The sequence below is a fragment of the Ursus americanus genome, chromosome 32 (genome assembly GCF_024610735.1).
Source record: "Ursus americanus isolate L20-20 chromosome 32, mUrsAme1.1.p, whole genome shotgun sequence".
Taxonomy (NCBI): domain Eukaryota; kingdom Metazoa; phylum Chordata; class Mammalia; order Carnivora; family Ursidae; genus Ursus; species Ursus americanus.
In genome coordinates, this window is record NC_142158.1 from 6,404,214 (window position 1) to 7,557,646 (window position 1,153,433).

At 40.7% G+C, this 1,153,433-nt stretch overlaps 4 protein-coding genes, 1 long non-coding RNA gene and 3 pseudogenes across 9 annotated transcripts; 4 read left to right on the plus strand and 4 right to left on the minus strand.

Moving 5' to 3' along the window:
• The first annotated feature begins 50,165 nt into the window (after window positions 1–50,165).
• FOXC1 (forkhead box C1) lies at window positions 50,166–53,676 on the plus strand. Its single transcript, XM_045811675.2, has one exon. It carries the CDS (start codon window positions 50,738–50,740, stop codon window positions 52,394–52,396), a length of 1,659 nt encoding a protein of 552 aa, XP_045667631.2. The 5' UTR covers window positions 50,166–50,737; the 3' UTR covers window positions 52,397–53,676.
• Window positions 53,677–64,491: 10,815 nt separating this feature from the next.
• On the minus strand, window positions 64,492–660,514 carry GMDS (GDP-mannose 4,6-dehydratase). Of its 2 annotated transcripts, XM_087858114.1 has the most exons (12): window positions 660,211–660,514; window positions 547,609–547,734; window positions 530,281–530,325; window positions 521,779–521,866; window positions 520,083–520,192; window positions 390,705–390,897; window positions 389,791–389,895; window positions 361,236–361,363; window positions 183,711–183,829; window positions 157,909–158,005; window positions 65,248–65,316; window positions 64,492–64,938 (listed from the first exon to the last, which is right to left on the minus strand). In XM_087858114.1, the coding sequence occupies exons 1-12, from the start codon at window positions 660,310–660,312 to the stop codon at window positions 64,876–64,878; spliced, it is 1,245 nt and encodes a 414-aa protein (XP_087714240.1). In that variant the 5' UTR covers window positions 660,313–660,514; the 3' UTR covers window positions 64,492–64,875. The 2 variants fall into 2 exon arrangements, with proteins under 2 accessions (XP_087714240.1, XP_045667458.1); XM_045811502.2 differs by lacking the exon at window positions 547,609–547,734 and having other exon boundaries at window positions 660,211–660,367.
• Window positions 585,138–585,352, plus strand: LOC123801480 (large ribosomal subunit protein eL38 pseudogene; annotated as a pseudogene).
• Window positions 660,515–713,170: 52,656 nt separating the features above from the next.
• On the minus strand, window positions 713,171–713,528 carry LOC148107306 (large ribosomal subunit protein eL42-like; annotated as a pseudogene).
• A 727-nt stretch (window positions 713,529–714,255) lies between these two features.
• On the plus strand, window positions 714,256–715,778 carry LOC148107307 (protein ZAR1-like pseudogene; annotated as a pseudogene).
• A 128,549-nt stretch (window positions 715,779–844,327) lies between these two features.
• LOC123801594 (uncharacterized) lies at window positions 844,328–882,111 on the minus strand. The gene is made up of 3 exons (XR_006782266.2): window positions 881,891–882,111; window positions 847,366–847,534; window positions 844,328–844,765 (listed from the first exon to the last, which is right to left on the minus strand). It is a non-coding gene; the product is annotated as an uncharacterized LOC123801594 (long non-coding RNA).
• Window positions 882,112–1,012,326: 130,215 nt separating this feature from the next.
• On the minus strand, window positions 1,012,327–1,094,361 carry MYLK4 (myosin light chain kinase family member 4). Of its 3 annotated transcripts, XM_045811693.2 has the most exons (15): window positions 1,094,148–1,094,361; window positions 1,092,546–1,092,816; window positions 1,035,639–1,035,717; window positions 1,034,841–1,035,291; window positions 1,033,343–1,033,641; window positions 1,032,059–1,032,164; window positions 1,029,424–1,029,517; window positions 1,029,240–1,029,349; window positions 1,028,159–1,028,300; window positions 1,025,319–1,025,389; window positions 1,024,377–1,024,505; window positions 1,023,407–1,023,559; window positions 1,020,191–1,020,269; window positions 1,016,775–1,016,844; window positions 1,012,327–1,014,111 (listed from the first exon to the last, which is right to left on the minus strand). In XM_045811693.2, the coding sequence occupies exons 1-14, from the start codon at window positions 1,094,162–1,094,164 to the stop codon at window positions 1,016,800–1,016,802; spliced, it is 2,046 nt and encodes a 681-aa protein (XP_045667649.1). In that variant the 5' UTR covers window positions 1,094,165–1,094,361; the 3' UTR covers window positions 1,012,327–1,014,111; window positions 1,016,775–1,016,799. The 3 variants fall into 3 exon arrangements, with proteins under 3 accessions (XP_045667649.1, XP_087714362.1, XP_045667651.1); XM_087858236.1 differs by lacking the exons at window positions 1,092,546–1,092,816; window positions 1,094,148–1,094,361 and adding an exon at window positions 1,088,496–1,088,914; XM_045811695.2 differs by lacking the exons at window positions 1,033,343–1,033,641; window positions 1,034,841–1,035,291 and having other exon boundaries at window positions 1,094,148–1,094,357.
• Window positions 1,094,362–1,115,254: 20,893 nt separating this feature from the next.
• WRNIP1 (WRN helicase interacting protein 1) lies at window positions 1,115,255–1,139,691 on the plus strand. 2 transcript variants are annotated; one of them, XM_045811596.2, is made up of 7 exons: window positions 1,115,257–1,116,294; window positions 1,118,436–1,118,627; window positions 1,119,908–1,120,149; window positions 1,133,159–1,133,388; window positions 1,137,422–1,137,577; window positions 1,138,278–1,138,357; window positions 1,138,949–1,139,691. In XM_045811596.2, exons 1-7 carry the CDS (start codon window positions 1,115,479–1,115,481, stop codon window positions 1,139,222–1,139,224), a joined length of 1,992 nt encoding a protein of 663 aa, XP_045667552.1. In that variant the 5' UTR covers window positions 1,115,257–1,115,478; the 3' UTR covers window positions 1,139,225–1,139,691. The 2 variants fall into 2 exon arrangements, with proteins under 2 accessions (XP_045667553.1, XP_045667552.1); XM_045811597.2 differs by lacking the exon at window positions 1,138,278–1,138,357 and having other exon boundaries at window positions 1,115,255–1,116,294; window positions 1,138,949–1,139,148.
• The last annotated feature ends 13,742 nt before the right edge of the window (window positions 1,139,692–1,153,433 follow it).

Consider the following 1,153,433-nt stretch of genomic DNA (forward strand, 5'->3'; position numbering starts at 1 on the left):
TACCTTTCCAGGAGGTGCTCCCAAACCCCCAGTCTGAGCTATCAGCTGCTCCTTTATATCCCCACTGTCTCTTGGGTTATGAGCATTTATCAAACCACTATTAGCTTCTTGTTTTGCTTCCTCACTAAAATGTGAGCAACTACAGATAATGCCTTTGTGTTTTTTATTCAAATGTTGTTTTAATTATGAAACATGTCATACCAGAAAATACAGAAAAAAACATATAATTGACACTTATTTACCTTTTACTAAAATTAAGCAATGGTTAATATTTTATCTAATTGGCTGCATCTATCTCTCTTTAAAAAATAATAATGATATTATTGACCCAGATAAAGCCTCACCCTTATACTTCTATTCTTTCCTTCCTAAGGAAATGCTCTGAAGGATATTTTTATACATTTATTTCTTATGTATAAGATATTCTATTGCATACATTGGGTCTGTAAGGTTTATGTAAGTAGTATCAAGCTGTATGTATTATTTTGCTACTTGCTTTTTGCTTACTGATTGTTATACTTTTGAGGTTTATCCATAGTATAATATGTACCATTTTTCATTAATTTTAATTACTGTATAGTATTCCATTGTATGAATGAGTTAAAATTTATTTAACTGTTTTCTTTCTTTTCACGTTAAATGATGCCTTTATTTTTCTTAAATAATTTTTTATTATGTTATGTTAGCTACCATGCAGTACATCCTTAGTTTTTGATGTAATGTTCCATGATTCATTGTTTGCATATAGCATCCAGTGCTCCATGCAGTATGTGCCCTCCTTAATACCCATCACCGGCCTAGCCCATCCCCCCCCCTCCCCTCTGAAGCCCTCAGTTTATTTAACCATTTTCTTACTGAGGAACGGTTGGACTGGTTCCACCTTTTTATTTCAAACAGTGCTCCAATGAACAACCAGAAACAGTTGTCCTTGTGCTCACATGTGAGTATTTCTTGGGTAGGGGAGCACAGGTAAGATGTCCCAAATCCTAACATAGTGCCTGAAATATTAAGTGTTCAATCAGTGTCTGTTGAAGAAAGGAATGAAAATATGACATATTTGATTCATTCAAAAATGAAAAGCTGATGGGCATAAAATTAAGCTATCACTAGGGCCCAGTTATTAAAGATATGAAGTTATCCAGGAGGCTTTATAAATGTGAATGGGCTGCTATTACTTGGTTTAAGCCACAGAAATTCCAGTTCAAGTGAATTACAGGGGAAATGAAAACATAATGCCAGAGAAAATCAATCATTCCCCAGGTTGACATTAGCTGTGTATTCAGTTCAGTTTTGAGGACAGAGCTTCAATTTTTACCATGGACAAAACTGAAAGGCCAAGGCAACCACAGGGTTCTGATTTATGGCACCGTGAGCTGCAAAAGGATCTAACACCCATGTCACAACGAGGCTTTTCACTTTCACGGGAATGATCAAACACTGGGTCAGAGTATAAATACATGCACTTTGCCCCTAAGAGACTACTTGGGACACATTCTGTCACATGCTAGAAGCCAACATCAAGATCACTGAACTGTTTAAAGAGCTTGATAATTGATGCTCTTTGAAGGGGAGAAAACCCACTATTCAGCTTCTGATACTACTTTGGAGACTCTATTAGAAAACCTCGTGTAATTCTGTCATTTTCCAAATTTCCCAGCTATAAACCTCCCACGTGCAAAGGCCATGTCAAGGATCCATCTATCCAAACCATGCAACCACCTGTTTCTTCCTTCATTGAATCACTGGCAATAAAGATGCAGCTACCTCTAGCCCAATTAGATCCACTCCCTGAAACTGAGGATGGAATTAGCTTCCCTGAGGATGGGTTGCACACAGGAATGTGGATGCCTGAATGAATTTAAGGTCCTGTTAAGAGGAAAGAAGCAGGAAGTAAATCCTGAGTAGACAGCCAACTGTGTCAGCAACAGTCCTCCCCTTTAACTTCCCAACATCCATCTACATTCCTCTTGCCATGCAAGACACTGATGCCTACATGAAATATATTCACTCCAACTCCAAATCTATGATCTCTAAGTGATGCACAGCTTTTGTCTTCAAGCAGCTCCTCAGGTTCAAACAATGCACAGGAAAAAATGAAACACCAAGAGAGTTGCAATTAAAAACAAAAGCCATTGAGACTGGAAGCCATATAGACTGGAAACCCACTAGTCACTGGCTAGTATTAAGATGGTGTAGAAGGTTGGGGAAGTTGGCCAGAAAGCTAGAGTAAAATTCACCACCCCGCCCCCCAGTCTCACCGTGCTCTGAGGATAAAGTCTAGCAAAGAAGGAGCCTAAAATGAAAAACAGGTTTCCAGCTCAAGATAATTGTTAGATTTTGCAGCTGCCCTGTAGAAGCTGATTGAAAGAACTAAGCTAATACCTCTGAGTAGCAGAACATCCAAGACTGCAGAGACTGAGAATTCAAAGCCAAGAAGGGCCACACCCTGGGGACACAGATAAACCAGAGCTGAACCAAGTTTCACAGACACTGGAACCCAGCCCCTGTTCAGCCTGATCCTTGCTTTCACTGAAGAAATCATCCCTTTACCCTATGTGCTACTAGAAGAAAATGAAGGCCCTTGCTGAGGAAGGATATTATATGGAGCTGCTATAGTTCTTTTTTTACACAACGTCAGGCATACAACAGAGAGGCAGGAAGACGTGTCCAACAATCAAAACAAAAACAAATAAGAAAAACAGGCTGACAGAACATTCAGATTTTGGAAATAGCAGAGAAGAATTAAATTAATTAATTAATGCATTAAAGAAAATAGAGAAAAAGACGGACAAAAATCAATGAAAAAATGGTTAATTCAACATAGGATACAAAACAATCAAATGGACGTCATAGAACTGAAATACACAATGTATAAACTTAAGACTCCACTGGAGAGATATAAAGGCATGCTGGAAACAAGAAAGTGAAATTAAAGACATGTCGGTAGAAAATATATAAACAGAAGCATAGAGAAAAAAGAACAGTATAAGAGACAGTAGGGCACATAGTCAAAAAACATAGTGATCCAAGTCTTAGATGGAGAGGAGAGAGATTGGAGCAATGTATGGGGCAGAGGAAATAATAGCCAAGAATGTTCCAAAATTGGTGAAAGACATCAAACCACAATTTTGAAAATCTCAAGAACCCCAAGCAGGATAAATCAAAGACAACCACCCAAGTATACTATAGTCAAACTACTGAAGAACCAGAGAAAGCCTAAAAATCTGAGAAATAGCCACAAGAAAAAAGACACATTATCTGCAAAGAAGCAACAATGAAAACCGATGGCTAATTTTTCGACAGAAACTTAAGAAACCAGAAAAATTACATCTTTAAAATGCTGAAAACCAACCTAGAATTCTATACTCAGTAAAACCATTCTTTGAAAATTAATGAAATAGAGACACCACCAAAAAAAAAAAAAAAAAGCTGGGGGAATTCATCACCAGCATACTGACCCTATAAGAAATCCTAAAGGAAGTTCTCTGGGTTGAAGGAAAATTGTCACAGATGGAAATATGATCCTGGTGAGTGAGCACTACAGGATGAGACCTGTGGGAGGCCAGCTTTGATGGAATAGCCCTGGGGTACAAGCTATAAGCATGAAGAGGGTCTTCACTGCTGATGAACTGAACTAACCTTTCAGGAAAATGGTGATTCGCTTCCTCCCACCCCTCAGCCCCTCTGCATTCCTGAACCTTGAGCAAAAGCAGAATCAAACCTTTCCTTCCATCATGGTCCTCAGGAACCCTGCCAGCATTGTCCCAGGAACTTTCTCCAATGTACCAGATTACTTTCTTGGGAAAAAAAAAAATCATTTTAAGAGTCCTATCTGCATGCTCATTTTGAAGTTTATCTCTTAAAATTTAATATGGTAGCTTCATTGAGATATAATTCAGATGCCACATGATTCATTCATTTACACTGTACAATTCAAAAGTTTCAGTTTATTAACAGAGTTCTAAAAACCGAAATAAACGTTAGAGCATTTCATCACTCCAAAAAGAAACTCAATAGCCAATTAGCAGTCACTGCTTATTTTCCTGCTCTACTTCCTCTCCCCAGCCTAAGCACCACTAATCTGCTTTCTGTCTCCACAGATTTGCCTCTAATGGGCATTTCATGTAAGTGGAATCATATGGTATGTGTTGTTTCATGATTGGCTTCTTATATTTAGCATAATGCTTCCGAGGTATATTCTTATTGTATCACATACCAACTGTACTTTTTTTAAAATTGTGGTAAAATACGTATAAAATTTACCTTTCTTTTTTTTTTTTTTTAAGTTTTTGTTTATTTATTCGACAGAGATAGAGACAGCCAGCGAGAGAGGGAACACAAGCAGGGGGAGTGGGAGAGGAAGAAGCAGGCTCATAGCGGAGGAGCCTGATGTGGGGCTCGATCCCATAACGCCGGGATCACTCCCTGAGCCAAAGGCAGACGCTTAACCGCTGTGCCACCCAGGCGCCCCTAAAATTTACCTTTCTAATCATTTTGAAGTGTACAGTTCAGTAGAGTATTGTTTTGCAATCAGTCTCCAGCACCTTTTCATTTTGCAATACTGAAACTCTACGTCCATGATACAACATCTCCCCATTGTCCCTTTCTAGCCCTTAGCAACCACCATTCTATTTCTGTTTCTGTGAATTTGACTGCTCTAGATACCTCATATAAGTGTCATCACACAGTATTCATTTTTTTCTGACTGCTTTATGTCACTTAGTATAATATCCTCAAGGTCCAAGCACATTTCAGTGTGTGTCAGAATTATCTTTCTTCTTTTTCTAAAGCTGAATAATATTTCATTGTGTATGCATCTATCTGGTGATGGACCCTTGGGTTATTTTCACTTTAGGCTATGGTGAATAATGCTACTATGCACTTAGATGTACTAATATCTCTTTCAGACCTGCTTTCAGTGCTTTCAGACATATATCCAGAAGCGGAATCACTGGATCATATGGTCTTTTGATTTCTATTTTTTTTGAAGAACTGCCATACAGTTTTCCATAGTGGCTGCACCATTTTACATTCCCACCAACAATGCATAAAAATTCCAATTTCTCCTCATCCTCACCAACACTTGTCATTTTCTGTTTTGTTTTGTTTTTTTAAGAGTAGCCATTTTAATGTGTGTTAAGTGAATAAGGGGCCCAACTTCATCCTTCTGCGTGTGGATATCCAGTACCAGCACCAGCACCACTTGTTCAAAAGACTATTCTTTCCTCCCTTGAATTGTCTTGACACTTGTTGAAAATCAATTCACTGTCAATGTGATGGTTTATTTCTGGATTCTCAATCCCATTCTATTGATCTATAGGTCTCGCTGAATGTCAATGTCACACTGTCTTGATTACTGTAGTGTTGTAGTAAGTTTTGAAATCAAAAAGTTTAAGCTTTCCAACTTTGTTCCTTTTGAAGAATGCTTTGGTTATTCTGGATCCTTTGAATTTCCATATGAATTTGAGAATCAAATCATCAGTTTCTTCAAACAAATCACCTAGAGTTATGATATAAGTTGCTTTGACTCTGTAGGTCAGTTGTGGGGAGGGTGCTACCATTTGAACAGTATTACGCCTTCCAATCCATAAACATGGAATGTCTTTCCATTTATTCAGGTCTTCTTTAATTTCTTTGTTTCTTTCTTTTTAAGATTTATTTATTTATTTTGAGAGAGAGAGAGAGAAAAAAAGCATGAGCAGGGGGAGGGGAAGAGGGAGAGAAACTCAAGCAGACTCCCCATTGAGCACCAAGCCCAATGGGGCTAGATCTTATGACCCCAAGATCATGACCTGAGCTGAAATCAAGAGTTGGATGCTTAACCAACTGAGCCACCTAGGAGGCCTTTCTTTAATTTTTTTCAACAGTGTTTTTTATAGTTTCATCATGTTAAGTTTTTCACTTCTTTTGTTAAACTTATTCCTAAGTATTTATTCATTTTGAAGCTTTTGTATGTGGAATTGTTTTTTTTTTTTTTAAGTTTTTATTTAAATTCCAGGCAGTTAACATACAATGTAAGTTTAGTTGCAGGTGTGCAATGTAGTGCTTCAACATTCTGGGATTGTTTCTAGTGTACAGAAAGACAATTGATACAATTGATTTTGTAGATTGATCTTCTATTTGTCAACTTGCTGAACTGGTTTATTAGTTTGAGTAGCTTTTTAGTGGAGTTCTTTGGATTTTTAATATATAAGATCATGTCACCTGCAAATAGGCATAGTTTCATTTTTTTCTTTTCTTTCTTTTTTTTTTTTTTTTTTTTAAAGATTTTATTTATTTATTTGACAGAGACGGCCAGCGAGAGAGGGAACACAGGCAGGGGGAGTGGGGGAGGAAGAAGCAGGCTCCATCCCAGAACGCTGGGATCACACCCTGAGCTGAAGGCAGACACTTAACGACTGCGCCACCCAGGTGCCCCCATTTTTTTCTTTTCAATATGGATGCCTTTTTTTCTTATTTAATTTCCCAGGTTAGAATTTCTAGCATAATTTTGAATAGAAGTGGCAACAACAAACATCTTTGCCTTGTTCCTGATCTTAGGGAAAAAACACTGAGTCTTTCACCATTCAGTACAATGTGACCTGTGGTTTTTTTATAGATCTCCTTTATCAAATTGAGGAAGTTCCCTTCCATTCCTAATTTTTGAGTATTTTTATCATGAAGGGGTTTTAGATTTTATCAAATGCTTTTTCTAAATTTATTGAGATGATGGTGTGGTTTTTGTCCTCATTGAGTTGATATGGTATACCATATTAATAGATTTTTTTATGTTAAAACAAAATTTTTTGGATAAATCCACGTGTCATGGTGTGCAATCTTTTTTATATGTTGCTGAATTCAATTTGCAAGTATTTTGTTAAGGATTTTCATATCTATATTCATAAGAGATGTTTTCTCTTTTTTTGTGATGACTGTCAAGTTTTGGTATCAGGGTAATAAAAACCTCATACAATGGGTTGGTATTCCTTCCTTTTTTTTTTGGAAAAATTTATATTAACTCTATTTTATTTTATTTATTTCAATTCCAGTATAGTTAACATACAGTGTTATATTAGTTTCATTTGCAAATACACTATCCCATTTAGTAGGTTGTCTTCTAGTTTTCTTTGTTGTGTGAAAGCTTTTTATTTTGATGTAGTTTCCATCGTTTATTTTTGCTTTTGTTTCCCTTGCCTCAGGAAACATATCTAGAAAAATGTTGCTATGGCCGATGTCAGAGAAATTACTGCTTGTGCTCTTTACTAGGATTTCTATGATTTCATGTGGTACATTTAAATCCTTAATCCATTGTAAGTTTATTTTTGTGTGTGGTGTAAGAAAGCGGTAAACTTTCATCATTTTACATGTTGCTGCCCATGGTTACATGTTTTCCCAATACGATTTGTTGAAGAGACTGTCTCTATCTCATTGCATATTCTTGCCTGTATTAACTCTATTTTAAATATTTAGACAGTTCAGAAGAAAAGTCGGGACCTGGGCTTTTCTTCATGGGGAGTTTCTAAATTACTAATTCAACCTTCTTGCTCTTTATAGGTCTGTTCACATTTTCCATTTCTCTTGAGTTAGTTTTAGTAGTTTGAGCCTCCTAAAAATTTGTCCATTTCATCTAAGTTATCAAATTTGTTGGCATAAAATTGTTCATAGTATTCCCTTATAATCCTTTTTATTTCTGTAAGGCTGATATATATCTAACCAAGGAATACCTAGTTATAATTATTGTGTTATTTAGGGGCGCCTGGATGGCTCAGTTGTTAAGCGTCTGCCTTTGGCTCAGGGCGTGATCCTGGCATTATGGAATCGAGCCCCACATCAGGCTCCTCTGCTACATCAGGCTCCTCCGCTACGAGCCTGCTTCTTCCTCTCCCACTCCCCCCGCTTGTGTTCCCTCTTTCGCTGGCTGTCTCTATCTCTGTTGAATAAATAAATAAAATCTTTAAAAACAATAATAATTATTATTATTGGGTTATTTAAATTTATGTTTTTTAAAGAAGTTGAGCGGAAAGGAAACCAAGTTTTTATTTGTAGAGTCTGTTATATTACCATTTATGACTCTCTTCATTTATGGCTCTCTTCATTTGTTCCTATGGATTCCAGTTACCATCTGGCATAATTTCCTTACACTAATGTAGCTTTGCTCACAATTACCTCCTTTGTGTGTTCTTGTTAGATATATCACATCCTGATATGTCATTAGCTCAATAATACAATTACAGTTGACCCTTGAATAATGTGGATTTGAACTGCACAGGTCCACTTATACATGGATTTTTTTAAAAAATAAAAGCAGTACAGTACTGTAAATACTGTAAATTTTCTCTTCCTTATAATTTTCTTAATAACATTTTCTTTTCTCTAGCTTATTTTATTTTAAGAATACAGTATATAATATATACCGCATACAAAATATGCGTTAATCAACTGTTTGTGTTATTGGTAAGTCTTCAGGTCAACAGTAAGCTATTAGTAGTTAAGTTTTGATGAAGTCAAAAGTTATATGTGAAATTTTTACAGTGTGGGGAGTCAGCAACCCTAACCTGTATGTTGTTCAAGGCTCAACTGTATATATGTATTGTTTTCTACAACTTGTTTTTAAATAATAAAAAGTAAAATACGCATTGTTAGTGTCTTTTATGATTCCTTAATGACCTTTACAAGTGCTCTTTGATTTCTCAGGTGAATTCAAAACCCCATGTGGGTCACTTGTTGTCAACCTAAAAAATTTCCCTTTAGTATTTTTTGTGAAGCAGGTCTGCTAGCAATGAAATTCCTTAGTTTTTGTTTTTCTGTATTTTTATCTTACCTTCTTTTTTGAAAGACAGTTTTGCTGGTTGTAAGATTTTTTTTTTTTTTACTTTTTTCTTTTAGCACTTTGAATATGACATCCCATTGCCTTCTGGCCTCTACTGTTACTAATGAGAAGTCAATTATTAATCCTTTTAAGGTTCAGAATTTTTAATATGGTATATCTAGGTGTGAATCTGTTTGTATTTGCTGTACTTGGAATTTATCAATGTTCTTAGACATACAGATTAATGTTTTCTATCACCTCCGGGAAATTTCAGCCATTATTTCTTTGAATATTCTTTCTGCTCCTCCCTCTCTCGCCTCTCCTGCTTGGACAATCATTACATGTGCATTGGTGCACTTTATGGTGTCCTGTGTTCCTCTGATGCTCTGTTCATTTTTGTACATTTTTTGTCTGTTTTTCAGATTACATAATCTTTATCTTCAAGTTTTCAGATTCTTTTTTCTGGCAGTTCAAATCTGTTGAGCCCTTCTAGTGAATTTTTCATTTTAGTTTTCATAATTTTCAACTCCAGAATTTCCATTTGAATCTTTTTTACAATTTCTCTCTCTTTATTAACATTCTTTATCTGATGAGGTTATCATCACACTCTTTTACTCCATTTAGCATGGCTCCCTCTAAGTCTATGAATATATTTGCAATGGCTGTGTTGAAGTCTTTGTTAAATCTAATGTCTACGCTCTCTCATAAGCAGTTTCTCTTTTTTCCTGCTTTTCCCCCATGTAAAGTTCTCATTGTCCTGTTTTTTTGAATGACTTGTTTTTTCATTCAAAACTGGACATTTTGGATAATATAGCAGCTCAGAATGCTGGTTCCCCCTCCCTCTGGGGTTTATTGCTGTTTTTGCTGTTGTCATTTGCTTGTGCATTTGTCTGGTGATAGGACTGGTCTAAAACAGGAAAGTCCGTCCCCCCTCCACCCCGCAGACTGTGATATTGCCCCTCAAAAAGCACAGCCTCCGGCATTTGCATGGTCACCCCAGGATGTCAGTGGTTTCAGCAGGTCTTTCTTTTACTGTTTCTCTGCTTGATCTATCCATTAGGCTGTCTGACTCTGTTAATACCACATCCAGCTATTAAGATCTACTAATTGCCTGCTGATTGCGCTATTGTTTTTGATAATGCCCTCGTGCATAACTTGCTCCATAGTTTCAATGAAATAGAGACCCATTTCCAGGAGAAGTTTTTGAGTCTAGTCTTCAAGATTTGTTTTACCCCTCAGAGGGCTCTTCGAGCTGTCTCTTTCCCTGGTTGTCTCTGGCTAAACTGTCCCACAATTTAAGTCACTCTTCTGGAGCTACGAGCCTTCTGTTAATCGTTTACCACCAGAATTTCCATTGTTTTTGAGAGCTCTCTTAGAATCGAACTTCCTACTCTCTGTAAGAAATAAAGCCACTTCATTTGGGGAGAACTTTAGAACTCTCTGTTCTTAAGGCCCACCTCTCCTGTCGGCCAAAATCTCTCAAAATGCTCCAGAGCTGGGGGCAAAGGCAATGACTTGCTTCTCTCCGAGCAGCATGCAAGACGGGGACAGTTGCCTCTGGCTTTCTCACCTTGTCTCCCAGCCTGAAACCTCCACCTACGAATAAGCTGACGTGAGGACAGTTGGAGCCCCAGTACTCTTGGCCGGCCACTTAGAATAGCGTCTCCATTCTATGACTGGAGTCTTTTCCCTCAGCCCTCAAGTTCAGTCATCAACCGCAGCCACACTCATCTGGAATTCGGCCTGTTTAACACAGAACCAGGGGAGACAAGAAATGTTGGCAATTCTTCCCCCCAGAAACACACAATAGCACTTGACTGAAAGCTCGGGAGACACGAGGCTTGTGCTCTTGGGCACAGGCACATGGAGTATAGTTCCCATCATGCTGAGCTGAGAGAGTGAGCAGGTTGTGGCTTGAATGCAAGAGAATCTTCCTTTTCTTACCAAGATTTAGTCGAATTTCTTGCATTAATATTTCTTCATTGACTATGCTTTTAGGACAATTTCCAGAGAATTTAAATAGTTAGGAGCTTTAAAAAATAATTTTTACCAATTATGTTTTTTTTTAAAGATTTATTTATTTGACAGAGAGACAGCCAGAGAAAGAGGGAACACAAGCAGGGGGAGAGGGAGAGGAAGAAGCAGGCTCCCAGCAGAGGAGCCTGATGTGGGGCTCGATCCCAGAATGCCAGGATCACGCCCTGAGCCGAAGGCAGACACTTAATGACTGAGCCACCCAGGCGCCCCACCAATTATGGTTTTTATGCTGAGAAACAGTCCTCAGAGTTTCTCACACCACCTTTCCAGATGTGAATCAACTGTATGTGGTCATGTAAGCGTTGTTACTGTTAGGGAAGAATATTGAAGAAATTGTGTATATAAGGGTAAAGGGAAATACAAAATTACTTTCATTTAATACTAATGTATATTGGAATACATTAATTTTCTTCAAAAATAAACAATAAAAATAAGCAATGTCAAAGCTGGATCATCAAAGACTATGCAGATTCTGCCTTGTTCACTAAAGACTTGCTCTAGGAGCCCTCTGCCATCTTGTAGCCTTACCTATCACAAGGTTGCCATGCTGTGAGGAAGCCCAAACTACAAGGAGAGATGCAGGTGAACTCAGCCATCAAGTCACCTCAGTCCAGGTGCCAGCTCCAAACATTCATTTCACCCCCAGCTGTTCAAATCTTCCCCACCAAGGCACCAGATATTGTGCAACAAATACCAGCTGCCCTTGCTCTGCCCTGTCCAAAATCTGACACACAGAATCTGGCAGCATAATAAAATGACTGTTTCACACTATTAAGTTTCACAATAGTGTATCACACAGTAATAAATAACTGGAACAAAAGAAAAATGATCAGGATATGTTCCAATAATAGTTCTGTACTTGGATTGATTTCTTTTTCTTATCCATCTCGATCAGTGGGTAGAAATTAACAAGAGCATTTTAAGATGTATGTAAGGTCTGGGACCATTTGCCATCATACTGGGGACTCGCCTGGCCCAGTGAGATCACACAAGTTACAGCAGTTCTTTCCAATGGCCTCAGGCTGGGCCCTTGAATTCCTGGACAGTCACCAGCTCCTAGAGTTGCGGACCCCAAAGAGCAGGGATACAATGAAGTAGAGGTGCGAGAGTTCCACGAGGCAGAGTTTCTCTGGTTGAGTGCCCCACAGTCTGGGAATTTGGTGCTCAGCTCTGCAGGTTCACAAACCTGACTTGTCAACACTCACCAAGCCCAGAGGAGATAACTCAATGACCGAAGGGCCGTTTAGTGACTTAAAATGAAAAATATCACCATATGCCTTCTTTCCTTCTAGGTGGTGTGATGTTGAAGCTGAAAAGTAATTAGAAGTTTAGTTGGTAACCAAAGGATCAAAGCAAAAGGTATTATTAAATAATTCAAATATTTAGCTGGGGTTAGATTCAAATAGGCTGGCAGATCCACTTCACATAGAGGTAAAGGTGAGCAGAGTAGGGATGGGAATTTCTATGTGCTGCCCCCTTTCCGATGGACACATAATCTTAAGATGTGTTAACACCCTTCATTAGGTAACAGGGGCTGCCCACCACTGACTCGTTGGAAAGGCAGGCACAGTTTTATCAGATCTTCTACCTTTTGAAGAGAAGCAAAAAAGCCAGGTTTTAGTTTTTTGAATTCCTGACTTCTTAAAATAATGACTCGGAATATTTGGAGGGGCACCTGGGTGGCTCAGTCGTTAAGTGTCTGCCTTCGGCTCAGGGCGTGATCCCGGCGTTCTGGGATCGAGCCCCACGTCAGGCTCCTCCACTGGGAGCCTGCTTCTTCCTCTCCCACTCCCCCTGCTTGTGTTCCCTCTCTCGCTGGCTGTCTCTGTCTCTGTCAAATAAATAAATAAAATCTTAAAAAAAAAAAAAGAATATTTGGAAACACCATATGGACCCAACAACCCAGCTGCAGAATGGATCTGACCTGCGGGCTGCCAGGAACAACCTCTGGGGGAAAAGTCAAGTCTCCTTACGGCACGTGCGCATGGCCAGGCCTGCTCATGGAAAGCCTCTGGTAGACATCAGAGGAGAAGCCCTGGGCCCAGATAAAGGGAGACAGGCCCAGCGCTGGCATGCAGACATCCCAGCACCCCTCCTACCAGGCTTAGGAGACATGCCCACTGAGGGGTTAAATTGTTGTCTCCCACGGTCATATCTGCTATTTCTGGTGCTGATGAGGCTGGGGATATAAAAGGCAGTGAGCACACAGATCATTGTTCCTCCAAACTGGCAGAAAACCCACACCAAGCCGCCTGCCAAGGCCGGGGAACTCCGTGCTGAGAGATGCACAGGGGCCAGAGAGAGCCACAGCCACTGCCTCCATCCCAGTCTTGTTTATATTCTTTCCACTGTTTATTTCCTCCTTCAAGAGGAAACCAGAGTAAAGCAAATTTGGACTAAGTAAGTCCTAGTCTCAATTCTGGCTCATCCTCAAACCTGAGCCAAATTTCACAGCCTGGAACAGGAGAAAGCAATTTGGCATAATCCTCACTCCAACTGTTTACCTCCCATCAAAGGCCCATCACTATGGCCCAGAGTGGCCCATTCCCAACTGGACCCACTGTGGACCTTGCACACATAGGGGGCCCTATGCTTTACCCATAATCAGCTGATGACCCCGGCCTTGGTATTCTGGAGAAGTCTCAATTACGAATGATGTTTCCTTCATCAGACCGTGATAAAGTTCTCCGTTCCACAAGTTTCATCACTAGCTGTAGAATGGCAGTTCCTGAGGCAGAAAATGTTGGGTCTTTGGTTCTCACAAGCCTGGGCCAGGTCCCAACCGTTACCAGCTCTGTGTCTTGCATTATTTCTCTTGAGTCTCAGGTTTCTCATGCGTGGAAAAGACAGAGCAATCTCTTCCCAGTGTCTTTTAAGTGTCTGGAAAATGCCAGGAGGGGTGACTTAGCATTTGAGTTCACTAGTTCTCTTCTCCCTGTACCTTGAAGTGTTAATCATGGTCTCTGGTTAGGAACTCCAATAAGCGTGAGTTTCCTTCCTCTTAATCCCTATCACCAGATTTTGGTCTCGACATGAACTCCCACTACTCACTCAGGGCAGAGCTCGTGTTAAGGCCCTGAGCTTGCCCTGTGGTGTCAGGGTGACAACCACCCACCCACACCAAGAAGCCTGGAGTCCGCTCTGGGGCTGCACACCCCTCTCTCAGGCCCCTCCCCCTGTCTGCCCCCTGTCTGTAGGTGTGGGAACCCAGGCCCTTAATAGACTCCGAGGGTTTCGGTGAAGGAGCAGAACTGGGACTATAAAACTCACAACCTCCGAGTTCCCAGGCTCTTTGTCAACCCACCACGCCATGTCACCTCACAGCTAATGCAGACTGTGGCCCAGCGTTCCCCTGGGAAATGTCTAAAAGCGCAAGTCTGGTTTTTAGAAAACACAAGAAGCTGACAGTTCCCCCACAGTTTAAAGCTGTGAGCAGCAAAAAGAAAGGAAAAACGGGGAAAGAGCCCCTTGAGTGACATTCTCACAGGAGATATCATTTCTACCTGGGAAACTAGAAGATTTGGGCAATAATTTTGCTCTATCAGGAAGGGAGCCAAAATCCCCACAGCATCCCGAAGTTTGGGACCTCAGCCCAGTCATAACACTGACTCCCCCACAGGCCCTCAGAGGCCACAGTCTCAGGGTTTCAGCCTTCGTGTTCTCGCTTTCAAAAAGAAAGGGATTCCAGGATCACCAAAAGTTCTCTGTCCAAAAAATGACAAACCTGGATACCCTGTTTTGAAACCTTTCTTCACACCTAGACCTCAGCCTGTGCGGGAGAAGACAGCACTGTCCGAGTCCAGCTCTAGACTGGGAATAAAATGGTAGCCTTGTTCTGGTGAGAAAGCAGGGCCGTGGCTCCCCACAACTGGAAAATGCAGTTCTGATGATGAACGTGTGCATTTCGACAGGCTTTGTGAAAGACGTTTCTGGGCGAGGTCTGAGAGGAGGCTGCCAGTGAACCATCTGCCAGCTTCATTTTCTCTGAACTTCTGGCCCCAGTGGGAAAGGAAATTAAAACTTCATTTTTAATTTTTCGTGATGATCCACAATGCTGAAGGGTCACAGTCTGGGGTTTAGGAACCCTAGCTGTAAAAAGATCCGAAATGCTATATTCAAAGTCAGCCTACCAGCCTACGATTCCTTCCACAGCAAAAGCACCAAAGGCAAAATCCGGGATGGCAAAATTATTCCATATCATAGCAGCACCATACAGTTAGGAAAATCCTGTTAAACACCCCGGAAGCAGTGCGTTTGTATCAATTACCTAATGATTTCTACAACACTTTCACACCTGCACATTTAAGTCCTGACCTGATGAACTTTCATCTCTCAAATTCTCCCATGCTATCGCCTTAAGAGCAAGTCTGGTGCTTTGCTGTGTATTTCTGAGGTCAGTTTATGAAATATATGCAGAACAACCAGTCCTGACAATAAATGAAAGAGGGGTAGTTGGATAAACAGCCAGCCAGGCTCAGAATCAACCATTGCTCAATGGGTAACTTAACCACCAGTAACTTAAGAAAAAAAGCTCTTCAGGAATAAACATCTACTGTGGCTCATTGGCACCATGGAGGGATTCTAGAGAGAACTGGCAAAAAACCAAACAGATCCCGGATGGTCTTGTTTGACTCCAGAGCTTTCCATTTTTTCTTTTTTTAACTTGAGTGAACACTTACATGAGGGAGCCAAATTCATAGTGACAGCAGAGTGTTGCTTTCCAGGGCCTGGGAAGAAAGGGGAAACGGGGAGTTTAGTGATACAAAGTTGCAGTTTTCCAAGGTGAAGAGCTCAGGAGATCTGTCCTACAGCACTGTGAATACACGTAACACTACTGAACTGTACACTTAAAAATAGTTAAGATGCTAGACCTTATGTATATTTTGCCCCAATTTAAAAAAATAAGAAAAACAATTTTAAAGGAGTTGAATTAGTTGCCAACATTCGAAAGTCAAGGCATCACACTTAACAAATCTCAGAGTCTCCTCTCCCATAACTGGAAGATGAAGCTACGCTGGGCCCGCCGTGCAGCAGGGCAGCGGCCTGTTAGGCTGAGAGCAGCTCACTGCTAGGGAAGCCGTGTGGTCTCCACAGCAGCCATGCCAGGCCTCCAGAAGCTCTGGGGTTTGGGAACCCTGTGCTGGAGACACTGGAACATACACTACATATTTTCCAGAGCAATTAAGATGCAAAAGTGTTGGGCACCTGGGTGGCTCAGTCAGTTAAGCGCCTGCCTTCGACTCAGGTCATGATCCCAGGGTCCTGGGATCGAGTCCTGCATTGGGCTCCCTGCTCAGCGGGGAGTTTGTTTCTCTCTCTCCCTCTGCTCCTCCCCTCTCTGTCTCTCTCTCTCTCAAATAAAGAAAAGGTCTTTTTTTAAAAAAAAAAGATGCAGAAATGTTAAATATACTTGAGAGTCTTTGAGAAAATCCTTTAAAATGCATTTTTAGCCATGCTTAACAAATTAGGCAAATGGCAAACAGAAAAGACAGGGTCCAGTGAAGGGGCTACACCTGTCCACCCCCAGCCTCTCTCAGCGGCACTCTGCATTACCGCTTTGGCCCGACATTCCCTCCAGCACTGCTCTGAGTCAACTGTCCTACCAGCTTCCACCAAGGACTCCGTGCTATGAAACATCTCCTAAAGGGACGAGGGTCACTCAACTCCTCCCAGGACACCTGTCACCCTGGCCTCCCCGGGCCTACAGCCAGGGCCCTGAATGGAGACAGTGTATGATAATCAGAGTGCCCATTTGTCCACTCCTGGACCGCAGGAACCCCTTACTACTGCAGGACAAATTTGGGAAAGATTTGTGATGTGGAAATCTGTGCCCTGGAAATGAAGTTGAGCCCTTTGGCTGGTTGTGTGTCATTAATCACGGGCTGTCAAGCGGACTCGCAGGGCGACAGCAATCTGAGCTGACCAGTGCCCCGCCCCAGACACCCCTGCAATCAGGAGGTGCCTCACACTCGCTCCCTTCTCCTGGAAGGAGCCTTACCTACGGCATATGCAGTGTTTGCAAGGACCCCCCGGATCGGTGGAGGGAAAGTGCCAAATAAGGAAGACTATTTTAAAATGGGCACCAGAGGGAGAGAAAGAAAAGGTTATAAAATCGAGTATAGCTGTCTAAGCATTTGGAAGCACCCCAAAATCTAACATTAGTTTTTCAAATTGGTCTTTAATTAAGAAACAACCGTACTAAAAAGGACAAAGAGAAACTTGGATATGATTTGTGTCAAGATGTCCCTGGAGAATGGGAGCAGTGAGTCCCGAGGAACGGACCCTCAGAGATTCTGGGCCCAGACGAGTCTAGATGTCCAGCACCCAGCAATGACACGCAGGGTTTGGAAGTGAATCCAGCACTTGGGCACAGAACAACCTGACTTTAAAAGCCATCGGTGGATTTTTTTTTACATTTATGTTTTACTATTTTATGTAGAAAAATCATTGTTTTGAAGGAACTAGAGGGAAAAAATGGGTGGGATGTGAAGAGGGCAGGAGGGATGAAAGCACCATCCAACATTTTCAAGAAGAAAACCTACCATTCTGTTTTCTGCATTTCTTTGCTGGAATTTATTACTCATCCAAGCACAACAGATAATTGAGTGGGGTATTCCATCATCTCTCCAAAAACAATAATGCCACATGTCCAAAATTCCACCATTTCAAAAACCTCATAGCCAACAAATTGTAGAGTCCCTCTATGGTAACCACCTCGTACCAAATAAATCCTGCTGTTCGTGGCCACGGTGCTTTCCATTTCTTACATGGGCTTTGAACAGCCCGTAAATCCATTGATGAATTAGTCAGGTTTTGACCACAGTTCTTTCCACAAAGGCTAGGCAAGGTATGATGAATTCAAGCCTAGTAGCCATGTATAGGAAAAATCATTCCCTCCCCATAAATTGAGAATGAGATTTGGGGAAAATACCCAGAGAGCTCTTGCTGACATCCAGACCCATTGACCATTTATTCACTAGTTGGATAAATGGGAAGGAAAGCTCACCCTTCCTGGGCTCTTGTCAGTCTGCTTAAAGTATCCATGATTGTGGTTGAGTTGCAACCCTTCTGGGGCTTCGTTGTCTGCTCCCTAAAATTAGTCCCTGTAGGCTTCCTGCTCTAATACTCCATGATTTTACCTTGTAATCTGCAAGAGGCAGGGGGAGAAAAAAATCAAATAATATATTGGGAGAAGAGGGCAGAATAGACAGAAGAAAAATTAATACCAAGGGTAGCAGACAGCCCTCTCTCCCATAACGGTAGGGAGAGGGATCCCTCTTTGCTTTGAAATCAGAATTCAGTTGCTCTAATTTCTAGAGAGATGTTAGAGCCTGAATTTAGCAGCCCCTCTAGGCAAAGAGAGCTTGGTCTGAAGCGCATCCATCGTCCACACTGAAAAGAGAGCCCGTGTTAGACATGTCTTTGCCTGGGAAGGGTATATCTTATCACCACATTAGAGGTCCCTGGAAAGAAGAGTGGCCACATTATCATTAATTTCTGCTCTTGTGACAGATACTATAGAAAAACAATAGAAAGATGATGTGGGGAAAGCAAAGATTCCAGGAAAGGTCTAGGTGTATCAATGAATAGCGAAGTACTTATAAATATATGATGTAATATAGTCACAAAAAGGACTCTAAAAAAAACCTTACGATACACTGGGTGTATACAAAGAGGCCAGACACTGTGTGCCTGAGATGTAACAAGGCTTTCTTTATTCTGCAGATCCCAACCCTAGCTCAGCCTTTAAGAAGACCGCAGACAGTTTGGAGCACCCCAAGTTCAGAAGAGCATTGAGACATTGGAAGTCTTCCAGAAAAGAGCCACAAAGTTGAGTTACAGGCTGCTAAGGGTTGAGCAATGCAGGGAGGGTCAATAGCATGCAACACTGAGTAAGTGCAGTGGCTATAAGTCAACCAGGGCAAGAACAACCTAAAAATAATCACAAGGCCTCCCCATGAAGAAGGTTTCCATTCTCCCCAGGAGTGGGACCTGGGCAGCTGCAGACCACACCCGGGCTCTTGGCCAAGGAGCCAACAATATATTTATAACCTGCAGCTTCCAGGGACTGTGGTTGCTGGCCTGCCTGTACTGGGATTAGCAAAGTCAGCTGTCAAGGAGGTGGTCCCACAGAGGGTGACGAGCTCAAGCAGAAGTGGCCCCAGGAACAGCGTGCAGGAGTTCCCACTAATGTGGGTGTGCTCTCTCCATCTCTCCTCTCTTAGCTCTTTTCCTCTCTTACTCCTCTTTTCCATCTTCCTTGCCCCTTCCTTTCCCCTTCTTCCCCACTGCAATAATCCTTGCTAGAGTAGCTTCTCCAGCCCAGGAAGAAAATGAGATGGCTGAACAACTTGAGGTGTGAGTGACTCTGCAGATCAACCTTCAAGACAAGAAGATCTGCAAAGATGGCGAGTGCAGCAGAACAGAGGGGTCATGGATGACACCATGCGGGTCCCTGAAGCTCTCCTCTCTCTTGGTGTTGCCCCCCTGCAAGCTTGAGCTCTAAGAGCAGTGCAGTCAGAGTCAAGGGCTGTACTCTTCAGGCACGGCACATCTGTCCTCCTCTTCTACTCCGCCAGCCTGGACCTATCCTTCCCTGAAACACACAACCTCTTCTTCTAATGTTTTTTAAAAGATGCAAGAATATACGGAAGCGTTACTTGCCATGTTCTATCTTTAAAATCAATGATCTGAGGCAAAAAATGGTTTTTAGGTACACTAATATGACTATTATTTGCAGCAATTTAGAAATGGCTTACTCACGTTTTAGCTGAGAAAAGCTCTCCTGAGTCTCCTTTTTTATTTATTTATTTATTTTTTTAATAATACCGTGTTGACTGAGAACAACAAGCTACAATTTTATATTAGGTGATGAAACCAGTGACGAGAGAACTCCCTTAGCCAGCATACTTGGAAGAAGAGGCTTTGGTAACATGGGGTTCTGCCTGGCTTGAAGGGTGCCCTGTCAGCACTGCCATGCTTTGTTGATAAAACCAGGGCCCATTACAGGAGTCTGACACTCTGGTAAGCTAAGATTCTACCAGAATCTTGCTAACCTATGTCCACATTCCTGCCTTAGAAAGAAATCTTCACAAACGTGATAATTGTTCAATAATTCAGGTTTGGTTAGGGTTGCATGTCCATCTGTGCTTTGTGCTCATCTGTGATGCAAAGATGAAAGACTCAGGACAAAATATCTGCTGACTCCCAGTCATGAAATGGAGATAAGTGAAAGATAAGCTCAATTCGGTATTTAGTTGGGCTGTGTGTGAGTCTGCTTCAGCAAAATTTTGAGCTGCCTCTGTTTCTTCTATCTGCCCTGAAGCCCCCCCCCCAAATCCCCAGAGTTCCTGTCCTCCTTTTGTCACCTGAGCCTCTTAGTCTTGTAGGCTCTGGGGCTGTAACGTGAGTCTTCACCAGGGCCTCCCACTCACTTCTGTGTTACCGGAGCAGCTTGGCAGACAGTATTGGAGAGGTTTCTGGAGAAATTCAGGCACAGAGTGGATGAGCGCTAGCGTCCTGTGAGATAATGGAGAGGAGATAAAGGACCTCCAAGGCCTAGAGAGGGCACTACCTACCTGGAGGTGCCAGGACACCGGAGGAGGCAAAGCTCAGATAGACCAAGGACTCCAAGCAGAAAACTATGGGAGAAAGCCTCCAGAGTGATCCCTCAATCGGGGGCTAATCCATTCCATGATACAGCCGGATGGGGGCAGGGAGGGGTGGCCAAGCCTCACATGGAAAATACTTTAAAACAAACAAACGATCAAGAAAAACAAGCATTGCCCCAGCCCAGCTCAGTCTCCAAGCTCATTGAAGGTCTCCACAGGCGTCTTTCCTGCTCTGGTCTTCTTAGACATGGCCCATCTCAGCGACCACATTCTTCAAACGATGCTGTACGCCCAGGCCAATGACTAAAGGGCTGCTGCTTCGGGGAGCATGTAGCTTTCTGGCTGATGGAAAACATGGGCATGTGTAGCACCCCAAATCAGAAGAGGGACCATCCACAGAGGGAGAAAGTATCCAGGAGATGGGAACTGGGACCCACTTTGAGTGCAGGGAAACAGACCTGTCACTTGAGAAGGATTTGGGCCATCAGGAGCTCTCCCACACTGCCAGGGGTCATAGGCCACTAGGACTCAATAACTCCATACCTAGGGGTAGCTTAGAAATTCATGCACACGGACATCAGGATTCACATACAGGAATTTCACAGAACACTGGTCCTAAGATTCACAAAGTGGAAACAACCCAGACATCCAGCAGTAATAAAAGGAATCAATAGCGAGCACAAAGCAATATTATGAGCAATGAGAACAACAAACTACAGCATGTAATCAGCACCAATCTCACAAACATAATGTTGGAGAAGTGTGACCAACGGAAATAGATAATATAACTGCATTTATATAAACACAGGCCAAAAACCACACGATCTGTGTAGTTCAGGGTTATGTCCAGGCAGTAAGACCATGAAAAGAAAAAGAAGAATCTCCAGAGAAGTGGGACAAAGACGTAAGCAGAAGACCCCATAGTACCTTCTCTCCCAGGGGTAGGACGAGGTTCTGGGGTGTTGGAATGTTTCATTTCTTGGTCTTGGGAGTGGTTTCACTAAACTATACGCACACGAGGAAGGCATTTTCTGAATTTATGTTCTACTTCATTGTAAAAGAAGTGGGGAGTGAAGAAAGATTATTGAACTTAGAGACAAATCCATGGATTTTGTTCTCACCTCTGTCACTTATTAAACCCTTAAGCTGGTCATATAATCTTCCTAAGCTTCAATTTTCTTACCTATACAACATATAAATGGTAAAATGTGGGCTATAACTGTTACCTCAAAGGGCTATTGTGTAGCTAAAATAAGTATATTTTTTAAATGCTTTAAATCCCACAAAGCAGCATGCACATGGAAGGAGTAACTTTTATAAATTCCCATTTCATAATTTTACTTATAGCTGGATATTGATTTGCTCCCTATTCACTCAGTAAACATCTATTTCGTGCTCGCCAGGCACCTGGCACTGTGCTAAGTGCTGGGCGAACGGCAGTGAGCAAGACCAGATAGTTCACTGAGGACATTTGCATCAATATCCAAAAGTGAAACTGGGGTTCCTTTAAGAACGAACAGATAAAGAAAATGTGGCATATCCATATGATGGGATATGATTTGGCCTTACAAGGGAGGGAGCTCTGACACATGCTACGACACGGACGAACCTTAAGGACATTACACTAAGTGAAATAAGCCAGTCACAAAGGACAAATACGGGCTGCATGGATCCACTCATTACTAGAGTACTCAGATTTCATAGAGACGAAGAGTACAATGGTAGTTTCCAGAGGCTGGGGGAGAGAGAAAATGAGTTAATTTTTAATGGGTATAGAGTTTCGGGTTTGCTAGATGAAAAAAGTGCCAGAGAGAGATATGGTGTTGATGCTTGCACAACAATACCTTGTACATTTGTGCACTTAATGTTACTAAATTATGCACTTAAAAATGGTTAAAATGGGGGGTGCCTGGATGGCATAGTCATTTAAGAGTCTGACTCTTGGCTTTGGCTCAGGTTGTGATCTCAGGGTCGTAAGGTCGAGCCCCATGTCAGGCTCCGTGCTTAGCACAGAGTCTGCTTGAGATTCTCGATACCCCTCCCACTCATGCTCTCTCTCCCTCTTCCTCTCCCTTTCTAAAATAAATAAATAAATCTTTTTAAAAAATGGTTAAAATGGTAAATTTTATGTTATGTGTAGTTTGTCATATTTTTTATTTTTATTTAAATTTTTATCAGTTAATATACACTGCAATATTGGTTTCTGGATACCATCATTTTTTAAATGGTTAAGATAGTTTGTGTTTTTTTTTTTAACCTGGGGAAATACTAAAGGTATTCTTACTAACATCAGTAACAAAACAAAGATGTCCACCATCATCACAACCATTTATACTGGTAATGCTAGCCAAAGCAATTAGATATAGAAAAGAAATCAGATATATATAAAAATTGATAGGTGAGACTATCACTGTTAATGGATGGTATCATTGCAACCAGGAAATCATGAGAGAATCAACCAAAACTGCTACTGCAAACAATAGTTCAGGAAGATAGAAGCAAGATTGACATTAGACTTTTCCATGCCTTGTTCAGCTAAGGCCAATGTGTCCCATCTGGGTAGATGTTTAGAAAAAGCACCTCTTTCTGGTGGTCATAGTCCCATGAGCATGCTGCCCGACCAGGGAAGGGCAAGCTGAGTTCAACTCTCACTTAACAGATAGCAGGGAGGGCAACATCCTTTATAGGAGCAATAAAAAAGACAAAGCATCCAGGACAAACTTAACAAGAATGTGTAAACCTTCAGACTAAAACTTCAAGACACTCCTGAAGAATACAAAGGTAGACTTTTTTAAATGGAAGGACATACCGTGTTCTTGATAGGAAGACTCAACCTCGAAAGATGTCAGCTCTCTTTAAGTTCATTTAATTAAAGATGAATAGCATCTCGATACCATCTCAATTTAAAACAGGGGATTTTTCTGGACAAATAATTCTAAAGTCTATATGAAAAACAGGAAGACCTAAGAAATTATGGAAAGAAAGAAGAATGAGGGAAGGCCAAATTTAAGAGGTATTAAATGCACTCTAAAGATCCAATATTTAGACATCCAATAACTAAAACTAAATGGAAGACACACTAGTGGAAAAGGGTTAGAAAACCCAGAAATAGGGGCATCTCGGTGGCTCAGTCATTAAGCATCTGCCTTCAGCTCAGGGCGTGATCCCAGGGTCCTCGGATCGAGCCCCGCATTGGGCTCCCTGCTCCGCTGGGAGCCTGCTTCTTCCTCTCCCACTCCTCCTGCTTGTGTTTCCTCTCTCGCTGGCTGTCTCTCTCTGTCAAATAAATGAATAAAATCTTAAAAAAAAAAAAAAGAAAAGAAAACCCAGAAATAGAGTCAAATGGATACATGAAATAAGTGTCTGACTAAGGCTACACCTTAAATCTGTGGCAACAAAGATGGACTTTTTATGATAAAGGAGAGTAGTGCAACCAGGTATCTTTGGAAAAAGATAAACTGAATCCATCCCTCACAGAAAATACCAGAACAACCTCCAAATGGGTCATAGATTAAAATGTAAGAAAATGGAACCATTAAGTAGTGCTAGAAAAATTCAAGAACAGGAAAAATCCAAGGGTTTTTTAACATTGAATAGGAAGGTCTTTCTAACTCAAAAGTCTTTTTAAGACTCAAAAATTCAGTAGCCATAAAAAAATTGAGAGATTAGTTAATCTAAAGATATCAAAGTCAAAAACATTTATATGGCAAAGATATTACAGGCAACACAGATATTAGATGATATTAGGGAATTATAATTAATTTTCTTAGAGGTAATAATGGTATAGAAAATGTTCTTCTTTTAGGAGGTGCTTGCTGAAGGGCTTGGGTTTAAGGAGACGTGCTGTATGCACCTTATGTTTATATGCACAAGCTCACATATTTGTACACTCATATGTGCCCACACACATGCATTCACACAGGGACATGTTCACACACACAGTAAGGCAACGGTGGTAACTGCTATCAGTTGTTGAATTTAGAAGGTAGATATACAGGTGATTGTTACACTGTTCTTTCGATGATTTATTCATAACAGAAAGTCGAAAAACATACATCATAAACAAAGTCAAAAGACAAATGACAAACTATTTGTAATACACATCATAAGGAAGGATTAATCTTCCTAATACATAAAGAAATTCTGTAAGTCAAGAAGAAAAAAATCCAATTAACCAATAGAAAAGGGGGTAAAGGAAGAAATACGTCCCAGGAAAGGAGATACGAAACAGGAAAAAATCCTTGATCTCATTCAAAATAAGTTCAGACCAAAACTACACTGAGGTCACATGTTTCACTTTATCACGTTGGCAAAAATCCCAACATTTGACAACACATGAGACTGCAAGGAAACGACGCTCTCAGACTTTGCTGGTAGGAGGGCAAAATGCCAAATGGCAGTGGGTAAGGATTTCATACCTATCAAAATTATAAATGCATTTTCTTTTCACCTGGCAATCTGACTTCTGGAAATTTCCCCCATGGATACTCCTGCGTACATATAAAAGGACAGATTTCCAAGTTGACTCTTTGAATCATTCTTTGTTATTGTAAAAGACTGACACCAACACAAGTAACCATTTATGTGGGCTCGGGTAAGTAAATCTTGGCACATCCACCCCAAAGGACACCAGGCGGCTCTAAGAGAGAAGCGTCCTATGTACTAAGGACAGATCTGCAGTATACAATGTTACGTGGAAAGAGTAAAAAGAAGAAAAATAAGTATACATATTTTTAATTTATTTATATTTCCATAATGAAATACTTGAAGGACACAGCATGTACGTGCTTCCCCCCTACACACACACACACACACACACACACCCCTAATAAAAGTAGTTACACTGGGGGCTGGGGTTTGGGAACAGAAGGCCAGCCGCCTGAATGAAGAAAGACTTGTCAATGTCTACTTTTTATATCCTTTTTCTGTTTAAACCATGTTCTTGCCCTGCTGGTTAAAACATTAAAATGTAAAAGAAAGAAGAAAAAGTCCTCAAACACTTCTTCTGACTTTCAAATAAAAGTTTCTTAAATGTTGGTGATACTTATTTTGAAGATTATTCTATGAGTTTTCTGGTCAGCACTGATCCCAACATTCTCTATAACCTCTGTCATCGCTCTTAAATTGTGCAAAATAAAGATCCAGCTGCTTACCTGGTGAGTTTGGTTCCTGTGGATAACTAACCTCAACAACTCAGAACAGAAAAATTCCATCCTTCAGTAACTAGAAACATGGGATTTGCTCTAAGTTACCCTGTGAGCTGCCTCACAGGGCTCTGCTTGTGTAGACACAGACTGTCTTCTCCCAGGTGCCTCTAGGTACCGTCCGTCTCAATAAGCTCAAACAATCTTCTTTCCAGATAATCTATAAACAAATATGGAGGGGAGAAAATCAACAGTGTAAGACAGCTGGCTGCTGCTCGAGGAGGGTGAGGAGAAGTACTGCTCCTCGTGGGTCTCATCCATAAACCCAACCCAAAACACATCCCCGCCCTTCTGAGCCACCCACATGCCAAAAGGCCACATGTACTGACTCTTTTCATTCTAGTCTATTCTTAAGCCCCAAAAGCCTGAGTGTTTGGAATGCCTGTACTTTGTGCAGGGAGCGCCAGGATCCATTGGAAACCCACCACCCTCCGCCAGAACCAGTGGCTCCGCATGAAAGAATACGTTGCAGAATGTAGCTGTCTGTTGAGATGTCCCTGGTCTGCCTGCTGCCCCGGGCGCTGATACCGTGGGACAGAGGCTCGGGCAGTCTTGCAAGCACCTCTCAGCCTCCCTGCGTCCTGACACCCTACTGTGTGCTCTTGTGCAGATTCAATCAGCTTGGAAGAGAAACAAACATTCACTAAAAGGCACGTGCAGCCTGAGGCGTGAGTAGAAAGGAGGGGGTACATTTCCTTGGGGTCACGGCGGGTTCACAGGCTATTTATAGGATTTCATAGCTGCCAAAGCAAAGTCAACACCTATCTGACAATGACCTTGGGCTGCTGCTCTGCGCCCGCATAAGAGGCCTTTCGAGCACATGATTCTGGGCCAGAAGCCTGATTTGCCATCCCCCGGGCCAGCGTGGGGTCGGCTGTCCTCCGCAGCCACAGTCCCCAGCCTGGGGCCCGAAAGGCACAGGCTCCCTGAGGGGGAGCTCCTGCTCTGAGAGCCACATGTCCCCTGGAACAACTTATCTCCTAATCTTTTGACATTTTCCCTGCTGTGGCTTTAGATTTTTCTGTTTTCCTTTTGCAAAACAAATTTACAGAGGTCAATAAAATATTTAAATGCCTAAAATTGGAGACTTCAGTTTTTCCAAATCAGATAACGTCAAATCATCACTCAGAGCCTCTCCGAAGAGAGCTTCGGGTTGTAAAAAGGCTGTACAAAAAAGGCTGTTAGTTCTTTTTTTTGTCCTTTTAAGATTTTATGTACTTATTTGAGAGAGAGAGAGAGTGCTGAGAGAGCAAGCGAGAGCACCAGGAGAGGGGGCAGTGGGAGAAGGGGAAGCAGGCTCCCCGCTGAGCGTGGGGCTCTGTCCCGGGACCCCCGGGGTCATGACCTGAGCTGAAGCAGGCGCTTCACCGACTGAGCCGCCCAGGCGCCCCTAAAAAGTTGTTAGTTCTGATTCTAGCTCTCCCACAGCTAGCGCTCTCACTGAGGGTCACTTAATGCCTCAAAGCCAGTCATTTTTTTCCCAAAAAACTGGAGATTACAATTACTACCGATGATAGCTGTTGACAAGCAGTGCTAAATCAATGGAATCTTGCATGTTCGCAGAAAACTGAGAGCAGTACCCAGGCGGGGTGTCGCTCACCTTTGCGATTGGTGTGGCCACAGGTGTCTGCCTCCTTCCTTTTGTTTCCCGGAGTGACGGCTTTTCCCCAGTGTGCATAAGCAGATTCTTTGTGACTAGAAAGGTCGGGATCAGGGAGACACCTGGAGGACATCATTCGTGATAAAGGAGCAAAGGCTTGTGGGTGAAGGGGTACACACTGCTCCCCTCCACCAGCCCGTTGTGACGAAAACGTAGCATTAACAGGTTTGAGGATTTAGCCTTCACTGCCTTTGCCACGTTAGCCTTGCCTAATTCATACGTCCCACTCCTAATTTTGAAGCAGCAGGTAAATGAGGGCGTTTGTTTGTGCTTGTAAACTCCCGAAGTCTGGTGAGTCCATCTGTGGCTCAGTCTCCCTTCCTTTCCTGTTACATATAACCAGGCAGAGAGAGAGAGAGAGAGAGAGAGAGAGCCTTTGCTTCCCCCAAGGGAAAACAACCCCTTGGTTCAGGGTTTGCATCAACTAGACTGAATGTGGTGTGTGTGTGTGTGTGTGTGTGTGTGTGAGTGTGAGTGTATGTTGGGTGTGTGCGGGTGTATGGGGGTGAGAAAGAGAGGGAGAGCATCTCTTGTGTGACTGGGTTAAGCTTCGAATTACTGGTGACTGAAGCCAACCAATTCAAATGAAGAATTTCTTTTTTCATTGACTCAAGAAAGGCTTAATAGAGCTGGCAGAAACTCTCCAAAAAATTTACCTTTGGGCAGACATGGCCCAGCACCAGGCAAGAGGTTTCAGCCCCAAAGAATTTGGCAGAAAGTTATGAGCAAGTGAATAAAGGAGCTGAGAAATGTGACTCCACCCTCCCTGTAACCAGCCTGCTCGCTCCTGTTAACACCGGGAAGGCACTTGAGCAGCCCTTATCCAGGCCCAGTCCCTGGGGCAGCCCGCTTGGCTCACCTGGCTTGGCAGCTGCAAAATTAAGTCCCATGAAGGTATTTGTGAGCTCATGTAAAGTGACCCTTATGGAAAGAGCACACGTTGTAGCCTCCGCAGAAAAATCTACGTACATATCCTAAAGCCATCTCCTGTATACAGACCCTTACATGCTCAGAATACCATGATAATCCTTCCTATAAAACACCGACACACATAAGAGAGCGTTCTTGTCATTAAGTTCATGGTAAGAGTGTGTAATGTTCCAGAACGTCTGCCAATACCCAGTGTGAAATGGAGAGGTGAGGCCATTTTTCAGATAACTATGCAATCTCAACATGCTTGCTCCTGAATTCTCTAGATAAAGCACAGAAATACATGCGGCTGGCTCTAGTAATCAGATGCATCGACTCAATTCTCCATGACAGTTTAGTTCTCTGAATGATCAAAGAGGAGAATTCTTCTAAAACTAAGAGTGCAAAAGTGACCTCATATCTACCTCGTTTTGCTAAGTAGCCAATTGTCATTTCGTCTTGAAATCATCATCACTATTTGTTTAACAAACATCCATAGAGCATCAGCTCCCAGCCAGGCACGGAGGAGACAAAGGTGAGTAAGAAAGAAGCAGCTGCGTCCTGTGTGACAATTACAGTGAGCAACAGGGGCGACTTTCCTAGACTCCCCGCTCCAGCCAGTGTCCTCGATGCTTTGCCATCACTTCCAATCAATCCCAACAATGATAGTCCCTTCGATTTAAAAACTCTCTGTCCCAAACACCCCTAACAATATCGCAATTACTGTTCAGAGCAAATGCGGAAAATTCCAGCACCGGCCACGGAATGGGGATTTGAGAACTGGTAGCTGTAATCGTTACAATTTAATTGTAAAGGTAAGACCTTCTTTCAATAAGGTCGGGACCTAAATCTCATTTGTGCTGTTGTTTAGTACCTAGCACAGCACCTGGCATGTATTATTCAGTAATAATGCTTTTGTGCTTTTCTTGCGCACAGAAATGACCAATATCAAGCTTCAAACTGTACAAAAGAGGAGCATCTAGAAACCATGTGATTCCTTGATTGACGCGCTCTCAGAAGCCCACTTTGGGATGATTTTCTAAGGTTTTTGCCATTATCCAGTTGTTCTGCATGTCACACTGTCTACATGAGAACTGCAAAAGGAGAAAGAAAAGCCACAGTATTTCAACAATAGTCGTTACAAGGCTAGTAACAGTTCCACTGTGTTCAGTGGGGTTCAGAGAGCAGTGAATGCCTGAGCCTCCTCCTGAAATATTTGTATTTGGTAACTAAGGTTGAGATAATTATTGATTGAGCATGAAAAACAAGATCAAAGGCAAGTCACCATAGTCGCTCTCTTTGGGTCAACGCTATCGTCCCACTCATCTTCGCATTACCCGCCCTTTGCACAGTGCTTGTTCATAGTCAGTGGCCAATAGATGCTTCTTGCAAAATCCCCTGGAGAGAGGAGTGTGTCCACTTGGGTACCTCAACACCAGGAAACAATCTCCCCAATAGTGAAATGAAAAGGAGGGAGAGCATCATTTCATTTACCCGAGACAATGGGAGAGACTGTTCATCCCCCATCACGGTCTGCTTCCCACATGCTGCCGTCTGTCCACTGGAAGCTGCACCTGGACCCACACACCAGCGGCAGCCCCTCCACTGCAGACGTGCTCTGGGTTCTGCACCATCCAGCCTCTACAGTGTTTCCCAAGAGGGAACCCAGGGATCAAGGATCTGGGAGGTAATTCCATGGTCAACACTGTGAGACACAGTGAAATGCCTCACTGGAATTTCAAAATGTACATCAGCAGCTGAATGCTCTGAGAAGGCCTGCAATAGAAAAACAAATTTGACTTTGCTCAGAATTTCTCAAATTTATCCAATTGCATAATCCACATTACTAATGCTTCATGGAACTCACTTTAAGGATAGCTTCATAATCTGAAACTATCAGAAAACTGATAAGCCTTCCTTGTCATGAAAATGTGGGAAGGACACCTGAAAGAGATCCTTCACTTGAAATATTTTTCCCAATATAGCCCCAAAAGGCAAAAGCATCATCTCCAAGTGAAAGAATTTACTCCTTCTAATACACGGACACACTGTCATTACAATATTTCAACAATGATGAAATTCTGGTCTTTAAGACATCCCCCAAATTCTATCATCGATGACCGGCAAATGAGGCTAATAGCAAGGCCCAATCATACCCAGAAATGCAGAGGGTATTTGAATCAGGGCAATTTTTGCTGGGTGTGGAAAGATGAGACAGAAGAGGAAGTGTTGACCTCAAGGGGAGAAAAGTGTAAAGAGCTATTTTCAAAATCACGTCTTTAGTAACAAAACACTGTATAAATGCAGTTCATTTTTAAAATGTGAGTTATATTTGCCTAGACATTAAATAAGACCTAAAATTAACTTACCAGACAATAAACATTACCCCGAATCAACAGATCTTAAAAATGCATGTTGGTTTTATTAACATATAGTTGATTCCCATTATTCACAGATTCTGTATTTGCAAATTCTCCTCTTCACTAAGATTTATTTGTAACCCCAAAATCAATGCTCCCAGTGTTTTCATGGTCATTCACCGACATGCACAGAACAGTAAAAAAATTGAGTTGCCCTACACATTCCCAGCTGAGGTCAAACAAGTTGACTCCCCACCTCCTTGGCTCAGCTCTCACATTGTAAAGAAGTGTTCTTTTCCCAATCTATTTAGTGCCCCTAGTCTCACATTTTGTGGCTTTCCTTGGTGATTCTGCTGTTTGACATGGTCCCCAAGCGGAGTGCTGAAGTGCAGTCTAGTGTCTCAATGGGCAAGAAGGCTATGATGCGCCTTACGGAGAAAGCACCTGTGTTAGACGGGCTTCATTCAGACTTGCATTACAGTGCTGTTGGCCAGAGCTCCAGTGGTAATGAATCAACAATATACGGACCCCTTCCTCAACTTACAGTGGGGTTACATCCCAATAAACCCATCGCAAGTTGAAAATACTGTCAGTCGAAAATGCATTTAATACACCTAAACTACTAAACATCACAGCTTAGCCCAGCTTATTGTAAACGTACTCAGAACACTTGCATTTAGGGGCGCTTGGGTGGCTCAGTAGTTAAGCGTCTGCCTTCAGCTCAGGGCGTGATCCCAGAGTCCTGGGATCGAGCCCCACACTGGGCTCCTCCACTGGGAACCTGCTTCTTTCTTTCCCACTCCCCCTGCTTGTGTTCCCTCTCTCTCTGGCTGTCTCTCTCTCTGTCAAATAAATAAATAAAATCTTGGAAAAAAAAAAAAAGAACACTTGCATTTGCCTACCATTGGACAAAATCATCTAACAGAAAGCCTAGTTTATAATCAAGTTTGAATATCCTATGTAATCTATCAAATGCCACACTGAGAGTGAAAACAGAATGGCTGTATGCGTACAGAATGGTTGTAAGTGTATAGGTTGTTGACCCTTGTGATTGTGTGGCTGCCTGGGAGCTGAGTCTTGCTGCGGCTTCCCAGCAGCACAAGAGGGCATCACCCTCCACATTGCTAGACCAGAAAAAGATCAAAATTCAAAATTCAAAGTACAGTTTCTACTGCATCATAAAGTTGAGAAATAAGTCAAATCACTGTAAGTTGGGGACCATCTGTATGTTAAATAAGAGGTCTCCTAACAGAAGCACACATAAAACAAGGTCATGTCTTGACCAGTTGACAGAAGAGCTGTAACTCCAGAGGACCCCAACCCTGTGCTTCCCCCAGGAGCAATGGCCCAGTGTTGGCTAATTCAGAGTACGCTATAACGTTATAGCGCTTAAAACTGAGAGTCGGGGGGATCAACTGTACATTATATTTGGGCAGCAATGCATAGCTTCCTTCAAGAGAAGGTCTTGCAGAAGTTGGAGATTGCTTCAGGAAGGTGAACAAGCTGCCAGTGAGTGTAGATACTGCAGATGCCCAAACTTTGGGAGAAACTAGAGCCACTCAATCAGCAACCGGGTGTTCGTGGTCCTTGCTGGCAGAGTACACAGATATTGTGCCGTCAAAATGAAATCTGCAGCCAGTTGGTTGACTCAGTCCTATGCGTGAACCTCTTCTACTCCAACCTTAAGAAAGCTTTTCTTTCAACTCCTGGTTGAAACAACTGAATAATGCCCTAGAAGGCATAATTTTTGTCATGTCCCAAGTCTACTGTGCTTCTCTGGGCTTATTTTAAGTTGAGGTCTTGACAGGGGCGCCTGGGTGGCTCAGTCGGTTAAGTGTCTGCCTTCAGCTCAGGTCATGATCCCAGGGTCCTAGGTTCAAGTCCCATATTGGGCTCCCTGCTCACTGGGGAGTTGCTCCTCCCTCTGCCACTCCCCCTGCTTGTGTATTCTCTCTCCCTCTCTCCTTCTCTCTCTATCCCCCTCTCTCTCTGTCAAATAAATAAATAAATAAATAAATAAATAAATAAAATATTTAAAAAATAAAACATCATGACAATCAAGGACAACTGTAATCTCAAACAATTTCATAAAGATCTGCTGCGCTGACATCATCAAACATTTTTTTCAGACATTGTAACTTCACCTTTTCTCTAAAGAATCTAGGAAGTTATTCCTTTTTTAATTCAAATTTATTTAAGTTTTAAGATTATTCCTTATTTAAATTTATTTATTTAAATTTTATTTCTGTTTAAATTGTATTTAAATGTATTTAAATTGTTTAAATAAATTCACCAACTTATAGTACATCATTAGTTTCAGATGTAGTGTTCAATAAATTATCAGATCATTCCTGATGAGGCCACCGTTAATGTAATGCCGGCCCTTATCCCCGGTGGCAGCACCCACAGGACAAAACTCACCTCTTCTCTAAAGAATCTAGAAGGTTATTCCTTCTTTAATTCAAATTTATTTAACATCAGGGGCACCAAAGTAGTTCATGTTCGTTTCTTTTTTTTTTTTTTAAGATTTTATTTATTTATTTGACAGAGAGAGAGACAGCCAGAGAGAGAGGGAACACGAGCAGAGGGAGTGGGAGAGGAAGAAGCAGGCTCCCAGCAGAGGAGCCCGATGTGGGGCTCGATCCCACAACGCCGGGATCACACCCTGAGCAGAAGGCAGATGCTTAACGACTGAGCCACCCAGGCGCCCCTCATGTTCGTTTGTAAAGGAAAAAAGTTCAGGGACACCTGGGTGGCTCAGTCCATTAAGCAACTGACTCTTGACTTTGGCTCAGATCCTGAGATTGAGCCCTGCACAGGGCTTCGCACTGGGCATCGAGCCTGCTTGAGATTCTCTCTCCCCCTCGGCCCCTCCTCACCTCTCTCAAAAAAAAAAAAAAAAAAGATAAAGGAAGAAAAGCTCAAAATCCATGCTCCTGCTTCCTTTTAACACACTCTCTGTGCCCCCTCTGCTCCAACACACACACACACACACAAAACGCTCAGCAAGATTAATTTTGTTCAATCTTTAAAAAAAAAAATGCTTCTAAACCCAGCCTATGAATGGAAGTTTACAGCCAAATAAATCTCATTTCAAAGTATATTTGGTGGAAAATATGCTACAAAAAAAAAAAAAAGCCCTTAAGGATCAGGCACCCCCCCCCCCCCAGGTGCAGCATGCTTACTCCGTGACTCGATAGCTCTGTAGCTATAAGGAGATAGGCCGGTGGACCGAAATAGCACATTTTTCCTTTGAACTGATGAAAAGATCCTTGGGCGATTTGAGAGCTACGCCAAGTGTTTGCAAGCAGCAAAGTGATTCACAAGGGGTTTTGCTCCGCTTGTGCAAACACACAACGGGCCCCAGGAAAACAGGCCCAAGATCTGTCTCCTCCGCTTCATCAGTCTCAGGCAGAGCCTTTCCTCCTTGGATGTGTTTTCTAGAAGCCTGATGAGGCTGCTCCCACCTTAGGAACACACCTGATGAACCGGCTTCCTGTGGCAAGCTGCTGTGTTTCTATACACCCGGTCACCAAACCAAAGGAAGCCGACCCTGTCATCTTTGTCCAGAGGAGCTGGCCTCTGAGAGCACGGAGGAGCCCGACTCCTGCTTCCCAGGAAGGATGCCCCAGGTAGGTGCCTCACCAGTCCCTGTCAACCCTCCCTGTCTGCCCACTTGCTGGCCGGGGACGCGTCCTGGCTTTTTCTCCAGAGGACGAAAGGGGGACAACGACAAAGACAATGGAAAGTCTTTCCCCTGAGGAAGAAGCAAAAAAGGCAGTCGCCAGGTGGTTTTCTTTCTTCCTTTGGAGTTTTAACAAAAGCAGATTCCTGGTAGTAGGGGACAAAAGCATCCCCTGAGTTGACTGGTCTTCCTTTTGCCCTCACTTGATCCTGCTTGGTAGCCGAGGGCCACAAAGTGTGTGTGGTTTCCATAAGGTGATTCCAGTGTGTGTGTGTGTAACATTTTTTTTTTTTTTTTGAGTTTTCGTTTTGCTGTCTTCAAAAAAAGAAAAAAGCCAGACAAAGGCACAAAAAATGACTGTCTGGCCAAGAAAGAAACTGCTGGCAAGTGTAGGGTAACCGAGCTACTAGCTTTCTCGCAGCTGCAGAACACAGCTTAGTCCACAGGAAGAGCTGGCCTTGCTCAGGGCTCTCCCGCTAAGATGGCCGCTGACCCCACAAGTTTCGGTCTGTCAGCGCGAAAGCCCAGAGACAGGGTTGAGAAAGTGCCCACATTTACCGTCTCTGTTTGAACACGACTGAACACTTCCAATTTAAAAATAGATTTTTCGGGTTGTATTATGAATTCTGTAGGATTTGAAATGCCAAGGAAACAAGGAAACTGGTCGAGAGTTAATCCTTAAGAAAACCCCTTTTTAAAAATTGTGGGAACGAGAGAAAGCCCTATTTTCTCTCTCACAGCTCAAGGACCAGTATTCTGTTTTCTAAAAACTGCCTCACTCCCTGAAGCCCATGGAAAATTTGCTGATGGAAATGAGACAAAGTAGTGAGCATTCTTAATAGACAAATTGAGGGGAGAGTAAGCCACAGCCGAAGGAAAACAATGAACTTTATGTTCTTCCAGAACAAATTACACACTTTCCCAGCTCATAAAGCCTTTTTATATAACTTCAGTCAGGCAATACCTGGGCAGGGAGAGTCTGCAAGGAGATAACCACGTCCCTGGGGCGGCAGATGCCCTTGGAGCCGGTTCACACCGCCTCACAATACCCGGGAGTGTCTCAGCCTGACACGGCCACGCCTCAGCAGCCACTTCTCTTCTCCCGTCCCACAGGCTCCTTCCCACCAGCCTCGCCTCCAGCCTCTCCTCCCCATCTGGGAATCAGACCTTAATGCCGCTGGGGTCCACCAGGGCCACAGAGCGAGGGGAGAGGGGCAGCACCCGGACACCTCGGCCACCAGGGAGGACAGTCTGCGGCCCACTAACCAACGAGAGGCTTCCTCACACAATGCAGTTGAATACCTACAAGTGCTTCTGTGACTGGGGTAATTCGGTCACTGTGCCAACGACAGAGCCAGCTGTAAGTGCAGAAGCAAGCTCTGGCACTTAGAAATTACCATTCAAAATGCGTACCCTGGAAACCTCCCGCCGGAAGTCCAGCTGTGTCCTAGGAGAGACAATTAGTCACGTCTATCCTCGGTCAATGCAGAGATTTTCTTCACCATTACGACTGCCACCTGCGAGCCCTTCGTGCTCACTGACTGACTCACCAGGCAGAAAGTCTCTGTTCTCTCCCCTACGGTGTTTCTGCATTTGGCAAAGCAGAGGAGAAAAGGAAGGACGGTGCCACGCCCAGTGGTGACCCACCACCCAGCCCATTAGGGTGGAAGCTTGAGAAGCATCGTGAGGATGACGTGTGGCATGAACCAATGGCCACCTCATAGATGAGGGTGAGCTCTAGATAATCTCAGGGGATCAGTGACAAATGTCATGTTTTATTTAAATTAATCATTATATTTTATTGCTATATTAACATTAATCAGTTATAATTATCAAATATCATTCATTATATTAAATATTTAAATCAACCAGCGTGGCCACCAGGGCCCCTCATGTGCACCACAGTTAAGGTTGTCCTAAGGGCTAGATTTCTAGGTGACGCACCAGCTGCCAGGATGGTCAGACACTGTCAGCCAGCTGAGTTGGGGGGATCCTCAAGGAGCCCCCATCAGCCTGTGGTTCATTCCCAGGAGGGCCTCAGGGCAGCCCTTGCTGGGGTGGTCAGGTCTTGGGCTTGCTCCCTCCACAGCAGAGCCTCCGGCCCCAGGTTGGCTTTGAATTGGGAAAGGTGAGATGCTAATGGCCATGCCCCCTCTCAGATACCCTCTCTGACAGCTCAGTGTGGTGAGGGTTTGTTCTCCAAAGACTTTCCAGCAGGTGCCTCAGGATAGAGAGTTGTAGGAAACACAACATCTGGCTTCTTCACCTCCATGTATATTCTTCCCTTAAACGAATCTGTCTGGGACCACTCCTCAGAGCCTCAGCTCCCCTTCTCCCTCACCTCCTCTCTTGCCCTCCCTTCCCCCTACACATACAACACAGGGGTAGCCTGGTTTAGGGAGTCTTCCTAAGGAGGGGCTGCAATGCTTTCAAAATCAGTTTAGGAAGTAATGGGAGGGAGAGCATGAGGCCTCAGCTCTGTCAGCAGAGCTGTGTGGCCAAGCACTCATTTTGAACCTTTCTGGGCCTCTGTTTACCTCTCATGGGTACATTTGGATTTGGAGAGGAATGGACCAAAGTAGAAACCAAATGAATTCCAGTTCATTTGTGGCTTTTTTTGCCCACTGTAGGGAACAGACACCAAAACAGACCCCAATTTGATACCATGAGATTTAGTCACTCCTTCTCCCTAATGAGCTGAATGGAGCCTACTTAAAGCGCATGTGATGTATTGCCATTCCAAATCCATTGTGAAGGCTCTTCACTTGCAAATATTTACCCATAAACTTCAAGGACTTCACTTGGTAAACTCATCTCCCCACCAGGCTGGTGTGAAACTTCGTGGCTTTTCAAAGGCTCTGAAGTGCACTTCTCCGCTACTGGCGCTAGATGGCGGCAGAGCTCCATCACAGTCCCTGCAGACCCGCACGTTAAAACACCCACAGCCTGGATTCCAGGGGAAAAAAGAAGAGAAAGGGCGTGGGGGTGGGGTGGGAAATTTTTTTTTTTTTTTTAGTACATTCTTATGGAGTCAAGAAATAACTAAAAACATTGGTTCCAGTCTTCAAAACTGAAGTCCCCTTCTAATTTATTGAGATTCACACACAAGAGAACACTTAACATCAAAACATAAAAACCCATAGCAACTAAATTTGCAACAAATAAGTACAAAATATGGAACCTACCTCTGATTTTACCTCTTTTCTGTTTAAGGACGGCATCACATAAGAACTTGGGCTTTCTTCCCCTGGTAACAGCACACAGGGTGAAACTCCAATCGCTGCTTTGCCACGAGACCGAGTCCTTGTGAAAATTTTTCTCTCACTGGGAAACTAGAGCCATTTGCCCTAGAGCCTCCCAGGCACGCACACTGGAGCCGTGCACACACACACACACACTCACGCACACACACACACACACCACCCAGAAAAACCAGAAGAACAGCCCACAAGCCATCCCCTCTCTCCCCCCGCAGTCCCCTCATCTTCCACAACACCCAGACTTCTCCCGCTTCCCTGCCCCCCAGATAAGATTCGTGCAAAATGAGAGGGAATCAGTGCCCCCAGAGCTCGTGCCCCCTGAACTGCCCTGTGTGTTAACTTGCAGCCCTTCATTTTGTGAATCAGCAATCCTTACAGAAACGATTTACCGTTTTAAAGGTGAGATAACATCAGAGCCGAGGAAGATAAAGAGCTTTCCGTGAAACTCAATGCCCACGGTATTGGGAGTAGCTGCCGCTTTCCTTCTTTGCCTTCCCAGAGGCTTTAGCCCCTTGTTTATCTCTTCCTCTCACCAAATTACTTCGGGCCATTTACACCTCTCCTTCCCCCACTTCTTTCTCTTCCCACACCTCCCCAGGAGGCCCTCTGCCTGTCCCGAACTTGTTCACTGGGGAATTTCCAGGCCCAGCCGCCCGCTGGAGGACTTTTCCAGAGAAGCTTCTCTTGATGTGATTGTGTATCTCCAATCGCAAACGGTGCTTTTCCAAATCCGTTTTCCCACTTTGGATTATAAAACCCATATAACCATACATTGAAGAAATGTTGAGTGGGAGAAAGCATCAAACTACCCTAATGATCATTCTCACTCGGCGTTGTCTTTGATAATCTGTGTCCAGAGGAATCCATCCATGGGCTCACTTTCACACTTCGCAAGGTCCTCGTAATTAGGATTGTGTGTGAGCTCAGTGAGTTGACGTTCTCATCAACAGACATTTAGCTTGATTCAAAAAATTTTTTCAGACAGGTTTTCCTTCAAAGTTTGCACAATCAAAAACCTCGCTGGTTTTTAACCCCGAATTCCCCCTGGAGCAGACTGTGTCATCTATGTGTATTTACAAATCCGAAATAATCTGTTGCAATGCATACAGGACTTTCCTCCCTGGACCTCACATGGCCCACTTTGTCTGGCCCTGTAAGGCACACTCTTCTGCAGCTCGGTGGGCAGTTCATACACAAACCATTGCTAGCAATAAAGTCTGGGCAGGGCCTCTGAGGACAAGCCTCTGCTTGGGACCCTCTGATCCGACCCGCTCTCTCTGATGCTGTGACTTCCTAATTTGCAGTTTCCTTTCTTCTTATTTGCAGTTTCCTTTCTCAGCACCGTCGCACTTGAACTCACAACTCCGGTCAGCGGGCGCGGATCAGGGTAGAAGCGTGAGACTCCAGTGACGCCCCCTGGAGCTTCGGAGCGCGGGTACACTCTTAGTTCACTGTGTATAATCAGCGTTCCTTAATTTCCTGTATTTACACAGGTTCTTTTTTCAAAGGCATTCCAAAGGTTCTCCACCGAGATCATGTCATAAAAATCCCTCTTTTTAACTTTTAAGCTAAAACTTTTTAAGCTAAAACTTTTCCGTTAAAAGAGACAGATATTATTCTCCCCTTTGAAAACAAGGTAAACTGAGGCCCCGCTCAACACTTCGTGCTAGATGCCCCGTGCCTGCTTGGAGGGGAGGGGCCTTGCAGGGTGTCGCCAAATGCTGTGGCCGCTGAGCCCCCCTGCTCGGCCTCCACCCTGCGGCTAGTGCCCGGACCTGAATGGGGCAAGGTTTCATTTCTCCGTCGGAGTTTGCTTGCCGCAGCCCGACCATTCCGTTCCATTGAAATAATTGGGAGAAGTTATTTTTTTCCACAGGCGTCCTGCCTGCACTTCATCATGTGTATTATTTTGGATCCGCTTCAAAAAGAAAAACGGCCTTTCATGGTGTCTCCCGAGTGTGGGCAGAAATTGGACCAGGCAGACATATAACGCCACATAGAGATGGAAAATATTCACGGAGAACACCCACACTCCACGCAGGGAGAGGGCGAGGGCAGCGGGCAGCCGTGCTGGGCCCAGCAAGCAGGCACAAGTGACCTCTCCTGCTGCTTCCAGCGGATTCCAGATAGACCCCACCCCACCAGGAAGGGGAGAGCCCGGCCGGCCAGGCAGGCCAGGTAGGAGGACTTGAGGCTCCTGGCCCCGCCTGGCTTCTCCCTCCCTCCTCTACTTTTCCCCTCCCTTTGGGGGCCACAATAAGAAGGCCCCCAAAGTTTCCTAACGTTGATACAAGTATGGCTTCCTGTCAGGTGTAAGCATTGCTCTGTGAGCCTGTGTTTGCCAGGGCAGCTAGGTGGCCGGACCTCCTGCCCCTGTGATTCTCTTCTGCTCCTCGCTGCCTTCAACTTCTTGAAACACTTCCAGGCGTGTCTGTCCCCGCCAGGGCACCGATCTCTCAGCCCCCACCCCCCCAGGTGGGACCGCGGTAGGAAAGGCGGTGGGGGGGAGATCTCTCCAGTACTCCTCCTCTCTCCATCTGCTCCTTCTCTTTGCCAGCGCCGCCCCCCCATTTTCCTTTCCCCACCAGGGACACAACGGAAGAAAGTGGATGATAGAGAAGCAGTTTGCACTGAAGTTTAGAGAGTTCATGTACCTTAAAGAAAAAAAAAAGAGCCATGCTTGAATGAAAGTTACCCTCCTCCTGCAAATAATAATAATAATAATAATAATAATAATAATAATAATAATAATAATAATAAATACATACAAAGCAAAACCTGGTCAGCAGACAGGGGGCCCTCGCGGCTCTCAGTGGGGTCTCAGACTGAGTCACCAGCTGGGAGGGCTCCCCTGCAGCATCTACATGACCCCATAAGATGATTAACAAGCCATTCAGAATATGAGAGAATTCATAAGCACAGTCATTATGCTTCCTAAGGGGAAGTGGTATCAATAAAAGACCCACCGAACTTTTTCTTCAAAATTTTGCTTCTTGGTTTGATCTCTCTTTTGACCTCACCTCCACTCTCTCCTCCCAGACCCCCACACCCAGCTGACCTCAAATTTTAAGTATAATATTAAATGGCCAGAAATGAAGTACAGCGGGAAGGGGAAATGAATTGAATTTCTCAAGACATACATTAGTGAGAGCTATTAAAAATTCAAACTCGTCCTAAGAGAAAGAACAAATTATGCATCCATCATTTTCTTTTTCCACCAAATGTACACACTTAAAATATTTGTCTGGTGGATAAAACTGAAAGTTATGCTAATATTGGAAAAGCAGATCTCGGCATATCAGAGAAATTTGTTTTTAAAGGGACATTGCCAAGAACTTTGAATCCAGCACTTGACCTGTATTTAATATTACTCTGATCTGCTAGAGGATGCTTTCTGGGTTCTAAATACCTACTTGGAAAAAGTCTGGCACAGTCAGAAAATAAAGTACAACTCTCCTTTTATGAGATTTACAACAGACTGTCAACACCATCTGATAATTGAATCTCCTTGAAATCAGGAAAGCTATATAGATATCATCAGGAACGCTGATGTACAAACTAGCAAGAGAAGGGGAAAAGTAAGAAAAACTTATTTATTTGGGGGAAAAGTAAGAAAAACTTATTTATTTGAGGGAAATTCAAAATTTGCCAAACTAAGGAGAAATACGAAGCATGGATTTTTCAAAATTCGTTTGAAAATAAAAGGAAATGGTATTGCTGTGTATTAACCCCTCTTTTAAAATATCCAAAGACGAACTAAACGGACAAAGCATCGTGATCTGAGTAAGTCTGAGACTGTTCCAGGAAGAAAAAAAAAAAAAAAAAACAGTTGACATCAATGATAGTGATGTTTACTAGAAAACTAACCTACTTCCAGCAGACAGTAGACAGCGTGACTGATATTAAACAAAATATGTGACTGTTTGCCTTGATGTGAGGAGGGCGGAGCCCCGTTTGTTTTCCTATTATGTAAAACCCCTGCCCGACTCCTGCCAAAACATTTTCCCAGTGACACGTCTGCCCGCCTTTGGACGTGTTCCTTACTAAAACAAATACACCTAACAAATAATCTTTGATAGCAAATACTCATAAAGGCAAACAATGAAAACTACTATGGGGTGTTTCTTAAGATGGCACTGAGCGCTCTGAAGAATTACCACACACAAAAGCAAAACAATTCTGCCTTGCTGACTGGGCCAGTTCCCAGAAGTCAGCAACGGGAGCAACTTGCTCTTTCTTGGCAAGTAGCTAATTTTCCCCCCTTGGGGCAGTGAGTGGTCCTCGCCCTAATAAGTCACAGTGTGTATATATGTTGTCTACTTGGGAAGAGAGATAAGTATGAAAACAAACTAGTATTATAAGCGCACACTCACAAATAAAAGGCGAATGTCTCCCAAGACCGTCCTGGCACCTTATAAAAGTGTAATTTAACCTTATCTAATCTGGGGCCTGTTTCATCATAAGGATAGCCAATAATGTAAACCTTTGTGCGAAAGGAAGGAGGAAAAGCACATGTGGGGTGGGTGGCGGCCAGCGTCTCCTGTGACAGCCTGCCGGTGGGGACTCTCGGGGCAGCCAGTGCAGACCATGTGTCCTGGAGACGCTAGGCGAGAAAATGACGGATGGGCCGGGGTACAGTGAAGGCAAAAATGGCTAAGAGAATCGTTTCCTCTTCCCATCTGTTCAGGAAGGACGTCAGCGAGATAGACTAAACACAGGCCCTGGTTCGGGCTTACGTGCGTACGCCTGTGTGAACACAACAGCCTGGCCTTTAAAAGAACCTTCCTCCGCTCACTGCAGGGACAGACAAAGGGAGACCAGACGCCCACACTGGCTGGCCTTGAAGAGAAGCAGGGCAGTCCCAGACTGTCGCCGCAGCCAGCGGGGGCTGGGGCGGTCCCAAGGGAGTCTGGCCCTGGTGCCCACCGCCTGCCGAGGCCACCAGCTGATGGGACGTACCCAGCAGTGCTGGACACACGGGCTGCCAGGGCTGCGTACGCCCGCTCTTCCTGGGAAGACACGGGAAATCCTGGTGCAGAGGGGCCCTTGGGCACCCCTAGGTCCAGCACACAGCTCTGCCTCGTTCCCTGGGAGAGCAGAGCCCCTCACTCCCAGAAGCTCCCGAGATGAGATGCGAGAGGCCGTGCTCTCCCCCCAGGCCTAACCGAGGTCTTGGGGGCCTCCACTGGCTCTGCTACCAGGTGAAGCTCTTCCCAGCCTCACTATTGGCCTTTGGATCAATCTTCCAGGCCCAGGCCAGGTCCAAGTTGGGCAGGGGAGGGAGTCTTTAAAAAGGCCCTCTGGCCTATTCTCTCCCCTCACCTCTCTGGCCTTCCCTGCTGCTATCCCCACCCTGCCCCCTGAAGCTCCACATGGCCAAAGGCCTCCACTGCATTAGACTCCAGGGCCTGGTGCAACTGAAGGCTGAGGAGGCTGGGGTGACTGGCTGAGGGAAGGCTGCACTGGATTTTGCAAGTGCTGGCTGGGACCGCTGCCTCAGTGACTTGAGAAGCATCTCTAGAACATGTGTGTGCAGACACACTACCTCTGTGCAAGTCAAGTAAGCTTACACATGCACAACGGATTCGAGCGTGGACGTCGATCGACGTTTCCCCACAGTTATTACTGTTTACCTTCACAGAGGTGTCCAGCAAAGGGTATTGTGTTGTGTTTCAGCCGCTAGACTCATGCTGAACAAAAAGAAAGCCTCCATGTATTTGCTGATTAAATGGATCAGTCAATAGATCCTTGATCTAAAATGCACATTTTAACCTCCAAAACAGAGAGGAGACTTAATCCACCGGTAATGGTCACTGGTTTAATTTTTCTTCTCTGAGTAGAAGGTAAATGATGTAACTTACCAGAAATGGTGTGTTAGACCCAAGGAGACACACAAAATAAAATGGTGAGGCCGCTGTAATTTCAGCCAAGTAACTTACTCTCTGAGACTCAGTTCCCTCCCATATACGATGCAGATGATAGTGTCCATATCATTGTGAGGATTAAGGAAAGGATTACTTGAAGCCCTCAGCAGAATGACGACGTAAGAAATGCTCTGTGCACCTTCTTATCATTGTCTAAGGGTCTGTGGCTGAGACTACAGAAGTGTCATTATCAAACAAATTTACCCTTCACTAGTACCCCCCTGCCCCAAACCAAGTGTCTAAAGGAGCAGTTGAACATTGGGGAAAACGAAGAGCTATCCCATTTGGTGAGCAGAGAAATTTTCCAATTCTGATTGGGGTTTTTGTGACCCCAAGCCAAAAGGGACCTCCGTAAAAGTAAATTCTGGATTTCTTTTTCTGTCGCCCCTAATTTATAGTTTAACCCTAGTCAACTATTGGCCTTAAAAAATACCAGGGCAAATTTAGGAGTAGCTAAATACTACGGAGCAAGTGGCTCCTTTCCTTTCATACATTTATTTCTATTTAATATTCTGTGGAGATTTGCCTCTTTATTTGCCATAGTTTATCTTTTCTTATATCTTTGCTTCCAAACTAAATAGCACTAATCCGAATGCATACCTCTCTACGTGCCAGCGTCTAGCCTTGTGTCTGTGTCTACTGTGTATGTAAATATTGGCAAGTCTCTCTGTGGGTAACGCTGCAGTGTGCATGGTCTGTGTTGTCATACGGTGTCTCTGGGGAGTGTAAATGTGTGTGGGGGTGTGAGACCGCACTAGTATCCACTATCACTGCCACTCACTAGTCCTGTTCTCTAAACAGGTTCTTTGGAGGTTCAGTTTTTCATAATTAAGACTAAGGTGTGGTTAAAAAACAGAAGTACATTTTCCTGGAAACCAGCAGTCTTCATTTGCAACTTTTATTGGCAAACCTGGCTGCCAGTAAATACATTCCTTGGCATCTCCCAGAATGTAATTCATTTGATGAAGCGGCCTTGCTTTTTTCTGTAACGTGCACATCAGTTAAAAGGAGCCGCCTGGAAGGAATGTAGCCGGTGGCTGCAAACCCCAGGACCAGGTCACCTCGGGCTCCAGGAACAAAAACGTCGCTGGTCCGTGCCTTGGAGTCTGGATGGTCTCCTCGTGGGACTTCAGACTGCTCTCGCCTGGACCTAGGGAGGTTTCAGAGTGAGAAAACAAGGGGACGGTCACCTCGCGGTCCCTCTCCAGCAGCGCGGCCACCCCCAGGGACCCCTTCCTCGGGAGACCCTTTCCCCAGGAAAGGCTCCGGAAGTAATGGGCAGGAGCGGGGCTGGAGCCTCACGCCGCGGCAGAGGCGCAGCCGAGACTAAGCTGCGGACCGCAGGGGGCGCTCGGAGCACGCGCAGTGCCGGGCGAGGGAGCCCAGAGCGGCCGGCGAGTCCCGGGCCCCAGGCTGTGGGACTTGGCGGGGGACCTGCGCCTCCAGCCGGGGAGCCCCAACCCAGTCCTGCCGAGCGGCCTTGGGACTTCCCACACCTCGTTTTCCCTGCTCTGCATTCGCGGGGAAAAGGCGGGAAGCCTGTGGAGGGCGGATGGGGACCCCGACCACCGGGCCACCGCTTCCAGCCGCAGGCGCTCGCGAGGACAGCTGCCCTCAGGGAAAGGCCTATTGCACCCAGCCAGGTGTCGGCCGTGTCCCGGCGCTGAGAGGTGCAAACGGCCGGCTCTGGTCGAGGGCCCCGCGGCTACTCCCCGCAAGGTCTGGGGTGCGAAGCTGACCGCGCTTTGCGAACACCGGTCCCGGCCTTGCGTCCGCGCCGTGGGACGCCCCGCGGGTAGGGTGGGGGACGTCGGGAGCGGCGTCCCAGAGCTCAGGCCCGCCCGGCAAGCGGAGGCCCCGGGGCGTCGAGGCTCAGGCTCTGCGACGGTCGCTTTCCGGAGGGCGGAAGGGAGGCTGCCCGGGCTCGAGGTCCGCCGGGGGGCGGTGCTGGAGACCCGGGAAGCACGGGCCGCCCGCGGGACACAGGCCCAGCCGCCAGCAAGGTGCAAGCGACCTCACCGGGCCTGCGGCTCTGAACTGTCTGTGGGTCTGTCCGCGGATCGGTAGCCAAGGCGCGTCCGTGCAGGAGTGAACGCTTTTCACTCCAGCACCCGGAAGGCGCCTTCGCCCCGCGGTTCTCCCACCGCCGGCTCCCGCCCGCACCCTGCAATCCCGGTCCTGCGCTACCGCCTCTGGGGCTGGAGGACCGCTGGGCCCTGCGCTGCGCGCGCCCCAAATGAGCCGGTGTCACGAGGCTGAGAGGAAGCGGGGCCTCTACCCTTTCAGGACCCGGCTTGCCGCAGCCGTCCTGAGTCTGCTGGGGACCAGGCTACGAGGCCACGCAGGTGCGCACATGCACACGCATGCACCTAGTCCTTTCCGATCACCCACCCTTTCATACATTTTATTCTTGTCCTGGATTGTTAACGAAAGACGACAGTTCCGGTGTCCATCTACCTCTGTCTGGGCAAAGGAAGCCCTAAGTCTTTCGTGGCCAGGAAATAAAGTTAAAGATTCATTTCCCGCATGTCCTGTGCCCCTTCCTTGCTACTCAACTCGGCTCTGAGGTGACAGGTGGGCCACCCGACGGGTAACCAAGAGCAGGTGTTGGCATGCATTCTCCTGTGTAAGTAATTAGTGGGACGGCCCATCTTGGGGACTTGGGGTATGACATTAAATTATCCCATCACATAAATTTCCTGCAGAGATCTGCTCCTAGGAGGACAACTATCCAATCAGTTCTATCGTGTCGACAGGCAATGTGGATCACTTTGTCTTTAAAACATAATCGAAAAACAAACGTTCTTTTTATTTACTGTAGGAATTATTTTTCTGCTGAGGAGGGGGCTGAATTACAGGTGCTGCGTTAAACAGAACCTCTATTCAGAACCCCCCCCCCCAACTAAGAGGGAAGAAGAAAGCAATGATCTGAGTCTCGGCCACACAAGCATTGGGTTCCAGCCTCCTCCCTCTGCTGAAGACAAACGCTACCTTCCAGGCGACAGTTTGATAACGAATAACGGTTATTGACACCGAAATATCCTCCCCTACCCCTGGGTTCCTGACCTACGCAAATGAGGCCATATGTAGAACTACAGGCATTTATCCAAATAGCTCAAAGACACCCCTCCCCCCCACACACACATGGACTTTGCTGCGGTTGTTTGTGATTTCAGTCTAGTGGGGAGTTTTCAAATCTCTTTGGTGGGATAATTGCCTTAATCTTCCAATTTGTCTCCTGGCAGCGGAGGGGAGATGGTAGGACGACTGCAGACATGCGTCCTCCCTCCTGGGGTTGCAGAACCCTCTGGATTCGACGCATCTTCTAGAGCAGAAGTCCCTTCCCTCATCTTCTAAGCCTGCCTTTCCTGTTTTCCGCAGCTCCTGGACCAAATGGGGGCCCTGGGGAACCCTCGGGAGGGCAGCCTAGACCCCCGACGGGCAGCTTCCTGGGCATAATGGAGAGCCAAAATCTGGATATGCTGGAACTGCGGACTGGGAGGGGGTCTGGGCAGGTCTGGGCAGGTCCCAGGGATGACTGGGCTACCGGGGCTGGAAAGTTCCCGAGGGGTCTCTGACGGAGAGGACAATCTGTGCGCCCTGGGCTGGGATCGAACGCTGGACAGTCATTTCTTGAACTCGGGGCTCACCCCGATTCTTATTCCCTCTACTTGACTTGAATAAAAAGAAAAGAAAAGAGAAAGCGCTCCTTCTGGCTCCTGGTGACCTGCGTTAGGGCACCATCTCCACCCCCCAGCTCCCCCCAAAACACACATTCCTGCGGTGTCACCGCGTTCCCGAATCCAGGCATTTCCTGGAGTGCTCGCCACATCTCCCTGGTGCTTTTCTGCAGTAGGGACCCTGGGGAGGCCTTGTTTTAAATATCACTGTGACGTCACACCCCCTCCTCAGACCTAAGGACCCCTCAGTGGGCCCCGGGAATTGTAACCCCACCTGGCAGGTCAAGGAGGGGCTGGGGGTTGCAGGGCGGGTAAGCGGCAGTTCCACCAAACATCCATTACCACTGTCGCCTGCAGGACCTTCAGGCTGAAAGCAGGGGAGGTGTCAGAAAAGAAGCCCAAGGTGTCCTGCCGGGGCATTTCTGCCGATTGAGTCAAGGGTTGTTCAGGAGACTGATGATTGAACTACCCTGAGGAGCAGGAAAAAGGGGCATCAAAAACTTTAAAATGAAAATAAAAACTTTAACCCATTCCCCAAAAGACTTCATTTCTGTGCCTTAACGTTAAAATAACACCCCTAACAACAATAATAAAATAAGCAAACTACTTGAAATATAATCAAGCCTTTTACTGGAGGTTTGCTTCCGAGTAAGCTTATAAAACACAAATGCAAATATCTTTTCCTGGCGAATATCCAGAGCTAAACCAGTGGAAAGTTGATCTTTATAAAACTGCATCCCTCCATTTTTTCTCGCATGCCAGATACTAATTTCACAACGGTAACTTTTATATCCAAAGCGGGGAGCCCAGAACACCACCGCTGTTGGATTTGCAATTTACATAACAAGCTGTTTACACTTCTCTGGTCTGGCGGAGGAAGATAGAGAGGGGAGGGCAGGAGACGGTGTGCTGGGGAGAGACGGCGAAGCACAACTGTCCATTGCAAAACCCCGGGCCCGCTGGCGTTTCCCACATTAGGAAAACAAACGAGTCGCTCTTGCTGCTTTCCTCTCCATGCACTGCGAGCAGTGGAGATGAAGTTTAAAGTTCAAATTCACCAAATGCAGGGGCGTTTAGGGAGACCACTTAATTGGCCTCCAGGCTGAAGCCAGAGCACCCCATAAAGCCTCAGCCGAAGGGGCTGATTATGTCAGGGTACAGGGATGGGGGCTGGATATGAATTCATTTTTCAAGTCGGGGGTCTTCTCCCCCCTTCCTTCCTCTGCACGTGTTTAGGAACCATCAAGTACTGAGCCTCCTGCTGATAAATCTAGTGTTTCTTCCAATACCAGCCCCCGACCTTGGGAACACCCTGAAAAAGGAGTTTCAAGTGCCCCAAGAGCACAGCAGGCCAAGAGGCCTCAGGAATTGGAACTTCCGGGCAACCCCCCACCCTCAGGCTAGTTCTAGAAGTAGCAGGTCCTCTTCTCTCCATGTAAATGTCCATTCTGAAACACGCTGTTTTTTAAATGTTCAAATGACACGGAGCTGAGCCTGCTACACAAATCAGCGCCTTTGATAGCTAACAACTAAAGCGGCAATGAGAATTTTTGTGCAGTGAGGAAGCCGGATTCCAGCTGGGAAGCCAAAAGGGGCTCCCAACACGTCCTTGCATTAAAGATTGTCAGAAATTGGGGGAGTAGAGGTGTTAAATGCGTCAAGTACTCTTCTTCACAGTTTCCAAAGTTTGCCAGTACGCCCCCCCCCACCGCCCCGCTTCTGGTAAAGGATCTAGTGTTCAGTCTTCAGGAGGGTCTTTTCTAGAGTTGCCAAAATGCAGAATTGCGCCGCAGGGAGAGGGTGGCCAATTTTTTTTCCCGTTCCTTCGTTTCTTTCCCTCTGTCCTCCTTCCCATTCCATTCCAGTCGTTCAGAAACTGTACATTTCAGGCGTGCACAAGGATACGTCTTCTGTGTTTATCCTCCCAGAATCCTTGAGCCGATCTGCAGGTGCGATTCTGAACACCGCCCCCCCCCCAACACACCCGTTATCTGCAAGTCGGCAGCCCCGCGCGTGTGGAGATGGAGGTTGAACTGAGACGCGTTAAGTTCTTGGACGTGTTTATTTGCTTCTTGTCATCACACCTGCTAATGTCACCGAGCCCGAAGCGTGAACCCTCCTCTGAGCCGAAACATGCCGGACCAGGCAAGACCCGGCGGCGAGTGGCGAACTTTAGGGATCACGTATGCACCCCACCCTCCCCGCCACAGGGGAGCGCAGGGAAGCCTCCGGGCCCCTGCAGCCAGTGCCTCAAGCACCCTCGGGGCGCCGAGTGCCCTGGGGGGGACGAGGAACGAGGTGGCCTGAAATGGGGCGAGCGGAGCCTACCTGGGCAGCGGTCCCGGCAAGGCCCCATATCCCCTCTCCCTTATTTCTACTGGATAGGGGTCACGAGGAAGCCGAGGTGGAGGCGACAACTCCTGCCCCATTGGGAAAAGCATGGCTGTGACTGAGCCTTTAAACCTCTGTCCTTTGTAACCCAGCTCCGGGCAAGAGAATCTCCAGGTGGGGGGCAAATGAACACATCTGTGAACCGAGTGAGACTGGCGACGAGAGGGAAGGAAGAGGTGGAAAGAGAGGAAAGGTGAGGGGAAAAGGAGGAGGGGAAGAGAGGCCCACGAAATCCCGGCACTGGACTCAGCGAGATCGACCAAGGAATGGGAAAGAGCCAGCCCGAGTTGGGGCTCGAGGACTCGGGGACATCTGGGAGCGGTGGACGGAGGGTCTGCGTGGGGCCCAGGAGGACCCAGGAAGTCTGCGAGAACAATGGACGCCTGTGCGGAGGGCCAGGGGTGGGAGACAGTGCGGGCGGCGGCAGCGGACGGCTGGGGCTCGGGGCAGGGGCGCTGTGGGTGCAGGCCTGGCGCGGACAGGGGCAGGGGTAGGGGCGCGGGCTCCGAACGGCCGGCGCGCGTGTGGTCAGCCCCGCGGTCCTCCCGCAGCTGGGCGCGGGCCGCCGGGGCTCGGCCTCCGGCTCATTCAGAGGCGGTTCTCGCCGACCATTGGCTGCTGCTGCTGTGGTGGGGCGGGGCTCCGCTGCCCGGAAAAAATGTAACTGCGTAAAAAAGTCCTCGCCTGGGTGACGGATGCTCAAAAGTTCAGAAGTTTTCCCAATGCTTCCTTAAGCGGCCGGCGCGCGAGAGACTGAAAAAAAGGTGACGCGGGGCCCGGGAAGGCGGCCGGCGCGCTGCCCCCCGCCCCTGGTTATTTGGCCGCCTTCGCCGGCGGCTCAGGGCAGAGTCTCCTGGAAGGCGCAAGCAGTGCGGCGAGAAGGGCGCCTTCTTGTTTTTTAGTTTTGGCTCTGTTTTGCCGTTCTCGCCTGGAAGTTGCTCCGCGGGTTCCTCCAAGGCCGTCTGCCGCGTCCTCGTCCGGCCCTCTTCCCTAGCACCGACCCCGAAGTGGCCAGAAGCGCCCCAAGAGCCCGAGCGAGCGCAGGGAGAGGCCGCGGGCGGCCGGCGGCTTCGGGAGGCGGCGGCGGCGGCCGAGCCGGACTCAGCGCGGCGGCCCGGCACCAGCTCTGTGGGGCCCGGACTCGGACTGGGCAGCCGGCGCGGCGTGGCCGGCCTAGGGAGGGTGGGGGGCGGCGGGAGGCGCGGGGCGACGGCGGCGAGCGGGGGCCATGCAGGCGCGCTACTCCGTGTCCAGCCCCAACTCCCTGGGAGTGGTGCCCTACCTCGGCGGAGAGCAGAGCTACTACCGCGCGGCGGCGGCGGCGGCCGGGGGCGGCTACACCGCCATGCCGGCCCCCATGAGCGTGTACTCGCACCCGGCGCACGCCGAGCAGTACCCGGGCGGCATGGCCCGCGCCTACGGGCCTTATACGCCGCAGCCGCAGCCCAAGGACATGGTGAAGCCTCCCTACAGCTACATCGCGCTCATCACCATGGCCATCCAGAACGCCCCGGACAAGAAGATCACCCTCAACGGCATCTACCAGTTCATCATGGACCGCTTCCCCTTCTATCGGGACAATAAACAAGGCTGGCAGAACAGCATCCGCCACAACCTCTCGCTGAACGAGTGCTTTGTCAAGGTGCCCCGCGACGACAAGAAACCGGGCAAGGGCAGCTACTGGACGCTGGACCCGGACTCGTACAACATGTTCGAGAACGGCAGCTTCCTGCGGCGGCGGCGGCGCTTCAAGAAGAAGGACGCGGTGAAGGACAAGGAGGAGAAGGACCGGCTGCACCTCAAGGAGCCGCCGCCGCCTCAGCCCGGCCGCCAGCCCCCGCCCGCGCCGCCCGAGCAGGCGGACGGCGCCGCGCCCGGACCGCAGCCGCCGCCGGTGCGCATTCAGGACATCAAAACCGAGAACGGTACGTGCCCCTCGCCGCCCCAGCCCCTGTCCCCGGCCGCCGCCCTGGGCAGCGGCAGCACCGCCGCGGTGCCCAAAATCGAAAGCCCCGACAGCAGTAGCAGCAGCCTGTCGAGCGGGAGCAGCCCCCCGGGCAGCCTGCCTTCCGCGCGGCCGCTGAGCCTGGACGGCGCGGAGCCCGCGCAGCCGCCGCCGCCCACCCAGCCCGCGCCGCCGCCGCCGCACCACAGCCAGGGCTTCAGCGTGGACAACATCATGACGTCGCTTCGGGGGTCGCCGCAGGGCACGGCCGCGGAGCTCAGCTCAGGCCTCCTGGCCTCGGCGGCCGGGTCCTCGCGCTCGGGCATCGCACCCCCGCTGGCGCTGGGAGCCTACTCGCCAGGCCAGAGCTCCCTCTACAGCTCCCCCTGCAGCCAGAGCTCCAGCGCCGGCAGCTCGGGCGGGGGCAGCGGCGGAGGGGGCGGCGGCGGCGGCGGCGCGGCGGGCGCCGGGACCTACCACTGCAACCTGCAGGCCATGAGCCTGTACGCGGCCGGAGAGCGCGGCGGCCACTTGCAGGGCGCGCCGGGGGGCGCGGGCGGCTCGGCGGTGGACGACCCCCTGCCCGACTACTCTCTGCCCCCAGTCACCAGCAGCAGCTCCTCGTCCCTGAGTCACGGCGGCGGCGGCCAGGAGACCGGCCACCACCCTGCGGCCCACCAAGGCCGTCTCACCTCGTGGTACCTGAATCAGGCGGGCGGAGACCTGGGCCACTTGGCGAGCGCGGCGGCGGCGGCGGCGGCCGCGGGCTACCCGGGCCAGCAGCAGAACTTCCACTCTGTGCGGGAGATGTTCGAGTCACAGAGGATCGGCTTGAACAACTCTCCGGTGAACGGGAATAGTAGCTGTCAGATGGCCTTCCCTTCCAGCCAGTCTCTGTACCGCACGTCCGGGGCTTTCGTCTACGACTGTAGCAAGTTTTGACACCCTCGCCCCCCCTCCAAAGTCGAAGTGAATCGAACCCTAAAGCAGGAACAGCCAAAAGAACCATCAATGAAAAATCGAAACCAAAAAAGAAAAAAAAAAAAAAGAAAGAAAAGAAAAAGAAATCCAATTTTTTAAAAAACCTTGAAAAACATTCACCAAACCAGCAAACAGAATCCCTCCAAAAATTCAACTCACCAGCACAAAGAAAACTATTTTCTTAAAAGATTCAGAGCCACCTTCACTTTGCCTTATCTAAATAAACAAAACGGTAAACTATTTTGTACAGAGACAGCAAAATCATGGTTTATTAAAGGACAGTGTTACTCCAGATAACACGTAAGTTTCTTCTTGCTTTTCAGAGATCACGCTTTCCTCCTTTCTCTCCCATTCCCCTGCCCTTCCCTTTCCTCCACCTCTCACCTGTAAGATATTTTATCCTATGTTGAAAGGAGGGGGAAAGTCCCCGTATATGAAAATCGCTCTCTTTTTATTCATGGACTTGTTTTAAAATGTAAATTGCAATATAGTAATTTATTTTTAATTTGTGGTTGGATGTCGTGGACCAAACGCCAGAAAGTGTTTCCAAAACCTGACGTTAAATTGCCTGAAACTTTAAATTGTGCTTTTTTTTTTCATTATAAAAAGGGAAACTGTATTAATCTTATTCTATCATCTTTTTTCCTTTTTGTTGAACATATTCATTGTTTGTTTATTAATAAATTACCATTCAGTTTGAATGAGATCTATATGTCTGGATACTTTAATACAGCCTTAATTATTAAGAAAAAAAAGATTTCAGATTAAAACACTAGAAATGACCTGTTCTCCTCCTAAATAGCTGAAAAATGGAGAAACCCTCTGACTATTCCTTGTCAAATTTCACGTAAAAGTCTCTTTTTGTTTAGATTTTTTTTTTTTTTTTGCAGCATCTTCTGCAGAATGTACTATGTAGTCAGCTTGCTTTGTGGCTAGTCAAAAGATATTTTCCTGAACAGATCTGAGCGGGCATATACACAAATATATTTTTTTCAGTAAGGACAGAACATGATCTGGAAATTCTAAACCCACGAATCAGCAGGGGTGTTACCACAGTGATACCCGTGTGTACTAATATGTGAATGTGCCTCCAGATATACACAGATGAATATTTGTCTTGTGTATCACATAAAAAATCGTGATGTCTGTTATACATCCCCATAAGCCAAATGCTGGATAGATATTTCGCCTATTAACTTCACTCCTTTGTAAGAGGAAAAATAAACCAGTTTTTAAATGTATGTGTATAACTCATCCACATTTACAGTCCTTCGTGTGTTACATAGAAGGGTTGATTTAAAAAAAAAATATATATATATATATACTGTGGGTTGGAAAGGGATATTTAATCTTTGGGAAACTATTTTAGAAGATATGTTTGTAGAACAATTATTTTTTGAAAAAGATTTAAAGCAATAATAAGGAAGGAGAGAAGAGCAGCACATTTTAGTCTAGGGTGGTTTCTTTTCAATCCATTTTTTCTTGTTAATTTACAGTTAAACCTAGGGGGCAACCCAGACTGGCCCTCCCCCTTTGTAAATAACCCAGGAAATGTAATAAATTCATTATCTTAGGGGGATCTGCCCTGTCAATCAGACTTTGCAGAGATGGCGATTTGATTACAGACATTCAGGGCCTTTCAGTTTGCTTTCGAGATAATACAGTTTCCTGCTATCTACCGCTCCTATCTAGAGGCAACACTTAGCAGTAATCGCTATTGCTTGTTGTCAAAATTTGATCATTGTTAAAGGATTGCTGCAAATAAATACACTCTAATTTCAGTCAAAAACTGCTTTACGTGGCCTCTGATTTGCTGGGTCTCCTCCCTCAGAGTCGTAACCTAATAGCTAGGGAAGATCGCAGCGGCCCAGGGCACGGGTGTCTCTCCGGGTCAGGCCGGCTGGGACTGGCCTGACTGCTGCGTTTAAACCTCCGCTTGGCTGTCTCAGCCCATGGCCCTGGAGCTGCCTCGGGTTACCCCCTTGGGGTGGGCGGTGAAGGGAGAAAATCCATTGCCAGGTCTCATAGAGTTTGTGCGTTGATCCGCTTTGGGAGCCGGCCATGGAGCCAGGATTTGCGGACAAAGGGTCCGGTGGCTGGAGCTGGGTTGTCTAGGCCCGGATGGGAAGCGGCAGCAGGTGACCAACGGAATGGCCCTGTCCGCTCGGACGGGTGACCTATCCCAAGGCCGGGCAGCTCCGGGAGCCAGAGCCCGTACTTTTCTCGGCTTGCCTGATGCAACGCTTTGGAATGGGGACTCGGCGAGGGTAGACCTGTGGCCCACCCCGGGCTTTCCTGCCGGGTCGCTCCTGGCCCGACGCCGGCCTCCGGGACGCCGCTCCCGGACGGGAACGCTCTGCAGCTAATTAGATGTAATTACCCGCCGCGGCCTGGGCCTGGCTTGTTTGTGTTTGGAGCTCCTTCTTCTCCCCCGCCCCCCCCCACGCCTGCCCCCGCCCCGCCGCCTCCCCTCCCCGGGTTCTCGCTTTCCTCGCCGCTGCCTCCCCCCCCCCCACCGAAATCAGTTGTTCGAAGGAGAAAAGAGTCCGAGGAGACCTCTTGTTAGGTGTGATGGATTAATCGCAGGTTGGGTCGTGGGTGCCGGGAAGACCAGGCTGAGCAGAAAATGGCAAAGAGCAGGGCTGTGTGTAGAGGGACGAGGGTCGCGGAGCCAGGAGGGGCGCTTTCGGGCCCTCGCCGCCGGGGCCGGCGGAGCCTCGGGAAAGCAGCTTGCTCCGCTCCTCGTCCCGCGCCTCGGCCGCGCGCCACCTGGTCCACGCCGCCCCCTGTTAATACTCCTCGCTCGCCGCCTTTGTTTTGAAGACACACGTGCGTTTGGGTGCTCAACCGGGGTGGAAAGGTCACAGGCACTCCAGTGCTCTCGGGTGACAGCCCGACCCGCGCCAGCCCGCAGCCCCGGCAGCCTCACGCTTTGCACAACTCGCAGCCCGCCCGGCCTGGGCCTGGTAGCGCCGGATCGGCCTGGGCCAGCGCGTGGGCCCCAGGCGGCCTCCCCGGCTGGGCTGCGTCCTCGCGCGGCGTGTGGGGTCGGTTTGCAGAGGCCACAAATCACTTGGCGGTGGCCGACGCGGGAAGTCGCTCGGCCTAAGGGACGGGAGAGATATGCAAAGCGGGCGGCGGGTTCGGCGTGTGCGGGGGGTCCATGTGCTCGTACCCCTCTGCCTCTCCTTGGGCCTGGGCTTTGCGGCCGCAGCACGTCGCGGACCCTGCCAGCCCTCGGCCTACCCCAGCCTGGCTCCGGAGAGCTCGACCGCGCGGCTCCGAGGGGTGGGCTGCGGGACAGTGAGGCAGGCGATCTGGGCCCGAGGCGCGGCCCAGGGCTGCCTCTGCCGTCGTGCCCCGAGGGAGCGCACGCGGCCTTCGCTGGAGCGGGCTTGCGGGAGTGAGCATGGCGGGGAAAGAACCCGCTCGCTCCGGGCTGGGGACCCCTCCCGACCACGCCAGAATGCGCAGTGGGCAGCGGGCACCCCTCGCTCTGCCTTCCTTGGGGCCCGAGTTCCCGAGGCTGAAGAAGGTCCCCGGCATGAGTGCGGTGCTTGGGTTTCTGTGGCCCCCGAAGAGCTCTTCTCCTAAAGCTCTTGGGAGTGTTCACACACTTGCCCGGGGACAAGCTTCTTAGCAATCATTCTTACCCTCTTCTGTTGCAACGTTTGAAAATTAGGCGTGGAAGACCTATGTGTCTAGGAAGGCGTGTTATTCATATATAGTGATTTCTACATGAGTGACCTAAGTAAGAGTTAAGCTATGTTTGAGTGGAAGGTCAGAAGTTCTGCTCATTATTCTGATTTTTTAAACCATATAGGTAATGTTTTCTACTCTCAATACATGTGCTTTTGGACTGTCATCCAATTTAAGAAAAAACAACTACTGCTGACCTTATTGAATCTGGGAGAACTACTTACTCCTTAGTGGTTTGCACATTTGACTTGCACTTTTTCAGCAATAAGGATATTTTTTTTCTGTAAAATATTCTAAGAGAAACTTCTTGCTGTTTTAACTAACAGTACATTTTGAAATTAACCTTGGACACTGACAGGATCTAGTGGTCGGGACTTGGCTAATTTTGAAGTGAGCCTCTGTAGAAAGCTTTGGGATAGTAAGTATTTTGTCCTTTATGCGGCAGTGGGTGCATTTATGTGCTTAGTAATTTATACAGTGAGCAAGTTAATGCCAGCATGTTACATGCCAGATAAAAACTTGCATTTTGGCATATTGCATGTGTGGTAGGAAGCGTGCTGTTTTCCAGAGCTATGCAGTTAGCACAGCTTTTTTCGCCAGATTGCATGCAAACAAGCATGCATTTGACAATTTATCATTCCACACAGCTTGTGTCATTAATAATCGATGTTTGCAGAGGAATAAGGCTCAATTGTGCTGGTGGTCTGTAAGCTCTTGGCTATTTCCTGCGGGGTCAGAAATAAGGGTCAGGAAACAAGAGTGCCTTATAGCCCTATCAGGCTCCCCCGAATTCGATAGGTATAGAAGAGATATAGGGCCTTTTCTCTCCCACCCTGTTCTCTAGTGAGGGGGTGGTCTCAGTTTTAAGATGGAGGGCCTATAGTTTTGTTCTTCATGGTGCAAAATTCCAGAGACGCCCTGAATCCTCCTCAGGTCCGGGCTGCCTGGCCAGGCTGCCCAGGAGGGACAGGAGGGGCAGGAGGCGTCCATTGTGGAGTCAGGTCCTGGACTCCTGTATGGGTGTTCTCCCCAGCGGTTAGTGGTACTGGAAACAAGGGTGGTGGGAGCAACCGTTTCTTTCTACCCTCACTCCACATCTCACGCTCCTGAAGGGAAGCCCCTTTGCTTCTGAGCCCAGTTCTCACTCCTGGATCCTGCCTGCTATCCTAGGGCCTTCTTTTTAGACTCCTCTCAACTCATTCCAGAGTGGGTTCATGAAGCCATTAGCCCTTCCCATCGGGTCATAAACAAATGTTATGTTAAGGGCAAGATTGACAGTGGCCATGCAATAAAGCCGGCCAGGCAGGTTAGATTCCGTGTGGACAGTCATTCTTTAGCTAAGCAGGGAGATTTGGAGGGAAGCAGGGAGAAAAGGGACCAAGAGACTATGTCATATTCCTCACCCCACCAGGTTGTGGGGTGTGAGGGAGCCGAGAGTGGAGAAGCCTTAAGCTCAGGAGAGCTCCCAAAAAGCAAGACCCAGTTTATTCAGACAGTGGTCACAATGGCATGAAAGAAAAAAAACCAAAAAACAAAATCTCAACTGCTGAGATTTGCTATGGGGCCCTAAATGTCAGCTTCAGACACCCTACTTTTCTGAAAGCTCCTATTTCAATTTATAAGGAGGCTAAGAGTTTCCTTGAAATGAGCTTTTATTAATGGCATTTTCACTTGTACTTAAACAGAAAGTCTTCCTTTACTATTTGGCTTCTGCATTCATAGCTGGACTTTTGTGCCCTGATACCTCCTTTACCGTGTCTCTCCCTTTTTGAGTGTGATTCATAAGTAATCATTAAGTTCTTTGTACCTCTATCCCGCTGTCCCTCTCTTTGTCACTTTCTCCCCCCCCCCCACCGCCCTTCCTCCCAGGCCCTTTTAAAAGGGCTTGGGGCCCCAAAGTTTCTCCCAGATGTCTCTCAGCTTGAGCTACCTACCCAGTGGCAAGTATGCTCAGGCTCGGAGCCCTCTGGGTAATGGGCCACATGGGGTCCTGACCTGGAGCATACACTCAGGCCTTGAAGAGCTGGGGACACATGTGAGTAGGACTGACAGGTTCCAGGTCTGAGTCCAGTTGGAGAAGGAGCAATACTTAATTAAATGAATTCCAGCTCCGAAATCCATTCAGGAGAATGAAAGCCCCTTCTCCACAACGTTCTCAACGTGATTAGGAGTGGAAAATTGAGCAAAATGTACCATGTCCGTCTTATTGGAAACCAAAATATGGCGCAGAGAGCATAAGGCCTGACTTAAGACCTTTGTTGTGCTCCTTTCCCATCTTATCGTGGCTCCAAAGAAACCCTCTGTTTTATATTATTTTTTTATTGTTTACTTGATTTTTTCCCTCACTGATTTTAAATTCGCGGCATATTGAGCGTATTATAGGAGATGCAGTAGGATCTGGAATTTCCTTGCATATAGGCCTGAGACTGTCCTCAAGACAGGAGAGAGGGGTGGAGCTCCCATAGGGAGGCAGACTGAGAGGAGAGGCTGGTCTGAGTGGTCCTCAGAGAGGGCCTGGCATTGCTTCCTGCTTAGAGTCTACCCACCTGGTGTCTGGAGGGTGACTCTGAAAACCTGAGGGGGCACTTCCACAGGCCTCTTTGCTCTTCCAGATGGCACCTGCCTCTATTCTCCCAAAGAGCATCTTCTCTTTTCACTGTTCTGCCTTTGGGTTCCTCCAAGCCCACTGCTGGTCATTTGTATTAAACTGCCTATCTTCCCTTAGCTGTCCCTGTTCCCAAGAAGGAGACTGGGTGGGCTGTTCATTTGCCCCCTAAGTCAACACAGCTTGGTGCTACTTGGGTGGGCATGGAAGTGCAATTTGTGAGCCCATGGAGTGAGCAGTGGGCTGGCAGCCAGGGCCAGGTGGTGGGGCCTCTCCATTGACCTGGGTGGTGGGACCCCAGGCAGGGCCCAGGGACAGGGCCCGGAGGGGTCTCAGAACTCGAGGCTGGGGAATGAAGAGGTCTGAGGTAGGGCTTTGAGGTTGATTTAGATTGAGAGATTAGAGACAGGCAGAGACACAGACAGATGGAAGGAGACGGGAGAGGGGGAGAATAAGAAAGGGAAGACAGCCCCCCCCCATTACCTACCCTAGGGAAAAAGCAGGAAAACCAACACATTTAGCGCCATTAACTCTTAAGGCCTCCGTATTTCCTTCGGTATAAAAGCCGGTCATTGGTCCCGGAGGCTGTCCCGGGGTCTTGTTAACGGTACAGATGTGCAAACAGGACAGAGTTGAGGAGCAAGTGTTTAGGTGGCAATGGGATTCTTAAAAACCTGCCATTGGAGGAAAAAGGAAAACTGTCTCCTGAACTGAGCAAAATCTGCATCCCGGAAGGTGCTCGGGGCTGCAGCCCCTGTCCTCAGAGCCGGGTACGCCAGGACCGTGTCGAGGGGCGCCATGGTCCCCCAAGTCGGGTTCGTTCCGCAGCGCCAGGGACGCTGTGTGCCGGCCACGGGGCCTCTCTGCGGCACGGGCACCCCGCCAACAGAGGGGCTTCCTTGCCGTTCCAAAGAGGACTTCTGCTATCACCCACGGAGGACTCACACGGACAGTGGACGGTGGGCGCAAGAGTTGGTGGGCTAACGGGGGGGGGGAGGGTGCCGCGGGAGCCTCTGCCGGAAGTGTCCCGGGGAGACCCGGAGGGAGGGTTGGGGGGGGGGTGGAGGCCCCGTCGTTGTTCCCACAGCCAAGGGCTGCCAGGTGCTAGAAATTCCCAGAGAGAACTCGAGGGGCTGCTGTCCTAGGTCACTGTCCCGGGTCCTTACGGGGGCTTCCTGCGCGCCCACTCCCACTCCGATTCCACGGAATATCCAGGCGGTGCAGGGCAGTTGTTCACAGTGCGTTTGCCGACCGAGAAATACTGTGCCATTGCGGCCGCCTCCCGGGCCGGCCTACCCACCGGCTCAGGCCGCAGGAAAGGACCCGTGGAGCCAGAGGCCCCGGGGTGCCGCCGGGATTGGGCCTCCCTCCCTCCCGGGCGCTGCGGGCGGTGGGGTGTGTGTGCGGAGGGGGGAAAGTGGCACAACAGGAAAGCCTCGCCAGCAGGCCCTTCCCAGGCGGCTTCCTCGCCATAAAAAGCCAGACTCCAGCCGAGGTCCTGACCCCTTCCAAATATACATTCCCTTGCCCGCGGCCCGCCACTCCGGCCCAGGCCTCGGGCTGGGCGGCTTCCTCACAGGCTGGCCCGCGCCCAGCGCCTCGCCTCAGAGTGGCGGGGGTCAGTGGTGCCCCAATTTCAGTTGCCGCCCCCAGGTCACCAACCCGCGTGCTCTGGTGCTTTGGGTCCTAGGCATCCGAGCGCCCGTCTCCGCGTGCACACTGGCGCATTAGCGAAGCCAGGGCTGCGGCGGGGAGGGTTTTCTTTTTAAGGACAGTTCTCCATCACCTCCTCAGCTCCCGCCGGTGCTCGCGCTTTGGGGAGCGCGAGGCCTCGGGCCCCTGGACACGTGCGCGGGGCCGAGCCCGCCGGGGTCTGGGAGGAGGGAGCGCGGCCGGCGCATGCGCACATGCGCGGCGCCTTTCGGGCCCGCGGTCCGCCACCCCAGCAACGCACCCCGTGTGTCCTGGCTGAAGCTTGGAGGTCCGGAGTTAGAGGCTCGCCGGAGATTGCAGAGCTAGTGAGCGGGGTATGCGGGCCAGCCTAGGCCTCAGCATCTGCCGTCGGGGCCCTTCAGTACCTTGCATACTGGGTGCGCACACAGACGGGCACGTCGGCCCCGAATTCAGAGATCAAAAGGGGCAGCTGAGACGGGGCGTCCGCTGTGTGTGATCCCTGACCCTGGAGGAAGGGCGGGAGCTGGGGACTAGGCGGCGGGGCCGGGGTCAGGCCGCGGTCGTCGGCCTCCCAGCAGAGAGAGACACTGGCCGAGGAAACGGGTGAGGGTGGGGTGGGGCCGTGCCGTCGTATTCGTAACGGAGGCGTTGGAAAGGTCTCTGGGGACACAGCGCACTCCGGGCGGGCCAGGCGGGAGCGAGGGTGAGCCCAAGGTGGCCGGCGGGAAGCACCGTAGGTCGGGCCTGGGGGAGGCAGTGGCAGCCTCACAGGCCGAGGAAAGCGACGTGACTAGAGACCCAGTGACGAGTAATAACCCTGATGGCACAGCCCCTGAAAATGTGCTGGACGCTCCCGGGGTGTTCGCGGGGCAGAGAGCGAGGCTGGGAGGTCGCTGGGAGCCCTGGCCTGGGGCCTGCTTGGGGCAGGGCAGCAGCGCCCCCTGTGTCTCCCCGAGGAAATCAGGCCCAGACCCCGTGAGCTCCAAAAGGACGCAGTGGGTGGTGGGAATCCCCCTAACTGCGGAGGGGGCGCCAGCACCTCCAGCAGCTTTGTGTCCCAGTTGTCGCTCCCGTTTGTGACCCTTCGCGGCACCACCAGGTATTAAAGCCCACAATTTTTGGAGAGGTGTAGGTGGCGTGTTGGGACATGTTGCTCTGCTTGTAAGATGCGTGCGCGCGCAAACACGATCTTTTTGTAAAACCCGGGTGGGAGTTCTCCGCACCCCTTTCCCGCAAACCATACACAGATCGATCGCTCAAGGCTGCAGCACAACTTGTGAAAACTAGATGACGAGTGAGCTTGGATTTATGGGGATCCATGTTAAAACTGAGAGTACCCGGCTGGAATTCCCAAATACAAACAAGGTGCCTGGGACGCTTTCTTGGGGTTTAGAAAGTTATTTGTAAACAATGCGTTTAAGGTTAATTTGAAATGAAAAATTTAAGTGTTGCTTCCAGCTGAGAGCCTTAAGAACACAAGGAAGGTTTCATTTGGAGCAGTCGACCAGCCCGCGAGCTGGGGTTCTATGGAATCTTGGTGGTTGGTGTTGGTAAGACGATTAAAGACCAAGAGGAGCCTGATGGGTTTTTGCACTGGTTTATTGGCACACAGTGGTAGCTCTGAAATCGGGTTTCCTAGGAGCCATCTTGCGGGGAACTTCATCTTCCCTAGCATTTCAGCACTTCCCTTAAAGGTCCCGCAGCCGGCACTGCAGGCCTTCACCCCTAAACAGCTGGAGGGGTGTGTCAGGTTTATTATGCCGGGCCTAGCTGCCTCCTAACTCCTTAAAGACAAAGGGCAGCGGACACAGGCCACAAGAGAGTCTGGCAGGCTGGTCTGATGGAAAGGGAGGTCCCGGGTGGCCCAGGTATCCATGCACCTTGCTGTTCGTCTGGGGCACAAATGTGGTGTTTGACCTCTTTGGTATTATGTTTGAATGTACTGAAAGCTTGACTTTCTTAGTTTTCACTAAAAGAAAAAAAAATCAAGGTGGAAGATATTTTATCATACTTAAACTGAAAAGCCAAAGCTGGCAGAGCAGGAAAAAAGGGGAGGAAAATAAATTCAGTGAAATTGAACTGCGATTTAAGATGGAAGACACTTTTTAATAATTGTCTTGAAGGATGTCCAAGTGAAATTCAGAGCACCGAAAGAACAGAGATACTCAAGCAAATCTGTTCTCTTGTTCCCCTTTTAGACAGTGGGAGACCAGGAAGCCAAATGAGCCAACCCCCTCCCCCCAGTTGAGGGTTCAGGAATAGAGAGAAGATTGCAACCAAAAATACTCTTGTGTCCTTCAAAAACTGATGCTCCAGGCCATTTGGGGAGAATAATTTAACATTATAATTTTACTGCAGCCCCGTTAAACCCCTGCCTAGAATCTCTCGTGATCCTTATTAAGGAGCTTATTATGGTTTTGGGCTAACAAGCGCCAAGACACTGAAGTACATGGGGCCACTGCAAGCTTCAAGGACCCTTGAATGGCCTCTATGCCTGGGTGGGGGAGGTGTGTGAAGGTTCAGGGGGGCAGAGGAGAAGAGGGGGGGTACCTGTCCATCAGGGTCACGGCTAAGGGGAATGTGTGTTCATGTATTTGTGAGATTTGTGAGAGTATGTGTGTGGCGGTGTGTTGGTGATAGTAGGTTTGTGAATTGTGTTTTCAAGTGTTTGTGAGGGAATGTGTGTTCGTGAGACTGCTGTGTGTGACAGCGCGTGAGCTGGCATGTTGTAGGTGTGTGTCTGTATTTGTGTACACGTGTGTGTTTGGATGTGTATATTGGGATGTGTGGCAATGTGTGTGACTCTGTACTTGTGAGTGCGTGTGCACCCACCAGCCGTCTCATTCCCGGAGCCCAGCTTTCCAGAGCCATCTGTTTCCAATTAGCAGCATCCCGATTGGGAGAAGGCCTGTCCTGGGGCAGCTCCTGAGAAGCGGGTGGGCCAGCTCAAGCCGCCCCAGTTCTGCTCCGTCGAAGCCGAGGCTGCCCCTGGCCAGCACACTCTTGTAGCAACTCCGGCAGCCACACAAAGAGCCCTCTTTCCTGCCGCCAGCCGTTGGAGCCTGGGTCCTCCCCCAGATCATAAACCTGCCGGTGAAGACATTCAGAAATAGTTCACGCGCATTCACGCGAGCATGTGCAAAGGCTGGAATTCCATTCGCTATAAAGTTTTATTTTATTTTCCTTGGTGGGGGCGTGAGGGGGAAAAGAAGAGTCCTGACCCAATTTATTCTACGGCAGAATATTGTATTTCATGCAGAAGTATACACCTGTACACGTCTTTGCTTGCTGCTTGTGGGTTCCATACATTTGTGTGTCCACCTGCCTTAGCCTTAATACCCTCAGTGCAGCCATGAGTCCGCGGCTCGGGAGCACATACCTGCGGCGAAAGCCGGGCCACCTCGACGATGCCCTCCGTGCAGACGGAGCCGTGATCTGAGGCCCAGGTTAAACCTCTTCATTATAATTTTTAATGAACACTGATGTAGTTCAAGTGTAAAATGTCTGCCATATATTAAGCACTTCATATAAATTGGTTGAATGATTAAATCAAAATTAGATTTAAAAAAGTGATCTAGTACTGAGAAGAGGTTGGAAGTAAGTCTTGTGTGAAAGATCTAGACCACAAGGAAAGGCATGGGCTCAGAGACCTCTGGGTAACTCAGGGGCTTTGGCATGGAATGTTCCAACAATATTTACTTACCTTCAAGTTTCTTCTTCTGGCCCCCCTCTATTTCTCAAGATTTCTTTTGAGACGGTGGGAGCCCCGTGGGTTCTAATTATAGTCAGCAGAGACCGGAGGGGGTGTGAATGCCTCCTTTCTTCAGGAACTGAGTTTCCACATCGGCTGGATAGAGTGGCTTATTGTCACCAGAAGGGGGAAAGAAATGTCCCAGGCAGAGACTTAGGAGAGGGCTCCGGCAAAAGCCAGGCTCAGGCCCAGCGGGCGTCTACCTGCAGGGGCTCTCTCAGAAGGGAGGGAGGCCTGAAGGAAGCTATTTCACTCCAAGGCAAGAATTTGGGTGTTTTTGTTTGGTGGCCCTTTTATACCTCAGGAAAAACACCGACATCGACTCTGTTATTGCTAGTTCATAGAAAGGCCATTTTTAATAAGAAAAGAGAAAAACAATTTGAAAGCCCCAAATTTTCAGTTGTCTAATGACATAATTTCAAGTACAGTGAACATGTGATTAAAACATCTTGCTGATTTCTCAAAACCGTTCATAAGAGGCCTCGACAAAAGGAAATTGGGCCGAACCCCGGAGTGCCACGTCCCGGCTGCTACAAACTTCAGCGGCCCCAGACCCTAACGGCGGGGACAAGGCGCCGTGGCAGCGGGGGTGAGCAGGCAACCCGCCGGATTCGCGCGCCCCTCCCGGGATCACACCTGCGGCCCCGCACCCGCTGATTCCAAGCAGGGGCCACAGGCCGGCAGGGGCGGCGCGGGCGTCCGCGGCCGCGCTCAGGCGTTGGGGTTGTTTCTCATGAGCTCCACGTCGGCGTCCACCATCTCCCTCACCAGCTCCTGGGACCCGAGACGCAGGGGGTGGGCGGTGAGGGAGGAGTTTCTGCCACTCTCTCCGGGTGACACCCCCACCCCCTGGGGCGCGCCTGGAGAGGCCTCCGCCACCCTCCCTCCACCCTACCCGCCTCCACCCGCCCCCTCCTCGGCCTCCAGGCCTGGGGCACCTCGGGCGCCAAGCGGGGCCCCGAGCGCGGCTGCTCCGGGCGCCTCGCTGCCTCGCCGGCGGGCCACCCCTCCCGCTGGGCCCGGCCCAGACCAGCCCGGCAGCGAGCGGGCCAGCGGGTTCCACCCGGAAAGAAAGGCACTTACATCAAAAGCGACCCGGGGCTTCCAGCTCAGCTTCTGTTTCGCTTTGGTGCAGTCTCCTTGCAGAAAGTCCTGCGGGGGGAGGGAGAGAGAAAGCAGACGTGGGTCGGGGGCGGCGGGGACCCGAGTCGCAGGGACCCCCACCCCCACCCCCCGGGGCTGGCGGCGGGCGAACTCTCAAGGCTCAAGGCTCCCTGTTTCCCTCCCTTGGTCCCCTCCAGGCCAGCTCAGTCGCGGCTCCGCGAGCAGTAAATCTTGCGAAGGTCGCGTGTAAGAATGCGCTGCATAGACCAGTGAGGACCCTGACAGCGGTGCCGTCCCCGGCTCACCCAGCCATCTCCTCCTGTCCACCCCTCCCCTCCACCGCGTCCCACTGACGCTTAATGACTTTTCTTTCTTTTTTTTTTAAACATTAAGTTGTCAGGGACGCTACTGTGAGAACTGTTTCGAATTACTGCACTTCCCAGGCAAGGAGCGGAGTGGTGAGCAGACGCCCCCCGCCCGCCCCCGCGCCGCGCGCCGCCTCCGCGTTCCTCTCCCGCAGCCGCGCGGACAGCCGGGTGCCCGACGCCGGCGCGCCCCGACTCTCCCCGGAGGCTCCGCGACGCGGGGGTGCCCGGGCGGCGGCGTGCGGGCGCGCGGTGTCGGCGGACCCGCTTCTCCGCGGCGGGGAGCCGGGTGCCCCCTAACGGAGCCCCGGCTCACTCTGGGTCCGCAGAGCAGTTCTTTCCGGGCGGTGGCCTCGAGCCTCCCAGACCCGCGGGAGACCGGGCTCCCGCTGCCATCCAGCACGCCCACGCGCGCATGAAACGAAACTGAAGTTTCACCAAGCGATCCTCGCCCTTACTGTCCGGGGGCACGACACACCGTAGTTTCTACTCTAGTCTGTTCTAGCCCATTCCTCAGAAAATGATGATCTCGACCCACTTACTTCCCCTCACGAGCCACTAATCCGTGGCAACCGGCAGTTTGAAAATGCAGCAAGAGCAAGCACCCTGCAGCTTCTTCAGCTCGGTAGCACGCCTTGCTCTGCGCAGTGCTCCCTAACCGCTCTGATGCAAGATCAAGTTAATTTTTAAACGAACCTCCAGCTCCCGTACAGGAAGCTCAAGCTGTCATTTGCTTGATCCTTGAGTTTTTCATCCCATCTGACAGGGTCTTTGTCAAAATATAAATATATATATCCCATTTGACAGGGCCTTTGTCAAAAATAAATATAAATAAAAATTTATATATATACATACGTATAAAAGACGCCAATGACTCAGGTAGGGTCTGCCCTGCTCAGCTTTACCAGAACAGACATGGAACTGCTTCAGAAGAGTTTCCGTCCATTTAAGAGCCTTCCTTGAGAAGGAAACTGGCTAAACGAAAAACTACAGGAGAATATTAACCCCGCACCTCAGCCCTCACTCACCCATTTCTTATTACAGATTTCTGAAGACTGATTTAGAAGAAAATTGAGATGAGAATTTCAAGATGATTTGCAAAAAGAAAGGGAGGGAGGAAAGGAGGAGAGAGGAGGAAGGAAAGAAAGAAGAAAGGAAGGAAGAAAACGGAAAGACACAGACTTTGAAACAGACCATTGGGGGGGGTGGGATAAACATTTAGCTTGTCCCTGTACAAATGTATTCATCGAATAGTACACAAGATGAGTCCTTAAAACGGAAGAATGTGAAGGCAGTACGACAGACAGCCGAACTTAAAACAGGAGAAATACCCGTTTGAGAAGCTATTCTAGTTACACACAAGCACAATATTAAAGAACAACCTAAAACCAGTTACATCAAGCGAAAGGAACAGAGAATGAAGCTACAATTGAAAGCCTGCCCCAGTGATTTTCTTCAGATTCCCTGAAAGGTGGCCGTCAGGGGCTTCGTGACAGGAGAGGCCACAGGGCTGGGCAGAACCCGGGCTGCTCACCCTCACTGCTAAGACTTCCATATCAAAGGGTGTCTGGGTGCTACTTCTGAATGGACATAGAGTAGTCCTGCCTTATCCTCCGTGTCACTTCCCGAGGTTTCAGTTACCCTCTCGCAGCTGAGTCCTGAGCAGGCAACGGGTCAGAAGGTCAGCGGTAGCCTAACCCTGTGCCTGCCTCACACACCTCACTTCCTCTGGTCACTAGGCATTTTATCATCTCACAGCATCACAAGAAAAAGGGTAAGTACAGTACAGTAAGATATTTTGAGAGAGAGACACCACATTCACATAACTTTTATTATGGCATGTTGTTCTAATTTTTCTATTTTATTATTAGTTATTATTGTTAATCTCTTATGTGCCCAATTTATAAATTAAACTTTATCATAGGTATGTACGTATAGGAAGAAAGACAGTCTGTATAGGGCTGGGTGCTCTCCGTAGTTTCAGGCATCCACTGGAGGTGGGGCTTGGAACGGACCCACCTTGAATTGAGGGGGGCTCCTGCACTGTATGCTTGGAGTTGTTCTCTTACAGACTACAGTCGACGGCCCTCATTCTCTATCATCCATCATTACTTTTTTAGGCTTGAATAAATCAAACTCCCAAAGGCTTTGCATTTCACAATACACCGAAGTACTGATTTCCTCTCCAGGGTGTTAATAGTCAAACAAGTTATTTCTGCTGGTCCGAACAGTCCATATACAGATTCTTCAGGAAAAGTAGGATACAAAAATTAATAACTAGGAATTCAACATTGCATGGAGCTGGAAAAACAAATTAATTACTTCTCTTTCCTTTCCCTAAATAAACTTGTATACGCTGTCACAGTACTTCTCTATTTTACTGTAAGAGTCACACAAAGATATTCATTCTTTTTCCCCAGAGAGCTGTGAAATGTGGCGTCATGAAGCAACACAGCCCTCCCTCAATTCTATAGCTCGAAGAAACATGGTTATTGTTTAATCACACAACACTTGCTGTAAATCAACCAGCATTACATAGGATGCAATTCATGGCTCTGAACTTATAGTTAGCAAAACCCTAAAACCCAGTTTGGCTTCAAGTGATCTCAGTAGGCTTGGGAAAGGGAGCTTTGTATTGTAATTATGTTTCCTGTATTTTTCTACAAGTAGCTCATAATATAAAAACAACTAGGGAACTACAATTAAGGAAAAAGAAAAATGGTTTTCAAAAGCTTAGAAACAGACATTGCTACCATACACTGTAAAAGTATTTCATTGAAACCAGAGACGCACCCAGTTAAACTTCCCAATTTAGTTTTGAGCCCAACTCCTGCATTCCAGGCTAGCAGCTTACTTTAACCTTCTGCCAAGGCTCTGTCTCCCTGAAATTTAATTAGACCAAGAGACCTTGTGAAGGAAAAGGATGAGGTTCCATCAAAACAAAGCAGCAGCTCTCTACGCCAGCTGCTACTGAGCTAACATCTAGACTAGTCCGTGTGCCCGTGCGCCAATCAACTTGGAGGGAAAGATTAGGGACATCCCAGCTTGTTTTACACTTCACTTCTCCTGAAGGACTTTCTTACTTCTTTCTGTTGTGTCCTTTTGAGGAAAGAGACAGTAAATGATTTAGGCTGCAGGGTTTGGGGGGGGGGCACAGGGCGGACTTCGAGGGTGGTGCGGGCAAGTGTGGCATGGGAGTACATAGGACTCCGGAATGACAGCAAGAACGTGGGAACGCTTCTTTAAATAAAGCTTCCACCAGCATGAAGAGAAATGGGACTGTGGAAGCTGGACTCCTACAAGGACGTTAGGAATTAACTGCTTTGCTCACAGGACTGTGTGGAGCAACGGAGGGGGGCAGATCAGGTCACAATATAGTTTCCTTTTACATTTCACAAATCCTCTCCACTGGGGCGTGATCAGCTCCTAAGGACGAGAGAGAAGAATGATTCATCTATTTTGCTCTTTTCTTCTTTTTTGACAGTTCGGTTCCTTCTTTATTTATAGGCTTCAAGTCATAGTATGACAACAGGGGCAAGAACTGATTAAAGAGAAGATTTTATGTACAGTTTCCAAAATGGACTTTGTGCACTGGGTGGTCTGGAGCTTTTCGTTAAAAAAAAGAGACAATAAAGCTCTGGGAAAAATTTAAAGCATTTCTATGTGAATATGACATTTCCTGAACTCTGGCTTCTGGTGTCTTCACTGTTTCCATTGCTATCCCTTAGGTGAGCTATACAGTTTCAACATGTGATTTATTATTGTCAAATTCAATTAGGTTTAGCTGAGCATTTTACAGCAGCAAAACAGCTTGAGCAAAGACAAAATGTGCATGTCCAGAGCCTAGAGCCCCCTTAATTTTTCTCGGACTCCCTGACTACCGTTGACTCGTCAGACCTTTCGGAGCGGTCCTCTGACAGCGGCTCTGTCTAGGCATAAACCCTACAGGCCCAATGCCAATGGCCGAAGTTGCAAACAGCAGCACGGTAGGAGGGCATGTTTTGCTGCAGCAATTTTTCAGGCTTTCCTGGCTTATGTTCTTGTTATAGTGAACTGATAAAGGGCCAGACCAAATCCTGGAAAAGTCATTAAGCCAGTTCCTGAGCCCACAGTAGTTAACATAAAATCCAGAAAAGTAGAGACCATGCTGTGCCATTATCTTCTACTCTAACTATAGTTCCCTTTCCTCAAATCTCCTGGGTGCCTTTTTTTTTTTTTTATCTCGATCAAGATAACAACACATCTTTAAATAACACCACTTAGTTTTCTTTCCTCCCCCCACCCTGCACCCCTATCTTTTTCAAATTTTGATCATTATTTAACACATTAAATGCCTTTAACACCCACCCACCTCCCCTAAAATCACTGTGGGGAATGCTATTAAATAGATTGATCACATAGGATAACATTTCAAAGTTCATCGAGTCATGTTCTTTCTCTCCCCTTTTACATTGTGGTTGTGTTGGGAAAATTTTAATATTTATTTCAAATTATGTGTTGGATACCATGTTTCTCAACAGGTCAGCTGTGAGGTTTGCAAAGGACATCTGTTTAGGTGGGGAAACATTTTGAAAGTGTGAGCTCTTTTGCCAGGATGTTGTTAAATTTCTAATGTGCTTATTGAAATAAATTGACTCTTGAGTGCTATAAATAAGGAGAAGATGTATAGACAGGGGATGTTAATAAGGAAAACTAAGACGGGTGAAAGACCTGCTTAAAAATCTTCAACAATTTAAAATATGGAACTGTAACACTGGGTATTCATTTCTTCCATTTCTACTTTTCAAAAAAAAAATAAAAAAAGCAAAATTGAGGAATAGCTCAGGTTCCAAGGGAATAAAAGAATGAAACAAATTCGGTTCTTGATCTAACTTTATGCCAAGGCGGAGTGAGCAAGAAAACTTTGCTCTTGGGGAAAGACGTCTTTTTAGAGAGAAAGAAATGCTAAAAACAAAACAAAACAAAAAACCAAACCAAAACAAAGCAAACTTCAGCAAAATGGAAAAATCTTTAAAGTTGCACAGGGTATCCCAGTCAAGATTCAAGATGAGCAGCTGGGAGTTGGTAAGAATGGGAAAAAACAGAAAGTGAAGAGTTCTCCCAGAAAGTCTGCAATACAGTATGTCTCTTACCGGGCTGTTTAAACTCTCACACGCTCACAAATACATCATTTGATTGAAACCTTCCCGGACGGGGAGTGAATCTCAGAGCAGTAAGAAAGGCAATGGCTTTAATAACGGCAACGAACATTTCCCCCTCGCTTCCCTTTTACTGCTGCCTATCAGCACAAATTGAAGTTGAAGCCAGGCCTCTCCTTTAATGACAAGGGGTGATAAGAGACAAGAAGAAAACAGCAGGCTGTCTCGTCTGCTCAGGAAGCTGGACTCAGTGGGACTGTCCATCAGCAGGGGCTGACAGAATGCCGTCAGACCCCAAACAATGCTCGGGCTCAACCTCAGGGAAATTGAGTCAGTCAGCACCGGCTCCGACAAGCATACTGACAGTGGAGATAAAGTGGCAAAGGGAGCAAAACAGTGTGAGCAGGCCCTGCATTGTGTCCCTGTCCTCAGTTCCCCGGGCGGAGGCTGCTGGGAGGCACTTGGCACAGGGCGACACATATGTACCCCGGACTGAAAGCGCGGCAGAGCCCTCACATCGTCGCCACTGTCACCTCCACTGGTGGCCTGGCATGCGAGTCCTGCTTGTCAGTTATGGCTCAGGATGTGCCGTAGCGACCTCTTGGAGCGTGCCCGAGGGCGTCTCCACGGCCCTGTAACCTGTCGTTGATCCCAGTTTTCTGGGTTGGGGACCACTTCTTTTCAGCTGATAGCATTTGTCATTCTGAATCAGGAGCTATTAAGAGCTACCAAACAAAGGGACAGAAATACATCTGTCCACGTGTAAGCCCCCGACACCCCTGAAAAAGCCGACCGAGCATGGCCGAGCCTGCGCGGAAAGTCAAGGAGAACATTGTCTTCGTCGGGCGCCCACTTGTATGTCAGGAGAGCCTAAGGCGGTAAAAAAAGTGTTCACTTTATTAAGGGAGAAACCAATTAATGGCATTTAGAGTGCAGCCGACACATAGACGGATCTTTTCTACATGTGCTCTAAGAATATGGTTAGCATGGAGAGAGAGAGGCCGTCAGGCAAAAAGGGTTCAATGAGACACGCTGACGACCCCACGGTGTGCGGGAAATACAGGACTTAAACACACCAGCTTCCTTTTAAATAGTTTTTAAAATGCTGTGGAGAAAGTCCCTTCAGGAAGACACGCTTGAGACGTGTAGAGACGAGGACAGTGGTCCATTATCCTCCCGGAGCGGACACACAGACCCATGCCATTCATGCCGCACGGAGGCCCAGCTGCTCCTCTCGCCTCTGACGGCACAGAGCAGGGAGCAGGGAGCCCTTCCAGCACGGTGCCCACAACTGTCCAGCCGGCTGCACCCTCCGGCCCTGGGGGCCTCTGTGACCGGTCCTGTTCAGTCAGGCTCTGGGTGGGCTGAGCAAAGGGAAGCATTTCTTAGAAGCCCGTGCCTTGTAGCTTTGGGGGAGCCGTCTACTCAGAGGTCAGTGTTCAACAGGTTGCCTCCAATAAAGCAAGTGCGATTTCGGGGATGTCGCCTTGCGTCACACGCATTGATGAGGTGCTGTGGCTTTCTGTACCCGTTCTACATCTAGAATTGTAACCTCAGAGTTAATTTTTGTTGTTGTCGTTAGCGTGATTTCTCGATCCCCGGTGCTCACAGGAGTATCAAGCTAGGGAAAGCTAGATTACGTCCTGTAACTGGAGCCCTCTTGGTTCTGATTGCTTCACTGATCCTCACTCTAAGCGGCTGATACGGGGGGCTGACTCACAGTTGCGATGCCCAGCCAGTTCATGAAAGGGAGATAAGATTGTTAGTGACCTCAGCATTCCAGGCTTCAAAGCCAGCACCATCTTCGCTGGAAATTACTGGTTACTGTTAATAACTGGATCTAGGGTGTAAAGATTTACCCGTGCTGGTAGGAGGTGACACAAACCCTGAGGAAAGGAGATAAAGCACCTTTACGTGGACCGATTAAAGACTGTTGTGACCTAACTGGCAGGTGGCACTCTGCAGCACGAGAAGCGGGCTGCCTTTGCTTTTGCCACTTAGTACTTTTTACCCTCAAAGCACTTTACACACATCAGCTAATTAAATCTCCAGACAATCACATTCAAAATGCAACCCAAGAGATCTTGTATCTGTTTCAGGTGGCTATTTCCTAGGGATGAAAGCACCGTACGAAGTATCCGTGGGGGTGAGAGCCCAGCTCCGTCCTGCAGCTCAGCTTCAGCCTGCCTCTGGAGACGAGGCACCTTGTCCCTCGGGGAAGGCGACTAGGGCCACAGGGGACCCCTGAGAGCACCAGGGGAAGGTGATTTTCCATCAGCTTTTTCCCTTCCAGTGTGTTAGGAAATATGCGCCACCCCACAGAAAGGGCTCTGCCTTGCCCTTGAATATTAGTACTAAAGAATATTGTAAGTAATATGAATGCCCCCATAAGATAGATATTTTTTCCTTTGGGATTCTTCTCAATTTATATTGTACCACAGGTCACTCAATTTCAAGAAACTCACTTCAGTATTCCTTCCTTCCTTCTTTCAATTCATCCATCCATCCATCCTTCTCCCAACCAAAATACAATCACATGACAGGGCCGTTCAAATGTACACCCTAGGTTCCTTCAAACACTCATTCCCTCAGTAGCTTGTTAAGACCCTAGGGCCAACCAGGCAGCTGACTACATCCAAGTTCTTGTTTTTCGGTTGTTTCTCTCGGGATTTTCATATTTGAGGAGAAATTAAGACCATTATGAGGAATTTGTTAGTAAGGTTTTTGAGAGGCATGGAGAAAAGAAAAGCAGTAAGACAGATATTGAGCTTTTCTATGATTTTTATCTATCCATTGATTTGGTTTCCTATTATCATGGTTAACCGAGAGTTTACCAGGCTGCTGGGGACCTATACTACATGTTACCTGGAGTCTTTCTTTTGTATTTTTAGAAGAGGAACCTGAACACATCCATAGAGATATTTAAAGAACTTGATTAATGTCACAAAGCCATCTAGTGGTAGAGTTCTGGACTAAAAGCCCGGATTTCTGATTCTCAGTCCGGCACTCACAATGCTCAGTGGGACAAACTCTCCCTAAATAGTACTATGAGCAATATACTTTATGCTGCATTAATCTGAGTGGCACAAAGATCTCTAAAGAATAAATACTGTATCAACATATGGAAATACCAACATACTCCAATGTTGGATGAAAGAGATGAACAGAGAAGAGTAGACACAGGACGATTTAATGCGTATGAAGTTCTGGTACCAGCAATCGAATTGATGGTGATAGATATTAGATCAGCGGTTGTTAGGGAAGAGGATCAACAGGAAAGGTGTGTGAAGAAACTCTTGGGTGATGTTCTCTATACTGATAGGAGCGTAGCACATGTGAGTGCATGCGTTTGTCAAAGTGGACCAAAATATATAGTGAAGATCTGTGCATTTCACTGTATATAACTTATGTCTCACTAACAAAGGATTCTTAGGCACCACCAACAATACAGAGATATCACTAGAGAGACCTGGCTTCATATCATGGCTCAACCACGTAGCTGGGTGACCTTGGGCAAGTTTCTCAGTGTTTCTGAGCCTCAGGTTTTAAATCAGGTGTAAAATGGGGAAAACATCACCTATCTTGCAGGGTTGTGAGAACTCAAGATTACACACGGAATGTAGCTAGTACTATTTTTAATTTAGTTTAGGCTGTTAAAGCTAGCTGTTGTTGCTTTTATCACTAAGGTATAGAGAAAGCTATCCTTTTAATTTCTTATAGTAACATCATAGATGAAAATGTCATCTTCTTTTAAAAGATTTAATTAATTAATTAGTTAATTAATTTTGAGTGCGTTGTGGGGGGGGGGGCAGAGGGAGAAGGAGAGAGAGAATCCCGAGCAGATTCCACACTGAGCATGGAACCCAATGCAGGGCTCTCAAGAGTCCGATGCTCAACTGACTGAGCCACCCAGGTGCCCCGAAAATATAATGTTTTTACATGGATTGTCTTATAGTTTTTATTTCATGCTTTTATGTTACTTTAACCTTGCATGTAACCTGACTTCTCCTATTTTTAGATCATCATCTTTTGAATAATTGTAACCAGAGTATACAGGATTTTGTATTCCACTTTCCCCCAATTACTGTAAACGTTTCATATGCTCTTGATTGTCTGTTGCCAAATTTTATAGTGTTAGAGCTGAGGAAGTAGCTGTGGATAAGACAAGGCTCTTGTCATGAGCTTACGTTCCAGTCGGGAGAGACAGTCCAGAGTACAGGAGATGTGAGTGAGACCATGTCCACTACTGAGAGTGCTAGACAGAGACCGAAGAGGAAGCCCGATGGATAAAGAGCGGGAAGGCTGGGTGGGGAAGGCCTTCCCAAAGAGGTGACATAGGATTCAAGGTTCGAATGACAAGAAAAAGCCAGTCCCATGAGGTCCTGAGGTAAGAGGGTCTCTCGGGGACCCCACAGGTACATGGACTTTAGGGAGCAACGCCCCTGGTCTGAGGGGCAGAGAGAAGGCCATTGAGTCTGGACAAAATGAACGAGGAGTATCAGAGCCCAAGACAAAGTTGGAGAGGTAAAAAAGGCCAGACCAGACCTGGCCTGCTGGGTAATTCCTTCCATGGGGCCCACGCTTTTCCCAGCAAAGCCATGTTTTTGTAAGACTTTACTCTCTAGTCTTAGAGTATCTGCAGCTGGTCAGCCACAATTACCTAGCTGGCTAACTCAACTAGTTCACAAGTCTGATTTTCAGAGGCCAGTGTAATTTTTCAAAGTGAGTATGGGACTGACTTTTAACTAAATGTTTAAAAGGGTGGCTGAGGGACTAGTTGCCACTCTTTGATGTGTTTGTGCCACCCAGCCTAGAAACACCTGGCCACTCTTGAAGGGATTAGGTCTGGACTACTGCAGTTAGGAGTCAGGACTCTGCCCAGCTGGCCCCGTAGGACACAGGGCCCAAGGGACCTCCTGGGGCCAGAGGGCAGGAGCCTGGCCTGCTGTGCTGGCACCTGTGGGGGGTGCGGTCGAAGGGCTGGAGCTCATCTGGCCGAAGGAGGACACGTTCAAGCTCCCGAGGGGCGGAGCTGGTGCCCCACCCTTCACTTCCTCCTGTGGGAGCAGAATACTGGTCAGAGTGAGACTGTCACTGCCAACTCCCCTTGTTGGAAGCCGCCTTCTTCCCCCTAGTTCTCAAGTGAGTGGGACACAGCACTGACACTTGCTGGAGTTTTCAATTTTTCACCGAAGTCTTTGTATGGAAAGGTTCACTCATTTACAGAGGAAGAACCTGGCTTTACTTTAAAATGCATAGTCCTTTATCAGCCTACTACTCGCAATGCGGAGTTTGCGTAGTGTTCTGAGTCGCTAGAGGCTTCGGGCGCGGGGGTGCACGTGTCCCGTGGGATGTCTTCAGACATCGGTGTGGGGTGTGGGCGCCGTGCTAAATGGGAGCGGGGCTGCGGCAGGAGGAGAGGCCGCGAGAGAGGGGAGCACGCGGAGGCCACAGAGAGAAGACTCACCGAAGGACTGGATTTGGAGGAAAGAGGATTCATAGGGAACTCCTAGGATTTGGCTTTCCATGGCTTTCGAAGACATTGTATGAATTTACAAATGCTACCAGCAAAGTACGAGGGTAACTTTTTATCACCTCACCAGCATTAGATTTTATCTCCTTTCCAAGGAAACCTCTCATTTCATGATTATGAAACAGAGACTCTTTGGAAAGATTACTTTTGTAAAAGTACCTGTGTTCCCTTGTATCATTCCATGGAACAAACACACTGTCTTGTTTTGGCTCTTGATTTGTTGCCAAAGCCTCTTAGCTGAGGAAGTCTGGTTAACACAGAGAAAGGAGCTCAGTTTCCACAGGCCCCAGCTATGTTCGTGTGAAAGGAAGGAGAGGGGCAGGCAGCTCACCTTCTTCCATGACCCCTAGCTAGTGGACAGCCTCAGCTGTGCCTCAGGACGCGCGAGGAAAGGGTTAAACCGTCCTGTGTCCACTATGCCCTACCGGCACAGCCCGCTTTTAATCTGTGGCTTGTGGCAGGAGGAAGTCCGAGAGGTGGCCTTTCACATGACATCATAAAAGCCTGATTTATCGCCAGCCACCAAACATCTAGAAAATCATAACATCCTTTCAGGAAAATGCAGTGGAAAATAATCAGGTTGACTTTGATGAAAGCTTTGGTGGGGACTCCAAGTGTGACATTCTGCACAGTAACCCTTGGCAGGTGCTCTGTTTGCAGCCAGAGCAGCCTTCACGACAAAGCCCGGAGTCTGAGCTGCACGGCTGCCCACGGCGGAGCAGGGCTTTAATGTCCGCAGATAAAACAAGAGTTTGGTTCGTAGTCTGCCAGCTTGCCTAACATAACACTTGAGTGTATGTGAAAATGCTTTGGAAATAACAGCTCTAGCCCAACGTGAGGAATTCTTGGTTATAGAAATATAAAGCTCCTACCCCTTCACCAAACCTGCCACGACGGCAGCAATGCCACGCGATGCTACTTCCTCTGCCGTTGCTGCTGATTTGCTCTTCTCTTCTTTCCTAGGACTATCTTTAGGACACGGCTCTGCAGTTGGAGCCTTCGCCCATGTGATATTTCCAGAGCAGCGTCCACCGTGGTGTCCTTCTTAGTAACTAAGGGGGCTCAACGATGACAGAGATGACACCCTCCAACATGTCAGAGGAAACCAAGGGGTGAATTCCTCAAGCCACGAGGAATCCGTCCCAGGAATGTTTACATCTCTGTGCTGTTTCTCCCGCTCAGGAAGGTGATGAAAGCACCGAGCAGGAACCTCATTTTCTTTGGTGTGCGTGATGTACTCGGCGATAAACACAGGAAAGAGGGACAGAGACTAGAGTGTTGGATGGTTCTAGAATTCTGGCCACATCAAGTCTACAAAACCTCATTGGCATAGAAAGTAGGCCCATCTTTGTAGACTGACACCAACTCGGAAGGTCCTGGGACTCCTGAGCTGTGGGGAGAGAGGTGTTCTAAAGATCCGGCCAGGACGGACAAGGGAGTAGTCAGGGTCGGAAGGCCGGCAAAAATGAAGACTGGGACTCGTTCAAAGTTATGTCGCTCTGTTTTACTGCGACACCTATCTTGGGGCTGTGCGTGTCACTGAGGCACCTGCGTGATAAATAAATGGTGGTTTAAGTGGGGGAATAAATTTCCCACTGATGCAAATCATCATCAGATGGCCTGCCGTGCGGAGTGTTGCCGGGTCAGGAAGCCTCTACTCAGGGGGCTCTTAAGTGAGGTTCCCTCTTCAGCGGGCCAGGGAGCCGCCCCCGCCCCCAGCCGCCGCTCAGGACTCCTGCCACCCACTGCAGAACGGCTCTGGGCCCAGTGACTGGTCTAGGGGTGGGGGACTTGGGGAACCCTCTGACTGACACTAACAACGTCTGTTCGTCGCGCCCCTTGTCTGTGCTATGCACTCAGAGGCACTTAACATACTTCGTACTGTTAAACTTTCTAATGGTCGTGCGAGCGTCATGAGGGAAGTGAGGCTCTGGTGGGTGAAGTGACACGCCCAGTGTCCATTCGTGGTAGAGCCTGGATTCAAAGCCCGGTCTCTCCGACTCCAGACCAGGTAATTAGCCCATTTCTCTAAACTCCCTCCCCTCTTCTCCATTTAGTAAGTGGGCTGACGTGTACAACAATATGTCATGTCGCACATTCCCACCAGGCAGACGCCCTAGACGGGGGTGAGGTCCCACCCTGGAGAACTGTGGAAGACATAACAGAAGGGGACTGCGCTTGCCCTCGACGGAGGTCCAGACACACCACAACTGCTGGTTAGACTGCCTGTCAGTAGGTTGTAGAGCAGAGCAGATGCGAGAGTGGAGACCTGAGTCAGAAGGAAAAGGGGGCATATCAGGGGATACCGCACTGCCATAAGCACATGGCTCTTGATGTCAAAACAGCACACTGTGAAAAAGTTTGATGCGGCCGTGGATTGTAGAGCAAAAGTGAATTCATTATTCTTCTCCAGCTGCGGGTGAAAGGTTTTATAACAGGATTGAAGATAAAGTATTTTGTTTTGGTTCCTATGATTAATGTCATTTTCTAAAAGAACACCACTCGGCTCCTCAAGCACCATCAGGAATGGTCATGACCATCACGACTTCGTAAGCAGCTGAAACAGACCCGTGGGCAATTTGCCTGCGGAAGGATTCTTTCCAGTCTGTGCCCCCCTGACACTACTAGGCTGTGAGACTCCCGGTGGACATCCCCTGGCAGAACTAGGCTTTGGGGTGGAATCTTCTAGGAACTGTTGGCTTTCCAGGACCACAAGGAATAGTAAGAGACGCCTGACATGGGAACTCTGTGTTTGGGAAACTTCCAAATGGCCTTTGCTCAGTATATGACCCCCTCAGAATACCCTTTTCTATGAAAAGACTTCAACTCACAGAATTCAAAAGAGTTGTCTGGTCTTATTTATGCTGCCACCATGACCATGACTAACAGAAATACAACTATTCCTCAGGGTGCATAACCTTTTCCGTTTCAGGGTCTTGGGTAGTGAAGGAGATCACTACTGGATCTGGATAGAGTAGAGCGGGTCTGGAGAACACGTGTATCTAAAGACCTTATCCAAATGGACTTAGTTCCAGAGTTTGGACAGTGAGAGCTCAGAAAGGAAGGGAGACGTCTAATTATCACCATCATGGTTACAGTAGTAACAACAGTAATATTTATCACAAAACAACAGCTGTGTAGAGCTTGACTATTTAAAGAGGATCTTTCGGCCTATTTTCTCATGTAATCCTGGCAACATTCAGCCATCTATGCACTCGGTAGCCATAATCACCTGGCCTTCGAGAAGCCCAAGGTCCCGTGGTAGAGACTAGTGAGCTCGTGGCATACCACCTGATGCGTGCCACAGCACAGAGTGGGCATAGGAGCAGGTGAACAGAGAGGGAGGCCAATGAGTGGAGGGAGTACGGACAGGGTTGAGACCTAAAGAGTGACAAGAACGGGGAGGAGAATGAGCATTGTGGTGGCCTTGAAAATGCCTTGGGGTAAGCCTGTCACCGAGACACCTGCACAAATCAATATCGGGAGGACTCGTCTTAACGTTGTCCCTCTGGAACCAGGATGAGCTCCTTTTCACAGTGGGCCGGAGGAGGGGACCACGGCCCTGTGGGGACCAAGGCACTCAGAAACCTTTTCAGCGTAAACGCTCTCTGAGCTGGGTCGTGAACAATGAGTGGGAGGGAGGATAGCAAAGGGCAAAGGTAAAGACAGCGTAGGTGTCGGATCAGGAGCTGAAGGGCACAAAGGTGTTACAGAATCTTCTGCGACTCTAGGTTTGGGATGGCTGGGGGCAGCGTGGAGTGGACCAGTCCTCAGGGCTAGTTTAGCGTGACGTGTGGGGCTGGGCCTCAGCTGAACCCCAGTACGGTCGCTCACTACCCGAGCCTCAGCTTTCTAATTTACAGACCTGTTGTACTCTATCCGCCAGCAGTAACGAGTGGGGCTACTGCGCGCTGAGCCAGTGCCGATGCTGAGCGGGCACTCCGTAATGCGGCCGCTGGCAGCGCGTATCGCGAAGGCTCCATCGGGGCCAGAGGGTCTAGCAAGATGCCTCGGAGGCCATTCCAGGCCTTGGGGCTGCTTCTCCCGAGTGGCTGCCTGGCATTGCCCCCACCGAGACCTCTGACTGCAGCAATGGGCAGCCCCCTTTCATCAGACAGATAGTTCGCCCCAGCCTGTCATAGTCTCGCTCTTCCTCTTCATTTATTTGAACCATACCCCTGTCAAAACACATGGGACTTGAGGGCAGAGAGACTTAGGCTGAAAACCTAGGTTCACCATTCACTAGATGAGTCTCAGTTTTCTCATTTGTACCACACCCTGGGGCTGTGGTAATGATGTGAGGGGTCGAGTGCTTGTCACAGAAGGCCCTCCACACATGCTCATTCTCCTCCCCTCTTCAATCCCAGCTGTCTCCCCACGCCCTGAACTCATTCCAGCCTTCTTCCCTGTTACACCTAATGCACCTTTGGGTCCCCACAGCACCGTCCCCAGGCTGCTCACACAGCAGTCAGCGAGACAGCCGGCAGCTCGGGCTCCACTACGGGGTCCTGGCAGTAAACAAACCAGCAAGGAGGAAACCAGGACCAGCTGAATAATGGGGGTCAGGGACGCTGACCAGGTGACGTTTCAGCAGAGTGCTGACTGACAAGGAGGAGCCAGCTACGAGAGACCCTGGGAAAGCTTTCCAAGTGGGGGAAGCAGCTTAGGCTAGGGCCCACCAAGTGGCGGCAGGGAGCTGGCTGGTCAGAAACCCGTGAGGGTGGGGTGAGGGAAGCTGTCACACGTGGCAATGAACCCAGGATGTAAGGATACATAGCTTTGTCAAGAAAGATCCCCGGATACGTTTCTTCCTCTGGCTACTCGTCAGACCCTATGCCTGGGGGTGGCCTTGGGGATCCACTTGGGGGACCTGTTGACCACCTAGGGGCTTGTGATCAGATTGGACTCATTTTAGGGAGTCCTGAGAAAGGGCTAGAGGCCAGAGCAGCACAGACAGTCTCTGTCAGGACTTCTGAAGCCCAGAGGCCTAAGAGGAACCTCTGGGCTCACTCGGGTCCTCACCCACTTATAGGCACCCCAGAGTTCCTGGAGGACGAGAGTGGGACCCGATACAGTAAGTTCCCATGGGATGACCTAAGTCACTGTCACCAAGTTAGCAAAAATAAATGGAAGCCAATTAAGGGCGCACGGAAAGCGCCGCAGGGACGTGGAAGAGAGGAGGTCTTTTAGGAGAGAAGATTAACCCTCTCCCTCTCAGAGGAGGGAGACGGTCAACCATGGTCAGGGCACCTCACAGCCCAGTGAGTGCCCGCCTGACTCCAGCCTGTGGCAGAACCTGAAGGGCCACTGTGATCTGTATCAGGTGACTCAGTGCTTGTTGCGCCACCACCCCTCTGACTGGAGCCTTGGCCACGCGTTGTATCCAAGGAGGCACAGAGGGCGGAGGAGGAAAAGACGCACTAGCCATCCTGGCGGATGAGCTCAGGCCTGAAGACAGAGCATCACGCTTCGGCGGCCCGGTGCTTACAGCTCATTTCTCCCGAACAGTTTCTCTCTGCTATGCTCTTCTCTCTCCTCTCCTTCTGAAGGAGCCCTTTACAGCAAAGGCTTTTAAATAGTGGCCAACCTTCTGTTTAGTATTTTATATATGTTGTGGGGGCGCCTTGCATTTCTCTGGTTTACCTTCATGAAGGGAAAATAGAAATGCTGCCAACAACTCAACAAATCTTTTCCCCCAAAACGATGTGAAACACATTAGAAAGTTCCTCAGCATCCAGAAGAAGGCCCTGACCCCGCCTACCCCTTTGGGATTTCCTGTCCTTTCTTGCTGGTTACCAGCTAAGGAGGGATGCCCCGGGCGCTCTGCGCCCCGCACTGCTCTCTCCTTTTTGCCCAGTGCTCTCTGCGTCGAAGTCATGTTCCCTAGATACCGGTGGACAGCAGCAGGCTTCATTTCTGTGAAATCTGGCTCATCTCAGTTTATTTCCTTCCCATCAGCTCTGTAACTGTTCTTCTGGCCTTTCTGAAATGCTTGGTCTTGTGGGGGGATAAAATAAATTTCTCCTTTTATACCTTCAAAATACTCCCCTCTCCTCCGTTAAGGCCAACCTGGCCCTGTGCTCTGGGCTGGAGAACTGGGTTTCCTGGTGACCATAATCTCGAGTTATAAATAAGTGTGTTTATTCATCCTTATGCGTAGAAACACAGTGTAATATTTCGACTTTATAGAACCCCCTTTCATGACCTGCTGGTGGTGTCTATGAGCCAGCTGTGCCAGTCCTATCAGGCTCTGGGTAAGCTGGGGCCCAGCAGGGGCTGTCCCTAGAGTCCTACAGGAAGTCAGTGGCCCTCAGTGGTGCTTGGGGCTGGGTGACTCTGACTCTAATGCCCACCAGGAACAGCCAGCCACACACACCCCCTTACCTTTGTTCCTCACATAACACCCCTCCTCACTCTGAGCTTTTTCTTGTCTTCTTGTTATTTAATTCTTTTTTTCTATTTTGGAAGAGCTGCTTATGGGGACTTCTCAGGGGCTTTTAACCACCACCTCTGGCCCTGAAAGAGTGGACACAGCTACATTCTAGGGGTGTCTGCAAGGGGAGGTGGGCATCAGGCAGATCAAGTCGGTACTTCCTTTCCTTTTCTTATTGGTTACCTTTCTTGATCTCTGTCTCCTCAGAAAAATCAGTGACCCTCAGCAAATTTGTGGATTTGTTAAAAGTGGAGTGGGTGGGATCCTTAGCTAGGCTGAATGAATCAGAATTTCTGAGGGGATCCTCAGAAAAGCTCTCCTGGAATCACTTCCTCAGACCCATATGCATTTTTGGAGTCTTACTCAGTTTGGTGTTACTGGGACCCAGCCCAGTTCTGGGTACACAATAGGTATTATAAGGAAAAATGTCCCCTCTCCTTGAAATGCAGCCCAGACCGTCCACAGTTTAGCTGGACACTTCCATGTCTGCCCTACCCCTTGAGGTTCTCTTGCTTCTAATTCCTCCCATCCCCAAGTGGCTCCCAAGTTGCTTACATGAGGCAAGTGGAGAGAACCCCCTGAAGGTGAGCACCCCCTGGAAAGCACGTCTGGATTCTGCCTTAGCGACCTGCTCCCAGGGCTCACAGCCCCCCTCGAGCCCCCAGCTTCCCCAGATGCTTATCCTCCCAGCCCCGAGGCCCAGCCCCATGGCAGGCATCCCGCTGGGTCCTGACTCTGTATTTCCTGCCTGCTGCCCTGGCAACCTCGAGCTCCTCCCTGGACACCTGCCGGCTGTGCAGGCCAGGCCTGGCAGGCCCACGCCCACGGCACAAGCATGTAGCCTGCAGCCTCCAGCCTGACGAGCTGCTGCCTTTCCCCCAGGGGCCAACCCCAGGAAGACCCTCGCCTGCCAGGTGAGACCCCCGATCCCACCTTGAGGAAACACGTGAGTTACGCCATGCACGTGGAAGCCCTTCGGGCCCGGGTGCCCGCACGATGGCTGTGACTGGGGGCCTGTCAGCGGAACTGGTCAATCACCACTGTGATACCCCCCGCCGGGCTTCCAACTCGCCCCTCAACGTGGCCCCCAAGCCTCCTGCTTCTCCTCTCAACTTCCAGAAAAGGGCCATAGCGCGGCTAAACCGAACTTCCTGACCAGCTCAAGACCCGTCACTGATGGCCCTTCACGCCTGCTTTCCTCACCGCCTCGTACGCCACCCTCCCGCGCTCAGTGTGTTTTCATGGTACCACTGCGGTGTTGGTGCAAGCCTCCGGGACCCCGGCCCCTCGTGTCGGCACGGCCCCCAGCACCGCTCTGCGCGCCGGGTGCCTCCGTGCCTCGTGCCACCACTCTTTCCGCAGCACACTTGCTACGTGGTTTCCATGCATTACAGCAGCTCATTCTTCCAGTCACTTGAGTGCTAGATAGCATCTCCATTTTGCAGATGAGGAAACTGAGAGTCAGGAACTTGCCTAAAGTCACAGAGTGGGGAGTGGGGGTGGAGGGGAATGAGCTTCAACGGCTGGCCTGCTTTACTCCTAAGCCCTTTGCTTTTAACCATTGAGCTTCTTTCCCCCAGTCGAATGAAAGAAAGCTCCACGCAGGCAGAAAGTGTTTCTTGCCCGCTTGCAGGGACCCGGGCAGTGTGTAGGATGGCCTCCTGAGCACCGGCCCTCCCCTTCAGAAGTCTTCTCCTGCTTCTCTCCATCACAGTCATGTCCCTTCAGGCCCTTTTCACAGACTGTAAGTACTTTGTCAATTAGTTTATTGTTCTACTGTCAGCCTCCCTAAAATGTAAGCTCCACGAGGGACTGAAGTGTGCCTTTCTCATTTATCTCTACCTCCAGGATCCAACACTGTGCTGGGCACATAGGAGGCACTCAAAAAGCAGCTGCTGAATGGATACAGGAATGCTCAAAATGAAGTCAATATATTCCCCCCACTAAATACACCTGTTCCCTCTCCTGCTGCATTTTAACCACTACCACCCTCTCCGTCCCTTAAAATTCTGGTCAACTTTAGTTCTTTCTTCTATATTTTGCCCACATCATTCATTTTCAGATCTTTTGCTCTCAGATTTTCCTTTCACGGCCTTCAGATCCCATCTACTTGGATGACAACAGTCCCCTCTTCCTTCAAAGACCAGCGTTTCCCTGGCTCCAGTGTCCCTTCTCTCCCTGGGACGCTGCTCATTCTTTCAGAAGCTCTTTGTGACATTCCCTCAGTTAGAAATCTCTATTAGTTGCCAAGTAAAATCCAAATTCTTCCTCTGACTTCCAATATCTTTGACAGTTTGATTTTGATTTGACAGTTTCCAGGTTGATTCCCTGCCTTCAGGAGAGGTTGGACCGATAGGAAGCACACATATACTGAGGACTCCCCCACCTTCCTGAATCTAGAAATCCAATGAAGAAGCATGAATTGCATGCCCACCACGTTCCAGGTACTGCATGCTGAACGTACAGAGCTAAGTGCCACGAGGCTGGAGTGGGGAGGTTAATTCACGAGCCGGGCCAGAGAGCCTGTGGGTCTCAAGCAGTCTGTCTCTCAAGCAGATCACCTTGATGGCTCCCTTGGACGTGGGAGGGCAGGCTTCCTGCCCCTTCTCTGGCCTGGCTAGGTGGGAGTTGAGTAGGAAAGGACTCTGCAGGCACACCTGGGTAGCTTAGTGGGTTGAGCATCCAACTCTTGGTTTTGGCTCAGGTCATGATTTCCCGGTTGGGGGTTTGAGCCAGGAGTTGGGCTCTGTGCGGGGTCTGCTTCAGAGTCTCTCTCCCTCTGCCTCTCACTCACGGTCTCACTCTCTCTCTCTCAAATAAACAAAGAAAATCTTTAAAAAAAAAAAAAGACTTTGCATAAAGGTGACAAGACCTGGTGGGGGGAGCTGAGCAGGTGCCAGAGGGACAGGAGCTTGATCCATCTCCCGAGAGCCAGTGTTCCGTAGGGAGAATGACCAGGGACCTGGGAGAACCAGCCTGTCTAATATAGGATTTTAAACTGTGTTATTCATTAAGATATAGCTTGCCAGCCACATCCTTGAGATGACAGAACGTCTTAGTTGCTATGTGATGTGAGAAATGGCAGACGCAGGAGATCCAGAAAAGCATGGAGAGCCCAGCAGAAGCAGGAGATTCCCTGAAGCCAGGTAATTCACACAACTGCTGGGGGAAACACTGCGTTGCCTCCGGCCTGCAGGGACAGCAATTTGAGCAGGGTTGTTGTTTTTTGGTTTTTGGTTTTAATTTTAAAAACAGTCACCAGTAGGCTGAAGGGTCTGAACGCACCCACGTGGCTGAGACTCCAGTTACCGAGACAAACCGCAATGCCTTTAGCTGAGCACAGAACGGCTGGGGAGATAGACCCGTAAGCCAATCACAGCAGCTCAGCGACCGGGGTTGTTAGTGGGGACAGTGGAGGAAAAAATGGAGGTACCCCCTCTTTCATGGGACAGAGAGGCTTTGCAGAGGAGAGGGTGTCTGGGCTGAGTCCTGCAGAGTCATGGAAACCTTCTCAGGCCAGGGTGGGAAGGACAAGCCATTCCTTCTTCTTGGGATGTCCTTCTCTCCGTCTGGACCTACTCACATCATACCCATTCCTCAGGAACCAGCTTAGATGCCGCCTCTTCCCAGAGCATGCTGATCCCAAGTGACCTGGTCTTCCCTCAAACTCGGGCAGCTCTACGCTCCCCCCACGGACACGGCTCCGTCCCCGGCACCCTTGATGTGCGGGGGCTCATGCCACGCTACCATACTGCACGTGAATGCCACATATCCCGCCGACGGTGAGTGCTCGAGAGCTGTTGGCTGAAAGAGGGATCAGATTCCTCGTTTGAAGGAAGGAAACACTGATTTGATGAGAACAGGCCTGGGGCTCGGTAATTTGGGCAATGGTATCCTCTCTTCTCAGGATTCTCCTACTGTTATTCTTTCAAAGCGACGATGTAAGCAGTGTGGCTATTCTGTGTGAAAGGATATCACAGCAGTCACATCTCTTAACATACCTGCACATTTCAGCATCTAGTTTGAGCTGAAGAAAAGCTTTCCCTCCCATGCCGTGCTGAGTTCCTTACTTATTTGAAACTGCCTGTGCACCTGTCTTCAGTCACGCGGGAGGCTCTACGGGTCGTTTTTACTTCACTACGGAGGGCGGCTCCCTAAGGTACGGCTCAAGTTTGTAACTAGCAACACAACGTTACTGACTTTATGGGAGAAAAACATACAAAAAGCATCACTTCTGCTAAACTCTTATTCCTTGCTACTCTAGTTAAGAAAGTTTTGAGGGGCGCCTGGGTGGCTCAGTCGTTAAGCGTCTGCCTTCGGCTCAGGGCGTGATCCCAGAGTCCTGGGATCGAGCCCCACATCAGGCTCCTCTGCTGGGAGCCTGCTTCTTCCTCTCCCACTCCCCCTGCCTGTGTTCCCTCTCTCACTGGCTGTCTCTCTCTCTCTCTGTCAAATAAATAAAATCTTAAAAAAAAAAGTTTTGAACTAATGTTAAAAATATACAGTTAAATGTTCCTCTATACAAGGAAAAGTATGGCTCTTGCTTCCTCCACAAAAGTGCAAAGCTGTTTTGCATAGAGAACTGTCAGATCTGTTAGTTTCATAATCCTTTAATGCACAGATAGCTTAGCTAATTACCACTCCCAAAGAATGAAACACTGCAACTAGGAACAATTTTAAATGAAATCATTCTTGTAAAATAGCTGCATTTTATTGGTCTAAGTGTAAACATTGTGGTGACCGCTGGCTGCTGCCTCCCTGCGTAATATTTCTGCTGGCTGTGGCGGAGTCCTTGCTGATAAAGGATCTACAACATAAACTGTCTTCTCCCTGGAGCTCTTCTTCGAATTGATTGCTCTAAATTTCCACATATAATGGCTATAAAGGCAACACTATACAGAATCAGCACTAGAGAGAACATGAGCTTTTTTAAAGGCAAGCTTTTAAAATAGACAAATGTAATTACAATTCTTATTTTTAAAAGAAGTGTTAATTTAGAATATTGCTACAAAATACTATTCACAGCTAGGTTTCAGATTGTGCTAAAAACCACTTGCCATAAAATGGTGCTTCATTGGCACAGGTGTGTACTAACCCTTTCTGGCCATTAGGGTCCTGTTTTAGGATAGTGTTGTGAGGCGGCTCTCAGCAAATAAACCTGGGTACGAGGGAGAAATGACACTATTGCACTGTGGGGTTTTTATACAGTCTTGCCGTGACTCACTTCAACTCATGTTTCAAGTATGCAACATTCACTTTTTAACAGATGAGAAAACTCAGTCTCAGAGGTCAATTTGGGAGATCAGACTACCTGATAATTTCTCAATTTCAGTTTAACACATTATATTCATGAGTTATGTGCCAACAACATTAAAAATGTTTGTAACACTGTATACCTAGCTTCTTGTAGAGCACAAGTAATAATACATTAAAACTTTCCTAATAATGCATTCATTAAACTAAGATTCCTAGAGGAACTGACATCCTCTATTACTGCACCTTGTAAGATGAAAGGATGTTACACAAGGTACAGACGCAATAGATCCGAATGTTCTTGCCCTAATTATTACATCTTGTTTATGTGCAGGCCAAAGGGCATTTTTGTTTCTCTTTTGCTACATTCCAACTCATTCTCCAACAAAAGGCCAGTGACCATAGTAGGTTCTTCCTTCCAAACCATCTCTTCTTCATTCCTAAAGGAAAGTTTATTGCATCCTTCTTCAATAAAGACATTTTTACTGTCCTGCAAAGGTACCTCTTAGATGTTACGGTCCTGATGCCTCTTTAAGAAAATAGTTCTAACATGCTTTATTTCTTTATGTGGGTGACCAGTTCCCAGCTTCATAGTTCCCAGAATGCATCTTTCAGAGAGCCCTAAAAAGAACACAGTGAACTTTCCAGCACTCCTCCTGGCCAGCGAATCTGAACCTCAGCTTTTGAGAGAGGTCCTAAGTAACTAACGGCCTGGCCGTCTGACCGTGCGAGTAACCAAGCCCTTCCGTGCAGGGTCTTCAGCCGGCTCCACAGCTCCACGACCACAGCCTCTTCCTTCCCTGTTCTCAGTTTGGGGAGACGGCGTCAACAACAGTCCTGGGAGCACGAAGAGCTTTACCTGTCAGGGCAGCCGTGAGCCCTGCAAGGACAGCCAGCGTTCGCTCCCAAACTGGCCTCTACCCCGTCTTCGGATGGCATTTTTTTTTTTTTAAGGTTTTATTTATTTATTCGACAGAGATAGAGACAGCCAGCGAGAGAGGGAACACAAGCAGGGGGAGTGGGAGAGGAAGAAGCAGGCTCATAGCGGAGGAGCCTGATGTGGGGCTCGATCCCAGGACCCGGGATCACGCCCTGAGCCGAAGGCAGACGTTTAACGACTGAGCCACCCAGACGCCCCTCGGACGGCATTCTTAATGCCAAGCTCTTCGCCAAGAAGAAGACAACCAGTGACTCTACGTTAATGTCTTCCTTTACGGGTGGGAAGAGGCTCCTTGAAGAATCGCCGCGCCCCGTCCCGTGTGCCGTCGATGGCTTGCTACGGTGGCACCTATTTAAGAATATGTGAGGGGCGATTGGGTGGCTCTGTCGGTTAAGCATTTCCTCCGGCTCAGGTCATGATCCCAGGGTCCTGGGACCAAGCCCCAGATGGGGCTCCCTGCTCAGCGGGGAGTCTGCTTCTCCCTCTGCCCCTCCCCCTCAACTTGTGCCCTTTTTCGTGCTCTCTCTCAAATAAATAAATAAAATCTTTAAAAAATATATGTGAGATACGCCACAGTCCATTAGTAACCAGGTAGAACCAGAAGGGCTCCAAGGAGCGTGCCAATTCTTATTTCATTTTAATCACCAAGTAGGATAAAATACAAGGACAGAGGGGAAAACCCCTCTTAACTCACTGTCTATTGATTCAATGTTGTAGAGAATGATGGCAGTCTTGTTAGATTGGGAATAAGATGAACGAGTGAATGAAACAGAAGAATAGCTAGCAGCCTTGCCATGCCCCTCTGGGGAGGCAGGGCCAGCGACGCTGCCTGTGACAGAACCAGACTGACCCTGAACACTGGTGAGTGGTTCTCCTGGACCCTTCCTGGGGTGAGAACAAGGCTTGCTGTTCAACAGGTACATGTTTCCCTCCAAGCACCTTATCTCAATAATTATGGCCACGCTGGGTTTCGCCACCATTAACAGTGTGCACACTCCCCTTAGATCTAATCAAGTGGCAAGGAGCCACTTTGGGGGTGGCAGACTTGTGCCTGCTGTGGCACGTAGGAAGCAGCCCACACTCACCCCCATGGCTTGTTCTCATCACGTCCTAGCTCACTCCTGTCATGCAGGTTAGGAGCACTCAGTGACGAGTTCAAAGAGTCATGCTGATCTCAGGAAGTGCTGTGGAATGAACTGCTAAGGCCGGGTGCACTTTTCTCATGGGCTGTCCTACGCTCACATTCTTTGATTTGCATTTCTGACTTTCCCGGCAAGGGACAGAGAGAGGAAGAAGACATTATCCTGGAACTAACTCCCTTCCAGGATGCTCCATGAGCCTCAATTTCTGGGTCTTGTGTCACCAAGGCTCTGACTATGCTGTGTGCACAACCTCCTTCAGGTAAAACTGCAGTTGTGCGTATCTGCCATTGGGGATTGGAACACACGTGGGTCTCTTGTCCAGGAGATCTGAAGCTCGGGTTCGGCAGAGGCCAGACTTGCTACTCGTCCCCCATCTCTGACCTCGGAGAAAGTGGATGTGGATGTGGCCTTTAGGTAGTGTTATACAGGTGTGACTGCTCAGTGTTAATGTTTCTGGGACGGTCTCTCTACACCTCCCTGTTTGTCTATATATATTTTTTAAAGATTTTATTTATTTATTTTAGAGGAGAGAGAAAGAGAGAATGAGAGACAGACAGACAGACATGGAGAGAGAGGGAATCTCAAGCAGACTCCCCGCTGAGCATGGAGCCAGACTGGGGGGTCTTGTCATGGGGCTCGACCTCACAACCCTGAGACCATGACTTGAGCCCAAACCAAGAGTCAGACACTTAACTGACTGAGCCACCCAGGCGCCTCAATCCCTGTTCATCTTTACATGGAAGCTGTGATCTCTGCCTCACAGAGCTGTAAGGAGGACTAGATGAGATAACGTTCGTGAAAATCTGCGGAGCTGGGCGCTTCATAATGACAGAATCATTCTTCCTTCCTGTCCTGGACAAACAACCGCACAGATGCCTGTTTTCCAAGCATGCATTGGCAAAAAAACCCCCATGAGCTTCAAAATCACATGCTCAACTGGCTATCCTCCGCAATGTACGTGTCGGGAACCAAAAGTTCCTTGTTTTATGTTCTTTTTACTGATAGTGATACAGAACTCCGAGACAGTAATCTGAGCATATTCTTGGTAGCACTGGGAGATCTGAAATCAGTAGGAGGTTTTCTAAGAGCCTGGTTTTTGTTTGTTTGTTTGCCAGCTCAGACACTGTTTAAGGTCTCCTGCGGTCTATATTTTGCTGTTTGTCCTTCTCCTGCTTGTCGCATGTGCAAAGGCTGCTCCGCACGCATACATCTGCACGGAGTGCTGCCTTGGCCTTCTGCCGATATCTGCCAGGTTATCCATTTCTGCTTAAGCTTCCCCCTGACCTCTCAGGCTTGCTTGCTTTTTATTTTAGTCTTCCAGTCCACTTTTGGTCATTCAGATCCCCAACCCATTGGATCCCTGGCTTTACTATTTCTTTCCTCAGTTTGTGCCACTCCTATCAGTCGCCCAGGGGTCCTAATGCTGGTCAGACAGGTTTTCCGCCTCTGACCCTCATGGCATCACCTTGATGCACTCAACTGGTGTCATTTCTCATCTGTAATCTTGACTTCTTCTTTTTTTTAAATTTTATTTTAATTAAATTCAATTAATTAACATACAGTGTATTACTAATTTCAGAGGTAGAGTCAGTGATCCATCAGTTGCATATAACCCCCAGTGCTCATCACATCACGTGCCCCCCTGAATGCCCATTATCCAGTTACCCCATCCATCCACCTACCTCCCCTCTAGCAACCTTCAGTTTGTTTCCTATGGTTAAGAGTCTCTTATGGTTTGTCTCCCTTTCTGATTTCGGTGCTCTTGACTTATTCCATAATTTGTCTTATTCAAATTGGACTGTAAGCTGCTTTAGGAAAAATATTAAATTTTTCCTTTTCCCATGATCAAAGATGGTGTTGTGCTTATAATGGGCCTTCAAAAACAAGGGCAAAAGACACAAATAAATGGAAAGACATCCCGTGTTCATGGATTGGAAGACTTAATATTGTTAAGATGACAACATCAGCCAAAGAAATCTATACATTTAATGTAATCCTTATTAAAATCCCAATGGATTTTTTTTTCAGAAATAGAAATCCATACTAAAATTCACATAGAATCTCAAGGGATTGAGAAAAGATAAAAGAATCTTTAAAAAGAGGAACAAAGTTGGAGGTCTCACACTTCCTGACTTCAAAACTTATTACTTAGCTATGGTAGTCAAAACAGTGTGGTATTGGCATAAAGACAGATGAATGGACCAAGGGAACAGAATAGAGATCCCAGAAATAAACCCTCACATATATGGTCAAATGATTTTTGACAAGAGTACCAAGACCATTCAATAGGGGAAAGGACGGTATTAAACAAATGATGTTGGGAAAGGGGCTATCCATATGTAAAAGAATGAAGCTGGACCCTTACCTTGCACTATGTACAAAAATCGACTCAAAATGGATGAAAGACCTAAACTTAAGAGCTAAAATTATAAAACCATCAGAAGAAAACAGGGGAAAAGTTTTAGAATTGGATCTGGTAATAATTTCTTGAATAGGACACCTAAAGCATAGCAATAAAAATAAAAATAGATAAACTGGACACATCAAAGGACACAAAGAACAGAGTGGAAAGGCAACCTACAGAATGGGAGAAAATATCTGTAAATCATATATCTGATAGGGGGATAATATTCAGAATGTATAAAGAACTCCTACAACTCAACAACAACAAGATAACCCAATTAAAAAAATGGACAAAAGACTTGAATAAACATTTCTTCAACAAAGAGATACAAATAGCCAATAAGCAATGAAAAGATACTCAACACTGGTAATCGTTATGGAAACACAAATCAAACCATAATAAGATACTACCTCACACACATTAGGATGGCTACTACTTAAGAAAAAAAACCAAACAAACAGAGAATAAGTGTTGGTAAGAATGTGGAGAAATTGGAATCCTTGAGCACTGTTGGTGGCAATGTGAAATGGTGCAGCTGCTACGGAAAACAGTAGAGAGGTTCCTCAAAAATTTAAAATAGAATTAGTACATGTGTTGCCAAAGCAAGCACTTAAAACAGAATTAATGTAAGATTCATCAATTCTGCTTCTAGGTATCTATCCAAAAGAATTAAAAGCAGAGTCTCAAAGAGATATTTGTTTTTGTTTTAAATTTAAATTCAATTAATGAACGTACAGTGTATTATTAGTTTCAGAGGTAGAGTTTAGTGATTCATCAGTTGCGTGTAACACCCAGCGCTCATCACATCACCTGCCCTCCTTATTGCCCATCACTCAGTTACCCCATCCCCCCACCGACCGCCCCTCCAGAAACCCTGTTTGTTTCCTATGGTTAAGAGCCTCTTGTTTTGTCTCCCTCTCTGTTTCCGTCTTGTTTTATTTTTCCCTTACTTCCCCCATGATCCTCTGTTTTGTTTCTTAGATTCCACATATAAATGAAATCATATGATAATTGTCTTTCTCTGATGATTTATTTCACTTGGCATAATACCCTCTAGTTCCACCCACATTGTTGCAAATGGCAAGATTTCATTCTTTTTGATGGCTGAGTAATATTCCACTGTGTATATACACCACATCTTCTCTATCCATTCATCTGTCAATGGACATCTGGGCTCTTTCTATAATTTGGCTATTGTGGACGTTGCTGCTATGAACATTCGCGTGCAGGCGCCTGTTCGGATCACTACACTTGTATCTTTGGGGTAAATACCTAGTAGGGCAATTGCTGGCTTGTAGGGTAGTTCTATTTTTATTTTTTTGAGGAACCTCCATACTGTTTTCCAGAGTGGCTGAACCAGCTTGCATTCCCACCAACAGTGTAAGAGGGTTCCTCTTTCTCTGCATCCTTGCCGATAGCTGTCATTTTCTGACTTACTAATTTTAGCCATTCAAAGAGATATTTGTGCATCCATGTGCATAACAGCATTATTCACAACACCTAAAAAGGTGGAATCAACAAAAGTGTCCATTAACATATGAATGGATAAACAAATGTGGCAGAAATATACAACGCAATATTATTTAGCTTTAAAAAGAAAGGAAATTCTGACACATGCTGCATGGATGAACCTTGAAGATATTATGCTGAGTGAAATAAACTGGAAACAAAAAGACAAATATTATAAGATTCCACTTGTATGAGGTACCCAGAGGAGTAGTAAGATTCCCAGAGACAGAAGGCAGAATGGTGACTGCCAGGGACTGGGGGGCGGGGAGAATGGGGAATTATTATTTAATGGGAACAGAGTTTCAGTGCTGAGATATGAAAGAGCTCTGGCGACGGATGGTAGTGATGGTTTCACAATAATGTGAATGTAGGCAATACCACTGATGTGTACATTGGAAAATGATTAACATATTAAATTTTATGTTATGTACATTTATCACAATTAAAAAAATACTCCATTAATACTCAACTGGAAAATAAATTAGTCATTACTATACCAAATCTCTAACTCTCCTTTATCTTTCAAAAAGTATCACACCAGAGCTATTCCTTTAAGTGGTATCTGAGCTTTAGTTTTTGTATCCTTAGCACTTAGCACAGTGCTAGTTACATCATGTGGACTCGATTTACTGGTTTAAAAAAAAAAGGGATGAAAACATGGACTCTGATAATTCCTTTCTTAAATTTCTCTCTACAAAATTATTTAGTTATTTTAACATACAGTTAAAATAGTTTAACATACAGTTAAAATTAGTTTCAGGCGTACAATATAGTGATTCAACGATTCCATATATCACCCAGCCTTTCTTAAATTTCTAAAGATACTCACTGAACTATTTCATGTTCAACTGATACATACACATATATAGACATATATTATAAAAGACACATAAGTTGATATATATCATGTATATTTTTTTAAGTGAAGAATTTTCCATTTATATAAAATTTTCCATTTATATAAAATACTTCTATTAGTTTTTTTTTAAGTCAAAAGCCTTTAACATTTTTAACACAAAACTGGAAAGAAGAATATAATGGATGTGCATACGGATCACCCAGAATCCACAATGCAGAGCTTTGTTTTTGGCCATGATATATGTTACTTTGGTAAACAATAAAGTCCTCAGAGTCAGGGTCACATTTGTTGTCAAGTACATCCCAACGCCCAGTGTCCATGTGAGGAGATGGAGATAAAGAAGTGACTGGCCAAGATCACACAGATTGGCAAATGGTGGACATAGGACGTCTATCTCCATAACTCACGTATATGACAATATATGCCAAATCCATTAGGTTGAATCTCTTTATTTTCTCTTATTTATGCTAAGTGAATTATCTTAACTAATAAGATTAATTTGCCAACATGACTTGGCCAATTTTTCAGATATGGTTAATTAAGATTTTCTTAAAAAGAAACAAATGCCAGTGTTCTCCTGTCACTGGTATTTGAGTGCTGGAAATGTCCTCACCACCCTCTCTACGCGCTCAGTTTTGCTTCTTGAGCCCTGACTGTTTGAAGCATGTGCTAAGACCCATGGGGTCCGATGGCAACAGGGCCTCACAGCTGCGCAATTCGGAAGAGAAAGTCACTACCTCCGCAGCCAGTTACTACTTAAGTTGCTAAATTAGACCCAGATTTATCCTTTTTTGTCAATGAGGAAGCAATTTATTCATTTTAGAAAAATGTTTTTTGCCCGACTCTTTTCTTTCCCCCTGTTCCCCAGGCAAATTTACAACCACGAATCACAAATTCAGGCTCAAACGAGGTAGCATCTGCAAAGAGCTTTGTAAGTGGTGAATCGGGACATACAGTAAGGTAGACGGACTTGATTGTTAGAAAATATAACTTTATATTTTCCAATGCAGGTTTGGCTCCTGGCTGCACACCGTGGCCCTTTCGCTCTGTATAATTGAACTGAGGGAAGGACTGAAGGTCTATAACATACAGTACACTGTGCTGGAGAAGGGCCGAGCGTTCCTGCCAGTGGTCCCTCACCAGGAAATAATCTACAATTACGTTCACAAGGCACAAGGAAAGACTGAGGTCTGGCCTCCCAGAAGACCAGGCTTTCCCAAAGGGGAAACAGGTGCAGGCGCGTGTGGCCAGACACTTCTCACCAGGACCCTCTGCTCCAGCCAGCACCCCCTCTCACTGAAGTCAGACTTCCATTCTACACCAGGCCGATCACAGAGAAGAAACTTATTCTGGTGGGGGTGTGAAAAACCCTGATCTATTATAGCCTATGGTCATTGATCGTGACATTGCAAGCGATCTGAATGATTAAAAATGCTGAATTTATTCTTTCATCCAAAGACGTTGTGTCATAGTAAGGTGGTGGATATGGCAGCCTCGCCATCTCGCTCATGGAGCATATGAGAAGTGTTTCAGCCTGCAGGGAGTGGCCATCGAGCCCTTCATGTCCCAGACAGGTCCCAGGAAAGTGGCTCCTCAACGGAGTTGTGAATCACCCAGCCGCGCTGCACTCCTCTGGTGAAGAGGACACTCAGAGGGTTTGCTTTGCCACAGGAGGGGAATCGGGAGCCTGACTCACGGACATCTGACGTCTGAGCAGGATGCCATCAGAATCCCAAGGAGATGAAGGCCAGACAATGCAGCCATGAGCGCGGTGGTGTCTCTGTCTCATGGCTGTTTTCTCAGCTAGAGCTGAGAGTGAGGTGTGAAGGGAGACAGAGCCAGGACTGAGCTCGTCTGGCACAGGCCCGCAGACAGAGTCCATTAGGCTCCGTGCTGGAAGGGGCGCTTATGCACTTCGGCAGGTGCTGAAATGAGAGCCTGAGCCTGGAGCTGCCGCCCCAGTCCCGATATGACAGCTACACTGCAGATCATAAAAACCAGATGAGCCGCAGATAACTGCTATATGGTAACTTGTGTCACAATGAAAACGTCAGTTTTCTGTATTATTTTACCACATTGACAGGCTTAGGAATGCTTTCAAGCAGTACACTGATACCCTCCATTGTTAAAAACAGACCTAGGCATTTATTAACTGGTATTCACACGGCTCTTTCACTACCTGGGTTTGTGAACCGAGACCCGGTTTCCTGTCCTGAGTAGTCCTTCAGGAGCAGCTGGCATTTGGGTGCTATGAAATGTTTCCATCAAAGTGATAGTTGAGGACAGGCGCCCTAGGCTCCTCATTCCTACCCACTCTCTTTCTCCCTCGACAGTTATGCAAAACTCTCTTTCATTCATTTTATTCTTTACTCCTTAAAAAGATTCCTGTAACAAAGAACTCAAGTGAAAAACCTGCATAAAAATTATAAGTAAAACCTGCCCCCCCTCCACCCCAAGTAGGAGATGAGCTCTGCGGACAGTGTCGTGCTGGCCTGGGCCTGGAAACTGGGCTTCTCTCTTCAATTGTGCCTTGCACAGTGCTGGGGTCCAACACTTCTGGAGTGGTCTCATGGAATAATTCAAGGCTGGGAGTGAGAAGGGTATGTGTTTGCAAACAGATACCCAAATGATGATCTAGAAAACGTGGCCCTGAATTCTAAACTGAAAGACAGTATTTTGAGGGTTGTCTTCTCTCCGGTTGGGATGGTTCATCATGAACTGATTTTATAAGTACTGCTATGCTTCGTAATGAAGATCTACGTGACGCTATCTCTTTATGGGGATTTAGGGGAAAATATCAATTATTAGCCAGCAGATGCTTCTCTAATAAGCACATTTCAGCTTGTTCACTGTTTCAAAGCTGAAGTCACCATTTGTGAAGTCTCATTTTATTTAGAGGTTTTCCACCTGGACTGAAGGGCGTAGTTCTGCTGACTGCTGGCCAGGAAACCCTCAGCCCCCTGGCAGAGCCCAGAAATACAGTCACCGTGCGTGAAGGTAGGAATCTGTCATAGGCTTCATGGGTCAGGTAGAACATTTGCTTTCCATTTTTTAAAATTCTTTACTTAAATTCAATGTAGTTAACATATACTGACTGTATTATTAGTTTCAGCGGTAGAATTTACTGATTCATCAATTGCATATAACACCCAGTGCTCATCGCGAGTGCCCTCCGTCATGCCCATCACCCAGTTACACCATCCCCCCGCCCACCTCCCCTCCATCAGCCCTCCGTTTGTTTCCTAGAGTTCAGCATCTCTTATGGTTTGCCTCCCTCTCTGTTTTCACCTTATTTTTTCTTCCCTCCTCCCCATGTTCATCTGTTTTGTTTTTTAAATTCCACATGAGTGAAATCCTACAGCATTTGTCTTTCTCTATTTCTCTTATTGTTATGCCATGCTTCATGTGCTTTATGAAATAATCATATCAAGTCCACTGATTGTGAAGAAAAGTAATTTCCTTGATTGATTAATTTTTTAAAGAATAAAAGAGATTAATTTTTTGAAGAATAAAAGAGCAAGATTAAAATATCTAGCATATACGATCATAACCCTTCATCTCGAAACCATAGAATGTGGAACACTTAAAGCCCCTGAGAGATTACTTAGATCAATTTTCCTCTGACAGAACAGCGACCGAGCCCCGCCCCCCCCCCGGGGGAGTTCAGTGTCTTGACCAAAGTCACCTTGGCAGCATGGTGCTGTTACCCAGCCACGCCTGTTGATAAAAGTGTCCAAGGAACGAGGAAGAGGTGCAGTCAGGGTTTGCTTAGCGATGAGAACTTTGGCTGGGAGTGAAGAAGGCCTGAGAGCTGTCGTCTAATATCTGGAAGACTCACATGGGTAAGGGATTGGAATTGTTGTGTAGATAAATATAGAAGTTATATAGAAGCAGGTTTTAGTATAATAGAAAAAATACAGCTTTAGTGGAAAAAAAATAACAACAGCTTTCTGATAGTAGAAGGGGCCACCCCGTGAGCTAGTGACCAAGTCTTCAACACTGAGCAAAACAGACCCTGCTTGGCATCTGTGGGGATGTGTGAGGATTCGTGCATCAGGTGGGAGGCTGGAAAATCCCACTGCTGGGTGGGTAGGAACATGGGAGATTGCATGCCGGGAGTAACTTCGGGGCAGGCTTTGTTCCCAACTTCATTGTCACATATTTTACATATTATATAATTCACCCATTTCACTTGTACGTCATACTGATCGTTAGTTACTCATACAAATGAAGCAACCATTACCACACATCAGTATTAGAACACTGTCACCCCAATAAGCAGATCTCATGAGGACAGCTGTTCGAACTGAAGTGCCATCTCTCGGGCCAAGGCCGTCTAGTGAGAGGCCGCCTCACGCACACCACACCGAGGTGTGCGTCGCAATCGGAGCATCTTGCTGTGGGTGGATTGGATGCCGTGTCAAAGAACAAAGGCAGGAAGGAAGGGCTGGATGGCGAGGAGGAGATTGGCAGGTAGGTGAGAGCCCTGGGGAGGTCAACGTCAGCCCATGGGTGAACCAAAGGGCTAGTGCTGTGAGGTGGCAACAGGATACGAGCGTGTTCCTTTTCCACTGGTTCTCGTCAACCCCTTCTAAGATCCTCGTTATAATAAATCTGTTTAAAGTAGGGGACGCTGTTACTCTAATGGTTTACCATGGCAAACTTTGGAGGGCCTACAAGAATAATCACTTGAAAAAGACTTATTCAGGAAATTGAAGCTAGCTGCTAGCAAAAAGATCATAATTGTAATGTCTATTTTTTTTTAAACAGCAACATCTATTTTCAACCTACTTCATATCTCTAATGAGTTAACATATGTTCACCAGAAAAAGGGAGTCCTCTTTAAACTCAGGCTCCTCGTGGCGCAACCCCCCCAAAAATATCAGTGGCTTGGACACAGACATTCTGCGAGAGCAGAGTGTGCCTGGCTCCATGCCTTAACTGTGTGTCACATTGCTCCTCCATCCCAGAGGACCTGCTTGCGTTCTTAAAGCAGGTCCTTAAGTAGCACCTTGAAGAAAATAACAGGCATGCTGTTGTACGTACATACTCACACTTCCTTACTCAAGCGTGCCTGGAAAGGCCCTGATAATCATATCTGGAGCAATCATGAGAAGGGCAAGGTAAAGCCACCAATCCACGTACCAATTAAAATTCAAGGGACCTTAATGGGACTGGGCTATATATATATATATATATATATATATATATATATATATATATATGCACATATATATATTTTTTAAGGTAAAGCCTAGGATTTAAGCTTTGGGAGTTGTGAAGATCTTGAGAGTTAATTCTTCATACGAAACTTGGAAGAGTGGGGCTCATAATATCTTTAAGCTTATAGCACCCGACATCTTAAAAAGAAAAAAAAAAGAAAAGAAAACAACACCAACTATCCAGAAAACCCAAGAAAGCCATTTCAGCTCTTGAAAACTTTGAAAATACTGCACACATAGCATGTATTGCTCTGGAAAGGCTGATGAGGGAAAGAATGTTAAGGGGTCATGAGTGGTACTGCTAGCAGAAGAAAATGAAGATGAATGTTAATGAATGAAAAATATGCAGGAATTACATTTTTTGTTAGAGTTATCAGGCACAAGTGTGATCAAAGCTGTGAGTTCTGGGACGTATTCTGTTCTGTTCACTTCTTTGGTCAGATGGATAAGAGCCACATCTCTAACAAGGCTGGGGATAGATTCCTTCTATTCTGATTATTAGCAGCCTAGTAGCTGAATTCAACCTACCTAATTGGCTTGTGAGATACAAGCAATGGGGCATTTACAGAAGATAGTGGCAAATCTAAAATCCAAATCCTACTAAAAAATCTTTTAAAAATAGACACAACCACAAAAGAGGGTTGCAAAAAATATTCATGCAGAGCACCTGGAATCTTTCAGAGAGCTGCCTAGAAGACAAGTATATTAGGAACTCTCATTCTTTCCAGCACAGTTCCATGGATTTGTAAATAAATCAGTGCTGGCCACACCATATGGCCTCCATTTTCTCCCATCTTGACCTTGAGATATGGCCTGAGGAGACCGCAAGTCCCAGCAAGCAGTTTTCAATCTATATCTGAGCAGCACCACATAAAAGATGAAAGCAATTACAACAAGCACCATTTGCAGCAAATGCCACGATGCAGTCCTCTCGGCTTCTGGAAAATTGCTAGGGAGCCCGGTAACTGGCCCAACATTTGGGCACAGGCCTCACTGACATCTTTTTCAAATTATAAATCCATTTGGGCTAAATTCTCATGGGCTGTGCCTTAGATCCTCGAGTGGATTGCACAGCAGGTGCTATTAGAACCCAGTCGTAATCAGCGAGTGATGGGCCAGGAACCTGGGAAGGTTCTAATAATAAGCAAGGACTATCATCAGAATACTTAAACACTTAACCAGCTTTGCATCTTCAAAGCACTTTACAAACATTAATTAATTAATATACACTATCCACCCCTGTGATGTAGTTAAGTATTATTATCTCCATTTGACATATAAGGAAACAGACAGGTTAAGTGGCTTGCTTGAGGCCACACAACAAGCCCAGAGTGGGTCTGGGAACGTAAATTAGAAGCGCCTGATCCAAACTCGCACCCAGGTGTGTTAGTGGTGTAGTCAGCTGGCTCGCCCTGTGGCCCGAGCCCTTACTGCCCCGGAGCAAAGAAGCGCCTCTGTCCGAGGGCAGGAGCTTGCAGCAGGCTGCTGACAAGCCGTCAGAGGAGGCAGGCCCGCAGGCTGTCTGTTGGACCCCGTCCTGCTCCACCAGCTGATGCCACTCCTTGATCACTTTCCGACCCTGAGTAGTTTGCGCTAGAGCTCGGCCGAGGGAGCCAGAGCCGTGCCCTGGCTGATCCAGGGCTTTGTCCAGGTGCAGCGGTGGGGGTGGGGGGGAGCACCGTGCCCTTCGCTTTTGCAACCCCTCACCACCCGGGGGGGGGGAGGTGCCTGCGGGTTCTGGCTGGAGGAGAACGCTCAGGCAGGCCAGCTAGCTGGGGAAGGGAGCTGTGCTATCTTGAGGGTGGGCGACTGAGGGAGGAAAAACTGGAGGTAAAGAGAGAGGCAGGAGGAGGCTGTCATCTAAGGGTCAGCAAGACAACAGCACCCACACAAACCGACGCTGGGAACGTGGCGGAGATGACGCGAACCAGGGACATACTACAGCAGGGGGAATCGGGAATTGAGTGGCTCGGGGCTCGTGGCTCCGGCGACTGCAAGCGCTGCGAGAAGGCGCAGGAATCGGGTGGCTGGGAGGAATAAGGGGCCCTGGGAAAGGAAGAGAGAACCAGAACTTCTGAGTGCCTTCTGTGTCCCAGGAACTACATTCGCTTATTTAACCCTCAAATCAATGCCACCACTTGGAAACGGCACTTTATTTTTGGCCTAATTTTGGGAATGGGAAATCGAGGTATCGACGGGCAATTTTCCGGCGGCGTGGGAATTCAAACCGGGTCTGGATACCAGTGATGGCCCTGCACAGCCCGAGACAAGGAAGGGCTCTGGGCACTTCAATGTAGGCAAGGGCAGGACACCTCCCGGAACAAGTGGGAGCGGGTGGAGCCTGGGGAGCGGCTGTGGAGGCGACCGTGGCATGGTCCGGGGGCTCCGACTTGGACTTCTGCAGTCCCGCAGCCGGGGCTGACTCGAGAACAGCCTGGGGGAAGTGCGGAGTGCCGGGGTAACTCTGTCGGGGTAACTGGCCACAATGTCCAAAGAGTCATTCAAGCGGATGTCACATGGTCGGCTTATGTTAACTTACATACACTGTCATGACAGCCAAGGAAAATGCCCTGACTTTTTAATTGAATGAAGTCATCCCAATGTTCCTCTGGTTATTTGATGAAAATGTAAATTTGGGGACTACTCCGGAGTAACATTTTGTGCTCCTACCAAGATGCTGAGGTCACTGAGGAATGCTACCTTGGGGATGAATGGATGTTTGTTGAATGAATGACAGAACGAGGACTCAGAAGCAAAACTTTCTTAGCCTACAAATCCTCACAAGGAGACTGTCAGGATGAGGGCAGAGGTTTGCATTTATTTATTTTACTAAAAGCTTCCTATTTCCCCCCTTTCTGCATATCGTGAGAAGTCTGGCGTTTTCCTCTCAAATAGGACATTCCCTTCTATGAACCCTTTCATGGAGATGTAAAATTTCTTATTTTCATAGAGCTCACTGCTCAAATATGGTATCGAAGACCAGATTGTAGCGTTTTCTACCATCTTACAGCTTTTCTAGAGCGTGCATTGGAAAAGAAAAGACAGAGAAATCCAACTTGAGATGTCTTTGAAATCTTTGTGAGGGATACTGGGAAATGATGGGAATCAAGGGTGTGGAAACTGCAGGCAGAACACACCAAAGTAGAGTTGAGTGCGTTAGCTCAGAAAAGCTGGCCACTGCTTCCCTTTATGAATCCAACGCACCCCGAAATTCCCTCTTGTACTGACCTATTTAATTGAACCCCCCAAGTTTCCTAGAACAGTAGAAAACCAAGTCACTTTCTCCCTGCTTTCACTAGTGCCTCCTACAGAGTTCTTCCCACAGCAACTCATGTTTTCATGAACGCAAGTCGCACTGAGGCTTCCTCCTGACAAAACAACCCCACGACTAGACACTAGAACGCCAAACGCTAACAATGGCCTGTGTTGCCTTTTGTGACTGGCTCTTGGTTACTCCCTAACTTCCTCTCCTCCTCCAGCCCTTGCTCATTCTCTCAGGGACACCGGTCCCTCTGCTGTTCCTTCAACTGGCGAAACACACACCTGCCACAGGGCCTTTGCACTCAAGGAGCACCCTTCCTCTGAAGATCTGTGTGGCTTGCTCCCTCACTTCCTTTACGACTCTGCTCAAATGTCTTATTTTTCATGAGGCCTTCTTTGATCACCGTTTACCCTGATTTATTTTCTTCATTGCACATATCTCCCCTGACATATCCAATGATTTATGGTCTGTGCCCTCCCATTAGCATATAAACATCCTCTGAGTAGAAACCTTGCACTCCCAGGGCCTACATCAATGCTTGGCACCCAGTAAGAATTTGTTGGATAGGTGTTTAACGTCTGTATGTATCACCTATTATAGTTTCTTTGCAATAATTAGGCTAAAAGTTGCTTACAAATAATAAATAATCCATAAAGTTTTGCTTTGTTTTGTTTTACTTTGGTGATTCTTTTTGTCAAATTGATTCTAAAATGTTATTCCTGCTCCAGAAAACCAACTTTGGATCTTAATACATGATTTTTAAGACCAAGAATCTGCTCTTTGCTTCTTGAATCTTGTATCAGCCTTTGGTCAAACCAATAAAAGTCTGGGCCACCTCTGACCGCAGAGATTTCTGAGCCACGCAGGCATCTCCTTTATCCTCCGGTCTGGGTCTCACCTGCCAGCTGTTCTGTGTCAAATCTCATTGTTCCGTGTCATCCAGGGTAATGTCGAGGTGCGCTCTTATGATTTCACTGTTCACTCATATGGAAAGAGTTTTCTCCCTTGGTAGAGAGGAATCATTCCTCCTTGGAGGGTCCTTAGATGAATGAGGGCCCCATTCCCCTTAGAATTCTCACTCCACTATGTCTGGCCCTACTTTTGCATTTACAACACAGACAACCACATAAAGCTGGAACTGATGCTGTTTTGAGTGTAAGCCGGATGAACAAACAGGGATTCAATGTATGATCTGCCAGTATGGAAGGGTTCGAGCCTCATGTAAACTATTCCCTGATTAGCTGCAGTACTGGTCTAATAATTAAGAGAAAAATGCTAATATTTAATATTTAAACATAATATTTAATTTGGAAAATCCCAGTACAGCAGTAAAGAGGCTGCACATATGGGTAGAGTTTTCTTTACCTCATTGATAGCGAAGGTACAGGGCAGTAAAAACATTTTGAAATTGAAGTTAAACTAGTCCTAACTGCAGAATTAACATGTTTTAGTTCAATAGTGTCATCAGGCTCACTTACACATGACATATGTGCTGTGTAAATATATATATCCTTCTACATATACAGCTGGCGTCCCACACGGAGAACTCCCTTGGACGGAGCGTGATTCATGGAATTGGCAGTTGGGAGTTTATCTTTTTCCTCTGTATTCAAAGGTGACTTATGCTTTTAAGGGCACAGAGTGTATAATCACAATTACTTTAAAGGGTTTCAATTCCGTGTGTGAGAGAGGTAATGGGCCGGCCTAGGAATTGAAGGTGATAATGAAATATTAATATACAAGGGAAAGGGAGGTAGACCCTTGGTTTGTTAGTGCAAAGAAGATAGAGACTTATCTCAGGCTCACTCTATACATTACTTCTCCCATTTTCTAGGGCAGGAATGAGTATCTGATAGGGATATGTATAGAGCAGGGTTTTGCTGTTGCTTTGGTCCGGGTTTTCCTCTTTTCCTGGAACCAGGGCAGGCCTCCCTTCCTCTTTGGTGGCCATATAGTCCTGTTTAGGATGTCATCTGCAGATGTGCTTTGTCAATGGTTATTGAGTTTCAACTGGAATAGAGTAAAGTAAAGAAGGCAATGATGGAGAAGGGAGAGAATATACATGTGTCTTGTTTCACAGAACGGCTACAGCACTAGAAAAGTAGAACTTCTGTACACATACTCATGTCTTAAATGTAATGAGGAAGGTTGCTCTCTGAAAAAGATTCCACTGAGCTAAAATGGTAACTGTTTTCTAAATATCATCCTTAATTTATTTGGTAAGTTTGGATTTGTCATATCAAGTTGAGTCGTGTAATAGGTAGAATATTTCCTTCTGGGGACCTTATTTCTAATTTCTAATGTGACCTAAAGGAATTAAACTTGACTTCTGGTCACTTTTAACAGGAATCAGCCACTTGGAAGAATGATAATGACACTTTCATTCAGGTAGGACTTGGAGTCCCCAGAAGGGCTTTTGTGATTCTCATAAAGCCACAAGGGTAAGTATGCAGTAGGTAAGTAGATGAGGCATCTGTCCCATATTATGGAGACAAAACCAAAGGCTGCGTGAACCCCCTAAGGTCAGACAGCTATGAGGTCCTAGAAGTGGGAATCACATCCTGGCCCAGGTCCTCTCACCTGCACCACAGGTGTGCGTCTCCTTCGCTACCCTCTTCATTTCATGCTGTGTGCCTGGTGGGCTAGGTCTCCTCTCCTAGTGGTCCCGAAGATGCACCAACACCAAGGACACTGCACATTTGTGGAGCACGTACGGTAAATGCGAAGCATCAGAGAACAGCTCTTCCCACCCTCGCAGCCTTATCGCACTACAATAAATCTCTGCCATCATTTACAGAATTTTTGTCTACCTATTTGTTTATATTAAAAAACAAGTTCTTGTAAATTTGAAAAGTTACACAGACGCTCAGTGATCCAAAAGTATAGTCAATAAGACTTTAAAAGACCTTAAGCAACATGAATTTATACTTATACAATAAGCTTTTACGTTATGGGGTTGTATTTGTAAGAGTGAATTGGGTATCCACAGAACGCACAAGACCTTTGGGGTACTGGGGTACAATTTGAATCAGTCCCTTGCTGGAGGACTTATGTAGTAGGCATCTCCTATAATATCTATAGTTGATTTATGACACATTTACAGGTTTGGTCTCCAGTGTCACAGTGTCTTTGTAACCCAGGCACAAAGCAGCTAACTGGAACGATGGTGGAGATCTGGAACTAACTTCACCTCCCCTTTGACAACATGAACTCGGCTGGGCACCTTCTGTCTAGCAATTGAATCTCCTAGACGGTTAGCAGCCATTTATGGAGCACTGTCTGGGGGGAGGGCGCCGTGTTTTCTGTTGAGGACAGGAACCCTGACAGTCCTCACAGAACAACAAGTCAAAGCCTGGCTAGATGAGGAACACCAAAGAGTCACCCTCGATCACAGACTATCATGAGCTTATTCGTAGCTGTGTGCACACTGGCCTCTGCCATTGACTCAGCAAGGATGGTTGTCTTACAGGGGGCCAGAGGTGGGGTGGAGATGGAAGAAGCAGGTCTGCTCAACAAACTGCTAGATGGCTGGACTCAGATTGATCAAAGTCTGCCATTTTACCTTGTCCATCTGGAACCATAATTCAAGAATGAAATTGCCCTAGGTTTTCTCCTCCCCATCATTAAATTCCATTCAATCATAGTAGGCAAAACGCAGTCACGCTCAAGCAGCCAGATGTTATCATTACAGACCTTTCTTTATAAACCGATGCTGAAACTTGAGTGGTTGATGAGACCAGCTAAGCAGTTGTACCTTTGACCCTGCTGCATTAAACTTGCCCTATCAATTTAAGCTTAGTATAAACACCATTTCCCAGAGCCCCTCATGAAGTCAGCGGTGAGAAGAAGCTGACTAAGCCTAAACATTTTTTAACAGCAATCTTGTCTTACAACACCAAGGGGATTTGCTGGGTACCTGGGGCTTTATAAAACCATATGAACATGCTGAAAGAATTAAAGTCCTTTAAAAATGAAAAATTGATGGTGACAGTCCTTTCTGAAGACCAGTTGGTATAATGGCAGCATACGAATGGGTAGAGAGTTGGTCTGAAACACTTCTGCATTTTTTTAAGTGACATATTTTTATGAGTTTTCCTTCTTTCCCAAAGATTTGCTCTAAGGTGACCATTCCAATAAAAAAATGAAAAAGTGTGTCCCAGTTATCAGTAACCTGGACATTTTAAGAGACACTGAACATATTTATTGTCCTGGTTAAGTTTCTTTCTAATGAAGATTGGGACCCTCTCCCCATACAAGCATCTTAGATTATGATATCAAAATTTTCCCCAAATCTGCATGCAGCTGACATTCTAGTCAAGTCGTACCATATACGTGCCCAGGGAAGAATGAAGGTAGGGACCATTACATTGCTATTTATTTATTAATATCTCAAATGAATGAAACTTAGATGTTCTATAAAATATAAGAATATACTTATGCTTTGTAAATAAATATGCTCAATGTAAGCCTATTTCAAAAAAGATCAACCTTGGCAGTGTTTAATTTTTTTTTTTTTTGGTATAAAAAGAGAATCTAGTCACTTTGTGGCTTAGCTTCCAAATAAGTAGAATACCATCACTTTCTGTTAAAATGCTAAAATTGTACACTGACGAAGAAATACATGCATGATTATAAGGTTTATTATAAACACGAATGGAAATTACCTTGAAAGATGTTTTACTGACAAGATAAAAAATATTGGAATTATAAATTGTAAGTTAAAAAAAAAAAAGGCAAGAAATGTGAATGTTTTCAAAGACACAGGGGAACAAAGGAACCTAAACACCAAAACAGAACGTTCTCCACGAAGGGGAAAAAACACTATCAACTTAGAAATAAGGTGTTTTGGACATTTGTGTCGCTGTGAGCAACACATCCTGTGACTCTTGCTCAAACAAGTAGCAGAGCATTGGCTCCGGACAACAAAGCCAGTGAGGTCTCAGGAGGGATTTTCATGTGGGCCTCATCTACACTGCGAGTAGTGAAGTCACAGATCTGAAGGGGACACACGTCTAGCTCAAATCAATACTATGAAGAAAGCAGGTAGTGAAGGAACCTTCAACTCGAATGCTGAGGTCAAAGAAAACTTTGTCAAATGTCTTGCTAGCTTGATTAAAAGAGTCATCATAATTACTCTCTTCAGAAGGAGAAGACAGAAGAGGCATTCATTTCATGGGATGAAGCACCGAAGTCGGCCTTGGGAGGGTTGGGACCTAGGCTTGGTGCTGTCACAGTCGGTTCTGGAAATCTCACGAGCCTCTTCAGGGCTTTACCTGCTCATCTGAGAGTCTGCACTTTGGAGGAGATGGCGTCTCATCTTTTTCCAGGCTCTTCAATTCTGGTTCTATGCTTCCCAGGTACGCTTTTCTCTGGGACACAATTTAGAATTCTATGATTTTTTTTTAGAAGATTTTGTTTATTTATTTATTTGCCAGAGAGATGAAAGAGAGAGAGAGAGAGAGAGAGCACAAGCAGGGGGAGCAGCAGGTAGAGGGAGAAGCAGGCTCCCCGCTGAGCAAGGGGCCAGATGCAGGACTTGATCCCAGGACCCTGGGATCATGACCCGAGCTGAAGGCAAACGCTTAACTGACTGAGCCACCCAGGCGCCCTAGAACTCTATGATTTTTAAGACTATTCTTATCTTTAGGATTCAGCAAATGTACGAAACATTTATTTAGAGAAAAATGGGCTTCGTGAATAACACCTTCCTCTGTCACTTAAATAAAAAGAAACAATATGCATTGTGTGTTTCGCTATTTAAATGGGGGTGTTGAAAAAATGATGTCATCACCTTCCAGAGCACTCCCCAGTGAATGCAAGAGGCCTCCACTTAGAAGCAGAAGATTGCCATCAAGAGCTGTCATGACCTGTCCAATGCCGGCCAGGTGATGGCAGAGAACAGAGAAGCCCCCCCACAGAAGGCTTGGTGGGCTTCTCAGGAAGGTCTTCTCAGCTTTACAAAGGAGTGGAAAGATTGAATAATGTTTTTAGACCCATCAAATCTTCAGGAAGAATCAAATGCACGATTTCAGACCCAGTTGACCTGGGATGAGAATGAGGGAGCCGCACTGCAGTGCTGGGCAGACTTCTGGGATTGTGAGGCCAAAGGGCAGCGGCTTGGAAAGGAGACGGTGCGAAATGTTTGCAACGAGGACCAGTGAACAGGCACTGTACACAACTTTCTTTTGCTTTGATTTGAAAGGGCTATTGCAGTGCGAAGGGTTTGTTGGTTTGCTTTTTCCCCCTGCACTAAAAGTGAGAGCAGAATGCCTGGAGAAACTTTCTGATCATTAGCGAGGCTTTCCCGCTTAATGTATCAGGGGCTGGAACGAGGGATTTCTAAGTTTCTGAGGCATCATGACTGGTGACTGATGCTTATTTTTTCTTAATTAATGAGCAGGTCAGATATTTAAATGGCATTGGTTTATCCATATGGGGATAAGACAGAGAATGTACTTAAAAGTACATTAACATGAAAAGCTAGAATATTTTCTAAGTTGGTTTGTAATAAAAGGACATTTAAAATGAGCAAGATTAAATAGACTTATATTCTCTAAACATAATCTTCCCAAGGTAACAGTTAGGTAGTAAGAGAGATAATCATCTCTTGTGTCTCTTGTCTTCAGTTATATTTTTAGTTTTCCTTCTGCATTCCATGATTCCAAAAGCTGAAGTCATCTGCAGGTCAAACCATGGCCTGGGGTGAGTACCTAGTACTTCTTAAAAAAAAAATGCGTCTTCATTCTGAAAACATGAAAACTCTTGCTCTGAGGCTGGATTCAATGAACCACGCCTCTTACAAGCTGTTCATCTTTCCTCGCTCAGCCAGGCGCACTTTCGTGCAGCTTTGCTGTCACCACATCGCTGCAGGGCTTTTCGAAATTTGAGGCAATGAGGCTCGTTTCCATGTTGCTCAACTCCCAGCAACCATGAGGGGCTTCCGAAGGTGTGAGGCCAAGGACGGGGGGCAAAGATCTGATGGCAGTGTCCTGCAAACCACGTAACCCACAAAGGCCCCAGCACGTACAACTTGTCCCAGGTGTTAATCAGCCTCACTAAACTCACCCTTTCTAAGCAACCCGTGACCTACAAAGATGCCAGCCTGTCAGAGCCTGGTGGCGGGCTTATCACTCTCGGTTATGAGTTTTCAGACACGTTCATGTTGGTACATGTGTGTAAAAGGCTGTCTCACTCTCTGCCCTGTTCAGAGTAAGGAAGCAACTGAAAACAGCTCCTCTGTTAGGGTGCTCTTCTGTGAAGGGCCACAGTGACGAGGAGGGGAATGGCTTGCCACTGGGATCAGGCCAAAAGCAACACCACCAACACTCCACACCGCCACAAAAGACTACTGATAAAGGGCAGTATTATTTTCTAGGCTTATAGTCACCAGTGCATAGACACGTAAAACACTGAGTAAATAGAGACACTGAATGAATGACATCATTCTGATGATTTAAGAGGTAAGCATTTCGTACATTCCTGAGTATGTATAAGATAAATTAAAAAAGGCAAAATCACAGATCCAACCCCACTGCATACTTCCTTATTGTATTTCTACAAAAGAGTGTTCTGTTCTGGATTAGACAATGCCTAGTAGTCGCCCAGGAAAATCACACTTGGGTCTGGATTCACGAATGATGGGTGGGGGTTAATTTGAGAGGTCCTGGCAAATTTGAAGCCATTGCTATGTGGTGTTTTCCAAAATGACGAAGGCGGTCTGGTGCCTTATGAGGAAAGGACGAGAGTAGATGGAATAGTGAGAAAATGGGCGAGCACTGGGGGGCAGGGATGGTGGGTGATTAGGATAAAAATGGAAGAGAAGGAGAGGTCAGTGTGAAAAGTAGGGTGATATGATAGAAAGTGAGCAATTCATTAGGTGTCTTGTGTGTGTGTGTGTGTGTGTGTGTGTGTGTGTGTGTGTGTAGGCACGCAATAAAGAGAGTTTTAATTCCTGCAGCAGAGTGATAATTCTTAGAAACAGAAATCTCTCTGGAATTTCCAGTTTTATGTCAAACATTCTTTGTCATTATTAAAGTCGTTAAGATTAGTGTAAAAAGAGGCATTTCAGAATGCCTGGTCTTCTTAATAACCACATCAGATGCTAAGAGGTAATTCTGAAATTGGTTAAGAGGATCCCAAGAAATGACAGACGGCAGAGGTCTCCCAAGCAGTGTAGGGAGAAGACCTATTTTGCCGCTGGACTAAATATCTTCCAGAAAGTGAAAAGGGCCTCAAGAGGATCCAAACACCCCACAAGGCAATGGAATAGCGGTGATGCAAATTTCTGGGGAGCGGGGGGTGTATTTATTTATGGGTTATGTGGCCTGTCTCACGCTGTATTCTTCTGACCCTCACTTAGCAGGCTTTCTGAGCCCTGCTGGTCAGAAGCCAGAGACGTCACCGGGCTGGAGAGAACTCCGTTCCCTAGTGTCCTTTCTGGGCATGTCGGGAAAGACAACTTATTGCTGGCTCCGCACTCCCCACCACGCCCAGCCAGACATTTCAGCGGGGATTCAGAACGTACCACCCAATTCCTAATTCCATATTTTTAAACACAGCATGAAACAAACCATCGATCAGCCAACAGCAGCTGGCAGAAGATCAAGCAGGCCCACCGTGGTTTGAACTTTCGTGAAAACAAATGAGGTTTGGGGTTTCAGAGGACCTCTCCAGTTTCAGGCCATCACTAATACGGACTATTTTCTAACTTCGCAGGCTGTCCGGTCTGCTCACCCTCAGCAGAATGATGCCTACGCAAATCCACAGGCTGCCTTGTTGCCAGAAATTATAGGGCCAAGTGATCAGTGCATCGCCATATCCCATCTTCCCTCCCACCACTTTTTTTGGCTTGATTAGCCTGTAAGTTTCTCACTATGACCTCTCTTCAGTTAAGTTGTCAAAGGGGCTTCCTTCTTTTTTTTAATAGTCTGTATTTTTAAGAGCAGTTTTAGCTTTACAGAAAAATTACACAGAAAGTATAGAGAATTCCCATCTACCCTTTCCTCCTCCATTTCCTGCACAATTTCCTATTATTAATATACTGCATTAGAGTGGTATATATTTATAACAACTAATGAACCAATATTGATACATCGACTCGAGTCCATTGTTGGCACTAGGTTCCCTCTTCGTATTGTACAGTTTCGGGGTGCTGATGAACGTATAAGCGCACTATCTGCCCACCATCAGTGTGCTACAGAAGAATTTTGCTGGCTTGAAGAATCTCTGTACTCCACCTCTTTTCCCTCTCTCTCTCCCCTTCAGGCTGTGTCTTTTGCCTTTTAGCATGTCTTATAGGTGAAAGCCAGATTTGATGTATTGGATAAAAGAAACTAAGGTCAACAAGCCTCTGGTGTGAAGTTTATGTTTATCTGGCTACCAGTCAGGCTGTGTTTATTATTTGCTGTAGCTGTGTCAGAAGCTAAAATTTCCTCCAGTGTTCTTGTTTTTGTTTCCCCTTCTGTCTTTGGGTTTCCCTAGAGACTCCTTCTTAAATGCAGTCTGACCCTTGCAGTTCTTCCAGTTGTAATCCCCCATTATCATACAGGAGCCTGTTTTTTTTTTTTTTTTAAGATTTTATTTATTTATTTGACAGAGAGAGAGGCAGTGAGAGAGGGAACACAAGCAGGGGGAGTGGGAAAGGAAGAAGCAGGCTTCCCGCTGAGCAGGGAGCCTGATGCGGGGCTCGATCCAGGACCTTGGGATCATGTCCTGAGCCCAAAACAGATGCTCAATGACTGAGCCACCCAGGCACCCCATACAGGAGCCTGTTGATGTGGTGTTAAAATGTGGGAGGAGAGGGAAACATTTATAATCCTATGGTTAGTTCTCATTCTAGTGCTGGGTCTGTGTCCCTGGGCTGTGCCCTTCATAAGTTCGTCTCAGTTTTCCTCCTCTCCATCTTAAGTGATGCAAGAGGGCAGGGGGTGCTGGAGGTGAGTATTTGCCTTGCCTCACATCAACTAGGCTCTGGTAAAACACTTTCCCTTGAGGGAAAACCTTTGTTAAGGAGAACCTATCTCTCTGGGCATATTTCAAAATGGTTACTTTTCCCCTCCTCCTCCTGATAAAAGCAGAGGGATTATTTTCTCCAATCTTTTTCCAAATCTCTGATCTTCACTCTGAGAACTAGTAAAACTCATGAAAGTGTGGGGTCCCCCTAATACTGGGCCCCCAAGAGTTTTGATCTTTCAAGCTTGTCCACACTCAACCTCCAACAATTAATCACCCTTGATGTGTTCCTACCTGATGCTGGCCCAATGGAAGTTTCTGCCCCTGATGAGCTCTGATTCTCTGTATTCAACTCTCTCTCCAATTTTGGGGCAGCAGTTTGCCCTGTGACCTCAATTATCTGCAGGATCTAAGAAGAGTTGTTGATTTTCAGTTTGTTCAGTTTTCTTCTTGTTGTGAGGTCGAGAATGATGACTTCGCCACTTCTTATATGTCAGAGTGGAAACTAGAAGTGAGTTCAATGGATTTTTCTTTTTCTCCTCAACTAAATGCAACTCAGATCAAATGTGAAAAGGCACCACATAAGGCAGGGGCACTGGTATAAACCAGACAGGTAGGACATTTTAACTTAAGACTCAGAGGTAACAGATTAAAATAGATTTTATAATTATTTTTCCATGTGACATATTTATAAGTTCCTGTAAAGAGGGATTTCTCTGTGCCAAAATATATTTTCAGGCATTTCTTTTGATTATTTAAAATTTTCATAAAAATCACTTTAAATATTCTCACTGACACAAGCAGTGGAACGCAGCCCAGCCAGCAGCGTCACTCAGCACTACAGGAATTTCATTGTTTGTTTCAAACAAGCACCCACCACGGCACATCTACGACCCAGAATATGATTCTGATAGCAAAGTAACACATCGTCTAAATGAGTGCTCCCCATACTTGCTGATACTGACCTTGCAGGGAGTTTAAGGTCCATGAATGGCCCGTGGAGTAATGAATGAGCACGAAGTGGATGCAGAGGAAGGCACACCTTTATTTGCTATGTGCTCCACTCATGCAGAACACCTGCAAGGGGAGTCTGGCCGCTGCAAGTTGCTACAGTTCAGCATGCACCGTATTTTGATAATGTACAGAGTGTTTTATTGCAATCAAATAATATCTTCAGCTCTCACAACAGCAAAATGCAGGAACTTCAAAGGGATTCCAGTCCAACTGGAACCATCATTACAAAACAAATTTTAGCTTTATTGTTAGCCAGACCACAAAAGGGCAGAGACCGTGCCAAAGTAAATGCTCTTGAAATCTCCTCTATATATTACCTTTGAACAATTAATTGGTCTCCTGGAGACAAGGGGAAAAAAAGGAAAGAAAACAAAATAAAAGGTTGACAATGGAATATATTGTTCTTGGATGTTGTGCCATGGATAAACTATAGTCATATTGCACAAATACCTGCCAAATTGATCATTAATCTCAACTAGTCTGTAATTTTACACGTTAGGCTAGGTGTTGTAAACTGAAATTATACTTGCTTTGTAGATTATGTTTTCAGTTGGCCACAGAGAGGAGATTCTACTGCCTAGGTGAATCGATTGTATTTCACATCCAGATGTTCAACAGACAATCGTCATTGTCACCAAGTCTTAGAGGCGACCTTCACTCACGAAGCCTATCTGTGTAACGAACACAAATTTCTAACATGTGGGCCCTTCACCAACCTGACTTCTTCCAGAATCCTCCAAAGTGACAAGACATGGTTTTGGGTGGTCAGGTTAGTGAACAGGACAGGCAGGATGTGAGTTACAGCGAATAAGTGGGGGCCTGACCCAAATGAGGATTGAAATGTTTTGGGGTTCCAATCAGAATCCCTTTGCCTATGATACTGATTTCTCTTCTTAAATCTTCTGTCTCCTGAAGTTGGGTACAATGTAAAGCTCAGGTCAGATTTTAGCTCTAACTCCTTACTGTGGTTCAATCTTTTACATCAGTAATGGTGCCGTCTTTGGCTTCTCTTCCTTGGGAGCTGTATCAGAATGCGTAATGTCACATTGATAATGTCCTTTGAGATCCTCATGTTAAAGGGAATTATAAAGGCAAAGTGTCACCGATGGCATATATTCTAGATGCAACATCTGAGCTATAAGAATCACAGAGCAGCTTCCCCTATAATTACCTTTGCTCAGAGTGTTTCCAACTAGGCAAACCATAGAACTAAGTCTGTGAGGACATCTATCCAGGGTGAGAACTCAAGAGTACTTGTCATTTCTCACACTGATATAAGTGACCTAAAAGACTGCTCTTCATGACAAATCACTCTGGAAGAGGTTTCCTAAAGAGGCACATAAGTGGGCCAGAGATAATATAATTTAATTCTTGGTCTTTTCCCTCTGACAGTTCACACTTATTGCTACCTCCCTAGGAGGGTGGCTAAAAAGAAAGCACACACACACACACACACACACACACACACACACACACACACCCCAGAGAGGTGATGGGCACAGGGTGTATGTCAGGGCAGGGAGACGGACCTGTCTGCTCATTTGCCTCTTGGTGGTATCCTGCCACCTGGACATGCTGGTATTTGCCCGAATGTGACAAAAGCTTCTGCTTGACTGACATGTATGACATTACATAGCAAATTCTGTCACGTTGTTGGAGAAGTCGCTTATTTTTCAGTTGGCTGTGTTCTAGCATGCATGGTTCCAAAATGGCACAGAAAAAAGTAGTCTTATAATGTTCAGAATCTGAAGTTTGGGAAATTACAAAAGGCTCCTTGCTCAGGACGGAGTGTGGCAGACCAGGTGCACAGTACGGGCTGCCTGACAGACAGAAGGGGCTTTCACCAGAGACGGTTACTGAGGACTGGGAGGGGACCAATCAAATGCCACCGGCCCTCTGGTCTCCTTGAACACCCCAATAAAGTACTGGAATTTGAATAAAAAGAATGCTGTGGACCTGCAGTTAGCATATTCACATGGAAATGTCTCCTTTTTTTTTTTAAGATTTTATTTTCAAGCAATCTCTACACCCAGTTTGGGACTTGAACTTACAACCCCAAAATCAAGAGTTGCCTGCTCTACTGACAGAGCCAGCCAGGCGCACAATCTCCTTTTTTTAATGGAACGATTATGGGATTTAGACTTAGAAGATCTGGCTCCAAATTATGAACTCTTCACCTAACGAGTCTTGCAGCCTTCAGTATTTGTTAATATTCTGGGTTTGTGCAATGCTCTTTTCTTCCAAAACTTGGATGCTTTCTGAACACCTACATTTAACCTTCCCAACTGTAGATATAATTGTGAGTTATCTGAGTGACTTTACAGCACTTCAGAAATCTGAAGTGAGTGAGATTTATTTACTATATTCCATGACTTATTCTAGGACAAATACAAAGAAAAGAGAAAAAGGTGTCTGCACCCCTGCCCCCAAAGTCTTAGCACACTTTATAACATGTCACACTTTTAGACAGGAAAAAGCCAGTATTGTCTTAAGCCCAAACAAGTTCTCCTGGGGCTCCCCACTCCAGCCCACCAAATTGACAACCAACATTTGGTGAACTGTTAGCATTTCTCATCAGCTTTACAAAGATTCCCCAACTAAAGAGATTCAGGTTTTTGTTCCTTGACTAGGTTGGTATTTTTGTCACTTGTGTGGACCAGGGTCACAACATGCCCACTAGGCCCAGCCAGCAGGCAGACAACATCTGCGAGGGACTGTGCACCCAGGGTTTGAGGTCTTCTGATTTCTCAGGAAGAGGAATCTGAATTTTCCTGCAAAATCTTTTGACATTTAAATTCAATTAAAGAAAGTACCACTATTGGCCCCATTGTTTCTGAGAGGTTCTCTGTATGGGCGATGTGGAGGAGGGAAAGAAAACACATGCAAGGTGAGTACATAGAAACCTCACCCTGCTGAGTTCACTAACTTCCTTTCTGCTTGGGGTTGGTTCCTATAATATGCATTTTACCCAACTGATGGCTCTAGTTTTAAAGGTTTTAGAATATCAGCTTTAAGCCCTGTCACAAAGGACAAATTATTTTAACCCCAAAACTGTCCAAAAGGCTGATGTTGGAGACCCAGAAAGCCTGGCTTCAGTGCTGGCTTTTCTCTTAATTTCAGCAAATAGGATATGAGCATTTACCCCTATGGGTTCCAAGGAGTGGGTGGGTGGATATCATACAGAAATGACAGGATATGCCGATTTGGGGGAATAAAAGCTTTAGACATGAGAGGTGTTTTCATCTCACTTGTGTTTTCCCTAAATTTGTTTCTTAATTAGTTCAAAATTCTTTTGCACACACTCAACTTTGTATTTGGGACTCATGAGATAAAGTAGTAGGCTCTTGACTTTTGACATGTAACTAATCCTATTTCATCTGTCCTAGAATCCTCTAGATTACCAACAGAAGTTTTTCTGACTTTAAGTAAAGTACATTTCGTAATTGAAAGAGAGTTGGTTTTTGGCAACCACAGACCTGGCTTCACATGCAAAGCATCTGTCTTCTCTTAGCTATGTATGCACCTTACACGAGGCACTTGGACTCTTTAGGTCTCAGTTTCCTCATTTGTAAAATGGGAATAACAACAAGAATAGTTAATAGTCATAGCGTTGTTCTGGGGAGTAACTGAAATCATCTGTAAGTCCGAGGATGTGGAGCACTGGAACTCTCAGACATCGCTGGGAAGGCAAAAGGGCAGAGCGACTTTGGAAAACAGCTTGGTAGTGTCCCATAAAGTTAAAAATATACTTCCCATATGACCCAGCAATCCCATTCACAAGCATTTACCCCAGAGAAATAAAAACACATGTCCACGCAAACCTTGTATGTGAATGTTCTTGGCAGCAGCATTCCTATCATTCCAAAAGAAAGCAACCCAACGGCCCCAGCGGCTGAACGGATAAACCGTGCGCGGCCACACCGAGCGATACCGCTCAGCAACATCAAGGAACGAACTTTCGACATACTCAGAACGTGGGTGACTCTCGTGGCCATTGTATTAGGTGAAAGAAGTAAAAAAAAGACTCCAAATGAATGGTCCCCCTTCCATGACATCCTAAAGAGGAAAAACTAGTGACAAAAAGTGGAGTGAGAGATTAGCTGCAAAGGAGCAGGAGGGAACTTTGTGGGGAAATGTTCTCTGTCTTGGCTGTAGTGATGGTTACACAACTGTATGTATTGTCAAAACTCATCCAATTGTACACTGAAAGTGAGTAATTTTTATTTTAAACAACTTATACCTCATTAAGGCTGGTGTGGGAGAGGGAAAAGCCAAGCCTGGTGCCTGGCACCAAGGAAATACCCCGAGCAAATTGTTAATCCTCTTCCTGTTTAGTTGTCATTTAGAATGATAACCCCGTGCCCATCTGTGTTAATGTTGCCTGTCACCGAAGCCATGCGGATCTTAGGCTTAAGTGTTGCTTTTCCCCTTCAAGTACTTCTGACACAAAACTGCCGTTTCTCTATCCCTTCCCTTCCCTTTCTTTCTTTCTGAACCTATCTTAAAAAGAAGGCAGTGAGGAGACCGAGCTCGATGCAAAGCACCCTGGGACATCTGGATAAAAAGTGGTATCGGAGTGCCAAGTGTTGTTATTACTCTTCCGTTTTCAACTACATGAATAATAAAGTTCTTTGTTTGCTAAGTGGTTTTCTTAATAAAGTAAAACCAAAAAACCCCACACACCTGTTTAACCTTAAAAGGTAATTAAAAGTCCAGTTGGTGATATACTCCTCATCTCCTCTTATGCTGACGGATCACTGACGTTCACATGGCCAGACTAATGCTGAATTCTGAGAGTGGGGGAGGCCTTGCAGGGGCCCACTCTCCTTCACCCACAGCTCGATCTCACTGAGGTCCTAGGCTGGGGCGGTACGTAGTAGGAACATTCAACAGGAAGAACAGAGTAAGGAAGGTGAAAAGAGACCAGAAGGGCACAGACGTGGAAATTTTAGGATTGGGTTGAAGGAAAAATTATGGCCGTTTCACTCAGTATTTCTTGGCTCTACTAATTAATAATACTGTTAGGTTTTTAAAAGTTAACAATTTGGGAAAACCTTCTTAATCTTAGCAGTAAGTTCTTAAATATCACGTACTGAAGCCTTCTTTTGGCACATACCCGAATCTTAATTTCCCCTGCCCATTCTGGGTAATCATGCCATAAAGCAGAGGAAAAAGAGCCATTCTCTGAGACAAATGTCACTCCATGTTGGGGACTTCTGGGCTGGTTCTTGATGACTGTGGGTCTTGTCTGGAGGTAGCAGCAGAATAGGAGGCTGCAAGTCTAGTTACGAGCCCTTTCCTGGCTGGAGGCACATGGCTGTAAGGGGAGAGCAGAACCAAAGCGAGTTTCTCATACTCTGCACTCTGAAACCCGAGATGACGCGGTTCTTTCCTGCACAACAGCGTAGAGCGTTCAGTTGGTGTTATGACTTGTCTGGTTCCCACAGAAGGAGGAATCCTGCCAAATATTTGTAATCTGCGCTGAAGTATGCAATCAGGGAAACCACACCCAGAAGCAAGTGCATGGCTGCGTAATTAAAATGATCTTGCTTGAAGACCAGATGGAAACATTGGTCAGGGGTGGAAGAAGCTGATGAATGAGTGTAAACGACATCGCTAACATGTTGACTATGGTTCTGTGCAAAACATTTTCTCCTTAGGCTCTGGTAGACACACATCTTTCTCTATGCCCTGATTTCTCTCTAATGATTCATCACAGTATCTTCTCTGTACGTGTCATCATTTAAGACAATATTTGTATCTATTTAAAAACTCTACATAGATCCCCGATTGGTTTATATTTATGTCATAAGCCAAAATGGACTGCACTTATGTGCAAATAATCCTCTCTTTTCCTCCAAGTAAGGCATTTTGTCATATTTTCTATGACACCACTGAGTAAAAGTGCATGATATATTAATGTAGGGCAACTTTGGGGACCGAACTATTCCATGGGTTGGGGCCGGCTTCACTATACAAAATGGTTAAAAATACTCACTTTGCTGAAGTATTGGTGAGATAAAAGACTAAACAAATTAATGTATCATCCCAGGGTGCAATAAAATTTAAAAAAAATGAGATTATTTAAGTTAGTAAAGCTGAAATCTATTTTTTATGGTCTGATAATAGCTATCAGCAGCGCCATCTGTTGAAATGTTGTAAAACTTCATTTCCTCTACTGCAAATAATACTCACTTGAAGCAAAGGAAGTCAAAAATATTTGGAGTCACCGGTAGAACTGGAACTTTATGGAGCTTTAGTCCACCCCCAGTTTTAGGCAAAATCACAACTGTGATTTTGTTGTAAGACAAGAGAGCAAGAGTTATTTGCACAGCCCTTACCTACACCTCAGTAACCTCCCCGGCGCTTACTAACCTCCTCAGAGAATTTCTCCCATAACACAAAGCTAAATAACTCATGCTTCGACTCCCATGCATTTCCCGAGGCATTCCCAACAGGCAAGATGAGAGGATGGGAACAGTTGGCCAGCATACATTACACAGCCTCTCTGACACGTCACAGGATAACTGGGGCTCAAAGCTGCAAGTGGCCCAGGCTTCCATTTTCCTGGGAAGGAGAACAAGGCCCGTGTTCTAGATCCAGGTCTTGTCCATAGTCAGACAGGTGGTGAGTATCAAGGTCAGGACCTGCATTCAGGCCCCAGGTGTTCTGAATTTTGGCCCAGGACACTTGCTATTGCATTCCTCTATTGGCGTAGGGGCATTAACTCATTCAACCAACACGTAGTCATGGAGCAGCTGTGTTCCAGGCACTGTCCTAGGCGCTGGGCGGACAGCCGTGAGCTCAGTGAGCAGAGTCTCAGTCTCACAGGGCTTACACTCTAATGGGAGGAAAGATTCGAGAAGGTAGAGGGTAGGCTGTGATGGGGGTTGCTGTTTTCCAGAGGCTCCTCTGATAGAGTGACATTTATACAGAGACAGAAGGAGGGAGGGAGCCAGCTGTGCTCTCCAGCTTTCTGGAGGAAGAGCAGGTCTGTGTACCCTGGGGTGAAGGGTCACTAATGTCATGAAGAGAGGTGAGTGGTGGTGAGGGAGGAGCTAAGACCAGTGAGGTGGGGGAGGGGCATATCAGAGAGAGCCCGGTAGGTTGAGGGAGGAGTTAGGACTTCACTGGGAGTGAGATGGAAAGCCACAGAAAGCGTTTTGAGGGAGAAGTAACATGATCTCACTTCGTTGTAAAAGTGCCACGCTGGCTCTTGTCATAAGCTGTAGGGGGACAAGGTGGAAGTTGTGAGGCTGCTCCTGGGAGAATTCTGGTGGAGAGCGTGGTGGCTCAGTTGAAGGAGGTGGTGAGATGTAGTTGGGTTCTGGATGTGCATTTCCAAAGGAGAGTTCACAGTTTGCTGAAGGATAAGATGGGGCCGGGAGGGCGTAGGAGAAAGACAGGAGTGCCTCAGAGGCTTTGAGAATCCCCTTAAATAACCACTACCTTTGTTGAGTACCTACTATGCATATGGCATGTCATTTCTACTGGTCTCCGAAACTCTGAGATGCGGGTATTCTCCTCCCTGTACAGATGGAAAAAAATGGCTTATAGAAATTCAGTAGCTTGGTAAGGTCACACAGGTGGGGCGTGCTGAATGGAATACAGGTCCGACTCCGAAGCTCTTTTTCTTTCTCCCACTTGAATCTGCCTACAGCAATCAAGCAATTCCAGTTCCCTCTACCTTCTAAAATTATATGTGTTTCCACTTTAAATCCTCTCTGCGATTATTTCCTGAAACCTGTCTACGATCTTCATACACATCTTTAGCTGCTGAGTCACGAATCTACCACAGCTCTTATAAGGTCTCCACTGTAAATTCTAGCCAAAATGGGAGAATTTATCTGAGGACTTTATACTTCTATGTACGCTTTAGTTTATTTTTCAGATATGGGTGTAAGAGCTTCATTAGGGACATAGTTATCAAATACAGCAGCGATTTTATAAAGATAGCCAATTAACTTTTTTGAGGTATAGGCAGGTTTTTGCGGTGGTACTTCTTCCAACTTTTGGCATCCATCAAGGAACATGAGTTTATTGGGGGGAAAAGTCAGCTTTCCATATACACACATAAGCTTTGGAAGGGAAATAAATGATAGGACTTTAACATAATGTCATTTGCACTGGAGATCACCTAAAACCAATGTTAGAAAATATGTGTTTGTATGGTCATTGTTGTAAAGATTACTTTCTTATAAAATGGTCTTGTAATGAGGGTTGTGTTGAAAAATGATGCTCTGAAACTATAGCTTCTCTGCCATCACCAGCACTAGTAGTCTATTACATAGGCAGACAAGCTTTTGGTTTTTATTTATTTATATTCATATCCATCCATCCATCCATCCATCCATCCATCCATCCATTCAACCACTTAAGAGATACAGGAGGAATGGCTTGTGTGTGATCCCATATTTTCGGGTAATCATGGAAGGATTCATCTACCACTTCCCTCTTTCTCTTCATTTGACTTTGCCCCACACCCAAGACTGCAAACATTAGCCAAGAGAGCCCATAAAATTACTTTAAGTGTAGGCTTTTAAAACTACTTTGCAATGAGTACTTAAAAGCTTTCACTAGCTATTATAAAGTAATTTTTTATTCTCTGAATGAAATGTTTCATGACTAATGTCATCTAGCAATGCAGCAATCTCAGGACACTCCCCCTGAGTCACAACTAGTGTAGAATTGAATAGAGGTATAATTTAACAAACTACACCCACATTTTTGAATCAGATACATTTGTATCTTCTGATATAGATACTGGATATTAGGAGTAAACATGTTCCTGGCAACCCTGTGCAGGTAAACTTCTAACTCTGGTGTAGATCCCATCACTCACTGACACAGAAATCTTCCTTTTCTTTTGTGTTTTGAAACGATTTAACGTTCCCAGAGATTTTGTCTAAACTGCCTTTCCATTGACTATAAGACTAATTTGAGGGCTGCCTCAGATTGTAAGCTACTGGAACATATATTTACATACCCTAGTGTTATGCAAATGAGGACTTCCTGAATGCCTTCTGAAAAATTACAATGAAGTTCAAGAAGAGCTATGATTTCCTTATGTCAAGTGGACCCCACCTGGCAGAATCTTAAATAAGCATTCAAATTGAATCAAATTTCAACAGTACAGAAAGCAGATGGTGAAATACATGGAATTATATATAAAACATGGCCAAGTAATCAGGTTGCTTTTGTTAAGCAAAATGAAACTGTTTGTATATTTACATATACAAATGAACTGAGCATTGTTTCTTCTAAAGAAGGCATCTTCGAAGTCTAATACTACTTATACCAGTCTTGGTTCAAAATATTTCTGGAGTGTCTCTTTGGGAACTGCCTTAACAGTGAGTCTATAAGTCACATTAGGAACCAGTTTCATATGGTATAGTGACAGTACTTCAAATCTGTTTTGCTTTCACAGCTTTAAGGTCCATAATTAGCATGCACCGAAGAGGGGCCATCCTAGCCTTTGTTCCCATATGTGTCCTGTGTCCTCTTTTGGACATTTTCTCTTTGCCACTGGTTTTGTGCAATTTGATACTGAGGCCCCTCAGTGCCCGTTTCTTCCTGTTCCTTGTGCCTGGGGTTGGTTGAGCTTCTTGGATCTCTGTGTTTATAGTTTTCATGAAATTTGGAAAAACCTTTAGTCATTGTTTCTTCAGATACCTCTTCTGTTCTCCCCTCTTTCCAGGGACTCCAATGACACATATCTGAGGGCACTTGAAGTTGTCCTCTGGAACTGATACTCTGTTCATCTTCTGGAAATTATTCTTTTTCTGTGTTTCATTTTGGATAGTTCTTTATTGCTTTGTCTTTAAGGTCACCAATCTTTTCTTTTGCAATGTCTAATATACCATTAATTCCATCCAATATAACTTTCATGTCAGACAGTATAGATTTTCTCTCTACAAGTTCAATTTGGGTATCTTCTTTCTATTTCCCTTCTGTGTAACTTTTTAAACCATAGGAGTACCATTCTAAACATTGGCTTAATGTCCCTGCCACTAATTTAAATATCTAGGTTGGTCTTGATTGATTCTTTTTTCTCTTCATTCTGGGACATATTTTCCTGCTTCTTTGCAAACTTGGTAATTTTTTATTAGATCCACACACTGTGAAATTTACCTTGCAGGTGGTAGGCATTTTTGTATTCTTTTTTTTTTTTTTAAATATTTTATTTATTTATTCGACAGAGATAGAGACAGCCAGCGAGAGAGGGAACACAAGCAGGGGGAGTGGGAGAGGAAGAAGCAGGCTCATAGCGGAGGAGCCTGATGTGGGGCTCGATCCCATAACTCCGGGATCACGCCCCGAGCCGAAGGCAGACGCCCAACCGCTGTGCCACCCAGGCGCCCCGGCATTTTTGTATTCTTATAAATAATCTTGAACTCTGTTCTGGGAAACAGTTAACTTACTTGGAAAGAGTGTGGTCCTTTTAGATCATCCTTTTAAAATTTGTTAGGCAGGTCTGGAGCAGTGCCCAATCTAAGGCTAATGAATCCCCACTACAGAGGCAAGACCCTTCTAAACACTTCAACAATGCTTCTTGACTGTGAATGTTTCCAATTTGGCTGGTGGGAACAGGCATTGTTCCCAGCCCTGTGTGAACGCTTGGTACTGCTCCCTGTAATCCTTCCAGGTGTTCTTCCCCGACTTAGTTTCCTCATATGCATGTACTTTCCTAAATTCTCCAGGGACCCCCTGCACTCTGGAGTAATCTGTGTAGTTCTCTCCTCTGTGGTACTCTGTCCTATGGACTCTTGCCAGTCTGGCCTCCCCAAACTCTCATCTCCATCCTTTAATTTAGGGAGTCTGCTGGGCTCTGGCTAACTCTTGTCCCCAGGCTAGATCTTGGAAACTCTCTCAAGGGCTCACTTCATTTGTCTCCCATTTCTCAGGGATCACTATCCCCTGCTGCCTGATACCAAGAGAACTGAAAATCATTTCCTCATATATTTTGTCATTTTTGTTTTGTCTTGTTCTGAACAGGAGGGTAAATCTGGTCCCTGTCACTCCATCTTGGTTGGAAGTGGATGTCCCCTATGCTTAATTTTTGTTGTCACTTGACATGGCCATCAACTTGACAAGGGTTGACTCTGGATGACTTTTGCCTACTTCAGAAAAAAATCAAATCAAACGAACTGCAAAGGTCTGTCACTAGCCAGCACGGTTACTAGTTTGTTTTCCCTTCATCATTCACTGAGCGTGTACCACATACCCCAAGTACGCTTCGTTTTCTGTACATTGTCTCATTTCAATCTTTAAAGCAACTTTATAAAGTAAATACTATTGTTCCCATTTTAAATATGAGGAAACTGAGACTTGGAGAGTAGACAACTTGTTCAAGGTTACAGAGCTATCAAGGAACAGGTTGAGGGCTGAAACCCAATTTGTCTGATTCCAAAGTCTGTGCTCTTATTCACTGCACTTCTGAATATAGTAAAGGGAAGATCCTAGGCCACCACAATGTGGAACAAGGATAGCATTCTTAACACATGGAAATGTACACCACCTTCCCTGATGACTTGAAAAGCATAATGATAACAAGTACTCTGATTGGCTCTAAGATAAAACTGACTGTAAGAGGCAGCATTATTTTATCAAAACCTGAGAAAGGAAAAATTTGCTCATTAAACCATGGCATAGTTTTGTACATGCCATTAATTTTAGGATTCCAAAATGAAAATTTAAAAATTACATTTAAATAAAATTTAGATTCAGATTTAATGTTTTAAAGGGTCATTTGGACAGTCATATGGATCTCAATTTGAGAGCTATTGAATTGAAAAAAAATATGTATGTTAAAATCCATACAATAGTACAGTTATCATTTACTGGTACCTCCTTTGAACCATTATTGTATTTGATTCAACAACATTAAAAGGCAGATTCTACACTCTGCATTTCATAGAAGCAGAAACTGAGGCTCAGAGAAGTCAGTAATATGTCCAAGGTCACATAGCTAGTAAGTGGTGGTACTGGGCTTTTGCTATTTCTTATATACTTTTTTTTTTAATCAACCTTATTGCATTACATGTTTTATAATGGCATGTTAATCCTGTGTCTGTGTATGCATGTGTCTGCATGCATGTGTGTTCCTGAGAGCACCCTGGGAATTAGATCTGCTGTAGCAGATGGTGAGAGGTGGAAATAGGATCAGTGAATGTTGGGAGAAGGAAATTTCTCATCTGCCTACAATCTAGTGCTTGAACAATCATGCCATAAACGTACATAAACTTAGAAAAAGCTTAAAGATCACTTACAGTGGCAATAAATCAATTTGTAAATTAAAATATACACCTGTTCAAATGAAAAATATCAGTTGCTTTTATAGATGCCTACTCTATGGTGGTACATTACAGCCTCAAGACAAACTCTGTCTAGTAAGTCTGTCTAAAGCTCTCAGGTTAAGGACCGCCTCTTTACCATGCTACACAAGGAAGATTTGCTCCAAGTAGAACTTCCTTTTGTTTCCTTGTTACTCCCGCCCCTGTCTGTTGTTAAAATCGGAGAACAGATTCATTCAGCTTTCTACGAACACATTCAAACAAACACAAGCTTTCCTGAAGGTAAGAGTGACCCCTCAGGTGGGTCATTTACCGTGACTGACAACTGTGGCCAACAATGAAACATCCAAAGACAGCTAATTTCCATGTCATCACTAATACAATATGCAATGTGGAGAATGCTATAAATCTCCACAGTGAGTTAATATTAGAAATAAATGGATGTCCGAGCCTTCAGTAAAAATGCTGAACCAGGGGCGCCTTGGTGGCTCAGTCAGTTGAGCGTCCAACTCTTGGTTTTGGCTCAGGTCATGATCTTGGGGTCATGGAATCAAGCCCTGTGGGAACGAGACAGTGCTCCTCTCTCGGCTCAAATTCTGCGCTCAGCAGGGAGTCTGCTTGGGATTCTCTCTTTCCCTCTCACGCACTCCCCCAGCTCATGCGCTTGTGCTCTTTCACTCTCAAATAAATAAATAAATCTTTTAAAAAAATGCTGAACCAATGAATGGCTTTGAGATAGAAGAAAATGTAACTCCCTTTGAGACTTCACATCACAATATTTTCTATGAAATTATAGGTATGTTAGTGCAAAGCCAGCTACAGTCCTGGCCTAGCAATGCAATGTTTTAAATATGAATGATTTAATTATGTTTCCTATTTCAGAAGAGTAAGGGATGACAGTGATATACAGGAAACAGATGTTCTAAGCGCTAGATACTAGTAACCACCGAGGGTTCTCTCACGAAGTAGTGGACAATGTCTAATATGTCCGTCCTTCCTCAAAGTCTACATCCACACGTTTGGCCATGACACGTGGAGTGTGGAAGTAGTTCAACGGTCCTCCCAGGATTACAAGCAGTAGATGTGTGCTTCTCCCCGTGCTAGGCAACCTGCCCTGTCACTCTGAGATTCCCGTGCCTCCTCTCCAGGTCCCACGGGCTCCTCTCCTGGTTCAAATTCAATACCTGGCACCTAGTGACCCAAGAGTGCCGAGGAGAAGCCCTTGACTCTGTAGGCAAGCTGAACCTGACTAAGAAACAATCATACATCTTTTTCTGATTTTTGGAAAAAAAACCACCACCACCACCACCACCAATGCTGGAGGACATGAGAGGACACGATTTAATCCAGGTGTATCAGCTCACATGATGAAGCCCAGGCAGCCACATCTACGCACACAGAGAAACGGGAAAGAGAACAGAGAAGTAGGAGAGGCAGAAACAGACACATTCACAAAAGGATGATCCTATCCCACGATCTCGGTTCAAGTGCTCTAGAGTTCTTTATGTTTTAAGCAAAAAAGAAAATAAACACAGTGAAATGTAATGAGACCCTTTAACCCTGAAGGAGTGACAGCTCATGCCTGGAACACTTCTATACACCTGTAATCTGCATTTTCAAAAGAATGCTTCACAAAAACAGCAGTCTGCCCCTCTCACTGTGCCCCTTCTGGCGTCCCCCTACTGGCCAGGGCATCCCCGAATGGCTGCTCTGGAATGGGTCATAGGAGTTGCTAATCCTTGTAAAATCAGCTGAAGAACTATGTTTCCCCCTGAGAATTTTCTTCTGTTCTTTGCCAATGATGGCTACTTTAATTTGCTTTGTTTCTTCTTCACTTAAGTAAATATTCCTCAAGTTGTTGTACTAAATCTTTCTTTAAGAACAACAGAAGGTTTAAGAAATCTACACACATTTGTTCAGCACTTTGTCGGGATAGCAACAACTTCCCAAATAGTATTTCTATGGCTTTTCAAGGCAAGCTAAGATGGAAGGCAAGGCAGGCATTATTATCCTCATTTCACAGATAAGGAAAGTGGGACTCAGAGGAGTTAAAAAGGTGACTTGGTTCAAGTTATACAGCCAGTAGTAGAAGGAGCAGGACAAAGGCCAGGCATCTTGATGCTGCGTCCAACTGCAGAATGGGTTTATCGCCGATGAAGTAAAAGAATGTGAGTGGTTGGAAGGACAGTGGTTACTATACAAAGACTTGGAGTGAATGTTCTTTGAGGTCATGCGGTAAAAGAACAAGTGTTTGACCTGTGGCTTGGCCCCCTGTGAGATCTGTGACCCTGGGGTAAAAATGGCCCCTTTAGGTATCCACTTTCGGAAGACAAAGACAACGATAGTTACCTGCTAGGGCCACAGGGAGAACAGAACAAGTAGGAGACGCATAATAGTGTGTCTATCACATAGGAAGGGCCAGCAACGTAGGTGTTATTCACGACCATAACGGCTGGTTTGCTACGCGAGCTGACGAGCCACACGTCAGCATATTTAAAGTGTCTGTGATTCCTGCATATTCCCTAGGAGGTTTAATGAACATGTTTAAAGAACATTGCTGTGCTTTGAAGGCGGGTGTCACTCAAGTTCTACGTGTCACTAAGTTCTGCGACCTTGCCCATGAGACTCTGGGGTGGTACATTCAGTCCTCTCAGTGGGAGGAGGGATCCACTGGATCCCTTAGCTGAGCCGTTCTGGGAAGCATTTTGGGAAGCTCGATCAGTCACTGAGATGGCCAACCCCTCCCACTTTGCCCAGAACTTTCCCAGTTTCAGCATTATAAGTCCTGTGTCACAAGAACCCCCTCAGTCCTAGGCAAACTGAGATAGCTGGTCACCTTATCAATCATGGAGACTGAACTAGTAATAAAAAAAAAAAACCCAAAAAACCCTCCCCCCGCAAAACCCCTAAAACCTACTTCTTATATTTCTAAACAGAGAACAGTGCAAAAACCATGGACCTCTGTGACCCCATGTTCTAAATCAGGGGTCCCCCAAGTGTGGTCCCCAGATCAACATCAGCGTTGTCCACAAACATGTTAGAAGAACAATTTCTGGGGAACCTTGCCAGAACTAATGTGTTACAAGCTTTGGGGATGAGGCCCGGGACTCTGAGTTTTAACATGCCTTCTCGGTGATTCTGATCGTCTCTCAAGTTTGAAAACAACCACCGGTCTAGACCATAAGCAGGAGCATGACTAGGTGCTACGAGAAATGGAAACGATGGAAGCTCACGAGAGAAAACTTTTTTCCTTTGCACGTTATCATTACTTTCATCTTTGATTATTCAAATTGAACAGGGAAAATACTGGGAAAGCACCTCCCGCTTCCTCGTTCCATAGTAATCCAGGGTTACTTGGAGATTATCAAGTGGAAAGTATCTCCAAAAAATCACACACTGACAAGAAAGGATCTTTAGGGACAAGTCATACCTCTGACATCATCTGTGGCCACATGTGAACGCTATTTATGCATGTGTTCTAAAAAGAAAAGGGGAGACAAAGAGATACTCCTCCCAGGCCCTGCACACTAGAATCTAGTTTCCTGTCCTCAGCTGGTGCTCCGGGGCCTGACTCCAGTAATAACAGCCTCCCGGGGAGATTAAAGCCCCAGCAGCCACAGCTTATCTTGGTTAATGTATACTTGAGCTTCGTGTGTGTACGCAGATACACACGCTGCGGTATTTATAGACGGCATCCATGTGAACTATTACGGGAGATGAGGCCAGGGACGGGGGCACAACACCTCTGAAGTTAGGACGAGATCTCTTCCACGCGAACTCGGTTTCCCCTAACTGTCCTCTGCCCCTGGGTGGTGAATACACACCTGCATCTGTATCAGGAAGAGCACCCTCCTCCCGGCAGACGAGTTCAGCAGAGTCTTTCTTCTGTTTCCAGAAAGAGCTGAGTATTTTGTGGTGGCCTCTTTTATCTCTGGGGATTTTGCTTATTAGAAAAATACACGGAATCACCCACCCATCTCCTGACTAAGGAAATGTGATGGTCAGGAGATGAGCTGACTCGGGACTGCTGCTTGAAGTCAGGTCGGCAAAGCGGGGTTGAATTGGAAAGGTACTTAGCACCAGGGCGCCTCGCGCAGAGAAGGGCAGGACGCTGGCGCCTCTGGCAGGCCTCCTCTCTCCCCGTGTGTGCGACCTGGGGACACAGGGAAGGGAGCTGCTGGAGGTGCGGCCTCTGTGGCAGCCTGGGGCCTGGTTTCCTTTTTTTGTGGTAGGGGTGCCTATTTCCTCAGGAAGGAGCAGATAAATTACTCCTTAGGATTGTGAATGCTTTTTTGTCACCTGGCCAAATGGAAATTCCAAAAGTATTCTGTGTAGACAGCGCCACTAGGATTCATGGGCATACATTGATAACAGCCTGTAATCCCGGAGTGATAAAAGTGCTCAATCTTCATTTTTATGCAAAACTAATTGGGAGCTCAGAGTCAGGACCTTTAAAAACCTTCAGCCCCATGTGCTCCATAGGCTCTATCCATTCTGCCTTTATCGCTACCCATTATTAAAAAGCACAGATCAGGGTGTGTTAAGTAAGAGAAGTTGCCCTAAGTGTTAGAGAAGTGTAACATGCTATGCTCCTCTTCCACTAAGAAACTAGTCAAGGAAGAAACAGAAGAGAGAAAAGGCTGGAAAAATAAATCTGAAGGTTTATATTTTGAGAATGGAAAGACCAATGAAGAAAATGGGGGCTGGGAAAAGTAAAAGAAGCCAGAGGTGAGGGGCTGCGGAGAGACTCACAGGAGACAGGGCCCCGGGCAGTGTGGGGGGCATTCAGAAAGGGCCGGACCCTGGGAGGTGTGCTGGGGGGGCCAGAAAGGAAACGCTGCAGCCAGGCAAGGGCTACGTGCTTCCTAGGGCTGCCTAACAAATTCCCCCAGAGTAGGGGCTTGAAACCACACACGCTCTTCTGGTTCTTGGTGTGGGCAGGGCTGGTTCCTTCTGGAGGTTTAAGAGGAGAATTGGTTCCCCTGCCTCTTCTGGCTCTCCGAGGCCCCTGGCATTCCTTGGGCCGTGGCCCCTTCCTCATCTCGCTCTGAGCCCTGCTTCTGTCCTCATAGCTCCTTCCCTGCTCTGATCCCCCGGCTTCCCTCTTATAAGGACCTTGTGATTACAGTGAGCGCACCTGGATAATCCAGGATACGCTCCTCTGCTCACGACCCTTCATGTCTGCATGTGCCATGTAAGGTGGCACGGTCACGGGTTCCAGGATGAGACAGGGACCTCTCTGAGAGGCATGATTCTGGGAACCACACAGATCTCGGCACGGTGTGCGTTGTGTCTCCCGTGCTCCCTGCTGCAGCTGAGGAGCAAACACACCTGCTTTACGCACAGAACCAGGTGTGGCCCAGAACAGTACAGACGGGGTCCTACACATCTGTAAACAACTTCCAAAAGTGAGTTATTCTTGCGTTCTTTTCTACAAGGGAGGTCCCCAAATGTATAAAATTCCACAAAAAAAAAAAAATGGATCTGCCCCCATTTGTCTATTTTGTTCATCTATTCAAAGACTCTCAGTAGGACGTTGTTTAATTTGAAATACGGCTGACCCTTGAACCATGCAGGGGTTAGGGGTGCCAACCTCCCATGCAGTGGAAAATCCAAATTTAACTTTTGACCCTCCCCGAACTTAACTACTAATAGCCTACTGTTGACTGGGGGTGTTACCAATAACAGAAACAGTCGATTAACACCTATTTTGTATGTTACATGCATTATGGACTGTATTCTTTTTTTTTTTTTTAAAGATTTTATTTTTTTTTATTTTATGTGACAAAGAGACAGCCAGCGAGAGAGGGAACAGAGCAGGCGAGTGAGAGAGGAAGAAGCAGGCTCCCAGCAGAGGAGCCCGATGTGGGACTCGATCCCGGAACGCCGGGATCACGCCCTGAGCGGAAGGCAGACGCTTTAACGACTGCGCTACCCAGGCGCCCCTATGGACTGTATTCTTACAATAAAGTAAGCTAGACAAAAGAAAATGTTGTTCAGAAAGTCATACTGAAGAGAAAGTACATTGGCGGTACTGTGCTCTATTTGTACAAAAAGATCTGCGTGTAAGTGGACCTGTGCAGTTCAAACCCACATTGTTCAAGGGGCAACTGTACCGTGTATTTACTAATGTGGCAGAAATTTTAGAATGTATAGAAGTGTAGGAAAAGAAATATTTCTTTAAGGAAAAATCCTCATGCTCCTACTAATTTATCTGAGTACATTTTTTTTGTATTATTTAAGGAAATGTCTCACTTTTATTCTCAACTACTCTTGGAAAGTTTTTATTTTTATTTCTGAATTTAATTATTACGCTTGCTGGAAGGACATCAGCAATTCCTTTGTTTCATTTTCATATAGTCACAACAGTCATCAGAAGAAAACGGAAAATCTGATGTTCAGATCAAATGAAATGGAACTCCCTAGAACTTCTTAAAGCAGGAGGGGAAGGGAGAGCCTGGAGTAAGTTTCATTAACTCTACTTACTCGTTTTCCCCTGGGGGTAGGAGGAGAAAAGAAGCCTGTCTAGTTTTTTGGCCCCTAGTACTCTGAACAGAGTCAGAAGCTGTACAGGAAAGATTCTACATCACATTTTAAATTCTTGAAAAAGTATGAATTAAAGACTGGCTATCAGGGATGTTGGTTTGAGGAGAAAGACAGCAACATCATCGGACAACAGTGTCTGTTCTCCGTGTTTTGCAGACTTGAGCTCTTTCGTCTGATCCATGTTCTATACGACAGACGGAGGTGCTAGCATGGAACTCGCCGAGGCCACGCCTCCCCACCTGTGGGTAGCATCCTGCAGGAGTCACTGTCTGTCACTGGACTCCAGGCACATATGTGCCCTAGACGCAAGCACCCACGCCAGCCCGGTTCTGGACATCTGAGACTATTACTGTATTTTAAAAGATAATTGACAAACAGCGGCAGAAGTCAAGCAGAGGCGTCAGCCGTAACTTATCCTATTCATAAATCAGAATAGCAAAATACAGGGTCCGGGCGGACTCTGGTGACACTGTCAGGGAAACCGACGGCGGCCTTGAAAAGGAGGATGCCTAGGAGCGCAGGCAGTGAGTGACGTCCAGGTTCAGGAACCTTGAACTGATCCACTGCAATGACTCGAGATGCCCCTCCGCACATTTACGGTCCATTTCTTGGTCAACCCCATTTTCCCTCCTACTTTTCTCCCACCCTCCACCCCTCATAGTAGAGTACATCATTCTGTCCAAAGGGATGACTTACGTTTCCTCAGCTTTGGGTTATAACGAACTAAGTGACCCCAATTCTTCATAGAAATTGTATTTATTATTCAAAAACACAGGGAACCCTTCTTTCATTGTGAATGTTTCAGGTATTTTCTTTCCATGGAAAATGAAATAAAAATGACAAAAGTGCTGTCTTTCAATCCTGACTTCTCGATAAAGCATCGCTCCTTACTTGATTAAACATGGCCTGCTGATGCGTTTTCAGGTATAAAACCCACGTCTGCTTTGACAGGCTTTCCTTCATTGACAGAGCAACTTCCTCCCTTAACTAAGGTAATTTTTGAATGTGAAGACAAGTCTGTACGATTTAAAGACTATATATTCAAATTTATGAGAAATTAATTTTATTTTCTCTTATGCTCTTTGTGATGACAAAATTAAAAATAAAATAGTTTATTCCATTCCACTTTCTTACATTAGGCCATCAAATTTAAGGTCACTGGGGTAGAAGTCTTATTGTTTTTACATTATATGTAAATTTATATAAATACTTATAAATAAGTTTCTTCCACACCTCTATAAATATTTCTTCCAATTCTATAAGCTTAAAGCAATTCCTTAAAATGAATTAGTTTTATTTACCCATGATGGATAGGACAGATCATTTTATTTGAGCAAAACCTGTTCTGATTCAAAGAGCAATGGTGTTTCCAAAGTGGCTAAAAGCAGATTCACAATGTAAGAGTTTGACTTTTATAGGGAGACATGATGTTACAAAATGTCAGGTATCCAAGACTTTTGAGAGGGGGTGTGAAAGATTCTTTTTAAATGACACACAGATCTCTGGGGTATTACTGAACTTGAAATTGGAATCTCTCCTTTAAGACCAAATAGATACTGAAAAAGGGGACCACAGTGTGACATGGTCTGAGCTGTTCCCTCAGCAATGCCTGACCTCACGTTTTAACAAGAGCAGGGGGCCTGACTTTCTGTAAAGGGACAGGTCAACACAGGCGCCGCTGGACGGTCTTTGACAGAAGCAAAGCCACGTAGGGCAGTGGGACTCCTGGTCTGGCTCCTTGGTTTGATAGATGGCACTGAGGCCGAGCAAAGCTAGAAAAACACATGCTTCACTGGTAGCAGAGCCAGGACTAAAACATTATATACCTTCCACCCTTTTCCCAAAAGCTTGATTAAAAATACCCTTTGTCCACTCAAGAGGTTCATGTACTGGCGTCTTTCCTAACAACATTGGCCCCAGTTATGTTTTATGAATATATGTGGGGGCGTGGGCCAGTAGTAAGGATCACTAGAAAGGGTAACACAGGATGTCCTGAATCTTGCTTCCCAGGGAGGAAGACAGAAACGCCTCCAGGAGAAGCCACCATGAAGACACACACCTGTGCATTTATTCTCTGTTCCCTCTCCCGGTCCCCGAACCACGGTGTTACTAGCAGCACCGTCAGTCAGGGTGGCGTCAGCCTGTGGTGTGGGGGATGACGGCCTTAAGAGCTCCCAGGGGTAAGTTTCTGCAGGTTTCCAGGCTGATGCCTTTAAGCCGTAAGCACTTGGGGTCTTAGAGCTCAAGAACACTGAGCTGCAGATAACCATGCAGCCTCACTGCCCTGCTGGTGACCGTGGGGGAAATCACTTCTCTGTGAAAGATAATTTCTTCCCTGTGACAACACCAGCCCGATCCACACGGAGAAAAGATCAATTGTGCTGACTTGTGACTGCTGGTTTTTGTGTTCGAGATCACTACCCACGGAGGATTTCCTAATGCAGTTGGACAGGAGCCCATATATGCAAAGACAAGTCGAGCTGATGAACAAAACGCATGCCCCAGTTACAGCTGCAGCAGCCTATGTTGGTTGAGAAAGCTGGAATTTTCCCTAAGCACAACAAGGATAATGCATGTGTCGTGGGTTCCTTCTGCCATGACTCCTCTTGAACGACAGAGCTGGAGCACATGCAGGGCTTGGTGCGGGAAAGTGTGAGCTAGCAGTCCTGTGCACTTCTCTCCGTCTCCCTCCCTGCCTCTTCCTCTCCCTCCCTTCCTCCCCCACTCTCTGTCTCCCCCCACCCCCCATTCTGCTCTCTCCCTCTCTCCTCCCTGGGGAGAGCAGATGTTTTCACTGAGAGTTCCTAGTAGACTCAAGGCAGGCAGTTGATACCTGCGTCCACCTTTCTTATCTCCAGTTCCACCCTACAGTGATAACGCAACATGTCCAAACACGTCTGGTCGGACCAAGGGGAGTCTGCGGCTCAAGCACTTACAACCTTTCACTCAAAATTTTCTTAAAAGTTGCTTTTATATGTGACTTTTTCTGTACTGGGTAGAAGTCCATTAAAAGCTGTTCTGTGTAAAGACACACAACCCCCTCTCCCACAACCAGTAAATCAGCGGGCAGCATGCCAGCCGGGCTACCTGGGTGTGTCTGTCTGCACGTTGGTGGCCGTGCTCTGCCCCAGCAGGGAGAAGCACAGGGGACACTGAAGCCCCTCTTGAGTCACGCCGCCACTGAAGAGGCCCAAGACACAGCTGCAGTTCTGAGGGTCCCGAAACACTCCTTTGGCTCACACTGAGCACATGGACAGCTACGAGGCCAAGGCTTTTTTCCATGCGTGGTGCCATTCTGTTACGACTCTTCCATAATTTGATATTTAGATCCAGATTTAGGACTTAAAGTATCACATTTCTCTTCTCCTTTTTTAAAAAAATATTTATTTATTTGAGAGACAGTGAGCGAGAGAGAGATAGAGACAGAGAGAGCAAGAGCATGCACAAACTGGGGAAGAAGCAGAGGGAGAGAGAAGCCGGCTCCCTGACATGGGGCTTGATCCCAGGACCGCGAGATCGTGACCTGAGCTGAAGGCAGACGCTTAACCGAATGAGCCACCCAGGTGCCCCTTTTTCTTTCCTTTTCACCTGTGATACAGGTTTCTTGTAAAGTGAGTTTAAGATCATCGTTCTCGGGGCGCCTGGGTGGCTCAGTTCGTTAAGCATCTGCCTTTGGCTCAGGTCATGATCTTGGGGTTATTGCCTGTGCTCTCTTTCTATCAAATAAATAAATAAAATCTTAAAAAAAGAAAAAAAGAACGTGGTTCTCCCACATGAGAGATGTGTTTCTGGATGTTGGCACACCCTGACTTTCTAAGGCCCATCACTCACAATATTAATCACCGTCATCTGTCTGTCACAGTGGCAGGCACTGTGGGAGATACAATAGCAAGACAAGACATGGTTCTTGACTCTAACAAGTTAACATTTTTGCTAAGGGGACAAGATCAATGCTGATGATATAATCAGCCAACAACACAAGGTTGTCTACAGAGATTAAATTCTGTGCTTCTCCATCAAAAGGAGAATGACCATTGCAGGGGATAGGAGGAGCCGGAGCAAAGGCACAGAAGATTCCAGGAGGGGGCATGTGTGGGGAGTGAAGGGACCACCCTGCCTGGTACAGAGGATATGTGTGCTAACAGGGAAATCTGACGGCTGGGCAGAGCAGGACAGGCTCCGAGAGACAGGCAGTGGGGAACCACTGCAGGTGACAGGTAAGAATGTGCTTGTGAAGAGGGAAGGTCGATGTGGTGGTATCTATTCAAGATGGTTTGCTGAAGGAATAGATGAGGCACTGACACTAGCTAGAAAGAAACTAAGGAAATCACAGGAATACCCCAGAGGGCAAAAGGGCCTGGGGAGATGAATGGGGAGGATAAAAATACGTGCCTCATGATGTTCATGATGTTATTGAAAAGATTCAATGAGAAAATGCACTAGGTGTGCTCGGCATAGCGCCTACTCTGTACGTGCCCAGCAAATGCGACACTAGAACTGTTGTTTTTGTTATTACTTCCATGAGTGAGAAGAGAATAAATAAAACCCAGCCCTGCCTGCACGCTTTGTGCACTAAGATTAGGGCTATCTGGCTATGGGAACCATTCTTCTAGCGTTTGAGAGCGGTTGACACACACATTTGTTCTGCCTAAAAATTACCTTTAAAACTGCATTATTAGGAGCGCCTGGGTGGCTCAGTTGGTTAAGCGAATGCCTTTGGCTCAGGTCATGATCCTGGAGTCCCAGGATCAAGTCCTGCATCGGGCTCCCTGCTCAGCGGGGAGTCTGCTTCTCCCTCTGACCCTCCCCCCTCTCATGCTCTCTCTCTCTCTCTCTCTCTCTCTCTCATTCTCTATCAAATAAATAAACAACATCTTTAAAAAACTGCATCAGTAAATGGCTCTGGTATTAAAACATTTAATGATAAAACTCCTGGTTAAGATGCTGAACAAAGGCCATGCAGAAGTTTTCTACAGCAATAGCTCAATGACTTTTGATAATGAGATGCTAGTTCTACAGACAATTATCAAATACCACTAAAAGGTAAAGTGATGAATATTTAAATCCCATTCAGCCAATAAGTATCGGCAGCTTATTACGTGTCTGGCAAGGCACTGGGGATACAAATGGAACAAAACACCTTCCCTATACTTACGGAGCTTAAAATACTGTGGCGGAAAGAGACGCAGAAACCAGCAATTAGGACCCAGGTGTGCAATTCCTTCAGCGAAAACCTTGGGGATCACTGTGGAATTGAGACTGTTCGGCTTCCAGAAAGACGCTGTGACAGACTGCAGCACACACAGGCGAACCTCCGCCCCAGTCAGGCTGGGCAGCCCCATTCATAGCTGTCCTGGTGTTACATCTGGCCAGCGCCCCTTTTTCCTCTCAGCAGTTGGGTGGCGAATGTGGTTACCCCAGTCCCACCTTTCTGAACACCCCCCAGCAATGTCTGGGCAGCATCCCATAATCAAATATACTCATGTTTCTTCAGCAAAATTAAAATTTCTTCAGCAAAATGGTGTGAAATTATGAATATTCACACTAAATGACATAAAGCCAGACTGTGCTGCCAGATGAGTTATGAGAAACATCTGATTTTTCCAGAGCTCTCTGGATTTTGAAATCCTGGGTAAGAGGCTGTGGACTGCGCAGGGTGGTAGGCAGCACCTGAGAAGTACAGGTGTTACAGGAGAATGGAAGAGGGAACAACACTTTGCTGAGTCTTGGGAAGTTGGGGGAGCTTCTCAGAAGCACTTCCAGTGGACCCGAAAGCCGAGGGAGGAGGAGAGTTAGCTGAAGGAGAGTTTGGGAATTAAGAATAAGAATAAACAAATACATTGGGTGGGTGGAAGGAACAAATGTCATGTCAGAGTCCCTGGAGGGGGCAAGGCATCCCCAAGTCACCCAAGGCTGGAGCCAGACAGCAACAGAAGGGTGGGCAGTGAGGCAGGACGGCCGCTATGAGCAAAGGGGTGCATCTGAAGGGCCTGAGGCTGGGAGGAACACGGTCAGGTTTGCACTATCAAAAGAAGCTGATGACTCTGAGGGGGGGCCAGGGGAAGGGATGCAAGTGGGAGGTAAGGCTGGCTGCACTGGAGGGAATGATGCCCGCAGGGGACATCTGGGAAGCAGAATCGAATGCTTGGGCACTGACTACAGGTGGGGGACCATGAAGAAAACGGGGAAGCTCAGGGAAACATCCAGGTTTTTCTATCCACTTGTTCTAAGCTGAGGCCTAGGAAAAATACTTGTCTCTTTCCTCATGCTTTTCTTTACATTAACAGATGAGAACAACTCTGAGATCTGTGACTAACATATTGTAAAGTAATATATGTTCATCAGCAAATACTTGGAAAATATAGACCATTAGGGGGAAAGCCCCCTTACAGGTCCATCATCAAAACATAATCAATGTTAACATTTGTGCTGGAATGAGACCTGCATACAAGAGAGGTCAAAAGAATGTGGCTGAATGATAATTTCCTTCTAATTTTCTCTTATGTGTATGCAGGTTTTCTTATATGGTTGTGATCATACTGTTTGTACATTTTTAATACTGCTTTTCTCACTCAATGCTTTATGTCAAACATTTTCCTGAGTTACTCCATGGTCTGAATGGATGCAACTTTTAAAGGCTTTGGTGCATTATGTCAACGTGAAGTATCCTGCATAATCACATTTCATGATTGAACATTACACTGTCCAACAGATCTCTAAGCCCTAAGGAAATTATCTTAAAGGCAAACTCTCACGACAGTATTTTAGGGAAGGTGAGGAAGCGTTTGGCATCTCTTACTAGGTCCTAGCTTCTAACTTTCCAAATTCTCTTGCTGTCAGCTGAACCGGGCATGGAAACATTTATAACTGGTGGTTTGTGGATAACAGAGTAGTATTTTAGCAGTTAAGTGAATCTCAAGTTTCAGTACCTCTCAAATGTTGTTTACCCAAAATTTCAATATTATTATTGGTTGGGAATAGAAGGAATTAAAATTACATCTCCATTGTGCCCACCAGAACCACGTCTCTGCTAACCATACTTTTTATGTGACTTTAAGAAAGCAAAACCAACTCATAAGGTTTCGAGGTCAAAACATGGGCCACAAAGATGGTGATTTTTAAAAAGATCTATCTTTCCATCCATCCATCCATCTATCTATTGCTGAAAAATACTCTGGGTCTCGTAGAAGGGGGAGAAAAGGCTTTAAGGGTAGACTGAACAACCATTCAGTTGAGAGAAGTAGGGAGAGGACAACTTTCTCAAAGCCTTGGTTCCAGAGCGCTCTTACCTCATCCAGAGAAAGGCACTGTTTGGAAGCGGCCTTTGTGTCCCCCAGGTCAGTCCTCAAACAGAGTCACCACACCGAGCTCTGGCTTGAGAAACTCTGCTGGGCATCATCCTTCCCCACCCACCCCACTCTTCCTGAAAGACTCATGTCCTTAGCACCCAGGTTTGGAATTCAGAATGTGTGTCTCCATAGAAGAAACAATGTTATATACTGTAACTAGGCATGATTCAGATATTTTTATTAGTATTTTAGATACATTATTGGGAAAATAGGTTTTTGCGGGGCAAGGCTGGGGCCCTAATATCATTTAAAACATGCTTTGTGGGAGAAAAATGCTTCTGAGGAAGAACTCTGTTATTACACTGAAGCTTTCATAAAATAGGCTATGCCCTTAGTACTCACACAGGTAATTATATTTTCTTAAACATTTTCTGTAATAAGATAAAGTATAAATAAGGGAAATAAGAATAAACGAATATATTGTTCATCCCATTTTAATGGCAGAGAGAGGAAACTACCAGGAGCACCAAGTGGGAAAGGTGCCCATCCACACCCTCCTAAGGCTTAAAGGGCCATAAAGAGGGAGCCATTTGTTCGCCATTCACAGAAAGTGTGTGAAACACAACATGGCATCTTTATACATCTCACAGGTAGGAAGGAAACGACTAGAAGGCCATAACTCTGTAGATGCTGGAAATGTCACTCTTTTGCATTCCTAGCAAGCTGTGAGGCGTGTTCGGAGAAACAGAAAGGTGTAGGAAGGGGGGAGGGGGCCTGAAGAGTGGGCTTACAGTTGGAACCCCCCTGGGGGCATTGTCAGTACAGTGACAGCCACAAGGACAAACATGCCTCATGCAGTGGTTTCAAATCTGACTGCTCAGGAATAATTAGTAGCTGTGTAACGAAGTAGGATATTCACACTAATACAGTTCAGATATGAAAAAGGTGTTGGGGAGAAAGTCCCATTGCATCAGATAAGTGGTCCATAAGATGGTTTGGATAGGGACGCCTGGGTGGCTCAGTCGGTTAAGCATCTGCCTTCAGCTCGGTCATGACTCCAGGTGCCAGGATCGAGTCCCACATCAGGCTCCCTGCTCAGCGGGGAGTCTGCTTCTCCCTCCATCCCTCCCCCCTTGCTCTGCTCTCTCTCTTAAATAAATAAATAAATAAATAAATAAAACCTTTAAAAAAATGGTTTGGATATTGGTAAAAGCAGGTTTGGTTTTCCCCCAACCTATGCCTATTATAAATGCTTTGGTAGAATATTCCTTGTCAGTTAAAATCTAATAGTCTACTCAAAGAATTCCAAGGGCACATGAAAGAAAGAACAGTGACTGCCAGGTAGGCCTTTGGGCCTTACTGTCATTCCCTGGAGCCCCAGGGGAACAGCACTTGTTACTTGAAAAAGCAAAAAGCCACTAGGGTCACATCTTATTATGTTGTATCTCTCTGGCTTTGATTTTTCTTTTAAATGAAAACCAGAAGCACTCCTCAAAAAGACTTTTTTACGTGCTAAGTAAAATGCCAGCCGGTCACACACTAAAAGGACAAAGAGCCATTGTCAGGTGATGTGGTGATGCACTCCAGCTGGGCCACAGCCCCTCCCACTTGTCGATGATTCTTCAGGACCACTGGGGGAGAGGGGCCAAATGAATCATGTCCTCCGATGGCCTGTGAGTGGGTCACAGCGCCTCAACTCTGCAGGTAGACAGGACAGGTTTATGTCCTCTGAACGTATCACTGGACTCTGCCTGCTGGGTTTATAGTTTCAGACCATTAAGTAGGTGCAAACACACTCACTGCAACAAAGAGAAGCTGGGCTGAGAAGAGGCCAGGGAAGAACTTCACAGAGTCACAGCGCCAGCCAGCCTTCCTGGTGCCACAGCTGACGGCACCCTGGCTGGAACGGACCGAGAGCAGGTGTCCCTGAAGGCCAAGGGGCAGAAGGCAAAGTTTTCGGGTGACCTGGAACACATGACCCTGGAGGAAAGGGAGGGAGGCTTAATGGGGAACCACAGCCTGAAAACTGGCTGGGCCAGTACCACACGGCATGACCTTAGGCAAGTCACTCAGCCTCCTGGTGCCCCAGTTTCCCCATCCGAGAGGATGATGGAGAAGATAACGCTTCCCCGGGCACCTGGAAGGAATAACAATGAGGTTCTGTGCTGGAGAAATCAGAGAGGTGCAAGGCAGCGGAGCTCTGTCACACCTTCAAAATGGCAGCAAGGGCCAACACCAAGGCAAGGTGACTTGCGGCCTGCTTTCCTGACCACCACCCCCTTCCCCCCGACCCCGGGACCTGGGAGAAGCACCTGAGGTTTCTAGCTGATTTTTACAAGAGCAGACAGAAACGAACAAGTGGTGTGACTCCTCCCTGTTTCCTAAGGCGAGAACTTGATTCTCTGAGCTGCCCTTACTTGGCTTTGAGACACTGCTTATGTCACAGAAGAATGGGAAAGAGAGGAATTTATCAGGAATTTATGCTCTAACTAAGATTTAAAGTTGGGACTGAGAGTTATGTTTCGAAGCCAGAACTTGAAGTTTTGGGGGAAGGAAAATGTCTCTTCTCTCAATGAAAAATCGTCTTTTAGTTGTAAACCCATCTAGTTCAAGTGGGTCAGAGCACCCAAGAATGAAGAGTTTGCATCCCAAGCAACAGCTTGTGGCTTAACTGCAGAATTACTTCTGGAAATAGTCAATAAAAATTACATACGCATAAAATGATAAAACCCCAACCCATATAAGCTCACTTAATGTAAATGATTTCAGATCTTAAAAAATTGTTTTTATATTGCCTAAATCCCTAAAGTCTCAACCCATGATGTAGCTGGAAGCTTCCCAAGAATCACTGCTTGTCAACACCATTCCTGCAGAAGTCAGGCTGTTTACCTCCAGCATGCCTGTCAAATCGACTTTGTTTCTAAATACTCCACTGTATACTCCCCCCTCCACCGTACAGGGAAAAGCATTTGTATACGTGCATATTCCTGAGAAGCTTATCCACATTATGGCTGAGAATACAGCAGATATATTCATCAACTTGGTAAAGAAAACCAATTAAAAAGCCGGTCCAATTCTGCCAGCATAGACCCCTGTTGGCCACATGGGTTGAGCTGGGTAGAGGGACTGTTAATCTGGCCTGATAAATGCCACCACGAGCATTCAGGGCTGACGTGATGCCAGCAAGCACCTGACGCATGGCTGTGCTGGGTAGTCACCCACAGAAGGTGCCTTGCAGACCTCGTCCAGTCCTTCACCTGAGGGTTTACTAATACCTGACACATCTCCTCTGTTTCCAATTCCACGGCCATGACCTAGAAACAGACTCCAGGATCAAGAGAGAAGACTCCAAGAGATCAGAGGTCTGGGACTTCGCAGCAGATATAGAGAATGTTGATTAATTCAGCCAAACTCATCCAGACTCCTTGTTTGAGGAGTGTTCTTTGATAAGAACCACATCAATTTATCCTAAGATGGTGTCTTTGGTCACACAGTCTCAGCATGTTTCGCAAACATGAACCGAGCCTCCCAGGACCTCTGTGCAGGTTAGCACGATCGCGCTTCATTTAAGAGACAGGGAAACCACATCTAAGACGATGTGTGAAGTAGATGTAGATGGCTAACCGTACAACCTTCTACCGCTGCATTCTATCTTAACTCCCAGTTACCTAACTGACGTGTTTTGCCTTGTTGTTTCCTTCAGATGAATAAACTACTATCATCGCCAATGGTTTCCATAAACAACAATAACTGCAAAAAACACATTCTAGCCTATTGTTTACAGTGAAAGTGGAGGCACAAAATGTCACCCACACAGATAGAAGATGTAGAAGAAATAATGACTTATAGCCTCATGTTTAAAACAAATACACGCTTTCCTTTAAATCTGTGATTCAGACCACAAAGTATAAGGGAATCAGAAATGAAGTTCCGCTGCCTGGAAAAATTATCAAGATGAAGGAAGGAAAAAAGAAAAGAGGTTGAATTATTTTTTTAAAAAAGAGCAACATCATGAAAATGTGGAAGAGGAGAGGAGTATTTCTAGGAAGTGATGGGTTATTTAGTTTGGGTTTCAATATCGGTTGGGAGCAGAACAATATAAACACTTACTTGGGGGAGCGTTGAGGAGAGAATGATCTGAATCAAACAGACCGACAGACGTATGTCCGCATATGGGGACAACGGTGCAGGTGTGGAAGGCTCTTCCTGTCGTAGAAAGCTAGAAAGCAATGACCATGTTGTATCCATGTTTATCCCCAAAGCGACGAAACAGCAAACACAAGACTGGGTAGAACTAAGTCACGAATGTAAAACTGATAAATAAGAAGACGTGCCCAGAGTGCATGCTCTAAATGGACAAGCAACCACATTTTGTTTTATATTTTGCCAGACAAACCCAAATGACAGGAGGTTAAGTGCCAGCATTTTCATAGATACGCTAAAGAAAACCACGATTAAAATCGTTCCCTCACCCACCACTATTCTTATGGAATAAGAAATGTCCTGGTTTTGCTAATGGACTCCAGCATTTTATCTTTTCACTTCCTTTCTGGATCAGTTGGTAGTTGCTCACTGCCACATGTGATGACTGGGTGCAAGTCCTTGCCGCTCCTGGGCACCCCGCACCCGCCCACACTAGGACCGGATGAGTGGGCATTATTTGTTCAGTTTCTCCTCCCCTTGGCTGCACCGCCTCCCACTGTCCTCCCTCGCCAGCTGAGAGGAGACAATGCACTGGTATCAACAGCCATCCCACCTTTAGGGCAAGTGGGAGGTGCTGATTCAGGAAGAGAGTATTTCATGTCACCAAGAGAAAAACAGGCTTTAGATCCATGGGCTTCCCTTCCCCCACCCTCACACTACATTTTACAGATGTGCCAAACTGTGTACAAATGGCTTCTCTCTCATCTCAATTAGGCAGCACACAAAACAACGTCCTCAAAAAAAATTAGCAACTGTTTTGATCCACATTCTCCCTCTTTTCTTTTTCCTATTTATCTGATCATGGTTCCATCAGAATTATTTCTTCACATCCTCAGTATAAGTTAGTATTTTTAGCAAGAGAGCCATACTCAATCAGGCCACTTCTCTTCATTTGGGAAACACAACCTTAAGAAAACTATCTGGGGTGTGCATGCACGCACACGTATGTGTGTATACACACACACACGCACACACACAATGGAATATTACTCAGCCATCGAAAAGAATGAAATCTTGTCCTTTTGCAGTGACATGGATGGAGCTAAAATGTATTATGCTAAGCAAAGTAAGTCAGAGAAAGACAAATACCGTATGATCTCACTCATATGTGGAATTGAAGAAACAAAACAGATAAACATATGACAAGGGGGGAGAAAAGAGAGAGAAAACAAACTATAAGAGACTCTTAACAATAGAGAATGTACTGAGGGTTGATAGCGGGAGGTGGGTGGGGGATGAGCCAGATTGGTGGTGGGTATTAAGGAGGGCGCTTGTTATGATGAGCACTGGGTGTTGTGTATAAGCGATGAATCATTGAATTCCACTCCTGAAACCAATATAACACTGTATGTTAACTAACTAGAGTTTAAATAAAAATTAAAAAAAAGAAAACTATATTTTATTTTATTTTTTGGGGGGGAGGGCAGAGGGAAAGGGAGAATCTTAAGCAGGCTCCACTCCCAGTGGAGCTCGATCTTATAACCCTGAGATCATGACCTGAGCTGAAATCAAGAGTCAGACACTTAATCAACTGAGTCACCTAGGCACCCCAAAAACCGTGTTTTAGAAAGTAGGTCTGAAGCTTGTTCCAGTGCATTTGACTGTATTTTTCACCAAAATGACTGCACAAAGAGGAAGACATTGCAAGCCTTACTAAGAAAATCTTCTCTGCAAGTCTAATGCTTATTTCAGAAATTAAAAACATATTGTCCTAAGTGACTATTACTTTTCTTACATAATCATATATTTACATTTTAATCTGCACTTAAAAATAAAAAGAAGAAAAACACTGAAGAGTCTAAGTGAGGAAAGGAAGTGATAACATGCCGTTAGGCTTCTGGTAGACTTTGGCTCCACAGTCAAAATACCAGTCACTGTAGATATTTACGGATCTATACTCCTCACTTTTTTTATTCAGAGTTTTGGAGATGGAGGAACATGCGCAATGGACAAAGCAAAAGAACAACTAAGCATCTCTTATGCTGTACGATACTTCGCTCTACAAATACAGTCTTAGGGTAGGTAAAAGAAAGATGGTAGCTGCCACTGGGGCATTTCTTATTAGCAGCTCCAAGTTAAAATGCCTCCGTTTGGCAGGTGTACTTTCCTTAGACAGTGGGAACCTAGCAGGTGTTTTGCATATGTGATGCTAATAGTGCACTCCTTCCAAGACTTGAGAGACAACGTAAGGATTCTCATATGGGGGTGCACAACAGTGTACCCCCAATACACCATGTGGATGCCAAAGGCACCCTGCTCTAGAGTTGGGCTGTACTATCCCCATTACCAGCTCTTCCTCTAAGGAGGCACCAGTAAGCAACTCTGGTGTGTTGTGATTGGCTAAAAGCTTATTTGAGATGGTCGGAATTGCTTAAGAAAGGAGTTGCATGAAGGGGCGTGGGGAAATAATCAAAACCTATGGAAAAAAGAATTTCAGAATAGACGAAGAAAAAAGAGAATATCAACAAAAACATGTGAAGATGAGAAAAGGACAGAAAATAAAAAAGAACTCATGAAAGGGGATATACAGAGACAGAGGGATATAAATGGAATATGAATTTTGTTTAAAGGTTGGGTGTACAGATGTAAACTGTGAATAAACTCAATACTCATCTTGCAACAGAATTTCAAAAAAAAGGAAAAAGAGGAAAATATATATATTTTTACTTCTTTGCTATTGGGGATTTAATTACAGTTTATTAGAGTGTCAAGCCACTTTGTTTATACCAGGGCTGGATGGAAAGCACAAGAATGATTCTTTGATGTGGCATACATGCATTCATTAATTGATCCCCTACTATATGCTGGGTACTATCCAAGGCCATCAGATGTCATTCCTGCCACCAAGGTCCCAGGTGAAAATGACACATCACAAAACAATGGGACAAGTGCTTCAAAAGAGGTAAGTGCTAACTTTGCCTGAGGGAATAAAAGAAGGCTTCACCAATGGGCTGACATTTGCGCAGGGCCTTGAAACTAATAATTCATCAGTTTTTCAATATGCCCTTTGAGACTGTGGGAAAATAGTCATTGTTATGTTACAGTGGAAAAAAAACAGAAGTAAGGAGAAGTTAGAAGCTTTAAGGTTTATAAAAGTCAGGGTTGGGAATAAAAAGTGTTCAGACTTAACACTTTTTAAATTTATAAAGCTAGCCAGTAGAGCATATTCAAATTACCTCTACACTTTCTTTTAAATTTTAGAATATCAGTAAGGTAATAAAGCACTCTCTAATCTTCCAAAGCTAAAACTAATTCAGAAACAGATGATTTCTCGTCAACATCTTGACTTAGAGAACAGTTGACATATTCCCCAAATTTCAGTAAGTGATTTTAGATGATCAATTAGGTGTACTTTCTCTGCTGACCTTTTTTCCCCAAAAATAATAGAAGCAACCTGAATCTCAAATGTAGTGTCTAATACCACTTCCACATAGAATTAATTTCATTCCCAGGGCGCCTGGGTGGTTCAGTTGGTTAAGCATCTGCCTTCGGCTCAGGTCATGGTCTTGGGGTCCTGGGATTGAGTCCCGCATCAGGCTCCCTGCTCAGTGGGGAGTCGGCTTCTCCCACGCCCTTTCGCTCTGCTGCTTCCCCTGCTTGTGCTCTCTCTCTCTCAAATAAATGAATAAAATCTTAAAAAAAAAAAGACTCATGATAGCAAGAAAAGCGAAGGTGAAGTACAGGAAGAAAAATATAGGAAGGTAAAAATACAGGACGAAAAAAAGACAGGCTGGAGGCCCAGTACCAGGCAACAGAGGATGCAGGACAAGTGGAAGCTGGGAAGCAAAGTCATTATTGCCCTGCTGGACAGGCTCTCTCCGCGTGACGGGCTCCTTGCCCTTTGTCTCTGCAGGCCCCACTGGTTCATTCCCAGGACACCTCTTGCTGCAACCTGGAATGCATTCTCTCTCTCTTTCTCTCTCTCTCTCAAACCACAAATCTTTCCAAAACCCTCGTCTAAAGCTCCCATTCCTTTCTTGTTCCTTTGCCTGGTGTTCCCTCAGATTTAAGGATGGTGTGTCCTCATTTACAACTGTTCAAGGGCTTGTTAAATTTTAAACTGACAATGAACTAGAGTCCTCCATTTCTTTTATTTTTTATTTTTATTTTTAAAGATTTTATTTATTCGAGAGAGAGAGACAGAGAGAGAACACAGCAGGGGGAGAGGCAGAGGGAGAGGGAGAAGCAGACTCCCTGCTGAGTTGGGAGCCAGATGTGGGGCTTGATCCAAGGACCCTGAGATCAGGACCTGAGCTGAAGGCAGATGCTTAACCATCTGAGCCACCCAGGCGCCCCAAGTCCTCCATTTCTTCTTTCTCCTCAAAGTGATTAATAATGTGCTTTCCAAAAAACAGAAAGCACTGTGGTCCAGCAATGGTTCAAAGTGATTAATAAGTATTCTTGCCCATAGAATACCCCACAGCCCGAGAACCCTTGAGCCTCCAGAAGGGACACAGCTCTGTTAATACCTTGATTTTAACCCAGTGAAACTCAATTTAGACTTCTGATATTTAGAACTATAAGATAATAAATAGGTGTAGTTTTAAGCTGCTAAGTTTGTGATAATTTGTTAGCGCAGTAATAGGAAACCAACACAGATTCTAGACTGTAAAAGTGACATCTAGCTGGTTCTAAGAAGCAAGTACAAAGATAGGTTTTTGCAGGAACATTTCTGAGGGAGGAGTGAAGGGTCTGGTTGGCAGGTAAATATGAGCATGAATTATGGCCTAATGTGTTCTCTTTGGTGGCTGCTCTCTAGCCTGTTAGGCATCTAGGGGCCTGTTATGGCTTCTAGGAATACACAATTTAGGCAGAATCAGAAGTGAGGGTCACTAAGTCAACTCCTTTACTCTCACCAAGATCATTTTTCTGCCATTGGATTAAGAAGGACAGAGCTGGCAAGTAGCAAATAACCTTTTCCGCAAACTAAATAAATATTTAAATAAAAGAGAATCTCGGGAGTCAGAGAGCTCAAAGTGTCCTTTCAGATGTCTCTTGATAACTAATGCCTTCGCAGCAGTGGAATATGATCATAATTAGTGACGATGACAGTAATAAAACTGGTAATATGAAGCACAAGATACCTTATACAAGCTCTTTCATCTTTAAGAATTCTAAAATGCCTTGCAACCTGACTTCTAGGATGTAACAATTTGAAATTATATCTGAATTACATCTGCTTACACCTGAAATTCAGTTTTGCCTGGATTGAGATGTAGTAATCATCTACCCGTTAAGGTAAACTTGGTGGCATTAGCCCTTTAAATCCATAGGGAGCCTCGAAGGCAGGGGATACTTATCTAGGGTGGGAGACACTTGAGTCTGGCTCTGAGGCTCTTGGATACAAATGCTTGATTTGTGAATTCTGAGATTTTTTTTTTTTAAGATTATTTATTTATTTATTTATTTGACAGAGATAGAGACAGCCAGCGAGAGAGGGAACACAAGCAGGGGGAGTGGGAGAGGAAGAAGCAGGCTCATAGCGGAGGAGCCTGATGTGGGGCTTGATCCCATAACGCCGGGATCACGCCCTGAGCTGAAGGCAGCCGCTTAACCGCTGTGCCACCCAGGCGCCCTGAATTCTGAGAATTCTTAACCCACTTTTTCAAAATATGCTTCTGAGGCTTATCTCCTGGAATTCAAACTTGTCTGGCTTTGTGACTAGCTCCCTGTTCATGCTCTTCTCTCCTGCCACCTGCCGTGCTCTCTTTTGGGGAGCTCATCTCAGGGCTTTAACTCAGATTTTTGCACAGCTAGCCCTAAACCTGACCTCTTTGCTTTACACCAGGCCTCCAGCTCCAGCCCCAGCTCCTGTCTGATACTGCCACGGGGGTATCCCCAAGGCACCATGAATGTAACAGAACTCCTCAACGCCTCCCCCTGCAAACTGAGTCCTCTTGCTACGTCTCTGATGTGGATTCTGGCATCATGATCTCCTACCTGCCTTCACTGTTCAGCCTCTATGCCAAGGAGCCACCCTCAGTTCCTGTCTGTCGTCCACATGTCACTGTCCAATCCGCACCTAACCCTGTGGTCACCATCTCTGCAGTGTCCTGCATCTGTCACTGTTTTTCTCACCTCCACTGCCCTGGTTCTGATAGTTCCTTGTTATACCTGCCCTTGACTGTCCCAATAGCTTCTTAGGTGCTCCCGCTCATTTTTCTGAGAGTTACCACTGGAGAGGAACCTTATCTCATCCATCTTCATATTTCTGTCAGTGCTGCTAGGACTTATCTCCACCATAGAAATTCAATAAACATTTTTTTTTCTTTCTTTTTTTTTTTTTTTCTTTTTTTTTTAAGATATTTACTTATTTATTCGACAGAGATAGAGACAGCCAGCGAGAGAGGGAACACAAGCAGGGGGAGTGGGAGAGGAAAAAGCAGGCTCATAGCGGAGGAGCCTGATGTGGGGCTCGATCCCATAACGCTGGGATCACGCCCTGAGCCGAAGGCAGACGCCCAACCGCTGTGCCACCCAGGCGCCCCTCAATAAACATTTTTCTTGAATTGAATCTTTAAGACCTCAATCCTATAAGGATATTTTATATTGTACACACTGATATATTTTGGAGATGCTAAAAGTAAATAAGAGTTGTATTTTAAAGGTACATGGTGAGCATATTATTTTTAAAGGATTCCTGTAATAAATCCTAAAAATTAGGGAATCGTTTAGTACCTAGAAACCTATCTAAGTGTAGAAATTCTTAAACCAGATTTTCATGAAGCAGTGCACATTTGACTTATCCAGGGAACTAGCAAATTTATTACAGTGTTACAAAATGTACAAACTGGATTTTGCCACTAAGGACAGTGCCTGCACTGAAGAGCCGCCGAATGAACTAGGTGTTTACCAGCAGGCCAACCACATTAAGCACAGTTGTCTAGGAGGCAGATCAGAGCTACTGGGTGAGACCATCAGCGGTGGGTATCAGCTTGGAGGTTTCTGACCAAAGCAGTCAAATGAGCTCTCAACTTTGCTAACAATGTGATAGTGACTGAGTGAATAAACCAGTCTGCCACGAGCCAAGGGCATGGCGAGTGAGGCAACAGGAGGGCTCTAGGGTCCCATAAAGATAGGTAGGAGCCCAAAGCAGACATACATGGACTAAATTTTGGTAGAATTGGAATATTTGGTGTCTGCCAGTGAACAAAGTTCTCGGGGGAAAAAAAAATCAAACTTGATAAGGAATAACTAACTTTATTGGGAAGATAAAGCAGAATAGAGTGGAAGAATGAAACCACAGATAGTGTTATCTATGAAATCTCCATGAATAAAGATTTGTGAATTATAGTTATTTTTGAAGATAAATACAGCTTGATAGAACAGGAAGAACAGTGTCAATTTGTTTAAAAAACAAACAAAGAGCAAATGGGGATTTGTCAGATTCCAGAATATAGATCTCACTGGCTAGATGGAAATGAGGAGGGAACAGGTGACCGCATCAGTGATGGATGGGCCTGCATACGTAATTCCATACTTTGAGTGACTGCATCAGAGCTAGTTGAGGCAGAAGCAGAACTCAAGTACTAATTGTTCTTCCTAAGAAATGTTACTGCAGAGGCTAAAATGAATTTCTGAGATTTTGGAATTTCTTTTGTAGATGTCAAGAGATCAACAATGTAATTATAAATGGGGGTAGTCATTAGCTGGACAGTTTTTTTGGGGAAAAAAAGTACAGATTTTATAGGAATTCCTTATTGGTGCAGAGAATAAAACCATCTACATAAGAATATGAGAGAGTTTTCAGGATAAATACAAAAATTATTTTTAAATAGGAGAAAGTATATGGTTATGTACATTCATATAGATTTTATGCATCTTTAATTACATTGCTGTAATCAGGATCTAAGCGTGAGAACTTTTAAGGAAAAATAGGACGTTGGGGGCATTATAAGTAAGTACACAATTACTATTTCATTAGATATGAAATGCTCTTGAGGGGGGTAGCAACCAAGGAAAGATCACAGGCTTTAAGAGGAATGTTATATGCCCCTGGGGGTTCTGTATGGGATCCTATGAAGTAGGGAAACACACAGTGGAATATTTGAGAATCAACTGAAGAGACTGAAACTTAAAGCTCCTTTGGTTAAGTCCAAGGAAGGAAAAGGGCAGGAAAGGCCAATGTGATTAAGGAAGGATATAAAGATTAGTATGAGGAGCCTAAGAGGGAGGCTTAAAATATATAAACAGTGATTTAGAGATATAAACTATTTATAAAATACAAGTAGTAAGAAGTTCAGAGGAAGCATTATGATGGGACATTAGTGCTAGCATCCCACTCCATTGTAATTGCTGTAAAAGCAGAGAATGCTAGCATATGAAAACTGGAAGGGATCTTATGGAATAGTCTTTCCTTTTACAGGGCCAGGAATGCAGAAAGAAAGGGACTTGCCCTTAATTTGCTCTCTCTGCATCTTCTTACCCTGGCTCCCACCAGTCAAAACAAGGAACAAAGAAAAGGAGGAGTGGAGGGGTTAGGACTGGAGCTTTGGAGGTCAGAGGATCAGGACAGGGAAGGACCAACTGGCTCTGACAGCGCTGGGGAGGATGAAGGCTTGGAATTGAGAGCATCTAATTTCCTGCTCTGGGAGGGGAAGTGTGAGAAGGTGGTGAGAATAGCAGTGGGAGAGAAAGGGGACAGTTTCAAGACCCCCAGTACCCAGAGATGGAGCTGAGGGAAGCTCTAACTGGTATTTATACACACCCTCTGGTGACAGATCAGATTCCTGAGGTCTGGAAAGTGTTACATGGCATTATTCTAAACAGGGCTATGAGATAGAGCAAGCAATTATGGGCCATTTAACTTAATATCATTTACAGAAAAATATTAGGAAAAGTTTGCAGAGGGGACAACTCGACAAGCATATGGTAATTTGATTAGAAACAGGCCACATGTTTTTATTGAAGGAAGGTGTTGTTTTAACCAGCTTGTTGGACTTCTTTGAAGTTATTGCTTTCTCAAATCTGGATTTTAACTCATGGTTTTTCTAATAGCTATAGAGAATGGGAATAAACATAAAGTATCTAAGTAAGTAGAACAAAACCCAAGCACAACCGAGGACACTAGAAATACAATGATAAGCAACATGACTGTCAAGACAGATAATAGAGCAAGGAAGACCTAATTTGCGTCATCCAGTAGTATTTAAGTCAAGATATTTTTCATGAAAGATATGTGATTTGAATTTTGGTTTGTGAATGTGTCCCCTATGCCATTTCCTAAAATGCTCTGTAAAAAAATATGATTTTTGTTAGTTTCACTAAAAAAAACCCCAAAAAACAAAAAACACCAAACACCAAAAACTTAGCTTTTTTCTTTTTTTTCTGTTAAGTGGATTGACCTTTTGGTGTGGTTAAAAATTTGGCACATTAGGATGAATTTCTCATTAATCCAACCTTTGCAAATTTTCCAAGTCAAAAATTCTCAAACAAAACGAAGACATCTTCATGGTTATTTTAAATTAAGTAATAAATCAGCATAAATTTTCTAATATTTGCATATTTTCATACCACTGAATAGCTACTGAATCTTCAGAAAGAGAATCAGAAAGGATGAAAAGCAAGACAAAGCAAGAATAAAAATATCAAAGTACTTACTAATATTTGCCTGAAGCCTTTTTTATACCTTTCTATCCACTTTTTACTGGTCAATCTGCACAATTCACCATGTGTCATTCTACTTTTCAAGAGGTACTAGACCTAAGTGACTGATGCGTGCCCCATATGTACAATCTCCACAAGGGGGGAATGTGTCTATTTTGTTCATAATGAATTCCCAGGGCCTCACACAGCGTGTGGTAAATATTTGGTGAATGAATGAATAAATAACAATAACGGCATTGATACTGGGTATTTTACCGTGTGCCAGATACACACTTGTTTTAATAAGCATTTTGTATAACTGACTGTTAATTCTTCAACATTTCTATAAACTTTTTGCTCTTTTATTAATCCCATTTTTAAAGACAAGGAAACAGAGGCACTGAGAAGTTGAGTAACCTGCCTAAGGTCACACAGCTACTCATTGACAGTTTTTGAACTCAGGCAGTCTGGCTCTAGGGCCTGCACGTAAGCACGACACTACTTCTTCTCCGCGAACGAACGCACGTCGCAATGAGTCTGTGTATAAACAGCTGCGTATATAGGAAATTACATACAGGACGGGAGCTTTAAGAGGCACAGAGCTCGAGTTTAATGTCACTATCACCAAATACTGGAATTCAGGCGGCAATGGGAGATTTAAAGTCTAATTTCCAGGATCAAGATCTTCACAGAAGCAAAACTCCTAAACATTTAAAGGAGACACAGAGATTTATAGGTAAAGAACTAAAAGAATGTGACTCCATTCAGCTCTAATTGGATGCTAGAGTCCTTAGCTCAGAACAAAAACTTTCAAGACTTTCCATGTTGGTAAGAGAAGCAAGATTTAAGGTTTTGTGGTGGCTAAATCCATGAGGACAGAAATTACTGGTGTGTGTGGAAATATGTTCTCTATGGAATCACTGGTGGCCTCTTTTGGGTTAGTGCTGCTCTAACTGGGTAAAGAGCGTTTTTAAAAATCAGCCTGAATCTTATTTAAAAAAAAAAAACACAACATAAAATTCTATTTTCCTTTAATTGCTTTAGGATATTGATGTTCTGAGACCTGATATGTTCTTTTTACTTTTTTTTTTTTTTTTCAAATTTTCTTGATGGTTCTTTTCTTCCCCTATCAATCATTCTGGAACCATTTCACTCTTAAGAAGATTTAGCTTATGCTTTTGGCTTTGAAGTACCTTGTGTGCTGAAAATCTTGGAGGGTACATGATTCATCCTGGTCAGGAGATCAAACTTTTAAAAGAATTCAAGGAAGAAAGAAAAAAAAAAGCCTCTGTCACTTGCAAGTTAGATTTAAGAAACTGAAATGGGAAGGATCCAGTTAAGACATGGGAGAATTCCATGTCCACCCTACACTCAGTGCTGACAAACCTCAGAGACGCTTTTCAGGACCCATTCTGAATGACTCTAGATGTGTTGGCTGTTAGGGCCCCACACCTAAGTGAAAGCTCATTTACAAGTCAGTCTCCAGTTCTGGTCACCTTTCAACTGGGAGGATACTATCACCCCTAAGGCAATTTAACACGAGTCTGTCCAGCTGGTCCAAGTTTTGGGAAAACTCATCGTTCTGAGGAATGAAGCCTGTCCAACAGAATACTAAGTTGAAGTGGGATGAACAAAACTAATGCAGCCTAAGGCTTAGAAAGATGAAATGCAGCTAGAAATCCCGAATCAAGCGGGGAATCCCAAATCAAAAGGGAATCTGGGGTAACAGCTCCATCAGTGAAAAACTAAAGCAAGCATATGAAGTAAGATGCCGCGTTTATGTTCAAGCAACATTTGTGTAAATAGAATTGCAGAACAGGTATGATGATGACATTTGAATGAACAAAAGAAATGAGAAGAGGGATGCGGTGTCGGGGCAGGAAAGAGGGGTCGATACGGACTCTAAGAACCGTCTTGTTAGTCCAAGGGTCCTTTTCCTGTTCAGCAAATTCTTTTGTTCTGGGTCCTTATCAATCCCACACCTTGCCTAAGTGAGAATGACAGACAAGCCATTCTTAATGACTTCCTAGCTTTTGAAACTATTTTGGTGTCAGAGCGAGAAAGAACCATGTTTAAATTGTTACAAGGACTGAGGTTTCTGTTGGCTCAGTAAATTTTCCACTCTGACGTGACAATGCTTGTCAGTGAGGACAGAAACACATTTCTCCATCTATGTGATCTGTGCCACGTTCCAGAAAAATGACACCCCTGTGGCACCTCTTGGGCCAGGAGAGCCAGTGTGGCTAGGGGGCTCCACACACAGGCTTTCCTTGCTGTGTCAGCAGGAGTGTGCTGGTATCTTCCTCCCCCAGAGACGGAGCACATCCTCTGCTTGGCACACCCACTTGCCATTAGCACAGGGAACCATTGTTCACTGCGTGTCAAAGACCCAGCCACGCCCTGAGCCGGGACAATGCACTGACTCTACAGCCCCAGCCTCTGAGCACTCCTTATTTCCTTTCCTTTTGATTTCCCCCATGTGTAAGAGTCCATGGAATGAAGTTTTTTCTTTTGTTTAAAACAAGACATTTTAAAGGGTGGTTGCTGATGACATTCACTTTCAGTCTCTCTTCCCTGGGGTTTTCCTAATCTCTGAAAGCTTGTACAACAGATAGGAATTTGGTTCAAAGCACCAATAAAATGGGTTCAATTTTCACAGCTAAGGTATATTCATTAGGCAACATCTGAACATTTCTCTCTGAAGATGCTGCTTTCTATTATCTTTAGACATATTTCACATGTTGGGTTTTGTCACCATAGTGTGAAGGTAGACCACACTAAAGTGATACCACCAAGCTAGATATTTTTACAGATTTAGGAAAGGAGGATGTTATTTTCTAACAATCTATAGGTCATTTCTTAATACAGAAAACTTTTGTATTCATCTGCTCATCAGTCAATGTTTATGAAGCACCTACTTCTTATAGCCTAAGATATTAAAAGAAAAGTCCTTATTGTCAAAGAATTCGCAGTTTGGTAAAGAGAAGGTCATGTAAACAAACAAGTCCAATAAATTATAATAGCTGTTATAGCATAATTCTGTATAGTGTATAATGTAGACACAAACGCAGGAGGAGAAATTTTAATGGTAGCAGCATATTGACCAGAAAAGGATTCATAGGCAGGACGGTACATGAGCGAAATCTTAAAAAATGTACAGGGGGATCCTTTATGGCTTAGGTTTATATGGATGTGTGTGGGTGCCTGTGAGTGTGTGTACATGTGTGAGCGCATGTGTGTACGGAACAGCAAGCAGCCCTCCTGATCCCGAGATCCTGCAGGTCATGGAGCGCCTTGTACGTCAGACATCCTGTGGGTACCAGGGAGCGGCTACCAAAGCTAATAATGTGAGGGGACCTGCCTTTGATGGAAGTCTCCATTTCTCAAATCAACTATTTCCTTGGCTTAGGAAAGAAAGATGTTATGTTCTAACCTTCCATACGTCATTTTTTTAATACAGAAAACTTTTGTGTTCATCCACTCATCAGTCAGTATTTGTCTTCCTTTATAAAGCAATGGATTGGTGAGAATAACATCTCAAACTCAATTCACTGTATTCTGGTTTGGGAACTGCTCACTGAAGGATGTCAGAGAATCCAATGGAAAGCTTTGAAGGCTGGCTGTCAATATTCAGTGAGAATATCTTCCCAGCCAGCCAGCCAAATGTGGCCATGCCCTGGGTGGCCAGGGCGTCCTTACCACTTCAGTCGGTCGGTAGTATTTGAGATCCACAGTCACGTGAACTTTGCCGGTCTCTTTACATCTGCCCACTTCATTTTCATTCTTGCCTTCCCACCTGTAAAGCAGATAAACACTTAATCAGCCTCTAATTGCTCGGGAGCATTTGCCATGTGGTAGTCCCTCGGGATGGCTCAGCCTTCTCCCTGCAGGAGTGTATAAGGTCATTAACTACAGGAATACAAGCTGACGTGTAACCATGTTATCGGGGCAACACTGACTTGCAAAGCCTTTCCAGATCTGTTTCGAAAGTGCAGGCTTTTTTTTCTTTCTTTTTAAGGAAATCATGATGGGTTCAGAAATAAGACTTTAGAAATGAACCGATTAGCCAGAATAAGGAATTGGGCAACCTTCAGGGATTTCAAAGATCTGTACTTCTTTAGACTATTCTTGATCAATTATTATGAATTAATTAATGTCTTCTGTGTCCCCTCTATTTTTTTTAAAAAAAAATTTGTAGTGATGCTTTAGGCATATTTATTGTAACTTCAATGCATTCCAGTTTGGAATGAGTTTCACACCCTAAATTAACCATTCGTTTCATCTTTGTATTATATATAAGTTCCCTTGCTCTACCCAGTCAGCAGTAGGCCTCATTTTTAAATCTCAGATGATTAAACCTCCAAAAAGTACACAAGTGGTTTATTGCCTGCTAAGAGAGTGTGTATTAGCATCTCCAATTCAGCTACAATCTTCTTTGGACTTATGTTTTTCTTCCTTAAACATCCACAGTTGGAAACAGTACCCACCTCAAGTCTATATGGTGCATCGTGCAGCATATACTCATAAGCTTCAAGACCAGCTTGCTGGGATTCCATTGTATGTTCTCATTTTTAAAGAAATGAAGGTACTGGTTTAATGTAAGCCTCTGTATTTCTACAATCTAATATCCAAACAACACATGATATTATACAATTAAAATTATTTTTACAAATGAAACTTTTCAGGAAAGAAAGAAAAGAAATTACGAAGTAATGTTTGACTTCAATGCTTATTTTCAGAACTGGTTTGCTTTATCAGTTGGAGATGAATCCTGTGACAACAGGACAATTTTGTGTGCTCCCTGGATCAGAGACACAGTGGGGATCAAAGGAAAGAACAGAGCATTAAATTAGTTACTTGACTGTGTCATTCACATGTGTTATTGAAGTTGAACATTAACTGTTGATCATGGTTATATTTTGGACATAGGTTGGGTATTAGAGATATAAACTACCTTTAGAATTTAGAAGCTTTATTCCCCAACAATCATCTGAATGTTCTATCCTCAGTTTACTTTCTTATAGCAGAGGGATAATATTTCATCGTGGGAAAAAGTCAGTTTAGAAGTGCACTGAATTTGCCAATGGACTCAAGGCAAATACGAAGAACATCCCTTAATGCACAGAGAATTATAGTGTATGTTGAACAATGTGAAACTGCACAACTGGCATTTTTCTATGGCTTTTATACTAATTAGTTGCCTCAAAAAGGGGTGTTTGGTAATTTACTTATTTGGTTTAATTTCTTACTATTGATTAGACTAATTTGGTAGGATCAGAGCTATGTTTTTGGAAAATTCACCTGAAAATGGTATGTGGATGATTTAGAGTACACAGACTAAAAATACTGTAAAATGAGAAAACCTAAAGTGATAAACCCTGCACATCTCTTTTAAAAAAAGATTTACTTATTTATTTTTTGGAGAGAGAGAGCAAGAGAGCAAGAGGGCTCATGTGCGCAAGAGCAGGTGGGGGGCAGAGGGAGAGAGAGAATCTCCAGCAGACTCCCGGTTGAACGAGGAGCTCCACGGGTGGCTCGATCTCACGACCCTGAGATCATGACCTGAGCCAAAACCAAGAGTCGGATGCCTAACTGACTGTACCACCTAGGCGCCCCATCCCTGTATATCTCTTAAGGAAAAGACCAGATCTTGGCAAATATCTACAGTAAGGGAAAATAACTGATAAAATCATTATTTTTTTAAAAAATTACCTAATTCCAAAGTTAATGGTTTACGTGAGCCTTCTCTTTGGTTAGGCTTTCAGTAAGTGAAAGGATATTTGTACCTCATAAGCATGTTTTCATTTTTTGTCCCATTTTATACTCACAAAGAGAAACCAGTTCAGCATATGTCTTCCTGACAGTATCTCGCACGAAGCCAAAAGGGTTAACAAAATTACTGCTCAGAGTTTTGCTGCTTTCCCCCAAGGCAGCTAGGTATGTAATCTATCACGGGTCACGCTGACTCACGTGCACACATACATATTGGTAACACTGTCCTTCTTACTGATAAATCTGCTCAGATGTCACAAACTGGAGAACTGGAGATTCGAATCTATTTTTAATTGTTTTTTTTGAAACCACACATGGACACACACATATTTCAGTTGCTAAAGGGCTGGGAAAGACCTGGAGAGCTTTCCCTGACTGGGGAGGGAACATGGGAGGCAGGAAGGGAATGAGGCAGAGCCAGCTGTGTCTCCAGAGCAGGGGCTGACAAACTGTTTCTGTGAAGAACCAGAAAGTAAATATTTGAGGCTTTACAGATCACATACAGTCTCCGCTACATATTCCTCCCTTTTCTCCTCCCCCTTCTGTTTTCTTCGTCCTCCTTTTCCTCTTCATCATCATCATTTTTTTTTTTAAACTACCCTTTAAAACTGTAAAAACATCCTTACAGGACAGTAGAAAACGGGTGGGGCTTTGGCCTGTAGGCCATAGGTTGCTCACCCCTGCTTTAGGGGATGAGTAACAGTATATCCTGACCCTCAGCTAAAAGAAAGCATTTAATTCCCGTTCATACCAACAGGTTGCATTGCTGGACCCCTTGAATTTTCCTGTTCACTACTGATCCCCTTTGACTGCTCTGCAGCCATATGCTAACATCTGGGATTGGTAAAGAGTAGTTGAAATGGGAAAAGACTGATGGAAGGAATCTGCAAGTTAGATTTGAGTTTGATGCCACTTGGGCACCTGTGGGTGTGATTTGTGGGCACACAGGCCTTTGTGGCCTCTGTCTGAATTCCATCTGCTGGGCGGTCATCTTGCAAACGCTGTCTACAGTCCAAACCATCTCTAGGGGCATGGCATTGCCCCTACAATTAATCTACTCACATTGAATAATCAGCTGTAACCAGGAAATGGCTCAAAGCAGAACGGAGTTGGCAAAAACCACTTTGCAATTTCCACTAGGTTTGCATGAGGGCAGTAAGCAAAAGTTTCGGCCAAGGGCCAAAAAACATTCAGTTACAACAATACATAAAACACTTGTATTAACAAGTAAAAGGTAACAGCTAACATGTCCTAACAAGCAATGTTGTGACTCAAAGCAGAGCTGGGATGTTAAGAAAGGAAGGTGCCTCAACAGGGAATTGAGGATTCAGCTAATTAACAGGAATTGTTACCCATCAATTTAGATCAGCAGCTCTCTGAGCAGAGGCCCTGCATAATTCAATTTTTAAAATACATTGTTGGCTCCTTATAAGCATTAAATTGCAATAGAAAGCATTCAAGAATAACGGAATCAAGCCCAATAAGGCAAGATGAGGTGTTATTAAAATCTACTCAACTAGGAATTCCTTTAACGAACAACAAAAGCAAAGTAAGCTGCGTTAAGTTTAGGAGATAGAGCCAAAGTAAGGGAGGGGACGATGCACTCCTTGTAGCAACCTGAGTATCACCAAAGCGCTCAGGCATTATTTTTAAAACTACTATTTTATTAGGACATAGATATGGAAATCGGAGGTTGCCAGAGGCTACAGTTTAGAAAATGACATAAAGTCATCCTAGAAGAATTATTAGGTTCTGGATAAAGGTGGCGGTTTGTACAGTTTTGCTCCTTCCCCAGGCCCCTTTCAGAAAAGGAATAAACTCACAAGGGCTAAAAGAACAAGAAAGAGACAAGAGAAACCAAATTCTGGAAGCTGGAAAGCCAGATGGATGAGTGTTAAAGGACTTAGCAGAAGCCCTAGAAAACAGACTCCCAAGCCAGCAGTGGGGAAGCTGAGAATGAACCCAATTTACACTTGCAGAAGCCCTCAGATGTCAGGAAGTGAGGGCGGATTACGACTTTCCCTGAGAAGCAGTGTGTTGCCCAGTCCCCTCCCAGATTCCACATCACTTGGCAACTGCCTCACCCTCCCTGGAGAACAACGTCCCAGGACTGAAGGTCACTGGGCTTGCGAAGGGTGGGGTCACCATGCTGAAAAGAAGGAAAAATTCAGGGAAGTATGTGTGCTGAATGCTGAGACTCCTCGGCGCTCTGGCAGTCAGGCATATCTCCTTCCAGGCAGGAGACTAGGACTCTTCTCTGGGCATCAGAGATTCTCCAACTAAATGATCCCGTCAGGTCTCCCTATAGTGACACAGTCAAAAACTCTAACCATGTTCTCAAAAAACTCCCAAATAGCCTTTCAGGCTCCCACTTTTTTTTTTTTTTTTTTTTTTTTACTTTTTAAATTTGAAGAGCTAACACAATTTATTATCTATCATCTATCTATCTATCTATCTATCTATCTATCTATCTATCTATTTCTTTTAGTTTTTAGGGGTAGAATTTAGTGATTTATCAGTTGCAAATAACACCAGTGCTCATTACATCAAGTGCCCTCCTTAATGCCCATCACCCAATTACTCCAACCCCCACCCACCTCCCTTCTAGCAACCCTCAGTCTGTTTTCTAGTTAAGAGTCTCTTATGGTTTGCCTCCCTCTCTGTTTTCCTCTTATTTTCTTTTTTCCTTCCTTTCCCCTATGTTCATCTGTTTTGTTTATTAAGTTCCACATATGCATGAAATCATATGGCATTTGTCTTTCTCCAACTGACTTATTTCACTTTGCATAATACCCTCTAGTTCTATCCATGTTGTTGCAAATGGTAACATTTCATTCTTTTTGATAGCTGAGTAATATTCCCCCACCCCCCGAATTTGTCTTTATCCATTCATCTTTCAATGGACATCTGGGTTCTTTCCATAGTTTGTCTATTGTGGACATTGTTGCTATAAACATTGGGGTGCATGTGCCCCTTTGAATCACTATGTTTGTATCCTTTGGATAAATACCTAGCAGTGTAATTGCTGGGTTGTAGGGTAGCTCTATTTTTAACTTTTTGAGGAACCTCCATACTGTTTTCTAGAGCAATTGCACTAGTTTGCATTCCCACCAACAGTATAAGAGGGTTCCCCTTTTTCCGTATCCTCGCCAACATCCGTTGTTTCCTGTGTTGTTAATTTTAGCCATTCTGATCCATGTGAGGTGGCATCTCATTGTGGTTTTGATTTCTATTTCCCTGATGCCAAGTGATGTGGAGCATTTTTTCATGTGTCTGTTGGCCATTTGTATGTCTTCTTTGGAGAGAAGTCTGTTCATGTCTTCTGCCCATTTCTTGACTGGATTATTTGTTCTTTGGGTGTTGAGTTTGGTAAGTTCTTCATAGATTTTGGATACTAGCCCTTTATCTGATAAGACATTTGCAAATTTCTTTTCTTATTCTGTAGGTTGCCTTTTAGTTTTGTTGACTGTTTCCTTTGCCATGTAAAAGCTTTTAATCTTGATGAAGTCCCAATAGTTCATTTTTTGCTTTTGTTTCTCTTGCCTCTGGAAATGTGTCTAGCAAGAAGTTGCTGCGGCAGAGGTCACAGAGGTTGCTATCTGTGTTCTCCTCTAGGATTCTGATGGATTCCTGTCTCACATTTAGGTCTTTCATCCATTTTGAGTTTATTTTTGTGTATGGTGTAAGAAAGTGGTCCAGTTTCATTCTTCTCCATGTGGCTGTCCAATTTTCCCAACACCATTTGTTGAAAAGACTGTCTTTTTTCCATTGGACATTCTTTCCTGTTTTGTTGAAGATTAGTTGACCACAGAGTTGAGGGTCCATTTTTGGGTTCTATTGTGTCTGTTTTGTGCCAGTACCATGCTGTCTTGATGACCACAGCTTTGTAATAGAGCTTGAAGTCCATAATTGTGATGTCTCTGGCTTTGGTTTTCTTTTCCAACATTATTTTGGTTATTTGGGATCTTTTTTGGTTCCATACAAATTTTAGAATTGTTTGCTCCAGCTCTGTGAAAAATGCTGATGGTATTTCGATAGGGATTGCACTGAATGTGTAGATTGTTTTGGGTAGCATAGACATTTTAACAATATTTGTTCTTCCAATCCATGAGCATGGAATGTTTTTCCATTTCTTTGTGTCATCTTAAATTTCTTTTATAAGTGTTCTATAGTTTTCAGAGTACAGATCTTACACCTCTTTGGTTAGGTTTATTCCTAGGTATCTTATGGCTGGATTGATTCCTTGATTTCTCTTTCTTCTGCTTCATTGTTAATGTATAGAAATGCAGCTGACTTCTGTGCATTGATTTTATATCCTGCGACTTTGTTGAATTTCTGTATCAGTTCTAGCAATTTTTTGGTGAAGTCTTTTGGGTTTTCTCCATAGAGTATCATGTCATCTGTGAAGAGTGGAAGTTTGACTTCTTTGCTGATTTGGATGCCTTTCATTTCTTTTTGTTGTCTGATTGCTGAGGCCGGGACTTCCAGTACTATGTTGAACAACAGTGTAGGCCGCCGCTTTTAAACATGAGCAGAAGACCAAGGACCAGATAGATGTGTGAGGAAAACCACATTTTTGAATGAGAAATCATAACAAATGAATTGAAAAACAGCAACTTGGGGGAAATAGAACAAAAGGGAAGGGTAATTAAAAAATAAAACAAAACAGACAAAAACTCACATATTCCACCATTAATATCTTCAGAGATAAGAAAATCTTATCTCATGTAACAAAGACTATGTATGTAACATAAGATACTATGATACTATGTAACAACTTAAGATACTATGATACTCTGTAACAAAGGACAATCTGGAAAAAAGAAAAGAGATTTAAGAAATTCTTTTTGAAAGAATATGAAAAGTTAAAAATTCAAGAGAAGATTTTAGAGATAAATTGAGGAAATCTCTCAGAAAGCAGAGCAAAAAGATGGGGATATTAAAAACTAGAAGGAAGATAAGAAAATCAGAAGATGGCCTCAAGAGGTCAGTATAATAGGATTTCCAGAAAAAGTACAGGAAAAAATGAAGCAGAGCAGAGCAGATAATTAAGTTAAATCAAGAAAATTGATCAGAGCAGAAGAACATGCATTTCCAGACTGAAAGGGCCCAACAGAGTGCCCAAATAATGGATGGGACCCATGTCTCATGAAATTTCAGAAGATTAGGACAAAGAGAAAGACTGATAGACTTCGAGAGAGAACACACAGGGAGAGGGAGTCAGAATGGCCCTCAGCCTCCCACAGTACCTGTGGGAGGTACTGTGGCAACAGAGCAAGGCCTTCACAATTCTGAGGGAAAAGTATTTCCAACCGGTAGATCTGAGGACAGAATAAAGGTATTTTCAGATATACTTGGTCAAAAATATTTGCTTTCCATGTACTAGTCTTAGGAAACTAATTAAGATTTTGCTCCATCACACCAAGGAGTTTCTAAAACGATGCCAGGAAATAGAGGACCCAACTCAAGAGAGTGGCTGAGAGAACCCTCCCAGACGAGCATGAAGGCAGATCACAGAATGCCAACCCTCCACCAGTCTAGATGGGATCAGGTGGGAAGGTTCCAGAGGTCCTGTTACAGGAAGACATAACTAAGGGAATAACCCACAGGCCCGAACGCCTTCGAAGGTGATTTAGACAGCTGGGCAAGGTCTGGGGTAAACTTAGTGGTAAATACATAGAAAATAAAGCAAATGAAGATAAATGAAAATTATTAGCTTTCTGGTAAACAAATGGCAATTGTACAGAAAAGAAAAAGTAATTGTGGTTTTACTGGAAAGAACACCATGGATCAATCATGATAACATAACACTGAATATTAAGCTAGACCCAAATTAAAATATAATAATAGAATATTCAGAGAATGGAGAAATAGGGCAAGGGGAAGACAAGAAAAGAAAACCCTCATTTTGAAGAAGAGGAGGTCAATAGTAACAACTAGAAGGGGATAAAAATCAAGAACCAGCAATAAAAACATGTTGCTTTGAAACATGAAGGTAAATGCCAAAGTAACCAGGTAAAAGAGTACAATAGAGTGCAACAGGATTTCCAGAAAGAGAACAGAAAAACACAGAGCAGGGCAAATACTGTTTTGAGGTAAATCAAGACAATTTCCCAGAGCAGAAGAGTATACATTTCCAGATGGAAAGCACCCAAAGAACGGCCCAAACGGTGGGTAGAAATAGCTGTGAAAATGGGGAAGCAGGGGTAGAGGGTGGGAGATTGCTGGGGTTTGTGACAATTCCCGTGCAATGATGAAAATTTAAATTATGTGCTGGTGTAACTGGAAAAAAGAAACCCCAACAAGGAAGGGAAAAAAATCATTTCAAACGTGAGTTTACAAACAGTGGACTCTGACTGACCAAGGCCATCCCCAGCCGCTCCCTCTCCATGGCCTGCTGACCTCTGCCCACCCTCCTCCCCTGCTGACCCAATGCTTTCTCCACATCTCCTCCCTTCTGCCTTCTCAACAACTGGAGGAGTTGATGTTGTGCAGCCCTCGACTCCCCAGCTCCTAACTAATCCACAGAGGAAAACACTCGTGCGGCAGGTAGGTCAAGTGTGCAAAGAATGAGGAGGAGCCATCAGGGAACAGGCAGGCAAACTGTAGAGCGAATTGTAGACAAACTGTAGAACTGAGGGAAGAGGGGTGTTTGCCAAGGGAAGGAGAGCGCATCAAAATGCCAGACAATGGGGAGATGTCAAGAATTGGAGAACTGAAACAGGTCCATTGGATTTAGTACCATGCAGGTCCCTGCGGATGGTAGAAAGAGCTGCTTTGATGGTGTGATGGGGCAGAAGGTGGACTGAGGTGCGGTAGAGGGAAGGGAGGGAAGGAAAGAGGTGGTGAGAAGAGGCAACTCTTGGTACCTTTTGATAGAGCAGGGAAAAGAAAGGAAGAACAGTGCCTGAAGGGAATTCATGTTTGCAGGCATGCATTTTTTAAAAATGTAAGGATTCGAGAATGTCCAGATGTTGGTGGGAAGGATCTATGAAGGAAAGCTGAAGCGAGAGAAGGGAGAGAGAACGGATAGCTTCTTGAGGAGGCAAGAGGGCTGAAGCCCAAGGCCAGGGGAAGGGACTGTTCCCGGAAAGGAGAAAGAGGAGATGGGTTCATGGAACAGGAGAGGAAGACAGAGTATAATTTTTATGTTCAGGGCACCATTGTTTTAATCACAAAATCCCCTCTAATTTCTAGAAGACAACACTAGTGTAAAGGTTGTACCATGTGCGTATGAGAACTTACGTGGTGCATAGAAAGACGACATTGCTATTGAAATGCAGACTCCATTCATGCTCAGTCTTATTCCATTTTATTTATATTAATAATGATAATTGTTATTAAATGAGGAGGTTCCAGCTATTACATGCCGTTAATGAATAATCCACTACACCAAAAAGTGTAAAATTTAAATCCATTACACAGCCATTCCTGTTGCTTGTTAGAGTAACAACTACCTTTATTTTGTGCTTTCCATATCATGAGCCTCTCGTGAATGCCAGTGGATGAACCCCCACACCGAGAGTTAGGCAGGCACTATAATCTGCAGTTTATATGTGGAGAGAAAGGAGTTTAGGGCGCTGGACAATTTCAGGAAGGCCATCAGACGACACTTCTATCTCACACAGTTGGAATAAGCAGAATGGGTGTGGTGCCCTCTTTAAAGGTCACTGTCATTTTCCTGGGGATGCCCCTCCCAGACGTTATTACCAGTAAGAGTTGTTGATTGGTCAATGTTTTCCTTGCTTTCTTCTCTTTATCAGTATTACTGAGAGACTTATATTGTACTTTCAAAGTGTCTTTCCTTATGCTTTATCTTTAAGAAATCACGTTGGTATGATTAACTCAATGAGAAAAAGCTTTGTGTGGTCATCATGTCTGATGAGGGTAGCTGAGAGATCAAACAGGAAAAAGCCCAGAGATTGTTCTTCTCAGCTGTGAAAATGGCAGTGAAGGGAAGTTCAAATGTGCAGCTAGTTTTTAAGTGAGCCTTGGTGTTTCTATGCTATCTTTGCATGGATTGCTAACCAGGCTCTAAACTACCTGCTTTATTTTTATTTATTTTAACTTCGCTGGGGGCGTCCTGTCTACCCTCAAAGACTGTAGGTGGAGTTTCTTCTGTTTCACAGGAGTAAGCAGAATGAATGGAGGTCTTACTAAGGGGCTGTGGTGGGAAGGTACAATTTAAGGACGGCGGCTTGAGTTCTGTATGAATCCCAGCCATAGCTCAGGGCCTCCGTCATCTGTACCTCCTCTATTCGCCCAACCGTATCTATCCATCTCCTCTCCTTCCACCTCCTATCAATCTTTGCTGAACACCTATTAAGTGCCTACTAAGAGCACCTACTGAGCTAAGCCAGGTGTGAAAGACACAGGTATGAGTAAGCTAGATGGTCTTTGTCATGAAGGGGCTTAAAGTCTCGTGGCCACTACAACATAGTGTATAAATGATGGTAGAAGGTAGCGTGCTATTAGAGGACCGGGAGAGCACCTAGCAAGACTTGGTTGAACGTAGGATGCTAGGCTAGGGAGGATGTCTAAGCTAAGACCTAGAGAATGAGTGGGAAGTGCAGTGAAGCAGAGGGAATAGTAGGTGTGAGTATCTCTCAATATGCCCCAATGCGGTCAGGCTGGTCCAACCCAGTTTATCAGCTTGCCCATCGCCCACATACAATTTACTAACTCCTGCCTTCGTGCCTTTTCTCATGCCATTCCACCCACTTGGAATGCTTTCCCTCTTCTTAACTACCGTCCATATCTCCCACTTTGGCCAAGAGCCTGCTTAAATCCACCTTTCTGCAGACATTGCTCCAATTGTGATCCTGGTGATATTACTTCAGTACTGATACTTTAAATTTGCACAATACCAACATCTATTTGTGTATATTTGTAAATAACATGTTCTTATTGTCAGGCAATTAAAGCCTACACTATTCAAAGGCAAGGAAATGTCTTCTGATTCTCTGAGATGTGTTTCACTTTGAGAGTAAAATAAAGGAAATGAGCGCATTTATTAGGTATCTGCTATGTCTTAGGAACTATGCTGGTTAGGTAACTTACGGAGGAAGCAGTGATTTTGAGGAGCGCCTTATAGCAGATGCATCAGTCACAGGGGTACAAGATTCACACCCGAACCTCCATCCACTGGCCTTCCACTCTTTACAGGCCTCCTCACCCTCATCCTCAAGGCCCAGGGGCCAGAAATCCCACCCACCAGGGAACAATTCTCAATTAGGGGAAGAATATGCATGAGCACAAAATGACTTGTTATCTCAGCCAGGAGGATTTTGGAAATGGGTTTCTTTTTAAATGTATAGCAATCTTTGCCCGTTGCTGTTTTTACTCAAAATGTAGACAGAGTGCCACAAACTATGATAAATATTTCCATTGGCAGAAACATCTTTTTCCCCCCAGCACAGATGGTGGTGGCTCACGTTTGCAGGCTATTCTTAGAACCCTCTTCTCAAAATTTAAGAAGATTAATGACAGAAAATTAGTCAAGACAAGGATTTGTCTGTTTGGCTTATGCTAGTAGCGCTTTAGTTGTAGGAGAAAAGTGCTTCCTTTTCACATTACTATTACACGTAGTAATAAGTTGTTGGGAAGTGAAAAGCAAACTATCACACTAAAAACAACCCCAACAACGCACCCTCCTCCAAATAAACAAACACCCTGTAATATTCTTGGAAGAACACATTTGTTGTCATAAGGGCCCCTTGTCAATACAAGTGACCAAATGGGAACTTAATTGCCCAACACACTACCTTAAATTTTATCAGGATCGCACTTGGTACCGATCTGTTCCTGAGTGTCTTCTACTCACCCACACTGAAGTGGATGTGCTATTTTCTAATAAATTCAAAGTAAAGCTCACTCAAATGATATTAAAGACACAAGAGTAAATATTGGTACCAAGATGGCATACAGACAGCAACATATTTTCCAAGCTTTTTCAGTGAAAATTACAAGACAATTTCAAAAACAATCACAGAATTGGAAAGTGACAACAGATCTTAAAATAGCTAGAGTGAGAACACTCCAGATGCCGATTGGTGTGTCTGATATGACAGTCGTGGAATAATGAGGTTAAAGAAAAAGTTCCGTTTAGAGAAAATATTCGTAACTTTCCCTTGAGCACACCAAGCACAGCAGGTAAAAACTGCGAGAGGGCAGGAAGTTTTCTACCCTAACTGACGGCACCACTAGTCAAGCTCTCCCTCACTTTCTATAGCCAGTTGTTCACCAAATGCTGCTGATTCTGTCTTCCTCAGGTCAGCCCGTACGCTCCATCCCTACACCTTGTGCACAGTAAGGTCCTTATCATCCCTCCTTCGTAACTCCTGGGGGTAAGAACCATAGGGGCTTCTCTATAGCTGTCACCACCATGAGAGACTGACCCACGATGAACTTAACTTCGGGAAGTCAGGGCGATAAGGAGTGTTCTTGGAAGGCTTTTCTGGACAAGCTGGCTTTTGGATATCCATTTGGGCTCAGGTAAGAAGGTACCATAGAGCAACCTACTGCAGGCCAGCTGCTGTCAGCACTGAGGACAATGGTGACTGAGACAGATGCCCGGCCGGTCTCATTCGCTTACAACTGCAGATCCAAAGGACAGGAGGTGTCAAGGAACTGTGAGTGGTGCTACAGGTTAGGCGGGATTTGCTCCTAGTGACAGAGCTTAGAAACAAAACCGCAGCCAGTGAAGATTATCCTTTAAAGAGCCTTCAAATCTTGCTTTTTTCATCAGAACTTGGGCTCTTGAGAGCTCAAAAGCCAACATTTAACTTCTTTTGCTCTCTTGGCATTTTGGTTGGGGCTTCCCTTTCACAGAGGCATGCGGGCCTGGGTCTGGTTTTGTGAGCTGTTTGCTTATGATGTGGCCCCACTGTTAGCATGCAACGATCACATTTCAGAGTACTTTTGAAGGACAGAAACAAGTAGGAGGAAAAGTGCAATATAAAGAAAGGTCTTTTGAGTCAGAAAATACTCAGTTTACACCTTGGCTCTACCCCTTACTTAGCTGTGTAACCTTCAGAGGTTACTTAACTTCAGTGTGCCTCAGTTTCCTTCTCAGTGAAAACAGTGCCCCCAGCCCTGGAATTAAACTGAATAAGTGGGCAGCTCATAGCACACCTTTGGGCTCATACTAAATGATCGTTAAATGCTATGTGAACAGGTTGTTTTTGTCTGCTTAGCACCACTTTCTGCCTTTCTTCTAGAAATATCCCCCTGTTGGGGAAGACTTTGATCCTCTCTCCATTAGACCAGGGATTTCTATGGGGCTGCCAAGCACAGAATTCTCTCTCCCTAACAACAGGACAGGAACTAGGAACTGGCCCCATATTCTGGCTTCTGTGAATGGTCTAGAGGTTACCATGGGCCCAATGGTGCCAGCAAGAATCCTTCCTCAGGAGTTTTCCACATGGATAACTATCAAAAAGGTTCTATTCCTCATTCACTGTGTTAGTCTATATCCCCAGAAATGCTCTCAGTGACGTCCTCTGTCCTGGGGAAATGCTGAGGGAATGAAGGCAGCATTCTAAGAAGCAGAGAGAGCTCTGATAGACTACCAAGTCCTGGACCCGGGTGTCTCCAAGGCTATTCTGAGTTCGGTTTCACTTCCTTAAAAACAACAAAAAAAAATTCTGACTACTAAAAATGCTCATTCACTTGTCTCTCCTTCCCAGTATAAATACTGTTATTATATTTAAGGCTTTATTAGTATGAATATTTCACACACACACACAAGAATTTATTTTATATCATCCTTCATAACTTTTGGAGCTCAATAGAACACCCCTAAAAACAAAATGTTTGATTCCTTGAGAAAACGTGAGCACAAAGTGCACATATGTTTACAGACCAAGATGCTAAGTTGCCTCCACCGTAGAGTGGAGGATACTGATTTCTTCTGAAGTACACATTTTAATAAAGCCTTTGGAGGGCTGTTTAAAAGCAACATGAATTCCATATTTAAAAAGTGTAGAAAACCCCTCAATCCCAATATAAGTAATCCACAATACAATCTTAAATCCACAAAAGAATATGGAGAAAACTGAGGGCATAAAAATAATCTAGATCACTAAATTACATTGCAAAGGTACAGTTTTAATTTTTGTTTAAATTTTCAACTTGCAGCACTGTATTTAAAACAAAAAAGACCATATCTTTGCCCACACCTTAATTTCTCTAATTAATGTTAGTTTCCTGCAAAATGTTTTTTTCTGGAAAATAAATTTATAAGTCAGATAGCTTAAGGAAGGAAGAAAACGTAAGTGAATGGAAAATGATTTATACAAAGTAATTCAAATTAAAATTTTTTTGCCCTATATATTACAATTCAGAAACAAAATTACCTTAAGAATACCACAAACAGGACATTGGTCATAGGTTTATGGACTTTCCCAGTCTTGGGATTTAAGCAATGTCAAATGTTTTAAAATGTAAAATGTTACAGGAAAGCATGTTACATTTTCCAAAAAGATAAGCTCCTGGACATTTCTCCAATTTTCAGGTTATTTTTGACAGATTGCTATTATAACATTTTTGAAGTAAGCAAACTACTTTATAAAGTAAATGATTAGTTCATTTGTAAGAACTTGATTTATCAAGAACTGGTGGGACTGCGTACCAAATGATTAATAGATAAACCAAAGTTCCTTAGGCTCTGAGGTAACTTGTATTACAAAAGCGTAGCATCTCATCTCATATCAGGTATTGGTTTAGTCAGGGTAGGACCAGAAGCAATTTCCAGAAACTTTGGCTTAATCTTTGGAGGTTCCAGTCATCTCTTGGTCTACCTCTTTCAAGCCATATGAAAGAAAAGAGATGTGTATGACTTCTGGGTTTTAGATAATTTTTCATCTTGTCTTAGCGCATTCCTGAATTTATTAGTGGCAGAAATGAGAACTCTTTTTACCTCAATTTATCAGATGATAAATTCAATCCAATTGCAATTAAATTCAACTGGCACTTAAGCGATCCTATGAATACTGGAGATGAGAGAGACAGGATGGAAAAAGAAGGAACAAAGCAGTTGCAGGAGCTCACTGAACCATTCTCATGGAAAGCCCTGGAATTTAAGTCTTTTCATTTTTTAAGCAAGTACTCCTTCCCCCCTCTAAAAAAAAAAACCAAAAACCAAAAACCAAAAACCAAAAAACAACCCCCTAAAGTCAAATCCCCCAATTTCCAAAAATTATTTTTCCATAATTGACTCATTAAAATGTTGATTTCTTTACCAAATGTCTGATACTACCCCGGGCGGAATGAAAGGCGCAGAAGGGAACTAGAATTAGGTTCCGCCCTGAAGGAGCCCACTGGCGAGCCTACAGGGAAGGCAGAGTCACAGAGGACTAAAAACAAGGCAGAAAGTGATAAGGGACTGGACTCAATGATTGTCAGGTTCATGTCAAACCCGAGATGCCATAATTCTCTCAGGCTTTGCTACTCAAAGTGTGCTCTGTGGACCAGCAGCACGCGCATCACTTGGGATCGTGTTAGAGATTCAGAATCTCAGGCCCTGCCCGGACCTACTGATTCCAAATCTGCATTTAAAAGAACTCCAAGCGATTCACAGAACGCTAAAGTTTGAGAACCTCTGCTCTACAGGAGACAGATGCAGCAAAAAGGTTCTGATAATTCTGATAAATGACCCATTACTTCTCAGAGGGGTTCAGGAGTGAGAGACGAAGAGATGTCTCATTGCGTCCATAACGTCTATCCACCTACAGGTGTGCAAGTGTGTTCTTGCTCCTGCGGTGGCCTTTCTCTGCTGAGGGTCAGCACTCGGTTCGGTCTGGCCACACAACATGAAACATTTCTTGTCTCCACACATACAATCAGTTGTCTAATGTTACTGTTTCCACATTTTATTTATCCCTTGTTTTCACTGTTGACAAATGTTTTCAATCAATTACCCTTTTATTAATCACAATACTTACACAGAGTGTTGGAAGCATCAGGTACTGTTTTAGGGACTTCATATATATTTAACCCATTTATTCTTTACCCCATCCCTGTGAGGTAGGTACTCTTATTATCCCCATTTTACAGTTGGGAAAATGGAGACACAGGGATGATAAATGACTCTCTGGAAGTTTCGGGTCTGGGATTCAAGCTCATGAGATGTGGCACTGGGACTGTGCTTTTACACACAACAGCATGCCACACTCTGTACACATAAGGATGAGTGTCTTAGGAATGAAAGCGAGCAAGTCTGAAAGAAATTAAAACAGCATCCTTGGGAGAAAGAGGTCTGTACCCCCGAAGGGTCTCGAAAAGCATGTTTCCCCAAATTATAATAAAACTATGAGTTACTGAGGTACAGTACTATCCCTGGCCTTCCCAGCTTTGTTCAGATCTCAGTGTGTTTTCTTTGCTCCTTTCTGCCCGGTTTCTGACTGTGTGGACACGGTTCCCAAGAAGGACTTGCTGGCCTGTCAAAGCTCACAGCTGCAGCGGGGACTCTGAAGCCCAAGGAGCGGCCTTGGCCCTAGCACATGAAATTGCCTGTGGCTTCCCAGCTCTTCTTCCAGCTGAGATCGGTATGCTGATGCATGGGGCCCAAAGAAGATCCAGAGGAAGGAAATTGAAAAAAAACAAACAATAGAACATAACCTGCAGACAGCATTCACAAAGCCATCATGATTTTATTATCTAGCCCTGAGAAGGAATTTTATATTTTCAGACAAACTATGAAGAATACGCATTGTAAGCATTCTGTTCCCACAACTCCAGTGCTATGACACAGAAAGACCTGAAGCAGGTACTGGGCACTGGGCAGGTAAGTGCTGCCAATGTGATGTGTGGCCACCCAGAAGACTCTTATGAAAGCGACAAAGCCAGGTCTTCAGTTCATCTAGAATGATTAGCACCTCACATCAATCTCTCTTTTTCGGAAGAATTTGGAAAAAGCTTTTTATTTTACCAAAATGTTATATACCACTCAGATGCAATTTTTAATATATCACTAAAAGCTTGATTTGTGGTTAGTCTGCCTTTTGAAACAAAATGAAGGCCACTGCCTGAAATTTGAAATAGATTTTAGTGAAACTGACTCAACTGCTTCACTGGGCCTTCTTGGAGAAACTGCCAATGGCAAGTACTACTTCCGAAGACGGGAAGGAGTCAGACATAACAGGTATCTGTTATTCAGGTTTGAATGACAGAAGAACATTTCCCAGTGGGTAATCCATAGAACTCTTGTTTGTGTAAGCTTTTAATATAAACTTAAAAATTAAGCTTGGAAAATGCCGGGTTAAACAAAGTTAAACAGTTTTTTTACTGGCAATTCTCCAAGGGGGGTTATAATATCCAGTATTTTCTAAATGAACTAGACATGGAATGCTTTCATCGACATCTCCCGGACTAGCATCCTACTTTGTGAGAGACTGTGCTAGGTCAGAAAATAGGCATTCAGCTCATGGGAGTACAGGTCAGAGAATGGCCTGGTGACTGAAAACAACATTATCTCCAAGATGGGAGAATGGCCAAGTTTCATCCACTTTTCAAAAGATAGTCTTCTTTGGGGACTCATTTGTAATACTACCCCTAATTTAAAAAAATGTGTGTAAGGTGACTTCTCACTAAAAAAGGATATAAGTTCCTCACAGACAATTTGGATACAGAGCAATATATACAGTAGAATCTCAAAGCTGTCCATAATTCCACAAGGTAGAAACTGCCATTGTTAAATTTTTGGTGTGTTTTCTTCTAATCTTTTGTAGGCATAGTTTTAGGGAGTTTAGATCATACAACAGACCTAAACTTGTATCTTTTAAAAAAAATTTTTTTTATTATGTCATGTTAGTCACCATACAGTACATCCTTAGTTTTTGATGTAGTGTTCCATGATTCATTGTTTGCATATAACACCCAGTGCTCCATGCAATACGTTGCCCTCCTTAATACTATCACTGGCCTAGCCCAATCTCCCATCCCCCTCTCCTCTGAAACTCTCAGTTTGTTTCCCAGAGTCCATAGCCTCTCGTGTATCTTTTTTTTTTTTAAACTTAACATTGTCATAATCATACTTCATGTTATTCAAAATTCTCTTAAGCATTATTTTTAATAGTGTGATAACACTTGATTAAATTCACTTAAATATTCCTTGATGATGGGCTCTTAAAGTTCCTTGTTTTCTATTCCTTTTATTAAAAAATCAACTATATTGAGGTATAATTTACAAATACTAAAATGTCTAACAAGTGTATAGTTTGATGAGTTTTGAAAAATGCATACATTCACGCAACCACCACTACAGTCAAGATACGAGACATTTCTACCACCTCAAAAATTACCAGTTGTTTATTCCAGTCATCACCCCAAATTCAGCCCATCATACTCAAGCAACCACTGATTGGCTATCAGTCCAAATTATTCTTTCCTAGAATATCATATAAATAGAATTATACAGTATGTACTCTTTTGAGGCTCACTTTTTTCACTAAGCAGTTATGCTTAGATTTTAAAACCATTGGATTTTAAGATTCATCCTAGTATTCCACTGTACAGATACATAACATTTGTTTATTCATTTACTCATTGAATGTTAGGGAAGGCAATGTTTTATTAGGAATAAAGCCGTTATACATATTCATGTATAAGTCTCTATGTGGATATACATTTTCATTTTTCTTTGGTAAATGTCTAGGAAAATTCCTGGTCATATGATAAATATAGATTTGATTTTATAAGAAAGCCTAACTATTTTTCAAAGTGGTTGTACCATTTATACTTTCATCACTAATGTATGAGAGCCCTAGCTGTTTCAACATCCTCATCAATACTTGGGCATTGTAGTCATTCTAATGGGGGTGTAGTGGTGTTACACTGTGCTTGTAATGAGCATTTCCCAGTTGACTAGTCTTGTTGAGCATCTTTTCATGTGCTAAATAGCTATTTGTATATTTTCTTGTGTGAAGTTATGTTCAGATATTGGACCCATTTTTTAATTGAGTCATTTGCCTTATTTTTGAATTACAGGCGATCTTTGCATATCCAGATAGAAGTCCTTTGTCTGATATTAAGTATTACACTTATTTTCTCCCAGACCATGCTTGCCTTTTCATTTTCTTAATGGTTGCTTCCAAAGAGCAGAAGTTTTTAATTGTGATATTCAGTTTGTCATTTTTTTCCGTTTATGGCTCTTGCTTTTGGTGTCCTAAGAAATCCTTGGCTTCGCCCCAAATTGGTATAAACATTCACTGCAAACACACACAGAAACCAAAAAGCCATAAAGAATAACAGACTGCATTACACGAATATGTAAAATTTTTGCTACTTGAAAGGCACTGTTGAGAGATGGAAAAGGCAGTCATGGACTGAGAGAATATACTTGCAAAAACTCTTATAACTCAACCTAGTAGAAAAACAACTTAAGATATCTTTGCCTACCTCGAAGTTGCAAAGCCTTTCCCCTATGTTTTCATCTAATGGTTTTTTAGTTTTTAGTAACTCTTACATTTATATCTATAATCCTTTTTCAATTAATTTCTGTGTGGTGTGATTTATGGATTGGGTTTCACTCCTTACCCCCATATGGTATGGCTATTCATGATTTTAGCACTATTTGTTAAAAAGACTATCCTTCCCCCAATTAATTACTTTGACATCTTTGTAAAAATTCAATTGGTGGTACAAGTGTTAGTCTTGGGCTTTATATTCTGTTCATTCTGTTCATTGATCTATAAATTTATCCTTATGTCAATATCATGCAGGTTAAGTTTAAAAAGAAGTTTGATATTCTTTTTCAAAATGATTCTAGATCCTTTACAGTTCCATATAAATTTTAGAATCAGCCTGCCAATTTTTACCAAAAATGACTGTGATTTTGATTGGGACCTCACTGAATCTATAGATTGATTTGAAGAGAATCTACATCTTATCAACATTCAGTTCTCTCTAATCCAAGAACACAGTATATCCCTCTATTCATTTAGCTATTTTGGTTTCTCTCATGTTTTTTTCAGGTTGCAGTGTGCAGATCTTTCATATATTTTACTAAATTCATTTCTAAGTATTTCATGTTTTTCTGATTCTATTTTAAGTGGTATTATTGTTTTTTAAAAAATTCAGTTTTCAATTGTTCATTGGCAGTACATAGAAATAAAACTGATTTTTATGCATAGATTTTGTATCTTGTGACATTGCTAAATACACCTATTAGTTTTAGTAGTTGTTTCAATGGTAGAACGCTCAAAAGTTTTATATGTACTCCATCATGCTATCAGTGAATAAAGACAGATACACTTCTTTCTTTCATTTATTTTTCTTCTTTTATTTTTGGCTAGGCTCTTCAAGACAATTTGAAAAGGAATAATTAAAGGAGACATCCTTGCCTTGATCCTGATTTTTAGGAGAAAAGCATTCAGTCTGTCAACATTAATTGTGGGGTTTTCTCAGAGGCTATTTATCAACTTGAGGAAATTTCCTTCAGTTCCTGGTGTGTCGAAAGTTTTTTTTCTTTAGTAATAAACAGTCATTGAATTTTTTTCAAATGCTTTTTCTGCAACTATTGAAAAAAATTACATGGTTTCTCTCTTCTGTTTTTTAAAATATAGTGAATTACACTGATTTTTAAATGTTAAACTCCTTTTGCATTCCTAGGATAAATCCCACTTGGTCATGGTTTATCAACTTCTTATATATTGCTTATTTGGTAATATTTTCTTAATGATTTTTTGTTTCTATGTTCATGTGGAATACTAGTCTGTACACTTCCTTTCTTGTAAACAGTTTTTGTTGTTAGTATCAGGGTAATGTTGGACTCATAAAATGAATTAGGAAGTATTCTCTCTTCTAAGTAGTTTATAGGAAGGGTATTATTTTCTTCCTTAAATGCTTGAAATTCAAGTTCTCTAACAGAGATAGAAGCAAGATTTCTATTTTTTCTTGAGTCAGTTTTGGCAATGTTGTGTCTTTTACAGAATTTGTCCGCTTCCTCTATTTTGAAAAAGTCACTGGCAAAGGTTGTTCATAATATATCCTTATTATTCTGTTAATATCTACAGGATCTGTAGTGATGTTCCTTCTTTTATTTCTAATATATATACTTTGTGTCCTCTTTTCTTCCCCCTGATCAGACTGGATAAAAGGTTTATCCAGTTAGGGATTGCACTGATCTTCTCCACTGTTTTTCTGCTTTCTATCTCATCAGTCTCTGTTCTTACATTTATAATTTCTTCTTTCTGTTTGCTTTGGGTTTAATTTGCTCTTCTTCTGGCTTCTTACAATGGAACCTTCTTCTTATGATAGATAATTAGTTTGGAATCTTCTCCTTTCTTTCTTTCTTTTTTCTTTCTTTCTTTCTTTCTTTCTTTCTTTCTTTCTTTCTTTCTTTCTTTCTTTCTTTCTTTCTTTCTTTCTTTCAATTAGTGTTCAAAGCCACAAACTTCTCTTTAAGCATTGCTTTACCTGGATCCCACAGATTTTGGCATGCTGTTCCCATTTTCATTTAGTTGAAAATATATTCTAATTTCCCTTGTGATTTCTTCTTTAGCCTGTGAGTTATTTAGAAATGTGTTGTTTACGGGGATGTACTGTATGGTGACTAACATAATATAATAAAAAATCATTAAAAAAAAAAGAAATGTGTTGTTTAGTTTCCAAATGTTTGGGGATCTTTAATATTTTTTTGTTATTAATTTCTAATTGAATTCCATTTTGGTCACAAAACATATTCTTGCAATTTTAATACTTTAAAATTTATGAACTTCTCTTATGGCACTGAATATGGTCTATCCTGGTGAATGTTACAAGTGCAATTGCATATATATGTATTCAGCTGCTCTGGGCTAGGTGGGTGGTATGTTCTACAAATGTCAATTTGGCCAAGTAGATTTATTATGTTGTTCTGGTCTTTTCTATCCTCAAAGATTTTCTGTTTACTTGTTCTGTCAATTATGGAGAGAAGAGTGTTGAAGTACTTAAATATAAGGTTTGTCTATTTTTCCTCAGTTCTGTCAGTATTTTGAACTAATGGTAACAGGGTATATACATTTAAAATTGTATGTCTTCATGATGAATTGATCCCTTTAAAATTATGAAATGACTCCTTCCTTCTAATTAAATGAAGTCTAATTTGTCACATATAGATACAGCCACTCCAGGTCTCTTATGATCAGTGTTTGCATTTTTTCTCTTTTCATCTTTTTACTTTTAACCTATATGTTTATATTTAATGTGTGTCTCTTGTAGATGGCATATTCCTTTTTTATCAAGTGCAACTAATCTCCCTTTAGAGCATTTAATGGATGCAATCATCAATACAGTTACTATTTGTTTTATATTTGTCCCATCTGTTACTTGTTCCCATTGTCTCTTCTCCTTCTTTCTTTTAGACTAAACACTTCTTAGGATTACATTTTAAATCCACTATCGCCTTATTGCTATTTTTTATTTTGTTTTTAGTAGTTTTCTCTGTAGTTCGTAGTATGCACTTCAATTTACTGCAGCCTATCTCTGAATAATTTTATATCAATTTGCATTTAGCTCAAGAATCTTACAAACAATATAATAATGAAATGCTTCCATTATGCTCCACACTTTATGCTCTGTTGTCATACAAATTTATGCATATTAGAAACTTCATAATATATTATGATTTTTACTTTCAACGAATTGCTTTTTAAAGAAATTTTAAAATGTTTTATGTTTTCCCACATATTTACTGTTTCTTTTGATCTTCACTTCCTAGAGATCCATGCTTTGAACTAGTATCATTTTCCTTTTGTCTAAATGTCTGCTAACAATATATTATTTCAGCCTTGTTTGTCTGAAAATAGTCTTTAATTCACCTCCATATTTGAAACAGTTTCTCTGGGTATAGAATTCTAGGTTGTAGGTTTCTTTCAGCAATTTAAAGATGTTACTCCATTGTCTTTTGTCTTCCATAGTTTCTGATAACAAAACTTTCCTTTATTTCTCCCTCTGTAAATAATTCTCTTTTTTCTCTGGCTGCCTTTTAAGATTTTCTCTTTAGCATTTATTTTCAGTAATTTGACTATGATGTATCCTGATGAAATTTTCTTTGTGTTAATCCTGTTTGGGATATATTAAGTCTCTTAAGGATCTGTGATTTTATTGTTTTCACCAAATTTGGGGAAATTTGGGCCAATATTTAATTCTTTCTCTGTGCCCTGTCCCCTCTTTCCCCTGGGACTCCAATTAAACATGTTAGGTTGTTTGATACTGTTCCACACGTCACTGACACTCTGGTTTTTTTTTTCCTTCTCCAGTCTTTTTTCTATGTTTCATCATGGATCATTGCTACTATTATACTTCTATATACTTATAGTTCAACAATCCTTTCTTCTGCAGTATCTAATCTGTTCTTCATGCTAACAGTGAATTTTTCATATCAGATATTTAATTTTCCATCTCTAGAAGCTCCATTTAGTTATTCTTAAATATATATTTTCCCTCTCTTCTCACTAAACCCATGTTTTTCTTAAAATACCTGAGCATAGTTTTAATAGTTTTTTTAATGTCCCTGAGTGCTTATAACATCATCTCTATTATTCCTCAGACTGTTTTTACTGATTGTTTTTTCTCTTGGTTATAGGTTATATTTTCCTGCTTCTTGACACTCTAATTTTTTATTGAATGATGAATATTAAGAATTTTATGTTGTTGAGTCTAGATTTTACTGTCTTCTTTTGAAGAACACGGGCTTTGTTATGGTAGGAGTTTGTTCCTTGTGTCCAGTTTGATCTTCTTGAAGTTTGTACTTAAACTTTGCTAGCCTAAGTCTGGAATAGCCTTTACTCTCAGGATTAGCCACATTACTGAGACATAGCCCTCTAGACTCTGTATCACTTCTCTGAGTGATGAACAAGGTCTCTCCATTGAAGCTGGCTGAAATGCAAATGCCTCCCAGACTTGAGTAAGCTCTGAGGAATGTTCAGTTCCCAGCTCCCAGGTAGTTCTTCATCTAAGCTTATGGAATTTCTTCTAGCACATCTACATCTTATTATTCAGTACAAACTAAATGGGGTCCTTACGCAGATTTCTGGAGTTCTTTTTTCTTTGTAGAGCCCACCTTTCCAGAACTTTGCCCCCTAATGTTAGGTGCCTCAGACTCTCTAAATTCTGACCTCTACCTCCTCAACTCAGCAAAACAGTTGTTCTCTGATGGAGTGCCCCTTTCATGTTCCATGGTTGAGACTGTCCCTCCAGGAAGAGGCCCAGAGTGATTGCAGGGCTCACCTCATTTGTTTCTTTTCTATGAGGGATCACAGACCTGCATTACCTGTTGTCCAATGTCTAAAACAACTATTTCATATATTTTATGTAGTTTCCTTTTTTTTTTTTTTAAAGATAGAAGGTTTAATCTAATTTCTGTCATTCTATCATAGTCCTTTCTTATATTTAAAAAACGAATCTTGGAAAACAGTTTGGCAGCTCCTCAAAAAGTTAAACATAATCATATGACCCAGGAATTCTACTCCTAAGTATATATTCAAACGAATTGAAAGGAGGGACTCAAATGAATATTTGTATATCCATGTTCACAGTAGCATGATTCGCAATAGCCAAAATTTGGAAGGGACCCCGTGTTCAACGAAAGATTAATGGATAAACAAAATGTAGCATATGCATATAATGGAATATTATTCAACCTTAAAAAGGAATGAAATGCTGATACAGGCTACAACATGGATCAATCTTGAAGATATTAAGTTTTGTGAAATAAGCCAAACACAAAGGACAGATACTGTATGATTCAATTTATATGAAATACCAAGAGTAGGCAAATTCTTTGAGACATAAAGTAGAATGGTGGTTGCCAGGGGCTGGGAGAAGGGGTGGATGTCAAGTTACTGTTTAATGGGTACAGAATTTTAGTTGGGGAAGATTAAAAAGTTCTGGAGATGGATGGTGGTGATGGTTGCATAACATTGTGAATATACTTAATGTCACTGAAATGTATACTTAAAAATGGTTAAAATAGCAAATTGTGTGTATATATATTTTACCACAATAAAAAAATTACCAAAAAAGAAAAATTTTCCATCTATAATAAAGAATTTCTGACAAATCTTTCAAGCATTCCAATAAAAATCTGACTCCAAAATTTGTGTCACACAGCACATAAATGTAACGCAGGATTACAAACTAGATCATTTTGGTATAAATTATAGCATTGGCCCAACTGGCAAAACTCAAATAAGATTTGAGGATTAGACAGTAGTAACTTATCATTGTGAATTTCCTGATTTTGAGGATCATACTGTGTTTACGTAGGAGAATGCCACTGTTTATAGGAAATACACATAAAAGTCCAGGGTGATGGGCATTAGGTTGGCAACCTATTCTCAATAGTACAAAGAAAAGAAGATTGTTTGTAATGGATTTGAAATTTTTCTCTAAGTTTTTTGTGGTTTCAAAATTTTAAAATAGAGACGAAAATATTAAAAACAATTGTGTAATATTATCACATTGATCTGGTAAAAGTAGAATTACCTACAGTAAAATCACAGTAAATCATGTGTTAGCCATAGTAAAAAGTTTAAAATTAAAAAAATTAAAAACCTTTAAAAAATAAAAAAAGGTAAAAAAAGGGATTGTATACAGTGAAGAATAAAGTCCCTCTTTCATACTGAAACTGTGTATTGCTTTACAAGACAGTAAAAGGGGAAAAAGACAAAACCAAGGTGAATAGAAAGCACATATATAAACTCACCAGCAAATGTCTGATAAATGGCCAGAAATCAATTCATACTTACACAATGGTTTTTCCAATGTGCAAAAATGATTTCTCTACAAATTCCCGAACACTATGGACTTCCCCAGTAGCTATGACAAAATCCTCTGGCTCATCATTCTGCAACATCAGCCACATAGCCTAGAAAGAGAGAGAGGCAAGTCCAAGTTAAAGTTGCACCCAGCTGCCACTTGAGAAATACAGTGGTATCAAAAACATGCAATTGAGGGGCACCTGTGTGGCACGGTGGGTTAAGCAACCAACTCTTGGTTTCAGCTCAGGTTATGATCACGGGGTCTTGAGATCAAGCCCCATGTCAGGCTCTGCTCTCAGGGTGCAGTCTGCTTAAAATTCTCTCTCCCTCTCCCTCTGCTCCCCCACCACACATGCACTCTCTCTCTCTCTCTAAAATGAATAAATCTGTAAAAAAAAAACACCCCATAGCTGGATATGGACATTGCTAAAAGGTAAACTGAGGCACATTAAATTCTTTTCCCCCCAAGAGTTTATTGGCGCATACATCAATTTGAATAAGTCAGCACTAAACCAAAGGTGGTTAGGAGCACTACACCAACAGGAACCAGGAGCGGAGTTTTCACAGAGTGGACACCGCAGCAAAGCAAAGCAATTATGGGATTGACTATAGTTTACACAGTTGCGTTATTTGAAAAAGCAGCGGTAGCTGTTTGTGACTGGTTGTTCTTAAGGTTCATTTTGTTGGATCTGAGTGCACTGACTCTGGCTTAGGTTTGGTTCACCTACACAGGCTGTTAAGGCATTAAAAATCACCAGTTTGACGGCCTCCTTGTTTGAATACTTTGACACGTGCAGCTAGAAAATGACCATGAATTTAACACAATATTCTCAACATCACAGTGGTGGTTCTCAAACTTTAATGTGCATCAGAATCAGCAGGGGCCCATCTCAGCATAGATGCCTGGGACACAGAAGGTCAGACTCGGTAGACCGGAGGACATGTTTTAGGCATCTTGATCGTCACACAGCGGGTTCTCGGGCTACAATTTAGAGGAACAAGATATTCTGTGGCAAAGAAACTTTCTACAGAATATTTAAGAAAAGAAGAGTTTATAAAGAATTGCCCGATTTTCCTTTATATCGTGGACGGAAGGTAAGAAAAAGTCATTTAAAAACAGATCTTCCTGAAAAGTAGAACCAAATTTCCTAACAATAAAGTTGGAAATTTTTCAGCATGTTGACATCAAAAAGCCAAGTAAATCAAGAATCACTGAAGGGAAAACAATAATGTAACGAACAGTACTGCCCCTTTTAAAAAGTTATTTGAGTGACACTAAGAACGCGCCAGCGGTCAGGATTCGTCAGGCAGCATTTCCAGGTCAAGTGCTCAGTGCACGCATCGCACCAGTGCACTTTTTCAACAGGGATGAGAAGTCAGTTGGGTAACAGTGCAGCTGTGTGTCCCAGATACAAACTGGTGGCAGTGGTCACAGCCCTGCTCCACTTGGTTCTAACCACTTTTATCAGTAGCAACGGGCCTATCGTTTCTACAGTTTGGAACTGTACACTAATTTCAATGATTTTGTTACACAGATTGAAGATGCAGATTAAAAAACACGAAAGTAGAGCTCATGTGTGACTGTAGCATACCTCTTTAAGAAAAATCCTAGCCAACAACAACCGTGTTTTACCTCATTCTCACCCACTTTTCAAAATAAAATAGGTAAAAATAAGGCATTTCATGAGAACACAGCCCCTAATATTATGCGTATCACACTCTGGTTCTAACATTTAAAGAAAACTGTTCTGGTTGGTGTCTCCCTCACTGCTGTTGGATAAGCTGAAAAATAAGCCGCTGAAGCCAATGGAGCAGCTTCTTTTTTCTCAGAAGATGCAACCCAAAAACACTCAATTCCTTTTTATTCATTGAATTTGTGGCATCCTTCTAAAGAATAATAAAAACAATAGATATTTATCTTTTACTTGAAGTTATTTCTTGCAAACATTTGTATTTTTGGTCAATTAAAAGACTTTTCAATCCTATTTTTGTTCTACGGAGGATGAGACTTTTGGTGGTTTTATGTACTTTGGAGGTGGGCACACTGGTGGGACAATGGCAGTAGATTCGGGTCAGTGGCACACTGAGAAGTGACTAACGAAGATGTCTTGGCTAGGAGAGAGTTTTGCTGGCATTCATGAAGTATCTGCAAGGGTCATTTTGCACTAAGAGATCACAGATGATGAATTTAGTCACAACACTTTAAAAATTCACACTAGTTAGATTAGTATTAATAATAAAACTTGATCTGTTTTTAAAAGGTATAAAATGCAAGATGTTCTCTTTATTGGGATAGTCCATGCAGCACAGAGTCTCCTAAATCTTTGTACCTCCCTGAATTCAGGGCCATTAAACATGTTCTGGGCTGAGGGGGGAGTGGGGTCTGAGATGCAGCCCAGCTCTGCTGGCCAAGCCCTGTGCCCGGCACCCTCTGCTTTTCAGGTCCTCACAGAGGTGTCTTTTGTTGCGGGCACCGAGGCACATGCACATTAGCAGAGGCCCAGTGGGGGGCTAGCTCCTTGTGTCTCTGTGTCTTGCACGTGCAGTTCCCGTGGCCTAGAATGCCCTCTTCTCTCTCCTCTCTCTGGAAACTCTGACCTCTCCTTCCAGATCCCACACAAGAGCCCCAAGTCTGGTCCTTGGAATGAATTCATATTATCTCACTGAGTTTCCGTGTGACCAATGGCACACAGTATTGTTGGCTTCATTGGGACTGAGCCTGCCCTTTGGCCACCCTTCCCCAGCTAAGCTGACCCTCCCATCTCCCCTGAATGTGTGCACACACGCACACACACACGCGCACACACACACACACACACACACACACTTGTTTTTGGCTTTCCTCAAAAATACTTTCAAAGTTTTTAGGAAAAACTAAATTATGCTTCTGGCTAGAATTTCTATTTGAACATTTTTCTGAGGGATTAGTGTATACACTTACATGTGTTTTACTCAAATTTCCATTCTAAAAATAACATTTAAAATAGGTCTTTCAGGACTGCTCTGCTTATTTTATTTCTTTTGAAACACTATGTTGTGCTAGAATGGTTTTGAAAAAATTACATTTTTAGTCATGTGAAAGAAAGCAAGGGCTTGCTAAAAATAAAAGGAGAAAATATGATTACTGGTTAATGGTGGATTACTTTAAACGCTGGGCACAAGTTCCCTGGAACTTGTTTTGTTCCCCGACAGGAATCTGGGGATCAGTAGGAGCCTCTCACTTTCACTAAAGTGAGTGCCAAGAATCTGCTCTTTTCTTTTCCATCAGACTATCTGCGGCCTTTGACCTATCAATTTCTAGGCATTTCCTCTAAAGTTCATATTGTACCAGACTCCAGTCTGGGAATGGGAAGGGAAAGGATATACAACTCCAGATTTATTTGTTATTACTGAATAGTTTACTGGTTTTAACAGAGAGAAAGGGCTTTGTTTAAATTTCCACTGAGCATAATTAATGGTTATTGACTGGTAAATGAAGAACAGGTGACATTCTGGATTAGAAGATAAATGATCTTGTGTTCTGGTGTGATAATGGGTTAGTAATTTGCCACAAAGCCGAGGCCCAGTGCATCCCATCATAATGCTACACCATGTCCAAGACACAAAGGCCCCTGTGTGAGAAGTACTCAGCCATTCACCTCCTTATACAGCTGCACACGTTGATTTGGTCCATTTATTCTCTGATGGACGGCACAACTGAGGCAAAAGCTCACCACTTCTCACCTTCCTGTTCACATGCTGAACATATGACCCATGACACAGCCAGGCCACAATCTGTGATCAAATCGCCACTCAGCTTTGGCTTCTGACTATAGAAACAATTTTGAGGTTACATGTTTTAGATGTCAGTCCTCTCTCTTTGTCTCTCAAGGAATGAAGGAGAAAAAACAGTCTTCCCACATTCTTTCAGTGCCCTTTAAGGATATGACTGACTTATCCACTTCCTCAGATACTTATTTACTTTCAGCCGTGACCTGATCACCAGTGCAAACAAAAAAATCTCCTGCTTTTTAATCCATCCCACAGGGAGGAAAGACAATCAGTTAAGGAATGTACCAAAGCTTTAGATTCTTCGACATAAAAATGTCCCTTAACGGCAAATGAAAAGTGCAGTTTTCAAATCATGTCTCACATTCATTTTGCTTTTAAGGTACGTGAAGTGGAGAAGAAATCTGATGCCATACCATTGACATCTGAAGGCCGAGTGTAGATAGTTATAAGTATTAGTTAAATTTGGACATGTGTTCTCTCGTAACTGTATAATTATAGATAGAAGCTATCTGTTCTATAAATCTAATTTAGAGAAGTCAAAATAAAACTGTACCAAATTTGAGTGGAAACACTACCTCCCATAATCTACTCTTCGGCCATTCAAGCCATGAACGCGGAAGTAGGCAGTGAAGGATCATGTCTCTTTCCTTGATTTGGTAGCTCTGGAGGCTGTTCAGAGCTGGACCAGTGAAGGAGAACACCCAAAGTACATCACCACAGACGACTAACTACACCTGATTCCATGCATGCCTTTTGGGGTGTGATGTGTGTTTGTCTTAAAAATCCGGACTCTACAATTGCTTCTACCTCGCCATTAACCTCCAGTTCGGTATCCAAGCCACAAACACTTATTAACTGAGCTGTCATCCATGAATAACAAGATTTGTTAATCAAGGTTATGTTTAACTATGTTTATTTGACTGGTGCTTTTTCAGTCTTGTGCTTTGTGCTTTATGCGCTACTGTCATAAAAACCTTAAAACAGAACTATATATATGTATATTTTAGGGGAGAAAGTTATGAAATAATTCTAATAAAAATCATAGGAATTTGGGGGCGCCTGGGTAGCGCAGTCGTTAAGCGTCTGCCTTCGGCTCAGGGCGTGATCCTAGTGTTATGGCATCGAGCCCCACATCAGGCTCCTCCGCTGTGAGCCTGCTTCTTCCTCTCCCACTCCCCTGCTTGTGTTCCCTCTCTCGCTGGCTGTCTCTATCTCTGTCAAATAAATAAATAAAATCTTTAAAAAAAAATCATAGGAATTTGAACAAATGGATATTAAAATTCCCAATTAAAAAATGTCAGTGGGGCTCCATTCACATACATTTTGTCTTTAAACTTTGTTCAGTAGCTGTTTTCTTGGTAACAGCCTGGTATTCACAGTTTGGGTCAGGACTTCAAGTAGTCTTGCTCTAGGTCAGGCCTTATGCTTTGCGGTACCCACATAGGTAGGTCTGAGGGTTAGCATGGGCGACTGCCCCCTACTCTGATATAGTTGGGAAACAGGTACCACGTGATTACATAAATAAAATGATACCAAGAAAATCATCTAACATAAAACCAGAGGCTGGCCTTAAGGACTTTTCAATCTATTAGTTTTCTTCATAGACAAAAATACTGTGGTTTGTGGATTCCTTTGATAAAGAGTCTTTCAGACATTTTAAAGATACTGAGTTACTGAAGAGGAAAAGAATGGTTAGATAATAAATTAATAAAAACAATGAAAACCTCAGAACACAATTTAGAAAGCAACTACTTTTGCTGTTAACATATTATTCTAGAGGGGCGCCTGGGTGGCACAGCGGTTAAGTGTCTGCCTTCGGCTCAGGGCGTGATCCCGGCGTTATGGGATCGAGCCCCACATCAGGCTCCTCTGCTATGAGCCTGCTTCTTCCTCTCCCACTCCCCCTGCTTGTGTTCCCTCTCTCGCTGGCTGTCTCTATCTCTGTCAAATAAATAAATAAAATATTAAAAAAAACACATATTATTCTAGGTTGATGTAATATGCAACACAAGAAAAAGGTTGTGTGAGAATCTGCCTTGCCCTTTGTGCTTTCATTCCAGCCACGTACACTGATCTACAAATTCCAAGGCTGAGGGTTAGTTTTTCTCATCCCTGGGCGAGAACTGAAAGCCTAAAAGCTCCTAGTCTTGCGTTAATCATCCTGAAATTAATTTTTCTGGCATACCATAAGCAGATTGAAGGTTATGTATTTATTTCTTCTATGAATCTGAGTATATTTCCCTCTTGTATCATTTCTTTTTCAGGCACACCAATTATGCTCATGTTGTATCTCTTTTCTGTTGTCTTCTATGCCTACTATACCTTATTTAATCATTTTTATGCTTGGTCTTTTCCATATTATTTTATGTGGTTTCTTCCTGCCAGTTCACCTGATTGTTTTCAGTAACATTTATTTTAAATTTTGTTGCTAAGGTGGCTTCAGTTTCTGGGACAATTTTTTTTTCTCTTCCATATCTTCCCTGATTACTTCCAGCTTAACTCTTTCATTTATTTTCTTTAAGCCCGGGGTCAGCAAACTTTTTCTTAAAAGTCAAGGTAGTAAATATTTTAGGCTCCTGAGCCATACGGTACCTAACACAAGTACTCAACTCTGCTGTTGTGGTGCGAGAATAGCCACAGACAGAACAGAAACAAATGGGCATGGCTGTGTTCCAGTAAAACATTATTTACAAACACAGTCAAATGGCTCATGGACTATAATTTGCCCACCTTTGCTTTTAGCAAACTGAACACAAACATGTTGCCTATAATTTTCTGAATCTATGGGGGACAATGAACGGAGCTCCAGTGATGCATTTTTCTTTGAATAATACTCCTTAGGATATGAGCTATTCATCTGTTTTGCTCCTTTTTTTCTCCTTGCAATCCTTTCTTCACTCCCACCTCCAGTATAGATCCTGGGGTAGCGCCTTTCCAATTACTAATACTATTGGAACAAGGTTGGATATTTGCTGAAGAATTATATGAGGAGGCATAGGAAAGCACACTGAGGCATAGGAAAGCAGTCTGCTGCTGCATTTCAAACTTCTCTCAAAACCCTCTCATCGAACTCATTACATTCTCTGCCCCAGGACATGGCTGCCCTCTTTTTTCAGCCCTTGGGTGGTTCATGTGGCTCGCAGAATAGTCCATCAATCATCAGGCTGCTATGGTGCTGTCTGGCAGTGTTGCTTCCTCTCTGCCCCTCCCCCGGATCACAACCTGCATCGTCTCTCAGCCACGAGGTTATGGCACTGACAGTAAAACTGGTTCCTGCTTCAGCAGTGTCTCCCTGCCATTTGGCAGTATCGAAGCGGGTATCTATAAAGATCGTCTCCTTTCCTATGTAATATCATCTTGTGTATCATCCATTTAGGACTGAGAATTAATTTGAGCAAAATTTACAGCTTGTATGTATGTTTAGCATAACATATTCTGAGTGAGTGCATAAGGAATTATTTTAAGCAATTATATATATCCCAAAATTATGTGACCATATAAATAATATATGAGAAGACTTTAATGAAAAATCCACATATAAATAAATCCACTTGTCTAATGCTGCTTAATAAGCCATCCTAAAACTTAGTGGTTTAAACCTTTTCATTGCTCAGGATTCTGTGAGCTAGGAATTTAGGAGGGTGGGGCAGATGGCTCATCTCTGCTCCCTGCGGCCGAGTGATCTGATTGGCCTCTCTCACAGGTCTGGGTCCTTGGTGCTAAATGTACCTCAGTTCTCCTTCACGTGTCCCCCAACCCTGTGATCTCTCATCATCTATCTCAAGCTTTTTTACAAAACAGAAGTTGCAAGGCCTCATGCAGCTGTGGCCTGGAAGTGACCGAGTCACTTCCTCTACATACTGCTGGCTATAGGGTCAGCCCAAATTCCAACAAAGGGGAAACAGATCTCCCCCTTTATGAGAAGAGTGGTAGAGTCACAGAGCAAATGGGCCTGCCAATGGGAGGGATTTTTGAAGACATCTCTAGAAAAAAATCTATTGCAAAGGGCTATCTTGTGATCACTATAACATAAGCTGATTATTTCAATATAGTAATGAAATGACTATGTTTGCCTTTGATATAAGTGTTACTGCGTCAGCCTGTAGTTTCTACATAGAGAGCTCCGTCTATCTTTAACATCGTGCAGTGTTAGGTTTATATGAGGGCAACAGTAATTCACAGACTAACACCTGGAATATGGAAACTCACTTTCAGGTCACTGTAATTTAACAAATGCTCTAACTTGGCCCTAACACCATTACTGTCACAACATACTTCCCAGAAGTGGTTGTTTCCTGGAGCGTGCCCAGCCACCTACCTCAACCAGGTGTTTCCAATTACCTGTTCCCACTCGCATACCCAGGTAAGCCATTCTAGAATTAGTTCCTGGCTCAGCAGGAACAATACAAAAGCTGTGGGCATGCAGCAGGAAGTTACTTTATACTCATGACCACCTGATCGTCCATCTCCCTGCTCGTGGTTCCTGGCCTAAACATATTCTTGGGAAGCCAGCTCTGACTTCTGTGACCTCATCCTTCAAGCCCATCCTGCCACCTGGTTCTGCCTCTCAGTCTGACTCTGACCTTTGGAATCCAACTTCTGGGCTGGTTCTGGGCTCCCTGAATAACAGGTCCTAGCGTTGTCATAGCTCTCTCAATTCCAGGTTTGATAATCATTGTTACCAGTAAATCAAAACTATAGACACACCATATTATGCGCATTAAGGGAGATGTAGATAGGACTTTATAAGCTTAGTTTAAAACAACACTGCCCAATAGAAACACAATGCAAACCACATATTGAATTTAAAAATTTCTATTGGCCACATTAAAAAAGTAAAAAGGTGAAACTAATTTTAATGTTTTATTTAACCCGATATATACAGTATGGTATCATTTCAATGTAAAATATTATCAAGTTATTCTACATTATTTTTCTGTGTCCTAAGTCTTTGAAGTCCAGCGTGTATTTTGCATTTATAGGCCATATCAATTCAGACTGGGCACCTTGCGGGTGCTCAGTAAGCATACGCGGCTAGTGGACCCTGCACCGGACAGGTCAGGGCTGAAGAGTCGGTCGTCCTCTTGTAGGGAAGGAGAGTCCACATACTATGTGATGCACTGCCCTAATTCTGTTTGCTCAACCTGTCAAAGATTTTGGTAGGGCTTCATGGAGAAGGCCTCCTCATCTCTGCGGCAGAGCTGGAGGAATAATCCTCCTCTCCTCCCTCTTTTGTAATTGTCTCCACCTCCTGATTTTCCCTGTACCGATTTCATCAGTGATGGCAACCAGGAGACAGAGAGCTTGAAAAGCAGTCTAACTAGCTCCTAACTTATGATCACCTATATTTGAATGTTTGCCTTGTCCACGTACAAATGGGCAACAATACCACATCTCTAGGTATTTATTCTCCAGTTAGCATAGCTGGGGAGTAACTACCTAGAGAAGCACTTATGGATATGTTGAAAGGCAGTGCTGAAGAGAAGAGGCAGGAACAAATTTTAGTGTGCATTAGAATCATCCATACAATTAAAACACAGATCGCTGGCTTCCTCCAGCCCAAGGGTTTTTCATTTAAGAGCCCTGGGGTGGGGCCTGAAGATTTGTATTTCTAAGAAGTTCCAGGGCTAAGCTGAGGCTGCTTGTCTGGGGACCACACTGAGAAACACTGCTTGTTGTGGCTAGAGCTCAAACTTGGAATTGGACCACCTGTGTTTAAACGTCAGCTCCAGGACTTACCTGGTAACTTCTGGCAAGTTCCTTCATCTTCCAGTTCCTCAGACAAATGAGAACAATAACAGTACTTACCTCATAGGGTTGTTTTTAGGATTAAATAGGTTAATATAGGTAAAGTGCATGGAATAGTGCCTGGGATATAGTGAGTCTTCAAAGACTATTACTTATCATGATGACAACGATAATTATGTAGCCTTCGAGGGTTATTGGTGCCTGGGAGGATCTAGTTTCTCTCAATGATCAAATTCTTGCACCCATATACGGCATGGGGAGGGAAGACTGAAAGGGTGGAGTGAACTTAATCCTGATTCTGTTAGTCAGAGCCACAGAATTTTATAGCTGGAAGGGACCGCAGAGATGTTCTCATCCAATTCAATTCATTTTAGAGGTGAAGCAACTGAAACCAGGGAGATTATGTGACTTGCTTAAAGTCACATACCTCGTTAGTGCCAGAGCTGGGAGTAGACCGTCAGTTCCACTTTTAGTATTCTTTTTAGTGCATTAGGTGAACATGCATTTTCATGTAAAAATTCTATTAGAAATGGCTGTTAGGAATCGCTGCATGGACTTCTGTGGGATAACCTAGTACTGTTAGTCAGTCGATATTCATGGAAAATTTGGATGCCAGGTGCCAGGCATTCTGCTAGAGTCTGACAATATATCAGGAAGGGATAAACAAGGTAGATGTTGTGCCTGGCTTACGGACCGTCAACATTTATATACGAAAAGTGTTTTAAAAGTTTGACATTTGATTTAAGAAAGCACTTCTGAGACATAAACTCCAGGTAGTAGCCAGAAGACATCAGGCATGGAAACTTTCCAAAACCTTTCTCCTAAGCAAGACTATCCCTACCCACAGCTCTTGCTGAGTGAGTGAATCAGGCAGCCATATTTAAGCCTCATGACCTATCTCTATACCTCCTCTCCTTCCCAACTCCCTTATCATGGATGGAGACCTGACATATTCTGGTCAGTCAGTCTCAAAAGAGTCTATAGGAGACCCAGAGGCTGAATGAGTAGTACAGCACTGAACCCTGGGACTGTATGACTGCCACACAGAGTCAGCCAGCCCCACTGAAGCCAAGGGGAGGCCTGTAGAGGAAGCAGAGCCAAGCACAGAGACATATTTGGGTAGAGGAGTGGGAAAGACAGACTACAAGGCTTGGGGGGCAGTGAGGGGAGAGATGCACAGACACACAGGAAAGCAGATTTCACTTCCCAGTTCCTGTAAAGTATCCCAACACTCTTCATGATAAATCCCTTTTTACTCGAATTTCTCCAAGTTGGTTTCTGCTCCTTGTGCCAATAAACTCAGATGATGACAGCTGCAGATGGAACAAGACTTTCAGAACTTCGCTGAGTCTGAGTGCATGGGACCAATCATGTATGAGGCTCTGTACTCAGTGCGAGAAGGCAGTTCCAAAGGTGATAAGGCACCGTTAGAGACCTTAGAACCCGCACAGAAGACTGCCAAGTGCCCGACCGCAACCAAAACAACATAAGGCCAAGGGGATAAATGCTAGCAGGAAAGGAGGTATGGGAGCACAAAGGAGGAGACGATTACTGCACAGGAGAGGAGTAGGAGAGGTCCAGAGAATTCTTCGTCTGTGTTTTAGTCCCAGCAAGCACTGTTCACTGCCCATTCTTGAGCTCCTCTAAAGACTGCAGGCTAGGAACATGCACCATCTTTCTAACTTGGAATTAGTGTCCCATCTAACTTGCTCATTTAAAGTCATTTCAAATGTGTTTCCCCACAATGTCCTCATTCACGAAAATCAGGATTTCAAATTAAAAGTCACTCTCTCACTCCATACTCTTAAAACTATACTTGAATAGATGTAGACTTTATCATTATGCCTTTAATTTTTGGTTGCTAAATATAAAAATATCCCAACAGAAACAGTGCTGTTCTTCTGGGAGGTCGAATTGCGCTTATGGACTTGGTCTTATCCACGAGCATAACGTTTCTGTAATCATAATTACTTCCTAGATGCTGCCTCCGGAATGTCCTTGATTGAAAGAGATGAAAAGGGAAGCGTTATATTTAAGACACCATTTATTGCAGCAGCAGTACTGGAACCTAGTGATACAGGAGAAAAGAAATTTCACTATGTTTAAAAAGCAATAATTTAGGGACAACTTCCCCTTCAATAAGGGCCCCTCCACACTACCGAAAATTGAACAAAAAGCCCCTTTGTGTTCTCCAAATTAAAAAAATAAGAGAGCTCCTAAAAGTTCAATTATTTTGAAAACACATAGATGGTGACAGGAGATTTTCTGGGGAGTATTTATAAATCTGGATGAAATCTAGAAAAACAAGCCTTTAATACATTGAATTAACATTTTCAAAATATTTAACTTATCAAGTATTTGGAAATTCCAAACTGTCCAAAAAATATTTTAAAAAATCTTTAGCAAAGCTTACCTCACATTATCAGACTCTGGAGAATAAACATTTATTTTTGGTGACTAAAATTTCCAGTAGTCTGACAAGTATCAGTGACTGCTCGAGATCCGTTATTAACAATAAAAAATTGTCTATTACTACACAACACCATAAGTAATGTCATTTAGCAAACACTAAAGGTCAAGAGCCGAGGAGCAATCTTTTCTGTTAATATAACACAACATTTTTCACATTCATTTCATATGAATGAACAATGTCTTCATTGTTTTCCTGAACACTAATTTAGTGTTGTATTTTTTTGCTTGTGTCAATGAGTGTCAAAATATTGTTCTTTAAATACATGAAAGTATTTGCATAGAGCTTTAGTGCTGATCTTTAGATGTTAGCCAGGGGCAAAATAAAACAGAGAAGCTCCAGTTGAGAAATCTCACTAGCAATGAAAAGCAAGAGTCTTTAACATATTCTGCTTTTCTGCCAATTTTTTTTCCCAGTACACAATGGTTTATTTACCCCACAACTGGTGAAATTAAAAGTAATGTCGAACACAACAAAACTATACCTCGACAACAAGATGCAAGTATTCCAGTTCCCTAAAAATGAAACAGAAAGTTTGCAAGGAAGAATACAAAAACCCTTAAGAGGAAGTTCTAAGATCCTGACATGAATTAAAATACAATACCATATAAACCGATTACAGAAAAGCCAAGAGACACAGCGTATTTCAACAAGGAACTGAGAAACAGATGGATAATTTTTATTAAGTTATACCTTGCTGCATCATCTCATCATTAAATGCTCAATTACCTGTAATGGTTTGCATTTATCCCAGTTATTAAGAAAAATAAAGCCACCACATTTGCTGTCTCTTCAAAGGTGAGGAGTCCACAACCAGGTATCTGATGCGGTTTTCGATTCTGTTTTTTCCCTCCCTAACACTAATTATCTTGCCATCGTGGAACTGCCCTCAAAGACAAAATGCCCTTTCACAGAAGTGCAGGCTCCAGCTGATGGGTTACTCACTATGAAACTGAAGGGCTGTACCCTGGTTGCGGTCAGGAAAGAGCAGTCCCAGAACTCGGTGCCAGGACAGGCTAGTAAAGGCCACGCTCGCACCGCGAGAAACCAGACCAGCCTTTCAAGTCAAGTGTTGGCTTGTAGACATATAAGTTAATCAGCTATGAAATAACCACCACAATGTTCTTATTGATCACGAAGGGCTTATGACGCAACTCTTGGCCAGGAGAGGATCTGTGCTTCATTCTTTCAGTCTCCAACTTTCAGAGAAAGAGGGAGCACTTTGGGAGCGGTGTTTACAAAAGACAGATGCTAACTTCACGATCTGAGCCTTCCTAGGAAGATGTGCAATGCACCGGGTCTTCGAAATGGAACATACTAAAGCCCTTACATTCATATTCCTATTACAGTTTTTCAAAGAACATGATAGTGTTCCCATTTTGTTGCACTTACGAAGAGTCAAATGGTATTTAGAACACCTCAAACTGATAACATTTCAAAACAAATTTTTAAATGTGTTCCTGGAAGTCTTTTTTCTTCACTGTGAGACACTAGGTAATACTGGTAATTTTGTTTTAAAGGCAATGTTATTGATTTAAAGAACGGCTACTGAACACGAATTTAAGCAGCTGGTAATTTTGAAGGGCTAAGATGTGTGCAGGCAGAATGTTCTGCAGTATACTTTGCTCTTGAAAATGAGCAAATCTTCAGTTCCCATTCCTACTAAATTCTTTCTAAAATCATAGAGGGAAAAACTAAAGTGGATGAGGGTGATTTGTGCCATCAGAGCTTTAGGACATATTCTAAGACGTTGCTATCTGTGGGCCATTGGATCACCCACAGACGTGACAATAAAATAAAGAATCCTTTCCCATTAGGCCAGCTCCATCATTCAGGGGGTGTCTTCTGGAATAAATTCTCTTGAACAAAATTAAAAAAGAACAAACTCAGTACAAAGTCTAGTGAGAAGACTGTAATAAGTGGGCTGAAGAATCAGTGAATTAAGTCTTTAAGAGAGACATTCAGTAAAGCAATTCTCCAAGGGCATGGAGATAAATTCCCAGTGTCTCCCCACAAGTAAACCAGCTGCCAAGTGATAAATCCTTTAGTCCCAGTGCACTATCCTCACTATCTGGTTAGGCCTCCAGAAGCATGTGTCCACAGACATTAAAGAGCTTGGTCAGTGAGAGAATGAACATGCTTGGCTGTAATGACAGTTACACAATTGTTCCTGCCTTTTTTTTTTTCTTTCAAGTAGATTGCCTATGTGTGACTGAGTCCAGAACAAACAGGGATGGAAAAAAAAAAAAATCAAGCATTGTATTTCTAACAGTGAAATGGACTGCAGGTTTACCCTAGAGGGAACATCCCAGCCATCCTTCTGGCATGATGACCTACAAAGCAATGAGAACCAGTTTGCCAGTTTGCATGACTCACTTCTGTCTCCAGCTCAATATTAGACTGGTTTAAAACTTTGCTAGGACCACTGAGAAAAAAGGACAAGTATTGGATATTTGCTGGTAATGGTGAACAGTGCCCCCCGCCTGGGGGGCATAGACGTCCTGCCCGCTTGGAGGAAACAGCGCCACCTGCTGAAATTCCAATCTACTTTAGCTGAGACATCCGCTCTTCCCCAGCACCCCACCTGCCAGTTTGGAGGGTCTGTAGGAGAGCAGAATGTGGCATCACAGAACTGCCTGCTTCTTATCTGATTTAGCTCCTCACAGTGCTACTAGAGGTGGAGGTTAAGACTGAAGGAGTGAAGGAAAAAAAAGGTGTTTTTTTTTTTTTTTTTTTTTTAGATGATCTTATTCGCAGCAGTAAACAGTGCTTAAATCTTAGGAACTTTTTCTCTGAGCACTTGTGTACTTTCATATAAGACAGGAGACAATTATTGAAAGCTGGGCCTGTGGTGTGAGACTGAATACAAAAACGCACACTCAAAATGAAGCTCTGTAGATGGATGTGAGAGCTGAGAGAATCGCAGGGGCAAGGGATGAAGGCCTTATGTTTATTCGTCTTTGCAAAGGAAGTGTTTTTACAGGAAAATAGGCAGTCATAAAGGACAGTCTTAATGTTATGTAGTGAAAAGAACTCGGACAGAAGTCCTAAGACTCTGGACTTGTCACTTTAGGTAAGCCACTTATTTCACTCTCGATTTTCTTGCCCAGGTTACAGGGTTTTAGGTATCCCAATAGACAGTCTGTTGAAAGCACTTTGTGATCTACTCCATGTTATTGCTATTGCAAACGATAATATTATTGGAGAAAATTCCTGGGTTAATGCCTACAAGATCAGTGTTCCATAACGATCACTGAGATATGATGTGATAATTCCATAGACTGTTATTATACTTGAAACACAGCATTTTTCAGTGCACTAATTTTTTTTTAAAAAATGTGTTTTAGAACGGAATCTGGGGTTTCAACATTTCCATTCTTAAGAATTTCTGATTCCTTGCCCAAAATAGGTCAGTTATATTCAAGTTTTGAAAGAGCACAAAAATCCTGGTCACTTAGATATTTGTCTTATATGTGGGTTTCTGCTATTTCAGGAAAGTAGATTTGTGTTACACAGGTAGATGTTTCAGAGGGGCTTTAAGTCTTTATTTTTTTCTGAATAATTAGCTTCATTAATTGTTGTTAGATAGTGTTCCTTTGTTTAAGTGTTCCTAAATAGTAAAAAATTGTTGAAGTTTGTTTCCAATATGATTCTCGATGAAGAAGAAAACCCATTAGTAGAGCCTAAACTGAGGAGTGATCAGAAGATTTAAAAAATGAAATCTTTAAAGAAACAAAATAAGACCTTTCAAAAGAGATCAGTTAACTGGAGATTGTGCTTTCTGGAACTGGATCCTAGCTTAAGCATAATAATAGGTCTAACGCCATCTTTTATTCAACATCATTTCCCTAATTATCTTGGTCTAAGTGTTTCCAAACTTTACTGTTTATTTTGGCATCAGGAGCTTCTACCTCCACTGGCTCTCTTCCTAGAGCGGGGGATGGTGTCAACATGAAGGTTAGGTGGGAACACAACCCATTAATAGGTAGCAAGAAGGCTGTGATCTGAAAAATTCCTCCAAACGGATAAGAGGGCACTAGAGAAGAGTGAATTAAAAGACGGATGAAGTTAGGGCCTCCATGAAAAGCTTCCTTTGCCCCTAGTTTCAATGAAAATCATCAGAAGAGCTTCCTAACATTTCTCACAAGGAACGTCGTGTCATCGTCTTATTTCACAGATGGAGAAACTGAGACATGCTGGGGGAATGACCTGCAAACGGGTCACGCGGCGGCAGAATGAGGAACAGAAGGCAGATTTCCTGATGCCCGTGCCAGTTTTCCACCCAATCCACCCCGTCTAAATGAAACGGCAGAAGCTTAGTTTTGATAAGCAGCCCCATGAAAACACGTCCTGTGCCAGATGCTCTCCAGTGCCCAAGACACTCCCCGATGGTGGGTTAGGGCTCGAGGCCCTTTAACTCTTTCGGCTCATCCTGGCTTAGGAAATGGCAAGACAGTGACGGGGCTTGGGGTAGGCATTTCCAAGACCCACACAGGACCCTCCTTCCTTCCCCACTTTTCAGCCTTAACACCAAGGGATTTTGAAGCCTTCAGCCTGGTTTCTTTGAACATCTCTAAATCCCCTTATTAACAACTCTACTTCAGATAACAAGGGCAAGTGTCCTCAGACTGGCCCCACAGACTGACTGACTGCACTTTCAGAAAACTAGAGAGGTAAAAATGGGAGGGGGATTATTGGAATGATTCTTATCTTTACAAAGACTCTCTGCACGGTCTGTTGTACACAATACTCCCTCAGTGCCTCGACATGTTTGAGTCTATGATAAATTATTATTATGATTTTTTTTGACAGAGAAAGTAAGGAAATTAGGAAACCTATGCTAATGTGTGTTGAATCACTGGAAACCGAACAGTGGCAAAGATCACAGAGCCGTGGCGAGTTGACAGGTTCATTTGGGTTTTAGAGATATGAAAACTGGAGTCCAACGAGGTACTGCAGATGGCTAGAGACAGGCCTAGCCCTGGAGCCCACACCTTCCATCTTCCAGGCCAACCCTCTTTTCAGATCCCCATGTAGGAGATAAAAGCATTTGAGAATCATATTGTGAGCCAGTGAGGAAATGAGTATATTTGTATATCAGCATTTATCCAAAAATTAGGAATAACTTTCAAGTGAACAAAATATTTTACTTTGAAAAATCATTTCTCTTTTTTGACAAGGCACTGGAAAAGGGGTCCCTAACTCTAATGCCTTCAAGGCCCCCTAGCTGGGTTCATCCCCCTTGTTCTGGAGAGTACTGCCTTTCTTCTAGAAGGGACAATAACTTCACTCCAGCAGACAGTTACCATAAAGGGATGTAGAACCAGTCTTGCCAGATCTTCTGGTTACATAAATGAAGTTGCAAATCTGAAATGCTAAAAACTGAGAGTTATGTTTAAAAAAAAAACAAACCCAAAACAAACAAACAAACAAACAAACAAAAAAAACCTCTCAAATTCTGTTAGCTTAAGAAATTTAATACATTACCTAGACTAAATAAGGCATACCAATGAAGCCAGATCTGAGGTCTGCCTGTTTAGTAATCTGGCCCAAAGGAGTACCCCAATAAGGTTTTTTCTTTTTTATTTTCCTTGGGGAATTCCGACTTGAGTGTAAAATTGAGCAAGCATCTCCAAACTTTCTTCTAACACCATTACTGCAGGGCACACTGAACTTTATTCAACTTATTAGAAAATAAAACTATACCAGAAAATAAACTATAAGATGTAGCTCCTTAGTTTGTTTATAATATACATAGCACACTTAAGAATAGTCTTGTTTTTCTACTTTTCTGAAATTCTTCATATAGAAAATATAAACCACAAAGAGAATATTATTTTAAAACCGGAAACATATTTTCCAATCCCTCTTCACCCCAAATTTCATTAAATGCACAAGAGAAAACATCCTTTGTCAAATAGTTAATATAATTACAAAATAATCAGTTGCAGAGGTCCTATATAAAAACAACAACAACAACCCTTAAACTGCATTCATAAAAAAATCAGGAAACTCAGTATTTGCGAAATAAAAATACCAGCTTATCTAAAGTAAATTTGGGGTTAAGAAAAAAGGAAAAAAAAAAAAAAAAAAGAGCCAAGCAAAATTCAGCACTAGTTCCATCCTCTGCTCTGTCCACCTTTTTGAATGTACTTCAGATAACAACAAATGATAAAGACAGAAAGTGCTATTGCTAGACCTCCCCTGAATTCTTCTCGGAGCTGCCACCTCTCCCAGTCCCCAGACTGACCTCTGAGTCAAGCCAGATGGGACTGAGAGAGACGTCAAGCAAGTGCTGAAAAGGTGACTTGAGTATCTGGCAGCTGAGTCTGGAGCGAGTTTCTCTGCAAATTCTCTGGGGGTTGCTGCTTTCCAATTTCTCAGGAATGTTTAATTCTCCTCATCCCTTCACCGAATCTCTCTCTGGAGAGGTCAGGGAAGCCTGTGACATCCCCGGAGGGCACTGCCTGACTAAATTAGCATGAGATAACTTTGGACTCTCTTCCAAACATGAAAATACAAGGGAGAGAATTTCATTAAAAGCAGAAGACTAGGTGATCCAAGTTAATCCCAGCTCTAAGCTGCCGTAGAAATGCTCAGTGTTTATGTTTCACTCCCCTCTCTGTGACAGAGCTCACCAACTATAATGCCAGTGATGCTAAGTGTCCAACTTGACCTCAGCTGACCAAATCTTAGCTTCATAATGAAGGGAAAATGTGGGTTTGCTGGTGTTAAAATGAGTATTTACCCTGTTTATGGGTTACTATATGAAGCAGTAAGATCCCAAGGTCAAAAATAAATATTTCAATACTTCAGTCTTTAAATATCTTTTAAATTAGGAAACAGGAAACTTTAATAGGTAACATGAGTCATTAACCATATGTAGGTGTGTAAACATGGGAATATCTAATGTCAGTTCAGTAAGGCATATAATGTCATAGGGACATGCTTTCTATTATATCTACAAATATTTGAGAGAACACATTGTAAATATTTAGAATGACAGTATAATTAATAAGATCTGTTCAAAAAGTGCAAGGATAACCATTTTAACACTTGCTTCTTAAAAATTTAATTAGGAGAGTAGCTCTAAAAAGAGGCATCAGTGCAGCCTGTCTATGAAATAGGACCAACACACTATTAAAGAATTCAGACTTGGATGCATATCTTGGAGCTCTTCTGCTTCAACCAAGAAGTACTATGTTTACTAATTCTTTGATGAATAAATGTTTCTTGTTAGCTACTACACCATCAGGTTACTGTTTTGCTTTGATTTAAAAAATCTTTCATGTCTTCTGAATATTCGTAATTTATTCATCTATTGACATTTTGCAGACTAAAAGTGATGCTGTATGGTTTTAAACATTTTGTGCACCCACTTTTAGGCATCTTTAACTTTGGATTCCCTTTAATAGTCCTTGACCATTGTAAGAGATAAAAGGTATAGAATAGTATGGCCCTGGATGAGGGATAATGGCTTACTTTGCCTGATTATACTACTTTCTACTACAGACAGCAAAGTACTCAGTAACAAAAATTATTTGCTAGTATACTGTACTTCGCATTAGGTTATCTACTGCTGTAATTTGTTCCTAGAAAAGTCCTTTTTTTTGACCTAGTGATTCTGTGTAATATGCCCCCAATTGTTTCACTAAAGCCTCACAACAATGACTGATGCTAACTGAATACATAGCATACGATGGCCAATGCATCTTGTATTTATGGAGATTAAGAGGAAATAGACTCTACCCTTAAGAACACCCACAGTACAGAAAGTATGCAATGTCTTATGAGGAAATAATGTTCTTGACTGTCAAAAGTTGGGTTAGGAAACTCAAAGCTGGGGGTAATTTTTTTTTCTTTTTTTTTTTTAGCTTGTGTTTAGTCACTTTTCAGCTGAAGTCGCAAGCTATTTTCAGACCAAAGCAATGCACATACGAATACAGGAAATAGGGATGGAATTGACTGGCATACTCCCTGCCCTTTTTTAAATCCACTATGGGCATTTTCAAGATGGCTGGTGTGACTCAATGAAACCCATGGCCATAGAACCATGCTGTTAATTAGGCAATAGGAAGACTGGAAGCCCAAGCTTCAACCTTACTTATTTTAAGCTGTAACAAACCAAAATCAATTAACTCAGACATAAAACGTTGACAGCCTTTAAGTCACACAGAGGTTAAATCTAACTTTCTGGTGATTTCAATCTTTTGTTACAAATGATAAGTAAAATCTTAAGATATTTTGTGGCTATTTGTTTAATTTTGTAAAGCAGTAATTATTAACATGATTCATTATTTGGGTCATGGAATCCTTTGAGAATTGAAAAATAATATGGATTCTTTCTTCCCTGAAAACATGCGTGTGTGTGAGCCTATATATGAATACATTTTTGCCTAAGCTTTTAGGAGATTCACAGATTTTCCCTAAAGACCATCTCTGGACCCTACGCTAAAAAACACTACAATTTCCACTGATCGTTTGCTCATTCACGCTTCTACCTATTACACATTTACTGAAGGTCAGGTTTAAGGCACTGCACTGAAAGCTGTGTGGGACACAAAGAAATTTAGCACGCAGTCCTTGCAGTGGAGAATAGGACCATGAACCAGGTATGGGATGAAACTGTAGACGTTGTCAATACAACTGCTCCAAAGCATTCCTCGGATGGCAGTTTCCTCATTTGTGATTTGGAGTCCTATGACAGTGACCCCCAGCACTGGGAGTGAGACAATAGGAGCGAACAGTGCTTTCTTTGTAAACGGTAAACCACTGTGCAAATGTTAGTTCTTGGTTTTATGAAGTCAAACTTGCCTTCCTGTTCTGAGAGCCAACCACTGAGTAGTAAAGCAAAAACTTATACCAGGAAAATAGAAGTGAGGAGGAGGAGAATTCATCAGAAGCATGCATAATGGTCTTCTTAACGAGGGCAGAAGATCATTTAACCAAAAGCATCCAGTCAACCATTTTGAAAGGATTTTTAAAATGATGATTCTTTAAAAAAACAAAGTTGCCAACATAATAAATAAAGAAGCATCTGCTAGAGTGTGTATAGTAGCAAAGGACTTGGACTTACTTAATGCATTCTTCATTTGGTTCATAAGATACATAAATTAGATAAATTAAACTAAAATTAAATATAATAAGTAAAAGGTATATAAGAGATGGTAACTTCTGAAATTCACTTATTTCTCATACATTATATGCCAAAACACCTGATCTCCTCTGGCACTCACACACTGTATTCTTTTGGAGCTAAGATACCTAAGCTTGAAAATATGATTAACCTGGAGCATGTCAGCTGCGAGACAGTCAGACAAATCACATTCACGCTCACCTGTACCCTGCTGAGGATGGCTTTGATGGTGGCTACTTTTGTCTCCCCTTCCTCCTAACTCAGGATGCAGAGAGAAACCATGAGGAAAGCCTGGGCATTGGACAGACCCTAGTTAGAACCCCAGCTCTGTTACTTAATGTCTAGGAGGCTGGGCAAGTCACTGCAACTGTAAAATTAAGGGTAACAATCCCTCTTGCGTAGGCTTTAAAAAAAATAAATTGGAAAATGAGTGTAAAATACTTATAACAATGGCTGGAACATAGTAGTAGATCAATAAAATGGCCGCTACCATTAATTAGCATAGTTATAATCCTACAGTTACACAGAACTATATGTTTTGTAAATACCCTCATAATAGGTCATTTGATCCTCATAACAAACCTGGAATTAAATAAGGAGGCATTACTGTTTCTCTTTTACCCATGAGAAAACCACGGGTGAGAGCTGTTAATTGATTTGCAAAGTCCCACAGTGGTAGAAGTACGAAGTGGTCCAGTTGAAAACTGACAGTTTGATAACATCTGATATGTCCAGCCAGGAGAACATCCTAGGTCAGCAGCATCTATTGGTACAGTGTGATATTTGAGCCCAGCTCTATTAATATTATAAATACTCAACAGAAGGAAAGAGAGAGGAGCTATCTGGGAAGTGTGAACAAATAATATGGAGAAAATCAGTCTCAAGAGAAACTGAAGAGTGTAGGAAAGGAAAGGGAGATCAGGCAAAGAGGTTTTTGCCGGCTTCCAAGAGCAATAGAAAGAACAGCCTTGCAAGCAGAAACCTGCCCTTATTGAGGTTTACATTTTGACGGACTAGAAGAATGATATTTATGAAAATAGCACAACTATGTGTTGAAGTACACACTGCCCTTTTGTAATCTCCAGAATCTCATGCTATTTTCAGTTACTGCTACAAGGAAAATAAAGCAGAAGGAGACAATGAATTGAAGACCAAAATCAAAATCCAATGCTCTCTCTCTCTCTCTCTTTTACATTCCTGAGGATGGGGCAAGGAAGGAAAATCCTAAGGGAAAAAGGAGACATGTTCTTTATAATTGTGAAGCACCTATACGGTTCATCATTGAACAATGCAGGGGTTAGGGGTGGTGAGCAACCATGCAGGTAAAAATCTGCATGTAACTTTTGACTCCCCGAAAACTTAACTGTGAATAGCCTATTGTCCAGCAGAAACCATACTGATAACATAAGCAATGAACACATATTCTCTATGCTTTATACATTATACACTGCATTCCTATAATAAAGTAAGCTAAAGAAAATGTTAAGAAAAGCAGAAGGAATATACATTTACAGTATAGTACTGTATCGAAAAAAGTCCGTGTGTAAGTTGGACCCATACAGTTCAACTCTGTGTTGCTCAAGGGTCAACTGTACTTATTTGCACTAAGCCATTTCACAAAAGGGTTCTGGGTGTCCCCGGGCCACAATAATTAGAGCTGTACAAATGAAAAACAAGGTTTGTCACTTGGACAGGGGTGTTGGCATCAGAGGAAAATCTAAGTGTCCATGGTATGACCGATTCACAGCATGGGCAACAGAAGAGAGCAACTCACTTTGAAAGAGGTCAGCTATCAGCTAAGAACTCAGGGGAAGCCGTTCCAACCGCTACTGGATGGACTGGCTCAGTTCTCAATTAGTAATGTCTAGCTAACCTATGCATTCTACATGGTCATTTCCTCTTAAGAGAATGTGGAGAAGAAACTCTATTGAAGGAGTCATAGTTTATTCCAAGAACGAGTTAATCAAGACTTTAGTCTCCTTGGAAAGGATAGACAAGATTTTAACATAAAAGGGTGCAGCTTGTTTTTACAAAAAATATCAAATCCATTAACAGTTTATGAGTATCTTTGAGTTCAAATATTTATTACTGGGGTCAAAAGTTCAAACCACTATACATGATATATTTTTGAAAAATAGATTAGATTGAATCTTTGAATAGTAGCTTAAACTCGAAGCACAGAAATGACTACAACTATTTAAAATCAACAATAGAATAACATATAAAAATTAAAGAAAGTTGTGAAAGAGGAAGGCCATGAGCATTGTTTTTTCTTGCAAAATTCCCAAAGAGCACAGAATACGCTGGTGAAAAGGCCTTATAAATAAATTAATTAAAAACATAAGAATTCTGTTTCCCTCATCTCTCCTCTTAGCTACATTGTTAATATAAATATAGCTGCAGAATAAAGGACAGTATATTATCTGGTGTGGAGAGATATACTGTCTTCTTAATTCACTTGTGCCTCATCACTCCTGTGTCACAGGGTTTAGCCTCCCCCTCTTGTGGAAATAACATCCTTGTACAGCATCTATCATGTGGTCTTTCTGCATACACGGAGGATACACAGAGTAATGAGTTGATATGAGATATGGAGTAGATCCCACAAGTAAGAGAGGCAGGCTCTCAGATGAATTATGAGGGTTATTCCTTCACAGCTGCAGATAGTTTTCATATTTTCTAAAACAAAACATGATGCAATCTCTCACTAGGCTATTAAAGTGGATTAGGGCCCATCAGCATCCCCAAATGATGACCGTGTGTAAATGTGCAGACACAGACAAACACAGGCATAAACACACACTCTGTCCTGTCTCACCAAAAATCGAGGAAAGATGTTTCAAGCTATGGCTCACATTGAAAACATATGTGTGCAAGTTATAGTTCAGAAAAGCATGGTAACTCATGTCAGGGTAGAAATTATTCGACCCAGACTAAAAAAGGAATAGCTTCCAAAGTTTTCTTTTGTGCTTATAAACAAATTTTCATATTTAATTATTGCAGTAATCCTTACCAGCCACTCTGATTGAATCATAGATGTATATAACGTTAGAGTATCACAAGACCTCAGATGACCTTAGATTAAGAAAAGGGAACTGAGCTTTGTTGAGTTGAAGGTGGAGCCAGGGCAGACTAAGGAGAAATTTCTTTTGGACCCAGGAAATAATTGCCCATTCCAGGGGCAAGGGCAGGGGAGGGTACTGGGAATTTCCAAGGTGAGGCCACCTGATGGCCCCTTGTCTTTGGCTTCCTCCAAAGCAACACATCTGTTAGAGAAAACTACGTAATTGAAATCCATAACACCTAATGTGATTATTAAAAATAAATAAATAAAACTCAGGGATCCAGAAGTGAGGAGAAATACCAAGTCTTTGAGAGAAGAGCTGAGTTCTGCTAACAAGCTAATGCCCCAGCGGAAAGTAAGGAGTTTGACGGGCAATCTCAGTAAGATCAGTAAGAGCCCATGGCTCATCTTTGTGTTTCCATTTTCTTTGGTCACAACAATGGCCTTGTGTCTATCTGTAGAGACTTGGGAGACATCTGAAGGGGAGAGACTACATAAATGCTAATTACGACAATCACTACCACTTCATAGTGTGGCTGCTAGCTCAAAAGGCATCTTTGTGTGCATTAGAAAAAGGTGCTTTTTCCTTTTATTCAGTGGAAATAATTTATTTATATGTTGATTGTTACAATGCGAAGCTCTATGGGCAACCTGCTAGAAAATTATCCTAATGAGTATGCAGATCAAAGCTGTATGTAAGAATGGCCACCATTCTACACATGATGGACTTGAACCCACTATACTTTGAAGCTTCCTTGATCTTATGTTTAGCCGGGCCAAAGTACACCCTGTCTTTGAACCCTGCATATGGAGAGAAATTCACTGACCAGCTTGATGCCCTGTTCCAGAAATCCAGAGATGGAAAGAGGCAGAGCCTTGTCAAATATTCTCCCTATTGCCATGAAGTGAGATGAAGGTGATTGGCCCATTTTTATTTTCCCTCTAGAAATATGTGTTGCTTACAACTCAAAATATTATTCTCCAGGATACAGAAATATTATCCTATAATTAAAAAAAAAAAAAAAGAGTGACAGGTGGTTGTTTCTAAATGCCGGGTGTTTTTTTCCTTAACTTTTCTAAATTTTCTAAAATGGATGTTTCTTCTGTCTTTCTAATGAAAAGAACAGTTTGTTTTTAAGAAATAAAAAATGGGACCCAGGAGGTACGTGGGGGTTTATGGCCAGTATTCTATTGAGTAATCTAGTGCATGTTTTGTCACCCCCCTTGCTAAGTGTGGATAGGCATTTGCATTGCCACAAGCCTGGAATCACGTGGGCAGTCAGAGAAGTAAATCTGCTAGGCTCAGAGATTCAGTCCCTCCATCAGTCTGTGCACTGAAAACCATGCATAATCTGGAATTGACAACACAACATGATTAAGAAGACACTGACCAGTCACGGGAGGACAGTAAATAAATACCATTTCTCTATTTCCTTTGAGTTTGGAGTCATGGGAGAGCTGTTGCCTTTCTTTTAAACCAATTATATTAAACTACATAGATTTCCATTTAAATCTAAGGTATTTCTGCTGTTACAAAGCCTTACATCCCACACAGCATTTGAGGAATCTTAGATTCTTGATACTCAAAGAACAGTCTGTGGCTCAGCAGCAACTGGCTTCACCTGAGAGTCGAATATATGGAATTTCAGTTTCTACCCCAGACTTACTGGATCAAAACCCACATTTAACCAAATCCCCAAAGCATGCTTTAGCTCTTTTCCATCTGGGCACTCAACTGCTTACCCTGGAGAGCCGGTTAACACAGGAACTCATCAAACATAAGGGTGAAGATTGACACTCTTCGCCATCAACATCTGCAAAGTCATGGGGGACATGGCCCGAAGCTCATCAACCAGGGAAGGAACAACATGCAACATTTGTAGGTGGCCATCTGACACAGGGTCACAGATGATAGGTGTCACTAGTGTGAAAGTCACTAGTGTGAAAACAAATGGTTTAGACACAAATTCTAGTCACCTCTTACTCTGGATAATCTGGCATAATAATAAGCAAGCCCATGATGACCACCGTCCATGAGCCAGGCACCATACAGGCGCTTCACGTGTGCCCCGATCCTCGCAGTGCCTTTTACTAGGTTGTGTTGCTCCTATTTGACGGCAGAAGAAACAGAGGTCAGATGTATTATTGTGCTCACATCATACAAGCTCTAATTAGCCTGGGACTTTATCTATTGTCTGCCCTCTTCAAAGGTGATGTTCTTTTTCACTACTCTACATTGCTTCCTTAACGTTCATGGGAAATGTGTGAAACTTAAAAAAATTTTTTTTTTTGATGTGGCAATTCTCATAAGAAAAAGAAGTCTTTGGATTTTTATATTTTGAAGTAGTTCAAAACAACGTAGTTCAAATGTACTGCTGAAGGCTGAGTCATCTCGTTTTGAGAAATTTAAAAATATATATAGACACACATACACATACATACATGTACAAACACACATCTGTGAACACATGCATGTGTGAACACAAACATGCACGCACACACATGCACAACTACCTATAAATATACACATATACACAGACATATGTCCACTCCATCTGGGAGCCCTGGCTCTGACAGTGGGTGTTACACCATCAGTCTAAGAGTTTGCTAAAATCATAGCAATATTAATATTTCTAGGAAAAAGGGGAATGTTGAGCAAGTCTCTGCTCCTGAAATGTAATCATACGCAGTCAGCAGCCATGTGTAGAGGATAGAACTGGAGTTTAGTTAGATGTTTTTTGGACAAAATTCACATTTGTAGAACACATTTTCTTTGGTGGGTGAAGAAGGGACAGCAAGAAGGTATAAAATGCCTTCCTCATTTTAAAACACAAACTGTTCTCTTCAGACTACTCACTGTGAATAATGAACCAGGGAATTAAAAGCTTTAAACCTGTTAAAGAAGTAATATTAAGTTTGGTATAAATATAGCTGAAATAATCCAGGCAGTTTTATGACCTTACACCCCAAATAAAGGTGAAATGCTGAATTCTTTCCCTAGAAATAGCGGTAAACACAGCTAACAGATGGAAGAGCTGAATGGAAATTTCAATAAAGAAGGCCACAAAGAAGCATTTGTAAGCTCAGGGGTGCACGCTTTAAAAAAAGAAGCTGAAAAATGGAACTTTGTTTTATTTTGATAGAGTGCCAAAACAGTACTGCATTCCTTAAAGAGCTGAATAAAGGATCGAGTTAGACTGGCCTTCTCAACACCTCTCGAAAAGCCCCCTTGGGTCTCATTTTGCTGGGATGACTATTTATATGACAGGTAAGGGAATAATTTTGCTGGATTCAGTTACACTTGGGCCCCTGTGACCCCTAGGTCAAAAGAGCAAAGGCAAAAGTGACAATGTAGATAATTGCCTGTTTAGGATAATGGAATACTGATTGAAGTCAATGATTGTAACACCTGAAAGATAAATGAGCTGATGTGAAAGGTTCAGTGGAGATAGCAGACAAGTGGAACAGCAGGCCCTGCACCAGGAGTGGCCGCGGAGCTGTGGAATTCAAGGGGAGGGGCAAGTTTCCTGACCTGGAACTCACTGCAGCCTGGAGTGTTCCAACATCTAAAATGGGTTAGTTTGTAAAACATGCCATAAAACAGAAATTTAGCCCAATGCCCCAAACGGCAGGATTAGAGCAACATTAGTTAACGTGGCCCTCCATTAATTTTCACTATAACCTGCGAAGGCCTCGATTTGCCCCAAATCCATTAGTTTTGTCTGTCACTGGAGAGAACTTTCCCTTCCTGCCAGCCAGGAAAAAGCCTGCTGACGTTTGCAGTTCAGACCTCAAAGCGGTCGACAGCAGCGGCCTGACCAGTGTGGGCCAGGGCTGTACCAGCTCCACCGTCAGAATTTGGCCCCTTGGATTTTCTTTCTTTCTTTCGTTCTTCCTTTCTTCTTCTTTTTTTTTTTTTTTCCTTTAAGGCAGAAGTATGCCTGAAAATGTTTTTCCAACCCCAACACCCCTGCCACCCTCCTGGTTCCTATTGCTGTGCCTGTTCCTTCCAAGGACTTGTCCTGTCCCCTTGCAGGAGCTGGCATGCCCTCCCGGGCTGCTCCCTGGATCAGACCTGGCTAGGGTCTCAGGCAAAAAAAAAACAAAACCAAAAAACCCCCTCCACTCTGTTTACAAGTCTGGCCAGAGGTGGGTTGCCACAATCCACAGGCCGCCTCTGGGCGCGGGGGTGGCCCTTCTCTGGCAGGTCTCTCTTGCGGTCAAGGCCGGGAGCTTTTCTGTCCCAGACCCAAGATATCACTTGCTGGGAAACTTTAAAGATGGGCCTCTCTCATTCCCCTCAGTGCTCCCCTCTGACCTCTAGGCCCCGATCTCTCCCTTCTAACACAGCCCTGATGACAGTCTCTTGACCAACGTTTTTGGAGATGGATGTATTCCCTTTGCTTCCAGATGAATTCACTGAGGCCCAAAGTCATATATTTGGTGAGTTAACAGCCTGGAATCCTACCCAGGCTTTCTTCCTCCAAATCCTCTTCAAAAGCGACCAAAGAACCATGAGTGACTTGAGAAGCTTCTAGAGATTATGACTGTGGAAGGAAACTTTTGACCCAGCCTCTGATTTTCCAGTGAGAGACCGCGTATCTGACCCCTGTGGAGACATCCGTCTTCTTCTTGATGAGTACATGTCTGTGTAAATAGGAATGTCCTTTGACAGGAAATGTCCTGAAAATGCTCTTTTGTTGCTCTCCCCCACTGCCCTGAAGAACAGTGTATAAGCAGCTGGAAAGCAGAATTCAATATTGCGTGCTAATCAGTCCCTCTAATCGATAGAGGTCAAAGAAAAATGCCACTGATCAATCCAATTTCTTCTTTCATTTACTGAGGGTCATGATGAACTAAACAAAGCGTCTGTCTTTAATTGCTCAGGACTCTAAGAGGGAGCCAGCCCTATAGCTGCAGGGTCAGGTACGTGTTAGTGAACGACAGGCACAAGCAGGCAAGTGTGGAACCAGCCTGACAGAATCACGTCTTCCTCAGTCCCGCCTCCACTGCTGAGTCCAGTTCCGAGTTTAGTCTTTTGAGGACACCTCCTACCACAGAGCTCCCTCGGGCCACACACAAATAACCATGCTTTCCGAAGAGCTGGTGAGGGACTCATATTTAATACAGGCTGTCCACCTGCAGCCTATTGTTCACAGATATGAAAAAAATACATTTTGGTAACTGCATTTGAGGATATAGGACTAAAAGTTTTATTTCTAAATAACTATTTCTCATCTTTTGGGCAAATCATTTACTTCTCTAAGTCCTGGTTCCTAACCTGCACAACGATGGAGACATGTAGCGGCACAGAGGTTCTTATGAGGACTAAATTATAGTACTTAGCATGGTGGGAGACTGGAATATATGACTATTCTTTGAATAGATTGTATAGTGGCAAAGGTGGCCCTGAGGCTTCCTGAGGTTGTCCCCATTGTCCTGTGAGAGGGGAGGGACAGAAAAGTCGGCACACCTGTGTATTAAAGCTCCCTGAGTAGCCCCTCCATGGCATGAGGAGCCTGTAGCCATCAGACATAAACCGCCTCCTTTTCCTCCCTGTTCCCCAGCCTCTGGGGTTAGATGTCCCAGTTTGGGGGGCCTCCCCACCCAGCTGCCTGGCAAGAGCCAGTGATGCTGGGCTGGAGTCAGGAGCTTCTCTGCTCTGCCCGTGTGCTCTTCCGTGAGGATCAACACTATACAGCTGTCACTTCCCAAGCCACACGTCTCACTCCTGTCATAGTAGCAGCTCAAGTGCCTTTTGGGATGTGAGTTAGAGAAAGACCTTGCTGTCCTGTTTTGCATTATTATACTTGAAGGTGATTTTTCTTTTTAACCAGAGAGACTGAGTTGCAACCAGAGATGCACAGGTGAAAAGTCCATGGAGAGATGTGACCTGCTGTAGGCCTTATGATGTAGCATCATCTTGCCACATCATTTTTTTCATGTATCCATTTAAAACCATCATATCAAAGAATCCAATTTGAAATTTTAAAAACTAGAGCCAGATTTTTCTTTTTCTGTCATATCCCGTGATGCACACAATTTGAGTTTGAAGAATTACCTGCGGGAAGTAAATTTCTCTCTGCAAATCTTGCCACTGTTGAAGTCAGACAAAAACCCGTCTGTGCTTTATGATCACCAAGGTCACAGGCACGGACTTACATGAGAAATCCCTGACCCGTGAAGATGCAGGAATCATCGGAGGCCCCCGACAAAAAGCCGATTAGAGAGAAAGCTCTTTGCTAGCTAAGCAACAGTGAGAAAATGGCCTTCGTTTAAGGGATCCGAGGCAGCCACAAAGGAAGCCCCTGCCTTTCTGGTCCTCCAGGTGTCCCTGCTGCTGACTCGGGTCCCCAGTGAGGGACAGAAGCTGTGAGGGAGCTCTATTTTGGCTGCTGTCTTAGTGCTTGTTCTCTCTGGTGTGGCTTTCTCCTACTGTGTGTCCCTGAGCTGTGGCATGGGCTCCCAGCCCTTTGCTGCTCAGGCTGACTCTGGAGCCCTCTGACTGCTTCCTTGATGGCCTCACCCCAAATCAACCTCAGGTGGGCTTCAGCTCCCAAGTGTGGAGGTCAGGCTCTTGGGCCTGGTTCCCTCCGCTGTCCTCTGCCGCCTTTATTCCCAGGCTGGGCCACCTCGCGTGAGGGACAGTGGCAGCTCTACCACACGGACTTGAACCTTACTGCATTGTCAGTTTGGAGAATAAGGTCCCACTGTGAATATCCTCTGGAATGAACCCTGCTGGTCATAACTTCCTTTCCTTTCAACTTCGTACTGAAAGATGAGTCACCAGGTTCCAATATTCTTAATGGTTGTGGAGACTTTTATACTTTTATAGTATTGTAGGAATAATAATTTAGAAGTAGCACAATCCTCTCAAACCAACTCCCCCCGCCTTTTTTTTTTTTTTTTGGCAAAAGTTGATTTTCAGAGAATCCCAGCTGTCCTGAAATACTGATGAGCAGGGGTAGAATGGGCTAACTTCAAACACAAACCCCTGTCCCACCCTCACAGCCAAGTTCAACAGACTGCACAGCAACGGGCTGTTGTGCTTGGATCAAAAGGATCTGAGAGTCTGGAGGCAGGCTTGAAATACAACTGATTTTATTACGAGTAAAATTAATTCAATGGAATTCTATTGAAACTGCATGGGGGGAAAGAGAATTTGGCCTGGCTTAGTCCAGACTCACAGAATTTGGTCCAATTCTTTCATTTATTTCCTAACTCCAGCTTAGCCCCAAAGAAATTCCTAGCAAAAGACCTAGTTACATATACTTAAAAAGCAAAAGGGAAAAACAAAACATCTAAACCAACCCACCCAAATCTAGGTGTGTTCTCAGAGTCACTGTTTCTAGATACACATAACCAAACACAATAATCTTCAATTCAAGCTTCGTGAGCATTCATTTTTCTTAGTTACCTTGAGTAAGGACAATTAGATAACTTTAAAAAATTTCACCAGAGGCCACAAAATGCTCTAAAACCTTAATCTTCTAATAATATCTTTTCAGTCCAAGCCTTAAGACCACTTTCTTAGGACCAATAAAAACTTGAATTTAGAAAAAACAAATAAACAAGAAAACCCCTGAATTTAGAGCAACTGGGACCATCATCAAATGCACAGAAGGATCAATGCTCTATTCTAAGGACTTTGGATAAAAATGCCTCATCTCATTCTTAAAGCTTACTGATTTTAACTCAATCTTGGCAAAAAGAAATATTAGGAATTGCTAGGAAGGCATGAGTAAGGGTTAAATGGTAATATTCCTAAATGCCAACAATGTACCAGGCACCATGCACAGCCATGTTTTAACTTGGCTCATTCTCAGAACAACGCTGAGAAGAAGGCACGACCACTTCCCTGTCGAAAACCAAGGATCAGAGAGGTTCAGAAAGCGGCTTGACTGGGGAAAAACTGGGAACTTGATCACTCAACTCAAAGCACGTTATTAGCTCAGACACTCCTGACATCCCTTCTGTTGGCAAGTCCTGCTGAGGTTGGATGGGGTGCTGGTGCAGGAGGCGTAGGGTCTTACTGGACTCTGATATTTTAACTGTGTGCTTGTGTGCTCCCCACAAAATGATACACGCCTCAAGGGTGCTTCTCTCACCACTGTGTCCCTGGGACCTGACTTAATAAATGTCAGACAAATCTTGAATATTGCTCAGAATCCACACATGCAAAGAATCCAAAGGAGGGGCATAGTTCTCTTAGTCTTTGGGATATAAAATCTGAATAAAGTTGTGAACTGAAATAATGAAATGCTTATCGCATAAAGTTAACCTTTCTTTTCTCCCTAAGAAGAATTGTGATGTTTTATACAGGTAATGATAATGCTGTTGGAATAAATACAGCTTTGCTATCTTAAGAAGTGGCAACTGAATTACTACTGCATATACATAAAAGGGAGAAATGTGAAAACATTAGTACCAGCTCTCTGATAATGCAGCTCATTCATTCATATTAATGAACTTCAAATATGCATATGACAAGGACAGGAGGCATTCTGGCACTTAGTGACAGAAAAGATGTTAACATGTTACGGTTAGTATGGGTGACATATAAAGTCCTTCCCCTTCAGCCTGGGTCTATGGCCAGCCCAGAATGTGTGATAATTGCATAGGTGGTCAGGCTAGATGGGTGGGTCTTAAAAAAATAAAAACATAAAAACTTTTCAACTTTAGTTGACACCAGTAAAATATTAGGAAGTTCAATCTGCTGTAACAAAAGTTACATTTTGCATGTTACAGGTAGGCTGTTTTTGATTGCCAATTAAAAAGAAAATTCTAAATGTAATAGTATATGACAAAGACCAGAAAAGTTCATTTGTAAGTTTTCACAAACCTTCCCCTATTTCTGCCTGAGGGTATTCAGTGTTTGTCTGATCCTAGGCATATCTGGTGCTGGAAGGAATACTGGCTAAAGAGGAAAATAAAGAGGGCAGAGACAGAAGGAAAGAGGAGAGTCAGATTATGTGGAATTTTAGAGCAGAGTTTGGGGCAGAGATAGGGTAGAAACAGGGCACATTTGGGTAGATGGGTGAAGAGGAACTTCCGACTCACTGCTTTGCAGAAAAGAATAAGACCACTTTTCAGTGCTTCTACAAAGTTGGATTTTCGCTTCCTTTTGATGTGACTGACCATACAGCAGCCTAGTTTTCTTTGCACTGGATTTATCAGAGATGTGCCTTTGCAGATCTGCATAATCAGTCACTGCAACACACCAACACAAATTAAAATTGTGCAACTATATTTCAAACACTATAATTCAGAAAGCATGCAGAGAAAAAAAGAAAGTTTCCCAGAGCAGTTTTGATAGAGAAGTAATCTATGTTATAGCATAAATTTTTCTCTAAAAAAAGCATACAGGATGACTGAGTCTGATAAGACAAGGATTAAAATAAAAATGTGCTAGATAAAGCTGCTGTAATACCTCGAAGTCCTAAGAAGTTGACCCATTGTTTTCTAGCAGGGACTTGTATTAGCTAAACGGGATTAGGAGTATAATTCGTGAAGTTCTTTGGCCATAACAAAGCCAGATGGCTTATAATTGAAAAACAGGATTAAAAACATGTTTTTATGTGTACTCTTAATAAATCTTTGGAATGAAGTATAAAAAAATAAAAACAGAGCTATATAGATGGTGGGGTAAGAAAAATTGTAGCAATTAGCGTGAAAAAAATAGTTTTATCAGAAGAAAGTCATAATGTTATATACAATTATAATAGGTTGTATTATTAGGCCTCATTTCCCTAAAGATAGTAATTTAACCATGACTATGGGACCTGAATGCCATGATGGTATTTTGTAGAACTCTTATTTCTAAGTGACAGGACAGAAAACTAGATTCTCAAAGTCTTAAGAAGTTAAAAAAAAAGCTTAGTTTTAAGAATGCGGATAACATTCTCACTCTGGAGAAATTAATTTCTTTCTTCCTTTCTTTCTTTTTCTTTCTTTCTTCCTTTCTTTCTTAAGATTTATTTATTTACTTGAGAAAGAGAGGGAGAAGCACACAGAGGGAGAATGAGAGGGATAAGCTGACTCCCGCTGAGCAGAGAGCTGGATGCAGGGCTCGACCTCAGGACGTTAAGAGCATGACCTGAGCTGAAGGCAGATGCTTAACCAACTGAGCCACCCAGGCGCCCTAGAAATCCATTTCTAAGAAAACCACATAGTATAGGGGATAGGACCTGCAATTGGTTTGGGAGACCAGGCAACACTACACTTTTGAATGGCACCACTGTGTTTGCTCAGGTAATGTGTGCTGCTGTAACAAACCCCGAAAATCTCAATGTCTTAATATAGTCTTGTCTACCAGAAATGCAGTCACCCACAAAGGTACCTTAAAATTTTCTAGTGCCTACAATAAAAAAAAAGGATAGGTAAAATGAATTTAATATGTCACTTAATCTAATATATCCAAAATATTGTCATTTCAACTTGTAATTCATATAAAAATTGAGATATTTTACTTTTTTTTGTATTTTGGAAATCTAATATCTAGTTTACATATGCAACAATCTTAGTTCAGACTAGCCTTGTTTCAAGGGCTTAACAGGAGCATGTCGCTAGAAGCTAGAACACTGGATGGCAAAGTTTTAGCACAAGAGAATCCCCTCTTCACCCCTGCTGCCTTTGATTCATTTGGGTATTTAATGATAGTCTTCTGTATATTGACTCAGGAACCAGTGTCCTTCCATCTTGTGGATCTCTCCATCCCCTAGGGGCTCAGAGAGCTTGACTTCTAGTTGGTATCAGGAAAAGAGAGGAAGAAGGTGCAGGAGTGACATGTCATTCTGCTCTGAAATAACCACTAGACCTACCTGGGTGCAAGGGGCATTAGTAGATGCCATTTTGGGCTGAGTGACTGCTTTCCAGCAATAACTCAAGGGAGGGAACATAGATCTGCAGAAAACTGGCAGAGTCTAACCCTCCATTTTGTTTTTTTTTCCTCTCTAGCCGAGCAAACTGCATGCTCATTTTGAAGTTTCTTTATGTTCCTTTTTTTTTTTTTTTTAAAGATTTTATTTATCTATTTGACAGAGAGAGACAGCGAAAGAGGGAACACAAGCAGAGGGAGTGGGAGAGGGAGAAGCGGGCTTCCTGCTGAGCAGGGAGCCCGATGCAGGGCTCGATCCCACAACCCTGGGATAATGACCTGAGCCAAAGGCAGATGCTTAACGACTGAGCCACCCAGGTGCCCCTGAAGTTTATGTTCCTAACACGGAGACTGCCTGGCTTTATAAGAAAGGAGGAGATAAGCACACTCTGGCTCAGCGTTCACGCGGTGCAGGGTCAGCAGTCTGGGTGTGGGTGGTTACAGAGGCGAGCATTTCCACTATGGGTGAGGAGCCACGGGGCCACAATGTGATGGCCGTGGAGGTGTGCCAAGGTATGAATCTGAATTATACTCTCTGAGGCTAGCTGTCTGAACTAGTCCTCGAGTGAATGTTACGGTCACTATGGCTGAGAAACAAATTTCCCCCAAACTTAGAGTCCTAAAACAATGATTTATTATGCTTATGAATTCTTTGGGTCAGCAATTTGGACAGAGTTGTTGTCTGGGGCCTGGGTGGAAGACGCCCAGGTCTGAACGATGGCTCACTCCTGTGTCTGGAGGTCAGTGCTGTTGGCCATGAGCCCCAGTTCCTTTCTATGCAGGCTGACTTGGACTTTCTCACAGGATGATGACTGGATCCCAAGAACAAGTATCCCATAACAGCATGTCAGGTGGGACCTGTGCTTCCATTCTATTCACTGAGGCAATCACAAAGGCCCACCCAATTTCCAAGGGAGAAAAAAGAAGCTTCACCTCTTGATAGGGGAGTGGCAAAGTTCTGGAAGAACATGTGGGATGGCAAATATTGCTATGGCCATTTCTAGAAATATAACTGGCCATGCTGAGTGACCATGCTGAGCAGCTTTGTGAGTTTCAGAAGGGCTGTGGTCTCTGCTCACCATCCAATACTGTGTTACTCCCATGAAGAGGTGAAAACTTCCCTTGTGAGATATGTTCTTAGAAATAAAACTAAATGCTGGTGGTAGTGCAGGAAATGAAGAGGTCCAGCAAAGACGGTTCTCAGCCAGAAAGCTGAAATATTAGATAAAAGAGTGAGAGGTTAAATAGACCAGTGGTTAAGGAAAAAAAAATCCACCTAAAACATGTGTGCTACTATTTCAGAACGAAGTTATATGTTGTCTGAGGATCTGGAGACTATGAAGGTCTTGGAAAGACTGTCTAGTGATGTTCAAGGTCAAACTATTTATCCCATACAGAATGATTTTATTGCAATAACTCTACGGAAATGGTAAAACAATGAAGCAATAGTACAGTTAAATTCAGTTCACCAGAATTCATTAAATCACAGACATCAATGAGGTTGATAACTATAATTCGGAAAGATAGAAATGACGAATAGCATGCAGTTGGTATAGAACCTCAGCTGAGGGTGAGGACTGTAGGGAGAGGAGTCCGCTGGGGGCAGGCACCAATAGGAACCCAAGCCAGCCAGCACGCTAGTGGGCTCTGGCAAGTAGAATGCAAACACTCAAGACAGAGGCCCCATCACACAGCCTGGGCAAGCACAGCAGAGTCTATAGGAAGACTGTGGGCTCAAGGGCAGGAGGGAGTTAGCATCCCAGGCTCATGGTCCCTGCCTTCCGCAAACTGAGTCCTAGACTTTGCCTGCTAGTGAGCGTGCAAATTGTTTAGGTGTTGCTGGGACTGCAACGGGGCAGTCCTGCACCTACATACTGAGCGCACCGAGGCTGAAAGGCACTCAGGGCAATGCTACTCACCCTCATGGGAGACGGGTTTTTGTTGGGAGCACAGGAGGTCTGGCATCTCCCAAATTAAATAGTTACATGTTTAAATTATTACAATTAAGGAAATTTATCAATAATCTGTGGCATGTTCATCATTCTGAAAACTATAATTATTTTGGAAAGAATGAAAAACCACCACTGATTACTAAAAAAGAAAATAAATTGAGTCAATTGAGTGTCCTATTATGACGTATCAGTTATAGATACATTAAGATGTCTTAAATTATTTCGTCTGCTCAAGGACCCACAGCAATGTGCCCTCCCCCAGCAAATAACAATCCTGCAGTTATTCACGACTCTCCAAATTCATTTGTGTCAAAACAAAACTAAAGTTTTCCACTTAATAAAAATGAAAGGCTAATAGACTTGAACATTTACTGCATGTTTTTTGGGTATGCCTTAATCTCCCCCTTGGCTAAGTTGCCATCATATAAATCAGGCCCTTAAGTTATCATTGTTATAGTAGCAATAAAAATAATAATAAAAGTACTGTGAGGTCAGAAAATGTCAAGAACAGTCAGAAAAATGAGAGAGACATAAAACAAAGTAAAAAAGACTAGCTAGGATTGGAAAAATTCAGGTACTGTACCTCCCAGTGTATTCCAGCAGGAGGTAGCTGCCACTGCTGTTTTATTTAATGGGTCTCCACATAAATCCCAGCCGCTAACCATGTGATAAGTCCATCTCTGCAAACAAGAGACCCCATTCTCTATCGGTGTTCAGTCCTGGCTGCCACTAATGGGAATTTCACTTACAATAAGGGAAAAACAGATCTTGAAATGCTCCTTTGGATTTGTGTGGGTTTTTTTTTTTTAAACATTTAAACATTAATTGGTTTGACACCATTTTTTTTTTTTTTTTTGCGACGAATTAATATGTAAAGTCTCTAGATCCAAGCACATGAAAAAAGCAAAAGAGCAGGCTCTGGATACTTGAAATATTTTTAATGTGAAGAAGGTATAAAGACATTTTCCTGGATTACCAAAGAGAGAATTTAGACTGTAAAGTAGAAATAAAGCCTAACTAAATTTCCTAAGTTTCCGATAATGAGTGGATAGAGAAAAGAGAAGAATTAGTTTCGAATTTTTTTTGTAGGACATGCATACTTTTGTCACCATCTTGATGCTAAGGTTTTGGGGGCTGACCCATCGTTTTCAAGGTGGAGCGCCTGCAGGACTGAAATGGAGGCACACACTTGGTAACGGAGACTCGGCTGGTGGGGACCGGCGTGGGAGAATGGAGAACACAGCCCTCAGGCAGGCAGGCTGGGAGCCCAGCCCTGCCACGTGCTCACCGTGCAGCCTTGGCAGGTGACCTACCCTCTCTGTCTCAGTCTCCCAGATGTCAAATTGGAATATTAATACCCAGAGGTTAGAGCAGGCAATGAGGAAAGGCTTGGCAAAGCAGCCAGAAGCAGGCACGGAGAGGAAACCATGAGTCATGAGGCAGGGACCAGGAGACTACTACCAAGGCACGACAGTCAGGAGGGCGAGCCAGAGTTCAGACCAGGGGGTGAAGGAACAGAGGGGGAGAGAGGGAGACTGACAGGATCCAGGGGGAAATTGTATAGGTAAAGAATGCCTTTTCACAGTGTACTCCATTGGCTGCTTTGATGTCCTCAAAATTAAAAAGGAGAGCGGGGGTAGGGGGGTTAGAGTACACAAATGGATTTATTTGGGGGCTTCTGTGGTGGTTTCTAAGAGACATGGATCAGTTACCTCACAGGCATGGAGTGACTGTGTTGGGGTCTCTTGGTAGAAGTACCTGAGAAGGTTTGATGGAAACAGTAGAGGGAAGAAGGGGGCCATTTGTGATACTTAACCAGCGGCAATGGAGAGGGAACGATAAGGGCTGCAGGTGATGACATCATGACTTTAGGGAAGAGAATAAGAACTTCCGTCAGAATTCTACAGACCTCTCATTTTAGGCCAAACTTCACTTTAGCTAGTTAAGAAATATCAAAGCTCCACTTGGCTCAAATGCTGCTGATGTAACTTAGCACTCTATATTTTAGGTCAAATAACTAACTCTTTCAAAAACCATATGTTTGACTTAATTAACTGTCTTGGATTTCTGGGTTTTCTTTCATTCTCCCTCAATCTGTTAGTATGATACTGCAATACAATGCTGACACTAAGTACTCGGAGTCAGACTGCACAGACCCAAGGGCGTATCCCCCAACGGAATGCCCTCACTTCTGAAGACAGCCACAGTTTGGGGGGCCCCAAGCCACTATACTTCTCACCAAGTGGTTATAAATTCAAGGTGTTTCCATGACTCCCTCTAGGTTCGATACTTTGTTAGAATGACTCACAGAACTCAGGAAAGTGCTACTCTGATACAGGTAGGTAAAGAATACAAATCAAAACCAGCCAAAGGAAGAGACACATGGGATGGTCCAGGAGGGTCCCAAACTTGAAGCTTCTGTGTCCTCAGGACATGAAACTCTCCCAGCGCATCACCAACCAGGAAGCTCCACTGAGCCTGGAGTTCAGAATTTTTATTGGGTGTTCATTATGTATACACAATTGATCGAATTAGGGCTGTGTGGCTGAACTTAATCTCTAGCCCCCTTCTTCCCAGATGCCAGGAGGCTGGGCTGACCTCACGTGGCCCAAAGCTTCTACCTTCCAGGTGGTTGGCCTTGGTCAGGCCCTGTCCTCAAGCTATCCGGGGGCCCACTATGAGTCATCTCATTAGCATAAACTCAAGGCGCCTACCATGAATAACAAAGATACTCCTATCACTCCAGAAAGTCCAAGGATTTAGTCTTCCTTCCAGGAATGAGGGGAAAAGGCCAAATTCTTAAACATACAAGTTAGATAGAACTGAACAACACATCTTATTTCATCTTACTGCTGGCGACATAGCTAAATATTAACACTAGCATTCAAAAGAGTGGCATCTAATCTCACTCCTGTCTTAATAATCTAATACTTACATTTATTAGCTTCCTTTGTAATCCACTCTGATATATTTTATTTTCCCCCTTCTTGTATCCATCAAGATACATTTTTTTTGTTCTCAAATACATGGTGTTACATTTATTGCTATTGAAGTTCTTCTTATTTTCATGAAATACTTGTCTCATTTTCAAGGTCACCCTGAAAATCTCACACTTTCTGCTAACAATCTTATTAATCCTATTCACTTGTTGATCAATCCAGACGCGAACAGGGTCACTCCAGTATGACTGCTAAGGAATAAACTTTCAGGGTTTAGGGTTTATTAGTAGACAAGCCCCTTTTGTGAAGAAGATAAACCAATAATTAATAATGAGACTTAACAAGAGTTCACAGTTATTGAAATTGAATGTCTTCAATGTGTTAGGCATAGGACTTTGTCAAAACTCACACAGAAAGTGATAGGGTTGGGCTTAAACCCAGTTGCTTGACTCAAGCATCTGACTTACATATCTTCTTTTAATGGACAAAATTTGATAATTCCACAAGGCAAATTCCCAAATTTGTCAAAATAACAAGGTTTTCAATACTTTCAGTTATAGCTGAAATTAAATTTGAATTTTCATCTATACCCAAATACAAAAAGGAACATGTGGTTCTTAACAAATTTCAATTCACTAACAATTGTGATTCTTGGGGATTAAGTATAGAGAAGTTCTGTTTGTTCATACCTGCTGGCTCCCTTTACCTCTGGTGTTAGATTGAGTTCTAGTTCCCCAGAGACGTCCATACTCAAGTTCCCTAACTTGTGAATAGGTTACTTTACAAAAAGTGATTTGAATATGTGATTAAGGATCCTGAGTATGGGAGATTATCCTGGTTATGTGGGTGAGCCCAGTGTAATCACAAGGTCCTTAATAAGATAGACAAGAGGATGGGAAGAGGCAGAGAGGGTGCTGTGAGGGTGAACAGAGGTTGAAATGATATGCTGTGAAGACAGAGGAAGGGGCCACAAGACACGGAATATAGGCAGCCTGCAGAAGCTCCAAGAGGCAAGGAACAGCTTCTCCCCCAGAGCCTCCAGAAAGCACACAGCTCTGCTGATACCTTGATTTTAGTCCATTCGACTCAACCAGACTTCTGACTCCAGAACTGTAAGATAATAAACGTGTGTTTGTCTTAGTCTGCTCAGGCTGCCCAGACAAAACACCATAGATTCAATGGCTTATTTTCACCCAGGTCTGGAAGCGAGAAGTCTGAGATCAGCGTGCCATGTCCAGTTCCTGGTTCAGTTCTCTTCTTGGCTCGTAGCTGGTAGCCTTCTCACTGTGCCTTCACATGGTGGCGAGAGCACGAGTGAACCCTCCTGTCTCTTCCTCTTCTTAACAGGGCACTAATCCCATCACAAAGGCCCACCCTCATAACTTTATCTAAGTCTAATTATCTCACAAAAGCACCATCTCCAAATGTCATTACATTGGGGTTAGCTCCTTAGCACATGAATTTTTAGAGAACACACATCAGTCTATAGTAGTGTTGTTCTAAGCTACTAAGTGTGGTAATATGTAACAATAGCAATAAGACATTAATACAATCCTTTCCCTTCTTCTCGTTTGAGATAAATGAAATGAACATTTTACTTTATTAGAGTTTTACATTATTAATTACAATTAATTACGGTTAATTGTATATCTGAAAATTGCTTAAAAGTTCCATCACAAGAAAAAAATTTGTGACTATGTGTGGTGATGGATGTTAACTACTGTGATCATTTCACAATATATATAAATACTGAATGACTGTACACCTGAAACTAACGTAATAGTATATGTCCATTATATCTCAATTCCTGTTCTTAGAATATCATGTATATTTTGGTATATTTAGTAAAGATGGAAATGGAAATTTTCTTTAATTTTAATACTGTGTATAACATAGAGCCAAATTATACCCTTTTTTAAAATCAATTTTTAAATGAATCAAAATATTACACGTAAATATAAAAGATTAAAAGACTTCATTAAAAAACAGAATTCCTTTATTTCCTGCTCCTCCCAACTTTTCAGACTCTCTACAGCCCCTTTCAACACTTAATAGTTTGCCAATAATGTGTCTGTTCTGTTATTTCCTGATTAATTTAAGGCATTAACTTTTGACTTCCTGTTACACCTGTAGGAGATTTTTAATATATTCACACACTTTTCCACCCTACTTTCCATCTATAATTAATTGTCAACTTTTTGTTAAGTCTATATCCATATAGCCATTATTGATTTCAAAATAAATGTTACTCATTTCTGCATCAACCAGTGGATTATGATTTCAACTCCTTAAAAATCCCTTCCCTCTCTCTACCATACTTATAACTGGTTTTTTTTCATTTGATTGGTTTACTTTTATCACTGAGTTTTCTCATACCCTTCAACTTTCTATAAAATACATCTCAATTTAATTTTCCATGCCCTCAAACCTGTCAGAGTTCTTTTTAATTTTTTTTCTAGAGACATACTTCCTTGAGCCCTCCACCTTCAATTATTAATTGTTTGCTCTAGACACACTGCTGTTGTCTTCCTCGGACTTCCTTTGTTGTCATTTTGAGAATTCTCTACTCCCCTTTGTGTTAGATCCCCTACCTCCTGAAGCCTATGCCCTTCTCTTTCTTGGTTTACTTCCTTATTTCAGTGGAGTATATCCTCCAGTAGTTGTCTCAAAAAAGTGCACAGAGGAAAATTTCTTTAAAAATGTTGCATATTTGAAAATGTCTATAATATTTTGACCAGATTTAGAATTTCAGATTAACAAACATTTCCAAAATTTAAAAGGCTTTGCTTCATTGACTTCTCATTTCAATGTTGGAACATACATTCAGTACCATTTTTACTCCTGATTTTACCCTTGATCATTTGTATGAAACTTGTTTGTACTGCTGGAAGCTTTAAGATCTTCTCTTTGATCCCAATACTGAATGTTCACATAATGGTCTTTGGTGTGGGGTCTTTCTTCATTCATTAAGCCAGACATTCCCAAAGCTTTTGCAATCTCAATATTCATATTCTTCAGTTCTGGGAAATTTTCTTCAAATAGTCATTTAATAATTTCCTTCTATTTTCCATCTTCTCTCAGCTTGAAATTCTTTTTCTTTTTTAAGATTTTATTTATTTGAGAGAGAGAGAGAGAGTACAAGTAGGGGAGGGAGAGGGGCAGAGGGAGAGAGAGAGGAGCAGACTCCCCTCAGGAAACCCAACATGGGGCTCAATCTGGGACCCCGAGATCACGACCTGAGCTGAAGGGAGGCACTTAACCCATTGAACCCCCCAGGTACCCCTGTCAGCTTGAAATTCTTATTAGGTGTTTTCACTTTTCAATATATCCTTTAGTTCTCATATGTTTAACCTTCATGTGGGTATGTTCTGGGGCTTGGTTCTTGGTCTCTCTCTCTATACTCACTCTAATAGTGATCTCTTCAAGTCCCAACAAATGACTTCTTGAGGTTTCCTTGGGGCATTATGGGGCATTTTTTTTGGCCATTATAAATTCCCAGATGCCCCATCTTCTTTGGTAGTCTCAGAACCCATGACAAAATGACAATGAATTTGTGATGCATTTCTCTACTCTAGAATGAGTTTAGCAATCTCTGGGGTTGTTGTAGGGGTATACATATGGGTTAAGGTGAGCAAGCCTAAGAGCTCCAGCTGCTTTCAGAACAGTTACAAGAAATTCCCGTGAATTTTCTCATGCTCTTCAACTCTCTATATTGAGAATACATCTCAATTTAATTGATAAATTCCTATGTTCCTTTAAAGTAGGTTTGAAATCAGCATGGGAAATCATAAAAGACCTCTTTCCAGAAGTTCAAGAAATGAAAGCCTCATGTATGCCCTTAAGATGTCCATTTACTTGATGAGTCTGTCCTTGTGTTAAGTGAATGTAGTCAATGCCAGGAAACCTCGATGCTTCTAAACCACCCCAGGTGAAGGCTGAGGGTCCTTCACATGCAGAGGTGATAGATATAGTATATTGTGAAGGCCGCTAATCTTCCTCCTTTAAAATGCCTAAGGAAGTAAAAAGCCCTTTGGGGATAATTACTATCCTTTCCCTTCCTGCACTGCAATTTTATGGTCACCTGGAATTGTGAGTACTCATTTTGCTTAGTATTCTTAAATGCACACAAATTCTCCGCTTCAAGGCTGAGAGCTTTTCCCAAATGTTCAAGAATTAACAGAAAGTTTGACAGTTCAGGGACAAAAATGAAGAGATGTTTGTACTCAGCTTAAAGTACGGTATGCCTGGGTCTCGCAGGACAAAGAATCCACTAGGATGGCAGAAAGAGAAGTGATGGAAAGGGCTTTATATGTTTATATGGGAATGACTTTAGTTTTAAATGGATAGATGGAGAAAAATACTGCTAAACAAAGGATGGGTAAATGAACAATGTCCCACGAGGGCATGTTTTAATGAGAAAGAAAATGAAACAAAACAAGAGCAAAACCAACAAAGAATGGTGTTTAGATCTATATGAGAAATTTATTCTAACCTTCGAAGTGAATTTCCAAGCCACTTTTCCAATGCCATAATCAACACCTAGAGAGTTCTTTCTTCTTTTATAATAAACCCATGGCGATTCCCATAGTTAAATAACTACATTACAAATCCTATTTCTTTGTATCTACTCTACTCTATGGGTTTCTCAATCTAAGATATTCCCTAAGAAACCAGTTTATTGAGAAAAAAACTTGGAAAACGGTAGCATCATTCAGGTAGTGCAAACATGTGGATAAACACAGATACATGTATATCAGCAACAATCACAGGTAAAGGAGATTGTGAGAGCTCGGTGTTTGGTGGTTGAAACCATGGAATCACCAGTTACAATGGTTTTATGCCTTAGGTCAGGGTTAGAGTTAAGCTACTGGAAGTATACTAGCCTTGGGAGAGCTTGTCCTCAGCTTGACTTCATGAAAAAGTAGAGTTAGTACTGTTGTCTTGGGATAAAGGAAAGATTAAATATCATTTTCAAAGCTTCCTATCAACTCTGAATATTAACAATAGTACCCAAATAATTTTACAGATTGATTAAAAGCTACGTGTATTTAGTGAAAGGACTTTCATATGTGTATTTTATAGGACATACTTGTCATTCTTATCCTAGGGATATGAAATCCATTTGGAACCTTTGGAAAGAAGATAGAAATGTCATTCCAGACCAAAAGTATTTAGATGTTAATGATATCCTAAATGTTCTAAGTGAATGTATTTTTATATAAAGATTTCTATATGCTGTCAAAGACTCTGAGCTAGTGACTGTTTTTTCTTTCTCTTTCTTTCTTTCTTTCTTTCTTTCTTTTTTTCTTTCTTTCTTTCTTTCTTTCTTTCTTTCTTTCTTTCTTTCTTTCTTTCTTTCCTTCCTTCCTTCCTTCCTTCCTTCCTTCCTTCCTTCCTTCCTTCCTTCCTTCTTTCTTTCTTTCTTTCTTTCTTTCTTTCTTTCTTTCTTTCTTTCTTTTTTTCTTTCTTTCGATTTATTCACCTACTTTAGAGAGAGAGGAAGAGAGTGCACAGAGGGGCAGAGTTAGAGGGAGAAGGAAAGAAGCAGACATCCCCCTGAGCACAGACATGATGTGGGGCTTGATCCCACGACCCATGAAATCACGACCTGAGCAAAAATTAGGAGTTGGACACCGACTGAGCCACCCAGGCACCCCTGACTTTTTTTTTTTTTTTTTTAAGGAACTATCAGCTATACTTAAAACCCACGAGGTATCAAACTTACAAAAATGCATACAATGTCAGTCTAACTGCTTAAATGACCATGTGGAATTGAACTATTGATTTTCCTTCCAAATATTCCAATCTCTTTTTCCGTATACATATCTTTTAAATCAGCTATTAGAAAGACAATCTAGGTAATATAGTTCCTCATAGAGAAAACTTTCAGATTTAAAAATAGCGATCACATGGTGACAAATGGACAAATTAGTAGAAATTATGCCTTGAATTCAAATAAATTTGGAGATCAAGTACTTCTAAACTTGAAGTCCACATGAAATGCATCAATAGTAAGTAGGCTTTGCAATATAAAGAACATGTAAATAGATGTTCTTTTCTGAAAACAGTTCATTCACATTAAAACAGTCATTCCCATTTTATGACACTCAAGTTGAACAGCTCTTTGATTTAAAAATATGCAAGAAACATTTGCAACGTGACCCTAAAAAAGCACCTGAATGAGTTTTGATCATTTAGCATAAGTATGCATAATGTGTATTTACAGTGACCCTCTTTCCAATAGCCAGTGGAGCCAAGGGATGGGAAGAAGGTAGGGCCTGGCCAGTTCTCTTCTTTCTATGCCACATCAGCAAGCTGTCTATAGCCAAAGAGAAAGTGGTAACCAGAGCTGTGACCTCAGGAAGAGTTTCTCTCTAAGTACATGCACAGGGATGTGTGCATACCTCTCCATTAATCACCACAGGTCCCAAGAGGGCTCTGCAGCCAGGAACCATGGACAGGGCCCTAGGGAGAGATTCCGGCAATACTAGCTCTAGAAGTCCTCCCACCTTCAAATTTTCTCCTTGAAGCTTACAGTGAACTGGAGTTCTTCTATCTTAATTTAGGAAGATATGTAGAAAAAAATATATAAAATTTGTTGTTTTTCACTAAGATTGTATTCCAAAAACGAGGATGAAAAAGCAAAGCTGGTTCAAGGTTATAAACTACACTCTTACCATGTGGATTTTGAATCACTTGGAGTGCTTTAAAAAAATACAAATTCTCAGGCTTCACTCCTGCAGATTGCAATTAGGTAAATTGGTGAGGGGCCTGGGAATTCTAATCTTATAAAGCTCCCCAAGTGCTCTTAACGATTAAGACATGTTTGGAATCTCCAATTTGATGCTGTTTTGGAAATTTTCCTTGGGATATTAACTTCTCCAATCATAACCCTCAACTTGTATGTAATTTGGAACGTTGAACTACTACATACACTTGCTCCTTCAGCACCACAAAAATTAACTGATTTACGTCCTCATTTCAATTAAAAATAACAAACACGAAATATTAATTTGGTTATTTTCCATTGTTTTAGTAGCAAGAAACTTGAGGAAGCAGAGAATAAGATTTTCCCTTCCTTAGTACTTACTAAACAGCTCATTCCTCAAACTGTAGTAATTTTTACTCATTTGATATGTTCATAGGGGTTCTTTTCCCAGTCACTAATAATCAGTAAGAGAAGTTATTTTGCTTCTGATGAGACATGTTTATTCACATGGCTCAACAAAGTGAACAGAATGGTCTTACTATACCCACATCACAGGACCACTAGATGATTTTGTGCTGCGGATAATTTAAATTTTATAGCTGGCGTGATAAAAGCTTCGGTGTACCTGGTAAAAAGAATTCTCTCACTTTCCTCTTTAGGTAATAAGTATATAATAGACTTGTTTCTATCTTTTAAAGATTTTATTTTTTATTTATTTATTTGAGAGAGAGAGCACGTGAGCAGGGGGAGGGGAGAGGGAGAGGGAGAGGGAGAGGGAGAGGGAGAGAGAGCCTCAAGCACTTCCCACTGAGTGAGGAGCCCAGTGTGGAGCTCAATCTCACAACCCCAAGACCTCGACCTGAGCCAAAATCAAGAGTCGGATGCCTAACTGACTGAGCCACCCAGGTGCCCCTAGACATGTTTCTACCTATGCTTATTTTCTATGAGATGGAAAGTTCTCCTCAAGAAGCATTTTGTGATGCTCTGATTTGTGTGACACAAAACACAGTGGCAAGTGCACGTCAGTACTATCATCACTATCAACATCACAGTTATTAACATTTTTGAATATTCAGTTTCGTGGACTTTACATTGTATTTAATCTCCTATCAGAGTCCTATGAAGGAAGAACTATTATTACGTTCCTTTGACAAATGGAGAAACTGAAGCACAAAGAACTTAAGAGATCCACCCAACATTTCACAGCTAGGCTGTGACAAGGCCGGTACCCGAACCCAGGAGGTCTGGCTCTGAATCGATGCCGTGGAATTAGGCTTCATGGGACATCGTTCACATAGAATACAAGATAAGTTTTGCACTTGGAGTTTCCAGTGAGTGCTGCCTCCAGGACCCGTCTATAATGATCAGACCCCAGGCCTTTGGGGGTCTACCAGGACAGGCTTGGGAACATGTCAAAATACATGTTCTTTGATGACAGGCAGGGCACTACAGTTTTCTGTTTCAACTTTATCTCTGACTCATTTTGGGGCACTGATGCCAGGAATGTCACATAGTTATTTCCTGGTTTTACACACTCAAAAGTACTCCTGGAACACGCCGTCCTGCAATTCTTTCTGAAAAAGTCAAAGGACACAAAGTTTTCACATTTTTCCAGTTTTGGTTTCGATCTCAATTTATGCCACTTCAGAAAAGCACTCATTCCATTCCATAGTTCAAGCAATTTCATCAGGTATGCTGGCATACTGAAGGAGGCCAATCTTTCCCAAATTCTGATTTAAGAGACACAGCAATGAGACAAACACACATACATAAACCTTAAGGGAAAAGTTCTAAGGATTTTAAGGAGTTGAAAATGCAACTCCATAAAACGATGTTACCATTTTCAAATAAGTGACTATAAGGGAAAACTTTGAGAGAAGCTGGATTTTAAAGGGTGTATTCAGTAAACCTTCCTGTACTCAGTTCTTCTCAGGTAAGAGCAGGACCTGTAGAACCACCGAGCCCTGTGCTAACCCTTTGTGTGGGAGGGTCTGGAATAGCACCAGGCTTTCTGGAAGCTGGTATGTGAGTGAGGAGCATGTGGCGGGTAGTAATGAGAGTCTCTTTTTGATCAGAAGGGCTTTATAATTCTCCCTGCAGCCAGCAACCCACTGAATCTTCAAGAGAAAGCATTCCTCCTCTTGGTGTATTACGTGTTTGGGAGTCCTCCAAGTGAATGTCCCTTAAATGTCAAACAGAACCAGGCACTATAAAGTTCTGTTTTGCCAGCGCCTTCCTTGCAACCAGATCCTACTTTTTGGTTTTGGCACCACATACCTTGGAGAGTAAGAGACAGCTTTGTTGACACCTACACTGGGGGTGTGAACTGCAGGCTATGACACATCGATGGCATTTTGCTTGCTTCAAAACATGCTTCTTACTTATGGGAAGTAGCCGTATAAATTTAGTAAGGCAGGAAGCTGGACACAAATAACAGAGAAACCCCCAATTTTACTTCTGTCTCATGTATGGTGTTCTAGGCTCAGTCTTCATGAGCCAGTAAAGAGGCATTTCAATCACCACTACTTATTTTTAAATACAAACTTTCTAAACCTTTACTCCTAACAATCCCCAGGATATCATTTAGCTCAAAGATGAGTGAGGGAAAGGCATTAGAGCCCAGGAGCTGGAGCCAAGGGGGAGAATGAATGGGCACATGGAAGCGAGGGAGGGTGGGCTCCTTACATTCGGTCCAGGTCCAGAGCTTCCCACTGGCAGAAGAGTCAGCCACAGCCTCATTCCTGCCCTCAAATTCAGATAATAAAACACAGGTTCTCTTTCAAATACCACATTGCTCAGGATTTAATTTCCAAGATACAAGTGAGTGACCTTGAGGTGCTGGATCAGACAGCACATACTGACAAGGCCAAAGCTTTAGCAAAGTGGTGTCTTTTAACAAAGGATGAGGTGTCACACGGTCCAGACGCACTTAAACTAAGAATCTTTGGTCTTGTTTTCATTTTCAAATTGTGATCTCTCTGGTGGCTATACAGGAAAACCATGACCAAGATAACTTTCATTTTAAGTCTGAAGGTCTCCATTATTGTCCAAGGAGGCTGAGGAGAGCAAGAAAATAGAGCTTCGGTTCTCTTTCCATACTTGCTCACATTTTAGAAGAAAGAGATGACCCTAACATGGAAAAGAAGAGGATCACCAAGGAGGAAAGTCAAGAGAAATTGGCTAAGGGGCTGGGGAGTGAGGGAGAATTAAAAATCAGAGAGAGACTCTGGAGAAGACAATTCGTGGATACATGCATATGCTCTTCATTCAGTGCTGCACCTTTTCATTACCATACAACTGACTTCAGAGTTACACCCTACCAAACAAACCCCATGGACTTCATTCCTAGATACGACAGTCTGGGGACTCCCTCTTTGAGTAGAGAAGAAAATCCACCCACTACTTCAAATACCTCCCACACATTGATATCATTTAGAGATTTATTAGAATTAACAAACTCTGCAAGGGTTAAGCTAATAGATCATTCACACCTTAGTGTTGATTTTTCTTTAATAATTAAAATCACAGTGAAGTAAGATAGTCTAAGTGATTCAGAGCTTTGCTGTGCAGAAGGAGTAGGAAGTCAGGGAAATGCAGAACGGTCACATATTCACCTGCTCACAGCTGGCCGTCACCTCTCTCCCCCTGGCTGTGTGGCCCTCCCTCCCTTCCATCTTAACAAGGGCTGCTTGATGACACCCATATGCTGGCTGACTTGTGGAAACCATTCCTTCTGAACAATACAGTCTCCTAACTAGGTTTTCAAAGTAAATAAGGTCTAGTTTAAGTAATACGATACATGGAAATAAAGAGACTTCTGATTCTGAGAACTCTGGGAGTGAATCCTAGCAACTCTACATACCAGTTGTACTTATAATGATACGTTTTGGTTTACTTATTTGTAAAAAGGAGATAATCTGTCCAGTCTGTCTTAGAGGGGCCACTGTGAGGCCAAATGGCTATGGCATCTGTAAAGGGTCAGCACAGTGTGCTAATGGCTCCTACTAAAGTTAATTTCTTTCTAGTACTGCACAATAATCATCAGCTCCTGGAGACCTGGGTAAAGCAGACATAGCCTTGTCACAGAGCCGCCCTAGATGGAGGTTACTTTGCATCCAAATGCACAGCCCTGGGCTTGGGACTCCAAGAACAGAGTCACACCAGAAGAAGATGAAGTCTGGGAGCAAACTTCTGGGGAGAACTTCTGCAGGAGGGAGCTCTGGAGATTGGTAATTCCTGAAAGGGTATGTCCTGGTTTAGGGCTGTGCATATGACAGATCTGGGCAGTAGGCAGCCATCAACTGATCCCTGCTGCTGAAAGGTATGCTCCAAGGACACAGTCTACTTCCAGGCACTCTTTAGAACACAGTCCCGACCACGGGATCCCACAGTCAGTACAGCCTGCCCTAAGTTTAGAAACCAAAGTTCTCTGTAAAAATGTCCCCATTCGTCAAGACCGATGTTAAAATTACCTTTCAGAAGGAAGAAATATGCTTTCTGTGAAGAAGCGAAGTACGGTGGCGTTTATGGAGGGCACAAGTCTCCATTTCCGGTTTGTTCTTCTGAGTTTTAAAAATGCAAGCCACGCTATTTATATGAAGGAGAATGTCCCCTTGTTGGGAGAATACTAAGTACGTAGATTATTGTTGTTGTTGTTCAAGTTGCCAATCCCAGTAGCTATTGAGTAGATAAGTAATTAGTAACAGTTTCGTTGGACCATGGATACTAGAGATTCATACCCTTTGAATAGAACCTTAATACAGCAGTAAAGGTTTATAGCTATATAAAGCTGTCCAGCTGGAGTGGAAGCAACCCACAACATTTTCCATGCAAAACCCACTCACATGATGCATTCCCCACCTCATCTTGCTCCTGCTGGAGACGCAGGGCAGATGAAGTAGATGTTTGCACAGGAATTTTCCCAGGGCTTAATTCAAGAAGCTAAAACAGTGAGCACACCTGAGCAAATGAGGCCTGGGTCCGGCAGGTAGCCCTGGGTCGTAGCCCCACATTTCTCTAAGACTATGGTTTACAAACACAGAGAGCCACAGAATAGGAAAAACAAAGGCATTTTCACTGTGTAAGGTTGGAATTCAAGCCACTTGCTGTAGTAATGTTTAATCTTATCAGCTTTCCAAAGGAGACAGTGGCGTGTTATAGTATTTTGAGCTTGTTGAATTTTTCGGTGTGTTTAAATATATCTGAGAGAAAACACCTCATCTAATGCTATACCCCCTCCCCATATATAAGTGACACTGGATACTCTAATGCTGAAATAGGCAGTGACCTTAAAAAGCAATGTCTCAAGCACTGCTGGTAACAAACTTTAGATATGAACTCAATTGTGTTAAACAAAGGCCCATAGCTGCTTAAATAGAAAAACTGAGATGTGATGAAAGTGAAAAAAAATCGCAACAATTTCAGTTGATTATACCAGTGCAAAAAAAAAAAATTCTACTTCCCAAAATATCGTGACAAAAGTACAAGTCTTCATTTGAGAATCTGAACGGTACATACATTAATATCCCCTTAATGAATGTGTAAGTATCGGAGACACCAGTTAGCTCAGGGCCTTGTATACAGTCGGTACTCAATAAATGTTACTTGACTTGAATTGCAGGACAAGACAGAATTCTGTGCGATTAAAAAGAAGAAAGTTTCTACAAAGCCAGCATTTTCTATAATAGGCATATCTCAAACTAATAGGCAGGAAGTATATTTAAAAAAATGTTTTTGCTTTAGGTCTAAAAGATTTTCCTTTCCAACTATAAAACAGCTGAAATCATGTATCCTCAGCCCAACGTAATTTCACGCCTAATTTATGGAAACAGAATACCAAAGGGCTCTGAAAGGGAGAGGGCAGGCAGGAGGGAAAGGATAGTGTGACGTTAACACAGGGACCTGCTACTCTGTTGTTTGGCAGGGAGAGGCCTGGGCCATTCTACCCTACCGGGCGGCACAGTAAGATTCCAGCAAAAACATGTGTTACGAGGGGAGGAGGGGGGGTCCTCAGCTGAATGAACTTACTGTTACCTTTTTCCCCCCTAACATAAGTCTTCTTTTTCCTGATACTGTCTGAATTTGAAACATCTAATTTAATCCGTTGGAGGGCCAGTCTTCCTTTTATTTCCTGTCTGTACCGAAGCAGTCGCCTGTTTCAATTACGACTTTCTCCAGCTCCTACATCTCTTGTGCTCCAGCTGGCTCAAAGTGCACTTCCTTGGAAGGTAAAATGCACTAACTGTGCTGATCGGAGACTGATAGCTGGAGAGCCACAATATTTAATAGCGGCACTGATAAGGAGGTTTAAAAAAATCCATTTTTGAGCCTAAACAAAAGGATATTATGTAGCTGTATGTTCAATTAAGATCTAGTTAAATTCTTTTCTCCCATTATGTGGAACTTCATGCAGGCAGCCGACATAATTCATAGTGTTATGGCAAATTTCATCGGCACTGTATGTTTGAGAAATGTTTCCCTCCTGCTTTTCAGTTAGTTACTGCTGATTTGGGACCAGCTTGGTGCAATTATTTCAAAGAACAGAACTGTGGGATTGATACGGCATTCCTGCAAAACCTTGGCTGGCTAAAAATAAGACTGTTTTGTAGTTGCAAAGGCAAAAAACGTCTCTGGGCTGTAAACACCAGTCAATGTATTTCTTTTCTGCTTTATGAAAACCACAGGTTTTTTTTTTTTTTTCTTTTTTCCATCCCTCCTTACTCATAGTGCAGTTTAATCTCTTTCAGTGAGGAGCTCTGGAGACCCTGTTGTTCAATCACAATTATTATCAAGGCTACAGCTACAATTTATGGCAAAAGGTAAAGGTTTCCCTTAGAAACTACAAAATTCATCCCCATAAATAAATAAATAAATAAATAAATAAATAAATAAAATAGTTACTTTATTACTAACTCACATTGCAAATTTTTATGAGGCCCTAGAGATGCCAGCCCAATAATTAAAGAAATACCTGAGAGGTGTTGATCAACACTTACCCTGTTTAACTCTGCTGGGTCAATAAATCTGGAGGAAAACTTTCAAGTTAACAAGATTGTTTGGGCCTCCAGTTGCTGAAAGTATTCGGTTACACTGAGGGGAAATGAGGTGGGAGAGAGTGGAGGAGAGGTTCAGAAGTAAAAAAAAAATGAACTCTCCACACTCGAGGTACAGGAAGTATACAGTAGAGCTTGCTGCAATTGGAGGGGTGAATAAGGTCACTACATTATTTGTGCTGCTTTAAGCTCACAGGTGTAATTTAGTGTCTGATTTTTAGTACGTATTTTTAAAGAGTTGCTACAATCCTAGCGGTTTCAATAAAGGGAAAGGTATACCTTGGCCTTCCACCAGAACAAAACAGATGACAAGGATAAGGCCACTCTTAAGGTTCAAGACGAAACCTGAACCATTGTCAGTTGCTTCATGCTTTAAAAGTTCAGTTTGATTCATAAATTCGTTTTCTCTCAAGAAGCAGGAACAATAAGAGCCTTTTATTCAGTTTGCCAGTGCAAGCTGGCTACCTGGAGGGCTGACTTTCACACACCAACTTGGTTCTAACGAAGCCGTTCTAACCACACGGCCTTCCCTTCAGTGGGGCCATGACGTCCACAAGGCTTAAGTCAACTGTCCCCAGGGAGGGCCCCTAGCCTGGCGCACCCGGACCACCTTCCACCACCAGTAACTGTGGCCTCTGCAGCCTAAACTTCCACTGCCACTCTGCTTTTCTCTGTTACTTCTGGGCTTTTGTGCCAAAAGTGCTGCTTTGCTAACTGCCAGTGAATCAGAACTTCTGTGCCTGCTGGTCCTTTCCATTGATTTCCATTGATTCCTTTCCATTGATGCTGACTAGTTCCCCTGCTACCAGAGAACACATATACCTCTTATTTATCATGAACTGTATATATTTTCATTCAAAATTATAGAAATTCATAATACGCTATACTTTGCTCCCCCAAAAGAAGCCAAGAAACAGAAAATTCTGAAAACCTACTAGAAATTTACCTCTAATCCTTACAGACACTTTTACATGGCAGAAATGTGTTTATTCTATTTTGTGTTTTTCTAAAACACTTCAACATCATATGTTCATTTTCATTGGCAGCTGAAACATTTTGCTATTAAAATTTTCTAGGCGAAAGTCATCTCTGTCAAAATTTAAGGTATAGTATCTAGGATATCAATGGAATATTTTTCTAAGTGCTTCAACAAAATTAAAGCTTATGTTTCAGAAAAAAAAAATTGGCCTCCAAGTATCCTGTATCCGTCCTTCTAAAGAGGTGGAGTGGCTTTCTGTTTCAAAGAGAATTAAGACAGAATCTTAACTGTCTATAATAGCATCAGTTTTCCTCCCTGTTTTATCTCATTGTTGGAACTGATGGGTCTCTCTTCTGTCACACAGAACTTACAGTTCTAGCTTTCTATCCTTAGATTTCTGTAAGGTAACTTATTCATACAGTTTTTTGAGATGGTTCAATGTTAAACTGTTTGATTTTATTAAGTACAGTTTACCCTTGAACAACAAAGGTTTGCACTATGCAGGTCCACTTAAATGTGGATTTTTTTCAATAAATACAGTATAGTACTGTAAGTATATTTTCTCTTTCTTACGATTTTCTTAACATATTCTTTACTCTGGCTTACTTCATTGAAGAATACTGTACATAATACTTATAACATATAAAATTAATCGACTATTTATGTTATTGGTAAGGTTTCCAGTCATCAGTAGGCTATTAGTTAAGTTCTGGGTAGTCAAAAACTTACATGGAATTTTTGACTGTGTGAGGGGTTGCGCCCCTAACCTCTGTGTTGTTCAAGGATCAACTGGGCTGATACAAGAAGTGGTCCAAACTGCATGTTTTATCTTTATTTTTCCTGTTGTGTTCTATATGCACTTGAATATTATAAAGCACATTTAGTTTTCTAAGTGGGGGAGGACATATCATTAAAAATGTATCACTAGAAGTGATCTAAAGCACCCATATGTGTGCCGTGTTACAAGGCTGTATGGTACCCTGCAATCACACAGGGCCCCACAGGTCTCAAAGTACAATCTGGGGACCCCTGGAGGTTCCTGGGACCCTTTCATTTGGTCTTAAGGGCAAAATTATTTTTCTAATAATACAAAGGCATTTTTATGATTTCTTTTATATTGTCATGTTATTTTTTAAAGAATTAATAAATATCTCCTATCACAATTTTATTTTCTAATATGTTAAATGTTGGTAGATATAACCCACATAAGCAAAAATAGCTTGAGATCCTCAATAATTTTTAAGACTGTAAAGAAGGCAGGTGAGGTTCTGAGACAAAAGTTTGAAAAACTCTGATATAGGGTATTTATATTGTTTCCAACTTGGGGCTACTCTATTATAGAGCTTTAATTTATATGGAAATATGGATATATACATATAATTGTGGTCTATAGGTAAAAACATGTCTAGATAACCAACCTCAGTCCAAGTCCAAATTAGTCCCTTCTTTTGAATATAGATATATAGATATATAAATATATCTATATTTATTCAAAAATCAACTTTAGAAGCTAGAAGAGTTATTTCCACTTATAAAATAAGTCCTGGATTTGTTTATTATGCCCACTTAAAATATCGAGTATGACTAAAAGTTCTTAGAAATTTAGAACTCTGTTCTTATAAATTGTAACTTTAGGTTTGGATTCGAGAGGCAGATTCCTTTGGATTAGAGTGTATGTTGTCAATGTAATACAAGTCAGAAAAAGCCTTTGAATTTGGCATGGGTGCTCCATACATTGTTAAAAGAAACTATGCACGCATATACTATCTTTTTGAGACCTGAGTCTGGTAGGCCCATTTGTAACTTAACATATTAAGCCTTTGGCAACACTATTTCTAACCCTAACAATTTTATTTTTTGGTACTAAAGCCTTCTTCTATTATAGCCATTAATTTGTTAGTGGTATATAATGGATTTGAATTTGCCTTGGTGAAAATTGAAGTATTCTTACATTTTAAAACAGGAAGAGGCTCTGTTGATATTTTCACACACTGATATCTATAACTGAAGCACAGGGTTTTATTTAAGCAATAGTGATTTTTCAAAAATAGAACCATAAATACCACTGAGAGTCACAAATCAGCTAATGATTCTCCCTTGGAGCTGACAGCCAATGTTCAGTCTCTATGTATCTGTCAGGCTCAGGACAAAACACAGTTCATTGTTAGGCCCCTTGAGTTTTGTCAACTATTGATATATTCAGTCATGATGTTATAAATGTAATCTGCATATTTGGTCTTCATTTAGACAAGCGAATCTCAATATTGTGTGAGGGTAGAGGGGAGCAGAGGCAATTTGTGTGCTGTGGAGAAGTATTTTTAGCATTGTGATTGTTTTGTTTTAGTCACAATATTTTTAAAATTCAAAGAACAGATTAGAGGAAATGGGATTTATTGACAAGGATCTTATGCTTACAATGACAGATTTTTAAATCTCCTATACAATCCTTTCCTTCTGCAATGTAAATCAAAGGGCAGAACAGTGGACTGTTAATCCTGTGAGAGTAGGAACCATGTCTGTTTTTCACTCCTGTCTTGACAATGACCATAACATGAATTCATTTAAATTCACTGAAAGAATCTATGCATGAAAGAATGAATTTTTAAAACTCATTCTAATTTTTAACAAAGACACCAGAGCAATTCAGTGGGAGAAGGGAAGATGCTTTCAACAGAGTTCTAGAGCAATGAGATATCCATCTCTGAAAGAATGAATCTGTACCCCTACCTCACACCATATACAAAATTAGTGGAACATTGCCTAATATGAAAGCTAAAACTGCAAAGCTTCTTGAGGAATCATAGAATACCTTCATGACCATGGAGAGAAGCAAAGATTTCTTAAGGAAGACATAAAGGTACTATCCATAAAAGAAAAAAAATGATAAACTGGACTTGATTCAAAAGAAATCACCAAGACAAGTGAAAAGGCAATTCACAGAGTGGGAAAAATTATTCATATTGTACATAACTGACAGAGGAGTTTATTTCTAGACTCTATAAGGAACTCCCACAAATTAATAAAGAAAAGCCAAGAGCCCAATAATTTTCCAAAGGAACACCGTCATTCGTCTGGGGAAACATGATCAAAACAACCAGTAGGGAGATAACTTGCGTATTCATTCAAGCATGTTCCTGCTACTTGATCCTGTGTTAGAAATTGTGCACACACACAGTTGATAAAATAAATGGCAAGGAGCTTTCAGTTTAATCAGGGAGGCAGAAAAGTGAATGGGAAATTATAACACAGTGTGAAATGGCAGTGAAAGCCTAGATGGTGCGTGGCTAAATTCAAGGGCAGCCCTGAAGGTCATGTGACTGGTTTCATTTCCTTGTGTTCCCATTTTCATTAGTGCCACTTCTACCATACATACTTAAGTCTTACTTGTCCATCTCTATTTTATACCGAGGTATGAGGCAATAACCATGGTAAGGTTTAATTAATTACTTGCAGAATGTAAAGACAGATGCAAAATTTCAAATGGAGAGACATTCTTGGAATTTTCTTGTTGATCACTATTGGGTTTGTGGCTGTAGACCAAGCTTCTTGAGAGTGTTTCATGCCGTTATATACGGTTAAGTATATAACTGTATCTCTCTAATCCTAGATGTGGTTGGATATACGTGTATAACAATAACACTAAAGGAAGTACATTTCCAACTTAAAAAAAAGAATAAAAAATAAGTACTGCTGAATGGCACTATTTAGAAAAAGAGGAACTTACTTTGTTGAGACTTTCAAGATTATCCTTTTCTCCAAACGTATTTAAAGGCCAGGGTGGCAGGAATTAAATTGAAGCCAACGTTACAAAATAACTACTATATAAATGAATAATTTCAAAAAATAAATCCTAATCAGGCTCACACTTCTTTGTACTAGGGCACGCTCTCTCCCTGTGTGTGTCTCTGTGCATTGATACACATACATATGCATGTCTACCTTTGTCTGTATCTATGTCTGTGTCTCTCCTTCAGGTATATTTAGTTAAGTTTAGGTCCTTGTCTTTTTTTCTTTTTCCAAGATGATTTTACATCAGTAATTTCTATGAACACATCTGGTGTTTCTTTACAGCCTGAATTTACTAAATGTTATATCTCATGAAGGAAGGATTTATGCTTTTTAAACATAAATTCATTTTATTTTCCCTAGGCTCCTCCCTCTTTACTCAAAGCTGATGATTTCTTAAACCAAAATGGTTGGTCAGAATCCAATCAAGAATATAACGGCAACTGAGTAAATAAAACCATGAAGTAAGTGTAAAATATTAGTGTCCAGACATCTGAGATGTATGTGGCTACTATGAACCTTCCACAGCTGTACCGACCTGGAGCTCACATGGTTCCCCAGATTTAACAGGACCCATTACCAGTAAGAGTTTTATTTGCTTAATAAATTACATACTAAAGCACAATAGCCTAGGTTCATGGCTGTAAAATTGCCAAATATTGTCAATGACCACTCTCTGGTCATAAATAACAAAATAATCTATGACTCATTGGATTTTTGATTCCCAGGGCAATTCTTTCTCGCCATTACTCAAAAATGTAAAAAAGTACCTCTGCGTGGCATTTTATGGAGGTTATAAATTACTCAAAGGAGATGACATAGGACAGATTTGTAGGCCGAGTAACAGGAACCAGCCAACCAAATGTGTAAATTAAAGAACTAGTGACAAAGAAGAGGGCTAGTGAAAGAATTCTGAAATCCTAAGAATAGACCGGGATTAACTATGAAAAGAGAAGAGGAGAATGGAACGAAAGTGATGCAAAAACCACTCGTGGGACATTTGTGCTAACGGTTCGGGGCAATGCATTAAAATAATTGAACCATCACCTGGTGACTTCAAAGGGTTTACCTTGAAATATATTTTATATTTGCAATCTTATTTGAATATATCAAGGGTAGATACTGATATCCAACAGGTGCCACACAGACCAATCTTGAAAGCTTATTTTTAATAACTAATAAAAATTTTCAAATGTGGTTAATAGTTCCTTCCTTTAGGCATCTACCACGTACTGAACAGTTGCTGTGTGCTATCCCCACAAGGCCAGTGGCTCAGGTATTGAAATTAACAAGACACAGCCCTGCCGCACCCTGGAAAAGCTCAGAGTCCGCATAAGAGAGAGATGGTTAAATCAGCAATCACACACACAAGCCCTGAGCTATCACAGGGAAGGCCCCTGCACAGGATGGTGTAGCCTCAGGGTACCTAACCTAACTGGGCTGGAGATGGGGGAGGCAGGCTCGGGAGACGGTTGCTGGGCAGTATAGTACGAGGAAGTCGGGGCGCTAATGACGGAGAAACAGTTTTCTGGGCAGATGGAACAGGGTGAATAAAAGAGGCATGAAGAGACAGCCCAGGGAACAGATTGGGAGAAGTGAGGGGTGGGGACGGTAAGGGGGCAATTACCATGGAGTTTCCTCTGCCAAAGAAGAGGGCTGGCATTACCCTGCAGGCAAGCAGGGCAATGACAAGATCAGATCGGCATCTAGAAAGATTGTTCTTTCCTCACCATGGCTAATTTCATTATAGCACCATTTAATCAGTCAAGCATTTTTAGCTTTTAAACAGAAGAATCTTGGAAAGTAAAAATTTATCTTTGTGAAAAGTAATTGTGAAAACCAGAACAGAACAGACTTGATTATATTCCTCCTACATGCACTGAACATGGAGGAGGAGTCCAACGATTTTCTGTGGAAATGGAAGGTGTCCGTTTCACAGCGATAGCTTAGGCACACGCAGAGATGTGTTGCTTTTTACATGTCTTGATTGCTCCCTCTCCTTTCATTGTTTTTTACTTTTTCCCCCCTCCCTCAGTATTCCACAGAATGATCTGTAATGGTTTTAGGAGGATTCTGACACATGAAGTAGAATCATGCTACACAGTTTTTCTTGTGTTAAGAAGATACAGTTTTAAAATATTCTTTTAGTCTCTTGATTACTTTGGCTACAAAGCCATTGCTCTGCTGGGTAAACTCTCATGCCCCACTGAGGTTGAAATGATGAAGTAATTATTTAAAAACTGCCACCCTTGTCAAAGAGAAACATGTCCTATTTCATAGGGGCCATCTAAGCATATAATCTTGAGGTCTTCTCTAATATTCAGCATGATGCTATGAAGTTTGAACTGCCTTGAATAGACATTTTGACAAACAAGTCATGTAAGTATTATCAGCTAAGTTTTATTCACGTTTTTGTTTCTTACAATTTCTGGTGATATACTGCACATAGTAGATGATTCAAAACATCTTGAATAAGTGAAGGAAATGAGTATTGCTGTTCCTTACAGATCATTACATTTTAGTGTATCTTTAATGTAAAATTTTATGTGTACAATAACTGTCAAGATTTTGATTATCTTTTATTTTTTATTTTTTAACAGATTTTATTTATTTATTTGACAGAGATAGAGACAGCCAGAGAGAGAGGGAACACAAGCAGGGGGAGTGGGAGAAGAAGAAGCAGGCTCCCAGCGGAGGAGGGAGCCCGATGCGGGGCCCAATTCCAGGACCCTGGGATCACGCCCTGAGCCAAAGGCAGACGCTCAACGACTGAGCCACCCAGGCGCCCCTGATTATCTTTTAACTAAAGACCTCCATAATATTTTTGGGAACTTGGTGGAAAGAGGTGTCTTGCCTCCTGTTACAACAAGCATGGGAACATCCACAGGCATAATCTTTGTGCCTCATTGTAAAATGCAATACTGCTAATCCTCTACTGTCACTGTACATAGTAGGAACTCAATGTGTGATGAGAGGGACATACTGGTTTATATCCTATTCTGCTATCTGCCATTCTCTGAATAAGTTTGATGGTCGACTAACCTAAGGGCTATGCCTAGAGGATTCTCTTTGAATATCTAACACAAACCTACTGGAAATTAGGTACCTAACTATAAAATGCTTTGCTTCTGTAATTTTAGAATTAGAAGCTCTGATAGTCATTCATCTTATTCATCCAACTAATGTTATAAGCACCTATGTTTCAGGTACAGTGCTGGATATATGAAAATAATGATACCTTCCTACTGTCATGGGAATCACAGTGAAGTAGGAGAAGAGAATTATAAGTAAGTATGATAAATGCTAAAATACAGGTCAGTATACCGTGTTATGGAAGCACAGTGGAGGAAGAAAGGATTCTGAATAGGATAAAAGGTGGGTTGGAGCAAAATTCAGAAAGGTACAATTTTAGTTGAGGCCCCGGTAGAATGAAGAAGTGCTCATGAGCCAGAGAGGCTGTGATACCCAGCACGGTAAAGGGTACAGCAAAGGTATAAGGGACTGAAAACACTGATAAGTTAAAGGAATGCCAGTGCTCCTTGTGATTCCTGTAAAGAGCACATGAAAAGAGATTTGAGTCAATACATTGGGACCAGATGATGATTTACCGAGGACTTGAAACTTTCTGAAGCTAACGGTGGATTGAGAAAAGTAGGGAAAACCAGAGGTTCCCAGTGTGAGTAGCTGTACAGTCTTCTAGGAAATCCAGGAGGAAGATATGAGGGAGAAAAAGAAGAGAGGACAGGGAAAGGGAAGGGAAGGGGGCGTGCGGAAGACTAGCAGTGGAGGAACAAAAGGGCAAGCCAGGGGAGGACAGAGAGGAGAAGAGAAGAAGGAAAGGCAGGTCAGACGGGAGCACAACTAGATTCCCAGTCCCTAAATCCAGGTGGGCTGACCTAGAAGCTACAAGTGAGGGGCCTGGCCCTGCAGCTCTAATGTGGGTGAGCAGCCAGGTTTGGGACCCTGGTGTGAATTCTCAGACTCACTGAGAGGGAGGCAGGCTCTGTTTTTTATCTGTTTTTGAAACAAATAAAGTCCCAGTTGGATATAAACTTCTTAGACTCCAGGGCAAAAAGAATGTACCCTGGGAAGGGAACTTTTTTTTTTTTTTTTGCTAGACCTTTCCTTGTTTTATCTCTTTGATAATCCTCTGTAACTATACTTCTAAAATGAGGTATCAAGTAACATTTTTTGTTTTTAAGATTCTCAGGAAAGAATAAAAACTAATACATACCTAATAAATAATTATTTTAAAGGGTTCTTTACATGAAAGTTCATAAGAGAAACCCAGAACTCAACTGCCAAAGTGAAGTTATTTTAGGAACCACCATTCCTAAGTAATTCCTATCATCATCTGACTTGAGAAAAAGAAAGAACCCTTATGGGCTTCCTTTTTCATTTGAAAACTTTACATGATGTCCCGGGAGACAGACAGAATCATAAAATCCCTAAAGAGGTGCCTTGGGGATAATTAGTTCTAGATAGCTAATAATGTATGCTTGAGAAAACAGAGACAGCTCCAGAGGTTTTAATAAGAGCATCTTTCCAAGGATTACAACATTCCCACAGGACACTTAAGATCCTTAAGTAAGAGAGAAGAAGCAATTCACTGACTTTTCCTTAAGTCATGAAGCTCTACTAACTTGTGCTGTTCGTGTATGATTTAAAACAAAGAGTCTTTTTGAAATTTTTCTTAGTGCAATTCAACCAAATACAGAATTGTTCATCCTATTGTTTGATAATTGGAAACTGAAATATCAGGGGGAAAAACACAGAATAAATTCCATGCATTGTTTAATATAGATAGTAATATTCAGCTTCATATAAAAGAATGTAGAGATTGAATAATAAAACACAACTGCTTCACGTGAGCACATTTTGAAAATCTAGCATTATGGACGCTGCGCTGTACTCCAAAGGGAGCTGGGTGCTCGACAGCAACCTGAAACCCATTCATCCTTTCTGTGCTTCCATTTTCATTTCAGCAGGGTCCCACATATTGATGAGGAAAACTAATACTGACCACTTAATTTTATACCAAATCAGAGTCTCAGTCTAGTGTTAGAGTCTGATTAAATCTACCTTGGCCGCCAGAAGGTTTTTAGCTAGCATCACCACTGGGGAGGTTTTCACTCTCCTCATTCATAGGACTGTCTGTAGCAGAGACAGGAACTTTTTTTTTTTTTTTAACAAAGAAAAAGCATCCCACTTTCAAAGGACTGAGGCTAGAGTGGCCTTTTTTATTTTTTCCCTTTCTAGAAGTGTACATTTTGGGACCAGAAAGACTATTGGAACATTATGAAAAGTCTTATAATGTCTTCAACATTAATACCCAAGATAAGGGTACGCAAAGGAAAAAAGAAAAAAGTGCAGCTGCCTTTGGAACATTCAGGACCACCCAAGCTGTATTCTCTAAGTTTGTTGATGTGCTATATTAGGCGAAAGAGCAATTTAAACATGAGGGATATTATGAAGACTTAAATAATGTAAGATTTAATAATATAAAGCAGCCACTTAATGTCTACAGTTTTAAAAAGAGCTCTCAACTGGAAGAAGAGCAGATTTAATTTGAAGGCATTTTCTGTTTTTTTTTTTTTTTAAAGACATGAATGTGTGTGGTGTGTACGTATATATATATACATTCAAAGTTCACTTATATGAAACAACTCTGCTTTGCAATTCAGTCTCTACACTTGTTTATGCAAAACCAATTAAACTACTGGCATTTATTTTATGATTCTGTAAAACTTCCTGATGTTTCAGTTTCCAATTAAAAAAATGATAGGATGAACAGTTCTGTACTTAGTTGAATTTTACTAAGAAAAGAGAACTATTTATTTTAAATCCAATATGAGAAGAACACATCGCGTTTGGGGACAACAGAAGGCACGCAATAAAATACCATAAATTCTAAGACAAAACAAACACGACTATGTCCTGAAGTAGCCCTCTGGCACGGGTCAAATCCCCCATGTCTCTAGCACATCTCTCACATAGAAAGGTGGGACTTTTCTGTATGGTGGAATATTTTAGATAATTTAAGACAATTGTTTTTTCCGTGCATGAATTGCCTGCAATAAAAAAGCAATTCATTTAATAACAAGAAAAATCAACAATTTACCTTAGGTTTGAGGCAAGTTTAAAGTGTTAGTCAGTCAGCCCTATAAATACATTTCAACCCAACAAGTTACACATGCAAACAAGTACAGAATAAGTAATATTTTCACAAAGTCAACATTAGATAACTCAATTACTTTTGGTAGAAAATTTCAGTGTCTTTGCTTTTGCTATTAAATTCTAAATGAAGGCTACTTGTGGGTCTGGCCTTATTGATCACACATGAAAAGGTGCCTGGACATAGGCAAGAGCCCTATATCTATCTATGGGTTTGAAAGGAAACATTAATTCATCTTGGAGAATAAAGCTATGGAATAATCTATTTCCGGGAAAGTAAGAGAAAATTAGTCTGATTTTTTGTTCTTCTCTTTTGTGATGGCCTGCCCACATGCTTTCAAACATCTTTTATTAAAAAGGATCAATAAAGACCATTCGAGTGAGATTTAAAAATAAACCCATTCCCATTCACACAAGGCAAGGAATAAGCCTTTCGATTCCTCAATTCCTCTCCTATTTTCTTTCCTTCTTCCTTCTTTTTTTTTTTAAATAAAAAGTCCATGGGTAGTAAAAAGGCCAAGGTAAGTTCTATAGATAACTTACTATTTAGTTGGTGCAGCTGGTTTTGATGGCCCTCTGCCTGTTTATGCATTACACTGATGTCCAGCTTTGTTTTTACTCTCCCAGATTTCTTTCACAAAAAAACCCAGTCTGACAGAATATTGCATAATAAAGAGGAAATGAAAACTTCAGCTGGGAAAAAAAAAGTCTTTGTTCATGACACCAAATACCTCTCATATCTCTAATATAGTATACTTGCTAATAACGCCAGCTACTTGGAATGAGAAATAAATGAATAAGAGCGCTTACTGTCCCACAGGTGCGGGCACAGAGCTGAGAGGGAGGCTTGTACTTCCAGCTTTGATCTGACACTGACTTGGTGGGCAAGAGGAGCGAGAGTGGGTCAAAAAGTAATCATTTATTCATTTATCCATCTGTTCAATATTCGTGAGAGCCTACCACGTGCTTAGCTCTAGATGACACTTATGGAAGATATGCAATGGGCTAGCAGCTTTATCTGCATTTATCTTTGTACCATCTTAATAGAAGTAATATTTTTACGACCTACTTTAGATGGGGAAACTGAGGTTCAAAGAGTGTATTTAGCGATCTTAAATCACATCAACCAAGGATTGAGCTATGACTGCATCCCAATTTTGTCTCATTTCAAAGCCCAGGAGCTCTTGATGACTACATTGTGCTGATTCCACAAAACACAACTGTTAGATGTATTCACGTACGATAGCAGCACCTCTTCTGAAATACAGGTATCATCCAGAGAGGTAACATGCCCGACTGCTATTGGTAATTCATAGTATATTGTAAAACATGTTGCTATGTCTTCTACTTTTCTATAACTTTAATATAAAAATAATACATTCTCATTGTAATAAATCAAAGGACACAGAAGCATCTCAAGAGTTAAGAGGCTTTCTCTTCTTTCAAACAAAGTTGAATTCAACTAATTAACCAGTGTTCAAAGTTTGGTATTTTTCTGTTCATTCCTTTTTCTCTGCTCATGCTAACTGCAATGAATAAACACAGACATAGTTTTTTATAAAGCAGTAAAATTTTTTCTTTTTCTCTTTTGATCATAGATGCTGCTTCAATGGGAATTTCAACGGAGGGGTGGTGATAGGGTTTTGGAAGACCAGAGAAACTGCCAGAGGAAAGTAGGTCTGGGTGGAGTTATCAGAGTTCAACATTTCATCAAGAAAACATATTTTTCCTTTCTTGTCAGGTGCTATCTAGAAAATTAGTCATTAGTAAATTAGCAGTGACTACACATAATAGCAGCGTGACTATATATAAGCTGGTGTCTACACACATATATTTAATAAATTGCTCTCCCTCATATATAAATACACATGATGCTACTGATAGATTGCAATCTAGAACATGCCTTCCTGTTCCAATACAAATGGGTCTGCATTTTCTTTTAACTTGGCAGGGTTAAAAAACAGACTCGTCATAAGTGTGTAATGTCTTGAACTAAAATAGACTTCCTTAATGATTTGTTTTCTCCAATTTCACCACAAAATGTAATGCAGCCAACAAAAGAACTATTCTTCCCCCACGTATAATAACATGTTATTCAACAATCATGTAAGAAAGCCTATACATAAGACTGCCAAGGATCTGAAATTGAGTTTCTAACTGAAATGTTTGGGAAGAAATTTTTTTTGAAGTTTCACTCCAAGGCTTTGAGTGAAGTGATGTAAATATCTAGGAATATACAGTTTGCTTTACTACTGTAACATGCTTACAGAAGTAGTTACGGTTTACTTTATAACATGGGTCACTGAAAACATTAACCATAAAAACATATAAAAACACAAACAAGTTCTCAGTAGCCCATTTACTTTGCAGCAGAACAAACAATTTAATTGCTTCTGTCCCTGTAGGGGCGAACAGCTCCTGATGAAGTTGGGTCAGGAGCACCCCTTGGCTCTTGTGGAGCTTATAACCTGCATGCCATTCACCCCGACTCTCTCAAGACATCAAAGGAGCCACACCTCAGCAAGTAGGTAAGAGCCTGGGTAAGAGAAGAAAAGGGAACCCTGGCCCAGTATACCCTAAAGGAAATGATAATGAAATTAAGTATGCTTTTTTTTTTTTAAGGAGAACTGCAAAAGAAAGAAAGATTACAATGTTATAAAAGCTAACAAAAGAGAGAGAAAGTGAATCCACTAGTTTTCTAAAAGATAGACTTAGTCTTATAATTTACCCCATAATCACGAGCCCAACAGAAAATCATAAAACTACAGAATACTGAAGCATATAAATACAATCATCTGAATGTACATTAATGCATGTTTATGGTATAAATACAACGATGGATATCAATATTACCAAAAATGTATGTATCTCCTGAATTTGTTATATATTTGGGAAACATAACTGGGTAAATTAAAACGTAACAGCCAAGAACATAGTTAATGAATCTTAAACATTGCAGTATCAAGGACAGACTGTTGTAAAGACTGAAAGTCAGGTTTCTCTAAATAAAAGTTTTCTCCCAAGTGGGGAAAAAAAAATGCTACCTGGTGTGGTAGTGGTGGTGGTGGGGGGACTGGTACAACACACACACACACACACACACACACGCACACATTTATATCATACATGGAACGTACATATAATGGAGGTAACACACATATATACATGCACTAAGTCTAAAAGATAAGTGCATTTTTGCATTTTGGAGTTAGGTGGGGAGCCTGGGTTTGAATCTCAGACCCACTATTTGCCACTTACAGTCTTAGGTAAGTCACTTCACCCTTTGCCTCATGGAAGATGTCTGCTCCTTGAAAGATATTTCCTTATATTCATTTTAGAGTCTGTACTTTGGGTTAGGTTTCTCACAGAGACAAGAACATGACAGGTAGAAGCCGTGGGGGTAATGTTAAAGAAAATAAAATAGTATGCTACAAATTAGGAATCCTCATGCTAAGCGAAAACTACTGCTGCAATTCTGAGTATTTATTTTGGCAATGTGCACAATAATAAATACATATGTCATACAAAAACTTCTGTCTAGCACTAATATAAAAGCCCTCTGATAATATAACCATTATTTGGTGAAATTGCATATTTCCTAATCTGTTGTTATAGTTTATTAGCTATGTATCTTTGACTCAGCATTAATGAGATGAAACCTAACAAGCTTGAAAACATTAAGCATAAATTGTAAATGGGCAAAAAGAACTTGGGGCAGTTATCTGCTATCCATGTGTTACTGAAAGGAGAGGCATGAACTTTATTAGGAAAAAAGTAAAATGTGGATAAAGAATCTTTCGTAATAAAAACATACACATAAAAAGTATTGGATTTCACAATCAAAATCCAATGAGAATTCTCCCGCTTTGGCAGTCACACAAAAATTCCAGGAAAATAGTTTAAATTCCCTTCACAAAGTTCAAATGTACCTATTGGTTAACTTGCAAATATAAGAACTAATACTTTGGTATAGATATCTGACCATCATGCTTGCTTCTGTGCCCTATAAAACTCAGAATGCTTTTTGCATTTAATATATTTAACATGCAATTATGATTACAGCATCCAACATCTATTTACTTAATGTAATTTCATACAGATGTATTATAACCTCCTAGAATTCTATTTAAACTTTAATATAAACAGTTCACCTAGAGGGATAAATGGTATTCATGATTATTTTTGGGAGAAGAATGTTTTAAAGAAGGGGATAACTTGATAATGAATTAAAGAATAAGTCCATTTAATTTCTAAAATTCTGATAAGCATAACTTACATAATGCTCTATAATATAAAGTGTGCAGCTTTTAAAAAATCATGCATTCCCCTAAATTCATATTTTAAAAATACAAATTATCAATTAGGATTTCTCTGCCTGTAAGCCTGAAGAACACTCTGGCTGGTCAATAGGTCGTTCTGCACATATGGGCAAGGGCCTCAGCTGGGAACCTGACCCTGGTGTTCCAGCTCAGACCCCCCTGTCATTAACCTGCTTTGTGACTTCAATGAAGTTGCAGAGCCAATATGTCCCACACATAAATTTACAAAAGCAGTCACACGAAGTACTGAAGGATGTTTCTTACATACATGGATTCTATATATGGACACATATATTACACCCAATTATAGCCATCCCAAAGTGGAAGAATCTTTTGGGAGAGGCAATTATTATAGCAAATGAAACAGGAAACATTCTTTTTCATTGCTCAAGGAAACACGGACATTTGTTTCTTGTCTCCTGGCAAAAATAGAAAAACTCTCCAGTATTTCAGAAGTTAGTGGGTCTCCTCAGAGGTTCCGAGAAGAGCCTATGCTAAACACTCCTAAGCTGAGGCAACCTTCCTGGTTCCTTCCTGGACGCTCCATTCAGCCTGAGCCGAGTGTGCTGCCAGAAGTCGCTGCTGGTGGAGTCTACGGTGGACAGCCAGGCGGGTGGGCGCTACAGGGAGTCTGCCTGGCAAGGCCAGGACGGGTGGGGATGAGGAGGGGGAGGCTGACATTTCTTTGGTAATAAACTGCAATTTATATAAACTATAGGAGACTTGGTGAGAAAGTAAAAGAGGTAATTGTTCACATTCCAAATGTTTTAATATATAAACTGTGTAACCATCACTCATGAATAGTGCAGCTGCTAACAATTTCTGGTTTTTTTCCCCAGGATAAAAATCATGCTGAAGCCAAGAGATGTTTCTCTAGTGAATGATATTTTGAGACTCTGGTCAAAACATAACTGTGACATAATAAATTTTTAAGAAGTCAGGAAAGCTTGTAGACTGAAATTTGAAAGAAGACCCGGTTTTTACCCCAATTAGGAAGGACCACATTTCAGCTTTCACTACAGTGGCAGGCTCAGTCTTTGGAGGGGAAAAAAAGGCCAATTCTGTATGCACATCTGTTTCCAGTGTGATGCTGGTATGCAAACTATTGTCTATTGGAAGTGTGTTGTGGTAACGTTTGCCAGGGTTAAAGGCTGGGTCAATTTGATCAAGAAGCTAAAATTAGCTTCTGTGTGTTTTCCTGAAAAGAAAAAAAAAAATACTGTAAAGCTCTTTGTTTTCCTTCAAGTGCCGTTCTCAGATTTCAGTTTCTGGTGTGTAAACTACCAGGAAACAGACGGCTCTGACAAGTGACTTCTTGTTCATTGCATTCTGCATAATGAAATGGTGCAACACTTTACCTGAGCTGAAGGACACATGGAAAAAGCAAGCATTCGGACCCAATTCAAATTTTCCCGTTTAAATATACTAAGATTATAAAATTATTTAAAGTGAATGCATTTGGAAATTCAAAACCATAGCTATATTTTAAAGTATGTGATGGTTTGGCAAAGCCCAAACACATTAAGAAACTCATCATTCTGAGAAGTATTGGGGTAAGCTTTAGGTCACATATTCCTGGTAGTCTTGACAGTACTCTGATTATTTTCATAGGAAGTGAGTTTCTTAACACTAAAAAGAGGGGGAAATTTTCATATAAAAACACCAAACCAGTAATAATTTGACAAAGAACAGAAAAGAATCACAGAAAAAAAAATATGCAGTCATAAGATGATTCAAGAAAAATATTAATATGCTTCTAGATAAGCAAAATTACTTAGACAATTACTTAATAGTTGATACTCAGATAGATGGGAGAGAAGAAGAAAGGAGAAATAAAATGATCTGTTATAGCTGAAGACTGTGTGATGAGTGCACAAAAACACCAAACACAGACGCATGCTTGTGACTTATTTATATTCTGAGTATAGACTTTTTCTTATAGTAGATGCTAAGTTACATTACAGTGACCTACTTCTACTTTAGTAAAATGCCTTTTTATATTTAACCACTGAAACATTGTTAATTTTCAAAATGACCTACAATGTAATGACAGATATTTTAAAAATGATCTTTAATGTCACAAGTATTTTTAATTTTTTTGTTTTACTATAATTAAATAGTGCCTAATAAAGAGAAGTCTGAGAGAAGAAATAAGAAGCTTTTCCTCAAAATAAAAAATGTAATGGCAAAGTACTTCAACCTAGTTCCACCAACATGAAAATATTGTGTATTTGGGTCATCTATACCACAGGATTTCCTTTTTTCTAAACATCTTCTCAATTTCAGTGACTTTTGGTACTTTTTAAATTCAGAGCTCTTTAAAAAGATTTTGTATGCATACTCGAAATATGTAAAGTATTTGGCAAAATTCATTTATATATTACATCCACCCATTTGCAGGCAATCTATAAAATAACCTAATTTTTACATTTAAATGCCTTCTTGAGCTTAACACAGAACAGTAGGTAATGACTAAATGTTTGATAATTCTTTCTTGGGTCAGAAATTACTGAAAATAATACTCATTATATATTTTGACATCAAATTAATAAAATTCTATATTATCTCTAATTTTCACCACCCACTCTTCAGTTTAAAATCCACCCTCATCTCACAGAGTTGTTTCAAAAAATGGGAATAATACTACCAAACAACAATTACTGTCTAGTCATCAAATCTAAAGTTTTTCAGATATTCTCTTCCTAATTGTATCTTCAATGCAGCTGACTACCGTTTTCTCTGAAGAGATTCCCTGGGGTTTTTAAGACACTGTACTAGCCAAGTGCTCTTCTCTCCCTCTCCTGCACATGCCCTGATGATTCCCTCCTTCCCTCCTCCTCCTCTTCCTGGCACCCGAATTTAGGAACTTCCTAAAGTTGTGACCTTATCTTCCTTCCTTTTCTTTTAACATATTGTTTTCCAGTAAATTTGTCCACCAATATGGCTTCAAATATCTTTGTTTCTAGCATAAGAATTTTTAATCTAGATTCAGAAGGTCCATGGATGGACTTCAGGGAGTCTGTTAGACTACTGAAATTATGATAGAATGTACGAGTAAATATGTGCATTTTTGTTGACAATCTAAAACATTTCATTGAAAGTTGTTCATGATTTAAAAACAACACAAAACAAGACTAAAAATACCCTTTTCCAGGCCAGTGTGGCCAATTCTAATAGTCCAGCATCACCAATACTTCAGATGCAAGCCCGTCTGACCATCTGCCAACTCCTGAGAAAGTCGCTTCTCCAACGTCCCTTATTCGGCTATGGTACTGCCAAATGCTAACCCTCAGACTTCCTTTCTTTCTCCAGTGCCCAACAACTTCAATTAGCTACATGTCCACATGATTCTCTGCAATGCTCCCATCTGTTCACCACACCACCCCATCAATCTGTGACTCGTAAACTATGTGATGATTTTGCCTCCTGTCTCTCGATCCAAGAGGGCCAATGTTGCACAACTCCGGGGGCTGCAACTCATGTTATAATCCATGTAAATGCAATACATGCCCATGCAACAGTAAGGGAGCTTCCTGGAGCTGGCCATACAGCCCAAAGAATCCAAGTACAGATTTCTATGCCCTCTGCACCATCTTTCTCACTTCCTTCTGCAGTCTTGTGTTCTACTATACCTGCTCTTCCTTCCACAATTAACTAGTCACAACCTCTGAAAATGTCCACATTTTTTAAGCCTTTGTGCTGCAACCTCTGCTGGAAAAAGAACACCAAATCCTTGCCTTTCAAAATGCCTGGCAACCTTGCGTCTGTGGGTCTGTCCCATTAGGCTCTCTGGAAAGCATAGTGTTTGCAGTAATAAGGGTGTGGGCATCACTTCAGCTCCAAAACCCAGTTCCAGCAGGGGCTGTCCAAGTAGCCTTCTATCAACTATCTAACTCTTCACACTCAGAGCCTCATTCTAAAGTGAAGATATTTAACATGCAGGAGGTTCGAATGGAATAATGCATGCTATGTGTCTGGTATCTTTTAAGTGCTCAATATTTTATAGCTATTATTTTAATAGACTCCCTCCCAAGTAATGATTTTGCTCTCTTCTATCCTCTCTCCTAGATTCTAGCACTGCACGTTTGTTGTTTTCTTATGTCCTAAATATTATTTTAGATGTTGAGGGCATGAATTATTACATTTAAATCACCTTGAGCACCAGGCACAGTGTTTTATGCATCATAGGTGCTTACTAAATATTTGATTATTTTTCTGAACTTTTTCTTATGCCAGAAATTACAGAAGTGGAGAAGGGAGGGAGGGAGAGGAACCACACAAAGTTTTTTAAAACTTTCTTTTTTAACATCTAAATCTTTTACTTGCAAATACATATGGAGTCAATCACCATTTCAAAGTTGCATATGGTGGGGTGCCTGGGTGGCTCAGCACCAGACTCTTAATTTTGGCTCAGGTCATGATCTCAGGGTTGTGAGATCGAGCCCAGGGTTGGGCTCCTTGCTGGGCATGGAGCCTACATAAGAGTCTCTCTTTGCCTCTCCCTCTGCCCCTCCCCCCCCAAACAAAAACAAAAACAAAAAAAAGTTTCACATGGGACACAATGCCTGACATTTACATGTACGAAGCATCAGGTGAGACTCTTCCTGGTGAAGTTTAATTTGTATAGCGTCCTTTAAAATATTCTACTGTAACATACAAGATACAGAAAACCTAAAATTTTCATAAAATATACACTTTCTTAACTTTTAAAATATGTACTAGACGAAATATATTACATAATTTCAGACTTGCAAAATAGCAGAAAAATAAGTTAGCTTAATTAAGCTATGTAAAATAAATGAAGCCAGTCTAATTTGAAGAACTAGTTTGAATAACTGTAACATGAGGATCATAGAATATTTCTAAGTAGAGAGTCTATGAAATCTACAGTTATATAGAGATATAAGATTTATATTAGCAAATTGTTTTCATGCAAATAGAGGCTCCTAAAATTTCACTCTGCTTAAGCTGTTAATATGCTAAGCAAATCCTTCCTATAGATACTGTAAAGACATAGTTATAAACTCCAAATTAAAAGATTATCAGCCAATTTCTCATCTGAAATCTTGGAGGCCAGAAGGGCCACTGGATGGTGTATTCAAAGTGCCGAGAGAAAAACATTGCCAACTGAGAATTCTATATCCAGCAAAACTGGCCTTCAAAGATGAGACAGAAATTAAGACATTCCCAGAAAAACAAGAGCTAAGAAAGTTCATTATCACTAGACTTGTCCTACAGGACATGCTAAAGAAATGTCCTTCCGGTTGAAATAAAAGGAAGCTTACACAGTAACTCAAAGTCATATGAAGACACAAAGATCCCCAGTAAAGGTACACACATAGTCATTATAAAAACTAGTATTCTTATAATTTTGGCTTGTAACTCTACTTTTATTTTTTACATTATTTAAAAGGAAAGTATATAAAAATAATTATTAATCTATGTTACTGGACGCACATGTATGAGGATGTAATCTGTGACATCACTAACAGAAAGGGGTAGTGATAAAACTGTAGTGAAGTCAAATTGGTATGAATTCAATCAGACTGTTTAGGATGTTAAATATAATCCCTATGATAACCACAAAGAAAATATCTATAGACTATAACAAAAGGATATGAGAAAGAAAAAGTCAGGATTTAGTACTAGCTCTGCCATTTACTAACCACATAGTCCAAGGCTGGTCACTTAACCTTGTGGAATCTTGGTTTCCTTATTTATAATTAGGGTTAATACCACCTGCCATGACTAATTCACAGGGGCAGAGTGAGAACCAAGTGATCTAATACAAGTAAAATGTTTAGTAAACGGTAACTTTCCATAAAGAATTCGGGTAATGAGAAAATAACACTTTATTTGAACTGACGTCGTTCTACTTGAGCCTGCACTTCTGATGTCTATGATTTCTATGCTCATGCTCCTCCATTCTCTTTATACATATAAAAAGAGGATGATATGTAAGCCTTACTCTCTTTTTGCTCAATGCTACAAACAGTAGTATTCCATGAATTGAAAATATTCTAGTGTTTCTAATTCAAATGACACATTCCATTTTTAATTGTGTGGATCTCCTGGTACTAACTCAGGAATATCCATGTGTTAGTATTAATAGTCTTTGAACAAATATCTTAAAAAAGATAAAGTATTAATTTACCTTTCTCTTAGTTCCGGCCTTTGGCGCAACAATGTAATAATGGAGTGCACCTTAGAAAAACCATTTTCAACCAAGGAGGTATGTGCCTCCAGTGGGATGCAATTAGTTCTTAGATGACTCTGTTTTCATTAATACCATGAACGCTTGCAAATGATTAAAAAACAAAGATCATGAGATTGCAGCAGTTCAGTCACAGGTTCAGGCTCCACTTTTAATTCTAGTTTTCCTGCTATTTCCACTACATCTGCAGTTACTTCCTCCATGAAGTCTTGAACCCTTGAAAGGCATCCATGAGGGTTGGAATCAAATTCTTTCAAAGCCCTGTTCATGGTGTTATTTTGATTTCTTTCCATGAATGTTCCTAATGGCATCTAGAATGGTGAATCCTTTCCAGAAGGTTTTCTATTTAGTTTGCCCAGATCCATCAGAGAAATCACTATCTATGGCAGTCACAGCCTCATGAAATGTATTTCTTAAATAATAGGATTTGAAAGTCAAAATGACCTGTTGAGCCATGGGGTGCGGAATGGTTGTGGTGTCAGCAGGCACAAAAGTAACATTAATCTTGTACACCTCAATCTGAGCTCTTGGGTGACCAGGTGCACTGTCAATGAGCAGGAATATTTTGAAAGAAATTTTTTTTTCTGAGTAGGTCTCAAAGGTGGGCTTCAAATATTCAGTAAACCATGTTGTAAACAGATGTGCAGTCATCCAGGCTTGGTTATTCTATTTAGAGAGCACATGCAGAATAGATTTAGCATAACTCTTAAGGGCTCTGGGATTTCAGGTATGGTAAATAAGCATTGGCTTCAACTTCAAGTCACCAGCTGCATTAGCCCTACCAGGAGAGTCAGCCTGTCCTTGAAAGCTTAGAGGTCAGGCATTGACTTCTCTCTAGCTATGAAAGTCCTAGATAGCATCTTCTTCCAATAGAAGGCTGTTTCCCCCACATTAAAAAGCTGTTCTTAGGGGAAGCCACCGTCGTTAATGACCTTAGCCAGATCTTCTGGACAGTTTGCTGCAGCTTCTACATCAGCACTTGCTGCTTCGCCTTGCACTTTTACGTAACAGAGACGACTTCTTTTCTTAAACCTCGGGAACCAAGCTTGCTAGCTTCACACTTTTCTTCTGCAGCCTCTTTACCTCTCTCGGTCTTCATAGAATTGAAGAGAGTTAGGGACTTTCTCTGGAATAGGCTTTGTCTTAAGGGAATGTTGTGGTTTGTAATCTGTGTCTACCCAGACCACTAAAACTTTCTAAATATCAACAATCAGGCTGTTTTGCTTTTGTATCATTCACGTGTTCACTGGAGTAGCACTTTTAATTTCTTTCAGGAACTTTTTCTTTGCATCACAACCTGGCTGTGTGGTGCTTTTGGCCTATCTTGACTTTCAATATGCTTTCCTCACTCAGCTTAATCATTTCTAGCTTATTTAAAGTGAGAGATGGGTGACTCTTTCTTTCACTTTAATACTCAGAAACCTCCGTAGGGTGATTATTTGGCCTAATTTCAATAACGTTGTGTCTCAGGGACTAGGCAGGCCCGAGGAGAGGGAGAGAAAGGTGAATGGACAATCAGTGGACCAGCCAGGTACATACAATACTAATCAGTTAAATCTGCTGTCTTATATGGGTGCGGTTTGTGGCATCCCAAAACAAACACAATAGCAACATCAAAGATTATTGATCACAGATCACCATAACAAATATAATAATAATGAAAAAGCTTGAAATACTACTAGAATTACCAAAATGTGACCCAGAGTCATGAAGTGAACAAATGCTGTTGAAAAAATGGCACCAGAAGATTTGCTCAACACAGGGTTGCCACAAACCTTCAATTTGTGGAAAAAAAATGAGTATCTACAAAGCACAACAAAGTAAAGCACAATAACATGAGGTCCCCCTGTACAGACCCTTAGTCAATCTCCCTGATTTCAGACCTTTGAGTGACTTTTGCCCTCTGTGATATGTGTCAACTCCTACTGTAACATTTTTTCTGGCTTTGCTGGGCAGATAGGCTCCGTCCCTGAGTCTTGAGGCCCTTGATCCTCATTGTGTGGTCCTCACAACAGCAGCATCTGTGTCACCGAGGAGACACGTCAGAAATAGAGAATCTCAGCCCCATCTGAGACCCACTGAAGATGGGCTCAGAGCAATTCCTGTGCATGTTAAAGTTTGAAAAGTGCTATTCAGGAGAAGCTAATTTCTTCTCTTCTGCTTAGCTCATTAATATTCTTTGATGTGCTCTGTGTTCAGAAATTAGATGAGATCCCTCATCTGCTCCTTATTTGATGTTGTGAGCATATAATCTTTTATCCTTTTACTATCTTTTCAAGGGGGACTTCAGCAGTAGAAGAAACAAATGCTTGTGTCTCTATTCCACTTCCTTGAACTGGGGTCCTACCTCTCACATTATGGGGCTTTCTCTCAATCACTTTATTTGGAACACCAAGATATTCTTTCAGGAAGATTCAATAGCTTGAAAAGGGCTCACTCACTGTCACTTCTGAATGCCACGATAGAGGTCAACTGATAGAAACAGTAACACAGGGGGCACATTTGATGATGATGTAGTTTGTATTCCTGAAGATATGGCCTCATTATTGCAAATGCTAGATGTTCAAAACAAGCCTTTTAAAGACTGGCTTAAAAAGAAATACAGAAGGTAGTTATCTTGAGGATTTCAAGAATGTACACATAAAGGATAAAAGGAAAAAAAAACTAACCCAATGTTATGTAAGCAGGTACCTATAATAGGAAATAAATTGTCCAAGGGCAGATTTTTTTTTTAAGATTTTATTTATTCATTTGACAGAGATAGAGACAGCCAGCGAGAGAGGGAACACAAGCAGGGGGAGTGGGAGAGGAAGAAGCAGGCTGCCAGCGGAGGAGCCTGATGTGGGACTCGATCCCAGAACGCTGGGATCACGTCCTGAGCCGAAGGCAGACGCTTAACGACTGAGCCATCCAGGCGCCCCCCCCCTTTTTTTTAAGATTTACCAAGGGCAGATTTTTAAAGTGCTGTACACACAGATTTTATTTATTTGAGAGAGAGAGTGAGCACGAGCAGAGTGAGGGGCAGAGGGAGAGGAAGAAGCAGGCTCCCCGCTGAGCAGGGAGCCTGATGCAGGGCTCAATCCCAGGACCCCAGGATCATGACCTGAGCCAAAGGCAGATGCAATGGACTGAGCCACCCAGGTGCCCCTGTACACACAGATTTTAAAAGTGCTATATCACAAACAGCTTGGATGGAGGTGAGACAGTGTGTTCTGGGACAACGTGTAGATAACATTGGGGGCTCTAGTGATGAGTAGCAACTCTATGCCAGAGATGAAACTGAAGAGCTGGAAAAAATATTACTTCAGAAAATGTGAAACAAGAAAAAAATAGCATATATACTTCACAACATATACATATATATATGTATACATAACATATGCATATGTATGCAGATATGTGTACATATATCTGATTCTAAATGTTTGTATAATGAAACTGAAAAACACTAGATTTTATAAGTCCACATTTTCCCCTAAAAAGTTATTCGTGTTATCGCCCTAACCTATTTTTTAAGTGAATCTTCTCATTAGGTAGATGGGAATATTACCTTACATTCAAGTCACTTTATATGTGGGCATGTTTCGTACTTTTCAATTTTTCAACATTCAGTTTAAGAGAAAGTGACTCTTGCCCAGGTCTAATTCAGATTTCTTTCTTCTGTGTTCCTGTGACACCTCTCAGGAGCCTGGTCTTAAGACTCATGTCACATGGAGCTGTCATCACCAGTTTACGCACTGATCTCTTCTTTTAGACTTTCCCTGTCCAATACAGTAGCCACTAGCCACAAGGAGCTTTTGAATCTAAATTTAAATTAATAAAAATTAAATAAAATTTAAAATTCAGTTCCTCAGTCACACTGGTCACATTTCAAGTGCTCAGAATCCACACGTGGCTAGTGACACCCATACAGGACTGCGCAGACATAGACTAATTTCATCGCCAGAGAAAGCTCTGCTGAAGAGAGCGGCTCTAGATCAGGGCTTCTGCACCTCAGCACTACTGACATTTTGTGTCAGCTATTTCTTTGTCACGGGGGTCTGTCTTATGCATTATAGGATGCTTAGCAGCTTCCACCCACTAGGTGTCAACAGCATCACCCCAGTTGTGACAACCAAAAATGTCTCCAGACATGGCCCCTGATTGAGAACCAATACTCTAGACTCTAACATCTTGACAAGAAGAAATCTGTCTGTTTAGCTCTGTGTTCCATATAACTGAGCACAGTGCCTGGTGCACCACAGGGCCTCAATGGATGTTCAAGCATGAAGAAAAGAAGGGAGACAGAAAAGGCCTAAGACAGGGGTGTTTTCCACTCTAACAACAGTAAAACTCTTCTCTAGTTTAAAAGAAAGAAGCCAACAATAAATACATTTTGATATAGTAATCTTTGCCTAGAAGATACATGAATGATAGACTATGCCTGGCATCTGTTCAGAAATCTACACTTCATAATTATTATCAAAAAGATATTAATGATGCCTGACATTGAAATAAAATTAAATCCCTCGCACTACAGCAAGGCATCTCAGAGATAACAAATGGAGATAACATTAGAGCCTCTTTGAGAATATGCCTGGTTTTACACTGGCACGTGAAAATTTACGCAAGCATTCCAGAAAATGTAACCCCTTCACTCATATCTAGAAAATGATTTGCTAAAAGTATTACAATTTTTAAAATTATTCTTCAACAGCAATTGCACAAATATGAATGTAGTGATCTTGTTGGCTTTATTTTGCTCATATACATACAGGTTTAATGCTTCCAAATCAGAACGAACCAGCAGAGTTACTGTGGTAATAAGGCCTTTTGTAAATTGTTTCCTGACCGGCTACAAAGGTACTACCACCACCACGGGATTAGAAGTCATATGGCTTTCTGCCCCCCCATCCACACTGGCCTCCTTACCGTTATGTCAAATCCCTCCCATTCTGAAACTAAAGGAGAACTCAGTGGCTGTGTCCTTGCTGCCGTTTGTGACAGGCAATATAAGCAGGAAGGCCTTCACTTAGCCAACAGCGCTCACTAGTTTCTTTAGTTAAATGCTGAATCACAGTGATCCTGCTTTACGGGGTTGGGGGAAGGGAATGTCTTTATAAACTGCAAAGCACCAAACAGATGCCAGGTTCACTTTTAAGTACAGGAAAGGTGATAAAGTTTTTAGCAGAGGGGCTAGGGAAGGGCATACACTGAAGACAACTGTGAATCCCAGAGGCAGGTTTTAGGGAAAGCATGATTTAATAAAGTAAAAAACAAACACTGTAGAATGCCATGTCACTCAGGGGATAGTCAGTCTTTTATTCTACCTTTCCGAGGTCACCTGAACAAAGGTGTTCCTACTCTTTTTAGGTTTTTGATGAAACCCTGAAAGCTCTTTGAGCATCTGTAGGGATTATTTATTTGAGGAGCTGAAACTCACTTCTAGAGGTATTTGCCAGGGCAAATTAGCATATTGAAAAATGAGATGTACCATAAGTGAAAGCCTAGTTCAGGTGCATACCAACCACAGGTCGCTGGGTCTCTACGAAGCCCAGGGAGCAAGTGTCACAGCTAAGTTCTGGTGACTTACTCTCACCATGTCTAGCTCTGTGCATGACAGTTTTTGTAGTTAATAATTCTAAGGACGAGTTTCTTTATGGTCACAGGTGATCTGTCCTAGAGCACATAACCAGAAGGCGGTTTTAAAAATAACCTCAGAAATTTCATAAATTTGATTAAATGTTGTATGATTTTGTTGGAGTTGAGTGAAGACTGAGGTGCAGAACAGAAAAACTCCTTAGAGGGGCGCCTGGATAGCTCCGTCGTTAAGCATCTGCCTTCGGCTCAGGGCGTGATCCTGGCGTTCTGGGATCGAGCCCCACATCAGGCTCCCCCAATGGGAGTCTGCTTCTTCCTCTCCCACCCCCCCTGCTTGTGTTCCCTCTCTCGCTGGCTGTCTCTATGCCTGTCAATTAAATAAATAAATAAATCTTAAAAAAAAAAAGAAAGAAAGAAAGAAAGAAAAACTCCTTAGAGGTTCATTTTCACTTGTAGCATTCTGACCCTCGGGTTGAAATGACGATTTTTCTTTTTGTCTGGATGGAGATACAAATGCCAGCACTGCTTACCACGCAGATAACAAGCAACAAGCTGGCTGCCATGACTCCCCGGGCGTTCTGGAAGAAAAAGCGGCAAGCGGGAAAGGCAAGGCAAGGTAAGAGAAAGCCAGACACTCGGGTCTTAAAAATAGTCTGCCACACGAATTGTTAGCTTGACTGTAAATATTCAGTAAGAAAAGGAACTAACAAAGTGAGCCTTTGCATTTTAGGAAGCACATCTGCAAAAACCCTTTAGCACAAGAGTTAACTTTTCATTTCTCTCTTTTAAGTTGAACTTCATCTAATGCAGATCCTAAGAGCTCCAGGGAACGTGTGATGCCTACAATGAGCTTTATCAGGTTGTGTCTCTGTGGCCACTTTCCAAATCACACATTCACCCAGCAAAACGTTCAGGCCATGCGAGGAAGGAAGTCTTCGGCTACTGAAGATCATTAGCAGCACTGAGCGAAACCACTGTCAGTTTCTTGGGGTTGGCCTCTGATCACTCATACAAAGGACGGAAAATTGTTGGCGCCACTGGACCTCTGCCCAGCTCAGCCGGCAGCGGAGCATATGAAAGGCTCCTTCTTTAAAACCAACATGCTGGAAGGGGGCAAAGGGTGGCAGGGACCCTCAGGCACATTAATCAGCAGGGGAATCGGCCCGATGTCACCTCCTGCTGGGCTTCACTGCCCAAACTACATGTGTCAGCGACTCCCAGAAAAGGGGAGGCCCCAGAATAACACTGGAAGCATCAAATGTCCTCCCTTCTCTTCATATGGAAAGCTCATCTCAGAGGTGTCAGGATAAAACATGAGAACGGCATTTGTCCTCAGAGACAAACACGAGTGATTCACTGTTTCACGACACAATGAGAGGAGGAGGACACTGCAATAAAAACTTTATAAGGTGAAATCTAAATCCTGAATGCAGTACACATTTAAAAAACATTTTTTTTTTTTCATTTTCTTCCTTTCCCTTCTCCTCCCCTTCCTGAGGGAACATAACACAATGTAATTAAACGGTAAATTACTCGAGAAAGAAATGTTTAGACTCATGACAAATCTTTGTGCAGAAAACAAAACTTCACACCCCACACATATTTTGGATGACCCAGTTCTCCCAGCAAAATAGACAACTATAACCAAGGTTGTTTCAAAAACAATTTTCAGATGGAAGGACAGTGAATTGAAAAATCTTCATTATTTAAAAGTAAGGTAATTTATGGAGACAGAAATTAACATGAACCCAAGTTGCTCATTAAATAAATAAAGTAAATTAAGAGGTGGCTAGTTAGCTTTTCTCTATTTCTAGTCAAGGTCTAAATGGGAAAATATGCTCTCCTTAAAATCACAATGTGCACATTCCTTCAAATTCTTAAAACAATTCCAGTATTCCTATTCATTAGAAAATGAACACTTATATATACAAACATAACTGAATCATCAAGGCAGAACTTGGGTTTTAGCTAAAATTTATTTTAAAAAATTAAAGAAATTATTAAGGGTTAATATTTTAAAATCAAGTAGTTAAAATTGAAAAGGGAAAAGTTACTGATTTGCAGGTTAACATGTCTGGCATTCTTTGAAATTAAACCGGCTGGCATTAATTTCATCAAGTAGCAAGAAAATGAAAGATACTTTAACAAGGTTTCATTAAGGGTCCACCGAAGGTTAAAAAACATTTAAATCTAAGAGAGATTCCATTTAAAATGTTCTCAGCGGTGGAAAAAAAAAGTTGGTCTATTTTAAGATACTAATTTCCATCTGGCAGAACAGACCCAGACCTACAATGCTGAATTTCCCTGAGCAATTGCGCTGAGGTCCTGGGGCTCCTGGGGGTTACTGAGTGTCAGAGGCACCATGATACATCTTCCCTCCGTTGTCCCCAGTTGGGATCCATCTTTTCTTAGCTCATGACATCTGTGCGGAGAGTCAGCAACTCCCTCTTTCATTAAACAATAAAACACAGTAAAACCCTTTATTTACAATGTTTTTGTGAGGTTTGATTTAAGCACCAGCATTTGGTTTTTAATATACTTCTAATTTGAATACAAGATTTTTCTACTTTTATAGAAAAGGGATTGAAAAAGGTTTTTTACGCTATATCATATGTGAGAATTCCAGAAAATCTCATTTTTAAAAATCAGATATTGCATTCATATGGTTAAAATCTCAAAAATTAACAAGGGATATACTGAATTGTCTCCATCCAGTTGCCAAGCACTCCCGTGCCCAGTCCCAACCCCCCACCCCATCTCCCTCAACCTGGCAACCACAGTAACATTGGATCTCCCTAACTCACCTTTTTAATACTACACTATACACGCTATTCTGACTTTATTTTGTTATCTTATCCTATCTTAGAGGTATTCCCATTTCATGGAGAATGTTCTTGTTCTTTCCTATGGCTGCAAGCAAATCATATTATAGAATTATCATAATTTATTTAACTGTTTTAATTTAGGAATTAGTTCTCTATTAATGGACATAGACAACCCCCTTTAAAAAAAAAAGGAAAAAGAAAAATTGAGAAAAGTGTTTTGGACTTTTAAACCTTATCTTGATTCTGTTCTGTGACTCTAAGAAAGAACATCTGGTTACTCAGGTTTAATTTTCTGGTCCTTGAGTTTGGTCCAAAATTGAAGTCTGTCATCTGCCTGTTGTAAACAATATGGTAGTCTACCTTTAATTTTTATATTTTCAAGAATTATTTATTAAACATCTAATGGTTATATGTCTAGCTCTTGACAGCCCCTGGGTATCAAGTAGAAGTAGCGGTGGCCGTGAGGGAGATAATTTTAAAAAGTAACCAGTGTCCATTAGGGGTTCATAATGTTATTAATGAGACAAGTCACACAGCGAACTCAAAAAGGGTCCAAAGCTCTATATAATCAGGTGTCAAAATAACAGTTGTGTGAATTTAGATGTTCTGAGGTAAGTTAATAAAAAATAATTTAAATAAATAGTCTAAGATAGCAGGTGCTTTAATCAGAAACCTCTGAATTCAAATGTAGATTCTGCCATTTACTCTCTGCATGATGTTGGGCAGGTTCTTTTCAACTTCTCTAAGCCTCAGTTTCTCTGAGTCTGTGAAGGGGGTTGTCCTCCTTCTTCACACGTTTCCTAAGGGGAGTGAATGAGATCACACATATCAACCTCCCAAAAGATCATGGGTCCCCAGTATGTCACAGAGCCTTCCCAAGCTCTGACAGACGGATGACCTCTCACACACCAAGGATGAAAGTTCATTGTGGCATACATCTTCCACCGATTGAGAGAAAGAGAAAATTACAAGTGCTAAGTGCTAAAACGAGATGATACAGGACATAGGCAGTGAGCAGGAGGGACATGGACCCTTCTCCCTAGGGGCAGACTGTCAGAGAAGCTTTCCCTGAGGACATGATGTCTAAACCCACTGAAGGCGATGAGGAGTCAGCCCAGTACTGAGCATGAGGGGACACACAGCTGGGGACAGGGTGGAAGTGGCTGAAGCCGGAGCAGTTTCTGGGTCCATGCAATATGCTATCGTCTCTGCCCTTGCAGCAGTGCAAGTGAAATTTCTGACTGAGAGTACAGCTGCATTCTTTGGGGGAAGCTATTATGTCCAATTCTGAGCATTTTTATCCTGCTTTTATAGAAAATAATGTGAAACAAAGGTGAAAAAAAGGGAGCTATGTCACGATGAAATGATAACAATCACCTGAGTAATATTCATATTTAAATCACTAAATTAAGTTTATGTCTATTTAGGTTTGATGAATCAACTATTTTATAAGTTCTCAGACTTTTTTGTATTTGTAATTCACATAGTAAGTGCAGGTAGGTTGGCATAAATATCAACTGAATAGTTGATTGTGTTTTTGATTATATTTCTTTATGGTATCAGTTTAGTCATATGGTAAAAAATCACTGTTGTGACAAGGAAAGAAGAGGTTAATCAATTTAATGTTCCAGAGAGTCATTAGGGATTTTTTCATTTGCTTTTTTTAAATATATTTTTTGATCCCCTCGTGTCTTATCATCTCTAAGAGATACGAGTTTCCTTTCCCAGTGGTTGTCATATCATTAAAGAAAACTGCCTGACCCTGAGCTCAGATTTTGACATATGAAACCCAGTAGAGACCAAAGTAAATGCTCACAAATTGGTGTATGTTACCACATCACCACCAACTTACTATTACACCGTTTCGCTGAACTCAGAGAGGCATCCACATTGCTTGCTCTAATTTGTGTTTATGGTTAGATGGCTGTCAGTATTTTCTATTACATTGTTAAATAAAGACATTTTAATATTTCACTGAATCTGAAAGCGTTTGGAGAACACTGCTGTGTATTTTACGATGAAGGAGCTAATGTTCTTGCGTTAGCAGAATAAAATCTAGCTATTCCAGTTTGCAGAAAAATATTCTTATTATGCAAATAACCTATGAAAGAGAGAATGGGTAAAGTGGTTAATGAACTGGTTATGCTAACATGTGTTTCTTCACTGAATTCTGCCGGGTTCTCCCTTTCTTTTTATAAAATTCTATAGATTTTTGCAAATCCCTTTCTTCTGCAGCCAAGCTCTCACTCAGAATAGAGGACACCTGAATTACATAAATCTCTATCACAAAGTTACATTTTCTGTGCAGAGCAAGAACTTGTCAGGAAAAAGGTAATGAAGAAGAATAGCTTAGACAGAGGGATTTAATGATATCCAGCTGCTACTCTATGTTACTTGCTGATAAGACTTTGTTTTAAGTTTACAATAGAGAAAGTTTGGGAAAAGGCTAAAAATTCATATACAGGAAGTGGAAGTCTTTATATTTCATTTGTTCAATTTCCGCTAACTCTTGCAATTATGTTCACACAAGGTTTAATTTTCAGAATGTTCAAATGTGTGATTGTAAGGCTTTAAAAATAAAATTTAAATTGCATCTAAAAGTGGAGAAATATTGCACCTTAGGGAAAAGACACTTAACCTATTTGGGCTCACCACATGTTTAGATGATAAGATAAACCTGAGAAAGCACAGATTATTCCATGTTTACTATAATTGTATGTCATTATTGTGGTGATATTTCTGCACTTACAAAACGGCAGGGGGTGGGTGGAGGGAGAGAGAGAAAGAGAGAGAGAAAGAGAGCTTTTCTTCCATGCAGGGGACAAGCTCATTGCTTCAAAACATATAGTAAGTTTACCATAAAATTAGACAAATGCAACCTTTGAAGAATGGGAAAATCCTAAATCAATTACACTTATCGGAAGATTCAAATTCTAATACATTTAGAATTTTTAGATTCCCAATCTGTTACTTGCATACACTTTGCTAAAATGGCATTGCTCACAGTGCTGACCAGCGTTGACAGACCCCACAACTAAAGCCTGAACTTTCTATGAGCAGGAATGCATTATGATTCACTCCTGTCTGGTAAAGGAAATAACTAGGAAAAATCTCTGTGGGAGCAAAGCAATTATAATTCTCTCAAGAAAGAAACTTCAATACCTAAAATGTGAATACTGCCCTCAACGGATTTACTGCCATAGGAGCCAAAGAGTTAAAACGAAGGAGCGATGTTCTTGCAGGCTAATGAAACCTTCCTGTCTGGAGTCCCTTTCCCAGTGAGTGGGAAAGGAACAGTTTGAATAGCTGGTGCTCTGTGCACTTTCCCACAGGTCTGGACAGGATCTCCAGCTCAGCATCTACTGCTCAGAGAGGAAGAGGCGCATGGAGGGCAGCCGCTGGAGGCCCAGGCCTCCCAGGGAGGAGGAGACAGGAGGACTGTACAGACACAACTCAGGCGCTCCCATATGGCTCAGCTGCCCACCACAGGCTCTGAGAGGCTTGACAAAGAAAAGCACTGCTTCTTTTTTCTTAAAGGGCAAAAGGTACATGAAGGTCGGTGGCAGGTACCTGTCTGGAGGCATTTTATGCTATTGGTGCAAACCTCCCACAAGTTGAACTTAAAGGAATGTTCCATCCTTGCAGGAAGTCTCCAGATACAGGAAAAGCTAATAAAATGAAAAGGGAGGAGGCTCTGCTTTCCTTCCCAAACTCAGCTCCTACAACATCTCATGTTACAAATTTGCAAACTAATTACTTAGAGCCAGACATATTAAAAAATTTCCCCTTACAACTGAGTGAATATAGAGAGATTCAAAATAGAAGACTTGGCTCCAGTCTTAGGGCTCTGAATTTAAAAGTCTAATTAAGGCGAATGTGTTTGCTATGTAGTTCTCACAAACACTAGCATTATTGAAATTACACCTAACGACTTAATTGATTTAACCAATACCTCAAGTTAAAGATTAGGCAATAATTAGTTCAGCCTGCAGAAGCCGCAGTATTAGGAATGACAAGGTTTTCCATAATGGCTTTGGCTATTTTTTTTTCTACAACATCAATTTATCTCTATGAAATTTTGCATTAGATAATTTCACTTTAAACAGACATATCAATGGATGTCAAGATGGAAAATAGCTGAAATACTAACTTAAGTGGGATGATTTCTTGATTAGCATTAAGATTGGTATGGGGAGTGGAGGAATTCTTTTTCTGTCTCTTTCCCTTGGAGCTCTTTTTTGAAAGGAGAAAGGGGAAATGGCAGTATTTTGTGACTCATCCTTTCGAGCAGCATTCCAAGTGTGATTTACTTAATATAGCCCTATAAATCACCTAATGCAGAAATAATCTCAAGATCTGCATGTAAACATAGCTATTAAAATATTACAATTACTCTGTTTGCTTAGTACTCATAAGGTATAGCTCATCTTAAGGTAAACAGCTTTTTCCTGAGGTGGGGCATCTAAAGTAGCATCCAAATTATATGCCCATCTAAGAATGCTGAATTTAAGTATCTTATCATCTAAGTATGGCAACAAGTGTGTGACCAGGAAAGGGACTATTATACCTTTGGCTGACATTTTTCTGCTTTCAATTTGCTGCACTGGTTGGGAAATCAAATTTGCTAATTTCATAGCTGGCTATTATACTGGCTGGCAACTACTAATCACAGAAAAAAAAATTTCAGCTCGGAAAAAGAAAAAAAGTGAGCATGTCTTTTTTGACGACATTTGTTTTAGGGATTTGCTCTGAAACCACCACAGGGCATTTATTTTTAAACAAAAAGTAAGCCGGGGACCTAGATATATCTGCCTTTTGGTAATACTTACTTTTGACTCACAAGACTTAACTTTGTTTACTGTGGTAATCTGTAACTGTAAGCAATCATCCTCCCGATTACTATTGGGTTAAAAACTGTAAACCATCTACAATTACTAGCATGATCCCTAACCTCTGTAAGGTGGTAATCCAGTATTGGTTGTTAGCTGTCAAATTTATTTCCCTTTGGTGAAATATACCCTGGATTTAATTAGCAGTCATTCTTAATACTTTATGGAGCTGAGCCCAAGCTCTGTGGCTTTGACATTTAACCCCTGACCCTTAAATATTTACCAGCTTTTAAACTGGTTGTGTACAATTATCCCTTCAAGTATATCTCAGATCCATCATTTTGACCACTCTAGTCAATTCCAAGTCAGATGTACTATTCCAACTGATGTTGTAATTCTCTCCCAGAAACTGGAAATAAAATCTTGCTGCTCCACAATGAGCTCTGTCAGGCAAAGCCAAAAGCACTTGTCACTAGAAGGTACCTGCGGAAGGAGCAGGGTGGGCTACTAGTCACGCTGACAATGCAAAAAGCAGGCAGCAGGGCTGAGTGGCCGTGGGCCAATCTTCTGGCTCTCGTGAACCCTGAGCCTTTGTGGGGATGTTTTGGGATCAGTTCCATCTTTAACTCACAAGCCTGAGAGGAATACTTTGGGAACGATTTTCGTTTGTTTGTTTGAAATCAATTTTATTGCGGTATATTTTGGGAAGTATTATTTTTTAAACTCTTGCCAAGTTTGCGAGGCAGCAGACACCTAGCGGGAAGCACGTGAGGCCGGGACTGAATTTTTCCTCCCCTTACTTAACCCCCCCCCCAACTATCTAATATACAAAACAAGTGCTCTTCAGATGTTAGAATTTTAGGAACATATTTTAATCCAAAAGATTGGGAAAGAAAAAGTGCCCGTTAGGTAATAGCAAACGTTAAAAGATAAAACGGATATGTTTTACTGAGACATTTCAAGACCTCACACCTGGCAGGTGCAGCTAGGCTATCACGTCAGGTATGCCAACACTGCTCACATGTCCCACTTGCCTTAGACACACTTCCAGAACACATGTGTCATGCCTGGCAGGTTCTCGATAGCAGGTTCTCAATAACCGGTTCTGAACGGGTATTAAATAAAGATGGCAGTCACAACGACAGCTTTGCAAAGGCAAAGGTGACAACCAGAAACGCCAAGTCGGTTTGCGCAAGTAGAAAGAAGAAGGTTCCAGGAAGTGAGAGTTCAGAGAGAAAAACAGAACCATGTATTACTGATCTCCTCTCCCCAACCCGGTGCCCCGTCCAAGCGAGAGAGGAAAGCGAGTGAGAGAAGTATTTGCTGCCACTAGTGGGGAGCCCATAAGCTGAGTCTAAATTAGGGCCAGATGCTAGTTTTTGGCTACTTTAAGAAACCAAAGTCTGGGTCAGCTGCACTTCCAAGTAGAACACTGAGTAGAGACTCTGGGCTCTGGTGTCCAGCTGATCCAGAAGCCTGTTTTCTGTAAGGAGCCAAAACAGGCAAGTGAATAGGCTGGACTTTTAAAAGGTCTGTAGAATAGCCCTAATGTGTGGTCTCTAGTATCGTCTCAGTAAACGGCGTTTGGGTTGGGTAAAATGCCTCAGTGGCAGTTTGGTGCTTACCAGATCTGGCAGCACTTACTTTGTGTGGGTGGACTGCTGCATAGTCAAACTCCACTGTATGCATAATACAAATTAAAACTAAATAGCACAGACTGAAATTTATGAGTCAAGTTTCCTTCATGTTTCCCCAACGTTGACGCATGAACAAAGAGTATACAGAATTTAGGTATCAGAGATTGAACAAGCTGTACATTTTAAATTCTCTAGAATTTGTTTTCAAGTTTTGTTAACTGATGCTTTAGCAATGTAAAAAGATCCTAAGCAGTAAAAGAATACGGCTGAATAAGTCTTGGGCATTTATCTTTAGGGAGTGCCAAAGGGCTGGAAGTGCTAAAAATAAAATGGACGCCCTCTCTATAATCCCTTGCTTTCAGAACATCCCCAAATATTTCAAGGCATTCCTTGTTTCCAGTTTGGTCTTAAGTTCAAAGGTGAAATTTATTCAGGGAGGAGGTTGACTAAGCATATTTCAGTCATTTGTAAGAAACATGATACTGGAAAATAGTATGTTTCCTCCCAAACTCTAACAACTAAATGAAACGTACATGTAACCCAGCAAATTCACAAGTAGCTGATAACCAAATACTCAGGGTTGAAATGACTGATCCTCTCTAAAAATCGGCTAATGAAATCACCAAATCTTTCTTTAAAGAGTCAGTTTTTTGTATCCTCAAACAAGTGAAATAATTCCTTTAAAAGTTTTCTAAAAACTGAGAAGGGGGAAGCCATTAATATTACAATGGGGAAGAGAACACATAAAAATTAATATTTTGCATGCATGTCCCTACTTCTCCTGCAATGTCACTCTGTAGGAAATTATGTGTGTCTGTATGCGTGTGTGTATGTGTGCATGTGCACAAAGAGACACTATCAGAAATGATGTTAACACAGGTGATTGCAGAGGCTGAAGGACCTGGGACTTGTCAAGTCCATCACTTGGCTCCTTTCTCCTCATTCCCTTATAGCCCATTGGCCAGGAAGTCCTGCAACCCTACCCCTGAAGTATTTCTCTAAAGATGATTTCCTCTCCATTTCCCCAACCTTAGTCTTAATGCAGAATCCTCCCCATATCTTGTCTGTATGTCCTATAATTCAGAGTGGCATTCAAGCTTGGACATGACATAAAAAGACCTCTTCTTCAGGCTCACATATCATTACTCTCGTTCTCTATAGTCACCCAATTATGGTTCTCTCCAAAAGGCCATGTTATTTCGGAAGTCTGAATGTTCCGAATGTTCTTCCCATCTACTTAAAATTTCTTCCTTACCTTCTAACTCTACTTATTTTTCAAAACACAGCACAGAGATCCCCTCCTCCAGGAAGTATTCTGTGGTGGCTTTGTTGTGATGGCTTGAGTGATTTCCTACCTTCTCCCTTCCTAAGAGAACCCCAGGATAGTTTGGGTATCCTTGTACCTCAGGGAAGCGGATCACAGCTCTAGTCTAAGATTATCAGAGTAATCCCACTCATCTGACTAGCAGAGGGCCAGGAATGTATATGACTCAACACTAGCCAATGAGATAGGAGAGGTCTGCCAGGGAATTCCGGGAAAGCCATTAGACAACATCTCTGTTTCTCTAGATGGGAAAGAATGTGGCCCTCACTGCTATTGGAGGCTGGTCTACAGTCATCTTCAGGGACCAGCCTAGGGATGAAGCTTATACTGTGGATAGTAGAGAGGACACAGCCTTCGTCCTGGGCAACTATGGACCAGCCAACAGTAAAGCCCAGCCCACCTCTGGATGTCAGGTCATGTGTGACAATATATTTCCTTACAGTTAAGGCTAATTTGATTTGAATTTTTCTGCTACTTCTGAAGCTATAAGTGTCCTAATTTTGGAGAAAGGGCTGGGTGGAAGAAGACAAACTGCCTTCAAAGGTTGTAATAAGATACAGTGGCTCAAATTGTATATTCTTAGTGAAAGAATATCTAACTCTGCTACATTGTTGGGTTCTGCCCAGGTGGTAGGTAATGGAAGGTACAGATTATGAGTCACGTGCTGATATGCCAGTGCCACTGCCCACACCCAAGTGGGTGGCCCTCAGAGTGGCAGGAGGTGTTGCCTTGAGCAGCAGGTAGGTCCATTGATGCAACAAGCAGGCCATGACCATGTGGATCAAAAGGAGTCATCTGTCAATCCTTCTGGGTCTCCTGACCCCTATTAGAAAAGAACCTACATTAATGTACAGTTAAGGTGGGAAAACAACCAATCCACAATGACTGGGGCCCTATACTGGCTCTCTCCAATGCAAGGCCCATGTTGTTAAAGCCTATCCTGGCTGAGGGTGGGGCAGCCACTGACACTGCCATGCCCTGCACCACTGGGCCCTTCCAGAAGAAGAATGGGTGGCGGGATGGATGCCACTATGCCCATGTAGCCTCTCTGAAATGCTGGCGAATGATGATGCCAGGCTTCTATTCAGACTTCTACTCCAGAGCCTTTTTCCTTATCTTGTTCACAGGTTTTACTTTCAACATAAATATATAGGTGATCACAACAGCAACAAATACATTTATTGAATATCTGCCACATGCTGGGTACCATATTAGTAGCTTTATATATGCCACCAGATTTAATTCTCACAATGATTCTACTCACATGGATTATTACACCCATGTTCACAACTGGTTAAGTGGCAGAGTTGGGGGGTTTAAACACATTTGCCTCTAAACCTTATATTTTTTAAGTATAGCATATTGCCTAAATTAAAACATCCTTAAAAAAAATTACTCCAAGTAGAATGAATTTTTTTTCAATTCAAAAGACTAGGGTGAGTCCTTGCTGAACCCTTGCTGAATGGATTATGTATACTTGAACCATATGATAAATGTTCAACTCTGGTCTCTAAAATAGTTAATATCACAGCAAACCTACTTTGAACAGTTTTACCTATTTCAGGATTAAACTTAAAATTCTTGGCATACCATCCTTTTTGCGTTTAACCTGCATCTTGAAACTTAAATGCTTGGCATATTTTTTACATTTAGTTTGAATTTTTCTGAAATCACTGACGGTCTTCCTTATCATAGAAAAATTTTCAAAACTTTATATCAAGAAAAATAACAATCTACACCTTGTCTCTGGAGGGATCTGAAGAAAATCAGATTTTAGCAGTGTCTTTTTTGTTGTTTAAAATACTTTGGTTGAAAATTATGGCAAAGATAATGAATGTACACACTGCCTGTACTATACCTAGCAACTTTTAGTAGCATTACTGAAAATACATTTTAAAATAACTTTTGGCCCAAGTCCAAATAGATACTTTTTACAAACAGGTTGACTTCTTTCTTAGATAACTTCATTTAAGTAGGAATTAATAACGGAGAACAGCATTTGGAATTTTAAGGTAACATTTCTTAATGTGAATGGATAATGACTAAATTAAGTGCCTCTCTCTAAATGAAATGGAAATTTGGCTTTAAAAGAAATCTTTAGGTTTTATTGCACTGCTCAGTAAATGCTGCTATATAGCTCAATGCATTTAAATCATGTATTCTTAATATTTGCTCATGTTCAGACTGATTATGAACATGACTCTGGTTACTGAGAAAAAGTAGGACATTTGAAATAATGGCAAGACAAATTGTTTTCATGTCGCTTGGCATTTTACATCTAAGGATGAGGTAATTTGTCAATATCATCATCTAACTCTCCAATATTACACATTAAAAATAAAATAAGTGGCTTATATAAGGTCATAGACAGAGTTAATGGCAGAAAGCACGATGGAGCTCATATTCACAGTTTATTATACCATGCTCAAGATTTTGTTTATGCTTTTAGTGGAAGAAAAGTATACCTAAATTCTCTGTGCAACATTTATCAATGATGAACACAGATGTACACACATGTACACACACACACACGCATATACAAACATAGTTCTCATATAAAATATACACAGATTATATCAGAATAAATGCTGGCCCATAATTTTGCTTATCAGCCAGCCACTTCACTGCTGGCAAATATTAAGTAGGTATCTAACATAATTGAGACCTTCTCAGAATACTCTTTATTATTTTGGTCTGTTCACAGGGTGCCCTTCTACGTTCTCACAGCAATATTCATGCATAACATAGTGGGGCAGGTTTGAACCCCAGGCCTACAGTGTGGGCCTCTGGGAAAGCCACTTAACCCTGTGGCTTCCTTGGTAATATAAAGTAGGGAACTGAAGGAGGGGGCTAGACGACATGACTTCTAATGTCTTTTTATCTCTAAAATTCTCAACACCAACAGAAAGAAACAAAACTACTTCAACACTGGGTTAAAGTGAACCACAGTTTATCAAAAAAAAAAAAAAGACTAGAAAGACAGGAAAACTAAGTCTGGTTGGAATGGAGAAACCAAGTTTGGAAGGCATGGGGAACACAGAGAGAAGATATTCTCACATCTTTTGAAATCCCGCCTTACCAACTTCTATCTCCTCCATTGAAGGTTATTAAATTGCAACCTGTATTCTGGAAAACTAGGGTTGGGCAAGGAGAGCACGTGATGCGAGTAAGTGAAAGGTAGAGATGTGGCCAGAAGCAGGGTCACATTTGCCACATGACAAAGCCCCAGGAGAGTGTCTGAGCAGATATTTTTTTTAACATTTAGAAGTTTTAAAACCTGTATCTTTTAGGATGTAGCAAATGTGTGAGTTTGACTCTATCGATACAAGAAGGATAAAACCCTGGCAAAACAAATGATTATGGTGGAAAAGACTAGGGGAGAAAGAGCAGCTGACATCATTCCCAACCCTTCAGATGAACTTAATAAGCACTACTGTGTATCTTCTATTGGAGAGAGGGTACATGTTCCTGGAGAATTCTGGAAGATGCCAAGAAAGACAATGGGGGCAGTGGTGAAATTTCCATTCTTAGCAATGTTCAAAAGATCAAAATAGCAGAAGCCTATTTAGTCTGTCTTGGGTTTTGAAATGCCACCAATGTAACTCACTTTCACATCTGAACCTGCAAGTCCAGTTCTCTTCCACATTTCCCGTACCTGCTAAATCTCTCCAACTAACACTGACTCAGCATGTGCAACATGGAACTCAGCTTCTTTTCCGCTGGATGTGTGTCAACCCATTTGTTTTCTACCCCTACTAATGCACCACATGCCCCCTGTTAGGTGAGCTTAGAACCCTAGAGTCATCCTTGATTCATCCTTCTACTCTGCCCCAATCTTGATCGGTTGGTAAATTCTACCGGGTCAGCCTATGCAACATCTCTGTCAACGAGGGCTGAAATTCTGATCTGTCCTGGTCTGAGCATTTGGGTAGACCAAGACAGACAAGGTCCCTGATTTGAGAGTTCACAGTCTAAGGGGACAATAAGCACCACAAGAGGAGGAAAGAGAGTGACAAGGTTTATACAAGACAAGTAGAAGATATCATGAGAGTGGGACAGCAAGGGCATTAAGCCAAACCTTGGGAGCCAGGGAAGACTCTGAGGAAGTGACATTGAAACTGGGACTTGAAGGATGAGAGGTGAAAAGCAGTGGGTGGTCCAGGCACTGAGATTAGTTTAATCTTCCTGAAATCTGCCTCAAATCACATCTATTTCCAATCTTCATGGCTCCCCGCTGCCTACAGAGTAAAGCAGACTTCTCAGCTTTGCTTTTAAATTCTCCATGATCAGGCACCAACTAATCTTTCCATTTTCATCATCTAGTGCTTTCCTTCAGCATGCAAAGTTCTAAACAGAGCATTTCATCACGTATTCCTTGGTCACAGTCCTACTTTCTAGTCCCTACACCTTCGTTCATCTATTTCCTCCACCTAGAACCCCAGGCATCTAAAATGCTATGTATCTTTCAATGCCCAGCTCAAATACCACCTTCCCTGTACAATATCCATGGATTTCTTTTTTTTTTTTTAATAATGATTTTTTATTATATTATGTTAGTCACCATACAGTACATCCCTGGTTTTCGATGTAAGGCTCGATGATTCATTAGTTGTGTATAACACCCAGTGTACCATGCAATATGTGCCCTCCTTACTACCCATCACCGGTCTATCCCATTCCCCCACCCCCCTCCCCTCTGTAGCCCTCAGTTTGTTTCTCATAGTCCATAGTCTCTCATGTTTCATTCCCCCTTCTGATTACCCCCCCTTTCTTTATCCCTTTCTTCCCCTACTGATCATTCTAGTTCTTATGTATCCATGGATTTCTGCTCCTCCAACTCCCCTCCAAGTCCTCACTGCCCTTAAAGCAGAAAGCACTTTATCTATACTCTGAACTCCTGTTGATAGCTTCTCTTGACACTTACTCCTCTCTGCCTCGGGCCACTCTTGCAGTTTGAATTAACAAAGCATTTTCTTTTTTGAGTGCCAGCCATGTGCTTAGAAGAGTGCTGTAAGCAAATGTTTGGAGGGAAGATGGTGAATTCTGTCTTAGATGCTCTGTGCGTGAGATAGCCTTTGAGACAGCAAGATGGGAACATCTAGAGGGCAAGCTGTACAGGGCTGCGTGCAAGGAGAAATCTGAAGTGGAGACAAAAATTTGGAACTAGAGTGCACACGGCTATTGAAACCCCAGGAATGGAAGAATCACCCAGTGTAAAGTATGGCGAAGAAGGCTGGCGGGGTGGGAATGGCTGTGTATATGTTTTCTCTTCTATTAGAACAGAGTTTTTCAGCTAGATAGTTCTTTGCTGGGGGGCTGCCCTGTGCACTGAAGGACATGCAGGAGCATCCCTGGCTTCTCCCTACTAGAAGCTAACAGTACTGCCCCCCGCCCCGAGTTAAAACGATCAAAATTGTCTCCAGACAGTGCCAGCTGTCCCCTAGGGGACACCATCACCAATGGTTGAGAAATACTGGCCTAGACCTGTAAGTGTGCACTCTAAGTATGTTTCTTTCTTCCTGCGATTTAGTCACTTTATTAAATTGTTAACCAAATACTGTGTATCTATTATGTGTAAGACATTTTTGATAGCACTGAAAACCTGTGCTAGATGCGTAATACATATTTAATAAATAGATGAAAAAAATGCTACATTTCAGGAAAAAAATCTAGCAAGGATTTTCATAAAGGAATCTGACCACCAGAAGCATGCAGATCAAATGGTTTAATGTATATGTATCCACGGGCCATATTCTAATGAACAGACAATACAGGGGAGCAGGAGTATAGTGACTCGATGTATATAATCTTTCTTAAAGCAGATAACATAGGTGAAGAAGCAAGTGACGTTATTTTTTTTACTCTCCAGATGCAGAAAAGTTTGTCGACTTGTTAATAAGCACAAAATAAGCACAAAACAGGAAAGCTTCTTATTTGTGAATACTTGTGAATACCCAATAAACGTTCTCAGGTTATGCCAAGTAAGATAATTTTGTCATTGCAAAGCAAATACTAGAATTGCTGTTGCTGTAGCTTTTCCCTGAACCAGACTTTCTTAAATCTTTATCATAACCTCCTCATTCTAAAAAGAATATACCATAAGAATCACCCTATTATTTCTAGAGAATCAGAAGTTCAGATTGAAGCCCTTTGCCATATTATATAAAACAGCAACACCGTCGGTATGACAGTTTTGCAATCCCTTCTTTCTATCTAACAAAGAACTTTTCAAAACCTTTTTCGTGGAGCCAGAATTGCTCAGAAAAAGTGAGTGTTCTTTGCAAAATACGAAGTTCATTTTTCACAATAAGGAAGTTAGGTCTTAAAGAGCTTTTGTACCTGAAGACATTTGCTGCATATAAAATACCATTTGTTTCCCTGTAAGTGATCCTTACGTGCTCCAGTGCAGAAAATCAGGGACATCCTACATCTCCTGGTGTGTTTTTTTCCTAATTCTTCGCATTTATACACATGCAGCTTCATGGGCCTTCTGCTCCAAATACAGGCACAAGCTGGCAGCAACTATGTGGCAAACTTCTGAATAGTTTCTTCCTTCTGCCAAGCTGCTATCGGATGTAAATACATTCCCAGACTGTGTTAAAAACGCCCCCCCCCTTTTGGTTCAGCTTCAGTTTCTATTACCCAAGTTCTGTTCATTAGAAACTCCTTATTATGAACCTAAGTGTCAAAACACGCATGGTCGTAAGGCTCTCCTGCATGCACAGGGCAAAACTTTCATCTAGGCCTCTGAATAACGCTTTTCATCTCTGTCAGTTTTCAATTAATTTACAATGCTGGTTTGTTTATCACAACTGGAATTGGGCCAGGCCCTCAGTGTATTTGATGAGTCCTACAATAACCCTGAATGCACCTGTTAATTTTGCCTCTGGGTAAACAGTTGAAAACTCCTCAGCTATTTCCTCAAATTGGGTGGAAACAAAGAAACATGAGATTAAAAAAAATGTCTAGATTAGGGAATTGGAGATGCATTAATTTAAAAAGGGAACAGGGTCAAACTAGGGGCTAGGAGGCTAATAAGCACAGAGCACACAGCAAAAAAGCTCCCAGCAGGGTAAGAGTTCACTTAATTTATCCAGGCGATCTATTCCAGACGCAGTCAATGATACATTATTGGATCCAGACCTGCAACTGCTTCCTCAGACCAACCTCACGTAAGTGTCATTGCCCTCCCTTTTAGAAATATCGCTATTACCCAAACCTGTTCACAGGGAGGGCTTTACTCAGCTGGTAACCCACTAACTTTTGTTCTTTATGATGCTCCCTCTAATTCCCCTCTCTGCTGTGGGAATTAGGCATAACAACCACCATGCAAACCGCAGAACACCCAAGTTGATCCTACTCTACGAGATTTTTAGTACTTTATTACACGGAAAGCCAATCCCAGGGATAACAGACTATAAACAACAGCAAATGCTCTATCAAGCAGGCTGCACAAGGTTAAGGACTTTGAGAGATTTACTGGAGGGGTTGTGGAAGGGGATGTTCCATCAATCAAACACTCTTTCTTACACGTTAGATTAAAAAAAGAAGAATGGAACATAAGACAGCCCCGTTAAGACATTTAGAAAACACTTGTTTGTCCCAAACAATGAGGGGAAAGGCTGAGTGATTACTGTATTTAAGACTGTCTTCTAACCTTTTAATTATTATTAATGTGGAGTGCTACAAGACTGAGAAAATATATTTTATTGCAACAGGAAATAAGTTTTAGGTGTTTGCTGATGTCAGTTAAGCATTTAAATATTTAAATGCATTTGGTGAACAATAATATAATCCTATACTCATATTAAAGGGGTTTACTAGAAATAACATACTTTATTAAACTTAGGAGCTTCAGGGCAGGAATTCGCTTCTTGCTGGGGCTGCTATCTAATTGTTTCAGAACACACGTACTGTACAGCAGAGCCCACACTGGATGGCAGAATTTAATATGGGGAATATGTTTGTAGGGCTATAAATACAGCCAACTAATAAGGAAATGATCACTAATAGTGAAGTGCTAGGGAGCTTTCTTTTACCCTGGTGTTTACCACTAAACACCGTATTTTTAAAAAGTGATAATAAAAAAAAGCTGAAATTGAGAACTAGCCACAGAAACATGAACTGCTTCTAATGACAATCTGAGGTGACTGTTCCGTCATTTCTGTAGCAAGGGGATCTCCCTCTCCCAAGTGCCTCTTCTGTTTCTTATTCAGAACAAGATTAACCCTTTCAGCAGACACCGCTGCGCTGTTCCTGTAACAGATCCAAGCAGTGTCCCCTGCCCTTGCCGACAGCAGATGGGAAAGAGGGAGAGAAGTTCCACTGACACTAAATCATGCGGACTCTCAGAAAGGAGTGAGAGGGAGACACGGAGTGCATGCTTTTAAACAGAAAGCAAAATATCTTCTCTTCCCGGGCCACAGAGGATGCTCTGAAACTCGTCTCTTTCGTAACTGTCCCTCCAACCACCACGATTTTGGAGGCAACTGGAATGCAAGTTACCCTTTGAAGCAGCAGCGGCTGATGGGAACTCAGGGGTATTTGCACTCCCTCAAGAGGTCGCCAACGCCCGTGAATGAAGGCGTGGCCACAAATGTGCGGTATGTGAGCCAAGAACTGAAACAGTAAATTAAATTTGCTACGGCTTCTTTTTGGTCAAATCTTTCAAGTACTTTTTCTATAAAATAAAAGGGTTTTGCTTAATGACAACTCAAAAATGGAAGCCACCATGCATCTGTTGAATCTTTAGTACCCTTTCCATTCTAGACACAGTGAGACGTTTTCTGGCCTGTGTTCTATAGCAAACCAGTTTAAGAGCATAATTCATTATGCTTTTAAATATTTCAGTATTTTCCACAAGTTTTCCCCTTCATTAGAAGATGTTTTTCCTCATAACTCATGCTTTTGCATTTTATCTTTCCCATTCTCACTTCTTTCTCTTGACTTCCATTATTAACAACCCTCAACTATTTTTTCCATTCCTGAGGATGGTGGAAGGACAGCAGGAAGGGGCCATCAGTCATGAAGTCTGTTTATCACTTGGAGAATGTTCTCATTTCTATCCTTGTTGAGAGGAAGAGGAAATGCAGGTGGGCCTTTGCTAGAAGTCCTTCCATTTCTTTTCTTCCCTCCCCACCAAGTGCACATAGGAAACTTCTGAAAAGTATGTGGGACCTGCAATATTGCCAACACCAAGCACAAAGTACAGTCTTTTTGTAACAAGTTGTCTCAAGATTACACAAGGAGGTAACAGGGTACGTGTGTGTGAGCGTGTGGCTGTGGGCATGCACTTTGATGGTCACGTGTATGGAACAAGACAAAAAATACTATTTCAAGCTGTCCATATCTGCTATGTTTAGAGCTACAGAGTCTACCAGGAAACTAAAATATTAAACCAAAATATTAGACCAAAGAGAAGTGAAGTCTATTAGAGAGAATACTTATCATTGGGCAAACCTTTTAGCACGTTCAAGACTCAGTTAAGAGAGTCTGAAAGATGGAACCAGAAGGCATTATCATCAGTTTGCTATACTACGGGTGGTGAAACATACAAGTCTTATGTGGATCAAGCCTAGTTATTCATTTTAGCAAATCCCCTGAGTTGAATGAATGAGTCATGCACGTAAAGTGTATTTTTTATTTTAAATTATTTCCCCCACTCTGATATCAGTGCCAAATCCTTCTCCTCCTCAGTCCTTTAGCACCATTCAGAGGCAGACAATGCCACCACTGTTTTCAGAGTACAGACACGGTCAAGAGTGGAATAATATAATGATGCCATTCGAAGCAGGGCAGCTAAGGTTGTGTCAGCGTTTCCATTATAAAAATCTCTTTTCAAGGATTAATATCTCAGTTGTAAAAATTCACACCCAGGTAAAATTTGGTAGCAGAAACAATTTCAGTTTGTAAAATTGGAAAATATACTTGCTCACAAGTCATATTTTTAACACACACCAAATTCTCACATAAGATATGTGAGCAAAGAACTTAAAGATGAATATATGTCTCTGTGTGTGGATGAGGCCACTGGCATTGAGGCTGACCTTGGTGGCTTTATTTTACTGAAATTAAGGGGAAAGATACCATGTGCTGAATTGGGATTTCAGTTCTAAAAACTCAGGTGTTGTTATTTTTAAAAAGATTTGATTTATTTATTTATTTATTTGAGAGAGCAAGAGAAAGTGCATGAGCAGGGGTAGGGGCAGGGGTGGGGGTAAAGCAAACGCCCCGCTGAGCAGGAAGCCCAACTCAGGGCTTGATCCCAGGACCCTGGGATCATGACCCCAGCCAAAGGCCAACGTTTAACTGACTGATCCACCTAGGCGCCCCTCAGATTATGTTGTTACAAATACCAAAACACACTAAGTCTGAGGACAGATTTCTAATATTTTCCGTTAGTGCCATCCTCCAGCACCACCTAACCCCCATCCATCCTTATAGAACAGTGGTTCTTGACTGGGGGAGATTTTGCCCCCCAAGAGAATTTGGCAATGTCAGGAGGTACTTGTGTTTATCACAACTGGGGTTGTGGGTGCTACTAATGGGTAGAAGCCAGGGATGTTGCTAATCACAAAAGACTGGATTATATGGCCCAAAACAACAGTGGCAAGGCTGAGAAACTATTCTGGAAGTTATTGCCGAGAATCCTACTGCAGAATCATCCTCTTCCAGTATATGAGCACATTAGATGCAAAGCTGTCCACAGCTCCATTCCCTGCTCTTAGCAAACTCAACAGTCTAGTAGGGAAGTAGGCCTCATTCACAAATATGTTGTTCCCAACGTCCTGAAATGTTTGTTTGTGTCTTTCTTTTCTTTTTTAAAGATTTATTTATTTCTTTATTTGAGAGCGAGAGAGAGCACAAGTGGGAGGAGGGGCAGAGGGAGAGAACCCTCAGACAGACTCCTCGCTGAGCATGGAGACGACATGGGACTCAACCCCAGCACCCTGATCAAGATCACATGGTTGGAGCCAACATCAAGAGTCAGAAGCTTAACCAACTAAGCCACCCAAGCACCCCTGTGTGTGTCTTTTCTTTTTAAGTTGACAGGAGGAGACACTTTAAAATCTCAGATTAATTATGCTGGACTATTGCCTTTATTATCATACCTTTCTTGCTTAGGAATGACTTTTTCTAAAGCACAGAGATAATGAAAAAATTACAAAGAAAAGGAAGATGAGAAACAGAGAGATGTGCTAGGAACTGATGCGTATTTTTACATTTTCATTAGAGAGAGAAGAGAGTACTGTTGGCTAGAGTACATGTGTAACTCTAAAAAAAAAAACAAAAACAAAAACCCAGAGTGTCTATAACAGGTACTCATTTGGCATTTAAAAATCCTTCATTACAAAACAAATGAACAAAGAAAAGAAAAAAGAGAGAGAGGCAAACCGAGACACAGACTCTTAATTCTAGAGAACAGACTGATGGTTACCAGAGGAGAGGTGAGTGAGAAAATGGGTGAAAGAGGTGATGGGGAGTAAGGAGTATGCTTGGTGTGATGAGCACTGGGGGAGGTATGGAAGTGTGGAATCACTGTATTGTACACCTGAAACTAATATAGCACTGTATGTTAACTGGAATTTAAATAAACACTTAAAAAAAAACAAAACAAAGAGAAGATTCAGATTAAAAAATAACAAAAATTCTTTGTTTATTTTATCTATGACGAATGCATAGCTAACTTACATATTTTATTTTTTTTCTAATTCCCATATTTTAGCTATCTGTCAGCCAATCACTCAATCTTCCTACTTTGTGTCAGGAAAGATATTAGGGGGCTCTCTGTAGAGGAACTGTATGGACCCAATACATCCAAAGGAGATCCCCAATTCTGTTTTCAGCCGTTGGCGTCAGTATCTTCTCTGGTTACCATCAATCTAGTAAAACCATCAATTAAGTAACATATTATGGTAATTCAAATTTAAATTCCTTTTCTTTCTTATTTCTACCATTGAGAGGAGGGCCTGCTTAGTAAAGAAAGAATGAAGAAAAGCAAAAAGCTAGAAGCTGGGCAGAGTGAGCAGTTAAAACTAAACAGAAGAGAGTTCTATTTCTGAATTGGGACAGACCACAGTAGAACCCAGAATTCATGAGTTCAGAGATGGTGGATTTCAGTCCCTCAAAATACCACTGGCAGGACGCGAGTATGATCTCTTTTCTTTGTTCTCTTGATGGTTGTCATGAGGGAGTGGCAAATGATGTCAAATGGCAGAGGAAAACGAAGCGAAGGGATAATATGTTGAGCAAAATATTCAACTGGACCAAGCCGTAAAAATATTACCTCTGTTAACCAAAATACAGTGTGCTAGCAGGAGGCCAAATAGCAGATTGACAGGAAACCAGTATTTTTCAGGAGAAAATATACACAAATTCACCATTCCAGAATTTGAAACATTTAAAATGGAATTTAAATTTACATTTCTAACAAATTTTAGGCATGGTATCATACATTCCTCTCCCTTCTCTCTCCTACTACTTCTATAACACACACACACACACACACACGCCTACGTATGCATGTGTTGACACCATGGAGTCTGGAGTTGTGAGACTGGATTTACAAACTAATATTCATAGACACTAGGTGTGTCTGAGTATCCAATCTCTCAACTCCAAAATTTCTCCACAACAGTTTCAACATCCCCCAGAATTCTGGACAGCTGAACAATGAACACTTGAACACTTTCTGGAAATCCAAACCTCCCTGTAAGCGCACAGACCGCCACAGGGGATAAGGCTTGTATTTCGGAGTCTGGTTAGTGAGGATCAAACATGCTAGTTGTTGGCGGTAGTGATAATGGTGGTGTATGTGCATTTAAAATACCTTAACTATTTTCAACCCCTGATTCTAGTGAATAAAGTTGCTGAAAATGAAAACCTTCTTGATAATTCACCTGGGCCTGCTGCCATGTCACAGAAAGCTGCCCTATAACCTACCTGCTAGAGGTGGCCTGTATCTATTCCTACTTACAACTCAGCACCTCCACTCTCTCCCTTTACTTCCATAAATCAGAAAACTCCTCCTGGCCCTAAAAACATTATTAGCTACCATATGGAGTGCCAAACTTTGCCACTGATGTAGACATTAGCTCTTCAAATGGCTGAGAGCTAACCTATCTGCACAATTTGCATTTTAATAGTCTGCAGCTGCAGCTGACTTGCTCGCTTTATGATGGGGATGCCCCAGCTTTGCTCAAGACAGGCTACACTGGCACGCTGCCCAGAGCATGACAGCTGCAGCTCATTTGGACACACGCAACAGGGTAGAGCCTCTTATTTTCAGCAGGGTTGAACATGTAGGGGGTTCCACCCCAATAGCTGGTTTAAAAGAGCTTCATCTAGAAGAGCTCCTTATTAGGCTCAGCAGTTTTGATATGCCCTTCTACACATCTCACCCTTGTGATCAACCACATCATTCCTGACAGACCACGTGGAAGTGGACAGACTCATTCCTCATGTTGATCTTGGAGGTGAGCGACATAAATTATTACATGCAATGGAGAGAGAGAGCAAAAATATTAAATATTATTTATGAGTTTTTAGTCACATTCATGTTCTAAAAAATGAAATGAAGTCAGTCCTAGAATGCATATAGTTGTCCCACATGCTAATGAATTTGACACTCTCAAGAGCTGACTGTGCTTTCGGAGGGAACGAACGTGCCATGCATATACACTGGCCGCACCAGTGCTCAGCACTCAAATCTATCTTCTTGACTCAGGCCTGAGGCTTTTGTCTTAGACAATACTGACTTCATTAGTAAGTTAAGAAGTATGAAAAGGACCAGGTCTTAGTAGGAGAAAACAGACACATGGCATTCACAGTAGCGAATGTGACTGGGTCTTGCTGTTTTGCATTTTGAGAACTCACCTGACAGTCCTATGTGCTGAGTTTGGTTCCAGACATCATAATGGGAAGCACAGGATTACTCACAGCAGCTTCCAAAGCCCATGAACAATAAATAGGGCCTGGAGACACACACAGTAGCTGACTCTGCCATGTGCTTATGCTGAATCTGGGCTAAGGAGGGATGACCATTCCAGTATCTCCAGCTCTTCACCCTTTGGAAATTGCAGTTTGGCTCTAGCTAATAGTTGGTTTAGGGTTGCAGTAGGGTCTAATTTGGAAAGTGATCCTAACCTTTTTTTTTTTTTTTTTTTTATCAGGAATGGCCTCTTAAGGTTGAATGCACTGGCTTACCATTTGTGAATTTAAGAACTACCAAGCGGCATGCAAATGTCCCAAAGCCCTGAGAAGATGATGTCTCTACTTTTTTTGCATATATATAACCAGGAATATAATAAAATGTATTTGTATTATTCATCACATTTTATAACAGGACTGAGCCACGCTCCATGTGCAGAATTCTTGGTTTTGCTTATTAATTAAGTCACAAATACGGCTGCAACCATTCTAACAATCTAGAAGTTGCCACTGTTAGGAGTCACATTTGTGTGATTACGAGCAAAGTACACTGAGGCGGCGGTCTATAAACATCTTGGAAAATTCAAGATAAACTACTGCCACATCCACCACAAGCTTGGGCTGTACTTATGAACATATGTCACACCATAAGGGTAAAGTGTGTATATTTATTAGAGTAAATTATGTATTATATTTATGAAGGTCTATGTCATATACATAAGAGTAAAGTTATAGAGCTCAGAGTTGGGAGTCCTACATCTAATTAACCTATAACTCTAAATATCTCAGGATGTTGGAGAAAACATATAAAAACAGACAAAAAGGAGCCATAATGTAAAATCTTCAAACCATAATGAAACCTAGAGAAAATTGCTTAGACGTTACCCCTCATTTCTTGCAAAGTAAGCTCATATTTAAGTTCAGATGGACCGGGTTAACAATCACTATTTTTACTGTTAAAATGCCCCAGGGAAGTTATAAACGCACCAAATATGCTGTTAACCTTCCTTTATATTGTGTGCAGCTGTATGGCTTTGTACCAGGGACCAAACTTCCTAACCGGGCCAGCAACGTGAAAGAGGCTTTTTTCCAAAACCTTTCAATAACAATGCTTTGCTTGTCACTAGATTTCCATTTCGTTTTCTCTACTACTTCATACTAGTATTTGGTTTAGATTTTACTTATTCCAATTACTTTCTTTGGTTGTCATTTTCGCCGAGGAGTGTAATATACATTACCAAACAGGGATAAAAACAGTCAAAGAAACGCGATACAGAGAGCGAAGAGTAAATTCAAACACTTATTTCTGACATCCAGAGTCAATACTTTCTTAACTCACAATCATTGTCACTGACAAGTTCAAAGATACATTTGTAACAATTTTGTTCCTTCCTGGCATCATTAAAATTAAGGATTATCAATTGATCTTATGAGAATTTAATAAAGATGATGACTTTTATTCTTTTTTTCCTTACTGTCTACATGGGAGGTTAAAATCTATTCAACTTTTTTAAAGAGAATTTTAATGGTTTTAGATCATTTACAAGCTTTGGCAGGCTACATTAAAGGAGAAAATGTCAGCCATATTTCAGGGTTTTTTTTTTTCTTCTTTTTTATCTTTTTCTTTTTTTAAACATAGGACTAAGATGACATCAGAAGCACTGTGGAGAGATTCTCTGGTCCGAGGAGACACATTCTGCCCTACTGGTTCACACTTTATGAACTTTGTACTCACACCTATATAAAAAACAGTGATTCAGTTTGAGCCCTGGCAGTGATTAACTGACTAGGATATTGCCACATGATTTATTTATTTTGACATCCAGACCCAGCACTTACCTAGGAGATCGACAGTAAACACTGAGACCTCATCAGAAAACAGAAATCCATCTAGGATGCCTTGTGCCACTTCAGCTCTATTGATGGAAATGCTTTCTTCAAATGCCCTTGCTTATACAAAGGCCATCTACAAACTATTTACCAAAATGAATCTCATGACACAGAACAAATAAAACAAAAACTTTCTTAGGCAGAAGGTCAAACTGGGCTAGGATGTAGTACGTTGGATGAAAAAAATTAATACAATAAGTGAATTCAATTTGGTTGAAAATCACATCTTAGCTACAATGGCTACCAAAAGTGCAATGAAATGAGTCTAACTGCCTTAACAAGTCCATATCTCATCATGATACTGAATTTCAAATTTTTGCTTTTTAAGTAAGGAGAAATTATCCTAAAGTCCTTGTTTCTGAATGGTCTGTCAAAAGACCACAAGCCTCAGAGGGAGAGTTGGGAGTGCTGGAGTCCACCAACCCTGCTCTCCTACTGAGTGGACCCAGAACCTTCTGAGATTCCCTAGTGCAAAATCAGGGAGCCTGCCCAAATGATTTCTACAGCCCTTTTAACAGTCACATTTGAACTGCGAACCATAACACTTGGTTGTATCCAAAAAGCAAACATACTTTATTTATTAAATGCCTTTAAATATATTTAACCTTTATTTTAAGAAAATACTACTTAAGTACAAATTTTAAGAGATTTAGAAAATCTTGTTTAGAATGAGTGGGTGAGAAGCCTATACCATGGATTTACCTACAATGACCAGAAGATTATCTCGTTCCCCACTGGTGTTCTAGACATCATATTCTAGTTAGAAGAGAGACTAAGAAAGCGAATAAAAGTTAAAACACACACACACACACACACACACACACACACACACACACACACAAACACACACACCTCTACCAGTAATGGGTTAAAGAAAGGAATACATGAATTTAACACAAATCATTGGCCTCAGACTGCATGTAATATAAATCTGATATAGAGTTAAAATGTTATTATGTTATCATGAAGTTTTTTTTTTTTTTTTAAAGATTTTATTTATTTATTCGACAGAGATAGAGACAGCCAGCGAGAGAGGGAACACAAGCAGGGGGAGTGGGAGAGGAAGAAGCAGGCTCATAGCAGCGGAGCCTGATGTGGGGCTGGATCCCAGAACGCCGGGATCACGCCCTGAGCCGAAGGCAGACGCTTAACCGCTGTGTCACTCAGGCGCCCCTATCATGAAGTTCTGTAATTTTTTTCAGTTAAAATAGGTGATCCATACAAGGGACTACTACTCAGCAACAAAAAAGGAAAAATATGGATATAAACAATAACAGGGATGAATTCCAAATGTATATGCTGAATAAAATAATCTAGACTTCAAAGGCTACCTGCTGTAGAATTACATTTATATGGCATTCTGTAAAAGGAGAGAATATGGGGCAGACAACATGTCTGTGATTACAAGGGGTTACAAGTGGGAGGGGAGAGGAACAGTTTTTAGGTGATGGACTATTCTGTATCTTGATTATCTTAATCTTGATTATGGCACTGGTTACATGACTATATGCAGTTTCAAAAATCACAGAACTACATTGAAGAGGGCATATTAAGTTACACCTCAACCAACTTGACTCAAAAAAAAAGCTGCTATTTTTCACTAATATATGTATATTGTCTACCCCCCCCCCAAAAAAAGGAACAAGAAGAGTCTAAGATCTTATGCTGTAAGCTGTAAAAAAGAGGTCCTAGTCCACAAGGTTGGATTTTTAGGAAGGTAAAAACCCAACCATAGTTTCAGAAGGTTAAAGTTAAGCTCTTTAATTTGCTGAGTTACACAGCAAGGAAACACTGATGGGAAGAAGATAAGAATCTGAATGTTTCTGCTTTCATTATGATTACACCACCTGGGCAAGGTGCTTTTCCTCATCCTGCTGTAGTAGCTGCTGGTCAGTGAGCAGCACGCTGGCATTTATGCATCTTGGCCCAGAGCCCACCAGCAGGGCAATGAAATCTCAGGTCTCTCAATTCAAGAATGTAATTTACAGAAACAAGATCTGTCTTTCCTCTGCCTTCCAGTTAGTGTACTGTTAAACTAAATAAGACATCTGCTTCTGAGCTGGATGGCTGGAGGGAAGTTTTATGAATTACCTGCAGGGTAAAATGCACCCAAGGTGAAAACACCCTCAGGAGGTGAAGGACCATAAAACCAGACTGACATCTCTGAAGTTCTGGGCTCATCATTCATGTGTTGAGTTAATGTTCATTCTAGGAGGACACATATGTATAAAAATGGGAAAAGATGATGAAACATATTTAAACAAAAGTTTGTATATTGAACAAATAGGACTGACAATGCAAGGGTTCTAGAACTAGAAGATTAGCATGAGGCCACTGCTTTCCCTGCACCTGAATTAGCCCTTGCCATTAGCAACAACTCTGGACGTTCAAAGTTTGCCTTATACACACACACACACACACACGCACAGTATTATTTTGACCTCTGGAACAATAAAGATGATTTCTATTTTCTCTATTAAATAACAGCCTTTCAAATGTGAAAATGTAGCTTTCAGTTCCTACTTTCGGCCAAAGCATATATTGAAGTAGTTTCCCAGCAATATTTAAAATTACCAACTAAATGATGCTGATTTCTTGACCACAGTCACCACAAGTGCCGTTCTTTGTCCATGTCTCTCTGGTGGGCAGCAAGTCAGCCTTGGGTCATTCAAAAACCCTAGGAGCTGAAAGGTTGAACGGTCTCAAAAACAGATGCTAGAAGGCTCAGATTGTTATCCCAGGCAATGGTATCGTCCCATCTCAGAGATGTGCACTCCTCAGGGAATAGGAACCAGGAAAGACCACTCGCTTCGTGCACCTGGGGAACCGTGGGGAGATTTAATTTGGCCACATAGCCAGCGGGGTAAGCATCTTGGGCCTTGCCTTTTAGAGGGAAATCAGGAGAACCTGGTTCCTGTGAAAAGAGCAGCCTACAGGGCTGGATTGCCAGCCCTAAACAGGCTGATCCAATTCCTCTGATTTCAGGGCATGAAGCAGAAATGTTAGTGGCTAAAGGTCATCACCACAAACCCCCCCCCCCCAAAAAAAAGTGAAAAAATCAAGAGGTACCACAGGTCACAGGGAAATTGGCTGTGAGTGGTCTGGCACTACATTAGCCCTCTGACTGGCTGCCATAGCCCTCCTCTGTGGAAAGATGGTGTGAGAAAATCTGGACAGATGCCGTTGAGTCCCTGATCACAAGTCAAGTCTATTTGACTTTTCTCCTGAAAACATTAGTCTAGATTATAAGGACAAAATACATTTTCCCTATTCTGCTGAAAATTATTTTTGTTAAAATTCAAACTGGAAAGCAGATACTGTTGACTAAGTTTAAGAAGAGAGAACATAAAAATTACACAAACCTTAAAATAATAAGAGTTGCAGAGAGAACACTTGCTTCAACTGCTTTCCCAACAATGCAAGTTTTAGTTATACTTTAAACCTTTGAGTATTTTACTGGGACTTACAGAAAATAACTTGAAAGGGAAGGGAGATAATGATGATGAAAGAACAGATATTTCTACACTAGGACTTCTCCTTCCTCATAAACCAGACCAATAAAAATAAGGTTTTGTTTGATGAGTTAAACTCATTTATTTATTTTAGAGGCTGTGGGTGATCCATCGGTATTGAAATAAAAGTAAAAGTTATTTTATTTAATATTTCAAACTAAAATAGTGGTTCTCCCTTTACATAAACACACCTTGAACAGAAGACAACAGAAAAAGACAAAGGGTCCTATTCCAAGTGGAACAACGTCACCGATGTGTGTTAGCTACACACCACTGCCGTGCTAAGTGCAACACACCAAGCTATTAAAACGAATTTGCTGACTGTAACAAATGTATCTCAGAAAAGTTCTTTGCATTTTCTAGAACAAGGTTAACAAATATTGAAATCTTTCATAAAAGGAGTCTATGATTTATACATTTCCACAAGTTGCTTTGGCTTGTGCTGATTAGTTTCTGCCAAAGAATCTTTCCCAGCTGCACCCAACAAAATCCTCAATTGACAACAATGTCGGATTAACTTGAGGACATCTAATGTTTTATTCATATGCATTTTCCTATGTAAATAATTCTGGATTTACTATTTCGTACCACTGAGCTATATCTTTCTTTAGGCTACGATAATGGGCATAATAGAAAATCTATTGGGGAAGGGAGAGAATTTTTATGTATACAATGTTTATGTCACTGTTAGGAAAAAGTCTTTCAAAGGATCATTCTCTCTTCCAATATAAGACCTGCATAAACAACTTACACAAAACGCTGGGAAGAGGAAACATCTCTACAATTAGGGAAGTTAAATATTGAAGCTATAGGCAATTTATTATGAGTAGTAACTGCTTAGATGCTAAACTAATTACATGATTCTACTTTTTAAGATATAAGAAATGATGCTTGTATATTGACTCTGCAGAACAGGAAGAAAAATGTTTTAGGGAATCTTATTTTAGACATTAAATTCCAAAGCTTTTTCCTGTTATCTGTTGTTTGAATGACCTTTATTACCTGTGTGATTGTAAAAGAGGCGGCCCAGACCTCAACAATGGGTTGAATGTATCAATGTGCTCTTATGAGGTGTTATAATCACATATAAGCGGTAGGTTTTTGTTTGTTTTTTACATATTGAGGAAAACTCATCATAAGAAAAGTTCTAGCAAATCAACCAAAAATGTTTTAGGATTTTGCCTTAGAGGGAATATTTTTCCTATTTGGTTTAGTAGATTTTTGTGTATAAGGAGAGTGGGCTGGAAACAGGACCCATAAGCGCTTGACTATGTAACTCTAAACTATTATGTAATGTGTCTACATATTAATTCCTTATCTAGTACTTCTAAACACAGGAAAACATTTTGCATGAGAGAGAGAGAGAGAGTGTGTGTGTGTGTGTGTGTGTGTGTGTGTGTGTGTGTGTATGTGTGTGCATGTTTTCCAATATAAATAGGGGAGGGAGGGAAAACCTCCTGGCAATTTTATTCAACACCTTTAACTTTACATAAAGTATCTGGATAGCATTTTTTTTTTTTTAAACTTTTAAACAGCATGAGAATGGGCTATTTTATTATTAGTAATTTAAAGATTCTGACACCTCCTAAAATCTTCTTTTAAATCTTATAAATTCACTCCAAAGCTTTATGCATGTTTACATGTTTGCTTTAGCTTATATAATAAGAATATCTTAATATATATGTTTAAACTGTGCAGTAGCTTGATATCTACACACTTTATCTTTGCCATAATTGTAAAGTATATATTTATCAATAAAATGCAAACATCCCACAACATGTACATTCCTTCATATCTGCACATTTTAGCAACATCACAAATCACTAACCTTTGTAGCTATCACAAAATTTAAAAATGAGTTTGAGACCTTATTTTCTAGTTGCATCCTTTAAAAAGACATTAACCAATTTCAAACAAATTAGCCAATAAATCAGCAGAAGAAAAAGGGGTCATTTTCAATTGATAAAATTAAGTTATGAAAGAGGGGTAGATCATTGCCTTCTATTTATAAAAATTTAAAGTCACTTTTTAACAAAATAAGAAATGTGCATTATACTTTATTATCAATTGAAAAACAATCTGAAGATAAGACACATAGAAATCAGTTATTTATATAAACTTTTCTTATTATTTATTGGTATTACTACACAGGAATGATACTTTGAGTAAACTTTCAAAGCACGGATTTGAGAAGCTATTGTTAATTTCTATATTAGAAAAAAGATACAGTGGCTAACTGAACATAATAAAAAAAAAGATAGGGAATTTCAATACCATATATTTTTACATAATATAGTTCCTCACAGCACTTTTAAATATAGAAGTATAAATTTAAAGAACTGTGATGAAGGAAAAATCATAAATTAATAAAATAGCATTCAATTCTTATTTTCAAAGGTTAGAAGTAAATTATTTTTACTATAAATGGCAAATGTTAACTGAACATTTAGTTATTAGACTACTTAGTCAAACCTATGAAGCAATGGGTCAATGAACAATGACATGAATTTTTCTTTTTATCTGGTGTATGTTAGCACATAACGTTTGGAAACAAATCTGTGATCCCCATTCCTGGTCTTCATTCATTTAGCAGTATGTACTAAATGTGGCAAAGGTAGATTTGCTGGTGATGAACTCAGGATAAAATGAAAAAAATGTGAACCTTGACCTTTTTAACACTACTTAAAAATCAGAACCAGACCCATCAGCACACCACCCCATTGCCTTCAGCCTAACAAACTGGAAACCTGATCTCCCCCTCATCAGCCGTAGAAAGTACCCTTGTCAAACTGAAGCTAAGCGGCAAACCCGATGCCTCTCTGTTGGCTGCTCCCTCCAGACCAAAAGCACAGAAAGATTCTAAGTCAAACTTCACACGGTATCTAGAGTTTACAACAACGTTGTAAGTAAGAGATATTTCTGAACTCACCATTTCCTTTGCCTTGTTTTCAGATTTCATTTGTAAGACATAATATTGTAATAAAATTTTGACTGAACAAGAGGGAATGCTTAGATTTTTATTGCTGGACCACAGAAATGCCATCATCTGTGCTCACCACATCCACACTCTTCAGTATCTCTCTCTTCATAGTATTATCATGTGAAACTGACCGAAATATCCTAACTTAATCAGTCTGCACTTACACTGACATAAATTTCTTTGTGTAAGAAATAGTTCTCAGCTATGGGTTTCTTTATAACCTCTCTTCCCTCTTTTGTCCTTGATTACAGAACCTTTTATTTTAGATTTCCTTTCCTACTTCTCCAACTTGTTAGATTTGTAATAGTAAAAAAAGTAGTAGGAAGATGACAACTATTTGGCATAAAGTCTAGTACACAACTGAGTTTGTGTTTATTTCAAGGAGAAACAAAGATGACCGAAAATACCTGTTGTCCTCTATTTTTTTCAAATTGGAAAACACGGAACCAGGCAAAAATGAGGTGAAATTTTACAACAAATTAAGCTAGGGTGATAAAATCCATGGGGGAAGAGGAGGAGATTAAATGACATTAAAAAATATCCAAGACTTCATTTGATTAACTTTAATCTAATTATAAAAAGTTACTGCTCAGTTCCCAACCAAACAAGGAGACCTCAGAAGGTTTAAATAAGGAAAAAAAAAAAAAGTTGGTTAGAGAAGCAAAAATAATGCTGAATTAAAGCACTTGGAGGCCAATGGCTTTGAACCTGGGCTTCACCAGTCATTCCAACCAGCGGGCCCGTCTGCAGAGGTTTGGGCTCTTGTTAACAGAGCCCTCATTGTTTCCAAGGCAGTTAGAAAAATGCTGCTTTATATCTCCTCACACCACAGGCTCCGTGCACAGCCCCGAGAAAAGGCGGCTGAGAGCGTACAATCCACAGGAAGAAAAAAATGCATGGATATATACACAACCCCTAACCTCCTCACCGCCGCCCCCCCCATACAGAAAAACACATTTTTCTGCTATAAACTACCTCCAACTCAATTCCTGGCTCACAAACTGTGGTAAGGATGTTATGGTGGTGCATAATTTATAACTGGAAATTTCTGATTCATGTGGGATTTGGGGCATTTCTTTGCCCTTTACCCACTGCCTCTCCGTTTCCACCTCAAGCACGGGGAGGTGAAAGCCGTCAGGCAGTGGGGCCAATGCCATCAGGCAGTGAGGAGATAAACACTGCATTTTTGAGAGTGCAGTTATTCCACACCTGTTTAAAATGTTTATACAGTAATTAAAGATTAATGCTTATTCCAGACCAGATAAATATTAGACAGTGCATGTGTGTATATACATATATGAATCTGCAAGGCTGCAGAGAACAAAGATTTTATTGTATCAAGCTTACTTAGAGAAGGGTATGTGCTTTAAAAAAGCCTGAGCTTCACAGAGTTTACATTACAGAGGGGAAAAAAGGCTTAAAAATGTTAAGTGGTTGCAGCTACTGAGTGCCATACAGAAAGCAGGTAGTTAGTTGTGAGTATGAGCTAATTCTGCTGCTAATCGTTCGGTTTTCTATTTATTAAAGAGTGGGCCTCAGTTTATTCCCGACCAGCAGTCAGTTCAATGGGTCAACTCTAACTTGCTTACTAAAGTTCAACAATTAAAATCTGCTGAGACCATGACAAGGAAAACATTTTTTTTTTTGAAATTACTAACTATACGATACGGGTTTTATTCTTAATTTTGAAAGAGCAAAGCAATAAATTGGTTTTGGTTAAGAGCTCTGGGCCACACTACAGAGTCATCATTCTCTGAAAAGAGCGGGAAGCCAGTGTGAACAGAGACTGCAGAACCTGGTGTCCTTGGACCAGGTGACCCAAGGGCATCCCCAAGTCCCTCTGGGCAGTACATGCTGCATGCTAAGCATGGTTTGCTAATGTCCTTTTCAGGGAGAAAAAAGCACCCAGCACACCACCTCATGGAATGATAACATAAATATATTTTTTAGTTTTTAATACTTTGATAGTTTTTGTTAACTTTTTAATTAACACGAAAAAGTTAGTAAAAAAAAAAATCAGTGTTGTCTTTCAGTTTATCCCAAAATATGCTTCTGACAAATTGCATGGATGTACTCAGCCACATTTCCCAATTTATCTGCAATAACTTTATAGAGACTATGTGTTTCCCTCTGATGATTTTCTGGTGAATTCTTTAATGCATGGAAAAACTCACTTTGAACTCAAAGGAGTTGTAATTTGTGACAATTTTTAAAGTTAAAATATTCATACATTGCATTTTCTTAAAGGGCACACTAATAGGGTCAAAATAAGATTACTTCAAAAAGTGATTAAATAAGTATCATAAAATAATCTTAACATGTTTCTTATAAAAGAAAAAGGTTTTCTCTCCTCTGACATGTTAACAAAGATACAGTTTATTTATTCTATTATAGGGTAATACAAACAATTAGGCAAGTTTTAAAGGTAATAATAGGGTTCCATCTGACAGATTTGGTAGAGTTCGTGGCAAATATAGACAGAAATAATTTTGACCAATCTAGAATCCATTCATCTGTATTTTTACAACACTGTACACTCAGACCACCAAAACACTGTGCATTCTACCACCAGCCAACTTATTGACACCCACCCCACCTAAAAATGCAAACCTGAAAGGCTTCTCTAAACACAGCACAAGAAGGTCCCTACCATAAAGATCCCCAGAAACATGTGAACACATATCCTGGAGAACAAAGAAATAAGAGGAAATTTCCCTCTATTGCTTGAGTAATTTTGAATTACAAAAAAACATGGCTTTAAGATGTTTAATAAAAATAGATCAGCAAATGAAAGAGAATTCTGAGAAGACAAATCAGAATAAAAGTTAAAATTGGCTTATGAAAATTTGAAGAAAACACAGCTTCAGGAATACTAATAACAGAAGGCATAATGGAGGTGGAAAAAACATGCTATCACCAATCAGCCACCATTGTAGGCGTCTCTGCACACCTGTGGGTAGGTGTTTTCTCTCCCCTGAGACAGGTAAAGGAAGCAGGGTCCTAAAAATTAACTTTACCTCTTAATCGTTGCTCTGCAATCAGTAGATATTTACCCATAAGTGGATTTACCCATCTCTTCTAAATGGGTAATCGGATAACCTGGGAAATAGTTTTCTATATTAATAAATATGAGGCCAATATATAGATGACCCAAGGGAGACAGCAGTCATTTGAGTTGAATTACTTAGTTTCATAAACCGAGTATACTTCATCTCAAGATTGTCTCAAACTCAGGGAACAAAAAAGGATGGAAGGAAATCGAGAACACTATTTTGCAGAGCACTGAGATAGGCATTTTTATATTCCTTACTTCATTTAATAATTTTAAAGATTCTTTGTGTAAAAGAATTTTCTAGATGATGAAATTACCCCAGAGTTGTCAAAAGTGGAAGAGTTGGGATTCATTCCTAAATCTCTGAATTGAGTTTAGGCCTCCTCTTTCTAGTACCCTCTGCTACAAAGATTACAAATCAATGTTTCACCGTAGCTAAAGAATGGACAGCATATATTACAAATGATTGAGTAGCCAGAGATAATCAATACCCAGGTAAAATAGATGAATAACTCAGAATCCGAAAAAACAATATTTGTATGTTACTTGACATCAGGAGTACAAGTAAGTACAGAGATGTAATACACAACATGATGCCTAGAGGTAACAGTGTTGCACAGTATATTTGAAAGTTGTAAAGAAAAGTAAATCCTAAAAGTTCTCATCACACACACACACAAAACATTTTTCTATTAATATCTATACGAAATAATATATGTTAATTAAATTTCTTGTGGTAATCATTCTGCAATATACAATATATGTGACGCTAGTCATGATGTTGTATACCTTCAACTTAAACAGTGCTGTATGTCAATTATATTTCAATAAAGTAAATAAAAAAGAAATAAGGAGTAGGATCTTTATGTAAATTTTAAGTTTAAAATGTCCACTTAGGGGTGCCTGGGTGGCACAGCGGTTGGGCGCCTGCCTTCGGCTCAGGGCGTGATCCCGGCGTTATGGGATCGAGCCCCACATCAGGCTCCTCCGCTATGAGCCTGCTTCTTCCTCTCCCACTCCCCCTGCTTGTGTTCCCTCTCTCTCTCTGGCTGTCTCTATCTCTGTCGAATAAATAAATAAAATCTTAAAAAAAAACTTATAAAATGTTCACTTAAAATCAACAACCCACTGATTTTATTTACTTTCTGCTCAAAAATATTTCAGACATCTTATAATGCCTAAATTGAAATCATAACCTGAAAAGGAAATATTAACATGGGGATCTGAAACCATACTGTGACAGTAGGAGGAAAACACAGGATGTCAAGCTTCCCTTGGTCTCTAAGTGGATAACACAACTGAAGCAAGAAGGGAGCCCCACTGGGTTACGTAGTTCATACCGTTTGAATAAAAGGAACATACTACATCTTCGGGAATGCTTTTCTCTGGCAAGAGGTGCATGAATTCTTATACATGGATACTGAGTAGTAACACAACGGGGAATGTTTTCAAAGGTGTCTTTGGAGATGCTAAATTGTTCCTTTAGTTTTTGTCTTTTGTTTTTTTAAAATAGCACCCTTAAATAAAAGGCAAAGGTATCTGTACATCATAACTAGAGCTGGCCATTCAGGTGGGGGGAGAGAATGAAAATGTGGTTCAGGTATGTTTCTCTACGGTGATCTAATTTGAGGCAGATAGAGGGTTTATAAAGCAAAGAAGAGGTTGGCATAGTGTCATGCTTTTAACAGCAATGATTTCAGACTTGCTTTTGGCAGAAGCTAGGGAGGGCTGTCAAGATCTTATTCCCTGGTGAATGTCTGGTATGTGGGTATTCTGAATTGTCGATCTGTGTGAGAGCCATAGCTTTTAGATGTTCACGCAGTAACATTTCTGACATGGCTAGGAATGCTGAAAAACCTGGACCATCTTATCCCTGTTTGTCGGCACAGCAGGAAAGTTGATTGAAATGCTTATAGGCAGAAAATAAATTTTAATGTTGAAAAAATAAAAAGCTGAGAATCTGCAGAAAAAGAAATCACAGGACCCAATGTTTGGAACCACATAGAGACAATCTTCTCTTGGAACACTTAGTGGGCTACTTCCCCTTTCATACTCTGGAGGACACCTGCTAATGACAAAAGGGGTCTTCCCCCAAATGCTTCCCTGTGTTCCCTCCTGGTGTGCTACTGTCATAAGCACAGTCAGATTTTCTTGGGGTGTTTCCATAAACCTTGGCATAGGAGAGGCAGCCACTGGCACTTGTATGCCCTGGAGGAGGTCTTTCTACTACAAACTCAGTGCTGTAGGTTATGGTAGTCTCTGATTACGCTTGTCTACCAGAGGCTGCCCCCAGAGGAAGGGGTGCCTACTCTCTCCTGCAGGTGGGGAGGAGCAGATCACACCTGGTGCTTGCTTTTCTGGGTAGAGGGGAGAGCAAGGCCATGACAAGCGGCCGGACACCACTGTGTTTTGCCAACATGCTCTCTTTGGCACTTGACTTGATTTAATTCAATGGCCACTTTATAGTGGTTTTTCTTCAGAAATAAGCTAGTTTCTTTTGGTCCCTCCTTGGTTCTCATTACCGGATGACGACCCTATGACTGGTATGACAGATCTGTATATAAAGCCGAAACATACCCACCATTGTACATGGCTGAGAAGAGCTAAGGACGAGCACTGTATCCAGCCTGTACTTTCAGAAATGACCATGCATTCCACTCTTAGAAGCAGAATATATACCAATGCTAATTAATCCACAATCTCAATCTTTCCCCCACCCCTGCCCCCAAGTGTATACAGCACAGTTGCAAAGCAATCCAAGCCAAATCATCACTGTGGCTCTTTGTCATAGAGGAAGCCTCAGACTGCTGTGTCTGTACAACCTCAGCACCTTTTGTCCTTTAAGAGGAGGAAATACAGTCCAGTGCACTACCTTGAGATAAATATTTTTAAACATCCCTTTCCTTACACATACTCCTTTTAATAGAATCATTATTTTTGTTATACCCAAGACATACCTACGAAATTTAAAAAGTCATTTAGGAATAGTATTCAAAACAAATGCAAAACATACACGATTAGTTAAATTAAGCTATATCGATAGTTTTATTTTCCTATATAGCACTTCTCATAGAAGGCACACATGATAAATTTTACCAATGAATTTATGTAAGCAAAAACAAACATGAATAGGGCTCAGGGAATTGATAATGTCACCTATGCCATATGCCGTAAAAATAAACGTCAGGGTCAGCGGCAGACATTTACTGTTTTGCGTACGAAACAAATCCAGGTTTGGGTGGCTTCCCCTTATGAGAGTAAATACCTAGTCTTCTCCAAACTGAACACATTCATAACCCTATCACCTACCCCCCATACTTAAACCATTATCTAATTACACTGTGAACATCCAGAAGGCGAGTTACCAAGTACCATGAGTTAAGAAAGGGCTGGCCAAGAAAGGGGTGGAGGGAAAGGGGAGAACAAACTGGAAACTCTCCAGCTGGGGCCTGTTTGTGACTTCTTGGCCTCACTGTTTGAGACTTTCTGGCATTTTTATTGCCTGTTGTCTCAGTGATAATGTGCAAGCATAGAGATATATTAAAACCCTAAGTAAATATATTCAAAGAGAGAAAATGAATAGGTCATTAGAGAAAAGAGCAGAAGAACGTTAATTTTGAAGTAACACATACAGAGAATGCAATATTTTAATATTTAAAATTGCCATAAAAGTGTAAGTCAAGGCTATTATTATTTCAATTGAGGGCTTTGGGGAGCACAGGCAAATAAATTATAAATGACATTTCATGAAATGAAACGCTAAAAGAAATCTTTGGTAAGCTGGACTTTTCTTATCCTTACTTGTTACAGAATTATTACTCCATGAAATTGTGAAAGGACCAATCTTCCGATTTTATTAAAGAAAAGCATAACTTCCCTCATCTCAGATATATTGGTTCCATGCAAAATACAACAAAATTGCTGTTCTAAACTGCTGCTGCTAATAATAAGGAAAGCCAATTATGATGTATTCTTGTAAGGATTTTTAAAAAATAGTTACAAAACAGTTCAATTCTTTTCTTATTAGTCACATAATACTTTCTACAAGAACATAGTCCAGACTAAGATTAACAACTCGGCAAGCTGCTTGCCCTTTTCCTTTTTTTTTTTTTTTCCTGAATGGGAACAAATATAGGATATTGTTATCACAGCCAGATGGTCCAGATGTGCTAGCAACTTAGTCTTTCTGTGCGGTGCAGTGAGCACCTTTACGTACCAGATTATTTATTGGGCAAATGAAGTACTTAATTCTAACTGCTAGGTAGCAGAGCATACTCTCACCGCTATGACTGGACAACTATCTTCCCTCACTCCTTTTACAAAATAATCTTTTCCTTGTCCATCGTTCTATCTTTTCCACTTATTACCCTCTGTCCTCTAATAGTGGACAACAATGCCCCTAGTGTGGCCCACAGCATCCGGCCCAACGTTTGCCCACAGCATAAATGCTGGCCTGAAAGTGGTGTTGAGCTACTGAGGACATCCACCGGGCTGTGAGCAGGAATATCTTATTTCTCACAAAGGCAATAGATTATAACTGTAAAAATACAATCTGTATTAATGAAATAATTCAATACTTTTATTTATATTCTTTTGCCTATGATTTGCATGATGTGTGATATATATGCCTAATAATCAAGAGAAGTGATGATTAATGCTTTATGGAAAGGTTGAAGATGAAACGAACACACTGGTTTGTAACCAGACTCTTAAAAATTTTTTTTTGCCCAAAGCTCTGTCAGAACGTACTCTCTATGCAGGGATATGATAGTCGTACAAATAAAACAGCCTGCATTTGCTAGCTATATGTGACAACATCCAAAAGGGGTCCAATATATCACCAAAACAGCTCACAAACTGGCTAGTCACATTATTTATTACGAGCCACACATGTGACAAATTATTTAACTCAGTTGATCCTAATAAGTCAAAGAGCAAGCAATTAGCTAACTCAGTCAGAGGGCTGTTTGTGGCAATTTATAGATGCGCTCAAGCTGTCCCAGCACTTCAAAGCCCCATTAAGGGGAAACCTTTTAATGACTCACTTGAGATGACAAGTATTACACAGCACATATGGCAGCCAAGAATTTGGCAGCCTATTCTGTTACACTCGGCCTCCCCGCCGGCCCGCCCCTAGCCCCCAACAGCTGTTTACGTGTTTTCAGCCTGTGCTTTGCTGTTGTAAGCAGACACGGTGGGGCAGAATCGGGCAACTGTGTTTTCAGGAGCAACGAGTGGCACCGGATTATTGCATCACACAGGTTTCTGGGAACGGCTAAAATCTCCACATTTTTATGGGTCTGGGTTGAGTTATTTCACAGGGGAGGAAAGAGAGAAACATGGAGGGACAGTGAGGGACAGCCCTGGTGACTTTAGGCAAGTCGCTTATTCCAATCCTGTGTCTTTATATGAAAACTGAAGGTAGTAAAACCCTACTTTACTGAGGTGTGGGGAGAAGGAACTAAGTGAAGGCTAGTATGGCGCTCTGAAGATGAAAAAGGGCAGTCGTCAGGACGGTTGTTATTTATCGCAACATGAACTGTGTGGGTCAGAGGGTGTTTTGCATCCTGACCTACTCACAGCACTTTTCCTTAAGACAGTGTGCGCTTGGGCTAGACCCACATCTGCACCCTTAATCTCATCACCAGCCCCGCCCCTCCCCCCCTTCCCAAGAAGAGTACAATGCCACAACTCAACTGTTCAATAAAGGAACGGAATTTTAAGCAACGACTTCCCAGAGGGACGCCTGCACTGGGGCCACTTGTTCCCTGGAAATGGGGCCCACAACAAGTTTAGACACTTAGAAATGAAATACCAGCCGACACTCTCAAGATTCAGGCAGCACTGAAGAAACAAGTGCTATGGGAACAGGACCGAAAAGGCTGAAGCTGCTGACTACGTAAAAAGCTGAGAGACCTCAACACCAAAGCAATGTACTTCTTTTTAAGTGATAACGGTCCTACTCCTTTATCTGTGGTTCCAAGTACCTCAGTAAGGCCAGCCTGGTGAAAGACAAGCTGAATGGATAAGAGCAGCTGGTGACAGCAAGAAAACACAACACCCTCCCCTACCTGTGGAGGGGCCACAGTGTATAAAGAAAAGGCAAGAGTCAACCTCTTTCGAAGTACCGGCAGCCATGAGAACTCATTAAATCCTTTGACACCATATACTCACTTGACTCCCATGAAACGATCAATTGATTGTGCTTTCGCGTTCCCCACCAGCCAGGCTGCACTGGAGCCATGCTGTAATTACAGCTTGCAGGAGGCAAACGCGCGAACAGGAGGAAGGGGAACTGTGGTCTTTCAGAGGGCACAGAAGTGTGCCACCCCATGGGGGACAGGACAGCCACCCGGCCTGCACTGCTAGGAGTCACTCTGTTCTTGACTCTAGTTGTTCACTTTGGCCCTGCTGGGATTTCAAGTTTGTTATTTTGGTTACATAGAAAAAGCTCAAAAGAAGAAATGTGAAGTTTAAGAGGTGATACGGATTTACAGGGAAGAGGTGGACATTTCTTTTATAGTTGCAGTTTAAATTTTCGAATCTTCTTGCTAATACCCCTTAGCAAAATGGAAGTCACCTCGGGGGCACCTGGGTGGCTCAGTGGGTTAGCATCCAGCTCTTGATTTTGGCTCAGGTCGGGATCGCAAAGTCATGAGATTGAGCCCCGCGTCATGAGAATAGAATCTGCTTGAGATTCTCTCTCTACCTTTCCCTCTGCCCCTCCCCCTGCTCTAAATAAGTTTAAATAAATAAATAAATAAATAAATAAATAAATAAATAAATAAATAAATAAAATCTTCTGGGGCTCCTGGGAGGAGCAGTCAGCCAAGTAATTGACTCTTCTGCTCAGGTCATGATCTCAAGGTCTTAAGATCAAGGGCCCCCCTGGCCCCAGTCCACTCCGAGCTCAGGGAGGAGTCTGCTGAAGTTTCTCTCTCCCTCTGCCCCTCCCCGCACTTGCTTGCACTTTCTCTAGAATAAATAAATAAATCTTCAAAAAAATAAAAGGGGGGAGTCACCTCATATTTGAGTCCTAACAAAATCCTGCTTTATTACGGGGCAGCCTCTCAATTGTATTACTTTGAACACTAAATGCTGTGTTGGGGTGGCTGAGCAAGAGGGAAGACATGTTAATTAAACATCAATCAATCCTAGTTGCCATGCTTCAAGGGGGCATGAAACAATCTGTTTAAAAAAGAGGTTAAAAAAATAGCTGTAATTATTGCGAATATGACCTCATAATTATAAGAGTTTGATGTCAACAATACATTAGAAAGCACTTTAAAAAGCAATATATTAGGGATGGGAGGCATGACTCTATATATCCATGTGACAAACGAAATAGCAGATGTCCTCATGTTATGCACTGAAGACTCGCGGCTTGGGACAGACCTTCCTGTGGCAGCACCAGCAAGAATTCAAAAGCCCTGGATGGACATGATGTGCTCTAAGAAACAGATGATGCAGGGACGTATCAAAGATGTGTCTAAGGATATTGAATAAAATTGTTTTATAAAATATGAATAGAAAGAACTCCCTATTTCTAAATATCCTAATGTTATGTAAAGTACGTATATATACTTAATTTAGTAAATTAAACACCTACAGTCATTTGACCATTTGTCCACATTCCTTAATGTTTAATTATTCAGTTGGCTTACAACATTTTTTATTTCTTCTCTTTGGAAAATATGTGACTGACTCATATTTGAGGTTACTTATTCTTGGGCACATATAATCTAAAATAAAAAGAATATAAAACTATAAAATAGTGTAAGAATATCCAAAAAAATTCGATTGAAAGAGCTGTTTCAAACTAATGAACTTGAAATAATTTAAAAGAATATCAATTTTGATGTTTGTGACTCAGATTTTAGTTACAGAAAATACTGGTATACCTTTTAACTATGTTTAGTTTTTTCTGTTTGCATGTGTATATATAAAGTCTAGAAGGGTATGTACCAACACAATCTCTGAGTGTCAGAATTAAAATGATTTTTAAATGTATATAAATGCCATGAGATACATTATAAGAAGATTTCAGTCAATTAACACACACACACACACACACACACACACATGTGCACATGCACACAAAATGAAACCCATGGCCCTCTGTTACTGACTCAAAACAACTAAAAACCAGAGTTACATAGATCTATTCAAAATCTTATGAAATTTTCAGAGTATAGATTCTTTAAGATTATTCTTAAAGTAACTATATTATCTCAAGATATTCAATGTGTTGTTCCTTGTAGTATTGCCAAATATTTTCACAATTTCTATTTGCCAAATACTATGCCAAAGTAAACTTCACGAAGTAAAATTTGTTCAAAATAAGAATAACACATTGTTAATCTCATGTTTTAAAATATGTACTCAAAATAACCTTATGCAATCTTTTATTGTATCTTCATTTAAAAAAATAAAGATACTGTGGTGTTAGTAAGTAATGTAGTGAAGATATGGTCTGTGTTTTCTGTTCTGCTCTGGAGCTGACGGTGTTGAGAAATAAAAGGTTTTTGAAATGAAACATAAGAGATCATCTATTGATTTATATAATCTTTAACCTAAGGATGTAATCCTCAGGATGTAATAAATAGACTCTGAAAATGAGTGTGATAATTTGTTAAAGAAACAAAGCCATGCCCAGGGTATGGGGAGGCTGCCATGTCAGGCTGGTAGAAAGCGGAGGCGGTTGGGAGTAGAAGACCTATGCTCACGCCTGGCTTTTGGACAATTCCTGAACTTCTGTGATCTTTCTCTCTCTCACTTAACATGGGAATAATAGTACTAATGGTGCTATATTCAGGACTGATTAAATGAGGTTACTCACAGGAGAGCTCTCAAAAACTCTGACATACAATGTAAACATTAGGTATTAGTACTCTTATTCCTGTTTGTTTGTTCAACAAACTTTTACTTAGATTATACCATGGGGTCAAAATTCTTCCCTTCCTTCTTTATTTCTGGTGAAAAATAAGATCATTAATTCTCATATGTACTGAGGTTCTCTAATCCTCTGTATTATTCCTTCTACCAGGAAAAAGAGACCCCCTAGGAATGAACACATTGTGGAAAACCATGGCTAAAATGTCAGCGGCACACAACTTTCGCTACTCCTCTGTAGGGGAGCCATGGTCCGCAGAATAACAGAAAAGAGAAGTCCCACTGCTGGAACTGAATGCCGTCCACCCCTGTGGTGGGAAGAACTGCATTCATATAACTTTGCTGAAGTCTCACAGTCAGATCCACAGAAGAGTGGTCTCAGTTTGCAGCATATTCCCAGATGTTCTGCAGAACTGATGGTAAAAATTAAGGGGACTAAAAAAGCGTAAGGATTGAAGGCACGCCTTCTTTTGTCAAGTTGTCCATTATCCTCTTTTGACTTTGGATATCTATAGAAAAGCACATTTAGGAGGGGAAAGTGCATTTTAGACACATCCAACATGGGTCATTTGTGATATACCGGGAGAGATTTAAAGACTAAAATGGCTGGCAGGTGTACTGTTTCGTTGGCCACCTGGCACCACAGATCTTTACCATGTAGATCCCAGGATGTGGATTTTAGAGCAATTTTACATTTTTTGAGTAATGCTTCCCCTAGGGAGTAAATTATACAAGCTATAAGATCTATACGCAAACTCTTTTGCTCTTTGAAGCAGACTTTCACAATTTAGAGGTCAGCCACACCCATTTGCTCTCGCAGCCTACTGGATCATGGGACTGGCTCACGTCCTATTCCCAGTATCTGTACTATATAATTGTGTGCAGAATTACCATCTCTTTAAAAAGTCCTCAGTTCGTCCTTGGTTAGTAAAACAATCTGCATTAGTTTATTGCTCAGGGATATCCTTCCATTTTTACAACCGTGAGTGTTCTAAGGGAGGTTGTGATGTGTTAACGCTCAAGAACGTAAGCAGTGACCACAGGGGAGTTCTTGGCTCTGCAGAGGTATTCCACTTTGTGTAGATGTGGACGTGGGACATCCAGTCCTGTGGAGCTATGCTCTAACAGTTCTACTGGCCACACAGAACGTCGTGTGAGAAAAGAAAGTTAGAGTCACAGGAGTGTGAGAAGGGTGAGATGAAAAATGCCAGTGTACATGTTCACGCTCTTAACAGATATTATTTAATCCCTAGAAATGTGAATCGAAGTCTAAACAAACCCAGGGCACTTTCCACAGAATCTAGTGGAGAACCAGAATCTAGTGGAAAACAGCATTTAAGAATAAAATTTATAAGACTCTAAGAGAGTGAATATTTTCCCAGTAGTTAGGTACACAAGAGTGCAAATAATAGAAAGTAGGGCATGAAAGAGTCCTAACTTCTTCTAAACCTACCCGGGGCCAGAGCTGTCATCACACTCACCTCTGCTTGTTGTAATTGACCTCACTGAGCATGTATGGTGACCATGCAAGGTCAGAGGCTGCACTGTATTCATTTCGTTATTCATCCCCAGCACAACAATGAATTCTCAATAAATGGGTGGTATCCAGCAAATATTTGCTAAATAAATTATTACTAGAAGTTGTGAATAAAGAAAAAGGAAAAATGAATTCAAGGATTTTAAAAAAAAAAAGATTTATTTACGAGAGAGAGAGAGACAGCATGAGCAGGAGGGGCAGAGGGAGAGGGAGAGAGACTCCCAAGCAGACCCCACACCCAGAGCAGAGCCCGATGTAGGGCTCGATCCCAGGACACTGAGATCATGACCTGAGCCAAAACCAAAAGTCGGACGCTCAATCGACTGTACCGCCCAGGTGCCCCAAAGATTATTTCTAAAATCTAGTTCTGGACATGGAAAAGATAATAATTCACTGGGTATTTTCTATTTACAAAGGTATTGGGTACAAAATACAGAAAATTATTTAGCTATAATTGGGAAGGACGACTTAACTGTAAGAGAGGTAAACCACTCAAAAGGCGACTAAGGAAAGTAGAGTTTCTTGGAGTTCTCAGAAATCTTTCAAATGTGCACCTGCAGAGTTTGGATATTGACCTGTTAATAAGCTGGCTGGGTGAGGAAACTTCAAGTAAACTTAGAATTATGAATCAAGATAGGCATTTTTATGTTAAATAAAAAACTAAATATTTCTCGAAGACAGAAATTTATTCTTCTTCTCGTCATGTTACCCTGTTTTTTATATTGAGATAATATAGAGAAGTTCCTTCCACTATAGATTTTTTCTCATTTTTACTTGTTTGTGTTTAAGTAGCAGAAAACCCAGTTTATGGAAAACACTCTGACAGACTGATCCACTAACTTGCCAGGGCAAGCATGGGACAGATGGGTTCAGGTGGTTAATTTGGAAATGTGCTGCATTTCTAAGACATCTGTTAAAAACTTCCTTGATGCAGTGAGTTCTGATCTAGATGTTATGCATGAGACACAGAAGAGTGTTCTGATAGGGGGCAAGTTCTATGGGCACTGGCAGGATAGCCTTTCTAGGTGACAACACTGTTGACCCTGGTATCTGTAATGAAAGGGCCTTGGGAGGCACTACTCATTTTGCTTTACGAACATATGACCTCATTCTACATCGGAGATGTAGAGAGCTCTTCGATAAACATGAAGAGGGAGATAATGAATTAGTTTTATTATTCAACAAATATTTGAGTTGCTATGTGGGAAAGTGAATAACAATAAATGACGATATATTTTCTTTGTATTACAGGGGTAGTAAGGCAGAGCCTGAAAACGAAAAGGAAGGGAAGGAAAATTTACAAAAGTATTTTACTGTTATAAGAAAAATTTTTAAAAATTAACTGGGCTAATTGGGGCTTACTATTCTTGTTTTACCCAATATTGTAAGCACACTGCTTTGGATCCTAGCTTTTTTGGTTAATGTCCAAACAGCTGCTATGATTGGTTAATTCTGCCAGGGTAACTAAAAAGTAGGCACTTACATGGTCTCTTTCAAAGCAAAGATTGAAGGTAATATGGTTGATGCAGTATTTTCCTAATGACAACCAAATTCTATTAATATACTTAGACGATCATTAGAAACAAAGATAATTCCAGCAACAGAAACAATGCCCCCCATCCATCTGGAATCTCAGTCACTGCCTACCCATGACAAGGTCTTTGTATTCTGGTGGACACTGAAATTAAAAAAGTATGTATCCCTGTTAGACAGTGATAGTATTTGGTAGAAAAACTGGACTAGTAAGGAAAGATATAAATTACTGATGAGATATGATAGTAGAAATCAAAGAGGAACAAAAAAACCCCATCCTATTATCTTGACAATTTTAGACTGAACCAAAGGTAAAATAATTCTTGAAGTATATTTCCTAGATGCAAAATGATGAAATTTTGGAAATAGATGTTCCTCTCAGTAAAGAAGGCATTCATCTATTAGCAAAGAAACAGGCAGGAGGAAAGAGGGGAACTGAGAAATCAAGTAGACTGAACATACTGGAGAAGCAGCCTTTTCCTGCACAACAACTGGAGCCAGGGATACAGACGATAAACTTGGAACATAGATCCAGAACATGGAGGAAATGAGTAAGGAGATGAAACAAAAAGAAAAGAGAAGCTATACTATTCTACACTACATTTTAATCTATTTGCAGCCAAGCCCCTGTTCTGGAAATCAAACTTGAAAGATCAGAAATCTTAGAAAATCGTTAAGTGATTTAAAAACCAAACAATTGAGATTGGAAATTAAGATGGCTTACTTTCTAGACAAAAAGCAGGCTGAATATAGGTTTAAGTCATTTCTAATACATTCCTAAAGTGCAACACCATAAATCTCGGCCACATAGCCTTGCAAGGGCAACAGTCAAAAGAAGTGAATCTGAAGAAACACTGTGTTTTACTTAAAAACGCAAAAATGTGATGAAAATAAAAGCCACGTAAATGAGACAAATGTATCTATCAAAAAATGCCTGTTCTGTTTTTCAGCAAGCCTCTCATCTCATCTCAGTGTTTCAGCAGGACTGCTCCAACTCTCATCCCAGAAATCCTACTGAGTTTACTGGAAATAACAGGATTCAGATTACTCAAATGGTCAAGAGCATCTGCTTTCCTGCAAGATGCACAGCAGGATGAAGCAAAAGACATCACTCAAGATCTGGCAAGTCAACCAACAGTCAGACAGAGATCTGGCAAGGATTGTAAGTAGAAGGAAGCCCACATTTTCGAGAATCACAGAGAAAGAGCAGCGTGATTCCAAGTCTTGCAGCTACAGAAAAAGCTCATAGAGTCTTTTCCCAGATAGGTCCTATGTCAATGAACCTTCATCCACAAAAGAATCAAAATGATTATTTTTGAACACACATATAAGTAGGTTTATTTATGATGAGTATTTTATTTTTAGAACTTCTTTTCTAAATCAACCAAGGAAGGCACTGGTTTAACAACATGGGGTGGCATTTTCAAACTGGAACACACAGTTTATGCTGTCTAAATAAAGCATATTTACCAGGCAGCAGGGGTCTGAGAATTCTTTACAGTTCTTGGTCCCTCAAAACTGGAGGAAGAGAAAATTCATGCACAGTATTCAGTGAGGTTGACCAAAGAGCTATTAAATTGTTGTTGTTGTTGTTTTATGGAGATACAAAATTACTTAGAAATACAAATAATGGTTATAACATCAATCAATCAATCAATCAAATCATCCCCCATTTAGTCGAGCATGTATGAGGATGTACATACATGTGTGCACATGTGTCAAATATTAATAAAAGGCTGGAATGAAATAAACCAAAATGTAATCAGAAGTGCTCTTTCAGTGCTCTTACAATAGGATGACTCGTTGACTAAAAAGTTTCATATTTTGCAATTAGAATGATCGTGACTTAGGATCACTTAAAAAGAAGAGAGAAATAGTGAAATGAAAAGACTCCACATATGGACTTAGGAAGGAAATAAAAACTCTAAAATTCAATCTTACACTCAATGCCATTAGCAACACCTGGAAAGTGACCTACAGTCAGCATCAGTGATCAAGAGAATCCTAACACAGTTTTTGTTGCTAACTATTTGATAAGCATGGCTGATAAATATAGTTACAGATAGGATCTTAAAATTCTGTGGCTCTTGAATTCATTACCCGATGATATCCAAGAATGAATTGATAAGGATAGGCAATATGATGTAATAGAAAAAAGCATGGGTTATCCAATTCAGAATTCCCTTGTCTTTATCATTATATACCTTTGGGGTTAGTTACAGTTTTTTCATCTGCAAAAAACAGAGCTAATAACATATATCATGCATATAGTTGTGAGGATTAAACGAAAGAGCATAATGTCACTGAGCCTGGTTCATAGTAGCTCATAAAACAGTAGTTGTACTAGCAGTAGCAATAAAAGCCATTACCAACAGAAAAGGTCACTCTTTCCATACATATGCAATCTATGACATTAAAAATAAATACACATGAGGACTTTTTTAAAAAAATAATTTTATGGAATTAATCACAATTTTTCATTGGTCTATTTTTTATATATTGATCAATGGACTTTAAAAGTAATAAAAAGAAGAAAAATGAAACAAATTACATATCTTAAAGACTAATTTAAATAATAAAAAGATCTTTCTACATACAAAATAGAAATTTGAAAGCTAGAAAGGCTCTCAGAGATATCATCTATCTACTCTAAAACCCTGCCTTACAAAAAAATTTAGGTGAGTCTTTAACTTGCATAGACACATGCAGATTAAGGAACAGAGATGCAACTAAAAGTCAGCATGCCTGGTACTTAAGAGACTTTTCTTCCCATCTATGTACAAATTATTTTGTATATTAAGCCAAATGATTTAAAAAGTTCCATCATTAAAATATTAATATTTAAATTTTAATGTTAATTTAATTTAAATATAAAATATACCAAAAAGCAATTTTGATCTCATATGTTTTATTGCCTTATTAACCAAGTAAAATTTATAATACTCAACTACATCATTACATGTTTATTTTCTCAAAACTATTCTTCAATTGTTACAAAACTGTCATCTAGTTCCTAGTTCATTTGGAATTTATAAATGAAACAGTACCGATGTAATATTTACCATGCAATTTTTAACTAGTGAAGATTTTGATGTAATGGAATTATAATTAGAGCAAGAGCCTCAATTTAAGGAAAAGACCATGATCAACCTGCATGTGGGAACTTGAGTTACTCAGTCACCGTCCTTCTACCCCTTGCCTTTTACTTTTCTCACCAACTGGTCCCAATCAGATATCTATGTGACAATCAGATCCAGACAACCATTCATGAAACTTACACAGTTGAGAGCTTCCTTTATAAATAAGTATTATAAACATCAAGAGAACACTGCCAACAAAGGAAAATGTGATATAGGAGGGCGATTTATATATAACTCAAATTGTCAACATTTAATAAAAAGCACATCCCAGAGTCATAGGGAGGAAATGATGCAGCGTCAACCAGGGAAAGCCTACAAATAGGACTGGTAGTCAGTTATGTCTTCACCAAAGTGGCATTTTTGCCAACGAGACTCTTGGCAGCCCTTAGGGGGCTAAGCTCGTACAACTTACCAAATATGGTGGGGAATGTGAAAACATCACAGATATTAGCATTTATTTTTGAGACTAACATAATGCAGTCCACAGGCTTGCCATCGGAGCCTGCAGCCACTAAGTGATAGCTGAAGCAGTGGAATGCAAATAATCCATTGGTTCACATTAGTGTCACGCTCATTTGTAAATGTTCTCAGTCCCCTTCTGGCCCTTAGGGTACCTCACTTGCTTTTTAGGGGCATAACTCATGCGCAGTACATTTAAAAAGGAGTAAAATTGTGAGAGCACCAGTTAGCAGTGATTTACTCATTAAAAAGTGCATTAGGCTACAGTGCCCTGAGCTGCTCGACCTTGTAGCTGATCACTTCTAAATTGCTTGAATAGAAGTTAGTTATTTACCTACTGGCAGTGGCCCAAGATTTATCTATTTAAGCTACAAAGTTCTATCATTTATCTGTAAGCTCCCTACTCAATGTTAAATTCTGAAATGCTGATTTAAGTATAGGAGGAAACTATGTTGAAACAAGTGAAAAATGAATTTAGAACTCTGAAAAAACAGGAAATATTTAAGCAATCTGGCACCTCTTCTCAGAGAAGTTAAAAGGATGTTTCAGATAATTTATGGATTTAAGGGGATAAAGCCCTTGTTATAAAGAAATAGGGTCAGAAGGCCCAGAGCACTTGACCCAGAAACGCCGTATTGGACTTCTGATTCTGGAAAAGAGCAAAACTCTGTAATTTATTAGAAAAACCTGCATGGAACTTAATTTACAGCCTAGTTATCTCCATGCTACAGAGATAAATATAATTATTTCTCATTTTGAAGTTGAAAAAGGAAAGCTATCTTAGAATAAGTGGATTCTCCCACTCATTCTCTTTCTGCTTGTTTATCTTCATCATATATCAAATTAATGTGTCTGCAAATCCAAGTAAAGAAGTCAAGTGTTAATCTGAACTTTATGTCAATTTCTCATACCAAAGAAGAGTAGGAGAAATGGTAGAATATATCTAAACTGACACTGGCTAGAAACTACAAAGGCAAAGGGACAAAGCAGTGTTTTCATAGTGTTAAAAACAACCTTGTGTTTTCAGTTTGTAAAAACCACAGTGGAAAGTGATGAGGCAAAATCATAATTGTTTCTTGGCCTGTGGGCTCCCTAGGTGTCAAGGGGCAAACAGGGTCCATTTTGCCAGTCTGTGAGCTGTCTGCTTCCTCTCCAATGTTTTCCGTCCTTTCCATCCTCCTATGTTACCACCTAACTGCCATTCCCTAAGAGACACCCGTCCTTTGGTCTGGAGAATGAAGCCCACAGACTTTGTTTAAACCACTCCAGTGGTGGGCCAGCCAGGCCACTGGACGGCCATCCAGCCACAGGCGGAGTGGCCAGCTTTGCCCTTTCCTCTTGTTCTACACCCCAAAACAGAGGAGACTTCTGAACTCCCGGGGCTACACTGACGAATCAAACTGTGCATGGCCCCCATACTGCTTTGATTACTGCTGTCTGCAGAAATGTAAAGGACAGGGTGAACCAAAGTGACTTAGCCGGGAATCACAGCAGGCTATTCAAAGTGAATGTTTTTGTAATTTATAAAAAATTTCCTGCTTGGTCATTTTTCTGAGAAAAGAAGAAAAGTTATGATATTCCTCCTTCCCTCCTCCCAAACGGTAAAAGCAATGCCAAGAATGTCCCCTAAAAATATAACATTAATTTCCAACTTCAAGAACTTAACATACTGCCATCAAGTTCAATCTCCATCAGAAATCCATTAGGGTATATACTTTTAGGACCTATCAAATCATTCTTTCTCGGTTGTGTAATTCTGTTGGAATTTTACTGTAACAAGCACAAAAATATCAATGGAAAAAGGATAATGACCAGAAATGGCACAGATTTTATTCTGCAATGAATCAAATAACTTCATCACATATCAGAGATGGAAAGGTAAACATGAGTTAGAGACCCTGTTGTTGTGAACACAAATAGGCTTTGTATTATTAAGACGTTTCATTTACGGTGGCACATAAATAGGACAGCTACTTCATGAACGGCATCCTAGGTAAGAAAATGTACTGTTAGGATGACTTAGGATGACATGACTTGTATTGTTAGGATGGCTTCTTACTCTGACCCAGGAATTCCACAGTGAACAATGACCATTTCACACTGGTGCCTTATCTACTTAACTGCAATTATTATTTTTTTAAATCAAGAAAACAGTATTTTTTATTACATTTATCAACACCAATGACTGAGGGAGGAAAGAAGACTAAACTGTGCCTGTCAGAGGCAGTACTGTGTGGTTATTGTAGTAAAAGATGAGATTTGACTCTTTTAGCAAATCGTAAATCTTCTTACAGCAGCTTCAGACTTTAATTTGAATAAATGGTTAAATCAGCAGCGTTCATTCTTATTAGCTCTCATTAACAACTGTAGAAAACTTTTCTTTTCTTTTCTTTTCTTTTCTGTTTGTTCTTGGATTTTCACTCTGAATTGTGGTAATAGCAGCAGCAGCGGCTGCCACCACTTTAAATTATGGAGCACTTAGATGATGCCCCCGGCCCTGTACTTACATGTGTGTTCTCATTTACTCATCAGAACAACCACACGAGATAAGTAACTCTATCTTACCCATTTCACAGAAGAAAAAAACAGAGGCAAGGTGAGACTGCCCTAAATTGGAACCCATGATAATCTATTCTTGGGCTTTATTCTTTACCAGTTATTTACCAGCTACATTTTTCAATAATACTTTTCCAATGATTTTATCAAAATTCTTGCAAGCGGGTATTACTATTGCCATTTTAGAACTGAGACCACATACTTAGAGACATTTACAACATTGTGCCCAAGCTCCGAAGAGGCAGTGCTGGACCCTGAGTTTACCAAACCACTGGCCTCTAACCTGGAAGAATCCAGCCAGTGTTAGAAAGAGCACAGATTTTGGAAACATTTTACAAAATAACAGGCTATCAACAGTTGAGTTGTATTTTTCATTCTGTTAAAAAAAAAAAAAAAGATTTACACTGTAGCATATTCCTACCTCCAAAATGGAGCGAAGGGGCTTGGGGGGTACTAAGTGTTTATAGTGCTTAGATCCAGACTTCTACTTTGTAATGAGTTTCTTCTGCTCTGCATTAATTATCAGTCATTCCCCTCTCTGGCTTCCTTCCCTCTACCTTGAAATCTTAAGATTTTTCCTTTCTTTTCGTTTTTTTTTAAATAATAATTTTTTATTATGTTAGTCACCATACAGTACATCCTTAGTTTTTGATGTAATGTTCCATGATTTATTATTTGCATATAACACCCAGTGCACCATGCAGTATGTGCCCTCCTTAATACTCATCACCGGCCTATCCCAATCCCCCATCCCCCTCCCCTCTGAAGCCCTCAGTTTGTTTCCCAGAGTCCATAGTCTCTCATGGTTCATTCCAAGATTTTCCTTTCTAAACAATGTCATTATCATTATCAACAGCAGAAACTTCCTTTAACTTCAGTAATTTCTTATTTTTCCACCCAAACCCCTTGAAAACCTAGTCTATACTACCTTCTTTAAGCCTCATTCATTAAAACTTTGTATCTGGCTTTCACCTCCACTGCACTTAACTGCAAAATTACAATCTCCCCAACATCAAAGTCAATTGCATATCTGATCATTCCAAATTTACCTTTGTAGACTACCTCCTCTGTGAATCCATCTCTCTCCTTGCCTTCAATTATTCTGTACTGTTCACCGTTCCCTCATTATCTCTCAGACCATTCTTCTGACTTCTGTCCTTAAAAAAAATAGCCGTGTCCCCAGGTTCTGCATCCCCACAACTGCACTATTTTTACACCGCGTTCTCCCAGGATACTTGATTCACTTCCCCAGCTTCATCCACTCTACACAGAGCTGGATATGTTTCCCTTTGGCCCAGACCTCTCTCCCAGGTTCCACTGGACTTCACCCTTGTATATACTTCTAGTTTCTTAAGATTAATATTTTTATTTCTTTCAAAAAAACAGCTTTCTTGATAAATAATTCACCCACCACAGAACCCACCCATTTAGAGTGTATAATTCAATGGACTGGAGTATATTCACAGAGTTGTACGAGCACCACCACAATCCAAGTTCAGAACACTGATCATCCCCAAAGCAATCCCATACCCGTTAGCAGTCATTCTCCATTCTTGGTCCCTGTCCTAGGCAACCACTAACGTACTTTACATCTCTACAGCATTGCCTATTCCGGATGTTCCATATAAATGGAATCCTACAACAAGTTGCCTTTGAGGTCTGTCTTCTGTCACTCAGTATAATCTTTTCAAGGTTCACCCGAGCCGTCACCTGTACCAGTACTTCACTGTTTTTATAGCAGAATACTCTGCTGTCATATGGAGGCACAGAAGTTCCGCATTAACCACAGTTTTACTTTCCACAATGTCCATTAAGATGGCCCAGAAGATCAACTGCAGCCCAGAAGATGACCTTCCTTCTGACATCAAGCCAGAAGGTCAACAGCAGCCTAATGCTACATCTCAGTGCCCATGTCATTCCTCTGGCTTCATCTCACCATGTCAGCATTTTACCATCTCATGTCATCACAAGAAGAAGGACCAGTATAGTACAATACGATATTTTGAGAGAGCGATGGAGACCACATTAACTTGACTTTTATTACAGTATATTGTTATAATTATCCTAGCATATTATTAGCTGTTGTTGTTAATCTCTTATGTGCCCAATTTATAAAGTAAACTGTGTTTAATATTTTGAGGAACTGCTAACCTGTTTTACAAAGTGGCTGAACCATTTTAAATTCCCACCAGTGATGAATGAGGGTTCCAATTTCTCTACATCCTCACTCACACTTGTTATGCATCAGTCATTTTGATTACAGCCATTCTAGTGGGTGTGAAGTGGTTTCTCACTGTGGTTTTCATTTGCATATCCTAAATGACTAATGATGCATCTTGTCATGTGCTTATAGGTCATGTGAATACCTTCTTTGGAGAAATGTCTATTTAAATCCTTTGTCTATTTTTAATTGGGTTATTTGCCTTTATTATTGAGTTGTAAGAGTTATTTATATATTCTGGTTCCTTATCAGACATACAATTTGCAAGTATTTTCTCCCACTTGGTGGGTTGTTTTTTCAGTTTCCTGACAGTGTCCTATGAAACATAAAAGCTTTTCATTTTGATGAGGTCCAACTTAACCACTTTTCCTTTTGTTGCTTGTGCTTTAGATGCCATTTTTAAGAAGGCTTTGCCTGACTCAGGGTTGGAAAGATCTTCTCCTATGTTTTCTCCTAAGAATATGATAATTTTGCACTTATATTTATGTCTACAATCCATTTTTGAGTTAATTTTTTTTGTGTGACATGAGGTTTTTTCCACATGAATTGTCTTGGTACCCTTGTTGAAAACCAATTGATCATACATGCATGGGCTAATATTCTAGAAATCAAGCCTTGCTTTCTTTCCCAAAGGCAGCTCCTGACTTTTTTTTTTTTTTAAATGGCACCACCATCTATTCTCTTGTTCTCATATGTGGAGTCATCTTTGAGTCTTTCCTTTGCCTCCCATGCACAAACATTTGTCAAGCCCTGTAGTCTATTTTTGCAAGTCATTTTCATTTATTTATTCTTTCTTTTACATTCTCACATATTCCTAAATTAAGTGTTCACTACTGTTGGCCTCTAGACAGTTGAGATATAAATCCATATCTAACCTGGTATAATGACTGAGCTGTTCCAAATCAAAGCTATCATATCTTTGATGGTCGAAGCAGAGGAGTCTCATGCGGTGGGTTGTGGAATAAACTGGTGCTATGAATGGCTGTGTCAGAGCAAGGGCCTACTCATCTTCTTAGCCTAACCCCCAAACTTCTAGAATAGATTACACTAATTTAGAAAAATGTTAGGGGTTGTCCTGAATGATTAGAAAATGTCTGACCTATTTTAAAGCAGCTATTAACTTAATAAATATTTGAGCTCATAATTTAGCCAGACAGGCTCATTTTTTTTTTCAGCTTTATATGACTACACCAATACCTCTTCTAGATGCTGAAATGGCTCGTGAGACCAAAGATTTCCACAAATGCAAATGACTACCCACATCTAGTAAATATATCAAAATGATATAGTTAAATGTATAAATTGTTATAGTCCAAGATTAACTTCTGAAGTATTAGACTTCTGAAATTATTCAAAATTAGTGTTCTCTGCAGGAAAAAAATGTGATTGCTTATTATTTTGACATCACAAATTCTGTATATATAGCAGAAGCAACACAGTAGAGATCTAAGCATCACCTATTAAACTATGCTCCTATTTAAATACAACATTTATTTTCTCTTGGGAGAGACGGAAGTATATTCCCAAAGAGAAAAACAATGACACGCACACACAATTTACCTAGAAGTACATCCTTCCTAGACTTTGAAATCAATCAGGCTTTGGGATCTACAATCTGCTTGTGTGAATTTCAATCATATTTTTTTACCAAAGCCGACAATAAATCCACTTTTAATTAACCGTTTAACACCCCATATGAATTACTTAAAAATAACTTTTGGATCTAACAGACAGACTTAAATTTAGCAGGGTGGCTTTAAGTTCAATGGTGTTTGTAAAAGGGAAGTGTTACTATTTTTTACCCCCAGCCGTGTAAATGTGAACATTTGATGCCTTGGCCTACTTTGATTAGATATGCATTCTCACTCACAGCTGCAAACTGTTTCCCCTTCCTATGGCGGCTCCTAGATAAGACCATGCAATTTTGCCTGGGCTCTAAACCTCATCCTGGCTACTGCTGCCCACTCCCCTCCAGCTGCCAGTAGAGAGCCCCATGTTTATACCAGTGCTGCAGTTAAACCAAACTCAAGAAGAGAAGCCCCAAGGAGAGTGACAAAAGTGCAACGCTCAAAACTGATTTTCAGCTTCAGCTCCCCCATCCATCTCCTCCCCATCCTACCTCAGTTGAAGAATACAGAACCAGAGGCCGGGTAGGGGAGAAGGAAGGAACACCAGGAAGAGAATTACAAGGGTTCTCATCTCCTTGCTCTGACTGTCTACCCCTGTCCTAACATTCTCCAACCTCTTCATTTTCATTTGCCATTTTGGGCTTTCTTCACACATTGAATCCTGTTTTCCAAATTGGCCAGTGAAAAGTTTTTGCCATGTTGAAATCATTTCCAGAGCTAAATCGGGAAACCTGAGGCAGCCGGGCAATCTTACAGCTGGCTGGAATGTGGCTTGCAATAAAAGGCAGTGTGAATAAGGTGCATTGAAGCTAAATTGGATTCATGTGAAGGGCCGTTTATTCAGAGGGGGGTGGAGATGGAAGGAGAGGAATTAATGAATATAAGAAATTAAATTAGCTCAAGCAACCCTTTAAAAAATATACTGAAAAATATCTGACCTGCCATGAACCTTTTTACAAACCTGAGACCTTTGGGTTTAGACCACGGGAGCTCGGTGATATTCCTCTCCAAAGAAAGCCCTCTGGAAGGAAGGCACTTCTGAGTTAGATAAGACGGAGCCTGAAGGTGGCTGAGGAGAATCTGATTTCTCCTGACGGCAGTCAGAAGGATGGAAGGCACGGTTGTGAAAGTCAATACATAGCTGAGAGACAAGAGGTCACCCTAACCGATGAAAATATTTAATTAGCTAATCATAGATTACCTAACACAAAAATAAACCTGTCTTTTCATCTTAGCTATCACATTTTTCTTCAATGAAATGAAATCATGACCTATCATGTTCTTGAAAAATTATTGATCAATTTATGAGCCTAATGCTTTAATTGATTGCAATAATATTTTACTCACACTTCTAATCTGATCTGCCACTCTGAGAAAAACCATGGGAATTTCCACTAGAAGAATGATGGTGCCGTTACAAGCAAAAGGATTTACAGACATACATTAATACTGTCCTATGAAAATAATCTTGTTGCAGAAAACTTTTCCTTCTCTAAATAACCATCTAATTTTGATATTAAAACGCTTAATAACGTCAAAATATTAACAACAGGAGGGAATAATGATACTAAATATCTTAAGACTGCTTAGTGTTTTCTTTACAGTGAAACACACATTTATCTCATTCTCATCTAAATTATATAAAAAGTAAGATGTTACATCTATTGTTTTGTTTCCATAATAAGATATCTAGTAAGGGAATAAACATACACAAAATACTACTACTTGGCTACTTTGCCAAAAGCATTAGAAAGAAACAGTATAAAATCAAAACAAAATCCTGTTTTTAGAAATCAAGTTTTTACACAAAAGATTCTGAGTTCCATGGAGTTTGAGATTATAGCAATGGACATTCAAAATATACTTGCTGGTTGGGCTATGGGATTTTACTTATTTTATTTATTAATAAAAAATTTATTTTTGAAAAATTACATCCTCTCAAAGTAAATTCCAAACAAAAGGCATTCTTTTCTATCAGGCTCTATAATTTATTAACAAATTTGATCTCTCCTAGAATTAATTTATATTCATCCCCATTTGAAGGTGGCATACTCTGAACCTGTTCAAAGGTCACAGAGGCTCTAGGAGTCCTTACAGCACATCAGTGTGGCACGGTTTGGCAGTGGGAATGATTTTATTCCATGGGCTGTGAATCTGGGAGGGTGTGAGGGTGGTGGTGCCTGGCTTGCCTGTCATGTTTTTTGACTCCTGACCAGCTGAGCCTGGCTTCCATCTGCCACACACTGAAGAAGTGACTCTAGAAAAATGGACTGTTTTCCCCCCGCTGTATTGTTCTTTTCATTTTTTAGAACTTTGTGTCAATTATCTTTCTTCCTTGCTCAAGATCAACTGGGATAAAATTAACAAAACGATCACAAAACCACCATGTGTGGTGGGCAGCCTCAAAACAGACGTCAGGGCTGTATTGTCCATTACAGTAACCACAGACCACATGTGACCATTTAAGTCTACTTTAATTAAAATGAACAGGATTGGAAATTGAGCTCCTGAGTTGCACGCACCACGCTTGTGGCTGGTGGCTACTGGACTGGACACTGCAGACAGAGAACATTTCTAACATTGCAGGATCTTCTATTGGGCAGCAGTGCTTTCCATTTTATTTCTTCCACCTTCTCCTATATGACTTCTAGCTAACACAGAGAAGAAATGGCTATCAAAGTAGGCCTGAGTACCAATCACCAAGAGTCATTTTGGTACTACTTTCCTGGCAGGAGGCTTCTGCATAGTTCACCATTTGTGCTCCATTTGGCCCCTCTCTGCATTTCCAGTCATAGCCACCAGATACAGAGATGCAGAGCTGGTGTAAGTTCAAAACACAGAGGCAAAATTGGCATTAGTATCTTTAACCATTCATTTCTCTCTTTATTCTAATGCAACTATTATTTCCTCAACCACGGGTCTGGCACTGGAGGCACAAAAGGTTCCCAGCCTCAAGGAACACAATCTAGGAAGGATATGGAAAAGTAAAGCCACGGTCAGGGAGTAATTTCCTAAGAGCCAGGACGAAGGCACAAGCAGAGCGGCAGGGGGCAGGGAGCATGGCCTGGAAGGACAGCTCCCTAAGGTACAGAAGCTCAGGCAGAGTTTGTCAGATTGGCACTATGACATTTTGGGCTGGATAATTCTTTGTTATCCCATGTGTGGTGGGATGTTTAGTGCCATTCTTGGCCTCGATCCAGCAGAGGCGATAATCAAAAATGTCTCCGGACATTACCAAATGTTCCTTGGGGGGATAAAATCACCCCCCTTTTTGAGAACCACTCAGCTAAGGCCTTTAGGACACATTCACTATTCACCCCAACAAAATTCACTGGACAACAACTGAAAACGAATTGGTGAGGATAATAAGATGAGAAGACAAGGTCTTTATTTAAGCAGCTTAAAGTCTAGTAGAAACTAGAGTGAACAGGTGAGGTGAAGGTAGAGAGAATTTCAAACGGAGAAACTGCATGTATAGAAATACAGACGGATGGGGCACCGTAGAAGGTGGGGGTGGCTCAGTCGGTTAAGTGTCTGCCTTCAGCTCAGGTCATGATCTCAGGGTCCTGGGATGGAGCCCAGCATGGGGCTCCCTGCTCAGCAGGGAGTCTGTTTGTCCCTCTCCTCTTCCACCTGCTCATGCTCTCTTTCTCTCAAATAAACAAAATCTTTAAAAATATTTTTAAAAATATATAATATATATTTAATTTAATATTTAATATATATGGTACATTAAAAATATATGTATTCAGAAGTACAGAAGGATGACAAAACACGGGAACTTTACACAATGGGGAATAGGTTGGTGCTCTGAGGACACAAGAGTGTGAGTGACAGAAGACAATGGGAAACGAGGGGGGCAGATTTAAGGGTGTCTATATATTGCATGCAACTGCATCAAATTTAGAATTTATTGTCAGGTCATTTGAACAAGGGAATAACATGATCCAGATTATATTTTGAACTTTGTGCCATCAGAGTGGAACGTACAAACTACAAGTGCCATCAAATACCTAAAGTGCGGACAGGTTAAAAACCTTTTTCTAAGTAAAGATAATAAAGCTCCAAATTACAGATACTCTAATAGGGATGAATATGGCAACAGGGATTTGACTGATATCTCTGGAAGTGGAACAACTAGTTCTAGACTCACTGTGGGGGTGGGGGCGAGGAGGAGGAGGGAGAGGAGGGAAGATCTTTAGGATGACTTCCCAGTTTTGGGTAAGGACAACTATATACATGGGAGGGAGGCGGTCTTGTGAATGAAGGCAGTAGATTCAAGAGGAGGACCAGGGTGGTGTGTGAGAGAGGTCTGTACCAGTCTGGACAGACAGAAGGGCTCACTGTACCGTGCTGGCTGAAGCCATGGGTTGGGCTTTGTACAAGGAGAGTTGACAGGACAGGAAGGCTGTGTGAATTGGCTAGGGCCACCATAACAAAGTTCCACAGACAAGTTGGCTTAAACAATATTTATTCTCTTAAGATTCTAGAGGCCAGAAGTCCAAGACTAAGGTGTCAGCAGGGCTGGTTTCTGGTGAGGCCTCTCTCCTTGGCTTGCAGACCACCATCTCCTCCCTGTGTCTTCCATGGACTATAGCATTCTCCTCCAAATTTACTTTGTCCCAGAAACTATGGCTTGTTTCCTGTTCCTCAAATGAGTCAAGCCTGTGCCTGTTTCACAACTTTTGTACTTGCTGTTGCCTCTCTGAAAAGTGCTTGCCCTGGCTCTTTGCTTTGCTGGCTCTGTCTCATCATCCAACTGTCAGCCCAAATGGCACCTCTTGGAGGAGAGGACTTTACCACTTTCACTGTCCCAGCCACCCACTCATGGAACTGTGCTTGGCTTCCTCCAAAGCTGGGAACGAAGCAGAAGACAGAGGTTTAAGGAAACCTAATGAAACACTGAGCTTTAATTTCATCCCCACTGAAAAGATCCACACATCTTTGTCTCTTGCCTTAACTTTGGCTTCCATCGGCTTTTCAAGTGAACTGCAATGGGTTTCTTCCACCTCTTCAAATGAGCTACAACCACAGGCCTGCAAACACAAGGCTGTGCCTGAAAAATCTCAACTCAGACACCCCCAGGAGATCCAAAAGGCTAGATCAGGCTGCCCAGGGACAAGCTGTACCTTCTCTTCAGGTGCTCACTGCACATCACCATTGTGCCTCTGATGTCTGACTGACTAACCTTTCCCTTGGAATGTGGCCTCTCACCAAGAGGCCAAGGCACCTCCTCTACTACGCTCTCCATGTGACTGGCACAGTGCTCAGTACCAGGTGTGGGGTGACTTCTGCCACGACTATGTGCATCTTAAGGAAACATCATACATTGGAAGTCTATGACCAAATGGAGGGGTGATATTTTTGGAGAGCTGAATTAGCCCTGGTGCCACTTTAGCCAAAGGCACAAAGTAGGAGTGCCAGATAAATGCAAAGTGCCTACTTAAATATGAATTTCATTTAAGCAATAAATAATTTCTTACTATAAATATTCTCATACAGTATTTCAGATACATTTAAACAAAAATTATTTGCCATTTATCTGAAATTAAACTTAACTGGCTTCTATTTGCTGAATCTGGCAACATATACCATGAAGGGGCTGCCTATCATCTTATACACACTTCCGGGAAGGTCTGATCACTCACCACCAATAGATAATTAATGAAGGACACATGCAGCTACTCATCAAACTGCGCTGAGGATCAACTGGTACAAAAGCCTGGTAGGCATTATCAAGGCATATGAGCCTTCTTCTAGAACGAAGCCTACTAGGGGAGATAAAGGAAGCAGGTGAAAATGAGTGCTTGTTGAAAATGGTAACTTGTTACATAAGCCTAGAAGAGGAAAACCCTGTCCTCGGGGATCAGGACGTTCTCCTGGGCAAGAACCTAAATGAAAAGAGGTTAGGAAATAAAGTTAGGGCAAGCCATACAGGGCCACAACGTTCAGGCCAAGCAGTGTGGGTTTTATCTTACAGACCAGAAGCCAGTGCCCTGAGGTGGGCGTCTGCATCTTACAGTTGCAAAACCTTCACCAGGGCTGCAAAATCCTGGTTTGACAAAGCTAGCCTGACCCCACCTTCCCAGTCTGATACATCTCAGAGGTCCAAGATCACAATTCCCCACTGAAAATCTTAGATTCTTTGGTCACAAACCATACGTGTGCCATGGATTCAAGGTCCATTTGAACATGTGCCCTGTGAAAGTATATGAGCCTCCAAAATCTTAGGGTGAGAACTTCTTGGATTCTGGAGAAGGAAGGTGAGCAGGACCCAGCTGCGGGCAACACGGAGGACAAGGCATGCTCAGAGGACTTTTTTGGCTTCTTACAGAATTCAGAAGACAAATATCTGAAGAGGGAGAAAAAAACCCACCTGAGGTGAGCCATTATGAAAGAGATGGGTATGACAGAAACTCCAGACAGTATTCAATCAGTGTTGACTAGGACAGTACTGCACCCAAAGGTGGGCAATGATAATGCATTCACCCAACACTGAATCAAAGTCACTCCCCAATTCTGTCCACAGGATAAATGATAGTATATATTAAGTAAAAACTTTAAAGTCAATTTTAATTATGTTCTTTCAAATACTACTGCATTTAAAATGCTCATGAAAAATCTGGCAGGAAAAACCCAAGTACCCTTTCTCTACTACTCCTTTAATAACTTACCTACTACTGAAATACTTGAAATTTGAAAGCTTTCTTATATGAATTCAAGTACCAAAAGTCAAAAAGAAACTAAGAAACTGTTTTCATAGTTTATTTTTTAAATTGAGCTTGGACCTTTTCTTTGGCTCTAGAGAAAATATTTATGTCATGTCTAGTATACATTAAAAAGGTATTGTAAAAAATTAGCATAAAAATTACAAGAGGTTGAGTAGTTTAATTTAAAAAAATGTATAGAAGATGATTAAGTGAAAAATATCTTACTCTTTGACTTGACTTTTGAATTTTCACAAAACTAATTTCATCTAATATATATGGTTTAAAATGGAATACAAACGTAATGTGCTTGACTTCAGACACGGTTATCCATATTAAATGTTTGAGGTTTTACAGGTATGATTAAGTGCCTAAAAACACAGCATATACAGGCTCAGAGAGTAATTGTATTATATCTAGAATATGATGAAAAAAACATGCTCAAGTTGTTAAAAAATATACGTGCATATATATTATATGTGTATATATTTTGTGTGTGTGTATGTGTGTGTTGTGTGTATTTTATTCCATTAAAAATGGAAGTCTTGGGAAAAACTAACATCCAAAATCTCAAACAGGAATGCAAAGCTGTTTGAATCATGTTCAGGCACACCTCAATTTACTGTACTTTGCAGATATTGCAGGGGCTTTTTTTGTTTGTTTTGTTTGTTTGTTTGTTTGTTTTTAACAAATTAAAGGTTTGTGGCAACCCTGAGTTGAGCAGGTCTATTGGTCCCATTTTTCCAACAGCATTTCCTCACTTTGTGTCTCTGGGTCACATTTTGGTAATAGTTGCAATATTTCAAAAGTTTTCATTTTCTATTATATTTGTTACAATGATCTGTGATCAGTGATCTTTGATGTTACTCTTGTAATTGTTTGGGACGCCATGAACTGCAACCATCTAAGACAGTTAACTTAATTGAAAATGTGTGTGTTTGGACTATTCCACTGACCAGGCAGTCTCTTTCTCTCCTTGGGCCTCTGTAATCACTGAGACACAACAATATTGAAATTGGGCCAATTAAAAACCCTACAATGGCCTCTAAGTGTTCAAGTGAAAGGAAGAGTTAGTTACACGTCTCTCACTTTAAATCAAAAGCTAGAAATGATTAAGCTTAGTGAGGAAGGCATATTGAATACTAAGACAGGCAAAAGGCTAGGCCACTTGCACCAAACAGTTAGCCAAGCTGTGAATGCAAACGAAAAAATCTTGGAGGAAATTAAAAGTGCTACTCCAGTGAATACACAAATGCTAAGAAAGCAAAACAGCTTGATTGTTAATATTTAGAAAGTTTTAATAGTCTGGGTAGAAGATCAAACCATGACATTCCCTTAAGACAAAGCCTCATTCAGAAAAAGGCCCTAACTCTCTTCAATTCTAAGAAGACCGAGAGAGGTAAAGAAACTGCAGAAGAAAAGTGTGAAGCTAGCAAGGTTGGTTCATGAGGTTTAAGAAAAGAAGTTGTCTCTGTTAAAAGTGCAAGGTGAAGCAGCAAGTGCTGATGTAGAAGCTTCAGCAAACTATCCAGAAGATCTGGCTAATAAGTTCATTAATGAAGGTGGCTGCACTAAACAGTGTATTTTCAATGTAGGGAAACCAGCCCTCTATTGGAAGAAGATGCTATCTAGGAGTTTCATAGCTAAAGAGGAGAAGTCAATGTGTGACCTCAAAGTTTCAAAGGACAGGCTGACTCTCCTGGTAGGCACTAATGCAACTGGTGACTTGAAGTTGAAGCCAATGCTTTTTTTCCATTCTGAAAATCCTAGGGCCCTTAAAAATTATGCCGAATCCACTCTGCCTATGTGTTAAGAATGGAAAAACAACACCTGGGTGGTAGCATATCTGTTGACAACATGGTTTACTGAATATTTGAAGCCTACTGTTGAGACCTACTGCTCAGAAAAAAAAATTCCTTTCAAAATATTCCTGCCCATTGACAATGCACCTGGTCACCCAAGAACTCTGATGGAGATGTCCAGTGAGATGAATGTTGTCTTCATGCCTGCTAACACAGCACCCATTCTGCAACTCATAGATCAAGATGTCATTTTGACTTTTAAGTCTTAGTATTTAAGAAATACATTTCATGAGGCAGTGGCTGCCAGAGACAGTGATTCCTCTGATGGATCCGGGCCAAGTAAATTGAAAATATTCTGTAAAGGATTCACCATAGACACCATTGAGAACATTCGTGATTCGTGGAAAGAGGTCAAAATATCAACATGAACAGGACATCGGGAGAAGTTGATTCCCACCCCTATGGATGACTTTGAGGGGTTCAGGACTTCAGTGGAGGAAGTAACTGAAGACGTGGTAGAAATAACAAGAGAACTAGGATTAAGAGTGCAGCCTGAAGATGTCACGGAATTGCTATAATCTCATGATAAAACTTGAATGGATAAGGAGTTTGTCATGGATGAGCAAAGAAAGTGGTTTCTTGAGATGGAATCTACTCCTAGTGAAGACAGTTGAAATGACAACTAAGGATTTAGAATATTACATAAACTTAGCTGATAAGGCAGCAAAAGATTGACTTTCCATTTTGAAAGAAGTTCCACTGTGGGTAAAATGCTATCAAATGGCATCACATGCTATGAGAGAAACTCTTCCTGAAAGGAAGAGTTAATTGATGCAGTAAACTTCATTGTTGTCTTAGTTTAAGAAATTGCCACAGCCCCCTCAATTCAGCAACCACTACCCTGATCAGTCAGCAGCCATCAACATCGAGCTAAGACCCTCCACCAGCAAAAAGATTACGACTTGTTGAAATCTCAGATGATGATTAGCATTTTTTAGCAAAGAAATATTTTTTAATTAAGGTATGTGTGTGTGTACATATATGTATAAGAATATGTATACATATAGGGTTTTTTTGACATAATGCTATTGCACACTTAATAGACTTAAGTATAGTGTAAGCATTATTTTTATATGCGCTGGGAAATAAAAAAATTCATTTAACTTGTTTTATTGCAATATTTGCTTTATTGTGGGAGTCTGGAACTGAACCTGATCTATGCCTGTACAAAGTACCTATGCCACTGACTAAACTGCTTTTAATGAAGGACATGATTGTATATGGATGAACTTCTTTTTGTAGCTATTGTGATTTATCAAAATCACTCATCTAAAAAAATGTATATAACCAAACCTAGACTGATTACTGTATAATCTGTATATGCAAACACAACATAAAATTTACCATATATACCAATAAAACCTCCTTTACGGTCTCAATTTTGCATCTTTAATGCTTATCTTCTGATGAGCATTAAAGAAACACACATTTTCAGAAATTCATTGGGAGGTGTCTTCAGGTTGCTAGAATGAGGTTGCCTTCCTAGACATATCATTATTTTTAGAATGAGAACTTGGGTGAATTTTTGCTGTAGGACAAAAATGGCAAAAACAGGTTGCTAATAGATGGCACAACTTTGGGAGACAAAGGTTCCAGAAGACAGCTGAGTTTCAGCTGCAGCTTTAAAACCACTGGTGTAGGCAAAGAAGACAAGAACACGTGCATTGCTGCAGAGGCAAAGCCACAGCCATCCACTGCCGTGGGAAGGCAGGCAGCACACAGCGCTGGTGTGCTGAAAAGCGCAGGTGAGTTTCAGGTGCACAGAAGGCTTGATCATAGCCACACTGGAGTCTTTTCAGGGCAGAAAGTCCCTAATTACTGATATGAGATGTGTTCTGCCAACTACTGTATTGGAAGACATGTTTAAGCAATTCCTATGGCCTGATGCTTTCTTTTTTTAAGGCAACTACATGTTTTTACACCAGAATGGGGTGCTTTACATTTCATAAAAGCCTGACACATCATATGAGGCACACAGAGAGGCAAAGGATGTGTATAAATCAAAAAGATATGCCTTTTTATTTTTACTGTACTAGGAGATCTCATGACTCAAAGCAGACTGCAGGGAGTCATTTTGTGAAATGAACTTTTCCCTAGTTCAGAAGTACTCATTTTTGTAAGTCAACTTGTGCAATCCTCCTTCCCCCCCCCCCCCCGCCGGCTAGGACATAATTCTAAATCTATACAAATACTTCACACAACCTAAAAAGAAAGATGTTTTGAAGTTTTAACTCTAATGTGACTAGACAGTGCTGTCATATGATTATCTCAAGCTTCTTTATGGAAAAACACTGATGAACTCATGAACCAAAAGTGCACAACAACCAGAGCTAGACAGGGACCCTGGCACTGACACCCCATTCTCTGTACCAGTGTTCTCCATCTGTCTAATACTGAATGATTCTCATACAGCTTTTCAGTAAAAAGAAGCTCCTTGAAACCTGAGGATATCTGACACTTTGTGAAGGCTGGATTCATACCAAGGCCACTCCCTGCCCACCCAGGACACAGTACACCCTGCTGCTTCCTTTATCTGTCAGGGCTCAGACTGGACAGCAAGCCCACCCCCTGCCCAGCTCTCCCTTCCAAACCCCTGCCAGAGATCCCCAAGGACTTTCCTCTCACTTCTGTCCACAATAAAACTTGCTAAAGAAAAGAAACCTTCTGAATTAAATTATTTGGGTTTTTTTAAAAATTAGAATTGCAAGATAATTTAGAAACTATCTAATGCCGTCTCTGTACCAACACCATCAATGTCTATCCTCCCAGATGCTAAGCTACTGAAGGCGGGAATTATTTTTTACAGAGTAGATCACCTGTGTTTGGTGAATAAATGAATGAATGGATAACTATTGCTTGAAGGTTCTAGCAGCAGATGTAGTACGGGTAAGCATAGCATGTTAATAAAAAGTCTCTTTTTTTCTAAGGAAGAATCACCTGACCTTGACTATTTTCAGCAGGTGGTATTTACTGATCCTGAGGGATTATGACAGCCAGGGAGCATGATCTTTCCAGGAACTATGAAGAAGAAATCTTTTTTTAAGATGGATGGATTTTGGGGTGTGGGCATCTGCCCCTAAATATTACGTCTATGTACAACAGCTTCACCTTAGGGAGAAGAGAAGAGAATGCTTAGATTTTCTCAAGGAGGGTTTCATTAAAGAATTCCTGAAAGGAACCCGAGCCACCCTGGAAGTCCTAAGGTGAGGCACACCTCTGTCTTACTGGAGACAACTGGGAGAGGCATGTCAGCCTGATCAGGCAAACTTACACTTGGTCCCTGAAGGAGATGTGGAAGGCATCAGCCATTACTCCAAGGCATCATTTTCAGATCCCTTTCCTCGAGGCTGCAGCTGTGTCTCTCAGGACTTGGAAACCGTCTTCAGAGAGCATTATGAGGTGGATTGCACACAAATGAGTCAGTGCGGTGTGGTGGAAAAACACAAGACATAAAGCCAGGAGACCAGCGAGTAATGGTTCCACCACATACCATCTGACCCAAGTCAAACCATTCACCCTCTCAGGTCCAACTCCCTTTCCTATAAAGCCCCAGACAATGGTGTCCACCCTCCTTATCTGGTGGTTGCTTATTGTTTGTTCATTCAACAAGCACGGACTAAGCATCAACACTCTGCTGGGCCCTGGGGACTTGGCAGTGACGAATCACACACACAGGCCAAGCCCTCCTGAGCCTGACAGTCCAGCATGGAAGAAAGTCTCTGAACAACTAACTACCAGTGTTCTATGGTTTCAAAATAAAGAACAAGATGCACTGGGAGCTTGTGAACAGATTCGTAGACTGGGGGTTCAAAACAACCTCCTAGGGGAGTCACACTTAAGGTGAGGTGCCCTAAGAATCCATTCATTTAATCAATACTTTCAGCTAGCCTAACATGGGTCAGGAAGTGGGCATGTGGCTGGGGATTCAGGAGTGAACAGGACAGACGTGGCCATGCCCTGATGGAGCATACAATACAGTAGAGGAGAAAGATCATCACAGATTACACAAATAATGAATTAATTACTACTCTGATAATCACCGTGAAAAGAAAGAACTGAGATAAAGTATATAAAAGTGCTTCATGAACTGTCACACCCTTTATAAATGTTCCTCTCTGTTAAGAAGGCTGTAAGTGGCAATAGGAGAATAAAATTAGACGGAAAGCTTCCTTTCTCCCTCTTTTCTTCTCTCTTTATTTCTTTTTTCTCCATCCATCCTCCCTGTCTATAGAGCTGGCAAGACAACTAGTGTAAATACTTAAAGTGTCAGATTTAAATGTGAGTAGTGTTATTTTTTCTGAATGTTTGATCTAATACTTATGAACTGGAATAATGAACAATATCTAACTTTATTACTAGGAGGAAATTTAAAACCACTGTTTCCATGCATCATGGCTACGTGGAGAAGGGGTAAAGTGCAGAGCGGTTACAATACTCCGTGGGGTACGGTGGGATCAAAGTGATCTAAGAGATTTTTAAAGAGGAGCGTCCATTAAAGAGAGAAGACCATCACTAAGAAAACCCAGTGCTCAAGCTGCACAGAACCAAGACAGAGAAAACCCTCAGGCCATTCCAGGAAATGATGGAAAAAAGCAGAACTTTTAATAAGTTTACTATAAAAAATATTAAATTTCAAAGCCAAAAAACAATCTCCTAAGGCTTCAGGAAAACCTTAGCTCAGACTATTTTGTAAACATGACCTAATCTTTATTGAAGACAGCATCAGTTGGGATCTGGCTGCAAAGAAGCTGGGCAAGAAGAACATGGTCACCTGCGGCAGGACACGCTGTCGTCAGTCCCCGAAGAAAGTCCACAGAGCCACCCAAGTTTTCAGCGAATGTTAAAGTCACTTGATTTTCTACATGAACGTCCCTTCTCCGGGAAGGAGAGCTTTGAGAAGCAGGAAGCCCTCTCTGTGCCAAAGGAGTGGCTTGGAAGCCCTCCCCAGCAGTCAGGGCCTCCCACCGGGTGAAGCAGGAGAGAGAGTGAAATTGTGGGGGTGACCTCCTTGGGGTCTAACATGGGGTGGATGGCCACCCAAGTGGAGGCTGTTCCTGAGCAGATACAGATAACCGCTGAAATGTAACAATCTAATACTTTTATCACGTGGAGTCTACAGCAAACACTGCCAACAATGCATGAAGGAAAAAACCGTCTGATACTTTAGCACATAGCACAGAACAGCCATCAAATCCATCTCTTTGTAACTATCGCCTCAAATTCAAGAGCTAAGCATACATTACCACTAAAAATATGTTCATAAAGACCTCATGCTATTAAGTATGATGTCAGATTTTAAAAATGATGACATTTTTAAGATAACATTGAAGTATAGTATAAAATAAAAAAAGTACATGTATGAGGAGTGCATGGCTAGATGTATTTTCAGAAACTAATCATGAAACTTTATGGGTAGCTTCCACCAATCTTTAAAATAATGTGACAATATGAGACAATAGTGGGGAGAAAAAACAGGAGCCAAAAGGCTGAGAGGTCTTTTTATTTTTTTTAGCTTCGGCTGCACAGCATTAAATAAATCATTGGCTTCTTGTGGTCTTCATTTCCACATCTAATCAGAATAGACAACTTCTAGTCTAATATGTTATACATTGAAAAAAAATTTACACATTGAAAAAGTAACCCACCCTAAATTCAAAAAAGTGCTTCTGGATGGTATCACTTCAAGAGTGTTTCAGGCAATTCATTTATGCCAATATGCTATCCTAACACACTATTACACTAGGGAGACAGCTAGGTTATACTGTAACCTTTTCTTCCCTCCCCAGGCCAATTCCTCATACATCTAACCAGCAAGAAACATATGTCTTCAGCAACAATCAAAATTAGAGAGAGGCAGAGTGCTGGCAGCAGAGCCCAAGCAGGCCCTTGGAGCCAGCCATGTTTTCTGGAGGAGCTTATGTCTCAGAGCTGCAGGCTCCTTGATCCCTCTGCTCCTAGTCTTAGCCCCAGAGGGCAAGCAGGCCAGAGTCACCTCCCAGGCCCAATAACAGTCTGTGTTAATTAAGGTACACTTTCCACCGCAATGTATAACATAATTCTGACTTTTGACTACAGCAAGCTCTTAAAATCAGTCTTTTCTGAATAGTGTGTTAATACCATTAACACAATAGTGTGTTAATACTTGGGCTTGGTAATAAGATGTCCTTGCCTGCACAGGTAGTGTTATTTTAACAGTGCACACGCTCACACTTATCAAAACTACATTAGGTCTATTAAGTCAGCTTTTCACCTCGATGTGATTAAAAACACATAAGGAAAAATATATAATGAAAAAGATTATTCTAGGAGCCAGGCCACCTTTTTTAGGGAATTGTAGTAGCTCGGATCTATTGAGGATCATATATTACTGTTTCTAGAAACTAAAAGTCCCTCAAGTAGAAAAAGTTAATGCAACTTCTCCAAATACTTTATGTACTGAGAGTTTTCTGTTGTTCTTCCCCTCAGAGCTGGAACGTTTTTAGGTAGTAGTTTTGAAGGGCTGTCAGAGAAATCTGCTATGTCCTCTGGCATGCCATGGCAATGATGTATCAAAGTGCCCCTTACTAGTCTCCTGTCTATTCAGTCATCAGCATATACTGAGTTCATCCTATGTGCTGTCATTGAGTTCGACACTAAAGAAACCAAATCAAACACAGCATTGTTGCCCTCAAGGGTCATAATCTGTCTAGACAGACAGACACATAAACAACTAAGTAATAAATCACTACTACAGAGGCTGCATGAACTAATAGGGTAGACAGTAGAGAAGGCCTATTGTCGGTGCTGGGAAGATTACAGTCCAAAGATGAAAAGGTACAATTTTATTTAAAGGTGAAAATACTTCAAATTGAAATTTAAAAGAAAAGCCTAATGAATTAGAAAAATCTGGAAGTTCCTTTACAGTATCACAGGCTATGTCATATATCAATTGCCAATTGGCTCAAAGTTCTTGAAGTGTGTAAATTAAAGTTTGCTAAGTGAGAGTTGAGCATGCAAGAGCATTTAAAGTGGGAAGTAGGAAAGGTCTATTTCTCTAAATTTCCTAACTCTGATTACTTCACATACTGTTAGCAAAATTTAAATGTAGAATAAAAAGCGATGGTAAATATGAAATTTACTTATGGACTAAGCAATAAAGCATGAAATGGCAAAACTTCTGAATATATCAATTATATGTACTAATGGAAATGTAAGTTTGCAGTAATTTTTTTTCTAGATAACTGGCTAAGAGGGGGTCCTTGAGAAAGGCCTTAGAAAGCCAAGTATCATGACACTAGATCCTTGACAACCCCAAATGATCTACCAGTTTTCAGTAGTCTCAATAGAAATATGCAGTTTGATCATATGGAAAACAGCTGAAATTATTTCTGACAAACAGAAGTATGTTAAAAGTCTATTTAATTTGCTACTTCAACCACAAGACATTCAGATTATAGGATAAAATATACTAAGAAGTTATATATAATCACTTATAATGTGGCTATTAAAAGTTCAGTAGTTTAAAAATATCCTTACAACTTGATATGGTTGTATATTTAAATCATTGGGTCAAATAATAGATACAAAAACATTCAGATCACTTCAGTTGAAACCACACTGTTTTTCCGAAATCTGTTGAATTTATATGCCATTTCATTATTTAAGTTCATAAGAACAAAAGTTTCATGTCTAGAATGTGAACATCAATATAACATCTATCATTCTGAGAAAAACTGAAGTTTCCATTGATAAAAGCTTAATGTTCATATAAACACATGCTGTATAAAATAGCAAAACTCTCCTAGTCACAAATAGCCTTATTTTTTTTTTCCTATCAAAGTATTCTAATTATTAGCCCTAACTGTCTACTATAGATTGTTTGGCAATCAGGAGATTCACTGTTTCATTTATAAAGTTTCTAAATAGCTGACTTTCAGATTTTCAGTTATTCAGTACACATATTACCATAGAAAAAGATTCCTGATGTATTTTTAATCTTTGATGGTGCCCCCCCCCTTCTTAATCCAACTTCAGAATCAAATTTCTACAGTGGTAAATTAAGTTTAAAGGTACACAAAAACATGGCCACTATGTAAGGTTTTAAATTATACGTTATATTTTGTTTTCTATTTTAAATGCGGTATTTTGTTTGTATATAAAGAGAATTAGTCCATCTTGCATAGTCATTTCCATAAAAACATGTTCCATGGGAATTTAATCTACTGCCCTTTTTTGGATGGTTATGTGGAATCATGTAGAACTAAAGAAAAAACTGGGAGTAAATCCTAATCCAAAAGCTATCCCTGTCTAATTCAGCTTTCTGTGCATAAAAGCACCTCAAGTGTTTTTTTCTGCAGAGCTTCCTTGGGCTAAAAAAATTTATAAGTTCACTATGAACCAGGCATTAATTTTATTACAATTTATTTTTTTAACAAGGAAAGCTCCTTTACTTGGTTCATTTTGTCTCCTCAATTAAAACACCACTTCTGAGCTATTATATTTTCCTTCCATTTAAATACTGTATATACATAGTCTGACATAGATAGAAGTTTTCCCTTGTTGGAGAGCTTGTTCTATTTCCTCCAAACTAGATAAAGTCCGCTCAGATGCGTTGATGGGAGCCTCCCTCCCCCTTCGTGCCCTCCCAACCTTGGATGCCTTTCCCGTCCTCCTCCAGCATATTCTTGGGTGGGCAGAAACCTGGGGAGACGCAGCCACCAGGCAGCTTGCTACTCTCCTAAAGCACATCTGGGCTTTATATCAGGCCTTTAATTAATCCTCAGTGAAAGCCAAGCTATGACATTTTGACTGGGCAGGCTCCAGTTCTGGACAGGTCTTGATTTATTGCGACTGAGTCTCAACCAACTTTGATTTATTTCAGCTTTGGGGAGGAGGGCAAGCTCAGAACAGAAAAGTGCTGTTGAATGTAGAACACGTGATGTCAGCACAGGACCTCCAGACTTCCGAGGGCTGCAGGACAAACAGTTCAGAAGAGAATGGCCTCTGAGAAAGCCATTTAAAAAGAAAAAATTGAAGATTTAAATAACCTAAAATTGTACATAACAAAATAAATGCAATCATGGATGAGAGAAAATGGCTCCTGACATAGCTGGCTGATTGCAGCAGCGTAGGAAGCCTTGCCCTTATCTCTTCCAAAAGGCCACATCCCAGTGGGGCATTAGTGTTAATCAGGGCTCTCATTTGCATGCAGCGAGCAGTGGCGCAGCCAAGCCTCTCCTTCCTAGCTGTGGGGAAAATTCTCCAGGACCCATTTCCTGGTTAGCAACACCAAACATATTTTGGCTGATTAAGTAAGGTCAGATTTCCCATGCTGATTTTTTTTTTTTAAGATAGAATAAGCCAAAAGAAGTTATAGTTATTTGATTAAACAAAGACAAAAGAGTTAGTAAACTAGTGAATTTCTTTCTGTCTTGGGAAGGCTATCCGTAATACCCTTCCCTGACTGAAGCTTTGACAATGGGCTGAGCTCACTGCCATTGAGCATCAGAAAGGTGGCCCCCAAGTGCCAAATGAGCATCTACAGATGGAAGTCCAGCTAATGCTTCTCTACAGCTTCACCTGGCCTACCATGATGCCTAGCACACAGCAGGGGCTTCTACCCCAGGATCTTTGGCCAGTGACAAGCCCTCTCCTCTCCCTGGAGTGTGAAAGCTGGTGCACGTGGTCACGGCCTAGTGTCGCAAGGAACACAAGGGTGACAAAAGAGAAGTGTCAAAAATCATTGCAGGCAAAGTGAACAAGTTCCCCAAAGGGAGACAATGGTAGGAAAAATGGGTTGCAAACAAAGAAGAGGTGGAGTACAGGAAAAGGAATAAGGGCATCAGAGATAGATGGAGGTGGCATGGCCTAAAAGTCGAAAGCACGTTCAAACTCCATTAGAGCTACTACCCACACATGCTCTGGGCAAGTGACTTCACCAAGCTGAGCCTCCTTTCTTCACGGGCAAAATGGGGATAAAAACACCTATTCTGCAGGGTAGCTGTGAGGAGCAGAGGACAGGCTCGGAAAGCTCCCACCGCCATCAACATGGGCACTCTAGGAGCTGACAACACAGGCACAGTGCTACGAAAGGGACAGGAAAAAAAAGGTACTGGTGTTTACCTGTGTACCTGTCCATAGTACCGATATGCAGCTAGGGGCTTTCGTGGGTGAGCATGACCCTAAAAGGTGTCTGGGAACATGTGCGCAGGAGTGTCTGAGAAGGAATGCCCAGGTGGCTGCGAGTGTGTACCACCCACCACACCGCAGTGTTCACTGACTCTTCCTTCACAGAGCTACACATAAAGCTGTTCCTAAAGATACAATCATCTGTGCCTAAAACTACTGAATGAGTGAGGCCTGTGACAAGGATGAATAGAACTGCTGCTCTGTGATTAGACCTGAGGCTGAAGCTGCTAAGCACAATTGTTAGGTAAGCGGCACGTTAGAGACTTTACAGACGGCTATCACGTTTCATAACAACATGCATATGTAGAGCAACCATCTTGCGGGTGGTCGGTCACCAGCTCCGAGGCACGGCGCGCCAGGATTTAGTAGGCGAGTGCCGAGCGTGGCATGAGACCCTGCACTTTGACTGAAATCCACAGAGATCCCTGAGATTCTTAGGCACTATTCAGGATGCACCAAAACACTTAATTGCTGCAAATTAAATAACCAGGGTTGAAGGGAACACATGCACAATGAAATGTAACTGTGTCACTGAAGCCAGCGTATTGTAATTCTTACGGCCCTTCCTTTTTTTAACCTAAAGTGAAAGTTATCTGAATACATCTATTCACTGATTTTGAAAATTAAACTCTTCACATCTCTGTCATTCTCTAGTTTCTCAAAGAGATTTTGAAGTTGGGAGGTTACAGACCCTTGGCTGAGAAATGCTGTACATTTACAAAACCTATTTAATGTAGGGGACCTGGGACTGCAAACCAGTCCCACAGCTCCCAAAACATGCTGTGACGGAGACGATGGGGAGGGCTCTGTCCCTTGGGAGCTGCCTTCTCATCACGGTGAGCCAGCAGGGCTGAAGGAGTCTGCACAATGCTCCCTATTCTCTGCAGGCCCAAGGCTACCTACACCACAGCTTGCAAGGTCCTTCCTCCCAGGTATCATCTGCCCAGTAACAACACTGAGATGGCAGGAAGGGGTAGCCTAGGGTGCTGCAAGGAGGCAGGAGTCGGACAGCACTCGTCCCTCTGCTTGGTCACAGAGGGTGAGTGATTAGGCACACAGGTAAGCTTTGGTCAAGTGCTGCCACGATCCATCATTTCCTTTGTCAATTTGTGATCAGGACGATGAAGGCTGAGGGTAATATGTCCATATGTTTGTACCTGCAGTCTCACCTTTAACATCATTTCCTGTTTTCACATATGTGGTTTCTCTCCCATGTGATTCTTGGCTTCTAGGGGAAAATGGCCATACATGCATGGGTGTGAGTGTGCATTTGTGTGTCTGTGTGTGCATCTCCATTAACTTTAACTTCCCCCTACACACACTCAGATATTTTAAAACTCCATATGATGCAGGGGAAGAAGATGACAAACCAGTGGATGAGTTCTCACAAATCAAGGGCCACACAGTTCTGTGTACCAAGTTTCAGAGCAGAACTTTAGAATTTAAACAAACAAACCTGGCACGAAGCAATAATTGTGATCTATGAATAGAGGTAACTTTCTAAAAGCATTTATAAAGAAGTTTTGTTTAAGTAATCAAAGACCAGATACCTGCTTTGGGCCAGTACAATGAAATAAGGAAAGTACTATGAACACTCCTAACTTCAAGGGGGGCGTTTCTTAACTGAAATAGGTGTACCCTTTTCTTATAGGACACAGTGTACTTGTTTTCCCAGATGAATAGGCCAATAATTTCATAAAGCAAATATCAGTGATTTGTTCACTGTAACAAAGCAAAGCTGTCATAGAACTAACACATAAGCTTTTCTCACTGTGAGCCAGTTTGGCCTCTGTGGGGATACACATTTTACAAAAACACAAAGAAAAATTTTAAATTAATGTGCAGTTATAAATAAGATGTTGTATAATATATTAGAGATAATACCTGATTAATAAATGAGCTATATCATTTTTTGTACATTCTTTTTCTTACGTTTTTCATTTAAAAGCTTCACTTAAGTTTTCTCTTTGAAAAGGAGTCTTTGAGTATTGACCAGTTTTGTTCTGAACTTCTTTAGGGAAAAAAGTATTTATTGGAATAAAAAATTTTCTTTGAGATGCATGTTATTTGGTTTATGACATAAACCTCAATAATGATGGTATCACTTTAATGTCATCCATCCCAGCTAACAGAACTATCCAGAAAGGAACAAAGAGGTCATGGAAAGTAAATCACTTCATTCAGCCATAGTTCTTTCCTCTTCTTGATTTACTTCTTCTGATCATCACTCTATCCTCAAACAAACTCGTGGCAATCTAAAGCATAAACTGTTTACTCCTCAGCTCAAAGACTAAAAAGAGAGATGGAGAAGTATGGACTTTGTTGTGGCTATTTGCTCATACACAACTGGACAAGTATTGGAATGGTGTCTAGTACCCTTTTTCTTCATATTTTTTAAATAACTAACAAAGAGAGCAGAAATCCAAGAATCAGGAATCCTGGGCTAAAAATCACAGGTTTGCCCCAAACCCACGGCTGACCCTAAAGGCAAGCCATTTTAGCTTCTAGGGGGTTAAAACATCTACATCTCTGTAATCAGGAAAGCTATATCAACTTGTTCAGTAAAAAGTTTGAAATCCTTGGGGCGCCTGGGTGGCACAGCGGTTAAGCGTCTGCCTTCGGCTCAGGGCGTGATCCCGGCGTTATGGGATCGAGCCCTACATCAGGCTCCTCCGCTATGAGCCTGCTTCCTCCTCTCCCACTCCCCCTGTTTATGTTCCCTCTCTTGCTGGCTGTCTCTATCTCTGTCGAATAAATAAATAAATAAAATCTTAAAAAAAAAAGTTTGAAATCCTTGGAAAAGAAGATGCTATGTAAATGGAAGAATGACAAGATTCACCTGAAACCTTAGTATATTAGTCATACCGATAAAGTTCTAAATGTTTGTCTTGCTGTCCCTAAGAATAAAAAGAACACACCATGAGACTTGATGAAGTTCCTTTTAAACAAAGAGTTTTGGGTTTTTGTAACTAGTGAAGTTTGGAAGTCTTCAAAATTGAGTGGAATAAATCATACAGAAAGATGCAGCTAAACTGTTCTCCAAAATTAAATAGATTCTTAGTCTGAAGTTACAGCACTTAATTAAATTTAGTCCAGAATTCCACTTGACAACTAAGATTCTGACTACCTCTGAATCACCTGTCTAAAACAACAGTCACAATGAATCTGTCTAGTCTAACTCAAACACCCAAAGAAATATACATACCCTGTTCTTAGTGGTTAGTCCTATGTCAACGACCACATGCTTTCTAGGGTCCTTTACTTTAAAAATTCTGGGATTCTCTGGATTGCAAAAGAATCTTGCTCTAAGGCTTAAGCTACTTTAAGCTGGTACCCCTTGAATCAAACTGATTCTTCTCCCCAAGGGTAATCTGTATTCCAGAGAGTTGCAGAGATCTACTTGCGCATGGTGCTGGCTGTAGCCCTCCAATGAAAACTCTAACTCTGGGAAAGAAAAACTGGGAAGAAAGTCTTCTGTCCGCTCCTTTGAGTGTGTAGGGACTGCTGGGCTGTGGTCCCCATCCATTACAAGTGGGACAAGGGGAGGGCCATTGACGTCAAGGCACATATCACGACGGAGAAAAATGACAAACTGCTTATCCAAAACATGGCATCATACAAGCAACCACAGATGAATCCATTTTCTCATAGATGCCCTTCTCCAGGATTCTATAACTACATGTACGAATGCTGGTTTTAAAATAGGCAACGCTGTACATAAAGAAAGCAAATTTGAAATCTACATATATACAGAATTTCACTGCAGTGCTTACTATAGTAGGATCTGGTTTGAAATGTGAGTTGGAAGGTGGCTAATTCGAGTTGAGATTTTCTGTAAAGTGTAAAATACATTGTTACATAGGTTGTAAAAACTTAGTAACTGACAAAAAATAAAGAATATAAAATGTCTTCACAATATTTTGTATTTTTTACACATTTAAATAACATTTTGGGTATATAAATTTGGTTAAATAAAATATGATATTAAAATTAATTTCACCTGGTTCATTTTACTTTTTTAAAATGTCCCTACTAGGAAATTTAAAATTATATAAAAATAAATGGCTTGTTTGTGTGGCTTAAATATTCCTATTGGATAATGATGTTCTATAGAATCTTTTAGCCTGATATGGAAAAAGAAATAAATCTTGGCTTAAATTACTCCAGAATAAGTGATGAGAATTGGAGGGCGGGGAGGAAGATGGCATCGGGCTGTATAAATGATTTGTTTCACTTTGAATTTTACAGTGTCAAAACATGAAAGCATAGTCTACATCACTGAAAACAAAACATGTTTTATACTAGATGGTAAATAAGCCTTTTATGGAAAAAGTGTTTATTAAACTAGAATCATATTCCTAGATTATGACTCTGACGCCACATAGGACTCTAGCTGCCTCACTTTGAAGAGGAGGAAGATACAGGCTCATAAAGTGATTTGCTTGAAGCCCCACAGCCATGGGGCAGCAAGCAGCACAGCCTGAGGACCTGAAGCAGAGCGGGTGACATGCTCTTCACCACAGCACGCGGCCTTTCTGTGTCAGGCCATACAATCAACTGTCTTCACCACAGAACGTTCTCAAGATGAGAAAACAGTAGGCATAAACAAGCAAGATTCCATGATCCATTTGGAGAGAAGTTACACAAACATACATTTAATTCTAATAAAACCAGCTCATGAGGTTAATGCCCTCTAGGAATCGTATAATAGGAGTATTTCCCTGGGTGAGTATTAAAAATTGCTACTGAAAAGTTGGTTTTGTGCTTTTAAGAAAAATCACTAATAACTTGGGAGAAAAGGCATTTAACTTTATCACAAAAAGTTCACTGCATTAACCATTACTTAGAATTGTTCTACAACATTTGTGACTGTTGTAATGATTTCTGCATGAAGATGATCTGGCTTATTTATTCATTCTAGTAACTGAAATACCTCTTTCAAGGTGGTCTGATGTGGGATAGGTTCCCATAGTCTGGACTCTGCAGGCAAGCATACAGTGAGGATCTAGTTCATTTCTAACGTAAAGAAAACATCAATACATACCATATATTTGATCTGAGTAATAGACAGGGCCATCCAAGAGTAATGTTTCTAAAAGTAATAAGCTCTCTCTACTTATTGATTCGAGTAACCAGAGCTAGGGAAACTGTCTCCAGGGACATGCTAATGTCTCCCAAAGAAGGCCAGTCAGAAAGTTCAGCTGTTCTATCTTTGGACCATTAATACTGGATGTTGAGTCAGGCTACATCCCAAAACACCTACAACTGAAAAGTAATTCTTCTCAAATGAAAACTGGCATATTAAGTGTACCCTCTGGGTTTGGGGAATGTTTCCCATCCCAAAATAAATTTTTAAGCACAAAGAGACAGTTAGAAATGGTCACTCCGCTGATAACTATGTTTTATTCAGTAATCTGTGAAATAAGGGAAAAATGGCAAAAAAAGAGAAAAAAAACCCAAAGCAGACTTTTATATTTTAATTTCCTTGTCCCTCTTCTTTCTTCCATTAAAAAAAAGTATGGAGTTTGTCAAAAGAATGAACAGAAATCATGAGAGTATGATAGGTCTTCCATGTCGCATTGGCTCATTTTCAAGGGAAAAGAATTATAGCAGAGAAAGGATGTTGCCACATGTATACAATAATAGCATTAACCATTCTGACTTGCAACATAAATTGAACCATTAAAGGATTTAAGTGTTCCTCATTAACTTTTATTAGCCTCAATTTTTAACTTTGCTCTTCCTCTTATAATTAAAAAATGAGCATTCCCTTCAACTTTGTACACCTTCAAGCAGCATTCAGGATAAGCAAGGTCTTGGAGGGGCAAAGACTAACATAGGCAGAAAAACACCACAATAGCTGAATCCTCTAGTGCAGAGTATCTTTCAATGTCTCCCACCATAAAAAATATTAAGTCTGAGCTCACAGTTTTTAAACTTCATGAAAAAATCAGAGATTACACAGTCCTATACTTTCAGCATTTATCATCCCTAATCACCAAAAAGAAGTGACCTCATTAAGTAATTTTGGAAAGGGCTTTTTTTTTTTTTTTTCAGTCTTTCCTATGTGTAGGTGTTAGGTCAAGCACTTTAATTTTTATTTTCTTATGTAGTAAAATTTGTCCCTAAATGTAATGCCTACTGCTTGATGAACATGATACTTATTTTTTAAAAAGAGAGAAAGAGAGAGGAAAAAAAAAATACCATGAGGGTCTTCCTCTCTCCATAGCTTATACATCTGAGTTCCATGTAACACTGATGGATGGATGGATGGATGGATGGATGGATGGATGAATGGAAGGATGGAAGGAAGGAAGGAAGGAAAGAAGGAGGGTAGGCAGGCAGTCACATATACAAATAAAAACCTTTTGATTCCACGTTATATTAAGAAGCATTTCAGAAAAGAGAAAATAAGGGCATATATGGTGAGAAATTTTTCAAAATTTGTGGAATGTTACAACATAAAAATAGAGTTTCACCTCCTTATACACATACCTCTGTGGGGATATATCCAATTCCCAGATGATCTCTGAGTGCACTAAAAGGCCAAAGCAGCATTACAAATCACCTGTCAACAGCAGATTTACCTTCCTTTCAGTCACACAAAATAGAGAGTAGAGAGAATCCTTCAGTCACAAAATTGGCTTGCTGTTATTGTTAATTGGATCCTTTAATTATTTGATCCTTTAAGAAAAATAGCCTACTATATGAAAACACACACACAAATATTATTTAGCTATAAAAAAAGAAGGAAATCTTGCCATTTGTGATGACATGAATAGACCTTGAGGGCGCTATGCTAAGTGAAATAAGTCAGAAAGAGAAAGACAAATACTGTATGATCTCACTTACATGTGGAATCTAAACAAAAAAACAAAAACAAAAAACCTGAGCTCATAGATATAGAGAACAGATTGGTGGTTGCCAGAGGCAGGGGTTGGCAGCCAGTAAAATGGGTGAAGGTGGTCAAAAGGTTCCATTATAACTTACTTACAAGTAAGTCATGGGATGTAATGTATGGCATGGTGATTATCGTTTTAACACTATATTGAATATTTCGAAGTCGCTAAGAGAGTACATCTTAAAAGATCCACCAAAAGAAAAAAAATTTTGTAACTATATATGATAATGGATGTTAACTAAACTAGACTCACTGTCATGATCAATTTGCAATATATACAAATACTGAAAAATTATGCTGTATACCTGACACTAATATACAGTCGACCCTTGAACAATGCAGGGGGGTTAGGGGTACTGACACCTCTGCACAAAGATTCATGTATAACTTTTGACTCCCCCAGAACTTAAGTACTGACAGCTTACTGTTAGAAGCCTTACTGATAACATACACAGTCTATTAACGCATATTTTGTCTATGTATTATATATTGTATTCTTAACAATCAAGTAAGCGAGAGACAAGAAAATGTTATTTAAAAAATCATAAGGAAAATACATTTAGAGTGCTGTACTGTATTTATTTAAAAAAAAATCTGTAAAAGTGGATCCACACAGTTCCAACGGATGTTGTTTCAGGGTCAGCGGTAATGTTACATGTCAATTATATCTCAATTTAAGAAAAAAAAAAAACTAGTTACTGTTAACTGACTCTTTAAGAAAGCTTGCATAATGTAAGCATGTCTCAATTATATTTTCAGTCACCTCAGCTTGCTGGCATGCAAATTTGGTAGCCCATTATCGAAAAGACATTTTAGAAGCATTTTCTTCCTCAAAGAATACAATGGGATAATTCTTTTTAAAAGACTACATTTTAGTCACAGAAAAAAAATAATGCTATGTCAAAATGACAATAATATGCATTTTTTTTTCCACCTTGGAAACTTTAGACTTGAAAGAAGCCTATAGTGTAACTTTTCCATCACTCCTGTTGAATTCTAAGACCACCAGTGTAACAGCACCACTCGGAAAACCACAGGGCTGGCCTTGTTAGAATACACATAGAGTTTCTGAGGAACAGGAAACGAAGCCAGATGGTTCTGCTGAGGGAAGCACTTTTTTTTTCTTTATAAAACCAAAAAAGCACTAATAGGTCAAACTCAAAAATGCAGATATGGTAAAACGGAAAGCTAACAGGGAGATTTATGTAAATAAGACAAGCACAGTTTTGCATTATGTTCCCATCCATACCAGTAAATGGATATTGGGGGTGGAGGGAGGAAGGAAAACACAAGAGATCTATACCATAGATCTGAATGGTTTTCTTGATGGGGAGAAAAGCTACCAGCAATCCTTAAGCAGGCACTGCTGCAAGCTTTTGGAAGCCGATAGCATATGATTTGTGTTAGACCGAGCACCTATGAATTATCACAAAAACGATTTAAAAAATTAAACCTTTAAATACAGAGTCTAAAGTAACTACAGTCTACGCTCTGGCTTCTTGAACATCCTATTTAATGTGGTTGTTCACAATCACGTGAAGTTCAACTGTGGTCCAGCAGTCAACACAGGCTTCTGGGGTGAGGTGGGGAGAAGGGCCTGGTGCTTCGGGTCCCCTTCTGTCCCTCACTCACCATGGCCAGTGCAGAAGCATATCATTTGCAAATGCACACTTGGACACAGGTAGGTTCTCCTGTAGCACCCAGTCTCTTGTCTTCTTTGACCAGAAAGAGAGGCTGAGAGATGAAAAGCACGGCATCATGATCTCCCTTACCAAGCAGGGTGGCCACGGGCCACGGCTCTGGCTAACAGAATGCTAGAGCTGGGCACCCAGAGATTTGCAGCCTTCTCTTCCTTGACACAGGCCTTAGGGGATTTGCACAGGACAGCTGGGCCTGCTGCCACCCCGAAGTCATGAGAGAAGGAATGATCAGAGATTTGGCCCCGGCATCTATGAATTGTGCAACGGCTTACACCTGCTTCTGGACTTTTCATGGTGAGTAAAGTAACCCCTAGTAAGCTGTCACTTGTAACTGAGTGTAATCTCTAACTGATGCATGAACCACCCAGATAATGTCTCCACAGCTATGACAAAATGCACCCTGTAGCCCTTTCGTTGGTCATTGCTGCTAGACGAGGGCACAGGATCAGAAGATGTATGAAGTCGCTTCAGTTTTTAAATTAAATCAATCAATGAAGCTAATCTGGTTTTAGGTATATTTCTTCTCAGGTATTCATTCACTCCATAAAAACACACTGAGCACATCCTATGTTTCAGGTGCTCTGAAGTGCACTGGGGGCTATAAAAGAAGGTCAGCAGGTGACCAGACATGGAGAGTTTTGTGTGTGAGAAGGCTGCCCAGCCAACTTGGGACAAGGGCTCTGGCAGCAGGGACTCAGAGGGCTCTGAATAAAGGGTGACAGGACTACAGGGAAAATGGCCATTCCTTGTGGTTAAGTGGCTGGGGAAGAGAGTAAATAAAAGGAGGCAGCTCAGAGTGGCCCCCAAAGTAGAGCAGAATTTTGAGAAGAAATGAGCAGACTGGCTAACCACCTCTCAAACATGCTACAAAGATGGAAGGTACACTACACCTGAAGATCTTAAAATTCTCGCTGGTGTGATATCAGTAAGATATCAGCATGATATCACAAAAACTCACGCGATATCATACAAACTCATGTGATAACCATGGTTTTCATATAATCATGATGTTTTTGCTACTCTATTCTACATGGAAAACACAGCTGCAGGAAAAAGAGAGGAAGACCGCTAGCCACCTATTCACAATATAATGCTATTCACACAGCACCCAGGGCACACAAGTAGAAGAGGGAACACCAGCCGCAGTTCATCATGCTTTAAGAAAGCTTCCCTTAAGCAAAGCCCGGTGGTTAGTACCCAAAACCCTAGGAGCCCTCTCAAAGATGTTCTGAAGTAAGAGTTTTGGTACTGTCTCCCCCCACCCACAAAGAGAAAGAGAGAGAGAGCACGTGTGAGATGGAGGCAGGGGTGGGAGGATGGAGAGGAAGGAACGGGAAGGAGGAGAAAAGGAGGGACGGGCACAGAGGGAAGGGGTGAGGGAAGGAGAGGGAGGGGAAGGGAGGGAATATCAGTGCACTGTGAGTTAGGAAAGATCCTACTGACATGCTTAACTAAGCCAACACAATTCCTTTGAGTCTCACTAGACTTCTAACATCCCGGAGCCCTATATCACGCGCAATTACACAAGCAAACCGGTAATTCATTAGGGATAATTTTAATAGATGACTCATTTGGCCCAGCCAGTCAATGATGCTTTGGTTTCCCAAAGGCTCTAGCAGATAGTTAACTACAATGAAGCTTTCAGCTGCCACTGACAAAAGGCAATGGAATTTAAACCACCTATGCCATTTCTCCAAACTTCTTCAGTTTTTTTGAAGATAAGGATCAAATGAAGTGATTTCTGTTAAACCTGTATTTCCTGTGCAGAGCTGATATCTTCTTCAAATTATATGACTGTACAACTATTAAGTTAATACTGCAGAGGAAGTCTCCCATTTAGAATATATGACCTGGCCCTTTAACGTTTGGCTCTTCATATGTTTTAGAGCTTCTTTCTAACTCAATTTCGCTTATTTGTGCTCTTTGTTTCACAGAATGGGTAGAAGGCCAGTAGTAAAAATGCTAGTTCATTTGTAATTCCTAGTGAGGTAATACTTGTTAGATGGTCAACTTTTGAAGTTAGTGGGAAAAAAATGGCCTTAAAATCTCACAAGAATGAGTCAATCTACCAAGAATCAACCCAGAAACTTTGTGCTGTTTTACCCTAAGGGGCTGCACTGAAGAGCCAGTGGGGCCAGGCTGGAACCCAGTGTTCAACACAAGGCCAGGGCATCTCTTGTCAAAGCCAGCTTTATATATGGAAAATGCAAATAACAATTCCTGCTCTCCTCATCACTGACTGAGATTTGTTGGGAGAATCAAATCCAAAGATGTAAATGATAAAGCACTACACAAATAAATGTGAGAGGATAACCTTCAGGGGGTTAAAAAAAAAAAAAAAGTCTGGTGAAAGCTCTTTGTATTTTGTTTTCAAACCTGAAATTTAAGATCCAATGAAAATCAGCAAGTAATTCTTGACCTAAAGGAGATTCTATAAGAAAAAACATATGAAACCATGAAGCCTCTGGGATTCTGATCTTTGCAAGGAGAGAGAAGCCAGTGCCACGCCCAGGATGAGTATTTGTATTGTGTGGACGTGGTGACAGAATGGCCAAGAGGCAAGGGCCTCGGTCACCTTCCTGGAATGCAACCTGCCTCCTCCAGGCTCCACCCAGGCAACCCACACACATTGCCCCTGGGGTGGAAGTACACCACCCCACTTCATGAGTCAGAAGCTGGAGGATGGACCTGGGAACAGGGATCTGTGTGGCCAGAGGAGGAAATGAAATTACACACTCAAGAGAACCCAAAAAGATACTGTGGAATAGTTCTCTTTTCTGCTAGCTGCACGGTTTATGTGGGTTTTCTACAGCTGCTATCATAGAACTCCTTATAAGAATCCTTAACTTTTACACATATTTAAAAACAAAGTCCTATTATTAGAAAGTGACCTGCTCCGTGTATGTGTGCGTGTGTGTGCGTGTGTGTGTGTGTGTGTGTGTGTGTGTGTTTTGGGGTGGGGGGATATAGTGGACTGGGAGGTGGGACAGGAAGGGGGAAAGAATGGAAGAGTGAAAGTTTTCCAAAACAACAGAATCTGTGATGGAAATCCTGCTTTATCTAGAAGAATCCTCTATCAAATGAGAGCCTTGAAAACTGAGAAATATAGTGAGGACCACACAAGTAAAGAGGTTTCTGACTGAGCAGATGTCAGCGTTACCAGTCATGCTGAGGGGCACTTGATCTTGTAAGCTAATGCTACTTTTGTGATTATTATAATTCTGTTTGGTAAATCAGGACCAGTATATCATTCTTTCATTCTACTTTTTCCATCTGCTCATATACCCTTCTTTTACAAATAGGAATAGAGTCTAATGATAGTAGAATCTGCAGATAATTGAGAAACCTACCACAGCATGAGAACATATGGGCACGATTCAGTGTTCCTTTACGGTCTGCAGGCAACAAGAGAGAAACCTGCTTGAAAACATTACTTCCTGGAATCAAGCAAATTCATCACAATTAAAACCTAAATGTGGTAAGATCATATTCAGTAGGGACTATCTTCTGCTAAGTTTAGAAAATAATCTTTTAATAATGAGAGGAATAAAACACATTTCATATATATTCATTTTTATAAATTGTATAAAGAAACGGTCAACTAGAGAGTATTTATCGGGCATGTGCCGTTCCGTACCAAGCACGTTGGGAGGCACAATTACAATAATGAAGAACAATATCCAGTTCCTGCCTTCAAGGAGCTTCCTTGAAAGAGACTGATACTACACAACTAGCCACATCATATCCTATGTTTGTGGAGGAATGGTTTGATTCTCAGAGATCTCAGTCTACTTGGATCTTTAGGAAGTAATAAACAGTAATGAGTTAGACCCAATCACTCTCTTCATAACATGAGGAAAAAATAGCAGACGTGATCTCAAATATTTTACGTGACCTTGAGAGAAAGCTGGGGAAGCTATGCTAAGGAGTAATTTCATCTCTTTCTTTAGGAGCTGGACTAATAATTTCCATGGGAGACTCAAATCAACAACGTGAAGACAGTTTTGCAAGGGTTTCTCAATTGTGCCTTTAAGTAATACTGTTTTTATAAAACTATACTTGTAAATTAACCAGGCTTGGTGGAAGCTCCAGTCTATCTTTCCTAAAATGTAAAGGGATCTCAATGGTACCCCAAATTTGTCCATTTGGGCCATACTTAGCTTACATGTATGATACCTCCGGTTTCTGGAACAACTGTAAAAGCTACATGGGAAAACCCTTTGGAAATCTGAGCCCAAGAGGATGGTGGCTTCTGAATATTCCTGAACCACAATAAGGCACAGAGTAAAGGACACAAAGCAAAGTCAATCCCTGTTTTAAAGCTATTTAACTGGCAAGTCAAAGCGGCAGACATTTCATGCCCGCACAGCATCTATGCCCAGAAAGAGTTCAAATAGCTGTCTGCCTCTTGCTCTCACAATCGCTGCCCTGGGCGAACAAGCTGTGGGACAGATCGAGGGATCCATCACAGAGATTGCCCCTGAGTTCGGATCTAATTGTACCACAAGCCATCAGCTATCCCAGCTTTACTAAACTCAAAAGGTAGAAAAAGAAATAACTGATTTTTTCAAATGCAAATGATGCAACACTCACAGAGGGCATCAAAATTGTTTCCTTACCTAGAAAGAAAAGGTAAGGAGAATCTTTGAGACTTACTGCTATGATTCTATGGCATTAAATAAGCAGAGAATATATTTTCTAGCACGATACACAGAAGCAGAAAATAAAATGCATGTCTTTGCCTTACAGAACATTCTATTTGGAAGAGGTTTTTTGCTTTGTGGCTTTGGATATAAAGGCAAAATTAGCATGCTTGTATTAAAGGGTCCCCTAAGGGTAAGCCTGGGAACCTGGAGCCTGGGCTCCTGATAGCAGCAAGAGGCCCTTAAGTGGTCTGAGAAAGTCACAGAAAAGGACCACAGGCCCAGGCCCTGTGAGGACAAAACATGTAATTTCAGTAAATGATTTCCTGTGAAATCAGGTAAATAAGATAAAACCAAACAGTACTTTAGAATGAATGTAAAAATGAGGGTTTTGACTCTGTGTGTGTGTAGGGGTGTGTGTGTGTATGAGAGAGATAGTAATTTATGGGCTTTTCTGGGCACGGGACACACGAAAGTAGGAAATACTTGCAAATACTTTCTGTCCTTTCCAGAGAGCACTAATGTAAAAATGAAGCATTTAATATTAAGATATATACCTTTTGAGGTAAAATCATCACTAAATTTAGGTGATGTCATATTTTACAAGAGGTAATTACGTCTATATCACATGAACAGTCTTGTTATTAAAGTTAAATAGCCAGTTTTCATTTGCGGGCAGAGGCAGATGTGAAGTGGGCGGCACCAGGGAAAGGAGAGCCGACAGAGAGAAGCAAGAAGGACAGAGGCGAGCGGAGGAAGGGCCGCTCAGCCAGGATGAGGAACAGCACACAGGCACCGGGCAGGCCCCGCTGGGGGTGGAAGGAGAAAGCTCCCGAACCTCACGGTACAGTTCAGACATAAGTAAATGAGTGTGATAATGTGAGAGTAACAGGAGGTTTTTTATACTGTTTTCCTAGGACTATTCTCAGAACTAGAACCATGACTTTCTCAGGTACGAGCAGTCATTTCATGATCCACAGCGGTATGACGACACTTAGCATCAGTGGGAGTGAGTAAGGGTGGAGTACAAGCTTCTACCTTAATGTGGTTAATTGCTACCCATCAGGACTTCAATGGCGTTTACACAGTTTCATAATCCGTTTCCACAGGCACTGTATCTACTGAATTTGCAACTCCGCTCCATATTCATTTTCCTTCTTTCTCTCCACATAAACACACTTATACACATTTGCCAAGAACTACTTTTCCAACTTAATGTCAGATGCTCAATTTTAAATTTTTAAAATACAAAAATATGATCTAAAAATGCATCCTCCTCCTTGTTTCTTAACTATCTGTGGATGAAAACTTGATGAATAATCCATCCTAGAAATTCCCCTCGTGTAGTCTTCATTCACTGAGACAACAATTTAAACAGACCCTAGTGTTTCTGGGATCTGGGGGCTTGGCCACTCCTGTGATGTCATCCCTAATCACTCAAGACCTGGCCAGTGGAAATAAGGCAACTATGACCCTCTGCATTTCTGCTAAGTGAGGCCTTATCTAAAGAACAGATTCTGGCTCCACGAACACTTGAGAGAATTCAAACACAACAAGAAATCGAGCTATCCTCCTGAACAAAAAAAAAAATTGAAACAAACAGTTCATTGACGTTGCAACAAGTAAGCTTTCCCTTAAATAAAATCTCAGAAAGTTTAAATGTCATCCTTTTCTTCCAGATTTGTGTGAATTAACACAGGATGCAAAATGCTAGCAGCAGCCTGCCAGATGAGGAAGAAGGGAAGGGAAAACACTGGTTAATTCTCCCCAGCTCTGTCAACTGTCTACTACCCCCCCCTCCCCGCCCCCGAGGCTCCCTGGCTTTCCCCAGGTCTCTGTTATGAATGGAGAACTGAAAGCTGTACAGAAAGTTAAGTCATGTAGACAACAATGGACAGCTAGGGAAGGACACCTAACTACTCATTTTCCCCAAACGTATCCTCTCTGAGTCTTTGCCTAATATAGTCAATATAATGGGTTCAGCAAGACCTGATCGCTGCCTCAGCCACACGCTCTCCTCCAGATACTTCTCTTCCCTTGGACTATAAATGGCATAAAGGGAAAAGGGAGAGAAGCTCAATGTCTTGTCTCTCTGGGAAATGGAAAGTTAGCCAGACCCCACTGCTTATGTCGCTGTTCCCCTCACATCAATGTGAATTAGTGGTTTGACAATGGCTGAGGTATCAGGCCTGGGTTAGAGTTCAGGCTTCATTCACCTCTGCTGGCCACGGCTTTGGGCAAATCATCCCCTGAACTCTCCAACCCTCAGTTCCTTCATCCTAAAGGACTGTTGTATGTATCATATAAGATAACGGATATAAAGTCCTCAGTAAAGTTTCTGGCACATAATGAGTGCCCAACATTTGGCAGTTTTTATTATTTTTTCCCTAAAACTAGCTTTTTAAAAAGTAATCTATGATCCCTGCCAAAAAAGAAGGAGAAGGAGGAGGGGGAAGAAAGGAAAGAAAGAAGAAAGAAGGGAGGGAGGGCGGGAGAAAAGAAAGAGGTATGTGTGAGAGACCACTATATTAAAATTCAGATGAATCTCAAAACTCCTCCCCTAATAATTTGAACATCCCTGGTTTGCCTTTGGGCCAGGAGAACTCTTCAGGAGCACCTGTATGGTCAATTGTTGGCAGTAAAACCTCATGATATTTTTTAAATGGCTTTTTGCTGAGTCTTGGAAAAAGCTCAGACTTAGGTCTCTTGATTATCCATGTATCCCAAGAGCAAGGACCCTCTTATGAGTGGTAAAAACTTAAAGATACTCTCAGTCCAGCCCTTGTCAATTAGCTCACCTCTCAATACTTTCCTGCTATAGTTATGTTCTAGCTAGTTTTATCAAGGTGGGATCACACTGGGACCTTGTTAACCAAACCGTTACCATTAATTTTAAACATATGGTACCATTTTCCAGCTCTGCACTGCTAGATGTTAATATATATTTTTTATTAAAAGGGTGGCAAAGTTAAATAAGTTTGAGAAGCCTTTATTAATCTTAGCAGGCCACAGTGCATTCATATATCCTAAGTTTGGAGAAGTCAGTACTACAATAAAGAAATCTGCTTACCTTTGTGCAATTTAGCATCGTGCAGGCTTATTGGGCTTTAGACAAAGTTTAATAGACTGTAATGTGTAGCAACTAGAACCATGACCATGGTAGGTACTGAATAGAAGATATGTGGAAAGACCAATGCCCCCTAGAGAAGTTAGAGGTCCTCTCCTTCGCAGTTTTCAGGCACTACTGGTATAATGTTGACTACCTGAATTTGCTGGGATGTGGTATACAGCCGCCAGTGTGTTCTCATGAATATAAGGAGTTGCTTCAATGTATGTGGAGGGCCGCGGGCATGAAAACAGAGTGAGATGGTCATATAATTATGTAAGAAGATAAAAATATTTTAAAAGTTTGAATTGTCAACTGACTACATCCCATAAGAAGTGCAAATTCTTGATAACCTGTGTTGTGTAAACTATTTAGAGCTCTGACCCATCAGCACTACAGTAGTATTTAAAACAGTGATATTTTTCTCAAATTGCAACAATAATTGTTAGATGTTAATTATAGAATCTGGGTGGGGGGGTATATGACTGTTCATGGTAAAATTCATTCAACAATCTTATAAGTTTATAATAAAATATTGGAAAAGATGTAACTGCCTATAACTTCTTTATCCTGAAGTACAATGTAATTTAATACAGTTTTTATATTCTTCATTTCAAGCTGAAATACTGCTTACCCACCCATATTAAGTTTTAAATCATTTTGATCTAGGAAACAAGACTATAAATGGATGTTAATGAACCTGAATCAGCAACAGGAAATGGCTTTGTATAAATTGTTGCAAAACTGTTTACAAGACAGAGTTAGATTCTAATCATGAACGTACAGCACATTCATGCTAATTTTTTACAGGGTTGTTATTATGCCCTTTTCACAGATGGGTAAACTGAGATATAGCACCCTAAGCTGACACAGCTAGGATCCCTATGCTCTGTTTGTCAAACGCTCTCTACTCTTCATTGTGGAAGTTCATCCATAAGTAAAAAAGTATAAGTCACGTAATCTAAAGATTTACCAGTACAATATGTTTGTGTATAAATGAGAAAGATTATATAATTAAAACGTGTGTAAATAAAATGCTATTATGACTTGTTTGATCTGTACTTGCCAAGGCTTCTTTATTCTAAAGCTGATTATTGTGCCTGGATGCAGATATACCTTAAACAAACAATGCTTCTCTTTTTTCATTCTTATCCTTGTTGACTTTAATTTGGCAACATCTACTTTTAGTCAGAAGTCTGCGAAGTAACCACATTTTAATACATTTAGAAATGCAAGGGATGGTGATAGTTCTTAAAATGGAAATAACAAGCTACGAATTCTTACTTAGTAATGACACTTTTTTTAGAAATCAAGAAATTTAGACTTCTTTCAGGACTCATAAATGAGAACTATACAATGCTTCTTCTTACATCATCAACATGTGTTACAGTCTGAACCCCAGGGAAATCCTTCATAGCAAAACCTACTTGTATTGTGGAACAAATCAAGTCTTGAATGCCAATGAGAATGACTTAATTTTGTATGTCTGTTTCTCCATAAAATCTGAAAATTTTACATTCTTACTGAAAGGCCAGAACATTTTACTTTTGCATGGATGTTTTGGCTTCTTGGGCTCACAGTACTGACAACCATCCCGTCAAGGAATCTTCAAAACAGCATTTGGGGAGACCTTTTTGAAGTCTTTGAGCCAAAATGTATACAAAATGCATTTATTTTAAATGAAAACAAATGTGGCCCCTTTGTTTCCAAGTTTGAGCTACACCTAGGACCAATACTAGCCTCGGCATTTTGGGAGTGAGATGATCGCACAGTCCTTCTTTCAGCTCCACTGAGCTCACAAAAGACTTACTCATTACTTATGTATTTATTTAATAGTGTAGTGAGGTTTTTTCTGGCCTATTTTAAAAATGTCATTAATTTTTTTTCTGATTGAAAAAGTTTACATTCATTTCAAATATATGGAAAATAAAGAAATATAAAGAGGAAAATAAGCATAACCAGTAATAAGCATTATTAACATTTGGTATGCTGTTTCACTATCAAAATCTATTTCTGAGACTCCCCACCACTGAGCATGGAGCCTGATTCAGGGATCCGTCTCATGACCCTGAGACAATGACCTGAGCAGAAACCAAGAGTCGGATGCTCAACTGACTGAGCCACCCAGGCACCTCTATTTCTGAGTTCTAATAAAAACTAAATTTTTTACCCTGGCGCAAAAAAATAAAATTAAATAGAATGGAATTTGATCTATTTCATTCTGAATTTGGAGAGCAAGAGTTTGGAAAAGAAGGATACCTATATATAAGCTTTCTATTGCTCTAAGTATATGCAGATAGATAGCTAGAATGATATTTTTGAAAAAAATAACCATTTTTATAAAACTTGCCTCATATTTTTAAGTAGGTTGGGTCATATAGGTTAGACAAAACAGAATTTCAGCATCTATTGATGACATCTCCTTTCACCTACTTCTTAGAATTTCTGGGAGTGTGGCCTTACATATTTTTTAATATAATGTTCTTAAAATGTATCTAATGTCTACTGTCATAAAATAATGCCTCTTTGTAATGACAGCTTTGAAGAACATACTGAAATGATCTAAATGTTACACTGTTCAAAATTTAAAATTAGAGCTATTTTTTTGTCCATAATATAAATCAGTATTAGGTGTTCAAGTATACATTTTTAATTGTTATAAATAAAAAAAATAACACTGCCGAGACTTAACCTCTATGGTAGCAAGTAAATCACTTGTTTGCTTTCTTTCCTAAATGTTCAAGTTTCTTTTTGAATCGCATCAATGAACAAGGAAGCCAGATCCGGTTTCCCAGAGAGGAATCATTAAGGACAGAAATAGTTTCCTGAACACAGGAAATCTGTAAGCACCTAAACAAGGACAAGCGGACTCCAGGGAAAAAGACAATGTTACCAACATGCTCCTTCATGTCTGGCCACAGAAACCACCACAGATATTTAAAAGCATACAGATCAGGGAAAGGTGAAATATAACCATTTGCTTAAAGAAAAATCACACTACTTATACATGTAACATATCTAACCCAAACCAAAATTTAATGTGTATATAAGTCCCAAGACTGAAAATTTGAATTTCCCTTTAACTATATCCAGTATTATGCAATAGTATCATTATTAGCAATTCTCTATTTAATGAACAAAATTCATTGGTATGCAAAGTCATACTTTGAGAAATGTGTAAGGTAATAACCAGAAACCAAAAGCTCCATAAGAATATTACTCTTAGAGTACCTTAGTAGCATAATGTAAATCTGAAAGTCTTGGATTATAGAAATTGAAATTAAGTAATATTTCTTGAAGCTCTGAGAACTGCACATTTATACCTAAAAATTCTTCCACAGTTAGTTAGATACATATTAGGCAGGCAGGAGGGAGAAGGTGCAAAAAGCGAGAAGCAGAAAGAAGCTTTAGAAAGAAAAGAACACTACTCCAACATTTTTTCACCCATCGTCCAAATGAATGACCGACACCTACATTTTAAATAACAAAAAGAATTGTGAGAGGTTTCCACAATCAAGGAACACTCAGTGTAATTTATAAGTAAAGTTGAAAAGTGGAGCCTTAAACTGAAAGTAGTAAGAGTCTAAACATATCTGCATTAGCAAAATTTTATATGCTACCACCTCTTGCAGGTCATGCTTTTCCACTAGAGGCTGGCATTGAAAACACCAACTGATGCAGGTATTTTTAAGAACATAATGAGTCAGTTCCTACCTCTACATAGTCCTTGGCATGGCCCCAATCTCGTTTGGCATCCAGATTTCCCAAGCTGAAACATTCCAGTTGTCCAAGGTAAATCTTAGCCACTGACCGGCTAATTTTTCGAGTAACAAAATTAGCTCCTAAAAAGAGATAAAAAGGTGTATTATCAGTATAGCACATTTGACATTTAACAGTTTGGTGAACCAAACCCACTCTCAGCCTCTGGGCATTTCTTTCATTCTTATCCCCCTCCTTTAAAATAAGAATAAAAGAAAACGATCATTAACTGTCATTTAGATAAGTTAAGAAGCTCTAATTCTAAGTGTCACATCAGCTCTACTTTCATAACAAACATTTTTCTTTGGGGGACGTCTTAACATTCCTAATTTGCTGCTGCTATATGTGACCCAGGCATTAGGCCAAAGAAAAGCTATTGGAATGCCAGTTTTTAAACAGAAAATTCAAAAGGGTTGTATAAAGGGAAATGCCAGAATGGAAGACAGACATCTAAGACCACCCTGATTTTTTTAAAGAACATAAACAGCATATGTTCCTATTAATAAAGCTATTTTGGGGCTCATGGGGAAAGAGAGAGGAGAGTAACTTAGCTCACCGGGTATAACTAGTTAAAGGAAACAAACAAGAAATGCGTTTGGGTTGCCAATAAGTGGTGATCATTCTTCTTCAGAAATCTGCAGAGCTATCCAATTATAAATTATGACACAGTTTCAAGTCAAAAGTTTCTCTGTACTATAGTTACTGAAATGCCACCTTCCAAATTCACTTTAGTGTGCTATGTACAGAAATGGTCTCCTGAATTTTGCATAAATATTTTGAAACAATTGATGAAAGGGACCATATATTGAAGAAAGAAGTGAAATTGTTTTTTGTTCTTTGGTCTTTAATGAAAGCCTCTACTTTGGAAAAAGATTACGGAGAAGGATAAAATTAAAAGACACTTCTGAGATGATTTTACCCATGCCTCTGTTTCTAGGTAAGGTTATCACAAGCACCACCAGGTAATGCCAAATTCTCAAGGTAATAACACACATAAAGTCAATAATGGCTGCATACAGTTTAGATAGATTACTATCATAATTTATCACATCTCAATAACTTTAGCTTTGTTCTTTTGCAGATTAAGCAGGGAGGTGAGTTATGATGAAAGCTTTTGGCTTTTAGAGAAATTGGCACAGGGATAAGGGGAATTTTTCGAAAGAGGTTTACTAAATTTTGACACGAACACAGCCCAGGGCAAGGGCAAACAGATACTAGATGACTTACTACAAAAGCTGGTATACACATCTATACCAGTGCCGTCATTAAAAAGGACAATGGGATTTCCATGGAAATCTAAAAGCTTTAGTTTCTCTTAGCAGCTATAGAGTATGCCATGCTTCTTCCATGGCAGTTTATAAAACACAGTGCTCCTTCAAAAAAGAACCTTTTGAAATGAAGGAATATTTAATAAGAGCAATCCTTCTCAATCTGCCACCCATTAGCAATCTTTTATTCTCTGTTGACTTGTAACAAATTTAAATTTATAATTAAATGTAGATTTCTTGATGTCTACCTTTCTATTTTAATAAGAGGACTATACTATCATTCCAAATATACTAGATAAATTAGCCATGCCATATAATTAGATGAAGTTCCCAACATAAAACAGTTCGGTTATTCTCTTTACTGGTAAGCAAATGTTTAGGGCTCCTATGGAAGTATGTGACCATGTTCAAACAATCTATCTAGGCCCTACCCTTACTGCTTAGTCTTTCAAACAGTATTAACTGAGCACCTGCCATGCACAGAGCACTGAGCTGGAAAACTTGGGAGTGAGGCAGCAGCCCCTACTTTCAAGTAGCACAGAGAGGGTAAGATAGACAAATAAATCAGGGCAGCCAGAAGTGAGATGACAGATTTGCAAGAACAGAAACAGTCAAGTCTGGTAACTCAGTGGCTGGATGCGGTCAGGAAACAGCCACCAGAGAAGCAGCCTGCATTGAGGTCAGGAAGGGTTTAATGAAGCTGTGAGACAGAGATGGTGCTTCGAGCACAAGCAAAAGCAGTGCAGGGGTTCTGAGCAGGCCTTTGTCTTTAAATCCTTATCACAAGCCTGCAATATCATGACCTCAACACCTCTGACAATGGCTCTCACTTTTAGCATTGCGTTAAGTGCTACTCCATTGATCTATACATTTATCCTCATGAGAGCATCACACATTCTTGATTACTTTAGCTTTATGGTAAGTTTTAAAATCAGGAAGTGTGAGTTTTCTGACTTTGCTCTTTTTAAAGATTGTTTTAGCTATTCTCAGTCCCTCAAATTTCTGTATGATTTTTAGGTTGAGCTGGTTAATTTATGCAAAAAAAGCCAAGTGAGATTTTGATAGGGATTGTGTAGAATCTGTAGGACAATATGAAGAATACTATCATCTTAACCATATCCTGTCTTCCAATTTTTGAACACAGGATGTCTTTCCATTTACTTAAGTCTTTTGAAATTTCTTTCAGCAATGTTTTGAAGTTCCCAGAAAATAAGTTTTGTTTTTGTTTTGTTAAATTTGTTCCTAAGTTCTTTATTCTCTTTGATGTTATTGTAAATGGAATTGTTTTCCAAATTCCATTTTCAGATTAATTTCAAACATTATTGCTACCATTTGTTTCACTAATTAATTTTTGGAGAGGCTTAAAATTATTATTTTTAAAAATTTGCTCTCTTCATTTTTATGCCTTATCACATAAGACTGAAGTTTTTAGGAGAGAACGAAATAAAATCATTAAATATTACAGTGAGACCTAGAGGTAACTTTGCCCAACCATCCCAAGTGTGCAGGTGGAGAGAGAGAGGCAGAGAGGCTCAGCAAAACTGCCCGACAGTCTGGACAAGTAGGCGAGCCTGATCCAAGCCTGTCTTGCTTGCTTTCCCATCTGTGCTGTTTTCACTAAGCCACAGTGCAACGAAGGAGCTATCCTTCCTCAGATTAAAGTGGTAGTGCATTATTAACACAACGATAAATGGACCTCTTGAAATTATTTTAAATGAATACTTGATTTCTAAGAGCCTTAAACTAGAAGACTTTAGCTAGGAAGAAGACCAAGAAATGAAAAGTTAGCCCAATGACCAAAGGCCAGCTCTGTTAGCTACTGGCTATAGTATTTTGCACCAATCAGTTAAAAGCTCTGAAGTTACAGTCTCTTCTGTAAACTACCAGTATAGTAATATTTGCCATGTCAAATCACAGCATATGTTAATGTAGATGAAACAACGCTGTAGAACAACTCAAAGCTGAGTCTCCAAGAAGTATTCAAATGAGGGGAAAGCTCCAGAGCACAGGTCTGGGTGGGTACTGAGGGTTCTGGGCTAAGAACATCACTGGCGTACCATCTCAGGACCTGGAAACAGGCTTCAGCTTTAATATCCAAGCCAAGGCAAAGGGCATGGCCTTGGAGGTAGAATACTGGAAGTAAGGTTATACACTACGTGAATTATTAATAATTCGCTTCCTTTTATAAGTGCCATTATCTTAAATAAGCATTTTAACTTTTCAGTTGCCTTACTATAAAATGGGATAATAAACCATACTAAGGACCTAATAAGATACTACAGTTCAAAGGCTGTAGAACACTCTATCATTGTAAAGTACTTCTACTAGTTACAAATGTTTATTGTCTTGAATATTCTTACTGGAATCAATCTTTTAAAATAGTAAGGCCTTTTTCTTTCACATTTGTCTTTAAGTGACCTTCTCCACAGTTAGCCCAAGTCTGGGAAAAGATTAGGAGATCTACTTCAAATAGTCAAAAAGAAAGTTAATATTCATCCCTATCATTCAAAATAGTTTTCTGTACCAAGATAGTTAAGTTTGAAAACAAGGTTTCATGGAAAAGTAATTTTCTAAATAATTTTAGGTTATCAAAAGCCAAGAGTGGTCACAACCCAAAGTTTCTCCCAGGTTCTGATGGGCAGGCATGTGGCCTGTGGTTCTTGTGAAAAGGACAAGAAGAAGTGGCAGGAGGGGTTCCCAGGCCACCCAGGGCAGTGGAGAAGGACATGAGCAGAGGTGGGAGAGGTGAGTCTTTGATGTTCCAACAGAGCTCCTTGGGATAACAAGTAAAGTATGTTGAAGAAATCATTGAGAAGAGGAGCCTTCCCCCTAGTTCATCCTGGAGAGTCTGGAGAAATCTCTTTAGGATGCCACTTGGGATCTGACCCGGAGCAGCAGCGTCATGATACACTGAGTGGGACACGAGCTCTCTTACTGGGCATGAGTGGTGCTGCGAGAGCCAACAGGCCTGCCCTGCAACCCTGAATGGGCTTGAGGTGGTAAGGGAGGATGCCCTGTAGTTGAGTCTTGGTGGTAAGACCATGTAGGCCATGGACTACATGTAGGATGAGGCAGTGGGTCTATAGTCCATAATGCCAAGGAGGGGTGGAGTGAGGCTAATCACCCTAGGAGCCTACCGGAAAGAGAAGTCCCTGAATTTGATCAGCAGCAGATACCAAAAAGAGCCAAGCCTGGAACTAGGACCACCTCCTTGGCTACTAGGCAAGAGACTAGCTTATACCAGCAACACTGCAGCTGAGATTAGCAGTGAGCAGAGTGTACCATGGGTCTGAGGATGCCAGCTGCCCTCTTGTCAACACCAAGTCAAATAAGCCACATCTGCGTCCCATGTAACTAGATGTCACCTCAAAGAGAAACAAGGGAAGAAAATGACATGCCTAGAGAAACCAGCTTCAACACTGCATTACAGCAGATACTTAATTACATTTTTTAATTCAATTTAGCTTGGTTTTTATTTTTTTGTTTTTGTTTTGAGAAAAATATAAATTTAACTGTTAAGGACTATATGAATTTCCTGCGGCTGCCATAACAAATTAGTATAAACTAGGGGGCTTAAAACAACTGAAATTTACTCTCTCACAGTTCTGGAAACCACAAGTCTGAAATTCAACAGGGCCATGTTCCTTCTGGGAGGTCTAGAGAAGAGACCTTCCTTCGACTCTTTATGCATCTGATGGTTCCAGGCATTCTTGATTCTTATCTTATGGCTGCATCATGCCAATCTCTGCCTCCATCTTTACACCATCTTCTCTGTGTGTCTGTGTCTTCACCTCTTCTGTTTCTTATAAGGACACTTATCAGTAAATTTAAGGTCTACTCTGGTAATCCCTTCATCTCAAGATTCTTAACTTAATTACAGTTGTAAAGACCCTTTTTCCAAATAAGGTCATATTCACAAATTCCTAGAATTAGGAAGTAGGCATATCTTTTGTGGGCCACTCAATCTATGATAAGGGTTAGAATATTTGAGAAAATATGATAAAACATAAATCAAGCATTGTTACGCTATTTTAGTGTCATCTTAAGGTAATGATATATCTTTCATGAGCACAACAAATAGTCTCCAGTTGTAAAAGATTAATTTAAAGTGATAAAAGAAGTTTCCTTTCTATTTTAACTCTGTAAGTTTGCCTAAATTAATCTGAATCACTCCCTGGATCTCTTCTTTAGATAATACGCATGTATTTATGGTTTTGGACTAGAAATTCTGTGCATATACCTGTATTTTTTTTAAAAAAAGATTTATTTATTTGACAGAGAGAGACACAGTGAGAGAGGGAACACAAGCAGGGGGAGTGGGAGAGGGAGAGATAGGCTTCCCGCTGAGCAGGGAACCCGATGTGGGGCTCGATCCCAGTACCCTGGGATCATGCCCTGAGCTGAAGGCAGACGCTTAACTGACTGAGCCACGCAGGAGCCCCTGCATATACCTGTATTTACCATTTTCCCTTTTCATCATTCCTTCTTGAGTCTTCTGGCCTAATTTCTTTTCTTCTGAAAATGTATTCATTAGAAGTTCCTTTAATGTAGAGAAATTGACTCATTTTTGAAAGACAATTTTGCTAATTACACAACTGCAGGGTACAAACTGTTTTTCTTAGCATGCTGAAGGTATTGTTTCACTGTCCTCTGGTTTCTATTTTTTGCTACTGATAAGTGTGAGGCCATTCTGTTATTCCTTGGTAGGTCATCTTTCTTCCTCCCATTAGTTTAAAGATTCTCTTTTTGTCTTTGGTATCCTGGAGTTTCAATTCCACCTGTCCAGACATGGTTTTCTGCATGGTACACCCGGTGCTTCTGTATCCATGTCTCTTACAGCACATCTGGAAATCTCCCAGTAACCTTTTCCTCCAATATTGGCTCTTCTTCACTCTATTTTGTTTTGTTTTCTCTTACTATTTCCTTCTGGAAAGGAATGTTAGACCTTCTCATTTCACCTTCCAATGTCTTAATTTCTTTCTTTCTTTCTTTCTCTTTCCTTCCTTCTCCTTTTTTTTTTTTTTAAATAATTTTCATTTCTTTGTCTTTCTCTGCAATGTTCTGGGTAACCTCCTTAGATCCATCTAATTTTCCTTCAGCACTCTAATATTTTTAAGTCAGCCATTTAATTCTTTATTTTTATAATTTTTTTTTAATATCTAAAATTCTCTTTGGTTCTTTTTCAAATCTTCCTGGGCATTTTATATTCTGTTGCTGCTTATTTATTTTTTATCATTTATCATTTTATCTACTTAGAGATGTCTTACTAATTTTATATTCTAAATTTGATAATTCCAATATTTAAAGTTCTTGGGGGCTAATTTCTTATTTTTTCTGCTGACTTTAACTGATGGTAGTTTGTTTCCTTGTGCATTTGATGACCCTAAGAGTTCATATTTAGTCATCTTAATCTGCTGGAAACCAGAGGACATGTCTGAGAATGATTGTTTCCTCCTGAGAGGCCTGCATTTGTTTCTGATGGAAGCCAGGAGATACTAACCCCTGCAACCTTTCATCCCCTTCGACAGTCCCCATGTTAATACTGTTCTGCTCTTCCACTTTGTTACTAAGGCCAAAAACTGAGCCTTCTAATTAAAGAGGCTGGGCATTACATAAAGTTCTATCAAAATCACTGCATCAAGGGCATGTGGGTGGCTCAGTCAGTTAAGAATCCAACTCTTGGTTTCAGTTCCGGTCATGATCTCGGGGTCCTGAAATCGAGCCCCGAGTGGGGCTCTGCACTTTCCTTCTCTCTCTCTCCCTCTGTCCCTCCCCAACTCTTTTTTTTTTTTTTAAAAGATTTTATTTATTTGACAGAGAGAGACAGTGAGAGAGGAAATATGAGCAGGGGGAGTGGGAGAGAGAGAAGCAGGCTTTCCCACTGAGCAGGGAGCCCAATGTGGGGCTTGATCCCAGGACCCTGGGATCATGACCTGAGCTGAAGGCAGACGCTTAACGACTGAGCCACCCAGGCGCCCCTCCCCCAACTCTTACATGCACATGCACATATGTTCTCTCTCTCTCTCTCTCTCTCTCTCTCAAATAAATAAATAAAATCACTGCATCACACCAAGTAAACAGGATTAGATACCACTTTCGGGTCCCTAGAGGCCCCAACTTACTGGTGGGAGGGAATTGCTAGGGAGATGAAGACAGATTTAGAGAAATAAAGATATTAAAAGAAATGATTTGCTCTGCATATCTGGATGCAATGCAAATAATTGTGCCACCCCACACATATTTCTTTTCATACAAGACATTCAGAAAAGTTTGGTTTTTATGTTTTTTCAATGGAGTAAGCCTATTCAATGTGTATATGTGTGTGTTTATATATACACACACTCATAGACATATACACACACACACACACACACACACATACATATGTATATATATGTGTATATAAACATCTAAACCTGAAATTTGTCTCACTGTTTTGCTTGTACTTTTTCTCTGGCTCGAATACAATTACTTTTAATGATTTTTTTTCACATACCAGGCAAATATAACTTTTTTTTTCCTTATGAAATCCTGAACCAGAAGATCATCTTGTCTTGTGGTTCCTCCCCTTTACACTGGGCCTCACTTCCTGTGAGAACAGATGATTATGGCCTGCCGTGAGATCATTCCAGCACCAACACACAGGAGGCAGCTCAGATAAACAACGAAAGCCAAATTCCTAATTTCCTGGGTTTGTTCTTACATCTAACTTACATCAGTGTGTGTGTGCATACATATCCATATTCCTTGCTAAACTTTCTAGTATAAAATCATAAAATATACCAAGATAATATTCCCATAGTCAGATATCTTCTAAAACAAAAAATTAAGGAAAAAAAGAACTGACAAAACTTAGAAAACACACACCGTAAATTATTAGCATTTAACTTTAAGGCGTGAATAGCTGCACGCTTATTAAAATTAAAGAATTAGATCATCTGTTAAATCACAATCTTCACCACAATGTATTACCCTTCAATAGAGGCTTTGTTTTTGTTTTTATAACTCACAAAATGCAAGAATGGACATCTTACAATCATCAAGTAGAACTAAGGGACGAAACATTAGGGAGATATATAAGTTCTACCAGGGACAGTTCTGCTTATCACAGTAAACAAAATTGCTTCTTTTTCCAATGTATATTTAATTATGGCCCTGTCGTTATACTGTCTAACTCCTAAGAAGCGAAGTAACTGCGAGTGTGTGGCATCATTGTTGGTAGGTATACATGTACACACAACTGTGTAGGCATGAACACATATGTATAAACATATGCAAAATGTAACCCTGCCAGCATCCAAATAGTATTTGAAGTAACCACAATTTCTCTAAGAAAAGTTCTATTTCATTGCTCAGTAATTCATCCCAAAGCTTTAAAGATTTTTTGGAGTTAAAGTACAAAGACAGTTTGGATGATATTCATTGCAAAACAGAAATCATTCCAATTTATCCTGAACCCCACGTGAACCTCCGCCCTGGGGCCCTGCGTTCCCCCCCTGTGGTAGTCTCTGGCCACCCCACTGGGAACTGCCTGGGCCGTGGCTCGCTGCAGACAGGGTGTAGAAAGAAGAGACACTGGGAAGGTCATGGCTGACTGAGCAGACTGCAGAGATCAGAGAGCTCATACCTCATTTGCTCACCAAGTCCTGCCAAGAGCAACACTATTTAACTGCAGGTACTCAAAATCCAGCAGGCATGCTTAAAGGAATCTCAGGCTTACAAGAGGACCATTCACAATGTGCATTTGTCGGGGATAGCTACCACCTTCTGGCAATTATTCATAAATAACGTGTTTGAAGAGAGAGATTCAAACTCCTTTGCTCTTTGCATCAATGTTCAACGTCTTTTCTACTGAGAGTTAAGATGATTCAAATTCACAAATCCTTATTTCAAGGTTTCCCAGCTTTGGCACTTTGACATTTGGAGCTGTCCTGTACACTGCAAAGGGTTAGCAGCATCCCTGGCTATCACCCGATAGATGCCAGTAGCACCCCCTCCACAGCAGTGGCAACCCAAAATGTCTCCAGACATTGCCAGATTTCCCTTGGGGAAACTAACTGCCCCCCCCTCCTTGAGAACCACTGCCTTAGTCAAACAAACCAATGCTGACAAAGACAAAATCCCACAAAATTAAAACAAATTTATATATAAACGCTAACCTTACCCACAGATACACTGTGTTATTTTAAGTCTCTCTACTCATTTGATACACTGACGAAACTATCAGAGAACTAATAAACATGAAATATTTAAATCATGATGAGACAGGGTGAGTCTTCATCTAGAGTCAAAGTGAATATATGAGTCTGGCCTCCTGAGGAGGGTGTAGGTGAAAGCACACATTTGGGAACCATTGATGTCTGGATGGTATTTCAAGTCCTGAAACCGGCTGAGACCACCAAGAGAGGGAAGTGAGCAAGAAAACAGAAATGGTCCAAGAACTGAATCCACTGACACTACAACGTTTAGAGGTCAAACAGATGAGGAGGAAGCCGTGAGGCTGAAGGAAAACAAGAGCATGGAAGAATCCGGAAAGTCTGGAAAGCGCGTGCCCAGGAGGTTGTTAATCACCACGACTGTAGGTCAGGGAGGAAGACGGGACAGATGGAAAAACGACCACTGGGTATGGCAGAATCAAGGTGATTGGCGACCCTGATCAGAGCACTTCAGAGGAATGTAGACAGAAGCCTGATGGGTGAGAGGGTTCAAGAGACAATGGAGGAGAGACTGAGAAAATTTTATTTCAAGATGGGAGAAAAAGCAGCATCTTTGCATGCTGGAGGGAGAGATCCAGTGATGACGGAGAAATGATCCAGGAGAGAGGTGAAAATTGCTGGTGTCGTGTCTTTGAGTTGGTGATTACAAACAGGGCCTAGCAGACGACTGCTGAGCTCTCCAGACAGCTCATCCACGGGCACAGGAGAGAGGGTAGAGAGAACAAAAATTCAGATAAAAAAATGTGCAGATGTTCCCTCTGAGGGCCTCTATTCCCCCTTCAAATCTTAAACAAACACTCCCCTCTGCTACATGATTTATCCTTCTGTCCATAATGTCCGTCCCCACAGCCGGACTGTACCTGTTCTCCAAGCACTCGGAACTCCCAGTCTCTTGCTCATGCAGATCCCCCAGTCTTTATTTCCTTCCTTTTCGTATTATGATCCATCACTTCGACCATTTTCTTGCTAATGCCCTTAAGTCCTTTGCTCTCCTAGCTGTTTCACTTCACATACTCTGCAAAACCTCAAATCAATATCAATGTCTTTCCTCCCATGCTGCGGCCTAAGTGCTGTGGGAGAATACACCTATTCTAAGTAGGCTCCCCAACTCAAGCTAAGCTCCTGCTGCCTGGTAATCATTTTATATGACCTGCAAGTTCCCATCAGGCTTTCCTCCTGCTCACCTCAGGGGATATAACCTTTACCTCATTCATGTCTCCTTTACTTCAGCTGACATAACTTTTTCGATGTCACTGCTTGATGAATGGACTTACCATTTACCCGGCTCCCTGGGAGTCCCCCTTGACTCTTTCTCATTCACATCCTCCCTTCAACTGTCCAGTGCCTACTGCCTTGACTTCTCGGACGTTCCTACAGAACTCCCAAATCCAGCCTTTACCAGACCATGATGGTGGTGGCTGCCTAGTTTGTAGATTCCTCCAAAGGACATCTCTGTGTTCCTTCGTTCTTTGCATTGTCCTAATGGCAAAAGCCCGAGTCTACCTTTCTGGCTGCACTGATTTATTTAAAAGTAGGAACCAAACCCACACTGACCCAAAGCAGCACAGCTATAGTGATTGGTTGAGGAATGGGCACCTGATCATGGCAGGCCAATCAGAGCCCTTCCCTAGGTCTTTTCCTAGGGAGAAAACCTTTTTCCTTCAGGACAGTGAGACTTAGAGATGCTAGTGACCTTAGTTCTGGCTTCATAAAGGAAAGTGGTTTAGGGGCACCTGGGTGGCTCCGTCAGTGAAGCGTCTGCCTTTGGCTCAGGTCATGAACCCAGGGTCCTGGAGTCGAGTCCCACATCAGGCTCCTTGCTCAGTGGGGAGACTGCTTCCCCTTCTCCTCCCCACTTGTGCTCTCTCTCGCTATCTCTGTTGTTATCTCTGTCTCTCTCTCTCAAGTAAATAAAATCTTAAAAAAAAAAGAAAGTGGTTTAAAAAGATGAAACCAAGACAGAAAGAGGAAACGGAGATGAGACAAAGAGAGAGAGAGACAGCACCCTCAAGATATCGGAGTTCTGGTTCCAGTTGTCACTCTGGTCAGGCCAGACACATCTCTGTCATTCTCACACTTGGATAACAGCCATAGAACCTACCCTCTAATTTTAATTATTTCGCTGAAGCCTAGTGTGAGTTTTGACATTTCTAAACCTAGATTCCTCACAGATGCACAAGTCCAACTCAGTGAATGACTTCATTGGTTCCCAGCCCTACCATTTTATCTTCTGGATTACTGTCACTGCTACCAGATGCTCTTCTCACTTTGAGAGAAATCTGGTCTAAAAACTAGTTTCTAAATGCAAATCTCATCAAAACCCCCTGAAGAAAGTCCTCAGTGGTAGCAATATTGTTGTGTGATCTGTCATCTGTCACCTTCTAGCTTCTCCTCCTGCCCCTTTCCCACCTCATAGTTCTTTCCAGCAACATCCAAATGTGTACAAGTTCCTCACCAAGGTCCCTTCTCCTTCTCTGCATTTCCCCTCCAATGTGAGAAACATCTTTATCCACGTTTTGCTCCCCAACTGTAATACTTCAAGTATCACCTCGATAAAAGGATTTCCTGAGTCCTCCCCTCACCGAGGGGTGAGCTGTTCCTCCTCCATACTCCTCAATCACCCCTTGCATATGTCGACCTGCTTTTATTACACTTCATTGTAGTTTTTAGTTTACTTATCTCCACTGTGAGATTTTTAAAGACAAGCATTATATTGTTCATCTCTTTCACCAGAGTCTAGTGCAGCACTTATCACATGATAGGTGTTCAATAAACATTTTCTGAACAGGGAAAGAAGTAGGGGTATTCAACAGTTTAAAGAGTAAGATATCTTTTCATTGGTAAATTTAGTACCTCATGAAGTTAGTTCTTTTATTTCTTTCGCCACAATTTCAGATTCTCAGGAATGATTCAACTCTTAAACCGGTATGTTTGTTTTACAGGGATATGTATACCAGTAAGTATAAAGATAACATTACAGAGATCAATAAATGATGAAGAAATTATCTGGTCATACTAGGCAACTTATCTCTCTTCTGACACATTGTCGTCATAGTTTTTTCTCACCCTCCATGTTTGTCAGAACCTCTGTAGACAACTTTTACCTCTATCTATAGGAAGAGGCAAGGAGTGGGGAGAGGTATAGGATTGATAAAGAAGAATTAAATTTTCTGTTATGGGAGCATACATCAAATTTATACAAGAATGGAATAATAGACATGGATATCATTTTTTGAAATCAACTCATTTTTATAGAAATGACTTACTAACATTAAAAATGACTTATCCCACATCCTTCTATATTATGTTTGAGCTGCATTTCAGAATTGATATACAGAGCTCTTTCACAGAAGGACAATGTTCGTACTTCTATTTGACATTGCTCATACATGAACTTCTTGGATTAAGTTTCTTCTTTGGCTTCCATCTTGACTCAGAATTGCAGTGACATTTGAGAAGTAAAGCAGGGCCGCTTCATATAAATTTCATGTTCAAAGTAGCTTCAAAAAAAAAAAAAACAGTATTGGCTTATAGCCCTTCCAGTGTAGAGACTGTAAAGTAAGAAAATCTTCAAAAGGGCTTTGATTCAAATTCTTCATCTGATAGGACATGGGGACAAGACAAATATCTATAAAATGAAGCAGTTGTGCCTCCTTCCACAATAATCTTACTTGGCACTCATGATTCGGTTTGTTATTCTTTCTGGTCACAGGAAAGTAAAGATATGTAGTACCCTAAAAACAAATGAGTACAAATGATATTTTCTCACCCAAGGAAAGCAATTAACATCTTTTCCTCTGTAATAACTGTTGCTAATACTTGGTTTGGACTTCAGTTTATGAAATATTTTTCAAAAAGGGTCAGACTCCAAGGGCAAGACAATCAGAAATAAAGGATGAGGGGCGCCTGGGTGGCACAGCGGTTAAGCGTCTGCCTTTGGCTCAGGGCGTGATCCCGGCATTATGGGATCGAGCCCCACATCAGGCTCCTCCGCTGGGAGCCTGCTTCTTCCTCTCCCACTCCCCCTGCTTGTGTTCCCTCTCTCGCTGGCTGTCTCTATCTCTGTCGAATAAATAAATAAAATCTTAAAAAAAAAAAAAGAAAGAAAGGATGAGTTCTAAGTATCGGTTACCAGTCAAAAAATGCCACTTTCATTGTTGATATGGAATAAATGTATAATATTAAGGAATGAAAAACATAAGGAAGGGTATGACTTTCTTATTTGTGATATCAGTCCCTCTCCACTCCTACCGTCTATGCTTTCTTGATATTCCTTATCTATCTGGGGTTCTCAAGTAAAGGCCTAGGGAGTCTGATGAGCATACAGATGACAGCAGCACATCTAAGGCACACCGGAGCAGTGACAGAGACTGTTTCTGAATGACCATAGAGGTTAAAAAAAAAAAATCAGTTAGTACGATGATAATGTGTCGACTTGACTAGGCCAATGGGTGCCCAGATATTTGGCTAAACATTATTTCTGGGTGTGTCTGTAAGGCTGTTCCCCTCAGATTAGCATTTGATTGAATCCGTGGACTGAGTAAAGTACATTGCTGTCTTTACCAATGGTGGGTCTCATTTCATCCCTCAGATGCCTGAAGAGAACAAAAAGGTGGAGGAAAGGAGAATTCCTCCTCTCTGCCTGAGTGCTTGAGCGGAGGCATTGGTCTTCTCCTGCCTTCTCCTCCATACACTACAAGTCTAAGTCCCAGTCCAAGGGTGTTTGGACTCAGGCTGCAACTACACCTGAATTTCCAACTTGCTGACGTCAGATAATGGGACTTCTCAGCCTCCAGCTCACCCTCCTTATGAGCTGACGCTAGACCATAATATGCAAGGACATAAACTGCTACACAATTTTGTTGTTGTTGTTCATGGAGTCTTGGCTTGAATTTCTGCATCTGCATATACTGCTCTTGAGGCCCTCATTTGATTTGCATGAAAGAAATATCTGTGAGCTACAAAACCCAATATTCTTCAAATCAGTAAGTAAGAACAAATATTGTTATCAACAAAAAAACAAATTTAATAACCATTTAACAGTATCTAAACAATATAAAGAATTCTAAAAAATGAGGGTGGCTATCATTTAGCAGTATCATTGATTCCCTAATATGGAGACTATAAACTAAAACTCATGAAACATAGTTTTTGAAAGTTAATAGACTTCGTTTCAAAGTAGCTTAGTCTCATATTGCCCCAGTTTCTATGTCAACTACATGACAAAATTCAGAAAAGATAATTTGCTTCCATACCTTGCTTCAGCATTCCACATTTTCACCAATTAAAATTAGGATTTTGCAAAACTAAATAAGAAAAACCAGGGAAGTAAAGAAGAAACAAAATTTTAAATAGGAATAAAGGTCTTGAGGAAAAATCTGAGGGTCAAAAAAAGGAGTTGATGTGACTAGAATAAAGCTCATTTGGGAAATGAAGTATGACTGAAAAGACAGGCCATTGTAGGAGCCAGCATAATATAATGGATAATTGCAGGGGTTCTGGAGTCAGGCTGCCTGGGTTCAAATCCTGGATCCTTCACTTACTATGGGAAACTAATATAATCTCTCTAAACTTCTGTCTCTTTACCTATGAAATGGATATAACCATACCTACTTAACAGTTTTATTATAAGGATTGAAAGAAATAAGTAAAAACTAGAGTACAGTCTACATGATAAGGGCTAAGTGTTAGCTGCTATGTTACCATTATCATCATTAATATCACTAATAGTCCCAAAAGTTAAAACTTCTTGAAAATGCAAGCTATTAGCTCAGGAGCCCTCCATAGTTCTCAAGAATGATCTGTGCTCAAAAATCCCAGTCTTAGCAGCACTGAGAATCCAGCCAAGGAAAAAGGGAATATGCTAAACGCATCAGGCTAGTGTCAGAGACCTTGGGGCAAGTGGCCACAGAGTGTGTTCATCCCATTAGCTGGACAAAAGGAGTGCGTGGCAGGGCAGCCAGGTTGGATGCTAACTAGGTAAGGCTTCAAAGTGCACAGTAACCACCCCGAGGAGCCTTTCCTCCTGATAGAGGTGCCAGATCCTGAAGCACAGCTCATGTGGAGCACTCAATTCCCACAATCCCCACCCCCAAATCCATTCTAGAGAAGAATTCATTTTCATGACCGCCAACTGTAATTAACACAGTAGTATTCAACTGTAGACTACAAAGTCTAAAAACTGTAGACTACAAAGTCTACAAAGTCTACAAAGTTCTAACACTACAAAGTGTTAAAGAGACCTATACATGTCTTTTTTTTTTTTTCCATATATGGTACATTAGCTCATTTTAGTGCTGGGCATAGCAGAATAGATTATATTAGTTTTTAAAAATATTTGAATTCCCCTGCCTTCTATTTACTTCCTATAAAGAGTATCTTCCTTTGTTTGCAGGTTAAGGAAACATCCCCAAATGCCTAGCACTGCAGATTAAATATTTATCATAGATTTCTCCAAGTATACAGTCCTATGGCCGTCTACATGAGTATATACTAGTACTAAGGTTCTTAAAATATTCATTTTGTCTTCCTCCAATAAAATTAATCAGTGCTCCTCTGAGAAATTCCTTCCTCTTCTTTAAAAAAAGGTTCTGTTTCTTTTGTACAAATTCATTGTTAGGATTTTAAGAGGCACCTGGGCTAGGGTTGAGACATTTCCTGTGTACTTCTACCCAGCCTTCTTTAACATCTTGTGGCCACTGGGGCTTCCCCGATTCCATTGATAAAATTATGCTGCATGCCTACCTTTTTCATGGCCAGGAAGCGTCTCTTTGTGATCAGATTGTATTTTCACTTCCTTAATTGCATCCCATTATGGGCTACTTATCCTCATGTACATCCTGCTTTAGCGCCTTTTAAGAAATCTTAAACATACTAAACATTTTAAAAGTTTTATTATAATGACCTGCCTATTCTGGCAGAAATAAGCCTTCTTTAACATAAACTTGCTCACTCCAGGAATTTTTACTCTACTCATCACAGGGTCTGTCCAGAGCAGGGATGTCTAATAATAACTGGAAGTGTTCATTAAACCAGGAGTGTGTAAAGATGGGGAAAGGATTTGTTGAAAATGGTTGACCCATAAGCTATTAAGATCCAAGTTCAATTTATTAGATGTATTTCAGCAACTGCATGCCCCAGGATTCCATGAGCCTGTAACTATAAAGGAGGTCAGAGTTGCATTAGGGTCCAACTCTTGCTGAGTCAGTACCCCTACCTGCTGAATTCCCAACAATTCCAGGAGTTCCTGGGATATTTCAAATATTCTCAAAACCAGTTGTTTAACGTTCTGACCCTGTCGGCATTAAACTAGTTTCAGGAGGAGCACAGTCACCAGCATCCTCCATGACAACTCAAGTTGCTAGATGGTTCCTGATCCTCGGACAGTCCAGAGCTGCACAGGTCTTGAGGTTCCACAGGGCAATGCATCTCCCTCAACAAGCTGTGCTTCACGTGGAAGTGGGGGGAGACACCCCCTTCCTATCTCATGGCCTCACTTCATAATCTGATCCCCAAAGGAGTATTTTTGGCATCATCCTTAGGTCTCTAGTATCACAAATTTCTTCATTTAAAAAAAACAAAAAAAGGCTTTGCTGCCCTTTCTTTGTACCATATCTCCTTTCTCAGACCTAGTTATGTGTCTGAATTTCGAGGGGTTGCCAATCCCACTCTTAATCCTAGTTTAGGCTAAATTTAGATTACACTTGTTATAAGTGTATTGTAAGTATCTAACAAACTATAGAAGATATTCAGTGGTTCTGGTAAAAATGTCCAATGCCTCCTCACCCCCCGACACCGATACACAATGATCTTGACCTAAGGAACTGTTCTGTTCCAGGCAGATTCTCTTTATTGTGCTTCTTGCAGGCTGGTCTGTCCTGCTGGGTTTGTTCCCAGAAGTTTATCATTATGTTTTGTTATTGGCTTATACACCGGCCAAATGCTGTCTTTAAGCACTGATGCATTATCAGCCGGTTTTTATGCAAGGTTTCAGTCTCCACTGAGCTTCCCAGAATGCTGATTATGGATCTGGAGTGCTGTGTGGCTCTTCTCTGATCTTTCTTTCTTTGGAACCAGTATTTTCTTATAGCACAAGTTTTCTTCCGCAGAAGTGAGCACAGGAAAGGAATATAGACTTAAATCCTCTATCTAGAAGAATGTTTTCTGCTCAGAGTTTAGACTTTAAATGAACTCTGGGAATTAAACGTCCCATTAACAACATAAGTTCAGAACTTAATTCTTACTTCATGTTCAATATTCTGTGGATTACTTTATCACATCTTGTCTACCTTAATTACCAGTTACCAAGCTCTGAAAGCTTAAGTTCCTTACTTGCTCAGGAAAGACAAGTTGTCTATCGCTTTATTAATTTCCTTTTTGTTATTCCTTTTTATTATTACATTTTAAATGTGAGATGGTACAAACTGACCCTCCTTCTCCAGATGGAACATTACTAGTAGTGGTGGAAATAATAATAATGTGCTAGTAACTTTACTTACATTATTTCCTTTAATGCTCACAACAATCCTAAGTGAAAACTTTATTATCCCATTTTGTGGATGAAAAAACTGAGGCTGAGAGAGAGAGAAACATGCCAAAGCAGTTGGACACTTCTGTATCCTTACCTGAGCCTGATTCAATTAATTAAAAGGGAAAACAAAATTCCATAATAAATAGTGAAAAAGAAAGCTTTGATTCAAACTAAATTTGGGGGAAAATGTTATTTTGAAAAGAACTGCAATTTATCTTATAACTGATAAAATTTAAGTTATAAGTATACTGATGTGTTTCTTCTTAGTGTAGCCAAAAAATAACAAAACAAAAAACATCCTGGTTTGTAATTTTTTTTGACAAAACAGCATTTTGTATTTCATGTAAGAGTCTCACAGGACTATTAATAAAAATATCTGAATCATTTTAAAAAATACTTGAAGGTTTCATTAATTTTCCCAAGGGTCTTCCATAGGAGTTAGATGCTTACCATAATCCTTCCATATTCATCATCTTTTTTTGACTTCCCTAATTTAAATATTCACTGGTTTAACTGCCAGAATCTCATTTGAAAATGGCCTTTCCTGTGATTCCAGCAGTTCTCCAATACTATTTACACTTTTTTTTCTTTTTGCAATTCATGGATGTCTCAGTGACTACTCTAATTCATCTGTAAACATCATTAATATACTCTGTTTTGGGTTCAAAACCTTCTCTAATTGGCAGGCCCTGTGGGATTCATATTTCTTACTGTCTTAGTCTTATGCCAGTAGCCACTAGAATCCCACAAACAAGTTTGGCTCCAACACAGTATTTTACCTTAGAAGGGGAGGAATAAAGAGATTCTCAAGGCTTAGTACTGAAAATACAGTAAAAGGGGAGAAAAGAGGAGGGAAAAGAAATACACACATGTTCAAAATTTACCAGGCACTGTATTAATCTTTTTCACATACGTTCTCCTATTTTACCTTTACACCAGACCCACAGGTAAGTAACCGACACCGTCCCCTTGATCCTCACAGTGCACCCACCTGCTAGGCAGGTACTATCAGCAGTGCAGAAGAGGAAACTGAGGTCTGAGTAAGTAGTGCAGCCAAGCAGACTCCATCTAGGCCTGGCTCTGAGTGGCTTCATGCACTCGTAACCACTGGGGACACTGCCTGCTTATGCTGTGGGAGTCGCACTCTGTGAGATCAGACAGTTGTTAGTTTGGTCTCCAATGTAAATGTCACAGAAATTACAAGACATTAAAAAAATCAATTTAACAGTCTCAGAAGTCTCACCTCAGTAGGTGGGAAGGACCTGACTTTGTTTAGTGGTAACAACCACCTCAATTAGACCAACTATTGCTTCAAAAGTCTTTCATGTTTAAGCAATTACACCTCATCTCCCCACAGAGAACAGTATTGGCAGACAGTTCTGTGATCTCCAAGTGCAGATGCCATCTGTGAAATATCACAGTCTACAAATGTAATAGTAAGCCAGATGACGTCACTTTGTGCCCAACCGGAAAGGCCACCTAGAATCTGGTGGGTCCAAGGTGAGAGGCTAACAATCTAACCATTTAAACAAGACAAAATGGTATTGTGTAAAACCCATTAACGCTCTGCTGAACTCTAGCGTGAGATGACTTCATCAAGTCATTTCACAATGGGCAGCCACATTTTTTTAATACATTAAGGCTATGATGCTCCTCTAAAAGAACCACGAAATAGCTTTAATAGGTAGAAATACAAATAAAATATGGGCTGTTGGATATTGGTTTGCTTGTTTCTTGGTATTTCCCTAACTATATGATGTAAATTGCTACTCAGGCAAATAATAACTTTGTAATTCTTAAAGACTGTTTCATTTACACACACACACATACACAAAGATGAGTGCTTTGGTCTGTTGAAATTAAATAAAAACAAGTTCCAGTCATTTAATTTATATCCTGCATTCTATTATTCCCTAAAGCACTAAAATATCTATGAATTCAAATAATTTTAAAGGAAAATTTTCAAACAAAGTAAACACTTCACATTAACATTACTGAAATCCTATGCATTGAAAAATTATCTCAAATCCATTTTATTGTCTTATATCAAAGCCAGAACAAGGACTCTACAGCTTATTCCCAAAGGAAAGCTTTGTTCTTGTTATAACTTAAAACAAAAGATAAATATGCTCATTTATTTTGGAGGTGGAAGGAAGGTCGTCATGGACCTACTTTGATGTGGTTCTGTGGACCAGTGGGTCACGAAACTAAGAACTGAGCCCCAATGATTAAGAGAGCCCTGCAACAACAACTATGTTCTCTGGGCTTCCCTGACTGGCATTTGACCTGTAGTAGACCAGAATACTTAAGGCTTAAATGGTTTCACATGGAGCTACTTATTAAATCAGAGGGTTTTTGGTTTTTTTTTTTTTCTCCTGTGTTTAGGTGAATGCTTGCTAAAATTCGAAGGATTTACTGCAAAATAAAAGTGATATGTAAAGAAAGAGAAGACCCCAGTCTTACAGATGACATTTATCTAGATTTGGTGATAACATTTAAGGGTGAAATCCCAGAGCAGGTTTTCTCACCCTTAGCACTACTGACATTTGGGGGCTGGGTAACCCTTTGCTGTTGGGGCTGTCCTGTGTATTTTGGATGTTTATGAACATCCCTGCTGCTACCCTCACCTCCAGTTGTGACAACCAAAAACACCTCCAGACATTGTCACAAGTCCTGTGGGGGGCAAAGTCATACTCTCCCCACTCTCATTCCTTCACCCCTAATCCTTGAGAATTAGTCTATCTTTCAGCAACGAATAAAGAGCAATGCTCAGAAAAAATGAAGGGGAAAATTATCCAAAATTTTACTGTGACTTAATCAGTTAACTTTTACAGGAATTATAGTTTAAAAATATGAAAATGAATTTATAGTATTAAGTATAGACATTTTAAAAAGCAAAACACTTGGCAGCTAAAAAAAAACAACAAACAAAACGAACTCAAGTCTAAAACTTAAAACCACAAGTTCATGAATCTTAAAATGTCACATTCTCTCAGTCAGGTGAATACTGTGTTTAGACTGATATATATGATTTCTTATGAAGCCCATATTTAGAGGAATGTGCTATATCATCTAAAAATGGCTCAATATCTAAACAGTAGTAGTACACCATCCATTTGTGGTAGCCTTAAACTGTTAATTACAGGTATATTTAAAGTACTTTATATCTTCTTATTGCCACATGATTTTTAACGTACTTTGCATTAGTTCTATTTTCTCTCATTGCCAACTTCTTGGTGATACGCAAGATAAGTCATTGCTTTCATATTTATATTTTAACATCATAAAACTATGTTTTATTATTATTCTACAAAATATCTGAAAGGAATATTGCCTTTAAACAAATTAGTTAATGTCTTTTACAAAAGATAAGAGCAATTGAGATAAATTTCCAACTTCTTCACTTGCTTCATTCCACAGCACAAGTACCAGCCCTGCTTCATGGGGGTTGATTTGCTCACTTCCAACTCACAGTTCACATACATGTTATTTCTGCAAATGTGAACAATGTTTATGTCATTCCTCTCTTTAGGATTATTTCTAGCTTCAGTGTTGACAACATGTTAGCTTTGTCACCTTGGACAATTCAACCTCATGCTGCTTCCGTTTCTTCATTGATGAAATAAATGGGATGGAATGATCTTTAAATTCCTTTGTAGCTCATAAATTCTGAGGGTTTTGGGGGAGAATAACACATACAAGTGTATTATCAACTCTTTGTTCCCTAAAACCTCTTTATAACAAAGAATATTATCTAATGGGTTAATATACACTTTTAAATTAAAGAATTAGAAAAAAATAGGTGTATGAATTTCCACATACAAATAAAGAAATGTGTAAGTTTCTAAAAGCACCTTTAAAGTATTAACTTACAATGTCAAATGCAATAAAACAGCTCATGAATATAATATTTTTCATTGTTATAATGTTTGATGATGATGATGACGGCTAAACTACTCTGATTTCCTCAGCTGGGAAATGATAAAAAGTTCCTCTTGATTAAGAAAGAAATACAAAAGCACATAAAGGCACAGTGGTGTTTATTAGGCTCTCTTGGAATTCTGGAGAAAACAGGAGGCCAGCAACGGAAGAGCTCCTGGAGGGAGAAGGCAGTCTTTATGAGGCTCCATGGTCACAGAGAAGGTAGCATAGTTACACACTGTATGTGGAAGACAGCACTGTTTAGAGGTCAAACATGGAAGGAGAAAGAAAAGGAGAAAACCTACTGAGAAAAAAATAATACCTTCTGTAGAGCTGAGTAAATGTTCCAGTTTTAAACACTTAAAAAAGAAGAAAAAGAATGGGAAGAAAATTGAATAGTACTGTTGACATGGACCAGGATTTCTTACTCAGGTTAAAGGGATCCAAGGGACAGATCCAATCACTGCGTGTGACTCATTGCTAATAAATTAATGGTGATGAGGTAGGTTCACATAGCCAAACTTGACTTCTTAAGTTGACTGTGGAAGTAGTAGTCACTGTATTGTCCAGACGGACCTAACGATCTCTACATTAAGATGAGTCAACTTAAGAAAAATATCTTCAAAAAAAGACTGGAACTCTTAAACTGACCTCTTTCTGTAACACCAGGGGCATCCACGTAAGAGTCAAAAATCAACAGGCCCCACCACTGTGAACAGCAGACACTTGAACCCCACTTGCGGATACCAGAAAGCAGAGAACTTTCGCCAAACACACTCCTGGTGTGGGCTTTCTCCTCAAGGACGTAGATTCTGGGAAGTCTCTCAGAAACCTACACCATTACTTAGCTGTAGGAAATTAGACACTATTTCTACAATCATACTGAAAATGGAAAAGTCACATTCAAACAAAGAATGCTCAATATCATGTGTATTTCACTTTTAATCATGATGGCTATAGTCATTAAAGTCAGGAAATCAAGTTTAATCATTCGACTTTTCCAATCTTCTGAAACTAGAAGGTAGAATATCTCTCTTTGTTCATTCTTTTTTTTTTTAAAGACTTTGCATGTCTTTTTTTTTTTTTTTAAGATTTTATTTATTTATTAGACAGAGATAGAGACAGCCAGCGAGAGAGGGAACACAAGCAGGGGGAGTGGGAGAGGAAGAAGCAGGCTCATAGCAGAGGAGCCTGACGTGGGGCTCGATCCCATAACGCCGGGATCACGCCCTGAGCTGAAGGCAGACGCTTAACCGCTGTGCCACCCAGGCGCCCCTCTTTGTTCATTCTTGATGATCACGCAAAATATGAGGATTTTTTCAATATATTACTTTATATATAACATATAAATGTTATTTATAATTTTTAAAGGTCAGCAAATTTGTATCTGTGACATGCTAATATAAGAATAAAATATAATTAGCAAAATGGTTTAATTATCCAGGTGATGAATAGTAGGAATTCCTGTTACTTCACCTTCTAAATTAATAAACAATCAATGGGGCGCCTGGGTGGCTCAGTCTGTTAAGAGTCTGTCTGCAGTTCAGGTCATGATCCTGGAGGTCCTGGGATCTAGCCCTGTGTCAGGCTCTCCGCTGAGCAGGGAACCCCCTTCTCCCTCTCCTTTTACCCTTCCCCGCTCATGCTCGCGCTTGCTCTCTCTCATGCTCTCTGTATCTCTCTCTAAAATAAATAAATAAAATCTTTTAAAAAAATTAATAAACAATCAAAACTACAAATATTATTGTTAGCTTTACAAATGGGCTTGTTTTAATGTTCTGGTTTGTAGAATAATCTCAAACTTAATAGATTTTTATTACTGATAAATAATATATTTGAAAGGAAATTCTAATGTCTTTATTCACAAAATACCTTAAAGCATTTAAAAAATTTCTCAATATTTTCCATGGTTTATACAGTTAATAGCTTTATGACATCAGTCTTATTAACTGATTACCCTTTCAAAAACACTCAGAAACAAAAGCTAAAAGATTTTCCATACATGACATTTTCCTTACAGAAATTTAATATCTCTAGACAATAAACATAGCCTTTATTTCCTGAACAGAAAATATGTAAATCTAGGAGTGCCTGGGTGGCTCAGTCAATTAAGCACCTGCCTTGGGCTCAGGTCAAGATCCCAGAGACCTAGGATGGAGCCCCACATCGGGCTCCCTGCTCGGTAGAAAGCCTGCTTCTCCCTCTCCCTCTACCTGCCACTCACCCTGCTTGTGCACTCTCTCTCTCTCTCCCTGTCAAATATATAAATAAAATATTAAAAAACGAAAATATATAAACCTGTATTTCCAAAAGAAAGGTGTCACTATAGCTACATTTGCCAAATTTGTGGCAAACAGAACACAGTATTTATGTACATAGAGCTATAGAGATATGTAAATGAAACAGATACAAAATTTCACGTTTGGAGAAACAATATGAGAGGAAAAAGCTTTTCAGATACATGGGCAATTTTGTGCAATTTATTCATAAAGCAACTATCACTTTAATTTAAAAAACAGTACATTTTTTTATTTTAAAGAAGTTGAGTGCTTATGAATAAAAGCACCTTGGGAATATTTGTTATATAATACACAGTATTCACAGAACATGATACATATCATACATTTTCATCTCTTTATGGACATATAACTCAAGAATTTTAACTATTATTCATTATTAATTTGTAGTAAATGTTACTGAAGTGCCTCCATTTTATAAAAAAGCAAATCTAAGGCAGGAGCATATCACCCATGTTGCCTTAATCGAAAGAATGACTGCATGGCTGTCTGGGAAACAGAGCCCAAGTCTTCGGATTACTGGCTTTACTCTCTACAACAACAATCTCCAATGGATAATTCTGTGCCAAACACAGATGATCCCAACTATCTTTAGAGGCATTATGATCTTCTCATAACAAAGCAAAATAAGTATACTTAAAGGGAAAACCATAAAGGGGGAGCATGGTGGCACAGTCGGTTGAGTGTCCCACTCTTAGTTTTGGCTCAGGTCATGATCTCAGGGTCTTGAAATGGAGCCCCAAGTTGGGCTCCAAGCTCAGCAGGGAGTCTGCTTGAGATTCTCTCTCTCCCTCTCCCTTTTCCTCTGCTCCTTCCCCTGCTTGCACATGCGCGCTCTCTCTCCCAAATAAAAAAAAAAGAAAAGAAAAGAAAAGAAAACCACAAAGTACTTGGAATAGAGAAAAGACATATAATACAGTAAAAAATGTAATGAAAAGTGTCAAACTCAGGAGGGAGGGCTGCCGTAATGAGCTATGCTCCTGATCTTCAGTCAGTTCTAGTTTATCGGATTCTACACCTCAGTGCTTCCACAGAGGACAACAGAACCCCAACCAACCCAAATACTTCAGGAATTCTGTTTATGGATGGGTTAACTATTGATTCTTCTTGACTTTAATATTTATTGGAAATCCTTTGCATAAGACTATCTTGCTACCTTGGGAGAAACAAACCCAACTGGAAGTTTCTTGATGTTGAGGAACTAATTATTCTATAGGTGAGGCCAGCAAATGTTTTCTTACAGGGCCAGACACAAATATTTTAGGCTTTGCAGCCCACAGGACTCTACCGTGAAAGCAGCCATAGACAATATATAAACAGATGGATATGGCTATCCTCCAATAAAATTTTATTTACAAAAATAGGCTGGTGGGTTGGATTTGGCCCATGAGCCATTATTTGCCAACCTCTGGTCTAGAATACCTTTATGTTAAAAAATACTTCTTCCATACTTTTGAAAGTTAGAAATTCTCATGGACTGCTATTCCTGCAGTCAAAAGGGGCCTTGTCGTATATTTTTCATTAGAGAAAACTACACATCCCAAAAAAAGGCTGCATCAGTTTGGGCTCTACTATTTGGGCATTTGTGCTAATATACTTTAGAACTAGACTAAGGTTTATCACTGCGCTATCTAAAAAGAACATCTGCTCACTGTGATAACAGGGCAAAAAAGGACTGATATATAAATGCTCAACCTGCTTAAGAAAATAAATGAACTTAAGGTATCATAGCAGACTAATTATTAATTAGAAATGCATTTTATCTATTTATTGAAGTATATCAGGGTGAATCATTACTTCATAATAGTTTGCTTTCAGCTACACCCTTATGCATGAAACCAGTAAAATAACATTTAAAACTTTTATATAAACTCCTACTGTTCTCTAATTCAGACTGCCTACCTTTCAAGTCAGTAACATTTTACTAAAACATGAAATATTCATTCAATTCATTCATTTAAAAATATTTATTGAATGTTTATTAGTAGACAGGTACTGTTTCATAAGCTGAAGATTCAAAAATATAATACAGACCTACCACTAAGGAATTCTCAGTCTGGCAGAGAATCTCTTTGGAAAATAATAACTGTGATAAAACAATAGTATTATGGTAGGATTAAGTTAATATGAAAATTAATTTCCAACTTTCAAAAAATGCTCTAAGTATTAAGTATTAGATATCTTAACAAATAAATATTATGTCATTTTCACATATACCCCTATTATTTTTCATTATTTGATATTAAATGAAATAAAAAATGAGATACTGATTTTCAGATCTATAATAAAACAAAGCAGAATGGTGTATGCTACAAGGTCAAGTTTTTTAACAAACATTTAACAAAAGTCCTCTATGTAGAATATTGTGTATAAAATAACCCTGTCTGTATTTTTAAGATAAAGACACTTGGAGTGTTTTGAAGGCGTTTTAGTGGGCTTGAGGACGGAGCTGGGAGTCAGTAAGAGGGAGTGACAGGGAAGAAAGAAGTATTAATTTTAAAATAATTTTTTAAAGAGGTGTTTAACAGTGACAAAGACAAAAATTAGTCCTCATTACAACATATGCAAATAGAGGATTTTTTTTTTGAGGGAAGGTTGTATTTAAATGTAGCTTTTCCTTCTGCAACTAAGAATGCTTTTCCCTATCCTAACCTGATCTAAAACAATTGGCTTTTACTTATTTATTTTGTTTTCCAGGTAGAAAAGTTGAGAGGGGAAAAGCACAGAAAGCCAAACAATGTGTATAAACATGTTTACGAGGAAAGAGGCAGAAGCTATCATTTATGAACAGGTGCCTTGAGCATCCTGCATACCAAATGCTGTGGGCAAGGAGAGCTAAGATCTTCCTTTTCCCTTTACTAAGGACACCCAGAACCACAAAATTAATTAAAGAAATCTTTCTGATTGCTTGTTAAGTTGTTTTCTTTTGGGGCAACAGGCATGACAGACTGGGTTCTTATGTTTTAACAGCATATCACGGGAATTTTTAAGTTCTGCAATTATAAAATAAAAATGTATTGACATTAAAGATACCTTTATAAATCTGTCACTTTACTCTTTCCTCATGACTTGTAGGCTAATTATGTAGCTATATAGTCACATAAAATTTCATTGAAAAAGTTATAAGCATTACTATTTGTTGGACACGAAACAACTTAGAACATTGGACTTTTCATTGAGTCTCAAGCTAAAAGGCTACATGATAGTAAAATTTCATAAAATATCTTAGAATTAGATTGTACAGATAATTTTCACTTTGTGAAGAGTACATGTTTTGTAAAGATTTCTCATGCTTCAGCAAATCAGAAATAATGATAAGAATACACATTTTCTTATTTAAAACCTAATATTTGGAACAGAAAAGCTAGCATGTTGCTAACAGTCTCAACAGCAACTCTGAAAAACAAATAAGAAAATACAAACAAAATATGGTTTTCTGGAAAAAAGTGATAATGATTCTAAATATAAGCACTGATTTCAAATTTATTTTAACATATACTCTAGAAGCACAGTAATTTCTGAATGTCTCTTTAAATGGAATATAAAGAAAGAATACTGAATATCTAACGGACTCAAAGTAAAAAAAATATATAGGTCCTACAAGTTGAGTCTACATGCGTAAGAGTGACTTCGGAAACAAGCATTAGTATACTACTTATTCCTTTCCATTCATTTGGAAACTTCCTAATACTTAGGTTGAAAATGTACTTGATAAGACCTCCCAATGAAAATGGTAAAAAAAGAACAGTGTTTAGTTTTCATGTTGAATAAAAAACCTAGCAAACATACTAAGTAATTAAGTCTGGATTTACATTTCTTCATTTACCACTTCTGACATTCACTAAATAGTTGACCCTTGAACAATATGGATGGGTAAGGGGTGGTGACCCTCCATGCAGTAGAAAATATGCTTATAACATCTGACTCCCCCAAATTTAACTACTAATAGCCTACTGTTGAGTAGAAGCCTTACAGGTAACATAAACAGTTGATCAACACATATTTTGGATGTTATATGTATTATATACAGTATGCATACAATAAACTTACCTAGAAAAAATATTAAGAAAATACATTTACAGTACTGTACTATAAAAAAAATCCATCTATAAGTGAACCTGCGCAGTTCAAACTGCTGTTGTTCAAGGGCCAACTGTAGTTAAAAGGAGATGTGAAGTTTTCCCTAGTCTATACAGTACGTATGCAGAATGTAACATATAACTTTTTTAGTTATTGTTAAAGTGTGAAATTCTCTTGTCTACTAACATATGTACTGACCTCTTCTGGGACTCTCATGATTGAAGAGAATGCCATTCACTGCAAAGAGATTATATGCCTCCCGGAAGTTCACCACAATCCAATAGGCATAGAGTTTAGCTGCCCCTGTTGGAATAATTTTTTAAAAGCAAATAAAAGACAGTGATTATTATAAAAGACGGTGTCTTATTATAAAAGACAGTGATTTTTACTCATCTTAAACAAGTAACAACTTGCAAAAATTACTTTGTAATATATTAAGTTAGAAAAAGATATAAGACAAAACCAAAGACTAAAGGTTCCTTTGCCAGTCAACCATGTGCACAAGAAAATATTTAAGATTTTTTTTTTACTTCTGTAATACCCACAGTTCTGTCTTCCACAATCTAACTGATTTGATGATACTGTGTGCAATGTATCAAGGTGACCTAAGGTCTTATTTCCTTTTTCCTAGTTTTAAGGAATTAGAAAGCGAAAAAAATATGAAATCTTAATATTCTAGATGCTTAGAAGTTTGATCAGTGAAGTCTTTACAAATACACAAGATGTAATAAACCCCCTTTTTTAAAAAAAAAACTGAACCCAGGGAAACTTCCACTGGGGAAATAAAAAACATGAAAGTTATCACTTTAGCAAATCTCACAATAGTTAAATAAAAAAAAGTCATGTGGGTCTATCCGTATAGAAGGGCTAGATAACATGCATCACTGAAGTGAGTAATTACACCCTGGATGCAGCAGCACCAAGTACTTAGAGTGAGCAGTGTATAACCTTATGCTTCCCAATGTCTAGTCATTTTAGTCTAATCTTAGTGTTAATCTCACAGTCAAATGACTTAAGACGAGAGACAGGAATGGAATTAAAGCAGAAGCACACACATGTCCCATGCCAAGAGAACATGGCGCATGCACAAGGTTGTACCCATGCATTCTCACCATACGGAGACCGAGGATAAAAAGGAGTAGTCTCCTTCTGGGGTATTTCTTGCACTTTCCCATAGAGTTCACTTGTTGAGGCTTGGTAGAACTTCACAGAGTTGATAAGGCCACAGGTCTTAACTGCATCCAGAAGCCGTAAAGTGCCAACTCCATCAACATCTGCAGTATATTCAGCCAGGTCAAAAGAAATCTGGAAATAGCAGGTGAAGACAGTACCACATTAATGGGTAGCAGCAACAAAGATGCTGACAGTGGTAACAAACACATCTTACATTTCACATACTTACAAATGTTATGTTTGTGACAAAATACTATTCTCTAATAGCAGAATAAGAGCATGAATGTCATCTATTTCTAACATCAAATGGTTGAAAAATATCTTAAATACCTATTAATTATCTATGGTAAAATGAAGAACAATTCTTGTTTTTTAAAGGTTTTATTTACTTATTTGAGAGACAGAGAGCAAGAGAGAGAGCGAGAGCATAAGCGGGGTGAGGGGCGAAGGGAGAAGCAGACTCTCTGCTGAGCAGGGAGCCCAATGCTCCACCCCCAGCCTCTAGGATCATGACCTGAGCTGAAGGCAGACGCTTAACTGACTGAGCCACGCAGGCGCCACAATGAAGAACAATCCTAGGCTGAAGTCCCTAAGGTGGCGTTTCTCAAAGTGCAAACCTCTGCTCCTTAGAATCATCTGGGGGGTTTCTAAAAATTCAGAATGAACCAATCTCTTGGGGATGGAACCCTAGGATATCCACATTTATAGTAAGGCCCAGCTGACTTTTACTCTCAGAGAAGTTTGAGAACATGTGCTTTAGACACAGTTGATTTTTAAAAAGATTGCTTTATTTTCTATTTTTAACTAAAATATAAGAATTACCTTTTAGTATATTACATGTATATATAATCTTTTCCTTATGAGACACATTGAATAGAGTAAGATGCTAATGTATAGAATTTAATAATTTCCAAAAAGAGGGTATTAAGGAATAATTCAGTATTTTGCAGTTTCTTAACATATTCCTTAGAAATAAATGTGACTGATATGTTTTTTTCTTAAATTATTTCTAAACACAATACACAAGTTAACCTAATATTAAAAGGTAACAAATTTTAAGACTGAAAATCTTTGTCCCTGGTTTATTTGCAGGCCAAATACAGCTGGGCACAATGCACAGATGCTTCCCTGCTGCCTGGTGAATGACCTCAATCTTTACCTGGAAAAATCCTGCTCTGGGGCGAGGAGGTTACTGACCCATTTTGCTGGTAGTCCTGAGTGTCACCCGGGCACAAGCTGCTGCTCTGTCTATGCGCAGGGTATCTAGGGAACTTGGGGGACAGCTGACCGCTGACCTGACTCAAGACCACCACATGCATGTTATCTAATAAGCCTGTCAGTAAAACTCATGGCAGCTGTGTGATAAAACAGGATAGAAGTATGTTTTATCCCCAATCATTCAAACCCAACAAAGCACAATTTGGGGTTACTTTATTCTTTTCAAATAACAGTTTACTGCAATAAAATTTACATACCATAAAATTCACCCTTTTAAAGTTTATGACTCACTGTTTTTTTAGCGTATTTACAGCATTGCACAATCACCAGAATGTGTTCATCATCCCCAAACGAAACTTGGTACCCATTATCAATCACTTGCCATCTTCCCATCACACACCCACAGCCACTAATCTACTTCCTGTATCTATGCAGTGATCTATTCTGGATATTTCATATATACGGAATCATAATATGTGGCCTTTTGTGACTGGTTTCTTTCACATATCATATTTCCATTTCTCTTGGACATGTACCTCGGAGTAGAATCATTTGTATACAACATACAACATTTCGAGGAACTGCCACACTGCCTTCTAAAGTGGCTGCACCATTTCACATTCTCACCCGCAGTAATAACGGGTTCTAATTGCTCCACACCCTACTCAATACTTCACTGTGGTCTTTTTGATTTTAGACATCCTACTGAGTGTGAAACTGCATATCACTAGGGTTTTTTTGTATTATTAAGGTATAATTGACATATCATATTATCTTTGTTTCAGGTGTATGTAATGATTTATGTATGTATCATGAAGTGATCACAATAAGTTAACATCCATCACTACACAGTTACAAAATTTTTTGATAACTTTTAAGATCTACTCTCTTAGCAACTCACAAATAATACAATATTAACTACAGTCACCATACTATACATGTTCATGACTTAATCACTTTACAACTAAAAGTTTGTACCTTTTGACCACCTTCACCCATTTCACATACTGTCCACCACCTCCACTCCCTTGTTTCTGGCAACTCTATATCTATGAGTGTGTTTGTTTTCTCCATTCCTTTTTCATATTCCATATATAGGTAAAATCATACAATAGTTGTCCTTCTCTGTCTGAACTTTTTCACTTATAATAACGCCCTCAGGGTTCTTACATGTTGTTGTAAATGGCAGGCCTTCTTTCTTCCCTATGACTAATATTCCATTGTGTGTGTGTGTGTGTGTGTGTGTGTGTGTGTGTATCACCACATCTGCTTTATCCATACTTCAGCCATCGATGGACACTTAGTTTGCTTGCGTATCTCGGCTACTCTAAGTCATGCTGCAATGAACATGACGATGCAGCTATCTTTTCCAGTTAGTGTTCTCATTTCCTTAGGAATTGCTGGATCATGTGGTAGTTCTATTTTAAATTTTTTGAGGGAACTCCATACTCTTTTCCGTAGTAGCTGCACCAGTGCCTTCCTGTATTCCCACCAGCAGTGCACAAGGGTCCCCTGTTCTCTACAGCCTCACTAACACTTGCTCTCTTTTGACTTTTTGATAATAGCCATTCTAACAGGTGTGAGGTGCTATCTCATTGTGGTTTTGGTTTGCATTTCCCTGATGGTTAATGATGTTGAGCACCTTTTTGTGTCCCTGTTGGCCATCTGTATGTCTTCTTTGGAAAAATGTCTATTCAGATCTTTTACCCATGTTTAAATTAGATTGATTTGGGTTTTTTGTTTGTTTATTTGGCTGTTGAGTTGTATGAATTCTTTATATATTTTGGATATTAGCCCCTTACCAGATATCTGATTTACAAATATTTTCTCCTACTGAGTAGGCTGCCTTTCCATTTTGTTGACGGTTTCCTTCGCTGTGCGGAAGCTTTTTAGTTTAATGCAGTCCCACTTGTTTATTTTTGCTCTTGTTGCCTTTGCTTTTGGTGTGGAATCCAAAAAATCATCGCCGACACCAGTGTCAAGGACCTTACTGCCTGTGTTTTCTTCTAGGAGGTTTATGGTTTCAGGTCTTGCACTCAAGTCTTAATCCATTTTGAGTAAATTTTTGTGTTGGGTGTAATATAGTGGTCCAGTTTAATTCTTTTGCATATGACTGTCCAGTTTTCTCAATACCATTTATTGGAGAGACTGTCCTTTCACCATTGTATATTCTTGAAGCTTTTATCATACATTAATCGATCATATGTATATGGATTTATTTCAGTGGTCTTTGTTCTGTTGCACTGATCTTTGTCTGTTTTTATGCCAATACCATACTGTTTTGATTGCTATAGCTTTATAATACAGCTTGAAATCAATCAGTAAGCATGATGCCTCCAGCTTTGTTCTTTCTCAAGATTTTGCTTTGGTTATTAGGATTCTTTCAAGGTTCCACACAAATTTCTCATTGTGGTTTTGATTCACATTTCCTTGATGACTAATGATGTTAAGCATCTTTTCATGTGCTTATTAGCCATTGGTATATCTTATTTGGAAAGATGTCTATGTAGAAGTTTTACCATTTTTAAGATTGGTTATTTGTCTTTTTATTATTGAGTTATAAAAGTTCTTTATATATTCTGGATAAAAATCTCTTACCGGATACATGGCTTGCAATTTTCTCCTGTTATGAGAGTTTTCACTTTTTTCCCCAGATTTATTGAGATATACCTAACATATAGCATGATGTAAATTTAAGGTGCACAAACAGTTTTCACTTTCTTAATGGTGTCCTATGAAGTACAAAAGTCCAATTCATCTAATTTTTCGTTTGCTGTTTATGCTTTTGGTGTCATATCTTAGAATGCTTTGCTTAACTCGAGAACATGAAGATTTACTCCTATGTTTTATTCTAAGAGTTTTATAGTTTTATTTCTTACTTTTAGGTCTTCGATCCAGTTTTGGCTAATTTTTATGTATGTTATAGGTTAGAGGTCTGAATTAGTTGTTTGCACATGGATGTCAGGTTACCCCAGCATCATTTGTTGAAAAGGCTAATCTTTTCCACTGAATGGTCTTGGTATTTGGCCATTTTGTTCTCAAAAAAAAGGTGTGGCCTCATATTGAGGGGACAGTGTGCTGAGTGGGCCTCAGGAGATGGGGGTGTCAGGGCTCTGCTGTCAGCTCTAGGGCAGACCACTCAACCACCCTTCCCAGCTGTAGTTTTCTCATAGTACAGTGCCACAGCTGGATATTTATAGGACACTTTACAATTCAAAAGTGCTTTTGTTGGAGCTTTATAACAATTCTAGGAGAAACAGAAAGCAGTCCTGAGGTTCAGAGAGGATTTGATAAAAGTCACACTGAAAGTAGGGAGCAGCAAATCTGGGCCTCTGTGACTGGAATGGTGCTCACCACAAAAGCAGGGCTTGGCCTTTCTGAGGCTCAGACTGTGAGGATGTCATGAAAGCCTCAAACTCTCTGACTAGAATCAGAAATACACATATGTGCAAGTGTACATGCACCTGGAGTTGCCGTGTTGCCTACATTTTCTAAGGATTCATGAACTACAGAGGTGAAAACCTTGAACTTGGTGACCGTCAAGATCCTTTCTAACACTAAGGATCTACCAAGCCAGTATTCAAATCTTTTTTATGTATACATTCATATCCAATCACATTTGGAGTCTTTTTGATGGCATTAGTCAAGTTTCAACAGTGAAGAGAATGTTGGGTATTTTTCCTTTTGTTTGGCTATTTTTTCATTTAGATACATAACTATCTAAAGAGCTATATGAAAAGAAAAGGTAGCATATGTTGAGTACTCAATATTGAGCACTTTCTAAGCATTTTGCATATACATACTATTTAATCCTAACAACAATTAAGTGCTAAAAGTGAGGCACAGAAGGCTGCAGGCAAGTGATGAAGCCACATACTAAACTTCTATTGAATGTTACATATATTATACAATTGTATGTTATATTCACAGTAAAGCAAGGGTTCTTGTGTAAATGCCCCATCACTGGAACACAGCACAAGGAGATTTTGCACAACTTAAAAGCTTCTACTTATGCTAGAATATCCAATTTAGACAATTAATAGGTCCTTATTCAGAGGATATAAATCATGGAAAAGAACTGAAAGCATTTAGGCTGAAGAAAGTAAATGAGACAGGGGAATGGGAATTATAGGGCAGGAGGGTTCCATATGTGCAGATTTTCAGGCAAGTTCATCAAGAATTAAGCATATGTTTGATGTTCGAAATGCCGGAGAACACGATTGGCTAATAAAATCTAATTGCTCACAAGGTTTTATAATATAAAGCAACAAATTCACTGACCTCCGTTAAAAAAAAAAAATCAGACAAGTACTCTCACTGTAGCTTGGTAAACTTCTCATGGTTACAAATATGATTCTGAAATACACCAAAATATCAGGGGTCTGGAAAGTTACATAGAGTCCATGGGCCAAATCTATTCCCATGCCTGTTTTTGTAATAAAGTTTTATAGGAACACAGCCACACGCATTCATTTATACGTTTTCTATGATGGTGTTCACGCTATAACAACAGAGTTGAGTAGTTTTGACACAGAATATATCTTCCACAAAAATGAAAATATTTACTATCTGGCCCTTTATGGAAAGAGCTTTCCGAGCTCTGAGCCCTGAACTAAACCACAGTTTTATCTTGGAGCCAAGATTAAATAATTAAAAATATGTCTGTCACTATTTCTTCCATATTTCCTCAATATTATAGGATGAATATGGAGTATGTTTCTGATCATGAACAGAGCTGCTTTTACAGAGGCATGGAGGCTCAGTTAACCATAGGGACTTACTACCTAAGAGGAACAAAAAATAAGGCTGATACACCCAAGCCTACACAATCACTCCCTACCTTCCCCTTCAAGAAATATTTTCTTCACTTGACTTCTAGAACCCTACCTTCTTCTAATTTTCTTCCACTTCACTGGCAGCTAGGCTCTTGTGCTGTCCTGTCAACTCCACCCCACCCTGAAGCTTGGTGTTGGAACTTTTCTCCTTCCCATTTACCATGAGATGTCTCAGTCCAGGGCCTCGCATCAGTATCACTGTGCCTGTGACCACAGAGGTCCATCTCTAGATCTGCCTTGCCCTGAGCAGCAGCCCCCCATTTCTTCTTGTCTATGCTTCATATCATTTCACACTGAACAGGCTCAAAACAGAATTCTGGACATTGTCACCAAAGTTCTTCCCTTGGCTCTCCTTCTCTGTAAATGGTACCCATTTACCTACTGTTCAAAACAAAAACGTGGGCTTCATGGCTGACGCTCTGTTATTCAGCGTTCACAGAAACACTCTTCTTCCCACTTCCATCTGCACCATCCTTATGTAATTTGCCATCACCTCTCGCCAGGTCTACAGCAGTAGCCTAGTGACTACTAGTTCAACTACAGTCCTCCTTCCACTTGGCCCCCAAGTACTTCATCTCATTGCCTACTTTTGTCTCTCACTAATGACCCTGTTTCTCTGGCCATTTTGCTGTCCCTAGACTAGTGCTAACTCTTGCCTCAAGCCTTTACATTTGTGTCCCCTCTATGTTTGCATGCTCATCCTTCTTCAATATCTCTCTTCTTCATTCCCTATCTCTGTTCAAATGTCACCCCTCAAAAAAGCCTTCTTTGCCTTCCTCTCTATCTAAAACACCAATGCTTTGTCATCTCTATGTTTGTCCAGGCCTGCACACTGCTTCATTTCTTCTTCATTTTAATATTTTATTTTACCTGTTTACTTATTTATTATCTATCTCCTCCATCAAATGGTAAGCTCCTTGATGGCAGGGATTTTATTTTATTCTCTATAGTATCCCTCATGCCTGAAACATTGCTTGGCATAGTATTTGTTGAATGAAAACAGCATGTAAACTAATGAGAAATTTAAATGTCAAATATAAAATACCAAAATAAAAATTAAAAAACTAGTAGAAAAAAAACCTAGGCTATCAGAATGATAGAAAAGGTTGATAATTTAATAGTACTGAAATAGGTAAAATTTCAAAAAGCAAGATGGACAAAACTCTATATAAATTTCAAAGCTTTAGTATAACAACTATGACAAAGGTTTAATGGTTAAACACTACACTATATAAAGAGGTAGAATTCAGAGTAAAGGAGAACCATCTCAGATCATAATTAATGAAGTCAGTGTAGGAAAAAATGGGTTATTGAAATAGCCAAAGACTTTGTAGTGGGATATACTCATCTGTAACACACTATCAGTTTCAGAGAAGAGTAGTAAAGCCTTACAGAACCACAGAAGTATTTAGAGTCAAAGAAAAATAGTTAATTCAAGTTCAAATATAAAGCAAATTGCTCTTATCACATTCAAAGACATAAAAAGATATCCTCAGAGTTATCCTCAGTCATATATGAGTGGTAAATCATGGCTTTTCTTGAAACAAAAACAAACCTAAAAATGGTCCCTAAAAGTCTGTGTGGGACCCAGACAGGAACTGAAGGTATGCATTGAAATTTTACACAGACTGCAGATTGGAATGTAAATTCTAGAAGTGTTTTAATTGTATCAGACTATTATCATAGCAGGCCTGGGTTCACTGCGCTAGGCCTCATATCAAATAAAGCAAATAATAATGATAACTCCACTATCCTTAAAGCCTCTTGCCTCTTCAAAGTCATTATAAATACATGTTCATTTTATAACAACATAAGAATTGAGCAGAGCTGAAGGAGGACATTCAAACCCAGTAGGACAAGAAAAATGTATTGTTGATGACAATTAAAATGTTATTAATATCAGATTATAAGAGAACATGAACTGTGTTCAATTAGTAGAGTGGTTTTCATATGGCGGTGATTGGAGTGCTCCCATTTTTACCTATTATAAATGATCACCAAAATTGAATACTTGAGGTCAGAAATGTCACACTTTGTGATTCCTTACCCAAGAACATTCCAGCCCTTGAACTGGAGATCTTTCCTGATATTGCCTGAGAAACTGCTGATTAAGAACCATTCTGGAATTTTTCAGGTGAGGCCCACTCAGCGTTCAAACTCATTCTTAGGTTGATCCTTATTCTTTTATGCTGACTAGTTTTTCTTTTTCATAATGAGAATACTTAGGGAATAACCCTGCACCAAACCTTAGCTTAGGATTTAATTTTTTTAGTCTGTAGTGATGCAGATGGTTCTAGTCACCAGAGAATGTCCAGTGTGAATAGATTATCAAAACTATCCCACAGATTCTCCCTCATACTTTCTCTTCCTTCAAAACACAGATTAAAGAGCACACATGTTTAGAATTCTGAAATCTACTAAAAGCAAAAGCTGAGATGAAAGAAAAAAACAAAAATCGTCCCCGCTGCACATACACACTAGACTGCAAGCTTCATAGGGGCAAGGGCCTTGACTATTTCTGTTCACCATTAAATTCCCTAGAGTGGCACACAGGTCAAAATGCACCTAAAATCTAAAAATGAAAAGCTATTTGAAGAAAAGCTCTACTTACTTATAACAAAATAAATGAAATATATTTAACTACCCTACAAATACTAACGGAACTATTATCTTCTAAAGTAAAATGAACTGGAAAAACATATTTCAATAACAATTTTAGTAAGGAAAAATATGTCAAAAACAGTAGAAGAGAATTTCATAACAAATTGAAGAATAAGGCCTCACTTCTTTCAGGTTTTTCAGCTGAAACAAAAAGAAAAATGTATGGAGGAATTTAAAGAAACACAAAATTATTTGTAATATACGTTACCCTAGACCACATATGTCATTTGCCTGTCTGGGTCCTTATGGCTCAATGATGCTGCCTACAAGTCCCACATGACTTGGCCTCTCCAGCCTCACTCCCTACCTGCCCCCACACCAATCCTAGTAGGGTCCCTCAATGCTCGCAGCAAGCCCTGCCTCAGGGCTTGGGTGTTCACTCTCCCCTCTACTCAGAACATTTTGCCCCCAGATATTTGCATGGCTCACTCCCCTCCTTTCATTCCCTCACAAGGCCTTCCCTGACCTTGCCATCTTGAACAAATAATTCCCTTCACTCCATCTTCTCACTGCATGCTTCTCTTCAGAGTACCCAGCACATCCGACTGTAATGAAGACTGCTCATGTCTTCATTTGTCTAGCTGGCCTGAAAGCCCTCATGCTTCCTACCACTTAGAAGAATCCCTGCCACATAGAAGTTGCTCCAAAAATATTACTTGAATGAATAAGGTGGCATTAAAACTGAAGTCTGGGCATGTAATTTCTCAATGACCTTATTATACAATTAACAATGCAGTGAACTTCACATATGCAATATATGAAATTTTTAAAATCTCAGTGAATGAGCCAAAGTTTCCTGAATAAAAATGTTGCCTCAGAAAAAAGATTGCTTTGGCAAAAGAACTAGACATGGGAAAAGATAACTGGAGACCAGAAGAACACTTCCTCTAACATAAGCACCTGCACTATTTTACCATTCCTCAAGACTTTGAATCTACAAGCAAAAGTTATTAATCAATGAGAACAATAAAACATTACTTTCCACCGTGAATCAGTCATTCTCAGCATAAATCCAGCAAAGCTGGCATTTACATAGCAGCTAGGACTTAAAGCACATCTATTTTAATAGAGCCACAATAAGAGTGTGGATCCAGAAGAATTGCAAGTCAGTGGGTGGAAAAGGGCTTCCTTGAGGGGATCCAGAGAGGGTGCATCCGTTTTAGAAGCACCTTCCCTAAGCAGCAGGGCAGCATGTCCTGATTATAGGAAATACAAAGGTAAAAAGAAACAGACCCCTGTCCTTCTCACCTGCCTTACGGGTAATGGATGCAATACAGACTAAGAGAGGCATGGCTGAGATGTGTGTGCAACCAGGTAGGGGAGAGGGACCTAAAGGAGGTGAGAGGACAACGAGAAATCAAAGAAGGGATCAGGGTGGAGACGGCCCACATAAGCCAAGTGCAGATGGGAGGATGTGAAGCATTCTAATGGATGGATCAGCAAGAGCAAAGGGAGGGAAGATGCACTGACCATGTCTGGGAAATAACAAGTCTCCAGTTTCAATGGAGAAAAGGACAAGAATCAGAAGGTACTTGTTCTGTACACACCAGTAGAGGCCTTTCCGGAACAGGCTTCCTATGTGGGTCTGGAGTTTGGTCAGCAGGCACTGAGGAGGCAACAATGGTTCCAGAACAGGATCATTTCTACCAGAGCTTCTCGCTGTGCATGACAGTCCTAGTCTCAGCTCCATTTGCTCCCAGCACAGCCAAGGCCCAGCTCAGAAACTTTTATTCCTCACATTTATAAACCTGATTTTATACAATTTTTCCTTATTCTACTGTACTTACAGTTTTGTTCAAAACCTTTGATGATTACAAATTGGGGCATCAAATAATCATAAGGTTATTACCTCACTGAAGTGATAAACTCCTGCCAGACTAAACAAATGTGACATCTTTGTTTACCTTTGTATGCTCAGTGTAAATTAATATGTAGTTTCCATTTATTTTTTGAAATCCTCTGAGTAAGGACTCCCATAGGGAATCAGAACTTTCATTATACAGAACAAGGGAACGATCCCTAGACACACCATGCTCTATAGCAACTCGGATGAGAGTCATTGCAACACCACACTGTTTTTGTCTGTTTCCACTTCCCACACTGTAGGGACCAGAGTTTTCCATGTGTCATCCTTATTGCTTACTACCAAAGTAAGGTATGAAAAGATCTGTTGAACGAATGAATGACTAACATTAATTTTTTTTCACAAGTTAACATTTTTACCCATAAAGGCAAATTGAAACTTTTACAAATCAGAGTAGAAAAGACATATGGTACTCTACTCTTGGAGTTTTCTGGCATTTTTGCTTTCTTGAAGAGCACAATTCCTGCTGCAGAAGGTCAACCACACTGCAATGCCTTACGAAATCTTATAACTCCTCCCATTTACTAATACCAAAAGGAAGCTCAGCTATCCCAAGGACATTCCTTCAGTCTGAAAATCTTCATTTCTGAAATGGGTTTTTCCCCCCACTTCAGTAATAACACCTCAATCACAGTACTTTGCCATATTCTGTATCCTCCAAGAGTATCTGATCCCATTCCTTAATACATTTCTTGATTTCTCATTTAAGAATGGCCACAACTTGATAAAAAGAAAATAGTTAAAACAAGTCTCTTAGTTTTGTAGAAAATCTTAATTTAAAAATACTTTGTGACTCCAATTATCAGAAATCAGTTGTATCAGACAACTTTTTCTTTTCTAGTTTACAGATTTGTATCAGCTGGTGATAAACACAGGAAAACCTGTCATGATTTTTATATGAGAAAATAGAATCAGAAGTAATTATCCATTTTTTCAAGAAACTTGCAGGTATTCTTACAGATAAGCAGAAATAACCAGCAAGCTTGCTTCATGAAATTCATTATATTGGGATGCTTAGCCAAGGTCCACAAGGTCTATGGATAGATTTCAAGAAGGCACATATTCATTTGGATAAGAAAAATATAAACTTTCGGGGCGCCTGGGTGGCACAGCGGTTAAGCGTCTGCCTTTGGCTCAGGGCGTGATCCTGGCGTTATGGGATCGAGCCCCACATCAGGCTCTTCTGCTATGAGCCTGCTTCTTCCTCTCCCACTCCCCTGCTTGTGTTCCCTCTCTCGCTGGCTGTCTCTATCTCTGTCAAATAAATAAAATCTTTAAAAAAAAAAAAAAAGAAAAAAAAAAGAAAAATATAAACTTTCATTTTTATCAAATTCTATCTGAAATTTAGAATTTCTCTCAATTTTGAATATAAGCAAAAATCATTGGTAGTAATAGCACCACATATGACTTTTCCACCAGTGGATACGATAGACATTTTTATACAACAGCACAGTTGCTATAAAGGTCCAAAGTACCACTTGTGCCAATCACTGCTTTGAAGTCACAGTGGTCACTTCAGGTCTCATTATATAATGTATCACATCACATTATTACATCACAAGCCTGGCTTTTAAATATTATAATATTAATGTATGAATATAATTAGTATCCTTTGTAATCCTAAGTGTTTTGCTTTATACTTTTCAAAAACATTACTCTGAGAACATCTATAGTCTTAACCAGACTATTGAAGAAGTCATGGCATAAGAAAAGTTAAGAATGTCTGCTCCATACCCAGCGGTATCACAGAGTATTAATATTTCAGAATGTAGTAAAAGAAGAAAAGCTCCATCTAAGAGAGATACTATGTTAGGCCAGAAAACAAATTTAAGAGGACTGAAATAACATCAAACATCTTTTCTGACCACAAAGGAATGAAACTAGAAATTAATTACATGAAGAAAACTGAAAAATGTGGCAAACCAACAACATGCGTCTGAATAACCAATGGGTAAAAGGAGAAATCAAAAGAGAAACAAAGAAAAAATACCTTGAGACAAACAAAAATGGAAATGTAACATACACAGTTCTAAAAGGTAAGTTCATAGTGATAAATGCCTATTTCAAGAAATACAAAGTTTTAAATAAACAACCTAACTTCAGCCTCAAGGAACTAGAAAAAGAAGAGCAAACAAAAGACAAAGTTCATACGAGAAAGGAAATAACAAAGATTAGAGTAGAAATAAATGAAATAGAGATTAAAAAGTCAAGAAGAAAACAGTAAAGATCAATGAAACTAAGGGCTGGATCTTTGTTAAAGATAAACAAAACTGACAAACCTTTACCTACACTCACCAAGGAAAAAAGAGAGGACTCAAATAAATAAAAAATGAAAGATGTTACAACTGAAACCACAGAGATGAAAAAGAATCATAAGAGACTAGTATGACCAATTAAACAACAAACTAGACAACTTAGAAGAAATGAATGAATTCCTAAACACATACAACCCACCGAGACTGAATCATGAAACAGAAAATCTGAACAGATCAATTACAAAAGGAAATTGAATCAGTAATCAAAACCCTCCTACAACACAAAAGTCCAATAACAGATGGCTTCACTGGTTAATTCTGCCAAACATTCAAAGAAGAATACCAATATTTCTCAAACATGTCCAAAAAACAGAAGCGGGGAAAACTTTTTCAAATACATTTTATGAGGCCAGCATTACCCTGATACCAAAACCAGACAATGATGCCACCAAAAAAAATAAATAAAAGGCTAATATCCCTGATGAACACAGATGTAAAAATTCTCAAAAAAATATTAGTAAACTGAATTAGCAAACTGCATTTTAATGATTATTAAAAAGCTTACACAACATGATCAAGTGGGATTTATTCCAGAGATGCAGAGACACAAGGATTGCTCAGTATCAGTGAATGTGACGCATCAAACTAACAAAATCATATGATCATCTCAAAAGATGCAGAGAAATCAACTGACAAAATTCAACACCCATTTACAATAAAAACTCAACAAAGCGAGTAAAGAGGAAACGTACTTCAACATAATAAGGTCATATATAACAAGCCCACACCTAAAATCAGACTCAGTAGTGAAAGGCTGAAAGCATTTCTTCTAATATGAGGAATAATAAAAGGATGCCCACTTTTACCACTTTTATACAACATAGTATTGGAAGGCCTAACCAGAGCAGTTAGGCAAGAAAAAAAAAAAAAAGTCATCCAAATTGGAAAGGAAAAAATAAAACTATCACAATTTGCAGATGATATGATATTATATGTAGAAAACCCTAAAGACTCCATCAAAAAAAAAAAAAAAAACCCGTTAGAACTAACAAATTCAGTAATGATGGGGGATATAAAATCAATACACAAAATTTATTTTGTTTCTGTACACAAATAACATACTATTAGAAAGAATAATTAAGAAAACAATGCCATTTACAACTGCATCAAAAAGAAGAAAAAACCTAAAAATAAATATGACCAAGGAGGTGAAAGATCTATATACTGAAAACTACTAGTCTCTGATGAAAGAAATTGAAGACACAAATAAATGGAAGGTATTCCACATTCATGGACTGGAAGAACTAATATTGTTAAAATGTCCATACTACCCAAAGCAATATACAAATCTAATACAATCCCTATCAAAATTAACCGGTATTTTTCATAGAAATAGAACAAACAATCTTAAAATCTGTATGGAATCACAAAAGACCCATAATAACCAAAGCAGTTTGAGAAAGAACAAAACTAGAGACATCATGCTTCCTGATTGATTTCAAGCTGTATTATAAAGCTATAGCAATCAAAACAGTATGGTATTGGCATAAAAACAGACAAAGATCAGTGCAACAGAACAAAGACCACTGAAATAAATCCATATACATATGATCGATAATGTATGATAAAAGCTTCAAGAATATACAATGGTGAAAGGACAGTCTCTCCAATAAATGGTATTGAGAAAACTGGACAGTCATATGCAAAAGAATTAAACTGGACCACTATATTACACCCAACACAAAAATTTACTCAAAATGGATTAAGACTTGAGTGCAAGACCTGAAACCATAAACCTCCTAGAAGAAAACACAGGCGGTAAGGTCCTTGACACTGGTGTCGGCGATGATTTTTTGGATTCCACACCAAAAGCAAAGGCAACAAGAGCAAAAATAAACAAGTGGGACGACATTAAACTAAAAAGCTTCCGCACAGCGAAGGAAACCGTCAACAAAATGGAAAGGCAGCCTACTCAGTAGGAGAAAATATTTGTAAATCAGATATCTGGTAAGGGGCTAATATCCAAAATATATAAAGAATTCATACAACTCAACAGCCAAATAAACAAACAAAAAACCCAAATCAATCTAATTTAAACATGGGTAAAAGATCTGAATAGACATTTTTCCAAAGAAGACATACAGATGGCCAACAGGGACACAAAAAGGTGCTCAACATCATTAACCATCAGGGAAATGCAAACCAAAACCACAATGAGATATCACCTCACACCTGTTAGAATGGCTAGTATCACAAAGTCAAAAGAGAGCAAGTGTTAGTGAGGCTGTAGAGAACAGGGGACCCTTGTGCACTGCTGGTGGGAATACAGGAAGGCACTGGTGCAGCTACTACGGAAAAGAGTATGGAGTTCCCTCAAAAAATTTAAAATAGAACTACCACATGATCCAGCAATTCCACTCTGGGTATTTATCCAAAGAAAACAAAAACGTAGGGGCGCCTGGGTGGCTCAGTCGGTTAAGCGGCTGCCTTCGGTTCCAGTCATGATCCCAGGTTCCAGGATTGAGCCCCGAGTCAGGCTCCCTGCTCAGCAGAGAGTCGTCTTCTCCCTCTCCCTCTGCCCTTCCCCCCTGCTCATGCGCGTGCTCTTTCTCTCTCTCAAATAAATAAAAATCTTCTAAAAAAGAAAAAGAAAAAAATAAGCAAATTCAAAAACATATACGCACTCCTATGTCATTGCAGCATTACTTACAATAGCCAAGATATGGAAACAAACTTAAGTATATATCAATAACTGAATAGACAGAGAAACTATGGTATACAAACACACACACACACACACACACACACACACACACACACAGAATTATTCAGCCATAAAAAAGAATGTAATCTTGCCATTTGTGACAACACGTATGGGACCTTGAGGGCAGTAAGCTAAGTGAAATAACAGAAGGAGAAAGACAAATACTCTATGATCTCACTTATACGTGGAATCTAAAACAACAACAACAGCAACAAAAACCAAGCTCAGAGATATAGAAAACAGACTGCTGGCTGTAAGAGGACAGGGCCTGGGGGTGGGAGGACAGGGAGGGCTAGAGGGGGTTTGAAGGGTGGAAGAAATAGATGAATTGTCTGGGGTTTTTTTGGTTAAATAAACTGAATTTTTAAAAAGAAGCAGAAGAAAAGCTCCTAAATCTCTCAGAACCCCTATTTAGCCCATTAATAAGCTCTGATCAGCCATTCTGGATTCTGGATATATATATAACCTAAAGCATTACTATTACATCTTTTTATCCTATGGTCTAAAATATTCAATAGATTCCTGACCTTGATGACTAAGTATCGAAACTATGTGAGTACACGAAGGCATTAATGTAACACTAGCATTATACATGCAAATCAAAATGAGTAATCTAATTAGCATTGATATCTATTTTATAATTTTTATAACTTTAATCTTCTGAATTATTTTGATCACACATAAACAAAATGATCTAATGTTCCCCAAGGTCTCTGTTGACAAAAGGTGATGGCACAGGAGTGAATAGAGGTATTATTTAAATCAGAGGCACTTAACGAAGAGCTTTAAAATATTAAACCAAGGGATTAAATATATTTGTTGAAGATAAGCCAGAGATGATTAGTGTATTTAATGCTTGCTGTCAGTTACTACTCAGTAACTTGGGGTGTTCCCTGTACAGACAAAATAATGGATAGTTACTTCAGTTGTGTATAAGGGAACTGAAGCACAGCAAACACCTTATAGTCTTCATTATTATTATAAAGCGTTACTTCTTTTTTATGACTACTATAATTACATTTGGAATGACCCTACTACTAACATTAAAGTAGGAACAAAGCATTTACCCTTGTACCTAAACAGCTAATCATTCTTTAATTTATAGATTACCTGAACCAAAAAAAAAAAAGAGGACTTGCTGAAATGGTTAAGTGAGTCTGAGAAACTAGAACATGGCCTTGGGTGGCAATAATGGAGGTCTCAATATCCACATGGGAACAAATGTCCTCTAGGACAAATAACTAGGTAAAGAGGCTTTAACCCCACTGGCAACAGACATATGCAATGTTTGTAAGTCACAATACAAGAGAGACCAAAGCAACATGCTATTTGGGTAAATAAACTGTTTTCTGTCCTTCCTTGCCTCCATTTCTCTTGTCTATTCTCTCTTGTCTATTCTTTTCTAAAGATGCATTTGTTAAAACTAAAATAAAATAAAAATAATGCTCAAGAAAGAAAGGTGAGGTTCAAAGAGAAGTCAAAAGAGGTGCACCAGGAGACAGAGAGGGCTGCTGGGAGATGCAGGTAAGGAAGGAATGCAGGGGCCCCCGGAAGTCAGCTGAGGAAATTTTCTCTCTATTGCTGTGGGAGACGCAGGATGGGTTCTGCTGTTTGAAGCCAGTAGGAAGGAACAATGCCAAATACTGAGCTGTTCTAGACCTAAGAGACAAACGGGTAGGAAGGAACAATGCCAAATACTGAGTTGTTCTAGATCTAAGAGCCAAACTAAAATGCCCTGAGTGATCTTATAAAACTATATGCAGTATGATGAAAATGCCAGTAGATTACTAATAGGACTTTAATGTATAAAAAGATAACTTGATGGTCACACTGGAGGGCAACTCAAATCACCAGCCTGCTGGATGTTGTTTTCATAGTGAAATATCTAGCAAAGTGTATGGTAATGGGCAGAATCAATGAACAGTTAAAGAAATGTCACAGCAGAAAATAAAAGTGGCTTTGTGAGAGTAGATATGTCTCATTACTTTTGCAAATTTCTTTAAGGGGATAAATAAGCACATAGGCAAGAGGAGTATGGGGAAAACCTATGGATGCGATTCACCTAGATTGTCAAAAGCCTTGACAAATACAATAATAAAGTGCATTTAACAAAGAAATCACAATAACTCTGCCACTGGGAGAATATCCCGGTGTCTTTTAGGCACGAACAGTGAGCTCACTGCTTTATCCCCCAGTACCCTGCACCCCTAATCAGGAGCTTCTAGACAGAACACTAAGAGTAAGAATAGAAACATACAAGCAAGGGGCACTTGAGTGTCTCAGTCCATTAAGTGTCTGCCTTTGGCTCAGGTCATGATCCCAGGGTCCTTGGATCAAGCCCCGCATTAGGCTCTCTGCTCAGCAAGAACTCTGCTTCTCCCTCTGCCTCTGCTTGCCACTCTCCCTGCTTGTGCTCGCTGTCTCTCTGATAAATAAATAAAATCTTAAGAAAGAAAGAAAGAAAGAAAGAAAGAAAGAAAGAGAGAGAGAGAGAGAGAGAGAGAGAGAGAGAGAGAGAGAGAAAGAAAGAAAGAAAGAAAGAAAGAAAGAAAGAAAGAAAGAAAGAAAGAAACAAGCAGGAAGAGCAAAAGACAAAGAGTAGATCCTTGTCAGTAGCTAGTTTAGGGACTGTCCTTATTTAATGTTTTGAAACAATCTAGCAAAGGAGGTACACTATAAAAATCTCCAAAGCTTTTGTTGTTTTTCCAGAAAAGTGGAAAGTCACACTAGGAATAGTAAATTGCAAGATTTCATGGGGCTGCCTAAAGGAGCTGAAAAACGGCAAGACACTTCAAAATGGACCATATGAAGATAATGCATTTAATACAGGAAAGAGAAAAAGAATGATTGGGGGCGACTGGGTGGCGCAGTCGTTAAGAGTCTGCCTTCCGCTCAGGGCGTGATCCTGGCGTCCTGGGATCGAGCCCCACATCAGGCTCCTCCGCTAGGAGCTTGCTTCTTCCTCTCCCACTCCCCCTGCTTGTGTTCCCTCTCTCGCTGGCTGTCTCTGTCAAAGAAATACATAAAATCTTTAAAAAAAAAAAAAAAAAGAATGATTGGACCCATGTCCTCCGGAGTTCTAAATATTTCCTGAAGACATGAGGCTTTGGTTTGACACTAAATGGCCAATAAAGTATGGAGTCTCACTAAAAAGAGCAGAGCCAGCAGAGCAGAAAATAGTGTCCTCTGTTGAAGACCATGCTTCTTGCACCCCTGGGAGGCCATGAAGTCCTGGTAATCATATTTTAAGAAAGTCCTCTGGAACTCAAAGAATATCTAGAGCACTAGGAAAATATTTAAAGGAAACAGAGCAGCTATCAAATGAAGAGAGGGTTAAAAAAAAGTTAGACTTCTTTGGTTTGTGAACTTTCAGCCAGGAAGTGGGTACAATGACTAAGGCTTTGTAGAATAATAAAGGATATGAATAGAAAGGCCATAAACCAGCTCATTAGGAGTCCAGAAGGCTTGGATGAGGCACACCCTTCACTTAAGTCTGATTAAGCGCTAAATTAACAAAATAGAAGTCTGTCTTCAACTGAGAGATATCTGAAGAACAATTTACTTAATCTTCATTTGGAGCAACTCATTCTATTGAGAAGCGTATTATGCATAAAAGAAACCCTCAATTTCAGAGGCCAAGTTAGTAACAGTGATAGGTGCCTAGCTTAGGGCTTGGCACATAATTGGCCTTCAGTGAGTTTCTTGAGGGAATGAATAAATAAGAGCAGAGTATTTCCATTTCATCAAATATGGCAGAGATCCTTAGAAAAGACAGTGATTTCAAAATTACTCCTTCCTCTATACATGCCTTTTTCTAAATTCATGTGTTAGTTCTAATGAAGAATCATTTCTACAATAACAAAATGATGAAACAAACCTGATGTAAGCATTAGATTAAGGCAATTCGGTAAGATGTATTAAAGTATTCTCTGGGAAGAAAACATTATTAATACAAGTATTACCATTGTAAATGTTCTTAGTATTTGTTTAGTGGTATTAAACATTTTTTAAAAGTAGTATCTTTCTAAAACAAAAAAAGGCATAAAAGAAGGCATTAGCCACATACTTTCAAAATAAGAAAAAAAATAAGTGCTGTGTTTTCAGGTTTTTTCCATGTTGAAATTGCTGGGCAATACAAAATTTAGATTTTACAGGAAAACAAAGGTCACACTGAACAGGATCTATGTCTTATTTGCTTTTGAATATTGTCCATGAGGATACTGGCTGCAGTGTGAGTGGACCTCCACTTCCCTGAGCTCTGTAAACTGTTACAAGAATAGCAGGGACACTGAGGCAGGACAGAGAGAATGACGGAGAAGAATGAAAGAGAGTGAGGACTGTACGTACAATACTTCAGGCAAAAAGAGGAAATGAAAACAAAAGGAAATGGACTACAAAGTAAAAGGGGAAATAATCATTATTCAAGTTGTAGTTCGGTGAAAACAACAACTACAACAACAACAACAAAAATCCAAAGAATTTGAACTCATGAGTTCTCAAATGCAGAGAAATACTAATTTGTGATGACAGTAATTCCCTTTTGTTTGAGTGATCAGTACAAGAGAAGCCAGAAGAAAATGACACAAGTTACTAATGACAATTAATTAAAATGCTAAGGCTTTAGTCCTTATTTTGTCAAGAAACAGATCAACCCCATTAAGCCTTAGTTTCCTTTTCCTAAATTAAGTCATTTCTAGTCCTTTCTCTTCATGTAATTCAGGATACCAACACGTATCCAGCAAACATCAATTTGACTAACATGAAGATTAGAAGAAGCAAGGGAAATGAATGTTCAAGCTTTTTATCCAAATAGCAGTAAGTAATATAACCAGGAGACAAGGCTGGATCTGAAGGTTAGTGCTGTCCAGGCACTACTGACTATACTGCCCACAATTCTATACATTACTTAGTGCTCATCAAGATAAGTATACTCTTATTCCTCACATATTTCATTCTCTCCCCACACTGGGAAGGGAGTCTTAGGCCAGGCACACTGCTTAAAACGAAGGACCGGGGCAGAATTTCTGGCCCATAAAAGGAAAATGAAAAAAACCTGCTTCTGACATCCTGAAACTATTAAGTTTTTATTTTAATATAAAGCTAACTGTCTAAAAAGAGAGGCACACACCAGCACACCAAGCCTGAAGTGAGGATCTCCTGCAAGAGACGCCAGATATGTTTGCTACTCAATAGACCTACCGAATTTCCAATATCAGAGCTGGATGGAAACTCTAAGCCACCAATATAGAAGTGGTTCTGTGCTAGAATATTCTAGAGGCTGGGTGGTGGCCACCACAAAACCATTAACAATAATAAGGGATAAGGACAGAAAGAGGTTTAATATGGGCCAGCATATTAATGTTAAAAGAAGAACCACTAAGATCTACAATTAAAGGAAGAATTAACTCTGGAGGAAATGAAAACAATATCACATTCTGAAAATGATTTTTAAGTCTATCTCTTTAGGGCCGCCTGGGTGGCTCAGTCATTAAGCGGCTGCCTTCGGCTCAGGTCATGATCCCAGTGTCCTGGGATCGAGTCCTGCATCGGGCTGCCTGCTCGGCAGGGAGCCTGCTTCTCCCTCTCCCTCTGCCTGCTGCTTCCCCTACATGTGCTCCCTCTCTCTGTGTCATATAAATAAATAAAATCTTTAAACAAAATAAATAAATATATCTCTTTAATATTTAACCTTGACTTTAAAATATATCTTACAGAGATGATGAAAAAAATAATGTCCGCTAAAAAACAGGCAAAATTAAACAAGAACAATTTGAAAAAGATTCCGACTCTGGAAATAAAACATATAGTCAGCAAAACTCAAAATATGAAGATTGAAGAAAGGAACAAGTCTTAAAAAAAAAAAAAGATTTATTTACTTATTTGAGAGAGAGAGCAAGCAGGGGGAGGGAGAGAGGAAGTGGGACAGAGAATCTCAAGCAGACTCCCTCCCCAACACGGGGCTCAATCCTATGACCCTGAGATCATGACCTGAGCTGAAATCAAGATTCGGACGCTTAACCAACTGAGACACCCAGGCGCAAATCTTTATAAAATACACTTAGATGCACCACAGCAAGAAGAGATGACAAAAGAATGGGTACATTTTGTAAAGACTTAGCTTTCTTCAAACCTCAATATCTAGCACCAAGTCAGGAATGCAGCCAGAAAACATATAGTTTCATCAAAAGAGAGAGAGAGAGGGAAGGAAGGATGATCAGTAATGAAACAGGAAAAGCTGGATTACCAAGACAGGGATCTTCAAGAACTGAAAGGCAACAGAAGTTTACCAGTTTTGAAACCTACCTTGGAGGAATATGGACAAGTCAGATTTTGCACATGGTAGAGGTAGTATTTTGGAAATGGTGTTTTTCTATACAATAAGTAGAACCACTCTGTTCCTCTGTGACTTCAACATGCACAAAGCTTAGCTGGGGACAGTGGCATATTTATGATGATTTGAAAACTGGACAACCTAGTACTAGGGAGTTCCAATTATTTCAAGTTTTAGCATTTCTTTTACTCAAAAGAACGTCACTTTCTTTTAAGATTTATTACAATAAGACAAAGTCTTAAATCACAGGTAATTTGTAAGTGACATTCTTTGTGTTCTTAAAAATATCCCAGAAAAGGACCTTTGCTGGGAGTTCTCTAAGTTAAATGAGATACTGTTACCTACTTTATGCACCTGAGATTATTACGGTTGCTTTCAAAATTAACTACCCAGGGAAGCACAAATACAATTTGGAGCAGGTGTACCTCTATCTATGCCAGACACTGGCACTGCTATGACACTCCTCAGCTTACAACTGTCAGTGGCTCCGAACTTTCATTTGTGAAAAGCTTCAACTATTTCTGTGTTAGTTTTCCCCATGAAACCTAGTCTTTCACTACCTTATGGAGAACAGAAAATATAGTAAGAATCAAAGATGCCATATGTACCTAAAAATGAAGTGCTACATAACCGCAAAGTTTTATTAATAGTTTACCTTCAAACTTCTATATAAAGGTAGATTTTATATTAATGAATACTAATCTGAAAACAAAATGAGGGGTGAAGGAGTGACCTCATGAGACCATAAGAATCACGATGACTCTAAACCGCCGTCACAAAACTTTAAACTTGCCATTAGTTTTATTTCCCTCTCCATTCATTGCTACTAATTTAAGGATCTGGGGGGGCTGTCAAGATATTTGGTAAAAGCAATTGATTTTTCAAGATAATCTCAAACCCACTATTCAAAACTTTCTTAGCTTTAACTGCACAGTGTTTGAGAGTAAGAGGGCAGCAATATGCCATACCTTTGCAAAGGGGATTGTTTAGGCCCCACTCTCTTTACTTCACACTGTAAAAGCTGACCAACAGTGGGGCCAGAAACAGTTGTGCTGACGGACACAGTGTTGTACCCTCCATGGTGAGTTTGCTCACACAAGCCAGATCCAGCTGTGCTAGCGGCTTAACTGCTGCTCAGAAGTTAAGGGGCAGACAAGGGACTTGAGAAATCACCAGAGAACACTACTATGAAGATGTAAAAAGATAGCCCATTCGTTTTTCCTTATTTGTGTCAAGGGAAAAAGGAGAATGAGCCTAAATGTGGGAAAGGAATTTTTAAAACCGTTTTAAAACTATTTTTTTCTTTTCTATTTATAGACATACATTTAAAATATACTCAAAGTTTAAAATCCATCTAAAGTTATAGTGTCTCTTTGACCTGGAAATTTCTCTCATTTTATTTTACTTTCATTTTTTGCTTCAGATACAGTGAGTCATAACATTTGTAAAATTACCATTTGATCATTTTTAAATATTCTTGTTCATTGAGTAGATATTTATAGAGCAACTCATGAGGCTCTGGCACTGTTCTAAGCAACAAGAATAAAGTAGTGAACAGAACAAGCAAAAATACCTGCCTTTGTAGAGCTTACTTTCTAGTGCAAGACAAAGAAAATAGACAATATAAACAAGTAAAATCTATAGTAAGTTCGATGGTGAGAGGAGGTATAGAGAAAAACAAAGCAGAGAATGGAGACAGTGAATATTGCGCTGTATGTTTAAATAAGGTGAGGCTTCACTGAGCAGAAGGAATAAACATAAAAAGAGAAATGTAGCATCTACAGAAGTAGTAGTTGTAGTGGAAGTCATAGCAATCAGTGTTTGAAACTTGCCATGCGCCAGGCACCAGGCCAAGTGCCTTACCAGCGCCCTGTCATTTAGGCATCATGACAAGTATGTGAGTCAGGGACTACTATTATATCTATTTTACATCTGGAAAAAATGAAGCTTAGAGCAATTAACGAGCTTGCCTAGGTCACAGTCAATAAGCAGCGGAGGTGGGATTAACACTAGGGAAAAAAATAATAATATAAGGGAAACAACCAAACCACTACTACCACAACCACACACACACACACACACACACACACACACACACACACCCCAACATACACAGCACCATCAACATACACACACATCCATGTAGTCTTTACATTAATATTTACCATAATACATAATATTTTCTATAATCAAAAAGTAGACACATAGAATTGGTGACCTAACTTTTCTGTGCAATTTAACACCAGGTTGATGCTTCATTTTTTCTAAAAGTAGGGTGGCTGTGACTGACGATCAGGTTGCCTATAATAGCATATTATAGGATTTTTTTTCCCAAAGATTATTTATTTATTTATTTGTCAGAGAGAAAGTGGGAGACAGAGGGAGAAGGGGAGAGAGAGAGAGAGAGAGAGAGAGAGAGAGAGAGAGACAGGCAGAGGGAGAGGCAGGCACCCCACTGAGCAAGGAGCCTGATATGGGATTCGATCCCAGGCCCCGGTGATCATGACCTGAGGCTGAAAGCAGATGCTTAACTGACTGAGCCACCCAGGCATCCCTAGGATGGTTTTCATAATTCAGAATATATTTTCCCATAGATGCACTATTATAAACAGTGGTCTGGTTTTCATATAAGCCTATTTGATTCAGCATAAGAAAGAAATTCAATTTTAAAACAGAAAGGATGCAATTAATATGTCCTCACTGTGACTACTTCCCACTTCTCCCACCCAACCTACCCTTGTCACCTCCGTTTAGGGCTCCAACCCTTTGGGACAAAAGCCACTCCCTCTGTGGGGGCTCCCAGTCCAAGGAGCAGAGTGCGCTCCAATTTGGGCTCCCTATCCATCTCACCCTGAAAGCATGTTTGTCACTGGTGGAGCACCCCCTCATGTGAATTTTAGGAGCATGCACGCCATCTGCAACAATGAATTTAACAACAAAGAATTATCTCATACTAAGTGAATATGCAGAGTAAAATGACTGCAGTCATTCAATGAAATTGTCAATGTTAAAAGCAAATTAAAATAAAAACCAATGTTTTAAAATGAGGAATAGATTTTTAAATATTAAAAAAAAATTAGATCTAGCTTTTAAGGAAGGATAGATGTAGACAGATGACATGGAAAGGAAAAAAATAATACATATAAAGAGAAACACAAAGCTTCAAGGAAACTGCCAAGCAGACTCGGGCAAGCTGTGCTTAGACAGACAAGTCCTGCCTAAAGGAGAGTGATGCTGGGGTAGTGGACAATGATGATGGAAAGGGTGGTCTTCCTACATTAGACTTCAGAATTTTCTTACAACAATATCCCTGAGAGTAGGAATGGAGAAAGTTCATGAGAGTTTATTCCACATGACAGAATTGGAGGGTCAATGGGGAAAGGGAGCTTAGCAAAATCCTACAGATTACAATCTAGTAGTTAAATGTAGTACATTTTAGGAATTCAAGCCAGAATAGCCAGAAAAGGGCAAGAAAAGAAGTGGATAAAGCTGAATAATGAGAATCCTAGAGATAAGAAATGGACATACTCTTGGTGTGGGGAGGGGTCAGAAACAGGTAAAGAGGCTGTGAGAGAGAAGAAAGTTACATGTACAAACCCCTAGGAAACACTGCTGCCTTACACCAGAATGGCCAGGCTGGTATGTGGTCAAGGTTAGGGGAAGAAGAGAGACACCAAGGGTTTGCGCTGGGGTAACCAGGGAACCCAGAGACTCCCAAAGAAGAAAGGCTCTGCTTTCACACATGAGTATTTTCACCCAGAGTAACAAATTAAAGAGAAAGAAAATTGACTCTGAAAACTTGAGAGGGTCCAAGAGACCTTGTCTAGTCTCTGAAAAATATGCTCTGAGTGCCCAGAGCATTGCGGGCATTGGATGATGACTCACTTCTTCCGATGGCGCCTGCTGCAACAGACTGGGGATGGAAGACGGCGGGTAACGGAGGTCCAAGGATACCCGCTTTCACAGAAGAAGAACAAAGGTGGTCATATTATGTGTGATGAATAAAGGCCGCTCTTCATTCTCAGGCTTCCTTTCCCTGTTTATCTCAGAATATGTGTACAAGGGAGATGTCACAAAATAAGTCCTAGTCCCCTCCTCAAGCTCCCCAACAATTAGAAACACTTATTTCAGCAGTAAGGTATTTTGTGAGGAAGTGAGTTTCTTTTCTGGAAAACCAAAGATTAGCAATATAAGTATCTTCTAATTCTTTGTATTTCTATAATGCTCCCCTACCATTTAAAACACACCAGAAATAATATAATTTAACTGTTCTTAATACGCCAAAACTATGACTGTAAACATAAATAACTGACTCTTGAAAACTATAGAGCACTTATGAATGTTTTCTTCTATACCAAGTATGCTTCATGCTCTGTGCTGAGCCAGGATAAAGCACGTACAAAGCTAGTAATAGCCCCTGTGTTCCTCTGCTCATGGGTCAAACACCTGGCCTGCTGCCCTAACCTGTCCTCACAGACGTAACAGGCCAAATGCTCAGACCTGCTACAGGCTCAGAGTCTCCTGGGTGTGGCATGTGGTTACAGGCACAGCAAATATTTAGATGAGAAAAAAAGAAGACTGTTCACGATGGACAAAGTACCACAAAAGAAAGTTAGAGAAGGAATGATAAAGTTTTAAAGAACAAAAGGAAATAACAAAGAATAAACAGAAGGACCCATAGCATGCTATGAAGGAATACATCCAAAGGTATCCAAAGTTCATGCTACGGTGATCATTAAACCAGAAATGGAGGTGTTAAGATTACTCAGGGAAACAAAGCAAGCTTCTGTTTTGGAAGTTAGATACAAAATACTAATCCCAAACATTTCAGTGTATTTGAGGCTAACCCTTCCATATTGATGCTGCTTGAATAGGCAAAATCAGAAACTTTAAAAATCTAACATGTAGAGTTAAAATTGTTTACTATTTTTAAGACAAATACAAACCAGATATGAATTAAAATACCGTATACGTTGTGTATACATTTATTCTCTCCCTCCATTAATTAGTTTAGTCTTAAACCCAAAGTGGTAGGAAATGACGAAGAAACCAATCACCGTACTACTCAAAGAGTTATCTGTAATTTTTTTATTATTCGCAAATTTTCTCCTTTGGGACTATTCTTTATTTTCCTATTATATGTAAATTAACTGTTCTTAAGAAGCTTTAAGGTTCTGAATATTTAAGAAATATGTTACCCTTTAGAAAGAATGCATAAATTCTGACAATATTAAAAGAGCTTGCATGCAAAGTCCTGCGCATGGCGTACCTGCCTGTAAATGAGGGTGCACGCAGGCAGGTTTAGCTGTAAAAGACACGTGGGTTCAGAAATATGAACTCAAGTTTTACCTGTACAGTAGAGACGCAATGGTTGGAATCTCTACACATCTGTGGTTCTATAGTAGCAGGGAAAAGGGTGTTTGGAATTCCTCCTTGCAGTGTTTTCCACCACGTGGAGGAAGTGGGCCTTTGTGGTCACCTGAAAACTGCTCACTGCTCTCCTTCCTCTGACAACAGTAATCCTCCAGAAACTGTTAAAGAGTTCCAGGTGGGGCCCCTTACAAAACTGTATGCTAATGAAAGAATAAATGAATGTAAATGCACTTAATATAATAAAAGGATTAGCTGAACACAGTGACTCCACACTGGAGTGGGAACCAAGTGCGATGGAGCCGTTTCTCCCTCGGACATAACACCTCAATGCCATTTTTTTCCTGCTGTAAAACAGGGCTAACAGCATTTTTCTGTCCTATGAATCTGTACCTGAGCTTAGCGACTTATGGAGGTATTTGAGATTCTTTTACATAAAGTACAGTAAGAATGAAAAGAAAGAGTTTTTTCATACACATCTTATCTCGCACAATATTATGTGATAGTTAACTAGAGAGGAAAGTACACAAATCAAGTTTTCAGGAGCGGAACTGCTGCCATCCTAAAATTCATTACCTCAGGACTAACTTAGGCAAATGTCTCTTGAGTTTTCTCTCAGTGCTCAATTTTTTCCCTATCCAATTAAAAATGTACCTTACCCACAAATTGTTGCTAAGTCACTGTTTTTGTCTAGAAGCTACTAGAACTTTCATATAGATAGATTTCAAGATAAATTTTAAGTTATTCATTGTGAATTTCAAGGTTTTCCATCATTTGACTCCATCCCACTTGTCAAATCTTACCTGTTAAGTATTGGGACCACACCTCATGGACAAAAGGTCAAAGGGGTTCCTCCAGGACTGGTTCATGGAGGCCAAGGAGTACACAGATAAACAGGCCTTACTTATCATATCTGGAAACCTGAAGAAATGAGTGTCTCTTTTTTCACTATCTTGGCAAAATCAACATAAAGAAAAGTGTATTTCTGACACATATTCTTGATTTTAAGAGGTATCTTCCCCCCTTAAATTTAACTGGGATGTATAAAAACTGTATCTAAAACTCATGTTTACCTATGTAGTAGGCAACTATTTAAAGCTGATTCAGAAGTAGCATGACCAGAGATGTGCCAGGCAGGACTCCAGCTACCAGGCAGAGCCTTAGGCTTCTCACGACACCCCTGATCTGACTGGAACATTCTCTTCACATCACCCCTCTCCTCAGCATCTCAGTTTCTCAGGATACACTTCTCTGGTCAGTTGCCCCTCTCACACCCCTGCCCAGGCCTGTCCTGCCTTCCATGGTCTGGAGAGGATCAGAGGTGGCAGGCTGAGAATGCAGGGTGCACCCATGGGGCCAGACTGCCTGGTTTGGAGTCCCAGCTCTACTTTTTAGCAGTAGTGGAATTTTAGACATGTTGTCCAAACTTTTTGTGACTCAGTTTCCTCATCTGTCAAAGAGGGGATATTAACATTACCTACCCTGTGAGGCAACTGTGAAGATTCTCCACAAAAAGTGCCAAGAACAGTCAGCCACTCTCATCACCATCCTGCCTGCTGAGTCCCCTTCCCCTTTTGGCCTTCCACTTGTGGCCTCTGTAGGCCACATTCTGGGGTGAAGAAAATTCTCCATTGATTAACCTTTTGCTCACATGTTAACTCTATTTCCTTTTCAAAACCTAGCTCGTTCCCCATTGGTCAATTAATTAATCTACATTCTTACTAGTACTGGGATACACACATCCCTGAAAACTCCCAATTTCTCTCCTTGGTTGTTTTTCTTTGTTTTGTTTTTTGTTCTTTTTCTCTTTCTATTCCAACTCCTTGGCTGCCAAAGAATAGCATAAGTGAACAGGGCAGTAATGCTGTAAACTTATGGACATCAATGTGAGCAATCATTTTATGCAGGTTGTCAATTCACATGCTATGAATTAGCTCCCTTTTAGGTTCCCTACCACACCTCTCGAAAGTCCTACCCTTTCCTGTTTCTCTCATTCTCCAGCACACTAGCTCTATATTTCACCCAGAAAACAGAAGAGTCATTGGGAAATAAGTTTTTTCAAATATTTTACTCTTCATAGATAAACGTCATTAGTCTTCCCTCCTCTGATACTGTGGTTTTTAATAAAAATATATACATATATATTTGGTTTTCACACACACACACACACACACACACCCCTTTCTGGCACAGAGCGCCTAAAACCTTTGGATGATGGGACTGATAAAGGTCTTTTGCTATGTTACTAAGGTGACTAAGGATGGGGAGAACTAAGGAGAGCCAATAGTGTGAGTAGAGGGTTGGAGCTTTAGGTCCTACCCAGGGAGGGTGAGGAGGAGCCTAGAGGCTGAATCAGTCACTAATGGTCAATGATTTAATCAATCATACCTCATATAATGAAGCCTCCATAAAAACACCGAAGGACAGGCTTCAGAAAGCTTCCTGGGTTGGTGAACACCTAGAGATTCTGAGAGAGTGGCATATCAGGGGAGGGCACAAAAGCTCCATGCCCTTTCCCCATACCCTGCCCTATGCATCTCTTCCACCTGGCTGGTCCTGAGTTACACCCTTTTATAATAAACCAATGATCTAGTAATAGAGAAACTCTGTTTCTCAGAGTTCTGCAAGCAGCTCTAGCAAATTAATCAAACCGGAGAAGGTGGTCTGATTAATTTATGATTAATCTGCTTTTACATACTAACTGATTTATAGCCAGTCGGTCAGAAGTACAGATACTGGACTTGTGACTGGCATCTATATAGTCCAAGGAGGGGGTCATTGGGACCCCCAGTCTGTAGACACTCAGTCGGAAGCACAGGTAACAAGCTGAGCTCGCAACTGGTATCTGAAGGGGGGGGGGTGAGATCTCCATCTCACTTGAAGAGCATCATTGACACTGCTTTCCCTTTCTGAAATGGTATCTTCTTCCAGTTCCTTTTGCTATTTTCCCAGGCCAAACCCACAACCATTCACCTACACCTGCCTTCTCCATGCTACTCCTTGAACCTGTCATGGAAATTCCTGACTTAAGGGCTTTGCATTGCCTATTGCTTGTTACTTAAAATACTTCTCCTTTAGAAATCTGCATGGCTGAACCCTTCTACATTATTCAAGTTTTTACTCAAATGTTACCTTCTAACTGAGGTCCCAATCATCCATGTTCCATTCCACCTCTGTCCCTAGTACTCCTGATTCCCTTGGCTAATAGTATTTATTGATCACCTTCTAAAATAACATATAATCTGTTCGCCTGCCTGCCTATTTAGTATTCCTGTTTAGTATTACATTAACATCCACCTCACTAGGGCTTAGATCGTTCCCCCATGGGGCCCAAACACCTAGAACAGTGCCTGGCACAGAAAAGGTGCTCAATAATTGTCTGCTAAGTGACTTAATCTATAGGAGACTAGCAGGCTTCTTTAGAGCATACAGTCTCCAGCTCTGTCCCACCCAAAAGATCCCGCACACCACCCACAAAAACTATAGAGATTTTTCAATAGATCTTTATTTGAAATAGTTCATGAATAAGAAAAGGAAGAACTATTAAAAGGAAAATCCAGCATCACAGATATAAGCAGATCATCCAACTGCTTTTCCTGCAGAATAAAGTCCAGGTTCTCTCCCGGGACACTCAAGAGCCCCTTAACCTGGATGTCTCCACTTACCACTGTGACCTCTTGTCTTGCACCTGCCCAGACCCACACACCACTTACCGTACATTCAGTCCACCAAACTACTCTTCATTTTCCAAATGGACCATGGATATTCTCATTTCTAGGACTTTCTTCTCCGTTTCCTTGTTGTTTCATTGCATAGAATGCTGTCTTGCTAATACAATGAATTCCTGAGCATCTCATCCCTTTTTTGGTAATTCCTAAATCCCAGGAACTGAATTAGAGATTTCTTCCTCTATTACTTTTGATATTACATTATCAATTCAATATATGACCCTAACACACTGATTTGCTGACTCCCTGAGGGCAGGGACGATTTTGTGTTCCAGCATCTCTGCAGAGGACCTGGCAAATAGATGTTCAATAAACTTCTACTGTAGGTGGACGATGAAATAAAAAAGAAAATCTTACCACAAAGCAAAGGATTATCATCAAAAAAGAAACAAAAATATAATAGACATTTTCTGTATCTATCTCTTTTGAACTGTATTTCATTATTTACTTGTTCTTCATTCTCCAATGCTATCAGAAAACGCTATTTAATAAATGTTTACATGGTTTTAAGTTAAAGCTAACATTAGAAAATTTCTTTGAATTTTTTTTCTCCAGACCTCAATCTTTAATGGCATCTTCTCTAAAAGGAAAAGAGGTTTGTATAAGTTCAAAAGAATTCTTTTTTTTAAATACAGACAAAGACTTATCGTTAGTCATGTCTGGAATTTAAGTGGATTCTTTTTAAAAAGCTAGCTCTAGCTGCCAATTTCCTGTGTTCTCCCAGCGCCAACAGGGCTGTGGTGACAAGAATCAGTGCTCCACGAAGCTCTGCCCACCTCTCATCACCCACACCATACCTTCCACACTGACCTGATACATGTCATGGTAACCCTTAGTTCCTGGCTTAAATCTTTTCTTTTTCTTTCTCTTCTCTCTCTCTCTCTCTCTCTCTCTTTGGTATTTAAAGGAAATGAAGATAGTAACCTTTAGCATATTCCACTATAGCAATTGCTATTAGTGATATAAGGGGAAGCTTATACAAAGGAAATATAGTAACTGGTTTCATAAGTACACATTATAGTTAGAATCGAAATAACTTCCTTATTCGTTCAACTTGTACGTATATTCTTTGGCTTCTAAGACATATAAACCCATACTGTCTACTCTATTTGCTTGGTCTTCATACACTAAAAACATTTGATTTATTCTCCCTACATACACATGCACCTTTCCAACTATCACACCTCAACCAAAACAAATATGGATACAATCATGACATAAAGTTAGTACGTAAAGCAGAAGACTAAACTCATAGGATATATTTACATCAGTTCTAAAATTCTTAGTGTTTCTTTCCCAGAAGGGAAAGAATATGCTATATTCCGTAACTTGTAGCTTATAATTTTCACAAAGCATCAAGAAGGCAAACCATAAATAACTCTTCAACAAATACGTATAACATATTACTAGGGCCAGGCACTGTGTACAGTTTGGGAATAGAAAGAGGAATGAAGCACAAACTCTGTCATTAAGGAAACTACAACGTAGAAGGGACACTTACATGCAAATAAAGAATATATTAAAACCTATTTAATGCACAATCAGAATGATGGCAAGTGTTAATAGCACAGAAGAGGGAGGGAGCAAGTAAATAGGCCCTGGGGAGTCTGGGTCTTCAAAGAGGGGTGACATTTAAGCTGAGCCATGCGAGACTATAGGTCTTCACTGGACAATCTGGGGGAAAGGGCACAGAGAGGAAACAGAGTGCTCAAAGACCCAGAAATCCCTTCTTCTTTTAAAGAAGAAATCATATTGAAATCACGAAAGCAACATAAAACTAAGAAAAATATCAACGGCAGTCCTAGAACACAGAGAAGGGCACATTCAACAAAAGAAAACTAAAGAATTTTTGAACACCATAAAGAATGTATGATCAGATTGATCGGGCAAAATATAATCAATGTTGAGTTACAAGTACCATGACAGAAAGAAGCCAAAGCCTTATAAGTCACCCCACAAACCAGAGAAACCTCTACGCTCATAAAAGCAGCAATCTGACTTACAACACAGTCAGGAAAAATGGAGCCACAGAAACTGAGTGGCCACCATTGTGATGACCCTAGATTTCTCCTGGAGAGGACAACTCACTATATAATGGGGGACTGTGCCACAGAGAGTTTAGAGTGAAAGACGGGACCACAGTGATGAAGAAAGAACGCAGAAATCCCCTTCTGCACCTACCTCCACAAGCCTCTGGGCAGACTCCCCACTAGCTACAGCTCTAGACGAGGCAGCCTGTAACCCCCGCCGTATGCATAGATGCTGCCAACGCAGGCGAGGAAAGGGACTAGAAGGTGGGAACAAACAAACAGACTAAGGGAATATCAGAACCCCCAAAGAATAGCTTGCCAAGTGTTCCATTGTTGATTTGTCTTGAGGAAGATGGATCAATCAATCAACTCCTAACCTCACTAATATTTCTACAGTATCTATATAACTAGTTTGTTGTAGATTGGAGAAATATGAACATGAAATGTTTAAAATTGTCCTCCCACCACTGCCCCCAACTGTACAACTTTAAATACTCCTTTCCTTAAGTCAAACTCTCAATCACATGTGGGCAGATGCTAGAACTTGCTGGTTACTCTCAAACGTCATAATTCTGACTTCCTAACTGTTCCTCCAATGCAGGCCAGTCTTGTGCCCAGGGCACTTGACATTAGCAAGGCCATGCTCTGCTCTGATCCTTTCCCTTCCAATCCAGCACCTCTGACTGGAGAAGGGAACAGTACCTGGGGCAGGGGTACTTCTTCCCAGTCCAGCGTAACTCCTTGGGGTTAGTTTCCTATTTGTTGATGATTTCTGCTTCTTTGCCTAACAACCAGCTGGGTCACCGGGTGGTGGGTGCACATATGCTAGCTAATTCAGGCATAATTTTCTGGTGTGAATTCCTGGAGCAGGAAGTCGCTGTACCAATACACAGCTCCCTGAGGGATATATCTGGCTTCGGGACAGCACTTTCTGATATGCTCTCCACCCCTAACAGCTGCCTCCAGCAGCACATCCTATAGTCTTCCCTTGCTGGGGTTTCCTTATTGAAGGTCCAGTATTCCAGACCAGCAAGAGGGTGGCTATTCCACTGCTGTCTTTTCTTTCTGCCCTACCATTTCTCTTCAATTCTCCTCTCCTTTGTTCAAGCAAAATGCCTCTATTAGTTAGGACTGGGCTCACATGAAAGTGGTAGAAAAGCCAGAAAAGAAAAGCTTATATAAGATGAAGGGTCAATTCTCTTTTACTAACATAAGTCCACAAGTTGTTAGAAAAGACCAGTATAGTATCTCCACAATTATTAAGGATGCGATTTCTTTATATTGCTCCACTATCCACATCATATGGCTTCCAATCCTGGGGCCAAAATGGCTACAAGAATTCCTGTCATTACATCCATTTCCCATCAAGAGGATTCTTTCTATTCCCCTTTATAGACTCATAAATACACACACACACACACAAGATTATAGCATATTACATGTCATTTCTACTTGAAAGCAATTTCTTGGAGTGTAGTCAAATGTACACACCTAGACAGATATAAGAGGAGATAGAAATGTCATTATTATAGCACTTGTACTCAGGATAATAATTCAGAATTCTATTACTAAGAAGGGGAGAAAAGAAACTAGGAGACAACATACAGCTTCTACCATACTACCTAAACAGAATTCTAGCCAATGAATGAGATAGGAGTAATTTTCTTAGAGCATCACCAATTTTCCCAAGTAATTCTTTTGATGCCCACTGCTTCGTAGCTTGGTCAGAGGAGGAAACAGCCACAGCATTCTCCAGTAGGCCTAATGATTCTCTCCCCTCTTCCTACTCAATCTATTTTGATGGATGGGGAAGAGGTTATGGGGTTGACAAAGAAAGTTCGGGCAGACAAAAAAGCTGGTTCTGATGCAGCTTTTTAAGACCTGTCAAAGGAATGAGGTCCCAATTGTTGATGGTTCTCTTAAGAATATAAGGACTTCATGACTCTGGGATCTCTAGACACAAATCACCAGTTGTGCAGAAAACAGAAAATGCCCCACTCAACATCTGTGATGTCCTCCTAAAAGGGGTTGTAACCTTCTTGTCCGTTCCCAGGCGACACACCTGGAAGGGAAGGCCACCTTTTGGCCTGTGAACCCCCTGGAGCTCAACCCCACTGACCATTTGGTAGAAAGAGGCCCCTCGGAGAGAGCAAAAAGAGATTTCCACAACCGCTGAGGGAACCTTGCCAACCACTGACACTGATCACTTCACACCTTCCTTCTCAAAATGAGCAGGCAATGAAAAATCACACAGCACTGGGATAGGATCAGTATCCAAAAACAAGAGGGAAGGAGAGCAAGTGGAATAAGCAGAGAAAAAAGCCCTTAACCAGTATCTTCAGGGAGATCTGAAGAAATGCCATCTCAGAAGCAGGATAAGGCTGCTAGGAAAAAATAAAGAACTAAGGACTAAGAAATAGTTAGGAAAGTAAAAACACAACTGCTTAGGTGCGATACTTGTTGACTTCAGGTAACCAAATAAAATACTCAAGAAAACCAAATTTTTGATTTAAAACACCAACTCAATAATCCTCCAGAATGTAGAGGTAAGAATGAGAGAACAAATAAGAAACCTAAGTGTTGTATCAAGGAGATTCTATTGCTATGAAATTAAATGGGTGAAAGAGAAGAAATAATCCACAAAATAAAAAAATTTCCCTGAGGATAAAGGGTCCTCTAGGTGCTGGGCCAGAATATTGACAAATCACATAAACCCAAACTCTTGGTGGAATTTCTAAAGACAAAGAAAAAATCACTCTGAACTCCCTAGTAAGAAATAAGGAAGGAATAGGAAAAGGAGAAAATGGAAAAGAAGGGAAGGCCAAGGAGGAATGGGGAAGGGAGGAGACAGGAAGGAAGGAGGAAGACAATTCCTAAAGGCTAAACATAGTAGAGTAATAATTACACAAATCTGAAAGAAAGGACTATGATCCCAGAGCTGAAACAAGATATGATACCAAATGTGAAGATACAAGAAAACCATTTTTGAAAATGATAAGTCTTGGAAAGTATACCACCAATGCAGTCTTGAGGCAAAGTATTACTTGAGCAAGTCCGCCCCCCAAAAATCCAAATAAATAAGTCAAGCAATGTGTGCCGAACAATAAAGATAATAAAGACTACAATTAGCCTAAACCATGTCTTAATAATTAATGCTGTGGTGGAATTACCTGCAATTATCCAGAAAGATTAAAATAGAAAAGACAGAACATAAAAAATCTGAATATTTAAAATACACATTATTTCTACAAACCTAGGATTCAAGTAGGAAAGAGTAGATAAGCAAAAACCATGCATAAGATTTCCTTTTATCTTTGGCAAGGATGTAGTGAGATGGAGATACTATTAAATTCTTGGAATTCATAGTTTCAAATATTCTTATGAGAAACCACCAACAAAATATAGTTGGAATGTAGAATCCAAAATAACTAGAGGTGGAATACAGCTTCAAGAAAATTGAAAATTAGGTAAATATGAGAATCAAAAACAGAAGAAGATAAATAAAAAGTGTAACAAGTTTTTAAAAACATAAAATACAATACCAAGAATTAAATTAGATGTGAATGCCTTGAATTCTTCTATTAAGACTGAAAAGTTTTTTAAGTGTTAAAAAAATTAATTAGATGCTATTTTCAAGATACATACCCAAAACATGAAGCAAAAAGACTGAAAACAAAAGGACAAATGCTAATATGAAATAAAGTAGGGGCCCCTGGGTGGCTCATTCCGTTAAGTGTCTGCCTTCAGCTCAGGTCATGATCAGGGGTCCTGGGATCGAGCCCTGTGTTGGGCTCCCTGCTCAGCAGGGGAGCCTGCTTCTCCCTCTCCCTCTGCCTCTTCCCCCTGCTCCTGCACACACACTCTCTCTCTCCTGCTCACTCTTGCTCGTGTTCTCTCTCTCAAATAAATAAATAAAATTCTTTTAAAAAATGAAAAGTGATAATACAAATGTCAAATAAAGTTTAATTCCAGAAAACAGCATTAATCAGGAAAAAGATATTTTATCTATATATAACACATTTTTATATTTATATGTTATATATAAATATAAATATATGAAAAAGATACTAAAGAATATATAAAAAGAATAAAACTTTTAGATCACAAGTCAACATAATAATTTCCAAACGTATAAAGCAAAAATAATTAGAAATTCAAGCAGAATTAGACAATACAGTTTTATTTGCAGGATTTCTATGTAAATCTTAGAACGTAAAGGATTAAGTAGTCAAAAATAAATAAATGAAAGGAGTTGAGGAGGCACAGAGAAAGAACCAGAGAGCTGGAGAAGGTATTTTCAGGGCTTTCATTTTCTCACGTTCTATACTATGTATGTTCTACCGACATTAAAAAAGTGAGAAGCAACCCAACTACACGTAGCTATGGGAGAGTAGGCACGATCAGGACACGTGGTGTCACTTGGCAAATCAAGAATAGAGACATGACAGGGTGGAATGAGACACAAGGAGCTTAAAGCTGGTTGGGACCACATCAAAAACCTTGGATGTCAGGGTAGGTAGTTTGAATCTTTGCTAATAAAGGTGACACACCCAGATGTTTCTATTGGATACACTCTGAAAGTGGGACTGAGAATGGAGTGGTGTAGGAAAGCAGAAGAGTGGCAGGAAGGTGAGTGGAGAAACAACTGCAATTGCCCTGGAAAGCCAGGAGGACCAGATTCTAGGAAGAGCAAAAGTAATGAGACACGCCGAGTTCTGCACTGGCATTCACTTTTGCTTACAAATTCAATGTGAAATCTCGAGCCTCCTAATCAAGTAACAGGAATACATAAGCCATTTGTCTTAAATTACCTCAAGGCCACCACAAAAGCACACAGTTTTAGTTAAAGGACACAACAAGCGTTAGGAAGGGAATATCCATGGGGTGCCTGGGCAGCTCAGTCATTAAGCATCTGCCTTCGGCTGGGGGTGTGATCCCGGCGTTCTGGGATCGAGCCCCACATCAGGCTCCTCTGCTGGGAGTCTGCTTCTTCCTCTCCCACTCCCCTGCTTGTGTTCCCTCTCTCTCTGGTTGTGTGTCTCTCTGTCAAATCAATCAATCAATCTTAAAAAAAAAAAAAAAAAGGAAGGGAATATCCAATGTGTGTTTTTTTATTTATACATGAAAATTAAATGCTTTCAGATATGCATTAATAATCTAGCACTTTTCATATGTATATTTTTATGAGCAGAAAAATTTGTTTAATATTTATTAATAATTTTGTATTATAGTTTCTTTTACTTCTCTTTGACGTCTGCTTCCTACAGCCTCTCCCATCTCATTCCCTACAGTCTAACCATAGGTCTTCCTAATGGTTCTCTCTCCTTGGTCCATGTCTTCACTCATTCAAAAACCCTCAAAGGCTTCCAAAGGCTTCCCACAGCTGCTGAATACACTTTAACGTACTAGTATAGTCATAGATATGTGTAACCATCACCATAGTCAATTTTAGGGCATTTTAGTAATCTCAAAAGAGGCCCGTACCCATTAGCAGTCACCCTCCTAAAACAATTACCCCACTTCAAATAACTACTAATCTGTTTAATATCTCTATTTCCTACCTTTAACATTTCACATAAATGTGATCTTGCTTCTCTCACTTAGTATAATGTTTTCAAGGTTCATCCATTATAGCATGTATCACTACTTCATCCCTTTTTATGGACAAATAACATTCCATTGTTCGGCTACATCACATTTTGTTTACCAATCACCAGTGGGGTAGACATTTGGGTTGTGGTTACTATAAATAGTGGTTGCTATAAACAATATTGTACAAGTTTACAAGGGCATATGTTTCATATCTCTTGGGTACACACTAAGGAGTGGAATTGCTGGATCACATGGTAACTATGTTTAACCATTTGTGATTGCATACTGTTTTCCAAAATAGCTACACCATTTTATTTTCCCACCAGTAATGTACAAGGTTCCCAATTCTCCAATTTCTGTACCAATACTTGTCATTATTTTTGATTCCAGACATCCTAATGAATATAAAGTGTTATCTCATTATGGTTTTTTTGTTTGTCTTTTCTTGTTATGGTTTTGATTTGCATTTCCCTGATGGCTAATGACATCCAGTATATTTCCATGTGCTTATTGGCCATTTGGGGTTGGTTTTTTTTTTTTTTTTAATGTCTATTCAGATTCTTTGCCCATTTCTTTATTGGATTATTCATGTTTTTATTGTTGAATTGTAAAAGTTTTTACGTATTCTAAATATACATTCCTTATTAGATACATGATTTGCGAATATTTTCTCCCATTCTGGGGACTGCTCTTCACTTTCTTGAAGATATCCTTTGAAGCACAAAAGTTAATTTTGATGAAGTCTCATTTATCAGTTTTTTCTTCTTATTTGTACTTTGGTGTCATATCTAGAAATCCATTGACAAATTCAAGGTTATGAAGAGTTATTCCCATGTTTTCTTCCAAAAGTTCTGTAGTTTTAGTTCTTACCTTTAGGTGTTTGGAATTCACAAGGTGATTCTAAAATTCATACAGAATCACAAAGGATCCAGAAGAATAAAATAATCTTTAAAGAATAAAGAATAAATCAATCTTGAAAAATAACACAGTTGGAGAACTCAGACTTCCCAAATCCTAAATATATTCTATAAGCAACAGTAATCAAGAAAACATTATACTGGCATAAAGAGACATGCAAATCAATGGAATGGAATTTAGACTCTAGAAATAAACTAAAGGGTTTATGATCAACTGATTTTCAACAAGGGTGCCAAGACCATTCAACGAGGAAAGAACAATCTTTTCAACGAATGGGACTGGGACAACTAGATAACCACATGCAAAGGAAGGAAGTTGAACCCTTATTTCATACCATATACAAAACTCTAAATGAATCAAAGAATGTAGTAGCCTTATCTTTATATTTAAATTGATTCACTCCATGCCACCAAATGGTCATGAAGGGAAAAGCGGGTTTATATAAAGTTTTTGGATTGCACTTTTTTTGCTTCACCATCTTCTGGAACCAAGTGTTGGTTCATCCATTTAACAAGTATTGTTGAGTGCCTACCATATGTTAAATAGTAGTACAAAAAACAGACACTGTCTCTACCTTCATGACTCATCTATCCTGCTCAGGAGAGATAAACTATCAACAAAAATTACATATTAGTTGGTGAAAAACACCATGGAGATAAGGCAGGATGAATGAGAGATATACATAGATATTGAATTAAAAATAAAAACATACTGTCAAAAAAATGTTCCCACTTCAACATTTTTCATAATCTTTTTTTTTCTTTAACTTCTAAGGGTTCTTTTAGGGACTGATGTTGAATATAATAAAAAAGCATTAATCTGAAGATGAACTGTTCTTTCAATTTCATCACTATTATTTATTCCTTAAACTGAAAATGTCTTGTTATGAAATCCTATCCTATACTAATATGAGAAACTTAAATGTCAAAGAAGGTTCTAGGCTATCAAGATCTATTTCCTAACTATTTTAAAGTACATTAAAACAAACATTAGAGACTTCTGACTCCGAGGTCTATACAGGAAATTTTTTTTAAACACTGTAACAGAAATCACAAATACTAATACAACTGAACTCAAAAACTACTTGTTAACTACTTCTTAGTACCTTCAAAGCACTGCACCCAAACAAGAAATCCAAACTCAACAGTGTTCTTGTCTTCACAAATTAGATGGTACTTTAAAATAATTCCAGAAAAATTTACTCATCTTGGTTGTGGAAAAGCTCTTGGTATACAGGTAATATTGAAAAGCTGGAATTCTTTTGAACCTACTTTACAACTAACAAAAGCTGTGAAAAAAAATAAGAATGCATGAAGAGTCCCTATCTGAATATGTTAAAAAAAAAATCTTCTACACTAACATTTGATAATAAAAGCATGTTTCCTCAATTAACACACCTATAAAGGAATATAGGAATAAAAATCAGAATCCATACACAGGATAGCTTACTGGTTATTCATAATTAATCTAAGTACGGAGAAAGTCATGTGATAATGTTGTTGATAGATGATGATTATGCTATCATACATTTATGTGGCATCAGGGCCCCATTGAGGTTTTAGGATGCTATCTCATAAATACCCCTTATATTCCTCTAAGTAAGTACAGAACACATATTATTTCAATTTTGCAAACTGGGAAACTAAATAAAATAATTTACTTAAAATTCCAGAGTCAAAGCACTGCCAAGCTAAATGACCAGCAAGGACACTGCCCATTAAGCCATAAATTTAGAAAGCACTTGTGACTTATACCCCACCCACTCCCCAAAAGAATATGTGATGAAAATTAAAGCAAAAAAATTTTCAAGTGGCAGCAGCAGCAAATTCCAAGCACTTCTTAGAGTAAGACTTGCTAGGAATGAGGAGCTACTCAGGACCTAATATTTTCCTTAATCTAAAATACTTGCCTTACAATCTCAGAACAGTAAAACTGGAATACAAGAGGATTTAGCAACTTACTAAATTTTGAAACCTGCCTTGCACTAAGCAGGTATAACATCATCTCCGGGCTAAGTTGACACCTTTCAAGGTAAGGGAAAGCACTGCCCCAGATTAGTGCAGAACCCATTTTTTTAAGCTGCTACTACACTAAAATCCTGTTTATTATGATTCCTTTTCCAATGTTATGTTTGCCCCAAAAGATGATTTTACCATAAATTTCTGGTAAAGATGCAATATAGGTTTTTTATATTTTGACATTTAGACATCTACCCCATGTTAAATTAAGACCCAGTGATACACTCACATAATACCCTGCACTAAATACCACATAATTAAATCTTCTATTGCTACAATTCGGCTTGCAACAAAAAGGCCCTTCTCTTTGAAAGAATAGAAAGTGTTCAGAGGTCACTGAAATAAAAATTTATCTGGATTATATCTCTACATTTTAAGTTATTTGTTAGCCCTTTTTAGAGAATGTCCATTGCCAAAAGGCTACAGGGTAATCCCCTTCCATGAAATCAACAATTTGGAAAGTATTTAACAGTCATACCACACCTATTCCCTAAAAGGATATAGATTTAAAGCAGCAAAATATCCAAAGGACTTTTTCTTGGTATAGTGGAAATCAGTAACTATGGAGGCCATCAAGAAGCCACTATTCATTATCCACCACATAAAATAGCTACCTGTTACGACCTCAAAACAACTCAAACTTTGAGTACAGAATTTAGCCATTTTTTTAAACATTACGTAACCACTTAGTAATTAACTATACACTAATTTTAAAAATTAAGGTTTTTCTTAAGTCCTTCTAAATCATAACAGATTTTATATTAGGGAACTCTCACAGCCCATGAGCTGCTAGAACCAGGGCTTGATATAAAGACTCCACTTTCTGGGGTTGGTCCAATATTAGTATTGACCCAGGCTTTCTGAAATATCACTGGGCCTCCAGACTGTTAACCAAAGTTCTAAACTTCTCGTATTGTCAATCACAAAACAGGAAAAGAAATCCTGGACACTTCGTCCATTGACATTTCTTAAAATTGTGCGGGAAAAGTGCAGGAGTGATAGAAATAGGACTGTGGGATAAAATAGCAAGGAATACAAAGACCCTAATTTTAAGCAACTTTTAAATGGGTTTTGGTGTTTGGATTTAATGCTACTCTTTAGAAAATTATTGAGCTAATGTTTGACATTAGCTGCTGAAAACTGTATAAAATACAGCAACTGGAATTAAACTAATAAAATCTTATACGGCATCAACCCAAGGATTTAATAACTAGATAAGGGTGATTTGCAATGAGTGTATAGATAGTTTATAAGTAAGTGAGAGCTTCTAAAGTACTTAAGAAGTACTTACAGGTGCTTATAAACAAAGTCCTGTTTTAAGTAGTTTGAACATTCTTGCTAAAATCTTGTTTGCACTATTAGTTTGCTTAGTGGAACTTTTTTCAGAGACTGTTACAGGAGTTTTAATAAGCCTTGTGTCTGGAATGGCTCAAATCCCGACTCAATGGGGCCTGGATTAATAAGGTTTTAAATTACCTCAAAACACAAGGCCTGTGCAAGATGTTAAGTATCACTAGGACTCAGGGAGTTCAACAGTATGCTGAAGCCAGAGGTAAGAAAATTCTAGTCACTTAGTCTACCAGGGCCATTTACCCCACAGAAAACAATTACCTTCTATGATTCCAACACTGTATAGGAAAGAAAAGAGACAAATTTATATGGCATGGAGTAGACAGCGACAGGAGATAACATTCTAAATCAACTGGCATTTTGACATGTGATATTGAGTTTAACAGTTTTCATTTTCGTCAGCGTATCATCTATCAGAAATTTTGGTAAGAGTGATGAAAGCGTAAAATCCCATAGCCTGTCACTTCACTCTATCAGGACCCATACCTCATCTTCTTGAACTTCCATTAATCCAATTAAAACCTAACCATCTGTCTTCTCCATTCCATGAACAAGAGTACAGAGATACACTTCCAACGTATGGCTTCCAAATTCAGCTGGATCCTCAACACATGGCAATCTTTCTGAATGCATTTCACTCAGTGGAACTGCACTATGCCTCTTGAAATACACCGCTTCCCTTGGTTTCTGAAACCACTAGCTCCAATTCTCCTCTTGCTTCTCTTATCACTCCTAACTAGGCTCTTACCATCTAAGACACTCTTATCTCTTGGTATCCCCAGAAGCCATCTTTTCATAGAACTCACTCATTCCAACTTTCTTTACAGTTACTACTTAATACACTAATAACCTCCAAATCCTCACCTCTAATTCAACCACCGTCTGAGGTCCAAACAAGCATGTCCAAGCTGCTATTAAAATAGCCCTTCTTGGACTTCGTTACCACCATTCAGCCAGCTACACTGACAGAAATATAGACACCATCAAATGCATTCACTGGCTTCAGGGCAAAAAAGAAGAATTGGGTTCTAAATCTCTGCTTATAGCAATATATTTCTTAACAACTGCCACAAAATAAAATTTGTTTTTATTAATAGGTGAACTTAAAAATGAATATTTTATGTAGCATTTTGTTTTATTTATGTATATTCTCTGTATTATCTGAAAACACACTTTTCAACATCATTCCACTGTGTTTATACATCAATAATTTTCCATCACCTTTTCCATTCTGTAACCAAAAAATTAGCAAGGTATTTAACTTTCCCTAAAATAAATCAACCATCACAAAATGACTTTACATCATTTTGACCTATAAATTCATTTACATGAATCCACAATACATGAAGTTTTCAGAGTGTTCAAAGCAGTTAGGAGAGCCATTTCCAGGGCATACTGCAAATATTTTACCCTCAAATGTGCAAGTGTTTTGAGCAATATACTTACTGCAAGTTTTGTATTAAAAGGAAAATACCAATCTGCTGTTATATAATTTCCTGGGGTTTATCCTGGGGATAAATAAAAAGTGACAAAAGATAAAAGAAAGTTTCACATAGAGTTTTCTTTGTACTCTTAAAAATATGATAGAAAATAAATAAATTACTTTAAAATTTAAAATTATTTTGAGCAAGTTTTAATTGGGTAGAGTAATTATGTAAAAATCTCATCCTTTTATAGCTTCAAAGTATGGATTTACACATTAGATAATATATGGTACTTTCCCCCTCAACCATCTGATTTTCCAAAAATCATCATTAATTTCTTCATGAATTAAAAAAAAAAACAACTGTTTCATTCTATAGTTCATAGTGAATTTAAAATAATCTCTGCTACAGAAACTGACATTTCTAGTCAACTTGTATAAATAAACACAAAACATCACCATTAAAGAAAAAAGGTAATCACCAGACTCCAAGGATGAATAAGATATAGAAAAACAGAGTGCATCACCTCAATGAGTTTTCAAATGTTTTGAATGATTTTAAGAAACATACTGGGGAATTTCATTGTATTAAGGAATGAGGAGAAGGTAAATGTATACATTAGTCAGACCCTGCAGTAGAAGAAAATCATGAGCAGGACAATTCAAATCAGAGTAATTACTGGCCTATCTCCAAATAATGACAACACATAGACATACAGCTAGAGAGTTCTATGTCATTGAGTATAGGAAGTTTTATAGTTTGAAATAACAGCATGACAAAAGTTATTTTTCTACCTTTCACGTTCAAGAAAAGGACGAACAGCTCACAAGTATGGAGTGCTCAAGGGAATTTCTGGCTCTAATATTCCAAAAGCAATTCTAATTTTTGTATTCTTGAAAAAAGAACAATCAATGAAGGAAATAGGCCATATAGGGGCACCTAGGTGACTCGGTCTGTTAAGTGTCTGCCTTAGCTCAGGTCATGATCTCAGGGTCCTGGGATCAAGCCCCATGTGGGGCCACCTATTCAGCGGGGAGTCTCTTTCTCCCTCTCCCTCTACTTCTCCCCCCTTATTCATGCTCTCTCTCTCTCAAATAAAATCTTAAAAAAAGAGAAAAAGAAAAAAGAAATAGGCTGTATAAGATTTGAAAAGCAGAATAAATAAATAAATAAATAAATAAATAAATAAATAACCCAAATTCTACCCAAAGCCTCTTCTTTTAATAAAAATGTCAACTCTAAACCAATTGAAGGGATCCTAAAGAAAGCAGTGGAGGTAATACGACTAGGAGAGGAGAGAAGAAATACAGTTTAATGGAATTTTAAAAGAACCAGAAGTTAAGCCTGGAAGTCTTGGATTTAATTCAAAGAACACTGAAGTTCTTGTAAAAGACACTGACACATTCAAAGAAGCTGACAGGTCAAGGTGGGATAAGGCAGGTCAAAGAAAGGGATAAATTTAGCAATGGAAATTTAATCTGTACCAAAAAAGTCAGAAATGAAGGAGATAAAAATTGGTAAAGATACTACAAATGGAAAGAAAAAATAAATATTAAAATGTGATCAAAGCCGCTAATCTCAATTAGGAATAGAAAAATAAGAAAGCAGTTCACATATCTTAATCAGCAAAATTCTACAAAGAATCAATCAAAAAATAAATGTTATGATACTCACCAAAAGAGATGGCTTAGATTTATTTTGAACAGAGCCTCAGTGACAAATGGGAAAGTATTAAGTGGTCTAATATATATGTTATTAAAATACAAGAATAATATTTCTAGATATAATGGCTGAAAAATCATCACAGTTTAATTTGAATCCTTCAGATCCAAGAAACCTAATGAACCCCAAGCAGGATAACTACTTAGAAAACCATATAGCACATTACAATAATATTATTGTAAACTGGTGATACAGAGAAAATTAAAGCAGAGGAAAAAAGATCTGAAGGGAAGCAAAGACAAGAATGACTGGAGATTACTTGTCAGAAGATGGAAAAAAGATTTTTAAAGTGTTGAAAGTCACTAGTATTTAACAGAATCTTAAAAAGAGTGATACACTGTGATCAGTGGGATTTATTCCAAAGATGAAAGAATGATTCAGCATCTGCAAATGAATCAGTACACCACATTAACAAAGTGAAGGGTAAAAATCATGATTGTCTCAACAGATACAGAAATGGCTGCTGTGTAAGGGTTCTCATTTCTCGACATCTTTCCCTGAACTCACTTATTAGTGCTAATAATTTTTTCTTGTATTCCTTGGGATTATCTAAACACAACATAAGATCATATCATCTGCTAATAAAAAGTTTTACTTCTTTCTTTCCTATCTGGATACTTTTATTTCTTTTACTTGCCTAATTATTCTGTCTAGAACCTCCAGTGAAACACTGAACAGAAGTGAAGAGAGCCCACAATCTTCTCTTATCTCTTATCTTAAAGGGAAAGCATCCAGTCTTTCATATTAAGTACGATGTTAGCTGTGGGATTTTTGTACATGCTCTTTTTCAGGCTGAGAAAGTTCTCTTTTACTCCTAAGTTTTGTTGAGTGTTATTATCATGAAAGAAAGTAGAATTTTTCAAATGTCAAGTTTTCTGTTTGTCTTTTGAGGTGATTATGTATTTTTTGTCTTTATTCTATTGACAGATTGTATAACATTAGTCAAATTTTATGTTAAACCAATTTTGCATTCCTGTGATAAATCCCACTTGGTCATAGTATACAATCCTTTTCATATGTTGGTGGATTCAGTCTGTGAGTATTTGTTCACGATTTTTGCACCTATTCAAGAGAGATATTGGTATGTGTTTTCTTATGATGGCTTTATCTGTTCTTGATATTTTAAAGTACATGTTTCACCTAAAATTTTAAAATGGCATTACATCTAGAAAACTGTTATGAGTCTTAGGAATTTGTTTATCTAACTGACGCTGTACATATTCATAATATTTATCCCAAGAAAATGGTACTTTGAGAGATATATTGGGAATAATATATACTTAAAAATGATTTGTCATGTTTTATAGACACCAAATATACATATCAACACTTGAGATGTATGTCCAAAGGTTATAATTTAGGGGTAATATATATATATATATATATATATATATATATATATATATATATATATATATATATATATCTCACTTATCAGAGATGCAGAATACTAAATAGCAAGATTTAAAATAATATAAAAATAATCTTACTTTTTAAATACTGTCTCAATTCTACTATTTAAATTAGGGTAGGTAAAATGCTTCCAAGTTTTTTAAAATTTATTTTCCAGGAAGCAGAGTTTTACCTTAACTTTATAAAAACATTAAAATAACTAGAGAGAATACATTTTGCAATGCTTTCATAATCATGAGAAAATACCACAATGAATTCAGATGTATACTTTTCAAAAAAAAAATCAAAATCATCAGAGAGCTTTTTAATGAGAAAGATGCTTAGAAACACAGAAATTCAAAGGGGAAAATCATTAATATTTAATATACATGAAGCAAAGTGACTGTTTTCATAGCTAGAATAAATGCCTAACAAGAAAATGTGCAGGATTAGGATGACAGTAGAATTATCTGGAAATAACACATCTTGCACAGGAAGAAATTTTATTTAAACCATACCTAGATAGATTTGTTTTCCTTAAATTACAGATGGAATGTTAACTTAAAAAAAGTAAAGCCTGAGACTGAATATGTGCTTATCTACTGAGCTTATCTGAAAAAATAAAACAAATGTGGGAGGTTTCTGAAAAATCATTTTTCCTCTAAATTTCTTTAGCTCTCCTACCCCCAGCTGAGATGGTCTTGTGCTTCCTCCTTTGCCCAGCTGTTCCTTGTGCATTTGGCTTTAATCAGGTGCAGAGCAGGAACTCAACATCCTGTTGCCTTACTCTGATTAGGAGGAGTCAAATTCTACAAATTGGCAGGTTTCTGCTTTTAGTGATTCTATTTGATGAATCATTTGCTTTTAAGTATTTGAAAAGGGCCATTAGTGAAGCAGCAGCCCAGCCTGTTGCTATTTTCCGGTCTATTTATAACCAGTCACTCCAAGGATCCAAATGCTGACCCTCTTTGTCTAGTAAACCTAAAATTTAGGAATACAGCAAAAAAGAATGGATAAATACCTACTATCTGAAATAATAACAGTAGTGACCAACAGCTAAGATGCTAGCTATTGGGGTCTTAGAACAATGAAAATATTAAACTAGCAGACTAAGAGACCAAGGTGCCCTTTTCCTGAGAAGCAAGAGACATAAAATGAGTATTTAAAGGCTGAGTCCAAAAACTCAAGGATTTGCTCTAGAAATACAGTAAATATAGTATTATTTGTAAATGAGTTTTAAAATAATAAATACAGAATTAAAGATATAAAGAGAAAAAGAGCCAAAAATTAATATAAGTAAAATATTTATGACCCTCTTAGTCTCCAGATCTTAACTTCAATTCCCAAAACTCTAGTCCTAGATACAAGATACTGAGGATAGTACCATCTTGAAGGGGTAGAACATTGCAGCTATATCCACTAATGACAATGTTCCAAGTCAGTTTCCCTCCCCACCCATTCATGGAAACAGCTCCCCACCACATCACACACCACAGAGCCCTCACGCTGAAGCTCCAGTCAAGCTGTAAGGTGATACTAACAATGCATATACCACCCAGCTGGTAGGGTGGCAAGGAGCCAGACTTCCTCAGCTGTATGTCTTGATTTAGAGGTTGTGAAATAGCAAAGTCTCATTAAGACTTGGCCACTGTCTCTTTCTCAACATCATTAAATTGCTAACACAGCAGGCCTAACATCAAATGGCCTTTGTGTAATCTTATTAAACCAAAGGATGAGAAAAGCTGGACTTGAGGATGAGGGAATGCTTTTCATGGAAACCTGAGTTTCATATCTATTTTACGGCCTGGCAGCCTCCCTAAGCCTACCAAGGCAACAGGGTATGGAAGACGACACAGATAACACATGTAAGCTACGCCAAAACCGGGAAGAGGCAATGCCAAAAGGACAGGAAATGGGATCTAAAGAAACCAAAGTGGAGCAATTTTTTTTTCTTAAAGGTTCATGGTGGGGGGTGGGGTTGGGGGGTGAGGTGTGGGAGCCGAGGAAAAATATAAAGCAAGATCAGCCAGAGTATGAAGGGAAAACCATCAAGGTACTAAATGTAAATGGGTGGATATAAGACATATGCACAGCAAGAGTAGTCCCTGATCCCTGATGGGCAGCAACTCATGTTCTGAAAGCCAAGTGATAATTTTGTGGCATTTTTCTAGTATTCTTTTGCATCTGTGAGATTCATAAGATAAAAAGAAGTACAGTGATGCTACACATTACTTAAAACAATAGAGAGTTTCAATGACTTTCAAAATTTAAATTTTAAAAGGGGGAGAAGCACATATCAGATAACTTGTTAAATTTATTAGCAATTATACAGATTACAAAATGAAAATCACTACCACATTTAACACAATATAAAACTGAGTTTCTTAGGAAGACAGTATCTGTTATTTATATGCCACTGGTGCACAAAACACTTTAGACTGGAGTATTTGTTTTTGAATTTCACTGTGCATTTGAAAATATATGAAAACAGTGTTCCAGCAAAAGATAAGATTTTGCACATATGTAAATAGTCTGGAAGTCAGTCAATTAGAAAGGATCCCAGACAAATTTTTTTTTTTTTTTGGAAGATACTAAGCAGGTAGGTGAGAGAACCCCCTAAAACTCTAATCAGCTTTCCTTCTGAGGAATAAAAGACCTATCCAGGCACTTGTCTTCTAAAAACTGTGTGTTCTTAACACACAATTAAGTGATTTAATAAAAATTATTTATAATTGACTTTGATCATTTATTTCTTTACATACACAGATCCTGGGTCCACTTAGCAAACATCAGGTAATACTGATGGGGGTCCTAGAATCTAAGTGAATGACTGTAAAACTGTGTTTCCAGAGGTGTTTCAAATAGTCAATTTGAATTTCATTTAAATTATATTGAAAACTATACTTACACTCATATGTAAATTACATTAACATTTAAAATAGTGGCAACTACCTAAATATGTACTTATGTTGTCAAGTTAAATTCATTTTTAAAAAGATTGATTAATTGATTGAGGAAAAGAGAGAGAAAGAGTGCAAGTGCGTACACACAGAGGGAGAGGGAGAAGCAGACTCCCCACTGAGCAGGGAACCCTACACAGGGCTAGATCCCAGGACCTTGGGATCATGACTCAAGCCAAAGGCAGATGCTCAACTGACTGAGACACCCAGGCGCCCCAAGTTAAACTCATTTTTATTTAGACATCAGAATGAAGATTCTCCTGTCTTATAAAATGTCATTAATTGAGATGGTTAAAAGCTACAAAAGGATCAGACTTCTATCTCTTCCTCATAATAACTATTTGTTGGATAAAACTCTGTGCTATCATTTTCAGAATTCAAACATGAAAACTTGGTTGAAACTGATGAAACCTATAAAGCATGGCAGAAGTAAAGGTGTAACCCCTCTTTTTGTGAACCCTTCCACAGGCCAGCTTACATAGACATTGCACAGAAAGCACAGAAGCAAACACCCAGAAGAATTTTCACTCCTAGAGGAAAATAAGAGAACATGAAAGACTCTCTACAGTAGGAATATTTAAAATATCCAAAGAAATAAGAGATGTAAGTAAAGCTACAAAATAAGAAGAGATGACTTGAAGAAAGCACCAAACAGAAATTCCATATAATTAGTAAAATAACAACAAAAGCCATCAATGGATAGGTTGAATGGAAGACAAAATCATTCAAGACTACAGGCAAAACCAAGACATTTTCAGACAAAGGTAAAGAGTGTATAAGTCATATGCCTTCATCAAAACTACCACTAAAGGACCCACTTTAGGCAGAAGGAAATTAAACTCAAAAGCAAGAGCAGGATGGAAAAAGTAAGAGTGAGCAAATAAATTGGTAAACATATGGATAAATATAAATAATTACAAGCTATATTTAAAAACAAGAAAAATAACAATGATTAATTTCAAAGATGCAAACTGGACAGCAATAAACTAGAACATGAAGGCAGCAGATCAAAGTGTTCTGAGTACACAATGAGAACTATTAATTAGATTTGGATTTTATAAAGTATGTGTGTTAAAATTAAGCATAACAGCAAAAAGAATACAAATGGAAAGTATAACTTCTGAACCAGTAGCTGAGGGAAAAAATAAATAAAAGATTCATTCAACTAACAAAAAGGAAGAAACATGAAAAAAGAAAAACAAAGAAAAAGTTGAAAATACATATTAACAAGATAGAAATAAGCACCTATACATCAGTAATAACAATAAATGTAAACACATTAAATTCTCCATAAAAGTGACAAATAAAAATTAAATTACAAAAAAGAAATGCTTAATCATTTTTCATTAACATACATGTAAATGGACACTGAATGGTTGAAAATCTAAGAAATAGAAAAAGAAATCCCAAGCAGCTTCTTAGAAAAAAAAGTTGATTCAGTAATATTAATCCTTTTTGCTTTAAATCCCAGTATAAACAAGAATAATGAGGTATACTGCATACTGGTAAAACCATCCACCAAGAAGGTATAATAATCATAAACAAAGGAAAACATAAATCCACAATGATAGTGGGATATTAATATTTTATGAGAATATTATAATCTTCAATGTAATCATTTAGGAAAAAAAACAGACTAAAATAAATGAGCTTAATAGTCAATGTAAGAAACAGAACAATGTACCCAAAGAAAGCAGAGGATATTAAAATTGAATTTTTGTTGAGCTTCTGAAATCTAATTTGTTTCTGTTTGTGTTCACATGTTGCCAAACCCATAAACTAAGGCCTGACAAAAAAAGATACTAGGGCCTACTGAAAATAAATATTTAGAACTCGATGTGTGCACATACCCACGCACACACATAAATGAGGGTTTCTTTCTTTTGGTATTTGAAGCGTTTTCAAATCAAACTTGAATTTATACGTGCTGTTATTAAGCGGGTCGATTCAACTAACATATTGCATGAATAATGACTATGCTGGCTCAAAACAAAGTACTTTCCACCTTATACTATAACCTTTGGATCAATAAATGAATGAATGAATGATCATGCAGAATGAATGAAGATGTACTCCATGCAGCTATTTGCCAGATCAAGATGTTCTCTGGCAATGTGAACACACTTCAGGGTGAAGTCAATATTTGAAAATGAAAAATGAAAAAATTGGGCATGTTCTTTCTTAATCCTGACAAAGCTACACAGAAAAGAATTCTTGCACGAATGAATAATCAGCTCTGTAAAGAAGATGACTTCACCGGTCACATGTTAAATGATCAAGTCTCCCTTACTCTAAGATGTTATCTACAAAAAAAAAAGTTTTTAAACCACTACCTGACCCTTAGAATTTTTTTGACATGACAAAATAACTTTTAAAATTAATTTTAAGATTGCTTACTTAGTACATTTTGTTCAAATGCTCACATTTTACCATTATTTTTTCAATGCAAAAGGTTTAACCCTCCTCAGAACTCACATTAGTTCAATTAGCACCATTTAGCTGCAAAAACAAAACAAAACAAAACCAAAAACCAGTGCTCAAAAGGCAAAGGGAGGTCAAAGGGCCACCACCTGGTCCTGGCCCACAGACCCCCTGGGCTTTCTGGCCATGTGGCTCTCTCTATCTCAGGGTATAGAAAACCGCCCAACTTCTCTCAATTCAAACTCAGAAGGCTCCAGACTTGGTTCTCAAGCATGCACTTCACTCCACATTCACTAGGCTCCATTTGTTCCTTTGCTGATCGCTGGCATCACCTGTCCAGCCCTAATACAAACATCTTCAGCATGCATCATGGGTTTAATGAAGTGGAAAATAAGAATCATAAGACTTTTCAAACAAAGTCAAGCAAAAAGACTTTGCAAGTTATACATGAAACATGAAAAGAAGGTTTAATATTAATGCACAGACCATTTCTCTTGGCAAATGAGAGTATGCTATTCAGAACCACCAGCATCTAGAGTAGTAACTTTGGTTTTTTACATCCCCGGCTACAGGTACAACCTTGTCAAAGTCCGTTTTGTCCCTTGTATGATGATTTGGACATGTTATCAGCAAAATGTGTAATTTTAGCATTCACATGCCCTAAGCTGTTCACAACCAATCTCAATATTTCCTAGAAGTTCTTCACAAGGACTGGTTTTGATGATGATTATAGATACATCACAAAGCGAACTTCATAGAACCTAGTGTTGACGGATGAGGTAGTCAACTATCTGGCCATCAGATTAAGTGGGATGTTGGTTCATATTAACCAAGTCTAAATTAAGCCACTTTATAAAATGAATGTAATATCTTCATTAACTTATTGAATGTTGCCTATGGAAGAGCTTTGTACTAATCCTGAGATATTACCGAGAAATAGGAAAGGAGCCAATAAATTCTTCCAATGAATACACAGAACATATAAGAAATAAGACAATAATAAGGTTAAAGAAGAGACAAAAAAATAAATAAAATAAAAACCCCAGAAACTATGGAATACATATTAACATGCATATAAGCAAAAATATGGTAAACTAGAAGCTGAAACCAGAGAATATACAACAAGATTATAAAACAAAAGAACTCTGTCTAAAATGGCTTCATGAAGAGATGATCCTTGCTAGTCCTTTTGAATTTGAGGCTTTCTGATTAAATGAGGAGAACATGGGGCACTAGGCAAGGCTGAGGCAGGAGTGGGCAAATTTTGAGCCAGGAGTTCATCTGGGGAGAGCGAGTGGAAGCGTAGGGAAAAACAAAAGGCGGTCCGGTACGGTGAGACCCACAGCAGAGAGCTCTGAGACACAAGGCGGTCCGGTACGGTGAGACCCACAGCAGAGAGCTCTGAGACACAAGGCGGTCCGGTACGGTGAGACCCACAGCAGAGAGCTCTGAGACACAAGGCGGTCCGGTACGGTGAGACCCACAGCAGAGAGCTCTGAGACACAGGGCGGTCCGGTACGGTGAGACCCACAGCAGGGAGCTCTGAGACACAGGACTTACTCTTCTTTCTTTTCCTTTGATGTCCAGTATGCTCGGAAGGGGGTTAGGTGATTTTTCTTAAAGTGGGAAATGGAGAAAGATGATTTTTATTTGGATATATATAAATTATGCAGAAATGGGGGGGATTCTTTAAAGAAAAAGAATGTCCAGGAGAAAAGTGTTAGGGTTTGGAATAAGAAAGATCGATACAATTATAAGAGTATCTGGCATATTAGTAGGAACAAAGAACAGAGTTTACTGATGTCTGAATGGCAAACAGAAGACAAAGGATACTTCCAGAAACAAATGTAAGGAAATCAGGGGGCCAGCAGAGAACATGATAGTTATTGGAAAATAACATTAAAATGGCATGACACAATACAGACTTAACAAGCAGTCATAAATATATGTTTCATAAAGTTTATAAAAAGTCCTTTTAGTAAAAAATAGATTTATAAACGAAACATAAAAACTTGAGGAAATTATCTGCGTAATCAAATTGGTTTTCTATAGTGACATAATTAAACTTACTACTACTGCAGAATCCTTTCTTCTACACTTTTAGACTCAAAAACTTTCTAGTGTTCAGAGTTGTTTGAACAAAGGTTTAAAAAAAATTTGAATACTTAAAAGAAAGACAAAGAATTTGTGGCAAAAGAATGCCCTTAAAGATAGGTACTATAAAAGGGCCTAACTAAAGAGGTCTAACTTGTAAAATAGCATCGTACGTATTTCACAGTTCTGTAGTAAATCTCTATTTTACCTTCCTTTAACCAGTATCTTTAAGTGGAAAAGACTACTCCTACAAAAGCAAAGTCTTAGTCCGATTAGCATAATTAGTACGAATAAGTTAGCTCAGTACATGACATGGATCTAAAACGCCCTTACGAGTTAAAAGAAGCACAGACAAGAAGATAACTTAATTGAAGTTAAATATGTTTCAGTTTTTCTAAGTGGAGAAAAGGGACACATATTTCTAAATCCTAAATCATTTACCCTCTGCAATTATCTCACCTACCAGAACTCCAAAATCAATTTTAGTGGACTTTCATTTATGCTTTATAATAGGAAAAAATGACACATTTCCAAATTTAATTAACCAAAACAAAAATTCCTAGGACACCCCATGTAATTCTGAGTGGACTAAACAATACATCTTAGTCGCTCAGGACAAAAGGTCATTTGGAAGGGATGTGCCTTTAAGGGTTTACAAAGGCTTGGTCTTCAGTCCTGTAATAAAAGAGGAAGCACATCTCAGTAAAGGAAGGATGCCCACTTTAAATAAGGAAATGGGTTTGCAGGATGCACACATGCTGCTTTCTATTAATGATAAGCACAGTCTACAAAAAGAGCCTCAGACTGCTTTAACTTTCATGTTGAATACCTGCAGAGAATGCCTAACATAAACAAAATGACAAGTAATGTGTCCACTCACCATTTATTAAATGATTTATGTGTTCATAATAGAGGCTAGTAAATACTGATGACTATATTCCAGTTAAGAGCTGTAATTACTGGTGTGATGATTGTATGCCAGGATCAACGCCAATAATGTTTTGGGAGAGAAGCATACTTTAGAGGTTTATGAGGATAATTATACAAGATAGATGGCTTTGCTTGGTGATTTTTTTTTTTTTTTTAGCCAGAGGGAATAAGAAGGCAGAGATTTCTTGAGACCTTTATCATAACTTAAAAAAAAAAAAACTTTATTGTATATATTTAAGGAGTGTAAAACATTGTTCAAGTTTGCTCTCCTTCAAGAAAAAGAAAATGTAATCAAATTCCTAATAAACGTTAATATAAGTTTAATTTTTGGCCATCACTTTAGTTTCTCTATCACTCTCTGCCTCTGTCTCCTTCTCTCTCTGTCTCTCATGTGTGTGAGACATACACACTAACCAGACATTTTTCAACTATAATAAAATATGTTACAACCCTTATTTAATTACTCAGTTGGTGACTGTCTAACTTGTCAACTTCCCCTGCCTCTAATCCCCTCATATTCCCTCTCACTATCTACTGATAATCCTTGGGACATTTTCCTATTTCTCAGCACCTCAACTAAGAGGTATGCAATGGTAGATAAATAACCTATCTAGCCAAAACTCATTACAAATTGCCTAGGGTATTGGTGATTTCCAAGAATTGCCTTGATGATGAAGGGAGACCAGATTACAAATTGCACCCACAATCCAGCCCAACCTCTCCATACAGCGTTAAGCGGCAAATTTTGTAAGACTGGGAAACCACTTGCTCATAAATACCATAAGACCTGTGTCAAACATCATTCTATTAGGAAATATTCTTGAGTTGTGTTCTGGCAAAATGTAAGGGTGAATAAGGATATGCTTGTGGATCCACATATGACCCCTAACGACAAAAGGTTTACCTGTAGTAAAGTTACCTAGAATTTTGATGTCAAAATATTTCTTTGCAATGAAAGAAGCAATTTTAATTTAAGCATAATTTAAGTCTTGTGTCATCTGGAATTATATATTGGGGTATGGAGGAGGCAGCATGAAATACTATTTTCCATGCTTCGGGTCCCTTCAGGAGTTTAATCTGATCCTGGTCAAACCTTTATTATAAAACAGATTGCACACATTTTATCTAATTGTTGAGCTAACAAGCACCATAAGGACCCCTGAGATAACGAGCACCGTAAGGACAGTCCAGACAGGTGGACAGGTTGAAGGAGGAGGGAAATGCAGAGCCTCAACAGGGACCATGACACAGTCCAGGTCACTCTCCACAGCGCATTGTGTCCATCAGGCCAGAGTTCTCTGTTACCACTGGTTATTATCCATCTCCTCCACAAACGTTTGTGCCTTTGGTCAGGACTTTTAAAAGATTATTTTAAAACAGAGAGTGAACAAGAGTAAATACATACTCACAGTTTCTTAAAATGTTTGTGGAGGTGGTACATGGGAATTCCTGTCAAGTTTTGTGAGGCTGGACAGCTGAAAGATAACTGAGGCAAACCTTACTTTGGTGTTTGTAAAGCACCTAAAGAATATTTTGCTATTCTTCTTTCAGCATCCGAGAATTTCTAAGGAGAGAGGACACACAACCTCAAATGTCCCAATTTCTATTTTATACAGACTTGCTTTATACATATATAAAATGCTTTCTTATCTAAAATTTCCCCAAGGAGCTGCAGTGAACAGAGTTTATACAACAGACTTGACCACAATAAGTCTCAAAGGCTCTAATACTCTCCAGGGATCAATGACATGTGTGCAGAGAAGAATTTATAAGACTCACTATAACAGTTCCCTTGGAACTATTACTTTCTGATGGGGGAAAGTAATAGATATTCTTAAAAAGTAACACACTTGCGAAAATACGTACTGGCTCCAAAGAAGGCCATGTGCATTAAGCAAACATAGTAAAACCGCTGTAAAGTGCTACACTAAAATGTGGACATGCTGCAGGTCAAAACATATTCCTTGGAAACAGTAATATACAGCCCATGTTTCACTAAGATGTGAAAAGCCTAGAACATGAATATTATCCTTGTGACTCAGTATCAATACAATAAAAAGGCTTTCCTCCAATTCCTTTATTATAAACAAAATCAATTATTACCGTGTCAACTCTCTCACACGTAAAAATGATCGTATTACTTTCTACAGCAGGGTCACAAATTTAAATGCCTGGAGGGGCAAGCATGTAATATAAATAAGCGAAGCAGGGCAGGTGCAGGCTGTGGCAAACTCAGGCGATATTCCTCAAACGTGAATGTGCATAAAGGAATCACCTACCTTGTTTCAGTGCACAGCCTGATGTAGTAGTTCTGGGGTGAGGCCTAAGATTCTGCATTTCTAATAAGCTCCTCGAGAAGCAATGAACTAGGGGGCTCTTTTTCCTTTCTGCTAATTTGCCTCAGATGACAGTCTCCACGCAGGAATGCAACCAGGCTCAGTGCTGACTGATTTCTCAAAAGCAGCCGGAAATCCATTCATTCAACAAATATGCCAACCTCATCTGTGTTCCAGGTATTCTAGGCACTGAAGATATAATAACGAGCCAGCCAGACAAAGCTGTATGCCCTCATAGTTAACTTGATAATAGGAGGAGAGAGACACCCAACAACATAAATAAGTAAAATATACAAGCCAGCAGTTTAGGAAAAATAGATAAAGCAGAAGAGGGATAGGGTGTTTGGGGGGGTAGCAGTTACAGTTTTAGACAGGGTGACCAGGAATGGTCTCACTGAAAATATGACATTTGAGTCCCTTAAAAAAGATGAAGAAAGCTATGAGGATATCTGGGAGAAGACAAAGCCAAGTTGTGAAAGCTGGGGTTAGAGCACTCCTGGTGTGCTAACCTGAACTAGTATGGAAGCCAGGTGGCTGAGAAGCAAAGTGAGCATGGGAAAGGACTGGGAGCTTATCTAAAACGTAAGTGCTTTACATATTCTTTCTGATTTCTAAATGCTAAAAAACTAGAAAACTTAAATTAAGCCCATAGCCATCACTTCTTGGCTTCTATAATTCCAAGACTTTGAAAATACAATTAACATTTTAGTGCTGTGCTTTATGAAGAATTACTTTATTGCCTAATTTCTTCTAAATTCTTCAACTATAATGAAAATATATCATTTTATAATCAGAATGTATTACTCAACATGTGTGTGCACAAAGACCCACAAAGAAGAAGTGCAGATGTTAGGGTCTCTCAGTGATCAGAGGGTGGGATAAACTCCCAGCAAAAATAATACTCAGTTGTCCTTCATCTAGGAATTTGCCGCCTCTCTTCCATCATCTAGAAGACAGGTACTGTGACCTGCTTCTCTGGTGGTGGTGACAGCTTTGTACTGGAGACATCTGTCTCTTCTTCAGCCTCTCTGTAACCAATGTCAAGTATTTGAAAGGAGAGTAGCCCAGGTCGGGGATGCCTTAAGAGACAGTAAATCTAATTTGCCTTTTATCTTCTTGATACAGAATCCTGTACAGCTGGAAATCACAAAGCCAAATCGACAACCCTTCTCTGGGAAGTCTATAGAATTTCATGAATGTAATCTTTACATTAATCTTATTCTTGGTCCTATCTTACTTTGTTACCTATCCTCTCCCATTGTCTCAGTTTCTTCTGACCGATATTAAATTCATTTTCTCTTGGCCTATTGTATGTATTATCAAACTCCTTAAGTTTCCTTAAATCCTTTTCAAAATAAGTTGTGGAATCCATCCATTCATTAACTATTTACTGAGTGATAGATATTATTTTAGGTGCTCAGCATACATCAGAGAACAAAACAAAGATCCCTGCCCTTAGGGAGCTTACTACAGTAAATATATATATACAGGCAAATAAGAAAAAAGTAACTTGCTCACAAAGAGTCTGATTTAACCAACAACATAATTAGTAGTAGCATCTCCACTCTTCATTGTAAAACTGCTAATTCACTGCTAGTTAAAATGTATTCCACAAGGTCACAGTAAGAACAGTGCCAGCATTTAGAATATAACCCACCTTGAGAGACATGAAATAGTTCCTCTTACTGATTTGCTATATAATTCACTGACGCCTAGAGGAAGAAACTGCAAAGAAATTTTCTATACGAATTTGGGGTTCTTCAAACATCATTTTTAAAAATTCTACATTAAAAGTCATAAAAATGAAAGTAAAACAATGTAACGTGGTTAAATTAAGCTACTGGTATTTATTCAAAGGAAAGAATGTATTAAATCTTGCAATCAGATGAATAAATAATCATGCAACAAAGGAAAGATTCATGTCTTTGCAATTCAAGTCATTTCCATCAGTAGATTATTTTTCACTGATATTCTCTTCATTTTTTAATTTGAGCCAAGTCATATGACCAGCGAAATAATTGTATAATCATTGAATCAATGATTTATTAATCAATGAAAAACTGCTGAAAGAAACCATGACCCAAGCATGAGATTAATAGTAAAGAGCTCAGTGAGATGTTCTCAAAGTATCACATTATACTGCTCTTAAATTGATAAACTAAAGCAATATTTATTTCCCTCAAAAATTATCAAATTGTTTGATGAGAGGTGGTGGGGTTGGGGGAAGTGGTGAGGGGAGCTCCATTATCTTTGTTCTAGGGCCCAAGGAAACCTTTACAGACTTTCTAGAAAAGATGTGCATTGAAACTGGTCAGGTATGGAAAAAATTCTTCATCATTGAACCAAATGTTATTCTCTTTTCTTAAACCTTCTTTTGAGTAATTCCCACAGAGCAAGTGGCAACATTTGATTCATAAGAAGGAATTTATTTCTTGAAAGAATGGTCTCACAATATAAGGAGGTTTTGGGAAATTAATTTCTTAAGGGATTAAATTGTCAGATGTTCACTGCCATTGTTTTTATTGTACTGTTTGCCCCACAGTGCGTCTGTACATAGTACCTTAGATCCTAAAGATACAGAGCAGTGGTACTTAAACCAGGCTGCACATGGTAATTGGCTGGGTATACTTATTAAAATGCAGATCCTTGAATTCAACCTCTAAAGACTCTGTTTCAGTAGCTCTGAGGTGGAGGCCCAGATGCTGTATTTTTGATAAATGCCAAGATGCTTCTAATACAGCCTCCTAACAAATAAACATTTTCAAATCACTTATCCTCAGCAGAATGTATACCCCTTAAGAGATATATATAATGGCCATAGGGATATGGAAAAATATTAAAGCGTTTATATTTATTTTTACCTCTTTCATTTCAATCTTTGAGTTGGATAATTTACAACATACAAATATATTAGTACAGGATTAAGAGTATACAATTTATAAATATATGTGCATGTATAAATGCATATATGTGTATAAATAGGGGCTTCATGTTCAAAAATATCTTTCTGATCAAAATATACATACTGATTCGAAGAGATACATGTACCCTGATGGTAACAGCAGCATTATCAACGACAGCCAAATTATGGAAGAGCCCAAATGTCCATCGACTGACGAATGGATAAAGAAGATGTGGTGTATATACATATATATGTGTGTGTGTGTCTATGTGTGTGTGTACATATATATGTATATATATAATGGAGTATTAGTCATAAAAAAGAATGAAATCTTGCCATTTGCAATGATGGAGCTAAAGAATATTACTCTGAACGAAATAAATCAGTCAGAGAAAGACAAATACCAAATGATTTCACTCAAGTGGAATTTAAGAAACAAAACAAATGAACATGGGGCAGAGGGAAAAGAGGAAAACCAAGAAACAGAATCTTGGGGCATCTGGGTGGTTCAGTCAGTTAGGTGCCCGACTCTTGATTTTGGCTCAGGTCATGAGATCAAGCCCCACTGGGCTCCACACTCTGCACAGAGTCTACTTGTCCCTCTCCCTCTGCCCCTCCCCCTGCTCTCTCGCTCTCTCTCACACACATACACACACACACACACACACACACAAACAAATAAATAGATAAAATCTTAAAAAAAAAAAAAAGAAGAAGAAAAGAAGAAGAAACAGACTCAACTACAGAGAACAAACTGATGGTTACCAGAGGGGAGGTAGGTGGGGGATGGGTGAAATAGATAATGGGGATTAAGAAGGGCACTTGTACTGATGAGCACTGAGTACTGTACGTAAGTGTTAAATCACTAAACTCTACACCTGAAACTAATATTACACTGTATGTTAACTGTTAAATTAAAAAATAATAATAATAAAGGGGATTTAGAGCTACACACACACACAAAATGTACATTGATCTAAGGGTACAAACTTCCATTTATAAGATGAGTAAGTTCTAGGAATCTAATGCACAGCATGATGTTTATAGTTAATAATACTGTATCATACACTTGGAAGTTGCTAAGAGAGTAGATCTTAAATGTCTTGCTACAAAAAAGAAATGGCACTTACGTGAGGAAATGGAGGTACTAGCAAATGCTATGGTAAAAATAATTTTGCAATATATAATTGTATCAAAACAACACCTTTTACACCTTAAACTTACACAAAGCTATATGGCAATATCTCAATAAAGCTGGGGGAAAATTTTTAAAAATAAAAATTACCAAAAAATGTACACTGATCTTCTATAATAGGAGTCAGCAGACTTTTCTGCTAAAGGTCAGATAGTAAATATTTTAAGCTTTGTAGGCCTTATCCAAACTCTGTTGTATATTCTTTGTGTTTGTCTTTTACAACCTTTTAAAATATAATAACTGCCAGTTACAAAAGACTGTATATTTCATGATCCATTTGTTTGAAACGGCCAGAATAGGCAAATCTACAGAGACAGAAAGTACATTAGTTGCCAGGGGTTTGAAGGGTTTAGAGAGAAATGAAGAGTGACAGCTAACAGATATGGGGGTTCTTTTGGGGGTGATGACATTGTTCTAAAATTGATTATGATGATGGTATTGCACAACTCTGAATTTTATACTTTAAATAAGTGAACTATATGGTATGTGAATTATATTTCAATAAAGCTATTACAAAAAAAAGTAACACCATTCTTACCTCAGGACTGCATTTGGCCCACAGAGCCATAGTTTGCCCACCATTGATCTACAGCAACAGTTCTCAAAGTGTGGTCTGGGAGCCCCTGAGAGTGCCCAATATACTTCAAGGGGAGCTGCAAAATCAAATATTATCAAAAAAATACTAAGATCTTATTTATCTTTTTCAGTCTTATATTCTCACATGTATATGTCAGAGTCTTCCAGAGGCAACCTGACATGTGGTATCAAAACAGGCCAAATGTCAGAGGCAGATATGAGAATCCAACCCATCTTTCTTCCTGCCTGGAATGTAAGCATAATACCCAACGTGAAGTCACCACCAGGAGACCACGAGGAAGAAAGTCCAGGTTAAGGATGGTTGAGAGGAAAACAGAACAAAATGGCACCCTGATAGCACTGCACAATGGCTATATCTTCTCCAGTCTACCTTCTTAAAACTTCCTGCTACATGGAAAAAATTCATTTAAGCTATTTTTGAAGATTCTGTAACTTGAAGCTGAATAAAATTCTTTATGTATACGGCATCATATCTCTCTAAAAGTCATATATAGAACACTGTCTAGCCTCAGCTGGCGTCATGCAGGTCACTCACTGTGGAGGGCAGGCCTCACTGTGAAACAGTAAAGAGGTCAAATCAACTCTTCTGCCTTTAGATGCCATGCTTTCTTTCTTTCTTTTTTTTTTAAGACTTTATTTATTTATTTGACAGAGAGAGCCAGCGAGAGAGGGAACACAAGCAGGGGGAGTGGGAGAGGAAGAAGCAGGCTCCTAGTGGAGTAGCCTGATGTGGGGCTCGATCCCAGAAGGCCGGGATCACGCCCTGAGCCAAAGGCAGATGCTTAACGACTGTGCTACCCAGGCACCCCGCCATGCTTTCTTTCCCCAGTGCTCTGAGTGCTTTGTTTGATTTGTGTGGATGCCCTTCTCCTCATCTTCCAAAGTTTAAAGCCTATCCATTTTCAAGGCTGAAACCCAACTAACAAGTCACCTCCTCAAAAAGAGGTCTTCCTTGGGGCGCCTGGGTAGCTCAGTCGGTTGGGCAGTCAACTCTTGATTTCGGCTCAGGACATGATTTCAGGGTCCTAGGATCCAGTTCCATGGTCAGTCAGGCTCTGTGCTCAGCGGGAAGTCTGCCCAAAATTCTCTCTCCCTCTTCCCCTCCCCCCACTCATGACCACAAGAGCTTGCTCTTTCTCTAATAAATCTTAAAATAAAACAAAAAAAGTCTTCCTTTATTTCCCAAAGAATCACCCACTATTCTTACCTTCCACACCTGTGCCTCAAATGCATTTAACACTTTCTACTTTACATTTATTCATTTCTCTTATAATTCCACTAAACCACCCTCTTCACTTCTGTACCCCCACTTCCATCATAATTAGCACAGGACTTTGCACTAAATAAAAGCTCAAATTAGTCAGTTACATCAATATTACTACTCCTGACCAAGTTCTTTAGGAAAGAGAAAACACACAGGATAAAGCAAAAAAGTATTCAAAAAATCCCCTCTCCATGAGTAATCTCATGTCTTAGGCTAGTCTGGACTACTGGAGCATCTCAGCCTCCAATTTATTGTGTCATTAAGAGTTAAAGAACAGTGTTCTCCTTTCACCCAACTTTAATTTAATATAAGTATTTTTGTGCTTAATGAAAATCAACTCAACCTTTAACTCCCCTTTAAAGTCAATGAAGGAAATCAGGGAGACTTAATTAAATGGTGAAATAAAGCCCTATTAAGAAGGATTTATGACCCTTCTGTGTAAAGTATTTAAGATAACAAGGTGTTGGTAAATTAGGTTTTAGCTGGATAAAGATCTAAATATAACAGTGTAACAGATTATGAAGTTATCTTTTATAAATGCACATCTCAGGAATAAAGCAGCTTATTGATTCTTTAATATGTTTGCTAACTGGAAAAAAAATCATTGCTTTTCAGTGCCTTATTGGAAAATGTGAGGTTGGTTAGCTATTGGCACCTAAAAATCCAAAAAGCTGTTCAACATGGGAGGGTCTATCTCAGGGATCCCTTAGTACTTCTACTGCTCTGGGCTTTAGCTGTCCATACTAGGCATATAGATATTCCTGGCATCATTCATTATAGTATTTGTCTATTTCAAATAAGCAGAGCTCCAGGAAAATGCCAAGAATTTTAAACAATACCACCATATATGCTGATTAATGATAATTATCTTCTTAAATATGTTAGGAAGTAAATATAGGATATACTGAGAGTAAGCAGTTATCCTCATGAAGATATTCTTTAGGAAAAATAAATCCTCGAGTAGGTTAAAAAAACTGCATAATGGAAAGACTTCAGAGCCTCTAGTATGCTAATGTATCCTGTGAAACTTGCAAGGGAAGTAGTGTTCCCCCAAATTAATATGGCCACGGATCCCTTACGGCATCTTGAGCCATAAATTACACTTTCAGAAGTAAGGTTTAAAATAAATACTCACTATATGCTTCAATTTCCACTTCTGTTCTACCTCAAATTATTTTCTGGAGGCAAAAAGATACTGAGACAAAAACATGAACTCATGAGATAAAAGGAAAGAACCCTCAGTAGCATTATGATTATCAACAACATTTCTCTAATAAAAGGTATCTCCACTTAAGAGAGCAGGAACAATGGTTCAACCACACTGTCTGCTTACCAACATTTAACAGGCTGGGAGCTCTTACATAAACTGTGTCACTCCCAATCCCCTGCAATACACATCTTCTGAGAGCTTTTTTTTTTTTCTTAAGATTTTATTTATTTATTAGAGAGAGAGCATGAGCTGTGGGGAAGGGCAGAGGGGGAGGAAGAAGCAGACTCCCCTCTGAGTAGGGAGGTCGATGTGGGACTGGATCCTAGGACCCTGAGATCCTGACCTGAGCCTAAGGCAGATGCTTAATTGACTGAGCCACCTACACGCCCTGAGTGCTATTTTTTTTTTTAAATATATATAAGAAGAAGGTAGGAGAGAGATGAAAATCTTAGCAGAGATTTATAAATGGTCCAAAAGGTAGGCAAACCAGATTAATTTTCTATAATCTGGAATCAGTTGAAAGCTATGTTATGCGGCAGTAACAGGAGCCTTCACATAAAACATTCCCATGAAACATGTTCCTCCCCACCTCAGGCCCCTCACAAGTCAGCACACCGTGGGGGCTCTGCTCTTCCAGGGACAAAGAGTCTGCATCCTGACACATGCTTCCATAACAGTGGGGGGCTGGGGGGGGATGAGACAGCAAAGGAAACTGCCTTCAGAAAAGCCAGAGATCAAATGGGCTGGGAGGCTGGATCCTACCTCGTACCCAGAATGAGAAAACTGAACATCTGTCACAGCATCATTGCTCAACTATATTTTTAAGAAATTTCTACAAGTTAAGTTGTGAGGTGACAGAGTGCCTGAATAGGAGAATCTGATTGTCTTGGGATTTGGTTCTGCTGCTCTCTAGTGTTTACAAACACTAAAGCTGGTCCTCCCTTACCACCAAGATCTAAAAGTTGCTAACTTGCATATTATTTTTAAAGTAGCCTGAAATGAGGACAGAAAGATAACAAGTAAATGAAGACAGGGGAGCGCGGGAAAGACAGAAGAGGGAAAAGAAGTGGCAGAAAAAAGCTACCATAAGCAGTACAACAGTGGTTTACAAAAATAAATGTTTTAACCACTTCTTGCCACAACGTACCTATAGATTACCTGCTTTGGTAAACCATACTTTTAAAGTTAACCTTGAACCTTGAAATAAAGGGGAGGGAAAAAACTGGCTCACCGAAGAAACCCCTTATAAATCAAACCCTGAAGTTGGACTCGGCCACTTTTCACTGAAGATCAACCTCCTTCCCTTCCCCCACCTCCTGACACAATGCTGTTTTTGTCCCCACTCCTGCATCAGCTGCGCAGTACAGGGCGTACATGTTGAAAAGCAGCTGTTTGCTGACAGACTGTGAGCTGGGAAGCTAAAGCTAAGTGAAGTGGTTAACCCACATCCCTTCTCCAACGATAAAGTGCTTTGATAAGCAAGCTACATTGGCAAAAGCTAGAAAGGCTGCCAGAACAGCCGCTCTTAGGAATGAATGCTGGCTTGTTTGGTGGACGCTTGATGCTTTCACATCCTCAGCATTCACTTACGGTCCCCCACCTCCACTAAGCTGGTATGCTTCACAGTGTTCTTTCAGCTGGCAGCAAGACCAAGTCTTTGATATGTCACAGCAATATCCTGTTCATACGGGGAAAACAAATATATATGTATATATATATACATACACACCTCTTCATATAGCTTTTTCTCAAAAGTATTTTTCCTAACTCAAACTCCTATTAGAAACACAGCATTAAAGAAAACATTCCCACAGAAATATGTTCATCAGGTCAATGACTGCTCAGTAACACAGGGCCATAAATTTTTCTTCAACTTTTATTAGCAAAATGAAATTCAAAGTTAAAAAGTATGATTAATTTGTAACTCAACTACAAGTATCTTTGGACATACAGACTTGCTAATTAAACGCAGAAGGCACGGAAGACACGATTCCACACTAACCTTAATGAATACTCCCTTCAAAACATGTCCCTCATTTAAATTTGTAGACCGGAGGGCTTTAACCCCATTCATGTACTTTCTCTGAGTCAAATGGTTCCTTTCTACCTGAGTAAGAGGACACACTAGACCACATTTCTCTCTCTCCACAGAGAAAAAGAAACCTGGATGATGGCAAGGCCTCACCCCTATGTCCATTGGAAGGATTAAATTAAAGGCTCAATAGTGATGCTAGTCCAATATGAAAATTTATCAATTAATATCAAATCATGTGCATATCATCCATTAGGCTGAAATCCTGCTTATTAAGTAAATATAATTTTACAAGCATGTTATTTAAAAACAGAATCAGTGAAGGTGTGAAAATAGAAACCGGTTACCATTCAGAACACGTACTAGGAAACAATTATTTGATCTATTTGACTTGCCTACTATCAGAAAAGATTGTTCTTTATAGTAAACATAATAATATTACCTTTGTATTCAGTACTACCAGAGATGTACATTAATTTTTCAAGTAAAATAAATCCCCCTAAGAGCTGTAGAAGACTCCATGAACCAAAGGTAGCAGGAGGCAACTTTACTTTAGTAATTCTGGCTCTCTGGATCTAAGGTGGAAAACTGACAAATGCGCAGAAGGATATTGCACTAGGTACAAATGCACATACACTTAGTTATAAAAAAGTACATATATATATGTGTGCCTATACAGACAGAATTTCTAATAACTTCAGAGCCTGTTATAAAAGGTGAAAAAAAGTTAGAGAAATAAATGCTTAACAGAGTGCTACAATGTATACCCCCCCACACACATAAAAATCATGAATGAAAAAAAATGAAGCATAAGAGAAAATAACTATTTCAGCTACCTGGAGAGTATGATATATTAAGAAAAGGACCACAGGTAAAAATAACAGTATCCATAACATTTATCTCAGACCATTTAATTAAGTTATCTTGCCTGGGACATTTTTACAGAGCCATTTTGACACCAAGGCCATTTTGACTGGGCTTAAGGAAAACAAACCATTGAACTTTCAACTTTTAAAATATTATCCACTAGCATGTGCTACAGACAGTCAATCCAGTCCCTGGTCCTTACCTTCCCATCCTTGGGCCTGAAGCACAGGTGGGGAGCAGGGAGAGGTAAGGGTTCAGATGGACAAGTAGGGCTCAGAGGTATCTAATGAACATAGTAGTGAATACATTTTTTTAAACATTGATTTTACATCTTAATAAGACTTTGTAAAAATATATAGATTTGGAAACTATTAGTAAAGTTTCGGGTAAGAAGGGTAAAAAGTATGCTACAACTAACAGTGGGGAGAGAGTGAAGACCAAGAAAGTAAAGAATACTTTTAAAAGAAATGTGTCTAAAAGCAGAGGTCACCTGTAAATATGATCATTTGTCCACTGGCACATCCACATATATCACACTTAGAATGTTTTATCTCAACCAAATCACTTTAATGGAAGACAGATTACTGAAAATTTCGATGAAATACCCTAATCAACTAGTGAGGTCTTTTTCTGACAGACAAAATATGAGATAACAGTAGAAATCATGCCAGAATGACTTTGAATTTTAGAAGAGGTAGTAGAAGGAAAATCAAAAAAGTTAACTTGTTTGAATGCCACATATGCTTACATTTATGAGTGTTCCCATCTGTTCTACTTAACTTTAACAATCATTACCCTGATTATTAAACACTTTATTCAATAGTAAGGAAAATACGAAAATGTCAGTAATTACCCACAATGGATAGGGAATCACCCTGGACCGCTTTGTTCTTCTTAATGCCCAACAGCTGACCTGTCACTAGTCCTTTCTGTTATACCTCCCCGATATCTTTCAAATCCACCCCTTCCGCCCTACCCTACCCAATCTGAACACTTGCCCTCTCCCTCAATCCATCTGCCACACACAAAAGCAGCCAGTTACTTTTACAGGATATGCATCTCTTATCTACAGCTTACAGCATAAGAATTACATGGGAAATTTGTTCTAAAACAGATTTATGGGGCTTGCCAATTTAGATTCTAGTAGGGCTTAGAATACAGGAACCTAAATTTTGAGTATGAACCCCAGATAATTCTGAAGTAGATGGTCCTCAAAACCTACTTTGAGAAGTGCTCACCTATGAGATTCAAATCCCTCACCATTTTCAAAACAACTCATGAACATAGGGAATTTATTATATTTTCTTAAAAGCTAGTGGCAACAAACCTGCTAGTAATTTTAATTATTTGTTTTCACTTGGGAGTGTGTTCCTTACCTTAAGACACTACACAAATGATGGGAATACATACACACACATACACCCCTGCCCAAAACATTTAGTAATCACACTTCACTTTGCTAAATCAGTCACTCGTATAATGCTTTCCATAAGTTCCATGGGTTCACTAAAGTAATAATAAAGATAGTATTATGGTGAGGATAGAATTTTTGGAGCTCTCTGGGTTAGATCAAGTCTCACAGGTGAAAAAGAGCGACCTGAAGACAAAGTGGATACTGCAGCAAGCACTTATTTGCTGCTGTCACTCAATGCATTAATCCATGGGAGCAGAGAGAACCTGGCCCACAGGGAAAGGCCCTTCTAAATGTCTGATGTTGAAAAATACTTTGTTTCTGTGACTTAACAGGGCTCCTACCAATCTTAGCTAATTTAAGAAATATTACAGAAAAGTATTCAAACATACCTCATAAAATATAAACATACATGTAAGTCATTGTTACTAGATCTTCTGTTAGTAGTCTACCTAGATTTTCCTGAATTAATTTCAATAATTTATATAATTTATACTTTTCCTAAAATTCATTTCACTAATTTCTACATATCTTCTGTCATATTACGTGTAATAAAGTAGCAGAACAAAAGCATTAGACCAGCTCACTTTCTGACAGACTTTTCGTACTTACTGGGGGAGAGTATGAAAGAAACATGGGCAGTGATGACAATACTGAAAGTATCCCCCCAAAGTTTATTATATTCCTATACATTAAATGGTGAGTTGAGGAATTAATTTTACATTCAAGCAAAAATATTTTTCTAATTGTGTATATTCATGAGTTTGTGCACCACAGACATATAGGAATTACTAGAAACTCTGACTATGTTGAGCACAAATTTTACTTTTTAGTTATGTTTGGATAAATTCCAGACACTAAAAATCCAGAAGCAGCCTGAATATATACTACAACTAATACCCAATTCACACCCTAGACTATAGTCTTACTGTAATGGACATTTGATATAATTCACCAGAACACAAATCTGGCAATCCTCTTTAGATGATCTTGCGTAGCGTGATTTGTATTAAAAATTTGAGCACAAAGTTCTTGTAGTATCCTTGTAAACTCAAACAACCAATCTAACTTTACAAAACAATGAACTGGACTAATGGGGAAGAAGGCATGATTACTGGGGTCTTAGAGGAATCTTTGCCTTTGTAAAGCAAATTAAGCATGCAGTTCCTCTAAAATAGCAAATTGCCTGGCATGATTTTAACTGAATTATATCCAAGTCATCCACATAATTTTTAAGAATAAAATCACATAAAATAAGATTATACATACTCAAGATTTTAAAAACACACTGTCTTCCTATAAAGAATATTCCATCTGGCAAACTACATCTAGTTTTAGAAAACTAGGTATCAAATTTGATAGCTGGATTTCCATTCCAGATACGTTTAGATAAAACTATATTTATGTTTCCTAAATGTTTCTACCATTGTGTTTATATTGAATAACAGCACTACATTTGCACAGTACAAAAACTCTTAAAACTAGCATCCAAGAAGTCAGTGACCATTCTTCAAGTTTACATATTCTTACTTACTAACATTCTCTGACGGCCAACACTGAAGAACTAATTCAAACGGCAAAGACCAAACAACTACTCTGATAAGCTTTTTATGTCTTATAGAAGAAAAATTTCCCTAACTTGAGGTTATAAAAACCTTCCACTATATGATGTTCTAGAAGATTACTTATTTTGCTTTTCACATTCAGATCTATAATCCATTTACAATTGTTTCATGTGGTATAAGGTTTTTTCCCATATGGCAGGCAACTGACACACCACTGAGCGAAAAAATGAGTCCGTCCCCAGGGCACTGCACAAACTCTGTAATACTCTGTGCCACTGGTCTATTTGTTACACGCAGGCTAAGTGTTTAAATTGATGTGACTTAAATCTTAATAACCAACTCAGCAATTCCTCACACCATGCTATTTTCTTTCGAGTAGTGTTCGCTCTTCCTGTCCCTTGCATTCAATATAAATTTTAGAATCATTTGCTGGTTTACACATACACACACACACAGACACACATACCTACTGGGATTATAAATCTGTAGATGAATTAGGGTACAATCTACATTTTTATGACACTGTATGGTCCTACTTATGGTGGGAAGTATGGTACTACCTCCTTTTGATTAGTTAGGCCTTCTGCAATTTCCTCTCAAATATGTTTCTCCTGTTATGATACTACATATTTTTTACTGTATTTGATATTTTTCTATTATAAACAATATGTTTTTAATATCGTTTTCTGTTTGTTTCTGTTGTATAGAAATGAAACTGATTTCATTCACTGTATTGACTTTCCATCCAATAATATCCTCTTATGGACTGAATGCATTCCCCCAAAATTCACTTGTTAAAGCCCTAACTGCCAATATGGTGGTATTTGGAAGTGGAGCCTTAGGAGGTAATTAGGGTCAGATGAGGTCAAGGGAGATCCTCATGATGAGAGTAGTATCCTTATCAGCAGAGACATCACAGAGCTTGGTTTCTCTGTCACCTTGCCATGTGAGGAACTCAGCAAGAAGGCAGACATCTGCCAGGAAGAGTCCTCACCATTAAATACGTCTGCCCTGATCTTAGACTTCCCAGCATCTAGAACTATGAGGAAAAGTACTTCTGTTAAGGCACTCAGTCTATAGCATTTTGTGATGGCAGCATGAGCTGAATAAGACAGGTTTGGGCACTAAAAGTGGAGTGCTGCTCTAACAAATCCCTAAACATATGCAAATAGCTTTGTAATAAGTGGCTGTTACAGGTAACAGGTAGGGGAAGGGTACGGTAACAGGTAGGGGCTAAAAGAGTTTTGAAATACATACCAAAAATGTGGACATTAAGGGTGAATCTGCTCAAGTCTCAGAAATAAGGAACATGTCATTGGAAATTGGAGAAAAAATGAACCTTGTTATAAAATGGCAAAGAATTCATATAAAAAGTGTCCTAGTGCTTGGTGGAAGGTAGGATTTGCTAGTGATGAAATTTAATAATTAACAGAGTATATTTCTAAGCAAAGTGTTGAAGGAGCAACAAAGTTCTTCCTGACGGCTTATAATAAAATGCCAGAAGACAGAAATGAATTGAAGAAGAAGTTGTTAAGCAAAAAGGAATCAGAACTTGGAAGATTTGGAAAATTCTCAACTTATCCACATTGCAAACACTCAGAAAGTATGTTCTGAAGAGCTGGACTACACCTGACAATTGATCAGATTATATATGCAGAAACACTGCCAGTTTGAGCTAAAGGGGTTGGAGAGAGGACAAAATGAAGGCTTCTTGGATTTGACAGGACAGGAAGATAGTGCTGTTCAGCTGTTAATGTCTACTATTCTTCAAGAAGTAGGAAAAATGATACTGAAGGAGATTCAAAGATCATCAGGACCACCACCTGGGTTTTAACAGGCCTTAGGGACAGGGCCACTCTAAAAGCCAAGAGGGTGGAGCTGTCCAAAGCACTGAGGGCAGCAACTCAGCCAAGAAGATCTGTGAAGGCAAGACCCCTTCTTGCAGCCTCCAGGTGATACTGCCACCCCAGTGGACCTGGAGGACACAGCATCAAACAAAAAGAGAATTATTCTTGAGCTTTCAGATCTAATGGAATTTGCCTTGCTAGGTTTTGGACTTGCTTGGGACCCATCATCTCTTTCTTCCTTCTAATTTCTTTTTGGAATTGTAATGTCTATACTATACCTCTCCTACCACTGTATTTTGGAAGCACATAGTTTGTCTTGTTTCACTTGTTTGCAGCTGGAGAGGAACTCTGCCACAGGATGAATCGTTCCTCCAGTCTTATTCATATTTGATTTCAATGTTATTTAGAGGAGACTTTGGATTTTAGACTTTAACACTGACAGTGAAATGAGTTAGTACTTTTGGGGCTGTTGAGATGGAATGAATGTATTTTGCAACAAGAAGGGCATGAATTTGGGGGCATCAAGGATGGAATCTTATGGACTAAATGTTTGTGTCCTCCCAAAACTCATACATTGAAGTCTTAACCCCCAATGTAATGGTATTTGGAGATGAAGCTTTGGGGAATTAATTAGGGTTAGATGAGGTCATAAGAGTGGGACACTCATGATGAGATTAGTGCCTTTATAAGAAGAGGTAGCACAAAGATTGCTCTCCCTCTCTCTTCTTACCATGTGAGGACACAGTGAAAAATCAGTCACCTACAAGCCCAGAAAAGAGCTCTCACCAGAAACTGATCAAGCTAGCACTTTGATCTCGGATTTCTAGCCTTCAGAACTTTGAGAAAATAAATCTCTGTTGTTTATTAAAGCCACCCAGACTATGATATTTTGTTCTGAGAAGCCAAGCTATTTTTTAAATTACTTTTTAAAATTTTTTAAATAAATTTTTAAAATTCCAATAATATATAGATTTCTTTGGATTTTCCATTGTCCGTGATTATATTCATCTGCAAATAATAAGGGAGATTTCTTGTTTTCCAAACTTATATTTTACTTGTTTAGTTTTTGGCTTTTTTTTGTTTTTGTTTTTGTTTTACTTGTTTGCCTAACTGTACTGGATATGTCTTCTATTACAATGCCAAATAGACATTGTGTTAGTGGCAGCCTTATCTCATTTCCTGTATCAGAAGGATTTTCATAATTAAGTATAATGTTATTTGTATACATTTTTAGCTACACTATGCTAGGTAGACTAATGTCCCTCTCCTAAAGATGCCCATGTCCTAGAACTAGGCATCTGTGACTATGTTATACCTTATAGCAAAAGGGATTTTGCATGCGATTAAGCTAAGGATCTTAAATGGAAAGTGTCCAAGATTATCCAGGTGGGCCCAATATAATCACTAGGGCCCTTTTAAAAAGTCAGAATCTGAGAAGGAGATGGAACAGCAGAACCAGAGGTTGCAGTGATGCAGGGCCACAAGCCAAGGAACACAGGCTGTCTCTAGAAACTGGAAGGCATTAAAACAAATTCTGTCCTACAACCTTCTTTCCTCCAGCAGAAACGTAGCTTTGTTGACCCATTTTGGACTTCTTACCTCCAGAACTATAAGACAGGAAATTTGTGTTATTTAAAGCCATTCAGTTAATGATAATTTGTTACAGCAGTGGTAAGAAACTAATATATACACTAAAACAGATTTTTAAAAATCTATTATTATCAAATAATTTTCTGCTTTTGTTAAGAAAATACATAATTTTTCTCATTTAAATAATGTGGTATTTCATAATAATAATAATGTGGTATATTCTTGTTAAATTATACTATTGAAGTTATGCTGCTTCATAAAATGAATTGGGGAATATTCCTTCTTTTTATATTCCCTTGGAAGAGTATGTGTAAGACTGATACTACAAAACTTGACCTAAGTATATATCATGCCACATGACATATTACTTAGATCAAATAAGTTAACCACATTTTTCAATTATTCGGTATTTATAGATATTTTTTGTCTGCTTCTAGCAGTTAAAAGGAAAATGGGCTAAAATCTCCTACTATGATTATAATTTGTCTACTTCTCCTTTCAGTTTGGTCAACTTCTGCTCTATATAGTTTGACGCTAGGTTGCTAAATGCAGACACAGGCCCAGTTCTTCCTGGGAACCAAAACTTCATCATTTTAAAGGTAATGTATCTGCCGCAGTGCTTTTTGCCTTAAAGTCTCCCTTTTCTCATATTCAGAAAGACTTCCCCCAAAGAAGTTATAGTTAAGCTGAGAGTTAAAGGATGAGAAGGAATCTGTTGGGTATAGGAAAAAGAAAAAAAAAAATCCAGACACCAATGAGAAGGTCCTAAAACAAGAGAGAATATGGCTCTTTCAAGGAACTGAAAAATCTTTGTCATCTAAAATCTGTTCATAAGAACAATAGTTTCCATCCTACACTCCTTCCTTACTGGCAGCCATTCTGCTGTGTGGTGTTCACTCTTCTGTGTGATCAGGAAACACATGGTCTAGCCTGAGAAGGTAAATCATGATTGCTGCAAACCAATTATAATAATTCAATTCCCCTGGCCAAGAAGACATGAGGAAATACCAGGAAAAGGTTTTTCTCCTCTAATAATACTTTCCTAGAAGAAAACCTGGATGTCTGGAGCTATAGCAACAATTTTGTGATAATGAGGAAACTAACCCTAGAACCAAGCTAACGCGATAATCCTACCAGGCCAGAAAGATGGAAGGAGCCTCTGTCCATGTTGACACCACTGACCTGGCCCTGTGCCCAGACTTCCTGTTATGCAAGTTTATAAACTAGTCATTGTTTAGGGGACTTCTAGTTGGGTTTTCTGCTCCTTGCAGCTGATGCATCCTGTTATACCACTTCTTGATTTTCTTTTATCCCCAGTTTTAAAAGACAAGGGATTGCTGAAGAATAGTTTCTAAAATTGAATAACCCCTGCAAGAAAATATGTTTTTTACTTTTTCCCAATACAATAATATACATATTTTTATGATAGTTCAAAACCTTAAGAAATTTAATTTTAAAAATATTACTACAAAAACATAATACTACTCCATAATCTTTAAAAAGTAATTGTCTAACAGGAAATTCTTTTTGAAAATAAAATTCCCACATCAGGTCATGATAAAGTGAAAATACAAAGAATTAAGAAACATTACATAAAAGTGAATATAATTAAATCCCAGGAATACATACACACACACACATACACACATGATGTAGGCTAAGAGTTAGGGCTTTTATGGACTTTTCTATGATTTTCAAGAAATTAGCAAGTACAGAAGCAAACCTAAGTTTAATTTTTCATGATAATTTTCTACATCCTCACTTATACTTATTAACTTTTTATACTTGTTCTATGAAATACTTGCATAATAGTTCAAATTGAGAAAATTATAGAAAAGTGAGGCACACATTTCTAATTCAATAACATACTCAACAGATTAAAATTTCATAACACATAATTTTAAGAAATAAGAGATTAAACACACTGAGAAAATTTATTTTTTCAGGTCCAATATGATAAACAAAAAAATCTTGATTTTGTAACTATAATCACAGAATAATTCAAAATAAAATACTTCTATTGATGAATATAGACTGCTAATTATGTTAACATTATGTAAATCAAGTTGTACAATTATCAAGGTGAATTAATCAGAGTTCACTTTTCCTATAATTATATACACAATTTACACAACAGAAAATTACTTACAAATATATCCCTCCTCCATGGAATTGCCTGAATAATCAAAGCTTTCACAACTGATTTGTGAAAACTAGTATCTCTTTATTTATTAGCAAATCATATGTTGCCTTATATTAAAATATTTTAATTTCTACAATGAACACATCAAATGTACTCAGTCATAATTCAGAATAAATTATACTCATAAAAGACACCAAAGTGTCAAAAGAGTACAATCAGTTCTCATGAAAAATGAAATGAGCCATAAACCTCCATTCTAATATGCTGAGAAGCAGAAATTTCATTGATCTTTCAACACAAAATGTAACCTCTACACACAGCTCCATCAGAAGAAATATTTGCAGGTTTTAAAAAGAAAGCAATCCAGAAGAATACTCTTCCAAAGGAAGAAAAAAAAATGTCTCTTTTGTTTTTTTAACTACCCACAGGTTATAACTATCAACTGTGGACAACATCAACAAAACAAAACAAAACAAACAAAAAACAACTGCTTAAAGGTAGTTGAGAGCAAGGATATTCTGGAGGGGAGCTAACACTGGAAATAAGGGAATGACTCCACATGAATTTCCTATTTTTCATGAATTTTAGACTTAGGACAGGCTCTCATTTGCACCACAGAGTCACTGAAACCTCCTACAGAAAACCCACTGCCTGACTGACTTGAAGAACCAAAGACAAAGTTTATGGCAACCACAGCTACTGGAAATGAGGTTGGCAGGGACAGGCAATCCCAGTAAAGAGACAAAGAAGAAAATATACAATTCTGTATACAAACTTTGCCCAAATCTCTGGCTGACCTGTTACACAGGATAAGACTAAAAGAGATTAACTGTGATTTGAGCTACTGCCCAAAGACACAGTTTGCAGTTTGAGTCATCCAAGTTAATTTCTTGCAAAAACAAAAACAAAAACAAAACAAACAAAACCCAACACCGTTAGGAAGAATATAACAGAATCCAGAAAGGAATATCTGGCCTATTCTCAAAGATAAGAAAATCAACAAAGATTACCCCTGGGGCATCTGGGTGGCTCAGTCCTTAAGTGTCTGCCTTCCGCTCAGGGCGTGATCCCAGGGTCCTGGGATCAAGCCCCACATCAGGCTCCTCCGCTAGGAGCCTGCTTCTTCCTCTCCCACTCCCCCTGCCTGTGTTCCCTCTCTCGCTGGCTGTCTCTCTCTCCGTCAAATAAATAAATAAAATCTTAAAAAAAAAAAAAAAAAGATTACCCCTGAGACGATCCCAGATGTTAACACTAGCAGACAAGGATTTTCAAGCAGCTAGTTATCAAGGACATATAGAAAAACATGCTCATTTTGAATAAGAGAAATCTCAGCATAATAAATGAAAAGAAATATGAGAAAAACAGAACTTATTTTAAAAAGGGAGAGAACCAAATAAAAATTCCATAATTAAAAAGCATATTGAAATGAAATGGGATTTGTTATGCAGCAAATGAGCTTAGCAAGCAGATGGGTGATGACAAAGGATAAAGTAGGTAAAGTTGAAAGTAGAGCAAAAGAAACTATGGAATCTGAGTAATGAAGTGAAAAAATATTGAACAAAATGAAAAGACATTAGGGACATGCAGGACAATATTGAAACAGACCCATAATTGGGTTCCCAGAGAGAGGGGGAGAGAAAAAAGAGAGAGAGAGAACAGGACGAAAGAAAAATTTTCTCAGTAGGGTTATAGTCATTAATTTACAGATTCATAAAGTACAGCAAACATCAAGCAGGATAAACACAAGGAAAACCACACCTAGGCGTGTCAGTCTAACTACTAAAAACCAATGATAAAAAGATACTTACCTAATTGTCACTTGATTCAATGTTTATTATGACACTCACAGTCTTCCTACATGTTGTCATGTCTGGGTATGATGACTCTAGTATTTGCACTGTCCAGAATCTTGCCTTAAGGTTGTCAAATTATTTTCTCTCTTTCTCAACCATCTCATCCCTCAACCTCACAGGTAATCATGTTAGCATGCAGGGCTAAGGGGCTGATGGAGTGGGAACATTACCTTGGATTTCCCTTAGTTCATGTTTCTTGCCCCATTACCTAAAAAGAACCAACCAACTCTGAGGATTACACACAGATCTGTAGCTTAAGTATGAAGGAGTCAATATAGTACACTGGTTAAGTTAATAGGCCGGGCTTTGAAGTAAAACATGTGTTTGAGTCTTAGTTTTGTAACTTTCTAGCTGCTGCAAAATCGTCATCTAAAAAAACATTTACTATTACTACTCTGTTATGCAGATCAAATGCTTATTAGCACCATCCCTGACACATAGAAAATGCCCAATAATTGTCTGGAATTATAATCATCACAATTAAGTGTAAAGAAGAGACTGAAGATATTGTATTTTATTAAAACAAAAATTAACTCATCTAATCGTTTGCATTTCATAAAATAAATGTATCTAAGCCATCATCAATTGTAAGATATACTCTTATTTTATGTAGTACACAGAAAGAAGTAAAATTCCCAAGTAAACTAAAACATTACATTGCTTGTACATCTCCTGATTTCAGAGATGATAATACATACATCTTAGAATCAATGAAATAAAGTACATATATTAACTTGTTTAACCCTTACAAAGTCCTACCAGATAAATACTATTACACCCATTTTTCAGATGAAGAAACTAAGGCCCACAAAATTAAGTCACTTGTCCAAAGTCACAGAGTTGGAAAATGGTGAGGCAAAATTCAAAGACTGGCAACCTGGCTTCAGACTTCTTGCTATTAGCCACTGTATATTAACGCCCCTGTTTTCCTTGGGTTCTGTCATTTTATAACTTTAAATGTTCAACAGTATAAAAGGGTTCAAATTTGCACAGGCAGAATGTCAGGTTATGACTGTGGGGGGAAAAAAAGGGCCATTCTATGTCACAAACAGATACAATGCGGCATCTACTATTATAAAATTCCACATAAGACCAGTGGTTTTCAACCCTGGCTGCCCATGTGAATCACTTCAGGTCCCTAAAAAACCATAGATGCCAAGAATTAACCCCAGAATGGGGCGCCTGGGTGGCGCAGTCGTTAAGCATCTGCCTTTGGCTCAGGGCGTGACTCCAGCGTTCTGGGATCGAGTCCCACATCAGGCTCCTCCACTAGGAGCCTGCTTCTTCCTCTCCCACTCCCCCTGCTTGTGTTCCCTCTCTCGCTGTCTCTCTGCTTCAAATAAATAAATAAAATCTTTAAAAAAAAAAAAAAAAAGAATTAACCCCAGACTGACTTGAGTCAGAATCTCCAGAATTGGAATAGAGGGATCCGCACTCCTTTGCTCCAAAAGTGACTCTGCTGTACGGCCAGCTTAAGGACCAATCCACCTTATTTTTGATTATTTAATTTTTCCACCAACACATTCTCCATTACTCTTCCCACCAGTGATCTACGTCTAGGTAATAAAACATTCACTGTATACCAACCGAAAGTATTCTGATGTTAAAATGCTCTTAATTTAACCTCACTGTATTTTTAAAACTAAAAATGTATTCCATGTACATTTGGACCCACTGAGCACAGGAATCTCTGTTTTTGCATAAAAGCAGCATCACCCAGAACATTTACTATGTGCTGAGATGATGGAAATGCAGCAGTGCCTAACATGACTGGGAAAATGAAACAAAGTGCTTTTGAAGGAAATGACATCAGTGTCTTTGTCAAGCTTCCACCTCAAGTGACAAATGCTGAACACTGGGTAATGCATTCCCAGACCAGTGGCCTTGCTTTCTAAGGACACCATGCCTAGCTCAACCCCAGCACATAGCAAATTGCAGCAACCTGCTTCTGTTTGTGTCTCCCACACTGATCTCGGAGCCCCTACAGGGGAGGGACCTCATGATGTTATCTTCTCTATACAGGTCACTGCCAGGACAAAGTAGGAACTCAACAACTGCTGACCAAATGAGTGAACAAATTAACATTCTTTTCCTCCAGTTCATACTTCATACTTAGGTCGGTGTTTGATATATGTGGTAGACCCTTGAACAACATGGATTTGAACTGCACAGGTCCACTTACACACAGATTTTTTTTGATAAATACAGGACAGTATTGTAAATATATTTTCTCTTATGATTTTAGTAATATTTTCTTTTCTTTAGCATACATATGACATTAAAAATACGTGTTAATCAACTGTTTATGTTATCAGTAAGGCTTCCAGTCAACAGTACACTATTAGTAGTTAATTTTTGGGAAGTCAAAAGTTATACGTAGATTTTTTAACTGTGCGAGGGACAGTGATATTAGCACCCCTATGCCCTGCATTGTTTAAGGGTCAACTGTATACACACACAGATATATTTATTTTTTATATATTTTAACATAATGTGATCATGCCCCCACAAACCTTAATCTCCAAGAATGTTGAATTATCCATGTCTATCTGTATTACCCAGTTTCCCCAGAAATTAACAATTCCCCTAATATCTACTCCCAAAATCATATTCATCCTTCAAAATACAAATTGTATTAAATCTATCATTAAAAATCCTGCCTGCTGCCCTTCAATAAAATGTGCTGTTTTATTAATCTACAATAGTAAAATTAAAGGCATCAGTGGGAAAATATGGAAACATAATTCATGGAATTATTCATAATTCATGAAAAAATTTATGAAAATTATTCATAAAAATAATTATTTTTATGTTTAATCATGTTAATTAATGGATCAATATCAGAGTAGAGAAACACCATCCAGGAGAAATTTCTATGATGATAAAAATATTCTGTATCTTTGCTGTCCAATAGCCATATGTGGCAAGTGCAGCTTGGGAACTAAATTTCTAATTTCATTTAATATTCATTAGAATTTAAATGTAAATAGTAATCATAGCTACCATATTAGGCGATGCAGGGCTAGAGGTATGCTGGTGTATACCTCTGTACCCCAGAACTGGCATTATCTTCAGCCTTATTCTGGTCAATCTTTATTTTAAGCCCTCAGATCAAGAATGTCAGTGACAAAAAAGCTGGAAAAAGAGGTTAATTAACTAGGGGGAATAATATCCCTAAAAAAGAAATCAAAGACCCTGGTACCAGTGTCGATATCTAACACATTTAATGAAAACAAATATTAAGAGACTAAAACACCAAACCAAAAACAGAAACGAAAAGCCTTATGAAGACAGGATGATGATAGTGTAGATTCACTAGTATACAAGCAGGAAGAAGAAAACAAAACAGATTTTAATTAACTGAAGCTCACCATCTCAACAGTATGACACTGACTACCCAAAGAAGCTAATGTCATCATAGCTATATATAGATAGACGCAGTTTCCAAAATGAGGGAGAACAGCCCTCCACCCTCTCCAGGCTGGCAAGTTGTGTCTGGTTTATGGATTAAGTCAGGGTGCCACACCAAAAGCCAGGCCTGCTCCTACTAGAGCAGGTCTCATGGAGAGTGACCAGAATGGTATAGGAAGGCTCAGAACCATGAGAGGGGTAAACTGTCAAAAAAGTCCAGGAATAATTAACCTGGAATAATGATAGACCACAATAATGATTATCATATCTGGAAAAAAGTCAAGTAGAAAAGAGATTTATTTTTTTTCTTATTACTCAGGTAAACATTAAAGGCAGGCAGACATATCATGAGCATAGAAAGAGCTTTCAAATAGAGGCTATCTTAAGTACAAGTGATATCTCAAAAGGTAGTAAGTTGCACATCACTGAGGATATTAAAAAATATCTCGAACCACCACATTCAGTATCACTGTAAAGTAACCTGTAGGAGGGAGAGGTATATGGAGTGAAGTACCAAAGTCTAAGTTTGTACGTCCTTGTAGAGATCAACAGACTCAAAAGAAAACAATCTGGTTTTCATAACTCTGCTGTATGAATCAAACATACACCTGGACGCAGATCTAGATCTTCCAACCCTCCATCCATTCTGTACATGAGAACAGACGTAGTCACATATTTTAAAGTTGTTTTAAGAGTTCTTAATTTCATCTAAAACTGATGTCCATTAAACACATTTTCATGTCCAGAGTTTCTTTATGAGAATAGAGAGCTACCTTTGAGAATATGTAATTTATTAGAACTAAAATACATTATTACATTATATTTGAGGCAGATTGAAAATCAGATCATTAAAATAATAACTATTAAAATATTTCATAATTTTATTTATAGAGTTCATTATTCCCTTTCTTAAGTGATTTTCTAGAAAATTATTCATTTATTTATGAAAACTTAAAATGTACCACTGTTCAAATCCTAAAAAAAAACACTGGATTTCATACTCGAATATTTTTTATCAACCTCATATATATAATTCTGATAGAACAAAGCTTAGAGGTATATTGACCTGAAAATTTTGTAGAGTAAAAAATATGAAATTTTTTTTTTAATGGAAATAGAATAGCTCCATTTTCAGCATTGATATTAGAGTCTGGCTCTTAATTTTTAAAAAAATTATAAAATAAGCTTTATAGTTGAAATGACAATGAGTAACAAAACCACATTTTCAAAATAAAAGAACAAAATAATGTATCAATAAATGTAAGCCTCGCTCATTTTTTCACCAGACTATGCTTGACTTATTTCGCTTAGCCTCTAGTCTCATCCACATCCTTGCAATTGGTAAGATATCTTTTTTTTTTTTTTGATGGCTGAGTAATAGGCCATTGTGTGTGTGTGTGTGTGTGTGTGTGTACACACACACACATCTTCTTTATCCATTCATCTGTCGATGGACATCTGGGCTCTTTCCATAGTTTGGCTATTGTGGACATTGCTGCTATAAACACCAAACACCCTCACTTTACGGATGAAAAACTGAGGTCACACCCCCCCAAGCAAGGGTGTCACTTAACATCCCACCTCCCAGACTCCAAGACTCTCTGTCCCTCTGTTCCTTAGCTGTTCATGACAACAACTGCCCCACTATGCTCACTCTCCATAAAAGCTAGGTAGGAGGCTTCCACAATGATAAGCTTTTCCCTTAAATATCCAACAGAAAGCACATCTTAAATATTTTTATCTTATTTTCAGGTTCTTAATAAATATTGGTAAAAAAATTAACAGCAAAATAAAATGAAGCCAGTTTCTAAGTTCTATGAGTATATAAAAAAATCTTCATATATTCATTCGAAAAGTATCGATTGAGGGGTGCCTTAGTGGGTTAAGCATCCGACTCATGGTTTTGGCTCAGGTTGTGATCTTGGGTCACGGATCAGGCTCCACTCTCGGTGGAGTCTGCTTGAGAGTCTCTCTCTCTCACTCTCCCTCTGCCCCCCGCCCCCCAACCACTCGCATGTGCTCTCGCACACTCTCTTTCTCTCAGGGATAAATAAAATCTTTTAAAAAATTATTTTAAAAAGTATATTCATTGAGCACCCATAATAAGCCACCACCACTATAGGCTCCATTCTAGTATAATCCATTCTAGAAGGTGCTACAGAGACAAAATCTCTGTCTTCGTGGGTCTTATACTTTAGTGAGAGAAGGACAATAAATAAATATGTCGAATATATACAGTATGTTTTAAGTGATATGTGCTATGAAGAAAAAACCAAAAGGAGCAAGGTATGGGCAGACTGTACATTGTAATCGGTGAAGGGGAACACCTCACTAAGACAATGACATCTGAGGAAGCACCAAGAGAAGGAACAAGCCCTGAAGGCATGTGACAGCAGAAGGAACAGCAGAATAAGCTTGACTGGCATGTCTATCTAGCATCAGCAAGGTCAGTATAGCTGGTGCTGAGGGATTGAGAAAGAATGGTAGGAAGTGAGGATGGAGCCAGGTCCTTGCTGGAACCGATCAACTGCCTGTCCATTGCCTTCCACATCTACTCACACTCTACTAGCTCCTACCCTGAACCTTACAACTCTGAGTCTAGAGGGTATCAAATGAGACATGATCACGGCATTCTGAAAATTCAGGAAAACATTTTACTGTGGATTGGCAGTTTCCCAAAATTTATCTTCAACTGTAGTTATGTTGTTCTTCTGGGGAATAAAAATGATGTTATTTATTGATCAGTATTACATATCACAGATCTTAGATGGTTACCAACTCACATTACTAAAACTACCTCTGTTGCAGTGCTTCTTACGGTACTATTGAAGCTCCAAATTCAACAACACGAGACAAGAGGATAAAGGAAGAAATATGTGTTGATTTAAATTCTCTGTCATTAGTCACTCTTTATCTTCACAGTATATTAAAAGCTTTCAATGTTTTTATAGCTATGAATTTTGACTTTTAACACCTGGAATCCTAAGCCAGCGCAAGGTGGTGGGCTTGGGCTATTTCCTAGTGCTAAGAATTTGGCAGCTAAATAAAATTGAGAACTCAATGTTAATCATTCACTCAATATTTTCTTGACCACAATTATGCCTAGATCAGCACAAGAAACCAGAGAAAGCTTCTGCTAGCAGCACTCCCTGCAGCTGGCCCTGAGGCAGTTTCACAAACGCAGGCACCTGAAGCACAGGGTGCTCAAGAAGTATCACCAGAGCTCTGCAGAAGTGCCCAGCGCACACACTGCAAGGAGCAGCAGCACGGGGGGCAGCCTGAGAGAACCGAATGATCATATACAACAGAAATCCTTCTGGGTCATTTTCTGCCTTCGGTAAATATAATCTATATATTCGAAAATCTCACAGGGCTATACAAGTAGATCCAATTCAAAATAAAATGGCGAATACACTGTGTGTTGTCTTGCATTGTTAGCCTAGATCATTTGTTGTTTCGGGCAAAAATTAGGAAAAAGGATTCCCTATGCTTAGGACCATTGGGATTCGTGGATGTTCACAAAGACCCCAAGAAGAACTGTGATATGTGATACGTGATACAATATGTGATAACTGTATTATCAGTCTGCACTAAAACAAGAAAAAATATGTTCTTGCTTTAGTGGATTTACATAAAGCATATTTAAAAACTATGTGGCTGGTAAAAATGTTAAGGCTAATCGACTGAAAACCAAAAACCAAAACTAAAAACCAAAAATCAAATTACAAAAATAGCAATTTTCTTTGTTATTGACCTAAATCACCAAGTTTTAAATTGCAGTGATTGATTTCATCCTAAAAACAAGTTAGCAGCATTAGTCTAAAACCTATAATGAGAGATAATGAGACAGAAGGGATCAACCGGCAACAGAGAGATTATAGTTTTTAAAATTACCAACACTGTGATGTGGAGCCAATTTATCAATCAATTTTTCTGAGCCTTACCTATGAAGTTTACTTCAATGAGTTCACTTAGCTATAATATGAAAATACTAATAGCTCCTTCTCACTTGTAAGGATTAGAGATGTAATATACAAAGTCTGTAGCTCTGAATAAATTGTACTACTACCGGTTTGCTTTAGAATTTGTTTGTGGTCAGATCCTAGAAATAGCATTTGCCCCAATGAGCCATGGATGCAAGCTATTACACACAAGCCCAGAACCAAAGTTTCAGGAGGATAAAGATTTTGTCTGTCTGATTCACTGCTGTCTCCCCCATGCACAGCTCTCAGGGCCTGGAATTTGAAGGGTACTGAATATATATCTTTTTGATTAGAAAGAAAGAAGAGTAGTTTAATATACCTTAGAGTTGGGATCACCTAAACCCTTGCCTCACTTCCTGCTCTAAAAATAGATTTTGATAATTCTGATATTAAAGATATCCAATAAATAAAAGGAAGATCTTAAATTTCTTAAGGAATTCATTTGTTTAAAGTCGTAGAAATCTCGTGTATTTTTTCAATTTGCAAATAAACACATGTCAAGACATTTCATACTTAAGACTTTAAAGACCAAGGAATCAGAAAGCACAAATATCCACAACCATACACAATGCTGTGCCTCCCATAATAGGAAACTATCTAAAAACAAACAAAACCAAACCATAAATTCTATGTATTCTAGTACTACTAATAAAATCAAACTACAATAAATACTAATGTATAAAACGTTTAAGAAAATGCTAACATTCTAGTTAAGCCTTTATAAGGCTGGCTCTTGCAGGCATGTTCCAAATTCAGTAAAGGAGGTTGATGCCACAATGGCTGTCAGAAACATGCAAGTCAAAACACAATCCAGAGGGAACAAAGCACCCGTGGAACCCAATGTTTCAGCAGCCCTAAATAATATCCCACCTGTCGTCATGTCAAACAATTTGGCCCACTTCCATAACAAGACAAAAGTCACTTTTGTTGCATGTCAAATGTGCTGAGAGAACAAGTCAGGAAAAGCTGTTTGAAGGTTAGAAGTACTCCGAGCAGTTTAAAAAGAACAGCAATAAATAAAACTCGTTAATGCCCCTAACATTACTGGTCAAAAATAGTCATGAGTTAACAGATGTTACTAGTACAGCCACATGCCCAGGTGATAGACAAACTGAGTTATATAAATAGGTGGCCTACAAATAAAGATATCAAGAATGAATAATTAATTACAGTCCATGTGGAAAAGATATCTCACAAATTTAAAACATCAACAAATGGTACCTAATGAAATGGTTTTCAAAACACAAAAAAACAGATCTCATATTTTCCATCACCTGAAAAGTAGACCTTGTCATAAATTATGTTTTCATACACCAAGCTGATACTGAAACGTAATTCAATCTTAGGGAATGACTTTAGCTTTCTACGTTTAAAAAAATCAAATTGTTATTAGTTAATAATCGCAACTGTATAAATGTAGTTACTTTATTTTTCAGCTTGTAAAAATTTAGTCGAAGTATTTTAAAAGTGAGTAGAAGAAATACCAAGACCAAGAGAAGGTTTAAAAGCAAACTAAGAGGTAGAGGAGGAGAGGGTGAAGCGGAGGTGGTGGAGAGAGAAAAAGAAAAATATATTTTGACCAACTACACTTATACACTTCAAGCTGATTAGCTCTTTGCTGCGTACTTTCCCATTACTCTCCTCCCTGGAGCTGGCAGACAGAGACTTTTGTACACATGTTGGGGAACGTCTGTTCTTCCCCCTTTCCGATGGTCTTGAGGTACCTCCCTCCCACCCCACCCCCTGCCCTCTCTTCCCCACAAACGATTTCTTCTAGCTTTATTATCCCCTCCCCCTCCCGATGTAGGACTCTGGCCAAGTCCTTCAGGCTCCTCCAGCCCTGCTACACACATTCACGCTTCCTGACCATAAGTTCTGATACTGAGCTGACGGGTACTAGGCTGGTCTGTGAAGCTGGTGTGGGAAGAAAGAAGTAGTCTGGCCTCACCAGCTTTCAGAACAGTGAGGCTAGTTTTCACATCTAGTAATTCTCTAGGAAATCCACAATATTTCATTGATAGAGTGGAATATTTGCGGGGGTGGGGGCTGGTGAGGAGTCATTCTAAGCACTAACGTTTCTATAAACTTCACAATAACTCTATGAAGTAAATATAATTATTAACTCTGTGTTAGAGATAAGAAAACAGGGGCGCAGAAAGATTAAATGATTTGTCCAAGGTCACAAAAGCCAGAAGATGGAAAAGGCAGGATTTGAACCTCGGCCATCTAGCTCCAGACCCCAAGCTCTGACATGCTACACCTGACTGCCCTAAAACTATCGTCCCTAAAATTCTATTTAGAGCATGTAAGCAGCAAACCAAGTAAGAAAGCATAACAAATACAATTTGGCTATAAATGATTTTCTATTAAAATGTTTATGATATTTAATTAGAATTTGATACTGAGGGATGGCAGAATATACCATCCCAAAATATGCTATCTTGGCATAAAGATTACTTTCAGCTAGAGACACTCGAAAAACAGCAGATATAAGAAGAGTACTCTGACCTCTCCATTCCTTCCTGAAAGCAGGAGGAAAACTCCCATGTAAAAGATGCCCTCGCTATACCAGGAGGAAAGGAACATTCTTATCACCAGAGATGTAGCGTAGAGGCCAATGAACATCTGTACAAACAGACCCTGTGAAAATCACTCTTATCTTCCTTGAGTCTCCCCATATATTTTAGTTTTTTCCACAAATCCCTTTCTCCATTCAACCTCATATAGAAACATTTAGGCCTAACCATTTCTTTGGGTCTTCATTTTCTATGGGGGCTCCTGCTTGCATGTAAAAATCTGTATGCTCCTCGTGTTAATGTGTCTTACGTCAATTTTTTTCTCAGGCCCAGCCAGAGACCCTAAGGGGGTTGAGGGAAAGTTTTGCTTCCCCTATAATGCAAATCTTATAATAAATAGATGACAGAAAAGCAAAACAAATCAAAATAAAATTATAAATGCATGAAAATCTGGGCTCTCAAGGAGAAGGTAGTCGTTATGTTGTTTTACCTCTTCGGGTTTCAGAGTAGGCAGGGAAATCAATCAATCAAATAAACAATTTTCAATGGCTTTTGGATCAAAACAAAAAGTGAAAACATAACATCTGACATTCATAATTACATAAATTTCCACATCTAGGAAAACAAAGACGTGATTTGATAGCACTAAGCAGTTAATGTGTTAAAGACCAGAAAACTTCGGTCTTTTCGGGGTGGTATAAAAATTTCAAAAGCTAAAAAGATGTCAGGCCACACAAGTAGAGGGATATTTGCTGGCTTAGGGAAGGCAATGGCATTGCTAGGTCCTCAGAACCCATCCTGCCCAAGCACCAGTACCTGAGCATGGCAAGAAGCAAGAGAAGCATGCTGGGTGAAGAGATTCTGGAACACGGTCAGAAACAGATGAAGGAAGGGGGTATTTATATAGGGGAAGAAGAAAGATTTATGTTAAAAGGAGAAAATGTATTCTGTGTTACTCCAGAATTCAGATTATGAATAGTGTCCCAGGCATACCTAAGATTAACACATATAAAAAATTCCCCCCAAATAAGAAGTACCTAGTAGTATCAAAGGCTGCATGCAAAGTAGAAAGCATGTAACTGGAAATATTCTATCACACAAAAACAATTCACTCAAAAACTAACAAATGCCCACCATATAACAGGCACTGAAAGAACCTTTGAGGATAAAACTTTATCTCCTCAATTTACCTGTAACAAGAAGCTCACATTCTATCTTTTAAATAAATAATTTATAAACAATCGCAATACAACATTTTAATTGCCATAATCATGGTATGAATAAAGTGTCCAGGACCTCAAGGCAAGATTTCTATAGACGCATTGATATATTAAGATACACCTTGAATTAGGTGAATGAGATTATATGTAAGGTCCTTTTAATGTTTCCTTTTCAATTACATAATCTCTGAAGAAAAAAATTATTATGAAGTATATTCTTATTTTAACAAGTGGCGAACTGTTCCCAAGTTACCATCTCACACTTCTTCAAAATAAACTTAGATCTTAGCAAGCCAATCCATGCAAGTTATGGTTTTAACTCTACTGCCAACAATTCAACAAGAGGCCATCTTCTATATCGGACATACATTTTAAATGGTATAATACTAAGAGATTTTATAGGGAAAACAGAAAGTAAAGTATTAATACAGATTCTTACCACTCTAAGCATCTTATTGACTTCTAGTTACTTTTGTACAAGCACACACCATAATCATCATGTGTCTACAATTTTTATATTCTTTTCTATTACCATCCAATTTTACAGAAAATTTAAGTCCAAATATCTTGTCCAAGTACAGTGATCTAGACAATAACAGAGTTTAGACTTTGAGTCTGCGAGTCTGGCTTGAGGGCCATGCTCCTACCCCTACCCTACACTGCCTTTCAAAGATGAAAAGAACCTAGAGCTAGGGAGATTCAGGTGGACCCCAGCTCAAACTGTCTAGTCATTATTGGAATACAGTGTAACTAGGACAGCTGAAACTTAGCTGTATTACCACTTTCCTGTTGAAGAGGAAGGTTCTACGTGTTTATTCACACACCGTTCCTTAGCTGTTCATCAGATACCTATTCAGTAGCTACATGAGGCCACCGTGCGAGTGACTCAGAAGTACAAGACACACAGTTTCAAGGGCAGCATCCTGCACTATTTTTGTGCCATGGACCCCTTTGACATCTAGGATGCCTATGGACATTTTCTCAGCATAATGTTTTTAAAGATACAAAATAAAAGACAAAAGGTTACAAAGGAAGCAAATTATATTGAAATACCGTTATCAAAACATTTTGAAAGGCAAATTTATGATACAGTAATGTCATTTATTTAAGATATAGCAATTTGATGGAGGAAGACACAGTGCTGAGGCTGGAAAGCTAATAAAATATACTAACCAACAATACAGTTTAATATATATTTATAAACATTTTTAATACTACAGATCTTTAATAAATTAACAAAAGGAAGAAAAAATATGTGCAAAAGTTGCATGATCTCAAAAAGTCAGCACTAAGCACACCAATGGCTGTCTAATCTGAGCACTTTATTTAGTCCCAATTTTCTTGACCTCATGGGTCAAGAATCCTGAGGAGGATTCCCTGGACCTGGGTTTCTAAGACCCCACACTTACCTGTATCTCCTCCTACCCTTCTCAGTACTTCTCTGCTCCTTCCACTAATTTGTCTTCTAACTCCTGAATAGAGATATGTCCAAAGGTTTCTTATCAGAGTATGCATCATAGAAACAGTGTTCGTAACTTCTTAATCAGCTGTCTTGGTATTCATCTCCCACTACCACATACACTGCAATTAGTCTTATGTAATGCTTCCTCACTTTTGGCTAGCCACAGAAGCCATGCCCTTGTTTCAGAAATGATTCCATTGGCCCCAAAATAACAGATTCCCAGAGAGCAGAGGCAGAGGTCACTCACCATCTTTTCCCAATGCCTTCCTCTTCATTGTCCACATATACAGAGCTGCTCTTAAGAATCTGATTTTCCAGCAAGGGTACCCCATCAACCCCACATCTCAGTTGTTAACTGGGTCAAATCAAAATTATAAACCTCAAATCCCAAATCCCCACTCAACTTCCTACAATAGCCAAACTGGAAATTTCTGAAATGCAGTACACAGCGAATATGTGCTGTCTTTCCTTTCCTTTCAAATCTTTCTTAGGCTGATGAGTTGAACTTAACTAAGAAATCTTAAGGGCCCCTTTTATTCCTTTAGCATAAGTACAAAGAGAGTCAAGCCTGACTGATACACTCTGTGATTCCTTTCCCTGAATTCATCTGCCCTGATAATGAATTTCTTGAGGACAAAAACAATGGGTATATTTGTGTATCCCACACAGCTGCCCCATACATAATAGAAGCTCAATAAATGTTGAATGAGTAAAAGAACAAAGTAAATACAGGAGACTAAAGATGTGCCTGAGGCTAGATCTCTAACAAAGAATAAACATTCCATATTCTTTAACAACAAAATTGAAGACTTAAAAAGCTGTGAAAAACAACAATACATGGGATAGTTTACTTAAAAATAAAGGAGGGGGGCACCTGGGTGCCTCAATCTGTTAAGGGTCTACCTTCAGCTCAGGTCATGATCTCAGGCTCCTGAGATCAAGCTCCCCCCCTCCCATCAGCAGAGAGTCTGCCTCTCCCTTCCCCTGCCCCTCCCCGCTGCTGATTCCCCCACCATGCTCTCTCTCAAATAAATAAATAAAATCTTAAAAAAAAATTAAAATAAAGGAACTAAAATTCTAAACCCTCAAACTCCAAATTCCCATTCAACCACCTACACTGCCATATTTGAAATTTCTAAGATAGTAAAACAGCAAGTGATATGGTAAAGACTGAATATTAATCCCAAGATGGTCCAATTAAGCAGTCTATGCCTGTATTTCTTTTCTTCTTCTTCTTTTTTTTTTTTTTTTTTTTTTTTTTTAGATTTTATTTATTTCACAGAGAGATAGAGACAGAGAACACAAGCAGGGGGAACAGCAGAGGGAGAGGGAGAAGCATACTCTCCGCTGAGCAGGGAGCCCAACACATGGCTTGATCCCAGAACCCTGGGATCATGATCTAAGCTGAAAGCAGGTGCTTAACCAACTGGGTCACTCAGGCACCCCTCTATGCCTGTATTTCCTACTTTTAATGCGATCTTGGGCAGTTCAAAACACAGATCTAGGCCTTATTTTCTTCATCTTTAAATGTAAACACTACCATTAAGGCCTCAAAGGAAAAAAAAAAATGGGTAAAAATGACAGTAAAGCCTTCTGTCAATTTGTAGAACAACCTGTATTAATGAAGAAATCAGCACGTGAGTCGGAGGGTTCATGTCAGGCAGGGGGGTATGTGCGGTGGGCGGCGGGGGAGTCCCGGTGGGGGGATGGTGTGTGTGTGTGTCCATTCTGCAGGTTTAACTTTCCCTTTACACAACAGAAACGGCAATGTCACAGGGCAAAGCTAATATTAACTTATTTAAAAAGCACAATTTAGAGCCCCTAAAATGTTTAAAATCTAAAAAGGAGGAAAAAGCCTCCTCTACCCCTAACCCTCAACGCCATAACTCTCCAAAGTTCCAGCAGTTGTTCTCCATGACACATCTGAAGAAAAGTAAAATATCCAGAAAGTCTGGGAATGTCTAAAGACCTAAACGGTTTTGTTTTGTTTTGTTTAATAGAACTGATCAAACATGGAAGTGTTATTGCTCCAAAATAGGCTGGAATTTCCAATTCTCTCTAAGCTATTAAGCACGTGAGCTATAAATTTTGGTTTCATAGCAGTGGGGAGTCGATTGTGGGAGTTATGGTTTTGTTTTTGAGTGACCAATTTCTGCAAACTGAAGTTTAAGGAAAGATACTGGAAGTCATCCAAAATCAATCTTCTCTCAATTTCATTATTTTAGGACAAGCAGCAGATCCTTCACACTGCATGGAACAAAATCAATAAAAGCCAAGAACAACAGGCATCACTCTTTCAAGATCATTTCATCAGGATTTAGCAGAGGCAAATACAATGAAGTATCTGTAAGCTGCTAGAATAACAACATTTTCACTTTGTTATTCACTGTGCTCTAATCTGAACCCTATCTTCCTGTTCCAAATGCCATTTCAATATTTGAAATCTCTATAGCTGGTAAAATCACAAACACATCTGTGAATTTCTATCCCCTTAAATTAGATGAGTGTGTGACCTTTCTCTATCTTGGGTTCAGATATTCTGCATTAACATACTGTTTTCTTTTTGCATATATTCTTTTTATCCATCTGAGGCTCAATGACCCTTCCCTAGAAATATCAACTATCGGTTTTGTTTTCAACATTGGAATGTTTAGATTAGACAGTCAGTGCACAGGGAAAATTAATACAGCTCCCACCTGCCACAACTCATGTTAACTTCTGCATATGCCACTTCTGTGCTGAATGCACAAGAGCATCTCGGGAATAGCTCTGGGCTTGGGGGGGAGGCATCTTTTCTAAACATATCCAGTTACCCTTCATCATCATGGCATCCTGGGAGGACAGAGCACCAATCCCTAGAACGTGAAGAAGTCACTCAGCAGATACATGGGAAAAGAATATATTTAGTATTGAAGAAATGGTATTCTGATTCAGATTTCAAACCTATAAATAAGCTCACCTTCAGTAAATAAATGAACTTAGAAATGATTAGACTGGGAATCCTAAAATCGGCCTTCCTTCCAAAGTCCTTAATAGTCACTTACACAAAACAATTGCAGACAACATGTCCCTTTTGATCTTCACTTTTCCATTTTCTGGTGCCAACTTAGAACGTGCTCTCAGGCTTTTGCATTATGATGGGACAATATCTTCTGCTTTTTACACTATTTATTTGGTGAATTTTTAAAATGTGGAAAACTCCAAATAAAAGAGTAAAGAATAGTGGAGAAAAATGAAGATGGGCTTTGGGGTCGTGAGAGCTGAATTAGAATGCTTCCTGGGTATTTGATCTTCCATAAGTCATTAGGTTGAACACTCCAATACTCCTGATTTTTTAACTATTTGGGGGTGACAAAATGGCAGTTTGATATGGCTCAACTGACTAATTAATAGGATCCTCAACTTTCTGAAAAATTGAGATAACATCCCAAATTTAATAGGGTTATTATATGAGGAAGTATCAGAAAGCAACCAAAAAAATTTCAATATTTTTACTAAAGCTTTGTTTAAAAGTATATCAGTAAATGTTAGATATCAGATTCTCAATGAGAAATCCACATTTTTTTTTTTAACTTCCGAAGGAAGAAAAGAGGATCATGGTAAAATCAAGTCTTTGTCAAGGAATGGAGGAGGAAGAAGAGGGAGAGGAGAAGAAGGAAAAAAAAAAAAAAAAAAACTCAGGAGAAATGTGGCCTAGAAATTACACAAAGGCTCCCTCTGGCTACATGCAAAGTCTGCATACTAATGAGGGCTTAGTTCCAGTGGGCTGCTAGGTGCCTACTCTCTGCAGCTCAGTAGAATGGCCCTGCCCCCTTGACCTGAAGGCCAGGACAACCCTATGAAGCAACCACTCCACAAAGAGCCACCACAGGCATCAGCACTTCCTCCTCTGGATTCCTCTAGACCACTTCTTTTTTGTCTGTCTATCCATATCCTTCAGCCCCACCCTCCTAACCCCCAATCATTTGGCTTTATCAATCATTTCTGCAGCTCAGTCCTCTGCCCTAGGCAGTCCTCAAGGGCCAAAAATGTTAAGTGTTTCATTGATAAGACTAACCACAATCTCAAAGAGCACAGGCTACTACCTCCATACTTCCATGATGTACACTCAATCTTATAGGTCTCTTAAGAGCACAAGTTGGAACTGGAGCCCTCTTCTCTTTTTTAGAGGATATTCACCATGAACAATTCAGGGTAGGGTAGTGACCATCCTCCCATTTCCATCTGTTCTCATGAGATCTTTGGAAGTCCAGAATCAATGTGCTTGTTCCTGAAATCTCCTCTCTCCCTTTCCAGAGCAAAATGATATCCACATTATCTAGAAAGGTGTACTCTTAAACATACTACCCACTTCAAAAGTGTCTGACTCTCAGGAGGAGAACAAGTGAGCAGAATATGGTATAACCACTAAACCAATACCCAGCTCCATCTCAACGTTGCCACAAATTTCAAATTCAGCCACAATGGGAAACCACCTCATTGTTCTAACATGATTAAAAACTATTTCTATGGTTCATACCACCTATGAAAAAAATTATATAGTAATAACATTCAGAATGTAATAACATTTAAAATGAAGAAAGAAGATTAAAAGACACAGGATACATGTGTTGTCTACTTTACACACACACACAGGAAGACACACAGACTCCAGCATAGAAAATACACACAATTTCCAAAAACCCACTGCTTGAACAGCATTGACCACAGGATTCATTCACTTGCCACTTCTCTGGATGGACTTCAGATATTTTCTTTTTATAATCAGGGCAAGTAAGGCAGCACAAATGTAAATGCTCCTCACCTTTACTTTTATCTAAGCCATCTGCTATTCTAATCTTGATTCCTGAGTGCTGATGACCTCTGATGACAATAAGGCACAACCAACACAGGAGGACAGAATGCAGAAGTCACTGGCCGCCTGGCATGACAGGTACCACAGCAGTCCCAGACAGCTTCTTCTATCTGCCAGGTCTGCTCACACAAACGCAGGACACATTTTTCCCACCGCATCCCCTCCAGATTATGATGAGGAAGAGTCTGTCATTGCCAAAAACTCAACTTTCATTTTTCGTCGAAAAATCATAAAATTGATTCCTAAAATTCAATTTTGAATCCTAAAATTGAAAGGGCTAAGAGCATATAATCCAGTGTTTTTCTAAACTGAAAGTGATGATTGTGGGTCATGAAATCAATTTAATGAATGGCATAAAAAAACACTGCTACTGGGAGGATATATATATATTGCATATGTAACACTTTTGTTTTTAATACACACATATGTACTAGAATGCTTTATAAAATATATTTCTTACTGCGGGTTACAGTAAAAACAAACAAACAAACAAACAAAAAAAAAAAACGTTTGGGAACATTGATCTGACCCAACATCCTTATTTGACAAATAATAAAATTAAGCCCTAAAATGGTTAAAAGACTTACCCACAATTATACAACTTGTTACTAGCAAGTACTCAAACCTAATTATTCTTCATGTCTTTTTAAAAAGATCCTATTTTCTGTAATTCTTTTAAGTGCCATTAAACATCAGCACTTGTCTTAAACCTAAAATGCAGGTATTCACAAATTTTTCAGATAATTGAGCATAAACAATTTAAACAATTTGTCCAAATCACTTGGCAAATCTGGACTCTAAGGATAACATCAGACTGAGGTTAGAAACCACACACTATGGTTTGTAATCAACACAAGATTAGATCTATTTAATGTATAAAGTCTTCAACCCAATGTCAGGAACTTAACAAATGCCAGTATCTTCCTTAGTCAGACCTCCTTTACTTTTCCATTGCAGCCTGAGCCTAGACTGAGCCCAGATCACCCAAGACAAAAGAATACCTCCCACGACATCTAAACTAACTGCCCAAAAGCCATAGCTGGCATTGTTACACAATCCATAACTCTTCAAGTCTCTGTGACAGCCCTAAGAAAACAAACAAACAAAACCAGAGAAATACCTTGACTTATTCTATTCTAATGGGCTATAAAAAGTAAATGAAATGGACAGAAAAACACGATCCAAAACAACTATTTAGGAAGTAAGAATCCAATCATATATATTCAAACTGAAACGTCTCTTCAGAGTATTAACCATTTATCTCTTCTGACACTTAGGTTAATTTTAACTGCTTTGAAATACTGGCCTCAACACCTTCTAGATTAGGAGTTAAAGTTTGCATCTATGCCCTCTGAAAGCTAATTTTGCCTTGATTTTATAATAAGGTCTCAGATTTCTCATAAGTCTTCAGGCCACTTTGAGTATTCTTAAATATAACTACTGTTTATTGGACAAGTCCATCATCAAGTAATTTTTAAATTATGGTATATTTATCATTTGCTTAGTGATTCCTGACAGATATACTCAAGCGGAGGTCTATTTTTACCAAAACATTCCAGTTAGATGAGGGGTAGATATTCCAATGTGCCACATTAACAGAAATTATTCCAACTTCCATAGAAAGAAACAACTAACACTAAACAGTATTCAAGACATAATGAATCAGGAGTCCGTCAAAATTATGTCTCAAGGACATACATGCAGGTAACTCACTTTTCCTGACCAAAGTAAGTCAGATGATAAAGCTTTATACTTCATCATGTAACTTTCAACTTGTCCTTCATCCTCATGGATACTTTTCACATACGCCTATGTATTTCCAAGTACTTCTACCTATAATGTAGAGGTGCCTGTATTTCTGGGTTTGGGAGTTCTGAGGAAGGGGAAAGATTTTCTAAGTCATATAGACCATAATAAACCAGTGAACAAGAGACAGACCTGTGAATACACCATTTGAATAAGCTGGTTGATGTATATTCGAGAAGCTGCTTATTTGTTCAAGTGGCATATGGAGATCCAATTTTCCAATCTCTAAAATTGTTACCAGATCCTAGATTAGTCAATTACCCTTCATTTTACAACAAGTAACTATAATAAAATAATCCAAATAAAATTCTTGAATTCAACTTTCCAGAAGTAAAAGGGTTGGTTTACATATAGTTTGAGCAAACCAGAGCGGGCCATTCCCTTCATCAGAAAACCTTCTAACACTAGTAAAGTGAAAGAACCAGCATTGTAATTAGTCATATAAAACCATAACCAAATTCAGCAGTCAGTACAAAATCTAGCAACCCGATCATTTTTCAAGGTTATACCAGTTTTTATGAGGCAAAGCAAATAAAGCCTAGGAAAATATTCTGAACTAACACATTCACATTGAGAAAAGTCTGCCTCTTCTACAACAATGTTTAACCAACACCATGAGATCCTAAAATTTCTGAAAGTATTTTCTCTTTCTTGAAAGATGCAAAAATTATTTTCTTGCCTCAAAAATCTTTAAAGTAACCCAGGCTCACTTCCATATCCCTATCTTTTTCTCTTTCCCTTCTACCCATCTCCCTAGGTATCCATAACATGGGTCATACTATTTTCATTTTTCTCTCACTTTTTTTCTTTCATCTATAGTTTCTTAACCTAGCAAATCAATCAAGCTTGTTTTCTAAGTAAATAAAAGAATGATGTTCTTAATTCATGATGAGATCATAACATTTCATCATGAATTAACATCATCCTTCAATTAACTGTCTATGCATCTACATTTTCAGCAGTCATATGTTCTTACTTCTAACTTCTCTTACTTTTTCACATGCCAATCTCATCAGAAGAGAAAAAAAAATCTACCCTGAAATTTAGACATTTTTGTAGTCAAACAGACCTGTATTCAAATGTGAGATCCCCCCTACTTAACAGGCTTTGGTTGTTGATCCACCCAGGTGAAAACTGGTGTTGTCCCAAAGACATGCTTTCTTTTCTTCCAGAGTTGACACCCAGAAGAACACTCTACTGAGAAAGGGTCTAACACTACCTGTGTAGGCCTATTCACCCAAGCATTTGTGTATCTTGAGGCAAAAATGCTTTCTGTCTGAGCACAGACCTTCCTGCCTGCTGGCAGAAACTATAAAAATCCTACCTGAATTCCCTTTCTTATTTTCACCCCTCTCCTAATAGTAACACTTTTTTTATTCTAAGATACAATTCAAAGAAGCATCTGGTCCCACACAACAGAAAATCATGCCTCACATATCTTGGGTTCCCATCATACTAGAGTAAAGAGATCCTTTACTAAGAGCCAGACCTTTAAAGGCACACTGGCAAGGTAGTTCCTCCACTTACGTCACAAGAGAAAAACCAATCAAGAGTAACCAGAGTAATGTCCTTCCTCCCCAAAGCTGCTGTTCTTTAGCTACCTCAGGGACTTTGAAACTTCTTTTCAGTAGTGATGAGGGCTGCTTCCCAGCATTTACATACTTTTCAATTCATATAATAGACATTTTAAAGAAAGTTGTTGATAGACTTCATTCTGCTGGTGCACATCAGTTAAATGTGTTTTATTTCCCTTCTGGGCTGTGTGCTGGCAGAGAATAACACAATGAAGAGGTGGTAGTGTGCATTTCCAGGCCCTTTATGGTCAAGATTATGAAAGAAGGGCTTTGACAAAGAATGTTCAGGCTGACTATAATAGTTTTCCTTTTCGTACATTATTGTTGCCATGTGTTTGCTGCTGTCTGGAGCAATAAAAAAGCTCTGAAATATTTGTCTGTGTCCTTCATGCACTCAAGAGTTTCCATAAGAGAAATCACTTGGAAAATCACAATATTGCTCCAAATAAAATATTAACATAAAAAACTTGTTGAAATGTTGAGCTAAAATACTAAAGAATTATTACCACAGATGTAATTTATGAGGATCTGAGTGCCTCAGCCTCATAAAGGCTTTTCCATTCCCACTACAAGCACATGTTCGGTATTGTTCTTCATATAACACTGATGCCGCCAACCAGAATGATTTCATTTAGGGGATCCTCGGAAGTTCTGACAGAACAGATGAGAATGACAAAGAAAAAGCATTATATGATTCAATCCTGAATAAAAGCACATTTAATAAACCAATAGCCAGCCCTTATAATTTACTTAAGTTAAAATTATTTCTTTTTGTATGGAAAATGTAGGCACTTTTTCCTTCTTTCTACCACAGATATTAATGGTAGATAATTGTAGATTGATTTCCTCAAGTTGAAGGATTTGGCCTTGCAACTGTAACAAGTTATCAATAGTAGTAATTACCTATAGGAGAGGAGGTTAGCTCAACATTGATAAAATAAATAATCCTTTCATATCCATGAATTCTCTCCAAACTTACTTAAGCAGAAATCTTCTCACTAAGGAAATTACCAACAGAAGAGACTGAATTTGATTTAGGGCCCATTTCATCTTCACTTTTCAAATTTAAGCACAGATTGCTCTACTGATCCTCAATTCCTGGAAACCATAGGAACTCAATAAATGCTATGCTAACTATAACTATAATGAACTATATGCATTAACACTTAACCACATGTGACTTTACAGTGTTCCCTGAGTGCCACTGCCTCTCATACGGAACTGAAAATAAGTTCTGTATCTTGAACTTTTAATGATCCCAAGACCTAATACAGTTTGACTCTTTGTTCTTAAATATTATCAACATCAAAGCAGTTTTTATTTTTGCCAAAATTTAGGTTGAGTGAAGTCTCTATAATCAAGGTGGATCATTTATATTGTCTAGGTTCTGTGTCCTAAGATTTCTTACTGGCATTATTATACATACTCTGTTGGCATATTTTGTTCACACAAGTAATAAGCCCTTTGTTCTTCCTAACCCCACAATGGCTGAAAAAGGTGCTATGGATTTAACAATTAATTCAGGGTTTACCTACTCTACTTATCTGCAAAGAAATATAACCTACTCATATACTGGAGTAGAGAAAAGATGACAATTAAAAAGGTCAAAATGAGAAAGTTATAATAAAACACTCTGATATGGAGTATTAATTTTACAAATGATAATGCTATGGAAGAAGGTCAAGTGTCTTGTGAAGGCTACAAGGCTAAGTTTGTGATAGCAGGGATCAGAAAAAAAATGCAGCTGAGATCTGAAAAACAGTAACAAAACACACAGTCAAGAACAGAGTGTGAGGGATATGCTAAGTGTTTCATTAATGCTTCTGGACTAATCTAAGTGACCCATTTGGAAAAGGGAAGGCTGGCTAGAAGTTAACTTTCTTGTAAAATGGCAATAATAGGAATCTGCTTTGCCTGTATCATAAGGTTGTCATAGAGATAAAGACAGATAGATAATACATGGGAAAATGTTCTACAAACCATAAAGCACCAATGAAAGCAGTGTTCCTTCTATCAACCTTAACCTGCCTAGTCACTCACAATTTCTTTCAGCAAAGTTACCTGATTTCCCAGTCATTGATTCACTCAGATCATTTACTGAACAACCATGATGTATAAATCTCTATATGAAGAGCCAGTGCAAATACTAAAACAAAATAAAAGAACTCTCATTCTTCAAAGAGCTTATAGCTTAGTTTGTGATATAGCAATCTAGTATGGGAATGAATCATATTAGTAAATGGCTCTCAACCATTTCCCACTTCCCAGTACCTCCGCCCCACCTTTATTATCACAGGGAAATCAAATGGAATTTTCAGAGAAACTACTGAAGGATTGTGAGAAGGGATTTAATTAGCCTGAAAATGATTTATCATTGAATTTGGAAAGAGAAGGTGAAATTAAAGTCAACTAGAAGGTTCTAACAATGATCTGTTCATAAGATGGTGAGGAAGGATTTAACCAGAGCAATAGTACCAGAAATGAAAAACTAATGCTTTGAGAGTCAACAAAGCAGAGGATAATTTTCAGTGAAAATATTCTAAGTTGCTACAAAACTGAAGAAGGGAAAGTAGACAGCAAGAAAGAGAGAAAAGAGGAGAAAGAAAAAGGGAAGCAATACATGATGCAGAAGAAAAATGAGAACATATGAGAAGAGGGGTTTCATTAGAAACCACTCTTTTCCTTGAGTGCCTAGTTATTTTTTACTATGTGCTGCTCATTGCCTTTGTAAAATTATTTTTGAGGCTTATCTGTGGTAACTTCTTCCAGAAAGGAATTCTGTTAGCTTCTGTCAGGAACATAAGGATTCTACAAGTTTATGAACTCCCAAAACTAAATCCTAGGCTTAAAGTTTCTGAACCAGCCAGGTGATGTGATTTCAGATTACAATATGCATGAAGGTCTATTTCTGGGTACACCTTCTCAGCAATCTCCCCCTCACCTCTGCTTTTCTTAGCACCAAAGCAATTTTCCTGTACAATCCCCTAGTGGTAAAGACAGGGTTTATATTTAATTCATTGTAAACCTAAGGATGTAGTCCTTTGGTTTCTATCTCTCTCATCACACACAAGACTGTCAAAACTAAGTTCCCATTTGCCAAATGGACAAATGCTCTCAGGATTAAAACAGCCTGAATGTGTGACTTACCCACCCAACTTTCCCATAAGTTATTAGCTTGACAATTGCTTACTAAACTTGTTTGTTCTTCAGTTATTTTAAGCAGATTTAAGACATTTTTTAACATGTATTTTCAGTTATTTTAAATAGAAGATTTGATCCAAATAATCTGGGCTATAATATCCCTGGATGTTGAACAAAACAACGAATTCAAATCTCTATACACAAAAAATACTGTAGCAAACCAAAGAAATATCTGGTCTAAAATCTGCTGGCAATGAGAAAGAAACAAGTATGTGAAATTTGCAAAGCAGAGACTAACATATTCATTTGATAGTTACAAAGTTATTTACCACTAAAAACTAAATTATTTTAATAGGCCAACAACAAATACATAGAAAATACTCCTAATGTTGTACATCCCAAATACCAACAAATCTCTTGAATTTTCAAAGCAACATTCAACCTGAATAAACAAGAATAGATTTTTAAAAATCATAAGTTTATAAAATGATCTAGTTTTATTTTGCTTTCTAGGATTTCAATCACAAGCTAGAACAACAAAACTGAAAAACCTTGTTTCTTAATCTTAATTACAGAGGTATAAAAACAAAAAGGTTCTGAAATGGTACTTTGATTTATACTGATACTAGTTCAAATTAAAACACATATTTTGAAATATTTGAACTCTTACTATGTTTATAATGGCATAAAATAATTTGAACAACTCCTCCACAACCTAAGTGGAATATATGCTTTAGAGCATCAAAGAAGGATTTAGCTGAAGTTTCAAGGTCTCATCACTTATTAGTTCAAACTATCAACCTAATAGAACTAAAAGGAAAATGACACTATATCCATTATGTGATTTAAGCATAAAACACTGCCATGATAAATATTTGGAAATTCCAACCTTTTATAAAGCATACTTTATGTACAATATCAGCATTCATCCCTTTAGGGTGTACAATGTGGACTGCCTCTGGGGGGAATTTATCTCATTTCATTTTCATTCTACATTCCACTTTGGAGTTGCCAACTAAATTGCTTCTTGGTTTATAGTATAGAAAACTTCATAATGTTTAGCTGGGATTGCTTACTTTTAAAGTATGCTGATAGAAAACCCAATGTGGTCTGAAATATCCTCACCAGATGTTTGGATGGATGTGAAACCAACACATATCAAAAGGAGATCCAAAATACCATTAGCTGTATAACACATAGCCTCATACATTTAACAAGTTCAACTGATCAAAACACATTAAAACATTTCCAGGGAAACTGAAGTTAGTATTTTCCACTGTAAGTATTCAAATTCTACCTGGTTTTTGTTTTTCTTTTGTTTGTTTGTTTGTTTGTTTGTTTCTATCAGGATGTCTATAAATGTCAAGTGATAATGAGCTACAAGTACAATTTAAGTATACTTAATATGACTGGACAATAGGACAGTCTAAAACAGGCTTTGGAATCTTGGTCCAAAAAACAAAAATTTAGTCACTAGAACAAAGAAAATTATAGAATTATAGTTTTATTTCTTTCCACACCAGCCAAGCTACAATCTGGTATAAGGTATTTAATTCTGAGCATTATTATATATTCAGAAAAATAAAGATAAATGGGATGTATTAAGCAGACAAGAAAAGGGACAGTTATGGGAATTTGGACCCACATAAAAAGAAAAACTACAGGAAACAGTATTTATGTCTAAGAGGTCAGGGCCTTCATGGTAGGGGAAGGGTATCTACATGGAAAAACCCTTTCCAAATTGAGTATAAATGTAACAAAATAATTGGATTTGTTTTGCATGAATTCCTAAGGAAAAAACTAAAGACAATGGATGTAAAACAGGATACAAGAGAAGTTTTCAAATGGAATTGTCTGAGGATGAAATGGATTGCCATGACAAGTAGTAACAGTCAAGTAGTTAAACTATTCTCTCTGGTTATACAGCTGACCCTTGAACAACACGGGTTTGAACTGCTTGTGTCCACTTACACGCAGAATTTTTTCAATACAGTGCAGTAGTGTAAATGTATTTCTTCTTCCTTATGATTTTCTTAATAACATTTTCTTTTGTCTAGCTTACTTTATTGTAAGAATACAATATATAACACATATAACGTACAATCATGTGTTAATCAATGGTTCATGTTATTGGTAAGGTTTCCGGTCAACAGTAGGTTATTAGTATTTAAGATTTGGGGGAGTCAAAAGTTGTATGTCTATTTTTGGCTGCATGGGGGGTCAGTACCCTAACTTCTGTGTTGTAGAAGGGTCAACAGTACTTGTTAATCTTACTGAGTATCCTATGCATGCACCATCACACAATCAAGCTTCAATTTGTTCTGTTCTCTCTAAACCAGTTTCCTTCTTTGACTACCTGGCAAAATACAACTTCAATCATTCTAGCTCAAATGTGGCCCCCATTCTGCAATTTTCCTTGACATCACCCTTTCTACCAAACCCCTCCCATCCTTAGAATTAATCATTCCCTCATCCAAGATCATGCAGCACTTTTTGTGTTCTTCTATTGCAGTATCTGCCTATACTGAAGTGTGATAATAGAAGATAATGACTACCATATTTATTTTTATTTTCCTGGCACCTATGTAGTACCTGGTATAGTTTTAGTCTGTCATGTTGTAGGTAATATATATGTTCTGAAATGCAGATAATAGTCAAATACCAGATACAGAGTCAGGCTAGATAACTTTTTAAGACACTGAGATTCTATAGTTCCGGGAACATAGAGACATGTTTAGACCTCTAACCAGTAAATACAGATGATGTTCTATTACTGATAACCCTATCAGTAAGCATGGAAGAAAACACTATTGTAACCATACTCTTAACAATGAAAGGGAGAGACTCAGAACCAACTGCATTCCTCTCGACAGTAAAAACAAAAAGTGTACCCAGAATTCCTAAGTCGAAGTTGGCACTTTAGACATTCCTGAAAAAAGAACAACTTTCAAATTAATAGCAATATAAATGATATCCTAAATAATGCAGAATGTTTGATGGGTAAGGAAATATAGTGAAAGGTTGTCAGGAAATACAGAAAGATTTGTGTATTAAGCCAAAATATATCAATTATACAAAATTATACTATTTGTATTCTTATTTCTTATTTCTTATCCTATATCTAGGCCACATCTTAAACTTGTTCACTGATATATGCCAAAACTATAAAAGTAAGGCAAAGCAGGAAACCTAGAGTCTCACCACCAACTCTATCTCCAAAGTGACCAATCTTTCCAGATGTAACTAAATGGACTGAAATTCAAGTTCAAACATATTTAGCCTATGCTATTCCTACTGGGCTTTTAGAAACCTCTATTTTAAAAGAAAAATGGGCCTACAAAGGCCACAAAACATTCTTTAATATTTAAAGAAGACAAGGAAACCCTGGGAAAAAAATAAACAGACCAAAAAAATGTGGGTTTTTTGCATTATATATTCTATTTATTGTAAAATAAGTACAACAAAAAAATAATGAAAAAATAAAATCATGGCTTTGTCTTAAAAAGTAATATCCAAGGCATTTCAGATGTAGCACAGATTCAACTCAATCCCACAACTAGAGCTAGTAGTTAATAAGCATAACAGTACGTACTATAGACAGTCAGTGATAGGATCCAAATAATAAAAATGCACAAGAAAGGATTTTAATTATAATGCTCAATACCAAGTTAAAAAAACCATTCTGCATGATTCTTCAAATTGAAAGACCCCCTATAAGTTTATGCAGTCACTGAATGCTTATTGTGAAAAACAAAAAGAATCATTTCATAAAGTTTTAATTCTAAAAAAGATGCAGGGTGCCTGGCTGGCTTAGTCAGAAGATCATGCTCTTGATCTCGGGGTCGCGGGTTTGAGCCCCACCATGGGTGTAAAAAGTACTAAAAAAAAAAGCAAATTAATTTAAAAAAACAAAAATAAAAAATTAAAGAAATGCAAAATTGAATGCATATTATGATTCCATGTAAGTGAACTAAGAATAAAAACAGAAAAAAAAAAAAAACCCACACACACAAACAGAAAAATGTAGGTTCTAGTGTTAAGATTTTAGGTAACTTTTTCTGTTTTTCAAATTTGCTCTAATGCTGTTACTTTTGTAACTTAAAAAGAAATTTTCATTCAAAAAATTTTAAAAGACCTGTATAATGGAAAAACAGTACTTAAGGTGGAAGACAGATTTCTCAGGAAACAATCCTGTGGTAATTCCCAACAATATTCAATTCTCGATGAAGTTCTTCATGATACTCAAGTAGACAGGATAATGAAAAGCAGGCCCTTGTTTTAAGAAAACAGGGCGATTCTAAACTGGCTAAATGAGCACTCCTGAAGGCAGCTAAAGACCATTATCCACATACATCTACACAGGGAGGATTCGGTGGGACGCCGCTCGCATCTGTTCAACATGCACATCAGTGAGGGGGACAAATGCTTTGAGAACATGCTGAGCACATTAGAGAATGACTGCTAGAAATGATCCCAACTGTAATGGACACTGTAAAACAAAATACGGCTTTTAATTTGCTTAATCACCACAGACTGGACAAATTTAACTTGGATCTATAAGACGGGAACTGAATAAAGACAAATCTGAAGTCCTTCAATAGGTCTAAATATTAAAGTATAAAAATAAGACAGAAGGAAACATGACCGAATCAACCAAATATGTGAAACAAAGTTGGGCATTTTAATTTGTGGCTCAGTAGCATAATATGACTGCCAATAAAGCAAATATGATTCTAGACTGCACAAAAAGAGAAGATGGTAGCCCCAGAGTGCCATACGCTTTATTAAACCCACATTCTACAAGGGACATAAATAAACCAAGCACTAAGAGAAAAAGGGCAGATTTAAAGCTACATCCAAAATTTTAAGTGGAAGTTTATAAAAAAAAAAAAAGAGATAGACATTTTGGTGTAGTTTGGGGTCAGAAGAACTAGAATCAATGGCATGGAGAATCAGCAAGAAGCAGATTTGGGTTTAATATAGAGACTGTTCTCACAAGAAAGCAGTCCAAACATAGAGTGGGCTACCGGTGAAGGCAGCCAGCTCCATGAATGGGAGTGTTCAGACAGAAGCATAAATGAGCTCATATATAGTCAGGGAATCTATAGAAAAGATACCTGCACTGTATAAAAGACAATAGACGATCTGTAAAATCCCCTCCAACTGCTAGATTCCATGATTTGTTAAGCCGGTGAAGGTATGGTACAAGCACCACAACTATACCAACACTGAAAATAAAAGAGAATCCCACATGGAATTTTCTCATTAAAAATAAGATAAATGATGATCTGCTCCAGTAATTTGGAAACTGTGAAACAGATGGCACACCCCCTCAAAGCACTAACCACATGCACCTAAGCTTTACAACATAGCACAGAATATCATACATTCTACAGAGGACAATTTTTCACATTTTAGTATCTCTACAACGAGGCTGTACCTTAGAATCTGGGGTATGGGACAACTGGTCAGCCAGGTGCTGATCACGCCTTAGCTGTCAGTGCCTAAATCTGTGCACAGCTAGTCATCGCTGTTCGTGCTGCCATTTCCTCAAATAGTGAGCACTGCAGGGATAACACACCTTACCTTTAATTACACTATCATTCAGCATTGACAGAAGGTTATTATACAAAGAAAGGAACTAAAATACGTACTGGGACAAAAATTTGGTACTAACTTAAGCAGACATTTGCCAATGGAGCAATGTCTACAATTTCATGGTTTTTTGCAAAGTAACTAATTTATTTTACTTATATTTTATTTTTGATACATGCACAAGAGTAAAATATGACACAAATCTGTCTCAGTAAATCTGAATGAGCTTCGCAGTGAGTGGAAAATAAAAGAATTTTAAGTGGTAAGAAAGAATTGTGTCATAGTTTAATTAGAAAAGCTTATCTTTTCCTAATGGTACATAAAATAATGATATATTTCAAATCAGTAGTGTTTTAGAGTTAATGAAATACAATGTGTTTCTTGTGAATTTGGTGTATATTTTATACTACACAACCTTTTATTTTTTTAATCCATCTGTAATATAAATGAATTTTAGAATTGTAGAGCTGGAAGGAAACTTAGAGGTCATTTGGTCTAATTCAATATAGTGTATGAATCCTTTCAACATTATACCTAATGTAGTAGATGACAACTTTTAAAGATGCTGAAAATTTCCCACATTCGACCTCAAAAACATTTAAGATTTATGTTCAGTGAGGGAACCACAGACAAAGTTAGCAAGGAAGTGACAAGAATGTATTTGCAACATACGTAACTGATAAAAGATTTGTAGGAATTCCTGTATATCAGCAATAAAAATGGTAGCAGGACTGAATGGACAAGAAAAGGCATTTCACAGAGAGAACACCAGAATATCTAATAACCATATAGAGAGTTCGACTCTACTATTAACCAGAGATAGAGCCATGACATTATATAATTGTTCTCTAATTTGCAGATTAAAAGGATACATTTTTAGTAACCACAGCTTATTAAAAAGAACGCTGAAATAAATTATTTAGTAAAGTAAATACTCATTTTATAGTTAAAAAGGGTAATTATAATCTGTCTCTAAATTGAGACTTTTACACATCAGGTTGTCTTGAAGCAGCATAATATCTATACAGAGAAATAAAGTGTATTTTATGATTTCCAAATACAAATATATATATATATATATATATATATAAACTCATTTTTCTTTTACTACTAGAATTTGCTTACGTTTTAAGAAAACACAACATACTGTAAACCTGAGCACAGTTTTAGCCCAGCCCAATGAGGGAAACATTCAGTGTCTGTTTCAGAAATAAAAATCTTAGTGTTAACTGATGTAGTGGAAACCACTACATCAATGGTTTGCCATTTTATGGAAAAAGACAAGTCAGGTAACAGCTGTTACTAGGTCAAGTGCAATTCAAAATCATGAAGAGCAATGTATGGTTAGCTCTAAAAAATACTTCAATAGGTTTTCTAGCTGTGAAGTTCACATATTGTTCAATAATTCTAGGACTAATCAAAAGCAAGGGAAATGAATAATTCTCACTAGCCCGGGAACAGTGAAAAACCTATTTGAAGTTCCCAATTCAAGCAGATGGGTAACAGTTCTAAATACAGTTATCTCATGAAAATCCCAATCAAGTCACAATGAACACATGCCACAAAAAGCTAAAATCAACTTTATATTCTAATTGTGTATAGTATACACATTTGGAGACCATTTAAATTAGTGACTGCAAGTTTCATATTTTAAAACGTCCATATATTTAAAGATCAAAGAATACAGTTTCTTGTCTTTTTTTAAAAAACTGGTTACTAAAGAAAGATACATAATGTGTATGTGTATTGATACACAATGTGGATCTAAGTTTCATCTTAATGCTATCATGCTGTGCAAAAATACAAAGAAAATAATGCTATTTGAAAGGAAAAGAAAAAAATAAACCATAGGAGTTCGTTAGTTCCAGGTCATAAATGGACAAAAGAATCACAAGAATATTCAGAAATCCAAAAGAGACTGTTCACAGATCACTGGATTTTTAGAATCTGAAAATTTTGATATATTTTATATTGTATCATTATAGATAAGTATATACATAAACCCCCCATAGAATAATGCCTGGTCTACTGTGTTTGTGAGAGAGCAAAACAGATGGTTCTAGTCAAAGCACTTTAACAACCCCCAGCTTTCCCACCTATCTATGAAGGGGTGGCAGTGTGGGGGATGGCTAGGAGAAGGATGAATGTTGCCGGGACGAGAAAGAGGGTGGCAGTTTAAATCAAAAATAGACAGGTAGAGCAGTGAGGGGTAAAACTGAATGTAAATTATGTTTGGCTTTAAATATAAGAGTTTAAATGTTTTATTAGTAATAAATCCACCTTTTCCCCCTTAAACTGCTGTCACAACATGTATTAGTGGCCCCTGACAAATGCTTGAAATCTTTGCCATCATTATTACACAGGAAAGGCTTTGAAAGAATTCCAAGCAATCCATCCATGTCATACTTTGACAAAGCAAGTGAGAGGCAATGGGTAGAGAAGATTTAGCTCTGAATAAAGAGTGAGAAAGCCTTAACTCTAGTCCCAGTTCTGCCCCACATAAGCTAGCTGTGTTTGACCTAGGGCAACCTAAGGCAAGGAGCTTCATTTCTCTGAGATTCCGTTGTCTAACTTGTAAAATGAAGGCATTAGATTAGGATTCCAGTTAGAAGGCGGCAGTCAGCAGTCTAGATGCTGAGGATAGTGATAACAAAAGAAATGTCAAATAAATAAACTGTTGCCATTAAGTATCACCTGTAATCAATTTTCAAGTGTATTTCTAAATTTTGTACCATAGCTAAAACACACACACAAACACAAAAAAAATTTCAATAAGCTACCAAAAGAATGAGAAAACACATTATAAAGCTGATAAAATGGTTCCTTATATCAGCAAAAACAAAAAAGCTAGGATATTAAGAAAATTACAAAGAAGTTATTTTTGTAATTGTTCTTCAAATAACGGAAATTTAGTCACAAAGAAAGTAACCCGCTTGAAAATTTTTAAGCTTTTATTGTAAATAGCAAAAAGACAAAGACCAATCTAAGAATTTGTATGTAATTTATAACTTCATTTAGAAACAAATTCTTAAATCCTAATGGTAATTGCATAAAAGAAAGGTGGGGGGAAAAATCTAATTTTTACGTGATTACTTGAGTTATACTTAACAGCAATCACTGCACAAAGCTTTTAAGATTTCCACAAGTCATATAAGGACACTAATAAAAAGCTCAGAGTGAGTATTTTAGGAATGCCCTAATTGGAGTTAATATACGATCGATAAAAGCTTGAAAAACCAACCTAAAAACAAGTTTGCCACCTTAAAGGCATAAAATGCCCCTAAATGGAAAAGAAATATAGATGATAAAAAATAACTGAATCTATGCTACTTATTAATGTTGGAATCTTTCACTTGGGAATACAGTATTTAAATACAATGATAGCTAAGAGGAGAAGACCTGCTTTTATTAGTATGTAGTATTTTTCTCTGTATTTTATAAACCCTAGAAATAAATATCACTTCCTTATTCAAATAAAAATTAATAAAAAATGAACACCTTGGATATTAAAACTTTTATTTTTTTTCTGCCAGACAATGAATTTGGACCGTGCTACTAAAATCATGTTATCTTTTAAAGATACATTTTTTAAACTTTCACTTTTTGTTTTCTAAATTCATTGTCTATATTTAACCACTACATTTTGCATTATAAACTCCCATTTATCATACATTTAGTAGAGTCCACAATACTGATAAGCGGCAAGCTCTATTATCCTGAAAACCAAACATACTTTAAACTTAACTATTCCCACCAAAATCCCTCCCCCACCCCCCAAAAGCAACAATTCATCATATAGAAATTTATGGAAAGTTGTACTTTAATAAAATTTACTTATAATATTTAGAAGCTTAGGTTCCATAATCTGCATATTTAATACATTCAGGGCATGAAAATAGGTTGGTTGGTTTTTCCCTGATGAACAAATCTGGGGCACAACAGATTCTACTGCAATTGTCTAGAAATTTCAGGAAATAAAGCATTAACTACTAAAGCAAAATAGAGAAACAAATTAACAATGGCACCTAAATTTATTTATATACCTCAGAATTAATTTATGGAAACGCATATTACATGTAAGAAAAATCAGCACGTGTTATTCAGAAAACCAATTATTTTATTCACTCAAATTTCTATTTCATAGAAAATATTCACATACTAATTTTCTCAAGATAGCATACACACATACACACTGGTAAAAGTGTGATCAACGACTTACACAGCATTCAACTTTGGTCTGTACTTTCCAACAAAACGGACTATAATGCTTTTTCCATCCCAGAGTTTCCATTATTCTGTATTAAATTTTTAAAAAGGTATAAGCCCATTTTAAGTGATGTCAAATATTTCTTGACAAAACCATTATATACTAAAATCTGTCAATTGATTTATCCACAAATTTACAGTTTTTAAAAGAGAATGTTTGAACTTTTCATCCTTAATTTTTATTAATGTTTATATTTACATTAACAAGATATAAAATTTATATCGATAAGTATAATACCACTGCAAAAATAAATCATATAGTCATAAAATTTTAGGGCTGAAAGACATCTTGGAGAGCACATAACCTAACTCTTTCCTACTTCCCAAAGTCTCACACCCCTTTTACAGATGAGGAATACTGAGGCCGGGAAATTACATGTCTTGTTCAAACATTTTGCTTTTACATGACTAAAACATTCTGGCAAATCTAAGTCCTCTTACTTCTCTTCGTAAAGAAAAAATATCCTGTACCAGTATTTAGAATGTTTTACATTTCAATATATTGATCATATATATGGTCAATGAGGCTTAAATCAGAGAATAATTATATAATTAAAATGACTGTCAATATACTGAAATCCTAGCTCATGTGTCAACCATGTAATTATCTTTCAAATTTACTATAAATATCTCAGATAATTTGTAGATGTTAGTCACATTTAACTATGGGTTTTCTTAATGTCTTCAATATTCCAACAAGCAATATTTTCATCATTGTACTGATGTTTCATTAAGATATCTGTATATGAAAGAAACTATTTTATTTAATTTTATGAAGCTCTATACATAAAGGTCTGAAGTTACAACACAATTTAAATAAACTACAAGACTATTCAATAAGGGATATGATATGTGGCAACAAACCTATGTCTCTACCTAATACAGACGGAAGATTGCAAATATAAACTAAATGACAGCAACAAATCTATATAACTGAGAAATCAACATACCACATATAGCATCAGGTCACAGAGCTATTTAAAAAAAATCCTCAAACATGTGATTAGAACACTAACAAATGTCATGTGCTAACATCTGGAATGAAGATTACTACAGTAGAAAAAAATGAAATGCCCCTTAAAAGTAAAGGCAAGCATTACATCTCTGAACTCGGTTTACACAAAGAAATGTAAATCTTATCCAGAAAATTGATTTCACTAAAAGTTTTCAATGAATGTAAGGAATGAATAAGATGAGTCACTCTTTGTAAGCTACTACTTTATTATAAAAAAAGATAAAATTAAATTGCAATGTTTCTATTAAATATTTCATGAGCATATGAACTGACATTGAGATTTCTTTTTTCAAAAAAATAAGTGTTCAATGTCAAAAAAATTCACTAACAAGTTTTTACTAAAAATACAAAGTGTAATTTATGCTACATTATAAAGAATGAATTTTACTGGTTTGCAATTTAAAATCTCCGACCAGATAACTGTGTAACCGGAATATTTATATTGTCAGTTAAAATACATCTTTTCCCATATGACACATCTATAAATTCTTCCAGAATTAGCATGGCAGAAAACATACAAAACAAGAAAAAGGAAAATCAATGAAGCTTGTCAAAAGAGAAAACTCAAAAAATGACAAGTTAATATTTTACACTATGGAGACCTTCGGAACTGTTTTATGGATTAGTCTCTGGATCTTATGTTACACCACCAAGACTCATCATCATAAAAGATGTCCAACTTGATAAGTAGAATCCTCAAGAAGAAACTGAGAGAGAAAGAAACAGGGGGACAGAGAGAACACTAGAGATAAAAGAATCTCCCACAATATGACAGAGCATATCACATCAATGTGAAATCGTCCCTCAAAGAATACGAACTATGGGCAATACATTTATGAATTTAAGTGGTCAATCCAAAAATAAAGATGCAATCTATAAAAAAAAAGAAAAAGGATTTTTTAAAAGCATAAATTTGGGGCCAAAATTGGACTTTTGGGCATAAATACTAATTTTTCCAGTGATTATTAATACTTCATAAAAAACAATGGTTACATCAAAAAATATGTTTCAGGATTATAGTCTCATCTATCAGTTTAAATAATTTTTTGAATATTTATATACTTCAAAATATTTTATCAAATTTTTTTAAAAAGCACAATTTGGACATAATAAGAATGAAAAACTAAGAACTGTAAACACAAATAATTTGACTGTATAATTCTAAATAATACAGTGTACTCTTTTTTTTATCAACTTAAATCCTACTTAATTTATTACAGTTAACACAATTAAGAAAAAGAAATCCTCAAGACAAGTATTGCGTAAGCTGTCGTTATATTACTTGCAAGTATCTAAGATTTTATAGGATTTAGTTATTTTACAAACACATTGAGCCATCACAAATTATAACTGGTTATAAGATGCCATAAATTTTGAAAGACCTCTATAATTCATATAAAGTCTATTTTTCTAATTTAAAAAGAATATCAAAAATTACTTATAAAGTACATCCTTTCTAAAATCCATTTAAAAGGTTATAAGCTAATTTTTTAAATTTTAATCATTCAACATTTATTTATATAAAATACTTATAACATTTTATCAAGAAAAACTGATGTGCCAATGCTAATATTTTAAAAAATTGATATATTGGTTTAAAAAAAGTTTTAAAACAATGTTCTTCTGTAAGATTTGCCTACTTTAGACATGATTCTTTGAAACCAAGCAGTTGAAGGAAGTGGTGTTGCAATACTGCCCTTTTTATGAAAACTGCAGCAGTGAAAAGGTCACATAAAAAATCTGCATGATACTATCCCATTAAGAAAAAGCACACAGTCTAAATCTAATACTGCCAAAAAGGGACAAAAAGTATGAAAGAAAAAGTGTGCTGTCACCTGCAAAACATATTATATTCTGGTTAAAAGTTGTTTCCAAACAGCAGATGTCAGTCTAAAACAAATTATATTTATATCTAAATCTACAACAAATATATTTGATATTTTGATAACGATTTATAAAGAAATTGACATATAATTGTGATCAATTTGAACATCCTTGATTTTGGTTTTAAGAACTGTATGACTGCAAAAGTTCATCTTATAAAATTCCATTTAATTAATTAAATTGAAAGCCCACAAAATTAAAAAATTACCTTTAGAATCAAATTCAAATTTTGATTAATACAAAATTTTTAGTTCTTGTATTTATACAGCCCACAACTAAAAAAATAATCAGAGTAACACAGACTTATCTGTGTATACAAACTGAAGTTAACAAAACAGATTTTTTTTTAAAAACGAGAATATATATACGGGGGTATCTTCTTTTTCTACTGATATGACAGAATATAACCATTTAATCATTAATAAGTAACAAGCAGCAGCCGGAATATGTTTTATGCTTCATTAAAACAACATTGAGGCCCATTACAGTGCACAGCAAATGGGGCTGGAAACCACCACACACCCTGGCAAACCACATTCCCTTCTAACCTCGTTTGCTTGAAGCAGCTAGAGAGTGAATGGCAATATACTCTCAAGTAAGCCTTTATTAAGTATGAGAAATAAATTATATTAAGTGTTATTTTTTGAACCCAGAAATGAGGGGAAGGGTTGTTAAGATATCAAATTTACTAAAAAAATAATTATGTGAGAAATAAGTTGCTGTCACAAGAGAGACTTGCCAGACACTGCATTTGCGCAAGTTGTTATACACACCTTTGGAATCAATTTTGTGACACAGAGATTAGTCTGTGGTACTAAATCGCATGAGAGTAGATCAGAAAAAAACTAAAGGGTACGGAAATGTTTTCTTGAACAACATTACCATTACATTAAAGGTATTAAGGAGCCCTTATTATGTTTATAACTAGTAAGATACTGACATGATTCGATAGTTCAGGACATGTTACAAATTGCTTTTTTATAACTTGCCTCCATATCTCAGGTTTCTAATAAATACGATTTTACTTCATTAGATCCTCATGTCTGTGATTTTACCAAATTCAATTCTACAACTTGAAAATTACCTTGGAAATTTGTGGGAAGCCACAGACAGGTCCTCAGAAACAGACACATATTAAATATTAATTATAATGATGACTGTCATCTTTTATAGTGATTATGTCATTATTTAGGAATGCTAATTAAGACATAAAATGACTTCTTAATTGCAAACGCATTCTGAAGAAATATATATTTGCACTTGTGTGTTTAATAGCAAATCCAGCGTGGGGACCAGACCATAACGGACTGCAGTTCTATTTTCTAAAATGCTGACATTTGAGCAAATGTTCCCATGGAATGTTTGTCTGATTCGTGGACTGACATTTCCTCTTTGTAACTTGCTTAACTAAGAAGGAGACGTGCCGGCCAAACTCTACAGTACCCTCAGGCAGCAGGCCATTACTTGCCTCTGCAACTTGTGTACGGTTTCTCTTTTACTTCCCTCTTTCCCTACCGCCCCTTAGCCCTTAGCTGTCTCTTTATTTTGACATGCATATTATCTTAGCTGATTTCTATCATCTTACAGGAGTGGATGACATACCTTAAAAGATTAAGCCTTCCCACCTGGGATTTGTCCAGAAATTCAGTGTATTATAGCTTCTCATAGCCTTCTTCATTCTCCTATATTCTTGTGTTATCAATAGTGGCTTTCTTTCTTATTTTATGTTTAAGTACAGGACACAGGCAGCTACGTTGATAGAAGTCAGTTTATACTGTCATTCATCTTTCACTATAAGAACAAGGTTGACTTCGGCTGTCTGTAACACTTTGCTGCCATCTATGTGTAGAAAAGAGCACAACACTCTTCCATGCACCAGAAACCTTTTTCCAAAAAGAATCATGGCTCTAATCTAGACAGATGACAAGTGAAGCTTCAGGAATAATTTGCCTCCCCACAAAAATGCCAAAGCTTACCAGGAATTTCTATAAACAACTTTCTAACACGGAAAGAGTAGTGAGGATGCATTATTTAACATAAACTAAAGCCAACAGTTTTTTTTCATTATTGCTGTTGATAAATTTTAGCTAATATGGCAACTTCTACAGAGTTATGTTTGGAAAAGAAACAGTGACAAGAAAAGGTGAAGTTTTAAGTCACTTAAATAATTACAATAAAATGAATTAATTTTTGCAAAAGTGTAATCTAAACAATATTGCCAAACAATAGAATGAAAAAAATCATTTAGCTGAAATAATTTCATATTTAATACAAAGCAAATGTAAAGTGATCAAATAAAAAAGTATTTATCCACATTATTTAAACTACCAATAACTCAAATACTGTGATCTAATAATTAACTACTCTCTGCCAAACACTCAAATATTCTTTTCTAGAGAAGAAAGAAAAATACATTGGAACCCCGAAGAGCCTCTCCACCTCCCCCTCAGTAGTGCCTATGTTGGTTCTGAATTGTCCTGACAAATGTCAGTTCAAAAAAACAAACAAAATCACTCCAGTGCGAGCCATATGGGAAACGTAAACAAAACAAACAAAACTCTCCTCTTCTAAACCATTTAACAATCCACACAGTTAAGGTAAAAATTGATATTTTCAATCAGGACTAATGATATGTGTTAATAGTCCTAAAGAATGTTCCTTAAATGTTTGTCAACACTATTGATTTCTAAAAGACATTTTACTGTTAAAAAAAAAAAAAACTGGTACAAATATGTAAGCATATGGGGGTGGGAGTAGAAAGGAGACTCAGGAAAATGTTTTACCCTGATTTACCAAACAGAATGAAAAGCTGACCCTCACTGCCTCACCTCTGCCAGTCTGCCATTTACAATGACTGCGTAACTGCTATCAACACAATTATTTGTCATCTGGAGAACACTTCATTTTAATCATCAACACTAGAATCATAGAGAAGTTGAGCTCATCGTTTAAAATTCAACATTTTTAAAGGAATTTTTGGTCTAAGTTACTCTATTACAAACTTAACAGAGTTTAGCAAGCCAAATCAAGCCTTTGTGCATATTTACCTGCAAACAAAGCAAATTTAAACTCTTCATGGATGATTTTTATTAATATTCATAAACAATGTACATATTATGTGAATGTTACTAAAGAGAGTAATATAATGAAGCCTACTAATCTTTCACATTAGACATTTTTTTTTAATGGAGATCTAAATTATGGCTATGTTCTTACAATTTATTTCTCTTTGGCACTGGTAAGGTATTCAATACTTAATAACTTAAGTAGAAATTAACAGATTTTATGCATTAAACTTTTTGAAATAGAAAATATTTCATTTTATTTTACTATACTAATTTTAAGGACCTAACTTTAACAAAGAGAAATTTATAAACTCCACTTGTATTAAAAGAATACAGTAGGAATCATATTTGATACCAAGCCATATGAGGTGTTTAAAAGAGCAGTTAAGTTTAAATTCTTAAATTTACACACAAGTGTTTTGTGGGGTTTTTCTTTCTTTTTTTTGGAAGGGGACTACAGATACATCTAACTGTGATACAAAACAGAGCATAATCTTTGTCTACATCTTAATTTATACAAACTACATATTCTAATCTAATTGGGAATCCAAAAAGTTTTCATCATTAAAAATCCAAACAAAATGTTTCACTCATAGAACCTACACTGTTTACTATTTTTATAATAGTATTTATAAATACATCTAGATATTGATATTAAGATTTAGCTATTTGCATTAATTTTCGTTTAATTGTTGCAAAGCTAAAATAATACTTAAGATTTTATTTAATAATAAGTGGATTAAGAGTGCAAAACCCAACAAACATACCTTTGTGTGGTCCACTAATTATAAGCAAAATTCCAAACGTTATTAGCTGTTATCAAAATTACAATACCACCTAGATCTAATAAAACAGAACAATCTGTTTGAACAGGGAGAGGAGAACTTTCATAGAGTGTTCTCTCTCATATAAATTCTTAATGGACTATAAAGGACTTTTTAAGTGGTTTTAGATTTGAATTCAATTGCTCAAATCCGTAACAGGCTTCCAAAAAGAATTTGAGCCAGATGACACACAGGGAGCCACAAACATTATAAAGTCCTGCTCTACCCTCATGAATGTAAGATAAAAAATGCTAAACTTCTTTCTAAGAACCAATAGGAACTGATGAGCCATATTTACATTAGTGGAGTTAATGCACTGTAAGGATAAACATTAAATTATAAAATGAAAAGCTTTTGTACTACAATTTCCTTGTAACAAACTAAAGTTGTTACCAAATTTATTAAAAATCATGGGGACTGTGCCCACGCGGGTGATGAACCACAGAATCAATCAGAAAGAAATGGAGGCTTACAGAACAAAAACAAGCAAAACCACAACTTCACTTGACTGCAGAGGTTTCTATCACCCAAGCTATCCATCTACAGAGAGTAAAAGCATCCACTAGTTGCTCCATTCATCTTGCTCACTTCGCTCATTAAGAGAGCTAATTTTTCCAGAGACAGAAACACTGTAGTATGCACGGATATTAGATCTAATTGTAAACACACCTTATTAATACTCAGATTCTCAATGTTGCACTCACTGCTCTTTACCAAGTAAAACCTTCTGCCCATAAGCTACCTCCATAATTTCAATATTAATAACTTGCTAACAACTAGGGTGATTTTATGCTGCTCTGAGCACATACAAGAATTATATATAAAAAAAGAATTATATATGAAAATATAAGAACTAATTTAAGCCTCATAAAATATATAAGATTATGTCAATTTATTTATCTGCTAACAAAAGAAATTCTCTTCAGTGACCAAACAAGGAGTTATAATTTGTGTATACTAATACATGGACAAAAATATATCTGCAGTATTAAAAAGGAAATATTTACTTTTAAATCTTAGAAAATAGGTTAATTGATAATATAATAGTCAAATAACTGACTTGGCAATTTATTTTTTTAAAAAGTACCCAAATAGGAACAAATTATTCATTTTGGTTATCAAGCTATTGATTCTTCTGATTCTATAAGTAGCAAATATTATTAGCTTCCTATAGCTTTCAGGGAAACTTACTTACACACGAGCACAGTATAGGCACTATAAAAAAATTTTCATTGAACTATAATAGCCAAAAAGATCGTAATTATTTCTGATGACTTAGTACTGTAGATTTCTATTTTCCTTCTATACTAATTTTATTTTAGTATTACTTACGTGCTAACATTTCACCTCGCACTGCTGTATTTAGGGATCTTCTTCGCTATGCAAACACTACTCATATGGTAATAATTACAACCAGTTTCCTCCACCAAGGAAAAAACAATGCTTTTAACTCAAACCTATTGCATCAAAACTTTGTTCCACTGTAATAAGTGGTGGGAATAAGAAGAGAGGTGAAACTTCAAACATCAGAACCTTATGTTCTCTTCCCCTGATATTTTAGTGACACCTTCCCTACCTCAGTCTTCTTAGATTAGCTGTATGACAAGAAAACCAAGTGGCGTCAGTCCTGGGTTCCAGCCTAGACAGTCGGCTCTGCTGCTCATCAAATGGAAGCCCCAAGCCAATTCTGTAAAATAAGGGCTTGAGCTGGCTCATCGCCAAGATCTCTTCCACCTCAAAATACTATGGCCCATTTCATAAAAATCAAAGGGCCCAAAACATCACTTTCCCCTTTATAATATGGCATAACAAGCTAACATTTCAGTGGCAGGAACTACAGGCATCTGAGTGAGGAAAACAGCCTTACATATGATTTCAAACAGCCAATGTGGCAAAGGGCAGGCCTCTATCACAGGCAGATGAAACAATGAATAGTATGTAGATTTCCTGTGTTACCTTACTGGACTCGTTTCTCTGATTAATTTGCCTCATGTTAGCCTAAATTATGACGGAGAGCACACTGGGAATGGAGGTAGGGGAGCAGAGTAGCCAATTTGCATTTCCTGGCCTCCCTCCCTTGTTCCTACATTTATTTGGTGGCCCCTCAGGATGGACTGTGCTACCATTCCCAGAAGTTACTATTGTAAACAGCATGGTCAGGAGGGCCTTGCTGAGAAGCTGGCATTTGAGTAAGGGTTGAGAGTAGTTAAGGGAATGAGCAGGTGGGTATCTAGGAAAGAGTATCACAATCTAAAGCAAGCTCAAAGGCCCATAGAGAGAAGCATGTCATAAGGATCCACAACCTAAGGTAGGTGCTCATTTTATAGATGAGTAAATGGAGGCTTAAAAATGCCGAGCACTCTGCCAAAGTCACATACCTAACACGTACCATGGCCATGGTCTAAAGCCAGGGAAAACACGAAAGCCCAAGGTCTAGGGTAGGCCTGGATCTAAAGTTTTAGAATATGTCCTGGGAATTCTATCTGCACCCCTGATTTGAGAACTCTTGCCTATAACACAGTGTCTCATGAAAACCTCCTCCCTTCTGCCCCATGACAGTCATCTACTTTCATAAGCCAAAATGGCATAAAACAAAGAAACAATTACCATGAATTTATATGAAATTTTTGAGCATTCCCAGACCCCAAAAATAACTTCTCTTAGGCTTTCCTGATACCTTAGGACACATTCTGCTTAACAGATGCACAAAAGTAGAGATAAAGCATAGATGCTCACAATCCTTTTTCAAAGCTATGTTGCCTTGATGCTGAGATGCTGAATGCAGCTCCTGGGGAAGAAGCATGATAGCATGATGCGGCCACTCCTGCTGTTTGGGGTGCATGCTGCTTCACTGCAAAACAAGCACTGAACACTATTTGTGCTGTCCACCTATTTTCATAAAAGTGAAAATTTTCCTCAGATTTCTTTTGATTAGTGATAACAGGTACTAATACAGGTCTTTCATAAAAAAGAGTGGTATAATGGGACCTTCCAAAAAGTGGGGATTCGGGGTGGGGATACTTGTTCTAATACTAACAGTAGTTTGCATCTGTGAGCCTCCTGCATCGTGCTGGCATTGGACCTGATAAAAGGCAGCACCAGAAGAGGCACGGAACAGCTTAGTCCACACAATTTGATCTAATGAAATCTAACACACAATTGTGGGAGACATGGAGCTCAACCCTCACCCACATTTAAGGATGTTCTCACAGTTCCCTCCTAATAGCAATAGTTATGCCCCCTGCCTATTCCTCATTTTCCTGCTGTACTCACAACTCCTTGTCGGCCTCCCTAAGATCCTCGCCCCCCCACCCAAAAAAAGGAGTGAATGATCAAGGATACAGAAGAACAGTGCTCTCTGCTATTTGTTCTGGGTTTTTAATAGGTCACCCCTTACCCTTGCTACGATTACACAGCAAAGGGCCACACTGTTGCAATTTTATTTTGTTCTATAACTGGGTTAGTCAGGCAGTAACCAGATGTTCAACCTAGGCACCTGCCCTTTCCTACCATAATGCAATTCTCCAATGCATTTAGTCACCTGTACCCCTCCCCTCAATGAGAGAAGCCACAAGAGGTTTAGGTTTCCTGGAGATAAATATGGGGTCAGCTCTCCAGCTATAAATTTCAATTCCCAGAATCAGCTAAGAAAAAGCCACGAGAGATGACAGTCTTTACTTCAGGTAATTAAATTGTTCAGTCCCCTTCCCAGGGGCCATTTGTCTAATTTCCATGCCTTTTTTTAATTCCCAGCTTCATTCCCTGGCCTGGTTTTTCTCTCATTGCTCCCTGATTCTAACTTGGTGCCCGGCCGTTAGACTAGCCACTTGGTTCACAATCAACTCTGCTTCTTGCCTAGCTTCCTGGGCTGGAAGTCCCACAATAAGGACAATTTAGATTCAGCCCTTTTATGCTTCCATGTCGACAATCTGCTGACTGGTCCCACACAACCAGACAAGGAAATCTCACTCCCACTCCTACTCCCACTCACTCAGTCATGCCCCAGTTTACCTTCTGAGCATGCAGGCCTCCCAGCTGTCAAGAAACAAAATTAAATAAATAGCTTACAGAGAATTAAAAATGAAAATAATAAAGGTCATTAAAGGGTTAGAAAATTAATGAAAAGTATGGTGTTATTCAACTTGAGTAAGATAAAATTAAAGATAAAGACTTTTCTTAAATAAGAAAATTAAAGACTTACTAACCGCCTTCAACACTGAAAATCCTTCTCAAAATTGAAAAAACAACTTTCTATCTCTATTGACGTCACAAGGAAAAAAAATAAGCTTAAGAAGAAACATAGGTATGTGGGGAAAGAAAAACTTAAGGTGGGCTATTTACAATTACAATTATAATCACTTTCTTGAATGGTCTTTAAAATAAATTATAGAATACAAACATCTGAGTTCCAATCTTGGATTGGCCAGCAATTAGATGTGTGACTTTGAGAAGATAATTTCATTTATAAAATGAAAATCACATGAAGTCATTTCTGAAGTTCCTTTTAGCTGTAACTTTCTATGACTGCATAATTTTCATTTCTTTGGAAAAAAAAATAAAGGCAATTCCAACATAACACTGTGAGACAAAAGGGAGTAATTCCAGACTAGATTTACTGTAGAAAGATTTCATCTAACATTATGGTTTCAAGAGTGACGTGAGTGTACCGAAGAAGCTTGAGGAATGGTAGAAAAATCCAAAATCATGACAGTAATGAACACTAAACAGATAAGAAATTGAAGACAGAAAGTATTGAAAAACTATTATTTACACAGTTAAAAAAAAAAAACAATAAAGCAGGCTCTTGAAACATTTTCCCCATCAAAATGGGCAGGACTAAATATTGGATAATTTGTTCCTACTTGGATGATGTCATCATGCTAGGTTTAAATACTTTTAATAACTAGTACATTTCCGTCATCCCTCACTTTCTCCCACATAAGATCAAATCAGCCTCTCAATGACCCACACTTCATGAGTCATAATTTTTCTGTTTATGATTCAGAAAAATGTCTTCAGTCAGTATTTCCCAGACTGGTGTGGGTTTACTCCAAGAACCAATTTCATCTTCATTGGTTTCCTACAGGAAACCAGACTAACTTCCTATTATTTTATTTTCCTTACTTTTAGCATACCATAGCCCACAGCAAATTAACTGGAAGTGAGAGTGATAGAAGACTTTATCCTGCACAAAGAGAAGCCAACATAAACAATGCCCAGTCTAGAAGTCACGGATTCAAAATTAAATATAAAATGTGCTAATATTAGAACCTTCCTTCAAAAAAGCTCCAAACCAAATAATAAAAATGTATTTTAATTAACCTTACTGCAAATATTCCACTGTCAGAAAGAACTTTTGCTTAAGAACTATTGTCTAAGAATACAATATATCCTACAAAGCTGATTAACACTGAGAAATCAGTTATAATAATATATGTATATATGTATGTATACTCGTATGTATTTTCCATCCTAACCCCCTAACAAGCTGCTAGGAGAACAGGCAGATAACTAAAGCCCAATACACAGAGCCTTGAAGTGGTGGGGGAACAGAGCAATAACCCCCTAGCAACATCCAGTCTGTCATCCCCAGCTGCCATCACTCCAGCCCCTGCCCCACACCCACTCTCTCTATGATTAAGAATCAATCTGGATCTAAATCACAGCAGAAATAGTGACATGGAACGTGGATTTTTAAAAAACATTATATCAGTGGTTTGTACTCATACTATTCCTCTAAAATACTACTATTTCTCATGGACTACACAGAAAAAGATTTGTGAATGTGAAGAATTTTGGTATAAACATGTATTAGATTCTCCTTAGACTCTTTCCATTCTCATCACTCCTGATAACAGGTATAGTTTAAGGCTTTAAAAGTTCACAAGGTCACTAACTGGCAAGGAGCAGGATAATTTGATATCAAATTCAAAAGTTGATACGTTAAAACAAGGCCTAAGAACAAGAAACAACAATTGCTGGAGAGGATGTGGAGAAAGGGGATCCCTCCTACATTGTTGGTGGGAATGCAAGTTGGTACAGCCACTCTGGAAAACAGTGTGGAGGTCCCTTAAAAAGTTAAAAATTGAGCTACCCTATGACCCAGCCATTGCACTACTGGGTATTTACCCCAAAGATACAGACGTAGTGAAGAGAAGGGCCATATGCACCCCAATGTTCATAGCAGCATTGTCCACAATAGCTAAATCGTGGAAGGAGCCGAGATGCCCTTCAACAGATGACTGGATTAAGAAGTTGTGGTCCATATATACAATGGAATATTACTCAGCTATCAGAAAGAACGATTTCTCAACATTTGCTGCAACATGGACGGCACTGGAGGAGATAATGCTAAGTGAAATAAGTCAAGCAGAGAAAGACAATTATCATATGATTTCTCTCATCTATGGAACATAAGAACTAGGAAGATCGGTAGGGGAAGAAAGGGATAAAGAAAGGGGGGGTAATCAGAAGGGGGAATAAAGCATGAGAGAGTATGGACTCTGAGAAACAAACTGAGGGCTTCAGAAGGGAGGGGGAGGGGGGAATGGGATAGGCTGGTGATGGGTAGTAAGGAGGGCACGTATTGCATGGTGCACTGGGTGTTATACGCAACTAATGAATCATCGAACTTTACATCAGAAACCAGGGATGTACTATATGGTGACTAACATAATATAATAAAAATAAGATTTTAAAAAAAGGTCTAAGAAGAATGCATTTAAGGCACATATTAAATATGGATAAACCAAGGAACTTGAAATATTAGAGCAATGGTTCTCAAAGTGAAATTCCCAGACCAGAGTCAGCATTACCTGAACACGTCCTAAAAATGGAAGTTCTCATCCCACTCTAGACCTAATGAATCAGAAATTCTGGGGAAGGGCTCTGTAACCTGCAGCTGATGCTAAAGTAACCCTTATCTATCATATTCTCTTTCTTCCTTCTTACACCAGGAAATTTTTAGAAAAGAATCCACTCAATTTGTATTTCCCTCATAACCCCTCAACTTCTAAACCCTCTGCGCCTGGCTAACTCGTCTATCATATGCTAAAATGCTCTTTTTAGAAGTATCTAGCACTGCTGATATTCCCTCCTGCTTGAAATGGCCTGATTTTCTACTTCTGTGACACAATTCCACTCTCCTGCTTGTCCATCTCCTACTTTCCTGTCATCAGTGACTACTCTTACTCCTCCCACTCTAAATGCACTCATGTCCCCTGGGTGCAAGCTTCAGTTCTCTACTCCTCTTTCTCTATTTGCCTCCTTGCTATCTCAAGAATTCCCTGAGCTGACCAAATCTCTCCTAAACCTTCCAACATATTTTAAACTACCTTTATGACCTGCTTCACCTGAATGCACTTCAAGTACGACCAGTAGAACATATCCAAGAGGGAATTTTTCATTTATCCAGCCTGACTCCAACCAGTCCCTCCTTGAATGTCTGCTTTTACTATTGGTACCATTAGTTGCCTGGTTCCCTGGACACTGCATTGCTTTCCCTCTTCCCTGGCTCCCATATCTTATCAGCAGAGAGGTCAGCCCTACCAGGCATCCCATGTCATCCACCCCATTCCCACCATCTTCAAACAGTTTCCTATATGTCTTCTGAGCCCTACCACTAGACTTACCTGTAAAACTCATCTCTAAATCTGTTTTCCCCATATTCAAAAATATGCAAAGGCTGTCCAAAGGTAGCCCAACTTCCTACACAGCCTTACATCACATTTCTCTTCAACAATTTTTTTGCTTAGCTAATCTAGAATGCTTATCATGTTACAGACATACTCCAAGTTTTCTCACTTCTGACTCTGGGCCTTACATCACTACCTCCATTTCAACTACCAGTTCCCACTATGTCTGCAAATTTCTTCAATAAACCTCCTCCCTGATACCATAATAATCCTCTCAGACTGAAGTTCTCTCTCACCCCTCTCTAAAGACTCAAATATATTAGCATCAGCCTCTGTCACTTGCCACAAATCACAAATCTACACCAGTTTAGAACCTCCACAACAGAAATGGGTTTTATACATCTTTGTGTCCTCCATTCCACCACACATGCAAATATTTGTTGAAGGGCTAAATGATCTTACAAGTCAAAATTCAGATTCAATTAAGCACCATTTCTGCCAATTAACTGGCCTTCAGGAGAAGCAGGCAAAACACAATAAAAACAGACAAACTTCACATACATAGAAACTTAGACTGAAATGACTAAATTTCCTAACCTTTATATACTTACAGTGCAACCACTCTAGAATGATACCCACACAGTAACAGGCTCACTTCAAGTAAGAAAAGGACAACAGACTTTTTGAACTACAAAAACTTTTTGGAAAAAGGAGAAGACTGGTTCATTTAACACTAAAATGGCAGGGGGAGATCTTCTATAAATAAATCTTCATAAAATTTCCTACATCTTCCCACCATGCCAGTTTATAGCTCCAGGGTGATAAACTATCTACAATCACAAAGGAAAGTTCTTAATCTAAAGGAAATTGAATAACAGAGCATTCATACCTAAACATTCAAATTTTGCCTGGAAGATACTCTCATGTTGGTCTAGAAGGCCAAGAAGCAACTAGATAAATTATAAAGTGGAAGATGGACTGATTGCTCCAGTTAGGGATAAATAGTCTTCACACCTGGAGTAATAAAGAGAGTGACTACTTCTCTACAGAAAAGAGAGGTGGTAATCTCTCCTGGTACTGTATACATAAGATACCCTTTAAAAATGAGAAAAGGCATTCAGAATCATTTAGAAAAACAGCTCTGCTCTAACTGAAAGACCCTGATAACTTTCACAGCCCAAAGGTTAACACTGGATACTGAACAGAATCATCAGAGATTAAGAAAGGGGAAAATTTTTTTCCCCGAGGCAGCACAGATAAGAAGTATCTTTACTGATATGTAAATATCCTTCAAGGATAACATATTAGAGAAAAATGTAAATTATGAGAATTTATACACTATTTTTAAATTTAATATTACAAGACTGGGTTAACCACTATATTTCTCTCACTATATTCCACACCTGGTTTCATTTTATTTAGTTTATAGTTTCTCCCTTAAACTAGCAGAGATATAAAACAGGCATATAGATTCCATTCCTTCTAAAGTTGGGGATATGGAGGAATACAAATCACCTTAAGTATTTCTGAAATAACACTGCTGAATTCGTTCATTAAAAAAAACTGATAAATTCTCTGGACTCTTTTTGGCAGGATGGCAGGGGGCTCTTTTAAGTTAGAGTTATTTGTTCTTATTTCTCAGCTCCACTATTCTGATTGAATAAGTGTCTAAACAGAACTCATATCACTCCTGGTTCAGATTTCACTCACTCAAGTGAACACCAGGATATAGCAACAAAAATGGAAATTTGAATTAAGCAGATTGCTAGAGCGCTATGGATGGGCTTCTCAGGTTTACTACAATTTGTTCCAGAAAGAAAAACTAAAGAGAGGTTGGTAGACTACCAGAGAATCTGAATTAAGGGAAAGAAATCAACATTAGCTGTATCACACTGAGAAGACAAGAAGCTAAAAAGAGTTTTTCTTCCCATGATTTTTACTACTTACAATAAAAAGTTAATTCAGTTAATTTTAACATACTATTGAACTCAAAAAATATTATTTTCTCAGCCAATAATATTACTACCAAAAATTAATATTAAAATATAAGTTTTATTGTGCTATATTTTCCAACATTTTAACAAAACACTTCATTCACAATGTGGTTTGAAATGGCAGAAAATAGACTACAAGATCAACCCAAAATAAATGAATACTGCTATTTTAATGTTAGCAGTAAGATTTTATATTGCTCAGTAACAGAGAATCCACTTTTAAAAAGTATTAGTATTTCTATTAGATTGATTAATTAAACTTGAAGACTAGGAGTAGTGCCTGCATTAAGAAACCACAACAACAACAAAAGAAACAGAAAAAAGTAAACTACAGAACAACTCAGGAACACAGCCAGAGAAATCTGAGCGTAAAAATGGCTTACTTTAACGTGGCTCTGGGCTCCAAGGTTGTAGATCTCTGTAGGCTTTACTTCATTAATGATCTTCACAAGGCAGGTACTGTCAGTAAGATCACCGTAGTGCAACTTCATGTCTTTAGAATTCAAAAGCATACCATTAGATAGAAAAAAACATAAGCCCATTCTTTAAAAAAATATTTTAAAAAATCAAAATTGAAAAGTATATTCTGAAAGTCTGAAAACCACACTGGTTTCAGAACAGCAGAGTATAACTGTCATCCTTAAAGAACCTAAATGGTAGAAAGATACTCACATTTGTTGCCTATGTCTGGTTATAGATCTTACAAAGAGGGTATATAAAAACTCAAATGAAGTTTTTTAAAAATCTTATCAAGACAGATGTTATATAATGACTGTATCTTATGGTTCCCAAGTAGTTTGTAAGATGTGTTACATAGGAGTGAGATTCAAAGAAAATCTAACAAAAATGCATATATTGTCTGAAGAACTCTGTAATACACTGGTAATAGTGAATCAAATACTTTTAACTAGCGATTTTTAAGTACTTCATAAACATCAATCCTTAAGCCATCCACAAAATGCCTGATGTAGAGACATAATTGATTAGGACAACTAACCTATTCTAACCCTAAATCTCAGCATATCCTTACACTGACTTCACTGAATTTGACACATGCAGATGGGCGATTTGCTAGCTTGATATTTTCATTATTTTCACATAGTATTGATCTATGTCTAGATCCCATGGCACTACCATTCTGCACTTTGCACAAAAATGACAATAATTTTCAAAGAGGATATACTGAATAATCTGAATATTAAGGTAAAAAGCATTTAGTGGAGACAACTAACTAGGTTATCTTCCTGATGATGTCACTACCTGTACAAGTAAATCCAAACCTGCAAATATTTGGTGCTCTGAAATGAATACAAAATGATTTATGCTTTACATGCTGACTGAATCATCCCTGCTAGCTGGAAAAACTGGACAAGCAAAGCAGGCGGAACTTGGGAGTTAAAAACCCAGTGTCCTGGTCCTAGCTCTGTCTTTTACATGGTATGCGACCTCGATAAAGTTACCACCTTTCTCTGCCTCTATTTCCTCATCTGTAAAATGGTTTCACTCAAAAACTTAGGAGCTGCTATAAAGGGCAAATGGGAAAACACTGTAACTGAGCAATGTAGACTATCTGGCCACATTCAGGCAACTTTATTAACAAAAATAACATGCAACTGCAAACAGTGATCTGCAAAGCAATTAAATATAGTTTTGACTGCCACCTGTTTTTGGACCTGTCTTCACAAATTATTTTAAAAATTAAATAAATGTACAAAGATCGCTTAGCTTGATTACATTAGACCAAACATAAAAAGCAAAGGAGTGTTCTGTGAATATGGACCTGATCTTACTTGAGGGGATAAGGACACCTGGAGAAGGGTGATCAAAGGCATGTCTACTCTTGGTTTCTTGAGCAGCAGCATCTGACCAATATACTGTAACAACCAAACCAAGATGACACTGTGGCCCAGGGGCAGCAAGCAATGGAAGGGTTTTCAAAGCATGCAGATAGCATTCAATGCAGGCAATTCATGGGTAAATAATTGCAACTTGATGGGCTTTGAGAAAAATGACACTTGAAAATAACTTATCATAATATAGGAAGTATAGAAAGAAATTTTAGAAAAGAAAATGACTTACTTCCTTCAATATGAGCCTGGGGGTTCTTATACAGATGTTCAATTCGACCTGTATTGAAAGAGCTGGATCGCCGCACAATTCCATGGACCTGCATTTTTTATAATGTGGAAAGAAAAGTTATAAATGTGCAATGAGGATTAATAAACAACTCAGAGGTTCTTTTGTTAATGCTTACCTTGTGAAAAAATAACTATAACTTAAGCCTATAACTTATGAACATTATCTTTAAATTATTAAAAATAGTTCCACTGCTTACTTTCCCCCAATCACTGCCCACCAGCCATGAGCATTGCACCTCCATCTCTCTGTGGTGTTTTCACTGCCAATCTCAACAAAAGTAATTAGATAATTATGTGACTTCACAGCAAATCCTTAGTTACAGATACTCAAATGTCTCCTTTTCCAAACACACACACACTTAGAGCCCTGCTGCTGACAAAATATCTCCTCAGTTTGAAACCGAAGACAGACCATGTGAGGCCATGTCGGTAAAACTGCCTCGCAGCTTCTGTAACACAAAGCATGAGCCCGAGATGCTCTGATGCCGCCACATCCTTCCAAGGTCCTCAGAGCTTTGCATCATGCACCTATTGCATATATATAAATATACCTGCATCCACAAATATAAACAGCAGCTGCTATTATCCAGCTTATTACATGTATATAAATATACCTGTGTCCACAAGTACAGATAGCAGCTGCTATTATCCAGTTTTGTGGAAAAGAAATAGCATAGATGAGGGACAAGACTTGTATTCTACTAGATTTAAGACACGAAGAAAACTCAAATGAAGAAAGGATTTTTCATTTTTTTAATTTTTATCTTTAAGTTAACCATGATTAGTGTGAGGGGGAAGAAAGTCCTTGGAACAAGAATGCATACCTGTCTGATACCAAAGAAAAGACTATTTGTGTCTGATACATAAGAGAAATTGTTCAAGACCTGGTCTCACTTCCTTCTTATGTCAAGATTGCTCCCTTTGTGTTGCCAATGCTAATACAAGCTTATGTCACCAGCCGCCCAAGTTCCAGTTCTACTGGTGGCAGTTTTAATCCTTCACTTATTTTAGAAGTGTTCCTTCAAATATTGGGCAGTTTCATTTGCAGCTGAATACACTTCTATATTTTAACTCAATCGTTTTCTGTCTGTTTCAAACTGAAATTAATCCTTGGCATGACTCAAATATTCCAAATGCTGGGGGGGGGGAGGTGTGGAATTATAAGCACATAAGACTTTCTTTCAAATAGAAAGACATGTCATCGTCATTTTATGTGGCATACATGAGAAATTAACTTCTGCAAAGGCTACAACACACCCACAATTAATAATTCTGTTGGTTAGCTGCTTTAGCCAAAGAGAAAAGCACTCATCCACACTATTTTCCAAAAGAACTAAGCCCAAGAAAATGTGGTAAAAATGAAAATATTTTTAAGAAGGGAACATCACAAACTTCATTGACAAATTTTAGGAGGCAAACTGTAAAATCTAGGAAACGTTAAATTGAGATTTGGGTATATACCCCCATTTCCTAATTTAGAAGTGGATAAAATAACACATCAAGCTTAGAATTTATTCTACTTCATGGCCTCCAATTTTTTATGTTGTTACTTAATTGTAAAGTTGAATTGCTCTACAAACAATAATTTTGTTTAACACACAATTTTAACAAACAGTTTTTTGTTTATAAAAACCAAGTTCACATATATACTTATATATAGCAAAACTGGTGTTTGCCACCAAGTTATTTCTGAAATACAGCTTTCTCAGACGTAAGCAGAGCTTTAGTTCACTGGATATAAAGGAAAATCTATGTTCTAAAAACAGATCATTTAATTTTGATAATGAACATAAGAATAAGAATAATATGATTTAGTCTATCTTTCCTCTTAATTGCTGGATTCTGGGTAAGTCACATATTCCAACATCCTGAAACAAAGAGAAACTCCATATACATACACCTTGCATATAAACATAAAAGGCCCTGATAAAAATATTAAATGGTATTGATGGGTTCAATATAAAATCAGACAACTACACAAAGTCACAGCAAATAAATAACATAGGACTTTTTGTTACACTTATACCAAAAGCATTAAGCACTAGGGTTTTTTTAATACGAAAAAATGTCTTTTAATTTCCCCTCACTCCCAACTTTTGGTATGTGTATACAGGGAAAGAAAGACCTGCCAAATGCTTAATCCATGACAGCAAGTATTATTCTAAGAACTAATGAAAGCTGAGTCTGTCTGCTTCAGAGACAGGTGAAATACAAACTTTAAGACAAGCCAAAATGTGTGCAAACTGGATAATCTAGTTAAGAATTTGAGATTAGCAGCTTTCTCTTTACAGAAGGGATGTATGTAAGGTTATTGTTTGTTTTTATAAGGATTTGGGGGGGAAAAGAGATGAGAAGTTAGGAAACCAAAGCGAAAAGATAAATGAGCTGAATATGACTCCATATAAACTTAATCAAAATCACTATTATGTTGTAGCAGTTCAAAAACAAAATATTAATTCTGAAAAACTGAGGTCTTAAACAGAAAGGAGTATTTTGACAAAGAAATTTCATGTCCCATTTAACTAAGTGATGAAAAGGAAAATTTCAAGTTCTCTCAATGTCAGAACAAAGTTACTTTGACTTCAAAACCTAGAGTCAGATTAGGCAATACAACAGAGAAATGCTTGCTCCTTTGTTTATTTATTACAATCATGAAAACAGAAAATTGTTACCACTGGAATTCATATCTTTCAGTATCTGTTTGTTTGTTATTTCAGTCAAGAAAGCAGAAAACTATTACCACTAGATTTCAAATTCTTCAATGTCTAGATTTCTCTTGGAGGCAAGGATAACTGCCCAGGGATGTTTAATGCCACTTGCCTTTTGAAAAGCACAGATTATACAGGTAACATCTATAGCTAACACGTGCATGGCAATGACCATATGCCAGACACTGCTCCTCACAGGCATTAAATCACTTGTCCTCACAACACCCTTCCTTGTATTACTTCCCTTCTACAGGTGAGAACGCTGCCTGAGATCACACAGCCAATGGAAGTGGTCAAGTTGAAGTGTACACAAGGTCCCTCCTACCAACACTCAGTATGTTTTCAAAATGAAATCCATAAAAACTTTGCCTTTTTCACCAAGGCTTGTAGGATATTCAACAAACCAGAAAAAATATTTCACAGATTCTCACAGATCATGAGTGGATGCATAGGAACTCCATGTTCTAACAAATAATCTCCCAGAGATAACAACTGGAAATCCTTATACGTCATTTCCTTTCTGTTCTCCTCATACTCCCTGGTCATAATTCCTCTCTTAGAAGGAAAACCCACAATTTACCTATTCTTTACTCTAAATTCTGATATGTTGTATTGTATTTGTTGCCATATTATTTAATATAAATTTTTCATTTATTCCCAGACATATTTTTGCTTTTAAAAGATTTAAATTTGTCCTTTGCTTTTCTGGTTTCTCTGTGTTTTGGGTACAAAAGTACATGTTGTTGTCTTATCTGCTAAAGTGATGCTAGGAAACCACTTGGAACTTTCACAAGAAACTTCACTTCTATCAATGTCCCTCTTCCCCTCGTGCCCAGAAGGAACGTGCACGGGGCTAAGATCCTGGGAAATGTAACAGGCCTGCCTTTCACTAAGACTAATTAATAAATTGGACTAAGGAGCCTTCTATAAAATCTGTATCCCTAGGCTTGTCACCATCAAGTACTGTATCACCTTGTCACTCTTATATCAACTAAAGCCCCACAAATCCCACAGAGCTTCTCTGGACTATTTTCCAAGCATTGTCTCACCTAATCTTCAAGATAACCTTAGGAAACAGGTGCATTTATCATCCCCTCTTACCTGAGAAGCTAACTCTGAAAGGCCCAGTGACTTGCCCAAGGCCACAGGGCTAGCCGGTGGCAAAGGAGGATTAGAACACATGCTGTCCAGTACCCGAGCCTAAGGGCCTCCTTGCCACAGTGAGCTAGATGGCCTCCTTCACCTCTCTTGCTCTGAAGCTGGTTGACAGGGCTTAAGGGAGAATTATCCTTTGCACTTCAACAACTGTAGAGTTGAATATTCGAAATTGTAAAGGGCAATTTTTTAAAAAGATTTAATTTATTCATTTGAGTGAGAGAGACACAAAGCACAAGCAGGGGGAGAGGCAGAGGAAGAAACAGATTCTCTGAGATCAAAGGCAGATTCTTAACCATCTGAGCCACCCAGGTGCCCCTAAAGGGCAATTTTTTAAAAAACCTGATAATCCTTAGTTTTCCTCTTCATGAGATGACACTTACATTCTATAAATAATAAGTGTTCGCTTAATTCTCTTTGTGCTCTCCTTAATGATTAATATTAAGCACAATTCAAGAAACAAGCAACATTAAAAACTGTAACTTTAAACCTTTATATAGAGTCTCTTCTCGATGAGAACTGGACCAGGAATAAAGCAATCCTTCACTTTCTCATATTAAATAGTTCATTCAGGGACGCCCGGGTGGCTCAGTCGGTTAAGCATCTGCCTTCGGCTAAGGTTATGATTCCAGGGTCCTGGGATCGAGTCCACATCGGGCTCCCTGCTCTGCGGGGAGTCTGTTTCTCTCTCTCCCTCCGCCCCTCCCCACTGCTCATGCTCTGTCTCTGTCTCAAATAAATAAATAAAATCTTTAAACAATAAATAAATAAATAGTTCATTCAGAACATGACCAGATGCATGGATTTCACTGGCCACATTAGAAGGCCCCACAGCTTCAGGAATCTAATGTGTGATGTCATACAACGTATTTAACCATAACTAATCAGACTATTCATACATGATATTCCTTTAAGTCATATGCAAATGTCTATTTTTGCTTAATAAAGTTAACCAACCTTTTTATACCTTTACTCTGCTTTCTTGACTAAAGAAAAAGTAAAGGATTATCTGTAACTGGGCTATGCTAATTCTTAGATAGTGTTTGTCTTTGCCTAGAGCCACCCCATCACTGCCACACCAACCTACCTCTGCTCTTCAATCTGCTCCCCTCCAGTTGACTACTGCTTCTCCATAGAGTCCATGCCTCCCCACCTTCACAATGAAAGGCTGACTTTGCCATTGCTAGACAATTAAAAATTTGTCCCTTTCTGTTCTAGAAAGAACTCAGCCTCATTATCAAGCCTATTCACAGAATCTGTAGCTCTTCTTCCCAGTGTTTATTTGTTTCTGGTTTGTACTCTGCTATCCCAAAGTATATTGTTTCCAGTTATTTCTTAGCCTAGTGATATTCCTTATACAAAGACTAAATACAAAATAGTATAAAAGCTCAGAGAAGGAAAGCACCACAAATTAAGGTACCTTAAGAAATTCTGTTCATCTTCGCCTTATGATTAAATGATCTCATTTGAACCTAGAGTTGTACTGGCTCTCAAGCTGTTAAGATCCAGGAGAGTGGCATTAGCAACAACTGGGGGCTTATTAGAAAGGCTAATTTCCAGAGCCCAGAACCAGCCATCCTCATCTTTATGGGGCCTCCGGGTGGCTCTGATGCACACTGCAGGTTGAGAACCTACTAAGTTAGAAGTCTGTGCTCATCCAAATTGTTGATGTTGACCCTATGGATTCAAGTACAGACAGGTGTCTCCTCTTATCCTACTGCATGCTATCTACGAACCCTATCATCTTGCTCATGGTCTTGAGCAACTAGGGACTGCTGGCTGATAATTCTGGAAATTTCCAATTCAGCCTCTTCGAAAAATTTACTTCAACCCAAACTCAAAAAGATGAAGTCTGTGCCACCATTAGATTTCCCTTAATAGCTTATCCTCTAATTATAGCCATCTCTTAAAATGGAAGACAGCAGCCTATTAAAATTGAATACAATATGGATAAACACCTTTTCGTTCCCCTATTCCTACAAAACTCATATTTCCCCTGGACTATGAGAAGGAATCATTTCTGATTATGCTTTACAGTGCTATACCTTCCTCTTGTATTGTCTATACTATCTCTTTCTATCAGTTTATGGATCTCACTCCTAAACCTCTCTTCTCTTGCCAAACATTGTTTCAATGATTCATTTCTCCCATTAACTGTGATTTGCCAAGTGGGCCTTCTATTGTCTTTATCAGAATCAAATCTGCTCTTATGATTTCGAATGCCAATGGAACAAAAACATTTGTAGCTCACCTGGCAGTCCTAGGTTCTCATTACGTTTATTTCTAAGTCTATCATCCATTTGGGAACATTACTACCCATCTTCTGAAGTCTGCTAGTTCCTTAATAAGTCACCTAAATGGAGCTTTGAATGTCTCTGTGCATGTCTTCTTCCTAGCCATTTCCCGTAACGCTGAGACCATCCACTGTCTACCATATCCACATTAACCCCAGGCCCTATCATTAGTCCACCACATTATCACAGTGACTACTCCACCTCACACCACCATACTTGCTCCGTTTTCCTCTGGACTAGCTACAGATGTGACTTATTGCCACCAACCTCATCTCATGTCTTAGTCCCCCATGTCGTCCTTGGAGGTAAATTTCAACATCGACACAGTTTAAGCACTCTGACATACCACCTCACTCTCCAAAACTGCAATGACCATGATGGGGTTCAGGACATGCTACTCCAAAATATGGCACCTTGGTGTATGGAATATTTTAAGCTGAAGGAATTTGACAAAACAATAGAAACAGGAAAGTCACTCTAACTTTCCCCCTGCTCTTCTCCCCTGAAACAGTCATGAAACATTCCAGTGAGAGATGCCCTCCACTATAACTGGAAAGAAAGGAACATCCTTATCTCTGACGACAAGGGGATGCCAAGAAGAATCCAAACAAACAGATCTTGTTAAGTTTCCTACACTTACCTCATACTCCTTGACCTGTCATATTTCTTTAAGACCATCCATTCTCCATCGAATCTAACATAAAAATACTTAGCCTTAACAGTTTCTTTGGATCTTCATTTGGTTCCCAGTCATATAAAACTTATATTAAATAAAATTCCATACTTTTCAGTTTAATTTTCAGACCCAGCCAGGGACCCTAAGAGGGTTAAGGAAAACTTTTTTCCTCCTCCACATTAAACCAACAAAGATTAACAGGAGAAATTTCTACAGTTTTCTCAAACTCCTTCTGTTTTCTCAAACTCCTTCAGCTTAAAATATTCAATGTGCTAAGGTACCACAACTTGGGGCTGCACATCCTGAACCCCATCAGCTCTTACTAAGTTCCTGCTCTTGGTTCACTTGATACACAGCCAAATCACTAACTCCTCTCTAGCTACCAAACACCTCTCAGCCAGAGCCAACCCCTGAAACAAAATAATTTCTCTCCCAATCCTTCCCTTTTAGATTCATTAAAGCATTAAATTAATGTAGTCTGAATAAATTAGTAGTCTTTATCTAAAACCAACTCTTCTGTACTACATATGATCCACTCTAAAATTCTCTGCTCTGCAGAATATGTATGTATTACTCAATTATGACATAAGTGTACATATATACTTTCATAATTATATTTGTCTTATTTTGATATTTTTGCAAGATATAGAACTAGCTGGCTTTGTACGGGAACAGAAGGTGCTAAACATATCTGCTATTACTTCTTAAAGTCTAAAAAGTTAAGGCTCTCAGAAAAGATTATGAGTTATAATAAGAAAATTCACTTCCTTTTCTTCAAATCCTGTTGGCATTTAGATGTCAAATTCCTTGCTGTTGTTTTTCCATCTGCCCAGAGTGCACATTTTTTTAAACAGTACACCTACAATTAGAATAATCTAGAGAATCCAAATTTATTAATGTAAACACTCCCAAATCAGACCAGAGCATATGGGTCACTGTATAGGTTTTTGTTCTCTGTACAGCATGAACTTATATATAGAAAACTGTTCTTAAGAAGGTAAGATGTACACATGAAGTTACATCAAACTTAGTATGTAAAACCTGTTTCCTTTAAGGAAAGTAGAAAATGTTCAAGGAGAGGACAAAAGAGGAGAAAAAGAAGACAACAATGCTGATGACGCCAGCTGCAAACCCAGAAGTTTCAGCTTCCATAAAATATATGGCTGCCTATTAGAATGAAAAAACCTCTGAGTGTAAATGTTTCATTCAAGCTTGCCAAAGATCAGCTTAGTTTTTATTGCTCTGTGCAATTTCCGAATTAAGTGACTTCACTGTGAGTGGGACTTTTTTATGTAACACATTACATCATAAATTAACCCTAATAATGTTATAGCTTTCAGCTTACCCAGGCTGCTTTATCTGAGAATGTGGGAAGCGTGCAAAGCAGTTAAATACTAAGGAACAGGGGGAAGCCACCAGTGCTCACCAGCAGATAAATAGCACAATGAGCTGGCATTGTTACAAGCCAAGCGGCACATTCTTCCCCTGATTTTGATTTGTTATCAGAGTTTCAGTGGAAAACACACACAGGAGGACGGCGGCAGAGGAAGCAGGAGGCCACTGTGTCCAAGTGATTCCACCAGCCTGTGCTTGCTCACTGAGTCACTCACCTCATAGCCTTTCTCCAGCAGGAACTCAGCCAAGTATGAACCATCCTGGGAAGAGAAGGAAAATTGACAATTGTTAGACCCTTCACAGCTAGTGTAGAAGGCAGCCAAGACTGAGAGCTTTGACAAACGCACTGAAGGGGCTATATAAACTTGAATTAAGGATCATGGCAACCAGAATAAAAATAATACAGCTAATGATGGTAAAAACAGAATAGTGTTCCATTTTCCACTGTTCACTAAGCATATTCATAGACATTATCTCACTTGAGCACCACAGAAGCACAGTAAAGTGTTATCATTGTCCTTTTTACCGAGCAGGAAATGAAATCCAGGGACATAATATGGGGCAAGAGAGAGAACATGACACTTCAGATGGATGTAGGTTTAGGTTTTGCCACGGACTAGCTGCGTGAAATATGCAAAATATGTATTGCAAAGCAGAAGGCCTTGGTACTATAGGAACATAAAACAGGAATCAGACTAATTCTGGGTGGTTGTGAAAAAGGAATCGCGGATGAAGGAATGAGATGGGAGCTGTGGGGACTGGGGGAGAATGCAGGTGAGTGTAAGGAGGAGGCGTTATTAACATTACTGAAAAAAGACACTATAGCAGAGAGGAGGAAGGTTAGCACCTTTGTGGGGGAAGACCTTCTAGGCACTGGTGGGAGTTGGCTTCTAACTCAAGGGTTCTGGAAAATCACTGTAAAAGAGTTTTGGGTGGGGGTGCTAAACATGATCATATTTATATTATTATCACTGAATATGTATGCATACACAAACATTCATAAACTTCAAATAAAAGAAGGGTGTTTATTTTTTGTAAAATAGGAAGGATGCATCTTAAATTGCACAATTAATCCCTACATTAAGATGAAGGTATCTGACTAAACACAGATTCTCAACTGGCTTTTAATAACTCTTGTAAAAATTTCTATGTAAGGGGGAGTGCTATTTAAACTAAAATATTTCATGTGCCACTTTAAGGGAAAGAAAGTATGAGAGTCATCTAATAAAACTACTAAGAGGCCAAAAGGTGAGAAATCACTGTTCTAGAGGTCCTATAAAAAGCTACCAGCCTTCCTCAAAATATGAATTGGATAGAAATTTTGCAATCAATCCTGTTAACTGCCCACCTGCTTTCAGGAGGGGAAAGGTACCCTCCATCCCATCCATACTTAAACATAAAAATGGGAGACTCCAACTACTGGAAATTTGTGTATTCAAAAGTAGCTGGAAATATTTGGGTTTTCTTTGGTTACCTCAGTTTGAAAAACTTTAAAATATCCCTCTGAGCTTCAAAAGTTCCTACCAGATATTCCAGGAAAAAAGAAAAATGAAACAAGCCTTATTATTGTCACTAGTTGACTTAAAGCTGGGAATAGAGACACCCTATGGGTCCTGAAAATGACAGGGCTGCCAAGAGAGTGTTTACTACATTAATGCAGAAGTCACACATAAATTCAGGCAGGATGACAAGGCAAAGTATACAAGGGACACGTTTTGTGGTTCATTAAAACCTCCAGCAGATTTTCTTCTGACTTCTTGACATAAATATTCTGGTTTATAGACTCGTGTAGAGAAGAAGAGAAATGGTTTGGCATATTCCTTTTCCTCTCAATCTTATGATATACACACAATTGCAAGGTTTTTAAATACCCAACATGCAAACTAAATCAAATAAGAGGGCTGAACAATTCAGACCAGGACAGGCCATCACAAACGTGAGAATAATGGGTAGTCTTATAAATCAATAAATCAATAAATCAATCAATGAGAAAGCAGCTTAATAGAAAAAGTATTTATAATAAGAAGAATAATTTTACAGTAGTTTGGAAAGCCCTAGAATGTATAGTTTTGTTTTGTTGTTGGTATTAGTTGTTGTCATTTTGAAGCAGGCAACACCATACTTCTCATGTTTTATAATTTCTCTTGGAATAAAAAGTTAAAATGCTTTGTATTCTACCATGGCTGCATACAATGTTTAAAAAAAAAAAAAAAAGGCAGAGGTGAAAGTGCTAGAGATCCATGGGGGCAGGGAAAGCTGTGATTATTCAGAAAGCTGATGTGAAACAGACCTGACCAGGCCTGAACCCTGTCAATAAGGTCTTGTTCTTCTCACCCAGGGCCCTTCTCAAACTTTCCAACCGCACTGGAACATTCTGAACCAGCAGGGCACTCACTTCCTCCTGACTTCCTTGCCAGGTCTCTCAAGTGATAGGGCCTGAGCTGCACAATGAGTGGGAAATGGAGCAGAGCGAAGGCTCATGGTCTCTGGCCTAGGGAGCCCAGCTGGCCTCCTCTTGTCCTCTCCCTGAGTCCCTGAGGGGACTCCACAGGGAGACACAGTATCTAGGCAGCAGGCGTCAGCCAAGCCAACAAGATCGTTGTTTCTGCCTCCTCTAGAAGAACAGGGCTGTTGGAGAAAGCATCAATCAGACTAATAACTGAAATGTCATGGCGACTGAGAACCCACAACTGACATTAAAAATTCTGATACTTGATTCCTCGGAAAACAAGGAAATAAATGAACTAAATTTCCAACTCATTTGCTATGAACACAATTAATCTGGTACAAATTCCAGCCTGAGTTCAATCCTTGTTATAGAAAACTTCTTAACTGAAGAGATAATGCCCCAATTGTGGCTCTTAAATTTAATTTTTTACATGGTTATTAAGGGTATCTATATCATATTAAATGCTGTACAGATTTAAGTAATCACCATGGCTATAACATTTTCTACCTTATTCTTGCAAGAACTTGGCCCGGAAGGCAAGGAGTCTCTGGCATCTGAGGTAAATAAGGCACATGACAGTAGCCAATTTGCCTCATATCACACTACCAAGGCAAAGCCCGAACTGGAATCCAAGTCGCCCATTATTTTGACCTAGAAAACAACCTCCTTCCTCATCCTCCTCCACCTGAGACCTACCAAAACATGTCAAAACCCAACAAAATAATAAAAGACCACAACAGATCCATTTTTAAACCAAAGTGACTTAGTCATTTCCCCTTACGGAGTGTTTTATGGATTAATCAGTGCTTTTAGTTTTAATTAAGTGACGTCACGTAATTTTAGAACACTCCAAAGCTCAGAGGAAGAAGACAGTACACAGCACCTGAGATTTCTCAGGTCTTGTTCGGGCATGTGCACTACTCAGGAAGCAGTACAGTATTGTTTGAAGGTGGACTTGGATTGGCTGGGGATGTGTTATTTGGGGGCTCTAGAGCCAAGGAGGCGGGGCTGCTGCCCAAGGACCAAAAGTGCCAGATTTAGGTGTGCCTGATGCCTACAATCCCTATATTTGGGTATCTCTATTTTTCACCTTTCACGGAATACTCAGAAATGTTCTAGATCAACACCCATAAAAATAAAGAATAATTCCAAAAATTAGTTCAATCATACCTTGACTATAGTATTAAAATTACTTAAAATTACATACCTATAAAAAGCTAAGGAAGTACAGAAAGTTTACCCCTTCTCCCAATGACCACAGAAGGCTATGTTAAGCACCGAGTGATCCTCTAGCCCACATCCAAACACTTAATGTGCCAGGCAGTCTACCTTCCTACAGAGGAGACTAGCATTTCTCTTCTCCCTTCAAACATGGATGCACTTATAGTTCAGAAGGACAAATGAAAAGGACACTTTCTTATATGTAATTTGAGAACCTGGTTCCTCTGAAATGCATGCTAAATCGTACTGTGTGTTTCTGCCTAAGCACCATTTGGCAGCTTCTTTGAACACTGTATAAGATAAGTAGTATTGGGCTAAAGAAATCACGCCACTAATAAATGAATTTCTTTGTTTAGATCATCTCAAGCACCAGAAACAGAATATCCCTACTGTAAGGAGAGAAAGCACCAATTTACACTGCCCTTTATGTTCTGTAACTCTACGAATTCTAATTACTCTAAAATAAGCATCTTTTCAGCTAACAGCAATTGCAGTATCAAAATAATCTGTAACTCCCCATGAGCAAAATGCAAACACATCAATAACTAAAAGAGGATGCAGTTCTGAATTAGAATGAAAACTTCCGATGGGAAGACTGGCAACGTAGTATGAAGAAAAAAGAAGCAGAATATATCTGAAAAGTATTTTCACCTGGCTCATGTTTGTAACACAAATCACTACATAAAATCTTTTTCAAACTCACAGAATTCAAAAGACCACAGGGATTAATTAATCCAACTCTCTCATTTTACAAATCAGGAAATTGAGATTCAAAACAGTTAAATGCTTAGTATACAGTCACACAGTTTGGAAGTAGCAGAATCTACTCCCCGCCCCCCCCCCAAAGTCTTCAGACTCCCAGACCTCAGAATTTTTCACTATAAAATATTGCAAAAAAAAAAAAAATATCCAAAATGAGAAATTGGACTAGTATCTACAGTTGAGGACCATGTAAAACACTAATGCATTACCTAGTGAAGAACAAGAATACCGCCAACAATTACCAGTGGGGTGAAAGCTAGCTGAACAAGTGGTAGACAAGAAAGCAGGATGTCATCAATACATAAAACATAAATAATTTCCAATTTCTGTAGTCTTTTAAAATTAACAATTATTTCCCCATAAAAGCTGCTGCCTCGGAAAAATGGACTTTCACTTCCTTTGATTTACTTCCTGGTAGAGAGGAGCACTGTAACCCAGAAATGTTATCAACAAACTCTGAATAATAAAGCATTAATTGTGCCCAGCAGCTAAGATATTCTTTCTGTAACCACCATTTTCCTCTATTTGCCAGGGAACAAGCCCTTCAAACAGGTGTGAAGCCGTTGCACATATGCCTCATACATACACATCGAGAAGTGACAGCAGTTCTGTTGCCAAACGTAAAACTTTCCAGTAAACCATCATGAGCTGGAAGGTTGAAAGAAACATTTTAAAAAGAAGCCAGATACCTCCAGTCATCCTACATATGATTGTAATGTTGAGTCTTGTGTCCATGGTAAAATTTTCTTAAAAGATTTACTTACGAAAAAATATCAGAGAGAAGCAATGACCTAAAAGGTTAATTTTTAAAAATACTTTTTTTCCAATTTTACAGGTTAAAAAATGATGTTTTTCTTTTCATTTTTTGGCTAGTATTAAGACTGAAGAGTTTTTTGTTTGTGATCAGATATACTATTTCTTCTAGGAATTATTTATTTTTATCTTTTCTATTTTTCGTCCATTTTTCTAGTAGGCTGTACTTTGCCAGTTGATTTGTTTTTATAAGTATCTAGAACATAAATAAAACTGATTAATATAAGCTACTCAAAAAATATTCTGAAACAGTTTAGAATTTCAGTGGCAGAACTCCCATAGTTGCTTTAAAATACATGTTCCTTTGAAATTGCAAATGATTATTGTACACTTAGTTTAATGAGCAAATACCAAAATTTGAATTCCAACTACATTTGCACAACCCAGCATTTGTAATATTGTTAATTTCAACACAGTAAAATGAATTTCTGTAATTAGACAAACACTTTAAGGAAAATAGGATTAAAGCGTTAACATAAGGGGATAGAAAGGAAACAGTTATTAATAAGGTATAGAGAGACCATTTTTAATTATGTAATTAGAAAGGCAACACACACACACACAAGTCCACACAGCCCCAGAAATGCTTAAAAAGCCTCAAAAGGAAATCCAAAGGCATTTACTAACAGCCTACAAGTGTGCTGGGCATACAAACTACATAGACATATCAAGGGTGAGTCAACCTTTCATTTCTACATGAATATAAGTATGCCCAAAGAATACTGCATCCTACTGATTTGCTTTCCTTCTTTTAACATTTAAGGTCCTTAGTTTGAACCTCTGTGTTTTTATCTCTCCCACTCTCCCATTCTTCACTCAGGCTGAAGCTTTTATCCTTCTGAGATTAAAAAAAAACAAAAACGAAAAAACAAAAAAAAAAAGTCTTCATATGACCTACTATTACTACAAATGATAATAGTATTAATAACAATAGTAAGTGCATACATGGCACTTAGGGTATGCCAGGCATGCACTAAATGCTTTACATTCATTAACTGTAAATCTTCATAATAACCCTGTGTAGTAGACACTATTATCTCCATTTTACAAATGAGCAAACTCACGTGAAATAAGACCAAGTAACCTGCTCAAGATGTTGGTAAACAGAGCAAGGATGTGAAATACACACACACACACACACACACACACACACATTTGAAATAAATATATAAGTATAAATATATATATATATATATATATACACACACATTTATGTATACATATTTGTAACAAAGTATTTATATAATAATTTGCTTCATTAATAGGATCAATCGCTCCATAATGATGTGCCTACTGATGTTTTAACATAAAATTTGGTCTCTATAGAATTAACAATTCAAAGTGTCCCAGATTAGTGAATATCAAACATCCACTTGGGCCATAGGTGTTATGGAATAAAGGACAGGAAGGAAATAAGAGATTTAGTCCCTGCCCTATTGCTCTGAGAAGTATCTGGGAAGCCAGGCATTTCCTGGCCTAGATAGGATTATGCTCCAGCACTGGCTCAGACCTCCACATTTCACATGCATCAGCAAACCCACACGTGGACAGACTGAGAATAGTAACCAGGTAACCTGTCCAGCTAATCAAGATGTTCTGCGATCAGGAACACCAGTAGATGCATGAGTCATGGACAGAAGGTGGCAAGGCTATGTAGATAAAAAGAAAAGCTATGAAATACTACCATATTGACCTCTTCCATACTGGATGGCACAGTGCCCTGGAGAAATAAATCACCACACTTGAGCATGAAATCAAGGTGGGGAAAAAACAGAGGAAACACAAGAAACATATCCCTGTCAAAAATCCTTTTAAATATCTGCCTAACTGGCTAGTTCAGTGCTGGTGTGAATAACTCCTTTCAAGTTTAGAACAATGTACTACCTCAAAGTTTTTATAACTCAGGATTCCAGATACATTGATAAAGACTGGTATAGATCCGTAAGGAAGTTAATAATAAATTACCAGTAAACTTCATGCTTAAATAATAATCTCTTTGTGGTAAATATATATATACAAATTTTGAAAACAGAGTTCCTCTCTCTTTCCTTTTCCCTTTCTCATTATCTCTCAAAGTGACAGTCCATACAATTAAAGGCTGTTTCTTTGCAAAGTATATGCTTACGTAGTTCTATTCATTCAAGTGATTTATACAGGAAATGATTTTTTACAGGTACTCAAAACTAAAACAGTGCTACACTTTGTCTAGTGTTCAAGGCCACATTTAATGAAAAACTTTAAATTTAGAAGGAAAAAAAACCCTTTGTACTGAAAAGAGAAGTATTATTAAATTTTAGTATTTACCTGATTTATTAACTTTTCCTTGTATATTTCTTTTCATAATTTGTGTTCTGGCTAAAGGAGGAAGACGAAACAAACGTCCTTTTGTTTACAGCTTTAAAAAGGTCATAAATAACAAAAGAATACACATATATTGATGACTCTATCTTTTCCCATCCACATTCATTTAACAGGTTGCTACTAAAATGTCACTGTTGGTAACAATCAAGAGTTTAACTATTTACAAATGTTCTTTTAACCCAATTTCCTTCAGGGATAAGTAATTACTACAATCCAGTTAAGACTGTTTCTAAAATATGTGCATACTATGACAGAAATGTCACTTACAGGCTCCCTGATGCATTTCAAATCTGCTCTGCAATGTGGGATATCCATCACCCCGGGCACACTACAAATCACTGAAGAATGATACAAAATAAGAACTGTGATTTACATAACTTGAAATCACTGAAACAGATAAAATTCAAACATATATACACAAGTGTAAATGGAGAAATTTGTAAGCATCTATCCAGAAGGCTGCTTATGATAACTAATAAAACTAACAAACTTTTAGAGCCAGAGAACAAAGTGTTGTAGGAATGACTGTAATCACAGAGGTCCTAACGCAAACAAACAATGTTGATTCCCCTGGAGTATCCTGTCTGTGAGTAGGTTCAACTGGTAAAACTCAGATTGTGGGCTAGGAAATCTCTCCAGTTATTTGTTGTGTTATATTTCACCTTTGGGTTCTACCACTCAAGAGAAGTTATCAAAAACCATTTTGGGGGGAAGGGGAATCACACATTTAAAAATATGTGTCTCCGTTATACTTGAAACTCTCTTTCCAGTGTCACTGCCTTTTAGACCACACAATTCAGGTGCATTTCTGGATAGCTCAGCCCTAACACAGAAAGAGAGGGGGTAAAAGGAGGTATTTGTGAGATACTTAGATGACAGTTCAAACTTCTACAATGCTTATGCTTTAAGCTATTTTTATCTTGTCATTTTGTTTTCTCTCACAAACAGCAAAGGAGCTTAGCTCTTACTCAACCCTACATTTTTTAAAATCTTGACTTATGGGACAAAAGACATTATCAAGATTCCACTCTACTGAAGACCAGAGTTTTGTAAGGGCACACAGGGGCGAGGGTGAGGAGGAGGGGTAGAGATTCTCCAAGTGAAAATAATGTCTGCCCTAATAGGGATTGGACACAATCCCCCATCTTAGTCACAGCAGCACCAAAATCCAAACTCCCAATTTTGCCAGGGGCTTAGACTGAAAACCTGGTGTCTCTAGTTCAGTCTAACCTGATCATATGTAACTTTTGATCTAATCTTATAATACTAAAATGTCTAACTACTGCTTTCTTTCCTACCTAGTCTCTCTACTAATATTTATGACTTATTTGGGATATTTGACTATATTTTGTAAATTTAGGTCATACATTTGGAAAAACTGACAGCATTTTTTATACCACAGCACTATGCTTAAAATTCACATAAGCTATCACATTTTAATAGACATGGTTAACTCAAACTTACATTATAACACATATTTTCTTCAAAATATGTATTATTATTTCAATCAAAATAATAATAGCCTACATGTCTATAATTCCTATGGTTACTAAGTACTCTAAGATATTTTTCCCATTTATCTCTCTCACAACATCCTGGTGAGGTAATTGATATTATCCTCATTTTTCCAGATTAGAAAACTGAAGTTCAGAAAGCTTAAATCCCTTGTTCAAGGTCACAGAGCTAGTTAGAGAACTTGGCAGTGTATAAAACCAATTTGTCTAATCCTAACTGTAGTATTATTTTCATAATTATTCTCCTTCAATCAAAATAAAAGTGTTTCAACTAAAGCAAGATGTCACTGCCACAGTTTTTTAAAGCTTTTCAATCACCTAAAAAAAAGTATATAAAAACTCAATTTATTGAAAAATAATTTTTAAAATAAGTACCAGTTACTTTTGCAATAATCCACCATTATGAATGCTTAAATAATGCCCCCTTCAAGTACACTAAACAAAATGCTCGTGTGTGTTTGTGTGTGTGTGTGTGTGTACCTGCACACATGTGCACAGACTCAAAGGGATTTCTATGCCATTATCCTAAGGATTAAAAAAAAAACCAACAACAACACAGCTCTGCACTTGGAATGTTAAAAGCAGATCCTGGGGCAATCAATCCATTGATAAACAACCTCTAAAATATAAAAGACTACACAATGTGATATGGCAAATAAAAATTAGGATAAGATGTATTTCCAGGTCATAAGGAGTTTATAATCTAGTGAGAGGACAAGGAATCAATACAACATCATCATCATCACCATCATCATATTAGCGATCATATTAATATTAACATTCATTTATTGAACATCTATGATGTGTTAGGCCACTGCTGGCCAACAGAAATGTATTTTGAGCCATATGTTTTTTTCGTAGCCAAATTTTCAAAAGTTAAAAAGAAATAGGCAAAAGTTATTTTTTAATAAATGTATTTAACTGAATATATCCAAAATGTTATATCAATATGTTAATAAAAATTATTAATGATGTTACACATTCTTTTTTGTATTTAAGTCTTCAAAATCTGTTATTTTACACTTACAACACATCGCAATTTAGACCTAAATTTTCTTCAGCAGCACTTGATCTGTATTTAGATTTCATAAAAATGATAATTGAGAAAGGAGATTCACATATCAAGGTTGTATCAAATATACCTAAAAGTCTTCCAAAAACTGAATGCCAAAAAAAAAAAAATCATTTCTCTTTAATATTCATTATATACATGTGGGCACCTGGATGGCTCAGTCAGTTGAGCGTCTGACTCTTGATTTCAGCTCAAGTCATGATCTCTTGGGGTCCTGGGATCAAGCACCACATCCGGCTCCTCGCTCAGTGGGAAGTCTGCTTGCGGATACTCTCTCCCTCTCCCTCTTCCTCTGCCCCTCCCCCTGCTCACATTCTCTCTCAAATAAATAAATAAATCTATAAAAAAATGCATAAAATATATTCATCACATACGTTGGCACTACTGGTTCACTTTAAAAAAAAAACTGATTTGACTTTGGAGCAAAAGATTATCAGGTTAAAATCTGTATCTATTCAAGTTAACTCACTCTTATGTCAAGTATTAACAGTGAATCCAAATAAGTATTTGCATACACGGAAAGCAACTCTACTAGTGTTCTTCAAATTTTCTTTCTAGATTTTATAGCCAGTTTATGTAATGCTATTAATAATTAAAATCTTCTATATATTGATTCATGTTAAAAAATGTATAAAGTCATATTATTGATTTATACTATAAAAAATAAATTTTAATATGAATTCTCACACCTCTCTACCTAGGTCACAAATAAACTTTTCCTTTCCTTAGAGCTTCAAATTTAGCTCATTTATAAGCAGTGTGATAAGACTGAGAAAACATAAATCACACTGCCATGTTTTCTTTATAATTACTGAATATTTGGCAAGCATCCCATTTGTTTCAAGAAAAGGAAAAAAAATCTTATATTGGGGTAAATATTACAGAAATCTTTGCAAAACTGTAAAACCATGATTCCACCATGAGTGCTGGCAAAAAGCATAAGATCACTGCCTTCATTGTCCTCTATTTCCTTCAACTATTCTATAAACTGGCAATGACTCATATATTTGAATGTATAGACTGAAAAATTTTAACTATGGTATGACACCTTTTAAGTCTGCTTCAAAATATAGGGGAATGAAGCAATAAAAGAAACATCAGTCTTTTATTTTAAAATTCTAATAAATGTAAATATTTCACCTACCATGACTGGAATCATATGTATTGTGAAAGAAATTAAAATTCTTTCATATCCACCTGAAATTCTTCTTTGACATACAGAACATTCAAAATTATGTATGTTACAAATTTGGTATTTCTCACCACAAATTTACATCATTTCTTTGTAAATTTTTAACTCCTTTGGAAAAAAGGATATCCAGAGTAGTAACTAGGCAGTAACTCATATATCATACAACTTGTCTAAAGATAAAGAAAAGCACTTGAAATTTTTCAAATTTCAAATCAATTCATCTTTCATGCTGTTAGACTGACCTTGTATTCTACAGGCAACTGATGATTTAATTAAATATCATTAAAGTTTTATATATATTTTTTGTCTTTTCTCATACTTTTCTAACAAAACATCAGTAACAAATTATTTATTTTGCTATCTCTCCACCTAAAATTGGTTTCCTCTTTTGTAAATTAACCCAAGCCATTTTATAAGCATCCAAAGTGACAAGTTCACAGCCTATTAAAATTTTTAAATGTATTGGATATTTAATTCAGATTTCCGGCAACATTAATTCTTTTTTGATCTTTGAAGGAAACTTCAAATTTTCTATGGATTTATTTTAAATATCTCTTTATATTACCCACTTAATTTTCTTTAAATTTTTTTACATAACAGTTTTTCTGTTTTGCTCCAGCGGAGCATATTACAAATTAATCATGGAATTTCCAGTCTCTTTATGTCTTCATTGCTCTGATCATAGTACTAGTTTCTGTGTCCGCATTCAATTCTGTGGCAGTAATGTGTCTTTGTTTTAAATTCTAAAATTGGCCTATACTTATTTTAACTGGAAAAAAATTATATTTTAGTTAAAAATTATAAACATTTCAATTTAATTACCAATGACAAGGTACACGTATCCCTGTAAGTCCTGCTGGCTGCATAAAATACTCCAATAAATGCACTACTATGTCAGATAGGACACAGAAAAAAAATCATTCTGAGTGAATAATTAGTTGACATCAACAAAATCGGTGGTGTGTTTAAGTGAGAAATACACCAGTTAAACTGAAATGTAATCCTACCAAGAGAGTTGTGTTTAATAGAAATATGTTTTATATTGCTTCCATTTTAAAAATTCATTTCCTCAGTCCTGTTATCCACACCTTAATTGTTCAATAGCCACAGATGGCTTATGGCTACAATTCTGGACAGTATTGTGATAGGTTGTGTTTTCAGCAGTTTACATTTATTAAATTATGTAATTCCCACAACAACTCCTTAAAGTATTTACTCTAATTATCCCCCATTACAGACAATGAAACTCAGGCAGAAGCAATTAAGTAACTTACCCAAAGTCATACAGCTATTAACCAGGGAGCCTGGGATTTAGACCCAGACAGTCTGACTCCAGAGACTCTTGCCCACTATCCCACACTGTCCAAAGTTCAACAGAGGCACAGAATTTAATGAAAGATGACACAAGAGGTGCAAGGTGTTTTAAAAATACAAATCAAACTACTTGGCAATTAGAAGGAGGGAGTCAAGACAGATAGGAAGGCATTGTGAACAGGAGAAAGACTTGAGCTTAAAGAAACATACTGACAAAAAGGAAAAGCAATTTGGTGTAAGGAGGAGTGGCTGAGAAGTGTGAGCATAAGGCTACTTGTCCTGAATGGATAAAAGATGAGCAACTGCAATAGATAAACAATGACTCCCAAAGGCATAGCCCTGTCCTAATCACTGCAATCTAGGAATGTTAGTTACCTTCTATCAAAAAAGTCATGGCAACTGTGATTAAGGATCTTGAGATGGGAAGATTATTTTGGATTATCTGGGTGGGCCCTAAATCCAGTCACAAGCATCCCTGTAAGAGGCAGGCACAGAAAGATTTCACACAGACAGAAGAGGAGGAGGCCCTGTGACCAGAGAAACCGATTGAATTGATGCAGCCACTAGTCAAGGGATGCCAGCAACTGCCAGAAGCTAGAAGAGCAAGGAATGGATTCTCCTCTAGAGCCTCTGGAGGGAGCACAGCCCTACCCACACCTGATTTTGGAATTCTGGCCTCCAAAACTATGAGACAATAAATCTGTTGTTTTAAGCCACCCAGTTTGCAATATGCTACAGCAACCCCAATGAAGTTACTTCAGGATTTCTCAAAACCTTGAGCATGCAAATGTACTTTATGAATCAGCAAGAGGGGAACCAAGGAAGCAGTGTTTTCCAGTTTTTTCATGACAGAATCCCCACTCCCTCTGAGGGGAGGGCTGGTGGTAATGGAGAGAGAACCTATTAACATCTGGCAGGCCTAGAGTTTTACTAACAAGGTCTGGGAAGTCCTGAGCCAGGACACATTCTAGAAGGCAGTGATTTAGGCAAGTAAGTATGAGCTATATTCAAACAACAATACAAAAAATTAAAGGTTTTTGAGAAATGTTGCAAAAAGCCAACCATTTGGGGTGAGAAATCTAGCACATTATGAACCTGGGTTCCAGGTGACTTCCAAGGGGCAGAAAACATGGCTTTGGGAGATAGAACAGGTAACCAGTTGGGCTAACCAGCTCAGTTAACAACAGAGTAAGCTGTATTGCACTCTAGATGAAACCAGCACCTCTAGGAAGTGTTTCAAGTCTTATGAGGGACACCGATAAGCTAAAGCAGCTTCAGAGGGTGATAAATGAGAAATGGCATTAAAGAACAAAAGTGTTGTTCCCAGAAAACAACAGTCAAAGGAGAAGCAAAATAACAGTAACTTCAAGTAACTAAAGGACTAAAATAAAAGAGAACAAAATGAACTACAAAGCCAAAAATTAAATACCCAAGGGGAGTGGGATCAGGCTCAGCACGAAGCCCTCCATGGATGCTGGCATTAAAAAGCTCCTGGTTGATCTGGATACTCTCGTAGAGACTGGGTGGCCGGTAATCTGACTGCTGTAGGAGGACAAAATCCATTGGGCTAGGAAGTTGGCCCACAAATAAATAAGCTTCCTCCAACACTAAGATTCTATGCCCCAAACTGGCCACAGACCTGTTTGTCACATCCACATGTATAGCTGGAATAATAAGTGAATAAAAAAATATTGTGTTAAGCTTGGGGTGAAATTCAAAATATTTCATAACTTGTAGCATAGGCACTAACCCACCAGAATGGTTGCCAGCTTATGTGCCCATAAGTGAGTACCCGTCAGATGAATTTTAGCTTTCATAAAACTTTGACAAGTGCCCTAGAGTTGAATATGGATTTTGAGCAGGCAGGAATACAGGGGGAAGAGGAAAAAATTACCACCACTTAAAAACTGTTTGTTTGAATTGACAATAGGTCCCTGGGCTTAGGAAACCACAAGATGGAAGGGAAAGATGACCAGGTAGGCTGGAAGCCACTCTCTATCTACTGGAAATCCGACCACAAACTCCCGGCAGCTGCACTCAGGGCCCAGCAGCAATACACTTGGCACCAGGGCCTCCAAGTGTCCTCTTGGCACCTTCCGCAAACACTGCTTCCATGCCAGGAAGTCTGGGTTTAGTTTTGGTTCCATTCTCTGTCTCTGTCTCCCTCTCCCTTCTTTTCCCTTACCCCCCTAGCATAAATGTGGGTCCCACTGGTTTCAGGCTAATAATATCCACTCAGCAACAACTGTCTAATAGGTTAACGCCCAACAATGGGCACTTGTATTTTCTTATAAGGTGGAGGTAAATTATGGCACTTGAACAAAGACCTTATTATCTAAATTTTACTGCATGTTTACTACAAGCCAGTTTCAATTTTATGTTTTCGTCTCTAGGCCCTAAGACAAAGGGGAGAGAAAGTTCATTTTCATATTTGAAGGAGTTATTTTCTAAGTATATAACAATGTCAGGCTAAAAACAGGACTTGTTACATGTTGAATTGTGTCCCCATAAATATTCATATTTGAAAGTCTTCAACCCCTAGTATTTCAGAATGTGACTTTATTTGGAAACAGGGTCACTGCAGATGAAATTAGTTAAGATGAGGTCATACCAGAGTAGGGTGGGCCCTAATCTGACTGGTGTTCTTCATAAAAAGGAGAATTTTAGACAGAGGTACACACAAGGAAAACATTATGTGACGATGAAGACAGAGGATAGGGGTGATGCTCACACAAGCCAAGGGATGCCAAATATACCAAGAAACCACCAAAAGCAAGGGGAGAGGCCTGGAATAGATTCTCCCTCACGGCCCTCAGAAGGAACCAATTACCTTGCTGACACCTCAATCATAGACAGCTAACTTCCAGAACTATGAGAAAATAAATTTCTGTTGTTTAAATCATCTGACCTATGGTACTTTGTTATAACAGCCCTAGGAAACTAATACAGGACTCGAAAGTATTAAGGAGTGCACACAAAAGGTCAGACAGGCCCGGTGGGGGGGGGGGAGGTCAGAGGAAAGTTTCTGCTCTTTGCGCTTCTAGTTGACTGTCAGGAATTACCAGGTTCAAAGCCAACCCCGTCCTCCTTCCCAGTGCTCCGCCTGCCAGCCACACTGACCTTCCTTGGGCTCCATAAGCTGTACTTCCTGAGCTTCACAGAGACTGCTCCCTCTTCCTCAATTCCCTTGACTACCCTGTCACTCATTGTCCACCTATGTGGACTCCCATAATTCTAGATGTCGGTTTGACCATTGTTTCTTCAGAAAATCCTTCCTGATGTGCTCCACCCTGACTGAATTAGAACCTCTACATGTTAGAAACACTCAAAGCACACAGCTCTTTCCTTCATAGCTCCTGTCGCATGACTCATTATATGTCAGTGACAATGGATTATGTGCCTTCACTACTGGACTACAGGATCCATGAGGACAGAACCACAGCCACTTTGCTCATCATGACCTAGGACACTGATAGGTAGTTGGAACACAACACCTATTTGCTCAATAAAGTAAAATCCCACAGGACATGCCAATGCCCTGTCTGCAACTTACATATCAAAGTTGTCTTATCGATCAGCTTGGACTTCTTGTCTTAAAACATGAAATACACAAACAGACTCTCATCTCCCACGCTGCCAGTGGAGGAGCACTACTGACTATTTCTACAGTGTAGCATGAGCCCTCCCTCAGGGTACCTCTCAGATTCTCAGCTGCCATCCACTTCTCCCCACCACATTGGGCACTGCTTTGGTCTTCCTGCCCCCAATACTTAAGCCATCGTACACCTAGAACACCAAGGTAAAGAGGCTGTGCTACTCCCACAACTAAACTTCTCCAATGAAATGTAAGCAGAAAGCCAATACATAACACAAAAGGGATTACCACAAAACTATCTGGTTTCAAGGTCAGAGGAGTTATGGAGGGATGTGGAAAAGGAGAGAGCCCCTCCCATACACTTTGCCTCCCACTCCTCTCTGTCACACCCTCTACCTCCAGCCAAACTTCAGGCACCTCCAGGCAACCTGAGGCTCTTCAAAACACAGTTTAGAAACCACCAGCCCAGTCTACGGCCATACCACCCTGAACGCGCCCGATCTCGTTTGATCTTGGAAGCTAAGCAGGGTCGGGCCTGGTTAGAACTTGGATGGGAGGGGCGCCTGGGTGGCACAGCGGTTAAGCGTCTGCCTTCGGCTCAGGGCGTGATCCCGGCGTTATGGGATCGAGTCCCACATCAGGCTCTCCTATGAGCCTGCTTCTTCCTCTCCCACTCCCCCTACTTGTGTTCCCTCTCTCGCTGGCTGTCTCTATCTCTGTCGAATAAATAAATAAAATCTTAAAAAAAAAAAAAAAAAAGAACTTGGATGGGAGAAACCACCAGCCCATCTGATTAAACTTACATTTTCTAATAAAGAAGTCAAAGCTCTCAATTAACTATCACCTCCATTCCCAAAAGCCTAACCAAATAAAAGTATATACTTTTAATGTGGGCATTTCATACCCTGGTTCCAATCTTCCTTGTCATGTGTATTTTTTCACTCACTCACTCATTCATTCATTCGTCAAGTATATGCTGATGTTCCAAAAGGAGGGTTACAGAGACAAGCCTTACCTTTCAAGACATGAAAATACAGTAGATGAGAGAGTTGGGTCTATCAATGCATATAATAATAGTAACAGTAATAATAAAAATAACAGGCAATATTTATCATGGGGGCAGAATTGGTAGAAATATTCTGTAAGCATTAGCGTTCTGAGCAACCCTATTGGTAGGGTCGGATTATTATCCCAGTTTTAAGAATGAGAAAACTGGGGGTGCCTGGGTGGCGCAGTCGTTAAGCGTCTACCTTCGGTTCAGGGTGTGATCCTGGCATTCTGGGATCGAGCCCCACATCAGGCTCCTCTGCTGGAAGCCTGCTTCTTCCTCTCCCACTCCCCCTGCTTGTGTTTCCTCTCTCACTGGCTGTCTGTCTCTGTCAAATAAATAAATAAAAATCTTTAAAAAAAAAAAAAAAGAATGAGGAAACTTGAGTCTTGAGGAGGTGAGGTCAGGTCCTACAGCTAGAAAGAAGCAAAGTGTAGATTAAAAATCAGATATTTTTGACTATGTTGAAGAGATATCTGCATCCCCATGTTCATAGCAACATTATTTATCATAGCCATGACATGGAAACAACCTAAGTGTCCATGAACAGATGAATGGATAAAAAAGTTGTGATGTACATATACAGACATATATATAAATACTATTCAGCTGCAGAAACGTATGATTTCAGTCATCTGTGGAATCGAAAGAAAGAAAGAAAGAAAGAAAGAAAGAAAGAAAGAAAGAAAGAAAGAAAGAAAGAAAAAGAAAAAACTAATCAAGAAAGACGAAAGGGACACCTGGGTGGCTCAGTCAGTTAAGCATCTGCCTTCAGCTCAGGTCATGATCCCCGGGTCCTGGGATCAAGTTCCGCATCAGGCTCCTTGCTTATCAGGGCGTCTGCTTCTCCCTCTGCCTGCCACCCCCCCCCCGCTTGTGTTCTCGTTCTCTCTCTCTCTCTGACAAATAAATAAAAATTAAAAAAGAAAGAGAGAGAGAGAGAGAGGGAGAGAGAGGAGGGAGGGGATGAGATTTATGGTTCCCAAAGGCAGGGGAGAGGGATGATTAGAGGAAGGTGGTCAAAAGGTAGAAACTTCCAGTTATGAGATAAATAAGTACTAGGAATGTAATGTACAACATAATGACTACAGTTAACACTGCCACGTGGTATATATAAAAGTTAAGAAAGGAAATCCTAGTGCTTCTCATCACAAAGAAAAAAAAAACATTTTTGTACATATATGAGATGATGTATGTTAACTAAACTTATCGCAGTAATTACTTCACAATATAACTCAAATCATTATGTTGTACACTTTAAACTTATACAGTGCTGTATATCAATTTTATCTCAATAAAATGGGAAAAAATCAGATGTTTTATTATCTTTTACATGATGGTCAGTTAGGTGCAACCATGGGAGAGGCTCAGAAAAAGTTTATTATATTCACAAGTTCTAGAAACAAGGAGGCACAGCATACCAAGTAAAGCCATAATGGGGAAACCTCAGGGTGGTCAGGAGTTAGAAACCAAAAGCAAGGGAAAAGACAAGGTCAGCGCCTTTATTGGGGTTTCCAAGGGAAAGGCAAGGCAGGAGGGCAGGGCAGTTTCAGTTTGGTATTCTGAATAATTTGGCAGGCTCTAAGCTACAGGAGTGGTCCCTAGATGCCTGACACCTAGCCCTGGGATGACTAAGGCAGAGGAATATTGTCTGTTGGGGTGTAAGGGCCCAATTGGAGGAGGTATGGCTCTGGGTTGGTTAGTTTGATATCAAAGGCATGCTCCCAGCTGGGCCCTTTGCTATCTCTATTGGCTGGCCCCAGAGGAGGCAGCCCGTCCCAAACCAGAAAGACTTTTAAGATACTGAAACATCATAACATACAGAAAATTTTAAATATGAACAATTAACCAAATTATGTGACTTCAAACCTTCCAACCCCTGTGCTTGCTGCATCCCCAATGCAGCAATGGTGTGACACTAAGACCAGGGACAAAGCATAGGCCCTAGTAAGGAACAGGATGACATACCTAGAAGGTTAGAAAAAGCTCCCCAGAGAAGGCAGTGCTTAAAGTGGGTAGTAAAGCAGGAGTAGGAACTTGCAAAAGGATAAAAATGGAAGACAGGCTTTCTAATAAAAGAGACTAACCCATGAAAAGGCAAGCTGGCCAATCCAGTCAGCTAAAAGTGTCTGGCTATTGCTAGAGCCAGGGTCCTGGGAGAGCCCAGAAGAGGGAGGGTGGAGATGAGGGCAAGCACCCTGTCTGAAAGGGTCACTAGCACCAGGGCAAGAATCTTCAGTTTTCAATGAGGGGTATAAAGAAATATGAATAGATCTGCATTTTAGTTCACCTTCTCAAAAGCTTATTAAGTACAATTATAGTCTAAGCACACATATAACAGAAAAGTTGAATGCCCAGAATATATGTAAGTCCTAAATATCATATTAGAAAAGACAACCCAATAAAAATACTGGCAAATGCAAGAACTGGTATATTCGAGAAGAAACACAAATTGCCAGTAATCACATGAAAGATGCTCAGTCTTCATTAGTAATCAGGGAAATGCAAATTAAAACCACAATGAGGTAATATTCTACACCCACTAGATTAGCCAAAGTTTAAAAATTTATCAAAATCAATTATCAGCAAAGATATGTTAGCAATATCTTTTTTGTATTTGTATACACTCCTGGTGGGAATAAAAATCAGTAAAACCCTTTACAAGATAGCAGTCAATTATATTCCAATGTTGAAGTTGCTCATACTCTAAGATGTAGGATACACCCTAGAGAGACTCCTGTTCATGACACAGAAAAAATCTTCACAGAAGCATTATTTATAAAAGTAAGAAATGGAAACAATTCATATGACCAGTAACAGGAAAACTGATAACTGTGGTATACTTAGAAAAATGAATGTTACACAGTAGTGGGAATGAATCAAGCGTATTTATTCACCTCAAAGTTGATAAATCTTATAAACAATGTTGAATTAAAAATATATACAATAATAGCATGGCATGCCCTTTATAAATTAAAAAACATACAAAACTAAACAATATAATACTTAGTAACTATTCATGTATGATAAAACCCTAAAGAAAAGCTAGAGATTAGGCAAATGTCATGATCCTGGTTACCTCTGGGGCTTAACAGAAAAGAAGAGACAGGGAGCTTTCATTAGGATTTCACTATTTTTTCAAGTTAAGTGGTAGATTCATTTCCTTACTACACTTCATAAATTACTTTGATATTACATATTACTTTGCATAATATAAGCATTTCCTAATTAAAAATAAATAACAATAAAGTACATGGCATAGAACAGGCCCTTAAGAAATTATAAAGATTATTCTTTAAAATGGAAGGGCTTAGAACATGTGAACAGGCTGAGACAGGGGGATAATGGAGAAAGACGGATGAATGAACAGAATGGAAGAATAACTGGCATGCCCAGGAAGGGAAAAGGCTCAAGAGCAATTAGAGAAGGCCTGGTTTAAACAGGAAGGACAATGGCTCCCAAAGCTGGGGAGAAGGATGGGTGCAGATGGAGATAATTTAGTCCTGGAAAGAGAAGGATGTTTCAGGAACTAAAAAGAGTCAAAGACAGTATTTTAGAACAAAGAGAAAAATAAGACATTCAAAAAATTCTTTAGTTTTGATGAAACCTAATAAAAGTTACCAGTTGGCCAAACTGCAAAAGTGATGCTCTGAAACAAATCATGAAGATAATCAAGAGAGTAATCCTTTACCCTCCAATACAGCAGACTCTGCCAAGATTAGAAAACCAATCTCTCACACACACGCATTCAGAGCCCCTAATTTCAGTGGCACGTGACACTGGTTGCTAGCCCAGAAGAGATGCATGAGATACTGAACTTAAAGTTTCCAATGACTTGGCCCAAAAGTATTAGGATATTTTGATAATATTCCAAAGGGGGGAGAAAAGACCTAGACATCAGATTTGTTATAACTTTGAAACTCTAGAATTAATTATCTTAGTCTTACATTAAAAACCTTGAAAACCTCTGCATCATTCTCAGGTCATCACTTTGGAGTCACCTACATTTGTAAGTTATCCCTCCCCTCTCCACATAGATGCACGCTTTCACCATCTACCTAGTGAGAGTATCAGTGACCTCGTACTCTTCACAGACATTCAATTCTTAACGAGATGCTTACAAAGACCATGCTACAAAACACAGAGCTTTCCTGTCAGATTTTCAAAAAACTATAAAAGATGTATCCAAGCCTAGTAAATCTTCAGAGAAATTCCCTTGAGTATACTAGATAATTCAGCAACTTAGAAACTAAAAGTAGTTGCATTTCGTGCATAATGAAATAGATGTGTTGCTGACAAGACGTCTTAACAAAATATTTATGTATTGACTCACATTTGAAATATGTTAGTGGTATTCCCTATTTAAAAGAATCCTGTGTAAAAGCCTCTGTGAAGGTTGTTGTAAAGTAGACATTCTCAAAGTGGGGCACCCATACCATAGAACTAAGCTCCCTGTCTTGGTCCAGTGTTTTGAAACACATTTTTACTATTCCTGGAAGCACTTGCACATTTTTGTCAGATGTTGAGTGAGCAACAGGGTAAATAACATTTCAAAAGCATTTTTAGAGCAGTAAAACCTTAAGTTCCTTGCTAAAGGGGCTGTTCCAAAATAAATTAAATGCTGGTGTGACTAAGCCGAGTGTGGTAAATTCTGATTTGTAGTGTGAAAACCTCCAGTTAATAGATCTATTCAGTGACTCAACACACACTTCGAAGTCATAAGTAGGGCAGCAGAGTATAAATACAAGACTTAAAAGCATCCTCCAGGTCTGTGTTCACATCTAAGGAGCTGGTGGTTGAAAGCAGGGTTTCTCAAAGACCTGCTGTCACACTTTGGCATGCTGCATCAGTTTTGTGAAAGAGGTAGAGTTTAGGGAGCTGTGCTTCACACAAAAAACCCAAAGCTGACTAAGTCCATGGGAGCGACATCCGCGGGTGTGTAGAAATACAGTGGAAAAGAAGGTAAGAAATCACTCATGTGTGTTACACTGAAACCCTCAGGTGCAACACCGAAGGTACTGCTGGCACACGGGGCTCCACAGCACCTTCGAAACAGTTATGAATCATAAAATTAGACTTGGAGAGGGCCTTACAGATCAATTAAATCTAATTACTTCACACCAGTAAGGAAACCAAGACCTTAATAATCTAAGATAGAGAAAGCTTTAAAAAACAAGAAAACAACCCTGTTCTTTTGCTTGCCCAAGGTTGTCTCAAACAGTTTAAGGAGTTAACCTGATTTTATCTTGGAGTAATTAACAGAGAAAAGGTAGATAATTATTTTCTTATTAATTGGGAAAAATCACTGAAGAGCCAGCCAGTGCTTTGGTTTGAAGAGATAATCACTTTAGTTGACTTCATTAAAATGTATTAAAGACAAGATGTTTACCCTTTGATTTATTAACAAAACTGCTACCAAGTTTTGGATCACTTAACGTGTTTCCTTCTGTTTGGAAATCTAATAGGTGGACGATATGAACAGCACAAAACTCCAATGAAGAGGCATGCACAATGAACATGCACATAAGGATTATGTAAGGTGTGCACCACGAAATGGCTTTTTCAGTCACCTGAATTTAGGTCCGTTAAAGAAAATAGGCAGTGCAAAGTAGAGCAGCTGTCCCAACACAAGCAGAAATGGAGCTGAAAATATTCCCACGCCAGTTCTCCTGAATCCAGTCTATTTTATGCTCTTGCGTGGATTCAAGGAAACAGAACTACTATTTAAAAGTACATTTACAAAGAAGCCTTTAAAAAGCGTCAAAATAAATTACTTTGAAGTGTTTTTCACCAACACGCCTCCAGCTTTCCCTTCTTTTCCTATTTGCCGTTCCACAGAACCCAACTGTGACTATATTTAACTGACTTTACAAGCTGTGGGAAGATTGAGTACACAAGGCAGGTCCCAACTGGAGCTGTGTGCATTAACTAGGTCCCAAGGTTTTTTGGTTTGGGAGTTTTCTTTTTCTTTTTTTTTTTTAAGTGTCTTAAAATTACCTTATATCCTGGAAACAAGAAATACTTAGAAGACCCTCTTCTCGGTTTGCTATGTAGACTCAGCCCTGAAATTTACTTTTTAGTAATAAGAACAAGATGCTCAAGGCAAACGCTGTCAGGACACAGTATTCCTCACCAAAAGTTTGTATTGTATTATTTCTGCCAGAAAAGCCCATTCCATCTGTACATATCACTATCACTAGAAATACTTCTCAAATGATTTTCTTTTAGAAACAGGTATATAAAGATTAATAGTATTAGGAAGTACTAGAATTGATAACAAAATCAAAACTTCCCACAGAGGCGAAGTAAAGTAATAATTTCACTGAATTGGATCCCTCGCTCTAAAGTCTACTTCTCCGAACAACACAAACGCTCTCCATAGAATTCTCGACATGGATTCCAGCATGCAACTGGCTCTACCAATTACTATGTTGTCCTATGGCTTTAGTTTCCTTATCTGTAACTTGAACTTTAAAATAATCTCTGAAACTATTTCCACCTATAAGAAGTTTCAGGTTAGCAATTCACAATAATTGAAACTAAATCATATTCAACAGACTGGCTGTTTCTGCAAAATTCATAGGTATTTGGCCATATATTGAGCTCTAATCACTCAGTAAGTTTACAAGTGCTATAGTTAGCTGATATTTGTAAGTGTATCAATACCCCTTTAATTATTATGTGATACCTAATATAAGTTATCTCTTTCCATTCCACAATTAGACCACAGTTAAAGTTCACAGCTTCCAACTAGTTTGACTACTTAGCAATTTTGAATATGAATATAATTGGACTACCTTTACATTAGCAAATTTCCCTTAGAGATGCCTGAATTATTAGTGATACATTATGATGTATTGAGAATTTATTTTTATGTCTTTGTCTATAAGGAGTATTTATCTTAACAATATTTAATTTTATTTTTATTGAAGGTCCCCAAAGGGAAGTGTAACTTTCAAAAATAGTTCTGTTGTGTAAATATGAATGAGTCAGAGTGAATTCTGAGTAAATAGAGTTTATAGTAAATGTGCAGGATAACCATTTGTTGGCTATATAATCTTGTGCAAGTAAGCTGCATTTCTTTGAGACTATAAAACTGGGAGGATGAATTCTTACAATCAGTATATACGATAATGTATAAAAGCTCTTATTGCATTCTCTTGCTTACAATAATCTTCAGTATTATTATTACCTGTATTATTAATAAGAATTGCTAATAACAAAATACATAGAAAACCACTTGTGATCTATGGAAATATATGTATATTATTAACTAAAACTGAATTTTCCAAATTTCAATCTCTCAATTCTTTAAAAGCTTCATGACATTTACGTAGTGTTCTTTACTTTTTTCTGTAAATCTTATGATGTCTTTTTTGTTTTCTGTTTTGGGCTTTTGTGCATTTTGCTGTGTCTTTAACCTCGCTCTAAGCAAATATCATCAACAGACTCACACGTTAGAAATACGGTAAATAAATTTTTCCTAAGTATAAAACTACTGATTTCAAATGTACTCCTTAAAATATTTCATGTTACCTTACCAACAGTTTTGAGACACACGGATCTAAACTGTCATTTGCTAATCTGTGCTAGATTTCCAAATTAAAGTTCATGTATTCTGATAGGAACTCAACCATTCTTAAGGGTCATACACAAGCTGACAGATCAATGTCATAAACATAGGCGTTTCTCTAACAAGAAAATATCAATGTTGTAAACAAATACCTAAATTCCTATTTTTATCTCCTTATAATTTGGCCTTATTTCTTTAAGAATGGTATTTAAAAGTCCCTTTATTAAACAGAAAACTATATTTAAGAGTACCTTCCTAAAAATGCTGTTTTTAATCAAATGCATTAAGGGAGTTTAATGGTCAATTTGCTTCCTGCTACTAGTGAATGCAATTAAATGAGAAAAAAGAAGATAAAAACTGTCATTTTGCAGATGATGTAACTAAAAAACAAGGATCTATTAAGCTACTTGGTTACAAAATTACTGTTAAAAAATCAAGAGTTTTCCATTTAAAAATAATACTATGTAAGAAAAGTACACTGGGGTAATAAATCCTATTTACACTAGCAACAAAATTTAAATACCTAAAAACAGGATTAACAAAATATTAATAGAAATCACATAAAGAAAACTTTAAGCTCTTCAAAGCTGTAAAAACAGAAGGTATTTTAAAATACTGAAAGACAATCCTTGCTTTTGGATTAGAAGATTCAACATTATGAAGACAATCCATTGAACCCTAATTAACCTTAAATTTGATTCAATGCCAAGTGATAGGATTTTAGACAGAAGGTGACAAAGTTATATGTTAGTCAAATAAATACATAAGAATAATCTAGAAATCCTGCAAAAGACTAGTAAGAGGGATGGAATCCTGTTAGCCATTAAAATTATGTATTATGAAAACATGATAAAGCAGAGAGACAGCAAAGATGCAACCAAAACCTAGAGACAGTCACAAATACAAACAGAAATGTAGCATAGGATAAACATGGTATATTTCAACCAATAGAAAAAAAGATGGATTATTAAATAAATGATGCTGGGAAATAGCATTTTGTAAAATATAAAGTTAACCCCTATCTCATTCCTTAGGCCAAAATAAATTTCAGGCACAACAAACAAAAGTTAAAAATGAAATCTTAAAAGTACTAGAAAAAGTATGAGTAAATATATTTATAATCTTTGACCAGGGGATATATTAAGCAAGACACAAACTCAAGATCATGAAGAAAAAGACTGATAACTTGACTGACTACAGACTGATAACTTGACTGATTAAAAATTTCTGGAGTCCCCAAAACTACCAAATAATTAAAAAGCAAATGAGAAACTGGAGGGAAAATTATCTTCCATATGACAAAAATCTAATGTCCGCATATACAAAGAACATGTCTAAGAAGAAAAACAAACAGTCCAGTAGGAAAAAGACATAGTTATGAACAGGCAATTAGCACATAACATATGTATAAATTGACAACAAATATATATACAAAGAGATTGATCCCTACTTAAATTGAAATAAATATAAATCAAAATATTAATATCATACTCTTTTATGTTACAGGTATGTGCATAAATAAGAATGTGTATTCCAGCAAGGGGCAGAAATGTAGACAGAACATTTATGCAAAATTTAAGAGAATATGTATTGACATATACATAAAAATATTTCTGAAAAGAAGCAACAAAAAACTCTGAGGGGAGAGAACAGAACAGTAAGGATAAATGCAATGACAGAGACTTCCTATACAATTTTTTGCCCTGTCCATAAAACACTTTTATATGAAAAGTAAGAAAGCATTCACTAAGGCTGCTTTTATTGTGTTTTTATAACGTAAGTATTCTCTAACTATTCTTCCCCATGATGCAGACAACACCACATCACAATCCCAGTTGCTGAAAATTTAAATGAAAATATTTGATACTTCAAGGTAGATTTTAGACACAAAAATGGAAAAAGCTATGAAGTATATTTAGTCTTTCTTCTTGAACAGTTGGCCCAGTCCACATTTTTCTGGACTTAAAAGAAAAATGGCTTATGAATACATACAATGATCCTATTCGGAAAATCTTTGCCTCTATTTCAGAAATTCTGTTCAACATCAAAATGGCACATTAAATAAATTTTCTTTTTTGTGCAGATTGCTGTTAATAATTTTCATTAACTAATACACAAAAATAATGTGTAAAAGCACTCATACTCAGAATTAAATTAAGATACTGGGAAGTGGTTAGGATCTATAATTCTGATTTTGGCACATAAAATAGGAAAGAAAGTCAGTGACCACAAGTATGCACCAACTCTTTTTCCAACTCAAATGCAGTAAAATATTTTTTCCACCTAAACTTAGGCCACTCAACTTCCAGACATTCATTGTCTGGTGCCACCCAAAACTCGTTCCCTTAATTCTGAGTTAATAGTATTAGACTAATAATTAAAATATATCAATAAATGTAGGCACTGAAATGCCATTATATGAATGATCAGAATAAAAAGCTGAATTTTTCAAACTACTTATCTCTAAGAACCTGAACTTCTGGCCAGACCCAACACTGTGTTGAATTTTATCTGGCTAAAGGCAAATTCAATGAAAGCCTTTTACTGAGGAGATGTTTAAAAAAAAAAAAAAAAAAACTTAAGCTAGCCCAAACCAGTCAATTCCAAGAGTACTATACTAGGTTGAACCATATGAAATGTATTCAATAGTTTACCTACAGCTTTTTACCTATTTCATATGGCTCAATCTAATATTAAATCTTAAAGAGGATGATTACATTCACTGATTCTTTAATACCACTTCTTTACTTTCTTCAACTCGTAATATATGCAGCATACTTTATTTTTGAAATGTTTCCCAAACCGGAAGTGAGGCTCCTGCTTGTGGGATGCTTAGTCTTAAGCCCTTCCACAATACTGGCATGAGCTCATAATGCTTACAGCTTAAAAAAAAAAAAATCTTTACTTGAGACTTTATTTGCCCAATACAATGCAGATGACTCAAATCATAAGGATATTTGTTGTTACCAATTAAAAGTTTACATATATTGAGGGCACCCAGGCGGCTCAGTCGGTTAAGCAACCGACTCTTAATTCCAGCCCAGGTCATGGCCTCAGGATTGTAAGATCGAGCCCCATTTCTGACCCCCTGCTCAGCAGGAAGTCTGCTTGAGAGTCTTTCCCTCCCCCTCTCCCACTTGCGGTCTCTCTCTCTAAAATAAATAAATCTTTTCAAAAAAAGCTTACATATAATCAAGTTTATATTATATTTACTATTTTCCAGTAATTGTATTTAACAGACAAAACACAAAAAGAGATGAGAAAGTACAAAAAGGACAATGATTTTTTTCTCTCCTAATTTAAAAATTAATAAAGAAATCAGAAAATTGGACAGTTTCCAAAAATTAAGCCAATTTATAGACTGATTTGAAAGGTAATTATCATTTGCATGGATGTCTTTTGTGGCTAAACTTTGCGACCAAATGTTCAAAATTTATTTTGGACATCGCTCATAAATCGTTCCCCATTTAAAAGAAAACATTTGACTTCCTTACCACCAATATATGACAGCTTAACATTTCAACCTAATTGCATCTGACTGACAGGAGAAGATTAGTGTGTCCCAAGCAGCAGATAAAAAGAACATAATTGTTTTAAATTTTTCAAATTCAGGCACCACGTTCATAGGAGCTCCCTATTAATGGAGCAGTGGGGGGAATACCATATCTTTAAGAAAAATGAAGTGCAAGAAGAATAGCCATAATGCCAATTTCCTCTTTAGCAACAGCTCCATCAAGTTGTTTTCTCTTTCTTGTAGTGGAGAGTAAGAACCAGTGTTTCTGCTGAAAGGTGCTTTTTAATCAGGTTGTGAAGATTTTACAAATGTAAGTTGAAATTTATGTATATGAAACCAAACACAATGGCCATAATTAGAAAAGTTCTGAAAAGATATTTTAAACCAACCAACTTACAAAATCAAACTGAGCTATAAAGAAATAAATGCACCACAAAGGAAAAATTAAGATTATTTTTGGCATCTATTAGGAGTGAAAAAAAAAAAGAAGAAGAAGAAGTAAGTAGTAGGATTATTTTATTTTTTAAAGATTCAAGGAAGATAGGATACTTACAGGTTGTTTAATATTAAGAATCTAAACAGATGGTATAGTGTTTTCTTCCTTTAAATCCTTTCAATTGATACCACTCCCAGCCCCAGGGCTTAGAAAATTAAACATATTATTCAGTACCTTAAAAACTGGTTCCCTCATATTTGTAAGTTGTGTGTCATAATTTCTAGGCAAAAGTATGAAGGATAAATACTAGAGGCAGAGAAATTTTCAATCACTTGAAAAACATCTTTCTGAGGTAATTCAACTATATGTCTGTTCCCCTTTTTTGTGATTTTTTTTATTATGTTCAATTAGCCAACATATAATACATCATTAGCTTCTGAACGATTCATTAGTTGCATATAACACCCAGTGCTTGTCACCACACATGTTCCTATTACTGTAAATCTGAAGAAAAAAAGTCTTACTAAAAAAAAAAATTTTTTTTTAATTCAAACCTAATGAAAACTTCTAAATCCTAGAAGGGAAACGGCCATGCTTTGCAGTGTCATTCCATAGCATATGCTTAATAAATAAGTGAAATAAATGAATAAAATGAGAATTAGGCACACAACCAAAGACTGACTTTCACAACAAACTAAAAAGGTGTGTGTGTGTATTGTTGTTGTTGCTGTTGTTTTTAAATATAGTCTTAGAGAAATGCCTGGGTGGATCAGTCAGTCAAGCATTCGATTCTTGATCTCGACTCAGGCTCTGCACTAAGTGTGGAGCCTGCCTGAGATTCTCTCTCTCTTCCTCTGCCCCACCCCCCGCTTTCTCTCTCTCAAATAAATAAATAAATAAATAAATAAATAAATAAAATATAGTCTTAGAACATGCCCTTGCTACCTATTCAAATAAGATTGTATTGATACTGTAGGGGGTTTTTTTCATCAAAAAATCTTTAATTTCATAATGTGACCAACAAAGTAAATAACTTTCTTCTTATAAGCCTAGTGTCAGATAAGAAACAGAGAATGATTCAAAACATCATTGTTATAAAAAGAGAAACATGTTTGAGGGTAGATATTATTTTCGCCTCTGTGCATGAGAGCTTTCTAATTTATACTTTGAATATGCTTCTATTTTCTTTGCACACACCAAATATCAACCCTGTACTTTGTTCAATGTCGTATTAAAAGGAGAAGAGAGCGAAAAGCACCCAGGGTTTTAAGTAAGAGAGCCAAATGCCACAGCTTTGAACACGCTGCTAACCTTGTAGAAGAGAACATAAGACTATAACCAAATTGTTATTATTAAAGAAAAAACAGAACTTACTCAGATTTTTTTCTCTATCTGTCCACACATTAACCTTTTATTTCTTTGTATTTCAGAGGAATTTAACTTTTGTGGAAAGTGGGAAAATGAGCGATAAAACTACTAACAACTCCATTTGTAACAGCAGTACAGCACAGATTGTCTTCAGACTCAATACATTCCAGAGTAGAGCTTCTCAAACTTTACTGTGCATCCAAAAAATGTGACATCTTGTTAAAATGCAAGGTCAGATTCCATCTGACTGGGGCAGGGTCAGAGACTGCGTGTCTAACAGGCCTTTAGGGAACTGCTCATCTGTAAACCACACTTTGGGCAGCAAGGTTCTAGAAAGACCTCCCCTAAGACAATTGCTCAAGTGATCAAGTGCATTCAAATTCGTTGTCTTCTTTTTGAATGTGGACATTATGATATGGCAGTTTTTGTGGTGGAATGGGAGCTACCAGTCTCAGGTACGTTTTAAGTTGAGTTAGGAAACAAGCAAGTGGTAAGAACTCTTTGTATGTCTCAACCCAATTGACCAAGGATGGCTAATCTGCTGCTTTGAATAAAAAAGCCCATCTATGAAGAATCTCAGCACAGATGTTGTTTCAACCAAAGATGCCAGTGCTCATCTTGTCATGTAGTAAATATTTTCACTGCCAAAAGGAAATCTACAGAGAAGAGACTTGCCAAAGAAATTAGGACTTCAGTAATTAGCAAACCACAAGCCACTACGCATCTTGCATCAGTCGAAGATGAATGGGAACACTTGCAAAAGTATTTCACCATTAGCCTGTTCTGTGAAAAAGAACCACAGGGGTGGGGGGAACAGGAATTTTTAAATTCCTTTATTACCCAATACAATTATGTGTTTCAGCCTAAACTAATGTTGGCACTGTTCAGCAGGATTCTTTCATTCCACAAGGGTAAAATGAGAAGCAGAACAAATAGACTGTCTGTGTTAGCTTTTCCCAGTGTATCTAAGAGAGACATCTCTGTTTGGAAATAGGCATTAAAACCTGCCTGCCTGATACAGTTTTGATTCACAATTGTCTCTAAAATGGTAGCTGAAACAAAAACAAACCTCAGCCCCCAAACCACATCAATCCCTCCCTCGTCTTGAAAGCACCATTCTTTCATGTTCAACTTCCACAGTGGCCTTTTCATCACCTTGCTGGTTCCAAATTTTATTCTCTTCCATAGAACTAATGATGTTAAAACACACACACACACACACACACACACACACACACACACACACACACGGCTTATATGTATACATAATGGAAATACAGACAAAAGATTGTCTTATTCACATTCAAGTAACTCCTCTGAAAGGTAGTCAACTTATAGTAAGAAAACACTGTCTCAAATATGGTGAGGACAGAATACAGAAGTAAAGCATAAATATGTCCATGATGTTTGTTTGTTTCCTAAAAACTGAAGGAGTATAAAGCAAACTCAAATATATAATAACCTAGATGCCAAAACAAATTGGTGCTGCCCACATAATAACACTTCAGAGGACCTTCACAAAGGAACTTCCAACGTTAATAAGAATCACAGATCACAACTGGTCACTCCTTAGTAAAAATCCCCATTGGATACCAGCTGACGATTTGACTGCTACTAAGATCACTGTTCTGACTTCGCTTCACTGCTGGGGGGAAAAGGCAGGGATGAAGGCTTAGCAAAATCCCTTCTGATTATTCCTCCTAACCATCACTCAAACCAGTACAGCCAGATATGGTTGCTATGGCTTTTCCTTCTCCAACTGGCATAAATGGGTGCTTCTTTTCCTCATTGTGTTCATCTTAATTAATTCCCTATACTCCAAGAGGTAGTAAGGTGGTCCTTCCCAAGTCCTTAGCTGTTTATAAGAATTATAGCTGCTTATATTAAGAAACTTCAAAGCTAACTCTGCAGGAAAAGAAATCATCAAAAAGAAGCATATGGGACAAGAAGATCAAATATTATGTGCTCTGGGTAACCAATAACAAACAGGTAACTTGGCCATAATTTTTAAAAATGGATTGAGTTTTCCCTCAATATTTTAGAACTTTACAAAATCTCTCTACCACCTATTAAGTTAAACCAAGCCCAACTTTGGGGGTATATATTAAATGTAGGCCAAAAAGTTATTTTAAAAAAATCTTTGTAAGTAATATGCACAAATATGCACTTTTATGGTAGCATATATATTAGTATCATGCATAGGAGTGTATAAGTCAACAAGGAAGCCAACGAAAAATTCTTTGACTACAAATATAATTCAATCCTTTTAGGAGACAACTATGAACTAGTTAAGCCTAAATATTAACATATTTTTAAATAAATTTTAAAAGACAATGTGAACCTCTCCACCAATAAAAAACAAGTAGCATTCTATTTTCCAAAAGATTTTTATGGTAAAAGTTTTTATCTTTAAAATTTGCAACTTATGCCAAAATGCTGCATCTGAACTTTTAGTAAATTTGGGACAGCGACTCTTCACCAGAAGAAAAATGACAATGGCAGCTGCCATTTATGGACAGTGTCCAGTTACTGTGTGAGCATGTAACAAGCACAACTTCTTTCATTTAATCTTCATTAAGATGAGTGAGTACTCTTATGATTCCGTTTAAAGAGGTGAAAACATGCCAGAGAGAAATAACTCAATCCAAGCTCCAAATTTGTTAATTCTTTTACATATTTTTGAAACTAATTATTTAAAAATAATTCAATTTACCAAACCAACACAGATTACAAATTTTCTAATAAATATCACTTCCTTAAATATATAGTGCTAGTTATTCTTACAACCTGAATAAACAAAGACTACACCTTATGCTCTTTGAAACATGTTTAATAAACTTTGTCAAAACTATTAGGTTAATTTTAGGTGCGCCTGGGTGGCTCAGATGGTTAAGTGTTTACCTTCAGCCCAGGTCATGATCTTGAGGTCCTGGGATCGAGCCCCACTTTGGGCTCCCTGCTCAGCGGGCAGTCTGCTTCTCCTTCTCCCTCTGCTCCTTCCCCCTGCTCGTGTTCATTCTCTCTCTCTCTCTCTCTCTCAAATAAATAAATAAATCTTTTTTAAAAAGTGAATCATTTAAAAAAAAGTATTATGCTAATTTTAGAGTATATTTACTCTTTAATTCTATGTATTGTTCATTTCACTTATAGACTGAAACAAGCTATTTAAAGTAATGAATGACTAATAATAGATGTTCACAGAGCACATACTGTATCTGCTATCCTGCACATTATGAGTTCTGGGACAAAATTTATGAGTAAAGCAGAGGCTGGAATAGTATCCTCAGGGAACTTCAACATGCTTCTTTGAGGATTTTGTTTACATTTGGATGTACTTGAGGATCTGGAAATTCATCTTCAACATCAACAAAGTTGTGCTATGAAATCCTGACCCAGAGGCAACTGGGAAGACCCCTGTTCCCCACCATGACCCTCAAGCACCAATTTTTCTAGGACAGAACAGGAACCCACCTCAGGCTGGTGAACAGAGGAAGGACCTCAATGAAGAAACTAAAGTACCCTTTTAAGCAGAGTTAGCATTCCCCAAACTCTCCCTGAAACACAAAGAAGGGCTAAGGGTTTGGTTTCAAAGAACTTCCTGGCTGTGACTTAGGCTGCTAAAAAGTTAGAATAAGAAGAAAGCCAAGACCTCAACCAAGCAAGTCACTAATGACAGGAGTTGCTGTCAATAAACTTAAAAGCAAGATTTGCCACAGATAAGCTACGATACAGCTAATTCATTCAGGAAAAATAGAGACCTGGCTCTGTGAGCATGTTTTACACCACAATATATTCACCAAGAAAAATAATATTCTGCCAAGGAACATCTTAATGACACAGGAAATTGTCTATGCCTGATAAGGTCACTGCCCTCAGAGGCAAAATCTCTTGAGACTAAATTGGCCCCAGAACCACACCAGGATATATAGTCTAGTGTCGATAAAAAAATAAATAAATAAAAGAAGCCCATTTTCCAAGGGTGGAAAGCATATCTGACTAACAGTGTGGGTGCCTGGGCTCTAGTCATGATTCTGCCTGCAGCTATGTGCCCTTGAAATCTTGAGTAAAGTCACAGTGTACAGAAGCCAGTTTTTGTACTGGTGAAAAGGAACCGATTAGACAAGTTTAGTGGTTCTCAAATTTTCCTCCCATGGAACACCAGTATTCCACAATTTCAGAGTGTGGTTTTCTGTAGCTAAAATAAAATAATGGGCATCGGTTTGCAAAGTTCTTTCTCATGATTGTTTTCTCATACTTCTGGGGCTTGAAACTTCTTGTCAGCTACGAGCAAGCAGAAATTGATTACTAATAGAAAAGAGTACATTTGCTTTTGTTTTCCGGTCTCAGGTCTTAGGGGTTGGAATTTTGAACTTCACACTTAAAATAGTTATATCTATTGCTAATAAAAGTATTCCTGGTACAAATGATAGAATCAAAGACATGAAGTTTTCATGTTCCACCACACACGCGCACACGCACACATGCACATACCTTCCTGGTGCTTTGCTAGTGACCAGCTTTGAGACTGGCTAGATTAGTAATATCTAAAAAGTAGCCCTGGACTGAGAGGAGAACACATATGTAATGTGAAGTGAGGTGATGCACATGGCCTCCTCACTTGCACTGCTTTCCTGGGGCATGGAGTTCCCTCTTGATCTCCAGGGACACTGCTGCCATCCTGTGTGCCTGCAGCCATCTTTCTCTATCACTCTATATGCTCTATGACGATATCTAGGAATAAAGAATTAGAGAAACAACAGCCCATCAATTTAGACAACTCTGTAACTTTCTCACTGATCACAGCACTACAGTGCTGATATGAAACTGTCGTAAGGAAGGTATGGGCAAGCTCTTAAGATGTCCAATCAGACTGATACAGGCTAGGTTTATATATAATGAATGCTGGTGAGTGTGTAGCCCAGATGACAATAGAAAACTATCCTAACAATTAACAGGAACTAGAAAAACCACCAGAAGAAGGGTATGAAATTATGTCATTTGCCTTGATTCTCAGATAGAAAAAGAATCACAAGTGAAAAGTCAGATCTTCAAACCTAACAAAGTAATGTAGAATTCTTAAGCCGCAGAGAGGCAAACACTAAATAGCCTATATCCAGGGGCGCCTGGGTGGCTCAGTCATTAAGCGTCTGCCTTCAGCTCAGGGCATGATGCTGGGAGTCCTGGGATCGAGCTCCGCTTCTTCCTCTCCCACTTCCCCTGCTTGTGTTCCCTCTCTCGCTGGCTGTCTCATTCTCTGTCAAATAAATAAATAAAATCTTTAAAATAAATAAATAAATAGCCTATATCCAAGTGCTTCAGAGAAACAGAACCAACTGGATATGTGTGTATGTACGTGTGTATATGTAGACTTATTAAAACAAAACTGGCTCACATAATTATAGAGGCTGAGAAGTTCTAAGATCTGTAGTGAGAAAGCTGAAAACAGGAGAGCCAATGGTGTAGTTCTAGTCTAACAGCCCGTAGGTTTAAGACTCAAGAAGAGCTGATGTTTCAGTTTGAGTCCAAAGTTAGGGAGATTGCTGTCCCGGTTTAAGGCATTCAGGCAGGAGGAGGTCCCTCTTACAGGAGGGTCAACCTTTTTGTTCTATTCAGGACTTCCACTGATGGGATAACACCCACCCACATAAAGGAGGGCTACATTACTCAATCTACAGATTCAAATGTTAATCTCATCCAGAAATACCCTCACAGATGCACCTAGAATGTTTGACCAAATGTCTGAGCCTCCTGTGGCCCAGCTGAGTTAACACATAAAATTCACCATCACAAGTGCACTCCTTCTCAAGGTGGTACCCATATTCATTGTATCTCCTTAAATCTCAAAATAAACAAAAACAAATACATAATTCAGTCTAACATAAGACAACTATCCTATGTACAACTGAAAATTCATTAACCCCTTCCCCAGAAGATGAGGTAAAATCCCTGAATGAGATTTGTTCTCCTCCTTAATAACCCACTTAAGTTAAATACTGTTATATAAAGTAAATAATATTTAAATAAACATTACGATATAAAGTAAATAATCTTGAGTTATATGATAAGGGAATAAGAGAGAAGAAAACAAAGATTTTGCTGTATATACAGTATTTTATATATATATATATATCTAGTGTATGTGTGTGTGTATATATCTCTATATATATACAGATTGTGTGTGTATACACACACATGCACACAAACACATGTATATGCATAACAAAATAAAGCAGAAATTACTCGTGACAATTAACAACAGTTCTTGTTTCTGTAAGGGTCATGTCACTATAGCTAGTATTTATAACTACCTTCTTTCATCATCCATTCTGTATTCTTTTGCCTTCAGCAAGCACCTCAGCTCATCATGGTTTTTTACCAGGTGGGATAACCCAAACCTTCATTCCTGAAGATCCAGGCTATTTATAGTCTTGCCTGGATTGGGTTGTAGTTTTCCAATGACCTTAATACAGGGCATAGTAATACTAAGAAACACCCTGAGGGATCTCCTGTATTCAAGAGAAACTTCCTTGCCTCCACTGTGGAGCACTAGTATGATTTCCTCTTGGTAGTCAGGATCAGTCACTCCAGCTAACACTGTAACACCTTTCTTTGCCTGCTGAATCAGAGGCATGAAGAGCCCAAAGTGGCAGGTGGCAATCTTAACTTCCAGTTCAATGGGATCATTGTTGTGTCTCCTGGTGGAAACATTCTTCCTTCTGGAACTAAGACTTCGAGTCTGCAGAGCATAAAATCGTGGGAAGACGAATTAAAAGTTTTTCTAGTAGGTCACTAGGGATAATAGTGAGTGATACCACTGCCATTTCCATCTCTAGATTCCTGGACCAATGAATTCTGGCTATGGGAGAAAACAGCTGATTCAGAACATATACGACCTTTTAGGGAACCTGGCTCCAGCCCCATAAGGTAATGGCACCTAGCTGGCACTGTAACTGAGTTTTCAAAAGACCATTCCACAGTTCAATCAAGCCAGCTGCTTCATGGTGTTGGGGAACATGATAAAATAGGTGAATTCCATTAACCCAATGGTACACTTCATTTGCTGTGAAGACAGTTCCTTTATCAGATGCAGTGTTGTGTGGAATAACATGACGGTAGATAAGACATTCTGTAACTCCACGGAGGGCAGCTTTGGAAGAAACATTGCATAGAGGAAATGCAAATCTATATCCAGCGTGTCTATTCCAGTTAATACTGCCTACCCCTACCATGAGGGAAGCAGTCCAGTATAAATAACTTCAATCAACCTCAGTCCCCGGTAGCTGGTTGATGACCGTAGGGAGTGGTGCCATATAAAGGGGCTCAATGTTAGTCTCTGTTGCTGACAAATTTGGGCGGTCAACAGTATCCATTCCCGGCTCAGTCTTGGTGAATACAAATCCATCTTACTAAGAACACGTATAACCCCATTGCTGCCACCATGGCCACTTTGTTCATGAGCCCACTGGGTGATGACAGGGGTGGGTGGGAAAGAGGCTGACCGGTATCCACAGAATGGGTCATCCTATCCACTTGATATTAAAATCTTCCTCTGCTGAGGTCACCTTTAGTGACCATTCATATGGCACACAAATACCTTCATGTTTTTTGCGCATCAGAAAGATCTGCTCACACATCTCTTCCTGAAATTTGTCACCAATTTTCCTATCATGTTCCTTCCAACTCCCTGACCATCCAGCCAAACCATTGGCATGATGAATCACATATCTGGCCATTTCTCCTCCCAAGAAAAGTGAACAACCAGATATACTGCTCAAAGTTCTACCCATTGGGCTGATTTCCCTTCACCAATGTCTTTGAGGTATGTCCCAAAAAGGGGTTTATAGTGCTGCAGCTATCCACTTTCAGGTGGACTTACAAAATTATCTGTAAACCAGGCCCAAGTCTTCTCTTCCTCTATGAACTAGAGAACTAGAGAATTCCTTTCAAAACCACAGATGCAAGCTAGGAGAGAGAAGGCAGTGTAATGAAAGTACAGGCATGGGCACTTGGGTTACTTCTTCTTGTAACTTCTTTGTGCCCTCTGGGCCTTCTCAAGCTGATCTTATATATATGCCACTTCCATCTGATGATAGGGCGCTGTTGAGTACACCCAACTTTATGGCTTGGTGAGTCAGATAATATTCAGCTCAGATTGCAAGGTTTATGGTTAAGTGTTCAGTCTCTACTGAGGTCTATTAGCAGACCAAAAAAGCTGTTTCTCATGTTTCTCAAGAGGATGGTAATTATCAGTAGACAACGGCAGGAATTTACTCCAAAATCCTATGGGCCTATGTTGCAATTTACCTATATAGGTCAGCCAAAGGCTCCAAGCAGCATTCCTATCTTTCACTGATAACTACAACAGCCACTGGATCCACTGGATCATTTGGCCCAACTGGCAGAGCAGCCTGCATGAAAGCCTGGACCTGCTGCAGAGCCTTCTCGTTTTCTGGGCCCCACTCAAAACTAGCAACTTCTCCAGTCACTCAGCAAATGGGCCAGAGTAACCACCCAAATGAAGAATACATTACCTACAAAATTCAAAGAGGTTCAATAGTTTGTAAGAGGGGCCAGATGCAATAACTTACCCTTCACCTTAGAAGGAATATCTTGACATGCCCCACACCACCCCTGAAATTTCACTAAGGTAAAGGCTTCTGAATTTTAATTGGACTTATTTCCTATCCTCTGACAAGCAAATATTGTACCAGTAAGTCCAGAGCAGTTGCTACTCCTTACTCAGTAGGTCCAATGAGCATAAGATCTCAACATAATGGGCCAGTGTGATATCCTATGGAAGGGAAAGGTCATCAAGATCTCTGCCAACTAAACTGTGATATAGAACTGGAGAGCTGATATATCCCTGAGATAGGACAGTGAAGGTGTATTGCTGGCCTTGCCCGCAGAAAGCAAAATGCTTCTGGTGATCCTTATTCACAGGTATGAAGAAAAAGCATTTGCCAGACTATTAGCAGAATACCAGGGGATGTGTTGATTTGCTCAAGCAATGAAACCACACCTTAGACAGTAGCTGCAATTAGACTCACCACTTGGTTAAGCTTACAATAATCCACTGTCATTCTCCAAAATCCATCTGTCTTCTGCACAGGACAAAGAGGCAAATTGAATGGGGATGTGATTGGAATCAATAGCTCTGCATCTTTCAAGTTCTTGATAGTGGCACTAATCTGTATAATCCCTCCAGGAATGCACTATTGGTTTTGGTTTACCATTTTCCTAGGTAGAAACAGTTCTAGTGGCTTCCATTTGGTTTTTCCCACAATAGCCCTCACTCCACAGGTCAAAGAACCAATGTGGGGATTTTGCCAGCTGCTGAATATATCTACTCTAGGTATGCATTCTGAAACTGGAGAAACAGCCACAGGATAGGTTAAGGGATCCACTGGGCCCACTATGAGATGGACCAAAGATAAAATTCCACTGATCATCTGACTTCTATAAGCCCCTACTCTGACTAAAGGACCATAGTGATATTTTGGGTCTCCTAGAATTATTGTCAGTTCAGAGCCTGAAAATCTGACTATTTCCTTTTCCCCCAATACACAATTACCCTAGTAAAAGGCCATATGTCCCTTTGGGGAAGACTGGAGAACAATTAACAGTACAAATTTTTGGCAGTGTACATGGGTTCTTCCTTAAGGGGACTTAACCTCTCTTTCATTTGAGGGATTCTGGGTATGTAAACTGATTCAAGTCTGTAACTGATTAAGGAGATGTGACTTTCTATTACTATGATTCAGGTTAGACTTTTGTTCACTTGACTTAGAACATTTCTGCTTATACAGATCAAGTAAGAATTTAGTAGGCTTCTTATCTATTTCACTTCTAGGAACACCACAATCAACTAGCCAATGCCACAGGTCTGCTTTGACTCTGCTGTCCATGATGGTAGTCATGCCCACCTTGACTTTAGTGGCTAAGTGCTGCCAGTTGACCCCTGTTACCCCAGGATCCAGTTACTCCCACTGCACTTAGGTGCCCCTATTCAGAGACCACAGTTCCCACTATATGGTCTGGCCTACAAGAGAAGGGAGATCACCAAGCTCTTCATGATTTCTAGGGTTCCCCTCACAAATTTATTTCTCACAGTAATGGTGAAAAGTATGGCTTCTGGACCCTCCCAGGGTGGGTAAGTAGGTCTTAGATGAAATAGCTGTTCTACTATTCCAATTTTCCTAAGCTTTTTAATCCCTTCCTCTATACTAAACAAAGCCCAATCCAACATTTCGAACTCACTCACTGTGGGCCACCTTTCCATCTATATTTCAGCCAACCAACCAACCAAATGGTTAGAACTTCCTGAGCTACAACATTAAATGCAGACTTAAAATAAGTATGTTTTAAGAGATAAAGAAACCAAATTTATAATGCAGGAACAGGACATTATGAAATAAAAACAGACAGTTCTGGAAAAGAAACATAGAAATTCCAGAAATGAAAATATATACTCATAAAGGTTAAAAACTCAAAGATGAATGGAACAGTAGACTTGATAAAGGTAAAAATATAATAATGATAATTAGCAAACTAGAAGAAAGCAACCACAATGATTCATAAAGAGATAGACTGAAAATATGTAAGGCAAATTAAGAAACATGAATGATAGACTGGGCAACCCCAATAACCACTCAAAAGGCATACTGAGAAACAGAAGTAAAGAAAAGAAGAAAATCAGTATTCAAATAAACTCTGGCATAACATTATCTGGAACTGAAGACAGACAGTCCTCTGACTGAAAATGCAGATCATGTATCAAGCAGAATAAATAAGGACAAGTCCATTCCTATACTTATCTTACTGAAACTCCTAAAGTAATACACAAATTCTCAGGGAAAGAAAGTCCCAACAGTTCCCAGTAAAACAATAAGAGTAAAAATAATAGCAACATTATTATTGCTCTAGCTACCAATTTCTATGCTTTTTTTTTAATAATTTTTTTATTATGCTATGTTAGTCACCATACAGTACATCCCTAGTTTTTGATGTAATGTTCCATGATTCATTACTTGCGTATAACACCCAGTGCACCATGCAATACGTGCCCTCCTTAATACCCAACACCAGCCTATCCCAATCCCCCACCCCCCTCCCCTCTGAAGCCCTCAGTTTGTTTCCCAGAGTCCATAGTCTCTCATGGTTCATTCCCTCTTCTGTTTACCCCCCCCTCTTCATTCTTCTCTTCCTTCTCCTACCGATCTCCCTGCTATTTCTTATGGTCCATATATACAATGGAATATTACTCAGCCATCAAAAAGAACAATTTCACAACATTTGCAGCAACATGGACGGGACTGGAGGAGATTATGCTAAGTGAAATAAGTCAAGCAGAGAAAGACAATTATCATATGGTTTCACTCATTTATGGAACAATTTCTATGCTCTTACTCTGTGCTAGGCCCTCTAAAACAAAATTACAATTATTTCTTTTTTTTAGTTTTAACCTTCAAAACAGCCTGTGAAATAATTCATATTCTCATTTTACAGATGAAGAAACACTGTAACTAAATATATATAAATAAATAGATAAACTACACACATATATAACAAAATAGTAGTTTTCTTACTGGTCTTTCCACCTATAGTCTTATTCCCTACTCTGATTCATTGTTCAACCAGAATGTGACCTACTACAATGATCTTTTAAAATTCAAAACCAGTCAGAATCAATCCCTCTTCAAATTTACAGTCGAACTATACCAACAGAAAACTGTAATTCTATGGGAAGATATGCAAGACCCTTACTATTCCACCTAATCTCTTGCCATGCCCCTTCCTGTGCCCCCCCACACACATATAATATGCTCTTTCATATCTTTACATGATCCTCTACCTACAATGCCCACTCCCAGCTAGCCAGCCTGGAATGGCTAAGCCCAAGGCATGCCCCCTCTGAGAACTGGTAAATATTAGACAACGTTGACATAGGAAGTAAGTCTATAGGATGATTGTATTTTCTGGGCATCATTTCACACCCCTGCACTGAGCAAGTACAAACTTTTCTAAGGTATCTCTCCATCTTTGTTTTTTCTACGTTTTTCCTCCTTTCCTTCCATCCTCAGAAGGATAGACATATTAGCAATATTGATGTTCCAATTCTTTCCACTTCCCCTCTTCAGCTCTCTGAGGTTCTGCAAACTGTAGAGATGGGAGAGTACAAAAGTTGTTATTTACCGTAACAGTATCTAAGATCAAAACTACCTTCTTACCTGTCAGCTTTCACTTATACCATTTCAAGTCCTAAGATTCCTGAGTAGAAGAAATCAGGAGAGAAGCAAAGGCTCACTTCACTAGTTAACAAAATGTGAGCCTCAGAATGTGGAGCCAGAACATTTTACATAATTTGAATGTTTCATCTGCTGTCAGCTTTTGGCCCATGAAAATACAAATAAATGTTCAATAACTAGTATTTGTATGTTGTTCAGAGATGCTGTATTTTCTGAAGTTGAATGAATCAGTTACGTTCTTCAAATACTAGCGAAAGCACATCAACTACTTATTTTAAAGTAAAATAATGGGGCAAAGTTGATGCCAAATAAGGACTCTATTTCTAAATATAAACTTAATGTAACCACTGTAAGCAAGATCAAAATTATAAAAGAAATTCTGCTGAATATGTAGAGGAAAATCTCAATTTGCATGGATTTATGGTCAACAAAAGAACAAAAATAAAAACTGAAATTTTTAATTCTATATGAATATATTATATTGGCAAGACATAATAGGACTATACCATGTGAATACTTATAAGTCAGAGATAGAAATAGTATTTGAAAAAGATACTAAGATTCAGAGAGAATTTGCAGATAACAATTTAGACCCCACAATCAACTTTGTAGCGAGAAAAAACTAAAAATCATTCACTTTCTTAATATCGGAGACAACGTCAAACATAGGTAGTGTTACATTCACCAGACATAAATCAGCTACAAGAAACTGGAAGGCACTTTGGGAAACTGAAGAGTGAAACTGAAGTTACCATTATGATAAAAACAGTTAACCAAAAGTCCAATTGATATAAAAAAAAAAAAAAAAAGCTTAAAAATCCTCACAAGAAATAGCTCATTAAATAACAGTACACATAACAATTTAAAGCAACCAGGCAGCCAGAAAAAAAGGGCAATATTGTTTTAAATCTTCTGGGAAAACAGAGGCACCACGTAATGATCACAACTGCAATTCAATGAGGCCATTAAGAGTAACTTATTTTTCCCTTTACTTCCATAAAATAGTTGCCAAGATCTGTGGTTCTTAACTTACACCATCCTGAAGCAGAACATCATCCTCGAACACAGACTTGGGAAACAGACTCAGAGAGAGCTCAGTCATGAGCCCTTTGGTCAGCAACAAGCCTCCCAACTACAGCCTGGATAGTCCTAGACTAGTTTAGAATGTGCTCTCTAGTGGAATAATAGAAAATCCCATTCCTCAATGTAATTGTAAGAAAATCTTGTCATTTCTAGACCACTTTAAGTCCTTTATCCTGTCATTGTATATTCTAAACTAAGTAAAAAGTACCATTTGTCCAGTTACCTTTTTGGGAGGACTTAAAACTCTAAAAATCAATACATATCAGACTGACAAAAATTACTACTATTAAGTAGCTATCGATCAGAATGATAACATTAAAAATTACAAATACACATTGGTAAGGAAATTCAGAAACTCATGAACCTGCATTCAGGAGTCTGTCTTTTCAATCTGAGAAGTAAAGTATATTTGACTGTCACATAACTTTCAAGGGTCTCATGAGCTTCATAAAATGGGGTGATGAGCAGGTGAATTCTACCAAACATTTAAAGAAGAGTTAATACCTGTTCTCTTCAAACTATTCCAAAAAATAGAAGAAAAGCTTCCAAATACATTCTACAAGAACGACAGACCAATATCTCTAATGAACACAGGTGCAAAAATCCTCAACAAAATATTAGCAAGTCGCATTTAACAATACATTAAAAGTATCATTTACCACAACCAAGCGGAATCTATTTCAGGGATGCATGGATGATTCAATACCTGCAAATCAATCAAAGTGATACACCATTTTAACAAAACAAAGGATAAAAATCATATTACCACCTCAATAGATCCAGAAAAAGCATTTGACAAAATTCAACATCCATTCATGATAAAAACTCTCAACAAAGCAGGTGTAGAGGGAACATACCTCAACATTACAAAGGTCTTATATGAAAAACCCATAGCTAACACCATACTCAATGGGGAAAAACTGAGAGCATTTCCTCTAAGATCAGGAACAACACAAGAATATCCACTCTCACCACTTTTATTCAACACAGTACTGGAAGTTCCAGCCACAGTAATAAGACAACAAAAGGAAATAGAAGGCACCCATTTGGTAAGGAAGAAGTTAAGCAGTCACTTTGCAGGTGACAAGTTACTATATATAGAAAGCTCTAAAGACTCCACCAAAAAACTATTAGAAGTAACGAATGAAGTAATAAATGAATGCAATGAAGTTGCAGGACACAAGATTAATATGCAGAAACTGGTTGCTTTTCCATACACTAATAACAAAGAAGCAGAAAGAAAAATTAAGAACACAATTTCATTTAGGGGCATCTGGGTGGCTCAGTCCTTAAGCACTGGACTCTTGATTTCAGCTCAGGTCATGATCTCAGGGTGGTGAGACAGAGCCCTGTGTCAGGCTCTGTGCTAGGTGTGGAGCCTGCTTAAGATTCTCTCTCTCCCTCTCCCTAGGCCCCTCCTCCCCTCGTCCTGCTCTCACTCTAAAACAAAACAAAAACAAAACAACAACAAAAACCTAAACAAAAAGAAAGAAAACAATTTCATTTACAATTGCACCAAAAAGAACAAAATACCTAGGAATAAACTTAACAAAGGAGGTGAAAGACCTGTACTCTGAAAACTATAAAATACTGATGAAAGAAATTGAACATGACACAACTAAGTGGAAAACATTCCATGCTCATGGACTGGGAGAACAAATATTATTAGAATGTCCATACTACCCAAGGCAATGTACAGAGTCAACGCAATAACTATCGAAATACCAACAGCATTTTTCACAGAACTAGAACAAATAATACTAAAATTTGTATGGAACCACAAAAGACCCCAAATGGCCAAACCAATCTAAGAAGAATAAAGCTGGAGGTATCAGAAATCCAAATTTCAAGATGTACTACAAACCTGTAGTAATCAAAACAGTATGGTATTGGCATAAAAACAGACACACAGATCAATCAACAGAAGAGACAACCCAGAAATAAACCCATAAATATATGGTCAGTTAATCTATAACAAAGGAATCAATATACAATATACAGTGGGGAAAGGACAGTCTCTTAAATAAATGGTTCCAGGGAAATTGGACAGCTACACGCAAAGGAATGAAACTGAGCCACTTTGTTACACCTTAAACAAAAATAAACTCAAAATAAATTAAAGACGTAAATGTGAGACTTGAATCCATAAAATTCACAGAAGAAACACAGCCAGAAATTTGACAAAAGTCCTAGCAACATTTTTCTAGATATATCTCCTGAAGCAAGGGGAACAAACATCAACTATTGGGACTACGTCAAAATAAAAAGCTTTTGTACAAAAGAAACCATCAACAAAATAAAAAGGCAACCTACTGAATGGGAGAAGATATTTGCAAATGACATATCCAATAAGGAGTTAATATACAAAATATATTAAAAAAAAAAAAACTTATACAACACCAAAAAAAAACAATCTGATTAAAAAATGGTCAGAGCAGGTGCGCCTGGTTGGCTCAGTCGATTAAGTAAGTGCCTGACTCTTGATTTTGGCTCAAGTCAAGATCTCTCATGGTGGTAGATCAAGCCCCACATCTGACCCTGTGCTCCCTGAGCCCATGGAGTCGGCTGGGGATTTTCTCTCTCGTGCTGCCTCTGCCCCTCCCCCTACTCACACTCTCCCAGTAAATAAATAAATAAATAAATAAATAATAAAATCTTTATTTAAAAAATGGGCAAAGTACCCGAATTGACATTTTTTTAAAAGAAGACAGACAGATGGCAGACACATGAAAAAATGCTCAATATCACTAATCATCAGGGAAATGCAAATCAAAATTATAATGAGATATCACCTTACACCTATCAAAATGGCTACGGTTAAAAAAGAAAAAAGGAAAAAAAAAATAATGAAGATTGGGACACCTGGGTGGCTCAGACAGTTAAGCGTCTGCCTTTGGCTTAGGTCATGATCCTGGAATCCTGGGATCAAGCCCCACATAGGACTCCCTGCTCAGTGGGGAGTCAGCTTCTCCCTCTCCCTCTGCCCCTCCCCCCACCACTCATGCTCTCTCTCTTACTCTGCTCTCCCTCTCAAATAAATAAAATAAAATCTTTTTTTTTTTTAAGAAATAATGAGTATAAGCAAGGATGTAAAGAAAAAGGGGTCCTTGCGCACTGTTGGTGGGAATGTAAATTAGTATAGCCACTGTGGAAAATAGTATGGAGGTTCCTCAAAAAGTTAAAAACAGAAATACTACAGGATCCAGTAATTCCACTACTGGGTACTTACCCAAAGGGGAAAAAAAAACACTAATTTAAAAAGATTTATATATATATATATGCACCCCTATGTTTATTGCAGTATTACAAAGCCAAGATATGGAAACAACACAAGTGTTCATGGATAGATGAATGGATAAAGAAGATGTGAGATATATATATCTATATATATAATGGAATATTACTCAGCCATTAAAAAGGACGAGCTCTTGCCATTTCCAATAACACGAATGGACCTAGAGGGTATAATGCTAAATGAAATAGGTCAGAGAACGACAAATACCATGTGATTTCACTTATATGTGGAATCTAAAAAACAAAACAAAGACCAGATACAGACCCATAAATATAGAGAACAAATTGATGATTGCTGGGGGGGGGGGAGCTACAGGGGTGGGGGCTGGACAAAATAGGTGAAGGGAAATGGACAATATAGGCTTCCAGTTATGGAATAAATAAATCATAGGAATAAAAGGTACAGACACCATAGGGAATACAGGCAGTGGTATTATAATAGCATTATATCGTGAGAGATGGTAGCCAATTTGTAGCTACAGCATAATGTATAATCTTGTCAAATCACTATGTTGTATACCTGAAACTAATGTAACAATGTGCATCAACCATACGTCAATAAAAATTAAATTAAAATAAAATAAAAAATAAAAGACTGATGAGCTCTTATACATATTCAAAAGATAATAACAACAAAAGGGAAAGAGGGGATGGAGAAAGAATTTGAGTAATTTGTTCATATGGAGCCCCTTTGGCAAGATAAAATGACATTTCTAACACAATCTACAAATCAGATAAATTCCACTACAACCTTGTAAGAAATAAAGAAAGGTAGGTGTGTAGAAAGAAGATGACATGCTCAGCCATATGCAAACAAGACCAAAAATACAATACAGAGAGAATTACTATAGAGTAAAGGGCCATGATTTTTAAAAACACAACAACAAAAAAACAAAACGGAACAAAAACAGCTTAGGGCGCCTGGGTGGCTTAGTCGTTGAGCATCTGCCTTTGGCTCAGGGCGTGATCCCAGAGTCTGGGGACTGAGCCCCGCATCGGGCTCCTCCGCTGGGAGCCTGTTTCTTCCTCTCCCACTCCCCCTGCTTGTGTTCCCTCTCTCGCTGGCTGTCTCTATCTCTGTCAAATAAATAAATAAAATCTTTAAAAAAAAAAAAAAAACAGCTTAAAATAAGCAATCAAAATTAACAAATAAAATGGGGAATGTATCAGAAACCACAAAATACTCTTTCTGGAATCCTGTAATGAAAGATGAAAGACAAGGATTAAATAAGGATTAGATTAAGGTAGCAAGAAGAAACCTTATGTTCAAGTTGGGAAAGGAACATAAGGCAATCATCAGCAATGCCATCATGACCGGTATATACCGACTACCTATATCAATGCTATTTGTTGGGAAACAAAGATTAAATAAGGGTTAGATTAAGGTGGCAAGGAGAAACCTTATGCTCAGGTTGGGAAATGAGCATAGGAAATCATCAACAATATCATCATGACCGGTATTTACTGACTACATATAGCAACGCTATTTGTTGGGAAACAAGGATTAAATAAGGATCAGGTTAAGGAGGCAAGAAGAAAACTTATCTTCAGGTTGGGAAATGAGAGGAGGTAATCATCACCAATACTATCATGATCAATTATACTGACTACATCTATCAATGCTACTTGTTGAAAAACAACTGTCCATTGGTCTCTCACGTTTCTGCACATCTTGTAAGCAGAGGTATTTGAAAGTCCTCTTGTCCCAAACTATCTTTTCAAGGACATCTGCATAATGAACAGCTTAAGAAGATAAAGTGTCTTCTTCCAGAACAAGTTTGTTTACTGTCCATCATAAAAGATTCAGGTTCCCTAAAATCAGGATTACTCTCTTGTAACATAGCCCATTGCATATATGGATCTCACCTTGCCATCTTCATATCACCCTGTAAAAACTAGGGCCCAGGAAATGACAGCAAGAAAATGTGACACTTTGGTTACCGCTTTTGCTAGGAGTAATAAAGTCCTTTGTCTCCAACCCAAGAGTCTTATATCTTCTGCCAGTACCCATGAAACTGGCAGGGTAACTTGTTGGCTTGCAAATAGGACCTTTCACAGTTCTTGACAACCATAATATTTTATAAATATTATCCCCTAAGTATCCCATTATCCTATAAGGACAGCACTCCTACTATTTTCATTTCATAGATATATTCTCTGAACAAATGTTGATCAAGTGCCAATTATGTGCCCAGTACTGTTTGATGTATTGAAGATAGAGCTGTGAAAAATACAGAGAAAATCCTTGTCTTCGTGGTGCTTTACAGTAGATGATGAAATAAGTATGATGATGAAATTAAGACCCAGAGAAATATGTACTTTGCCTAGGGTCAAGTAAGTAATACTTGCAAGTAATGGAGCCACGTTGCATCTGAGCAATAGGACTCTCTGAGCCTGAACTCTTAACCACTATACTATAGTGCCTCCCACACTGTGGTGATAAAAAGGCCTAGTCATGAGATTCCAAAGATTACTGTACTAGGAATCATCTGGCACTATATCCCACTAAAAGAAACCAGGACTCCTAGAAGAAATATCCTTGCAAGTCTGGAGCAGTAAAAAAGGCCTAGCACACTTGTTCTGCAAGAATGCAAAAAAGCCAGAAAGCTAACCAAGAATACTGGGATTACATCTAAGGATCAACCTGAGTCTTGTTCAGGCTTCCAAGAGGCCAAATTTGAGCATTACTGAAGACAACTGCAATGGATTGAAACATATGAAACGTGTTCTTTAGAATACTTTAAAAATATGTTCATTAGAATACTTTTTTAAAAATTCCACATTTACAGGATGTTAGGTGTTAATGGGATGAACTGTGTTCCCCTCAGTATCCCCTGAGTTGAAGCCCAGTATCCCAGGATTGTGTCTGTATTTGGAGACAGAGTCTTTATAAAGGTAATTAAGGTTAAATGAGATCATATGGGTGAGTCTTAACACAACATGACTAGTGTCCTTATAAGAAGGCATCAGAGAATAAACGCAGACCAAGGGACAACTATGTAAAGACAAAAAGAAAAGACAGCCACCTAAAAGACAAGGAGAGAATCCTCAGAATGAAATTAACCCTGTCAACACCTTGATCTCAGACTTCTAGTCTCCAGAACTGTGAGACAATAAATTTCTGTTGTTTAAGCCACTTAATCTGTGTATTTGTTATGACAGCTCTAGCAAACTAATGCACTAGGAAACCACCTCCTTAATTTGAAAGCTGGTAAGTAAAAAATCAAGCCATTATTCTATCTTTCCTATATAATCTGTGATTTAGAATAACCAAACAGTTGATAAGGGTAAGTTCCTTTTTGTTTTTATAAAAGAATTATAGCTAATCAAGCAAGAAGGAATAACAGAACTAGAGTGTCACCATTTGTAACACTTAATGAATAGATTTAGCCAAGGAACATTAAAGGCTGAAAAAATGACACAAAGAGAAAAGACTGAACAATACATACCTTCCTGACAGAAGTATAAAACACTACCTTTGAAGTTTCTTGGGGGGAAAAATGAACCCAAATCTGATCAAGCCTCTAGATTTAACTACCAATGTATAGGAAATACAGGAACATGTCAGATGACACTGTAGGTCCACAAGCAGTGAAATCCAGATGTAGAAAACCCTTTAAGACAATAGATCTGATTTCCGCAACAACAAAAAAAATCCCCAAGAAACAAAACAACAAACAAAAAGAAATGGAAGGAAAACCAATCTCAATTCACAGACCTTATTTATACACAAAATTCAAACAAGCTGTCGCAGAGATAAAGATAATTGGAAAAATGCAAATACTGACTGGATATTGATAATATTAAGGAATTTTTATTCTTAATTTTTTAATTTTTAGTTTTTAATTTTTTAGGAATGATAAATGATATTGGGCTTTTTTTTCAGAGCTGTTATCTTTTAGAGATACAGAGTGTAGTATTTACAAATGAAATAAATGACATGATGCCTGAGATTATTTTCGAAATTATCAGGATAAAGAAACAGGAGTACATATAGATGAAATACAATTAACCATATAGTGATAATTAACAAAGCTACACAGATGGTGGATAGAAGGAATTCATAATGCTGTTCCCTCTACTTACATATTTCCATAAGTTCCATTGAAAAGATATGGGTTTAGGCCTAGTGGATTGTAACCATCTTATCTAGTCATTTTAACAGAGGTGTGGAAGAAACACCAGCCCAGAGGTTACACACTTGAGAGCAAGCAGGCTTTAGGTACTAGGAAATGCTTACACCAGAAGCACACACAGGCTCCTTGGACCCCCAACAGCAACCACGTTAGTCTACAATAGCCAGTGCTAATCCATTTTTTCCTCTCCAGGAAAAGGACCAAGGATTGGAATGACTAACAACCCACTGAAATTAGCCTGAAAGGATTAACCCAGTTTTCTTTCACAACACACCACACACTGTCTTTTCAGGGGTGTCTCATCCCTTCGAGTACAAAGTGTGGTCCCAGAGACACAGTCCCCCAGCTTTCCATCATCTCTGAAGATAACAGAAAATGACAAAAACTTACAACTACCCAAACAAGCAAATGCCAGAAAGTGGCAGACATGTAAGAAAACAGATGGAAGTAACTGGATTGAGAAAAACCAAGATCCACGCTTTAACTCAGAAAAGAGTCTAATTTGTCTCTGCATCTCCAGCAGGCAATCAATAAATGCATTGGGTTAATGAAAAAAATTAATAAAACTAATGAAACGGTGCTCCCACGATGGGGGGGGGGGATGACTAGCACAAGAAAGGAAAATATGGTCATCATCCTAAAGACTTCGAAATACAGCATCTAAAATAACTTACCAGAAGAGTCAGCAGAAAGTACTGAAAAGCTCTTTAATATTCTCATTAGAATGCAAAAAGACTTTTATGAAAAAGGTACAAAGAGCCATAATGAAAGAAGCAGCTAAGGGAAAAATGAGATAAAGTAAAAAGGAAGGTGAATGAAATAAGGAGGGAAACTAAAATTGCAAAAAGAGAATTTAAATCCCCACTAAAAGCAGTGAAGGGTGAAAGTGAAGTATATTAGATTCCAAACTGTAGAAGACACCAAAGAAAAGACAGCAGAGAATGCGACTCTTGATCTCAGGGCCATGTCCAGCCCCAAACTGGGGGCAGAGATTACATAAGAAAAAAAAAATTTTTTTTAATAAATAAAAATAAATAGAAAAAGGGAACGGCAACATTACCATAAAACAAAGTAGATTTCAAGGCAAAAGCACTAAGCAGAACAGTGATTACGATCCAACAGTTATTAATTTCTATGTGGAAAATATCACTGCATTGAAAAAAATAAAAAGAATGAAAAGAATAAGAAGCAAAAGTTATCAGAAGTCCAAAGGAAGTTGAGCCTACAAAATCTAATGCCATTAAAAGAGCACATATCTCTCAATCTGATGTATTCTGTAGGAAAAAAATTACAAAGCACAGAGGAATGGAATAACGTAATTGACAAAGTTAATGGGTTTGTATCAGACTTTGTAACTCACCTATAAAAAAATGCATCTTCCTTTTAAGCATCAATGGAACTTTTATTAAAAATGATCATGCATCAGGAGACAAAGAAAACCTCCGGAAGTTCTTAAGTATAAATGACACAAAGCCATAGTCTCGGTTTCCAAAGCAATAAAATTTTAAACAATAAAAAATATTAGAAATTTTTAAATACCACACTAAGTAATGCATAGCACACACACACAAAAAAATCTGCCATTACAGGTTAAGTTTAAAAATAACAGGACTACCACTTATCAACACTTAGGAAATAAAATCAGGTACACTCCAAAGAACGCATATAGCCTTAAAGCCTTTTAATATTAGACGAACAAAAATCTTCCTGTCCACTTACTGATACCTACAATTTCTTCCCCAAAAAGTGGGTGGGGGAGGGAATGGAAATTTTTCATTTACAGTAAGAAACTAACGTCCATAGTTTAAGATAACACACTTCAAAATGAACCAGTTTTAGACCACCTGCACCCAGCTGATGGGTTGATAAAATATAACTAATACCAGATGCTTCCATGTTTTTATAGGGCATAGAGGTAAAGAGAGCAGGAAGGCAGAAAGAGTCACAAGTTTAGAAGGGTTCAAAAAGTAGACACTGAGGACACAGAAAAGAGTTTAATATGTATCCATTTTTCTTAGTATAAGTACTTGAATTCGAACATAAATTGAATCTACACAGACAAGTAGTACAAGCAGGAAGTTCTATTTTACATCAGTTACGTTGGGAAAATTAATTGACTTGATTGCCTATAAAGGTTGTGGTTGCTAATAGTCCTAATAATCAAGAATAAAGGAAAATATCTAGGTTTGTGAACTACTGCAGTAGCAGTTTTCATTAGGGAAATAAACCCTGTATTCTGATTATAAAATGGACAGTTCCACATCTGCTGATAATTAGGCTAACATTTCACTAGATTAACTTTAGGAATAGCTACCATTCCTCCTGCACCTGAGTGTGTGAGGAACTGTGTAATACTTCCTGTCAACCTAAACACCACAAAGGACAGGGTGGCATCACCAATTTACCTTGGAGCCAACCAAATTCCATAAGGGCCAAAGATCATATAACTAGCAAAGGTGCAAGTCGGGATTTCGACTGGTGGCTTAGTATCAGGTCATAGACAAACTATAGGCTCCCAGCTAACACTAATTAGTCTTGTGGACTTGGACACTCTCACTTGTTCAATAAATATTCATTGAGCATCTTCTGTGTACAAGTTTCTGTGTTTAGATATGAAGGCTCAGAGTTTTCAAATCTCTAAAAACTGTGAACAAATATACCAGCCACCTCATAAAAGTCCTTTTTTGTATATAGAGAAATTTCTCTCCATCCAACTATACCACACCAGAGCATCTGATTCATTATCACAGTCGCCTGGGGACTAGAAATGTGAAACACAACACAATACAATCCTCTCAAAGACCTCCCCTAGCGTTCCCATGGTTGGTCAGATTTAGGAACCTGAAAAATAACTGCATTTTTGCTTCTTAAAATAGATGTTTTACTTATTAACATAAGTTAATTTAAAAAGTGGGAACTCAAAAAGAGAACATCACATCTTAAGTAGTATTACACGTTTAGGGTGACTAAAATATTATTAACCTTTAGAAAGGCTCAGAAAATTTAAGCAGTTTAAGAATAACAAAAACATGGTTTCTGAGCTTGGGAGAACTAAATCAAAGCACTGTTGAACACAAAGAGAAATTTTTTTGCCATAGAGACATGCTACCTTGGCCTTAAGGAAGAAGACAGGTTTCCGTGTAAAGAATGTTAAGCAAGAGACATCAGATCCACTCCTCTGCAAATATTCCTGACGGAATCAGCATGGATAGAAAAAAAAGAGGGAAGAGTTACCACATGACAGCTCGGTGAAAAACTGGAGACAGCGGCTGCATCATTTCTCTCAATGAACTGTCCACTATAAGCAACCTTCTTACCACACTCACACAGTAATTTCCCAACCCTGGAGGAATAGAGCTCCTGAGAAATGAACCTACTTTTGCTTTATCACACACACCGTCAGGCACCCTGCCCTCAAAAGGCCATAAACAAAATGTCCAATAACAGTCTCTATTAACAATAATAGTAATGATTACATTTTATCTAAAACTTAAAACGTGTTCTAAGCACTTTATACTTATTAACTCACAAGTCCGTATGAACAATCCTATAAGATTTGTAGTACTCTTCTCTCCATCTAACAGGGTAGTCCCGTCTTTACCCCATTTTATAGATGAAGAAACAGAGGCTACAGCTATGCTCCCACCAAGCTATCTGTGTACATAACAATTACATTAACGATCATACAAAAGTGCCTTGTAGCAAAGATGCTTCCATTTGTCCTTAAGCAGCTGAAGGCAATAGATAGGACTCCAGGCAGAATGTGACTTTAGAAACTTTTGAGTCGAGTGTGGGGGGCCTCCCCAGCTACTATTCCCCACATCAGCCACCCAGGATAAAATTCTATTTCTGCTAATTAACAAAAAGTATCAAAACAGAATAGATTCTGATTCATTACATTTGTTCACAAATTACATACTGAGAGTTTTATACTGTCATACAGTAATACTAAGCATATTATCCAAACTTTTTGTTTATAATTTTATCTCACATCAAAAGAATTTTAGCTTTCAGCTAAAATTTTAGCTTTTCCATACTCCCTTCTTCTGGCCACATGCTCCTCAGAGGCCCTCTTAGCCACCATGCCTTGCAAAATTGACAAAATCAAGGACTTCCTGCTCACAGCCAGGTGAAAGGATACCAAATCCACCAAGATCAAAAAAAAAAAAAAAGGGGTATGTGAAGTAAGTTCGATGCAGCAGATACCTTTATATTCTGCTCTTCACAGACAAAGAGAAGGCAGAGAAACTGAAAGCAGTCCTTGCCCCCAGGTTTGGCAGTAAAGGAGATGAAATGAACCTGGCACACTCACTTGAACTGTACTAAAATTCTAAAAGTTAAAAAATAAAAAAGAATTTTAAACACTAGAAAGCTACAATAAGGTAATGCAACAATGGTCAAAAACAGACTTTGAAGTTGGAAGTCTAGGCTCTTACTAGCTGTGTGACGTCAGCTAAGTCATCTCACTTTTCTACACTTCATCTGTGAAATGGGTACAGGCCTTCATGAAGTGGGGCAAAAATTAAAGCATGAAGTTCCTAACAGAGTATCAGGTAGAACAACTTAGTTTAGAGGAAATGGGGGTGTGGGGTGGTAGGGAATACACCAGGGAGGAAATACGGGAACATTCACAGAAACCATATAATGGCTTACCTTAGGGCCAGGTGTAGAGACAACCCTGATCTGCCTGATTTAGGACAGGGAGAGAAGACACTGAAAACGACAATGGAAGCAAGATAGGTGGAAGAGAATTATCCTAAGGAAATTCTTCTTCTCTCACCCTCCCTCCTCAGAAGTCTACCTCCTGCAACCTAGGGAGTAAAGTGGGAGATGGCCTGGAAGCAGCTGCCAAAGTCCTTTCCCCAGGACTGGTACCACCCAGCACTAGGGCTCCATGCAGCTCTGTTCACAGGCTATAGTACATACAGGGTTCAGGAGTAAGGGATGGCCAGGTGAAAGGCCAACCACAGATGGGATATCTTAGAAAGGTATGGTCATCAAGGTAAAAAGAGAAGCAGAAAAGCAACATAAGCAGGTAGGAGAGTCAAAAGAAGAGATTTTATTTTAGAAGATGGACAATCTCAGAAAGATTGTAGGCAGGTGGGGAAAAGAACAACAGGAAAGAGTACAAAATAAGTGGAGCCAGACTCAGAAAGAACAGTATTTGGTAGAAATACGACAGCTACCAGGGCCAGCTTTGGTAAAGAAGAGGCATGTCTTCCTCTTCTGAGACCAGAGAAGAGAGGGACCATCAAACTACAATAAGATTTTAAAGGGATGAAGTGTGATTTGCCTAAGGATTGGCTTCATTTCAATAAAGCAGGAAAAAGATAATTTGCTAAAAGGGATAGGTCTGTGGTAAAACCTGGAGAGATCAGGAAATGGGTTTGGAGCACTGGCCATGAAGAGTAACTCTGGACAATGATAGGGACAAAAGTCAGATTTAACCGAATTTTCCTATAATTGCCCTTTCCACTGTCTGAACAGCCATATGCCCTGATTTCTCCCCCTGACAATGATGTTCTGTGGCAAAACATATCGTTGGAAATATAATCTTTGTTAAAAGATGATCTATACCATGACTACATATGGAAAAACAGAGATGCCATTATCATAACAGCATAATTTGAGAACTCTCAACATTCTTTCCCTGAATAACTTCTTTGTACAACAATTTACTCTTTAGGACACAGCAATGAATAAAAATGCCAGCTGCCTTCAAGAACGCTACCATCTAATCCCAGATATGAGAAATGCAAACCACCATAGTACACATAGAAAACCATGATAAAGATGGTAAAACACCACACAATATATAGAACAACTCGAACTTAAGTCCAAGATAACTAATTTTTAAAAAGAGGCAGTTGGTCTTCATAAGAAATTTAAAGGTATCTTTAAAACTTTATTTCAAGAAATTGCAGTATCAAAGTCCACAGAGAGTACAAAAGGGTTATGCAAAAAAAAAAAAAGACATATATATTTCTTTATTTATTTTAACGTTCTCTATTTTGAAATTGATTAAATGCCAAAGTAAATAAATTAAATTCTTACTTAAAAACAGAAATGAAGTTTAAGATGATACACCCATCTGATCATACTGAAAGATGCAATACGACAGTGCCACAATTTCTTGACAAGGGTCATTCATGAAGTGTGGGTTAAGTGCAGGTAGATTAAGCAATTCTTCTCATTCTATGGTCTCAGCAACAGCAACCAGGGCACTTCAGGACTGCTGGGAGGTGCAGAATTGAATCAACGAAAGCCAGAGAATTGGCAAAACTGGCGACCAGCAGAGGCAGAGATGCCAGAGGTTGGGCAACATCAAGGCATATTTCAAAATATCAGAGGAACTCTCTCAGGGAAATAAAAGAAGAATAATGTCAGAATCTCACCTTACAGAGCCCAGACCAAATAAAAAACAGCTGGATCTTTCTAGAGAGACTCTAATGCTGCAGAGAAAGGTATATAGCAGAACTAATCTGTTTTCTTAGTTGTTCTCCTGGCCAGGGGCTAGGTCTAGTACAGTAACCCCAAATTTGGTAATAAATCCTGATCTTTTCATCATTTAAATTTTTAAAGAAAAAAAGGTATTAGCAAACACAAAAATGGCTTGGCAAATAAAGTTCAGGACTCAAAAGCTAATATGAAAGTCGAATTTTTTTGCTTTTTCCTCACTGCCTTAAAAAAAGACAACTGTGTGATAAAGCTATATGACTGTCAATAATGTCTATACTTCACTACCTGAGTAACTTGTTCCTTATAAAAATAAACATAAACAAATGCCAATTAAAAAAATACAGAGCAGGATGCCACTTTCAAATAAATAAAAGCCAGTGTGGCCAAATCCTCCCAGTAATTTCTACGAATTTTCCTAAAAAATTCCTAAGAATTTTTCTGAGATTTCTAAAATATTTGATAAAAAGATTTCCTTCTCCAATGTTTTTAGACCATTAGAAGCACTAGAGACCAACAAGCATACTTCATTAGGTATTTCCTCTCCAAGACAGAATAATATTATGAAAGACAGATCTATGAAATCCCACTTCTATTTTTTTAATTTATTTATCTGTATGAGAAAGAGTGCACACGCACTGGGTGGGGGGGAGGCAGAGGGAGAAACAGACTCCTCACTGAGCAGGAAGCCTGATGTGGGACTTGATCCCAGGACCCTGAGATCATGACCTGAGCTGAAGGCAGATGCTTAGCTGCCTGAGCCACCAAGGTGCCCTAAAATTCCACTTTTAAAAGGATTCATAAAAAAGGTACATATCAACAAGCAAGATAAATATCACTTCTCAATTCTTAATTCCCACTCACCCTTCTCTTCAAAAAAGTGTCTTTCCATTCGATAAGTGGAATCTCTCTATTCATCCAAATGACCAAGAAAAACACTTTGGATTCATCCTTGACTCCTCCCCTTCTTTTTACTCCTCAAACCTAATCCATCAGCAAATCCAATCAGTTTAACTTCAAAATACCACACAGATTAGTCTACTTTTCTTCATCTCCCCTGCCAGTACTCCTATCCAACCCACCAGCACCTCTAGCCTAGACTACTATACCGGACTCCTAACTGGTACATTCTTTTCTATGCTTGACCATTGTAATCCATGTTGCAAAAGTGATAATGAACCATAAATGAGTTCACACCACTTTCCTGACAAAAACCCATCCAACAACTGGCCCTCAGAATAAAACCCAACCTTATTAACAAGGTCAAGAAGCCCTGAGAGGATCTGACCCTTGCCCACCACCTAACTACTCTCTCATCACTAACTCATTATGCTCCTGGCCTCTTCTTGTTCCCAAAACATACTAACTAGGCTTGTTGCACCTTGAGGCTTTCGCATTTCTGTTTGTTCTATCTCGAAGGATATTTTCCAATATCTTTAGAATTCAACACAAATCTCATTTTCAGAGAGGCCATCCCTGACCTAAAGCATCTTGTTAACTCTCCAGCACAGTGCTTCTCAAACTAACTGTGAGGAAGGGAGGCTTTTTTTTTTTTTAATTTCTGATCTATCATGTAACTATTCTTTTTTTTTTTTTAAAGATTGTATTTATTTGAAATAGAGAGAGAGAGAGCAAGCACAAGCCAGGGGAGCAGAAGGCAGAGGGAGAGGAAGAGGGAGAAGCAGACTCCCCACTAAGCAGAGAGCCCGATGTGGGACTCGATCCCAAGACCCTGGGATCATGACCCGAGCTGAAGGCAGCCAGTTAACCAACTGAGCCACCCAGGCGCCTCTATCATGTAATTATTCTTTTGTAAAATACAGAAAAATTATTTTCTTTTTAAAATGGAATTTTAAAAAGTCATACAAAACAGAAGTTCAAAATTTTAATTATTAATAGTGTCAATGGTCAAAAATCTTCTCTATCACATTACTATGAGTCTCTCTTTTTCTGTACTAATCCCATTGTGAACTGGCACAACTGTGAGATTAGACTATGATACTGCTCCAGCATGTCACCATGCTTTCCTTAGCACAGCACTCAGCACACTCTAGAACCACTTACTTGTGTGTTTGTCTGTAGTGGCCACTATTCTCAGCACTGGAATTGCAGCAATGAAAGAAAGAGACAAGATCCCTGCCTTCTCAGACCTCATGTTCTATGGGGAATGGTTATTGGTCAAGACCACAAGGCAAAAACCTGATCCGAACTCAGGCCTGCCTCCAAGGTTTTTCCTGGGTTCCAAAAAATGCTCAGCACTCAGCTAAGCAGTGAAGTATACAAGTTCATATGCATCATCATCTGTTTCTGAAAATATTACATATATAATTGTATATTCTTCACTTTACTTCTAAGTAAGAGTCCATTCAGATATCAACTTTAGGACCCATTAATGTAGAAGAATTAAGCTACATCTTCAACCAGTGTCTGGAGACAATAATGATACTCTAACAGTCACTTAAGTCATTTCTACGACTTAACTATAAAGATCTGTACAGTTTCTCCTGCTACTGTTCTTCTACCCTACAAGCAAGTTCTTCACCCACTTCCCAGATCAGTAGTGATGATATTTAGGATTTCTTGTGAGACGTAATCAGTGCCTCCGCAGAAAATTCCAGCTGCCACCTTAGGGCCATTTTTAGAGAACTGGGGCCATGATTATGTTATACGTATTAAATATATAACTTGGTTTCCTTAGACTTCACTGGCTTGTGATTAAAAATAAAGTCCATTCAAAACACATTGGCCGACATCTATATAATGAGCAGATCCTGAAGCACGGAGGAGTATCTCACATATGCTCACATTCTTGCCACTCCTGTTCAACCAACCTATTGTCTCCCAAAAACTCTCCATATTGTTATTATTCCCACTTTACAGATGAGAAAACTGAGAACTAGATATATTTAGTAAATCTCTGTCAAAAAATAATTACTGTATATTTGTTAAAACTTTATTCTATTAAATACAATGTTATATCCTCAACAAATAGTTCTCAAACTTGCCTAGGCTTCAAATCACCAAAGTTACTATTATCCAAACTGCCAGTGTGGTTCTAACACAGCCAAACTAGCACTGAGAACCAATGTACTTCACCATGAAAAACCAAGTGCCTAGGGACAAAAACTTTAAAAGAATATAGGAAAATGAAAGGTGTTCATTCTTGAAATTTAAGGGACTATTGTAATGTTTCCATGTACCATGTTATTAGAATATTATTTGTGCAGCAATTAAAAAATCACTTTTTTTATGTTATTGCAATGTAGGACTGAGCCTATCCCTAAAAATACCAAAAGTGCCAATTAATGGATCCTGGCACAAGTCTACCTATTCAGTTTAGTTGATTTCCAAAATAAAGCCAAGGGCACTAATTTAAAGATTTCTATTAAAGCAAATGAATATCTAGAACCATCTGGATGGAGGGGATCTGCAACAAACCCCAACAATTACTTCTGCAAAAACAATGTGCTAGCTAGCCTTCCTATAATAAACATTCTAGAAAAACTTCTGCTCTATATTTGGTGTCCCCTCCAGCTGCCTTCAAGCATTTACTCTAAGACCAGTCTACACACGGAAGACCATTGTTTAATTTTGTTCACTAATTTAAAGAAAAAAAAAAAATCCATTCCATCAAGCAAGGACTAGAAACCACAAAACCGCCTACATACATTCACTTATCAAGATCTGACTAATCAAGGTGTAGGACTTAAATCACTAGTACTAATGTACTAATATTCACTAGTTGCTGGTTTCTAAAGCAAATGAGCACCTAAAAAAAGTCTTTACTTAGGTATCTGCCACATTTCACAAATGTGGAGATTATATATATATATATATACAATATATATATATCTGTATATATTTATTATATACAGTTATATATATGATGTATTTGATACTTTCAACTAAAAGTGATGTCTGCTATTAACCATTAGTGATACTCTATGTTTAAAAACAATGCTTTAAAAATGTTACCAGATCATTAAAATATCCTAAAGTATTCTTGCTCTTTAGGTAATCACACTTTATATCTTACTACATATCATGTCTCCTTTATTGATTTTGTAACAGCATCATTTAAGACCTGAGATGTTCTTCATTCACAAGTTCACAAAAGAAACAAGTAAGTTGGTTTCAGCTGGACCTTTCTGCACTGCGGCAGGAGAGAAGGTGTCGCCAGTTGGTAAAACACTCCTAACGCAGGCCAAGGACAGAACTGTACATGGACCTTCAGATTCTGCTTCAGCTCCCACCCTAGTGGTCTGGGACAAAGTCACAGACACCAGCAAAACCCATAACATGCTGGGAAACAAGTTTCATTCTTTTATTCATCACCTAACAAGCATTCACAGTTCTCTGGATTTGATTTACCTGTGGCCCCATTAGTCACAACCACAAGATTGACTTTCATCCAAGTAGACCTAAGCTACTCCTTGGAGAGGTACCAAGCTCTTAGACAAAATACAAAATGCAAGGAGCACAACAACGCTTCACAGTCTTCCACGATGAAAATACTCATATCATGAGAGATACAGTGCTAAGTGCTTGCGATCCATCATTTCCATTTAATCCACCCACAAGCCTAGGAGAACAGTACCGTCACTATTCCCATTGTTCAGAAGAAAACATTAAGGTTTAAAATGAAGTTAAGAAGCTTTTGCCTAAAATAACATCTAAAACAAGTAAAACAGTGAAGATCAGAATCCTGGGCTGTGACTTTTATCTATCTTTGTTTCACTATAATAAAATATAAAATGGCATCCATATTAGGAGGGAATAAGTAATGGTTTCCAAGCTGAAATTGCTTTATTCAAAGGCACTATCACTTAAAAATGTTTTCAATATAGCCAATTACTAAAGAGCAGAAAATTACAGATTTAAACCAGCACTCTCATTTCAGAATCAGCAAATTCAATTTTTGCCTCCAAAACACTAGAAAACAATACTCACAAGTCACTTGCCAGGAAAGCAGAGCAGGCTCCTTGCAGAGCGTCCAGCTTAGTATTGACACAAACAGCACTTCTCGTCCAGACCCATTAATAACTGACAAATTAACTACCTATACACTCAAGCTGGTTTCTCTTCAGGCTGACAGCTGGCCACATTCTTAGAGGAAACACACCCACTTCCACAGAGGAGGGACTTAAAATAAGGGGGTAATTAGGGCACACAAGGGCTCCTACACTGCACACAACTGGAATATGGATTTTATTACCTTCCCTAAATGCTCAGAATTCTCTTACATATAAAGTCCAATTTAGCTAAATTCATCAATGATCAAATAGAAGTAATTTTAGCTTTTCCATATTTAATACTTCGAAATCCAAAGGTAATTTAAAGCTGCCTATAAAAACAGTATCAAGAACCTTCTTTTAGTCTCTCCAGCTGCCTCACTGAAATGTCTGAAACTATTCTATAATGGTCACATAACCAACCTCCCCCCTTGAATTCCAAAATATGCTCTATTTGGATACCGATTGGGTTCATCACTGAGGTAGGAAAAGGTAGTAAGAGGTTTTAATTCTTACTCTTAGCAGCAATGAGATATTTTCCAGGTAACTTCAATTCTAAAGAATTCAACAAATAGCTGTTGCCCCATCTACAATGACTGAGGTTCTTTACTAAGTGCTGCAGGGGTATCAAGATAGGGAAGCCTCAGTTCTCAAGGAGTTTAATGTCCGGTAATAAGGATAAGCCAATAATCAATGAGCTGTAACATGCCGCAGAGGATTCAGAGGAGCTGAGGGCACAGCTGGTAAAGGAGGGACCAGGAAGCCTTCCTAAAGTACCTGACACTTGAGCTGGGTCATGATCAACAGTGGGAAAGCAGCAGAGCAAGACCCCACACAGGAGGATGCCATTCCCAGAAGTAAAAATGTGGGTACATGAGAAAGGTGAGGCAGGGTAAAAAAACAGTCAATCATCCATTAAGGCCAAACTTGTGATACAAATAAGAGATAAAACTGTGATGATTTGTGGAAAGGCTAGAAAGCTAGTCTAAAGCATTTAAGTTAATTCATAGTATCAGTACAGAAGAAAATTGACCTCATATTTATATAAACTAGTAGGGAAGACTGAACACAGCACAATCAATGAGACTGCAAAATCCCGGGTGAGAATTAATGAAAACACAGACAGGGACAGTGGTAATAAGAAGGGACAAGAATAGATCAGAAAAATAAAGAGAACACATGGTGATAAAGCGGTAATAGGGTAAAAAAAAAAAGTAGCAGAAAACCATTCAAAGAGAACTGGTATTTTGAGCCTGGGTAACGAGAGACAAATCAAGCTAATAACAACTAGGAGTTGAAGTGAATGGGGGAAGGAGGGGTGTGGAGGTCAGGAGTGTAGATGTTTTTTTAACTTGTGTCGATTCTGAGATTTAGGGAGAACATCCAGGTAGAGATATCAAATGGACAACAAGAAATGCAGGCTGATTTAATTTTTGGAGGGTTAATTTTCCAATCCATAATGATGATTCCCAAATCTATATGATTTGTCAGAATCAACTAGGGAGCCTATTCAAAGCAAAGACCCCAGGCCCCACCTTAAAAAGTCCTGACTACACAGATCTCCATGGGACCCAGGAATACACAGTGTTCAGAAGCCAAGAATGGAGCCATTGCTCTACATGACTCTGCTCACTCTGCAGTTCATAATCTCCTGCTTTATAGTTCTGAATATACTTCCAGAACACACTCACTTGGATGGCATTTGCAGAATGTGAAACTAGTTCACCTCTCTGGAGGACTGGAAACATACTTTCACATCTGAAAGTAATTATTTCTGTCTGTATTCCACTGGCTATGGGGAATGGCTTTGATATTCTACTACAGAACTGATGGCTTAGGTCTACAAGTGCCAACCACTACAACACAAAGATCAATTCTGCTCAAACCGTCTGTGACCAAGATAACTAATGATTCCATGACCACTAGATTAATGACACATATAGCAAGCAGTTCTCTCTTTAAATGGTGGACAAAAGGATAACTTGCATAATCAAATATAAACCTTTCATAGATTTCAATAGCTTTCCTTCATATTTCAACAGATTTCTTTCTCACTCTGAATCCTCTCAATACTCCTATCTCCTTTTCTCCTCAGGTTCAAGACACAAGTGAGGTCACTAAGCTCACAACTAAGCCAACTGAAAACATTCAACCTGCCACTTTTACCAAAAGTAGAAAATGTTTTATTATATTTTGCTTCTAAAAAAATAATCAGGGAGGGGAAAAAAAGATCAAGTATGGAATGAAAATCTGATATTACCAACCACGGGAATTTTTTTTTAATGTTTGTAATAAAAGAGCAAACATAGTTTAGTAATAGAATAACACCCTAACCCAATTTATTCCGTTTTCTCCCTTTTGTTAAGAAAAAAAAGAAAAAGTAAAAGGGGTGCCTGGGTGGCTCAGTCAGTTAAGCATCCGACTCTTGATTTCGGCTCAGGTCATGATTTCAGGGTTGTGAGATCGAGCCCTGTATCTGGCTCTGCACTCAGCATGGAGTCTGCTTGCCCCTCTCCCTCTGCTCCTCCCCCCACTTGCTCTCTCTCTCTCACACAAATATAAAAAAAAAAAAATTCTTTTTAAAAAAATAGTAAAAGACAAAATTTTTTACACACTCATTATTGATAACGGTGCTATCTTTACGCGTTTGTTTAATTCTTACAGTTGTCTCATTATGTAGGTAATCTCATTATCCTCATTCTGCTGAGGAGAAAGACACATCTTCAACCAGTGTCTGGAGATAATAATGATACTCTAATAGTCACTTTAGTCATTTCCACGACTTAACTATAAAGATTTGTACTGTCTCTCCTGCTAGTGTTCTTCCATCCTACATGCAAGTTTCTTCACCACTTCCCAGATCTCTGAAACTACTAGGTCTCTAGAACTGCTATTGAAAATGGAACTTGCTTACGGCTTTAACAATGAGAAACAGCCCAAATATAACTTGTCTTCAAGTGTGAAAAAAAGGAAAGGGGGGGCTGGAAATCATTGGGGGCAGGTGCTCCTGGGGATGAAGACCAGGAATGCTGGTGGCACTGCAATGCCTGGAACAGTCCTGCACAGTCAAATATTGTGCTATGTCCCTCACAATTTTCAGAAGTCCAGTGCATTAAAAAACAAAACAAAATAAAACAAACTTTTCTAATTATCTGAGTATAGATCCTAACTAGGTTTTTACGTGGGCACAAAGTATGTGTGTGTACAGATTATGTGTTAAGGAAAAGTACTATTTTATTTGAAATTTACCCAAACTGGACTATTTTAAAAAATGAGGATACCATGCCAAGGCCACTAGTGCTTGTAGAGCTGCCACTGCCACTCACAGGTGGCACAGCTTGGGTTCACAGACATCACACCTGGGATTCTAGGTTAGGTACACACGGCCGAGCACTTCATCAAATGTTCTAATGCAACAGCATCTACGTGTTCACACCCAGAAACATGAATTCTCCGCACACACAACTTTCACTTCTGTTTTTAGTTGTAGTAAAGACATTATATAGATTTTTTTAAATGTGTGTAGTTATGTTATCCATGAATTTAAGATTGTTAAGGCACCAAATACACATGAAATGACCACATGGACCCCTGATATAGTGGAGGCTTAGTGAAAGTGCTATTTAAAAAATGGCATATAAATATTACCTGTCTTTCTCAATTCAACATGATGCAAGTCAAGCTATGTAGTTCCCAAGCCTCAGGAAATCCTGACTGAATCTCAGCTTGGTCAGCAGTCTGGACTACGTAAATCTGAGGACAGGCACCAACTGATCAAGGCAATTTTGTATTGTATACTTCAGTTCTTTTCATATTGACGCTTAATTTTTAAATTTATGGTCATTTCTGAAGAAACATACAAAATAAAACTAATTAAAAAGAATTTTAAAGCAGGAGGAAATGGCATTAAAATATTCAAAATGCAAAAATTTTTAAAAGCCTTGCAAAGAAATATAAAAAATAAAGTTAGAAATATGCTTCACAATTCTTAAAGGTCGATTCTACATGGGATACACATATATGGTTGCTTAAACCCAATAAGTAAATATTACATCTAGAAGTATTATAACACTAAATTATGTATTTAAGCATTTTCTACCAATTTTACTTATCAGTCAACTTGCTTTACATCTCTAATTCCTTTATCATTATGACAAAAAAGATTTCATTTTTATACCAAGCCACCAGCATAAGTAAGAGATAAGTAGGATTAAAAAGTGCTAGACACACACACACACACACGCACACACACACACACACACATTTTTTGTTGTTTAATTTTCCTAATCATGGGGGAGGAGGAAACATGCATACAGCTTCCTCTACACTGTTCCCATACAGTGAAGGTTTTTAAAAACCACCTTAGGCGTGCCAGGCGCGCAGTCATTAAGCTTCTGCCTTCGGCTCAGGGCGTGATCCTGGCGTTCTCGAGCCCCACATCAGGCTCCTCCACTAGGAACCTGCTTCTTCCTCTCCCACTCCCCCTGCTTGTGTTCCCTCTCTCGCTGGCTGTCCCTCTCTCTGTCTAATAAATAAATAAATAAATAAATAAATAAATAAATAAATAAATCTTTAAAAAAAAAAGAAAACCCACATCAGGGGCGCCTGGTGGCTCAGTCGCTTAAGAGACTGCCTTCAGCTCAGCTCCTGGGATCCAGCCCCTGAGACCCTGCTCAGCAGGGACTCTGCTTGTCCCTCTCCCTCTGCCCCTCCCCCCCACTCATGTGCACGTGCACACATGCGCTCGCTCTAATAAATAAAATCTTTAAAAAAAAAAACACACAGCAATTTCTTTGACAAAACTTAGTACCTTAACAAAGATACACTGTTTAAGATTCTTGATTCTTGATAACCACATGGCTAAATGTGTATAAAAGGGGAAAAATTCGTATCTCTCAAGACTTTCAGACACAGAAACACTGCCTCTGAGCAGTTACGGTTAAGCAGTGTTCAATAAATGCTATTTTGTTAGTTACATTCACTCTTTCAACTATCTTTGGAATTATTAGCCTTCACTTCACTGAACAGGACACGAAAACATTATGCTTATTAATATCAATAAAAATTTTGGTTTCCTTTCTGAACTAATTACACTTACATGGAGTTAACAAAAGTAAATAAAATCATGACAATTTTAAACATGTTTTTAAAAACTTATTTCATCTTTTCTCCAGCAAAAGTTAACCGGAAGGACACCTGGGTGGCTCAGTCAGTTAAGCGTCTGCCTTCAGCTCAGGTCATGATACCAGGGTCCTGGGATGGAGCCCCATATCCAGCTCCTTGCTCAGTGGGGGAGCGTGCTTCTCCCTCTGCCTGCTGCTCCCCCTGCTTATGCTCTCTCTCTCTCTCTCTGACAAATAAATAAATAAAATCCTTTTAAAAAATAGTTGTAACCAGAATTAGTACAAAGAAAAAAAACCTGATCTGATTTCACCTTCTTTTCCCTTTTCCTATTTTATAATAAAGTAATAGCCCTAATATAGGTGATAGTTCAAGTATTCTGAAGTAAAAGACCTAGATAAAACAGGAAACTGGACATTAAATCTTTAAAGAAGTGTTTTATGCTCTAATATGCCTTAAACTTATCAGAAAAATAAACCCTAATTCCAGGAAATCTGTGATTGAAAAATAGAAAGTAGGGGCGCCTGGGTGGCTAAGTAGGTTAAGTGTCTGTCTCAAGCTCAGGTCATGATCCTAGGACTCTGGGACTGAACCCCAAATGGGGCTCTCTGCTCTGTGGGGAACCTGCTTCTCCCTCTCCCTCTGCCTGCCACTCAGCCTGCTTGTGCTCTCTCTGTCAAAGAAATAAATAAACTCTTTAAATAAAAAATCTAAAAAGTCGTAAAACCAAAATTAAGATGCCGTGTCTTGGACTGCTTTAAAATAAATAAATAAATAACATAAAGCAGAATCCCAAGGGTTAATTTTACTTTAACTTTATTGTACATATATTCTAAAAGTAAGCAAATATTTTGGCATTATAAATCCTTTTCATCTACGTTAGTGGGAACCTATAAAGCAACTTCTCATGTAATAAAATTGGTTTCTTTAATTCTTCTTGTGCAATAGTAAGTCCACAAAAATTATGTGTTGATTTCTTAGGTATTATGTCCCTTCATTTTCTAAAGAATGGAAGCATAAAATAAGACGATATAAACTGCTGACAGTTTAAATTTCAAAATCGAAATTATAAACCTATTATTTTTATTTGTAACTCTGAAAAGTATATGTAAAAATAGATAAACAAACTATCATACTATTCTAAGATGACAATTTGGGAGCACTCTGGGAGCAAAAAAAGAAATACTGTTCAAGCTTTTCTATAAATCACAGCAAAACATAGTATTTGGGTCCAAAAACAGAAATCCTCGTCAGTGGCACAATTCAAAAAGACAAACTTCTGCTTCAACATTCTAAGGTTGTGTGGAAAAAAATCAATTCTCACAATGGTTTTTATTAAACGTAGTCTCTGAAGTGCAAAGCAACTGCAAAACTCAAGCGTAATTATCAGGGACTAAGAAGTGAAGATGCTATCTACTTGAGCCACCTGGCGGTTTACTTCCCTCACTGCATGGATAAACACCTTTGCTATGCACACAACCTTGAACTGGCTACTACATTATGTTTCACTTTCGGTGCCAAGACCAAAAAGAATTTACACTTACCAAAATTTAGAAACAGTGTAGGTCACAAGGCACAATTCCACTCAGAAGCACTTAAAAAAATTCACAGGGCTAAACATGGAATCCACACCTGAAAATTTACCATAGCAGGCCTCTTATAATTGTTTTTATGCCTTTTCAACAGTGTTTGACGCCTACACTAAGTGTTGAATCCAAAACAAATTCAAAGTAACTGTAGATCACACAGCAGACTTGCCTGTGGTTTATTTACCTCTTGCCCAGGTCTGGGCAGTTCAGAACATAGCAAATTTAACTTCTAATAGAGCACTGTCTTAACTGTCAGCAAGGTGGCAATAGGTGCTCCAAGACATCACTTAAAAAACAGAAAAGTTAAACAAGGTATACTCTGTCAACAAGAGGAAAGTTGCAGAATGCCAATCTTTACAACTCTCTGTTTGACATCAAGTTATGTCAACCAAAAGAATTCCCGAAGAGATTCTTCTGGTGCTCAAATTTTATAAAAGCAGAGTATGTCCAAGTATACCTTTATCTTAAAATGTAACAGCCTAGCAGCTAGAGTGCATTAGACAATAGCCATGACAATCCTAATGATGAGGATTACATAAAACTTGATTCTAAATGGATACCGGGGGTGGGGGGGGTGGGGAACAGTGACAATTTGAGTCTTTTAATTAGACCGGTGAGGTGAACTGGGTACAGCAACAGTCTCACACCCTTCCTTGGATAGGCAACTTCCTCACTCTAGGCTTCAGTGATCTCTTCAATGGAGAACCAATAAAACTCAGCAGTAAAGATCAGCTATTAGCAAACTCACACATACATTATAACCACTACTCTCCATTACTGATTTTATTGGGAGGTTACTAGGCACAGCTGCACCCCCTCGTCAAAGTGCTCTGTGCTCCTGACTCATCTCAGTGATCCGAGGCCGCACAACTTGCCCAGTGGAAACACTGAATGGATAGGAAGCTCTCAAAGGATGGCTCTATTCATCTTCCAGCTCAGGTTCTTGGTGGAGGCTAGGCTGCTATTAAAAGACTAGTTTCCTGAGGAAGGTACATAGTTTTAGGAAAAGACCATTTGGCTGCAAAGCAGATGCTCTTTTGCCAACTGTTTCTCCAGCTCCCTGTGTGGTCTTGAGTTAAGTTGCTAAACCTGACCACGTCAATGGCCAGGTCTATAAAAATGACCATGTTTCCCGTAAAAAGGCCTCCCTGGTTCTGCACCGTTTGCCTTCATGGGAAAGCACCACAGCTTGAGAAGTTCTGGCTCTGCTGTGAGCACATCAAAAAGTGAGACACACACTCAGAACATTGTCATGGGACACTTTCCTCACTGCCAATCAAAGGGTCTCATTTCCTTGAAATGCTCAAGCATTTCAATTTTCAAAACTTCCTAATTCTAGGTGCTACTATGAAATAAACAGCATTGTGCGAAAAACAATGGCACCTTTGTTGTAAGGTCTGCAACAAAGCAGGAATGGCAAAGGAAAAATACTACTTAAAGAAGCAATCCTACTCTTAGTCTCTTCTCCATTTGCAGGGCCAAAAGGCAGATTTATTTCAGTCTTTTATTTCTTCAAGAAATTATTAAGAAACAAGGGTATCAGTGGAAAGACATGAGCTTTAGAGTCAGAAGGCCTGGGCTCAAATCCCAGCTGTCATCTACCACTGGGGAGATGCAACACAATCATTCTTGTCCCCATCTACACCGAGGAAATAGCGCACATCGTCCCACAGGCTCATCACCGCATAGCAAGTGTGTGGAATTTGCTAAATTAAGCAGCCACTGGAAGCTGAGACTGAAACTGGCTGATAAAAGAAGGAACAAAGAATGCAGAACTTGCACCAAGAGCAAGAGGGTAAATTTCCTTCATCATGATGAGAAATCTGGATCTGTACATATATTTGTACATGTATATGTAATATACATATACATACATATACATATACAATATATACAATATACAATACACATACATGTAATCCCTAAGGGATTATGTGTTTCCTGAAAAAAGGGGCTGTCTTGTTAACAGGTGTCTCATTAACAGGAAAAAACAGTTGTTAGAAAATGAAATATGTTCAAAATATTAAGAGAGGCTTTGAGGGCCCTGCTATTAACTAATACACTCTGTTTCTCCTTCATTGACACAGCTTTCCATCTGTTTATTTTTCTTTTCTACAATGTGAAAGCATGCTAGGACTCTTCAATGACTAGAAGGTCCAAGGTTATATCAATTGTTAATCAGGTCCCAGAAATCACTGGATTGGAAACAAAGAATGAGGGAAGTGAGCATGAAGACAAGTGGAGCTACAAAAAAAATTTTATTTATTGACACAGGGTATTTTATAGAATCAGAAAATTATGATTGACCTTGTGAAAGTAGCAAAGATTAGAACTATTATATCTCTACACCACATCAGAATAACTTCTATACCACATCAGACTTCTCATCAAGTTTGAGAAAAACTAAGCATTGTACACTTTTTGTTGAAATACAAACAGCACACATCATGGATTCTAAACCAGTAGAATTATACTAGTTTGTATGGTGCCTCTAGCCTATCCCTAATACCACTTTTAGTTAGAATGGGAAGACACAGAAAAGAGCCATTTATGAAGCTGATAATTCAGGTAAGGTGAACGTCTGCCACTGCTACTTTAGAGAATATAGTATCCTATTTCATAAAGTTAAATCTCTAATTTTTAACAATCTATTCATTTGGAAGTTAATTTGAATATTTTAAATATTCAGAAATGCAATTTGAAAATGCAACTTCCTAAAGTATATAAAAGACTTCATAATCCAATATTGTTTATTTCTTACCTGGTAGTAATGGTATAAATATTCAATCTAATTTAGTTTGTGTTTTTAACTTTCATATCTACAATACATGGTGTTGTGTATTTAATAATGGAGATTTCCTTAAAACTCATTTAATAAAAAAATTCTAGTTCTAGGGGAGCCTGGGTGGCTCAGTCGGTTAAGTGGTTAAGCGTCTGCCTTCGGCTCAGGTCACGATCCCAGGGTCCCGGCATCGAGCCCCACATCAGACCCCCTGTTCAGCAGGGAGCCTGCTCTTCTATCTCGCTCTCTCTCTCAAACAAATAAAAAAACCTTTAAAAAAATTCTAGTTCTATGAATGCAAATCAAAATTAAGCATTATACTGAAAGCTCACTCGGAACCCAAAATAAGTTAACTCCGTGACACAACTCACCGGCAGCTAGAAATCTTTATAAAATGTAAATCAGATATCATTCCATTAGCTTCCCATTTCAACTGGAATATAATGTAAACTTGACACTATGGCCTACAAAACCCACCCCAAAATCCATACCCTACTTACTTCCTCCACAGGGCTCCCTTCTTTCTCCCCCTTCCACCTGCCCTACTCACTGTCCCTTCTAACACCTCCTCCAGGCTGCTGGCTCCTTCTCTCCATTTTCAGCGCCTGTGATACCTCTTCAAAAGGTCTTCTTACAACAATCTAATGCAGTACCTCAGCCACAGCCTAATTTACTTTCTATTCCTAAAACTGTTTTCATGGTATTTATCATTTGGGGAAATTATCTTCATTCATTTCAGTCTGCTTCATTCAAGCATAAACTCCTTAACAACAGGACTCTTATCTGCCTGTTAACTACTTTTCAGCAGTACCCAGAAATACTACAGAGCAGATCCAGGAAATATTTGTGGAAGAAAAAAAAAGTGGAAAGTCTGAGAATTAAGGAGTTTCAAAAGATAAAGGGTAAAAAAATCCCAAACAATATAGTAAATGCTATTCCAGCTCATAACAGATTAGAAATATTATGCACTTCAATGCTATACATAACAATGTAGCCATTGGAAAACCTTACTCCAGGTATAAATAGCACTAGAATACATTCAAATTTATTAAGCAAATATTTATTGCACACCTACTGTGTGTCAGATAGTATTCTAGGCAGTAGGGATTCCAGCAGGAAATATAATCAAAAGTGTCTAAACTTAGAAAGTTTACAGTCTAAACAAGAGAGATGGACGATCAACAAATGTACATACCTGGTGATAAAAAGTAGTAGAGAGAAAAATAAAGCAAAGTAAAGGAGTGAGGAAGGAGGGGACTAATACTTAAAGTAGAATTTAGGAATGTCTTCATGAGAAGACGACACTAAGAAAGAAAGAGAACAAACCATATGGATATCTGTGGTTGAATGATCGAGGGAGTGGGAACAGCAAATGCAAAGGCCCTGAGCTGGGGGTATGCTTAATATATGCAAAGAACAGCAAGGAGGCCAGTGCGGCTGAGGCCTGCAAGGGAAAAGTGGTAGAAAATGAGGTCAAAAAAGTAGCAGAAAATATCTCCTAAAAGGCTTTAACAGACCACACTAAGGCCTTTGGCTTTTTCTGAGTAAGATGAGAAGACACTGGAGGGTTTTGGGGAGAGGATGACATGACCTGACTTAAAGGGTCACTGGTCACTACACTGAAGACAGATTATAGAGAGCAAGGGTGGGAGCAGGGAGCCCAGTAAGGAATCACTTCAGAGGAAGTAAAGGTCTTTGCCATGGACTAAGTGCTTGGGACATACGACACTTATTTTAATGACTCAGAAAGTTTTGTTTTTTTTAAAAACAAAAGCTATTTTCCAAATAACCTTCCAGCAGTATAACCTCTAAATAATCAGAGTAGGCTATTAGTGTGTGTTAATCTCAACAATAAACATTCTTAGATACACAATACAAATACTAACCATAAGAAAACTTAGTGGCTAATTAATATTAGACAAAGTAGACATCAAAACAAGGAATATTACCAGGTATAAAGACGGATATTTCAAAATGATGAGCAGATGACTTCATCAAAAAAACATAGCAATCTTTCTTAAAGTTTTGAGTATGAACCCAATGACAGGGCTTCAAAAACACTAAGAAAAAACAAATGCATTAATTCATGCAAGATAGTAAGTATATCAGCGTGGGAATTGGAACAGCCTCTCAAAGGCACCCCTGGAGTTTGTCTGTCAATGTAGCCTATTTGGGGTGAGAACCCCAGATCTGGAGGAACCCAGAGGCAGAGGCTATTGCTTGTTATATTCTAAGCTGAGGAGGGAGCACTTCAAGACTCCCAGGTCTGCTGCCCTGTTAAGATTCCATGAGGCTCTGCAGTTACATACTGCTGTGTTCTATGTGTTTAGCCTGTTCTCAGGCCAGTGGCAGGCCTGGCCATGGCACACCACAGCATACTGAATTAGAGCTGGGCAAATTCTTAAATGAATGAACATAAGAGCAACCACCTGAAATCCTGAAACTAAATTTTATCTTGAGCCATATAAAACTATTGTTTTCATGGGTCAAAATGGTTGAATATTGGTAATTTCGTATGGCTTAACCCAATTTATTGAACAGAACATCATAAATCATCTCAATCGGTCACCACTTCATTTTTAACTGCAAACACTCAGCCTAACTTTCAGTGTAACAATTTAGCAGTACTGATCTCACATAACTATTCCTCAGGAGAGGGGCACCTGAGAGGCTCAGTCGGTGAAGCGTCTGCCTTCAGCTCAGGCCATGATCCCAGGGTCCTGGGATCAAGCCCCACATTGGGGGGCCCCACATCAGGGAGCCCCATATCGGGCTCCCTTCGCCACAGGGAGCCTGCTTCCCCCTCTCCCTCTGCCTGCCGCTCCCCCTGCTGTGCGCTCTCTCTCACTCTCTCTCTCTAATAAAGTCTTAAAAAAAAAAAAAACTATTCCTCAGGAGATGTCCTTAGCTTCACGTGGTCTGTGCATGGGGCCCAAGCTCTTTTTGTGTATTCTTTAATTTTCAGGTCAACCCTTTGTGTAGATGTTCATTGTTGTAACTAGAAAAATGTCAGACTAGTACAGGGGCGCCTGGGTGGCTCAGTCCGTTAAGCGTCTGCCTTTGGCCCAGGTCACGATCTTAGGGTCATGGGATCGAGCCCTCGCCCTCTGCTTCTCCTGACCACTTGTGCTCACTCTCTCTCTCTCTCAAAAAAAATCAATAAAACCTTTAAAAAAAAAATGTCAGACTAGTGCAGAAAATACTTAAGTATTCTGAGCATGAAAAAGATATCATTTTTTTAAACTATTAAGCCTTATAGAGTAGTTCTAGGGGGAAAAAAACTTTTTAAAATAGCAGTATTTGTTTGCAGTAACTCAGTAGCTATTATGGAGTATTTTCCAGTGCCATTTATGTCAGCCATTATTATTGTTGTTAACTAACATAACCTATACTAGATAATCACAATATGGCAAAATGGGAGTTACACCTAGCTGGCTCTGGGTAACTTAAATGTGGACTTCACACACATGTAAGACTACTGCCATAATCTCGGTTTCTCTCTCTTTGACAGATACAATTTTCTCTGACACTGGTGTGCTTGAATGTCTGGTTTCAACTCAACTGTTTGTTTGACTACCTCCTAATTCTCTCTGTGCCCTTTGGCTGGAAGGAGAGGCCTGGCTGTATGCACGGGAATGGAGTTAACTGATGAAAACCAGGTAAGCCAGGAACACTTGTGATAGCCTACAGGCTCAGCGACTAGACTTGGGACCTATATCTTGGCAAAGAAAGGGAGGCCCAGAAGGAGCTATTGAATTGAACACGGCCCCAAGTTTGGTGTGGTTTATCCCAAGAGCATATATGACTTCTAATGTGAAATTCCTCTTACTCTAATAAAGATGAACTGTGCCCTTGGTTCTGGACCACAGTAGACAGAATGGTTGGAGCAGAGGAGGAAATAAAGAAGGTCCTCCAGATCATGTGCATGGTCCTAAAGCCTTTCTACACTTGACAAGTTCTGCAGAAAGTCAGCATGAGTCAAGTAGCAAAGGCACCTTGATAGAGGCTGTGCACCCCCTTTTGCCATCAGTTTTCCGCTGTATTTTCATTTGAAAGGTTTCAAAGAACTTTTCTTGGTGTGTCTTGAATGGTTCATACTTGTTAACTTTATAGGAATGTGTGTTCATAGGAAGCCTGTTAATCAAATTGCCAACATGAATTACTTTTCCTCATTTTTGAAGGCTTGTCCAATTAATAAAAGGCTGATGCTTATGCACTGAAGTTATTTGAGGCCACTGGGGGCCTGGAAGGAGTTACGTTTATTGATTCAACGTAGTCTTTCCTGTCACTTTGAGAACATTTATTCAATTTTGAAATGAATAATGATGGTAAAATTGGAAAAGAATATGTAAGAAAAGAAATTTATGAAAAACAATTCCCCAATTTAAAAATAATACTGCCTTCCCTGTCAGGCTTTGCTGCCAGCTGTTATTTAAACGTGTGTGCTCCTGCCCAGTGCAAGTCAGCAGCAGAACGTCCTATATTAGCAGGAAACCAGCACATTTATGATTGAGTTCCTGTTATTGACTTGTTCTTAGACAAAATGCCAAGTTTCTTTAGACATACTACAGTAGGCCCACTGTGGGAGCCCTGGGTAAAGGCTATTGTGACATTTAGGCTGCAATTTTTGTTTTATGTGTCAATATTTTTTTTAATGACTTTAAAAATGCTCCTACAATGTTTTCGGTAATGATTTGGAGAAAGTGTTGGATTCTAGAATGAATTTTTTTGTGTCTTTAAAATAGCGTCTAAATGGTATACCAAAGAAATATAAGTAGTTAAGTCTGATCCCAGTGATTCTGCCATGTTTTTCATCCAAGGTGGTGCACTTTGATAGAAAACACTGCAGTGGCCCCTTAGGTAGAAGGTGGAAGTGTGGAAGGCTGAGACGGAGGGTGGGGAACATCTTCACAACAGTAGAAGAAATGGAGATCTTAAATGGTTACATAATATCTTAGGAAAACAATTTCACTTTGTAAGAATAAAAATTATCAGTAAGATAAAATTAGTGTGGACCAACACATATCAGCATTTAACATTTTTCTTAAGGGAGGAAGGTGAGGGTGTAATTTCCCTTGAGGTGAAATTGAGGTATCTCTGAACAACTTGCCTTTCAAACTTCCTTAATTTGGGTGACATGCATTCTTAAAGTTTTTTCAGGAAACAACAAAACTGGTACCTTAGGTTGCCTTTCTTTCGATAGGCTTATCCTTCCTCGCATTTTCTCTAAGTGCCCAGCATACTTCTTGTATTAAGTTCCTATCACTACAGCTGTGGACTGGCCCATAACAAAGGTCATTTTCCTAATGTCGTTATGTTAGCCTTTCTGCAAGTGCAGGTAATTTCTGTATTGATGGTTTGGGATCAAGTTAGAAAACCAGGGATCATCATATAATCCATCTCATTATACTACTGCCAAAATGTGATGAACTGCTTAGACCACTCTACAACTTGACTGGAGCACTCTTCTTTAGCTCATGCTCATGTCAGGGGCTGTCTGTTATCTCCTACATAGTTCTTACAAGACCTAAAACTATCATGACCATTTGTTTCGATGACAAAAAACAATCTACAGTATGTGTGTTTTGACAAAGAGCTTTTTCTAATACTGACATTTTTTATGTGTAAAGTATTACAAAGGAAAACAATAATGACTATTACGTACTGACCATTTACTATGAGGCAGGTATTGTTTTAAATATTCTAACATACTTTTTCTCATTTAATTCTCCCAAAGATCTCCAAGGATCTCCATTTTGCAAATGAGGAAGTTGAAGATAAAGCATACCTTGACCAAAGTCACTCTGATAAAAAGTGACAGAGCTGAAGCAACCAACTCGGAACTGTGTATTCAATGGTCTAAACACTGTATTGTTCATCCTCTGCCTAAGTCACCATTAGTCGCATATAAAATGCCTTCATTGAAAAGTTTACCTCCTAACGTCCAATCCTGTAGCAAATTCCGTATATCCTGCCTCTAAAATATACAGATCTACCTTGTTTTACTGTGTTTCACTTTATTGCCTTCACAAACATTGAGTTTTTTACAAATTGAAGGTTTGTGGCAACTCTGCATTGAGCAAGTCTATCAGCACCATTTTTCCAACAGCATTTGCTCACTTCCTGTCTCTGGGTCACATTTTGGTAATTCTCGCAATATTTCAAACTATTTCAATATTATTATATTTATTATGGTGACCACTGTATTGTAATTGTTTTGGGGCACCATGAACCATGCCCATATAAGATGGTAAACTTAATAAATGCTGTATATGTCCTGGCTGCTATACTGACCAGTCATTCCCCCATTACTCTCCCTCTCCTCAGGCCTCCCTATTCCCTGAGACACAACAATATTGAAATTAGGCCAATTAATAACCCTACATGGCCTCTAAATATTCAATTCAAGTGAAAGGAAGAGTCACATGTCTCTCACTTGAAATCAAAAGCTAGAAATGAGTAAGTTTAGTGAGGAAGGCATGTCAAAATCTGAGACAAGCCAAAAGTTAGGCCTCTTGCACCAAAGAGCCAAGCTGTGAAAGCAAAGGAAAAGTTCTTGAAGGAAATTAAAAGTGCTACCCAAGTGATCACACAAATGATAAGAAAGCAAAACAGTCTTCCTGCTGATATGGACAGACTTCTAATAGTCTGGATAGAAGATCAAACCAGATACAATATTCCCTTAAGACAAAGCCTAATCCAGGAAAGGCCCTAACTCTCTCTATTTCTATGATGGCTGAGAGCAGTGTGGACACTGCAGAAGGAAAGTATGAAGCCAGCAGAGGCTGGTTCATGAGGTTTAAGAAGCCACAAAAGTGCAAAGTGAAGAAGCAAAGGCTGATGTGGAAGCTGCAACAAGTTATCTAAAAGAACGAGCAAAGATCGTTAATGAAGGTGGCTTCGCTAAGAACAGATTTTTAGTCTGTTTAAACAGGCTTCTGTTGGAAGAAGATGCCATCCCAGACTCTCACAGCTACAGAGGAGAAGTCAATGCCTAAACTCAAAGCTTCAAAGGACAGGCTGACTCTCTTGTCAGGGGCTAATACTGCTAGGTAACTTCAACTTAGAGCCAATGCTCACTTACCATTCCTAAAATCCTAGGGCCCTTAAAAATTATGCTAAATCTATTCTGCCTGTACTCTGTAAATGGAAAAACGAGGCCTGCATGACAGCACATCTGTTTACAACATGGTTTACTGAGTGTTTTAAGCCCACTATTGAGACCTACTGCTCAGAAAAAAAGATTCCTTTCAAAATATTCCTGCTCACTGACAATGCATCTGGCCACCCAACAGCTCTGATGGAGAGGTACAATGTGATTAATGTTGTTTTTATGCCTGCTAACACAACATCTATTCTGTAGCCCATGGACCAGGATTCATTTCGACTCTCCAGTCCTAGTATTTAAGAAACATATTTCGTAAGGCTAGAGCTGTCACAGTGATTCTTCTGATGCACCTGGGCAAAGTAAACTGAAAATACTCTGTCAAGGATTCACCAATCTAGATGGCATTAAGAACATTCATGATTCATGGGAAAAGTCAAAATATTAACATGAATAGGACTTGTAAAAAGTTGATTCCAACCCTCTTAGATGACTTTGAAAGGTTCAAGACTTCAGTGGAGGAAGTAACTGCAGATGTGGTAGAAATAGCAAGAGAACTAGGATTAGAACTGGAGCCTGAAGATGGGACTGAATTGCTGCAATCTTATGATAAAACTTGAAACGATAAGTTGTTTCTTATGGATGAGCAAAGAAAGTGGTTCGCTAGAGACAGAATCTACTCCTGGTGAAGATGCAGTTGACACCACGGGATTTAGAATATTACATGAACTTAGACGATAAAGCAGCAGCAGGGCAGGAGAGGACTGACTCCAGTTTTGAAAGAAGTTCTACTATGGGTAAAATGCTAGCAAAACAGCATTGCACGCTACAGACAATTGCTTGTGAAAAGAAGAATCAAACTGGCAAACTTAATTGTTGTCTTATTTTAAGAAATTGCCACAGCCACCCCATCTTCAGCAGCCACCACCCTAATCAGTCAGCAGCCACTAACATCAAGGCAAGATGCTCCACCAGATTACAACTCACAGAAAGCTTAGATGACAGTTAGCATTTTTCCGTAATAAAGTACTTTTAAATTAAGGATGTACAGCACCCTTAATAGACTACAGTACAGTGTAAACATAACTTTCATAAGCACTGGGAAAACAAAAAATTCATCTGACTCAATTTGTTACAATATTCCTCTACTGCAGTGGTCTGGAACTAAACCTACAATATCTCTGAACCGTGACTATTCTAAATCTGACCTCTTCCCACCATGCCCTCTAGTTTAAGTCACAATTTTCTGGTGTCCAAGTTATTCTAACAGCAAGCTAACTGCTCTCCCTTCTTCCACTGTGGCCCTCTATAGTCTATCTTCCATGCAGCAGCCAGAACAAACTTATCAAGTCTCAAATCAGATCACAGTAAGTCTTTTAGGTAATACCTTCCATTTATCCCCAGTTTCGATTAGAAGAAAACCCAACATTCTGTCAAGTTCTTACAGGTCCTGAATGATGTGGTCCTTGTAAACATCAAAAACCTCACCTAAAAGGTTCTTACGTTGGTGTCTCTGCTCTTGCTGTTCCTTCTTCCTGCGACTGCACCCCCAGAACACCACATGGCTTACTCCTTTTCACCATTAAGCCTAAGCTTCAGGGTTTTGGTTTGGGAGGCCTTTTGTATTGTGTGTGAGAGAGAAGGTTTTTGGTATTGATACCAATTTCCTTAATTAACATACTACTATGCACATGCTCGGTTTCCTCTGAGTCAGTTTTGGTAGGTTGTCTTTTTTAAGTAATTTGTCCATTTTTCACTGAATAGTTTCACAGTGTAATAGGGAACATAAAAGCACAGATATCCAAATCCGAAACCAGATTTCCTACTCAAAAAAAGTATCTTTTCCTCTGCTGTTGGATGGCTCTGTGTTCTACCTCAGGTGGGTTATATGGACTGGCAAACTCCTGGGGTGACTCTGGGAAGCACCTGAAAGCACTAGAGCTATGCTGACTTCCTCAAGGAGTATACTTATCTCTTGTGCGAATTCATGCATCTTTTTAAGTGCTCGCTTGTCAGTTGTATAGTAAATAAGGGAAAACAACTTGAGCAGAGTCCAAATGGTCATTTTCATCAATTTCAAACCCAACCAGTCCACTGTTGCCTGGCCAGCCTCATATGGAAACGTTTGAGCGACAAGGTACATAAAATCATAAAGCAGTGGTTCACAAAGTTGAGCCTACATCAGTCACCCATTAAAATACAGACTGTTGGGTCTCACCCCTCAGAGTTCTATTCAGAAGTCTAGGGTGGGGGCACCTGGGTGGCCCAGTCATTGAGCGTCTGCCTTCGGCTCAGGGCATGATCCCAGAGTTCTGGGATTGAGCCCCACATCAGGCTCCTCCACTAGGAGCCTGCTTCTTCCTCTCCCACTCCCCCTGCTTGTGTTCCCTCTCTCACTGGCTGTCTCTCTCTCTGTCAAATAAAATAAAATCTTTAAAAAAAAAAAAAAAAGTCTAGGGTGTGGCCTTGAGATTACAAACAAATTCCCAGGTTGATGCCTGTGTTGCTGACCTGGAGAGCATACTTTAAGAACTTCTGTTATTTTTCCAGGCATATCTGTTCAGGAACGGTGCAGTTGATATTCCTTAATCTGAGGATTTCCTTACTTGCAACCGGGAATGACTGTCAGCAGCAGCCATGAAGGGAGGATAAGCACACTGCTGAACCCCCAGAAGTCTGCTCAGTGATGGTGTTATAATTATAATCATGCTGCTAAAGCTGAAAATTACCATGAAAACATAAGTTACTCAATAAGGATTAGGTACAGCTGCATATAAGTTAAAACCTATCACATGTGTATCAGATAAAAGAAATCTGGTGGTTGTCAGTCCATGGTTGATGTGGCTACTGATTATCAGGTCAACAATAAAGAGGGACCTAGGCTCCTTCCATCTTTCCTCAAGTTTACCTCATCATCCAAAATTGCTGTTGGAGCTCCATACATCACATCCACATACCATACCAGGTAGCAGGAAAGAGGAAGGTAAAGGCTAAGGGGGCCCAACTCTTTTTAAGCAGCCATTCCAGAAGACCCACAAGACTTCCTCTTACATTCATTGCCCAGAACTCAAAGAATCATTGACTTCTAAGGAAGTTGGAAAATGTCATCCTTTAAGTACAGAACTGAATCCAAATAATACAGTGATTGTGTCTATAAGGAAGAAGAAAAGAATGGTAAACAATTAACTGGTTGTCTATGCCACAATGAGATTGAAATATTGAGCTTATAATGACAGAGTTTGGAATTACAATCAGAGTTACAAATATTTGTATCAGATTCAAGTTGCCTATTAGCTTATCTGCACTATTCCTAGAACTGTTTCATTCCTAGCAGATGTACAATAAATATTTGTTGAAGGAATGAATATTATCTATAAGAGCAATTTACATACAATCATTAAATAAAAAGTGGTTCTCATATTAGATCCTTCCTTCTCTTCTGTGATGAAAAGCCTTCCCCTTTGAAGGTTCTCCTGGGAAGACTGCAATATTAACATTGCCAGAAGCAATTTTCTTAAGTACTAAGGGGAATTACACAAGTAAATTCCTCTGGGTAGCAAAAAAAAAAAAAAAATTGAGACTATTTCTCTAAAATAAGATCTTGAGAACCAAGAAGCACATATATATTAGCCAATTTAGTAGCATTTTTCCAGGCCTGGGGGAAAGGGAGGGGGACATGAGCTGGTAAAGGTGAACAAGTATTCCCTTTCCCAGATTAGAAAGAATCCATCCATCATCTTAAAAATATGGCCTGTTCTGTGTCCAGCTGTATTACAACTGAACAGTGTGGCTAACTTATCAACATCCACTATTCCCAGCTTTATGGATGACAAACTTGCCACAAAAAAAGGCTGAGAACTCACCCAGGGATAAATAAAGTCACAGCGAAGCTGAAAAGGGAAGCTACTATTCCTGATCCCCAGTCCACATACCTTGCAGGCTCAGGATAACTACCTAGCGTGTTGTACAGAGGATATACATATGACCTTCCCACTGTGTTACAGGGCCACAAAAGGGCAGTACTGATTACAGTCCACATATCTTAGATGCTTATAGGAAACTGTCTATGTGATTATTCAAAATACTTTCCCATAGGCTGATGGCAGCCAACCTATAGAAGAGCTCGGTGTAGCTGAAATACCTAAAGGGAAGTAACAGTACTATAGAAAATAGCATGCCCAAAATGTGGTAATTTGAAAACCCATAATTTTAGAAAGACCATTCTTTTGCTATTTTCTTCAAATAATATCTGTACATGTTTGTTAAATAACTATCGCTAACTGAATTATAAGGACTGCAGAGTGAACTACATTAAGAAAACTGTGAAACATCCATCTGAACACTATTACAATCCTCATTTAAGGAAAAACAAGGGTATCTTGGGTCAAGGTGACCTAACTTCTTCAACAGCATAGGTAATAACCATTCCTTCATCACTTCAAGATCACCATCACTTTCGGACCTCCTTCTTTACCGTGCAGATCCCTGACTGAAGATTCACCAAGCTATTACAAAGCAAAAAGAAGAAGGAGAAGAAGGAGAAGGAGAAGAAAGAAGAAAGAAAAAGAAGAAAGAAGAAGAAAAAAGAAGAAAGAAGAAGAGAAGGAAAAAGAAGAGGAGGAGGAAATTAAGATAATCTCAGACAAGCCCACAATTCAACATCCAAATTTCTTATAAAATCTTCTATTCTTGAGATAACTTCCTAACTATTCTAGTGTTAAAATATCCTTAATTTTATTTTTTTAAAGATTTTATTTATTTATTTGAGAGAGTGAGAGAGAGCATGAACGGGGTGGCGGGGCAGTCAGAGGGAGAAGCAGACTCCCCACTGAGCAGGGAGCCTGATGCGGGGCTTGATCGCAGGACCCTGGGATCATGACCTGAGCCAAAGGCAGATGCTTAACCGACTGAGCCACCCAGGCGCCCCAAAATATCCTTCATTTTAAACGATGGCAATATTTAGTATTAGTATATGGGAGGCATTTTGTTTGTTTTTGGTTTTATTTTAAATATCCCTGGGTGACAAATAAGAGCATCGGCTGATCCATATTAAACCCAGAATTAACATCTATTTCAGGGTGGATGCTGCTAACCACACTCCCTTCCAGATACAATGTTTCACGTTTCTCAGCTCAGCGACTAATTACTGAATTTATTCCTCCTCTAGGGGGAGCAGTGCCTGCACAACAGGCTGGTGTCCCTAACCAACGCCTCCCTCAGTAACAGGCAGGCACCCACATACCCATAGCCTGAGATTTTACAACTGCCAAGAAAAAAGATAAAAGCCATACTCAAACCCTGAAGTATAATGTATCTCTAACACACACACACAACACACACACACACACACACACACACACACACACGCTCTTCCTCTCAAAGAACAGAAGTGGAGAAAACCTTACACCACTTATATTTAGTATTATCAAACATGTACAACTATTAAAACCTCTAGAAATCAGATAAGTGGTCCTAAAAAAAAAAGACAAAGTAAAATAATTTTAAAATTAAGGGGAAAATATCTCTTGGGAAATTTAACACATGACTTATCATAATGTTTAACATGAGGCTTAAGGCAGATTCTTAAGCTGTTTCAGAAAAACAAGGGATCATTGAGCTAAGTGCCTAGCTCAGCACTACAGCTGTGAGCCACACACAGACAGACGGAATATATGCTCCTTACCCATCAGGACCCAAAAATCTAGCTGATGTACATGAAAGGATTCCTGAATAAGATAGCCTGAACATACACAAAGGTGACATATAATGTTATACACACAGTTAGTGGGGGGAGAGGGGGATAATTGTTTCGCATTGCAGAGAAACAAAAAGCTTCATATAAATGAGTTTTCTAGCTGCTGAAGGTTAGTTAACCAACACAGATTGTCAATTATTTTTTATTATAATTAACAGATGTGTGTAGAATATTTCAAAAACATACTTTCTACTTTCTACAGATGGCATTTTGAGAATGCTAGGTCTGGGACTGAGGTGCTGGGTTAGTATTCCAGTTCAGTGCAACACTGCCCAAGTTTATCTCATACACCTCAGTTTCTGCACCTACCTTAGCATACTGGTCAAAGAATTAAATGAAATAATGCACAGGGGTGCCTGGGTGGCACAGCGGTTAAGCGTCTGCCTTCGGCTCAGGGCGTGATCCCAGCGTTCTGGGATCGAGCCCCACATCAGGCTCCTCTGCTATGAGCCTGCTTCTTCCTCTCCCACTCCCCCTGCTTGTGTTCCCTCTCTCGCTGGCTGTCTCTCTCTCTGTCAAATAAATAAATAAAATCTTTAAAAAAAAATAATGTACATAAATTATTGAGGACATATAGCCTGGCACACAGTAATTTCAATACATTCTAGCTATTATTAAGCAAAACTGTAGTGGTCGGTGTTTATTAACTACAAAGTTTTCTAACGAAATCCCAAAAGTATTTAGTCATCCCTTCCCAGTGCAACTCAGCTCCAGAAGTGAGCCGATGGATGAACAAACGGGTTAGGAGTATACATGTGGTTCAGTACAGACCAATGAGACAGAAAAGAAAGTCAGCTGGGGGCTTCGGGAAAAGGTTTTCTTATTCCTAAGAGAAAAAGAGACAGAAAGTGACAGGGACAAAGGAATCTCCTTCTTCTAAACCTTCATCTCTAGACACAGCACCTGGAAATACATTAACCACTTTGCACCCTCTCACGCCACATGGGATTAATCACTTTCATGGTACTTAATGACTACCTAAAATAGTTCTGTTTACTTGTTTTTTTATGTCTACCCTCCCTGCACCATTCCAGAAGTGAAAGGAAAGCTGTCTTTTGGGATGCATATACAATGCCCCTTGCTAGAATACTTACTTACTAAGGCCAGCAGGATCCCAATATGGCTCCCACCTCCAGTCCTTACCACTGGGCCTAAATGTGGGGTATGCTCGACAAACATTTGTTGAAGAAGTAATTAAAATAATCTTATTCCATGGCAAAGTATCTTTGACAAAGCATGCATTTTTCAAATAACATCTGATTGTTTATTATTCTTTCTCCTACAATTGTCTAGTTTGCATTTTAGACTTCAAACAAGACAATTCAGTAGCAATATCTGCCCTACATGCTTTTTAAATAGGGCTTATGTCCCAAGATGCTTTTTTAGTGAAATCTCTCTCCTCAAAAAAGCAGTAGGCAATTAAAAAAAAAAAAAAAAAAAAAAAACCTCAAAGGACATGTAAGGTGCACACACACCAAAAAAGTTTCACGTTAATATTCTTAAAATCATCTGTCCTATAGGATCAGGATCAGTAGTAATAAGAAGGAGTCCAGAAAATTGCTACAGAATTCCAAATTCCCATAAAATATTTATTCCCTTTGAAAATAAGACTACCAAGTTAACGGCTTCTAATTTTTTCAGTAAGCCCAAGTAGGAACCAAAATCAAGTACTTTTATAAAATAGAATACAGAAGCATTCCAAAAGTACAACTTTCCTATCATTTTTTCCAGATAATCACCTAAAATTTAAACTTTCAACAATTGATCATTTAACCCATCCTCTCTGAATTATAGTTCATGCAATTAAACAAATATAGAATTGTGTGGGGAATTTTAATGTTGTTTTTCATTTAGAACCTATTACATTTCTCCGTAATTCAACTGATTAAAAAGCCAACTAGATGTGATATTTTGTGATGTGATAAAGAAAAGTTATACTACCTCTGACATGAACTTTTTTTAGCATCTGGATTCAATTACAAAATAGCAATACCTCAACTAACTCCGTAAGTGGTTCAAATGTTATTTTCTACTTGGGGAAGGTAGTGTTCAAGAATGTCTTTCTCAATGACTTAAGTAGGACGGCATATAAACATGTTTGCGATTTGTAATGTTCCCAAACTTAGGCAAAATATTGCTTTAGTAGCATTTCGAAGAGTTTCACCTAACAGAAAAAGAAATGAAAATCAAGTGGACAAAATTTCAAAAACATTACAAGTTTTAGATAATAATACAAGTTATAGGATACTCCTTATTACACTTAAAATTTACACTTAAACATACATAGTCTGTGAATAGCCCCAAACTCATGCTTGGCAAGCAAATAAAAATGATAAAATTGCTATAAAGATTAGTCACTAGAGAAAAACATTGCTGGTAGTCTTTGCATTAGAAAGAGTCCACTTACTCTTTTAGTTGTCATCTTTCTCATCATACTGAAGTTATATTAACCTTTTGAAAAACTAAATTAGAAACACTCAGTTTACCACTTGAGAATAATCTTAAAATAATTTTGTATTCATACAGCCTGACATAGACTCTAATCTCAGACCATAAGAGCACACTGTCCTCTTCTTGAAAAGTAAAAAAGGGCAGTTATTTTCTGAATTGTTACTTTTTTAAAAAATCACTGTTTAAAAGGTTTTCTAAAGTATAACTTCTTATAATTTCTTCTGTATGCTCATGGCATTTTTTACTTAACTTCTCTTCCCAAAGGTTATTGTCTCTCCAGGTGACTTAAGGGACAGGGAAGTCAAAAATACTCCTTACTATCCATTACTTTTCAATATTTTTGAACTCAATAAAGGAAACATGATCTTTCACTGCAAAGTTCTGTTCACTATTTTAGAAATCATAAAAACATAATGCAAAGTAAAAGCTCATCATAATGGGGCAAATATCACTCAGGAAAGCCATTTTAGACCATCTTAACTCAAGAATGCCTCAAAGGATTTTGTAAGGAGTCCCTTGATTTATGGTAGCCCATGAAGCATAATGAAAAACCTCTACAGCTCTAAATTCTAATTCCAGCTGCTCATTAATCTGTCATTTACTAATGGTGGGATCTTAGACCCAACAAGCTTTGGGCTTCCATTTCTTCACTCATAAAATGAAAACAATACAGACCCAATGACCCTAACAGGGAGGGCAGCTGTAGGAATTAAATGAGATACTTAATGTGAACTCACTTTGAAAAAAGAAAACAAATAAAACACAAATTAATTTTGTCATTAAGGTACATGAAAAAGTTCTATCATGTTGAGTGAGGGTACAGGGGCTAGGACACATGTAAAGTAAAAAAACAAAACAAAAGAATGACAGGCCTAGCAGATATTGCTGGGCCACACTCAGGCATGGTCACAGTGCAGGGGAAAAGCACCATTTAATAAGCAACCCCAGGAAGGTGCACCTCAGAGGACTACTTACTGGTCAGAGAGTGTTAGGAAAGAGGAATGAGGCCTCCTAGAGGCCTCAGGAAGACTAAATGCAAGGGGCTATAGCCTAGTGTGTTTTCATACATATGGGAGCAATCCCGTCAGCTGGGACAGGGAGTAAGGAATAATAGGCCAGGATCAGGGATAGTTTTAAAAGCTGTACAAAATGCAGATGTGAAAGCATTCTGAGATGAAGGAGAAGCCGCTAGATGTGGGAGCCCTAATAGGCTCAGCAATCTCAGATAAGGCATGTGGGTCATTACTGAGAGTAAAGATGGGAGAGATGAAAACTCAGGCTTAAAGGGGAAGAAGGACTGAACTACTACTACTCAGTTTTTGGTCAAATAAAACAATCCATACAATGATTTGGCAAATATTTATTAAGTTCCTACTATGCCTTAGACACTGCTGTAAATGCCCTGACAAAGAGGTGAACTGATAATGTTCCCTACACTGCGAAGCCTCAACCAAAATCAGTGCTTTAGAAACAGCCGCAGCATGATAAACAAAATATTGTTATTTTGTATTTAAACACTTTCAAAATCAAAATAAACCTGCTCCTGAGGTCCTTGAAAAAATAACTGATTCCAGATTTGAAGCAGGAAAAATATATGGATCATCTTCTACCAAAAAGCAATGAGGCAAAGACTACCAAGACTGCATCGAAAGGATGCAGAGGCCAAATGAAAAGGTTTCCACAGCCACAGATGAAGTAATTTGAGCATCAACAAGTTTCAGTGGACTGAAACACAAAATATAATTCCATGAGTTTATGACACCAAAAGAAAAAAAAAAATGGTCACCATTATAGGATGGTATAGACCAACTCATAAATATGGGTAAAGAAAAGATATCGTTTATTTTGCCTTTCCTATACCCCAAGGTAACCAAATACAAGAATCTCCTTTTAGAAGTATTTCAGCTAATCAATGCAGAAGGAATTACAGAATTCAATTATCACCCCTTTGCAACAGCTAATGAAATAATGGATCCTAACCACTGATATTTAATGGCTGCTGTTAAAAGACATTATATGCCTCCTAGTGGAAGTACATTAAGACCAACTACACAAGACCTACTCTTACCCTCACCACCCCCCTCAAAAAAACCAGCACTGAACATGATCAAGCGTTAAACCTAAATACCAACTTACAGGAAATACAAGGGATGAAAAAACACTTCAGGAATAAAATTAGCCTGAGTCGAACTATGGAAACAAGACAGCAAATAGCCCAGTGTCTTCAACAAATACATTATGACAGAGAAACAGAAAGAGGCAGAGAGAGAGACAGAGAAAAGAGAGAGTAGGGAGGGGGAAAAAGACAGAGGAAGAGGGTGAAAGGGGAAAAGAGGGAAAGGGAGAAAGAGAGATGGAGGAAGAAAAGGAGAAGAAAGGGGGCAGAAACAAAAGAAGGGAGGAAAGGGGGGAAAGTGGGGGAAAGAGGAAATTAAAAGATTTAAGAGACATCAGCCAATTTTAATGTATAACCTTATTTTGGATCCTGATTCAAACAAACAATTAAAAACAATTATGAGACAATTGGGGAGACTTAAATACAGGTTGATATCTGATTATATTAATTATGAACTTATTAAGTACAATAATGGCAGTATAGTTATTTAAGAGAATCATTTTGAGACATATAATACATACACATGTAATAATATGATGCCTACAATCTACTATAAAAAACTTCAGGAGAGGGGATCATGGAAAAATATACAGCTACAAATGAAATAAATTTTGCTACTACTTAATAATTGTAGCACCTGATAGCATGTAGAGACTCCTTATACAATGATTTCTATATATTTGAAAACTTCCTTAATAAAAAGTATAAACTAATATACAAAAACTGCTCTGAAACATTTTTGGGATAAGACAGAATATAAATAAAAATTTTAAAGATTTAGAATTATTAAAATGTTTTTTTTAAAGAGGACAATATATACTACTTTAGAGAACTCATGTCATGAAATAATTTTAATTTCTAACTTTATAGTATTTAAGGTTCACAAATATGTGGGTAATTTTTTGTGGGTAATGTTTTTAAAGTCTGTAAAGAAAATAATGGCCAATCTCTTTTCATAATTCCTAGGTTTATGATAAATTATTTTGAACATTTAAAAAAAAATCTCCACTGGCTCAAGTAAGCATGAAACAGGTTCTAACTTAATTGGAGGAATATGCATATACTTTTGTAAGAGAACTATGAACCTCCAGGATTGTATGAAAGGGTACGTAAGCATGTGTGTGTATGAGTGTGTGCGTCTTTGTGTGAATGTGTTTATGTATAAGTGTGCACCTGCATAGACTTATTGCACTCATGCTTTTCTGTGAGTAAAGATCCAGGCTTTAGTCAAAAAGGTCTGTAACTCAAGAACAGTTTAAAAAAAAAAAAAAAAAACTGGCTCACTTAGAACCGCTGTCAATGCTCATACATAAAAACGTTATTTCTAAAAATAAAACAGAGTCACTAAAATCGCAGATATCCTCCCACAAGAGGCCTTTTCACACTGTATTTAACACATGTTCCAAATACACTAAAAGTGCTTTAAGTTGGTTGAACAAACCATAGCTGTTTCTGAGCTCACCTAGCTAAGCTTTCCTCATGCAGGTGTCTCTGTCTGGCATGACCCCCAACCATTCCCTCCTCATGGTCATCTAATTCGTATTCCTCTTTAAAGAAACTGAACTCAGCTATTATCTGCTCTAGAATGCCTGCCCTTCCTACCACTGTGGCCCAAGGCCCAAATTCGGTATTCACCACCACTCTTAACTGTACGCAAGGACCTACACAGTCTGTCTCCCCTACAAGACTGGGGGACCCAAAGGACACATCTGTCTTTGGTTGTTCACTGGGTCCTGAGGGCCAGGCAGTGCCCCACCCACTGCAGAGGGATGTGGATTAGAGCTGTCACTCTTGTCCCACTTGGAGGGCGCCTCTGAGGAAGTATAAGTAGGTAAGCAGCTCAACCAGAGAGAGGGATTAAAGATCATTAGAAGGCAGTTTCTCTGAAGCCCAAGCTGTGACACCTCTTAATCTGCTTAAAAGCCTTCTAAGCCTCTCTGCTTCACCTCCCTCCCACCTGACTCTACCTTATGCTTCCATCCCATTTCTCTTCCATTCTGCCAACCACTTCAATCCCATTAGGAAAAATGCCCTTAACCAGTTCCCCTGTTTTTTCCCCTTTTTGGGTTTTTTTTCCCCTCACCTTAAACTCTGCACCAAGAGCTGTAGAGTGTTGTTACTTCTGCCATCCCAAAATATATGCCTGGGGAACATTTCTAATATGCTGTAATGTTTTTATAGTATAACATAATATTCATATAATAAAACATAATAGTGTATAGTATGTAATAGAATATTTTTATATTAAGGAAGGTTTGTATTTGTGGTTTGTTCATTTTAAAGGGGATATATATAATTTCACTAACTTGCTTTTGAACTAAGCCTTTTACTGGGGTAAGGTAGCAGAAAGGTCTCCCAACCCTGTTTTAAATAGTAAACATCAAACTATGCTCATAATAATTTTGCGAATGGCTAATACAGTGATGCTACCCTAGTGAGGATTAAACATGCAAAGATCCTGGCACACGCAGGGCCTGGCACATAGAAGCACTCTGTATGTTTCAGCTGCTGTTATTATTCCTAATGATGGTTAAATTATAAGCAAAATGGCTTCTGGTGTTAATAATTGACATTTCAGCGTATTTTAATACAAATAAGTGAGCTCCTGCAGGGCAAAGTAGCCCTTAACTCTTCTCAGAACTCCCAGCCCCACCAGGGCCCTAGACATGTAGGCTGCTGGAACATTTACTTCACGAATGGAGTTACCTGGAGCCAAAATCTACCAAGAAACAAGAGCTCTGAATGTCCTTCTTTGAAAAGAGGGAAGACAAAATTAGCTTTATTCCAGAAAATAAAATGCCAAGCAATATTTTCATCAAGTTCATTTAGACTCTGCAATTAGTCTAGCTGTATGTGAAAGACAAAACGACTGAAAGCAAATGTGCTCAGGTTTCAAAGGACCTGAGAAATGGTTTGTGAGACTTAGGGAAGTCTCCTCACCAACCTTTTCCTAGAATACCCTTCTCACTGGCCCTACAATCATGCCATCCCAAGCCTGATAAGCCATTTTCTCACTTACCCCTTGTCTTTTTAAAAAACATCTGCAGAGTTGGAATAAAACCCTCAAGGAAAAACAAAAAGAGAAAGTTAAAGGGTTATAAGGAATTTATCTAAATAGCAAGATATCCAGAACCATCCTTAGGAAATTTGGAGGTTACGACAAAAAACAAATCCCACCTTTCTGTAAAAAATATAAGTTCCCACTCCTCATAGATATAATGAGGAAAAACAGGGAATGGCAAAGTCTTCACCCACAGGAAGTGCAGGATAAGGGCAAACCAGTTAGATCAGACATGCAAGAATTACAAGATATTCAAGTTTATACATGGTTTCTTAGATTAAGAGTCCATCTTTGCCAGAAATTAATGATTCACTTTTGCACCATACTTTCGCATCCTGGAATGAAAAATAGGGGCTTTTTTTATCCATCTCAGAGAGTACAGGACATTAACAATACCTTAAATTTATCCTTCCCATATGATAATCTCCAATGTATTAAATACGTACATTTATAATTTTGAATCTTTTATATAATTTAACGTGTGTATATCTTAAAAGTGTTTCAGATTACAAATGTCCTCCCCTATATAACAAGTCCATGCTGTTGGTACACAGGCTACATACTGGGACATTCTGGAACACATCTCAGAAGATGAACAAAAATTTAAATTGCTCAGAATTAAATGCTCTTTAGGTGTTTGCTGAGATTATTTTATAGCCAAGATTATGTAATGTCCACTTTAATACTCTTCTAGACTAAAATTACTATAGCTATATGAGGTAAAACTTAGGGCCTTTGAGACCAGTTTTTCCCCTTGCCACAGTGGAGCCTCCCTGAGAACCTCGGACTGACCTTAAACCCAACTCCATGCAGAGGGGAGATGCCCTCCTCCTCTGTTGCTTGGCCCTGGCAGCCTGGCATCTTTAAGGGTCTCCCATTCTCACCTCAAGTGTAAGTCAATAAACATAAAAGGGGAGCCTAGGTGGCGCAGTCGTTAAGTGTCTGCCTTTGGCTCAGGGCGTGATCCCAGCATTCTGGGATCACGCCCCACATCAGGCTCTTCTGCTAGGAGCCTGCTTCTTCCTCTCCCACTCCCCCTGCTTGTGTTCCCTCTCTTGCTGGCTGTCTCTGTCAAATAAATAAATAAAATATTTTTAAAAATAATAATAAATTAAAAAAAATAAACATAAAAGACTGTACTTACTTTTTTTTCATCATTTACTTAAAAGACAACTGTTTATTGAAAGCAAACGAAAATGCTCTGCACCTAATCAGCAACATAGAAAAGCTGATTCTGGGTCTACACTGCTGCCATATTTATCCAAAACTTAAAAATTCTCACAGAGGATTATCTGAAGGAAATGGAGTAATTGACTCTGACACTGAAAGACAATTAACAGGAGACACAAGCTACAGGTGGCTCCTCTGAGAAGAGGAAATGGCCAGGTGAGGGGTAGGGGTAGGAAGGAGATTCATTTGAAAATCCATTTGCATTTTTTGTATTTTAAATTAAATGAATTATTACCGACTCAAAAAATAAGTAAAAATTATTAATAAAGCAAAATTTCACTAAAAGCCAGACTATCAGAAAGCTGCAGGCTTGAGTCCCTACAGAACTGCTTTAACTGCAGAGCATGCAAATCATGCCGACAGCACAGTATGTCCTGTGTCCCCTGACACAGGCCCCCCTAAACCAGTGCCTCTCAACTAGCTGCAGCGAAGACTGTCATCCAGCCATCGTTTTAAATTCTAGTCCATCATGTACTGGTTCTTTTGTAAATACAATTCAAAGAGAATTAAGAGGAAAATGATCAAACATGTAAATGTCAAAGGAACATCCACTTGCTATAAAAGCTTCTAAATTTACTATCATCTTCTGTATTTATCTTATTCACACACATTAATAGCTCAAGGACCACACCTGTGGACAGATCACACCCTCTGGACACTGACTTAACCAGGGAACTATAAAAAAACTCACTCTGATTTCTGAACAATGAATACTGCCCCTAAGCAGCTCAGTTGCTTTCTTTTTTTTTTTTCAGGTACCATAATTTATGGAAGTAATTGTATTTCCTTCTGTGTTTTGGTTATAGTAATGCTTCAAGACAAACCTATGGCCTTCTTCTAAGAAAAGATGTACAGTATTGTGGCATACAGTTAATCTCCTAGCTTTACGTCTGGCTTCACTTTAGAATTCTGGTCCTCACTCTTAATGTCACAACTTACCAGGCCATTTGACTTCAATTGCATTGTATCTTGTTATATTCATCAGGCTCCCTCGAATACAGTACTACATTATTTCAAATAGCATCATCTGAAAAGTTGTTTTAACAAAATGACCTTAGTGAATTTTATAACATGAGTGACTTAGTTGGAAACTCTTATTCAACATCATAGTCCCAAACAAAAACAAAACCAAAAAAAAAAAAAAATTACATCAGAATGTGCCATACAGTGTAAGAGGAAAAAAAGAAACCACAATCAGTAGCCACAGCCAACAGGGCAAGCAGGAAACTTGGTTCTGTCCCTTTAAGAGGGAGCCAGGTCATTACGAACTAAAAAAAAGAAAATGAAAGTTAAAGGCTATAAAAGGATAGGCTTTCTTATATAAAAAATAAAACATTATACAGTAATTCCACCTAAATTATTCTCCAAGATAATGAAAAGCTAAAGAAGGCATTTTTTCGACAGGGCTCACTTGCTGGGAGTTGATTAGCAAGAAGCATATAATAGGCTGAAGTTTGATAAGGGACTGCTTTTGCCTGTTGTCACACAGTCGTAATATCAGAACTGTAGATTCTCAGGAAATCGTCAGGCCAGCACTGACTGAAGTATGTTCTGGTATTGAGTTTTTCAGTTTCTCAGTTTCACTCTAATCCTCTTTTAATTTGACTGTAGACCTAATTTCCCTTGGCACCTTTAACAGCTCCCTGGGGGTTATGGATCTCACCCTAGTGTTGTGACTAATGATTCCTGAATTTCAAGATGGTTCCAAAACCTCTGCTTTTCTCAATGACAAGTGCTTCCATTATCACTGCTTATCTCAGATCCTTTGGCCCAAACTTCCTCCATTTATTCACTGATTCATTACACCATTACTGCGCACACACACCAGTAGTTTAAGCAGTGGAGTGTGTGAAGAGAACAGAGGCTTAGTCCTTGAGGCATTTTCATTGTGTTAGGGAAGACAAGCAAGTAAAGAGGACACACTGCAAGGGAATGATACTGTAGCAGAGGTGATTACCAGCCAATTAGGAGCAAAAAGAGGAAAGCTATACTGCTTGGGAAGGTCAGGGCAGGAAGAAATTTGAGTTACATGAGTAGTAGAAGTTTTCCTGCTGGTCAGTGGGCACCATGGCTGGTGTAGGGAACAATCTGGACAGAGATAAGAACATGTGAGAAGTTGAGAAAGATATTGTGATGGTTAATTCTTTTGTCAACTTAGCTAGGCGAGGGTACTCAGATATAGTCAAACACCAGTCTACATATTGCCATGAAGGTATTTTTTTAATGAGATCAGCATTCAAATCAGTAGACTTTATTAAAGCAAATAAAGGGCTCCATCCACTCAATCAAAAAGGAAGAAGGGATTCTGCCTCCAAACAACCTTCAGACTCAAGCTGCAACATCAACTCCTCCCTTAGGTCTCCAGCCTGCCTGCCCTGAAAATTTCAGATTTATCAGACTCCACAGTCATATGAGTCAGCCAATTCCTTAAAATAAATCTCTCTTTCTGTATATATGCAGGTAAATAGTTCTGTTTCTCTGGATACCCTGACTAATACAGATATAGTGAGTTCCCATATGTCAGCATACGAAGTGAATGGATTACAAGGTGAACAGAGAGCATTGTTACAAAGGCAGGAAAGTACTGGTCACAAAAATCCTGGACACTGGGAATTCATACTACGCATTGGGGCATGAACAGAGCCACAGAGGGTTTTAAGCAGAGGAGTGACATGATCAGATGGTCATTTCGGCTAGCGAATGAATACAAAAGAGAGAGACTAGAGGCCAAAAGTCCAGGTAGGAGATGACAATAGCCCAGGCAGGACAAGGTGACCTACCTGGGCAGTGAGAGGACCAGAGGAAGTAACTACAAAGGTTATGTTAATGGGATAAAACCAACAGGACCTGCTGGTAAAGACAGGAGCAGTGAAGGAAGAGAACAGGATGACTGCACCATTTCTGACTGACTCTTGAATGAACTGTGGTGCTGCTCTGAATTAGGATGAGAATAAACAGAAAAATGAGTAGGAGGAAGTAAGGGGATGAATTCACCTTTGGACATATGGAGTATTTCCATGAAACACCTACATGGAAATGTTGAGGCATCTGAATTAAGGGTCTAACACTCAGGAAATCAATCTGAATTCGAAAAAGTGGGCACAAAAAGTGGGTAGAGCAGAAAAGCCAGAAATGGGATCTTAAGATGCACCAACCTTCAAAGGTGGGGGGGGGAAGATGAGAAGGAGGAGGAGGAGGGGGCACTAAAAGTGAGATAAAAGGAAAACCAGCAGAGGGGAAAAGGTCAAGAGAAAGTGTCTCAAAGTCACAGCAGGTGCCATGAAAACAAGTAAGACAAAGAATGAAGTTACACTGGTTTAGCAATGAAAAGTCTTTGATGACCTTTGATAATAATAAGAAGAAGGTTTTGGGGTATGATGGGAAAGTGACTAAATACGGAGAGTTGAACAGTACTTAAGAGAGACGAAAGTGAACCTAAGTGACAGAAGACGCTTAGCTATGAAACAAGCGCTATGGGAATAATCACAGAGGTAGCTTTCCTGACGGCCCTTTGTGGAACCCTAGAAGTTGTCTGTTCCTGCCGACACAGGTGCTGGACTATGTATTTCCTCCTCATGCGGCTCTTGCTGCAGGAGTCCCCGAGGCAGACCACTGACCACAGACAACTGACCACGACCAGGCAAAACAGTTGGGGTATGATGTTGGAAACCCTGGCAATATGCCAAAAAGTTGGAAACTATTTTCAATTTGCAACCAATCACTTCCTTTTTTTTAATTTTATTTTATTTATTTATTTATTTATTTATTTATTTATTTATTTGACAGAGAAAGCACAAGCAGGCAGAAGGAAAGGGAGAAGGAGAAGCAGGCTCCACACTGAGCAAGGAGCCTGATGAGGGCTCAATCCCAGGACCCTGGGATCATGACCTGAGCTGAAGGCAGATGCTTAACTGACTGAGCCACCCAAGCGCCCCAACCAATTGCTTCCTGATTAAAAGATCTCAATGATGCTTCTTATAGAAGAAATACATTTAGTAAAAGGGATCAGTGATCAGAAATATTTTGTATACAAGTTTGGTATTGTGTCCCAGAATGATAATGATAAAGACAAAATCATGAGTACAGCATTTGTTGACTAATATCTAGTACCTTTATAAAAAACATGTTTATTTGGGGGCACCTGGGTGGCTCAGTCAGTTAAGCATCTGCCTTCGACTCAGGTCATGATCCCAAGGTCTTGGGATCAAGACCCAGATCAGGCTCCCTGCTCAATGGGCAGTTTACTTCCTCTCCCACTACTCCTGCTTGTGTGCTCACTCTCGCTCATTCTCTCTCTCTCTCTCTCTCAAATAAAATAAATAAAATCTTTTTTAAAAAATGTTTATTTGGTCATGAAGAGTTGGTGGAGTATTCCTGTCAAAATTATAGCATATCTTCAGGAAAAGAATTCTGGAGGAAGGTAGACTAATGTTCAGGATGGTCAATAGTAAAAAATCCAAGCCTACTTACTATGTGCCAGGCACTGTGTCCTTTACATGCATTATCTCATCTACCCCTCACCCTATGAGATAGGTGGTGTTATTATCCCCATTTTACAAAAGAGAAAACGGAGGCGCAGAGAGAATGAATAACTACCTTGAAGCCACAGAACTAAAAATTAGGAAATAGGTCATCTGCACACGGGTGTGTATGCACAATTTCAGATACTGGCTGAGGTTAACAATGAGCCTTTATCCTATTGACTTTATGAAAGACAGAGGGGCAGAGCAACTGCCCCTCTAACTTACACTTTCTCCTGTTCCTGGAGGCCCTGCTCCTATACCACCGCTCTCTTCTGCAGTTCATTCTGATTCGTCCCACGTCACTCTGTGTGAATAATGATTCATTTGCTAACCCTTAGATTTTCCAGTCTGGCATCCGGATCACTGTGTTTGCTATAGATCAACACTGATAATCAATACCACAGCAAAAAGGAAGCAGAAAAGCACCTGTAATTACATATCAAGCTAGGGATCAGAAGGGAGTGACTGCAAAACCCCAACGTAGAATAGAATAAGGAAATGCTTCAAGGGTAAAATGAGAAGGGTAGATTCAGAAAAGTGCCAGCTTCCATCTGGACCTTGACCTGCAAACATCATTAATGCTCCTTCCAGAACTATTTAAATAAGAGTCTACTGTTTGTTTTCGAAACTCTCCTAGGGCACAATTACCAACCACAAGGCAATCAGTTGAGACCACAGGAGGACAAGGGCTGCCATTACAGCTCTCCTGCCATTTTTACTTCCTGCCATGTGAACTCTGTCCCCACATGATAAGCTATTACCAGAAGGCCTAATGTGAAGAAGGGGGAAAAAGTAGGGGGAGTGGGGCAGAATAGGAAAGGGGGAAAAATTGTAAATAGGAAGAAATAGGAGGACAGAAAACAAATAATTATGCAAGGGGGCAGTTTCTAAAAGATGACAGCCAGCCAGGTTAGCAGTCAAGATTTACACACTTTGTTTTTTTTTTTTTACTGGTATTTTACAACATTTCACCATGCCTACGTAACACAAGACCAACTGTCAAGAAGAAAACCAACTAAGAAATCCAGATAGAACCTCATCCTCTGGGATGCCTGAGCGGCTCAGTCAGGTAAGCATCTGCCTTCGGCTCAGGTCATGATCCCAGGGTCCTGGGATCGAGTCCCACATCGGGCTCCTTGCTCAGCAGGGAGCCTGCTTCTCCCTCTGCCTGCCACTCCCCTTGCTTGTGCTCGCATGCTCTCTCTCTGACAAATAAATCAATAAAATCTTAAAAAAAAAAAAAAAAAAAAAACAACCAACTCACCCTCTAGCCAGATGAGGACTCTGTCTCCGTTCATGTAGGATAAGGAACCATCCCAATGCCAACCCTGTTCTGGACACTCACCAAAGACATACTTGACTTTTCTCCAAACTAGCCTTGGATGCAGAATCCTGATTCTTGGGAAAAAATGATATAAAATCTGTGAAGTTAGAGACTCCTCTACAGTAGTGGCCAAGAACACAGTCCACAAACTTGAAAAGAATGTATCAGAGCAGTTAGGAGGCCTGTAGGATGGTGATCATTAGCTGGACCTAAGAAGTAGATTTACATATAACTGTCCATGAGGATAAAAGTACAACCAAATTGTGGCATTCCTGTATGTTATAATAAATTTAAACATTAATAAGTTATTAAAGTGGTATGTCATTAACAAAAATTAACTAAAAAATACACCAAGAGCAATATTTCCAAACAACAAAGGTATCATAACCATCCTATCAAGCATCAACAGTAATGGAATATGAATATCTGCAATTGTAATCTTCAATAAATAGAGCAGGAATTTTTTTTAAGCTGTTGCATATAACATGTCAAAAATTAATGAACTCTGCTTCTATTTGCATTTATTCCCCTAAATCACATCATCTCACTCAAAATATAAAACCAATAAAAACAACTAACACTTGAGCTAAAATACACAAGACAATTGTAATAGAGGCCAAGGAAGTACCATGTGGATTACATGAGAAATCCTGAAAATGGGATTCTTCTCACCCCTGAACCCCAAGGTGTGCTCCACAGTCTGCTAAGGGCCCTTAGACTCAATCAGTACTTGCTGACTCCTAAAGAACCATTCAGGAAAGATTCCACATCCACTATAAGATCCATATCCTATTCTAGGCCAATAACATGTGCTGAAAAGCACTGAAGCAAATCAGAAACAGTTTAGTCAAGCAGTGAAAAAAAAGATAATAATAATACTACCAATGATTACTTCTGGCCAGTATGATTATAGGAGTTGGCTGTTGTTTCTTTTTTTCCTGACACTTTATACCCTCCTATACTTTTCCAATTTTCTATAGTAAAATGTATTTTTTTTTAATAATTGGGAAAATGTTAAGGAAAAAACTCAAGTTACTCTTCAAGTCACTATCACAATCACCTTAGATGAGGGCTTCTCTGCCCAAGCTCACTTTTTTCCCCCAAGCTCACTTTTCAATCACTAGGAATGTCTTTTCAAACAGCCAAGTCCTAGTCCCACCCTAACCCCACTAAACTGAATAAAAGAGCCAAGATTTTTCAAGCTAATGTAGTGATTCAATTGTGCCATCAACAACTATGCTTTACAGTTGGTTCCTACCTCATCTACAAAAGGTGAATTTCTTTGGAGAGGACTGAAATTGAAGATCAAAACACCAAAAAGAAAAATTATTCTTTTGGAATGAACTCCAAATCTAGAGACACAGCTGATTCTAGGGAGAATTTCAATAATTCCTAGAGAGTGAATGGGGAAAAATGAAACCTCGGCAGGAAATACCAAGATGGATACAGTGAATGAGGTAACAGGCTAATCATGGCTAGAGCTAAAGAATTGAATCTACAGTGCAGGGCTTGTTTCCTTGGGATTCCAGAATAAAGAGCTGTTCTGCACAGGTAAACCATGGGTCACAATGGCAGCTGGATTTCAGTGGCCACACAAGTGAGAAAAAGGCAGGGCCTGATCCCTCTGGACACGGCCATATGTATATGGATTCTCAGAACTTACCCACAGCTCCCCAAAAACGGGCCTGTTTCCATCTTCTCAGTTCTGGGCAGCATTTCCAGGCAACTTGGGAAATCTACACGCTCCCATAGCCAAGGCATTGCCATACAAGCCCTTCTTTTCTCATTTATGCAGTGCCGACAATGGGTAGCACAACATAAAAGGAAAGCGAGCAGCAACTTAAACCTGCCAGAGCTGAACTTGGATAAAATGTACCCCCCTTAGCAGCAGAGGCACAATTCACCTTCAACAACTTTCCCTAAAGAAACAAGGGCAGAAAAAAAGGACTGAAATCTTGCCGCTGGCAACAATGTGTATGGAACTAGAGGGTATTATACTAAGCAAAATAAGTCAGCCAGAGAAAGACATACCATATGATTTCACTCATATGTGGAATTTAAGAAACAAAACAGATGAACAAAGCGGGGGGGGGGGGAAGAGAGGCAAACCAAAAAATAGACTCTTAACTACAAAGAACAAACTGATGGCTACTGGAGGGGAGGTGGGCAGAGGGGAATGGGTTAAACAGGTGATGGGTATTAAGGAGGGCACTTGTAATGAGCACACTGGGTGTTATAACTGATGAATCACTAAATTCTATACCTGAAATTAATATTGCACTGTATGTTCACTAGATGAAATTAAAAAAAAACTGTAAAAAATTAAAAATAAATAAACCTAAGTGTAGATGCAAAAAGAAAGAAAGAAAGAAAGAAAGAAAGAAAGAAAGAAAGAAAGAAAGAAAGAAAAAAGGAAACTACACTATGTATGTTGCGTCCTTCAAATAACATCTTCCTTCATTAAGATGTAAAAGTTTTCACATATACATGTAGAAACCGTGGGGGAACAGCCGTATGCTTCCCTCACTGAAACAATAGTTATGTACAAACCATCATTCAAGTAATATTCTTTCATTGATATATATGTGTTTGTAAATGTATGTGTAGAAGCATGTGGGACTAGACCTATGCTTACCTAAATGAAAAGAGAAAGAAACAAGAGCAGATACCTGTCAGAGTATACTTGGCTTTTCTTGGATATAAACAGCAAGGCTTTATCAATGTGAAAGTCCCTCAGCATTAAATGTTTATGATATCTCATCACTGATTTAAATGATCTATTCACAGTGGGAAACGACTTAAAAGTTGAGAGGCTCAGAACGAAAAAGCCACTACTACCCTCCTTTGCTTCTCAGCAATTCTATGGCCTTCTGCCTCTCCCATTCTCCTCTTCTACTCCCTGTTTCTTCACCATCCAGTCCAATCCCTCTCCACCCCCATGTTAAATGGTGTGCCTTGAGCAGAAAAAACAAAGCCATTTTGAACAGAGAAAGGAGCCACTTGTTGCAGAATACAATCAAGAAAGCAGCCCTTCCCCATACCCACAGTTGTCATGTTTCAACCTGTTTGGTGGGCTTTTGGACTGGTAGTACTAACTGGCTAAAAGAGTGTGCTTTAACAATTCCTTACAAAAATACACTTGCTATGTGAAACAGGAAACCCAGTTCTCCATAGGAAGAGCATTAAGCTGGGATGCCTGGGTGGCTCAGTTGGTTCAGTGTCTGCCTTTGGCTCAGGTCATGATCCCAGGGTCCTGGGATTGAGTTCCACATCAGGCTCCTTGCTCAGTGGGGAGCCTGCTTCTCCCTCTGCCTGCTGTTCCCCTGCTTGGGCTCACTTGCTCACTCTCTCTCTCTCTGGCATATAAATAAATAAAATATTTTTTAAAAATTATTTTAAAAAAAGAAAAAAAGGAAGAGCACTAAGCTCAACAAAAATTTAGTTCTTGAAGCTCATAATACACAGTATTAAGAGTAACCCTTAATGATGCTTTTTTTACACGGAATGTTTTCTTGGTTCCAACTGGGCAGTGTTGTAAAGCTCCCACTCTGCCCCAAACTCTCTGTTGACAACTTCATCATGTGGGGGTCCAGGTATGATGTCTGAGAAATGGGGTAAAATGAAGCTCCAGGCAACAGTGGGGACTGGATGGGGGTAGCCAGGCTCTTGGCAGCAACAGCAACCTGAGGCTCCTGAGGAAAAGTCTACCGTTCTGTGTATTAAGGAAGGAGGGGGCAAGGAGAACAGTGACAGGACTCTCTGAAGCCAATCCCCCTCTCCTTCCTGTGGCTCCACCCTCACCCAGGGGTCTGCTGCAGAGGGCACCGGGAAGCAGAATGGGGCAGGGTGGGCATGGAGAAGTGTCCGTCCAGAGTCAGGAGATAAGGGATTGCCTGAATCCTGTCTGGCACACAGGAAAAACCAAAACAATCCTCTAGGATAACAATGCTCCCATCTCCTGAATGCCATTGTGCAAAGCACTTTCTTACAATTCAATCCTCATAGCACTCAGAGGTAGGTACATTACTTCTTAACACAGATAAGGATGATATATGGAGAGATGCAGAAATTTGCCCATGGCACCCGGGAAATACTGAGGTCAGGATTCAAACCCATGTTCACCTGGCTCTCCTCTTCCTTTAGGAGATTTCTCTCAATTCCAAGGCCAGAAATGGGAACTTTACAAAATCATTCCTGACAAAAATATATGCATATTAACACAATCTTACTGCAACTAAGTAGGAAAAAAAACCTGTCGAGTTACAAAGAGAAAAACTTTCAAAGCACACTTGGTTGCTCTATCTGAAGAAGGCAAACGGCAACCTAGTGGGTCCTACATATGCCTCTACCTCGTAAAAACTCCAGGGCTCATTCCTTCCCAGAGTCCCAAGGAACAGCTTCTGTCACTACATTTACTGTGGTCAAGTTCCAAGGCTGCCTCTTCCATGACAGCCTCCGTGACACTGCAAGACGCTTCTGAAGAGCCAAAGCTGACTTCCTCTAGGGCACCCTGCAGTGGGCTAATTCCTGAAATCCTTACCAAACTCAAACATTAAAATTATCCACATTAATGTCCTATTAAATTCTAGTTTCCATTATATATGCTGTAAATGTTAACTTAGAAAAGCAAAAAGTAAATTTAGATGTCCTTACATGTATATTTACATCTGTTTCCTGAAATGTGTATTAAAGAGAAGAAAAGCCAAAGCCCATAAAGGTTAAGTGATGTGCACTGTTCGAAGAGCTAAGTAATAACTTCAGGTTTCCTGGACCCAACCCTAAGCCCTCCACAGCAGTTCTGTACCTTACATAGAGAATCTTCTAAGATTTCCAGTTGGGATCCCAACGATTTGCCTTTTAAAAGAATTCCTTTCAAAAGATTTTTTTTTAGAACAGTCCCTTGATTTTAGCAATTAAAATCAAAATTTCCACAGTAACAGTATGGCAGTAGTATAAACTTTCAATTACGCTTAAATATTTTAAAATCTATATGTTCAAAAAAATCAAAATAAAATTTATTTTTAAAAAAGAAAATACTATATATGTTAAAATAACTCAAAACTTTCTAAACTAGTCAAAATAGAAAAATGGATGGGGGTGAAATAAAAATCCACTATAGGCCACAAAAAGCTGAAAGAAAAAAGAAACAATAGAGGCAGTTCAATATCTATTCCAATTTCTATGTCTCTGTTTCAAGGTTTTCATTTAAATGGAAAAAAGCAAAACTCCCTGAAAAATCCATTATGTATTATGTATTATCAGTTCCTCTCAAAAACAATCCCTAAAATCTTTCCACTCGTCTTTGAGAAATTCACTCTTTTTTCCCCACTATACCAGGGGTTGACCAACCTCAAAAACAAAGTTGAAAGCACTCAGAAGCTCCCCAAAACTTGATTTCAGTTTCAGGTTCCCAAGTTAAAGTAGAAACAACACAACAATAATTTGAATATTCTTTCCAAGCACAATGAGAGACTAGGGACAGCTGCAGAAACAGCTGTAAGGGTTAACTGGGGATCCTGACTCTAGTAGCTGCTGCTGGTATTCTTCATGAAGTAGGAAAATTGCCTAAGGAATCTGCCCAGAATGCCAAAGGAAGTGGTAAAAAATGAAGTCTCAATCAACCAACTAACTAATGCTTATGGAGCACCTCTTACGGTACTCAATATCAAATGGGTACCAGGAAGGACAAAGTATTATAAAGTACAGTAACTCCAAATTCTTCCAGACAACCCTAGTTTCCAATATTCAGCCCCACTCTAAATCATATAATCATGAGATCATGTGTCCTACCTTGGAGTCCAGAAAAAAATGATCACTGAAGGCCAGGAAATTTGTATTTGAGTTGAGAATCAGATAAGTGAATAATTTTTTTTAATAAAACAGTATTCAATGATGGTTCTCAAATGCAGTCAATAGACTAATGCTAATCCATGGCACACTTTTAACCCTTTCTTTGACAAAATGAGAAAGATGATCATACTAAGCTAGGTCGCATAGCCAAAAATATATAATTTGATGACTGTTCTTTATTCTGACAGCATATCCTTCTTACGTTTTAGTGTGTAAAATGTCTTTTTTTTAATTAAATGACTGGTGGCAGGTAGGAATTTGCTATTCTTGAGGTTCTTTTACCTTCAAAGTAAAAACCTGGACATGATATATTATTCTCAAGTTTTTATCAGTCTATGAAATCTTAAAATCTGGGAGCTGCTGACATTCAGGACTCTAGATGCAAAAAGGATAAAACGCCTTACCCTTGATTCCTGATGCCACTTCTGAAACAAACCACAACATTCTCTTTGCTTCTGAGCACTTCTCACCAAGAAATGTACCTACGCCACCCTAATCAAAACACAGCGACCTCAATCTACTCACATGCACTCTGTACTCTTAGGAGACTTCAAAACCTGGTTGTTCTCTTCCTGTCCACACCCTCACCCACCATCATATACTATCACTTTCCACCTCGGAATCATTTATGGATCTTACTGGCACACCATACAAATAAACCATTCTGCAGCCAGCCAAACAAGCACCACCAAAATCACACTGCAGAACAGGTCCCACAAGGACAGCACTGCTTCAGGCAGAGAGGGCAGCCTCAGGACCACTAGCACCCTGTGCAGGACTGCCTGCTCTTAACACTCAGGCCTGTCTGTGCCTGTCACCCTCCCTGATTTAGCTTCTTCCATAACCACACTCTCTTTTACTCCACTGGCTCCATTCTGACTGAAAAGAACCCGTTTCCCTTCTATCACGAAAAACAAAAAGCTTCACTGACCTGGATGCCCTCAATAGATAAGAAACTAGTTCTTCTCAACCAAATCTTACAAACTTGTAACCTACACCTGCAGTCCCCCACCTCTGACCCCACCTTGCAGTAATTCCATAATGTGATTGCTGCTGGCTTCTTAACTCTATTGAAAATTGCCAAATGATTTATTGTTACTAAAATCAAAAAGCCCTTTCTCAGCCCTAATTCTTCCTGACCTGCCACGAATCATCTGCAATACTAAGCCTCCTTATTCAAAATTCAGCTCTGCAATCCCACTCCAGGAAATATACCCAAGAGAATTAACAACAGGCGTCCAAACAGATCTTATACATGCAGCATTATTTACAGAAGCCACCTGTTTTCAAAAGGTGAAAACAGTTCAAATGTACTAGAATAGATGAGTGGATAAACAATATATAGTGTATCCATATAATGGACTATCACCCAGCCATAAAAAGGAATAGCATTCTGATTCAAGCTACAACATGGATGAACTGTGAAAACACTATGCCAAGTCAAAGAAGCCAAATACAAGAGGACACATGTTGTATGATCCATTAATATGCAATATTCAGAATAGGAAATCCATAGAGACAGAATGCAGGGCTGGAGAAGAGGAGAAAATACTTAATGGGTACTGGGTTTCCTTCTGGGGTGATAAAAATGTTCTGGAACTAGTAGTAATGGTTGCACAGCACTGTGAATGTATTGAATGTCACTAATGGTAAATTTTATGGTATCTGTGTTTTACCACCAACAACAAATACCTCTGTCCTCCTTCCCCCAGTTTCATCTTATCACTCTGTACCTGCTCTCTGTTCTCTCTCCCTCACTGCGTCTTCCCTCTCTTCTAATCCTGAGGTGTAAACATTTCTCCAACGTAGCCTTATTCCTTCTGTCTCCATATTCTCCCATTTGGAGAGACCATATCTATAGCCATAGCAATTCAACTGTCTAAGAAAATTATGACAGCAAGGTTGGCAAACTTTTTCAGTAGACAGTAAACATCTTAGGCTTTGCAAGCCACACAGTCTCTGTTGCAGCTATTCAACTCTATGTGGAAGCAGCCACAGACAGTAAGTAAAGAAATAGATGGGGTTGTGTTCCAGTGAAACTATTTACAAAAACAGGCAGCACCTGCCCTTGGCCCGCAGACTGTCATTTGTCAACCCTTGCTCTATGGTATGACATATTGAACCCCTACATTCCCACTGCTCTTTTTATGCAGTAAATATTTCATCCAGGACTTCCACAAAAGAGATATTAACTCCAGATATCACTCAATAAATATGTACTGAGAGCCCATAATGTTTCAGGCACTGTGCTAGGGACACGGCAGTGAAATATATGTGCCCTCCTCAGGGACACAGACTAAATGAATGTCACTGGCACCAACCCCAGAAACAATTGCTTCTCCCCCAGTACCTCCAATCCAATCCAATTAGTAGCTAAGTCCTTTGATTCTCCTCTCACAATCTTGCTTACTGTCTCCTTCCTATCTACTGCCTGCTGGCCTCATGTTAAGTGCTCAGTAAATATTTCTTGAGTGAATGAATAACTATTCCTTTAGTTCAAATTCTTATCTCCCCACACCTGTACTAAGAAAATAAGTGGTCCTTTTTCCTCTAGCTATCTTTCCAACTGTTTTGTCTATCGCCTCCTCTCCCAATCGATACCCTAAAACAAATTCTGTCCTATCACTTCTCTATTCAAAAACTTTTAATGGCTCCTTACTACTTAATGGATGAAGCTCAAACCCTAGGGTTTAACCTACAATGTTCACCATAATCTCGTCCATTCGATCTTGGTAGACTATCCTCCACTATTTTCATATGACCTCTACATGGCAATCAAATAATGTGATCAACATCCCTGGGACAAGTTTTATGCCTTCCTACCGACACCTTTGGCCATGCCCCTCTCCCCAGAAAAGTCTATCATCTCAAAGTCCTGCCATATTGTACAGTTCAGAAACAGCTCCTCAATGAGATTCTCCTTTACTTCCCCAACCATAGTCATGCCCCCTAGATAAGCATTAACACATATTTACACTGCTCATGTGGCTTTGATGCTACCCTGTCTTATAGCTAAAGCCTAGCACATTTAGCTGGGTCCTCTGCAAGGCTCTAAGCCAGGTGTCTCAGTCCCATCTAAAGCTTGAGTGGATCTAAGGATCTGCTCCATTTGTTGGCAGAATTCAATTATGGGCGGAATTCTAGAATCAAAGGCTTTAGATTTCTTGCTGGCTATCACCCAGAGACTCCCCTCATCTCCTCGATGTCACCCATAGTTCCCTGACAACATGGCCACTTGCATCCTCAAAGCCAACAAAGGACAATAATGTTTTTATATAACAATAATGAAGATGATGACAAAACAAATTTATCATTAGGAACATATTGGTAAAAATTTCATACACATCCTTACCACAAAGCTCAGTGATCAAATATTTATTTGCTGAAATGACACATTAACGCTCCTTGCTAGATTAAGTTCCTTGAAAACAGGGACATTTTGTATTCTCCATAATACCAAAGAAAGGAATATCTTACTTATCAGCAGAAGGCACTCAAATATATTTGTGGGAGGAACAAAACAGGGATGTTGACTCTCACCATTGTTATTTAACACAGTATCGGAAGTCCTAACCTCAGCAATCAGACAACAAAAAGAAATAAAAGGCATCCAAATCCACAGGGATGAAGTCAAACTTTCACTATTCACAGACATGATAATCTATGTAGAAAACCCGAAAGACTCCACCAAAAATTGCTAGAACTGATACACGAATTCAGTAAAGTTGCAGGATACAAAATCAACCTACACAAATCCATTACATTTTTATACACCAATAATAAACCAGCAGAAAGAGAAATCAAGGAATCCATCCCATTTACAATTGCACCAAAAACCATAAGATACCTAAGGAATAAACCTAATCAAAGAGGTAAAACTCTTTGAAGAATATTCATAGAACACTTATGAAAGAAATTGAGGAAGACACAAATAAATGGAAAAATATTTTGTGCTCATGGATTAGAAGAATAAACATTGTTGGGGCGCCTGAGTGGCACAGCGGTTAAGCGTCTGCCTTCGGCTCAGGGTGTGATCCCGGCGTTATGGGATCGAGCCCCACATCGGGCTCTTCCGCTATGAGCCTGCTTCTTCCTCTCCCACTCCCCCTGCTTGTGTTCCCTCTCTCGCTGGCTGTCTCTATTTCTATCGAATAAATAAATAAAATCTTAAAAAAAAAAAAAAAGAAGAAGAAACATTGTTAAAATGTCTATACTACCCAAAGCAATCTATGCATTTAATGCAATCCCTACCAAAATACCACCAGCATTTTTCACAGAGCTAGAACAAACATTCCTAAAATTAGTATGAAACCACAAAAGACCCGGAACAGCCAAAGCAATCTTGAAAAAGAAAAGCAAAACTGGAAGTACCACAATTCCAGATTTCAAGCTATATTACGAAGCTGTAGTCATCAAGACAGTATGATACTGGCACAAAAATAGACACAAAGATCAATGGAACAGAATAGAGAACCCAAAAATGGACCCTCAACTCTATGGTCAACTAATCTTCGACAAAGCAGGAAAGGATACCCAGTGGGAAAAAGACAGTCTCTTCAACAAATGGTGTTGGGAAAACTGGACAGCCATATGCCAAAGACTGAAACTGGACCACTTTCTTATACCATACATAAAAATAAATTCCAAATGGATGAACGACCTAGATGTGAGACCTTTAAAATCCTAGCGAACATAGGCAGCAACCTCATTGACCTTAGCTGTAGCAACTTCTTACTAGACATGTCTCTGGAGGCAAGGGAGACAAAAGCAAAAATGAACTTCTGGGACTTCATCAAGATAAAAACCTTCTGCACAGCAAAGGAAACAGTCGACAAAACCAAAAGACGACCAACAGAATGGAAGAAGATATTTGCAAATGACCTATCTGAAACAGGGTTAGAATCCAAAACCTATAAAGAACTTATCAAACTCAACACCCAATAAAACAAATCCAGTTAAAGAATGGGCAGAAGACATGAATAGGCATTTTTCCAAAGAAGACATACAGATGGATAACAGACACATGAAAAGATGCTCAACGTCACTCATCATCAGGGAAATACAAATCAAAACCACAATGAGATACCACCTCACATCTGTCAGAATGGCTAAAATCAACAGAGGAAACAAGAGGTGTTGGCGAGGATGTCGAGAAAGGGGAACCCTCTTGCACTGTTGATGGGAATGCAAACTTGTGCAATCACTCTGGCAAACAGTCTGGATGTTCTTCAAAAAGTAAAAATAGAACTATTCTAGGATTCAGTAATCACACTACAGGGTATTTACCCAAAGAAAACAAAAAAACACTAATTCAAAGGGATACATGCACCCCTATGTTTATAGCAGCATTATTTACAATAGCCAAGATAGGGAAACAGCCCAAGTGTCCATTGGTTGATGAATGGATAAAGAAGATGTGGTGCACACACACACACACACACACACACACACACACACAAACACACACACAGGAATATTACTCAGCCATAAAAAAAAAAAAAAACATGAAATCTTGCCATCTGCCATGATGGAGCTAGGGTATATTATGCTAAGTGAAATGAGTCAGAGAAAAACAAGTATCATATGATTTCACTCATATGTGGATTCTAAGAAACAAAACAGATGAACTTGGCAGGGGGAAAGAGAGAGAGGCAAACCATAAAACAGATTCTTAACTGTAGGGAACAAACTGAGGGTTGATGGAGGGAGGTGGGCAGGGACATATGCTAAATGGGTGATGGGTATTAAGGAGGGTATTTGTGATGAGCACTGGGTGTCTACTTCTGAAATTAATACTACACTATATGTTAACTAACTAGCATTTAAATAAAAACTTGAAACAAAAAAAATACGTTAGATAGCTAAAAATACGCAAAAATATCCAAGCTGATGTAAATGAATAAAGGCTAGAACATAAAAAGGAGGGTAAAATTGAGGACAAATATACATAGGCAAAAGCAAGAGAGAAAAGAGAATTCCAGGTAAGTAAAAAGGAGGGAAAAACACATGATCTGTGTATTCGTTTCTTATTGCTGGTGTAATGAATTACCATAAAGCTAGCAGCTTAACACACATTCATTATCTTATAATTCAGTAAGTCAGAAGTCTGACGTGGATATTAAAGGGCTAAAATCCAGGTGCCAGCAAGGCTCAGTTCCTTTCTGGAGGCTCTAGGGAGAATCTATCCCCTCGTTTTTCTCAGTTTCCAGAGGCTACACAGATTTCTTGGCTTATGGTCCATTCAAAGCTAGCGATGGCCAGTCAAGTATTTCTCGCGATGCCAACTTTCTATTTCTGACACTTCTGTCCCCCTCCATCTCATTTAAGGACCCTCCTGATTATATGTGACCCACACAGATAACCCAGGATAATCTCCCCATCTCAAGACTCTTAATTTAACCACATCTGCAAAGTCCCTTTTGGCAGGAGATGTAACATATTTACAGGATCCAGGGATTAAGACATGGACATCTTGAGTTGGGGGTATGGGGTGATACTCTACCTATCATAGTCTGTCTATGGAACACTAAAGAAAAATACCAGCCTACAGTAAAACACTGGTGACAGAAAGTAGAAGAAAATTAAATTAAATTAAATCAAATCAAATCAAATTAAATCTAGTAGACTGTAAAAATCCAAAAGACAGAGCCAACAAGCCTGGAGTTAGGTGTGCCCTGGGTGGCTCAGTCAGTTAAGTGTCTGCCTTCAACACAGGTCATGATCCCACTGTCCTGAGATCGAGCCCCTGGTCAGGCTCCCTGCTCAGCGGGGAGTCTTCTTCTCCCTTTCCCTCTGCCCCTCCACCCTGCTCATGCACACATGCTCTCTTTCTCTCTCAAAAAAATAAATAAAATCTTTTTAAAAAAATTTTTTTAAAAAGCCTGGAGTTATTGTGGTTGACAATCACTAGCCCCAAGACAATGGCAAGTCACTCGATCACTCTTAGTCTTGGTCATCACATCTGTAAAATGAGAGTAATACCGGCCCTGCAGGCCTCAGAGAATACTATTAAGAACAATGGAAACAATTTTTAAATGCTTTGAAAACAACAAATTAATATACAAATGTAGGTTTTTAAAACGAATATAGGAGTGAAGCAAAGTTACACAACAGCAGTTTGGAACGGTAAACTGCACTGCTTCATTCCAAAAGCCCCTTGATCTTGCTGAGCAATCATATGAGGCCCAACTTACTTAGAAAAAAGGATTCCTTGAGTGCAAAATCAGATTCTTTAACAAAATATGCAAGTTGCTAGAATACATTCTGATGATAACATCAAAATTCACAAAAATCAAAACAAGACTTAGGGAACCTTTAAGAATTTCTGAAAAGACCTAAGGTTTTCTGACCCTGAGGACAGGGCTTATTATCACACAATAGGCACTAGATAAACATTCTTATAAATGATAGGAGTAATCTCAAAATGAAGCTGAAAATATAAATTAGGTATGATTTTAAAATGAAGTAGGAGAAAGCACTAAAAATAATGAAAGAAATTTACTGTCACTCGTGAGTAAATAAAAATGAGCGATGGCATCTGTTCACATTGGGGCCCAATGAGGAAAAGAAGGTTCTAAGCTAACAAGACTTAGAATTATCCAGTTGGGATCAGAGTCAGTGGAATTATGGATGTGGGCTCTTCCCCAAGGTTGGAAAAATGTTCTTCCTTTTTTTAATTTATTTACGTAATCTCAAAACCCAATGTGGGGCTCGAACTCATAACCGCATATCAAAAGCTGCATGCTCCTTCAACCAAGCCAGCCAGGTGCCCTGGAAAAAATGTTCTTCTGAGGTAGGGTTCTTCAGGCCAACGGAGACAAATCTCTCAGATTAAATTTATTCAATGTTTCACCATACTACCCACTACTATACATAAAACAAAACATAAAATACATTCCCCAGGGGCAAGGCACATTCACCCACTCTAGGCTAAGCACCTAAGTCTAGGTTATCACTTTGTTCTTCAAGTAAAAAAGGTAAAAGACAGTGGGGATCCAAAACAAAATTCAAGCTTCCCACAGAGACGTATGGAGAAATAAGGAGAAAACGTCTGTAAGTTGTCAAACTGGTGAGTTTCACTTAACAGAGTAAACAACACTGGGAGGCAGTTTTTCATGGGTCTCATCTGTTTCTGCCTGTCTTATGAGCAGTGTTTGTTCAGTACTATCTTTTCAAGGATATTTGTAAAGTAGATAGCCTTTTAAGATGAACATATTCATTCCCTCTTTCTCGCTCTCTTTCTCAAGCAAAGAGAAGATTTCTTTGCTACCCAGAAAAATACTGTCTCCCACCTAAGCAAAGGTTGGGCAGCCCCCTTATAAAAGATCAGGGTTCCCCAACCTTAGGATTTCTCAACTGTGATGCATACCCAGTGCATTTGCAACATCTACCTAAACCTTTATGCCCTCAGAGGCCTTGGGAGGGCAAGAGGATCTGATGCAAACAGAACTGCTACAAACATGAAGTTCACACTGCCTCCTGTCCTATGAATAATAAAGTCCTTTGCCTCCGACCCAGGAGCATCATGTTTTCGGCACTCATCCGGGGAACTGTAGGAGGCTCACATTCTAGCCCACAGGCAGGATGAATCTCAGGCCTCTCTCAATTCCTGACAAAGTGTGGTTCCCATTTTTTCTCCTGTACTTGGTTCACTGCAACAGGAATATATGCCACCCTTGCAGGTCTCTTGCAATCAAAGATTACATTTTGAGAGATTTCACTTTAAGCTAAAATAAATATGCTTAGTTTTTCAACATTGGTCACCAAAAAAATACTATGATGGCCTACACATGTCTGTAAAATTCCAATTCATCATTTTTAAAGAACAAAAAAATACAGTTTAAGAAAAGGAATACTGGAAAAACAACTACTCTGTGAAAGGTTATCAAAATACAGCACTCTTCTAAGAAACATAGAAAATCATATTATAATAATTTTTTTTAAAGAGTGATAGAAGTGCTTAATCCTACACCTAAAGGAGCTGGAGAAAGAACAGCAAATAAAGCCTAAACCCAGAAGAAGAAGAGAAATAATAAAAGATTAGAGCAGAAATCAATGAAATAGAAACCAAAAGAACAGTAGAACAGATCAACAAAACTAGGAGCTGGTTCTGTGAAGGAATTACTAAGACTGATAAACCCCTGGCCAGATTTATCAAAAAGAAAAGAGAAAGGACCCAAATAAATAAAATAAATAAATCATGAATGAAAGAGGAGAGATCACAACCAACACCGAAGAAATATAAACAATTATAAGAACATATTACAACCAACTATATGCCAACAAATTAGACAATCTGGAAGAAATGGATGCATTCCTAGAGACATATAAACTACCAAAACTGAACCAGGAAGAAAGAAAAAACCTGAACAAACCCATAATCAGCAAGGAAATTGAAGCAGTAACCAAAAATCTCCCAATAAACAAGAGCCCAGGGCCAGATGGCTTCCCAGATATAACAGAAGAATTAATACCTAGTCTTCTGAAGCTATTTCAAAAAATCGAAATGGAAGGAAAACTTCCAAACTCTTTTTTATGAGGCCAGCATTACCTTGATCCCAAAACCAAAGATCCCAACAAAAAGGAGAATTATAGACCAATATCCCTGATGAACATGGATGCAAAAATTCTCACCAAAATAACAGCCAGTAGTATCCAACAGTACATTAAAAGGATTATTCATCACAACCAAGTGGTATTTATTCCTGGGCTGCAAGGTTGGTTCAACATCCACAAATCAATCAATGTGATACACTACATAAAAGAAAGAACAAGAACGATATGATACTCTTAACAGATGTAGAAAAAGCATTTGACAAAGTATAGCATCTTTTGATTGAAACTCTTCACAGTGTAGGGACAGAGGGCATATACCTCAGTATCATAAAAGCCATCTATGAAAAACCCAGCGAATATCATTCTCAATGGGGAAACACAGAGAGCTTATCCCCTAAGGTCGGGAACACAGTCCACTATCACCACTGCTGTTCAACATAGTACTAGACGTCCTAGCCTCAGCAATCAGACAACAAAAAGAAATAAAAGGCATCTGAATCGGCAAAGGAGAAGTAAAACTCTCACTCTTTGCAGATACCATGATACTCTATGTGGAAAACCCAAAAGACTCCATCAAAAAATTGCTAGAGCTCATACAGGAATTCAGTAAATTGGCAAGATATAAAATCAATGCACAGAAACTGGTTGCATTTCTATACACCAACAATGAGACAGAAAAAAGAGAAATTAAGGAGTCGATCCCATTTACAATTACACCCAAAACCATAAGATACCTAGGAATAAACCTAACCAAAGAGGCAAAGGATCTGTACTCAGAAAACTATAGAATACTTATAAAAGAAATTGAGGAAGACACAAATAAATGGAAAAACGTTCCACGCTCATGGATTGGAAGAACAAACATTGTTAAAATATCTATGCTATCTAGAGCAATCTACACATTCAATGCAATCCTTATCAAAATACCATCAACTTTTTTCACAGAACTGGAACAAATAATCCTAAAATTTGTATGGAACCACGAAAGACCCCAAATAGCCAAAGGAATACTGAAAAAAAAAAAAAAAAAAAAAAAACAAAAAAACAAAGCTGGTGGCATCACAATTCTGGACTTCAAGCTATATTACAAAGCTGTGATCATCAAGACAATATGGTACTGGCACAAAAACAGACACATAGATCAATGGAACAGAATAGCAAACCCAGAAACGGACCCTCTATGGTCAACTAATTTTCAACAAAGCAGGAAAGAATATCCAATGGAAAATAGACAGTCTTTTCAACAAATGGTGCTGGGAAAACTGAACAGCTACATGCAGAAGAATGAAACTGGACCATTTCCTTACACCACACAAAAATAGACTCAAAATGGATGAAAGACCTAAATGTGAGACAGGAATCCATCAAAATCCTTGAGGAGAACACAGGCAGCAACGTCTTCGACCTCAGCCACAGCAACTTCTTGCAAGACACATCTCCAAAGGCAAGGGAAACAAAGGCAAAAATGAACTATTGGGACTTTATCAAGATAAAAAGCTTTTACACAGCAAAGGAAACAGTTAAAAAAACCGAAAGACAACCGACAGAATGGGAGAAGATATTTGCAAATGACATATCAGATAAAGGGCTACTATCCAAAATCTATAAAGAACTTATCAAACTCAACACCCAACAAACAAATAGTCCAATCAAGAAATGGGCAGAAGACATGAACAGACATTTCTGCAAAGAAGACATCCAAATGGACAACAGACTCATGAAAAGGTGCTCCACATCACTTGAAACAGGGAAATACAAATCAAAACCACAACGAGATACCACTTCACACCAGTCAGAATGGCTAAAATTAACAAGCCAGGAAACGACATACATTGGCAAGGATACAGAGAAAGGGGAACCCTCCTACACTGTTGGTGGGAATGCAAGCTGGTGCAGCCACTCTGGAAAACAGTATAGAGGTTCCTCAAAAAATCGAAAATAGAACTATCCTACGACCCAGCAATTGCACTACTGGGTATTTACCCCAAAGATACAAATGTAGTGATCTGAAGGGGCACCTGCACTCCAATGTTTATAGCAACAATGTCCACAATAGCCAAACTATGGAAAATAACCCAGATGTCCATTACAGATGAATGGATAAAGAAGATGTGGTATATACACAGAGCCATAAAAAATGAAATCTTATCATTTGCAACAAAGTAGATGGAACTAGAGGGTATTATGCTAAGTGAAATAAGTCAATCAGAGAAAGACAATTATCATATGATCTCACTAGTATGTAGAATTTAAAACACAAGGCAGAGGATCATAGGGGAAGAGAAGAAAAAATGAAACAAGACAAAACCAGAGAGGGAAACAAACCACCCATAAGAGACTCTTAATTGCTGGAAGGGAGGGTATAGAAGGATAGGGTGACTAGGTGATGGACACTGGGGAGGGTATGTGTTGTAATAAGCAATGGGTATTACGTAAGACTGATGAATCACAGACCTGTACCCCTGAAACAAATAATACATCATATGTTAATGAAAAAATAATAATCATCCAAAAAAATTATTGCTAGAGGTACAAACTCAAGGCTTTTTCACTCTGCATTAAGGAACATGCTTCCATTATATGGACTGAGCAATTCCCATCAGCATTATAATCAAACCCAATATTCAAGCATGTAACATACAACCAAGCTCTCATGGCACAATTTTCAAGTGTAATTATGAAGTACAAACACTTTCTATAAATACTTAATAAGTCCTATTTTCTTCATCCTTGAAGTTAAAAATAAGTCATATGAAAGTCAGAGAAAGGATCCCCTAAAATTTACATGTAGTGAAATTCTTTAAAAGGCACAGCATGAACAGTCTGAAAAAGATAAGGCAAACACACCCTTCAGCAAAATCTCTTCATATAAAAATCATCTAACTTCAATTCTGTGTAACACAGTTCTATGTAACTGAGCACCAAAACAACATCCTAAAAGCAGTCATTTCAATGAATGGATTTCTATACACAATTGTGTTACTACTTATGGTAAGTCACAAGATTTGGCAGGAAAACCACTTACTGGCTTGCCAAAGGCTAAGTTTGGCACACTGATGCCCCACTGCCAAGAACATTACCGATAATTGGCTTCCTATCCCAGATGATTATCTTCCAAGTATGCTTCACTCAGTCACTCCCCATGTACTAAGCTCCTATGGAAATAGTTAATGGAACTGAGCACCTTGTTTCCAATTTATCTGGAAGTGTGGGATTCCCAAAATTCTTTATGGAAAGAAGAAAGGGACAACAAGCTGAAAGCTGGAGGAATCTTGCATAAGAACATGGTATTAGGAAAATTTAAATAGTAAGATAAATAAAGCAGGAGGGAGAGCTGAAGTATACTGGGATAACCCAGTTAACTTCAATCATGAAACTAAAAGGAAACATGTTAGTTTTGATACCAGACAAGTGGGAGCCACAGAAAATTCTGGGGGATGAGTAAGAGGACTGGTGACGAGCACCACAAGGAGCATGGACACACCTAGGGCTTTCCCACTCCACAGCTGCTGTCCAGGTTGTTGTAAGAGACTATGTGGCCATGATCTCTCACCTGCACCCCAAGCTTATATTTTAAATAGCTTACAGGTTATTTGAACTCTAATGTCATGCTCTCACCTCAGATTCAAAAAGAAGAAAACTGAATTCACTATCTTCCCCAGAAAACTGGCTTTCTTTCCCAGTGGCTGCATTTCTGGCCACGGTAATTCCATCCAGCCAGTCTCCAAAATTAAAATAGCCTTGAGATCTCTAACTCCTACCTTTGTCACCACATTCGCTATACCTAACTGATCACAAAGTCATGTTCTCCCTTTGATTCCCTTTCTTTCTCCACAACCAATACTGTTTGCATCTATATCTTCATAATTAAAGAGGCTCCTAGCAGGCCTTCCTGCCTCTGTTGTTTTGCTACTCAAATTCATTCTGTATTACCTACACCAAATGCATTCTCAAAACACTTCTCTATCCTTTCACACCTCCTGATCTTGAGGACTTATTACCCATAATAATTATGAATAATGAATTATTTATTTACATAATAAATAGCACTATCATTTCAGAAAGTGTGTGTTGGGCATTGTGTGAGGTATTATTATAATCATAATATGTAATTCACATATCAATTTGTAATGTGAGTATAATTAATTGTATTTTAAAAAGGAAACTAAGGTTCAAGTTTATTAAGTAACTCACTTACGGACACTCAGCCAGTAAATGGCAGACATTTCTAAAAGTACTTTTTTTTTTTATGTACTTTTTTTTAAAGCAGGATTTGAGCCCAGGTTTCAGACTTACCCAAGGCTGAGCTCTTTCTGTCACATCACAGTGTCTCTGTCTCCCCACCGCTTTATTTCATTAAATCCAAGCACCTCTGCTTTTGTTAAAAGCTGGAAATACAGCTTCTAAGATAGAAAAATGAGCATGAAAATAGTAACATCTTTAACCATTCTTCACTGAATACAAGACTATACAAAAGAGTTCTATGTCAAAAAGAAGAAAAAGTAGTATATAGGTGGTCCTTAAGTAGCTCTACTTTCTACAAGAAGGCCTCACAACTAACCCTGTTAATACAACAGCATTTATGACCTGAAACTTCCAAGGTAATCGATGCTCAATAAATCTACTAAATTAATGATACTCCAGAGCATTTTTAAGGAATGATCTTCTTGTGATTCTGTGACTTATTTATTACTATCATACCACTTAAAATGCTGTAAAATTGCTTGTTGCTCACCAGACTATGAGCTCTTGAAGACAAAATCATGTCCACGTTCCTGGTGCCTATATCTCCAACACCCACCTCAACACAGAAGAAATCTCAGCAAGTATCTACTGGATGAATAAAACCTCAACTATTAAACCCTAAGCTCGAAATATAGATAATAAATAATGGGAATTTAAAAATCCCTCCTCATCAAAAAACCACTTCATTTCATATTACCTAGAAGGAAAGACAGCTCAGATTTTTCACTTTAACCTTACAAATTCTGACAAAATATAACTAATATATGAATTTCTTCTTAGTTTACACTTAATTATAAATTCACTGAGGTTAATAGTTCATTTTGCTTTTTAAAAAATTCTACTGGCCTTATCTTTAAACTGCTTAAAAATAAGATTTTCTTTACACATAATCAACTGTAACTTAGTGTTCGATCCTAAAGTCATAGCACTTTACACTCTGAACTGACTTAAGAAATGACCAAGTAATCTCTTCACAATAAGGATTAAGAAACAGAAAAAATTAAGGCTGTAAAATTAACTCATGTTAAAACCCAGCCTCTGATTGTCAGTTCCATGCTCTTTCCTCAGTTAATCAGTTACATGTAATGTAAAGGCATAAAAAACCTTTTCAAAACATAAAGAGTCTTTGACAAAGTAGGACAGTACTCAAGACATCTTTCTCATTTCAATTTTGCCAAACCTTTCCTACCAGGATCCCAATCACAATAAGGAAGATTCAAACGCAGTCCACTGCCCACAATCCTCTTACACAGGAAGATAAACCTGGCTCCCAGATCTGCTTACACTCTCAGTCTGTAAGACTTACTGATGTCAAATCTGTTGGCCTCCCAGTACTTTATAGCCTTGTGGTTGGTTCCAAATACTATGGAACTTTCTGCCCCTGGCTAATAGACTCCCCATGTAAAACACAAGGTTATATATTAATACTCTCCTCGTTGAACTTTCTTTCCTAGAATTCAAGTAATCTTTTCTTATCTTCTTGACACTGAAGAGAAGGTCCATTCTAGCAATGGGGCAAAGATCCCTATGATGTGCCAGGAATTATTTTCTATTTGGTAGAATTACTCTTCCAACCTGACAGCAAAGGTAAATAACTTGCCCAAAATCACGCAGCTCATAAGTAACTAATCAGAAATTCAAACCTAAGTTGGGCTAAAAATCTAACTCATTCTCCTCCACTTGCTCCAACACAGAGCTCCAGCTTTCAGAGAGTTTGCAAGATTAGTCGTCAATATAGGCCCTCCAAAGAACTAATTAAAAATATGACCCACATGACACAGCTAATAAAATAAAATGAGATGCATCTAATGTAGTGATCAGTACAGGCTTATTTTACTACTATAATCCACCTCTCCACAACTGCAAAAAACTCTTGAATATGCTTTGTTTTTGAAACTTGATAAACAATTTATTTATCTCTCCTTAGAACTTATTTGTTGATACTAATTACAAACTTCATAGAAAATAAAATTAATGGGATTTATATTTCAGATCTGACTTTGCGAACAATGACTGGAGTGACCTTTGGACAACCATATAGTTAACCTCCGTATTCCTTGGGGATAATAAGAAAACTGCATCACAGGAGGCTCTTCTGCTTCAGTAATAAATATAAACCATTTGAACAGTGCCCAGCACAAAGTAAATGCTCAACACGTGTTAATTATTGTAATTACTATAATTATCATCACCATCGTCACCATCTAGAACATTAATGTTACAATGTTAACAAAACACGATGCTACCAGAACATTAATGTTATAAGAATGGTCGTTTTTGTCTTTAGGTTCACTGTTGTATCCCCAGTGCCTGACACATAATTGGCACTCAAACATTTCTTAAATGCATTACTTATGATTACTAGTACTTCTATTACTAAGTAGAGGATGACTCACACCAAAATATAATTGCCTCCAGGAGAAAAGATAAATTAAACGTGAAAAAAATTGCTACCTGGAAATTTAAGAGATATGAAATAGAGAACTGCTAGTAGCCCAAATACAAGGCTACTGGAAGAGAGAAGAGGGGAGGCTACTCTCAAGTCAGGGAAACATCTATTCAGATTAAACTAACCTACCAGAAGAAAAGTCGAGTCAAATGTATTTGCTAAGATCATTTTGCAGGACAAAACATTTTCAGGCTTAGACCAGGCTTCTTTGTTCATAACAGGGTACAAGAATCTAGAATAGAGGACTTCTGAGTCTCCCAAAGAAAATCGAATTGGACCTTGACAGCAAGGACAAACCCGACCATACAGAAAGGAAAAGTAACATTAGAGAAAGAAAAAAAAATGTATCCAAGGGCACAACAAGCAAACTGGGAGCTGTAACTCTCAGGTTGCAGGTAGAAGGAGGGATCAAGTTGTAGCAGCCATACAAGAAAGCAACTCAGCCTCTCACCTGCCTCTCTCCACCACTGAAAACTTGGACCATCCACGTGCTCATCAGAGCTTATGGGCAAGCTCTCCAGGCACAATTTTCATCCAGACAACCCATCACCCAAGTTGCAGGCCCAGGGACCTATCCATTTCTAAGGATCCTATTAATTGGCTACTGGCTCTCGGTCGTCCACTGGAAGAAGAAGGTTTATGGGCAGGAAGAAGCACTTTGCTCTAACCGTTTTCATCTTACTAAAAAATCCCTTAGAGAACTGAAAAGAACGATAGGGAAAAGAGCCACCAGAAGCTTTCAAAAGGCCTCAGAGAACATAGTGCTCCACCTCCATTCCCTACCCCATTCCAGACTTCTATTAAGACACACACATTAATAATGTTAACATGACCTAATGGGCATGGTAAGATATCAGTCAAAATATGTAACAGCCTTTAAAAACAACTTCTTGAGAGCTGTGAACTTCTGCAGTTTGTTGACAAACTGCCCAAGTGAGCTAGTCTGACGAGACAAGAGAGAAGGTCCTGAGAAAAAAACTACTCCATTAAGGGTTCTTAGGCAAGTATGAAATTCTCCAAGTCTCAGTTTCCTTGTTTGATATAAGGTGGACAGTAAAAATTTGTACCACCTGGGGTGAAATGAGATAATTTTTTTTAAAGATGTATTTATTTATTTTAGAAGTGGGGAGGGGCAGAGCGAGAGAGAGAGAGAAACGTAAGCAGACTCACACTGAGCACAGAGCCCGATGCGGGGCTGGATCCTGTGACCCTGAGATCACCACCTGAGCCAAAACCAGGAGTCAGACACTTAACCAACTGCACCACTCAGGAGTCCCTAAATGAGATAATTTGTAGAAAGTGCTTGGTACACTACATTGCACACAATCATTCTATCAATGTCAGTAATTTTTTCTGTACCCTCACCCCAAATAATTATCTACTAAGTATTCAGAAGGCAAACATTCCGCCTCACTCCTTAAACCCAATTCGTAGCCAAATAATTCTCGTTTAGCGGTAACTTTTCAACAAAAGTTCAGGAGAGGCTGCTTCAAAGGACGGGCAAGTTAAGAACTCTATACCTCAAAGAGCCATTCAGGATCACAAGAACAATTAAGAGTATTTTCAGTTCATCTAGAAATCAAGTCAGTAACTAACAAAAGTCACTCTCAATTTCAGCCTTGGGGTCCTGAAGCCAAACATGGGGGCGTGCAGCACTGGGTCTTCCAATGTCGTGAGCAGATAAGGTAGCACTCAATAAGTCTGGGGGCGCTGCAGGCAAACTACCAGCTCAGGACAGTATGCAAACCTGAATGAACAGTGAACATCTAAGGTCTCTAAAGAATGTGTTGTCTGACATGAAAAGATGCTCAACATCACTCATCATCAGGGAAATGCATATCAAAACCACAATGAGTTATCAACTCATACCTGTGAGAATGCCTAAAATCAAAAAGACAAGAAATAGCAAGTGTTGGCAAGGATGTGGAGAAAAAAGAACACTTACGCACTGTTGGTGCAAATGTAAATTGGTACAGCCACTGTGAAAACAGTGTGGAGGTTCTTCAAAATAGAAATACCATATGATCCAAAAATTCCACTATTGGGTATTTAGCCAAAGAAAACAAAGACACTAATTTGAAAAGATATATGGACCTCTATGTTTACTGCATCATTATTTACAATAGCCAAGATATGGAAGCAACCTAGTATTCACAAATAGACAAATAGATAAGGAAGATGTAGTGTACACACACACACACACACACACACACACACAAATACATACAGGAATATTATGCAGCTATTAAAAAGGATGAGAGCTTACCATTCGCGACAGTGTGAATGGACCTAGAGAGTATATGCTAAGTGAAATAAGTCAGAGAAAGACAAATTCCATATGACTTCACTCTATGTGGAATCTGAAAAACAGAACAAATGAATAAACAAACAAAAAGCAGAATGAGACCTATAAATATAGGGAACTAAATGATGGTTGCTAGAGGGAAGGAGGTGGGAGGATAGGCAAAATGATTGAAGGGGAGTGGGAGATACACACTTCCAGTTATGAAATGAGTAAGTCCCAGGAATAAAAGGTACAGCAGGGAGAATATAGTCAAAGGTATTGTAATAGTGTTGTGTGATGACAGATGGTAGCTACACTCAAGGTGAACACAGCATCAAATAGAGAAGTTTAATCACTGTTGTACATCTGAAACTAATGTAACATTGTGTGTTAATTACACTCAAAAAAATTGAAAGACTACGTTGTCTAAAGTTAACCTCTTTCTTAGTCCCTATAATCTTGTTAATTTTCCTTTACAGATCCAATACTAAAGATTCCTATTTCATTACCCTAAGCCTCTCAATCTTTGCAGAGTGCAAATATTTTGTTAAAATAAGATGCTAAATGTTACACAAAGTTACTTTTACCTTACATATTGAAACAGATTTGATTACTTATTCAGATGTACATTATTCAACTTTCTAGAACACTACAACATACATTTTATTACTACATGTAGTTTTTACTCCAATTTTCCCAACTTAAAGCAGTCTCTCCTTCTTCTTAAGGGACGACAGTATTAACAAGTCCTAAGACAACGATGGAAAGAGAAGAGTCTGGGGTTCTAATCCTAACACTACCATTAATTTGCTGTGTGACCTGGGGAAATCACACTTTCAGTCCTCTTTCTTCCCCTACATAATAATGGTAATTTAACTCCAGTTCTAAAACCCCAACATGTATGCCAAAGGAGTATGTTTCAAATTTAGTAGTAAATATGAATACAAAAGCACTAGGAAATCTATCTCACAAAACTGGACATGCTACCTTTTTTCCCGGAAATGAATATATCCCATGTCCTTTAAATCTTAAGTTATAACAAATCATTTCATCTCTTAAACTGCAATTTGTCTGTCAAGTATATACTATCCAATTCTGCCCACTACCCTGTTGAAAATGTGCTACTTCTACCTAACCAAAAAGGAACACATCATAACATTTTATTCTCATTTCTACAGTCATCTGCAATTTCCAGACAAGTCTTCTGTAAGACAATAAATATCAGTAACTGAAGATTAATTTACTCATCAAACATTTTGAGTACCTAACCTGTACCAGTTATACTAGACATAGGGGATAAATGATTAAGACACTTTTTTCCTATCCTCATGGAGTCACAATTCTGTAAAGACATAACACATGTGCCATCACTCCCTTTCCCAGGCAGACATCACTAACCAAGCATGGGCCTCTCCCTTTAAACGGAAAAAGCCTCGGCTCCAGGATTCCATGTAGCCATTCCCAATCAAATGGCCTAGTTTTATTAGACCACATTTCATTTCACTAAATCTCCATCTACATAAGTGATGATACTCATACATATATTGGAATGTAGAAATTAGTGGGAAACTGAATATGGATTAGAAAGTAAAACCAAAAGAGGTAATGTCCCAGTCATCTACTATAGTTCAATTGAAGCATTATTTAAAAGGGGTTAAGGAAAACTGTGGGAAGAATGGTACTGCCTGCCAATTCTCAATTTTCTAATATGCTAAATTAACTCTTAAATGAAGAATATGAAGCCTGCAAGAGCCACCTGAGCCTAGGAAATTAGGTCATCCATTTTACATGTTTTCTTTAAAGACCAAAAACTAATAGAAGTAGTGAAAGTTAAAAATAAGGCCATAAAAACAAAATTCTGAAACAAAATAATATGGCTTAAAGAATCTGACCTTGATAACTCAAAGTATCCATCTCTTTCATCTTTGGAAAACTTACCAAAAGTCTGCTGTCTTCCAACCAGTGACAAGTTAACTCTTCTTGACTCTAACTATTTAAAGATACACGCTTTGTCTTCCATGTGTCATGATGCAGAAATCTGGAGCATCGAACTGGTACTTGCTTAAATGTTTGGCCAGATCTAAACCTCTTTAAGGAAAATCTAGGCCAACTTACAGGTAAGAAGGACCTCACCACGTCAAATACTTTCACTTTTAAAACAGCAATATTAACCTTACAATCAACACCCCTGACAAAGTAATCTACAGTTACAACCTGCCTGCTCTCTTGGCAGAGACCAACAGACAAATATCTGTTTAAAAGAGGAAAAAATCCACAAACACTAACCATTCAATTATCTAAGTCTCTATCTACCAAAAAGTGTGCTTTTGCCATCCATTAGGGAGTAATAAAAGTATCCTAGGGAGATGACTGTCTTCTTTAAAAAACTACTATCAAGCATATTGTGCATTATGTTGTTCTGTTGTTTAAAGGTATTTCTCTAAGAGCGTAGTACTAATAAAATTTTGACTCACCTATCCACTTCGTCTTGACTCACAGAAAAGTCAAAGCTGAATTTTATGTCGACCTTGACAGCAGCTATCCTTAGCTTTGGGTTTTGGTACACACCTCCACCTTTTCTATTGCTTTCACTGCAGACTCCTATTTTTTTGGTTTGGAGTTATTGGTTGTTTTTTGTTGGGTTGTTTTTTTTTTTTTTTCATTCTTTTTATGATGGTCCAACTATGTGTTTTTTATTGATGCCACTTCAGAAACTTTTTGGAAATGAGCAAGAGGTATAAATAATTTAATAAATTAAATTCCCTTCATTATTATTACAGTGTCCTCACTGTCCCCAAAACTGTTCCCTTCCCTTCACTCCTCTGCATGCTGTTCAACCCAACACAGTCCCTGCTATTTCTATCATTCAATGACTTCTCCCAGAATTCTGAGGTTGCATAAACCGTTGGCTCCTAACATACTTTTACAATACTACTTCACTACTTGTACAATACAAGTTCACTACTTCACTACCACACTTGAACAACACTTTTTTCATGTGCATAGTCTTAAGTTCCTCAAAGACTATAAGATCCTAGTGGGCAATGAGTACATCTTACATATCGTTATATTCCCACCAGCATTAAAACAAGCCTGTACTCTGCAGAAACAGAGTAAAGCTGTGTTGTTAATAAAAAAAGTCAACATTTTTGAAAGCCCACTAAGCAAAACTATGGGGCAATAATATGCTGAGAGGTTTCTATCTTAAAGCAGTTTACAAACCAAAGAACTAAGATATGCTAATTACCTATACAGCCAAAAGAGATTGCATATGTGTAAATACAAAGAAAGTTCCTGGAATGACTGTATTTGGCAGGGTTAGTCAGAGTATACAGAAGCCTTTAGTTGAGTGGAAAGGAGTAAGACCTGTGAGGGCATTCAGCCACAAAATGACTCCGATGGGATACAAAGAGATAGTATCCAAAGAAAAGCAAAAACAGTTCCATATCTGTAGTAAAGAACCACCAGCACATTAAGACAGTGGAGGTGAGCTCTAGGGATGGCTGGTAGAAGGCCTAGGGGCAGCAAAGCCAAACCTGAGCCTGGTTTTCTGTAAGGTGATTTAATAAGATAAAAACTTTAGAAAATGATTCACAATTACTGTATCAAGAATAGACAGGAGAGAGAAAGCTAGTATATGAAGCCTGACAGTAAATACTAGAGATGCATAGCAGACAGGGCACCATGGCTATCTGCACTCATTCTCAAGTGGGAATTTGGGACAACCCATTTAACACCGCCATCATAGCACAACCGCCATGAATACCATGAGGGCAATGGTGAATACCTCACCTTCTTGAATCTGCAACCTCTTCTTAGAGTAAAACAATCTCTTTCTTTCTCTCTCTCTCACACACACACACATACACATACACACACACACAAAGCTGTATTTTAATGTGTGTAGGTTACCACAGAAGCAGCATCAACAAAATTACTCTAAGCAACTCCCTAGTTCAAATCTCAGCTCTGACACTCATTGGGTGTGCACGCCCAGGGAACATACTTACTTCACCTTACTTACCCAGGTATAAATTGGGAATAAAAATTGTACCTGCCTCTAAGGTAGGGATATATAAAATGTTTAGCAGAATGAGTAGCTCAGTAAGCTCTCACCAAATATTATTTTAAAAATGGACAATAATGTATGGATTTTCAGACCTCTTGTATTAACTTCACAGTCCTCTGGAGATCCTTGATACCCAGGTTAGGAGTCACTGTCCTAGAAGATAAACGCAAAGCATAGCAGAGCAGTAAATTCCATTAGCAAGGATTTATGTGCAGCTACAGAGTTCAACACTGTGCCAGGGGTATAGAAGCCAACACAAGAACCCAACATGCAAAGGGACAATGAGGAGGGTAAATGTGAGAGGAAAGAGGAAAATATTGGTGCTAAAGGTAAAAGGAGGCTGAAACTCAAGGAATTTAAAGTTGGAAATGAAGTGGTGAGCCAAAAATGTCTGGTTAGGGTATAGCACGCTGAACATGTGCTCAAGGAAGACTCCCCTGTAGCAGCCTATTGGACAAACTACAATGGGGGCCACTTCTGCCATCTCCCTTGCCACTCAGTACCAACCAGATGACTGTGTTCAAAGCTCTAAACAGGGTTCCATTTCTAACCTGCACCGACTGATAGTCCTGGTCACTTAAATTGGTATAAGTCATACCAACAGAGTTACATTAACAGCTTAACTAATTTCTTAATGATACTAAAAAAAAACTCTATCTTCAAGAGTTCATATAAGCTTAGTAAATGTTTGAGCTTCAGATCCAGTCTAAGAAATTGGAAAAAGGGCAACCATCTACAGAAGAGTCCTCAGCATTAGAAAAAAAAAGTATGTAGGCCGTGACCTGAAAGCATATAGGCCCTTGCCTAAATTTAATGGTTTACTTCCTCAATCTCAAATCCTTGTTCCTGCCAACCTCCTCCACCAGTTTTCAAACAGTTGTTTATTGTAATTACCTTAAACAAAGTAAGATGAATAACCAGAAACTAATTAGATATCCGGTAGTTAAAACTGTCTAGCATTCTTGGACTCTACATCTGGCCAATGCCAATTTCTCTTCTAATGCTAGAGTGCTTTGAGAGCAGAGTTTGAATCCCAACTAGTCACTTCTATTTGTCTGACTTCAGACAAATCAAACTCCCATGCCTAACTTTCCTCATAGGTAAAGTGGAGGTATTAAAAAAAAAAAAAAGTATCCCTTCAAAAAGTACTTGTAAAAACTAAATGAGTTAATATCAGTCAAGTGACATAATATAATAAGCACAATATTTATTAGCTATTATTATCATCTCCATTACAGAGTAATATTAGCCACTACCAAGAGATCTCCAGGGGCACACATATAACACTTGGTCTACAAAAATAATGAGTAAAATCATTCCATCACCAATGAATCTAAAGCAGCACAGCTAGTTACAGTGGTGAGGTCCTACCTGTTGCAATGTCTCTAAGAGAGGCCTGTCAGGAAACAGCCATGCTCAGTCTGCACATGGGGTTCCAACATGCAGGACAGCTCCTCATGATTACATCACTTAAGGAACTCCTTTTGTTTGGAAATAAAACCCTAGCCTAACTTTGGACCAGTCTGTCAGATACATTTCAAATGTACTAACATGAATCTCGGGATTTGGTGTGTTTAAAAAGTTTCTGTGAGGTGTGCTTTTTAAACGAAAAGTATTTCCTGGTCTATGACTCCTCGGCACTTTCTTTTAATTTGTTTTTTCTGTCTGGAAATCTGGTGAGGGGAAACCAAAACAGCAAGAACTCCCCTGCTTCCCAAGCATTAGCAGGTAAGCGGCCTTGGCCCTTACACGGAAATACAGCCAAGTTGACCACACACACACACACACACACACACACACAAAACCAGTCCTTCTCCCTCCCCCTGCACTGGGATCTGCAAAGAACTAACTTGGAAGTGCACCCTAGAGGGCTTGGAGCAACAAGCACTGCAGTCGCCGGCTGGACAGGTGAGAGAGGGTAGTCTTGCTCAGGTGTGAGGACCACATCCCACGTAGAATACAAGCTCCCATGCCCCAAGGGAAGCCTAGAAGCACTCCATGCATTCAGCACACTCCCCACAAGACACATCTTGTCACCGACCTCTAGGACAAGCCACATCGGAAACCTTCCGGGATGCCCAGAAGGCTGTTCCTGGAAACGCAGGGAGCCGCGAGCGCGGGGCGCACACGTGCCCTAGCAGCAGCAGGCCCGGCTCGAACCCCCGCCTCGGCACTCACCTGGCCCGTGATGCCAGTGATGAGCGCCACTTTCCTGGGCTTGCCCATCTCTCCGTCCCCGGAGCCCCGCGCGCTGGGGCAGCGTACCGCCGCATGTGCCATGTCGCTACCGGCGTGTGGCGGAGGGCTGGGCGGAGCGGAGGCCAGTGGAGCAGAGGCAGCGGCGCCGAAGGGACGTGGGGGTGTGCCTGAACACAAGCCTCTGCGCCCAGGCTGCAAGGAAGGAGCGCACCGCGCGGCCAGCCGCCACAATCTGACAGAGGCGCTCGGGAGGCCGGGCAGGGAGGGCCGGGGGCGGGCCGAGGCGGGCCCCACTGCGGGGCGGCGGGGCAGCGGCCTGGCTGGCGCCGCGTCATTCGCGTCAGCCCGCGACGCTCCCGTGGCGCCCGCGGCAGGCCCCGCCCCCCGCGACGGCCGCCGCGCCACGCCACGCCTCCTCCGCCGCTGGCCGTGCGGGCAGGGAGGGGCGCCGGAGGGGCGGGCTTGCCGCCGGGCTCTGCCGCCTTTGGCCGGGGCTGTTACGCAGCTTCAGGAAAAGAAATGTTAACCCGGTCCGTACGCCCGGCAAGTGCCTTGGCAAGGCCTGGCGTGGAGGGGGCGGGTCGGCGGCGGCCTGGACTTCACCATCTTACGGTTCTTGGAACCCCTGTCTCCTGTCCTCCGCCCTTCTGGATCTCCCAGGAATGCTAATAGTACCTGAGAATGCTGAGAGGAAGTATGGGCTGACCTTTTCATTAGGAGAAAGCTTCGAATGCCAAATCTAGGCGACCCCAGGCCTGGGTCATCAGCTTTGATAAATGATTACTGGAAACCTATCTCAATGCCTTTTGATGAGTTTGGTTTTATGTTTCCTGAGGGGCACTAGCGTTACAAGGGGGCCCTAAATAGGGTCACGGATGTAGGGAATGACTAACCTCACCTGTAGCCTGGCTTTCTGGCTCTTCTTACGTGTCCCTGAAGCTTGGCACCAGGCACGAGGTTCCAAGTAACTAGATTCAAAGTATTCTAGTTCAGAGGACTGGCAGAGCACAAGAAAGCCTGGCCTCACTCACGTGCAGCTTAAGGAAATGTTGAAAAGACTGCAGGGTCGGATAAACCTGGACATGGCCAATTTCAAAAAAAGTAAATCAAATGCAAGGTGGGGTCCTAACCTAATGTCTCCTGAACTGGCTTCCATGTGGCAGCTGCACGTTGGGCAGAGAGAAGGCCAGAGGTGACTCACTGGGAGGATGGCAGGTGTGTGTACCTAAGGAGTTGGCCGGAATCCATGGAAGAGACAAAAACTTCCCTATTTCCACTGCTCTGTTAATATGTACATTTTCCTCTCTGCAGTAGATCACCTCAGATTATTACTTCATGTCACAAATTGAGTGACTAGGAAATTGCCCCACCTATCATGCAAGTTGTTACAGACCTCAAATCCCCAAATCAGAAAAACAAGATTAAGTTAAAAATCTTTTTGTCCCCTAAGCTTCTCAGGAATACTCCTTAGCTTTATATATATAGACTTGTCTTTTGTTTCACACCTTAGCTCTCATTTATCCTTTCCATACAGAGAATGACTGAATAAATGTGTATTATATGTAGTAGCAGAAAGCTGTGGGCGCCTGGGTGGCTCAGTCAGTGAAGCATCTGCCTTCAGCTCAGGTCATGATCTCAGGGTCCTAAGATGGAGCCTGGCATCAGGCTCCCTGCTCACCAGGGAGTCTGCTTCTCCCTCTGCCTCTGCTCCTCCCCCACCCCTCCTCGCCAACTCTCATGCTCTTGCATGCTCTCTCTATCTCAAATAAATAAAAAATATTTAAATAAATAAGTAAAAATTTTTAAGAGTAGCAGAAGGGTGCCTCTGAATGGTAAATAAAGAGGCCCTAATGCAGAGGATGGTGAACACTCTCATTTAGGGGAACTCACTGTGCACAAGAAATGTCTTAGAAATCTACTAGATTATCTTAAAAACTTATGTTTGTTTTAACATAAATATGATTTGAATTAATTTTCAGATACATTATTTAACATTTTCCCAAAAATTCTGGGAAAACTGGTTACTGAGAGAGGTCATACCAACTTTATCCTGCAGCTGTGAGACCTCCTATCATACTACTGAATACCGGACATTTGCCTTTCCTAGTAAGAAGTATGACAGTAGAAGACCCATAGAAAGAAAACTGATGATATTGCAGGGCCTGTAAATAAAATAATTCCAAATTGTTGAGGGAAATGGTGGTTCTGAGATACAGTGGAAGGTTGAGAAAAAATGAAGGCTATTTCTCTAGAAAACCTCTCTGAAGAAAGGCAATAGGGCCACGTATTGGTTTGCCAGGGCTGCCACAACAAAGTGCCACAGACTGCTGGGCTCAAACAATAGAAATTTATTTCCTCACGGTTCTGAGAATCCAAAATCAAGGTGTTGTCAGGGTTAGTTTCCTCTGCAGTCTCTCTTTTTGACTTATGATGGCCATCTTCATGTTCACATAGCATTCTCCCTCAACATGTATCTCAGTCTGAATTTCCTCTTCTTATAAGGACACCACTCATATTGGATTAGGGCCCACTCAATATGACCTCATGTTAGCTTAACTACCTCTGCTATAACCCTATTTCTAAATAAAGTCGTATGCTAAATTACTGCTGGGGGAGTTGACTTCAACATAAGAATTTGGGGGGGAAACACAATTCAACCCATAACAGGTCCAGTAAACTCAAAACAAGCCTCTGAGAATGATGTGCTACTTGGCCAATGCTAATATCCCTGAGTTCAGAGGAAGTGTCCATTGGCTTATTTGGTTCCTGGTGAGAGCTCTCTATCTGGATTACAAAGGGCCATCTTGTGTGTCCTTACATGGTGAAGAAAGAAGAAGACATCTCTTCTTACAAGGGCAATAATCTCATTATGAGATCTCTGCCCTCATGATCTAATTACCTCCCAAAGGCCCCCATCTTCACATACCATCATATGATGGGTTAGGGCTTCAACACATGAATTTTGGGAGGATACAATTCAGTTCACAGAATCAACCATTTTATACAATACTCAATCTGTTGAATAAGTTTTTTCACATCCTTATTTCTTGGCATTGAGTAGATACCAAGTATTCAAGAGTAATGCCTCTGCTTTCCCCTCCAAATTATCTCTTCTCTTCTTTTTTCATCTTTCTTGCCTTTGCTTTAACTTATGGAACATTTGTAATATTCTTTCACTGTACATCAGATTAGAAAACCAACAATAACGACTAGCATGTATTAAGTGAGCAAGTAAGATGTGCCAAGCACTATGCCATATCTCATTTAATTCTATGAGGTAATTATAATAATGATCTCTATTTGATAGAAACTGGGAACCAGAAAGGTGAATAAACTTGCCTAAGGTCACAGAGGTCGTGGCTGTTTATGGTAGATATCATGACTGGATCTTTCAATCCCCTTTCCATATTCAATTTGTAAAAATTGAAGTGCTAAAACCCACACTTCCCAGATCATTTTGCAGTTGGTATTTTGGAAGCAAATTGAATTCTGACGATCAGACGGGTTTCTCTTCATTCTGGTAGGTAGAAGTGACACAAAAGCAATCTTTCTACTCCTGGTCAGACTAACCTGAGAGTTGTGGTGACTAAATTCCAAGTTTGGGTCTACTCACACAAGTTTCATGAGTACAACAGCCAGTTGGGGTGGGAGCAGCAGCAGTTTCCTAAATTCTGGCTTAGAGCTATGGTGGTATGCCCTTGACATCAGCAGCCCAGCGATAGCCCTCTGGCTTCTGTTCTTCCATCCCTTACCAAAAAAAAAAAATTTAACTGAAGCTTTTATTGAGATAATTGCAGAATTCACGTGTATTTGTAAGAAATAGTACAGTGATATCCCATGTACCCTTTACCCAATTTCCCCCTTGGTTACATCCTCAGAAATTACAGTGTAATATTTCAAGCAGAATATTGACATTTATACAATTCACTGATCTTATTCAGATTTCCCCGGTTTCACTTATAGTCATTTATGCATGTGTGTGTGTGTGTGTGTGTGTTAGTGTGTGTATGTTTATACAATGCCTTTTGTCACACATGAGGGTTCATTCATCTACCACCAAAGTAAAAATACTAAATAGTTCTGACATGGATGCCTCATATTGCCCTTTTACAACACCACACCTAATCCCTGAGAACTACTTTGTCCTCCACTTCCAAAGTTTTGTCATTTCAAGAAATATTGTAAGTGGAGACATACAGCTTATAATCTTTGGGGATTGGCTTTTTTCACTCAGTTTAAGTCTCCTAGAGGTGCATCCAAGCTGTGCGGATCAATAGTTGCTTTGGTGTTTTTATCGTAGAGTATTATTTCATGGTGTGGATGAACCATAGTTTGCTTAGCTATTTACCTATTGAAGGATATCTGGGCTATTTCCAGTTTGGGGGTGCTACATATAAAACTGCTATGAACATTCATGTCCAGGTTTCTGTGTGAATATAGTTTCCATTTTGCCCAAAAGTGCAATTGCTGGGCTGAATGACAATTGCATGTTTATTTTTTCTAAAAGTTGCCAAACTGGTTTTTTGCCAAGAGTTTGTAAACAGAATTTCTTGCACTAAATCTTTTTCTGCTCAGAGTGTCTGTGGTATGTCCCACTCTACACTCTGGCTGACACAACAGTACAGACAAGACACAAACTCCAGGCTCAGGGTTTTTAACAACAACTGAAAGACCAATGAAATGGTTACTTGTGTGTATGAGTATGATTGAGAGGAAGCATTGTATTAGGGAAAACATACAAGGAGGAAGTAGACACCATTTCCTTTTTACTTTACCAGTTTTCCAGTTCAGGAAATAAGCAGGATAGAAGTGACTTTGTTAGTTAAATCTTATAAAATCCAACTCTATTGAAGATGAAATAATTTAGATCCCTGTTTTCTACTACATTTTTCTTTGGAATAATACTAAATTGTGTGAGTCTCCTTTCTTAGAATTCATAGCAAAAGCAGCAGAGTTTTAGAAACAGAATTGGAAGGTGACAAGATAACTCTGAAGCTTGTAAGGACTTCCTGAAATCTGTCACCTCACCTTTGGGCTATTCCATTCTACTAATGAAATCACACCATGGCAAGTTTTTTAGACTATGTTCTTAGTAAAGGGAAAAAGTATTCAAAATAATTGAAGATATGTATTTCTCATATCCTCATTCTAGAAATTTTCCATCAGACAGCTCTCTGTCTTCAGGCAAATGAGCATTAGAAGTATGAGTTCTGGGCCCCATAGTAGAGCATGTGTGCCTAAAGTCACGTTGCCTCTCCATCCTCTGATTTTTAATTTCCTTTTTTTTTTTTTTTTTTTAGTTGGACTAGTAGTTTTCAAACTAGAAGAGCTATTTTATTGAGAAAGTTTTCCACTCTGGTAATCTGAGTTTCCTAATTCACAAACCCCAGGGATCAGAGCCTTGGGATCATTGCTGTGCTGTCTAATTAGAATCTCCACTTGATGCCTACAACATTGTTTCTCCATTAGTGGCATCAAACCCCAGGGAGGAAAGTATGTGAAGCTCAAGTCTTCTTTGGCTCCTGTTTTCAGCAGTCTCTCCTCTGGATTTGAGAATGCATACGTGTTCACTCCTCCTTGTGATATTTCCTAAAGATTTGCTCAATAGAAAGTGAATTTCAAAACACTAAAGATGAAATAATACATTATTCTTTAAATTAGACGAGGTAATAAAACACCTTTGCTGGCCTATGGAAAATTTTCAGTTCCTGGCTACTAGTCTGATCCATATGTCAAAATTACTTCTAGGTCAAGATATAGGTCTCATTTCTAATTCTAAACATCCTGATTCCAGAGAAACTCTACCTTTTTTACTAACATGTTTAACATATTCAAGATGCTGTTATAAATGTCAAACTCCTTCAGGCAGAGCCCACTTCAACTAGTAATGACTTCTTATCTTCCTTCTACCAGCTGTATGCCTAGTAAAGTTCCTGGCTATAAGCCTAATATATATATATAGGTAACAGAGGGATGCTAGGATTATAAAGATAAGTACCACAAATCCTGTGCATTAGAGAATTTGCTATACCTCCTTAGAGAAATGGCAAAGAAAATTTTGATCCTAATGAATTTTTTAAATGGCCTTCTCTTTCCCACCAAGAGAGAAATTCCTTAAACCTCTGGGAGGCAAGCCTTAAGGATGCCTTAAGGAGGGCTAAAGAATATCTGGACTCCGTCCCACACTGTGTCCTAATCATTATTGAGAAGACTCACTTTTGATGTGATAGTAGACAGAACCATTAAATAATCCTCAGATGCAGCTCAGGGGTAATTTGTTCTCAAAACAGGTTCTCGAAACAAGCTGTAAGCCCCACAAAAGTCAGCTGCTTCTCCGGGAACCTCACTGAAGAGAAATAAGCACTGGTGGGGACAGATATTTCAGTTACTAGCAAGCAATGAGATAGTTGAAGCAAAATCAGGATCAGCCATGGTCTTGGCATGATGATGACTGTGAAACATAATCATCATGACAGATACTCTGGCTTGACTTCAAACATAAGAAGTATTCAACAAGTGTTCAGGGAAAGGAGCACCAGGGGGTGCTTGTTGATTAATCTGAACTTATCAAAATCCTTCTCCTTGTCAGTGAAGGACTGACACAGACAAGTGATGCAACTCTATCCAGTGAGATGTGATGGGTGAAATTGTTCTGCTGTTGTGTCCCCCTCCACCCCACCTCTCATGGGAGATGTCCTCAGGTTAGTATTGATGGTATTCTGCCTTTTCTGGAAGAGACCCAACCAAATCCTGCCTGATTACTGTGTATAACAAACTGCTAATCATTCTGTGGGTCAGTAATTTGAGCAGGCCTCTTCTGAGAAATGCTTCTGCTTTTCATGACATCATCTGGGATTAGTCACTGGTGTTCAAATGATGGCTAGTATGGTCTAAAAGGTCCAAAAAGTCTTCACTAACAGTCTAGTGCCTTAGCAGGAAAGGCTGGGTGGTTGAGATCAGCTGAGAGTTTAGATGGCCAGGCTTCTTTCACCATCTGGTCTCCTTATGTGGTCTCTATACATGGTCCTTCCAGCATGGTAAACAACCCACACAGTGGGTCAGGACTACCAAGTATAAGGACTCTAAAGACCTAGGAAGAAACCTCAGGACTCATTATGATAGCCTTTAAGTCTCAGAATATCACTTCCGTCACATTCTATTGGTCAAAGCAAAAAACTGAGTAAGGCCAGCCCAGAGTCAAGGGGAGGGAGTTAGATTCTACCTCTTGATGTGAGGAGAAGCATGAACGTGCAAAGAGGAATGGATGGCAGCTGTCTTTGGAAACTGTCTACTTTAGGCCATCCTTGAGTCATTCAATTCACATCCTTTCCTCATGCAAATTACACTCACCCTGTGTGTTAGTTTTCTAATGTGGTGCAGCAAATTACCACAAATGTAACAGCTGAAAACAACACACATCTACTATCTCACAGCTTCTGTGCATAGGAGTCTGGGGACAGCTTGACTGGGTCTTCTGCTCCCCTCTAGCAGAGTCCAGCTAGATGGTGTTCTCATCTGGGGAACGGGGAAGAATCTGCTTCCAAATGTATTGGGCGGTTAGCAGAATTCATTTACTTGTGGATGAATGACTGACAACCCTGACATTTTGCTGGCTGTCAGATGGAGCCAGCCTCAAAGCCTAGAGATGTCCTGCAGTTCCTTGCTTTGTGGGTTTCCTCAATGTAATGTGATTGCTCACTTCATTAAGCCAACAAGAAGATATCTCTCACTCCACTATGCTAAGATGGAGTCTTACTTAAATATATTCTAAACAAGGGCGTGACATCTCATCACATTTGCCATATTCTGTTGATTAGAAGCAAGTCACAGATCCCACCCTCACTAAAGGGGAGGGAATTCCATGAAGGCATAAATATCAGGGGATGGAAACTATTGACCCTAGGGGCTGTCCACAACCCTTCTTCTTTGGAGGCCCCAAAATTTGGTGGCTTAAGCAAAAAAGAAGTTATTATTGCTTATATTTCTGTGTATTGACTGGGCTCAGATGGAAAGTTTTTACTTAAGATCACTTTTCTGGTTGCATTCAAATGGGACCTGAGGCTGGAATCATCTGAAGGCCTAACTGGTCTAGAAGATACTTCTTCAATCACGTGTTTCATGCCTATGTTGGGGTAACTAGCATGTTAGAGCCTGACTGGGCATTTCTGTCTCTCCATGCAGCCTCTCTATGTGGCTAGCTTGAGCCTCCTAGGAGTGTAGGAGTCTCAGAATAGTCAGACTTGTTGCATGGTAGCTGGCTTCACAAAAGTCAACATTTCAAAAGTCCTAGTTAGAAGCTTCAAGGCTTTGTATGACCTGGGTTCATGTAGGAGTCATGCAGTGTGACTTTTGTCGCATTCTATTGATGATAAGCAAGTTATAAGAGTTATAAGGCCAGTCCAGATTCAAGGAGTAGGGACTACATCAGAACATAAATACTCAGAGTCATGGCTCAGTGGGGGAGCCACTCGTGCGGACTAACAATTAAAACCTAAAATATGGCAACCCGGAAAAGTAGCATAATTATCTTATAGGGTTTCAAAAATTTTATTTCGTAGGCATATCACCTAGATCCTTTTCCAGATTCCAGATGTAATTTTGACTAAGCACCCAACGCCATGTCAGTGAATTATCCACTAGTTATTTAATAAACAGTCATCAAACACACATAGTCACCCTGAAACTGTATAACCCTGGCAAGCCATGCACGTGCATCATCCATTATCTCGGATAGCTTGACAGGGCCTTACACAAGACTAAGAAGTCAGGACGTATCACAAAAACAGTCTGCTGAGAACTTCTGGAAAGGGTTTTCCTCCCTGAAAAGAAATGGGTGAGGAAAAACTCATCTTTCTGCTTCTGGATGTTGTTATGTGAAGGGATGATGCCTGGAGTAACCATCTTGTGACTATGAGGGGAAAGTCAAAAACTGTAGAGAAGTGAGTGCCTGGATGGGTCAGCCAATTAAGCACCCAACTCTTGATTTCAGCTCAGGTCATGATCTCAGGGTCATAAGATTGAGCCCCGTGTCAGGCTCCATGCTCAGCGAGGAGTCTACTTGTGCCTCTCCCTCTGTTCCTCCCCCTGCTATCTCTCTCTCTCTCTCTTTCTCTTAAATAAATAAATAATAAATAAATAAAATCTTTTTTAAAAATTGTAGAGAAGCAACTAAGAACTGCTGAGCAGCTATAGTAACCAATCCCAAAACTTCTTACTTCCAGATTTCTTATTATGTGAGATAGGAAGTTTCTTATTTTGTAAACTGCTTTAACTGAGAGTTCTGTTACTTGCGACTCAATGTATTCTTATTGATACATATCTTCAGACCACCAAGCAGTGGAAAGGAAAGGAATGTGGCAGAGGGACTTTAATGGCCACTAGGAGCATATAATCATCTGGCATACTGCCAAGGAAATTTGAGGCCTTTGGGACTCACTGACTGGGAATCGCCCCCCTAACTATCCTTTCTGAGGCCAGGTGTCCTGAGAGAACAAGTTTGTTGTTTTATTTCCTTAGACATTGTTTTAAACCCTTTCTAATCCTTAAATATTCTCCCCCTTTTCTAAGGTTATTTTCATGTTGGAAAATCAAGGTTATATTTTAGGGAATTTATCCATAATTTTTAAAAAACCTGGTGTTGCCACCATCTGTTCTACAGATTATTACTAAACACAGAATTCGAGTCAAATGACCTTTGGGGGTGCAGTATATCAGTCTCCTAGTGCCTTAACGAAGTACCACAAACTTGGTGACTTAACACAAATTTATTTTCTCACAGTTCTAGGGGCTAGAAGTCTGATCCTAAAATGTCATCAAGGCCATGCTCACTCTGAAGGTTCTAGGAGAGGATCTTTCCTTGCTTCTCCTTAGCTTCTGGTAATTATCAGCAGTCCTTGGGGGTCCTTGGCTTGAAGATGCATTACCCTAGTATCTGCCTCCATGATCACATGATGTTCTCCCCATGTGTGTCTGTGTCCAAATTTCCTTCTTTTTAAAGGGACACTGGTTATATCAGATTTAAGGGCCATTCTATTCCAATTTGACCTCATCTTAACTTGGTTATATCTGCAAAGACCCTATTCCAAATAAGGTCACATTCACAGAACTCCTTGAATATGTCTTTTTTGGGGGGGGGTACAATTCAAACTGCCACAGGCTCTGGTGATGAGTGTATTAAAGGACTCATGTGATGCTGAATATTATCCTTAGTTGGAAAATTCTAATGAACTCTTGGCAGCAAATATATAAGAACATAAAAGCAGATTTGGAAAGACTGAATTTAAATAAAGAGGTGATTGGATAGTGAGGAAGGAGAATGTAGAAGAGCCTGGGTAAAGTTAACTGAAGAAATAGAATTCTCTTGAGTAGCCAGAAAAATGATGTGGGAGAGAATAAAGTCTTTCATTTATCCAGCACTTACCACTTGGAAGCCATGGCTGAAACACTGCATGTATTGTTTCATTATTTCTCACAACTCTAAAAAGTAGGAAGTATCTCCATTTTCTAGAAAAGGAAGTTGGAGCATAAGGAAGTTAAGTAAATTGCTTAAAGTTTACTTAGTAAATAAATGGTAGGGCCAGGAATAAAATTCAATTTTGTTTGACAGCCAAGTCCATGCTCTTTACATTCACAAAAGTCATCCTGCATTAAGTCAACAAATACTTATTGCATGCCTACCATATGCCACGTACTGGGCTAGAGAGTACGTGACAACAGATGCTGCCAAACTGCCTTCAACAAAAGCAATCATAGTTTACATTTCCACTCACAGTGCATAAAAGTACCTGATTCTCCAGCTCATTCCCCACATGGAATATTCAATCTGGAATTCTTCAAAATTTGATAGTATAAGTGGTACCTTATTTTATTGGCATATGATGAGTATTAGTGAAGTTGAACATCTCTTCAAATGATCGTTTTACCATTTTTATTCATTTTTCTCCAAATTGCCTTGTCACACATTTTGTCTTTTGTCCATCTATTTTCTTCCTTTTTAATTTATTTTTTCCTTCCTTTTTTTTTTTTTAAGAGCAAAAGAGACGGAGAGAGAGAGACCATGCAGGGGGTGGGGAGGGACAGAGGGAGAGGGAGAGAGAGGATCTTAAGCAGCCTCCACACCCAGCTCGTAGAGACCTACATGGGGCTCAATCTCACAACACTGAGATCATGACCTGAGCTGAAATCGAGGTTGACGCTCAACTGACTAAGGCACCCAGGTGCCCCTTGCCCACCCATTTTCTGGTGGCTTTATCTTCTTACAGATTTATGAATAATTTTGATGTATGATAGATTTTAATACTGTTATTTTACATGTTACAAATATATTACCTTCATGACATTGCTCTTCATTTCCTTTTGTTTTCAGTGAGTTACTTACAAAAGTATTCTTCACAGTAAGATTATGGAACTTTTCCCCTATTTTTTCTGTATTTATACTGTTATATAAAATGTAATAAAATACATTTTTTTCTCAAATAGCCAACTATCTCAAAGCCATCTATTGATTAGTCTATTTTTCCTTTATTATATCTTAAATTACAATCTATATATGAATCTTATACCAGAATCTCATTTGTTTCATTAATTTAATTATCAATTCCTTTGTCAGTGCCAAACTCTTTTAATATAATACCTTTATATTTGACATAATAGTTTTCTTTTTATGAGTCTTTGTTTTCAAAATTTTTTTCTTATTCCTACACATTTTCTCTTCCTGAAAAATATCAGAATATCTTGTCAAATTCTTTCCACTGAGACTTCTGGGGGGAATAACATTAAATTTATAGATTAATATAAAATATTTATATCTTTATAAAAATTTTTCTCACCCTTTAATTTAGGACTTTAAAGTTTTATGGTTTTTGTCACGTACTTCAGATACTTCTCTTGTTAGAGTCATACCAAGATTTTATACTTTATACTGTTATTGTCATTGCGAGTTTATTTTTCCCAATATTTCCTGATTGGACAATGCTAGAAAATAGAAAACCAACACACAATTAATTTCTATATCTTGATTTTTTTTCTTTGTACTTTAGGGTTTCACCATGATCTGCATAGTCATACATTTATATGAAAATCAGAAGAGTAAATATTTCAAGGGATCATGAAAGGGAAAACATCCAAATTATCTGTACTGTGCCCTAATAGCCCCATTAAGCCTTGAATGCTAATGTAGACAAACAGCTACCATATTAAAGCAGTTTTATGATTAAGAGCTTTGGTAAAGGGGGCATGCCGGCCATGTAAAGAAGCCTGTAAGGTACATATATCTGCCATTTTCTCACTCTTATAAGAAGCTGACTATATGTAGGTAGAGAGACAAACAGATTCCCCACTAGTGATTAAGGAACCAGTATGCTTTAGGGAGACACGAAGGTGGTGGAAAAGCTTGAGGCTTGGGATTCTATAAATCCTTATGTAGAAATCCTTGGAGTCCAGGGGGGCCTGGATGGCTCAGATGGTTAAGCGTCTGTCTTTGGCTCACATCATGATCTCCAGGTCCTGGAATCAAGCCCCGTGTTGGGTTCCCTGTTCAGCAGGGAGTCTGTTTCTCCCTCTCCTCTGCCCCTCAACCCTGCTCATTCTCTATCTCTTAAATAAATAAATAAATAAATAAATAAATAAATAAATAAATAAATAAAATCTTTTGTTTTTAAGACAGCAGAAGAGATGATTTGTTGTACATGTGCTACATCCAGCCACAAACGAAAACAGAATTAGTCCTGAAAGTCACAGGTCCAGGGCAAAGGACCAAAAGAGACTGTTTTGGTATGAACAAAGTGGGTCTCTCAAAGGTGGTTGTTGTGATCAAATGGTGATGTATATTCTAGATCCGTTGAATAAAGCTCTAGAAAGTAGGCATGCAGTCCAACGATTGGTGCAGCATCCCTGGCCTCTGGCTTTTCTTATTTCTGCTCCTGTGGCTCGATGGGTACACAAGCTATCGGTTTATGTGGACCTCTGACACATCTTTCTTCTTTTATGCTTCAGCCTGCACATTCACTTCTTCCTTTACTTGGCTCTCATGGCACAGAGGTTGCCAAGAAGATGACGCTAAGGCCAAGAGAGCCAAATGAATGAAGTCTTTAAAAAAAAAAAAAAAAGGTACCTCATAAATCTAAAGAAATAATAATAAATTCAAATAACAAGTTTAGAAAAAAAACCTCATCCTGAAGCTAAAATAGTGCATTCACAAGAACAGCAGTGACCACAGTGAGATTAGCAACAGCAATATCAATTACATCAACAATAATGACAAAAAGTCATTATTGGTGACCTCTATCAGGCAGATCCAGCAGGCAGAAAATCAATAAGGACATAGTTGACCTCACCAACACCATCAATTAACTGGATATAATTGACATCTATAGACTACTTTATCCCACAACAGCAGAATGCACATTCTTTTCCAGTTCACATGAAACATTCACCAATATAGCCTATATTCTGTGTCATAAAGCATACCTTAGCAAATGTGAAAAAGTAGAAATCATACAATATCTACTCTCAGACCACAATAGAATTAAACAAGAAATCAATAACAGATAAATAACTGGAAAATCCGAAAACATGTGAGGATTAAACAGCACACTTCTAAATAACAAGTGGGTCAAAGAAGAAATCTCAAGAGAAATTTTTAAATATTTTCAACTAAATGAAAATGAAAGCACATCTTATCAAAATGTATAAGATGCAGAAAAAGCAGTGCTTAGAGGGACATGTATAGCATTGAATGCATATATTAGGAAAGAAGAGATCTAAAAATCAATAATTGAAATTTCTTCCTTGGGAAACTAGAAAAAGAATAAGAAATTAAATCCAAAGTAAGCAGAAGAAAAAAGAATTAGAGAAGAAATGAATGAAATTGGAGACAGGAAATCAGTAGAGAAAATCAATGAAACTAAAAGGTGGTTCTTTGGAAAGATGAATAGTGATAAGCCTGTAGCCACGTTAACAAAAAAAAAAAAAGGGACACAAATTACTAATATTGGAAATGAAAAAAAGAACATCACTACAGATTCCATGGATATTAACGGTATTAAAAGCATAATAAAGGAGTATTATATACAACTCTATTTCAACAGACTTGATAACCTAGATGAAATGGATCAATTCCTTGAAAGTCAAAATCTACCAAAATTTACACAATAAAAGATAGACATTTTGAATAGCTTCATATCTATTAAAGAAATTGAATCAATAATTAATAATCTTCCAAAACACATAGCACCAAGCCCAGGTGGGTTTGCTGGTGAATTCTACCAAACATTTAAGGAAGAAATTATACTGATTCTCTACAATCTCTTTCAGAGAATAGAAGCAGAAGGAATACTTCCTAACTTATTCTATGAGGCCAACATTATTCTAACAATAGTATAAGAAGAATTATAGGCCACAACCAAGTATGATTTATCTTAGGTATGCAAGGCTGGCTCAACACTTGAAAATTAATTAATGTAATCCATTACCTCAGCAGGCTGAAAAAGAAAAATCACATGATTGTATCAATAGGTACAGAAAAAGAATTTGCAATAAAGTAAGCTAATGCAATAGGACAAGGAAAAGAAATAAAATGTATACAGATTGGGAAAGAAGACATAAAACTGTCCTCATTCACAGATGACATGATTGTTTATGTAGAAAAATTTTTAAAAATTGACAAAAAGAAAAAAAAAAGCAAAAACAAAAACCAAAAAAACCCCTGGCACTAATAAGCAATTATAGCAAGATTACAGAATATAAAACTAATATGCAAAATAGCTGGAAATAGAAATATGCTTTCCTATATACCATCAATGAATGAGTGGAATTTGAAATTAAAACATGATACCATTTACATTAGCAGCCCCTAAAATAAAATGCTTAGGTACAAATCTATCCAAATGTATATAAGACCTATATAAGGTAAACTATACAACTCTGATGAAAGAAGTCAAAGAAGAGCTAAATAAATATGATGTGTCCCATAATCATGGATTGGAAGACTCAATATTGCCAAGATGTCTGTTCTCCCTAACTTGGTCCATAGATTCAATGCAATCCCAATCAAAATCCCAACAAGTTACTTTGTTGATATTGATAAATCAATTCTAAAGTTTCTACGGAGAGTTAAAATACCCCAAATTGCCAAGACAATATTGAAGAAGAAAAACAAAGTTTGAAGACTAACACTACCTAACCTCAACACATACTATAAAGCTACAGTATTCAAGACAGTGTGGTATTGGCAAAAGAAGAAACAGATAGATCAATGGAACAGAGTAGAGAGCCCAGAAATCAACTACATTAATAGAGCCAACTCATCTTTCACAAGGAGCAAAGACAAGGCATTCAATGAAGCAGACTATTTGTCTTTTCAACAAATGTTTTTGCACAGTTGTGTGCAAAAAAACACAGTCTAAATCTAAACACAGTCCTTATACCCTTCCCCCAAATTAACTCAAAATGGATCATAGACCCCTAAATCTAAAATGCAAAACTATAAAACTCCTAGATGATAATGTAGGAGAAAACCTAGATAACCCTGGACTTGGTGATGACTTTTTACATACAATCCTAAAGGCACAATCCATGAAAGAGATAACTGATAAGCTATACTTTGTTAATAAAAAACAAACAAACAAAAAAAAAACAACAAAACTTCCACTCTGTGAAAGACAATGTCAAGAGAATGAGAAGACAAGCCACAGACTGGGAGAAAATATTTACAAAAGACATATCTGATTGAGGACTGTTTTCCAAAATATACAAAGAATGCTTTAGACCTCAGCCACAAGTAAACGAACAACCCACTTAAAGAATAAGCCAAAGATCTTAATAGACAGGTCACCAAAATGGATATACAAATCACAAGTAAACATATGAAAATATGTTCCACACCATAGGTCATTAGGGAAATGAAAATTAAAACAACGAGATACCACGATACGTCTGTTAGAATAGACCAAATTCAGAACACTGACAGTACCAAATGCTGATGAGGATGTGGAGCAATAGGAACTCTCGTTCATTGCTAATGGAAATGCAAAATAGTACAACCGCTTTGGAAGACCATTTGGCAGTTTCTTACAAAACTATATGTACTCCTACCATATAATCCAGCATTCATACTCCTTGCGGTTTACCCAAATGAGTTGAAAACTTGTGTCCGCACAAACACTGTACATGGATGTTTAGAGTAACTTTGTTCATAATTGCCAAAGCTTGGAAGCAACTGAGATGTCCTGTAGTAGGTGAATGGGTAAATAAACTGGTATATACAGAAAATATAATATTGTATGATTCCAACCATACGACATTCTGGGGAAAACAAAACTATGGTGATAGTAAAAAGATCAGGGTTGCCAGGGATTGTTAAAGAGGGGTAAATAGGCAGAATACAGATTTTGGGGGCAGTGAAACCACTATATATGATACTGTAATGGTGGATACATGTCATTACACATTTGTCTAACCCCATAGAATATACAACACCAAGAGTGAACCCTAATGTAAACTATGGACTTGGGGTGATTATGATATGTCTATGTATGCTCTCATCAATTATAACAACTATAGCACTCTGGTGGAGGATACCGGCAATGTGGTAAGCTATGCAAGTAAGGGCAGGAAGTATATGGGAAATCTTTATACCTTCCTATCAATTTTGCTGTGAACTTAAAAAATTGTCTTTAACAACAAAACCTATACTGATACCAATAACAGCAGAGATGGCAACTGTCCCTCAAGGTTTCTAAGTGGCAGAAGAACATCTCTAACCATGTTAATAAAAATATAAAGAATGCCAAAAACAATGCATGAATCACCCGGAACCCTCTCAGAGAAAGGAGAGTGACAAGGAAAGCTTGGGGTTCCCTTGCTTCTGTTGGATGGCAGACAAGGGGAACGAGAGTCACACTGATGTTATTATTGTCTTGTTGTTTTTGTTAACCCCAAGTGTCAACTACTATCCACCCCTGGCTGTGTGGCCTAAGAAAGTAAAAGCTACATGCAAGGAACACTTGTCATTTAGGAAAAATATTTCAATGGATTAACAGATGTGGAAGTTATTGACCGTGAATGCATAGTTGTTGGGGTTGGTGATGAGTACATGGGAATTTATTAAAATGATTCTGTCTGCTTTTGTAGATGGTGAAATTTTCCATACTACACAGTTAAAAACAACAATAACAATAAACAACTCTTCTGACATGGTGATAACTGTTATGTTGGTGTGGCCGATCTTTGCCCTCCGAGCTTTCAGGCTTTGCTACTGACAGCACTCAAACAAGGATAACAACTGACTGAAAGTCCAATGCAGTGCATCACATTTGCATTGGTACACAGCACAACCTCCTTTTAGGTAACTGTTAGAGAACTTGGCTCAGTTCTGAAACCTAGTGGTTTCCTACTACCTTCTTCCTTATTTGGAGACACCTGACCTAAAATGGAGACCTGTCCAACTTATACACCCAGGGATTGGTGGCAAAGCTGGAACCAAGAAATGATGGTGGATCCCTCTAAGTTGTGTTTATCACCTTCTCTGCCAGGTGAGCTCATCATATGGGAGCTGGAAACAGGCAAGACCCTGAAGAGTCCAAGCATGGAGCAAAAGAAGTAAGAAGACTTGTTCCTGCTTTTTGGCACAATAACCCAGCAACTCATCACCAGTCATGATCAGACTCAACACACTTCCTCGCTTAGCATGGACTGAGGAAAAAAGTAGAAGTACAAGTCAAAAATTTCCTTCAAATATTTCCCCAGGGAGAAGAAGGAAGAACACAGAGGCTTGGACTAAATCTCTGTCCATCCCTTGGACAGAGGCAGAAACGTGGGACAATTAGTTTGCCTAGGAAGAAATATTACCAGAAAAAAACATGGTCCTAGTAGTAAGCGGCTTAACAAAGCAAAATGTTTTCTATGAGGATGCAGAAAATCTGAGATTGCAACCCTGCCTGGTTATAAAATCTGAGGAAAGTTCCTGGTCCTCAATTGCTTTACAATTAAATAGAAAGGTCCCTTCCCCCTCCAATCCTCCCTCTTTATTTTGCAAGCACACAGAGACTAAGACACAGGCCTTTCCTTCAAGGGGCTAAAGTCTTAGGGGGCTGGGGAAAATCACTGTTTTTGGTTTGTTCTAAAATCTGAAATCTGTGATTATTAAAAAATATGGTCTACCTCCTGATAAAGCCAGCTTTCCCTTTCTTTTATAATTGGTGTTGGGGAGGAAGAATTTCCTGTCCCCTTCAAGGTCCTTCTAGTCTGACTAAGAGCCAAATTGACATGAGATAGATGAACCAGAGAAAATCAAATGTAATTCCATACATAGAGAGAATCCACAGTTGTAAATTCCAAAGACAGTCTGGGGAACTAAGGAGAGGGGGTAGGGGTCTGGGACTTCCAAGGGAAGGAATGCAAGTCACAGAGAAATGTAAAAGAGTGAATGTTTGGTGAACAAATGCTTGCTGGGCCACTCAGAAACAATAGGACAGGGAAGACTTAGTTCAAACAGGTCCTGTTAGTTTCCTCCTTTGTCTACCATATGTAGTGCATAGTATAATGTAGTTATCTGCAGTAATAGCCCTCTTCCTGGAGCTGGTCCTCTATCTAAATTCTTTTAAAGCAGTTGTGGAGGACATAAAAAGCTTTTCCAGAATCTGCTGGGTTTTGATTGTTTTTTAATTCAAAATAGTGTTTATGTTAAAGTGGTCCCTACATTAGCATGAATTTAAGACAACCAAGGCATAAATTGGACCAAACATTACTACTGTTTATTGATATCCTAAAATAAGAATATTACTGGAACTTTCCCTTAATGCTCATTATGTGTCTTCCAAGTTAATCCTCAGTCCTGTATTTAAACAACAGGGTTTCAAATAAAAAATATTATTGAGTGAATAACTGTAGCTAGTAATAAATCTGATCTAAAATATTAAAAATGGATACTTTAATAATGTCTTTATTTTATGTTTCTTGTTAAACGTGTCAATTTTGTGATTAATAATAAATACATATTTGGTCATTGACCAAAATATATTTCTCATATGTATTTGGTCTTGCTTCCACAGTTCCTGGCACAGAGCTCCCGAAATCATTGGAATTTCTTGAGCAACAAGAGTAATGGAGTACCTGTTTTCATAGTATTTGGTCTTTTGTCCTCAGTTCTTGAAATCCACTTCAGAGCCATAAAAGTGAAATGGGTGTCTTGTTATTCATAACCACGACAGGGCTTATGTTAATGAGATGACTTTGGAAATCACCTAAGGATGAGGGCTGGTTGCCAGCAGAACCAACCTGAATAGACGTTGGAACTTTCAGTCCCACCCCCTTGATTTCCAGGGAGAGGAGCCGGGCTGGAGATTGAGTCAGTCACCAAAGGTGAATCAATTGTGCTTATGCGATGAAGCCTCCATAAAAAACCCAGAAGGATGAGTTTGGAGAGCTTCCAGGTTGGTGAATACATGGAAATTCAGGGAGAGTGATGCACTTGCAGAGAGCATGAAAGGTCCCCATACCTTGCCCTATGCATCTCCTCCATCAGGCTGTTCCTGAGTTATAACAAACCAGTAATCTAGTAAATAAAATGTTTTCCTGCGTTCTGTGAGCTGCTATATAGCAAAGTGATCAAACCCAAGGTAGGGATCACAGGAACCCTCAATCTAAAGCAGGTTGGTTAAAAGCACAGGTGACAACTTGGACTGGTGACTGGTATCTGAAGTCCTTAGAGAGTGTCCCCAAGTTGCTTGGTGGTGTGGGAAAAACCCTCCGCTTCCACAGTTTGGAATTGGTGACCAGAACCTTCAGTTGGTGTCAGAGAAATGGGATTTGCTAGAACAGCCCTGGTTCACAGAAACATGTGGTGTGTTGAGAGAAAAGATAAAATGTGGAGGGATGAGGATCCTTTGATCCCTGGACAGCTACCCATGGTAAACACCCATGGTTTAAACACTGCTGCTACACTATTGCTTACTAATCTAGTGAGTAAACAGGTTTCTCTGAGTTCTATGAACCATTCTAGCAAACTAATCAAATCCAAGGAAGGGATCATGGTAACCTCCAATCTGTAATCAGTCAGTCAGAAGCAGGACTTACATTTGGCATCTGAAGTGGAGGTCAGTCTTGTGGGACTGAGCCCTTAACCTGTGGAATCTGATGCTATCTCTGATTATTAGTGTCAGAATTGAATTGAATTGCAGGACCACCGGTTGGTGTCAGAGAATTGCTCCATAATGGTTTGGGAAAATCCCCAACACCCTCACACTCACCGCACATACATTGAAATTGGGTCCAGACCTTTTAATGTATCATCTAAGAATGGTTATTACTTGTAAAAAGCTGCTGCCTGTCTTTTTAAAAATACCTGCAAAAAAATTCACATAAAGAGCTAATTCATGGGTGTAAAGGGCAATGAGAATAAGTAAAAGGAAAAAGTTATAAAACATTTACTCTTGATAGCCTATATTCCACTCTGTTATGCTGGGAATTCCTTGTGTACAAAGTTCATATGAACTTTGGAATCCAGGATAAACCTTTGATAGTGTTTAGAAAAGAAGAGAGGGGGAAAAAAACACCCCCATGAAATAGCAAGATGGAGAGAATCAAAGTGAACGGGAACTTTTGGTCAGTTAAACAATTTCACACCTCCCTGACTGTCTTTTTCTGCCTCTTGATTCAAAGCTCTAAGGCATGTAAACACTAGAAATTAGTGTTTCCTGCAAAAGCCTGCTTAGATTATACTAAATCAAAACAGAGTTCTTAATGAACTAAGAAACTGTTGAAAAAGGAGAGCACCTCTGAAGTTACTAGCCTTTCAGAGGCAGGACTGCACATTTTACTTCTTTGAACACACCCAGAACACACTGAAAGGCTATTCAATAAATGCTTACTGAATTGAATCTTGATGAGAAACAGACAATGCTGTTCTTCTGTTAGTTCTATTTTATGGGGGTAGCTTAAAAATTAATCCATTTAGATTATGACATTCCAGGTCAAGAATGTTCTCCTTCCTTCTTTCTCACTGTATTTGTGGAAGCCTTTTCAAAGCTTATTGTATTCAGTATTCCACTCTGCACAAAATAGAGACTAGCAACCAGAACTATAATAAAAATTTAAAAGCAAAAAGAAGTGCTGCTATTAAAAGTTTTTAAAAATCCTTTTGTCAAGAGGAAAGACTTTTTTTTTTACTGTTCTCTTCAAGTCCAATAAAGGGCTTTGAGAAAAATGTAGAGCTGTTTCCTTTTGCTGAAGTCTAAGACCTAAATTTAAACTTTGATTAAACATCTTATTTAGTCAATATTCACTCAGAAAATATTTATAAGTGCGTGCTGCATAGCAGGCCCTGTGATAACTAGTTGTAAATGCTGGCTTAGCTGCTGGAGTGAGCTACTAAAGGAAGTAACATAATATGAATCATTGCCGTTCTTTGGTGAGAAGTGAGACACTCTCTATCCTGGAAGATTAACAGGAAAACAGGAAATGGAGCTAGATAAAACTCAAGGTGTCCCCATCTCTCTCTCTCTCTCTCTCTCTCTTTCTCTCTCTCTCTTTTGAGGTGGGGGAAGGGCAGATGGAAAGGGAGAGAGAGAATCTTCAGCAGGCTCCATGCCCAGTGCAGATCCCCACCCAGGGCTCGATCATGACTTGAGCCGAAATCAAGACTTGGATGCTTAATGGATTGAGCTACCCAGGCACCCCAGTTCTGATTTATAAACTGTTAAAAGATCATAAAATTTGATAGGGCCAAATAAAGCTATGGGCACCATTTTGTTACCTAAGCTTCCAATAATGTAATTAAGTGAAATAAAACCAAGTATTTAGTGAAGAATAACATAATTTGGTTTAGTGAATCAGCAATTAGCTGTAACTCCACAATCATAATGAACTTAACAGTGAAACTTTTCTGCCACGTAAAGCCCTGTGATGTGGATTAAGTGCAATCCATTGTAGAGCAACTATGACATTCTCATTGAGAGTCGTTGCTAGACCCAGTAGTTTCTTTAAGGATCCCTAGATGTTTAGATTCTTTCAGAAACCCCATGTAGATCACCAGAGTGGACGTAAAGGACCATTCTCAGGAATGGATTTAGGAATTATATTGGGTAGATATAAATATTCCTTATCTTTTCTACCATTATGAACTGGAATGGCTAAAATTAAGAGCTAAAACAAGCAAAAATGACATCCAAAGGTAAAACAACGGATTACCTAACAAGGCAAGTTGGGAATGAGCATGGAAAGAAAATTTGAAAGTAGAGAGTGATATGTCTTATTTCCCATAATAAGGAGCCAGACTGTGTTATTGACATTTTGGGAGGGACAATTCATCGTTGCATTGTATTGCCCATGCATTGTAAGACATGAAGCATACCTGGCTTTCTGATCCCTGGTTGTTATGACAACAATACCCTGTTTGGGTTAAGATTCTTTTGTAAGCAGATATTGACACAGAATTTGAATGTAAGTATTATTTTGGAGGTGCAGGAAATACTAGTAGGGAATTGAGAAAATGATATAAACAATGGAGGACAACCAGAAAGGGTGTGTTATTAAGCTAGCTACTGCTGTGGATGACTGAGCATAATAATGTAAGATAATTTGGAAATACTATAGAATGCACCTTGTAGTTATCTCACCAGGGCAAGGGAGCAGAGGTATTTATACTCCAACTTCTGTCAGTCTTGTTTGAAGCCTACTTGTATGTTTGGGGTGTGTAGAATATTTCTTCAAAAATAGATGGACTTGGAAGGGCTGGGGCATACTGAAGTGTTAAGTCCCAAAGGATGTATAGGCAGAGAACCAACATTATCTGTTACATAGCCCATTTATTTCTAAATGTCTTTCTGGAGCTGAGTGCCAAACCTAGCTTAGTCTTGTCCCAACACAATAACTGCTTCAGGCTATCAAGTGTCACTGAAGAATGTAGACTATGAAGCAATAATGATCAGATTTGCTTTTTTACTGGCATACTTCTTTGATTATAGAAGAAATTCATGATTAAAGCCAAAACGTCAGTTAAGAAAATGTTGCTGTGGTAAGAGGAGTTAGAAAACAAACAAAATAAATAAATAGATAGATAAAACGTGTTAGATAACAATAAATAAATTGAAAAATAGAGCAGAGAAAGGGGTTGAGGGTTGTGATTCTAAATTGTATGGTTAGGGAAGATCTCATTGTGAAGGTGACATTTCAACTGAAATCTTAAGGAAGTGAGGTAGTAAATCATGAGGATATCTGGAGGGGAAGTGTTCAAGGCAGAGGGAAAGCAAAGGCAAAAGCTCTGAGCTGAGCTCACACTTGGATTCCTAGAGAACAAAAAAGAAGCCAGAGAGACTGGAATACTGTGAGCTGGTGAGGGGAAGGGGAGCATGAATATCACTGTGGTGGGTAGTCTCCAAGGTGGCCTCAAAGATCCCCAACTCCTGCAGGTCCCTCTTTTGTGTGCTCCCTTTGAGGGTGGCTACACTTGTTAACTTGATTTTACCAAACAGAAAATGGTACAAGGGATGAGATGTGACTTCTGAAACTGTAGCTTCCATCTTGTGCCTTCTGTGTGGGTGTGTGTATCTTGAATCATTTGTACTCTAGGAAATCAGTTTCCATGCTGGGAGAGGACTCTATGGAGAGGACCACAGGCATGACTGGGAGCTGAGGCCCTTAGTTCAGCATCTTGTAAGGAATTACAACCTGTCAATAATTACATGAGTGGCCTTGGAAGTGGATCTTTTAGCCCTAGTAGATGTTTGAGATGATTCTGAAATCACCAAGTCAAGTTGGAATGATAGACAGGAATGAGGATGAGTGACCTGGGGGTTTAGTCAATGACTGCAACAATGAGAGCAAGTATATGGTAGAATCTGCTGACATGAGATCCAAAGCTATGAGAGCTTAGTGAGGTGGGAGGAAGAATGGCCACAATGGGCAAAAAGGAAGAGAGAGGACATCCACCCCACCTAAAGGCCCATGGTGCAAGAATGTGGCACAGAAAACAGGCACCACCTGTGAGAGCCACAGGAGAAGCAATGCTCACAGGTCAAAGCTAACTTTCAGGAAGGCCAGGTAGATGGAAAGTATGGGGGATTTTACTGAGGACTTACTGTGTCTTCCACACCAGAGTTTCTCAAACTTTCATATCATCTGGGGTCTTGTTAAAATGCAGCTTTCAATTCAATAAGCCTTGAGCAGACTCAAAGATTCTCTATTTCCAGCGGGGTCCCAGGTGACACTGCCACTGCTGGTCTATGGACCATACTTTGAGTACAGAGTTTCTGAGGCTAACTTATTCTGTCCAATAGGGTAGTCACTAGCCATATATGGCTACTGAGCATTTGAGATATGCCATAAGAGTAAAATAAACATTAAATTTTGAGGACTTAGTATTTTTTTTAATGATTTTTTATTATATTATGTTAGTCACCATACAGTACGTCCCCGGTTTCCGATGTAAGGCTCGATGATTCATTAGTTGCATATAACACCCAGTGCACCATGCAATACGTGCCCTCCTTACTACCCATCACCGGTCTATCCCATTCCCCCACCACCCTCCCCTCTGAGGAGGACTTAGTATTTTAAAAAATGAATATAAAACATCTCAAGAATGTCTGTGTTGATTACATATTAAAATGAGATTATGGATATATCAAATTAAAATATATATTTTTTTCTTTTTAAAAAATATATTTATTTGACAGAGAGAGAGACAGCGAGAGAGGGAACACAAGCAGGGGGAGTGGGAGAGGGAGAAGCAGGCTCCCTGCTGAGCAGAGTGGGGAGCCTGATGTGGGGCTTGATACCAAGACCCCAGGTTCATGACCTGAGCCGAAGACAGACGCTTAATGACTGAGCCATCCAGGTGCCCCCTCAAATTAAAATATATTAAAAGTAATTTCACTTGTTTCTTTTTACTTTTTTAATGTGGAGACTGGAAAATTTGAAGTTACATCTATGACTCCAATATCTTTCTCTTGCACAGTGCTGCTCTAGAAAGAACATGGGAGAAATTGGAGGAGCTGGAAAGAATGAGAATTGCGGTCAGATGAAAGGATGTATAGAGAAAGATGGAGATCAGATTCCAAGGGAGTTCTGGGCCTGGTGATATTAGACTTGATGATCTCAAGGCTCATGGTGAGGCCAAGGCTGTAAAGCTGGGCACAGGGGCACAAGGCAATGTCTAGGAACATGTACACATTTTAATACCAAAATAACTAGAAATAGTTACAACAGCAAATACTTAGATATTTCAATACCAAAATAATTTGAGAATGGCCACCATTTGCAGAATTTGCTTAGAGCTTACCATGTACTTAGGTCCCATGGAGAGAGCACTTTCTCAATTAGAAGTAATACGATTAACTGAGAAGGTCAACTGAAGGAGTCAAGAAGCTCTCAAAGGTGTTAACCACAAAATGTCACTTTGAAGAAGAGTGCAAGCAACTTTTGTGAAAAAATAAATAATAATACCAAATAAAACTCTTCACAGAAATATCATTGGCCAGTAGTATTAGAGACAGTTACAGGTAAGAAACTGATTAAAATGTGTGAAAATATATCAAGATATATACCAAGATATTTTGCTCATATTATTTATATACACAGCTAATTCATACAAATGTAAGTCATCCTCCTCCTCCCTCGTCTTCCTCCCCCTCCTCCTCTTCTTCCCCCTCCTCTTCCCCCTCCTCCTTCTTCTTCTCCTTCTTTTTCTTCTTCTTCTTCTTCTTCTTCTTCTTCTTCTTCTTCTCCTTCTCCTTCTCCTTCTCCTTCTCCTTCTCCTTCTCCTTCTCCTTCTTCTTCTTCTTCTCCTTATTCTTCTTCTTCTTAATTTCAAGCTCTTGGTTGCAAATTCTCTGCTTTGTTTCATATGTCAACTTCAGGGTCTCCCAAATCTGGCAGTTATTTCCCAATAATCTGACCAAGTCTTTTCCCAGCATTTAGGACCTTATGGTTCCTGCCTAGGCAGGAATGTTCCTGCCTTTGCCTGTTGTCCTACTTTGGTATTTGCCTCTACAGCCCTCAATTATGGTAACGCTCCCGACTGGTGCTCCAGAGAGCCTTACCCTGGCCCTTCCTTCCTTCCTTCCTTCCTTCCTTCCTTCCTAAAAATTGGCAAATAATAATAATAATAATAATTTGACCCCAAAAGGATGTTAAGTTTAGAAAAAACAGAGCTACACATGACTAATAAGAGAAGCTGTGATTTACCAAATTCTTAATGTTGATATCAAGGAGATTAGGTTTGCTGTTATGAGAAAGGTATCAGATGAAGTTTATGCTAGCAGCAAAATCATAGACTAGCTGAACAAGTCTCAAATGGTACATGTGTTCTTGTTTTCCTGCTGCTTCTGTCATTTTCCTCAGAAGTTGTTCAGCCTGCATCAGTGGTGGTAGCATAACGCATGCAGTGGAATGTGACAAGACCATTGTCAGCCAAGACCTGAAGACCCTGGACACTAAATCCCAGGGTGGATCATGAGACACATAGATGCAGAAGACATGCAGAAAAGAGGGAGCAGAAAGCCAGTTAAATGACTTCTCAGTCCCTCACCCTATACCAAGGGCACAAAGAGACTAAGAGTGGAGACTGAAAGAGACTTTGAGGTATTTTTGAGAGAGAATTGCTGGTGTCTTGAAGTCTCACCCTTTCTCTGAGTGGAAATTTCATTCCCAGGGTGGTGAGATTGTCTAAATTATCCTAAAACCCAAAAAGGGTTTTTACTGGGATAAGAGATGCTTGGAAGACACAGAACTGGCATCTGCCTCTTGTCTGGACAATGTGAGAGATGGGAACTGAGCTGGTAAGCTGCTCCTTAGGGAAAGGAAGTCAAAGAAAGATTTCTACTGCAATGGAATGGGCCTGCACTCTCAGATTTGGTCAGGGTAAAGCATGCATGTATAGACTCCACAGACCAGGTGTGGGTCTTATGCAAGAGTGAACTAGAGAACCTGATGTAATACCCAAAGATTGCCAGAAGGACAACAGGAACTCAGCAAAAGGACCCTGGAAGTGAACCACCAGAGGCTCAGGGCCTGAGGTAATATCTTAATTTTTTATCACCCACAACAAGGGAACTATAGTTGAGAAAACCCCAGCTTTAAATATCTGCCAGATCCAGAGAGTAGTACAACTTGGACAGTAGCCTGCAAGGTATCATTTTCCTGTCTCTACTTTTCTTTCTTCTACCTTTATTTCAGAAAGGGGTCAGAAACCAGAGTTGGTAAGATGAGAGAGGAAAAATAGGAGACAAACTGCAAAGGAAGAGAAGAAACCAACTACCTCTTGCCTTTTCCAATGATGGGCTTCCCACCCGCAACAGGACTGACCTGTCACAGGTGAGAAAAGAAGGGGAAGCATCAAGCTTCAAATGCAAAAGAAGCTTGAAGTTGTGGCTTATACTTGAGACAGAAAAATTATAAGGGCTGTATGAAAATATATATTACCATATACTGATAAAATTGAAGGAATCAAGGCAAAATTTCAACCTTCAAAAAATGAGGTACAATGAAGTTCACTGATGATGCTTAGTGATGTTACAATTTCAATCCTTCAACGAAATTATTGAAAGTAATACAGTGACAAACATAATAGAGAATGTGCTTCAGGAAAAGTCATTATTATTTTGTTAAACTTGATATAAAAAGGTTTAAGTGGAATGGAAATCCACTACATTATGATTTAACATTTGAATTTTTAATAATAGATTTAAACTTGAAAGAAGAGACGTTAGACTGAAGAAGTGTGATTTAAAGGGACTGAATTATCTGAATTCTAGATGATGACAGAAGACAGATTTCCCTCAATTGCAGAAGAATACTCCTCCATAGGACAGGGTGTTGAAAGCAACCCACATATCCCTCCTTGAGAGAGTGGGTGAGTGAAAGGTGTATATGCACTCCATGCAGCCATGCACAGCAATTAGAAGCAATGGGTTAAATATATACAGATTTTTAACTCTAAGCCCCATACAATATGGATAGGGCTTACTGAAACAAAGAAAGGAAATAAAATTTTACATATAACTGCCATTTAACGAAGTTAAAAGTACATCATACAAAGCAACAAAGCACATTTTATAAGAGCACACACAAAAATATTTGTCAAACAGAATAAAGTTGCTGACAATAGGGGAGAAGCAGGGCAGCGTGTATGAGAGTGGCGGAAGGGTAAAACAAGCCTTGGAGGGACCAATCATATAACTGAAGGGGAAAACCCACTGGGGTTCAAAAGGAAAATGAATTATGCTGAAGAAACAAGTTCAATTCTCTCATTAAAATTTTAATGAGATTTTTATTTGGAAATTTTAAATAAATTGAATATTTAATATTTTCTTGTATACTTAGCATTTTATTTTTCTTTTAGTCATATTATACAAAGAAAATGCAGCCATTTTTTCATTAAGCCCAACACAAATGCCTTCTCATCCAGCCCCTCCAGTTTAAGGATAATTATACAGCCCCAATGTGTGGATAGTTATACTACTTTCCATTACTGCCATGAAGTGAAAGGGTTGAGGAGCATGGATGGCCTTTGGTTGTTAGATAGAAACTTGACTGGCACATTGTGCTCCCAACATTTCCAAAAGGTAGGCTCCAACTTTAAATTGGAAATACAATACATGGAGGTCTTCTGGTTACATATTTTTAAAGGTATAATGGTTCTTTTTGCCTGTAAGCAAACAGTCCCTGCCCTTCTGGTTCCTTCTCATGTGATTGAGCTGCCCATCCTCATGGCCTCTCCCTGGGGACACCCTGAAGCAATAGGGCTTGCATGAATCTTACTATTGATGTGATTCCTGCCTGGCAGCTGCTGAACTACTCTTCTAGTTCTAAGAGTAAGGGCCTGGCTTTCTGGAAACCTGTAGCTCTTGGAAAAAAACCCACCCTTCTTCATGCTGCACACATGCCCTACTCTGCCAGGAGTGGTGAAAAACTAATATCCCTAATTCTCCTCTTTGCCTAGGAATTTCCTCTTTCCTTTCCCACTGAGTGTCTGGAGGGAGAGGAGGTGGCAGTAAATTTGCTTGTGTATTTATCACTGGCTGTGAGGCTGAGTCTCTGTGTAAAGACCATTCATCTAGCAGTGATGAGTATACATTAAAATCACCTGGGGAACTTTAAAAACATATCAGTGCCTGCACTGAACCCCAGACAAATGGGATTAGAATCTCTGTGGGTTGAGCCTAGGCATCAGGAGATTTTAAAAGCTCTCCTGATACTTCTAGTACACAGCCAAGTTTGTGATCCCTGGTTCTAAGCTCCACATTTGAAACTGGAAGATTAGTCTTCAGTTGATAATATGGGACCTAACTTAGAAAAATCAAACTTTCAATCTCCACCTCAGTGGCATGAGATTATACTCTAGAATTCCAATAAAAAATTTTCAATGGATCCCACTTCTTGCCCACTGACTGTTTCTCTTTTCCTCATCTCTAAATCTTATAAGGTTCCTTGGGGACTTTTTTGCATGCCTCCCTCACCAAATTTTTATAAGACAGACATAGTAAATATAGCTAATCTAAATTAATACCAGGGAAGTGTCAGAAAGTTAAAGACATCCCTTTTTCAATTTCATTCATTCCCCTTTTCACGTTTGTCATCAGTTCATCCCATGAATATCTATTGACTGCTGATTACGTGCAAGGAAATATTCTCACATATTGTGGGATAAAAAAAAAATACTGGGACATTGCTGTCATCTTCAAGGTGCTTTTGGTCTGGCTTTCCACAACTAGCTAAACCTAAGGCAGTGTATAATGCCTTGAGAGAGTTTCAAAAGTTTCATTCTTCAGGAATGGTGGAGAAGAAGCTGAAAATAGGCTGGGGCCATACTGGGGAAGGTGTTCTATTGGCAGCTTGCACGGCAAAGGCAATGGGGAATTCATGAAATGAGTGGGTGCCGTGGTGCATGACAAAGTGTGCTTCAGGATATTATTTTAGCTTCTGGATAAGTGGTGAATTATGATAGGTAAAGAATAATTGTAGTTGAGGCAAGGAACCAATTAGAAGACTATTTAATAGTCTAGGTTGGTGTGAGTTAATAAGGGCCTGACAAATATTCATCTATGGAGCAAAAAAAAAAAAAAATCAAAACAATGGTTGCTTTGCGAGGAAAAATGGGTGATGATTGGGAAGGGGCATGAGGAAACTCTTTGAGGTAATAGTAGTATTCTATATCTTGGTAGAGATTTGAGTTAAAAGAATATATTCATTTGTAAAAATCAGTGAATGTACAATAAGATTTGTACATTACATCATATGTAAGTTTCATCAAAGAAAAACTGTCAACAAATATAGATGTCTGCTTGATGGCATGCATACTGAAGTACTTAGAGGGAAGTATACACATATCTGTTACTTACTTTGACATGTATCAAAAATTAATATAAATTGATGGATGACAATATATGTAATAAAGCAAATATAGTAAAATGTTCACAGTTGAAGCTAGATGGTAGACATAAGGATGTTTCCTATGAAATTCTTTCAACTTCACTATATCTTTAAAATTTTCCATAATACAATGTGAGAGAAAAAAGGGTCTGAAGCAGAGAAGGAGGCCAGATATTTTAGAATTTGATATGGTAGAGCTTAGTATAATTGAATGTAGGGAATGAGGATGCAGAACGGCAGGTGTTAACACGAACTTAAATAATCAGGATACCAGGAGAATAAATGTACTATTTTTATGAATAAGAACCATCTATTGAGCCCCAACTGTGTGCCAGCAATGGTGGTATTTCATACAGTTTGTTTCTTATCCTCACAACTCTATGTGGAAAATATTATATCCATTTTGCAATGACAAGACAAAAGCTCAGTCTGGTTAAATACAAGATAGAGGGAAGTATAAGGAGGAAGATGATGAGTTTGTGAGATGAAAGGACATGAAAGTGGTAATATCTAGTAGGAAGTTAGAAATATGTGGCTTTTGTACAAAGGATAAGGCTAGAGATACACATTTGGAGACCTCCTAGACTCCAAGACTCTTAGATGCCAGCAGAGATGTCTGCAGAGAGATCATTGAAAGCAGGTAGGCAAATGAAACTGTGAGGAGAGGGATAAAAATAAGAACTTGTGAGGATGCCCAGAGCTGGAATGGGAGAAAAAAGTGGAACTAGAGAAGTTTACATGGTGCCAAAGTCTATACTAGTACACATCCTGGTGTGGGAATAAAAATTGGATGGGACTAGGAGCTCCAGTTGGCAATTTCATGCCTGGGGGCTAGGAGATTGAGCAGTTCCTCTTACTCCTTCCAGACACATGCCCGATCATTGTGACCAGTGTACAGTTCAGATTTGTGACCAAACAACCTTTTAGCTTATAACCTAATGCAGCTTCCCCTCATTCTTTTGGTTGTTTTTTCTTCTTCTTCTCTAGCCCCATTTCTCGATAAATTGGGTTCCACCTGTTATTATTCCAAAATAGACACCAGGGATCCTCACTCAGTAACTTGAGGTACTCTTATCCTCAGCCCCTACTCATGCATGTGGACATCAGGAAGGGAAGAACTGCCTGTAAGCACAACTAAGCTAGCTGCAAACCTTTGTGTTTAGGCTATGATACAATCTCCATTGCTGTCTCGTGATCAAAACTGTAGTGGCATTGCTCATCAGGTCACATCCAGTCATATCTTGACCACTTACCCTTTGAATTCTCTTTCATTCCCGCACAGTTCAATATAAAACAAGTGGAGGTAGAAGAGTGCCAGAATGGTGTATTGTCACAAGTTGAGGGAAGAGATTTAAAGAATATTAAGTTCAGCAGTCTTAGTGCATACAAAGGAGACATAGAGGAATAGTACTGAAGTAAGACCTTTGAGGGTAGCCTTTATTTGTTGTATGACTTACTAAGTAAGACCTTCTGATACAGCCATTCACAAAATTTCAACTAGCAGTTTTTAAGTCTATCAGAGAAACAACTTATATACAAATGATTTTTTAAACTAATTAATTAATTTTAATTGAGATATAATTGACATATGTCACATCGTATTCGTTTTAGGTCTACGACATAATGATTTGGTATATGTATATATTGTGAGATGATTACCACAATGTTTAGTTAACATCCATTACTACACATAGTTACAAATTTTTTTCTTATAATGAGAACTTTTAAGATTTACTCTTTTGGCAACTTTAAAAAATATAATACCGTATTGTTAACTATAGTCACCATGTTGCACATTATACCCCCATGGCTTATTTATCTCATAACTGGAAGTTCATTCTTTTTGATCACCTTCACTCATTTTGCTCACCTGGCTCTAGCAACCTGTCCTCTGTATCTATGAGTTTGATTTTTTTTTAAATTCTCCATCTAAGTGAGATCATACAGTATTTGTCTTTAACTGTTTGACTTATCTCACTTAGCATAACACCTTCAAGGTCCATCCATGTTTTTACATATGGCAGATTTTCCATATGCTTGGAATATATATACACACATACATACAAACAACTTCTTTATCTATTCTTCCATCAACGGTTACTTTGTTTATATGTCTTGACTACTGTAAATGACGCAGCAATGAACAAAGGGCTACAGATATCTTCTTCAGTTAGTAATTTCATTTTTCTTTGGATAAATACCCAGAAATAGAATAGCTGGATAATATGGTAGTTGTATTTTTAATTTTTCTGAGGAAACTTTATACTGTTTTCCATATTCATTGCATCAATTTACACTCCCACCAATTGTATATAAGGGTTCCCTTCCTTCTCAACACTTATTTTTTCTCTTTTTGATAATAGTCATTCTTACAGGTAAGAAGCGGTATCTCATTATGGTTTTGTTATGCATTTCTCTAATGATAAGTGATGTTGGACACTTTTTCAGGTACCTGTTAGCCATATGTATATCTCATACACAAATTATTTTAAAACAAGATATGTAATACAAGAGAAAATTATTGGGGGTTTCAAGAGTGTTGTTTCCATAAAGTAGTGGGAGCATTTATCAGATTTTAGTTGAAGAGGAAATATTGGATGATGGAGAAATTAAGGTAATTAATATAGAGTTGTAGATCATTGTGGTGAAAGTTTGACTTGAAAGGCAAGAGGGTAAATGGAATGATTAGGATGACAGGTATGAAAAAGATCAAGAGCCCTTGGTGAAAAAATATAAAACATAAGTCTCCTAACCTGAGTTTATTATAATGCCAAGCATTATGCTGGTCATTGAAGATTCAAGCAATCATAATGTCACACACTTGCCTTCCTTAAGTGTCTCAAGTCTGTTGGATAGGATAGGAAAGATAGATACATTAACAGATATTATTTTTAAAAAGAGTATTTAAATGGAAGTGTCAATGTGAGTATATAAAGAAAGGAACATCTAACTGTCTTAGAGCACTGGCAAAGGCTTCACAGAGGAAGTGGCATTTAAGATGAGCCTTAATGATCAGTAGTAACTTGGGAAGAGTTATGAAGAGAAACTAAATTTATAGCAAGAGATATAGCATGTGAAAAGTTTTAAAGAGGTGGAAGAGTATCATGTATGTGATGATTGATGAACAGCTCATTTGACTGAGTTATAGGGTGAATAAAAGGGAACACCTGGATATGAGGCTAGGAAGATACACTAGCACCAGATGGTGAAAAGAAACTTGTCCAACCCGGTAGGAAGTTGGATTTTATGCTGTAAGCAATAAGGAATTCAAGCTGGGGAGAATATAATAAAACAAGTTTAAAAAAGATAACCAGCTTCCAGGTATGACAGAATAGATTGGATAGAACAATATTTCCTTTAAGAATAGTTAGAAAAATAAATTAAATACATAGTTTAGAAATATATTTGAAAGCATCAAAGTGCTGCTGATGAAAATAAGAATTAAAGGGACAGGATCTTGGGGAAGAAGGAACTGTGTAGAGAATTGAGCTGACAGTATGCTTTTTTCCTCAGGGCATTTGTTGACTCTGGGTGTAGAGTAATAGGTCAAGACTTCAGACAAAAGGATTAAGGAAGGGGCGCCTGCATGGCTCAGTTGGTTAAGCACCTGCCTTAGGTTCAGGTCATGATCCCGGGGTCCTGGGATTGAGCCCTGCATTGGTCTTCCTACTAAGCCAGGAGCCTGCTTCTCCCTCTCCCTCTGCCTGCTGTCCCCCCTGCTTGTGACTTCTCTCTCTATCAAATAAATAAAATATTTTTCAAAAAGGAATAAGGAAGTGATCGCTAGTAAGAGCAGAAAAATCAATAGAGTTTTTCAGTCTATCCTAGAGAAACAGAATTAGAGACTTAGAAGCTAAATTTTTATGAGAGAAGAGAGATAGGCAATTCATCTTCATACTCTATTGGATTTTATCCAAGGCATTTGTTAAATTTTGAAGTTGTGCTGGGATGGAGGCTAGAAGCCAAATAAAAATATCTGAAAGTAGAGCAAAGGTTTTGGCAATATCTCAGTGCTAAGAAGAGAAGTATTAGAGTTCAGACCCCCACAGATTCTCAGTTGGAACACCTGGAAGCTATGACCAAACAGTACCAGTTGAACTAGAAGTAGATTGAGCCTAAATAGAAAAGAATATTAATCTCCCTTTTTATCTGCCAGCAAAGGGAAGACTGAATCTTCTTCGAAGAAAGATAACATATTTTCAAACCTATGAAAAATTTTCATACACAATGCCCAACACTCGATAAGAAATAACTAGGCATGGCATACCTTGTGATTAAAAACAAAAGGGAAAAGAAGGACACTAAAAACAATCCCAAGGAAAGTCAGATATTGGAATTACTGGAAAAGGAATTTAAGATAGCTATGGCTAATATGTCAAGATAATGAAGACAAAATGGAGAATTTGACAAGAAAATTTGAATTCATAAAAAAGAAAGCAAATAGGAATACTAGAACAGAAAAATACAATATCTGCAATTAAGAACTCAATAAACAGGTTTTAAGAAGATTAGCTACACAAGATCAAAAGGTTAGTGAACTAGAAGAAAGGTCAACAAAATATGCAGATGGAAGCATAGCAAATAACAAAGGATGGGTAATACAGAAAAGAGTGTATTATGTATTCTTGAAATTGAAATATTCAAAAGAGAAAAGTACAAGAATGGGTCAGGAAGAATATTTTAGTAAACAATGGGTGCAAATCATCTAAAACTAATGAAAGATAAAGAAAACAAAGAAACCTCAGATGCAAGTTTACAAACACAAGGCAGAATATTAATTAAAATACACCTAACCATGTTATAGTCAAACTGCTAAAACCAAAGACCAAATGAAAATCTTTAAAGCAACTAGATTAAAAAAAAAAAAAAGCACCATAAGCTTTTTTTATAAAAAAATAAGCACTTTAAGAGCAACGAAAAGACTGATAGTTGACTTCTCAATTGAAATGATGGAAGCTGGAGGACTCATGGAATAACATTTAAAAGTACTGAAAGAAATCAGGGCACTTCAGTCAGTTGAGTATCCAACTCTTGATTTAGGCTTAGGTCATGATCTCAGGGTTGTGAGATTGAGCCCTGCATTGGGCTCTGGGCTCGGTGTGGAGCCTGCTCCATATTCTTTCTCTCCCTCTCCCTTGCACCCCCCACCCCACTCATAATCTCTCTCTCTAAAGGACAAAAATAATTTAGAGTGCTGAAAGAAAATAATTGCTCATCTAGAACCTCACCAAACAAAAAGATTCTTCAAAAATGAAGGCAAATTGAGTATATTTTCAGACAAAGCTGAAAACATCACTAGCAGATGTGCACTAAAAGAAATACTAAAGGGAATTCTGCAGAAAGAAGAAAAATAGTCTCATATGGAAGCATGGAGACACAGGACAGTAAAATTAAGTGGAAAAGGATAATGGGAGGGTAAATGTAATTAAATATCAGACATATAAAGCAATAATTTATTATCTTATGAAAATAAAATATATGCAGAATTAAAAATGCTGAAATAAAAGAACAGATTTATAAAACAGAAAATAAATATCTGATAGAGAAAATAAGCAAAATAAAAGGTATTATTTGAAAAGAGAGATAAATTTGATAAAGCCCTTTGAATGCTATCCTGAATTGCCAATATGAAGAGAAAAAAAAAAAAAAGGGACATCCCTGAAGTTCTCCAGATATTAAAAAGTAATAAGGAATATAATGAATTAAAAATTTTGGTGAAATTTAGAAACCTCTAGGAAAGCATGGTTTATCAAAATGGATACAAAAAGAAATTAAAAATTCATATATCTAGTCTAAAATCTGAATCTATCACATTGAAACTCAGTGGTTTCACTGGCGAATTCTAATCGTCTAATAAAGAAACAGCAGTGATCTTCTACAAACCTTTTCAAAAAATAGAGAAAGAGAGAATACTTCCCAACTCTTTTTTAAGGTCAGTATAATCCTAATTCCAAAACATACAAGAAAGAAAAATTACAGGCCAATTTCTACAAAAAAAAATTCTAAAAAATGTTAGCAAATAGACAAGACATACCATAAACAAGTGGGGTCGATTTCAGGAATGCAAAATAGGTTTACCACTTGAATATCAATCAACATATTTTGCCACATTAACAAAGAAAAGGTGAAAGAAATCTTCACTCAACAAGATGTTGTACTTATAAAATCCAGAAGACTGCAAAGAACTATTAGAATTCATAAATAAATTCAACAAGTTCTTGAAATTAGGTCAACAAAAATCAGCTGTACTTCTTTTTGGTAGCAACAAACAGAAAAATGAATTTTAAAAGATAATGGCTCACAACAAATTTTAAAAAATGAAAAAAAAAACCTTGCAATAAATCTAATAAAAAAATATAAGAACTGTACATTGAAAACTACAAAATATTATTGAAAGAAATTAAAGTAGCTCTGAACAAATGGTGATGGGGGAGTATACCATGTTCATGGATTGGAAGACTCAATATTGTAATGATTTGAGTCTCCCCAATTTGATAAATAGATTTAACTTCACCCCAATCGAAATCCCACCAGGTTTATGCTAGGGAAATAGTCAAGCTGATTCTAAAATATATATGAGAACAAATGGACCAAGTATAGCAAAGGTGTTTTTTTAAGAAGAACAAAGTTGGTGGCTCTTGCTATTAGACATCAAGACTTAGAGTAATAGTAATTAAGATGCGGTATTGGTACAAGGATAGACAAATGGACCAGTTGAACAGAACAGAAAGTCCAAAAAGAGATTACCTTTGATTTATTATAAAGATGGTATAACGGGGTTTGGATGGCCTTTTCAATAAATGCTGTCATGTCAATTGGATATCAGTAAGTAAAATAAATATGTCTAGAACCCTACTCATGTCCCAGGTAAAAATCAATTCAGGAAAGATTATAGATCTAAATGTAAAAAATTAAAATAACAAAGCTTTTGCCCCCCCAGGTTTATATCGAGATATAATTGACATACATCACAGTATGAGTTTCAGGTGTATAGAATAAAGGTTTGACTTATATATATTGTGAAATAACTACCATAATAAGCTTAGTTATTTCATCCAAAGTTTATATAGATGTTAGTTAACATCCATCATTTATATAGATACAATAAAAAGAAATTGGAAAAAAAATTTCTCCTTGTAATGAGAACTCTTAGGATTTACTCTCTTATACATCACACAGCGGTGTTTGCTACAGTCATCATGTTGTACATTATTCTCTTACTATTTATTTATCTTATAACTGGAAGTTTGTACCTTTTGGCCACCTTCCTCTAATTCTACTTCCCCTTATCTCCTGCCTTTGGTTACCAAAGTTTGACCTCTTTTTCTATGTTTGTTTTGTTGTTTTAATATTCCACATCTAGGTAAGGTCATATGGTATTTGTCTTTTTCTGTCTGACTTATTTCACTTAGCATGGTGCTCTCAAAGTCCATCCATGTGGTCACAAATCGTTGGATTTCTTCATTTTTTATGGCTGAATAATATGAATAATATTCATATTTTATACATATCACAAACTACTCTGTCCATTTTTCCATCCATGCACACTTTGGTTATTTATACATCTTGGTTATTGTAAATAATGTTCCTATAAACATGGGGGTGCAGATATCTCCCTAAGATAGTGTTTGTTTCCTAACAAAGCTTCTAGAAGAAAGCATATGAGAATATCTTCCTGACCTGGAGGTTGGCAAAGACTTCATAAAAACAAAGCACTAACCATAAAGGAAAAAAGTGATACATTGATAAGTTGGGCTATATTAAAAGTATATTAAAGAGCTGCAGTTCCTCAGAAAATACCATTGCAAGAGTGAAAGGCAGCACACAGACATGACGTAGATATTTGCAGAGTATATACTCGGCAATGGACTTATAACCTGTAAGGAACATAAAGATTCATAAAATCAATAAGATAATGTAATGAAAAGTCCAATGAAAGCTGAGGGCAAAACTGATTTTAAAAACTGTTGAAATAAATCTGTAGGCCCTAGATGGAGCTACTCCTGCTTGGGGTGTCACGTCAACAGACTAAAATTTAGATAACTTCCATGTCCCTGAAAATGCTTCCCTTGCCTAGAAATGTAGTCTATTCAGTCAGCCAATCCCCAAAGCCAAGTCAGCCCTGGGCCTTCTCGCCCCAAACAAGGTTGACTAGGTGGCCCCAGTCAATTGGATATTTTCTATTTGTCTCTTCTTTGTTCTTTATTCTGTTAAAAAGAAAGCCACAGACAAGCCCCAAATAGTGTCACTTAGATTGTGTTTCCAAACTGAGGCTTAATACTAAACTAAGTGCAGTTTCAACCTCTCCCAGAAACCTGTCCTTAACCAGTCAGTCAGGAAATTTTTCTATCCATCAGCACCAATGAATCTGTTAATTGGTCCTCTCCATCTACCAAAGAAAGATGAGATAAGCTGCGTGAGAAGACATCCCGCTCTTCCCCCAGCAAACAGCCCCCTCTGGAACACTCCTCTTCTTTGCTAATAACTTTCTTGCCACCCTCCCACCTATAAAAACCTTCCATTTTGTAGAATGGCTCAGAGTGTCCCTCTACATGCTAGTTGGGGTGCCCCCCTGTTCATGAATCGTTTAATAGAGATGTTACTGAAAGTTAGATGGAAAGGGAAAGTACCCTCGGTTCTTTTCATGGCCACGGTAAAGAATTACAATAGGCTTAGTTAACATCCATCATTTATATAGATACAATAAAAAGAAATTGGAAAATGAAAGAAAAGTGAGCAATGTTTTATTAAAGTATGCTTGGAGGGAGGAGTGGGCCAGTCACGACAGACAAAGGCCCTGGAAACTCTGGGCTATGGGTTTACATCAATTTTTTCTTTTGCAGGAGTCCTAAGGTGGCAACATTTGAATGAAAGCTTAGATTTATACAATAATTAGCCAACTGTGCACATCCTTTCCCAAGATGTTTTCAAAATGCTGCTCAGGGTAGGACACCGGGACATTATTTCTATTCCAGAGACATAGGTCAAAGAAGGACAAGGGGCCGCTTTCTGCAGGAGCACAGCAAGCACAATAAACTTCACTCTTCCTCTGTTATAACCACAAACCAAACCACCTGCTAGATGGGTGGCATAGGGTTGTCCCCAGGTGGTCTGCTGTTGGGGCTCTCCATCAAGATGTCTAAGGTCCATCCTCCTTGTCACTCATGTCTAGCTTCCTATAATAAAGCCAATTAGAACTTCAAGTTGATTTGGTCTAATTTTGTTTTTCAATAATTCTTTACCATATAAAAATTTATTGCATTTGCCTCATTTTACAGTTCTCCAAAAGGAGACTGTCTGCTTCATGAAGTGTTCAATAAAATTTGTTTGTATTACCTAAATTATCTTCTTGAATCACGTGTTAACACAGCCAAGGGCCTGGGACCATAAAGAACAGAGGAGCTGATGACAAGCCTGGAAATGGTCCCTGGGGCACCACTGGGAGGGGAGGAGCCACTTACTTCAGGGAATCTGTTCAGGATTTAGAGCTGGCTGGAAGAGGAACCTCAATTTAGTGTGATCAAGTGTTAGGCTTGATGAGGAAAGACGTTAGGGTTCGAAGCCAACGGCCAAGAAAGAATTCTTGAGACATCTTTGTTGCAAAAAGGTGGTTTTATTAAAGCACAGGGACAGGACCCGTGGGCAGAAAGAGCTGCTCTGGGGTCATGAGGAGTGACCCATTATATACTTTCAAGTTGGGAGGGGGGTAGGGATAGTGTAAGCCTGCCAGGTATTTTGGAAACAAGTTTTCCAGGATCCTGAGGGGGCTAGCTGTTGTTAGGAAAGGTCATTTATTACTGTCTAGTAAATCCTCAGTCATGAGACCCTTCAGATGTATATCGGTGGGTCATATGCTTAGGGGATGTTTGCCAACATGTATTTTGGGGGGTAAAGATGAAGGAAGTTTCCAAAGGAATTTTTATATGTTAAAGTAGACTTACAGGACCCTGGGGGTCAGGCTAAGATTGCCTTTTGCCCTTAGCAAAGTATTAACACTAAGGCAGCTGAGTCCCTGGAGGAAGGACCCTCTGCCAGTTTCAAGGGCTTGTCAGTGGGCTGTAGAGAGTAAGGAATTTAATAATTTTTCTTCTGGCTTTGTTGCCCACACCAAGGCTCTCAAACGATTCCAGCTGGCCTGGTCTTATGTGGGCACACTGTACATTAATGTGACATGAGATTGGATGGAGTTCCATCTCCACATTTGCAGGAAGTCTCCTGGTCATTGCCCTTTGTTCCCTGTGCCTCTGCTAAACTCTCCATCTCACCCCATCTTCCCTCCTATGTGCAGACTTCTTCCCCACGAATGTGGAGCACAGCCAGTTTGGATGCTGTTGTCACTATTCACAAACTATGACAGATGCAGGACAAATGTGTAGAGCAGCCTTTTACCACAGGTCTTTTCTGGGTGAAGAGGGATGGAGGTAACAAGAAGAATTATGGTCAAGTGCTACTCAAACTCCTAGTTCTTCAGTTCCTTGACTCGTATCTCCCCAGCCCTCTTTCTCCAGGAGGGTTCCAGCCTTTTGGGCTGCAAGATCCTAGGTTTTTTCTGAAGGTTTTCTCAGAAACTCCAGGATCTTTATGATGCAGACTAGACCATTTAGCTCTTCTGGTGTCACTCCTCTCCCTTTCCAGTCATACCCTGGAGGTCGTCTGTCACCAAACTCCACTGAGTCAGTTTCCTAGGCAAAGGAGAGTCTTCTAGGGAGGGGTTCTGGGGTAAGCTTAAAAATAGTTCTTTAAAACCCCAAACTGAACTCATTAACGTAGGACACATCCTCCTCTCTTCCCAGCCCAGTTGTCACACCAAGTTCTGTGTTAATTCAGTGATAATAAAAAGATTAATAAGAGAAAAGACAAAGTTCAGGTACACATGCACTTGATAGTTAATGAGTAACTCACTGAATACGCAGAATCAAGGTTTATGTATCAACTTAACAAGGGGGCATTGAAGGCTTCGGTGGGAAAGCAGAGAAGGTTCTGTTAGGCTTTTTGATGCTCACAGAAATGGGGAGTCTGTCTCCACAGAAAGCTGAATTTGCAGGAACTCCCTCAAAGGGGGATTCGTGAGAGCTGTATTTTTCTGGAGGCTCTGCTTTAGCCAGATATGGGAAGTTCAGATAAGATTTCTTTCTGAACCTTCTGTAACTCAAATGTTTTCATTTTAAAATAATTTTTATACCAACTGTTGGGGTCCTAATGGGTCCCCACAATAGTAAAGTAAGCTACACATGCAAATTATTGACAAGAAAATGATTTTATTTCATGTCTCTCTAAAAAGTAAAACAGGATATATTCTCTACAAGTAGGTATAATACTCCATTCTTTATAAACATACATTTTATTACTCGTCTGAAATTCAGATAAAGGCTTTTAACAGCTGGATATCTCATTTTTGCCTGGGATAATGAGGTATGCATCACCAGACAGGATTGGAATGTCTTTTACTTCTTTCTTTATAATTCCTTGTAGCCTACCCATCATCAAGTTGTTGATGGTTGAGAATCACTACTGGATCAGGGACCAGATTATCCATAATAATCTAATCATCAGCCTGTTAAAAAAAGTTTTAGTTTTACTCACTAGGGAGTGAGCTCTTAGAGATCTCCAGACTATTGTGAGAAATTCTTTTCCTTGAGTAGTAATCCTAATGCTTGTGAGATAGGATATCATCCTGGGGCATCTAAAAAATGTTTCTTTCAGTTCTACTGTTTTATTTTATTTTTTTAAAGATTTTATGTATTTATTTGACAGAGAGAGAAACAGCCAGCGAGAGAGGGAACACAAGCAGGGGGAGGGCGAGGGGAAGAACCAGGCTCCCAGTGGAGCAGGGAGCCCGATGGGGGCTCGATCCCAGGACTCTGGGATCATGCCCTGGGCCAAAGGCAGATGCTTAATGACTAAGCCGCCCAGGTGCCCCTCAGTTTTAATGTTTTAAAGATTTATTGAGTGCCATCAAACCAGAGACCTCTGGAAAGGTCTTATTACAAAAAGAGCCTCAGGGTTGAGTAAGCCTTTTCAGGATCAAGAAAATTAAGGATGATGAGAATTCAGGAAAAAGCATACATGAGTATACATACAAACACCTGTTCTTTTTTATTTCAGTCTCAAGATGGTATCACTGAAACATCTTACTGACATCTATGCAAAATATCATATATCTTCATCTTAGAAAATTCAATTTTTATATTTCCACTCTACTTTTAATGACTTAAGGGCTCCTTTGGGGTTCTTATACCAATATTATATTGGTTTTGAAGTTTTACGGTATAAGGCTTTCCATTTTCCATACCAGGAGTCACTTTATTTGAATACCATGGTGTATTTCTGCTTGCACACTGGCAAAGACAGTTGGAAAAAAAAAAAGTGTGATATTTTATTTTATTGCTACCAGAAAATAGTAGCCATAAGGTGGAAATGTGAGGAACCTCCCACTTTATAGGACGAATCCCTTGTATCAGGACTCGGGGCTCTAATGAGATGTGTGATGAATTTTTAGAACTTTGTGCTTAATGCAGAAAATCATTTAGCTAGTTACTATCATGACAAGAGAGAGGCATGCTATTCATCCTTTCCTCCTCTGTGTTGGCTCAAATATGGATATCATGGCTGGACTCAAGGAGCAAGCAGGAATGATGAGGTGCAAAGCCATGTGTTGAAGATGGCAGAGTGAAAAGGTGGAAGCACTCAATCTGTAATGGTCACAGACCTGCCAAACAAGCCAAGGACTAAGTGAGAGGGAAAGAAAGTTCTAATTTTTTTAAGCCAGGTGGCTCTTATACTGAGAAAGACATTGAAAGGGATCAGAATATGTGACTGCAAAATATGCCATTTTAGCATAAGGATTATTTTGAAGTGAAAGCAACTGAGAAAATGCAGACATCCCTCTCTCTTCCTGTCTGCCTAAAAGCAGGACACACGTTTCCCCTGCGAAGGTATTCTCTCTTTCCAGGAAGAGAAGAGCAGTCTTTATCACAGAAGATGAAGATAGGATTGAGATGTGCCTGCATAAACAAACCTTACTAACTGATCTTTATTTTCCATTAGTTTGTCCCATATATTTACCTTCCCTAATGTACTGCCCCTAAAAGCTCCAAATCCTTTTCCTTTGTCTTATAACTTCTGTACAGTTTTTTTCTTTGTTTCAAGTTCTTATTTAAATTCTACTTAGTTAACATATAGTGTAATACTGGTTTCAGGAGTAGAATTTAGTGATTCATCACTTACGTATAACAGCCAGTGCTCACGATAACAAGTGTCCTCCTTAACACCCATCACCCATCTAGCCCATCCCCTTGCCCACTTCCCCTCCAGCAACCTTCAGTTTGTTCTTTATAGTTAGTCTTTTATGGTTTGCCTCCCTCTTTTATCCCCCCTTCCTCTATGTTCATCTGTTTTGTTTCTTCAATTCAACATAGGAGTGAAATCGTATGGTATTTGTCTTTCTCTGACTGACTTTTTTTCCGCTTAGCGTAATACACTCTACATTCTGTAAAAATTTATTACCCTTTGTTAAAATACCATATAAGCCTCTGGGTCTGACAGCCTCTTTGGGATTTTAATTTCATTTCTGTGAGGCCCCCCATATGCATATACAATAAACCTATTTTTCCTACTAATCTGTCTTTGTCAGTTGGATTCACAAGTCCCAGTCACTGAATTTGAAAGGGTAGAAGAAAATGTTTTTTTCCTCTGCCAAAACATCAGGGGAACCAAGATATGTGAATTCGCTTGTTCTTTGGAAGACTGTGCTAGGTAATCTTCCTATTACGTACAAAGATAAGTAGATGAGTATATTGAACTCAGTTTCAATGATCACCCGTAGCTAAGCATGTCATCTGTGCCCTTACTTATTCCTTCCCCTCTGTATTTTTTTAAGAAAATCCAAAATACTCTATTATTGCATCTATGAATGTTTTAGTATATATCTCTAGATATCCTCTTTTTATAAAGATAGTAAATCCCATCATTGGATCCCACCCTGACCTTATCTAAACCTAATTATCTCCCAAAGGAGATACCATATGGAGGGTTAGTGTTTCATATGAATCTTGGGGGGGGGGGGGCACAAACGTTTAGTCCCTAACAATGGAGATATTTCTCCCTCCTTTTTAATGCTGCATGGTACTCTATTATGTTTTCGATATTAGTGTTACAAATAGCCTTGCACAGAATAGTTTTGTGCATTTATCTTTAATATGTTTGCCAGTGTATCTGTGGGACAGAGTCCTAGAATTAGGATTGCCAGGTCAAAGGATTTCTGGAGGACATTCAGATGTAATATTGCCAAATAATGCCAAACTCCATAAAGGTTGTATCATTTTGCATTCCTGTCAGCAATGTATGAGAGTACGTATGTCCCGATAGTCTTGTCAATGGTTTGTTGTCGATGTTTTGAATATTTGCCATCATAATAGCTAAATTATTAATTAATTAATTAATTAATATTTTTAAAGTGGGCTCCATGCCCACTGTGAGGCTTGAACTCACGACCCTGAGATCGAGCGTTGCATGCTCTAGTGACTGAGCCAGCCAGGTGTCACTAACCTATTTTTTATTGTGGTAAAAAGACACATGAGATCTACCGTCTTAACAAATTTTTAAGTGTATAGTGCAGCATTGCTAACCATATGCACACTGTAACAGCGGATCTTTAGAGCTTTTTCATCCTGCCCTGTGGAAACTTAATAGCCATTGAACAGCATCTCCCTGCTTCCTTTTACCCCCACCCACTGGCAGCAGCATTCTTCTTTCTGCCTCTATGAATGTGACTACTTCAGATACTTCATTCAAGTGAAATCATGCAGCAGTTGTCCTGCTATAACTGGTTTATTTCACTGAGCATAACGTCCTCTTCGTTTACCCGTGTTATATGACAGAATTCTCTTCTTCTGTAGGTCTGGATAATATTCTATTATATGTATATATCACATTTCTTTATCCATTCATCAATTGATGAACATTTAGATTGTTTTCTCATCTTGGCTATTGTGAATAATGCTGTGATGAACCTGAGAGTGCAGGTATCTTTTTGAAATCCTGTTTTCAATTCTTTTGGACAAGTAACTGGAAGTGGGGGTGTCGGATCATATGATAGTTCTATTCCACACCGTTTTCCATATTCCATTGTCATCTTTGGCCCCTCATCTGTCTTGTGGGGTGCTATGGTTTATTATTGTCTACATCACACCTCAAGTACAGGAGACAGAGAAACACATTAAATCCTACCACAGGGACGCAATCAAGATGTTTATTGTCTAAGCCCATGTTGTCTGTTAGAACATCAGCAACTCCACTCCTCAGGATGACCACTTGTTTTGTGAGCTACACTTCTAGAGTGGTCCCATGTGTCCACACCATCAGGGGTCCTGATACTTCAGGGGGCACTGTGAAAAGCAGTGCTTCCATCTTTATTCGTCACAGTTTATGCTGTCCTTAAATTAACATTCTTTCACTAGGATTTAGGCTTTCCCTGCATTCTTTCAAACTAATATATTCTTGCATAGAACAATGAAGTACTTTCTCCCCTACTGGTGTTTTAGTTTTCTGGAGCTGCTGTAACAAATCACCACAAGCTAGGTGGCTTAAAATAGCAGAAATTTAGGGCACCTGCATGGCACAATGGGCTAAGCATCCGACTCTTGACTTCAGCTCAGGTTGTGATCTCACCAAAAAAAAAAAAAAAAAAAAAAAAACTCAACAAGAATTTATTCTCTGATAGTTCTGAAGGTGAGAAGTCCAAGATCAAGGATGGTTGTTTCCTTCTGAAGGACCTAAGGGAGTATCTAGTGTGGGATTTTACCTACCTTCTGGTGGTTGTTGGTAATCTCTGGGGTCTCTTGGCTTGTAGATGCATCACTCCAATCTCTGCCTCCATCTTCACATCGTGTTCTCCCTGTGTGTCTCTGTCTCCATTTCCACTTCTTATAAGGACACCAATAATATTGAATTAAGGGCCCACCCTACTCCAGGATGATTTCATCTTAACTTAATCACATCTGCAAGACCCTATTTCCAAATAGGGTCACATGCCAAGGTATGAAGAGTTAGGATCAACAGATCCCCCAAGGACACAACTCAACCCATAACAACTAGTCTGATACTGTGTATGCTACTCTGAGTAGCCCATCTCTGTCCTCACCCCACCTCTAATTTCAAAACACAAACCTTTGCTTGCTTTTCTAAAGGAAATAAGGAAAATACTTCTCATTTTCTATTATGAGCATGCAGGAAAATAAAGCATAGCTCATTTTCAGAAAAATTTATAGATAACCACTACTAGATTTTTTTTCAAATTGAAAATGTATTTATTATTTTTTATGATTATAAGTGGAACACATAATCATTATAAAAATTCAATTTAGAAACAATAGTAGACTATAAAACAGATTTATCTTCTGATATAACAGAGGAGATAAAAGGAAAGAACAAATTGTTGTTGTGGACTAAGTTATTGGAACCAAACCTCCCCTGAAAATACCTAAAATTTTGGATAAAATCTAAACAATTCTTCCTTGACATCATCAAAATTTTGCCAAGATGTCAGGAATTGGCTGTCCAAAATCTGAAGGAAAATGGGAGCCCAGGAAGGTAAGCAGAGCACAGACACCTCTTGGTTCTCAGGGCATTCATTGAGGCTGGTAAGCTCGATCTTTGGCTTTGATGGCCCCAGAAGGTAACAAAAAGCAAATGCTGTGGTCAGCCTAAGAAAGGGAAACTGTCCTCATGTTGTGATGGGGGTGAAAAGGGCTAGGTGGCATGGAAGGCAGGAAGATATATCCCAGCAATGGTGATGGATTTGCAGCATAAATTCATTTCTCCTGCATGGTGAAAATTATTTAAGTCTTGAGTTTATTTAAAAGTTATTGTGTACAATCACTTTAGAAGATTCTTTGGTAGTTTTTTTTTTTTTTAAAGATTTTATTTATTTATTTGACAGAGATAGAGACAGCCAGCGAGAGAGGGAACACAGCAGGGGGAGTGGGAGGGGAAGAAGCAGGCTCCCAGCAGAGAAGCCTGATGTGGGGCTCGATCCCAGGACCCTGGGATCACGCCCTGAGCCAAAGGCAGACGCTTAACGACTGAGCCACCCAGGTGCCCCATCTTTTTTTTAAAGATTTATTTATTTGAGAGAGAGAGACTGCAAGCGCATGTGCTCAAGCAGGGGGAGGGGCAAAGGGAGAGGGAGAGAAATCCACAAGCAGACTCCCTGCTGAGCACAGGGCCTGACCTGGGGCTTGATCCCAGGACCCTGAGATAATGACCTGGGTGGAAATCAAAAGTCAGATGCTTAATTGACTGAGCCATCCAAGTGCCCCTCTTTGGTAGTTTCTTAGAAAGTTACTCTTGTACCTACCATACCACCCAGAAACTCTACCCCCAGGAAAAACAAAAATGTGTTCACAAAAATATTTGTAAATAACCGTTCATAGCAACCTTCCAGACTCAAATCTGGAAACACTTCGAATAGACATGAACTGGAGAATGGATAAAGAAATTATGATAAATTTATATCATGAATTACTACTCAGAAATTTTAAAAAATTACTGATACACACGGATGAGTTTCAGAAATATTATGCAGAATAAGAGTAGGCAGATACAAAAAAAGTGCATACTATATACTATTTATATGAAATTCTAAAACAGGCTAAACTAATATATAATGACAGAAAGCAGATTAGCGGTGCCTTGGGGTTAATAGTGGGAAAGATAGACTGCAAAGGGACATAGGAAAATTTTTGGGGGAAAAATGTTCTATATCTTGGTGTTGGTAGTTTTCACATATCATTTGTCAAAAGTCACTGATATGTATATAATTAAAGTATTCAAGTTTTATTTTATGTAATTTAGATCTCAACAACATTGTTTAAATGTTAAAAATTATTTATTTATTTATTTATTTTTAAAGTTTTTACTTATTTATCTACTTGAGAGAGAGAGTGAAAGAGAGAGAGCATGAGCAGGGGGAGGGGCAGAGGCTCGATCCCAGGACCCTGGGATCATGACCTGAGCCTAACGCAGATGCTTAAAAGACTGGGCCACCCAGGCGTCCCTAAAAAAAAATTTTTTTTAAATGTGATGCTGGACTGAGAGCCACTAGGTACCTGACACTGGGTTACTGGGTAGAAATATCTTCATCTTAGGCCTCAAAAAGGTGACCACAAATAATTTTTCATGGACAGCAGCACCTAGCACATATAAAAAGAAATGTCAGATAAACTATATCATGAGCAGAGTTTTAAGTTTGTAGAAACAAACTTGCCAAGACTTTAGGTAGTGAAGTTATCATAGATTATAAAATAGTCATGTTCACTATGTTTAAAGAAAAAAAAATGTGGGTAATAGAACACCAACTAAAGTGACCTGGTGAATGTAAAGAAGAGCCAAGTAGAGTAAGATGTGGAAAATAGAAAAACTGAACTTTAAAAATTTGTTGAATATGTTTAACAGAAGACTCAAATCTATTGAAGTGAAAATTAGTAAATTGAAAGATAGATCAGAATAAATGATCCAGAATGTAGAATGAAGAAACACAAAGGTACAAAAGACGAAAGAAGGGTTAGAAAGTGAGCTCTCAGATATCTAACTGGAGTTTCAAAAAAAAAAACCCCAAAAAACAAAAAAAAAAACAGAGAGACAATGAGAGAGGTAATATTTGAGATAATGGCTGAAGCTTTTCTAGAACTGATAAAAGATCAATTCACAAATTCAGGAAGTCTACCAAGTGAGAAGAAATCCTCATCTAGCTTCCTATAAATAACACAATAAAATAACAAAGTCCTAATAAAATGACGAAAAACAGACAAAAGGAAAATTGTAAGAGCAAATATATTCGAAATACAGAGTGAAAGATTTCTCAACAATAACAATGTGGAACTCAGAAGACAAAGTGCTGAAAGATTATAGTTGTCATTCTTGCACCTGTAATGAACAAAAGATAGCTTTTCAAAAATGAGATTGTACAAAAAGACATTTTCTTTTTTTTTTTTTTTAAAGATTTTATTTATTTATGTGACAGAGAGACAGCCAGCGAGAAAGGGAACACAAGCAGGGGGAGTGGGAGAGGAAGAAGCAGGCTCATAGCAGAGGAGCCTGATGTGGGGCTTGATCCCACAACGCCGGGATCACGCCCTGAGCCGAAGGCAGACGCTTAACCACTGTGCCACCCAGGTGCCCCCAAAAAGACATTTTCTGATGATGAAAACAGCTCCTCACTAAAGGAAATTTTAATGAATGTATTTCAAGCAAAAAGATAATAATCCTGGTGGAAGAGCTGATGTGCAAAAAGAATAAAGATAGTGGTAAATATCTGTTAAGCCTAAATAACCACTAAACAAATAATGACAATGACTTGTGGGATTGGAAAAACAAGATAGAGTTAGTGTAACAACATATAAATCAAGAAAAGAGCAAATGGAATGATTAAAAAAACTCTAGAAGGACAAAAGCAAAACACATTTAATAGATCTTTCTATACTGAATCTGCCAATTCTAGGTACATCATTGAAGTGGAATTGTACAATATTTGCTCTTTTCATCTGGCTTATTTTGTTTAGCATAATATTTCTAAGGTTCATCCATATTGCAAAATGCACTGGGTTTTCTTTCCTGTTGAATAATATTTCTTTGTGGGTATGTACACATTATGTTTGTACATTTATCTGTTGGTGGACATTTTTTATTGTTAGCTATTATTAATATTGTGCATCTCATTTTTAAATTGAAATATATTTGAGATACAACTGTGTAGATTTAAGATGTACAACATGTTCATTTGGTAGATTTATATATTATATGATCACCATGGTAGCAATAATTAGCACCTCTGTCACATTACATAATTCTTTCTTTCCAGTGGTTGGAATAATTAAGTTCTAGTTTCTTAGCACATTTGGTGATTATAATACAATATCGTTGTCTATATTCACTATACTGTGCATTAGATCTAGGACTTATTTACTGATTGTTGCAAGTTTATACCCTAAACCACATCTGTCCAGTGTCTCTAACCTAATGACTATTATACTCTGTTTTTATAAGTTTGGCCTTTTTAGATTCCACAGATAAGTGATATCATATAGCATTTGCCTTTCTCTGACTCACCTCACTTAGCATAATGACCTCAAGATTTTTTTCAGATGTTAAATTATTAGTGTACAGAAATGCAACTAATTTCTGTATGTTGCTTTACATCTTGCAACTTCACTGAAATTGGTGATTAGTTCCAACAGCTTTGTGGTTGAGTCTTTGGGGTTTTCTACATACAGAATCATATCATTTGCAAATAGCAATAGTTTTCTTCTTTTTGGATTTATATGCCTTTTATTTCTTTGTCTTGCCTGATTTCTCTAGCTAGGACTTCCAGCACTATATTGAAAAAGAATGGTGAGGGTCGGCATTCTATCTTACTCCTGATCTTAGAGGAAACACTTTCTGTTTTTGAACTGTTGAATGTAATGTTAGCTGTGGGTTTGTTATAAACAATCTTTATTATGTTGAGGTATGTTCCTTCTATATTCAAACCGTTGAGGGTTTTTATCATGAAAGGATGTTCTATTTTGTCAAATGCTTTTTCTGCATTTACTGTGATATTTATGTGATTTTTATCTTTTATCCTATTAATGTGATGCATTACATGTTGATTTGCGCACGGTGAATGGTACTTGCATCCCAGGGATCAGTCCTGCTTGGTCATGGTGTGTAATCTTTTTAATGAGTTTTTGGATTTAGTTTGCTGATACTTTGTTGAGAATGTTTGCATATATTTTCTTCAGGGATATTGGTCTATAGTTTTCTTGTAGTGTCCTTATCTGCCTTTGGTATTAAGTAATGCTGGCCTTGGGGGACGCCTGGGTGGCTCAGTCGTTAAGCGTCTGCCTTCGGCCCAGGGCGTGATCCCAGCGTCCTGTGATCGAGCCCCACATCTGGCTCCCTGCTCCCTGGAAGCCTTGCTTCTTCCTCTCCCACTCCCCCTGCTGTGTTCCCTCTCTTGCTGGCTCACTCTCTCTCTCTGTCAAATAAATAAATAAAATCTTAAAAAAAAAAAAAGTAATGCTAGCCTTATAGAATGAGTTTGGAAGTTTTCTCAACTCTTCAATATTTTGCAAATGTTTGCAAAGGATTGGTGTTAGTTTTTCTTTAAATGTCTGGTGGAAATCACCAGTGAAACCATCTAGTCCTAGGGGTTTCCATGTTGGGAGGCTTCTGATTACTGATTCAGTCTTTTTACTCGTTAATGATCTATTTAGATTTTTTATTTCTTCTGAGTCAGTGTTGGTAGGTTATGTGTCTGTAGGAATTTATCCGTATCTTCCAGGCTATCTAATGTGTTGGCATGTAATTTTCCTAGTAGTCTCATAATCCTATGTATTTTTGTAGTAGCAGTTGTAATGTCTTTTCTTTCACTTCTAATTTGAGTCTTCCTTTTTTTTCTTAGTCTACCTAAAAGTTCGTTAATTTTGTGTTTCTCTTTTCAAAAAAATCAGCTCTTAGTTTTGTTTATACTTTCTATTATTTTTCTGGTCTCCAGTTCATTTACCTCTGCTCTGATCTTTATTATTTTCTTCTTCCTGATAACTTTGGGCTAATTTGTTCTTTTTTCCCTAGTTTCTTGAGGTGTAAAGTTAGAATGTTCATTTGCGATCTTTCTAATTTCTTAAACTTTCTTTTTTTAGTGAGAGAGACAGAGAGACAGTGAGTGAACACGTGGGGGGGGAGGGGCAGAGGGAGAGGGAGAGAGAGAATCTTAAGCAGGCTTCACACCCAGCACCAAACCCAATGCAGGGTTTGATCTCATGACCCCGGGATCATGAACTGAGCTGAAATCAAGAGTTGAATGCTTAACTGACTGAGCCACCCAGACACCCCTCCAATTACTCTATTTTTCTTCAAGATTTTATTTATTTGAGAGAGAGAGAGAGTGTGTGTGTGTGTGAGAGAGAGAGCAGGAGGAAAGGGAAGAGGGAGAGGGAGAAGCAGACTCCCCACTGAGCAGGGAGCTGGATGAAGGACTCAATCCCAGGACCCTGAGATCATGACCTGAGCCAAGGCACACAGTTAACTGACTGAGCCACCTTGGTGCCCCCAAAAAGAGTCTATTTTTGTTTGACTGTGCCACCCATGTACACACTCAATAGTTCTTTGGCTCCCTGAGGAAACAAAATTTACCTCAGCTCTTTGAGAGTAGGAATTTCGATTATGCTTACTAGTGTCGTTCCTCACAGCGGTCTTGGACATTTACTGTTTTTTAATTAACAAGGAAATATTATTTAAAAGAATTAGAAATGAAATCACTTAAAATGGCTTTTGCTCCCAGTGTTTTCAAAGTTTTTCTTCTGTCGGCACGCCCCATTCCTCTAGTCAGATTGGATGTAAGTATTGGGGAAACCTTGAAGACTTTCCTGCATTCATGTGTTAGAATTTACATATGGCTGATAACTGGCATTCTCTGCGGTGGTGTACGCCATTAGTTTCCTGATCCTCTTTTCTCCTCCTTATAAGCGATGATGGCTCATTTATTAATTAATTTACTTATTTAGAAGTGAACATAGATTCAAGATTTTATTGTCTTCATAATAAAACAAAATATGAAGCTTAGAACTGGATCACTTGGCCCTTTCTCTTCTTATCTCCTCCCAGTTCAAAATGCTTGCATCTTTTAGTAGCCAGCATTCTCTTAAATCTGCAGCTGGGCTCAACACATTCAAGCCTCAGCACAATCTTCTTTGTAGTTTTAGCCTTTTTCTGGAAAATCAGCTTAGTCTGCCCACCATAGCCACTCCGCTTCCTGCCCTAATGCCACTTTCCCTGGGCATAAAGGGGATCTTTACCTTTCTTGTATTGTGTCACTTTGTGGGGTTGGTGCTTTCACACTTCTTGTGGAAAGTCCATGTCTGCGAGAGTGCTATCTGTGCAGAAAGCTCCTCCATTGTTTAGAACTTTCCTTGAGCCGATACAGTCCTATCTTTAGGACGGACACAGGCTTCAGACTGTGGAGCAATAGGGGTGAGGAGGGCTCTTCCAATGTCAGCCGTGTGTGGTCTGGATTTTGCCGGGTTATTAGTGTTTCCAAGCACAACAGGTGTAACTACAAGAACCTTGGTGGGGGTTGCTGATAATCATAACTCATATTGTTTGTTTATTCATTCACTTAAAAAATACTGGGCGCCTGGGTGGCTCAGTTGGTTAAGCATCTGCCTTCGGCTCAGGTCATGATCTCAGGGTCCTGGGATCAAGTCCCGCACAGGCTCCTGGCTCAGCGGGGAGTTTGCTTCTCCCTCTGCCCCCCGCCCCCGCTCGTGCCCCCTCTCTCTGTATCTCTCTTTCAAAAATAAATAAATAAAATTTAAAAAAATATATATGTATTGAGCTCTTAGCCCAGCTTTGTGCTAGGTGCTGTGATTCATTACAGCAAGTGCTCAGACTTGAGACCTGCATAGCACAAGTGATGTGCCAGGCACGGTTCTAAGTGTGTAACATAAATGAACTCAGCGACTAAGCTGGTCTCTGATGCCAGGAGAAATACATACGTATCGTGTGACAAAAACTGGCATGGGTTAACAGCCTTTAAAGAAGGCAATTAAATCAAACTGACCCCAACATCTGAATCCACCAAAAAAAATAGAGAACCAACTTGATCAAGAGAAAAAGGGGTGAATGAAGGTGGCTGGCAAACAAGGACACAGGATATTGTGCTTCGGGCAGAGGGAATGCTTTGTTCGCATTCCCTGTGATTGTACCAGGGCTATGGGAACACGCTGCCTTTGGCCTGCCCTGGACTCTCTGAGCACAAACAGCCTGACTAGGGGCAAAACACCAGTCCTCCACTCTCCTGGGCAGGCCAGGGCTTCTGGTACCCATGAATGCCTCCAACTCTTACACAGACCATTGTAAGAGGGCTCAGCTCAAGGCCATTCTCTCCTAAATGAGCCCCAGCTTGAGCATACGGCTTTGCAAGGCCAAGGCCAACAGATGGATGTGCCGGTGAGGCCTTGGGTGGGCAAGTTGTGCAAGTGCTTGCTGGGCCTTGCACCTGGCGTGGCCATTCCTCCTGGGGCGGCACCCGCCACAAGACACCCCTGCTGGCTTGGGTGGTCTGTTCGCAGTAGTTGGTTGCAGGGGCTTGATCCAGCTGTGGAAAGATGGAGAAGAGGGGGAAAGGAAGGTGCTTTCAGACAGAGCGGAGGCCAGCTAGCAATAGCTGCCACCAACTTGCAAGTCAGAGGGTGACGGGCAGGAGGAAGTCTGGCAGCATAATGAGCTGGAGCAGAAAGATGATGCAAGTCCTCGGGAAAGGAAGCACAGAGATGCCACCAATCTGCTCTGAAAGCTCAACCTCCAGTTTCTGGATCCAAAATATGGCTATTTTCACCCTAAAAACTGTAAAACCAGATGGGAGAGTGCTTACATGTGGTACGTTTCTGGAACAAAGTTTATTTCAAACGACTCTGTTGAAAATGCCAAATGAATGTTGACATTTATTGAGTAGAAACCATCCATGTCAGACCTATTCAAAGTCTCATCGCTCCTGTCCTGGAAGGAAAAGACACATCGAACTAAGGAAGGCCGTTGACAGAAACTGCGTGGTCCCTGCAAAGACAACAGATTCTCCTAGGGTAACATTCACAGCTCCAAAGACGTCATGTAACAGACAGTGTGACCTGTACAGGACACCCCAACTCTTCTTGAAACTTACTACACCGTTTTCCTTTTTTGCCATTTAACTCTGAACTGGCACAGGAAAATGGTTAGGCTTTTGTACTTTTTGTAGGCTGTGTAACAGTTGTACAATGTAAATAGAATAAAATAGATGCATAGAAAAATAGAAAAAAAAAAAGGATTGCATCTCAAACTGTCTTGGAGCCTAGGGCCCCTAAAGATTGGCTGAACTGGTCCCACAGGTTCTGCAGGCTGTCACCATATTCCATTGTGGTCCACATCAGGTCAGCAGCCTTGGGGACCTGGGCTCGCCTCAGGGAGGGGCACAGTGGGTCTCAGTTCAAAAGGGGATCACGCCCCCAGATTCCTGCTGTGTCCTTGTTCGGGAGCTGCTCCTTAGGGCACGCTACTGGTTTGACAACATTCTCTTCCTTTTGTCCTCTGCGTGGGGTGGACTGAAATTTCAGTATGACATCTACAAATTGCCGGATACACTGGCAGCTAAGAGAATCGATGCCTAGAAGCACTTGCAGTCGCGAGCAGAGATTACTGACACAGACAAGGAAGGATTGCACAAAATAAGGCTCTTGGAGGCTTCATTTAGTGGTTCTGCCTCTGTAGCAGTGGTTCCCAAAGCATGGCCCAAGAAGCGTTCATGTCCCTTGGGAACTTGGACCCACTGCAGTCTCGGTTTTAATGAGTCCTCCATGTGATTCTGACTCTAAAGTTCCAGAAATCATTTCAATCTCTTTCTTTGTATTGTTTCTTTGCCTGAACAAGTCCATTGTATGCCCTTCCAATGATATTTGGTAGTCATACTTAGATATTTCTCCAAAATGCGCTCTTAAAAATAGAAAGAAGTTAGTGAATGTTGTTTTTTAGACAGGGATCTGTGAGCCACAAATCCAGTTTATGACTTATTTATACGCATCCATTGAAATAAGGAAGGTTTTACATTTTTAAAACGTTGTTAAAAATAAACAAAGAAGGGTGCCTTGGTGGCTCAGTCAGTTGATTTCTTGATTTCTGCTCAGGTTATGGTCTCCGGGTGGTGGGATCAAGCCCTGTGTCGGCTCCGCACTCTGCAAGGTGTCTGCTTGAGATCCTCTTTCTCTCTCCCTCAGCCCCCCCCCACACCGTGCGCTCTCTAAATAAATATATGTGTGTATATATATATATATGTATAAATATATATGTGTATGTTTATATACATATAAATAAAAAAAGAAAACAGCAATAGGTGACAGATGCAATATGGTCCTCAAAGCCTAAAATATTTACTATCTGACCCTTTAGAGAAAAAGGTTTGCTGATCCGGTCTTTTAGATTTCCCCGAAATCTTATTTACTTTGAATTAAACGGTCGTTGCTTCTGCAAATATGTTCTGACATCCAAAGTCAATTTAGAATAAACTTGTTAAAAAATGTTTTAACTTATACAAATGTGTTTTCCTATTAGTGAAATCTGCACTGTTTTTTATGACTACCTATCCTCTAGTTGGAAAGGAACAGGATCCTAGATTTCATTCACAATTGACAAATATTTATTGAGAAGACACAAAGGTTAATAAAGTTAAATTTTGCCTTGAGTCCTTAAGAATGCATTAGAGTGGTCTGACATGAGAATGGATACCATATGAGCGCTGTGATCAAAGCCAGTACTTTGGGCTTTGGGAACACAAAAGGACACTTACTTAGTATTCCATTACAGGGTTACACCCTCACTAATTTATCCTGTGCCTGATGATAGACATTTTGTTTGTGTTTAATCTTCCCTTTTTTCTATCAAAACAACGTCACCATGCATAACCTTGTACACAGCTCATTTCATCGATGTAAGACAAATTTCCAGGAGCGAAATTGCTGGGTTGAAGGCTCTGTGCTGAGAGACTAAACATACCAATGGACAATGGCCAGACCATTGTCTGTATAAAAATAGAGTTCTGACCCATAACCTGTAGCAACCAGCCCAGGAAACCAACTCATTATCTGTTGTAACCAGTCTAGAAAGTCAAACCATTATCTGCAGCCACCAGTTCAGGAAGTCAAACAATAACCTCTCTAATAATTGGCCAAAAGCAGCCAGGACTTGATTAATAGCTGATAGATTCCTTAATTTTTGCCCGTTTCCAACTTCGGACCAACTGGAGAAATCCAAATATGCACCCCTAACCAATGACATGGATCCCTGGTTCTAGTTAGCCCACCTATAGCTTCCCCATTCCAACAACCTCCAATCAGGGCACATCTGAAGTCTTCCCTTTATTCCACTATAAGACCTTCCCACTCTTCTGCCTGCCTTCGAGTCTCTGTTAAACACAAGTGATGGTGGCTGACTCCCTCACTATAGCAAGCTCTGAATAAATAGGCTTTGCTCTTCTCATTTGGTTGGTCTTTGCTTATTTCCACAATTAAAGTGGAGGTCCCACTGAGATATGGTCTGCACTACGTATTGCCTTCAGGCAGATGTGGAGCCCCCAAAGGGCCCATGTGCCTTGCTGTGGACAGTGCTGACGTGGTAAGTCAACTTCTCTCTATCTGCATTGAGTTCCTTGGCTATTTATTCTGTTCAGTGTCTAGATTTTGTTACTGGTTCCTAAATCTGGACATCCTTGGGGGAGTCAGGTTATTCTTTTTAATCCCTTCTTGCTGTCTTTGTGTTATTGCTTTGTATTGTGCTGTCCTAAGAAGGAGAATCACAGGGTAGAACACAGGCATAGGGCCTAGAAGCCTGTGACTTGAGCTGACTTCAGACTGGTGCATTTGCAGTTCTCACTCAACCACTGTCCACTTGGACAAACTTTGCTGTGGGTCACAAATAAAACTGGCTGAGGTTCTCTTTCTGTCCTGAGTTTGTGTTCTGAGAGTTTAGTGTTGATCCAGAGAGAGTGTTCCCCATGTTTTTTTCTGCCTTCTGGGGGCAGATGGTAGAGTTTGCATTTGGAGGTGACTAACTTTCTGGCAGGGGCCTGAGATATGGGTGCATAAGCAGTACATTCCAGTGACTGTTGCCCGCTCTTCTGGGGTCGTTTAAGTATAAATCCTCTCCTCTACCTGGAAAAAAACTCCTGTTTCTTATATGTACTCTCTTTACAATCCTAATTCTTATATGTACTCCCTTTATAACCCTAACACAAGAATTATGTTATGGAGTTATGACATAACTCCACCAAGGATAATTTGAGCCTTTAGTGGCCACTCTGGGGAACATTTGATTCGAGCATAGTTATTTATTTGAGAAGAAGAAAGGGAATAATATTTATTTGGCCTAATGGGCAACATTTTTTGACTGGTATGCAGAGGTCTTCATACAAAATTCTTAGTAAAAAGTGTCTTTGCTAAAAGATTCTTTGATCAAAGCTAATCAGCAAACTTAAGCAAGAGTGAACTAGACTAATTTTGATATCCAGCTTTTCCTTTTTCCCTTTATCCTTCTGATGTTCCCTTCTGCACCTCTATCAACTCCCCTCTCATCTTTCTCTTGTCTAAAGGCCCTACCTTTTCCAAGCAACTCTCCTAACATTTAAAATTGCAGTTGCCTCTAAATATCCATCCCTTCCATGAGTTGGATATGCAGACAACTGTAGAATTTAAACCATGGATCTGAGCTGAATTAAGAACTATAATGGGGACACCTGGGTGGCTCAGTCTGTTAACCTTCCACCTCTCGATTTTGACTCAGGTCATGATCGCAGTGTCATGATATCAAGCCCCACGTCAAGATCCATGCTCAGTGGGGAGTCTGCTTGAGGTTTTTCCCCTCTTTCCCTCTCCCTCTGCACCCCCTCTCGAACAAATAAATAAAATTTAAAAAAAAAGAACTACCATAAAAGATTTCCCTAAACCCAAGTAAGACTAGAAAATATTCATGTAAGAATTTAGAATTATTTGGGGGGCATATGACAAAATCACCTGACCTATATCAACTTGTACATAGGTTGATCAGAATCTCAGATGCTGAATTTTGGATGAGAAAAGCTGATTAACCTGGAAACGGATGTACAGGATCCTTCCTTTCTTAATAAAACTGAAGGTCAAAAAAGTCCAAAAATGTAGGTGTAAGTCTCTAAAAAGTTATATCCAAAAAATTTCCAATAAAAATCTATTGGACCATAATTTAATCATGCAAAAAACCAAACAAAAGATGAAATTCCAAATTTGTGGAGATTAAAAACCATGTTACTGAACAACTAGTGGATCAAAAAAGAAATCAAAAGAGAAATAAAATAATACCTTGAGACGAATTAAAATGGAAACACAACATACTAAAACATATGAGATGCAGCGAAAGCAGTTCTAAAAGGGAAGTTCATATGCCTATATAAAGAAACAGAAAATCTCAAATAGACAACTTAAGTATACACCTCAAATAACTTGAAAAATAACACACAAAGACCAAAGTTAGTAAAAGAAAGGAAATAACAAAGATCAGAGTGGAAAAAATGAAATAGAGACTAAAAGAACATTAGAAAACATCATTGAAACTAAGCTGGTTCTTTGAAAAGATAAACATTACTGACAAACCTTTAAGTAGAATCACCAAGAAAGAAAGAGGGCTCAAATAAATAACGTACGAAATGAAAGAAGAGACATTACAACTGATACCGCAAAAATATGAAGGATCATGAGAGACTACTATGAGAATTATATGCCAACAACTTGGACAAACTAGAGGAAGTGGGTAAGTTCTGGAAACATACAACCTATCAAAACTGAATCATGAAGAAATAGAAAATCCAAATAGACTGACTGCTAGTAAGGAGATTGAATCAGTAATCAAATGTCTCCCAACAAACAAAGGTCCAAGCAGATGGTTTCAGTGGCAAATTTTACTAAGCATGCAACAAAGAATTAATACCAATTCTTCTCAAATTATTCCAAAAAATAGAAGTGGAGGGAATGTTCCCAAACTCATTTTATGAGGCCAGCATTACCCTGATACAAAAACCAGACAAGGATGCCACAAGAAAAGAAAGTTGCAGGCTAATATCTAGATGAACACAAACATAAAAATCCTCAGCAGAGTACTAGCAAATCAAATTTATCAATGTATTGAAGGAATCATACACTATGATCAAGTGGGATTTATTTCAGAGATGCAGGGATGACTCAACATCCACAACTCCATCAATGTGATACACCACATTAACAAAATGAAGGACGAAAATCATATGATCACCTCAATACATGCAGAAAAAACGTTTGACAAAAGTCAGCATCTAATTACGATAAAAACTCTTAATAAAGTGGGTGTGGAAGGATGTACCTCAACATAATAAAGGCCATTTATGACAATTCCCAGCTAGCATCATACTCAATGGTGAAAAGCTGAAAGCACTTCCTCTAAGATCAGGAACAGGACAAGGATGCCCACTTTAACCACTCATTCGATAAAGTGCTTAAAGTCCAAACCAAAAAAATTAGGCAAGAGGAAGAAATAAAGGGCATCCAAACTCGGGGGGGGGGGTGAGAAAAGTAAAATTGTCACTATTTGTAGATAGCATATTATATATAGAAAATCCTGGGGTGCCTGGGTGGCTCAGTCATTGAGCATCTGCCTTTGGCTCAGGGCGTGATCCCGGCGTTCTGGGATCGAGCCCCACGTCAGGCTCCTCTGCTATGAGCCTGCTTCTTCCTCTCCCACTCCCCCTGCTTGTGTTCCCTCTCTCGCTGGCTGTCTCTCTCTCTGTCAAATGAATAAATAAAATCTTAAAAAAAAAAAAAAGAAAATCCTGAAGACTCCACCTTAACACTCTTATAACTAATAAATTCAGCAAAGTTGCAGGATACAAAGTCAATATACAAACATCTGTTGTGTTTCTATACCTAATAATGAACTATCAGAAAGAGAAATCAAGGGGGGAAAAACCCATTTATAATTGCATCAAAAGGAATAAAATACCTAAGAATAAATTTCACCAAGGAGATGAAAAATCTGCATACTGAAAACTGACATCGATGAAAGAAATTGGAGAAGACACAAATAAATGGAAAGACATACATGCTAATGGATTGGAAGAATTAATATTGTTCAAGTGTCCATAGTATGGGGGCCTAGGTGGCTCAGTCAGTTAAGTGGCTGACTTCCGTTTAGGCCATGATCTCAATGTCCTGGTGTTGAGCCCTGCCTCAGTCTCCACTCTCAGTGGGGAGTGTGTTTTCTCCCTCTCCCTTTCCTTCTGCCCCTGTCCCTGTTCATGTTCTCTCTCTCTCTCAAATAAATAAATAAAATCTTTTTAAAAAAATAAAGTGTCCATACTATCCAAAGCTGATTCAATGTATGCCTATCAAAATTCCAAAGGCATTTTTTTTTACAGAAATAGAACCAAAAACCCCCTAAAATTCATATGGAACCACAGGAGATCCTGCATGGCCAAAGCAATTTTGAGAAAGAAAGCAGGAGGTATCACACTTCCTGATCTCAAGCTATATTCCAATGCCATAGTAATTAAAAGAGTATGGTATTGGCACAAAAACAGACACATAGATCAAGAAAACAATAGAAAGCCAAGAAATAAGCCCATGAAATATGGTCAGTTAATTTAGGACAAAAGAGACAAGAATATACAATGGGGAAAGGACAGTCTCCCCAATAAATGGCATTGGACAAACTGGACAGCTATATGCAAAAGAACGAAACTGTACCACTATCTTACATCAAATATAAAAATCTACTCAAGATGTATGGAGTCAAAAGACTTGAATGTAAGACACAAAACCATAAAACTTTTAGAAGAAAACAGGTGGTAAGCTCCTTGACTTGATCTTGGTAATGATTTTTTAAATCTGACACACAAATAAAGGTACTAAGAGCTAAAGTGAACATGTGGGATTGTGTCAAACTAACAAGCTTCTGCACCAGCAAAGGAAATCAGCAAAGTGAAAAGGGAATTTATTGAGTGGGAAAAAATATTTGTAAATCATATGTTTCACAAGCAGTTAATATCCAAAATATATAAGGAACTCATACAACTCAATAGAAAAACAAATGAAAAAAAATGGGCAGAAGATCTGAATAGACATCTTTCCAAAGAAGACATACAGATGGCCAACAAGTACATAAGAAGGTGCTCATCATCATTAATCATCAGGGAAATTCAAATCAAAACCACAATGAGATATCACCTACACCTGTTGGAACAGCTATTCTCAAAAAAGAAGAAATAGTAAGTATCGGCAAAAAATGTGCAGGAAAGGGAACCCTCATGCCCTGTTGGTGGGAATGTAAATTGGTGCAACCACTATGGAAAACAGTATGGAGGTTCCTGAAAAAATGAGAAACAGAACAACCAAATAATAGAGGGATTTTACTTCTGGGTATTTATTTGAAGAAAATAAAAATACTAACTCAAAAAAAAAATGTACCCCTATGTTCATTGCAGCATTATTTACAATAACCAAGACATAGAAACATCCTAAATGTCCATCAGTGAATGAATGAATAAGATGTGACACACACACACACACACACACAGATACACACAATGAAATATTATTCAACCATAAAAAAGAATGGAATCTTGTTATTTGTGACAACGTGGATGGACCTTGAGGGCATTACGCTAAGTGAAATAAGTCAGACAGAGAAAAATAAATACTGTATGATCTCAGTTGTATGTGGAATCTAAAAAGCAAACAAACACACAGCAAGTTCATAGATACAGAGAACAGATTGGTAATTACCAGAGATGGGGGACTGAGGGGTCAACAAAATGGACAAAGGGAGTCAAAAGTACAACCTTCCAGTTATAAAAAATAATTAAGTGTGGGATGTAATGTACAGCGTGGTGATGGTAGATAATAATACTGTATTGCATATTTGAAAGTTGCTAACACAGTAGATCTTAAAAGTTCTCACCACAAGGGAAAAAACTTTTGTACCTATGTCTATGGTGATGGATGTTAACTGGACTTACGTAGTGATTATTTTGCAATGTATACAAGTATTGAATCATTATGTTATATGCCTGAAACTAATATAATGATACATGCCAATTATACCTCAACAAGAAAGAACCCAAAACAAAAGAGATAGAATTACAGGAGATTTTCAGAATAGATTGGAAAATACCTTTGGACAAATTTGGGAGGTAAAGAAGATGCTGCTGGAACATCACCTCATTTTGTTTATGAAGTTGAGCCTAAAAGTGGAGACCTATTTTGAAAATAGAAATTGGAATAGGAACTAGCCCCTTTATCCAGACTACATTATCTGGCAGAACATTCTGAAAAGGGCTCTAGAACAAAAATAAGACAGGATTCAAGGTAAAGTGAAGCCCAGCAGATCAAACAGCTAGTTGATGAGGTTGCTTGTAGATCTCCTAAACTGGGAGAAAAATCATCCCAACTTACACACACACACACACACACACCCACACACACACGCATGCATGCAGGCACACACGCATTCACTGAAGGCAAAGAAAAATCCCTCAATTCAGATCAATAAGGGTGCTCCAAAGAAGGAAATATCCTTCCATACTCTTCAACAGTCAAGGGGAATTATCCATAAATGTAGACGGCCATCCTCACCAATTGGGGGTAGATACTTTCACTACATTAAACCTGGCCACCTTTGATCAATGTCTTTCTTGGAGTAAACAGACCACACAGGTTGTAGGAATTTCAAATAGCCCAGAATTTTCCCTATGTCCCAGTCCTGAAACAGTCCATTCTGCCCTATGATACCACCTCTGCAAACTTATTAGAGACTTACTCGCTGATGGAAATTTGATATTAAATGAACACCAGAAGGACTATTTCTTGAGTTCCCAGAGGACTCCTGTATTTTAATCAAGTTGTGTCTGTTCTGACTAGAACTTTGCCCCTTCCGTTATATTTGATGCGGATTCCAGATCACAAACAATGTAGGCTTGGCGTTAACTTTGCTTTAGGATTTAATGGAACACTATGAACTTTCTGGAGAAAAGTTACTTATAATAGTTATTTAAACAACAGTATAGTATATATTCCTAATATTAATATTTCTAAATATTTGTCATTATTAGTTTAAAACAAAAACACTTTGGGGAGTCATTTAAGAAAATGTCCTAACCCTGAATTTTGAGAAAGAGATTTATATTTCCATTAGATGATCATTACAGGAACAATCTTATCAGGATTGATTACAGCAAGGTTGGTTTTTCTCTTGTCTTTAATGGGCAAGATGGGCAAGATGGCCAAATCTACATAGAAGAAACATTCAGGTAAAGCATTGGGCCTGTCTCGTCTGATGGGCCCAGTACTGACTCCCCAGCGCAGCTGACTGTTGCCAGTGAAGAAGGAAGATCCACTTCTGTGCCCTCCACACACTCACCAAGAGACCAGGATCCACGTTTGACACATAAAAGGTTGATTTGTAAGTATTGGTAACTGATTCATTAAAACAATAAACCGACACTGTGCGGGCAACATAAAAAATGTGGGCAGGCAATATTTAGGCCATAGGCTTCCAGTGTATTACCCTGTGCATAGGGCCATGGTACTTCCTAGGCTTCATTTAAAGCTTTTGGAGACCATGGACATCTTCCCAGGTGCCCTTTCCTTCTTCTTCCCTGTTGCAGTTCAGGCACCTTTTGCTCTTACTGTTCATGTCATGTAAGTTAGCATTCTACTGATAACCGTGCTTGCTCTGTGTAGCCTTCTGTCACACACCTGCTCAGTACTCTCCAGATCTGCTTTCTCCCCACACCAGCTCCCAGTTCACAGCACCACCCTCTACCCAGTCCCTCAGGGTGGGGAAACTGTGCAATACTCTTAGTCTCCTCCATCTTCCTCTGGATACTATCAGCCACCAAGTCTTACCCATTTTATAGCCTAAATATATTTTTTTCAAATCTTTCCTGCATCCCTAGGACGACTGTTTGGTTCCAAAGAAGACCCTTACCGTTTTTCTGACCAATTGTGGCCATCTCTTCAGTTGGTCTTCCCACAACTGCTCTTGTCCTGTGTAAGTTTACCCTCCACGCAGCTCCATAATGGTGTGACCGACACATGAACCTGACCAATCTCTCCCCAGTGTAAAGCCTCTGGAGTGACAACAGGAGCAAGTTCATGATAGGCCCCCTACCTTTCTCACCAAGCCTTGCCTCCTGGCCAACTCCTTTTCCTAACTCACTTTTTTATGTGGCAAGCTCCGCAAGTGCCCATGCATAGCATATCATCCCTCTACCTGAAATGTCTGTCCATCTCTTTGCTGTCTCACCTGTGAGGGCTACCCGTGCACCCTGAAGTGTAAAGCTCCCTCCCCTGGGTTCTGTAGCACCTCTGAACCCTCATCAGTCTGATTGCTCATTGTATTACATCAAATCTATCTATTTGCTGGCTGATTACTCCCTCGTCAGAAATCTTCTTGAGGGTGGAGAATGTAGCTTATCTATTTTTTTCCCCACCACTTATTTTTAACATGTTGTATATCTTGAAATTCACTTTTTTATTTAAGGCACAGCAAACACCTAGGGCAGTGCAAGAAAGACTAAGTCCTGTGGTTGGTGCTAGACAGACAGTGACCCACACGCCAGCTCTCTGACCTCCCAGCCAGTGACCACACAGCCCCCAGTTTCCACCTCTGTGAGGAGGGAGTACTCTGCCTGTGCCAGGGCTTATGTAGCTTATTTATTTTTATTTCCAGGTGCTAGCACTGGTCCTGGTATATAGCAATGAACTGACAAGTGTTTGTTGAACTAAACAGGTCAAGAATGGTTGATCTGATTCTATGCCTCCTTTCCCCAACAGCTGCTACCATTCCAGCCTTTGTGCTTCTGAAAGTGTCCTTCCCTTAGATAGGGAATGTTGTGGGCTGGGTGTTCATGTCCCTCTAAAATTCATATGCTGAAGGCTTAACCCTCAATGTGACTATATGTAGAGATGAGGCCTTAATGGGGGTAATTAAAGTTAAACAAAGGTCATAAAGGTGGTACCCTGATCCGATAGGATTAGTGTAATTCTGAGACACCAGGGAGTTTGGAGTCTCTCTCTCTTTGTCCACATGTGAAAACACAGCAAGAAGTTGGGCAGCCATCTACAAACCAGGAAAAGCGCTCTCACCAGGAGCTAAACCCTGCTGGAACTTTGATCTGGTACTTTCCAGCCTCCAGATCTGTGTGAAACAAATTTCTGTGTTTAAACCACTCAGTCTATGGTATTTATTATTTTTAATAGCGGCCAAGTGGATCAATATAGGGATCCACAAGGAAAAACCAGCAAGTGGCAAAACCTGTCTCTCCTTCCAATGCCAGGAGCTGAGATGACTTCTTAAGATGCAAAGTGTAAAGAGATAAAGTACATTCTCTTATTTGGTCTGAGAGTAATACTACTGTCTTTTAAGCTACATGATGACATGTGCCCACATCACAGTAGGAGGCGGACTGGCCCCTGTGGTAGTTTCTAGTTCAGTCAGGATTCTTTGGTTGCAAGTGACTGAATTTGAAGTCACATTCACTTAAGCAAAATAGGAGATTCATCATTTTACATAGCTGGGTAGGATAAGGGCAAAAGCAGAGGTGGTCAGAATCAGGGATGTTGAGCTGTTAGCCCTGACTCTCCACTCTCCCCCAGCTTCTCTCTGATTCTGCATGTCTCTTCTACTCCAGATAGGCCTTATCACAGAGCCAGGGCCAGCGCCACAGGGGACTCACTCTCTTTTTTAAGACTTTGTGACCAAAGAATTAAAAGTTCTTTCAGGCCAGGTAGAGCTAAACAAAAGTTCTGGAATGGGCTGGGGCAGCCAATGTCTAGAGGTACATCGGGGGGTACTGTGATGGTATCCCCTTTAGGCCATATGCTTTGAACAGACATTTTCTGGGCATACAGGATAATGGAAATTCACTTTAAGGGGCACCACTGACTGTTCACATATGGTGTCTGCAGCAGCTTCTCTTGCCTATAGAAGAGAAAAGGGACATGACCTGGGGCCAGAACCAGGGATGTTTCCATGTTTACCTTCTGCAAGCCAGTTTGCACATTGCATTTGGCATTATGTTGGCATTTGTCTCATTTCATATTGGAAAAAAAAATTTTTTTTAAGTAAGGTAAAATTTTAAAATATCCTCCTAGGAAGGGAAGATGGTGGCAGAATAAGGGGACCCTAGGTTTTCCTTGTCCCACAAATACAAATAGATAGCTATCAAATCATCCTAAATACCCCAGAAATCAACCTGAAACCTGGCAGAGCAAACTCCACAACTAACGGCAGAGAAGAGGCCACATTGAAGAAGGTAAGAAGTATAGAGACTTGATTTGGGAAAAAAAACATATCATGGTTGCTGCGGGGGGGGGGGGGGGGGAGAGCCATGGTTGAGTAAAAGGGCCGGAGACAATAACACACAGGGAAGCACATGGGGAAAATGAATCCCCATAGCAATTGGCTTGGAAAGCAAGAGATGCTGAATTTCATGACTTCTGGCAACTAGCAGGCTTAAAACCTGGAGTTCTAAAGGTCAGTGGGCTTCCCTTAGGGACAGCCCAGAGGCACTGAGGCTGCTTTGAGAAAGAAGGAAGGACAAACAGCCTTCAGACATACAGCATGAGAACAGCCATCTGAAGAGCACCTGGGGCCCACAGTGGGAAGGTTATTTGCTCATCTTGGAGTGCATCACTGAGGCAGGATACACAGAGAAATCCCACTGGGAACAAAGGAACTGGCAGGGCCATTTCCCTCCCTTGCCCCTCAGCATAAACATAGAGCCACCTGGAGGAATGAGCACAGCATGGGCTCTCACTACCTAACTTGCTTACACCAAACCCTGCCCCCCAATGCTCCAGTGGTATGTCTCTTCCCAGTCATACCTGCCTCAGTCCCAGCACAGAGGGCTCCATTCCCCAAAGACCAGCCCAAACCCCTATTCACACTGTATCTCCTGACTTGGGAGTTTTGCAGGGCCTCAGTTCTGGCAGCAGTAGCAACATGTCTCATTTCACAAGCAGACCAGAGCACACCTAGTAAAAACTCACCACATTCAGGTCAGGGACCAAACACTGCCCACAATAGGCAAGGAGAACCTCTGCAGACCACTGGCCTGAAGAATAAAGCAGGTAGGACACAATAGCAGAGCACACACAGCACACATTGGAGACATCCCCTAAAGTGCCAGGCCCTGGGAAACAGGGGACACTACACTGCAGGGCACGATAGGATCTCCTCTTCATAAGGCCATTACCCTCAAGAACAAGAGAAGTAGCTGACTTTCCCAATACATAGAAACAGGCACAGAGACTTAGACAAAACGAGAAGACAGAGAAATGTATCCCAAATGAAAGAACAGGACAAGGCCATGGCCAGAGATCTAAGGAAAACAGATATCAGAAACATGCCTGATGGAGTATTTAAAACAATGTTCATAAGGATACTCACTGGACTTGAGAAAAGAGTAGAAGACATGAGTGAGACTCTTAACACAGATAAAAAATTAACATAGCAGAGATAAAGGGCTGAATGCATGAAATGGGAAACATGGATTGACAGCAGGCTGGTAGAAGCAGAGGAATGGATTAATGACCTAGAAGACAGTATTGGAAAGTAATCAAGCTGAACAGAAGAGAGAAAAAAGAATTATGCAAAATGAGAATAGACTTAAGAAACTCAGTGACTTCATCAATGTAATAACATTCACATTATAGGAGTCCCAGAAGAAGAAGAAAAGGGGACAGAAAATCTATTTGAAGAAATAATGGCTGAAAATTTCCCTAATCTGAAAACAGATACCCAGATCCAGGAGGCACAGAGAACTCCCAAGAAAATCAACAAAAGCAGATCAACACCAAGACATCTTATAATTATTATTTTTTTAAAGATTTTATTTATTTATTTGACAGAGAGAGAGACAGCCAGCAAGAGAGGGAACACAAGCAGGGGGAGTGGGAGAGGAAGAAGCAGGCTCTCAGCAGAGGAGCCTGATGTGGGGCTCGATCCCAGAACGCCGGGATCACGCCCTGAGCCGAAGGCAGACGCTTAACGACTGAGCCACCCAGGCACCCCTAGACATTTTATATTTAAAACAGCAAAATACAGTGATAAAAAAAAAAGAATTTAAAAGGAGCAAGACAAAAGAAGACAGTTATATACAAGGGAAATCCCATAAAGCTATCAGGGGATTTTTCAGCAGAAACTTGGCAAGCCAGAAGACAGTGGCATGATATATTCAAAGTGCTGACTGAGAAAAATCTGCAGCCAAGGATACTCTATCCAGCAAGGCTGTCATTCAGAATAGGAGAGATAAAGAGTTTCCCAGACAAAGAAAAGCTAAAGGAGTTTGTGATCACTAAACCAGCCCTGCAAGAAATATTAAAGGGGACTCTTTGAGTGGAGAGAGACCAAAAGTGACAGTATGAAGATAGGAAACACAAAAGCAGTGAAAATGAGCATTTTTATAAATATCAGTCAAAGAACTCACAAAATGAAAGGATGTAAAATATGACACCATATACCTAAAACATGGGGAGGAGAGGAGTCAAGAATGGGTTCAAACATAAATAGCCATCAACTTAATACAGACTGCTATATGCACAGGATGTCATATACAAACCTAGAGGTAATCATGTCAAAAACCACTAATAGATATGCAAAGAATAAAGAGAAAGAAATCCAAATATATCCCTAAAGAAAACCAGCAAACCATGAAAGTGAGACAGACAAGAAAGAATCAGAGTAAATCTTCAGAACAACCACAAGACAGGTAAAAAAAATGATAATAAATACATATCTATCGATAATTACTTTAAATGTAAATGGACTAAATGCTCCAATCAACACATAGGGTGTCAGATGGATAAAAAAAACGAGATCCATCTATATGCTGCCTACAAGAGACTAATTTTAGACCCAAAGACATCTGCAGATTGAGAGTGAGGGAATATAGAAACATTTATCATGCAAATAGACATGGACAAAATAGATTTTAAAACAAAGACTGTAACAAGACACAGAAGGACACTATATAATAGCAAAGGGGACGATCCAACAAAAAGATAACAGTTGTAAAGATTTATGTACCCAGCATGGGAGCATTCAAATACACAAAACAGTTAATAACAAACATAAAGAAATCACTGATAATAATACAATAATAGTAGGGTGCGTTAGCACCCCATTTACATCAATGGACAGATCATCTGAACAGAAAATCAACAAGGAAAAAATGCCTTTGAAGGACACACTGGAACAGATGGATTTAAGAGATATATTCAGATCATTCCATCCTAAAGCAGCAGAATACACATTCTTTTCAAGTGTATATGGGACATTCTCTAGAACAGATCACGTTAGGCCACAAAACAAGCCCTGACAAATCCCGAAAGATCAAAGTCATACTATGCATCTTTCCTGAACACGACACTATGAAATGTGAGGTCAACCACAATAAAAAAGCTGGCAAGAATACAAACACATGGAGATTAAATAATATGCTACAAAACAATGAATGGGTCAACCGGGAAATCCAAGAGGAAATAAAAAAGTACACGGAAAGAAATGAAAATGAAAACACACGGCCCAAAACCTTTGGGATGCAACAAAAGCAGTTCAAAGAGGGAAGTTTATAGCAATACAGGCCTAACTCAAGAAGCAAGAAAAATCTCAAATAAACAACCTAGCCTTACTCCTAAAGAAGTTAGAAAAAGAACAACAAATAAAACCTAAAGCCAGCAGAAAGGAAGAAATAATAAAGACTACAGCCGAAATAAATGATACAGAAGCTGAAAAAGCAATAGAACAGATCAATGAAGCCAGACATTCATTCTTTGAAAAAATCAATAAAATTGATAAACTTCTAACTGGACTTATCAAGAAAAAAAGAGAAAGGACTCAAATAAATAAAATCAGAACACTGAAGCAATACAAAGTTATAAGAGAATATTCTCAAACTATTCCAAAAAATAGAAAAGAAAGTTAAACTTTCAAATTCATTCTATGAGGCCAGTATTACCCTGATACCAAAACCAGATAAAGACACCTCAAAAAAGAGAACACAGGCCAATATCTCTGATTAACAGAAATGCAAAAATCCTAAACAAAATGCTAGCAAACCAAATCTAACAATACATTTAAAAAATCATTCACCACAATCAAGTGGAATTTATTCCTGGGATGCAAGGGTGGCTCAATATTCACAAATCAATCAATGTGATACATGACATCAGTAAGAGAAAGGATAAGAACTGTATGATCGTTTCAGTAGACACAGAAAAAGCATTTGACAACATATAACACCCATTCATGATAAAAACTCTCAACAAAGTAGGTTTAGATGGGACAGACCTCAATGTAATAAAGGCCTTATATGAAAAACCCACAGCTAACATCATCCTTCATGGGGAAAAGCTCTCTCAGTCAAAGCATAGGAACAAGATAAGGATGTTAACTTTCACTACTTTTATTCAGCATACTACTGCAAGTCCTAGCCACAGCAATCACACAACAAAAAGCAATAAAGGGCATCCAAATTGGTAAGGAAGAAGTAAAACTGTGACCATTTGCAGATGACATGATACTCTGTATGAAAAACCTGAAAGACTTCATAAAAAAAACTTCTAGAATTGGGGTGCCTGGGTGGCTCTGTTGGTTAGGCATACGACTCTTGGTTTTGGACCAGGTCATCATCTCAGGGTCATGAAATCGAGCCCTGGGTGGGGCTCCATCGTGCTGAGCATGGAGCCTGCTTGGAATTCCCTCTCTCCCTCTCCCTCTGCCCCTCCCCTGCTCTCACTCTCCCTCTCTCTTTCTCTGTTTTCCTCTCTCTTTCTCAAAAAATACCAAAACAAAACCAAACCTGCTAGAACTGATAAATTCAGTAAAGTTGCAAGATACAAAATCAATGTACAGAAATCTGTTGCATTTCTTTACACCAATATTGAAGCAGCAGAAAGAGAAATTAAGAAAACTATCCCAATTACAATTGCACCCCACATAACAAGATACCTAGGAATAAAGCTAACCAAAAGGTGAAAGACCTGTACTCTGAAAAAACTATAAAACACATCAGAAAGTAATTGAAGATGATACACAGAAATGGAAAGACATTCCATGCTCATGGATTGGAAGAACAAATATCGTTAAAATATCTATACTACTGAGAACAATCTACACATTTAATGTAATCCCTACATAGATACCAACAGCATTTTTCACAGAACTAGTATAAATAATCCTTAAATTTGTGTGGAACCTCAAATACCCTGAATAGCCAAAACAATCTTCTACTTTTTTCTAAGATTTTATTTATTCATTTAAGAGAGAGAGAGCATGAGCTGGGGGAGGAGAGACAGAGGGAGAGGGAGAGGGAATGGCAGACTCCCCAATGAGCAGGGACCCCGATGTGGGGCTTGATCCCAGGACCCAGGGATCATGACCTGTGACAAAGGTGGATGCTTATCTGACTGAGCCACCTACGTGCCCCTAGCCAAAGCAGTCTTGAAAAAGAAAAGCAAAGCTGGAGACATCACAATTCCAGACTTCAAGTTATATTACAGAGCTATAGATATCAAAACAGTGTGGTACTGGCACAAAAATAGACACATAGAACAATAGACCAGAATACAAACTCCAGAAATAAACCCACAACTGTATGGTCAATTAATCTTCGACAAAACAGGAAAGAACATCCAATGGGACAGTGTCTTTAATAAACGATGTTGGGAAAACTAAACAGCCTCATGCAGAAGGATGAAACTGGACCACTTTCTTACAACCTTCACAATAATACACTCAAAATGGATTAAGGACCTAATGTGAGATCTGAAACCATAAAAATCCTAGAAAAGAGCACAGGCAGGAATGTTTCTTACATCGGGCATAACAAATTTTTTTTCTAGATATGTTTCCCAAGGCAAGGAAAACAAAAGCAAAAATAAACTCTTCGGACCACATCAAAATTAAAAGCTTCTGCCCAACGAAGGAAACAATCCACAAAACTAAAAGGCAACCTAGTGAATGAGAGAATATAGTTGCAGATGACTATATCCTGGAAAGGGCTAGTATCTGAAATATACAAGGAATTTACACAATTCAACACTAAAATCCCACAACCAATCCAATTTAAAAATGGGCAGAAGACAGGAACAGACACTTCTGCAAAGAAGACATCCTGATGGCCAACACACACATGAAAAGATACTTAACATTACTCATCATCAGGGAAATGCAAACCAAAACTATGAGATATTACCTCACACCTGTCAGAATGGCTAAAATCAACAACACAAGAAACAACAAGTGTTGGACAGGATGTGGAGAAAAAGGAACTCTCTATTTGTGGGAATGCAAACTGGTGCAGCCACTCTGGAAAACAGTATGGAGTTTCCTCAAAAAGCTAGAACTACCTTACCATTCAGCAATCACACTACTGAGTATTTACTGAAAGAATACAAAAAACACTAATTCAAAGGATACATGCATCCCTATGTTTATGACAGCATTATTTAGCCAAGATATGAAAGCAGTCCAAATGTCCATTGATTAATGAATAAAGAAGATGTGATTTATATATATCATGGAGTATTATTTAGCCATAAAAAAGAATGAGATCTTTCCATTTGCAATGACATCGATGCAGCTAGTATTATGCTAAGGGAAAAGTCAGTCAGAGAAAGGCAAATACCATATGATTTCACTCATATGTGGAATTTAAGAAAAAACACGAGCCAGAGGAAAAAAGAGAGACAGGGAAAATAAGAAACGGACTCTTAACTCTAGAGAGCGAACTGATGGTTACCAGAGGGGAGGTGGGGGGGGGTGGGTGAAATAGGTGGTGGGGATTACAGAACGCACTTGTCGCGATGAGCACCGAGTGCTGCATGGAAGTGTCACTATATTGTATACCTAAAGTTAATATAACACTGTATGTCAACTAACTGGAATTAAAATGAAAACTTAAAAAAAACATATTGTCCTCCTATTTCTTTCTGGAATAGATGGGAAGAAGAGTGGAGAGGCTGAATGGTAATGAGGTTATGGGTTAGAAGGCAGCGTAACTTAGTAGAATGAAAATGTACTAGCCCACGTGGAATCCAGAGGCTTAGACTGTCTTGTTAGGGGGCCCAAGGGTAATCCACTTTAGACACCCGGAACCCTCCCTGAGCAAATACTAGTTTGTGATAAAAACTTATGTTATGGGTCACAGAGTAAAGTAGAAGCCTTAAATATAAAAACAACTCTCGCCGATGTGAATTATCATAGAACAGTTTGATGTGTTTATATGGAAAGGTGTGAGAGTCTTTGTTTATTTTATGTTTCAGGAGTTGGTGTGCTGTGTTTAGAAAGCCCACCCTTGAAAGGTCTGGGGTCTTTGGATGCTTTCCTTTGATTCCAGAAAATGTAGGGTCCAGCACCTTTCTGTCTGGAATTGTCTGAGCAAATGATACATTCTGCTGGTCTGTGCCATGATCGGAGACTTTCCAACATAGTATCGCCGGTCCCCACCTGGAGGAGGCGGCCTTCAGTTGCTGGGCATGTGCAGGCTGGCCAAGCAAGTCTACTGTTCCCACAACTCCCTAGAATTTGCACCAGAACCAGCCCGGAGCAGTCAAAGTTGTACCCTTAATTTACCATTTTTCCTAGTTCTCCGGACAATGCTAGTGATGAGGTTGGGGAATATAGGTGCGGTTCAGTGGGGTGGAGTCCGGACCCGATGACCTAGAAAGAATTCTTGAGACATCTTTGGTGCAAAATTGGTGGTTTATTAAAGCACGGGGACAGGACCCGTGGGCAGAAAGAGCTGCTGCCCCGGGTTGTGAGGGGTGGCCGATTATATACGATGGGGTTGGGGGAGGTAAGGGAACAGGGAGGTTGAGAAAATACTTTCATATGTTAAAGAAGACTCACAGGATACCGGAGCCCTTGCCATTGTCAAGTTAAGGTTGTTTTTCCCTCTAGTAAGGTATTAACATGAAGATAGTTGGGAACTTCCCGGAGGCTGCAGATTATAAGGACATTTAATTCTATCTACATTTCCTTCCGGAAGCTAGGTTATTGATAGAAACGCTTTGTTCTTGTAAACTGCTAAGACATTTGCAAACTGAGGGAGACTCAAGTCTTGCAGGATTGTGGTCTCTGTAGGTTAACTATTTCTTTTTCCTTTAAGGCAGCCAGGAGTGCCTGAGGAATGTCACATACATCCCACCGGGGCTGGGGGGAGGGGGGTTGCGGGGTGTCAGTTTCTGCTTTGTCGTCAGCTTGCCTTCTGTTCCCTCATCACTAGGAGACATTCAAATTAACTTGCATTTCCCCCTTATGAGTCTAAGTAAAGACCTATTAATTGAAAGAAAAATAACTTGCTTCTAGCTCTACCCTTGGAACTCTACAGTTTGTCCAGCAGACTATATATAACATGCCCAGCCAGTGCTTGCTGTGTGACTTTGGATAAGCTGCACAATTTCTCTGGGCCATCATTTACTTACCTAAGAAAAGAAAGTGTGTTTGAATGATAACTGAAGTCGCCTCCCAGCTGCAAGTCGGCCCAGCACGCAGGCACACACATCCAAGTTTCTTTTTTTCATTTCTAAAAAGCAAGCTTCTGAGACTGTCTCTAACTCTACTACTAAGTCAAAGATACAATAATTATTGAGAGAGTCTGTTATTTTACGTTATTCCTTTCCTACTAGCTAATCTACTTTGCAAAATAGCCTATGATCCTCGTGAAAGGGAAGAAAGAGAAACTCGGAATCTGAATCTCACGTTTCATTCTAAGTTAGTTCTACAGATTAGTTCATTAGCTCTCAACTCTCCACGGAGGATAAACACCAACACCGGCCCACCTCCCAATGCTCTTCTGTCTTGGCTGCAGAAGAGCTCACTGTGCAGATCAGTCTGCAAGAAGGGGAATCTTTTCTTTAAAAGCCAACAGTGCTATGTGTTGTTATGAGCGCTGGGTATTATATAAGACTGATGAATCACAAACCTATAACCCTGAAACAAATAATACATGACATGTTAATTAATTGAATTTAAATTTAAAAAGCCAATAGTGCTAATGGTTTTTTAAAATTAGACATTTTAAATTTAAATCTAAAGTTTTTTAAAATTTAAATGAGAACTCATTAACACTGAGTGCTTAAGGACATTCTAAGGTCCTCACTGCAGAGCATACACCATTGTTGTGTGTGTGTGTGTGTGTGTGTGTGCGCGCACAGCCTTAAGTTGTCAGCCTGTTTTCCCTCCAGCACTTCTGTTCCTCACTCACTCCCCTCCCCCACCATACGCAGCCCACTGGGCAGCATCTCAGGTGTCACTTAGGCCAAATTTTCCGATCTCAGTTTCAGGATTTTCTATTTCTCAGTTAAAATACATATACATTTAAAAAAATATTAAAGATCAGTGTCAAATTCTACTACATAACTCTAAGCAGGCAACATTTTTAAATAGAAAAGAATTTAACATAATAGGCAGGGCTAGAGTCTATCTTTGGGGAAGTCTTTCTGAGCTGTGCTTGAAAAATATATATACCCCCTTGATAGGGTTTATTGCCGAGAAACTAGTTGGCAAACTACAGCCTGCGGGCAAATCTGGCCCGCCGATGGGTGCTGTACTGTTCTTGAGTTAAGAACATTCTTTTCCATTCTTAAATGTTTGTGTAAGTACCCACATAGTATAGTCAATTTTGCTTCTTGGCCCTCAAAGAATAAAATATTTACTATCTGGCCCCTTAACAGGAGTTTGCCGACCTCTGCTCTAATGGAAAGGGATGAATAACTCATTTAGCGTTTCAGTAATGCCCGCTGAAGGGTATATGCGGGTAGCACAAACCTGAAACCTTTGGTCAGAAACAATGAGAACGTTTAATTCGCACGATGCGCTCGTACCTAAGCTGATAAATGTGTCTTTGATGATACGCCCAATTAGTGTGATTTTGTTAATGTGATTCAGAGTCCCGATGTCAGCGATTGTTCCATTTAGCAGACAAATAATAACCCCCCCACACAGATAAGGTAATGTCAAATAAAAATACAATTAAGATACAATTAAAGAGAAGTTTGTCAGAAGATCCTGTCTTGAACGAATGCAGTGGGTATATAAATTATTCCAAGAACAGCCCGGACTACTTTAATGTTTCTAACTCCAGTTATAAACTGGTTTTTCTCCCATGCATATTGTTGCTCTGTATGTTTATAGGAAAATTCCCATGTAGTTCCAAAGCTCTGTCGCCGGCAAGGTAAACAGCGTTGCTTTTCTAACCATGAAATAGATACAGCGTATATCCATTGGTTAACTAAGACTTGGAAATGAAAAGCCATCTCTTTTAATGCTATACACGGAGCCAAGAGAAATAGATGGGTCATCAGGCTTTACAAAGGGAGTTCACAGTAGTCTCTGATAGGATGGAATAATATCTTTGAACGTTTCAAAAACACAGATAAGATTAACTCATTTGTATTTCTTGGGAATTACTTTTGAAACAGTAAATTCCAGCCAGGTTTAGGCTCTTCCGGCATACGGTCAATACCGCCACCTGCTGGCCTAACTGAGGAAGGCTACTTGTGTGACCATTTCTTTCACAGAAAGTATGTGATAAAAATAAATCGTGGTGCAAAGCTCTATTATTTAAAATTCAGTTTCTTTCCTTCTCTTTGACAGTGGTTTTAACAGAAATGTGTCCTTATATGCAAGTTTTTTATATTAGTGGATATGTATTGAAATCACATTTGGCTACAAACCCTTTCCAATATACTTATACAAGTTATAAGGATATATTACACATCTTTGCGGTGCTATTAATTCCTTTTGTAAATACCCCTGATTCCAACTTTTGTCTTTTCATTTACAAAATGAATCCATAGTGGAGATAAATTAAACAAAAGAGGGTGAAACTTACATCAGTCTGTTGTGTCTCATGTTGGCAGCATTTATCAAACATTTGGTAGAGGAAGTTTAAAATTGCTGGTTAAAGTGAGGGTCTGTGGTACTTTAAATCCATTCTTCAGGGGCACCTGGGTGGCTCAGTCGGTTAAGCGGCTGCCTTTGGCTCAGGTTATGATCTCGGGGTGGTTCAGGTCATGATCTCAGGGTCCTGGGATCCAGCCCCCCCACATCCCATTCGCTCCCTGCTCAGTAGGAAGTCTGCTTCTCCCTCTCCCTCTGCCTCTGCCCCCAACTCATGCTTTCTCTCCCTTTCTCTCTCTCTCAAATAAATAAAATCTTTTAAAAAATCCATTCTTCACAGATATAGAATGCTATTATTTTAATGACGTTTCACCGATTTTGTCATAATGGTCCTGATGTTTATATCCGTACCACCCTTTTATTGCAAACATTTACTTACCAATAAATATGTTGGGCACCACAGATTTGATTTTGGAAAATAACTTAACCAAACATTTTTGCTACTATCTCTGTAACATGGCTGAAATATTTGACATTATTTTTGTTGGTTTTTGAATAGAGTACGTGCAAGCAATAGGAGCTGCATGGGAGAAACACAAATCAGCAGGATTTGTGCAGTTAAAATGAGCCAAATGCTTTATGAAGGAGGAGGGAGCAGGGTTGGTTTAGGGAAATCTCCATAGAAGCTCATATCAGCTAAAATACCGAAATCTGCACAAAATGATAATGCCACATTTAAGTGTTCCAACGTATGTAACTTGGAGAGCAGCATACATGCCTCAAACAGAGAAGTCTTTATTCCTAGGCAAGATTTTAGCATTGCAAGCTAAAACACAAATAAAACCTGGAAAACTTTTAATTATAGGCTTAGACTTTAAAATAACTTTTATGCTATTGGAAGTTGGGCGTAGATAACTAAAGTATGTCTGTATGAGCACATAAATAAAATATTTTGGTTGAAAACATATTTTGGTTTGTATCCATACAGCAACACAACGTGTTTTCAGCAACTCTGTCTCCTTGGACTCTAAGGAAGTTTTAAGATTCTTGGAAAACAGCCCAGAGTTTCTTATTTAGTGGTTAAAATCTAGTTGGAGTGCTTGGCATTTGTACTTCTTTACACATTAGTTCAAACTACTACAAAATGATGGTTTTTGAACTCAGTTTTTGAACTGAGAGATACCCTAACAGCCCCCGATCCAACCCTCTTGTCAGGGAAATGGAGCTCTTAAACGGCCAAGTTAAGTCATCTAAAGTATCAAACCATGTTTCTAACTGAGTCAGGACTAGTATGTAGGTTTAACAAGGAGTGGGTCTGTGTTCCACTTCCTAATCGAATGAGTGAACTTACGTAGCACTAACGGAATCTTTTTTTCTTTTTTTTAATTGACTGCTGTTCACACATTAATTGATCCACTCTATTTCCACCATATTTTAAAACAACCTTTTGGGTTTATAAATATTTTTTACTTATATTTTGTGTTGATGCATAAAATGTACAACAAAAAACCCCAAGAGAGTCCATGTAATTTCAAAATTATAGTCTTACATTAAAGCTGAGTCCACAGACAGACTTTAGCTCTCCTTACAACCATCAGATCTACTGAAGGATAGGGAGGATGTGTGGCTGCTGCCGAGTGAGGAAGAGGAGGTGAATTATTGAAAATGATCATGCTCCCGAATAATCATGTTCCTACTGTCTTTTCTACCCTCCAAAGAAATGGTCCCAAATGATGAGCCTTCCTAATCAACTGTTCATCCATCCATCCATCCTGTATGTGTGTCTTTATAGAGAGCCGATTATGCAACCCCTGTGTTAAATAATATGAGGAAAGAGAAAAGAGGAGAGTTTTTTTTAAAGGTGCTATTGTATTTTTCCTGATTCTCATTTTTTCTTCTTGGGGATATTTTTAATTCCCTTTTCAAGCAGACCAGACTCTGAAGTTTCCTTGCCTTTTTCTTCTTTTTAGCCCCATTCCCCAGGGCTCCTTTCTGTTTAGAAGCAACATAATGTTTTATTTATTTAATAAGGGCTCCTGACATAGCTAGTTTAGATGCATATTTAGAATAAGCTGGCACACTATATTTTCACACTAAATTAATATGGATTAGCCTATGTACGACCAACTGCATTTTTACCTCAATCTTTTAAATATATGTAGCAATTTTTTCTTCCTTCCCAAAAATATCCTTTAATAATGAAGATTAATTTTAAATGCTCCAAGTAGTGATTTTAATTTGGTTGATTATCTATAGGCAAGTGTTTTTCCCCTTGTTTGTCTGGGATCTTTATTGTAACTCACTTGAATTTTTAGTTTGGTTACTTTGGTGTTCACAAGTATAAATTTAGTTGAGAAGTATCAAACTGGGTAAAACCATGTATCGTGAAGATGTTGTCAATAGCAGTTGGAAAACAACAATGTAAACTAATACAATGCTTAAAAAATGTGTTTTTGCTTAAACAATTTGGAAATGTTTGATTTCATACAGTAAGAAATCCAGGGGTGAGAGATTTCCGTTTCAGCAACTGAGTACCATCACAAAGAACTCAAGTTCTTTCCATTTTCCTGCTTCTGAAATGTAGTCGACATTAAACCTTGGGACTCACCAAAGAGATCTACACCCTAATTCCTGAAATTTGTGAACACGGCAAGTAACTTTCATTATAAGAAATAACCTTACAAAGGGGGCACCCGGGTGGCTCAGTCTGTTAAGCATCCCACTCTTGATTTTGGCTCAGGTCATGATCTCAGGGTTGTGAGATTGAGCCCCACATAGGACTCTGCATTGGGCAGGGAGCCTGCTTAAGATCCTCTCTCTCCCTTCCTCACCCCTCCCCCACCCTGCCCCCACTTGCACACATGTGCTCCCTCTCCCTCTTAAAAAAAAAAAAGCCTTAAAAAAAAAGAAAGAGCCTTATTTTCTATTGCAAATTTTTGTCTGTCTTTTTTAAAGCAAATGTGTTCGTTGCTATGTGATATTTGCCATGGCTCACTGTAAACAGAATGCTTATGTTATAGCCCGCAAGCTGTACACATTGTTGCCTACAAACCAAATTAACATATGACATACCATAATCACATCATTTGCGACCAGAAAAGGATGTTTTAAGCATTTTACTCCTAACCTCGTATATTACTTATATAGAGCCGTTTCACAGTGTTGCAGCTAAGTTTTAGGAAACTGGTTGGGATTTGGGGTTGCCATGCAGTGTAATATAACTTTTTTCCATTTACAAACAGTGGGAAAAAGGCTCTTACTCTTTTTGCACAGAACTTCTGATTTTCAGGAGCAAGTGGGAATGCTGGGATATTCCGAATGCGCCCCCGTACCCACACCTGCACCACCGCCATTCTGATCTAAGCCATTCATTCTCACCTCGGCAACTACAGTCACCTCCTATCTGGTCTTCCTGCTGCCAACCCTGCCTTCCCAGTGTCTGCTCCACGAGGCAACCAGGGTGACTTTTAAAAATTGTAGTAAAATATACATAAGAGTCATTATTTTAATAGTTTGAACTCTACAGTTAGGTGGCATTATGCACATTCACTTTATCGTGCAAACATCACCTCCATCCATTTCCAGAACTTCAGTGCAAGCCTTGTGTTTACGTCCTTCCCGGTCCCATCTCTCCACCCTGCTTCTCTCCGCGATGCTCCCAGTAGCCCACAGCAGGGGGCATGTGTGGGAAAGCACTGGGTACACTAGGGCTCTAGGGACCCAAGGAGATCATGCACTTACAACACTTTGGAAGAACTAATTTTGGCGGGGGGGGGGGGCTTGACTATCTACTATTTGTCATTTTTAAAATATACCATAGAGATTAAGCATATTTCCAAAGTTCATGACCAAGATAGACAATAAATGACGAGAGCCCAGTGTCACCAACAGTCCGGCTCTAGAAATAGTAGTAATGGAAACCACTTCAGACCTATCAGAATGGCAACAATTAGAAGGATGGATGAGTCAAGTCTTGACGGGGATGTGGGGAGACAGGGCGTTGCTAACAGGAGTGCAAACCGGTACAGTCATTCTGGAAAACTGTCAGTTTCTTTGTGAAATTAAGTGTGCATCTGTCCTCTGACCCAGCAAGCCCACTCTTGACATTGTGCAATGTGCCGCTTTCACAACTGTAAGCTGTGGCCCTGATTCAAGACCACAAAATGAGCTGCCAGAATAGCTGGGAATAGGTCCTCCTGCTTGCCAGGTAGACCAAAGATCTAGGTCTGTCACAGCAACAGTGCCTGAAAAAGAGAAGACATAAAACCAGGGTATTTGCAGGACTGAAAAGGAAAGCAGCCCTGCCTTTGGGGGGAATCCTTAAGTCACTGGTGCCTGAAGCTGTGTGCCTCTTGGACGTGAGGCTTGGGAAGAGAATGCGGGAGGTTGTGTGGAGGGACTGAAGACTTGGAGCCACAGCCCTGGGAGACTGGGTGATGGCGACCCGTGGGGACTTAACAGAGAGACGGTGCAGGTGCTGCAGAGCATCTTCCCTGGAAGGACCTGGTGGCCGCGGCGGGGGTCAGCAGTTCTGACGAGCGAGGAGCCGGCTCCGAGGCGGTGCAGAGGGCAGGGAGAACCAGGCTAGAAGTGGAGACGGTGGCGGGCTGGGGGATGACGGGGCTTTCCCTTACTTGGAAGACGACTGTGGTGGAGCCTTCCAGGATGCCCAGATGATCCAGAAGAGGACAGGAAAGTGCATGTTTGTGATTCTGGAATTCCTGCCAGTCTGTAGGTGGAGGCTTGAGCTGGTTCTGATGAAATCCGGAAAAGCAAAGTAACAGGCAGTACTTGCGGTCCTCCAAGAGTCGTGGAGCAGTTCCTATGTGCTGCCCTCACGTAAATATCCATTTTCTTACTCGACAACAACAAGCGAAAGAATGAAACTGGACCACTCTCTTACACCACACACAAAAATACACTCAAAATGGATTGAGGACCTAAACATGAGACCTGAACCATAAAAATCTTAGAAGAGAGCACAGGCAGGAATGTCTCTGATGTCGGCTGTAACAACATCTTTCTAGATATGTCTCCTGAAGCAAGGGAAACAAAAACAAAAATAAACTATTGGGACTACAGCAAAATAAAAAGCTTCTACACAGCGAAGGTAACAACCAAGAAAACTAAAAGACAACCTACTGAATTGGAGAAGATATTTGCAAATGACATATCTGATAAAGGGTTAGTATCCAAAATATATAAATAACCTATACAATACCCAAAACCCCACAAATAATACAATTAAAACATGGGCAGAAGACATAACCAGACATTCTCCAAAGCAGATATCCAGATGGCCAACGGACACATGACAAGACGCTCTGCGTCAGTCATCATCGGGGAAATGCAAATCAGAACCGCAATGAGATACCTCTTCACGCCTGTCAGAACGGCTAAAATAAAAAATACAAGAAACAGCAAGTGTTGGTGACAATGTGGAGAAAAAGGAACCCTTGTGCACTGTTGCTGGGAATGCTAACTGGTGTAGCCACTGTGGAAAACAGTATGGAGATTCCTTAAAAAATTAAAAATAGAATTACTCTCCAATCCAGTAATTGCACTACTGGGTATTTACCCAAAGAATACAAAACATGAAATTGAAGGGATATATGCACCTCTGTATTTATTGGAGCATTATTTACAGCAGCCAAAGTATGGAAGAAGCCCAAGTATCCATCAATTGATGAGTGAATAGAGAAGAGGTTGAATATATATTATTCAGCCATTAAAAAAGAATGAAATCTTGCCATTTGCAACAACATGGATGGAACTAGAGAGCATAATGCTAAGTGAAGTAAGCCAGCCAGCGAAAGACAAACACCATATGATTTGACTCATATGTGGAATGTAAGAAACAAAATAAATGAACAAATGAAAAAATAAAAAAGAGTGACAAACCAAGAAACAGATCCTTAACTATAGAGAACACACTGATGGTTACCAGAGGGGAGGTGGGTGAGGGATGGATGGATGAAATAGGTGAAGGAGATTAAAAGTACACTTTAAAAAAAAACTGTAAGTTTTATGCCAATGTGGGGCTTGAACTCACAACCCTGAGATTAAGAGTAGGATGTTCTACTGACTGAGTCAGCCACGCACCCCAGGAGTATACTTATCTTGACAAGCACTGAGTAATACATGGAATTGTTGAATCACTATATTGTACACCTGAAACTAATATAATGCTGCATATTAACTACACTGGAATTAAATTTTTAAAAAAGATGCATCAATGTAAACTCATTTTTGTAGAGGCCAACTTGTAGTAGGAATGTATATTGTTAGCATAAAAATAGGAAAATGCCTCCGAAATTAAAAAAAATAAATACATACATATTCATTTTAAAAATTAGATAGTGACATTCTCAAAAGTAGAGCCCAACTTTAATTCTGCATCGTGTCTCCATGACTTGGCACAGAATCTGGGACACAGTGGGTCTCTGTATATGTTAGCTGAAGGAGCAAATAAGGGGACAAAGCAGACTGCAAACACAGGAGGACCTTGTGGAGGCCAGCCTAAGAGGGGGGAGCAAATGCAGTCTCAGGCATTCAGGGGAGTTCCCCAAGTCCCTCCCTATCCCCTTTGCTCTTTCTCTTTAACAGAAGGGCCTACCGCTTAGCCCAGATCGTTTGCTCAAACACTTGGTCAGGGTAGAGTCACCATTTCTAAATCTCATTCCTAAAGAGCCAAAATGTGGGGAAAACATATTGATTAACAGGTGATAATTATTCAATAAGGTACCCACTATGCTTACTTTTTAAAAAACCTTGGAAGAGTATCCACATGGAATTTCACTTTTAACTCAGGTTTCATAGTAAACTATTCTGATCTATCCAACCACCAGTACAGCTCAGGTTAGAAACTTGAGTAATGATTGAAAATGGAAAAGCAAATCACTCACATTCCAAGAGCTTTTGCACATGGTAGGAATTTAATTCACATTTCTTGGTTGACTTCTTTCCCTAGAATATACATGCTTTCTTGTAATCCTTTGTGCCTGGGTGTCCATAAAGAAAATAGGGGTAATTCGCTTCTAAAACCTGGAGGAGAACTATTGAAAATTTAACAGCTTTAAAGATTTTTTTGTTTTATATTTAAATTCCACAAATCTTTGCTGACAGAGTTTAGTTTTGGCCTCTCTATGGTATTTGACAGATTCCAACTGAACTAAAGGCTTTAGCCACAGAAAATGTTAGTCTCTGGAATAGGTCAATCCAATCCATTAAGGTTGATTTACCAATTTTACAAAAACAAAGGCATATACACTCTTTTTAGATAGGCTCTGTTGAGTTTGGTGACTAATGGTATTGATATAGACCCAAGTAGACCAAGGTTTTAGCGATTTCTTAAATATTTTATCCTATCTTTGGAAGAAGGTGCATTTCAGTGTTTTCCAACTATGTTAATACATGAAAACCCTTAACAGATTATATGAGATAGACTTTGGAACACTCATACATAGTTTCATACACAGAGTGGGGCGGGCATTTCCACAGGTGACCTATATCTGGTTTACCTCTTACATCCAAGTACACAGGAGAACTGCATTTCCTTGTCCCAGCATTTAGTCATGGCTTGTGACTTGCTTTGGTCAACAAAATGTGGTGTCTGATTTTCTAGCTTTTTGTTCACCTACCACAGGTATCATAGAAGCATGTTTCACTTGGTCTCTCCATCATTCTGGGTCCCTGAATAACTGGGATGGGCAGAACTACTCCTCTGACCTGTGCTGGGTATATGGACTTTTAGTGAGAAATAAGCTGAGATATTTAGGTTGTCTGTTACTGCAGCATAACCTAGCCAGTCCTAACTGATATAGAAAACTATGTATTTATACACATAGAAGTACATATATGGGTAAAAATGCAGAGGTAAACAGTAAATAACAGGAATAACGGATATAACAATGCAGTCGCCAAATTTTTTCCTTTCCTTCTTTGTGAAGTTGGGCACAAAGATAGGCAACATTGTTCAGCTTCTCTTGCAGGTAGGAATTCTTGTCAATGAAGTGTGGAAAGAAGAGCTATCAGCCATTTCTAGGCCTGACACATAGAACAACATCTCACATACAATATCCTACATGTTCTCTCCTGTTTTCTGCCATCCAGATGCAGAGAATTGGTGGAGGCTTCCAAGGCTCTGGGAAATGGTAGCAGCAGCAGATGGAAGGAACATGGGTCCCTAAGTGACTGCAGAGAGCAGAGCTCTCACAGTGCCCCATGATTCATGGTGGGCTGTGATTTGTGATTTGAGTGATAAACAAACAAACCAACCAAAACCATCTTTATTTGTTTAAGCTACTGAGACTTTGGAGTTGAAATTGGTAATAATTGGATACATTAGTTTGAAATGAGTGATAATTAGATATTTCCTTAAAATAAAAGATACCTGTTTCAATCTCAAACCAGCATCATGCTTTATGGGGAAATACAAATATTCTCACTAAAGTTAGGAACAAGACAAGGATGTCCACAATCACCATTATTAGTTGGCACTGTTCTGGTGGTACTAGCCAATGCAATTAGATAAGAGAAAGAAATCATGGATTTTAGATATACCAGAAAAATTACAGGATGCAGGCCCATGAATAGGCAGGCCCTAAAACCTTCAGAGATTTCAGGTTTCAGTATCTGTTAAAGGGGACATAAAATCCACGTAGAATAAATGGGTCATATTAATAAATGATGTTAGGACAACAGGACAAACATCTGAATAAAACTGGATCCCTGTCTTAAATATTAGCTCCTTATAAATTCTAGACCCACTGATGTTTTAAACATTAAGCAAATGGAGTGATGAAAATACTGTTAAGAGAACATGAATTTAAAAAATAATCTCTGAAGGGGAAAGGTCTTTCTAGTTATGATACAAGACTCAGAAGTCATAAAACAAAAGTTGTGAATTGCAAATATAGATATAAAAATTCTGAAAGTTCAAAAGTAAAAGGAAGAGTAGGAAAAATCTTTAGAAACTTTCATAAGCAAAGGGCTAATTTTTCTAATATTGAAAACACTTTTTATGAATCAATTAAAAGCACTTTCAACAGTTTAATAGAAAAATGGGAAGAGGATAAAACAGGCAGATCTTGAAAAAGTGAACACCAGTCAGTGTCTCTTTTACCGAGCTTTTTACCGTGGATGACTGCAAACCTATTGTAAGGTGGGCAGAGCAGGACAACGAGCTTGCCCTGTCTGTACCCAACCCCGAGCTCCAACATTTGTTACGGTCAGTCTTATTTTGTCCTCCATCCATTTCCCTCAGAAATGCCATTTTCTACTCTCAGAAAGACAGAGATTTAAAAAACAACAACAGTTTTTCTCAGAAAAAAGGTAAAAAAAGAAAACAAAGTCTCATATATTGTTGGAAGGCATGTAAATCATTTATAATCTCTAGGATGGGGGGTAATTTGTTTTTATTTATAAAAACAGTAAACACTTTGACCCAGCAATTTTTTATGCAACTCTACTCACTCTGTGCAAAATGACGTGTCTACCAAGTTATAAATTATGATAGTCAATGATTGGAAATAACCTAAATGCTAACACTTCCTAGGTATGAAAAAAAAAAGGAGGAGATTGCCTGATACGGAGTGATCGCCAAGGTATATTAGGAAGTGAATGCAAGGTGCAGAACAGTGTAACGGGGTAAGCTCCCACGTAATAGAAAAAGAAGAAAACACACAAAAAAGTTTGGTTGACAGTGAGCACCCAGGGGCGTCTGCAGGAGGAAATTCGGTAGCTCAGGGAGAAGGACAGAGGAGAGAAATTCGCTTTTCCTCTACATATGCTTTTGAATTACGTATCATTTCCAAGCACTCACAATTCAAACACAAATTTAAGTTAAAAATGAAAAAAAACAAAATCTGGCAACCACCACACTCTATGTTCAAGCAGATCACACGACTTGTCTCCTGTCAGCCAACAGATGTCCTGAGGACGACTCCTCTTCTGAAATTAAAAAAAAAAAAAAAAAGGCTCATTTAAAAAACAGTAGTCTTTCAAATAAAAAAGAAATTAGTGACCCCTGATCTTGGTTTGTAATTGTAATTATAATGATAAAGAACCGTCATTCTGTGGAGAACATATACTTGAACTAAGAAAAGCAATAAAAATGGGAAAGTGTTGACTCGTGTTCTAAATGAGAAATAAACATCCCGTGGAATGTACTACGTGCCAGCGTGAACACACACACACCCACACACACACACCTCACACTCCTATCTTGGCAACTTGGGTCTCTTCCCAAGTAGAATGGAATACCACGCGGATGCGTGTGAACGCGAAGGCTGGCTTCTAACGTGCGGCGTTGGGTCCCTGGGCTGAGTCTTGGCGCTAGAGGGGAGGCTCTGTTTGATCAAACACTATGTGTTCGGAACTGCATTTGATTTTACAGCTTTCCAAAGAGCTGTCCAAAACGCTCCCCAGCCCCTTTCCACAGAGGAACCCCAGCCATCTCCGTGTGTGTCTCTCACCCAGCTGGCCCGACTGGAAGGCGGGTGCTGGGTGCCAGCAGGCCCCTCGTCACTCACGGAGGGGGGTGATGTTGGAGGCGTTTTCTGTCTCATTCCATCATCGAGGATTGCTGTCCACTGCCCCACCCGCACCCTCTTAGGGGATCCTGGCACCAGCATTGAGATGCCTTTGCAAGTGGGTCGTTATGCTGCTTAAAATGGACTTTATGCCTACATTTGTAAAATTCTACAACTCTTAAAAGAAATAAGGGATCCACATGCTTTAGTAGTGGAAAATTTCCACACGGATAACCCAACAGAGAACCCGGAATGATACTGACACGATAATCAGTGTTTGTGAGGCAATGCTTGTTTGTCTCAGTGCTAAGTGACCGATAAATTCATGTTGAGCCCTTCCCATGTGCAAGGCTCTGTGCTGGGTGCTAGGGATATGATGATAAGTAGAAAGACAAGATCCAGGCCCTCCTGAAGCCAATAATCTAGTGATGTAAGATTTCTATTTCATGCTAAACATTCAGCTGAGCCTTGGAGTGGATACTGTCCTACTTGGATCAGCCCCTCAGACCAGTGGACCTGTGCCACTCAGATTCCCATAGCGCTGGCAGGTACTTGCAGACCCATTAGTATTGGCAGCTGCCAGCCTTCAGCTGAGCCCCTTTGAGTCCTGCCCTTGGCAGAGGAAAACGGCCTCCGGTCCAAGGTCTCATCTCTCCCTGGGAGGGATCTGCATCCCATCACTGATTGTCCGGGATGGGTACACAGTCCTCCCTATGGCTTCTGGGACTGACGTTTGTTCTTGTCCTTTTCCTTCAAATGACCTAATTCTTTTGCTAAGAATTAGGACATAACGACGTTGCTCATTTCTTAACGGATGCCTTATTTCCTTGAAATTTGTGCCCCAATTACAAATACACTTTTAGACTAATTTTTCAAACTTGGTGTCTCTTTTTCTCACTGTATTTGATACTTAAACCAGGTTAGTATTTTAAAGGTGGTCTTCCAAACTAGAAACTTTTCTTGCATTTAGAACCTTATAAATGAAAGTAAGCTTTAAGTTTATTGAAAGTAAATGGTTCAAGGGATGTCTGGGTGGCTCAGCCAGTTATGCACTTGCCTTCGGCTCAGGTCATAATCCCAGGGTCCTGGGACTGAGTCCCGCATTGGGCTCCTTGCTCAGCGGGAGCCTGCTTCTCCTCGGCCTTCTCTCTCTCTCTCTGATAAACAAACAAACAAAAAATCTTTAGAGTAAATAGTTCAAAAACAAGCAAACATGAGGTTTACTGGTGGAATTGAATTTATACTATTCCGCTTTAAAATATTTTTAAGAGATGATCAAAGAATATCATTCATATGTGCTGTAACAGCTTTCTGTTTGTTGCAAATGACAGAAACATTGCTGGAACTGGCTTTAACATAAAACAGTGGTTCTCAACGTGGGCCGACTTAGCCTCACAGGGGACATCTGGCAATGTCTAGAGACATTTTTGGTTGTCATAACTGAGAAAGTGAACCTAGTGAGTAGAGGTCAGGGGTGCTGTTCAACATCCTTCAGGCACAGAACGGTCCCCCCTGCAAAGAATCATCTAGTCCGAATGTCAGTAAGGGCCGAGGTTGAGAGTCCCTGATGCAAATGACAGTGACGTCTCCAAGATTCACACCCTCACCACCTACCCTTCAGAAGGAGAAAGGAATTGCTTCTGATAGCCCCTCAGAAGGGCAAGAATGTTCTCGTTTCCCACAAGTCCCAGCAAACAGGTGCCCCAACCTTACCGCCCCAGATGGTTGTGCTCTCTGTGGCCAGACCTCAGAATGGGACATGTGGACAGGTTAACTCAGTTAGGGCCTGACGCTGGAGCTTGACAGGGGTGGGGGGTACCCAGAAGGAGACTGACATATCGTTTCATCAGAGAAAAGTGAATGTTCAGATAGTAACAGGAATGGGGGAGTGAGATGTCCCTTCTACTGATTGTACCGAGTAAGACCAGGACTTAGATGCAGGTACGCAGTAAAGTATATTTTGGGTGTTTTCCTTCCATAATCAATGAAATATGGCTAAAGAAAGTCAAAGCCGTGCTTCCCCACTGGTCAGTTCTAGCACCGCCGAAATACGGTTCTCTGATAAGCAGCCCGAGACAAGGGAGATCCGGGGCCCCAGGCAATTCTGGGCCCAGACCATTATTCCCATTAGAACCAGGTGGATTCAGCAGGGTGGTAGGGCCGGAAGAATCCTGCTGTAACACCCAAGTTCTGTATGTGTATGTGTTTGCGTCTGTGTGTGCGTGCGCACGTGTTGGGTTGGTGACTGTGGGAAGTGTTTTCACTTAAACCTCCAAAACCTTCAGAATAGTGTTTCTCCACCCGCTTTTTCTCCATTTCCTTTCTACCTTCCCCACCCTCATAAGAATCATTGTCCACAATGAGAAATAATACTAATAACCAACACTGTTGAGTGCTTACTGTGGGCTAGTACAGTGCAGCGTAAATACACATTGTCACGAGAGCCCATGGGAAACATGCTTATTTCTTTAGACTATGAAGCAATTCATTCAAACGGTTAGACAACTTGTCCGAGACTAAGCGCAGGGGGACAGTGTGGGGGCAGGAGAGCCATGGAGAAGGAGTGCTCTAAGTCTGGTCGGAGCGCTATTGTTTGTTCACAAATATATCCCTCCCCTGCTGGGCTCTGTTTGGATGGGCCCTATTTTGGTTAGTGGAACGAGTGTCCGTGGGAGTGACACGTGCTACTTTGGGAGGTAACTTTGGCAGTCAGCACGGGGTTCTCTTTCTCTTTCCCTCCGCTCCAATGATAGCCATGCTCTAGGTAGTATCGGCTCCCTTAGCCTGGGTCCCCGAGGGCTCCAGAGCACCGCTAGAGTGACCTGAAAGGGTCATGTGCTGTGATCAAGCGAGGAAATCTCCGACGGAGTAAGTCCCTGAGATTCTGGGGCTGTTTGTTATCCTGCATAGCATGATTCATTTTGACGGATTCAAGGGCCCTTGGAACTTTTAGTTTTACAAGGTTTGGATCCCTAGAGTACAAAGCTGAGAGTGAAGCATGTCAAACAGTCTTTTGGTAACTGTCCCACTGGCCAATGGTTACTCATCGTGGAGCAGAGGTGTGCTGGAGGACTTACAACAATGACGCTGTGGTGGCATTGGGACCCACGATCCTACACATACTGGGGACAAGAGTGAGGGGGAGAATAGTGGGTGTCGGGAGGTCCTCTGAAGTTCATAATCTGATTTCTATGTAGACTTTTTCCTATTATGAAAACATGAAGTAAGGATTTGTAGGATCTTTTATATGAGATAAAATTAGGTCCAGATGCTTTCACTGGTCAATTCTTCCAAACATTTAAGGATGAAACAATAATGATGTTTCAGAAACTTTTCCAGAACATAGGAAAAAGGGAATACTTTCTCTTTTTATGATGCCAGTCCACTGTGAATATCAATACCTGCAAAGGACATTACAAGAACGGAAAATTATAAGATGCTAAGTTTTCTAACAAAATATTAGCAAACTGAATCCAGCCATATATAAAAAGGATAATACATCATGCTCAAGTGTGGTTTCTTCCAGGAATCAGAGTGCTTTCACATTTGAGACTCAATCAATGTAATTCATCAGATTACTAGAAAAAAGGGGAAATCATACGACCATCTTGATGGATGAAGAAAAAAAAAAAAACTGGACTACATTCAGCACTCCTTCACGATAAAAACTCCCAGCAAGCTAGGAATGGAAACTTTCCTAATCTGATTAAGAATATTTACAAAAACCCCACAGCAGTAAAATCATACTGGACGGTAAAACATGGAGCATTGCGGGGAAGCGGAGGCCTTGAACAAGTCCACTTCCGACAGGTGCCAGGGTCCCTCACTAGTTTGCTCGAGGCAGGTATACACCAGCTTCATAAACCTTTAACACTTTGTCTCCAGAAAGACCCTAAAGCCTGAGCCCTTTCTCTCTCCATGTTGACTGTTCAAAGTGTTCAAACCTGATGAAACCAAAGCAAACAGGCCAAAAAGACACCAGACATCGGGTCGAGACTCTCTGCATATCGTGGAGTTGTTGTTGTGGGCTGATAGAGTTTAACTTTCATCTAGACCAGTGGTTCTTAACCTTGGTAAATGTCCACACAAACTTCTTCTAGTGAAAAAATGTCTCACAGGATCTCCCAGTGTATAAATAAATCATCTTTGTTTTAATACTTAAGTACGTACAGTCGTAAAACAATGTATAAACTTTCTTATAAACTCTATAAGTCCATTATAACATTTTATACGTTTATATTTATAATGATTTATATATATATTTAATGATAATGATTTATATATTAATCAATTCTAGAAGTGATTCTATACCAGATCATGGCTTTCCATGGGAATATGGTATTGACAGCTAAGGTTTCGTTTTTTTCCATTTTCTTTTTTTTTTTTTTAAAGATTTTATTTATTTATTCGACAGAGATAGAGACAGCCAGCGGGAGGGGGAACACAAGCAGGGGGAGTGGGAGAGGAAGAAGCAGGCTCCCAGCCGAGGAGCCTGATGTGGGGCTCGATCCCATAACGCTGGGATCACGCCCTGAGCCGAAGGCAGACGCCCAACCGCTGTGCCACCCAGGCGCCCCATCGTTTTTTTCCATTTTCTATCTGCTATGACCACCGCATCACCTTCTATTCTCCCATCATTTCTCTCTGCTCAAATCACTGGCAAGTTGCCCTGTAACACTCTGCTGCATTGTCTGGCCCTCGCTTGGCTCTATGCAGTCTGTAGATCAGGGGCGGGACAAACACAACCACAAACTCTTTTTGTAAGTAAAGCTTTGTTGGAACCCAGCCATGCCCGTGTATTTACGTGTTGTTTATGGCTGCTTCCATACTACATCGGCCGAGCTGAGCAAATGCAACAGAAATGGACAGGCCTGCAAGCCCTGGCCCTTTACAGAGTTTGCGTGCCCCTTACTTACGTGACAGATCTGTTACTTTAAGAGCTCGTGGAAATTAAGGTAATACTTTTAGGCACTAATGCCCTCATAAAGCCCAATGCAGAAGTGGGCATTGTATCAAGTGGTGATGCTAAGTTATGGCAGGTGGGTTTTTAGATAATTTAGAATATATGCACAGATTATTGTTCTTGGGGTAATTTAGACCACTTCACACTACCAGACACTAGGTGTTCAGCACTGGCATAAAATTAGAGGGAACAATTTATCGGCTAAGGCAAAATCATTTACAATTTATCTAATTTGTACATCGATGTTACATAAAGGTGTTTTCTTGGTCTATGTGAAAGATGGGCATTACTCAACAAACTTTTATTGAAAATCTACTAGGAAACCAAAAATGTATCAGATGCAATTCTTGACTCAAAATTGTGTGGAGCTAGAATTTAGAGGTCTACTTTATTTCAACACTTGGAATTCAAAGTGTCCCTAACTCTCTGAACTAACTTTTTGTGGGAATCTTCGATTTTTGGCCAGGGTAAATGACAGCTACTTTGGCCTATCTTCCACACTCCTATGTTTCTATTTAGAACTACAGTTGATCCTTGACTAACATTGAACTGCCTGGGTTCATTTATAGGTAGATTTTTTCCCGATAAACACAGTACTATAAATGCACAGTACGTAATGCATATAATATACAAAGCATGTGTTATTGACTGTTCATGGTGTTGGTAAGGTTTCTGGTCAAAAATAGATTATTAGTAGTTAAGTTTTGGGGGAGTCAAAGTTATATGTGGATTTTTGACTGTGCTGGGGTTTGGTGCCCCTAACCCCCACATTATTCAAGGGTCAATTGTATTTCACTAGAGGAAAGTGGTCAAGAAAACAGGGCTGGAGACAAAGAAGTTGTTTTCTTTCTGTAGTTTGAAAAGAGGTATTTTGCATACAGCGTTTGAATCCAGAAAGGGCATGTATCAATCCATCTTTCCATCCAACAAATATCTGCTGAGAATTTTCTATGGTCAAGCACTCTGCTAGGCACCGGGGAGACAGTTGTGAACAGGAAGACACGCTTCCTATCCTCAGATAACTTCCAGCCTAGCACAGCACACAGCTTGACGTGGGTGTGGGGAGATACATCCAAGCACCATGGGGTCCTGCAGGAGGGGAAAGTAGGTGAAATCAGGAGGCAGGAAAAGCATCTTGAAAGAAACCAGATTTGGGCTGAGACTTAAGTATGGTAGGAGTTAGATAAGCCAAGAGGATAGGAAATTTGCAGGCGGGATAGAGAGCCTGTGGCTAGGTATGTCATTGGAAACTTTTGAGGAATGAAAAACGAAGATGTCTATAGATATGATGATCACCTGTCACTGAGATATTTGCAAACTCTGCCTTTCAGTTTTTTCTTTTTTGGCCTGGGGTCCATGTCAAAAAATCTAGACATCGTCTTTATGATAGCTCATTGCTTGAGGTCGATTGACATTCGATTCTACATCTTTTTTTTTTTTTTTAAAGTCAGCACAGGAGGAAGTTATACTTTCCCACCCACCTAGTTTCCACATAATCTCAAAAGTAATAAAACAGACAGACCAGTCTGTATTTGCCAAACTCTCTTATGCTCTGAGCTTGTAATATATTGGCCTCTTTCTCCTTCCCTCAAAGAAGGAAACTTTGCTCTCATATTTCTTTCTGTGAGCAAGACAAATGCATACACACGTATTTCACGGGAGTTTAAAAATGCCTAATTTCACGTTCGAGAATGTTCCTTCGTGATACTTTCTCCGCTTTCCTCATTCAGGTCAATTAGATAACAGATGTCCTCAAATGAGAATGGAAAGAGTATCATTCACTGCAAAAAAATTTATTTTAAAGGAAATACATAATGAATGAGGTCTGCTTGGACAGACTCTACTTAACATCTGTGTGTGTCCTCACTCATGACAAACCATGTCCAACCTCTTTCCTGGAACTGGCACAACAAGGTGTGTGTGTGGGGGGGACAGTGTTTGCAAACAGATTCCCTTTAAAGTACCTCTTTAAATGAAGTCTGTGGTAAAGGCCCTCTTGCTCCCTCGATAAAACAGTCCTGAGCCAGCTTGCTCTCCATTGCGCTCATAATCTTGGTGGGTGCATGTGGGAGCTGGGTGCAGAGAGCATGCTTTCAGTTCCCAACCTGGTTCTCTGCAAACTTGCTAAGGCCCCTTGGGCAAGTCATTTTATACATTTGAACCTCAGTTTCTCATCTGAAAATGAGGTGTTTGCACCAGATGACCGCTAAAGTCCTCTTTAGCTGGAACATTCTGTGAATGAATCTATTGACCATGTTTAAAATCCCTAGATGGATGGAAATAGAGGTTAGAAGTTTATTTAGTACAACATTTTATGGGGAAACTAGCATAATCACAAAAGCTCTTGCACTGCTTGCTACTGTCATCTGTGCCCATCGACTGTTTGACAATACTAATAATTTGATTTGGTTTCATCTCCAGAAAAATTGGGATTGAGGGAAAGTTATAAATTTGGGTGCAGTGTCTAACAGATGACATCCCACAGGTGTGTCCTCCCCACCCCCAAAAGCTCTTATCTGAAAGACCACTGTTCCAGAACACCTGGAACTTCTCTACACGAGCATCACGTTATTCTCATTAAGTGCAAGAACACGCAACAATTATGTAAAAGTGTGCATGTGGGGAAAATTCAGCACATTTCACAAGGGAATGGGTATACAAAGCCAGCTTTGAACCCGCAAACGCAGGCTGGCCGACATGCCCCAGGTGAGAACGTGCTAGTGAGGGGGTGTCGACAGTGCTAGAGCCGTTAATTCATTTATCCTCCGAGACACTCGGGCAATTATTCGGAGTTTCCGGTGCTTCCAGTGCGGTCCTCCTCCGTGGCACGTGCAGGCAACGCCGGCCCAAAAGTGTCTCCTTTGCTCACTCCCGGTTTCATGTCTTAAATCTTTCTGTCTCTCTCTCCCTGTCTCTCTCTCTCTCTTTTTACCTTTCCATTTATCTCCTTTACTTCCCTACTTTTCCTTTCTTCTCAATTTCCTTCTCTTTTGTTCCAAGGCAGCAAACACGGACAAATTAGAAAGAGCAGTAAAAAAACGACGTGCTCATTTAATGTTTGATAGTCACTGACGTAACCAGCATCCTGTAAAATGCAGAAAAGCCAGCTGGCAACCGTTAGTTTATCTGTAAGCCTGCATTGCTCTCCCAAGTGTGCGCCCGCAGGATGGATGCATGTCTTCTGCCCACGTTCTGCGAGTAGAAGGCTTTGGCCCTGGCAGTGACCATGGAGGGTGGCAAGAGAACGAGTTACCAGCTCTTTGTTTGGGGTGGAAATCCTTCTCGTTTGTGCCTGGAGCATCTGCCCTTGTTGTACACACACCCCATGCTTGCACACATATACCACACACATACACACAGGCACACACCTGCACGCACTCACCCGGCCACCACACACACACACCTCATGTACACTGCACCCCCCAACATATCCCAACACATCCCCCCACCCAATGGACAAACCATATGCATGTACACACATGCACACACATTCTCTCCACACCCAACGCACACACACACTCACACAACCTGACTACACATACATGCCCGGTGTGAGCACGCCCACAACTAGAGGGAGGAAACCAGGCCTCTGCAGCGAGACACAGCCAGAATCAGGATGAGAAGCTGAAGAACAGTGAGGTGAGAGGGCAGTGGGAAGGGACACGGGCTTAAGGAGTGGAAGGGCTCCCTTCAAATGAAGTTTCCCAGTCCGCCTTTCCCATATTCTAAAGCTTGATAGCTTTTACACTGATGAAAAGGGGCATATTTGCCCGAAATCTTTTATTTAGCTCTTTCCTTGGTTTCAAGATCTCATAATTCTAAACAAAGCAAAACACACTCCCTTCCCCCCAGTCCACGCACACACAGCTCGGTGACTGCTATCGATGGCTGTGGTGGGGCCCAGACTTAGGCTTCAGGGTTTGTAGCAAAGCAGGAAGGAAATTTCTTTCCTCCCCAGCAGAGAACACCTTTCTTTCTAGGACCAGCCTGTCTTCTGGCCACACTGATAAAGAATGAAGAAGGTCAGGTGAGAAGAGCAACGTTCTCAACAACAGGCCAGGGAGCAGTTTCTCGCAATGCTTTCCAAAGGCTCCTCTCCACCGCCTGCCTCCCTGCCCACGCTGGGCAGTATGTTTGAAGGATTGCCATGGTAATGATAATTTACGAGCGTGAGTCACCTCTCTGTTTTCCAGGGAGCTCTCGCTCTGCCATCTTTTTTAGCACATTTCCACTGGGTGTGGTTTGGCTGCCAAGTGCGATGTGGCAGCAAGTTACTTGAAAACATTTCACGAAAAGCCAGATTCCCCCACCCTGGCTTACCTGCGGACCACATAGACGGCTGTAATTGCAAACAGCTGCCCACCCACCAAGTCACAGTAAGAGAGGGCATTCGAAAAATGGTTAAAAATATCAAGCCCTGGGAGCAGCCAGTTCCTTTGTTGATTCAAAAATGTTTGCCACTGAGAAGAGTGTTCTGAACATACACCTCACCTAATTCAAAGAAGGCACGCTCAGGGCTGGCCCAGGGGTTAACCTCAGAAATAAATAATCATAATCATGGCTTGTATGTATTATTTACGGTGTGTGGCTCTTCTGCTCTAAGCATCATACATGTACTCACTCAGCAAATCCTCCTAAGTCTGTGAGGTGAGTACTGTGGCTTCTCGGAAGAGAAAGCAGTCACCTGCATGATGATTTTGTGAGAGGTGTTTCACGGAGGGCCCTCTTCGTTTTGTGTCATAAGTCGTTCTGTGAGACTAGAAAGTTCCTCAACTAGTCTTGTGAGGTGCTCTGAAAAATAGGAGCGAAGAAAGGAAGAAAGAAGAAAGGAAAGAGGGAAAGGGGGAGGGAATGAAGATAAGAAAGAGGAGGGAGAGAGAAAGGACAGAGGGAGGGAGGAAGACAGGGAAGGCCAATGGCTCCAGGTTTCGGGGCTGTTGCACGGGGTTGTGACCGGGAACTCCTCAGAGCCATTACTGTTTCTCAGAGGAGCTTGGCGTAGGCAACATTTCCTAAACTTGACCCCAGATCCGTTCTTTCCAGAACTGGTCTTGTCAGTCCTATATTAGACTTGTCCCTAAGGGTTTTCACCAATGCCCCTCATGAGGAAGGCCTCTTTTATTTTTATTTATTTATTTTTAAGATTTTATTTGTTTGAAAGAGAGTGAGAGGGAGAGTGCACATGAGTGGGGTGGGGAGGGGCAGAGGGAGAATCAGATTCCCTGCTGAGCAGGGATCCTGATGTGGACTTGACCCTAGGATCCCTGGGATCATGACCCCAGCCCAAGGCAGATACTTAACCCACTCAGCCACCCAGGCGCCCCGAGGAAGGCCTCTTTTAAATGCACATAATCATAGGGCTCTTAACACATTTGAAGTAACTAGTTCCTGGAATATTTTGTTTTACAACAGAAGTACCTAAGACAGTTATGGAAGATTGTCCACTCCTTGTAATATTTATTGTGCACCTGCCATATGCTAGAAGAAGCATATAGCTTTGGGGAAGATACACCTTAATAAAGTTTTTGGGCGTGTGGAGGTCCTGGAGAGTGGGAAAAGTTATGAAAAAGAAACATAAAGGCATTCTGAGTCTTAGTGGATTTTTGTAAATAGGTGCAAACTAACCACCAATTTAATAAACTATAAATCTTTGTCAACCTAAAAAGGGTCGGTGTCACCAGGACATATAAAATTTCGTAGAAGAACATTAAATGATCAATGACAAAAGTATCAATGCTGATTAAAATAATTGATGATGATGATTATGTTAATAACTAAAAACAAAGGATAGACACAAATATATAATTTCATTTCCCCAGTCGCCTTCTAAGGTCGGATAGGTAGTAAACTCATTTGACAAGTGACCCATCACAAAGTTATTCTCAATGAGAAGATGTAGGATGGAACCCGTAGTATGCTGAAGGAGCATTGCAAAACCAGCTTGTACAGTTTGTGTGTGTAGGACAATTATAGCTTTTCCTATTACATTTTCTCAATGCCAAACAGTGTTTTGACATGTGACGTACAGGTGTACGTAAATAGAGCCCAATGGGTCCAAGTGTCCAAACCCATCTTATTCCTATTCATTGACATATGTCATTGTACTGACACTAATTTGACTGGGTTATTTGAGATAATTGCATTCAATCTCAATCTTACTTTCTGCCTCAGGACATGCACTGGAGATGGAATTCAGGAATCAAGGCAGGAAGACGTCTTGGGGACTCAGTTGCATGTCCCAGAGTGCTCCCTGGAACAAAACAAAAAGCTGCCTCATGCAGCTTAACTCCTAACTAAGTTATTATGTTGTGGGGGGAAATGGGTTGATGCGAACTTGCATATAGTGTTATCGATATAAAGAAGGTATATTCATGGAGGGGACAAGGTGTCGGTCTCCACCCCACCCCACCCCCACCCAGCCCCATCAGGTGATATAAAACATAAATTCGTGTTTAAATGTTTGCAACTTAACTTGCTTATTCGGCAGTCTTTTCTTGCACAACCTCATTAAAAACAAGGGAAGAAGAAAGAATGATTGTCACCTGCTGGTCAAGTTACGCAAACATGTAGTCACTCTACTAAAATCTAACGTAGTAAATCAAGTAGAAAAGTGACTGTCATTGTGGGAAGACCCATTGTCCCAACTTCCTGGCTGTATAGACCTGAATCAGTCACCTCATCTGGAAATTTCCATTTCCTTATCTATACAATAATCTATCAATCAATCAATCAATAAATAAAATATAAATGAAATAATCTATAAGACACAGGCCCTATCTACCTCACTGGATGGTTATGAAGACCAAATGAGTAATTTGTTAGTTAATATCCTGCTTTGTTGCAAAAAATACAAAGAAGGATGTAAAGCAACTGACTCAGTGTGGGCGAGCGCTTGGAAACTCTAGCTCACTACAGATATGGTAAGCGTTATTACCGATCAAGCCAGGGAAAGGACAGAATTCTCAACAAGCCTAGAAATTAATATGTAGAACTTAGATACTGGAGAAGAAAACACAGTTACAAGCAGTTCCCAGTTCCTGCTCACTGTCTCAGTCATTTCTCCAGTACTCCAGCAACTTACAGGAGAAGAGTTTGCATCTTAGGTGCCAGGAGGGTTTCAGGATTTAGCCCGGGGGAGAGCCACAGAATGCCCAACATGTTATTCACCTTTACCTTGTGCCTTTACAATGATAGCTTGTCAGTGACTTGATTGCAATATTTGCTTCATGTCTGTCTCCCCTTTGAACTATAGGAGTCACGAAGGCAGGGTCTATGTCTGTTTGGCTCACTGTGGCGTCCCTAGAGCCTACTGTGTCTGGCACATAGTATGTCCTTACGCATGCTACTTGAATAAAGGAATAAATGGAATGACCATGTGACGCCACCCTCTCATGCTTCCTAATTAGCTATGCTGGAGAAGGCGGGCAGGCTCCATCAAGGAAAAACTAACTATGGTCCAAAGGAGGGAGGGGCAGGCCCCACAAAGTGCCCAGGCAAGGAGAAAGGGCTCCCTGTCTCTATGCATATGCTTCTCCTGGCCAAGTGCCCTTCCTGCACTCTGGGTAATGTACATATGTTCTGGCCATGCTCGGTTGAACTCAAATTATAGTATTTTGTTCCCCTCTCCAAACAGAGAGCCAATATGAACGGCTTTCCCGATAGCTTCAGTCAGTGGAAAGACTGAGCAATGCAACCCAGCCTGTGGCCAGCGAACCTTCAGGACAAGCAAATCAAATAGATAAAGCCCAGCTTTTGTCTACATGGCAAAAATACATGAGGATACACATATCCTGCACGTATGTATATGTCACCATCTGTGAAAGGTTGCTTGTGTTAAGGAATCAATAAGGGCATAGCTGATGGAGTAAATAGGGTTCACACTCACTCACACACACACACACAGAGTCAAAACAGCGGTGACTGGATCTCCCAGATGTATGATTAATGTATGAATTACACATCATCCTTGATTTAGGAAATAATGAATACGGAATGTGAAGGATATGAGCTGGGGGAGGAAATATCATGACGATATTTCTCTTTGGGTAAGAAAAATCTCCTAATTTCACTAAATTTTTTCAGCATCGACAATATGGAGTAATTATACATAAATAGATAGGTCTATCTAATTTTGGTAGAAAACATTTCCCCAAATTGAAGGAGAAGTTCATGTTAAAATGTTTTGAATAAGGAACTCATTCTTTGGACACTCTGCACTTTCCAAAACCAAGATAAAAATGTCACTAAGGAAAGTAATCCAATTGGATGAGTAAAATGGCCTCTACCTAATTATTACCGATCCTTTCAGAAGGCACATTTAATCTTTAGATGATTATTCTAAATTTGACATCTGATTCCTTGATGAAGTCATAGGCTTACTGCCTGCTGTTTCCTACTATGCTTTCTTTTAGAAATAAAAGCACTAATTCTCTGAAGGAGTACACTGTATTGAAATTAAGCAGGCATAGAGAACCCAAGAGTCACTGTCTTTGATCAGAGTGCAGAATATTGCTTTATGCTCAAATGAGAAGTTTAAGATGTCTTTACTTATGTGAATTAAGAAATGAGGGCTGTGTTGAATATCATAACATAAATAAAAGACATTCTTGGATCATACTGGAATGCCTTGTTGCAGGCAAATGTCAAGTGCCGGAAAAATGAAGATAGATTGAACGGTCCAGGAAGCGAGCCAGCACAGGGCTGATGAAGGACAAAGCTAGTCACCCTAATTTGATCCTGGCCTACTTCTCCTTAATATCCTCCCCACCCTTCCCCCATCCTGGTGCCTTAAGAGAGAGACATATTTTAACATGTGGCCAGTCTCCTATTTAGTTCCTGGCTTCCTTAAATTTTGTTTTTTTTCCCCCACAAAACCATTATCCCAATTACTTCTGTCTGTCCTGACTAGTCAGGGGTAGATAATTGAGGCTGCGTAGAAACCTTTCTCTCTTGCATCCTACTCAAACATCTATCCACACGACAGGGCAGCAACATCTCATTACATAGAGTGGAATGTCGGGAAACCAGGTACTGGTCGTCAAGACAGCCTTGTCTAGGAAGTGACTAGCAGCCCAAGTCTGAATTACTGTTGGCAAACTTTGCAAGACTGTTCTGTTCCAGGAATAGGGAGATGATGACCATGAAACTTGGAAAAATTGGTTTGGGGCAAATGATATGATACATGATACATTTTCCTGCTATGGAGAACGGCACGAACAGAGGAAGGAAAGGTAATCCAAGTGGTCTTTAGTTAAGAATGTGTTAGGCTCTGCAAGTCTGCGAAGGTATATGCGCTCAGGGCCTGAAATTCACATGCACACGGCAGATGTTTCAATTTCTGTATTCATTTCAGGAATGTGAGATCGAAAACAAAACTGCTTAAAAATTATCTTTGCAATTTTATGGTAGGAGTACTTACTATGCTGTGACATTTTATGGGAAGGAATTTTTAAAAATACGCGAATGTGGAACTTTGAGAAAAAGAACCCTTAACTACTTGAAAAAGAATGATTTCTTTTTCTTTGTCTCTTACCACTTCGGTTTTTATCACCATTATTATAATTTTCTTGTAGTTTTGGCAATTGACATTGTGAACTCCTGGGTAAAGAGGTTTGAGTTTAAAATTGTAAAATATCTCAGAGTAGCAATTTCACACCCGTCTTGCCCACACTCAGTTCATCTCCTATTTCCAACCAGGACACTTGCTTGGGCCAGATTTTTGGGATCAGTTTTCCATAATATGTTGGTTGTCCAGAGTCCATCAAGACACTTTTCAAACACGGGTGGTTGCCGCCTCATTATCAGTTGCTGGATGCTGTCAACTCCAGTCTCATGCAGGACTCTGACAGGAAATATAATTTATATATCCTTGATGAATAAATTCTCTCTTCATGCACGATTCCCTATTTTTTTCCAAATAAAAGGCTTATTTTTTTACATGTATTTATATTACAACCAGTTCTTCGGTATGACTCCTGTTTGTTTGTGATGATATGTTCAGTATGGTTTCTGCTCATTCCTGATTCTCAAAGAACTCAACCGTGCACATACCAGGTCATGGGCTTATCAGCCACACAGGCTGTGTGCTAATCTTTCTGCTATCTGGAGAGGGCAAGCACAAATTTCATCTTCTGAAATAGGTAAGTCATAGGCAATTTTGAAAAGAGATTCAGATAGAAATAAGTGTTAATGTTCTCTCCATTTTTGCGTATGTTTGAACATTTTCTTATTAAAAAGTTTTAAAATGTCTGGACAGTCTCATATGGAATTGGGCCTCATTATTTGCTACTCTATACTTGTAAATTCACCTACTTGGTAAAAAAAAATTTGTTTTTAAAGATTTTATTTATTTATTTGAGAGAGAAAGAGAATGAGCGCGTGTAGGAGAGCACAAGCCAGAGGGAGGGGCAGGGGCAGAGGGAGAAGCAGATGCCCCACTGAGCAGGGACCCCCAATGCAGGACTCGATCCCAGAACGCTGGGATCAGGACCTGAGCCGAAGACACACGCTAACCGACTGAGCCACCCAGGCGCCCCTACTTGGTAAAATTCATTTGTAACCCCCAAATCAACACATGCAGGACTTTTATGGTCATACATGGACATGCACAGAGCATCAAAAAATTTGAGTCAACTAATGGACACGGTCCCAGGTGAGGTTGAGCAAGATGCTGCTCTGCCTCCTTGGTTCAGCTCTCCTGCGGTGAACGAGTGTCATTTTCACGGTCTAGTTAGTGCCCCAGTTTCTGCATTTTTGTGCTTTTTAATGGTGATTTTGCTATTTAAAGCGATCCCCAAGCAGAATGCTGAAGTGCTTACTGTCTGGTCTTCCTAAGTGCAAGGAGCCTGTGATGTGCCTCAAGGAGAAAATACAAGTTTTAGATGCACTTCATTAGGGAGGAACTACAATGCTCTGCACGATAAGTTCAATGGTAACAAACCAACACTCCATATTAAAAAGCTGTCTTTCAACAGCAATGCACATAAAAGGTCATGTGTTGATCTGTCCATAAAAAGGTGACCTGAGGCTTGAAAGGAAGCAGACCTTGGATTTCCCCTGGAAGCATTGGTTTAGTATTGGCTAATTCAGGGCCCTGCAAATAAAGAGACTCAGTCATATTCGAATATATACAAATATACAAATATACAAATATAATTCATCCGCATCTAAGTAGCACCGGAAAGAGCTGATTCTGTCACTTAGTATAGAGGGGGCACCTGGGTGGCCCAGTTGGTTAAACATCTGACTCTTGTTTTCTGCTCAGGTCATGATCTCAGGGTTGGGAGATTGAGCCCCAGGTCAGCTCTGTGCTTAAGAGTCTCTCCCTCTTCCTCTGCCCCTTTCGTGGTGTACGTGCTCTCTTTCAAAAAGAAGGAAAGAAAAAAAAGAAAAGAAAAGAAAAGAAAAGAAAAGAAAAGGAAGGGAAGGGAAGGGAAGGGAAGGGAAGGGAAGGGAAGGGAAGAAAGAAAGAAAGAAAGAAAGAAAGAAAGAAAGAAAGAAAGAAAGAAAGAAAGAAAGAAAGAAAGAAAGAAGAAAGAAAAAAGAAAACTACTCCGTGATGCTTGGCTGTGTATGCAAGTTAGGCCCCTAATTGTCTCGCCCACCTCCTATTTACTTGGTCCATTGTAGACATCACCTGATTCTACTCCTCAGATTGGACTGTTATCCGTGATGTTATCAAAATATTATTATTATTATTTTATTCTAATGATTACCCTCTTTTTGCTTGATAAGTATCTTGTAAACTCCCCGGTAAAGAGGTTCTGTTTAAAATTATGATTTCAGAAAAAGCTGGCAGGAATATCCTCATTGCTCCTTTCTCAATGTTTCAGTGTCTGATAGACTAAGATCAGGGAACTTGAGCCTGCCTGCACTGGTAAGATCTTATTTATGCCCCAGACCTGACGTGGCACCTGGCACCTAGTAGGTGCCCGATTGGGTGAACGAAGTTCTAATTAAACGTGGAGCTATAACATGTATTAATTTAAAAACCTTACAAAATAGGTGGTGATTTACATTTAATGCAACAGCTGGGAAACGGTGCCCTTAGGGCAGAAGCCGTCTTAGATGTTTAGAGACTTAGTATTGGTTACAGAACCTATAAAAGGCACAAAAATTTTACCATAAATGTCTATAAAACACACATATTTCTTGTGATAAATAATAGAGCTTATGTATTTTATTGGTTTGGCAACTGACATCAATAACTATCAATAAACAACTGAGATAAACTTTATTAGACACAGAATAGTGAAATATTGCCCAGGGGACAGAAAAGCAAATTTAAATGATGACATCCTGGCTTGGGAATGATTTCACAATTAAGGTAACTTCTATCAAGAGGGCAATATTTTCCAGCTGTTCTCTGCAACCTTTACCATTTACATTATACGTTTTGTTTTTGTTGAGTAATGGAGGCAATTCATTCTAAGCATTATAGTTTATTCTGCATTTGGGCATAATGCTTCTCAAGAGCTGATTTTTTTTAATCTGGCCAGTTGAACAGGATATAAATGTCATTTTAATAATAGGAACTGAAAATTTAATAATATGGTATTAATCTGTAAGTATAAGTGAATAATACTAGTCCTTGCTTACTTCCTACATAATTCTGGCCTATTAATGGAATATTTATTCAAGGGAATGCTATATTGCATGATTTTTTTATTAAGTAAAGAAGTTTTCAACAGAAACTCAAAGGAAAAAATTAAGATAAATGTTGAGGTACTTCTATGGATATGGAGATATTTATATGAACACATATATGATTAAATTGCTTGAAATATCCAGAAGAAAAACAAAACAAAACAGAGAAGTAAAGGTGGTTTTTAGTTGATTGGAACGTTTCCTTATTTCTTCAACTACTTGAGGCATATATACACACACAAACACACACATATATACATATGTATACATATATATATCTCAAAGAATAGGTTTGAAAAACCAAAAGGCATTTGCATAACATGAAAAATAAAGTGAAACAGAAGCTCTCCCCACCAAACAGAAGTAAGGCAGGTGCTAGTCTCGCACATGAGAATCGTCACGGAGGGCTGGGGTTCATACCTGTGCTAATGTTTGCTAAAGAGATGTCATTCAATGGCTTAAGTTAATTCTTCAAAAAATAATAATGATAATTTCCCTATGTTTTATTGTGGCACATTGATGGAAATATGGCTAATTTATGGTAGTAAAAAGCCTTATTAGCTCTTTTATAGTCTGGGTCACAGAATTTTCACTGAAATGAAGAAAAACAAAATGTTATAAATGAACAGAGATGTTTGATCCATTAAAATGAGAACATATGTTTATACCTAGCTACTGTGTATTTAAATATTTTCTTGCTAAAAACTTCTCTTCTTGGGGGACCCGTGTGGCTCAGTCGGTTAAGTGGCCGACTCTTGATTTCGGTTCAGGTCATATCTCAGGGGCCTGGGATGGAGCTCCACATTGGGCTGCTTGAGATTCTCTGTCTCCCTCTTCTTCTGCCCCTCTCCCCTCTCCCGTGTGCGTGCACATGTATGCACTCTCTTTCTCAAATAAAAAAAATAAATCTTTAAAACAAAAAAAAAACCCACTTCTTTTCTTTCCTTTGGCCTTTCTAATCCTTTTTACAAGTCTCCCTCTCTTCTGGGCATACCGCCTTATGCCATCTGGGTTACTATCCAACATGTTTTCATTGACAGCCGTGCAACAGACTTCAGCCCTGACCAATCTGGGATGCAAAGAAAATCAAAGTTTTCTTTTAGTTGTTTGCATTTTGGAAATTAAACAGAAATAAACCCCAGTCTTCCTCTTCCACTGGCCCAAACAAATTACATTTTTTTTTTCTGGAGTTCTTTCAGCACTGAGGAATGAAAGATTAAAGAAATGGGATACTCTTTTAAAAATCTTTTTTCCATAGACACACCTTATACAACGGGCTGTGTCCCTGGAACTCGTTGGTCTTGGGGCTGTGGGCAAGGTGACCATTTCTTGGCTAAAAGACAGATTTCAAGCAAGTACTTGCTCTGTATTCACCCAGCAGGGTCCAGAATCTTGCCTGCTCACAGGTGATGGGGCTTTTGTGCCACTAGCTTCTGGAAGGCCAAGAGGAAGTACACACAGTATTTTTATTATAGGACTGTCCTTCTTAAAACATAGCCCGAGGAGCCTGTGGTTTGAATTATAGAGTGTCTCAGGAGAACTTCTGGCATCTGGTTTGACAATCATCTTTTTAAAAAATGTAGTCTTTTGTGAGCTTGTGACCCAAAATGATATGGTAAAACTAATGCTGGAGACTCACGGCGGCTTAAATTGCAATAGTTATGCAACTAAGAAAAGAGAATAGAGAAGCCTGAACATGGGATGGAATTTAATAAAATGTATTATAAAATGGAAGCCCCCTCTATTGTCTACCATTCAATTCTCAGAACCTGTGAACGTGAACTTAGTTGGAAAAAGGGTCTTTACAGATGTAATTCGAGTTAAGGATCTCGAGATGTGGAGATGGTCCTGGATTATCTGGTAAATCCTGAATCCAGTCTTACAAGAGACATGTAGAGGAGACACAGCCGGAAGAGGAAGCTGGACGGCCATGGAGGTGGAGACTGGAGGGAGGCAGCCACAAGCCCAGGAACACCAGGAGCCAGCAGGAGCTAGAAAGGACAAGGAACAGGTCCTCCCCTGGAGCCTCTGTGGGGAGCGTGGCCCTGTTGAAACCTTGATCTTGGACTTCTGGCCTCCAGAACTGTGAGTGAATATGTTTGTTACCTTAAGCCACACGGGTTGGGATGATTTGCTATGGTAGCTACAGGAAACTAATTGTCTGTCTGCCAGTATCCTCTTCATATCCTCACTGTATTCCTGGTTTTGGCAATTTATTCTTACTTCTTCAGTGACATATGTTTAATAATCCCATGAACTCCAAAAATAGCTTACCCATTAACTGAAAAAATCATACATTCCAACCATTCCCAGTTTGAGGCAATATTTGATTTCTGTACTCACATATGTATTTTATTACATACATACACATATGTATTGAAATATATACATCTTGTTAAAAATGAACTTTATTTTGTGTCCATCTCAGGATGTTCTTTAATGTTGTCTGTATTAGACCTCAAGCGATCTCAAGCCTCAAAGAAAAGGAAACTATACCCCTTAGAATCCTTTATAGCAGCCCTGATGACAATGTCTATTATGGATGACAATTTTTAGGCATGTCCTTTTGACTTTAAATTGAGGGCTGCTGGAGGGGAGGTGTGGGGGATGGGGTAACCGGGTGACGGGCATTAAGGAGGGCCAGTGATGTGATGAGCACTGGGTGTTATATAAGACTGATGAATCACTGAACTCGACCTCTGAAACTAATAATACACTCTATGTTAATTAATTGAATTTAAGTAAAAAAAAAAAGTAGATCTGAGGGGCTCCAAAGTGGCACAGCGGTTAAGTGTCTGCCTTCGGCTCAGGGCGTGATCCCGGCGTTATGGAATCGAGCCCCACATCAGTCTCCTCCGCTGGGAGCCTGCTTCTTCCTCTCCCACTCCCCCTGCTTGTGTTCCCTCTCTCGCTGGCTGTCTCTGTCAAATAAATAAATAAAATCTTTTAAAAAAATAGATCTGAATGTATGTTAAGAGAGTAACAAAGCCAAGAAACCAAAGCTCATCCCACAAAACTTGCTTCCGTTCCATTATTCCTTACTCCAGTCAATGACATGGAGACACATCGCGTCTTCTAGGCCAGCACCCCAAGAGGTTCTTATCCTCCCTCTCACTAGGTGCTTCCCACCGCCTCTCATGTCCCCGTATTCTCTCCACCTTCGGTGCACCGAGCGAGGTCAGGCCGAGTCGTCATTTCATCCATCAGTTACTCTGATGCCCCCCCTTTGCCTTCCTGCTCTTTCCATTCTTCTGTCAGCACACACACACACACACACACACACACACACACACACGCCCATGCACACGCACATACATGGGCACAAAAGTACACCCCACATGTGAGCACACATGCACACATACCCACCCATTCATGGGACTCTGGAGGCCCCTCCATGACTTAGACCAGCCAAGTCCCGGTTCTCCTGGACCATTCAGGAAAGAGTATAACTAAAATTAATAAGTGAGATATTGAGTATGTGCAAACACTTAATCATAGACTCATAATTTGTGTCCCAGCAATTCTACTCTTTGGTAGATGCCCATGGGAAGTAAAAACACGTGCCTACAAAAGTCTCATGTGTGAATGTTCACAGCAGTGTGATCCGTAATCGCCAGAAGGCAGGCACAAGATGGACAAGGACGAATCCACGTGCTGGCCCTTCCCTCCGAGGTGCCCCGGTCCTGTCCCTCTCCTGGCCGGCCTGCTCCGATTCACTGCGCACATGCAGACAGCGGGCTGCTCTTCCCTGGAGTCTCACTGCTCAGCACAGCAGTCAGACAGGGTAGGGTCTTTCGAGCATGTTTGTGGATCAACTGTACAACCCAATTGTACCGAGTTGCCCCAAGGCCATTCCTGACATGGCCACTTCACTCAGAGAAACCTGGGAATTTTGTTGGGCTTTGGTCAAAGATCTGTGGACTATCTACCACACAGCAAGACTCCTGAGGTCATCTCTTCTCTAGAGTCTCTGGCTTCTTCTCCCTTTCTCTCCATTACCCGGCCCTCTCTCACTCTGGTCTCTGTCCCCTTTTCCCAGTGCAGGCTCGCCTCAGCCACCGCACCTCATCTTTCCCAGGTGCCTGAGTGAGCCCACTCTCCACATCTGATGGCTCCCCTCCATCTCCTAACTCAGCCAGCAGCACAGATCTGGACACCTCAACTGCCCGAGCAGTATCCTTTCTCCTTAAAAGATGAGGAGGGAAATGATTACAAGTAACCTGCTGTAATAACTAGTTTCCTCTCAGTCTCATCGCTTATGAATGAATGTTGTTATATGGTTCTTAACTTGGGATGGAAAAATCTATTTCACGTCCCTGTGTGTCTGCACCCGCGTTTCCTCTGCTTGGAAATCTCTTCTCTTCCCCTCTCTCCCAAGCCACTCTCATTTGTCAAGATCCCTTTCCTGGGGCCCACTCCTTAGTGAAGTATTTCCCTCCGTGGAGGTGGAGCTGGAGGCAATGTCATACCAAAGGGAAACTCTCATGAATTTGAAACAAGACGGGCCCAGGTTTGAATCTCAATCTCACCTCTTATGAGCTGTGACACTTTGAACAAGTTTCTTAAATACATGCATCCATATTTTCCCCATTTGTAGAGTTGAGAGGCTTCAGTGATGCATTGAATGCACTCCTGCCTGGCTCTCCAGCACTGGGAGGCCCCCAGGAAGACGTTAGGTGGTGCTGAGATGTGGCTCCCCACAGCCTCTCATGGGCCGAGCCCGGGCAGATGGCCTCCAGCTACGAGCAGCCTCCTGAGCTTACCCGAGTATGTTACTGGGCTATTGTCATTTTTCAGATGAACGATGATGTGGAAAGATTGGGAAGCAGCGAGGGGATGTTGTCAAGTACTAGGCACGTCATAGGTGCTCAATAAGTATAGGTGCTTTCTCCTCTTGTTCCCTCCCGCTTGTGAGCAAGCCTCCATTACAGCATCAGAAAGCCCAGCCTTGTTTCACGTGCCTCTGTGACCGCACCTGCTGTTTCCTCTGGAAGTAATTCAGGCCCTCATGCTTTATCATCATGATTTGTTTGCATGTCTGTCTCTCCCTCTAGACTCTAAATGCTCCAAGCCCAGGGACTGTGTTGCACTCACTGCGGGAGTCCCAGGAACTAGTGCACAGTCGACACTCAGTAGATATTTGTTGAAGGAATGGATCAATGGATGACAATTTCATGGAAGAATCACTCCCTGAAATTTCCAGCCACAGACTTATGAAAGTTGGGATGGAAACACATCATGTTTCTTGCCCAACCCTCACCACACTCCTTAGGGGTGATCACAGCACTGCATGTTTTCTCCAGGAAGGACCAGCTCGGCCAAGAATGAGGGTGTAGGTCTGTGCCGGGCACTTCCCGATTCTGGGTGTGGGGAGAACAGAGGATGCCCACAAGTGAGAGGGGGAGCCAAATGGGACAAAAGAAGCCCAGAGGGCGAGTTTGCCCTGGTCAGGCCCAGGCACATTGCTGTGCTCCTGAGGTACTTCCAGCCTGTGTGCAGGGCTGCCGTGTCAGATGTCTGCAGATGGCTCTGGAGTGTTCTTCCATGTCCTCAACTTGCTCTCAAGAATCACTCCTGATGCTCTGAGTGAAAAGAAAACTATCTTCCATGAAGTGTCCCCAGAAAGCTCCATCAGGAAGGAAGTGTCATTGAGAAGTGTCATTGGCACCACTTCTAGCTGAGAGGCCAGTCTCCATGAACTTGCATGACCTTGAGGTGTCCCTGAAGGGAAGCAGCTTTCACTTTCCCACGTGCAAGTGTGGGACACTTGCAAGCTTTCAGGCTTATGCGATTGTGACTGGGCCTAGTTCTCGGGTTTCATCCTGGGGGAAGGAGTTTCACCAGATAATTATTCCCTCAGGCTGATTCCTTAAAATGGGAAATTGGGGCCCAAATGTTTCAGAAAAGATCTGTGAAATAGATACATGGGGACTGCATTTAGTTCCTAGTTAAGAGATTTCATGGAATAAAGATACTGACTTTGTAGTTGTCTTAATTGTCATATATGCATTATGGGATGGGACAACATTTTGCAGAGGGGAACCTTGCTCCCTTCCTGCTTCTTCCTTCTCCACACCCCCCTTCCACCTGTGGGCACCCCTTTCAGACATACAGGAGGGAGTAGCGTGCAGAACCTCTCAGTTCTCGAAGTTGAGACGGGCCGCACCTGCGTTATCTGGGTGCCTATTAGAAACGCTGCAACTCAGGTTTGCCTCCGACCTCTAGAATCAAAATCCACATTTTGACAACATTCTCCACGAGACTTGCATGCACATTCAAGTTGGAGATGCAGTGATTTAGTAGTGAAAGCGGCAGGTTTATAATATATGCCAAGTACTATATGCCAGACAGTCCTGGCTCTGGTTTTGATCCCAAATCCTGCAACATAGTAACTGTGTAATGGGGGCAAGTTATTCTGTGTCTCTTTGAGCCTTGGAATCCTCACTTGTAAAATGTGCACAGAAGTATCTATTCTGTATCGATGGTGATGGGGTAAATCCGTGGCTGGATATGCAGCTCTTCGCACCCAGTGTTCGGTAATGGTGGCTCTGAGGATTATAATCCTTCTCCTTTGCCCTCCTTTGCCATCCTGGCTCCTAGGACTCAGACCAGTGATCTTAGCAGGAGGGATTGAAGAGCTCTGGCCTGACCTGTTGGTGCTCAGAACAGGTAGCACTAAGTAGGCCTTCTAGTCGATTTCGTATTTGAAGCACCTCATTCACAGATGTGGACAGCAGTGGGTACAACTGAGTTATGTCCTGCTTCTATTATAGCAATGGGTGTTTTTATTAATACTGCTGTTTCCATGAGTTTTCAACTCGTAAATGCAACCAAATTTTAAAAATGCTGTCTTTAAAAGTTATGGTTGTAAGTTTTAGGTCCTCTGGATTAGTGTCCCCTGGAGCCAAAGTCCATCTTGCCCTAGGTATCTGGGTTTTAGACCACAGATGACACAAAGGCTATATCTTGGGGTGGGGCAGAGTAGGGCTGCAGGGTTCCACTGGCAGCGTCCCCCTGGGCACAGCAGGTGTTAGCAAGACCCTGGTCTGACAGCAGAACTGGAAACTGGCAAGGCTGAACGTGACAGGGAGGACTGGGAGCACCTTAGCCCAGGGGCATGCTTGTTCATCGACAAATCCCCTGTGGTTTGGTTTATAACTTGAAGTCCATTTTCATGGGTCTCTTTGCCTCGAAGAAAATTTTCCATCTTTTCTGTTAGGATCTTCAAAGTCTTTGGCACATGGCTCTGACCTAATGGTAAATGAATTGCTTTGCCACCAAGCCTTTGACACTTATCAGGACAGATGTATTTTCTTAATATGCACTCCTAGCCCAGTCCCCTTGGGCCCACTTATTTCACTTATATTGAGGGAACTCAATAAAAATACATCTTGGACAAATGCCTATATCATCGTTATTGGTTTCATGGTCGGGGCAGATGTAGGGAAGGGAACAAAGTCAAGAAATGTGAATATAACAAGGATATTTAATGAAGGAGGCAGGAAGTCAAGGGGCATAGGTGAATAGATAGGGATGATTTTTTTTTTTCTTAACACTCTTCATATTTGGCCTGGAAATAAGGAATTCTAAGGCTACTCCATGAATTGTCATTGCAGTAGCAATTAAGTTTCTCTTGGACAAAGCCAACTATCACACATCTTGGATGATTATTAGGAATAACATCAGAAAGGTCAAAATGGTATCTTTATGTGTTTTCGAATATCACAGTTGGCTTTGTTCTAACCAGGCAGGCCACGCCAGCACTGTCCTGTGGCATCATCATTCAGCAAACGACCACTGCTTGCTCCAGTGAGCCCTGTAAGCATCATGATAACTGCCAGCTAGGGAATGTTCCCTCCTGTCTTACCAGTTCAGTCTTTCATAAACTGGTTACAATTGCATCTGTGGGCTCCCGTATGGCTTGTATGCTGTAAGTAAGTCACTTCACTGTCTGGAAACCCTGGAAGCCTGAAGCACATTTCCACATAATTCAACCCATAGAAAGCCTTCACTTTTTCCTCACTGATTGGAATATTTCAAACGAACATGCTCTCTTTGGCCAAAGTTGTACCGCAGTTTCCTTGACTCTCCATTTTTCTGGTCACATATCCAAAGAGACTTAGTGCTCCTTATACACGGGCTTAAGTATCCACATGCTGTGCAATTCACTGGGAAAATCTCCCAGGGCTTAACCTGGTCTGTGTCCTGTTTTCTAAGTTAGAAAACAATTATCCAGCTTTGGGCTGAAATTAGTGCCCAGTCTGGCATTAATTTTTTACTTCTTCTTCTTTTTTAATGGAGAGGTTATGGTAGATTTCGAAAAGTGGTCAGAGAACAAGAGCAACAGTCACTCACACTTATTGAGGACATACTATGTGTTAAGCTGTGTGAAATAGTTCTCACTTAAACCCTTTGGCAATCTAAGGCCAACAACATGGAAGTCTGAGAATTTAACTTCCTTGCCCGGCGTCTCTTAACTGGAAATCAGCAGAGTCGGGATTCTAAGAGTCTAAGTTCAGTGGATGCTGGAGCTCCTCGCCTCTTTGTCTTACCTATAAGTAATGGGCACAAGTTTATTAGTAGTAAATAGGATGCTGGAAACAATAGAAAAATTATAGGCTTGACTATGCGTTCCTTTTCATGGATTCTGAGGGACCAGCTTGTCTTCTGTCCCACTTTGACCCATCCACTGGCCTCCTGAATTTTCTCTTCTCTTGACTCCCCAATTCTCTTTGTCTCTTTCCAGAAGAACACAAACTCCTCTAGGACCCTTACTGAAAATTCATAGACTTTCCACAAGTTTCAATAACTAGCTGTGGCTTCTTTTTTAATACTCATGGGTAGGCAGGTCCTGGAGTGCTTTAAAAGCCCCCTAATTTTGCCAGCAGACTGAAGAAGGGAAATTCAAGTCACTGGAGACAAAGGGGGCAAAGCCACGAGTTTGGCGGCAGAGGGAAAGAAATGGTGTGTGACCAGGACTTAAGCCGGCTGTGTTGGCTCTGGATGACAGTATACTCCTGCTCCAAGGCCCTTAATTGGCTGATAGAGTGATTGCTTTGGCCAAGTGTCCAATTAATACCCAACATTTGAGGATTGGTTTTCCAACCCCAGTTGGATGAGTTTCTTGGCAAAAAAGGGTAACCACTGTAAATTCAATTCACTTCCTTAACTGTGCACCCACTCTATAATGTAAGGATATCACTCTGTCTGGTTAATTCCAGACATGGCTCTGTGAGCAGATGGGGAATTCGGATTTTCAAATTTGAAAAAAAAAAAAAAAGCATAAGTGAGTGTAAGTTTTAGGCAGTTACCTTGGTACTCCATCTTCTGGAAAATATACTAAATCCCACTATGGTAGAAGGCAGAGCTGCAAAAGTCAAGCAGGGCTGAGCCTGGAGTTTGTGCTTGTGAGAATGCTCCGACCAATCATCTGCTACGACAGGCTATGGATCTGTTGAAATCTCCACTGAACCAGAAAACGGAGTCACTCAGCTCCCTTGTGTTGCAAGCAATAGAAGATACCAACGCAGTGGTCTTAGCCCAGAGGGGCTACTACTGTACATTCTAGAACTTGGCAACGGCAGACTTGGAGCTGTGGGTTCAGATCCTGACTCTGAAATTTACTTAGTTGCATGTACCTGATTCAGTTGCTTAATCTAATTTATAAAGCAGGGATGATAACTGTCCTTTCAGCTTGGTTGCAAGGATTACGTTAAAGGATAAATGTAAACGCATAAAGGCGTTCAATTAGTGCTGGCTCCCTTCCCTTAATACCACGGACGGCTGCCCCTGCTCCGTCTGAGATACTCATGTGCCTTGGTATGTTACACTACCTTGGAGAGCCACATACAGCCTGACGTTTGGTTTCTAACTAGCAGCCACATAATAGCAAATTTCTAGTAAAACAAGTTTATCATCATAGCAGATGGGTTGTCTTAGAGCCCGAATGTCAATGTTCTTACTCTCCTCAAATGTATGATGGGCTGCCCACCCATTCCTGCTTCTCTTTACAAGGTTTGCCTTGGCTTTTTTTTTTTTTCCTTTTTCTCTTGTTTACCAGATGGAATGAAGTCTGTTTGTCAAAACATCCTGTCCCTCTGTTTACTTTGACCTGATTTTGAAAGCAGCAAGTCACTTTATTTGGGCTGCTGGAAAGAGCACTAAACCAGATGTTGAGGTGACTGGGATTTCTGGAAGACATTCTTTTTTCTGATGAGACACGTGATGCATGAAGTAGGAGCCTCTGGCAGGAAGCCACAGGCCCTACTGCAGCACACGTGCTCACTCACGTCATTGACCTCACGTTTCCCATCATTGTCCAGAGGGCCAGCTACTTCAGGATCTGACTGCTAATCGTTCTTTTGTGTGTTACCCAGACTAACCTGGCTTCCCTTGGTTGTGTCTGTGGGTGGGCAATTCGGTAGCTGAGGGCAGAAGCTCCTGATTATAGGGAACCTACCAAGCCCTGGAGTTTGTCAAATGGTCCACTCCAGGTCTGTGTCATTTGGGAAGGCAAGGAAAAATAAAATAAGATAAAACAGAGAGAGAGGCAAACCATAAGAGACTCTTAACTACAGGGAACAAACAGGGTTGCTGGAGGGGAGGTGGGTGGGGGATGGGGTAACTGGGTGATGGGCATTAAGGAGGGCACGTGATGTGACGAACACTGGGTGTTATATGTAACTGATGAATCACTAAACTCTACTCCTGAAACTAATAATACACTGTATGTTAACCAACTTGAATTTAAATAAAATTTTTTAAAAAAGAAAACTCACTGAAGACTCTTTACTTTTATTCTTGACTTCTTAAGTGATCAGTGTAGAGAGAGATCGGGATGTTTTTCAAGAGTCATTACCAACCCTGGCCTTATCTTAGGACAGGCACTCTCTGCTGTAAAGTGTTGTCAGTAGACAGCCACCTCTGGGTGTCCTGTGTAAGTGATGAGCCCGGCAGTCTTTGCTTGCCCCTCCGTTCACTGGCTGATTAGCTGGAGCAAACTGTGACTCTTCAGGGAGCAAAAGGAGCATTTTACTTTGCGTCCCAGATGTGGGTCTTCATAAAACTGAGCCAAGTGGAATGAAAGGCATTTATTCATGCATTGATGCATTTAATTAGCCATTATTTGCTGAGCATCTATTATGTGCCAGATACTGTGGGCACCATGGAGAGAAGGGTGAATAAGACACAGTCCTTACTGGGGGCTGGGGTTGGTGGGCAGGGATAGACAAAGAGGCAACTATGATAAAACTTGTAATGCAGTATGTCAGGGTAAGCGTTGGGTGCCATAATAGCTCCCTGGGAGTTGGGGGAACCTCCCAAGAAGAAGCAGTACCTTGGCATAGACCTGAAGGATGAGTGGAAGCTGGTTGTCAAAGGGGTGGCTGGGGGGAGATGTGCATAATGCAAGGGGGTTTACAGGTGAGAACTCCAGACAGAGCAGAGACTCTGAGGAGCCTGGGAGATGCTTGGGGCTTCTGCAGAGGCCGATTCAGGGCAGGATATGGACTCGGTCTGGTAAGGGCCTCTGTAGTCAGATTGGACACTGGGCTCCAGAGCTGCCACTTCTAGCATTAGTGGAGCTGCATTTCCCTGTCATTGTCCCCAAACTTCAAAAGTGTCTGAAGCAGTGAGATATTCTAGATTAGTCTTTTGATGGTATGGATTTGGCCCTGTTCTATTCTTCAGAAAAAGTAGTCTTTTCCATAGAAGACCCAGAGTCTCCCTGGTAAGACCAGAGTTATGGAGAGAACAGGGCTCCCCATAGACCAGAAATCTCTGGGGTCACTGCAGAACTTCTAAGACATGCAGGCTGATTTTATAGTCCTGTCCTGGTCTCACAGATACAGCGATGCAATCTCATAGCTAGAATCTGTCTTTTTGTGTAGGTGAATAGGGTGTGGGCTAATCTACCTGACGCGTCTAGATTTTCTTGCTTGCTGTATACCACTGACATCTTTTACCTTCAACCAATTTTCAGTGAATGCTAGGGTGACCAATTACCTCAATTTGCCTGGGGTTGAGGGAGTTCTCCAGATGCCAGACGTTCAGGGCTAAAATCAAGAAAATTCTGAGTAAGCCAGAATGAATTAGTCCCCCCAAGAATGCTGACCTTGTGCCAAGATCTTCTGTATTATGTGATCACATTTACCCTTTAAAGCAGAGCTTTGAGGTGGCTGCTATTATTTCAATTTTAAAGAATTCGTAAATAAGAGATGAAGTGAGTTTCCCAAGCCTCCTTATCCAGTGATAGAGCTTGGATTTAATTTAGGTTGCCTGCTTAGTTATCGACGGCTGCATAAGAAATCATTCCAAAACTTGCTGGCTTGAGTCAACACTAAAGAGTTGTTAATTCATAGTTTCTCTGCACCAGAAATTCAAGAGCATCTTAGCTGGAGGGTTCTGGCGCACGGTCTTCCATGAGGCTGCAGTCCCGACGTCAGCAGGGGCTGCCTGATCTGAGAGCTTGACTGGAGCTGGAAGGTCTGCTTCCAAGCTGGCTCCCTCGCATGGCTGCTGGCAGGAGACCTCCGTTTCTCTCCACGCGGCTCTGCTGTCCCACTGCTGGAGTGTCTTCACGACATGGCAGTTGGGTTCCCCTCAAGATGAGCCACCCAAAGAGAGAAAGGGAGAAGCCACAAGGCCTTTGGTTGCCTCGCCTAGGAATCATGTGCTGGAAGATTATCATTTCTGGAAGATCCTATTAGTTTTCCAGGCCAGCCCTGCTGCGTATGGCGGGGGACCACACAGAAGGTGAGGACCTAGGGCATCCAGAAGCTGGCTATCACAGCCAGGGTGTGTTTCACAATTCCACAGCCGCCTCCACCTGAAGTGGGCATTTGAGAGGAGTTTGTGGGATGAGACATTGAAAATGCATACCTGTGCGCGCACACGCACACACACATGCGCGGACATTCATTAGGTATAAATACTATTATGTTCATACTCCAGCGAGTGTACTTTCCAGGTAATCAGAGCCTTGGTAGGCTAAATATTTATCCTAATGATGTTTGAGTACACTAAATATTTTTTAGTCTGTCACTGATAGACACAGTTATATACAGAAGTTATATATCCCAGGATAATTACAAATATATATACCATTACCTGGAATTCAAATCAGGGACATGGTGGGGAAGGTAGAGAGGCCAAAAGCCCGTGGATGCCAACAACAATGCTGGATGGCAGGTACATGGGGAATACTTGGAGTAAATTTTGCCCAGTCCCGGCACGGTGCAGCCGGGTGGTCTGTATTAATTTAAAGGGCCTGGAAACCCATACTTTTAGGACCCTAGCTACTTCATTTGTATAACAGACGAAGATAGCAGCACTGTGTTTTCAACCCCATAGAGCTGTTGTAAAAAACAAACATGAGAAACCGTACGAGAAAATGCTTGGAAAAGCATAAGGTCTTAGACGAGTGGAAGGTGTTACCGTCACCAACATCTGAGCTGTTATCTCTGGAAGTGTGCCAAGACCTCCCACAGGGCAGGGTTGGCGCTCCCAGAACCACGCACGACTGCTGCTTTGCAGCCCCTGTGAGCCCTTCTTTGAGGAGCGTTAGCCCCATGTTTTGCTCCAGTTGTCAGACACCTTAGCCACTGTGTTTTCTTAAGCTCTGCTTCCATGTGCTGCCTGGAAGGGCATGGTTGTGCAGGGGAAGCAAGGCTGTTGGCAGGGCTCTGTCCTCATGTCTGCTTGCTCATGCCTGGATGTCAGGTCAGGTGAAGCTCGGGGTGCCCGAGGCCTGCCACTAGTGCCAGTGTGTACACAGGGCTGGCATCAGGCCACAGAAGCCCCTGAGGAAGCAAGGACGGATGCTTCCAAAGGCAGTAACCAAACATGCACGTAAAGCTGCGACGCTGTTTTCAGTCTTTGCCACGTTACCAAGGCCAAAACAGGAAGAGAAGTGGGTTTCTTTGACAAACATTTCTTTTTTACTCTTTTCTTATAAAATTATCCCCAACCTGTCCGAAGAGTCTGGCAGCCATTCATGTGTCGACAACACGCAGTTTTACGAGGATGGCATGAACGAATTCCCCGCTAAGCTTCTCAGCTCTGTAGAAAAGCAAGTTGCTGTTTAATGAAGTCCAGCTGCCTTCTGAGGACTCCCAAACTTTATATCTTGATGCCAGACTACTCCCCTGTAATCCAAAGAGTGGGGTGCCGGGAGAGGTTTAACAACCAGTTCTCCAAAAGGGGGCGGGGAACCCACCTTGAACTGTAGCATTTGCTGATTTCCACGTGTGTAAATATCCTAACTGGGTCCAATCGCGAGCTGTGGACGTGGTATCCCTGAAGGACGCGGAGCTCCAGGACGCCTCTGGATCCAAAGGTACTCAGCAAATGCATCCTGTATGTATTTCCTCGGAGGCAAAATGAGTATGTCAATATCAACATGTGCAGAATGGAACTAATAATCTCTCTCTCTGCCCCACGCTCAGCCTTGTCTTCTTCCAGGGTTTCCTATCTGAGCGTGTGGCATCACCTCACCACCATTTCTAACCCGTCACCACCGTCTCAGTCTGTCTACGTCTCCTTGGCCTATGTTATCATTCTTAATCACTTGGACTATGGCCAAAGGCTGCTGAGTGGTTTCCTTGCTTCTACTCATGCACACGCATACATTCAACCCATCTCCTCGATCAACGCGTGATCTCTGAGAAATGCAGTTCTTCGAGCATCATTTCTCTGCCTAGACACTTTAATGGCCTCCTATCGCTCAGGATTACCATCAGAATCCTTACAGTGGCCCGCAAAGACATGGAGGTGGTTTGCCTGTCTGTTTAGTCGAATCCTCAGCTTTTCTGGCCCTGTGCTCGTTGCTCCGTCTGCCCTGGCCACGCTGGCTGTCTTTCCGTTCCTCAAACATGCCAAGCCCTTTACCAACTCAGGCCTTTGGACAAAGTGTTCTTTTTGCCGGGAATTACTTGGTCTGACCAACTTTTTATTCTATAATCTCAGCTAAAGGTTTGTAAAAAGGCCATCTCAGATCTTCCAATTTGAAAAGATCCCTCAATTTTTCTCTTCCGTAGCATCTGGTTCTTGGTTGACACTCCCAACAGCAGTGTATGAAAGTCCCATTTGCTTCACATTCGAGCCAACCCTCGATATTATCAAACTGCAGAATTTTTGACAATATGCTGTAATGGTATCTCCTTGTAAACTTAGGCATTTAAAAATATGTTTATTGACCATTTGGATTTCCTGCTGTGCACGATGCCAGTTCAAGTTGGTTGCCCATTTTTCTATTGGGTTTTCTTGTTTTTATTAACTGTTAGTAAGCTCATTTTATATATGATAGTAGAGTTTGTGGGTTAAATGTGTTGCAAGTATTTTCTTCCATTCTTTGCCTTATTTTCTCAACTTGTCAAGTGTCTTTTGATGAAAACAAATTTTTGAATTTGAGGTCATCAAATATTTTATATTTCTTTTCATTGCTACAACTTTTTGTAATTTTAAGAAATTCTGCTCATTTAAGGGTCTGTTGAGCTAAACTCTTGCATTTTTTTTCTAAAAAGATAATTATTTTCTCTTTATTCCTGAATAAATAATTTGACTAGGTAAAGAATTTTAGGATGATAGCAATTTTCTTTCAGTATAGTAAAAGCAATTTTCACTCTTTTTTGCTCTCATTATGACTGATAAGAAGTCAGGCTTCAATACAATCCCCTTCCTTCAAAAGTTTCTTTTTCCCCGGGCTTACATTCAAAATATTCTCTTTGTCTTTGCCGTTGGATTTCTTTTGTTTATCTCACAATCGATTGGGCTCCCTTCGTCTGAGGGTTTGGTCTTTCGACTAGTCCGAAAATTTCTCATTCCTTGTCTTTTGGATATTGTCTCTTCTTTCTTCTCTCTTATCTCCTACAGAACTCCAGTAAAACAGAAGTGACAGCTTTTCATCCTCCCTTCCATCTCTTCGTTTCTCTGAGTTCCATTTTGAATAATTTCTTCATATCTTTCTCTCAGTTTAGTAATTTTTTGTTTAGTTCCTCTTAATCTGCTGTTTAACATACTGACTGAATTTTTAAACTGACTTATTGCAATTTTCATTTTTAGAAGTTCTACTTGAAAATTTGATTCTCTTTACAATGTGCTTCGTCGTTTTAGACACCCTAAAAGAATAAAACACTTATTAAAACATTAAAATACCTGTTTTAAATTCTGTTTGTTAATTTCCATATTTAAAATCTTTACCTGACCTATTCTCATATCTATCTATCTAACACAGAGATGTGCCATCTACATTTGTCTTCAAGGAAAGAGTTGATGCCCTGCTGTGGGAAGAAATGAGGTCAACAGGCAGCCTCCATTTGCAGAGAGCTGTCTCACCGATGGCCATGCCCTACCCAAAGTAGCCTGCCTGGAGACTGAGTGAGGGTATCGAGGTCTGAGCATTTTGGCCCAGTGTAGGACAGCTCTGATGGACAATATTCTCACCAGTGCTTTCTGCTGGGGTTAGACCAGGTTTTGTCAGAGCTACACAGCAGTTCAACTTTCTCCTTCTGCATAATCTTGGTTTCTCTCTCTCTTCTTCATAAACATTTTGTATCTGAAGTTCTGACCTGGCAGCTGCTTTCACAAAACCCAAACTACAATGAGTGTGTGTGTTCTGCTGCTGCTTACTCATGGTACCTCATCTCCTTCTGTGTTTATGTTTCTTGAAACTTTATCTGTTGGAATTCTTTGAGACTTGTTTTGAGGTTAAGTTCCTTTTGCGAATATATGAGATTTCTTCTATCAGTTGCCCGAGGGCATGACCAACTTGGGACCAGTTTAAGTTAAATTGTCTGTCTGTGTTTTTTTTAAACCACAAATGTAGTGTGTATTGTTTGCTAACCCATGTGAGTGGAAATGACAGTTATGAGTTAAATAATAGGAGTGTTCAAAATGGGCATGTTTCTTACTTTCCCTTTCTATGCTGAGTTTATTTCCCATTTACTCATATACTAAGTAGACATTATAGGCCCCACCTTATGTAGTATTTCTCCACCTTGGGTGGGCTGAAATCTTAATTTCCTGTTTCTCATGCCACTGTGTAGCTCTCCAGTGGAAATGAAAGGTCATCAGAGTTCAGTACATAGTTTCAGGGTGAAGGCTGGTTTGGATCTTGCTTACTTTCCATGGTTCCAGGCTCAATGTTTCACTTTGGAGCTGGAAACTCATGGTTACAAGTTTCAAAGTAAGATAGACTCCTTACTTTACTGCCAGGAGGCTGATTCATTAAATTGTTATTTTCTTTTGTTTCATATTTATCCAGACTTCACTTATTTCCTTTTCTGAACAGGGAGGCTGAGTCATTTAAGGTTTCTAGTCCACCATACTGATGGAAATAAATGTCTGGAGTCATGTTCTAAAAGGACCTTATGTAAGAGGGCTTCCAGTAGGGTCAATAGGACCCCACCAGAGAGAGTTTGCATTGACTGGACAGTCAGGAACAAAGGGAAGTTGAAAGTGGCTAAACAGAGGAAGTAGGAGGTTATTCATGAGATATTCACAGTTACGAAGAATGTCTCTGAAGAATCCACAAATGGCTTCCTAGAAGAAGAGTTCTGAATGGACCCAAAGACCAGTGGTAGTATGAGAAGATGAAGACACTATCTGTCAAATAAGATCTTCCCAGCTCTGCCTTTCCTCTTTCCCTTATGCTTTATTTGATGAAGGAGCAGAAGTGGAAGCATTAACCTTGGAAACAGAGAAAAGAGACACCTCACCCCAAGGCCTCAGGACACAGCTGGGAGAGGGGAGCAGCTTTAAATGGAACCCATGATTACTACAGGAACAAATAGAACACAATTGTTAGAAGGTGACTATTCTTGTTTATTTCTTACAATTCAACGTGAGCAGATAAACCAAGGTGTTTGCCCAGTATTCCACCCAGGCAAGGACAAGCACAAACTCCACAGAACAGTTTGGAATGAAGGGGGGTAGAGAATAAAGATATTTTCTAGCAGAACCTGGTGAGTCTGCTCTTTTAACATAGAAACTGCCTAAACTTCATACTAGAATACCGAGTAGTTAGAAGGAAAGCGGGGTTAAGGTGTTGTTGTTGTTTAGGTAAGAAGGGTTTGAATGCACATATATGTTGTTGGGATTGAGCCAATAGAGAAGGAGGCATTGAAGAGAAAGGGAGGAGGGGGATAATTATGAGGGACAGGGATCAGATCTAGAGCACAGGTGAAGGTATTAACCTTTGATGAAGAAGAGGGTGATCTAATTTTATAAGGAAGGAAGAGGAGGAGTGAATATGCTTGTAAGTTGAATCTGTATGTTCTTTCCATGGAGGAAATTTGAGGGATTTCTAATTTCTAATTTGATGACTTCTTTTCTCTCTGAAGTAGGGCCAGGGATGCTTTTTGAGAGTGAATGAAGGCCCAAGCAATGGGGTGATGAGTTTTAGGCAAGTGTGAGAAAGGGCAAGTAGGATGGTAGAGTCCACTCTTGGCCCAACAAAAGCTGGAAATCGCTAATTATAGAGGAATTCATCTGTGCCATGGCACGGTATCGTCCGACAGCATAACCAGCTTGGATGCAGGGCAGGAAGGGCACAACTGAATGGTCCCTGTGCAGAACAGACTAAACATTTCTAGGGTCCAGAATGTGCAGTCTTTTGCACAAACTCTCTTTCTCCCTGTCTAAGGAAAACACTCTTGCATTTCTCTACTCTCACAATATTACATTACTTCCACACTTTACCTTCGACACCAAATGTGTGGATTTTCCACACATCACGCAATTCCTGGGGGGTGTCTCACAATTTAATTCTGACACTATGCATCACATCTCACAAGTGGCTAAGGGCTCAATCCCACAGAACTCAGTCCCACTCTGCCCCTGGCATTTCAGGTGCCAATCTCAAGGCCCCTGTACTTCTGACCAACTGGCTATAAACTGGGGCTCCCACAACCCCTTCACTGGGTTCAATGGTTTGCTACAGTGGCTCACAGAACTCAGGGAAACACTTACACTTACCGGTTTATTATAAAAAGATATGATAAAGGATGCAGATGGAAGAGATGTGTAGGGCAAGGTGTGGGGGAAGAAATAAGGGTAGGGTGCCCCCTCCAGGCATGCCACCTTCCCAATACCTCTGCATGTTCAGCAGCCTGGAAGCTCTCAGAACCTCTTACTGTTGGGATTTTTATGGAGGCTTCTTTATGTAGGCATGATCTGTTGTTACTTAGTATCGAGCCTCTCTTCCTTTCCCAGAGAATAGGGGGGTAGGGCTGAAAGCTTCTAGTCATGGTTGGGTCTTTCTGGTGACTAGCCCCCATCTGAAGCTACTCAGGAGCCCATTAGAACAAAAGATATTCCTATCACCCAGGAAATGTCAAGGGATTTAGAAACTGTGTCAGGAACCAGGGACAGAGACCAATGTATATATTTTCTATTATCTCACATCCTCCCTTTCCCTCTTTCCTTACACAATTTCTCAATTTTGAGACTCATTCTTCTGATTTAAGTTTTATTTCAATCAGATATTTGTTTTTCTTAATTACATTCCAGCACTGTGATTTGATGGAGCATGTTTCTCAGTCTTTCTCTCTAAGATGAACACATAACACTTCTGAGAATGCATGATTTCTGAGCATGACAAGAATGTTCCAGTAAGTAATCATTCCTGCTAACTTCAACCTCAAAGATTAGTAATCTTAAAATTTGGGTACATCCCACAATAACTTTCTATATGTTGACTATAGCGTAGGAAACAAGACTAAAGACTAAATAAAATGCTTGATGGTAATACTGTAACAAACTTTTGCATTCATCAGACTCACGTGGGTCCTGATGGATTTATAAGAACCCAGACTGCTGGATCCTGTTCGTAGAGTTTCTTACTCAGTTGATCTGGGACAGAGCCAGAGAATATGAATATGAATTTCTCCCAAGTTCCCAGGTGGTACTATTAGTCTGGGGATCATACTGTGTGAAATAATGAGACAGGTGATAATAAATCTTCACAATAATAATCAGGTAGTATTCATCTTTGATCTAAACACATGTACTCAAAGGCAAGCTTATTTATTTATTTGAGAGAGAGAGAGAGAGAGCACGCACTGGGGGAGGCGCAGACGTTGAGGGAGAAGCAGACTCCCTGCTGACCAGGGGAGCCCAACTTGGGGCTCGGTGCCAGGACCCTGAGGTCATGACCTGAGCCAAAGTCAGATGCTTAACCAACTGAGCCACCCAGGCGCCTCAAAGGCAACTTTCAAAGGAACTTTATCCAAAGGAAGTCATTTTTCTGGATCCTTCAATTTCTTGAAGAAGTGTTCTGCTCATTTATTTCTGTGTTGCACTTATTTAATCAAGTCTACAAAAAAAAAGAGGAAACAAGGGGATCTTGGACCCTAAAGATATGAAGGATGCCCTTAGAATTGTGCCATCCCAGCCTCCTGGACACAAAGATAGATGAAGAATAGCTAGTGGGTTTTTGCTGACCTCTCTTTGTTAATATTATAGATTTTAATATTTGATGAAAATAAATGTTACAATATCCCAGTGACCCAAATCAACCAAAGACATGTCAATTTAGCACCATTTTGATATTGACAATAAAATGATTAAGGTCACAAAAAATCAAAACACATAAAAATTTCCAAAGCCAATGATCCAGAGAATTTCTGAAGTAACGGACCAAGCACAACTGTAACAGGGTACCTGGGAAGGTAATTTGGGTACAAGTTCCTTGGAACTGCCTATGTTTTGTCTTTGGTCTCAAAACTCACGTTTATAATCAAAGATATTCTAAGATGGTGACCCTAGCTTTTTTTGCTAAATGAGTGAAATAGGTACTTTAGAAAGAATTAGAATACAAATAAGAGTAAAAATGGAGAGGCAAATAATTGCATGGAATTAAGTCTTTGATAAACTATTTTGGGTGTAAATGCATTGATCTGTTTTATATTCATTGTAATAATGTGTCCCTTTTTATGTGCTTAAAGGATTGAAAAAAGTTATACCCATGAAATCTTTGGAAGAGTCTGATTAATTTTTGATATCAATCATTTGTTTAAATGTTCATGTTCAGAGGAGTCAAATTTGTTAAATTTACAACATTATATTTAATATTTAGCAATTCAGCTTTTTATTTAGTAATTAAGTTTATGGAAATAGTACATAAAATATTTTTAAAAAATCGATAGACAATAAAAAAGCACAAACAGTGATGAGAATATATTCCCTTCCACATATGAGCCACTGAGATACTGGAGAATTTTCAGCATTGAACAGGTTGGCCAGTTGAGGAGCGGACAAATTTCTTCTATGGAGAAAAGGGTGCTATTTATTGAATACAGAATATAGTACATTTTCTATTTATCAGGAGATTTCTTTCTCTCTTGACAAATTTTTGTTGCTGTGATACTCTGCCTTGTCTATACCTTGACATAGCTCACTGCTGAATTTGTAATTCTTTTCTTTTTGCACAAAGGGCATTATTACTTATTACCTGTGAGCATTTTTCAATTCCATGAGAGAATAAATGAGCTGCACGGTCCCTGGAATCTTGTAAAGGCATTTGGCCTGGAAGATGTTCCTTGCCTGTGTGCCAATAACAATGGGTTATAGGGACAACTTTCAGTTAGTCCAAAATGAGCAACTTGAACCTTTATTATTTAATTTCTGCTCAATTATTCAAAATTGGCTCAACTTTAGTCAGAGGATGAAGTTTACAAAAAGGAATTTCCACGTCCGAGAAAGGAACTATGAACACTAAAAGGTTCACAGTGTAAAAAGAAAAGGAAAAAAAAAATTCTATGTTACAACAGATTTTATTAATTGTCAATTATTATTTTTAAATATTTAATATAGTCTCCTAGCTTATCAACCTGTATCAAGTCACTGAATTCACACACTCATTCTGGGAAGCCAGTTGGCAGGCAAACGTGGAAATTGCTGGCTCATAGCTGGTGAGAAAACCAACAGATAGATGGTAATTTTCTTCTGTTTTATTTTCCTCTTTCTCCTCTCCCTTTTCTTGCCTCTTGCCTTTCTCTCCATTTACCCGCTTTCTTTTTTGGCTATTGAAGATTTATTGCCTTTCAGTACTTACAGATGATGTTTTCATAGGCTCTAATGAGGTCCCAGCAGTTTTTAACAATAACAGGACATTACTGTTTCTAAGATATATTATGTGTTTTCCCTCATCTTTCTCCCTTGAATGAAAAGCTTAGAAGTATGTTAACCCCCAATTCCCTTTCCTTTACTATGATAAATGGTGTAGTTACTTAATAGGGCTAAATACTTTGCTATGACTTTTATAATACTCATTTGAATAAAATCTTAAAAAGAAGAGCATTTATGTGTTTTTGATGCACTTTCTGGTTGAGGACCTGAGCACGTGCAAAACACCTGTTTCTTAGCGGCCTTGGAAGTCCTCTCCAAAGCCATCTTTGCTAGTTATGCATCCTGGAGCTGGTTTTCTGCGACATTTCCCAATCTTCTTGGAGAGCTGTAAGGGTGATGATCCCCGTATCCGCCGCCCCCACAACCCTCCACCCCCGGTTGCGATTCTGGCTCCAAACCCGTCTGACCCTATGTGAGTCTGCGGCGGGCTCTCCCTCCGCCGAGCTGGCTGGGCCAGTCCGAGAGATCTCCAACAGCTGTCTCAGTGCGACGCTCGGCCATGAAGATATTTTTTTTAATGTTTTTTTATTATATTATGTTAGTCGCCGTACAGTACATCCCTGGTTTCTGATGCAAATTTCGATGATTCATTAGTTGCGTATAACACCCAGTGCACCATACAGATATTTTTTAAGAGGAAACAACATGACGATGGACAAGTGGCTCAGCGTTGCCTAACTTAGCTTGGCTGCTCCCAGCACTTGCTCTTCTGCGGTGACAGGGTTGGGAGCCAAGTCTAGAGGTATTTTTTCTCCTTAAAGGTCAGACAGATTACCAGTCAGCAACAAAGAAAGGAACCACGCTGCGTCCCATGATGTAACACACAGGGACTTCGACAAAAGCAGGCATTTTCCTTTGAGGAGTCAAGCTGCGGGGACTGCCTCCCAGCCAGAAGGGGCTTTGCTGGAGGACAGCGCCACCAGGTCCTGGAGCTGCGGATTCTATTTTGGTTCTGGGCTAGCTTCGGATCAGTGGCTTTCACTCTGCCCTGAAATTAGCATGTTATAAACAGACGGGTTGGGTCTCGGATCCAGCAAAGAAGCCAGCTTGAAAAATCATTCTGGGAAATGCACTGAATCATTTGTTCCAGGCACAGACAGCCACTTCGCCCCGAGAAGTGGGCCGGCGGCAGAGTCCCCAGACAGTGCCCCAGATCGCGGTGCCCCCTTCGTTCCAGGCTTTCCTTCTCCTGCGTCACGTCACTACTCAGGTTATTCAGGGCTTGATTGCTACTAATAGGTTCTCTTTAGAGACCTTCTGGAGACAGCTTTTCAAGAGCCTCCCCTTTCCGGATTCCTGTGGGACAGAAACCACGGAGCTATTTAATACAGTCTGCGATAACCCGCATTTTCCATCCTCCGTTTTCTGGGCCCCTGCCTTTGCTCTGCGCACACACGTGTAACGACTGGAAATGAGCTCCAGGCCAGAGCAGCCACCCGCTGGCCGTGCTGTCGGCCCCACGCGGGCCTGATGCCGGGTCTGCGGGCCCGTGCCACCCTCCGCGCCCCTTCCGAGCCTGGCACCCCAGTGCTGCCAGGGACCCCACTCCTCGCGCCCGGGGGCCGGGGCGGTGTGGGGGACGCTGGTTATAGCTCCCGTGCCCGCTCTCCTCGGTATTCACTGGTGTCCCTCCATTTCCCCCGCTCCAGACAAGCAGTCTGTCCCAAAAGAGGATCAAATGGAAAACTTTATAAATACTTCAAATGGTGGAAACAGGAAGTGGAATAAAAATGATGCAGCTATTCACAGAAAACATGCTGTCATTTTTTTCTCCATAAATATATGCTATTCATTTTCAGAAAGCAGCTATGCCTAAAGCAGAAGGAAAAAAACAACTTGACAGTGTCTCCTGACTTTGCAGGCTGTTAAGAGAAGGTCCTTGGTGGTGGGCGGATGTCCTCGGGTGGGCAGGGCACGACTAAGAGGCCATGGAAACCTTAGAAAAAAGCACGTACGGTGTGTAGTATGGAAATGTGAAGTGGTGCCTTGTTGGGCTGTGCAGGTCCCAGGGGTTTGTGCCCTAACACATACTTCATCAGTATCAATTGTATCAATGAGCAATCCCAATTCCAGTGATCTAATCCATAAGCCATACCCAATTTCTTTCTGTTAACCTTGTTTATATAATAATTCAGTGCTTATCATGTTCTAGGTACCATCCTAAGTGCTTTACATGTTTTCTGTGTTTGCAAATCTCTTTCCTTTTTAACTTGATGGAAGGCAGTTTGGTTTCTCTTACGTGCTTTGCTTTCAATGTGTTGCAATATGTTGTTTTGGTTGAAATGTATGAATAAAATTGGGCTCACATAGATAGGTTGTGGCAAAAGGAGTAATATTTTAATAGACTTTGGGGTAGTTATAAATATTCTTCCTGTGTCTGAGTAAAAATTAAATGATAACTTTTAGAAGTTAGTTGTAATATAAATGACTTATATTTACTTATTTATTATGTTATCATACTTCCCTGGTTTTCCTTCCCCTTTACTGATTGCTCATTTGAAGTCTTGGCTGGCTGCTATTCTGTGCTCTAACGGCGAGGCAAACCAGGGTCTTGATCCTGAGTCCTCCATGTCTCTAGATTTACTTTCTGTGTAGGCGATTTCAAGCAGTTTTGTGGTTTTAGATGCCACCTGTAGGCCAATTATCTATCTATCTATCTATCTATCTATCTATCTATCTATCTATCTATCATCTATCTATCTATCATCTATCTGTCATATATCATTTCTGCCATTCCAATTAGATCCAACTCTGTAGGGTATGGCTCCACTTGGGAACCATATGGCTGTCGACAACTAAATGTGACCACAGCACAATTCTTGATTTCGTTCCCCCAACCCATTCCTCCTCCATCTCAATTAAATGATGCCACCATCCTAGCCCAAAGTTAATGTCATCTTTTGTTACTAGAGTATTTCAAATTCCTGGGAGACAATTCCTGGTCTAGTCAAAGGGCCAGGAATCTCCTTGTGGCCAAAGGGCTGCAGTTACATAGAATTTCCATGGATATTTGGGAAAGAAGAAGTGGTCAACAAAGAAAACTATCAATTATTAAGAAGTAGGATGAGAACCGAGAGAATAGTAAGAGGAGAATGTTTCAAGGAGGCAATCAATAATGCTGAATGGTTCGGGTAGGTCCAGTAGAATAGTTTACTCATTAACTCAAGAATTGCTTGGTCACTTACTCAGGGCCACACATTATCCTAAATAAGACCAATGATGTTCTTGCCCCTGAAATGAGACCAATACAGGTCATGGTAAGGACTTTGGGTCTTATTCTTAATGTAGGAGGCCATTGGGAGTTTGAGCATGGGAGTCCTGTGATCTATTAGATTTCTATGCTGTGTATCAAATTACCACCAACCGAGCAGTTGGAAACAAGACACATTCATTATCTCACAGTTTCTGTGGGCTAGTACTCTGGGCATGGCTTAGCTGGTTCCTCTGCTCAGGGTCTCATATAAGCGCAATCAAGATGTCAGCTGGGCTGTGTTATTATTTGGAGGTTCAGATGAGGAGGAATATGCTTCCAAGCTCCATTATGTTTTTTGGCAGAGTTCATTTCCTTGTGCCTGTAGGACTCATGATGACTTCCTTTTTCAAACTCAGCAAGGAGAGGGAGACTGCAGAGCATGTCTCCTAGCAAGGTGGGGTCTTATATGACATCATGGAATTCCATTATCTTTGCCATATTTTATTGGTTAGAAGCAAGTCACAGATTCCAACCACACTTGGGGTGGTTGGGGGTGGGGAGGTTGAACATGAGTATCAGGAGGTGGGGTCATGGAGGCCACTTTAAAGTCTGTTTACCACGTCTGCTACATGTTTAAAAAAGACCTTTCAAGCTGATTTGTGGAGTATAGATCTACAGTGGCGGGGAGAGAATAGTTCAATAGTCTACAGGGCCTTGTGATAAAAGGAAGTCTTATTTGGAAATTAGGAAATCACTGGGGGTGGTTTTTCAACAAATATTCATTGAACCCACTATGTGAGAGGCACTGGGCTGGGTTGGGCATTAAATGAGGAAGAAAGAGTTCTCACTTCTGAGAAAATATTTTCTTGAAAGAACAAGGGACAAAGTTCACATTGGGTGAGTAGTAAGCAGGAGGTGAATATGTATTGATAGCTATTTAGAGTATTTTCATAAAGGTTGGAGGTATCTAGAAGGAGAGATGAGACGGTGAGTAGCTTGGGGGAACACAGACTCAAGAAGTTTGGTTTTCTTTGTTTTTTTTTTCAAAGTAATCTCTACACCCATCATGGAGGCCGAAGTCACACCCCAAGATCAAGAGTCAAACACTGCAGTGATTGAGCCAGCCAGGCGCCCCAAGACAGTGTTTTTTTGCATGTATTTTCTTTTTTCAAGCTAAAGAGTAGAAACAGAAGACAGAGGTAGAAGGTACAATAGACGGACATTCCAGAGAGAAGGGTGGAGATAGCCTAAGGAGCATGGGAGGGAATTATCTGACAAGGAAGTGAAAACATGTCTTCTGAAACATTGACTGTAAAGATATTAATAATGTTAGTAAAGGAGTGGAGGGAAATTGCAGGAGGGCATCCGTTTTCTCTGTCAACTCGGAAGGGAATATTATCTATGAAGAAGTGCAAAGGAGTTGTCATTTTGAAGACTGTAGGCAGAGCTGGGTATGGCCTTTATGGGAGAAGGGAAGGGAAGGGGGACTGACCCGAGATGAGTGAGAGCATTTCCGGGCAGGACTTTGCTCCAGGTGAGACTGAGAAACATGGATTTGCAGTCAAATACGTCTTTACCAGTATTTGGAGAAAATTTTTGAGGAAATTGAGAAAGAGGAATGGAGAAAAGAGATCATCAGGATAATCCAGGGTTGGAATTAGCACAGGCCAATGAAGCAGAAGGTCAGTGTGGTGAGAGGTTGGCTTCAGGAGAGAGGGAAGGAAGGAACTGAAGTCCTGCTCAGGTGAAGGGAGGGTGTGTTCACAGAGGGGAAAATTCTACACTTTAGCATCTTCAAGGTAGAGTGATTTTGAATGTTAGTGGAGTCTAGTTTAATGAGAAGTGGTTGAGTTAGTAAAAGGTTAATGTTAATAACGATTTCCTAAAAGAAATAGGTCTTGAGTTATACCTTTACACCAGGGACCTTTCTGTCTTTTATGAAGCACTGGGGAGGCCCGCCTGGTCCTGTCAGAGGCCACTGCAAGGAGACAGGGTTTCCAAGGACTCACCTCTGTCTGCTTAAATCTGAGGGTTTTTTTGGGTTTATCTGTCTCATCTATTAGGAAATTGAAGGCTGATATTTGAAGAAAAGGTTCAAAAGCTCAAATATTTGAAAACTACTAAAAGGTTTAGAGCGTGGTTGTCATGGATATGCGCATGGATATAAATTACCTGGAGGGCTGCTTAAAGTGCAGATTCCCCCATCCTCACTGCTGGAGGGTCCGGTCCAGGTGGGCTTCAGAAACCTGTACACACATACATACACATACATATACTCACATTTTTAAGAGCAGTTTTAGGTTCATGGCAAAATTGAGAGGACGCTGCAGAGATTTCCCATATGCCTCTGCTCCCACACATGTCAGCTTGCGGCGTGATCAGTATCACATACATGTACACTACAGTGTACATTTGCTTACAACTGACGACCCTGCCCTGTCGCATCACAACCACCCAGAGTTCACAGTTTACGTTATGGTTCGTTCCGGGTGTTGTACATTCTGCAGATCTGGACAACTGTATAGCGGCATGGGTCCACCATGGCGGTGTCATACAGAGCAGTTTCGCTGCTTTAAAAATCCTCCGTGTTCCGCTTTTTCGTCCCTTCCTTGGTCAGTCTCTCCAGTTTTGCTTTTGCCAGGAGGTCCATAGATGGAAAATACAGGATGTGGTCTTCTCAGAGCGGCTTCTTTCACTGAGTGTTATGCACTTAAGTTCCTCCATGTCTTTTGGTGACTTCATACCTCGTTTGATTTTTAACACTGGAGATATTCCACTGTCTGGATCGGCTATAGCTGCTTTATCCATTCACCTGCTGAAGGACATCTGGGTCGCTTCCAAGTTTTGGCACTTACGAAGAAGGCTGTGTAAGCTTCCCTGTGCAGGTATCTGTGCAGATGTAAGTTTTCATCTCCTTTGGGTCAATATCAAGAAGCATGATTGCTGGATGGCATAGAGTATGAAGTAAGTGAGTAGAATTAAGTTTCTTGAGAGTTGGACATAATTCAGATTATGTTTTAAAGAAGCATGAGCAAGCCAGAGAGAAGCAAAGGAGTTGGGGATACGTGCATATTCACTCCTGAATTTAAACCGAATAAATGTAAAGGGTCTCACTTGAGTGTGAGGCCCATGAAGAGGCTGGATCAATAGATTAGATGTACCAGTGAGATGAAAGCATTATTGCCACTTGGAGTAAGAGGAACTGAGCAAGAAAGAGAAAATGGTAGTCAGAGATCAAAGTTCTTAATGCAATGAGAGATGGTGTTTTCTTTAAGAACAGGCAAATTCTTCAGGAAAACAGACCTTTGGCATAGGAGATAATAATAAAGAAAGGGGGGCACTATCAAGTGAAACATAAAATTATTTATTGATTATCAACTTTTTACACTGCTGTGTGCTCACCTTTGGGAAACTTCTAATTTAGTTAGCTGTACATTTTCTAAGAATTTCTAGTCAAGAGCTAAACCGTAGTGTACTGACCTTTTAGCATTTCCAGCGTATAGAGAAGGGAGGGTGGCATTGGCAAAAGGGGTGCACTAGTGGTGATTCTTCTACGGGTTATGTGTCTTTGGGGTTAGTTCTCATGGTTTTGTGGCCAACTCCTTCTCTTTTCCCCCATCTGGTATGTTCATATTGTGTGTGTGACTCTTGAACAGCATGGGGCTTTGGTGTGCTGAACCCCTGCATAGTTGAAAATCCATGTATGACTTTTGACTTCCCCAAAACTTAATTACTAGTAGCCTACTGTTGACCAGAAACCTTACTGATAAACAGTCAATTAACACATATTTTGTATGCTATATATATATGTTATATTCAATAATCTTACAATAAAGTAAGCTAGAGAAAAGAAAATAGTAAGAAAATTATAAGGAAAACACATTTGTAGTACTGTATGTATATTTATTGAAAAAAAATCCATGTGTAAAAGGTCCCATGCAGTTCAAACCTGCATTGTTCAAGGATCAACTCTATGTTCAAACTTGAAAACACAGGACTTGTGTTCCTGACACTTTTGAGTAAATTTGCCAAGACAACAAAATATCTAATTTAAAATTCAGCACTGTCCTGAATATTTCATGATACGCGGCCAGTGTTTATTGAAGAAATACAATCGCTGTGGCAACATTCATTCCCATTCTGTTCCCTAGTGACATCCAATGTAAATGGTGTCCCCGGAGTTGTAAACACGGTGGTCTTATGTCTCCTCAGAAGTACCGACCAGCATTCCTGACTGTCCAGGGGCAGGCATCACAGGAAGCTAGCATCCCCAACACAGGTAAGCAGACTGCTCACTCCCCTTATCTGTCCCAGTATCACCAGTTCCGCATAGCCTTGTGCCGCAGGCGAAAACGTCATTGTTTCCCATAAAGTTTTTATTTTTAGGCTCTTTTCTACTCAAGTCCTCATAGATTATAAATGTGTGAGACCACAGAGCAAATGAATATATCATTGTGTTTAACCTGATGACTGAATGAATGGAGTTGGGTATCCGAGAGGAGACTCTCATTTGCTCCCTCTGGGGCAGACCCAGGCAGAAAAGGCCTATCCTCTCTTTGTGTTCATTCCTTTTTCAACTTTTCCTGTATTTCTTATCAGTGCCTGCTAGCCACAGAAGATCAATGACCTTGAATTCACCTTCATCATCACCCTGTGCTTAAATTACTTACTTAATCATTTTGTATTGATAGTCTAAGCTGAATATGCGGGAGGTCATTTTTCCCCCTCTTGGAAAGATTTCCAAGGGGGTAGAAGGAGACCTAGAGAAACACCAATAAATTCTATTGACTTCGTGTTTGCACTTGAGTCACGCCTTAGGGCAGTGGGTTGGGCAGGGGGCTGGGAGGAGGGAGTGAGATGCAATGAAGACAAAGGCTTGAGTCCAAACCAGAAGGCACAGTATCGTGCATTCCTTTTACCTTTTCTTTGAGGTAAGACTTCACTTCTTTTCCTGCAAACTCAGGCCAAGCTTGTGGTTAGATTCCACCCATCAAAGAGAGTAAGAAAAGAAAGAGGTGGCAGCGAGTCTCCTGGCATTGTCCGGGCATGGTTCTCATGTGGTAAAAGTCCATTCCTCATGCCTCATTGGCTTTTCCATGGTATTTACTTCTTCTAACCAGTAAAAACTGAAGCAGGTACTCGCAAAAAACTCCACAAATTTGGTTCCTTGATTGGTGAGGTTCTTTTCTTCTCATGTTATTCCTGGGGCATTTGTTGAGATGCCTGCTGAGGCCCTGTTCCTGCCTGAACATATTTCTTGGGCAAAAGCAGTTGCATTGACCCGCAGCTCCTTCCAACCTCGAGTAGAATATATGGCTCATTCCTTTCCTTGGGTGCAAACAAGCAGATCTTCCTGAGTCCTCCTAAAACAAATTTTTCAGATGATGTCTTATTTATTTCAAAGACTGTTTATTGAAATTATATAGCTTTTAAAAAATTGAACTTACGAGTTCTTTAAGGAGAGGGGCTTGTGTCTTCCGTTAATTGAACTTTTGGCCAGCTCTTGAGATTTTGATGCACTTCTTTGGAAATTCATCTAAGAATATTTGGTAATAATGCCACAAAGATATTTGGCATTAAATTTAACTTCTTACAAGAGATTTGTTGAAAAATTGTTTATGATTTCAAGAGCATTTTGCACTTATTTGGTATCTACTCTATTGGCCTGTTACATAGGACAAAGTGATAGGTGCTGAGGGAAAAAAAATCAAAGGACAGATCCAGGATTTCCACTTCCGGCCAAATACCTCAAAAAATGAGTACTATGTCCATAAAGACGTGGGCCAAAACGTCCACAGCAGCAAAGTTCTTTTTTTTTTTAAGAGTAGAAAGGGGAGGGAGGGGCAGAGGGGGAGGGAAAGAGAGAATCTTAAGCAGGCTCCAAGCCCAGTGCAGAGCCAGACCTGGGGCTTGATCTCACAACCCTTAGATCATGACCTGAGCCCAAATCAAGAGTTGGACACTAATCTTAACCGACTGAGCCCCCCAGGAGCCCCAGCAGCATTGTTTTTAACAGCCGCAATCTGGAAACAATTCAAATGTTCCATAACAGAAGAGTAAATACATACATTGCGGCATATCCATTCAATACACAGCACTGGATCAGGAGCAGATTACAGCTGTATGCAGCAAGCTGGGTGAGCAAACATGCTGAGCAAAAGTAGACATTTCCCAAGACCACACACTCTCTAGTTCCATTCATATTAAGTTCAAAATTGGCAAAACTAATCTATAGGGACAGAGGTCAGAACAGTGCTTAATTTGGGGGTATTGACTGGGAAAGGCCACGGGGTAGGTGTCTGGGGCACCAGAAATGTGTACTTCGGGATCTGGCTGGGGGTAGACAATATGTACACATTGTAAAAATTGGTGGAGTTGTATATTTAAGATGCTTAATTTTGATATATATAAATTATACTCGACCAAATAGCTTAAAAGGAATGATGACTAATACAGAATCCCTGGCCTAAAGGAGCGAATATTCTAGTGAGAGAGGAAAACATAAAAAGGAGTGATTTCTTTGCATGTTCTGAGTGCTACCATGGAAGTGTGCGGGAAGAGGAGTGAGAAAAAGACAGGTGAGGCATGCGGAAGGAGAGAAGGTAGAGACACACACTGGTTCTCTTGGAGCAAGGCAGACCAGCATGCCAGGAGAGGGACAACACAAGCATGTCTGGTGGAGACCACCCTCCAGATGACCAAATCCAGCATGTATTTCCCAGCTTTCCTATTTTTTGGCCTTTCTATGGCATTTGGTTTTGCCAGTTGCTTTCATTTTTAGAAACATTTTCTGGCTTAGCTTTGGTGACGTTTCTTACTGATATCCTTTCTCCTTCGTGGCCATTCTTTTTCTTTTCCTTCTTGGTTCCTTCTCCTTAGTCTTGCCTTTTAAATGCCGCCATCCTGCAATGTCTGTCCATGGTCATGTTTCTCTCATCCTCATCTCTGGGCAAGCTCATTCATCTGTGCTCGTGGTTTTAGCTACCTCTCCACCCATGGTGTTGACTCCAACCTCCAACCTCCATTTCTGTCCTTGCTCTAGGACTCACATATGCCGTGACAACTGGACACCATCACTCATCTGTCCTATAGACAGTTCAAAATTTAATATTCCTAAAACTGAGCTCTTCATTTCCTTCTCCTCCCCAGCCTGCATCTGCTTTTATTTTCCCTCATCTAGCAAGTGGTTCTTGAGTTGTCTTGTCTTTTCTCCCAGGCTCAGTAAGGTTATCTTTCTCTATGCCTCCCTCATACTCTGCATATACTCCCGCCATAGCACTCTTAGGTCAAAGTTGTAAACAAAATGGTGCCATCATGGTGGTGTATTTTTACCTCCAAGAAGCCCATCTGAAGTGATGGTTAGTGGCACGTGATGAAGCCAGCATTCCTTATTCTTATTCTTGCAGTTGCTTCACAATGTGCCTGCTCTTCTTCACAGCTCTGTGTGAACGCTGGTATGATGAACCCCATATTTAGCTTCATCAAGTGATAGAACTACAATGGCAGACAAGCAGAAAGGGAATGCACTGAAAAGCCTGGGATTTGACCTTGGACATAACTGAATCCAGGGGCTTCGATAGTGTCAATTAGATCTGGTCTTTCCCCTTCCCCCTCCTCTCTGGTTCTCAGATCTGCTTTTATACCTATTGGCTCAGCTCTCAGGTGGGCCACTGAAAGCTATAGTTACCTGACCTTAATGACTGACAATTGCAGCAGAAACAGAACGCTTTTCTCTGTGTCTTTCCAACAGAGTCTCCTTGGCCTGACTTGACTCATGAGCTCACCGCAGAGCTGATCACTGAGGCTGGAGGTGGGGGAGTGGGATGAATGTCCCAATGATCCAGGCCTGAGCCTGTGCTTACCTCAGGAGTTGGTGTGGAGCCTAGGGCAGGGTGGGACCCCATAGTAAAATGGAGGTGCTGTTACCAGAAGAAGGAATAAAAGCTGGCCAGGCCAAAAAAAAAAAAAAAAAAGAAAGAAAAGAAAAGAATACTTGTCTGTGAGGAGGAGTTGGTGACACTGCAGGCTCAGGGCAGGGCTCTAAGTTGGCAACAACACTGTGATCCCCTGGGCCAACCCTTCTTTCTTGAGTGTGGTTTAGCCTCTGATTCACTCCACCCGTCAGCTTGTCTCTCCTGTCAGTCACACACTTCCTAGGACAGGTCACTGTCAGGGGAACAGGAATCAAAGAAAGGGAGCCTTTTAATCTGTATTTTCTATTCACCCTCTGTCTCTACCTGCCATGCCCTGTCCTGTGTCGTGGGAATGAGGAAGGGTGATGCAAGCCGCCGGTTCTAGCCAGTCTGTGTGAATCATCTGTAAGTCATGCAGAACGATGATATCAAGGGGTCAGATTTCCAGGAACCGCACCTCATGCATCTTTCTTATTCCACAGTACCTGGCACAGGACTCTGGCTTCCATCCCTCTGCTGCTCACCCACCCCTCAAACATTGCTCAGACTATAAATTGAAGGTCTGTGAGGAGGAAATAAAGAGCTACTGCCCTAAACCCAAAGCCAAGAGGAGTCACTGACAGTGGACAGAGCACCGGCGTGGTTGGGTAACTGGGGTATTTGACCAGTGTGCACTGGGATGACCACATTGGCTCTGTGTGCCTCTATGCTCTCATTGGTTGGTGCTTGGTCTCACTGAATCTCATCCATGTTTCTAGTCCTGGCTCTGTCACCAAATTAACTTGTGTTCTCATGCGTTCATTGGCCCCGTCCTTGCTCTCAACTTTTTATCAGTAGAACAAGAATCTGGGACACAAACACCCCTTTTAACTCAAAACATTTCTATCATTCTGGGATATTTTATTTAGGAGAAAACCCACCACACACACACACACACACACACACACACACACACACACACACACTACAAATCCTATATTCTGGAGTTGATTTGATAAAAATCACCATAAACCATTTAAAGTATCCAGTAATTTACTAGTGATGTATTTTCTGATGAGGGGATGGAAGGCCGTGGTTTCTCTCTCTCCTACTGATTCAATATGTGCTGTTCCTTAAAATAAAAATCAACTTCATATAAAGTTGCTGAAAGTTTTATGTAGTCTTAGCACACACCACACCTAAACTCAGCAGGACATTGTTTCCTTGTTAGAGGACACATAGCACAGAGTTCCAAATAATAGCTCAGTTGTCCAATGTATACTTAATGGATTAGCAAAGTTAACAAATGATATCTTATTCCTGGCTCCTTCTGCTGAAATGTAATACTTCCAAAGGCGAATAAACTGTTCCCACTTGGTGACCTTCCTTCTTTCAGGGAATGAACACATTTGCTTCTCTCAACCTAGGCCTTTTCCCCTCCCCACAGAATAAACCAAAACATCTGGAGATACTGTGGGGTCTCTTTCAAGAAGACTGCACGTTCTTTTCGGCTCTTACTTTTCTGGGAGATGAATCTTGACAACTCAAAATTAGAAGCTGGTGTTATGGCCACATGTGAGACCAGTCTAACTGTCCCAAGGGGTCTTCGGTCCTCCTTTCTCCCTGTTTTTCCCCTTCTCCCTTCGTTCCTGTCTTTTATGTCTTTCCTTGCGATGTCTCGCTGAACCTTGAGCATGTAAGGCACAGAGAAGCTTCCCTCTCCTCCTCTCCCATTTCCGGCCAGAGAGAGGCCACCTGGAATGAGAATGCAGCATTGCCGACACCAGCTACCTTTCCCGTGGCCTTAGCCTCAGGCCAGGGCTGCTGGTTCACGCGCCAGCATTGACCTCACTACTAGACATCCCAGAGGCCATTGAGCTCTTACCTCTGGGTGGGAATAAGTTACAGCATGGAGACTCTGAAGCCAGATGGAACTGACTTGTCCGTCCCTTCTGTGATGAGGGGCTTTGCGAATGCTGCCGTGTGTGTCATTTCTTTTTCTTTTTTTTTTTTTTAAAGATTTTATTTATTTATTCGACAGAGATAGAGACAGTCAGCGAGAGAGGGAACACAAGCAGGGGGAGTGGGAGAGGAAGAAGCAGGCTCCTATCGGAGGAGCCCGATGTGGGGTTCGATCCCATAACGCCGGGATCACGCCCTGAGCCGAAGGCAGACGCTTAACCGCTGTGCCTACCCAGGCGCCCCCGTGTGTGTCATTTCTAATCACTCATTTATTTCCCCTCCACACTGACCTTCCTTTAGTCAAGGAGAGGGACCTGGTGCACGTCTACCATGTGACAGATAGGGGGCTCTTGGCCAACCAAAGCTCTAGAACCATTCAGGCTGAGATAAAAGGAAAAAGGAGATGTAGGACACTCATAGAAAGGAGGTAGGTGAGTTATATGCAACTAGTGAATCATCAAACTTTACATCAAAAATAAATAAATAAATAAATAAAAATTAAAAATTAAAAAAAAAAAAAAAAGAAAAGAGGTAGGTGACTTCTCAGGGAACTCTCCCCCTCTGCTCCCAACTGACAGGTGTTGGCTAGGTTCTTGAGGTCCAACTTTCACTGATGTTTGGTTAGAGAGAAGAAGGGTGAGTCAAACCGTCGCTTAGGTGCCGATGGGTAAAAGCCTTCCAGTTGCTCTGTAGAGTGGGGGCCTGCGGGGGGAGAGTCAGTGAGTCATAGGACACTGGAAGGATGAAATATTCTGGGGAAAGATAGTTTCCCTTGGGATATGGACAGTGGTGGGGATGTGCGTGTGTGTTTGGTGAAAAGTGGGGTGACAGGGAATAAAGAGAATGATGGGAAGACAGTAATAATTGAGGTGAAGAAAGGTCTAAAGAGCCTCCCTTGTCTGCTTTGGCTGATTTTGCTACAGGTGGAATGTGAAATATGAACTGTTTACACAGCTCAGATTTCCATGTACTAAGAAAAACAGAGAAAGCTGGGCACAGAGCTATAACTGAGCTCCCTTCTTCTCAGCTCCAAACCACTTCTTTAAAATGGACCGTTAGATTTTGGAGGAAGCTGTTTTCCACTAGACCTAGTGGTGCTGGAGCAGACTATGTGCCACCAGCTGAGAAAACAAACCCGAGAAAGAGAAAGTATACTCGGGTTAACGGGCTCTAGGCAAGAAATCCTCCTTCCCCTCCCCTTCCTGGTGGGCCCCGGTCCCCTGGGGCTGGAATCGTGGGCTTTGGCAGGAGAGGTCCTTAGGTAGGGGATGAGGACTGGCTGCCCTGCAGCCACGTAGAGAACATGAAGAAATTTACAGTCTTCCACTCCTGACTTTTATTTAATGGAAACCAGAGGTATAAAAACGAGGCAGCAAATAACACCATCACAGGAAATAAAAGGGGAGAAGGGGGAGAAAAGCCTGCACTTTGAATGGAGTGCACACTTGTGACACAGGTACTCACAATTACAATTTTTATCAGCCCCACTCTGCACAGGTGATGTGACAGCCCTGAGCGTCTGGGGGTGCTCGGGGGTCACCGCATCTAGAACTGACGGCAAGAAGTTTCACCTTTGCTGAAATCCTCAACGGGCTTGGAAATCTTTTTTTTTTTTTTTGGAAGATTTTATTTATTTATTTATTTATTTGACAGAGAGAGACAGAAAGAGCACGCAAGCACAAGCAGGGAGAGCAGCAGAGGGAAAGGGAGAAGCAGGCTCTGGGCTGAGCAAGGAGCTGGTCACGGGGCTCGATCCCAAGACCCCAGGATCATGACCTGAGCTGAAGGCAGATGCTTAACCAACTGAGCCATTCAGGCGCCCCTTGGAAATCTTTGTTTATCTGAAGAAATGTTTCATGCCTCTGTTTCTGGTTTGTTTTATACTTTTCTGGAAGTAGTTGGATTAAAAATTACTGGCGGCCCACAAACCCTTTATGGGGTGTGCATGTGAAATAGAAAGTATTCCTACTTTTTACTTTCCAGTAGCTGGCAATCTGAACGAAATCTGACATTCTGAGCCCTTGTCTATTGTTTCTGAGTGGGCATTTTTTTTCTGCAGCCCGTGGTCCTTCCTAGTGACAGATCTCTCATCTGACTGAACAGTTCCTTGTACTGAAGAATAAATCCCATTTTTTAGAGCCACAAGTGTTTTTTCTCCTTATTCCAAACTCATACCTGGACTCTGATTCATCAGCTAAATTCAGGTGGAAGAAATCAGATGCTTATAAAAATATTCTGAAAAGCCATGCCTAACCTTTAAGGGGAAAGGTCTAGATGTTTCATTAAATATTTATCACTTTTTTGGGGGAGGGGCGAAGAAACTCTATTTTTCTCCCCTGGGGAATTACCCAGAAGCAATAAAATGCTGTTTTATAACTGAATATCCCAGTTTACCTCTCGTGGAACGAAGCAAAATAAATATAAACTTAAAAAATATGGTCACGGCCCATATATTTTAAAAAGTGTTGTCACCATGGACCAACGCAGCTCAAATATGTTTCTTTCATGTTTAATTGTATGGCGTGGATAGATCTTTTTCCCCCACTATAAGTCTCCTTTCTCTACTAAGTGTCCGATTTCTGCTGTACTGTCTCCTTTCTCTACTAAGTGTCCGATTTCTGCTGTACTGTGTGGTTAGAAAAAGAGGAGTGGTAATGGAATCTTCCGTCTTATTTCAAAGTAAGATGTTATCAAAATTTAAGAATAATTTTAAAAAATGAATTCCTTTTCCCCCTCCCCCACTTGGCTTTTCAAATTTTTCTTCAGTGGCTTTACTTTTCTTTGTTTTCAGGTTTTACTTTCCCGTGGAATTTATACGTGCCTTCTCTGTGCAGAATTTACCCTGGTTTAAAATCCTTCTCCCTACATATTGAAGTATTACAAAGGAAATGGTATGAGGTCTGGGATTTGCTTCAAAACAATCCAGTGGGGTGAGGTGATGGAGGGAAATGGGTGAGGGTGTAGGTGAAACCAGCTGGGGTGTGAGCTAATCATTTTTGAAGCTGTATGTCGGGCACAGGGAGCTTTATTACATTATTCTGTTTTAGAATACGTTTGAAATTTTCCATAAAAAAATGTTCTCCTCAGTTCTCTCCAGGATTCACTCTTCTCATTTACTGGACTCTGGCTTGTCGATCACATTTTTTTCCTTCTAGACCCCAAACGTTTATTCTGCTCAGTTCACCATCTCTGACAATGGCATTTTTGGAGTGCTGTCTGCAGATATCTCAACCTGCAGGGTCACTGCTTATCTCCCTCGGTGTCTGTGTGTTCTTACTGTAACTTCCATCAGGGCAAGTGTGGCCCCACCAAGAGCACAGGCTCAGGGGAACAAGGATGCGCTCTGTGAATCAAAGCTTTCTCCTTTCCGGTCCAGTTCTGCTTCCTTCTCTTCCCTCTTTTCCCCTTCTCTGGGTCTCCCTTCACTATTTCTTCTTCCCATCCTTTCTCTTTTCTTCCTTTCTTTCAGTACCAGGTCAGCTCCATGTCCGATATCATGTTTGGGAAAGCTGTCCTATTCCTCTGCCCAAATCCAAGCTCCTCTGGGAAGGTGCTCCAGAGCTCCCATGGCTGTGGGGCGTCCACCTGCTCTGCTCGAAAGAACCTACTCAGACACGTAACACACTGAAACAGGTGTCTAGAGATGGCCCCCATTTGACATGGGGCAGAGGAACTCCAAAGGAAAAAAATCTGACCTCGATCTAAAATTGGGGATTAGATACGTTCAGACAAAACTGACAGGGTGTGTCGGGTGGGTGTGGGGGGGCATTAGCAACTGATGTCAGGATGCAGAGATGGACTGTAACTTTGGAACGTCTTTCCACTTGACCAGCTTCTTCAGAATAGAATAAAACCCCCCTTCTGTCTTCTTTACACCAGACTAGGATGAATAATTAATAAAATAAGAGATATACAATAGTATCAGAATTCCAAATTACTTCAATAGGCAAGAACTGATGACTAGACCCAATAAGGTAAAATATAATATTAACAGTTAGAAATTCCTGCATTTGGGTGAAAAGGAGCAATGGCGGTAGAGTAGTAAAGACCTGACGTTACGCACAGGCAAAAGACCTGGGATTTTTTAAAAAATGTAGTCTAAGCCAATAATGAGATGCCATTACTGAAAAAGCTAACACTGAGATGCCGTTAACTGAAAATGCTAACACACTTGAAAGTACATGATTATATTTACAGTATCCAGTTCGAGGGAGCTAATAGTTTCGTATTATGGGCACCGCATCTTAAGAGCGATATTAGCAACTTTGGGAAACTGCAGAGGCATGTGAGTGAGATGTAAAGGAGTCCAGCAGTGATAATTATAAGAAATCATGAAAGAAAGTGGGGATATTTCCCCCAAAGAGAAACAGGAGAATCGATGGAAGATGCTCATGGAGGGCAGAATGCAGGTGGGTTGGCAGAAGCTGGGGGGAGGTTTCTGACATAATGGAGGGTACTCGGTCCTGCCTGGATCTCCCACCGCATGTCGCTGTAGAACCCGGAGACAACGTGCAGAGCAGCGACTCTGGGACTCTGAAGGAGGTAATAGAAGGTGGGTTGCCAGACACCAGAATTCAAAGCACTACTGAACTGGCAGCAAGATTAACACCCATTCCCTCCAGTTCTCTCATTGTTGGGTGTAGCTACAGGAAAGCTACCTCCAGCTTTCTAAATGGAGGACAAAAGGGGAGGCGCCAGGAAACTGGGAGGTACTCACAAGGGCACAAAGAAAGAGGAGTTTGGGAAAGCAACCTTGTAAAGTTGCTTATGAAATCCTGGGCGCACCTCAAAGTTACGCATGGATGAATCTGGTTCTAATCAGCACGTAAAGGACTTCGAGAACTGAATGAACAGATAGGCCACCATCCAGGTCACAGAGTAGTCACTGTACAGCATGTACGCAGGGCAGATCCAAATAACACTGCCAAGGCTTTGAAAATGCAAACACAAAGCAAAGATGGCAGGTGGGACCTTGCAGCCTGAACCCATGCCTACTGACTTGACTGCTCGTGTCCATTTACTGAAACAAGACCCAGAGTCTTACAACGTAAGAGTCAAAATGTCTAGGATACAACTCAAAATTACTTGGCATAAAAGGGATTTGAAAAATCTCAACTTTTGGGGCACCTGGGTGGCTCAGTCAGTGAAACAGCTGCCTTTGGCTCAGGTCGTGATCCCAGGGTCCTGAGATCAAGCCCCATGTCAGGCTCCCTGCTCAGCGGGGAGCCTGCTTCTCCCTCTGCTGCTCCCCCTGCTTGTGCTCGTACTCTCTCTGTCTATAAATAAATAAAATCTTAAAAAAAAAAAAAGAAAAATCTCAACTTTTGTGGCAAAAGGCAATCAACAGACACTGATGAGATGACACAGATGTTGGAATTATATGACAAAGGTATCAGAGAAACTCTTATGAAAATGTTCCCAAAAGCAAATTGTGAACGTACTTGAAATGGAAAGCTAAAATGGAAAAATATAACTGAAATTAAAAAAAAAAATCACCAAATGGGCTTTTACGTTTGTTTTAAAGATAATTTATTTAGTTGTAAATGCATATAATTTATTTTTTTAACAATGGGTTTAACGGTTTTAAAAACCTGTTTGCAAATTCTTAAAAATTAACAATCAGCTCTTAGGAGCTGGCACAAGGCAGCTTACAACACAACTGACATCCACCATGAACAGTCTGTTTCAGTAAAATACCCCGTGCTGAGAATTTCTTCTGGAAGTAGGTATTGTAGACAACAAGTGAGAGATGAATACGCATTTCTACCCGTAGTTGACTTGTGGTCCAGGGGATAGACTTTGGGAAATGCTCGTCTAAACAGTTTACCGCCAGGATGCTCTTACTGTTTGGACCACATTCTAATCTCTCCTGCCGTATTGTTACCTGTGCTTTTAACAACCACTTTAATTCCAGGCTTTTAATCGTTTTGTTGTCTTTGCCCTCTTTCTATACCTCTCCTCTCTTGGCATAAAGCAAGCCCTTGTTACTTTTTCGTCTTCACAGACAGTAGCCAAGTTTAAAATCTGGACTTCCTGGGTAAAAATCTTGGAAAGGCTGTACTTTCTTCCTTAGTCAGCTGAAAGAGGCTTTTCCCATTGCTCTCCCCCAGATTTAATAATACTTACACGTACGCCCTCAAAACTGTCTCTCACAATATCCATAGTCTTTGCAGCTATTAAATCACGGAAAAGATGGAGACTATCTTGTAAGCTTGGCAACGCAAACTTCTGGGAAAATGTTAGACATCAGTTCCCTATTTGGTGGCCTCCGATCTCCATCTGTGTTGACCTTCCCCCCACCGTTTAATTGCTAGGGCCCCATACCCACGTTAACAAGAGTGGGAAGAGCCAAAGAGTTAGAAATGATGTGCTTTCCCCCCTTCATTCTCAGATGGACAATAGATCACAGATACGCTATCATCGGTGTCCCTGGATCTCATTTGGGAAACATGACTTTTTATTACTTTAGAATATGTTTATGTCAATGAATATCATCCCTGAACTAGAGGAATTTGACTCAATAGCTAATTTCTCTTAATTTGCACACAGCTGTTTCACCTGTGTTGACAATTTTCCCGAAGAAAAATGTTGCCCCTTGTGGAGTTAGAGCCTCTTTCAATTTTGCCAGCATTTCAGAAATAAATGGTGTGCTAGTGCAAAGCTGCTTTTCAGTGACCCGTATGCTTGCCAAGGCTGCAAGAACTCCCACTACATCATGGATGTTCACGTGAACTCTTAAGGCAAATGGTGTCTGAGGTTTAAGGCTGGCTGCAGAGAAAGATGAATGAAGGAGGCAACTGGTTTAAAAAACTAAAAATATGCCTGTCCCTCTTTGGGAAACCAATGTTTAAACTTAAAATGGTTGAACTAATTAAATTCAAAGCAGAAGCTGACCACCACGAGATGCCATCTCTCCATCTCCTTTATGGGCACTTTAAAGTTGTAATTTAAACATTAGCAAATTGGTTTTTAAGGCAGATTTATTAACCCCCTTGTGGACTGCCAAAATTAGGCTGTTGGTTTGTTTCCTGCCTGCTTATTCAAGAGAACAAAATTGTCTATACACAGGGTAATTGGGCTGCAATTCATAATCACTGTCTCTTCCTTATAAATAGCAATACACTTTCTTTAGACATTCTAGGTGTTTCAGAATATGTAGATTTATTTACTTTTTAAATTACTACTTCCAAAATTTATGGTCTCATCAGTGGGGTGAATAAATTCAAGCTGAGTGTTATTTATTTTTGCCTCTTTTGTTGGTAAGATAGAGCTTGCTGGGCAAGCAAGTCAATAAGTGAATTAATGAATGGTATTGAGCAAACGCGTGGAGCGACCATCTTTACCGCTAAGCACCGAGGTCGACATTTCTTTCAGGCAGTAATAGACTCGCTGTTAGTAGATAAAAACCATTTTTTTCAAGGAAAATAATCAGCTTAAAATTGAAGATTTCTCTTTCCCTGCCCACGCCCCCCAAAATGATTTTGGATTTGGTCCACTTTAGGCCCATTCTTCAGGCTCTGATTAGAAAAGTAGGACAAACCTCATTCCAAGTGGGAATTTGGGGGTTGCTATCTTTCTCTACACTTTACAAAATTCCTGGCTGGCTCAGTTGGTAGAGCAAGTGGACACTTGATCCCTGGGTCATGAGTTCGAGCCCCACATTGGGTGTAGAGATTACTTAAAAAAATGAAATCTTTAAAAAAATTTCAAAATCAGCAGAAGTAATATTGTCTTCAAGGGAGTGAAAATTGGTTCTTTGGTTGGGGTGGGGAGAGATTGTGAAAAAAATCTTCCTCTTTTTACATATAAGTCAAAGATATATACATTTAGTCCATAAACACTGTATCTGTGGTATGAAATTTCATGGGTATTGATCAGGAAAAAAAGGTCTACAAAGGCACCTTAGAGGGGTGATAATGAAAAGAATTTGAGAAACACTGTTCCAAGATGTCGCATTTTTGATAACTTGCTATGATAACACTAATCATAGCTCAAAATCTACGACCCCGTTTAGTCCTAAAGAGATCCTCGGGGATAGGGAGCCTGGGTGGCTCAGTCAGTTAAGCATTGGACTCTTGGTTTCAGCTTAGGTCATGATCTTGGGGTCATGAGATCGAGTCCTGCGTTGAGCCCCAAGTGGGGCTCTGCACTCAGCTTGGATGGAGTCAGCTAGAGAGTCTCTCTCCCTCTCCTTCTGCCAGTCTCCCTCCCCCTGTTTGTGCACTCACATGTGTATGCTCTCTCTCTCTCACAAATAAATAAGTAAATGAAAAATCTTTAAGAGATCCTCTAGGCTAGACACGGTAGAAATTATAGATGTATCAGCTGTTGTAATTGCCAATCTTGATGGGCAAAATATAACTTTTTATTTCAACTAGCATCAGTGTCGTTAGTAGTTTACAAATATATATCACTCCTGTTATTATTAATTCACATTAATATATTAGCTATGCAAAGAATGTTTACCCCCACTGAAATGAATACAGTGAATATAATCTTTGTAAAAAGAAAGAAAGGTAAATCCTGCCCCATTTATTTTAGGCAATATTTGGTCTAACACAATAATAGATATATAATTTGTTATCAGTTAAAAATGACGTCTTCTTTATTATAAAAATATCATGGTGAAATATATTATTAAAGCTTCTGGTTTTATTGCTGCTGTTATTGTTAAGAATTAAGGATAATCTTCCCTTTCATGGTTAGAGAATTATATCCCCTTTTAATCCGTGGTATCAACATTTGTCCAAAAGCAATTCTGTTTTTGAGAGAGGATTGTCCAGGCAAGGCATAAGGAAAACAGAAAATTCTATTAAAAAGAAACATGAATCTGAGCTGTATATTTAAGACAAAGAAAATAGCACTTTCCAAGGTAAATGAAAAAGAGTTCATCTTATTTTTCTCAGAAAGGGAAGGTTTGAAAGCAAACTCGTTTATGATCTCAAAGCCATGAAAGGATTGATAAAATAGTGATAGATCTGGTGTATATTTTATAGTAGCATGGAATTTGAAAAATAGGAACTCCTACAATATTATTTCATCCAAAGCATAATAAATACAGGGAGCAAGGTCACTGGAGTTGATGATTTAAATAAATACTGTAGTTCAAGAGACATGTAACGTTGTGCGGAAAAGTTGAAAAATGGCATTCTGCTCGGTGTTTTAAACACACTCCTCTGTCATGATTAACAAGAAGATAAACCAAGTAAGGCCAGCTTTGCATTTTTCTTTTGGGTCAAGGAAGTCAGTGAGATATAATTTCATGTCCTACTTTGAAAATTTGGGACTTAGTGTTATCATGATTTAGACCATGTTTTTGATGGATTATACTGGGAAGAAAAGTTGCCGCATTGCTCAGCCCATTCAATTCCTTAGGAAAGTAACGAGATCGTTTCTCACGCCTCACATGCAGTGCTCGATGGGGAAAGGAAATGTTCTGAGCACAAAGGTGGGCGTGAGGAGCTGGGTTTTAAGGAGTCAGTAGCATTCATCTTGCAAGTAGGTAGAGAGGAGACACTGAGCCAGCTTGTTAAAATACTAAATCACACTACGAACTTCTCTCGGGGAGGGGCTGTTTTTCTTAATCCGAAGGGGCATCAGAAAAGAAGACAAGATTCTAGATAGAGGTCGGAGCGAAGGAACTTCACATTTTCAGCAGGATCCGAGTCATTCCAGAGGACTGCAGACGATGCCCAAAACCTTTAACCGTGCCTCAGTTTCTGTTTCTTTCAGATAAGAAATGCTTTACTATCTTTTTCTTCACATGATGATTGATCCAGAAGGATTTGGCAAATTCGTATCTTTTAGACTTGTTCCCTTGTCGATGAATGGGGATACCAGTATCCACGTTTACATACAAAACCGTGAAGGAAGTACTAGGCACTTAGTAGGTGCTCATTTCGCAGTAATTCTGTCTCAGCGCTCAACAGAACCCGAAGGTTGCCGTGGGAGGACAGAGCAGAGACTGCCCCTACCAACACGATTTGGCTGGTTGTTCCAGGGAAATTTATCCAGGAAAGAAAATTAACTTCACCCTTTGTGATCGATTTCTTGCGAATAGTCTGCTCACCTGGGCACAGCACTGGCTTATTAAAGCAACAGCTTACTTATCAAGACTCATTTCGAGACACTCCTTTCACTGCGTCCACTGGTCCTAGTGGAACTTGTATGTCACCCAGGTTTCAGGGGCTCACCTTGAAGACCAGCCTCAAAGGGCTCGAGTCCAGGGCGCAGAGCCGTGTAAAAGTTTCCGTCTGCCCTCTGAGCCCTCTGAGCCTATCTGTCGCTCTCACTGCAGTGAGCTCGGATAAACTCTCCGCTGTTTAATTAACAGTTTAGCGACTGGTGGTATTTCAGAGACTTCCACAATCATCATTATATAATGCATTCTGATCGCTTCACTTTCTGCTTCGTTTGTGCTGCTGAGTCCTGGCCGCCGAGGTAGGCTTGATTCCACTCGCTCAGCTACTCGTCTGGCGTTAAGCTGGGTTTCTAGGCGAGGAGAGATAGCCAGCAGCTCAGGGAGTGCACTGCATTTTTTTTTTTAAATAGAGACAGCCAGCAAGAGAGGGAACACAAGCAGGGGGAGTGGGAGAGGAAGAAGCAGGCTCATAGCGGAAGAGCCTGATGTGGGGCTCGATCCCATAACGCCGGGATCACGCCCTGAGCCGAAGGCAGACGCCCAACCACTGTGCCACCCAGGCGCCCCAGGAGTGCACTGCATTTTAAGTTGCCTCGTGTTTGCTTCCCACTGTCTGAAACCCTTATGGAGCATCCTGAAATGCCTAACTCACTCGGCTGCTGGGGACCACAGCCTGGCTCATAATCCCTTTCCACTCAAGCACCCCCTGTTTGCTAAGTATTCCACAACACCTGCTTAGTGTTGTTCCTGGAAAAAAAATAAGAAGCCGCTCCAGCTAGCTACTCTGCTCCAAGATGGAAGCAAAGTTAATGGGTAACAGGTGCCAAGTCGGGGATGACACTGTGGTGGGCCCGTTGTTCTGACCCTCAGGTTCATACCTGCGTTTGGGAGAAGAGCAGTTAAATCTTCGATTCTCATTCCTGAGGGTCAGGATCCTGTTGTTAGCTGTCAGCCTGGCTTCACGAAAACATTATTCCCTAAGCTGAGTTTTCCGTCAAACAGAATATTAAATCAAGCCAAATTATCCCCATCTGGCTTTTGGCAGCCCAGTAGGTTAGGAGAGGAAGAAAACTTGTCTCCTGTCTTCTCCAAGAGCTGTAGAGCTGGCATGTGTTTAAGTGTTTGTAAATTCATATTTTCACGCAGCATAGACAAATGGGATTTTAAATTTGAAGTTCCATAGCGACTGTATAGTATGGTCATTCTCAGGTTAGGTGCCCTGGTTATCTAAGGGAAGGGTTGCCAGATGTAGCAAATGAAATTACAGGAAGCACAGTTAAATTAGAATTTCAGATGAACAACGAATAATTTTTTTAATATAAGTAGGTCCCAAATATAGCATGGGGTATACTTATACCAAAGAATTATCTGTTGTTTATCCGAAATTCAAATTTAACCGAATGTCTTATATTTTCTCTGGCAACCCTTCTGGGGGTTCATGAAAATGTGCTTGAACTAAGAGTCAGATTTCCTTGCTTGTAGTTCTAGAGTCTTCTGAGCATGCTATACGCATGCTTATGCTTCTTAAATTGATTTATTGAGTTACTTATGTGACATGGAGCGGTATCTGATTAGTGAGAAACTACACAAAAAATATTGCCATGCAGAAGCAGAAGTTTACTGTGGGAAAGAAAAAGGGTCTTTGGCATTCAGGCTTCAGGGAGGGAAATGGAGAAGTGCCTTGCACAGATCTTAAGTGTAGTGGTTGAAAATAATATTCAGCTGTCACAACTCGGTTTAAAAATGTGTCTTTCTATCATTCTTGCCAGGCTCATGCCCTGTGAAACTCAGTCAGGGAGTATATTCTATGACAGCGGGCTGATTGTGGCCAGATGTTAATCTGGCTGTTCACTCCATTTTATTGTCGTTATATTATCTTTATATGCTGAACAATAACATGTAATGAAACTCCTAATACACAGTAGTCAAAATCATCATATTATCATATAAAGGTCTGGGAGGCCCATGTTCATCTTGAAAATATGTTTCAATACCTCCCACCCCTTTCTAAAATCAATTCATTTATCTCAGTATCTTATAACTGAGAGCGCTACATTCACACTCTGAAAAAAAGTTCCCAACTTCTGGGGAAAATATGTTGGTTATTGTTTTCATTATCGTACATCATGTTCATATTACGATGGGAAAGAGCCCTCTTCCCCCAGAAAGGAAAAATTTCCTGAGTATGTGGAAACACATCAAATACAACAGCGCCCTCCACTGGTGACTACAAGGAAATGTGTGCTTTTGTGACGTTGACAGGAAGATCAGGCCAGCCTGAAGAGGTCTTTCTAATTAGGGGCAATCTTGTCACTGTTTGAAGTGCGGGCGTTAGGGTATCAGAACCTAAGTAAGTGATGGGCATTGGGCCGTTTGTTTTTTGTTTTTAAATAGCAAGAACGGTGTAAAGAAATGTCCACTGGCTCTAGGTGCAAATAGGAACAGAGCTCTAAATCATCTATAGTGAGGATTTCACTCTGATGTCTTTGCAAAGCATGTAAGACCCTTTACTGTGATTATATTTTTCCTCTCCTTTGCATTGGAATAGATTCTGACAGACAAAAGAAAGTTAAAGTCAGATGCAGTTCTCAAAAGACTGAAGAACAAGCTGGATTTGTGTGCTGACCCTGTAACCACAGGCTTTGTGAATTTCTGTTTGCTTTGGAGCCGAGGGACGGATCCAGCACCTTAATGTCAAGTGCTTCTTGTCGCAGCCCACCTGGAAGGGTGGAGGTGTCCGTTCTCCAGTGCAAGCACCCTGTGAGCCATGCCTTCTACCCACATGACTAGCGCTCTGGCCCATCTCTCATCTCAGCCTAGAACTCTCACGTCGTCTTTGATGTCCTGGTGTTAGAGGTGTGGGGACCCGTGAAGGGCATCTAGTTCACCTCTTTGTTTTATACTTTGTGAGTCTTAGGTGACCTGTCTAAAGCCACTGAATCATCTATATTTAAATATTTTATTTCAACCAGTTGCAGTGTTGCTGTGTTGCTAATGACTTACTCTGACTTTAAACTTCTCTGTTTTGGGGGCAGAATTAATTTTCAGAGATGTGAAACAAGGACCAGTTGTCGCAGAGGCACTTAGGAGGTGGCTAAGGCCACTGACACACTTGGCATGATGCTTTTAGGGACGGCTCTATTCGTGGAAATGCATGAGGTTGCACCCCAAACAGATGAAAGGTTAGTTTTGGTCTGTTGGTGAATTATTCTTCCATAACACTGGTATGTGAAGTGGGAGGTAAACCATTATACTCAAGGCAGGTCTAGAACAAGTTTAGAGTTCTTCACTGGCTCTCATAGGTACTATTGAATCAAAGTAACTTCATGGCCAAGTTAATATGCTTAATAAAATGGAACCATGTTTTAGTGTAATTTAACAATGAGAGAGATAGGCTATCTCAGATACTTTATTTTTCTTTCATAGACCAGAGAACTCGACTAAACCTGTGAATTTAGTTCTTTTGAGGCTCTTACATCATTTTGAGTCTCAGGTGTATAAAATTGAAGAATATGAAAAAAAAGTCCCCCCCCCCAAACAGAAAACAAACTTGAGTTGACACTCTTTATAAGGTAAAGGGTCCTTAAGGCATCTTCGTAATTTCACCCATGCTGTCAAACATTTTAAATAAATTATGGTAAATAGAGGTAAAAAAACTAATTGCGTATGGAAGATAGTCTCTCAGAAATCTAGTCAGGAACCTAGTTGGAAATTAGTTGCAAAACCGTATTGTTGGGTTTATTTTGTCGCTATTGTTACTGTGAAGTGTAGCCGCAGGGCAATTTAGCCTCTGGTTTTCTAAAAGGTGCCGCATAGACTTCTTCTGTGACCAATTTCCATAAAGCCCGTTTAGCAGTTCAAACTTTATTAAGATTCTTGACAAAAACAGCTGCTAGAATTGCAAAGGAATGTAATAAAAAACATAGGGTCAGAAACAACTAGAGTCTATAAAAGCGATATCCACAGTGGCCTAGCCCCCTTGGGGGTGCAAACTGATCACCGTCCGCCTGTACCATGGGGACCCCCGAATGGGCAGACAGCAGGACACCCAGGCTCAACATCAGCTCTGCGACTCGAGGCTGCCTGCCATCACCCGGCTGATAACCTAGTTAAGGTCTGGGCAAGATGCCAACCAAAGACTAGCATAAGCAGGGGGAGGCATGGTAGTTTTAAAGAGTGAGGAAGCACTGGAGCAAATTCATTTTATGTTGGTTTTATTATGCAGTAAAAAATCTCCAACACATACTCATTTACTAAAAAGAAAACAATAAATGTTCAGTTGACTGTAGTTTCCACATTAGCATGAAGGGACACAAATGGGAGTTAGCCAAAGACTCCGCGATGCATTTGGAAATCTTAGGGAAAAATTCTGGTTTGAGTAGAAATATGCAGGAGAAATTAGTGTTGACAATCCACTGTGGTGAAGCTTCTTTGATGTGTGGGAGAATCTTTGATATATATGGCATATGCTATACTAATATGACATCTAGATATTTCAGGGGAAATGGGAGCGTAACTGATATTGCTTTCCATATAAAAATATAATATCCAGAAAATGGAAAATTAGAAAATGGAGTTATTTTTGTGGGTTTTTTTTAAGATTTTATTTATTTATTTAGAGTGTGAGCAGGGGGAGGGGCAAAGGGAAAGGGAGAGAGAGAATCTCCAGCAGACTCCCTGCTGAGCATGGAGCCCGACGTTGGACTCAATCTCACGACCCTGAGAACATGACCTGAGCCAAAATCAAGAGTCGGACACTCAACCGACTGAGCCACCAGGTGCCTCTATTTTTGTAGTTCTGACTGAAATTACAAATGACAACATTTGAAGAGGCTTGTGTGTTAACGGTGGAGCGTGAATGAAAAGCTCTCTACCTCGGCGTTGCCCGCCAGCAGCCACCCCAGCCTCTCAACACACACGGAGGGAGGGAGGGGGTCCTTTCTGAGTCTCTTGGAGCCCAGAGTCCAGGCGATAGTCTCCAAAGTAGGACATGGGAACAGCATGATCATGAGTGGTCGGTGGTTACTTATGAACAATCATTTCTGGGGGGCTTGGCAAGTCACTTTCTTCATCTGAAAATTGGGGACACTGACTCCCGGTACCGTCTGAGGCATAAGCCTACTTGGGGAGATGCTAACTTTCCAGGAATATGGAATGGTAGTCATTCAAGCTGTTGCCCAGTTCCAGAGCCCGCTTACATCATATTCTGTGGGACTGCGAGCACGCCCTCCACCGCCTCAATGGGAGTGTTGTCCCCTGGGTCGTTCCTTGTTGTGGCCATTCCGCACCATTCATTTATTCATTCAGAAAGCACGTGAGAGCTTACTATGTACCAGCCACCATGCCAGGCAGTGGGCAAAGGCTTCATGGTTCAAAGAGAGACAGGCAAGGATGGCTCAAGCTCTTGATACAGCTGGGAACACAGAGCAGGGCCGACCAACCCAGATTTGGAGGGTCTTGAAAGGGTTCAAAGATGAGGCAACAGTGGACTGAGACCTAGACGCAAAGCAGGAGTTAGCCACAGGGGAAGGATGCAGAGGGTGATTCCAGGCTGAGAAATCTCTTAAACAGTCCTGAGGCGTAGCAGTACCCGGTCAGAGAGAAGCCGTTGGGGTGGTGTGGCTGGAGAGTGGGCTGGATGAGGGAGAGAAGCAGGGGAGGCAGGGGCTGAAGGTTTGGACGTGGCATGGCCCGCTTGATCAGGGTAAGGTGGCATACTCTTTCAAAGGGGGGCTTCTGGTTTGTTCCCTGCTCAGCCTGCATTGCCCAAGGAGGAGGACCAGGGCCTTGCCCTTCTCCAATATCACTTTTGGGTGGTGGTGTCTGCTCTCCCCCACACTTGCTGCATCTCGTTTAAGGACAAGTGAGTGGCTCTGTCTTCTGCAGCCACGTCTTTGGCAGATGTCGGCATGGCTGGGGAGTTGCAACATTTTTTGGTGTGTGTGTGTGATTTATTTTTTTGCACTTTTATTTAGATAAAATTCACATACCATTCTACTCACCCATGTAAGGGTACAATTCAATGCTTTTGGGTATATTATTAATTTTTAAAATTGTGGTAAAATAAATAGATAGGACATGAAATTTACCGTTTTAACCATTTTTAAGTGTACAATTCAGTAACATTCATGATGTTCACAATGTTGTGCAGCCATTACCGTCTCTATTTCCAAAACTTTTTCATCATCTCAAGCAGAAATGCCGCTGAAAAACAGAAACTTCCACGGAAGTTATGAAAGCAATGACTCCCCACTCCCCCTCCTCAGGCCCTGGTAACCTCTAATTTATTTCCATATTTTTGAATTTGCCCATTTTAGATATTTCATGTAAGTGGGATCATACAATACTTGTTCTTTCATGTCTGGCTTGTTTCACTTAATGTTTTCAAGGTTTATCCATACTGCAGGGAGTGTGAGAATTTCCTTCCTTTTTGTGGCCGCATAATATTCTTTTGTTACGTATACACCACATTCTGTTTATGCATTCGCCTGTCGATGGACACTTGGCTTGTTTGCACTTGGGGGGCTCTTGGGAAGAAAGCCGCTATGAATATTGATGTGTAAATATTTGTTCGAGTCTCTGCTTTCAGTTCTTTGGGGTCTATTCCTAATCGTGGAATTGCTGGGCCACATGGTAATTTATGGGTAGCGTCTTGAGGAACCACCAAAATGTTTTCCATAACTGTTTTCTATTCCCACCAGGGATGTCAGGGAGCCCTAACCCCTCCACCTCCTTGCCAATACTTATTCTCTGTTTTTAAAGAAATTATTACTAAAGCCATCCTGAGGGCTGTGAAGTGGTATCTTGTTGTGGTTTTGGTTTGTATTTCCCTAATAGCTGATGAGGTCAAGCATCTTTTCATGTGCTTGTTGGCCATTTGTATATCTTCTTTGGAGAAATAACTGTTCAAGCCTTTTGCCCATTTTTAAGTTGAATTGTTTGTCTTTTTGATGTTAAGTTGTAGGAGTTCTTTATATATACTGGACATTAAACTCTTGCACCTAGGTGATTTCCAGATATTTTCTCACATTCTGTAGGTTGTCTTTTCACTTTCTTAATCATGTCCTTTGATGGCTTTCACTGTTTCAAAGCAGATAAAAGGACTCTCTTCCTTCTTCCCACCCTCTCTCTGTGCTGCCTCTTTGCTCTATGAAGGCTCACAGTCAAGCCAGTCAAGCCAGTCAAGCCAGCGTCACAGGGGAAGGGACCCACAGAGACCTCCTCAATCTGGTTTTCTCAAAGAGGCCCTTTCTTTCCAGAGGGTATCACCCTGTAGAATAAAACATTCCTCATGGTGAATTAATCATTTCCCATTTACGGAGGCCACTTTTCAAAGTAAATATTCCAATCATGTCCTCACTCCTGGGCAAAGTCCTAAGCCCTGCTTAGTAGCATCTGCTTTCAGCATCGCATGTGTCAGGCTGCCCACATTCCAGGGCAAAAACACCACCCATGCAATCACAGAGAAAGGTTGCTTTTAAAACCTTCATCTCTCTACTTCTTCATAATGGGGAAGAGATGTGCATGAGTGTTTTGAATTAAGTCAGGGTGTGGGAACCTAGTCCTGCAATAAAATGACAGGAACCTCAAAGCTGGGGTCATTGCGAAGGAGGCTGTTCATGTTTTCCATCTGAGTCCAAGACTGAACTTGGCATTCTGCAGAGAGTAGTCAAGTTTCATGAACAGGGTCGGGGCCACTCCAACTCCCTGAGCCCTTTCTCAGCCTGGTTCGTGCCCACACCTGCCACCAGCCCTCTCCATCAGCTACAACTCAATAGTTTCAGAGGGTGGCAAGAAAAGATTGGTTCCTTCAGGACTGTGCCAGTGAAATTTGGCCAAGTTTTTCTGCTTTTTAAAGAAAATTTTGTATTATGGAAAATTCTAGGAACATGCAAAAGAAAACCTCCAGGTACCCATCATCCAGCTTCAATAATTATCAAAGTGTGGCTAGTCTTCTTTCAATTTTACTCCTACCCACGGTTTGCTGCCCAGCACCATTCTGAAGCAAATTCCAGGCTTCATATAATTTCATTCATAAAGGTTTCAGATCATACTTCTAAAAGATAAGCACTCATAAATTTATTATCACATATGTCAACAATGTTAAGAGCGATCCTTATTATCATCTGATAACCAGTCCTTGCTCACATTTTTAATTGTGTCATCAATGTTTTTAAATTATTCCACTATTAGTTTGTTTGAACCATGGATCCAAAGAAGTTTCACACATGGCATTTTGTTGAGATGTTTCTTTTAATCTATGGGTTCCCCCCATCTCTCTCTCTCTTTCCCCCTCTAGAGATGTATTTGTTGAAGAAACTGAGTTTCTCCAAACTGTTCTATAGAGTTTCCCATTGCCTCAATTTTGTTAATTGCCTCACAAGAGTTAATATATTTCTCTGTTAAATTGGTGGCCGAATCAGCCAGTGCTTTTGTAAGTGGAAAGATGTCTGAAAGCTCAAACCCAGAGGTGTAAGTACACTGGGCTTTAAATGAACCATGTTTGGTCCTGTGGAAGAAGCAGCATGTGGAATGTTCTGGAAAGGTGTGCCTCATTGCAGTGGAGGCTTTGGAAGTTGGTCTTCAGGAGATGTTTGAGAGTGGTGGTTCTCAGAGAAGAATGTTTAGGAATTAGGGGGATGGGGGAAATTCAGATGGGACATTCACTTTGTAGCATTTGAAGTTTTTATAATGAGAATATATTTAAGTATTACTTGTGAAGCACAAAAATTAGTATAAAAATAAAGAAGGGGAAAAATGAAGACGGTCTATCAGACAGCTTGGCAAACACTAGATGTACCTGGGCTGGAGACGGGAATTTGATCATAAGACACAATAAGAGAAATAGAGAGGCCCTAAGCAATAGAAAAAAACAAACAAACACAAGTTTTCTCCATTAGCTTCCACTTCTTCCTCGGGCTAGAGGGACAGCAGGGAGGAGGACCTGGGCATTCTTTGGTCCTTCCCTTCTCGCCAGATCTGTGGGCATGCCATTCCCTGAGCAAGTACTTTAATCCTCTACCTCACTCCTTGTGCTTTCGTAGGATCCAGCATCCCCATCTCACACCAGAGATTAGATGCAATTGCAAAGATAAGACATAGGAGTGACATAGAGATGAAAAATCATCAGCTCTGTTGGAAAATGCAGCTCTGACCAGGAGCCACGAGACTTTAAAAATAAATAACCCTTGAAATAACTTAATTTCCCCACCAGCCTCAACCACAGCTCCCCACCTGCCACTGGATGGAGACTACAGAGCAGGACACCACCAACCTGATCTGAAGCTGGAGAACGCAGAAGAGGCAGAGGTTGTCTTGCCCCTATGTCCTCCTCCCAAATGAACCAGTTATATGAATATCACCATAATATACCCATTATTTGGGGAGAAGAGAGTAAGAGATGGAGGGAAACTGAGTCTTCCCATATTTTTCTCTCTAGTGAAGGTGGAAATCCACACCTGCTAGGAAAACCTAAGGAGTCGAGAATACATGTTCCCTTCAAATGTAGCTTCTATACTTCATTCCTATGACTCAAAGGAGAAACAAAGTCTTTTAAATGCCTCCTCCCAACCACCACACTACACTACGCTACGGTTACCTGGGGGCAACTTAGAAGTGCGTGGTCTGTGCCATGTTCAGACACTGCCCTTCGGGTATTGAGATCTGGTGGGGGACCTCAAGGTGAATAACGTAAGCGTACACGAGAGCCTGTGTGCGCCTCAATAATGACGTACTCAAGAAGCACACTGGAAGCTAGTAGAAAACCCCGAATCTGGATGTTCTGATCTGAATTAAATGCCCTATTTCTAAGGCAAGTTGTCTCCGAATGGAAGACCACTACTGCTCTGCTGCATCAGGATAATGAGATATTAAATCTATAGCTGTGTAATCTGGATCTACCCAGACCCCATTGCACATTCTGGTCATTAACTATCCAAGGTGTAGCTTCCCCACATGTCCACTGTAGGTTGTGGGGGATGAGGGCTCTAAGCCTGAGAACTTAGAGGCACCCAGAGGACCTGCTGGCGTATTATGTCACCTCATCAGGACACCAGGCGCTCGATTTTTAGATGAGGAAAATATAGTCTGGTCACATGGTTGTAGCTGAGGCGCCTACCATGCCTTTCTTCAGATCGAGTGTGAGTGGTGATCAGTCAGAAATTGAAATGAAAAATCCCATTTGCTGGGGCGCCTGGGTGGCACAGCGGTTAAGCGTCTGCCTTCGGCTCAGGGCGTGATCCTGGCGTTATGGGATCGAGCCCCGCATCAGGCTCCTCTGCTATGAGCCTGCTTCTTCCTCTCCCTCTCCCCCTGCTTGTGTTCCCTCTCTCGCTGGCTGTCAAATAAATAAATAAAATCTTTAAAAAAAAATCCCATTTGCTAAGATTTCCAACATTTTTCAAAGTATTAAAACTATATTTCATAATATTTCAAATACAATTTAAAACAAATCCAAAATATATCTATGTATATCTGTTCATTCATACCTGGGTCCTTTAACCCTTGAATCTGTTACAGGCTTGAAGGTGGGTTAGATTGAACCTAACCATTTTTCTTCAGTGGACATTTCTTTATCACTCCGAAGGCCTTTATAAGATCTAGCTGTCTACTGCGCCTCCCTCCTATCTTTTAAATTCAATGGACATTTTATTTACTCAATCAGTTGGCGCTTCAGGTCTTTGGTTTTTCACTGTTTGGCATCTTTTGTGTCTTCCAGACCACAAGGGCTCTTAGGTTTCCATCTTTAGACCCTCGAGAGTTTCCAGGTCTGGAGGTCCCATTGTTGGCCATCTCTGAGCCTGAAACTGTACCCCCCTTTTGTCTCCTTAACTGCCATTGCCAGTTAATTTATTCATGTAAATGAAAGAATCTCAAAAGAAAACATACCAACTAAATCAGCAGAGCAGAGAAATAAAGGAGGAGTTTATGATAATGTAATGGTAATATCATTTTGATTGTTCAAAGAATATTTTTTTCCCCAAAGCTATGAACAAAGACTGTTGATTTGTATAGATGGGCAGTACTCTGTTGGAATATTGTTATTTATTTTAATTTTATGATTGCAACTTCTTGGGTTAAGTCATCTCAAGGCACAAGTACAGAGGAATAACAATTAGTTAATTGAAATACGTGACTGGTATAAAATTACCAGTTTAAAAATCAGTAAAACATAAGATCTTTCTTATTTATACAAATTGGGATTGAAAGGTTATGTTGTCTTGGCCAAGGACCCAGTTGCAAAAGTAGAGGGTAATTCAACCTCGGTTAATTCCCCGGTTCAAGCTGTGATGATGGATATCCACTGCACTTATTTTATTTTGACATAGAGTGGCTAACCTAGCACAAATGTTTGATAATAGTGTATGTAGCAGGCCTGGAAATATCTGGGGCTTGTTCACTATCTCAGAATTAACATTTTGCAGTGATAAAAGCCAGAGAAGGAGAGAGAGAAGAAGAAAGAGAAGCAGAAGGAGGAGGAAAAAAAGGAAAAAAAAAAATCCTTGGCATAAATTGTGTATGGGCAGGCAATTTTTATTAAAACAAGACTTGGATCAACTCTGGAAAGCTTGATAAATCCCTGATAAGGTGCCCAGATGTTCTAATGAACTTTCTAGGGGGCTTTGTCATTTCAAGTTTATGTGTTTTGCCCGAGGGCCAAAGACTGGGACATTCTCAGCATCTGCTATTGATTCTTCAAAGAAGCCCCTTCTCACCTCTGGACATTGAGTGCCTGCTGGAGAGGCTGCAAATTGGATCAGCCTGATAGAATCTATAGTCAAGCCTGGAAGCAGTATTCCTGCTCACTTTTCCAGGAATAGTGTTCCAAGAAAGAAAGGATTCTTGGGGTCCTTTCACTGCCTAATGGTGATGGACATGTGTGCAGAGAGAGCACTAGCTGCCTTCTGAAATTTCAAGTCTGTTCCCTGAAAGCCTGAGCAATGGGAAGATTCACTCAAAAACCATTCATCCGTGACCGGCTGATTGATGTCCCCGGCTTTATTTAGAGATAAGTAGAGCAGGGTGTCTGTCCTTGAGGAGGTTATGAGCATGTAGAGATGTATGTAAACTGACAAAAACCATGGCATGCCAGAAACACAATTAGGGCATTGTCTTCCTGAGGACCCCAGATCCTTAGTCTGAAGTTCTTATCATTAGGTTTGATGGTTTCTGACACCTGGGATTTCATTGTCCTTTCTTCTGTGTATATGGACTACAAGATCAACCTAATTCATTTCACTGAAGAAAGATTTGTCATTAGTCAATTGTCCTTATCTGATTGCTCTAAATTTTGTAGAATGTGCAAGTGGGCAGAAGAAAATTACTTAGGTAATATAACTGGATATCAGTCATCTGACCTATGGGAATGATTTTTTAAAAAGCTAGTTCTTAATTGGGAATGGGTTCAAAGTATACCAAAAAAACTTTGTTGTCCTACCCAACAAGCATCAAGTTTCATCATTGAATTTAGAGATACTTTACTCCAAGTGAAGGCATGTGCTGTTTTAAAAAGTTAGATCAGCCTTTATTAAATGTCAACTACAAAAAGGTGTATTTGCAACAGAATTAGTTGGTCTAGCCCATTGTTCTTAATGCTGTATTGCTGTTATGTTAATTTAATGCAGTAATAGACTGCTAGACCTTAAGAAAGCTTTATTCTGAAATGGCAAATCATTTTTATTTCAAAAGCCAACACTAGTTGGTTGGTAAAGGCTGCTTGGAGTCCTGGACTGGGAAGTATTCGGAGATCATGTTGGAATTCAGTGTCAATTTTGATTTCTGTTGTCTGCCATGGTCATGGACATGGCGAAGGGTGGCAAGGTCTCATATTTGTCCATTTCCTTTTGTTGTGGATCAGGAAACATACTCCTAGACTTTGTTGACTAACAAAAAGTCCCAGGGTGAGCTAGTTTCAGAGCTTGGAGTAAAACTTATTTTCATCTGAAATGAAGAGCCAGGCAAAGGACCCAGCAGTTGGCATGATTATACGGGTCAATCAACCCCAGCTGTGAGGGGCACGTGGTGGGCTTGAAGAGAGGGGTTATGGCTCCAGTTGAAAGTACTACCTGCTGGAGGCATTATCTTGGAGGTGAATAGGGTCAGGGAGAGCAGAACTTGACCTGAAGTGTGGAGAATGAGGGGAGGGATGTGCTCTGGCATATGGGAGGGGTGAAAGTATTCCTTGCACGAGTGACTGGTGATTAGTCACACTTGGTTCCAACCCGGTTCCAGACCTGGCTTATCTTTAACACCCAGTCTACCTCAAGACAAACAATATAAAAGAGAGAAAACATTTTGGGGTCATTTGGAAATACGTCAAAGCTCGAATGGCAAGGGCAGAAATGAGACTAGAGCCAGGAGAGGGACCTGGGTGCCAGGCCTCCTGAGCGGAGGCCTCTAGGACTCTCTCCCTGGTGCAAAAGTGCTCTTGCTAGATATTCCTTGTCAGGATTTAGAGACTGATGTTTTGTTCTAGAAGTTCTTTATCCTGCAGTATCTCCAGACTAGGTAGTTTGCCTCAAATGTCAAAAAACATTCAAAATTCCAACATCTGAATTGAACTGAAAAGAATTGCATATTTGGGAAGAAGAAAGCATTCCATTGTGGGGTTTTCTACCCTAAGTAGCAAAATTTGAGGTCTAGAAAAAAAAATTGGATTCTAATAGAACAACAGAGCAAACTATGAGAAAAGCAAAGCCCACACCAACACTCACTGAGTCTAAATTGCCAGTTATAATCTGCCTGATCGAAACAATATTCCTGAATTTCATTCTGAATTTTTTTGGAATAAATTTGACATATAACATTGTTTAAGTTTAAGGTGTACAGGGTGTTACTTTGATACACTTATAGATTGTAAGATAATTGCAGATGTAGTGATATTTGTCACACTAAGAACTACAGCACAATATCCTTTCTTCATTCATTATACTGTGCATGGGGTCTCTGTGGCTTCTTCACTACTTGTTGTAAGTTGGTACCCTTGAACATCTCAATCCCTTCAGAACCACCATGTTATTGTTTTGAACTATTTTTTAATTAATTATTTTAATTAATTATGTATAGAGAGAGAGAAGGAGAGAGAGAGAACATGTGAGGGGGTGGAGGGGCAGAGGGAGAGGGAGAGAGAGAATCCCGAGCAGGATCCACTCTGAATGCGGAGCTCGATGTGGAGGCTCAATCGCACGACCCCAAGATCATGGTGAAATCAAGAGTCGGATGCTTAACCTCCTGAGCCACCCCCATGCCCCTGTTTTGAAATAAATTTTCAAAAAGATATGGAATATGGCTTCTGATATTTCAGTTCACTCCTGTCCAAGCGTGGGGGCTTTCAGGTGTGGATAGCCACCTGTGTTCCGCTAAGCTGTTCCTCTCTGTGACTGAGTTCTTGTTTACATCTTAGTTGCCCTTGTCCACCACCCTGCACACCCAAACTTTACCAATCCCTTCAGGCCCTCATCAAAGCCTGTCTCTTGTATGGAGGCTTGCCTCATAATCTCACTTGCTGAAGCTCTCTTCCCGTGTTTTGAACAGCCATCACGTTCGCCCGGCACTTGGTTTTAATGCCACCTACCACTTGTATAATGTAGTTCTTTTGGCCACAGATCTGCGGAGCAATGAGCAGATTGGACTTAAAGGGCTCATGAGGATTTTTGCTGTCTGATAAACTCCAGTGCCAGGAGACCCAGGTATTTCTGCAGGAGGATCTTCCCCAACTTTTGTGCCCTCGGGACTGGTGATGTTTCCCCTTGCAGGGGAGACTTCAATTTCCTGCAGACCTCTAAAGTCTCCAGGTTCTGGGTGGCTGATATTCTGCAACAGGGGTTTAATTCTGTAAAGTGCTGATACCCCAAACCCAGACTTTCTGGCACTAAACAGCCTGCCTGTTCCCTCATTGACAGAATGCTTTGCCATGGTGGACCTGTAAAAAGGGGGGTCCCAAGCATGGAGGGGTCCTTCACTAAACCCATACTGCACGTCTGGCTGTGCCCTGGTTCTGAAACATCTTTCAATGAGATATCAGGAAGTTCAGGGGGGAACCTCTGCCTTCTCTTCTCTTGTTGACCCTTGGCTGAATCATGTTTTCTAGTAAAGCCTATTCCTTATCTTGTATTGTGTAACTTCTGTACTTTCCCCTGAAGCTCTGTGCATGACCAGTGGAGACTCAGACAGGATCCCATCTCACACAACGGTGTCTCATCTTCCCTCGTGGGAGCAAAGTAGTTACCTGGATGGAGCCCTAGCTCCTCTCCCATAGTGAGGAATCCGAGGGAAAGAGATGTGAGGAGACTCCAGAAGAGCACAGAATTGCTGTGACAATAATAGCCGTGGCCAGATGAAAGGGAAGAGTCACATAAGAATACTTAGATGGCAAATTCAGAAGATGAGCCCCAGAGCTGAGAGCTGGTCGTGAACCTGTATGACTTAAACAAAGACACAATGTCTCCAGTCTCATCAACATTATGGAAATACAGTTTTTTCCTGCTCACTATGATTCAGAGTTCTTCGGTCCTCTCCATCTGTCTGGCAGGTTGACGCCTTTTCCTACAACATTCTCCCTCCCTTTGGCATCCATTGTTTAATTTTGCCCATACTCTGAACGCTCTGTTTTTCCTTCTCCATTTGCTGCGTTTGACCTCTTCTCCCCTTCCTAGATGGCCCCGTGTGCCTTGCTGTGCTGGCCAGACCCACTCCAGACTGCATTTCATCAACTTTTTGGACTGACCGGTGTAGTGTCTGGATTCCAGCCGGTATTTGCTGAAATTAGTCAAGGAGAAAACAAGGGCATGCTTGATAAGTAGGAAGTGCCATGATAAAGTAATGTTAAAATCCTGTGGTATCTCTAGGTACTCAAGCAACATATGAGGGCAAAGTTACAAATTTGTGAACATTTGCAGAATGATGGGTTGCCCTCAGTATAGGTGTGGCGGCCATGACAATGTGCCTCACAGGCTCCAACTCCAGGTGTGTAACAGGCCAGGGCCTGGCTGCTGGCTCTAAATCCATCCACCTTTGCTCTGAGCCCATGCTTCCACAGGCTGCTCCCAGCCAATGACTGAGCCGTGGGGAGACTGAGGCAGGCCTGTCCCTGGGAGACCCAGGACTGCTCTGATGGGCACCATTGGCCCTAGGACTCCCTGATGGCCTTGTGGAAGCATCCTCAGATTGAGGAGCAGTCCAGGACACTGCCACCAACTTCTGCTTCCTCCTTCCTCAGGCATGGAAGGCACTAGCCTGGCATCGCTCCGAGGGTGCTCCCAGACTTACTTTGCTCTCCTCATTTTTATAGGCGTTTCCCATACAAAGGCTTTGCCAATTCCACTGTTGGACAGGAACTTAAATGGGTGGCCAATGTCTGTAGAGCTACAAGATGAACCAAGTTTGTAAGACAATTAAAAATTCTTTAAACGTGCACCAGAAAAATGGGATAGAAAACAGGTGAAGACATAGGAAAAGCATGTCACAAAATTTTCTTTCAGCCAGCTCAAGCAATTCTACTTTATAAAATCATTGTGGGGTAATCCTTAGGAAATTCAGGTGATCACATGACGACTGTTTATAACTCTGCTCAGATGCTACTGCTGGACATCCCCTAGGTGTTCTTGGAACTGTTACTGATTATAATAACAGTTTTAGGTTATACGGTGCGAAGGCTGAGTCAGCTGAGAAGAGCGTTGAACTGTTCGAACAGGTGCTGACCATTTGTTCAGTATGGTGTGGAATGGTTCACAGAAATGGGAAGAGGGGAACTCACCTGCCACCTCATGGGTGTGATTTTTCACAGCATCTCCATGAAGCGTTTATTATTATCCCCACTTTGCATATATGGAAACTGGAGCTTAGGGTAGTTAACTTACATAGTCAACAGGTAGAATTTGACTCCATGGCTGTTTTGCCTCCACCTCTCTGCGTTCACACCACCAGGGACCTTTGTAATCACCCGCTCTGAGCTGGTGTCTGGGCATTTACCAGGTAGTTTTGGGAGAAGCTCACCAGACGAGATGATGCTCAATTGCCCTGCATTGGACAGACAGAGCCTATGTCCCTTTTCCGCCTTCAGCACCCAGCCCCTCCCTGGCACAGATGAGATCCTCCATAATGTCGCCGAGTTGGAGTGATTTGAGTAGAAAGTTAATGCAGTTTGCTTCTTCATTTTTTCTTCTTTGTTTGGCTGCTGCTTCTGCTGCTGCTGCTGCTGCTTCTTCTTCTTCTTCTTCTTCTTCTTCTTCTTCTTCTTTTGGCTTGATTTTCCTTCAAGCCTTGAATTTGTGGGTCTTTGCTGTTTTCAAAGGGTAGACTAGTCCAGCAACTACATGACTGCCATGCTCTGGGATGGTCTTCCAAAAGCAGGCACATTTGCCAAACTATACGCCCTGTTCTTTGGCTTGGAACTTTATAGTCACTCAGCAAATCAGGTTGTCAGTTCTTGTGGTCTGATCTGTATCCAAATGACCCTAAGAAATCCTGATAGTCCTAAAAATGGTACGATTTATTCTGTTGGGTGAGGTATGTCAATACCTCTTTAAAGTTGACCATTTTGTCCATACCCTAAGAAAGGTTGTTTTAAAAATGTTTAAAAAGCACATTTTTTCTTAATACAAATGAGATATGCTCATTGTAGAAACATTAGATACATGGATAAGCAAAATGAAAAGAATTTAAAAGCACCCATGATTTCATCATCCAGGGACAACCATTATTTACACCTCGAGCATACTCTTCCCGTCGTTTGATATGTCCCTAGCATTTCAGTACCATAGCCCTGACATTTCTCTCCATAACACATGGGTGATTTGTGATTTTAAAATACTCAGAGCAAATATTGGTTAATATCTGTTTATCTACTCATTAGGCATAAGCTGATAAATTCTTTGTATCTTTAATTGAGGTATTCTGTATTTAGATATGGTTGTTTAAATTTTTTTTATCAGTTATACACATTGCTATGTAATATCTTTTCTTTTTTTACTTAAAATCGTGTGAACATTTTTTTTTAAGATTTATTTATTTATTTATTTAGTGCACAAGCAGGGGGCGGGCAGAGGAGAGGGAGAGAGAATCTCAAGCAGACTCCTCGCTGAGTGTGTAGCCTGACATGGGGCTCAATCTCATGACCCTGAGATCATGACCTGAGCCCAAATCAAGAGTCAGACGCTTAACCAACTGCGCCTCGCAGGTGCCCCTTTGTTGTGAACATTTTTCTGTTTGAATACGCGGTAACCTACACCATCATTTTAAATGGTAGAATGGTAGAATGTACTATTACTTTATTTAATCAGTCATCTGTTACTGGGTAGTGTAGATTCACCCCCACCCCAACCCCACTGTAGTCTTTGCAGTTATGAACAATGCTTCTAGGAAAATCATTTCATTAAATCTTTAGGTTTTTCTCCCTAAGATACAATCCTCAAAATAGAATTTCTGGGTCAAAGAATAAGCACATTTCTAAGGCTTTAAATATTTTTGCCAAACAGCCTCCCAGAAAAGTTGTTCTTACTAACAATCCCACAGTTTATGAGCGTTCCCATTTTTCTATAACGCATTCCAGCAAATATATATATTTTAAATTCCCAATTCGATAGAAGATATTTTATTTTAAAAAATTAGAATGCTGGGGCGCCTGGGTGGCACAGCGGTTGGGCGCCTGCCTTCGGCTCAGGGCATGATCCCGGCGTTACGGGATTGAGCCCCACATCAGGCTCCTCTGCTGGGAGCCTGCTTCTTCCTCTCCCACTCCCCCTGCTTGTGTTCCCTCTCTCACTGGCTGTCTCTCTCTCTGTCAAATAAATAAATAAAATCTTTAAAAAAAAATTAGAATGCTATTGTTCCTTGTAACTTTTTTTTTTTTATGGTTGATTTGCTAAAAAATGAACCTCTCCTCTTAAGAAGGTGTTCCTGAGTCTTTGATGTCTCCGGCTGGAAATGCTATTTTAAAATATAGGTTTTATTCATATTCAAGTATGGCAAGGTCAACAGATTAGATGACAACTGCCACTGAAAAGATAGTTTGCTGCTCACAGTCCCCAAGGGGAGGAGGTCACGCGGCACTGCCCAGGACCACACCAGAAAGCACCAGGGTCAGTCAGGAGGCAGAGGGGAATGTGGCAAGAGAATTTATTGTGGTTTCTGGGGGAAAGAGTGGATGAGACAGGATAAAGTAGACTCAGGATTGACCAGGTTGAAAAATTTCATTGGGCTCTGGGGCATAGAGACTGTCCCTCATTGTCTGGTGTCTGGCCCTGGAGTGATGAGATGGGTGGAGAGTGGTCCAGAGTCTGAGTCCCACGGAGGAGGGGGGAGCTCTGGATTGGTTGGCTTGCAACGCACGGCTCATGCTTTTACTATCTCTAGGAACTGGCTAACCCCAAGAGGGCCAGTCCTTCCGGAGTCAGCAAGACCCCAAGATGTTAAAGTACCAGCATACAGACACTAAAAGGCATGGCTAATATAGCCCATCACTGGTTCAAAGATAGTGTGTGTTGACACATTGCACGAATATATAAAACGATCTGGAGTTGAGTGGGATGGCTTAGGCTGTAACCCCCTCCTCTACTGTAGGGGTAGGTCAAGGCCTGTTGTCATCACTGCGACAGACCCAGGTTGGAGAACGAATGGCAGCTTGTCAGGATCCCCTGGGCACCACCGTGCACCTGAGTGGAACCAGGGGAGTGTCCTACCCCCATCACAGGGATCACTAGTGATAATAAAACAGAGCCTCAGAATCCATTTCTTAAAATGTGAGCAACGTTATTGAACTCCTAACTATTATTTACCATGGGAATGCTCAAACTCTCTTAAAGAACCAGAGGGCGAAATCTCGATATTTAGAGCTCATTTTTTCCTCATACTCGATATGAGTACTACTACATATTCGATTTTTGAGGCATTTCTTATACATCCTATTTAGCCCCGGCTCTTTGCCAAGGAGTGTCCATTCACTCTACTGTTATTCGAGGCCATGATCGCTGTGAGCTTAGGTTTTTTTTTTTTTTTTATTCCCCTCCCACTTTACCCGCTCCCTCTGAAAAACGCAGTTAATTGATGGTGAATTAGGCCACAGAAGCCTATTATTGGAAGTGATGGAATACAGAAGGATTTATGGGCTGGATTTTTTTTTCTTCTTCAAGAATTACAAGTTAACCCCAAATTATAGCAAGAATTCTTAAGGTTCAATAATTAAAAGCAAAAGGCAGTCCCCTTGGAAAAAAAACAGTGTGGTCTGGAAGATATCTTTCAAATTAAAGCAGACTGTGTAACTCTCACATATTATGGATACAAATTAGCTGTATTTGATCACTGGGTCTTATTTACCCTAATTGTCTTCATTTCTGTGGTTTCCTTGTACATTTTGTTTAGAGCGCACTTGGTTTGGTAGCTCAGTGTTGGGGTCTGCGGTGCTGGTGAGAGCAGGCTTCGGATTACGAGAGAGGGAGGCCTTTGTCCGGAGATATGTGTTTTTCCTCAAAGACATAGAAGTCTTATAAATTCAGACCAAAGATATGTTAAAAACCAACAAATTTTGTTATGTGAAATGTTTTGCTTGTTTCTTGGAATGATTGATGTGAACCTGAGAATTCGAAATTTGAGGACCCAAGCAACCAGGAATTAGGACCTTATCTAAAATTTAGGCACAAACTCCAGACCGCTGTAGTTGAGAAACAGAGTTAGAAATCTCCTGAGAAGTGGCTTTCCCACAAGATTTCTGATGCTTCTTAGTTCTGAATGGATGAGAAATATGGCAAGAATGTACCATTGCTTTTAGGATCTTTTGTCCCTTTCTCTGGTTTGGGGTAAAAGTAGGAAACCAAGGGTTGCAAACAGCCGGATAAACAAGTGTCCCTCAAGGGAACTATTTTGGGGTTTGGGGGCCATGCTGGTTTGGACTGTGGGGAATGCTGAAGGCCAGTTCTCTTCTTTTTTCCCCTGTTCCCAGAACTTCTGCCTGTAGTGGATGTGGCACCAATTATCCCAGTAGATGGCTTGGCAAGCTCTCCCCCCCGGAGACCTGAATTCAAGTTCTGGCTTGGTTCGAAGGGAAGAAAGACCAGTGGTCTTGACCCAGACTCTTGTGGGCATCTGTCCACATAACCCTTACACACACACACACACACACACACACACACACACACACGCACACACATTCCACTCTGCTGAGTTGGTGGACATCCCTAGGAAAGTCCCAGAACAGAAATGGAAGAAGTGCTATGTGGGAGATCCTTTCATCACGTTTGCCTCCAGCCAGAAATTCGTCCTTTGTGTTGGATGAACACCATGCCTCGACCATATACACCGAGGACATTGGCGGAAATAAATGCAGTGGGACATGTGAACTCCATCGACAGCGTCACATCCAGACAATGGAGAGGAAGCAGAGCGATTTATGTGCCTAGGAGCCAGTGTGTGTGTGAGCGTGTGTGCACATGAGCGTGTGCATGGATGAGTGTATATGCGCTTGTAAGGGGGTGTGTGTGTGTGATGGGATTATAGTGATTTTGGAGGGATTACTGACTTCATGATGAATCACAAAAAGCTGGTCGAGTATCTCTGAGAAGCTAGGAATCCTTGCACCAATCCTTCTATGACAAATCAGACTTGCTCTGAAGTGTGCGATTCCTGGGGAAATGCATTTCCTTTCCTTGTCTTTGGACAAAGGATACAGTGACCATAGCCTTGCACGCAGCCCGCTCCAAGACCAGCCCCAACCCAAATCCACACCTGGCTCCTGTTGTGGCCGTGCTGGACGTGGATGGGTCACCCGAAGATGAGGCCTCCCGTCTTCTTGCAATGGAGTGCCCCTGGGAGTAGGTGAGGCTGTGAGGGGTCAGCTGGCTCATTATTTCCCTGGAATTTGGAGCTTGTTTTCTTTTCTCTCTCTTGAACAAAACTCATAAAGTCAAGGAAGAGTTTTTAATTATTTGTTTTTTTCTATCCATGTAGGCCAGATGGATCTCAGAAAATTTTTTAACTGGATTTTGGGACAAAGTTTGTCAATTCTAATGGGATTTATTTTGTTGTCTCTTGCAGGAGACAAAGGGGTGAAGGGAGAGTTTGGCCAGGAGCAGGGAAGTGAAGATTGCTAAAACTGGTTAAGAAAATGTCCATCCAAGCATTTGGTCCTCCCGTGGCCATTTGGGGGCAGAGAATTCTATAAAGATCCGGAGGCTTTCCAACTGCTTCCATGAGGAATTTGTTTAAAAATCATACATAATTTAATAATATTTTACTTTAAGATGGCAGTATTTTAAAATACATGTAGTTATCACTATGCTTTCTATTCTCTTAATTTTTATTTGCTAGAAAACTTTGCTGTACTTCCTCCATTGATTATAATTGATTATTATTTATTTGGTAAATGAAAATAATCTTTGTGAAAAATAAATTATATCTGAGCTTATTATATAGCCCAGTATCCAGTAATAAAAATTAATATGTACCTCCCCCTCATTCTTTCTCTCCCTATTACTTGCTTAGTTACATTATTTTAAGCTGATGACACTTATTTATTTAGTTCTTGCTTGTCTTCAACTTGCAGTAACATAATATTTCATAAAACATATCTTAAAAAGTGTATGGTTTATAGCTTGTAGATTTAGAGCCTCACAAAATCAATGATTTATTTAAGTTCATTAATTTTAATTCTGAACGTGTGTCTGCCACTAAGAAGCTTATTAAACCAATAACCATAAATGGATCTGTTTATTCAATTTTGATGAAACCCCCGATCCAGCGTATGTGGGTGCGGGAAGCACATAACCCTTTCTGCATCACCATTCAGAAGTGAATGTCTGTTTGAAATACCATCTCAAAATTACATCTCACTTCAGTGAATTTAACTCTATGAGTTTAGCAGAAAGAAAAAGCATTGACCGCGGCTCAGTCACCCGCACGACTGAGTGTGTACCCAGAGGGAGCTGCCGTGGGCGAGTCTGGGTACCGTGCCCTCAGTCGTGACAGACCATGAGTGTCTCCTTTGGGATCAACATCCCACTAGCGGAGTGTGACTTCTAGGGAAACGTCCTCCAGACCCACACACAGCATCTCCGTCTGGCGTTCGACCAAAAACACAGCCAGCACGTCCAACAAGGAAGGAGATGCCCAAAGACATGCCCCGGGTGGGACTTTCTGAGGACTGTTCAAGGTGACCCTGTTTCTCTCCTGAGTACTGATTTTAGACGGGATCTGTGCTTGACAGGCAGCTCTGCGACAGAATCACTGCCAGATGGACGGTGTTTTAAGCACGATTTGAATTTCCCGGTGAGTTTCTTTCTCCCGTCTCCTTCCGTGATGTTCCTGTGATCCTTTCTGGAACTTCAGCTTGCACTCAGCCTGCGTCAATCGCCAGCTGAAAAACCCCAACGTGAAGAGCTTAGTGTGTTAAAAAGATAGAGCACAAGTCAGCAGAGCTCGACGGTTCTAGTGTGGTTCAGGGCAGCACCTCAGCGAAAGCTCTTCTTGAAAAAAAATACTTCAGTTCCTTTATGGGCGCAATTGTCACAGAAACTTCTGCCTGGAAGATCCCTGCCCCCCCCTTTTAAGATCTATTTATTTATAAATGAGGGGAGAGGAAGAGGGAGACCAGCAGACTCCCTGCTGAGCACGAGCCTGTTGTGGGGCTCGATCACAGGACCAGGAGATCATGACCTGAGCCGACACCAGGAGTCAGACACTTAACCAACTGAGCACCCAGGAGCCCCGAAGGTCCCCATTTTAAGAGTTTCTAAGGAGCACATTCTACTCAGCCATCCCGCCTAACCTGACTGCCACTCTTCTGCTTCTGCTTTCAAAGGAACCATTTCGTGAAAAGGCATCCTGCCCTGAGCCGCCCTGGGCTGTGAATGTTACCATCAGCCGTGCCATTATGCCATCAAGCTGGGTGCCTGCAGCATTTCTTCAGCTTAGTAGTCATGAACTAAATGCTAAAAATAGAGCATTCAAAATTATAGGGTGAATTTGGACATTTCTGAACACACATGAGAATGCATTTCTTTTGGGCTGAATGATCTGAGTTGCCTTTTTATGCAATACAAATGTGCATGATAGCTGGAGGCTCCCAGTGTTCTCTGTTTTGGCTACTATTCAGCAGTCCTGAAAACTGAAAACCCACTTGCTTCCTGGCCGACCGGAAGAGTAACACAAATGTCTCTTGGCCTTGCCAACTCAGGTGTCCCAGGGTCATGCTGACAGGGAGGCCAGAGGAGGAGCGGAGACAGTGGTGGAGGGGTCCTCGTGGTAGCCAGACCCCTCCCCAGCTCTCCAGAGGCTCCCCTGCCATTGTGTCAGGAGAGGCCATGCTATCTGCATTCTACAACAAAGAGAAATTTATAGAGGAAATGCACGGCAGACAGAAACTTGGCATCACAGATTAAAGCCAAAAGTCTTACACAATTTCAATAGATATGTCTGTGGATCTTCGCGGGAGCCCTACTCTCCTGGTAGCTGGGTGCTCTGGGCTGTCTGGAACTAGGCCATTGGCAAGCATTAATCAATTAACATTTTCTATGTTTCTCCTAAAACATAGAAAATCCCTGCTCCTTCCTGGTTATGAGTAGGTTGCTTTTCCCCTCTTCTGGGCATTTCTCATTCCTGGTTTATAAGCTAGTTTGCTGTGCTGGAAAACCTTGGCCAACATTACCAGAAGCTGTCCTCTGAGCCTCCTCCCCCAATTCTCCTGTCTCCTCGGTTATGACAAAAGAGCTGCATGTATCATAGAAGGGTCAAGAGGCTTTTCTGTCCTCCCAATCCACATTCCTGCTCCGAGTCAAGGCTCATTATATACATCCGGGTTCCCTCCGCAACAGCAAGAATTATGCTCTTGAACATCTATGTGGGAGGGAAATTCATACTTAAGATTATGGGAAAAAAATCATGTAGGGGTGTACTGGATTGAAAAGTGTTTTCTCAAAATTCATGTCCACTTGGAACCTGTGAATGTGACCTGATTTAGACGTAGGGTCTTTGTAAATGTAATGAACTAAAGATAAGGTCACACCAAACAAGGGTATTTCCCACATCCAACGTGACTAGTGTTCTTATGACAAGGGCAAGTTTGGACACAGACATGCACAAGCAGAAGGCCACATGAGGATGGAGGCAGTCTTCGAGGGACGCTTCTAGAAGCCAAGGATTGCCAAGGATTCCTGGCAACACCGGAGACCAGAGGGGAGGAGGCATGGGACAGATTCTGCTTCAGAGTTCCTAGAAGGAAGCAACCCTGTTGACGCTTGGATTTCAGACTTCCGCCTCTGGAACTGTGAGACAATAAGTCAGTGTCGTTTTGAGCCCCTCAGCTCGAGGGCATTTGTGAAAGCAGCCCTAGGACACAAGGCAGGGAGTCAGGACTGGAAATGCATGGTTAATAGCTCTTATTAAGTTGTCTGCACTCTGAGATGAAAAAGTAGAGATAAAACATCAGTTAGGGAGATTATCAGTAGCATTTTAATGCATCTGAAATTGGTAGTCATGGGAACTTTGTGATCTTTTGCTGCTTACCATTCCCTGTTGGATAGAGACTTTTCAGGATTTCCCTCTCCATCCATTTCAATAAGACACCTGTGAGTTTATTTCTCTTTGTGTCAGATAATGCAGAGTAAGAGGCGTTTTCTTCTGGGTCTACTCGATATGGAGAACGCTCACCTGCCCCTCCCCCCGCCACGTGGCACACAAAGCTGTACCGGTGAGGAACAGGACAGCTGTAAGGTGTGGATTAACTGCCCCTGCATCTTTGCTCAAGCTCAGATTCACTCTTGGAACTCTATACCACAGCTTTGCTGTATACTTCATCTCCCGTTCTCTTCCCAAACCTCAGTTTCCTCTTTTTCTGTCTTCCCTGAGGGGCGCTAACTAGGAGGGGACACGGGTTGACAGTGTGGTGAGAAGCTAGTGCAAATCCTAGCAGTCAGACCCCGGGCACACACGCGTGCAGTATGTTCACCAAAGGCATGTGTAAGTATGTTCATAGCAGCGCGAGTTTTAATAGCCCCGAAAACAGAAACGACCCAAATATTCTTCTCAAATAGGATAGAAAAATACATTGTGGTATGTTCATAAAATGGAAAACCACACAGCAATGAGAGTGCCATATGCAAAACCAGATGAATCTCACAAACGTAAGGCGAAACAAAAAAAAAATTAGACACAAAAAACATGATATAAGATCTTATTTACATAAAGCTCAAAAACAGAAACCTGGAACTCTGGTGTTAAAAGTCCGTGTGAAGGCTGCCATTGCAGGTGGGGTGACCCGGACCATGAAGGAGCCTGGAGGGTGCTGGCGACACCCGTGTCTTGGTCTGGGTGCTCTTGGTTCTGGTGCGTCCCTTTATTGAGAAGTCATCAATTGGTGCCCTTGTGAGAGATGCACAGTCAACAGTATTCGCTGGGGACTCACCATCGGCCAGCCCTCTTTCTCCCAGTCCTCCAGGGAGGAGGTCAGCAGTGCTCAGCAGTAGAGAGGAGACCACCAAGAACAAGGAGATAGGCCACCAGAGATGTGACAAGACCTTCCCAGGAAAATCTCTCAGGCACGCGGACTCTGGTGGCCCACACTGGAGGGCAGTGCACGCTCTTTCTTTCTGAACAGGCTCCAACAACCCAACATGTGGTTTCTCCATTCTGTGCTTGACCATAGGCTCCCTTTAAATCCCATATCACATAGGGCTCTTTATAGGAAATGTATGGCATCTTCAAATTACAAGATTTTAATGAGGATTTTATGAAGGGACTATTTGCAATGTTAAATCAGGGTACTAGGAGATGACAGGTAGTAGTAACAGCCAGGGCCATCAGCATCCCTCAGCCGGAAGCAGGGAGGGCCGCCGGTGAGTACAGAGTCCCATGCAGACGGCCACCTTGAGAAGAGCTAACACTCTAGTTCAAGAGACTTAGCCCGTCAGAAGCAACTCCTCAGGAAAGGTGGTTGGGGAACAAATACTGAAGGCTCCCCGCTGCTTTCTCTCAAACCCAACACGTCCGCCCCACAGCTCCACCCTGGAGGGCTTTCCATTTATTTGCTTTTCACTTATCTTAGACTTGATAATACAGAAGCATCAGGGAGGACAGGTCCATGGTCATGGTTTATGTACCTTTAAAACATGAGTTATTTTGCTGGAGTATGACACATACGCAGAGAGGTGCCCACATAAGCAAATCGCTCAATGCATTTTCACACCACGGTCGTTGCTGTGCAGACATCAGGCTGGTGGACGTCAGCTGACACGTCAGGCTGAGGGGCGTGCAAGGTGGTACAGGACAGCTACCATGTGGGTGAGTGGGCCATAAATCAGACCAGGCTTCTTGTTTCTGGTGTTCTCAGAAAATTATGGATTTTCCTGAGGAGAAAAATTATCAGAGGAAGATGCTTGCTTCGAGTTCTGGATAGGAAAGAAAAACAAGATAGTTAAGTGGGATGGAATGGACTGAAGATTGTGCAGGAAGCGTCATGCCGTATTTTATAGAAAGAGTGGCGTATCAGTCATTTGTGTCCAATGTCCTTTACTTGTATGGAAGAAGCAAGAACCCTTAAAAATGTCATGAGTAAACGTCGTTAATCCCAAGGCATGACTTGCTTGAGAGCAGAGATGTTAACATTTGGGATGGTTTTAGTGTAAAAAGAAGATGTGTTTATAGAAACTGCATTGAAACCTTGAGGCCGACAATGGGCTTAATAAAAATGTCTAGCTCTATTTCTGCTACTTTATCGCCTGAAATTCGGTACAATGAGTCAGAAGAAAAGTACCCTAATATATATTGCCACTCCATCAAATTCACTGTCACAGTGGGCCAGAGACTTAATGATACTGACCAGACTTTACAAGTATCGGATTCTTTTAGTCCATTAATAATATTTAGGGTGTGTGGTAACCACAAATGAAGTTATGGTGGTGAGGCCTGTAATAATGAGCCTCCGTGTCTTGGGCTTATCCTACTTTCTGGTTATGTTTTCCATATAGGATTACATAATTGGCTAGCGAATGCGTAATGGTTTGGATGTCATAATGGCACGGCCTGACTTCCTAGCGGGCCTTCACTTTCTGAAAACCAGATTCATCCAAAAACTTAAAAACCAAATAAATATTCCTCAAGTGATTGCTACATTCCAGTTGTCATCCGGCTTGTAATGACTGGTTTTCAGTGTTCGGTGATGGCCCGAGCCTAGAATAAATCTTGTCCCAATCCTCCATGTCAGCACAGGCCTTAAAGACCATAAACCATGCTCGGCCTCGTCTGTCAGTCGCCACCACGTTCTGAGCGCCGGCTAAAGTAAACCTGGCTGGCCGGCCCACGCAGTCACCCCACAGACGTTTTATGGCTGCTTTTCCCTAAGCCAGATGAAAATGATTATGAACTACAAGGGCTCTTTTGATATGACCTATTAATAGCCACGCTATTTTTTGGATGGGGGCGGGGAGGTGGCAGGGGGGTTGGCACGGGACAGCTAAGAAGTGGGCACTGCCGCCCGCCCTCCCTGAGCAGGCCCTGGCATCGGAAGCCCGTCACTCTCCCCAGTTCCTGGGGTGCAAGTGTGCCTGCCTGGCCTGGGTCTCCCACACTGCTGTTGTGCTGCTGTCCATCCTTTCTCTGGGAAAGAATGTTCGACATTCAAGCTATTCCAAGCAGCATCCTTGATGTCTCGTTTCATGGGTCCGTTTCACACCGCAGTGATCGTTAGCTGTTAACTTTCATACCTCGGCTGTTTGTGTTGGCAGCTCCCCCTGTTTTGCTAACTGGACGGAATCAGGCAAAGGCAGCCTCCCCTCCACACACGGGAAGGGGCGCCATCTATCATCCTTCTGCCAGCCAGCAGGACGCCCGGCTGAGGCCCGGGGCAGGGCCAGAGGGCAAGTGTCCTCCATCTGTCTCTTTCTCCCTCCCTGAGCTGTGAGGAAAATGCTGAGGCAAAGATTTCACTCACAACCTTTTGGAAAAACTTTGAAGCAAAGTATATGAGGAGAATCGGTATGGTTGAGTCAGCAGAGAATAATGGGGTCAGGAGAGGAGGAGAAGCAGGGCTGATACCTGCCATGCTGGGCATGTCTTCTATGAGGAAGTACTTTTCACAGCATTCATAACATGGAAAGTGCCTGTGTGGGAGGTGGTGTGTTTTCTACTTGTACTCACTCAGGAGGGTCAGAAGCATTCGCCCTTGCAAACCTTTTCATAAGTTCAGATCTCAAGGCTCATCAAAATTGATGGACACTACCCTGTATCGAAGGGAAGAAGAATAGGCAAGGAAAAATAGAGCTTTAACATGGAAATTTCCTTGAGTTAGGGATAAAATTGGATATAGAGTCTGAAAGACAGAACATAGAGTACAGAAAGATGGTTAAATTTGGATAATGGGTTAGAGTTAAATGTCAGACAGGATTCTCCCTCTATTGGCTTCTGCTGAGAGAAATAGGAAGGATAACACTTCACCCAAGATTGACCTCCATATTTCTCTGGCTCATGGTCTGTGTCTGGCACTAGTCTTCAAGAAATGTTTGCCAATTGCTCCCAGTTTGGTTTCTTCAATTTTTACTTAAGGTTTCCATATTTGACCACATATTCACTTAAACATCTTCCAGACAAAGAGAGAGCCTTTGGACAACTTTCAAAGAATCTAACCAAGATGGTGTTCCTTGAGCACTGCCTGCTGTGAACCCCTCATGTCTATGGTGTCTAGCTGGCACTGGGCAGAACTTGGCTTGAGCATGGCCTAAGCAGGAGTTAGAATCAACCCAGAATGACAGCTGAGATAGGCACTGGAAGAGGAAGAAAGGAAGAAAAACAACGTGTTAGCTTGGAGTGTTAGGACTGGAATTGGAGGAGCCATCTTAGGCACTCACATGATGAAATGGTTAGAGATTTCAACCCATACACTTATCTCCCTGGAAGAACACACCAGCAGGGATCCTAACAAGTGAGAACTGAAAGGTAGGGAAAGCCTTATTCTGCAATGCTGGTCTTAATAAGGAAAAATTAATTTTGTTTCAAAAAAAAAAATCACAGAGAAGTGACAATGTACGTGTGACCCACATGGAGTCACTTTCTGGCAGCGTTTTGGGGCTTCCTTTATTTCAGGGCACCTTTCCACATTTTCTCTCTCATCCGACCATTTTGGAGCCATTTCTCACAGGCTCAGAGTCATTTACAAATAGACTATTTACTCTTCTGTTGCCTGGTTGGGGGGCCCGTGGGAGAGCTATTTAGCCTCAGTGAGTCTCTGTTGATTCATCTGTGAATGAGAAGAATATTAATTACCTCTTGAAATTCCTATGATAAATAAATGCAATGATATCCAGGTAAAATACGCACAATTGAATTTTGCATCAGGCTCTCACTTTTCTACTTAGGGAAACAGGAGAGTGTTGAAAGACCATTTTGTTCCTCTTTGTCTCTTACTCTTAATTTTTAGAGGCCAACACTCCACATTTTCCCCAGAAGCACATTTTGGTATCTTATATCACAGACAGCCACAAATGTTATGCTAGTTGGTGGAAGCAAGCGATGTGGCTCGACTGTCCAAAGAGCATAACCGGATGCAGGGAGAAACCTGGGATGAGGGACAGAGGACACACAAGGTGAGACAAGAGAACAGGAAAGACTGGGAAGGACGCCGCTGTGGAAGAAGGAAAACCCAGAACACGATGGACACAGTGTGGGGTCCCCAGTGCCTGAGCAGCACTGTCTTTTCACGTGCCTGGGACTTCGCCCTGGTTCCATGTCTGAACCTTCGAGACGCCCATCTGAGGCCACCATCATGCTGTTTCTGCTGGCACTGCGCGTCTTCCCTCCCCGCGGTGTCGTTCAAGGTCGGCCTGCAGGCTCCCTAGCCCAGGAGCGGACGTTGCCTGTGCCTGTCACTTTCCCACTTGCGGTGCTCTCCGTCACACACGAAGCCACCCCACCCTCGCTGGGCTTAGAACATCGTGTTTGGCGCATTCCGGGCCGGGCTCTGAAGAAGGGGCTGGCTGGCTTGCTAAGCCGTTCAGCTGGAGCTGTCGTGTGTCGCCGAGGACACCACGGAAGAGCCAGGGCCTCCGGAGCGGAGCGCGGGCCGAGAGACAGAACTGAGGCCCGAGAAGGAGTCTGTTCCCATACCTACCGACTCCTTCGCTGCTAGAGCCCCGGGGAGTCTTCTCCTTGTGAGCAGGAGCAGCAATGAGCCTCTTCTTGGGGTGCAGTGCCGTGGGGAAGCATGGGAAACAAGACTGCTGGGAGCCTCCAGGCTGCTTTGGGAAAAGACTCTCTCTCTGCTGGACGGTTGAACCTCTCATGAAAGGGACATCTGCCAGTAAGAAGGAACCAGGATCTGCACAGACATAAAAATAATTGAAACCATCTACCCAGGGCCATGCTGTGTGCTTTCCATGCGTCAGCCCTTGAAGGTTAACAGGAGCCCTAGGGGACAGGACCACCGTTGCCCCGTTTCACATTTGAGGACACTGACGCCCAAGGACAAAGAGATTTGCTCGAAGCTGCCCACCCTTTAGGGGGAGACCCAGGATCCCAATTCCAGTCCAAACTCTACACTACACCAGTGGGCTCGGAATGGTTTTTACATTTTTAAATGGTTGACAAAAATTAAGCTAGGATGATTTCCCGGCACATGAAAATGACACGAAATTCAATTTTTGGTCTTCACAAATACAGTTTTACCGGAACACTGCCCCACTCATTCTCTTATGTCCTGCCTGTGGCTGCCTTTGCACTAGCATGGGAGCTGAGAAGCTGTGACAGAGACCACATAGCCCACAGGCCTAAAATATTTATTACCTGACCCTGTACAGGCAAGTTGACCAGACTCTGCTCCAAACCGGTGGTTCTCCAAGGTCAGTGTGGATCAGCATGTCCTGGAGGGCTTGTGAAGATGCAGATTGCTGGGCCCCACCCCAGTGGCGGATTCAGTAGGTCTGGGCAGGGCTGGAGAACTTGCATTTCTAGGAGAATCTTCCAGGGGCAGCTGATGCCGCTGCTCCAGGGATCGCGTTGAGAGCCCCTGCTCTGAACCGCGATGCTGTGCTCCCTGCTCAGGGCAGCTGGATGGGATGAAAAAGGACTCAGGAAGTCCTTAGTGATGCCCAGTATATAGCCACCTTTTGAGAAAGTGCTCCCACTGACCATTTCCCGGTTGGGTGATTGTGGCTCGGGCAGCAAGCTTATCAGGGAGAGGAAGCCAGACCTGTCTTCAGAGTGGACCACTGCTCACGCTCCATGGAACTAAGAAGGGGCCACGATCAAGGGGTGCAGAGTGGAGACGAACCATACTCAAGGATGCCAAATGGAGTTTAGTAACTATTAAGTCCCAGGACAACAGGATAGGTGAGTTTTCTGTCTGTACTAATGCTACCCCAGCTGTCCTGCCAATCACTAAAGTTTGGATAGGACACTGAATCAGCTGCCGGGACCATGTACCCCCCTCTGCATATTCACACGTTCCTTTGCAATCACAGCTCACTATAGTTAAGTTATTCACTTTCTTGTGATCTTGAGGAATTCAACCGGCAGGACTAGAACTTACGGGCATTGGCCCAGCGTCACAGTTTGGTCTCCCTGGAAGCAGACCTTGAGATTAGCATGCCCATGGGGCTTGCTACAAACCCAGGTTGAGAGAGGAGCTGCAGTGGGTGGAGAGGGAAGTTGGGCTGTTGCAATATCTGTAGTCCCAGCCTGCCCCCCCCAGTGACCAAGGCTTGTGAATGGCAAGATTATATCTTTAAGAGCTGCAACTCTGAGGCTCAAATATAGAATACGTTTGAGCAAGTCACACTCAGGAAGGTGCCTGTTCTCCCTTGAAGACCTTGCGGCGGCGGGGGGGGGGGGGGGGCAGGCCTCTCGTGGTGGGAGCAGGTTGTGCAAGACCAAGCTTCCACAGCACCACCGTGTGGCGGTGAGAACAACTGCAGCGGTGATTCCTTGGGGTTTCTCTCCAGCGGCGGTTGCAAGAGCAGTCCTCACGTCTTCCCTCCGCCTTGGACCCCGTACATTTTTGGAGCTTATGGGCATTTCCAGGAAGGGGACGCTTAAGAGAGCAATGTTAAAAATTTCATGTTTTGTTTTGATTTACCACGTGAGAAAATCAGAGAGATTTGACAGGATCGTGCTCTGGTTTGTGGGTCATGTCAATTCACACAGGCTTGACATACTGATACGACCATCATGGTTTTTGTTTTTGTTTTTTTTCTGGTTTCTCAAATGCCGCAATCAAAACGATGTCTCCATAAGCACTGAATTCACAGCTTCTAGACCCAGGGTGGTCACAGAATCTTATCTCTGGGAAAAACAATTATGAGGTAAATATTCAGAAAATTAAATTCATAAATTTCAAGTACTGTTTTTTATTCCAATAATATATCATTATATCTTTTCATACTTTCTTGGTGTAAAGTTTTTCTTTCCCTGATGAGGTGTTCATGGTGGTAGATGGTGGGATTTAGAAAAATGTTTTTACTTGGCAAAATAAGGATTTGGCAACCCAATACCAGTCTCTCAAAATGTTTCCAAATTTTACTTATCTGTGAAGTCTAAGGATCTGATGACCTTTTAATCTCCAAATGTAACCCAAATTAAAATTTATAAAACACGGTATAGTTTATATAACATTTCTGTATCTAATGTTTTTAAAGCATTAAGTTAAAAGAGCAGAACTTAATGACTACCATATAATAATTTTATGCTTTTTCATGACTGGCCCTGCAAACCAGCTATGCTGGCTTCTCCTTTACCCTGGATAAGATCTGGGCTAAATCCTGTGATTTTTCTGATCACACTATGTTTAAAAAAAATCTTCTTTGGTCACTTCTAGTCAAACAGTTTAATTTTAATAATTATAAGATTTACTTTAATGCAAAAATAATAACGCCAAATTTCTGGTGTGGGGAAAGAACACGTAGCAGGACTTCCAAAGCTCTGTCCAAATAAATTCCCTCTTCTGTTTCCTTCAGTGCTAACCACTGGTATTGGGTTGAAAGTTGCAAAGCTGGCCTTGGCCACGTCCCCTGCAGGTCCTGCCCAGGTGTCCTGGGACCTTGCCTGGCATGTGGACACACTGGCCACTGGGGTGTTGTCCTCACCCTCCAGTTTTTCTCTGTTGTTCTTTACAGGAGTTCTGAGGTTGTCTGTGTGCTTTGTTTCTTCTGGGTCATTTTTTTCCTCCAACTGTCAAACGAGGACATGTAAATTTTACCAGCTCGCAAAGTGAGCAAAGTGTCACTAAAGCTCTTGCCTCTACAATTCACAGCGACATAAGGCCCCTGCCTACAGAGTTACGACGGACCTTAGACGTTTTTAGCTAATTTCTTCATTTTACAGATGACTAAACAGAAATCCACAGAATTTAAGTGGCACAATGAGAGCTAAGAATCTCTTCTCAAATGATTACAGAAAGAAGCTTTTAAAACACACACAGTGGTACAAACCCAGGTTGAGAGGGACATGAAGTTTAAGCAATTTGAAAGTCCACTTTCAAGAAGGATAAATATAAAATCAAATAACATTGTTATCATTTAGAAAGAAAAGAAATCACAATGGTTTACAAATTCTTAAAACTTGCAAAATAACACAAACAGCATAAAATCCAGGAAAATATTATCTTTAAGACTTTAACTGTCCAACACATAACCGTAATTCTTCTTTCCTTGTATTTTCGGCATAAAACTACCATTTTCCTGGCACCAATTTTGTATTTCATTTCTGTAGAGAGCCAAGTGATCTATTTCAATCTTTTTTCTAGCACCAGTGATCGGAATGTGTTTCTTCTCGATGGTTTAGAAATGTGTCCTTCAGCTTCGTAGCTCACTGTTGATATCATCATGTAAATTTCAGTGGTGTTGTCAAATTTTGAATGACTTTTATCAACTTTGTCTTTATTGAATCTTTATTGAAGATTCAGAAAAATTTCTTTTAATTTTCCACTCACGATTGGTTGTATTCAGTGAAGTTTGGGATTTTCGTCAAAATTTGGGAAAACTATTATCATATGTGAACTGTAAGATTTGAGGGTATTTCAGACTCCTTTTATGCTGACTAATCATAAATACTTTTTGCATTGATGATTTACATTCACTAGTTTCATTAATGGCTAGTGATAGCAACCTGTGAGTTTTATGCTATCTTCATTGATACAACTACTTTGTTTCAAATCAAGAAACATTTAAATCTTATCCCTTTGGGGGCTCAGTTGGCTCGGCATCCAAGGCTTGATCTCAGCTCAGGTCATGATCTCAGGGTTGTCAGATCGAGCCCCATGTCGGACTCTGTGCTGAGCATGGAGCTTATTTAGGATTCTCTCTCTTTCCTTCTCCCTCTGCCCCTCCACCCCTCTAAAAAATAAATTAAAAAAAAATAAATCTTATCCCTCTGTGTTTTATATCATTCTTGCTTCGTCAGTGATTAGATTTTTTCCCTATAATCCAGTCCTATTCGTAAGTTTTATTCAGAATTTATCACTTCCTTTTGGTGAATTACTGTCTTTTGAATGACCTGAACGTTCGCTTTTTGTTAAAATTAAGTTCTCTATGAATAATTCTTATTGATTCCATTGCACTTCTTTTCCACTTTTGTTTGTTTTCTATTGAATTTAATATAAACTTTTCTTAGTTTTTTAATAAATCTAAACTCTCCAAAAGGAGATACCTTTCACATACATCCAAATCAAGGCTCCATAATTCTCATTTGTTTTCTTAAAATGTTTCATCTTTCAAATGCAATGAAATGCATTCATATTTTATCAAATATTCCACTCCCATCAAAAAAGGAAAAAGAAAGCATAGTGAATTTTTGTTTTGACAGGTTTTTATGATCTTGTGCATATAATTTTATACGATGATGATTGGAGGAATTTTCTACAGAATAGCTTCTATTTCTATACATACCAAATTTGTTTCTCCTCCACTACCCACAGCCAGATGCGGTAGGACGTACTCCTACCTCTTGCTCTACGTCTTCAGCTCTCGATGCTGAGTGAGCAGACAGTGTGCAATAGGGATATTCTTAGAAGCCATATTACACAGGATAATCAGCAATAACAGTACGGAAGAGCTCCTGGAAATCACATAAATTATCTCATTAAATCCAAACTAATTATATCCCCAACCCAGCTATCCCTTAGCTGGATCCCCAGTGGTCTGCAATCATTCCAATTCACCCTACAGAGGGCAAAGTGTGATTTACAGGACGTAAGCATGGAAAAGACATTAATTCGTTGTGATTGAAGTATCTTACTTTTGTAAATTTTATTACATATGAACATGTAAACACATCGTTAGGGACCCACTCAAGAAACATGCTCATTTGGACAACTTCCTGAGGTGTCCACCCAGGGCCTTGGAAGGGGCCCATGCAACGAAGTGTTCCGAAGCTTGAGCTTTGTTAGTTTTATAGTAAATCTGCCTTGACATCTATTTATTCGCTCTTTTATTTTTGGTTAATTAAAAAAAAATTCTACTATGTGCCAGACATTGGGAAGTATCAAGAGAGATCTAGCCCTGTGAAGGAGTAATGCCTGTTCTTTTTCTCCTCTTTTGCCTTCTCAATTCTCAATCGCCTTTTCCCACTTTGCAAAAGGCATACTTCTTGTTCATTGTCATGATGCATTGCTCAAGGATGTGAAAGTCATCACAGGCAACAAAGAAACAGTTCAAAATATTTGTATTGAGAACATGAATGACTCTAAGGATGGTAGCAAGTCAGATTATTACTAATCCTTTGCTTTCAAGGAAGTTAAAGGAAGGACTAATGAAGTTATTCGCTGATGGATCATTGAAAAGAATTTTGATGATTGATCATTATGACACAGGGCTCAGAAAAAGTTCAAAGAATTCAATGCCATCATCCCAACAAAGCCTTCACTTACCATCTACTTAATTATGTGAACGTGCTGCTTTTTTTACATGTATAAAACCACAATAAATAAAAGAAGTACTGCTTAGTTGTTTCTTATTCTAATGATAAGTTGTATACATCTGTGGATACTTAAATTCAATGAAAAATTATGTAAACACACACATACATGAACATCTTTTTTTTAATAAAGGCAATCCTTTTTTTTTTTTTTTAAGATTTTATTTATTTATGTGACAGACAGCCAGCGAGAGAGGGAACACAAGCAGGGGAAGTGGGAGAGGAAGAAGCAGGCTCCCAGCGGAGGAGCCCGATGTGGGACTCGATCCCGGAACGCCGGGATCACGCCCTGAGCCGAAGGCAGAGGCTTAACGACTGCGCTACCCAGGCGCCCCCATACATGAACATTTTTGAAAAGTATGAAATGGGCAGAAATTACTGGGTACCCTTTGGAGCATACTGTTCTAGGTTATCTCTAACTTCCCTGTGTTTCAGCTATTTCAGAACTCTGTAGTTGAAGAAGTTACATGCTAATGCAAATGATTCTCGTGTCTAGTGGAGATGCAATTAATCATTGTCCCGCGGGTATGACATTTATTTGTAAATTCATTTCAACATCCGTAAGTGTGTGTGTGTCGAATTGTATTTTGAACTCATTGTAATTAATGCCTTACTGGTTCCCTCATTGGTTAACGATGTATAAAAATAAAATCTCTCATGTGTTCATTTTATATTTGCATGAGAGTCATGATGATTTTTAACTTTTAAAAAGTTTGGTATATAATTATATTATGACAAAAATACCTTACTTGTATGATTTCTACTTTGGAATTTATTGAGATTTTATTTTTGCCTAGTAAATGGCCAGTTTGGAGGTTATGACTTTTCCATCATAACATGCTATTTCCCTCTAAGATCCAGGGTGAATAATATGCATTAACTTCAAAATGTTTCTCAAAATCCAGATTAAATAACTTCATTCCCAAAGGCTCTATGGATGAAAACGTTTCTAAAAGGCACCTGAGAAGGTGTATATGGCAGTGGAAGTATATGAAGACATTCTCAGAAGTATCCAGTTGTCACTCTCCACTACTGTTTTGGGCTAAATGTAAACATAGGTGACTTTTTTAGTATTGATCAGCAGATCCACCCACCATCTCCCTGAGTCATGATCTAATGTGCCTATAATCTTGATGTCTGAAGATGGTGCTTTCTGATAGCCTCTTACCAAGGAATTTTTTGGAACAGAAAGAGTCCAAATCGTATCTCTTATTCTTTTTTCTCTTTTTAAACTTCTAATATTTTTTTGAGTGAAACACATCCCTAATAACCATCTCCCTCCCATCCCCCTTGCTGCCAACCCTAACCACTCAGAAAAAAGACAACAAACTCATAATTTACAAAAATCAGACTCAGAGGAGTGTTTGGTTTTGTCTGGAGCCAATTGATGGTATCCACAACGTAACCAGAAAATTCCTCACAATATGTCCACTCCACAGCTAGGCAGAGGGAGCAAAACTCAGCTATGCTGGTGTACAGTGACTTGGACTCTTTAGAAGTTGCGATTCACCAGAGTCCTGGTTTCTGCAGCATAAGTATATTAGATACACTGCTCCTCTGATCTGATATGGCTGGGCTGCGATGGATAAGGAAGGGAGTGGGTTTTAATGTAGAGTTGGGAGAGAACAGAGGGCATTTGGGGGTTGGCAGGAAATATTTGTGCCAAATAAATGTGTGCCCACGGGAGGTAAAGAGACAGCAAGCAGAAAGGAAAGAAGAATGCAGAGGGGAACCTGAGGGTGGCCACAGAACACAACTCCCTGGGACCCAGGCCACAGCCCCAATGTCTGGAAAGTCCTCATGTCTTCTCCTTGGCTTGGAAGAATATATCACGTATATAGGATCCATATTTGTCAGTGTAATATCTGCCCCGGGGCACAGGCTTCTAATCTCATTACACATGGGTTTGCCTCATCTCCCCGCGCTGCAGTCTGGGTCTCTGTGAGCCCGAGGTCCAGCCCCTTAACAACACATTTTTCCCAACTCTGAACCTTTTCATCTGCTTCCCACCAAGTACTGGAGACTTCCAGGTGTTAATTGAAATGGCTGTGTAGGCACCAAGTTCAGGTGGAGCACGCTGATTATAATCTGGTTGGCTAAAAACTTGTTGGCAGTTTCTTTCTTAACTCCCTCATGCCAATGGAAAACAAGCCCACTGCCAAACCCCATTCAATAAGAGAACACTAATGAACTTCCAGCAATCATGCCATTTATGTCAGATCTGTTAGCTGGAGCCAAAGTTTGTTAGCTTTGATTTCTAGCCAGTTTTCATACATAACACACACACACACACACACACGGGCACACACACGTTTGGCATCATCTTCACTTTCCTGCTACCCATCTATTCACGAACCCACCTTTTCACCAACCATCTAGAGATATTGTACCTACTCCTAGAAAAGCTGAAAGTCCCAGTATATATCCTCAGTCTTCTGATAACAGAAGATTCTAATATTTAAAGCTACAATTTATGTGAAGTTTTAACAACAAGAATCTTCTACTCTATATGCCTCAATACGCAAACTTTGGGCACATCTATGTGAAGAGGGTGTCTGTTCACACTCTGGCCAGTGGCACGCTGGTATATGTTTAAGAACCTGTTCCCTAGGATTAAAAAGCTCTGGTCTGCAGCATTTGTCTACACCCACAGTGTAAATGTCCCCTCCGTGGCTGATTTCAAGCTATCAACATCAGGGTACCGAACATGGAGTTGTGAAGAGATGCATATGTCTCTCAAAACCTGGTGTCTCTCAGTCTACTATGACTCTAACTACTAATCGACTAGACAAAAGAGTAACAGAGTTTATGAAGTAATTGGGATCAGATTTGGGGGCAGAGTGCGGAGGATCTGAAAGTGATTTTTCACATTCAGATTTCTCCTAAGTCATCTTTGGCAAAATAAAGAGGATGGTCTGGTAGCATCAGATACAGCAGAATGATGAGTCTCCTCATCAAATAATAGCCATTGAGTGTCTTTCCCTGTGATATACTTAAGGAAAAGAGCAAGTGGAAAGGGGCCAACCTGTGCCATCCATGGATCCATAAAACTCCGGAAGTAACCCACCTGTTTAGAACTTACGATTTGATATTCTTTATACAATAATAAAGTGGCTTTGTGAAATTTTAGAATTTGGAAAAGACCTCTTAGATTATATAATCTGTTGTTTTCACCTCTATCATCCCAAGAACCCCCTTTTCCCAACTCTAGAGGGGTATAATGGAAGTGCACTAGACGATACGGACTTTGCACAGTTTGACCAGTTTTGCATATGTGTACTTGCGAACCATCACCACCGTTTCCTTTTTGAAAAGTAAATTATTCTGTAATATCCTATAAAAGAATTCCATAGATAAATATAACCCACCTACAAACATATTTTTTAAATAAATATAATGATCAATTACTAAGCGCCCAGGTAGTTCGGCATCAGGAAGCGTAGAGAGGAAGTCAGATGGGTCTATTTATAGAGAGAAGGGTCAGGAATGCCACAGCGTACATGCCAACGAAATGAGTGTCAGACCCAATGAGCAGCTCTGTGACCTGTGAGATTATTTTCCAAAATAGTACACAAGTATCTTTACAGCTCCAAATAATCAAAGAAAAAGGAGCCCCCAGGTTTATGCAATAGGTATATATTAATTCTGTGCAAAAATACTTTGTGTTTATATGTAGACTGGAGCGAGAATCTAGGCATATTTAGTGGGATCATGTCTGTACAACAGAACAGCCTCAGTCTTGTGGAATGTGAGATGATGATTCTGTGCACCTGTCCTATGCATCACAGGACACCTAACATCCCTGCTCCTGCCCAGTAAATGCTCAGGGGGCTCCCCTCCAATTATTTTGTCAATCCCCGAATGCTCTCTGTACTCCTGCCAAGAACACTGCTATCATCTAATACATATTTTGCAGAAAAAATTCTTATGCTCTGGGTGTATTAGTCGTTGCTTTCAGTCATAAATAACGTAAAGCCCCCTCCCCACACATACACCAATAATTTGATATTTCACAGAACAGGAGCTCAATGATGATGGCTCAGGAGACCCAGGTTCTTGCTCCTGCCTGTCCCTCCATCCTCTGGCCCGGCTGCAGGATGGCTGCAAGGTCCAGGCACCTGTGCAGACACAGGTACCACCTGAGGAGAAGAAAATGACTCAGCGATGCCCCTCTGCAGGCTTCCCTCATCTACCGATCCCTCTTGGGGGGAAATGGGGGAATCACGACTGGTTAGATAGGTTGGGATGTATCCTAGGGCAGGAAAGGAAGTCACCGTGAAAGAAGCAGATGCCTGAATAAAATGGGGTAGGAAAAGGGGGATTTTGGATGCAAGTTAGGCAATTAACAGTGTGTAGCATATTGGGAGCCTGGTAGAGTGTGGACTGACTGCTCGTGGGGCAGAGATAGGAAGTGGAGGTGACTACTAGAGTGAGGCTAGGATCTTGGGATCTCTGTACCTTTTTAGAATGTACAACAGAAGAGGCCAGTGCAAAGTGATAAAACCATAGCTCTGATGACCCTGATATTTTGCCAGTCCCACTTTCCCGGTGATCAGATGAGTTGCTGGTATCTCAGACTTTTGGAAGAGGGCTGTGTTTCCTGTCTATCTTCCTCTGGGCAGGGAGATAAGCTGAATCCTTTCTGTCCTAGGCTCAGTTCTTAACCCTCGATCATGACACAGTAAGTGCTTTTGGTATTTTGAGAACCAGCGGAAGGTGGTTGTGTCCCTGTCTGGTCTTGCCATCTATCCATTTAGGCTCCTGTTAGTCCACAGCCAAATAGCCAGCCATATGTCACCTTATATCCACCGTTCCCCACCTTACTCATCTTCCTCCCTCTTGATACCAGGGTCATTGTAACTCCTACTGGGAAAGGTTGGGGGGAGTTATTATTTTAAGAACTGACCTGAGACTTCCCCTCTTGGAGAGAACTGAACTTGCTTAAGAAAATAGTGAAACAGGCATGTCTGTTTACAGAGATGAAGGCATGGCTGATAAAGGGCCAAGAAATGACAAAGAGATGGAGGAACTTCATGGAATTAGCAAAGAACAGGAGTGTTGTGGGTGCAGAGCAACGGCAGGAGCAACAAGAATACACAAAGACAAGACGAGGAGCTGTTGAAAGAGTATTTCCACAGGTTGGGGGACCACAGACACCGGGGGAAAGTCAGCCAATGAGAAGTTCACTGAAGCAAGTATATGGAAGAGGGATGCCTAACCCTCCGTCTGAAATCATTTTCTATCATCCTCCTATTCTTTAATTTCAAGTAAAACTTTCCTATACATGAGTGGTTTTTGGTGAAACCAGGTGAAACTTGTGGCCAGGTTTGGGTTCACATAGGGCAGAGAGAAGGAAGCAGTCAGTGGAGGTGAGCTGTGAATGAGGTCGAGAGGTCAGCAGGACAAGAAATTGAAACAAGAGGTGACCATGGGAATGTTACTCCCATGGAGTTTGCAGAAATCTTGAGGAGGGCCCTGGACTTCCCACAGGATGTGGGAAGGAGGCTTAGCCAATTCTATTTGAATCCTAGAGGACCTGGTGAGCCCAACTGACTCCCAAGTTACACAATCCCCACCCTTCACTCTTCTGGCCAAAAGTTGACACAAAGGATAAAGAAACCCACCAAACCCTACTGTCACCGTAAATGCACACACAATAGATGTGACAGGCACCTCTATTCACATTTACACATGGATTATTCATCCTATCCCTAGTGTTTATAAGGCCGGAGACTTCCAGGCACCAGGATTACGAAGATGCATGGGTTCTACTCTCCTCCTTTGATTTCTCACATTGGACCAACTCCGGCCTTGGGAGTCCGGAAACTTATCTAGAGGAAGGGACGTTTGAGTTGAGACCCAAAGGTGACTCGGTGTTGGCCAGGCAAAGAAAGGACAGGAGTGGACACTGGTTTGATGTGTAGCGAGTATTCCAAAAGTTGCCTCAGCTCTGCCGAGGTCTCCCTCTGCGGTGACTAGGTCAGAGCCGAGGCCTCCTATACAGTAGAATAATCTGCACCATGATGTGGATACCAGGTCTTCACACTCTCAGCTCCTCACAGAGATTCACAGGCATGCAGGCACACACACCCACAATTGCACAAAGCATTCTTTCTTCATCCTCCCAGGGATAGGAAACTCCGGTGACGTGTGTGTGTGTGTGTGACACTTACCTTGCTTCCTTGGTGTGCAAAGAATGAGGATAGAGTGGGGAGGATGAGTAGAAGATACTCTGATAATTACACGTGTAGGAGATTTTGACTGCTTATGAAATAACTGTCTGCATAGAAACATGGGTACGGTAGTGGTCCACACACACTCTGAAGCCCTGTCTGTCATCTGTGTTGGAAGTCTGGCTCTGTCAATTTCAAGCAACGTGGGCCACCTCACCTCTCTGTGGCTCCTGTTTTTTGTTCCCAGTAGGACCCATCTAATCACATCTATCCCATAAGATAGTCGTGAGGATGAATGAGTCCATGCACGTGAAGCATGTTAGAGCAGCACTCGGTGCATACTGATTGCTCACTTAAGATCAGTGATTGTTACTATTCTTGCTGAGGGAGGTAGTTTGGCAAAACATCTCTAGTTTCCCTTCTTGCAGAGGGGCAAGTCAGTGAGCGTCTGCCTCTGGCTCAAAGAGCAAAGCCCTCTTCCTTCTGCTTCTCCTCTCGCTCTGTGCAGAACCCGAAAGTTGGATGGTTTCCTGTGTAAGAGGCTGAATCAAGAGTTGCCCAGGAAAGCTCAAACAACCCTGAGAAATGGGTTAATAGAGCCTCCTGGGTGCCTTTCAACGTATGTATCTGAACAAGCATTAAGTTAAAAGATGGAGATTTGGGTTATAATCCTCATTCTTCAGGGCCTTCATATTTTCATCTCTCAGATAGGTATAATGAGCTCTGCTCTTGTGATTTGTGCAGTTCAGATAGGAAAGCATGAATCAACTTGCCTGTGAACGTGCGGTCCGTTCCATAGGTAACGATGATGCCTGCGTTCACTGCCCGCTTGGGGTTATTCTGTTAGGAAGCAAATATTTCTGCAGGAACTTCTTAAGTCACATGAAGGAAGAGCGGTTGATAAAACTTGTCTGTGACTGCCAAATGCTCGGGGATGTGAGGGGGTTTATACGTGAAATAGATGACTGTTGTCTGTGGTGATCGACCGTCTCAAGCTGCCACAATTGCAAAGCAAGACAGCGAGTCCTGGGCGTGCCATTAAGAGTTCCAGAGCCAAGGGAAAATGCACAGCGTTGCTTTTCACTGGTGTGATTTTCTCTCCCAACAGCCCCGAGACAACTCCTGTTGGGGTGATTGAGAGGGGCACTTAAAGAAGGCAGCGCCCAGGTCGAGTTTCTCCATAAAACGTCCCTGGTGGAAAGTTAGCTGCACGTCTTTCAAACTAGCCACTCTGAATGACTCTGTCATTAGGAAAGAATTTAGTGGCTTTACATTTAATATAAGCTAATGGTTTCTGGAGGATTTTGAGCAGCATATAATAAGTTTAAGCAGCCTCCTGAGAAGTTTGAATGACGTATGTGGGGCTAAAGCGCCCGAGAGCAGTAGGTCTACTCTGTCTACCATCTCCAGGAGCACAGCCCTTCTCCCCGGGCTCCGTTACTCACATCTGTCTGCAAAACGCTCCCGCCGTTCCTTCACGTGTGTACTTACTGTCGTATTTCTCTCATCTCCGCGGATGCTTCCTGTTCTCATTCAGTGTGCAGTGCAGTCATGTAGCTGTTTCCATGTGTAGGAACAAGATCGAGATAAATCCACAGAAAGATGGATTTTCGTGGATGCATATATGGCAGAGAAAAACACTTGATATCAAATTAGACTGCTGGGCAGTAAACCGTGGAGGAGGAACCACAGAGGGGATCTGAAAGATTGTCATTGAATTTTTTTCCCTGATACTGCCTGATACTAAGATATTTGGGGTTCTACCTCAATGGCATAAGGACAAGCCATAATCTGACAAGTTTTTCTCCCTCTCTTCTTCCTTCCCTCCCTCCCTCCTTCCTTCTTTCTCTCTCTCTCTCTCTCTTTCTTTCTTCTTTCTTTCTTTCTTTCTTTCTTTCTTTCTTTCTTTCTTTCTTTCTCTTTCTTTCTTTCTCTCTCTCTTTCTTCTTCTTTCTTTTTCTTTCTTTCTTCTTTCTTTCTTTCTCTTTCTCTTTCTTTCTTTCTCTTCTTTCTTTCTTTCTTTCTTTCTTTCTTTCTTTCTTTCTTTCTTTCTCTTTCTTCCTTTCATGGCAGAACACATGTAACATAAAATTTACTGTCCTAACCATTTTTAAGCGTACAGTTCGGCAACATTAAGCACATTTATATTGTTGTGCAACCGTCTCGAGAACTTTTTCATCTTCCCAAATGAAACTCTTTAGCCATTAAATAGCTTTCATTTTTATTGAAAAGCAGGGAGAATGTTGAGACAACAGATCATAGTGACACATTGAAATGCACGGGCAATCCTTTTGGAGGAATGCCATTCCGGGTCATGTCCCTAAGGGAAGGTCAGCCATCAAGGCATGCTATTTGGGAACCCTGGCAGGGAAATAATGGGAGCTCAGACTAATGACCCCCCCCCCCCCCGAATCAGGAGGGCCTGCCCTGTCTATGTCCTCTTTGACTTTGCATTTCCTGCAATAACAGTGTGAAGGGGGACAGCTCAGTGTCCCCTGGGGCGCTGGTAACTTCCTTTCTTTCCTCCAAGTTGACCCACTTGGAGGAAACTGTGGAATATACCAACACAGTTCTCGCTTATGGTTCAATGCTGGTACTTAAAAAAGTCATCTAAAAATTTGGCTATTGCCAGATTGCCCCAAAGAAATTATCTGTGAGCAAAGGGAAAAGTATTTGTCACTCTTAGCATGGTGAGTTTTCTCCAAAGTAAACAGCAGTGCCCTTCCAAAAATAACCAACCTGCCCATTGGGTCATATGTACTTACATTTGGTCAGAACCGTAAAAGCCAGGATTTAAGCCAGCAACATTGTGGAAAGGGCATTTCATGGATGAGGGCTCTTGTTTTGCTGTCTGGAAAAGGCTACCAGGAGAAAGGATGGAGCCTCCCAGAGAGGAGAAAGGAAACAAGTGACTGATCCCATGGCAGGGATGAGACCAGAGGGCCGTGCCAGTGGCTTTGTGCCCCGCTCCCCACTTCACCCTGCTATAGGCTGGGTGCTGGCTGGTGTAGGGTGGCAGCCCCCAGCTGCTGTGGGTCTGCTGGCATTGCTCCGGGGGAGGAGGGCGTGCAGCAAGGATGGGTTATTTCTGGGGAGTTAAAAACATTTAGAAATTATTTTCCAAAACATAACTCCAATGTTTCATGTTTTTATGACCTCGAATTGCCTTGGGAGCATTTTAGGGTTAGCGAACTCCCTAAGGGCATTTAGCAGCACTATGTGTAGAAATTGTGGTTTGCTGTCAGAATGCTTACGCATCAGCAGTGCCCACCCCCGGCTGCTGCCCTCCCCGGCGGCCACCGGCATTGTGAAACAGCTCTCTCTGAGGGGAGATGCTCACATGGGTTGGCAGAGGCTTTGGGGGAGAAAAGAGGAGAAACGAGAAAGGCACTAGCGTTAATGGAAAGCCTGCTATATGCCAGCCACTTTCCTCTATTGGTAGGGTCTTAGGAGATTAGGTTACCGTAAGGAAAGTGTGGCTCCGAGAGTTTAGATATCTTGTTCAAAGACACTGGGCTTATGAGTATGTCCACACGCCTGTCTCCTTGGCACTACAGACCACATTCTTTCAATCACATGGTGTTGCAAAAACAGGTCAGGCACTCCAACCACAACCATCTAGAAGAAGGAGTGGGTATTAGTTGGGGTCCTCTAGAGAAACAGAACCAGTAGGGTATCTATCCATCTATCTATTTCTATCTATCATCTATCTATCTATCCATATGTATGTATGTATGTATCCATCCATCCAAGAGAGGTTTACTATAAGGAATTGGCTGGTGTGATTATGGAGGCCGACGAGCCAAGGAGACAAGCTGGAAACCCAGGAGAGCTGGTGTTAGAGTTCTAGTCCAAGTCCAAAGGCCTGAGAACCAGGAGAACTGATGGTGCAAATTCTGGTCCAAGTCCTAGTCGGAAGGCACGAAGAGACTGGAGTCCCAGCTTGAAGACAGTCAGGCACAGAGAGTGAATTCTCTCCTATTCAATCTTTTTTGTTTGATTCAGCCCCCCAGTGGATCGGATGAAGCCCACCCACATTGGGAAGGGCAATCTGCTTACCTCAGTTTATTGATTCAAATGTTAATCTCAACCAGAAACATTCTCACAGATAAACCTGGAATAATGTTTAACAAGATATCTGGGCACCCTGTGACCCAGTTAAGTTGACACATAAATCACAGACTGCTAATTACAAAAATATTTTTGATAAATGATTCTCAAGAAGGCGTTAGACATTAACAAAGTTACAGGAAAAATTTTTGAAAGTTTTAACAATAATATTGTACATCCGTACAGTAATAAATGATAGACTTTATGGGCAAAGTTAAAAGGTTTATATAAATATATAGTTTTTAGAAACCACCCTTTGAAGTCAGGTACTAATGTTCCCATTTTACAGATGAAGACGCTTAGGTCCAAACAGACTGAGTGGCTTCCATAAGGTCATAAATAAAGAAGGAGGAAGAACTAGCATGAAGCCAGGTCTAGATGGTTAAGTTCTTTCTGTAACAATTACTCTTTTGAGTAGATCAGGATAATACATATTAAATTCAGGTCAATCAAAAGGTAGTTAAATTATAGTTTTGTCTTTTAAAGTTTTTTTTAAAAATGTTTATACTTGATAAACTTTGATTTCAAAATGTCTAACTCTCTCCAGAATACTCTTTGTGAGTGTCCGATGCTCTGACCGATTTTTGCAATGTTAAATGTATAATACATGACACACAGTTAAGCTATTCACCACCCATTAGGCAAGAGCATGGAAAACTGTCATTTTATTGGAAAAGAACATTTCCAGGTTTTATGTTATTCAATAAATATGGTCTCCCTTCTAAGCATTTTCTCTTGTTCAACCCATGCACAGCACTTGAAGAGATGAGAGAAATTCTCTGAGTGGAAGGCAGCTCAAATTCTTGGGGGGGGGGGGCGTAGTAGTAGTAGGGGAAGAGACCCACATACTAGGGCTTTCACTGAGCCTGAGGAGCCCTTGCTGTCCCAGCCAGGGAGCAAGACGATGATTCTAACATGTGAAACCCAGAGGCAAATAGATTTCCCAGAAGAATCCCAACTGTAAGATGAAGGGCCTGGAGGAGTTATAATGAAGTGTCAAGCCTGGAGGGGAGGGAAGGAGAGGGAAAACCATGTTGAGAGTGATTGATAACAGTTAGAGGTATCCAGATGTTTTTATTACTTTAAATTTTGCTCCAAGCATTGTGTTTGCAAATAGATTAGTAATGCCAGTTATGCTTATGCCTGACCTTTAACATGTTATATAACTCATCGTGTCTACCTCTGGCCTGGACCTCCCTCTGAGACCCAGGCCTGTGTATCCCACTGCCCACTTGACATTTCCTCTGAGATATCGCAGAGCAGCTCAATTTTGACGGGTCTAAAACCAAAGTCAAGTTTTCCCTCGAAAGCTTAGTGCTTGGCCAGCTCGTTATCCTGATAAATGGCACCACCAACTCCCCAGAGTGCAAACGAGCAACCAGGGAGTAATCTCTGGTTCTTTCCCCTTCTCACCCCACACCCACTGCATCTCCATCCCTATCTCCTCCTCTCCCATCCAGGCCATCCGAGTCTTTCCTTTGGACCACTTGCAATAGTCTTTTCTATTCTCATCTTCTGTTGCTCATTTGGGTTGAGTTCCCACCCTGCAGCCAGAACAGTCTTGTTAAAAATGAAAAACCACATCACTGCCTTTACCCTGCCTTTAAGACAGTATGCTCTTCGTGTGGTGTCCGAGATCCTGGCATGGCTCGGCCATGGCCTGTCTCTCCAGGACCGCTCGCACACCCTTCTTTCCCTGGCATTCCATCATACTCCAGGCCCACAGCAGATCCTCACACCATGGCAGGCTCACCCCAGCCTCTGATCTGCTGACACAAACCTCCTTTATATACATACTGGTTTCTCTGGGATGGTTCCTTCCTTCTTGCTAATTAACTCCCATCTCTCCTTCTCCTTCATACCTCAGTCCAGTCCCTGCTTCCTCCTGGAGTACTTTCCCAATGTCCCCATTGGGTCTAACCTTCTGTTGGAGGACCTCAGAGCTCCCTAAAGCTCTTCTTTTAGCATATATTTGTGTGATCATTGAATGACTGTCCTTGCCCCCCACACAGGCAGGGACAATTTCTGGTTTTGCTCTTCATATTTTTGGATTGAAAGGATAAATAATAAGTGAACTCCTACTGGAGCAGGAAATTGCTAATGGCTTTTGTTGTGGCCACCATGCCTATGAATGGCCCGGCTGCTCACTCCCTGAGTGTAACTCAGTCACTACGGCTCACTCTTTGCTCTGGTTTAAACAGGATAAGAAATAGGGAAATGGTTGTGCTAAGAATATCCTTGGACGTACAAACCCAACAGATTATGCTAAAAAGTCATCCGATGAATGGGTCTATAATATCATCAATAAAATTTGATTCTGCAGAAATTAATTCTGAAAATATTCAATCAGACCTCTTAACGTCCCCTTTTCCATCATTTTAAAAAAGGACTGACAGAAGGGCATTCATTCGTATGTGATAATTTCCTAATTTTCTAGTGACTCACCTCCTTCCTTACTTTTTCTCTTGCCCCAGGTGTGTGTGCGGCTGGCTCTGTACATTGAGACCTATTTGGGGACCTCTCTGAGACAAAAAATTCTCACAAATTTAAAGAGCACCAAGTCCGAGGAGAACGTCGGGCTATCTTGAAATCCAAAGTAATTCAGCTCAGTGTATCATGTCCCTTTCAGGTAGTTCCTCATGATTTCTGTGGGTTTTCACCAAAATGTTTTCACATTACACACCTGAAGTTTTGTGTAGAAAGTTAGTAAGTTAAACGAATAGGTCAGCAAATCTATCATTTTCCCAACTTGCTGGAGGTGAAAATTAACTTCTATCCAGAGGCATTTAGCAAGAGGAAGTTTGAGTTTTGCATAGCTCTTCTTTTTTTTTTTTTTTTAAAGATTTTATTTATTTTATTCGACAGAGATAGAGACAGCCAGCGAGAGAGGGAACACAAGCAGGGGGAGTGGGAGAGGAAGAAGCAGGCTTATAGCGGAGGAGCCTGATGTGGGGCTCGATCCTGGAACGCCGGGATCACGCCCTGAGCCGAAGGCAGACGCTTAACGACTGAGCCACCCAGGCACCCCTGGGTAGCTCTTCTTGATGTGTGAGTAGTTGCCAACACTTCATACCCTATCTGCATTAACATTCTGAAATTACACAAAATTTACAAAGGCACTGGAAACGAGAAGTGATCACACAGCCGTAGGGCCTTTGGTGATATTGTAAATCAGCCACTCTGGCTCTGAGGAGTGACCAGACCTCTTGGCCTTTGGATTTTCGGAACATAATTCAGTCTCAGCCCTGGGTTCATCTATGTGTCTTCTTCCCAGAAGAGCAGGGAGAACATCCTGAGAGTTTTCAGATTACAGTTTATTAAAGTTCTTAAATCATCTCAACAAAGGAAATATGACCTGAGTAAAACAAGTAATTTTTCAAAAAATGACCTCCAGAACAAAGCCTGGAGTCTTACACTGAACAATTCATTGTGAAGTAGGCTGGAACGAGCCACCCTACACACTAATAAGTGTATGATGGTTCACAAACACGTCTGCTCATTTTCCATATAATGCAATATTAAGAAACTTGAGGCCAGCTTTCAACAGCTGAAGCAGAAGTTTCAACAATTTTCTTGCAAATTAGAATCATTCTGAATTAGCAGCTTGCTTCGACAGCCAATTTGGACAATTCGAACCTCAAATGGTGTCTTAGGTCTGCTGTATTTGCTTTGGCTGTCTAGATAATTCTAAGTCACTAGACAATCACTCATGGAGAAATTGGGGAAATGCCCTTCTTCCATGTATGTCTTCTTTCTGGGCAAGCATTTAAATGTTAGATGAAAGAATTTGCCTTTCCTATGATTGAAGGGATGACTTCAGAAGGTCTAACATTTTTCCTCTTCATTCTTGAAATCCAGACAGCAATAGGAATCTCGTGAGCCCTGGAAAGCCCCTAATGGCAATCGTGGGATAAAATGTTTTAATTGACAAAAGAGCCCCTTGGCTAAATTGTCATCTTTGTAGAACTTGTCAAAAGTATTCAGTTTCAAGCTAAAAACCTGCCAGAATGAAGGCCAATCATTAGTGACAGAAAGATTGGGAGAGCGGAGATCCACTGGCTGCACAACAGCACGTAATGAGAGAAAATATGGTGGAGTCAACCGAGGGCAATTGACCCACGGCCAGTGCTTAACAAGAGGGGCCCTCAATATCATGATGCCCCCCACGCCATGCTGGCGTATCTCACACACTAGCAATGATTTGTCTCTGTCATAAGAAACTAAAAATATGATACTCCAAGGGTCTCATGACTCAATTTTGTGTTTTTAATCATGTGTCTATACTGCTCCAGGCACAGGAGAAACTGGAAGAGTAAATGAGGCAAATGATACCTAAGTTACTTGCTGAGTAAACCTTCCTGGGTGGCTCCTGTATATTCCAGTGGCAAACACACATGTGTGCGCGCACACACACATACATGCACTCTTGTGGTAGACCCTACACAACTCACAGATTTTCTGTAGGTTGTGGATTATTTCCAAGAAAAGTCCTTGCTTTTCTGAGTTATACATAGGACTATAAATAAGTTATTTTAGTTCAGCTGATGCAAGGTTTCACCAAAGGGCAGACTTAAGACAGACCTGAAAACAATCTGCCCAGACCTTGGTGATCGTGATTATTCCTTTGTTCCTGACGGTTGAAGAGAGTAGCTTTTTGTTAGATACGATGGAGTGGCGAAGATGTTCCCGTTTGTTCTCAGGCAGCCACCCCTTGTGTAGCACAAGGGTAGAAGAGGAAGCTGGATGAGGGAACTGGATTCAAATCTACCAATCTTGAGATTTACTATTAGTTCTGATTGTCTAGAGAAGAGGGCGGAATTTGTCTAACAAGGCATTCTGAATGTTTCTATATTCCCTTCAACCATGGAATCTTTATTCCCATCGGTATCCCCACTGCCCCCTTGTCTTAGTCCGCTCTACTTCAGAGCCCCTACTGCGCAGGGGTGAAGTAATGATGGAGTAGCAGAAGAGAGAGTCCAGGTAGAGCTCATTGATTCCCAGCAAGTTTTAGGAGAAGAGAAAGGGAGAGACAGGCAGAGAGAAAGGCAAGCTTCAGTTTAGATGGACTTGAGGGAGTCTTTCTAATGGGCTTGGACAGACGTAAGAGAGAAATTTAGGAGAAGTCGACAGGTGTCTGAGACATGAAAAGAAAAAGAACAATTGGGAAAAGAGACTTTTTGAAGTTCTGTATGTGTTTTTACGTTTGTTTTTAATTCAGAGAATCCCCTTTTGCATTTAAAGAGCCCCCAGTAAAATATATTTGAATTGCCTCTCTAATTAAAACCTTGGACGTCAGACAGTGTTTCTTTGTATTTAACACCTTGCTGAGAGTGGGTGGCAAAGTGTCCGGTTTATGGGGATGACATATGTAATCGAAGGCCTGTCTGCAGGATGCTGAGCGTGCGTGCTGAGGGGGAAACTATGTCAAAGACCCAAACGCCCAGATGTTTGCATCATGCCGCACTAAGCTGCTCCCACGTGAGTCCAGTGTGTAGTTGTGTAAATACCCCAAACCACGAGAATCAAAGGCTCTAATAATAGCGGGAATGATTAAATCAGAGACATAAATACGATCATGTCCACTTGTGTCTGTTTCAGATAGGGACACTCCTTGAAATGAAATGGCTTGTTTCAAACCTGTGTGTGTAGCCAACACAGGGCAAGAATTTTAATACTAGAAAAATGCAATTTTTTTTATTCAAAAAAAAAAGCCACTATTTTCAAAAACAGAAGAGAGCAAAATAATCACCACAAAGTGAAATAGTCAGTGTTTGCCTGGTAATTTTCCATCTGTGCCATTGCAATTTTCACTAGCAATTTAAAAAAAATCCTGTCATAAGCAGAAAACAGGTTTGGCCATGAAAGTAAACTCCCTTTCTTGCTAGTGATTGAATGTGACTTCCAGATTTATAAACTCACAGGCCACTCACATCGTGTTAGTTGTTGGAGTGGGGCAAGGCTTGGCTTTGAAAGATGTTTACAATATTTTTTAAGTTTGGTAATAAGCGAGTGTCCAGTGAAATTGGCCATGTGGACCTCAGGAGCGACACAGCCCTACAGTTTTCTGCTCGTGTTCCCGTCCTTAGGGGCCTGTATCCCGGCTCCGCGCTGCTGCCTCGCTCAAACGTGGAGCCGTGAACACTATCAGAATGACATGGAGGTGCTGAGCCTCTGACGCTGAAAGGCCTTATCTCAAGTGTCCTCCATACCAATGCTAAGTGAAATCATCCTTCCTAAAAATTTAGCAAATTAAAGTTTTACATAGGCCATGGGCAGGAAACCAGATGTTTCTGGAAACATAAGAAAGGTACAGATCCGTATCTCCTTTACGTTTTCATGTCCTGTGAATTCATTCTGTGCGAATTATTATGCTATTTAAACCTGTTCTGAGGACCTGGGGTTGGGAAGTAGCAGCAATGTCTGTGTCATAACTCAGTTCTCCTAGTTTACTGCAACCTGGTGACTCTTGGCCTTCTGTTCAGTTGGGACTCACTCCCCACCACTGTCACCAAGATGTTCCTAGACTCGTTATTTCACGGTAGTTGTCTTTGGACCCCTGGCATTTGAAAGTCCACATGGCTTTGGCTCCGAGGCACAGCTCCCTGGTGGGAACGGAGGGCGGAGGGTGGTTGTCAGAAGCTGGGGTAAAGAATCACCTGGAGTCCGCATGTATATTCAAACACACAATTGGTGTAACCCTAGGGCTAGCTGTCGGGCAACAATTTCCCTTGTTCTTTCTGCAGCCCCTCCCAGGGTGCTGTATCACACCCTCTGGGACAACTTCTCTTATGAAGCCTGTTCTTTTTTTTTTTTTTTAAACAAATTCAATACAAAAATGTTAAGGATGGTAGAAGAACAGGAAGACATACTGACTTGAGTTCAGTCCTCCGTACACCTGGCTTTCATGACTCTGTTTGTTTTAGTTGTGTGGCATTCCCCTTTCTTCCTTCCTATTCAAAGTTTTCAGCACAATGTATTCACTGCTCAAGTTAGGGTGAATTAAAGCAAAACCTTTTTGAGAACTAATCTCAGAGACCCTGAATATTAGTTAGTCATGTGCTTGACTGAATGTAATAGAAAACCTGACGTTGTTTCAAAAAATAAGGAATTTATTTGAGTTAGGTAACAAGAAATCTTAGTGTAGCTGACGAAGAGCTAATATCTATCTTCCTGCTCTGCTATTGTTGGTGTGGGGGTTTTCATCCTCATGGCTGCAAGATGGCTGCCACATCTCCAGGCACTATATTCCAGGAAGGAAGAAAGAAGATGAAAGAAGGAAAAAGGGCAAGAGGCTGAAATGGGCAGGCCTAAGGAGACTTTATTCTTTAAAAACCTTTCTGGGACACTCTGCCCCAACATCCACTCATATCTCATAGCCCAGAACTGGCTCTCATATCCTCTCTCTGCTGCACAAATTCTATAGCTTTTATGTTAGAGGAAGGCAGACTGTGTGACTTTTTAGCAGCTTTGGGAGGACTTAAACAGTGTTTAAGACTATCCAGAGGACGTACCTGTCTTGGCTGAATGACAGTGGACCTGAGGAGTACTTAAATGAAGACTCAAGAACACCTGAACGTGGGGTGACTATTTGTTCTAGCTTGGCTAAACTGGTTTCAACCCTGCCTGTGTTTCTGGCCTAATTGTTAATAGTACCTCCTTTCACCTTTTCCCCAACTTGTTATTATGAGAACTCTCATGTTATTATGAAAAGGTTGGCAGGATTTTACAGGACAACCTCTATGCCTACCACCTAGATCCTACCATTACTCATTTCCTACTCTCCTCGTTTTATCTCTTCATTCATCAATCTGTCTTTTTTTTGGATGAATTTCAGAGTAAATTACAGGCATCCATAAACTTCTCCTTTACTACAGCATGAGCCCGAATTCTATATTTGTTTACAATGTGTTTTTTCTTCTGAGGTAAAATTAACATTAAGTGAAATGTACATCTAAGTGCGTATTTGCTGAATTTTGGCAAATCAATGTGTAACCCCAACCCCATATCAAGATATAAAGCATTACTTTCACCTTAAGAAAGCTCCCTTGTGCCCTCTCCCGACTGATCTCCTTTCACCCAGACAACCGCCATTCTGGGTTGTTGTTGTTGTTGTTGTTGTTTCAATATAGATTAACTTCAGATAAATGAAGTCATACAGTAGATCATACTCTTTTGTGTGAGGCCTTCGGGTTAGCTGAAAACTCTGAAATAATATTCTTGAGAATCACCTACGTTGTCATGTGTTTCATTCTGGAAGCTTATTTATTTCATTCAGCCAGACAAACTGTGGATCCCATTTGGGTCAAAATCGTGTATTTTCAAGGCTTGTTTTAAAAAATATCTCCCAGGAGCAAAGGCCTTCAAAACTATCAGAGCAATGCTGCTCCCTCCCTATGGCAAAGGATAAACTCCTCGAAACAAAGATCTTTATTTCACAAAAAGGAATGTGGGTTTGGGAACTTCTAAATGGCTCACTTTAAATTTAATGTCTCTCTAAGAGATATAAATTAGTGGCAGCAAAATATTATGGCCCTTTGAATGCTCCAGCCCGTGAAATGTAAATTAAAGTTTGTTTAGCCATTTGGTGGGGCTTAACCATACTAGAAAGAGCTGTTAAATATTTTATGGTATCTAAATGTACTTGCATGGGCACCGTTCCTGTCCCCTGACACATTTTTGTTCAAGTGAGAAAGGGAACGACTGAGAATGCACATAAAAATATTCCCAGTTAACAGAAGTTTAAATGAATTAAAGAAATAAAGAACACACATGTTTGCATTTAGACATGGTAGATGGCCAATTTTTTCATGAAGAACGCCTTATTACTGTTGCTCTAAGCAGCACTCTAAATGTTCAACAGTTGACAAGGGGAATTTCCCTTCCCTTCTCTCCTTTCCCTACAGTATATATTAAACTAATTGCTTTATTTTAACAAGGGGGACCCTGTTTCCCCCAACCATCTTCCTGACCCCTGGCTTGAACTTCAACTCCACGGATCTTTGCTGAGAGATAATTGCACTACTGATGTGATTTAATGCACTTTGCCTTCAGTGGGTCAAGTCTTCTCTGTCTTTAGAAACATTTTTAACTCTCAAAGGGTCAGATTCCCATCCTATATAATTCTTGGAGAGTCGTGTAAAAAATTTGGCCCAGAGTTTCCTTATCATTTATAATTTTCATAATAGTCTCAGAGTCACAAAACTATCTAGTGTTTCAGAGATGAACAATTTGCTGTTTTTCACGAATAAAAATTCTCTGAAGGATAATGTAAGGAAGGCCAATAGGATTAAAACTGTCCCAGGGAAACTGTAAATAAAACTCATGCCATAACCTATAGTGCCCTCATTTTACGTTTATAAACACGCATTTTTTCAGCGGCTTCTAAAAAATTCCTCATGCTTGAACTGAACACATATGAAAAACTGACAAGTTGAGGGATTGGCCTTCCTGTCACGGATGGAGAGGCTGCATCGCTCTGAACCCCCCGCTCCTCAGGACTTCAGATTCTCCTTTTCTGAGAAGTTCTCCATGATCCATCTGCTCTGAATTCCTGGGGCACTGAATTCTATGCTTCGTGTAACTTGCTTTCCTTCCCGCTCCCTCCTTTTTCTTGGTAGGTCACTTTGTGCACTTGTACTTAACACGCGGGCACTCAAAACACACCTAGATGCCCCCCCCAACACCCACATCCGACTCCTATACTCAGACACGTGCGCACTTTCAAAATCAGCAGAATTTTATTTCATCTATTCCTGATCTAGTCCTTACTCCTTAAAGAAAAAGCTTGTTGTCTTGGGATAGGTGTCATTTGGAAGGTGTTGGGTTCAGTCAACGATTTTAAACATAGTGCATCTCCAAGCTGTTCAGCAAATGCAATAATGAGGGCTCGGCCTGTAAAGGTCCGGGCCCTACCCTGGCCCCCAGCACTGTTTAGCTAAAGCATCTTGCCTCAGATTCAGTTTTCTTCTTGGTAAAGCGGTACTACAAGAATCTGGCCGCAGCACTGCAGTGAGGCTACGGGAAATGTAAGCACTGCAAATCTGTAAAATTCCATAGAAGAGCTATCCCTGTGCGAACAGATAGCCAGCTCCTTGTAGGCAAGGACCGCGTCGGAGCGAAGCTTCTTTACCATCCCCAGCAAAGTGCCGTGGATCCTGAAGAGTATACTGAATGTATCTTCCAGAAAACAGAAATTAAGTTACGATCTGTGCCAAGATTCCTTCAGCTCTTTCCTATCAGATGACTTGGAAAGACGGACTAAAATACCCTAGTAATTGGTGCGGGGGGCAGGGGCTAGGCCACTTTACTGCTGGCCAGCTGTGAGTCCAGGAACTTAGTTCTCTGCCAGGTACCCAGACAGTGGAAAGGCTGGCAGAGCTCAAGAAGAATTGGGAGTTTTCCAAATACTTGGGGTCTTTTATGATTGAACCTGCCAGAGTTGTGGGGGCTGCCACTCACACCCCCTGGGGGACTCCACATCCTCCCTGCACAAGTCATTACCTTCCTGCTGTTCTTCTTTAGGAAACCTTCCAGATTCCAGCAGGGGACACTATTTCTAACTAGCATCAGTCACCATAGTGGGCTGAGAGCCCAAGACCACGGCTCCTAACATGCGAAGGAAGCAGAAGGAAGAGGGGCACTCAGTGTTAAAGGCTCTCATAACTTACTTCAGATAAGTCAGTGGCATGGCCCCCTTACTTCTGTAGGGAGTAACATTTCATTTCATTTTTGGAATTGGGGACGGGAAATGAATTTCTGTATCAGTTTGCATGATGGCTATGTGCTCTGACGCGTTCTTTTCCTAAGATGCTCGCTTGAGCTTGCTCTTGGGGGCATGCTGTTTATCGGGGTCTGTCCTTCTTGACTCCCTTTGAGGGTTTATTTTAGCTTCTTGATCTGTCCTCCAGTCAGGGCTGTGGTTTCTCACAGAGTTATCTTCTCACTTACAGAACCCTGGTTTTCAACCCAATCGTTATCTTATTTTTCATCTTTGAATCATTTGCAACCACAGAATTCCCATTTGTCTCTGTGTTAGTGGAGTTGATGGAAATACAGTGGCAATGAGGCTTTAATTATTACTTAATCATTTAATTGCTTAATTAAGGTTGGCATGGCTTCAATTTCTGAGTGAGTCAGTTATAACATGGCCAGATACAGTATCTCTAAAATGCCCAGGCCATCTGTCAATCTAGCAGTCTAGCAAGTGCTTGGCATTGGTCAGCCAGGGAAAAGGACAAACATTTGTTGGGATCTGTATAAATCCACCACCAGCATTGGAAAAACAATTTCTGGAGGAAGTCCTGCTGATGGTGGTGGGTACGTTCATCATTATTGCATGGATCGTACCAATATGCTCTTAACGGTCAACCCCACATCCTTCATAACGTCTCCCTGGCTCTCCTCCCCCGTCCCTGTGCTCCTACAGGCAGATATAATCTTTTCCCACTTTTTGCCCTGACTTCACCCTTATGTGCTGGACTTGAACTTGTTGTAGTTATTTGTTTGTAGATCCATCTTCTGCTAGACCAGGGATCAGCAACATTTTTTCTGTAAAGGGCCAGATAATAACTACTTTAGACTTGCGGGCTACAGAGTCTCTGTCTGAACAACTCAACTCTGTGGTTATAGTGAGAAGCTGCTATAGTCAATGTGTAAACAAATGGTGTGGACATTTTCCAATAAAACTTTATTTATGGACATTAAAATTTGCATTTCATATAATTTTTACATAAAATATTATTCTTCTTTTGATTTTTAAAAATGACTCTTAGCTCACAGGCTGTAAATAAACAGGCCGTGGGCTGGCTTGGGCCCATGGACTGCAATTTGCTGACCCCTGTACTTACTAGAGTATAAATTTTTGAGAGCTGAGACTTTTTAAGTTTATGCATTTGAAAGCTTCGGCCCATGGCACGTACTTAATAAATATTCTTTAAACAAAAGTAAACTAAAAAATTTCTTCTGAATCTATAATATAATGTAGGTTTATTTTTATATAATACAATATTATATAACATTATAATAATATATTATATAAATATAATAATATAAACTTATTTTGCCTGGTTTTTTACAAATGCTTTCACAAGCATAATTTTATTTTGTCTTTATGCCGGTGATATCTGCAGGGAGTACAGCAACCCTGTTTTCTAGATGATGGAATTTATCTTACAGTGCATTTTGTCTTTTGTGAACACATCATATGAACCCTGATTTTCAGTGTTGTCCACCCCTTAGAAAATGCCCTCTTGGTTTTTTGTTTTTAAAAAATGTTTAATTTACTTTTGGAGATGCTTTAGGTGATTTCATTAACTTAGTAATGTACCAGTTGTCTATATTTCGGTTTCCGAGTGACTTTAATTCATACCCTGACAAGAGAGTCAATTCTGTCAGTCCTCGTAAACATGAAGTAAGCGTGAACTCTGGAAAGTCCACTGTGAGTAGTATCATCTCTGAAGAAAAAGATGCTGTCTGTGAGGGTCGGAGGAGCCGCAGGTACAGAGGGTGGCTATTCTGGCGGTTCTCCACTGGCCACACAGCCGGGGATTCCTTCTCCACGCTTCTGAGCCGGCTCTGCACCCAAGGATGCTGGCATCCGGTTGGGCATGACCAGTGGACAGCACTGGTGGTATATCCGAGGATGGGCAGAAAGTGGTTGAGCTTTTCCACCTGCTGTGGCTCCGCACTGCCCGTGTCTCCCATTGGGAGCCCTGCTCCTGCCTGCCTTGGGTCGCCGTGTCCTCCATGAAGGGCACTCTCCGCTTTACCATTCAGGCGGGGGCCGTTTCCCACTGCCGTTCCTGTAGTACCGACTACCCTCTCGCCTGTCCAAACCTCTGGAAATAATCTCTTCATTAAACCTTCTCCAGTTAAACCCTTTGAGTTGCCATCTGCTTCCTGTGTGGACCTCAGCTAACCTAGCCATCTATGAGATAGAACTGGTGGACACTGGGTACTAGTTGGTTGGAGGACCCAACTGGTAGCCATGACTTCTGAAATTCTCCTGCTAAAGATTTCCTCTTTGGGTTACAACTCTAGGCATTTTCTTTTATTTTGCAAAGAATCTTTGCCCACATTACACATCTAGGAGCTATCAATCACTTATCCTACGTCATAGGTATTAGCAGCCAGGTTTGTCATATCATTCTCTTCTGTGAAAACAGCTGCCTCAGGCCACGGAGAGGGTCTCTGCTTCTCTGAGCAATTGGAGCAGGGGCTTAGTAAGAAAAGAAAGCTGGGACAGTGCTTACTGAAGTCAGACTTACTAGGGCCTTCAAGGGACAGGATGAGGGTGTGGGGACAATCACGGGTAGAAGTGAAGGGACTGAATGAGGAGCTGAGAAATGGGAAGTTGAAAAAACTTAAGATAATTTTCGTCTTTTTTTGTTTGTTTTTATTTTTTCCCTAACATGTATGAACATATAGGTCAGCATGATTAAAAAAAAAAAGATTGCATTCAGGTAGGCAAAGAAAATATTCTTCCTTTTTCTATAACTGCTTTGATCTTCCTTATGAGACTTTTACAGATGGCAGAGAAAAAAAACAAACTTCTGTCCAATTCCCATTTAAATTTATTTCAATCCAGTAAGTTAAACAGGATTTTTTTTTTTTTTTTTTTTTTTTTTTGGTAACCAAGTATCTTTGGGGTCAATGCTCAGGTGTTCAAATTCCTACCCTTGGTCTCTCCAGGAGGTTGTCTGGGTATTTGGGAAAGGGTTTATACGGCCCCAGAGTGACAGAAAAGGCTTGCACCCACATGTGGAGTCCTTGTGCTGTCCTGGGGCTCTTCTGCAGGGTGGTGTTCCTTAGTCGGCTCAACAGGTGAACTGCTGGCCTCCTCGGCTGAAGTTCAGGGCTGCGAACCTATGGAGCCTGTGACATCGCCTTGGTCCAGGCAGGACTCCCACTGGTTCTGGGAGCATTAGCCATTTCCCTCTGTTTGCAATGGTCCTGTCTTCAGATTCCCTCACAGTTAACTCTAGGCACTCCACATTCCAACCCTCAGTCAGCCAGGGGCCAATCTGCCTCCACCACAGTAACCCCCTGCTAGCCCGTTCTCTTGCCAGTCCCTTAGTCTTCTTCCTCACTCAGTGAGGCACATGGGAACTCTTGGAGGCCATGCACCTCACGGGGAGCCAAAAGAGAATTGGGCATCTATGCTTAGTTTGTTCATCTTACCTGGCATGACTTGGTACCAATTTTACTTGAATCAAGTGACCTAGATTCGGCACTGGGGACTCCTCTAAGTGTCCCAACAGTGGAGCAAGGACAGATTCTATTCTCAACATCCTCTTTATCTATTTGGGTATTTCTAAGCCCCTCTCCTCAGGCCCTCCTCTCCCCAACGTGCAGCCTTTAGGGTGGAGGAAAAGGGCTTTGGTGACCAAACCTATCCCTCCATCTCAATCGCCTTCTTTTCCTTCTTTAGGTTCTAGGGCTGGTCTTCCACTTTCCCTAGGCGCCTACTTCTTCCTTTGGCTTGCTAGCCTCATGGCCTCTTCCCCATGCTTAGAATGGGTTTCCTCTCCCCCCCCCATGGAAAAACTCTATGATCTGGGTCTTTTGGATTTGTTCAATGATGTACTAAAAGGATAGGTGAGGGGTTTAGAAATTCTTCATGTCTCTTGACAAATCTAGATTTTGCTGGACTGGAAAAAAAATATATTGGATGTCACAAGTGGAATGTTAACTCTTCCTTTTTAAATACCCTCTGTACGAGCTCCAATTCCTGTAGTGACAGATAAATTCTAAAGTGCCTAAGGCGGGAAAGTCCATGAATATATTTCAGAAAATATTAGACTTCCTCTGCTCATAAGTAAACAACAACAAAAATCCAGATATTCTACAAGATGACTTCGGAAATGTGGGTGAGGCACCTGGGTGACTCAGTTTGTTAAGCCTCCAACTCTTGATCTCAGCTCAGGTCTTGATCTCAGGGTCATGAGTTCAAGCCCCACATTGGGCTCCATGCTGGGGGTGAAGCGTACTTGAAAAACAAACTGAACTCCCCCAAACCAAAACCCCTACAAAAACATGGAAAGAAGAGATTGAACTACTCCAGATGAAAAGAGACAAAAGAAATAATCAGTTGAATGAAATGTATGAAACTTGATTGGAACCTGAATTGAAGGTAAAGAAAAACAAAAGTAGACATAAAAATGTGTTTTGGAACAATTCGAGAAATTTGCGAATGGACTATTTAGTAAATGGCATTATGAACTTATTGCTATTCTTCTTAGGTGTAAAATTGGAGTTGTGATTACATGGAAAAACGCATGAAGTACTTCAGCTAAAGTACCTGGATGGCTGTGATGTATTTTCCAATGGTTCAGCACAAAACAAAACAACATATACATAAACAAACAACATATACGTAAACCATTAGTAATACTTTGAAAGGAATTTTTTTTCTGAGTAGTAATTCTCCATGGTGGACTTAAAACATTCAGTAAATCATATTGTAAACAGGTTTGCTGTCACCCAGCTCCATTTATAGAACACAGGCCGAATAGACAGCATAATTCTTAAAATCTCTTAAGGGCCTTAGGTTTTTGGAATGGCAAATGAGCCCTGGCTTCAACTTCAAGTCACCAGGTGCATTAGCCCCCAAGAGAGTCAGCCTGTGCTTTGAAGCTTTGAAGGCAGACATTGACTTCTCCTCTCTAGCTAGGAGAGTCCTAGATGGCATCTTCTTCCAATAGAAGACTGTTTTGTCTCATTGAAAATACGTCGTGCATTGCAGCCTCCTTCATTAGTGACCTTGGCTAGACCTTCTGGATGGTTTGCGGCAGCTTCCACACCAGCACTTGTAGCTTTACATTTGCACTTTGATGTTACGGAGATGGCTCCTTGCCTTAAAGCCAGGAACCAACCTCTGCTAGCTTCAGACTTTCCTTCTGCAGCTTCCCCACCTCTCTCAGCCTTCACAGAACTGAAGAGAGTTAGGGCCTTGCTCTGGATGAGGCTTTGGCTCAAGGGAATGTTGTGGCTGGTTTCATCTTCTATCCAGGCCACTCACACTTTCTCCACATCAGCAATTAGGCTGTTTTGCTTTTTTTTTTTTAATTGACATATAATTAACAAACAGTGTTATGTTAGTTTCAGGTGTACAATATAATGATTCAACCAGGCTGTACTTTACTCCGTGCTCATCACAGCAAGTGTATTCTTAAACCCTTTTATCTATGTCATCCAGCCCCAGTCCACCTTCCTTCTGCCAACCCTCAGCTCTCTGTTTCTTTTTTTAATCTCTTTTTTTCTCTGTTGACTTGTTTTGTTTCTTAAATTCCACATATGAGTGAAATCATATGGTATTTGTCTTTCTCTGACTTATTTCACTTAGCATTATAACTTCCAGGTCCATCCATGTTGTTGCAAATAGCAAAATATCATTTCTTGTGGCTGAGTAATATTCCATTGTGTGTGTATAACATCTTTATCCATTCATCTAACGATGGACACTTGTGTTGCCTTTATATCTTAGCTATTGTAAATAATGCTGCAATAAACATAGGGATGCATATATCTTTTTGAATTAGTGTTTCCATTTTCTTTGGGTAAATACCCAGTAGTAGAATTACCAGATTATATGGTAATTCTATTTTTAGTTTTTTGAGGAACCTGTACACTGTTTTCCAGAGTGGTTGCTCCAATATGCATTCCTACCGATAGTGCACAAGGGGTCCTTTTTCTCCACATGCTTGCCAACACTTGTTATTTCTTGTTTTTTTAATTCTAGCCATTCTGACAGGTATAAGGTGATAATCTCATGATGGTTTTGATTGGCATTTCCCTGATGATGAGTGATGTTAAGCATCTTTTCATGTGCCTGTTGACCATCATATATCTTCTCTGGAAAAAATGTCTATTTAGGTCTTCTCCCCATTTTTAATTGGATGATTTGGGTTTTTTGGTGTTGAATTCTATGTTTTTAATATTTTGGATTTAACCTCTTATCAGACATATCATTTGCAAATATTTTCTTCAAATTAAGGGGGTTGCCTTTTTTGTTTTATTGATGATTTTCTTCACCACACAAAAGCTTTTTTTATTTTGGTATCATCCCAATAGTTAATTTGTGCTTTTGTTTCTTTTGCCTGAGGAGACATATCTAGAAAAATGTTCCTATGGCCAATGTCAAAGAAATCACTGCTTATGTTTTCTTGGCGTTTTATGGTTTCAGGTCTCACGTTTGGGTCTTTCATCCATTTTGAGCTTAATTTTGTGTATAGCACAAGAAAGTCATCCAGTTTCATTCTTTTGCACATAGCTGACCAGTTTACCCAGCACCATTTGTAGAAGAGACTTTTCCCCATTGTATATTCTTGCCTTCTTTGTCATAGATTAAGTGACCATATAAACATAAGTTTATTTCTGGGCACCGTTTTGCTTTCTTATCGTTCATACATTCACTGGAGTAACACTTCTAATTTCCCTCAAGAATTTTGTGTGTATGTGTGTGTGTTCACAACGTGGTAACTGGTTGGTGTAAGACGCCTTGCTTTGGGGCCATGTCAGCTTATGCCTTCCTCGCTAAGCTTAATCATTTCTAGCTTTTGATTTAAAGTGAGAGATGTGTGACTCTTTCTTTCACTTGAACACGTAGAGGCCTGTGTAGGGGTTATTCATTGGCCTAATTTCAATTTTGCTGTGTCTCAGTGACTATGGAGGCCTGAGGAGGGGGAGAGAGATGGGAGAACAGCTGGTCAGTGGAGCGGTTGGAACACACGCAACTTTTATCAGTTACGTTTACTCTTCTGAGGGTGCAGTTCGTGGTGCCCCAAAATGATTCCAATAGTGACATCAAAGATCACTGATCACAGATTACCATAACAAATATAATCATAATGAAAATGTTTGAAATATTGTGAGAATTACCAAGATGTCACCCTGAGACACCAAGTGGGCAAATGCTTTTGGAAAAATGGCACCGAGAGACTTGCTTGTCTCAAGGTTGCCACAGACCTTCAGTTTGTACAAAATGTAATATCTGCGAAGGGTAATGACCCAAAGAGCAAGAGAATAATGTCTGCTTGTACAGCTACACCAGCCGTTAGGGCTTCCTCATATGATTTTTGGGGGGGATACAAACATTCAGTTCATAACAGTGTCTCAGAGGTGGTTCTCCAGCCTCGCCTTCTCTGAGCCCTGGGGCTATGAAGGCTGAGCAGGGATTCTGACTCTGTGGAGTGTCCACGCACCATTGGTCTTTGCTCATCATCCAGGCCTCTCAGGCTGTGCTCCCTGTGCACTTGGTCTCCTGATGTCCATCTCCTCGAGGATGAGTAGACAGGAGTAGGCCCCAGGCCATTAGTCTCATTATGCGCATCTCTCATTTGTGTCTCTCCTCCTGGGCTCCTTCCCTGCATAACAACTTGCACAAAACGCCGTGTTGGCGGAGAGAGAGGCAGGGTGGGCCAGCCACCTCAGGCTCCTCTGCTCCAAGTGGAAGTGCTGTGAGTAATGAACACACAGGGTTGTGTGACCGCTAAGGAGATGATGTATATGAAATATTGGCAAACTCAAAGTGCTGAATAAATACAGGAAGAGTAGGAGAATATTTGGCTAAATTAATGGATATGTTTTCCACTGACACCCCCCCCATATTTCCCATTACCTGTGGCATCTCTTCCCACACCCCCTCTCCCAACATCCCTGCTAAAGCTGTTTTCCTCATTGACGTAGCAGAGAACAAAGAACAAAAGAGGCAAATGCTTGGGTCTTTTCTCTCTTAGGAAATGTATCCATTTGTTAAAATATTCACACACTACAAAAACACATTTACCGTGAAAAGTAAGTCTCTCCCACCCCTGTCCTCCAGCCACCCAGCTTCCCCACCCAGAAGCTCTGCTACTAGCTTGTTACTCGAAGTGTTCTAGAGATAGGCCACAGATGGAGAAGCCAATACGCCTGCATCTTTTCCTCTTCTTGTGCTAAATTGTTAACACATTGGTCTGCAGCTTGCTTTCTTTTTTTTACCCTAAGAATATGTTTCTAAGATTGTTTATGTTAATGCACAGACAGATGTTGTTTTTAAGCAGTACAACCATGGATCAAATTAATTTCACCAGTCTTCTATTGAGCCGGCTACATTATTTTGCTATTACAAGCAATCTGCCATTATCTTTGTACATGCATAACTTTACATGTGCTTGACTCTATATGTAGAATATATATCTGATATGGAATTGCTGAGTCAAAAAGATTATGCATTTTTAACTTTCCCAGATATATCCAGATGTCCCCCCCCCCCCCGAAGCTCTGTCTGTATGAATTGATACTAACAGCAGCAATACATGAGAATTTCTCTTCACCTGCATTCTCACCAGGCAGGGTGTTATCTATGATTTTTATCCTTGCCACATTCGTAAGCAAAACATTGAATCTTGGTATAGTTTTAATTCTCATTTATCTTGCTTTGAGTGAAACTGGGCATCTTTAAGTATGTTTAAGGGCCACTTATATATCCTTTTTTTGGTGAATTCTGTTAATAATAGTCTTTGCCGGTTTTTTTCATTGGTCTGTTGATCTTTTCTAATTGTTTTGTGAGAGCTTTTTACATATTAGGGAAATTAATCCTTGTGTTATGAGTTAAACTGTTTCCCCCAGATTTTTGGTTTTTTGTGAAAGGTTTTTTTCCTGGGCATAAACATTTTGTATTTAATAAAATTTATTGATCTTTTCTTTTCTTTTTTGTCTTCTGGGTTTATGGGATATTTAAATAGGACTTTCTTATTCTGAGATTTAAAAAAAATCCCGTGCATTTTTCTAGTATTTTTGGCATTTTTTTCACATTTAAATCTATAATTCCCTTAAAATAATTTTGCTATAACATATAAGATAGTTATTTAACCTATGGTTTTAATAAGTGATTGTCTAGTTATTCTGTTAATGAATAATCCATCTTTGTACCACTGATTCTAAGTGCTACATTTTCCAAACACTATATTTCTGTATTATTTTTGCTCTATTTTTGCATATTCTATTATTTCATTAATGTATATATTTATGTGCCATATTATAATTAATATGTTTCAATGTCAAGTCATGCTAATTCTTGCTTATAAATTCTTGGCTATGCTTGTTTTTCACATTAATTTGAAAAAATTAATTTAATTTGTACAAAGCGTCCCATTGGTATTTTTATTGAGACCATGTTAAATTTATAGATTAATTTAGGGAAAATGCCTTTTTATTTGTTCAAGTCTTTGTTTCTGTCCTTCAGTAGCATTTAGGTCTTGCAAATTTCTTATTCATGATATTCTTGGTATTTTTTTTTATTACTTTCACAAATGAGGTCTTTTCTTTCATCACATTTTTAAAGCTTGCTTATTATAGAAATATTCTACTCAGCCATTTGGCTGAATTCTATTATTGTTTGTAATAATTTTAGATTGACTCTGTTAGGTTTCCTAGTAAAACAACAATATCATCTGCAAATGGTAATTATACTTTCCATTTTCTAATTTTTATGTCTTTATTTCTTTTTCTTATCTAAGTGAATTTCCGATGTCTATAGAACAAGTCTAAATAATAATGATGATAAAGGACATCTATTGTTTCTGCATCTTCTTATAAAGGAATCTCCTTATCAAAGAATTCATCTCATCCTAAATTATTATTTTTTTAAAGATTTATTTATGTATTTGAGAGGGAGAGAGAGAATGCATAGGAGGAGGGGCAGAGGGAGAGGGAGAGAGGGAATCTCCAGCAGACTCCCTGCTGAGCGTGTATCCTGAGGCAGGGTTTGATCTCACCACCCTGAGACTATGACCTGAGTGGAAACCAAGAGTCAGACGTTCAGCTGACTGAGCAACCCATGCACCCCCTAAATTATTATTTTTAAAATCAAGAATGGATTTAAGATTTTACCAATTTTTAAATTTTCTATGGAGACCATGTATTTTTTCATTTGACATTTTTGTGTGGTGAATAATATTAATAGATTTCCTATTATTGAACCATCCTAAATTCTTGGGGGTAAGCGTACTTGGTTGTGGCACATTATTCTTTCAATATTTTTTTGGATTCTATTTACTATTTGAGAAGTAAGGATTAATTTTTCCAAGATTGATCTCCAGAAACCTGGCCTCTACCAAAAGAGCTTCTCCTTCAAACTACCTGGAAAGAATACCCGTACTGTGTACAAGGCATACATTCTGGTCAACTGCAAGGCTCAGATCTGCCTCCTGATCAGAGGGCCTGGCATTTCCCTGAACCTGAATGCTGATATGGTACATCCTGCTGTTACCTTGTTCCTTCATATCCTTCTGGCTGCAAGGTTTGAACTCCAATTCCTTTCTCACCGGAGGAGGGTCTGATGTTTCCCCTTTCCAGTTCATGAACCTTGACAGGATAGAGCTGAAGCCAAGGTTCCACCGCACCAGACCGATATTGCATCTTGGTCCCGATCACACCAGGCAAGGAGCTGGTGCTTATATAGTAATGTGGCATATAAGCCCCTCAGCCCAGGAGTCAGGATCCCTGCCCTGGAGGGTCACCTCTGACTCTGCCAGAGTTCCAGGCAGTACTTCAGAGTGTGATGGACAAAAAGGGACCCTACATCACCACGGATGCTGCCTCAGTGTCCCTAGGGCACGCTGGTTCAGCAGGGCTATGTGCCCTGTTTGTACAGCTGTGTGTTGAGTTTCTCCATGGGTATTCATACATGAAACAAGCCTGTAGTTTTCTGTTATATGATAATGTTTAGGAAGTTTCCTTATCAATGTTATGTTACTTGTATAAAAAGAATATGAATGCTCTGAAAACAGATTATATGGGTTTGGTAGAATTATGTGAAACTGTCCAGATTTGGTGCATTTTAAGGGAACAGAGCTGCACTAATTTTATGTCCTCTATGTTAACTGATCTGAGTGGATTTTTCAATTTTGGGGTCATTTTTGGTAATTAATACACAATTATTTTTATGAAGTTTTGAAATTAGCTTCTTATTGATATAAAAAATTTGGGGTGCCTGGCTGGCTCAGTCGGTAGAGTATCCAACTCTTGATCTCGGGGTTATGAATGTGAGCCCCACATTGGGTATAGAGATCACTTAAAAATTTTTTGAAAAATTACTCTGTGTTTGCGTTTGCATTTCCAATTTTTCATATTAGTATTTCTCCCCTGCAATGTATTTTGATTTGAGTTTTACCAAACCAAAATGTGGGCCATTTATTGGTATTACTGCTGTTTTTTAATTTATCCTTTGTTTTAATTGGTACAAATTCCTTCTGTTTTCCTTAAATTCGCTCTGTTGTTTTTTCCATGTTCTTACTCTGTATTTTGAATTTGCTTATCTTCCATATACTCTGTATATTAATATAAGCATCTAAAGCTACTATTTTTCTCTGGGCATTGCTTTAGTTGTGCCCCATAGGACTGATACATGTTGCCTTCTAAACATTCTGCTATTTTTATTTTTCAGTGACTGAAGAATTAAGACTTAAAAATACTTATAGATAGTTGGTTTATTTGTTTTCTAGTTTCTACTTTTATTATTAACTTCTCATTTTATTATATTATGATCAGAAAGTGTTATTTTTGCATTTTAATTTAAAATATTTATTGAGGTCTTCTTTCTGGCTGACTAGAGTCCATTTTTATGACTATTACTAAGTCATTTGGAAAAAAAAGAGTTATTCTCTGATTTTAGGTACAGAGTTTGATACATAGTAATTACTTCATTATTTGTTGTTTAGATCTTGTGTGTGTGTGTGTGTGTGTGTGTGTGTGTGTGTGTGTGCATTTGTCCTTTTGATCTAAAATGAACGGAGCCTTCTACTATCAGTGAGTTTCTGCATATTTCTCTAGCCTTTCCTGTGGGTTTTACTCTGTGAATGTTAGTGCTTTGCTATCCAGTGCATATTTGTATCTACTGGGGACTGCAAACTCAATCATTATAAAGTGCATTCCTTTGTGAACTCAATGATCCCACCACTTTAGAGCATATGTGTTTGAGGGCATAATTTTATATCACAGCTGTTCTGCAATCACAGACCAACCAAGGCCAAGTAAATACAAGACCTTGATTCTTTTGGATTTATGATAGGAGAACTAAAATTCCTGCTATAAAATAGTGTCCTTCACCAGGTCTCCAAAAACGACTTTAGTTTATGTAGCAGTATCTTTTAAAAAATTTTTGTATTTGCGCATATTTGAACCTCCCTCAGCACAGCAAAACAAAGTAAGAGGGTTTGAAGAGGGCATTACTCACCACTGATGAAACCACAGCTGGGACTTCATTCTCTTCCTTCCTTCTTCCACTACCACCCCCCTTTTCCTCTCAATTCTCACCCCTTTCTACCTTTTCTTTCTCATCTTCTGACATATCGCTTGAAGAAATAAGCTCTTTCTGAGGAGGCTACCCTAGGCTCCTGCTTTCTCACAACTAAGAGCCATTTGAAATGAGCAGCATTGTTGTATTACCACGACTGAATCTACTGATTATTCAGTGTGAGCTCTCGGAACTGGGTAAGAGCCAAATGCCAGGCATGAGCTCTTTAAACCCTGCCACTTGACATGTTCAACTTTTCACCCTTCAGAGTCTTTCACTTATTAAATTTTTTTTTTTAACTCTCACCGGTGCCACTCATTCCCATACATACATTTTGTAAAGGCAGCAAAATCCAAATCTGACAGGTTATCTTATCTTTCCAGATCAGATGAGTTCAGAGCAACTTCTTGGCCCTGACATGTTATGCAAAGGCACAAAGCCAACTTTTGAAAGCACAAATGGGGGAAATTTGGAAAAGAAAGGATGATGTGTCATAACTGCTAATATAACTTAGATTAATACATCTTTGCTTGGGACCTGGCAATCGAATTTTCTTAAAGGCAGGCATGTATCAACATAGGATCTCAGAACACTTACCTGCACAGGACAGACAGTGGTCAGGAAGGGCCAGGTATCACTAGCTGATTTTAGTTTTATTTTATCTTTCTGTCTCATAGAAAAATGTGAGGACTCACCAGGGCACACAAATATTAGAGCAAGAGCACAAAAAATTCTAGATTTCCCAGATCAGGTCAGCTTACTATGGGTTTTAAGCAAAATTAGTATTTTGGAGTTGATTATTGGAGTTTATGATTACTTGGCACTTATAAGGAAAATAACCTAATGTTTTCTAAACCATAAGTAATTGAGGATTATAGATGTTTCAGTATTTTATATGGAATATTACATATGGGAATTTTTATTTCAGAAATTTTAGCAAGCTATTAAATTAAGAATGGATGAACATCCAGGTTATTTATTTTTAAAACTTGGAAATATGATTTCAGAGTCATTTTGTTATGTTAACTCATGGAGAATCATAGCAGTGTTACCAGAGGAAAGGAGAGGGCAAAGATCGTGTTTGTTTACTTAAGTATAATGGCTGAATTTTGGAAACTATGAACCTGCAAGCTTGAAATCAACCCCCAGCAATGTTCTGGAGCAGATCACTGAATTAATATTTGACAGTAGAGATCAGCCATGGAAAGAGCAGACCCCATCATTTCTTTTTCTGTTGGGGTTGCACCGAAGAACTTACAGATGGGGACAAAGAGCGAGCACCTCACATCAGAATTGCCACAGAACACTGACACTCTCTTTTGATAGCTGTCAAAGCCCAACCTGAATGAGGAAGATAGATGACTCCAAAATTGTTAAATATTTTTTCCTAAATAACATTAGTAGTGGCTCTTGTCAACTGGAAGAGATAGCCTATCCTACTAGCAAAGGGCCTGTTGCAATTGGGAAGCAGCACTCATTTCTTCATTCTTTTGCATGTGGATATCCGATTTTCCTAACACCATTTGTTAAAGGGACTGTATTTTTCCCATTATGTTGTCTTGACATTCTTGTTGAAGGTCATTTGACCATATACAGAAGAGTTTATTCATGGGTTCTCTCTATTTTCCATTGGTCTATATGTCTGCCTTCATGACATTACCACAGTGCTTTGATTACTGTGGCTTTGTAATGTGTTTTGAAATCAGGAAGTATGATGCCTCCAACTTTTCCTTTTTCAATATTATTTTGGTTATTTGGGGTCCCTTGAGCTTCCATATCAATTTTAGGATTTTTTTTTCTATTTCTGCAAAAAAAAAAAAAAAAGCCATTGGAATTTTATAGGAATTACATTGAATCTGTAGAATGCTTTTATTTAATGGGCATTTTAACAACTTAAGTCCTAAGTCTAATTTCAACTTATTAAGTCTTCCAGTCCATGAACATGGGATGTCTTTTCATTTATTTTGTTCTTCTTTAATATATTTCAGTGATGTTTGCAGCTTTCAGTGTACTAGTCTCTAATCTCTGATGTTAAACTTACTAAGTATTTTATTTTTTTGATGTTATTATAAATGGGATTGTTTTCTTGATTTCCTTTTCAGAATGTTCATTGTTAGTGTATAAAAATTTAACTGATTTTTGAAGAGGGAAATTTAAAAATCATTAGCTAGTGAAAGGGGATTACCTGCTAAGATGCAGAGAGAACTCTAAAGGATGTAAGGAGTGCCACCATCTATAGGGCTGAGTCACAGTACCCAAGGAAGGGATAAACTTGGATGATATTCGCCCTTCTCCAACAAAGGCACAGATTCAGATGTCATCGAGAAGGTATGACATAGTCCTATAAATAACAGAGAAATTCACTGATAAATTTCAGATGGGGCAGAAGACATAGACAGGGATACCATGAAAACACTGGAGGGTGGGCATCTCTGGGTCTTCTGCACAACATTGGCAGCTGAGTTGTGAGAGCAAGATCAATCACCACAACCAAGAAGAGAAACCCCTTTCTCCTGCAGTGCTCTCTGCTAACCAAGCAGGGCATTGTTCTAAGAGAAAATCTATAAAGATCTGCTCCAGTATTGCAACGCAGGCAAAGAATGCATTTATATGGGGGGGAGTGAAGGGAGGGCACAATGATAACTGTCACAGAAGATGCTGGAGGGCTGCTTTCATCCGACCTCATAGACCATTACAAGGATTTTTATTTACTAAGAGCAAGATAGGGAGCCTTTAGAGAGTTTTGAGCAGAAAACTACATGGTCTTATTTATGCTTTTAGTAGGTTGATTCTGTTTTGCTAGATTGAAAATGAATGGAAGGAAGGCAAAGAAGAAGGACATTGGGAAACTATTGTAATAATGTTGAAATAAAAATTTAGCATCTTGTTTAAACATTTATGTAATGAAGTTATTCTTATTGGGACTATTATAATATCTTGGCTAAGTCTATCTATCACTGTTAACTCTGGGTCTAAATAAGGAATTGAAAGTATTCTTTAAAGAACATTTTTAAAAAAATCAACCACCATGAAATACATGCCAATTTTTCTAGTAGGTCATTATAATTATATTGTAATATAAACTCAAACTGAACCAAATGAGAGGGTTGGAAGATAGCAGTGGAGTAGGAGGACACTAGGTTTGCCTCATCCCATCAATACAACTAGATAACTATCAAATCATCATAAATACCCCCAAATTGACCTAAAGACTGGCAGAACAAACTCCACAATGAAAGGTAGAAAAGAGGCACATCAAAGAGAAGGTGGGAGATGCAGTTTGGTAGAGAATGTATTGTATTCCTATCCATATAGGAAGAAAAAAAGAGGAAGTACTCAAATAAATAAAATTACAGATGAGAGAGGAGAAATAACAACCCAACACCACAGAGATACAAACAATTATAGGAGAATAATGAAAAACAATATGCCAAGATATTGGATAACCAAGAAGAAATGGATAAATTCCTAGAAACATATAAACTACCAAAACTGAAACAAGAAGAAATAGAACTGAACAGATGAAAACAGCAAAGAAATGGAATCAGTAATCAAAAAACTCCCAACAAACAAAAGTCCAGATGGCCAGTTCTACCAAACATTTAAAGAAGAATTAAAACCTATTCTTCTCTAACTACTCCAAAAAAATAGAAGAAGAAGGAAAACTTCCAAATTCATTCTATGAAGCAAGCATTACCAATACCAAAACCAGATAAAGACACCACAGGGAAAGAGAACAGACCAATAGTCCTGATGAACATAGATGCAAAAATTCTCAACAAAATACTAGTAAACCAAATCCAACAATACATTAAACAAATTATTTGCCATAATCAAGGGGGATTTATTCCTGGGTTGCAAGAGTGGTTCAATATTGGCAAATCAATCAACATGATACATCACATCAATAAGAGAAAAGGTAAGAACCATACAATCATTTCAATAGATGTAAAAAAAGCATTTGACAAAGAGCGACATCCATTCATGATAAAAACCTTCAACAAAGTAGGTTTAGAGGGAACATACATCAACACAATAAAGGCCATGTATGAAAAACCCACAGCTAACATCCTTAAGGGGGAAAAACAGAGCTTTTCCCCTAAGGTCAGGAACAAGACAAGGATGTTCACTCTCACCATATTTATTCAACATGGTACGAGAAGTCCTAGCCATAGCAATCAGACAACAAAAAGAAATAAAAGGCATCAAAATCAGTAAGGAAGAAGTAAAACTCACTATTTGCAGATGACATGATTCTATATACAGAAGGGGATAATGAAAGACTCCACCAAAAAACTTCTAGAACTGATAAATGAATTCAATAAAGTTGCAGGATACAAATCAATATACGGAAATCTGTTGCATTTTTGTACACCAATAATGAGACAGTAGGAAGAGAAATTAAGAAAACAATCCCATTTACAGTTGCACCTAATATAAGATACCTAGGAATAAACCTAACCAAAGAGGTGAAAGACCTGTACTCTGAAAACTATAAAACACTGTTGAAAGAAATTGAAGACAACACAAAGAAATAGGACATTCCACACTCATGGATTGGAAGAAAAAATATTGTTAAAATGTCTATACTACCTAAAGTTATCTCACATTTAATACAATTCCTTTTTTTAATTTTTCATTTTTTTAATAATAATTTTTTATTATATTATGTTAGTCACCATACAGTACATCCCTGGTTTTTGATGTAAAGTTCCATGATTCATTACTTGCGTATAACACCCAGTGCACCATGCAATACGTGCCCTCCTTAATACCCATCACCAGCCTATCCCATTCCTCCAGCCCCCTCCCCTCTGAAGCCCTCAGTTTGTTTCCCAGAGTCCATAGTCTCTCATGGTTCATTCCCCCTTCTGTTTACCTCCCTTTCTTCTTCTCTTTCTTCTCCTACTGATCTTCCTACTTCTTATGTTCCATAAATGAGTGAAACCATATGATAATTGTCTTTCTCTGCTTGACTTATTTCACTTAGCATTATCTCCTCCAGTCCCGTCCATGTTGCAGCAAATGTTGGGTAATTGTTCTTTTGATGGCTGAGTAATATTCCATTGTATATATGGACCACATCTTCTTTATCCATTCATCTGTTGAAGGGCATCTCAGCTCCTTCCACAGTTTAGCTATTATGGACAATACTGCTATGAACATTGGAGTGCATATGGCCCTTCTCTTCACTACATCTGTATCTTTGGGGTAAACACCCAGTAGTGCAATTGCTGGGTCATAGGATAGCTCTATTTTTAATTTTTGAAGGACCTCCACACTGTTTTCCAAAGTGGCTGTACCAACTTGCATTCCCACCAACAGTGTAAGAGGGTTCCCCTTTCTCCACATTCTCTCCAACATTTGTCATTTCTTGCCTTGTCAATTTTTGCCATTCTAACTGGCATAAGGTGGCGTAAGGTTTTGATTTGAATTTCCCTGATGGCTAATGATTTTGAACATTTTTTCATGTGTCTGTTAGCCATTTGTATGTTCATGTCTTCTGCCCATTTTTTGATTTGATTATTTGTTTCTCATGTATTGAGTTTGAGAAGTTCTTTAGAGATCTTGGATATCAGCCCTTTATCTGTAACATCATTTGCAAATATCTTCTCCCATTCCGTGGGCTGCTTCTCTGTTTTATTGACTGTTTCCTTTGCTGTGCAGAAACTTTTTATCTTGATGAAGTCCCAAAAGTTCATTTTTTTCTTTTGTTTCTCTTGCCTTTGGAGACGTGTCATGAAAGATGTTGCTGTGGCCGATGTCGAAGAGGTTACAGCCTATGTTCTCCTCTATGATTTTGATGGATTCCTGTCTCACATCGAGGTCTTCCATCCATTTGGAGTTTATCTTTGTGTATGGTGTGAGAGAGTGGTCAAGTTTCATTCTTTTGCATATAGCTGTCCAATTTTCCCAGCACCATTTATTGAAGAGACTGTCTTTTTTCCACTGGATGTTTTCTCCTGCTTTGTCAAAGATTAGTTGCCCATGGAGCTGAGGATCCATTTCTGAGTTCTCTATTCCATTCCATTCGTCTATCACCATCTTGAAGAGAGACCTGCTCGCACATGCTCATTGCAACGTTTTTTATAATAGTCATAACTTGGAAACAACATAAGTGTCCATTGATGAATGAATGGTAAGAAATGGTAAAAAAAAAAATGCAAAAAAATGTGGTAGGAAATACAGACACACTCGCGCACACACACACATACACACAATGGTATATTATTCAGCCATAAAAAGTAAATCCTGCAATTTGTGACCATATGGATAAACCTTGAGGGCATTATGTATTATTTCCAGTCAAACAGAGAAAGACAAATACTGTATCATTTCACTCATAAGGGGAATCTAAAAAAACCAAGTTCTTAGAAACTGAAAACAGATTGGTGGCTGCCAGAGGTGGGGGAGGGGCTGGGGTGTGGAAGAATGGGTGAGAGAGCTCGAAGGGTACAAAATTCCAGTTGTAAGATGAATAAGTTCTGGGGATGTAATGTGCAGGGCGGCGACTATAATGAACAATACTGTGTTGTATACTTGATTATTGCCAAGAGTAGATTTTCAAAGTTCGCACCACATACACAATAAAACATTATAACTATGTGAGGGGATGGATGTGATAAGTAACCTTATTGTGGTAATCATTTCACAAAATATACATATTTCTTTTTTTTTAATGTCTTATTCTACTTTGAATTCTTTTTTTTTTAAGATTTTATTTATTTATTCGATAGAGATAGAGACAGCCAGCGAGAGAGGGAACACAAGCAGGGGGAGTGGGAGAGGAAGAAGCAGGCTCATAGCGGAAGAGCCTGATGTGGGGCTCGATCCCATAACGCCGGGATCATGCCCTGAGCCGAAAGCAGACGCTTAACCACTGTGCCACCCAGGCGCCCCATATTTCTAATCATTACATTGTATATCTTAAACTTACACAATGTTATATGTCAAATTATATCTCGATAAAGCTGGAAGAAAATAAAAAGAAATGAAAAGAGATGTAGTAAAAATTCCTCCTATGTTTTTCTGCTACCCATCCCATCCCATAAAGTTTTAAGTTTATTGTGCAACTTTCCAGAGTTTTTCATTATAAATACTAGCAAACACACATATATATTCTTTCTCTTTCTATCGCTACACAAAAGGGACATACTACACATTCAGGTTTTTCACCTTTTTCTTTCGCAAATTATATTATCTGGAGATTTTTCCATATCAGGGTGTAGAAAGCCTCCTCATTTTTTCAAATAACTGCATGCTCCATATTTTATTTAAATAGTCCTATTAGTAAATGGAAATTTGGGGTGTTTCCAATATTTTGTTATTATAAACAATACTGCAATGGAAAACCTTGTAAATATGTCATTTCACACATGTGCAAGTATATCTGTAGGATAAAATTAGAGGAAATTAATGGGTTAAAGGGTAATATGCATTTATAATTTTTTAAAAGATTTTATTTATTTATTTGACAGAGAGAGACAGCCAGCGAGAGAGGGAACACAAGCAGGGGGAGTGGGAGAGGAAGAAGCAGGCTCCCAGCGGAGGAGACTGATGTGGGGTTCGATCCTGGAACGCTGGGATCACGTCCTGAGCCGAAGGCAGATGCTTAACGACTGAGGCACCCCTGCATTTATAATTTTGATAGCTATTGCCAAATAGTCCATCACTGGCTCTGTAGCATCTACACTCCCATCAACAATGTATGGAAGGGCCTATTCCCTGCAGCTTCACCAACGGGAAGTATTAACAATTTTTGGATTTTTGCCAATGTAATTGATTAAAATACGACATCTCAATAGATTTTAATTTGCATTTCTCTTATACCTAGGGCAGTGAGCATCTTTTCATATGTGTAAGAGACAATTATTTTTCCTTTTCTGTGGATTGTCTGCTCCTATCCTTTGCCCATTTTTCTATTGGATTTGTTGGTCTTGGCTCTGTGTTTTTAACCCAACTGAGAAATGTTAAGCACTATAAATTATTTTGGGTCTAAAAAATACCATCCCATTTTTAATGTTGTAAAACTTACAATAAGCCTGCCGTTTAAATACCAGTAAATATGTCTTATTATACTACAAAATAGTTTCTTTGTTCAGAGGCTGAAATTAGAAATTTCAAACATGGCTCATATGTATGCATGTGTGCATATAATGATGCCCTTCTTACAAAGTCACATGAGGCCATAAAACCTTACTCCAAAAAGGGAAACCAAACTCAAATGAGGTCTCTGGAATACAGCTATTCTGAGGCTTAAAAATAAGGTCTCAGATTAGTCTAAGCATTGCTCACACTGAAGGGGATAACATTTCTAATTATTTTAAGCCCATATGTTGAACAGTTTCCAGTCTAAGTCATTAATATCAAACCAGATTCCTGCATCAGCTCTTTGGATGGTGTGTAGTGCATTATATCTATATTAAACTCCATTTTATTAATAATTTTTAAACATATAATAGACATCATGAAATAGAATGTGAGAGCTGTCATCTTGTCTAATCCCCTCATTCTACATGGGCCATTAAATCGGGCTCTAATTTTTACCCCTCCCTCAGTTTTTCTTCACTTTTTAAGTGCTTTCAGTACTTATCTTCATATCTGGTTATAAGATAAATCCACCCAGTTTCGTGTTGCATGTTTTTATACAAACCTAAGTATACACAGTATTTCCTATCTAGTTCTTGGCTACTCCAAGTTTTAATCATCATTAGAAAAAATTCTCCGAGACGTAAACGTTCTATTTTTTTTAGTTGATAGGATTCAATTTCCCATGGGTCAATTAAGGGTTTTTGATTAGAAGTCCTTTACAGTTCCCAAAGACACAACCACCTGTGATTTCGTGAGAGAATAGAAAGGTGGGGTGATGGATTCCGCCATTTTCCCCAAGGAAAGGGCTGCCCTGCTTTGGGGCAAAGTTAATATTTCTGCATAGCTCTGTTATGTTCTATTTCCTGAGGTCATAACAGTCTGGGTTCCAATTACATTCCTAGAATAATGAGCCCATTACAGTAAATGAACATTTTCAAGTGCAACTGAACAACAATCTGTTGAATGTGCAGGCACCTAATAACTTTCCCGTTGCCGGAAGGAAAGAAGCAGGCAATTGGGTGATAGGAAGTAGTCTGTGAAACAAGATAGACAAAGGGGATGAGAGTTTAAGATGGCTCTGACGTCACTCATGGCCTCTATTTAATCAAGGCTGCCGGGAGATAAAGGCTATGGGTCCTTTTGGCAAATGTAGAGGCCTCACGGTTGGCTCTAACCTGACTCCAGAAGTCACCTGATCTAGGTTCGTCTCCTTTCTCCTTGTTTAAAGTTATGATTGATATCAAATGACAACTCAGTGTCCTGACCTTATTGGATTAGACATATCAGAAAGAATGGGGTCGGGTCAACTAGCCCATGTTGAGAGAGTAAGGTTTAGGAATAGGTATTTTTTAAAACGTTAAAAACATGTTGTTGTTTTTTTTTTAATGTGTTCTATGGAAACATATTGCTTTTTGACTTCATGGTACTTTCATGTAGTTTTTATCAAGACAACTTTGAGACCAGAAGTACACATGACAGGTGTTCACATTAAAAAGGCAAAGAGAAAACTCCAGGAACCAGTCTGGTAGGAAATCCTGGTAGAGAAATCCTTTCAGTAGGATATAAAAGAGTGCCCCAAACCAAGGACGGAAAAGAAGAACAGTGTTAAGACATTATTATCTACAAGTATGCTTTTTTTTTTTAACCAAATAATTGCTAACTACAGATTTTCACATATTGGAAAGAACAATGTTTCAGAATGGGATTCGGTGTCCATTTCTGACCTCACAATTTTCTATACGAATTTGTTTCAATTTCCTATCTTTTCTGCATCTGTGTAGACTGCCAAGTTCAAGGAAGTAACAATTCCATTTGCAAATACTATGTTGGAGGCTGGACGTGCTATTGTTTCTCGAGCCGATTCTGCTGATCCGATGGACGTGCTCTTTTCTATTTCCATCAGAAACAAGTCTCAGAAGATTTTTTATTCATGTGAATAGACAATAGCATCCTTTATAATTTTTGCCCAGGACTATCCCAGGTTTCCTGCCCTCTATGTCAGTCCAAGAAAATATGGATCACTGGACATCTTACAAAATGTTACATTAATTCACTAAATTGGTGACATCAAACTGGTTGGACAGGACAAGCAAGCAGTGGCTAGTATTTTGGAGGCATTGGTAGGATACGTGTACTTCCAAATGTGAGTAATAAATCATACCAAAATTCAGAGGGCTGCTATTTGAGTAAAGTTTTTAGTGGTCCAGATGGTGCTCAGATATCGCCTCCAAAGTAGCTGATAAAGTGCTATATCTTGCATCCATACCATAACTCAGGAAGCACGTTGCCTAGTCAGCCACTTTGGGTTCTTCTGGCCACCTTACACACCTAGGATGTGCTCTGGCCCATGTATCAGCTGACATGGAAGGCTGTCAACTTTAAGTGAAGTCTGGAGCAGGAAAAGACTGTACAGTGGGTCATGCTGCAATCGGTTCTGCCATTGGGACCATGTAATATGGTAGACCGTATGATATCAGTGGTGCCTGTAGGGCTGAATGCTCTGTGAATTTGCATTAAATCCCATGGGGGAGTCAGAATGTCATCTCTGGAGTCCTGGAGCAGTGCAGAGTTTCACACTTTTTGAGAAAAAAATCTCCTGAAATGTTACTAAGTAGAGATGGAATGCTTGACCATAGGATGGCTTCCCATTATTAGCTTCATTTATCAGACCCACCAAGTCATAATATTGGATGGACCCAGCAGCAGTCCATCATTGGATGGAGATGGTACATCTAGGATGAAGCCTAAGCGTGGACCAGAGGGCACAACAAGCTCATGAGCAAGTAGCCCAGACCTGCATGCCATCAACTACAGTCATCTACATCCTCCCCTCAGCTCCTACGTATGGCTGATGGGGATCCTCTATGACCAGGAGAAGGAAGAGGAAAAAGTCTGAGCTCTATTATAGATGTCCACCTTGGTATGTGGTAGGGAGTTGAAAATGGATAATGGCTGCATTGCAATCACATCAGGCCCTGAAGAACAACAGAGGAAAAAGCTTCTCAGTGGGTAGGGTTGTAAGTGGTGCACCTGGTCATCCACTTTATTTGAAAGGAGAAGTGGCCTAAAGTGGGAAGATATAGTTTTCTGGGAAGTGACAACTGGTTTCATGACTGGTAAGGGGCATGGAAGGAGAAGAAAGGTCAGATCAAAGACGAGCAAGTCTGAAGCAGAGCCATGCAGCTAGGGAGTGGGCACAAAGAATCAAGATTTTGTATCACGCACTGATGACCATCATAAACCAGACCCTCAGAAGTAGACAAATGACTCAATCAGTGCAGATCAACTGGCCTTCATCATTGGCTTCTTTAAAGCTGGTACAATGGCCATAGGGGGCTCAAGTGCTTCAATTCTCATCAAAGGAGGCCACTTAATGAGATAGCTTCTAAAGCCATACCAACCCAGCTTTGTGACTCAGTAGCTCTTTGCCTTTAGATGAGTCATTTAACTCCTCTATGCTTGGTTCCTTTACATGAAAACTAGTATACAAGCTAAGTTGCAGTCAGGAGGTAGAAAGTATACAAGGCATTTGAACCTTAGAATTGAAACTAAAGAATCTTTCTCTTGGTGTAAAGGTAACTATGTAACTCTCGAGATAAAAAGAGAACAATAAGATATTATGAAGAGAGTAATTTCAAGAAGCATCTACCTCCCACAATATTAGGGTAATAAAAGGCAAAGTTTGGAATTGTTAACTTTAGAAGTTGGGAGGAAGGGTCCTCTGTTAGTCTGCGAGGACCACCATCACAAAGCACCACAGACTGGGTGACTTAAACAATAGAAATTTACTTTCTCCCAGTTCTAGAGTCCAGAAGTCCAAGATCAAGGTGCCAGCAGGGTGTGTTCCTTCCGAGGGCTACAAGGTAGACTCTGTTCCAGACCTTTCCCCTGGCTTCTGTGATTTGCTGACAATCGTTGGTATTCCTTGGCCTGTGGAAGCTTCACCCCAATATATGCCTTCATCTTCACATGGTGTTCCATCTGGGTACCTGTTCGTATTCCAGTTTCCCCTTTTTATAAGGATGCGAGTCATATTGGATTAGGACCCATCTTAATGACCTCATCTTAACTAATTACCTTCGCTATGACCCTATTTCTAAATAAAGTCACATTCTGAAATACTGGTAGGAGGTCAGATTTCAACATATGCATTTCTGGGTGGAGACACGATTTAATCCAAAACGGGTCCTGTAGAGTCAAAACAGATCTCAGAGGAGGATGTGATACTTGACAAGGGCAGTATGTCTGAGTTCAGAGTGGGGGTCAATTGGCCTGGACACAGAGCTCTGAGGAGGGGACACTATCGGGCTGCTGCCAGTGGCTCAGAGGGGATGCAATGATGCTGGTCTATAAGTGTCAGGAATACTTCAAATTTGATTCATCCACAGCTTCAAGAAGAAACAGTAGCTCCTGGATTGAAGAAATGCCGTTGGAGTGACACCCGAAGGAACCGCAAGCAGACAGGGAAGCACCAGGAAGGAGCAAATTGCTCTTCCTGTCCTATCCTTCCAGTCTTTGGCTAGTTACTCCAGTGGACAGAGCCCAACATGGAGTGCGCTGGAAAAGCAGACATGTGGTTTCAGAGCCCCTGCCCCAGCATCACAGGGCAGAGGATAGAAGGGGGAGAGCTCAGTAGTGAGATCCCACAGCATAACCCCCGCCGCATTGTTCACTCACCATCCGGACACACCTGCTACTATTTGAACTTCCATACTACAGCAAAACAACTCCGTGTTTCCACCTAAGATCAACTATCCTTGGAACAAAGATGTACTTACCCTCTCCGAAAATGAGGAAAAGCGACAGTCATTGCATCTATCTTAGGGAGGCAGGCATGCAGTCCATCTCTAGGCTGTGTTAATTTTTCTTCAAATTCAGCAACAATCTCATGTAAGTGTTCTGTCACTTAAAGACTGGACTAAACGTTCCTTACATCAAAAGGTATATAAAAAATAAGTGGCATCAGATGCAAGAAGAATAAAAAATTAGTATATACACATACATTTTGTATAAATATACCAAAAATATGTGTACCTTACCATCCCTGTTTCTGTATCTAATCATGAAACCGTAGTTGATAGATTTCTAAGCACCTATATTGATACTTAATTCACATATGATAAAAACTATCCATTTAAAGTGTACAATTCAGTGGCTTCTAGTATATTCACAGAGTTGTGTAACCATCACCGCAAATATTTTAATCACTCCCTCAAAAAACCTCCCACACCCACGAGCAGTAACTCCCCATTCACCCTTCCCCCAGTCTTTGGCAACCATGAATCTACTTTCTGTCTTCATAGGTTTGCCTGTTCTGAAAGTTTGTATTTCATATAAATGAAATAATACATTATGTGGTCTTTTGTGGCTAGCTTTTTTCACTTAGCATAATGTTTTAGTGTTCTTGATTTTTTCCATAGTTGATATTTACAATAGCTTAATAACTGGCACAATGGGTACTAGCAATACTTACTCTATAGAGTTGTTACAAGGATTACACAGCAAATTCTTAGAATGATGCTTGACAGTGGTAGCACTTAATAAATTAAACCCATTATTGATTGCTTCATTTGATGCAGAAATATTTATGGAGATAAACAACATTATACACTGGCCTTACTGAAAAATCATCAAAAAAATTTTTTTAAGTGTGAGCATTTTCAGAAGAGAAAGTAGTGATTACCAATATACTTGGGGTGAATTGAGATTTTTCCTTTGTTTCTTCTGGATAGATCCCAAGTTTCATTATATACTGTCTAGTTCAGCCACAGCATAAGGTCAACAGGCAGCTGTTATACTCACAATGTTCTTCTGAAATGTAGGAAAACACTTCGAGTTATTGTATTCTTTTTTTTCTGAGTTATTGTATTCTTATATTTCACTTCAAAACTCAGGTCCCTCAAATGTGTTCTATATATCAGAACTAAAATGTGTAATATGTGAGTTTTATGGGTTTTTTTCTCCCCAAATAAACATACTGGCTGTTCAAGTCTTTGTAATATTAATATTAGAGAGTTGAAGGTGGTGTTCAAAGTACTTTCATGGAGAAGGTAATTGGGCTAGAATTCATCTAAATTTCCCTGCTTTTCATACTCCTGATGCTCTCCTGTTAACCTGGGGACACCTAGAAGGATTCCTCATTTCCCACACAAGAATTCCCAGCCTTTATAGTGTTTCCCGAAAACTCAGTCAAGTAGACCACTTACACAAGGATACTAGCTGTGGGGTCTTGGGGATGGCAACTAAACTTCTTCAAGTGGGACTGAGATGAGCTCAGTCCTGAGGCAAAGCCAAGACCATTCTGAAGCCAGCATCCTTCTTAAGCTCTTGATTGATGAGCTGTGACTGGAGAGGTAAAACTGAGCTCCCATGCCCCACACCGTGATGATGGCTCTTTGTGGACAAGGTACAGTATGACTCTCACCTGTTCCACAAAAGCAGTTGGTTGCCTGGACTCCTGAGTCTTGTTTTTTGGAGAGCCAGGGCACCCAGAAGAAACGTGGCAGCCTCGGATGTGTGGGAGGAAGCACGACTGGTTTCCCCAGTAACCATTTCCTCTATCGCATCTCAGCAGTGAGGACTTAAGGACAGTTCTCTTTGTACATAGTTTATTGTTAAAATTCTTTTAATAAATACTTTTATTTTAATAATATTGTCCAAAATGCCTGTCCTTAATGTAATGACTATTTAGATTTAGTATAGGGAGTTTATTTCATTTTTATAAAGCGCTATTCCTGGGTATTTAAAAGAATTAAATTGGGGAATTATTGTTCAATGAGTACAGAGTTCAAATTTGGGAAGATAAAAAAGTGCTGGAGATAGATGGTGGTGATGGTTGAACAATAATGTGAATGTACACAATGCCATTGGACTGTACACTTAAAATGGCTAAAATATTGAATTTTATGTTATGTATATTTTACAATTTTTTAAAAAGAATTAAATAAGGATATTGAGTCAGACCTGGGCACAAATGTTTGCTCCATTTACTAAATTACTTACACTTTCAATAGACATGTTGATTAATAGAACAGAACAGAAAACCCAGAAATGAACCCACAACTCTACGGTCAATTAATCTTCGACAAAGCAAAAAAGAATATGCAATAGGAAAAAGTGTCTTCAATGAATAGTGTCGGGAAAACTGGACAGCAACATGCAAAAGAATGAAACTGGACCACTTTCTTAAAGCAGACACAAAACTAAATTCAAAATGGATGAAAGACTTAATGTAAGCCAGGAAGCCATTAAAATCCTAGAGAACACAGGCAATAACCTCTTTGACATCGGCTGTAGCAACTTCTTATTAGACATGTCTCTAGAGTCAAGGGAAACAAAAGCAAAAATGAATTATTGGGACTTCATCAAAATGAAAGTTTCCTGCACAGCAAAAGAAACTATCAACAAAACTAAAAGGCAATCTACAGAATGAGAAAAGATATTTGCAATGACATACCTGATAAAGAGTTAGTGTCCAAAATCTATAAAGAACTTATAAAACTCAACATCCAAAAACCAAATAATCCAATTAAAAATTGGCAGAAAGCATGAATAGATGTTTCTTCAAAGAAGACATCCAGAGGGCCAACAGACACATGAAAAGATGCTCAACATCACTGATCGTCAGGGAAATACAAATTAAAACCACAACGAGATAACATCTCATACCTGTCAGAATGGCTAAAATCAACAACACAAGAAACAACGGGATGTGGAGAAAGGGGAACTCTTGCAATCTTGGTGGGAATGCAAACTGGTGCAGCCACTGTGGAAAATAGTATGGAGGTTCCTCAAAAAATTAAAAATAGAACTACCTTACGATGCAGCAACTGCACTACTAGGAATTCACCCAGAGAATACAAAAATACTAATTCAAAGGGATATATGTACCCCAATGTTTATAGCAGTGTTATTTACAATAGCCAAATTATGGAAACAGCCCAAGTGTCCATCAATTGGTGAATGGATGAAAAAGGTGTGTGTGTGTGTGTGTGTGTGTGTGTGTGTGTGTGTGTGTGTGTATGTGTAATGGAATATTACTCAGCCATCAAAAGAATGAAATCTTACCATTTGCAATGATGTGGGTGGAGCTAGAGAGTATTATGCTAAGTGAAATAAGTCAGTCAGAGAAAGATAAATACCATATGGTTTCAGTGATATGTGGAATTTAAGAAACAAAACAAATGAGCAAAGGGGAAAAAAAGAGAAAGAGAGGAAACACACCAAAAGACTCTTAACGCTATATGGAGAACAAACTGATGGTTACCAGAGAGGAGGTGGGTGGGGCAATGGGCGAAATAGGTGATGGGGATGAAGGAGGGCACTTGTCGCGATGAGCACCAGGTGTTGTATGAAAGTGTTGAATCCCTGTATTGTACACCTGAATTAATATTACACTGTATGTTAACTAAAATAAATAAACAAATACACCAACAAATAAGTCAATAATTAAGTAAGGGCATTGAGTCAGACTTGGGCAAAAACGCTCCATTTACTAAATTACCTATTCTTTCAAAGACCTATTCTTGTAGTTCTTTGCTCATCAGATTGTTGCCAGATTGTGTTACATGCACAGCAATAAACACAGTCCAGGCACACAGGCAAACTCAGTGTCACTGTAGAGGAACCACCCGGGCATGATCTGAGTACTGCCAGTCTCTCCCTCTGGGCTCTAACATCCATCTCGTCTTGCTTACTCAAGGGCATCACTCCAACACCCAGCCTCTCTTCCTGGCATCTTCCTATTTTCCCGCTTTACCGGATTATTCATATCAGTGTACAAACATGCCTTTATTTCTCCTAACAACAGCAATGACAAAAACATTCTCTGGACTCGATTTCTTCTACCGGCTACTGTTCTATTTTTCTGCTCTCTTTTGCAAGAAAACCTCTCAGAAATGCTGCCTGTGCAGACTGTTTCTACTTCTCCCCTCATTGCCTCTTAAGCATCTCTGGTTGGGCTTTTGCTGCCATGGGATCTGTAATGGTCACCAGTGACATCCACATTGCTAACTCCAAGGAGAATTCCTAGTCCTATTAACTAATTCCTCCTGTGACCCAAATGATGACTTCCTCCCCTTTGACTGCGAGGGTGCTCCAGGCTTTCTCCTCCATTAGCTGGCTACTAGTTCTCAGTCTCCTTTGCAGGTTCCTCCTCGCCTTTGGGACTGGCAGAGCATTCTGTGGCTGGTCTGTGGTCCTCTTCTGTACCTACATGCACCCTGGGTGATCTAATGACTTAGGTCCTGTCTATGTGCTGGCGATTCCCAAGAGTCTAACTCCAGCCCGGCTCTCTCCCCTAACTCCAGACTCCTATATCTAGCACCTCCACCCGAATTGCTGGCAGATAGATCACATTTAGTCCATCAAACCTGAACTCCACCGCGAGTCTTCCCCATCTGCCTAACTGGCAACCCTGACCTTAGAGATGCCAGTGCCAAAACACCGAGGTGTTATTCTTGCCTCTCCTGATCGACATACTCGGGTAAGAAATCATTATGGCTCTGTCTCCCCTTCAAAATATGACCAGGATCTGACCACTCCTCACTATTTTGAGAGATCACCAATTGCTTTCTTTCCTGGACCCTTCCATTGGCTTCCTGCCAGGTGTCCCTGATATCACCACTGCCCCCCCCCCAATCTATGACCATTACAGTGGTCACGGCCATCCTTTCAAGATGCAACTCACATCAGGCCACTTCTCTGCTTAAACCTTGTTTCCAATCCTTGCAAAGGTCTTCAAGGCCCAGATATGATCTGACCCCACCCACTTACTTCTCCCACCTACCTCCTCCTTTTCCGCCTAACTCACCAGGACCAGGTGCTGGCCTTTTTGCCTCTCCTTGACTTTCCAAATATACCCCATCCTCAGGGCGTCTGCCTGGAATGCTCTTCCACCCACAATCCACATCGCTTATGCCTCAACTTCCTTCCAAGTTTTGATCAAATGGCACCTTCTCAAGGAGATGTGCTTTGACTACTCTACACACAATCTTGAGATAATATTGGCTTACCTTCAGGCATACTAGTTATTATTTGTAGTCTGCTTTCCTCCCACTAGATATTTCTTATATGCAGGAACAGGGTCTGGCACATAGCGAGTGCTCCAAAAATATGTGACTGTCAACGAATGAATAAAAACAGAGCTGTCACAATAGTTTCTAGTTCTCTGCTAATCTTTATGTATCCCCTCATTTCGTGCTGTTTCATATATCTTTATATATACATTTTTATATTGCTATAACAAAGTCTTTATCTTTATTAATTTAATGTGCACATAATATTTTATATCAAGAGTCAACTAACTTTTTTTTGTGGAGGGCCAGATAGCAAATATTTTAGACTTTGGAGGTCACATTCTGTCTCTTAGCTCGTGAGCTATTTAAAAACATGTATAGATTCATGCATTATGGTTAATATAATAATTACCCCATCATTGGACATATGAACTATTGGCATTTTTTCACTATTACAAATTTAAGGTTCACAATTAACTTTTGTCTGTTGCATTTACTTCATATTTTTTCCTATTTCATTGTTTTCCTTATTATTTTCCCTTTTTCTTTATTGTTTCTTTAACTGATTAAGAAATAAAAGAATGATTTCTATAACATTATAAAATAAATTATTTGGCCTTTTAAAAAATTCTATCATTAATGTTTTATAATATAAAAGTCATGTATAATCAAAAATTCTATCATTAATATTTTATATAAAAATCATATATATGATATATTAATTATACAGAAAATTTCAAAGAAAAAATACAAATCACAAGTAGATGTAGAATTCAGAGTAGCCATTAGTAATGTTTTATGGACTTTTTCCAATCATTTTTTCTCAGTATGTGTGTATGTATCCTTTTAAAAAAACCCACAAAATCTGCATAATGTTATATAAAGGTATAATTTTTAGTCTTCAATCTCCCCCTTAATCATAAGAGCATTTTCCAACATCACTAATGTTTTCCCATAATACTTCTTAGATGGCTGCAGGATATAGCATTATATAATAATTTATTATGGTTAACACCTATTGAAGCTCCTTTCGTGTTTCCAGCAATGCTTTTTCTGAGTTTCTGACTACTTTTCAGGATCAATTCCTAGAAGGGGAACTGTGTTTTGGGGGTCTCTTTTTGACAAATACTTTTTCCAGTGAGTATAGACTATCACATAGTTTTCTGAGCAGTGCAGGGCAAGGTCCACTTCCCTGCGCACCCAGCAACATTAAATGGGACGGGGGATTGCGCCCGGGCAGACCGTGACCCACAAGTTACTTTTAAAAGTGCTAAGCTTGCTAGAAACTCCTGTATCTTCTCTTGTCTTTTATCTGCATCATAGTGTTTAAAGCACATCGGGCTTCGGAGGGGAAGAGGGTGGGGGAATGGGATAGGCTGGTGATGGGTAGTAAGGAGGGCACGTATTGCATGGTGCACTGGGTGTTATATGCAACTAATGAATCAACGAACTTTACATCAAAACCAGGGATGTACTGTATGGTGACTAACATAATAAAAATATTATTATGAAAAAAAATTTTAAAAATTAAAAAAAATAAATCCAAAACATAGGGAAGGATACATAGTGAAAATAAATAAATAAATAAATAAATAAATAAATAGATAGATAGATAGATAAATAAATAAATAAATAAATAAATAAATAAATATATAAAAGCACATCGTTTGAGTCAAACAAACAGTGGTTTAGATCATATTTTCTGATTTATAACGGAGAAGATGTCAGTATTGCTGCTTGGGTAGCCTCTGCCCAGAGGTCTGTGAACTGGGCGGTATCAGCCACCACCATGGGTGAGACAGAGTGAACAGGCAGGTTTAATTGGGGCAGGTAGAAGGTGTCATGGGATCGCTCAGGAGGGGCACTGAACTGTCCCGCAAAGCTATCGTGCCTCTCAGGGGAGACGATGTCTAAGCCCAGAGGCGACCAGCAAGGTGGAAAATACTGCAGAGACCGTTCCCAGACAGAGAGAGAGAGAGAGAGCACACCAGAGGGACAGAGGGGAAGGATGGGGCCAAGACCCTCTGAGTCTCAAGCCAAAAATACTTCCCACTCAGGAGCCACAAGGACTAGGAGAATCACGAACATGAATGTGCCCCTGGTAGAGCATTCACCTCTGTCGATCTTTCTTTCTCTTCATTGAACGTCTCTGAAATATATCATGGCCAGAGAGGCTGCAAGGTGGACAGTGTTTTTCTATCCTGGATGTTTCTCCAACTGAATGTCTCTTGTGTTTCTGGGTGGGTAGGGATTTGGGCCAATGACATATGATGAACTCTCTTGACCTTCACACTAAAGGCAACACTGACGTTAGTTGAAATGTGAAACTTCCTGTTATAGGCTGAGAGGTGTCCCCCCAAATTCACATGTTGATGTCCTAACCCCTAGTACGTCAGAACGTAACTGTGTTTGGACATAGAGTATTTAAGGAGGCAATTGGGTAAAAGGAGGTTATATGGTGGGGGGGGGGGCTCTAATCCAATCTGACTGGTTCCCTTACAAGAGAGGAGATTAGACCACGGACAGGTACACAGGGAGAACACAGCCGTCCACACGCCAAGGAGAGAGGTCTGAACAGATCCTTCCCTCCCAGCCCTCAGAAAGAACCATCCCTTCCAGCACCTTGATCTTGGAATTCTAGTCTCCAGAACAGGGAGACAATAAATTTCTGTTGTTTAAACCCCCAGTCTGTAGTATTTGTTTTGCGACCCTAGCAAACTAATACACTTACCCAGCCACTATGCTCTGTCTTCCCTGGATTACCGCAAAGCACATCCCTCATTTCTCAGCAGTTATTTTGCTGCCTGGAAGCCAGAGGAATGATTTTAAGTGTGAATCTCAGCATATCACTCTTTAGCTTATGATCCTTTAGTGGTTTTTCAGATGAAGACCCACACTCTCATCATGGTATTCCAGGTTCCAGCTTACTTCTCCAGGTTCCTCTTGTGCCTCTCTCCTCTTCCTCCTTTGTTCCCTCTGTTTACTCTTTAAATGCCACGTGTTCCTTCTCTCTCAGGACCTTTGCATATGCTGGTCTCTCTACCTGTATAGTTCTCTTTGTCCTTTAGCTACCTGTGTTTTTGTTTCTACCCATCCTTCCCATTCCACCTCAAAACATCCCTTCCTCAGAGGGGCTTTCCCCTGTTTTATGATCACATAACTCCTTGAGCATCTATTTCATGTCACGTAACAAAATTGTAATTACTATAAATAATAGATTGTGGAATTAATCATCTCATATCTGTTTTCCCCACAGACCTGCACTGTCTAGAACTTTCAGCATTTTGGAAATTGCTATCATCTATGCTAGCACAGTCACCACTAGCCATATGTGGCTATTGAGTAATTGGAATGTGGCTAGTCCATATGTGATTTTCATTAATTTAAATTTAAATTCAAGTAGCCACATACAGCTGGCCACCGCTATGTTGGAAGCGCAGCTATGGGCTGCCAACTCCCCAATGGTGAATGGCAATCTCTCTCTCACTGCCATGTCTGGCATTGTGCCTTCCCATTCAATTATCTGTGAATCAATAAATGAATTCAACTAATCTGACTTTGACGAAGGAATTTATGTATTTCAAACTAAATGTCCTGCATAAAGAATATTGCTCTGACTGGTTTCACATACTCAGCAGGACAAACTCTACTCTCATTTTTCCTGTCACCCTTTCCCTGTCTAGCAGAGAAATTTGGGTCAATGGTGAGTAACTTTCCACGGTGTACTATGTAATCATCTGATTAAAATTCACTAATTTCCCATGTGGCACCTTGGTATGGATCACATGTACAAGTAGTTTTTAGAAAATAAGAACAAGAATGGAGCTATTAATCTGATAGAGGCCAAATGAAAATTAAAAAGCAAGTTAGGCTAGGTGAAAACTCAAAAGAGCTAATAAAATTCTTCAAAGAAGTAGGCAAAGATTTTGGGCTTAAATGAAAGATCAAGAAAAAAACAAGTTTGAGGGGCGCCTGGGTGGCACAGTGGTTAAGCCTCTGCCTTCGGCTCAGGGCGTGATCCCGGTGTTATGGGATCGAGCCCCACATCAGGCTCTTCCACTATGAGCCTGCTTCTTCCTCTCCCACTCCCCCTGCTTGTGTTCCCTCTCTCGCTGGCTGTCTCTATCTCTGTCGAACAAATAAATAAAATCTTTAAAAAAAAAAAAAAACAAGTTTGAAATAGCAGGACTGGGGTGCCTGGGTGGCACAGCGGTTAAGCGTCTGCCTTCGGCTCAGGGCGTGATCCCGGCGTGATGGGATCGAGCCCCACATCAGGCTCCTCCGCTATGAGCCTGCTTCTTCCTCTCCCACTCCCCCTGCTTGTGTTCCCTCTCTCGCTGGCTGTCTCTATCTCTGTCGAATGAATAAATAAAATCTTAAAAAAAAAAAGAAAAGAAAAGAAATAGCAGGACTAAGTTAATTCAAGTACCCAGAGACAACTTCAAGCAGACAGCTTCCTCAGGCTTAAAAATAGGTACTCCCAACAGAATTGAGTACATAATCTCTAAAATAAAGGGCTAACTTCTAATTAGCTTACCAGATAAAATTCAGGACACTAGGTTAAATTTGAATTACAGATAAAGAATGAATAGCTTATCTGAAATTCAACCTTATCTGAAAATTAACTGCATTTCTTGTATTTTTATTTGTTAAATCTTACAGCCTTGCTTCAAATATTTGATAATAAAACAGCCACAGAAGAGGAAAGTGTGCCAAATCGGAGTATATATATCGTGCCTTAGAGTTCAATACTCGGGAAATAACTGAGGGTCTTTCCTCTTCCTTGACTCCCTTTCCCTTTGCTAGAAACCCCATCTTTTCTCTTGATTATTTTCCCAAATAGCTAGACCCAGTTTTAGCATCTTTCAGAATTTTATTTCTGTACTAAATTATGATTCTTTTGATTTGAGAGTTTCTGTTCTTTAAGAAGCAGCAGAAAAAAAAGACGATAGCCATAGAGCCTATGGGCTCTTATGGATAAAAACTTTGTTTTAATAAACTTTATAGCCTCAGAGTCTAGCCCAGTGCCTGGCCCAGAGCTGGTAATCAGTTGATGTTTTCTTTAGATACATTACCATTCCATTTACATTAGATGTAGCGAGGGACTGACTTGTCACCAACATGACTATGTGTGATTCATCTTTTTATTCCTATTGTTTTTCACAGTGCCTCGAATATGAGAGGATCGCAGTAATGCTCATTGAACTGAACTCAACTATTGAAGGCCATGTGATTCCTTCCTACTAGGGTAAGTGTTTCTTGAGAACCATTTTTTATTATTTAGCATATCATGGAAATTTGGCTTTGTTAAACACCTCATAACCACAATTATTATTTTATTACTTTTTTATTCCTTTGGGTTTCTTGTTCGCGGTACACAATGCTCTCTAGTGTGACAGATCTTGGCATTAGTAATTCCAGACCTCAGCTCTCTCTCATCACCCAGCCCAGTATAATGACATGAGCACTTGAGATTCTGGCTGAGTAAGGAAAGTGGATGTAAGTGGAGCAGACAAGGTAGAACCGGACAGAGTGACGTCTGGAGAGGACCACAGCCAGGACTCAAACCTAGCCTGTCTCCAGCTGACCTCCTCCCTCATTGATTACCACACTCCTCCAGATCAGCACATGATGGACCATATCTCACATGGGACTCTTCACCCTGGCTGGCTGGCGTCCGTCCCCAGTCAACCTCCAGCCCCTCCAGGTAGGCAACCCAAAGGATACTCGCCAGCCATTTTCCCAGTCCCTGTAGCTAAGTTTGGGTCTCGCATCCCCCCAAATTATGCAATGTGTGAACTCTCAAATAATCTTTTAAAATCTTTAATTTCTTTGAATTTTCTGCACGGAACTCACATATAAGAATTCTGGCTTGGCAACAGCCTTTTTAATTAAATTAAAGATGGAAGGCAAATGAGAATACTAGTCATCCAGGTGGTAAAATGTTTGGGTTTAAGGTATGCACACTTTTTCCTGGATCTCTGAGGTAGATTTTATGGTTTTAATCAAAAGTATAAGCTTTCAGAATAATGCTAAGAGATGGTCCATTGAACTGCATTCTTAGAATATGAAAGACATCCAATCATTCTACAATCCTTACATTATAAACTTTTATGTCTCAACTATAGTTAATTTTCCATCACCCAAACTCTTGGCTGGACTTTCACATTTTCTCAATAATGACTTCTCTTACTTGGCTTGTCATGTTAAATTTAGCAGAAACTGGGATGCTGATCACCTCTGCCCTAGTTCCTCCTCTATTAGGTCATTTCTGATGCTATCTTGGACTCCTTTTATCACATTGTGGGTCTCCCTATCACTGTGTCCCATGTTCCTAAGAAATTGCTTTTTGGCTATCCATCTAGGCAGCCCCATCAGACCTTTTACACGAACTCACCTACGTCTGGAATCTGAACTGCTGCAGGAGATAGGCTTTAGTGTTCCTGCATTAACATAGGAGAGTAGAGTGTGGTATTTATTAAAATGCTTGCTGAGGTGTCTCACAATGAATGAATGTTTCATAAGTGGGAGGTAGAAATGCTCCTTGTTCATAAAGAGCTATGGCTTCAGTGAAGGGTAGAAGGAGAGAAGCTTTCCTCTCTTCTCCTACACCTACCGCAATTGGGTCTTTTTGTGCTTTGCAAAATAATTGCATGGAGCAGGAAGAAATAAGGTGGAGACAAAGTGCAAAGATTTTCAGATTTTATTAGTGAACAGACCATATAAGAATATTCCAGGGATTACTATTCTAGTAGACGGTGAATGGTGAAAATGTGGTGTGGAGCTTCTGTCTCATACTCAGACATGGTTTCATCTGCTCTCTGCTTACCTCCCCTACCTTGACTCTCACAGACTCTCCTGCCCCATACTAATAGCTATACTCATGCCAAAACAGTCTCACCTTAGGCCTTTGACCACCTTTCCTCTGATTAAAACACCATCACTTCTACACATTGCCTGGCTATTCCTATTCATCCTTCACGTCTCACCTTAGGTGTCACTGCAGTGGAAAGCCTTTCTTCAACCTCCATGACTAGGTCAGGAGACCCTCCCATGTGTCCCCTCAGTGCTCTGTGCTTACTTCTACTTTCATTTGACATATTCTTTTGAAGAAGTCAGTTTATCTGTCCACTTGGGGGCTACCCTCCCTATTCACTCATACACACACACACACACACACACACATACACACTTAGATGATTACACCCAGACACACATATATACCAGGACAGACATGCCTATTTAGACACACACATGCCAACATAAAAGTACACACAGGATGGGCAGCTTCAGGGCCAATACTCTGTCTAGCTCTCTGCTACAATCAAGATCCTCACTCAGAGTAGGTTATCAACAAATAGCTGTTGAATAAATGTTAAGTGAGCTATGAGTAACTAGAAGTATACATCTCTTATGGTCAACTGCTACTGAACATTTGGTCCACCCATTTTAATTCCAGTTGACCATCCACTGATCACAAATCAGACTTTGAAGCCCAGTGACTTCTCCCCAGTACAGATCAAGTTGGAATGTCTATGACTAGGTCACTGTCAAGAGCAAAGTAATTCCATCCTCTGTGTAGTTCCCATTAGAGACTCAAACGCCCAAAAACCAAATAATTTCCACTCTTGAGCAAACACTGTCTGTATTGATGATAGGTTCACAAGAGCATAGATTGGTCAATATGTACCAACCTGTGAGGTGTCATGTTACTGCCAACTGTCCAACATCAGCCCACAATGCAGATAAAGGAAGAAAATAATATATATAAATATATAATATAATGTCATGAATCATATGCAGCAATAAGGACTGAGAAATTTCAACCTTATGAAAGATATAAATGGAGAATATATATGTACACACACACACACACACACACACACAGATGTGTACATAGATGGATGGATGGAAAATGTAAAATATATTGAGGGAAGACAGCCTGTTTTATTTTTTTGAGGCCGATGATGAGATGAGCAAATTTGCTCTATATTTGTGCTTCATCTATCTTCAATGCCATCCAGTGCTTTCAAGAATAGAAATTGTGTTTCTTTTCTTTTTCACCCTCTCTGAGACTGTGCCTCAGCACCCAGTTCACTGTGCAAAATAATGATGGTGATAATACCACCCAACGTTTATACTGTACTTTTCAACCCATTTCTGTACTTTATATCTCACTTGGTCTATGCGTTCGAAGACAAGCTGCTTCCACGCCCCACCTGTAGGGGGTGGACTGCCAAGCCCTCCCTTCCTTCCTGCAATTCCGCTCCTGAGGCCCCTGGCCATTACAGTGGTTCTACCTTTATGGCCTTTCAAAGACAATGTCCCAAAGCCTCACACAGCAAAGAATTTCCTGAAACATATTATCTTGCTCTAAAAGATTTCCTTTTTTATGTTAGCTCAGACTTTTCCTCCAACGCTTGTACCTCTCTGTATCAGACAAACCTAAAGATCCTTGCTACTCAGAGTGTGAGCCATAGACCAGCAGCATCAGGATCACTTTGGCTCTTGATAAAATGCAGACTCTCAGGCCCCACCCCAGACCTGCAGATCCAGGATCTGCATTTTAACAAGGTCCCAGCAGATTTGCATGCTCATTAAAGCTTGAGAACCTCTGTTATAATGGTTCTACATGCATGAAAAACATTTAGTATACACAGAAATTATTTTTTATGTTTTGTTGGTAAATGCAGTATTAGTCATAAGTGTTCATCCCACAGATTTTGTCTGTTAGCTTTGCTAGCTTACTGAATACTAATTATTGTACTAGACACTTCTAGACTTGTAGTAAGTTGGGAGGAGTTTGTCATGGACTGTCACCCACCCCCAGTACTATAAAGCTGAATCAAAGTTGAATCAACTATAAAGTTGATTCTGAAGGTCAAAATCAGTGACTGGGCCTCAGGGAGTGTCAAAAAGAAGGGGTATTAGGGAAAACTGTAGACTATTTTTGCATATCGTTTGGACAAATAATTTTACTTCCTGAGTGATCTTGATGAATCTAGTGGTAATATATTCAGAATAATAATATGTACTAGGTGAGTGCGACTTTATTCACAACAGCTGGAAGACTAGACCGTGATGGTCTGCTGCCCATATAGACTTCACGGCACTTATGAAAAAAAGAGGGGAAAAGCCATTTTTATTTGTCAGTGTGCATGAAGTTTACCAAAAGTATTAGGAAGGGGGCAATGCTTGAAGATCAAGTATAACTGATAGAGAGAAAATTCATAATGGCAAAGTTTGAAGCATGTAGTGGAGGAACCAAATAATGTGGCTTCAGCCCATCTGCAAAATGAACAGTACTGTTTATGATGGTCACGTTGGGCAGTCCAGGCAGCAGGAACACTGCTGGCTTGCTCAAAGGTGCAGGTCATTCAATACACTTCTCTTCCATATCCAAGATTCTCAGCATAGTATTTGACACACGGAACGTGCTCATCAAATTACTTTTTATTTTTTAAATTTTTTAACTTTTTAAAAATACTTTTTAAATTTAATAACTCAAAGTCAAAGGGATAAAGAAAGGGGGAGTAAACAGAAGGGGGAATGAAGCATGAGAGACTATGGACTCTGAAAAACAAACAGAGGGCTTCAGAGGGGAGAGGGGTGGGGGAATTGGATAGGCTGGTGATGGGTAGGAAGGAAGGCACGTATTGCATGGTGCACTGGGTGTTATATGCAACAAATGAATCATCGAACTTTACATCAAAAAAATAAATAAATAAAAATTTAAAATTAAAAAAAAAAAACCAAAGTCATCTTTCAGAGAGTTTTGCTAATCTGCCCAGAGGAGAACTGACACATTTGAGAAATGTTTAGTTGGACACAGTTCCCAAAAGGAAAGGAGCCTCAAACTGTGGCCTTAGATCTCTCTCTCCAGGCCAATCATATGAACTTCTGAACATAAATTGCGTAAAAATGTTCCTGGCAGGCAGCAGATCAATACATATTTGCTGAACCAGCAAACAAACGAATTTGTGTTTTCAAGTCCCTTTACTTGCCTCCTGTGTTGAGTCCTGTTGATGTGGCATGACGTCACCCTGTTGGGTTAGTTACGGACATAAGGCATAGTCTGGTAGAAGCTACAACCAGGGACTGCATCATTTTCTGTTGGAAAAAAAAATAAGTTCTTATTCTACACAGATTTATTGCTGAGTCAGAATAGAACTTACATTCTTGAGAAAGACTTTCTGATAAAAATAGACTTTCTTTCAGATTATAATATATGATTATTGTAGAAAATGGATAAAATACAGTAAAGTATTAGGGGAGGTTGAATTTCCTCGGACGCATTGCTGGGAGATAGCCATAGTTATGATTTGGATGTGTGTTCTTTTACTCTTCTTTCCCTATGCATATATACATTTATATAAATATGTATATATATATCCCAAGAGGCCAGCAGTACGCTCATAACTTGAAGTGGAGCTAGAGAAGAGCGGTGTCTGACCGTTTCCCCCTGCACCTGAAGGACACGTCCTGCCCTGCCTCAGCCTCCAAATGGCTTGGCTTGGGTCCATCGAATCCTTGAGCTTCTTTGTAAGAGTTTCTTAAATGTCCTGGCTTCTAAAGAAGAGAGGACCTCTCCAATATTGACTCTATAAGCTAAGGAGAAAAGAAGAAGAAAGTATATTATTCCTTGAAAGAGATGGTAATATATTTTCCAACAATGTCATCTCATCTCACACGTCTTTGAAGGACTAGTGTTAATCTGAAGCCTATTCGAGTTCATAAAATGTGCTTTTTCCTTACAATGACCTTTTGTTGGAGGTATTCGAGGTTTGTTTTTATAAACTGTTCTTACTTAAATGAGAATTTTGTTTTAAAATTATTTTTAAAATCAGTTATATTGTGTCAAGGGGTCTAGAGCTAAGGCTCTAGCTAAATTTTACTAAATTTACTAAATTTTACTAAATTTAGAAAATGCATCTGCCCTTTTTGATATGAAATTACTTCAATCCTGATTTTAATAATGCACTGCTATATATGAATATATATGATATAATACATACAGAAAGGAACACATATAACAATGTATAATTATATACACAAGTATATAGTAATTCGTAGTTCAGAAAACATTTCCAACTACAATCTCTTGTTTTTTTAAAGATTTTATTTTTGTATTTGAGAGAGAGAGAGAGCACATGAGAGAGAGCACAAGAGGGGTCAGGAACAGTGGGAGAAGGAGAAGCAGACTCCCCACTGAGCAGGGATACCGATGTGGGGCTGGATCCCAGGACCCTGGGATCATGACCTGAGCTGAAGGTAGATGCGTAACTGACTGAGCCACCCCAGTGTCCCTATGATCTCTTCTGATAGTCATAACAGAACCTTAGGTGAGGCAGATACAATTTCAATTTTGCTGGTGAAAGTAAGGAAGTTTAAGGTTAAGTAAGTTGTCCAAGGTCACCTGCCTGGTTCACTGGTTACTAGACGGTCCCCCTACCCCTGCTGCCTTCCCAAACCTCCTCATTACTACACAGCTTCCCTAAAATCCTCCGTGAACTTGGTGACTGATTATTCGATCTTGGTTTCAGTTTCATCTTGCAGAACACAAAGATGACTCTGTCCACGCCTCATAGAGACATGACAAAGACGACGAAATTAGTCTGAAAACTGAGCGCACGCACACACACGCACACACACACACACACACACACACACACACTTCCTATTTACGAAAAGGATTTGAAGTGGTTGACCCCACATTAGGGACAATAATAGTTTCACTGAGAAAGTCAAGAGCAAAAGAAGGTATTAAAATTATGGAATCTCCTGCCACATTACTGAATTGCTGTATGAGTTCTAGTAATTTGGGAGTGAGGAAATGTTGAAAAAGAAAAACAAAGCTGGGGGCATCACGTTGCCTGATTTCAAGCTATACTACAAAGTTGTGATCACCAAGACAGCATGGTACTGGCACAAAAACTGACACATAGACCAATGGAACAGAATAGAGACTTCAGAAATGGACCCTCGACTCTATGGTCAACTAATCTTCGACAAAGCAGGAAAAAACATCCAATGGAAAAAAGACAGTCTCTCCAATAAATGGTGCTGGGAAAATCGGACAGCTATATACAGAAGAATGAAACTCAACCATTCTCTCACACCATACACAAAGATAAACTCTAAGTGAATGAAAGACCTCGATGTGAGATAGGAATCCATCAAAATCATAGAGGAGAACATAGGCTGTAACCTCTTCGACATCAGCCACAGCAACTTCTTTCATGACATGTCTCCAAAGGCAAGGGAAACAAAAGCAAAAACGAACTTTTGGGACTTCATCAAGATAAAAAGCTTCTGCACAGCAAAGGAAAGAGTCAACAAAACAAAGAGGCAACACACAGAATGGGAGAAGATATTTGCAAGTGACACTACAGATAAAGGCCTGGTATCCAAGATCTGTAAAGAACTTCTCAAACCCAACACCCAAGAAACAAATAATCGAATCAAAAAATGGGCAGAAGATATGAACAGACACTTTTTCAATGAAGACATACAAATGGCTAACACACACATGAAAAAATGTTCAACATCATTAGCCATCAGGGAAATTCAAATCAAAACCACATTGAGATACCACATTACACCAGTTAGAATGGCAAAAATTGACAAGGCAAGAAACAACAATTGCTGGAGAGGATGTGGAGAAAGGGGATCCCTCTTACGCTGTTGGTGGGAATGTAAGCTGGTACAGCCACTTTGGAAACAGTGTGGAGGTTCCTCAAAAAGTTAGAAATAGAGCTACCCTATGACCCAGCAATTGCACTACTGGGTATTTATCCCGAAGATACAGGTGTAGCAAAATGAAGGGCCATATGCACCCCAATGTTCATAGCAGCAATGTCCACAATAGCCAAACTGTGGAAGGACCTGAGATGCCCTTCAGCAGATGAATGGATAAAGATGTGGTCCATACATACAATGGAATATTACTCAGCCATCAGAAAGGATGATTAACCAACATTTGCAGCAACATGGATGGGACTGGAGGAGATAATGCTAAGTGAAACAAGTCAAGCAGAGAAAGACAGTTATCATATGGTTTCACTTATATGTAGAACATAAGGAAAAGCAGGGAGATCATCAGGAGAAAGAAGGAAAAATGAAGGAGAGGGGGAAACAGAGGGGGAGATGAACCATGAGAGACTTTGGACTCCGGGAAACAAACTGAGGATTTTAGAGGGAAGGGGGTGGGGGGATGAGTTAACCTGGTGGTGGGTATCAAGGAGAGCACGTATTGCATGGAGCACTAGGTGTTATACACAAACAATGAATCATGGAACACTACGTCAAAAGCTTGATGTACTGATGGTGACTAACATATAATAATAAAAATAAGAAAATAAAAAATTATGGAATCTCTCCTATCTCTTTATTATACACTGCATGTTCAAACCCTGGGATGATATCAAAATGAGAATTTTCCTTCTCATCAATGCCATGTGAAGAGCAAAATAGCATCAGAAAACACAAAGGTGCTATGCATTGATAAAAATGTGACCTAAGTAGATAGAAAAGAAAAAAAGACAGTGGCTTGCCATGCGCGGGGAGATGAAGGGAATGGTACTGCAGGTAAAAATATGAACTATAAAGTACAAACTCAGGGAGCAACATTTCTAAAGTCCACCGCAGAGAACCGTATGTACAAGACACCCCTGGAACAGCTTTCACTTTCCTGGACTTCAATTTCATTATCTGCAACAAAGAGGCAAACCTGCTTTGTGGATTGTTGTTCAGCCCGTGGATAATTTATATGAGACCGCTTTGTTAAATTATGTCTGTAATTGTACCCAGCAAAATTCTTTATATAGTAAACCTTAGGGAAAATTAATACAATGTGAAATCCACTGCAAATATAAAGTGCAACGTAAATGCTTCACGATGGGGCGATGAAAGCACAGACGGTCTACAAATCGCCAGTTCTACCTCTGACTCCACCCCCGCAGAGTGAGTTTGGCAACTGTAATCTTGCAAAGTACAGATTTTTTTTTTTTAAAAAGTGAACATAGAACCTTTCTGACAGATGTTACCTCTCCAAGCAACACCTGATCCGTAAGTCTCAAACAATGTCAAGACCAATTTAGCTTCTTAGCCAGCAGGTCAGGACAGACCTGCCTCCCCTCTGATCACTTGCGGCCCCAAGGGACGGACATGGACCAGCTTCCTTGCTTGCTCCTGACCATCCCGAATCCTGCTGGGCTGACCAGAGGACTCCACGCAGGTTCCTTAACGCCTTTCTAGGCAGTGGTGACTTCAAGGTTTCTTCAGGGAGGAAGGCATGCCACCAATACTGGAGCTGGCTTTTTCGCGAAGTCTGTAGCTTTCCCGATATGTCTTGTTTACATTTCTGGAAGGGGATTCTTTGTCCCTCCGTCCTTCCCTTTTCTCCTTTTCTTTCAAAAGTAAAAAATAACAGATCTCCTGAGAGATGGTTTTGTGCTTGCTGCTTGCCGTAGGCTCACTGGTGCCCTCTGTAGCTTAAGTGGGGCGGCTACCCAATTCTGCTCACGCCTCCCACCCACACACAGTGAGATTTATTTTCATTTTAGTCAACAAAGAAAACTAAATATCCTTCAAACAAAAATATATATACCATAGTGTGTATATACGCAACAAAAATATACTATATACTATAATGTATATATACACACACAACAAGAGCTAAATATTCCCTCAAAACAAACATACATGCATAAATATGTATATAGGTATATAAGTATTGTTTGGGGACTATTTACACACACACACACACACACACACACACACACACACACACACACGCTCAGTAGGTCTGTCCTGGTTTCGCAGTCAGACTTTCTGAATAAGTTCTGAGATAGGCCGTGCGGCAGGCCGCTTCCGCATCCTCATGCTGGGACTTGATGGGCTCCTTCCTCCTGCAGTGCTGTTCCTCAGGAACGCCCCGACCCCTGTGCTGTCCCTGGGTCTCCCCCAGGTGGCACAGTGGGATCATTGGGGGAGGGGCTTTAACCCTTGCCCGATGCCTGGGCTCCATGGCGACAGGTCCTGATTTGTGTGCCCTGGGCCTGGCCTTGGCATTCTTTAACCTTTTCCCAACCATTCTAAGGAGCAGCCAGGGGTCAGAACCACTGGCTATTTCTTACCTTCTGCTTCTCAACTCACCTGATATTTTAGTTCTTTATGTGCCTCAAGACTTAAGAGGACAAGTTATACAGAGGTTTTTGGCGTCTACTCCAGGGGTGGGATTCCAGCCTTTGAGCTGGGGTCCTTTCTGGTCTGGGCTTAACTCAAACTGTGATGAACCATCTCAGGAAGAGGCCCAACGGCTTCCTGGGATGGGGACTTCCAGTGCTGAAACCGGGTCCGCGTGACCCCTGGTGCATGGTCGGGCCAGTGTGGCCAGGCTTATTCACCTCGCACCCCTTTCCTCCTGGCAAACACGCAGAGGCCATGGGACACTCACAGGACCACGAAGCAGAGGTTCAGGGTCCCTGGAAGCTGCAGATGGAACGTATGCTCCTTCCTTGGCCACATCCAGCCACCCCGCAAGCCCCACCTCATCCCCCACTTTACCCTTGATTTTAAATCCGCAGGCCTTTCGGGGCCCTTGCTCCGCTCTCAACATTATCCACACCTTCCCCTCACCCCATCACTAGTTCAAGGTGTGATGCAGACAAGGAGGGAGTCAGTAGTGAAAAGACCATTGTTTCAACAGGCCTTCCCTCTCCTTCATTATCGATTCCCCAGGCTAAGAGGCGTGTGTGTGTGTGTGTGTGTGTGTGTGTGTTTGCACAGTCTGCTTCCTGGCACTTATGCTCTCAGTTCTGGGAGTCTCTGTTGTCTTAGATTTGAATCGTATTTAGATTTCTCCTGGATAAGCATCTTGGGTCCTCCTCACCTCCCCCAAGTCACCCCAACTGAACCATCAACCCTTTGGAAACAAGGAAAATAGGGCAGCAAACATGGCCGCCTATGGCATTGCCGGCTGCTACAGATGATCACCTGGTGATGTGGCTAGGGCTCTCGGGGCAATGCCGTCCTCCACACACCTCGGCTCCCCCAGCAAAGGCAAGTCACTTTCTTTAAGCTTCAGTTATTCCTGTGTGAGTGGGTAGAATGAAAGTTGCTGTTAAAATTGAGAAAATGACGTGAGAGTAAAATGCCTGGCGTGCAGTAAGCACCAAATAAATGTTGTGAGCCAGAGACACCCATACATTCTTTAAAGTGTATTCTTATTATTAAATTCTTATTTAATATAATAAAATTCTTATTAGTAAGAATTATCACCTGCTTACCAGGCCAAAGACTACCCGTGTGTGTCCTTTTGCCCTTCTCACCTGCTTCCCCCTCTTATTGGTCATTCTGCATGGAATGGGGTTGCTCTGCTCCCAGGTCTTGGAATGATTTTAAATGCTCTGTGCAGTGGAAAGATGCAGCAAGACTCTGAGGAAAAATGACCCTAGTTTATTCCAACCCCAACCCTATGAAGCCCCTAGCACTGGGCACCCCCACCTGAAACCTTGCCTAGGGAAGGGTGCTCAAGTGCATGCCTCCCCCTGTCATGTTCTGGATGCACTGCTCCACACACCCCACCCCCACCCCAGCACCTGTGTTCTCTGCTCTTTCCCTTACTCATCTCTCACAGTGTTGTGAATGGGACAGACAGAACTTGCAGTCCCATTTCAACCTGTGTTCTCCCTCTGGCAGGGAGTGGACAGCAGATGGCTGGGCCCACGGCAGGATGTTTGGGCTGCAAGGGGATCAGCACCTGCCCCCACACAGAGCACACAGCTCCCCTTCTTGCTGTGCGAGTCTGCAGGAATTTCACGATGACTTCCAGAGGTAGGACAAGGTCAGAGCTTGGGAAATGCAATGGGAAATGATGTAAATCAATTAGGGGGATTTTATTCCATAATCTGAATGGATGTCTTGTGTCTGAGGAGAGAGGTGGAAACCAAGCCCAGCACACTGCTGTGGGCCTCCTCAGGCTTGGTTTTCATGGCCATGGACATGACGGCTTGCAACTTCCGTGGTCCGTTGGGGGTCGCCTGGCCTTCGGGACGCTTCATGGGAACTTAATGACAGAGTATGGAGTAGAAAAGCCCATTCTGGTGATGCCCATGTGATCGGAGTCCCCAGACAAACCCAGTCTCTGAAAAATAACCCATTGATCCCACTTGTCTTTTCAAGGGCAATTTAGAAGAGACTTCTAGACATCTAAGGCATCATTTGTTTACAAGGCCCTATTTCAATTATCAGTTGGAAGCTAATGTTTCACAGACCACATGTTTAAATGCTCACCTCTCCCGCTGTTTATGAAAAAGCTGAGCCCAAGATATCCAAGCGTGCCCTGGCTCTTCCAGAGGGCCGGGCCGTTGGGGGGTGGGGAGCAGAGGAGGTCAGCGCTCCCGCCTTCAGGAATCTCTGAGCTCGCCGGAACCTTCCAGTGTGTGGGTGGTAGATGTATCAGCTGACAGGGGGAAGTGAGAGCGTGAAGGCGGCCACCCAAGACTTCAGGTCACCGCTGACACTCCTGACGGAGCTCAGATCTCAGCGCTGGGAGGGCACCTGCTCGCCTTGCCAAAACAAACCAGCCCCAGCTAGGGGCACATTGCGAAGGAAGGGGGAGCCGGAGGGGCAGGGAGCTCTGGGTTTCACTTAAACCGGCTCAAATAACCAGTTTACAATGATGTGATGTTCTTGGGCATTGGGGGTAGAAAAAGGGCCGAGGCTCTGCTCCAGATCTGGGGAGCATTAATATGCATCAGGGCAGAGTTCTCAAAATGAGCTCTTGCTCTGGTGGTCCTCTGCCGATGGGATTTCGAACCGCTATTTGTTGTCTTTAGGCCTGAGGAACCATCTGGTTTTGATTCAGGTGGCCTCAGGCTTGCCTCAGAGGTGAAAAGGGTGTGCACTCAAATTGAATTTCTCACAAATTTCAAACCAGAAGAATCCCAGCTTTCTCACACAAAGCCCGCTCTGCCTGGGCAGCCCCGGGCCATAAATCAGTTTCACCTGTTTGGCTAAATGAGCACATGCTAACCTAATGAAAGTGACTAGGGCAATCAGATAGTTTCTGTGTGTGTTCTAATGCAGAGAGGACGTGGGGGGAGGTGAACTCTCATTGACCTCCTGTCACTTCCCTTCCTGGTGGGGACAGTGCTTCTGGGTCGTGGCAGGGCAGCGACAGGACTTGGACCAGTCACAGACTGGGTAGTTCTGAATGTGTGATAGAGTCCTCTACCCTAACGGATTAATAGTAAGGGGTTTTGATTCTAATGGGAGCCACATCTGAGTCGGAGCCATTAAAATTGAAATTTCCTTTGAGACCGCTGGATCAGGTAGTGAGTTTTCAGATGAAAAATGTTTAGACTTTTGCCCCTTGTTTCAGAGGTCGAGTCTGCAAAATGGAGCTCATGTTATCAAGCCGAATGAGGAAACAATGAGTTGGAGTCTCTTGGCAGGATAGATGGTCAAAGTGGCACACCTGCTTGGACTAGGGCTCTAAGCGTGGATATCCCTGTATCTACGTACAGATCCTCGGAACCTGCGATTTGTCACCACTGTTACTTTCCCATGTTAAAAGCCGCAAATCGAATGAACAAACAGAAATGGAATCTTCTAAAACAGGGGTCAGCAAACTATGGCTGGTGGGCCAAAACCAGGCCGCACCTATTTCGATCTATAAAGTTTTATTGGAACACACACACACACACACACACACAAACACACCCCGTTTGTTTAGGTACTGTCTGTGGCTGCTTTCTCCAGGGCAGCGTGGAGTAATAAAGCCAGAGACTGCAAAGCTGATCATATATGCCACCTGGTGCTTCACAGAGACAGTGCACCGGTCCTGTTCCAAAATGTTGTGCTCGTTTTCCCTCAGCCGAAGTTTTCCTTTACTTAAATGGTGATGTTCTCCAAACTGACACAGGGGGTGAGAAACCCCATCTAAGAAGGTGCTTTCTCAAAACAGACTTTTAATGTACTCCGTGGAGAGTTCGGCGATATCCTTATGTTTCTATTTGTTTCCTCTTCGTAAAAACATGCCCTCCTTTTAAATCGCAGAGGTACCCATGTATGTGAGGAGGTTGAAAATACAAGAGACCTCGTACCATGGAAGATCTTATTGCCAACCTCTTGGCTGTTCTGGAGCTTAATTTTCTGTCTCTCTTTTTAGGTCTCCTTCTTCCAGATCCTGGGCTGCTCTGGGAACAGTTCTGTCTCCCTTCATGCTGGAACATGACCGGTCCTACCCGGTATGTAGTACACAGTAGCTACATTGTATCGAGCGGCCACGGAAGGAAACCGCAGACTTGGGTTTTTTTCTTCATGTGGTTTGCTGTGATGGCCATACACGGCAAGGTAAAATGTCAATATTTCTAAAATTCCCACCCCTTCTCTCCCCTTGTCCATTGTTCCCTCCTTCCACAGGAAGCTTTAGGTTGCAGCCGCGCAGTCTAAATCAATCTAACACAGAAAGCAAAGCTGTAATGTAGTTGGAATGTAAGGGAGGGAGTTGGGACTTAGCACCGAGTTCCTTTCCATTCCACTGATGCTTTCATGACATAGCGTTACAGGCAATGAGTTTGCTCTAACAGAACATTTTAAAAAGTCATACTGCTACACAGTACTTTCCCCTTCTTGCTGGAGTCCTGTTGTATGATCTTCGGGTGGAAAAACGGATGCACAAACAACACACGTGCGTATGTGTGCATGTTATATATACTTCTGTTTTTACATATGCACAAATATACATACATGTTCAAAATTGTAAAAATGAATGAGGCATTCTCTCCTCATCTACTAGTCTGTTTAACCCCAGCTTAAGGACAGAGCCTCCTCCCTTTCTTTGTGTGCTCACGCAGACCCCCTAGGACAAGTGAGCCCAGAGCTCCGATTGTAAGACTTGATGTCTGCTTTCCCGTTTGGTTAAGTTAGTCCCTGTAAAGCAAGATGAAGATACATTTTCTGACATTGACCCAACCGCTATACTCTCATTATTATCCTTTATTCATTACCGGGGGTTCTACTTGGTGAGGGAGAGGAATCAACATTCGTCTCAACGTGCACTTAATCGGCTCCCCATGCGCCGTGGATGTTAATGAAGGGGTTAGCAGGTACACAACACACCAGAGGTTGAAGCCAAGGGTCTTTGTTCTGGTCCCCTCTCCCTCATGACACGGAGAGCTCTCCCCCAGCTCTGAAGGGCGGGTTCCTCTTGTCAGCTAGGAGACAAAGGCGAGGCAGCTTCCTCCTGGGCCCTCCCCGGTTTCTTCAGCTGTCATCATGTTAATGATCTTAGGCAGTAAAGTTGTTAGCCTTCTTTTGTAAGGAATAATCAAAATCCATGGCTCAATACCAGGGAGCCAAAAGCAGACAGTACCACAGAGAGGGAAGGGGGTGGGGAAGCCAAAGGCAGAAGCCAAGGGTGAAGCAGTCGGTGACACCAGAGTTAAAAAGTCCCAGCAGTGATTTCATGAATTATTCGTGCACGCAAGTGAAAAGGAAGCCTGATTTCCTATTCAGAAAAAATAGCAATCCATCCCTGAAGTCAACCACACTGGATAACATCTGGAAAGTGCTCAAAACTAGGTAAAAATCTTGGAACTTCTTCATTTTCAAACACACACTGGATTGTTTTTTTCCAGCTTCATCTGTCAGCATCTTTGTGGGGCGGGGGGGGGGGGGTGTCATCAAGGGCCTTGAAGGGTTTTCATGTGAAAAAGCAGCTTGAAACGATACTATCTCGGCAGGAAAAACAGATCTGTGCAAGGGTCAGCCATTTGAAGTTCTGATTTCAAGAGGAAAGTAGAAGGAAGTGTGGAAAATGAAGAAGGCATCTGACTCTGGATGAATGTGAAATTCTTATGTGACTTGGCTCACATTTTCCTTTCGCAGACAGAATACAGCATGATTCTGGGTTCACTCTGTGACAAACAGACCACACAAAACAAAGAAGGGGCAGTGCTGTGAACTAAGACTGTTGCTCTTGATAAGCTCTCTGGGGTACGATTTCAAGGAGTAAGTTAATGGCCTCACTACAAAAGAGTCCCAGGGGTCCCTGAAGCTTGACCCCAAAACTTGAACTCTACCTGAACTGATTTTTTTTTCTTTTTTTTTTTTTTCTTTTTTGAGGTTTGAAAACATTTAATCAACTCTCCTCCCAGGACATTTGATTTCTGTGCACTCCTGCACTTGTGGGCCCCATCTGGGGGAAGAAGTGCCAAAACCACCATTGGAAAGGCTGCCCCGGAGGTATTTTCAGTCCGACTGGAAGCAGCAGGTAACGGAAATCTTATGAGACAGCTTGTTCTCGGGAGATTTTCTTGTCCAGTTTTGCTGACCAAAGCATTCCCCCGATTTGGATAAACCTTGAATTAGCAGCTGCACTTTGAAACACTGGTTCTTGGTTCTAATTGCAATTAAAATGCTTGGACGCCTACCCCTTACTCTTGCATTTTGCCGGCCCTGGTTCTGTCCCATGACACTAAGTGCTTCCTGGACTCCCGAAAGCATTTAGCTTCCCTTCCGGAAACGCTGGGTTATACTTGGATAAATCATCTCAATGCTTTCAATTCAAGCCAGTGAGCATCTATTTAGCCTCAACAATATTCCCATCAAAAAACTGGATCTAGGGATGGAGCCTGATAGCCATGAATTCAAGGGACTCGGCCCCACGAAGAAAGGCAGACACACTTCTAGTGATGGTGTGAGTAACACTGACAGCTCAAATTAGGCACAGTGGAGACACACAGACGTGGTGGAGATGCATCAGAAGTTAATCAGTTTACCTTTAAATAATAGTAGATCCCACCAAGTTCTTTCTCCAAATGCCACTTGTTTAGGGGAGTAGCTTGTTTTGTTTAAACAGTCAAAATCTATGAACCAGAGATTGGCAAGTGGTTTTTAAGGCTGAGCTCATTTAATGGACTGGGGCTTGCTCTCCAGAGCGCTGTTTCGAGGAAGATTCTTAAGGTTGTATTTGGTCTCCAACAGAAAAGGGTGTCACCGATGCCTTGTGTGGAGGGAGAGAGCGCCCACGTGCCACAGGCATACCAGTCCTAAAGTAGACAAAACCCATGTCTTTTTTTTTTTAAAAGATTTTATTTTTATTTATTCGACAGAGATAGAGACAGCCAGCGAGAGAAGGAACACAAGCAGGGGGAGTGGGAGAGGAAGAAGCAGGCTCATAGCGGAGGAGCCTGATGTGGGGCTCGATCCCATAACGCTAGGATCATGCCCAGAGCCGAAGGCAGACACTTAACCGCTGTGCCACCCAGGCGCCCCGACAAAACCCACATCTTAATCAATGCAGTTACAACAGGTCAACACTTACGCTTCCTCAGACTGGACTGAGCTGCAGTGGAATTCCTTTGTGACAAGAATCCTTCTTCCACCCAGCTGCGCGCACCATGAGTCCAACGCTAGTTACTGTGCAAGCACAGAAGAAAAGTTAGAGACAGCATCACATCAGAATACAGGTTTCTCTACTATCCGAAAATTCACTTGATGCCACTTACCTTTCATGAAAGACCTACATTAGTCCCTGTTTGCACTAACAGAAATCCGAAGAGGACTTTCACTTTCATGGAATGGCAGTTGCCTCTTTGTGCCATTTTGTCTTATGAAAGTTTTCATGAGAACGCTCTACTTTCTGATAGCAGGAGACACCAGTGTCGATGTCCATCTGGACCCCCCACTTCGTGATTTTATAAAGGGTCTCTGCTGTGCTTAGATACTCTATTCCAAAGAACAATAAAAATAAAACCTCTCCGCAACTTTGAAAATGAGCTGTGGCCTGTCACTATGTATAGACAGGGGATTTTTCATGAACTTCAGATTTACCAAACAAGAAGTGAGGGTTTCTGAGTAGAAACCATAGTATCCGCCCAAAGATGTGGCATATGTGTGGCTTGTTGAGAAATGGAATTCCCAACTAATTTTGGAAGATCGCAGGCCCAGCCGGGGACCATCCTGACAGCTGGTTACCAGGCAGCTTCTGGTGGTGATGGACAAGAAGTGTATTTATCATCCCGAGGGCTCCAAAGAGAAAGTAGGATACCATGACTAGAGTGCTATAAAACTGTCTGGGTATTTTGGATATTATTCTTATTAAATTAAAGTTCTATTAAAGTGAAACATGTTACTATTTAGATTTCTGTCTGCTTGGCGGCGTTTATTTCATAAATCTTGCAGGAGAAAATTGGCCCATGGAATTGGATGTTGGATATAGCATTTCTTCAACATCGAGAAAATGGCCACACGTTTTTTTAATTGTTTCCCTTGCAAATAATTTTTAAACAGCCTTACAAAAATGTTTTCCTTGCTTCACTCCCCAGTGGGTTAAAAATGCACACCCGCGGTTGCCAATTGGCGTAGTCTCTTGTGATTCCAGCAGACAGCAATGGGAATGTATGAGGTGATTTTTGGGGGTTCAAGGGGATGGCTTTTCCTTGCAGTATGCAAAATGATCCTTTTTATTTTTAACTACCTCCTTAAAGCAAACACACTTCCCACCCACAAGTGTTGCCTAATTGGGGGACACGGAAAACGAATGAAGAAACAAGCCTCAAACAAAGAGTGTTTGCTGCTCCCATTTTAACACTAATTAATTATTGTTGTCAGTAAACTGAAAGTGGACATGGATTACATTTTCCAGAGTCTTTGCCTGGGCCTACAGGGGGTGTGGGGCATGTTGCTCCAGGCTTCAGATGGTGGTGGGAGCACAGTTACAACCAGCGGGAACTCTTGCTCACACACTCCTCCTGTATAAAGGATGATGTGTTTCTGTATTGGCTTGCGGTTCTCAAATGAGATGCTTTTCTATTTCAATTATATTGCGGTGGATCAAACATTACAAAATAAGCCTCAAATAGGAGTGTAGCCTTACCAAAAATGAAAGCATATGTTTGAGTGTCCAAATACAATGGTCATATGTTGACACCTTGAAATACTCAGGCTGTCCCTGCCATGTTTGAGGCTTGCCATAGGTTCAAACTAGAAAGAAGGCAGAAATTCGGTTTTGACACATTCCCAGCTCTCTTGCATGCCTTTAAAAAAGATTTCGAAAGCTCTGGTCCTCTGCTTTACCATCTAATGAGTGCCATCTTTTTCATTCTCCTCTCCCCCATCTTTAAGCTGTTCTGTGCTCCAATCCGTAGAGATGTAATCATGCTATGGAAAGATCATTGGGGATGGGGAGTTCTTTTATTCATTGATTTATTCAACAAATATTTGAGTACCTATTGGATCTGGGCTCTGGGCTAGGCACAAGGGATGCAGTGCTAAGCAAACCAGACATGGTCCCTGTTCCCATGCCGGGGAGTGGGAGAGACAGACATTAATCAAATAATCACAAGAATGGTTTTATGACTAAAATCACAATGTGTATTGTGCCACAAAGTAGAGGTGTTATCAAAGCATAAATGGAGGGGTTGACGTTCTTTGGATGAGGGAAATGGGTAAAGACGAGGACATCAGGGAAAATTTCTCTGCTTTGAGGATACTTGAGCAGAGGTCAGACAAAGAGTAACTCAGTGAATTGAGGAAGAGCATTTCTACATAAGCAGTGTTTGCCTGGATCTTAGGGAGCTCTCAGGGCGCAGTATTTTCAGTGCTAAGACTGGGACAGTCCCTGGAAACCTACACTAAGGGTATAGAGTGTGCAAAGACCCCATTGCAGATGGAAGCACGGAGCATTGAAAGATTGAAAAGAAGACTAAGGTCACTGGAAAAAGTTGGCAATAGCTTAGCCTAGATGAGAGCCAATGAGAGAGACAGGGCCCAGCCATGTAGGGCCTTAAAGGTCATGTTAAGGTCTCTATTCTAAGAGCATTGGAAAGTGTTTTAAGCAAGTAAATGACAGGGTCAGATTTACCTTTCAAATGTTCACTTTAGCTAAAATATGGGGACCATTACCATGTAAAGTTCAGAAATCTTTTCCTCAGTTCAAGCTAGCTGTTGTTCTTTGCAATGGTGTGCTGGTAAATGTTTAACAACTGGTTTTTGGTGGGGGGGGGTGGGTTTGGAGTGGGGGATGATGGAAAAACCCTCATTGATAGCATTTGCCAATTTCCACAGTGTTCCCACCATAGTTGATTTCAAGCTATCAACATGATGTCCTGAATGTCGAGTTGGGGAAAGATGCCATGATGGACCCCAAGAGCTGTGCTACTTGCTTCCCTTTCTGTTCAAACAGAATGCTACTCAAATGACCACTAAATGTAAGCCTTTCTCTTGTCCTTGAGGAGTTCTGAGAGACACAGGAGTGGGTTTTAAAACCCTTCCACTACATGATGTGAAGATTCGATAGGCATGGCCGGGTTTACTGGGCTGAATCTAGAGGGCCCCAAAGACATGGAAAAAACCGAACACTGATAGAAATGTAAAAATCACATTAGGTTAATAAAAGGCACTTTAGAAAGCATGGAAACGTTTCTGCAGCCCTTCTGTGATGCAGGATGGCCCTCAGAAAACTGAACACCAAGATCAGTATGCCCTGGCATTACTAAGGTTTCTGCCATCTTGCCTCAGAGGTTGAAAATTTTTGGAATTCCAACCAATACGTTAAAACCAAAGCAAGACAAAACAGTACAAAGCCCCACAATACTCCAGGCTCAGAATGCTGCATGCTTATGGACTTGCAGAGAAAAGGGACATGTATCATTCTAACCCTGAAAACTCAGAGCAGTGGAAACTTCGGCACAAGTTCAAGGAAATCTGCGTTTCTTGAGGGCAAGCTTGGATCATTTCTTATTCACTTTTGTATCCATAGTGAGCCTGAGCTCAGAATCAGGTTCAAAGTAGAAGTTAAAAAATGATAATAGAAAAATAGATAGATAGATAGATAGATAGATAGATAGATAGATAGATAGATGATAGATAGATAGATAGATAGATGATAGACAATTTAACTTGCATAAAAAGATATGTCTTTATGATTAACTTTGTAATCATCTGACCATTACAAGCTAACTTATTGGCTGAATTTCAATATAAACAGCTGTTAGAATTTTCAGAAAAGGATAGTTATTAACGCTAAATTTTTAAATATTTCTTAAAAATTCTAGAATAGATGTAGGTGTAGAGGAAACTTCTAAAGATAGTACAGACAGTTCCCATATAACCCACATCCAGCCTACATTAATATGGTGCATTTGTCACAATTAATGAACCCACATCAATACATTATTGTTCACCGAAGTCCATAGTTTACTTGGATTTCCTCAGTTTTTACCTAATGTCCCTTTTCTGTTCCAGGATCCCATCCAGATACCACATTACATTTAGTCATAATGTCTCCTAAGGCTCCTCTTGGTGGTGACATGTTTCAATTTCCTTGTTTTGAATGACCTTGACGGCTTTGATGAGTACTAGTTGGGTGTTTTATTTATTTTCAAAACAGTCCTTTCAACTGGGATCTGTCTGATGTTTTTCTACTGATTAGACAGAGAAACTCCCAGTCTTGGGGGGGAAGACCACAGAAGTAAAGTGCCATCCTCGTCACACCACATCTACGGTACATACTATCGACATGACTGATCACTGTATTGTTGACCTTGATCACCTGGAAAATGTAGTTTGTCAGGTTTCTCCACTGTCAAGTTGCTCTATTGTCCCTCCTTCCATTCCATACTATTTGGAAGGAAGTCACTACATACAGCCCATGTTTAAGGTGTGAGGAGTTATGCTTCCCCTCCCTGAAAGCAAAATATCTACATAAATTATTTGGAATTCCTCTGCATGAGAGATTGTCTCTTCTCCCCTAATTGTTTATTTCTCTAGTCATGTATCTATATCAGTATGGATTCAAGGATATTTATTTTGTATTTCAGGTACAAATGGAGTACCATTTGTTTTGTTCAAATTGTTCTAGCTTTGGCCATGGGGAGTCCTTTCAGTTGCCTCCTGTGTCCCTTTGGCATATTCCCATCCCTAAGGGTTTTATTTTTGAGTACTTTATGACTTTCTAGCACTACAAGATGTTCCGGGATATCTTATGTATTTCCCACCCAGTCTTAGAATCACTCATCTCTCCAAGGAGAAAATGGTTCGTTTTATTAGAGAATTAGAAACCAAGATCTGGATGCTAGGGTGGTTCATTGTTTCTGGGGTTGCTTCTAGGACCTCTCAGCTAAAAGAGCAAGGAAAATATGTGTCAATATTAAGCAAAATGTGAGTTTGTACTGATGTCTCCAACTCTATTCCACATAGGTCATTCTAATGTCCTCCCCTTGCTTGTCTATAACTTCCCACTTCAACAGTAAGACACTTAGCTCCCACCATCTGTCATGCATGTTCTTAATTGTTCAATTCCAGAATACACGTATAATAGCTTCAGAATGGTCCACTCATACCTTCATTGGAAAAACTTCATCAACTAAAATATGGTAGTAAGTGCAGTTCCTTTTGCCTTTAGCCCTACATAATCCATTCATTTGTAAATTTACTCAGATCAGAATCTTTTTCCCCCTAGTCCCCTCAGTAAAGTTGTTTAATACCTTTGTAATATAATTAGATTTTTAAATTAAATTCTGCATTTCATCTCAGTCCCCAACCTATTAAGTGTTTTTTTGTCTAGTTTAGTTTTGCTTTGTTTTTAGAGAAAGCAAGAGAGCATGAGCAGGGAGGGAAGGGGCAGAGGGAGAGGAAGAGAGAGACTCTTAAGCAGGCTCCTCACCCAGGATCTCATGACCCTGAGATCATGACCTGAGCTGAAATCAAGAATTGGACGCTTAACTTGACTGTGTCCCTTATTAAGTGTTTAAAATATATATATATAAATCTTCACTCTTTCTGTGGTAAATTCTATAACTTTTAATAAATGCATGGTTTAGGTCTAACAGAATAGTTCTGCACTCTAAAAAATTCTGTTGTACCTATTCAACTCTCTCCCTACCCCCAACCACTACTCCGTTTATCACTTCTATAGTTTTGTCTTTTCCAGAATGTTTTATAAATGGAACCATACAGTACATAGCCTTTTGAGACTGGCTAGAAATATACATTTAGTGTTCTTCTACATCTTTTCTTGGCTTCATAGGTCATTCCTTTTTATCACTAAATAGTATTCCACTGTATGGATGCCCCACAATTTTTTATCCATTCACCTACTGAAGGATATCATGGTTCTTTCCAGTTTGAAGCAATTGTGAATAAAGCTCTATAATCACTCATGTAAAGGTCCTAGTGTAGGCATACATTTTCAAATCAATTGGGTAAATATTTAGGAATTCAACTACTGCATCACATGGTAAGACTATATTTAACTTTGTAAGAAACTACCGAACTGTCTTCCAAAGTAGCTGTGCCATTCCTACAGTGGTGAATGATATTTTGCTTATCCTCACCAGCAATTACTATGGTAAGTTTTTGGAATTAGCCATTCTAATAGGTGCAAAATGGTATCTTGTTGTTTTAATATACATTTTCCTACTGACAAATGGTGTTGAACATATTTTCATATGCTTATTTGCCATCTATGTACTGTCTTTGGTAAAATATCTGTTCAAATCTTTTGTTCATTTTTAAAATGACTTCCTTGTTTTGTATTGTTGAGTTTTAATAGTACTATGTATATTTTAGATACACGTCCTATATCAGATGTATGTTTTTGCATAAGTTTTCTCCCAGGCAGTGGCTTGTCTTTTCTTTCTCTTAAGAGTGTCTTTTGAGGAGAAAGAGATTTAAACTTTAATAAACACCAGCTTATGAATTTTTTTCTTCTTTCATGGATCACACTTTGGTGTTGTATCTGAAAACTCACCAATTCAAGGTCATATAGGCTTTCCTGTCATTTTTTTTCTAAAAGTAATAATATAACTTTATAACTTAGTATTTTACATTTAGGGTCTGTGTGTGTTTGTGTGAAGATGGACATCCAACTGGTCCAGAATCATCTGTTAAAGAGATTATCTTTTCTCTACTGAATTGCCTTTGCTCTTTTATTTTAAAAAACCAGTTGATTATATCTATGTAGGTTTGTTTCTGGGTTTTCTACTCTGTCCCATTGATATATATGTCTATTCTTTGGCCAATGCCATGATGTCTTGATTATTTTATTTAACATATAATATATTATTTGTTTCAGGGGTACCAGTCTGTGATTCATTAGTCCTTTTTTTTTAAGATTTTATTTATTAATTTGACATAGAGAGACAGCCAGCGAGAGAGGGAACACAAGCAGGGGGAGTGGGAGAGGAAGAAGCAGGCTCCCAGCAGAGGAGCCTGATGTGGGGTTCGATCCTGGAACGCTGGGATCACGCCCTGAGCCAAAGGCAGACAGACGCTTAATGACTGCACCACCCAGGCGCCCCATGTGATTCATTAGTCTTAACACAATTCACAGTGCTCACCATACCACATACCCTCCCTAATGTCCATCACCCAGCCACCCCATCCCGTCCACCCCCCTCCATTCCAGCAACTCTCAGTTTGTTTCCTGAGATTAAGAGTCTCTTATGGTTTGTCTCCCTCTCTGGTTTCACTTTGTTTTATTTTTCCGTCTCTTCCCCTATGATCCCCTGCTTTGTTTCTTAAATTCTACATATCAGTGAGATCATATGATAATTGTCTTTCTCTGTTGACTTATTTCACTTAGCATAGTACCCTCTAGTTTCATCCACATCATTGCAAATGGCAAGATTTCATTTTTGATGGCTGCATAATATTCCTGTGTGTGTACTATATATATTAATATATTATATATTATGTATGTATTATATATATACATGTATACATATATAATACATATATGTATACATGTATATACATATATAATACATATATGTATATATATAATATATATAATATACCACATCTTCTTTATCCATTCATTTGTCAATGGACATCTAGGCTCTCTCCATAGTTTGGTTATTATGGACATTGATGCTATAAACATTGGGGTGCACATGCCCCTTCAGATCACATTTGTATTTTTGGGGTAAATACCCAGTAGTGCAATTGCTGGGTCATAGGGTAGCTCTATTTTCAACTTTTTGAGGAACCTCCATACTGTTTTCCAGAGTGGCTGTGCCAGCTTGCATTCCCACCAACAGTGTAGGAGTGTTAACCTTTCTCTGCATCCTCACATTCCTGACTTGTTAATTTTAGCCATTCTGGCTGGTGTGAAGTGGTATCTCATTTTGGTTTTGATTTGTATTTCCCTGACGCCAAGTGATGTGGAGCACTTTTTCAAGTGTCTGTTGGCCGTTTGGATGTCTTCTTTGCAGAAATGTCTGTTCATATCTTCTGCGCATTTCTTGATTGGATTATTTGTTCTTTGGGTGTGAGTTTAGTAAGCTGTTTATAGCTTTTGGATACTAGGCCTTTATCTGATATGCCATATGTAAATATCTTCTACCATTCTGTCCGTTGTCTTTTGGTTTTGTTGACTATTTCCTTTGCTGTGCAAAAACTTTTTATCTTGATGAAGTCCCAATAGTTCATTTTAGCCCTTGCTTCCCTTGCCTTTGGCAATGTGTCTAGGTAGAAGTTGCTGTGGCTGAGGTCACAGAGATTGCTGCCTGTGTTCTCCTTAAGGATTTTGATGGATTCCTGTCACATTTAGGTCTTTCATCCATTTTGAGTCTATTTTTGTGTGTGGTGTAAGGAAATGGTCCCATTTCATTCTTCTGCATGTGGTTGTCCAATTTTCCCAACACCACCACCATTTGTTGAAGAGACTGTCTTTTTTCCATTGGACATTCTTTCCTGCTTTGTCATAGATTAGTTGCCCATAGAGTTGAGGGTCCATTTCTGCACTCTTTATTCTGTTCCATTGATCTATGTGTCTGTTTCTGTGCCAGTGCCATACTGTCGTGATGATCACAGATTTGTAACAGAGCTTGAAGTCCGGAATTGTGATGCCACCAGCTTTGCTTTTCTTTTTCAACATTCCTCTGGCTATTCAGGGTCTTTTGTGGTTCCATAAAAATTTTAGGATTATTTGTTCCATTTCTGTGAAAAAAGTTGATGGTATTTTGATAGGGATTGCACTGAATGTGTAGATTGCTGTAGGTAGCATAGACATTTTCACAATATTCGTTCTTACAATCTATGAGCATGGAACGTTTTTCCATTTCTTTGTGTCTTCCTCAATTTCTTTCATGAGTATTCTATAGTTTTCTGAGTACAGATTCTTTGCCTCTTTGGTTAGATTTATTCCTGGGTATCTTATGGTTTTGGGTGCAATTGTAATGGGATCGACTCCTTATCTGTCTTGTTGTTGGTGTATAGAAATGCAACTGATTTCTGTGGATTGATTTTATATCCTGCTACTTCACTGAATTCCTATATGAGTTCTAGCAGTTTTGGGGTGGTCTTTTGGGTTTTCCACATAAAGTATCATATCATCTGCAAAGAGTGAGAGTTTGACTTCTTCTTTGCCAATTCGGATGCCTTTTATTTCTTTTTGTTGTCTGATTACTGAGGCTAGGACTTCTAGTACTATGTTGAATAGCAGTGGTGATAATGGACATTCCTGCCGTGTTCCTGACCTTAAAGGAAAAGCTCTCAGTTTTTCCCCATTGAGAGTGATATTTGCTGTGGGTTTTTCATAGATGGCTCTTATGATATTGAGATATGTACCCTCTATCCCTATACTGTGAAGAGTTTTAATCAAGAAAGGATGCTATACTTTGTCAAATGCTTTTTCTATATCTATTGAGAGTATCATACGGTTCTTGTTCTTTCTTTTATTAATGTAGTGTATCACATTGATTAATTTGTGAATGTTGAACCACCCTTGCAGCCCAGGAATAAATCCCACTTGCTTGTGGTGAATAATCCTATTAATGTACTGTTGGATCCTATTGGCTAGTATTTTGGTGAGAATTTTTGCATCCATGTTCATCAGCGATATTGGTCTGTAATTATCCTTTTTGATGGGGACTTTTTCTGGTTTTGGGATCAAGGTAATGCTGGCCTCATAAAATGAATTTGGAAGTTTCCTTCCATTTCTATTTTTTGGAACAGTTTCAGAAGAATAAGTATTAATTCTTCTTTAAATGTTTGGTATAACTCGCCTGGGAGGCCATCCCACCCTGGACTCTTGTTTGTTTGGAGATTTTTGATTACTGCTTCGATTTCCTTGCTGGTTATGGGTCTGTTCAGGTTTTCTATTTCCTCCTGGTTCAGTTTTGATAGCTTATACATCTCTACGAATGCAACCATTTCTTCCAGAATGCCTAAATGGTTGGCATACAGTTGCTCATAATATGTTCTTATGTTTGTATTTCTTTGGTATTGGTTGTGATCTCTCCTCTTGCATTCATGATTTTATTTATTTGGTTCCTTTCTCTTTTCTTTTTGATAAGTCTGGCCAGGGGTTTATCAATCTTATTAATTTTTTCAAAGAACCAGATCCTAGTTTCATTGATCTGTTCTAATGTTCTTTTGGTTTCTATTTCATAGATTTCTGCTCTGATCTTTATTATTTCTCTTCTCCTGCTAGGTTTAGGCTTTATTTGCTGCTCTTTCTCTAGCTCCTTTAGGTGTAGGGTTAGGTTGTATATTTGAGACCTTTCTTGTTTCTTGAGAAAGGCTTGTATTGCTATATACTTTCCTCTTAGGACCACCTTTGCTGCGTCCCAAAGATTTTGAACAGTTGTGTTTCCATTTTCATTTCTTTCCATGGTTTTTTAAAATTCTTCTTTAATTTCCTGTTTGACCCATTCATTTTTTAGTAAGATGCTTTTTAGCCTCCATGTATTTGAGTTCTTTCCAACTTTCCTCCTGTGATTGAGTTCGAGTTTCAATGCATTGTGGTCTGAAAATATGCAGGGAATGATCCCAATCTTTTGGTACTGGTTGAGACCTGATTTGTGACTCAAGATGTGACCTATTCTGGAGAATGTTCCATGTGCACTAGAGAAGAATGTGTATTCTGTTGCTTTGAGATGGATTGTTCTGAATATATCTGTGAAGTCCATCAGGTCTAGTATGTCATTTAAAGCCCTTATTTCCTTGTTGATCTTTTGCTTAGATGATCTGTCCATTTCAGTGAGGGAGGTGTTAAAGTCTCCTACTATTATTGTATTATTGTCAATGTGTTTCTTTGATTTTGTTATTAATTGGCTTATATAATTGGCAACTCCCATGTTAGGGGCATAAATATTTACAATTGTTAGACCTTCTTGTTGAATAGACCCTTTAAGTATGATATAGTGTCCTTCCTCATCTCTTATTATAGTCTTTGATTTAAAATCTAATTTGTCTCATATAAGGATTGTCACCCCAGCTTTCTTTTGGTGTCCATTAGCATGGTAAATGGTTTTCCACCCCCTCACTTTAAATCTGGAGGTGTCTTTCGGTCCAAAATGAGTCTATTGCAGACAGCATATCAATAGGTCTTTTTTTTTTTTATCCAATCTGATATCCTGTGTCTTTTGATTGGGATATTTAGCCTATTTATATTCAGGGTAACTATTGAAAGATATGAATGTAGTGCCATTGTATTGCCTGTAAGGTAACTGTTACTGTATATTGTCTCTGTTCCTTTCTGGTCTGTGTTACTTTTAGGCTCTCTCTTTGCTTAGAGGAACCCTTTCAATATTTCTTGTAGGGCTGGTTTGGTGATTGCAAATTCTCTTTGTTTCTGTTTGTCCTGGAAGCTTTTTATCTCTCCATTTTCAATGACAGCCTAGCTGGATATAGTATTCTTGGCTTCATATTTTTCTCATTTAGTGCCCTGAATATATCATGCCAGTCCTTTCTGGCCTGCCAGGTCTCTGTGGATAGGTCTGCTGCCAATCTAATGTTTCTACCATTGTAGGTTACAGACCTCTTGTCCCAAGCTGCTTTTAGGATTTTGTCTCCGAGATTTGTAAGTTTTAATATTAGATATTGGGGTGTTGACCTATTTTTATTGATTTTGAGGGGGGCTCTCTGTGCCCCCTGGATTTTGATGCCTGTTTCCTTCTCCCAATTAGGGAAGTTCTCTGCTATAATTTGCTCCAATATACCTTCTGCTCCTTTCTCTCTTTCTTCTTCTTCTGGATTCCCAATTCTTCTAATATTGTTTTGCTTTGTGGTATCATTTATCTCCTGAACTCCTCCCTTGTGATCCAGTAGTTGTTTATCTCTCTTTTTCTCAGCTTCTTTATTCTCCATCATTTGGTCTTTTAGATCACTAATTCTCTCTTCTGACTCATTTATCCTAGCAGTTAGAGCCTCTATTTTTTATTGCACCTCATTAATAGCCTTTTTGATTTTGACTTGGTTAGATTTTATTTCTCCGGAAAGGGATTCTCTAGTATCTTTTATGCTTTTTTCAAACCCAGCTAATATCTTTATAATCGTCATTCTGAACTCTAGTTGTGACACCTTACTAATGTCCATGTTGATTAGGTCCCTGGCAGTCGGTACTGCCTCTTGTTTTCTTTTTTTGAGGTGAGTTTTTCCATTTTGTCATTTTGTCCCAAGAAGAATAGATGAATGAGACAACACAATGCTAAAAGGGTAACAGTGATCCCAGAAAAGCATACACTAAACAAATCAGAAGAGACTTGAAACTGTGGGAACAGAAAAAAAAAAAAAAGAATATGATGAGGCTGGTGAATAAAACAGCCACACACTAGATTTTGGGTGTATTTTGGTCTGTTAGAGGAAACTGCTCCCAAAATTTTAGAGAAAGAAAAACTTCTATATACAAAAATAAGGGTGTATGCAATGTAGGGATGGAATATGAGTGTAAAAATGAAAATTAAAAAAAAATTTTAAAAAGGAATTGATAAGAAGTTGTTTGAAAAAAGAAAGAAGAAAAAAATTTTTAAAAAAAGGACAGAATGTGATCAGACAGGTGAATAGAACAAAGCCATACAGTGGATTAAGGGTATATTTTGGTCTGTTAGAAGAAACTGAATCCCAACATTTTAAAGAAAGAAAAACTTATATATATACAAAAAATAAGGTTAAATACAATGGAGGGATAGAATATGACTATAAAAATGAAAGTTTAAAAAGATTTTTAAAAAGGAATTGATAAGATAAGAAGTTGGTTGAAAAAGGAAAGAAGACAAATTAAAAAAAAAAGAAATAGAAAAAGAAAAAAATAAAGAAAATTTTAGAAAATTAACTTTGAGAGACTAAGGAATCATGGGGGAAAAGCCATGAATTCTATGTGCTGTACTCCCCTAGCATTGTAGTTTTGCAGTTCTCATTGATCAGTGAACTTGGTCTCGGCTGGATGTTCTTGCTATCTTCTGGGGGAGGGGCCGGTTGCAGTGAGTCTCAAAAGTCGGCCCCAGGCAGAATTGCACCTCCCTTGCCAGGGGTCAGGCTAAGTCATCTGCTTAGGTTTGCCCTGGGTAGCTTTTGTTCCCTGCAGGCTTTCTGTGCCGCTTTAGAGGATGAGAATGAAAATGGCGGTCTCCCAACCTCCAGCCCTGGAAGAGCTCAGAGCTCAGGCCTCACTCCTCAGTGTGGCCCTCAGAGAAAAGCTGTCAAGTCACTCCCGTCTCCCTGGTCTCCAACTGCACTCCACACTCACCCGGCCTGTGACTGAGCATTTCTATCTCAGGCACACAACCCCATTTGGAGTCTCCAAACCCAGTAGATTCCGGAGACACACTCCCATGCTGCCCCTCCTGGGGGAGGAAGGGGGGTCTCCCCGGATCTGCCGCTTGTTGGGCCCCGGCTCGAAGAGCAGTGGCCCCACTGTGCTGTTGATCACAGTTTATGGCCACCCTAAGCTGAGATCTCACTCCTCGACTCAGTCATTGCAGCGGGCTTCCCCTCTCTCATACCTTAGAGCTCTGCCCAACTCGGGCACCCCCAGTCTTTCTGTGACCCTTAGGGTCCTGAGACCACACTGTCCCAGCGAGGGTTCCACCCCCTGCTTAGCCACTGGAGCAATGTCCCTCACCAGAGGAGACTTCTTGAAGTCCCGATTTTGTGCTCCAGGGCTCTATCACTTCCTGGTACCCGGCTGATGGTGGCTCCCCACCCCCGCGGTCTATCTTCCCGTATATCACCTCAAATTCACTTCTCTGCGCGTCCTACCTTCTAGAAAGTGGTCTCTTTTCTGTTCATAGAGTTGCTGCTATTCTTTTCTTTGATCTCCTGCTGAGTCTGTAAGTGTTCAGAATGGTTTGATAGATAGCTATCTAGTTGAACTTCTGGGACCAGATGAAATTTAGGTCTCCTACTCCTCCACCGTCTTGCTGGCCCTCTGGATGTCTTGATTATTGTAGCTTTATAGTAAGTCTTGAACTTGCGTAGTCGAGTCTTCCAACTTTGCTCTTCCCCTTTTGTATCACATTGGCTGTTCTAGGTCTTTTGCCTTTCCATATAAATTTTAAAAACAGTCTGCCAATATCTTCAAAATAGCTTGCCAAGATTTTAATTGGGATTCCATTAAATCTATAGGTCAAGTTGCCAAAAAAATGATATCTTAACAATATTTGGTTTTCTATTCCGTGAATATGGAAAATCTCTCCATTTTTAGAGCTTTATGATTTCTTTCATTAGTGTTTTATAGTTTTCTGCATACAGCTACTGTACATATTTTGTTAGACTTACTCATAAGTATTTCATTTTTTGCAGCTATTGTAAATTGTATTCTTAATTTCAATTTCCAACTGCTTGTTGCAGAGAAGCAATTGACTTTTGTATGTTGACCTTTTACCCAGCAGCTTTATTCAATAAATGTTTATAAGTTTCAGGAGAGTTTTTGTAGATATTTTGGTTTTTCTACATAGGGAATTAAATGATCTGTGAATAAAAACAATTTTATTTTGTTTCCTATATATTTCTTTTCTTGTCTATTGCACCAGCTGGGATTTCTAGTATCATGTTAAATAGTGGTGCTGAGGAAGGACATCCTTGCCTTGGTACTGATCTTAGGGGAAAAGTGTCTAGTATCTCACCATTAAGTATTATGTCAGCTCTAGGATTTTTTATTTTTATTTTATTTTATTTTATTTTTTAAATTTGTTATTATGTTATGTTAGTAACCATACAGTACATCATTAGTTTTTGATGTAGTGTTCCATGATTCATTGTTTGCGTATAACACCCAGTGCTCCATGCAATATATGCCCTCCTTAATACCCATCACTGGCCTATCTCAATCCTCCACCCTCTCCCCTCTGAAGCCCTCAGTTTGTTTCCCAGAGTCCATAGTCTCTTGTGGTTCATTCCCCCTTCTCTTTACCCCCCCACTTCGTTCTTCCCTTCCTTCTCCTACCGATCTCCCTGCTATTTCTTATGTTCCATAAATGAGTGAAACCATATGATAATTGTTTTTCTCTGCTTGACTTACTTCACTTAGCATAATCTCCTCCAGTCCCGTCCATGTTGCTGCAAATGTTGGGTAATTGTTCTTTCTGATGGCTGAGTAATATGCCATTGTATATGTGGACCACATCTTCTTAATCCAGTCATCTTTTGAAGGGCATCTCAGCTCCTTCCACAGTTTAGCTATTGTGGACAATCCTGCTATAAACTTTGGGGTGCATATGGCCCTTCTCTTCACTACGTCTGTATCTTTGGGGTAAATATCCAGTAGTGCAATTGCTGGGTCATAGGATAGCTCTATTTTTAACTTTTTGAAGGACCTCCACACTGTTTTCCAAAGTGGCTGTACCAACTTGCATTCCCACCAACAGTGTAAGAGGGTTCCTCTTTCTCCACATCCTCTCCAACATTTGTTGTTTCTTGTCTTGTCAATTTTTGCCATTCTAACTGGCGTAAGGTGATATCTTTTTATTTGAATTTCCCTGATGGCTAATGATTTTGAACATTTTTTCGTGTGTGTTAGCCATTTTATCTGGTTTTCTGTGACACTTCTCTGAGAGGGAAGAGATTACTACCTTATTACTGATTGGTGGAGGTAAAAGTCCAGTTTCTCTACAGGATGCCCACAGACATTGTGAGGTCGGGGGGAGGAAAGAGGAGACTCATTACTCTGCAGCATGGATGAAAGTCCTAACTCCACATGTGGCCTTTTCTGACATTACTATCATGGGAAGTTATGGCAAGGGTGAAAGACTGGGCTCTCAATGTGGCCGTTGCTAATGTAGGTAGGGCCAGAGTTTTTTTCTGTGGTGTTTGGCTGGAGTAGAGTGGTTATTGTCAAAAACGTTTCCATCTTGGTAAGTACCCTTTTCCTGGTTCTTTGGCTAGAGAAAGTGAGTTTTGTTGAGGATTTTTTTTTTCTTTCTGTGTCTGCTGATGCTTCTGAGTTTTGCCTTTTTCAGTTTCAGGTTTGGGATATATAAGGCAAAAAGAAAACTCAAGGAACATACTACCATGTTATTCCTTGGGTCCTTTTTTTTTTTTTTTAAGATTTTATTTATTTATTTATTTGACAGAGAGAGAGACGGCCAGCAAGAGAAGGAACACAAGCAGGGGGAGTGGGAGAGGAAGAAGCAGGATCCCAGCAGAACATGGAGCCTGATGTGGGGCTCAATCCCAGGACCCTGGGATCATGCCCTGAGCCGAAGGCAGACGCTTAACAACTGAGCCACCCAGGTGCCCCTATTCCTTGGGTCTTAATATCCCCAACTGGCCTGATTTCTCTCTTTCAGAATCTTATATATAATATCCAGAGTTTTTAGTTGTACTTAGAATGCAGAATAGACAAAAATGTTACCCCGTCTTTCCAGAAGCAGAAATCCTTTGAGTCGTTTTTGTCTTATTTATTTTCAAAGTACAAAATATACGCATATTCATTAGAGAAAATTCAGAAATTGTGGAGAATTTAAAAATCTTCTGTGTTTCTTGATATGCCTACCATTAGTATTTTCTTTAATTTAATATACAACATACTATGAGTATTTTTCTTGCAAATATTCTCTGAAAACATTATTTTAATATCTGCATAGTATTTCAGTATGGCTCAGTTTAACAACTACCCTATTTTAGACATGTAATTCTCTGCTTCTCTAGATAATGTTATAATAAATATAACAAATATTATTAATAAATGTTCATCAATGTTTATAACTAAATAATGTTAAAATGAACATACTTCTTGTTCGCACTTCAGATTATTTCCCTTTTATATTTATATCTTGTTTGCACTCTAGATTATTTCCCTGGATTCTTAGGCAGTAACAAGATATGTGCCATTTAAAGTTTTTTACACACAACCAAGCTGATTTCTGGAAAGGTCAAATGCATGTACAATTCACCAGAGCATGGAAAGCCTCTGCCACCGTTGCCAGCTTTGAGTGTGTCACATGTAAAGCCTGCCATGAATAATGACTTCCCAAGGAGACTGTGACCCACTTTGCTTTTATGGCATAAGGCAGTGTGAGAGCTTTAGAGGCCATCCAGATTTACAGACGAGAAGAAAATAGAGAGGTGCGTGTGAAGGAAGCATTTCTTCCAGCCTGGAGTCACAGCTGCCGCCTCGAACAGAGGCAGACGCCAGCAAGCCTTGGAGCACTGCCTAAAATCTTGCTTCACACCAATTTAGAAAGCCGGTATCTGTTTTGTGTTTGTAAATAACCTGGCAAGGAAGAGTCACAGCACTGTGAGAAGGGGAATGTGAATTGTCACTGAGCCACCGAGAAATCTGAAGTTCTGTTTTCATAAAGCAAATATAATATCTTTCAAATTGCCAACCTCACTTCCTGATTCATTTGAAAGGAGTTTTAAAAAGGTGGTTGGGGATAGTGAAGGGATTCCAAAGACTTAGGTCAAAGTTCGCACTTCTACTCTTACGTGGACAAGTTACAAAACCTTTCTGGGCTTCGTAGTTCTACCTTTAAAATGAGAAGACTGGGTAAGATACCTCAGGCTTCCGTGTTTGCTTGTTCCATTGTGGTGGGAAGAACCCAGCAGATAGGGTTCTCCAAGCCACCTCACCCTGCCCTGGTCTTCAGGGTGTCATCGACATAGTCTACACCTACCCTCACCTCCGACTCCAGGTCACCCCATAAAACATGCCCTGCTTCTCTAACCCATTCTCAGAAGAGGAATCCTAGTCTTGGTCCAACTGTGTGCAGTCCTGAAACATAGGATATACTTACTTAGGCAGGGGGGGGGGGGTCATGTTCTGAGCAAGGGGTAAGTACAGAGCAAGGCCATAGCCTTTCACAGAGTCTTCTAGGCCTTGGCAGGGGTTGTTGAATGGATGAAGTGTTTGTGACAGGGCCCAAGTTTCAGTCAGTGTGTTCACAGCTCCCACTGCCTCAGGGACTGGGTCCCCGGCCTTTGGCCAGCATTGGGCCTGGGCGGTAATACATTGTGGCCATGTTTTCAGAGTGAGTTCAGTGGGCCTGACATGACCCACATTTCCAGTCAGCAGTCAGCCACACACAAGATTATCTGTGAGTGGAAACTGTCACTGTCTATTTCTGCTCGGATTTTGGCAGCCACCCCTTGAAGGAACAGTGTGTCATTACAGACCTAACTGAAGTCAGGTTCCCTGTATGCAGATAGCAGTGTTCAGACAGACCATCCATAAGGAACCACATTTCCAAAGCATGAAAGCAGGCTGTAGCCACCAAGGAGAAACAGTCTGGCAAATGATTAGCAGCATTTTCCCAGGAGGGCAAGTTTTCCCAAGCTTGAGGTGGAGACAGAGCTGTGTAGGCAGGGCTAGAAAAGTGTGTTGAGACTGTGTAGGTGCTAGACAGTTCTGGAAAAATCTGGTAGCCATATTTGACAGAAAACCAAAACAAAACAAGGTGTGGGGGTAATAATATGGAAATTCTTGGAAATGAAGGAAAAAAAATAACAAGTCTGTATCCTCAGTCTTGACCTCTCCCCCTACCCTGGCTGCGGACTGCACAACCCTACTTGGCTTTTCTGATGTCACCTCAGATTCAAATGATCCAAAACTGAGGTCATCCTCTCCCAAACTGACTCCTCTTCCTAATTCTGTCGGTAAAACCACAATTCCAGACACCCAGACCAAGGTCTTTAGGGAAAACTTTGATTTTCCCTTTCTTCACATGAAATCTGTCCCTCGCCGGGCTGGTGATCATATGTCTCTGGATGTTTCTTTCTCTGACCGTTCTGAGTCATGATTTTGTAGTCATTGCTCACAAAAGTGAACAAAATTAAAGCTATCATATAAGAAAAGGAATGCCAAAAGGAGAATTAACCAAAAATTGGAATACACTGGGGAATTTCCTATTTCTTCATCCTGTGGGCACCGACCCAGCCCAGGATGACACCCACACGACTCCTGGGGCCTCCTGAGCTCCTGTCTCTTTGGATTGGGGCTTGCCCTTGCCACATGGGGCCCACATCTTGTGCCTGATTTCTGTGCCCGAGCCCCTGACCTGACCTTTCTTGGCATTTGTTATTCCTGTTGTTATTGCATTCACCCATCCTCTTACCTGACTCCTGAAGTGTGAATATCTTTCAAATCCCAGCTCAGGTGTGCAACCACTGCTTTGTGTGGGTTCTCCTGATTCATACCTGCCCTGAGACCCTATCGTACTCACACCAAGGACATGGGCTTAGGCCCCAGAACCACATGACACCTATAAGTGGTAGCTGTGCCAAGTTATCATTTCAGAGCCTTAGTTATCTTATCTGTAAAATGGGACTAATAATAGCACCTAACATATATTTGTGAAGAAAATTAAATAGGATATGGCATATAATGTACTTAGTACAATGTCTGACAACTGATTAATAATCACTCAACAAATTCTTATTGTCATTGCTGGACTTTTTCTTATTCTCCCATTTGAGCTTTTCCTTGTTTGTTCGTTTTCATGTTACCATCTTGTCTACCTCCACTAACCTGTAAGTTCTTGAAGGGCAAAGACAATGATATCTTTCTAGTATGTTCTGCCCTGACTGGCACCTCTCCACAACCACACACACACACACACACTGGACATTGCTGGGACAATACTGGGAGCTGAGTAAATACTGGCTTGACACACTTCTGATCTGTGTGTATGGGAAGGTAGGAGGACAGGGACCTCATTATCTATAACAGATGAAATTTGGACCCTGAAAAAAGGGGAAGAAGGGCCACCAAGTAGAAGAGGTGGTGAGGAGGCTTTCCTAGGAGGCACAGTTATTTAATCAAATATTACCTTACGGAGGGATGAGGTAGTATGATTTTACTTCGGGGAATTTGTGAAATAGATGAAGGAACAACCAATAGGGCAACAGCAGCTTCTGGATTCGGGATTTGGGACAACATGTGGGAGGAAATGAGAAGAAAAGAGAAGAAAGGAGAGTGGCAGGAAAGGTCCCACATCGTAGCCTTTGGTGACAGCCATTTGACGATTTTATGGGAGAATGAAATACATAGTGAGCTCCTCCATTTCAAAGTTATAATTCCAAAACCATTTCTCCTCAAACAAAACTGAGCTAAAGGTAATGTTGAAGGAGAAACCAATAGAAGGAAATTAAGGACAGGAAAAATGAATTGAAATATTGAAAGGTTCTTTTACCAGGTCATGCCTTAACACAAAACGAAAACACAAGCAACAACAGCCCTCGGAGCACTCACTGGTTTCCCAGGCTGTGACTTAACAGGAGAGTGAGAGCTCCTGCTTGTCCCACTGCTGTTTGAATCAAGCCCCAGGGCACTGATATTATCTCTTCAGATTTATTCATTTCTTATTTGTGTTCCTATCTCTAAAATGCACCATTGTGTAGAATCTGGGCATGGCTACAAAGATTACCCCACAATTCTCAACAATGTCTATACTAATCACTATTCCAACTCGTCTCCCCTCCTGTCCTACCTGAGGGCGATCAGCAGACCCAACACCTCATCATCAGTCAGCACTTCAGTCACCGCAGGAGCACTTCAGGGGGGTATGAAGACAATCAGAAAGGCGTGTGAAGACCAATGATTGTGGCCTTGAGCAGAAAAGCAGGAGAAAAGGATCCTTCAAGGGAGAGGTCCCTCTACTAAAACACAAACAAGAACAAAACAAAACCAGCAAAATCAGGAATAGTAGAATTAGTCACTCAATGTTGTAGATGATTGTTCTTTAGCTAAACGCAGTGTTTTGGTCTCAGTACTAACTAGATGAGGGTTGGTGGGCGATGGAAGTGGGGGTGTTTGCATCCTGGCCTGTGCTATTTGTGCCAATTCCCAGTCAGTCTGAGTCAATCCACAGGAGAATAAGAAAGAAATATAAATGATGGGCCCAGCGTGGGCCTCTGGGTCACACCTGCCTTTAATGATGTTGGTTTTCAAAATCCCATTTGCTGCCAGTAGGAGTATTCAGTCACGGGCAAGGGCCACTATGCAAAATAGGAATCAGAGGGAGAAGCGCGTTCTTGCCTACACTGGGCGGGGGGGCAATGGTGCCATTGCTAACTCTTTTTTTTTTAATTTCCCCCCAACTTTATTGAGAAATAATTGACAAACACAATTGTATATATTCAAAGTGTACAATATGGTGATTTGATGTACTTATACATTGTGGATGATTACCAAGACTGTAAATGATTACCAAGATCGAGATAATGAATATGTCCACCACCTCACAGTTAACTCTTTTTGTATGTGTGTGATAAGAATGCCAACTTTCGAAGTATTCAATATCATATCATTAACTGGAGTCACCACCATGTGGTACGTTACATCCTCAGAACTTATTCTTTTTTTTTAATTTTTTTAAATGTAAAGTTCAATGATTCATTAGTTGCGTATAAGACCCAGTGCACCATGCAATACGTGCCCTCCTTACTACCCATCATTGCTAACTCTTAAAATAATCCTAGCCTATGCCCTAATGTTAGAAGTTTCTAAAGTTTTACTATTTGGCAAACCTGCAAAACTTATATTAGATAGCCTTGAGACCTAGGCACATTTGTGGGCTTAAAATAAAACAGTCTTTCCCTTGTCCCAGAGAACTCAGCCCAGAAATTAAATAGCCAAGTTTTGGTTATCGAAAAGACTATTACCTGTATTTTATCTACCATTAGTTTTGGCTAGCTTGGGGCCACTCTCGCCATCATTCAGCCAGAGAGCACCAGGGAACAAAGCCCACTTTTATAATTCATCTAAGCAAGATATAACTCAGATGGCAAATCTGCAAAAACCAAAAATTGAAAGAACGCAAAACAAGAATCTATTCCTTTCTACACACATGCAATGCTGTATCGAGTCAAATAGCAATGCCTTCTGGGTGATCCGCTTCACTCCTACGCACGCTGAGAATTGACTCTATGCTATGTCAAAATTACAGTCTCCAGGTCACTGCTGGTGACCATAAAGTTCTGCCTTTCTCTGGGTTTGAGGAAAACATGTGCTTGGTAGCTTGCCAGACATTTATTGCCACAGTCCAGCCATGTGCTGCCAATGTTAGAGCCAACAAGGGTGTCTGAAAATGTGCAAAAGTGTGTTCTCGTTGATTGCCTGGCACAGACTTTGCCTAGGGTAGGGGAACTAGAAGTTTTCCTGCCAGAAACCAGTCCCCAAGTTAATGGAAACTGAGGGAATAATTTCTGACGCTCCTTTTGACTCTGCCAAGGTTAAATGTAGTCGTGGTCACTCCACTTGCAGCTCAAGTATATCCTTGATCCTAAGATCTTGGAGAGGTCTGGTTCTTAATAATTAAATATATATTAATAAAAGTCAATGTGACATACCATATCATGATATATAATCACAATAATCTAAGAATATTGTATTAATATTAATTATAGGTCAGTATTATATTACTACTTAAGATTATATTTATATTTATTATATATTAATATAAGAATATGCTAATATAAAAACATGATACAAATATTCTATTCAATTGTATTTGTGAAAATTGACGGACACAGCATTAGTAGATGTTATGTTGAGCCCTCCAGATGCTATCTCTTGGTGTCGCTGGCTGACAGAGCTAAGCTGTCAGTCCTCTCCAGAAATTGCTCTTGGCCAAAGCCCAGCACTTCACCCAAGTTTCCTGCCCTATAGACAACCCTGCATCAAAATGACTGGTTGATATGGTGGTATTAAGGCTTAGTCTCCTTACCCCTCCGAGGATGAAGTTTCCTGTGGGATAGACTGAGAATTTCTTCCTCTGCCCATTCCTGCTTCCTTCTCTCCCCTCAACAGCTTTTATTCCTGAGAACACTCCATAATAAACTTCCTGCATGTTAATCTTCATCTCAGATTCTGCTTCCTGGAGGATTTCATCTGCAGCCACTGGTCCCAGGAGTGGTCTGAGTAAGTCAACACTCCATTGGCTTCCAGTGCTGCATCCCCCCAGCCACTGGCAGTAGGAGTCCTGTCACTGGTCGAGTATTGATGGTTTCTGAAACAAGCTGGTAATGGTGAAACTCACACTGCAGAAACTGAGATGTCTTAGTATTAGCAAAAAATACCCTAGAAAGCTCAGTGTATCAAGTGTTTGATAAATATGGAAGAAATAGAAATTATAATGACAATGCAATCAGAAGGTTATTACTAGAGGCAGTAGATTCCATGGAAAACAGACACAGTAGATTTCTTGGAAACACTGAAAGGGAATACTCAGCAATTAAAGGCCAGGTGTGAAAGTCAGAAGGACGACTTGGAAAAATATAAAGAGACTCTCATGTCCTGCAGCTGAAGAGCAGAGGAGGTGAGTACCAGTGTCAGGATTAAACATAAGAATGACCAGAGAAAGTTGAATTCTCAACCCAGGCAGTTCTGCTAAGACAGGGTCAAGGATCTACCCGGGAAAGAATGGCGCTCTAGGTCATAGGTTGAGGACATTTGAGGGGATGCACGTGGAAATCTTGAATCCCCAGATTCTGGGCTGCCAGAAATGATCCACTTCTCCCTTTAGAGGTCAGTGCACATTCTCCTTAAAAACAGTATGGAGGCCTCTTCTCATAAGACCACACACACATTCTTCTCTGGATCTGCCTGCACTTTCCCTCTGGCCACCCAGAAGTTGAGTCACAAAAGAACCTGGCTGGAGGTGTCCTTGGCCTGTGAGGGGAGGTAAGGGATTTTATATTCCTGAAGATAGCTGCAAGACTCAGCCAATAGGAGCTAGCAGAAATTGAGGGAGTACATATAGGGTTGGATCCTGAGAGAGCTGAATATAAAGTTATGTAAGGAGGAAAATGGATACAGGGGAACTTTCCTAGATATAAGATTTGACAGCCTGTCCAGGATCCTGGGATATGGTGCTAACATGCTATTAGAAGCTGGAAAAAGTGATGGTCCACAGCAAGTAAAGTAGAAAGGCCTGAACTGCCACAGCACAGAATAGAAGAGAGAATTAAAAGACTCAGGAAATGGGTCTGCTGGAGTGGCTTTATTAAGCAAGGCCAGGAAACACCAAATGATCATGTTCTGCACAAGGGACTTAAGGAATCTCTGTTTACTACAGCACCGGGGAATGCACGTCGTCCCTGAGGAGCTTGGTGGCAGTTCTCCTCTGCAGGCCAGAGCTGACCCCAGGAAAGCCGGCCACAGCCTGCGCTCCCTGATGACAATGGGGATGAAGCTACTGGAACAACAGAGGCCAGATGACAATGCTTCACCATTAGTTATGGTAATTGTCTTATGAGTGGCAGGATTGGAAAGACAGATGGAAGGTGATAATAGAATATGATGTCTCTGAGGCAAGAATGATGGGCAGCCATCAAGAGGATTGCTCAATCTATGCAACCAAAAGACATCGAGGATGGATGATCAAGAGGTGATAAAAAGTAAAGATGCTCTTGCCCAGTTTCCAGACTTAAGCCTACTCATACATAGCCCATTGGCCAAAGAAGGACAAGGTCACCAGGATGAAGACCTATAGCACCATGTCAAGGATATATGGTAATGATTCCCCCTCCTTCTCCAAAAGGAACTATGGCCATTTAATCAGATAACTGAACACTGGGGAAATGGGAATGTCCAAATATTTTGAGGATAATTGAACACAAGATCCAAGTTGTATTAATACCCATGATCTGAAATGTCATTTTACTGCCATCCCTCCCCATTAGAATGGGGAATGTTGAGGACAGGTAAGAAATGGTGTCCTGGCCCAGATCTAGTTCCCATGAGCCCACTGGGCCCACAAACCCACCCAATAGTCACTTTCTCCACCCCTGGATATATAATCAGAATGGACATATTTGATAATTGGCACAACTCTCCCTTTGGTTTGGTGGCTTGTGGAGGAAGAACCATCAGAGTATGGGAAGCCAAGTTGAAGACTCTGAAACTGACCTTTCCCCAATGAAGAGAGTAAATCACAAACAATACTCCATCCTGGGGGAATGGCAGAGATGAATGTCACTCTCAAAAATCCAAAAGACATAGTGTTGGTAGTCCCCAACCAAATTTCCAAATAGTTTCCTAGCTGCTCTCAAGACCAGGGCAGATCCTGGACCACTGCAAACTCAGCCAAGTATTCTCTCCAGTTGCAGCTGCTGTGCCAGATGTGGTATCCTTGTAAAACCAATCTAATCTTCTTCTATCCTTAAAAGGGATCAGAAACAATCTGCATAGACAACAGTATACATTTACAGTTCTACCACCAAGCTATGATAACTCTTCATCCTCCTGTCATAACATAGTCTGAGGAGACATGGACCATCTGGAAATCTGCAGAAGATCACTGGTCTACTGTACCAATGACTTTTTGCTAATGAAAGTTGATAAGCAAAATATGGCAAGTATATTGGATGCTATGGTAAAGTACATGCACTCTACCAGTTGGAAAATAAATTCTATGATGACTTAGGGGCCTACCACATCAATAATAGTTCTAGAGATTCAGGGGTCCGGGCGTGCCAAGACATCTCTCCAAAGTTAAGTGCACGTTACTGCTTCTCACACCTCCTACCACAAAGAAGGCAGCACAATGCCTGAGAGGTTTGGAAGTCACCCTATTCCGTACCTGGGCCATATGCCAGGTATAGTAGTTTCTTAGAACTGTTGTAAAAGTTACTGCAAACTAGGTGGCTTAAAACAATAGATATGTATTCTTTCACAGTCTTGGAGACCAGAAGTCTAAATTCAAGATGTTGGCAGGCTATGCTTCCTCCAGAGGCTCTAGGGGAGAGTCCTTCCTTCCAGCTTCTGGTGGCTTTTGGTGTTCCTTGTCCATGGCCACATCACTCTAATCTTGGCCTTCCTTTGTCTTCACGTGGCCATTTCCCTTTTTATCTCTGTGTGTCTCAAATCTCTCCTTTTTCTCCTAAGGATACCCACCACTGGATTTAGGACCCATCCCACATCCAGAATGATCTCATCTGGAGATCCTTAATTTTTTTTTTTAAGATTTTATTTATTTATTTGACAGAGAGAGACAGCCAGCGAGAGAGGGAACAAAGCAGGGGGAGTGGAGAGGAAGAAGCAGGCTTCCAGCAGAGGAGCCTGATGTGGGGCTCGATCCCAGAACGCTGGGATCACGCCCTGAGCCGAAGGCAGACGCTTAACGACTGTGCCACCCAGGCGCCCCTGGAGATCCTTAATTTAATTACAACTATAAAGACTCTTTTTCTAAATAAGTTCACATTCAGTTACCAGGAGTTAAGACTTGGACACAGCTTTTTGAGGGGACACAATTTAGTTCACTCACCAGGTGACACAAAAGCTGTCAGCTTTGAGGGAGTCCAGACAGCGCTGTGGTGAAAGGAGTAGCTCTGCCACTTGGCCATACAACCTGGCTGATGCTATGGTCTAGGAGGTACCTGTGTGGCGACAGGTGCCGAGTCGAGTATACGGCAAGTCCCAATAGGAGAATTACAATACAGTCCTGAGGGCTTCGGATCAGGGTCATGCCAGTTGAAGTACAGAATTACACACTTTGTGGAAAAGAGGTCCTGGTGAGTTGCTAGATCCTTGTAGTGCCAGAATTTTGTCACCAAGTGACCACAAAGCCCAGCACTACCCATCATGAGCTATCAGATCCATCAAGTCATAAAATTGGGTGGGCTCAGCCAAGACATCATAAAAGAAAGTGGCACTTCCGGTACAAGGCATGAGCAAGGCCAGAAGGCACAGGTGAGCTGCATGAGCAGGTGGCCCAGGCTCCATATTGCTCACTGTGTTACAGCAATGCCTTTCCCTCAACCATACTTAACCTCTGGGGGGGAAGTCCCTCATGGCCAGCTGATGAAGGAAGGGAAATACTGAGATTTGTTCACAGAGCGTCAGCTCAGTATGTGACTGAGAACCAAAAATATTACTGCACTACAGCCCCACTCAGGGGTGGCACTGAAGGAACAGTGCCACCGGGATAAACTTCCCAGCCCAGCAGAGGCACCCGCAGAGTGTGAGGGAAAGTGTCTGTTGTTGCCTCCACGGCTATAGTTTGTCCTACTACTTTCCTCTTAAAAGTTTCCTTTGGAACTCGAGGCCCAGCAGGTTCATGGAAGAGCTGCTCTCAGAGCCTCTGTGAGCAAGTGAAGCCCAGCCATGCAAGGCTGCTCCCCCGAGGCCCCTTTCTCAGCTGCTTAGGTTGCTGCATGCAGACAGCCCCAGCTGGCAGCCTTTCCAGGACTTACGTTAGGCCGAGGTTTCCGAACCTTGTACTATTGCCATTTGGGACTGGACCACTCTTTGTTGTAGGGCCATCCTGTGTGTCCTAAAATGTTTAGCAGCATCTCTTGCCACCCCCCCCCCAATATTGTAGTAGCCTCAAATGTTCCCAAACATTGGCAAATGTCCCCTGGAGAGAAAATCACCCCAGTTGAGAATCACTGTACCAAGGTGAAGAGAGCCATCTTGTTGGAATCACGCCTCCTTCCTGGGGCAACGGCATCTAAAAATGGAGTCCATAGTCTGAAAAACTTGGGACAACCCTGAAGGTCGTCCAGCCTCAGAGTCCCTGTAGGTTGGATAAGGTACTTTTCTATTGACTTCTGCACAGCCCAACCTTTCCCTCTGCCCAAGCTTGCTTCCTTCCCTTCCCTGATAGGTGCTGACCTAAGAGGACTTCCCAATTATTTTACACATACATCTTCAGAACTGGGCCTGGAGCTGCAATCATCTTCCACTTCCTTGGAAGCTGCCTTTATTAAAATGAATTGTGCAATTTGTCTTGGCTGTACCACTTTCCTGATGACAATATCAGCACTTCCTAGCTCACCTTTAGGAGTTGATTCAATAACAGCATTCAACAACTACAGTGTGGTTGCCATCTACAAGTTGTTGGGTTTGGGATTCATTGAAGGACAAGACTTAGGTCCAGGGATAGCTGTGTAATTTGCAGGACCCTTGTTCAAATATTGTTAGGAATTTCAAAACAGTGATAGCAGAGCATTAAACAAGCATGAGTCCCTTCTGAGCACCACACCCTGTGTCCTGTATAGGTCATGCTCTCATGAGATTACCTTCTCATCAGAGAGATGAGTATTAAACCATTAATTACATAAATTGTTTCATTTCAATTGTGGGAAATGTGTTGGAGAAGTGCAAGCTCCAATGCAACCTTATAATGAAGGAATCAGACCCCTCTGGATGGGAGCTTTGCAGGGGACAGAGAGATTTGGGACCTATGAGAACCCAGAGCCATCACCCTGACTCCTCATTGCATCATGAACTGCTCGCCTGACTATTGGCCAGCAGCAGTTTCTTATTTGAGACCATTCTTGCAGTCAGAGAAAATGCGCCACAGACACGTGGCTTCCTCCAAATGCCATAGCGCACTTCCTTCACCTACAAATGGCTCTAAAAAAAAAAAATCATTAAAAGTAAAAAATGTTGTTAAAATAAAGTGAATGGAAATATAAGGAAGTCCTTCACTGGCTTAAGAAAATAAACCAAAATCCAAAATATTCTCAGAAACACGTTAGGGAATTAGAGGGGATCAAGAAGTCCACAATAGGGCCAGTTATGTGTCAGGTTCAGAAACCGATTTAATTTTATACTAACAGCAAGGAGCCCTCAGCTCTATTCCCAGCACTCTCTAGTTCTGAGAAAGTCACTTCAGTTTTCTGTTCTGTGTCTGAATAATGAGGAAAAAAAAATGATCTGTCATTTTGAATTTCATGAGTATTATTAGGATGCTTCTTTTAGGATGCTTTGAGATACTTCTTCCAGAAACACCAACACCATACTTACTCCAAGACAGAGCGATCTAAGGTTAATGTGCACCACCCAGCCACTCACAACTGTGGTGAATTCCCTCTACCCAACCCCTAGAAAAATGTTGTGTGTGGAGAGACCAGACCTTCATGGGCACCTGTGCCCCCATTTTGGCAGGGCCTGTGGGGATGTCTCACCTTCGCCTCTTGTTCTTGCTTCTGTCAAGTCCACCATATTTGCTATAAACAACTTATGCAAACATAAGTTTTCACATTCTGAAAAGTGTATCCAACTACTTCGTATATGATAACCGTAGTATGTCATGTAAGCAAGGAAAGGGTGATTATTAAGTGCACTAGGAAAACCATTTATCTCTCTGGAAAAAAATCAAGCAAGCTTTTTGCCTTACTCCAAATATCAAGACAAATTCCAGATGGATTAAAGAATTAAGTGGTAAAAATGAAATCTTACAATAGTAGAAGAAATTTAGATAATCCCATAATTTTGGTGTTTGAAAAGCCCTTTCTAAAAATGACACCAAAGACAGAGGTTGCCAAATAAATCATCAATAGATCCGATTATATATAATAAATTCCATAAATACCATAAACAAAATTAAATGTCACTAAAGAAAGCAGAAACAATTTGCCACGAGTATTCCAGATAAAGGACCCGTATCCTTTATATATAAAGAGCTCTTGCAAGTTAGCATGAAAATGACAAATTCTTTGGCTACTAGTCCCACTTCTGAAATTCATTCTAAAAAAATAGGCCTGGAAATGAGTATCGTAGTACTTACCCTTAAAGTCCCCACGGAGTCAGTTGGTCAAGGCACCTATCTCAGAAGAGAGTGAAGGAGCTTGACCTAAGTCTAGGGACCTGTCACATGGTCAACGCGGAGGGATGCTGATGGGAGCAACCCTGTATGAATTACCAGTTTTTAGAGAAAGGGGGTTCCAGAGAACTAAAAGAGGGCATCAAATAAAAGAAGGTACCATACCAGAAGGGGTGTCCAAATCTAAAAACAAACACCCCCACTTTGGGGGCCCAATAAAACAATGTTACCACTCAGTGAGAGAGGCATGAAAGACGGAAAATAATCCTCTACACAACCTTATGACCTGGTTAGTGCCGGCAGCATCACCCCCTTGAAAGTTCAGGGGAATAAAGCGGAGAAAGATGTAGTTATCCAAACCTTCCTTCTCAAAAGGACGAAACGGATCGAGCCCAGATCCCTTGTTCAAGTTCTTTGCTCTTTTAGTTCGTATTCTTTCTTGGTGGTTTAACAAATGTTCTGGCTTCTTTTTTTCTTATAGGACAATGGTCAAAGAAGGTCTTTTTGTGGGAAACCTGCAAACCAAGCTTGGTAAGGGCAGACTTTCCTATGGAGGCTTTTCCCAGTTTCATGGGCCTCTGGACTGTGTCCGCTAACTGTTTCCAGAAACGTACCCGAGAGGTCTGGAGAGTTTGAAAGGGGAGCTCTGTGTGTTCAAGGTCGGGTTTCATGTCACAGTTTTGCAGTTTCGTGCACAGTCTGGATTTCCCTTAATAAATTACAGGTCCTGCCACTAAGTTGTGAATGGAGACTAGTAATAGGTGATTTAGGGGTGCACAGAGGCCTCCCAGATTCTTTAAAATTCAGTTTCTTTTTGTTTGTTTGTTTTTACTAGGAGGTAGAAAGTTAGGCCTTGAGCACCTTGAGTGCCTCACAGAGACTTTGTGAACCGAGATTTGTCAGGATTGCGTTACTTGATCTGAGCCCATGCACTGGGTTATTGAACGATTAAAAAAAAAAGCCTTCTCATACAGACTTGTAAAGATCACAAAATTGGAAGTTAGATTTTGCTTCTCCAGCCCTTTATTTCCTCTCTGCTTCACCTGACCTACTTCGGTACGTGATTCACTGTTAAATCACCATAAACATGGATATTCTGTGCTCCTTCTTCTAGGCCAGGAGACAGGCAAACCTTTTCTGTAAAGGGCCAAATAGCAAATATTTATTTTTGGTTTTTTTTTTATCTGAGTATACAGAAAGTATATACATTAAGCTCAGTGGGGCCAGAGGGTCTCTGTCACAACTACCCCACTCTGCCACTTGAATAGAGCCACAGACAGTCCTCAAACAAATGGGCGTGGCTGTACTCCAACAAAACTTTATTTACAAAAACCAGTTGTGGGCTGGAGTCAGCCCGTAGGCCATAGCTTGCTGACCCGTTGTAGTCAAAACTCCTGAACCTCACGTTGTTTTCTATTTATTCCATCTCTTATTCTTGCTTCTGCCAAGTTTTATGTAACATCTGGGATATAACCAGTCCGTTGGCAAGTAAAAACAGGGAAGTTGGCTTTTGAACAATATAGTTCTTGGTGAATCTGAGATGCCCCTTCTCCCGGGTTCCTGTTCCCAAGATGTGTACTGATGGCTGTTTCCTTAAACATCTATTTCGCATTTCTCAGTCTGGTACGAAGTGACGGGTGCTGTTGAGATGGGCGCTAGCAACCCATGGTACCAAACGTGCCAGCCATGGTATCCTGAGGCGCATTCTCTTTGTGGCCGTTTACTGAGAGCATTTACGTTCATTGCTTGTAGCCCCTGTTTGCATTAGGCACATCTGTGTGCAAGTGCAAGTGCAAGAAGGAGACCGTCCTAATCCCCGCGGTCCCTTAAATGCCGATGACCCTGGCTGTTCCCAAATGCCGCCGCATCCGTCCATGGTACTCCACCCCTACACGACTGGGCTGCGTAATAGCTCTACTTAGAGAGAACCTACTAAGCACCCCATATTTTTCAAGCTAGTCTGTCCGTACCCTATTACCTAATGAGCCTGACAACTCTGGGCTCCCATTTGCCAGGAAAGGTAATAGAGTCAGGGAGGTTAATTCCACTGTGGAACAGCCAAGTTTGTCCGACTGTCAGCCCCATGCCTTGAATCATTACACAAGCATTGTTATTAATTTACCCATGTATTCTTGCATTCATCCAATAAATATTTGTCGAACTTTTCCCATTTCCCAGGTGCTGGGCTAGGCACCGGGCATACAGCTACAAACAAGCAGACAGGGTCCCTTGCACTAGGAGCGCTCCGATGCTAACCCATCGCCACCCAGAACCCCATCGCCACACCGCAGCGTGGTCTACAGATGAAGGCCCCGGGACCACAGGGGTATGTGGCAGAAGAAGTGGTATGTGGCTCATGAACTTACCTCCCATCAGGGTTTTATATTTATTCAACAGCAATTGCCCTTCTATTATCTGCTACTTTATGTAACCGCCTTATCAGGACAAAGAGTCCTGATTTTTCTATCTTTTCTCTCTGAGTATGCCCAGATGAGTAGTGTCAGAAACCTATACGGCCTGCCTGTATGACAGTCTCTGAAGCAACCGGAAGGAATGAAATAAACGTATGGCAATGTGGAGAGCCCTTAAAAACAGCGTTGTGTAGGAAAAGTAGTAAAAAAAATGCAATTTCCACCACAATGTTGCTTATGTAAGTTAAAGCACGTATACCTACAAAACAGCCCAATAGATTTTACAAAAAGAACATGAGTATTTAGGGACCTATATAAAACACCTTACACTGGACCTGGGGGTGGGAGTGGGGCAATAGCTAAGAAATCAGGGATAAAGGCGAAAAATAAAGCAAGAGAGGAGCTTCGTACAGACTGTACCGAGAAATATGGCTGATTAAATCTTTGCCTATGAGGTCCCCAGAATAATACACGAAAGCAAAAAAAAAAAAAAAAATCATTTGACAGCACAAGTAGCCTCTATGGTGCACGGAACAGAAGGTGACAATCTTTCAATGCTGGCCCTTAGCTTCAGGCAGAGAGTTTCCATGATGGGAAAAGGGTCAGGGAAGATAGAGGCAGACTGAAAGATTCTCTCTGTCAGAGGGAAAAGAAGAAAAAAAGAAAAAAAAGAACAGCTCTCTGGGAACAGTGGTGAATGTCCCTGTATTTACATAAACATGGTCCCTTATAAATAAGGGCCATATCTTCAGTATGTGTTCTAAACCTCTCCACAATAGCCAGCAAAGTATGAGGCATTTGGTGTTTCCGAAGTATTTAAGGGATGACAGCAGTGACGTCAGCGTACGGTACTCTCCCCGGAAGACCCTTCGTCAAGTCCGTTTGGCATTGCAGAACAGTAGCTGACATCCGGTGCTGAGAGTCTCACTAAATTCGGGTTCCAGCTGACAAAGCGTGAAGTAAGATGAGCTGACTGTGGCCCCACGGAGGTGAAAGCAGCTGGCCTCTGCCTCCTGACCAGACTGTTCCCAAAACACTGCTGTCATTTCCAGTTCTTTGCAATGACACAACCCCTGCATCTGTTTGGGGACACCGTATGCATCTTTCCACATTCCCCCACCTCCACCTTCCCCAAGGCCATGAATATCAGACTTGGAAAAGAATAAAGGACATCTCCCCCAGCAGTTAAGGGCCAAGAAAATGAGGTTAAGTCTTTCTCTTGCTTCCAAATAAAATCTTGGACAAGATGGCAGTTGCATTGAGAGAGATCACCAATGCTGTTTTTATCTGCGAGCGTTCCATTCGGGGAGCTGACTTGTAGGCTAGAAATACGCAATGTACCAAAGAGGGGATCATTTATTTCTTGACTGACCTTGGGACTTGATTTATCTCAAAACCGAGGGAATTTTCCTCTTGGTGAAGGAGGGCTGATTCTTTTTAGTAGGCCCTTGAAAGCTCCTGCCATCAAAAACAATCCGTATGCTGAATGCACAGAAATGCTCTGCGTTTAAGAAAGGTGATGTGGGGAGTTGTAAAGAGGGAGGAGATGTGAGAAGACAAAGAAGGCTGGAAAAATCTGGGGGAAGAAATGGTGTTCAGCTAATCACGCACATTTCAAGATAGAAAAGAAAGCAAGGTGTTTGGAGATGAATACGTGTCGCCCTAGCCCCCCGGGCACGTGAGCGCTCTCTCTCGTTCACTGACCACTGCCAAGCAGTCCCTGGGTGGTGGCGGCCTCAGCTCGCTGGCTGACCTTCCCCTGACTCCACGAGGGAAGAAACAGTGGGGCCCTGTGTCCTCACCGGGCCAGGCCTTCCTGTGACCCTCCTGAGACCTCTCAGCCCCTTTCCCACAGCCCTCCCCGAAAGCCTCGCTGTAGCTCTTGGTTTATTTTTTCAGGTGAGTAAACTCTGTATCGAATACTGATTTCTCAGTTGCTTTTAATTAGGCTTCTGGGTTCCACTCTTTCATCTCGGTGAAATCTGCGTCACTTTTCTCCAGCTATTTTTGGTTCTAAAGCCATGGGTTTGCTTTCATTCAGTTAATTGAAGGCACACAGGAAAAGAGAGAGGGGATAATCCCAATCTTTTGACATTTCTTAGAGTTGTGATAAACCACACATTTTTTAGCAGCAGAAAATCGCTTTCAAAATGTTATAACTCTGCAATCTCTTCTCTGAGGGGATGGAGTGCCTCCCCACTAAGGCTCCAAGGTTACTGTCCTGCGGGCTGCTCTGAAGCCCCTGCGTCCCAGGTAGAGAGGGGGAGAGCCAGTGAGATGTCATGGTGGGACCAAATAGCCCCTTCATAAGTTTCCCTCTGGTGGTGAGTTCAACCCCTTGGCCCTGGCTGTGGCAGCCTCTGGGAATGTCACCATTCGCAAAGCTCTGGGGGGAAGCCTCAGCCAGACATCAGAGGCCAGAGCTGATGGTGCCATTCCATGAAATGTCCCATGAAATGAAAAGCCAGGAGCCAGGTGCTTATTTAATCCCAAAAAGGGCAGTATATATATTTTAGTAAAACTTTATTAAATCCTAATAAAATACCCTTTTTTTTCTCTGTAGACCAAAAGATTCTGTGAAATTATATTCACAGGTAGGTAGACATAATTTATTTTTACCGAGACTACTTAGTAAACAAACTTTAAATCTTGCCAGAGTAATGAAAATAGGTTTATGTAAGCCAAATAGATTTATTTTTCTAGTTTATAGATAAGATTATACATTCCATAAATCTTCTACAAAATGGAAAAATAAGCCTACTTATTCATTAATAAAAAATCAAAGTCATATTTACATTTATATCTCCATATACTGTGATTGCTTCGTGGCCTTTTGATTAAAATCAAGTGTATATCTCTATATACTGTTGTCCTCCAAGTTCGGTCTGGGAGACAAAAAAGTACAAATTATCCACTACTTCTAATTTAAAAAGCCAAGTACTTAAATAGATCCAGGACAAAGCCAACTGACAATAAAACCAAATTCTATGTTAAAGTAACCTTCATGGGGCGCCTGGGTGGCACAGCGGTTAAGCGTCTGCCTTCGGCTCAGGGCGTGATCCCGGCGATCTGGGATCGAGCCCCACATCAGGCTCTTCTGCTATGAGCCTGCTTCTTCCTCTCCCACTCCCCCTGCTTGTGTTCCCTCTCTCGCTGGCTGGCTCTCTCTCTGTCGAATAAATAAATAAAATCTTTAAAAAAAAAAAATAAATAAAGTAACCTTCATAATATAAGAAATGGGAAAATATTTATAATTCAAACACAAACAGATGATATACCTCATACCTAAATAGTTCCCACCAGTATATTAGAACAAGGCCAACTGTCCAGTAGAAAACAGGGAAGAGGACACGTCACAGAAAAAATCGCAGAAATTTAAATATATGAAAAGATGCTCAACCCTACTTGTAATCAGAAAAAGTATAGATTAAACTGCATTGAGATTCCATCTTTCAACTCCCAGATCATTTAAAGAAAAAGAAAAGGATAACACTGTGGTCACAAAGGAGTAGGGGGAAGAGTCATTTCTAAAAAGCCGATGGGGATATATATTGTTTTCAATGTGTATGGGAGAATTTGGCAATATTTATTAAAATTATTAATGCATATGCTCTTTGATCCTAAGTTATTTTTCTAAGAATTTATTCTATAAATATATTCATCTAGGGAAGAAATAAAATATGTACAAGGTTATTCATTGTGGCATTGACTACAATAGCAAAAGGTTAGAAATAACCTTTCCATCAATAGGGGACTAATTAAATAATTTATGTTATAACCCTGCAGCAAAATATTATGTAGCTATAAAAATGAGGAATCTGTGTATTAATATTAAACAACCTCCTCTCTATATTATCATGTGGGAAAAAATCTAGTGGCTGTAATATATCATCACGGGTTAATAATGGGAGCTAGATACAGATAAAGTCAGAGATAGCGATGAGGATGGTGACAAGGAAGGAGAGCAGAGATAACCCGTGTCTGGCACCCACTGGGTTTTTGCTTGTTCATAATAATATAAAATATCTCTAGACATATATGTAAGAAATTTAGATGCCTTCAAGGATCAGGTGTGCCGAAGAACCAGCATTATCACCATGCACTCTATTATAGGTCAGATTGTGTCCCCTACAAAGATATGCTGAAGTCTGAACCCCCAGTACTTGTGAATGTGACCTTATTTGAAAATGAGGTCTTTGGTGATGTAATCAAGTTAAGATGAAGTCATACTGGATTATGGTGGTCCGATCTAATATGATTGATGTTCTTATTAGAAAAGAACAAGAGTTGGGGCAACTGTGTGGCTCAGTCGGTTAAGCATCTGCCTTTGGCTCAGGTCATGATCCCAGCATTCTAGAATCAAGCCCCATGTAGGGCTCCCTGCTCAGTGAGGAGTCTGCTTCTCCCTCTTCCTGCCTCTCCTTCTCTCCCCTTCTCCCTCTCCCCAGCCCCCAGCTTGTGGTCTCTCTCAAATAAACAAAATCTTAAAAGAAGAAGAAGAAGAAGAAGAAGAAGAAGAAGAAGAAGAAGAAGAAGAAGAAGAAGAAGAAGAAGAAGAAGAAGGAGAAGGAGAAGAAGAAGGGAACAAGAGTTGCAGATACACACACTTCATCTTCATGGGAAGATCATGGGGATGATGCTTCCACAGCCAAGGAGGGCTACAGATTGTCAGCAAACCACCAGGAGCTGGGAGACCGCACTGCATCAGATTCTCCCTTGTAGCCCTCAAAGGAATCGACCTGCCATCATCTTGATTTCAACTTCTGGCGTCCAGAACTGTGAGAGAATAAATTTCCATTGTCTAAGCCAACTAGTTCGTGGTACTTTATTACTACTATAGCCCTAGGAGACTAGTGCACGCCCTTTTGTGATTTTTAAATTTTCAATCATGTGTATGTAATATCTGTGCAAAAAATAAATACGTAGATTGAAAATTTTTTGGCCAAAAGTAAGAAGAAATAAATAAAATAGGTTTTATTATACCTTGCCTCTGATTAACTCTCTAAAACCATGCAGAAATCATCCACCCAGAATTTCACGAGATATATAGGAAATTCATTTCAATAGAGTCAACCATACTCGGGCTAATCTTTTGCAAATGAGAAAAATGAACAAACAAAACCCCAGGGGATGCTGGGCATTAGCGCTTTCCTGAACACCCACCCTGGCAGCCTGAAGCTGAGAGCCAGCTCTGGGTAGAGTTGTTCCTTTCCCATCTTACCTTCCTACCACACATTTTTTTTCTTTTTTCTTTTCTTTTCTCTTTTTTCTTTTCTTTTATTTCCTTTTCCTTTCCTCCTATTTTTTTTTTTAAAGAAAAAAGGTGAACTCAGTTGATAAGCAAGAAAGTCTGCCTGAGCACATTGAAATGATCAGGGCTGTTGGAAAACTCTGGTCTTGAGGGCTGCTGGCCACTGTCTGTGTCCACAGTCGTTACCGGAGAGTCGGCTAACAGCAGGTTAGCCTGGCAAGTACCGCAGCAATGTTGATGTCACTGACTCCTGGGGTTCTTTCTCTGCTTATAGAGGGAAACTATGACTTCTCAGAAACCTTGACTGGAATATATATATATATTTGATATTTGCTCTAAAATTAAAAATGTTTCTGCGATCACACACAGCCAAGACACCAAAATGTCTGATCAACTCAATAAACTCAAACAAAATCAGATTTTGACATTAGATGTTCAGCTGATTTTTTAAAAGAAATCACTTTTTAAAAAAATATTTTATTTATGCATTTAGGTATTAATTTATTTACAGAGAGCAAACGAGTGGGGGGATGGGTGTAGGAGGAGAGAGAATCCCAAGAGACTCCCCACTGAGCACAGAGCCCAAAGCAGGGCTCAATTCCACAGCCCCGAGATCATGACTTGAGCCGAAATCAAGAGTTGGCTCGATCAACTGAGCCACCTAGGTGCCCCAAAAGAAATCACTTTTTAACAGAAAAGTTTTAGGTTTACAAAAAATGTATAGAGTACAGAGTGTTCCTATATACCCCACATCCAGTTTCTCATATTATTAGCTTACATTAGTCAGGTGAACCAATGTTGATACATTATTAACTAAACATACTTTATTCAGATTTTCTCAGTTTTTACCCAGTGTCCTTTTTCTGTTCCAGGATCCTATCCAGGATCCCACATTACATCTTGTCCTCATGTCTTCTTAGGCTTCTCTTGGCTGTGATAGTTTCTCAGACTTTCCTTGTTTTTGATGGCCTTGACAGTTTTGAGGAGTACTGGTCAAGTATTTTGTAGAATGTCCCTCATTTGGGATTTGTCTGACTTTTTTTTTCCTCATGATTAGACTGGAATTATGATTTGGAGGGGGAGGACTACAGAGGTAAAGTGCCATTCTCATTACATTGTACCACATGCTATCAGCATGGCTTATCACTACTGATATTGACCGTGATCACCTGGCTAAGGTAGTGTTTGTCAGATTTTTCCACTGCAAAATTGCTGTCTTTCCACCCTCCTCCCCCATAGCCATACCATCCTCTTTGGAAAGAAGCTACTATGCACATTGTACACTTAAGAAGTGAGGGGTTCTGTTCCACCTCCTTGAGGACAGAATAGCCACATAAGTTATTTGGAATTTTATGCATGAAGATTTGTCTTTTTTCTCCCATTTATTTATGTATTCAATCATTTGTTTGTATCAGTATGGGCTCATGGATATTTATTTTGTACTTTGGATTATAATCCAATGCTACTTTATTTACTTAGCTAAATTTTTGATTAAATAAAATATTTGTTTTGGCATTATGTATAGATCACTTTAAAACCCAAAGCCTACCACACAACTATACACTGTTTATGTGTTCTCTTTCGATGTTCTCACATGGTAACCATATTTTTAATAATTCATTTATTCAGCAAGTATGTACCACGTGTGTCCACAGTGCTATACTCTGGGTGTCAGTAGTGAGTGGAGTAGACTGCATCCCTGTGAATTGTCAATCTAACGTTTGATTTCTTTATTTTACATAGCACAGCATTAGAAATTCTGGACAACAACAGAGGCAATATAATCCTGTCCTCAAAAAAGCTCCAACAGTCACTTGGGCGGCAGAATGCATGCTCCAAATCATGTAAGACTAGAAAGGAGTTAGAGAATAATTATAGACCAAAATATGTCTGATGTGCAAAGTTAATGAAGGATGGTTATCTTGATATAGCACAGGCTTAGAAAAGTTAGAAAAGAGTTTTGTTAAAAAGAAGGTTCTGGGGGTATGAGACAGTTGTTGGAAGGGACAATGGGGTCAAACATAGATTTTAGGTATTTTGATAGTATTTTTAAAGATAGAACAGACAGACTCGTACACAAAACTGAGGAAGAGGACGTGGTGAGATTCAAGACTATAGATGAGGGGTCTCTGCCAGAGAAACACTTCAAGGAACAGAAGAGGGTGCAGGAATTCCTTTTGGAGAGATGATGGAGATGAGGAAGATGTTACCTCTACTGAGAATGTTAGAGAGAATAAAACACTCACATTCCATCTAAAAGGGAATCTGTATCACCAGGTGCCATGGAGGAATGATGCTAAGGGAAGAAGGTATGCCTTAGTGGAGGCAAAACGGTCCATGAATTCTTTTTTTTTACATCCCTTTATTGAGGTATAATTGACAAAATTGTGAGATATTTAAAATTACAATGTGATGATTTGTTATACGTATACATATTGAAAGGATCCTTCCATTGAATCAACATTTTCATCACTTCACCTATTTTCCTTTTTTTTTCTGTGAGAACATTTACGTTCTACTCTGTTAGCAAAATTCAATTATACAGTCCAGTGTTATGAGCTGTAATCACTAGGTCATACATTAGAGCCTCACACTTTCTTGTCTTATAACTCTATGTGTCAGAAAGATCTATGAAAAGTTTCATTACATTTTTGGGAAGAGCAGGTAGGATGATTCCATAAGTCCAAGCTGGAGCGGCTGTGATGGTTCTCCATGTAAAAGATGCTTTTCATTCTTTCCATTCACCACATTTTACTACCCACCCTCCTGTCTTGGCCCCCAAGAGATCTGATATGTTCAACTTCTAATACAACTACAATATGTCGAAGGATTGAAAGAAAAACACTGACATTAAAAATATCGGGAAAATGGCAGCATGGTGTAAATGCTCTTCTCGTACCGTGGTTCCTAACAATGGTTCCTTGTTCGCCAAACCTTTTACAATACTTTGCACAGAGTAAATACATTGCCTAAAATATGTTTTTTAAAAGAACAAGGGTAAAGAGATGGATGTTTTAGTTTTATGTCTGAGATTTCATTTGTACTTGACTGTTGTATTTTTTTTTTTTTTAACTACGGCATCCATCTTTCCCCACCCAAGTCCAAGTTCCTTGGGTTCTTTCCATCTTCTGTGAGATATCCGCCCTCCTGCTTCCCTTCCCACAGATTCCACCAGATGCCAGATATAAGGCTACAAAGGTATAGCCTTTTCACTTAGAGCTTTGCAAATGTTTGTGAATTATCATAACAAGTCTTCTGAATGAAAAATGCTAGCAATTTTCTCTCAGGAAGTTTTATGTGGAAATAGGTCTGGTCCCAACAAACCCCAGAGGCTTTGCTGCAGCCTCTGGCCACCATCAGAATGATCACTGTCAGTGTTTTCATATTAACTTCCTCCTGGGGAGATTCTCCTATCTGCTGATATTCTGTAAATGGCCCCAGGCTATCTCTGTCCTCAGTTCACTGACCTCACATGGACCACAAGTGGCCGTGGGGAATAGGGGATGCCAGGCTCCAACTCTGACTTCACTTTGTTTCTGAGGTGTTGGTGGTAAATAGGAGTCTATTCGAAGAACCAACCCTCCCACAAACAAGCTTATCAATGAGCTTGAGATCTGCTTTCTCCTCTTCCCTAAGTAGCATAAGTACATCCTTAGTTTTGAAACTGAATTTTATAAATTCAGTAAACATAAATTTGCATTTCCTGATCATGAGGGTCGAGTTCCTATGCCACTTACTAGTGTGCAATGGTAGCAGTGATGACTAAGAATAGTTAACACTCTGCATTTCTGCTACACGTTAGAACATACGAAGGGATTTCAGTTGTCTTCTCATCTTGCATTTGTAACTCTTTCTTTACAGACTTCATCTTTGGTGTCAGACTGGCTAGAATGATCACAGCTAACATTTATAAAGTCTTATGGCTTCCGAAGTTCTGTTCTATGACTTTTATTTGTACTAGTTCATTTAACTCTTACAATAACCTCTGACAGGTAAGATTATTATGCCATTTTACAGATGAGAAGAAAAAGGCACAATACCTTGTCCATCGTCAAACAGATTCTAGGTCATCTGGTTCCAGAACCTGTACTCATTCCTGCTCTGTTTACCCTGCCTGTGTTCAAATCCCATTTGGTGGCTTTCTGCTGTGTGAATGTCAGCTAGTTATCTCCCTGTTTTTACCTTAATCCCCTTACTTTTAAATGAGAATAACACTTATCACATAGGGATTTGAACCACATAATTTATGTAAAATTCCTGCCATGTGCTAAATAGATTTTAATATCACTTTTATTTGGGATCACATATTCCTTTGATAAACACTGAGCATATATTATATGCTAAACACAAAGCTTGTGCCGACAGCGCAACGGTGTATTCGTTTCCTGTTAGCATCATAATAAATTACCACAAGTTTGGTGGCTAGAACAACCCGAGTTTGCTATATTAAGAAGTCTAAAATGGGCTTCACTGGGCTAAAATCAAACTGTCAGGAAGATGGTGTTCCTTCTGGAGGCTCTGGGGAGAATCTGTTTCATTGTTTTTCCAGCGTCTAAAGGCCACCTGCATTCTTGGGCTCATGAATGAGCCCTTCCTCATCTTCCTCCATCTTCAATGCCAACAATGCGGATCATCCAGGATAATTTCTTCATCTAGGAGCTTTAACTCAAGTATGCCCGTAAAGTCCCTTTTACTATGGAAAGTAAATCTGTACAGGTTTCAGGAATTTAGACATGGACCTCTTTGGGGGCCATTCTTCTGCCAACAACAAATGGTAAACCAGACAGTCCCTGACTAGGTGAGATTTACTTATGATCCCATTTCCAGCAAAGAAAGGTAGAAATAAGAGATGAAATGGTTTACAGAGGCCACTGGAAAGGCGAGTGGTGCTGAACCTTGTCAGACCATTTTAAGGTTTTGGAAAACTAAGCTTTTTACCAAATACTTAAGGTTACTCTCTAAAAATACAATAAAACATCGGATTAAAAAGAAAGAAAGAAATTGGTGTTGCCAAAACATCTATTGTTTTTGTTTTGTTTTTTTTTTAAAGATTTTATTTATTTATTTGACAGAGAGAGACAGCCAGTGAGAGAGGGAACACAAGCAGGGGAGTGGGAGAGGAAGAAGCAGGCTCATAGCGGAGGAGCCCGATGTGGGGCTCGATCCTATAACGCCGGGATCACGCCCTGAGCCGAAGGCAGACGCTTAACCGCTGCGCCACCCAGGCGCCCCAAAACATCTATTGTGATATTCTAGTTACTCATTCTTTTTTTTGTCTCATTAATCCTTAAAATATTGTATTAACATGTTATTGATACATTAATCCTAGAGATGCTATTTCAGAAATATTTTGAAAATATGACTAAAATTCTTAATCTGAAGAGAGTTTTGCAGCTATTTTACTCTGTTCCTATAGTTAATCAAATTTACTCTTTCAATACAAATATTCTACTGGGAAATAGTCAAAGCCAACTCCAAGTCCATAGCTCTACCGTTGTAAAAGACTCATTCCGACTGAATGCGGGTCCCACCTCAAGCCCCATAATAAACCAGTATTTTTCATATTACAGGGGGCTCATAGAAAACTCTTCATTATAACAGAAGTTCTTCTCTCTCCATTAATGATGTGACTAAACATGGACATCTGAACTTTGTGGTTTCAGGGTGTCTACAAAAATATAATTTTTCATGGGATGATGGTTAATAATACCTAGAACCTAATGGGACTTAAAACAATAAATACAATTTTAAAAGTAAGATTCTATCAACCTTGTTGTACTTTATAATTATATCAAAGTCCTTCCGCTATTTAAAATATTTTCTGGGGGCACCTGGGTGGCAAAACGGTTAAGCGTCTGCCTTTGGCTCAGGGCGTGATCCCGGCGTTATGGGATCGAGCCCCACATCAGGCTCCTCCACTATGATCTTTCTTCTTCCTCTCCCACTCCCCCTGCTTGTGTTCCCTCTCTCGTTGGCTGTCTCTATCTCTGTCGAATAAATAAGTAAAATCTTTAAAAAAATAAAAAATAAAATAAAATAAAATATTTTCTGGAAAGCCAGAATCATTCAGTGCTGCTTGCATATACTCCATATAGCTCCCTGTTTGTCAATTAGTGTTAAAAAAGCATTCTTAGTAAAGAAAAAATGGAAACACACTAGCTACTGCTCTCCACACACTAAATGATAGAGGACAGATTTTTCATGATACCAGCCTGCTGTTGAGCACTTCAGAAATTCAATGATACCAATGTTTCCCATTTGTTAGTTGGGATTCCTGGGACATAGGAATTGGCTTTATTCCGATAGACCCCAGCTGAGTTAGGTAAAAGGCGTGTACCACATAGAAAATTCTTTCCACAAATCAGGAAAACAACTGATTCTCAAGGGTATTTAGGAAGTAGGTCAGTAAATTTGATGAAATTGGCATTCAGTTCAAAAACTAGAAGAGAACTAATGATCATCTGCCCTAATGTTATCATTTTCTGAATGGAGAAATTGGGGCTCAGAAAACTCAGGTGACTGGCCAGGATCACCCTCAAGTTGGTGGCAGAGCCAGGGCACGCTTGGAACCAGTAACTCACATCAATCCATCCTGGGTGCTGAGCTCAGGACATAGAAACAACCTAAATACCCACTGATGTTGAATGGATAGAGAATTTGTGGTATAGATATATGACGGAATATTATCCAGCCATAAAAATGAAGGAGATTTTGCCATTTGAGACAACACGGATGGACATCTAGGGCATCATGCTAAGTGAAATAAGTCAAACAGAAAAAGATAGATAACATATGATTTCACTCGTATGTAGAATCTAAAAAAATTTTTTTTAAATTAAGGTCACAGAGACAACAAATTGATGGTTTCTAGAGGCAGAGGATTGGGGATAGGAGAAATGGGTGAACTGTTGTTGTTTTTTTTAATAAATTGTATACATATAAAATAAAATAAAATAAAATAAAATAAAATAAAAATTAAATCTTTGTGTTTCAAAACTACTGAGCCTCCTGCATCTGTAGGGGAAATAGCACTTGTGTGTGTATGTGTGCATATGTGTGTGTGTGTGTGTGTGTGTGTGTGTGTAGCCAAGTAAAAGTAGTGGTATAAACAACACACCATTTAAGGGTTTAATGATGATATCAGGGACAAGAATAGGAGTCCAGAAAAAAATATATTTTTATTAAGTTTTTAAAAAATTCTGGATGTAGGCGAATGTTTTAAATATGCAAATACTTTGCTTCCTCAAGTTTACATCTTAAACATATAGGAACTCTATCTTCTCCTCTCTATCTCACTGTCACCACCTGGACCCAGGCCCTAATCATTGCCCTCCCCTCGTAACCTAATCGCTTACCCTGTCTCTGGTCTGGTCCTTCTCTGAGCGTTTTTCCACAAAACAATTTTTCTAAAAATGCAAATACGTTACTCCTCCCCTCCTTTAAGTCTTCATGTCCCTGAAATGCTATGATTCAGCAAGTGGGCCATTATACCCACGACTGTGCTCCCGAGCCACTACCTGTCCCAACCCCTACCCCTGTTCTTTTCAAATCATAGGCTCCAGACTCACCGGACAGTGCACTGCTAGCCACCTGGCTGAGTCTCCATGCTCTTGCATATGCTCCATCCCTGTGTTAAGGCATCTCTACGATGCTTAATGAATGTCAGCTCACACAATGCCTCCTGGCCACAGCCTTCCCTAACCTGTAGACAGGATGGATTAGTCCCTTCCTCGTGCCGCCATCGAAACCGTATTTACCTCCTCTGCAGCCTCCGTGCCCCTATATCGTGGTTCTTTGTTTACTTCTACATCCTTCGGGATCTGACCTATGGAGGGGCTCAAGGCATGCTTAATGGATAAATGAATACATTAAATTCTCTGAGTTTAGTTTAAGGCAGGAAGTAGTGAAAAGTCATCTCAGTTGGACAAGTCCTTCTGAAGGACATGACTAATTCTGAGGGCAGTACAACTTTTAAGAGCATCTTCCTGTGCTTAACTTGGGAGTGTTAGCATTCAGGGCGCCTGTATCAGGCCCCGGGCATTTCTGAATGGAAACAACATCCTGAGGAAATGGGTCCATTTGGGGACTTTCTCATGCTTTGTTCTTTCCAGTTCTTCCACATCATTGTGTATTCATGCAGCAGAAATGCACCAGATAGGGAAAGCTGGGAGCAGGTTGACCTATCAAGGGGCGGAAACGTATGTTAGAACTCCATGACAAGACATAAGATAGAATTTCTAGAGTAACTTTACATACAGAAGATCTTTGCAGGCTCAGTGAGTTCCTCAGCTCTACTTATGGGAATGCAAAATAATATTAGCTATACGTATTCAATAAGAGGCTTGGTGATTAAGCATATAGACTCTGGACGTAGACCAACCTGGGTTCAAGTCCTACCTTTGCCACCTGATGAAGATGTGACTTTTGATATGCAACTTCTCTAGGCCTCCATTTTTTTCCTGAAACATGGTTGCTGTGAGTTTTGAGAGAATGCAGGTAAGACATTAAGCATGGGTCCTGGCATACTGGCCATGATCAAAATGTTAAAAGCAGTGATGGACATTAAGTTGAATTTTTCTACTTCTGAACAAGTCGCTGGTTTGAAATATGTCTCCAGATAAATGTACCATGCCTCAAGTGTCTCGTGTATAACCAGTACTAATGAAATGTTAAGAAAATAATCCTCTTTTTATGGGTTGCACTTAATTTGCTTCAGTTAACGGAATGGTGTGGGTAGAATCCACTTGGTCACCAGAGTGACTGACATGCTAATTTTCCTGATATGTCAAGTGTTTCGATTATCTGCTGCTGCATAAAAATACTGCCCCCAAACCTTAAATGAATATACTAAGTGAAAGAAGACAATCTGAAAAGTCTACATAATGTATAATCCCAACCATATGGTTCTCTGGAAAAGGCAAAACCATAGAGACAGTTAAAAGTTCAGTGGTTACCTAGGGTAGAAGGATGGGAGGGGGTAGGAAGGATAAACAGGGGGAGCACAGAGGATTTTTAGGGAGTAAAATTATTCTGAATGATACTGTAATGGTGGACACATGACATAATGCATTTGTAAAAACCCATAAAATGAACAACACCAAGAGTGACTCCTAATGTAAACTAGGGACCTTTGTTAATAATAATGTACCGATATTGACCCATCAATTGTAACAAATACAGCACATAGTACAAGATGTAAATAATAGAAGAAACTATGTGCAAGAGGTAGCACGTATGTGAGAACTCTTCTCCAATTAATTTTTCAGTAAAGCCAAACTGCTCTAAAAAAAATGAAGTCTGTTAATAATAATAATAAAAACTGCCCCAAAACTTAGTGGAAGCTGATTTTCTAAGAAAGGCCGTATAGTTTCCCCTTCTTAATCCAGGAGATGGCAAAGAGTTTGTGGCCACCTTTAATTGACTATAGCGAGTTGGTTCATGTCTTTAGCAAGTAAGATAACTCTACTTTAAAAGAAGGCAAAAGTTTCCATTCACAAATCTGAACAAAGCAGATTCCCCAGAACGCTTTGTAAAAAGTCTAAAATAACATTTAAGGACCCCTGCCATAACCCAGACACACAATACACAAAACAAAGGTTGATCAATGTGTTCAGAAAATTCAGTTGCTAGAAAACTAGAGGAAAATTGCATTGCTTCCAAATAATTAACAGGAAGAGTGGTTTAAATTAATGAAAATTCTGAATTATGGTCTCATAAAAATGCAATATTACTGTTTTCAAGCACAAGCAGTCATTAGACATAGGATAACAGTATTTCTTACTGAGTCCTTAAATACTACAGCAAATGTCAGTCCCATAAAAACCACTGGGAAGTCCCATAAAAACCTCCCATGGTCTTCAGGACTGGCGAGTAGTTCTAGTTCTTCCAGTCACAACAAGGGCCCAGGAGTCTTGGGGAGGTGCCAATGGCTTGGAGGCCGAGGGCACCCCTCCACCCTGGAAGATCCTCTGCCCCCTCCTGGTGGCTCCCGTGGGAAGCATCCCATTGCCTTCCCCTCTGTGACCCCAGCCTTAGGGAGTCTTTCTTCTAGTCTTACCCTCCTGCTTTTGGCCAGCATGTTGGCTCGTCCCCTCCATCCTTTCTTCTCTAATGACTTACATTTTTTGGTGCACAAAATCCAAAGGTATTCCTAGACCATTTTTCTTTCTCATCTGGTGTTGTGTCCTCCAAAGCACTGAAGTCTCCCAGACAGATTACTGCTAGAGCTGAGGAAAAGAGAAAAACACAAATGCCAGAGGGGAGAACCTTTAGGTTAACAGGTCAAGAAAGCCACACCTCCATGCACAGTTTCGTAGCAAGAAAGCCACAGCGAGTCAGGACTTTATCATGGCCATACGAGAAGCCCATTATTTCCAAACTCCGGGAACATTCTATTAGGGAGGCTGGACTGAGTGAACAGACCATACGGGATGGATATGCTCCTTTTCTAAACCATATTCAAACCCAACAGGGTGGTAAAAACTGGGAGTGGTTTGGAACATCTAGGGAAATTCAGCATCATGAAAAAAAGACAAGGGAGGATGAACTGGGGCTGAGAAAAATCCATTGACTAGAGAAATAATGAAACCGCAGGGCTGGCGGACAAGCAGCATGAATGTGCTGTTCAAAATGGAGCTCATTTCAGAACTGACAACTGTGCAGAGGAACACTCGAGAGGAGGATGGGGAGAGGGAAAGAGGGAGGAGGTGGGGACAGAGGAGGAGAGAGAGGACGCAGAGAAGAAGGAGGAAAAGAAGGAGAGGAGGCCGAAGAGGGCAGCAAGATAGCCAGATGTTATACATAGCAGGTGAAAGAATTCTGGCAAATATTTCGACACGAGATAGACAGTATGAAGTAAGGTCCAGTCCAAAAGGAGCCTCCTTTCTCTGGGTCATAGGGGCCGGGAGCACATAGAGAACCAGGATGAAAAGGCTGGGATTTCAGTGGTTTGGGCTACAAAACAGATTAGCTGGAAGATGAGTGACAGGGGTGACTCAGCCATGCTGATTGATTGACACGAGACCAAGCACAGCTCAGCAAAGCCCAGGTCATTCACATCAAATAGTGAGCTCTGCACAGACAGTGGCTCCCTGCCTTTGTTACTCAACACAAATGGACTCAACACCGTGAGAGTCGCCAGGAATCACACCCTAGGCCCTGTTTTTGGAAAGGAAATCTCTTCTTACCCTTCTTCTGGATGGTAGCGGCCAATTTTATCCACGCAAACTACTCATCCAACATGGATGAGCCCAACTTCCTGGTACCTGAGCTGTCAGGCAGCTGCAAGAACCTTATTTAATAAGTAAAAAGGTTTATACTTAGTACAGGAACTACCTACAAATGGTTTCCAATTGTTTAGAGCATTTTGTTGCTATTAAGCCGGCAGAATATTCTACCATAGATGTACTATTAGCATAGCCTTTATCCTTGGGGATAACAAAAATAAACTCTACTTAAGGCTTCCAACCCGAATCGCAAATTTGGTCATCTACATGCTTTTCTTTCTCTTTGTAATGTTTCTGTTAGAAAGATACATGCCTATAACCTGTATCTCAAAGCAATAATCACAAATGTCACTTAGATATACTATATGCTTTGAGAATATGACCAAATTGATGCCAAATGATATGTGTCACTAGCTAGTAAGAGTTTTGTCTCTAGAGCACCGTTATTCAGGTTCTGAAAATTATTTCCATCTGAGGAAGGGTGGGGGGCCTAATACGACAAGAGGGGATAGGGTCAACAGTAATCTGATCTCCAAAAAAATTGTCACAATTATCACCTATGCTGGTGGTCTTGGCCCAGGTTCAAACTGACCAGGAGCAGAGAAAGAATCCCTTTCTCTTTCTTGTTCTTGGGGGCATGGCTATTGTAGCTCCAGGGCTCTCCGTAGTTAGCAAAGTATGAAAGGCATGCTAATTGTATGTGAGGTGAGCACAGATGTGAAGACGCAAAAGACATTCACCTTAAAAGCCCAATACATTTAAAAGACCACAGTAGCAGGCAGAATTCCAAGATGGCCCCAGGATTTCCATCCTCTGGTGCACAGACACCTTCTCGTAGTCATTCAGTTAAGACTAATCTAGATACTGCTGTGAAGGGGTTTTACAGATGTAACTAAGCTCCCAAATTAGTTGACCTTAAGATAGAAAGATTTATCCAGTGGGCCTGACCTAATCACATGAGTTTTTTGAGTCTGGAGGGAGGGGTCAGAGATTTGAAGCATGAGAAGGATTTGAAGCACCATCACTGACTTGAAGATGAAGGGGCAACATAGCAAGGAGGGCAGGGGACCTCTTAGAGCTGAGAGCAGCCCCTGCTGACAGCTAGAGGGAAATGGGGCCTCGGCCCTACAGCCGTGGGAACTGAATTCTGCCAACAGTGGAATGAGCTCGGAAACATTTTTCTATAGAATCTCCAGACATGAAATAAGACAGGCCCACACCTTGACTTGAGACTTCACCTGAGGAGAGAAGACAGCCAGGTCATGCTGGACTTCTGAGCCACAGAAACCACGAGATAGTAAGTGTGTGTTGCGGTAAATCACTCAGTCTGTGTCGTTATTCCACAACAGAAAACCCATTAGGCCCCCTTTGTATCTTTCTGTATTTGTCTGTCTCCTTCTGTCTTACTCACTCTCCTTCTCCACTGACACATAAAATACAAGATGAGCCCAACGAGTGAGAATGACTATCTGCCTTGGTCTGAGACAGGAGGGCTTTCGTATGTTAAACGTGGAAAGAATATTTCAGTAACAAGATTTTGGCACTTAAGGCTTTGTCTTAAGGAAAACAAAACAGCTTGTCGACTGCATAAAATGTGGACAGGTCATCCCAGGAATGTAGCTGGTTCTCCCCCATGGAACCCAGCAGCCCTCAGCTTCTCAGAGTAGGAAAAGCAGGGCCAGACGAGGGAGAGCATCTCAGGGGCAAAATTTAAGGGGTTGCCAGAAACGCCAGTCATCGAGATGGGTAACAGGTTTAACTGCAGTGAAACACACAGAACGTAAAATTGACCTTTTAATCGTGTTTAAGTATGTGGTTTAGTGGCAAGTCCATGCGCGACCATCACCACTGTCCATCTCCAGGACGCTTTGCATTTTGCAAAACTGCAGCTCTACACCATGCGATAGTAACTTCCCGATGAAGAACATTTTAATGCGGTATTTTTTGCTAGACTTCCTTTTTTAGAGCAGTTTTGGTTTCATGGCAAAATTAAGAGGAAAGTACAGACTTTTCCCATATGCCCCCGCCCCTACCCATGCACCGACATCCCCGTTATGAAGGTCCCCCCAGTGGTACAGTTGTCGTAATCCATGATCCTCCAGACACATCATTGTCACCCCAAATCCTTGGCTGACATTAAGCTCACTCTTGCTGTTGTACCTTCTTTCTGTTTAGACAAATGTATGATGACATATATCCATCAATGTAGTGTCACAGAGTAGTGTCACTGCCCTAGAGCTCCTCTGTGCTCTGTCTCCTCAGTCCTCCCTCCCCTCTAGTCCCTGGCAAAAACGCATCTCTTTACTGCCTCCTGGATTTGCCTTTTCTAGGATGTCTCAGAGGTGGAATCATACAGCGTGTAGCGTTTTCAGACCAGCCTCTGTCGCTTGGTAACATGCATTTAAGTTTCCTAATGCACTCTTTTTTAAAGAACAAAACTAATGCAAAGAAAAAAATCCAAGATGAACGAAATATCGAAACGTAAAGACCAGGTCAGTGTCTGTGGCCACCACAATCATCTTCACACTCCCACTCCCTCTGGGGGCTGGTCACGTAATGTATTCTGTCCTCTCGTAAAACTGGACATTTTCATTCAACCATTTGCTGCCAATATTTTTGCTTATTTCGAGGAGATCGTCTAAGTGAATTATGAAGCCAGAACAGACTGGAAATCGAGTCGGCAGCTGAGCGGGCCCTGCCAAGAGTCAGAGCATTGCTGCTGGCCCGCCCCCTCTCCTGCCGGACATTTCTGGGAAGTTCCTAGGTGGTGGGTGGTGTGGATTACAGCTGAGAAATTAGTTCAGATCCTGCAAATAAATAAGAGGGATGAAGAATCAGCATGGAGCACATGTCCCCGGCTTCCAGCTCAAGCTCCCATCACTGTTTCCAGCGCTTTTATTGGCATGACTTCAAAATAACCTCTTTCTGAATTTCAGCAGGAAAGTGCTTTCAGCAATGGGAGAATGACTTTGTGATTGGGGAAAAGGCAAAGTATGTCCCCTCACGAGCCCTCTGCCCACCCAAAGGGTGCCATGAGGTTGGGGTGGGGTGGCAGCAGGCGCCAGCAGACGTTCATCCCTCCTTAAATGAGGGCTCGGGCTGAGCCCTCCCCGGAGACGGCCATGGAGCCTGACACGGCTGAGTGGCGTGTGATTCACTGGGCAACGCATGTCCGGGGGAGTCCGAGAGCTTATTGCAGTGAATGGGAAGAAAAGATGAAATTGCCTTTGAGCCCGGTCCAGGAAGGCCATCAGAACGTGCCATTCCTGATAGTCCTCTGACGGAAGGTGGCCTCTAGGCTTCTCAGGTGCCAGGAAGTGACTTGGCCACAGTTGATTTCTGAATAGAATGTTCCTGAATAGATCAAGGTCTGACAGCAATTGCACTGGAGGTGGGGGAGAAATTTAGGTGCTGGGCAGGGCAGGATCAGGGAAAGACCAGCCTCAAAGCAACTCAGAGGCCCTTCTGGACACAGTCCCCTTCCAAGGGCTGCCTGGTTCCTGGCATAGCAGTTCAATCCATGCCATCAGATGTTCTTTTCTCCCCAAAAGATCAATAGGCATTCTGTCCTGCTCCCAGAAGAGAAGAAAATGTTCCTAAACAGATCAAGGGAAACCCATAGGCTCGCAGAAAAAAGCACTTACTACTATCTTATGTTTATTCTCCTCTGACATTAGGAAGATTCTAGTTGAAAAAGGAATATAAAGAATTGTCCTTGTTAATCTCCCGGAAATAGCTCTTAGCTTCCAGAGCAGAAGCTACTTTAATTTTTAAAGATCTATCAAAGTAATGGCTGAAAATCTTGCATCTCCTCACAACTCCCATGAATCTTGCACTAGGAGAACAAAATCCACACCCTTCACTACAGTTAGAAGCTATTGGAGGCAACGTCTTTGTGGAAAAGGGAAAGGCAGGCTGGTGTGTCTGTTAAGGCCAGATCCCTGCCCTTGGGTGTTTTACTACATTCTCTACACCAGCCTCACACCTGCTGTGGAGAGAGGATTCATTCTGTGAGCTCACTGATGAGGAAACAGGCTCTCAGAGACTGTAGGGCACTTTCACAGTCAGCTCCTGCTCTCCTCGCTGTGCCCACGTGCCCCTGCAGAGCTGGGTTTTGCAGAACTGAAGGTAACGTGTACCCTTGGGAATAAAGGGACATGAGTTCTTTGAGAATAAAGTCAAGTCAGACCATGAATTCATCCCCAGTAGTCTAAGAATTCCTTCTGAGAAATGGGATATTTTATGCTATGCATTTTGCTAGCCTGTGTGGGATAAAGTTCAAAGTGAAAGGCTGTATTGCTACTTTCCCAGAAAGGGTCATTCTGGGATCCAACTGGCTCTTCTTGGAAAGAGAGTGAGGGCCTCAAGGACCTGGGGCCACCTGTGCAACCTTCCCACCTTGTGAAGCATCAGGGGGGTCCATGCGACCTGGTCCCGGCCACGGGCAGTGAGAGAGAGAACACATGTAAAATGAGATTCAGAGAGGTTAGGAGATTGCCCCAGGAGTTGAACTTCGGCCCCAGTGGCCTGATGGCAGGTTTCCATGGCAGGGAATGGTGCAGTAGAAACAGGCCACCTGTCATCTTGCGGGGCCATGAGGGGGTTTGTTGAGTGAGGGATCTGGGACCCCTTAGGTCTCTGTCCAAGGCCTGGCCAAGGCAGATTCTTCTTTCCTTCCCCCCAAAGAAAGGCTGAGTGCCACTTCCCTGATTTTGCCAGGTGGCTTAGGCCTGGGGTGGGAGTCCCAAGGCAGCCATGAAATTAGACCCCTCTGACAAGGCGAATATGACGTATTCACATTTTCTCCAGGTGAAAACTCACACCCAGGAGGCTGCTGCGGTGATCCCCCTCCCTGGAATTTCTACTCATTTTGAAGTAAGAAATGAAATGAAAATACACCATGCTGCCCTTTTGTTTGATTTAAAAAAAAAAAAAAAGTAGCGAAAACAAATTTCAGCTCCAACCTGTTCCATCGACATAGAACGTCTCAGACAATCTCCAAACAGCACACCTCTTACCACCAGCATTATTTCTGTTCCTGATTGTGCATCGCAAAGACAAGAAGCAAATAGAGGGAAAAGGGAAGCATTTCAGACTGTACAGGTGTGCTCCTAGTTCAGCCTTTTTAACAGGAAAGGTCATACAAAAACAAACAAAACGAAATGCAATAAAAAGGCAACCTTAAGAGTTGCGTGTTTATTCTAAATTTGTCACGATTTGCATTACGGTTTGATGTGTCTTTGTTACATCCTGAGCCTCTCATTGTGACTTTCTTTTTTCCCAGTTAGATTTTCTGCTCTTTTGAAGTTAGGAAATGTCAGTGGTTTCTTTCAAGCATCTTTGGGCAAGACTTTTTTTTTTAAGCGTCAGAGCAGGAAAAGGCCATTCAGCTTATCTTGTTCACTTCCTGAAATCTAAACAAGCTCTCAGAAAACCACATCACACCCTGTCCATTCAGCAAGAGTCTCTGCACTTGGACAGGATATTTCCGAGCCATTTTGACTTTATAAAAACTTTTAGAACTGGTTTGAAAAGTCTCCAAAGATTTTGAGAAACAACTTAGAAAGTTTGAGACTAAAATTGGTGTGGTTATTTCTCTCCTAAGGAAATGATTCAGAAAAATCCTTTCTTTCCTCCGAGAATTCCATTCCAGTTGGCTGCCCAGAGCTCTCCTGTAGACTGATGGCTGATATCTTCAAACTCTTGTCCTAATTCTCTTTAGTCATTGAGTGGAGGATGCTTCCAGCTATTCTTGTAACACCCCTCCTTTTGACTGAGAAACGGGCTTTGCGATTTGCATGTGATGGAAAGAAGAGTTTTGAGTGAATCTACTGGCCCTCATCCGTACTATCTATTTAAGACTCATTTGCCGAACATTGGGGTTTTCGCTATACAAGAAAAAACCAAAAAAACAAAATAACCAAAGATACGAGTTCCGGTACAAACTCTGCTTCTCATTTCCTCCAAAGAGATCTGAAGCTGCCTGTCCCAAAAAACAGTTTCAGGGAGGGTCTCAGTACAAAACAACTAAGTTTCCAAACACAGTGCCACTTCTTGGCCACTGATCTGTAGCCCTGCTATTTTAATGTGGGATCAAACGACTCCCATCTTAATGTAAAAAAGCAGAAATGTCAAGTAAAATAGATTGCTAAGGACCAGCAGCAGGAAGCAGGCGATGTCCAACTTTCTCATCTGACATGACAAAGCACCTTATAATGTACCTGGCGTGGTCTTGGGAACATGACAGTGCGGGTTTGTGTGAGTGAGCTCTTAATGCCGTGGCTATTACGGCCACAATTAACTTTAAATGCTGGTGTCTCTGAATAAAAGCAGTTACTCCCCGTGGCCCCGTGAGGTTATGTGTGTGCAGGGCTGGCCACCAGGAATCTGTTCGTTGTTATCAATGCAGACGGTAAATGTATCATCCATCAAGCCCAGATGCTCGTGAGGAAGGGTCCTAAACCAACACTCATCAGAGGAGCCAGGCTGGGCTCAGGCCATAGAACGCAAGTTTTTTTGTTTTTTTGTTTTTAAGTTCCATTATCACACCACAAGACTTGTAATCATATTTCATTGTCAGAGTTAAAAATAAAAGCTAGTCCCCCCAAATCACAGCATTCAACTCTTTCTATTACAAGGTGGCTGCTTGCTATTTTTAAGCTAATTCCAGTGACGTCATGTATATCAGGCTTCTCTGATAAAACAGACTATTCATGAGTGAATCATCAAGAGAGCTTTGGCTTATCTTTTTAAACAGCACATTTTTATTTTTAATCATAACCATTTTGGTTACATTTTTCTCCCAAAACATTATCACAAACTTCCCAGCCCTCTTAATAACTCATTTTTTAAATGGCGGTAAAATATACACAGCATGTAATTTACCCTTCTAGTCACATTAAGTGCAGTTCACTTTTAAGTGTACAGTATTTAAATGGTATCACATACATTCAAACGGCTGTGGCACTATCACCACCACCCAGAAGAACCGATTGTTTTTAACATACATGAACCTTGCTTTGGCGACTCTGACGTCGTTATAAATATCCAGCATTATGTGTCGTTGTGATATTACTCATGGGGACAAGCACAGTGTTTAGGGCTGTTTAGCCCGTATGTTAGACAAACTCCAGCTGCTAAGATACTGAAGTCTCGGGATAGCATTTATAATTGCATTTGTTTCTGTTGTTCTCTGTCTTCTGCCATTGGGGTGCAAGCACTGTTTGCTTGTGTCCACTCTTTTCTAACGTAGGGCAGGGAAAGCCAATAATCACACTTGGTAACTACTACGTACACATCCTGTGAATGGACCTCATGGTGTGCATTTTTGTGCTTTGGAAAACAGTTTTGCTTCTTTCAGATTCTTAACTTCGTCTTGGATTGTGTGATTGACATGTATCTGACCTGGAAGTAAGGGAAGACTGATTCTTGTGAATCCTGGTTGCCTGAAGCTCCCCTTCACATCAAAAGGCAAAATGCAATAATAACATCTGGAAGCCTAGTCCCCACTGAGAAAGCAAAAGAGAAAATTCAATTAAGGAGACAAAAAAATTTAAGCAAAACTCCCTTTTAGGTTATTATCATTTCCTGCCATAGAAATAAAAGACAGATTCTTCCTATATTGGCTCTCCGTTTGTCTTGACCATACATTTTTACTTACGAAATTGTCCCTCCTAAATATACCAAGCAGAGAAATAAACTTCGGCCGGAACCTAAAAATTTAGAGCAACCAGAAATCAGGCAATGCCGGAAAGGATAAATCAGGTGGGGAGGTGATGTTTTCAAATCCCTGCCTCCTTTCTGCTTCAGTATCTGCTGGGTGGATGAGTGAGTACTTTCTCTGAAAGAATCTGATACAGAGATTCTATTTTGATTTTTCAATTAAATCAGTGGTTCTCAACTGTGGGTGATTTTTGCCCCCAAGGGACATTTGGCAAAGTCTGGAGATGTTTTTGGTTGTCACAACTGGGGAGGGTTGTGCGGCTGGCATTTCTAGAGGCCGGGAGGCTGCTAAACATCGGACAATGCACAACACGGTTCCCATAGCGTTAAATCATCCAGCCCCAAGGTCAACGTGCTGAGGTTGAGAAATCCTGAATTAAGTGAACCGAAGCATGACAGAAGAGATGGATGCCACAGAGAGGGGACGGAGAGGAAGGCGGTCACTCCAAGGAGGTCACATAAATGCTGCAGCTTTCATGAAATGTGTGTGGGTTCCTGAAAACGGAGTTTTAAAGCTAGAGGACTATTGCTTATTTGGGTTTGATGCTACAAAATGTGAATGATCCCGTTGAGAAGTAGAAGCTGTAAGGATGAGTGCACCTGAGCCCGCAGGGAATGGTTACAATTGTATGCGCTTCTAAGGGGAGGGGACAGAAGTTGCTTCAGGTCTGGAAAAAGAACGTGACTCCAGCTTAATCGATATGATTCTTAGAAGAAACTCAATTATTCACTAACAATTGAAGACGCTCGAGCTCCTTATAATCGGGAAAGAGCAAGCGAAGAACATGGATCCCCCCTTTCATCCTCCAAATAGCTACATTTTAAAAGTATGGCAATATGGGCTTTTGCTCTTTGTACTCCTATATCATTTAACATATTTCACAAAGAGCGTGTGCTCACATATTGTTTCTGTACCCAAACGATCATAATTTTTATTTAAAGAACCAAATCCATTTCACAAATACAAAATGCCAGGCAGGACCCACTACATTTATTTTGTGATCCATTGTGAAGGTATTTTTTGGACGGGACTAGCATTTAAATCAGTAGACTTTGAGTAAAACAGATTGTCCTCCATAATATGGATTGTGTCCGTAATGTGGGTGGGCCTCATCCAATCAGATGAAGGTCTAAAGGAAATCCTGACCTCCCCCAAAGAAGAATAAACCCTGTCAGCTTCTGGACTTGAACTGCAACTCTTCCGTGGGTCTCCAGCCTGCTGATCTACTCTGCAAATTCTGGACTTGCCAGCTTCCATAATCATGGGAGTCAATTCCCTAAAACAATTTCCTCTCTCCCTCTCAGTTTGTATATTGAGATATATTTCTATGTAACTATGGATATATACAGGTTTGGATAGAATTACCTTACACACACACACACACACACACACACACACACACACACATCCTATTGCTTCTGTTTCTCTGAAGAACCCTAACACCCTAACACTCACTAGTTTGTAAGAAAAAAAAAATTGGAAACAATTTAAATTCCCAACATTATTGGAGCCAACAAATTAAAAAAGCACCACATTCATAAAATGAAATTTAAAATATTCACTAAAATGAATAATTATGTTTTTGTCTTTCCACATGAACAGCTCTTGAAAACAAAATGTTGACTATACAAAATAGTCTTAAACAGTGTATACAGCAAGAGGCCACTTATGTAAATTCTTAAAAAATATAAAACAATACCATCCTCTTATTATGGAAAATATGAGTGTAATGAAAATATAAAAATGTGATCTGGAAGGATATACAGTAAATTACTCAGAGTTGTGTGTCTTTGAAGGGAGAGGATGAGGGAAGGCGGAGCAAAAGAAATGGGACCAAGAAGGGACACAAAGTAGACTTCTGTTTTATCAGTCATGTTTTGTTTTTTAATAAAAAATTACCTGGAGCATATGAAAAGATGTTAACATTTGTTCTTTCTAGATGGTGCTTGGAGGGGGTTAAATTACGCAACCCCCCCCCAAAGAAAAACAGACATCCACCCAGAACCTGTCAATGTGACATTATTTGGAAAGAGAGTCTTTGCAGATGTAATTGAGTTAAAGATCTTGAAATGAGATCATCCTGGATTAGGGTGGGCCCTAAATCCAATGACAAGTTTTTACCATCACAGACTTCAATTCTGCTTCCAAAATTCTGGAACTATCATCCAAAAATATGTCGATATAGCCAAGAGAGAATGAAGACATCATGAAAAGTATGAAGATTAGATCTGATTTGCACAGTGGCACCTAACCAATTCTTGTCCTTCTTGGTGGTACAAGACTCTAATTCTGGCATTAGAGTATGGTCTTAAAAGCTTCCAACCTGCCCCCGGCCCTCTCTTCCTCACCCTGGTAATCTTGGAAGTCACGTGCTCCAGATGGCATAGCTACTAGATGGAAGCCTAGATCCCTGCACACTTTTGGAAAGAGAGCTGACCTGAAAGCTGCCCAATCTGGATTTTGGTAAGCACAAAGTAAACTTTGGGGTTGTTTCTGCAGCATGCACTGTTCTCCTGACTAATACAAGCCCCAGAAACATCAGTCTCATTATTTAGCCGTTGACCTCCTTGAACATCAGCATTTACGGATCCTTCCATCACCATTGTTCCATTAATTCTTATGGCTCAGTTAGTTTTCTTTAGGATTATTAAACCACTAGTAAATATGCATTAAAATCTTCCACTGGGATTTCACAAATACCACTTAATAGCCAAATAGTTTACCCCCTCATCTGACTCAGAAAAGCATATTGTGATTAGAACACTCTTTGCACAATAATAAAAACAAAGCAGGTTTATGGATTGTGCTGGGTACCCAGTGTGGTTAAGCCACTCAACTTTGAGTTCTGACTGGCACAGGTTTGTTTATTTAGACACTTTTCAAAACGAAGAGGATAGGCCCTGTGCTGATTCAGGGTGTATATGCCTATGTTTGTTTCTTACTATTAAGCCTTGCTTAGTCTTAATTTTTTCTGGCAAAAAATTGACATTTTTCTATAGACTTCCCTCACACAGACATCTCACATGCGATAAAGATGTGACTAAATGAAACAGTGAAATGTGGTGAACACAGGCTTTGAAGCTCAGAAGACCTGGGTTCAAATCCTGACATTTACCAGTTGTGTGTGCTTGAGCAACTCCCCGAACTTCTTGATTTCCTCATGTAGAGAACCGGCTAATAGTATTGCCTTGTGGCATTTGTCATGAGTATTAAAAATCCTTAACAGAGAGCTTGTCCAGTCTAAGCCCAGGATGAATGGTAGCTCTTACCGTAGTCCTACTGACCAGAAGGAAATTCCCAAAGATCCCTTGCTTCCTAGATCAAGAAAGAATGCATTGCTCTCCTCTGCCCCATCCATGGAATCCTGCCCCCTAGAGGCAGAAGGCGTAATATTTCCTGACTTGGAAGCTGACCAAGTTGATGGGGGGGGGGGGAATTCAAGGACCATGTTAGGAAGAGCTGATGAGGCACAGAAATTAGGACCAAGCCTTTACCGAGGTGGAGTAGGAGACACGAGGGGTCTGGGGCGAGGAAACTCTGCAGTCAGGAAGGCACATCCCCTCACACAGAACAGAGGTCCACCCAGTTAGACAAATCTGAAGACCAAAAGCCAACACTTTGACTCAATTCAATGTGTTGTGACCAGTTTTCAAGTAGGAATAACCTGGGTATTAACAAGCTTGTCTTAAAATTAAAGCAGAATACAGATGTCTTGAAGGATATTCATTGAAATGTTTCTGGTTATCCCTGGATGGGGGTCTTGAGGTGACTTTTCACACTTTACTGTACTAAACCCATAAAGCCATTTTCAACAAGAACAACGACAACAAAAACAGTGAAAATGCAGAGGAGATACTCAGGGTTCTAAGCCGGAGACCTGACTTCAAATCCCAGATCCACCACCACTACCTGGGGCCTTGAGTGAGTCACATCGAGCTACTGCAGGCCTAAGTTTCCACATCAACAGCTTGGGGATAATTGTAGTTCCCTCTTCGGATTATTTGAAGCTTAGAGTGGATAACTTATGAAATGCAAAACATCTAGACTAGGGCTCAGAAAGTGGCAAATTAAAAAAAAAAAATTAACACCCTCGAACACCTTGTGGGGGGCAAGTCATTTCTCATGGAAGGTGTTGACTTGATTGGAGACTGCCCATCCCCTCCATCACAGTTTCCCCAGGAAAATCGGAGATGGGGAACTTCCTACCTCACCTCCTAATGCCTCCGAGACCCTGGCAGGGGGAGGAAGGGGGAGGGGAGGGGACTGTGAAAAGCACAGCTGTGGAAATCAGAGGCTAATGCCGGTGTCCACCCACTCCGACTTTAGCTACCACAGCCGAGCTGAGAGTCAGCCCCCAGAGAAGGTATTTGAAGCCACAGCCACTCTGCAGACCCCCATGCAGGTGAACCCACCCCAGCGCTGGCCGTCCTGCTCACAGAGGCCCCAAGCCAGAGGCAGCAGTGACTCAAAGCCATCCCCTTTGGACTTGGCATCCTGGGGCTTTTGAACAGATTACACAAATGTGTGTGACAAAAATAGTCGGGCATGCCCAGTTCTGCCAGGGGCTCGTTGCTGAGGGATGACGTTACAGAGAGTGGAGACCAGGAGCTCGGGCTCAGCCCAGGACCCTCCACCTCTACAGTGTCTCCTCCTCTCCTCCTCTCCTCCTCCCCCACTTCCCATCCCTTGCAATCCATCTTTTTCCAAAAGTTGGCAGGTTAGCTGGAGACAAATCCCCCTGGCCAGCTTTTCTGTCTTTTCCATCTTTACGTTAGATTTCTCGTGAGGGCTGGTAATCCACTCTCGGCTCATCAATAACTTCATCAGCAAATCCTTCCAGATCTTCCTCGCCTCCTTCACCTACTCAGCTAAGCCGAGAATAGACCCGGCCGCCCCGGGGGCTCCAGCCTCTCCATGTTCCCATCTCCTTCCTCCCAGGGTCTCCCTCTCTCTCTCCTCATTTTAACCCTACGCTCACCGTTTACCACTGCCACGAGCATGAGATCGTTTTATTGTGACATCACCCATTCTTGGGGACCTTTCCCAGGACTTGCAATTTTGTAGCAGAGAGGGATTTTTTTCTCCGGGGCAGAATGATGGTTTTGTTTTTAAAAGTAACAATAAACGGAAAGAGGGGCGCCTGGGTGGCACAGCGGTTAAGCGCCTGCCTTCGGCTCAGGGCGTGATCCTGGCGTTATGGGATCGAGCCCCACATCAGGCTCTTCAGCTATGAGCCTGCTTCTTCCTCTCCCGCTCCCCCCGCTTGTGTTCCCTCTCTCACTGGCTGTCTCTATCTCTGTCGAATAAATAAATAAAATCTTTAAAAAAAAAAAAAAGACAATAAACGGAAAGAATAAGTAATTCTAAAGGTATTTGGCCCGGGGCACTCAGGTGTGTAGAGAAGCATTTCTCCTATTTCTAATTTGCCCCTTTCCTTAACCAACGTGTGCACTGTTGTGGCCTTGATGACAATGCTTCGATGCCTTCTCTAAGGCTCCTGAATGTGTGCTCGAAAAGGGTCTCCTCTCTGCGCCCCCAGGCTCCGGGCCATGGCGGCTCCAACCTCCCTCCACTCTTGCAGGCAGGGTGCTGTAAGGAGGTGAAGAATAAGCCCGAGGATACCCGGCAGCCTGAGGCCACAGTCCCCTCCACTCTGAATTGCAAGGAGAAGGGCAGACAGGCCTCACTGCTCGGGACGCCTCTCTCCTCTCAGCTGGCAGGAACACTTGTAGGATAAAGGCGACATCCTTTTGAGGGGCTGTGGGGACATGCACGCTCACTTCTGTGGGTGCACATTCATCCGGTTTTTCTTAGGAAGCCAGCAAGGTATAGCAACGGGACCTGGAGTCGGAGGACTGTGGAGCTTTGTTCCAGCTCTTGCATGCATCTCACCGGCCACGTAACCCTGGACGTCCGACCTTCAGTTTCTTCCTCTGTACAGGGGTGAACACAATGCCTACTTTGTTGGAAGAACCGTCAAAAATAAACAGCAGTACTAACCGGCATGTCTGGCGAACCAGGAGTCTTAGAACAAAATCCGGGTGTGCGCAGATTGCCCTGGATATGGCACCGGCTCCACTGTGTGTCAGAGCCACCTGCCGACTCCCCTGGCTCATTGTTTCCCTTGGACTCTAAGAGCCGTGGCATTTTAATCAGGCATCTTTATTTCTGGTGCTATCTTACCAACGCTCTCCTGTCTGATTTGCCCCATTAACGATTTACCCCCTTCGCAGCGTCCTGGTACACCACATTTTATTGTTTCTTTCAGCTGTCCTTGTAAAAAGGCTCCATGCGTAACCTGCACCCTGTTCAGGGCCCTCTCTCAGGACTCGGGGTTCCCAGTGTCTGTCTGCAGCGTCCCCAGTCCCTGCGCAGGGGGCTTATTTACATCAGTTCCTAAACAAGGAGGAGCTCGTTCAGCTCCCTGCGGATTGAGGCAGACTGAGCCAGGCCTTCCGTTGCCAATCACAGCGCTGGACTGAGAACAAGGACTGATTCAGGCCCAGCAGGTCTTGGCTTGGAATGTTTTGATTGCTAATGTCCAAAGTTGGTCTTCCCTCTATCTTTTATGGGAACAAATTCATGCATGCACCCCACTGGATAGAGCTGTTTTCCCTGCTTGCTGTGGACACGTGTCGCTCTGCTGCTGAGCCCCCCCCCCCAACCCTGGCCGGTGCCTTTGCCACCAGGGCCCTACTGTCAGCAGATTTCTTTCCAAATGTCCACCTGCGTTCTTCCATCAGACCACCTTACACTTTGCAGGAGTTGCTCTCCTTGCTCGTTAATGCTTCTGAGAGCTTTCTCTGAAGCAGCTGGGAGTGGGGGGGTGGAATCTGCAGAGGAATGGCGCTTTATAAATCAAAAAATAATAATGGAGTGTACGCTAAGCACTGCAGGCTGGAAAAGGTCTGGCAACCCCAAAGGGCGAGGGAGCAACGGGGCGCACGGCTAGTGAATGACGACACTGCCCTCTGGTGGCCAGCCCGAGCCAGAACCCAGAAAGTGGCTGCAAGCTTCAGAGCAGGCAGCTTTGGGGTTCTACACAATGCAGATGAGTTTTCCCACTAATCCCACACGAACTAAGCCATAATGGGACAATGAAAAGAATTCCCCAGGAAGCATCAAATCCAGGAGGAAGCACAGTAAAAAAATCTCTTTCGTACGGTTTGAGTTTTGTTTTGTTCTTTTGTCCCCAGATAGGGAGCTGAATTTGAGTAGTTCAGGGCTCACCAAAGAAGCCCAGACTTTCTAGGGTATTTTATGATGTTGCTTTTCAGAAACAAAATATTTAAGCCATTGCCATCCCTGTTATTGAGCGTTACCATTGACCAAAAATGCCCGTGAAACTCTCTGAAAGGAACGAAAGTTTGTGCTTCTTTTGCATTAAGTAAAAATGCCAGTTTTCATGTTTAATTTACTGAGATTCTGAACATCATATACAAACTCAGAATTCTGGTTCTTTCTGAGCCAGAAACCTGGCTTCTGCACTCATCCACACACCCCTTGAGAATGGTGTGTTTGAAGTTGAACATATATGCCAAGTTCAATGAAGTTCATCTTTAACAGTGCATTTCATTAAAGTTTCAACCACTTGCTGTAAATATCTCCAGTCTAGACTGAGCGAACCGTTGGCGCATACTCAGAAATCGGGATGGAGTATCGTAGCCCAGGAAGGCATATTCCTTTTGGCATCTCCACTCCCTGGCTGTGTAATCTTGAAGCCTGGAGTCTATTTCTTCATAACTGGAAGAGTCTAGTGTTTTCATTCTACCCCCATAATTGTGTGGGAAAGAGATGAACGCTATGGATTTGTATAAAGCACTGTGAGCTTCTTCCAAGGGACGTTACCTTCAGTAAAGTAGAACAGACTCACATTCATGTATGACGCTCCAAAGCTGGAAGTTCTCAGAACACAATAGATCAAATCTACCCCACCCAAAAAGACATAAACTGCAGGGAAACGTGAACGTGGTCTTGCATATTTATTTTACGGTGCTTGCGTGCCTGACGAATGGAAATATTGGTCTGAAGAAAGTGCTGCTTTCTAACAGAGTTATAAGCATCACAGTTAGGAACACTAAAACCCAAACAAGCACAAAAAGAAATAAGCAAAGCCCCAAACTGTGCTGTGTGAACTGGGTGCTGCTCCCACCGTGGATCTTAGAGAACGCCGACCAGATGCCACCATATGGAGGAAAGATCAACGACCGTGACTGGAGGTTGGAGTGACTCCGTGAAGCCTGTGCACGGGGGCAGGGGTCCCCACGTGAAGAGGGAAATGATCTCTGCATTGAGATCTCATCTTCCACTGGTTTTAGAGTTGCCTTCTCTTTTAAAGAATTGTAGTAAATACACCGACATAAGATCTGTCATCCTGACCATGTTTAAGTGTCCCGTCCAATGGCGTTAAGTGCACTTTGTTACGTGACCACCGTCCAACCACAGAATCCTTTTCATCTTGCGAAACTGAAACTCTGTACCCGTTAAACAGTAACTCCTCGTTCCCACCTCCCCCAGCCCCTGGCAGCCCCCACTCCACTTTCTGTCTCTATGAGTGTGACTTCTCTAGGGACTCCATATGAGGGGGGATCCTCCAGTATTAGTCCTTTTGTGACTGGCTTAGTTCACGAGCATCGTGTCCTCAAAATTCATCCATTGTCTGGCACGTGTCAGAATGACCTTTTTAAGCCTGAGGAATATTCCATATATAGGGAGACACCACGTTTTGTTTATCCATTCCTCTGCCAGTGGGCACTTGGGATGCTTCCACTTATTGGCTGCTGTGAACAATGCTGCCGTGGGCATGGCATACAAATACCCCATCAAGTCCTTGCTTTCAATTCTTTTGGGTGGCTATGACCCAAAAGTGGGATTGCTGAATCACATAATAATATTAGATTTCATTTTTTTAAAAGATTTTATTTATTTATTTGACAGAGACAGCCAGTGAGAGAGGGAACACAAGCAGGGGGAGTGGGAGAGAAAGAAGCAGGCTCCCAGTGGAGGAGCCTGATGTGGGGCTCGATCGCAGAACACTGGGATCATGCCCTGAGCCGAAGGCAGACGCTTAACAACTGCGCTACCCAGGCGCCCCTAGATTTCATTTTTTGAGTAGACGTCACACTGTTTTCCATAGCAGTTGCACCGTCGCCCAACCCCACCTTTCTCCCCATCTCGCCAATAGGACCGAAGCCATCCTGAGGGGCGTGAAGAGGTAGAGCTGCCTTCTTGCGATTACTGTGATCACGACACTCCCTGGGAGTCCTACAGAAAGGTGATTGCTTTTCATTCTTAGACGAGACAGTTAGTTGGGGGATGTAGTTACTCAAGATCTACTCAACCTTCTGATGGAACTTACCCTCCTTGGGGATTCTCCATTCCTCCTGCTTCCCCTCCCCCACCCCTCCCCCTCCCCACCTAACAGAACACTGAGAATTGGTGGAGGGAGGGAGGAAGGGAGGATACCCAAGACTTGAGGAATCTTGGAGCCCGTGTGAGCCAGCGCCTGGGTGGCATCCGGAGGGCAGCAGCCACCAGACTAGACCTCGCAGCCGCCTCACACAGCCCAGACACACTAAACTCATTAGTCGTGAGGTCCAGTGTCCGTGGCCGCCTGGTCGGCTGGGGCTGTACGTTGATGTGCAACCACACGGTGGTTTCCAAAGGAGCCTGGGAAAAGGGAGGGACCCCAGATTATAAGGGAACGAGACCCTGATAGACAAAAATGACCAAGTGGGAAGCCGCTGTGGCCCTGACCAGGTCTGGGAATGAGCTGGGATGGAAAGTCGTCTAAATATAGCCTGTTTATAGCCAATGATCTGACTTCCTCAGGCGCTGCTTGTGTGACGGTTGGTGACTACAGGGCAATTGTTCTAAACTGGTCACTTTTATCACTGGCTTTTTATTTGTACTTGAAATAACTTTATTGTAGGTAGCAGAGAATTATAACCCAGACTGTTGCTGTGGTTAGAAGGCAGGCATGGACAAGCATTTCAAGAGAAAGCTTAATTTGGTGTTGAGCCTATTTTGGCATTCGAATATTTAAAACAAGATAAAAGTAATCTGAAGGGATCACCTCTTTTTTTCACATCTCAACATTCATCTTCTTTACTCAGTTTCATACTGGAAAGTCCATCTCAACCCCCAAATCGTGTCCAGTGGCAAATACCAAGCTCAGTTATGGGCCCGTTTCAAGGGGCTGTAAACGGGAACTCCGGGACCAAGGATCCTGTGGGCATGGGAACTGTCTTCGCAGGGACAGTGTGGAATTCCAGATGTGGTTAAAGCTTCCTCATCTGCAAACCATAAGAGTGGACTCAGTAAAAACCGCTTGAGTAATAAACTGAGTAATGTTACTCAGTAAAAAACCAAGTTACTAGTAAAAAACAAAAAAACAACCAACCAACCAAACAACCCCATTCCTTTGGGCAGTGAGTAGTCCCCAGCATTGCTACCTAGATGAATCTCCTGGGGAGATTTTGAAAGACCCAGTGTCTGGGCTGCACCCCAGACACACTGGATGGGATGGGCTTCCTCAGGGTGGAACCCCAGAGCAGCACTTAGCTGACTCAGGGGCACATGAGGTGCATAACCACTGCCTGGCAAACGGGTGGCCTGGATGGGGCGCCTGGGTGGCTCAGTGGGTTCAGCGTCTGCCTTCGGCTCAGGTCATGATCCCAGGGTCCTGGGATCCAGTCCCACATCGGGCTCCCTGCTCAGCAGGGAGTCTGCTTCTCCCTCTGCCTGCTGCTTCCCCTGTTTATGCTCTCTCTCTCTCTCTCTGACAAATAAATAAATAACATCTTAAAAAAAAAAATGGGTGGCCCCGAGCACTCCAGACCTGATCAGATTGTGCGGGTGGGGAACTGCTGCCACAAAACATTTCAAAAGAAATGATGCATCAAGATTCTTCAATTTGGGGCAGTGAGCAGCTGACCTCTGAGAGAATTGTGACTTTTCAGGCAGGACCAGACACAAATACAGAGTAGAGACTTTTGAGCTCCCTTCAACCAAATACTTCCCTCCTCCATCCTCATTAAAAATCCTCTCCATGTACGGGTTTAATTAATACACTCCAAAAAGCAAAAGACCACGGATAACCAAAGCAACGCCCTTGGCTGGAGCACTCGAACTTAATCCCTCCCCCACCCCCGACCCCAACACACAGGCGCGCGTGCGCATTCACACATTCACGCAAACGTAAGTATACATACCCACACGCACACATGCCCACACGCGCACATGCCCACACACACGTAGCCACACCGTGCGCACTAATCACTATTTCATGAATCTCTGTCTTTCTTCAAATCTTAGAAGATTAGGGAGTTCTTTTGCCATTTAAAAGCCTTTTCCCCTAAGTTTTTCTAATTCCCAGGACCCTTCTCCTACACTTGTCCTAGAAATAAATCTATAAGTCCTTTCGATTTTAGAGAATTTCATTTTTTTTAAAAATGGCGAAATGGACGAGGTTATAGAAATAGTAAGCAAGGGAGATAACAGAATAAAAAAATACAGAAAATTCTGGAACCATGGTTCCGACACTCCTAATTGCCTTTTCTAGGAGATCTGGAACATTCTCCTACCTCTGGCTTCTGTCTCTTTTTCCAAGTGGCTGGTTGGGGAAGCCCAAGAGCTTCAGGTCTTTGCTTTTATTCCTGGAAGTAAAACACACACCCCACCCCCACTCCCTTCCTCCTCCAACACTCCTCTCTCAGTCCTGAAGGACTCCTCTGTCACTAGACCCCCTTTTCAGCATCTCTGTCAGCTGGCATATATTAGGCATTCATTTCCACCAGGCTCTAAGCCTTAAGTCCAAAGACCACCTCTACCAGGGCAGAAAGTATCTGCGGCATCAAAGAACAGGGGAGGGAAAATTGAGTGGCATGGGGTCTTTGCCACCTGCTCCCCAGAAGGCGGGAAGATAAATGGAAGGCTTCCTTCTTGCAAAACCCCAAATGGGCCAAGTTAGTAGAGGGGGAATACTTCACAGCAAAATAACTTTCAGCACTTACTAATTAAGCATGTGACATTGTCATTTATCAGACCTAGTAGAAATGGTTAGAGATGCAACGACTAAAAAGAACAAAATACTTGGCAAATGTTAAATAGCTGATGTTAGCTATTAATGTCAAAATATGACAAATACCAGCCTGTCAAAACGTCAGGTTCTAACGTATCTGCAAGGCCCTGTAATAACAGTTGTCCCAAGCTCTCGAGAGCCTGTGGCCTAGAGGAGAATGCACTGTTCTAGGAAGCCTTGCTCCCCGTTCTGCCAGAAGTAACTTAAATCAGTCATGCAGCCACTCGAGACCTCAGATTTTCACTTGTAAATTCCTGGTAATAACATAGGCCTAGGCTCGGTGTGTCCCCTGAGAACGTTTGAGCATGTTGTTAAACAGCGATAGTAGAAAGGTGTTCAACATTACTATTCACCAGTACACTCCCACTGGAATGGCTGAAGTAAACAAGGCTGACCATACCACATGTTAGTGAGGATGGGAGCGGCTAGAACTCATGCACTACCGGTGGGGATGCCAAATGGTACAAGCTCTCTGGAATCCCATGTGGCAGTATGGTACTTACGTAGGACCCAGCAATCCCGTGCCTGAGTATTTACCCAAGGAGATGAACCATATGTCCACACAAAGACTCAAATGCCAACATCCATGGCAGCATTATTCAGATAACGAAGACCTCGAAACAAATGCCCTTCAGTTGCTAAATGAATAAAGAAAGTCTGGAATATCCATAGGATAAAAACTACGGAGCAATAGAAAGGAACAATATATTTTTTTGAAAGGAACAAAATATTAACACAAGCGGCAACATGAATGGCGCTCAAAACGTTCCTTTCATTCTATGTATATAAAAGTGCACAAAAGGCAAACTCTAGTGACATAAAGGTAGCAGTAGTTGTCAGGGGTTGGGCTCAGGAAAGGGGATTAAATGTAAAGGGACACAAGGACAATTTTAGCGTAATGGAAATGCTCCATATCTTTACTATGGTGATGGCGGCTGTATCAAATTACCAAAATTCATCACACTGCACCGTGTGTGTGATCCACACAGCGTGTACACTTAACATGCCTGAATTTTATTGCATGTAAATAATAGCTTCTTAAAGGTAAAAAAAAATTAAGTTCCCCATGCAACATCTGTTTAAATATTATCATTACGGTATTATCCTTAGACCAGGCAAGTGTCTGCTGGTTCCCAGCATGGCCAGTATCTCCCACTTATGGGGCTGTTGGCCAAGTTTAGGGATCAGCCTCCGTTCAACTCTACCGCCTCTGGACATTCTAAGGGGACAACTGTTTCTTCCGTTGGCCCACAGGGCAATTGCAATGTGAGAATTTTCTGTTTTCAGCAAGAGAACCAAACAAGTGCAGAATTAAAGTGTGCTGCCCTTTGGGACAGAGCTCGGGGAACAGAGGCTGGTGGCAGAGAGGCCTCCAGATGCCCCTTGCTATTCTCGGGAAGCCCTGACCTCTGCATGGGGTGGTGGAGCCTTACAGAGAGAGATGGTGCAGGCTGTGCTGAAGGGGTAGGTCCTGTGTAAGAAAGAATCTTGGAGGAGGTCTCAAATCCAATGCAGGAACATGTAGCAGGGCAAAGCATTCATGGGAAGCAGCTTTCAGGCTCCCATTGTGTGAAAACCAAATACAGGGCCATCAATGCATTGAAATATCCAAGTGGGTGTTTATATAAATAAATGGGCCTTCTCTTCCACTTCATTGAGTAGTGGAGAATTAACTGTAATGACCTAGCTGATTGGTCACTTTGTTCCCATGGAGGTTCAACCTTAAGGATGTTGGGATGGCATCTGTTTTAGTTTGAGTTATTTTGAAAGTAGAGCCTAAGACACAAGTTTGAATGCAGGTAGTTTATAGAGAAAGTAATCGGAGAAAGCAGAGTGAAGAATGGAGAGAGGAAGACCAAAAGGGAAGAAAAGTCCACAAGGTTGTGTTGTTGGACTGGCTAACACAGCGGGCAACTGGGCTCAGCTCCCCCGAAGATTCTGAGAAACTGTGAAGAAAGTGCCTCAACCTCCTCTCTCCAGAGGACAGGAAGTTGGGGGTTTCTCATTGACTTCCAAGTCCCATAGGTTGAGGGTCCCCAAGGGGGTTTTGCTCCAGGGCTGTGCCCAGAAAAAGCAGCTTTCTGTGGTTTAGGAGGAGTCCTGCAGCTGAAAAAGAGCGAGCCCACTGGAGCACACGTTTCCACGGACTTGGAACTACCCACTGCGCTGCACTGAACGTCGGTGAGTTGAGGGGTGTGGTGCCACACAGTAAAAGAGTGGGGCAGACAGTTCACTCTGTGAGATGTGTGGGGTGCCACTTCAGTGCTGCTGAGAGGCGAGAAGGTGAATTTGGAGAGGTTCCCAAGCTGTCATGGGCCTTCTGATTCTGTGACCCAATAAATGGTGTGGGTCTTTCTGACTAGAAGAACCGGAGATGGGAGATTGTTAGCACATGGCCCTCATCCTAAGACTCAGACTAAGCCATCACACAAACAAACATGTGAGCAAGGTTTAACAGTTGCACTTTAATGGCATCTAATTCCTCCAAGGCGAGCCGAGGACTCACTTCCTGCCTGGTGCCTTGCACTTGCAATGGAGCCTCCAGATGTAAATGGAAGACAAGATGCACTGGGGATAATCTGATACCGTAGCCTTATTCCTGGGGTAGGTGGACAGAATATGCACATGTGTAATAAGAGCTCCAGGGGAGACCAGATACTTGCCAAATGGCCTGGGGGATTATTTGTGCTTTTTGAACTTTTCTTTGGAGACAAGGGATGATCAGCAGGTTTCCGCCATTTTTGAAAAATCAGCTGAATGTGCCCGGCCTGCTCTATGGATGTCACTTCACCCTGAAGCTTTGAGGAAATGTCTCTAATTCTCCTGAAAGCTCACATCCTGGAACAAAACTCTTGTTCTCCCAAAAGAGGAGATCCAATCCCCAAGCAGCTCACAGATGGGAAATCAGAAGGCAAGAGGAGGGATTTCAGATAAGCTCTTAATAACGAAACCTTTTACTAGCTGTGGTGTTTCCCTGTATCGCAAATTTCCAGGACCTGGCTAAACACTTTGGGTAACTGAGAGGCCAGCCTATCCCCAGAGTGTATTTGACACTCAATAAAAAAGCTGCACTAATTTAAACAATTCCAGAATGGCTGACAAATATGAACAAAGCTTTAGACTAATGAGTAAAAATGTAATGGCGCATTTTCATTTTGAATGGCCGGATTGACTCTATAACAAAGATGGTAGATAAGAACATCTAATAAGTCAAGCTCATAGACATGTTTACAATGAATAATTATCTGGTAAATACTGACCTAGAAGAAGAAGAAGGCTGGGATATCAGATTATCCAAAATGTGCTTCTTTGTCTTCCACTTTGATTTATGTCCTTTCATGGCAGGTGGGAAGCTCTAAGTGTGTGTGTGTGTGTGTGTGTGTGTGTGTGTGTGTGTGTGTGTGTGAATTCATAGAAAATAGGAAATAATACCAGTGAGCATAGGCATAAAGAGGGTTTCTTTATGATACCATAAGTGCCACATATGTGCTGACTGCCTTTATGTCCACGGCTACCATTGCGGAAATCATATGTGTCAAAGGAGCATCTCCTCAGTAACCCCTCAGGTGGAGATGCATTTTTCACAAGGGAGAGAATTTCAAACTTTTTCAAACAGCCTCTTTTACATGTTTCTCCCCTAACCCAATGACTTAGTGCCATCCTCACCAGACTAATACCCAGGTAGTCAGGACATGCCTGTGAACAGGCATTAGAGGCAATGTGATAGACTGATTCATTGTGGCTTTTGGTTTAGAAAGACTTTAGGGTAAACCCCAACTTGGCCACTGAATGACCTTCGACAAGTTACCTAGCTGTAGAAGACTCCATTTCCTTAATGGAAAATTGGTATTATAGAAGGACACAGCATGTCACACAGACTATTATGGAGATTGAATTAGATAATGAGGGAAAATCTCTTAGCATAGTGCCAGGCACAAAATATCCACTCAATTGATGATGGTAACTATGAACACGGTATGCCAGATAAGTTTTCATGCACATAAACACCAATGCTTGAATACCTCCTTGATTTGTCTCTGTCTTGGAGCCAGTCTGCTTTTTTGGGCAGCACATTGGAACCTCATTTTAAAATGTACAGGAGAGCATATAATTTAGTAACACTAATATTCCATGGGTTATAACCAAGGGAATACAGCCATAAGGGAGTTAGTGCAGTTTTGCCTACAAGAATATCCCATAGAATGAATCCCATATACAGTGTTATTAGGAGACTAGTGATTATTTTATTTTATGACACAAGATGAGAAGCTTCCAGTTTGTATCACGAACTTCTTTGGGTTTACAACTAAAACAATATTTAGGGAAATTATTAGCGCTAAGTGCCTCTATTGGAAAAGAGGGAATATTTCAAATCGATGATTTAAGCTTCCTTCTCAAGAAATTCATGGGAGCAGGAAACAAATTGAACCCAAAATAAAGAAAAGAAGGAAAATAATGAAGATAATAAAAGAATTTGATGAAACAGAAAACAGAAAATTAATAGAGAAAACGAATGAAACAAAAGCTGGTTCTTTGAGAAGATCAATAAAATTGATAAGCTTGATCAAGTCAGATTAATCAGGCAAAAAGAGACAAGACACAAATCAGAAATGAGAGAGGTGGAATCATCATAGATTATTAAGATATTAAAAGGACCATAAGAAATACTATGAACAACTGCCTACCAATAAACTTAGGTGAAATAGACAAATTATTTGAAAGGCATTAACTTCCAACATTAACTCAAGAAGAAATAAAAACTCTGAATAGTCCTATATCTGTTACAGGAATTGAATTGAATTTGAAATTAAAAACCTTCTCACAAAAAAAACTCCAAAAAATATGACTTCATTGGTGAATTCTACAAATATTTAAGGCATATTCTGCACAAACTCTTTCAGACAATTGAAATGAGGAAATACTACCCAGTTTATTCTATGAGGCCAGAATTTCTTTGAAACCAAAAGACATTACAACAAAACTAAAGAATAATAGCTCTCATAAACACAGAGGCAAAAACTCTAAATAAAATTTTAGCAAATTAATTCCAAGAAAATATGTGAAGATAATACATTATGACCAAGTTTGGGTTTGTTCCAGAAATGCAGGGTTGGTTTAAAATTTGAAAATGAATCAGTGTAATTCGCCTATTAATAATCTAAAAAGGAAAAACCGTATGATCATATAAATACACAAAAAGAAAGTATTTGACAAAACCCAATATTCATCCCTGATGAAAACTCTCATAAAACTAGTAATAGAAGGAAACTTTCTTAACCTGATAAAGGGTATCTTATGAAGAACTTACAGTTAACATTATACTTAATGTTGAAAAATTGAATGCTTTTTTTCCCCCTAAAACCAGGAAAAATATAAGATTGTCTGCTCTCACCCCTTCTATTCAATATTGTACTAAAGTTTCTAGCTACTACAATAAGATATGAAAAAAATAAATAAAAGAAATCCTGATTGGAAAGGAAGAAATAAAATTATCTTTATTTGCAGACAACATGATTGTTTATGCAGAAAATTCAGTGGAAAACACAAAAATCTATGAGACTTATTGAGTTCAGTAAGATTGCAGGATATAAGATTAATATGCAAAATCAATTTTAGTTTTACAGTAGCAATAAACAATCAGAAAATAAATCTTTAAAATGCCCTTAACCTCAAGAAACATGAAATACTTACTGATAAAATCTGACAGAAAGACCTGAACACTGAATACTAGAAAACACTGATGAGAGAAATTAAATATCTAATTAAATGCATAAATATTACTGTTTATGTGTTAGAATCCTCAGTGTTTTTAAGATGTCAGTTCTCTCCAAGTTAATTTATACATTCAGTGGAATTTTAATTAAACTCCAAGTGGACTTTTCTTGTAGAAATTAACAAACTGATTCAAAAATTCTTATGGAAATGTAAAGAATCTAGAATAGCCAAAACAATTTGAGAAAGAAAAAAGAGGACAAGTAACAACTAATTTCTGAACTTATTATAAAACTCCAGTAATCAAAATAATGTGGTCTTGACCTCAAGATAGACAAATAGATCAATGAGACAGAACAGAGTGCCCAAACTACACATATATGTTCAACTGACTTAAAAGCATAAAGTCAGTGCAATGCAAAAAGGATTTTTTTCCAGTAAATAGTGCTGGAATAATTGGATATCCACAGGCAAACAAACAAATAAACAAATTTTCATCTGTGCTTGCACCATATCCAAAAATTAAGCCAAAAGTCATTATGAACCTAATGAAAAGTTTAAAATAATAAAACTTCCAGAAGAAAATAAAAAAAAAGAAAATCTTTGTGACTTTGGGTTAGACAAAGATATCTTAGATATGACACCAGAAGCATGATCTATAAAAGAACAAATTGATGAATTGAACTACAAAATAAAAACTGCCTATTGAAAGACACTGTCAAGAGAATAGAAAGGCAAGTCATAGACTAGGATAAAATATTTGCAAATTGTGTATCTGATAAAGGATCTGCATTCAAAATATATCAAGAACTCACAAAACTCTATAATAAGACACACAAACTACGTAATAAAAAGGGGCAAAAAAATCTGATCAGATACTTCACTAAAAGATACACAGATGTAACTTAAATACACAAAAAGATACTCAAATTAAATGGCCAGTAGGAAATTCAAATTAAAGTCACAGTGAAATATTACTACACATCAATGAGAATGGCTAAAAGGGTTAGCCATACCAAGCATTAGCAAAGATATAGAGGAACTGGCGAGAATGTCAAATGGCACAACTAATGTGAAAAACAGAGTGGCGGTTTCTTAGGAAGTTAAATATTCATCTACCATATGATTCAGCCATTCTACTTCCCGGTATTTACATACACACACACACACACACACACACACACACACACACACACTCCAGAAAGAAAGAAAGAAAGAAAGAAAGAAAGAAAGAAAGAAAGAAAGAAAGAAAGAAAGAAAGAAAGAAATCCATTCAAAGACTTGTGCAGGACGTGAATGTTCATAGCAGCTTTATTTTTAACAGGCAAACTTTGGATATAATGATCATTTAATGATCATCAGGAGATGAATGTATAAAATGGATCGGCACTCAGCAATAAAGGAACTACTCATATAACATGGGTGAATCTCAAACTACTTCTGTCACATGAAAAGGTTCAGACAAAATAATATATACTATGTTTATACGGAATTCTAAAAAACGCAAACATAAGATCTGTTAGATTATGTTTCTCTTGGAATGTGGGACTGAGATATAAGGGTCAAGAAAGAAGTCTTACAAGGAAGCGTGAGGAAATTTTGAGAAGTGATGGCTATGTTAGTTATCTAGACTGTAGTGAGAGTTCCACAGGTATATGTATATATCAAAACTTATCAATTTTAGGCTTTAAGTTTATGCAATTTATTGTATGTCAATTATATATCAATGAAGCTACTAAAATTTTGAGTATATTAGCTATTTTCTATATAAGTTGCCTATATGCACCTTTTTGATAAAGAATGTGTATAGATTTTTGTGACTGTCTTCTTTTTATTCAGCTTATATTTATTAGAGTCTAATTTTACATCTCTTGAGTCTAACGAAAAATCAGGGCCTGTATTTTTAATGTCTTGTTTTTCTATTTCATTTTGTTAGTAATTTTTCATTGTACTTCACAAAAGTATCAGTTTGAAATGGATTGAAAATTAAAACAAACAATCCAAAACATCTGGTGTTTTTTGACCTGTAGCTTGAGAAACACTATTCTCACATAATTCCTATTAATCAGGATTGGATCACATGGTCATGCCCTGGCCATAAGAGAGTCTGGGAAAGAAAGAGGAGCGACCAACTCTGATCACGTCTGAGGTCACAACATCAAAATGGGTGTGGCCCAGAATGGTGGAGTAAGGACCTCTGAATATCCACTGCTCCATTAAAAAACAAAACAAGCAATAAAACAAAACAAAGCTGGCAAAAGATGTCCAAATCAACCTTTTTAGAACTCTAGAAATTAATCAAAGGCTTGCAACAATCTGAGGAATATTTATTCAAGAGTGGCTGAATATCAAAAATACACTCAGTTTTGCAGCATTTTAACTTGCCCTGTTCTCATTCCCTCCTCCCCAGCTCTGTGGTAGTCTTGAGAAACATCCGCTTAGCAGTCACAAGGGGGTGTGTGCTGCATTTGAAATTTCTCAAAGCATTTCATCCTGAGAGCATTGTCAGTTTTAGACCTGTCTGGCGGCTTCCTGAGAAATCCCCACTTTCAGGACTTGCTATTATTTGACCTGACTTAGATCATGTTCAGTGGGAGAGGCCCTATCCCCAGGGCAACTGTCAAAAATGATCAATGACAATTGTTTAACATCTTAGCTGCCTCAGTTGGCATTACCAGTTGGGGTAATGAGACTGACCAAAAAATTAGAAGATCTGGAGAATGAGATATTCATAGGGGGTTTGGAAAAACTCTGACATATTTCAGGGGATTTAGAAAGCCATGCACATGTACAGGGCTATGTACATGCCTAGGAAAGAACTGAAGAGACCCTAATTTATCACCTCCGACTGACTCTGAGGCCCTGTGAAAGCAGGAAGTGAAGGCTAAGGCAGAGCTCTAAACTGCTGTTACATTGAAGAAGCACCCCAATACTTAGAGACAGCCCCTCAGCAAAAAGTGTAATACTTGTGTTTAAAGCATTTATAAAAACCACTGTTTAATTATGAATTCATCACCAAACTTAAACTGAGTAGAGACTTCAGTGGCCACTTCATGGCAGGGAATACAGACTTTGCAAAATTAGTCCAAGAATGAGATTAAACAAGATCATCACCATCAACAACAACAACAACAACAAAAGAGCAACAATGGCAAACCATAGGGAAAGAAGAATTTGATTTCTAGAGTAACCATGTTATTTAAAAGGTCCAATTTTCAAGAAAAAAATATGAGACGCTGAAATAAAAAGGAAGTATGGTACATAGAAAGGAACAAAAGTAATCAATAGAAATCGTCCATGAGGGGCGCCTGCGTGGCGCAGCGGTTGAGCGTCTGCCTTCGGCTCAGGGCGTGATTCTGGTGTTACAGGATCGAGCCCCACGTCAGGCCCCTCTGCTAGGAGCCTGCTTCTTCCTCTCCCACTCCCCCTGCTTGTGTTCCCTCTCTCACTGGCTGTCTCTCTCTGTCAAATAAATAAATAAAATCTTAAAAAAAAAAAAAGAAAAAGAAATCGTCCATGAAAAAGCCAAATTGGGGTACTTATTAAAAACACTTTTAAATAGCTATTACAGGGGTGCCTGGGTGGCTCAGTCTGTTAAATGCCAGCTCTTGGTTTTGGCTTAGGTCATGATCTCACGGACATGGCATCAAGCCCCACATGAGGCTCTGTGCTCAGTGCAGAGTCTGCTTCATGTTCTTTCTCCCTCTCCCTCTACTCCTCTGCTCTCTCTCTCTCTCTCAAATAAAGAAATAAAATCTTTTTTAAAAAATAAAAATAATAAATATTACAAATTTATGCAAAGAACTAAAGGAAATCATGTCTAAAAAATTAAAGGAACATATGAAAATAGTGTCTCACCTAAACAGAGCATATCAATAAGAGATATAGATAGAAGGATGCCTGGGGAGCTCAGTTGGTTAAGCTTCCAACTTTTTAATTCAACTCAAGTCTTGACCTCAGGATCATGAGATTGAGCTTCATGCTCGGGGGAGCCTGCCTGAGATTCTCACTCTCCCTCTGCCCTTCCCCCCATTTGTGTGCTCTCTGTCTAAAAAAACATAAGAGATACCAATAGAAATGGAAATTATTTTTAAAAATTAGTAATTCTGTGGTTAAAAAGTCACAACCGAAGTGAACATTTTACTAGAGGGGCTCAATAGCAGGTTTAATTTGTAGAAGAAAGAATCAGTAAATATTAAAATCAATGAATTTAATTATCCAGTCCGAGGCAGGGAAAAAAAGAATGGAGAAAAATGAGCAGAGCCTCACAGCTGTGGGACACCATCAAGCATGCCATTATATACTCCGTGGGAGTCCCAGGAGAGAAGAGACAAAAAAAGTTGGGAGGGGGAGAGAGAGAAATATATTTGAATAATGACCAAACTCTTCTCAAATTTGATGAAAGACATCAGGATGCTCAACAGACTTGGGGCAGAATAAACTAAAAGGGGTCCACGCCTAGCAACATCAGAGTCAAGCTGCCAGAAGACAATCTTGACAATAGCAAGAGAAAACAACTTATCATGTACAAGTGCTCTTCGATAAGGTTAACGGTTGACTTCTTGTCAGAAACCATAAAGGCCAGGAAGCAGTGGAACGGTGTATTCAAAGTGCTGAAGGAAGAGACTGTCAGTCAAGAAGTCTAGATATAGTAAACTATGCTTCAAAGATAAAGGAAAAGCAAGTCCAAGATAAACAGAAATTGAGAAAATGCACTGACAACCAACCTTCCCTACAAGAAGTCGTAAAGGAAATCTATTTGTATGTCAATGAAGTAAAGTAAAGTAAATACCTCAATAAGGTAGTTTAAATAATAATAATATGGGGCGCCTGGGTGGCACAGCGGTTAAGCGTCTGCCTTTGGCTCAGGGCGTGATCCTGGCATTATGGGATCGAGCCCCACATCAGGCTCTTCCTCTATGAGCCTGCTTCTTCCTCTCCCACTCCCCCTGCTTGTGTTCCCTCTCTCACTGGCTGTCTCTCTCTGTCGAATAAATAAATAAATAAATCTTTAAAAAATAATAATAATAATAATAATATGAATCATTCAGGGGGCACCTGGGTGGCTCATTCGGTTAAGTGGCTGCCTTCAACTCAGGTCATGATCTCAGGGTCCCAGGATTGAGCCCTGCATTGGGCTCCCTGCTCAGCAGGGAGCCTGCTTCTCCCTCTCCCTCTGTTGCTCCCCCTGCTCGTGTGCTCTCTCTCTCTAATAAATAAATAAAATCTTTAAATAATAATATGAATCATTCAGGTTAACATGAAAGGGCAACAAATAGTAACTTAAATCCATATGAAAGGAGAAAGAGCACTAGGAGGGGTACACAGGTAAATATAACATCTTTTATCTGATCTAAAAGACACTGCATAGAGCAATAATTATAAAACTATGTTGATGGGATGATAACCTATAAAAATATAAATTTATATGATAATAAGAGCACAAAGGAGGGGTATGAATAGAACTATTTTATACAAAATTTTATATGCTATTTAAATTAAGTTTTAAGCAGATTGTTTTAACTTAGCATGTTAATTGTAATCCCCAGGAAAATCTCAAAGAAAATAACTCAAAAAACGTACATAGTAAGAAAACACAAGAGATTTAAAATGATACACTAGAGGGGCGCCTGGGTGGCTCAGTCATTAAGTGTCTGCCTTCGGCTCAGGGTGTGAGATCCCAGTGTCCTGGGATCGAGCCCCGCATCAGGCTTCCTGCTCCACTGGGAGCCTACTTCTTCCTCTCCCACTCCCCCTGCTTGTGTTCCCTCTCTCCCTGGCTGTCTCTCTCTCTCTGTCAAATAAATAAATAAATAAAATCTTTAAAAATAAAATAAAATGATACATGAGAAACTACTGTTTAACACAAAATAAAAGAATGATAGAAGAATAGAGGGGCAAAAAGATATGATATTTAGAAAACAAAATTTGATCATTAATTTCATTAAAAACAATTGGGTTAAATAGTCTAATTAAAAAGCAGATATTGGAAGAATTATTTTTTTTAAAAGCCACAATCTCACTACACAATACCTACAAGTGACAAGTGCTGGACTCTGTCAGTTTGCATGGAAAAAGATACACCATACAAACGGTAACCAAAAGACAGCTGGAGTGGCTATACTAACATCAGATAATAAAGACTTTAAAACAAAAATTGTTACTAGCAACGAAGGATGCTGTTTAAATGATAAAAGAGACAATATCAGGAAGTCAAAAATTAAAAGCATGTGCTTAACAAGAGAGCCCCAAAATCCATGAAGCATAAACTTAGAGAATTGAAAGGAGAAATAGATGATTCACTGTAACAGTTGGAGAGCTCAATATCTTACTTTTAATAATGAATAGAACAACTAGGCAGAAGAGCAACATGGAAAGAGAAGCATTGAGAACTTGTGAACCAACCACACCTAACAAACGTGTACAGAACACCTGTTCCTGAACTGGGCCCCTGGGCTCTCTAAACAATGGAAATTGACAAGACGCCAAACAGGAGTTCCAGGCGACGCTTTATTGGGCTTATGCTCAAGCACAAGGGAGACAGCACAGACGGAAAGTCCTTCAGGTTGGCCCCCAAGGAGAGGTGGGGGAGAGCTCTAAAGAGGCCCAGGTGGGAAAAGGGTGACGTTTAAGCATGTAGAGGTGGAGATTTCTTGGCTCCTGTGCACTTAAAGGTCCTGCTTCTTCATGTATCACATGTCTAATTGGCATGTTAATCTCCACCCCGGCTGTGATTTTTAGTATTATATCGAGGGGACACATCGGTGAAAGGTCAGTGCTGGGGTCCACCTTGGCACAGACAGGGGTTTGGTCCTGTCTTCTCCAGTCTTCCTAGCCGAGTCCCTCCTTTCAGGAAGTCCCTCCTGCTTCTGCATTCCTGCAAGATACACTACTTACGAGGCACAGAGCTTTAGCTTTTCTTTTTATGGAGACAGCCAAGGAGTGTGGATTTTGCAGTTAGAATTGAGGGGACCTGAGTCCAGTCTCTGCTTCACACCCAACCATAGCAGAATATACTTTATTCTCAAGTGCACAAAGAACATTCTCCAGGATAGACCATAGATTAGGTCATAAAACAAGGTCTCAACAAATTGTTAAGAAGTTAAATTATACAAAGTATGTTCTCCGATCACAATGGTATTAAGTTAGAAATCAGTAACGGAAGGAAAATCACAGATATGTGGAAATTAAGAAACACACTCCTAAATTACCAATAAGTCAAGAAGGAATCGCAAATAAAATTAGAAAATACTTTAAGATGAGTGAAATTAAAACACAAACTATCAAAACTCAGGGGATGCGAGGAAAGCAGTGCTTGTACTGTTATACGTAGATAACAGTATGTAACTGTTCACATTTCTATTAGAGATGGATGTGATCACCATCATGGAAGTAGCTTGAGAGTTACACCTATTCAACTGTACCAACATATCTCAAAACCGTTTTAGAACTTCCAAGGAATAATTTTTAGGGTATCCGTTATAGTTTTTTTTGAAACTTCAGTGATAGCAATTCTTTAAAGGTTTCATGTAATTTTTGAAAACAGAAGTCAGTTGGAGCCACCTAAGTGCATAAAGTGAGTGGTGAGGCTCAACGATCCCACTGTTGGCCTGAAGAAGTGATACTGATCTGATGGAGGCATCTTCCAAACAGGACAGTGGGCAATTCCTGAAGAGGAATTCCAAACACGCACGAAGTAAAAATAAATAAATAAATAAATAAAATTAAAAAATAAAAAAAAATGGAATAAATGTATAGCCAAAGAAGATGACTATTAGAGTACAACAGTCATTTAAATGTATATTTTAGGCACATTTCTAAAGTAAGTATCCTCAGTGCCTCCTTTGCTTTACGTATCCGACCATTTCCGGGTGGTTATCATACTATCTGCCCATTTTGCTTGTCTCTAAGAGAAACTGGAAATGGTGAGTAGGCAAATACCGGCCTAGGATTTTGGTCTTCTAAGTTAAGTTTATATTGACTAAATGAGTTTCCATTTGATCTTAATTTGATTTTTCCATTTTTTTGACAATTCAACATCTGCTCATAAGTCTGGGATATGTGTACATGTGTGTATATGTCTGTATAAAACACAATAGACTCTTTTTAAAGTCAGAAAGCCCATGTGCTGCGTATACCCATCTAAGCGTACTTTTTTTTATTTCCCTAACTGTCTCTGTAGGATACCAATACCACATAATAACCACCAATAAGTAATAAAAATGGCTATTAAGTTATATGCGATATAAACTACCATACAAAGGCTAAACAGTAAATACCGTTTACAGCTTACTACAAGAAAATGGAGACCTCATTCTGCTGATACGAACAAGATCTCCTCTTATCCTATATGTTAAAGGCTATTATTTTGAAAATTACAAGTCCCGGTAGATTGCCACACCAGAAACAATTATTATCTGATTTGTTCTCTTTATGCTATTAGTAATGTATTGTAAAGTACCTTTACTGGTTGTTAGCCAAATCTGTAAGATAGCACCAGCTGGAACAAAAGGACTGCTGAAAGGGACATGAGGAAAGTGAAAGCTATTGCAGAAAAACTGAGCAGAACCATGGGATCTGATTAGAGGCTACTTGGAAGGTAGGCTTGGCAGAGGACCGAAACCATGTTTCACTTTGGAAAGCTGTGAGGTGCTGCACACAGCAAAAGCTGCCAAGTTAATTTTTCATGATAAGATATGGGACAAATAGGAAGCTTTTTGGTAAAAGGATTTTTTAAAAAACTATTTTAAAGTATTTTTAAAAGCAGACCATACACTGTCTTTTGAAACCTTGGGAAAACTTCATAATTTTTGAAATGTAAAGTTCAATTTTATTAAACATGTGGGTAAGTTTGAAATTATTCAGAATATTAAAATTAATTTGAAAATAATTAAAATTCAGAAAAACCTCAGGTGTGCGTCCAAGTTCTGGGCAACATTAACATGGTATAAAAATTGCTCAGGAAATTTACAGTGAACAGGTGTGTGAAGTAATTGAGGGGAAAAAAAGTTCAGACATTAATTAGCAAGAATTATGAATATCCTTGTTGAATTGTTTTCTCTCGAGTTAGCATATTTTTAAGCATATTATGGAGGAAATATTTTTTTTAATTATGAATACACATGGAAAATAAACACTTATTCATAATATTCTATACTTTTGCCGTTAGTCACTTGATGACACATGGAAGGAAAACAAAAAGGTTAGTCTAAACCAAAAGAAAAATATTATAATTATTTTTAAAAGCTTACAATAAGTCTTGCTAATATCATTGAAATGTTCTCCCAAATCCAGCAAAATAAGGATTCATGCACTCAAAGTGCATCTCTGTTGAAACTTGGAGAGAAAAGAATAACTATGCCAAAAATAAGACCCAAGTCCTTCACTCAAGGAGCTTACGGGAGAAGGGAAGCTGGACCAGAAAAGCAGAAGGTTGGAAAATAATGTGACAATCCCCACAAGAAACATAGAGGATGTGATAAGAATGTTGCCCTACACCTGGGTGGCACAGCGGTTAAGCGTCTGCCTTTGGCTCAGGGCGTGATCCCAGCGTTCTGGGATCGAGCCCCACATCAGGCTCTTCCGCTATGAGCCTGCTTCTTCCTCTCCCACTCCCCCTGCTTGTGTTCCCTCTCTCGCTGGCTGTCTCTATCTCTGTCAAAATAATAAATAAATAATATCTTTGGGAAAAAAAAAAAAGAATGTTGCCCTAGAGGGGGAAGCATGGTGGGATTGCGGTGTTTATCAGGTAGTCAACACTACCGGCAAACATTTCAGACTGAGAGAAGGGGCCGTATGAAGCTGCAGAATTATAAGCAAGCCTAGCGTGTGGGCGCCGTCAGACACTCTCGGGCAGGACCAGAACAAACACCGGAGAGGTGGGAGAGGCTTTGGAAACAGGCCGTGGGAAGAAGCTGGGAAGGCTTTGGGGGGACTGTTCATTTGAAAGCTTGAAGAGCCTGGCAGAGTGTTTCATGAAATCCTAATGACCTTTGAGGAGGTTGTGAGGGACAGCTTGAGAAGGAGAGGGAAGAAAATGTTATCTGAAACTGGAGGAAAATGATCTTTGTTATACGTGTCAGACATTTAGCAACACTGTCACTTGATAGGGAGGAAAGTAGAAAACTAACCAAATGAGCTGCGTGATCTAGCTAAGGAGATTTCCAGATACTGCTGAAAGTACTTCCTGGTTTCTCCTTGCTGCTTGTAATAAAATGTGAGAAAAGAGAGGTAAACTAAAGAAAGGACTTCTACACAAAGAGGGAGTTAAAAATACCAGCCTCTCCAGATAGCAAGTAATAGTACAGCTAAGAAATGGCTGGGGAGCCTGCATGGCTCAATTGGTAAAGCATGGGACTCATGATCTTGGGGTTGTGAGTTCAAGGCCCACCTTGGGTGTGAGCATTACTTAAGAAAATAAATTTTTTTTTAATTTTGTTTATTTGACAGAGAGAGAGACAGCCAGCAGGAGAGGGAACACAAGCAGGGGGAGTGGGAGAGGAAGAAGCAGGCTCCCAGCAGAGGAGCCCAATGTGGGACTCGATCCCAGAACACCTGGATCACGCCCTGAGCCGAAGGCAGATGCTTAATGACTGAGCCACCCAGGCGCCTCTTTTTTTAAAAAAATTTTTAAATAAAATCTTAAAAAAATAAAGAAAAGAAATGGCTACCAGATAAAGATCAAATCCAGGGCACTCTGAAGAAAACATGGTCCAATCATGAAGCCAAGCGTTTCAAAATCTTTGTTAAGACCTCTGAAATATTCAAGACAGTATATCAGGCAATCATTCAGTCAAATAATAGGGCTTCTGAGAACTTGAGGGTATTGTCCGTCAGTAGGCTCAGCAGAAGTCCAAGGTAGAGAAGAGTGTATCTCAGATCTGTGGGGGTGGTCTTTTCTAGGAGAGTCAATCCCAATAAAATTCACAGGCAACCTATAAAGTTTTTAAAAGATTCATGTCACCAGGTGCACCACCAGCTTGGATTAAAATGGGCAAAGAGCACAAAGAGGAAAGGGGCCTTTGAATTCTCAAACTTCTCTGGGCAGGAGCTAGGTCGAGGCCAACGTAGTAGTTGGCTCATGGGGGAGACTACTGCCTTCACTTCTCTCTACCTCTTGGAAGCTTCTAGCAGCTCCCAAGAAGATCCCAGTATTGTGGGGGCTTTGGTGTGTCCCAGCACCAACAGTGAGGCTGATAGGGCGGTGAGCATTGTCGCACTTTCACGACACTGTGCACATATGTTAGTGTGATGGGGACTCCAGAAACTACATCTTCGAGCGCTGGTCTTGAGGGAAGCAAGGAGAAACACTTGGCAGGGGCAGCTGTTTCAGGGTGGGCTGGAGCAGCAGCCCTCAGGTGGCGTCCGGCCAGGAGAAGCTTCTCTCCCTGATGTGCTGGCTCCGAAACTCGTGCGAGAAGACTTTGAAAGTCTCTAAAAATAACCGGGTGAGCTTGGAGGGGACTCAGAGGCCCTAAGCTCTGCAGGTGAGGCCATGAGCCAGCTAAATACAAATTAGTCCCTTTTATGACACCCTATCTGTACGCACAGCAATGTCTGGGGAACATAAATTACAAGCACTTGGAGAAGCCCTGTATGAAGAGCAGTCGAAATAAGTTTCTGAAGGAGAAGCATCAGGAACCGCTTCTCTTCCTGATGGGTGTGGATCATAGGTGGGCTTGGTGTCCCCTTTCAGAGCAAGGAGTGGTCAGAGGAAGTCATGAAGTGGGTTGCAGTGCCCTCCCTTTGGAGGGATAGTGAATGAGATTGCCCCACTCTACTTTAGGACAGAGCAAGGAGAAGGGAAGAAAGATGATTGGTTCTTATCTCTGAGTCCCAAGCCCTGAAACTCCACCGTTGAAGATTTATTTCTGTAAAAGGGTGGAGTTGTCCATTGGGACCTATATTGTGCCAATATTGGAGGGTAAAGGAAAACCGTTTCTCATAACATTTCTGACACTGAATGTGCGGGTTTTTCCCTTGTATCAAACAATTCTGGCATGAGCTACTTGGAGTTCGCACAGACCTCACAGGTTACGAGCTCAGTCCCACAAGACTGCCCCTACTTCAGACACCAATCACAAGTGGTGGGTCCCCAGGTTACCCACACTTTGGTCCGACATGACTGCACATCGAGGCTTCCCATGACTCCTTCGTAAGCTCAATAATTTGCTACCATGGCTCACAGAATCCAGGGGAAAACTTTATTCACTATTACTACTTTATTATAAAAAGCATAATAAAGGATACAAATGAACAGCCAGATAACAAGGTACACAGGGCAAAGTCTAGAAGGGTCCTAAGCACAGGAACTTCTGTCCCTGTGGAGTTTGGGGTAAGCCACTCTCCTGGCACATGGATGTGTTCTTGTTCACCAGCCCAGAAATTCTCCAAACCTCTTTGTGTGGGGTTTTTATAGAGGTCCATTACATAGGCATGACAGATAAAATTACTGGCCATGGGTGATTAACTCAATCTCCAGCTCCTTTTCCCTCCCTGGAGGTGTAGGGGTGAGGTTGAAAGTTCCAACCCTCTTTTTTTTTTTTTAAGATTTTATTTATGTATTTGACACACAGAGAGAGACAGTGAGATAAGGAACACAAGCAAGGAGAGTGGGAGAGGGAGAAACAGACTCCCCACTGAGCAGGGAGCCTGACTCGGGGCTCAGTCTCAGGACCCTGGGATCAGGACCTGAGCTGAAGGCAGACGCTTAAGGACCAAGCCACCCAGGCGCCCCAGAAAGTTCCAAACTTCTAATCACATGGTTGGTTCCTCAGACAACCAGCCCCATCCTCCAAGAGTCACCTCAGTCACATAAACTCAAGTGTGGTTGGAAGGGGCTGATCACGAGTAACAAAAGATACTCCTCTCACTCAGGAAATTCCAACGGTTTAGGAGCTCTGCACTAGGACCAGGGAGGGGACCAAATATATTGTATTTAAAATATCACAATATCACAGATGATCCATGAGGTTTCCTCACTTTGGGGAAGAGGTCAGAATGCCTCACCTAGAGGTCCAACTGGGCAACAACTGGAGTCCCAAAGAGAGGAATAGGATACCCTTGTGTGAGACAATAGGAAATTCGGTGGGGCTGTCTCAAGCCAGGCGGGTGGGTGGGAGAAGTTGGTGACACTGAGTCGGGGTCAGTCACTGCAGGACTAACATGTGACTGTTGAGAGGGAAGCACATATCATCCTCGGGCACACATGCATGCTTGGAGCTGAGGGTTCCCAGCAGAATTTCCAGCCAACGCTGACCCCAGAAAGCAATGTGGCAGCTGATGGCTGGGGGTTATTATATACTGAAATATTTAGTAGCAGATTTTCTGAAGCAGACACCTTACAGACACCTGTCTGAGAAATAATCACTAAGATACAGTAAAGGGATTGAATTGCTAATTGCCTTAATAATTTATTAAACACTGTTCTGGCATTAGACACTTTACATATATCTCAGTCCATATTTTCCATTAACAGGAAGAAAAAATCCTAAATCTGTGTGGGGACATTGCAACCACCATTGTTTTCAAGTGGACCAGCCAGTATGTGAATGCCTCTGGAGCCCCAAATAAGTAGTGTGGCATCATTCTTTTAAGGCATTGGGTTCTGGGGCGCCTGGGTGGCTCAGTCTGTTAAGTGTCTGCCTTTGGCTCAGATCATGATCTCAGGGTCCTGGGGTCAGGTTCCCTGATCAGTGGAGAGTCTGCTTCTCCCTCTGCCCCTCTTCCTGCTCATGCACTCCCTTTCTCTCTCTCAAATAAATAAAATCTTAAAAAAAAAAAAAAACACCTTATTCTTAAGGTATTGGGTTCTAAATGTCACAGGATTTTTAGCATGTCAGAACTTATCAAAAAGGACAGAGTTTTTATTGCATTTTGCAAGTCCACGTCTTTGAATAATCTAACTCGTTAACCAAAGGATAAATAAGATCCATGTTTATTCTTCAATATAATACATATATGACTGTTATACATCTTTATAAGGCAAAGAAATACAGCTGAATGAAACTATGTTCAGAAATAAAAAATAGACATGACATATGCAATCACCACATTAAGAATCCATTTTTATTTCTTCTCTACACTACTAAACCTCATAGAAAGGACTCACTGACATCTCTCGGCTGGGACAACTACAAAATACATACAATTCAAGATAGGAACATTCAGGTATTTGATGTTTTCTGCTCTTTTGAATAAGTAGTGGTTGAGTTATAAGCCTTCATGGAAGGTGAAACTACCCACATCGAGATCACTTATTGAAAGCACGCCTGACGAAAATGGAGCTCGGAGACATCTGTGGAACTTCTAGTGGGAGAAACTGTTGACTTCATGCTAAGCAAGGAAGTCACCTTCATCCAGGACTCGAACATCTAATTGTCTAATAGCCCAGCTTCAAGTTTCCTTTAGGACAGCAAGCAATTTGCCTTTTGGAAATACCATTTTTATCCTAAAAAGGCTTTAGGGGAACACTGTGATGAATAAGAAGATGCACTATGATTCTAACTGAAAAAAAAGAGAAAGAAGTAAAAAAAAAAATCAAAAAAGATAAAGCAAAAGCAAGGCAGGGAGCATCACGGCTTTTGAGAAGTGAGCTACAGCAAGGGCACAGCCTACACGCATGCTGAAATCGCCCAGAAACAGACACCTGCCTCGCCATCTTGCCACCCTTGCACAGACGGACTTTCCAAGTGGGGTTCCCTCAGCTGGCCTGTCATCCAAACTGAACTAGCACATGTGGGCATCCTGACAGCATTTGTCTCATGCCTAGAGTAAGAGTAGTGGGAGCAGAAGGAAGAAAAAAGGAATGAAATAAAGAATAAGACCCTCATTTCCCTAATATCAAATACATATTTTGATTTTAAAACAAGAAAAAATTAGCTATGCTAATTTCCATAAAAATGGTGAAAATGTCATAATTCACACATCTTTCAAAACACATTCACATCAGAGTATGCCACAATAATAGCAGCATGCCTATTTACATCTTCGAGGAAAGAAAGCAAAACAGTCTCGAGTCAGACGAAAACAAACATGAGTATTACCCCATTTCAACCTAGAAGTCTTCCCGCAAGGTTGTTCTGGTGAGAATCTGTATCAGATATTTTATGTCACCAACTGGGGCATGAGCTCTTTTCTCCCTGAATTTTAAATAGCAACAGCTTCTGGGGAAGTGTTGGTATCTTACAAATGACAAATGGGGGCGTGCTTTTTCTGGAATCCTGTGTGAGGTGTGTTTCTCTCCAGGCAGTGGGAAGTGCCCCGTCAGGGCTGAATTTCCGCCTTTTTCCAAAGAAATGGCTACTGCCGAATGCAAGTGACTGAAGCCATAACGTCCCTTAGGAGGGCGGAGGAGCAATACAGGCTATCAAATCCTAATGACTTCTTGGAAAAATGGATCACAATAGCCCCAGTCTCGCCAGACTCAGCTTCTCTGGTCCATGCTTGCATCTGGTTTGATTTGTCCACCGTGCAAAGCCCCCTTTCCCATCACAGTGGCAATCTACCAAGTTACCAGTTCTTCTGTAGCCGCCACACGGGCGTGGAGGGAGGGAACAGGCTGAGCAGGAGCCCGAAATGCTCCCATTTCTCTGTAACTCTAGACTGTAATAATCAGCTCTGCAATGCAAACTATCCTCAGCTCTCGTATAAAAGGCACCCTGCCTGGCAAGGGGATGCCTCCCCATCCAAATGTGGAAATTTAATTCCAAATGCAAAGGGGATCCGTCTTTAAAGTAGAGTCTCCTTTCTAAACCTCTTTTTTAAAAAAATCACACCCACTGACTGCAGGGTCATTAGTGGATTAATTTGACAAAGAAATCATTCCTTCCTTTGGACTCAGCTGCCTCTCCCATGTGTGCTGGGGTCTGATGAAAGTTCTCTGCCAACGTGCGTCCGAATGGGGGCTGGGTGCAAAAGTCCTCCTGCTCTATCTGGTAGAGATTCCACACCGCAGGACAGAAAACGCCCTTCCAGGAGGGGTTTCAAATCAGACCCTTGTGTCTTGTTTAGCATCTGAGAGAATGCCAGCTCTCTGCGGTCTGAGTATTAATGCATGCACTGGCTTGTATTTTTCCAGACTCGATGAATACCATCAGCTAAAGATAGCACAGTAATAGAACACTTCAGTCACAGGGCTTTGTTGTGTTGGGTTTTTTTTTTTTGTATTTTTTTTTTAAGGAAACTAAATTAAACATTTTAAGCATAGTCACATAACAGGAACAGGAGAAAACCAACCTTGGATAAATGCATAGGCCAAAGGAACAAAGAAATGCATCATAATGTAAGAGCAAAGCTGGAAAGGAGTCAGTTTTATAGCTAGCATGACCACTAAATTGGCATGTGGTCTTAACTAAATTACACATTTTCTTCTGTCTTTACTTCCCCTTTACCTTGCACATGAGAATAAGAACATTGCACATATGGTTACTCACGGGCATGCTAGAAAGATCCACTAGGTGGGTACGAGCAATGATGGAGAAAAGCCAATGCCAATTAAAACTACCCTCACTAATATGGCCATTGGTATGGTGACTATGGTGACTGTTGGAGCCCAGAACCATTTACAGCTAAAAATAAAGACGTTCTTATAGCCGATCTCAACACAGGAGTGATTTGGAAATGGGAAATACAAGGGCAGCTTAAGAAACTGAATGGTGAGCGGGCTGCTGGATGTGTGATAGGAGTTTCCTACGGCTCTGCACGGGCTCTTCTTCACAAAGAAATGACACACACGTTTCACTCTTGAGAGGCCCCGTGCCTTTCTGTGCTGTGTATGGTAGGGTTCGCTTCCATTATTAAAGATCTACAGTGAAATGGCACATGAGCTCAGGAACAAGAAGAAGCTTCCAACTGGAAATCATTCTCATATCCAAAGAGTGAGCAGGAGTGTTCCCCTCACCTTTGATTTCTGAATGTTCTTTCTTCACAACCAATGAGCCATGCGAGACTCGCGTAGGTGAGATCACTGGTCTTCAGAAATGTTGGAATTTACCCAGAAACCTGAGCGCTATTTCCAAAGTTGTTTCAACATTGGAAGCAAAGTGCCTCCTTCCTCGGGAGGCACACGACCCCTCGGTCCTCGACAGCGGCGGCGTGAGGAAAGCTCTCGTGACTGTCACCATTATTCCAAAGGGTGTAATTCTAAAGACGAGCCGGAAGCAGACACCTCTTGTTCTACTTGTGAAAACGAGTGCATTTCATGCGCGTGAATGCTCAGCCAGAAGAGAGCGGGGAGTGCCTGTGACATGCGCGTCACTCATCTGAGAGTAGACTCGCTGCTCAGAAGAACCTGATGAACTGGGAGAAAAGTTCAGAATAAATGGAAGACACGATGTCTGATGCCTCTCGCCCCGGGATTCGATGACAAGTTCCAGAAAGCAAATTATTTATCAATCGGATTCACCTGATTTCAGACCAAATCAAAACAACGAAGTCTGAGAAACCAAGTGTTCAAGGGTGCAAAAGACAGAATTTTCTTCTGGCGATATTGATCGCCCCTTTGAAAGGCATGGTTTAAAGACTGGAAGCAGTTTTCTCCCTCTAAATGTATCCGCCGGGTTTAAATGTCTCAAACAAATCTCCAGCCTGATTGCTCTAGCAAGCTGAGCGAGAGCAGAAGTCACGGACCCCTTACCCCGGCGACCAAAATCACAAAACAAACATTGAAAACTGAAGATGCCAGGGAAACATCTTCCCAACTGTGTACTACCATGGGGTGTGGGGATGTGAGGAAAGGGGCACGGGGCTTGTCTGCGCCCCCAGGACCACAGCACTAGGCAACCCCCTTAACTGGGCGCTCCGAGTTCAAGTGCAGCGGCTCCCCCACCCCCCACGGCCACCCGTCATCATCGGGGTCAAGGCATCAGAACTGCTGATTTTTCCAAAAATCTTCCCAAAGCAGCAGCAACCGCAGCAGTTTTCCTGCAAAGCAAACAAAATATGACTCTTGTTAATTCAGCAGGGCTTTTAAAATTGTAATTAGTTGGTTGTTCCCCTTAGGAAAACCACACATGATTTTTTATAATGCATGTGTGCATGTGAGAGAAAAAAAAGAAAGAAAGAAAGAAAGAAACCCCTTGCAGGATTCCACTGCTTACCAGAGTTGGGTTGGTTGGGTTTTTTTTTTTTTTTTTTTTTTGGTTTATGCAAGATATTTTTGTACTATTTGCAAAATCGAAGCACAAGGCCGCTTTGTTTCATGTGAAGCACAGCCAGCTCCACACTGGCTATCCTGTCAGCTTGACCCCGCATCAGAGGGACATTGCGGAGCGGGCGTGGGAATGTTTTCATTTGCTTAATGACCACGTGGGACACGGGCCGCACGCCATTTGTGGCCCTACCTCACTCCTGTGCATCGGAGGACGTATCCTCAATTTATATTTCACAGGTTGGCAGTAGGTGGAATGGAAGCACAGAGCGAAATGCCACTGGGTTGATTTTTAGAGTGTTTCCTCGACGCATCAGAAAACCTCTAACAAATTGCAGGAGATTTATATGCGTCAATTGACAGTGTGGATCCTGCCTTATTCATAGGGCCTGGAAGTCATTCTTTTTCCACAGGAATAATCTTCAACCACCAGATTTTAAAAATCAATATTATCACAAAGTTGGTTTTACTCCCAACAGAGCTTGCCAAAACCCCCATCTTGTCCTGGCAGGAAATACTATAAAAAATGATTTGAAAAAAAAATTCTTCTCAAATGAGGCTCCTTTCAGAGTTAATATCTTAAGCTTACATTTTAACTTGGGAGAAAAAAAAAGAAGGAAAAAAGTAAACTAGGAAGCGCCCACATCCCATGGACCTGAAACAGCTTTCCCGGCCTGCAGTGCAACCAAGGTGAATTTCTGTGGCTAACTGCAGCCGGAGGGACCCAGGAGAGGAAGGCAGCCAGCCCGAGTGACTGTGCAGAGGCGGGCCAGGCCACACTCAGAGTAAGGCTGCACCAAGCAATTCCACCCAAAACGGTATCTAACAGCACCAGTGTGACCGGCTCAAATGTCTTTGTCCTCTGTATAACTGTCACTGCTTGGGCTGCCACCATCCTCCATCACATTGGGTTCAAAGCACCAATGTGACATGGAAGGACTCTACCACCTCCCACTGTCATTCCTTCCTCATTCTTTCCCTGCCAGACCCTGGCCACAGGCCTGCCTTGCAATGGGACCTCCTGTCATCCAATGAATTCATTCCTACCAGGCCTCCAAAGTGACTCCAGTGCTCATGGTGGGAATGCAGTTTGTGGCGAACCCTTGAGGTTTGTGGTCACTGTGGATGAAACTGGCAGGGAGAGCCGCCTGTGGGCTCTGGTGCCCACCACTCACAGGGAAGGCCGGGCTGCACCTCAGAGAGCCCAACGACCCACGCCTGGGAGCACGGAGAGTCCTTTCCTTCTCCGCATTGTCACAAGACATAAAGCTATCTTCTACTTTCCCCAAAACTTTACTTTGACACGTGAGAGTGGTCTTTGTAAGTAGGAAGCCCAGGGCTTTCTGTTGATGTTTCATAGATTTCTAGATAAATGATAGACTTCTAAGTAAGTGACCCATGCACCGAAGGCTGAATGCTTTCCTAACTCTGGTCTGTGACTTTTGTTATGATTTATTGATTTATTTCTGCCTGATCTTATTCTATGAAAGGGTCAAGGCAGCTTACAAGAATACAGAGTCAAACAGACAAACAAAAACTTGAGGACCAGAATAAACACCAATCAGAATAAAAGAGTAAGACCAGTGGGCAGCAAGAATACAGACTCATAAGTCTTACACATTTGTTATAATTGAGTTGCAACAATGGCCATGGACTTACCGCCCCAAATTAGAGAACCGACTTGCTGGAGGGTAAATGGACCCCCCAACAACGACATAAATGTTGGGATTTCTGGAAGTCCTCTGTAACAAGTGCACGGCCTTAGCCTTCTTTAGAGCATAAATTAAGCTAGCTTATTGATATAATCAAAGGGGTTCATGTGAAAAACTGTATCTTAAGAATTCTGACAGAATTCTAAGCAGGGTAGAGCCTTTCTATGAAGTGGTGGTTCTTCAAGGTCCAAGAGTAGACAGCTCAGGGAAGAAAAATGAGCATGGGCTTTACATTCAGAGACTCCTCAGAAGTCACATTCTACCACATACTAGCAACACAGCTTTGGGGGAGCGATTGAGTCTAGAGTCTCTGAGATTGGTTTCCCCAGCAATATAAAAAAATACAAATACTTCCTCTGACCCCACACAACTGTGAGGACTAGCAGACACTGTCCTGTTCAGTTATTGGCACCCCCTGAGCTAACATCATGCACCTTCTATGTGGCAGGCCCTGGTCTCCTGGCTTTGCTTGGATTAGCTCATTGGAGCCACTCAATGAACATAGGAAGTAAGACTATCTCCAATGCACAAATGAGGAAGCAGATTTTTCTGCTAGAAAATGGCAGATTCAGGCTGCACACATGGCAGTCTAAAAATCAGCCCCTCCCCTTCAGCAGAAACATCGCAGCGCTTCCCACATAGCTCAACACACATTTGACTTATTTCTTGCTCTCCTCTCCGAAGGCTTGCAAAAACACCTCTTTAGTAAAAGACCCAAGACCAACCTTTCAAATGGTTGCCTTCCATGGACTATTTGGTCACAAGTTTCTTCGCATTAGAGCAACAATTCTTCTTCTAGGGAAACCAGAAGACAATTGGAGAACGATTAGAACTTTTTTTTTTTTAATCGTTTCATTCCTAACTTCTGATATGAGAACACCTGAAGAGTCAATAACTTGCTACAGAATAGATGATGTTCTTAGAGAGATGTTCTAGAAGCCTACATTGTTCATGACCCTCTGACAGATACACTGACCCACCTTCAGTGTCCAGCTCGAGCATGTCCCCACTTTCCCTTGTCATCACTACTTTTCCTCTCAGGGTCAGAAATAGAGAGCTTGGCATCTGACGACACTTCATTTTTACATGTGTGTTTTGTCAAAACTCACTTCCACAAACATTCATGTTGACAAAGCATGAGAGTCAAGACAGACCAGGTGAGGACAAAGATGTTGCTTCTTCCAAAAGTTTTCAAGAGTTACTTAAGTGCCACAAGAGGTTCAAGAAGATGGAGAGAGCACCTCCAGTTTGGGGATTAAGAAGGGCCGTCTTACAGGAGGTGGGGTTTAAAGTAGGTCTCAGGCACTTGCTCTAGCAAGTGAGCTGATCCGGAAGCCGTAGCAGAGACAGGACCAGACACCAGAGACCACGGCGAGTCAGAGCAGGCCTGGACTGCTGGGTATGCTTGTTTGGTGTGCACGACAGGGAACACTTGAAGAATATTTGATGAGGGAGTAAGATGATCAGAGTTGTCATTAATGAAGTAATGATTTGGTGAATTAGAGAACAGATGGACAAATGTGGAATATCAGGTTCTAAGTTATTTTATGAGTTTGGTAAATTGGAAAAAGGGCATGATCTAAGGTCATAAAGCTGGAAATGGGAAGGAAAGGTAGAGGTTTATTAGTTCTGGCAGGAAAGAAACAATGTCATAGTTGTTCAGTTTTCCTTCCTCCAGGCCCAAAGCATTTATTAAGTCTGCAGTGGGTGCTTGATGAGTTCTAACAGATTTGTAATTTGGGAATGCTTTGTTCCACTCCAGCTGAGAGCTGTTTCTGATGGAAGATGGGTTATATATGATGGTTAGAAATGGAAGAACATAATACAGAAGGCAGAGAGCTACAGGGCTTTAATTCCTGGGGAAAAAAGTCCTTCTTAAATTTACTGAGTGATTATAGGCAGGCTTAGAGTTTAAGAAATGGTAAGTGCTTTTAAGCATGAAACAATTAAAAGACATAAATAAAAGTTCAGGAAAGACTTTTAAAATAGAAGTTAGATTCAAGTAGTAAATAGTTTTGGATGAGACTTAAATTCTCAACATAAAGTTAAATTCTGATTTTATAGTATGTATCAGAACCGGGATTATTCCAAAAATGAATCTTCTGGAAAAATCTAGTCTTAATATTTCCTTAAAAAATAAAGTACATTAAGCTTGAATACTGGCTTTCAGTAACACCAAAAATGTATAGTACAGAAGGAGTTCTGGAAACATCATCAGGCCCCCTTTGCCCAGAAGCCCATTATCCAGCAGGATAGCAGAGTGGTGAAGCTCTGCCCAGACTCCACAGCCTGCCTGTCTACACTGGGATGATAGCTCCATCATTTTTCGCCTGGTGGGATCCTGTACAAGTACTTAACCCCTGTTTCCTCATGTATATGAGGAGAATACAGTACCTGTTTCAGAGAATTGGTTTGTGGATTAAATGAATTAATTTTTGTAGTTAGAACAGTGCCTGGCACGGTGCCATATAATTGTAACTTTAATGATAACTAACTAGATTTCTACAATGGATTTTTTTTTTCAAATCCCCATCATTCTTGAAATATCTATTCACCTAGGTACTAACAGTTGGATAAAATAACAAAAAGGTGATTTTTGTTGTTGTTAGGTGGTTTTAAAAATATTTTAAGCACTTTTTAAACTGTATAATGCCATTATTTATCTGCTGTGGTCTCCATATTGTCCTACCACGTCAAAGTGTATTTGGACACCAATAAGCTTGGATAAAAATACATTGGTGGAAAATTGGCCCAAAATAGGTTGGTAACCCTAATAAGCAGTTTATGTAGTCTGCGTGAGGTACCAACTAGGTAAAAAGTCTATTTTTACTTGACATCAGTACCAATTATCAAGGAAAGGTATATTCAGACACAAATAAAACTTAGTACTGATGCTGAATTTAGAAGTAAAGTTAATTTCAATAAAAACTGGATGTGGAAAAAATGAGTACCTGAAGTATAGTCATTCCAAGGTTTGTTGGTCAGTGAAAAAGCTCCATTCCAAAACCCTGGGGAGTAGGGAGGATGGGGAGCAGAGATGGAGGGAATGAAAGTGTATCAAACGCATACAACTCCAGGGCATGACAGCCGCCATCTTAACTGATGCTCGTGTCAGACCTTCCCTAACGAGGACTGAAGGCAGAGATCGCTTATTGCCTCTCTATATACCTTGGCCGGTTAAACAACCTAAGTGTTTAGTTGAGTTACTTAAATGTTACATTTTTGGTTCTGTGTTATTTGTATAATCCATAGGGATGTGGGTGGAGAAAGTCTGGAGGAAGCTGTTAATAGTAATTCAGATGAGGGGTGTCATGCACCAGGATAACCAAGGGGATGGAGAAGGTTAGACAGATTCGAGAAGTCATTAGGGAAAATAATGTACAGAACTTGGAGATAAATTAAATATGAGATGGGAGGATGGAGGAGAGGAAGGAAACAGCCAGACCCCGGGGGTCTGGTTGAGGCCACTCAGTGGAGGCCGTTCTGGAAGGATGGTAGGAGGATGAGGGGAGGTGGGGAAGATGAGTGCAGTTTAGGACTGAGAAGATCCAAATGGAAATGTCAAGTACACAGGGGGATATATGGATCTGAAGCTTAGGAAAGGAATCTGTACCAAAAGGACAGACGGCTGCCGAACGTAAATGGCAATTAAGGCTATTAATAAGAGTAGATTAGGGATTTTATTGTACGAAGTTAACACAGAGTGTGGGCTCAATTATTGTCAACAAGTACTCAGGAAAAAAGAAAAAAAAGAGAGAGAGGCAAACCAGGGAACAGGCTCTTAACGATAGAGAACAAACTGAGGGTTGATGGAGGAAGGTGGGCAGGGGGATGGGCTAGATGAGGGATGGGGATTAAGGAGGGCACTTGTGATGAGCACCGGGTATCGCAGTAAGTGATGAAACACTAAATTCTGCACCTGAAATTAATATTACACTGTATGTTAACTAACCTGAATTTAAATAGAAACTTGGGGAAAAAAAGATTTTAAAAACCCACAAGTACTTAGGTCATCTTCATTCAGTCTTTGGTAAGAGTCTCCTTCATATATATTTATATTCCTAAGATGCTTTTAGCCGCTGATCATCGAAAGACTGAGGTTGGCTAGAAAAGGAGAGGAAAAGCAACAAGTCTCAGTTACCTGTGCTGTGAGTCTGGAGTGGAGCTTGTGGTCTGACAGCCACGGGTGCTTGAGAGCTTCACTTGCACTTATTCTCCAACTAAAGGGAAATTCGGAATGGCTGTTAGCAGAGACACGCCAAGGAGGCCTGAATCTGTCATTCACCTCAGCTCTGGCCATTGCCTTTGGGAGACCAGATGGCCAAACGTCAAATTCACAGGCAATTCCATCTTCTCTGGAACTATCATTGATGATCGTAGGTTATCATCAAATCCAATCAGGGTAACAACAGCAGTAAGACAATTAAGGCAAATAATTCAAAATTCTTGTTCATAATTGAACATCTACTTTCCAATACAAGTAACCATTTTTTATGCAGTGTTTGGGCTTCACGTATTGAACTTCTATCAGTCAGTGGAGAAATAAATGCATACGTACGATTGCAAGAGCAAAATGCTACAATGATTCTTGATAATTGCAAACATGATTTATATATTAAAATTTTTGAATATATGTATTACTAATTTTTGAATTAAGAAATTTGGGGGGCACTTGGGTAGCACAGTAGGTTAAGCATCCAACTCTTGGTTTCAGGTCAGGTCGTGATCTCAGGGTCGTGAGATGGAGCCCCACGTCGGGCTCCGCCACATTCAATGCAGAATCGACTTGGGATTCTGTTTCCCTCTCCCTCTGCCCCTCCCCCTTGTTCTCTCTCTCTCTCTCTCTCTCTGTCAAATTAAATAAAGAAACCTTTAAAAACATAAATTTTGAAGACTTAAATAGATGAAGAGTTCGTATAAGTACTGAGAGAACATTAGATAACTTTACAAAGAAACCATATTACTTTGAGCCAGCAAATATTTATACAATTTTTTAAAAATAGCATGGGAAAGAATCATAGAGATTATATTATATTCTAATTTCAAGTTTTGTAAACTTGCCTTGTGTGCTAACGTTTATCACAATAAACCAAATAACCTTTCAAAATAAAAACTATGAGTGAGTGCAACGATCTGGAGTCTACTTCTGAAACCGTACCAAGAGCGTTGTTTCCGATGGTCACGGGGCTCCAGTTTGTACATTGCTTCAGGAAAACTGCTTCATCAGCTACCAAACATTTAAGTATAAGATTGGAAGAGACGATAACTCTTTATTTTAATCCGTGAAGGCAAGTTTAATAACTTGGTGACAACATCACCATTAATAGGACCTTAAACAGGCAGGTATAACGTTTTAAAACTATTGACCTCCATCAACCTCAGACAGAAGTGCTATTTTATTGAATACCATAAATTTTCAGTGCTGGACCCTCAGAAGCGCTCCAAAAGCTGACAGTGCCAAAAATTATTATTTCTTCACTGTAATGCAAACATCTCAAAGTTGACCATTAAAAAGTTAACAATAACATAATACTAAAATTAATTTTTTAATAGAATTTTGAGTTTATTTCTGTACCCAGAAATTTATTCCATGATAGTGGTATCAGGTGTTGGCCTTAGTTTCATCCACCTATTGATTTGAATACTCAGCCAGTTGTCATTCTGCCCAAATGTGTAATTGTCCCTCCTAAGGTATTAGTGAAGCCTTCAGACCAAAGGAGAGGGCAGGGCATGGCGCTGGAGGCCACCAGGGGTGGCTATGACTCTGCCCTGTGCTAGCCCTGTGACTGCTTAACTGCTGTCAGCCTCCGTTTCCTCATTTAATCCAAAGCATTAGATCAAATAACACATAAAAGTGTATCTGTCGAATAGATTCTCAGTAAATGTACATCTCATCCACCAAAGATGTGAGAGAGTTGACATTTTCCATCGGTCCACTGCCTGGTGCTCAGTGACATACAAATAATAATCATCGTAATAGTAGCATCAGTTGTGCCTTTCCATTAAAGATAAAACCCATGTCTGTGCAGTGCCCCCGCCTTGCACTGATACCCCTGCCTGGCTAAGTCCTCCTTACCCTCTAGGACGCGGTCCTGACTGACCCTTTTCAATAGACTCTTAACTACATTGTATTCTATCTTTTAAAAAATGCCTATCTCTTCTCCTGGACCATGGGTCACCTGAAGGCAGGGACTGGACTTTACGCAGGTGTTCTCAATGCCCCAGGCGCATTCCCGGCAGACTGTTGATGAAGCAATTCCCTGGTGTCAGGTACTGCTCCGGACCCATGTCGCTTCGTTAGTCCCCTTCCTCAAAATACACCCTCCCACCTGTTCACGGTCATGTTTACTAATGACCTAAAAGCCATAAAGATAATAAAACAATGAAGCAAGTATTGTTGGTCTTGAAAATCTTAAATACCCTTTATCATTCTACATTTTAGATATAAAACCATTTGAAACAGTGTTTTTGACTAAATCACCATGTCCTTCCCCCACCTCTAAGTCTAAAATGCAAGCCCGTCTGTTTCAAGGTCACTCTTCTTCATGGGCTGAATTCCTTTTTAAAATTTTATTTATTTGAGAGAGAGAGAGAGAGAGAGCACAAGTAGGGGAGAGGGCAGAGGGAGAAGCAGACTCCCTGCTGAGCATGGAGCCCGCCAGGGCTCGATCCCAGGACCCTGAGATCATCCCCGAAGGCAGACGCTTAACCCACTGAGCCACCCAGGCACCTCCATCTGCTGAATTTTGAATTAACGTGGTTTTAACATGACAGAAAATAGAAGGCCGTGTAATATGTAAGATTTAAATGCACAGCCTTAGGGGAAGGTGGACGTGTTTGGTGCTCAGTTCTGCCACTGACTAGCCATATGAACTTGGGCAAACTATTTAGAGTCTCACCCATAAAACAGTAATGATAATTCCCATCTCTTGGAGAGGGGACAGGCCTATAAAGCACTTGGCATAGTCTGGCCCACAGCAGGCTCTGAAATGAAATGACAGTTAAGTGTTCAGCTACACAGAGCCGGATATGTGCTTTGTAGATGTGAAAAGGGTTATGGAAATAACTTATCCCAAACCCTTCATTTTGAGGCCCAGCAAGAGCCCCTAATTGCTAGAGACTTATTGCAAAAGACAGAAGCAGGGAAGTTTTTGTAGCCCCTTTCAAGCCTGGTGACCAAACCAGTCCCCGATCTCAGTAAGCAAGGTCAAGAGCATCAAACTCCTTCCATTTACAACTTTGCACGGGCATCGGAGACGTCACAAAGAGAATTCGGGAATTACTTCCGTGAATTGTGGTAGCCTATGCTTCTCTATTATCCCTCCTTCTTCCAGAGCCCAGAACCAACTTGGGTTACCTCTTCTCCTTAATCAGAAGCTTGGAGATAAACTCTCTGGCCTCCTCCGAGATGTCCTGAAACTCTTCATCCTCTAAGTCCCACCTGCAGGCCAGGATGTTGTTCAGGGTCTCAGCGTCATTGTCACCCAGGAAGGGAGACAAACCACTCAGTCTGTAAGACACAGGATTCAGAGTGAGTCTTGTTTAAATGGCTTCAAACTCTTTACAGAGAGGTTGCTTTTTCTCAGTTCTGTCATTCAAAACTGAGAGAAGGCAAATAACCTGATAATTAAACATAATTTTATCATGTATCTTTGCAATCAGGAACGCTTCGCTCCCCCACCCCGGTCCCTAATGAAACACCTGCAGCCATGGAGTCAGCGGCCACCCTGAAATATGAAATCTCTAAGGAGAACACAACTTCCTTTTCAAAGCATTTACAGGGACACCTGGTTGGCTTAGTGGTTAAGCGTCTGCCTTTGGCTCAGGGCATGATCCTGGAGCCCTGGGATCCAGCCCTACATCAGGCTCCTCCACTGGGAGCCTGCTTCTTCCTCTCCCACTCCCCCTGCTTGTGTTCCCTCTCTCTCTGGCTGCCTCTCTCTCTGTCAAATAAATAAATACAATCTTTAAAAAAAAAAAAAAAGCATTTACAGCTGCTAAAGTCTGCCACACGCTCAGATGGCAAATGCCAAAGGGTCCCCTGACGAGTAAGGCTAGCCTTCGTCATTTAGGAGATCAGGACACAAGTTGCTTTTTAATTACTTTTAGGGCATTAGGTGGTGTCCTAAGAGTTAAAGCGATTACAAGTAGACATATATTTACTTTTTCAGGTGATGTACAGGGCAAGAACTTATTCCTTTCACCCACAGGATTCACAGAGCCCAGAAAGTGACTCAACATGGCGCGGTGTTATTTATTTGCTAAAAGATCTAAATTGGGCTATTATGCATGTGTATAAGTGTCAGAGCGACTGGAGATCTGCTTACAGCATATAAGCAATGACGCCCACACTCCACATGTCAGTGGCAAAGGAAACAAAATCATAGTTCACAACTTCGGGAGCAAGAAATTCCGGAGTTCCGAAGTTCACCTTCAGCTTCTCTCTGGGTTTGTATCTGGAATTCAGGAGAGAAAGTGGACGGATGGAGAGGGTCGATCAAACATCAACAATCGTAGAAACTGAAAACATGCAGTCTATAAGACAAAATAACTTCAACCACACAGCAAATTTTAAATCACAGGCTTTAAAGGAAATCGTGTGTTTAGGAAACAGTGTTAAAAACTTGTAAAAAAAAAAAAAGTTCCAGGAGTTTGAGAGTCGTAATTCATACTATAAAACCTTAATAATCTGAAACAGTGGTGGGGAAAGCCGCTGAGAATAATTAGAACACCTGAATTCTAGAACACAACAAAAGGAAAACTGATACAACCCTTGACATGCCGATGGCTTGAGTAAGCCCATATTAATGAATAAATGAAATGCAATTATTTGCATCCATTTTATATTCATCATTAATGTGCCGAAGTCCACATATAAACTCTTTTTTCACTTAAGAATCTTGTATGTACCAGAACCCTTCGCGATCTCGTTTACACTACTCAAATTTTTAATGTAAATCTTCTCTTTAATGGATAGAACGAATATAAAAGACTAAGACAAACTTACAAATTCTAAATTAATGTCTTCAAATTTAATAACTTCACTGTATGAGATTTTAAGTGTTCTTATTTTTTTCCTGGATACCTACTAGAAACCTCTACATATTCCAGTTCCAAAATCAGCAAGGTAAGGCTGGAATATAATTTTTGACAAGTTAGTTCTAAATGAGAGTCTAAAACCGAGAGGTATATCAGATTTATCTTTCCAAAGACAGAGCACCATCCTGCTGTCTACCTCCGTTCACACACCTATGTCCAGATACACATACCTTCTGGCCAATCCAAAATCAATAATTTTTATTTGTTTAGCATCCCGACTCACACACAGGATATTCTCAGGCTGCCAGGAGAAAGAGACACATTAGCAATGAAAACAACCATCATTCACTCAAATTGTCCTTGGACCACAACTAAAAATACAACGATGCTCAGGAAAAACATATCAGGCCTTTCACTTTGGGTCTGGCTCGTCTGTGTGGGTATTTTCTCCTTTAATTTTGTGGTGGATGAGGTTGTGGGTACCCTGCCAACCTTGCATTACCCTGCCTGTCCCTCTCCCTGGTTCTGCAGTTTACCATAATGTGTGAGTTCAGGCAGAGGCCTCTCTGAGGGAAGAAAGACAAGGAGCCCGCTTCAGTACCTGCCAAACAGACTGGTGGAGGCTGTCTCAGACTTGACATCTGCCCCCCTAAAATTATTAAGTATGAATTTCCCCCTCTTGGAGGAATATCTTTCCTGAGGATTTATGAGTTCCAGGAGAAATGGCCTGATTCGTAAACCCCCACACTGAGTATGCAATATGAACGCTCCTGACCTCCAGATTTTCCCTTTGTGCTTAGTCTATGGGAAAGTCATGTGTAAAAGGAAGACTTCCCCCTCGTTCATTCTTCCTTCTCAGCAATTCCAACGTTTTGCTGAGTTTGTTCTCAGTACCCAAACCCTTGACTAAGTGTTCCCTGGGAGTTCGACTCTGGTAAGACTTTGCTCTCTGTCAAGCCGACAGTCTTGGGGGGTGAAGAGGGAGAAGCATCGATAGTAGCATTGCAACTCAGTGTTTATGGAAGGTCTTACGAGTGTGCCTGTATTTGTTAGGTCAGAACCACTGACATCTGAGAAAAATAGGGGATTTGATTTAAAATCTAGATCATCCATGAAAGAGAAATACAGTTTTCAAAGAATTGCTTGGAACTCTCAAGCTCTCGTCCCAGCTCCTCCCTAACAGCTGGCGTGCATGTAGCCGAGGTGCTGAATCCCCAGGATCCCATGTCCCATTCTTTAGGTGGAATCACAGCTGTCCCTCCCCTGCCTGTCTGGGTGGAGAGGAGGTTCAAATGAGATCAGAAACTAAGAAGAGCTTGATGAAATAATGTACTGTCTCCTTACCAACATTCAATGGACCATTTGGTTGGCATAATGTCTTTGGAAGCTCTTTTCTAAAATATCTCTAAAAGTGGGGTCTATGAGTAAAAGCTGTTTCTAAAGAAATGGATTCTCTAGAGGAACATTTGGTTTCGGGCTTAAATAACTGACCGATATGAATAAAGCTGTCCAATTGTCAAAGAATACTATGATGTAAAACTATGTTTACAGCTTCGAGGGCACTTTAAAAAGTTAAAAAAATTTTCTAACTATGAAATGAAAGCATATTCATTGACTAAGATTTTCAAAACACAGAAAAATATAAGGGAGACCATTTTTCATTTTTAAGTTACCTATAATCTCCCCTCCATGGTGACAAGCACTCTTAATATTTTGGGCCCTTTTCCTCCAAGGAGCTCTCTGCGAGGGATGAGTGGTCCTTAATGACCCATCCAGCTGTCGCCTTTACTATTATCTTTACCTACAAGCCATAACTAAAATTGCCCATTGCAAGTCCTCAATCAATGTTATGAAGCCACATACAGAGCTGTTTGACTTATGACAGGTCAGGTCCTAGTTTTAGTTGCCAATCAAATCCCTTTAGGCATATCTGCAGAATATCTACACTCAAGGAAAATTCTCCACGGAAATACACATTATCAAACTCAGCTCGAAGCCAAGGGCTTTGCTAATGATTTTCAACCTCTGACTTTGTCTTTTCTGTACCCCTTCTTCCTGCCCTGTGAATGGGAGAGGTTGCACACATAAATCAAGCCAGTGAGGGCAGCTACGTTACAAGAAGAGAGGACCATGGAAACCAATTTAAGGAAGTTAAATTTATTTAGCTCTACAATGCCCAGTGACTTGCAATAGATGGTATGTTATAGAGAATATATATTTTATCTTATGATCATGCTGTGCAAGCAGGGAAATGGGAAAACGATTGTGCCACACAAGAAGAGGTAACTTATGATACTTAGCCCCAACATTAGAGCTGATCAGAGTTATTGAGCCTGGGTCTTTCACTGCTTCTACCTATGTATAGTCCAATTCTAGGCACTTCATAATGGGAGAGAGATCAAAAGGGGAGGGTCATTAAGTAAGAGGAGAAAGGCAGGTGGCTTGGCTCCCCGCTGCTCACATGGTTCTCCACCATGTCCAATGTGGTGCCAGCCCCATTCCCACCACCCTTCTCCTCTCCTCAGCATTTTAGCATCGCCTTTCTGGCTGCATCCCATTCTGCCATAGGTCTCTCTGAATGTTCTAGCATGCCCACAGAAAAATAAATCCCTAAAGTCCAGCACCTCCCAAAAGAGTTTGAGAGTGCTAAGGATGCTTGAAGAGCTGGAAAACGTGGCTACCACTAGGGAATTCTGAGTTAGCTAAAATCCTCCCACCTACTTATTCTAAAAATGAGAGGGGCACAGCAAGGATACCATGGTGGTGGTAGTGGTGGTGGTGGTGGTGGTTTTAATTCTAAACTTTTCGGGAAAGCATCTCCCATGTGGATTCCTTTCACACAGGCAAGTTACAAGAATCTGAATACTAGTCCCTGAAGGTGGAGATGCTCAAATATTAGGGGGTGACGGAAGCCGGGAATGGGGAGATGACGCTAAGAATCCAGGTTTTTATTAATTCCCGAATATGTACCTCATAAGAGCATAAATTTCCCAAGCTGGCATAGAGTATCTGACGAGGCTCACTGATCCACGGGGAGGGGGGGGTTCATACCAAACAGAACGCGCTCTACCTTCAGATCCAAATGGAGAATGTACATCTGATGCATGTGTCTTATGCCCTCACATATCTGCTTGATGAACAGGATGGTGTCAAACTCGGTCAGATTGTAGTTGTCATCGATGATGCGATCAAACAGCTCCCCTCCATCCACGCTGCAGAGGGAAGAGACGTGAAGTCCTGAGTATGACTCCTTCATGAACACAGCTATTTCCTGGAGTAGCAGCTGGGTGTTTAAGCTCCCCTAACTCTTCCAGCAGGTGTGTGTGCCCAGTGACGTTTCCACCTCCGTCACTATCTCAGCTAGATGATGCTTAGGCTCAGGCTCTTATTTCAGCTACCATCAATTTCACAGCCGGAAGGTCTCAAGGTCCCTGTCACCCACCCAGCAGCTGCAGCTCTGCCATTTCCTAACATATACGGAAGACAAAGAGGACCCTACAAGGCAGGGCGAGGAATCCCGAATACCAAGCACAGGTCAAACAGGGTCTCCTCAGACTAGTGTCAGTGCTGAAGTGCTCCTATGTGCTTCTGATGCTAGACATTTTAGTACCCAAAATTCCTCTTGCGCGATGATAAAGCCCCAAACGGAGGAAAGAATGAACTGAATCATAATACTGATCCAGTGTTATTTAGAACTACTCACTTTCTAGCTACTTACTAATTTTTTATAAAAGTCCATTTAAATGGAAGTCTCTTAGCCCCAATTATTAAGAATTTGATGTGAACTTTGTATTAATGATTAGGTCGAAAATAAAACGTAGTTCAAAAAATCACCTTCCTTCAGGTTAACCGGAATAACCTTTAGGCTGGCTTTGACGAGACAGCTCAGCTCTAAAGCTGGGTCTGTGATGTCATTCTACCTCTTCTCAGTAAAGTCACACACGGAGATGTGTATTCCTAGGTACTTTTCCTTCTGAAACTGATCAATTGTCGGCCATATGCCAGTCAGAATCAGAAGTGCTCCAGGCACGGATCTCGCCGCTTCCGCCGCAGGACAGAGCGACAGCCGCCTAGTCCCGGGTGCCGCGGGCCGCCCTGGATGCGCGCGTGCAGCTGCGCAGGCGAGGGGGAGGGGCGGGGAGAACACGTACTACTCCATGACCAGGACGATGTCATTCTTAGACTCAAAGGCATCGTAGAGCTGAATGAGGTTCACGTGATCCAGCTGGTTCATGATGTTGATCTCGTTCTTCACTTCATCCTGAGAAGAAGCAAAGATGCTTTAGCGAAGTGAAGATAATGGTAAGGAGAGATCCACATTTGCACGGACTTTACCTTATCCTTCGTGCCTTTGATCTTGATGACCTTGGCCGCCAGCTTCAGACCTGTTGCTTTCTCCTCACACTTGTGGACCTGGCCAAAGCGCCCCCTGCCGAAGAAGAGGACGTGGTGCAGCGTGAGGTGGGGCCAAGTGGAAGACGCAGCTGTCGGGGCATTGCTCTTTGGGGGTTTGAATGAGCAAACCTATTAGTGTGTCTACTGTAGCCAATAAACTTCTAAAATAATGTTGAAGTGTGGTCTCTCCGTCACGAGCTGAGGGGTTTCCTGGCCCTACCCCAGACCTACTGAGGCAAGAATCCAAGGTGAGTCCCCAGAATCTGCATTTTCACAGAGTTCCTTGGGCGATTCCTACGCACCCTAAAATTCGAGAACTTCTGTTATAGAAAAAAATAGAATCCTTCTGAATACATATGAATGGACTAAGCTAGGCTTTGTAAGCATATGAACAATATAGGCTGAGGTCAGGCAAGTAAAATTATTTTTGGAAACCGCATATAAATAAAGTAATAACACTATTGCATAGAGATACACATAATAAAAAATATATATTACATAATCACCTATGAGATTTTTGACGATTTAGCTTGGATATAAATTTATATATACTTTGAAGGACAGCTTCTTACACATACCGAAATGCAACTCATGAACAATTTTAAAATGTGACTTCTTGCTTCGATTCCTGATTTGGCAAACTAGAACACGGGCGCCTCTTGTGCAGTGTGGCTATCATGGTGGGGGACGCAGGGGAAGCTTCCCGAACAACATCGGGACCCTAAGGCCCACCACATTCCTGGAGGACTGCAGAGGTGAGCATGGTGGCAACGCCTGACAGAGGCAGGGTGGTGGCCGACTCAGTTGAGATCCCACTCAACTCCGCTACGTCCGTGCACAAACCGGCGGGTCTCGAAGAATGACATTCCCGTAAACATACGCCAGGGGAGGACCTTCATTCCAACTACCATTCCAGATGTAGTCTCTTTACCGGAGTCCGTGAACACAGTCGCAGCCACTTCACATGTGGCTACTGATGAAGACAATGCCCTGGGGGCACCTGGGGGGCTCCACGGGGGAAGCATCCCGCTCTCGATTTCGGCCCAGGTCATGATCTCAGAGTCCTGAGATGGAGCCCCGTGTCAGGCTCCCTGCTCGACGGGGAGTCTGCTTCTCCCTCTCCCTCTGCCTCTTCCCCTCCCCTTGCTTGTGCATTCCCTCTCTAAAACAAATAAATCAGAAAGAAAGAAAGAAAGAAAGAAAGAAAGAAAGAAAGAAAGAAGGGAGGGAGGGAGGGAGGGAGGGAGGGAGGGAGGAAGGAAGGAAGGAAAGAAAGAAAGAAAGAAAGAAAGAAAGAAAGAAAGAAAGAAAGAGAAAGGAAGAAAGGAAGAAAGGAAGAAAGGAAGAAAGGAAGAAAGGAAGAAAGGAAGAAAGGAAGAAAGGAAGAAAGGAAGAAAGAAAGAAAGAAAGAAAGAAAGAAAGAAAGAAAGAAAGAAAGAGAAAGAAAGAAAGAAAGAAAGAAAGAAAGAAAGAAAGAAAGAAAGAAAGAAAGAAAGAAAAGGAAAGGAAAAGAAAATGCCCTGGGAATTGTCTCTAAGTGTCTTCTGCAAATAACTCTTCTTCAGAGAAACAGTGGCTGGCTTGCCACTGAAGTCCCCGACCACCCAAATGAGCTACTCGGTGCAGTGATGCTGAAGACCCCCAGGGCACCTACTCGAGTTTCAGAGCTCCCATTTGTCTCTTTGCCCTTCCTCACAGTCTCGAGGGGAGTTCTCTAGAATCAGCAGGCTGAGGAGTAAAGCATTCAGGTGGTGCCCCATGGTGGAGGGCTAAAGAAATACGGAGCAGGACGAGGAAGAAGGGACTTCACAAAGAGTGACCACACCCCCAATGACCAAATGCAGAAACACGCACTGGAGTTGCTACGCGTGTTTTCCATGTGTTGGTAAGTAACTTCGTGTATAGCGGTTTAAGTGTTCTGCCTCCTTTTGCTATTTCACGTAGATATGCTGACAGTAGGAAACTTTATAATTTAGACTTTAAATTATAAGATATCAAAGGGCGATGGTGACTGTCGTAGAAGAGGAAGGAATATCCCCCAGTAATAAATTTGGTCCCTGATGGGCTGTACTCTTCCTTCTTCAGGGAGAGACGGTGTATTTAGACATCCTTCAAAAAAACTCTTCGGTGATGGAGGCAATCAATAGAAATGGATAATACTAATTAATACAGTAACAACATAAATGGAAAACCAACGACAATGATAAAAAAAGATTTAATACATGCCACAAGAAACACACAGTGTTCACTCATCTCTATATTTTGTGTCTCCATTTTCAAGTTTTGGAAAGCTTCTGAACCTTCGGGTGACTCACTGGGGTTTCTCCCACTTTCAGACATTACAACATGGGAAGTAAAGCAGATAATAAATGTGGATTTCAGTCACAGTCACCACATCAACCTTTCTGACATCAGTAGCGATTTTCAGAAATGCTTAAAATCTCTTTAAAATGCTTGTTTATGATGTTTCTGTTTCTCAAGTCAAGACTGGCAACATTTATGAAATCCTCAGGATCTGCCTCTTTGAAAACTCTCTTCTTTTGTGGAAAGCGTGTTAAAATGGAGCAATACTCACCCTCCTAAAATTTCTGTTCGGCTCACAGTATAAAAGCTGTTGATGGCTGCTTGTTTGGCTGCCACGATACGGTGATTGAACGGGGCGGGAGGAGCCGGGACATCAACTAGGTGGTGAGAGGAAGAGAAGGGCCATTTGTTAAGCAGTCAGACCTCTTTCTGGCACCAAGACTGGGCCTCAGAATAAAGTAAAATGGACCATCTATTTGATTCCTAATGATCCAGGGAATATATGTTTTTATTTCACATTATGGTCTGTAATTCATGAAGGTGACACCTGACATCTTTCAGAAAGAATGTCAGGATCATGAAACTATGGTTTATACCATCTTCAGGTCAACTTTTAGAAATGTCACAACAGTTGAAAATCTCTAACCCCAATATACTCCATACAGATAACTCTCCCAAGCCCAAAACCATTTAAGTTCGAAGATAAGAAAGCGTTTGCCCCCCCCCTTTTTTTAAAGCATCACCGATAAGGTCCATTATTTTAATTAAAGCAAAGAGAGAAGGATCTAAGAGTTTCTTCATGTCATTGTAATGTTTGATGTTATTCTGTATTACTTTCCAAAATATTTTTAGCCTTTATTTAAGACACTTGTAAGGCACAAAGATGAATTTTTCCTGGCTGGAAATAAAACAACCAGTGAAACTGGTTAAGTACATACGCTGCAGCTCTCAAATTTCTCCCACTTCCCACCCTTCGGTCTAAGTGTTTTAACTCTAGTCCACGTCATGATTGGCTCTAAGACACAAACTCAGTAATATTCTTCCAGCATTCTTTTTGTTTTTCCGTGGTTTGCTTTCTGCGAGCCTATTCATTTCCCCATTTATTCCGTATTTAAGCATCTACTGCATGCAGCTTCTTACATGCATACAAGGATACAAGGGGAGGTGAGTAGATAATAACTTTGCTTTCAGAACTTTAAATGTATTCAACATGTAATTCTGGAGCACTTATCTTGTGCTAGGAAGGCATTCTGCCAAGTGTTAATATTTTTAAGAATTCAGATAATAGAAGTCTCCAGGAATCTGATTTGATATAGACATTCGTCTCTCACACCATAAATATGCTGAAAACGAAAGAAGTCATGAAAGAATTCTCTTGGTGGCATTCATCTCTTCAGACCAAAAAAAAAAAAAAGTGATTGAATTACATACACAAATGGCATCAGTATGGCATTCTGTCTCCTTCAGGCTGTTAGGCTAAGTGAAATTTAGTTGGAAATGCTTGCTGGAAAAGGTTAAGAAGCTTTAAAAGGCTAAAACAAAAGCCATTTCCTACCCAATGGGGCCACCAGATCTTGCTGTCTGGAGGTCTGAGTTCCAGCGGCCTCCAGGGGTTTGCCTTGTAAGCCCCCCTGGGCTTGTCTGGTTTTCTGTGTCCTAAATGCGTGTCCTTCACCTGGACTCACTACATCTATTCTGCTCTTTTTGCTGTCCTCTTGGGTGAAGCACTCCTCGGTCACCCTCCGCTTGCTGCTGCCAGTGTGTTCTGCCTGCTCAGCATTCTGGAAAGTGGGCGCTAGGGCTGGGTGTTCCGGGATTCGGGATGTGGCAATGGCTTTTATGTTGCTGATACACCTGGAAAATAAAATCCAGCTGCAGCTCTCAACGTTTCACGGAGATAACTTTCAGATGGTCAAAATTCTTAGCACTAAAGCTTCTTGAACATGGTGCTTTGGTGAAGCTTCACGATAGAGTTGCTGTTTCAGCATTTGGGATAAAATGGGGCAGTACGCTTCTGCATCAAACAAAGCAGCACAGGAACTGGTATAGATAGATACCTAGGATCCCAGGGTCTCTCCCTGCCGACCTCATGGTGACCCCAGGTTATTCCACTGACCCTTTACAAAAGCAGTCATTTTATACCTAGCTAATTCGATCTTCATTTTTTTCACTTCCTTTTCTTATGGAAGAGAGAGATTACTAAATTAAATATACTAAAGGAAATAATCATCTCTCTGAATATTAACAGCAGGGAGAGTCAACCTGTATCGATGAAAGAATTGAACTAATTTCAGTTTTTTAACAGCTCCTTACCTTACTACCTTACTAAACACATCTTTGCAGTGATGGGCTTTCTTAAAAAACATTTTCCTTTATGTTTAATTCTTCAAAAATTAGACTTCTCCATGATTAGGTTTCAAATCCATTATTAATAAATGAAATAAAAATTATATCTTAATTCCCTAAGAAACACACAGATATTTGAATACTCTGTTCCAAATAGATTCTGTGGCCCATCACAATGTAGAGTAATTAATTGTGATTGGCTACATAATTATCTGAACTTATATGTGAAACTTTGCAGTTGAGGAAGGGTCCTTCGATAATCTACTTCTTACTCAATCCTCACAATATCCTAGGAAAATAGCCAATTTATTATGTATAATTTAAGAATTAATTTCTTAACTTACAGATAAATCTGATCTCATTATTCAATTCTTGATCTTAGAAAGGATGTGCTTTATATTGCTAAAAACCAGAACTTCTTACTTAACCTTTTAAAAATATTGATTGATAATAATCATTATCTTTATCTACAGTTGGTAGAAGAAAACAGTAAAAAATGCCTGAAAATGTCACAGGCAAGAAGAAAAAGTAATGGCAAGAGACAGGACCAAGAAAAACCCACTGGGGAAAACCAGCTGGGAAACTGGTTTTCAAACCATTGTTTTAAAAACTCACTTCACTTCTCCTTTTGGTATGGCCTTAAATTGCAATGGCACATAGGTCTACCAAAAACATCAGTTGTAGGCGTGCAATGCTTTAAAGCCTACCTTTCACAGAATCGATCGCCATTGGTTTTATTAACACACTGCTTTTTATTTGAACACTTGTCCAACACTGTATCATTTGCATTTGCTGGCCCTCCTTTCATCTCAACTTCGCTTTCACTAGTATCTTCCTTAGAACAAAGCCCATTTTTCTCTCCTTTGAACACTGGATGTTCATTTTTATCCACAGTGGCTTGTTTATCATCTCCAGCACTATTACTTTCTTGTCTGTTCAGTCTCTGTGTGCTCGAAATGTCTCTTGTGTCTATATTTTCTCTTGGCTCTATGGAACTTCTTAGAGCAAAATCTTCTACCTCGTCTTGTGGTCTTTCTGTACGAAATGTGGCAAAACTTCTCTGAACTAGAGAGGCATTGGTCTTCTCAGAATTTTTCTCGTTGAGTTTATTAACCTTTTCTTTCTCAGAGGAGGGTTGGTTCTTCTGGGAAGATCTCTCTAAAAGCCACAAAATATTTTAATGGAGGATGCATGCGATCAGTATAATTTCGGCTTCACATAATGGCATTTCTATTCAGGTTTCTCTTAATCAGAAGATAAAAGCTTTTGAAAAGCAAAGTAGACGTGAACACGACCAATTGACTGACATTTGGGGTCCCAAAGAGTTTCTAGTTTGTAACTAGTAGGACCCAAAGCCAACCAAATAAAAGACATTCAAACAGCGCTTCTCCCAACACAGTGCTTTATGAGCATGTAACTTCTTCTGAATAAGAACCCAATGACAACAGGACTTTGACAACAGAGCCTTTTTCATGCATAAATATCTGGTCTTCTAAAGATGTTACCTGTGAGGGCCGATGTCCTTTTGCCTTTGACAGGTGCTGTTTCCTTCAGACCAGGGTGTGACCGTGGCTTCTCCTTAGCCTGTGGACACACAATTGAATAATTGAAGTCACTTATTAATTACATCAGGGTTTCTCAACCTCAGCACTACTGACACACGGGGTGGATAATTCTTTGTTGTGGAAAATGTCATGAGCATTATAGAATGTCTTGCAGTATCTCTGTCCTCTACCCACCAGATGACGTTGATACCTCCTTCCCAGTTGTAACATCCAAAATGTCTCCAGAAATTGCTAAGTGTCCCCTGGAGGGCAAAATTATCCCAGATTGAAAACCACTGTATTACGTGATTCAAAAACAGGAAAAAAAAAAACACACACACACACAAACAACACCAAAATTAATAGCAAGTTAGAGGACAGGACAGTCTTATTTAATGAAAGCGTATAGAATACAATATTTGAAAACAAATGAAATCACTACTCTAAAAGAAATTCTGTTAAATTCTGGCATAGTTTGTAAAAGAAGGCCCATCTTCATGAATGGATTAAAGGATATTGATAATGTGTATGTCACCTCTGACTTCTGTTTATATTGTCTTGATATAGTTCACATATAAATCAGATGAAAATGAGAGGATCTGTGTGAATAGGTTTTGTAAGCCAGAAAGTAGAAGACTAAAGTAAGCTTTTATAAATGAGCTTTCATATGGCTTAGAACAGATGGCCTTTTTCCTAGGCAGATAAACATCCTTCTCACAGTTCTGGTTTCTCTGAATTTGCTTGGCCAACTTTTCTTAAATGCCACATAAAAGGTAAACATTAGCCCAATCCACCCAAGTTATCACAAATTCTGCCGTTGTGCCTTATAAATTAATGAAATTGTATGGATGTCCAAAGAATCTGGGTTTTTTTTTTCTTCGGAAAGGACCAGAATTTGCCTTAGGGTCACTTGCAAGCATGAAACGTCATGTTTAAGTGCAGCTCAGGGACATCAAGACAGACCGCTACTGTACTTTTAAATAATCCAAGGGCAGTCTCATAGGTTCAGAGAATTTCCATTTTTCAGAAACACAAAGGTATGTTTAGTAAATCTGTGGAAAACCAAAATTAGAGATTACAGCTTCAGAGTTTGTAACTTCCTCTCCTAAGTGAAAGTGTGGGACAAAAGTTCTTCAACTTCCTCAGGCAAAGCCAGCTGCTTTCTCCTCCGCTCACGGCACATGCACCCACCCCAGCATCACTGGCAACACTTTTAAAAAACATATTTTCCCATGAATTTCCCACTAGCCTGAAGGCCTTGCTTAAATGGGCAGAAAGACTGATTCATCTTTGAATCTCTGGCACTTAGCCCTGTGACTAGGACATAGTAATGATGGTGGTGATGGTGATGATAATGGTGATGATGATGGTGGTGATGATGATGATGCTGGTGGTCGTGATGGTGATGACAATGGTGATGATGATGGTGGTGATGATGATGATGCTGGTGGTCATGGTGATAATGATGATGATGATGAGGGTGACGGTGGTGGTGGCGATGATGTCAATGATGATGATGTCTAATATACACTAAGCACTGTCTACATACCAGGCACATTTCGAAGCATATTATTAACTCAGTTGATCCTCATAGCAACCCTTTGGGATAGATACTATTAGCCACACTTTATACTGAAATCAGGTAATTTCCAAGCATTATAAAGTTCCGAAATGGTCGAACCAGGATTATTGGTCAGCTGTCTCCTTCATTCTGTGCTCTTAACTACTACGTTGTACTATCACTTAGAAAGAAATAGATTACAGGCAAGGTGTGTTGTTAGTATTTATCAAATATCTATTGCACAGCCAGTACCACAGGGGATAAGAAGGAAGATTAAGAGAGAAGGGTATAAAATGGGAACACATCAGTAGAGTGAAGAAATAAATATTTACCAAACAATTAGAATTAACATGGAAGAAAGACAAGAGAGAGAGAATCTAAGTCCAATTTTGAAAATGAGTCGAATTAGCCAAATAAGATAGTTTTACAAATTGTGTTTAAGATATTGTATAATTTTGTTTTTCGGTGCTTCTCTTTCGAAATGAAAACTCCGGACGGATAGGTATTGTGCTTCAGGATTTACCCTGGATGACGTGAACGTAGATGGACTTGATAATGAAAACTGGTATGTATCAATCAGTTTCAGTTCATCAAATTAGGTAAAATTGAGAATTTGGTGGTAAGACTCCATGGAGCACCAAATTGATGAGCGTTTGCCTCTAAGGTCACGCAGGTGTTGGTGGCAAAGGTCCGGGAGTTGTGCTAGTATTCTTTGGGTAGAGCAGTTGGAGTTGACCAACAGGAGAAGCTGTCGATTCCCAGGCATATGAGAAACCAGCTTCCAGAGGAGGCTGGTTTTTTTCTTTGTCAATTATATATCACATATGTTTTACCAGTTAAGTAATGTAAGGAGGTCTTTATTCATTGCCACAGGCTATTGTATTTTCATTTCTCTATGTAATACTGACATCTAGAGGAACTTCGAACTGAGTTTCCAAAAAGGCAGAAGCTGTATTTCTCCTTTCCTGTTTCTGGACAGCAACTTCAGTATGAAGAGTTTTTACTGTGTGTTTCCATGTTATCTGTAGAAGTCGCAAAATAGGAAGCACAAGTCTGTAGGCTTGTATCTTGTTCCAAAGTGAACATATTTTCTACTGATGAGAGAGGACACGACCGGACTGTTAGGCATGACGTTCCCATAAGGATTACTACCACCCTCCGTAAATGATACAAATCACGTCAGAGACTATGTTCCTTTGCTAAATTCACACTGATGACCACGATGAGCATGAGGACTTCATTTCATTCAAATTCACTCATTATTCCTTCGCTTCATTAATACTTCTTATTTGCATATGGATTCCTTTTGTGACCAATTACTCATTGCTTTTATAATAATCCATCGATGCATTTAGAATGACATACAGAAGAAAGGAGACCCAAATGCCCAAGTACTTTAAAACAAGTTCTGTTCTCTCCACTCTGTAGAGTTTTCTAGACTGGTGTCCCAAGTGGGGCGTATGTAGCCGGAGTGTGTCCAAAGTAGTCTTCAGGTTGTGTAAAGGAAATGTTAGAACTCATTTCTATTTGTTTTCCATTCTTTTAAAATTTATATTTTATATATGTTGTAAAACATGTATGAATAAAATTGGACAGATATACAATTTACAAGTATCTGTAATATACTAAATTTATTTACAAAAATAAATATACATGTATTGCTTATCAATGTGCATAATTTCTGAATAAACATATTGGGATTTGCTTAAATGCATTTTCCCGATCGCAGTACAAAATCAAAATACTTTGGAGACTGTTCTTCCAAATAACACCATTTCTTAGGTTCTGATTTTCTGAAATATGTGCTTTAGAGAAGAATCATTCTAATGAGCAGGTTCAAGAACAAGTACATAATTTGAACAATCAGCTCGTTTCTTTCAAAGTGCTTTTAAGAGGTCGAGATTCATTGCTTAATGACGATTTTGACCATTTAGACAAATTGTACGCACGTTCTCCTCTTGTCTCCATGCAGTTTCACTGACTGCCATAGAAACAAGAGCTGAGCAGGAAGGCAACAACCTTCCGGAAGCGTGTGCCCCCCGACCTAGTGCGGAGCGCACTCCCACCTCGGATCACAGCCTGTCCCCGTACGACACTACAACTCTACTCCTCAACGTGGTGGAACAACCAAAAGGAAAATTCGTTCTGTCGAATGACTGCCTCATCCCTCTTCATTTCCTTTCAATAAAAATCAACTTTAAAAACCCATCCGAAAGTGGATTTAAACTTTCAAAGGACAGAAAGGAAAAGAGCTACTGCGCCCTCTGGACGCCCACAATGCCGTGATCATCTTCTGGGTGTTGTATGGTCACTTGACATGCCTGTCCCCCCACTGAGATGTGGACCCTTCTCTTCACCATTGTTTCCCCGGCACAACGTGCTGAATATGCTTGGTGAAGCCACGAGAGATGCTTGGTGCAGTAAAGGAAAGAAGTCTTGCAGGACTGGCGCCCTCATTCTGACAACATTCTTTTTTTTTTTTTTTTTAAGAGTATATACGTATTTTTTTTATTTTCTTTTTTTAACTTTTTTTATGTTCAGTTAGCCAGCATATTAGTTTTTGATGCAGTGTTCAACGATTCATTAGTTGCGTATAACACCCAGTGCTCATCACATCACAGACCCTTCTTAATACCCATCACCCGGTTATCCCACCCCCCCACCCCCCTTCCTTCTGTAATCCCCAGTTTGTTTCCCGGAGGCCAGAGTCTCTCATGGTTTGTCTCCCTCTCTGATTTCTTCCCCATCAGTTTTTCTTCCCTTCACCTGTGGTCCTCCGCACTATTCCTTGTGTTCCACATATGAGTGAAATCACATGATAATTAACAATATTCTTTAATCAGGCTGTGTCATGGAAAAGCCCAACTCCCAAAGCACCACCCGAAATGTATCCCTATCACCGATGCTCATATCCTTTGCATCACTTAACTGATGGTGAGTGATATCTGCAGTCTTGATTTGGAGATTATGGTTGCAACAGAAAACTGTTTTCTTACCATCACAATGGAACATGACTAACTAACTGAGCTGAGGGCTTGTCATATGACTGCCATGGAGATGCCAAAAGGAACATTTTCTGGTAATTTTAACCTGATGCCTAGAAATACAAAAGCAAAATGATAACAATTTATAATGACTTTGTTCAACTTTGATTGGGCTCATCATGGGAGAGAGAAAAAAAATAGAGCCTAAAAGAAATACAAAAAGAGGAATTTTCAGAATACCAAAACTACATTTCCTTATTTGAGGATAGAAGATAATTTTAGAAATCATTTGTAAAGTGAATCTATTTCTTTTCATCTTCAGGGCACACTCAGATTCATGCTTATTAAGTGAGACTCCCTGAGGTCCCCAGCTGATAAAAAGAATGTTCACGAACCATAACCTGTTTCATGGTCCATGGGGACTGGTGTGGAATAAGGCAGGACAGGATCCAACTGACCGGATCCAGGAAGGGAAAGTGCTCATCTTGGCCTCAGGACTCAGTAAGCAGCCCCTCCCTGTGCTGCTGAGAACATCAGGGATAATCAAACAGTCACCTGAGAAAATAACCCTGCCAGGAAAATTAAAGCCTTCGATGCATCCACTGTTACATGGACAGTGCTTCATTCAGAAAGCAAGAAAATAGAATTCCTCAAGGATATATATCCAAAAAAAGGCCTGAGGGGCGCCTGGGTGGCTCAGTCCTTAAGCATCTGCCTTTGGCTCAGTGCGTGATCCCAGGGTCCTGGGATCGAGCCCCACATTGGGTTCCTCCACTGGGAGCCTGCTTCTTCCTCTCCCACTCCCCCTGCTTGTGTTCCCTCTCACTCTGGCTGTCTCTCTCTCTGTCAAATAAATAAATAAAATCTTAAAAAAAAAAAAAGGCCTGAAATTAAAGGCTGGTTCAGGAAAGTCTAACTGGACCATCTGTCAGGTGAAGATACATGGTAATTTTACTTTTATTTGATTTTAAGATGTATTGAGCAGAACTATTAAAAAAAAAAAGAGCATGCTACCACATTTAACCATCTCCTCTAGCAGGAAATGTTTGACTAGAGAACAGCACTGGTCAAATGCACTGTATCAGGTCATTCCTTATTGACTAGACTTTTCTTAATTTAAATACACTTTCAGGTTTTCTTATTCCAATAACCGCCTTGCTATGGCCAAGCCCGTGCCGGCCATATGTTCAGTCCTGAGGCGGTGTATGAAGCCTGGTCAGGGGGTGGCAGACCCCTAATATCTGCCCACCACCCCAGGGGCCAGGCCAGGCTGTGGATGAGAGCTCTGTCATTAAAAACATTGGCTCGCCTCCATTCTTTTATCCAGCCTGCCGTTGTTGATTTTAGAAGAAGCAGTTAGAACAAGTTCAGAATCTTCACCTAAATGTTTAGCCACCTCAGGTACTTTGATCGTATAGATTGTGTTTTTTTCCTTATCTTATGCCTGATGGATAAGCTTACCCAATACATTTTATACAGATTCATATTTTTGTACTTCCTTCTCATCGTCAACGCTCCTGTCCTCCCCACACAGAAAATGCTGAGCCCTCTGACTCATAACTGCTCATTTTTCCCACTCGAATTACGCACGTGACTTTGGTTGGCTACACATGCTATCCCCCACCTTGCAGGCCCAAACCCTCCTTTGTTCTAACAAGGTCAAAACTGGGAGGGGGGGATTTGAAAATATTTGATGCATGGGTTCCATCCCTAAGAGGGGGTGGGGCAGCACACTATTATTTTTTCTAATATCCTCCCCTCCCCCCACCGCACAACCACACACACACACACACACACACACGCACACGCACACAATTAACTCCAAGGTACTATAAAGGTTGGGAGCCACTGCTTCTGTCTGCTCAGCTCCTCCCACTCTGGGTTGTTTTGTTGTTTTATTTTTTCCTTGAATCCTTCTTACCACCCAGGCTGCCGTGCCACAGTTCTGAATGATAGCAATAACACTGGAGACGTGGTGTCTCTCCTAATCCCGAGTTCCTCTCACCCACCAGCAAGGGTCTTTGATCCTCTCCAGGATGCATTATCCCCCAAACCACTGCCTCTTCCTTGCCGGCCACCCAGGGACACATGTGTGGAAGTGAGACTCAGGCAGACTGCTCCAGAGACCACAAAGCCTCCCCTCCAAAAGTGAGCTCAGGGGTATCCAAGGAGGGCAAGCCAATAAAAAAGCCAGCATTTCCAACCACACCTGAAATCCTCTGCCTGGCTTCCTGGTCAAAGCTTAGTTAATTGAAAGTGATTTAATTCCTCCCCCAAAATGGAGGTGAGCAGAAGAGGGGAGGACTCAGGGTAAGTGGAGAAACACCACTTCACAGGGTGTAGAATTATTTATAGCCCTTTACACAAAAGTATATCTGAGAACCATAAATGGTGGCATGCTCTGCCTTCTTGGGATTCTGCCACCAGAAAAGCAAGCACCTGAGCGCTTCAAAACCTGTGCGGCAAGATTACCAAGAAAGTACAACAGCGTGTGTGTGTGTGTGTGTGTGTGTGTGTGTGTGTGTGAGAGAGAGAGAGAGAGAGAGAGACAGAGACAGAGACAGAGACAGAGACAGAGACAGAGGAGAGAATAACCAATACAAATGCAAGTATAAATGGGATTACAGCTCCTTGATGTTCATTTGATAAAATGAGTCTTACTTAGTCAGATTGCTCTTTTATACTACACAAGACCCAACCTTGGAATGTTTTCACATGAAGTATACAGTGTTTTTTCATCACCTAATAAAACTCTTCTATTTCTTCCTGCCGCAGACAGTTTTACAAGCATTCATTTCACATAGTGTTCTCAGTGTGCTTTTTAATTTTTATTTTAGGTTCACTTTTATCACTCCATCTCCTGTCTCCTGCTCTGAGTAAGCAATCAGCATTCTAGTCCAGCCTCTCCCCACAGGCTGGCTCGTGGAAGTAGCGTCTGTTGGCAGAGGCTCCCGGGGAGCTCAGTGTTTCCTCAGGTGAGGTGATGTGTGGTCCCACGGCTTGTTACGGAGGTTCGGAGATTTGAACTTAGATTCACTGAGCAAAATACCTAACCTCCTCATGGTTTGCCTTTCCATATCTTGCCCTGCACGGCAAATTTTGCAAGCACGCTACAAAGTAGCTTTAAAAAGTTATCTCTGAAAGGCAATGAGAAGCTGCAAAGCTCTTAAAAAGTCCCTGCGTTTGGAATATGTAATCCAAACTCAGTAGATAGAAATAATCAGTCATGACTACCCCCAAACCCTTCGTTGTCTAGTCCCTTCTACTCAAACTTGGTCCCTGGACAGCAGCAACCTGGGAGCTGGTTGGAAGTGGAGACTCTCAGCCCTGCCCTCCACTTATCCAATCAGAATCTGCACTTTAACCATTCCCCAGGTGGTTCCCACGCCCATTAAAATGTGGGAAGCACTGACCCAGATAACATCCATAATGACTTGGTGCAAAGAAATATTTCATGAAATATCTGTCATGGCCGCTTGTATTTCTTTGAATCTGGCCTCCATCCACAAAGAGCCATTGTCACACTTGGTTAAGCTCAGGGGGAGTCTTGTGGAGAAAGCAGAGAGGAGCCAACAAACGCTCAGCTGGTCTGGATGTCAGCTGCCCTGGATGTCAGTCCAGAACTGTAGAGAATATTAGCGAGCTTTGAAGAATGTCCAGAATTTTGACACTGGCCCAAGTAGTCCTAGCAAGGACTCAGAAGGGTATGCAAGACCTGATATCATGTACCTAAAATTTTCCACTGATCTCTGGGGTCTCTACCAAACTCAGATCTCAGAGAAAAGCAACAATAAGGTGTAAAGTTTCTGCTATGGGTGGAAAGTGTGTGTCCCGCTAACATTCATATACTGAAGCCCTAACTTCCAATATGATCGTATTAGAAGGTGGGGCCTTTAAGTGGTAATTAGGTGTGGATGATGTCACGAGGGTAGAGTCTTTATGGTGAAATCAGTGTCTTTATAAGAAGAGGATGAGACTAGGGCCTTCCTCTGTCTCTCTGCCATGGGAGGATACAGAGATAATGCAACTGTCTGCAAGACAGGAAAAGGGTTCTCAGCAGAACCAGACCATACTTGGGACCCTGATCTCAGACTTCCAGCCTCCAGGACAGTGAGAAAGAAATTATTGTGTAAGCCACCCAGTCTATGGTATTTTGTTACAAGAACCTGAACTAAGACAGGTACAGGCAAACTGTGCCAACGGTCAACTCTAGAGAATCAGAAATATATTCTGATCAGTTCCAAAATGCGAAGAGTAAAGTTAGGATTATTAATATAAGTGCTATAACTTGGCTTCTGTACAAAGGTGACTATCAACCGCTTAAAAGGAACAAAAAGTAATTTTATTTAGCCCGGTTCTTTCGAAACAAAAATTTTAAAGTACACAGATAGTACATAACCTCTGATACCATTTAGTTGTCTGTGCTTTCACTCCTAAGATGTACTTAAAGCCTCAATTGATGGAGAGCATGCTGGACACCTTACTGGACTCTTCGTGATCTTTTCTCATTCTTTTGTTTGATTACGTCCATACAGGAGAATATTCAGCTGGTACCGTGGTCCGGTAGCAGTTATTAAAATAGGGAAAGATTTCTATTCTGGTTGGTAAATAGCAGATGTCCTGATCCCTCCCACCCAACTCCTGACCTAACCACCCTCAGGACCCTCATAAGATCCAATAACTTGAGGGTCAACGTCTGGCATGGCAGGGACCTCTAGGTGCATTCCAGTGCAGTCTGTTCTGAAAGGTGACTGTGGACTCCCAGCTATGAAATTCAGTTCTGCCTCAGTGAACATGAATAGAATATGAGTGCACCTGGCCACAAGAGTAGGTTCACGGCCATGTAATTTTTAATATTGGAATAAAAGCTTTTACTATTATCCATGCTGTTCCTGAAAGTTAATTATTAGTAGGAATTGGAAAGTGTGCCTTGACACTCAAGAAGAAAGCGGTGACTGATGAGTAAAGAGAGGGTAGGACAGTTTCTATCAGCAATGCTTTTGCCCACCTTAGACCTTGGGACAGCCATCTGAAGTTTATAAATCTCCTGCCCCAGAGATTCTTAATCAGTAGGTCTGGGCTGGAGCCCAAGAACATTTTTCACAAGCTTTGGAAATAGTTCTATCGTAAGTGCTCCAGGGATCGTACTTTCAGAAAATGTATGAAATTCTTACTCATTATTCAGGACCCTACCTCAAGAAGATCCCTTTGTGAATTCTTCCTTGAAACGCTCTAGTCCCACATCCTTCTACCAAAACCGGAGTCAGTCTTTCTTCCACCTTTACTGGTGATGCGTCATCACCGTATTTATCATACTGCGCTGGCATTATTTGTTTTCATGCCCGACTCTGCCTGTGTATCTTGATAGGTCTAGCACCTCACTCGGCATTCGGCAGACAAACACTGATTGATTAGAAAGTGGGGGTGGGGGCTGATGCTGGGCAATATTTACTGAGCATCTCCACCAGCTGTATAACGTTTCCAGAAGGGGTGCCGTAGCGTGCCCTTTATTATATGCTCCCCAGTATCAGGCTTTGCTGTCTCGCCCTTCGACTCCTGTGGCACCGAGAAGTTGCCGCTTTCATGCAGAGAAATTGGTTGGCCTGAACCTCTAAGAGAAAGCTCAAGTCTTCTCAGTCCTTTGCAGGAATTTAAAGGCTTGTGTCACCAATTCACATCTGAGACCCCACCCCCAGTGTGGGTTATTGAGGTAATTTATTATTTGACCATCTTCTCAACAAATGTCTTATACCTAATAAAAATCAGAACAGGTGCTATAAACATTCATTTGCTGAATGCATATATTTAAGATCTGTTATTCCTATAACTACAGCAACCATAACTTTTTTTTAGCATGCTGTAACACATTAGCACAGAGAGACACTTGATGAATACATTTGTTAAAAGATTTTATCATTTTTAAATCATCTCTATACCCAACGTGGGGCTCCAACTCACAACCCCGAGATCAAGAGCCTCACGCTCCACTGACTGAGCCAGCCTGGCGTCCCCAAGAGATGCTTAATGGATACTTTTGATGGTAGAAATGAGAAGAGGTGAGATACTGTTGTTGCCACATTTCACTTTGTTATGACTATAGAACTTAATTTTGCCAGAAGACAAGAGCAAGCAGTACCGATTTCCTCCGAAATGTCTGATGACACTTCTCTGGATAACACCTAACTCAACGTTAAAGTAGGTGCTGAATAAACATCTCTGCCTTTTCCTGCCGAAGCTCTCTACCCTCTTTCTAACGGTGATTAAGTCAGACATCGGATCCATGACTCCACCGGGCCTCTAGCTCTCAAGATCTCTGACGCCGCACAATCGAGAATACAGCTTGGCACAGCGAGAGGGCACGCGCTGAAGCTCTCCACGCTGGCAAGAAACGGCTGCTCGGTGCTTCTCCAAGGATCTTGCCTGTTGGTATCTGTTTGGGGGGATGATTTACCTAAGGAAGGCCTGAGTGAAAATGTCTTCCTGGCAGATCATAGGAAAAAGTAGCGTGTGTTTGGTTGGTACTCTTTCTTTAGGTCTCCCTTCCTTGGCAGGTAAGGGTTTTGCTCCAACACATTAGGTCCTGTCAACACGGGAGGCGTTCTCTTCGAGATTTTATCAACAGTTTCCGATTTGCCCCTTGCTACAAGGAGAAGATGGGAGTCGTCCCTGAGTTTTTGAGCCTTCTGCTGTGTCTTCTCGAGCACTGCTCAGAGGCAGTCCGGGTGAGGTGGGGATGGGTTTGTGAAACATGCCGCTCAGGTTCCTTTCCAAATTCACGGTCTTGGGCAGCGTGGGCGGTGAACCTGCCCCTCCCCCTTAAACAGGGAGCTGCGCTCGCTGATTCGGGTGGGAAGACGTTCTTATTCTTGAAGGCAAGAGATTGCTCTTTCAATAAACAAAAGCAAAACAAAGCAAAATGTAGCCTTTGGTGCTCTTTTGTGGAAATCAGCTCTTTATTTTCCATCTTGGTTGATGGCAGAACAGGAAGGTATCTGAAAAATCACCCTAGATTTAACATCACAAATTTAAATGAGGTTTTAGAAAGAAATTAAGGTAATGGAAGGAGTTTGCCTCACAATCCAGTAGGTGAGATACCTAAGTTTTGTATTTTCAACCACACAACATATTCTCGAAAAAACGCAATATTCTCAGGGTTCAAAACAAGACAAAGAATTTGAAAACTTTGCTAAATCATAAAATCCATTTTGAATTTGGAGAGACCTTAAAGAGCGTTATGAAATGGGTTAAGGAAACCTAACTCAAAATTGGAGACAGGAAGCCATGCCGGGAGGGCGGTCAGGCACATGGCACTCATTGCAGCTTGCTTAGTCCCGCAGTTAGAAGGAGGACTTCCTCTCAACCTGGCAACTGCCCTCATCTGCAGCCAATAAGAGGACCCTCCACTTCCATCACCTACAGCCAGTAAGGAGCCACCACCACTATGAACTCTTATTTCCCGCCAACGAAATTTTGTTCAAAACAACCCTTGCCACTTGCTCCTCTCCTCTATCAAAGGACACTCTCCTCTTTTGTTCTCTGTACTTGGAATGCACCTGAAGAAACCTCCAACTGGAAATGAATCTCTCTCTGTCCTGATTGACACTGGAGCTTCACTCCAGTCCTCAACCCCCCTTCCAGTAAACAGCCCCTGCCTCAGAGTCCTGAACAGTTCAAAGAGCAAAGGTCTCTGATAAACCTCAACAGGTGCCTATGTCTAACGATCTCCTTCTGCTTAGGCCCTCTAAGAGGTACCCACCCTTTTCTCCTTCGTTCCTCCACCCCTATTGGTTTATTGAGCCAAGATTTCCTAGAAAAATATCATGCCGGAAGTTCTTTCTCCTGAAAAGGGGAAATAATTCTAGCATTTCACAGCAGCAACCAAAATAACCCACTAGGTAAATCGCATGACCCTCAACATCTTTTATTTGCTGTGTCTCTGATGGCCCCTAGAGCTAATTCCAAGGATGCTAACCATTTGTCCCCGTTGGGTCAGCAACCACCTTCCTTCTGGGTAAATCCTCAACTAATATTGTCAGATTCTGCAGTGCACCTCCTATTAAGATCCAAATGGATCCCCCACAACCTCTCCCCATAATTAATCAATACCTGTAAATAAAGAGGGCCTTCAAGGCATTAAGCCAATAACAAAACAATAAGGGCCAGGGCCCCATTAGGGCCCCAGTAGATCCCCTGTATCAATCCCTGCGCCATTCCTGTTTTACCTGTGAAGAAACCAAATTGCTTGTCCAGGATTTCCAAGCCATGAACAATACTGTCATCCCCCACCATTCTATTATTCCCAACCTCACACTTTATTTACCTCCAACACTACTGAGAGCAATTTTTTTTTTCCTGATCAATTTATGTAGTGCTTTCTTTAGTATCCCAGTAGATAAAGGTAGTCAATATCTTCTTGCTTTTACTTGGAAAGGACAGCAATGCTATGAGACAGTAATGCCAGGGTTTCATAGAAAACTCACAAACGCTGAAGGCTGGCCCAGATATCAAGTTCCCCGGAGGCTCCACTTTAATACAATATTTGGATGATTTACTTCTTTGCTCCTCTTTCCAAGCCTCCTCGCGAGAAGATAGCATCCAAGTGCTAAAACTCCCAGCCAAAAAGGGATATAACATCTCTAAGGAAATATTACAATTTGTTCAAACACAAGTTCAATCTGTAGGACATCTAATCTCAGAGCAAAGACTGCATTTGGACCTAGACAGTTCTCATGGCATCCTGAACTTCCCAAAGCCCCAAACCAAATGTCAACTGTGAGGTTTTCTTGAACTGGCAGACTGTTATTACAACTGTATCCCAAAATTCTCCGTATGGCCCCACCTTTATATGCCTTGTTAAAAACTGTTAAACTTCCTATCATTAGGAAGATCCAGATAACATGACTTTCCAATGTTAAAAGAAAGTTTAATAAAGCCCCTTGCCCTTGAACATCTAAATTATCAGCTCCCTTTCTTCCTTCTTGAATACAGAAAAGAAGGGAATGCCTTTGGGATACTCAACCAAAATTATGGGGATTATCACCAACCCATAGGATCCCGCAACAACTAGATCCCACAACCTGGGGAGACCCCCACCCATGCCTCAGAGCTCTACCTGCTACTTACTGCCTTTTTTGTAAAGGCTGCTGAGGAAATAGTCTTGGTATCCCCTTTAACCCCTTCTGTGCTGCCAAAGCTCCTCTTACTTCTCATCACACTCAGCATCTCTCAATAAGCCATCTCACTTCCTATGAAATTCTACGGTGAACTGCCCCTTATATTACTTTTGTTTGCTGTAATAACCTTAACCCTGCTACTTGTCTTGCCTCCTCCACCAATGAAACCACCCACAACTTCTTAATACTGACAGATCCCCTTCTAACCCCTGTGATGACTTAAAGGAAACTCCTTTGGATGACGATGACTTTTCACTGGTCACTGAGCGTTCTTAGTTGAAAGATGAAAGTGGTGGATATTCAATATGAACTCCTTTTGAAGCCAAGTAGCACCCTTGCCTTTGGCTACTTCAGCCCAGCGAGGATCTATAAGCACACACGGGCCCATGTTCTAGCCAAACGTGAAACTGTCAACATTAACACCAACAGTATATCTGCCTTTAGAGTGGCTCCCAAATTTGGAATGTTAGGGAAACAATATGCTTTCCTTACTCCCAGTGGAGATAAAGTTAAAAGCAGCCCTTGCATTCAGGAATTACAGGATGCCGCACACTTACCTGCCGTTTTGGCTATTATTAAAATCCTGGGGCATTATAAGCTTGACTTTCTGGAAGCTAAAGGAAATTATCTCACTGACATTTCCATTTAAGAATGCTACCCTTAAATGGTCTAGAAGTCAAATCTCTGTCACGGTCCAAAGAAACTCACCTCCAGATGATAATTTGGAGAAATTGACTACAGACACCCAACAATAAAACAATATTGGCAATCAAACGGTTGTTAGTATGGTAAGAAGGATCAGAAGAAAAACCTCTGGTTTGGACCAAATAGAAACCTGGTCCTACCAGAAATTCTAAAGTTCCCACTATTGACCACTGTACATGCATCAAACCATTGGCCTATAGCTAAAATTATGTTTGTAAATCAATACTGGTGGAGAAATATCAACAAGACTGCAAAAAGCACCTACTTTGCTTTTTCTACCTGCCTAAAATACAATCCAGGCAAACATGTGGACACTGTCTCTGGGCACTTTACCTAAAGTGCCATTCAAATTTCAGCAAATGGACTGTATCAGCTACCCCCACCTCATGGAATCGAATATGTCCTGGTAATAATTTGTATATTTTCCCACTTAGCCAAAGCCTTTCCATGTAGACAAGCTACTATCCTTCTTCAGTAGGCAAAATCCTATTGGAATAAAACCATCCCTACCTGGGCAATTCTTCTTGAGCTCCATAGCAACTGAAGAACGCATTCTGTTGGTCAGATATTATGGCGAGTCTGTGCCATTTGGGCAGCTGGATAGCATTTTCACTGTGTTTATTATCCTCAGTCCCAAGGCTAGTCAAAGGAACTGAACTCAATTGGAAAAATTTATGGAAACCCTCCAAATACCTTGACCAAAAGTATTGCCCATTGGCCCTTCTAAATCTCAGATCCATCCCCTTAGAACTCATAAACCCTCATCCTTTGAGAAAACTACAGGGTGTCTCATGCATCCAGCTTCTCCCTCTTCTGACCTGCACATAATAAAGGAGATATACATTACTGTTACGAGGCTCTAACTACATCCCTTGAAAATAATCATACTCTAGTAGAGCAACCTTTTCACAGCACACTTCTGGGAAACAAAGACATCAAAGACCACACTCTGTAACCTAAGAATTTTGCTAATTGGAAAGGACATCTACAAAAAGATTCTCTTCAACCATGATGGAAAGGCCCTTATCAAGTGTTACTAACCAGTCCTTGTGTCACCACACTGTAAGGAGTTGACTCCTGGATCAATGTGTCTCATCTAAAGGAAGCCCCAAACCCTGACTGGACCTGAACACCACTGGTAACCTCAAATTAAAGATTTCTAGGAACTGAAGCAGATAGTTTTCCCAAGATACAGGATCAGGCCTGTATATCTCTCCTTTCTGCTTTTTCTCACCTTGTTTTCTCCTTCTCTGTCCTGGAGAGACAATGCCCTTGCTTGTATTTCCCAATCCATCGCAAAAGGAAGAAGCCTTTCTGACTGTTGGACCTGTCATTGGAAACCTTGATCCAGCTATGACAGATGTGACCCTTTAGCCTTCCCAATAGCAAATTTTCCTTTCATCTCCAATGTGACCCCTAATTACACTTGCTCCCCTCCAAATATTTCTCACTGAGTCAAACCTCAACAACCAGGTTTTCCTGTACCTTGCTTTGACTTCTCCCCGTCATAACTCCCAGTGCAACGAATTGTACCTATTCACAAGGATAAATTCCTCCAGAGAAGTAAAAACCCAATTACATAATATTTGGGAACAAGCACATTGGCCACAAAAAGTTCCACCAAAGGATTTATGGTCCTTTGATCTCTAGCTGGTTTGGGCTCCTGGTTTAGGACTATAATACAAGCTGGAGTCATTATTCTGCTCCTCGTCTTATTTTGTATAAACATCTTTAAAGCTTTGTGCCTGTTGCCTGTTGAGCCTTTGTAAAAACAATGTACCCAATGGGGTAATGCTGACTCAACGCTTCAAGATATCCCTAGCACTTAAACCTTGATGAGATGCAGACTTTAGGTGGGAAATGCCTGGAAGCTCTCCCTCCCCACCCTTGCTTGTTATCCAAATGTGGCCTCAGTGTTTTCCAACCTGTGTACTTTCCCTCCGGCGTGTGACATGACACCCAGAAAGGGTCCTTCCTAGCATCAACGGACAAAAACGATCCTAATAAGGAATAAACGATCCAATTCTTGATAGGCAACGTTTTTGAAGAAAGATCTCTATCAAAAGGGGGAAATGTGAAAATGTGTTAAGGAAACCTAACACAAAATTGGAGCCAGGAGGCCATGAGAGGGCAGTTCTCATGCTCATGGCACCTGTCACATCTTGCAAAATCCAAAAGAGAAGGGAAGACTCTCTGCTGGTGGTAGGAAGCTGCCCTACCTGGAGCCAGTGAAAGGCCACCGCCACTTCCAATGCCTACAACCAATGAGAAGCTGCCACCACTTCAAACTCCTCTTCCTCCAATGAACTTTTGTTCCCAACACCCCCTCCAAATTCTTCCTTTTCTCTATAAATGGATACTTTCCTCCTTTGTTCTCTGGATTTGCCTATGGTTTGCCATTGTTTGCTTGTCCTGAATTTCAGTTCTTTTGCTAGTCCCAAATAAACTAGATTTTGCTGGCTGAATCACTTAGCTTTCTCTTAAAAGATTGACAGCATGTAGCCCAATCAGCTCAACTGGAGATGAGAAATGAGATTCTACCCGCTTTCACCTAGTTATAGGAGATTTTAATAATGTTTCAAATGTTCTTGCTAAGAGGGAGGCTGTTGATATTACTGGTGATTTTTCCCACAGGACCTTCGTCCTTAAAAACGTACTAGGACGCTGAGGGATACAGTCTCAACCTTTATTTCTTCTCATTAAAAATCCACCCACCACAATACAGTTTTTGAATGTACACATAGTTCTTGGCATTTCATTTGTTATTATGTATCAGTTTTCTATGATGTTTAAAAGAAGTAGGCAGCTATAGATTATGTTAGGTATTGGCATAAGCATAAGTATTAAAATATGGTACTGGGTTACTATTGTGGGAAGTACATAGTTGGGTCAAGTAAGCTTTAAAGTGCCTACAATTGTTTGGAGGAAAAACAAATCCTTCTCAAATAAGACATAATGTTGGATAGGATAAAGAAAACTCTATTAGCACCTGCAGGAACTATCTGAAGAAAATCTTTAGCCTTAGGCTAGACATCCCCTGAGAATGGGGAGCAGCTGGCTCACTTTCCTTGGCTTGTGAAGAGCCCCACTTGGAACTCTCTACGAGGTGAGAGGAGAGCACCGTCATGCATGCCATGTATTTCCATAGGAAGCAAAAACCAATTGCAGACTTCCACTTCTACCCTCCTGGAGACGATGCTAGACTACACCCAGATAGCAAGACACAAATACATGCCGATGATGAGGTGACAGCTGGTCTCTGCAGCAGAAATGCACAATCACTGATGGAAAGTTCAATTGTGGGTATTCCAGGAACAGGCGTAAAGTCTGTTTTCAGTTAGGAACCTTAGTAAAAGTGTGCTCCATCTGTGTCTACTGCATGCAGCTGCACCTCTCTCAAAGTGCTTAATGAACTTTTTCTTCCTTGTGAACACTGACTTACACTCAAAGCTAACAGCCTCAAGTAACTATCACGAGCAAAATACTTGCATGAGATAGCGTAGGCCAATGTACGGTGCGCTCCTCCTCCATTTACTGAAAGGGACTACATACTTCATACTCACGCGCCAAGCTATCTCATCAAATTCCAGAAAATAAATCTAAACTGTGAAACAAGAAACTGCTAAAAGAAAAAAAAAAACAGAAGTAACTTTTTCCAACTATTCTGGTCATATCTCATTATGTTCATATATTAAAATTAAGGCAATAGTCTAAATATACTTGAATTTCACATTTAATGAGATCAGTTCAATTTGGCATTTAACAATCACTGTAAAAATGTTTCATTTTGATTTAATTCAGTTATAAGCAATATATTTTTCAAACTGACCTCATTACTGGCGGAATACATTTACACAAATATATAACTTACTAGCAGTATCGGTCAACTCTGAACATGGAAAGTTCTTCACATGGTATTACTTTGCTGTTGTTCATTTTCTCTTCACTCCCACAAAATTACTCATACTGGCACCAACTTTTCCTATCTAATAGAGAAGTACTGTTGTTTAAAAATAAGTAAGTTCCAGGTAGATGTTATAATAGTGTTAAGTACATTTTATGAATTCTACTTAGAATCAGTGCAAAATTTTCTCTACTAAAAGTTGTTACAATAAGTGTCAAAGTCAAATGCAGTTTTTCTTTAGAATTTTAAAGAGAATTAACCAGATGAGAATTACAACTCCTATGAAAATCCACATTCTATAAAACGGAGACTCCAGCTGCAAAACATCCTAACTCAAAATCCTAAAATCTGTATTTTTTCAAGTGATTAAATAACTAAGGCTAGTTTATTATATAATGTGGATATATATTTTTAATGAAAGAGCATACCATTCATAAGCATTTCATAGTCATCCATATTTTTATTAAATATTGCCCCAACAATACTGATTTAACCAAATTAATGTCTGCAGACTATACATAACCTTTCCCCCAGATGATCTTATATCATTATTAACATTTAAAAATAAGAATTTTGATAGAATTAGGGGCACCTGGGTGGCACAGTGGTTAAGCATCTGCCTTCGGCTCAGGGCGTGATCCCGGCGTTCTGGGATCGAGCCCCACATCAGGCTCCTCCGCTAGGAGCCTGCTTCTTCCTCTCCCACTCCCCCTGCTTGTGTTCCCTCTCTCGCTGGCTGTCTCTATCCTGTCGAATAAATAAATAAAATCTTTAAAAAAATTTTTTTGATAGAATTAACACTAACCTAATATCTAAATGTTTCATTTTAATAACTAATAATGTTAAAATAAGTTCCCTTTCTAAATTCAAGTTCTAATCAAAGAACACGAGCTCCAAATTGGAACCTGAAAAAGTTGACAGTCAGTATATAAATATACTTGTATCCTTGTGCTTAGAAATAATAGAAGTGTGTGTCATGACTGATATTCTTTGAGGAAAACTCCATTTTTTAAAAATTTGCCTTTAAGCATTATATTTTGGTACATTCTCCTTCAATGGTTTCATGGATCATTTTTCAGAGGATATGAAAGAGTTGACCTCTACTTATCAAAGTTCAACTTCACAAACTTGCCATATAATGTAGTTTTCATTGTCATAAATTTTGACTGTGGGGGGAAAAAAATCATGACTCACCTTTCCATTCCCTCTGCTAACAAAACAGAAGGAATTATCCAATCTCAAAAAATATATTTGCTTTGATTTAAGCCATTAGTCTCATTAGCATTAGGGAGCCCAGGGGTAAATTGGCTACTCCTAACACACTTAAGATTCTGGCAGCTCTCAGCTTCTCACCAGGGTTGTTGTTTTGTTTATACCCAGGACTATATGTTCCAGTCCACTTAATCTTTTGGCTTGTGACTTTGTACTCCAACTCACACCTACAAGTTCTGGTTTCCCCCCCTTACATGGTTCCCTCAGTGCTGAAGTCTTTATATTATAGGAAGGCCTGGGTTCACCTTCTGGCTTCAACACCTCAGTATATTTTCCTACCTAGCACATAACCTTGAAAACATTATCTGGTTTCTTTCTAAATGAGCAACTCTGATATGGCACTTTTAAAAATATCTTAAAACTTTAACATCTCTTGGTAAGCCATGTACCTATCAGATTTCTGATGGTTCCTGTTCTCTTAGAAGATCCCTTGGCTTCTTCCACTTAGAACTTGTCCCATTAGTGTTACTTGATATTCAAACATAACCAGAAAGCTGTGTGACATTTCTTCCTACTTTGGTCATTCATAACACTCTACCAGTCTTTTCTCTACTGTCATATTTGACATCTATGAACATTGACCTAAGATTTATTCCTCTTGGAGAATTCACCAATCCCTTCAACTAAACTCTGTACGAATGATCTCAAAATTGTCTTTATTCCCGTAATCCCAGTGATTACTAGATCTTAACATCTGGACATGCTATAAGAATTTTGAACTCTGAATATCTAAAACATTTTATACCCCACATTGGCTTGCCTTCCTGTTATTCCAATTTCTGTCAATAGTGCAATGATACTTGTGTCTCATTTGTTAATCTTCCAGTGAAGCATAGGGTCCCACTCAGCGCAAGACAGGGCCAGATCTGGGCCTTGCACTAAAACCCTCCATCCTCCCATTGGGCATAGTTCACAAAATAGGCTCACCCACCTTAGAATCCAAGGCCATGGCAAGCTCCAATATTCGGGCACGTGAATGGCAACAGGAATCCAACAAGTGAACATAGCAGAACAAATGGGAATCCAGAGAAACATTGCTATGAATTCCAATCAGAAAGACTACATTTTAAAAGGTCCGCCCATGGTTATTAAGGCCCTGGGTACTGAGTTCAGGTCTAAGGATGCAGCTCCAACTTTTAGGAGACAGCCCAGGTTCTAAGTCCAGACTCAGCTCTTACACACACCACCGAAGATTTAAACAGGAGCCAGCAGAGCCCTATCCTAATATTTGGCACATCCTTGGGAGATAGAGTGCTTTGGTGGAGGGGCTCAGCTGTAGGAGGCTCATTATGAGAATTCGGGGAACCCACAGGGGTGAGTTACACATTTGCGAACTATGTTGAGGCCAGGATCAGCTTAAGCTTCATGCAGTGGATTGAGATACCAAAAGGAGCCCAGTATCTGCACAGAGACATTACATTTCCCAAATATTTCAATAGAGAGAAACTCCTAAAATGAAAGCTCCCCTATCTAAGGAATGGCAAAGAGGTCAAGGCAGCCTAGTGGTTCTTACTTTACACCAAGCCTGTGGATCCTCAGCTCACTGAGGGTGGCCTGTGGGAAACTAAGGCAAAAGGTACATTGAAAAGGAGGTTAAACTTACACTTGGAAGTCACGAAACAAGGTTCAAAGTCAAAACATGCATTACAGGGCCGTGACCCTACACCCCTAGCTGCGTGATAGAATCACCTGGAAAGTCTTTGGCAAATACCAATCCTGGAGTCTTCATTCCAGACCGATTGTATCTGCAGCTCTGGAGTGGAGTCCGCACTTTGGTATTTTCTCAAGGCTTATAGTTGTCAGATTTAGCAAATGGAAGTATAGGATGCCCAGTTAAGTTTAAATTTCACATAAAAAACAAATACCTTTTTTAGCATAACTATGGCCCATACAATATTCTTACACTAAAAAAAAAATCATTCATTGTTTATCTGAAATTCTATTTTAACTGGGGCCTTGTATATTTTCTCTGGCAGCCTACGTGACTCTAATGTGCGGTTGCTAGGGGGCTATCCCTCGAATTTGCAAAGTTCGTCTTAGTGGAAAGCAAATTCTGTTGCCACATTCAAGACTCCTCTTTCAGATTTGGTGAACTAGGGCTTCATTCACCAAACTTTATCAGTATGTGTTGCGGACATGCTAGGATTTGACAACAGAAATAAATAAGATACTCTCCCCGTCCTCAAAGAACTAACAGCCCAGAGGTGAAATAAAATCTTCCATACGGGAACATATATTCCATTAAAATAAAAAATATTTTTTAAAAAATATTTACCTACATAGTAATTGATTGTGTTGACTCTTCTGTCATTATTTCTTTTAAGAAAAGTCCATTTGGAGCAAGACTTATAGGAAAATGACTCTTCAAATAGAGTTATCAAAATGCCTTCTTAAAAATAAACTTTTGGGGCGCCTGGGTGGCTCAGGTGTTAAGCGTCTGCCTTCGGCTCAGGGCGTGATCCCAGAGTCCTGGGATCGAGCCCCGCATCAGGCTCTTCTGCTGAGAGCCTGCTTCTTCCTCTCCCACTCCCCCTGCTTGTGTTCCCTCTCTCGCTGGCTGTCTGTCTCTCTGTCAAATAAATAAATAAAATCTTTAAAAAAAAGAAAATAAAATAAACTTTTAAATATTGGTTTAAAGCTTCCTTCACCTATAGGTTTTCTGGCACCGACGGCCAATTTCAGGGTTGAATGAGGCCCCTCCCGCAGGCTACTTCCGGTTTTGGTGGTGTCAGAAGCTCTCAAGCCATGTGGTTCCTTAGGAGATTCAAAGCACACTTTTTAGTATTTTTTAAAATTGGTATTTAAAATGTTGAACAGGATGAGATCAAGGGACAGAGGGCGGAGTATTTTATATACTGCAGTATCACAGCTGGTGTCTTGCAGCACCACAAATAATTTATTAATGATGTCCAAGGTATGAAAATCTGTAAGCTTTTTATTTTCCAAATCAGAGTGGTAGGCTGACTTTCATAATACTATATCTTGCACTAACTCATCTCCAGGTGTGTTTGTTTCTAAGATTTTATTTATTTATTTATTTGACAAAAAGAGAGACCACAAACAGGGGAAGCAGCAGGCAGAGGGAGAAGCAGGCTCCCGGCTGAGCAGGGAGCCTAATGTGGGACTCGATCCCAGGACCCTGGGATCATGACGTGAACCGAAGGCAGACTCTTAACCGACGGAGGCACTCAGGTGCCCCTCCAGGTGTGTCTTCTTGAGTGGGACAGATAGGCTGGACCTGTGGCCAGTCTGCTGCACTGTGCACAGCCCCGCACACAGCCATGCACACGAGTCTAGGATAGCAACCGTCATCCTGCATGCATGCCGCAGCAGAGCACCTGCTGCTGAAAAACCACAGCTCTAAGTTCCTATCGATCCATTCATTAACACCCTCGCGTCTTGTGTTTTGTTTACCCACAGCTTCAGCCTTTGTTATCCAGTTTATATGCTTCTGAATTTCCCACAAGACATGGTAAGAAATACTCAACTGCAAAAATCAATCTAAATCATGGCATCCCCACATCGGCTAGTTTAGTAACCCAGGAGAAAAAGGGATGAGTTCTGCGTGACATTTTCTTGATGAATGCAAGCTACACATTTTTGTTAGTGCTTTGATATGTTAGCAAACCCCTACCTTCACCCCCAGAGGGTGCAATATACTAAATATTCTTAACTACAAGTTACTTCCAAATGTTTAATTAAATTCTTTTGCAAACGACTCAGTACAGATGAGATCAAATGAGGGGAAGAGTCTCTTTTTATTTTCAAACTGTGTTTTAGTATGACACAAGAAGAAAATTTTCTGGTTGTTTTCCATGAGCTCCTCCGTGGGGTGTCAGCCCCGTGGAATGAACATGATCGTGCATGACTAACCTCTAACAGGGCGATACTATCTGAGGCACTAGGAGGCGTAAGGATGGTTTGGAATGGCGTCTGAGACTAGCATTCATCCTGTGATATTATCCACTAATTAAAAACAGTTTTTCAGTCATGCTTAAAGTTGGATATCTTTGGTTAAAAAGAAAACAAAGTACATTTTAAGATATATACTTTTAAAGGAGGCTCTGAGGATTTCACTCCAGAGAGCAAGAGACAAGTGATACTTGTTTCTCACAATCACTAATGCTCTTCCCTCCAATCATAGCATCCTTGCCAAATGTGCTTCTGTACCAAGACAAACAATAAAAATAAAAGTTACACTTGTGCAGGGGAATATGTGTTTGCCATTTGAAGTAAGTTTTTCTCATCTTTTGTTTTAAAGCCAAAGAGGGACTGCTAAGTGGTTTATTTAAAGAAACCATCACCATGTTCCCACTAATACCCCCTTGTAATCCAAACCCCTCAAGCGCTGATATACTCTCCCAGTAACAACAGCTTCCTCATGTTCTGGGGCTCATATTCATTAAGGACCACCTGAGCTGATGGATGACCTCTGTGGAGAGACGCCATAAGTCTCAGCTGGTTCCCTTTTGTCTATCAATGGTGTTCACCTGCTGTGTTCATAAGTACCCATGTGCTCTCTCTGACACGTAGGTCTCAAAGGTCTCAAGTTAGCAAATTCCAGAGGATGGACCATTTATGCAGAGCCTTGCATATTTGCAAATAGCCTGATGAGCTCTGCCCAGGCCTGTGTGTCTGCTTCGGGCCATTTAAAATCCAGTAGGAAGCCACCAATTATTCAAAGGATATCATCAGTGATATAAAATTTCAAGCGATCTCAGACTTCAGCGGAGCAACAACAAAAATCCAGAAGATTCTTTTGTCTATAGCATTCATATTTTGGGAAGTGGATTTTAGTGATCGTGAAGGTCATAAGTAGTGATTTCTAAACTTAATTAAAGCAGAATTCACCAAACCAAATTTCTAAGGGTTTCAAGGAGTATTGAGGTGAAGAAGGCCCCACTGAGGTATGCTTGTCTTCACGGAGTCAGACTCCTACTCCCTTCACACCAAGACTTTATGGCAAAACGGCCTGATGCAAGCTGTTCTGCACTGCTCAGCAGGGTACCGTGCTTCGAGTCATAAAAAGTCCTGATGAAAGCAGGCTATTCAAATCCATGAAATATTAACTCCCAGATGGGATCATCTCCATCAAAACTGATTATTGGTCTACAGCCAGCGTGCTGGGTTCTGGTTCCATTTCTGCTTACCGACTGTGTGACCATGAGGAAGGCATTTAATACCTCAAAGACAATGTTTTTCTCTGCCAAATGGGCTTACTTTCTACTCTACCCGAAGATTATTGGGAGGCTAAGATGCAGGGACAAATGTAGAAGTGTTTTTGGAAAAAGAAAAGCAACCAAAGCACTAACTCGATTTAGTCTTCCTCAAACAAGCATTTTCAAGTGTCTGCACAAACAGCGTTTGCTCTGAATACTCTCTCTACTGTCAAATGAGAAGTTTCTGTGTGTCCCTACATCTAGACTGTCACCACTGCTGAAATAGAAGGAGTGTCCGCGCATGACCCTGCCACCTGGAAGAACACTGTCCCTTTTACATAAGAGTTCACACAAAGCTGCCACTGGTATTACGTGAGAGAGGGGGAGTTCCCCACCCCAAGAGTCAGGACATGCTTTAACTGTCAGGAATCCCCTGGGGAGGTCACTAAGGACCAGCACAGCCAGGTGGTGCAGAGTTTCCCAGCCAGTACAATTTAAAGGTCGTATTCCATATTTAGGCCCAAGGATAGGCTGGCCAATGTGCCCTGACCTACTATTCAGTAGAGAACGTTGCTTTTTTTATTCCTGTTCAAAACACAAGTGGCCACTCCCACCTGAACCCAGAATGAAGAATAAATTTTTTTGAGTGAAAAGTAACAAAAACCAAAACCACCATGAGATACCACCCATCAAGATGGCTACTATCAAAAACAAAAACAAAGAAAAAACCAAAAAACAGTGTCGGTGAGGATGTGGAGAAATTGGAACTCTTGGGCACTGTTGGTGGGACTATAAAATGGTGCAGCTACTGTGGAAAATAATGTAGCAGGTTCTAGAAACAAACAAAGAAAGAAACATAGAATTAGCATATGATCCAGCAATTCCATTACTGGGTTATACCAAAATAATTAAAACCAAAGACTCAAAGAGATATTTGTATATTCGTGTTCACAGCATTATTCATAATAGCCAAAAGGTGGAAGCAACTCAAGGATCCATTGACAGACGAACGGATAAACACAGTGTAGTATACAGCCTTACGGAAGGAAGGTGTAATACAGGCCACAATTTGGATGGACCTTGAGAATATGCTCATTGAAATAAGCCCATCACGAAAGGACAAATAGTGGATGATTCCATATATACAAGATACCTAGGAGAGCCAAATTCATAGAAACAGAAAACAGAAGGACGTTTACCAGGGGCTGGGGGAGGGGAGAATGGGGGAGTTAGTCTTCAATGGGTACAAAGCTTCAGTTTTGCAAGATGAAAAAGTTCTGGAGATGGATGGTGGTGATGGCTGCATAGCAGTGTAAATGTCCTTAGAAGCCACAGAGCTGTGCACTTAAAGATGGTTAGGATGATGTATTTTATGTTCTATTTTATCATAATTTTTTTTAAGTCATAGAAGCTAATATATGTTTTGCTGTTTGGGAACTTTCTGGAGAGAAAGTAGGCTAACCAGACAACTGTGGCCAGAGAAACGTGCCACATGAAGGTTTCCTGGCTGCAGGAAAGGCCTGAGCATGGGAGATTGTATCTGCTAAGGGGAAAAGGAGGACATCCCTCAAGGGCATCTGAGTCAGAGCTTTCTGCTGACTTTCAAGAACGAACTGGTCTCGCTTCAAGTGTCCGGTCCCTAGGTGAGGACCAAACTCACAAACAAATATGTCATTCTTCTCTGGTTCACCTTTGCAGAAATTTCTTGTTCTCTTTCCATTTCTGAAAGAGGTACATATTTGCACCACATGGAAAATGAAGGTGTTTTCCCTGCCAGAGAAGGAGATGAAATGTTTGCACAGCAGAAGAACTCAGAGCATGTGTGAAACTAAAGTTCTTTGGAAAATCCAAGATTTATGGAACCTTTTCTGCGCTAAGCAGGAGCCCATGGTTTGTTACCCACGCCCACCGCCCAGGCTCCCAAGACTGCTGCCACCATGAATTTTTGAGCCTTCACACCGCACTCAAAGCTCTCCGTTCCCCAGCTCCTTTTCTTGAAAAAACCTCCAATAAATACGTCTTTGTAAATGCAGAGGAATAACAAAAATGAAAGATTCTGAGTACGCACTGTTGATAAGTGCGTTGGTTGATCTCGATAATTATCTCTTTCCTTATTTCTTTTCCTCTTCCCCAAAGGATTCGAGGTTACTACCATGCGGTCAGAACATTTCAAAAACTGGATTTGGTGCTATGATCAACAATTTTAAATGACAACAATTTTTACGGACTCTAAATCGATGGAGTTTTCAGGGCATCCTAATCAAAATATCATGAATCATCTCTTCTTTGGTTTTTCTTTTTGGTTTTTTTTTAAGTTGAAAATAGACTCGTACATACTAGCAAGGAGCAGAATGTGTGTAAGTGTGATCCTATTGGGATAAATCCTTTAAAGCATTTGCATATATGCTGATGTGTGCATAAACACTTCTAAAAGAAATCACAAGAAATGATTAACAGTGTTTACTGTGGGGCGAGAAACTTGAATTGGGACCACAGAGTAATCTCTGTCCATTTTAAAGTTTTCTGTACAGTTTGAATTTGCTACCGCGGGCTAGTATGTGTATATATACATTCATTCATTCAAGATAAAATGTTGGGTGTGCTCAGAGGAATAAGACAGAGCCCCGACAGAGAATTCCTTATAATCTAGCAAGAGAAACTGACAAAGACATTATTACATAATTATGTATGTGCTATAATTGTCTAAGAACCTGGGTTCAGATTCTGAGTTGGCCATTTTCTAGCTGTGTGATTTTGGGCAAACTACTTAACCTTTCTGTGCCTCAATTTTCATCTGCAGTAGGATAGTCATAGCTCCTACCACATCACGTTTTTAGGAGCATTGAATGAGCATATGAAAAGCACTTAGAGGGGCGCCTGGGTGGCACAGCGGTTAAAGCGTCTGCCTTCGGCTCAGGGCGTGATCCCGGCGTTATGGGATCGAGCCCCACATCAGGCTCCTCTGCTGTGAGCCTGCTTCTTCCTCTCCCACTCCCCCTGCTTGTGTTCCCTCTCTCGCTGGCTGTCTCTATCTCTGTCGAATAAATAAATAAAATCTTTAAAAAAAAAAAAGAAAAGAAAAGCACTTAGAACAAGCACATGAGAAGCTCTCACTAAACTCCTAATGTTATTATGGGAAAGATGCGAGATAGGTAATACACACCAGCATAGGGCAAGAGGGATTTCTTTTGCCTGGGTCTTGGATTATCAAAGGCTTTGAAGTGAAGGTGCTGCTTGAGCCAGGTCCTAAAAGATAAATCGGTTTTTGCCAGTGAATAGAAGGGAAAGGACATTTCGCGAGGGAAAGAGAACGGTGTGAGAAAGGGCAAGGAGATGTGGCTGCCTGGACAGCAGCCCAAAACAGGCAGCGTGAACTCCTGAACTTTCCTTCCAGGAGCGTCTCAAGGAAATGAAAAAGAAAGAGCAACTTTGTTCATTTTTAAAGTCCAGTACGTAATTTGTGTAAAGTCTGACCCTTCATATGGCATTTCAGACTCACTTGTTAAATTGCTTTTTTATAGTCTTCTTGGTAGAAGTTCACACCTGATCAAACATCTGTAAATGAACTAGTATAAAAAATGAAAATCCTGAAATATAAAGCAGATACCTACACAGACCTCCAGAGCACAGACATGCAGCATGGAGCAGGCCTCACACCTCTGCAATCCAATTAACACCTGCTTCTGGGTCCAGTCATCTGCGACACGCTGCTATTGGAAAACAGCCGCGCGACGGGTCTGCCTCCGCACCACCAAGTGGGATTCAAGGCAGAGTCCAGCGCATCATCACATTCCCCTGGTTGTCCCCAAATCTGAGTTTAGACCATGACCTTGCACTCCTCAACTCAAAGTCACATTGAGTGAGCACCTATGTGTTTGAGACTGCGCTAAGTCTCGATCAATCCCCACAAGGAGCCTCTGGGAAAACATTCGGATTTCCTTCTTGTAGGGAAAGAATTGAGCTTCTGAGAAGTTAAGCAATTTGCCCAAGTTCCTGGCCAATAGTTAGAATTTGTATCCACATCTTCTTATTCGGCATTCAGTGTTCTTTTCACTCTCTCCTGCCTCCTCTGAGAAATGCCTTAAACTCAGCATGCAAGACGTCACAGTATCAGAGAATGTTAGAGATGGAAGAAATGCTGGACATCTACCTTGTGGTCTCCAACCCATACACTGAGAACCCCCTTGTTGCCCATGGTTCCAGACGCAGCCTCAGCATTGTCTGGAGCCTGACTGTGTCATAGATTGCCTATCCGACATCCTTCTCCCATCTTCCCTTCTAACAGACACCTGTTAATGTGCTACATCCTTTCAACCTCCTTTGCAAATGGGGTAGCCATGGAGATATGAGCATAAAAGAATAAAAAGCTTTCAAGAAGAATTTTTTGCCCCCCCCCCTTCTTCAAGCTTTCAGAAAAGCAGACATTGCAGCAGGAGCTCCAGCAACCACCTTGGGACCATGCAAGAAAGGCCAGAGAAGTTCAGAGACCTTGGCTATAAACCAACACCTCTGGGTTTCTTTATTGCGAGGGTCTCAACCTTTATGTGTTTAATGCACCATAGCTAGAAGAAGCTACATAGAATTCCCACGTGATACAGTGGCTAAATGATAGCACGAACTGAATGTGGGACTATTGTTCAAATGTTTGTTTATACTGGTGTGGTTAGTAAAATTCAGACTTACTTGAAAGAATTGCTGAATAAAAATGGCTTTCAGTCATGTATTTTCTCAACAGGAAATAACAGAAGTATAGCTGCTATTATACGGGAGTCTGTGAACTTTTTTCTTTTACATTAATAAGGCTGAGAGTCACTCATCTCATTAGATCCTTGAGTGATTTTGTAAGTCCTGTTATCTAGATTCATGGTGGGGTTCTCTTTCCACCGTTCCACTGGCATCACTTCGGACTGCTACTGCAGACAGATCAGACCAGCAAGGAGTGAGCAAAAATGGGAAGCAAAATTCTTGGGGCTTCTTAGGGAAAGCCAGCACTCTTCACAAAGACTCTTCGAAGGGCAGGGAGTGCGGCTAAATCTTGGGTTACATCCTTGAGTCACATCCATCCACATGGGAGAAAGCACTCCAGTCAACTTTATGCATAAAGATTAGCACACTGAATGTCTATCAGTGAGGAATGACAGAAGGAAGGAAGGAAGGAAGGAAGGAAGGAAGGAAGGAAGGAAGGAAGGAAGGGAGGAAGGAAAGGGAGGAACTATGGGGAGGGAAGGAGGAAAGGAGGGGAGGAGGGGAGGAAGGAAAGAAAGAATGGACGGTGGGAAGAAAAAACCAATGGGCAGTATTAAAAAGAAGCAGAACAAACAAGATTCCTGTGAATTGTGAGGCTGAGGTGCAATTTCCGCATCTTTTATAATAGTCCCTTAGAGTGTGAAAAGAGGGCCACCATTTCACAGGTAAAATTGTGAATTTGAAAGCAATTAAATATAGTAATTTTTCCCACCCAGCTACAGAATTGAATGTGCCAAATAATTTAGTATTAATTGACTGTGAAAATGCATGGCATTTTATAGCCCTTGAATTTCTTGCCTGTGTTTAGTGATTTATTAATTATAAATGGCATGTTATATTTCACAGTTTGTCTTTCTGTTATTTTCATTAAAGTAAGTTCTTAACAATTCCAAGTTCAGGTACCTGAGAGGTCTATAAAAAAAAGTATGAAATTTGTTTAAAAAGAAGTGCAAATTTAATCCAGTTCTTTTAATTCTGTAATACAAATTAATAGCTAATAAAGTATGGTTCAAGTACATGCCAAATCAGATTCACATCAACAAGCAGCATTTGTAATCAGAAGAACTAGTTTGTCTTTCTACGTGTACGTTCTAATAATATCCTTGAATATTTTCTCTTTTACCTAGGTTGCTAATCTACAAATCTGTTTACACCAATTTTTTAAATCAAATCCTCCCTCTGCCAAGTAGAACAAAGGTAATTTTTCTTAAGCAAATCCTCTCCTGCCAAGTTGAACAAAGGTAAACTTTAACCAAGTCCATTATCACTAATTATAGGTTAGCAAAGTTTGACGACATGAGGTTTTACTGTGTGACTATGATGCCAGTGTTCTCATGTTTAATGAAAATTGGGGTTGTTTTTTGAGCTAGTAGCCCTTTTTGAATAAATTAAGTGAAGTGAAATCACAGCTGATGTATTTGTAAATGTTATCAATAGGACCTTTCCGGTTCAAAACTTTCCTAACTCCACACTCTGCTCCTCCTTTAAAACCCGTTAAAATAACAGTAAAGGGATTTGTGAAATGACAAAAACACAAACACACAGTAAAAAAAAGAAAAGAAAAGAAAAAGGAGAGGACAGTAATAGACTTTTGGAAACTGGAGGCAGACAGACAAGTAGTAAGCAACTGGGCACGTGAAGGAGAGCTGAATCTTAAGACAATAGAGGAAAACATTGATAAGTAACTTTAATTGTCCCAAAAAACCCCATAACATCCCCTGGAAACCTTCAAATATACTGATCTCTAAGTCCTGTTCCCAAAAATTGTGGTGTAATTGGTCTGGCATGTGGCCTAGAGTTAGGACTTCTTTTCAGATTTCCTAGGTGATTCTAATATGCAGACAAATTTTGGGATCCCTGCCCCAACATGAAAAACAGAGATTTAAAACTAATGAAACAAAGCAATTAGAGGAAACAGAGATTATGTGGAGAAAAGAAAACTTTTTTTAAAACCCATCACTATCCTCAGAGAAATAAGAGAATGTATTAAATCTTTGTAACAAGACCAGGATTCAGAAAAAAAGAAACACTCAGAAAATTAAAAAGAGTTCTGGAAATTAAGACTATGATAGTAGACAAGAAAATTTAAAGAAAACTTCCACAATAAAGAAGTCTCACTGAAAGCAGAGCAACCAGATATAGAAAATAAAAATGAAGTGAAAAGAAATTTAGAAGACTAGACTAGGAGATCCAACATTCAGATAATAGGAGCTCCAGAACAAGGAAATATGAGATCGTCCAAGAAAGTTTCCCAGCTTGAAAGATGTAACAGCCCACAAACATCCTCCACAATGGATGAAGCGCCTGTGCAAGGTCTATCATTACGAAATTTCCAAATTTCAGGAGCAAATAGAGGGTCTCTCACAGCTGCTAGAGAGAAAAACATGTGCCACCTACAAAGGATCCAAATTCTGAACTTATGTGGACTTTTTCATAGTAACATGAAAGTTAGAAGACAAGTTACATACAATGCCTTCCAAATCCTGAGAAGAAATTATTTCCAGTCTAGAATTATACACCAGATAAACCATTATGCAAGTGCATATGTAAAATAGTCATTTTCAGACATGTAAGATCTCAAAATATTCCATCCTTCCATCAGTTCTCAGAAGACTACTAGAAGATGTGTCCTATCTAAACAAAGGAGTAAAACAAGAAAGAAAAACAAAGGATAGCTACCAAAGGATACCCAATACAGGAGACAGGGTCTCTCTATGCTAATGGGGAGTAGAAATCCTAGGATCTCAACTGTGCTTCAGGCCTAGAGAGCAATCAGCATAGAATGAATTAAAGTTCAGATTGATAAGAAGTCTCTGGGAGAAATTCCTTCAAGAATATAAAGTTGATAGGATACCTAATATATCTGAAATTTTGTAGAAAAGATTTAGATAGTTAATAGTTTGGTTTTGAATTAATGACAAAATTTTTTTAAATAAGAGATTTTTTTAAAATCAAGGCAAGCAGTAATTCCAGGGAAATAAAAGGTTGAACAAGAAATGAAAATAAACAATGAAGCTCTACATTGCTCTCAGTCATGAATAGAATTTTCAAAATCACAATAATTAAAACACCGAAAATTTATTTGACCAAAAATTACAATTATGTTGGGAGGATGAGGGGAGTAGGCAGGACATAAAAGGTGTGTGTGTGTGTGTGTGTGTGTGTGTGTGTGTGTGTGTGTGTGTGTGTGTGGTGGAGGCAGGAGATGAAAGAGACTTAATCCTTATCTTTCTTTCTACAGCATTCAATTAAAGAAGCCTAACTATGAAACGGAAAACAACATACACATGGTATTTAGACATATGGAGGTAAATAACAAAGGAATCAGCTAAAACAAATGAAAAATGCTTACCTCTGATGGGGGAAAGTGGGGAATAAGGGTAGGGACCACACTTTCTCACCAAAAATTTATAGAACTTTATGACTCTTTCAATTATGTGAATGTATAATGAATATAAAAAATTTATATGAAAATATGAAGATTTTTATGTAAAAATATTTTATGTATCTTATATGTAAAATATTTTAATTATGAGTGAGCTGCCCCAATTTTGGCAAGACAATTTGAGACCCTGTTGTATAACCTTAATAATTCACCTTTACATTTAATAATTCACATTTTTTCAATGATACACCAACTTCTCATATTGTTACTTTTCTAATTAAAAAAATAACTTACGTGATGTCCGATAATTGTTAAGATGACTACAGTTTTAATCTTTCTCCTCCCTGTGGAGCATCAAAAAGAGTGTATTTTATGGGGCGCCTGGGTGGCGCAGTCGTTAAGCGTCTGCCTTCGGCTCAGGGCATGATCCCGGCGTTGTGGGGTCGAGCCCCACATCAGGCTCCTCTGCTGGGAGCCTGCTTCTTCCTCTCCCACTCCCCCTGCTTGTGTTCCCCCTCTCGCTGGCTGTCTCTATGTCTGTCGAATAAATAAATAAAATCTTTAAAAAAAAAAAAAAAGAGTGTATTTTAAAGCTTGCAGTGAAGTAAATTTGCTCAAACAAATCAGCATTCAAATACTTGAAAGTACAAAAGATGAAAACATCTCTCGGTACAACTGGGTGACTGCCCTCACGCTGGGCTATCTTGAGGTTTCTTTCTCACCAACACCCTAGGGTCTGCATTTGTTCTTTCATTTAGAATCACTTTGCCAAATTTCCTCTTCATTCGTGGCTTAGTCAAAACACCTCATAAAGTTGGGGCTTTTCGCATCCCCAATAAGGGCTCGGGTAGAAGTGGCTGGGCTGTGGGGAACTCTGGCTCCAGGCATATCTGGCTAGACAGACACCTTTCATTAGGCTGCTAGCTCTCAGGGGAGCCTGTCTATTTCTGGGCTCGTCTACACAAAGTTATATTGACTGTCTCTGATATTTTGTACACTGGCTCTTAAAGATTACTTTATTCTCCTTTAGTCCCCCTGTAGCCAAGATGGATGCTTCTCCTTCTCACCTAGCACCTGGGCTGGTACGCTAGACACCTAAAGGACATTCCGGTGGCTGCTTAGTCATCGTCCTCCTGATGTTCCCGCTCCTGAGGTCCAGCGGGGGTTTGCTCTGGGTTAGGGGTTCGTTAAGGAGGAACAACAGGACTCCCAGAGAGATCTATAGGGGCTGTGAAGGGGTGCTGCGACTTGGAACCAGCTGAGAAGAAACCAAGCAGAAAAGCATCTAAAGATCTTAGCCACCCTGTGCTGAGAAAAGAAAGTGACAAGGGTCCCTGAGAGCCATAAGGGAAATCACGAAGGAAAGAAGAAAGCCTTTTTCTTCTTTTGCCAAGTAAACTCCCACTACAGAAACTCATCCTTTAGACCTTTATAGCCAGTTGCTCAATAATCCAAGACATGTGAATCCACTCCACAGTCCATTATTTACTGGAGGTCTTCAGGGCACCCGTTTCATCATGTTGGGGTGAACACGCAGAACACAACGGGGTCTAACTTTCTGAACACTGTGCGGAGCACAGCAGCAACAAATGAAAAGTCAGTTCAGGTCTTGATGATGATTAACACTGACAAGGAAATCCTCATGGAGAATCCTCGTATTCTATTAAGAAACATAATTTTTTAAGTTCAAGCTCATGCCATAAAAACCCAAGCTTACTAAAACTACATATAAAATTAAGAATATATTACGTAGCTACGGAGGATGTTAGACTTAGCATCTTTTGAATTAAATCTTGGCGTGCAGAGCACTTTTTAAAATAATCTCATGTATATGGGGGAAACATAAATCACACTTCAGCATATCTCAGGATTCAATATATTTAAAAAATGAAAGAATCCAGGGGCGCCTGAGTGGCGCGGTCTTTAAGCATCTGCCTTCGGCTCAGGGCGTGATCCTGGCGTTCTGGGATCGAGCCCCGAATCAGGCTCCTCCGCTGGGAGCCTGCTTCTTCCTCTCCTGCTCCCCCTGCCTGTGTTCCCTCTCTCGCTGGCTGTCTCTGTCAAATAAATAAATAAAATCTTTAAGAAAAAAAAATGAAAGAATCCTATAGTCTGAAGGTGCATGTGAATGTGTCTCATTCAAACCCCTTTTATAATATCCCCGACAAATAGTTGTCCAGGTACGAGCTCATGATTTCATGATTATGTTCCAATATGGAATGACCTCGGGGTTTGGAAGGTCCATTCTTATATACCAAGGTCAGCAATCCTGGTCTCATTTTCAAGACACTGACCTTGAGTGTTCCAAGGAGCGAGTAGTGGCAATTGGTGCTGAGCTGTTTTCTCTTGGCTGACTTCTCTCCTTATCTGTTGTACATACTATCAAACATCTCACGGAGTTGCGAGGCGCTAGAGCATTTCTAAAAAGACTAAGAAATAATCAGCATCTCCCATGTATTTAGGAAATGTGTAATGCTTGTTCAAGTCCAAAAACGGTTCTGAGACTCTGCAACTATAGAATTGCAAAAACGTACAATGTTTCAAGTTACAGACAGATGTAATAAAAAGCAGAGAAGATGTAGGAGGTGAGAGGAAGGAGGAGCTCTGGGCACACAAAGCCGTAGCCATTTGCCAGGAAATAGTTGTAAGTGTTTGGAGACTGTAGGTGAGTGGTTTTCGTGAAACGAGATCTCAGTGTTAGGTGTCTGCTTAAGTAAATTCCATTCTTGGTGCACTCTCCTTGCCACTGAGAAAATTACTCACTCGGACTTAGAGGACACGGAAGCCCTGCCCAGAGTTGTAAGGCCATTACAAGAGATGAGAAAGTGTAGTGAAAAGTAGGAACGGCTCAAAGGAACCCCAGACCAGAGTAGCCCTCACACCCTTGGCTTTTCTTTCCTATGTAATTAAGCAGATGATAACTCAAGCTGAAACAAATTTCTATGTAAATATCTTAAGACTGGATTATTACCTTCCAGCAGAAAAGACCGATTTTGTGGTATAGAATACTTTGGAATTATAAATATGTCAGACACTGTTACCTGAAATGTGGCCCTAGTAAAGTCCACTGTGCGGTTTCAGAGAGTGTAGACACAGGCAAATGGGTGGAACCCCAAGGGCCTGGAGAATTGGCTGTTTCTGGTCTCTTTGGCAATCTTTATTAATCTCAAAGAACTGGCCCTGTTAACTAAATCAGAGTCAATCGTTGCTACCTTTTAAAACAAAATTCAGTGGATCCACTGTTCTGCCTCAAACACAAAAACTTGGGAGTCTACTAATCTAAGAGTCTAGATACAAGGAAGCAACAAGACACAGGGAAGCCCCATGAGGCTTTTGGGGTAAAATGGAAATTGAGGAGAGTGGGGAGCATGCCAGGGGAAGAGGCTGCCCCAGAGCTGGTGACAGGGAGGCCCTTGAAAGCTCTCCTTCTCCTCCGGAGTCTCAGGGACACAACCTCCCCCATAAGTGGGTGGGAAGCCCCCCACAGATAGGCATTCTTTCATAGACAATGAAATGCAGTGTTTTCAACAGTTTGGAATACTATGAATTACTAGGGGATGGTACTTAAACATAAGATCAGAAATTTTGATTTCATGGGTCTGGGATAGAGCTCAGAAATTAAAAAAAAAAAAAAAGTAATCTGGTTGGTTCCTATCTTCTCCTTTTTCTTCTTCTTCTTCTTGTAATTATCATTATCATTATAGCATTTACTGAGGACTTCACAATAGCCTGGCCCTGCTTTTACTGAAGCCCTCTCAACCTTGCAAATGCTCGTTTTTCTTCCATTCCACGCACAAGTAACCCGAGGCACGGAAGGGTGAAGTAATGACTCCAAGGCCACGTGGGTAGTAATTAGCAGAGCTGCTATCTCAATTTTTAAAGGTAACCCAGGTGCCATAAAGTCCTCACAAGTAGCATCAGACAGTGGGGGGCAAGTCCTGGGGCAGCATTACTTTGTTTCTTCCTGTTTAAGGTATTTTTCAGCTGTAAGACTCAGGGGGTACAGTGAAACTGCCTGTTTTCTGCACAACGTGTGATTTGTATCTCGTCCTCTGGAGGGACCATTTCTGTTTTTTACTTAACTAATCATGTAATGTTTGAAGAAAGAGCTGGAAAATAAAAGAGTTCAGGGGCGCTTGGGTGGCTCAGTCGGTTAAGCGTCTGCCTTCGGCTCAGGTCATGATCCCAGGGTCCCGGGATCAAGCCCCACGTTGGGCTCCCTGCTCAGTTGGAAGCCTGCTTCTCCTCCCTCTCCCTCTGCTACTCCCTCTGCTTGTGCCCTCTCTCTCTCTGTCAGATAAATAAAAATCTTAAAACAAAAATAAAAAATAAAAAAATAAGGGTTTGCTAATGCCCTGCCTTTGGGAGATTCAACTCCTCTATCAGGCTCTCAATGGTGTTGGCCGACCTATTTTTCCATCCTACCTCCTACCACATCTCGTTTTATCTGTCTGCGTGTTGGGCCCTGCTCAACAATGCATTTTCTTCCATCTGTGACTCTGCTCACTGCCCCAAACCCCAGTGCCCCCGTCCCCTCCCCATCATGCCTGGCTAGGCTGGGACTCCAGCTAGGGCTGAGGTTGGGAACCTACTGGGGGGGTCACAGAACATATTTCTCTTCTGTTCTGCTTATCACTATGACCGGAAGTCCTTTGTGCTGGCAGCTTCTCTTCACAACTTGGAAAACCAGGAAATTCACACCTGCATTTTCTTGATCTTCAAATCAATTTGTCAAGCTCCCACCTCCCAATCAGCCAACTCTCTGGCCTCCACCACCCATCCCCACCCAATTCTGATGAAGGAGAGCTGGAGAACATCCACAGTGCCCATGGTTTCACGTTTCTACAGCTCTGCCTTCTGTCACTGCGTCCCCACTGGAACATCCCAGACCCTAGCAGGACAGCAAAGTTGTTGCTGGTCCCGACAGCGCCCTGGAGCCATGGGTCCTGGGTGCCGTCAGTCCCTCCTGCATTCCAGGCCACCAACTGCAATCGTACCCCAGGTTCCAGGGCTTTAGCTCCCAGCCCCAGTCACAAACACATCCTTTGCAGCTTTACTTGTGAGCCACGCCCCACTGCTGTGCAAAGAAAACTATAGGAACCCCAGAGAAATTTGAATTTCAGATAAGCAATGAGTGACTTTAGGGTATATATATATATAAATATTACAGAACAGACTTACACTAAAAATGATGCACTGTTTATCTGAAATTTCACTGGGGGTCCTGAACTTTACTTGGCAACCCTACCCTAGCCTCTACCTACAGCAGTGGGCCAGACCCCCCCCCCCAAGGGGAGTTTCTCTTTAGGCCTCCTTGGATCCTTTCCAGACTGGAGACTTTAGTTCATCAGATGTGTTTTAATAACTTCGGGGAGAAAAGCGAAGGTCTCATTTTGTTTCTTTCTAGGAGACCCCTCCTCAGGGGCATTTTTCAGCATTTACCCACCAAGACCCTTGGGAGAGGAGTTTTCGCCCAACTACAAAGGAGCCCATTGAAACCTATCCGGGAGGCAGTGGTTTCTGTGATTTTCTTATTTACATAACCCAGAAGGGTTACTCAAGCAATTTCTCCCAGCAGGACCACTGGGCCCAAGACAACTTTTTACCTCCATCCAGATGGAAATGCATTTGGCAAATGCTAGCTTTTCTTCTCCCTAAAGCACTGCCTTCCCAGGAAACCCACTAAGCTTTCGCAAATGCATTATTTACATTCTTAAGAATGAACTCGTAGCAGTTCCACAAGAATGAGTGGAGAGCAGACTAAGGGCAAGTTCTCGGTTCCAGCAAGACCGTCCACGTTCAGCGTGTGGTTCACACACCAAACAAGGCTGCTCTACCAGGAGGCGAACGGACTGAAAGCCAGCGTGTTCTCGTGGCTAAGCCTAAGGAACGGACGCCTTTTTCTTCTCCCATAAGTGATGTCGGCTGACCAAGACGTCAGCCCATGGGGCACGCAGAAGGATGTTCCCGCAATTCTACTGCCTTAGAGGGAACGCTTTTCAAAATGTTGTGCAAAGGTACTTTCCCAGCTCAGAGTGACCCTCTGTTCCAGGAGAATTGCCCAGCACACGGGGAAACCAGTTTTCCTTAATTACAACATCGAACCAAGGACTCCAAATAGCCACGGGAGCAGGTCCTTATGTGGTTAAAGGCTCTGGCGTTTGCTTAAGAGGCTAATTTTCAGCCCACATTCTCTTACTCAGCACTTTTAATCAAAATAATCAGTTCAGTGTCTGAGGAGGAACAGGGAATGAATAGGGCGGCGTAAGAATCCCTTGTTGCTAATGAAATATTTTAAAATCCAGGACAGGGATGGCCTGTACTATTTAATACAGAGGAGACTCTTACCATGCCCTTCCATACCCTGGTGTGTGTGTGTGTGTGTGTGTGTGTGTGTGTGTGTGTGTGTGTGTGTGTTTTAATTTGCAAGAGGAAAAAAATAGAATTTATGCACCTTAAAAAAATATGAAGTGAAAAATTATCCATTAGCACAGCAAAGACCTATTTCCAGGAAACGGGTTTTAAAAGAAAATTCCTGACGTCCTGAGGTTAAAACCAGGAGGTGTCATGACTTTGAAAGTGAACGATGAAAGAGCCTCTGTGTCCAGGTGCGCACAGGCTCGCCTCATTTCATCTGTTAAGGGAGACTGGTTAAATCCCTGGTTGTGATCCAAAAATATCCTGGCAGTTAGCATCTTGCATTAAAATTTATAAACCACGAAAGACCTTTTCTTAAAGAAAAGTTAATTCAGGCTGGATGGCCTGGAAAAAAACAAAAAGGTATTTAAAAGGGGTAGTCATCAGAAGTGGTTATATGGAAAACTAGAGGTAAGTAATGCTTTTTACCCCCCTAAAACATACTAAAAATATAGCAACAGTAATTTCAGAAGGAAGGGAAATGGCACCAAGTATAATTTCATTTCTAAGAAGTCCCAGGAATGAGCCCTGGAATTGCCAGAATTGACTTTTCGGGGCGACGAAATAATGGTAGGACTCTGAGCAGGAAATCAGAGCTGTCAAACGCGTGGACACAGGCTGTCCTTCGCGGTCTCCACTCCGGAGCTAGCTGCGAGGTTCCTCGTCTCCAGACCCTGGTTAGGCAGGTCTGGAAGGGCACTCAGCCCTTCCCCTCCATCTCTCTCTGCTGGGCCTCCTTCTTCAGTTCACCTATTCAGTCCACCTTTGTTGATCACCTCCTCAATGCTGCTCTGCTCTCTCTATCCTTGCTCACCCTGCAGAAGCAAACCGAAGGACCACGTGCTCGAAAAGGCCTTCGTGAATTACCTACAGTTTAGGTCAAGTCCCCGGCCTTTGTGCTTCTCTTCACCCTCAGCACCCTTTCCAACGGCCTGACTTCACTGTGAGGTGGTGGGGCGGTGGGGAGACAGTTTCCTCTACTCACAGCTGCATCCACACCCTCTCATCCCCCACCCGACGCCCACCCTTTGGGGTGCCCGGTGAAGACTGGCAAAATGAATAAACTCCAAACTCTGCAATTCCAGTTTCGCGGACCCACTTTATCTGGTTTATCTTTTAGTCCGAAAGCACTGGAGATTCAGCTCTGAAGTTGGAGTTTTAAGGGGATCGGTAAAGAAAAGAAAGTGGCAGCAAGGAGAGGATGATCGTAACAACACATGGTTGTCAGCAGGCAGTCTGACCACTGGCCTGCGGGGGACTCCATTTCTGCATAAACGTAAGCAGGAGGCGAGGAAGCCCCAAACAACCATGGTCTGCAGCCCCGTCCCGCAGGAGGTCGGCCTGGACAGGCATGCCGGCTGCGCTTGGAGAATTACAGTCCCCGAGAACCACGCTTGAATTTGCCCAGCTTGGTTTTCTTCCTGATCCATATAATCAGACATTTCAACCTCGACTAAATGATAAGCCTCTCGAGTAACAGTAACGATAATATTAAGGTGAGCTACCATTTACTGAGTGCTCAGTATATATCAGGCAGAGTGCTATGTGTTTTATACACAGTGTCTATGTCTTCTGCATAGCAGCCAGCAGGAGGCAATATTATTAGCCCCATATTTCAAATACCGACTCAGCGAGCTACAGGAATTGACATGGGTCCAACAGCTAGTCATGACAGGCACTGTAAATCCCATGTCTTTGGCCTCCTCTATAGATCCTAGCAGGTATCTGGGCACTCGGGAAGCATTTCATAAATCTTTTCCAGTAGGCCTGAGCAGAACAGTACAAGTCGTTGCACTCCTGGTGACAGTAGTCCCCACCTGGGCCCGCACACACAGCCAGGATCCATCTGAGCTGGACCCTGGTCTTGACGGAGTTTATTGGCCAGCTCCGCAGGGACCCTAGGAATGCCGTTCTGTGCCAGGCCATGCAGAGTGAACCCTGAAGCTGCTGGAGTCTTGGAAGGAGGTGGACTCAACATTCTGGAAGGTTAGTGGAATCTTTATTACCAATGCCATAAGACTGAAAGTCTAGAGGGTTTTTCAGGAATGGCCAAGGGGACTGCACTGTGCTTCACTTCTGCTGAGAGTGACCTCACGCCGAAGAGGGTTTGGGCTTCGCTCCACCTGACCTTGGCTGTTCCTCCCAAACATTCTTCCATTGACAACCTTCCTTGACCTTCTGTCCCCAACTGCTCTCTCAATCTATTTGTGGATATGTGGATAAGAACACTGGGATTGGATTTCATTCAGTGTCTCAAATACCTTCAAGGGAAGCTTACTTTATTATAAAGATTCAGACAGGCACACGCCCTCCCACCTGCTTGCCCGTCGTGCAAAATGGTTCTCAATTTTTCTTTAAACCTTTGTATTATATCTTTCTTCTCTTCGGATTATTTTTAATCTGCTGGTTTTATCCCGGATGAATCCTCTTTCGCTACCTCAACTACCTCGTGTATCTTCTACCCGACTGTGAAGAAGTCAGCATTCCCTCTTCTCTCACTGGTCATGAGAGAACCACATTTTTAATCCTACAAAACATTTCTCGTTTTAGTCTTGATGCAACTGACACAAAGAAGAGTTATGGTGGAAATGGAAATACATACGTAAAAACTACAGTTTCCCACATTTGTCCATGAATTCATAATCCCCAGAGACCAAAGAAGCAACAAGAGGGTCAAGAAGCTCTATAACATCAGCTGACAGGTATGCAGCATTGACTCAGAACAAAAAGCCATCTCATACGTGTGTATTATGACCAGCTTCTTCTATAGATAAGGACATTCAAGTGGTCACAAGACTAACTTCACTGTAAGAGGTAGGGGTGATGCATTCTCAGGCCAGATAGTTCAAAGTTTAATATATTTTTATAGTCTAACCAACCCCCAGCAATGACACAACATCACCTTCTTAGTTGCCAATTGTCATCTGCTGATAGGAACAAGTTTAGGGATAGAGGAAGGGAAGTAGAGCTGGATGTCAACCAAATGGTGTCCCTAGAACAGCGCTAACCACACTTCTCGTAAGAACCCCCTGAAGGGTGATTAGAAACACAGACTCCCAAGCTCCACTCATGGAGATCCTGCTCCGAGACGCTGGGGATCTGTACACTCCCCAAGCCCCCTAAGGGATCCTCCTGTTCAAGAGAGTTTGAGAAAGGCTGCCTTCAAACAGTGTTTCTCAACCCAGGTAAACAAATGATTCGAGAGTTACACAATGTAGTCGAGGTCACTGATCTAATGTGAGTGGCAAAGCCCAGATGGACCCACAGACTCCAGACACCCATGATCTTTCCACTTGACCCCGAGAGCTTCTGAACCAAAAGCCATCTTAAAACCGGTGCCGGTGGAACGTGATGGGTCCGGCTTCTCCACACCACCCATGCTCATGCGTATGTGCTAGAAAGCACCTGTAGAAGGAGTAGCTCAGGGACCAGATAGAATCTCGGGGATTAGTCCTTTACTCAGCACATATGTGGTTTTCAATTAAACCTCCTGTTGCTTTGCCGGCCAGAGCAGACCAAGGGATTCCATGACGCAGAGTTTCATCAGAGGGCTGCAAATTCTCAAATGGGCAAGGAACTTGATGTCCACACCCGACTCTGAGAGGACCAGTGTGACCTTCGCAGGGAAAGCAGGCCATTCCTGGCACTTCACAAGTTCTCTCACCCAGCTAATCTCACTGACCAGAATGCAAGCTTCGTATTTGGTCTGCCTGGGAAATCTAATGGAAAGAACTATTATTAGACATATTTATTTTATCAAGGAAAATATTCTCATAAAATGTTCAAGAAAGGATATTGCCTGGTTCCCAAGAAACAGCCAGAGAGACCCCTTGGAGGGTACACACGTATACATTTATGTCCTGAATATATAGGTGTGTGTATACATGTAATATACATATATATTACTTAAGTAATTATATATTCTTATATATATGTAACTTATATATATATAAGTAAAAATACATATTAATTATATACTCATAAGTGCAGCAGTAAATGTTTAAATTGCATTTCAGCAATTTTTTGCAGTACACTTTAACCCTTCATTTTTCAATTGCAGGAGTAATGAATATTCTAGTGCTTCTCAGACTTTAATAAGCATGTGAATCATCCAGGGACCTTATTAAAAAGCATTCCTATTTAGTAGATCTGGGTGGGACCTAAGAGTCTGTATCTCTAACAAGTTCCCAAAAGATGCTGACAAGTCACTGAGACCACACTTTGAACAATAAGATTCTGGTTTGTGGCGAATGACCATCTTCATCGCACATAAACAGCAACTGTTAAGGATCAGAATATATAAAACGAAAAAAAAAATAAAAACTGTGTTCAAATTAACTTCATTGGATAAATAATTCCAAAAGGACTTCAGAATCTATGCAATGTCCCTTGAATATAACTATAAACGATCTTCACTCAATTTTATTAGAGTCACTTCAGAGTACAAGTTGATAGATTCCAACTTGAGAGACAGAGGAAGCAGATTGTTTTCTTCTTCAGAAGGAGACAGAAAGCACCAGAACTATGGTATTCTCTTATTGCAGACACGCTGATCTGTGGGTAAATAAAGAATGCTGGTGTGTATCAGATCACACTGATCTCTCAAAATTGATTCTGCCAGTCTAGAAATGATTAAAATTTCATCCAAGCACATCCTCTTGGAACTTTTTGGGGAAAATGTCCAACACCAATATCATTCCAAATATTCTGCTACTTGGACGTCTACTCATTGCTTCGTTGAAATATTTGACATAAGTATATTAATAATTATCTTCACTTCAAAGCCTTAAAATATGAAATTGTTCCTAAAGTATGTTGGTAGTAACTAGAGCACAAACGAAAATGGACATGCCTAACATGTGACTACGTTATGCAAGGATACAAAGAGATCTACGTTATGCAAGGATACAAAGAGATCTACGTTATGCAAGGATACAAAGAGATCTAGGGAATAATCCTCACAGGGAAGGAGCCCCAGCTTTTTAGGAGCAGAGACCCAACCTGTGAAACAATTATTACCAGAAAGGACACCAAAACTACCCACACAAATGGCCCACGTTATTTAAGTGGTGTACTTCGAGATGTTGTAGTCAAGGCTAAACTTGGTGTGCTGGAAGGAGGCGGGATGTCAGATTAGAATCAACAGTGGTGGGGGGCGCCTGGGTGGCTCAGGCGTTAAGCGTCTGCCTTCGGCTCAGGGAATGATCCCAGGGTCCTGGGATCGAGCCCCACATTGGGCTCCCTGCTCAGGGGGAAGCCTGCTTCTCCCTCTCCCACTCGCTTTGCTGGTGTTCCCTCTCTCACTGTCTCTCTCTGCCAAATAAATAAATAAAATCTCAAAAAAAAAAAAAAAAAGAAAGAAAGAAAGAAAGAATCAACAGTGGTGGGATTTGAATCTGACCTTGAAGGACAGGAAGGATTTCGAAAGGCGTAGAAGAGGAGAAAAAATGAGGAAAGGTGTAGGGAAAATAAAGAAGTGGGACCAGATCTTAAATTTGGGAATCACATCTCTGTGCCAGGCACCAAGCCACCTGCTAACAGATAGATTAGCTAATTTAACCTTCCCAATTATTCTGCAAGGTGGGCATTCTGACCCATTATGATGAACCAGGGACAGAGATTCAGGTTAAACGACTAAGGTCACACAGGTGGTAAGGGGCCCCACGGGGATTTAAATCTGGGGTGATTTGATACCAGAGTCCATAATGGATCCTCTCTAAACCAGCATTCCCCAAAGTACATTTTATGGCATCCTGAGACGTGACTATGAGTCGGGAAACAGAAGAGTTCAGTGGTCAGATAAATTTTGAAAGCTCTTAGGATAAATTAGAACACTAATAATGTTTCAGATATGAGCTAACATTTATTGAATGCTTCCCATGTGCCTGGTTAAAATGGTTCTGTTGTTTTAACAGGGGACCTCTCAGAGCCTTTAATATTGTAATATGCATTGAGAACTTCCAATGTTATGTGTTGGGGAATAATATTAATAATCCCACATAAGATCCCACATAAGATGATATGATCATGTAGGGGTGCCTGGGTGGCACAGAGGTTAAGCGTCTGCCTTCGGCTCAGGGAGTGATTCCGGCGTTATGGGATCGAGCCCCACATCAGGCTCCTCCGCTGGGAGCCTGCTTCTTCCTCTCCCACTCCCCCTGCTTGTGTTCCCTCTCTCGCTGGCTGTCTCTATCTCTATCGAATAAATAAATAAAATCTTAAAAAAAAAAAAAGAGTTAGATATTATGCCTGGTGATTCTCCATTCTTCCCTGTATCCCCAGTAACTTCACTGTAATATACAGCTCTGTTAGTAAGCCGGGTGTGACCCCCTGAGCTTGGGAACAGGGGTGGTTCTCAGGGAACAGGGTCCGAGAGTCAGGAGGGAGAGAATGCAGCTTCTCTTGCAGCTTGGTTAGTTGGGTCTGTCATTCACCATTTTAAATATCAAAAGATGAAGGTGCTGGACAGGACACCAGTGGAGTTGCTTCCCTTTTTGTCCTATCAGCGATAGTAATTGTTACAATTTGAGAGTTCATAAATCTTTGTTAACTGTATCTGCGTCAGGCTTGAATGAGCCACACATTGCCTGGTTCCTGTGGCATATTCAGTAACAGGTGTCCAATAAAGTAAATAGGCTCTACCTTCTCTCATGTTCTATCAAGCCCACATTACTAAATCCTTCTCTATGTCAAATACCGTTGACCCTTGAACAACGTGGGGTTGGGGCTGCTGATGCCCTGCCCAGTTGAAAATCCACATATAACCTTCGATTCCCCCAAAACGTAACTACCAATAGCTTACTGTTGACCAGAAGCCTTACCAATCACGTAAACAGCCAATTAACACACATTTTGTATGTGATGTACTGTATTGTTACAATAAAGTAAGCCAATTTAGCTTATCATTTTCCAGCCTTATTATATGTTTGAGAGAATCGGTAGTTCCAATGTATTCTCGCCTGGCTTCTGCTGTGCTCATGGACCAACGCCTGCTTGCGGCCACAGGACACGGTTGCTACAATCAGAAGGCTTAGCCTGAAGTGGTGTGACTTCACTGCCCAGCTGCAGTAACTTTTGCAACTTCTCCCCACTAGAGGTCACTGTTATATCGCAGTTCCAGAAAAGAGCCTCACTTTGCCAAGAGAAGAAACAACCGTGTTTTAATCTAGCCACTCTGGCTGTGTTTACATGGAGAAAGAACAAACAAGCAAAGCAGTCATCAAACCGAAGCTATATTTCAGATAATGTAAAGATAATACAAACTGTCCTTAGAAAATCCATCAGAGAAGATTTGTTTTCAAATACTTCATGTTTAATTAAAAAAAAAATTCCAGTTAAGTTTACTTCGAATAAATGTTTTTTAATAAATTCTCATAATTTTTAAATAAATTTTCAAATAAATTTTCCTTTTCATATTATTGGGCAGGCTAACCCATTCAAGAGATATCATGGCATAGAGTTGTATAACTCTGGGCAAGTACCTGATGTCACTAACCCTCGCTGATCTATGAAATGGAGGTAATAATTAAACAAATTCATTGGGCGTTGAGGATTAACTGAGATGCTGTATGAAAAGTTCTTAACACAGTGCCCGGGACACAATAAACAACCGACGTGTTAGCATCATTCGTAGCATCCATAGAGCCAATGAGGGTAGTACCTACAAGATTTAAATGAGTTCTTATTTGTAAATTGCTTAAAACAGGGTCTGGCACACAACGAGGACCACGTACATGCTTGCTAAATAAACTAAGTCAATAAATAAATAGACCCAAGTTAAAGCACAAACCCTAAGTAGGCAAGTGCAAACACAGCCTTAAGAAGGCAGAAACTTCCTATGTCATCATATTAATTCAACATGCTTATTCTGGAAGGTTGGGAAGAGAGTAGGACCTAACACAGGTCATTGATCATTTTAAAATTTCTAAATAACTACAGATTGCCAAGTGGTCTAAAGGGAGAGCCTAGCATAAAACACCTCTAATACGTGGAGCTCGGACTGAACAGAAAAGAGCCCTTTGCAACCTAAACGCATACCCTATGTGTACCCTCTAAATAAATTATCTCCTTTCATCAGATTCGGCCTCTTTTTGACACCATCAGTGAGCATCAATACGTGAAAATGTTTGTGTCTTTGGGTTTCAAGTATCTACCCTCCAAACCAGAGTCGTATTCTGCCACGACTAAGGGACAGTCCCAGCAGAATTAAAAGTGCGTCTTCGTGCACCAGAAGCTCAGGAATTCTTTATTGAGTAGATTAATGTAGAATATGGGTGCAAAGATCTAAATGACTTTGACACAGGCTGATTACATTCCTGTTTCATCAAGAACATTTTTAGGGAAGACTAGCTCTGTCAAAAACAAAATAGAACAAAAACTTCGAGCATCTGGTGGTGAAAATGCTATGATCACCAGGACACTTTGGAGCCACTGCCTTATTTTGTGCTGAGGAGCGAGCAGTTTACCCACCGATGTCTGTTCATCATCAGTGCAAACGTCAATGCAGTAGAAAAGGCCAGTAATTTGAATTATTATGAAGATAGTTTTGATCTTGCAGACATCTGAAAGGGCCTAAGGGTGCCCCAGGGGATCCAGGGATTTCACTTTGAGAACTGCTGGCCTAGGGGATGATGTTCCAGTGAAAGACAGTGCTGAACAAGGTAGATTCATCATGTGTTCCCCTTGCCTGTTCCATCCCCCTGCTTCTCTCCCTTGGACAATTTGGGAAAACACCAAGGGCTGCTGGGAACTTCCTTAGGGTTTAGGCTAGAATGAGTGATGAGCACGTTCCGAGGCCACACTCGTGATACTTTCTAAAGTCCTCTCCAGAGAACTGAAAGGACATGAGTGACTCGGGCATGCAAAGGCGTCTGGCAGATTCTAGGAGACTTAGAAGCTCCAAATAAAATATTCAACTCCTGCTAGTTCCTCTTCTCTTACCCTCCAGTGTCCAAGGCAGCTCAAAACCCCTTTCAGAATCAGAAACCATCCTAAAAGATGTCCAAGCTAGGAGTTGGCCCCTGGAACGACAGAGGCTCTGAGGTTGGTTATTATGCCCCATCAGAATTCCGCAGTTAAAAGTCCCATGAGTATACCTGCACACTGGCACTCCAGAAACAGCAGAGCAAAACTCCAGGTAGAATCGTATGGCTCATGGCTCCTGGGTGGCTCAGTTGGTTAAGCATCTGATTCTTGATTTCGGCTCAGGTCATGATCTCAGGGTCATGAGATCAAGCCCTGTATGGGTCTCCCCACTCAGCAGGGAGTCTGCTTGAGATTCTATCTCTCTCTCTCTCTCCTTCTCCGCTTGCCCCTCCCCCTGCTCTCTCTCTCTTTCAAATAAATAAATATTTTTTAAAAAGACTTGTATGGCTGGATGTGAGTAGACAGCCAGAAGATAAACATTTATATTGCACAAAAGGTAGAGTCATTTTCTCTAGGACACAAGAAAAAAATACACTTATGAATTAAAATCTTGTCTCTATAATTCATTTGTATACTTACCTGTCACCCCAATTAGTTCAGACAAGCTCCAAACCATACAAAAAGTAGAACAAGACAAGTTTACAACCTTGTTCACTGCTTAATTTGGAATGCCAATGCTAGCAGCTAAAGGTCTAGTAGACAGAAGAGAGGTTGGGCTCACAGGCCCCTCATTCCAGCCTGGTCATTCCCTTGCTTTAGAATTTCCTGACACCTGGCCACCGACAGCAGCATTGACCCTGCTCTGGGCTCCTTGCTGCTCAGATTCCCAGCTCCCGAGCTGAAGCCTTGGAGAAACTGTTCATAGAGGGAGAGCCTGAGATGCAGGAAAGTTAAGAAGCAGGAGTCTCCTGCCTAGAAAGAGGTGTGGCCAAGGCAAGGTGCCAGTGGGCCTGGCTGATGGCCAGCCATCCTTCGAGGCAGGCCTGCAGGACTCGAAAAGCTGCCCTGCTCCGGGCCGGCGGAGCCAGCGTCTACCAGGGTACCTGCTGTGCGGTGTTCACACGGGTCATGGCCAACACGGGACCTTCATAGCCACCATGCAAAGTGCTGCCCACCCTTTCTGTGAAAAAGGCTGGCTCTAGTAAAACAAAACATGCAAAGAGCAACCTGGAAAACACGGTTGGGAGGGTAATTCTGATTTTAGGTCAGAATAGTCCCTCCAAGTAATAAATCTTGGGCAAGATAAGTTTACCTCTCTTGGACTTTGAGTCTCCCCTTCAAAGAAGGATTCGGATGAGCTGACCACCAAGGCTCCTATGTGTCTAGGTCCCTAATTTTTGAGTCACAGCCTCCTTGCTAGAGCACAGGTCTTTAGTGTCCCATTCACTATGGAAATGCCACACTAACCTGGGCTCATCAGAACCCCCAAGTAGACAAAACCACGAGCCACGGTTAATACTGCAGGTTTTTGCCTTTATCTGAATGAGCACATATCATTCCTACCTAATCAGGGAACTAGCAAATCAGACATTCGTCCTGAAGTCAAAGTTGTAAATGAGGTTGATGTGCGTGGGATGCCCCTGAGAACCGACTATCACCTGAACTGAACGTGCCAGGGGGTTAGTCACCCGATGGGATGGCTCTTGACCAGTGGGGATGACCGGGTGCATCAGTGTTGCCTGCCTCCCCCTCCTCCCCCCACCCAGTCCTCTGGGTCTGCTTCACAAAGTGAGCGTGTTTGGGCTTCTTTCCTCCTCTGTGTCACACTCCCCAGGCCCCCACTCCTATTTGCTGAAGTCAGTTCCAAAAACAAACCATCTACCCACATGCTTCTGTCACAGCTCTGTCTTCTGATGGGACCTCAAGACCGAGAATGGAGAGAACATGGGTCCAGACACAGAAGAAGTGCTACATAGACTTCACCTATTATCAATTTTCTGTGTGTCCGCTATCTCGAGGGAAGACTTTGGATTTCTCTTCTCTCCATGGCTGTCCACTCATCACCAGTTTCCCTGGTCTTTGTTATGGTCACTACATGGTGAGCAGAAAATGAGAAATAGAGTTGAAAGTACCAAGTAGCACAGGGCAAAGACTCGGAAATAGCCTCCTGAGTCTAGGGGTCCAGAGACTGACGTGAGATCACCCCATCCTTAGAGATTTGGGGTGATTTATGTTGTAAGCTAATAAACAATTTTTAAAATTGTATGTGTGTGTGTTACTGTGTCTTTGAAAATCTAGAATAAGCTTATCAAAACCATGATTTCACTCTGTTGTTGCTTTTGCTAAAATTTTTTAAATGACTTGATATGTGAAAATATTAATTGATAGGGGTTAAAGTAGTATGCGGATACAGCAAAACCCATGAAGGTGGCACGGAAACCTAAAGTCTGAGAAACATTAATAGTTCAATATGCTTTCACAACTATACTGTTTTAGGTGAATTTCATTATCAAGTATGTTAAACATTTTCTTACTTAAGAGCATAGACTTGATTTGCAATTATTTATATTTGTTACTATATTGCTTTAACTTTTAGAGAAAATAAGGTATTTTATCATATTTTTTCTCATATCATTTCTCATATTATACCGAATAACATAAAAGTCTCATAATTTTAATTATTCTGAGAACTTGAAATGACACAAACAATAAGACTCCTCTGTGTGCTTGGTCTAGGACATCCAGAACTTTCCGTGGGCAAGTATTTGCACCCAATGTATTGGAAAACTATTTCAATTGTCTTATGTTCTACGCATATCCCTATACCTGTATGCCAACGCTATGTATTTTATGTTCTATGGATACAGAATACATTAATATCACAAGTAGGATTCTCCAATGCCCTTAGAAAAGACAGTTCTTAAAATTTCTGTGCTTGCAGAAATTTCTAAGACAATAGGCTGTCCACGTTTCTAAATAACCATTAGCAATGGGGGGAAAAAGTAATAGGATATATTATAAAATCTGACTTAAGAGACATTTTCTTTACAGTTAAAAAGTTGCAAACACTTTTTGAAATACATACCCACAGCACTTACAATTAGCGCATATATCTTGTTGACCTTGTCATTGGGAAATACGATGAGGGCTACATTCTGAGAGCTCGGGTGACTAACTCATTCTTTTCCATATAGAAGATGAAAACCCTCATGGTATTTTCCAGAAGAGAGCTGTTAAGCAGCCAAAAATGAGTAATGCTTGGGCAACACTGACCAAGTCTGAAAACACAGACCTCACAGTGACATTAGGTCAGACCTAAAGAGACTTAGAATGTTTTATGATCTTACTTAAAAAAAAAAAAAAAAAAAAGTCTGTTCCTGTCTATCCCTCTTTCTCCCATCTCTTTTACCTTGTCCTCAGCTGAGATAGATCAGATAATAAACCATTCCAAGGTTTGGCAATTCCTCTGAAAGTGAACTTAACGGTCCCCGAAATACTGATTATGTCAGAGTCCCGTGGAAAGGCTCAGGGCCATTATGAAAGCCTGACTCCTGGAGCTCTCAGTCCTCCAACAGGATGCTGAGGTGGTGGCTTCTTGTTGAATAGATATAAAGAAGGCATCCGCGTACAGCTGTGAGGATACAACGCCCAAGTCCCCTGGAGAAATGTTTTTAACTATAAATCATGCATTCTCAATGAGAAAAGTATCACCTCCCCCAAGAGGATAAAATTGTTTCTTTAGGAGGGGTGAAAAAAAAGTATTCCTTTTATGAATAAACACAGATACACCTATACTGCATAAGCAGGTGTACCGTATATCTGTGGTATTGAGATTTCACAGGAGGGGTTCCGCTGGGGGAGAAACGCCGAAAAGCTCTGCGAGGGGAGTAGATGGTAATAAAAGAAAGTGGAAGGTCACTGCTGTAAACCCCTTCCTGCGATTCAGGCTGATTTCTGTAGTGTCTTCCAAATGGTTTTATACTGTCTTTAAAATAATGTATCTTACGCTAATTGATACAAGAATTAAATCTGTGGAAAGAGCTGTTTTCCCAGACACGAATACCGTCTCTTGGGAAGTGCTAACATCCTTAGAATCTGAATTATTTCTCTTCTTTCGGAACTGGACTATTCTCCTGACTGAATTCCATTCCTGGAATAGCTGCGGCATCACGTGAAAGGCATTATCCGCAAGGGTTCCAAAGAAAGAGCATAAAGGCCGGGCGGGCTGGCTCCCCCAGGGGAGGTGACCACTCTTCAGATGCTGCTTTTGCCCTAGACGTGATAAGGGGGCGGGAAGTTTTGCTCTCGTGTCCTTTTATTTTCATAATTAAGTCATAGGCATGGTAGGGCAATGGAGAGATGTTGACATTATTCAGCTCTCAAAACAAAAATAGCTCGCGGACTTCAACACGCACCAGGCACGGCTGCTTTGAGGTTCCCCGAAAGTTGGTCCAAGTGTTTGGAATGTTGAAATGTGCCACATGCCACTATTATTATCCCAACCCTTCCTAAGGCGGTAGTCTTGGGCAAGGATTAAGACGGGGCATGCATTCCGTCGCCTTTGGCAAGCACCACTCCCTGGCTGGAAATAGAACAGGGCAGAGAACAGTAAAATGGATCTGTCTTAGTTAAAAGCGAGGTTACTACCTGCGTGTCCTCCAGGGCAGGACCCCGTCTGTGACCTCCCCGTGTCATCACGGACCGGAACACGCGCCAGAGGAAGGAAGACGAGATAAGGCACACACTACCTACAATCCAGAGGTCTTTTCTTCTGAGCGCTAAGTCCATTCTCCGGGATCGGCTATGGAGGTCACTTGGCTTATACGCTCCTTCCCTCCCCTGACCCAGCACGAGCACGTTTCCAAGCACACGCTTGTTACATGCCTGCTTCTGAGCGGTAGGCGTTGCCGGATGGCAGTCGGTTCTCCCAGGGTCCTGCAATTTGTGTTTCCAGCTACACGATCAACAGATAATCCGCCTCTTTAAAAAGAAAAATAGGATGGCCTGAGTGACAGATCTGAAACAGGCGTAGGGGCAGAGACGGACCCGCTGGCGATCGGCACCAGCTCGAATGCTCTTGTCCCCAGTTCAAGGACAATTAGCACCACAGAAACTGGCATTGGCCTTGCTGGCTGGGCCACCGCCAGGGAGCTTTCTCCTGCCCTTAGGAGCAAAGGAGCAAAGAGATGGGGGTGGGGAAATGCAACTTGAAAAATCGCAAAGCCTCCGCCCTCAGCCGTGGTATTTTGATATCTAAGCAAGTCATTAGGAGCACTGCTGGCGGTACAATTTCACAGTGGTTCGTCAGGAAATGCCATCTGCTATTAAGAACACCAACTGCAATCAAAATAGGGAGCTCCACGCTTTGCTCCAACCCACTCCATGCTATTCACATCCTGTCGATAAATATTTTGTTTGGTCTTTGGAGCATTTGTTGCAGGCATTTAAACATTCTGCCTCTGTTAAAGCTATCCTTATTTCTACCCCCACAGCTCTGCCTCCCTCCCCTGGTTGGGACTGTGCGTTTCAGATGGAGGATAGGAACCAGGGTTCTACAAGAAGGTGTGGGGAAGCCAAAGGACGAAGAGGTGAACATAGATAACCGTGGGCATAAAAAGTAGGTGTATGTATCATAAGCGAGAGTAGGCAAAGGGAGGCAGACAGAACCAAATGCGGGAGTAGAACTCTGCTTGTCTGGCCCTTTTGTCTTTTATTAAACAAATAAAGTGTGTGTATATTAAACAGCAAATTATATCTAAGAGAAGTACAGAAGGAGGCTATTTATATGGGTAGCAGAGAACTAACCAGAGAAGAAAACCTGGATTTGATTCTGTAAAAATGATACCAATTACAAGTATGAGAGTCATTTACCATTTATGAGTTAAGGGTGTATACAAAATCGCTAGTGAGCTCATCGCTCGTATACAGCAGATTAATTTTTTTTTGTGTTTTACTTTATTTCAAGACCATATTATGTAGGTTTAGACCTGGTGTATTATAGCACATCTGCTAAAAGTTTTTAGAATTCTACATTATTTAGGTGATTTTGAACACCCTCTAGAATATAAGACAATGAGAAAAGTCATTAGAAAACAGAATAAAAAGGGACGTAGAAAAATAAAGTGAACAAACCATAGGAGAAAAGTAGAATACATGGCATTTAACAAATTCAACAAAAAATAGAGGAAAAGAAAGAAGATAGTTAAAATTAATCTAGTGGAGGAAAAATAAGTGAAATAGAAAAGGCTGGTCAAGAGCAGGAAAAGGAAAAGAATCTGAGCTTTACCAGCCTGGACTAGGGATGAAAGACTCTTCTAGAAAGAAATTGCCCTTCACACCTTCCAAACAAAGCTTCCACATCACTAGGGTATCTGAAATTCAGAGTATATTATTTCCAGTGCACCAGAGTGACAATTTCTACTGTGATTAGCAATGCTAATCTTCTCAAAAAGAGAAGGAATATAAAGAGAAAGGAGAATACGTTTTCTCCACTTACGGCAAATTATGGCAAGCATTTTTTTAGACGGTCCCTGGAGAGTAACGACTGATATTGTAAAGATTTACTGTGCCCACCCCACCCCCCGCAGAAGATGGAGACATGTCAATCTAGCTCTGTCTGCATACCTACAGACATCTGAGCTGCTGGAATGCCCTTCTCCACCCACCCACGGCCAAGGTCGGCTGCCTCCCCTGGCACCCACTGACTGGCCAGCCGGGGCCTCCAGGACCGTGCCCTTGGCAGCCACAGAAAGAAGAGCTCTGTGCCTCCCTTTCATGTTCCGTCCATCCTCCAGAGGGCCAGCACGAAAGAGGGACACAGGGAAATTTATTGCCGACATCTCTGGGCCCTTCGCCATTTACAAAGAAGAAGCTGAATGAGACATATGGAGCTACCAGTCACTCCTTTCCACCTTCCGCACAGCAGCGACTCCAGGATGGAGGCCAGGAAGCCCAGGCTACGCTCAGGACATCAGACCAAGACCGAAGGATGCTCTCTTAGGGCTTCTGAGGGGCAACATTCTCAGTCTTGTCGTCAAAAATATCCAAAAATATTTATTGTCCAAATTATTTGATTTCTGATATTCTGGAGCAATTTATCATGAAAACGACTCTTCCTAAAAATGTTTCTGTGCCAGCTCAGCACCACCTCACTCTTCAAAGATAATTCCTACTTCTAAAAATTATATCACAGAACCCGGAGAAAAAACAGTACTGGAAAAATAATCAAGTTCATATAAACTATTACCAGTAGCTGGTTATTTCAAAGTTATCAGAGAAGATTGTTTTGTCTTCTCTGTCCTACAGAAATTAATGAACAGAAAAGGAATCCTTCTATTTATTCATTTGCGTCATAACAGCCCTAAGGAGGAAGTCCTTCATATGTGACTTCAATTTTGCTGTGGAAGTTTCTTTTTGGTGTATATTGAAAAAGATATTAACTCACATGGAAAGTGGAGGTCTCAAAAAACCTAAGTTTCAACCCAACTCATTTCTTTTCTCCAGCGCGTGGTAGCATTCCATGCTCACTGACAGTGAGAAGACTCTTCTGCCCTGGTTACTTAACGGCCCTGCTTCATTGTCCGCGGCACCGTTAGAAATGCCCTTCCTATCCAAACAGTACTTTTCAGAGCAGTAGTTGGACAAAGAAGGATGTTTTCCAATCCCGCCTAGTAAAAATCACCTGCTCTGATCTTTAAAAATACTCATTCCTAGCCTTCAACCAGAATGTAGAATTCACTTCTACAGCTCTGTTCATTCCACAGACATTTTGGGGACCTCTTCCGTGCTAGTTACCGGGAGAGTCCAAGTAGGAGTGATTCAAGGTCTTGACCTTGAAGAGCACTGTCAAGAGAAAGGTGACAAACGTTCGAAACAATTGCATATGGTAGAAGAAAGGCACGGGCAACATGCTGTGAGGCCGACCCTGGGCCAGGAGCTGCATTTCCATGGATCCATGAGTGCGATTGACTAAGTCAAGAGAGGAGAGGAGACTGCTGCTGGATGACATTTCTCGAACGTGTACCATGGAGACAGATACTGTGCTAAATGCTTTATATACCTTATCACACTTAACTTCCTCTACAGCCATCGTCCCATTATTCTGATGAGGCAGCATCTTGGCTGAGGTGAGGAACTTGCCAAAGATCAAGTAACCGGAAACAGGCTCAGGGCCTCATTGTGCACAACTGAGGACCGAGGCATAACCTTCAGGGAAGGCTTGCTGGTCCCCGTCTCTGACCGTACTGTCAATGCTATGTCACCTACACTGTGAGGAACTCAGAGTCTTGAGGAGATTAGAAACTCTTCTGCAGAGCGACTGTGCCCCTCATAGTGCTTCTCTGCATTTCACACCCAGATCTATCTCTGTAAATGATCCTTCTCAAGAAACGTGTGTTTCCACAAGTTCCCTTGCATAAGGTCTAAACCACTAAGCACAATGAAGAGAAGACTGCTGGGAGAGATGCACCTTCAAAAGCCTCTCAATTACTTACCAAACTCAGTTGTATAATCCATAACACGCAATCCTCAATGAAACACAATGAAAAATGTCTTATCCATAAACATTCCTTAATTCTTCACACAAGTGACAAAAATACAAGTTGACGAGTCTGATAAACGGCTACATTTACTGATACATGTAAGAACAGATAAAGTAGAACTGATACTTTTTACAAGACCAAATTAGCACATAATTACCTCATTCTTTCCAGATCTTGAATCCTGTTCACTAGAACTTTCTTCCAGAAAACATTTCACTTTCTCAACCTTCTCCATGCAGTGGAAGAACGCCATTTTCTCCAGTTTGTTACTGTTATAACATGTGTCGATTTCTTCCAGCCTCTTCACTTTTAACATCTTGGTAGTGAGTCCGATTAAGTTACCGTCTGGAGTGTGGTTTTCATCTCCCTCTGTCTCTGATTTGTAAATTAAGACGCAATCATGAGCTTTGAGCGTGCCTTCCTCTTGACTATTAAAAAAAAAAAAAGGAAACAAAATTCTCATCACTTACTCACATATTTGACTTTTGGAGAAAATGACCAGTGAGAATTTTGAAGTCCCCTCTATTTAAGCTGAAAAGAAGATCCAAAATTAGGAAGAGAAATGCTAATGTTAATATCAAGTTTCAAATGCTGGAAATTTGAAAGAAAAAAGATTTTTTTCCCCTACCTTTTCCTACAAAAGCGAAGAGTAAAAGGCAACCTTCAGTTTCACTGGGTGACTGTTTCCCTCACTGCATAAAATAAGATTTATACCAAGTGGCCAATTCAAAGAGAGAAGATAAAATTTTGTTGGGGTTAATTGGGATTGCATGTTTTGCTCCTCCCATCCCCAGTGGGAAGGGCTCCTTCCTGTGTGAGGGGGTCTCTCATGCTTTCCCTCAGGGAAATTTTGTCCATCTGGGGAGTGATCTCCACCAGACGGCCCATATACAGAGCCCTTCTCTGCCTACACTAGAAATGTTTGGTGTTTATTTTAAAAAAGAAATTTTCTTACAGCCCTCTCACGCAGATAAGATACTCAGATAGCTTTCCTCATTGTCATTGACTGCTAGGTATCAAGGAATTCAAATCCTTGGGCTTTCCTTGAAATACTTTCATTACAAATTAAGTAATACACATAAAACCGTTCTGATACTGGAGATCTACACATGAGTATGTATCCACACAGTTGATGGTACGGGCGCTTGGGGAGAGAGGCTGATCGGAAGCTGCTGTGGATTCCCACCGCTGACTGCTGAGGCCCCCTGCTGGAGATTTTCTGAAAATTGCTTCCAGCTTTTTCTCAAATTTAAAATCATCTGCAATTATCTCCACAACACTTCATTTTTCAATCTCTCAACTCAGATAGTAAAATCCAGATATACCTTTAGTTTCAAATTATTAAAAATCCAATGCTCTGCAAAATTCTTCTTAGCCATACAAAGACCTTACTTCAACACACTGAAATGTAAGTAGTACCAACCAGAGATCTCTACGATACGTTATAGATCAATGCTAGCATTCCTTCAAATTGCCCCGAAAAAAAACATTATTAAAATAAGGAGGCAGATACATGGCTATTTCTAAGGCAAACTATGACTTATGTACAATATGTAGCTCTAGGTGGTACTCACGTGGGATCAGGAAACCACATGAAAATTAACATATTAAAAAGAAAACAGGCCCAAGATATAATAATTTTGCAAAGAAATAATAAATGTTAAGCTCTACCTGGAGTTTGGTACAACCTGTTATTTAAGGCAACATAGAAAGAGGAGATGTGAGAGGTTACAACGATTATTTGAAGTAGAGTAATTACCATGTATAGGAGGACATCCTAGGCTTTGGACCACTTCAAGTGCAGAGTATAATTTCCGGCAGATAAAAGGAAGTTTTGCAGAGTTCAAAATGACTACACAATTGTCTGGTAAAGGTCTTTACTCTCAGTCGGTATAAGTCTTCTGAAAACACAAGTGTCCACTCTGAAAGGAAGTATCCTCTCTCTCAAATGCCACTTTGAGCCCCTGTTTAAACTAATATGGTCCTTGATCTCATGTTGCTCAGCTGTTCCCTTCTTAGTCAGATGGGGAAGAATATTAATTTTAGACACCAGGCTTTTCAAGGCCAATGGCTCCATTTCAGAGGTCAGGTAAGGAGAGGATGTACTGGGAACAGTGGATGAAATATCACCTTCACCTTTTCTTCTCATCAGTGTGGTAATACTCTCAGAATTACCTAGCAGAATTTGCCTTTGGCAATCAGATGCCCTGTTCTCCTGCCCCTTTTAGACTCGTGATGATTTAAGTGCTCATTCCCAGCCAAGAGGATTCTGGGTGTGGGAATCACACAGCCACCTTTGTTTACCCACGTGACACTTAGAACAGACACAACTGGAATATGAGAGATCTTTTGAAAATACTTAGCAAGTTGTAATTTTCTCAGTACTTAAAATTATTTGCCATATCTCCAACTGTTTCTAGCTCTGGGAAAGGTCGACTGCTCAAGCATCCACAGAGTTGCAAAAAACAGGAATGAATTTTCATAAATTCTCCTTGCAAAGAACACCGTGACCTTCCCCCTGGTGGTTTGTCACAGGTCAAGAAAAGAGAATCCAGTGCAAACAACCCACCTACATGATCCTAACAGGAGTGTATCCCTAGATTTAGTTAAGTGGCATAAAACCTCGACTGCCTGAGCTAGTAATAGACAATTTTATAATTCAACCCCAGAAATTATTTCCCTCTTTGGAGCCTTAGCTGACCCCTGTACTCCCCACCCCAACATCAGCCTCTAGAACTCTCTTGTTTCTCCAAAAGAAAGTTCTTATTCTTTTTTTTTTTAGATTTTTTTTTTTATTATTATTCATTTGACAGAGAGAGAGACGGCCAGCGAGAGAGGGAACACAAGCAGGGGGAGTGGAAGAGGAAGAAGCAGGCTCCCAGTGGAGCAGGAATCACGTACGCCCTGAGCCGAAGGCAGATGCCTAACGACTGAGCCACCCAGGCGCCCCAAAAAGTTCTTACTCTTAATTCAGATCAATGTGCTCCATATAATATAAAAATACGCTTCCATTTTGAGTAGCATATAAGGAATTATAGCAAAACCTTTAAAAAGGAAAACTTTGGGTGTTTTTCTGGGATTAGAGAACTGTATTCTTTAGGAGGAGTAAAGAAACAAAATTGGGTATTTGCTAAAGATGAATTATTTAACAAAATTGTTATGAAAAGAGTGAACTGATTTGAGGTTATCAATTTTTCTCAGAGCAATTAAATTGTGAAAAAAGTGATAAACTGATAAAATGACAAATCCCCTGCCCAAAGACAACAATGTGTATGGCCTTCTGCTGATTTGACCCTAACTTCCACCCAGACCACCCAAACAACAGGATCAGATCTCCCATCCCCTCAGTCCAGCAAGATATGCTCCTTTCCTTTTTTTTTCCTCAGTAAATTGCTTTTTTTTTAGAATAGTTTGAGATCTACAGAAAAGGTTAAAAGTGAAAAGACAGCACAGAGAGTTTCCTTATGCCTTGTACCCAATTTCCCCTATTGTTAACACCCGACACCTGTCACAATGAACCAATGCTGATATGAAACTCCATGCTTCATTCGGAGTTTATGAGTTTTTCCCTAATGTCCCTTTTCTGTGTCAGAATCTCATCTAGGATTTCCCATTTCATTTAGAGCCGCCAGAATTTGCGATGGATTGGATCTGGGATGTGAAAGGAAGAAGATAGACAAGAATGACTTTCCGAATTTTTTTCCTGAGCATTTGAAGAACAGAGTAGACATTAACTAAGATGGGGAAGGACATGGGGGGAGCAATTTGGGGGGGAGGATCGGGAGCTCAGTTTTTGACAGGTCCATTGGACATTCAAGGTGAATAGGTTGTGAAATGGAAATCTAGACTTCAGGGACGAAGTCCAGATTGGAGATATAAATCTGGAAGTCATCACATGTAGACAGCTCCATGCACGATATGTATTCGACAGAAATTTTGGATTAGTTACTAGAGAGAAGATTTTAAATTGTGTCCGCTTATCATAAAAAAGCAAAATCAATTAAAACAATCCATGCTACTTGTCTTTTAGAATTAGATGACAGTTGTCCAGTTCCTCTATGTCATACTATTTTCAGCTTCTGATAGCACAGAGGACAGGCAGCCTGGTACAACACTTGACCACCAAAAACCAAACCAAAACAAAAAAACAGGTAACATATGCATGCCCATTATGATCTGTCTGTGTCATTCTAAGTCCATACTCATAAAATAATTGGAATGTCTTAAAGATCCTCCTATGCTTGGAAAAGTTCATAGTGAGGCTATGAACAGACCCAGTGATACTTTTCCTGGATATCCCTGATATTTTGGAGATACGAATCCTTTAGAAAGAAAAAGTACCAACCTCAGAAAAATCGCACTCCACAAAGCCATGGGAATTGCAATTCTTTTCATTAACTAACAAGAGACTGTATGTCATATAAAGTGTGCGTTGCCAATGACTGTGTGCTGGTTGGCATTCAAACCAGGCTGGATAGTGCTTATTATTTCTATTTGTACACAGCATTCTGAATGTTTCCAGAACAACAAGGCTCTTGAACATTTATACACAAAAGTGAAGCAATCTTCACAAATACTAAAGTGCAAATGAAAGACATCCCTGTTATCCGCTTAACTATTGAATTTTCTTCCTTTCAAAAACCACTGAGAATGAGCCATAAAAGCAAAGATTGATAAATTGTACTTCCCTGAAATTCAAATTTTGCTTTTCAAAAGGCAGCATAGAAAAATGAAAAGACAAACTACAGACCTGGAGAAAATACTATGAAATCACACATCTGATAAAGGATTTGTATCCTGAATATACAACCAACTCTTATAAATCACCAATATAGTAACAACCTAATTTTTAAAAATGGACAACAGATTTGAAAGACAGCTCATCAAAGAAGATATATAAATGAGTGGTTACGAGGCACAGGAAAAAATGCTCAAAGTCAGTCATTAGGGAGATACAAATTAAAGTCACAATGAAATAGCATTTTACACTCACTAGAAGAGCTATAATTAAAAAGACGGACAAGAGTAAATGTTGGCGGGGATGTGGAGTGACTGGAACCTTCATCATATGTGTAAAATGGTACGGGTATTTTGGAAAAGAGTTTGGCAGTTTCTTACAAACTTATTTCCCATGTGGACTAACAATTTTTTTCTAGGTATCTACCCAAGAGAAATGAAAACATGAACACTCGAAGCTTTGCACATGAATGTTCATAGCATCATTATTCACAATAGCCCAAAATTGGCAACAACACAAATTTCCATCAATTGGTTTGGTAAAAAGAAAGAGATAATGGGATACATCCATTCAAATGGAATACTACTCAATAATAAAAAGAATGAAGTACTGATCCCTGCTACAACTTGGATGAACAAAAACGTTGTGCTAAGCAAAAAAAGCCAGAAATAAAGACCACATACTATATAGTTCCATCTGTTTGAAATGTACAAGAAAGGCAAATCTATAGGCACAAAAAGTAGATGAGTGGTTGCCTGGGGCTGAGAGCAGGAACAGGGATTAACTATAAATAAAATCTTATTGAGGTGATGGAAATGCTAAAAAACTGTTCTGTGGCAATAAGTATGCAATTCATTAAGTTTCCCAAAACATTGCTGAATTGTATACTTGGAGTGGGTGGATTTCATATGTAAATTATACTTCAATAAAGTAATTAAGAAAAAAGAAAACCTAATAATATGATTAACAAAAAGTTAACTTGTTAAAAGAAAACAAAAGAACAGAGCACTACTGAACATTTATGGCCAGCTTTTCCAGGAGACCAAGGCTGGGATCCAAGGAGACATAAATATACTCATACTTGTTGGGTCACCTGGGGCCAAAGAAAAGGGAAAGGGAACAGTGAGTGGGGGAAAAGTCAAGACTCTCACTCTTCTCTTCTCCTGCTATGAACACTACATAATGCATGATTTGTAATTAATAGAAAAGTTAATGGAAATTTAAAACTAAATTGTATCTCATTTTCTATTCAGAGACAGGATTCTTAGAGCAAGGAAGATAATGATGTTACAAAGAGTCCAGATGTAGTTATATTAGACCCTTCATACTTCCAAGGGATTTTGAGTAAGTAGCTAAACTCTGTGTAATGAAAAATGAAAATAAAAAACGGGAGGGCTTAAAAAACTAGATAAAAATATAGATGGGACCATTTAAAAATTCATCTCCTTCAGAAATATTAAATAATGTTTTAGTTCATTACTTCTGTAATGGTTTCACGATGTGTTCATCTAGTTATACCCTTTCTTACTTTCTTATAAAATGTTAATACATGTCACTGAGTAGTATACTGTGTATTAAACAACACATGTGATATTCAATGGGAATACTATTGTGTAAATACTACTCATAAATAAAAGTCCAAATCTCATATGACTTTCACATAATTTTGTTAAACATTTTTCCTTTCCTCTGACTTCTTTCTTTTTTTTAAGATTTTTTATTTTATATAGAGAGAGAGTACATGTGAGCAGGGGCCGGGGCGGGGGTAGAGGGAGAGAGAGAGAGTCCCAAGCAGACTCCCCGCTGAGTGCGGAGCTCACATGGGGCTTGATCTCAAGACTTCAAGTTCCTGACCTGAGCCGAAACCAAGAGTCCCACTCTCAACCACCTGAGCCACCCAGGCGGCCATCCTCTGACATATTTCTTAAACTTAAAACCTACAGAGAATTTACATGAATAAAACAATGACTATCCATATACTTTTTACATGGATTCACCAAATGTTAACGTTTTCTGTATTTGCTGTGTCTCTTTTCTGAAGAGTAAGGGACAGACCTCATGAAACTTTATCCCTAAATACATTAGCGTATGTCTCCTGAGAATAAAGACATTTTCTCACCCCACAGGATCCAATCACAAATCACACAGCACATTTAGTTGGCATGTCTTTTTAGTCTACTTTTATGTATTCGAGGAACAATCACCCAGTCTTTTTTTTTTTATCCTTCATGACATTGATAAAGTTGGAGACTCCAGACCTATTTTTTCACAAAATATCTCTCCATTTGAATTGCTTCCTTGTTTCTTCATGTTTGGAACTGGGCAAACCATTGGGTATGAAAACCATGTAAGTGATGCCATGTCTTTTAGAATACCACAAGAGGCGGTACCACAAGAGGCGGTACCACAAGAGGCGGTACGTGGGGTAGCTTGTGGCACGATCATTCACGGGAAATTTGGTGATCTGATTAAGTTTTCTCCCATGTAAAGTTACCCTTATTCTTTTGGAATTAATAAGCATCTCTGTGAATTTATGGATATCTCATCCCCCAACAATCTGTCACCTTGTGATTTTAGTATCTATTTTTGCCTGAATCAATTATTACCACAGCAATTCTTAAGCAGTGATTTTCTAATTCTATCATTTCTTCTACATTTATTAATTGGTATTCATCTGTAAGGGAAGAGCTCTCCATCCCCATCCTGGTCCCCTTTGCTTTTTAGTATCACCATGATCCGGTGGATTTTTTAAAATGAATATGTATTCCCTATATTATTTATTTTGATGCTCAAATTATTCTAGGTCTGGTCAATGAGAGCCCTTTTGAGCATGCTCCTATGTACTTGTGACATGCCACCATTATTTTTTGAGTACTTCCTTCCTTTATGGCATAACAAGATGTTCAAAGCTCAAGTCGTACCTTTATAGCTCTATTTCTAGAATCTGCCATTTCTCAAAGGAGCCTGGTTCCTTTTAGAGAAGAATGGTATTTAGAAATTAAAACAAGAGGGGCGCCTGGGTGGCACAGCAGTTAAGCGTCTGCCTTCAGCTCAGGGCGTGATCCCAGCGTTGTGGGATTGAGCCCCATATCAGGCTCCTCTGCTATGAGCCTGCTTCTTCCTCTCCCACTCCCCCTGCTTGTGTTCCCTCTCTCGCTGGCTGTCTCTATCTCTGTCAAATAAATAAATAAAATCTTAAAAAAAAAAAAGAAATTAAAACAAGGGCAATAGGAGTGTTCTTTGTTACTGGGGTGTCATTGTTTCTAGCTCCTTCATGGACAAAACTAGGAAATATAATATTTTAAAAATCATGAGTTCATGCTTGTATATTTCTAATTCCAACCTAACACTGTAGGATTCTTTCTTCCCCTTCCCCCATTCCATACACATATCTCCCTCCCATTAATTATTTAACCATAAAAATTTAAAAACACAATAAAATGCTTGCTACAAGGTAAAATCCATGCTACTATGTGACTACCTATTCCAAACAATGGAGGAAAGTCAGAGTGTTCATGCCCAATTTTTAAAAATTCCATTCTATGCCATGAATCATCATTTTCTTAGTTTTTGGAATTGGACGAAGGGTATATTTATGTTTACATTCTTGGGAATGCTTTTCTACCTTCTAAATTAGAAGTGAATTTCAGGAGCTAGAAGAAGCTTATGATAGTAACAAGGCATGAAATTACAGAAGTGCAAAGCCCAAGTCACGCTCTTCTGACCAAATGTTGGCCTGCTCTTCCCAAGAGGGTAAGGTTCAGGAGAGAAATTTTCCATAGGGAAAAATACTGCAGGAGAGAGGGTATTAGTGGCTGATGAGGAGATGGGTGAAAACTTCACCTATTTTTGGGGATGTATTATTCCCTACTAAAGGTAAAAGTTGTATTTTTAAGTAGAAAATAAATCTGGCTTTTATGTAATGGTTCATAATAGGTTCTTAGTTTTTATGCTATATGCTCAAAAGCATTGATTTGGGGGGAGTGCAAAAGGGTCATAGGAACTGGCAAAATGGCGTTATACAGAAAGGACCATAGAGCTGGTAGAGTGGCCTTATACGGAAACATTCTCAGTGTAAATGAAGCCTGTGGGCATAGGGCGATGGACATTCTCATATACTTCTGGTTGGAATGTAAATTGTTCTAATCTTTATGAAAGGCAATTCAGCCCTACCCTTTGACTCTCAAGTGCATTCCTAAGAATATTGCCTCCCCCAAAATAGAATTATACACAAAACACTATCTTTGAAGTTATCCATGATGACATTATTTATTATATTTAAAACACTGAAAGAGAACCTAAGTATAAGCTGGTTGAATAGATATGGTACTTCTATAAAAAAGAATGTTATGCTTCCATTAAGTCCCATGTAGAAGAATGTTTGACAACATGAGAAAAGATAAATGTGGTAATTAGGAGGAAAGGGACAGATTATGGAATAGTATATGCAATAAGATTCCAATTTTGACTAAAAAAAGATGCTCTATAAATATATAGATGAATGATAATACAGATAGACACACAGTTAGGAAAAGAGAGAAGGTTGCTACACCAAATATTAACCACGGTTAGCTCTCGAGTAGAGATGGGAATTGTGGTTTGTGCTTTCCAAGAATTACCAGTTTTTCTAAAATAAATATGTATTTTCTTCTTAACCTGAAAAATGCAATTAAAGTAATAAAGGCCCTAATAAGGAGACCAGCCTAGTGGGTAAAGCATGGGCTTTGGAAACAGCTTAGGCTTGCATTTGAGATTTCCTTGCTGGGTGAACTCAGCAAGGTTGCTCCATCTTCCTGGGCCTAGGCTTTTTCGTCTCTTAAATGAAGATATCATTTACCTTGCAGGGTCATTCAGATATGTGAAAGGAGATAAGAATGGCTGGTGCCTCAGAAGGACTTGATAAATGTCAGCCTTTATGGTTATCATTGCTAATATTATTGCTAATATCGCCAAATCTCATAAAAAATAAAAGATTCCAATTGAAAATCTTAAAGCTTGAATTCTAAGGAGGAAAAATACTCCCAAGTATCTCCATTTTCTTAACTTCAGTGCAAGTTCAATTACTCTTACTGTACAGCAGGGCCTCACCAGCCTATGGATGCAAAATGAAGTCATGCTAACTTGAAATTTATTTTTCTTTCATTGGAATATACACCGTTAGAAAGGACATACAACTGTATGTACAGCTAAGAAATAACTGTAAACACCCATAAAGCTACTACCAAAACTAGAATATTGCCAGCGCCCCCAAATCCCATCCCTTTGCCCTCCCTTTAATTTAACCACCAATTTGAATTTTTTATAATAATTTCTTTGATTTTCTTTGTAGTTTTACCATTTATTGTGCACACTAAATATACAGTTTTGTTTTGTCAGTTTGGGATTTGTTTATAAATGTATTTTGTGCCTTTTTTTTTCAGTTAAAATGGTCTTTGATTCATCATATTATTGGGGAGAGCTGTCTTTACCATTTTTCATTGTTGTGCAATATTTCATTCTATAAATATTATAAGTTATGCATGCACCCTACTAGTGAACATTTTTGGCTATTTTCAGCTTGGGACTTGTATGGCTATTATTGTGCATATGCATGATGCATATTTTCAATGTATACACCAATATAGACTCTCGCCAGCACTCTAAGAATGTTCCTACCGTTCCGTGTCTTTAACAGTACTTTGATTTTTTCTGATCTAGTGGATGTACAATAATTTATTATTTTTTAACTTATATTGCATTTCTCTACTGAAGGATCAAGAACATTTTCATGTATCATTTGGCCTTTGTCTTTTATTAAGAACACATTTCTTCACTCATTTTTTATTAAAGTTGCTATCATTTTTCTCAACATGTAGTTTTTCATATATTTTATTACTATTAATTAATTAAATTTATTTTTATTTTTTTATTATACATCAGTCACCATACACTAATTATTTTTAAATAATTTTTTAAAAATAAGCTAATACTGTGCTTGACAGAAGCGTATGAAGTCAGAGAAAGAAATAAAGGGCATCAAGGACCGGAAACAGGGAGAAGGCCAATCTCACTCAATAACCATGTAACATTAGAGATGTACACGGACAATGAACATAGATGTAACATCTATAGAGATGATGCTCGCAGGCATCCTGCTTCTGTTCCTAATTTCAAAAGGAAAGGTTTTGCCATTTCACCATTAAGATTAATATTTGCTCTAAAATCTTCATGAATTCTCATTTTCATATTAAGAAAGTTCCCTTTTACTTCTAGTTTTCAAAGAGTTCCTAAATCATGAATGGATGTTAAGTTTTATTAAGTGCTTTTATTTTTGTGTGTCATCTGAGATGATGGCATGGTTTTCTCCTTTAATCCATTAATGTGGTTAATTACATTATTGAATCTTCTAGTGTAAAATCAACCTTGAGTTTCCGGAATAACTCAACTTGGTTATTCCCTATTATCTTTTCATATATTACTGAATGAGATGTGTAAATATTTTGTTTTTAAGATTTTTCCATCTATGGTTCTCGAGTAAGATTAGCCCACAGTTGTTGTTTTTTTTTTAAGTCCTTATGGGGTTTTTAGCCTTCTGTTATAATATATGCATTTAAGGTTACAAATTTATCTCTATTGTTTTAGGCACGTCTCTCAGGTTTTGAAATGTAATATTTTTGTCTCATTGAGCACAAAATATGTTCTTATTTCCATTCTGACTTCTTCTTTGACTCATGTGTTATCCAAAATGTGTTTCTTTCTCCAGAGAGGATCTCCCTGTCCCTCTGCCAAGTCCTGGGAGCACTTCTTAGAAATTCAGGACCTATATACACAACTAATGAATCATCGAGCCTTACATTCGAAACCGGGGATGTACTGTATGGTGACTAACATAATATAATAAAAAATCATTTAAAAAAAAAAAAAGAAATTCAGGACCTAACAAGTTTTTGGCTTGAGGCTCAGCTCAGGAAACTGCAAGACACAGAGCTGAGCCTGCAGGCACACTGCTCATACACATTTTTAACATTACTGCTCAGTGCCAAGGCAACCTGCCCCACGGTCTCACAGGAGTAATTATGGGTTTGTATTTACTTCTGGTTCACTCTCACCATTAGGGTATTTCCCTGTGGGGGATACCAGCTTAATGGAGGAAGGTGTAGTAGACCCCTCACCCTGGGTAGACCCCAAGCTGGACTACTGTCATCCTCGTCCCATGAGGCCACCAAAATCCAAGCCCACATTTGGCAGAATTCCCAAAAGCCCTCAGGGCAAGAGGAACTTTTGTGTGCAAGGTCCCTCTTGTCTCTGGATTTGGATTTCCCTTGCAGTTTTGCCTATTTTGTCATGGCTTTGATACTTTAAAGATTTTTAAAAATATTTTATTCAGCATCCTTAGTTGTTCTCAGCAGTGGTGTCGATCTGAATTTCCCAGCTGCCATTATTGAAAATGGAAGCCCTTACATTCCTTTTTTTTTTTTTTAATCAAGATAAAATTTGCTTACAGTGAAATGCACAGGTCTAAATTACTATACAGTTGTGTGGGTTTTAAGAAATGTGTATACCCAAATAAGCAACATCCCGATCAGGATATAGAACATTTCCATTATGCCCCCTTTCAGTCAATTACCCCAGAGACAACCATCCATCTAATTCCTTTTTTTAAAAGATTTATTTATTTATCTTAGAGGCGGGGCAGGGGGCAGGGCACAGGGCGCAGAGGGAGAGAAAATCCCAAGCAGACTCCCCGCTGAGCATGGAGCTGGATCCGGGGCTTGATCTCACAACTTTAAGATCATGACCTGACCGAAAATCAAGAGTCGGATGCTTAACCGACTAAGCCACCCAGGTGCCCCTATCCTTCTAATTTCAAACACTATAGTTTTCCTTCTCTTACCTTTTCTTGAACTTCCTATTAATAAAACCATAGTCTGTGCTGTTTTGTGTCTGGCTTCTTTCACTCGACGTATTTGTGAAAATCTTGTGTGTTGTTGCATACATCGGCAGTTCATCCTGTTCTATTACAAGGTAACATTTCGCTGTGGGAAGAGACCACAGTTTATCCCCTCACCTACTGATTTACATTGTTTCCAGGTGTTTTTTGCTGTTAAAATATAGCTTCTATAAACATTCTTCTACAAATTTTTTGTAGACATGTTTTCATCTCTCTTGGGTAAATACTTAGGAGTACAAGTGCTAGGTCATTGCGTAGGTGCGTGTTTCGTTTTATAAGAAACCAAGAAATTTTTCAAAGTGTTGTACCATTTGTACTTCCACCAGCAATGCACTAGCAACACGTGAGAGTTCCTGTTGCTCTGCGTCCTCGCCGACATTCAGTATTGTCAGTCATTTGAATTTTAGTCACTTGCCTGGATGTCAAATAGGATCTCACTGTATTTTCTAAAATCAACATTGTTCAGATAAAATTTGCATTAATAAGCTGCACTCATTTTAAGGGTACAATTTGATGTGGTTTTTTTATTCGATGTTTTTATAAATATATACAACTGTGTAACCATCTCCTCAATCAATATACACATATTGCTGTCACTATCCCCCCAAATCCCTAATAATCTGTCACCATCGATAACGCCCACCCTTCTGCCTCAGATAGCTATGAGTTCTATTACTAGAGATTAGTTTTGCCTGGTCTAGAATGTCACGTAATTAGAATCATACAATATAGACTCTTTTGTGTCTGGTTTCTTTCATTCAACATAATGTTTCTGAGATTTATTTATCTTCTTGTATATATTGGTAGTTTATTTTTTACTGAGTAGGATTGCATTGTATGACCAAACCAAAATTTGTTTTTCCGTTCATCTGTTGATGGGCTTTTGGGGTGTTTCCAGTTTGGGACTATTATGAATAAATCTGCTATAACCATTTAGACACAAGTTATTTTGTGGACATGTAAACATGTTTCCATTTCTCTTGGGTAAATTCCTTAGGAGTGGAATCACTGGGTTATGCAACAAGGGTATGTTTCACTTTTTAAGAAAATTGCCAAATGATTTTCCAAAACAGTTATACCATTTCATACTCTCATGAGCAATGCGTTAGAGCACCAGTTGTTTCTTGTCTTCCAATACTTAATATTGTCAGTCTTTTTTGCTTTTCAGTCATTCTAGCAGGAGTGTAGTGGCATCTCATTTGGGGGTTTTTGTGGGTTTTTTAAAAGATTTTATTTATTTATTTATGTGAGGAGAGAGAGAACAAGTTGGAGGGGGGCGCTGAGGGAGAGAGAGAAGCAAACTCCCCACTGAGCAGGGAGCCCAATGTGGGGCTTGATCCCCGGACCCTGAGATCATGACCTGAGCCGAAGGCAGACACTTAACCAACTGAGCTCAGGCACTGCTCATTGCAGTTATAATCTGCATCTCCCTCTGCATGTTTCATGCGTTTTTTGGCTATTCATGTATCTCCTTCGTGAACTATTCTTTTATACCTTTTCCCCATTCTGTTTTGTGTTATTATTGAATTGCAATAATTCTTTATATATTCTGGATATAAGTCCAATGTAGATTTATGTATTGAAATATCTTCTCTCAGTCTATGACTTGTGTTTTTATTTTCCTAAAGATATCTTTTGAAGAGCACATTTTTAAATTTTGATGTTTACATATATATATGTATTTACATATACATATATTTTTTAATAACTAGTGGTTTGAGTTCTTCCAAAAAATCGTTGCCCCAAAGTCATGAAGATACTCTTCTATGTTTTCTTGTAGAAGCTTTATACTTTTAGCTTTTACACCAAGGCCTGTGATCCATCTTGAATTAATTTCTGCCTGTGGTGTGAGGTAGAAGCCAAGGTTCATTGTTTCTCTTTTGTTTATTCAGTTTTTGACAAGAACATTTGTGACCTTCACATTAATTTTTAATGCCTTTTTTAAAAGGTCTCTGCGATTCTCCTTTGCAATGCCTCACTCTACCTACCAGTCACCTAGCAGCTCCCAGTGTATCCCCAACTCATGTCTGGAAATTCCTCAAAGAGTTGCTTAGTTTGTGTTACAAAGTATTCTGTCGGCGGCAGTCATCTTGTTGTGTCTGCAGGGTTCTACACGTAGTGAAGGCCAAAGCTCGAGGGCCTCCTTGAAGAAGCCCGACTACTGCAACTGCTCATGGTGTCCACGGTGCAAACGCCAAAGTCTGTGCTGTGGGTGCTGTCCACAGGTGCTCCTTAAGCTGCCCGTCCTCAGGGGCCAGCAGAGCTGGGCAATACGGCCTCCTCTCCAACTCAGCGCTGCTGGGTCTTCTAGCCATTATGCCCAGAACCTCCCATTTCTCACAGTTTGTTCCTCTTCGGGTCTTCAGCCCTCTCAGCATGAGGTTTCAAATGCAGCTTGATCGGCAAGACAGAAATAGATGTCATGGTAAACGCTCTGCGTCCTCTGCTATCTTCGGTTAAAATCCGTGTCTCCCAAAAGCAGCTCAGTTCGACTCCCCAGCGGCAATTCTCCATTGTGCTAGATGACCATCTTACTCTCACCTGAAGGGGAAAAGAGTATCTTTTTTCTTTATGGAATGTTTTCTAAACACCTCCGTGTCCGCAGAAAGTTTTCACCAAACCTTTCCATACCTGAAAACCCAGTCAGGTGACCTTTACAGAAGAAACAGAATGCTCCAAAGGTGAACCTTAGGAGAAAAGTGTTCAGTCCGTACTTGAAGCCTGGCTGATGGCTTTTATTCATGGATTCCATTCAAGTACAGTCCTAGTGTCCACTACATGGCAGGCCTGGCGTCTGGCCCTGAGCGTGCAAGGTGAAAATCTCTATCTTATTTTTTTTTTTTTAAAGATTTTATTTATTTATTTGACAGAGAGAGACAGCCAGCGAGAGAGGGAACACAAGCAGGGGGAGTGGGAGAGGAAGAAGCAGGCTCATAGCGGAGGAGCCTGATGTGGGGCTCGATCCCACAACGCCGGGATCACGCCCTGAGCCGAAGGCAGACGCTTAACCGCTGTGCCACGCAGGCGTCCCGAAAATCTCTATCTTATGATGGAAGTAAAGGCAGGAGTGCAAATAGACATGCAAATGGTCAAATATAATCCTGTGAGGTGTCTGCTATGAGGAATAGACAAGGTGTCAAAAGGCACAGAGCAAATGGCAAAGCGCACCAAAGCGGCCTGGAGGGTTGGGCAGGTTAACAGGACTTATCTAAACTGAAGAGTAAATAGTAGCCCAGACATAGCAAAGGGCTAGAAGAGAACTCTAGGGCAAGGAAGTAAGATATATGTGTGTGAGTATATGATGAATATCTTTAGTGTTTTTACCATGAAACATAACAATGGCTTCCAGTTTGGTGTAAAAAAAAAAAAAATTACCTTAAGGAGGTATCTTTCTCCTATTTTACTAGAATTTTTTTTTTAATCAGGGATTGAATTAGAATTTTGTTTATGCCACTTCAAATTTCACTTTAGAAGATTAAGAGAACTGCCTTCTCCAATAATTTAATAATACCTGGCACTGGCTAACGCAATTAAAAAATAAATAAATAAAGGGGCGCCTGGGTGGCTCAGTCATTAAGCGTCTGCCTTCGGCTCAGGTCATGATCCCAGGGCCGTGGGATCGAGCCCAGCATTGGGCTCCCTGCTCAGCGGGAAGCCTGCTTCTCCCTCTCCCACTCCCCCTGCTGGTGTTCCCTCTCTCGCTGTGTCTCTCTCTGCCCAATAAACAAAAGAAAAGAAAAAAGAAAAGAAAAGAAAAGAAAGAAAAGAAAAGAAAAGAAAAGAAAAGAAAAGAAAAGAAAAGAAAAGAAAAGAAAAGAAAAATGCATTGAAAAGGAAAAGGCAAGAGTGTTTTCTGACACCAGTTCTCCAATACCAGCTCGGTGTCTTGTAATTCAGTTCAATTCTGACACCAACTAGCCAGGGTTAGTATCAGACACATCAGCTAAGCGCAAAGTCCTCCACAAGACTGCCCCCACACCATCCTCAAGTCTGAGGGGCCAGCTGTGCTCCTGACAAACTGGATACAAATCTGGGGGTTCTCATGACCCCCTCAGTTTTGATAATTCACTAGAACAAATCACAGAACTCACTGAAAGCACTCTACGCATAATTACAATTTTTTAGTAAGGTATACACAGAAGGGTCTACGGCCATATCACCCTGAACGTGCCCAATCTTGTCTGATCTCAGAAGCTAAGCAGGGTCGGGCCTGGTTAGTACTTGGATGGGATACACAGAAGGGACGGTCTGGGAGGGTACCAGATGCAGAAATGTGTGCCCTCTCCCATGGAGACAGGGCTCATTACTCTCTCTGCCCATCAGTATGTTCACCACCCAAGAAGCTCAACTGGGCCTTGGTGTCCAAAGATTTACTGGAGTTGCATTATGTAGGCATGATTGATTAGATCACTAACCATGTAATTGAATTCAATTTCCAATGTCCCTCTCACCCCCAGGTTGGTCTGAAGTTCTAATCATGTGGGTGGTCTTTCTGATGACCAGCCACCTTTCTGAAGCCATGTAAGAACCCATCAGAGGCAACCTGATTGGCATAATAAAGACTCTCCTGTCACTCAGGAGATTCCAAGTGTTTTTGAAGTTCTGTGCCAGGAACTAGGGACAAAGTTCAGATATATTATTTTTATATTATATTATATATTATTTTTATATTAAGAAAACCACTTAAAACCAATAAAAGAGTTCAAAAAAACCCAAATATGAAATAAATTAGTAAAAAGTCAAGGCATTTCTTTTTACCAATAAGACCAGTAAGGAAATAGAACAATCAGAAGACCTTATTACAATATCAAGAAAATGTATACAACTTACTAGAATAAACTTAATAAAAAATATGGCATAAATTCCAGAAGATACAGGGGAATGTCAAGAAAGAAAGAAACATGAGGTTAGGTTAAGGGAGAAGAATCACAAAACAGAACAGATAATCATAGGGTTCACTTCTAGGATGGTGACTAAAGATGTCAGGGATTAACTGGACTCAAAATGTCCAACATACCTTGGGTTTGCATATGAGGAGGCAAGATGATGCCTGGAGGTTCAATAATATTTGTGGTTACTGAAGAGAGGGCTTATCTGAGTAACCCACTGAATATCTCATTCCCAAACTGTTTCTGGGGAAAGAGGACAGAGAAGATCGTTACGCTGCTCAAAGTAAACTGCCAACGCCTGTTGAAAATAATTAATCAGTGGGTTATTTAAAGAGAAAATTTAAGCCTAGATTTTATTGCTTGACCATGGTGTCATTTCCTGCAACATTATCATATGGTTTAAATTTATTTATATGTAGCTGATTTTAAAAGAAAACTCAAATTTGGTTAGAAAAGTTGGTATGGTAGATTTGCTTTATTTTTCTACCATCACCATCTAGTGGAGAAAACTTCAAACTTCAGGCAGAATGAGCTAGGGTTCAGGAATAAAACAGAGGCATTGTGTGCCAGGCACTATACTATACACTTTATTAAAGGTCATTTGCTTCTCATAGCAGATCATTTAGTGCCTCATGGAGGTTGGCATTGTTGTTCGTCCTTTAGACTTGGAAAGTAAGTCCGAGAAGTTGAGTATCTTGCCCAGGGTCACACTGTGGCCAACTCAAACCCAGATTCCTGAAGTCCACATCAAATGCCATTTTCACCTTACAGTACATTCCAAATACCTCAACTTTATTCATGGATATGACCATGAATGCAAAATATACATACATATATAGAGAATTTTGTCTTTTCTTTATATTTTCCCTTTTTCTTATTATTTCTTATATATAATATATATATAAGCAAAGCACATGTATTAAAAGAAAATACTGTATAGTTTTATATTCTAATTTTGACTCCATATTACATAAATACTTTCCCATTATAACAAATACTTTTGATTTACTCATATATATATATATTAGGTAACAATAAAGACAGATACAGAATTAAGTTTGTGTGTGAATATACAGTGTAATCTTGAAATGCATTTTCTTTTTTTTTTTAAGATTTTATTTATTTATTTGACAGAGACAGCCAGCGAGAGAGGGAACACAAGCAGGGGGAGTGGGAGAGGAAGAAGCAGGCTCCTAGCAGAGGAGCCTGATGTGGGGCTCGATCCCAGAACGCTGGGATCACTCCCTGAGCCAAAGGCAGACGCTTAATGACTGTGCCACCCAGGAGCCCCCGAAATGCATTTTAAAAGACTGGAAGAAGCTGCTAAAATATTAACAAGGCTGATCTCTGAGTAGATTTTCCATAATAACCTGTATTATTTACATATATATATATATATATATATATATATATATATATATATATGTCTCCAAAAGAAAAGACATTCAAGGAACTTCAGTTGTCTAATTTGCTGTAATTATTTAAAAATAATTTGCTTGTGTTAGGAGTGACCATATGTCCCTATCTTTCTATAATCATTTAAAATTAATGTAGTATATTACATTTCCATATTTAGTAATACTTTCCTTCACAACCTGTTTTGAGGACAGCCTTAGAACCTGAAGGGTAGCAAAATTTGCCACACCAAAATATACCACTTTGGCATAGGATTAAAATTGACCCTTGAACAACACAGATTTGAACTGGGTGAGTCCATTTACGCATGACTTTTTATCAATAAAAACAGTACTGATATGCGGAATTTAAGAAACAAAACAAACAAACAAGTGGAAAAAAAAGAGAAAGAGAAGCAAACCAAGAAACAGATTCTTAACTATAGAGAACAAACTGATGGTCACCAGAGGGGAGGTGGGGGGATGGGTGAAATAGGTGATGGAGATTAAGGAGACCACTTGTCCTGAGGAGCACTGGGTGGTGTATGGAAGTGTTGAATTACTATATTGTACACCTGAAACTAATATTATGCTGTACGTTAACTAACTAGAAGTTAAATAAAAACTTAAAAATAAAATATTTGAAACTGCTAAAAAAAAATAGAAATAAAAACAGTACTGTACTGTAAATGGATTTTCTCTTCCTTCTAATTTTCTCAATAACATTTCTTTTTTCAACCTTACTTTAAATACAGTATGTAATATATACAACATATTAAATATGTCCTAATCAGCTGTTTATGTTATGGGTAAGCCTTCCCATCAACAGTAGGCTATTAGTAGTTAAGTTTTGCGGGAGTCAAATGTTATATATGGATTTTCAACTGTGCGTTTGAGGGGAGGAGATCACCGCCCCTAACACCACAATTGTTTGAGGAGGTCAACTAACTGTATTTTGAGCTGAAGGCAATTAAGAAGCAGCAGATACAAGAAAAGCTCTCTGCGCTCCCCCCATTTGCCCCCCAAAAGCAGAACAGAAATTGTAAAGACTCTCCTCCTCCCCTCTCTACCAGAAAGGACAGAAGTTAATTACCAGGGGGCACCTGGGTGGTTCAGTCCCTTAAGCCTCTGACTTCTGATTTCAGCCCCACATCAGGCTCCACGGTCAGCATGGAGTCTGCTTGCGATTCTCCCTCTTCCTCCCTCTTTGTCCTTCCCCTGCTCACACTCACTCTCTCTCTAAATAAATAAAATAAAATCTTTAAAAAAAAAAGAAGTTAGTTACCAGAGACAACTCTAGACCCTTATCAGCCCACAGATGGCACCAGAAAAATCACGAACCCATATATTTACCTTTCCACAACTTGCCACTCTTGAAACTCAGTCCTTTTCCTTTGTCTTATCACCCCTCTACAGAATTATTTTGTTAAGATGTAATAAGCTCAAGTTCATCACTAAGTACTTCCATGTGTCTGAGTGCCTTACGTGTTAATACATGTTTTTCTTTTATTTGTTTGTTTGTTTTCTTTTTAATCTATCTTTTGTAAATTTAATTCACAGGGGCTAATAAACTTAAGATGGGTAGGGGGAAAAGGCTTTTTCTCTCTTTAACCCAAAATATTTGTTTCTGTGATGTTCCTGTGATGGTTGCTCTGGAGGATAGGTAAAAGGCTGTAAAAAGTCATGCTCCTTCATTTTTGCACAATTTCAGATTATGATGACCAAAGAATAAAGATTCTTAAATCATTTTCACATACCTTTTCTACTAATTTATTTTTGAACCTAATATATCTAATCAGAAAACCATGAAAAAATCAGATTTCACACATTTTCACAATTACCAGGAGACTGGGCCACACACTTGACATCCAGTATCAACTGAAACAATGCTTCCTTTACCCCATCTTAAAAAAAAAAAAAAAGACTATTTGACAGAGAGAAAGACCGCCAGCAAGAGAGGGAACACAAGCAGGGGGAGTGGGAGAGGAAGAAGCAGGCTCCCAGCAGAGGAGCCTGATGCGGGGCTCGATCCCAGAACGCTGGGATCACGCCCTGAGCCAAGCGCCTACACTTAACTACTGAGCCATGCAGGCCTTCCCCCCTTTACCCTATCTTTTGATTACTATTTTTTATCTACTTTTAGTTCCTTGTGAGTCATTCCCCTTTTTGTAAAATCATGTTACATAAAGAGGCTTATTAAATCCTTAGGCATTTGCTTTGGGATAAGTTTCATGAAGATGTTCTTGTGCAGATTAAATAAAAATCTCGTTCTTGTCAACTTTTAGAAAAATTTGTTCTTTCCTGAAATTCATTATTTTTTCATTCTTCACTCTTCCTCAATTTATTTTCTTCCAAAATACCAAAAAAAAAAAAATACATATGCTTATGATACATTTTTGAAGGAGAAGTTTACAGAAAAGTAGAAAATGAAATCACAGAAAATGGTAATCCTATTGCTGAGGTTGTGGAATATAGGTGAGGTTCAGTGGGGTGGAGTCTGGAGAAAGAATTCTCAAAGCGTCTTTGTTGCAAAATAGTGGTTTGTGAAAGCACGACGTGAGGACCCATGGGCAGAAAGATCTGCTGCCCCGGGTTGTGAGGGGTGGCTGATTATATACCAACGGGTTGGGGGAGGTAAGGGAAAAGGGAGGTTGAGAAAGGACTTTCATATGTTAAAGAAGACTCACAGGATACAGGAGGCCTGGCCATTGTCAAGCTAAGCTTGTTACCACTCCAGTTAAGACATTAACATGAAGATAGTCGGGAACTTCCTGGAGGAACATTACACTCTGCCCACTTCCAGTATCTGTCTATGGGCTGCAGGTTACAAAGACATTCAATTGTATTTACATTTCCTTCAGGAAGATAGGTTTTTGATAGAAATGTTTTGTTATTGTAAACTCCTAAGGCATAAAGTGAGGGAGACTCAAGTCTTGCAGGATTGTGGTCTCTATAGGTTAACAATTTCTTTTTCCTTTAGGGCAGCCAGGAGTGCCTGAGGAATGTCACACACATCCCAAAGGTGGGGGGGTTATGGGGGTTGTCAGTTTCTGCTTTGTCCTCAGCTTGCCTTCTGGTCCCTCATCACTATCATTGGAAGATGTGTAATACCACACCTTTTAATCTCATTTTTTTTTTTTTCATTTATGGCAGGCACTATCTGTCACTGCCTATAACTTAATTTTAACTGATTGACTAACATTTTACTGCTCTGGGGGTAAATATACCTGACTTGGCTAACCCTCATTGAGAATTGTCTGTTTTTAATTTTCAACTATTAAATACCAGACTAAGACAAGCATCTAAGTTTGTGCTTCAAGTAAAAAGCCCTTGGGTGAAAAGGCCAAAAATCTAAAAAGGGGAGAGGTGGGGAAATGTTCTCTTTATTTGCATTTCTCTGACGTAAACACTTTCTTTCCAGACGTGTTGCTGCTTGCATTGTTTTCTTTTGTTCAGGTCCTTTGTCCAGTTTTCTTCTGCAGGGTTTGGGGGTTTTCCCCATTCCCCTTTAATTACAAACAACCTGTCGTGGGCCTCCCCCCCTTCCCTATACGCCCGCTCGGTTCCCTGGGCGTAAAAAGCCACTTTCCCAGGTGCAATCTCGGCGCGTTGTCACGGACTCCTCCCCGGTGTCACGAGCCTCGAAGGGCGCGGAAAGGCGCCGTTTTCGCCACCGCACGTTCCTGCGCACGCGCAACCCGCCGGCCTCACGGCCCCTCACAAAGGTGGCTCTGGGGCCGGCCGGAAGTGGACGCGCAGCGGCCGGGGTGGGGAGTGTGTACTACATTTCCCGAAACGCTGAGGGATGCGATGCCAGCGGTGGCTGGGTTGAACCGCCGCGGACTACACTTCCCGGCCCGCCGCGCGAGACGTTGCCAGCGGCGGCTGAGGTAAACGGCTGCGGACTACTCTTCCCGACGCGCCGCGCGAGGCGCCGCCGGCGGCTGGCCGAGGGCGGGCCGACGCGGGAAGCTCCGGACGTGAGGCATGAGCGGCGCCCTCCCCCGGCCCGCGCGCGTCCTGCTACCTCCCCGAGCGAGGGTCGCGCGGCGCGGGGCCTAGCGGCGGGCATCTCGAGCCCTTGGCGTGCGCAGGGGTTGCTGCGGCCGCGCCGGGCGCCGGCGAGGGCGGCGGCCACCATGGAGGTGAGCGGGCCGGAAGACGACCCCTTCCTGTCGCAGCTGCACCAGGTGCAGTGCCCCGTGTGCCAGCAGATGATGCCTGCCGCGCACATCAACTCGCACCTGGACCGCTGTCTGCTGCTCAACCCCGCGGGGCACGCGGAGCCCACGGCCGGGCCGCACCGCGCCGGGGAGCGGGCCAAGGGGCTTTCGCCGCCCAGCGCCAAGAGGCGGCGTCTCTCCGAGAGCTCGGCGCTGAAGCAGCCGGCCACCCCGACGGCGGCCGAGAGCAGCGAGGGCGAGGGGGAGGAGGGCGACGACGGCGGGGAGACCGAGAGCCGGGAGAGCTACGACGCGCCGCCCACGCCCAGCGGCGCCCGCCTCATCCCCGACTTCCCCGTGGCCCGGTCCAGCAGTCCCGGGAGGAAGGGCTCGGGAAAGAGGCCGGCGGCCGCGGCCGCGGCGGCGGGCAGCGCGTCTCCGCGGAGCTGGGACGAGGCGGAGGCACAGGAGGAGGAAGAGGCAGTGGGCGATGGCGACGGGGACGCCGATGCGGACGGCGAGGACGACCCGGGCCACTGGGATGCGGACGCCGCCGACGCCGCCGCCTTCGGGGCCGGCGGTGGGGGCCGCCCGCACGCCCGGGCGCTGGCGGCGGAGGAGATTCGGCAGATGCTGGAGGGCAAGCCCCTGGCCGACAAGATGCGTCCCGACACGCTGCAGGACTACATCGGGCAGAGCAGAGCCGTGGGGCAGGAGACGCTGCTCCGGTCCCTCCTGGAGACGAACGAAATCCCCTCTCTCATCCTGTGGGGACCGCCGGGCTGCGGCAAGGTGAGTGCCGCCTTGGCAGGAGGGTTCCGAATATTGATCTCTACGGGTCGGGCGTGGATCTAACGGTCAGAGAGCCGTGGCGGAGGCCGTCCCCGAAGAATCCGCGCGTCCACCCTGGATGTTGAGGCCTGAGGGCAGAGCCTCAGATACCACCGGAGCCGGGCCAGTGCCTGGTCCACAGGTGGAGTTAGTGCTGGGTGTGAAAAAGACACACCCCGCCAGATTTTAAGACACGTTTTCCGGTCATTTTCAAAATGAAGATGTCTGAATTCATAGGTTTACAAAAATATTTGGACTCTTAGGTTTGATCTATCTTTGTGTTCCAACATGTACCCCCACCCTCCCATTAACGACCCAATTCTCAAAGAAATGACATGCTACCCATTGCAGAGGAACGTTTGTATATTGGATTTGTAGGTGTATGGGTTTAGCATAAAATTTTTTTTTCAATTGTGTTTCTCTTCCCTCCCTCTAGCTGTTGGTTTATTTTAACAGACTGATGTTTTTTTATCCTTGAGAATATATTTATTTAACGAGACTAACATGAAGACTCTTTCCTTTTTCCAAGTCGTTTTCATCTAGCATTTCCATAACTATCCTCATTATGCTTCCTACCTTCGAGAAGAAACATCAATATATTTTGGTGTCCAGTTGCATGTACCTTGTTAGGAATTAGCACACGTCCAGTGGAAGGCAGTTCAGATATTGGGGTCTAGAAAACACGTCATTGGAGAACACTTGAGAAACAGTGGCAGAGTTAAGCAAAACAGAGAAGGCTAAGAGATGTTTAAAAAATGATTTTTTTTCTATCCACAGGAAAAGAGAGGAGGATGAGCACCAGTGAATGAAAGGCAAAATTCAGTATCAGAATGTAAAGGGGCCCTCTTAGCTTTGTGATTCACCTCCTTAGTTAGTATATAAGGGCTTTAATGATTTTTCCCGGTTTTTCTTTCCAACTTCGCCTCCAACTTAATCACACCTTCCTTTGCTCCAGTTCCTGGAATGCATCGTGCTCATTTTGTGCCTTCTTGTTCACACGCATACTTTCCCTTTGGCCAGGAATAAATCACATCTATCCCAAATAATTTACCCGGTGGTAGATTTAGTTGCTACCCCATTTAGGAGACTGATCAAGAGCATTATTAGTAATTGTTCACAAAATCTTTACATAAGGTCATGAGAATGGCTAATTAGCTGTTGGCAGACTAGATGGCAAGAAAAAACTCCCGAGGAAAATGAGTAGGGTGAACTAATAGAAGACACCACGAAAGAGATGTGATGAGCTGTTCAGCATAGTGGTTGGTGGTCACAAGCCTGGCATATGTGGTGTGGGAGCCCATAGTCTGGGATTTGATGAAGCAGCAGCCACAGTATCTTAATGGTACTATACAAATTTTAGAAAATAAAATGTACCTCTCCATTCATTCAGGACCAAATTTGTCCCTCCCATTCAACACACTTTTTCTTTATTCTCATTGTTACTATTATACTTTTCTGCTAACAGTAATAATGATATTACTAACAGCATATCCACATTTATGGAGCACCTGGTAAGTGCCAGGCACTGAGCAGTGGTTTCCTTGGAGCTCACCATTTTCTTGTAACTACTAACATGATCAAAGTGCTATTGTTTAATCTACTTCCCAAGTAGGTAGTTGTCATTGGTCTCTCAGTTCAAAGGCTCACTCCTTTTCTAAGCTGCACTGATGAGCCTCTGGTTGTAGAACTGATTTTATCTGTGGTTCTGCACTCCATTTCTACAACTAGTCCTTCAACAGTAATGCTTTCTTGGCTGGAAGAGGTCACAGCTGTCACTCAGGCTCTGCTAAATCAAGACAGCCGCTCTTTATGGGGATTCCAAAGATCTTAGAGTCCCCAAAAAAGGAATCAAACAGGGTTAGGTATAAAGGAGAAAAGGTCAGGATTAGCCTAAGGTTTAGCTACTTTCCTGTTTTATTTTTAACTTTTTTTTTTTTCATTTTTAAAAATGTGCTATGGTATTTCGGATTGTATCCGTGCTGCTGAGCATTCTTTAGAGTTCAAGTTGCTTGATAAATAGTGCTGATGCTGCTATGTTAGTGCCCATGGGTGCTTTTCTCTCTGTGTCTGATCAGCTTTCCAAACTCTGTCATATTTTCTAGACCACTCTGGCTCACATCATAGCCAACAACAGCAAGAAACATAGCATAAGATTTGTGACATTGTCTGCAACAAATGCCAAGACAAATGATGTGCGAGATGTCATCAAACAAGCTCAAAATGAAAAGAGCTTTTTCAAAAGGAAAACCATCCTGTTTATTGATGAGATTCATCGGTTCAATAAATCTCAGCAGGTATATTAACTTCCTTCTACCTTTTGGTCATTGTGAACATTACAGTGAATATAAAGTATGTGAGATTACTTTAAAAAGCATACAGCACTATGCAAATGTAAGGACTGTTGTTATCATTAATTTTCTGTGTATACTGAGGTATGGATTATCAGCCCATCCCCTTTGAGCCTGTTTCCCCACTTTTTCTTAGTGTTTTTTGGTGACAAGAAAATGCTTTCTCTGTCTGATAAATGAAATTATTAGTATGGCCCTGAGCTATACTATATCAGAAAAACAGCTTATCAAGTTTATCATTTTTACAGATTTTTTAGTCTAAATATTAGGAGTCCTAGTAAGCAGTTTAACTTGATTTTGAGATCCGTATTTTAGTGTTTTTAAACTTCTTCCCTATACAGTGTTACTTTTTTATTTTCAAAATGAAAGAGTGTTTCTGTGACCTCAGGCTCTCAGCAGGGTGAATGTTACAAGATCTAATCACCACAACTTATTTAAAGGCTTTCTGAAATAAAAGTAAAAGGACAGTTATTTTTATAAATAAAGCCAAGCCACTTTTGTATTCTTTTTAGATAAACATTAATTTTTTCTTCAAGTACACTTTTTTCTTTGATATATTTGTTAAACCTTTTTATTCAGAGATAGAAATATTTTACAAAACCTTACTAAGCTTTTGTTCCTGATCTGAGTCTCTTTTTTTTATTTTTTATTTTTTTAATCTGAATCTCTTTTTAAATAGACTCTTCAGAGTTCTGGCAAGATGTTATCACTTTCAGTTTCATCAGACCATTGATTCACCTTAGCATTTCTTCCCTGTAAAACATCATCCAGTGGTTACATATTCACCAGTGCATATTTACCAATTTTGTTAGGAATAATAACTATTATGATTGAGTACTCCAGAGGAAAATTTTAGAAATACTGGTGTTTTTGTGTTTTCTTAGACTTAATAGCTGCTGTATTTAAGCTATCTGCCTGTTGGGATAGAAGCCTTAGGATAGAAGATAATTTTCTAAGTAAAAAAAATCATTTGTGTTGAAACTACATTAGAATTCTACTTTGAGCTATTAGTGTACCAGCAAGTGGCCAGGCTTAGACATACTCATTCCAAAAGATGTATTTTTTGGCTTAAAAAGCATGAGTTGCACTCTTCCATCAGTATCCAATGAATACAAAGCTGTTGTTCCCGAACTCAAAACTAGGAAAAGGCAGGAATAGCCAACTTACATACGATTCTGCAGGTTGTTGACTGGAATCAATTTCTTCTGTTTTCCTCCCATGATTAGGACACTTTCCTTCCTCACGTGGAATGTGGGACGATCACTCTGATTGGGGCAACCACGGAAAACCCTTCCTTCCAGGTCAATGCTGCTCTCTTAAGCCGCTGTCGGGTTATTGTTCTTGAGAAGCTTCCCGTGGAGGCAATGGTAACTATTTTAATGCGAGCGATCAACTCACTGGGAATCCACGTCCTAGACTCCAGCCGTCCCACTGACCCTCTGAGCCACAGCAGTAACAGCAGTTCAGAGTAAGTTGACTGGGCAGTATCCTGGGGGCACACACCTCTCAGAGAATCCCCTGGCAGAGGGCCAGAAAGGGCTGGACGGCAGTGAGGAGGGGGTGGGGACAGAGAAGACATGTTGGCTAGTAAAGAAAAGAGTGGAGGCAAGGGCTCAGTTGTACCAAGTGTATCTCTGCAAATATTTCCTTTCTTTTAAGATGGATTTTATAGCCTTATAAGGGGTGCATCTAATTTTTCAAGCTTTAACATTGTTTTGCCTGTTATTTCAGTCCTTGGGTGTTTGCTTTTGTGCTTAAGGATTTTGTTTTTTTCCTAAAACACTTTTTTTATAATGCTCGAAAGACTGTGGGAAGCCTTATTGATTATTTTCTTTCATGGAATAGGCTTAACCTACAAATCTTTTGAGATTTATATTCAGATTCCAATTTGTTCTTTCCTGCAGTTTACTCCTCTTTTGGAAATACTAACTACAAATTAATGTAAATGTTATCATAACAATTTTTAAATCTTTTTATGCACATTTTAAAAGTCAAGCTCAATTCTAAAAAAGTAAAGAAATTTTACCTGAAAATTACACATTAAAAGCTCTCTCTTGGCAATCTATTTCTGTATCATGAGTACTGCATGAGTTCATTAATACACAGAATATATATAGTGTATAATCAATGAGATTACTTGGGTCAGAGGTTTTCTATATTCAAATATATTCTTCAGATGTCATTTATTCATGTGTCAACTGAAATAACGCAGTGGAACATAATCTGGTGTGATGAGAGACTAATGCCTGCCTCTTCTTGCTGTGGACCCCACAGCTGCTGGTGCCTGCCCTGAGGCCAAGTTCTGGAGCCACTCTTCTGTGAGGATTAAAGTACAAGACATAGTTTTAGGTTCCGGGTTTAGATTTCAAAAGTCTTTCCCTGTGTATCTGGCCTCTCCCATTTGCCCCTGTCTCATGTAGGAGGAATTATGCTGTGCCTCACGAAAGCCTTGAAACATGGCCAAGAACCCCTAGGCACAACGAAGTCACATCATTGTAGGGTAGAGTTGTGATGGCATAGCCATCAAAATTGTGGCTTAAAAGAAATATGGAACCTGCTGGTATCAGTTAAGTGTATTCATACTTAGGAGCCCTTTATGTGCTGGGCACTTGTTGGAGTCAAAAGGGGCTACATACAGCCAGCCCTCACATCTAGTGTAGCTGTCCTGTAAACAACATTTTCACCACAAAACTCATAAAACCAAGTGATAAAAATGGAAAGAGAGAGGAACAAATAATCCCAACATATTTCTGTGTATTTTTATTTCTGTGTACTGGTTATCATAATATATCTGCAACTATATATCCTGCATTTTTATTAATCTGGGGTAGTTTTACTGATTTCAGTCATGTCATGATTTCATGGAATTGTTATTCAGATACCCTTAGGTTTTTTCTCTCTCCAGTTACTCCCCAATCCTGTGCCATAATTAGGTGAAATGAGAAGGACAGTGGAAGAACCATGGAGCAGATCTTAAAAAGGATATCTGCATTTTAACTGGGTCCCTGAATCATTTGCATGCATATTAAAATTTGAGAGGATCAAGTGAATTAAGATTTCTCTTATTACTGAGACTGGGAGCCTGATACAAAAGTGAGCCAGTGATTCTTAATCTGCTAAAATTGCATTTCAGTCAGAGAAAACCTGCCATGTCCAATAGATTGTTTGCTCTTTCCACTACCACTCATTTGGAATTGATTGTACTTATAACTTAATTTTATTCACTTGTTTCCTTTCTAATTCCCACCCCTCCCCTTCCTGGGAGGGCTAAGAGGATGAGAACTTGTCCTCCCCATTCATATTCCCAGCACAGTGCCTAGTATATACATGCTTAGTAAAATGGTTTGTGAATGAATAAACTCTAAGTTTCAATATGAGAGAAATAGTTTAATTTATTTTTGGATAGTCCAGCATAAGGGATGATTGACCCATTGCCCAGGTATCAAGAACCTTTTTCTTTTATACTGTTGCCTAAGCAAACAATGAAATGAAAGATTATTAAGCTTAATTAATTGATCTACTTGCAATTCTGACAAGAAAGTTAAGTTGAGAGATGCCATAGGCCACAGAAAGAACCCTTCCATTATAAGTGATTTCCTAACAGAAGCAACTGACCACCCCAGTTGCCATGGAGAATTAAAAGTAGATATTGTTTTCTTTCAGTTTTAGGTAAAATTGTACTTTCACATCTGTTGATTGGCTTCAAACGTATATACATTCTTGTGGACATAAATTAGATTTGGTTACGCTAATCTAGCTGGAAGGAAAGACTTTAAACCCCAAATAATCACTTCTCTGGGAAGCCATGAGTGCATTTGTAGTCTTGTGTTTTGGTGCCCTAGTTTACAGAGAAATCGAGACCATGGCTGTGCATGAGAGGAGCTGAGCAGGTACTAGTCTGGAAACTAGTTGAGCTGATTCTTAGACCATTGTTAATTTTTCTTGAGGAATTGTGAGTTCTCATCTAGTGTATGTTTATACATGACAAATTCCTGTTAGAGTGAGATAAAAGTGTTCTTTTTAAAATTTTCCTTCTGTATTTATTTGTTCAGCATTAATTGAAGGCTCCACATATGCTAGGCATCAGCTGAGTGTTGGAAGCACGTTCCTGTGCTTTTAGAGAGCTTAGTATATATGATAAGGATATAGGTGAGTAAATGGGCTTCCAGGGCCATGCTGTGATTGAGTTATGACCAAGGAGTGGTAGGGGTTAGAGAAGAGGCTAGAATATGTGAAATCAGATCTCTCACCTGATAGATGAGGGGATGCTGAGTTGAATTTTGAAGGATAAGCAGAATGTAACTACATGAAATGGAAAGCTCATTTTGGCAAGGGAATATAGCACTTGAAAGGCAAGGTGGTAATAAATAGTATGATCCATTCATTATAGCTGAGTGGAAGAGTGTGTGTGAAGAAGTGATGGTCAGTGAAGCCAGCGAGGGAGGCAGAGCCAGATTGTGAAAGATTGTGTTCTAAGGTAAGGTGAGTGATGTGGAGAGCTATAGGAAACCAAGGGAGGATTTTGAGCAAGAGAGGGTCATATCAGCTCTATGTTTTAGGAAGATGAGAATAGCATTGGAGAGGCTCGGTCGGAGAGAGTCAAGTCCCATCTTCCCTACCCCTCACGAGGGAGCAGGAAGACCAGGTAGGAAGCTGCTGAGTGGTGCTGAAGACAAATGACAAATGCAGGTGACTTGAATAGAAGCAGGAGCTGCTCTGAAAAGTTGAAACATCGGGTTGATAGGCATGGATATGAGGAGGGAGGAAAAAGGATTGTCCAAGATGACTCTCATACCTGGTGACTGGGCAAATAGTTGCACTTTTGGCGGGAAGGATATAAGGAAGAGAAGCAGAGGAGGTGTGGAGTTCAGTTTGGGGCTTGTTCAGTTTGTGGGGCCTCTGGATAATTCATATGGAGTGGTTTTCTAGGCAATTAGTTAAAGAAGTCAGGAGAGCAGTGGAGATGTTTGAGCCAGAGATCTGGGAGCCACCAGCGTTTCAGAGAACATATAGCCCATGTGTTTGAATAGGAGAGCTGAAGAGAGCCAGGAACTAAGGGTAGTGAGTTGAGGACTTGTCAGCATTTGTTGTGTTAGGAGAAGAAACAAAGTTTAGAAAAGTAGGAAAACGAGAAGGATGCTCCACAGAGAAGAGCTTCAGCAACTCAATGTTATTGAACCATTTAGGATTGGGTTTGGCTGCATATAACAGGAAAAAAATAAAATTAACTGGCATAAACAAGATAGAACTTTCCTTTTCATGTAAAAGAGTTTGAAGGTAGACAAGTATAAAAAATGAAGCTGCTAGTCAGCCTTACGGTATATTCAGGGACTCAGACCCTTATCTTTCTGCTCTACCACGTTCAGCACATGGCTTCTACTTCATGCCCCAGGATGGCTACTGGAGCTCTAGCCATCATATCTATATTCCAGACAACAGGAAGGAAGAAGAGCCAAGAAACAACATCTTTCCCATCCCTGTTCCCCTATTTACCACCTCAGCTTTAGTGAGACATCTGCAAAGTAGTACTCTGTAGTCAATTGCGATTGATTGTGAAGAGAAAGATAGAGGTAAGCTGGTAATTTACGTTGAATTATCCATACCATGGTTCTTTTGGTCTGTTTAGGTAATCGACAGTTTTCATGTATTTTACTAAGCATCTTGGTCACGTGGTACAAACAGTGAAGCATGTTATCTGTGCACTGGGTTAATTTTGGAGACCAGGAGAAAAAAAATCCATGGTCTGTCATCCAATGAACTTGTGCTCCTGGAGATGAGAAAGTGAACTAGTGTTTAGTCACTCAGAACTTGCTGCTTTGAAGGATTATAGCTTGCAGATAATAAGACACATGCATATTCAGAAACACACCTAAAGAATCCATTGTTTGTGGGCTAGATAACAGTGCATTTGTTTATGGACATGAGGAGAATAAAGTGAGGAGCCACGATTGCCCTGGCACTGTCTAGCGAGGCATTTCCGACAGTTGGTTGGAAGTTAAAATGGCTCTGTCCTTCTGAAGTGAGGGTGCTGCGGCTTGACTCTGAGACTGGGGCTTTTCTCTAAGCACCAGGAGAGGAGAGCCCACACAAGCTGGCTGTAGGTTGGTTTGGTTGGGTTTTATTAATTAATATTATTAATATTAATATTGCCTGCCTTTCAAAAGTAATCTTTTCTAACACTGAATGGAGAGAAAGGTAGTGGAACACCAGAATAGAAAATACTGATCAGAATGCGTTGTGGATTTAGTTAGAGTGGATTTTAATAATTCTCCTTAAAAATGGTTTGGTATAAAGAAAAAAAGGTATATAAGCATATGTTATGAAAACGATGACAAAAATAATGGCAACGGAAAGAAACACGAGTCAGTCTGACTGACCTTGTATCTGTTTCCTGTTCCTGCCATCACAAATTATGGGTATCCCCTACTTTTTGAAAGTTCACATGATACTACTTCATATTCACAATAGACCTACATTAGCAGACCATGGAAGAAATCGGAAGAGGAGTTTTCCCTCTTACCGCCCCCCCCCCAAAAAGGCAAAAAGCAAAAACAGCATTCAGCACTTGTTTTTCAGTGAATCCATTATAGAGGCAGTGCCCACCTAGCAGGTGGAGTGGCACCACCCAGCTCCTTCCCCAGGTACTACACTCAGCATCTCGCATCAGGCCACCATAACTTTGGATCCTGTCTGTGAGCATGTGCTTTTTATCTTAATTTATTTTGTGCATCTGTTAGCAAGATGTGTCCTAAGGTCTCAGAAAAGCCTGAGAGGTCACTTTTTGGGTCTAAAAAAAAAAAAAAACCTCCATTATTAATTAATGGTAATTGCCTTTTCACTTTATGCCATTTCGGCTTGCAAAAGGTTTCAAGGGAACCCTCTACTTTAGAATAGTGGGGGAAAACCTGTGTCACAACTGGGTGGCTTACAACAATAGACATTTATTCTCTCACAGTTATGGAGACTCTGAGTCTGAAATCTAGCTGTCGGCAGGCCCCATTCCCTCTGAAAGCTCTAGGATAGAGTCTGTCCTTCCTGGCATTCCTTGGCTTGTGGCAGCATCACTCCAATGTCTGCCTCCATCTTCACATGGCTGTCTCTGCGCCTCTGTCTTCTCTTATTGTCTCCTATGAGGACATTTAGGATTAGGGCTTATACTAAATCCAGGATGATCTCATCTTGAAATCCTTACTATGAAATCCTTAAATTCACAGTTTCAGGGATTAGGGTTTAGGTACATCTTTGGAGGCCACTGTTCATCCCACCATTCCCTGCCATGTGTAAGGTATAGTGTAATTGGGGAAGATGTTTGCCGCCGTGGGATTAAGCACAAACGGGGCATCATCTGTGAAGTTGATGTTCTCTCTTTTTGGAGAAAGTAGTTTTGTTTTGCATTGTGTTATTTTTAGTCTGGTTTCCTGGAAGCAGCAGAGTTGAGGGCTCTGCTTTGAAGATCTGCAATTCTAGAGAGTATGCTACTCAGTGATTCTCTTCCACGTAGGTATCCTTACCTCCTTTTATTAGATGAGGAAACTGAGGCACGGAAAGGTGTAACCGTGTCTTCAAGATCACCCAGCTTGACTGCAGGAGGGCCGGTTTCTGAGCACCTGTGTTTCTAACCACAGGTATACCTCAGATGTAATTTGGGTTTGGTTCTAAACTATTGCAATAGAGGCAAATGAGTTTTTGATTTTCCAGTGAATACAAAAATTATGTTTACACTACACTGTAGTGTGTTAAATACGCAATAGCGTTATGTCTAAAAAATCAACGTGCATACCTTAATTTAAAAATAACTTCACTGCTAAGAATGCTAACCATCATTTGAACTTTGAGCAAGTCTTAATGTTTTTGCTGGTGGAGGGTCTTGCCTTGATGTTGACGGCTGCTGACTGATCAGGGCTGTGGTTGCTGAAGGTCGAGTGGCTGTGGCAAATTTGTTAAACAACAGTGAAGTTTGCCACATCAATTGACTGTTCTTTTCACAAACAATTTCTCTGTAGCTTATGTTGCTGTCTGATAGCATTATACCCACAGTGGAACTTCTTTCAAAGTTGGGGTCCATCCTCTCACCCCTGCCGCTGGTTGATCAACTAAGTTACATCATATTCTAAACCTTCTGTTGTCATCTCAACAGTATCCACGGCATCTTCCCCAGGAGTAGGTGCCATCTCTGGAAACCACGGTCTTTGCTCATCCGTAAGAAGGAACTCCTCATCCATTCAAGTGTTATCACAAGATTGCAGCAATTCAGTCACATCTTTAGACTTCACTTCTAATCCTAGTTCTCTTGTTATTTCCACCACATCTGCAGTTACTTCCCGCATTGAAGTCCTGAACCCCTCAAAGTCATCCACAAGGACTGGAATCAGCTTCTCCCAATGTCCATGTTGATATTTTGACCTCTTTCCATGAATCACAAATGTTCTTAATGGCATCCAGAATGGTGAATCCTTTCCAGAAGGTTTTCAATTGACTTTGCCCAGATCCATCAAAGGCTGTAGCCTTACAAGATGTATTTCTTAAATAATAAGACTTGAAAGTTGAAATGACTCCTTGATCCATTAGCCACAGAATGGATGTTGTGTTGGCAGGCATAAAGACAACATTAATCTGTTTATATATCTCCGTCATAACTTCAGGATGACCAGATTCCTTGTCAACAAGCAGGAATATTTTGAAAGGAATCTTTTTTTTTTTTTTTTTTTTCTGTGCAGTAGATCTCCACAGTGGGCTTAAAATATTCAGTAAACCATTGTGTCAACAGATGTGCTGTCATCTAGGCTTTGTTCTTCCATGTATGAAGCACAGGCAGAGTAGATTTAGCATAATTCTTAAGGGCCCTGGGATTTTCAGAATGATAAAGGAGCATTGGCTTCAGCTGCGCTGGCCCCCTACCGGGAGAGTCGGACCACCCTGGCTTTGAAGGCAGGCTTTGGCTTCTCCTCTCTAGCCATGAAAGTCCTAGATGGTATCTTCTTCTAATAGAAGACTGTTTGGTCTACACTGAAAATACATTGTTTAGTGCAGTCACCTTCATTAGTGATCTTGGCTAGATCTTCTGGATAATTTGCTGCAGCTTCTACATCAGGACTTGCTGCTTCAACTTGCACTTTGATGTCACGGAGATGTCTTCTTGCCTGAAAGCTCATGAACCAACCTCTCTACTAGCTTCAGACTTTCCTTCCGCAGCTTCCCCACTTCTCTCAGCCTTCACAGAATTGAAGAGAGTTTCCTTTGCATTCTTAACCAGGCTGTTTGGTGCAAGAGGCCTAGCTTTTGGCTTGGCTTGGCTTTCATTGTGCCTTCTTCACTAAGCATAATCATTTCCAGTTTTTAAAATGAGAGACATGCAACTCTTCTTTTTATTTGAACATTGAGAGGCCATTGTAGGGTTATTAATTGGCCTGATTTCAATATTGTGTGTCTCAGGGAATAGAGGAACCTGAGGAGAGGGAGACAGGAAAGGTTGGTTGGTGAAGCAGTCAGAACACAAATATTTATCAAGCGATAAAAGTTCTCCGTCTTATGTGGGTGTGGTTTGTGGTGCCCCAAAACAATTAGAATAGTAACATCAAAGATCACTGATTATAGTTCATCAGAACAAATAATAATGAAAAGTTTGAAAATTTCAAGGATTACCAAAATGTGACCTAGAGACACAAAATGAGCAAATGCTATTGGAAAAATGGCACCAATAGATTTGCTCAGTGCAGGCTTGCCACAGACCTTCACTTTGTAAAAAACGTAGTGTCTGTGAAGTGCAAGAAAACGAAGCAAGCTAAGGGAGATGTGCCTGTACTCAGTTTAGAAGGGATCTAGGTACCAAGTTAAGCAAGTTACTTGCTTTCACTTAGAACCAAGTTAAAAGGCTACTGGTGATTATTAACATTTGGATCTTTCTCTGTGTTTCTTTGTGTAAGGACAATACTTTTAATTTGTAAAGGATTAGGAACAAAAGATTCCCATCTATAATTTAGCAGTATTGCCTTTTAACCACATCTACACATCACATTTACCAGGAATACATTTTAAAAATATAGTTGACCCCTGAACAATATGGGTTGGAACTACATGGGTCCACTTATACACAGATTTCTTACAGAACAGTACTGTAAATGGATTTTCTCTTCTTTATGATTTTCTTGATAACCTTTTCTTTAGCTTATTTTATTGTTAAGATTATAGCATGTAATACTGATAACATATATAATATGTGTTAATTGACTTTTTGTTACTGGTAAGGTTTCTGTCAACAGTAGGCTACTGGTAGTTACATTTTAGGGGAAATCAGAAGTTCTACATGAATTTTCGACTGTGTTGGGGGTCATTGCCCCTAACCCCTACATTGTTGAAGGGTCAGCTTTACATGTGCCCAGAGTCTGTCCCTGGAGATTTTAGAGTCAGTAAATCTGTGATTAGAAATACACATCTTTATTTTAGGATAGTTCTATATAATCTGATACACATCTCTGGTTGAGGACCCCTGTTAAGCAGTTTTTACATTGACCATGGAATGTTCCTTTTTTTTAGTGAAAGAAATTCACAGAGTATAGTTTTGTAATTTATGGAGAGAGAGTTTAATTGAGCCATACATATTTTTTTGTTCTGTCATGAAATAACAGGTACGTTTTCACTTATTTTCACTCCTCTTCCAGTGTAAACAGCTCACAATCTAAAAAGAGTTCTCCAAATCCCAGTATCATCCACCACAAAAACAGTGTGCAGAAAGATTCAGGCCCCTGGAAATAAAAAGGAAAGGAGGAAGTTGTCTTTACAGCATGCTTGCCATATTCCTGCTAAGACCAGAGCTTTCCTCCTCAGTTAGAGAATTGAGGCTAAGTCTTAAATTTCTACATTTGTCAACTGGGAATATGATCTTTTCTGATGCACTTATTTTAACCATTTTTTATAAGTTTATGCTTACATTTTAAAATAATGTCTCTGGACTAGGAGCACTCTTCCAAGATAATTTGTGCAATAGTTACTGTTTGCTAAGGAGTTTTGCAAATATCAATATAATATTCCTTATTTCATTGTTCTGGCGTGAGCAACTCGTGCTCCCTCTTCCAAGATCTCAAGATATTTTAACACATTTTATTACTTTTCAGAACCAAGGTAGTGTAAACTGGGGTTCAGGATATATTGGAGGATAGGTAGAACCTTTTGAACATCCTGTACAGTGTTCTTAATAGCAAAATTCCATTTGGTAAATTGCTTGTGTGACCATTGTGAGTGCCGTCAGCAGTCACCTTTTATTAGTTGAACAGTGTTGCTGACAGATTCATTTGTGTTTAAAAATACTTACTCATTTTGGATGGGGGTGAAATTTGGAATGTGGATCATGTCAAGGGGAAGGAAGAATGGAACAGTGTGAACTTGGATGAAAGCTCTCAGCTCTGGTATTACTGTGGCAGCTCTCCCACTCCCTGTGCCTCCAAACCTGATTAAAAAGGGTAACGGTAGAATAATTCGGTCTTTGGTTAAGAGTTTAAAAATTGAAGGAAAGATCCTATTTTCCCAGCCACATAAAATACCCATTTAAAGGCCTGTTTACATTGTGCAGTTTATAAATCTATGGCGCAGTCTGCTAGTTGGCTTCTCTATAATTAAGGCCTGCTTGCTGACCTTGTATGAGGACCAGTGGAAATGAGGCCATCGAGTCAATGCTAGGGTGTATAAGGATACCTGCTTTTTTCTGTCCCCAAAGCACTTCATGCTGCTAAATATATGCAGTAGACAAATTCATAGAAAGGGGATATATACCAAAATACTAACTTTAAGGTAGTACAGCAATAGGTAATTTTTGCCCCTTTGTGTCTGTTTTTCAAATTTTATATAATGTGCATTTTGTTTAAAAAAAGTAATATTCAGAGTTCTGAGTATTATTTGTTAAGGATACAAACTACATATAGTATGATCCAAATTTTGTTTTAAAAATTAGATGTGAGGTTGATGGTTGCATGGGTGGTTGGATCATAAAGGAAATTCAACAAATGACCTAGTAGCTATTGTTATCTTTAGGTGGCACAGAAAGGGATTTTTTTTTGTTTTTTTAATGTTTTCCCATATGTTATAATTTTAAAAAAATAAACATTTCACTCTGAGATTGTGGGGAGAATTGAAATTAGTCCATTCGTTGTGCTGATATTGAATGCCTGTTCTCTCCCAGACACTGGGGATGTAAAAAAGGAATAAAATGTAATTCCTATCCTTGAGGCCCCAACATTTAGTGGGGATAGAGAGATGACAAATGTGATCAACAAATGGCCCCACTCCCGGAGATGGCTCAGTTAGGATTGATTAGGGCTCCTGCTTTACTCCTTTTTTCTTCCTGCAAATGATCTTGTAGGCTCTTTGTTGCTAGGAAGCTTTCCAAGGAAATGGAACGCTTTGCTTTTATTAGTTCTGGGACTGAACTGAGGTGTTCAGGCAATTTTGGTTTTCGCTACCCACCTCCACCCCCCCCATACACACATGTGTGCACACACATGCACGCACTCAGAGATAACGTGCCATAGCCAAGCCCCAGGAGTGCCCTTCCCTTTCAGGCACATCGGTTGCTACTGCACTCCCTCTGACGTTAGTCCCTCCTAACACATTTTCTTGAGTCTGTGTTGTCTTTTTTTCCAGATCATCTAGAATCTGCTAAACAATATCTGTCTGAGAAATGCTTCCTCGGCTCTACAAAGTGCCAGTGATGTGGGCTTGGTGTATGTTTTGAGTATCTAGTCAGGAAGAGAGGAGAATGGGCTTCTAAACTGTAACCACGGTTCTTGGGGCCCAGGCAGCTGTCAGGAGGAGTGTGATGAGAGAGTCATTCATTATCAAGCTAAGACAAAACAGGTGCCTTATGTGTAGTGCTAGATGAGAAACTGGAAGTCTTGGCTTTGGTAAATAAGGGATGGGATGAGGCAGTCTTTAAGATGTTAGAAACAAGGGACACCTGGGTGGCTTAGTCAGTTAAGCCTCTGCCTTCAGCTCAGGTCATGATCTCAGGGTCTTAGGATCAAGCCCCGCATCGGGCTCAGCCAGAAGTCTGTTTCTCCATCTCCCTCTGCCACCCCCCCCCACCTTCTTGTGCTCACTCTTTCTCTATCTCAAATAAATAAAATCTTTATTTAAAAAAAAAAGATGTTAGAAACAAAGCTATTAGTGAATGAAATGCAAATTGGTGTTATTCAAGCTATTCACTAAAGCAAAGTAGTAGGTGGGTATATGGCATGGAATTATGCAGAGACCTTCATAGACAGGCTGGGTCCCCTTCAGGGACTGGACCCCCACCACTCTGCCTTGGCCCAACCCAGTTGGTGCCTGTGCTTTGTTTTCTAGGTAGCTGATTTGAACAGTCCTAATCAGCTTATTAATTACTAGAGACATTTTCAGCTGAAGGTTGGCAATGACATGGTGAGCTGTAACTTTGAAAAATTATATTTTGCTTTGCAAATGTGCTGCTAGCAGCTAGATAAGAATTAGTAAGACCCCTCTAAGTAACTAAATATGTGAGATATTTTGTCTAACTAGACTAGAAATAGAAAAAATTGCTGAATTAGACTTGAGAACCAATCCTAATTAGACTTTTATAAAGGTCCACCTTTGGAAATGTGATGGTAGGTGACTTATCTCAGGTCCTACAGCCTAGTTCTGTCAGAGTCTTCTGATGGGTACCCAGGCTAGTGACCGCTCCGCTACTCTGTTCAGGCTTTATGTGATTAGTACCCTCTTGGAGGCACGCCTCAAGCCAAAATCCCAGAGGCTTGCTTCTAGGCCCTGCTGTGTCCAGAGTAACTGGAGACCCGCATTGTTTGTAAAATGAGGAACTTGAACTGCATGATGCGATCCTGGCCCTTCCCTATTTGGGAAGTGGGCTGAGCATACCTGTCTCATCAGGATGTGCACTGTGTTTGAAGTATGTTTTCTGTATATTATAATGAAGTCCTAGTGTTTCTGTAGTTTTTGCTCTTTTGTAGGATAGAACCGGAGAAGCCATGTATCTTTCCATGTCTCCTTCACGCACGCTTACGTGTGTGTGCTTGTATAGTAAAATAATCTCATGACTCAGGGTCAAGTCAGTTCCCAGTCTTTTTTTTTTTTTTTTTAAAGATTTTATTTATTTATTCAACAGAGATAGAGACAGCCAGCGAGAGAGGGAACACAAGCAGGGGGAGTGGGAGAGGAAGAAGCAGGCTCCTAGCGGAGGAGCCTGATGTGGGGCTCGATCCCAGAATGCCAGGATCACGCCCTGAGCCGAAGGCAGACGCTAAACCGCTGTGCCACCCAGGCGCCCCGAAGTCAGTTCCCAGTCTTGATAATGCTTAACCACGTTGACAACATGAGTTAGGGGAAAAGGGCAGAAGCCTTGAACCTACGGTAGCTTTTTAGTGACCTTGCTCAGACAGAGCTCTTCTGTAAGAAGTGCTACAGAAGAGAAGTGCCAAGCGTGAAAGTGATGGTGACTAACCCTGTTTGTGTTGCAGGCCATCTGTGTTCATAGAGGATAAAGCAGTAGACACTCTGGCTTATCTTAGCGACGGGGATGCCCGAGCTGGATTGAATGGACTGCAGCTGGCAGTGCTGGCCAGGTTAAGCTCTAGGAAGATGTTCTGTAAGAAAAGTGGGCAAACCTATTCTCCCAGTAGAGTTCTGATCACTGAAAATGATGTGAAGGAAGGTCTCCAGCAATCTCATATTTTATATGACCGAGCAGGTAAGTAACCGAAGGTGAACAGAGGGGAACTTTACTATGTTGTTGTTTACACACCCCCACCCAGGCTTCTGACTTTCAGCTGAGTTCAGAGCACGAATTTGATTCTCAGTTCAATCTCCATGTTGGTAATTGAATTAAGCCTCCAGCTCAGGGCCTGATTTCAAAGATCTAGCTTCCTGGTCGATCTTTCTCGTGAGAGGCACAGAGCAGAAGCTATCCTGATGAGAATTGAGAGGCGTTTTCGTGCTTAAAATTGCAGGCTTCAGACTTGTCTTGTAAGGTAGGTAGGTGTTTTTTCCATTACTCTCTGGTAGTGCCTTTTAAGACACACACAGTTCGGAAAGCCCTGCACTCACAGTTGGCAGTGATCTTTGTGATCATTTACGTCGGTAATGACAAGACTTCTGCAGTAAGTGACTTATTTCTATTAGTTTAATGAGAACTAAAGTCCATAATTTCTAGAGTCCCAACAAAACGTGAAGTTTGTGTGGATCTTGATGTTTTTGGTTATAATAGCTTTTTAAAAAATTAATTTTGCTGTGTACACTTATCTGTTTTTGTAGAACTGCATTTACAGATAACAGATTTGAAACAAGCTCTTATTAGATCCGTGACCTGGCAACATTAAATGTCATAAGCACAGCACAGCTGTATCTTTTTATAAAAGGAATTTTTATAAAATGAAGATTAGCGTGTGGTAGCTTAGGTGGGGACTCTGGGGCTTGAGTATTTGTGTGATTCTGGATAGAGTCATATTGCAGTAACTGGAATAATTTCCACACCTTTAAAAGCTATGCCAGAAAAGGAAGCTGATCGTTGAACATTCCAGATATCACATAGGCAGTACCTTGTCTACCATATTCTGAAATGCTTTTGATGATGGAGAATACTTCTTACTGGTTAGCAAAGGGGGGCGGAGAAGCTAAAGAATGACTTTGGGTTCTAGGCACTGCCTCCTGATGAGTTGAACAGAACACTGTGTGACCTTGGGGAAGTGGCAGAAGCTCTTCAGCCTTAGTGTGCCACAACTGGGAGCTGGGTGGGTGGAGGGTGCTAATAAGTACTACGGACACATTAGTGGCATTTAACAAACAGTCCTGTCGCCTTCCTGATGTGAATGTGCCTCTCGGCAGGACCTCTCCTAGCACAGCCCAGAGATCCCAGGTGGCCAGCTATCTGTGCTCCTCAATGTCATAGGAATGCTGGGATAGTCTGAAAAGTAAAGGATTTTGGACATAGAACTTTGCTTTTCTTTTGGCCAAATACAAGAATGGAGGATATGAACAAAATTTAAAATTTTAAGAGGTAAAAAATACTCCCACGTGCTGGACTCTCCATTGTTTCTGGGTGTCCAGCAACAGGTATCTCTCTCCTTTGTGCGTGTCCTAAAGGAAATTCTTCGTTTTGACTAGATGAACTGAAACTGCTTTCATATTTTATCAAATTGTCATTTAAAAATTGAAAGCCTACCATTTAACATAACATTAGGTAACATTGAATATTTGAGTATTTTATATACATTGTCCTTTTTTTTAATTCTCAAAATAACCTTAGGAGATAGTTGTTAATATTATCTCCATTGTACAGATAAAAAGCTTGCCTTAGTTCACAAAGCAAGTGGTAAAACTTATTCTCAACCCCAGGTATAAGACCGGTTCCTAGGACTGTGTCCTTCCCCACTGTTGGTGCTGCCTCCACGCCAGCCCCGGCCTGAGGTCACCAGTTTCCCACTCGAGCATGTTCACTCACACACGGTAACACTCACGTGAGTACACTCACAGACACCAGTACGCACACAGCGGACGTCAGACATGTCTAATACTAGGGCTTCTACCTCTCGAGGCTCACATTCCATCCAGGGAGCCATGCATAATGGGGATCACTTTCTCTATAGCTTTGCGCTGCCCCAGGAAGAGCTGGGGACAGTGGAGGCTGCCTGGGGTCAGGCCTTGAGAACCCACACATTCTACAAATCTTAACACTTACTGTGGCTATGCGCCGCTTCCCCCCCCCCCCGCTGCAGTACCCCACTATAGTGTAGCAGCACAACTGTGGATCTGTAGACACTCATAAATACAGTTCAAATCCTAGGGAATTGTTCTTCCAAGCTGTGTTCCATAAATAGGGATGATAGAAGCATTGCCCTGGAAACCTGCTAGCTTATAGTCCTGGGCCTTTTTATAACTCTGGTGAGACAAAAATCCCCAGCCCCGAAATTTTAATTATTTCTTTTAATGTCATCTAATGTATAGTTATCCACTTGTAGGATCCAGTCAGTAGCTCATGTATTTCTGTATCAGAGTGAAGAAATTTCTAAATGAGAGCAGGTTCTCTGCCTTGCGTTGAGGTCAGGGTTCTACATAAATAGTGTGAAATTTTAGGTTAAAAAAACATCGTATGATCAAAGCAAAAATGGCAGCTAACACAGAGCAACAGCGAACACTCACATGTTTCTGTAGTGCTTACTCCATACCAGGCATACGTTATTTAAGACTCACAGTCCTAAGAGCCAGCTAGTCTTTAACTCCCATTCTACAAGTGAGCTGCCCGAGGCGTACAGAGGATCAGTAACATGTTCTTGGTCACGTGGCTAAGAAGTTTGGCTTTAGAGCCCATGCTCTTCACTGTTATTTGCCCCTCAGCGTCAACCTGCAGTGAAGGTATGAGACAGTAATGTTTGTCTCACGGAGATTCGTTGCCACCTCCTTGCTGACGTTTCATGGAAAGTGGAGTGGAAGTGGCTTCTTTCATCTCCCACATATCTACGAGGTGGCCAGGCCTGTGAGTGGGGCCTGGACCTTGTGGATTTCACCCGGAACCCTTTCCCAGCCAGCCTCTGTGACATTGTGACTTAGCTAGGAAGCCTGGAGATAGATGACAAGTCCGTTTGTCCACAGGAATCTGCCGGCTGGACTGAAAACCACTGATCCACCCTCTTCCTGAACAGGAGGTGCTCAGACCCCTGGGTCTTTCCTCCCTGGCAGGCCAACATCTTGTCTCATGCTGTCTTCAGATGAAGGCCAAGGATGGTCTTACCAGCATGGTCAGCTGCTGGGACTCGCTCCTGGGGCCCAAATGCTGTGCAAAGCAGATCATGGTCTCTCTGTCCACCTTGGTGCTTCCCTGGAAGGACTAAGCAAATAAGAACAACTCCCCTGTTTTCTTTCATGAAGAAACTATTCTCTCCTCAAACTTAGGGAAGAGTTGGTGGTCGGCAAATCGTGAAATTTCTCTTCTTAAATGTTTTTTTAAAGCACATTTCACTGATTTTTTTCATGTGGATCCTGGGTAGAAAGTTGGGGGGAGACCCAAGTGGTGAGAGAGGGGTTACAGTGCTTTCAAGGTGAGAGCTATTAGTCCAGGTGTCAGTCCTTCTGGGATCCTGCCGCACAGACGTCCCCACACCAGATTTAAGTGACCGCAGCCTTCAGATCCCAGAACGGCAGCTGGAAAGGACACTGAGGAACAAATGGGCTGTCTGTAACAGCTGTCCTTGTCATTAACATTAACATTAACATTAACATAACATTATTAACTCTCCATCCTCATGGCTACAATCAGGCCCAGGGACAGTTTTCCTCAAAATGACAGTGGGGGCACATGGAAACGGATCATCAGATCAGTCCTTTCCACCTCTTGGCTATGGCAGTCCACTGAGGTCCAGGAGAACCAGCTCTCCACGTGAGGCTCCCCTTGCCCCCCACCCCGCCCGGGTCTTTGCTCATGTTCAGCACGGGCAGCACAGGTGCTCCAGCAGCCTCCCGCTCTGAGGCTGACCAGGTTACTAGACAGGCCCACGGGCCCCGCGGGGAGCTGCTCGGGTCTGCTCCAGCATCCCGCACCCGTGACATTGTGCCCTCCCGCTGAGCAGCTTGAGGACAGCAGTCCAGCTGCACTCTCCCCAGGTTTCTCTAGGTCCCTTATTCAGGCTTCCTTAAAGTGAACCAAACCTATGGCTTAGATGACCCTCCTGTGAGCTCTGTAGATTCCCTCTTCTGCCCATAATTGAGCACGTGCTTTTTGTGGTATCTAGGAGAAGAGCATTACAACTGCATCTCTGCGCTTCATAAGTCAATGCGGGGCTCAGACCAGAGTGCCTCCCTCTACTGGCTCGCGCGCATGCTCGAAGGAGGAGAGGACCCACTGTATGTGGCAAGGAGGCTGGTGAGGTTTGCCAGTGAGGACATAGGTGAGTGTTCTGGGAAGGACGCAGAGGTGTCCACAGAGGGTGGGGTTGCGTGCTGTGGCGGGGCAGGAATGCTACTGCTTTGGGACCTAGGAATTTCTTGGTACCGTGTGGACAGGTAAGGAAAAGAGAAGAAGACAAGTATGAACTCACTGGTTTATTTCTTGGCATTGTGTGTGTGCTTTTGAGTGGTTGTATTCCTGAAGTCATCGTTATCTGTTTCTTCAGGAGTGCTTTTCCTAGCACGGGTATTGAAATAAAAGAAATACTTTAAATGCTTTGCAGTCACATATTCAGGTTTCATTGGACAGCTCTTGAAATAGAAATGGAAGATTCTGGACACTGTGTAAAGAAAAACATTAGAAAAACATTTCTTTGGTGTAGTAAATGTTGTTTTTAATGTGTCTGTCCTTGTGACTGTCTGCATGGCCTTTGCGCCTCCTGTTTGTCATTCATACTCTCGTATTTTTCCTACTAGATGTAGTTTTTATCCATGAGGAAACAATTCTTGACACTACTCAGTAAATATTTCTCAAAAAAGCTAATGAGATCAGAGAAGAGTCCATTTTGCTAAATGGGATTTTTCTGGTCAGTAACGTCTACAGGCAGTGGTGATCTCTGGTCGCAGCAGCTCGTAGACAGGTCTGGGTGGGAGTGTGCATTATGACTTAAACTTTCCTTTGTCTTTCCGTGTGTGTGACAGGTCTGGCAGACCCTTCTGCATTAACACAAGCAGTTGCTGCCTACCAAGGCTGTCATTTTATAGGCATGCCCGAATGTGAGGTAAAGTAATCAGCTCAGTTCTTTGCAAATCAGTTCCTTTCTCTTGTGCTGTGTCCCTTTGTGGATTTGAACACATGTCCTGCCATCACCTTAATAATGTACGGGCCTACCAAACAAGCTGCTTGGCTTTTTAACTCCCATTTTAGAAGCTTAGACTCTCTCTAGAGGGGAGACCTTAGGCATCAACAAGGCCATGTTTTGAAACTTTACTAGTTGTGGTTTCAGAGGAAGTGCTCAGCCTTTCTTGGGGGCAGAAGTATTGAAAGCCCTGAACAGGAAGTTTCTGTAAGTTCACCCAAAAACAGAGCAGCTTCATATTTATGTTTTATATGTTGGGGTTTTAAGAAAGAATTCATTTGATAAAAGTTCTTCTGTTTAAAAAAAAAAAAAAAAGTAAATCATTGGTCTGGTTCAACCTCTTGCCTCCTGTAGGAATTTCTTCTCTCCGTCACAAGTGGTTATCTTGACTGTAGGCAAAAAAAGGGGATAATAAAAGCATAGTGGGAATCTTTTCAGAATTAGAGATGTCATAAAATATTCTACAGGACAGAAACTTCCTGGCACCTTCATAATGTTTCCTTTTTGTCCTAGGTGCTTCTGGCCCAGTGTGTGGTCTATTTTGCCAGAGCCCCGAAGTCCATTGAGGTGTACAGCGCCTACAACAACGTCAAAGCATGCCTGCGAAACCACCAGGGGCCCCTGCCCCCCGTCCCGCTGCACCTGAGGAACGCGCCCACCAGGCTGATGAAGGATTTGGGCTACGGCAAGGGCTACAAGTACAACCCCATGTACAGCGAGCCTGTGGATCAAGAATACCTGCCGGAGGAATTGAGAGGAGTCGATTTCTTTAAGCAAAGGCGATGCTGACTCTCGTAGGCTTTGACAGCAGAGGGATATGTCTGTTTTGTAAGGAGAGCAAGAGTAACTGAATCGTGAAGTCGGTTGCCCAGTGGAAGTTAAAGAGACCAACATTTTGTGCCAGAAATGTCTGAGTTCCTTAGGTGGAGGCACATGTACTTCAGCTAAATGTGTAACATTGAAATTGTGTTCATTTGCACTCTGTGCAATGGTTATGCTTATGAAAATATCTGGCAGCTTTGTGCAATGAATTAATGTTATAAGGAATTATCTATTTTGTCATAGTATTTAAGTCATAATGTCATTTCAGAATTCAGTTCTGTAGGATTTTTTTTCTTTAAAAGATGTATATTCAGGGTAGTTTGAATTGGTAAAAAAAAATGTAATTGTGATTTAATACTGCATAGTGTTTTGGGTATTTTTTTTATATGCAAAGGTCTTATGAGCCAATAAAACTATTTCAAAGTACTCTTCAATTCTGTCACGTCTTTCCTACCTGGAATCCTAGCTACCAACATCTGTCACCGTCACATGTTGGCAGGTAAATGCTGTGAAAGAAAAATGCCCATAGGTGAGAAGGTTGGAAAGCTTAGTGAGAAGTCTGTAATCTTTATAAAAATCCATTTTGATTTTTAAAGGAATACATAGAGTTTTAAATGGCTTATGAAAGAATCCAGTAGTCTGTTCATTCCTCCAGTTTCTTCTTGCAGCTCTGTTTCTAAATGATACACTCCTGTTTTACTTTTGTGATTCCTAAACAAATACACACACAGCTTCATTTCTTTTGCAGCTACTGCTAATTCTTTCAAAACTACTTAATAGTCATCCACAAGGATGGTCCCATCAAGTAATCTGTCAGTTCTGTCGTGTGTGTGTCCGTCCCCCCCCCCCCCTCCACCTGGTGTGATCCCTCCAGGAACCTACTTCCTCTGTCGGAATGCTGCACAGCTAAAGCCCTGGGACTCCTCTGCCTTTCTCCTACATGAGGAGTCCTGTTTTCTCCATAGTGTACCCTGCTGTCTTGGTTTATTCCATCATTTCTGTACAAGACATGCTTTGCTAGTTTTACCAGGCTGGAGTGACAGTGACATCACACTCAGCGGGCCTGGTGTGCAAACTCCCCTCCTGAGTCTGGACATCTCCTTTGTATCTGCCTCGAATGTTCTTTTTGCAGGGTCTGATGCTTTCCTTTTTCTCCTGAGGGGATCCACATGCTTTAGGAGCTTTATGGAACAAGGATGCATGGGAAGCAAAATATTTTTAAATTTTGAGTCTGAAAATGCTTTTTATTTTACTTTCAGACTTACCTGATAGTTTGGGAATAAAGTCTAGGTTGGAAATTATTTGTCAGTTGTCTTCCTCTTTCCCATGTTGCTGTGGAGAAATTTGAAGACATTCTGATTTGTGATCTCAGCAAGTTGATAAAATCTCTGTTTGTTCCTAGTGTTTGAAAAGCTCACAGTGATTTTACCAGGTGCTTGGTGGACCCTTTCAGTCTAGAAATTCATGTCTTTCAGTTCTGGGAAAGTTTCTTTCTTTATTCATTTAATAAGTATTGGGTACTTGCCTCATGCTAAGCACTCTTGTTGGGAACACATCAGTGAAGAAAAAAGAACATCCTGTGCTCATGAAAAAGATTGTATGAAAAATTATATTTTAATATGTCTGCTGAGTGCTGTGGAGGAAATAGGGAACCAAGCTAGAAAGGGCGGGAAGATGTCATGATTTTATTTGGAGTGGCCAAATAGACCCATCGAGAAGGGAATATCTGAGTCAAGAATTAAAGGAAGTGATTATGCCATTCAAAGATATGGAAGATCATTCCAGGCAGAGGGAACAGCAAGTACAAAGGCCCTGAAGAAGGAAGGTGCGTGGCTGGCTCATTGCTATGAAGGAGGTGAGTCTAATTGCAACGGAGGGAAGGAAGTAGTGGAAGTTGAGGAGATGATGGGGGTTTGGATTAATGTGGGACTTTACCAGTCCTGGGAAAGACTGGTTTTTACTCAAGGATTCTAGCAAAGGAGTGTCACAGTGGCACATCCATTTGTAAGCATAGCCTTTGCTGCATTGTTGAGGGAAGGCAGAACAAAGCAAGAAGAGGGGAAATCAGAATTTGCAGCACCCTAGTGGAGGAGGTGACAGGATTGGTGGGAGGAGGCATGGGGAAGAGCAGTGTGATTAGGAATGTGCTTGAAGGGAGAGTGCATTTTCCTCACCTCCATTTTCTCGGAGGTTGGCCCTCTTGAACTGGTCTCTATGTCTTCCCTTCTTATTTCTCATCCTTTTGTCTTTTTGCTCTACATTCTGGGAGATTCCTCAACTTTATTTTCATCCCTTCATTTTTACCATCATCACATTTTAAATTTCCAAGAGCTCATTTTCAGTGTTCCCCTTTTTTTGGAGTAGCCTGTGTTTATTTGCTTACTCATTTGTGTGATGACTGCTTATCTCCCTAAGGATATTAAATTTTGTTTTATTTTCTCCCTACATACTCTCTTCCATGTTGTTTTCTGTTCGTTTTGGTCTCCGTCTTTCAGACCGAAAGCTCTGAGCTCTTGGCAGGAGTGGACTTTGATCCTTGCCGAGCCATTTGTTGGAAATCCTTGAAGTCTTCATCTTTAGGCTGGTTAGAGTCCCAGAGAAACTTCTCTTCTCCCGCTGGTGGGTCAAGTTTGGCTCCCTGTGTTCTGGGTGCTATATAGGTGGTTGTCATACAGTAGTCAGTGTGCCTATGTCCCCTTGATCTCTGAATGTGAATCAGTAGCCTGGCCCCCAGCTCTATCTGGGGTCTAGTTCAGAGATTCCGCAATCGCCAGGAATGGGAGAGCATACCTGCTACTGGCCAAGCCTTTGAGACATCTGCCACATGAATCAGGTGGGTTCTTGCCTTTCCCCACTGGGATCTGCCGAGTCAGTTACCACTTGCCCATCATCTTCCCAACCTCCAACATCGTGTTTCCATTGTCACTTGTTCTCCGCCATTTTAAGGGTTGATGACTTTTAAATATTACTGTAGTTGGGGGGGGAGTGGGGATCCTTGAGAGAGAAAAAAATTAGATGTGGGTTCAATCCATCATCTTCATGGGTATTTTGGATATTTAATTTAATAAAGATATTTACAGCTCACAACCACAGGAAGCAAGACCCGAGGAGGCAAGGGGAGGGAGCTGAGGAGAAATGCTAGGACCGCCTTCTGACCAGGACCATGGCAGTAAATAGAGGCAGAAGAGCTCAGCAGCTACTGTACGTCCTAACAGAAATAGGAGAGCAAAAGGTGGGAAAAGGAAATAAATAGACTGACCTTTCTTCTGCCTTCTGATCTCTTGCTGGTGCCTCCCATTAGCAGAACCCACCACTTGGAAGTTTCCCTGGTTAAGAAGCAGCACAAGAAGGATGGAGAGTCGATTTAAAAGAATAAGTAATGAACACTTAGAATGGACAGATCTCTGAAATAAGAGATACAACTACTGTATTTAAAAAGAAAATTCTGCATGATTATATATCATTGAGAACCAGAGAGAATAGTTTGAAAAACTAATAATGGAGTCCAGGAAAACGGTCCAATAACAATACATGAAAATTATTACATGCTGGACGATAAACTGTAATCAGAAAATATACCAAGAAAAATGTCGTGTTTTCAGTCACAGCCTGGGATTAGACCTTAGTCTCTGAGAAGCAGGACTGGAGCGAAGAAACTGCCATACTACTGAGACAGAGAAAAGTTGAACAAAGGAGAGGCAAGCCATATTCCAGAACATAATTTTATTATAAATTTAACTTATAAACACTCCTTAAACTTGTTTTCATATTCCACCGTGCTTGGCATTTAGAATGTGATCAGTACATATTTGTGGAATGATAAGAGTGAATAAATAAACTGGCCGAGCTATTTCTGTAGAGGTCTTCGACTAGAGGTCTGTCCTTGATACCTGCGTCCACCAGGAGTCAGCCTTCAGCTGTGACAGATGAGCCAACGTTTCCGACGTCCTCCCAGCTCTCCCCCGGGACGGGTGGCCGCCCTTGGCCAAGGCTGGGCTCACTATTTGAGATTAGCCTCGTACACTAATACACAGGTTTTAAAAGAACGTATTTGTTCGATTATAAAAGTAGCAAGTGATCATTGCAAGAAAGGTACAGGAGGGGAGACAGCCAAACACGCAGAGAATAATAAAAATCAACTTTAACCTTTCCTCAGCGATAAGCAGTGTGAACGTGTCCGGGTACTTTTCCAGCAAGTGCGCGTGCGCGTTGCTTGTGTGTGAACACTGGAAGAGTACGTCATCTGCTCTGCAGCTTGCCGTTCTCACCTCGCCACACGACTTTCACACCCCGAAATTAGTGTCTTAGCGTCTACTTTCAATGGCCGCCTGCAGAGCCACCGGGGGGCCACACATGGCAGGTGCCGCACGACACCGGCTGTGCAGTCCCCACGGGCTATGACACGGTGGGCGCCTCCGAACGGGATTTAGTAACACCCCCCCCCCCAAGAGCTACGCTGTGGGCCTCGAGCCCCTGCTCGCAGTCCTTCGCCAGCGCCGGGCTGTGTGCGCTGCTCTCTTACTGGGCCTCGGGCCGCCCCGTCCAGCCGGGCGCGAGCAGAGCCTCTGCGCGATGGCGCCCTCCTCCCTGGCGCCGCGTGTCCGCTCGCAGTGTGAAAACGAGCCCAGCACCGGACCCCGACCCCTCCCCAGCTTCCCTCCCCCCTCCCCCCCACGCCTGCCCGACAGCCCCGGCCCGGGTTCTTTCCGGCCCTCCACCCACTACCCAGGGTCCGGTCTGCTCGGGGTCAAATTCTACCTGTGCCACTTCTCCACTCTGTGACCCGGTCAAGGGGATCCTCTTTTTCACTTTCCTCCTCTGTAAAATAGGCATCAAAATACGGTCTCGTCGGGTCGGGGATCACCTGACTGAAAACGCAGATTGCGGAGAGTCGTGCCCGGCGCGCAGTGAGCGTCCCTCGTTCTGATCCTGAGCAGCACTTGCCCTGGAAGCCCTCGGACCGCTCAGGCCCCGTCAGGTCCAGAAGACGCCCCCACAGCCCATGCGCTTGCGCTCCCTGAGTACTTGGGGTTTTGCGGGGCTGCCGCGTGTCCCCGGACGTCGCTCTGTTCCTCTGGGCTGTGCAACTGGGAGAGGCCTGTGTCTGGCCTGCCGGCAACCCCTTCCGTTTCCTTCCTCGAGGGGCCGCTCTCAGCGCGGGAGGCTAGGCTGGGCGCGGGGCAGTGTTGCAGTCGGCCAAGGACACTTGACACTTGTTTCTGGCTGGTGCTAATAATCGCAAACATGTGCACTGACCGCTATGTGTTGGACACGATTCAAAGTGTTTTGCATTTATGATCTCAATTTCCAAAACAACTCTGAGCTAGTATTGTTATTACGTCTATGGGGAGGGGAGGTGTGTGTGGCTCGGGGGCCTCAGTCGGTTAAGCATCTGCCTTGGGATCAGGTCATGATCCCAGAGTCCCGGGATCGAGTCCTGGGATCGAGTCCCGGGATGGAGCCCCACGTTGGACTCCCCGCTGAGCAGGGAGTCTGCTTCTCCCTCTGACCCTCCCCCCTCTCGTGCTCTCTCTCTCAAATAAATAAATAAAACCTTTCAAAAAAGACAGAGAGAAGAAGAGGACTTTGGGATTTCGGGTGGTTAAGTGACAGCCCCGGGGTGACAGATCTAGGCTTGGAACCCACGTGGTCTGGCCTGCTCAACCACTTTGCAGGGGATTCTGGACTCTCGTGCGCCTGGAAAGAGGCCCATGCTGTTCGTGTTTAAACCGCAGAGTTTCTAATTCCATCAGTCTGCGATGAGCCCCAAGAATTTGTTTCCGTGAGTTCCCAAGCGATGCTGTCGCTGCTGGTCCACGCAGACCACACTTGGAGAGTCGCTGCACTATGCCGTGCTCCCCGCCATCGATACTCTGGAAAGAGGGTTTTCAATGGCAAACACACTCTTTTCAGACTGAGGGTAAACTCTCCTTGTTTGTCTTCTCCCAACCCAAACGCTCATTTATCTTTCCTTTATTGCTCCAGTCAGCGATTTGTGAAGCCTATGAGGCCTGTCCAAAGTCCCCACGCCAACTGGGCCTGCCTCCCTTCCCGCCCCGCTTTTCCCTCAGCTCCTTCAAACAGGGAGTGTGGCTGGTTTAAGTCATCCATACTTGAAATCGGTACGTGAGTGGGGAGACAGGGCTGTGTGGGTTGTACCAGCCAGGCAGGCGCAGGGGCAGGGCAGCGGAAACCCAGTGGAAAGGGCCTCTGTGTCTGCTTCTCGGGAGAGAATGGGCTGGCGAGGCCCTTGAGGGAAAATGATTTGGGGGCAAGATGATTGCTATGCTTCTTGCCTATCTTGATTAACTTTCAGCCGATACTGAAAACACAGCTTCTCCCTGACTGGCTCCTTCCTGAGGAACGAGGTGTATGGACTTCATCTTGCAGCCGGCAAACTCGCTGGCTGGCCGCCCCCTCACTATTACAATGAGCAGAAACAGGTATGGTGATGAGAGAGGCTCTCCCTGGGCCGAGCACATGGAGACAGACCTGAGCTTGGATGTGGGAAGGGTGCACACAGGGAAGGTGTCCTGTGTCTCCGGAGAGGCTGTGCCCGGTTAAAAGCAGCTCTGAGGAAGCCACAGTCTATGTGGCCAACTGCTTGGGCAACCTGCGAAGTTGTGGGGCTGGTGTTGCTTTACTGTGACTGGAAGTTACATAACCCCCAGCCTTATGACCACAGAACTATTTTCTGAAGCAGACAGCATTTGAGTTGGAATCCTATGTCTCTTCCATTATCAATTTTTTGAAATCTTGCCCCAAGATCCATCAAAAATGTGAAGACTTCACTAAACCAACCAGTTAGAACAAATTGCCCCTCCTTTGCTTACATCACACCCACCGCCAACATCGCCTAGAGTCTGTCTTTTGGGCGATGGATGAGAAGCCTGCTGAGGGCAGTCAGGGCGCTATTCACGTTAACCTCCCAACGTCTGGCTCCTCACAGGCTTTCAGCAAGCATTTGTCCAGTTGACTTTACTTGCTAGAGAAGACGGTGACATCTAAGGGTAGACCTCTCCCTGTCTCCAATGGTGCGGGTATGAACTTGCCCTAGCTTGAAGCCAGGCTCCTGTAGAAAGCCTGGGAGTGATGGTGTCGTTTAGGATAAGGTACGAATTTTCCATTTCTGCGCTAAAAACGGAATCCGTGTCCCATTTGCAATATCTTTATTGAAGCAATAACCTGGTTGCTTAAGTCAGTTGACCTTTCTGTAATGTCTGAATGGAGCAGAATAAAAACTATATAATATGATTAAGGTGATAAATCATAAAACACATTTGGACAACTTCCAGAATCACAGAATATTAATTGTTGTCTCTAAACCTCTGTCTTCTTATCTCTTGAAGGAGGGTAGGTTATAATAATCTCTAAAAACTCATGCAGTTTGGAGATACAGCCTTGTTATTCACATCATAAAACCTTTAAAGGAAAGTCCCCCTTTTGCTGATGAGTCACTCAATTAAAGTGCACATTTTAGATCTTTCTGAAATTCTTCAATGTCAGGCAAATGAGATTTGGAGACAAAGCCATTATCCAGTCTCTGGCAAGTCACATACATTCTTTGGGCCTCTGTTTTCTCAGCGTTAGGGTGAGGGTAATAGTGGCCGCTGGGCTCACTTTGACATTTCTTATGAAAGTCATTAAGACAACACAGGTCATGTGGGTACTTTATCAGCTGTCAGTAAAGTCTAAAAATGAGGGACTATTATATTTTTTTGGCCATTTATAGATGAAAGTGTTAAGAAATATTAGCAAGTTTCAGAGGCCTAAAGCCAGAGAGTCAGATTTTTTTCATCAGCTTGCTTAATACTCACACAGGAATGGAAGGAGCTCCGGAAAACTGATAAATAGGGCCCCCACTCCCATCTCCCCAGCTCCTTGTCACCCTGCGGTCTTGCCCACTTCCTCTCCCCTAACGGCTCTGAGTAGCCACAGATGGGAACGAATTTCTGCTCTTCCTTGTCCTTCCCCCCCTTGGCAGCGTGAGCCGAATCTCTCCTTGCCTATCTGCCTCCACCTTCCCATTCCCAGAATCGGAACCTGGTGATGGTGTGGAAATCATGAAAGATCAAAGGGGATGAGACCTGAGCATCATATCAGGAACCCCTCTTCTAGTTTCTCATGTCATATGAGTGTCCCAGCGACACAGGGGGCAGAACGGGGAAGACACCAGAGCTGTTACAATGTTGATGCTTAGGAAATCTTCGCCAACATTTTCCCAAGTCATGCTTGAACTGGGAGTGTCATCTGACTCTGGGGTGGACAGTACCCCAGACAATAAATCTTGTAGGGTTCTGCCGGACAACAGCTCTGTCTTCTCAGTCAGTGCTACTCAAAGTGGGGTTCCCAACCCAGCAGCAGCGCCCTGAGCGAATGAGAAATGCAGGGTGTGAGTCAAAGGGTTAGGGTCCAGGAGTCTGTGTTCTAACAAAGTCTCAAGTGATTTTTGTGCACATGTTAGGACCAAGAATGAGTGTGTCCTCAGCTCTTCCCTTCCGTCCTCTGCCCTCTGCCCTCCCTACCCCAAGCAGCCAGCCGGCCAGAGCACAGCTGGAGTTCCCACTAGCAGCACCCTCCGAGGCTCAGTCCCCAGCACCCCTGGAGGCCTCCATCGGACAATCTATACCCGAGAGAGTAGGGAAGGGTTCACTCAGGTTTACACAAAGAATCCATCAACTTGAACCCACGGTGCACGTTCCAGTCACCACCCGGTTTCATCAGAGGCAGGATGTTGTCTTCTGGTCCTTCCCGAGTTGCTGCAGGGAATTCTGGGAGGAGAAGCTCCATGCACTTGGTTTCACTGGGTGCCTGACCTTCAGGCCCTGACCACTTGGCCCTGGTTCTTCCCAGAGACCAGAGAGGCGAGCCCCAGTCCCCAGTTCTTCCCCGGCCGTGACACTCAGAGATGTGAAAATGGGTTTCCTGCTTTGTGAAGAAACTCAGTATGAGCAAATCAGGCTGGCACAGGGAAAGGCATGAGCAGAGACAAGCCCAGAGCCTCGGAGGCCTCGGTGAAGATGTTCCTGAGGGCAGCCACACCTCTGTCATTTCTGGGGTAGCTTCACGTTTCTGGTAATCCCCTCTTTCTTTCCTCTTCATCCAGTTCAGGTTGGGCTTCTATAACCTGCTGACTAATGGAGAGCACGGGCTCAAGAGCTGGGCTGGGAGGATGCAGCAAGGAGTGGAGGCCTTACTCAGCTGTGACTCAGTCACTGTCAGAATGCAGTGGGTAACAGGTGAGTCGAGGGCGGCTCTCGAAGCCTCACACCCATTTTTATTGGTAACTTGCTATGTCAGATTTCCTGTTGAAAAAGCTCCAACTTTATTTGGAAATGGGGGCAAAAGAGAGGGTCTTTGTCTTCCAAGAACTACCAAAGCCTGGTAGGAACATCCTTGTCCTTCATAATTTGAGATCAAAAGCAGCCAAGGTTGTCTGCTCCTCCACTCGTACACTTGTCCCTTTTCACTCCAGGCCTGTCCATCTGTCCCTATCCCATGCCCTGCTGCCACAGTTGTTCACTGAGAGGTGCAGAGGGGTGGTGAGGAGAGCATGGGGTTTGGAGTCAAGCTTGGTTGACTCCTGGCTCATTAGACCTACACTCTGGACCTTGGTTTCCTCATTGGTATAATAGAGCTAATGATACCTACTTATATGGCCAGAGAGGAGTCAAAATTATGATTATAAAATTCCTGGCATATAGAAGGTGTTTTGTTATCAATCTTGAAAGACCCCTATGTAATACCCTTTCTGAAAGTTAAGATTTTTTTTTCCTGATCCTGAGTATTTTCAAAAGTGGCCAATATTGTTTCCACATGCTGGGACCAGTGCAGATAGGATTTTCCCTTCGACCCGTGAAGCCAGGTGTGCCAGGCATTCCCTCTGTGATTTACTTCTGGGGATCCTTTTCCTTGTGTTGTTAGAACGAATAAATAGAGCCGGGTGGCAGTCTCGGTTTCAGGCCTAAGAATAGATCACTTATAGGGGCTCCCAGGTGGCTCCGTCGGTTAAGCATCTGCCTTTGGTTCAGGTCATGATCCCAGGGTCCTGGGATGGAGTCCTGCATCTGGTTCCCTGTTCTTTGGGGAGTCTGCTTCTCTCTTTCCCTCTACCCCTCTCCCCACCTGCCCCTTCGTGCTCTCTCTCGCTCTCAAATAAATAAAATATTTTTTTTAAAAAAGAATAGATCACTTATAGATAATCAGTGCTGTCTCACATAGCATCATAGGACTGTGAAGGAACTTCTGAGTCATTTAATCCAGGTCCTACAGTATCACCCACTGCCCATGTGACAGACACTTGACTGTGGTAGAAAAAGGAAAGATCAAAATCGCAGTTATTTTGACGGATCATTTGTTCAATCACAACTTTTCTGTTAATATACCTCGTAAGCACCATTCCCTAATTAATCATCTTGATAATACTTGTGCCTGCAAACAAAATACAGCACACTAAAAAAACTTAGACGAGTAGGTTATCGTTATGGAGAGTTTTGCCTGAGACCTGCCTCCCTTCAGTGAGTATGTGAGTAACAGGCACTCGAACAACAGCAGCCACAGATGGGAACGAATTTCTGCTCTTCCTTGTCCTTCCCCCGCTTGGCAGTGTGAGCCGAATCTCTCCTTGCCTCTCTGCCTCCACCTTCCCATTCCCAGAATCAGAACCTGGTGATGGTGTGGAAATCATGAAAGATCAAAGGGGATGAGACCTGAGCATCATATCAGGAACCCCTCTTCTAGTTCTTCGTGTCATATGAGTGTCCCAGCGACACAGGGGGCAGAACGGGGAAGACACCAGAGCTGTTACAACGTTGACGCTTAGGAAATCTTCGCCAACCTTTTCCCAAGTCATGCTTGAACTGGGAGTGTCATCGGACTGGCTCTGTGCACTCAAACAAACGCCCGTGACATCATTCCGCTTCTCCGGCTTCTGTGGACGTTCCAGGTTTGCTGGAGAACAGTCTAGAAAGATTTCCTCTGAACTGAATGTAAAAGGAAGAAGTGGGAGATCCTCATGTCATTTCAGAAGCTCCACCTGATAGCGTTGCTCTCCATGAAATCCCTATCTGGTCACTGGACCCTGTTACCTCGTTGCGTTCATTCACCTGCTTAGTCATTCATTCATTTCCTCCCTCACTCGTTTAACAAAGACTCAGTGTTGGGAATATACAAATCAGTGAGGGAACTTCCAAGTTAAGCTGGCAGCATAAATATGCACACAATTAAATGACTTTCACATATGATTGTAAAAGAGTTGGTACTTCATGTCAGATAGGAAAATTGCAAGTAACAGGTAAGTTGGGTTTGATGCCGTCTGCTGGAAGCCTCTCAGTCAGAACTGATCTTTCTCTTCTTTACACTCTAACAGAGCTGCTACCGCATCTTTGGTATGATAGTACTTCCTGTGATCTGTCTGGTATGTTAGTGAAAGTACTATGATCTGAAGAAGATGAAATAAGCAGGAAGTGGGTCTTTGCTCTCGAGGAGTTTATAGTCTATTACCAGCTTCCAGACAGGGCACCAGCGATCATTCCAAGACATATCTGGTCAATGTCAAAGGAGGTCTGCCCGAAGAGCAACAGAAAGGTTGTGAGCAAGAACACTGCATCACCAGGAAAAGAGTCAGGCGGCGGGGGCAGAGGTGACAGGAGGCTTGAAGGTGAAGTAGTATTTCAGCAGGTACAGAGGGTAGAAATCAGCATTCCAGAAAGAGAAGGGGGCACACAGAGCTCTGCTTCAGTGTAGAAAGGGGTTTCTCAGCCTCAACGCTATTGACATTTGGGGTCAGATAAGTCTTTGCTGCGGGGGCTGTCCTGTGCAGACTGGGACGTTTAGCAGCCTCACTGGCCTCCCCCCCAAGAGGCCAGCAGCACCTGCTTCCAGGCATGACAACCAAGAAAGTGTCCAGCTATTGCCACATATCCCTGGGGATGGGGGGCAATGTCATCTCTGTAGAGAACGCTGATAGACACACGCAGACACACAGATCCGTACATGCATATAGTTTTTGTCCTGTGCTGCTGTTTGAACTGAGTCATATCCTGCAACTTGTCTGAAAGTGGGAACGAAGGTAATCATGTTTGCATTAAAAGATTATTGTAGGGATTAAATAATGTATGTCAAGTCTTTGGCACATAGTTATTATCGTTCCTTAAGTCAGTTGGTCATGGGATTTTAGAGCAGAAGTTGGTATGTTCTTAGCTGGATTTTTTTTTTAATCTTTTAGCATCAAAGAATGGGTTGATTGGAGAGTACTAAGCAGGGAGAACTCTGAAGGTGGACCTGTAGAGCAGGCGAAATGTAATAAGGGCCTGACCAAGGGTGGTGTCAGTGGGAGTGGAAAAGAAGGAAAGGCTGTGGGAGAGAGATTTTAAACAGCTTTATTGAGCTATATTGACCTACAATAAACTACACGTATTTAAAGGGTATAATTTGCTGAGTTTGACATACACATACACCTGGGAAATCACTATCACAATCGAGACAGTGAATGTATCCATCAGGCCCCTAAATTTCCTCATTCTCTCTGCAATCTCTCTCTCCCTACCCCTAGTCCTGTCCCCAGGCAACCACCGATCTGCTTTCTGTTACTTTAGATCAGTTTACAATTACTAGAATGTTATAGAAATGCAATCACGCAGAGTGTGCTTCTATTTTGGTCTGGCTTCTTTCGTTCAACAGAGTTATTTTAGGATCCATCCGTGTTACTGAGTGTATCAATAACATGATATGGTTTTACTGACTGGTTCTCTGTCATATGAATATGCCACAACTTATATACTCCCACGACTGTTGATTGACATTTAGGCTGTTTTTAATTGTTGGTTATTACAAATAAAACTGCTATGAGCTATGGACATGTGCTTTCTTTTCTGGTAAATACCTAGAAGTGGAATGGCTGGGTCCTGTGTTAGGTACATAGTTAGACTTTAAAGAAATTGTTTTCCAAAACGGTGTCGTAGATTACATCACCACCAACAGTGTGTACTTAGTACGATCAATCTTTTTTACTTAACCATTCTAGTGGATATGTGTCTCCTTGTGGTTTAAATCTGCATTTCCCTAATGACGAATGATGTTGAACATCTTTTCATGTGCTCTTCTTGCTGCAGTATCTGTATAAATCTTTGATTTTAAAAAATTGAGTTTTTGTCTTGTTATTATATACTAAGCATTCTTTATATATTCTAGATAATGTTTTTGTCAAATACATGTCTTAAGAATATTTTCTCCTGGTCTATGGCTTGCTTTTGAAAAGCAAGGTTTTTGTGTTTTATTTTGTTTTGCTAAGATCCAATATATTGATTTTTTTCTTTTATACTTTCATATATATATATATATATATATTTTTTTTTTTAAGATACCTTTACCAAACCCAATGTCACTAAGATTTTCTCCTATGTCTTATTCTAGATGTTATTTTTTTTAGCTCTTACATTTGGGTCTATGTTTCTGTTTATAGGTAATTTTTGCATATTGAAATTACATATGAGAGGAGTGACACCAGCTTCATGGCAGCATAAACCGACCCTCATTTGGTCCCCCTCTCAACAACAAGAAAAATCAGCGTCTATCCACAAACAAAAGTGGCTTTGTGGGAGCTTTGGGATCCAGGACCATACGCAAGGGACCCAGGAAAAGTCCCACCCACCTGTTAGTTAAGTAATAGACAGCAAGACCTTGGTCCCTACCGCAGACCCTGAAATGGCCCACGAACCAGCTCCAGCCCCTCTTGGCCATGGTCCAGGAATCCCTGGAACACACTGTCTCAGGCCAATCACCAACAGACGAGACTGAAATTTTTCACTGCTGAGTGCTACCAAATATTTAAAGAATTAACACCAATTCTTCTCAAACTCTCCCAAAATATTGAAGAGGAGGAGATACTCCCAAACGCATTTTATGAAGCAAGTATTACCCTAATACCAAAGCCTGATAAGAACACTACAAGAGAAGAGAACTACAGGGGTGCCTGGGTGGCTGTCAGTTAAGCATCTGCCTTCAGCTCAGGTCATGATCCAGGGTCCTGGGGTCAAGCCCAATGTCTGGCTTTCTGCTTAGCAGGGAGCCTGGTTCTTCCTCTCTCTCTGCCTCCTGCTCTGCCTGCTTGTGCTCTCTCTCTCTTTCTGTCAAATAAGTAAATAAATAAATAAAATCTTTTAAAAAATTATAGAAA

What these genes read in the sequence shown, in the direction of transcription:
- WRNIP1 (XM_045811596.2), top strand. Translation starts at nt 1,115,479, where the DNA reads ATGGAGGTGAGCGGGCCGGAAGACGACCCCTTCCTGTCGCAGCTGCAC. An exon ending in TATTTTATATGACCGAGCAG is followed by an intron (nt 1,133,389 to 1,137,421) that starts GTAAGTAACCGA and finishes TGTGGTATCTAG; the next exon opens with GAGAAGAGCATTACAACTGC. An exon ending in GTTTGCCAGTGAGGACATAG is followed by an intron (nt 1,137,578 to 1,138,277) that starts GTGAGTGTTCTG and finishes TGTGTGTGACAG; the next exon opens with GTCTGGCAGACCCTTCTGCA.
- GMDS (XM_087858114.1), bottom strand. Translation starts at nt 660,312, where the DNA reads ATGGCACATGCGGCGGTACGCTGCCCCAGCGCGCGGGGCTCCGGGGAC. An exon ending in CCAGGCTCATATTGAAGGAA is followed by an intron (nt 520,193 to 521,778) that starts GTAAGTCATTTT and finishes TGAATTCTAAAG; the next exon opens with ACATGAAGTTGCACTACGGT. An exon ending in CACATTGGAAAAACCATTGT is followed by an intron (nt 158,006 to 183,710) that starts GTAAGTATGAAT and finishes TCTGCTTTACAG; the next exon opens with GTGGGAAGGCAAGAATGAAA.
- FOXC1 (XM_045811675.2), top strand. Translation starts at nt 50,738, where the DNA reads ATGCAGGCGCGCTACTCCGTGTCCAGCCCCAACTCCCTGGGAGTGGTG.
- MYLK4 (XM_045811693.2), bottom strand. An exon ending in AAGGACATCGGCCCTCACAG is followed by an intron (nt 1,035,292 to 1,035,638) that starts GTAACATCTTTA and finishes TGTGGCTTTTAG; the next exon opens with AGAGATCTTCCCAGAAGAAC. An exon ending in GGCGTCATTGCTTATATGCT is followed by an intron (nt 1,023,560 to 1,024,376) that starts GTAAGCAGATCT and finishes TGTGTCTTACAG; the next exon opens with ACTGAGTGGTTTGTCTCCCT.